This window comes from Natator depressus, chromosome 2 (assembly GCF_965152275.1).
Source record: "Natator depressus isolate rNatDep1 chromosome 2, rNatDep2.hap1, whole genome shotgun sequence".
Classification (NCBI taxonomy): domain Eukaryota; kingdom Metazoa; phylum Chordata; order Testudines; family Cheloniidae; genus Natator; species Natator depressus.
Window position 1 is genome coordinate 209,766,877 of NC_134235.1, and position 1,153,433 is coordinate 210,920,309.

A 1,153,433-nucleotide genomic window follows, 5' to 3' on the forward strand; every position below is an offset into this window, starting at 1 on the left:
ATTAGGACTGTACCAGCTCTTTTCTAATCCGTTTTTACTTCTCCAGGATCACAATACTTTTCACAAATAATGACACAAATATTTGATCCCTAATTTTACATGTCACACAAAATGTGACCCTATTTAATATCTTGTGCTCTAGTTACTTCTCTTATCTAAACATTTATTTACTATTTTTCTCCAGTAAATTCTGTTTCCTTCAGTTATCCTCGTTAATATCCTAAAATAGCCTTATCTTATTTATTCAGGGTGATACCTGTGCATGGTGATTTTATCTGTTCATTATAGTTTGATCCGTTAAGTTCATTTTTATAAGTAAGTTATAGTTGAGGCTGCCTGACACGTCCCATTATAAGACTCTGTTTTCATTTGCTTTTAACTTTGTCATACTTTTACCATTTGAGCTGAATTTTCAGTGCTGGATATTCCACCTCAGGCGGAATTGTTTGACCATGTTTCAGCAAAAACAAAAACAAAACAAAACATTTCAGCTGTTTCTGAGATGAGATTAGAGAAATATGTTGTTTTGCCCATATAAAATAAAAATCTGGTGACTTGTTCTTTGAGATGGTCTAGCACATCCATGTTTTAGAGCAGAGAATTGAAATTTGGCCTTTTTGTGTCAGGGATGTACCTTTTGCCATCCCTGTGAAAATCTGCTCAAATTCAAACAAGTTATAATCCTTTGAAAACATAGACTGGCTAGAGCTTCGCAGCTAAATTCTCCAAAGATTCTGTCTGCACTGAGTGTGCTCCACCCCAGGGATACAGGGGCTAAGCAGGAGTTTCCCAGCAATTGCTGCTCCCAGCTGCTGTGGGCCAAGCACCAGAAGGAAGATCTTAATGCTTTTCCTGCTGGTTCCCAGGCAGCATGGAGACAGAAGCCACATGATCTATATGTAGAAAGGAGAAGAACCGAATCTGGGGAAGGGGGGATAAATTGGGACAAGAAATATGCAGGAAGGGGTAGAAATTGGGACTGGAAGCTGGTGGGGGAGCAAGGGAGAGTATCAAGAACTTGGAGTTGGGTGAGGGAGACTGGGACTGGCTAGGCAAGGAGTCTGGGACTGGGAGATGGAAGTGGGAGGGACTGGGAGCTGGGAGAAGTGAGACCAGCCTGTGCTCTGAAGGGGGCAAGAGTCCTGGGGGAGAGGGAGGGGAGCAGGAATAGTATGTGATCATCTAATTAAAGACTTCATCATAATGCATGAGCACAAACACCATCTTAATTCTGACTTTTCCTAACTTTTGAGTGTTTGACTTTGCAACCTTTTTTTTTTTTAATCATAGGTGTTTTTGTGAATAGTTTATTATATAGGCTAGAATTTTCAGATGTGCTCAGCATTCACAGTTGGGGCCAGTTTTCAAAAGTACTCAGCTCCTATTTAAGCACCAAAATAAGTGTCTGGATTTTCAGAAGAGCTCTCCATGTTGGGTGCTAAACTCTTGAAAATTTGGAAGCGTCAATATAGGAGGTGCTGAGTGAAAAACATTTTTCAAAATGTGACCTTTATTTTGGAGCCAAAATGGAAACTGAGATCTTTTGAAACTCTGGTCCCAGTTGTTAGCACTGAGCACTCGAAAAATCTGACTCTAAACTCTTTGGGTTATGTGGCTCATAGCGCTGAAAGTGTGGTATTTACATAACTATAACAGAAACAGATACTGTCTGAAAGAACTTAGTCTAATTTAGGCATAATATTACAAGTGATACCAGAAGAAGGAGGCTATTGGGAAGGAAGAACAAGGGTTATAATAAAGATCATGGGATAGCGAGTCTATGATTCTGAGTCATCAGTACTCCATACTAATTAGTACAACTTGTAGATACAGTGCTGTTAATGTCACCGGCAAAGACTACCATTTGCTTCCGAAGTACATCTCTCATACTGAAGCTGTACATGGCCTTCACTCTGAAGAAGGATGAAAAACCTCCTTTGAGGCAGCAGTATGCTCTCATATCCATCTGCTAGCAGCGGAATAACAGCAAGAAAAAATTCATTCCCCACTTCTCTCCCCAGAGATTGAAAGTATCTCATTCACAACAACCTCAACTCAAAGAATTAGACTGAGGTTTTCAGTGCTACTCATACTGTGTCCTAATTATCCAGATCCTTCAAAAATGAAAAGTAGGATTATGTTAAAATTTAAACAGTTCATTAGATTAATCAGATTGTAAAGATACATTTCCTATAAAAAAAAGTAGGAGAATATTAACAAGAGGAAATATATCAAGCATGTTGAGGTTTCCTTTTTTCGATTACACATCTGCACTTAGTGTGCACTCCTGCCAATATAAAATATACAGTATTATCATCATAATTACTCTGAATCCAGGTTAAGAGTAGAATATCCAGATAAAAATATCAGACTGATACAGAGAGAATGTATGATGCATTTGCTGTACATAAATTACCCTTGATTAAACTGAGATGCTGGCACCATAGTTTTATCGAGTGAAAGCAGCAAATACTATACAGCATACCAAAATGAAGACTTTTAGAAATGAAATCAGTGGAAGTTGAAGATGCTCAGAGCCCAACCGCAAGAAATAAAATCAAATATCTGGTAGTTACGATATTGTAATAGACCAATGGGATAATTAGTTTCTGAAAGCAGCCTGTGCCAGATGTCTTAAAAGGTGAAAACCCCCAGCAATGTACCTTGATTAAGGTTCCAATCCTGTTGAGCATTCTGAACTACCACTAGGCTTGTGAAGCTGGTGGGGGAGTTTAGGAAGTTAGGAAATGGCTTTCATGTCTCCAGACTCCTGTAGTCTTCCCAGTATTGTACCCAAAAACTTGGGCTTGGTTTTGTGAGGGATGAATTTCACAGTCGGCCCCCAATCCTGCCAACACTTATGCACATGCTTAACTTTACTACCGTAAGTAGTCCCATTGATTTCAGTGGGATTACACATGGTAATAAAGTTAAGCAAATGTATAAATGTTTCTGGATTGTGCCTAGGTGAGAAAGCAGTATGAGGATGTGTCCTCTTTCTTTAAAACTGTAGCAGTATTACCCGCCTAAGCATTCAAAAGTGAGGTAACATCCAAAAAATATTGCCACTAAAAACACACATTCACTTTGGCTTCTGATTTGTGAGACTTCACGGGAGGATGCCTGGCCCCAATTTGTGTGTCATCATTCCAGGTTCAAAACTCAAGTGTAAGTACACAAATGTAAAGGGAGATTCCATTTACCTTTCCCTAATTCCTGGACTGGGGAAGCTGCCATTCAGTTTATCTATTGTTGTAGCCTCCCCAACTTCCTCCCTGTCCCACTAAGTCTATTGCCCTCTCACAATAATATCTATGCTCCTCCACAGTCCCTTGTTCCACATTTTTTCTCCCCCTTTTCCTGCGTAGTGTTCAAGTACTTTGCATTTTTCCCTTTTCTGCCTCCCTTTCCTTTTCTCCTCAACTACCTCCTTTTATCCCATATTCCTCTGCACCTCCTTATTTTCCCTCTGTACCCCACATTCCACTCAGGTGTTCCATCAGGTTCCTGTCAAGGTTTTTAACCATAGTGCACATGGGGCAGCCATCTTCCCTTAGGGTATACCAGCTTCAGTCTCATTGAAAATAATGGGAGATGGTGGCCATTGGTAATAGGACCAGCTTCACATACTTCTACAAAGGCTTTCAGGGAAATGGTGCCCACCGCAGTGGAGAGGAGTCTATGGCTTCGGGCTACTTGAAAATGATGGGAATGGGGGTGTAACCCACTTGGGGTTTAGTGAGCATGGCTCCTTTAAAACTTTGTCCTGAGGCAGAGGGCATGCTGATTGTTCCAGGAAGAGGAAGTGCTGTTTGCCCTAGAGGCGTAGGGAGAGGGAGTGTGTGTCTGTAGCTCCAGGCATGAGGGCCTACAGGAGGCAGGCTCTCAAATAGCGAAGCAGCCGAGAATGTGCCCAAATCCTGGGAGGGACAGAGTGGCCTCCTGGGGACGCCCCAGCAGAGGAACCAGGAGGAGCACTGTGCCAGGGAGGAATCACCCAAAGAGAACAAACTAGAGCTGGACTTAGTATTACTGTTGCCCAGAGCTGCATGGGCCCATGAGTACTGGGGCTTGTGACCTTGCACTGGGAATAAGGAAGGAGTCTGTAGCTAGCTAAGTGGGGAGGTTGTCGCTCTGTGTGGGTTTGCAGATAGTGGCGGAAGAGGGCACTGGACAGGTTTGTTGTTGAAAGTTTACTGGTGCCGAAGGAGCACCCAAGACTCACTGACTGGAACTCTGCCCAGGATTCCTGGACACTGAGGGTAGACACATTGCTTGGTGTCTGCCCTTTCATATTGTGGTACCACTGTGTCTGTGGGGCCTCATGCTTCCTCTATATTCCCCCTGTTGTTTTTTTCTCCATTCATCCCTCTGTGAATAAATATTTCCATTGTACTATTCTGGTGAGTATGTGTGTGTGTGAAGGGAATTTCCCTGCTACGTTCCTGAGTGTGCCTTTTGTTGGCCAGAGCTGCCTGGAAAGCACACTCCATCTTGGCCACAAGGGCACTAAAGTTACACCAGTGGCCCATATGGGGACAAGCAGTACACACATGCACACACCTATGTCACACACCTTGGGCTGTCCTTCACAGAGCAAAGAGACACCTGAGTGATATTCTTCTCAGTCAAAAAACACAACCACCACCACCATGGAGAGGGGATTACTAGAAGACCTGTGCCAAGGGGCATAGATCTCTGTAAGGTTGTGCTGATGGTGGGGTTACCAGAAGACATGGAACCAAATGAAATTGAGGAGAGCCTAGATGCAGCAGGAATACTGGAGAGAGTGAAGATTCACACCTATATCCACATCCACAACTGTGTAGGGAAAGTCATGGTAGCTGTATGTACTCACTCCAAGGAAGCAGATATTGATAAGGTGCCCAAAGAGGTGCAAGTGAGAGGTACCCCCTGGAAAATTCTAGGGCCAGAGAAATCCTCTACTAGTGTGCCCATGTCACTTGAGGTGGATCCTTTCGTGCAGAAACTGCAAGCTCTGATGATGAATGAGAAGTGGACATGAGAGGAATTAATCTTGACATTAGTCTGGGCTCCAACACCTGCAGCACCCAACCTGGTGGAGTGGACCACAGAGCTGGGAAATGCCCTCAAAGATGCATTGAAGCTGACGTATGAAAGTGCACCATACAAGTGTTTACATTCTTTCTCAGGAGTGTCACCTGTACCCTCAAGGGAGTATGATTATGAGACCTGGAGGGATTTTGCTTTGTCCCTTGTCCAAGAGTGGGAATGCTCTGATGCTGAGAAGCAGAAATGTGTGCTTGAGAGTCTGAGGGGACCTACCATGTGAATTGTTCGATTCCTGAAAGACTCCCAACCAGTTGCAAAAGCGCAAGACTATTTAGCCACTCTTGAGAGTGTCGACAGTGCCACTCATAGTGCTGGGGATCTGTACTATCGTTTCCGTCACACCTGTCAGGAGCCCAATGAACAATTGTCAGATTCCATCAAGAGACTAGAGGATTTACTGCAGCAGGTAGTGTGGAAAGAAGGAATCCTGACCAACCACATTGATTCTGCTAGGTTGGACCAGATCCTTTGGGTCACTCAACAAGATGGATTGATGTTGTGGCAACTGCAGATGAGGGAGCGGGCCCAAAACGCACTCCCGTTCCATGATCTCATTCGAGAGATACATGAAGAGGAGCAATTGTGGCAGGTGGACACAGTGGTGCAGCCAAAGAAGGCACAGAGTTATACCACCGCAGTACTCAGAGAAAAGGAGGAGGCTCTCAGAGATTTGACCTGAGAAGTGGCCATGAGGAAGGCTCAGACATATTGTGCCACCCACCAGAGGGGAGAGTAGCAGGAGAGGTCCCCGAATAGAGGACCAGTAAAGGGATGGTAGCCTGCGAGGTTTCTGTTACCACTGTGGGAGAGATGGACACTACGCCTTGAACTGCCAGAATGAGGCAGACCACACAAGGGTATCTTGGAGATGGCAGCAAACCATGAGGGAGCTTCAGGGAAAAGCCAAGCGGGCTTGGGGGAGGAGCAACCCAAGACCCTTAAATTCCAAGGCTCCCAGGAAAGACCACAGACGAGGGTTACCCGGAAGGGCTGGTAGGATCCCAGGCTGTAGTGCCCATCTGTACAGAAGGACAACTTTTAAGAGGTGTTGCACAGATCGCAGGTCATCATACTTTATGAATATAGCTATGGGTACACTGAGAGGCTGGTCTAAGGTAACTCTGATTAGAAAAGGGATTTTATCTAATATGAAAGTGTAAAGCCTGATGTTGTTTATTTTCTGTATAATTTGTGCATGCTTGCTTTCCCTTACTATTTCATCTTCGAATCTATGGGTTTTTCTATTAAGTAAACGTTTTGTTTGTTTTTATCCCAAGTAGGTCTCTTCTGTGCAAACTGTGTGGCGCATGTATGCCAAAGTGAGCTGGTAACTGGGGGGCTGGTTTCATGTCTTCTGGGGTGATGAACCAGAGGGCAACAGTCAGAATATCTGGTGATTAAGAACTTGGAAAGGACAGATATGGGGAGACTCAGAACTGGAAGGGGTATTAGTATCACCCTGCATAGAGTAACTGGGCTGGTTAGAGCCAGGGTAAGACCTTATGCTTTTGAGCAGGCTACTGGTGTCTGAAAAGTGAACCACAGCTGCTCAGCGTAGAGGTCCCCCAGGACAGACAGTGACAGAATCCCTTACTGGTCTGCATGGACCCCAAAACATCACATCATCATATAGCTTGTCAAAATCAATCTGAAGGCAAAGAATTTCACTCAACTTCTCAATATCAAACTATTACACGTCACTGTCCACTCAAGAGGACTGACATTTGTTTGAAATCAGATGCCTTGAAATAATACCATTTCTGAAGCTGTGTGAAGCATCTTAATAAAGCCTTTTCTGTTTCCTCCTAAGTTTTACTCTATTTGATAGACATTGCATAATTTGTCCTATTTCCTTCTGTTTAGTTTGGAATAAAGACCTTCCATGTCACATTTGGCATTGTTGCATTCTTGTTTTTGAGTGCTTCATAAAATACTCCCAGCAGCTAGTGCCGGAAGTAAATGTAACAAAGAGGAAGAGATTCCTGATCATCCGCACTGAATGCTTCCCATATAAACTTGGCACACGCGTCTCTCTCCCCACCCCCTGCACACACTCAAAAACAAAATATGCCTTTTAAAGCAGGCCAACCCTGTAAAACTCAGTCTATCTCAGACAGAAGGGACAGCCACCTTGCTGGCACATGACACCAAAGTTTCTTATACTCAATTTCTACAAAAATGAAAAATGAATGGAGAGAGTCCATCTTCTAGTAGAGGAAGAGAACTCACTATACAATTTTAGAATAAGTCATTTGACGTCATAACTCAATGTTTCATGCTGTTTTTAACACGGTTATGAATTACATGACATTTGCAGCCCACCTGAATATTCTGTCATTCAGTTGTTTCAGCTTCTAGTAAACTGACCATTTTTTCTCAAAATTAAGAGGTGTTATCAGCTACACAGGATGGCACGCAGTTTATACTAAGGCTGTTTTCTTTAACTTTTGAAATGTTTTCAGTAATGACATTATTTCTCTTATTGTAATCATCATAAAAATCAAGTAAACCATTTGTAATCCCTGGCATCTCTGAAAAATAACTAACAGTTATCAGGGAAAACTTCTTATTTCCTGTATGCGAGGTATCCGATCCAACTGAGAGAAAAAAGCACCAATTCAAGATCATTTCAGTGTCAAAACAATCTCAGTAATGCTAGTTGTTTTTGTACATCTGAAATATATTTAATTTATTTAATTAATTTGGCAATATCTGAATCTGGTAGAAACTTTGGAAATTTGTTACCACAATCTTGACTAGAATAACTTAAATGATGAAATGTACAATTGTAAATTTCTCCTATTTCTGATGCTTTCATTAGATTTTCCTGAGGTTGGTTCATTCTTTCTTTTGCAAAAAGGATGTAATTTGAAATGGTATCCATTTCGGATTTTTCTTGGCATCTTTATATTTACATTCCACATGAATGGCAATAGCTCTTCTTCTCCCTTTATATTTAATGTAAAATGTTTAATGATACAAAATGCATTCAGTCATAAATTCATTGATTTAGATAAGCCAATTTTTATGCTCAGGGTCATTGTCATTATAAGTACGGTAGTATTTTTGCCTTTTCACAGTACCTTCAAAGCTCCTATATTTTGAAGAGCCACCGCCAAAATCATCCATTTTGAAAAACGGATCTGTTCCTTTTGAAAGTGCAAAAAAAGTGTTATTGCTCATGAGCCAGAGTTATGTTTGGTCGCTATGATACAGCACTGACTTCATGGTAGCTACATAACTTGAGTCTCAGCACCAATCCAAAATGGATTAGAGAGGGCAAGCACATATTGGACTGACATTTCTACACTAGCTGGACTAGAAAGTACCCAGGAATGTATGAAATTATTGGAAAGCTGACAACAAGATAAATTTGATTCACCATTCAATACTCATTTTGAGGATTCCCTATGATTTTTCTCTTGAGTTGCTCGCAGCAGTGTCCGGGAGATTATTCTTTAATTCTTGGAGACTCCATGACAATCCTGGAGGGTTGGCAAACCAAGCGCATCAAGAAAACAGAACAACCAGAAAAGCATCCTTATAATTCATAATATTTGGCTGATTGGATTCTAAATGTAACTTGGCTGTTATTTAGCCTCAATGGCTCCGCAGCAAGGTTGCAGGAAATCCCTTATGATACAGTGGTAGCTGGCTGTAGCAGTTTCCAGTGCAGCCTGTCTGGACAGGCCTCTCTGGCAGGAACACCTAGGGAAACCACAGGAAGGCCAGCAGAAAAGGGCACAAAAGTGCCTGGGCTAACTCAACCCTGTGAGTAGCCGGTCAGTCATACCCCACCCCTTTCTTACTCTTTTCCCAACTCAATCCTGGCTACATGAGAGGGGGAGCAGCCCAGACATGAAAGAGCAACCAGGTGGTAAGGGGCCTCTTGATCTATTTCCATGCCATTTCCCCTGACCCTTTAACAAGGTGTGAGTGAGCCCTGCTGGTCTCACTAGAGGATTCACTGAAACAAAATGGCTGAACCATACAACTAATTATGTAATAGTGTATTGTTCACTATGGGTGTGTCTACACTGAAATAAAAAAAACTTGCAGCACCGAGTCTCAGAGCCAGGGTCAACTGGCTCAGGCTCACAGAGCTCAGGCTGTGAGGTTATAACATTGTGTGACTGGAGTCCCAGGGGAGCAAGCTGAGGTCAGTCAATTAGGGTGAACTGAATAGGGCAGACCATCCCCAAAGTTGGTGGATATTCCAAAACTTGGATGTACAGCACAAAACAGCTTCTATAACCTCACTGGTTACCCAGAAGCCAACACACAGTTCCCTTAAAGCAACCCAGCCTTAGGCCTCCACCCAGACACCCAAGTCAAATATGATGAGGATTACTGAAAATTTTATTCGTCATATAAAAAAGTTCTACCAATCCCAAAGGATCGGACTAATTACCTCCCAAGTTAATGAATATTTCAGATCTTACCCAAATACATGCTACAGCTAATTCTCATTAAATAAACTAAAATGTATTAAAAAAGAAAAGAGTATTGTTTAAAAGATCATTATACATACAGACATGAGTACAGGTCTTAGTAGAGATGATAAGCTTTATATTTGCAAAGCATTCTTTCAGAATTAATTCATAGGTTATAGTTCAATGTTAATATTCAGCATGAACCCAGGTTTAGGACTGGAGATCTCAATCTTGGGCTTAAGCTTCCCCTCTATGAAGCATCAAGCTGATCTGAGATAAAAAGGATCTCCTTTTGTGTACAGTTTCAGGCCTTCTTTGACAGCTCAGAGTCCTTTGGCAAACAAAATAGGCAATTATGGAGACTTTTGAAGTAGACCTATTTCCTAAGCATCACCGGTAATTAGCTACACAAATTAACATAAAGCAATTTATCCTTTAGGCAGTCTATTACAGACTTTAAAGAGACATATAGACAATGACATTATTTCACCCATGATTCATCTAAATGCTAATATTCCCTTTTGATCTCTGAATCAATAGCTACAGTGACAGACAGGAACTGTCTGTTTACGTGGCTAACATCTTAACAAGATATGAGCACACACAAACAATTAGTACCACCTCTAATTTCTAACAATATAGGTTTGCATTTCAAAGTTCTAGCCTATCTGCCATGGAATGGCCCTAATTACCATTCACATACTTTTCTAACATGTCTGTAAAGATTGGCTTTGAGTCATCTAGCCTGCAAGCTGCTTAACCCTTTCTGGCCATACGTCACACTGTATATAAGATTCATTGCAATTATATAACAGTGGTACCAACAATGATTTGCATGGCCATATTTTAATTAGATAACATCACACATTGCAATATAGATTTCAGGCTCAGGCTGAAGCCCAGGCTTTGGGATTCTCCCTGCCTTGTGGAGTGTCAAAGCCTGGGCTCTGGCCCAAGCCCAAACATCTCCACTGCAGTTTTATAGCCTTGCTAGCCTAAGTCAGCTGATCCAGGGCAGCCATAGACGTGCCACAGGTCTTTTATTGTAGTGTAGACATACCCTATAGGACTCAGTGAGGCAAAGTGGCTGCTTCATCTGAAGGCTTCCCCTAACCCTTCCTCAGGCATGGGCTTAGAGAGCTTCCATAGAGGTCAAGGAGCCCACTCAGGGATCATCTCAAAAGAGTTAAAGTTTCTATTGTTACTCTTATAGTTGTGGAGATAGAGCTGGGTGAAATTCTTTGACTGAAACATCTTTTCAGCGAAAAATGCAAGATTCAACATTTTGTGAATTTATGTCAAATTTGCCTTTTTTTTTAACAAAACAAACTGAAAAAATCAAACATTTTGGAAATGTCAAAATGAAACATTTCAATCTTTGGATTCAAAATGATTTTTTATTTTGAAATTTCATTCAATTTTGTTTTAAATTTTTTTTAAAAGACATGCTCACAATTAAAATGAATCTATATGTAGGGCATAGAGCAGTGGTATTCAATTACATTTTTCTGGAGGGCTGGTTAAGGCAATTGTGTTGCTGGCAGATCTGGTGCCAGCTCATGCCACGGCCCTTAAGTCTCAACTGAACACTGACAAATACATAGGTGGAAACTGGCCTGGCTCACTTGTGTGTTGGTACTGTTAAAATAGATGTTAAGTTTACAAGAATGTGTTTAGTGTTTAGACTTTTTATGAACATCTTGTAGGATGCTGCATGGATTAATCTCACTTATAAAATCTGTACTCCATGTTATAAGGGGCTAGTAACTGATTGCATTGCAATCCTCTGGCCCTTACGCTCCCCTGCTGGTCCCAGCTGCAGTGTCCCTGCACTCTGGCCTGCCTCTAAGCGCCCTCCCCACCTCCATCTAGGCTGACACCTGGTGGCTTGGAGGATACTCTGCAGCCAGGGAGGGAAAGGGGCCACCTGGCAGGGGAGCTCAGGGAATGGATCCATTCGTGAGGGCCTTCCATTTGGCTTACCATGTGTCAGCTGTTACTTCCTGCTCCTCTCAGGCGGCTTCATTGTAAGGGTGGTCCTGCTATCCAGCTCCAGCTTGCCCCATAGTCCTGGCAGCTCCAGCCTCTGTACCACCCTGCCAAGTGGCCTCTAAACCAGCAGATGCCAGCCTGGGCACGTGGGAGGGCACTTGGAGGCAGGTCAGTGCGGGGACACTGCAGCTGGGACCAGCAGGGGAGCACAGGTGAGCTGGAACCAGGTAGTGAGGCTGTCCATCCAGCAGGAAGCAGGATAGAACAGCTGATGCCCTGTGGGCCAAACAGAACGCCCTGGCAGGCAGGATTTGGGTTGCAGGTTGCTAATAGAAGAACACGGTCATTAATGTGGATAGATCTGGTCAAGGCAAAGGCAATATGTATTGTCAAGGAGCTTTCAGTGGGACTTAGGCACTTTTCAAAAATTTAATCCTTGCACTGGTCAGAGTAGGGAGATTGAGAGAGAATATTCAGGAGTCTGTTTTGTATCCAAAATAGTTGTTTTCCTTTAATATAGCTCTGATAAAGGGGAATGAATCACCATACTCTTGTCCAGGTGTTTGTAGTTTCCCCATTCACCTCAATGAGTGCAGTACTGCATGTCTGCCACTGTGGTGCTGTCTAAAGCTATAAATCAGTCTCACTTGCAGCTCCATTTATCTGATTCAAAATAGTGTCTCCCAGCAGCAAGCAGGTACTGCTGGCTTCTTCTCTGCTCCTGAATCCTGAAACATTGAAGGCAGTTCCTGTGTTACCAACTCTCATGCTATGTGGAGCTCACTGAGTTGTGTCATTACACGAGAATCTCAACTTTCATTTTTTAAAAATGTAAGTTTCTAGACCTCATAGTTGTGGAAAAAAGACTGAAAATGTGAACCTTTAAGGCTCAAAAACCAGCAGGCAAAGAACCCCAAATCAAATGCTTGGTTAAAATAAACTATGGTTTTAAGATAATCTCATTGTGGGGGAGAGGGGAATTGACTCCAGATTTTGAAACACCTGGGGTTGGCAATGTTGTAATTCCCTCTTTGGAGAGTATTTTTCTAAGATATGAGCATGCCCACTTTCTGTAGAATAGTGGGGAAGTGAATGGAGAGGCTCAGCTCAGCCTAGTTTTCTACCCCCTCTGGCTATGTTAAGCTATTTTATGGAAGCTGTCTGAGGTAATTAGGATACTCTTTTGGGAAGAAGCACCATGCAATGGGTAGGGCATCAGATGTTGTATCAGGAGACCTGTGCTCTGTTCCTGGCTCTGCCAGCGATAGCCTGTGTGATTTTAGGCAAATCACTTAGCTCCTGCTTTTTTGGAGGTTCTAGGCACTCATAGCTCCATCTGGGCTCAATAGGAGCTGTTGGTGCTTGGCTTCTCTGAATTATCATGCTATTAAACTTCCCTATGCTTCAGTTTCCCAATATGTGTAACAGGGATACTGATACTTAGATCAGTAAAGCCCTTAAGATCGCAGGTAGAAAAAACTGTATGAATGCTTTGTAGGAGTATTGTATTGTAATATGAATTAAGCCTTCAGTGACTTCCTCTTTCCTAGTGGTTCGTTGTTCTGTCGTACTGTTTTAGAGACAATATGTATGTTTGATACAAAGTAAGACTTGGCAAAAGAACATTTAAAGGTACTCTACAAAGTCTGACTTATTTAGGATTGTGCTGTTTGTTCTCTTCCTTATGATGTGTTTCTAGAAACTTTGAAAAGTGGTGGGCTTTTTGCTTGTATTTTTTACCGTTGGGAATATCAAGAATGTCAAGTCTGGCCTTCTAGTTTTGCTAAGGAATTTGTTAGATGCCTGAGAGTATATTTATTGTGAGCTCTTGCTTCTTGGGCAGAAGCACTGAATTTTTATCCTTTATTCAAAATATTGTCTGTTTCAGTTAAATAGCTGTTAACAAAGATAAATTAAAACAAAAGTTTTAAACAGTCACATTAAAAATCCCTTCTCCTCTCAACTGTGTACACTCTGTTTGAATTTGTGATCTCATCACCTGACTAGCTCTTCAGTTATCGAAGAGTCTTGAATGGTTAATAAGACCTACTTTTCTAAAGTGTAAAAAAACAGTAAAAAAATATATTTTTTAAAACAAACTTATTGGATTGACGTCATGAAGGAAAAAAGGTCCAAGCCCAATTTATCTTTCCCTCTTCAAATCACCTTTAATGTGTAACTGTATTGCTCTCTATATAGGAATGAATGTAGCTATTATTACAATACATCTGGTTTCCAGGATATTCTTGACTAAAGTTTTTATTTTTCAGTATTAAGAAAGTTCAAATGAGAGAGGAAGGAAAAGTATTCCAAATAGTGTTTAAAAAAAAATATTGGCATTCAGTGTGCCCTTGACAGAGCAAATTATTTATTTCTATACGCAGGGACTAGTTCTAGAAACTCTCCAATTCCCTTCATATAAATTTGCTTTCTGCTGATTACACTAATGGATTTGTTTTCCAGTGGGGCGCAGGTGGATAATTCATCAACCAATCCTCAAAAGTAGGAGGATGGGTTTCCTTCCATTTAATTATAATACATTTCACAGTAGCTTCCACTAGAGCCAATTTAATAATCTTCTTCTTTTCAGCTAGAAAAGATGCCGGAACAACACCCCCAATATTTCCACAGGAAGAGTCTGGAGGTGCTTACTTGAAATTCTTCCTCACTAGCACAAAATGATTGAAAAGGAACAAGTTTTAAAGTTTTTGAGCAATTCTAACAGTGTGGTTAAGCAGCCCTTATATAATTATGTCTTGGGAAAATTGTGACTATCGGACTCTTTCTTATATGATTTTGAAACTTAGCTCTCTAACAAAATCTTACTCTTTGCTGACCAAAATTAATTTAAAAAGTTTTTTGTGACTCATATAAACAGTGTACGTGATTTCTTGAAGTTGCTTTTCATCCAGTTCGCTTTGAGCTACAGCTCACGAAAAAAACAGTAAAAAAAAATATGAAGCTCACAAAAGCTCATGCTCAAATAAATTGGTTAGTCTCTAAGGTGCCACAAGTACTCCTTTTCATTCAGTTCTCAAGTTATTTGTTTCACAAAACCTAAATGTTGGTTTGTCACTCAGCAAATGTTGTGTTCATGCTGTTGCAGACATCACAACAATTTCTGAACTTATAGGAGAGGCTGCGAGTCCAATAAGGCACCCGGTATCTAAAGGTGAACACAGCCTTTTAGCCAAATGAGCTGATATGAACTTAACTGTTACTTCCTATTGTCTCTCCCTGCCAACCATTGTTGTCTTATATGTTTTGTGTCTCGGCTAGTTTGTCCTTGTTCAAGTCTTGATCCCAGCCAGACACTGGATAAACTGATCAGCTCACCCTTTGGAGTTCAGGAAACAGATACTGAACTTGCTTTAATCTTCCTTTTCAAGACATTTCAGCCCAAATTGCCTAATTTCCTCCTGCAATAGCCTTGCATACATATTGAACAGGGAAGTGACAATCTTGTAGTACCCCCACAGGAGATCCCTCACAGAACAGATGAGGAATTGCCCAGTACTTCTCTCTGGATTCTTTCAGAGAACAAAAGAATAGAGCTACACAAAATTGGCTTAGCTGCCAGCGTCTGCAGCTGTGTCAACGCCACTTCTCAACTGCCAAAAGCCTCCATGCCTGTGGACGTTATTCAACAGCTCTTATTCCACCTGGGAATGGAGAGTTATTTTCCATTAGACGTTGCCTTCATTTTAATAAAAGAGATATTAGATTCTGTATTACTGGTCTAGTGGGGTTAAAATGACCCTTTATAGCCAAACTGTGATCCCATTTGGAAATGTGTTGGGGCTAACGCAGGTGGGTTGTACAGGCTAGTGAAATCCCAGTTTGGAGCATTGAAGCATCTGGAGAAGACACTATTTCCACACTGCAATCATGCAAGATGATTTGGCTTACCTGTTGATTATTTCAGCCCTGCCCTACACATCTCATGGGTGTATGAAGTTTAAAGTTATATAACATTCTGAGAGAAACAACTCCTACTAATGCCTGTATGGCAGATCATTTACTAACAGAATTAGACATAGCAGGTATGTAAAAATTTACTGAACCTGTCATGTGGCTGGATCAATGGGAAGTTAGGCTGAATACCCAATACTGTGAGGCAGTAGCATCAAGAATGACCCAATATTCTAGATCTTCCGCCCTAGAATTTCCACTCCCCTGGAGTATAGCAACAGTTGTAGAATAATTAGGAATACCAACCAGCAGGCAAACATAATGATTCAGGCATAATTTTAATCACCCTTTATTGTGAGTGACTCTCTGAGCAAGTGACAAAACGTGAAAAAGTTCTTCAGCTCCTTGTATTAGTCAGAGAGAGCTGCAGTGTCACATATTTTTCTCAAGATGAAAACACTTTTTCTAGTTTAGGGTATTTGTATTCCATGATTCCATATGTTTTTGTTCAGATCAAGCAATAATACAGGATGCAGTGGGGCTCTATTAGCTATTGTCTAAGTACCACATGCCTCTTGCGCAGTTTCAGTAGAAAAATGTCATTACTAGTAATTTATTGATAACACTCCTAAATGGTAGCTGGACTGACTTAAAGGGTGCTCAGAGGAGGCCAGATTTTTAAAATACTATTGTCTTGTGCCTATAGGCCCTGATTTGTGAAAGGTCCATAAGCATGTACCGAATTTTAAGCATGTGATGTAGTCCCATTTAAATCAATGGGACTACTTGCATGCTTGTGTACCTTGCTGAATTGGACCATAATTTGCAGATGCAGTTGATGTAATTTAGCTGTCTGTCGACCTGATTTGCATGTGTACTTGTGTATTCAGATATTCAGATATTTGGGGGTTGGACTAGATGATCTCCTGAGGTCCCTTCTAACCCTGATATTCTATGATTCTATGATATTCAAATTACTTAATTGTGGGCACATAAATGAAGACTGGATTGAGACTCTGTTCAAAGTCAAGCCCTTAGTTTTTCCAAAGAGTAGAAATTAATCAGTCAAATGATTGATTAAAGTATGTATTACTCTTTTCCTTTTTGACAATTAAGGAACAGTTCATAAGTATTTGCAGTTGATTTTCATATGTGGAAGCTTTTGCCTGAAAGATGCATTTTCCAAAGAATGTTTGAACAACCAATTTGAATCCATTTTTTTAAACCATCTGCCCTCTCAAATCAATTAAATTTACACATTGAAAGCAATCTGTATGCAAACGCCACATGGCTAAAGCTGTGTAAGAATAAATGCTATTGTTGAACATATATTTTTACAGCTTTAGACTCTCATCCTGCAAAGACTTTTAAATGTTCTTAATTTAATGAACTGTGAGTACCCTCATTGACTTATTAAGTTAAGTAAGTGTATGTAAGTTTTTGGAGGATTGCAGCCTTAGTGAGAGAGATTTTGCTTTCTCCTTCTCTGGGTACTCAGGTGCTATGGTGAAATTTTCTGAATAAAAAGCTTTTTTAATTAAAAATTGCTTATAAACTTTTTTGGGAAAAATGCTTGACTTTTTCTCTTTGCAGTATTTTATCAAAATTTTTTTACTGAAACCATAATTTTAAATAGCTATTAGAATATTTCATTTCCTGAAGACCAGATTTTCAACAGATGAAAAAGCCAATGTTTTCAATTTAAAAATTTCACAGAAATTTTGATAAGTGTGACATGGAAACAACTTCAATTTTGACTTTTGGTTCCCTGTTAATCTCTATCAGATACTTTCAGGGACGATTCAAGGTCTTTTTCACAAACAGCAGACCAATTTTCTCTGAACTTCCTAGGACAAATTCATAATTTTGTTTTGGAGATAAAATTAGCTATTTTAATTTTAAAACATTGTTTTCTTTTAACTAGAAGGGACAAGATTTCATTATGAAATAAATGTATCAATACTTCTGAAATCAACTTTGTACATAAATAGTTGCTAACTAAATGTTACTGATTTAATACAACTTCCCTCATGGTGCTGCAATGCCAATTTAAATAAAACATTAATGCATGTTTTAGAAAGCTAAATCAGCAAATTTGAAATTGGCTTTAATAATGACGAGGTTTCCACAGTTAAGTCCAGCAAGGAATTGGACTCTGTTGCTGAGAAACAGTGTCTTGCAAATATACACATACTTCATAGGATACATTGTCAGTGCATATGGGACAAATAAAAGCCATTTGGGAAGAAGTTCAAAAGAACTGTTCCACTGACTATTGAAACCAAAGACCTTCTGCCCTAAAATGTAAGGAAAATTTAGACAAAATGAGCATATTCCTTTGAATACCCATTAGGCCCAGAAGGATTTGTATTCCAGACTTGGTCAAGCTTTAAAAGAGATAATGGTGAGACAGCTCCATAAAACTGCACATGCTTCTCTTATGTTCCAGGGAAGGGACCTGAAATAGTAGCACCTTTAAAAAAGTATGGTTTAAAAAATTATTCATTCACATATGACTGAAACTATGCTCCATTCCAGAAAGGCTTTTCCTTACAGTAACATTTGGCCAGTGTTTCAGCCTTAGTGCCAAAAATGAGAATCAGTTATTTCAGTTTGGTCTGTCTTATAAATTGTAGACTTTCTTTTTTTAAAAGTTACATAAATGTTTGTACTGTGGCAATTTTAATTTTGAGGTTCCATATAAAATGCATTTTAACCATTACAGAGCCTAGATAATCTTTGGGTGATTTTATTGTCCCCTAATCGTGTTCTATTTAATTATATAATTAAGGACAGCACTCTCTTTACAAAAAAGGTACAAGTGAGCTGGGGACATATAGGGTGGACTTCATACAAGAATGGAGCACCTCATGCAAGGTCCTCCATACCACTTACTCTCTGCAGAAGGGTTTGGAATTATGCGATCCTATGGTAAGGGTTACTGCTATACAGTGGCTGGGGGTAGTAGCATAGGTATAGCAGGTAGGTATTTACACCATCCCCAAATAAGTCAGCATTGGGAGGAGGGACTGCTGAGGTCATGCTATAAGTGACTACTAAGTGCATACTTCTAGTGGTCCAAACCTCTCATATAGTAGGGGGTGCAGACAGTCATTAGCTAGTATTCCAGTCAGCAGGCTGCTGTAGCAGTAAGGAGAGACTGTGTTGCATTCCCAGAGCCTGCTTGTAGTTTGGGGGATGGTGGATTCAGTTCACTCTCTCAAAAGATCCTTGGAGTTCCTTGCACAAAGACTGATTACATAGGCTTTGTGCAGGAGAATGTAACTGAACGTGCATGGGTGAGTTTGATCAACAGTGTTTATGGTAAATCTGTACCTGGGTGAGTTATGGAACCATGATTCATAGGTGACTATATGAAGCTCACCTTCCTTCTTTTTAAGGAAACAAAATATGGGAATGTTGTATGTGTTAAATGTCTGTTCTTTGTCTCTACCCAACCTCAGGTGCTACTTGGCTTCTAGAGATTTTAGTGAAATCTTTAGAATTGGCCTATAAATCTTTATACAAAACTCCCCTGAGCTCTACAACAGCAATATGTGCTGATAACCCATAACCCAATTAAGAGGAACATTCATTAATTTATTGGTTAGATCTTCAAGGATAGGTCCCAAAGTTGTACTACATAATATGCATATATATCTCTGCAAACAGGGACAGAAATAGCTAATTTAAAACACAACTTTGTGCATGTTATTTCATGCATCAATAAGATGTACACTTACCAGTTTGGGCACCAATATTCCTTTGTCTGAAACATTATGGACTCTATTTGTTACCTATGGTAATTGACACCTTGACCTTAAGTGCAGAGAATTCTCTTAAGATGTATCTATCCCCTTGTAACTTGCTTCTGTGAAACAAGCAAATCCCATTTCCTGAACACTTTCTTTCCCCATCCTCAGTAATTACCCCTCCAAACCTGGTCTTTCCCTTCTTTACCTTTTCCTTATTATCTACAGACCATTGCCTATCTAAGATATTGTAACTTAGATCACTTGTCTTTGCATGTTCAGAAGATAAATGTCTCTAAGTTGTTAAGTTATACTTTTGTACTATACAAATAGTGTTATGTGAAAGTATATTGGTATTAATATGAGTTGGGAACTTTGTAGACTTATCTATTTTTTTTATTTTAAAATGACAAATAGGAACTTTTTAAAGCTCTGGGGACTGGAATCTCTATCACTGGAGGTTTTTAAGAACAGGTTGAACAAACACCTGTCAGGGATGATCTAGGTTAGCTTGGTCGTGCCTCAGCACGGGGGGCTGGACTTGAAGACCTTTCAAGGTCACTTCCAACCCTACGTTTCTATTATTCTATCACTTATTCCAAATTTTGCGCATCCCCTTGAGACTGATGAACTGTAAGTTCTCCCTTCATTGTATTCAAGGTGTTTTATGGGCAAAGCATTATATGTAGGTTGTATATGCAGAGATCTTCACCCTCGCTTCAGTGCCTTTATGCTACATAAAAGGGCCAGAATGGCAGAAAGGGCCCTCTAAGCTCTGTATCCAACAGAGAGGGGATTCATTCAGTGCAATAATTGCAGAAGGCAGCCATTAGGCTGCCCTTCAAGGACCCCTTTGCAAGCCCTGCAATAGAAGTGTTTTGGGGGCAAGAGAGCTGTGTAGCTGCAGAACACTGGGGAGGCTACCATAATTTACACCTGCCTCTAGGGAAGTTGAGGTTAAACTGGGGACATCCCCAGCTGCGAGAGCAGCTCAGGATTGAGAGGTGCAAAGGTGACTTAAGGCCATCAAGCTACCTTTCCCTCTGGGCTGTGATTTCAGTAGTGTGCCTCTAAGAGGTGCAGTACAGTATCTCACCTAGTGTGAAAGATACCATATATAAATAGGCTTCATTTCGAGTTAGGGAATCATCCTGTGGCAAAGAGACTTTTATTTAGCTGACTCTGGTAATGTGTGCCAAGCCAGCATCTAGGAGCTCTATGATTGGTCAGTTTAGGTACTATTTGGGAAGCTAATTGAATGACTAGCAAGGGTATGGTTACCAAAGTCATCCATGTATAACATAGATAAGAATCTAAGGGTATGTCTACGCTACCTGCTGGATCGGCGGGCAGCGATCGATCCAGTGGGGGTCGATTTATTGCGTCTCATCTAAACACAATAAATCGACCCCTGAGCGCTTGCCCATTGACTCCTGTACTCTACCGGCATGAGAAGCACAGGCGGAGTCAACGGGGGAGTGGCAGCAGTTGACTCGCCGCAGTGAAGACACCGCGGTGAGTAGATCTAAGAACATTGACTTCTGCTGTGTTGTTCGTGTAGCTGAAGTTGTGTAACTTAGATCAATTCTCCCGGCCCCCCACAGTGTAGACCACGCCTAAGATGGTAATGAAAGGGCATAACCACTTTTCTGAAAATTCGGCTCGAACTGTGAAAATATCATTTGGCTATGTTGTAATATTTTCCTATCTTCCCATATTTTCCACCATACAAAAGCTGTTTCTGATGTCACCTTTGGTTCAATGTGATCCTGTGGACTGAGGCTACTGGACTGAGCAGGGAGTTAAGATTTAAGTCCTATTATTCATTCACTCAAAAACTTTCTTCCTGATTAGGTCAAGTCTCTTAAACCCTGGTCCTTGGTTTCCCTATATGTAAAATGATGAGGATAATGGTGATTTACCAATCTTTGTAAAGCCCGTTGAGATTGATGGATGAAAAGATATTTATTGATATAAGTGCTGAGTACTTTTTCCACATTTTGTGAATTTTGTACTTACATCATTTTGACTTTGTGACCTCAGTCAGATATCCAGCTGTAATACTCCTCTTTAACCCTTTCTCCCATTTAATCCCTTAATTGCAATGTTTTATGAGTTGAGACTTTATTTATTTTTCTCCAGGAGAATGCAGCACTCACAGGCCTCCTGAATTCACCCTTAATGCTACTTCATTGATTGGCTAAATGCCTACAAAGGGGGTACTCAAATAGGATTATTTGCAACTGACTGCCAAGATCGCATGACATAAAAAAATCTCTTATCTTCAAACTAGGGTTTCCAAGTTTGATTTCAAATCTGGATGTGTGTTGTCACCTTGCCAATGCCAGCTCAGTAACGTACAGGGTATTAACTTTTCTGTTACTTTAATAATAATAATAATAATAATTAATAATAAAAGCTAGCATGTAAAGATGGGAATGGTGTACTCAGAGCAAATTACTAAGATAAAATTCTGTTTTCTTTCCTACACTTCTAATTCTGTAAGTAAATCTTTGCATTCATGAATCTTGAAATTCATTTAAATGTTAGTCTTTATTTTTATTGTTATTCCAGATTGCAATTTCCTGAGTAAAGCAGCCCAAATTCTCCAAATGTTTATAGTGCATGTAATATTTTTATCAGCAATGAAGCACTATTGTAGTAATAAGTATATTTTTGCACATTTGCGCTTTATCAAAGTATTACAATGATCATAGTAAAATCTGTATATTTCAAAAAGTTATCTCTAATTATCCAGTGAGCAATACTGGGGTAAATATTTATTTGAGATTAAATGGGACTAGAGAAGTGGAAATTTCCAGAAAAATAATAAACTATCAACTCTACATGTCTTTTCAAGTTACAATTGAAAATGTCTTTTTCCTTTGACTATATATATAGTCCCTAGAACTGGTTAGAACATGGCCATGTAAATCAAAATTTTGAAGAAAACCAACAATAAACTTGTTTTATCCCCCCATTTTTCAATCAGTTTTAGTTCTTCTACTGTCTATTGTGTGATATAGAATGCATTATAAATCTGTTTTATATAATTATGTAAATGTTTCTGTTCACAAATCATTGATGTTAAAAGAGGGAGTAAACGTAATTATCCAGTCCATCTGCAAATATGGGATTGTTCCTTATAATTAATTGTACTGTGGGGTGGTGGGTTTTCCCCCCCATTATCTACTCTTTATGTAATTCTGTAATATGTTAAGTATGTGATTTGCTCCTATAGAAGTCAGTAGGATTCTGTTATGGAAAAAAAAAATTATTGGTTTGATCCAAAGCTGATAGCCTGATCCAAAGCCCATTGAAGTCTCTGAATGTACCATGGTTTGTATTGCGTGGTTTAAAACTAAGCTTATTATCTTTTATGCTCAAAACAGTTATTTATATTGATTTGTGAGATTTAGTACATGTATTTAGGAGGCACATTATGCCTGTCTCACTCAGTGAATTTAATGGGATGACTTATCTAAGCAAGATTTTTGCTCAAGATGTCTGCTATGATGAGAAGGGGGTGATTTTTTTCAAAGCAGTATTTTAGAGAACTCTGTTTGAATGAGATAATGGAGAAATTTCAGTATCATGGGCAGGGGGACCCCAAAACCCATCTCTTGCAGTGAAGACACCATGCGCTTGCACTGTGTGCAAGGACTAATTGTAATTTTTTCCCTTTGGCAAAGGCATAAAGTGTTTTTCAGCAGTTTATGTGATGCTCCTAATCACATCATAACTGCAACTGCACACAGCATATTGTAATACCACCTGCCAAAGTCTCTCAATCATCTTTGTGAAACATTTTGTACCAATTCTGTTCTTGTCCATTTCAGCTCAGATTTGTAACCTGTGAAAGTAGATGGAACTTGTAAGGCAAATACAGCACATAGAACCTGAAATTTAAAATAAAGAAATCACAGTGTGATAACAGAATAAGAGTGGAATCAGTATAACAATTTATAATTTTTTCATTTCAAAGGAAAAAAATGCTCATACTTGGGAGATAGTTAACCAGAGGGGACAAAAATATACTTGATCTTTATTTAGGTCAAATACATAGCTATGAAGAATTGGAAAAATGGTTGAGAAAGAAGTGAAATATAGTGTCCTATAAGCACAATAAGGAAGACACCCATCCTCAAAGCTAACAGTACGCCTCTGACAAATAACCAGGGATTTTAACAGTTGACAGTAAATCTACCTTCAGAGACCAGGCTCAACAACACATTGATGTCCTGGTCTGATCTCCACTTGTCTTATTGATCCCCACAATTATCTGGAGCAGTGGCTAATTTTCCGTAAAGTAATGCAGTGAGATTAACATATAGGAAAAAGGTTGGTTTTTTTTTTGTTTTTTGTAAAAGAGAAAATTAAAATAATATATGGATGAATCAAGTTCAATAAAGAACCAGCATGAACCTTCAGCTCAAATTAAGCCCAAACAGAAACTCTCTAGATGTTTGAGTTACTTAAATTACCATTTTAACACTGTGATAAATGAAGGGGGGGGAGGGCTAGCTCCCTTTTTTGGACACCCAGCCAGTTAGCTATAAAGTCACTCTTGGTGGCTTTTCTCTGCTTGCTTTCCCTGTAAAAGGTTAAAAAGTCCCCCAGGTAAAGGAAAGGAAGTGGGTACCTGAATAGATATGTGGGCACAGTTGGCAACGGGCTTTGTTGCAAGGATAGGTTCCTGGGTTAGTGGTTCTGTTGTGTGGTGTGTGGTTGCTGGTGAGTATTTGCTTCAGGTTGGGGGGCTGTCTGTAAGCAAGGACTGGCCTGTCTCCCAAGATTTGTGAGAGTGATGGGTTGTCCTTCAGGATAGGTTGTAGATCCTTGATGATGCGTTGGAGAGGTTTTAGTTGGGGGCTGAAGGTGATGGCTAGTGGCGTTCTGTTATTTTCTTTGTTGGGCCTGTCCTGTAGTAGGTGACTTCTGGGTACTCTTCTGGCTCTGTCAGTCTGTTTCTTCACTTCAGCAGGTGGGTATTGTAGTTGTAAGAATGCTTCATAGAGATCTTGTAGGCGTTTGTCTCTGTCTGAGGGGTTGGAGCAAATGCAGTTGTATCGTAGAGCTTGGCTGTAGACAATGGATCGTGTGGTGTGGTCTGGGTGAAAGCTGGAGGCATGTAGGTAGGAATAGCGGTCAGTAGGTTTCCGGTATAGCGTGGTGTTTATGTGACCATCGCTTATTAGCACCGTAGTGTCCAGGAAGTGGATCTCTTGTGTGGACTGGTCCAGGCTGAGGTTGATGGTGGGATGGAAATTGTTGAAATCATGGTGGAATTCCTCAAGGGCTTCTTTTCCATGGGTCCAGATGATGATGTCATCAATATAGCTCAAGTAGAGTAGGGGCATTAGGGGACGAGAGCTGAGGAAGCGTTGTTCTAAGTCAGCCATAAAAATGTTGGCATACTGTGGGGCCATGTGGGTACCCATAGCAGTGCCGCTGATTTGAAGGTATACATTGTCCCCAAATGTGAAATAGTTATGGGTGAGGACAAGTCACAAAGTTCAGCCACCAGGTTTGCCATGACATTATCGGGGATAGTGTTCCTGATGGCTTGTAGTCCATCTTTGTGTGGAATGTTGGTGTAGAGGGCTTCTACATCCATCGTGGCCAGGATGGTGTTTTCAGGAAGATCACCGATGAATTGTAGTTTCCTCAGGAAGTCAGTGGTGTCTCAAAGATAGCTGGGAGTGCTGGTAGCATAGGGCCTGAGGAGCGAGTCAACATAGTCTTACTCCGCAGATCTAGCTTGTGTAATCAGGGTCACATCTGCTTACTTTATTTAGCGCTTTTATTGGTGGTTGCTCTTGTTCGTTCTGCAGAGCCAATCTAGTTGTGGCCTAGATGCTGTTCCTTCATATGCATGATCAACAGAATTGTTAATTAAGTTCCAGGTGGGTGAGGTAATATCTTTTATTGGATCAACTTCTTTTGGTGAGAGAGACAAGCTTTCAAGCTACACAGAGCTTTATTTCAGGTCTGGGAAAGGTGCTAAGAGCATCACAGCTAAAGACAAGATTGAACAGATAGTTCAGCCTAAGCAGTTAGCATATATTCTAAGGGACTATTCAAGGTGAAGTGGCCCATTAACGCCCCTATGCTATGACTATAGGTATTAATGGGCCGCTTCACCTTGAATGGTCCCTTAGAATAAAAGATATTACCTCACCCATCTTGTCTCTCGAATTTCCTGGGACCAACATGGCTACAACAACACTACCTACATATTTCAAGGAACAGTGACCTGTTAACACCCCTTGTCCCAGGTTTTTTCCTGACTTCTTTTCCCCCTATGACTGGAGAGGTGTTAAGTGGGTTATAGATTGTTGTAATAAGCCATAAATCCAGCATCTCTGTTCAGTCCATGAATTTAAGTTACCAGGATTGTCTTTTAAACGTGTTGTGCCACTTTTCTTTGAGAATGAGGACTGAGGTCAGATACACAGTGAATGCTTATCAATATTCTGTGGGGGTTCATTCGAAAGCGTAGTGATTGTCTGAGTTCACCTACATAGTTGTTGTTGGAGCATTTACACTGGATGGAGTTCACCACCTGTTGCAATACCCATGGATCTTGAAAGGTATGTTGTGAGGGGTGTTGATCATTACAGCAGTGGAGATATGTCTGCAGATTTTGCATCTGTTCTGGCAGGATCTGGTGCTGCTTTGATTTGGGGTGTCCTGGTCTGTGGGACCTTGTTTCTGATGAGGAGCTTGGAGAGTTTGGGGGTGGTTTGAAGGCTGTAAGAGGGGTTCATGAAACATTTATTTTAGGATGGGGTCCTCATCAAGTACAGGTTTTAACTGTTTGATGATACCCCATATGGGTTCCAGTGTGTGGTATAGGTGACCACGAGAGGTGTGTGGTCGGAGGGGGTTTATTTCCATATTGAAATAGGTTCTCTTGGGTATTTGGGTGGTCCATTCCATGGTGTTATCTACTGCTCTCGTGGTGTGTCCTTGTTTAGTGAATGGTTTTTAAGTGTGTTAAGGTGTATATCCTGGACTTTCTCCTCTGAGCATATTATGTGGTATCTGAGTACCTGGCTATAGATAATAGATTTCTTTGTGTGTTGTGGGTTACTGGATCTGTGAAGGTAAGTTTGGTGATCCATGGGTTTCTTGTATATGGTTGTCTGTATGATTACCTTGTAAAAGCTCATCATGATATCCAGGAAGTTGATGCTAGTGTGGGTGTTCTGGAGAGAGTTTAATGGATGGGTTGTTATTGTCAAAGTTGTGATGGAAATCTGAGAGAGAGTTTAGGTCATCTGCTCAGATGCTGGTTTCATTGATGTATCTCAGATATGTCATTGGTTTCATGGTGCATTTGTCCCAGAAATACTTTCTCAAGATGCCCAAAGAAGAGGTTGGCATATTGTTGCTGGGCAAAGTGTTCGTAGTTATATGTCACTGTTATGGATGAGGATAAAATGGATGAGTTTGGCAATGTATTTAGGATGGATATATGAGGGTTGTTCATTACTTTGTAAATATTTGAGTCTGGCAATGATGATGTACTGGGAGGTGACATCCATGGTAACAAGGATGATGATCTGTGGGAGGTTGTTATTGTTGCAGAGTTTGTGGAGGAAGTCAGTTGTGTCCTGGAGGAAGCTGGCTATTTGTGTGGTTAATGGTTTGAGGATGGTTTCTATGAGTCCTGCTATTCCTTCAGTCAGAGTGCTGTGGCCAGATACGATGAGTCTGCCGGCGTTCCCTTGTTTGTATCTTGGAAAGTATGTAGAAGGTCCCTAGGGTGGGTTCATGAGGGATGAGGTTGTAGAGTTACTCTTGGAGTTGTTTAGGGAAAGATTTGATTTATCATTAAATTCCTGAGTAAATTGTGGTGTGGGGTCATTTGTGACTTCAACTCTATATTTCATTTTTCAGTCTTTATTCTCCAAGAAAACCTGCATAATGACTTCATAAGATGATCCTGGGAGCTTAAATTGCTAAATACTAAAAATCATGGACTAAATAGAAACAGTGGATTTATGACTTATTACAACAATCCATTCCCCTCCCCCATGCTTTATTTCCCCTTTTCCCCTATGACTGAAGAGGTGTTAAAGGGCCACTTCACCTTGAATGGTCCCTTGAAATATATGTTAACTACTTATGCTAAACAATCTGTTCCACCTTGTATTTAGCTGTGACACAGAGTATCTTTCCCAGCCCTGAAGAAGAGCTCTGTGTAAGCTTGAAAGCGTCTTTCTCACCAATAGAAGTTGGTCTAATAAAAGATATTGCCTCACCCACCTTGTCTCTCTAATATCTGGAGACCAACATGGCTACAATAACACTGCATACAATTTAGTTCCAGTTACACTAGTGAAAACCCATTACTGGCACTAGGACAGGTGACACTGAAACACTCTGAAGGCATAGGCACTGCAGGCACAATTTGCCCTACAGGACTCTTATTAATGGTGGTGATCTATGGGAATGGAACTTCCCACTTTGACTCTCAAATCATTACATTTGCTCAGGGAGCCATTGGGAGAGGAGAAACATGGAATTTCATCAGTTTTTAAGGTCCGAGGAGGACCATTATGGTCATTTTGTCTGTTCTCTATAATAGACCATGGTGTCATCTAATAAATACTGCATCAAGCCCATAATTTCTGGTTAAGATAGACCATATTTTTAGACAACCATTCAGTCTTGAGTTAGATTCCAAGTGATGGAGAATCCACTACATCCCTTGGTAAACTATTCCAAATGCTTAATTACCACAACTTAAAAATTTGCACCATTGTCGAGTGTGAATATGTCTAGCTTCAACTTCCAGCTATTTGATGTTATGCCATTGTCTCATAGATTAAAGAGTTCTCTATCAGAAATTTTCTCCTCATGTGGATACTGAAAGGTCATGGTCAAGTCACCTCTTGATTCAACAATGCTCTTTCTTGAAGGTCACTTCTCAGAATAGTGTCTTAACCATTTAACTTTTAATGTGTTCACAATATTCAGTGGTCAGGAAGATCTGTCTTTACTTGGACCCAAATCCTGCAAACACTTAAGTATGTGCTTCAATTTTCACACACGAGTAGTCCCATGAGGCTCAGTGGAACTACCCACATTAATAAAATTAAGCATGTGTATTGAGTTTGTAGGATCTGGGCATTGTGTAGAATGTTTACATTTTCAGTGGTTCACTGATATTTAGCTGTGCATTTCCCACTGATGATGTGACCCACAGGGTGAAATCCTCCTACACCATCTTAAGAATCTGACGATACGTCTTCATAAATATGAAAAACCAAAATGATATAGAATATTCTTTTAGGTACTAGAAGGCTGAATATTAGTAGGCTAAATCCAAATCGGAGACATCTTTCGATATTCTAGATCTGCAGATTCCTGATTCAGTTACAATCAACCAAGTAAAACATGGCCCATGGCTAAACATCAGCATGGGGGTAAGACACTAGGAAAATGACTGACATCAAAGATTAAGGTTAGATAAAAGAAAACACAACTGCATATGCAGCAGGCTGGATTTCTGCCAAAAGAGAGAAAGGACTGGGCAGAAAATGGAATAGCTTAACCCTTTACATACCTCCAGATATGCTGTAAAAATATGCATACAGGAAAGCAATGGTGTCATGGCATTAATTCATATATTGTATATATGTTTGCTGCTACTCTGGAAATAATGGTTTCTGCCTTGCAGGATGTGTAGTTATTTACACCTGTATAAAGAGACTATAAATGGCTATCAAATCACAATGGAAACATTCTTCACCCACATTGCACAGGTGTAAATGCGCAGAGCAGAACTGTGCCAAAAAAGCAGAAAGTGTTAAGTGATGCAATGTGATGATACACTAGTGGTAAGACCCTCACCACTGCTCTGTCCTGTTTTACACCACGTAAAAAAGGCTTGAGCCCCATAAATTGTCCCTAAATGCCCAATTGCTGGCTAGGGAAGGATTCTCAGAATATAGTCACTGTGGTAGAGAGCTGTAAGTCTATCTTCCAAAGACGACTCTGCAAGCTGTTGAGTAATAGGTGTGGCAATCTCTGCTGGTGCAGGAGATGCAGCACACAGTGCTACAGATATTTTGGACAATGTAGCAGCCCTGGAGGCTTCTGTACATTTTAGTTCTCCAGGGCAGTCACCGACCCACACACCAGGGCTGTGAGTTCTGTGCTGCACCTCTTAGATAGGTATTTGCCTCAGACTCCTAAATGTACATAGAAAAGCAGTCACACCTCAAGTACATTTGCAGCACTGTCTTTGGGGCTTACATAGTAGCTTCTTTACTTTAACCATTGCTCAAAGGACACTTCACAAGCCAAGGATAGTTTTTGGCAGAAAGGCCACAATTTTGTTTATTGAATAAACATTAGGAATGGAAACACACAAAGAAGGGGGATGGATGCAGCCTTTGCAGCAAAAGATAGCTGTAACTGCTCAGTTTAAGCATGTCTGAATTGGCAGATCCCAAGATCAAAATGGCTACTTAGCTAGGGACTGTCTGATGTAGGCTTGGCCATGCTGTTTAGACCAAAGGCCATGATCCTTCCTGTAGAGAGGATTAGAGCCACTATTGAGAGAGACTCCAGGCACTCTCTGCAATTGAGTGTCTTTAGTCCAAGCTATCCAATGAATACCACAATTCTGGGAGATATATGCCCCTCTCTACCTACCATCCCAACCCAAACAACTTACCCCATGCTGAGACTATATCTTCCCCAAAGTTGTGACAAAACATACTGACGATAACACCATGGTTAGGCAGCATTGCAACATTAAATGTCAATACAATGTCCTGAGGATAATGTGCTTCCTTCAGCCCTGCTGTCCAATGAGTGGGTGGGAAAAACTTGCTGCTGCAGAATAGGAGTGTAAAATGATGGTGGTGGAACTATTTCCCTCCCAGCTAATCACAGTGTTCCTTAGAGCTGAAAGAGAGAACTTTTGCACAGACCAATACAAGGGTGGGCTATGATTGGTGGGGTGATGGCAAAAAGCTGCAGGTTTTGCTGGATTATTTCCCCTATCCTTGCAAGTCTGTGTGGAGTGGACAAAAGGAGCATTAAGGGGTGGCTAAGTACCTCAATTTTATGATAACATATCTTGGAAAGAAAAAACATCTTCTCTAAAAATGGTGCAATAGTGTTGCGCCTAAAGGGTTAATGTGGTTGATGAATGGGTTTAGAGAAAACACTTTTCAGCTGGTGGTAATGCAGTATCAGGCTTTAATGACTCATAGGTAGAAGTGTAGAGCTGTAGTTGCAGGACAAACAATAACATGTCAGAGAACCTTTTGTTTCACCAGTAGAGTGAGCAATATAGCTGTTTCAGCTCCTGTACTTATTCCTGGTACTACAAAATCAGTGCCAGAGAGTATCCTGAAATACAGCACTATGTCATTTAGCATATGCTAGAGCTAGGAGGTGAGTCTCTATGAAAGGATCCAAGAGCATCAGAGCTTAAGAGATGGTCTAAAAAAATCACTTATATCCTTCTGAAAAAAAATTGAGGGAATTTAGTGTTCATGAAAGTTAAAGGACAAGCCTTTAAGGCAGCTTTGTGGTTACTTGATGCTGCGGGAACAGCACAAAACAGCTGGACAAATCTAATTGGGGTGCTCTTGGGTCACAATGTCAGATGGCAAAGCGCTCCTGTTATGTAAAAGTAAACCCCAGTAGGCCTGACCAGCTCAATACACTTCTGTGACACTAAGCACACCTTTACACACACCCTACACATTTATTGTCATAATCTTTGTACAATGTATGCCTTAGCAGGTATCATTTGAAAACTAATAACTCAGTGGTCATTAATATTCTTGCATGATGTACATACACAATTTGTATTAAGAGTTAGGAATGTATGCTGGAATTATGATTAAAGTGTGTTTAAACCAGGCATGCCAGAGGGACTTGGTAAACAGGTCTGTCCAGGTCTTGAATACAAATGAAGCAAGGTTGACCAGAGACAATGGGATTGCAATTTACATGTGCTGTAAACAGAATAATCAATCTCATAAGGTGGTTGGAGGTCAGCATGTCTGGACCAGCTTGGTCATCAGGCAATGAAGGCATATGGACATGCAAGATAAACAAAGTTATTAACTTGTTACCAAGCTAACAAGTGGCAGAAGAGACAGGAGAGAGAAGCTTGGTCTGGGTTTTACTTTTCAAAGAATCCATTTCAGTGGTTTACTGGTTTATAAAGAAAGGTAGGGCTGAACTTCAAGTGATAAGCAAGTGTATCAGCTGATTGTATACAGTATTACTGTATTATGAAGTGTGGTCTTTTCCGAAAGGTAATAGCACGCTGGTGATTAATATCATTGTGAAATGTCTCTATTAACACTATGTAAAAACTCTGTGTAAAGATTTATGGGTATTCATTTGTACTGGGCTGTACAATCTGCCCAGACAGGACGGAATGTCATTGAACTTGCTGGGAGATAAGCAAGGACAGGAGCCATATCTGGCATTCATCATTAGACAGATACAAGAGGCCAGAGTTCTTGCAAGCTGAGAAAGATGGGTACTTCAGTCAAGGAGGTGTTGAATCTCTGGAACTGAAAATAGGTAAGAAACCTGCTTAAGCAAAGATCTTTCACTTAAGACAACAAGGGAAGTCAGTACCTTATACTTTTGTGGAAGGTCCAGACTGAGGGAAAGTCAGCCATGGCTAGGAAAACTGATTGGTTAGAGAAGCCATTTTGAGCAAAGTCTGTATTTTTCTAGATTAAGTTTTAGATTTTAAATGCATATTTTCACTTTTATTTGTTTGTAACTTTTTCTAACTTTATTCCTTTTACTTTGCATCACTTAACCTGTGTCCTATTGTAAATAAATTTGTTTTATTTTACTATAAACAAACTCAGTACGGTGTTTAAAGGGAAAGGTGTATTCACTCCAGTCAAGTTAATAAGCTGACGTGTTTTTGTGTCTTTAGAGGAACAAATGACCCTTCTTATTTGTCTCAGCTGCCCAGGAGAGGGCTGGACACTTCAGGGCACATGGTTTTGGGGAAATTGGGGACTGTGAATGTGTTGGGGTCACCATGCTGGTTGTAACCAAGGCTGGTGGAAGCTAAAGTGGGGCTGTTGACAGGCTGCTGGAATCACAGCTGCTGACTCAGGGCTATCTAGCACACAGACACTCAGAGAGTGACCAGCATGCTGTGAGCAGCCCAGGTTGGGAGCTACAACAGCAAAATGTTGTAAGGTACCCAAAGTCACAGTGCAAGGTATGATACAACCCCTGACTGGTCTGTATTGCCCCGCCGTCCCAAACCGTGACACCTTGTGACAACCTCACACGCTACTGTCATATTTCTTTAAAATGTGTCCTGTAGTATGTCATTTGAAAACTAATTACATGGTTGTCATTACTATCACAGTGAAATGTATGTAAGAATGCTGTATATGAAATTATGGACACTCTTAGATATTATGTTTTGGAGTCTGTAAACTGTCTGGAAGGAAACCTGTTTTGCCTCCATTGTCGAAGGGGTGAGACAAACATTTCCCATGCAAAAGGAGCAGAGAGAGGCCGGAGACATTTGCATCACTATTTGAAAGAGAAACATCTGCATCAGAATGCTGGGGGGACATGGTGTTGGCTCAACATGGTGTTGGCTCAACAGGGGATAGTGGGGCTGAATCCCTGGAGTTCTTTCTGGCTCTGGCCATTAGGACAATAAAGTTTGGGAACATAAGGAACTGCTGACAGACTTAAGGAGTATCCATCTCTTGAGGGAACAAAGAAACCAGCACTTTGATTCTGTGAAGGTTGGATCCTGGCTGGAACAGTCAGTCAGGCTGGAGAATGCTAGCAGTGAGTAAAAAGCTATGTTAACCAAAGCTATATCTTGCTAGAATTAAGTTTTAGACACCAGAAAGCATGTTGTTTTTGTTTCATACCTCTTTCACTCTTGCATAAAACCACTTAAAACTATATGTTGTTTGTTGTTATACTTATTCTCAGTTTTACTACCAGCCATCTCTGTGCTGTGGGTTAAGGTGGAGTGTATAACAGCAACTGAGCTAACAAGCTGTGGTGTACTGGTTCTTTGGAGGCAGCGAACTTGGTGTTACCTTGGTGGGTGTTCAGTAAGTGGATATGAACACTACAGAGGAGATGGTTTTGGGGTGACTAGGGACTGGGAAGGTTGTTGGGGTCACCCTGCAATGAGTAATTGGGCTGGTGGAAGTTCAGGATGAGACCTTTGTGCTGTAAGCAGGCTGCTGGTGCCAGGGTTCTGAGCCAAAACTGCACAGCCTAAGGGTTACAGATGCTGACGGAACTCTCAAAACATCCCATTAATATCTTTGCTTGCCCAAAATATTAGGGAAGAGAAGTACTAGGTAAAAATCTAATAGTTTGAGGCCAGGTATCCCAGTCAAGTAGCCAATTCCTTATTAAAATCGAGAGGTCGTCTGCCTGGCTGATCTGTTACAAAGGGCTTGTCTACATGGGGACAGTCAGGAAAGTTAATACAAATTAACTAAAAGTGCAAAGCTACAGTGAACAAAGGCCACTTAATTAATGCAAGTGTTCACACAAGGTTTAATGTGCTTTAATTTATGCACATTATTAATGTGTCTTAAATTTATTGAGATTCCCCAGGCAGGCAAGCCCAAACTCTTTGTCGTCATCCAAGTATTAACATTTGAGCCATCATGCAAGAGCTATATACACGGGCAAAAGAGAAAAGGCAACAATTGTCCACCTGAAATTAGCAAGATTTAAGTGGGAGGATATTTTGCATCCAACCTCTTACCAATTACTATTCCATTTCATTGGTGGTGACTGAAAGTGATTGCTATTGATGGTGTGAGCAGGTGACTGCCTTCACTCTGCTTCAAATACAATCCAAACTCATTGCAGTGGGTCAGAACTTACCCTTCCAGCAGATTTGGTTTCAGTGACAAAGGGGACTTAAAATCAAATATCATGAAATCCAGCCCAAGCTGTCTCCTTATGTTTAGCTGCTCCCAAGGTTCCACCCCAAGGAATGAGGAGCTCACACCCTCAATTTTGTCTAAAGAGCCAGTCCCGCTTGATTTATATGCAGACAAGATAATGAGCCACCTTCAACTATGAGTCCGCAAAACTCTCCTAAATCATATTATTATTTTTATTCCAAATAGATGGTTATATTTTTTACATCCTGTCAAGATATTAATTGCTGCTGAGAATGCTTTAATTGGAGGAAATTTATATTCCCACTCTGTTCTATACCTTTCTGTTTCAAATTGACATCAACTGTAGTTCTTATAGATTAGAAACACTGTTTATTATAACTATCACTTGAAAAGAGAAGCACTTTTCCACAGTTGCTTCATGGCCATCTTTAGTTTCTGAATCCTCTTTGACATGGTATAGTAGATCTGGAACGTACAGTACAGTTGGGCTATAACAGTGAATAAGTTTTCAATTTGTTTTCTTATTCCATTGATTTGTTGCTTTGTATCGGATATGGGATCAACAGGGCTTCAGATGTATTTAACTGTTAAGAACAAAATTAAAAAGCTGAAAGTATTAATGAGGTGCACAGGAAATATTTTAGTACTGAGGTACTAATGTGTGGGTAGGTGGGAGGAGTAGAGTAGTATTCTGAATACCTTGCATTTCTTTGCTAGTGAATTTATAGCCCACTAAAGGGAGGTCTGGAAGAATGGTGCACTTTGAAAATAAATTTCAAAATCAGAAATACCTGTATCAAGGGCATACACAAGGCCTTTAAGTAACAAGTTGCTTAATTGCTCATAAGTAATAAATGAGACTCCTGGTTCCAAGATGCTTTCACATAAAGGTAGGCTGAGGGAGTCTCTCTTGGGATTTTTTTAATGATGATGTGTAATATTAAGTTCAGCACAACTGGACAAGAAGGGAGGGCAACATAATTTACCAAACTGATGTGACCTGAGTTACTGGAATTCTTTATGCTTTGTTGTTAAAACTTTTTTTTTTAAAGTGTGCCAAATTCAGGCTACAAAATGTTTGTCAAACAGGAAACCAGTGCATCCATATATACTGAGGAAAGTCAGCAATCCGTAGCATGAAGCCAAGTAACAAATCCCTAATTCATATATAGGCTGCTTATCACTGATTATTTTGCAGGAGGGAGGCTAAAATGAGTTCCTGTTGGATTCCTTTTAATCCTTCTCCAATAGCAGGTGTGGCTATTGAGCAACATTACTCCTCTGGCTCAGGAAGATGATGCTTCCATCATCTCAGTGGCTCTAACGCTTGCCACCCCTCTACTCACTCGTAGAAGCTAATCAGATCATGGGGTAGCAGTTTGGGGAAGACGACAGTCTCTGTGCTGCTTCAGTGGCCCTGTCCCCACACAGTGTAAGAGGATGAGGAGTGGACAGAGTTTTGGCTCAGCCACCCTTCCACCATTGTACATTATATTAACCAGCTTGCCAGGGAAAACATATTATAGGAGGTATCGAGCTGGCCTGATTCTCATGGTAAAGCCATGACTGAGCCCCAAGAGAAGCAAAAGAATAATTTAGCTTTCTATAAGTCTTCTTTTTGGATCTGTTTGGTCATTTTCATTGTCTTTTTCTGCCCCTTTTTCTAGAAGCTCTTATACCTCAGACTAGTATTCCCTGCTTTATGTATTTGGTGACATTTCCTTTAGTGCAGGCTTCACTTTATTGTATTTTCCTCAAGCAGTTGTGAATAATTCATTGTGTTTAATGAGCTATTGGTTATGCATGTGTAAAATAAAATAGTTCATAGCATGAAATTCAATATAAGCTATTTGTGCACTTCTAATAAATCCATACACCAACAGTAATTCTCAAGACCAAAAGTTCCCAGCACAGCGAGAACCACAGAAAAACTATTAACAGGGTCCCTTAGAAATAAAACTGTTAAATACATATCTGCAATTTTATAACCCTTCCCCAGTTTTTCCAAGATATAACAATAGAGCTGGTTTCTGATAGTTGCACATAACCCACTGAACATCTTCAGAATGAAACTCTGTTTAGGTCAATGCCAGAATATCCTTCTAGAAATTCTTCTTGGTACTTAAAATCCCCAGTCACAAATGAATGGGATTGTGCCACATCTGACACATTGAATTAAGTTAAAGAGGATGTCCGATGACAAAAGCAGTGGTGTGTGTGTGTGTGTGTGTGTGTAATGTGACTCCCAGCTCAATGCCCATTTGTGCTGCTCTGAACTGTTTCAAAAGGAAAATTCAGCCAGTGCCAGGAATTCCTCTGAAGAAAGGGTATAAACCTAGCATTGCTGGCTATACACCACCCATCTCCCAGTCTCAGGGGACATGGCTAGGGGCATGAGGGTGGCTTTTCCAGCCAGTAGAGTGTCTAGGGGACTGCTCTAGCCATTAGCATTCTAGTAACTTAAAACTGTCTCTAGGCTGCTCTTAATTAAACAGGGTTCATTTACCTCTGGTTAGATTGTGGGTTCAGGGCAGCAAATGTTCCCCGTTACCTCGGGTCCTTTGATAAACACAGTATGGCTGAACCCAGGGATCTGGCCCCTAGTGTCAGACATATGTGTTTGTGCGTAATAGATATGTATGTAAATATCTCTGACATCTACGTGCTTTGTCCTAGCAACTTGTACATGTTTCCCAGTAATACTCCACAGGCACCACCCCCAACTCACAGCATTCCCCCCCCCCCGTGACCTTCAGTCTCATTTGGCTTTATCTATTACTGTACCTTAAAGCTCTGTAATGCAAGTGAGTGGAATGCAAGTGTTCGCTATTTCAAAAAGACAAAGTTTTTAATTGCAGTAGATGCTACTTACATCCTTTAGGAAACTATTTTTTTTCCTGAAAAATACTCTTATTTCTTTTCAAAGCTCTAGAAACCTTTTTAAAAAAAACAATGCTGATGGTAATATACATTCCTGTGATACATAGGGAAATACTGTGAAAGGCATACTCAATATTCAATGGAGATTTTCTCCTTCAGAGGAAATGTTCTATTGGAGGCATAAAAATGTGTATTTAATGTCTCTTCTTTGATGAAACTCTATTGAGGAAGTACTATAATTACTGTTTATAAAACCTTCCAGTTCAATGTCAAGCAAAGGAACTATGAAATAATGCTTTGTTGATTAATTATATAAGACCTCACCTACTTCTGTCCTATCTTTGGTGTGGACACAAACTGCCTGGATACTCATTGACCTACATTCTGAGCCTTTTGAACAAACTGTCTTCCCAACACAGGTACAATATTTAATTTACTGAATAATATATCTTTATATTTATTTATTTATTCACACAATTAAATGTACCTTACCACCACTATAGCAAATAAAATAAAATAAAATAAAAAATAGATGGAAGAACAAATGAAAATGTGCAAGGAAGCAAATACAATTGTTCCATAGAAAACACACTTGGATCCTGAAAGCATTAAAGGAATAAAATGATGACAAAGCCTATCATTTTATTTCACAGTTGTTCCTGCATTGTGCAGCACAATGCAAATCGTAATTTATTTGGGGGCAGAGGACCCACATGTGCAAACAGTAAATCAAATTGTAAGCATGAAATTTAAAAGTTCTGAAAATTAATAGACACTTTATAAAAAAAAAAAAAAAAGATTATACAACGAAGGCTCTATTTCAGTTTCTTTATTATAATGAGGCATACCAGATCCTAGGTCTTCCTTGAGTCACATAGAGACCCCACTTAAGTGAGCATGATTCTAGAATATTAAAGGCAACACTGTTAAATTGTGCAGAAACGTAACATTCATAATTATTGACCGTCTTAATCAGACATTTATATTCTGCTATTGCATGGAAAATTGACATAACTAATGCCTTCTAATGTATCTTGGAGTTACCTTGGATAATTCGCTGGACATATATTTATTTTTTTTCAATAGACTGTCAAATTAAAGGAAGAGGTATTAAAGCCAATCACAGACAAAACAAGGATCCTCTCACTGGCCTATTCTTGGGGCAGTGTATGTACTCATAGACTATAAAATTACAGTCTAGTCCTTAGCCATTTGGGGCCTTATCCAAAGCCCATTGATGTCAATGGCCCACATTCTGTATTTCTGCAGCCAAACGTAATAGTCATAACTAAGCAGTTACAAAGAAGCATCCTGCAGCTTTTCAAATCTCTAAAGAGCAGAGAGCACATACAGTATTCTGAGTAAGTTTTTGCTGTTGGTGTTGCTCTAAGGTGCTCTAATAGTGAGAGTGATGCTGCTGTTACTGCCTCTGAATTAGCCAATTTCTTGGCGGAGAAAAATCACCAGCCTGGTCATTTGTTGTTTGCTTCAAAACTGTGTTGTGGTGATTCTTCTGTGGCAACTTTATTGAGATTAGGAAGAAAATATTGAAAGGGTAGTGTGAATGTTCTTAGGCTTTTCTCACTTCAAAATTCAGCCAAAAAAAATAGACAAGTGTGTTTTGTCATGAAAGTTGCTATTGATGCTTCTCAAAATGGCAAGATGAAATTCTTCAGTCTTGTTTTTCACGTTTTCAATTAAAAAGATAAAATAGAATTTAGGGCCAAAATGGATCATTATGATCATCTAGTTTGGCTTCCTGCAGGACACAATGTAATGTAGGACACAATGCAATGTAGCCACCATGGGCTCCTCTCCTCCCTTGTCTGACCACCAGGGGTGTCCTCAGGGAGCAGTCTCTAAATCCAGTGAAGGACAAAGGCTATTATTTTGTTTGGCCCCTCAACACATGGCTTAAGGGAGGGAGAGGTTTCTTGTGTGTTCCCCTTCCCACACACACACCTAACTCATACAGAGGGATGGCTATGTTCTGACCCCAAATAAGGAGGTAGCACCACTTGAAAAATAAGCTTATATTAAGTGCATTTCATGGAAAGTGGTAATACTTTGATCCTGGAAGATACTCTGTTCACATTGACAATACAGTACAGTGTTCAGCTTTAAATGTGAAGGAGGGTGAGGTGAAGACCTTGTTGGGCCAATAGGCATCCTTGCCTAGTATTGTGGTGATTCTATTATTTTGCATTATCTTCCCTGTTAATCCCCTGTACAGACAAGCCCTTAAAGACTCATTTCCTTTCAGTCAGGGTAGATGACCTTTGTTCTATAATCAAATTATTAGATACCATTGATGACTGTTCTTGGAGCAGCTAGTCTTGGAACCCACAGGAGGAGAGGCAATTCTTGATTTAGTCCTAAGTGGAGCACAGGATCTGGTCAAAGAGGCAAACTATTAGAATTCTTTGAGCGTGCCAACAAGCATGTGGACAAGGATGATCCAGTGGATATCGTGTACTTGGACTTTAATAAAGACTTTGAGGTCCATCACCACAGGCTCTTCAATAAAGTCAGTAGTAATGGAATGAGAGTACTTTTCCTCTTATGGATCAGTAACTGGTTAAAAGATAGGAAACAAAGGGAAGGAGTAAATTATCAGTTTTCATAAGGGCGAGAAGTAAATACCAAGTCTCCCAAGGATCTGTACTAGAACCAGGGCTGCTCAACATATTCATAAATGATCTGGAAAAAACGGGTAAATAGTGAAGTGACAAAGTTTGCAGGTGATATAAAATTACTCAAGATAGTTAAGTCCAAAGCTGAATACAAAAAGTTACAAAATGATCTCACAAAACTCGGTGACTGGGCAACAAAATGGCAGATGCAATTCAATGTCGATAAACGCAAAGTAATGCACATTGGAAAACAGAATCCCCCCCCGTGAATAATATATATAAAAAACTGATTGAGTTTAATACCATTCAACAAAGAAATCTTGGAGTTATTGTGGATAGTTCTCTGAAAGAATCTGCTCAATGTGCACCAAAGATCAAAAATGCTAACAATATTAGGAAAGGAATAGATAAGACAGAAAATAGGTTAATGCCATGTAAATATCCATGGTATGCCCACACCTTCAACACTGTGTGAAGTTCTGGTTGACCTATCTCAAAAAAGATATATTAGAATTGGAAAAAATACAGAGAAGGGCAACAAAATTGATGGGGGGATGGCACACCTTTCATATGAGGAGACTTTAAAAAGACTAGAACTTTTCTGCTTTGAAAAGAGACACGGGGATATGATAGAGGTCTATAAAATCATGAATGGTGTGAAGAACATGAATAAGAAAGTATTACTTACCCTTTCACATAAAACCAGAACCAGGGTTCACCAAATAAAACTAATATGCAACAAGTTTAAAACAAACATAAGGAAGTACTTCTTCACACAAAAACACAGTCAACCTGTGGAACTTGTTGCCAGGTGATGTGAAGGCCAGAAGTATAACTGGGTTGAAAAAGGAATTAGATAAGTTCACCAAAATGGTCAGGGATCCAACCCTATGCTCCAGGTGTCCCTAAATCTCTGACTGCCAGAAGCTGGAGCTGGACAACAAAATAAATTCACTTGATTGATCGACTTGTTCTGTTCATTCCCTCTGAAGTATCTGACGCCACCAGCTGCCAGAAGACAGGACACTGAGCTAGATGGACCATTTTTCTGACTCAATATGTTCTTATAAACACTCTAAAGCAACAAATTTCTGTATCTGAATTTTTGATTGACTTAATTATTTGAACGACTCCTTCCATGTTCTCTAAAATAAAAATAAATTAGTGATTCAGGACATGACTAACTTGTTTTTTGTTTTCTGTTTTGTTTTGTTTTGTTTTTTTTCCTATTGAAACGCAAGAAAAAAAATGCAAAGTCCTCTCTAAAGAGGAAGTGTTGTTGTTGTTCCCTTTTATGTTAAGGAAAATTTAATGCTATGCCTTGTGTGAATTAGACTCAGGACTCAGAGGGTAGAGTGACCAGATAGCAAGTGTTGAAAAATCGGGATGGGGGTAATAGTTGCCTACATAAGACAAAGCCCAAATACCAGGACTGTCCCTATAAAATCAGGACATCTGGTCACCCTATCAGAAGGAGAGAATAGCTCCTGCAAATAAATAATAAAAAGTCTGCTGAAAATTGATCTCCTCCAAATACCCTTCCTTTTGGGGGGGAGGAGAGGTTTAACTGCAGATTTTCTTTCCCAAGCTATTAATAGCAACTATATATATGCTGTGATAACATCTCGGCAGTCACTCTTCTGTTTTCTTCATTTTTTTTCTTCATTTTTTTTTCTTGCCTTCTTGCACTTCTGGGGCTGTCTGGCCCATTTTAGACTAAAAATAGCTCTGCTGCTGCTGTTCAATGTGATGAATTCATCGCCCACACACTCCCTGCTGAGAAGCACAATCTCCTCTCTTTCTGTACTTCCCTAGAATTTCAGGCTGCAGGATGCTGCTCGCACGAAGTGTATTGTTCAGAGGGAGATGATGTAGGGAGAATAAGGGGCTTTATATATATGAAATGTTGCTTAATCTTGATTCCCACTATGGTCTCCTGAGGTTCATATGTGTTTATGTATGTGTGTGCGCAGTTAGTTTTAATTGTTACTTAGTAGGGGAATGTTATCAATCTCTGGTTATTGTTTTCACACAGGGCCCAGATAGAAAACAGCATTACATGGACTGAGAAGATTTGCAGGGGTTTGCTCTCAGAAATAATTATATGAGGTGATTTTATGCCTATTGGGTTAATGACAAAATGATAGTATAAGATTTTAGTTGGAGATTTGAGCAAAATTATAAGGGTCCAGTAAGATATAGTCATAAACATCTGAAGTGCTTTTTTAGAAATGAATTCTGATCCTCTTGTAATAAGAGTTAGTTGTAGGAGTTTCAAGTAATTTAATCTCATATTTTGTCAGTATAGTATTTCAGTATAGTATTTTTATTGGGTATATTTAACCAAGAAGACTCGATAATTAATATTGAAAGTGGAGTTTGTTTCAGATGACAATGTGGGAGAAATGGCACTGTGAGAACTATGTAAGTTTTGGAATGTGAGGTTTTAAAAACAAAAATCAGATGAAATAATAGCACAATAATTTCAACTTTTTTGTAGGTAAAAATATTAATTTTCAAATTTAAAATTTGGGAGGGATTTCAAGTTTTATGTGGAAGTTGGTGCTGTTATGCAAGCATAAGAATCACTCATCTCTAGGGTGACCATATTTCCCCATGGTGAATACGGGACACCTGATAAAATTACTCGTATTCAAGGAAGTTCAATGGCAATCAGAACTATGCAATACAAACGTTCAAATTTAAAATCAAGTTGACTGAGCTCCTATTAAAAAGAAATATTGCATAGTTGAATTCTTTTTATTTACCTTCTTATCTTTAAGGCTTTAGAGTTCACATGGGGAGAGGTTACACACACGTTCCCATACACCTCTCTCACATGGGAGGGCGACTGACCAACCCGACCCTCCCTGCCCGGGCCTTTCTGCCCTCCATGCCTAGCTGGGTCCCTGGGATGGACCCACCTCTCCTGGTACTGCATCTTCCCGAGGCAACATGTGGAGGGGTGGGGCACCATGGTCATGTGCCCCGCCCTATCCCAGATTTCTGCCAGGGTTCACACCAGAATGTGTCCAGCAGCAGCCTTTTGGCACTGTGAGGGAGGGAAGCGAAGGGAGCAGCTTCCAGCCTCAGGGAAGGAGAGGGGTGGGAAGAGATGACCTGGCCTGTGTCTTTGCAGAGCTCCCTGCCACTCCCTGTGGTTGCCCCCTACCTCGCTGCCACTCCCCTATGGCTGGAAGCAACTTGTCGCTTCCTGCCCGCCCAGTGTTGAAAGGCAGCTAACACATCCAGGCTGCTGCTGGCCACGGACATAACCTAGCCGCTTCCTGTCCCCCTGGCTACAGTGGGGAGGGAAGTTGGCACATCCTGGGCTCGGCACATGCAGGGCTCGGCTCCTCCTGGCTAGTGCCCTGGGCCAGAGGGTTTGGGGCTTTCCCAGGGCGTCAGCCCAGCCAGAGGCAGTGAGGGAGGGAAGGATCCTGCAGACCAGGCTGCTGGTGAGCTGAGCACTCTGACTAGGGGCCGGTTCTCCACACAGTGCTGGGAACAGGACGTGCCCTGCAAGTGGGGGATATGGAGTAGCAGCAGGGCTAGAAGGGCAAAGCAGGGAGAGGTCAGCAAGAGGGGGAGCATGTAAAGGGCTTATGGGTGGGCAGCAGAGGCAACACATAACCGGCTGCCTCCTGGTGTCTGCCCACACTCACCAGCCATCATAGTGCGCAGCTAGCGCCAGCTGGAAACAGGACAGAGGATGGGGCATGTTGGCCGAGAGCTGGCATGCAGCGGAGGAAGCGGCCAGCCCTGCCATCAGCCTTGCACACCCATCCCCATTGTCAGCCAGTGGACCCCTGCACTCACAGCTGGTGGGTGGGTGGCTGGTGAGCAGGGATCTGGCCAGCAGCAGGACCCACCAGTACTGATGGGGGAGGGGAAGACAAAATATGGGACAATTTCCCCGTTTTTAAGAAAAAGTTGGGGCACATGCAGGATGGCTTAAATACGGGACTGTCCCTTTAAAAACGGGATGTCTGGTCACCCTACTCATCTCAAGAGTTAAAAAAATATTAATACATATCTTACGTAATGAGTTTACTTGAATAATCAGTTGGAGCTTTACAGTTGCATTCCTTATGTTGATTAAGAGGCTGCTTTAATTTCTAAGAAATAATATTTACATTCATTGCAAAGGCTACTCACAGGTGGTGCTGGAAGGACCTTGACTCTCTCCTTTGTTGTTGCAAACCTGTGGTATCAGCTAAGGCATGAAAACTCAAGTAGCATCTTTTGTGGTTGCAGCAGATCTTCTAGCCAATTTTAAGCTCTTTTATTTGCAACCTAGCTAGAAGCCATCAATGAAAATCTTAGCTAGTAACCTTCTGGTTGGCTTGTGATTCAGCATCCTCAGCAAACAGCCCACATAACATAGTGGCTGGAGATGTGGTGGTTTGTTTGAATTGCATGTTGAAATTGAGAACAACAGCACAGCTTCTCTTCTCCATGTTCCATGGACCTTTAAATAAATCTCATGTGATTTTACACCAAATGTGTAAAAATATGTTCTCAAACTTTGTAATAGCAAGTAAGAGAGACCAATTCTTCAAACCAAAAATTTTCAAGAAGCTATTTTTAACATGGGAAGAACTTACTGCAAACCTATAGACAAGCCTGGTTTTGTCAGCAATTTAAAGAGGACTATTAGTGATATTGGAAAATTCTTTATTAGCTGCCCACTGTGACTTTTCCCAATGAAAGTGGATTTTAACTTGAAATACTATATCAGTGACTAGGCGCTTCATAAAAGCTTGATGATACCTAGGTAGAGCAAAACCACTTCAAGAGTTAGCATATGAAAAAAAGAATTCTAATCAAACATTGCTGCTTTGTGAAAAGAGTGAATTTGAACCAAGCCTAAATTTGTAGTTTAAGTCAAATATCTCTCAGAGCATTTTAAACTCGAGGAGTGGTACCATTCTAGAGGTAAAATGTTCCATAGGTTCTGAGTCATTTCTGATCCTCCATCAGAAGTTCCTATTGGGGACATGTGGCAACCTAATCTTCACATCTGAATTTTTGTCATGCATAAATGTATTTCAGATATTTTAGATAAGTGGTTGTCAACCCATGGCTCTTGAGACACTTGTGCCCCAATCTGCACACAGCTGCGGCCCATGTGACATCCTCAGGGCCATACAGGGCATGTGTGTATGTGTGTATATGTGTGTGTGTATATATATAAAAATGTGTGTGTATAGTGTGCCCACATAACACACAGAGAGCTGCATATGAGGTCCACAATGGTTGAGAATCACTGATTTAGATGCTCATTGGTTACTGTCCAAGGTACTGTATGATCTTTCCTGAAAATAAAATAAAAGGTGAGTTTGTCAGTTTTAGAAACACTTGCTCTTGTTTTTTATTAATAACTTACACTGATTTTTGTCTCAAATAGATCACTTAAGCTATTAAGGTAGTAAGTTATTACATTTCTCTTACTTCTTGTTAGCCACATTTCCGAATTTAGTATTAGTTTCTGTGTATTTAAAACACTGATGCAATATAAAAATGTCAAATGACATTAATTCAGGCCAACGTTTTCAAATCTGATTGCAGACTCCTAAATTCAAGTTTAGGCACCTAAATAAGTGGCTTGATTTTGCTAATATGCAGAGCATCATGAGTGGGTGAGAATCCCAAGAGATGTGAGGGGATTAAACAGATGTTTGTAGATGTGAGCCTAGACAAAGAGCCATGGGCTAGGAATAAGGAAATGAAGTAAAGTAGACAGGGAATAAAGGGAGAAGGTGTGGGCATGGTAAAGTTAATGGTAAAAGTTAGGGAATAGAGGGAAGGGCAAAAAAGAGAATAGATGGGACCAACAGGAGGTGGGGGGGGGGAAAGAGTAGTAATGAGATGGAGAACAAAGGAAGCCACTTCCTTTTCTTAAATTATCCATTTCCTATTATATCTGGCTCATTCTCTTAACCAGTGCTGCCACACCCTCTGGCATGCTACTCCGACCATATTATCTGTGTTTGTATCTTCTCCAGCTACATCCCCTTGCCTGACAATTCTGTCTCCTTTTCTTGCCTTGCTGCATCTTGATCTGGCCATTTCACTCTGAGAGGTTGACTATTGAATAAATGTATCATTTAAAATGTTTCTCCATACAGCTAGCCTGGAGCAGACTGTACTTAAATAAATCTCCAGCCTCAAAAGTCTTGGTTGCATTGGGCAATACTAAACTCAGATTTGAGTCATCACTTTGGTGTTAGTGAAATGTACTCATTTAGACGATAGCTAAGTGTCTGAAAAGTTCAGGAATGAGAAGGACATGCTGCTACAGGGCAGTTGGCACACAATGTTTCTTGGGGTATCTCCTCCCTACCTATTTGCACTTTTGCCAATACAACCTTTACTATTTTATCAGGTGGTTAGTGGAAATCATGGCCTAGTTTTATATTAGTTGTCTTTCCTGAAGTCAGTTGGTATTGTACAACGTTTCCAAGATTCTTTTAAATAGTGTGAAAAATAGTTCAAGATTTAAAGCTGATATTCCCTCACAGGCCCTGACCCCACCCTACGAGGACAGTAACATTTTAATACAAGCTTTTGTAGCAATTTCGACCAGTAGGCTTTGCTGTTGCAGTTCTTCATTCATTAGTTTGCTAGAGATTTATTCTTTTATTATACATTTCTGCTTTTCTAAAACGAACCAGAGCCTTTGCATCACTCTGTGTTGAAAAGTCCTTGAACTGGTTTCCTGAGAAATATCATCATACCAATTTGATACCTTATAATTAAGCTACCACCATGACTGATCCTCAATGTCTACTTTATATCATGGGCACTATCAGGGTAATTTTTAAACAGCCCACATTTTATGGCTTAGCTCTTGTGAATGCAAATCTTTCTGCTGCTATGTTCTCTACCTTTTTAGATTCTCAGGAGCATGCAATTCAGAATGTGAAACATTTAGAGGTTTAAGGCTAGAAGGCTGACGCATTTATTAGATTGACTTTTCCTTCAGAACAGCTCAATTTTTATTAGATTGCATGAAGCACTTGGAGCCATTTGTGCCCTACATAAGGCAAGGTGTATTAAATTAGATTATTTTCTAAAACCAAAAGAGAAGAAATTGAATTGGCTCTAATTGTTGCAAATTAAATCCTGAAATCAAATCAATTTTGTTTAATTTCAATTATCAATAGGGTGTAAGGGGATTGGATCATATAAAATGAGCATGAATAAGGGCATCAGAGAAATCATCTATTTGATCACATGGGAACATTTTAAAAAAAAAATCTATGATCCCAGATTGCTACAAACCAGGGTTCCCATATTGGAGGGCAGGAGTAAATGCTCGAAAATAAAACTACTGTACAATCCTCAACATTTGCTAATGATGAATTTAGAATTTGCTTTAATATTTCCAATATAGATTATCAACCTTGAATACTTTGATAACCACTGACCTGTTCTGTTTTCTAATTTATAAATGATGACGTTTTCTATCCATTTTTCCTTTTTGTCTGCCTTCTGAATTCAGATCAAATATAGAATCAATGGATACTTCACTGCATGTTGGATTATGATGCATTTTGTTTTTGTTGTTCTAACATGATTCAGTACCCTGTGTAAGCCTCCTCTGTTTTTGTAATGTTGAAAGGTGCTAATAACATGCTCATTAGGAGTCATTAATGTATAAGCATCCAGACCCTCCTTAAGGAAATTGTGTGGGTTAACAGGCTCTCATTTAAAGGACTCAGACATTTAAAGTTCTGATGCTCCTTTGTCTTGCAAAGCAGCTGTACAAAAGGAGAGTGATGCCCAGGCTCCTCCTTGAAGACCCTATGGTCCAAATGGGGAGCTTTAAACTAGAGGGCTATAATTGGGTGGCCTAGCCTGGAGACAGCAGCAGGCAATGACACTATACACATGCTTACCTCAGTTTCCCCGGGAATCCACCTGTACAAGGGAGTATTGTCTTAGTGGCAAATGCAAACTCTTTTTTATTAATGTAACGTGACAGTTTACAGATCGCTTGTAGTAAAAACAGTTCTCAAATCCCCAAAATAAAACAAAGTTATAAAGCTGCAGCTCTTTAATCCCACTCAGAGGTCAGCTTTCCTCCATCACCCACCCAAGAGTCATTAACCACACTGTCTCAGTTTCTTTGGCCCCTGTTCCAGGTCCCCAATCTCAAGGCCTTTTATCGGAGAGTTCCAAAACGAGTCTTCTCCCAAAGCCCAAGTCAGATCTCCCATAAGAGCACTCCCCACAATGTTCCACTCAGTCAGGCCTTCTTGACTGTGAGTCCTACCCAGGCTCAGAGAACATTCCCTCCAGGGCTAACCCCTTGTTCTGGGCTCATCTTCCTGCAGCCCTCCACTCAGGCCTTCTGCAAGGGGGCTTCCAACAGTGTTCCTCTCACCTGGGGCTATCTGCCTGTTAGCCCTACCTTTGCTCCTGGGATCCACGTTCCAGCATGGGCCGTCTTGTTTTGGGCTCAGCTTCTCCTAATCAGGTGCTGATTCTTCCCATTCTTCCTAAGGGCTTCTCCTTTAACTCAGCGAGGGTTCCCCAGCTGTGGCCAGTCCTCATCATCAACCTTTTGCTCTTCCAAATGGCTCTCAGTACCAGCTGTTCTCTCCTGCTGCTGCTTCTCCCTGGATCTCTTTTCTCCTCAGGCAACTCTCACCTGCTCTTTTATGCCTGCCTCTCTCAGGGTATGTCTACACTGCTATGTCAGCCCAGGGTTAGTGGGACCAAGTCAGCTGACCCATGTTCGGGAACCCTGGGTTTGAGGGTCTACTTTGTATTTTAACCCTAGGTTAAGAATTTTCTGACCCATGCTCGAACCTAGGACCCTGGCATCCATGCTGCAGGGTACAGACCCAAATCAAAGTAACCATATCCTAGAGTACTTAGCGACCCCCTTCCCTCAAAATGTTACTGCTCTAGCCCTAGGACTGGGGTGCACTATGGGAAACCTTTACTGCCTGCCCTGCATGTTACCAGGACGCCCCTCCCTTTGCAAAAGGCTTAATTGGTTCACTCACCATTGCAAACCCAGGAGGCTATCTGATAGTGTGCTCGCAGATCAGTGAGCAGAATATAATGGGTTAATGCTGACCTGAGCTGTTGCCATTTGCCAAGGAGGGTAGGGGTCTTCCATTTTTCAATAGAGTGAATTGCAGATTGTTGGGATGGAGAGGACTAAGGCAGTTGTCCCATGGAATTGTGGGATTCTTCTGGGTGACTCCTGGGACCCAAGTCAAGCATGACTGTATCTCTACACTGACAAGCAATAGGGACTAGACCCTGGGTCTTGGTTTGACTCTAGCTCGGAGCCTCTAGCCCAGCAGGGTCCTGGGACCCTGGGTTAGCACAATTGCAGTGTAGGCACAAGTGGGGAGGGAGGGTTGGCCTGGGCGCAAGCACGACTTACATTGTAGTGTAGACATGTCTTCAGGCAGCTCTGATTCACAGGGCACAGGTACCCTCTTATGAGCCCAATTGGGGCAGCTGATGCGTGCACTGATTTCTTCCTTCTTAACAGGCCAATTCTACCCTATGACAAGGGGTTTCCTAGCTGTCAAGTTCAGGGACTGGAGCTAGAATAGAAAACTGGTTAAGACTATACGTGTTTTATCCCCACCTCTGCTAAGGGAACAGGACTTGCATACATACTGTAAATAAACAAATTACATTATGAAAATGTCTAACTCTGCATCACCAATTTCTTCTCAAAGTAAGAAACTGACCTATGAGGCTCCCAAATCTGCTACAGCTTAACAAAAGGACACCATTATTTTAGGGCCAAATGCTGATAACCTCTTCTGTCCCTCTGTGGAACGCTGGTGATGCAGTGGAAATCTTATGGATACACCACGCAGGGGGCAGCCCATGGAGAGGCCAGCTATGGTTACTCTGCCATCCCCATGTAGCAGAGAGAAATGCAGAGCTACATGGTGTCTTCCCATGGAAATGTGGAGGAAGGGCTAGGCAGCATGGTTGGGGCAGTTGACCAACCAGTGGGCAGAACAATAGGTCTAAGCCTACCCATATAAATGGCATACAGGAACTTCAGCTTTCCACCTCAGGCCATGGGGAAGCTTTGGGGAGGCCTATGTTGGCAAACCTCTCATAAATCCTGTGCTCAAAACGTACTTATTTGGCCCTAAAGAAGGCAAGGCTGTTCTTGCAGAAATGCATGTCCTCTCAACCTGCAACCAACTATCGGTTTAGACTCTCCTTGTGCATCCTCATCACCAATGGCTACAGGTACTTAGCTAATGAGCAAGAGTTGGGGGTAGATTTTTTTTGTTAAATGTTTTGCCTGTATGTATTGTCTTTGTCACCTTTGTGTGAAGTTGCGCAACCATGCTGGGTTTATAGACGAGCTTGGCACTTTGATGGTTCATGCTCCCTCCCTGTAACCTTTAGTGCATTGACAGCCTATGCCATCATAGTGCATGGAGTGGGAGCTTGAACAGAGGATGTTAACCCAGCCCTGCACTAACACTGTGTACCTTCACATGAAGGGTATATCTGTATTGCAGCTGGGGGGTGTAATTCCCGGCTGAAGTAGACCTACATGAACGAGTTTTGTTCTAGCTATCATGTTAAAAAAGCAGTGTAGCCATCACAGCTCTGACTAGCTTTCTGAATATATCCTTTGTGACTAGCCCAACCTGATACCTATGCTGCTGTGATGACACTGGTGGTATTTTTAGCATGCTAGCTTGATCAAAGCTAGGGTACATCCATCTACCTGAGTTGGGAATTACACCTCCCAGCTGCAGTGTAAATGTTCCCCAGAAGATCAATATGGGAGGCAGCTTGTGAAAAGGGGATAAAGCAAGGAAAAATGACTAAAAAGAAACATTCACAGACAAAAAAGGGTGAGGCTGGGCTTTAATTATCTGTTTTAAAGGGAAGCTAATCCATGGGGAAGGTTGCTCATCGCTCTTCATTTTACACCATACAGTTGCTCTGGTAGTTATACGCTTATTTAACCCGGAGTACAGTTGCAAGGGTAGATGGCACAGAAATAGCATTGCCTAGTCAAGCAACACTGATGGCAACATCTTGCTATGAAACCAGATCTTTGAGAAACTCAGTGGTTTCGGTTCACAGGGATTTGTGTGAAACATATATACAAATATAGGGTCACCTTGGTTCACACACCTAAATTTGCTGAGAGTTTTGGGTTCAAATGAATGTGAGAAGTCAGCTTAAAGCATCAGATTCTGCTTGATTTCCAGTCCAAACCATAAGAAAGCTCCCAGCTGTGCATGATTTTCCGCCCAAATTTACTAACCCCCAGCCCAAATCAGCTCCTTCATGAAAGTTGAAACCAAGTAAGTTGGGCCTGGTTTGGGGTTTCACTAAGAATGTTTCACTCAGTTCTTATTACAGTTTAAATATTCCTTTCTCCCGCCCCACTTTGTCTGTTTTAAACACATTTAAATTGAATGATGCACAGTATAATTATAATGGATTACAGTTCTGTGAAGGAAGAAAAGGGGGCAAATATATCTCTTGGGTGCAATCTTGGCTCTTTTGAAACCAGTAGGAGTTCTACCATTGACTTCACTGGGCCAAGGTTTTTCTCCTTGTGTAAAAGGCGGCAAAGGACACATCTGGAGCAAAAATGAGCTTGTTCTGCATTTGAATTGAAATTCCCTACTCGGAGTAACCAGAATTTGATTGAAATTTGAATTCCATGTGGACGGGTCGCTGGCAGGATGGAATTCACCCACCTCTGATCTAAAAAGAGGTTGTGGTGGTGTGCAGTCTTTACAGTTTATGGATTAGAATAGTGGTTGCTGCCCATCCAGAACCACTATGTAGGAGATTTGGGCCACTGGATCCTCTTAGCCATATATTCTTTGCTTTCTTCCCTACCCCAGCCCAGAATTTTTCTCTATGCCCTTTGTTTTCTGAGCTGGCACGAAACCCTGCTCCCCTCCAATAGTGGCTTATGTAAGGCACAGGGCTTCCACCAGTCCTCTGCACAGGAGTACATTTCTTTCATAGGGAACATAACTAATAATAAAGTTCTGCTTTAAATGTGAACCGATTCATGTTCTGAGTCTCTGTTAATAAGGATCAGAGAGATTCTCTGGTTCCTTCACCCTCCGGTATTATTAAATCTTTTAGAATTGGATGCATCCTCTTAATGGAAGAGTGAATATTATTTATGATTTACTGGTAGATTTGTATTGGTTGGAGTATTTCTGGCAAGTAAAGGAGTGTTTCACACCCATTTCAGAGTGCAACGAAGCAGTAACTCATGTTTTTTTACAGATCAGCTAACATCTACATGCAAGAGTAACTAAGCAAACTCAATCGGTTTGTAGTAAATATTCATTGAGCACATATAAAAAAATCCATAAATTCACGCTTGATGGGGAAAATGCAATTCTTCTCAATAGTCAAGCATAATGTGTCGTAACAGTAATGTGCATATTGTATGGTCCATTTTTTTTACTCTAAAAACTATTTTCCAACAGTTTTATCCCTGGATGGAGCTAAAATATCCTGTAGTATGTGGTGCCAGACAAATGAGACAAACATTTTTTTCTTTGCTTAATTTAATCTACTTTCCCCAGAAGGTATTAAATTTCATTTATACACAAAACAAATGGTGAAAGTAAGATCCTCTGTGTGTTTCCCTTAACGTACCACAGACTTATTAGATTTTCAGACCTTAATAAAACAAAAGTTCACAAATGTGATTAGAAATCAGTGCACACCTAATGATACACAATTTTTCCAATTTATTTCAAGCAGGAATTAATTTTAGTTCTCTGCTAGAATGACATTGGTTTTAGATTTTTTTTTAAAATATTTTGAATAGAAAATGTTATGAAACAATGACTCAGTAATAAAAATACATGTTTTGTTTAATTATCTCTGATTCCCTAGTTAGGTAACAAGATTGCCAGGATGTTACCAAACTGAAAATGCCTCATTAGCAAAACTAGAAAACTAACAAAAGCTTTGAATATCATCTTTGTTTAGTCTTTGCACTGTGATAGGGCTTGTGAAGATGGCTAGTTTCCAAGAGACCTTTAAATAAAATATACGTGAGTTAACAATCACTGCACAAGTATCAGAGTAGCAGCCGTGTTAGTCTGTATTTGCAAAAAGAAAAGGAGCACTTGTGGCACCTTAAAGACTAACAAATTTATTTAAACTACAGCTCACTTCATTGGATGCATTCAGTGGAAAATACAGTGGGGAGATTTATATACATAGAGAACATGAAACAATGGGTGTTACCATACACACTGTAATGAGTGATCACTTTAAGGTGAGCTATTACCAGCAGGAGAGCTGGGGTGGGGGGGAACCTTTTGTAGTGATGATCAAGGTGGGCCATTTCCAGCAGTTGACAAGAACATCTGAGGAACAGTGGGGGGGGAAATAAACATGGGGAAATAGTTTTACTTTGTGTAATGACCCATCCACTCCCAGTCTCTATTCAAGCCTAAGTTAATTGTATCCAGTTTGCAAATTAATTCCAATTCAGCAGTCTCTTGCTGGAGTCTGTTTTTGAAGTTTTTTTGTTGAAGAATTGCCACTTTTAGGTCTGTAATCAAGTGACCAAAGAGATTGAAGTGTTCTCCGACTGGTTTTTGAATGTTATAATTCCTGATGTCTGATTTGTGTCCATTTAGTCTTTTACGTAGAGACTGTCCAGTTTGACCAATGTACATGGCAGAGGGGCGTTGCTGGCACGTGATGGCATATATCACATTGGTGGATGTGCAGGTGAACGAGCCTCTGATATTGTGGCTGATGTGATTAGGCCCTATGATGGTGTCCCCTGAATAGATATGTGGACACAGTTGGCAACAGGCTTTGTTGCAAGGATAGGTTCCTGGGTTAGTGGTTGTGGTGTATGGTTGCTGGTGAGTATTTGCTTCAGGTTGGGGGGCTGTCTGTAAGCAAGGACCTGCCTGTCTCCCAAGATCTGTGAGAGTGATGGGTCGTCCTTCAGGATAGGTTGTAGATCCTTGATGATGCGTTGGAGAGGTTTTAGTTGGGGGCTGAAAGTGATGGCTAGTGGCGTTCTGTTATTTTCTTTGTTGGGCCTGTCTTGTAGTAGGTGACTACTGGGTACTCTTCTGGCTCTGTCAATCTGTTTCTTCACTTCAGCAGGTGGGTACTGTAGTTGTAAGAATGCTTGATAGAGATTTTGTAGGTGTTTGTCTCTGTCTGCGGGGTTGGAGCAAATGCGGTTGTATCGTAGAGCTTGGCTGTAGACAATGGATCGTGTGGTGTGATCTGGATGAAAGCTGGAGGCATGTAGGTAGGAATAGCGGTCAGTAGGTTTCCGGTATAGGGTGGTGTTTATGTTTGTGACCAGTCCATACAAGAGATCCACTTCCTGGACACTATGGTGCTAATAACCGACGGTCACATAAACACCACCCTATCCCGGAAACCTACTGACCGCTATTCCTACCTACCAAGTTCCTACCCTGAACTTTTTTTCCTGTCTTTACAATGCACCGTCAATAATTCCAACCTCTAAATATACTGTGTAATTTGTAAACGCTGTAACATTTCTAACCTGACTAACAGGAATTCTTCACAGCAGAGGCTCTGTTGTCCTGGGGAGCAATTTTAGACTTCTTTTATGTAACTTTTCACCAATCAGAAAGTGGGTTTGAGGGAAAGATTAAAACTGAAAGGTATAATTATGAAATTGAGAATAGTTATAGCTTGCAAGGCCGGGATATTCTGTGTAGCTCTGACATGTGGTTAGTTATAGATAGTTGGGATTTGTGTACAAAGGAGTAGTAAAGATCTCAGGAGTTACCAGTCTGATTGTCTGTCTAGTTGCTATTAGCAGATTATTAATGGCAATTCTCTAGTTATATTCTTCCTATAACTAGATATATCACATTATCTACATTATTATGTAAGATGCAAACTGTGATGTTTCTGCCAAGCAAACCTATCATGCATTTATTACTTTGTGCATAACTACTTTACGTAATTAATATAATGGGATTATTTATTTTGGTTTTCGTTTTATGCAAACTCCATGCCAAAAAGTGTCCATCCAAGGTCTGGGCACCTTTGAATACATTTAAAAGCACAAGAACATAGGATATACAGGGTAAATATTGACCAAACCTAGTAGTATACAAGCCACAGACATCAGAGTATGGTTTAGAGCAGGAGTCAGCAACCTTTCAGAAGTGGTGTGCCGAGTCTTCATTTATTCACTTTAATTTAAGGTTTCGCATGCCAGTAATACATTTTAATGTTTTTTAGAAGGTCTCTTTCTATAAGTCTATATATTATATAACTAAACTATTGTCATATGTAAAGTAAACAAGGTTTTCAAAATGTTTAAGAAGCTTCATTTAAAATTAAATTAAAATGCTGATCTTATGCCACCGGCCCGCTCAGCCCGCTGCTAGTCTGGGGTTCCATTCACTTAGGCTGGCAGCAGGCTGAGCAGGACCTGCGACTGGGACCCCGGCTGGCAAGGGGCCGGCAGCCAGAACCCCAGACTGGCAAGTGGGCTGAGCGGCTCAGCCTACTGCCACTCAGCGCGCTGCCGGTCTGGGATTCCATCCGCTGGCTCCTGCCAGCCAGGGTCCCGGCTGCTGGCCCCTCTCAGCCTGCTGCCGGTCTGGGATCCTGGCCCTGCCCATATAGAGTGGGTACCTACCTTCTCCCTGGTTCTAGCCCATTATCTTCCTCTCTCTCTCTGCACTGAGCTGAGGGTGGAAGTGCACTAAGCACTGGGCTGGGGGTGAAGGAGCAGGCTGGGGGTTAGGGTGCAGGGTCTGGCCAGGAACTAGAATGAGGGAGGAGGCTTAGTGTTGGGGCAGGAGGTTTATCTTGTGGAGTGCTTACCTGGGCAGCTCCCATTTGGTGCGAGGGGTGCAGGTGGGAATGGGGGGGGGTGCAGGAGCTCCCGTTTGGTGCTCAGGGTGGGGGTCGGAATGTGGGGGGTGCAGGAGTCAGGGCATAGGGTATGGGGGGGTGCAGGAGTCAGGGCATGGGGTGTGGGGGGCTGGAGTCAGGACTGGGGTCGTGGGGGGGTGCAGGGGTCAGGACAGAGGGCTGGGGATGTGGGCTAGGGTCGTGGGGGTGCTCCTAGCCCCCTGCCCAGAGAGGCTCACGACAGGGGGCTAAAGGGGATATGCCCTGATTCCACCCCCCTTCCCCAAGACTCCACCTCCTCCCCGGAGCAGCGAGCGTGCTGCGGCTCCACTTCTCCCCCTCCCTCTCAAGGGCCATCAGCTGATGGGCAGCAGGGAGGGAGAAGAGGATGGGCAGGAACACAGCATGCTGGGGGAAGAGGCGGGGGAGGGGGGAGCTCGCCTGCCCTGCAGCAGCAGCTGGCAGGACCAAGCTTCTTCACCCTGCCCCCGCTGGGGGGAGGGGGGCGGGCAGTGCGGGCAGGATTTTTAATGGCATGCTGCTGCCTGCCGGGGTCCCGGTCCCTGGGTTTGGCAGCAGGCTGGGGCCTGGCAGGCAGCAGCGTGCCATTAAAAATCAGCTCACAACACTATTCATATCTTCTATCCATGCTGCTCACTTTCTAAAAAGTTCCTCACCAGCAATTAACTTCAAATGTGGAACATAAAATATTATTGTTAATGTTAAAATTCTATATACAGAAGAGGCTTAAATGACTACTAAAAGAACTACTTTGTCAGTATATTTTTAAGATTCTAGCGAGAAAAGCAATGCTAAATTGAGCCACATACTTCAGTGTGTATAAAGTTGAGGATTTGCACAATAGAAACAATTTGTAGATACAATTTCAGTCAGGAGATAATTTTTGTGGGGTAAGGGAGAGAATTTCATCAGCCACTTGGTTGACAAAACAGGAAGTGAACCTGGAAACCTGAGCTGACAAGATACTCCATTAAGGAAAGGCTTGTTAATAGTTGACAATCAGGAAAATAGTAAAATAATTAGATGTGCTGCCAAGCCCCATTGTCTTGGAGGACCTAATTCACTCTGGCAATATTCAGAAACTAATTAATCCTTTTCATTACCAGATACATTCACAACTCATGATCTACATTCTTTCATTATTGATTTTACAGTTCAATCAGACTTTCTATCTATTTTATTTCAAACATATGTAATCCAAAGAAACAGACTACCTAGTACTCTGAAGCATTCCTTCCTTTCTCAGGTTATAGTGTGTTTCATATGGAGATTTATAGTGTGGAGGGACAACGACATTTTTTCCCTCCTTCTGCTCTCCACGTGTGTGTTGGAAGTAAATCATGACTGATGGTCTCTGGAAATAAAATAGTATAACCCAGATTTAATATAAGCAGAGAAAACCTTGCATGCTGTGTGAGCACACCACGTTCCCTGACAAGCTGTACTTTCTAGAAAGACAAATACCTCTATTTTTAGATGTCACTGCAATTTTTTTACTTAGGTATATTATTTTTAAAAGGATACATTCACTTTTCATGTTTTGAAGCTTCCACTTGGAAAGAGAGAAATGCAGAATTAAAAAGACCATATACTTGTTTATAGCATTTTTATATTTGTTCCAACTTTTTTCAGTTTCATAGAATCCTAGAATATCAGGGTTGGAAGGGACCTCAGGAGGTCATCTCGTCAACCCCCTGCTCAAAGCAGGACCAATCCCCAACTAAATCATCCCAGCCAGGGCTTTGTCAAGCCTGACCTAAAAAACTTCTAAGGAAGGAGATTCCACCCCCCCCCCCCCGAGGTAACGCATTCCAGTGTTTCACCACCCTCCTAGTGAAAAAGTTTTTCCTAATATCCAACCTAAACCTCCCCCATTGCAACTTGAGACCATTACTCCTCGTTCTTTCATCTGCTACTGCTGAGAACAGTCTAGAGCCATCCTCTTTGGAACCCCCTTTTAGGTAGTTGAAAGCAGCTATCAAATCCCCCCTGATTCTTGTCTTCTGCAGACTAAACAATCCCAGTTCCCTCAGCCTCTCCTCATAGGTCATGTGTTCCAGTCCCCTAATCATTTTTGTTGCCCTTCGCTGGACTCTTTCCAATTTTTCCACATCCTTCTTGTAGTGTGGGGCCCAAAACTGGACACAGTACTCCAGATGAGGCCTCACCAATGTCAGATAGAGGGGAATGATCACGTCCCTTGGTCTGCTGGCAATGCCCCTACTTATACATCCCAAAATGCCATTGGCCTTCTTGGCAACAGGGGCACACTGTTGACTCATATCCAGCTTCTCGTCCACTGTAACCCCTAGGTCCTTTTCTGCCGAACTGCTGCCTAGCCATTCGGTCCCTAGTCTGTAGCGGTGCATGGGATTCTTCTGTCCTAAGTGCAGGACTCTGCACTTGTCCTTGTTGAACCTCATCAGATTTCTTTTGGCCCAATCCTCCAATTTGTTTAGGGCCCTCTGTATCCTATCCCTATCCTCCAGCGTATCTACCTCTCCTCCCAGTTTAGTGTCATCTGCAAACTTGCTGAGAGTGCAATCCACACCATCCTCCAGATCATTAATGAAGATATTGAACAAAACTGGCCCGAGGACCGACCCTTGGGGCCCTCCACTTGATACCGGCTGCCAACTAGACATGGAGCCATTGATCACTACCCTTTGAGCCCGACAATCTAGCCAGCTTTCTATCCACCTTATAGTCCATTCATCCAGCCCATACTACTTTAACTTGCTGGCAAGAATACTGTGGGAGACTGTGTCAAAAGCTTTGCTAAAGTCAAGGAACAACACGTCCACTGCTTTCCCCTCATCTATAGAGCCAGATATCTTGTCACAGAAGGCAATTAGATTAGTCAGGCATGACTTGCTCTTGGTGAAACCATGCTGACTGTTCCTGATCATTTTCCTGTTCTCTACGTGCTTCAGAATTGATTCTTTGAGGACCTGCTCCATGATTTTTCCAGGGACTGAGGTGAGGCTGACTGGCCTGTAGTTCCCAGGATCCCCTCCTCCTTCCCTTTTTTTAAAGATGGGCACCACATTAGTCTTTTTCCAGTCATCCGGGACCTCCCCTGATCGCCATGAGTTTTCAGAGATAATGGCCAATGGCTCTGCAATCACATCTGCCAACTCCTTTAGCACTTTCGGATGCAGCACATCCAGCCCCATGGATTTGTGCTCGTCCAGCTTTTCTAAATAGTCCCGAACCACTTCTTTCTCCACAGAGGGCTGGTCACCTCCTCCCCATGTTGTGCTGCCCAGTGCAGTAGTCTGGGAGCTGACCTCATTCGTGAAGACAGGCAAAAAAAGCATTGAGTACATTAGCTTTTTCCATATCCTCTGTCAGTAGGTTGCCTCCCTCATTCAGTAAGGGGCCCACACCTTCTTTGACTTTCTTCTTGTTGCTAACATATGTGAAGAAATCCTTCTTGTTACTCTTAACATCTCTTGCTAGCTGGAACTCCAAGTGTGATTTGGCCTTTCTGATTTCTCTCTTGCATGTCCGAGCAATATTTTTATACTCTTCCCTGGTCATTTGTCCAATCTTCCACTTCTTGTAAGCTTCTTTTTTGTATTTAAGATCAGCAAGGATTTCACTGTTAAGCCAAGCTGGTCACCTGCCATATTTACTATTCTTTCTACACTTCGGGATGGTTTGTCCCTGTAACCTCAATTAGGATTCTTTAAAATACAGCCAGCTCTCCTGAACTCCTTTCCCCCTCATGTTGTTTTCCCAGGGGATCCTGCCCATCAGTTCCCTGAGGTTGTCAAAGTCTGCTTTTCTGAAGTCCAGGGTCCGTATTCTGCTGCTCTCCTTTCTTCCTTGTGTCAGGATCCTGAACTCGACCATCTCATGGTCACTGCCTCCCAGGTTCCCATCCACTTTTGCTTCCCCTACTAATTCTTCCAGGTTTGTGAGCAGCAGGTCAAGAAGAGCTCTGCCCCTAGTTTGTTCCTCCAGCACTTGCACCAGGAAATTGTCCCCTACCCTTTCCAAAAACTTCCTGGATTGTCTGTGCACCGCTGTATTGCTCTCCCAGCAGATATCAGGGTGATTGAAGTCTCCCATGAGAACCAGGGCCTGCAATCTAGTAACTTCTGTGAGTTCCTGGAAGAAAGCCTCGTCCACCTCATCCCCCTGGTCCGGTGGTCTATAGCAGACTCCCACCACGACATCACCCGTGTTGCTCAGACTTCTAAACTTAATCCAGAGACTCTCAGGTTTTTCTGCAGTTTCATACCGGAGCTCTGAGCAGTCTTACTGCTCTGTTACATACAATGCAACTCCCCCACCTTTTCTGCCTCGCCTGTCCTTCCTGAACAGTTTATATCCATCCATGACAGTACTCCAGTCATGTGAGTTATCCCACCAAGTCTCTGTTATTCCAATCACATCATAATTCCTTGACTGTTCCAGGACTTCCAGTTCTCCCTTCTTGTTTCCCAGGCTTCTTGCATTTGTGTATAGGCACTTGAGACAACTTACTGTTTGTCCTGCTTTCTTCTTATGAGGCAGGAGCCCTCCCCTCTCGCGCTCTCCTGCTCGTGCTTCTTCCCGGTATCCCACGTCCCCACTTACCTCAGAGCTTTGGTCTCCTTCCCCCGGTGAACCTAGTTTAAAGCCCTCCTCACTGGGTTAGCCAGCCTGCTTGTGAAGATGCTCTTCCCTTTCTTCATTAGGTGCAGCCCGTCTCTGCCTAGCACTCCTCCTTCTTGGAACACCATCCCATGGTCAAAGAATCGGAAGCCTTCTTTCCGACACCACCTGCGTAGTCATTTGTTGACTTCCACGATTTGACGGTCTCTACCCTGGCCTTTTCCTTCCATGGGGAGGATGGACGAGAACACCACTTGCGCCTCAAACTCCTTTATCCTTCCTCCCAGAGCCACGTAGTCTGCAGTGATCCACTCAAGGTCATTCTTGGCAGTATCATGGGTGCCCACGTGGAGAAGCAGGAAGGGGTAGCGATCCGAGGGCTTGATGAGTCTCGGCAGTCTCTCCATCACATCGTGAATCCTAGCTCGTGGCAAGCAGCAGACTTCTCGGTTTTCCTGGTCGGGGCAGCAGATAGATGACTCAGTCCCCCCCAGGGGAGAGCCCCTGACCACCACCTGCCTCCTCCTCTTGGGAGCGGTGGTCATGGAACCCCCATCCCTAGGACAGTGCATCTCATGCCTTCCAATCGGCGGAGTCTCCTTCTGTTCCCTTCCCTCAGATGTACCATCTGGTCCACTTTCCGCATTAGTACCTGTGGAGAGAACATGAAAACAAGAGAGATGAGGTTCAACAAGGACAAGTGCAGAGTCCTGCACTTAGGACGGAAGAATCCCATGCACCGCTACAGACTAGGGACCGAATGGCTTGGCAGCAGTTCGGCAGAAAAGGACCTAGGGGTTACAGTGGACGAGAAGTTGGATATGAGTCAACAGTGTGCCCTTGATGCCAAGAAGGCCAATGGCATTTTGGGATGTATATGTAGGGGCATTGCCAGCAGATCGAGAGACGTGATCGTTCCTCTCTATTCGACATTGGTGAGGCCTCATCTGGAGTACTGTGTCCAGTTTTGGGCCCCACACTACAAGAAGGATGTGGAAAAATTGGAAAGAGTCCAGCGGAGGGCAACAAAAATGATTAGGGGACTGGAACACATGACTTATGAGGAGAGGCTGAGGGAACTGAGATTGTTTAGTCTGCGGAAGACAAGAATCAGAGGGGATTTGGTAGCTGCTTTCAACTACCTGAAAGGGGTTTCCAAAGAGGATGGATCTAGACTGTTCTCAGTGGTAGCTGATGACAGAACAAGGAGTAATGGTCTCAAGTTGCAGTGGGGGAGGTTTAGGTTGGATATTAGGAAAAACTTTTTCACTAGGAGGGTGATGAAACACTGGAATGCGTTACCTCGGGAGGTGGTGGAATCTCCTTCCTTAGAAGTTTTTTAGGTCAGGCTTGACAAAGCCCTGGCTGGGATGATTTAGTTGGGGATTGGTCCTACTTTGAGCAGGGGTTGGACTAGATGACCTCCCGAGGTCCCTTCCAACCCTGATATTCTATGAAAACGGTTGCTTACCTGTATCTGTGTTGCTGGTACATGGACGCTCCCGTTTCTTCTTTAAATATTAACCATACCAGTATTAATCTGTAGGACGATTTTCAGTTTATTGCTAATAACATGTAGGCTCTCAAATCCAAACCAAACAATTGCAAATTGAATTATTTCCCCCCTCTGGATTTAACTGTTCATCTCATATAAATCTGAAACACAGTGTATAGTTTAATTATGAAGGATGTGCCAGACCTGAACAGTTCAAAAAAATTCATCCAAGATTTGTCATTAACCAGTTAAAGATATTCAAGCCATAAACAAAGTTTATGAATAATTCATTTGAAAATCTAGAGTATGAACGGATGATGAATAATCATGAACTTATCTGGAATTCATTAATAGCTTATGAATATTTATGATCAGTTAATACTCCTGGGTGTTTCATGGTTCCCTAGAAAAAAAAATTACCTGTGTGCATCCAGACTTGTGAAGGAGAAGGAAAAAAAAAAGGCCTCAGGGTACAACAGTATCAAAAATACATACTTGCAAAAGGAAGTGCTGAAAGAAGCTGGGTCAGCAAAGGTTTTTAAATACTTCCAGAATATTATCTTAGAAGTGACAGACAGGTCAGCAAGCACAGAACACTTAATATCTTTGATGAATGCACATGAAAAGTAAAATATAAATGCACTAAAAAGCCCTATTAATTTTACAGGTACATAATATTCTAGTCTAATAGTAATAATGCCTGGCATTTGCTCAGAGGTTTAAAATATTAATTAGGTTATCTATCATCAAACTATATTTATTTGCAGTGGGCATCTAAACATTCACAGTGATATTGGTGTACTTTACTTCCGACATATGTTACACATCAGCTCTGGGATTGTCATAAGAAGTCCCCCCCAAGGATAGAAAACTGAATTTCTAGCAGCTGAATTACTTTGATCAGTAATATATTTGATGTAATTTCATTGTTTGTGAATGAATGAATTTTGCAAAGGGGACTATTTATGCAAATTAGATTGGCTGGCTCTGGTTAATGTTGTTTGTTCATTAACAGCTCTCCCCCCCCTTCCCCCCATCCACAATGCTATACAGAATACACATTATTCTACAGAGTTTCCTTGGAAAGTATTTTAAATGTCTCATAAAGAATCCTACTACTTTTCCTGTTTGCTACGCCTCATCCAACTACATGAAAATGTCTAAATCTCTTTATTAGCTTTACAGGATTGCAGAATTTGTTTAATTTTTGTGTGTCCTCTGACTCTTTCTGTATTAAAGTAAAATTTTAAAGACAAAGGATAGTGGCTCAGACAGGTGCGAGAGTGAAGTGTTTCCTCAGTAAAAATCAAAACTATGGCTTTATGTATTATGCTTGGTGAAATATTTAGATACACATTTTTAAAAATTTAATCATATTCCTCTCTAGCTCTCTTTAAGCAATTCTGCCTTACTTTAGCTTTTATATAGAACTCAGTCTCCCTACACCTTGTCTATACCAGGGCCTTGCCCCAATTCTAGCTGTTCTGGCTGCTTTGGTCTGGCGTAGAACCTGTAGTATACAAATTAAATATTTCTCAATTGTATTGAATACAAATTGCATACTTAAAATTGCAGGTTTTGCAGCATATATTATATGTCCTGCTCCTGAGCCATGGAACCATTTCTTTAAGAAACCTCCAATTTATCACAGTGTATTTCAAAAGTCAATATTTACTAAGTTTACTCCACCACAACATCTGAGAATCTAAGAAGCAGGTTTTTTTTCCTGTTCTTTTTCACATATTGTGGTGAGCTAACTGTTGGTAAATGTGAACTTTTTTAATGGCAACTGAATTAATTATCAAATTATTACATGCAGACCCATAGGATAGATGAGGTAAACTCTGATTTGTACCAGTGCAGTTTACTGTGGTGTCAAAGTGGAGTGTTGCACTATTGCAAATGACAGTATATCCTGTCTACCCTGCAAGGGTCTGCACATATGTCCCCTATAATTTATCACTTCCTTGCAGTTTCACATCTAAAATAAAATTATAAGTTTATTTAGGACAGAGTCCTTGTCCTTTATGTATTTCTATACAGAGCCTAGCACGGCTTTGGGTTGTTGTAAAATAGAACATTTAAAATATCATTTACTTTGAACAATGTTCATCTGGCATCAGTGCCCTTGTGCTGCCCCTTCAGCGAGATAAATATCCCAATTTATCTGGAACCAAATTAGCGGTCTAGTAGGCCAAGATGTGAGGGAAGTGGAGGCAGCAGGTTTCTGGAATCATGGAGCAGCCAGGCAAGTACAGCTGGAGTTAGGACCAGCTGATGGGCTGTAAGAGGTTATGCGGCTCAGTGACTAGTGTATGGAGAGTGGTCCGGCTGGCTTTCCACAGAGACAGTAGAGACCAATGGCTGTCTGACAGGAAGCCAGGATGGACAGAGGTCAGTCAATGAAGAAGTCATTGAATATTTTTTTCTCCCACCCTGGTGCTCCGCAATCTGTTAAAACTGGACTATTCCTTCTCATCTTCCAGCATGGAGGGGCTCCTGGTTTTTAATTTAATTTAATTTAATTATTTAAACTTGTCAATGTTCTCAAGGGACTGCCAGAAGGTGGAGCAGCTCAGAGAACTGACTGCTCTTCAAACACTGCTTGAAGAAACAGGAGTTTTCCCTAGACCAGAGGTTTTCAAAATGTGGTCCGTGAACCACCGGCGGTCCATGGATAGTTCCCTGTAAGGTGCACACCTGGGCGGCTGCACACAAGAGAATGAAGGACCATCCACCTAATTAATGGAGCCACGCAGGGGTTGCTCCACTAATTAAGTGTCTGGACCCTGGAGAAGACGCACATGTAAGGTGAGGTGTTGGCCTTGGGGGGAATAAGGGGTAGGTGGGAGGGGGCAGTGGGGTGAGAAGAGGGGGTGGGGGGAATTTGGGACATGCTGGGCTGTGGCAGCCAGAGAAAGAGGCGACTTTCTCCAGCTCCAGGGCTGTGGCTGCCGTGGCAGGGGAGAGACCCCCCCCCCTTCATTGCTTAGGGGCTGCCACACCAGAGGTGAGAGGGAGAGACCCCCTCTCCTTCCCAGCCCCAGCTTGGGGGCTGCTTTGTGGGGGGGAGAGGGTGCATCCATTGCATTAGAAAGATAAGACTACTGATATTAAAAATGAGTTGTGTGCTTTTATTTGTAGAAAAAAAAAGTTTTGTTTGTTACATTTTTTTTTATATAGCACTTCTATCCAAAGCACTTTACAATAGTTAGCTAACGGTACAATCAACATTTGGAAAGATCATTTAAGTGGTCTGCTGAGACCCGCAACAATTTTCAAGTGGTCCACGGAAAAAAAAAAGTTTGAGAACTGCTGCCCTAGACCTCTTCTCTCTCTCTTTCAAGACAAGAGCTGTTGCTGTTGTTGTGTTGTTTTTTTCTCCCTCTCCTCAGTGGCCCCCTTGGCAGGGAGAGGATCTCTGGAGGAAAGGCATCTTCCGGAAATGGCTACTTGAGGAGAAATCGCAGCAATGTAAGAGGCCTAGTGAAGGTCAAAGGGGCTCCTGCCCGCAGCCCATCTGCACAATGATGTGCCTCCCCCAACTCTACACCATTGTGGCAGGCTAGACTTAAAGCTCTTTGGAGAAGGAATTTAACAGCATGAGCTGGCTTTGCAGGTCGCCCTGGTTTCTTGGTGCTCCAGGCCCTTCATGTGTGCAGCTTGGTCTAATTACCCTTTTTCTTGAGCCTGACAACTGCTTTCATCCAAGCGACAATGCTCAGAGCTTCTAGTTGCTTACCCCATCAGGCTGCCAGTTCCAATAAATGATCCAAAAGACACTGATCCTGCACTAAAATGTCAACAGTAAGGGAGGAAAATACCCCATGTTGTTGCACGGCTGTAAAACCATTTCAGCAAAGCTTTAAAGGTCACAAAGCATTACTGCATGAGGAAGGGGCTCTGAGCATGAGTGTGCATGCCTAGCTTTGCTTTTCTCTTCCCTCCTCCCACCCCTGTCGTTATCATCCCTTGCCTCCATAAATATTTATAACTAAATAAATGAAAAAGGCATTCTCATGTCTCTTCAAGGGGCAGGTCAAATTTATGGATGGCTAAATGCATTTTACCTTTTATCCTTATGGTTATGTGGCTGCCACAGTCTTAGAGAGACAAGGTGGGTGAGGTAATATCTTTTATTGGACCAACTTTTGTTGGTGAGAGAGAGAAGCTTTCGAGCTTACACAGAGCTCTTCTTCAGGTCTGGGAAACTTACTCAGTGTCACAGCTAAATACAAAATGGAACAGATTGGTTAGCATAAGTAGTTAACCCATATTTCAAGGGGCCATTCAAGGTGAAGTGGCCTGGTTAATACTTCTCCAGTCATAGGGAGGAAGGGGGAGTGGGGGTTATTGGGTTATAGATTTGCTAATTACAATAATAGGCCTACTATAAGATGCTTTCACTTCAGCAAATTAGCAAATTAGAATACTGAGAATCAAATACACAATCTTTTTCAAGATAGGCTACTTACTGTAAACCATGAATATTACTGTATTCACTTGGACTGCGAAGCAGTATAGCATTTTTCAGGGCAAACACAGAAGTATGTCTGTATATCTTTTTGCATTTAGTGAAATACCCTATATTTAATCAAATGTTTAGAAAGATAACAAAGTTTAAGGGATTTTATCCAAGTTATTATGAAATTCTAAACTCACTCCAAGCAACTAACTACTCTGCCAAATACATCAGACCAAATTATCAGCAATGAATGCAATGAATATTGAAAAGAGAGCTTGCTTTCAAAGCAATCTGAAATAAGTTCTTCATCAGTTAAAACAAATGTCTCCAAACTATCTGAAACACATTCCTGAGGTGGGAAAATACCTCATTGCCTTGGAAGTAAATGGAACGTAAGGAAATTTGTTTTACTGCTGTAGCTAATGCCACTATGGTGTATTCAGGATTGGACGTATACAAAATGCTTGGAAAGCACCTTGGCTTATCTGGTAAATAGCCTATGGTGGTCTGTTTTGAGGTTGTTGTTTTTTTTCCCTCTTGTCCAATGGACCGGTGACCTGTTCAAGGAATTATACCTTCTAAATCACCAGGTCAACATAAATTGTTTAAATACAAACCAATATCATTAAAAATGTTATATAGCATCCTGGGGACTATATCAGATATTGAGAACCAACTGCCAGTTATGAAACATGATTTCAGATTCAGCCTTTACTGGATCAATGGTTCTTTAGCTATACTGACATGCCTCTGACCCACCTCACAGTTCACTTTTTACTTTGTACCGATCTACAGTCATGGGCAACAGGCAGGGTTAAATTGTGGCAACTCTCTTCCTCCTTAAGCACTCCCAAGGTTTTATTTTCTCATCACAAACAAGCCTGCATGAACTGCTGTTGTACAACTCCCAACAATGGCAAGGCAGCTGATGTGCTGTGAAAGATGCTTGTTACCCAAATCACACTTGTCTCACCATTATCTCTGGTGCTCCACATCCTACCACATGTTTGCTGAAGCCATCTTATAGTTAGATCGCAAACTTGTTGGGGGTAGGGACCATCTCTTTGTTATATCAGTATACAGTGCCCAGCACAATGGGGCCTCAGTCCTTTGAGGCCTCTGGGTGCTATCACAAAATACATAATAAATACATTGTAATAAAACTGTTGCCAAAACAAAAAATCAGCCCCATTAACCTCTGCCCTCCCCCTAAAAACTAAGGAGACATATTGGAAGAAAGAAGAGAAAGCATGTGCTTGTCAGAATTGGTAGTATACAAGTATATTATCTGAGCTGTAGGATAGCAAGAACTGCCATTGAGCAAGTATTGATAGTTCAAGTTAAATTAAATCCTAAGTGTACAATGAATGAGTCACCTACATGTAAACCTTTGGAAAGTCATTTATTTCTGAGTGTGGTATTATGTTATCTGGAGCTGAATGCCAAGGGAAAGGGCTAGAGATATTGAAGCAAATTCTTCCTCCGCACTGACACATTGAATTCAGTGCAATTGCTCTTGAGTAAAGTATCTAATGGGAGAATGCATCTTGTTTCTTGGTTTCTGATAGCTTCTTGCACTGCTTGTGTTTATTTTGAAAGGCCACTTCTTGCCAACAGATCTAGTGGTAGACTGGCGGGGTTAGAGGACAAAATGTCATTGGAAAGGCACAAGACCCATCAGACAGACATTGTAAGAGCATAACCTGAATAATACATTGAAATTCTTATATCATTAACTAACAAAACTAGGGAAAACTGCTATACATAGAAAAGCTGAGGTGCTCTGCTTTTTGTTATGAATGAGTGGAATTCTATTTTCAGGAAATGCCTATTTGAGACCATTTTGAGACCTGGAAGAATCCCTGAATGCAAATTTTGTTTTGATTGGTTACATGGTCACTTTTCTGACTTTCTCTGACTGATGGGCTGTCGCTGAGGTTGGTATGGAGGATCCACTTACCCTGTTCTAGTTAGCTGATGTCTCCCCAAAGATGCTAGAGGATGTGGAAGTAAATGGCTGATATCACTGTTCAGGGCAATTGCACATGTATTCCCCCTCTATGATCCAGCAAGGGCACCTATTCTCAGGCTTCTAGCTTCCTGGCTGTTGCTTTTCTTGGGTGAAGAGCCATGTCTCACTGTCCTCTGACTGAGGTATTTCCAGGTTGCACAGTTCCCTGCCTTCACTGTTATTCCCAGCAGACACAGGCTGCCCAAGTACACCTGCTTGCTTTCCCTTTAGAGATGGTTAACAGTGTGACTGCTCACAGCTATAGATACCACACAGCTCTTTCTATGCAAGCCTTTTTTTTAAATAAATTCTCAGGGTAAAAACATGTCAGAGAAAACATTAAAAACAATATAAGAACCTACACACAGTAATAAGCTTACGAGACATCCCACACTCTGATAAGAGCTCTGGTTGGTGATTAATCCTTCCAACCATTCCCTTAGGGTTTGGGCCCACCTTGACCAGAAATCCTGCCTATTCGCTGAATCAGAAACGAGGCCCTGCGCCAGTTTAAAACCAGGCTATTTATCCTTTCTTTGTCAGATGATTCCTGGAGAATCCCATTTGAATTAGTAAATGCAAACCTCTCTACGGGTGGTGTTTCTCTAGAGATGTGACAACCTGAGTGAATTTTTTTAATCTCCCTCTGATGTTCTCCTGTTTACCCTTCCCATGGAAATACATACAATCCCTCAATAACACATAGAAAATCACATTTTTAATACAATGAACACCAAAGATATTAAACTCAGTTCAATAAGGTTTAACTCAATTCAATAAAGTTTGTCCAGGATATTACAGGATACTGTTACAGCTGGCAAAAGCAATCTCTCTCTATTAACGAGGGAAAATGTCAAGAAAAAAGATAAGACAGTGACCTCTTTAAAGTTCTGGATAGTCAGTCTGGAAAGAACCTACACCCATAATTTGATGTCTTGCCATTACTCTATGCATCTGTTTATTGACGTTTAATGCTAATGTAATTCTCAATACACTAATTACCAGCAGAGTAAAGCAGTCTGCTGGGGTTGGGTTTAGAACTAGAAAGCACACAGTGACAGCACTGGATTACATAATCAAGGGTTTTACATTGTCAGAAATGTACATGTTGGTTCATGGAGAATGTTGATCATATCCCTAGCAAATGGTCTACTGCTATGGTTTTTCTGAGGAGACAAATGCAGCCCCAGTGAGTTTCCACCAGTGTAATTCATTGTAGTTTTGGAGATATTGATGTCTCTTTGGACTACATCCTGAGAGCTGGATCCATGCTTGTCTTGGCTACCTAACGTTGGGCCTAGAGCCTCCTTGCTTATCTCTTTGCAAATGGGTAACAATTCAATATCTGTGATGATTTAATAAAATCAATCATCAGCCTTTGATACAGTAACAGGTTAGTATATGGCCGTATATATCTACATCAATCAGCCAACCCCATTCTGTTTTGTGAATACCTTTTTGATTTTAAACTGGTATGTGCCCTTACTTTTTTGCATTGTAGCTTCCATCTTGAGCAAGGATACCAAGGAGGCGTTAAGTAGACAAGCCAACAATGAGAGTGCCATCAAGAGTCATCAACCTTGATGGTGCTCCATTCAAATGGGACTACTTTAGGACAATAGTCTGGCTGCAATCCAAGGAGCCATTTTTCTCCATGGGGCTGAGCTAAACAAAAAGTCACCAGACAGGGTTTTTGAAGCTGTGCAGGAGATCACCTTATATAGGAGGCCAGATCTCTGTTTAAGGGATGCATCTTCCTGGCCTGGGGCACTCTCACCAGTCGGACATCCGCTGACAACAAAAAGACTAAGTAGGAGGAGTGCAGTGCAAGAAGGTGCTGGAAACCTGAAAACACCATCAAAACCCAGAAAGCTCTTGGAGGAAGAGGATTTATGCGCAGATGTTTATTCTTCCATAGATCTGTAACTTGTGTGTTTTTGTCTGGTTTAGATGTTCCTTTGTAGAATCTGTAAATTCCCTCTAATCTTGAGGTCCCCAAACAGTTAACAATAAACCAGAATACACATGAGGGTGGAGCTCTGGGAGGGTGTGCTTAAGATACTGGAGGGACTTGGGAGTCAGCACTGGTCTTGGTGCTAGGGCAGCTGGACAGTGGGATCCCACACTCCAAGAAGGAGATACTAAACAGAAGCGTATTCCAGAAGTGTGCCAGGGAGGCTGGACTTGTGTCTGGATGTTGCTCAGAATCAGTAGGCTTAAAAGCAAGTGGGATTCAAGAATTGGGTCCAATACTGCAGACAGGCGACTATCCACAAGGGGGCATTCAGTCATGGTGGTAACAAATGCCATTAACCAAAAGGTGGTGGGTATCAACAGAGTTGCAGTCCCTGGCAGGAATGAATAGAATAGTTCCTGAGTGACTTCATTTCTCTTCCGATAGAAGGTGAGAGATGCTGACTTTCAGGAAGTTACTCTTCTACCCCATAGAGAGGTCTCACAGGTGAACTATCACAAGGTTCTATCTTTCCCCCTTTCCTATTTGATACATGTTGAAGACCGTTAGGAGGATTACAGAGAAGGCATGAGTTAGTCTCCAGTATACACACACAACCTTTGTTTCCTTCTTATTTGATCCTACTGAGGCAGTGGAATAGCAGAGATTGGGGCTTTTACATATGCTAGCTGGTTGTGGCCCAGTCTGGATGAGAGAAAGGTAATATTAAACATAGCCAGTACTATTATTTCAGGACCCTGACTGACGGTCATTTGTGACACAAGTTTACACTTCAGACATTCTGCTTGATCTGGGGCTGCTACTTATTGCTCAGATTTTGGTGGAGTAAACAGCACATTTTCCCTCTGCAATTGACAAGGGGTGTGTGTGTGAGAGAGAGACAGACACCATTTCATTTGGATGAGGACCTTTTGTTTGTCACTTTGACATTCAAGAATTGCAGTGTCACCTGGGACTGGATTGTGCAGCCTTCCTGAAGTTGGTGCATGATGTATTTACCTGCTTTTTAATTGGCACATAACATCAGTGCTTATGAAATTTACTGACTTCTTCTGAATTACAGGTGGAATTTTATGTTTTAACCTACGTAATATAAAGCCCATTGTGATTTGGGACCTCGAAAGCTGGGAGATGGTATTTTTGTTTACTACTTGCACAGTTAAATTCAGTGGCGCACTCCAACCAAATCATGAGGGAACTGTTGGCAAGGAGTTTTCTGTGAAGGCCTTTTAACTTTGGATCTTGCCTTTTGGTTCTCCAGAATTCTGACTTCTTAACCTTCCAGACTCCCTAACAGGCTCATTTTATTTCTCCATCTGGGGTGAGACAGGATAAAGGTTATTGGCGATGTCTTGGAAGATTTAAGAATTGGATGTGTTGAGATTAGGATTACCTTGCTAGCAGCAAAAAAACGGTGGCATGGGGCAGTTTGTGACTTTATCAAGGTCAGTATTGTGATTTTTTTTTTAATATTGTAAGGGCAAGTAGAGTGTGTTGGACTTTTTTTGGCTTCATTATAAATCCCAATTAATAAAATACCTAATTAATGGCATTTCTCCTGTAAATCATGGTTAGTCTCTATGGATGCAAGGCCCAGAAAATATTCATAAACTAGCCATAGTGATTATCTGCTCTTTCAAACATAAAATTTGCTAGAGAAGACAATGCTGAGAATATGACTGGAAATATCTATTTAAATATATGACTGAAGAAGAAGAAAAAAATCTTTCATTTTCTGGCTCTTCAGAGGAAATCTATTTATTTTTGTAGTGCACAGCAACCTAATCTTTAAACATGACAGTTAAGAATAAAAGCATCCCTTGTAAGAAAGCCAAATAGAATTTAATAGGGAAGAAACCAATAGGGTTCTATAGAAATGTAATAGGAGTCTGTGAAAATTACTCTCAAAACCTAAAGAATTTAACAAAAGATGTCCTTTTTTCTGGGGTTTTTAATCCTCTGATTAAAGCTATCAAAGGGAGAATCTATTAAATACTGCAGAGAGGTTTTTTAAAAAAAAACTTACACAGATAGGTCATTTTTCCACAGGATTATTTCATAATAGAGTTAAGATCAAATTTGCCTTGACTCCTTTCTTTACAGGACAATTTGTTGCTTACTGGTAAATGTGACTTCACTTATCAGTTTATAAATGCTGGGGGAAAAAATCTCTTTTGCCTCCACCACTGTTTTTTATTACTGACATTTCCTTTAAAAGTGAATATCTTCCCACATCAAAAAACAGTGACAACTGGGTGTTGTTGGGGTTATGTTTTTCTAAAAAGAAATGTACCAAACATTTGAAAATCAAGTCCTTGTCGGTGTTGAAGTACACAAAGGATACCTATCTGGAGAAGATTCCTCTGGGGTTTTTTGTGGGGTTTTTTTGGTTGGGTAGTGTGATAGATAAATGCAAGAAGCACATTAATTCATTATGAAGTTACAAATGGGAACACAAAACATTTAGGGTGCATGAAAGTTTAAGTATCTTATAGGGACGTTAACTCATACACTGCACATTCTGTAAAGTAAGATATATGTTTAACAGTCTAATAAGAAATCAAAATATTGGACCATAATTTCTTTCAGTTCAGCTGTATTTAGTATAGGACTGGTGGTGGGTAGAGTGTCTTTCTACCATCTGTACAGCCCCCTGATCCTGGAGCCTACTGAGGGCCACTCTGGTACCCAGTGAAAAGCAAAACCTCCTAATCTGTGTCAGGCTCCCTATGGCCCCATTAGGAGTTCTGGTAGCATGGGACTGACAGTGCATAGGTGAGGGTAGAAAGATAAGGGTATCTCCTCCTCGGAGCCTTGTCCTGGTTCATCATTTTTGTCTTTTACATGCATTACAACCAGTGTATGGAGCCAACAGGGATAGTGACTGTATTTGAGCCACCCTCTAATCTGTTCCTCCGTCCACCAACTTCTCTGGGACCCAGAATGTATGCTGCCAACCCTTTCCTCCACCTCTAACCCCTTGGATTTCCTATCCCCTATTCTCATCTTAACTACCTACCCTGTTGCCTTTACTAATTCCACAAACTCTCAATAAGTCATCTTTGTGTTTCTAGGTATTTAAATTGCCCCCATCACCATGGTATCTGTAACTTTCTATTCCCCACCCCCCACTCCTGCCTTTAATCAGTCTCTTTCTCTCTCTTAGTTGTGTTTGGGGATGTGGGCGGGGAGAAGCAGAGTACTGACTCTCTGTAGTGTCTGTTTTTAGGGTGATCAGCTGGTGTTTGGTCATACCCTGGTAGTCTGAGCGACCAACAAGGGACTTCTGCTTGAGCATCTTAGCTTTATTGCCTGACTTAGTCATGCCTCAGAAATGACTAACTTTGAGCACCCTTCGCTTCTGAAATTACTGTTTGGTCAGCCATTCTCAGATCAAGGCCCTGACCCACACTCTGAGTGCTCAAGCCAGTGGGTGCAGTCAAATACCAGTTCAAAATATCTCTTGAGTGCCCAACTCCTATATAAGACCCTAGACAGGAACCCAAATCACTGTTAGCTCCTGCTCAGGCATTTGAAAGCATTGTCATTGGAAAATTTTGCCTATGAAATGCCTACAGACTAGAAAAATACAAAAAATCACAATTATAAAAGTACCCTAAATATTAGAACAGGAAAAACACAATGTGTGTGGTGTGAAGCCAATTGTCAGTTCTGGACATTTTTTTTGTTCAGATGGAAACGTTATTTTGAAGGTTAATTTCTTCTGTTGATTGAGATTTTAAAACACCCCCTATTTTCCATTGGGCTATATTAAAGTAATTTCATAAAGTACACTTGGGAACATATGGGCTAATTCTACAACATCTAAGAAGTGTGATCTGTTGTAAGCATGACATCTCCCAGAATTCTCCTTGTTAGCTATATGGGCACCAGCTCCAAAGCAGAACATAAGAACGGCCCTACTTGATCAGACTAAAGGTCCATCTAGCCCAGGATCCTGTCTTCCAACAGTTGCCAGTGCCAGGTGCCCCAGAGGGAATGAACAGCAGAGGTAATCATCAAGTGGTCCATCCCCAGTCGCTCATTCCCAGCTTCTGGTAAACAGAGTTAGGGACACCATTTCTGCCCGTCCGGGCTTATAGCCATTGATGGACATATCCTCCATGAATTTATGTAGTTCATTTTTGAACCCTGTTATGGTCTTGGCCTTCACAACATCCTCTGGCAAGGAGTTCCACAGGTTGACTGTGTTTTGTGTGAAGAAATACTTCCTTTTATTTGTTTTAAACCTACTGCTTATTACTTTCATGTGGTGACCCTTAGTTCTTTTGTTATGCAAAGTAGTAAACAATGCTTTCTTATCTATAGAAAATGAATATAGAAAATAGAAAATGACTTCATTGCTCACAATTAAGCAGGAGGCAGTGTACATGTTACAGTGAGTGTGTATGTTTAGTAACAAAAATAAAAGAGAAGCCCAGCAATGTATTAGGAAGCTAAAAAATGACAAATTGTAAGTGCTTATATGCCAATGCTAGATGTCTAAAAATATGGGTGAACTAGAGTGCCTCATATTAACTGAGGATATTGATATAATAGGCATCACAGAAACTTGGTGGAATGACGATAATCAATGGGATAAGATAATACCAAATACAAAATATATTGGAAGGACAGAACAGGTCGTGCTGGTGGGGGAGTAGCACTATATGTGAAAGAAAATGTAGAGTCAAATAAAGTAAAAATCTTAAATGAACCAAACTGTACCACAGAATCTCGATGGATAGTAATTCCATACTTGAATAATAAAATTATAGCCATAGGGATATATTACTGACCACCTGACCAGGATGCTGATAGTGACTGTGAAATGCTCAGTGAGATTAGAGAGGCTATAAAAATAAAAAACTCAGTAATAATGGGAGATTTCAACTGTCCCCCTATCGCCTGGGTACATGTCACCTCAGGATGGGATGCAAAGAGAAAGTTTCTTGACCCCTTAAATGACTGCTTCTTGGAGCAACTAGAACCCACAAGAGGAGAGGCAATTCTTTATTTAGTCCTAAGCAGAGCATAGGGTCTGGTCCAAGAGGTGAATATAGCTGAACCGCTTGATAATAGTGATGATAACATAATAAAATGTAACTTCCCTTTGGGAGGGTTGGGAAACACCCCTTTCTGAAATTAAATGCTACTGTGGAACTACACAAATATGAGGAAATTAAACAGAAATTAAAAGATACACGGACAAAAGTGAAATCCCTGCAAGCTACATGGAAACTTTTCAGAGACACCATAATAGAGAGTCAAATGAAATGTATATCCCAAATTAAAAAACATAGTAAGAGGACCAGAAAAGTGCCACCATGGCTAAATAACAAAGTAAAAGAAGCAGAGGCAAAAAGGCATCCTTTAAAAAGTGGAAGTTAAATCCCATTGAGGAAAATACAGAGGAGCATAAACTCTGGCATGTGAACTGTAAAAATATAAATACGCAGGCCAAAAAAGAATGTGTAGAACAGCTAGCCAAAGACTCAAAAAGTAACAGCAATTTTTTTAAAGTATATCAGAAGCAGGAAGCCTGCTCAACAATCAGTGGGGACACTGGACGATCGAGATGCTAAAGGAGCACTCAAGGAAGATAAGGCCATTGTGGAGAAACTAAATGAATTCTTTGCATCAGTGTTCACGGCTGAGAATGTGAGAGAGATTCCCCAACCAGAGCCATTCTTTTTAGGTGACAAATCTGAGGAACTGTCCCAGACTGAGGTGTCATTAGAGGAGGTTTTGGAACAAATTGATAAATGAAACAGTAATAAGTCACCAGAAGGTATTCACCCAAGAGTTTTGAAGAAATTCAAATGTGAAATTGCAGAACTACTAATGCAACCTATCATTTAAATCAGCTTCTGTACCAGATGACTAGAGGATCGCTAATGTGATGCCAATTTTTAAAAAAGGCTCCAGAGGCAATCCCAGCAATTACAGGCTGGTAAGCCTAACTTCAGTACCAGGCAAATTGGTACTATAGTGAAGAATAGAATTATCAGACCCATTAGGTGAACACAATTTGTTGGGGAAGAATCAATGTGGTTTTTGTAAAGGGAAATCATGCCTCACCAATCTATAGAATTCTTTGAGGGGGTCATAAAGCATGTGGACAAGGGTGATCTACTGGATATAGTGTACTTAGATTTTCAGCAAGCTTTTGACAAGGTCCCTCACCAAAGCTGTCATGGGATAAAAGTGAATGTCCTCTCCTGGATCAGTAACTGTTAAAAGATAGGAAACAAAGGGAAGGAATAAATGGTCTGTTTTCAAAATGGAGAGAGGTAAATAGTGGTGTCCCCCAAAGATCTGCACGGGGACCAGTACTGTTAAACATATTCATAAATGATCTGGGAAAAGGGGTAAACAGGCTGCAAAATTTACAGATGATACGAAACTATTCAAGATAGTTAAGTCCAAAGCAGACTGCGAATAGTTACAAAGGGATCTCACAAAACTGGGTGACTGGGCAACAAAATAGCATATGAAATTCAATGTTGATAAATGCAATGCACATGGGAAAACATAATCCCAATTACACACATAAAATGGGGTCTAAATTAGAAGTTATCACTCAAGAAAGAGATCTTGGAGTCATTGTGGATAGTTCTCTGAAAACGTCTACTCAGTGTGCAGCAGCAGTCAAAAAAGCAAACTGAATGTTGGGAATCATTTGGAAAGGGATAGATAATAAGACAGAAAATATCATATTGCCTCTATATAAACCCATGGTACACCCACCTCTTGAATACTGTGTGCAGAACTGGTCACCCCATCTTAAAAATATATATATTTGAATTGGAAAAGGTACAGAAAAGGGGAGCAATAATGATTCGGGATATGGGACTGCTTCCATATAGTTGTTAAGAGATTAATAAGACTGTGACTTTTCAGCTTGGAAAAGAGATGACTAAGGGGGGAATATGATAGATGTCTATAAAATCATGACTGGTGTGGAGAAAGTAAATAAGGAAGCGTTCTTTACTCCTTCTCATAACACAAGAATGAGGGGTCACCTAATGAAATTGTCAGCAGGTATAAAACAAAGAAAAGGAAGTATTTCTTCACACAATGCTCAGTCAACCTGTGGAACTCCTTGCCAGAGGATGTTGTGAAGGCCAGGACTATAACAGGGTTCAAAAAAGAACTAGATAAGTTCATGGTGGACAGGTCCACCAATGGCTTTTAGCCAAAATGGGTAGGGATGGTGTCCCTAATCTCTGTTTTCCAGAAGCTGGGAATGGGCCTCAGGGGATGGATCACTTGATTACCCATTCTGTTCATTCCCTCTAAGGCACCTGGCATTGGCCACTGTTGGAAGACAGGATATTGGGCTTTACTTTGGTCTGACCCAGTATGGGCATTTTTATGTACTTACACAGCAATTTTTAGTTGTCCAGAAAACCTCCATCTAGTAAACGGTCTGCTCCATGACCACTCTCAGAACAATTTTATGTCCACTTAGGAGAGAACATACCGTGGTGACACAAATACAGTCAGTACCAAACTGCATTGGAGGGACTGGGCAGGGGAAAATTAGGTCTTATGAGTGTTTGGAATTTCATTTGTTCCTCTTCCTTATTGTACAAGAAACTTTTCCAACACAGGGCATTTCCTGAAGGAATTAATTCTCAGCTGTACTAAATGGCCCTCTAGCAATCAGCTCTTCCAACCTGTCATTAATCCGTTGGAAAGGCCCTGTGTCTCATGTTGTGGTTTAAACAATATAAATTCTTCTTTTTGTGATCAACTGCCATTCATCCTGAGTTTTGTTTTGCCTCAAAACTGGCTTTCCTAAAGAAGCACATCTTTCTGTGAGCTTGTAGGCAGTGTCTAATTAACTCTAAAAAATCAGCCTCTTTAGCTCGTGAAATGAATGATCACACTGTCAGCATGAGGAATCAAAGTGGAGTCTTGTTTAATATTGAAGCAGAAGCTGCCTTCTTCTAGATTCATACCATTGCAACATATGGTGGAGTGCTGGAATGAAATGCTGGATATAATATAGTTTGCCATATTTCTTAAGCAAAAATATTTTGAGAAAAAAGATGGAAAATGAAAAAATTGAGTGGAAGCCAGAAGATTGTCTTGCAAAAAGAGCATTATTTATAGACAAAATTTCCTATTTACTATAATATACTTTCTTCCTCTAATAGCTGCTGGTATTTTGTACTAATTTTAGCCTGTATACGAGATTCATAGATTGTGCCCCATCTCCTGCATAACACTTAACTGAACAGCCCACTCATAGAACATTTTTCAGTTTAACTTGAGTGTAGGATTGATGGAATTTGAGAGACTCTCATACAGGACATTTCACACTGCCAGAAGGCCTGTGTGGTGTTTGAATTAGAACTACTTATACACAATACTGTAGGCACAGTGTTTCCAAGCATGAAATAATCATTTGTGTAGTAAACAAGAGCAACTCTTCTCTTTGAATTTGTTGTTCTGTATAGAACTTTGGGCACTCTAGAAATGTCTAGGTAGGAAGCAGTGTGATACCCAAGGGAAAAATCTTAACAAACCATTTTTCTCAAACTGGGATGCCAGATCCAAAAGTTCAGATTTACACTCAAATCCAAAACTTGCAACTTGGTTATATTACTGTAATGGGCCAAGATAAAACACTGGTATAGTCCAGATTAAATCTTTTCAGAAATTTGGATTGGGAGTCAAATCCAGATCTGAACTCTGTGGTTCAGGCCAATTTCTTACCTGACGCAGTGCAAAGCAAGCACCACATTTTGTATAAACATGTTTTGTAGAAAGAAAAGGAGTACTTGTGGCACCTTAGAGACTAACCAATTTATTTGAGCATAAGCTTTCGTGAGCTACAGCTCACTTCATCGGATGCATACTGTGGAAAGTGTAGAAGATCTTATTATATACACACACACACACAGCATGAAAAAATACCTCCTCCCACCCCACTCTCCTGCTGGTAATAGCTTATCTAAAGTGATCACTCTCCTTACAATGTGTATGATAATCAAGTTGGGCCATTTCCAGCACAAATCCAGGGTTTAACAAGAACGTCTGGGGGGGGGGGGGGTTGGAAAAAACAAGGGGAAATAGGCTACCTTGCATAATGACTAAGCCACTCCCAGTCTCTAATCAAGCCTAAGTTAATTGTATCCAATTTGCAAATGAATTCCAATTCAGCAGTTTCTCGCTGGAGTCTGGATTTGAAGTTTTTTTTGTTGTAAAATAGCGACTTTCATGTCTGTAATCGCATGACCAGAGAGATTGAAGTGTTCTCCGACTGATTTATGAATGTTATAATTCTTGACATCTGATTTGTGTCCATTTACTCTTTTACGTAGAGACTGTCCAGTTTGACCAATGTACATGGCAGAGGGGCATTGCTGGCACATGATGGCATATATCACATTGGTGGATGTGCAGGTGAATGAGCCTCTGATAGTGTGGCTGATGGTATTAGGCCCTGTGATGGTGTCCCCTGAATAGATATGTGGGCACAGTTGGCAACGGGCTTTGTTGCAAGGATAGGTTCCTGGGTTAGTGGTTCTGTTGTGTGGTATGTGGTTGCTGGTGAGTATTTGCTTCAGGTTGGGGGGCTGTCTGTAGTCAAGGACTGGCCTGTCTCCCAAGATTCGTGACGGCTAGTGGTGTTCTGTTGTTTTCTTTGTTAGGCCTGTCCAGCACCTCCTTTGTCAGCCTTTTTGATTATGATGTCAGAGTTGTTTCTGAGGCTGTGGATGGCATTGTGTTCCGCATGGCTGAGGTTATGGGGCAAGTCATGCTGCTTTTCCACAATTTCAGCCCGTGCACGTCGGCGGAAGCACTCTATGTAGAAGTCCAGTCTGCTGTTTCGACCTTCAGGAGGAGTCCACCTAGAATTCTTCTTTTTGTAGTGTTGGTAGGGAGGTCTCTGTGGATTAGTATGTTGTTCAGAGGTATGTTGGAAATATTCCTTGAGTCGGAGACGTTGAAAATAGGATTCCAGGTAACCACAGAACTGTATCATGTTCGTGGGGTTGGAGGGGCAGAAGGAGAGGCCCCGAGATAGGACAGCTGCTTCTGCTGGGCTGAGAGTATAGTTGGATAGGTTAACAATATTGCTGGGTGGGTTGAGGGAACCATTGCTGTAGCCCCTTCTGGCATGTAGTAGTTTAGAAAGTTTAGTGTCCTTTTTCTTTTGTAGAGAAGCTATATTGATATAACTTGAGCTATATTGATGACATCTTCATCATCTGGACCCATGGAAAAGAAGCCCTTGAGGAATTCCACCATGATTTCAACAATTTCCATCCCACCATCAACCTCAGCCTGGTCCAGTCCACACAAGAGATCCACTTCCTGGACACTACAGTGCTAATAAGCGATGGTCACATAAACACCACCCTATACCGGAAACCTACTGACTGCTATTCCTACCTACATGTCTCCAGCTTTCACCCCGACCACACCACACGATCCATCGTCTACAGCCAAGCTCTGCGATACAACCGCATTTGCTCCAACCCCTCAGACAGAGACAGACACACACCTACGAGATCTCTATCAAGCATTCTTACAACTACAATGCCCACCTGCGGAAGTGAAGAAACAGATTGATAGAGCCAGAAGAGTTCCCAGAAGTCACCTACTACAGGACAGGCCTAACAAAGAAAATAACAGAACACCACTAGCCGTCACCTTCAGCCCCCCACTAAAACCCCTCCAACGCATTATTAAGGATCTACAACCTATCCTGAACGATGACCCAACACTCTCACAAATCTTGGGAGACAGGTCAGTCCTTGCCTACAGACAGCCCCCCAACCTGAAGCGAATACTCACCAGCAACCACATACCACACAACAGAACCACTAACCCAGAAACCTATCCTTGCAACAAAGCCCATTGCCAACTGTGCCCACATATCTATTCAGGGGACACCATCACAGGGCCTAATACCATCAGCCACGCTATCAGAGGCTTGTTCACTTGCACATCCACCAATGTGATATATGCCATCATGTGCCAGCAATGCCCCTCTGCCATGTACATTGGTCAAACTGGACAGTCTCTACGTAAAAGAGTAAATGGACACAAATCAGATGTCAAGAATTATAACATTCATAAACCAGTCAGAGAACGCTTCAATCTCTCTGGTCATGCGATTACAGACATGAAAGTCGCTATTTTACAACAAAAAAAACTTCAAATCCAGACTCCAGTGAGAAACTGCTGAATTGGAATTCATTTGAAATTGGATACAATTATCTTAGGCTTGATTAGAGACTGGGAGTGGCTTAGTCATTATGCAAGGTAGCCTATTTCCCCTTGTTTTTTCCTACTCCCCCCCCCCCCCAGACGTTCTTGTTAAACCCTGGATTTGTGCTGGAAATGGCCCAACTTGATTATCATACACATTGTAAGGAGAGTGATCACTTTAGATAAGCTATTACCAGCAGGAGAGTGGGGTGGGAGGAGGTATTTTTTCATGCTTTGTGTGTGTATATAATAAGATCATCTTCACTTTCCACAGTATGCATCCGATGAAGTGAGCTGTAGCTCACGAAAGCTTATGCTCAAATAAATTGGTTAGTCTCTAAGGTGCCACAAGTACTCCTTTTCTTTTTGTGAATACAGACTAACACGGCTGTTACTCTGAAACATGTTTTGTAGGTGGAATATAATGTAACTGTTTCAGTGAAGATGTGTGCTTACTGATGTATGTATAAATAAACTTTTATCAGAAGCAAATATCAGAATGGTACACTGGTCTAAGTACCCAGACAAGCTGATATACACTAGAAATTCTAACATAATAATTGATTTGGGCATCCCTATTATTATTATTACTATTTATTATTATATAAATATGAACATTACACTTATATCTGTAAAACAATACACTTCCCAAATCAGACAGTGTCAAGATTCCTTACCCACTCTGAACTCTAGGGTACAGATGTGGGGACCTGCATGAAAACCTCCTAAGCTTACTTTTATCAGCTTAGGTTAAAACTTCCCCAAGGTACAAACTATTTTACCCTTGGACTTCCACTGCCACCACCAAACTTTATCTGGGTTCCTGAAAAAACGTAGTTTGGGAACGTCTTTCCCCCCAAAATCCTCCCAACCCTTGCACCCCACTTCCTGGGGAAGGTTTGGTAAAAATCCTCACCAATTTGCATAGGTGACCACAGACACAAACCCTTGGATCTTAGAACAATGAAAAAGCATTCAGTTCCTTACAAGAAGACTTTTAATAGAAGAAAAAAAAAGAATCACTTCTGTAAAATCAGGATGGTGAATACCTTACAGGGTAATTAGATACAAAACATAGAGAATCCCTCTAGGCAAAACCTTAAGTTACAAAAAAGACACAGAGACAGGAATATTCATTCTATTCAGCACAGCTATTTTCTCAGCCATTTAAAGAAATCATAATCTAACACATACCTAGCTAGATTACTTACTAAGTTCTAAGACTCCATTCCTGTTCTGTCCCTGGCAAAAGCATCACACAGACAGACACAGACCCTTTGTTTTTCTCCCTCCTCCCAGCTTTTGAAAGTATCTTGTCTCCTCATTGGTCATTTTGGTCAGGTGCCAGCGAGGTTACCTTTAGCTTCTTAACCCTTTACAGGTGAGAGGATTTTTCCTCTGGCCAGGAGGGATTTTAAAGGGGTTTACCCTTCCCTTTATATTTATGACAGACAGGAAAACTAAAGTTTTCAAATTTCCATCCTACAAGAACTAAGCAATTAATATATCACACCCTTGACTTCAGATATGCCCATTTGTGCACAGAATAGTTCTGCAAGCTGTTTTGCTATTCCTCTGAGGAACAGGGTGCTGCTCTCCCTCAGCTGCTCAGATCCTGAGGTAAACATAAAGTCAGAATTCACCTAGGAAATGGGATCAATTTTTTGACATAAGCCAATCTGGTTCCCTTATAATGTGTGTTGTGGAGATCATTCTTTCTTTGAAACTTCTCAGAATTCCTTCTGTAGCCTTCTAATTGCCACCTCCTCAAACTTCTACTTTCCCAGTCCCACCTCTTGGGCTTTACTGAAACTAATTATCGATGAAATGTGATGAAATCTGGAAAGCACTGGCAAAAATTACACCAAAGTGGGGGACTCCATGGGAAATTCATAATATGTGACAAAGGCAACATTGGGGGCTAAATGGTTTTTGTGTAACAGGCAGAAGTTTTTTAAATGTCTCCGTTTTATGAATCCAAGACCAGGATTATATTTTCCCTCCCTCAGCTTTGTCTGTCAGAAACCAAGCTCTAATGTTCAGCTTTAGAGAGGTTATTTAGGATTAGTTTTACTTTATAGAACTCAAATTGTACCTGTGCATATGGTTATGGACTGATAACAAAGCTTACTTGCATTCATTACATGCTGTTATAAGTCTCTCAGCAGGAATAATAATATGGTTGCCTTCTACCAACAGTAATACAAGTAATGCTTTATCTTTCCCTGTGCAATAGGATAAGTTCAGCCTGAGGCTAGGCTTCCACTGGAAGTGATGCTTTGAGAAGATTCTACATTTATAATGCAGAAAAAGTAGGGCTGCAGAACATTTTTAACTACTTCCCAGTAACTCTCCTGAGTTAACAATTTGGAGGTTCCCTGCTAAAAAGAGTGGCAGAAAAAGAGCTAGCTGCTTTGTGCAGCTGAGTAAGATGAAGATGACCATGTTTAGAGCAATGCCCCCTAGGGTCAACTGGTGCTTAAAAGGGGTATGGATTGTTACATTTATTTCATACTCTTCTGTGAGGCTGTCTGAATCCAACTCTCTGGGAATGTAAAGTTGCAGATCTCTGAGTAGGAGTCAGTGTCTCCTTGAAATAGAGCCTTCTGTAAAGCTTATGGAAAAAAACAAAAATTAGTAGAGACTGATAAATTTTCTAAAGGATGTTTAAACCAACATATCAAACTTTAGAATTTCTATGGCAAGGATATATTTCTCTCGTAAATTCTATGAGTCTAGAGGTAGACTACCATTCTCTATTATATTCTGTAGGTTTTAAAAGTAATTTCTATAGATTTAATATTTATTAAATTTGATAGGGCTTATCTATAAGGGAAGAGAGAACAATGTTACAATACAACTGTGTTCTGCCTTTTCTGTTAGTGTGGCAGTAGCCACATCCATTCTTTCTCTAGAATAACCTTGTGTTATAAGAACAGGAGTACTTGTGGCCAGAGGTGAAAGTAAACCGGTACGCCCCGGTACAGCGTACCGGTAAGAGCCAGTGCGCCGTACCGGGGTGGATCGGCTTCCCCAGGCGTAATTTAAAGGGCCTGCGGCTCTCACACCGGCCCTTTAAATTGCTGCCAGACCCCTGCTGCTGGAGCCCTGGAGTAGCGGCGATTTAAAGGGTGCGGGGCGGTTGTGGCTCCGGCAGGCTCCAGGGATGATTTAAAGGGCCCGGGGCGGTAGTGGCGGCTGGATCCCTGGGGAAGCGGCGGCAGGGCTCCGGGGACGATTTAAAGGGCCCAGGGCTCTGGCTGCCGCTATCGCCCAGGGCCCTTTAAACCGCTGCCAGAGCCCCCGGATGCCACTGTTACCCCGGGGATGGGGAAGGAGGCACTTGCTGGTACAGGGTGGGCCGGGGCTGGCTCTGACCTCCCCCAGCCCCGCCCCTTCCGCCTGAGGCCCCACCTCTTCCGGGGGCCAGAGCCGGCCCCAGCCCAGCCCCGTACCGGTAAGTCCCTAGACTTACTTTCACCCCTGCTTGTGGCACCTTAGACACTAACAAATTTATTAGAGCATAAGCTTTCCTGGGCTACAGCCCACTTCATCGGATGCATAGAATGGAACATATAGTAAGAAGATATATATATGTATGTATATATACACAGAGAAGGTGGAAGTTGCCATACCTTCTCTGTATGTATATAAATATCTTCTTGCGGATACAGACTAACACGGCTGCTACTCTGAAACTTGTGTTATAGCCACTCATTACACTTCTAGAGGTTGTTGTTGTTGTTGTTGTTCTATATGATTCTATTCAGGTTATTTTTGACCATCCCTATTATTGTGCCTTGAACTAGCCTTGTGTCTGAGTACCTGAGGCTTCAGCCTAGGTTCTGGTGTTCTGAAGGATCAATATTTGCCTATGTAAGAGGCAGAAAGGTGGGATTTAACTAGATAAAATTCTTCAGGAAAGCCCAGAAGGTTACTCAGAAAGCCCAGGACTATTCTCATGTGTGGCTGAAATCTTATTGACTATGCAAGAGTTTAAAAAAAGAGACCCAAGAATGTCAGCTTTTAATCTCTCCCTCTCTTTCATTGGGATCACAGATCAGGACCATAAGGGTTCATTTACTGACCTTTCCTAAGCATGTTGACTTCTTCAGACTTGGGGTTCAGCCTTTTGTACAATCATTTCTGCTAGACTGATAAAAGTTAGACACCCTAAGGGTGTTATTAGCTTCCTTTATGGGATTTGGGAAGAATGCAATGTGGTCAAATAATTAGAGCACAGAACTGGGGTATGTCTACACTGCAATCTAAGCCCAGGATTAGTAGAACGTGAGTAGCAGACCCTGGATTTGTTAACCTAGAGCTTGAGCATCTACACTCATTTGTAACCCTAGGTTAGGAATTGCTGAACCCTGGGGCTCCAGCATCTACACTGCATTATGTGGGCCCAAGTCCAGTCATTGTATCCCAGACTTCCCAGAGCCCTCCCAAAGTGTGACCACTCTAGCCCTTTGTTCATGATGCAGTGTTGGAAAATTTGACTGTCTAGAGGACAAAGAAAGTTGGCCCTTGGGATTGTGGGTTACTTTTGGTGGTCTCCCACAGCACAAGTCCAGTAGGGGCTGTCTCTACACTGAAAAGCAATGAGGCTTGAACCCCGGGTCTTGGCTTGATTCAGGCTCAGACCCTCCCCCCCACGATCCCTATGGGGTTAGTTCAATTTGTGTGTAGATGGAGAGGGGTTAGGCCTGAGCCTGCATTTGAACCCTGGGCTGGGGACTCAGGAGACATGCTTTCTTTTGTTCTCCGTCACAGACACAGACTGTCTTTGTGACTTTAAATAAGTCACACAACATCTCCATTCCTCGGTTTCCATGCTCTAATATGGAGCTGATAATACTTTTCAAAACCATTTTGAAATGCCTTTTGAAGAAAAGTAATATATAAATATAAATTGTTACTATAAAGGCTTTAGAGCCCTTATTCAAACTAATTGAACCCATTGAAATAAATTCTCTTTAGTGTGGTTTTCTCCACCCAGAGACTGAGAGAGCCAGAAGCCCTTCTTATTTATCCTTCCTGTTAGGAGAATAAACAAAGATTTGCACATTGACACCATTCAAAACTCTTCCTTTTTGTGCAGCCATGGTCCCATGTATTCCACTGTACAAAAGGGTTACTGAAGTGTTCAGGCAAAATGCTGCTGGTTTTGTAAAGTGTGATGATATTATACAAACTTCTACTTCTTATTGAGCGAGTGTTTGGGCACTGGGCAGGATGAAGGCAGAGGTTTCACTTTTATGGATCAACAGTTCTTTTATTCACCATTTTGTGCAGGTCCGTTTGTTCTGTTGGATCCTTTGGGGCAGGTACTAATCCTTTATATGTGCTTTTAGTGACAATGGTGGTCATGGACTCCACAGACTGAACCTTGCAACACAGAAACTAATATATCATCTTTATTTTTTTTCTTTTCAAGATAGCAGTAAATATGCCCATAAAAGTTAGGAATAACTGTGCCCCGGTCTAACGTATGACATACAAACATATGACAGTATAACTACCAATCCACGCCCCTAAGCGACGCAGTTATACCGACCAAACACCCAGAGTAGACAGCGCTATGTCGGTGGGAGGGCTTCTCCGGTTGACAGAGCTGCTGCCTCTCTGGGAGGTGGAGTAAGAACGCTCTCCCGTTGGCGTAGGTAGTGTCTTCACTAACCACTACAGTGGCTCTGCTTTACTGCCACAGCACTGTATGTGTAGACAAGACCTCAATTTTTCAGGCTCAGCTACTTTTTTAGATTGCAGATGTCATAAAAACCCCTGTGTTTCTGGATCTGTCTGTAGCTAAGATCAGAAACATAGAGGAGCATCCAATGGTCCCCTGATATCCAGCACATAGCATTGTTTTGCTTTTTTCTTTAAAAAAAAAAATAGAACATTCATTCATACCTTGGACACGATATAATACTATTGTGCTGAGAGGTGCTGGTGACTGGTGCATCACAATCCTCATTGAGACTGGGTGGGACCAATATTCTTCAATTAACATTACTATGAGGATAAGTTAATCAGAAGCTCCCCCCCCCCCCACAGCTAAGAAAAAAAAGGGGTCATGAACCTGCCCAAGAGATTGAACTGAGTGAACAGAGGGGTTTTGCTGAGTATTGTGTGTGGGGGGGTGGTATGTGTGCGTGTGAGAGAGAGAGAGAGAGAGAGAGAGAGAGAGAGAACATGCAAACAGGCAGATACTGGGAGATATGGAGAGACGACGGATGGAAGGAACAGCTGAGAGCACAGTATTTGACCCTGGAAGAAATCTGGGGAGAGGTTTTTGGGGTAGGGATGCAGGCTGAAAAGAGTGTTCTTGGTGTTGTTAGCTGCTATTTGATCCCTTTTGCATTCAGAGATGCAGGACTTGGTTCATTCTTTGTAAATAAACAAAAATGTATCAAAGAAATATCTGACTAATACCAATTTGTACTCCCAACTGGAATATCCCCAAACTTTGACTAGCCACTTGAGAGGAAAAGGGGAACAGTACCTTCCTTCGTGGCTAAATTACAGCACACTTGCAATAATGAGAGGTACACAAACTTTGTGGACCAGACTCTACCTTCCATGGAAGGTAGCATGCAAACCTCTGAGAGCTCTGAAATGTGCAAGTGTCCTGAGGAAACTATGGTGTATCATCTCTTGGACAACAACAAAGCATCCTGATTTATCAGAAGGAGCAGGAAGCATAGCCTGCCAACTCCATGGAGCCAGTGCATCAAAGGCCAAATCCCAAGGATGTCTGTCATCCACTTAGATCAGTCCCTCCCTTCCCCCAGTATTTGCTATTTTTCTTGCTATGCTGCCATTGGCTGAACTGCCACCTGCTGCAAGCTCCTTTCCTTTCTGTGACATTCAAAGACCAAAAGAGGTGGTGGTAATACAAGAACATTCAACATTAACTTGTGTGGTAATTTGTCATATTAATTAACATGGGTTACCATGGGAGCAACAGCGCTTCACAGAACTGTTGTTCCCTGAGTCTGTTGGGCCCCCTCTGACCTGCCCAAGTGTCTCTCTATGCTGATTAATGTGTATTTGATTCCTTCCAAGCTTCAGAATGAAGGGGACTGTATGATCCTTTGGAAATAATTCTGCTTCTAACATTATCCCTTGTTGCATACAGCATGGTAGATAAAGCTCTGGAAGTAAAACAGTAAATACGAATGAGAGGGTGTGCAATAGTAGTGAAATCTGTTCTAAAAATGAGTGGAGGCTTATGAGTATAACAGTCTTGTTTCCTTATTGATACCATTAAGGATAAGAGAAATGAAAAGCTGTAGTTCTTGCTCCCATCTTGCGAACAAGAGGGATCTTGCTGCAAACAAAGGGTTATATCGGTGCCAGCATATATTCAACTATTATGAATCATTCCATTTTTCTGAGTTAGCATTCTCTGTATTTTCTTTATACGGAGTATATAATAGGTAGATAATCTTGTTATTTCGGCACTGCAAAGTAAGCAGGGTTCATGGCTGAGGGCCTGAACTTGCAAGCACTCCCAAGTGCACAACTCCTGCCGACTGCAGTGGAGGCTCAGCTTCCACAGAGTTGCAGAATCGGGCCTTAAGAGAAGATTTCATTTTGTAGCTGAAATGATTCTCCAATTCCTTTTAATTTGCTCTCATCAAACCACCTAAACTAAAAGTAACCCCAAATTTGGCACTGAAAAAAGGCTCAAAGTGATTTTTCCCCCAGGCTCAGTGGAAATGTAAGTGAGCTACAGAACCCTTCTGATTCTGTTAAATTTAAGAGAATGAACTTTAAGCTTTTCGTAAAGTTTACTTATTTGGAGTGTAGTGTCAAGGGCTGGTTCCCAAACTGAAGAAACAAAGTTGAGCTCAAGAGACTAGGAAAACTGAGATTAAGAATGGAATGGAAAGTTTTACATGTGAATAGAGATATATGCAGTTAGCCTATCATCCTGGGGCTTCTATAGGGCCCATCACCATAGTACTGTGGGATTCTTAGTCATTCAGTCTACTGGAAGCAGAGGGAGATTCACTAAGAGGTGAGTTACAATAGCATTGAATGCAGGGGGAAGAGAAATTCACTGTGCATTTCAAGTCCCTGCTCCAGACTTCCTGTGTGACTTGGGCAAGTAATTTAGCTTCAGTTCGCCATCTGTAAAATATGGATAATACTTCTTACCTATCTCATAAGGCTGTGGGGAAGATCAACGCGTTAATAATTGTGGGAATAAGAACCATATAATTACTTACAAAAGGAAGTAACCCTTTCAATCTAATTATATCAAATAAAAGCCACATAAAAGTAGACCAAGCATTTGAACACACATGCATAGAAAATCACAGATATGCTTTGCAAAACATTTATTTTAAAAACTAATTAGGTTAATTCTCATAATGTAATAATAAGCAACAAAGAACAGATAACGTCCAGAACTCATTGTTCTCTTATGTACCTCTAACAAACATAAATTTTGTTTTCCAAGCCTAGACTCCTTGTCATCATCCTGATAGTTTGGGTCATGTCAAAACAGCACTAAGTAGTCTCAGCTCTCATTAAAATTAAAAGAAACAGAAACCTTGACCCCTCCCTCACTTTCTCATGCTTATGGCACTATCTCTTGGCTTTAACTAAGGCTTGGTCTACACTACAGCTTATGTCAACCTAACTCTGTAAGCATCTACGCTAAAATGTCACTTTTGATGATGTACCTTTCCTGCTATGCTGACTTAATAACTCCACCTCTGTGAGACACGTAGTGCTTAGGTTAATGTAGTTCGGTTGATGGAGTGTCAGTGTAGACACTGTGTTACTTACATTGATTTTAGTGGCTTCTGAGAGGTGTCCCACAATGCCCCACCCTGACCACTCTGGTCACTGTTTTGAACTCTGCTGCTGGGCAGCCAGGAATGCAGGTACACACCCTTCCCCTTTTAAAGCCCTGTGAATGTTTGACATTCCATTTCCTGTTTGTTCGGCATGGAGAGCTCACCTAGCTACTGCCTAGCTGGCCATGCCAGCTCCCCGCTGCAGATGTGCTCCTGCCTGGAAGAACACAGGAGGTGGTAGATTTCCTGGGTCTGTGGGGAGACGAGGCTGTGCAGGCACAGCTCCGATCTAGCTATAGAAATGTTGATATCTATGAGCAGATCACTTGGGACATGGGAGAGAAGGGCTACAGGAGGGACATGCAGCAGTGCCATGTGAAAGTCAAGGAGCTGCAGCAGGCGTACCAGAAGGCAAGAGAGGCGAACAGTCACTCTGGTGCAGAGCCGCAGACATGCCACTTTTTATAAAAAACTGCACGCCATCCTCGGCAGAGACTCCACCACCACAACCACCAAGTCAAAGGCCCCTGGAGTGAACAGTGAGGAGGAGGAGGTGTTGGATAATAATGAGGAGGAGTATGGAGGACTGGCAACCAGATCCAGTGGCGCAGAGAGCCAGGACCTGTTTTCGACTCCAGAGAAGTCGAGCCTAAGGTCCAGTATGGGTGAGCCTGATGCAGGGGAAGGAACCTCTGATAAGTATGCAGTTTGCTTTGATCTTGCAGGGACACATCTGTTCATTCACTTTTTTTTAATCAGGCTAGAAGAGGTAGTGAAATAACCAATAGAGGTAGAGTCGCTATCTGCTTCTCATTCCCCTGTGCAGTTAGGCAGAGGGGACCCAGCAGAAAAGTCTGTTTATGTGTACTGGGATGTCCCATGAATCCTCCACAGAGATCTTGAGGAAACTTTCTTGGAGGTAGTCTGCAATCCTCTGCTGAAGGTTTCTAGGAGGGCTCCTTATTGTTCCACCACAGGAGGACACTTTCCCACAGCACCCAGCAATTACTTCAGCAGGCACCACTGCAGCACACAAGCTAGCAGCATATGGACCCATGCAAGAGCTGTTCCCTTTCAGCCTCCATTATCCTCAGGAGAGAGATGATAGCTAAAGTCATCTCTGCCTGTGGAAAACGGTGCCAGTATTCAGTTCAATCACCCTATCCACATATACTCATCTCTGTGAGCTATTCCCCCAACTCCATTTTCCCAACTTACTTGCTCCCTCCCGCCCCGGGCCATACTCACCATGGCTGGGACTGCCACCATGCTCTATAGCAGTCCTGCAAGCCTCTGGTGCTTTGTATACCAAGCACAGGGCTTGGAGGATCACCCTCATGGATAGAATGGACATGGATAGAGCGGAGAGGGGAAAAGCACAGGAAAAGGAGAGAGATGTGCAGCAGGAGATGCTAGTGCTTTTCAAGTTGCAAACAGACATGCTGGAGACTCTTGTTGATCTTCAGGTTCAACAGACCAGCCTCTGCAGGCCACAGCGAACTACATTCCAGGACCTCCATACACCCCACTTCCCACACATTCCATGTGGTATCTGGGGCCGCTGCACTATGCCTATCAATCCACCCCAGAGAAGCCACACATACACTGACCTGTGAGAGACACGGTTGGTGTATGAGTTTGTGAAATGAAAATGACTGTTCTTTCCCCTTCAATGGCTCTTCCCTGTATTTATAAAGTTTAATTCAGTTACAAATATGTCTGTTTGCATGGGTTTGGAATAAAAGTCTATTTATGGAAACTTAATTCATCTTTATTAGTTCACAACATATGCTGGCTGGGGCTGATATCGTTTCCAGATAATAGCAATAGGTGCATTTGCGATGTTATGTTACTACACACTGCACTCATTACTAGGTTTATACCAGGGTGCAAAAAAAACAACGCCAGGCAGAGCACACTACAGCAACACACATTACTGTGGCTCTCTATGAAAATGGTCTTTCAAAGCCTTGCTGAATCATATAGCTCCCCACTGAGCTCTTCTTATAGTCCTGGTATCTGGCTGCTCAAATTAGCATTCTGCTGTTCCACCTCCACCCCGGTGGAATCTTCCCACCTTTGCTTCACAGATATTATGAAGCACACAGCAGGCAGCTCTAACCGTTGGGATACTTTTTTCACCTAGGTCTAATCTTGTGAGCAGACAGCGCCAGCCACCTTTCAAATGGTTCAAGACACATTCAAATGTCATTGTGTACCTACTGAGCCTGTAGCTGAAGTACTGCTGTTGAGGTGGCTGGTGTACAGCTTCATGAACCGTAGGAGTAAGAGGTAGGCAGGGTCTCCCAACATCACTATTGGCATTTCAACATCCCCAATGGTAATCCTCTGGTCTGGAAAGAAAGCTCCGGATTGCAGCTTTCTGAACAGGCCTGTATTCTTAAAGATGTGTGCATCATGCACCTTCCCTGAACATCCTGTGTTGATGTTGGTAAAACATCCCTGGTGATCTACCAGTGCTTGCAATTCCACAGAAAAATAGCCCTTTCTGTTGAGGTAATCTGTGGTAAATAGATGCCAAATTAAGGATATGCGTTCCGTCTATCACCCCCACCACAGTTCAGGAACCCCATTGCTGCAGAAACCATCCACTATGTCCTTCACATTGCCCAGAGTCACCGTCCTTTGTAGCAAGATGCCATTAATGACCATGCACACTTGCATCACATCAACCCCCACGTAGATTTTCCAACTCCAAATTGATTATAGACAGAGTGGTAGCAATCTGACATTGAAAGCTTCCACATGATGATTGCCATTTGTTTCTCCACTGTCCGTGCAGCTCTCGTTTTGGTGTCGCTGTGCCGGAAGGCTGGGGTGAGCTCTGCACAGTTCCAGGAATGTGGCCTCGCGCATCTGAAAGTTCTGCAGCCACTACTTATCCCATACCTGCATAACGGTGCGATCCCACCAGTCAGTGCTTGTTTCTTGGGCCCAGAACTGGCGCTCCACCATCTGCAGCTGCTCCATGAATGCCAACAACTTTGAATTGTTTCTTTCTGTGTTGCACAGCAAGTTAGCTTTCAAAGAATCATCATGTTCCCCGTGGCTCCTTTGGTGGCTCTGCAAATACCGCAGGATCAGGCGTGTTGTGCTCACAGTGCTCAGCACAATAGTGCAGAGCTGTGCAGGATCCATGCTTCTCACAGAGACGGTGGACGCATGGGTTTGCGGGGCTTTTGAAAAGAGGTGCGGAACATTATGTGATGTGGATAAAATTATGGGATAGAGAAAACAGCATCATGGGACATTGAAACAATGTACCCAGCAACCCCTATGCAATTTGTTTGCTCCCATAAGGCATTGCAATCCCTTCCCTGCGCTACATGGTGGCAAGTTGCACAGTGGGATAGCTACCCACGGTGCACTGGTCTCTGCATCAATGCAAGCGCTGGTAGTGAGGATGTGCACTGCCAACACAAGGATCGTAATGTATTCCATTTCCTCAAAGAAAGGCTGAAATGAATAACTTTATATTTTTGCCGCAAAGCATTCGGACACACTTGTTGGTCTACTTAATACCTAAGTGCTGTACTTTTCTAATGAGAAGGGAACTTGCTGTGCCATGAATCTAATGTGCAAATGCCAAAAGGGGATGCACTGGCCCATACTTAGTTGCATTCTTAAGCAACTATGTTCTACTATATTCTTAATCTAGACCTTTAAGCATTCTGCATTCTACTACATTTTTAAGCTACTACATTTTCATTTTTACCATGAATCTAATGTGCCAGTGCCAAAAGGGGATGCACTGGCCCATAATTAATTTCATTCTTAGGCCACTACTTTTTCTTTGACCCCCGAAAACATATTCTTTGTCTCAGTGGAACTTTACAGTATTTTCAACAGCCACCTGCATATTTCCCAGCACTGACATTTTTATTGATTGTTGTTTCTAGATGAATGATCTCCTTCCCTCTCTGTTCCTTCATTTATAGGTTTGTATTTTACCCTGCTTTGATTTCCTAAATAATTTATACTATGTCTTCAGTTACAGCCCAAAAAATTCAAAGCAGATTTTTAGTTATCTCTTATTTTTTCTGTATGGTCATATTGAAAAACTGCATAACAGAAAGTTCAAAGGTAAAAATAGTGTAAAGCACATATTAATGTACATTTTAAGAAGCAATAGCTTTATCAGTCCTATTTCTTTTAGCAGGAGTGCACTCTTCATCTCCTATGAAGCTCCCCAACCCCACACAACTCCTGTGTGGCACTTGACTATCCCTCCAGTTATGATCTAAGTAATATGAAATAGGGATCCAGTATTTAAACAGCACAAATATCTACCTCTAAATTCAGTTTCTTTCCCATCATGGGATCATGCACAAGTGACCCAGCCCTGGCCTTCTGGTCAGGGTTCTCCAATCCAATCTTTCATAAATTAGACCTCTGCTATGGTACCCTTCAAGCAAGGGCAGGAAAGCAGCTGTCTTCAGGTGGTTGTTTACTTGAAGCATTGGGGGAAATGAGTTAGTCCAGATAAGAACAGGCACAAACCTTTACCTGTTGCCCAAGCGCAAACTTTTCTTGAGGTTTGGGAATGATTCAGTTTCTCTTCTTTCTCCATCCCCATAACCATGCCTTATATTTGCTGATCTCTGGCAGTCTCTCTATGGGGCTCTACTGCAACTGTTTGTCTTGCATGGGACTTGGGTGTGGCACGACATGAGATGCCACCAGGGAAGAGTCTTAGCAGGAGGTATGAGTGGAGAAGAAGCTGGGCATATTGTGGAGGCTGCTAGGCTTTGTTTCTAGGCCTGAAGTTACCAATGAAGTTAGATGCTTTGGAAGAGAAGCACAGAACTTCTCTTTCCTCCGCCCCCTCCACCCCCCCCTACACAAATATTGGCTTTGTTGAGGAGAAATGAAATCCTGACCCCGTTCCAAAGGAAATTGTCATTTACTTCAGTGGGGCCAGGATTTCACCCATGTCCTTTGCTGTTGAGCCTTCTCCCAAACATCTGTTGCTTATGAAGTTGAAGACATCCAGCTTCTTCATTTTCAATCACTATTAACTATATTCTTCCTTTAAAAATAGGACTTGGTCTTAAATAGGAAAAAAAACAATAATTCTCTCTAGGTCAAAAAAAACCAAGCATCATCAGTGATTTTAAAGCTACTATAAACATGCACTTTGAACATTATTAATGTTCAGTGTAATTAAAAATCTCCTTCATGACAACTGGATGTTGATTCCTGCAATAATGCCTGTAGTAGAAGGCAATGCAGTAAGTGGTCTATTGATTTATATTGAAGTCTTCATTACCTGACTCTCTTCCTATTACAATCTATAAGCGACTGTCAAAAAGACATCATGAAAAGCATTTACAAGCTGTTTTCACTTCTCAGCTGTAGGTCTATCAGATTGATTATCTGAGAGAATATCATTACACTGGTCTAGCTCATTTCTTTTCATTCACACAGTTTGTTCACTTGACTGCTGCTGCTTAACGGATTCATTTTAGGCTGCATTATCCACATACACTGTTCTTCATTCACCCTTTTATTCCAAGGATGTAATAAGAGTTTAATGTTTTTTTTTTAAAGTATGATTTACCTCTTATTTTTTTCTAAAGTTTCAGATAATGTGTCTTGAATGTCTGGCTCTAAATATTTACCCTAAATATACTCTAGTTACTCTGTCACGTTATTATCATGTACTACTCTGGGTAGCTGAATTGTTCTTCTTTCTAACTTGGCTTTCTTTTACATGCACTATAATATTATGGATCAAATACATTATACAGAACATACAGTACCATCTGTGTAGTGGGATCTAGACATCCATAACAGGTAAATATACACTTCCTATCAAAGAACAGTTTGAACTGCTGTGTATTACTTTCCTATTTTATCTTGCTGACTTACAAATTATTTCTTCTCTAGAGCTGTTTGAACTTACCTGACCTTTAATTTTTTTAAACATGTGGAGTAAGGGGGGACTTTAAGCACAGTGGCTGTCACATATTGATGCCTGCATTCAAATCCTAGCTTATATCACATGTTGAAAAAATGTTCTTCTCCCAATTCCCATTTCTTCACATCACAAATGACCACACACTTTTTTGGAATGAGTTGACTATGCAGTGATAGGGGCAGGAGTAGGAAAACACTACAGTGTCGTAAATACCTTTGAAAAGCAACCACTCTGCTATTTATACCCCTTTTTATAGTCTTAGGCCTGGATTCAGCAAAGCATGTGCTTTGCATGCTTAGCAAAGGAGAGAAGCAGGGTTTATATGTATAAGATGTAATATTGATGTGGAAATATGCTTTTACCAAATTTGTCAGTAAAAGTTGTATCTTTAGAATTCTTCACATTGAAACCAAATTGGTAATCTCTATAGCGTATTGTAGTGAGAATTTAAAACACACAGTCAGCCGCTTCACCCTTCCAAAATATACAGGATAAGCAAATCGTGATCTGTTGTCAAACAGGTTATAAGAGATTACATAACAAAGGGCCAGAGTGTGTCACTCTTAGGGCTGGTCTACACTACCGCGGTAAATCAGTCTAACTTACACAACTTCAGTCACGTGAATAATGTAACTGAAGTCGATGTAGTTAGATCCACTTACCGCAGTGGATACACTGCACTGTGTCGACGGGAGAGCATCTCCCATCAACTTCCCTTATGCTTCTTGGGGAGGTGGAGTACACAAATTGATGGGAGAGTGCTCTCCCATCGATTTAGTGTATCTTCACCAGACCTGCTAAATCAACATTCGCTGCATCGATTGCAGCAGTGCCGATCTACCGGTAAGTGTAGACATGCCCTTACAGTACTTCAGAAAAGTATTCACCACTAAAGTATAGTAAGTACCATGTGAATTAGGGTGGCAGAATCTGGCCCACAGTGTTTTACTGTATGAACCTGATCCAAAGGCTATTGCAATCAATGGAAAGTCTTTCATTGACTTAACTGTATTTTAGATCATGCACATATATCCAGGTTATGTTAAATTCTCCAACACCCTGATCTTTTAACTAATCTTTGGAAGGAAGGTTTTTACTGGTTCTTGGTTTGGTCCTAATGAGTAACCACACATTCTGTAGGATGCAAAGTACAGCGAAGTATTTATGAGAGTGCCTGGTGTAAACAGTGACCAAGGTTCCACAATAATCAGAAAATGTCTGGAGATATATTTGGTTAATTGTATTAGTGGTGTCACCTGACAGACTAATAATTCTGAAGTCCACTTTCTTTAGGTTAAATATGAGTGCTCTTTGGCTCAAATTTTAATAATGCTTTTTATTTATACAGGGATATGACAAATACATACTCCAGAGTGGAACAAATAATCTTTGAGTAATATTGAACCTGAAAAGGTCTAAGTTTCAGATACACAAAATAGCCACCACCATATGGCAGTGGCTATTTTCAGTACGGTTTAGTTCTCTCCACCTTTTTTCCCCGCTCACTCCTTCCATGCTTGCCACTTTTCTGAAACCAGAGAGGTTCGTTCTTGTTGTGGCACCTAGGGTGACCAGATAGCAAGTGTGAAAAATTGGGACAGAGGGTGGGGGATAATAGGAGCCTATATAAGAAAAAGCCCCAAATATTGGGATTTTCCCTATAAAATTGGGACATCTGGTCACCCTAGTGGCACCATCCATAAATTTGGACGTTTCAGCCCACAAACTCAGTATGTGTTGAAAATAAACGTCAGCAGGAGGTCTTAGGGGCTCAAGAAATGCAAGATCAGGCCTTATGTTCTACAGTCCATTCCCTAATGAGGCCTTTATTGGCTGAGTCAACTCAGACCATAATCAAAAACAACTTTTCAAAATCTGCAGTTGTTTTTTTTTTCAAAGCACCAAATGTTGCAAGAAAACAATCTCTTGTTTATTTGACTTGCAAAGGTTTCCCCATATATATTTTAATGAGGCTATAAGCCAGGATTTGTGTTGCTTTCATTTTTACTTAATGTGTCTCTGTGTGTTGTATTTGTTTGTTGTATCTGGCATTTGATAATGTGTGTTTAAATATTTGCCAGTTTCTTGAGAGAAGGTTGGAGGAGATCAGTGTTTTTTCCTTTGTGAACAATGAAGGTCAAAGAAAAGCAGATTGAGTCAAATTCAGTCTTGGTATAGGTGGGCAAATCTCCACAGCCAGACTCAGTCAGTGGATCAACACTTGCTAACACCTTGACTCAATCTGGCCCTATATCTCTTGTCTAAGGGGAACTTCTCCATTGTCTGAGCATTTGACTGGATGTTGGAGACTTGATGTTGGCGCTATGGATGTTGGAGACTTGCTAGCCTGTAAAATATTTCAATATACAACAGTATAATTCTCTGTATGGACTCAATAGTCATTATAGGACATAATTTTGGTAGCTACAAATAATAAAAGTATTGAGGGAAGGTCTAGCAGAATTTTTTAATTAAGTGGATTTACCTTCTAAACTTTCAGCTTATTTTTGCTTTTGTCCAATGTTCAGCATCTTTGCTCAGCCGTAAAGAAACCTAAATATTATTGTGTCTCCCCTAGCTAAATCAGTGCAATTTTGTACGGGCTATAGAAATAGTGTCAACCCCTTTGCCATGATGGGAGGCCCATAATGTCATGGATCCACTGTGGCAGTGTGCTGCAGTGGGGGTTGGGAAGTGATTCTGCAGCCTGAGGACTTGGCAGCCCTCTGTGTGCTAGAGGAGCATGGAAAGCAGTGGATTTTGGACAGCAGCAGTGGTGTAGCCAAGGTGCTTGAAATGTGTAGGTCCATTGCCCACTATTATTCTGGGAAGGTGGATCTACACAGGTCAGGGAGGTGTGGATAATGCTAAAATAAGATGCAGTTATATCTATAGAACAGATGAACCACTTCTCCCTTGCACACACATTTTGGTCCTCTGTGCAAATACCTGTTAGCTGGTTTTGGGTGGACATCAGAAATTTACCCAAAGAACTTGTTATTGTTTTAAAGATGAAATCTGAATAAACATTTGCAGAGCACAAAACTGCATAATCACTACAAACTAGATTAAAAGTATCCCAGGAACCACAGTTAGACACAGTAACAAGAGTTTATAGACATATGGATTCATTTTTCACAGCAGGCAAACATAACTGATAGTATTTGTGGACTTATCTACCATAAAGTCCTTTGAAAATCTCTCCTTAGCGATTAACAATTGTCATTGTTTGGCACCAAGTTCTAATCCTAACAAAATGTTAACTGCTAATTATAATATTATTGGCCAAATTCATGCCAGGTGTAACTTCATTGAAGTAGTTGATTTTTTTGCAAATTTTTGGAGATAATTGAACTACATTTCATTATTTTTGTTATATATCTGTCTACACATTATTGAAGCACAGAAGTCATCAATTGTGAGTTAATGGTCAGCAAAACTGCTGACTCCCTGAAGACTAAGATGATGTAATGGGTCAGGAATGAATATTTCTTCAGTCTCTGTATACACTTCTCAAAGTTGTAAATGAAGCATGCTTAAAAGCCATCCTTGTAGAAGTCCTCAGGTGGATAATATTGCCTTGCCATCTGGCTAAGCTAATGATGATGACATGCCATGGAATTGCCTATTTCATCTTCCCTCTTATATCCTCCCAAATTAATGGTCAGTTACATCTTTTCTGCACAGTTAGAAAGATCTGTACTGGGTTTAAAGTAACTGTGCTTCTGTTGCTTGTTTTTCTTCAAGATTGATGCAAATGCAAGGTTGGGTAAGTGACTTGCTAAATATATCTCAACACCAAATATCCTATCTTCTGTTAATTGCAGTTCCCCTTAACAAATATATTTCTCTTTTCAGCAGCAGCATAAGAAATGTTCTCTGGAATGTTGTCTTGATTTTTGTCTTTTAAACAGCTTTGCCCATGTAATGTCTGTTGTGAAATTAAATCCCAAGAGGTCAGGAAATTTGATTCTCACGGTAATGTTAATTTGCCCACTATACACCTAGTGAATGTAATTCACCACTGCTACACTCCAGTTTTTCAAGGGTGGTCTGCTTTTTGTAATCTTGCCAACTAGTGTCATCCCCCCCGCAACCTCCCTCCACCCCCCACCCAAAAAAAAAAGTTTGTGTTAATTCTAAATGGAAAATTTGTTGGATGGATGCCTACTATGCTGCTAGGTCTGCACAGCTGAGATTACTAACAGCAGACAAGCTCAATATGTTTTCAGAATCTTTCTTTTAAAACTGCTGGTAGAAAAGCCTGTCACATGGTAATTCACAGAAAACTAGGATCTGCTCCAAGCATGATTAATACTGTAATATGGATGACTGTCTACAGGACACAGGGACAAACATTGCGTTGAACTGTGATAGATCATTGTGCTCTACCAAAAACTAGTGAAAGACTCACTGAGAATGTAGCTTCCAGTTATGATATTAAATATTAGTTCAACTACCAACATGGAAAGTAAGGTTTCCTCCCCCACTCCCCGGCCCCCAGGCTCATACACTTCAAAAAGTTGTGAATAGAGAGTCAGGTTCAGCTTGCACGCCTGGAAGCCAAAAGAGCAGGGAATACTGTTTTATTTGTAAACAACTGTTTCTTTTGAATTAATCTTTATTGCTTCAGTATCACAGAAAAATTCACTTTTATTCTGGGCATCCATCTGTAGGCAACCTGATTGAAGAATAATTCTAATTTCATATTCAGCTTGGAAATAATCATGAGGAGACAGTCCTTTGGTTACCCAAAACCTTAACATAAGAGATACTCTTTTATTGCTGTGAATGTTAAAAGTTATATATTATGAATGAAATTCACCTGCGCCTGCACAAAGCTAGAATAGTTAGGCCTTGTGCAGGAGATTCCGTGTGGGGTGGGAGGGACAGAATCTATCTTCTTAGTATGTGGGCAGGCTGTTGAGCTCATCTGTAATGCAACTATCCACTCTACATTTTAGCTTTATGGACTACAGATCCTTTATCAAGTTTGCCCTGCATGGTCTGATCTATTGGCTTACTTAGGACCAGTATTGAACCCATCTTCACGATCTACAAGGAGTATTGTGAGGCTCCTTTGTGTGGCTGCCAGCCCCACATATTCACCCCCCCAGGTTTATCACAGGGTTTAGCCCTATATGCTATTCTATCTTTAGACAAAGGATATATCTACACTATTGGCCGGATCGGCGGGCAGTGATCGATCCAGCGGGGATCGATTTATCGCGTCTAGTCTAGACGCGACAAATAAACCCCCGAGCACTCTCCTGTCAATCATGTACTCCAACTCCGTGAGAGGTGCAGGCGGAGTCGATGGGGGAGCGCCAGCAGTCAACTCACTGCTGTGATGACACCCCAGTAAGTCGATCTAAGTGCGTCGACTTCAGCTACGTTATTCACGCAGCTGAAGTTGCATAATTTAGATCAAGCTCCCTCCCCCCTTGTAGACCAGGGCTAAGAAACAAGCAGATTGATTCAGTTCCTATCCTTGGAGCTCATACATCAGAGACAAATGTATTCAATAACATATCTGTGGCTTAGTTGGTTCCTTTCCTGTGAAACCAAATCACAATATCACTGGGGGATTTTCAAGTAATATTGAAACTGTTATGCAACATTTTCTTTTGTCCATATTTAAATTATTCCTTGATTTGGAAAATAATAAATAAAAAGGTTGCCAAGGTTCCTAATACTGTAATGAACACTACTCAACCCGAGAGGTTAATGGCTTTATATTAGAAAAGGCACTGATCAGGGCATCTCCTTTAGTGTATTACTTTCAAACCATTAGCCTATGGTAAACTTTCTATGTGTCAAGGCTACCGGAATCCATAGGGAGAAGGTTTCTGATAGTAAAGGGCACATTAGTTGAATCCTTACTCCGAGTGTGAATTGATTTTTTTAACAGTGAGGGTAATTAACCATTGAAATAACTTATTCAAGGGATGGATGTTTTTCTAGAAGGTATTCTGAACTCAACCAGAAGTTGTGGACTTGATGCAGAAATTACAAATCATGCAGAAATAGTGAAATTCTATGGTTTGTTATGAAGAGGCCTTAAAATATACAAATCTATAGTTGACATTCAAAAAGGCCAACATAGAAAGACTTAAATAATAACTTGGGGCAAGTTGCTTTATCTTCAAAGCCACACATTGATCAGGATTTTAAGATTTCAAATATAATAATCTTCCCAATGCAGCTGTTTGAACTCTTTAGGTTTTGTTTCATGTAATTCACATGAATGTATCCTGTCATAACAGATTGGAAGGTCCAGCTCTGTGCATGAAGGTTTGCTTGGAGGTATCTGAAACTTATTGGACAAATGACCACAATTTCAAGGGGGAGAATCAGACCACCAGGCTTCCCAAAGATATCTAAGGTAAAGTTGGATATGGGACGTGAGCGAAGGATGAAAACAGAAGGGACTGGTTTGGGTGGGACATTAGTTTGACTACTCTCATTATCAGGAAGGCTTTCCTGATATTTCCCTCTGTTTCTTCCATCGCTGTACTTCTATTCATGCCCCCTTTAGTTACCCTGTCTTCACTTGATGTTTGTGACCTCCAGCTATATGTAAACTTATGTCATCACTGGATGCAGCCTTATCCTCGCCTCCTACAACTCCACAGTGTCATCCCTAAACACTTTGCCTTAATATCAACACAGATAATGTTAATACAGTATTTTCAATATTTCCTCCATTTTTCAAAGGCTCCCTCCTTCCAAGAGAAGACTTTAAAGGCTTGGAAGCATCAGCAGAGAACAGCAAAGCAAGAATTTCAGTTACCCTAGTTTGGGGACAGCAGAACTGTTTTTTCTTCTTCCCAAAGTAGACTTGTGTGCATCATCTACAACCAAAGTCAGGAGGGAATGGGAATGATGGGGGAAGCTGTTGCGCTTAGATAGGGAGTAGGTAAAAGATGTTTATGTCTCAGTCAGAATATGAGTTCCTAAATAAATGGAAAATGTAGGTAAAGATTTATTTCTACAAAAAAATAAAACAGACAGAGTTAAAAGTGTTGTCTAGGATTAATTTTATATTAAAACTAAAAGTAAAGATATTAAAAAGTAAGAATAAATTAGGATCCTAAACCCAACCTAGAACAATCTGATTTTCAAAAGTGATGAGCGCTCACCCTTTGACTTAAAATTAGAGCTGTGTGAATAATTGACTTGTTTAGTTTCCTGGCATTTCTGGAAAAAAATAATTTCAGATATATAATAACTTTTAAAAAAGTAGCAAACCAAAAAGGCAAAATAATTTAATTTGAGTTAATTGAAACATTGAGGTTTTTTTAAAGGTTTTTAATTTTTTAAAATAAAACTTAAGGAAATTTCAAAAGATAGTTTAAAATCTCAACTTTTCATTTCACATTTGTTTTGGGCAATTTCTATTTTTTTTTGTCCAAAACAATTTAGTGAATTTAACCCAAATCTGTTGTTGTTTGGGGAAAATTGCAGCCAAAATTGTTTTTTCCCCGCTGCATTTAAAATTTGTATAAGAAAATTAAAGCAATAGAAACTGTTGGGGACTCACTTTTGAAAAATCAGGCTACTTGTTAGGTGCTTAAGTATTAGGAGCTTAACTTTAGGAGTTTAGAAGTCTAACTTTAGGTTCCTATTTTTTTTTTAAATCTCAACCAAAACTTAAAAAAAAGTTAAAAGCAAAACAATAATAAAGCAGGATGTGGGAGGATGTTTGGGTGACTCAGGAGTTGGGGGTGAAGGTATGAAATGAAAAAGCTAAAGGCTTGATTCAAAGTCCATTGGAGTCTAGATAGATAGATTCTCGTTGGACTTAAGTGGCCCATTGAAATCAATGGAGTTAGGCACCTAAATACTTTGGAGGATCTGGGCCTATGCACCTCTCATTATGACCACTTTGCTTGCATGCTCCAACTCTTTGTGTGGCTTTTGTAAGCTCTTTGGAGCAGGGCCTTATATTTACCTTATATTTGGAATATGCCTAACACATTAAGGGCACATCTGCAATAATAAAATTATAAAATACATTATATTATACTACAGATAGGAAAATTCAGCTGTCCAGTGAATCCTCTAGCTACTGAAGGACCATTTTCTAAGACAAACCTAGAAAGTTTATATGGGCCACCTCTGCAGTAAGTTTATACGAAATACCAGCTGTTTCTGTGGGATGAAACAGGATGGATTTGTATTGGCGTTTACTGCACCAATCTAAGGGCGAGACCATTGCTATTTTAGATCTTTTGAAAGATGGAAAAGTAGCTCAAAGCAGCTAAATTGAGAATGGCAGCCCTTCTCAGGAACCAGCAGAAAGTTAGGGAGGTATAATTAATCCTGACTCAGTGCAGAGGGATGACCTCCTGATGTCATTTCCAGCCCTACATTTCTATGATTCTATTAAATAGGTGCCTTTGTAAACCAGCAGCTTAAAATCAAAGGTTTGCCTGGCAGCAGGCTTTTACCTCTGGAAAATTATCAGCCAGAGCTGGAGGCCAATTTTATATAGTTTCAAGAATAAATAATAATGATAAAGTGAAATAGCACTTTGCAAGCCAAAGCCACTTAGACTGCTTTAACCTAATCAGTAGCAATCCACTGCAAAGAGACACTGGAATCAGTAGGGTCCAATCCTGCACTTAGGTCAATGGGTCCAGCATCAGACTATTAGCCTGCTCAGAACAGATACCCAGAGATACAGCGGTCTGTTTTAAAAACTAAAAGGATCTGCCTGGTGTAGACCAGATAGCCTCAGAATGAGTTGGTTTTTATTTTATTAAATAATTTTTAAAAAATTACCAACTCCCTTCTCCTTGCCACCCTTTTTTTCCCCTCTTCCTCCTCTTTCTAGCTAGCGAACAGGGGACCGCAAACAGGAGACTTTGAGAGGGGGAGAAGGAGATCCCCCTGCTGAACGAACAAGGTGCGACTACTAACCTTGGGGTGAGTGAGTTTGCTTGGCTGTTTGTGTTTTGCTTTCTCTTTCAGGTTATTTCAGTTATTTCAGTTACTGGGTCAGTTGGAATTGTGTGTCTGGGGACTGTGAGCCTTTGTTCCCTGGATCATCCTTGATCATCTTTGATCAGCCTCAATCGGCCTTGTGATCACCCTCCCCCTGTGTGATTAATGAGGGGGTAGGGCTGACCTAGGAGACAAGGCCTTAAAAGCCAGAGGCTTAGCAACCAAGGGAGTTTGTAAGAGGAAGTCATAATATAATCGTTATGGTTAGGAGGGGCCGCATCGCTGTGTCAACGCTGCTCCTGTCTCCTCCACCTGAGCCTGTATCCAGACAGAGAACCTTACCATGGATTCATTTACCCAGATCCTGGTGTGGATTTGCAGAGATTGTGGTCTGCATTTCCCACTCACAGAAAACCAGGCTGTAGCAGAATCTGAAGCTGCCCTTGCGGCACCTTCCTCGCGAGTCCAGTCTGGGAAGGCCCCAGAACCCTCCGCAAAGAAGGACTCTCAATACCCCAATTCCATTCTCCACCTTATGTATCCCTTAGTCTCCACAGTCTTCTATCTTCCCCTTGTATCAGGGTTGACCATGTGCCCCCATTCTTCACCATGTGTGACGGGCTCAACTCACCACCGCGGCGCCTCCTGCTGTGGCTGTCCTGGGAATTAGCTCAGGGGTTGTCAGTGCACCCTCCTCCAGGTGGTGTCTTGGCCGTCGTCTTGTCTGTCTCCAACTCCAAGGACCTGTGTTGCTCCCTGGACCACGTTGTCCTCTTCTGTGCACAGGCCTCCAGTTGTGCCCCAGTCGGTTCTTTCCCCACTTCGAAAGGACCAACAGTCCTCAGTCCAACCATTTGTCTTAGTAGTAAACTGCAGTCCCGATTCTTTTTCATTGAAAAATAATAAGAATATAATCTGTTCTTTGAGTAAAACTCCCTATCACATCATTGAAAATCGAAAGCTTCCATTGACTTTTTGCAGCAATATGTTGAGACCTCTAGGCAGGATAATGCATCACAAACTTTAAATTGACAAAAAAAATTAAGTAGCTTAAGTCACACCCAGCCAAATGAGATCATAGGACTAAGAGAGAGAGAGTCTGAAATGAAATTTCAGTGTGTGAATTAAAGTACACATTGGGATTTATTTTTGCAAGTCTTGGCCAATAAATTTTAATTTGACGTTATACTTGCAAATGGCATATATTAATACACAATCCATGAAAAGGTATATCTGAGAGAAGACTAGTTAGTTTAATTTTGAGGCTGCATGAACTGCGAGAGATTACTCAAGATTTTTAAAATCCAATTCCAAGTTATCCCCTTTGAAAGAACATTTTCTAGGAACTTTAAGTTGACCAAGCTGTGGCTAATAGTGTGCTGCACTTGCTGGAGTGCTTAGTGAATACAGGCAAGGCTTCTGTTGATCTTTTAGTTGCTAGGAGGAGGAAATGTTTCCAGTACCTTTTAAGGGTACTCAGTTTGATCTTGTTTGTAAAGTGCTTTAAGATCTTCAGATGAAAGGTGTTAGAGAAGTGTAAAGTTACTTTATTTATTAAGCAGTAAAAACATAATTGAGTGCTTGGTTTTCTGAGCTATTACCAAGCCACATAGAGTTTAGGTAGAAGCCCAGTTGCCACAAATTCCCAGGCAGAGAAGCAATACCTCAGCACGAAACCGCAACACTCTCAGGATTTTCTGATTACAAACTACAGTAACTCCTCGCTTAACGTTGTAGTTATGTTCCTGAAAAATGTGACTTTAAGCAAAACGATGTTAAGCGAATCCAATTTCCCCATAAGAATTAATGTAAATAGGGGTGTTAGGTTCCAGGGAAATTTTTTTCACCAGACAAAAGACATACAGTATAAGTTTTAAACAAACAATTTAATACTGTACCCAGCAATGATGATTGTGAAGCTTGGTTGAGGTGGTGAATACAGAGGGTGGGATATTTCCCAGGGAATGCCTTACTGCTAAATGATAAACTAGCACTCAGCTGAGCCCTCAAGGGTTAACATGTTGTTAATGTAGCCTCACACTCTACAAGGCAGCACGAATGGAGGGAGGGGAGACAGCATGGCAGACAGAGATGGAGACACACACAATGTGTGTGAGAGTGAGCGAGCTGCGCATTGCCCCTTTAAGTATGCTGACTCCACTCTAAGTACATTGCCTTTTTAAGTAGATCAGCAAGATGAGGGAGTATCTTCTGCCAGCAAGCTCCCTCCATCCTGAGCCCTGTCGTGTCCCCACCCTCCCCGGACATGGGGTAAGCGGGGGGCAGGAGGAAGGGGGAGGGGGATACCCTGACATTACCCCCTTCCCCGCCCTGCACAGCAAGCAGGAAGCTCCCAGGAGCAGCTCCAAGGCAGAGGGCAGGAGCAGAACATGGTAGTGGGGGAAAGGACACTGAACTGCCAGCAACTGATAGTCTGCTGGGCGGCTGCTGCACAGGGAACTTAGGGGAACAGGGAGTTGATGGGGGGCTGCTGGTCCACCCTGGTTCCAAGCCCCCACCAGCTTGCTCCAACGGGCTGCTCTTTCTGCAAGCAAAATGTGGACAGAGCAGGCAGCTGCCAAACAACGTTAGAAAGGAGCATGTTCCTTAATTGATCAGCAGTGTAACAACGTTAATTGGGACGACTTTAAGTGAGGAGTTACTGTATATCTCTGTATCAGTTTTCTTAACAAGAACACACAATGATTTATTCCGTTTTGTTAAAGTTTTCTTACACCACTGAAAATAGTGCTAAACAAAATATAAACAAACTTCATACAATTCCCTAAAATTAAAGGCAGCTTAACTCTTAACACTAAATGTGTTTTAATTAGTTTAGCTTTCCTCTTTTTATCCACTTGTTTTTCAGCTCCTGTTTTGTGGTTTCCTTTCTTGCAGGAGGCTGTTTAGCTTTAAATTTGATAGTGAAAAGAGTTGAATCAGAAGCTGTAAAATATTAGTGATCCAACTACAGTGTATGTCAAGGAGGCTGACGCATGCTGGATTCATCACTACTACTGAAAAGCTGATTATTCTGTGCTGAGATCTGTGGGACTGAGACATCAACATATCACAGTAGGGGCTGGGGTTTGTTAAGGATGGTTTGCAATGGTGGTAGAACTCTTGCAGGTGGGCAGTAGGACAAGGTTGGTCACTGGGCATTAGGTAGCTGTGGAGCCTGTGCTCTGGGGCATTGTATCTAGAGCATGGGTCAGAGGGGAACAGGGAAGCAGATATCACAGAAAAAAACACTCTCTACTCTACTTTTCCTTCCTGTGGCCAGATTGCTCCTGCTCCCCTCCCAATGACAGATGCCAGACTGACTTCCCAGCTGTCAAACCCAAGTCCCCATGTAGTAAGAGATGTGACTCCCCACCCTCAGCCAGATCACTTTCTCCTCCCTGACCATCTGCCCAACTCTCTGCTCCCAGATGGTAGTGACATGACACACTCCTCCTCCTAACTTCCTTCTGCTCAGTAACAAGTGCCCCGGTCCTTTTTTATCTACCAAATCTTCCCCAGTCCATCCAATTGTAAATTCCCTCCATGCTTCTAGCTGCAAGAACCCTAGCCCTCCTTTCTGCCCCACCCCTGATATGGACCCTCATCTGATCCTTGCCTTCCCACCCCTCTTTCCTAACTGCAAATGGCCTGATACCTGTCAGTTCTCATGCATTCAGAGTTAGGCACCTTAAGAGAACTGATTCAACATTTATATAGCCAATGAGAACATCCACAGTTACATAAGATGAGAGAAAAAAATATTATGGATATATCCTGCTTCAGGGCTGCGACCCTAAGAGCCCCTGGATGCCAGCTGGCAAAAGGGTTCACTCTTCTGTAACAGCAACTCCTATCAGGTGGTGCAGTGCCTCCCAGATCTGAGTGCCCTGGGGAGTGTAACAAGGGCATAAACCAACCACTAACTGATGGGAGTTAGGAAGCAAGTTCCATTGTGGGCAGAGTTTTTATTGCACCTTCCCTGAATAATTTGGCAATGGTGCTGTAAGACAACTACAGGGCTAATCTGGTATAGCAATTCCTATGTTCCTAAGCAGTGCTGGGACCTCCTGTTCTGGGGTCTGTTGAATGTAAACAGGATCTGTTTCCATATTCACTTGGCGCTCCTCAATGTTCAGCATGCCGAATGTTTATATATGCTTCCTATTTCCCACAGTAGCGAAGGATAGAGAAAATGAGTGTAAAAGCTGTACTGGGTTTGTAACAGACACCCTTCTCCTCTTACTCAAGGCTCTTTTGAACCAGGAGCATATTTTTCTCAATGTGAAAAATGTGCTCTGCCGCTCTAGACAGAGTATTAAAAAGAAAAAAGGGGGGGGGGGCAAGTAATTGGCATGCAAGAGCAGTTAGACCAGCCTGAAGGATAGAGTACAAACCAAAGCTTGATCCCAGATCTCCATTCATAAACTTCCACACTGCAGCAGCCAACCTAGCAAATGTGCAACCTTGCTGAATGAATATAAAAGGCAACAGAGGCAGTTAGATTTGGAAGGAGAGAGAAGGCAAGGACTCTGCCCATTCTTAACTTAACATGCAGGAGTCCGAATGACTAGCTGTTAAGGAACAGTCACACATACTCTCTTTATAAAAAGAAATTAACTTTCATGACCTGAAGCAGGATAGAAGTGATTCAAACTAGGATGCAGAAAAATAGATTGGCTGTAAAAGATTTGCCAATCTGGGCTCCAAACCAGCACATTGTCAGTGCTTTGGAAATGGAGGCATGGACTAAATAAGCATTTGGGTCACGTTTTTGATAGTGTGGGAACTGAGAAATCTAGTTACAGTCAGGAAAGGAAGACAGACTCTGGAGAAAAAAAATGGATAAAAAGTCATTGGGGAGACAAAGACCATTAAAGGACACTGCAACTGAGGGAAAAGGCTGAGAGAAAACATCTTTGTTGTGTTAGTGATGAGGAGAGGGCATTAGAATATGATCATAACCAATCCAGCACACTTTTAGTAGCTCTTCTTTCATCATAATGAGCTAAACAGATCATAAAGATCTGGAATAAAAAATGATTGATGGAATGAAAGTTTGCCATGTGGATCTGTCTAAGAGTTATGATTGTATGTTGTATGATACAGTTCTTGCTTTTATTTCCCATTGTATATAATTAAATGAGGAAATCCCCGTACATTGATGATGTGAATTGATGTTTTCCTTATTACTGGTTCTGGACTCTCTGTTGGGCCTACTATAAGAAAGCACAGCTCAGGGGCAGGGATCAGTAAACTAAATGGTAATTCAGATATGGACTGCAAGGAAAGCCAAATCCTACTAGATGGCACAATGAACCAGATCCCAATCTGACAAGGCATAGGCCCCTTCTCAGTCGTACAAAAAAGAGGCAAGTTTGTGGGCAGAGGAGGGACAGCCTTGTATTAATTCTTGAGAATCGGTTTCAGTCTTTCCTTCCTTTGCAGGTTTGTACCTCAAAACTCTGCCAAGTTGTATCACAGGGCTCTGTGGTTTGGGTCACACTTCCCATCAACTGCATCTTATTATTCAGCATAATTTAAAAAGAAATAACGGTGCTGCTTCCACCTGGACCTATAAAGTCCACACCTGTTGAGTGTGGGAGGTATGGCAGTATCTACCTAATCATTTTGTGCAGAATTAAATTTTTATTAGGAAAAAAGTTAATACTTCCAGTTGCTTCCACATGAACAAATTGTAAACTAATGCAATGTTGTCTTGCTGGGTTTTAAGACAGATTGATTGATTGCCAAACAATGGTAGAGTGAACTAGAAAACATCAAGTCAGCTTGTCAAAACCATGTGGGAAGGAAGCTATCAAGAATCATCAATTTCATGCTGCATCTGCTTGGGGAAAGACAAGCAGCAGCAGAGACAAGCATTGGAGATATTGCAAACCACGCTGAAAAACTGAAGAGGGCTACAAGAAGGATTAAAAGTCTTGAAAAGATGCTTTACAGGAACGACTTAAGCAGCTCAGTCTCTTTCTTGTGAAAGAGGAGTAGCAACTTGATCACAATCTGTGAGTACCTACATGGGGAGACCATATCTGATAGAAGAGGGCTCTTTAATCTAGAAAACAAAAATACAGCAAGACCCAATGGCTGGAAGCTGAAGCTCAAAAACATCTAACTGGAAATATGTTGCAAATTTTTAACAGGGAGAGTTATCAGGCATGAATGTGGTAGACTCTCCTTCACTTGAGGTCTTTAAATCAAGGCTGGGTTTGTTTCTAGGAGATATGTTCAAACTCAGGCATAATTAATGAGCTCAATGCAAAAATTACTGGTGAATTTATTTGCAGGAAATCGGAGTAGATGACCATAGTGGTCCCTTCTGGGCTTAAAATCCATTTTCATGGGGAGAAGAACCTTAAAAAGGAGGCTGAGAAGGTATTGGGAAGCCAGTGTCTCACCTACTCCCTTGCAGCAGCAATAGGATCTAGGAGAGGGATAAAGTACTGGACATCCTTCCCCGTCACAACAGCCAGGAGACTCTGGTGTGGGGAGAAGACACAGATGTATTTCTTTCTTCCAGAAGAAGAGGGGGCTATCTCTTCAGAGTTGATATTTATGGGCCATATGCTGATAAGAAAGAACTTTGGGCAGTGGCTATTCACACCATCCTTCCAGGAAGTCTAGCACTGTCCTTTCCAATGGCTGAGAGTGGCAGAAGGATTCTGTTTCACCTTTGGCTAGTTTTCAGTTTCTTTTAAGGTATAGATTCATAGATATTAAGGTCATAAGGGACCATTATGATCATCTAGTCCGACCTCCTGCACAATGCAGGCCACAGAATCTCACCCACCACTCCTGTGAAAAACCTCTCACCTATGTCTGAGCTACTGAAGTCCTCAAATCATGGTTTAAAGACTTCAAGGAGCAGAGAATCCTCCAGCAAGTGACCCATACCCCATGCTACAGAGGAAGGCGAGAAACCTCCAGGGCCTCTTCCAATCTGCCCAGGAGGAAAATTCCTTCCCGACCCCAAATATGGCGATCAGCTAAACCCTGAGCATAGGGGCAAGATTCACCAGCCAGATACCCAGGAAAGAATTTTCTGTAGTAACTCAGATCCCACCCCATCTAACATCCCATCACAGGCCATTGGGCCTATTTACCATGAATAGTTAAAGATCAATTAATTGCCAAAATCACTATATCTGAAATGGAGCTGGTTAGGAAATGATCATTTTCCCCACAGCACTTTAAGACCGTGATGTTCCAATTTACACTAAGAGCCAGATTTATCCTTCCTATAACTCCATAATGGTGTTGGCGCCAATGCTTACCTTGGAGCAGTATCTTTATATACTCTTTGAAAAGAGAGTTCGATGAATTCTAGTATACATTTGTAGTGTATAGGAATAGGGTAGTATCCCTTTAAAGTGTGCTTCCAGTGGTGCTCGTTATGATCTGTACTTCAGAAGCCTCCAGAAACGAGTTAGAGCAGCAGTATGTATGTACCCATGTCTTGCATGCCTGCATATAAACATAGTTACCTGGGACCCAACTGTCTCCTTGTGATACTTCATATTGTTTTTGTTGTGTAAAGAGCAAAAGATGCAACAGTATAATTTTATTACTTAATTTTATAATACAGAGTAAGTCAAAGAAGTAGGAAAAAAGATGGTTGCAAATTTACAAAATCTAAAGACCAAAAGGGCAGCCAATAATTACTCCTCCCTGTAATTAAGACTCTACTAATGTCCAAAATGAATTTTAAAGAAATGAAATAAATAAAGGAGCAAAAACTATCACAGAAAACCTTTATATATCATAAACAATTATAACAAAGACTCTACAACAGACTAAGTATCAGTGTAATCTTTATGCTGTACTGAAGCTACAACATCTAAACTTTCTCATGCTAAATAGAGTTAAGGCACAGAAAACAACGGTGGTGGTTGTGGGGGAGATCCAACTTAAACCTCCCTGTAAATCATTGTCTAATTGAAGTGACTTTTTCTTTAGTTTTTCCCTTTTCCTTTTAACAAGACAACAACTTATTATATCTCATCACAATGGCCGGAAACAAAATGTGTGGACATTATTGGTCTGATGCTACTTGGTGCAAAGGAGCCTAACACTTCATAGATTTGGGCCTCAATTTGTTCTTTACTTGGTGCTTCTATGCCAATCTCATTATTTATATAGCAGCATTGATTTTACTGACATATAAAGTAGCCCAAGAATCTGACAATTTAGGATTTTTACTCTAACTAGACCTTTCTTGATAGCTCTTAATGACCTTATTTTTTTCATCAAGCTTGTGTAACTGTTGCAGTATCAGGAAATTGTGTATTCCCACTACAAGACAGATGTATTAAAGCCGGACAGATACATTAAGACAGACATATCTAATTAGGTGCAACGAGGAAGAAAGTACAATTAGTACTGTTTTTAAAGTGATTTGATTAACATCAGTAACCAGGTTAGAGGCTTCTCTCAGAGCTGGACATCTCGTGTACAAAGACGTCATGTACAATGTTTTGTACATAGCTGCATAAACCTAGGACTTGAACCTACAAACCCTCTCTCCTGTGAGTAGTACCATTGATTTCAAATGGACTCAATGGGGTGGCTCATGTATTTAAGGACTACTCAGCTGAGTACAAATTTGTAGGATTGAGCTTTAGTAATCTGTGTGCTGTAGATTTCATAGCTAGATTCTGTGTTCCGGTGCTTATACTGTGGTATCTGAGCAATGCATAAAGTGCTATGTCTAGCATCTGTCACATGTGCTTCCTTGCCCACTCTCCAGGGGGTGATTTATCTAACCCATTGCTAACACAGTTTAACACCATTTATATGGAATAATAATATTTGCTTCAAAAACATTGTGGGCATTTTTTTACTATCTGAAAAGTCCAATTTTTGGTTTTGAAGGACATGACAAAATGTTTTGGTCTATAGCAGCCAACTTTTTCATCCCGATGAACTAAAATGTTGTTACAGAAAAGTCAAGAGGTCACAGTCAATACTTCGGGGTAGAGTCTCTGCCATTCAGCCTCTCAGGTGGTGCAAAGAGGGCAGAAACACCTTTAAGTCTCCTACTACATATTTCCCTATTATGGGGGAATCAGTGGGTGCAGAGCCATCAGAACCAGCTCTGATGTCTCCTTCACTGCAACCTCTGGCAAAGGTGGTGCTCAATAGGAGGGGATGTAGATGGATCATACTATGCTGCAGCTGTCCCTACCTAGCACATGATCCCTTGGCTCCACCAGGCTGCTCTAACCTGCACCATAGAATCACAGAATATGGTTGGAAAGAACCTCAGGAGGTCATCTAGTCCAACCCCCTGCTCAAAGCAGGACCAATCGCCAACTAAATCATCCCATCCAGGGCTTTGTCAAGCCTGACCTTAAAAACCTCAAAGGAAGGAGATTCCACCACCTCCCTAGGTAACGCATTCCAGTGAGTCATACCCTCCTAGTGAAAAAGTTTTTCCTAATATCCAACCTAAACCTTCCCCACTGCAACTTGAGATCATTACTCCTTGTTCTGTCATCTGCTACCACTGAGAACAGTCTAGATCCATCCTCTTTGGAACCCTGTTTCAGGTAGTTGAAAGCAGCTACCAAATCCCCCCTCATTCTTCTCTTCCAGAGTCAGGTCAGAGGATAAGGGAGCCATAATTTGCAATTGGTTCTCAGTGTTTCTCCTTTCCTGGACTGTTCTGGGTGATTGTATGGGGGATCGTCCCCATCTTTTGCTAGGCCCTTCCTTTGGCCGAGGCAGAGCAAGCGAAGTGCCTGTCCTGCTATCCCTAGGTTTCTCAGAAGAAGCATACAATGAAGATCAAGAACTGTTTCTCCATGGCTGCAGTATAGCATGCTGCGAGCCAGGAAGCTGCTGAGCAGCTATGGAAGAGAAGGGCCAACGGCTGCGCAGAATGCTCCAGGCTCATGCCAGAGCTGCTCTGAGGGCAGCTGGGGAAGCATTGGCAATCTGAGGGATGTGACTGATTCATACACATCAATGTAAATATCACAAGGTGTGTCTCAGAACACATTTTTCAATTCATAATCAAACATAATTTATTAATACAGTTGCCCTTGAGGGCCACAGACTGGACACCACTGGTCTATAGGAACAGATACGTTGTATTCCCTAATAAAGACTAGTGTCTCTGAGCATTTGAAATAAATACAACTTTTGGTACTATAATTTTGAATTATTTCTGATAGTTTTTTTTAAACTTGTGAGAAGTCTGAGCTCTCTGTGGACTGTAGGTCTCTTGGCTAAAACATGTATGGGTTTATAATCGCTACAGGAGTAGACAGATCTGCCAGGGATGGGTCTTTGGGACAGCGTACGAAGAGTTAACTGGGAACCTGCACTCTGGTCACTCTCACACCAATTAGTTCCCCTGGAGAAAGCTGTTTGTGGTAATTGGAGATAATTATCTAATTGGGTGGGGTGTGGCTGAGTGAGCTAATGAGCCCATCAGACAGCTAAGAAAAGCACAGGAAGGAAGTGCAAGAAAGAGGAGCAGGTTTAGTTGAGCCCAGAGTCGGAGATATCTCCAGGAAGGGAGACCTCTTTGCCTCCTATGTCCTGTGAGAAGGGCTGAGGATATAAGGAATGCTGTAAATAGCATTGCTGCACGGAGCTGTAAAGGTGTTGGCGAAGGGAACATAAATATACAGCACAGTAAGGATATCCAACCACTGGACTCTCAGCACTGTTCTGTAGTGCAAGAAGGCAGGAGTGGAGCTCCCCCGATACAGTCTCCTATGCCATAGGATCCAAAAGAGTGGGGGGAAAAATCACTGGAATCAGATGCCTAGGACTGTACCCAGACTGGACCAGATGTTGCCTGGAGACAAGGAGCTGGACAGGATCTTTCTGCAGGAGAGGAAAGGAGCCAGACCCGGGGGTAAGTGTGAATTTCTGGGGAAGCTAGAATATGCTTGCCTATAGGACCCATCTGTAAACTGTTATAATTGGTAGACTCTGGCTTTTGATGTTTGAGCCCTTGTTGGTTCCAGGTCTACAGGCATTTATCCAGAGAAGAGGATTATTCTACAGGGTAGTTATAATGTTCCTATGAAATTTGTGCTTAGAATAAGTCAGTTGCACATCACTGATATTTGTGTACTCCTGGAGTGGCTTCCAGTTAAAGTGTATTGCTCTATGAGAGGATTACTGGGAGCCCAGTACAGAATTCTTGCTTACAAGAAGATATTAATCCTTTTCTCTCCCATCCGAGTATTCAGTAGCCCACATTTTCCTTAGTCTGGGAGATTTGACTTGCTCAAAGCCCACAGTGGTATGGCAACAGTCTAATGATTTTGTTTATGTTCACTGAAGCACAAGGGAGCAAGATAATAGGATGAGGTAGCAAACTTGGGTCTCATATAGCAATGCAGGGTACTACCACTAGCTCAGCTGGCAAGATACCACACATATAACACTTCTTTTTCAAAACATACTATCATGAAATATGTACAGTCAGTGCCACTTCCAGGGGATGTAAATCACACGAAAGCCACAGGAAATTATTTCTCTGCCTCCATCAAACAGAATATGCTTTCTGTGGTGGTACTGGGACAATCAATCTCTCAAGCCACTTTATTAGGGAGATTTTTTGGGGGCTTAACTGTCCTATCATTTACAATTAGGGGTGTTAATATGATTCATAGGTATTAAGGTCAGAAGGGACCATTATGATCATCTAGTCGGACCTCCTGCACAATGCAGGCCACAGAATCTCACCCACCCACTCCTGCGATAAACCTCTCACCTATGTCTGAGCTATTGAAGTCCTCAAATCATGGTTTAAAGACTTAAAGGAGCAGAGAATCCTCCAGCAAGTGACCCGTGCCCCATGCTACAGAGGAAGGCGAAAAACCTCCAGGGCCTCTTCCAATCTGCCCAGGAGGAAAATTCCTTCCCGACCCCAAATATGGCGATCAGCTAAACCCTGCGCATATGGGCAAGATTCACCAGCCAGATACCCAGGAAAGAATTCTCTGTAGTAACTCAGATCCCACCCCATCTAACATCCCATCACAGGCCATTGGGCCTATTTACCATGAATAGTTAAAGATCAATTAATTGACAAAATCATGTTATCCCATCATACCATCTCCTCCATAAACTCATCGAGTTTAATCTTGAAGCCAGATAGGTCTTTTGCCCCCACTGCTTCCCTTGAAAGGCTATTCCAGAACTTCACTCCTCTGATGGTTAGAAACCTTCATCTAATTTCAAGTCTAAACTTCCCGATAACCCGTTTATATCGATTTGTTCTTGTGTCCACATTGGTACTGAGCCTAAATAATTCCTCTCCGGTATTTATCCCTCCGATATATTTATAGAGAGCAATCATATCTCCCCTCAACCTTCTTTTGGTTAGGCTAAACAAGCCAAGCTCCTTGAGTCTCCTTTCATAAGACAGGTTTTCCATTCCTCGGATCATCCTAGTAGCCCTTCTCTGGACCTGTTCCAGTTTGAATTCATCCTTCTTAAACATGGGAGACCAGAACTGCACACAGTATTCCAGATGAGGTCTCACCAGTGTCTTGTATAACGGTACTAACACCTCCTTATCTCTACTGGAAATTACCTCGCCTGATGCATCCCAAGACCGCATTAGCTTTTTTCACGGCCATATCAATTGGCGGCTCATAGTCATCCTATGATCAACCAATACTCTAAGGTCCTTCTCCTCCTCCGTTACTTCTAATTGATGCGTCCCCAGCTTATAACTAGAATTCTTATTAATCCCTAAATGCATAACCTTACACTTCTCACTATTAAATTTCATCCTATTACTATTACTCCTGTTTACAAGGTCATCCAAATCTTCCTGTATGATTTCCTGGTCCTTCTGTAAATTGGCAATACCTCCCAGCTTTGTATCATCCACAAACTTTATTAGCACACTCCCACTTTTTGTGCTGAGGTCAGTAATAAAAAGATTGGTCCCAAAACCGATCCCTGAGGAACTCCACTGGTAACCTCCCTCCAGCCTGACAGTTCACCTTTCAGTATGACCCGCTGTAGTCTCCCCTTTAACCAATTCCTTATCCACCTTTCAATTTTCATATTGATCCCCATCTTTTCCAATTTAACTAATAATTCCCCATGTGGCACGGTATCAAACGCCTTACTGAAATCTAGGTAAATTAGACCCACTGCGTTTCCTTTGTCTAAAAAAAGCTGTTACTTTCTCAAAGAAGGAGATCAGGTTGGTTTGGCACAATCTACCTTTTGTAAAACCATGTTGTATTTTGTCCCATTTACCATTGACCTCAATGTCCTTAACTACTTTCTCCTTCAAAATTTTTTCCAAGACCTTGCATACTACAGATGTCAAACTAACAGGCCTGTAGTTACCAGGATCACTTTTTTCCCTTTCTTAAAAATAGGAACTATGTTAGCAATTCTCCAATCATACGGTACAACCCCTGAGTTTACAGATTCATTAAAAATTCTTGCTAATGGGCTTGCAATTTCATATGCCAATTCCTTTAATATTCTTGGATGAAGATTATCTGGGCCCCCCGATTTAGTCCCATTAAGCTGTTCGAGTTTCGCTTCTACCTCAGATATGGTAATATCTACCTCCATATCCTCATTCCCATTTGTCATGCTACCATTAACCCTAAGATCCTCATTAGCCTTATTAAAGACTGAGGCAAAGTATTTGTTTAGATATTGGGCCATGCCTAGATTATCCTTGACCTCCACTCCATCCTCAGTGTTTAGCAGCCTCACTTCTTCTTTGTTTTCTTCTTATTTATATGGCTATAGAACCTTTCACTATTGGTTTTAATTCCCTTTGCAAGGTCCAACTCTACTTGACTTTTAGCCTGTCTCACTTTATCCCTACATGGTCTGACCTCAATAAGGTACCTTTCCTTGCTGATCCCTCCCATCTTCCACTCCCTGTATGCTTTCTGCTTTTTCTTAATCACCTCTCCGAGATGCTTGCTCATCCAGCTTGGTCTACAACTCCTGCCTATGAATTTTTTCCCCTTTCTTGGGATGCAGGCTTCCGATAGCTTCTGCAGCTTTGATTTAAAGTAATCCCAGGCCTCCTCTGCCTTTAAATCCATAAATTCTTCAGTCCAATCCACTTCCCTAACTAATTACCTTAATTTTTGAAAGTCAGCCCTTTTGAAATCAAAAACCCTAATCACAGATTTATTTTTGTTAATCCTTCTGTTCAGTTTGAACTGAATTAGCTCATGATCACTTGAACAAGGATTGTCCCCTACAACCATTTCTTCTATGAGGTCCTCACTACTCACCAAAACCAAATCTAAAATTGCATCCCCTCTCGTCCGTTCAGCAACTATTTGATGAAGGAATCCATCAGCTATTGCATCTAGAAAAATCTGAGCCCTATTATTATTACTAGCACTCGTCCTCCAGTCTATATCTGGGAAGTTAGTCTCCCATAATCACGCAGTTTACATTAGTATTTACTTCATTAAAAACATTAAAGAGGGCTCTATCCCTATCCAAATTAGATCCCGGCCGTCTATAGCACACCCCAAGCACTATCCCAGGGAAGGCTCTAATAGTTTTCTTCCCCAATGTCATTTTTGCCCAGACGGACTGTCTTATCCATTCCATCGCTTATTTCTTTACATTCTACCTCATCATTGATATACAATGCTACTCCACCACCTTTACCTTTATTTCGGTCTTTCCTAAACAGCAAATACCCTTCAATACCTGTAGTCGAGTCATGACTACTATTCCACCATGTTTCTGTTATCCCTATAATATCTGGTTTCACTTCCTGCACCAGTAGCTCTAGTTCCTCCATTTTGTTACCTAGGCTCCTCGCATTGGTGTACAAACATCTTAATTTTTGCTGTTTGGCCTCGCTCACATTCTGTACCCTATTAGGCACGGTCATTCTACAGCCAGTATAACCTATTAGACTGGTATCCACACTACCCTTCCTCCTTATGTCCATTCTCCTACCCACGGCTGTATCCTTTTACTTTGTTTTCTTCCCTCACAATGCTAAAATCCGGCGTGGAGATTACCTGGACATCTCCCAACCATCTTCCCCAAATTCCTCATTTAAAGCTGTCTTAATCAGTTGTGCCAGCCTCCATCCTAGAAGCCTATTTCCTTCCCTACTCAGATGAAGTCCATCCCGAGAGAACTGTCCTCTGTCCATGAATGCCTCCCAGTGGCCATACATCCCAAAGCCCTCCTTATAGCACCACTGCCTAAGCCATCTGTTGAAAGTCATAATCTTGTCACACCTTTGTTGCCCTTCTCTAGGAACAGGCAGAATCCCACTAAAGATTACCTGAGCCTCGATTTCCTTAAGCGTCTTCCCCAGCCTAGCAAGTCTCCCTTAATACTGTCCAGCAAGAATCTAACCGTATCATTTGTTCCCACATGAAGGATAATTAGGGGATTCTTTCCTGCTCCCTTTAGGATCCTTTTCAACCTCAGGTCTACATCCCGTATCTTAGCACCTGGAAGACAGCACACCCTTCTATTCTCTGGATCAGCTCTGGTTACAGGCCTGTCTATTCTTCTCAGTAAAGACTCCCTGATCACATAGATCTGCCTTTTCCTGATGACGGTGCTATTCTCCAGTCTATCCCCTGTTCCCTCTGGCTGCAAGTTCTTTCCATTCCTATTCTCCCTTATAATCCTCTTCAATCCATCCTGTATCCTCCTGGGGCTCATATTTGGTGTAGTCTCCATTGACTCTTCCCCTTTTCCTATAGGACTAGCTGCTCTTCTCTTCTTCCTTGCCCTTCCACCTTCAGTGACTACCTGCTGAGCCCCTTCATTTTCTATCTCTGCAAACCTGTTCCTGAGCTCTATTTCTCCTTCACTAGCCCGTTTTTCCTCTGCCTGGTTCTTTTAGTCTCATGCTTCCACTGACCACTTTCCTCACCCAGTCTCCCCTCAGAATTTCTCAGTCCCGCTTCCATCTGCAAGTCTGAGCTTTTCCCTTCAGATACCCATCATATGGAGCAAAGACATGAGGTAAAAGCCAGAAATTGCTCATGACTGTTGCTTTTCTTTGCTTCACCTGAGGGTATCCAGGAAATAGTCATCAATTCAAATCAGAAGTGTTAATGTGCAATTAAAGATCACAAAAGTGTTTGCTGAATGAAATGAGTTGTGGCCTAGAAAAACTTTTAATGGGATGTCTGCTTAATTGGGCTAGATGAGCCTTCACAATTAAATCGTTGCTTTTCAAAGGGGCCAAAGAGTTAAGCCTAGTCTAAGCGAGAAAATTAAATGGGTTTATCTACATTGTGTAGGGGTATGAAAAATCAGCCCCCCTGAGTGATATAGTTAAGCCAAACTAACCTCCTGTGTAGATAGTGCTAGGTCAGTGGAAGAATTCTTCCTTCAGCCTAGCTGCTGCCTCTCGAAGGTGGATTATGCATGCTGATGGAAGAATCCTTGATATCAGCATAGGTAGTAGAGCTACAGGGATGCAGCTGTGCCACTCTAACATTTCAAGTGTAGCAAGACCTTAAGTTCCCAAATTCCAGTGTCATTCAATAGGAGTTGGACACTTAACTCCTGACGGTCCCTTTGAAATGAAAATATGGCTGAGATTTTCAAAGTTAACTGCTAATCCTAAAAATGTTACCCTAGACACGGTGTAAGCAGGCACACTGCAAAGCCATACCTGAGTTCCTGTGTCCTTCCTGGAGTTGTGCTAACCCGTGTGTTGTTGCTAGTACTTCTGGGGTACACCCTTGGGTCTTTGAGCTGCACTAAACTGAGCTGCTGTGTTATTTCCCAGTGAAATGAGGGAGCACGTGTCTGTCCTTCTGGGCATACAGGGGAAATTGTGGGAAGGCATTGGAGGACTACCATCGCTCAAGTGGTTTAGCCTGTGTCCTCACTGCACTGTGGGCATATTACCAGCCTGAGTGAAAGCAGCATCCTGGCTTTAGTCTATACTCCAGGACAGGTAGCTCAAGTGGAAAGTACCACCAAGTTCAAGTGAGAAGGTTTTGTGTGTGGCCAGGAGGAGGGTTGGGACAGCATCTGAGTAAGAGCCTGCGTTAACTCTGCAATATAGACTTAGCTCCTAAATGGAATCACTTATAATCTAGAAAAAACAAATATTAGTTATCAATCCCAGGATGTACTTACATGGCTACAATATCATTATTAAGCTTGTAATACTGTTAGTGGCTTATGAAGTGCTAAAGCTATATACAGGTGTAAAAAAATTAAGGAGCATCTGTGTGGTGGTGTCCCAAATAAAATGCCCTGAGCAGTAATCGTCTTGGATTAAAAGGTCCAAGCTCTTCAGAAATTTGCTCTTTTAATACCTGGAAAATTCTTCAAAGCAGAAAGACTGACAGCTCTAAACTACTCTTCATTATTCTCTCTCTCCCCATAAATCAAATGTTTGCATCTGAAAATATTTTTTTCTATGCTGAAGAGCCTGATCATGAGAGGTGATGAAGGCCACTAATGTTCACTGAACTCAGTGTGAGCTGAGATCACAACACTGGATTGGATTGGACTGTTAGAACCTGCTCCTGCTTCCATTTGAAGTAAATAGCACAATGTCAGTATTTCAGGGATTGGGTCCTTATTAATTTAAGTCATGAAATACAGGAGCAGAGGAATTGCCACACTAAGTCAGACTAATGGTCCATTTAGTGCAATATTGCATCTCCAGCAGTGGCCAGTATCCGATGTTTCAGGAGAAAGTGCAAGAAACGCTATAATGGAACGTTGTTATCCAGCAGTGAGTGGTTTGTTTTTGACCTAAAACAACAAGATTGTAATTTCCTTGTACATTTTTATCCTATCTAGTAAAAGGATGGATGTTTTTACTGTCCATATGAATGGATCTTGCTAAGCTCTTGGCTTCAGGCAATGTGATGTACAGACTAATTATACCTTTTGGTTTTTCTTATACATATGTATTTCCTCTTGTTTGTAACTTCTTTTTGGTATCTTTGTTTTACAAGTAGGAATACTCAATTAACCTTCTCTAGCATAAAGAGAACATGACAGACATATATAAAATTGCTTAAACAATCCCCGTCCTTTCATTCCTTTCTCATATGGAAGTATTTCCCTGCATCTATCTGCCTGTCTCTCAACCACACTGTTTCTAGTACATTTGCTAAAGTAAGGTGATCAGAACTGAACACTGTCTTCCAGGTAACATTACATAACTTATGTAATGTATTTATAATATGTCCAGTTATATTTTCTATCCCCTCTTTATATTTTAACACTATTTGCTTTTGTGACCCAGTGCAAAGCATTGAGCTGACGTTTCCATTGAAATTAAAGTCCAGGTCAGAGAGTCAATCAAGGTGTGCATTACTTTGATATGTCAACAGTGACTATCTTCTGCTGTCATGCTGCCCATTAACCTAGATATGATAGGTCCCTCTGGAGTTCCTCAGTCTTCTGTAGTCTTGATTAACCGAAGCAATTTTGTACTGCACACGTATGGTATGATTTTTTCAAATTTTTATAACTTTTTCTTCAAACTAGGCAAAGCCCACATTCCTTTACAGAAATAGACATAAAAAGTTTGAAATTTTAAAACAAAGATGGTTTTGAAGTATTGAATAAATGTTTTTTTAATAAAGCACAAAAAGATAACTCAAAAACAGATACTGTAATTGTTTCTCTTCAAATGTTCCAAGAAGGAGACGCCCCCGCCACCTCTGGGCCACGAGAAATTTTAGTCTAAAAGCTAAATACATTTTTCTTCTTACACTATAATTCTAGCATGGGAAATGATGGTGTGGGCGAATGCTGGCTTACTGTGGGTAGGAAGGACAAAGACTGTTTGGGGAGAATATGGAATGGATTTGATTGGGTGAGGTGTAAAAAAAGGAATGAATGTGACCAGATGAATATTCTTTTAAATATTTTCTTCTGGCAGAATCATGAGGGCTTGTCAAAAGATATTGCCTCGGATGCCAAAGATGGTCAGTGTAGGCCCTGAGTGAAAGAAGAAAAATAAAAGCATGCAGAAAACTGTTTGCAGTCTCCCATTCATCTCAATGGGAGTCTGCAATATTGCATTTCTGCCACCATGTGGTGCTGTGTACAGCTATAAATCAGCGGACTTCTTACAAATTCCATTTGAAGAGGTTAAGGAGTCACAACATAAACTGCTTAGAGAGAGACAAGGTGTCAAGGTTCTTTCCCCACTCTGAACTCTAGGGTACAGATGTGGGGACCTGCATGAAAACCTCCTAAGCTTACTTTCACCACCTTAGGTTAAAGCTTCCCCAAGGTACAAACTATTTTACCCTTTGCCCTTGGACTTCCACCAAACTTTATCTGGGTTCCTGAGAAAACGTTGTTTGATAACGTCTTTCCCCCCAAAATCCTCCCAATCCTTGCACCCCACTTCCTGGGGAAGGTTTGGTAAAAATCCTCACCAATTTGCATAGCTGACCACAGACCCAAACCCTTGGATCTTAGAACAATGAAAAAGCATTCAGTTTCCTTACAAGAAGACTTTTAATAGAAGTAAAAAAGAATCACTTCTGTAAAATCAGGATGGTAAATACCTTACAGGGTAATTAGATTCAAAACATAGAGAATCCCTCTAGGCAAAACCTTAAGTTACAAAAAAAGACACACAGACAGGAATATTCATTCTATTCAGCACAGCTATTTTCTCAGCCATTTAAAGAAATCATAATCTAACACATACCTAGCTAGATTACTTACTAAGTTCTAAGACTCCATTCCTGTTCTGTCCCCGGCAAAAGCATTACACAGACAGACACAGACCCTTTGTTTTTCTCCCTCCTCCCAGCTTTTGAAAGTATCTTGTCTCCTCATTGGTCATTTTGGTCAGGTGCCAGCGAGGTTACCTTTAGCTTCTTAACCCTTTACAGGTGAAAGGATTTTTCCTCTGGCCAGGAGGGATTTTAAAGGTGATTACCCTTCCCTTTATATTTATGACACAAGGTGAGTAAGGTAATATCTTTTTATTGGACCAACTTCTGTTGGTGAGAGAGACAATCTTTCGAGCTACACAGAGCTCGTCTTTGGGTCTGGAAAAGGTACTCAGAATGTCACAGCTAAATACAAGATTGACCATAAACAGCACGTATTCTGTTTGATCTTGTATTTAGCTGTGACCTTGCATCCTTGGACCAATACAGCTCCAACACTGCATACAACATAAACTGCTTAATATTCTGCATACAGCATCATCTGCCTGGATTGTGCTACCTATTAATGAGGCCCTGCTGGATCCAGAAAAAGTAATTTGGCATACCCCAGCAACAACACTACCCACTTGTAAAAGGGCTGTTAAGAAATATTATGTTACATCTAAATATTTGGAATTTGTTTCCTCATTCCTCACCCAACTCCCTAGTTGTCAAACCTGTAAATGGACATGGAAGGCAGCACCACACTAAATCAGTGCTGTAAGATAAAGATCAGAAGTGTCTCAATTTATTTGGTCACAAATCCTATTTATCGGTGATTCTGCAGTTAGAATCACCAACTACCAAGCATTGATTGTGAGATATAATCCCACCAACTACTCAAAGTTCAATTTGTTTGAGCATCTACCTCCAGAGCAGAGGGACCAATTCCAGGCAATCATTACAGAGTCAGCTCCTTGCCAGAACATCTCTACAGGCATCTCTGCATGCTGCTGATACAGCTGCTTGCTCTGTTTCTAGAGCGGTGGTCATGTGATGGGTTTCAACTCTCAGGATTTCCAAGGGAGGTCCAGAATACAGTCCGGACCTTTCTCCACAAACAATTTAAAGCCTTTCGAGGAAACAGATGAGTCTCTCCATACATTAAAAGCATTTCATGGCCACTTTGCATTCTCTGGGAATTTGCACATAAAAGGAAACGTAGTAAGTCCCAGATAGGGCAGAGATCTCATCTTGTCCTATTCTCCGGCTTCCTGAGACCTTATGAACGCGAATGAAAGAGGCAGAGGTTCCAGAAAAGGAAACCACTTGCTACACAGACCTCAAATTCACAACTCTTCTCATCAAAACACCAATTTTGATGGGGTGGTCAAGGTTTTGAGTTACCTCCTTCCTTCTCTTTACCAGATGCAACGGTTCGCATGTCTTCCTTGCTTTAGGGACCTTCTTTCTCACTTCCAACAAGCTTAGGATCACATTATGGACAAGTGGGTTTCGGAGATCATATCAGTAGGATACTCCATCCACTCTAATTCCTTCTTCAGGGACCTCTCACATGCATCTTCTGAAGCAGGAAATAGATTTCCTCCTGAACTTAGGTGCTATAGAACTAGTTCCTGTACAATATAGAGGTAAGGGGTGTTATTCCAGGTACTTCCTGGTTCCAAAAAACAGCGTGTGGAGACCCATTCTAGACCTAAGGCTCCTCAACAGGTTTGTGGTGATCAAAATAATACTTGCAGCAATACTACCGTTATTGGACCTAGGGGATTGGTTCCCAGTACTCAGGCTACAAGATACATATTTCCATATAGCGATCCATCCTTTCCACAGAGGGTACTTACATTTCATTCTAGGTCAGAACCACTTGCAATACAGAGTGCTTCCATTTGGTCTCTCCTCTGCTCCAAGAGTGGGTTGTTGTTTTTTTGGTTTTGTTTTTTGAAGGTTCTGTCAGTGCTAGGAGTTTACCTTTTCAGAGATGGAATATTAATATCTCCTATCTTGACAATTGGTTGCTAAAGGGACACTCCTACAGCGAAACCTGGGTAGCCACTCTGAAGGCCATGAAACTATTTTTCATCCTGGGACTGCAGTTAAACATTCAGAAGTCCACCTTGACCTTAGTGCAAAGATTGGAGTTTGTAGGAGCTTGCCTTTATGCAATACTGGCACTGGTGCCTACACCGTGCTATGTCAATGGGAGATGCTCTTCCATCAACATAGTTTTTGCCTCTCAGGGAAGTAGAGTACAGCTGTCGACAGGAGAATACTCTCCCATTGACTTAGAGTGTCTTCACCAGACCCGCTAAATTGACACCTGATTTAGCTGGTAATGTAGATGTGGTCTGAGATAGATAGATGTGATGCATACTATCATAGTTGGCCACACCAGAGGTCAAGGATTAAACTGACATGAAGACTGAACTTATCTCTACCAGTCCTAGAAATTGTACATCTAGGCCAGTGTGAGAAAACTGCCACTGCCTGTATTTTGTCTCTGTTACAACTCTCTAGTTATGGTTGAGTAGAATTTTGCCATTAAAACAAGAATTCCCCGCGCTGTTGTATGGGGGAAATACAGTATATTTCCCCCCCCCCCCCAAATTACAGAGCTTTGAGTACAGAATGAATTTGTGGAGAATTCACTAGTAGATTCATTAATTGGTTAAGGAGTTAAAATTTATTGGTCCATTAAGAAATTTAGTACTGAGTGTCAGTTTCCCCCCTAATTTTCTCAATGGCAAAACACAGATCCTTTAAACTCCTATATAGTTAACTCACTGATATCTTGTAGATAGTTACATCTGAAGAAATATTTTTAGGATTAATGGTCAGTTTTGTTGTTTATAAGTAAACATTTCTCCTTCATTTCGGACTGGTGAATAATCTTCAGAGAATTTAATGAACTGCTTTCTTTCTAATGTTTTAAGATGCCACAAGTATTATTAGAAGTGTACTCTTTGAGTGTGCTACCACCTCCCATTATTCCCACTGGCAGAGAAGCTAGGCTGCCCTCAGCAGGGAAACTTGTGACTGGTAGGCAGGTAGGGTCCCTTTATGGCAGAGTTAAAGTTGTTTGGGTGCCCTATGTGTGTATTTGTATATCCTAACTTATTTAGATTTCATTAAATTTAACCATAACTCTGCATTTCCTGAGTTATAAAGCTTGCTTCTTGAATAATTACAATCACTAATAGCTATAGTTCATGTTACCCCAAATTGATATGTGCTCTCTCTAATTTTCACTTCATCTTGCCATGGTTTTTGTCTGGGATTCGTCTTACTTCTGTGGATTAAGAGAGCTTCATTTTCCAGAGCTATCAGCCTGGCAACTTCATAGCTTATGAAGCTTGGAGCCTTACTATTAAAAGTAAGTATATACACTTAGCAATGCCACACACAAAAATGTTAAAAGAACATTAGTCAGACTGCAAAGTCAAGAACTCAAACGTTAGGAAATTTCAGCATTAAGGTTGCCTGTGCAATCTTAATTTGGCCCCTTTGTCCATATACATTATGAAACAACCTTTAAACACATGATCACATTTTTCCACAGAACCCCTCCAGAAGCTTGAAAGAAAAACCCCACAAATTCCATCAGGTGCATCATATTTACACCCACATGGTTCATCAGGGTTGGAATCTTTAGATCCACCTCTGACTTGAGCTAATGGAGTAACTGATAGTAGTAAATTGTCATCAACCTTTATGAGCAGCAGTGCAAGAGGGGGATGAGACGCCTACTTTGACAGCAGGATTCACACATTTGCAGACAGCAGAGGAATGATGACACTTGGAAATCTTGGATTTCATTCTGTTCTCTGGGGAGGGAGAGGGGAGAAGAGTGCTGTAGTGGGTGCTGACTCTTCTGCCCATTCTCCAGAGCTTTGACTCCTTCTGCTCCAACCCCTCCAGTCTGTCCCAATCCTGTCTCTTCCCCACCCCAGGCTCTGAATCCCAGTCCCATTCTCCTTGCCTACCCAGTCTGTCTCCACGCCTCAGATTTCTCATCCCATCCCAGTCTCCTTGCCCAGCCAATCCTCCTCTTCCTCTCTGGGTTCCCTATATGAGTTCCAATGTCCCACCTTTTTCTTTTGAGGCTCCTGTATAACCCTTCATATTGTGCGCTAAAGTAATACAGAAAAATAATTTGTGGTATGATTAATGTAAAGATATGTTGGCGAGATAAATCAGAGCATTTAAAGAGGTGCTGAATACCCATAACTCTGTTTGAAGATAAAAGCTGCTCAACACCTCTGAAAAACAGGCCCACAATGCAATGTGGTGGTCTCTTGTAAATGATTGCTCTGCTCTTGAGCAATCACCAGGTTTACAGCGAAGAGAAGGTAATGTTTAGGCCTTTGTAGTTGTCTGTGTCCCTTGCTGATATCTCCATTTTGGAGGTCAACAAGAGAGAGGCTGCTCTGGATCGCTGTCCATGTCTGTCTTTCTATGGAAGAATCTGCCCTGGATTTGAAAGTTGGGTGAGGGGGAAGCCTCATTAACATGCTTCCTTGATGTCATTTTTATGCAACTGACTTTAGGCAAGTAGCGTTGAGAAATCAAAGTTGCCTCTGACAAGTACTGAGAGGGGAAAATAGCCCACTTAGAACAGATAAAAGCCACTAAAGGCAGTTTCAGGGCATATTGGTAATGTTATATGGGAAACTCCCACTGTTGCCCTCCATGTTCCATTTTCTTTGTCAATAAAGGGGGGCTCTCAGCATCTAATCTGACACCTTTCATGAAGACAAAAAACTCACTTAAAATTATGATGTGAAGAATTACTATGTCTTGAAGAAAGGCCATTTAGCTAATATGCAGCATTTCAAAGCAAAAACATACATTCTCAACCATCAACTCCTAATAAAGGACCCTTTTCTGCTACTTTTACTCATGTTGAGTAGTATTTTACTTTGTAAGCAGCCCCTGCTGATTTCAATGGGATTATATGCAGAGGTAAGGTATTGTGAGGCAGGGTGGTAGAATTAGGCCCCACAAGGTTTTTGTTATGCTAACAAATAACTGTTTCAGTTTTTGATATGTTTGATATTTTGGCACAAACTTAGGTTTTAAATATTCTTGCATATAAAAAATGAGCTTGTTTACAGTGTGACAAAGTTCCTCCTCTACCTTGGAGGGTCTTGCGCTTATTGACAGATTTGCTCGTCTTGGAGCTTCACAGCAGCCCTTAGTTTGGCCGTTTTTGTGAACCCACAGTCCAGGTTAACTCCTTCTGTGTCTGACCAGGAGTTGGGAGGTTTGGGGGGAACCCGGGCCCGCCCTCTACTCCAGGTTCCAGCCCAGGGCCCTGTGGAATGCAGCTGTCTAGAGTGCCTCCTGGAACAGTTGTGTGACAGCTACAACTCCCTGGGCTACTTCCCCATGACCTCCTCCCAACACCTTCTTTATCCTCACCATAGGACCTTTCTCCTGGTGTCTGATAATGCTTGTACTTCTCAGTCTTCCAGTAGTACACCTTCTCATTCTCAGCTTCTTGCGCCTCTTGCTCCCAGCTCCTTACACATGCACCACAAACTGAAGTGAGCTCCTTTTTAAACCCAGGTGCCCTGATTAGCCTGCCTTAATTGATTCTAGCAGCTTCTTGATTGGCTGAAGGTGTTCTAATCAGCCTGACTGCCTTAATTGTCTCCAGAAGGTTCCTGATTGTTCTGGAACCTTCCCGGTTACCTTACCCAGGGAAACGGGACCTACTTAACCTGGGGCTAATATATCTGCCTTCTATTACTCTCCTGTTGCCATCTGGCCCGACCCTGTCACAACAGCTAGAAGAATTTGTGCAGTATAATCTGAATTAAGAAATAAGGAACAGCATAGTAAAAATCTAAGACTTGAAAAGGAGATCAGTATAAAATACACTGAGGAATCAATGCTGCCGATTTCTTTCGATATATTGCTGCACTGATTGTCATGAAGTATATTGATGTCACTGTCACTATGACAACATTATGACAAGAACTAGTCACTCTAGGCTACCTTGTAAAAGGATCTGTCATCTATATTTTTGTATAAAAAGTAATAGAACTGAGAACATCTTGCTTAGTACAAGCCTTTAGTCATGGTAAGGTTAGATGATTTGATGTAGACATTGGATCAAGGTGTATTCAAGCCAAAGACAAGCTAACTTGTCATGAAAGGAAAGGTAAGAACAATTTATTATCCAAGCAGTATATGCTTTTACTTTTTCAGCCAATCAGAGTAAAGAGAAAAGGAATATTTTCATAGTATTGGTATAAATAACTTTATTTTAATGCAGAAAAATCATGTTAAATTTGTTACAAGTGCAGTAGGAGTGTGCACTTGAGGAAGTGCTAGCATTTTTGCAGTGAAATAATTGTAGTTCAATTTGTTTTTCTGTTTTCTTTAAAACCTTTAAAACCATCTTTCATTCTCTTCATTTATTCATTCTTTCATTTAAAACCATCTTTCATTCTCTTCTTTTGTATTCCTGCATGACTTTCAGATTTTTTGAGCCATGTTAGTTTTAGCCACAGGGCCTTTGATGTACTGGACTTCAGTCATATTGTAAAATCCATAATCCTAGATTTTTTTTCTCAAATCACTCGGCTTCCACTATCTCATTTTTAAATGCTCATATTTAAATGCTCAGAAATATTACACTGCTGCTGGCAAAAGCTTCTTGTGAAGATCTTACTCATTAGAAATATCACAAGTTTAGCAAAATCTTTTAGTTGCATTTTTGCAGCTGTTCCAGTTTTCTACAGCACAGAGCCAAAATTAGGACATTAACTCTTTAGGAATATGCAACACAACATCATAATAGCATGCAAATATAACCAAATAGCATTTTCCCTAGCAGTCAGTATTTGTGTTCTTATTAAATCAGATCCAAATCCAAAACTCTTCAGGGGGATCCTTTGCATGTCATCTCTGTCTGCCTTCACACAAGCCTAATTCCATAGCACTGGCTTGTTCCATCTTGATTTCACTTACTTATTACAATAAGTTCAATGAGAGAATATTTCTAAATGTGGACAGCTTACAGTGACCTTCTTTAGTTTTGCTACAAAACCAGCATAAGTAGTGAAAAGATATGACACTTATTATTCAAACATCCCTACAGGAACAAAAGCAATTACATTTGTGATGACGATTTAATAGGATTACTTTTTACATGAATCCATAGTTTCTGTTTTATTTTACTTGGAGGATAGGATTCACTTATTTCAAGTGAATGGGAAAGGAATAGAAGCCAAAAAATGTTGTCATTCACGTCGTATTCATCTTGAAATGAAACTTCAACAATGTACATGATTTAAGCAATATCTGTGTAATTAGACTTTGGGGATGTGCATGAATGGTCAGTCTTAAAAAAAACCCAAACAGATAAAGGGGGGGAAAGGAGATTAAAACCTTGGCAGTAAGCTTAATAAAAAAAGCTGTGATGTTGCCAAAGATTTACTTTGAGGTCTAGCAATGCATACAGACAGGCCAAACTGCTGTTCTAGAGTACATCTAAGCAACTGGAAGAAGCATCTTAGTAAGTTATCTCTCTGGAGAAAGATGAATTGCTGCACTGAAAAATTTGCTGCTTCCCTTTTTTTTAAAAAAAAAAGGGGGTGGGGGAATGAGGGAATGGGGAGAGGAGAAGCTTTCCCCCAAAGAACACTGTAGAAAAGAAAGAATACTTGTTTCTAAAATAAATTACTCAAGGAGCTAAGTCACTCTCCATGAAACCAACCACAGTTGAGTATTCTCTATCCTTAACTTAAAGCACCAGCGTGGTAGAATATCATTTCAATTTCTTTATAAAGCCTGACTTAAGTAGTTTTGATTAGTTCCCCTTGCACACATAGTTAGGGAAGAATGTATCATATTGTCTAAGTGCAGTTTATCTAAAGATATTTGAAGCATAATAACTTAACAAGTGACTCTTAGACCGCTGGATAAAAGGAGCAATGTTAAGAAGAGGGAAGACTGCCCCCATAATGTCAAAGGCAGGGAGGTAGGTCTTTGTTTGAACTGGTGGAGGCTGCTTTAAGGGTCTCCTCCGCACTTGGGGTTTGGTGAGCGAGGGAAGGCATCACCTGGGTGGGTGGGACAGTGGGACCAGGAAAAGTCATTGGCCCCTGTGACCTGGGGGAGAGTATATAAACCCTGCCCCTGCAGCCTGAGGCCCTTCTCACACCTGGATTAGCTACACACACACCCACCCTGCCCCAGGATTAGCAAAGACTGGGATTTTTGGTCTGCTGTGGGTACTGTGCTAGTTGCCTTTTTTGGGACTGGGAAGGAATTTTTCCTTCACTGCCAGATTAGCTGGGGGGTGTGTGGATTGTTTTACCCTCTTTCTTGCAGCTCAGGGACCTGGTGGGGTTAGGTGAGGAGGTAATATTTAAGTTGTTACAGTTTAGCAAGAGGCGGGTATCTAGTGCAGGTAGTGGTGGAATCAGAACCGCTAGGCCTGATAAACCAGATTTAGAAGTAGACTTGGGGGAAGGAATCCCCTAAAGAAGCTGGGGGACAGGGCTGGAGTTCCTAATATCTGGTACAGCAAGGAAACAGTCCCCTTTCCCCAGCCCCTTAACCCTCATCTGAGGGGAGGGGGTGGGGTTCCAGAAACAGTCAGGGGCCAGCTGGGAAGAGGGGCAGGGAACTGATGCTAGGCAGGTGAAATGGCTAAGGAAGGAATCATGACATGTACTGATGAGTTATTGCTGGATAATTCCCAGATGAGTTAAATTAATAAAATTGCAGACTAATTAAACCACATACCTTGTATCTTTTTTTTCTTCCCACATGCTTGGGACAAGGCACTATGGCAGTGGTGAGCAACTTGCAGCCCACGAGCCACGTGCGGCCCGCCCTGGTAATCCACTGGCAGGCCACAAGACAGTTTGTTTACATTGACCATCCGCAGGCGTGGCAGCCCGTATCTTCCCAGTGGGAGCTGCGGGAAGCATCAGCCAGCACGTCCCTGCATCCCCATACCGCTTCCTGCAGCTCCCATTGGCCAGGAACCGTGGCCACTGGGAGTTGCGGGCACCATGCCTGCGGATGGTCAATGTAAATAAACTGTCCCTTGGCCCACCAGTGGATTACCCTGACAGGCCACAGATTGCCCACCACTGCACTATGGTCTAGTGAAGTGGCTCTCAGCCTCTTCTATAGAGTTAACCTATTACACCAGCAAAACCTTTCTGGACTCCCCTTCATCGAGAAGGCATTAAAAACTCCTTTATGTTTCAGGTTTAAACTAATCTCTAACTGTTTGAGATTAGGATGAGGCCTCGGTGGGGGCAGATTGTTTACAGTGGGGTTCTTGTAGCTTCCTCTGTTGTTAGCTACTGTCAAAGAGAGGCTACTGGAGAAGATGGACTATGGTCTGATGTAATATGGTAATTGCTATGTTGGGATGAATAAAAGTAGGCTGGTTGTGACCCCTTACATTTATTTGTGATTCCCTGGGAGTAGCAACCTCCTAGGTTGAACATTCATGGGGTGAGGAATGCATTAGTCATTCTGCAGTTTTGACCTGCTTCCAAGGCTTGTTCACTATATAGCCTTTGGTAAATCACACCTTCTGTGTGTTTCAAGTATCCCAGGTGTTTATGCATATATAAAGGGTGGGATGATTGATTATTTAATGTTTTCCCAGTGCTTTGAAAGTGCTTAGTTATATGATTGTAGAAAGATATCCAACAATTTTTGTAATGGTTGATAAACAGTGCAATCATATTTGCAAATGAAAATCCTGAATTGTGAAATCTAATAATGCCCTAGAGATATAGAATCCGTTTAATATCTAATTGCTAGGGAGATCATTGTATTATACTAGTGACCAGTCTTGCATTTTCTATTATCATTATCGTCTAATAAGTTATGTAAACACAGAAGTCAGGTGGTAGCAAGAGTAATTTTTTTGCTTTTGACACTGTCATTTCTAAGTTCTTGGAAAACTGAACAAAATTATAAATGAAAGTGGATAGGCAAATGAAAAGCCTCCATGGCTGAAGATCAAGATTGACTTAATTAAACTTGTCAGCTGAAACTACTTCAAAGAGCATGTTTAGCACAAACAGGAGTCAGGCAAACTAGGAAAATTTAAATTAAGCTGCAGAAAAAACCTTATCACTGACATATTTAATGGTGTTGAACTTTGGCTCTGCCATTAAATTTTTAAAACATTTGTCAAACAAAGGTTTTTAGACATGCATTTTTATTCTCTAGCACAAGTATCCTAAGTTAAATAATTCACTGCGGCTGCATAAAGGGTTCTGTATTGCTTAGAATTAGGTCTGACTTTCTCTTTTTTTATTCTACTGCGCTAAGGTGTTTCTGTATCATGCTGAACTAGCAAAATAGTGGCTAGAAATGCATGTCTTTCTATGTGTTTTATGAAGTTGACAGCGGAGTAGGTTTTTTATTGCTAGATAGAAGACTGAGTTCTTCACAAATTTACAAGTCGTAATGAGTGATTTTTATCTTCTGAGGTAAGAGGCTAACACTAGATTGGGCCCTATCCAGAGGGTAGGTCAGCATGCTGCTGAGGAGGGGGAACTGGCTCTGCAGGAGAGTGCCATGGAAGTGATTCACCTTCTACTTTAGCTTGGTTCTCCTATTCTGGGGATTGCAAGCACAGGCAAGTTACTACAGCCATACAGCTAGATAAACTATGAGAAATTTGATCATTTACAGAGAGCCCTGCGAGGTAAGACTTACCACCTTTGCTGCTACTTGCTCTCCGGCTTGGGCACACCACAAAGAAAATGCGTTCTGGCAGAGTTTGTGGGGAAAATTTCTGTCTACTCTTTAATTGTCAGTATTCTTTGAAGAAGAAGTCCCAGACTTGATCCTCAGGCTACTGGGCAGGCCTCATTATTGGCTGTGGTGGCATAGGCCCCTCCCTAGTTGATAAAATGGAGCTGTTGGCAGATACTGATGATTTTGGGATGTGGACACTTACAAGGTCTTGCCTAGAAGCCCACGTTGTATCTCCCTGAATTCAGTGTCATTCCTGAGGGTTTGGCTGGACGGAGTCATAGACCCTGCTCCTGGGATTTCTGCCCCTTCTATGTTGGCCATAGAAGCCCAGAATGAAGTGCTGTCTTTGACTTGGAAGCAGTTTCCATAGCTGCATAGCTCAGAAAATTCTCGGTGAAGCCACAAGGACCCCCTTCCTATTGGGAGTGGTCCCTATCATATTCATGTAGTGTGAAATTCCTCCCTTCTTGGAAGGCTTGCATACCCATGCTAGCAGTGGGAAGAAGGTTTCAGGCAGAGTGACCATGTAGGGATTGGAGCAATCCATCCCATGCACACAACAATGGTGGCTTTTACATCTGTTCTGAATGGGCTAGTAGTGGACAGTGCTCCCCTGAATCAGGGGAAGTACATATTTGGAGATAGTATCCAGAAATCACCCCACATAGCAGAAGTGGAGAAGCAGATTTAACACTGACAGATCCCAGTCAGCGGTGGACAGGATCAAACCTGGGACCTCTGGAGCTAAATGCATGAGCCTCTACCATAGACGCTAACTTCCCCTGGCACTGGTGGGTGTTTGCACCCCCCCCCCCCAGCCCCATTCCAACCCCTTCTCCAAAGTCCCCACCCCAACTCTGCTCCCTCCCTAAATCCCTGGGCCACCTCTTCCCCTCCTCCTCCCCTGAGTGCCCCGAATTCCTGTTCCTCCCCCCTCCCTCCCACAGCTTGTTACGCCCTGAAACAGCCATTTTGCAGCGGCAAGCACTGGGAGGAGAAGTGGGGATGCAGCGTGCTCAGGGGAGGAGGCAGGGAAGAGGCAGAGGCGAGATGAGCTGGGGCACTGGGAGGGGAGCTTGACTGCTGGTGGGTTACACAGACGCTGCTTTTCCGTTTCATAGGCTTGAATAGCAGCCTTGCAGGAGCTGTGCTTGCAGCCCTGCCAGCTGCTAATGGGAGGTGGATTCCACTTTCTACACAAAGTCCCAAATCAGGCACCTAGATTTGAACACTTTGAGCCGAATCCTGAGCTACTGTGAATGAGCATGGACTTGAATGAAGCTATGCTAGTTTACATCAGTGGTAGATAGGGTCTTAACTGTTAGGGGCTAAGTGTTGAGGTGGGTTTTGCACTTGCTGAAAACCTAAATACCTCTAAACTTGAGTCCAAATCCTGGTTTGATTTTTGCAAAAGTAAATCTGAGCAGATCTCATCCTGCTCTTCTCTGTGCAATCCACAAAGGAACCAGAGAGTTACTAGTAGAGTCCTGCAAACCTGCAGATATCCACTTTATATCTGCAGATGCGGATATCCATGGACCATGTTTGCTGACTGCAGATCAGATGCAGATACAAATTTTGTATATCTGCAGGGCTCTAGCTACTACATTTTGCTCAAAAGAAATCAGCATCACATTATCAGAGATGTTGCAGCTAGGGGTGAATTGCATAGAGAAGATTGTACAAGAGTAATTTCATCTCTTTCACGAACACTAAATTCACTTTCAACAGAAAAATATGTATTTGTGCTATTATTGGGATAAATCATGTCCTCCATTTTCTTACATACAATATGGTATGCAAACAAAGAGCTTTCAGTTTCATTAGGCATCCCTATGAGTGTAGAGATGATTTAAAGCAGATTGGTGGTAAGTACCTCTGCTGTGAATTACTGCTCAGAGATTAATTGTATATGGTGGTTTATCACACACAATGCAAGGTCATACATCTAGAAATAGAGTGTAGGTCACACTGTCATGGGGTCAGGACTCACCACCGCTGGCACCTCCTGCTGACTGCTCCAGGAATTAGCTCCTGTCAAATGTGGAGCACCCTCAGCATGTGGTGTTTCATCCTTTGTCTGCTCTGCTGCCTTGGGACCCACATTGTTCCCCGCTTGGCAGCATCTTCTTCAGGACACTACCCTCCAGCAGTCGCCACTACTCCAGTCTCACCCCCTTCCAGGGGAGGGGTGGGAAGATAACAACAGTCCTTCAGCTAGCACCTGCCTCGGTGGCCAACCACAACCCCAAAGTCTAGCCCCTCACCTCAGGGGCAAGTTGCAGTCTGTCTCAGCCACACTCTGCTGTGGCCAGGTGCAGGGAAGGGGGGGACCCAGGCCCACCTACTACTCAGAAGGTCCCTGGGCCAGGACCCAAGCAGCAGCTGCTCTCTGCCCTCCTTTGCTCCCCTCTTGTCCATCTGTCTTCCCTAGGCCACTTCCCCTTTGGCCCTGTGCATCTTCTCAATCCTTTTTAGCAGGGGCTGCAGCCTGGCAGATAACTGGACCAGAGCTCTCCTCTGCTCCCCCAAGCCTGCCCAGCACTGCTCTGTCCTAGGTGCTACCTCCTTGCTAGTCAAGGAGAGACCACCCTCTTCTCTGCCAGGCAGCCTTATATAGGACCCAGCCTGGCCCTGATTGGCTGCCTCTTCCTTGGCCCTGATTGGCTCTCCACAGGCCTTTGTCAATTGGCTGCTGGTCTGTGCAGCCTCTCTGGCCTATTCCAGCCCTTTTTCTCATGGGGTGGGGCAGCTGCCCCACCACACACACTTACATAAGAAGGGGGCTGTATCCTGGAAAGTAGTGACTGAAAGAGACTCAGGGATTGGGGTATATAACCAATTCAAAATGAACTTCCACTGTGGTGCTATAGCTAAGATGGCAAATGTGATCCTTGGAATATCTTGTAGGAAGATGGCATTAATGATACCTTTATAGGATAAAGTGATGGTACATTCCAAAAAGAATGTTAGAAAATCTAAACGGTTGAGAAAAGAGCTACAAAAATGACTAGAGGTCTGGAAAACCTATCTTGCAGGGAGAGACTGAACCTCAGTCGATATTTAGTTTATCCATGAGGAAGATTAAGAGGTGACTCGGTACTTGTAAACCATGATCTACATGGGGAAGAGATTTGATAGCCCACAGCTCATTAATCTAGCTGAAAATGATATAAATTCCAATGGTTGTAAACTGAAGCTAGACAAACCTAGATTAGAAACAAGGCACTCATTTTAACAGTGAGGATAATTAATAAACTTAACTAGGCTTATAGTGGCTTCTTTACCACTTGTAGTTTTAAAATCAAAATTTTGATGTCTTTTTTGTTTGTTAAAGTATGCTAGAGGGTTGTGGTTCATTCTCCATCACTGGCAATTTAGATCAAGAGTGGATCTTTTAGGAAAAAGATACACTCTAGTTCAACCAGGAATATGGGTTGCACTAGAAAGTGGTCCACTCTGGCCTTGGAAACTATAAATCCATGATAATAAACATAACAGGATAAGGTTATTAGCATGTATAAGTTTAAATGTTGTGTGTGTGTGAGCTGGTATCATTAACTGATGTATGGATAAAATATTTATGTAACTCCTTAGCTGGTCATTTTCATACTTTTTAAGGCTTAGTAGTTTTTAAAATTTTTATCTTAGGTGTTGTATATTTTGAAATAAGGGTTTTGATTTACTGCAACAACTTTAACTGTAAATGAATTCAACTTTTGCTATGGTATTCATATACTCTCAGATCAACCCCTACAAGGGAATAACCCACAAAGATGATAAGGAACTGCGGGTTTTCCTTCTTTGAGTTTCCTTGGGATCAATTTTTTGTCAGTGGAAAGAATGGCTTGTCTCTTGTAGAACAAATAGGGAGGCTGTCTCCAGCATGGAGTTCCCATCCAACTGTAATGCCAAGGCCTTGGCTGAACGGAACATTTCCATATGGGCTAAAAACAAAATCTGTTTTTTGGTTGGTTGGTTGGTGGTGATATGGTGTGTGCAGATTGGTTGTTTTTTGAAGTGTGGGTTTGGGGAAGAAAGGTGACAACTACAGGAGAGCTCAATTAGGTTTTAAGCATTTTTTATTTTCAAAAGAGGCTGGCTGACTGAAAAGGAAAGCACATTTTCTGTTATTCTTTGAGTTTTGCTGTATTTCATTCTTTGATCTGCCAGAGCCCTGACAGAGAGAGAAGTGAAACTTAAGCTCCGTACACTTGGAGCTGGAGGGGTGATTCCCAATTTGAGTAGAACTACCCACTAGTTATCACTGAGCTAGCATGCAAAAAATAGTAGTGTAGCTCTGGTAGCTTCATGGGTAGGGCCCTACCAAATTCACAGTCCATTTTAGTCAATTTCATGGTCATAGGATTTTTTAAATCGCTAATTTCATGATTTCAGCTGTTTAAATCTGAAAATTCACAGTGTTGTAATTGTCGTAGTCCTGACCCAGAAAGGAATGGGTGGGGGGGGGAGGTTGCAAGGTTATTGCAGAGGGGGTTGCAGTACTGCTACCCTTACTTCTGCACTGCTGCTGGCAGCGGCGCTGCCTTCAGAGCTAGGCAGCTGGAGAGTGGCGGCTGCTGGCCGGGAGCCCAGTTCTGAAGGCAGCGCCGCTGGCAGGAGCAGCACAGAAGTAAGCTGGAGCACCCACGGAGAAAAATTGGTGGGTGCTCTGCACCCACCGGCAGCCAAGCTTCCCTCCTCAGCTCACCTCATCTCCACCTCCTCCCCTGAGCGTGCCATGTCCCAGCTTCTCCTACATGGCCACCTGTACTTCTGCACAACAGCTGCCACCCTCCAGTCACCCAGCTCTGAAGACAATGAAGAAGTAATGGCAGTAATACCGTGACCCCCGTAAAATAACCTTGCGACCCCCCTGCATCTCCCTTTTGGGTCAGGACCCCCAATTTGAGAAACGCTGGTCTCCCTGTGAAATCTGGTCTTTTATGTGCGTTTACCCTATATTATACAGATTTCACAGGGGGAGACCAAATTTCACAATCTCTGATGTATTTTTCATGGCCCTGAATTTAGTAGGGCCCTAGTTATGGGCTAGCTGCCCTCAGTACAAACCCACCAGGATGCTGTGGATATGAACTTAGGGTAGCAAGCTTGTGCCATCGTTCGCTGCTGCCTATGCTACTGCAGTTGTGCTATTATTATTTTTAGTACTCTAGTTTGATCAAAGCTAGCACAACTATGTCTGCTTGCTCTGGGAATTACCCCCCTGAAAGTCAAATGGTCAAATTCTGGCAAGTACAGAAGTGCATTCTGGCAAGTACAGAAGTGCATATCCACCTCAGAGAAGGGGCTCTCTTACTCGCCGTCCAGATGGTGATCATAATATGCACCCACTTTCTGCACAGATCCTGCACAATCCATTCCTACTGAGAGCAGAAATAATTTGCCCAAGAGTCTGGTCTCACAATGACAAATATGCACAGAGAGCAAATGTGTATTAACAAGCAGGCTGTGTTTCCTTTCCCTTTTACTGTGCCTCATTACTCTGTTTCTCCTGTCTCAGACAGTCTGTTGATGCAGTGTCACTGTAAGAACATAGGGGGCTGGAATAGGGTAGAATATTTCTGTTCTACAACCATATTGCAGGCCATTTGTGCAGTGCCAGCCACTCTTTGGCTCCATATTTTCATTCTGGAATGTCAGGTTGGCATATTTATATTCATATTTATATTCATATTTATTTACCAGTGAACATCACTAAGGATTTGCTGTCCACTCTTCCTCCTTCACTGAGGAAATAATGTGTAACTGTCAAGAGCTGTTCTAGCACGTACAAATAGTGAACAATGTGAAGGTGTTGGAATGAGTATTAGTTCTTTTATCTTTGTGTGCCCTTTTACTACCAAAGTAATCACCTCACATTGTTCTTCAGTTGTGGGTAAAAGGTGAAACTCTGATCTAACTCTTTTGGGAGCCTTTTAACCCAGTCTCTAACTTGGGAGCATATTAATGAAGACCTTCCAGCATGCTATTGCCCATGCAGTTTACAAATGGCAGCAGTATGGCTTAATCACATTAGAGGAAGGATCTTGGTGGATCCAGATGTTATGTGCTGAAATGAACCTCAGGCCTTGTCCCAGAACACTGCGGGTGGGGCAGCTGTACAGAATGAGCTTTGAAAGTTCTAGCTAAGCATGGCACAAGTATTAGCACATACCTATTAGCTGGAATTGGCCCCAATAAATCAAACAGTAACTGAGTTCCTGTAAGATAATAAAGGAGTCAGGCAAGGAGTCCTGATTATGATGGCTTGTTGTTGGTCTCAGTGGATATGGAGAATTCTTTCACTGAAGATCTGTCTCCAAGTTCCCCAAATCTAGCAAGTTCAATATTGGACTTTTGATAGCAGGGATGGTGCCACTGATTGATTCAATACAGAACATGCCACAAAACACCCATATAGTAAAGATCATTGTCCAATTAAGAAACCTCCCCTTTATTTCCTCACGTCTTTATTTTGACATTCTCTATTGATCTTTTTCCTATTTCTCCTAATATATATATGATAGTTGTATGGATTGCTCCCAACTTAGGTATGACAGCAATATATTGCCCAGCTGTTTAAAACAACAAAACACAGTATTGTTTTTTCTCTTCACGAGATTCTTTGCTATGTAAATTGTTTGGCTGCTATGTAGCATTTATATAGTGCTTTACACATTAAAAGCACTGTACAAACACTTGCTAATCTTCAGAGCACCTCCGTGAAGTAGGTTGGCAAGCATTATTCTTATATTACAGGCAGGGAAAATGAAGCAGAGAGGTCAAGTGACTTGTCCAAGCCCACACAATCAGTCAGTGATGGAGTCCAGATTAATACTTGGAAGCACCTGATTCCCAATTCTGATTATTCCTTCGCCAAAGGGATAAAATGGGGTCTGTAAGTAAACTCATACTTATAATATTTATAGTACTTCTACCAGTCAGTGCTAGTTGCAAGTGATCAATCACAAGCCTAGCCTACGTTATTATCTATACTTTGTTGTTTGAAGGTTGAGTCAGCTGCTATTGCTTCCCACAGTTTCCTCACTGATATCCCCTAATAGCACATGAATAATGATGGACATCAAGCCTTTGTAGACCATCTGCATTATTTTCAGTTTTCAGAGTAACAGCCTGTTAGTCTGTATTCGCAAAAAGAAAAGGAGTACTTGTGGCACCTTAGAGACTAACCAATTTATTTGAGCATAAGCTTTCGTGAGCTAAAGCTCACTTCATCGGATGCATACTGTGGAAAATGTAGAAGATCTTTTATACACACAAAGCATGAAAAAATACCTCCCCCCACCCCACTCTCCTGCTGGTAATAGCTGGTAATAACAACTCTGACATCATAATCAAAAAGGCTGACAAAGGAGGTGCTGTTGTCATCATGAATAGGTCAGAATATGAACAAGAGGCTGCTCGGCAGCTCTCCAACACCACTTTCTACAAGCCATTACCCTCTGATCCCACTGAGAGTTACCAAAAGAAACTACAGCAATTGCTCAAGAAACTCCCTGAAAAAGCACAAGATCAAATCCGCACAGACACACCCCTAGAACCCCGACCTGGGATATTCTATCTACTACCCAAGATCCATAAACCCGGAAATCCTGGGCGCCCCATCATCTCAGGCATTGGCACCCTGACAGCAGGATTGTCTGGCTAAGTAGACTCCCTCCTCAGGTCCTACGCTACCAGCACTCCCAGCTACCTTCGAGACACCACTGACTTCCTGAGGAAACTACAATCCATCGGTGATCTTCCTGATAACACCATCCTGGCCACTATGGATGTAGAAACGCTCTACACCAACATTCCACACAAAGATGGACTACAAGCCGTCAAGAACACTATCCCCGATAATGTCACAGCTAACCTGGTGGCTGAACTTTGTGACTTTGTCCTTACCCATAACTATTTTACATTTGGGAACAATGTATACCTTCAGATCAGCAGCACTGCTATGGGTACCCGCATGGCCCCACAGTATGCCAACATTTTTATGGCTGACTTAGAACAACGCTTCCTCAGCTCTCGTCCCCTAACGCCCCTACTCTACTTGCGCTATATTGATGACCTCTTCATCATCTGGACCCATGGAAAAGAAGCCCTTGAGGAATTCCACCATGATTTCAACAATTTCCATCCCACCATCAACCTCAGCTTGGTCCAGTCCACACAAGAGATCCACTTCCTGGACACTACAGTGCTAATACACGATGGTCACATAAACACCACCCTATACCGGAAACCTACTGACCGCTATTCCTACCTACATGCCTCCAGCTTTCACCCTGACCACACCACACGATCGATCGTCTACAGCCAAGCTCTGCGATACAACCGCATTTGCTCCAACCCCTCAGACAGAGACAGACACCTACAAGATCTCTATCAAGCATTCTTACAACTACAATACCCACCTGTGGAAGTGAAGAAACAGATTGATAGAGCCAGAAGAGTTCCCAGAAGTCACCTACTACAGGACAGGCCCCCAACAAAGAAAATAACAGAACGCCACTAGCCGTCACCTTCAGCCCCCAACTAAAACCCCTCCAACGCATTATTAAGGATCTACAACCTATCCTGAAGGATGACCCAACACTCTCACAAATCTTGGGAGACAGGTCAGTCCTTGCCTACAGACAGCCCCCCCAACCTGAAGCAAATACTCACCAGCAACCACATACCACACAACAGAACCACTAACCCAGGAACCTATCCTTGCAACAAAGCCCGTTGCCAACTGTGCCGCCACATCTATTCAGGGGACACCATCACAGGGCCTAATACCATCAGCCACACTATCAGAGGCTCGTTCACCTGCACATCCACCAATGTGATATATGCCATCATGTGCCAGCAATGCCCCTCTGCCATGTACATTGGTCAAACTGGACAGTCTCTACGTAAAAGAATAAATGGACACAAATCAGATGTCAAGAATTATAACATTCATAAACCAGTCAGAGAACACTTCAATCTCTCTGGTCACGCGATTACAGACATGAAAGTTGTGATATTACAACAAAAACACTTCAAATCGAGACTCCAGCGAGAAACTGTTGAATTGGAATTCATTTGCAAATTGGATACAATTAACTTAAGCTTGAATAGAGACTGGAAGTGGCTAAGTCATTATGCAAGGTAACCTATTTCCCCTTGTTTTTTCCTACCCCCTCCTCAGACGTTCTTGTTAAACACTGGATTTGTGCTGGAAATGGCCCACCTTGGTTATCATACACATTGTAAGGAGAGTGATCACTTTAGATAAGCTATTACCAGCAGGAGAGTGGGGTGGGGGGAGGTATTTTTTCATGCTGTGTGTGTATAAAAGATCTTCTACACTTTCCACAGTATGCATCCGATGAAGTGAGCTGTAGCTCACGAAAGCTTATGCTCAAATAAATTGGTTAGTCTCTAAGGTGCCACAAGTACTCCTTTCCTATTATTTTCAGTGTTATCAAGCCTGTTAAATGACTTTGTATGCTAATTTATTTTTCATTTTAAAATTCTCCATTGACTTTACTTAGCTTCAAAAGCTTGCAGACTTTAAAGGTTTCTGTTTTAGAAGTGAACTCGCTTGCCACATAGGCTGTGCCATGTTCTCTCATCTTTTACAGCTAAGTTTCCCTTCAACTGCTAAGAAGATTGTTTTCATGTAGGAATAAATTACATATGGCTTAAGTTGTGAAACATATTCTCCTCAGATATTTGTGGCAGAGGTAATCAAAGAGTTTACTTATCTTCATTTGTGTTAGTGAAAGCTTCTTTCAGCTTTAATTTCCTGAGTGACTTTTTTCCTGCAGAGTTCAATTTTTTCTTTTAAAACTATACACCAATTTGGACTTCCTATAAAAAATAAACAGTTAACTCTGAACCAACAGCAGTTGTCAGGTAAATTACTGAATTGTCTCATTTCAAATAACTGTCTCACTGCAATGCAAAGTTATGTGCTATATACAGTAGATAATGTCAGGATCTACTTAAAGTTGTATAACTTATACAGATATAAAATGCACATAAATATGTAATTTTTCATTACTGAGTTAACTAATTAAAATATGGCATCTGCTGCTGAGATGTATTAATATTCAACATAATTTAGGCATTTAACTATGTGAAAGGGGGTGTTGTGGGCAATTGTATCTGTGAGAATTTCAAGCAATTTGATTGGCCTTGTCCATATTGAACAGAAAAGTGAAGGTCAAAGTATCCCATAACAAACTCTAGCCCAGTAACTTATCAGACCAGCTTGTTAGCATTCAGTTACTCCCAGAAGAGTATTCTATTGTGGTCCAATCTGTGTCAAATCCTGCTTACCTAATCATGCAGTTAGTCCTGTTGAACTCAATGGACTGATTTCATGACTACGGTGAGCATGATTGGATCCAATTTTAAAATTGCGATCTATCTGTATGCAAAGTAAAAGATACAATATAGCTTGTCTTTTATTTCATACACAGAAATACAAATGACTAAAACAGTTGAGAGAGACAGATCAAATGAATCCAATATTTGAAACAATCATACTGCACCTATTTATGGAAACTCACTGGGCTGATTCTCCATCCTCACTGTTTGTTTACAGGATATACAGATGACAGCTCCTGTAGACTCAATCCTATAGAGATGATTCCAGCCAGGGCTTGTTTGCGGGGGGTAGGGGGGTTGAGAACAAGAATATAGGAAAGATTGTACAAGAATATAGGACAAATAATCACTAGGCTCAGAATGTTAGTACGTCATTAGAGTTGCCAACTTTGGTTGGCTGAATTCCTGGAGGTTTTCTTACAAGACATTATCTTTAATTAAAGATTATTCTTTAATTCCTTGAGACTCCAGGACAATCCTGGAGGGTTGGCAACTTTATCAATTCATTGGCATTTCTCTTCATAGAGCACTGTCCTTCTAAAACAGTTCCATGAAGCCTTTCAATGGTAATCCGCCAGAGTGGGAATTGGAGAGAAATCTACAATGATTTCAGATTGGGCCTTCATCTGTTGTGGGACATGTAACTGTATTGTCTTTTAATTTAGAGGGTAAGCTCTTTGAGGTTGTCATGGGTATGAAGGGAAGGGTAGACACCTTTGGGGTCCCTCCTGGCCGGAGGAAAAACCCTTCCACCTGTAAAGGGTTAAGAAGCTAGGATAACCTCGCTGGCACCTGACCAAAATGAGCAATGAGGAGACAAGATACTTTCAAAAGCTCGGGGGAGGGAGAAACAAAGCCTCTCTCTCCGTCTGTGTGATGTTTTTGCCAGGGACAGAACAGGAATGGAGTCTTAGAACTTAGTAAGTAATCTAGCTAGATATGCATTAGATTCTGTTTTCTTGAAATGGCTGAGAAAATAAGCTGTGCTGAATGGAATGGATATTCCTGTTTTTGTGTCTTTTTGTAACTTAAGGTTTTGCCTAGAGGGATTCTCTATGTTTTTAATCTAATTACCCTGTAAGGTATTTATCATCCTGATTTTACAGAGGTGATTCTTTTTACTTCTATTAAAATTCTTCTTTTAAGAAACGGAATGCTTTTTCATTGTTCTTAAGATCCAAGGGTTTGGGTCTGTGGTCACCTATGCAAATTGGTGAGGATTTTTATCAAACCTTCCCCGGGAAAGTGGGGGTAAGATTTGGGAGGATTTTGAAAGACGTTTCCAAACTAACTCTTTCTCAGTAACCAGTGTTAGACGTTTGGTGGTGGCAGCGAAAGTCCAAGGGCAAAAGGTAAAATAATTTGTACCTTGGGGAAGTTTTAACCTAAGCTGGTAAAAATAAGCTTAGGAGGTTTTCATGCAGGTACCCACATCTGTACCCTAGCGTTCAGAGTGGGGAAGGAACCTTGAGAGAGCTAGGGATCATGTCTTCCTCTGCTGGTACAGTGCAAAGGATATTGTTGTCTCTAGACAGTGTATTGCATGCTATATTATTATCAGACAGCAGTCTGTAAACAAGCAAAGATGAAAGTAAATAATGCAAAATGGGGGGAAGGAAATGCAGTTTGATTAACTGAATAAGGAAGAAAAGAGCCCTTCTAAAATTATAAAATGTTTTGTCACCTTGGGAAAAGAAATGCAGCACTGAAGACATGCATAAATAATCTTGACTTCAAAATGGAGGATTTTAAAAGTCCCTCAGACAAAATATGATCAAGTAATTGAGAACTCAGCATGAGTTTCAAAGTGAATAGTCTTTCAGACAGAAAACGAGGGAGAGAAAAATACGACGATCTGCACAAACTGTGACGTGGTCAATAAATCCTCTCTAAAACCATTACAGAAGAGTTCCATGCTATAATGGGCAAATGGAAATGACAAAAAGTGACAAATCAAGCTGAAACAGGCTAGAGCAAATGCTGACAGAGGATGGTAGAAATTGCTGCTAGAGACAGCAATATCCTGTTAGTTAGAAACATAAGATCATGGAGATCATGAATCCTTCAACAAAAGAGAGAATCCTGAGAGCCAGAAAATGAAACAAAGATGATTGTCTTGAAATTCAGACTTCCATGGTGGTGTTAGGGGGCTTATTCTTTCACCCACTTACTTCCCTGGACCTTCTCGCATGAACAGAGAGCAACAATACCCGAAGTCCAAAGGTGCAAACAATTCAATGTTTATTGGGGTGAACTTCCAGCAAGCATGATTCCAGTTTCCTTCCTTAGTGTCCCCCTTCCCAGCTCTGATACCACAGAGCCTTACCTGTGGCCCTGTTCCCATTCCTGCCCTTAGCTAAACATGATTCTAATTTCCCCACCCCCATTCCCTGTTCCCATTTCCCCCACACCTACCCCCCCCCACTTCCTGATTGACTGCAGACTATATAGTAAAACGTGAGTTCTGCTTAGCTATACTTTAATCAATCATTTTCCTGAAATTTAACTAACCAATCCTAACATATTGTAACATGATTATGTAACCAACTATATCCCACCACCTTAATTAATTTACACCCAGCAAAATTAATTATACAGCAGATGGGAACAATCACAGAACCAGATAGAGATTATACAGACAAACAATAGCAAAGTGGGAACTATAATGACAAAACAATACAGAAGTGAGGATTTCACATCCCAGCTATTGATAAGTGAGTCCTTGCCCGACAGGATGCTATCAAACTAAGTTTCCTTTTACATTTTCTAGACACTTCCCTTTCTCTGGAGGCGATAGGCATTATCAGGACAGGATTGTATTCCTAACAGCCCAATAGCACCTTCTTTCAATGTGACTAGTTTGGAATGTGAGGATGTGACTGGTTGCTTCCCAGTTTATGGCTGCCTCTGTTGCTTAGCCAAAGGGCTTAGCCTAAGCACAGGGCCTCAGACTGTCACAGTAAGAGAAGGACCTTACACTGGCAGACAGTGATTTTGATTCTCTCTTTTATACCTTTATAACTAGCCAAGTGATAAGAATATACCAAAATTCTTAGCGTATAGGCCTTTACAGACAGGCCTGAATATCTATATCCTAACAGATGGTGTCCAAGGAATTATAGGTCTGAGTATGCTCAGTATTGGAGGAGGTGACTAAACATGAGGTAGATATCAGATTCAGCAAAATATATAAGGTCAATTGAAAAGAGAACTGAGAAGTTCAAATGAAAAAAGTGTTTTGGTTTTACACTTGCAGTAGTTTGGCTGCCTCAATGCTGAACATGAAAGTATCATTTAGGCTTGCCACAAGGTGCAAGACTTGAGGAAAATGCTGTTTGAATCCCAGATTACCCAGAGACACACAGTTTTGAGAGTGTGGATTATGAAAAAATCACTGACTATAATGATCAGGTGTAGAAAAAGATAATTGACCCATGATCTCCTTCTGAAGATGACTTCCCCACCATAGAAGGAAGAAAAGCCAATGATGAATTGGTGCTTGGGGAAAAGAAAGGAAAGATGCTCATTGAGCCCTGTCATGGGGTATACAAACCACACACTGAGCAACAAGGGCTTAAGGGCTCATTCTGGGCTCAGCCAGCCCCGCCTTGCCACACCTGCAGCAAATGCTCCACCTGCTGGTGGAATTAAAAGGCAGTGAATTAGCTCAGTTGGAGAGCAGTGCTGAAGGTGAGCAGACCTACAGCCCACAGCTCCAGCAGAGCAGAGCAGAGCAGAGCAGAGCTGCCCAAAGGAGCCCTCCGTGAGGAAAGGGAGGACCCTCCACAGAGGCAAGCAGAGAGGGAAGTATCCTGTGGCCCTGGACAGTGGCAACTCCCTCTTGCTTCCTTGAGATTTGGATTTTCCCACCAGGTGAAGGCCTTGGACTGAGATGACCCCAGGAGGGGAGATGAGAGCAAGAGGCCCAGGGAGGACAGCCTTAAGTAGCTTTGGTTGCCAGGATCCTGGTAGCCTAATGGAGTGGGAAGGCCCGGGCTCCCCTCCCCACAACCCCCTTGGCAGTCCAGGGTTGTGGCCATGACCACTAGGGCACGCTTCCCAGCCAGACCCTGAGTGGAGACTATTACAAGCCCCCACAATATTGGAAACAGCTCTTTTAAAATGCTCTTCTTTAAAATCCAGAGACTGAAGAACAAAGAAAAGAGAGAAGAGCTTAGATTTTTGCCAGATAAATAATTTTAAAATTCATTTTGAGAAAAGAAAAATCACAAACAGAGGAAGACGGAAGAATGAGGAATGGGAGAGCATGAAATGAACCTCAAATTAATTTTAAAACATTCTTTTCACTTCTTCATTAGTATGAAAGGAGGAAAGCTTGTTAAAGCTTTTCACGTTAGAGGAAGGAGAATGCCTAGGAGCAAAGCGTCAGCTGGTGTAAATCGTAAACTTATACAAGCTAAGGAACTGTCTCCAGGGGTATGGCAGTAAGCTTAACTTTTTTCCCACAAGAGTACTGATAAAACAAACTTAGGGAATACAAGAGTATCAACAAGTCTCTTCTCCAAAGATACTGACTCAGTTGATTCACTGAACCAACAAGAGAAGCAAATTCCATACACATGATCAATTATTTCTATAAAGGACAACCAAATGTATAATAATTTCTCCACTGAATATTTACTGACTAACAATTTTTTTAAAGCAGTAGAAATTGGGAGGGACCCCTCCTTATATTTAAAGTAATATTCTGTAATAAGCCAAAGAATATAAAGAGGTTAAATTTAAATCCAGAGTGTAAAATTCAGACAAAATGGAAACAATGCTTTTGTTGATTTTTTTTAAAAGATTCCAAAATGTACAAACCAGAATTATGAGACTATTGATTAAAATCACTGATGATTTCAAGAAACCCGCTCATCATAAACTTAATTGATTTCAAGAGAGCATTTGACATCCTCCAATCACAATTCACCCTGGAACATCTCAAAGTGTTATGATATGCCAACAAAAATAATTAACATAATTAAGGCTTTATATCAAGGTGCAGGATGCACACTTAAAGTAAAGACAGACTTGGGCAAGTAGTCCGGTATAGAGGGCATCAAACAAGGATGCAGTGTCACCTTTGCTCTCTGGCATTGCCATTGACTTCATTATGAGAAAGTGTAGATACAACACAGCCATCATATGGCTCAATAGTAGTACACTGAAAGAACTAGATTGTGCTGAGGAACTAGCTCTAAGTGGCAGCTTAACCAACATTCAAGTAAAGAAAGACACTGTCTAGAATTGTGGTTTATAATCAGTTGTGAAGAAAAAAAATCTAATGAGCAACTCCCATCCTAAGTATTACTTTACAAGGCAAAAGAATACAAGAACTGAGTTGCACATGGTGACCGTAACATTCAAGCCAGTGGAGATTCCAAAAGGAAATAATGTCACACTGGGAAGGTGGCAGCTGCATTTACCAGCTTCAACAAGATTTGGTCATAGAAAATATACAACCTAAAGGCCAGACTATGAATATATGGATATGAAAGCTAAAAATCCACCTGAGGTATAGACAGACACCTAAATGCCTTAAATGTATTAGATATTAAATTGAATGAATTTATAACAGCATACAATCTCTTATTTCTAAAGTTACCCAGAAGAGAAGATAGAGATATTTGGGACATGTGGTGATAAGGAAACCAGAGCAAGTATGTCGCAGGGAGTGGGATTCACAAAGGCACTTAGGCACCAAAGTCCCAGTTTTGGATCCACAAAACTCCCACCAAACCCTGTAGGTGCCTAAACTCACTTGGCTCCTAAGTTTCTGTCTGAGCATGTGTACACCTGCCTCCACTTAGGTGCCCAGATACCTATCTCCTGCCAAAGCACAGAGTGAATCATAAACCTAGGAAGACAGGCATGTGGCAGCCTAGCTCCTGTGTAGGGCCTGATCCAGTAGGCAGCCTCTGAGCACAACTACTGAATCAGGTCTCATTAAAAATCTGGCTGGAGGAGACGGTGCCACTCTTTTATCTCTTAGCCCTGTGGTTAGAGCACTGACGTGAGATGTGAGAGACCCAGGTTCAATTTTCTCCTTTGGTGGTGGGGTCCTTTGGGCAATAGCATGAGAGAGAACATGTGAGAGACCCCAGGTCCAGTCCCCTGCTCAAATGACTCTCACTCATTTATCCATGGTGGAACAGCTTTAACAGGAGAGATTAAAGGTGTCCCACACCAAAATATCCCATAGGCAATAGTTAGACTACTGTCCTCAGAGGTGGGAAACCTTTTTTCCCCTCTGGGAGAGAATGGGGGCACTGAACCTGGGTCTCTCGCATCCCAGATGAGTGCTCTAATCTTTGGGCTTAAAGTTATCAGATGGGCACCACCACTTCCTCCTCTGTCGGCCATTTTGTGTGCAGTGAGGCAAGCACCTATCTCATTACCGCAAGAAACTGTTTAGGCACCGAAGCCACCTGACTCCAGGCAGAAGGTTCCCGTTCGTGGTTTGCACACAGAGCTAGGCACTTTTCTGCAGCTTGGAGATAGGTGCCTATCTCCCGGGGAGGGGTGGGACTTAGCACATACCCCTCTCTTCAGCATCTCCATTGGCTAGTTTAGGCAACTCCTTGCCTGTTTGTGATGGCTTTTGTGGATTGCATTTTTTAGCACCTCTCTCTCCCCATTGATTGTAGAGGGAGCTTCAGCACCCAACTCAGGCTTTGTGAATTGCAGTGTTGTTCCTGGGACTTTCTAGATGCCTAAAAGTTAGGTGTCATGATGCAATGTCTAAGTTCCTATGTGGACCCCACCCAGGGGGACTGGCCCTTGTAGGGGTGATGGATCCAGCTCAACCTGTGACACACTTGGTTTGCCTCCCTAGGTGGAGAAAATAAAGTCCTATGACAGGCAGGTCATGTGGCTAAAATCAGGCCGCCTGATGTGGTGAGAAAACAGCCTCTGGAGAGCCAGGAGGAGAGAGAAGGGAGACTCCATGAAGCAGGGCTGGAACCCAGCTACTGATGAGCTGGGGGTGCTGGCTTGAACCATTGCACATCAATGAGGGAAGGCTGTGGAGAAGCAGTGTACAGCCTCAGGAAGGTGGGCTGTGGAATTCTTTACCCTGAGGGAAGCACTGCACAACCCTACAGAGTAGGGCTGTGCATTCCTTCATAAGGAAAAAGTGTGTGTTTGTGCCTGAGACCAAAGGAGATAGTCCCCTTCCTTGGGTCCAATTTCTTAAGTCTTTAAATAAAGATACTATCTGAGCTGTGAACAAGTTGTTAGGGAGAAGTCTGTGACTGAGGATGTCTTGCCGGTATGGCCATGCCGTGCCACAAAGGGGTGTGCTCTGTGATGGGATCGTGCCACAGTTTGCCATGGCAGATGCGCAGTTGGGCAGCTAGAAGAATGCACAAAAGGGGCTGACTGAAATAATCCCTCCATCGAACATACTCAGAGGGGAAAAGTATGGGATTTAACCCAACAGACATATAAAGAGCAGCTCAGGATAGACAGGGATAGTGGAGCTTGTTTGTGCAGTTAAGTGATGTCTGATGGCATCAATAATTCTGTGGCCTGCCTAAGGCACAGCTAAAATTACTGTCTGCTGTGCTTGAGTCCTTAGTACTGCTACCAATCAGTACCAGCCTGCGGAGTGGGTCTGGCTCATGTGGGAAGGAATGCTGTAGTCTGTGCATCTCCTGTTTCTGTGTGTACTGGGAAGCTCAGAGTAGGATCATGGCTCCTCTTTTTTTTTTCTTTCTTCCTAATGATAGGGTGTCCCCTGATTGACTTTTTTGGCTGATGGGAAGCTTCCTGGGCTTCTGCTGATAGTTCTAGAGCTGTTGCAAGTTCTCTCCTAGTCACCACAGCTTTTCTCTTCTATCAGTACAAAAGTCAACATGGCCTCTGGCCACATGGGGCCATTTCAAATAAAGAAGCAGATTCAGCTGCTGGTTTCTGGCATCTACGGAGGAAAGGAAGGGAGTAACACTAACCTGTCTCCAAACCCTGAGCACCAGCAGAGGGATGAGGTAACATGATGGGCAGAGGAATGGAATGAAGGAATATGTTCTATTTTATTGCCCGCCTTCTTCCTAAGCAGCATCAGCCTCACTCTGTGTGGGGACGTAAGAGCATGACCACTATTGATAAGAGAGGAAGAGAAGAAGGCACCATTTAAGGGGAGGAAGGGAAGCAGATATGTCAATAGTGACTGAGGCAAGTTAGTAAAACTGATTCACTTTGCTAACAAGAGGAAATAACATGTAAAGTAAACACAGCACTGATGCTGCTATAATTAAGCCTGTATTCCCTATCTCATTCTTTCCAGCTGGTTCTCATCTCTGTGGGAGAGTCTTCATGAAACGTGGCATGCCCTTAATGCTTCATTATGTGTAAAATGTTATACTGCTGAAGCTCAATATTTTATATCAAAGTAAACTTCAGGAGATGGCAAGCAAGAATGAAAAAAGGAGAAACGAGAGTGTCAAACCCTAGAGAACCAGTGGGGAACAAGGAGAAGAGAGTTATTTAAAGGCCCCAAACAGAACAATATATCATCCGGGATGTAATAATTGGTTTATGTATTTGTAGACACTTCACCTCCAAGGTGATGGTCTCCCATCAAGGAACATATATTATTTCATGGGAGTTATGGGTATGTATCAAGAGAAGATGAAACACCTTATTTTAAATAGAACAAGACTATACAATCAATTTAATGCTTGATACATATTGTGCAGTATAATAATACTTCAATCAATGTAGGAGTATAAGGCCACCACCAAAGAAAAGACCGTTTTGATTCTTGTGCAAGGGGGATTACCTTATGAAGATTGAAAGGTGTAAGTGACCTATGATATTATATTGTCTGGTAAGTCCTGAGGCAAAACTATTTAAATATTACAAATGGGATTTTTAAAATCTTCTTTGCTAAATAAGCTCTAATTGTTTTCCTAATCATCACAGACTTACACTTAGTGACAATATATGCCGTATTTGATACTATATCCGACTATTTTGACATCCTTGATTAAATATCTGTCCTTTTCTTCTTTCATTTTAAGTGATCTCACTTTCTTAAAAGCCAGTTAAACAATTGTTTCTCTCAAGTGACTTTTAGTATGAGTGATATCTGCCTGGTTGGCAATATAATAGAGCAGACTCTGTGCAAGCTTCCCTATGTTGTGGCTTCCCTTGCCTGTGTGCCCCAACCTTAGTCTGAAGGGGGCATCTTGAAGGGAGAACGGGTAGTGCTGTCTGTAAATGGTCAACTGTTGACACCTCAGCTGATCATGCTAGCAAGCATGCCACTTACCTTGGGCATCTTCCCCCGGGAGGACTGGATTGAAACCCTCTGCTCCTTTAATATAGATCACTGATCAACTATCAAATGGAAGCAAATTTCACTACCTACTTGGGTCCAATTTGAACAAGTGGCTGAGAGGTGAGTGACTCAAAATTCCAGTGTCCCTGAAACATCCAGTGTTCTGGAACTTATCTGAATATACCTTTCTTTGCTTTTAAAGGGAGAACGTATTGAGCTCTGTGATTGCAGAGTTTTGTTGTTTGTTTGCTCTGATTTTTCCCATAGCCATGAATATTGAGCCTCATGCAAACTGTTCTCTGGCAATCAGTGTATTGGCAGATGTTTAATTTTGTGTGTGTGTGTGTGAGAGAGAGAGATTTTTTTTCACTGTGTTAGAGGAGTGGGGAAGAAAATAACTGGATGCTAAAACCAGATAAGCATTAGCTGCTAGTGCTTTCTAAGCCTCCTGTACTTCCATGCTTTGAAATAAATCTCTAGTATAATTTATATCTGTTAACCACTGACCATGCAGTAGGTACAACACAAGACACAAAATAAAGACTGTCCTTGCCCCGAAGAGTCTGACACGCCAGGGACGATATGCTAGGGGAGGCTGGTGCCCAAAGTAGGAGATGGAGTTGCAACCCTCCTCGCCTCCTACCACCCCTTACAGGTTGACCAAAGTTTTCAAACAAAAACCTGGGAGGGGTTTTGGTGTGAGATGAAGAAACCCAGTGGCAAAATAAGAAGAAAAGGAACCCCCTATTTTTGACTTGAGAGAACCCATGATGATAACTTGAAATTCTTTGCTAGCTCACTAGGTGGTGTGCATCGTGTAGTTAATCTGTGGAAACCTCTATTGAAAAAGAGGGCAGTGGAGAGTCTGTAATGAGTGGTTTGCAGTACAGAAGTGTTTGAGTTAATTAATTGCCTCATCTTTATTTAATAGTCAACTTGAGCCACTATCATAGCAGTGCTTGCAAATGACTCTTATTAAAGGTTTTATACTTATTGAAATGTATGTAAAAATGTTCCCTGCTTTTGTTCATTTTAGACAGAACCAGACAAGTAACACACTTTCAAAATTTGTTAATTTTTATTAATGATGATGGAATTTTTTCTTTTTTTTGCTACAGAAAGGCTTTTTTTTTTTTTGCACAGTTCTTCCCTATAGTGACATCCCTTAGGACTACAGGAACAGACATAAACTTCTCTAAAATAATTGCAGTGTCTGAGTCATCAGACGAGCACTTGGTGTATACGGTTGAAGGGACATGTTCTAATTTATTCCTTGTCCTACATTCAACATCCCAAGTTCTCTACCTGTCATTAAGGGAAAAGAAATTACTGGGCTGTAGCTGATCAGCTGGAATTAAGAAAAAAAATGGATATATCCTTCTGACTTATGCTGCTATGTGAATAATTATGTAAGGCTTAAACCACTGATGAACTTAAATAGTTCTCAAAGATCTATGACAAACTAGAATATTTCTTGTTTCAAAACCCTGATTGATTGATTATTTTGTAGATGAGAGGAGCCCATTTTAATGTCCTTGATGTCTCTCTTTTCAAGCATGTATCAGCATTTTGGGAGCTTAGCTGCTTTGGAATAATTTAATTTACTAAGAAATAATCATTTTGCTACATCTTTTTAGAGATTTGTATTCGCTCTCCAATTCTTTTTAATGTGGATTAAAATAAGTAACTTGATGAAAGGTCTGAATTACTGTATAAGGGAATCAAGCTTACAGTTTAATTGAATTATTCATGTGAATAAGCATTTGCAGGATCTGGTGCTAATATAGGATGTGGTCACCCTGCCCTCCCAGTGGGGAAAAAACCTATGAGGCTTGTCCTAGGAGAAAATTTCTATGCATATCCCCTTGCAATGAATGACACCATGCACATTGTTCCTTTTGGGCAAGCTTTGTTTCCTTCCTTTCCCAACACCATCCATCTGAAGTCAGCAAAGGAACCTACCACCAAATCTGGGAGATCCTCAAAGATCCATGTTGATCTTCAGGTCTCTGTGGCAGCCAAGGCCTTATGTCTCCATGCTGGCTTACGGTCCCAGTTGGTCCCCTAGCTCCCTGGCAGTGCGGCTCCATGGGACCTGTGCCACCAGAGACTCACTCTATCTGCAGCTGCCTTGGAAGGGATCAGATGAAAAATTCGTAGTAATGCACAATATCAGTTGTCATTTTGCTAGGAAAACAAAAGATGTATGTATTTTTCATTATTTCTCTATCTGTTATACATGTGTGGAGTACAGGTTTCATATAACTACCCTACTGCATGTAAAAAATGATCTTTATATGTGCACACTATGACATTCTGTGGTGCAATCCAGACCAGTAAGGCGATGTGTCACCACTTTCCCTGCAACCTGCGGTGCTTCACAATGCCTTGCTGCTGTAGCGCCCAACCTGGGCTTCTCACAAACAGCATGCAGTTCATATCCTGAATGTCTGTGTAGAGCCACAGGCCTGGTCCAATAGCATTGACTTCAACAGCCTGCCAGCAAACACGAGCCACACTCTGGCTTCCAGCAGCCTTGCTTGCTACTTGCAAGGTGACCGCCACCACACTCCCAGTCCTGGATTTCCCCGCGAATACATGTGCTTTGCACATTCCAGCCATCTCGTGGAAAATTCAGATAAAATAAGCCCATTGCCCCTCCAACGGGATCAAGATAGAACAGCTTGTCCTTTAAATGAAGTTACCCACACAGTTCACAACACTGGATTAGTTTTGACTAAAGAATAAAACAAGTTTATTTAGCTACAAAGAGAGAGGTTTTAAGTGAGCACAAGTAACGAGGCATTAAGTCAGAAATGGTGACAAGAAAAAATAAAGAGAAAACACTTTCTAAACTTAACTAACTAGACTTGGTTTAAGTTGAAGTCCCTTGCAACGTGTTTTCAGTACATTGCTGGCCAAACTCTCAGGCCAGGACCTGCTCCCAGAGTCCAACGGCCTGTTTATTTTGTTGTCTTAGGTGAAAAGAGAGAGATGGTTAGGGAGAGAACTTGCGGTATTTTTGCCGCCTCACTTTTATAGTTCAGTCACTCTTTGAAATGTATTTTCCTGAGAGTGATCCCTGATAAACTTCTTGCCAGCTAAGAACAAAGAGACATGAAGTCAGGCGGGGAAGAGGTTTCATGCTGTTGTCTGCTTAGATCAGATCTGTTTATTCCTGCCCCCCTTCCTTGCCAAAGAATGGTCACTTGATAGGTGATGGCCCAACACCTGCATGAACTTGTCCTGTCTTTGAGAAACAGGTTTACCCACTCCCCAGACTTGTCTGGTAAACACACTTCAGTCATGGTTTCAGCTTATGCCCATAAATTTTACATATAATGTTGTTACATACATTTTACCATGATGTTATTGACTAGCAAGTTAGTTTTCAGATGATACCTCACAAGGCATATCTGTACAAAGATTATTACAATAGTGTGTTGGGTGTGAATACAGGAGTGCATTCCATTACATACAGATTGTATCTTATTTTCCTGCAGTCATAGATTTTCCGTGGTTAGTTTAATTTTTTCAAGCATCCACAACATGCAGAGTTCATTTCGGAAATGGAATAAAAGAAGCAAAGTATACTTAGCTGTGCACATTGCTGGTAAAAAGTTAGTCACGAGATCACACAGATTTAATTTTAGAAGTGAATAGGGATTCCCTGCCCATTCTAAATCAATAGTCTAAACATGCACAGGGTCTTCAAAGGACTCCAGTCATGTTCCCTTTGAAGTCAAATGGGATTTCTGTTCTGTACTTCAGTGGGATCAAGCCCAATATTTGTATGAAGATATCAGGGATTTGTGTACAGCAGATCCAATAAACAGCCTTCACTTTGCAGAAAGCTGCAGTGAAATAAATGGACTTCAGGTCAAGTGGACAAGTGGTCAAAAAGATTCATAATAGTCAGACAGATATTGTACCTTTTTATGTAAACAGGTTTGTTTAAATAGCAAACAGCCTGTATGGAACAACCCAGTTGTTGCTAGGTTCTCAGTTGCCAAAAACAAAGCCTTTTTAGCTGGTTGTAATAACAAATTGAAAAGTAATGTAAATCCACTGAAGTCAGTGGAACTACTCATGTAAGTAAGTGCTCACCAGCACGATCAGCCCTTAGTGCATTCAAACGTTGATTAATTCATTGACATAAAACAAACACTTCCTTGCATAATTCCTTGACATTTTCTGTATACCCATGTAAAGTGATTTATTCCTCTACGCATTCAACGATTAGTTTCTTGTGTTCACCTGACTTGAGAGGATAAATGTTTTCTTGGTATTATACTATATGTGAATCAAAATATTATATAGCTTATCCTTATCCTGAGAGTTGGATCCAAGCAATCCATGCATAGAACTCCTATGGTAGTTCTGCAGACACAGTACTTGAGGATTGGGTTAAACCTAGAGAACATACTTGTACATGCGGTTTGGGATTATATTTCACTGCCACAAATTTTTCAAAGAATATATTATGTCAGAACTATTTTTTTCCAGAGTCCTCTGCATTCATGTTGGAGCCCGAGTAACCTCCCCATCAAGTTTCCACTGACACACTCCCACATTTTTACACCATCTCTTTCTCAACTAACAAAACTCCAGATCATGTACCTATCATTTCTAGCCAGCAGGTCTGAGTCTCTTTAGAACTTGGTACTGTTCCAGAATGAGATGGAAGGATCTCTGTTAAGAAAACTAATGTAGTTCCTAGCTGCAGGGGCTGCTGCTTCTGTGTTATGAAGAAATGTAGATTAAAACTCTGAAATCTATCACATTCTACTTTACAGTTGTACCAAAAATGTGCACTTGTGCACACAGTTGTGGTCTATTCAGTCTAGCTACGGGGGAAATCTCTCATGGTGGGAAGGGCCAGCACAATGCCCTCTGCTCTACTTTACCTCAACGTAGGGGCAGTTCAGGGACTTGTTGGTTGAGCAGCTACTCAGGCATACCTGTGTGCACACCCTGTCTGCCAAGGAAAGGGTCTGTATGCTGGTCCCCTAAGTCAGTGATGAAAGTTGCAATAATACGGTAGCTCATAGGAGGGGATGAATGGCCATGCTTACGCAGGTGGCCCTGATGCTTTGTGATATCAGTGTAGAGTGGCTGCAGATGCTAAGCCGGAATAGTAGCCATGGGACTGGCTGAGCAGAATCCTTGCATCCCAGCTGTAGGCTGGGCAATGGATTTCATGTCCCTAAACCCTGTGAACTCCAACTGTGTACAGTCTGAATACTCCTCTTGCATGCAGCCCTAGTAAATGATATGCTAATAAAGCAGCTTCGTAACAAAAGCTGCTGTCTATAAAACCGTTTTTCTGCTTGGAAAGTGAAGGCATTTTATAACTTACAATCAACACACAGGTGCTGATTATTTAAATATCTAGTACTATTCAGGTCACCTGATTTTTCTGTCAAGACTCCTTAAAGTGTTCTTTTAAAGAATTATAATCATACATGTGTTAAATTAAGGACATGAAAGAGGTGGCACCTCTGCTATTAAGGCGGTTTCAGCTTTCCACTTAGAGTGGAGATTCAAGCTCTCTGTTTCCGAGGAGGAAACCAGTGTATCTTCACCAAAATTTACAGCACATCGGTTTTGGGTGAAGATTGAATTTTCAGGAGGTGGAGGGGGCGGTTTGAAATAAATGTTACTTTATTTGGGCTCAGTTGTGGCTTTGCTATGACTCCAGAGCAAGGGCCAGCTCCTTGTTACCCACCTGTGTTAAGGGTAGGTGCATAGCTGCTGTGCAGAACCCACTCTCCTGCCATACACTGCAATCTCTGGTACAGGTAGCTTGCATGCATGACTAATGGGATGCTGATGCCCTTTGTAGCTGGATCACAGGTTGATTCCATGTGCATTAATAGGATAATTAAAATTTATGACCTTTAAAAATTTACTCTACCGTAATCTCTTTTGAATTAAGTTTTTAATTTATGGAACAGAAGTTGGGGAAGAAATGCATGAGAACATTTTCATTTATAATTGACTACCTTTGACCCTGGCAATAATTTCATGTTAAATAGGTGTGGTTTATACACCGCTTAGTGGTCATAGTGGTATAGCTTGTTGTTTAAACAGTTACGGAAACAAATGATGTCCATACACTGGAGATAAAAACACAAGCCAAACAAACAAGCTTTTTCAGACTTTTGTTTTTTACTAGTGTTCAACCATAGCTTGTTCATTTAACCTGATAAGAAAATGTTGTTCATACTACTGGTGACTCAGACACACTTTGCTGAGTCTCTGTGATTAGCAAAATACAGTAACAGCACCAAATTACTGTAATTTGGGGGTTGTATCTATGACACTGCACTGCCTTTCTGTTTGCCTTTCTTTTGGGCAAAAAAGGTTAGATCTCTAAATAGGACATGATCTAATAATCTGTAGAATTGCCCATCCTTTGCTTTTGAGACTCCTGACTTTTTCTTTGGCTGATAACCGGTTCAGTAGTGTTAGATGAGTACAATTGTGTTGGAAGAAAATGGACCCTAAAATGATTTAAGCTCCAATCCCGTTTATCACAGCATATTTTTCTGCTAATAGTCACAGCTTATTTGTATTATCATTCACCTAGACTCCATTTTAGATGATGTTTTGGTATAATTTTTTTAATCATTTCCTTGCATTTTGCATGTTTGCCATGCAATATTATATAGGGCAAAATTGTGGCTTGACCAGAAGCACCACAGAGGGGCAGCACATTGTTGCACGGCCCCAATAGGAGACTGAGAACCAAATTGTGACCCAGAGTTACAACTGGCTTCATAGAATCATAGAATATCAGGGTTGGAAGGGACCTCAGAAGGTTATCTAGTCCAACCCCCTCCTCAAAGCAGGACCAAGCCCCAGCTAAATCATCCCAGCCAGGGCTTTGTCAAGCCTGACCTTAAAAATATCTAAGGAAGGAGATTCCACCACCTCCCTAGGTAACGCATTCCAGTGTTTCACCACCCTCCTAGTGAAAAAGTTTTTCCTAATATCCAACCTAAACCTCCCCCACTGCAACTTGAGACCATTACTCCTTGTTCTGTCGTCAGCTACCACTGAGAACAGTCTAGATCCATCCTCTTTGGAACCCCCTTTCAGGTAGTTGAAAGCAGCTATCAAATCCCCCCTCATTCTTCTCTTCTGCAGACTAAACAATCCCAGTTCCCTCAGTCTCTCCTCATAAGTCATGTGTTCCAGTCCCCTAATCATTTTTGTTGCCCTCCGCTGGAAGTTTTCCAATTTTTCCACATCCTTCTTGCAGTGTGGGGCCCAAAACTGGACACAGTACTCCAGATGAGGCCTCACCATTGTCGAATAGAGGGGAATGATCACGTCCCTCGATCTGCTGGCAATGGCCCTACTTATACATCCCAAAATGCCATTGGCCTTCTTGGCAACAAGGGCACACTGTTGACTCATATCCAGCTTCTCATCCATTGTAACCCCTAGGTCCTTTTCTTCAGAACTGCTAGTGAGCCATTCGGTCCCTAGTCTGTAGCGATGCATGGGATTCTTCCGTCCTAAGTGCAGGACTCTGCACTTGTCCTTGTTGAACCTCATCAGATTTCTTTTGGCCCAATCCTCCAATTTGTCTAGGGCCCTCCGTATCCTATCCCTACCCTCCAGCGTATCTACCTCTCCTCCCAGTTTAGTGTCATCTGCAAACTTGCTGAGGGTGCAATCCACACCATCCTCTAGATCATTTATGAAGATATTGAACAAAACCGGCCCGAGGACCAACCCTTGGGGCACTCCTCTTGATACCGGCTGCCAGCTAGACATGGAGCCATTGATCACTAAAAGAGTGCATTGCTGACTTGGCCGGGATGTGCTGCATTGGCTTCCCACTTCCTCCCCCTGCTTAAGGGAGAGGAGGGTAAAATCATCTACATGAGCCCTACAGCTGATGAAGATTAGATCACTTGGTGGCTTGTGGGGGGATGAGGTGGAAAAAGCTCCGCCCATTCCATGCCCACCTGCATGGGAGGGGGGAAGTAGCAGATGCATGCACTGCTATCCACCATGCAGGTATCTGGCATACCTTCGTCTGAGGTTCCTACACAAGTGGCTATGACCCATCGAGTGTTTAAGGAGTAATCCCTTACAATTTAAATTCTAGTGGATGGGTGCTCAGGGTTCAGATATTTTGGGAGCAGAAGAGATAGTAGTGGTACTCTTCCAACCTCATGCCAGGCACCAGTGTTCATTCACAGACCTGGGATAGTAAAGCAAGATTCTACTCACAGTATATGACTGTACACGTCTTCTCTTGCATTTCTTGATCAAATGATCAGCAGTGACACATAAATAAAGAGGGGAGTGCTGGGGGGTGGCAGAATGCCCTGTAGATAAAGTTAAGTTTCTAACTCCATATATAGGCATGTAAGTAAAGGTGATGTGATTTTTTTGAAAGATGCTGAGTGCCAACAGCGGCTATTGACTTCCATGGGATTTTTAGCTGCTCAGCAGTTTTAGGATTGTAAGGAATTGTCAGTAAAGGTAAAGTGGGCAACGTCAAGTGTATCTGTCAAGAAAAATCAAGATGTGAGAATTTGTGGTGACTAATCCAGTTTTAAAAGTTGACAAATAGCCCTTGCCATGTATAAAATATATTCTTGCTACATTAACAGCTGGACAGAAGATCAGGAGGTAAAGTTAGTTCATCTTTATTTATTGAAGGTAGGCCTTGAATTTCATGCACTGCTCATAAGAGAAAATCTCAGCTCAACAGACTTCCTGTTAGAATAGCATTAATCCCCACAGAATAGCAAAGAATTATGGAATACCTGGAACCCAGGTCTGTGATATGATGATTTCCATGATATCATCACAGCAAAAACTGAGGCAAAACACTTATAAAATTTAAGCCAAGTGTTGTTGAGGCCAAAGACTTGAGAGGAAATCAAACTAGGCCAAGGTTGAATTATTTCACAATAATGTTGAGTATTGTGTCCATGAGATAGACACGAAAGGCCTTCATAACTCATAAGATAAAATTGCTGTGGCAGAGAATGTCCTTCATCCTACAAGTGTTCAACTATATTCTTTTTTAGGACTTGTGTGTTATAGCTCTTTGTTGCACTAATTCTGCCCAGTCTCACTGAGCTTCTCCAGAAGGCTAGAAAATATCAGTGGACAGAAGCATATGAAGAAGTATTCAAGGAAGCCAAAAGACTTACAGCTTCAGATAGAGAGTGCATGCATTATGACCTGGCACTTAACTGGTTTTTAATGCTTCTTCCTCATAGAACATGCACCATGATTGCTTCTATCTGACGGATGTGAAAGACCAGATTCATTTGCATCTCATTCATTGACAGCTGAAAAGAATTATGCATAAGTAGATAAAGTTTGGTGTGGAGGCTGAAGAAATATCTCCTTTATTTGTAAAGGTGATGCTTCTTCTTAAAAACAGATCATCATCCTTTGACAGCTTCAGTCACAGAAAAGGTATTCCTCTAATAACTGCTGCTGGTCTGCAAAATGCAAGGCTTTGTAGCCTAGTTGGTACCAATACACAACTAAATATGAAAACATAGCAAAGTGTTTAAGTGTTGACAGATTGTGCCAACTGCTGCTGGATTGCTGAGAACATTTCTTCCAGAGTATACTATGTGCATGGCTTTAATATAGCTCAAATAGACACTTTACTACTCAGCACAAGACAGCAACTAGGTATGTGGTACTGAGAGGGTTCAGAGCACTGAACACACAAGTACTCTCTCTTCATTCTATAATTTGCAAGAGAAGCTTCACATCCATGAGGGGTGTATACTGTGGGGCATTCAAGCAGGCATGTCTAGAAAGCTCAAAGAGCAGCATTTAGTCTGTCCAAAGCATGGCTCAAATGAGAGCATTGTCAAAGTTTGGCAGCCGAATGTTGATAACCAAACCTCAAAAGTTTGACAAAGAATGTACATCAGTAGATGCTGAGTACACCACCAGATCAGATCTTAATCCACCCTTGTGAGTGATTCTTGTGAGTGATCAAGAATAACACTGCAGAACCTACATATGAATTACATGGAATGTTTTTCAGGGCCAAATGCAGCTTTTTATGCTTCTTCAAAATAGCTAGAGATATCTGCAATATCATTAACATCTTGCTTACCAGTGAAGAACTATGCATTTTGCAAGCCATTGTATACCACCACACCTGAAGAAGAGCTCTGTGTAGCTCAAAAGCTTGTCTCTCTCATCCACAGAAGTTAATCCAATAAAAGATATTACCTCACCCACCTTGTCTCCCTAATATTCTAGGACCAACACTGCAAACATTGTATATCATAGCAGTTTGTCAGTGGTAAGAGTCTACGGTGGTCGGATCATTAGAATTTCAGGAATTCATAGTCATATATCCAACGACCACTCCTTGCCCTTGCATGCTCCAAGGGCTTGGCTGAATGATTTGTAATCCTTTTTCACATTTCAACAGTCTATGAAGTCAGAAAAGGGAATTAAAACTAATAGTAAAAGATTCTATAGCCATATAAATATGACAAAGAAAGAAGTGGGACCGCTGAACACTGAGGATGGAGTGGAGGTTAAGGATAATCTAGGCATGGCCCAATATCTAAACAAATACTTTGCCTCAGTCTTTAATGAGTCTAATGAGGATCTTAGGGATAATGGTAGCATGACAAATGGGAATGAGAATATGGAGGTAGATATTACCATATCTGAGGTAGAAGCGAAACTCGAACAGCTTAATGGGACTAAACTGGGGGGCCCAGATAATCTTCATCCAAGACTAATAAAGGAATTGGCACATGAAATTGCAAGTCCATTAGCAAGAATTTTTCATGAATCATAAACTCAGGGGTTGTACCATATGACTGGAGAATTGCTAACATAGTTCCTATTTTTAAGAAAGGAAAAAAAAGTGATCCTGGTAACTACAGGCCTGTTAGTTTGACATCTGTAGCATGCAAGGTTTTGGAAAAAATTTTGACGGAGAAAGTAGTTAAGGACATTGAGGTCAATGGTAAATGGGACAAAATACAACATGGTTTTACAAAAGGTAGATCGTGCCAAACCAACCTGATCTCCTTCTTTGAGAAAGTAACAGATTTTTTAGACAAAGGAAACGCAGTGGATCTAATTTACCTAGATTTCAGTCAGGTGTTTGATATGGTGCCACACGGGGAATTATTAGTTAAATTGGAAAAGATGGAGATCAATATGAAAATTGAAAGGTGGATAAGGAATTGGTTAAAGGGGAGACTACTGCGGGTCATATTGAAAGGTGAACTGTCAGGCTGGAGGGAGGTTACCAGTGGAGTTCCTCAGGGATCTGTTTTGGGACCAATCTTATTTAATCTTTTTATTACTGACTTCAGCACAAAAAGTGGGAGTGTGCTAATAAAGTTTGCGGATGATACAAAGCTGGGAGGTATTGCCAATTTACAGAAGGACCAGGAAATCATACAGGAAGATTTGAATGACCTTATAAACAGGAGTAATGTAAAAGGATGAAATTTAATAGTGAGAAGTGTAAGGTCATGCATTTACGGATGAAAAACAAGAATTTTAGTTATAAGCTGGGGACACATCCTTTAGAAGTAACGGAGGAGGAGAAGGACCTTGAAATATTGCTTGACCACAGGATGACTATGAGCCACCGATGTGATATGGCCGCGAAAAAAGCTAATGCGGTCTTGGGATGCATCAGGCGAGGTATTTCCAGTAGAGATAAGGAGGTGTTAGTACCGTTATACAAGGCACTGGTGAGACCTCACCTGGAATACTGTGTGCAGTTCTGGTCTCCCATGTTTAAGAAGGATGAATTCAAACTGGAACAGGTCCAGAGAGGGGCTACTAGGATGATCCGAGGAATGGAAAACCTGTCTTATGAAAGGAGACTCAAGGAGCTTGGCTTGTTTAGCCTAACCAAAAGAAGGCTGAGGGGAGATATGATTGCTCTCTATAAATATGTCGGAGGGATAAATACCGGAGAGGGAGAGGAATTATTTAAGCTCAGTACCAATGTGGACACAAGAACAAATGGATATAAACTGGCCATCAGGAAGTTTAGATTTGAAATTAGACGAAGGTTTCTAACCATCAGAGGAATGAAGTTCTGGAACAGCCTTCCAAGGAAAGCAGTGGGGGCAAAATACCTATCTGGCTTCAAGATTAAACTCGATAAGTTTATGGAGGAGATGGTATGATGGGATAACATGATTTTGGCAATTAATTGATCTTTATCTATTCATGGTAAATATGATGTTAGATGAGGTGGGATCTGAGTTACTACAGAGAATTCTTTCTTGGGTATCTGGCTGGTGAATCTTGCCCACATGCTTCAGGGTTCAGCTGATCACTATATTTGGGGTCAGGAAGGAATTTTCCTCCAGGGCAGATTGGAAGAGGCCCTGAACTTGGCTCCAAATATTATTGTTTAACAGGGTCATGAAACTGCAGCCAAGGAATCAAGAATCAAGGAATCAAGGGGGAGGGATAGCTCAGTGGTTTGAGCATTGGCCTGCTAAACCCAGGGTTGTGAGTTCAATCCTTGAGGGGGCCATTTAGGGATTGGGGCAAAAATTGGGGATTGGTCCTGCTTTGAGCAGGGGGTTGGACTAGATGATCTCCTGAGGTCCCTTCCAACCCTGAGATTTTATGATTCAGTGTTCTATGAAGAGAAGATCATAAAGGATTCCTTTAGACAGATACTAGATACCCAACTAGCTAGAGCCATCTGTCTACCTATCCATCATAACATTTGTTAGTCACTGTATTTATGATACCACTTTACATTCAGTACAGCATAAAATTTACACATAGGATATATAATGGTAGTTGAGCCTTATTAATAATCGTAAACAAATTATGTTGAGGTTAAAAATTTGATGTAAAAGTGGTGTAAGGAAGTGGAGAATCAGGCCAACAGAAATTTCCTCTGGGTGATTAATTATGGCTAGGTGTTATCTTAGAAGACTTAGATCATATAGATCAACCCCAAATTATCTTCAGATAATTGCTCAGTATTTACAGTTATTCGTAGATGACTGATAGCATGATCTCTTGAAAAATAAGAGTTTTAACTGATAGTTTCTCCCCAAACAAGTGATACTTGCAGCTGTGAGGTCCATGAGTCCAAAAGATCAGCTCTGCCAAATGTGTCCTATCTAATGAAGTGTTCTTGAACCTGGATCCCAGAGCTGTATGTTGCAGAATTTGCTTTTTCAACAGATAAGCTGAGCTGGTCAGTTTTTTTTTCTGTCATTTCTCCAACAGAAAATTACCCCTGAAATCATCACTTCTCTTCAGATGTGACATTGATGATACTATGAGTTTCAAGAATTAGAACAATACTTTGTTCTAATAGTATGTTCATTTATTTTTCCTTTGCTTGTTTGGTCGAGTATGAATATACTGTAGAATGTCACACTTGTGCATTGCTATAGTACAAGTTACTGTCACAGTCACTAAAGCTATTACACACAGCAAAAATATAAGAAAACAAGATATTTGCCTGCTTCAAAGATAAACATACTATAAATCTATTATTCTTTCCCTTCAGTCAGCCGCCCTAGTGTTGTATGGAACAATAAGCACACTGCCTCTCACAATGTTTATCTTTCTCTTCTATTTTAGAGCAATATTGATAATGCAACAGAAAAACCAGCTTCAATTTACCAAATGTGAAAATGATGACAATAAATAATCAATTACATGCAGTTATTTTTGGGAGCATTTTGATTTCTCATTCAAAATTTATAAAAGGTTCAAAAATTCATTAGAATGAAAGTTTGGGTCATTTATCTCCATCAGATTAGAATGTAGATATTTCACGCATAGATATTGAAATTAAAACTCTAAGTAGCCATTAATTAAAATTCAGTAACAGGTTAAACACTATCTGAGCTTTAATTCTGTTTTATTTAGATTTTGTTATTCCCACTGGATTTGTTAATTAACTAGAATTCTTTTCATTTGCTGTACCTCTTTCCTTTCATGATTATTTAAATAAAAAAAACAAAGCCAAATAAATAAAACCACAGGGAATCTTAGATCCATTACTACTATTTAATTAACATATTTTTAGAACTTTATTGATTTCTAGTCTGGTTTTATTTTTAAACAAAAACCTTCTGGTTTTTTTTTCACACTGTCTTTCCTATGTGCATTGTGAAGATTGTCCATTGTGAGTGTTGTGCATTATGTTTAGTTAATGTTGACCAATGAAAAATCATGAATATATTCATATTAAGTTCAGATTCTGATGCCCTTAATCACATTCGGTAGTATCTTACTCCTTAATTAATCCCATTAAAATCAATAGAACTATTTGAAGAGAAAATTACTACTCAATGTCAGTGTATTACAATTTATCCTTTAATGAGTTCTACTGTCTATTTTTTTTTAAACACAAACATAGGACTCATCCAACAATGTATTTATGGCATAATAGAATGCAAGGGCTCTAAATTTTTGGTCCAAAGCGAAGCTTCTCAGGACAGCAAGAATTGGGAGCACTGAGTGTAAGGACTTCATACATCTACACACACCGCAGATGTCAGTCAGCTGCACGCATGGCATAGGGACTTTCTCCTCCAAAACCACTGAAACTGAATGAGGATCTCCATGAGCTACCACTGATCATGCATACCTCAACATGTTGTCTTTCCTCACTAAATGGTAGTGTACATACAGCACTGTACATGCACATTAGCTAGTACATTACAAGAGAAAGCATACTTAAGGAGAGGGAGACCCTTGTGTCATTCTCAAGAGACCACTCTGGATGGCCTTCAGGTCCGCACTGGCTGGCTAAGGAAAGACGGTGCCCAATTTTTCTAAGTCAGAAGGAGGGTGGCCACAAGCATTAACAAAATAAGTAGGGATAAAATGAAAGGGAACTTGGGAAGGTCTATCTAAAAATAACAGAAAATAAATGAAAGAAATCCATTCCCTGAAGGATTGATCCTTCAGAGTGATGGACACATCCCATTATAAATGGAAAGCTCTCGGGATTTGTAGGATCAGGCAAAATTAAGGAAGACAAATAGTCCAGGCTGTTGCAGGAAAGGATAATTAAAAATAATGCTATGAAAATACATAAATAATTCTATAGACAAAATGAACCACACACTTCCCTGCATTGCACAACAGAAAGGGGAGAATTAGAAGCAAACTAAAAACAAGTGTGAGATTCTATATCTAATTTCAGTGTCCAGGCAGGGCAAAATGGCAAAAGAAAACAAATAGGTTTAATATTGAAAGGTAAATTGTATTTTAATAGCTCATGGTGATGGCCGGCATACAGGTAAGGAAAATTGTTTTGTTTATATTACTTTAATAACAACACATTTGAATCATTCATATAAATCAATCTTTCTGGTATTTTCTGAAAATCCAGTATTTTTATTATAGTAATGAAAAGCTGTTAATGTGATGGAGAAGATGAAATATCATTGGAAATATGAAAAACTGGAGATATGAGTGTCTCAAGTTGCATTAAAATATTACATAAAATTTTGTGAAAGTATATAGAGTTGGGGGGAAACACCTGCCTGAAATCTTTCTTAGAATATTCCACTGCTTATTTTCAACAGCAAATACAACTTTAGTAGATAAATTACATGATGATATGAAAAGTGGTGTTTAGTTTATGAAATCTTCAAGCAATGATAGTCAGAATCAGCTGGAGTCATAGCTAATGTGCTTATAGAAAAAAATTGATCAACATATGAACATTTTTCCTAGAATTGTGTGTATAATAGATGAGACTTCAAAAAAAATAAAACATTTCCTTTGGAGGAAAGACAAAAAGGAAAATTTATCTTTCACAAATGTAAGTCTTTGCTGATGCTTTCTCACTACATAATTCAATCCCACGGTTCATATTGTCCCCTAGGCTTTCCACGCTTTGTGTTTTGGTTGTTCCATCTGTTGTGTAGCGTATGTAACCTGCAACATGTATATCCCATTGCTCTCTAGTGACTGGTCCACTTGAGGATAACTTTCTATTACTTTTCTATCAATTAATGGAATTGTTCCTTTAACTCAAGTGGTAGAGGATGGTGTTTTGGTACTGAAGTTTCTGGGCTCAAACCCTGAGGGCTAAACATGCATTACATTTCCAAGCAGTACAAAGGACATTAAATAAAAAGTTTCATTCTTCCATCAAACACTGAAGTGGACTCCCTGATGTGCCTAAAATGCACATGGCATCCTGTTTGAAACAGGCTGCTCTGAATGTGGCAAGTATGCTATAAGGCTACGCAAAGCAGTTGATGACTTGATATATGACTGTGTCGTGCAAAAAAACCGAGGAGTACTTGTGGCACCTTGGAGACTAACAAATGTATTTGGGCATGCGCGGGGGTTGCATAACTAGTCATGCAAGTACCTAATTGATTCTAAGGAGCACTTGCTGTTATCACACCATACTTTTGCATGCTTGATATGTGGTGTTGATCAGGTTTATGGATCCACATTTGTAACACAATCCCCAGTCCAAGACAGCTACATATAAAGTAGCCTGACAGGTATTGAGTGGACAGTGCACTGAATACCAGCATGTTAGGAAGTGCACCTTCAGTTGGAGTAACTAACATCCCTCTTGCTGTACTGCAGGTTTCTGGATCAAAACTACCTTCACACTGATGTCCTGCACTACCTCACTCTCAGTACTGCATCTGTATTGATCTCTTGTCTTGCAGCCGTTGTAAGCCAATAATGGCAGGTCTTCTAACCAGTAGTGTTTCATGGATGTGTCCTGTGAGTTCAGTCTATTGCCTTACCATCCCCTCATCTAACCATGAAGCATTTTTATTAGGCATGCCTACTGCAGCCTTAGCTAGGGCTGTTGAGTATTGCTTTAGGGGACGTTAAGATGTTAAGTTCATAAATTTATTTTGGGGCACATCTGTTTCCCTGTGCAACTTTTTGCATGTAATGGTGACTATCTGGTTCCTATGCAGGTATGTGTGAAGAAAGCTTGTAGAGGGGGATGGGGAAGAGAGAGAGAGAGAGAAAGGAGTGTATTGTATCAAGATCTTCAATATATTGTATCAAGCCGTTCAATATACTGTTGAATGAAAATATTACAATAGATATTTTTTTATGGAACAGAAAGGGAAACATTTGACTAAAACTGTGAAAGGAATATTTGTCCAGATCTACATTCCAGCAGCTCTCTCTAGAACTGCAATCTAACATGATATGTATAAAACAAATGTTAGACATGTTGTGTGGCATTTTCAAAAGTGTTCCACATTGGCCTTTTTGCTCACAGTGAAGTTAATGGTAAACTCCCATTGTGTAAAGTGGCAACAGAGTAAAGACATGCTTGGGCGCTTTTGAAAATCCCACTCACTGACTGGATCCAGAAAGATAGATTAGCAACATATTTGTTGTTTACAAATTACAGGGTTTTTTTAATTGTCCAGAGTACAGCAAATAAAATTTAATTTTAAAAGATCTTACCTCTGGACACCAAATAACAATATTTCTTAATTGGAACAGACTTCCAGACTAACCAGAAATCTTTAAAGCTTCTAGAAACCATAGCAATAGTTGGCATACATAACAAATTACCATAAAAATCTTGTTGTGAGCTCAGAATCAATGTGCAGACATATAGAACTCAAACTGGGACAGCATGTGCTTAAACATTTAATATTCACCGTTAGGTGTAAAAACATGAATTATTCCAGAAAAAAATCTTCGGAACATATTAGACTCCAGATAAAAAGCATTAATATGGTATATCAAGGGGTAACATTTGCTAGCATTATAAAAGTCACACGGGGGGGGACGACTGGATGTTGTAGGGATTGGCTAAAACTTTTCATCTCGACAGTGAGTCACCAATTCAGGAAATCAAATTAGGAAACGATCCAAAATCATTACCATCTGATGACAGTTTGCCCCAACATAAACAGTGCTTAGCTTTCAATGTTATAACAAGTTTAACCCCTGTTTTTTTAGGATAGATCTTGGAAAATGAAAAGGGTTGGTCAATTGAGTAATGGAGACTCTTTGACCCTATACAAATGGAAAAGCCTATTGATTGTGGACTTAAGTGTTTTTCTTTTGAACATGTTAATGACAACATTCAAAATTTAAAAATAAAGGGAAAACCTTCATTTGCAGTTTGAATAACTTGGGAGAAGTTCAAGAAGGGCCAAAAGATGGGTTCAGGGTTGTTTTATTACTTTAGATTTGATGTCTAACTCATTAAAAATATGTTTGTTAAATTGTTTTCCTAAAACTTTATTTAACATTGAGTCTAACTGTTCTAGATATATCCAAGTTGCATGTATGTATCAAGGGGCAAAATTTAGTTCTGAGAGCTTGATCATGTAAGGTGCTGAACAGTCTGTCTCCAATCTAGGAAAGCACTTAGCGATCAGCATGTGTGTAGTCCCATTGACTATACAGAACTACCCAAATTAAACAAATATTTAAGTGCAATGCTGGATTGGGGCCAGAGTGCTTGGCACCTTGCAGGATTGAACCCTAAGTGAATGAAGTAGCTGATTGCACCTGAGTGGATGTATGGAGTTCAACATTTTAACAGATTCCATTCGGCTTTCAAAATGTGACCATTTCTCTGAATGGTCTAAGGGCCTGATCCAAAGACCACTGAGGTCAATGGGTATGTGGGGGACATTCTGCTGACTTCAACAGGCTGTGGATCAGGTCCTAAAACTTCTTAAGAATAAGTGACCTAGGGCCAGATTTGATTTCAGTGGAAGGTAGGTGCTTTTGAAAATTCTACTAGCGCCTATCTGCATCTTTTAGCAGCTTTAAAAATCTGGCCCATTGGGCCACATGCCACATCCTCAGCTGATGTGCATGGCCTAGCTCCACTGAAGTAAATGGAGTTATGCTGATTTATACCATCTGAGGATTTGGCTCATTAACTGAAGTACTGAGTTTCTGTGAATGTGTTTTGGTTTTCAGGAACCTTTAATACAATACTTCACTTGAATTACCCATCTTTGACAAACACAATCTTTGTGGTTTTTGATTTCATGCAAGTAACATCTCAGGGTTTTTATATAAACTAAAACCATGCGCCCTACCATCTCAGTTCACTTAATAGTTCTGTACCAATTTTGCACATTTTCTGTAAGCCTGACAATTAAAAAGTTCAAAGAAAACCAAAAGGAGTACACTCCTAATCTCAGATTTAACTAGCGTTCTGTCCAATTATGCAACATTTGTTTCCACATTTTACACTAACATGACCAATTAGTAGCATTCTCAAAAAACACAGGAATTTGAATCGGTACCCAGTCTTGGGGTATATGCCAAACCGCTAGAGCTCCCTGCTGCTGTTTGGCGAAAGCTTAACTCAATACCATTTCCTCCCCTGTTCCAAACTAGACACTCATGGGAATGCAGATGGAGTGGCTGCAATAAGATGTAGTCAGTCACAAATGGTTGACAAAATGGATCATTTAAAAGACTCAGTTAACAAAAATAAGCTCTGATATTCTTGGAAAAAGTTTGGAAAACATGTTTGCTACCCAAGCTGTTTTCAGCTAAATACGAAGTCAGCTGTGAAAATACACTGCCAGTTCCTTTGGCAGATACCCCATTCTCAAATTTGCACACTCCGTGCCAAAAACTGTTCCACAGCTCTACACTTGCAAGTTTGCTATGTAAGTGTTGTAAAATGATAGCTTTCAGAATGCGATTGACTTCAGTACTACACAGAGTCTCAATGAGGATATGCACATGCAACCTATCAAACTTTAACAAGAAACTTAAAGGCTGCATAACACATGCACGTTATGGGTGAAATCCTGGCCTCTTTGAAGTCAATGGGAGTTTTGACATTGACTTCAGGAGGGTCAGACTTTCACAATATATGGCTAACATAAGACTAACTGTATTTGTAGTACAGATACTGTACATTCTGCATTTTGTCCTCCATGTACAATAAAAGTATTACTGCAACACAGACTATCAAGGTAGGTACAATTGATGGACAAAGTCCCCATTTTTTAAAAAAGGGGATGGGGAAGGAAGCTCAAATCCATAAACAGAAAAATATTCGCAGGATGAAAGAGGCTTTCTTTCTCTAGTTCAATTATTTATACAAAGTGGAACAGCTTCAACAGGAGAGGCTGAGAGTGATCTATCCGCCCCGTACCCCCATCAGCCTGAGAGGTGGGAGACCCAAGCTGTAGTCACTGCACCAATTCAGGAAAAGCAGGGATTCAAAGCTGGGTTTCCCACCTGCTGGATGGGTGCCCTAACCACTGAACTATTAGGTAGAAGCAGTGGCATGACAACATGTGTGTTTGGCATGCTCAGAGCACATCTACTAAGTCAAGTAAGAGAGGCAGGGAAATGGACAGTTCATGAATCCAAGCAGGGCTTAGGCATGAGTTAGGCACTGAGCAACTAGGCTGTGTTAGAATGTAGGTGGATGTGCACGTGCCCACCAGCAGAAATTTGGAGGATTCACCAGTGGAAACTTAGGTGCTTAGGGACTTCAGATGAAGCTGAGTGGTGGTTTTGTGAATGCCAGTAGTGCCCAAAGGTTGGCTTTAGGCACCTAAGTCTAGTCCATGGCACAGAGTCTGTTCCACTGTCTTTCACTCCCTGCTTCTGGACCCACGAGCCCACCTTGTTGAAGAGTCTAGCACCTCTGGAATCACTTCCGCTGGGCCCGGTTTGCCATAAGCGCAAATTTTGTAAATTGTGGGGCATGTTGCACATGTAACCCTAAGGGCATGTGGCCACTCCTGCTCACAATGAGCAGCTGAAACACCAGGGATTTTCCTCCTAGTGTGGGAAGCCTGGTTCAGAGATCACCTATCTCAACACCACATAGTGAACTGAAACCAACAGAGATTAATCATTCTGAATCTAATACTGTATATTTTTGTAATATTAATATCTCTTTATCAAACACATTGAGTTAGTGGTTTTTATAGTGGTGCTATAATCGTATTTGTTATGAGCCAGAAAGAATGAAGTAAAGCTACTGAAGCCAATATTTAAGCAAAGAGAATTGGCATAAATGAATGTTGTATTTTTTCCACTGGTATTAGAATTTAAATTGTTCTATGTCAAATGGTCCATCAGAGACTAACTTAATCTAAACTTTAGTTTCTTATTTTGCATTGCCTATTCTCTGCTTTCCTTTTGCTACTGTCTGAAAACTGAGGATTAGTAAGAAGTTTTGTTGTTACTGCTCTACAGCTAAATGTATGTTTGTAAGCTCATGTTTTATCAGTTTTCCTTTACAGACACACGTAGTAATTAAACTAGGCAATCATCACTTAAAAGAAAGTGTAGTTGAAGCCGTGTCAGCCCCAGGATATTAGAGAGACAAGGTGGGTATGATAAAAGATATTACCTCACCCACCTTGTCTCTCTTAAAAGAAATGTGTTAGTTTTCAAAAGTGATTAGCCAATTCCAATCCAAACCTTTGCAAATGGCAGGAATAGAAAGACTCTCAATACAAACATACACATTCACATCCCTACTGGGATGAAGGCTAGAGATGTCTCAGCAATGGCTTCTAATTTTATGGCTACAGTTTTCAACCTGCAAACTACAGTCTCAGAAGTCACTCAACATCTTGCAGGACCAGGCCTTAAATGAACTATAGTGACGGAGAGATTTTTCTATTGTGAAAATAAATCAAGGCTGACAAAGACTAAGGAGCCAAGCATAACCTAAAACCCCATGTCCCTCTGAAATCTCAGCACTGGATGCCCTGTATACATTTCAGCAACAGGATTCTGCTGGTTCATAAGTGAGAACTGTTTATACAGAAGAAAAGGTGTTTGACATTTTTAAGGGTATGTCTACACATCATCTGGGAGGGTTCTTCTCAGCCTGGGCAGGCAGACATGCTAGCTCTGCTTGAGCTAGCATACTAAAAATAGTAGTGTGACCGCAGTGGCTTGGGTTAGCCACCTGAGTACGTTCCTGCCTGACCACTGACTATGTACTTTGGCAGCTAGCCTGAGCTGCCGCCCTTGCCACCACAGCCACGATGCTATTGTTAGCATGCTACTCAAGCAATGCGAGCAGCTGCTGTGTAGACATGAGGTTATAGTTCTTGGACTTATGGGGAACCGTATTTCATATAGGTGATACTTTTGCTGCTTATAAATAAATATCTTTCTCCTCTTGAGGATTTCTGGAGATTAGTCAGATACCACTTTGGAGCCTTAATATGTAATTATTTTTATTTAATTATATATTTTTTCATATTGAACAATTATTGCCCCATACCGCCTAGCACAAGAGACAAATGGCATGTCTACACTACAAACTTAAGTCGACCTATGTTAGGTTGACATACAGCCCCCACAATAATTACTGTGGTGGTTCATGTCAACACTGCCCTCCTTGCATCGGTAGATTGCATTGGTAAATGCATTGCATTGGTAGATGCAGCGGGGAGTGTCCTCACCAGGAGCACTTCCACCGAAGGCAGTGTGTGTGTGTGTGTGGGGGGGGGGGCTGAGAGCCAGGGCATGCAGCGTCTCAGTGGAAGCCCAGCTCTCTGCTCCCCTGGGCTCTTGGCTCCCCGCTCTCCACCAGGAGCATGGCTGCCACCAACCCTTCCTGCTTTCAGCTCTCTGCTTCTCCAGGCTCTCAGCTCCCTGCGGGGAGCCCGGCTGCCCCCAGGCTCTCAGCTCCCCACTTGCCATGGGGAGCCAGGAGCCTCAGTACAGCCAGCCTCCTCATGGGGAGCAGGGAGCCGGGTGGGCACAGCCCAGCTCTAGCTGGAGCACCCCACTCACCCTGGGGTGATAGTCTGGCTTTCTTGTCAATTTCATGGCTCCAGCACGGACAAGAATGACAGCCAATAGCTGATGTAACTAACCCCATGGGTGGTGAGTGTAATAGGCCAGGGCAGGCTAAGCCTCCCCTGGCACAGCTGCAGCCACCGGACTCCAGTTGTGGGGTTTGCAAGGGGAAGTTTTTGCTTATTATTATGTGCCAGGCAGGTTCCAGGGTGGCTGAGGAGGCAGTATCTGCTACTCAGATTCCTTGGTTTATCAAGTCAGGTTCTTTGCGAAGAGACATGTGATTGTTCCCACGGGGTGGATTGGGGTCTCAGAAGTGGAGGTGCTGCACATCTGTGGGGGCTCCGGCTGGCCCGGAGCTCCTCCCGCCATGGTGGGGGGGAGCCTCGGGCAGAAGGGTTGGGGCCAGGTGGGCTAGCCTCCCTGAAGGGGAGCTCCACCCGCCGCCGATGAGTAACCCACAGTGTCTCCACAGACAACTGCATCGCCCTAACTACACCAACATAAGCCCTATGCCTCTTGTGGACCTGGAGTTATGTCAGTGTCGTAAGGGCACTTACACCGGTGGGAGCAAGTCTGTAATGTGTATACTGACATAATTAGGTCAACGTAAGCTGCAATATGTCGACCTAACTCTGTAGTGTAAATCAAGCCTTAGCTATAAGACACTTAATTGGATTCCCATCTCACTGTTTTCTTATTTGGCATGGATCAAACAGCATGAAATTCAAAAATGGCTTGGAAAATTAGGAAGGCCAGTATATCACACAGTTCTTTTGAAATTATAATATTAGTATCACTCAAAATTTAATCCTTTCAAGAGCCCTTGGGTGGTTTATATGCCAAAGGTTCTCAAAGCACTGCTTAATACTGTGTGTTATACCAGTCAGTTATATATGTGTAAGGTTCTCTATTCATTCATGGTCAAACCCTATAGTCCTTACTCAGACCAAAAGCCAGTTGACTTCCATAGGAGTTCAGTCTGATTGAGGAGTGGAGGTTGTGATCCTCAAGGTTTGGCCTTTGTGTGTTCAGTGAGCTACTTGTCAGAAAGAGTCTATTTAGTTTGATAAAGTTGATAAGTTGTTTCATTTGAAGTTTGGCACTACCTTGTCTAACAAATGCATTTTTATCCATAAACAATAACAGAATATCTTTTGCTGTAGGCCTGTGCAAAAACTGATCAGGCAAAATTTATTATGAAAGAATAATGCAGCAGAGGTATGTAAGTATTTTGCAATGGTAGCTAAAAAAAATTTGTCGTTAGTGTTATATGCACACTCAGGGTACAAGAAGGTTTTCTTAGCACCTACTTCATTACATGAAATCTCAGGTGCATGCTCAGCTTTATAGGGTATGTCCATAAGTCTCAGACTCTGTCGCTGCTGTTACTCTCACTGTGCATTGTGCGTGCATGGAGCGGTGAAGGGTTTAACTCACTCAGCCATCACACTGTTAATATAGGAATATTAGCCCTTTACTGGGATTATTTATTGGGATTACAGTAGCTTCTAGAGGCCTTTTCCAGGACAGGACTCCACTGTGCTAGGTGATGTTCAGACATGACCACGGGAAGAATTTTCTTGAGCTTCAGTTCATGACCCTCCTTTTTTGTGATCTAAGGATTACAATTTCTCTTCTTGCTTCAAAGGTTTTAAATGCAGTTTTTATCGAAGAGCTCACTTCATGCAGCAATTTAAGATTCCCTCATTCGGTTCCTCATTGGCACTGGTGCTATTGCTTAAGCCAGAGATTTTTGGCCACTCAAGGTCATTACAGGGTAGGATATCAAGTTGAAGGAGAGGCTGACTGAGGCTGTAATGACACAGAGTGACACCTTAATCATATCCCATTCTTATCCATTCAACCAGAAAGTGACCTTGAATAATCAATTAAAAACAAAAACAAAATCACTCCATTAAAAATAATTAAAGTGATTCATGTCTGGAGCCCACTGACAGCCCGCTAGGTAAATGATGCTGTTTGACCTTTGAATTGATAGCAGAAAGGGACTATGAGATTATGGCTACAGCATTTTAAGTCCTTCGTGCTGCTGCTATGTGATACAATTTGTTTTTTGTTTTCATACTTAGCAATGCAATGTGCAAGAAAGATCAATGGAAATAAATGTATCAAAGGTAGAATGTAGTTCCTTAGTCTTTACAATATTTTACTCCTTTCATTAACTACAGTACGATCATTTTCTCACCACTCTTAAAATTATTTATCATAGATATACTTCAGAGGTCATAGGTATATTGTTTATGTGCAGGGCTTACATTCTTAGTATAATCACATACTTGGGAATGATTTGTTCTTATTGCTATAAAGAATGGCTATTGTTTTATTAATAGAAATATCAGGCACATGTTAGTGGATTTTTGTTTTAAAAAAATGTTAAATGTCTTCACTACTAGTTTCAGAGTGGTTGCCGTGTTAGTCTGTATGAGCAAAAAAACAAAACGAGGGGTAACTTGTGGCACCTTAAAGATTTATTTGCGCATAAGCGTTCGTGGGCTAATGAATCTGATGAAGTGGGCTTTAGCCCACAAAAGCTTATGCTCAAATAAATTGTTAGTCTCTAAGGTGCCACAAGTACTCTTTGGTTTTTTCCCCCTCTATTAGTCTTTCCCTTTGGTTAACTTCAAGACATATCCTGTGTACATGGATCTATAGTGCTCCTGAGGCCACTCTAAATTGGAAAGCTATTTGCAGCATCATTAGTGCACACAAGGCAGATTACTCACCAACCATTTGTTAACTGATATTTTCAAGGTGACGTAAAAGCTTCAATAGTTTTCCAATCCACTCAAATGCTTACACTTTTTAAAAAAGTTGAGAAGTCTGTTTAAGACCCTGTTGTATTGATAACACAAATGGAATAATAAGGGATAGCACTGTACATTCCTTTAAAATAAATCATAGTTGTACCATTCTCTTCATATTGAGATCCTATTATACACTCTTAAAGTGCAATTCATTGGATACATTTTGAAAAACTGAAGATGACCACCTGCAAAATACAAGCAATAAGTTTCATAAGAATCATTAGCTAATAGGTACGATAACTTCAGTAAAACAGATTTGTAGCTACGGCAGACATAACCTCTTATAGCTCTTTGTTTCTGTGCTTCTTATGGTTCAATTGATGTTCATTCAAAAACACTGGTTATGGAGTTCTCTTGTAGTGAAATCATCTTCACAGAGTAAACTTTTTCTTACTGAAGAGAAAAAGGGTGTGTATTTAATTAAAATGAATTATCCAGAAATGTGTGAGTAGGTGAAAGCTTTCTGAATTCATTACAAATAGTTTATCTAAAGTACAATCCGTATGGTCAAATGTGGATTTGAGGTACAGCATTTCTTTTCAGATCTAAGACAAAGAGTCACATCAACTGTGACATAAATGGAAGCATAAATTACACATCCAGTGTAAATTAGCCAGAGTATGGTGGTTAAATAGTGTATGTGTAATGATTTGGCATTGAGTGGCTGTACAAAATGAGACTGGTTTGGTATTCTGTGGAATCAAATTTAGCAAAAGGGCATAATTAGGCACAGCTCCCATTAAATCTAATAGGAGTTGTGCCTTCTTATGGCAGTGCTGAATATGACTCCAGAAATGTTGGGGATAGTGTGGGCATAAGTTAAATTAGGGATGGAGAAACTCGTATCTCATACCTTCCTGCTATTTGATTTTCCTGCTATGTATCCCATCGGGACACTCATTTTGTATACCCATTGAATAACAAATTGGTGTAATCTATTCTAATTTGTCATTTATGCCTGTTATATGACCTAATTAAGACACCACTGAATTTGGTCCTGGCTGCTTTTGGCTAACTAGCCCAAACAATGCATGCTATTAATCAATGGCAGGAATAAATTAATAGCTGATGAAACTACACTGATTTCAATGGGATTACACAAATTTTGCTGCATTTGTTTTTGTTTAAGGAGATGGTAACAACGTTTTAAACTCAGAATGTAACCATGTTTGCTTTGAACTCTTTTCAAAACCGTTGTACATGTAAATGCATTACACCTCAGTGAGAGCTCCAGACATTTTAATCTAAATGTAACACCTGCAGATGAAATGGAGGTTGGAGCCAGACACAGGGACAACATACTGAAACCTTGCTCTGCCCAACTTGTATCTGACAAGTAATTCTAATATTTCTTTGGCCTTCAGGATATAACTGGGTTGTCTATGGCTATAAAAGAATAGAAGATATTCAGATATAGATATGATATACACTGATTTTAAGCATAGTATGAATAAACAACCACTGGAAGGGTTTTCTCCTCCTCCAGAGTGCCATTGTTCAGATGGCCATTGCAGAACACATAGGTAAATCAAGCATTTGGTAAGTCAATGTATCTCAAAGCACTGGGGATTTGTTGGGTCTGATTCTTCTGACAGCCACACCAATCTCATACTAGCAGCCTGAGCTATGCTTAAAGTTATACTGGCATTGCTATGTTGGTTAGGAATGAGGAGAAAGTCACACTGCTAACCAGCATAGCTATACTGGCAAAATCCCTTGTGAAGAAGCAGTCTGGCAAAAAAGTGCTATTGTTGATATATTTTCTGTCATTTCGGTAAATGGTATAATCTGCACTGGCAAAAACACTCTTTTGTTTGTATAAAATAGGTCTAACCGAGTAAGGTTTGCCAGATAACTATATAGTTGTCTCTAGCATAGACAATGTAACTCCATTGAGTTAAAGGGAGCTACTCCTGATTTACATCAGTGGAAGTGACTATTTAAGTCAGACATTTTTAAATCAGCAGGTCCAAATAACTTGCATCCAAGAATTTTAAAAGAGCTGGCTGAGGAGCAAACTGGATCTTTAATCTTGATTTTCATTAACATGAAACACTGGGGAAGTTCCAGAAGACTGGAAGAAAGCAAATGTGTCTGTGCCAATATTTATAGACCTGTCAGTCTGGCATTGATCTTGGGCAAGATAATGGAGCAGTTGATATGGGACTTGAGTAATAAAGAATTAAAGGAGGATAATTAATGTCAATCAACATAGGTGTATGGAAATAGAGCCTGTCAAACTAACATCATATCTTGTTTTAAATGAGATTACAAGTTTGGCTGACAATAGTAATAGTGTTTGAAAATTAACATGGCACACACTAAATGGATTAAAAACTAGCTATTTGATAGGTCTGAAAATGTAAATGGGGACTCGTCCTTGAGCGGGTTTGTTTCCAGTAGAGTCCTTCAGGGATCAGTTCTTGGCCCTTGCTTTTTAGCAGTTTTATCAATGACTTGGAAGAAAATATAAAATCATCACTTATAAGTTTGAGGAGTTGGGGAGTGGTAAATAATGAAGAGGACAGGTCAGTGATTGAGAGCAATCAGGATCACTTGGTGAGCTGGGCAGAAGCAGACAATGTATACAGCTAGGAGCAAACAATGTAGGCCATACTTACACAGTGGGATACTCTATCTTGGGAAGCAGGGGATCCGAAAAAGATTTGGGGATCTTGCTGAATAATCAGCTGAACATGAGCTTCCAGTGCAGCTCTGTGGACAAAAGAGCTAATGCAAAAATAGGGGAATTTTGTGTAGGAATGGAGAGATTATTTTACCTCTGGAATGGCACTGGTGCAACTGATGCTAAAATACTGTGTCCAGCTCTCATGTTCACAATTGAAGGACATTAATATATTGAGAATGATTGTCATATGATGACAAACTGAAAGAGCTCAATCTATTTTACTTAACAAAGAGAAGGTTTAGGGGTGACTTGATCACAGTTTATAAGTACCTATATGGGAACCAAATATTGCATAATTGGATCTTCCTTCAAGTGGAGAAAGGTATAACATGATTCAATAGCTGGAAGTTGAAGCTAGACAAACTCAGTCTGGAAATAAAGCATATTTTTTAACAGTGAGGGTAATGAACCATCGGAAGAATTTATCCAGGGTTGTGTGTCCATTTTAAAATCAAGATTGGATGTTGTTCTAATAGGGTGAGCTCTGGGAATTATCTTGGGGAAGTTCTATGCCCTGTGTTATGGACGGGAGCAATTATGCAGAATCTAGACCCAATTTTTCATTCATGAATTAAGAGTAATCTACCATTTTGAACTGCAGGGATAAGACTGAGGTTAAATAAAAAGTAACTTCAAACTCAAACTAAATTTACTTGCTTATTTCAGAATATGGTTCATTATGCCATATTCCAAAAGTACTATGCAGACAGTTGTATGCACAGTAATGTGCATACTGCTGTGAGACAGAAGCAACAAATCTAACACTCCTTTCTTACTACATAAGAATAGCCACACTGGGTCAGACCAAAGGTCCAGCTAGCCCGGTATCCTGTCTTCTGACAGTGGCCACGCCAGGTGCCCCAGAGGGAATGAACAGAACAGGTAATCATCAAGTGATCCATCCTCTGTCGCCCATTCCCAGCTTCCGGCAAACAGAGGCTAGGGACACCATCCCTGCTTATCCTGGCTAATAGCCTTACTACCTTTACAATCTATTATCAAAGGAATACTTCCATCTCTAATATTCATCTTCCTTAGGGATGCTATGCAAGCTGGGTTTTTTTTAACTTTCTGTTAATTTTTAAAGTGTCTGATTTAATTCCTGAATAATAATGCATCTTGTGCTTATATAGGAATCCCACAGGGTTTTTATTTTTACTATCACAATCATTTATATTTTATTTCTTTGCAAATATAGGGATCCAGTTTTGGTTTTTATGGTTTTGTGGAATAATAATATTTACAAGTATTAGGAGAATTGCTGAGTATGAATGAAAATTATCCTGCCTGGTAAAGTTTCATGAATCACAAATGACAATTCATCCACAAAAAATCCTACCAGAAATGCATGATTACTTATTTTCCTGTTTTGAGCCATTTCCGTTATCCAGTCGGGGAGCAATATCAATTCCATGTAACTTGGGTGGCCAATCACATACCATGAATAACAAAATAAGTTTAAGAGAAAAGTTCACAGATACCCCATTATGTTGAAATTATTCATCCAAATTATTCTTCTTATACTTATGAATAAATAATACATTCAAAGAAAATAGAGAAAATTCAAAGAAATCAAAAAGGAGACTAAATTATTAACAAATATCATTCATAATTAACTATTCAACTGGCTCTAGCCAGACCTCCTCATTTTATAAAAGTCTCTACCCTAAAAGCTCCAGCGGACTTGAATTCAGGCATATGGGGCTAAATTCTGTACTCGTTGATTCTGACATGGATCCGGCTCAAATTACTCTGTTTACACCTGACTTACACGGGTGTCACTAAGACCAGAATTTGCTCTATCCACACCCCGCAATTAGATTCCAAGGCCAGAAGGGACCATTGTGATCATCTAGTGACTTTATTCTGCTAGGCTGAGGATTTGTTTTGGAGAACATGTTATTTTAACAGTTGTGGGGAGATAATGAGGTTGATGTAATACAGATTATCAAATTTCCTTGGTGTTCTCACCTAGTACAAAATGCATGTTGTTATGGTCACAGGCTCTCATGACTTGCATTCTGAAAAGAGTAGCAACTTATTACAAATCTGTGCAGAAGATCTGCAGATTATTTATAAATTTTTCTAAAGTAGGTGTGGTTTGGAGATACATGGGAGGAGTGAGGGCAAAGCATAAGTACTTAATGCTACCTGGAAAAACAAAGAGAGAGTCAGATCTTGCCTTGGTGATCCACCCCATGGCTGTTCTCTTGCCGCTGAGAAAGGGTGCCCCATTGCCTTTGTATTACCACCATTTTGTAGGGAAACTTAATGGGGTTTTGCAATCCACACGAGGGGCAGGGGCTGGGCTGGAGGGAATGCACATGGTTAACTAGACAGGGGTGGGTAGGAAACTTGTTACAGTGTGGGTGCCCTACACTGCTTCTGGATAAGAAGGCGGCAACTGCCAGCACAGACTGATTCATGGGAAATGTAAGTTGTTCATGTATCTTGTCTTTATTATGGCAACTGAATCCTAAGCAGAAAGAAAGTTGTATGAGGCTCTTAATGAACAGCATATTAATGATTTTGATAATGCACAACTGGGAGACTCTTAATCGAGAGGAAAGAGAATAAGACAGATTGGACGGGTGATCTCCAAACTGGGGTGTGCGAGATGATCCCAGGGGGTGCGCGGCAGCCGTAGCGCCGCCAGATGGCTCGCCACTGTTTTTTTTCTTCGGCGGCAGCTTTGCACGTCCACAGCTGGTGTTCCCCTCCAGCGGCCCGCCTGCGGCAGGTCTTCCGGTCTTCTTCCGTTGGTGGCACGTCTGCAGCAGGTCACCCTGGGGGTGCATGAGCCAAAAAGTTAGGAGACCACTGGGTTAGAGGTTTTCTGACAGATATTGGTTTGGTTAGCTCTTTTGGGAAATCTAATTGGCAAATCTTCAATTTGTGTTTGGTGTAATTAAGTAGATTTGGGAGCTAGGAATAGGTGACTTGAGATGGTAAAATAAGAGCTAACTCAAATTTTTGCTCAAAATTAAACCCAAGTCAAACTTTTATGGAGTTTTGCAAAAGTTTAGATAGTCTTTTCTGAGATATTTAGTTGGAGTGTTTCTGTACTTCCTTGTTCTATCAGGACGCCTGACCACCAGAATAACACAAGAAAGGCAATTGTCAAGACATTTGAAAATGTCAGAACCACTGCACACAAGTGCAGCAATAGAGTGGATGTCTTTTAGCATGGCAGCTTAAAAGAAGATAAAGCTTTCTGTTTTATTACACACACACACACACACACACACACACACACACACACACACACACAGAGAGAGAAAGGAGATTACTGGAATGAAGACTGCCTCAATAATACTAGACCCATTCCTTACATTTTATTGTGAGGTAGGTGGTGTGTGTGTGTGTACACAATATAATTTTTTTTTAAAGCAGGAAATCACTGACACCAGCAAATGTATTTTATAATTCTTGTATACATTCCCTTCTCTGGCCCCAGAAATTGAAATCCCTTCAGTGCCCACCTATGGGTACTGAAGTACAATAAACCACAGGGTCCTTTGAAAACAAAGCTACTAGCCTTAGTAAGTATACTCATGAATCAATTTTCCTTCTTAAATTCTTATCTTGCTGTTTTGTAAAAGCTTTTAATTATTTACTGGAAAGGGTGGGTGTAGGTCTTCTCTGCCCCTTTCCTGTTTTTAATGAGATATTTTCTGTCTTTCCTATCCAGAAAAGAATCTCAATCATAAAATCTCATGGAAATTTGGTCTGGAAACCTACCTGAAAGGGAAAAATGGTTACATAATAGCATGCCCCAATTGAGTAGCAACCTCTAGTTCCTCAGCAGACATAATGTTAGAGATGACCTCTTTGGAGCCTGGCGGGGGCGGGAGGGTAGGTGGTCAGGGAGGTCAATTTGATTAGTTCATATGGGGACTATCCACTTTATATAGTGGATAGAGGGGACACAGGGCACCTAGGTTCTATTCCTGGCTCAACTATTAGCCTCTAGGTGACCTTGGGCAAGTCACTTTACTTCCCTGTGCCTTGCCTTGCCTTCCCCATCCGTAAAATGGAGAATGATGCTTACCCCCTTTATAAAGTGCTTCAAGATCTCTTAATGAAAAGTGCTGGGAGGTATCATTATTATATGTCCCTTTGTAGCTTATCAAGTGCTTAAGCATAAAATTTAACCCATTGATTTTTCCAGCGTGATTCCTGAGTGAACATGTGTCACTCTGGAATTTCTTAATCTTCATCACAGAAATGGAGGTTTATATTTATTATGTATATTAAATAGTACCTAGCCTGGGACCTAATTGTGCTGGGCGCTGTATATATAAATAGTAAGAGACAGTCCCTGCCCCATAGAACTTACAGTCTAAGTAGACAAGACAGACAGACAGGCAGGAGACAATAGTGAAGTGGCTTGCCCAGCAGTGTCAGAGACAGGAACAAGACCCAGGTATTTTGATTCCTAGTGTAGTACCCTATACACTTCCCCTTGATAATCCTGAAACAATAGAAGAAACACCATGAAAATTTCCACTTGCTTTACAGCTTGGCTATTCTTAACTTTTATTGCAGCTACCTGTTGTCCCACCTGAATTGAATCTTTGTGGCCATGTGGTTAATCTGGAGTGTCTGAGAAAAGTTAAAATATTTCACGGAACATGCCATGATCTCAAAATTATTCATGATGTCCAGGGTCCTTTCCCAAAACACATTTTCTCAATAGGCACCTCTTAATTACTTGCTGTGCTTCTCCCTCCTGCTAATTTCATACACAAATTGCTCTCTCAGCTGTCATAACACAGCACTAAACCTCCACAGGGAAACTAGACCTTTAAAACGTGCTATAAATACAGGCAACTTTTCACCTGGATGCTATCTGCTGTTTCAGAAACCATAAATTTCAGCGAAGACAATTTTCATAAGTGAATAAAACTCTCAACACTTCACTGAGAACATTAAACTTAATTTCACCTTTTTCCCCCCAGTGCCATGAGCTCTGTTAGCCAAGGAAACTTCTTTCACTTATTTGGTCCAACTATGGCAAGGAACACCATTCTTTGTATGCTTTCCTCAGTATTATTTGCTTTTCAAAAACTCCTCTAGATCCATAATTGCTAAACTCATCAGATTTAATCAAAGCACAGTCCAGACTGATTGCTGAAACAAGTCATTTTCTTTCTCTGTTTTCTTTCCAAAAAAAATATTTTTTGGTCTACCTTCTCTTCTACAACACCATCAGTCACATGCTTATTTTCATATTGTGCTTAGTGTAATAATTAAGGGCTTGATCAAATGCCCACTGAAGTCAATGCTTCAGTGCTTTATTTAGTATTCTATTCCATTCAGTTCTTCTGTTTCCCTACTTTTCTCTGCTTCTTCTCCAAGAAAAGAGGAAATAAAATTTTGTGTTTCTGCTCTGAAAAGTGACTGTAAAAATGGTCCCTTCATTGTTCAAATCAACAGCTATGCTCCCTTTGTGCTCAGATTCAGGTCTGCTTCCTTTTGTGACAATTTTTTAAAACGCCTTTACTCCTGTTAGTTGAGAGTGAATCAGCTTGGATTCTCTTCTTTCCTATGTATCTTCTGTAGTATTGTTTTTCTAATTGGTTACATCTGTGTAAACTTATTGTGTCCACTGGAGTGATGCAGAGGAGATAATGAAGACAGCAGGGTCACACAGGTGTAACTGAAAGCCTAATTTTGCTTGTAGAACATTTGTTACTGGTAATGATGCATGAGAATGATGAACCTAATTTGATTCTAAGATCCAAGGCTGAGGTTGCAGTAAGAACAAAAAAACTATTTGCTTTTAATATGAACGCAACAGATATGGAAATAATAAAGAGCCACAGAACACTGAAATTCCACAATCCCATTTTTACAGACTAACTTTTACAGAGTAAAATCACACTTTAAGAAGAATCAGGGTGTTCTCTTCACTTTTTCCATTTCTCTCTTTCTCTCCTCTTTACATTTTGAGAGGGGAGGAGAAAAGGTTAATAGGATTCTTTCATAGCTAGGCAGAACAATAAAATCCTGGAGAGTGGGCTGAAGGGACTGGATTGACTTAATGTCCTTACATGGTTTGCTTGACAATATTAGGAGTTATATAGTAGTGAGGTTAGGACCAAACTTCTATTCTTGCCCTTCTCATAGATGAGGGGCACTTGAATACTCTCTACAGGAGAGATGGAGTATCGAGTACACCTGTGAATTAGCTCTTAAATATTATCACTGCTAATAAAGCTCATGAACAAACATCACACTCTGCTTTATGTGAAAAGCTGTTTCACTTAAAATATTTTTCTTGCTTCCAGATAAAGAAGAAACCCTTTTCACCAGTGACCATCAGGTTCTCTTTTGCATGCTAAAATGCTGGTTTGTGGCAACATTTAAAATGGAAAGTGTTAATTAAGAATTAAGTCATCAAGTGCTTGCACAATAATAGCGATATCACCTTGCAAATTCTTCAATCCGTCTGTCCCCTCATACCTCTCTCCCACACATCCCATGGCAGGTCACCAGGGTGTAGGGAAGAGCCCTTTCTTCAACTTTCCTTTCAGGTATGTATAGTAATGGTGCAGATGCTAAAGGTGAGAAGGGCTTGCACTGCCAAGCCACACTGTGGCTGCCCACTGCATGGCATGGGTAGGTTTTGTTGCACACTTCCCACTCTTAAACACCCATCCAAGGATCAGATACAGTCAGAGCCTTAAAAAATGTATTTAGATCAGATTCATGCATTCTTGTGAATACTACTGAAAATTAGCATTTCACATACAAATATTTATAAGCTATGATTGGTAGCTGCGTGCAACTCTCGCCCATCAACACTGGAATGTTAACTGTATTATTTCTACAATGCTGACAGTTTCAGATGATGGTTGCATGGAGGAGCAAGTTCTAAAATGGGAAAATGGAGCCAATGTCTTAGTCAAACTTCTCATGTGCCATTGGATACGGACTGTATTCCAGATATTTTATTTTTGTTCACATTTTGGAGACTGAACTGTAATGACAGGAATTGGTAATCAGTATATTTATAGTTTCTGTAGAGCCACAGAGAAGCAAAATCCCAATGGAGAAATCTTAGTCTGTGGATTGAATAATTGTTGGAAAGCTTATGAGAAGGTACAAGCATCTAAAAACTGATACTGGTGTACGGAAAACAGGGAGTTTGCCTCTACTATGTTTAGTTGGTAGTAGGGTAAAGTTTGCATGCTTGCTAGCCTGATTATTTTTTGTTTCTTGTATAAATGTTTTCTATTCCTTTGATATTTTGTTTAAACATTGGTGGAAAATTGGTGCTTCTTTTGTTACCCAGCTGGTTTACAAAGAAGGGGTATAAAAAGCAGTAAAGAGCCTAATTTGGTCCATTATCCAAACATCATATTTTAAAAACATAGGCACAGGAGGGTTGTGAGGGGACTTCTTTTTGTTCAGTAAATAAAAATTAAAACAAACAACAACAAATCCAAACCTGAATGAGAGTGTTTATTAAATAAAGAGAACCCTCCCACTCTGCATACTGTTACTGTTAGATTAGATTAGTAGGTGAAGTCAGTGATACTTTTTCACAGAACATCCCATTCAAATGGGATTTTGTTGATAAGGCTACCGTTGATTTAAAAAAACAAAAACCGCAGCTCTTCAATTAAGTCCATACATTCTCTCTTTACAATATATACACCTCAGTGTTCTACTTAAGCTATGTACAATTATTGTTCTTCCAGAACAGCCAAAGAACCATATACTGCTTTTAAACCCTACAGCAACTTCTTCTGAAAACAACGATAGATGTGTGTGAATCAAAGGCAGATGTGTGTGTGAATCAATGGCTCTTAATTGTATTATTTTATTATTTTAAACACTGCACTAAGGTATTCCCATACATATCTAATTAAAACAATCACATCCTGCTTCCTAGTTGCCCTGTATTAATTTATCTACCTAGTCCTTAGCTTTTGTATCTTTCTTCATTCCTGTTCTGTTAGCTCTACGGATGCTACCTGTAGCATATTATGAATTACAATCTAAATTTTATGCTTGTATTTGCATGCCCAAATTGTAATAGACTCTGAAACAATTTTCTGATACTTTAATATAAAAGAAGATGGACAAAGCAATTGTGCTCAATAGTGCTAAAGCCAAGAGGGTTCCACTAGAACAATCCTTGCCACATAATTATGTTTGAAAAAGACATGCACTAAAAAAGAAGTACGTAATGGAGAGGAATATACAAATGCAAATCAACAGTTACTGCAATATCATCAGGGGAAAGGAATACAAGTGCACTTATAACAATGCTACAGACAAATTTTTTAAGCACAACATTTCACAATAAATTAGATGTAGATTAGTTAATCAAGAATCTGTTATATGCTTTAGTTTCTCTGATATTAAAATCATCCTTGTAATTAATGAATTTTGAATGACATATTTGGTCATCTTTCAAAGGTGAGCTGAAAGCTTTTGTAAAAAATAAGTGGAGAGAAACAATTATGATGGCACATGGACAGCAATATGACTTTTTTGGAACATAAAATGTAATCAGAAAGTATTTTTGAAATAATGTAAATGTTTCTGATTGTGTGTTTTAAAAAAATAATAAACGAGGAATTAAGCAATAAGGAAATTTTAGTTTGGCACTTCTAAGTGCTCCAGTTTCCCTTTTTAATTATTTTTAGTTACGTTACAGATCATATATGCATCCATGAAACAGAAAAATCATTTAAAAATAGACTATTACAATAATGTAAGGCTACATTATGCAACACTTACTAACCCTTACTGGTGAGCACTTACTCGCATGATTAGTCCCACTGTCTTAAATGAAATTATTCATGCAAGAAAGTGCTTGTCACTGTGAATGAAACTGCACAGTTTAGCCCATAGAATGTACAGTAAGTTCATGCATGTAGGACTACCCACTTAAGTAAGGGTTTAAGTTCAGGCCTATGATGTTTAAACTTAGGCCTTGATCTGCAATTGCCTGCCTGTACAGTTAGGCACCTGAATGCAGTCTACTGCAGGTTCAAGGCTTTAAATGTTATGGGTGAGATCCTCAGACCAGTTCTGACCCCTATACACTGAGTAAATGGGCCAAAGTGGTGTAAAATACCCTATTCCAGCTGGGGCAGGCACTTAGAGGCAGCTGTTCTATGACAACCCTTCCCATTCATTCTTGTTCCTCCTCCATTCATCTTCTGTTCTCACCACTCCATTGGCAGCATCAGTATCAAAGTCACTAATTACCTCTTCCTTACTAATTTAAAGAGGCATTTCCCTTTTGACAGGTTTCAGAGTAGCAGTCGTGTTAGTCTGTATCTGCAAAAAGAAAAGGAGTACTTGTGGCACCTTAGAGACTAACCAATTTATTTGAGCATGAGCTTTCGTGGGCTACAGCCCACTTCATCGGATGCATAGAATGGAACATATAGTAAGATATATACATACAGATAAGTTGGAAGTTACCATACAAACTGTGAGAAGCTAATTAGTTAAGATGAGTGACACCTTCAGCCGCCAACTAAAACCTCTCCAGCGCATCATCAAAGATTTACAACCTATCCCGAAAAATGATCCCTCACTCTCACAGATCTTGGGAGACAGACCAGCCCTCGCTTACAGACAGCCCCCCAACCTGAAGGAAATACTCTCCAGCAACCACACAACAAAAACACTAACCCAGGAACCTATCCTTGCAACAAAGCCCGATGCCAACTCTGTCCACATATTTATTTAAGTAACACCATCATAGGCCCTAATCACATTAGCCATGCCATCAGGGGCTCGTTCACCTGCACATCTACCAATGTGATATATGCCATCATGTGCCAGCAATGCCCTTCTGCCATGTACATTGGCCAAACCGGACAGTCTCTATGCAAAAGAATAAATGGACACAAATCTGACATCAGGAATCATAACATTCAAAAACTGGTAGGAGAACACTTCAACCTCTGTGGCCACTCAGTAAAAGATTTAAGGGTGGCAATTTTGCAACAGCAAACTTCAAAAACAGACTCCTAGGAGAAACTGCTGAGCTTGAATTAATATGCAAACTAGATACCATTAACTTGGGTTTGACTAGAGACTGGGAGTGGCTGGGTCATTACACATATTGAATCTATTTCCTTAAGTATCCTCACACCTTCTTGTTAACTGTCTAAATGGGCCATCTTGATTATCACTACAAAAGTTTTTTTCTCCTGCTGATAATAGCTCATCTTAACTAATTAGCCTCTCACAGTTTGTATGGTAACTTCCAACTTATCTGTATGTGTGTATATATATATCTTACTATATGTTCCATTCTAGGCATCCGATGAAAGTGGGCTGTAGCACACGAAAGCTTATGCTCTAATAAATTTGTTAGTCTCTAAGGTGCCACAAGTACTCGTTTTCTATTTCCCTTTTGGAGAAGTGTCTCCTGCTTTTTGCATGTATCTATTCCTATTGTAATGTAATGGCAGGCATTTACATTAAGTATATTCCTGTAACTAAATAACTCATTGAATGCAAATGAAAAAGAGTGCTAAATTCAAGGCAATTGGCCATTGTATGGGTACAAAAAGAAAAGGAGTACTTGTAGAGACACCTTAGAGACTAACCAATTTATTTGAGCATAAGCTTTTGTGAGCTACAGCTCACTTCATTGGATGCATAAAGTGGAAAATACAGTGAGGAGCTGAAACCTGTATGGGTACAGACACTTGTCAGATTGTTGTCTGTGACAAGAAGCTGTAAGTACTGATTCTAAGAGAGATCCTTTGTCTCTGGATTGTTTGGGTTCTAACAGCGCAGAATAACTGAACGAGAAGACAGAGCTCCTCAGAGTTATTCTGGGTAGCCATGAAGGACGTTTGGTAAACTGGCAGTTTATTACATGGTTGCCACCATTTGGAGTTACAAACTATGATTAACGTGTTATATTTTATCTGCTTCAACCTCTCAATAACTCTCATTCTTTTTTCTTAGTGTAGAAACCTGTAGTTAGTTTACTGAAGAACTTTGCTGCCAGAGTTGCCTTTAGTATAAGATCTGGAGTATCAGTTAATTTGGGGTGAGTGACTAGTCTCATGGGACCAGTGGGAGAAACCTGATGTGGTGTGATATTTGGTTTATGTGACCATTATCACTAAGTCCAGTTTGTCTGGGTGGCAAGATAGACTAGAGAGTCTAAGGGGACTGTCTGTGACTCGATGGTAAGACTAGTATAGTGATCCAGGAGTTCACATTTGTTACTGGCTTGGTGAAATCTAATTATAGAACACACCACTAGCTTGGGGCATCTGCCCTGTTTTCTGGTGGTCTGAGCTGAGATTGGCACTCATAGTTGTGAGCCACTCCAGACAGCGTGACAGCACCTTTGTCCTCCCATGTGTACTGATGATTATCAGGGTTCTGTCCGTGGCTTTCATTCTTCTCTGTCTGTATTCTTCTTGAGGCAACCTTGTCCATTCTGCTCTTATCCAGCTTTTCTATGTGGATGATTCCAACGTCTGCCTTTTGACTCCTGACTTCCTCCCTTTTCTCCAGATGTGCTTCAGGCATCTCCTCTTGAATGTCAAGCTGCTTTCTCAGATCCATCTTTCCAAACCTGAGCTGCTTATCTTTCCTCTTAAATGCTCTTCACTTTCCCAGTCTTCATATAATAGCAGTAATAGATATTTATATTACGATAGCACCTGAAGGTCCTGATTGGGGCCCCATTGTTGTTGACTGTTCTCCTATTCTCCCTTGGCCAGATTCACTGAAGCTGGCGCAGCAAGGTGTGTATCTCCACCCTCTTTTCCTACTCCTCCACCTCTGTCTATTCTTACCCTTCTCCCCAAAATCTTATTTCCTGACAAGGGTTGTAAAAAGCCCAATTTAAGTAAACCAATTAGTTAGTAGATTGGGGACTCCCAATTTTTGTGGTGTTGTGTTTTGTTTACAGAATTGCAAACTTCTTATTATGAACTCTGTTTATGACCATTTTATGTTTGAGGAAGAGAGATACTTAAGCAGTGAATCACATAGGTGTGTGGGTTTTTTAAAAAATTTCATTTCATCAGCACTTTGTGGTTTTTTCCCCCCCCAACATATGATTTTTAGGTGTTCCACTCAGTTTGGGGGAAATAGCAGTCCTGGCCCCTTCATCTGCTCCTATTACACTCAGCTCTGTGCCTTCCTCTGTGACAACCTGGAATTTTTGTAACACATTCTCCTAGTTGTTTTCCACAAAGTATGTTCAAATCTCCGCACATGTTCTTGAAATTCACAAATTAAACCCTACTTCCTATGTTTATCTCTTTGCTATTGATACCTTGGTGCCTTCAGTTATCTCTGAACTGTTGTCCTCTGTTTTGCCTTATCTCTGTTAGATTATAAGCACTGCATCTTTATTCTGTGTCTTGTAAAATGTTGCGCACATACGCAGCAGTATATAGTTGCTTAATAATAATTATCTATAAAAACTCTGTATGTTAGCCAATAGAAAATACATTACTTAGCAAAAAATCTATGCTCCCTGTTCTACCATGCTCCTCTCTCCTTGTGAAGGACTCATCAGGAGCAGGGAAAAGGCAGGCTGTTAACAGTTTCTCCTGTACATATTTAGATTTAGAGATGTGATTATGCTTTTGCTGGATAACCCACAATAGCTTCCAGCAGGCATCACTCTTCCTGTGGCTCATTGAAATGGACTCTGAGGGACACAGCAGACAACTGTCAGTGGTGACATCACGCACAAAACATCCCAAAATTCAAAAGAAAACTGTTGGGGGCATGGGGAAGAGATAAGGGGAAGAAGGCAACCAACAAAAATGGTCATTTCAAAGGTTTGTGTATGTTCTTATAATAGCAAGAATGAGCTCTGCACAGGGCACTTTCTGGGAATTAATAGCTCATTGGGCGTTAATGATCCTTGACTACAGGCCATCAACTATTCTGAAATGATCATTGGCCACCAGGAAACATATTGCGCTTCAGTTATTACTACATGTTGCAAAATTACATTTGCTATTGAATGTTAATAAAATAGTGATTACCAAGAACGTATTTTTTAAGGTTCAGCAAAGGTTTATAGTGATGTCACATGTTTTCACATAGTTGTCTTACCTCAGTAAACATACAGATGGTAATTATATTTTAAAAGACAGTTTTTAAATGATACATTAGAGCCATATTTGAGACACTTCACATAAATTTAATACTTTTTTGGAAAGTCTGTGGGCCATAAACTCCCTTTATGTAGCACATACTGAAGGAAAACATAGTATGCAATAAAAAAAATCTCGCATGTCACTGAGGGGAAGAGTATGCATGATGTTATGCTACACCAAGAAATATATAGGAATGTGATTTACACTTTTGCCTACTGTGCAGCTGGAGCTAAAGAACTCATACGGAGCTAGTACTCTGCTGTTGTTATCCCACAGCATTCACGTGGGGAGCTATCGGCTATCTGCTTCTGAGGTAAATGTAAGCCACATGGAATCCTTTGTGCTGTGGCACAACACTTATGAATTTGTTTCCACTATTTGCTCACTTCTGAATTTGAGTCCACTATGGGCTTAATCCTGCACCCATTGAAATCAAGTGAAAACATGGAGACTACTTAAAATTACCATAATAGAGACTCAGACTAAATGTACAGCCCAAATAAAAAAAAGAAATCAGGAGAACCAAAAGAATCCCACCATAGCTAAACAGCAGACTAATGAAGGGCATTAGAGGCAAAAAGGCATCCTTTAAAAGTTGGAAGTTAAATCCTAATGAGGAAAATAGGGAGGAGCATAAACTCTGGCATGTAAAATATAAAAGCATAATAAGGCAGTCCAAGAAAGAATTTGAGAAACAACTTGCAAAAGATGTAAAAACTAACAAAAGATGTACAGCAGGAGCAGGAAGACTGCCAAAAAGGGAGTGGGTCCACGTTATGACAAAGGTGATAAAGAAGCACTCAGGGAAGGGAAGGCCATTGCAGAGAAGTTAAATTAATTCTTTGCCTCACTCTTCACTGCAGAGGATTTGTCGGAATACCTCGGGGTGGTCCCGGATGATAGGAAAAAGGCAAATATAGTGCCCATATTTTAAAAAGGGAAGAAAGAGAACCTGGGGAACTACAGACCAGTCAGCCTCACTTCAGTCCCTGGCAAAATCATGGAGCAGGTCCTCAAGGAATCCATTTTGAAGCACTTGGAGGAGAGGAAGGTGCTCAGGAACAGTCAACATGGATTCACCAAGGGCAAGTCATGCCTGACCAACCTGATTGCCTTCTATGATGAGATAACTGGCTTTGTGGATATGGGGAAAGTGGTGGATGTGCTATATCTTAACTTTAGCAAAGCTTCTGATATGGTCCCGCACAGTATTCTTGCCAGCAAGTTAAAAAAATATGGATTGGATGAATGGACTACAAGGTGGATAGAAAGCTGGCTAGATTGTCGGGCTCAATGGGTAGTGATCAACGGCTCGATGTCTAGTTGGCAGCTGGTATCATGCGGAGTGCCCCAGGGGTTGGTCCTGGGGCTGGTTTTGTTCAACATCTTTATCAGTGATCTGGACGATGGATTAATTTCACCCTCAACAAGTTCGCAGATGACACTAAGCTGGGGGAAGAGGTAGAAACACTTGAGGGTACGGATAGGGTCCAGAGTGACCTAGACAAATTGGGGAATTGGGCCAAACGAAATCTGAGGTTCAACAAGGACAAGTGCAGAGTCCTGCACTTAGGAAGGAAGAATCCCATGCATCGCTACAGGCTGGGGACTGACTGGCTAAGCAGCAGTTCTGCAGAAAAGGACCTGGGGATTACAGTGGACGAGAAGCTGGATATGAGTCAGCAGTGTGCCCTTGTTGCCAAGAAGGCCAACGGCATATTGGGCTGTGTTATAGGAGCGTTGCCAGCAGATCAAGGGAAGTGGTTATTCCCTTCTATTCAGCACTGGTGAGGCCACATCTGGAGTATTGCGTCCAGTTTTGGTCCCTCCACTACAGAAGGGATGTGGATAAATTGGATGCAGTCTAGTGTAGGACAACGAAAATGATTAGGGGGCTGGGGCACATGACTTATGAGGAGAGGCTGAGGGAACTGGGGTTATTTAGTCGCAGAAGAGAAGAGTGAGGGGGGATTTGATATCAGCCTTCAACTACCTGAAGGGGGGTTCCAAAGAGGATGGAGCTAGGCTGTTCTCAGTGGTGGCAGATGACAGAACAAGAAACAAGGGTCTCAAGCTGCAGTGGGGGAGGTTTAGGTTGGATATTAGGAAACACTATTTCACTAGGAGGGTGGTGAAGCACTGGAATGGGTTACCTAGAGACGTGGTGGAATCTCCATCCTTAGAGGTTTTTAAGGCCCGGCTTGACAAAGCCTTGGCTGGGATGCTTTAGTTGGTGTTGGTCATGTTTTGAGCAGGGGGTTGGACTAGATGACCTCTTGAGGTCTCTTCCAACCCTAATATTCTATGGTTCTATCAGAAGTATTCTTTTGGGGTGCCATATCTAAAGTAATGTCCCAAATTGATGTGTCAGAGGTTTAAGAATAAATTGATAAACTAAACAGTAGTAAGTCACTGGGACCAGACGATATTTACCCAAGAGTTCTGAAGGAACTCAAATATGAAATGACAAAACTACGAGCTATGTAACCTATCACTGAAATTAGCCTCTGTTCCAGATGACTGTCAGGTAGCTAATGTAATGCTGATTTTTCAAAAGGGATCCAGAGGAGATCCTGGCAATTACAGGCTGATGACCCTACCCTAAGTACCGGGCAAATTGGTAGAAACTATAGTAAAGAACAGAATTATCAGACACCTAGATAAGCATGATTTTTGGGGAAGAGCCAACACGGCTTTGTAAAGAAAAACGGTGCCTTATCAGCCTATTAGAATTCTTTGAGGGAGTCAACAAGTATGTGGACAAGGATTTTCAGAAAGCCTTTGACAAGATCCCTCACCAAAGGCTCTTAAGGAAACTACCGTAAGTTGCCATTGGATAAGAAGGAAAGCCCTCTCATGGATCAGTAAGTGGTTGAAAGATAGGAAACAAAAGAGAGAACTAAATGGTCATTTTTCACAATGGGGAGAGGTGAACAGTGGGGTCCCCCAAGGATTGGTACTGAGACCTGTGTTGTTCATATATTCATTAATGATCTGGAAAAGCAGGTGAATAGTACAGTGGCCAAGTTTGCACATGATACAAAATTATTCAAGATAGGTAAGTCCAAAGCAGCCTGCAAGGACTTAGAGAGGGATCTCACAAAACTGGGTGAATGGGCAAAAAAATGGCTGATGAAATTTAATGTTGATAAATGCAACACTGGAAAAATAATCCCGACTATACATGTACAAGGGGGGGTTCTAAATTAGCTGTTACCAACCAAGAATGAGAACTTGGAGTTACTGTGGCTAGTTCTCTGAAAACTTCTGCTCAGTGCTTAGCAGTAGTCAAAAAGGTTACTGCTATGTTTGGAACTATTAGGAAAAGGAAAAATATAAGACTGAAAATATCATAATGCCACTGTATAAACCCATGGTGTGCCCACACCTTGAATTCTGAATCCAGTTCTGGTCACCCCATCTCAAAAAGGATATAGTGTGACTGGAAAAGGTTCAAAAACAGGCAACAAAGATGATCGAGTGTATGGAAGAGCTTCCATACAAGGAGGAGAGACTAAAAAGATCAGGAGTGTTCAATTTAGAAAAGAGACGACTAAGGGGGGTGGAGGATATGACAGATGTCTATAAAATCATGAATGGTGTGGAAAAATTGAATAGGGAAGTGTTATTTATCCTTGCATACAATACAGAAACAAGGGATCGCCTGATGAAATTAATAGGCAGCAGGTTTAATACAAACAAGAAGTATTTTTTCACACAACTAACCTGTTGAACTCATTGCCAAAAGTACACCTGAGTTAAAAAAAACAAACTGGGTAAATTCAAGGAGGATAAATCCATCAGTGGCTTGTAGCCAAGATGGTCAAGGATACAACCCCATGCTTGGAGCGATCCTAAATCTCTGTCTGACCCAATATGGTAGCTCTTACGTTCTTACATTCTAATGGAAGTTTTAACTTGGACTTCCGTATGGTCCCGATCCACTGAAGTGTGTGGACAGCTTTCCATTGACTTCAGTGGGCATTGGATTGGGGCTTGCAAGTAGAATCAAGTCCTGTATGGTCAGTCATGTGACAGAATGTAAGTATACACTGTGTCTGCCACATGATGGCAAAATACATATGAAACCAAAAAACACAGATGACGTTAAAAAATTAAAAGTGGAGAGGAGAAGTGGTACAAAAGGAAAACAACATAGAGAAATGTCAGTGGGAATGACCCTCCTCATAAGAACGGCCATACTGGATCAGACCAAAAGTCCTTCTAGCCCAATATCCTGTCTTCTAACAGTGGCCAATGCCAGGTGCCCCAGAGGGAATGAACAGAACAGGTAATCATCAAGTGATCCATTCCCTGTCGCCCATTCCCAGCTTCTAGCTCACGAAAACTTATGCTCAAATAAATTCGTTTGTCTCTAAGGTGCCACTAGTACTCCTTTTCTTTTTGCGAATACAGACTAACACGGCTGCTACTCTGAAATCTGTCCCCAGATCTAGTTTACCTGAAAGGAATTTTAGTTTGACCATTTGTATAGTGACCATATTTTTTTCTTAAAACATGGTAGTGTTTATCGAATCAGAGTATTGTCAAACAAAGCAATAGCTTTGTTGTATTAATTTAATGATAGAAATTTGTTTTAAATTCCTTGTTTATATGGGAGTCAAATGCATGCTTTTATATCAGTAACAACCCAATGGTTGCAGATTTTTAACACTTCTTTGTACTGTACCTGCACTGTAATATCCAAAGTATATCTAAAGAATTTTTAGAATTATTTCATTTAAAGATGAAAAAATAATTCACAACAAATTAATTGGAGAATTTAGATTATGTTTTTCTGGCTTACAGAATATACTGTAGCAGGTCATGATTCCCTCAAATGCAGATATCATTTTTTTCAAATTTCCCCCTCACTTCTGTGGCTTTATCTAAGAACAGTTCCCTATAAATATTTGATAATCAGTATTCAAAATATGTTTTTAAGTGTGATTGGTCACAAGTCACATATTATTGATTTTGTTCACTGATTGATTAACAAACTCTGGAGGATCTGAAGTTAGTTTGTTTTTAATGATCCAGGCAGAAGTAACAGATAAGCAGGATTAGGGACTTTTCTAAAATTTGGGTCATTTTGATCTTACCCAAAAGATCACTTGTTGAATACTGAGGCCGGTGTGATCAGTGCTTTCTCGGCAGGAGAGCTCTCTCCTGCTGACAAACAGCAGCTACACTGCATGCCTTTTAGCAGCAAGGCTGTAGCAGCACAGCCGTGTTTCTGAAAGCCTCGTAGTGTAGCCATAGCCTTATTGCCTTTTATATCCCTTTCTAGGTGTAACTCACTTTGTGCCTTAGCCTGCCTGATTTTGTCCCTATGTACATGTGCTATTCTTTTGTACTCCTCCTTAGCAATTTGTCATCTTTCCACATTTTGTAGGATTCCTTTTTGATTTTCAGGTCATTAAAGAACTCCTGATAGAGTCACACTGGCCTCTTACTATCCTTCCTATCTTTCCTTCGCATAGTTTGCATTTGTGCCTTTTAATATTGTCTCCTTGAGAAATTGCCAGCTCTCCTGAATTCCTTTATCCCTTAGATTTTCTTCCTATGGGACCTTACCTATCAGTCCTCCATGTCTGTTAAAGTCCTTTTTTTTAAGTCCATTGTTCTTATTCTGCTGCTTTACTCCTTCCTTTCCTTACTCAGTTTATACCACACACTACTTCTGGTGAGAATACTTGACCATACAAGCTTAACATCTACTTTCTGCAAACTGTTGTGTGAATATACCTCAATTGCTTGAAAGTTTGCAGAAAAAGAACACAAAATGTGTGGAAGAATGGCCAAAGTTAAATAGCTTTAAAATGTGATCATATACTTATGAAAGATTGTTTTGTGGCATATGCCAAGCTCTAATAAATAGACACTATGGGGCAGACCATTAGCTTGTGTTAACTGTCATTTGTCATAGTTCCACTGAAGTCAATGATAGTTTGTATCAGCTGTAGATCTGCCTCTTTAAGTCTGATCATGCTGTCATTGAAGTGATGGCAAGCAGGATTGGGCCTATTTGTCCCAAGGGTTCTAAGAGTATCCGTAATTCACCATAATTACAGGTGAATTATATGGTCACAACTTCTCAGTAGTAAAAAAAGGTTTGGGAAAAAGTTTTTAAAAATGCGTATCTGAAGTCCATATTTAAGCACCTAAATAAACAGTCTCAAAAATACTGAGCAACAGGATCCATGAGTCCAACACATGCCTATGACAAGATGTGGTGTACCTCATCCAGTGCAGTAAATGCCCCAATAGCAACTATGTGGGTGATACCAGACAATCGCTATACCAGGGGTTCTCAAACTGGGGGTTGGGACCCCTCAGGGGGTCGTGAGGCTATTACATGGGGGGGGTCGCAAGCTGTCAGTCTCCACCCCAAACCCTGCTTTGCCTCCAGCATTTATAATGGTGTTAAATATATGAAAAAGTGTTTTTAATTCATAAGGGGGGTTGCACTCAGAGGCTTGTTATGTGAAAGGGGTCACCAGTACAATAGTTTGAGAACCACGGCACTATGCTATCAAATGAACTCACATAGGAATATGATAAAAGACAAAAACACCATATTACCTGTGGGTAAACACATTTCACAAATCGATCACTATCTACCCTTTCAGTCCTCATCCTCAAAGAAAACCAGCATAACACTTTCAAAAGATGACCCTGGAAGCTTAAAGTCATAACTTTGCTAGACACTGAGGGCTAGTCTACTCTGGCTGCACTACAGCGCTGCCATGGCAGCGCTTTAACGTGCCTTGTGCAGTCGCGGTGCAGCGCTGGGAGAGAGCTCTCTCTCAGGGCTCTAAAAAAACCACCTCAACGAGGGGCACACCTCCCAGCGCTGGGGCACTGTTTACACTGGCGCTTTACAGTGCTGCAACTTGCTGCGCTCAGGGAGGTGTTTTTTCACACCCCGAGCGAGAAAGTTGCAGCGCTGTTAATTGCCAGAGTAGACAAGCCATAAAAATCGTGGGCTTAATAGAGACACTGGATTTATGGTTTATTACAATAATCTGCAACCCACTAACGCCCTCCCTTCTTTTCCTCCCTATGACTGGATAGGTGTTAACAGGCCACTTAACACACATTTCAAGGGCCATTCAAGGTGAAATACCTTGCAATGCTGGCAAAAAAAAGTGCCATGGGAACACCTGTTCTCACTTTCAGATGACATTGTAAATAATAAGTGGGCAGCATTATCTCTCGTAAATGTAAACAAACTTGTTTTTCTGAAAAAAGAAAAGGCACCTTGTGGCACCGTAGAGACTAAGAAATTTATTTGAGCATAAGCTTTCGTTAGCTACAGCTCTGGCTGAACAAGAAATAGGACTGAGTGGACTTGCAGGTGCTAAAGTTTTACACTGTTTTGTTTTTGAGTGCAGTTATACAAGAAAAAAATATACATTTCTAAGTTGCACTTTCATGATAAAGAGATTTCACTACAGTACTGTATAAGGTGAAATGAAAAATACTATTTATTTTATCTTTTTACAGTGCAAATATTTGTAATCAAAATAATAATATAATGTGAGCACTTTGTATTCTGTGTTGTAATTGAAATCATATTTGAAAATGTAGAAAAATGTCCAAAAATATTTAATACATTTCAGTTGGTATTCTATTGTTTAACAGTGCGATTAATCACAATTTTCTATTCGTGATTACGCTTTTTGAGTTAATCGCGAGTTAACCTTGATTAATCGACAGCCCTAAAAAAAAAAAAATCCAATATTGAGTTAAAATGATCAGTGATGAAGAATCCACCACAATCCTCAGTAATTTGCCCCAGTGGTTAATTACTCTCACTGTTTAAAATTTATGCCTTATTTCCAGTCAAATTTGTCTATCTTCAACTTCCAACCATTAGATCTTGTTAGCAGAGAAAGATATATTTATTAAATATTTGTTCCCTCTGTAGTTAACTGAATCAAGTCACCCCTTAACCTTCTTTTTGTTAAACTCAAGGAGCTCAATCTGTATAGTTTATCTATATAAGGCATCTTTTCTAATCCTTTAATCATTCTTGTGGCTCTTCTCTCAACCCTCTTCAATTTATCAACATACTTCTTGAATTGTGGGCACCAAAACTGGACATGGTATTCCAGCAGCACTTGCACCAGTGCCAAATACAGAGGTAAAATAACCTCTCTTCTCCTACTTCAAAGTCCCCATTTATACATCCAAGGTCTGGATTTGCCTTTTTGGCCACAGCATCACACTGGAAACTGATGTTCAGGTGATAACCAGAAATGATCCCCAAATCTTTTTCAGAGTCACTGCTTCCCAGGATAGTTTCCCATCATGTAAGTATGGCCTACATTCTTTGTTCCTAGATGCATACATTTACAGTGTCATATTAAAACACATAGTGTTTGTTTGCATGCAGCTTACCAGGCGATCCAGATATTTGTGACCTCTCCAAACATTATCAGTGATGACTTTGTTTTGTTCCACAACATTAATAAAAATATTAAATAATGTAGGGCCAAGAACCCATCCATCTGGGACTCTACTAGAAACAAACCCACTGATGATTTCCTGTTTACAATTACATTTTGAGACCTATCAGTTAGCCATCTTTTAATCCATTTAATTGTGTGCCATGTTAATTTTATATCTTTCCAATTTTTTTTAACTCAAAACATCATGTGGTACCAAGTCAAATGTCTCTCAGAAGTCTAAGTATATTAAATGAAGACTATTATCTTTATCAACCAAACCTGTAGTCTCATCAAAAATATGAAGTTGTTTTGACAGGATCTATTTTCCATAAACCATTGTTGATTTGCCTTAATTACATTACCCTCCTTTAGTTGTTTATTAATCAAGTCCCATATCAGCGGTGTCATTATCTTGCCTGGGACCAACAGCAGGCTGACAGGCCTATAATTACCTGGGTCATCCTGTTTATCCTTTTAAAAAATTGGCACATTAGCTTTCTTTCTTCTGGACCCTCCCCATTCCTCCAAGACTTACTGAAAATCAGCATTAATGAGCTCCTCAGAGCCAGTTCTTTACAAAGACTTGGATGCAAGTTATCTGGACCTGGTGATTTAAAAATGTCTGACTTTAGTAGCTTCTGGTTCATATCCTCCAGAGATACTAGTGGAATGGAAAGAAGGTTATCATCACCATATGATGGGACTCTGTTCTCTGTTTTTCCCCAAAATACAGAACAAAAATATTTATTGAACACTTCTGCCTTATCTGCATCATTATTAATAGTTCTACCTTTCCCATCTAGTAATGGACAAATACCATTGTTAGGACTCTTTTTGTTCCTAATAACTTAAGCAGCTCCTGCTTACTGCTTACTTAACTCTGCTGGCCATGGATTTCTCTTTTTCATCAACTTTCTATAGTTCCTAGCCTCTGATTGATATTCATTACTATTAACTTCTCCTTTGTTCCATTTGTTATATATATTATTTTTTATAGCTGCCTTTACTTTCCCTCTAAACCAGGTCAATCATTTACCCAAGACAGCCTCCTTCTTTGATTGCAGGATTGTGACTTTGGGCATCTAGTAAAGTTTTCTTAATCAATTCCCAATGATCATTCACATTTTTCTGATTAAATTCTTTCTCCCAGCTCATATGGCTCATAATTGTTTTCAGTTTTGTGAAATTGACCATTTTAAAGCACCAAATATACATATTATTGGTCTGGACTTTGTTTGCACATTATAAACGTGATCAAGTCATGATCATTTGGACCTAAGCTCCCATTAGTTTTTTTAAAAATTGGATTCCCTTCATCCATGTCCATACCATCTCAGCTTCCTCATGCAATTTATGTATAATACCACAGACCGCGGTGTGACATGGTGGACTAGGCCCAGAGGTCCCTGCCACACCCATCTCAGGAAAGAAGCAGTGGAATTAAATCCTCCAAGTGGCCTAGAGAGACTGCATAGGAAGCAGCCAATCAGGGGAGGCTGCCAAGGGCTTGCTAGTCAGGGGGTTGCAGGCTAGAATAAAAGGAGCTGCAGTGCTGACCGGAGTCAGTTGCTGCTTGGAGCCTGAGGAGTGAAGGCAGGTGCTCCTAGTGAGTGGAAGGACTACAGCACCTTGGACAGCTCAGTGTTGGCAGGGACCAGAGGAGTGAGAGAATGCTCCTGGCTGGCTGCTGAACTTGAACACAGAAGAGTCCTGAGGTAAGGGTGAAGGTGGGGACTGCAGGGAAGTGGCCCAGGGGGCTGAAAGCAGTTTCATTAAAGGGACACAGTGGCATGTGACTGTTATTCTTAGGGTCCCTGGGCTGGGACCCAGTAGTGGGCAGGCCCAGATCACCCCCATAGGCCACTGGAGAAGTGGCCTACATTTGGACAGTGATAAACCCCCAGAAGGGGATCTGAATTACTTAGTGGCCTAGCTGGAGAGCTGGGGCCAGAAGGGCCCAGAGAGGGTGAAATCATTGCCTCCAGGGAGGAACCCCAGGGGGTATGGCCCGATACCAGAGCTGGAACTGTTAAAGACTGCAGACACATCTGACCAGAAGGGGTACTCGTGAGAGGTAGGTGCCATACTGTTACACCTGGTCTGACTTCTGATGACATCATTCTGCTTGTGGTTCACAAAGTCACTGTTCTCATTCCCCACAAACTTATCATTTTTATGGCTTCAGGTCTTAAGTACCTCTTTGGTTGCCCATGTTTCTGATCCTTACTTGTTAAAAAGAGCTTGTTTTACCAGAGTTTTGTATAGTTGTCCCTTAAGTAGTCTAGGTGTCTGTTTATCATAAACCACCCCGGCGCTCATCAGCCTTGCTTGCAGTTCTCTGTCAATTTTCTCCATTTGCTGCTAACCAGCCTGCAAGATACTTAAACACAGAAATCTGATTTAGATGTTGGCCCTCATATTGATATTCATCTGTCTTGGTTCTGCCCCAAACACTTCAGTCTTTTCTTTCCTCATTGTGAGACCATAGTTTGTTAGTTCCTTGTTCTAGGCATCCATCACCAGGACTAAATCTTCCTCACTATGGGTCATTAGTAATATCATATGCATAGATCAATTTCATACCTCCTGTCATTTGGATTTGCTAATTTATCAAGCCCATCACAATTATGAGTATTGGGCTAAGTGCTGGTGCCTGGTGGAGCGCAATCTTCGTCTCAAAAACCTCTGTGATGGCAAAGGGCATCCACACTTTTTTTTGTCATGGAACCATCATACATCCGGACAAGATCCTCTGGTACCCTATACAATAGTAGCAGAGGAATGAGCAGTCACCTAGGTACTTTGTCAAATGCTTTTTCCAAATTGAGGAAAGCCCAACTGTGCTCGATGTTTCCTTCTGGCTTCTTATCCACCAACTATCTAGCACTGACCGTATGATCTGTTATCCTTTTTTCCTTTTCTAAAACCAAACTGCTTCTTTCCTAGAATGGGCTCTGCTATTCGTTCAGTGAATGTGGCTATAATACTCTACAATAGTTTCATGCAGTGGGACAACACTTAATTTCTTAGTGCTTTGAACAGTCGTGTGTTACTGTAGTGGTCCCCCGGTCTCAGGTTTGGAGGGAGGCCACTCTGTCTCGCTGCATCAGGCAACAAACAGTCAATTAGCAGTCTATGGCTCTGGCCCTCTGAGCAGGGCAGAGCAGTAAGCAGTCTCTAGCCCAAGACTCTGGGCTAGAGGAGGTGGCAATCAGGATCTGGGATCTGGCCCTCTGGGCTGGGCAGAGCAGGGAGCCTAAGCCTCCTTGCTAAGGCAGCAAACAAACACAGTCTGGGTCTCCACGGTCTTCTGGCTGGGACAAGCCAAAAACACAGCACAGACCTTCCGGCCATGGGGAGTTTGCCGCCACCCTAGGGGATGGGATTGGTGGTAGGGGGACCCGGTCCAAGCCCAGGGCCCTAACAGTATTGGATGGTTCCACCACTGGGTCAGCGGGTATCCCACCAAAACACACTGTTTCGCTCTCCGGCAGCAAAACCAAACTAAAATCTGGTTTCTCTGAGCTACTTCCTACCACAGCCTGGGTGTAGGGCTCCCTAGTCCAATGGTCCTCAGTCTCCTTGGGGTACATGGCTGATGACAGTACTGGCACGTCTTCTCCATGGTCAGTCTCCTGGGGGCTAGGCGCTGCACAATGCAGTTTTGGCTCTGGCGTTCTGCAGCAGGCTGAAGATGTCTGGTTCTAGCCCAAATGAGCTGCATGGCCTGCCTTTTATACTTCCTGCTATGTCCAGGGGGAGAGTAGTGGCCTCACACTCTCAGGTTTGGAGGAAGGCCAATCTGTCTTGCTACAGTTACCCTTTTGTTTGTATATTGGTACCAGTGTGGACTTTCTCCTTTCCCTTGTGATTTTTCTTCTAGTTACAAACTGCATGAACCAGCATGTGCCAACCTCTGTCAAGGCTTCGATCACTTCTGCCATGATTTTGACTTGGACCTGCTGTTTTCCAAATGCCATCTTCAGCAGTGCAGCCTTGATGCTCCCTCAGGTCATTGACATCTATAATGATCAATTCACAGCCTATCAAGGGTTTTCCATTAAGTAGATCCACATAATATTTGTTAGTTGCATACTGTCTTCTGTCACAAGCAGTCTGCCCCTGCATCTTTTGTGAATGGTGTGTTCACTCTGTCTTCCTTCGTTTTGTTTCTTGTCTGCATGATTGCATACATTTTCTTTTTGAGAAGTTTGAAGGCAATTGTTCAACTCATACGGCTTGTCTAAAGCTAGGTTTCTTGCCTTTCTGTTGGTTTATGTCAGGGCCAAATTCTATTTTTGAGTGAGAAAAATCTCATTGAAATAGTATATTAAAAAGGAAAATCAATGTCTTGAATATAGAAGAGGTGACAGGGACTAGCAGTGTACTTGAGGTAAATTGTTGTATGGACATAGGAAACGTCTACTTTCAGTTTTTGCCACCTTTTATCTGCATCGCTGGCTGCAGTTGAAAAGTTAGTCTGACTGAGACTGTCACCAGGCAATGCTTCTCCAAATTCATTGAGACCCCCCCCCCCACAGTTTTGTGTGTGTGGTGGGGGTGCTCTGGCATGTTGGAAATAGTTGCTTACATCAGCCTGATCTTATCATGCTCAGAATGAGTTGTGGGAGTTACTTCACATGGGAGAACAGGGTATTAGCACCACTCAGAGGTCTCTCAACACCTTTTCAGATCAAGTCCTTTAATCCAGGTCTAGCTCTTGTTATGGAAAGACTCTCATTAACTTCAGTGTGAGATCTGACCCTAATCTATTTCCCGTCCTTTAGGCATTGGTTCTGAGGATGGGGGAGAGATGTTTTAATAATAAACTATGCTCTGGGATTAACGAAGAGACACTTTCTGTACAGCTTCTATTTCACTAAGGGAGGTAGGGGTGTGTGTTGTGGGAAATAAAGATGTCCGAAGGTGAAGTAGGTAGAAAAGGAAGAAGGCCTCTGGTTGTGGGGATGACAAGACTGGCCTTTAAGTCTAATTTTTGCTCTGAAAAGTGTTCCACTGTCTCTCTCAAAATTTATTCACAAATTCTTCTAAACTCCTTACTGCTGCCTACCACTCCATAAATAAATACCCCCTTGGGTGCTGACTTGAGACCCATGGCTAGGGAAGGAAGTGGGGGAACAGATGGGGCAGTGCATGGCAGAACTTTATTGGAGGAAGCTTCATGAAGGTATCTACACCCCACAGTGTAAGGGCAAGGTAGGTCAGGCTGAGACGGGGGGAGAGGGTGTCTTGTGGCAGGAGAACGTACGTTGGTGACTGAGCTGGTCCTGAGGCACTGGGCACAGGTGCCATGTTCGGTGTGGCTGCAGGCAAGTAGCCAGAGCCTGGGGCGAGCAGAAAGCCTGAGGTCCCAGCGCAGGGAAAGGGAGTGACACCCTGACACACACACACACACACACACACACGCTGGAAGAGGTAGCCAAACAGACGCTTGCCACATTTGACAGACACACGGCCACTGCCCAGTGAGCTCACAGTGGCTGACACAGTTTGCTCGTTTGCACGCACGCACGCGCTGCCCGACATAGCTGGTGCCCCCGGGCAGCCAACGCCCGGGGCTGCACGCAGACGCAGGGCGCCAGCCCACGCGCGGAGCCCCACTGAGATGCCCGGCGAGAGGCACCGACACCCGCGCACCCCCGTGCGCCGCGCCCGTCCGCAGCCTCTACCTAGGGGAGCCCGGCACGGGGCTGACTGCCGCCGCCCCCGGCTGGAGCAAAGCGACAGCCCCCGGCGGAAAGAATCGGTGAAGTTTAGGTGAGTGCTGCCCATGCCGCGGCAGCCGCTCCTCTCACCTGGGGGAGGGGACTGAGCAGCTGCCGCCGCCTCCTCACGAGCAGCAGCAGCAGCAGCGGCGGCGGTGTTGTGCGGAGTCCTTCCCGCATCTCCTCCTGAGGAGACCCAGCAGCCGGAGACGCCGGGGCCGGGGCTCGCTCTCCCGCCCGCCCAGGTCAGTCCCCCAGCCTCCGCACACCGAGCGCGCACCGCCAGCCCAGACGCAGCGCCGGAGGAGAAACGCCGCTGCCGGCCAACAGGTACCGCCGCTTTGCTGGTGTCGGGCTGGCTCTGAGCAATCCCTGGGCTTTATTGGGCGCTTCTGGGTGAGACCCTCCCCCCTACCAAAGGGGGTGGGAGTTTTGCTGGTACAAAGCCCGCATACAATGCACGGCAGGGCTTGGGGTTGCCTGTTCCCGGGACAAGAGCAGCGCAGTGAAGGTGCGCGGTTAACTGGAGAGGTGGGTCCATCTTCTGCCGGGGCTGGGAGAGAAGCTGCGGTTAGCAGTTGTTCTGGAGGCCGGTGTTGTGCTGTTTCAGTGGGGAGCAAGGTTAGGGGCTCTGCTGCCGCAGCCTGCGAGAGAGGTGACGGTGGCAGAGACTGTGTATTTGCAATGATCCGGATAGACGACTGATCCCTCTCTCTCTCTCCAGAGGTGCATGTTTGCCCGTTCTGCATCGCACTGCAGTAAGTTAGCAAACCACCGGGTGCTTAGATTGATTGATTGCAGTCTTGAAAGCTTAGTTGAGGGGAATATGTGCGTGTATACATGGGAGGGGTTAGGGAGAAAGTTGTAGCAGCCATGAGTGCATTGGATGTTTCATGATTCATTAATCTTCAGTTAGTTCCTACTTAATGTCAGGTCCATTTGTCTCGCTGACCTATATCGTTTTGTTCATGCCACAGTAAATGTCATGTTGCCTGTTGGCTTTTCATCAATTGTTTGATTCAATAAACTTGGTCTCTTAAGCATTCAGTGTGACTAATAGAGTAGTGAGTGGATGAAACAAAACATGCAACTGGAAACTTGAACTGCCAAGGCCCATCTCCTGAAACTTTCTGTTGAGGTGGCAGCCTGTGTGTCTAAATGACTTTCCAAGAAGGAATTCAAAAATATTGCAGTGTTGTATTTGCCTAAAATTTCAGATGTCTGAGGCCAACTTATTTACAGTTCGTTCATGTTTCACAAAGTCCAGTTGTGCTTTGATTCATTTTGTTGTATGAAAGAAGTGTGACGTTTTTTTTAAATGTCAGAAGTGTTCACATTACATTTCTGATAAGTACACCTTTTTTGAGGTGGATTAGGGATTTCCTCAGAACGTTACATCATGAATATTCTTCCTCTTCCAAACAGTCTTTGAGCTCCTCTGGTAATTCTCATGGAGACTGTTTTATAGAGGAAAACCAATGACCTTTTGCAATATTGGAAGAAAGGAGATGTTTTAGTCATCTTTAAAAAACAATTTTAACAGGTTAGTATAGCTCCCAAAAGTCAACATTGTAAAAATATGTCAGCAAAAAGAAAAGGCATGGCAACAGAATGAAAAGAGGTAGCAATATTTCCACAAGTGAGGGGGGAGGCAGACGAGGGCTGGGATGGGGGAAGCCATAACTCAAAACCCAGCTTTTTTTAAAAGAAATGCCACACTCCTGTTGAGGTTTAATAACCTGTTTTTCCCCTCTCCCTGTTTTGTTTTTTAAATGCTTTTTTTTTTCATATGCAAAAACCACATGATCACCATTGTCTCTGAAAATTCTAGGAAGTGCTGTAGGTTCACCAAGGAGTGCCTTAGACCTATGTGAAAAATATGCCTGGACCCCTCGCAGGCTTTGCAGATTAAATGAGTGTGTGTGTGTGTATGCGAGAGAGAGAGAAATGACAATCCAGAAATACTGCATCGTGTGTTAAAAGGATAGGATGTACAGAATGACAGCAGCTTCTAAGAAATAGCTGACATCCAGAAGCAGAATCTCTTACAGGGTTGTCATGATGCCTCATGTTCATTTGTGGGGGAGGAACAACAGGGACATGCAAAATAACAGCTGTTTATCAGGAAATGAAAGTCCTCAAACAATGCTTTATTAGGGGACTAAAATGGAGAGGGGGTAAACTTCCCTCCCCTCCCCCTCAAGTTTTAATTATTTTGGGCCAAGATCTAGTAACCCTTTTGGAATTAGTAGGATTGCATGCATCTAACAGAATACAGATTCTTTTATTTGTCTGGGAGGAGGAAATGCGTGCAGGATGCTACTTGCAGAGGCTGTTTCATAAGCTAATAGAATATGGTATTTGCAGTGTTGTTGTAGCTGTGTTGGCCCCAGGATGTTTGAGAGAACTGGGGGTGAAGTAATGTTGGGTCAGTATTAATACCTAGGTGGATAGATAAATTGCTTTTTAAGAGTTTAAACAATCTGTGAGTAGCAAAGCTATTACAGATTAAAGTAAATTGTGTGGTTTTACTATGTACAAGGATTTTTGTACCACCACTCCTATGAGGCAAAATGTCATCCATGTGGTGCTTTTTAGGATGCAGGTGGACACTCTTGACAATTGCTGAGATTACTAGAGGAGGAATGAATAGAATAGTGAAACAGCTGTAGGGGTCTCTAAGGTGCCACAAGTACTCCTTTTCTTTTGGCTATAGGAGAGCTGCTAGAGCAGCATGTGGACAAAGCGGGAAGTAGATTTGATTGATGTCTTTACAAACAAATTTATAATAGGCTGACTAAGCCTATGGTAGTAAGACAGCATTGTTAAAGATTGTAAAGACAGTCAGCTAGGTGACAGAACTGGATTTCTGCTTTCCGTGCTTGCTTACATTGTAACATCTGTAAATGCTTTTGAATTTCCCTTTTAAAACAAACTATACTTTTGCAATCGAGTTATTTGAAATCAAAAAACTAGAGGGAAGCTTGTTTGAATGTTAGTATAACATTCATTTCCTCTTTGAATTCGCACGACCTTTATAGTGCATTGGTGTGTGAAATATACATTCTCACCACACATAATTTTAACAGGTCTGTTTTTAGCAGGCATTATTTCTGTCATTTTCTCTGTTTTTATAATTAAATTTGTCACACACAACATATTTTATAATGAAAGCTACGCACATATTGTAATTCCGTATCCTTTGTCATTCCTTGGTCTGCTGTGTCTACTCTATGGCCAGTTGTTCCCCACTGTTTCCACAAGTGGAAGAGAGCAAGCAGGATAAGATATGTACAGGGAGGGGAGAGGGATGTGGTATGTATGGACAGTTCTTGCTCAGTGACATGCTGTCCAGAAGCATAGGAAACTCAGACAAGTTCCACAGGTGGGAACAGGATGGAATTCAGACCTGTTCCCTCACTGTGATATGCCATCTCCCTGAAGGGCAGTGTGGAGGGTGACAACATTTGAGGGACATGGTAGGACTATGGCTCCTTGGTGGACAGGAGGCAGTTCAGAGGCACAGACCTCTGGTGGCCTCTTGAGATCGATTGGTTGTAGAGTCAAACCCCTTCTCTGTTCCACTAAACTCTGCTCCCATTCTCAGTGGGGATAATCACTATCTCCTTTCTTCAAAAAGAAAAGCAGCAATGGAACTGATTCTCTTCAGCCTTGTGAAAAAAAGGTGGACCTGTGCAAAGTAGTCTAAAGTTCTACCTAGTCATAATGCCAGCAATGTATATATACATTGTACTTTTAGTAGTAAATTACTACACAAGATGAAAGGCAGTGGAGAAAAATTGTAGTCCTTTTTGCAGGAAAATCACAATTGTAGGATGGCTTGGTTCTTTAGTTGTAAGCTCTTTAGGATTGGGAACTTTCTTCTATTTGTTGTAATGCTCAAGGAATACCTGTGGTGGTATATATTTAATAACCTGGCGTTTTCTCATTATAATTCTCTACACACCATCAAAAAAATTCTTTGTAGTAACATAGCTCTTCAGCGCAGTAATTTTTCTATACAATGCTTGGCATGGTATGATAGCTTTCTACCTGGACAAACCAATTAATAATGCTGTTAAAAAGTTAAGAAAGTGACTTTTTTAAAGTTATTTTTCATGTGTTCTCATTTGTATACTCTGACAGGGAGAAAAAGCCACTCAGAAAATTCATATATTGGGCATTGAAACTGTTATTGCTAGTTTGTCTAATTTTACCTATTTTTTTAACACCATTGCTAATGGTTTAATTATGCAGTGATGAAAATAAATGATTTGTTGAAGATAGTATTATGTTAAATCATTTATCAGCCAGGCTTGCTGAGTACACTGTCTGCTCATTTTTAAAGGAATATATGCAGTGTACATACTTTTTAAAATCCATATTTTAATAGTTCCAAATCATCAAATAAAACAGCTTTATACAATCTAAAACAAACATTTTCCTCCTTTAATTATTTTTTGCCTTTACATGAAGATAATGGAGGCTTTGTCTGAGTAATGCTTGCAATATTGGGCCTGAGGGATATGTTTTTTCTTTAGTTACTTTGACACACATTTGAAATTTTAACGAATGTAAGCACTTTATGGTTGCTTAATTATTCTGTGACTACCCATTAGTAGCAGTTTGGGATGCAAGTGAACAACTTGTGACACCATTGTGCTGTCCTAAACTTTTTGGGAAAAAAGAGAGAATTTACAAACATATGTCACTTTAGTGTTACTAATTAGAGTTCTAGTTGATGTAATTCAGTAACTTCCTCCACCCCACATAAATGTTCTCCTGTTTTAAATAGTGTTTCTATTTAATAAACTATACATTTTTGAAAAATGACATCTAGGTAAACTTTTTTGTGTCTAAAACATTTTTGTGCCACAAATATCAGTTTCTCAGTATGATCCTTTTGAATTTCATGCAACTTCATAGGGAGCAGAAATGACATTTTCTGCATATAATAGCAGAGGGATTTTCTGTCCTTCTCCTCTCCCCAGTTATTTTCAAATTTTATAAAAATGTTTTTCTTGAAGCTTTTCAGCTTCATTTGAGGATTTTTTTTGACAATATTTTTTCTTTTTGTAATAATAGTTTTTGTGTGTTTAATAGAAAGTTCTGCAGAAGCTGTATGAATATTGTCAGGTTGTTGTTGTCAAAATTGTTAGGAGTTTTTGGTATCTATATTTTATTCCACCTGACAATTTTTGGCAAAAATAAGACTATAAATTAGACTTGAAAGAAAAAAAAATTACTGATCTATTTAAGCACAAAAGAGTTTGTGCCTCATTTTGATCGGAGTTTCCAAAAGCTCAAATTCCCATCTTAATCATTTTCTCCTCTTTCTCTACTGAAAAGGTATGATGATGCAGATACACTGTAAAATAATTACAGGAGAATCTCAGAGTTATGAACACCTTGGGAATGAAAGTTGTTTGTAATTCTGAACAAAACGTTATGGTTGTTTCAAAATTTTACAACTGAACATTACCTTAATACAGCTTTGAAACTTTACTATGCAGAAGAAAAATGCTGCTTTCCCTTTATTTATTTTTTTAGTAGTTTACGTTTAACACAGCACTGTACTGTATTTGCTCTTTTTTTGGTCTATGATGCTGTTCGATTGTGTGCTTCCGGTTCCAAATGAGGTGTGTGGTTGACTGGGCAGTTCATAACTCTGAGGTTCTACTGTAAGCTTGTAATGTTGGCTATAAAAGTAGTCAGACTGAAATGTATGCAGGTTTCTTGCAGATTAGGCTGGAAGCTTTGTGTATATACTAAAAAATTGGATTTCATAATTATGCAATCTCCATGAAACAGATAGAAGGGGAAATTGACTTGAGGTTAGTGGACTAGTTTCATGATACATGGGCAATGCTGGCACTTATTGTCATGTAGATCATTTAGTCCAGGGGTTCTCGAACTGGGGGTCAGGACCCCTCAGGGGGTTGCGAGCTGCCAGCCTCCACCTCAAATCCCCCTTCACCTCCAGCATTTATAATGGTGTTAAATATATAAAAAAGTGTTTTTAATTTATAAGGGGGGTCGCACTCAGAGGCTTGCTATGTGAAAGGGGTCATCAGTACAAAAGTTTGAGAACCACTGATTTAGAAAGAGCCCATGTTCATTTGTCCCACTAATGAGCAGTTATGTGTATGAGTAGACTCACTGGATGTAATCATGGCCCCATTGAAAACATTGTGAGTTTTACTATTGTCTTTAATGGGACTACTTGTGTGATCAACAGTTAATCAATGTGAATAAGGGGTTCACAGTCTGGCTTTTAAAGAGGGACTAGTACAACATGAGTAGGAGGCAAAAAAAAAAATCAGTGCATGTGTCCAAAGCAATTTCCCCCCAAAGTATATATCATGCTTTCTGCATCACACACTGTGGGCCACCCACCATGAAAACCTGCTCCACTTCCCAGTTATTTCTCTTGTGTGAGTTTATGAAGTATTCCGTTGCAATGGTGATTTATACAGGGAACAGAATGTGAAGGAAGTTTAGCAGGATTGTGCAATCCTGATCATGTCATATAGTCTTTACCATCTAAATAATTTAATGCCAAAGGAAACTGACCAATGCAAGTCATTTTCCCTCTACCACAAATGTATAAGCCTTTAGGTGTTCAAGAGTTGTCTTGTGAAATTGGCAAGAGTCTCCAGGACTTTTCATCTTCAGCTCTTCAAGGCTCAGAATGGGCTTCAGGGATCCATTATGGGGAGGCATCCCTGGGGAAGAGTAGAGTCAAGAGACACAGAATGCGGGAATCAGGTTGGCTAGTGGCTGTCTCTAGTTGACCTCTGCTGCTGCTTGTGTTTGTATTATAGCAGTGATTTGAGGTATCCCATAACATATACAAAGGCCTCAATCCTGTGTGCATGTGAGTAACCATATTGAACACTAAGGGACTACTCAAATAAGTAAGGTTTTGCGTGTGCTTATGTGCTTGCAGGATGGGGGCCATAGCATGATAGTGAGCTAATTTCAAGCACTAGGGACAGGAAATGGCAGGAGAGCAATACCTGTGGCAAGCCATGCACTGAGGCAGCTCAGCCCTCCAAAGAATCACAACAAGATGGTGGCAGTCTTTCCAGGACCTTTCCGTGAAAGGAGAAAAGTCTGTTTCCATACCTCTGGGACCTAAAAGTGGTGGCCGTGAGTTAGCACAACAAGAGTATAACATTCCAGGTTGCAATCCAGACCAATGAAGGGTTGTGTGCAACCTTGGGTGCCTTACAATACATTACTGCTGTAGGTCCCAACCTGGGCCCCTCATAAACAGCCAAACAGAATGCAGGTCACACCCTGAGTGTCTTTTGTATAGCTGCAACCTGCTAGCACACTCCAGTCACACTTCCGCTAGCCTTGGTTACCAGTTGCAGCGTGATCCCAACACACTTCCAGCCCTGGATTTTCCTCAGAAAACGTGTTCTGCACTGTACAGTCCTCTTCTGTACAGTGATATTGGAGGTTCATTGCTCCTGTAAGGTGTCAATGTACAACAGTTTGCTACTTTATTTGGAGTTACCAAACAATTCAGTTTAAACACAATACTGAATTAGTTTTGATTAAAGTTTACTTAACTACAAGCAATAGGTTTTAAGTAATACAAGTATAAGGCATTAAAATCAGAAATGGTTACAAGAGAAATAAAGAGTAAAGGCATTTAACTTAACAAACTAGACTTGGTTCAAGGTAAAATCCTTACTTCGTGTTCCCAGCAACAGAACTGACCAAATTCTCAAGTCAGAGCCCCTCCCAAAGTCCAACTCTCTGTTTTCTTTGTAAGGTGAAAGAGAGAAAACCTGAGATGTTTTTGCTCCTCCCTTTTATGGTTCAGTTACTCTTTGAAATGCATTTTCCTGAGGGTGACTCCTATATAAAGCTCCTTCCAGCTGTGAGGATGAAGCCGTGGGGTCTCATGATGAGAGGTTCCATGTTATTGTTTGTTAAAATGCAAATCGATCTGTTCCTGCCCCTCTCTGCTGCCAAAGAATGGCCACTTGACCAATGACTGCCAACTAACTTTGATGACCCGTGGCTAGAAGTGTCAGTTTATCTTCTGTCTTTGAGAAACTGGTTAACCCATTCCCCAAACTTGTCTCTTAAACACATTTTAGTCATAACTTCAGTTTATGATCATAACTTTACATACCTTGCTGCTATGTGCATTTCACCATGATATTAATGACCAGTGAGTTATTAGTTTTCAAATGATACCTCACAAGGCATATTTTGTACAAAGATTATTACAGTGATGTGTAGGGTGTGAATATAAGGGTACATTCAGGTACAGTGAGTCACCACTACCTAGTCAATCCATGGCCTCCTCTTGTTTACCTGGAATTCCTTGCCTCCCCATTCCAGTGCTTACATGTCTCCTGCCAACTTTTCATCAAGCAGAAGGGAAAGAAATATTGTGATTGCAGAATAGAAGGACATTTTAAAACAGAGCAGAAAAAGGGAGGGACAGAAAGTAGGAAATAAGAGCAAAGAAGATAGATGGATAGGGAGGAAAACAGATTAAAAATGGAGTTTACAAATTAGAGATGGGGAAGAGATGCAGAAAAAGAAGTAAAAAGGAAAGGTAGAAATAATAGTTAATGTTCTGTGCTTATGGAAAATATAAAGAGATGACACCAATAGGCTTCTATAGAAATTCAATGAGGTTTTACAAAAATGAAATATTAAAAGTTAATGATTCCTCTTTCCTTGCACCGCAGACACTTGACCACATTTTTACCTTTAATTGTTTTTTAACATTGTGGATGGAGCAATTAAATTGAATTGGTGGTGGTTCAATAGCTAAAATTTGTCACAGACTTCAGAATATAATTAACGATCTTCATAACTAGAAAAATCTGAGAGAATCCAAATCCTAATAATACATAAAATACATTTTCAAGTATTAAAAATGAATGAAGTAAAATTCTCTTATAAAAATAGAGTAAATTTTCATCTGACTTAATTATTAGCCATAGAAAATGTGAAAGGACACCTTTTAAAAAAAATTGCCTTCACAAAATAAGTACTTTGTCAGACATTTCAATTTTTTTTGTTAAAATGTATTATTTTATTAAAAAGTTTCTCCATCTCTGAGTTCCATCTCAATAAAAGATACTCAAAAAGTATTCTATTAGAACAAAAATTAAAACCCTTTTATAATGTTCTGAAATATTGGATTTACTCTATTAAGTCCTGCCAAGAGTTACTCAGTTATTTTACATAATATTATTTCTTTATTATTTACATCCTATATAAAATGAAAATAAACATGGCAGTGAGCAGACTTATATTAATTTTATATAATATGTCTGAAAATGAGTACAGCATTACTATAATTTCATCTTAATCGGTAGAAAACCAACTGTCCTAGAGATGTGGGGACTTTTTGTCCCTACCTGATTTTTCAAAGCAGATACAGAAGGAATTAACCCTCCTTCCCTTAGCAGTTGCATGGCTGCTTCGTAGGATATTTTACAGATTCTATAACTTTGTGTACTACATAATTGGAATGATAAAATCTTCTACTAGCCTTCATATCATGGCAACAGCACTATTCCTAAGAACTCTTTCAGAAGAAAAATAAACAGGTTTGAGAGATCCCATGAATGCTTGCAAAGCACAATAGATGTTCTGGGGATTAAACAACATTTCCACATTGCAGGGCCCCCCCCCCAGTCCTAGAATCATAGAATATCAGGGTTGGAAGGGACCCCAGAAGGTCATCTAGTCCAACCCCCTGCTCGAAGCAGGACCAATTCCCAGTTAAATCATCCCAGCCAGGGCTTTGTCAAGACTGACCTTAAAAACCTCTAAGGAAGGAGATTCTACCACCTCCCTAGGTAACGCATTCCAGTGTTTCACCACCCTCTTAGTGAAAAAGTTTTTCCTAATATCCAATCTAAACCTCCCCCATTGCAACTTGAGACCATTACTCCTCGTTCTGTCATCTGCTACCATTGAGAACAGTCTAGAGCCATCCTCTTTGGAACCCCCTTTCAGGTAGTTGAAAGCAGCTATCAAATCCCCCCTCATTCTTCTCTTCTGCAGACTAAACAATCCCAGCTCCCTCAGCCTCTCCTCATAAGTCATGTGCTCTAGACCCCTAATCATTTTTGTTGCCCTTCGCTGGACTCTCTCCAATTTATCCACATCCTTCTTGTAGTGTGGGGCCCAAAACTGGACACAGTACTCCAGATGAGGCCTCACCAGTGTCGAATAGAGGGGAACGATCACGTCCCTCGATCTGCTCGCTATGCCCCTACTTATACATCCCAAAATGCCATTGGCCTTCTTGGCAACAAGGGCACACTGCTGACTCATATCCAGCTTCTCGTCCACTGTCACCCCTAGGTCCTTTTCCGCAGAACAGCTGCCTAGCCATTTGGTCCCTAGTCTGTAGCGGTGCATTGGATTCTTCCATCCTAAGTGCAGGACCCTGCACTTATCCTTATTGAACCTCATCAGATTTCTTTTGGCCCAATCCTCCAATTTGTCTAGGTCCTTCTGTATCCTATCCCTCCCCTCCAGCGTATCTACCACTCCTCCCAGTTTAGTATCATCCACAAATTTGCTGAGAGTGCAATCCACACCATCCTCCAGATCATTTATGAAGATATTGAACAAAACCGGCCCCAGGACCGACCCCTGGGGCACTCCACTTGACACCGGCTGCCAACTAGACATGGAGCCATTGATCACTACCCGTTGAGCCCGACAATCTAGCCAGCTTTCTACCCACCTTATAGTGCATTCATCCAGCCCATACTTCCTTAACTTGCTGACAAGAATACTGTGGGAGACCGTGTCAAAAGCTTTGCTAAAGTCAAGAAACAATACATCCACTGCTTTCCCTTCATCCACAGAACCAGTAATCTCATCATAAAAGGAGATTAGATTAGTCAGGCATGACCTTCCCTTGGTGAATCCATGCTGACTGTTCCTGATCACTTTCCTCTCATGTAAGTGCTTCAGGATTGATTCTTTGAGGACCTGCTCCATGATTTTTCCAGGGACTGAGGTGAGGCTGACTGGCCTGTAGTTCCCAGGATCCTCCTTCTTCCCTTTTTTAAAGATTGGCACTACATTAGCCTTTTTCCAGTCATCTGGGACTTCCCCTGTTCGCCACGAGTTTTCAAAGATAATGGCCAAGGGCTCTGCAATCACAGCCGCCAATTCCTTCAGCACTCTCGGATGCAACTCGTCCGGCCCCATGGACTTGTGCACGTCCAGCTTTTCTAAATAGTCCCTAACCACCTCTATCTCCACAGAGGGCTGGCCATCTCTTCCCCATTCTGTGATGCCCAGCGCAGCAGTCTGGGAGCTGACCTTGTTAGTGAAAACAGAGGCAAAGAAAGCATTGAGTACATTAGCTCAATGCATTAGCATAACCTCAGGATTAGTAGAATGTACTAACTGCCCCTGAAATAAGGCACTATGGAAAATGGTAAAACACAATGGAAAGAATTGGAATGAGAAGCTCTCAATAATTCTTATGGCCTTAAGATTGGCTCCAGTGAGCCATGGATATACCCCCTTCATTCCCACAATGGGAAGAAATATGAGGAGCCTGCAGCAGGGAGGCTGGGTACAGAAATCCCAGATGAATGGTAGTCTAGAGTGCTGAACGACTAGTGGATACAGTGTGCTTATTGTTTAACGACATGAAATGAGTACTCAGTGTTGGATGCTTGAAAAAGAAGTAGAACACTATAATCAGTTATGAATCAGTTATAATCAGTTATGAAATTATCTGTCTCTGAAAAATCACTAAGAACTTTGTACCAAAGACTGAAACCTCCCCATATCTTGTAATTTAGTTGGGGCATCCAGAGACTACAAAAGGAGCTCATGTGGTTAATTGTATGACCAGTCAAGATACTTTTCTAGGATTTGTGTTATACAACATACTAGTAAACTTCGGAGGTTTTTACTTGTTGCGGTTGGTGATGAGAAAAATAATCTTGATGGATGACCCAGTATTTCCAGTTGTATTTCTAATGCACAAGAGGAAATTCTAGCCTTGTTACCAAGAATTTCTGTGAATTCGTACTTAGGTTGGATGAACATAAGGTCACAGGCATGTCTTTTGTCATTGACAGAAAGAAAGAAGGATTTGTTGAACCTTAGAAATGGACTTTTCTAAACTCCACAGTATTTAAAAAAAATCATATTCTAACATTTTAACATGCTGATAGATGTCTAGAGAAGAAAGTAAGCCAATAATAAGCATACACCCATATATTGTGTTTTAATCTTTAAAGCACAGATATTTACAGAACCTAAATGATTTTAAAAAATTATTTTTAATGAATAAATATTGCATCTCTTTACATATTTCATAGCTAATTAAAGAAATTCAAAGGCCATTTGCAGAGGCATACAATTATAGTGCATATTCCATATAAAATAGGATATAAAAAGTTTAAGGTTGAACAATAGTTAAAGACTTAAAGGTTCAGAAATTTCAAAGTTAAGATTGAACAGTAACTGTTCTCCCTTATATGATTGCTTTGTTACGTTCTTTAATTACATGATCTACATGCTACTTATCAAATTAATAAAAAAAAAAACTCATTAGAGTAAGGTGGAAGGTGTAGGCAGGAGTAATTAATTCTTGCAAAGATTTCAGAAGTAAATCTGTAGGGCTCTGCCCCCTTCTGCTCAGCAATATATTGGGTGCTTTCTGCAAACTTAGTGTATAAGGTATGAGAATACTTTAATACAATCCCCTTTCTTTAATAGCTTTCTACACACTGAGTTTGGTCATAGCATGGATTTTGATATATAAAGTGGGAAGAGCATTTTTCATGTATGACTACATCATTTGGTGAGATAAAGAAGCTAAAAAGGTGGAAGTGTTAACTGATGCTGTGAGATATTTGCAGCTGCCAAGTTAAATAGAAGTCTCAGACAAGACAGAGCAAAGAATCCATTTGTATTTTTCCTCAGTCATCTACATTCGTATTAGGATATTAGTGTATGAACTCTTCTGTGCCACTTGAGATGGTTGAGTCCTGTTGTGTTACTAACGTGTGTGGTGGGTTGTGCTGCATGTGTGGGTTTTTTGTTTGGGGCTTTTTTGGAGGGGGTTGCAGAACATTCAATATGAACTGCTAAGAATTAGGTAAGTAACCAAACTAATTGTCTCTTCACTATAAGAGAAAAGATGGGGAATCAAATAAGTCTGGGAAGGAGGACACAAGGGACCATATTGTTCTTTATGCTAATCTGAAGGGGAAGTGGAAGGGGGAAAGTGCTGTGTCTACACATTCTCTCACAATCTTGTGAACTCTTGTGGGAAGGGGTTGAACCTATGAGGATCCACACTCTGTTGCATACACCCCTTTAGTCCCTGCACATATTTCAGTGATAATTCCTACTGGGTCACCTTCATGGCTGCTGATTTGAAAGCCAGGCTAGTCGGGGGTGGGAAGGGGAAAGGAGAGGACTGATAAGGTAGTGCAGAGGGGATGTATAGGCTTCAGAGCCAGCAGGGCTGGGGACAGAAGCCCTATACCCATTGTTTCCTCTGTGATTCCTTGAATCCTCCTTCTCTGAAGGAAGCATGTGTAAGCAACATCCAAATGTGAACCTTCATTAATTTCATAGGCCCTCAACCCTTCTCCCATGAATTTTCTGTGGGAGCATATCACATGGCTCAAGGATTGGTAATTATAATTTCCGTGTTGATTCTGAAGCAGATTCTATTTGGTACCATACACCTTTTAAAAATTTCTTTCCTTGTTAAGGCTTTAAAGACAATGTCATTACAATGGTTAGCAAGAGTCATAGGTTTAATATTAGATCTAAGTGGAATACTTATTGTTAATTGTGAATCAGTTGTTTTTGGAAGCTATATGTATTACAAGTAGAGGCTCTTTCTGCCTTATCCTCTTTACCTGAACCACTTTTAGGACCAGATACTGCCTAAAGGAGATATGTTGTCCTGTACCCTTGCAGGTGAACAAACATATTGCCTGTTGCCAAAAACATTACAATAGGTGCTATTTCAGATGCAGAAAAAATCCTTGTCCATTTTTGTATCCACTTTTGCTCTTTGGGGTCTTATCCTGCACCAGTAACACCTCCTGAAACACCACTGGGGCCGATAGGAATTACACTTCTTCTTTGAGTAGTGTCCCTATGGGTTCTCCACTGAAGGTATGTGTGCACCCTTGCGCTGTCAATCGGAGAATTTCAATAGCAGTCGATCCCATCTGTGCACGCAAGGCTCTCTGCCTGCCATGAGGCTAGCCAGCGTGCACAGGCATTTCTCCCTTAGTTCCTTCTCAACAGCTCTAGGCTAGAGACGGATTTCATCACAGTAACGGACTGACACTTGCAATGTATTTGCTGCCTCAGGCAGAAGCACAATCCACAGAATTGTGGTTGGTGCTAACAGCTAAAACCCCAGGTCCAGGAAGGACAGAGTTAAGGCTAAAACTCCTGCTCACGGAGTAAGCCCTTCAACCTCGGGAGTCCCGGACGGAGACATCACCGCAACCTTCTACGTTGTGGGCAGGTGATTTTTAAGGAAGCGAGCCAGTCATTAAAGACTGGTAAGAAGAGGTCTGTAAGTCCAGATCAATCTGAAATGTTCTCTAGCTTTATCAGTATCTTCAGTACCGATGGTGTCAAAGCCACCTAGAATCGGTACCCAGGGCACGCATGGTACTGAGCTGACTGAGGCAGTTGGAACATCCTCCAGTTTTGGGTAGCGAACTATTAGGCTTTCCTAGCCAAATATGATTGTCAGAATTATTCAAAATTGAACTTTATTGGGCAGCTCCCAGATACATACAAAGACCACTTCATGGCTATCATTAACAAAGGCCAGCTAGTGGCGAAAATATCTCTGCAGTGCACATTGGACATGGCCAACACAGCAGTGTGCTCTATCTACACATATGGTGGTTATGAGGAGGGCCTCTTGGCTCCATTTGTCCAACTTCCCTAAGGATGTCCAGACAACAGTAGAGGACCTTGCCTTTGAGGGACAAAAACTATTCGTCGAAAAGACATGTGTCCCTCCATGTGCTAAATGATTCTCGAGTGACTCTGAGATCCCTGGGGATATACATGGTGGCCTACAAAAGAAAATACAGTCCTCAACCACAGTTCAAACCGAGATCATCACAGTACATGCCTCAATACTCGTTGAAGAGATCGTATGAGCCACAGAGAAAGAAATCAAAATTCTCTAAGCCCAGCAATCAGGGCCACAACTGCCCAGGTCTCATCCCTCAACTTCAAAGTGACACTTTTGACCGGTTGGTCGCGGTGCCAGTAGGACACTTCTTATAATCTCATGCTGGAAAAACCTCACTCCTCCTTTAGGAGATCACCTTTCCCCATTCCACAGCACCTGGGAACAGATAATCTTTGACAAGTGGGTGCTGGAAATTGTCCAGATTGTATATGCCATCCACTTCTCCTCCCCTCCCCATCCCAAACACCCTTCCTCATCCCTCTTCAGGGACCCCTCTCACGAGAGTCTGCTATACCAAGAGGTGAATCATCTCCTCAGTGTAGGAGCTGTAGAGCCGGTACTCGCACATCTCCGGTGCAAAGGTTTCTACTCTTGTTACTTCCTGATACTGAAGAAAAAGGGAGGTTGGAGACCTATACTGGATCTTAGAGCTCTCAACAGGTAGGCCAATGCAAAGAGATTCAAGATGGTTATGCTGTAAATGAGTATCTCAGCATTAGAAAAAGGGAAATAGTTCTTGGCCCTCAACCTTCAAAATGCATACTTTCACATCTCTATCATACCGAACCACAGGCGTTATCTCAGATTCACCCTAGGCCAGGACCCCTACCAGGGCAGAGTACTCTTTTTTGGCTTTCCATCGGCCCACTGGGTGTTCTCCAAGGTCCTTTCAGAAGTGGTGGCTCATCTATGTTCTCAGGGTATTATGATTTTTCCCTACCTGGACAATTGCCTTCTCGGGGCGCGGTCTTTTTTGCAGAGACCCAACAAATTGCTCAGATCACACGAGATTTATTTCTGAGGCTGAGCCTACAAATTAAGGATCAAAAATCATCTTTAACACAAATTCAAAAACTAGAGTTCATAGGAGCTGACCTCGACTCTGTTCAGGCAAAGGCACTCCTACCACATCACAGATTTCTCAGTCTCTCCTCATTAATATAGAGAATACAATCCAGCCTTCAGATCTTGGCCAGACACTGCCTTCAGCTTCTGGAGCATGTGGCTGCAGGCATATCAGTCATTGCTTGTGCCAAACTATGCATGAGTTGCCTCCAAGCATGTTTGGCTCAGTGTACAAACCAAACAAAGACAATGTAAACAAGATCCTGTTGGTGCCCACCATAGTGAAGCAATCCTTGAACTGGTGGAAGGACGCAATGAACATTTGCATGGGGATCCCATTCGCTGAGTCTTACCCAGCCCTTCTTCTGACCACCAATGCATCCCTCAGAGGCTGGGGAGCACATCTCAATGGCCGCACTGTTTAGAGCAAATGATCTCCATCAGAGACATGTCTCCACATCAAGCTGCTGGAGCTCTGAGCGGTCTGAAATGTGTGTGCTGATTTCCTCCCACTGATCAAGGACAACCACACAAAGGTCATGATGGACAATGTAGCCTGTATGTACTACATAAACCGGCATGGAGGTACTAGGTCTCGTTCCTTATGCACAGACGCTCTAAAGCTATGGAATTGGTGCATCTTCTACAATGTCCTAATATCAGCGGCCTGCCTTCCAGGAGTACACAACATGAAGGCCAACAGCCTTAGCCGCAAGTTCCCGCTTGACCACAAATGGGAAGTAGAGCCAACCATTCTACACAATATATGCCAAAGATAGCCTTGTTCGCTACCTACCAGAACAAGAAATATCCAGTTTCCACCCTGGAGCAGTATCGTGGACGACTCTTCAGGGGAGATGCTCTCCTCCTCCCTTGGAACCAAGGGCCTTCTTTATACCTTTCTTCAATTCCCTCTATTGCTAAAGGCTCTGAAGATAAGAAGGGGGGAAAAAAGCAAACATCATCCTGATTGCCCCCACCTGGCCCACACAGATATGGTACCCTTACCTGTCTCAGCTAGTGTTGCGTCCACCTGTGACCCTACCAATCACTCCCTATCTCCCATCACAGAATGAGGGTTGCACCCTTCGCACCAATCCAGGAGCCTACATTTCAAAGCCTGGCTCCTTCATGGTTCCAGCACCTAGAGGCATCCTACTGAGAGGAGGTACAGGACGTACTACTGCACAGTAGGAAGGGTGCTACTCATCGCACCTATCTACAGAAATGGAAGAGATTCCAGATGTGGTGCCAATCCAAGGATGTCACCCCTAATTCAGCCACCCTATTGGTGATCCTGGACTATCTGTTGTCCCTAAAGAAATTGGGTCTCCCTATTAGCTCTCTGAAGGTTCACTTGGCAGCAATTGCAATCTTCCACCACAGGTAGAGGGCAACTCATTCTTCTCTCACCTGACTAAGAAGAGGTTTCTAAAAGGTATAGCAAACTTTTCCCCACAACCCAGGACCCCAACTCTGCAATGGGACCTCAACCTAGTACTAACGGGACTGACAAGACCATCATTCGAACCCATGACCACTTGTTCGTTAACTCACCTTTCCATGAAGATGGCATTCCTCATCACCATCACTTCTGCCAGAAGGATAGGGAAGATAGCAGCTTTGATGGCACATTCCTCATATATGGTGGTCTTTCTGGACAAGTTCACACTCAGACCACACCCAAAGATGACTCCCAAAATAACTACTGCATTTCACATGAATCCACTAATTCAATTCCAAGCATTCTATCCAAAACCTCATATGGATAACAGAGAGGCCATCCTCCATATGTTCGATGTGAGGAGAGCTTTGGCCTTCTCATACAGGACAAAAGCCATCCAAAAATCTCCGGGGCTCTTCCTTTCAGTTGTGGATAGGTCAAAAGGTGTGGCGATCTCCGTTTAGAGACTCTCCAAGGTTGGTGGTCTCGTTGATAGCCTTCTCCAAGGTTATCCCCATATTGGAGACATGCAGAGCAGCTGCATGGGCATCTGCACATACCTTCACAGAACACTATGCCATTTTGAATAATTTGGCTTCAGACGTCCAATTTGGGGCCTCTGTACTATCATTTGTATCAGACTCGATTCCGAAGTCCCAGCCTCCAGCGGTACTGATTGGGTACTGCTTGGGAATTGCCTACAGTGGAGCACCCGTAGGGACAGCACTTGAAGAATTTACTCACCTTGTGCCGTAACAATGGTTCTTCGAGATGTGTGTCACTATGGATCCTCCACAATCCTCCCTCCTCCCCTCTACTTCAGAGTTTCCACTGGTTGACTCTGCAGTAGAGAAGGAACTGAGGGAGAAATGCCCCACACACTATCGGAGCCATGAGTGTGGGATGGACTGCTGCTGAAATTCTCTGATCGACAGCACAGGGGCTCACACCTACAGTGGAGCACACATAGGGACACAGCTCTCAAAGAACCCTTGTTACTCACCTTTTGCAGTATCTATCCCAGCTGGTAATTTAGACACTGGTATCTGACACACATTAAGCTAGCTCTGTACATGGAACTTTAATTGACATCATTTGTACGTGACAGGTGGCTTGACATTCATTGGTATGTAGATCATGGGAAATGGAAGAATCTCACTTTTGTACTTACATAATCAGAGCAAGTCAGAGACAGAATTTTACTTGGGTAAAATATGCCGTGGACTCAAACTAGTTTCAAGGGCACTTTTAAAAAAAAGAAGCAGCCTTATATGATTACATCAACATGTATTCCCTGGCAGAAATCATTAGCTTCTTTATTTTCAAAATCTTTTTTTTTTTTAAAACAAAATATTTTGTTTAAAAAGTTTTTTGTTTTAAAGTTTTTTTTTTTTCTTTTGCTACCTTTAAAACACATTTCAATGCTCTGGACTTGATTATGGAAGTTAAAATAATTTTAAATGGTCATTAAACATTTTTCTGATGAGTATAATTTTTATTGTTGATTAGAAGCTGAATATGTCATCAAGCATTCATCATATACTGCAATCATGATTAAAATTTATAACTTCCAAACTTAAACTTCCAGTTTAAGCTACTTTGTAATTAATTACAGGGGTTAAGGAATTTGAAAAAATATCTATAGGAAGATAAAGCAGTAAATGTGGTAGTATTATTTTTTAGTTAACTAGTACAGCAGTGCAGAGACCCATCATTGTTTTTAACATCTGACAATTAGGATACTTTTAAATAGAGCTAGGTTAATACTGCACAATCAACCTACTAATTTTAATTTGGAATTTTAAACAAATTCACTTTGACTGTATTTGTATCCTTTTTGTGTTCACTTTCTGCAGATATTTGAGCAAATAAGAGTTACTGGCAAGATTGTTTTATAGAAACATTTTAAAGTGAATTTTAGAGACTATTGGGAGGAAACAACGTTAATATATGTGACTGTTACTGGAAGTCTGAGTCTAAGGGTTATGCTTCTCCATTCAGGAACAGAAGAATACCTACCTGTATTTGTCCAATCAAAATAACTTGGATTTTAATTTCATTTCGTATCATTAATACATTTGAGAAAACTGTCATCTGCTCACAATTAGCTGAAAGACAAAAAAGTAATGTGTATCATAATTTATTTTTATGAAATATTCACTCAGCTTTAATTATAAGTAATAAAACACATGCAATCTACCATTACATAACATCTTTAACCTTTTCAGTAGGAGTCATATAATTTAGTGGCATGTTGTGTGCATGGCTGTGAAATACAATGCTTATCTGCCACTTTTCAGCTGTAGCTTGCAACCTACTCTATGCCTTATCACACTGACATGTATGCAGAGCCATAAAATGCTGCAATTCAGATACATCCAATGTCAACGTATCCAGCAGTAGCCACTGCATTCATTGAATTCTGACCTCTGTCATATGACATATTAACCTTGTGACACGAACCATGGACAGGTGAATGGGAACAGTGAAGAAAACAAATAGCCCGATCAAATTACAGTACTCCAAATCTGCTGGTTCCACTGTTGTTTCAAAGTACAATTATTTTTCAGTTCACTTTTGAATTTATTCATGCTGAGTGATGCTTATATTTTGAACTTTAAGAATGGTGATTTGAGGAAAAATTGATACAAAGCTTGAAACCCTGTAATGTGTAAATGTTCAGAAGGGGTCTCTACTTTTGTGGGTGGTATGTTGAATCTGCAAATGAATGGATAGATGTCCATTTGCACATGCATTTTGTTACAGGCACTAAAATGTGGGATATCATGGGGACTGTGGCAGTCACAAAACTTCACACTAGGGTTAAGTTATCTAAATAGTATGAAATGTATATGCATGAGTTGTGTTTTTTTTTTTTTTTGTTTGTTTCTGTCACCAACAGCCAAAACATTTTTTTTTTTAATGGAACCATTTGTTCTGTCGATTTATCCTAATGCTACATAAAGTTCTTGAGCACTGATGTTTGCCTTAACTTAGGGCCTTCACTTTAGCAGAGATGTAAAACCCCTTCAACAGCCAGCTCCCGACCTGCTAAACATCTGAGGGGGCTACGGAAAGTAAATTTTCACCTAAAACCAGGATTAAATCATTCTCTAGGGTCTAAAGACTGCCCTCGTTCTACATGCAGAACTGCCACTGATATTAATGGGAATTCCATTCATGCATGGTAAATGATTTTTCAGGCAGTAACATGGAAGTAAGTAGTGAGTTGTACTTGAAAAGCCTGTTTTAGTCCAAACTACATCACTGTTGGAGTTCCAGCATCAAGAGATATATGTGGATGTGGTGTTAAGCATTTTTACATCCTGCAGTTGAATGATTCTTCTCACAATACACATCTCCTAAGTCACTTTTTAGAGAGATGCTTGTACACCCCTGAGAAGAGCACTAGACTTTGGTCTAAATAAAAAAGAAAAATATGCATGTTTGGGCAAGAGATGTCTTTGCAAACCCACTCTGATTTCTAGCAATAACAACATGTTTATTGTACAACCTAAAGGACAGTGGTTAGAAATGAACCTCAAGTCTCCTGAACTAAAATTCTCACTGTGAATCTTCAGGTCTGGTCATTTGTTGTTCTGCAATGTTGTCCCTGAAGTTTGTTGTACATTATTAGCCACCTGTGATTATATATTCACTTTTTAAATGCTGCATAGATGCCATGGCAACAGGCACATTAGAAATACCACAGAAAGCTAAAGATGTAGTTTATGGTTTAACTTTGTGACACACACATACTTTCTTCCATTGTTCATTGTCATATCTAACCACCTATTCAATGAGACATGGAAATACCACCGACCTAACAAATATACATAAAAAATATAAACCCCATCCTACAACAGTATTATAGAATCCATGACTACTACTTCAAATTATTGTCCCTATCAGTGCTTCGCATCAGGATGTGTGCACCTGTGCGCTTTTGATTGGAGATTTTTGTCAGCCCACACCTGCGCCCCCACAAACCTGCCACCACTCCAGTTCCTTCTCAGCCATCTCTGACTTCAGAAAGAGTGTGTCGTGGTGTGCCTTAGCTAGCTTGGTCATCTTAATTTTTGTTTAGTGTTTTATAACACAGGTTTGTGCTTTCATGGGGTTCCCACCCTCTTCCCCCCCCTCCCCTTTTTTGTGGTCAGGGCCTCCACCACTCTTAGTGCTAGTCCTACATGGGTTATGCCAAAGACCCCAGGTTTCAAACCCTATTAGAACTGTCATAGGTCCTTTCCCTTCAGCTATGGGCATTCCAGCTGCCTTGGAGAGTCTCTCATCCTCTCCAGTTGTCAGGTCTGCTCTGGTTTTAAGAGCAAATCAAGAAAGCTGAGAGAAGTTAGGTTGAAATTGCTCATCATGGAGTGCTCCCTGAGATTCTCCCCTCCCCTCCCCCCCGCAATCTCTTAGTATGCTCTGGCAATGTCTTCAGCTTGGGCTCCAGTAAGCAAAGACCAGGGGGCAGCTTTGGACTCTTCAAAGCCTTTTAAGAGGTACATACTCTATTCCCCTGATAGAGCCCAAAAGAATGGAAAAGTCACCTCTAAGAAGACCAGAGAGCCAGGAGACCTTGCATTCCCATACAGGCATTACTGAGGCTTCTGCCTCTTCTGGTTCTGAGATGCAGGTACCACCAGAAAAGACTTCCAGCACACTATGTAATAAGAAGTCTCAATAAGCAGCCATCAGAGCCCTCCAAATGCAAGGACTCTTTGAAGAGCAAGGATTCCTCAAATAAATTGTCCTTGGCCCCTGATCTGGTACCATCTTCCTCAGGTTGTGCCATCAAAGAGCATACAGACTGTTCATCCATATAGTCTCTGGTAAAAAGAAAAGGAGTACTTGTGGCACCTTGGAGATTAACCAATTTATTTGAGCATGAGCTTTCGTGAGCTACAGCTCACTTCATCGGATGCATACTGTGGAAACTGCAGAAGATATTATATACACACAGACCATGAAACAATACCTCCTCCCACCCCACTCTCCTGCTGGTAATAGCTTATCTAAAGTGATCATCAAGTTGGGCCATTTCCAGCACAAATCCAGGTTTTCTCACCCTCCGCCCCCCCTCCCCACACACAAACTCACTCTCCTGTTGGTAATAGCCCATCCAAAGTGACCGCTCTCTTCACAATGTGTATGATAATCAAGGTGGGCCATTTCCTGCACAAATCCAGGTTCTCTCACCCCCCTCCAAAAACCACACACAGAAACTCACTCTCCTGCTGGTAATAGCCTATCCAAAGTGACCACTCTCCTTACAACCTGCATGAAAATCAAGGTGGGACATTTCCAGCACAAATACAGGTTTTCTCACCCCCCCCACCCCCATACACACCCAGTCTCTGGTACTTCTCGATGCTCTTGACCCTGAGAAACAGTGCCCAGGTTCACTGGTATTGACCATGTTCCTCTCCTATGAGGATCTCCAAGTCACAGAAGTGCCTGAATCCCTTCTGCTGAGGGGCAAGAGGGATTTCCTGCTGGTACTGACATACCCTCTGGAGTCAGCATACCCTTTTGTTCTGTGACACCTGCACATAGTCTTGACTGCCGATACCAACAGTAGTGACCCCTGGAGCACCTTCTCTGAATAAGGGCAACAACACTGTTCAGGATTCCACCATGTTCCCATTTCAGCCTTCTTCCCTTGAGATATTTCCCGAGGATGAGACCCCATGGGTTAGTTGACAACAGACCTGTCAACCTTGGCAGGAACATCTTTTGGGGTCTTTCTCCTTTTCTTTATGTCCCACCACAGTGGGCTTTTTGGAACCTTTGGGCCCTTTATAATGACCAATTCTACAGGGTGCCCTCATCAAGAGGACCCACCTAAATTAACTACCACTGGCGCTTTTGAGACCTTTTTCCTCAGGAAGACCTTTCAGAGGAGTATGAGTTAAGAGTAGGAAGAGGAGACATCACCATCTAACAAATCCTTCTCTTCCTCCTCACCGGATGAGGCAGTTATGCCCCTTCCACAATCCTATGTGGATGACTTCAATACTTTTCAAGATCTAATGAAAAGAATAGTAGAGGTCATGCAGATCCTCTTGAAGGAAATATTAGAACCTCCACATTCCCTGGTGGGTATTTTGCATACTTCCCCTTGAAGCAAGATTGCCTTGCCCATCAATGACTCTTTACTATCACCAGCCAGTAGGACATGGCAAACAGTGGCAACCATCCCACCCAAATCCCAAAGGGCTGATAAAAGTGTCAGGTACAGGTTGCAGAGTACCTTTTTCTCCCGTTCCACCCCTAACCATTTGGTCATCAGTGCTGTCAACAAAAGCAATAGGCAGTATCAATCCAGATCGACCCCCTTCAATAAGGAGCTTAAGTGTCTGGACCTTGGCTGTAAGAACTATTATTTTTGAAGCTGTACCAAATTCAGGGTTGCCAGCAATTAGGTCTTGATGGCAAAATATGACTAAAAATTACAGTATAGTCTCACATTTTATTGATCATTTGCCTCAAGACCAGAAAGAGCAGTTTCAAGCTCTCATTGCAATGGCTTCCCCACAGGCTTTTCTCAGTGTATTGGACAAAGCTTTGAGCTCTCTGGTAGTTGCCATAGTCATGCATCGAGCCTCATGGCTGCAATCCTCTGGCCTTCCCAGAGAGGTACAAAATATTGTAAAGGACCTTCCCTTTTGAAGGGCCTAAGCTGTTTAGTGATGCCAAGAATAGATCCTTCCACTTGCTCAAAGACTCTGGGGCAACTCTGCCATCTTTCAGCATGTGCACACCTACATCATCCAACAACAGTATTATAGAATCCATGCCTTCTATGATGTGCATGGCAAAAGTTCAGCTTTGTCAGGGTTGCCAACCTTGTCAAAAAGGGCGGTGGTATGGGGATTTTGTTTTTTTGTTTTGGTTTGTTTTTTTAAAATTATTATTGTTATGGATTTCTGAATAATTTTTTGTTGCATCTCCTAAACTTACAATACCAAAAGAAATAGAAGTGAGATGAATTATGCATTAACTCCTTGGGATATATTAACTAGACAATCTGGCAAATGCATAAGAGCATTGATAATGTTATGAAAACTCTTCACACCCCTAGATAATGGCTTTATGATAAAGTTAGTGAGGAAGCTCAGAGGAACTTTAGTAAATTATGGATGACACAAATGGATTTGTTCTACTTAGGTCTACGTTAGTGCGACAAAGAATAACTAATAGTGTCTAAAGCTTTTTTTGGTCGTAACAGTTGGCATACATGTGGATTGCATTCATAGATTAGGTTGTTATTCTACAGAGGGAGTCCAGACCTTAGCAGTAGATATTCTTATATACATATGTGCTGTGATGATGCTTTTGTACAATGTAGATACAGTTTCCTCTTAAAATTTAAGTTCTCTATTTTTTGTGTTAAATCAGAGCCTTAACTCTTTAATTTAAAGATTGGTATCATTGTGGGGAGAAAATCTTCCCAGCAAATAGTTGTCATTTAGTAAAGCACTCTCTCTCTCTGCTTCTTACCTTCATGCAAAGTGGAACTAGTTTGGCCAAACATGTCCCACAGCAATGATACTAAAGACATGGCTGGTCAGATCTGAACACGTAGTCCTCCTGGATACTCACCCCTTTGATGACCAAAATGGGTGAAAACAGGAATTGATTGGCTCCTGTGCCAACAACACTATTCCCATTGTATCTCATGAATGGGGTTGAGGTGGTTTGGGTCAAAAACCAGGGATTCTATTGGACTCTAAACTTCAATAGTTGTGTTAGGCTGCAGTTATTTGTCCTTACTCTTAGTCCTGTCTCATCCCCTTGTAACAGCCATGTTTTGCAACTTTTGGTACATTTTAGAAATATGTATAACTAAAAAAAGGCTTGTTTTCATTAGTGGGCTGATAGTGTAAATTGTACATTAATTGCTTTGGCTATTCAGAAAAAAATGCACATCTAAATTTTAAAAGTGATTGAATATGTAACATTTGTGGGGATTGTAAAAAAGAAGACACATGGGACCTTTCAAAATGATGATTTATAGTATGAATGTCAACAAAAATGACATTTTAAAAAAAGGTACTTTTCTACTGCGTTAATTATTGATAATAAGGTATATTGGAACCTGTGTTCGCTCTAAGCTGTGTGGTTGGGCAGCCACGTACACATCCGGCAGTGTGTGTTCAGGTGCCCCCCGCCCTCCCCCGCTGCTTTGCAGTCATGTCGCTTCGGCCCTCTGCCTTGAAGCCACTGGCCAGCTGCTCCTGGGACCCTCCTGCTGGTTGTGCAGAGTGGGGGGGAAGAGGAGAGGGAAGTGCTGATGTCAGGGTGTCCCCCTCCTCCTGTACCCCATCTCTCTGGGGGACAGGGCTCAGGCGCAGGAGAGCGGCTGTGGTTTGAGGTCTGAGTGAGCCTTCCAGGCGATGAGTGAGAGTGCCTTAAAGAGACAACGCATGGCTGTAATTTTAGTCTTTCAAAGTGTGTTATTGTAGTTTTTTGACTGGTCTATGCATTTTCCTAAATTTTATTTCTCTCTTACACTTAAATTTAATTCTTTGAGTTCTAAAATGCCTAACCTGTCCTGGCTGCAGTAATTATCCCTATGGTAACTTTTTAAAAATAGATTTTATATCTAGGATTTTTTGTTTCTACTAGAGGCGCACATCCAATCATTGCCTCAGTGCACATAACAAAATTCATTCCACACATGGATGGAAAAAATTAGAGGGGACAGTGATTGGGACATCAGTAAACATGGCACTTTACAAAGATAGAGTTCAAGTCTACCACCTTTACTTACATTATTGTTGTACTATGCGAGTAGTCCCATTGATTTCAGTGAGGCTAATGGTGGGGAAAGGTATTAGTTAATCATAGAATATCAGGTTTGGAAGGGACCTCAGGAGGTCATCTAGTCCAACCCCCTGCTCAAAGCAGGACCAATCCCCAACTAAATCATCCCAGGCAGGGCTTTGTCAAGCCTGACCTTAAAAGCTTCTAAGGAAGGAGATTCCACCACTTCCCAAGGTAATGCATTCCAGTGCTTCACCACCCTCCTAGTGAAATATTTTTTCCTAATATCCAACCTAAACCTCCCCCACTGCAACTTGAGACCATTACTCCTTGTTCTGTCCTTTGCTACCACTGAGAACAGTCTAGATGAGGGGCGGGCAAACTTTTTGGCCTGAGGGCCACATCGGGTTTCTGAAATTGTATGGAGGGCCAGTTAGGGGAGGCTGTGCCTCCCCAAACAGCCAGGTGTGGCCCGGCCCCCGACCCCTATCCAACCCACATTGCTTCTCGCCCCCTGATGGCCTCCTGGGGACCCCTGGCCCATCCACTCCCCCTGCTCTCTGTCCCTGACCTCCCCTGGACCCCCTGCCCCATTCAACCCCCCCCTCTGCTTCCTGACCACCCCCGGACCCGCCGCCCTTAACTGCCCTCCGCTGCCCCATTCAACCCCCCTGCTCCCTGTCCACTGACAGCCCCTGGAAGCCCCGCTCCTGACTGCCCCCCACTGCCCCATCCAACCCCTCCTCTCCTTCCTGACTGCCCTCCCATTCAAGCCCCTGTTCCCCGCCCTCTGATCGCCCCAACCCCTATCAATGCCCCTGACCACCCTCCCCCCGAACTTGCCTGCCCTCTATCCAACTCCCCAGCTCCCTGCCCCCTTACTGTGCTGCCTGGAGCACCGATGGTTGGCGGTGCGGCTGCACTAGGACAGGCAGCCATGCCGCGCAGCACAGAGCACTGGGTCAGGCCGCGGCTCTGCAGCTGCGCTGCCCCAGGAGCTTGCCGCCCCACCGCCTAGAGCATTGTGCAGGTGGCGTGGCGAGGTGAGGCTGTGAGGGGGGGGGACAGCGGGTGGGGGCGGAGCAGGGACTAGCCTCCCGGGCCAGGAGCTCAGGGGCCGGACAGGATGGTCCCATGGGCCGGATGTGGCCCGCGGGCCATAGTTTGCCCACCTCTGGTCTAGATCCATCCTCTTTGGAACCCCCTTTCAGGTTGTTGAAAGCAGCTCTCAAATCCCCCCTCATTCTTCTCTTCTGCAGACTAAATAATCCCAGTTCCCTCAGCCTCTCCTCATAGTCATGTGCTACAGCCTCCTAATCATTTTTGTTGCCCTTCGCTGGACACTTTCCAATTTTTCCATATCCCTCTTGTAGTGTGGGGTCCAAAACTGGACACAGTACTCCAGATGAGGCTTCACCAATGCCGAATAGAGGGGAACGATCACGTCCCTCGATCTGCTGGCAGTGCCCCTACTTATACATCCTAAAATGCCATTGGCCTTCTTGGCAACAAGGGCACTCTGTTGACTCATATCCAGCTTCTTGTCCACTGTCACCCCTAGGTCTTTTTCTGCAGAACTGCTGCATAGCCATTCGGTCCCTAGTCTGTAGCGGTGCACGGGATTCTTTCATCCTAAGTGCAGGACTCTGCATTTGTCCTTGTTGAACCTCATCAGATTCCTTTTGGCCCAATCCTCTAATTTGTCTAGGTCCTTCTGTATCCTATCCCTACCCTCCAGCGTATCTACCTCTCCTCCCAGTTTAGTGTCATCTGCAACCTTGCTGATGGTGCAATCCACACCTCCTCCAGATCGTTAATGAAGATATTGAACAAAACCTGCCCCGGGACCAACCTTTGGGGCACTCCACTTGATACCGGCTGCCAGCTAGACATGGACCCATTGATCACTACCCTTTGAGCCCGATGATCTAGCCAGCTTTCTGTCCACCTTATAGTCCATTCATCCAGCCCATACTTCTTTAACTTGCTGGCAAGAATACTGTGGGAGACCGTATCAGAAGCTTCGCTAAAGTCAAGGAAATCCACTGCCTTCCCCTCATCCACAAAGCCAGTTATCTCATCATAGAAGGCAATTAGGTTAGTCAGACATGACTTGCCCTTGGTGAATCCATGTTGACTGTCCCTGATCACTTTCCTCTCCTCTAGTGCTTCAGAATTGATTCCTTGAGGACCTGCTCCATGATTTTTCCAGGGACTGAGGTGAGGTTGATTGGCCTGTAGTTCCCCAGATCCTCCTCCTTCTCTGCTTATGTAAGGGTAGCAGAGAACAGACTATAGGGTAAAACATGTTATTTTCGTCTTTAATCCAGGTGCCGTCATTGAAGTCAGTGGAGATGCACAGGTGTAAATTAAGACAGATTTTTGCATTTTGTATCTTGATGACATTTTTATTTCTGTGTCAGTGTTGTAGAGCAAATAGCCATAATAAAATATTATTTGTATCTGTTCAGTTCTCTCTTCAGCTTTTTTTGAGGGGTTGGTGGGTGGGTGCATGGGGGGACAGGGACTACTAGGGAAAGTGGCAAAGGATATAGATCATTCATCTCTTGGTCACTGAATTTAGACCATATTAGTAGTGACCAAAAGTTGTCGTCATCTGCAGTTTTTGTTGGCCAATGTAAAATAAGTTAGTGCTCTTGCCACCTTCCTCAGTGGATAGGTGCAAAAATGAACATCACAGTTGCTGTCCTCGTTATCAGTCTTGGCGGAAAGAACAAGAAATAGACATGGAAACTGAACTGTCATCTCACTTTTAAGGTTGGGTCTCTTCAGGTGAAGGGCTAAAGCACATTTGTGCAAAGAAGCTTGTAATTCTATTGGCCATAGAGCAGTGGTTTTCAAACTTTTTTTCTGATGACCCAGTTGAAGAAAATTGTTGATGGCCATGACCCAACAGAGCTGGGGATGAGGGGTTTGGGTGTGGGAGGGGCACAAGGTTGGTGTGAGGGGGTGAGGGCTGCAGGATGGGGCTGGGAATGAGGGGTTCAGGATGTGGAAGGAGGCTCAGGGCTGGGGCAGGGAGTTGGGGTGTGGGAGGGGGTCAGGGCTGGGGGTGCAGGCTCTGGGGTGGGGCTGGGGATGAGGGGTTTGGGGTGCAGGAAGGGGCTCTGGGTTTGGAGGGGGCTCAGGGCTGGGGCAGGGGATTGGGGTGTGGGCTTACCTGGGGCAGCTCCCAGTCAGCAGTGCAGCGGGGGTGCTAAGGCAGGCTTCCTGCCTGTCCTGGCACCGTGGACCACGCTGCACCCTGGAAGCGGCTAGCAGCAGGTCTGGCTCCTAGGCAGAGGCACACAAGTGCCTCTGTGTGGCTCTCGTCCACAGGCACCGCCCCACTAGCTCCGATTGGCTGGAAACCGGCCAATGGGAGTGCGGAGCTGGTGCTTGGGGCAGGGACAGCGCATGGAGTCCTGTGGCCCCCCTGCCTAGGAGCTGGACCTGCTGGTGGCTGCTTCCAGGGCGCAGTGCAATGTCAGAACAGGTAGGGACTAGCCTGCTTTAGCTAGGCAGCAATGCCAATGGGACTTTTAACACCGGTCGGCAGTGCTGACCAGAGCCGCCGCAACCCAGTGCCTTGACATTCCGCGACCCAGTACTGGGTCGCAATCCGCAGTTTGAAAACCACTGTCATAGTGTATCTGTTGGTGAATACAGAAGAGAACTTGAGTCTCTCGTGCTATCTATATGGCTTCTTTCTGTCAATTCTACATTCATTTAAACACACACAACCACCAGCTAAGTTCTAATTCCAGAACTTTTATCATTAGTGACAGTGAGGAAGATCCAAGGACTACCTTTTGAGCGTCAGATAGTAGGAAAAATGGCACTTAGAAAAATCTGATATTAGTAAACTGAGAAAATCTTTGATGTCCAAAATAGAAGTTTTTGTTGATCTTTAGCATATTTACTGTAATGGTAGCGTGGGGTGATAGTATAGGGATTGGGGCTGACTAAGTGTCTGGATAAAGAAATAATGGTCTTCATACCTCGGCCTCAAAGTAATTAAATATAATATACTTTACATGACTTCTGAATTTGGAAAAAAATATAGACAGCTAGATCCTTGGGACTGTCTCATTGTTTTTGTTTGTCTTTATTTGGAGTAAAATGTCATCAGTGTAATGGCTGGCTTTGATGCTGACAGTGTCTTATTGGCTCAGTTTGGTGAACTGCTGCAGCTGATGGCCACTCTGGTCAGTCAAGAAGCAAAGCTCATTGGTCTGGTATTTAATCCAAAAAAAATCGATGTCCCTGGCTATTACCCTCAAACAGCGTCTAGCTCCAGATAACAATCAGATCAATATTTACCTGTTCAGACAGGACATTGAGCAGGTGACAGCTGTCAAATATTTAGACTACATTATAGACATTGCTGGGGAATGTCCAGAAGACTTGGATGCTTGTATAGCAGCAGCTGCTGTTGTGTTTTGGGCCTCTGTGGGGAACGTCATGACATCAAGCTTCCAAGAAGCTGTGGATCTACAGAACCAGGTGGGCAGTGAGGGAGGCTGAAGAACACTGGATTAACATTATTGATTCTCGTCTACTCCATGATTTGCTCCATATTAATTGACAGGATAAGATCAGAAACTAGGATATTTGAAGCCAAACCCAGCAACTGGTTCCACTGGCAGGCCCGCCGAGAGGGATGGGGCAAAGGGGCCAAGCGATTTAAAAGGGCCCAGGGCCCCCGGCAGCTACTGCTGCCGGCAGCACAGCGGGGCTAAGACAGGCTTTCTGCCCGCCTTCGCTCTGCGCCACTCCCAGAAGCGGCCAGCACATTCCTGCGGCCCTGGGGAGGGGGTCTTTGCACGCTGCCTGAGCGCCGACTCCGCAGCTCCCATTGGCCGCAGTTCCTGGGCCCTGTGGGGGTGGTGCCTGCGGGCAGTGGTGCGCAGAGATTCCCTGGGCTCCCCACCTAGGAGTTGCTGCCAGAGGGGTGTGCCATTTGCTTTTGCAAGCTGACCGAGGTAAGTGCTAACCTCTTGCACCCCAACCCCTTGCTCCAGCATAGAGCCTGCACTCTACACCCAAACTCCCTCCCAGAGTCTGCACCCCCCACACACACACACTCTAACCCCCTGCCCTAGCCTGGTGAAAGTGAATGAGGGTTGGGGAGAGTGAGCGAGGGAGGGAGGGAGGATGGAGTAAGCAGGGAGCGGGGCGTTGGAGAAGGGGCAGGACAGGGGCATGGTCTCAGGGAAGTGGCGGGGCAGGAGCAGGACAAGGGTATTTGTGTTTGTGTGATTAGACAGTTGGCAACCCTACTGGGCGGGCATGTGGAAACCCTGGTCGTGCAGGAACAGAATGCCCAGCAGCACAGCTGGTAGCTCACTGGGCACCAGCCAGGGCAGACGCAGCACCACCCTAATGTCAGGTGGATTGCGTCCGCATGGGCGCATCTTATGTGTTAACTTTTGTCCTGGGGCCTGGAATTGATGTCGGTGGGCCTGTCCATTGGCAGTGGTTCAGTTTCAGCATCTTTCTTGGTAGGGTATTATAAAAACAGGAGACCAACAAATTCTGAAGCATGAGCACCATGGAATGCCAGTACACAGCTGAGGATAACATGGGTGCCAAAAGTTTTGATGGCATAACAAGACTGGTGGTATATTCAGTTTATGTCCATCACCAGCAGACAACGTTAAGCACCTTGCCAGAGATTGATCTGGATGGCACTTGATTTTCAAGGCGGCCACATCCATTTTTGGGATTTGCCACGATGATGATGATTGTAGACTCTCCAGGTATGTCTACCCAGGGAAGAGCAACCTGTGGCTGGCCTGTGCCAGCCAACTCAGGGTTGTCGGGCTGTCTCATTGCTGCATAGACTTCCAGCCTTGGTCTGGGACCTGGGGTCTAGGACCCTGCAGGGTGGGAGGGTTCTAGAGCCAGGGATCCCATACAAGCCTGGAAGTCTACAAAGCAATAACACAGTCCCACAGCCCATGGGTTTCTCTTTGCTGTGTAGACATAGAAATGTCAGACTAGAAGGAACCTTGTGAGGTCATCTAGTTCAGCCCCGTGCATTAAGGCAAGACCAAGTAAACATGACAGGTTTTTGTCTAACTTGCTCGTAAAAAATCCAGTGATGGGGATTTCACAGCCTCCCTTGGAAGCTTATTCCAATACTTAACTTTCCTTGTAGGTAGTTAACTTTGTAGTGTAGAAATGCCCTAAGTCAACTTAATTAAGTTGACATCCAGCCACAGCATTAAGTCGGTTGGGCGTGTCCACACCACGCTCATTGTGTTGGTGGAGGGCATCCTCGCTAGCTGTGCTTGCATCAATGCAGATAGCAGTGCACCATGGGTAGCTATCTCTCAGTGCAACTAGCTGCAGGGGGTTTTGGGAAGGGCTTACAATACCTCATGGGACCAAAATATTGTCACAGGGGGAAATGGGAACATGGCTTCGACCTCCCATGATGCAGTTTCCTCCCTAACCTGATTTCAACAGCAAAAACCCCATACTTTTTCATGCCTTTTTTCAAAAGGCTGGCTTAGCTACGCATATGCCATAGCCTGAGAAGCATGGACCCCGTTCAGTTGTGCACTTTTGTTGTGAGTATTACAAACACCTTGTGTCTTATCCTGCAGTATTTCCAGAGCCAACACAGAAGCCACTGCCTGAAACATTGCAATGTTCTTCAAGCAGCCCCTCTGCAAGCCATAGAATGAAACAATTCCTGGGTGCTGCTGGCAGTTGCTCAGCAGCTGAACACGGTGAAGTGCCATTTCTGGTTCTGGGAGACACGCACTGACTAGTGGGATCTCATCATAATGCAGTTATGGGATGATGAGCAGTGGCTGCAGAACTTTTGAATGCAGAAGTCCACTTTCCAGGAACTGGGCAGAGCTTTCCCCAGCCCTGAAGCACAGCATCACTAAAATGAGACCTTGCTCTGACAGTGGAGAAGCGAATGGTGATTGCTGTGTGGAAGCTTGCAACACCACACTGCTGCCGGTCAGTGGGAAATCAATTTGGAGTTGTTAAATCCACCGTGGGAGGAGTTGTGATCCAAGTGTGCAGGGCCATTAATTGTCTTCTGTTAAGAAGGGTAGTGATTCTGGGTAGCATGCAGGAGGGTTTTGCCACAATAGGGTTCACTAGCTCTGTGTGTGTGTGTGTGTGTGTTGGGGTGGGGGGTGATAAGGATATGCATGCAATCTATCTTGGTACCAGACCACCTTGCCAAAGAGTACATGAACAGAAAGGGGTATTTTTCAATGGTGTTTGCAAGTGTGGAGGATCACACAGGGGCATTTCACCAACATCAACATGGGATGGTGATGAAAGGTGCATGACGTGCGCATCTTTAAGAACACAGGTCTGTTCAGAAAGCTGCAAAGAGGGACTTTCTTTCCTGACTGCAAAATAACCACTGATTACGTTGAAATGCCAATAGTGATCCTGGGAGACCCAGCCTACCCCTTGCTCCCATGGCTCATGAAGCTGTACACTGGACAGCAGTAAGGAATGGTTCAACAATAAGGTGAGCAAGTGCAGAATGGTGGTGGAATGTGCCTTTGGACATTTAAAGGTTTGCTGGTGCAGTTTGCTTAAGCTTAGTTCTCAGTGAAAGCAATATCTCCACGGTTATCACTGCCTGTGGTGTGCTCCATAATATCTGAGAGGCAAAGGGAGAGAAGTTTCTGCAGGGGTGGGGCATGGAGGCGGATAGGGTGTTTGCTAATTTTGAGCTGCCAGATACCAGGGCAATAAGAAGAGCCCAGCGAGGTACACTGTACACTGCGACTCTGGGAGGCTTTGAAAACCCACAGTAATGCATGCTGCTTATCTGTGTTGTGCCTTCCCATACCATTCACTCCATTGCATCATTTCCCTGTACCTCCCATTCCCTCCACCCCCACCAAAGCCCCTGTGCTTGGATTGAATAAAGAATATTTCATTTTTGAAACATTGACTTTTATTGCACATATAAAGAAACCGAAAATAATTTAACCTTGGACAGATGGTATGATAATGTTGGGAGGGCAGAAACCAAGTCAGCTTGTCTGTAAAAGCAGAGTAGTCTTGCCCTTCAAAGGTCATCGAATGGCCTCCTTTTAGTACATTCCCCTGGTGTTGAGTGGAGGGGATACCATATCTCCCCCTGCCTCCTTGAACGTTTAAGGGGGATACAGTAATGTTTGAAGGCTGTTCTGCAGGGGCTACAGAGGGAATCTCGCCTCAAGCTATTTCTCTTGAATCTTAACCAGATGCCTCAACGTGTCTAATTGGTCATTCATAATCTGCAGCATCTCATCCTGCAAGCTGCACTCATGCTCCTGGGCTGCTCTCCTTTCTTCATGTCCAGTTTTTCAGGGAGTGAAATCCTCCAGGCTCTTAGCTCTGTTTCTGCTGTACCAGAGGTGTTCATTGTCTCGTTGAACACATTGTCATCTCACGTTCTTTTTTTCCATATTCTAATCTTGGAAGTCCTCCAGTGGTGTGGAGGATGAGCTAAAGGCCAAGTCTTCCACAGTAAGGCATGCAAAGCACAAGGTAACCATTGTCAGTGTTTACCCTGGGTCTTGTACACACTTGCTATTTAAATATCACTCCCCTTATTCCACTGAAGTGCAAGCCAGAACATAATCAGTATCGCTAGCTATTCAGTGAACCTATTGCTGTTCCAGCCATGGTGACTATGGTCCCGTGGCATGAGTGATGAGCCTTGTGCTGCAATTTGTGGGCAACCTGTGTTGGGAGTACAGGTGGGCAGGTGTATAATGCCCTCTCCTCTTAGCAACATGGATGGTGTGAGGAGACCGGGGATCAGTGTTGAGCCTCCCAAAATGTGATCTTTTGTCTGAGGTGGCTCCAGGGAAACCTTCTGCCCCCTTCCCTTAATGCTGCTGGTAACAGTTGCTCTGGACTTGCAGATTTAGGTTAATGCCAATCCCTGACACCCAAACCACCAACATGTTAGTGGTTGAGAGACCCAGAAATCACCATGGGTGTGGGATCACATGCTCTATTGTTTGCGGTACGAGCACTTGTAATGAAACCGACCACCGTCTCTCCTAGGTGACCCTATGTGATATCAGTCTCTGAGGGTAACAGAGGTGGCAAGGGAGCAGATGCTGCAAGCGTCTGGGTACAGACCTCGTCCTTTTGCTGCTATGCTGTGTACCACAATGATGCCAGCAGAGTTAATACTGGAGTGGTGTGGGAAAATGTTCCACTATACTGAAAGAAACCAAGCAGCCCTCCCCAGAAACCTTCCGCAATGGATTGAAGAGTACCTCTATGAAAGTTTCCTGGAGATCTCCATGGAGGATTGCTGGGCTATCCCTGTGCACATAAACAGTCTCTTTTCTGGAGGGGTGCCCTCTGCCTAGCTGGAGCGACCACTGAGAATCAGATATCCCCTGCATCTCACTTTTTTTCATATTAAACATAAAATATAAGAGCGTGTAATCCCTACAGTTTGACTGGAATTGCATACTCACCAAAGCTGCCTTCCCTGTCATCACACTTGGCCACGACACTGTCCTACGATTGCCTGGACTGCCCAGGGGTTAAAAATAACTCCTGGCTCTAGGGGAGAATGGATTTCCTGCTAGTCTCTCTCATTTTCCTGATCCTCATCCACAATGTCCTCCTCAGTGTTGCCCTACGTGGCCGGGGACTCAGACTCCTGTGAGGTGTCCATACTGCATTTGGGAGTAGTGGTGGGGTCGCTGCTAAGAATTGCTTGCAGGTTATTATAGAAGCGCAATGTCTGTGGTGTAGAACCAGAATGACTGTTTGCCTCCCTTGCCTTCTGGTATGCCTGCTGAAGTTCTTTGATTTTCCAAAAGATGCTGCTGCGTGTCCTAGGTGTAACACTTTCCCCCCCATGCCCTGCATGATCTTCTCATATATGTCAATGTTTCTCCAACTGGTTTGGAGCTGTGCCTGCACAGACTTTTCTCCCCACAGACCAATAAGATTCACCACCTCCTGTGTGCTCCAGCCTGGAGTATGGTTGGGTCATTGAGTTGTCATGATGAGCTGGGCTGCTGAGCTCTCTGCACTGGTCCAACAGGAAATAGGAATTCAAAAGTACCCAGGACTAATAGGGGAGGGGCTGTTTCCTATGTACATGGCTGCTGTGCAGCGGAGTGGAAAATGTTTACCACAGTGGTCACAGCGAACACCTCCTGGAGGCCAATTCAGTTGACTTAAACAACGCTGCCTCTACACTGCCTCTGTGTCGACCTGTCAACATTGAATTAAGCGCTACGCCTCTCACAGAGGTGGAGTAATTAAGTCAACGTAACAGTTGAGTTACATTGGTGGAAGGGATCTGGTAGTGTCAATGTAAGGCAGCTTCCATTGACCTAAGTTTGTAGCGTCGACCAGAAATCTCCTTTGCTGCAGATTAAACCTTCTATGCCAAGTCCTATCTTCAGTCAATAGGGATCGCCATACTTTGATAAGTCTTCAAATACATTAAGGCTGTTATCAGCTCCCTGCTCAGTCTTATTTTCTCAAGACTAAACATAAAAAAACCCAATTTTTTTTAACCTTTCCTCATAGGTCAGATTTTCTAAACAGTCTATTTTTGTAGCTCTCCTCTGGATTCTTTCCGATTTGTCCACCTCTTTCTTAAAGTGCATTGCCCAGAACTGGATATAGTACACCAGCTGAGGTCTCACCAATGTTGAAAAGAGTGGAACCGTTACCTTCCATTTCTTACATATAATACTCGTATTAATACACTCAAGAATGTTAGCCTTTTTTGCAACTGAATCATGTTGTTTGACTGATATTCAACTTGTGATCCTCTGTAACCCCCCAGATCCTTTTCAGCGGTACTGCTACATAGATCAGTGGTTTTCAAACTTTTTTTCTGGCAACCCAGTTGAAGAAAATTATTGATGCCCGCAACCCAATGGGTATGGGAGGGGTCCAGGGTTGGGGTGCAGGGTGAGGGCTGCGGGGTGGGGCCAGGAATGAGGGGTTCAGGGTGTTGGAGGAGGCTCTGGGCTGGGGTCTGGGGGTTGGGGTGCTGGAGGGGGTCAGGGCTCCGGGCTGGGGGTGCAGGCTCTTGAGTGGGGCTGTGGATGAGGGGTTTGGGATGCAGGATGGCGCTCCAGGTTTGGGGAGGCTCAGGGCTGGGACAGGGGATTGGGGCACAAGGTTTGGGCGCGGGCTTACCTCGGGCGATTCAAGGTCAGTGGCGCAGCGGGGGTGCTAAGGCAGGCTTCCTGCCTGTCCTGGGACCAAGGACCGTGTTGCGCCCCAGAAGCAGCCTGCAGCAGGTTCAGCTCCTAGGCGGAGGCAAGCAAGCAGCTCCACATGTCTCTCACCCACAGGCACCGCCCCCAGCTTCCATTGCCCAGGAACCAGCCAATGGGAGTGTGGAGCTAGTGCTTGGGGTGAGGGCAGAGCGTGGAGCCTAGGGCTGGACTTGGTGGCTGCTTCTGGGGCGCAGCGTGGTGTCAGAACAGGTAGTGACTACCCTGCCTTAGCTGGGCAGCACCGCCCACGGGACTTTTAACGGCCCAGTTGGCGGTGCTGACCAGAGCCACTGTGACCCAGTGCCTTCCATTCCGCCACCCAGTACTGGGTTGCGACCCGCAGTTAGAAAACCATTGACATAGACAGTTATTCCCCCTTTTGTATTTGTGCATTTGATTTTTCTTTCCTAACTGTAGTACTTTGCACTTGTCTTTATTGAATTTCATCTTGTTGATTTCAGATCAGTACACTTATTTGTCAAAGTCGTTTTGAATTCTTATTTTGTCCTTCAAAGCACTTGCAACCCCTTTCAGGTTGATGTCATCTGCAGATTTTATAAGCATACTCTTCACTCCATTGTCCAAGTCATTAACGAAAATGTTGAATAGTGTCGGACCTGGGACTGACTCCTGTGGGAACCTACTAGATACATCCTCCCAGCTACTGCTGCTGATTTTCTCTAAAACGATAGGTAATAAATTTACTTTGCCATTACAGTATACATTTAATTTCTCATTCTATAGGACTCTTATGCATGAAAAGTATTTTTTAACATAACATTTAATGCAGTAAATAACCTAAGGATAGCCCAAGAAAAATAAAACTATGTAAATCAAATCAGCTCTATTTGTTATATTTATTTTGATGAGCCCAGAATTGTATTTTTTCCATGGAGCCTCATCCAGGAGACTTACTGCCATGATGAGGGCAGCAAACCAGGCCACTCCAATGGGAAAACGAGGGCTGATCCTCACAAAGTGTTTCTCATGGAGATTCCCTCCCCGAGCTTTCTTCTGTAGGTGTTTCCCCTGGAGAGGAATATATGGGCTTGATTTGAACATGTAACCATCACTTAATAGAACTTTATCAATTTATGCTCAGAATAACAATTTTTAAAATTTTTAATAGTTGGCGTGGAATGTCTTATGGGTTTGGAAAAAAGGTTATTTTAAAAATCTGCTAGTCTGTTGATGTGAATCAACACAAAAATAACATTTTGTTCTTATTTGTACCCTTTGCTACCTCTGCCTCAGTAATTAACGAAATGACAGTAGCCTCAGAAGTCTGCTGACATTAATGATACTGGTAAATAATTAAACAAAAGCCATGTTAATTTCAAGGTCCATTAAAAAATAAGGGGAAAAGATCTGCATAAACAATATAAAGGGAAGTTTATGCATCATACAATTTTGTTAGGTAACTATTTATGAACAGTTGGTAAATATTTAAAGTTATGAACTCCAAATGACACGTGAACAAAAATTCTCAAATTCTAGTAAAATATTAATAGCGATAAAATATCTTATAGAAAAGGGGGGAAGGGAATTTAAAAATTATGTTGCAAATATACTTACAGATATGTAAGAAATCTGATATGCAAAACCTGTGTTTTTAAATTTTTTGAAGGAAGATCTATACTTCCAGTTCACTGCAAAACCTAACTTCAGTAGTTCAGCTGAGTTAGTTTAAGAAAACACAAGATACTCTGACACAGACTTCCTGAGCGATCTTAGGTAGGTCACTTAGGATATGCCTATACTGTGCAGTGTGTAGACATATCTGAGCTATCTTTAATCTAGTTATCTTGGGCATTGGAGCAGTGAAGCCCTGAGTTAGGCTCCTAGGCTCCCCATACAATATATGGGGAGAGTTAGGTGCTTAAGGATTGGATTTTCCAAAGCCAGCAAGCTGAGTTGGAGCTGCCTGAAATAGCCAGGAGTGAAGTTCAGAGGAAAGTGAGTAGAGCGTAGGGCTTACATGTTTAAAGATACATGGGTGCCATTGATCTGGGCCTTAGGTATCTGAATGACAGGCTGGAGGGAGGCACATATGTCTGCTCAGGACTCCCAGCTATGAATCCTTTTCTGGAGTAATGTGCCCAAGCTACCTCATCCCTTTCTTGCAAAAAAAAAAAAAAAAAAAAAAAAAAAAAGAGAGAGACCTGCTGCATTATAGCTAATAGCCCAATGTTTGGGGCACTCCCATGCTGTGTAGGAGACTTGTTTTCAAATCTCTTCTCTGCTTTGATTTGGAGCAGGGACATGAACTCAAGTAGCCCACATCCCACTTAAGTGCCCTAACCCCAGCCTATTGGGTATTCTGGGGTGGGGCTCTCTTAATTTCTTTTGTTGAAGCTTTTCACTTTGTATAAACGAATGAATAAATATTGTTTGGGCCAGAGAGAAAGGAAAGATGAGAATTGACTGTACCCTGTGGTTAGGACATTCAGTGAGGATCTGGGAGAGTCTGGTTCAAGCCCCAGCTCCATTAAATACTTGAACTTGGGACTCCCACAACCCAACCCACACACATACTCTTGCTACTGGCTGTCTTTTGTAGGGGTGTTTGGAACATGCCTATTGGATTGGGCTCTACAGGCAAGATGGACAGGGAAAGGCCTAGTTTGAGAATATCACTAGATTAAAATAAAGTTCATGTTTAAGTACTTTGTTGAATCCTGTGCGGCCACATGATACAGGTGTAGATATGGAAATATACATGTTTATTTGGAGATACATGCATCTTAAGTATGAGTCACATCCATATTCCCTAAAAGGGTAATAAGTAAGAATGATATAACGGTAATAGTCTCACTTAACCTCTTCATCATGTTAAGTTGATTTTATGTTAAATAACCTAATGACATATGTGCTATTTCCCCTTAAATAGCTCCTTGTTGTTTTGATGGTTTGTTTATCTGAAGGTTAAGAGAATGGCAGCTACATGTATCACAGTAGTCTGTTGAAACAACACTTTAAAATCACCTTGTCATAGTTTCACCTACAATTTTAGGTTTAGTCATGCTGGATTTTCTACTGTAGATATTAACCATCAACCATGAAATCTGAGTGGCATCTTTTTAGTTTTAATTCATGAAAGAATTCAACAGTGGAGGACTCAAGATTGAAAGTGGCCAGAATGTTTCATTTCTAGATCATCAGTTCATCTCTGAACTGGTAACCAAGTCAGTGAGAGAAGGTTATTGCAATCTGACTGCTCTTTCTCAGGCCCATGTGAAATGAGTTGGTGGTCTTAGTTCAGTTCCTACTGGATACGCAAGCCACCACCACAATTGGTACTAAATTACTTCTTTGTTGGCAGTGTCTGCAGATAGGCCAAGATCTAAATGTGCATGTGACCTCAAATGTTCTCTTCCCCTTAGAGGTGGTAACTCCTGAACTGGGTTGAGGCACATTGGTGAAATGTTGTGAAGATGCTTGCACTGTTGCTTGCATTTTTAACAAGTTTCATCTTTGTATTATAGTGTTCTACACAAATAACTGCTGAAAGGAGATTATGGTGCATGGTAAAACAATCAAAAGTCAGGAAATGTTAACGCTAAGGTAACATCTTCTACCTTAATTCTGCTTTTATTGTGTGTGCATTACACCACAATATTTGATTACATAATCACATACTGTTTCTCATATAATACAAAAAAGCCGTAAAAAGTTAGCATCACCATTGTATTTTAATTCTTAAAAGTGACTTTTGTCTAAAAGATTACGTGATAAATTATGACAGCTGGGTGTTACTTGATTGCCAGGAATTAGTATCCATAAAATTTAACATATTTTTATTATCTGAAAGAATAATGAGACCATTATGCTGACTATGCAAACAATGTACGAAACTACTCAAGATGTTTTTAGATAGAATTATCATGAAGAAATTTGCAAATCTATGATGAATTTTATTCTCCTTAAGGGATTATTCAGTTTTTAAGGACTCTGATGGGGTCAGAGGCCCCTTGGTGAAGGCCTCATGGCCCTGTCTCACTCTGCCCTAGAAAAGAGCAGAGATGTCCTCCAGGCAGCCCAGAGTGACTGCAGGGGAGCAGCCAATCAGAGGGACTGCTGGAGCAACCAAGCAAGGGCCAGAAGGGCCACATAAAAGGAAGGAGCAGAGGCAGAACAGTCAGTTGCTGCCTGGAGCTCAAAGACTGGGTGTCTGGTTGGCTGGAAGAGCAGTAGGACCACGGACAGCTTACTGCAGGCAGGACTGAGCCCAGGGAAGGCTGCAGAGGACTGGTGTCTGGCTGGTTGGAAGAGCAGTAGGACCATGGACTAGTCAGTGTGGGCAGGCTGAGCCCAGGGGACTGAGCCCAGAACCTAGCCAGACTAGGCGAGGGTTCTCTGATGGGCTCTGCTGGTCTGGTTGAAGACTAAGAGTAGGTGAGGGCTTGCAAAAGGACACCAACTCAGGGTACCAAGATGGGACCCTGTTGGAAGGTTAAAGAAGGCAGTGCCTCCAAGGAGGAAGCCTGGGTGCTACAGCTCCATACGAGGGCTGTGAGCAAGAACTAGAGACTGTACACCCCAGAAGTGGGGACAGTGTGTGTAACTTGGCTGGAGGGCTGAGTTGTTGAAGACCTGCTGAAAGAATCATCGGCGGGGGAGGGGCACTTACAAGAGGCAGATGTCACCCCATTCAAAACTGAGCGATTTGCAGTCACATATCAACGCGAAGAGGGCACTTTCGAAAGGTGGGGACTGATGCCATTACAAGTATGTAACAAAGTTGTTGTTTGGAATACTGAGAATAAAGAGCCAGAATCTGTCACCCTTTCTTTGTTGAGTAGTATCTTGCTCCATAGATAGTTCCTGATTTCAGTGGGACTACTTGAGGAGTAAGAGATTACTCAGTGGGAGTAAGGATGACAGAATCTGATCCAAAAGGAACAGTTTTGTCAAAGAAAGAATATCCATGGTTTTGGGTGGGAGGAAGTTGTATATGTAGGGTTTTTTGGGTCGGGTTGGTTCTTTTGGTTTGCTGTTTTAAATGGGTGGGCTCAGCCATTTTTGTTGGCATTCAGCCCAGTTTCCAATAAAAGTCTGTTTTGCAGATCTGACTCCTTCCCCTGGCGCTTTCTTGCCTCAGTTGGTTTTTCAGAGACAAATCATACAATTTAAGGTGAATGTGAGTCCAGGGGTGGAAAGGCCTGATTCAAAGTCCATGGAAGCCAATGGCAAGACTCACACTGACTCCGGTAGGCTTTGGATCACGCTTTAAATGGGCACAGAATTCGGCCCTCGGCTCTCTAAATGAAGGTGTGCATGTACCTAGAAGCTGCTGTACTTTAATTGACAAATTGTGGGAAAAGAGGTTTTCCATTAATTATCTTTTTCTCAAATAACTAGGATCCATCTACTTCTCACTTCTGACATTTTATGTAGAGCACACTTTTTCTTTGTTATTCAATATCTTTTTAATTGGTCTATGGTTCTTTTATAGAACACCAGTCATTGTAGAAGGCCAGTTATCTTCATAGTTCCAAAGGGATATTAGGGCTGACTGTATACAATTAACTCAGGTCAAGTAGACATACATGTACTAGCTCCACTTGAACTAGTGCGCGAAAAGTAGCAGTGTAGCAGGGGGTAGCTAGGTGCCTGAGTGTGTACCAAAGGGTTCTGGGAGGATTTGTACTCAGATGGCTTCCCTGAGCTACTGCTTGTGCTATTGACAGCTATTTTTAGCATGCTAGATTGACCAGAGCTAACGCATGTCTGGCTATCTGAACTGGGAAGCACCCTCCCAGCCGCAGTATAGATGTATTCTAAGGGCAGGTCTACACTACAAAGTTAAGTCGACCTAATTTAAGTCGACATCCAGCTGCCACCGTAATTGTCAGTTGGGCATGTCCACACCATGCTCATTGTGTCAGAGTGAGTCCTCACTAGCAGCGCTTGAATTGATGCAGAGAGCAGTACACTGTCGATAGCTGTCCTACTGTGAATTAGCTGCAAGGGTTTTTGGGAAGGGCTTGCAATGCCTCATGGGACCAAAACATTGTTGCAGGGTGGGAATGGGAACATGGCCTTGACCACCCATGATGCAGTTTCCTCCCTCCCCTAATATCAATGGCAAACAACCCATACTTTTTGTGCCTTTTTTCAGAAGGCTGGCTTAGCTGCACATATGCCATAGCCCGAGAAGCATGGACTCTGCTCAGCTGTGCACTCTTATTGTGAGCATTACAAACATCTTACGCCTTATCCCGCAGTATTTCCAGAGCTGAGACAGGAGCTGCTGCTCAGAACATTGCGATGTCCTTCAAACAGCCCTGCTGGAAGCCATAAAATGAAACAATTCCCGGTTGCTGTTGACAGTCACACAGCAGCTGAACACGGTGAAGTGCCATTTCTGGTTCTGGGAAACAAGCACTGACTCATGGGATCACATCATAATGCAGTTATGGGATGATGAGCAGTGGCTGCAGAACTTTTGAATGCGGAAGTCCACTTTCAGGAACTGGGCAGCGCTTTCCCCAGCCCTGAAGCATGGCAACACTAAAATGAGACCTGCTCGGACAGTGGAGAAATGAGTGGTGATCTCTGTGTGGAAGCTTGCAACACCAGACTGCTACCGGTCAGTGAGGAATCAATTTGGAGTTGTTAAATCCACCGTGGGAGGAGTTGTGATCCAAGTGTGCAGGGCCATTAATCGACTTCTGCTAAGAAGGGTAGTGGCTCTGGGCAATGTGCAGGACGTAGTGGTTGGTTTTGCCACAATGGGGTTCACTACCTAGGGGGTGCATGATAGATGGTACACACATCCCTATCTTGGTACCAGACCACCTTGCCCAAGAGTACATAAACAGAAACGGGTATTTTTCAATGGTATTGCAAGTGCTGGTGGATCATGGGGCATTTCACTGACATCAGCATGGGCTGGTCAGGAAAGGTGCATGACGTGCGCATCTTTCAGCACACAGGGCTGTTCAGAAAGCTGCAAGCAGGGACTTTCTTTCCAGATTGCAAAATAACCATTGATGACGTTGAAATGCCAGTAGTGATCCTGGGAGTCCCAGTCTACTGTTTGCTTGCATGGCTCATGAAGCTGTACACTGGCCACCTGGACAGCAGTAAGGAGCTGTTCAACAATAGTCTGAACAAGTGCAGAATGGTTTTGGAATGTGCCTTTGGACATTTAAACAATCACTGGCACCGTTTGCTTACTAGGCTAGACCTCAGTGAAAGAAATATCCCCATGGTTATAGCTGCCTCCTGTGTGCTGCATAATATCTGTGAGGCAAAGAGAAGTTTCTGCAGGAGTAGGGCATGGAGGTGGTTAGGCTGTCTGCTAATTATGAGCCGCCATATACCAGGGCAATAATAACCCATACTATCCCCTCTGTTGAATCATTTCCCTGAATCTCCCTTTGTCCCTCCTTCCCCCTGAAGCCCTCATGCTTGGAATAAATAGAGTATTTCATTTTCAAAACATTGACTTTTACTGCACAAACATAAATTATTTTCCTGGTCTTTCAGTTTCTTTATCCTTGAACAGATGATGTGGTGATGTTGGGAGGGAAAAACCAAGTCAGCTTGTCTATGAAAGTACAGTATTCTTGCCCATCAAAGGTCTTCAAATGGCCGCCTTCTGTTCTTTGTACCCTCTGCTGATGTTGAATGGAAGGTGTGCCCGCAAGGAGGGAAGATACCAGTGAAAGGAGGACACCCAAGCCTAAGAATAGTAAACTATGCTTTACCGAAGGAAGGAAGAACTTACGCTCCAATCTGCGTGGGGAGCCCCTAGGACACACGGAGGGGCTGCAGGGGTCTCTGGCTGTTTGGGACAGCTGACCAGGCAGGACTCCGCCAGGGGAGTCCTCTGCGGCGCTATATTCTCCATGCTTATCTCGGGGTTACCAAAGATCAACAGCCAGTTACATGTATGATTTATGCTTATTACATAAACTGACTTGTTTACAGGTAAAATGTGCTGAGCAATGCTACAATCTTTTGGCGGGGTCTGTTAGACAAAGTTCACTGAAACTGCCCGCATCCTCCGTTTACATCCAGTCACATACTCAGTCCACCACTTAGCTCCTCGCCAATCTTCCGTAACCTTGCCCCTACAGAAGGGGTACTGAACTCCCCACTTCATCGCCTCCTGGAATGTTTCGGGGAATGGGGAATATGGTGATGTTTGTAGGCCGTTCTGCAGGGGCCCCAGAGGGAATCTTGCCTCAAGCTGTTTCTCATGAAGTTCAACCAGACACCTCAATGTGTCTGGTCCTTCATAATCCACAGCATCTCATCCTGTATGCCATGCTCATGCTCCTGGGCTGCTCTCCTCTCTCTATGTCCATGTCCAGTTTTTCAGACAGTGAAATCCTCCAGGCTCTTAGCTCCATGTCAGCTATCCCCCTTTGTTTTGTTTATTTCTAATATCAGTATAAAGAGGGGAGCTCATTACCACAGCTAGGCAGGCTCAGCAAAAACTTTCCTGTGAATAATCATTTTTGAACTTTTTAAACAAATTCACTTTGTGTGCTTTGTCCCTTTTTTGGCTGCCTTCCAGAAACATTATAGCAGACGGATTTACTTTAGGGATGCTTACAAAAACAGCAAACTTTTAGTGAATTTTGGAGAACATTCACAGAAAATGAAATGACACTCATCCAGTCAGGCAGAAGAAACCTACTGTTTGACCTATGTGTTCTGTACAGCTCATATTTTGTGCACTCCCTAGTTTGTGCACAATCTGCATGACAAGAATTACTTATCAGAGTCATTTGGCAAGTGTTTCAAATAACAAGTAAATATGGGAGAATTATAATGTTTGTTCACAAATTGTGAACAGGTGGTGCTATTAATAAAATAAGTTTCTTGCTGTTTCTTTACCCAGACTTCATTTTCATTAAAATACAAAGAATGAAAGAGGAAGTTCTATTGTGGTATGTTTATTTCTTTTATTATACAGAGTAGAAATCCACTTTGCATATTCCAGTATGTTAAAAAAAGAAATTGAAGCTTTGATTCCTAACAAATCATTTTATGAAGCAGCACCAAACCCCTCTTTTAATTGTTATGATAAATGAACACATGAGAGTTTATTCTCCCATTGGTGGAAAAGGGCTTTACATGGCTAAATCATTTTGTAAGGGAGTTATGCATGCCAAATTTGTGCATATTGATAAGCAAATAGACCATCCAAATGGCCTTTCAAGAATCATTTCATTTGAAACCTTCTATAGTGATAGAGTACTATGGATACAGTCAGGAACAAATGGTAGAGAATAATGCTTATAAACCAATCTGCTTGTTAGACAACAAATATTCAGACTAGACAATGTCATTTATATTTTCTTCTGTAGGATTTAAATTATGTACAATATTTGTAATATACAATTCAATTATGGCCTTCTCCTTACACACCTCAACCTTTAGTAACTTCCCAGTGGAGGTGGAATGAGAGAGAAGCACACAGTGGTAACTGTGTTCAGTATAGTCTGAACTACACAAAGTCTTAACATGAAGAACAAATAAGAATAAAATACAACATACTGGTATAATGGCTAGCTTTGAAGTAACAAGGTCTTCATTGTTAGCATCTCTCTTTAGATACAAAGACCAAAACTGAATTTGTAAACAACAACCCTATTTGTAAGATACAGTGCAATGAAACAGTATTCACTAAAGTATAATTTGAGCCAATCTTCTGTAACCTTCCGTGCCATGTACCTACCAGCTTCTTCAATCACCAGTATGTCCTTCCAAAGTCTCTCCCCCGTCCATCTTACATGGCCTTTTCAAAAAATAGAAATAAATCTCCATTTGTCATTTTTATTATTTGATTGCTACTAAACAGTTTAACTGTAAAATAACAGAGACCTTCTGAGGTCTCTTCCAATCCTAATCTTCTATGATTCTAAATTCCTACAGTGAAAATGAAATGTAAGACAAAAGAAACTATGTATGTTGCTGTGGAAAATGTTGTTAAGCACTCTTATGAGTGTAAAGTGATTGGATGCTCTCATGTGGAGTGGGCTCAAAATCCAGTTCCTAAAACTAGTGATGCCTTATTCTTGTAGAATTTTGGAATAATGTAATTATTGAACTAATGTACAGTAATGAGAAAGTTTTGTTATGTTAGACTTTAATAGCAAACCTTATCTAGTACCACTTTAGAAACCATCTCCTATAATAGGACCTTTTTAATTAGGAAAACAAAACAGTCCCCCAAAAGAAAAAAACAAGGGGAAAAAGCCCCCAAGCCCCAAACTACTCTTTAAAATTATGTGACATTCATTAAAATAGAGTTCTGTATTTTAGTTTGTTTAGTGTATTTTAGTTTGTTTAGTGTGTCATGAATTGAAGCATGAAAGCTGCCATGCTCTTTGAGTCAGCAGGGACTCTCTGAATCAGTTGCTGTTGGTGTAGGCTCTGTTTCTGTCATGCTGACTTTTTGTAGTTGAATGTGATATGTCAAGTGCAGTGGACACATGCCAACATTTCATCTTAAAAAGAAAATGGAGCCCAGATTGGAAGCAGAAAGTTTTTCTTTTTTCTTTTTTTTCCTTCCCCCGAGAGAGAGAGAGAGAGAGAGAAGTGATAGTCCTAGTGAAATAGAAATGAGTTTGTGGTTGCAGCTATGCTAGTGCTGTTGCTATAGAAATACACACATAAATAATGTAGGTAACATATACATAGTAATAATTGGGTATTGCTTTTATCCCTGATACTCTGAGTGGGAGTTGGGTCTAGAAGAGTGAATTATATAATTCTTCACTTAACAAAAGAATCAATATAGTAGTATCACACTGCCATCCATTTGGGTTATTTATGCTATTGTCCCAGATGTGCGGGAAGAAAGACAAGATGCAAGAGATGTGGTTTAATTAGGCCTCGACTTTATTAACTTAACTCATCTGGGAACTACCGGCAATAACTCATACAGTGCAGGTCGTGATTCCTTCCTTAACAGTTTTCAGCTGCCATCAGACCCCCACTCCTCCATAGTTAGTCCCAGCCCTCCTATCTGTTAGCAAGGTTCTCCTCTCCAAGGACCTCATCTCTCTGCTGGGTTCCAACATGCAGCAGCATATGTGCTCCGTAAGTTTTGACTAAAATCATGAGGCCCCTGCAGTCTTAATCTACATCTTGGCTGATCTGTTGCAGACACAACCAATCAATCAACTATTTTGATTGGATACTGAATCATCATTAAGGGCCAGATTCTGCTACCGTTACTCACTCGAAGTAATCACTCACTAACCAAAATCAATGGAAATATTTGTGGAGCAAGGTACAACATAGCAGGAGTAAGGATGGCAGAATCTGGTCCTAAGGAAAGTCTCCATCTATTATGTCTTTTTTGGCTTTGGTGTTTGGGTATGCTGTGCCTCCCACTTCAGCATGCAATACTGATAGCAATTATCTTTCTTTTCTCTCCTTGCATCTTACCTGATTTACCTGTTCCTAGTTTCATCTTTCTCTTGCCCTTGTCCTCCTTTCAGACTAGATGGAGATTATAAAACATTATAGTGCAATAAAGAGTAGCCAGTTCACTTGTTTCCTCCTGAGAGCAATCATATTTTTAGCCATACATTATTACCACCTTGACTATTAGTATCCTCTATGCTTGTCTATTCATCAGCTTCACTCGTCAGGCGACATCATAATGTCACCAGAGTCAGCATCAGCTTCTCTCTTGAGCAGTTCATTAGCTGAGTCTGATCCTGCTTTCCTTCTGTCTATTCCTGGCAAGGGTTTCAAATTCAAATTGAACTTTTCTTCAGCAGCTCTGGCATGTTTTATGAGGAGATACCAGAAGTGCCTGTTAGAGGGATGGATGCTGGAGATCCAAGCACTGGAACAAATTACCTAGGCAGGTTATGAAATCTTTGTTACTGGATGTTAGACAAACATCTGTCAGGGATGGTCTATATAATACTTAGTCCTGCCTCCATTCAGGGGACTAGACTAGATGGCCTATCAAGATCCCTTCCAGTCCTACATTTCTGTGATGTCACATCTGTCCCAAAGTCTGGTTTTGACCTCCTTGTAGGTGCATCATACTGTATGTCAACTTTGAAAGCACACAAGTTACAACATAGCTTGATTTGTCTTTTTGTCAATGTAGTTATCTCACTGAGTCACAAAATAAATTCTCTATGAGGAATGTATTATGGCTTTTGAGTGCGGGGCTTCCCATGCAGCTGCTGACACACTTAAATTCTTGTTGAGCACTTAAATTTTACCTCAGTTATGAAAAGATTAGAAAAAATAACCTAACAGACTGAAATTTTAGGCCTGTGCTTTGTACAGCCTGTGTTCAGGCCTGCCCAGTAATGATATGAGTAAATACTTTGTACTGCTAGCATCTTTCGTTCAAGGATCCTGAAGTAGTGTTAAAACATTAACTCACATGTTGCAATTTTTGTCAGAGGCAAAGTCCAGTCAGAACCTCTGCCTCTGTATCTCCAGTCCATGCCTGCCTCCTTTCTGTACAAACACAATGACTCTGCAAATAGTTAAAATTAGGACTTTTTTGGTGCTTATGGATATTGTGGAATTACAGAAGTGTTCTAAACACTGCCTTCCACTGTGTTAGCCTGCACTCAACTGTTATTGCTGCCCTGATAATGTATGGTAGACTCAGCCAATTAAGGATCAGGAGGAGCTAGCATGTGTCTTGCACCATGTGACATCCTGCACAAAGTTTCACAGTGAAACCAGAACAAACCACAAAACTTGGTTTCTCAATCTTTGTGTTTATTCAGGAGCCACAAAAAGTTTTGTTTTGAGTTTGGGACTCAAGGTGCCTTATGCTTTGCACTTGGGTTTCAATGAAAGGCAGGCCCAAATCTTGAGTTACTTTCCCCCCCACCCCCTTCATTTCCATATTCTAACCTGAACCTGGCTGAATTTCACCTGTGTGAAAGTATTGTGGAAGATCTAGCTATACGTATGTGTGAGATAGAGAGAGATCATGTCAATTCTTGGTTCGTTGACAGACAAGAAGCCAGGGAAAAAATGAGTTAGGATGGGGTAGATATGGGGTAGATCTTATACACCATCTTAACAGCTAGGATTGACTTGATTTGGCCATTTTGGCAACAGCTATTGGTTTCATCCTTTATGGTTGCATTTATGCTGATGAAAGTATAGTAGAGTTGGACTAAACCTTTTCTGTTGCGAAATGGAGGTTCCCAAGTGCACTGGATTTTGAAAGGTTTTCTTATTACAGAGATCTCTCCACTGGTCCACAGAGGTTCTGCATAGTGGCAGAAATACTGAAGTAGACTAGTACAATTGATGGCTCATAAAACAGCCTGGGAGGTGCATTTTATATGTGTTACCTGCTAATAGCAAGCACTAACTCCTTGTAACAGGGCAGCCTGTCCCTTTAAGGGTCAGGGGACCTGGGGCCAGCCAGCTCTGTTCAATTTATCAGACTCAGCTGGGAAAGGGATGGACAAGTGATCCCTATAATGAGTTGAGAGCGCTCAGTTGATGGAGTGGCAGGAGGAGATGCAGGAGGGAGATGGGCTGTTGCAGTAGGAGGGACTGACAGGCAAAGGGGAAAAGCCCTTGGGAGCTGTATCTCAGGGTGGGCTGAGGAAGTGTTTTGGTGTTTGATATTGCCTTTTTTTATGATTGGAGAATAAAACTGAACCTGAAAAAAGACTCTGAACATAGCTGTGAGTCCTTCATGGGCTAGGGAGACAAGCCAGCGGTCTACATGTGGTAGAGACATGAGCAGGTGATAAGCTGTTGGAACTGAAGGGAAACTGAGGCAGAAGCTCTCTGAGGAGTATGCTCTGGGTGGTTTTTTATATTAAAAATTTAAATGGACATTTTTACAAAGTCTGAAGCCAGACTGGTTAAAGCAGCCCTGCAACACTCTTAAACTGCAGTTCCATTGTGTCTGTCTGGGAAAATTAGAAAATAACAAAATCATAAGATAAATTTGAGATAAACACACAACTGGGAAAACATACAGGGGAAAAAAAAATAGAATTTAAAAGATCCTAACTAGAGAGATGAACTGGTAAGATGACATGGGCTCCAGTGCCAGCAATATGCAGATGAGCACTGCTCTGCTTAATCTTCACCACCTATGTCCATATTACTCCCACCAAGACAACCCACTGCTTGGATGAGATCAACTCAGCTGAAGAACAACTGGTTGAAGCTGAACCCGAGCAAGACTTAGTTATGCTGGTGGGTAGTGGACAGCACTTTGAGGTGCTACTGTCACAGTGCCATTTCCTTGGGTTGAAGATACACACCCACAATTGGTTAATCCAGTCCGTACTGTCAATAAGCTCTCTCATAGCAACATCCCTGAGTAACACATTCCACCATCTCCAGCTGTCTGAGACTCCATTCTATCCCAACAGACAACGATCTGACCTCCGTGATTCACATCTTGACTCTGGACTATAGCAATACACTATACTTGGAGCCAAGTATCAGGGGGTAGTTGTGTTAGTCTGTATCCACAAAAACAACAAGGAGTCCTGTGGCATCTTAAAGACTAACAGATTTATTTGGACGAAAGCTTATGCCCAAATAAATCTGTTAGTCTTTAAGGTGCCACCGGACTCCTTCTAGTTGGAGCCATCACCCTTTAGGAAAATCCAACTAGTACAGAACATTGCAACACCTCTCCTCTACAAAAAGGACTACCTCTGACTACATTTTCCCATTGACTAGCAAATCTGGGTTAGAGTCTCAGGCCTTATCCTCAAGGCAGTTAGTGGCCTAGGCCCATGATGTCTAAAAGATCACTGAAAGCTCTGGGATGAAGAGTGTAGTTAACAACACTGCACCTCAGGCATGACAGAACATCAGGGTTGGAAGAGACCTCAGGAGGTCATCTAGTCCAACCCCTTGCTCAAAGAAGGACCAACCCCAACTATGCAGGAGACAGAGGTGGGTTTTTTTTGAGGGTCGGTCTGACTCTGTGGAACACCAAGTGCAAGGAACACTTGTTCAACTTAACTTTCTCCAGTATCAACACCCAACAGTGTGTACATATAAAATAAATTAAACCAAGAAAACAAACTAAAAAAACACCACCAGCAAAAACTTACTGAAGCAAAATATTGCATTGCACACACTTACACCCTGTGAAGGGGATGGGAGGAGTGGAGAGAGAATTTAGCATTTAGATTGAGTTCTGTATAGCTTCTTCTACCACCTACATTGCTGTTGTATTTCATTACATTCTAGTAGTATGTTAAGCAGTGCTAACCAGGGGTGAAAGTAACTCCGAAGACTTACCAGTACGGGGGCCAGCTCTGGGTTCTGGAAGGGGCAGGGCCTCCGGTGGAAGGGGTGGGGCTGGGGGTGAGTGTCCCCCACAGCCAGCCCTTCCACACTGCCTGGCCCGCGCCACCCGGGGCTCTAGCTGTGATTTAAAGAGCCTGGTAGCAACAGCGGCGCCCGGAGTCCCGGGCCCTTTTAAATCGCTGGCCCTGGGGCAACTGCTCCCTTTGCCCCCCACAGTGCTTTAAGCAGGGTCCTTTGCTGTGGCAGCACTTTAACGTTGCTGCCCCTTCCCTTCCCCCCATTGGTGGCCCTGCAGGTAGGGACCCTAGTGGCAGGGCCGCCGATGAAGGGGGGGTGCAAAAGGGGCAGCAACGTTAAAGCGCTGCCGTGGCAGCGCTTTAATGTGAGCTACGTATGGGCCGATACCAGCTTCTTACTGGTACGCCGTACCGGCCCGTACCGCCTCAGTTTCACCACTGAGTGTAACTAACGTCTGCCATATGTGGTTAATTCTTTCCCCGGATATGCATGGGTGGTTCCTTTTGACCTAAAGAAGAGCTATGCACATATATCTGAAGGCAGAATTTGACCCCAAGATGTTTATTTCCCAGTATTTCTGTACTTTTGAAACTTTATTTTTGGGGTTAGGGAAAGAGTGAAAAACTCATAACATAGAAAAATGTTTGATTGGTCCATACAACAGAAAGTTTTATTTAATGTTCTGCAGTGCAAAGCACTCTGTATGCCAACAGTTTTATAATACACCTATCAAATTATGTCATTGGTAACAGTCAAATCAGAAATCACTTGCAGCCAGCCATTCATTAACTGAGGCTGGGTCATAAGTTTTGTGCTTCAGCAGTCTTTCATTTTAAGTCATTTGAACTTAAAACTGAGCCAGCATATCCCACGTTTCTGAAATAGGTCGTTTGCAGTATATTAACAGATTTTGGTCTAAATAATTTATTATCCACTTTTTGGTGAGATTGAATCCCATTGTGTTTTCTCTCTGTAGACCCACTGATTACATATAAAAAGTTAAATCAGGAGAAAACGTGTGTGTGTGTGTGTGTGTGTGTGAGAGAGAGAGAGAGAGAATTTTAGAGACAAGGTGGGTGAGGTAATATCTTTATTGGACTAACTTTTTTCTCCAACAGAAGTTGGTCCCATAAAAGATCTTACCTCACCCATCTTGTCTCGCTAATATCCTTGGACCAAAACAGCTACAACTGCATAGAATTTTGTCCTATAGTGAACAGTACCTATTCTGATGGGACTGTAGATAGTTTTGCTCATTTGTGTACCTGTGCACTTGCCTACAAATGGGAAAAAAAAAAGGACTTGCTCGTCAAACGTCATGCTTTCACTTTTCATATTTACATAAATGATTTTTTTTTTAAACTCTGATCCAGGAGTTTGAACTCTGGGAAACAAGTCCCTTGAGGCTTATTTGGAAAAGCTTTTGAATAAGTATTGTTTACCTGTAAAATGGGGGGCTGAGGGGGATTTAGACTGGCATCTTTCATGCCGGAATTATATTTATTTGAGTCAGTTGTGTTGTCTAAAAGGAAGACTAGCCAAAGGACAAGAGAGGCTTTGTGAATCTATAACAATGTTAGTACATTTATGTGCTTATTTTGTTCCTCTGAAGTTACCTCCTTTGATTTTATTTTTTAAAATTTTTTATTTTTTTGCAGCAATCCTTAGGCATTCAGGTGTAGTCTTCCTGACCTAGCAAAAAGCTTACCTTAACACCCTGGACATAGCAAGAATAAATGGAAGTGGAAAACCTTTTTTAGGTTACTTAGGATCTGGCTTATGTAGCTTTTAAAATATTTGGAAGCTTAGAGAGAAAAACTTGTACCGTGATGCACCCCAAATTATTTCACTATAACCATAATGGGAAAGATATATTGTAAATATGCGCCTCTATATTTAAAATGTAATTAAGTGTTAAATGATTTTATTCATCACACCAGGTCTGATTCTCCTCACAGGCATAAAACTTGATATATTGGAGTGGAGGATCAGGGTCTCTCTGGTTAGTATTCCTCTTAACCATGGGGACTATAACAGTGCAATATTTTCTCCCCAATTCAAATGTTCTTCTTAACGTGTCACATATGTTTTCTATGTCACGTGTCCCCAGTGTTACTGGATATATTGCAAATAAATAATTTAAGAAAGAGCATTTGAGTAATTGCTTCTCTGAGGAGTACACTGGGTGTTTTTTTTTGTAATATTAAAAATTTAAATGGACATTTTTACAAGCTCAGTAACACACTCCAGGGTGTACATTTGTCAGGCAATATGCACATTTCTTAGTTGTGTCAAAGGCATTCAGATAAATTTTATGGCTCAGATTCTCAGTGGGTAAAAATCAGCAAAGCTCCATTGACTTCAGTAGAGGAATTCCAATTCATACCAGCTGTGTATCTCACTCCATACCTCGGTATATTGGGTATGTATTACCAAAATGAGTGAATGCTCTTTAATGTGTTTTCTTCTATAAATAACAAAAGAGAAAGTTGCAGCTTCTAACATTTGTGTGTTCACTTAGGGGTTATGAAAACTGTGACTACAAAAAAAAAAAAGGCAAATAAAATCAGGCCTCAAAAAGAGGCGTGGTAAATGCCTTTGATTAGTATTTCATTCATAGCGCATAATGTAAACGTAATTGGCAGGTGAAGTCTTGTCAACACTGTAGCCATGAATTTTCTAGAAACTGCCAAATGAATTGTAAGGTGTGATGCATTCATCAGTGATTTCACATACACAAATCCAGAAAGAACTCCTAGGACTTTTCAAGGATTGTTAACATTTCCCCCGCCCCCCTGTATAGCTTGTATGGCACTAACAACCTCAGTGCAGGGCACGGGTGATTAATAGTGAGGCATCAACCCCTCTGAGCTGGTCATTCATTCCCAGGAAATACCACCTTCTTTGATCAATATTGCTTAATTAATAGAGCAGAAATAATGTAATTGGTAACCTTGCACATTTTTAATATGCTACAGAGTTGGAAGTTATAGTAATTCAGGACTAAATCACTCCTCTGCTGTTCATTATATATGCAATTTTTTATTGTGTGACAAGCCTGCAAATGGTAATGCTTATTCCTTAAAGAAAAATGCTTAGACACTGTCTGTATAAGGAAATTCTCTGTGTTCTCAACTGACTTATCAGAAATAGTATAGAAGATAATTTCTTGAATGTGTCTGTGCCAGCATCTGCTGGCCAATAGATATTCTTAAACTGTTATGGAAGACTATTTTGAAGAGTCCATTTGAGCACTTCAGCTCCCTCCCTCCCTCCCCCGCAAACAGAAGTTCTTGTAAATGGTTAGACTTTGCAAATACCCTTGTGTAGTCAGGGCCTCGCTCTACAGAGGTTTGGCTGGTTCAGACAGTGCTGGCAAACCTGCAGGGAAAGGGACTCACAGGGCATAGGTGCACTGCCCTACGAGCAGGTTAAAAGACCAGCGTGATGTTTGTTGGTTGTGCTCCACTGCTGTGTGACATGGAATACAAGCTGTTTTGTGCTGACTAAGTATACTGTGGTGAAAATGTTGAGCCACTGGGGGGATTTTGATTTCTTTCCCCTTATTGTTGCCTTGCCTGAGACATATCACAAGTTCGTCATCTCTCTTGCGCTTCCCCCACCCCACCATGTCTCCTCCTGTGAAGCAAGAAACACGTGATTGCTGTTTCTATGACTTTCTTCACAAACACACACATCAGTCTGGAACCATCCCTGACAGCCCAGCCTCTATGGGAAGGCTGCCCCCCAGCAAGCATGTTAAGGATGTGAATGAAAATGTTTCACACTGAATCTTGGACAGTGAAGTTAGGGGGGGGTCAATACAATGGTATCACAGAGGGCCTCAAGTAACTTTGAGTCAGCCCTATTTAGAGAAGTTCAATTCTTGAAATGCATAATTGTTTCAGCCTCCATAGCAATTAAGGGGTGAAACATTCTGCTGATATATTATTTGTTCCTGTTACTCAAGGAAAGCCACCAATCAGTCTTGCTGTGGGGGAGTAACTGGTTTCATAGAGAGAAATTGTTGTCCCTCTGTGGTGTGTTCTCTCTCTTTTTTCTTTTCTTTCAAAAGCATAAAGTTGGAATAGGTTTCTATGATTGGCTAAATGAATGGGAGTCATTTTCCTTTTTAGTGGGGGGGGGTAGTGTTGGGGCTCACTGGTTGGCAGGAATGGGGAAAATGAGTTTGCAGAGGACCTAGATCATCCCACTTCTTTCCTTTTCCTATAACTTGGAGGATGCCTACTTACAACACAGGTTTTGTGTTGTAAAACCTTATGTTGTAAAATCTTATGTTCTTGACCAAACCATTCACTCAGCCCAAGACTATAACAGGGTTCAAAAAAGAACTAGATAAATTCATGGAGGATAGATCCATCAATGACTATTAGCCAGGATGGGTAGCGATGGTGTCCCTAGCCTCTGTTTGCCAGAAGCTGGGAATGGGCGACAGGGGATGGATCACTTGATGATTACCTGTTCCGTTCCCTCTGGGGCACCTGGCATTGGCCACTGTCAGAAGACAGGATACTGGGCTAGATGGACCTTTGGTCTGACCCAGTATGGCTGTTCTTATGTTATCTTATGTTTTTCTTCTATTACCATCAAGCCCACCCTCCCCTTTGAAGAGTAAGTAACTGGAAAGTTTGTGAATAAAGTTGTGTGAGAGAATTTGCATCATCGGAAGATGGGAAGACTTTCCATATAGCGGAAAGTCATAGAGACAACAGAGTAAATTCAAGGGCCAATTTCTGGGACATTTTATTATTTGGAGACTGATAATTTAAGATACGTTGTGACCAGGAGATACCAGAGGAAGTTTTTTGTATTTGTATTGTAATAAAATGGATGCCTTAGTAATAATAGGTCTTCAATTTGTCTTATTTGTAGGATCTGCTTTGTCTCTAAGCTCTTCGTCAAGGAGGACTGGGAAGTTACCTAAACAAAGATTTTATGTGAACAAAATGATGGCAGAGATCCATGTATTCTGGAATAGGTCAAACTCTTAGAGGATCGGTGGAGTTTAGTATTTGACGTCCTGTATATTTTAAGAGTATACCATATTGCTTTCTTCGAAGTAATTCGCCTTTGCATGGAGAAGTAAATGCACTGTTTATGTCTGTAAAATGCAGGCAATCAGTATTTTGCTTGCCAACAAGCAGGGTCATGTTTGATTAATGCTTTGGTTGTTTTCTTTTCCCATTTGTTGTTGTGCTGTCACTGTGATGGCTTTCCACTTGGTAAACTAGGATAGATTTCTCTCATTGCATGACTTCTATAAGGTCCTTGGGGAACAACATTAAAACAAAGTGCAAAGAATGTATTTTGGTTGAAACTTCATCAAGAAAGCTAATGTAAATTAAATGTTGATTTATATTACTGAAGCCCAACCCATTTGTATGAAATATGTTTCTTGTTGAACGGAAATGTTTATATCTGATCTGACTTATACAACTGAGGAGAAGTGTGCATCAGTGGATATTTGGCATGTTTCCACTATCTGTGTAATCTATGGTACACAGGATTTTTATAGCAACATCATCTATATTTAATGGAAGACTTCACTGTAAAAAACTTAACAATGAGAACAGAGTAACAGAGCTGCAGGAATGCTACCTTTCCTTATATAGGGCTGGATTGCTCCTTCTGAGTGAAACCCATGCGAGAGGACTGAGAGAGGAAATCTCCATGAGGTTCTCCTTATAGAGATTCCTCCATGTTATTCTGCTGCACCATGTGATAGTCTGTAAGATCTGACCCCAAGTTAGGAATCTGCAGGAGGGCAGGGCCATACTTATAGGGACCTTGCACCTCTGATTTGCCTCCCCAGCATCACTCAACCCATGCAAATTGGTTTCATTGGTCCTAGCTGCCTCAGGGGCCCTCTCCTTAAAACAGATCAGAGAGGGCTTTGTCAAAAAGATATAGCCCCAAAGTCTAAAAGCTTTTCCGTGAAAACTCTGCTGGCCCCAGGATAGGCACCAAGTGCATTTCCCCAGGCCCCACAGCTGGTCTACCCACTGCTCCCCCTGCTTGCTCAGTTCCTGTCCCCTTCTCTCTTGGTAGTCTCCAATCAGTGGAGAGCCTTTCAGGGGTTTTTGGGAGAATGGCATGCTGTCTCAGAGATGGCAGAGACCTCTTGCACATGTGAGGTGGGAGATGTATGTATGTGAAGGGTACCCCCATACATGGACTGGGCACATGATGATCCCCCTTCATAGAATGTTCAACTATAAAGTCATTCTAGTTGCACAGGGACAGAGCAATTAGTTAAGATCCCTGATTAGTCACTGTCTTGTCATGGGCACTAATGCTAATGCCAGATTTTTCAAATTAAGTATCTTTATTAAATAGTTGAACTAAGCTACGATGATACAGCATACACTAATGTTAATTTGTACAGATGAAGAATTTTAATATAATTCAGAAAACCAGCAGTAATGTGATAACAGCATAATAAATTACATGAATCAGCTATTTAAAAATAAAACTGTCTTCAGTAAAACCTAATCAATCAGAACCAGTCTGTCATTTAATGAAAAATTCCCTGATGATCTCAGTTATTTTTTGACATATAAATAAAACAATGACTGAAGTTCCCAAGTTAGAATTGTAGCTATCTTATAAAATGTCAGTTCCGCCTAATGTAGTTCTTCCCCTTTTCTTTGCTATTGAAGTTGACTCATTACTATTTAGCACTGGCTTCTGTGAGAGCTGACATAAATTACCATTAACTGCCATCATCCACAATTATTTTGCTATTTTTCCATTCCACTGTGCTTGCTCCAACCAATCTTTACTATTGTTCAATCATCATTTTAGTGCCATCTCTTTCACTTCTATCCCACATTTTATTTTAATTTGAGAATATGAACGACACAGTAATCTATCTTTAATGTGTCGTATTTGTAAAGCCTGTATTGATTCTGGTTTTTAATTGAACAGGACAAGGACGCAGTCCAAACAGAGATTTACATGAACAAAGATAAATATTATATTCATCAGATGGCCATGATTCTTTCTTGATCCATGCGTAAATGCTCACCTCACTAACCCGAGCATAGCTTTGGTGAGCCAGGAGCAGTGGAGAGAGAATGAATATCTCAATCAGGATCAGCTGGGGCAGTGCTCCATGTACTTCCTCTGCTTGCCCCTCCATTTTCTGCTTGTTTTTAGCATGTATGGGGTGGGGGAGAGGGACTGCTTCTTTCTCCTCTCCCTTTTTCCCCTTCCTCGTGCTGCATGGTGTGGGGGTATGTGTGGGAGTGTCACATGCTGCATCTGAGCCTAGACTTTGGAATCTCTCACTGCTGCTACCATTAAGTGCTGGAAGTGTTTAACTAGTGTCTGGAATGTCTGGAAAATGAGGGTGCTGCTGCTTCGATAAAGTAGCCATTGTGGGCTCCCTGTTTCAGCCCCACTCTTCCCATCCTTAATCTAGTTGCTGGATCTGATCTCCTGTGATGCTGAGAGCTAGACTGACTGTCAATTCTGGGGTCTGGAAGAGATTTTCCCATATGCCAAAATTGCCAAACTGCTGCTGCCAAAACTTCCATCTGGCATCCAGGAGGGCTGGGTTTTGGGGGGTGTAAGTTACAATTGTTACAACTTTGGAGGGTTCCAGTGCAGTTGATGTGTTAGAAAGGGTCCAGTCTGAGGTCGTGTAACCCAGTAGTCTGCTTGGGCATTGGTCCTGAGAATGGCATTGCTTCTGTGTCTCACACAGTGTTTGGCTCCAGTTATCTTTCCTACTTCCAGCGTGGAGGAGGGGAATGGGCTGGAACTCTGGTTTCCAGTCAGGATCCCTTGGTTGATTGGATGGCGACATGGGGACCTGGCCCTCATATGTGCTCTCAGGTTGGTAGTACCACAGACATTGGTGCCCATTGAGAACCACACTGGAACAACTGTGCCATGTAGTTTGGGGTGGCTAACCAAGTTAGGTAATAGGTTTAAATAAAGTTGCCGCCTCCACGTTTAACCATACGATGAGCTTTGTATCTCTTTGTTTCCATGTCCATATCAATAATCTATATTTCTTAGATTCATCGATTTTATAAAGCCAGGAGGGACCATTGTGAACATAACATAGGCCATAGGACTTTCCCAAATTAGTTCCTGTTTGTACTAGAGTATATCTTTCAGAGAAACAGACAATCTTGATTTAAAAAATTTCCAGTGATAGAGAATTCACCACAACCCTTTCTAAGTTGTTCCACTAGTTAATTACCCCTTACTATTAGCAATGTATGCCTTATTTCTAATCTGAATCTGTCTAGCTTCTACTTCCAGTGACTGGACCTTGTTTTGACTTGTGTCTGCTAGATTGAAGAGGTTTTTTTTCTATTTTCCATGTAAGTAGTTAGAAACTGATGAAGCCAACTCTTCACCTTCTCGTTGTTAAGCTAAATAGATTGATCTCCTTGAGTCTTTCACTATAAGGCATGTTTTCCCATCCTTTTAATGATTCTCTTGGCTCTTCGCTGAATCCTCTTCCTCCCCAATTTTTCCACATCCTTCTTGAATTGTGGACACCAGAACTATACAATGTATTCCCGTAGTGGTTTCACCAGTGCAAAATACAGAGGTGTTACATATAAAAATTGGTGATTAATATAGATTTAAAAAAAAAACTTTTTTTGTGTAAAGTTTTGCTTGTGGGAGGCTGCGGTCCTGGTCCAGTAGAGCAGAGACTCCTGGCCAGGGCTGCAAAGAAGACTAGACTAGATGATCTCCTAAGGTCTCTTCCAATCCTAATCTTCTATGATGCTAAGAGGATGGTCCCCCAGCCACAAGGGAGGCCACCCTCCTGCTGAATAGTTCCTGCCCAGGGATGTCCTACCGTCCCACTCCTGGCTGGTGAATGAGTGAGGGTTGTGACAGTGGAGCTGCAGAGGGCTCCCCACATGGCTGCAGGGCTAGTGACACCCGATCCCTGCAGTGCAAAGTATGGGGAAAGCCCTGGTCCTAGCCCAGAAGTGGGCAAACTACAGCCCGTAGGCCACATCCAGCCCGCGGGACCCTCCGGCCCCTCCCCTGCTGTTCCCCCTCCCATGCAGCCTCAGCTCACTGCGTCGCTCGCACAATGCTTTGGGTGTGGGGGCTGTGAGCTCCTGGGGCAGCGCAGCTGCAGGGCCCTGGCCTGACCCGGTGCTCTGTGCTGTGCGGCTGTAGTGCTGCCAGCCACCAGTGCTTCAGGCAGCGCAGGAAGGGGGCAGGGGGGGTTGGAGAGAGGGCAGGAGAGTTCCAGGGGGGTGTTCAGGGGCCGGGGGTGTGGATAGGGGTTTGGGCAGTCAGAGGGCAGGAAACAGGGTGGTTGAATGGGGTCAGGGGTCCCAGGAGGGCAATCAGGAAGGAGAGGAGGGGTTGGATGGGGTGTGGGGGGGACAGTCAGGGGCGCGGGGGTCTGAGGGCGCTCAGGGGACAGGGAGCAGGGGGTGGTGGATGGGGCAGGAGTCCCGAGGGAGCCGTCAGGGGACAGGGAATGGGTGGGGGGGGGGTTGGATGGGGTAGGAGTCCCGGGGGGGCCATCAGGGGGCGAGAAGCAGGGGCGGTCGGATAGGGGTCGAGGGCCGGGCCACGCCTGGCTGTTTGGGGAGGCACAGCCTCCCCTAAACAGCCCTCCATACAATTTTGGAAACCCGATGTGGCCCTCAGGCCAAAGAGTTTGCCCGCCCCTGTCCTAGCTATTCAGCTCCCTATGGATGGGGGCTCGTCCTCCGCTCTGCCCTGGTCCAGCAGTCTCTGCTCTGCCCTATCAGGATCGCAGCCTTCCTTACATCTGCATGGATCCAGTGTCACCAGCCCCATGGTCATGCAGAGAGCCCTCTGCAGCTTTGCTGTCACAGCCCTGCAAGGCTGCAGAGGGCTCCTTGCTCTGCTACAAGGTTGGGGGAATGCAATCCCGGCAGAAGCCATGTGTGAGAGGAGGCTACATTTCCACCAGCTGCTGCTGATGGATATTGTTTTTGTCGATTTCAGTGTGTTAGTGGAAATCGACATTTACTGACAGCTATCGATTTAATTTAGATCTGTCCAAGCCTAAACTTTCTCTCTCTACTCCTGGCCAAGATTGCCCTGTTTATACATCTCAGGATCACATTCACCTTTTTGCCCCAGTGTTGCCCTGGGTGCTCATGTTCAGCTATTATCCACCCTGATTTTACCCCCCCCACCACCAAGTTTTTTTTTTGGTCACTGCTTCTCAGGATAGCATCTCGATTCTGTAAGCATTGCCTACATTCTTTATTCTTAGATACGGCTTTATATTTGAACATATTGAAATTCATATTGTTTGCTTGCATGAACAATTCCTTCAACTTTCACTACTGTAGTAGCTACTAATTCTTTTTTTCTTAGCACTGTTAGCCTTTGTTCACTGTAATTAATTTTCTTTGGCTCTTCAGACTATGCTGTGTATAGTGTGTTGTGCAGGATTTAAACTGGCTACAGCTTCAAAAAGCAGGCATGTCAATATAATCAATATTGCTAATACTTTGTGTCTGAAAATGTTCTACTGAAGAACTCAGGACTAGGATATTAAGTATTTGGCATCAATAGCTGCACCCTGTGGGCATATTCTACTCCAGTCTGCCTCAGTTCTGGATACTGTTGGTTTTGCGCTTGTCTTGATCTTCCATTGCATATTGTCACGGGTGTGAGTGTAACCCATACACCTCCTGGGTGTGGTGTTCTGTACCATCTAGTGGCAGTGAGACCACTGTGAGAGAGAATGAGATTGAGTCTGCTCTATAGCCTTAGCTGACAGCCAGTTGCCTTTTAGTTCATGCAGTAGACTCATGCACTAAGCTCCAGAGGTCCCAGGTTCGATCCTGCCCACCCGTGTGTGTCACTGTGGCATGTGTCCCCCACTTCCCTCTCCTGCCACAAGGGGTCATGAATACCCTCTGCTGAAATTCCAAATGATTAATGGGTCTATTTTGATGGGCAGGTGTCAAGGTTCCTTCCCCACTCTGAACTCTAGGGTACAGATGTGGGGACCTGCATGAAAACCTCCTAAGCTTACTTTTACCAGCTTAGGTTAAAACTTCCCCAAGGTACAAACTATTTTACCCTTTGCCCTTGGACTTCCACTGCCACCACCAAACGTTTATCTGGGTTTATTTTATTAGAAAAGCGTTGTTTGGAAACGTCTTCCCTCCAAAATCCTCCCAACCCTTGCACCCCACTTCCTGGAGAAGGTTTGGTAAAAATCCTCACCAATTTGCATAGGTGACCACAGACGCAAACCCTTGGATCTTAAGAACAATGAAAAAAAGCATTCAGGTCTTACAAGAAGAATTTTAATAGAAGAAGCAGTAAAAAAGAAGTAACAATAAAAAGAATCACCTCTGTAAAATCAGGATGGTAAATACCTTACCGGGTAATTAGATTCAAAACATAGAGAATCCCTCTAAGCAAAACCTTCAGTTACAAAAAGACACACAGACAGGAATATCCATTCTATTCATCACAGCTTAATTTCTCAGCCATTTAAAGAAATCATACTCTAATGCAATCTAGCTAGATTACTTACTAAATTCTAAGACTCCATTCCTGTTCTGTCCCCGGCAAAAGCATCACACAGACAAATTCTTTGTTTTTCCCTCCCCCCAGCTTTTGAAAGTATCTTGTCTCCTCACTGGTCATTTTGGTCAGGTGCCAGCAAGGTTATCCTAGCTTCTTAACCCTTTACAGGTGAGAGGATTTTTCCTCTGGCCAGGAGGGATTTTAAAGGTGTTTACCCTTCCCTTTATATTTATGACAGCAAGGAACATGACCAAGGAGTAAATGCACTCAGCAGCAAAGTTCCCCTGGGACATGGCTGGTTTCTGATGGGAAGTCCACGTTTGAGTAAATGTTGCTGGAGCATTAACTCCTCTGTATGGTGAATTGATTGGGGTGGCTAAGGAGTCAGCCAGTGGCAGCATGGCTATGAAGAGAACCATGATACTTTTGGGGAGAGGATCCTGCATTTCGTATAGATTTCCCAGCCATCTCTGGAAGAGTCCAGAATCTGCACAGATACCCTCTACCCATGGTTGCTTTCCAACCTGAGAAACAAAAGAAACTGCCCATAGATAAACTTCTGCCATTGCTAGAGCATGTTTATTCTCCTGAATGTTTTTCCATACAAAGTGATTATTTGCACCATTGTTTCTTGAGCACAGGTGGAAAAACAATTCAATTGAAAACAAAACACCTTTTTATGCTATTTAGATAGTAGCTTTTTGGCATTTGTTCTTATTTTTCTCACTTTCCCCAGATAGAAAATTAGCATGTTTAGGGCTATTAACATACTTATTCTTAGATACCCATAAAGTAAATCACTTATGCGTCAGTCAATACATTTTGATCACTTGTGTAACAAAGGGACAGACATTGTTACCTGGTTATTATTCTATGATATAATAGTGCTACACAGTTTGCCATTTAGGTGACACTAAGGCCTTGACTACACTACAAAGTTAAGTCAACTTAAGTTATGCTGACGCCGTAATTAAACCGGGGTTGCATGTCTGAACTACGCTGCTTGTTTTGGCGGAGCGCATCCACAGTAGCAGCTGTTGCATGGACACAGAGAGTAGTGCACGGTGAGGAGGTATTCCACTTTTGAACTGGCCGTAGGCTGTTTTGGGAAGCGTTTGCAATGCCTCATGGGGGCAGGTTCAGGATCTCATGATGCAGGTTTCTCAATCCCATCATTCCATGGGCCTCCAGCTGCTTTTCAGCTGCCCTGGTTACCTGCAAGCCAGCCATCTCTGTCACAAAGCATGGATCCTGCACTGCTCTTCAGTATTGTGCTGTGCATTATGACCACAGGGATATAAGAGGAGATCAACGGGGGGCTATTCGGCTGAGGGGGCCTTGAAGGAGCATTTTAATAATGAGCCACAGTAACGTGTGTTTCTGTCCTGAGCCTGACGTTGTTTGTTTGCACCATGCTATGAACCTTGTAATGATGGCTGTGTGTGCCTGACTATAACAATGCAAATGCACCTATTGCTATTGTCCAGTGAATGTAATCAGCAGCCACCATGTGATGGAGAATAATAAAGATAAATTCAGTTTTCATAAGTAAATTTTTTTTTAATTTCACACCCATGCAAACGTACCTATGTAATTCTGAGGTAAACTTCAAACATGCAGGGGAAAGTATCTTTAAAGGGGAGGGAACAGGGAGTTCACAAGCACATACACCAACAAGGCGCTCACAGCTAGGTGTGGCTGTCCATTGTGTTTAATCTCCTGCGGGGTGGTGTGCCTTGGGTACTGGTTCAGCCGTGGAAGATGCATGGAATGGGGGAGCGGAAGAGTGTCTGGGAGGTTCTGGATTCTGGAATGCTTTTTCTTTTCTAATTAAGCTTTGTATGATTGAAGAATGTTTCAGTCAGAATTAAAACAAACCTCAAACACACGAATTTGTTTCAGATAGAGATTATTTACATTTTTATCTAATGATTTGTTGTTGAGTGTTGTAACTCACATGCAGTACACTTCTCTCCCCCTCCCTCCCTACGATCCTATATCAGGACATGTGCACTTATGCAAAGAGAAAGCAAAGGGGAATAAATCCTTATGATTTCTCTGCAGCTACTAGCTCTGATGAACTCTGCTGTAAATATATTTCAGTACGACCACTCCAATAGAGAATTGAGGCAATAGATTCCAAAGAGTATATCAGAGCAAATGTAACTACAGGTATAGTGGGAAGACAGAGATTCTTGAAACTGGAGGCACTGGTTCAGTTTTTTTCTGACATCTGGTTGCTTTTCAGACTCCTTCCTTCCTTCCTTTGAAAGAGGTGAGAGACCACTGTGATCATTGTGGAGGTAGAGATCCGAGTCATGTTGTCCAGATAACAAAAGTTCATTCCAATTCTGAATATGTGCAATGCAACGGAAATACAGTATCTCTCCACATGACACTGACTCACTTTTAATAACACTGTACAGAGCCATGTAATGCTGCAATTTATTTTAATGTATCATGTTTACTAAATTAAAGATATCTTCTAAACTGGATTTTGTTTTAACACAAAAACTTTCCTCAGGATAAGTAAATCTCTCTTCTTTAATGAATAATGTACGGTAGGTGTACAAAAATTGTACCAATTTCCCACCCTCCATCAATAATTAAACCCTGTGCAGTTTACATCTATATGAAAAAGTGAATGCCAGTGGTATCCATTTTTACTTGTTCCAGGGAAAGTTTTAAATCTGTGTTCTTTTTTTTTTTTCATTCTTCCTTAAAACCATGCCCTCTTTTCGCACTACCTGAGGCTAAGCACCCTGGCCCCCACCCTGACTGCTCCTCCCCATTTCCCTCCCATACCACCACCCTGACCCCAGCTTCTATCTTCCCCCAGAGCCCCCATCCATATACCAACCCATATACCAACACCTGACCCCAGCCCCCTCCTTGTAGAAGCAGCTTGTCTGCAGCTCAACACCGGAGTGGCTGTTTGCTTCCCTTGCCTTCTGCTATCCCTGTTGCAGCTCTTTGGGTTTGTTTTTTTTTGTTTTTGTTTTTTACATAGCACTGCTGCTTGTCCCTATCGTCGTCCTTCTCTTCCATGCCCTGAGCAAGTTCCCGCAGCTGGAGTGGAGCTGTGCCTGCAAAGCATCTTCTCCCCACAAACTCAGCAGATCCACCACTACCACCCGGGTACTCCAGGCAGGAGCCTGTTTGTTGCATGGAGCCAGCTACTGCCCAGCTAAGCATGCCATGTGAGCTCTTCACACCGAGCAAACAGGAAGAGCAATTTCAAAACTTCCTGGGGCTTTAAAAGAGAGGGCCGCCTACATGTGTACCTGGCTGCAGGGCAGTAGAGTTCAAAACGGTGATCGGAGCAGTCTCAGTGGGCATTGTGGGATACCTCCTGGAGGCCACTTAGGGCAACATAAGCAATGCAGTGTCTACACTGACACTGTGTCGCTCTAACTATGTCACCTTAAGCTCTGCACCTCTCCTTGAGATGGTTTTGTTAGGTCAGCATATCAGGCAAGTTAAAGTGGTGGGAGGAACATAGTAGTGTGTACACCTCCATAGTTAGGTCGATGTAAGCTGCCTTATGTGGACTTAACTTTGTAGTGTAGACAAGCCCTAAATGTGATCAGACATTCTGCAGTGTAATTCAGGATTCAAATTTTTTCAAGGTGATATGGTGTTGCACCAATGTCTAAAAATACCTTAATTTGGGAATGACCCTTACTTTTAAAAAATTATCTTACATTAGGTGAATTAGACCTACCCTGTTGCTCATTTCTCTTCTTGATTTCTGAATTGGTTTACCCAGATACAGTAATCAAATCTGAGACTGAAAAGAGATGCTGTCTGTTGTTAGATACATTTGTTTGTCTTTCTTTTCTAGTGCACCAACCTCTCCTGATGTTGTCCTTCCTTTCATTTTCCTCTTCTTCTTTGACATGATGAAAGGGAAAGAGTGGTCTTCTCCTGTCTAAATTCCATCTTCATCATTACCTTAGCCCGACTCTCCCAATTAATACTACTGTTACCCATCCAGTGTACCCCCCATTAGTAAGCATGCCATCCTGTCTGATTGGGATGAAAACTGCATAAAGTTGGATTGAGACTGGGCAGTAGTTTTATCCTGTTGCCTGAATTGAACCATCGTAGTGTAACTATGTTTATACTAACAATTGTTTTTTAGAGATGGCATATAAAGATTAAAACCCTAATTATAATCATAATTTTAATAATTAATTAGCATTTACATAGCTAGTGAAAAATGAGATTTGGAAATACAAATAGAATAGTAGTAATTTTAGAATATTAATATATTTGAACAACTATTAATCTCATCATTATTAGCAAAAGTTGTACTAATTTTGTACTTGGTATGTATATTTTAATTATTTTCCCCTCTTCTTTTAACAGTGCTGTAATTCGTCATTGAAGCCACATATTCAAAACAGTTTATACCATCAAACATTGTATATAGACTGATTCTATGTCTCATAAACTCTCTAAGCACTGTGAATTGAAACTACCAAACTACGTGGAATTTGCAAGCGACTAACACGTGGGTCAAATGGCACATTTTTCTGATATTTAATAAGGAGCCTTATCGCCATTATGATGAACCGGGAGAAGTGGGTTAACCTCAGTCCTTCAGAATTTTCTCAGCTTCAGAAGTATGCAGAATGTAAGTACTTATTGTTTGAAATTTTCTACATAATTTCACTGTTAATTCAACATTAAGTCTACTTCAAATTGATATGTAATACAAAAGATTGTCCTGAGGCTGTATGTTGGCATGTTAAATTTGTATTCTACGGTGACTGAATTGTATTTATTTTTTATTCATTACCATGTAAGAGCTTGAATTAGACTTTGTCCCCAAAGATTTGGTTTCTAAGTAAATTATCTTTTTAGCATAGATGGCTTAAAAAGTTTTTTATGAACATAGAGGGTTTTCAGTTTGGAAAGATCTACCTATACTGATTATTCATGGATGGGATATGAAACACCTCTGCCAAAAGGACTGTGGACTATCTGGAAGCCAATTTGCCTGCCATGTGGTGTTAAGCTTACTGTTTCACTTCACAGGCATGTAGGATTTGGAAGTGGTGTAGAGAGAGCATGCTCAGCCATCAGTGAAACAAGCATTTTGGCTTGTACAATTGCATTAGCCTCTGGTGGATGCAGGGAAATATTGATTCATTTTAAAAGGAGCATATCCAGCTCTTTACCAGGAGGATGGTTTCCAGTGTTGAGACACATGAAGATACAGTAGGGATTTGAAAGTGTTGAAAATAGGAATCAGAGTAACAGCCGTGTTTAGTCTGTATTCGCAAAAAGAAAAGGAGTACTTGTGGCACCTTAGAGACTAACCAATTTATTTGAGCATGAGCTTTCGTGAGCTACAGCATCTGATGAAGTGAGCTGTAGTTCACGAAAGCTCATGCTCAAATAAATTGGTTAGTCTCTAAGGTGCCACAAGTACTCCTTTTCTTTTTGAAAATAGGAATGTGTGTGACTCCTGTTGTTTTCAGTGGAATCTGTTTGCATGCCTTAGTGGGAGGACCAGGATTTTATAAAGTAAATTATTTTACCCAATCTGAGGTTGTATGGAACAAAAGGATGTTATGTCTTCCAGGTGCTTTGTATCAGTAATAAAAGTTCTCACACAGTAAAGATAATTTATTCAAGAGAGTATTGGGTCTGCCAGATACAACCCTTAGTTTGAAACTCTAACCAGGTGAAAGTGTTCTCACTGGATGAGGACACTGGTAAGAACATTTTTCAAAGTGTGCTCAAGAGTTCTTAATTTAAAATGTGTAGCTTCATAAGAAACACTACTTAAATATCCAGTACAATATTTTCACAGTATCTCACAACTTTGGCTGGGTTTGAACCATTTCACTCAGAATCCAACTACTGAAAATAGTAAAACTAATGTTGAGAAAAGAGGACGAGATATAAATATTTATGGCAGAAACAGATTACAGGATATGTTTCCAGTGCACCCTAAATATGAGTCTTATACCAAATACCACTCTCAGAAGGATAAAAATTGTAAAAGAACTGAGCTTTAAAAAAGGTGAATGTTTGGGCTTATGGATTTAGCAGTTACTGAAGGAATAAGAATGGAAACATACACAAATATTTTGACAGTCTAGATGAGCTGGCAGATGTAATATTGTAACAGTAATAAGGAATGATACAATATGTATATTAAAGCTTTTATTACCACGATATATATAGTTAGAACAATGCTGACTGCCACAGTGAGAGTTCTAGGGAATCAGTCAGCACAAGAATCAAATTAATAGTGCCAGAGCTACATGCTTTTGGATCCACAATAATAATTGTAATATGAAATGAAAACACATTGGATACTGTAATATCTCCATGGGAACTGAGAAAGGGTTAAACAAGCTCCAATTGTTTTTTTTTTCCAAACAGCATGTTAAACATTTTTATGAATAACATCATATTTTTGAGATGTTATTTATGAAAATTATAAAATATATCACTTGCCAGCCACAGACTATGACACGGGATTAGCATTTGCTGTTTCTTGCATTTAATTTGATGTATAAGCTTAATTTTCTAAAATCTTAACTAAATTATGTTATGTATAATTTTAACTTTTCTGAAAACTCTTAACAGGTATAGTAGTTTGTAATTGAGAAAGATAACATTTACAGTTTTTATTTCAGTTAGTGCTGATGCACATAGTACTCCTTTGGGGCCTGATTCAAAGCCCATTGAGGTCAATGGATTTTGGATCAAGCCGTTAGTGATTGATAGGACAGTCAGACGCTTTTACCAATCCTCACTGAGATCAGGCTAATGCTTCTACAGCAAAACAGGGTGAACAGGGTTTTTTTTTTTTTTTGGAAGGGTGGTTTTTTTTTTTTTGGCTGAGAACAATAATATAAAACCATGCTTTAGAGTATTTTAACTGCAGTGTGTTGGCGTAACTGGTATGGTACACCAAACCCTTTTAGATATTTGGTAGTGTATTACATACTCCAGGAGATTGAAAGAAACCTTTTTAAGCACTCCAGCATTTCATTTCAATATCAATTTTTTAATATTTTTTTAAATATAATTGAAAGAAATTTTGACAAATAGAAAAAATCAAAACATTTCATTTCAAAATGGTTGAAACAAAACATTTAGATTTTTTTTTTTAAACGTAAACAATTTGGTGATATTGACATGAATTTTCAGAATGTTTCAGTTGACCTGAACTGTCTTGCTCACTGAGAAAAAGCTTTGAATGAAAAATTTCACCTAGGTCTAGTTTATAGCTTGATCCTAGCTTTGTTAGAGGTGAGGACTGATAGCTCAGTGAATGTAGTCCCTAAATCAAAGGCCCTGCTTCCTCAAGGACTGAGCCTTAAGGACTTTCCCAGTTTCTGGTTAGTGTGGATTGAGGGTAAAGGAGAGTATTCACCCAGATTCCTCCTCATTTGCTCATAGTCACAAGAAATGTCACTTAAAGTTACCCAGAAGTTGGAAATAAGTGTACATCTCTCAACTACTATGTTTAAATATGGTTATATTTAAATATTATAGCTGTCATGTCCTTAGAATCCAACTGTGGATAGGACCTATGTAAGTAGCACGTTGGGGATTGCCGTCATTGCAATATAGTGGAAGGAATGTGGTATCAGATTAAAATAATGCTTTCTGTACTATCTATTAAAATTTTTTTAGTGGATGATGTCATGCAGGGCCAGTGACTTTCACAGTTTTGAACGCCTCTTTTCTGCACTACAAAAACAAATAGACTAAGAGTAGCTACAGAAATTCCCAATGTGGAGACAACACTTTATTTCCAGTTTAAGATCTTTCCTCCTCCTGGTGTCTGTAGAGAGATGTTTGTAGAAGATTATAATTTAGAGATGCTCCCTCATAAGGACAGTATTCTGAACATAGGAATTTGGAGATGTGCCCTGAAGGTGGGCGCTGGGGACACCCCATGGCTGAGGTCACCAGAGACGCTCTCCAGTTTGTTTTATTAAAGTTTTATTCTTTCTCATTCACTAGTTTGTTATTTAATGAACCCCAAGATCATTACAGTCTCCATTTTTAATTAATTTTCTGCTTCAAAAGTCTATTTGTGGAGCAACACAAACTTTCATTTAGAGAGAAGGAAAGTGAATTTGTGGAAGTGAAAGTACATTTTAATTCAGATTTGGCTCTTCAGTAGCTAATGACTTTTTAAAAAAATAATAATTGTTCCAGATTATAATTATTCTTTTGTCTCCTCCAGTCTGATCAAGTTAAATTCTCGTAGCTGCTACTCTTATGAAGAAGGGGTAGTGGAAGGTTGTGGGGGCTTGTCCTTTATTGGTTTTAGAACACTGAAGATAAAAGAAAAATAAAAAAATCTATTCTCTGAACACGTTATGATTATGAAAATAGAGTAGATGCCAAATCCTGAAGAGCAAAGCGTAGAGAAATGCGTACAAGTTATAACTCACGGAGTAGAAGACCTAGGTATACCTCTTCCTATTAAACCTTCACAAGTGATCACCTCTTTGCCCCTGTCTTTGTTCTCTTTGCTCCTGAACCTTTTACTGTTTGTTTCTTTATTTCTTAGTCCAACTGAGTGACTGATCCAATTCCTGTTAAAATCAAGGTCAGTGTTTCCATTGCCTAAAAGAGGAGTTTGGATCAGGACTGTATTCTTGAAACTGCAAGATCTGCACATGAAAAGCTCTTATTGAAGTTGGTGGGTATTCTGTGTGCAGGATCAGGCCCCTAGTCCAAAAGGAGAGACCTTGCCTCCTTGAGTGTTTTTAAAGTGCCAGGTGCATGTGTGATGCTATATTATTAATAACAATAGCAGCCTGGATGGTTAGGGTAGTGAGAAATGTCAGTGAAACTGGGGTGATGTAACTCTCTCCATTGTGATCACATCACTATGTGCAGGACTAGTTTGGGAGGGTCAGTGCTCAATGGGACATCTCATTTTTGTGAGCTAGGTATTAGAATCCTCATTTTCAGAAGGGGAAAATAGGGCATCAATGGGAAATTTGTCATTGACTTAATCATCCTAAAATATGGCCTTTTGTTTAATTCCAGAAGCAGGATTAGAAAACAGTGCCTTGCTCTTAGGCTGATCTTGCTCTCCTAAATCATACAGCATGTCTTGCTCCTGAGCTGCTCTCTTTGTGACCAAAGGGCACAGTGGCTGCTCAGGCACCCAGCTGGGAGGGAGCTTGCTACCACCCTAGTGCCATCAGTGGCAGCTGAGTCAGTGCTGCAAATTGATCTAGCAGTACTAAAAATAGCAAAGCCACAGGTCCTCAAATCCCAGCCCTAAATGGCAATAATGGGGGGAGTATGAATAACCTATAATCTTTAAGGAAAATCACAGTGACAAACTTTTAGTCCTGGAGATTGAAAATATAAAATTTATTAAAATTATAGGCAGGGATAGCTCAGTGGTTTGAGCATTGGCCTGCTAAACCCAGGGTTGTGAGTTCAATCCTTGAGGGGGCCATTTAGGGATCTGGGGCAAAAATTGGGGATTGGTTCTGCTTTGAGCAGGGGGTTGGACTAGATGACCTCCTAAGGTCCCTTCCAACCCTGATATTCTATGATTCTATATCTTTGGCAGGAACACTTCTAGAAACTTCCTTAAGAAAAAGAGAGAGAGAGAAAGAGGAAACGAGTGCTGATATTTCTAGCTCTTCTGGATCAGGGGTTCTCTGGTTTTGAGATTAACAGGCCTTAAAAGCTGGTATTGTTTCTTACCAGGTCTCAGGGTATATCTACACCAGTGGTTCACTAACTTTAACAACCTGTGAAACCCTTTCAATAAAATGTCGTCTCGCGAACTCCCTTCTAAAAATGAATATTTCCAGGGATTTTCTCCTTTACCTGAGTATAAATTATAAAAGCAGTGATCTTGGAAATATAAAATTTGTTTCTTATGACATGCTTATTACACACTATTTATTATTATTACATTATGAAAATGGCAACACTTTTCCAAGATCTCACTTTCATAGCTTGTATCACTTTGAATGAGCCTGTTTTAAGACAAGGCTCCTATGTTTCATCAAGGAGTATCAGATGTGAAACAGCATAAAGATATTTAAGAAGCCAACTCAAAGAGTTCGTCCTACACAAGCATTCAGGTCTTGAGCAGTCCAGGCAAACAACTCACGTTACAACAAAGCTTAAACTTGTTCTTCATAATCATTTTAAAAACAATACTAGCTGCCTATTTAATTTTTAAAACAGCAAAAAATATCCACCTCCCTTTCCATTTCTTAAAAGGAGTCTTAAATCTCCTCAGTGTGATAGATAGGTGTGCTTTGATCTGCTTAGCTCTTGCAAGTCCAGGGGCTCCGGGCTGCTGGCCCCATGCTGCCCGGGGTCCCTACGGACAGCTCTGTCTGCCATTAGGGAATTTTTTCCCGTGAACCTCCTGTAACATTTCACGAATCCCCAGGGGTTCATGAACCCCAGTTTGGGAACCACTGATCTACACAGCAATAAAACACTCACGGCTCGCACTTGTCAGCTGATTTGGGTTCGCAGGGCTCAGGCTGTGGGGCTGTCAAATTTACTGTCTAGATGATCGTGCTCAGGCTGGAGCCTGTGTGCTGGGACCCTCCTTCCTGAGTCCAAGCTATAGCCCAAGCCCAAATGCCTACACTGCAATTTTATAGCCCCAACAGCCAAAACCCCGCGAGCCTGATCCAGCTAAGCCGGGCAAGCCGTAGGTGTTTTATTGAAGCATAGACATATCCTCAGAATCCTGAAGGACAAAAGGTGTTTCCTATCCCTTACTGAGGCTTGATCCATTAGCGCAGTGGACTCTTCCCATATTCTAGGCTGAGAGGGAAGTCTGTCTGTACAGATGTGCTAAGAGAAAACCCAAAGAAACCTCTAGGACTTTGCCTAATACTGCAGCCAAGGTGTTGCAGCATCAAGTGATACTACCTTTGAACATAAATTGCTTTGGCTATTTAAAAAAACCCCTAACCAACAACTTATTGTAGAAAACATTATTTGAGAACTAATTATGCCTCTGTCATGTTTTTTGCATTTATTTTCTCATTATCTACTTTTTTTTCTTATGGACATTTGCATGCAAGCAGGCAAAATCTTTCATTTCTTAAGAGTTCGTCTGTTCCTGTTGCTCATTCCCTACATGGAGGATACAGGGGGATAAATATAACTGATTTCGGTGAAATTGATTATGATGGCACAAACAAAGAATTACAATGTCAGTTCAGCAAGCTGCGAGGAAACAAACAAAAAATCCTGGAATTGTGTAATTATGACAGAATATCAGCTTTAATTTTTTTTAAAGTTGTGAGCCCTCTTGGTTATGAAGAAATGTTTGAAAATGTATCCCACCCAAGTGTAAGCAATACAGTCCTGTCTTGAGTTAGCACACAACCTGAAACAATAACTCTGAGAAGTGGGAACTGCCTTATTTGGCTCCATCAGATGTTTACTGCAAGGTCCACTGGCTGGAGGGCCCATCAACATCACCCTAGTAGAGGAATGTTTGTGGTAGGAGGAGAGATGTGCAGACATCCTGGCCAACCCACTCAACAGATATATCCTACTGCTGAGTGGGCCCTTCTGCTGCTACTTCTGCCTCTCAAGAATCGGGCAAAGCTCCCATCCCTGCTGCTCCTGAGGGGAATTGTTGCTGTTCCGTGTGGGGAGAAGGAGGCCCTATGCTGTTTCTTTGCCTCTGTGATGGGGCGTGGGTGCAGCAGGGCTGCATGATGGATCCCGCATATCAAAGTGGTCCAAGGGCCCTGGATTGCCTTATTCTGGCTATGCTTTCTGCTAATAAAGCTACCATTGTTCACATTCAATTTGACTTATTCATTTAAATAACAATTTGAGTCATATTTTTAATATGTTCATGGTTATATGCATTTTCATTGTTTTTGAAATACTGAAAATATACTGCTCATTGTGTTGCTTTGGAAGAGTTTTACTGGGACATTAAGGAGTACCACTATGTAGTTCTTTTGACAGCATTGCAAATTTTATTGGCTGTTTTGGGAGTTTATAGATTGTCTACAGAAAGACACTGCACTGTGGTATATAATTTATTGCTTAGTAAAGCAGTTTGGAATATACTGGAAGAATATACTGCCATTAAATGCCAATATTGTATAATATGGTACTCTTTTATATGGTTAACAAAATAATAAGTTTCGTTTTTGCTTAAAGGTCTGATCACTTTATGCGAAACCTTGCATATATTGAAACTGAATCATGTTTAAAAACTATTTATTGCCTGATAAAGGTGCCATATCTTGGATTGAATGTAATTGTGATGGTAGCTGTTGATAATTGATTTACTTAGAAAAATGTAATAGGTCAGGATGCACTAACTGGCCTATTCTGAGATAATGTGGTTTTACCCAGAAAGACACACTGAATAGCCTTGGAATTCTGAGACTTTGCTTGTCTGTTGAAATTTAAAAGTATTCCTTTTTAATTAATTGAATATTATATGAAATTGATAGAGTGGACAACTCTTGCCTTTAGTTTCTCTTTTATATCAATGGATCTTCACAGTGGTAAGGGCAGAATTTGGCTTCCTTTCTTTTATCAGAATATTAGTTAATAGCGAATATTTTTGGCATATAGGTGTTGTCATGGTTGCTTGGAAGGAAGCACCATGTATCGTTAAGTAAGGGAAACTCAAATGAATGAAGGGAAAACAGTAGTGATAGTCTGGAGTGTCACAAGAGGAGGATGAGGACTTTAGATAGTACATGATTTAAGTTAACCATGTACTTGGATGCTCCCCAGGGAAGCACTTAAGTAGCTGGGAAATTATTAAAATGACACTAATGAGGATGAGAGAGGATTGAATAGGTAAGGAAAGGGGTCAGGGCTTTATGGACCAGGATGTAGGTGGTTTAGCCTGGTGGTCAGAGCAGGAGTCAGGTCCAGGGAGCAGAGCAGGCATGTAGTTTGAAGAACAAAGCCAAGGGTCAGTACCAGAGTTAACTGCTGATTTACCAGAGTCAGGAATCAAAGCTGGGTCAGATACCAAATGCCAGAGCCAAGGGTCAAGCCAGAGTCAGAAGTCAGAGCCAGGACTATTAGCTGATGACTGAAGCTGGAGGAGAGGCAAGGAGCAAGCACAGTGGGATCAGGAGTGAAGGCCGGGTTGAGACAGGAGCAGAGCAGGAACAGTGTTGGGTGTAGGAAACAGGCAGAAGCAGAGTCCAATGCAAAAGGAAATCACCTGGTTGCTCAGACAGGTTCCTGTGTCTCCTTCTGGCTTAAATAGTGAGGTTGGGCCAATCGGTGGAGCCAGTTCCTGTGAGTGGTGCCTTGGCTCAGGCTGTAGTCCTACTAGATTCTTGGTCCACCAGGTTTTACCAGATATTAGATGGAGGCCAGGATGTGATGGCTGTCTAGGAACTATCAGGCCTGGGTTTAGGACCTGGGACATCCCAGAAAACAGAGACCAGAGCAGTTAAGGGAGTTAAAATATGCGTGCCTGATTCACCACTGCATTAGTCCAGTTTTATGCCAGTGGTTGCAAATAGATATTGGAAGTGCAATCGTGAGCCTCAGTGAGGGAAGAAAAGCATTGCTGTTTTGGAAGAAAAATGGAAGAGCTGGAAGAGGAAAGGGGAAGTGTGTACTGGAGCAGTGGTGCCCAACCTTATTACACAAGAGGGTCATGTAAACCTAAGCACAACCTTGTGTGGACCAACAGATTCTACATATTTTAATAAGATTTAAAGTCACCTGTATCGATATATATTTTAAGTTCAGCTTGTTTTGTATGTATTTAGATAGAAACAACCTATGTACAGTATTGTCTGTTTAAAAACAAATAAAGAAATCGGTGTATAAAATGTGTATCAGAATGATAGAAAACAGAAAAAAAAAACATTAATTAATCTGCTGTTAGTATATTGTGTTGAAGCAGGCTGAGGGCCTTATGAAATGCTCTGGTGGGCTGTGTACGGGCCATAGGTTGGGCTCCCCTGTACTGGGGGAAGTCACCATGGTCCTTGGAGTTTCTCCAAAGAACTTTAACAGTAAGGGAGCATAGGCCAAGGAAGTGGATTGAAGTATGAACAATGGTTCATGGAATGAACTGAGTGGTAAGAAAGCAAATAAAAAAAAATACATATTGAATTAAATAAGAAAAAACGAAGGGGAAAAGGACTGAAAGGAAGAATATCACTCTTCAGAAAATATGAAAATGGCTTCATATTGAATTTCAGAACATGTTTTTAAAAGGGTTTGCAGACCAAGACCCATGGGTGCCTGGTAAATTTACAGCTCCGATATTAAATTAGTTACTGGAGAGGTCAGGAAGCTGAGAGAGATCAGACCTCAGAATGGAATGAGTTTAGAAAAAAATCAGAATAGTGCTGGAATAGGTTTATAGAGAAAAGAGCAGTAGAGGCAATCCAGCAAGGTAGCTTAGCTAAAGCTCATAACACTTAGTTCAGAAATTTTTGCTTTTAATGAACATTTGTATACAATGAATAGTAAACATTTGGTATGAAACAGAATGACTGTGACAAAGAGGCGGATCAGATGAAAGGAATCCAGATGATATCTACTGAACAGAAGAAAACTGTAGAGATAGGGTAAACAGCTCTACAAGAGCTATTGCATTTTCTGTGGAAGTTCCCTGTAAAGATTCTGCAAGTGTACAAAAGAAATTTCATACTGAAAAGCTGTTAACTAAGTAAGGCAATCAACATTATTTTAATTAGCAATTAGCTAGTAGTCGTGGTAAAAGAATGACGGCTTGCTTCTAACTTCATGGCTTTATCATAAATGTAGAGCCATGTGTCCCTACCCTATGAATTTTGCATGAAGCTAGACTTGCTGAATCTTATCATGTTGCTGCTTAAATCCAAGCTCAGTACTTCATCTTTTAATCTGTAGAAATGGTCAAGCACATGTTCTTTCTAAAACATATTACTAAACAGGATTGCAATCACACTACTATGCCTTTTAAATAATAAATGCTTTAAAATAATGTTGCAGTTTTGATATAGACCCTTAAAAGAATGGCATTTGTAATAAGTTGTCACTTCTTTCCTAATGCGCTTTAATACTTTCCAACCAATTCATATAGGCCCTGATTAATCAAAACAGTTAAGCACATGATTAAAATTAAGCACTTTATGAAGTGTTTTGCTGAATGTGGATGGTTATAACTATGTGATTTAAAGTTAAACATGCACTTATGTTCTTTGCTGAATTGGTGTCAAAGTCTCTATCAGGGACTTTCAGAGTAGTAGTTGATTTTATGGCACTCCCACAAGACCTGTATTAGTTAAGTACAATGAGTGATTTACAGGAGGGATGCTGACCTTTCTTTTAGATTGTAAGCTCCTCAGAGCAGGTGCTGTCTTTTTACTGTATACTTTGCAGCACTGAACACATAGTGGGTGCTAACCATGCATGTGGTGCAATTAATAAGCAGCTCCAATTGCCTTTGCCATGAATAACCCAAGTTATTCTGCTTCTCATCTAGCTCAACTCTCCTGCTATCCCTTTACTCAGGAGCCAAACAAGACCCTGGGTTGCTTTAATTTTTCCTTCTTCTCCCTCCACACTGCATCAGTTGTCTCATCTACCCACAAAACCTGTGATACCTATATCAACTGTGTGTAACTTACAAAAACAACAAACAACAACATGACAACTGTCGAAACAAGTTAGCAGACAGAACCTCTCCTTCCCTTCCTGACACATGTCTGAATTGCCTTTCAATTATTCCAGGCATGAAAATGTAAACTGTTGCTCAGGATCTGCCTTAAAATCAAAAAGTTACACACAATTCTGCATAATTAGGCACGATCCAATGTAATCACAAGCCTCAATTACTTTTTTTCCTGGAAACTGGTAATACCCTTTTTGTATTACAGAAAGTCTTTATTTTGGGGCTGAGTCAGACCTCTTCGAGTTGTACATCACCTCTAGTAGCTTAAAGCTGGAGAAATTACTCAAAATGACTGTGTTGAATTAAATTAATGAGCCTAGTAAATAAGGAAACTGGACATCTATGTTTCTTCAGTAGTTTACACACTGTGTGCATTTCGGTTTTCCAGCATGAGAGGAGAACCACATATTGTGCCAAAGCTTGACTTTAACCTGAGAATACCTAACTGTTCTCTATAAATCCAGGCTAGTTGTGAATTTTGTTGTCTGTAAACAACTTAAATCTCCAGTTTGACTGTCCCCATTTTTAATTGTATTGATTTAATTTACTGTCATTGGAATGGATTATACAGTAACTCCTTGCTTAATGTTGTAGTTATGTGCCTGAAAAATGCTACTTTAAGGAAAATGATGTTAAGTGGATCCAATTTCCCCATAAGAATTAATGTAAATGGGGGAGATTAGGTTCAAGGGAAATATTTTTTGCCAGACAAAAGTCTGTCTCTCTCTACATATACATACACATATACACAGTATAAGTTTTAAACAGACAATTTAATACTGTACACAGCAGTGATCATTGTGAAGCGTGGTTGAGGTGGTGGAGTCAGAGGGTGGAAGAGGGTGGGATATTTCCCAGGGAATGCCTTACTGCTAAATGATGAACTAGCATTCGGCTGAGCCCTCAAGGGTTAACACATTGTTGTTAATGTAACCTCAATCTCTACAAGGCAGCACGAATGGAGGGAGGAGACACAGTAGGGCAGTGGCTGCAAACATTCCCTGTGGAAACTGAATGTGATGATGAACCCACACTATCCCACTGGAGTGCACCACTCCCTCCACTTTCCAAAGTGCTGGGGGGTGCGCGTGTGTGTGTGTGAGAGAGACACACACACACACCCCCTGTGTGTGTGTGTGTGAGAGACGCACATAGCCCCTTTAAGTACGCTGACCCCACTCTAAGTACACTGCCTTTTTAAATAGATCAGCAAATTGAGACAGCAGCTGCTGCCAGCAAGCTCCCTCCATCCTGAGCCCTGTTGTGTCCCCTCCCTGCTCTGTGGAGATGAGGTACAGGAGCGAGGAGAGGGGGGCCACCCTGACATCAGCACCCCTCTTCCCCCCCCCCCATCCCCTGTACAGCAAGCAGGAGGCTCCTGGGAGCAGCTCCAAGGTAGAGGGCAGGAGCAGCACGCGGCGTGGGGGGGGGGAGGGATACCTGAACTGCCCGGCAATTGATAGCCTGCTGGGCGGCTGATGGGGGGCTGCCGGTCCACCCTGGTTCCAATCGCCCACCAGCTAGCTGCAACGGGCTGCTCTTTCTGCAAGAAGTGAACAAAGCAGGTGGCTGTCAAACAACGTTATAAGGGAGCATTGCGCAACTTTAAACGAGCATGTTCCCTAATTGATCAACATAACAACAAAACAACGTTAACTGGGATGACGTTAAGTGAGGAGTTACTGTATTTTGAACTGAGATTGTGTTGTATCCCCCTTCCTGAAAAACAAGATGCTGATCAGGTCTGATTTGCATCACCTCACTGGCATGCCGAAATGGAAGGCTGAAAGTGAATACCTTATGTAATGGTTAATGTCCCTAGTGACAGTTATGGCCAACACTGAGCATTGGGGAGAGCAGTAATAATGTGTGTTCCTTGGGGGTAACCATAATTGCCATTTGGAGTCATTAACAAAGAAACTAAACTGGGAGGCCTGTATTTACTTTCCACTTTCCATTGGGTGTGAATTATAGGGTGCCATTAGTTAAGCGAGGCAGGGAGAGCACTTAGCAAAGTAGTGGTCTGGGAAAGCAAATAATCTATTTAATTTATTTCTTATCCCATTCAGTAGATTTCACCAGGCAGCTAAGATGGGTGTCTAATTTTCATATTCAGCTTTAGGTTTTATATACTGATCAATCTGAGTGTAACTGAGTATCTTTCTCTCTCTGTATAACTATTCAGACTCAAAGCAGAATGTTTTGGACAATGAAAATGAATGGAGTTTTTGAGTTAAAAGGTTCTGGAAGGTTCCATGACATGTTGGAATGGCAGTTTAGGAGTAGGAGATGTGTAGGTAGGAAGGGTAGTTGAGAAAAGCAGTGGCAGTTGGGATTTGCAATTGGGATTGGGCAGTTGACAAGAGGAAGGAGAGGCAGGAGGAAGGAGAGAAAGAGAGGGAAGACTAAGAGGAAACAGGGTAATGTGTGCAAGTCATGGATTTGTGAGTGAGTTGAAAGAAGGAAGAGACCAAAAGGAGGAGGCTGCAGAACCAGGGAGAAAGCGAGAGCAGAGATAGGGCGGAAAGAGACAAACAGCTTGAGAAATGCACCTGGATGCTTTTTACCTTGCTGAGACCATGTGGTTATTCAATGAATGTATTTGTTTTGCTGCATGCAAATTAGCCACACAATCATCTGCAGGCTTCTAAAAGACTTGACTGGCATTGAATTCTAAAGAGATTAATAGTAATCCAGTCCTTAATTCTTACAAAGGGATCACTCCCCCACAAGACACAACTGGCTGAATCAGAATTCTTCCTCTTAATTTTCCAGCTTTTACAAGACAAAGAACAGCCCATATGGTGCATGATGAGTCATCTTTGTGATTAAGGCATGCACATGACAGCATCTATATTATACTAACCAGGTGAGCCAGTCTTTTGTCTAAGAAAAAGGGGCCAGAAAACTGCCAATAAAAGGATCATCGCATACTTGTAAGTTGTATAGTATGGTGCAATAGGGGATAAAAATAAAGGACTTCAGTAATAGTTTTATTCTAGATATAGGTACTTACTGAAATACTAAGGCCAAACTTAAGTGCCTATCTTTAGGCACCCCCCAAAATGACCTAATTGTAAGAAATGTGGAACACTCAGGGAGCTCTTGCTGACTCAAATGGGAACATTAGGCACCCATGTTGAGAATCTTGGCCTAAGAACTTAGTTGTGAGATTGATTTTGCTGGGATAAACATAGGTGAACCCCTGCACCAACCTGGAGCCCCATTAATTCCAGTGGAATTCTGCTTGGGTACAGGGTTACATGTGTTCACATCTCATTGCAGGATCCGGAATTGATTTGCAGAAATAGTTACACATTGTAAGAGAAATACACTTTTGTATTAATATCCTCCATTGTGATATCTTAATTGTTTACTGACTCTTAGATGTAACATAAAAGATAGCTAAAACATTTAGGCAGAGATTTCCAAAGCTGCCTTAGGGAATTTGGGTGCCCAAGGAAATTTGAATGAGATTTCAATGTTCAAATTCATTAAGCAGCTTGGAATGTCTCAGCCTTTAAACCTGTATTTAAAATGGAAGTTACCTTCCTCACTATCAGACGGGTAGCCGTGTTAGTCTGGATCTGTAAAAGTGGCAAAGAGTCCTGTGGCACGTTATATACTAACAGACGTATTGGAGCATAAGCTTTCGTGGGTGAATACCCACTTCGTTGGATGCATGCAGTGGAAATTTCCAGAGGCAGGTATAAATATGCAAGCAAGAATTAGGCTAGGGATCACAAGGTTAGTTCAGTCAGGGAGGATGAGGCCCTCTTCTAGCAGTTGAGGTGTGAACACCAAGGGAGGAGAAACTGCTTTTGTAGTTGGCTAGCCATTCACAGTCTTTGTTTAATCCTGAGCTGATGGTGTCAAATTTGCAAATGAACTGAAGCTCAGCAGTTTCTCTTTGAAGTCTGGTCCTGAAGTTTTTTTGCTGCAGGATGGCTACCTTTAAATCTGCTATTGTGTGTCCTGGGAAGTTGAAGTGTTCTCCTACAGATTTTTGTATATTGCCATTCCTAATCTGATTTGTGTCCATTTATCCTTTTAAGTAGGGACTGTTCAGTTTGGCCGATGTACATAGCAGAGGGGCATTGCTGGCACATGATGGCATATATTACATTGGTGGACGTGCAGGTGAATGAACCGGTGATGGTGTGGCTGATCTGGTTAGGTCCTGTGATGGTGTCGCTGGTGTAGATATGTGGGCAGAGTTGGCATCGAGGTTTGTTGCATGGATTGGTTCCTGAGTTAGTTAGTATGGTGCAGTGAGTAGTCGCTGGTGAGAATATGCTTCAGGTTGGCAGGTTGTCTGTGGGCGAGGACTGGCTTGCCTCCCAAGGCCTATGAAAGTGAGGGATCGTTGTCAAGGATGGGTTGTAGATCACTTATGATGCGTTGGAGAGGTTTTAGCTGAAGACTGTATGTGATGGCCAGTGGAGTTCTGTTGGTTTCTTTCCTGGGCTTGTCTTGCAGCAGGAGGCTTCTGGGTACACATCTGGCTCTGTTGATCTCATAGACTCATAGATATTAAGGTCAGAAGGGACCATTATGATCATCTAGTGTGACCTCCTGCACAATGCAAGCCACAGAATCTCACCCACCCACTCCTGCAATAAACCTCTCACCTAAGTCTGAGCTATTGAAGTCTTCAAATCATGGTTTAAAGACTTCAAGGTGCAGAGAATCCTCCAACAAGTGACCCATGCCCCATGTTACAGAGGAAGGTGAAAAAACCCCAGGGCCTCTTCCAATCTGCCCTGGAGGAAAATTCCTTCCCGACTCCAAATATGGTGATCAGCTGAACCCTGAGCATGTGGGCAAGATTCACCAGCCAGATACCCAGGAAAGAATTGTCTGTAGTAACTCAGATCCCACCCTATCTAACATCCCATCACAGGCTATTAGGCCTATTTACCATGAATAGTTAAAGATTAATTAATTGCCAAAATCATGTTATCCCATCATACCATCTCCTCCATAAACTTATCGAGTTTAATCTTAAAGCCAGATAGGTCTTTTGCCCCCACTGCTTCCCTTGGAAGGCTGTGCCAGAACTTCACTCCACTCCTCTGATGGTTAGAAACCTTCGTCTAATTTCAAGTCTAAACTTCCCAATGACCCATTTATATCCATTTATTCTTGTGTCCACATTGGTACTGAGCTTAAATAATTCCTCTCCCTCTCCGGTATTTATCCCTCCGATATATTTATAGAGAGCAATCATATCTCCCCTCAGCCTTCTTTTGGTTAGGCTAAACAAGCCAAGCTCCTTGAGTCTCCTTTCATAAGGTAAGTTTTCCATTCCTCAGATCATCCTAGTAGCCCTTCTCTGTACCCGTTCCAGTTTGAATTCATCCTTCTTAAACATGGGAGACCAGAACTGCACACAGTATTCCAGGTGAGGTCTCACCAGTGCCTTGTATAATGGTACTAACACCTCCTTATCTCTACTGGAAATACCTCTCCTGATGCATCCCAGGACCGCATTAGCTTTTTTCACGGCCATATCACATTGGTGGCTCATAGTCTCATCCTGTGGTCAACCAATACTCCAAGGTCCTTCTCCTCCTCCGTTACTTCTAATTGATGCGTCCCTAGCTTGTAACTAAAATTCTTATTAATCCCTAAATGCATGACCTTACACTTCTCACTATTAAATTTCAGCCTATTACTATTACTCCAGTTTACAAGGTCATCCAGATCCTCCTGTATGATATCCCGGTCCTTCTCTAAATTGGCAATACCTCCCAGCTTTGTATCATCCGCAAACTTTATTAGCACACTCCCACTTTTTGTGCCAAGGTCAGTAATAAAAAGATTAAATAAGATTGGTCCCAAAACCGATCCCTGAGGAACTCCACTGGTAACCTCCCTCCAGCCTGACCGTTCACCTTTCAATATGACCCACTGTAGTCTCCCTTTTAACCAATTCCTTCTCCACCTTTCATTTTTCATATTGATCCCCATTTTTTCCAATTTAACTAATAATTCCCCATGTGGCACAGTATCAAATGCCTTACTGAAATCTAGGGAAATTAGATCCACTGCGTTTCCTTTGTCTGAAAAATCTGTTACTTTCTCAAAGAAGAAGATCAGGTTGGTTTGGCATGATCTACCTTTTGTAAAACTATGTTGTATTTTGTCCCATTTACCATTAACCTCAGTGTCCTTAACTGTTTCCGTATTCCTTCGTGTATGTATCGTAGTTTTGAGAATGCTTGGTGAAGATCTTGTAGGTGTTGGTCTCTGTCTGAGGGGTTGGAGCAAATGCAGTTGTACCTCAGCGCTTGGCTGTAGACAATGGATTGTGTGGTGTGTCCGGGGTGGAAGCTGGAGGCATGAAAGTAGGCATAGTGGTTGGTGGGTTTTCGGCATAGGGTGGTGTTAACGTGACTGTCACTTATTTGCACAGTGGTGTCTAGGAAGTGTAGGTTGGTCCAGGCTGAGGTTGATGGTGGGGTGGAAGCTATTGAAATCGTGGTGGAATTCTTCCAGGGTTTCTTTCCCATAGGTCCAGATGATGAAGATGTCATCAATGTAGCATAGGTAGAGAAGGGGCGTGAGTGGATGAGAGCTGAGGAAGCGTTGTTCCAGGTCAGCCATAAAAATGATGGCATATTGGGTCATGCGGGTGCTCATAGCAGTGCCACTGGTCTGGAGGTATATATTGTCACCAAATTTGAAATAATTGTGCGTGAGGATAAAGTCACAGAGCTCAGCAACCAGTTGTGCTGTGGCATCATCAGGGATACTGTTCCTGACAGCTTGTATTCCATCTGTGTGTGGAATGTTTGTGTACAGAGCCTCTACATCCATAGTAGTTAGGATGGTGTTTTCTGGAAGATCACCAATGGATTGTAGTTTCCTCAGGAAGTCAGGGGTGTCTCGAAGATAGCTAGGAGTGCTGGTAGCGTAAGGCCTGAGGAGGGAGTCTACATAGCCAGACAATCCTGCTGTCAGGGTGCCAATGCCTGAGATGATGAGGTGTCCAGGGTTTCCGGGTTTGTGGATCTTGAGTAGTAGATACCCATAGAGCCCCGACCGGGGTTATTCTATGTTGATTTGTTCCTGTGTTAGTGTAGGGACTGTCCTGAGTAGATGGTGCAGTTTCTTAGTGTATTCCTCAGTGGGATCTGAGGAAAGTGGCCTGTAGAATTTGGTATTGGGAAGTTGTCTGGCAGGCTCCTTTTGGTAGTCAGACCTGTTTATGATGACTCCATGTTGTCTGGCAGGCTCCTTTATCAGCCTCTTCGATTATAATGTCAGGGTTGTTTCTGAGGCTGTGAATGGCATTGCGTTCTGCATGACTTAAATTATGAGGCAAGCGATGTTGTTTTTCCACAATTTCTGCCTGTGCACGTCGGCAGAAGCAGTCAATGTATAGGTCCAGACTGTCATTTCGACCTTCAGGAGGAGTCCTTCCTCACTATGCCATTTATGTGTTTACTTTGACCTTTTGGATGATCATTTTATTTCTTTTAAAATTAGAGTTCTCAGAAGAAACAAGGTTGTGGGTTTTTTATTTTTTGTTTTGTTTTAATGAGGTAATGTATGAATGTAGACAAATTAATGTCTTTGCTATTTGTGAATGACCACAGACTTGAGATATTTTGACAAGGTTCTGGCATATCTCTTAACAGTACAGCTAAAGGGTTGGGGATGACATTACTTTCAGCAGAGTGAATCTGCATGACATATGATATGCTAAAGCCTTGACAGCATGAACACTGCAAGCAAATAAATAATTTACTCTGTCAGTTCTAATGCACATATTCTCAAATGTACCTTGTGTCTGCGTGCAATCAACGTATAAAAAAATGCATTACTCTAGTGCCAGAATGAGGTATGGATGTGGCTATGGGTTTACTCCTGGGACAATTTAGTGCCATTTTGCATGAGCAGAATTCATGTTCCCCACAGATTTCTTTGCTCTCCCACAGAAAAATGGCTTTCTGACAGGGAAGCAAAGGGAAGCTGCAAGAGCAGTCATGCACCACTCCCTAGTGGAGCAGGTACATCGTTTCAGGCACCTGGAGCAGCCAGCGGAGAGGTAAATCACTGCAGGGCTGGGACACCCCAGCCAGTGGCTCCTACCCTGAGCCAGGATCATCTGCTAGTCCTGGCTGGCCTGGAGGCAGGAGAGGATGGGACTTCCTCTTCCCCTGCAAGGAGTGGCTGGGGCTGTGTCAGACCCACCCCCAGAAACCGCTCCCAGCTGCAGGAAGCTCAGCATCCTCCCCTGCTTCCTGCCCCCATCACTCCTCAACTGTGGGGGGAAGGGTCACTGTAGGGGTAGTTGCTCCCCCCATCTACCCAACCCCAGTGCATCCAGACCTCCTGTACCCAGTCATCCCTATCAAGCCTCACCCAGTACATCCAGAATCCCCCTAGCCCTCCATACCCAAACCCCACCGAACCTCTACCCCTGTATCTGGAGTCCCCCTGCCTCTGGACCCCCACCCCTGTACCGCCACTGAGCTCCCTGCACTCAAACTCCCACCTGATGCCCCACCCTCTGCACCACACTGAGCCCACACATCCAGACCCTCATGCCACTGACCCTGAACTAGCTGCACCCAGACTCTCACCCCAACAAGCCCCACTCCCCCAGCACTGAGACCCCCCCCCTCCACATCCAGACCCCTCCACTGAGCCCCAACCATCTCCACCTGGAAGTTCCTGCAGAGTCCCGTTGTCCCTGCACCTGGAATCCCCCCAACGAGCCTTGGTGCATCCAGATCCCCCCCATACCTAGACCCCACACTGACCTGCCTGCACCTAGATTGTCTCACACAGAATCCTCTCACCCCACACTGAGCCCCTCCTCACTTGGATCCTGCCTGGATGAGCCTACCTGCCCCACACCTGGTGTGCATGGTGCAGAGGGGCAGGGCCCCAGGGTGTTTCTTACAAAGGGCCCAGGCTTTGTGCTATGTCAGGGTCAGGTGCAACCTGACTGCTGAGTCGGTGTCCCGGGGCGGGGGGCTGCAGAATGATCTCCCACCTTTGTGCAGCCAGTGGCCTGTGCTGCCCACTGCCATGCTGGAGCCTCTGCATTTATTTATTGACAAATAAAACTTGCAGAATTTTAAAATATTGTGTGCTGAATTTTTAATTTTTTTGGTGCAGAATGCCCTCAGGAGTATGGATTTTATACATGGCATACAACATGAAGAATTATAGGGGGCACAGTAGTGAGCACCATAAAGTCGTATAAGAGTTTTCATTCTATCCCCCTCTATATTGTAAATATTCAAAAACTCTTTCACCTTTTTGCCTGAAATTTATCAGGTTTGGTCTCTGTCCAAAAGTGCATGTGTTTGGGGAAGGTTTTAATAAAAATGGTTCAACTCTTTTGGCATACAAGGTGCATGGAGAAAAATACACTTTCCCTGTAAAAAAAAAACAAAAAAAAAACATTGAGTTGAAATGTTGTTGTAGAAAGTTGAAAGTTAGCATCTTGCAACAGTGCTGAACAGATTGCATGATCAAGCTCATGTAGGCCATCTACATTAACGGCTAAAGAGTCCTGTGGCACGTTATATACTAACAGACGTATTGGAGCGTAAGCTTTCATGGGTGAATACCCACTTCACTGGATGCATGCAGTGGACCTCATCTGATAAATAGCACCTAATGTTTTATTGGTTGAATGTGTACAACACTTTGCCACTGGCTAAATTATTAAAGTACATATCTGAATAAAGATGTGTGCTGGACCATTATTAAAATAAAAAATTATTTGAGCAATAGTATGTAATCACACAAGTCAGGACTATATCATAACACATGCTATCATGGTTACAGGGCAAGTTGGCTCTGATCCCTTGCTGATTTCTCTTGCACCCTAGAGATGTTCGGCCTTGTGCCCTTACCTTTTCTTGAGGTAGACTCAGGCAATTCTCCCACCCTTAGACTGGGTCCCAGTCTACTGAATTGACCATGATTTGATGTGGATTACTCCAGCAGGTCTGATCAGGTTCAGGATCTGCAGTCCTTTTCTTTGGGAGCTTGTAACCCGTGAATTGTATTGACCCAAAACAGCCTTCTTGAAACCAAAATGTTCCTACCGCTAAACAAACAATAAAGCATAGTATAAGAGAAAATGGATTTAAAAAACAACAAAAGGTCTACAATTCATTTCTGTCTTACCTAAATCCTGGGCAGATTTAACTTTCCTCCAGCCTTAACTTAGGTCTCTCTGCCATGTACTTGAGAGTCTTTCTTTAAATCCAGACAAAGCTTTTTGTTCTCAGTTGTCGCTGGGCTTGGACCTTCTGTCCAAAACACAATTTGTTGAGCTCTACGGGAGGTGGAATCATCTCCACCAAGCAAGTTGCTCTCCCATTGTCATGTAAGGCCCCCTGCACACACATACACACCCCAAGTGGTTGCTGAGGGAAATCTTATCCCAAGTCATTGTCCTGCCTTCCTGATTTTTTGTCCAACAGCTGCTGTTAAACTAAACAAATATATTCATACAGTAAACATCCCTTACAATTAGAAAAACATATAGAATATATAATCAAAAATTATTACGTAGCAGCTTCAAATCCACCAAGATGCAAATACTGGTGCAGAGTTGAGGTTCTTCTTACAATCATAATTTCCTAAATTTTGAATGCTTACACATGAAACCTTATTGTTTTCCATGCATAGTAGGGCATTTTTTGTTATAGTAGTATTTTCATTCCAAGAAGGGGGTCTGTTTTAATTTAATAAAGCATAACCCTTTAGAACATCAGAAAGATAGGTGATACAGGGACAAATGAGGCCTCCAGAAACTTTAGGGGGCTGGATGGTCTAAAATGTGATATATTTTCCTGCGCTCCTTTTTGGTCTTTATAAATGACTTAGCATTGCTGAAGGGCTGCCTCTTATATGACTCCTTAGTGATAACCCTCTTTTCGAGAGAGAGAAAGAGAGAGAGAGAGATGAATTGAACAGATAAAGGGAGAGATGAGCTAGAAAAACAAAGGGGAAAATAATCCCTTTTTCTTCCCAGAAACGGACGCAGTATTCCAGGAGTGAGTGCACCACTGCCAAATACAGAGATAAAATAATCTCTCTACACCTACTCAGAATTCTCCTGCTTATGCATCCCAGGATCTGATTAGCAGTTCTGGCCACAGCATCACTCTGGGAACTCATGTTTAGCTGATTATCCGTCACAACCCAAAGTCTTTTCCAGTCACTGCTTCCAAGGATAGAGACCCCCATTATGCAAGTATCGCCTACATTCTTTGTTCCTAGATTCATACATTTATATTAACTATATTAGACTGCATATTGTTGGCTTGCACCCAGTTTACAAAGTGATCCATAAACCTATGTGGGTTTGCATTAATTGCATTGTCCTCCTTTAATTCTTTATTAATCTAGTCCCATAGCTGTTCCATTATCTTGCATGGGTTGAATGCCAGATTGACAGACCTATAATTACCCAGTTCATCACATTTATCCTTTCTAAATATTGGCACAACATTACCTTTCTTCCAGTCTCCTGGAACTTTCCCAGTGTTCCAAGGCTTATTGAAAATCAACATTAATGATCCAGCAAGTTCTTCAGCCAGCTCTTTTAAAATCCTTTGGTGCAAGTTTGTCTGGACCTGCTGGTTTTAAAAATGTCTGACTTTAATAGCTTCTATTTAACATCCTCCAGAGATATTAGTGGAATGAAAAGGCTATTATCACTATATGATGAGATTGTATCATCTGTTTTTTCCCAAGACAGAAATATGTATTGAACACTTCTGCCTTTTTTGCATTACTGTTGATAATTCTACCATTTCCATATAGTGATGGACCAACATCATTGTCAGGATTCTTTTTTTCCTAATATATTTTTAAAACTACTTATTGTCCTTAACTCTGCTGGTGATAGATTTCTCTTGTCCTTTTTATTCTTTTTTTTCTTTTTTCAATTTTCTGCAATTCCTCATTTCTGATTTACATTCAATACTATCAACTTGCCCTTTCTTCCACTTATTATGCAGTAGACCTCAGAGTTACTTACACCTCAGGAATAGAGGTTGTTTTCGTAACTCTGAAATGTTCGTAACTGAAAAAAATGTTCTGGTTCTTTTAAGTTTATGGCTGAACATTGACTAAATACAGCTTTGAAACTTTACTATGCAGAAGAAAAAATGCTGCTTTTAACTATCTTAATTTAAATGAAACAAGCACAGAGACAGTTTCCTTACTTTGTCAAATCTTTTTCTTAACTTTCCTTTTATTTTTTGAGTAGTTTACATTTAACAAAGTACTGTTCTGTATTTGCTTTTTGCTTTTTTTTGTCTCTGCTGCTGCCTGATTGCTTACTTCAGGTTCCAAATGAGGTGTGTGGTTGACCGGTCAGTTTGTAACTCTGGTGCCCATAACTCTGAGGTTATATAGCATAGCTGCTTTCAGTTCCCCTCTAAACCACGTCAGTTTCTTAACCAGCACAGCCGTCTTCCTTGATTGTGACTTTTTTGGGTATCTAATAAGGTGGTGGTAAACAATTCCCAATGATCGTGCACATTTTGCTGATTAAATTCTTCCTTCCAGTTGATTTGGCTCATAATTGTTTTCAGCATTGTGAAATTAGCCCTATTAAAGTACCTATTGAAATGTATATATTATTGGTCTGAACTTTATTCTGCTTGCACAGTATAAATGTGATCAAGATGTCAGAAGTGGATTTGTTTCCAAATTAATCAACTTATGACTAATTGGTCGTGCAAATTTCTTGCCAGCAAAGCAATTCATTTGCTCATTTTCCTCCAGTGAGAATTGTCTTAACAGAGCCATATATGGCAAGCAAGTGGTTTCTAGAAAGTAGATAGTGTTGTTTTTTCTCATTCCCTTCTTTTGCTAGACATGGATGGAATTTGATTTCCTTGCTGTCTCTATGAACAGAGAACAATCATGCTTAAATCTCGGGGGAGACAGAACAGTTAAAACAGCAAAACCATACAAATACTTAGTAACAGCCCGAAATGTTGGATTATAACTTTATGAACAAATAGCACATGATTTATCAATTGTTTCCTTTCATAAAACAAGCCTTCATCTATTTTAAGGATAATATAGATCCTATACGTCTTAAAAGCTTTTGTTGATATCATAAGCAACAAGAGTGATCTGGGTGTCTGTTTAATGCAAATCCAGCTTCCTCTATGTACTTCTGGGGTATTTCAGTACTATAATAATAGACATAGAGGGTCTGATATACTACTGTGTTACTTCAACTTTATCAATTCCATAAAAGTGGAAAAATTCAGTGGTTGACCAGGTTCAGAATATACAGTTTGGTACATTTGGGAATTCCACTGCATTTGTCAATCTAGCCATTGTCACAAGGTCATGTTCTTTGAGTTCCTTGGTACAAGGAGAGGAAGGGAACTTTAACCTATACCAGCATTGCCAACTCTTGCGATTTTATTGTCTTGTGATATTAGATATTTTATTTACAGCCTCAGCTCCAGGAGGACTGACGGGATGGGAACCTGCAAGAATCCGCTGAGCCAAGAGCTGTCTCCCCATCAGACCACCTGGTGGGCTGAAGGGGAGCTGTGAGCCTTGGTTCTGTCACAACTTCATCAAAATGGGACTGTATTCATTATACATTTTGATTTGGCACATAAACATTCTCTGATGGGACAAACCTTCCACAGGAGAATTTCCAATCAGCTCTACTTTACATAACAGGACATAATTTATTATTTACTCTCTAGTGTGAGGAATTTTTATTCCTTTTTTAGAACTGAGAGAATATTTTTTGGTGAGAAAATATTCTGCTATATCATTAAGATTCTGAAATGTACTTGATTTAAAGATGAACAACCATAGCTCATTAAAATCAAGGTAACATGGTCATTTAAAACAATAACATTTTATTGGAGAAATTATCCCAAAGGAGGGATAAAACAGGTCAGCTTGTGAAAACCCAGAATTACCTGGGGAAAAATGAAGAGTTTGGGAACACTTTTGATTTCTGTTTGGCAGCTGAGAAGGACTCAAACAACTGTAATGAAAATGCTGTTATAGAGGAAGTTATCTGAAATACATTTTTGAATGTGTAATTTTTAGTATCAACACAATTATCTATTTTTACTGTTACACACACACAATAAATAACACTTGCTGAGAAATACAGAGTTAAAGTCTGGCCCCACTGAAGTCAATGGCAAAACTCCTATCTTACTTCACTCGGGTCAGGATTTCTCCGCCACACATTTACACACATGATTAATCTCCATGGTTATTTTGGTGGAACTTAAATATGCAGTGAAATTCACCTGGGTATGGTCTGCCAGTGCAAAGCTTATTCTGCAAATGCTTACACACATACTTAACTGAAAGCAGGTGAATAGTTCCACATAATCCTTCATTTCATCCCAAGGGTCAAGAATCTGAATTTTAATTACTACATGTTTTTTACACATCCTCACAGCATGTGTGTTTGTCTCTATAATATATATAATTGAAAATCCTATTCACTAATTCTTCATAAGTCACACTTAAATATTAGACAGTCAGTTTTGGAGTTCTGAAAGTAGGGGTCAGAGGGAGAGAGGGCACTGAAACAGCAAAGAAAACTTTTGAAAAAATCAGAAACAAAACAGTTTTTCTAAGACCCATATCTCAAGGACAATCAGTGCAATGAACCTCACACTGTTTAAAAAGAAAAGAAAAAGAAAAAACTTTTTTTTTTAACCAGAAATCATAAATGACAAATTTCAGGAAAAAAAAAATTTCGCTTAAAAAAATAATTAGGATGTGTGTAAAGATAAGTATCTAGGCTTTTATAATGGAAATTGGCTCACAGTCTTATTTATGCAGTCAATAGCATGGCTCCATGATTTAATGGTGGTATGATTGTCTCATTCTGCCTTTTTATAAAGCTTTATCTTACAGATACAGACAAGTACTGTGAAACATGGACACAAATGAACAGAGAATGAGAGAAAAGTGACTTAGGGAGAGCACCACAGAGTCACTGACCTTTCATCGCAAATTTCAGGTGTAGGTGCGCAAGCATGCTCGTATCCCCTCCAATTAATAAATCTGCAAGTACTTGAACTTCTTTTCATATTACAGTGTTCTTGTTATAAATAATAATATTATATGTGTTTTGGATGATGGGGATGTGTAGTCTTTAGTCCCAAGGACTGTATTATCAAATGTCCACTACTTTTGGCCAACAAGGAGCCATTGCTGCTGGAGGAATCTGTGTCTGTTCCAGCCCAAACCTACCTAGAAATTTCCTCCATGCCAGGGAATTCACAAGAAGCTGGATAAGGCTGTCTTACACTGCCAAAGCAATCTTAGTGGAGAATGTAGCCTCAAATTTGTTAATTAACAAAATATGCACAGAGAGAGCCTGAGGTTTCCCAGAATTCTGGAATACTTGTTTCTCCAAAACAGTTTCATTTAAAATTCTCCTTTTCACTGTTCATCCTATTAGCAGTATATAAAAGCTTCTTCTAATTGTTTTGAGTACATATGATGAAAACAAAGATTGTTGGGCCTGATGTAGTAAGATTTGGAAGCCTTTTCATATGTATGAAATATGGTGGCCAGTGCCATGTTTGGAAAATCTTTCTGAAAATTCTTTGGAGGCTTTCTCACCTCCACATATTCGGGATTTTGGAAGGTTGCTGAAATTTTTTGTGTCCCTGCTGTATTAGGCTTCAGAATGGAGGTGCAGGGGTAGAAAATGACTTTTCATTTCCTATTTATTGTAGGTGTCAAATTCAGTTACAATCCAATAAGGAACTTGATTATGAACAGTTCTCATAAAAATTGAAGTACACATCTGGATTTTTAATTGACATGACTCGTACTCTAGCTGTTCAGTAGAAACTACTGCAGTTCAGGTTGCAAAATAGTTTCTGTTATATAGCCCCTTGTTTTCACATTGTCTTCCAAATTATTCTCTTTTTGGGGCTTAAATATTTCTTGCTTGCTCTCATTCCAAAGGATTTTTTTATTATTATTTTGGGTGGTAGTAAGGAAAATCTGATCAAAATTTCCATCGTATTTGAGTTATCTGGAAATGGAAAAACAATACATTGAATCCAGTTCTTAGGTACACATTTTCTCTTGGCATCAAAACTATGCTTCACTGAAGAGAGAGAATTAAAACAAAACAAAAAACAGGAACCGTACTTTTTAAATGTGGATTACAGCAAATATGGTTTGGAATGAGCATGCAATTAGTTTTCAGTGAGAACTAGCATCTTTGTTAAATCTGAAAAAGTTGGTTTTAACAAAGGTTCTGAGTCTGAAAATTGCACTGTAGCATATGCAATATTACTATTTCTATTGTTGTAGATTTATTTATTCTGTCTTTAGACTATTCTGAAACAATATTGCTTTAGCCCAACCCTCACTGTATACCCTGTTCTTTGAACCCTCGTTTTTTGTTCTAAAGTAACATTTCTGCATTTCCATCCCCCATTCTACCTACACCACCATCCTTCCTGGCAGTGGCACTATAGCAGTGTTCTTCCCACACTACCGTCGTGGCAATCATCCTGTGATGTTCCACTCTGGTGTTATCTGAACCGGTGATCTGCTAGGTCACTCCAATCCTTGACTCTGGGAGCCAGCCTTACCCTGCTGTGCTGTGAGAACCCCCACTCCTGGGCTGTTCACGCACAGACTCCTGCATGTAAGCTGCTCCTTGGATTGTGCAACCGAATGACACTAACCAATATCTTCGGTCCCAGACACAACCCTAGAAACCTCCATCTTGCAGTGCCCAGTTATGCCTGCTGGATGCTTATATGAGTTCTTCAATTTAACAAAGAAATTGATATGTACCAGGCTTGTTATCCCAAGGGGAGTCTCTGACATGCTTCAAACCAAATGCACTGCTTCAGGTAGAATAAACAAACAAAATTATTAACTATAAAGATAGATTTTAAGTGATTATAAGTCAAAGCACAAGAAGTCAGATTTGGTTAAATGAAATAAAAGCAAAACACATTCTAAGCTGATCCTAACACTTTCAACACTTCCCTGTTAACAGTTTTTGAGACCTATATATTAGCCAGTTTTAAATGCATTAATGTGTTACATATTGATTTTTGTATCATTCTTGTTTCAAGATGTTATGTGGTACCAAGCCAAATGCCTTACAAAAGTCTAAAAATATCTTTATCAACTACACTTTCTCCACCGCTGCCCCCCAAAAAGAGATCATTAGTTTGACAGGATCTAGTTTCCGTAAACCCATGTTTATTGGCATTAATGATATTATCTTCCTTTTAATTTTTTATTAACTGAATTCCATATCAGCTGTTCTGTTATTTTGCCCAGGATTGATACTAGACTGACAGTCCTATAATTATCTGGGTCATCACATTTGCTGTTTTAAAATATTGGCACAACGTTAACTTTCTTTCAGTCTTGTGGAACTTCCCCAGTGTTCCAAGACTTATTGAATATCAGTACTAACAGTCCAGAGAGCTCCTTGAGCACCTTTTTTAAAATTCTTGGGTATAAGTTTTTTTGGACCCACTGATTTAAAAATTCTTAACTTTAGTAGCTGATGTTTTAACATCATCCTGTGTTAATGTTGGAATTTAATTATTTCATCACCATCATATGATATGAATACATCATTTGGCTTTTTTACAAATATAGAACAGAAATATTTATTGAATTCTTCTGCTTTTTCTGATTTATTTTTTGAGCTTAGAATTGAAAGAGTGTACCATGTATTATTTAGACCTCACCAATTATTTTATGTTGAGTATTGTATTGAAACATGTCTCGTCAGAAGCTAACGAACAAGCTAAGTGGAGATCAGTCGGGTACCTGTCTTGTACTGTTTTGAAAATATACCCATGCTTACTCAGGAGATTTCTGAATAAATTATTAAATTGAACTGAATATTTATGCTTACAAAATTATCAGTTGGGTGGCAGACTCTGAATTCAGATGCGTGGTTCCATCTCTAGTCTCTGACAATTAGTAGATTCCCTTTCTCAAAGTGCACAAGCAATGCAGCCATCTATGCCACATATGAGACTAGCATCTATTTATTATTGTTTATACTGTCATAATGCCTTGGAGTCCTTATCCTGGATCAGGACCCCAGTGTGGTAGGCGTTGTATAAACACAGAAAAAGACTGTCTCTGTCCCAAAGAACTTACATTGACGTATAAAGCAAATGACAACAGTTGGCTATAGATGGACAGGAGTACAAGGAAACAATGAGGCAATTTGGTCAATATGATAGTGTGTTGTCAGTACACCAATGGCTTGACTCTTGTCAAGCTTTTTGTAGACATCATGGAAAAGGAGAGTTTAAGGAGGATTTTGAAGGAGGATAGTGAGAGCACTGCAGATGTTTACAGGGAACATATCCCAAGGATGAGCGGAAACATGAGAGAAAGCACAAAGGTGCTTGTTTGATAATTTAATAAGTGGGTGATGGAGACTGGCATCATGGGCCAATCGGAGGCAGGAGCTGACACTGATAGTGAGTGACAGATGATGTCTACGGTGGGGATAGGCCATGGAGAGCCATGAAAATGAAGACAATTTAACTTGTTTTATGCAATAGAGAAAGCGGAGCCAATGGAGGAATGCAAAGAGGGGGTGATGGTGAAAATGAGGGGCTAAGAAAATGATCTTTGTAGCAGCATTCTGAATGGATCTGAGTGGGGCAAGAGTGTATTTGTCATGATCAGAGAAGAATGTTGTAGTAGTCGAGATGCAAGATTATGAGAGCCTGGAAAAGAATTTTAAATGTGTGGATGAACAGAAAGGGCCATATCTTAAAGATACTATACAGAAATAATCTGCAAGATTTAGATGTAACTTGGATGTTTTAGTACCAAGAGAGAGGTAGGTGTGAGTTGAACATGACAAGGGTCACTTTATATACTTGCATGACAGGCAGGATGGTGGTGATGTCCACAGTGATCAACGAAAGAAGGTAGCAGAGAGGGCTTGAGGGGTAAGATTAAAACCTGTGTGTTAGCAATATTGAGCTTCAGATAGACATCTGCAAGGAGGTGTCAGAGAGACAGGTTGACATCTGGTGCTTTATTTTAAATTTTGGCAGTTCAGTGGTTTAGAATTATAAATATTATTTACAGTTGTTACTTGAGAATGATTTGTGATTGAGAGCTTTAAGCAGAGGACTGGGAATCAGGAAGCCCTGAGTTCTAATCTCAACTCTCAAACTGATTTCCTGAGTGGTCTTGGGCAAGTTATATGACCTTTTGATTAAAATGTAGTGTCAATCATTTCACTATACTTGTGGTTTGCTATTAACAGTGTTCAAGAGACCAAATAACCAAGCAAGCCAATTTATTGGCTAAAGGCAAAACAGTACAGTACAAAAATGAGACATACATACCTCATTTTTTGGGAAGCAATTCTTGTCTCGCAGCATGTTGACTTTCTACGGTAGGTGTGCTTCAAAGAAACACCCACAAAACTACCTCTATACCATAGCTGTTTTGCAAGTTAAAAAGCACTGTTACCTGGGACTAAAATTCATCAATCAGCTTTTAAACTTATTTTTAGGTACCAGGGTGTGCCTTCTTTATTTTTTGTTTTAGAAATCGCATCCCAACCTGTGCTAGGACACACCATTCATGTTTCTTGTCCTTGACAGGATTCCTGTGTACTAATACTACAGCTTTATGAAAGTGTCGGGGGATACTTGACATGGGTAAGCAGAATTGTGGGAAGAGCATAATACTTTCAGTGAATATAACCTCCCAATGCGCACACATACAATGAATATCATGTTAATAATGTAATACTACGCCTAACATATATGTATTGGCTAACAGACCCCTCTGCATTAATATTAACATTTTATAGATGAGGATACTACTTACCTCCCTCAAAGAACTACCCTAAGGATTAATTAAATAAATTTGGAAAAGTGTTTGAAATGTTGTTCATAATATCACTTTTTTATTAGTAGATACAGGGACTGTTTGTCAAGCAAATTGGACCCAGGTCCTGATTGGAGCCTCTAGGCACTATGATAATACAAATAATTATTAATAGTAAATTCTGCTTTTAGTTACACAGGTGAAACGACAATTGAAGTCAGTGGGAGAGACACTTCTGTAACAGAGCAGAATTCAGCTCCAAATTTGTTATGTGATTGCCATCGCTAATCATACCTGCAGTGAGAGTCATGTGAAGCGTTTACTGAGTACTAATTTGAAAATCATCCCACTGCTTACATTTATGATAACCTGAATAGACCTTTTTTTATGGCTACCTTGATTTTCTAAACAAATGATGCATTTTTTCTCATGTCCACAGTAAAGGATGCCAGGAAGGATTATTAAGAATAACTAACATTTTCCTCTCAGTATAAGGAGTAAAGCTGTCTCCCTAAAGTACAAAATATACACTTTGTTCTGCATTATCTCATGCATTTCTAAAATTCATGTGATGTTCTTACAGAGTACTTCCCTGGGCCAGTGTACAATACCTTCCTGTCCAGTGTGTGTGTATGGGGGTGCTGTAGAGATTCTGGATCCCTTGTTTGAGCAGTTGGGTGAAAAAATATAGGGAGTGGACAGAATTTTGGTTCCATCTGCACATTATCCCATTTGATTTTTATTTATTTAGGCAGTTCAACATAAATAATACTGAATGTTTCCTGCTTAGAGTTCTCTTGACTATTAGTATATGTGTCAATCTTTCTGTGTATACACTTCCATAGAAGGAACGTTATCAGAAGTGTGGTGTCCAAGGGTCTGATTTTGGACCCTGAATATGCAATTGTGATATTTTTTTACTTAACAGTTATAAGGTAATGATACAATAAAATAGTTTTCAGAGTAGCAGCTGTGTTAGTCTGTATTCGCAAAAAGAAAAGGAGTACTTGTGGCACCTTAGAGACTAACAAATTTATTTGAGCATAAGTTTTCATGAGCTACAGCTCACTTCATCAGATGCATTCAGTGGAAAATACAGTGGGGAGATTTATATACATAGAGAATATGAAACAAGGGGTGTTACCATACACACTTTAACGAGAGTGATCACTTAAGATGAGCTATTACCAGCAGGAGAGCAGGGGGTGGGGGGAGAGAAAACCTTTCCTAGTGATAATCAAGGTGGGCCATTTCCAGCACTTGACAAGAACGTCTGAGGAACAGTGGGGGGTGGGGGTGGGAAATAAACATGGGGAAATAGTTCTACTTTGTGTAATGACCCATCCACTCCCAGTCTCTATTCAAGCCTAAGTTAATTGTATCCAGTTTGCAAATTAATTCCAATTCAGTAGTCTCTCGTTGGAGTCTGTTTTTTAAGTTTTTTTTGTTGAAGAATTGCCACTTTTAGGTCTGTAATGAAGTGACCAGAGAGATTGAAGTGTTCTCTGACTGGATTTTGAATGTTATAATTCTTGACGTCTGATTTGTGTCCATTTATTCTTTTACGTAGAGACTGTCCAGTTTGACGAATGTACATGTTTATTCCCCCCCCACCGTTCCTCAGACGTTCTTGTCAACTACTTCTTGTCAAAGTAGCTCCCACTTTGATCGAAGGCATAGGAAGATTTAAGTCAATAATTACTGATATGATTCCATGGGGAATTTTTGTGTTTTGAAGGAAAGCAGAATTTGGCCTGGGAAAGTATAAATACTGCCTTTCTAGAATCCTGCATTCCCTTGTAGTTCAGATTCTTGTTCCTAAATTCAGACCGTTCTTCTGAATCTTTAAATTAATAAACTTAATATCTTCCATAGATACTGTAAAGATATCCTGATCCCAAATAGAGACCAAGAAAAATTATACTAGAAGTAGGAAAGAAATAGAGCCTTAAAATTGTTTTAAATTGGGGAAAATTCTCCTAAAAATGTAACTGGACTAAGTTTTTTATAGCATTTGAATCTGACAACATTGTAACTTAAACTGACTTGATACTGATTTAAACTACAGGTTTTCACTTGTATCTGTCCGAGTTATTTTTTACATCTTGTGTATCATGCTAAACTCCCTTCACTTGATTAACTAAATTATCTGGCTTACTGCTTAAAAGAGCTACCCTTAAAATCTTTGGTTTGATAAGTACATAACGAAATCTAAATTGTACTTGTTGTGTTCAGATTGGGAAAAATCATTGGTTAATTTTCGTTTTGATTTGCTTCAACTAGATTCCTAACTTTAAGTGCTATTGAGAACTAGTAACTTCATTAAATTACGGTTTTGCTGTGCCCTGTATCTTACGCACATATCCTCTGTAGTTATGCTGTTTTTGCATGTGTGAATTACCTTCCATGAGAGAAGCATCTTTAGATCTTGCCCCCTTGTAATATGGGTGAGTGAGAAAAGTTATCTTTTTAACTTCAGAATCTCACTTCAATCGTTTTTGGGGTGTGTGATATAAGTTTTAGAATACTTTTATGCTAACTTTAATTATCATATTTTTCTAACTACAGAGGGCAAGTCTACACTAGAGCACTACATTGGCACAGCTGCAGCACATCTGGTGAAGACATGCTATGCAGACAGGAAAACGTTCTCCCATTGGCATAATTATTCCACCTCTGTGAGAGGCGGAAGCTATGTCAGCAGGAAAGTGTCTCCTGATGACTTAGCGTTAGTGTGGGCAGTGCTTACGTTGATGAAACTTACGTTGCTCAGAGGGGTGTCCTCTTCATATCCCTGAGCGACACAAGTGACATTGATTTAAGTGGAAGTGTAGACCAGTCCATAGTTGTCTAATGCTTTAATTCAGGCGTGCTCATGTGCTGCATGTAGCTCTTTTACAGTTAACATGCAGCTTATGGAGCCCTCCCCGTCCCCGCCCCCATTCTCCATCTACCAGATTTGGGGGGAGCTTCTGCCCTGTGCCAGAGTGGTAGGGGGTAGGGGCTTCTGTCCTGTGATGAAGAGAGTCTCAGGGCTTTAGCCCTGTGGGGGGATGCTGGGGCTCGGGGCAGGTGTGCCGAGGCTTGGGGCTTCAGCAGGAGTGGGACTAAAGCCCCAGCAGGCATGCCCCACGGGGCAGAAGCCCCAAGCCCCGGCAGGCATGCCCTGTGGCTCTCAAACTTCTGCAGATTATCTTATGCGGCTCGGAGGGTCAGTAAGTTTGGACACCCCTGTTTTAATTCTTTACACTTCAAACTAGCCTTATTTCCATTTTTGTGTGTGGATGGTAACTGCTACCGGTTTGCCTGTGTTTATTCCAATTACTAAGTATTGTGCTCCTTTCATTACTTTTCTGCATATCGTACTCTTCTTGATAGTGTTTATACAATATGTGTATGTGTGCTTTGTCTGTGACCATCTGTATCTAAAACAGGGGTGGGCAAACTTTTTGGACCAAGGGCCACATCTGGGAATAGAAATTGTATGGCGGTCCATGAAAGCTCACAAAATTGGGGTTGGGGTGCAGGGGTGGTGGTGAGGGCTCTGGCTGGGGGAATGCGGGCTCTGGGGTCGGGCTGGAGATGAGGAGTTTGGGGTGTAGGAGAGTGCTCTGGACTGGGACTAAGGGGTTTGGAGGGCAGGAGAGGGATCAGGGCTGGGGCAGGGGGGCTGGGGTGTGGTAAGGGGTAGGCTCCGGCTAGGGATGCGGGCTCTGGGGTGGGGCTGCAGATGAGGGGTTTGGGGTGCAGGAGGGTGCTCCAGGCTGGGATCGAGGGGTTTGGAGGGTGGGAGGGGGATAAGGACTGGGGCAGGGGATTGGGGCATGGGGAGAGGCTCAGGAGTGCTGTGTCCAAGTGGTGCTTACCTCAAGCAGCTCCCAGAAGCAGCAGCATGTCCCTTCTCCAGCTCCTATGCAGAGGCATGGCCAGGCAGCTCTGCACGCTGCCCCGTCCATAGGTGCTGCTCCTGCAGCTCCCATTGGAGCGCTGCAGGGGGCCATCGGAGCAGGGCCACTGGAGTGCGTAGGAGCCAGAGGGGGGCCGTGCTGCGGCTTCCGGGAGCCGTGTGGAGCAGCCCACTCACTCTGGGCTCCAGCTGGAGCACCGGATCGGGGCCATGCAGCCGCTTCCAGGAGCGGCGTGGTGCGGTCCCCGACCCTGTGCCCTAGCTGAAGCGCTGGATCCGGCCTCGGGCCATAGTTTGCCCACTCCTGATCTAAAAAGTCCCTTCTCCAAATTAACTGAAAGACAAAAGTAGCTCCCTCACATCTAACTCTACTTTTCTAAACTGTTCACTTTGCCCATAATTCAGCTTGCAACCTTATGTACTAGCTGTATTATGATCTTTTTGTCACTGCCAACCTTTAGCCTACTAACTCTACCAAATCAAAGCTAATTCCTATCTGCTCTGCACTGTTGTATAATAATAACATTGGATGATTCTTGTACCCCAGCTTTTGTTATGTGTTGTAACCATTTCGACTAGGGTCTGTGTATCTAAATACTGATTAATTTTGAGCAGTAATGGTTGTATGCCTGTGAATTTGCCTGAGACTCATACTTAGCTCTCAGAATATTTTTTTTCTGAAGACAGAAGTAAAGAAATAGTAATGGTTTAGCTAGCTTTTGTTTTAAATTGACTACTTTCAATTATATTGTCCTATTAAGTTTTGTCCTAAACTGTTCTTTCATTAAGTCTTGCTATCAAGTTGAATTATAGTTGTTGTAATTTGATTACTTCATTTAAAATTATACTTCATTATCTGATTCTATTTATTTCAATTTAACCATTTAATTATGTTAAAAATTCTCAGCTACTAGTTAACCTTAATTAGGGTAAACAAACTGTTGATGCTGTTAATATCTTAAATAACCGAGTAAATACCATGGTGGTTGATGCTGATATTTTTTTGAATTTTATATTCAGTTTAAACTATTAGTTTGTTCAATATTGTTAACTAACCTTGTTTTAATTTATTTTATATTTTAGAATTTCAAGTTTACTTAAGAGGGTGCTTTAAGAGTTGCTACATTGTATCAGTCAGTATTTTTCTTTTTATTTGAAGAACAGTAACACCCCACTTAATGTCCTCTCACTTAAAGTTATTTCGATCTTATGTCCCTGCTCAATTACAGAACACGCTCCATTTAAAGTTGTACAATGCTTCACTATAACATCGTTTGGCTGTCTGCTTTGTCCACAGCTGGCAGCCCCCTATCAGCTCCCCTATGCCCCCCCACAGTGCCTCCCGCCAACTGGCAGACCCTGCGGATCAGGGCCTTCTCCCTCCTCCCCCCCTGCCTCCTGCCCATGGCAATCAGCTGGCTTGTGGCGTTCAGGAGGGAGGGGGGAGAAGCGAGAACTTGGTGCGCAGGCTCCCCCCTGCCCTGCTGCCTCCTGAACTCTGCAAACCAGCTGATTGCCATGGGCAGGAGGCAGGGGAGGGAGGGAGGAGGCTGTGCACTGAGTCTTCACTCCTCCCTGCACCCTCCTGCACCCTGAACCTCGCAAGCCAGCTGATTGCCGCAGGCAGGAGGGAGGGGAGAGGAGGGAAAACGCAGCGTGCCTCCGCCCTCCCTCCCCTGCCTCCTGCCCGCGGCAATCAGCTGGCTTGCGGTGTTCAGGGGGCAGGGGAGGGGGGAATGGGGAACCTACATGCCGCATCCTCGCTCCTTCCCCCATCCCTCTTGAACGCTGCAAGCCAGCTGATTGCTGCGGGCAGGAGGCAGGGGAAGGAGGGGGAGACGCGAGGACGCGGCATGCAGAGTAAAGGGGCAGAAGCGGGGGGAAGAAGAGGCGGGTTAAGGGTGGGGGCTTGGGGGAAGGCGGGGAGTGGGCGGGCTGAGGGTTGAGCCCCCCACCCCTGGTGCTTGCAGAGTAGGGGAAGCTGCTGCTGCTGTTGCGCAACGTGCTTCTCCTAGCTTACAGCACCTTCAGCCTCCTTGCCTGCCTCAATGTCTCCAGTGCCAGTGGGCTGTGCCTGTGTAGGGTAAGGCAGGGGCACTTCCGAACTATCGTACTGTACTGTATGGCAAAAAAAAATTTCCCTGGAACCTAACTCCCTCCCCCATTTACATTCATTCTTATGGGGAAATTGGATTCACTTAACATCGTTTCACTTCAAGTCGCATTTTTCAGGAACATAACTACAACGTTAAGTGAGGAGTTACTGAAGCTCATTTGCATACTTCTTGTTTTAATTGTTTGGTTTCTTTTATCATTTTTGAATACTTGAATAAACATTTGATTTCAAAGTCAAGTTAATTTGTTTATTTTGTGGCATTCCTTAATGTATAGGAGAAAGAATCCTTGGTAACTTTTATGTGTCATTAATAACAATAATAATTAATTCTATCTCTTGATTTATTTTCCTGAATTAGCTGTAGGAGAAGCAATTAATTCTAATTATTTGTTTTCTCTGAATTATTAATTTTAATAATTGTTTCTTTTCTTTTTGTGATTTTATTTTTAACGTTACCATCCCCTTTCTGCCCCACAAAAGTACAAGGCCAAATCCTGCTTGCCCTGCTTATTTGGATATCATCAATAATAATATTTTAATAATTGTATTACCATAGCACCTGGGAGCCCTAGTCATAGACCGGGATCTTATTGTGGTAGGTGCTGTGCTAGTCCCACAGACATCAGTAAGACTTCTTCTCATTTTACTCACATGAGGATTTGGCTCATAACGAGGTCACTGTTGTGTATGTGTCAGGGGAAGGTAATGTCGAAGCTTGGATAAATTGTTTCTTGGGATCTTTAAACTGTATTTCCATTATTTCTTTTAACAAATTCAATAGGGAAGCTGTACATCCATAAAGAGAAAAAACAAAGTCCAAAGAAACACAAGAGAACATATTTTCAGGGATATAAAACAGTGTGCAGCCAAGGTCTCAAAACACACAGAAAAAATAAATAATAAAGGGATTACTGCATACTAGTTGTAATGATAAAAACAGAAAAACAAAACTGGCCATATTTTTTTTTAAAAGCCACAAGCTAATTAAAAACATAATTAAAAACCTAAACATACTCATTTTATTTCAACAGATAAAGTCTGATGTGCAAATGTTTAAACTCCAAAGGGGCTTCCTACAGCCGTAATAGTATCTACTGGAACCACAGAGTGGTTAGATTGGCATTCATTTTGGATGATTGTTTTTCCCCCCCTCTCCTGAGTAATGCCATTGTACCACAGTCTCTTCACCTCTACATACTAGAATTTTCATGCATAAATGTATGTATTTAAGAAAAATGGCAGTCTTGTGTTTAAGATCATGTATTAGGACTGAGGAAACCTGGATTCAGTTTGCAGCTCTGCTACAGACTGAGAGCGTGGCGTTGGGCAAGTTGTTTAGGCTTCATTCCTGAAGACTTGTTCATGTGCTTAATATTATGTACTGTGAGTAGTCCCATTAAAGTCACAGGCCCCTTCGTTTGTACGGTTAAATGTGCAGAATAAGATCCTTAATCTCTTTGAGTCTCAGTTCCCCATCTGTAAATTATGAATCAGATGACTTCTTTGTCTGATGAATTAGATTGTAAGGTCTTTGGGGCAGGGATTGTCTCTCTATATGCATAGGCAGCAGGTAGCTAGGGCTAGGGGGAACTCAGTCCCCCCAAATCAGAACCACCCCACTGCCCATGCGCACAGCCCAGAGCAAAGCTCTGCCTTTGGTGGCGCCAGGGCCTGCTTGGCACTGAGCTGTCTGGGTGCCCAATAGCAGGAGAAGCAGGGAGAGTCCCCAGAGACCAGCAGCAGTTGGTGAGGCAAGTCTGTGGGGCCCTGGCATAGTGCTGCAGGCAGAATTCATCCCCAGTGTGGCCATCGAGCCTGCTCCATCCATGGTGTGGTGGTGGCAAGTCTGTCCCACATCTCTGGTCTCTGTAAGAAGAGCTGGGGCTGATGTAAGGGAGTCAAAGGGAGGAGAGGTGAAGAGGCTGCACAGGAGGAAGCCAGACATAGCGACAGCCAGCTGTGGCCACTGGCATCGCCTCAGCATTCCCTGCATTCCCAACCCCCTCCTGCCATAGACCCCCACATAAACCCCTCCCACAGTCACCCCATTCTCCTCGCCATGACCCCCAAACCTCTCTGTCCCATAGCCCCCAGATAACCCCCAGAGCCCTGCTTAAATCCATCCCACCCCCTGATAACCTATCCCTAGGGTGACCATATTTTCCAAAGGGAAAATGGGACACTGAGTAGGTCTGGCTCAAGCTGCTCACCCATGCCCTGTCCCCCTCTCCACCCGCCCACACATGGGCTGGCCTGTGTCCTGCCCACCCGCTCCTGCCACAGAGAGCTCTCATCTGAGCCCAGATTGCCCCCTGCATGGGGCTGGAATTGCTCAGAGCCCTGCCTCCCTCCCCCCACTCTCCCCGCATGGCTATTGCTGCTCACCTGAACCCTGCCTCTCCCTCCCCACCCCCAGTGTAGCTGGTGTTGCTGTTTGCTGGAGGCCTGATTTCCGCTTCACCCCCTGCAGAGCTGGCATCACCACTTGCCCCTCCTTCATATTCCTTTGCATCCTGCTAAGGGTGCGTGCCGCAGTTTTGGGGCAAAAGTGGGCATTTGTCCCATTTGCTCTTGCCACCTAATCATCACTTTTGCCAAAAAAAAAAAAAAAAGAAGCCAGGACAGAGATTAAAGAAAGGGACTGTCCTGGTCAAAGTGGGATGTATGGTCACCCTACCTATCCCCAAAGAAACACACCCGACACAAGTTGAAATTGCCTACTTTGGTTCAATCCATAGTCCTGCTTGTAGAAACAGTCTTTCCAGGGTAATTACTTGTTACAATGGTTTCCTCACAAAGAAGGATAATAATTAGTCATTGGATGATTAATCACTTTGTTTCCTTTTTGTATTATGCCTGATCCACATCATACTTTGCAATTTGTTTAGTTTTCCCAGGAAGCATTTACTCATTAGTTGTTTTAATTATCAGTATGGTTAAGAAGGTGTTTTGTTGGATCGTCCCGTTTTCACTGGCTTATAACTTTCCAAACCAATATTTCTTATTCTATTTGATGTGGCCTTCATGTAGCAACGAAGTTTGGAAATGATCTTACAATTCAAGTCCTGTTACAGAAACCTATTAAAGCGAGCTGGGCTGAACATGCTCCCAGTATTGGTTTATGTTACCGAAACTGTGAAAGGAAAACTTGATTTCTTTTCTGATAGACTTAGTGAATGAAGGGCAGGCAATCGATGTAATATATTTGGATTACAAAAAAAAAAAAAAGATATATTGTCTCATGACATTTTTAAAAATTCGTTCAAGTTGGCATGGATATTAATACTGTCCTATGGATTGAAAACTGCTTGAAAGACTATAAACAAGGGGAAATTATAAATGACCGTGCCTCAGTTGTTGGGAGGTATATTGTGTTGTGCCTAAAAGACTCCTGGGAAGCTGGGGCAACCTAGGCAGAACTTAGACCCTCATCCCTCCTTTTCAATTACAGGTATGCAGAGTATGGGAGAAGTATGTCGTTAGACCACAGGGTCCAGCTGGCATGAATAAAGGGAAGGGGTAGAGATGCTATTGCTGAAACTTTCCCCATCTTAGTTCTACTTGAGATTTTTTTTAAAGCATCACTGCTGGGAGCAGAATTAAAAATGTTCAGAAGTTATAAGAAACATATCCAACTTGTTGGTAATAGGGTTTGTATTAATTACAGTTACATATGTATATAATGTTTGTTTAAAGATTAATAAAATACCACTGGGAAAACAAAAGAAGGAAGAGGTATAGCCATTTCTAATAAAAAGCCTTGACTCAATCTTATAGCACTTTAGAGAGGGGAGGCTTTTATTTGGGGGTAGCTTCTGGCTCAGAAAGGGGGAACTTTTATATATCTCTATTCTACCTACCTGTCTTCCCACCAACATCAGCTTTGTGTGCCTCGGATTTAGTTTCAGCCATCCACCTTTCATACACTTGCTGATCTCAGTCAGGCTCTCAGATAGTTGGATGACTTTGCTATCAGCAAGGGAAGTGATTAGGATATAGTGCAGGTGTGTTCATATGGTTATTCAGCAGGATGGTCAGTAGAATAGATCCTTGTGAGGGGTCTCGTGAAAGAGGAGAAGTTGTCCATCAGCAAGCTCTGAATGCGGCCCAAAAGGAAGGATCTCATCCAACTGAGTGCTTTCTCCATGAAATTCCTCAGATGACTAAATGTTTGTAGGATTGGGGCCTTAGAGCCTGAAGTGCTTCTCTGCATGGAATAGGAGTTTTACAGCACTTAGCACATTGGGGCCCTAATACTGATTCAGGCCTCCTCTGGGCACTGCAATCACATTAATGTTTAATAATACAAATAGGGCTAATTTTGCCCTGTATCTGTGTTCTTAACATAGTGTATAACTCACATTATATGGTACTATTTTCCTTATTACAAAGATTTTTTGTGTGTCTAGAAAATGAAGTGAACTTGTTTGGTGCATTTCAGATTGTGGGGCATCCACACACCATAGATCATGGAACAAGACAGCAATTAGCAACAGTCTTTCATTATCAGGGTGGATAAAAATCAATGATTTTTTTTAAAAAATAAAAAAAAACCATTTTTTTAATTTAAATCAGATTTTTTTGATTGGATTTTTTTGATAAAATGCTTTTTGAGGGAAAAAACCTATCTAAAGATAGGATTATAGCTCAAAGATATCTCATCATGGAATAGGGATTATAAATTCTAAATCTATACTATGAGACAATATATTCATGTAATGTTTATGAAAAGTTTTGTAAATGAGTTCCAATAGTTCCTGGATTAGGGACCCAATTTTATGGGGTTCCACAGGCTTCTGTATAGATTATTTAGGTTAATCTTTCTATGTACCCAATGGGACTCAGCGCTCAGTCTAGAAGATACCATCAGAGATGCTTAGTTTTGCAGTTCTCAAACTGTGGATTTGTGTCTCCAGAGATAACATGCTTGTTAACAGCAAAAATGTTTTTAAATAAATAATATATAGAGGTGAGAAATAACAGACCTCAACTCTGTTGTCCCTCTGCAAATTTGTGTACACAGTCAATCGCTTACCTCTCTCTAAAAGTGCAAAGTTTCAAAAAGTTCAATGAATAGAAGATTGTTGGGGGTGGAATAGATCTGGACAAGGAAAAGAAGTCTGGAGAAAAATGTGAGAAATGGGGGACATATGCTTGTTTTGTTAAAGTATTATATGTTTGCTGTTGAAGAAAAAAATCCAGAATACTTAACGTTGTTGTTTTAGTTAAATAAAACAATTTAAATGCCTGTCTGGTGAAGTTCTCCTAATACAGCATGGCAAGAAAATCCTTCAAATATTAATGATTAACCTGTTGAACTGGAGATAGTTTAGCTCCCAATGACTTCATAAATGTCTGCTTCAATTTTCTTTGGTAAATGAAATAATCAAACAATCATTCATTTTCTGATACAGCTGTAAAACTAATCTGAAAAGTTTTCAGCATAAATCCCTATTTAAAAATGTGTAGTGTGTACCTTCTAAAAATGAAACCTACATCTATCTCTGAGTTGTGAAGAATATGTATTAAGCTTATAACAACCAATAAGAATGCACTTTTATGTAGAAAACCATGACTAAGTCAAGTCTTCCTGACTAGTGATTTAAATCATGATTTAAAACAAATCCACTCTGCTCATCATTCTTATTCGGCTATCCCTCAATACAAAGATTATGTCTGCCAAGGGGGTTCATTGGTGGGTTCTTAGGCTGAGGAGTCTTCTCTGATGGATTGCAACATTGTCATGGTGGAGAGGCTTGCTTGGGCTAAAGACCCTCAGAGCTATATTGTCCAGAGCTTTCATTATAATATAACTGTGAAAACATTAGTTCTTACAGTGCTTGAACTGCTCTGAAATTATTTTCCCTCAGTTTGTAATGTGTTACAACCAAGACTTTTTTTTTAATTACATACATTCCTCCTTGGTGTCATATTTCCCTTTTCAGGTCTATTTATTGATTTAAAGATGCACTTTCTTTTTTTAAATCAGTTTGCAGATGGTGAACTCTCAAAAGCTACCACAGTATTGTATTTTGCTGATATAACTTAAAAAAATACAGAGCTAGGCCTGCTATTTGTAACTTAAAGTGCCTGCTGAAAGCTATTTTAAGACATGACTGAGTTGTTAGCTGAGTTGAGACTAACTGAGTTGTTAGTTCTGTTAGCTGGTTGAAATAACGTGAGATGGTCATGTGTAAGTGAATGGCGTGTTTTGAAAGAATCTGAGTCCAGGGATTTGTATAGTGAATAGTTATTGAAATTTTTGTATTAATAGTGAGCAATCAGAATGTCAGTTGAAAATTATTTACCAGTTGTGAGTCAATACCTGCAGAGCATTCCTGCATGTGGAGTGCTTAAAATCATTCAATTTCAGTTTGAGATTTATAGCTGTGGGGAAAAAGAAAATACAAAAGTTAAAGAGCCATACTGCTGCTGCGGTAGTGTTGCTTTGCGCCATTCTGCTGGGGTAAAGTAACTCTTAACACTTGCATAGCTGGCCCTGGTAAGATAATATTTGAGTGGTGTAGAGTTGGTGCAGTGGCTTCTATGCCCTTCCCTGTGGCTCGTGTAGAGGGCTTGGTTGTGGAGAAGGGGCATTGCCCTGGTCTTCCCTGCATTCTGGTGTGTCCTGGCTGCTTTCATGACTCTTGTGTCCATTGGGACCTATGCCTGAAAACATCTAGTTTACGCTGGGGAGGACTAGCCTGATCCACTGCTGGCACAGGATCAGGGGAGTGCAAAAGTGACTTGAAGTCACTGATGCAAACAACCTTTTCTGAAATGTGTTATTCAACCACAGTCAAAGATTAGGTCACAGAGTGTACAATTTTTCAAATGTTTTTGTCTTTGTTTTTATTCAATTGGAGGGTACAATATGTTCTCTTCTTACTGCACTCGTAATTCCCATACTCCTAGAGGAGATTACGCATGCACTTTGAAAAGAGACTATATTCTCAACAGCACAAACCCAGTCTGAAACAAATAATGCCTTTCTTGACTACAGTTCATACCGTATAAATCAATTTCCTGTTATTTTTTCTGTTTTGTTCTAGACTCCACCAAGAAGATTAAGGATGTTCTGGAAGAATTCCATGGTAACGGTGTGCTAGCAAAATATAATCCTGAAGGGGTAATTCTTCTTTTTTATTCAGTGGTTTAAAAATGTGATTAATGTAAAAAATCTTTTAAAAAATGACGTGGCAGAATAAGCATTTATAAATAGATAATTATTTACAAATTTGCTGTTTGGAGTGACGCTTTGTGCTTTTGAAAGTAAAACATATACTGAAGAACTAAAAAAAAAGATTTATTTAACTAAAAGGATCTATTAATATGATCATTTCATAGAATCATAGAAATATAGGGCTGGAAGGGATCTCAAGAAGTGATCTAGTCCATCATTCAAAAGCCATAGAACACTCATGTTTATTCTGATGAATAATTTATTTGTGTAAACAAAGTTACAGTTGCTCTTTTATTTAAAAAAAAATGACTTACAAAAATCTTTGAGGTGAAGTTAAGATGTTGCCACAGAACAATGCCTTCTGCTCCATATATTCTTTTGGGATGTGGGACTTCATAACACCAAATTCAAATTTAAAAAAAACTAGAAATGCTCAGGTAAGATCTCCTCACATATCCATGAAGGAATGTTTAGGTTAGAAAAAACAAACTTAGGAAACTCAGGCAATGCTTATTTGTGGTGCTGCTTCCCATGCAACCTTAATCCTAGCCACATAAGGATGCAAACACCTTGTTGTATCATTATTTTGGGAGTGAGGAATATTTGCCTGAATTGCAAATTGCCTGAGAGTAATATTAGGAAATTCTACAATGCATTGTTAGGTTCTGTAATTGCAGTAGTGCAGTTAGACCAATAAGGAGAGGTAGCTCAGTGTGTCCAGCATGATTCCTGTATCAGTGCGGCTACACAAGCTACTACAGGGCCTTGAATATGAATTCTGATTTGGAGTTATGGCGGACACGGATATAATGCCCATTATTATTAGGAGGAGTAGGCGCACTCTGATGTTACCAGTTCCTATTGCGATCAGTGTAGGATAATTAAGGTTGTGTTAGCTCAAGTTTAACCCCAAGTTACTAGGCTTCATGCAGGAATTATTGGGTGAAATTCTATGGGCTGTGCTGTGCATGAAATTGGACTAGATGATCACATTGGTCCATTCAGGCCTTAAAATATATGCAGAAGTGGGACCTTGGCTGGTTTTCATAAACTTTTTTTTAAATATAACTTTCTTTAGTGATATGTAGGGAATCCTTAGCTGAACAGGGAGCTGCAAAATTTATGCTGCTTTTGGTATTGCCCTCAATTCTTGTATGGAGTTCTTATCTATGGATATGGGATCTTAATCAATATTTAAAATAAATATATATATTTAAGAAAAAGCATTTCTGTTTATCTTTAAAAGTATTTTTCTATTTAAACCTATGGAATAAAGCCACATACTACTTTTTAGCACATCCATATAATGTATATCAAAATAGCTAAATAGCTCAATATGTATTTTCCTTCTTGGCATATTTTTCTGTGACTTATATGGAATTCATAATATGAGAGCACTTGTGCTAAGTAAACTTTGTTGTGAATCAGTTCCCATATATATTACTTTGTATTGTATATATTAAAGACAAGAAACATTGGCAAGTAAACCAACTAAAGCCCCTTGAACTTTGAGATCTTCTGTGATACTTTAAATTGTGGTGGTAAAATGCAATAATAAGTAATTTTATCTGACCTCTGGATCTGTATGTATCTGTAGAGCAGTGGTTCTCAACCTATTTATCATTGTGGGCCACATGCACACAATATATATACTGCCTGTATGGCCCTGAGGATGTCACATGGGCTGCAGCTGTGTGGTAATTGGGCGCCCGCGGGTTGAGAACCACTGCCGTAGAGCTATGAGTTATCCTTGGCTGATCATCTTGAATCCGCATTATTTTTATGCCTGGAGTTATGCTATGAAACTTTGTAGTGTACTATATTTATGGAGATAAAAGAGCCTAAACAATCTCATGTTCCAGATTTCTCCTTGCCCTGTGGGTTCAACGCTGTATTCCACTCTAGTGCTGTTGTAGTGCAATTCTTCATTATATGCCACTTTAATAATCAGATTGCTCCAGTACAATTATTACCTTTTTGACGTTCAAAACTGAGTTTTGAAATCATGGGGTCTTGTTTCTTCATTGTCTTTCACCTTGTAGAGTCACATAAAGCTGTGCAGAGCGGTCAGATTGGGAGGTTAGTTCAGCAATGGAGATGATGAACTTGGCCATCAGAGGGTTATCCAACATAGGAGGGGACCCTCCAGTATCATGGACCTGACTGTAGCAGCTCCTATGCCACTCCCTCTTCCTGCTTTTGGTATAGGGAATGTGACTGAGGCTTCTGTAAAGACCATTGATTCCCAGACGTCATTTCAGTCTCACTGTAGTCATTGTCAGCTGGCATAGTTTGGAGCAACCTTTTAGACTCACTAGGGGATGAGCTCCTAAAACTCATCTCCATTATTCAGGATTTATCTCAGCTAGTGCATGGCACCCACTGGCCCTTTAGAAGATCTATATTGAAGAAATAGTCAAGGTTAAGTTAAGAAAGTAGATGGAGCCAAAGACAATGAAATGTTTATGTATAGCAAGACCAGGGCTCTGTTGTAACAAGACTGTTTCAAGGCAGGCTGTTTCAGCAATTGTGTGGCTCAAGGGGACATGCTGTGGCCATTGGATCTAAGCTGCACCTATGAACTGTGAGTTTGAGATCCTGCCTTTGTCAGAAACGTGAGAGCACTAGGTGGGTGTGTTGCTACTATCCATCTGTGTCAAGGGGATTTTATACTTTTGGGGACATTTGCCCTCATTAAAGCTACTTTACAAGGGTATCTATTTCCTGGGGGGGCCCCTCTCTATGCCCCCCATGTGAGTTGGGGTCTGGAAGAGCCTAGTCCCTCTGTGTGGGAAGCTGAGAATAAACATGCGTGGAACTTGCACCCAGTGCCAAGACTAAGGTGAGTCTTGGCATGGGCATGCTTGGTGCACAGCAGAGACTCACAAGTGCAGTCATTGGGGAGAGGAATAAGAACACCCACTGAGATTAATAGAGCAGTTCACATGTCTCAGAGCTATTGTTTAAAGCTGTATTGATCTCCCTGGGGTGTTCTTGTTTAGCTGAGAACATGTCATTAACATGAAATGGGCCACTTCATCTCTCTGAGGTTATGTTTACTCTGCAATAAAAGACTGGTGGCTGGCCCAGGTCAGCTGACTCAGCTCAGGCTGCATATAAAATTGTAATGTACTGTGACCCTCCCCACCTCTCAGGGTCCTAGAGCCCAGGCTCCAGCTCAAGGCCGAAAGTCTTCCCTGCAATTTTATAGCCACACAAGCCTGAGCCAGTTGAGTCACACCGTAAGCCTTCTATGCTGCATATGCTTGTCCCAGATTTTTGGGGTGGTGACTCTGCAACTCCATTCTCCTGCCTCTTTCTGCCCCCTGCCTCTGGTACATGCACACCTCAGACTCACCACTTTCCCACCTCCATATGGCCTGGTAGCATGAAGTGGCAAGGTGGAGTTGGTGAGAGCGTGTGTGTGTGTGTGTGTGTGTAAGGTGTACTCAAAGCAGCTGGTGTGTGTGTGGGGGGGTGCTGGCGTAGTAGGTGTGCATGGAGGTGGCTTGGAATAACGGGCATGTTGGAGGGAATGAGGTAGTAGTAGTGGAGTAGTGATCTCAGCAGTTAGTGGGGAATATATGAGTCAGAGCAAGTGAGGGGTGGTGTGGAAACTGTGCAGAAGAGTGTGTGGTGGAAAGAAGGGGTCAGAGTGGTGCAGTGGAGGATGTTGTGGGGTCTGCACCTCTGTCTCCATCATCCCCCACATCCATCAATCAAACAATGATAGATACTAATCTGGGCCTATCACTATAGCATCTGAGCGTCTCACAATCTTTAATGTATTTACCCTCACAAGACCCACATGAGGTAGGAAGGTGCTGTCATCCCCACTTTTACAGATAGGAAACTGAGATACAGAGAGTCCAATTGACTCGACTGAGGTCACACAGGGAGTCTGTCGCAGAGTAAAGAATTAAAACTGGGTCTCCTAAGTCCCATGTCCTTATCCTGGACCATCCTTCCTCTCACATCACCCACAATGTCCGTTCCCCCTTCAAAAAATATCTCCACTGACTCCATACTTGTTCCCATATCCTCTGCTCAGCCTATGGGTCTCATGTTGATGCCTGCCTCTTCTTGGGGAGGACAGTTCAGAAGAGAGAACCAGGCTGTATGGGACAGGCAGAGAGATCTGAGATAGAATTCATACCCGAACACAGCTTCTATAGATACATCTAGAGTGGTAATTTTTGCTCTGAAGTAGTTTTGAGCATTTGTAGATAAATGGAAAAAGTGAATACAATCCCTTCATCCAAAGCACTGCTTTGATTTACTTATTGTACAAATGATAGAAAACGCAGCATTTCATCACAGGTTTTTAAATGGTGCTGACAAGAGACTATCCTTCTCTGCGCTTGCAGTTAAACTGCTCAGAATTGGTTCAGCAACACCTGTTGCTGACATCCATTGTTGACCACAGATAACTTACACAAACTACACTGCGCTGAGGGTGAAAGTTTCAAGACATTGTTTTCATTGTTATTTTTCCTTGGATATCTATCATTGCATGGTTAACAACCAAATGCTTGCACTGTCTAACTAATCAAGACTAGACCCATTTTTAACAACTATGCTAACATAAAATAATAGAATGCTTGTTCTCTTTCAAACCTGTTTATCTACAAAACGAAACTTTCAACTAAAATAGTCCTATTATAAAAACAGAGTCTGAGTGTTACTATATATACTGCATTAATATGTGTGTTCTCTTTCTTTCTTTGCATGCACTACAGAAACAAGACATTCTTAATCAAGTAAGTAATCTTTCTTTATTAGATTTTTTGTTATTATTAATATGAACAGTGATTGTTTATTTGCACGGTTCCACTGAAACATTCATATATTGATAAATATTTCACGTGGCCACTCTTTCAGGTAATGTATTATAATTTGAAGCTGAGAACAAGGTGTATTCTTACTAAAACAGCATGCTGTTTTTCATTAGGCGAATTTAACTTGTATCATTGTGACTGTCCAAAATTTTGCTAAAAGTGTAATTAAGAGCAACATGGAAAATTGAGGTCGGGTAATCAGCCACAAGATAATGTGTAATTTCTAGTGAGCTCTTGTAAATGTTTTCTGTTCCTGTGAGCTATTATTTTTTGAGAAGCATTAATATGATCACATAATCTTTTAATGATCAGACTGTGTCATTCACATGTACACTGGTGTGTGATACAAAGCCGCTTAGTCCCATAAACTATCCACATTTCAGAATTTGAGTAGAATATAAACTTTAGTGTAATTAGCTATATAATAACATTACCCTTTTGTGCTCAGAGCCTAAAACAACAAAATATATCCACACTACAGTAGATAGCTAACCAGATGAATCTGGAAGTTGAAAGCTGCTTATGTCTTCCCTCTGCACATCTGTGCAAGGGCCAGAGACAATGTGACTCTTAAGGTTTGTAAATCCTGCTTAGTTCACAATTGAAAATGAATTTTGTAATCTTCCGTAATATCCAAAGAGCATTTATTTTCCAGGTAACAAAACCATGTCCAATGCAACATAGTTAGTAGCCATGGCTCTAGAGAGGCTCAGTGCTTGGAATAGGAATGTGAAAAATCAGGATTTATATTCAGGAACAAAGTGTCTGTGAGAAATATTGAGTAGTGCAGTCAAACACTGTTCCTGACCTCTAAAAATCCAGTGCAGCTCTTCCTTAGCTTTCATTTATACCAGGTTCATCCATTTCCCAGACCCCCAAAACAGTGAATGAAAGATATTTATCTGGGATATGAAACCATGAGAAGAGGGAGTGAATGCTCCATATAATTGGCTTATTATACAATAACAGCTCAAGCAGCAATATGTTTGAAGAGCCTCTGCCAACAGTGGCAGCAAGGGATTTCAGAAAATTATGTTCCTCAGCTTTCCAACTATACCGCTACCCCAATATAATGCGAACCGATATAACACAAATTCGGATATAACATGGAAAAGCAGTGCTCCGGGGGGGCGGGGCTGCGCGCTCTGGTGGATCAAAGCAAATTCGATAGAATGTGGTTTCACCTATAATGCGGTAAGATTTTTTTGCTCCTGAGGAGAGCGCTATATCAGGGTAGTGGTGTACTAGAGAACAGGTCAGCTAGCAAATATTACATACTAACTCAGTGGTGGGTAAACCTTTTGGCCCGAGGGCCACATCTGGGTATGGAAATTGTATGGCGGGCCATGAATGCTCATGAAACTGGGGGTTGAGGTACGGGAGGGGGTGAGGGCTCTGGCTGGGAGTGCGGGCTCTGGGGTGAGGCCAGAAATGAGGAGTTGAGGGTGTGGGAAGGGGCTCTGGGCTAGGGCAGGTTCCTGGCCAATGGGAGCGGAGCTTGGGGCACAGACAGTGTGCAGAGCCCCTGGCTGCCCCTACGTGTAGGAGCCAGAGGATGGACGTGCTGCTGCTTCCGGGAGCCCCCATCCTGCTCCCCAGTTGGAGCACCGGAGTGGGGCAAGCCCTGGACCCTGCTCCCTAACAGGAGCTCGAGCACCAGATTAAAACATCTGAAGGGTTGGATGCGGCCCCCAGCCCATAGTTTTCCCACCCCTGTACTAACTAGTTACTATCTTTCACGTTCTGGGGTGCAATCTAGACCAATGAGAGGTTGTCACTGCCTGCCGCTCTAACCCAGGGTGCCTTACAATGCTTAGCTGTTGTAGCTCCCACTCTCAGTTGGGCCACTCTCTCAGTTTAGCAGCATGCAGGTCACGCTAAGTGTCTGTGTGTAGTTGAAACCCTGATCTGGCAGCTCTGACCCCAGCAGCTTGTCATCAATACACCAGTCACACTGGCTTCCACCAGCCTTGGTTACAAACTGACTTATGATTGACATATGACTTATTTTTAAATATGATTTTATGTGTGTACAAGATTCAGCTTTTATAAGCGAGAAGCTGAAATGATTGAAATGCTAAGCCTCTCCAAAATCAGGATCATAATGGAAACAATATATGAATACAGTAGCAATTGTGGATGGTGATATTGATAAGAGGCAGGATAAACATTATCCCTTTTTATGTGACAGTATTTCAAAGTACTGTTTAGTGATTCACTTGAAAATGAAAGTGAGATAAACACTTTGTTGGAAGCAAGATTCAGTCAGATAGCTATTGATTTTTTTTTTTTTGTATGGCTATTGATGAATTTTTAAAGGTAAAGCATTTGTAAGCTCACGAGTATAATGAGAAGACGCACAGTCTTGTTTTGGACTTGATTATGGGTTACAGCAATTCAGTTTATATCAGTTTTCTCTGATTGATAATGTGGGACAGTTGTTAAATTGATATGCTGAAACACCAATTGAAAAGCAGTTTTTCTGTGAAATTACTTGCTGCAAGAAACCATGAGAAACAAGGTGTTCTTCAGGGCAGATAATGTCCTCTTTTTTTGTAAAAAGAAAAGGAGGACTTGTGGCACTTTAGAGACTAACACATTTATTTGAGCATAAGCTTTCGTGAGCTACAGCCAACTTCATCGGATGCATGCAGTGGAAAATACAGTGAGGAGATTTTATATACACAGAGAACATGAAACAATGGGTGTTACCATACACACTATAACGAGAGTGATCAGGTAAGGGGAGCTATTACCAGCAGGAGAGAAAAAAACAAAAAACCTTTTGTAGTGATAATTAAGGTGGGCCATTTCCAGCAGTTGACAAGAATGTCTGAGGAACAGTGTGTGTGTGGGGGGGGAATAGTTTTACTTTGTGTAATGATACATCCACTCCCAGTCTTTATTCAAGACTAATGTAATGGTGTCCAGTTTGCAAATTAATTCCAATTCAGCAGTCTCTCATTGGAGTCTGTTTCTGAAGTTTTTTTGTTGAAGAATTGCCACTTTTAGGTCTGTAATCGAGTGACCAGAAAGATTGAAGTGTTCTCCGACTGGTTTTTGAATGTTATAATTCTTGATGTCCGATTTGTGTCCATTTATTCTTTTACGCAGAGACTGTCTGGTTTGGCCAATGTACGTGGCAGAGGGCCATATATTACATTGGTAGATGTGCAGGTGAATGAGCCTTCGATAGTGTGGCTGATGTGATTAGGCCCTATGATGGTGTCCCTTGAATAGATATGTGGACACAGTTGGCAACGGGCTTTGTTGCAAGAATAGGTTCCTGGGTTAGTGGTTCTGTTGTGTGGTGTGTGGTTGCTGGTGAGTATTTGCTTCAGGTTGAGGGGCTGTCTGTAAGCAAGGACTGGCCTGTCTCCCAAGATCTGTGAGAGTGATGGGTCGTCCTTCAGGATAAGTTGTAGATCCTTGATGATGCGTTGGAGAGGTTTTAGTTGGGGGCTGAAGGTGATGGCTAGTGGCGTTCTGTTATTTTCTTTGTTGGGCCTGTCCTGTAGTAGGTAACTTCTGGCTCTGTCAATCTTTTCTTCACTTCAGCAGGTGGGTATTGTAGTTGTAAGAATGCTTGCTAGAGATCTTGTAGGTGTTTGTCTCTGTCTGAGGGGTTGGAGCAAATGCTGTTGTATCGTAGAGCTTGGCTGTAGACAATGGATCGTGTGGTGTGGTCTGGATGATTATAAGAAGATTCTATAGTGATTTCTAATATCCCTTAACTCCAGTTCCAAGATGGTGTTATGTAAAACACACCAGAAGTTTGTGGTCATGTTCATCACAACACACTCTTGTGAGTCCTAGTGTTTATATTGTATAATTAACAAGATAATAAAGAGATGAGATTGGTGAGGTAATGTCTTCTATTAGACCAATTTCTGTTGGTGAGACAAGCTTTCTAGCTTATACAGAGCTCTTCTTCAAGTCCTGGGGACAAGATGGTTACAACAAGACATTTACAACACTGCATATAACAAAATAATGACATTCACAATATAAAAATCTCTATAGAGGAAGGAGCGAGCAGTGGCTCCGAAGCTAATTACTTTGTTTGTTAGGCCCTGTGGTATGCAGCACAGTGCTCGTGCTAAGAAAGCATGGTGTAAAAGAACCTTCTAAGTTGCACAAAAGAAAGTAGAAATAACATTTGATTCCATACTGTATAGCTATTCATACTATATAGCCAGAAATCATTTTGCTAATACAGTAGAACCTCAGAGTTACTAATTGTTTGTAACTCTGAAATGTTTGTAATGCTAAACAAAACATTATGGTTGTTTTTTCAAAAGTTTACAGCTGAACATTGACTTCATACAGCTTTGACACTTTACTATCCAGAAGTTAAATACTTCTTTCCCTTATTTTTTAGTAGATTATGTTTAACACATCACTATACTGTATTTGCCTTTTTTTTTTTGGTCTCTGCTGCTGCCTGATTGCATACTTCCAGTTCCAAATGAGGTGTGTGGTTGACTGGTCAATTCGTAACTCTGGTGTTCATAAATCTGAGGTTCTACTGTAACAAAATCCTTTATGGGCTAAAGCATACCTGTCGATACACTTTAGACTCCTCTTGTCCTTCCCCAGATACCAGCACAGGAGATAGTCATAAGGGAGTACAGGGAGGAAAAAGAATAAGACTGTCCCAGCAGGACAAGCACCTGGATGATGTTTGCATGTGGTGTCTGTTGGATTAAATCTATGTACATTTGAGCATACGGAAAAGAATGTATCAAACATCCAAAGGCTGGAGTGTCATGACACTATCTTCAATTGCCCATACATTTGCTTCAGACAGACCTTTTGTACTGATCAAATCTTTACCATCTCAGGGGTGATACAGCTGAAGAGTGGCCAGCTGCAATAAATAAAAGAAATGACAATTCACTTTTAAACAATACAGAATAATTAGTGTCTTTCTGGTGCATTCTGCCACAATATGGTCACCATGGCCTAAAGGGATATTGTATTATTATTTTAAAATACTTAACTGATGACTGTAGCAGTTTTGCTGGGGTTATTGATGTTTGCAAAATGCCATTGCTTTCACTCCAAGATACAGGATAACCCAAATTTAGGTGAGTAGATTTAACAATACAGTTTATATGTTAGAATCCAAATACTCGGGTACATCACTCATGAAAAATTGTACAGAGATTTGGTTGTGGAAAGCAAAATATATCAATGAGTGATATTGTCCCTCAGTAGTTGAGAATTAGGTTGGTTGTCCATTTAGAAAATACAATCCATGAGGAAAGTATTTGTTACTTTCCTGATTGTGCTTCTCATCGGCGCTCTACCTCATCCCTCCTGGTATTGCCGATGTCCAGTGATGTGTGTAGTACATGTTTTCACACCATTGGACATTTTGTCATACCAAGTGTGTGACACGAGTTAAGGGGTTAAGCAAGAACGATACTGTGATAATTATGGCAAAAATGATACTGTGAGAGCTACTGGACAAACCTCATTGAATTCAGTCAAACCTTATTGAATTGAATTTAAATATTTTAGGAGTTGATTCTAAAAAAAAAAAAAGTGTGTGTGAGTTGTTGTGGAATTCTATGAGAGATGGTGGGTCAGGTAATAACTTTTGCTAGACCAACAACTGTTCATGAGAGAGACAAGATTTTGAGCTTACACAGAGCTCTTCTTTAGGACTGGGAAATGTACGCAGAGGGTATGTACGCAGCAACAAGACACTCGCAGCTGGCCCAGGCCAGGTGGCTCAGGCTTGTCGGGTTTGGGCTTCGGGGCTGTTTCATTCCTGTGTAGATTTCTGGGCTTGGGCTGCAGCCTGAGCTCTGAGACCCGCCCACGTTACAGGGTCGTAGAGCCTGGGCTCCAGCCCAAGCCCAAAAGTCAGTGCAGTGAAACAGCCCCTCAGCCTGAGTCCCAGGAGCCCAAGTCAACTGGCATGGGCCAGCCATGGGGTTTTCTTTGCTATGTAGACATACCCAGAGTGTCCTAGCTCAATACAGTACAAAGTGGAGCAGCTTGTTGAGCATAAGCAGTTAACACGTATTCAAGGGACCATTCAAGGTGAAGTGGCCTGTTAACACCTGCCCAATCACAGAGGAAAGGAATGGGAGGAAGAAGGCAGCTGGGTTGGGGAGGGGGTTGTTGTTAGTGGGTTACAGATTGTTGTAATAAGCCATAAATCTGGTGTATCTGTTCAGTTCATGTTTTTTAGTGTCTAGCAAAGTTATGAATTTAAGCTCCCAGGCTCATCTTTTGAAAGTGTTGTGCAGGTGTCCTTTGAGTATAAGGATTGATAGGCTATGGCTTGGCTACACTTGCAAGTTAGAGCACATTAAATCAGCCCTGGGCTCCCTAACTTCTGAGGTGTCCACACTGGCAAGGCACATAGAGGGCCTGTAAAAAGGCAGAAAAGGACCTAGAGGTTACAGTGGACGAGAAGCTGGATATGAGTCAACAGTGTGCCCTTGTTTCCAAGAAGGCCAATGGCATTTTGGATGTATATGTAGGGGCATTGCCAGCAGATCGAGGGACGTGATCGTTCCCCTCTATTTGACATTGGTGAGGCCTCATCTGGAGTACTGTGTCCAGTACTGGGCCCCACGCTACAAGAAGGATGAGGAAAAATTGGAAAACGTCCAGCGGAGGGCAACAAAAATGATTAGGGGACTGGAACACATGACTGATGAGGAGAGGCTGAGTGAAGTGGGATTGTTTAGTCTACAGAAGAGAAGAATGAGGGGGGATTTGATAGCTGCTTTCAACTACCTGAAAGGGGGTTCCAAAGAGGATGGATCTAGACTATTCTCAGTGGTAGCTGATGACAGAACAAGGAGTAATAGTCTCAAGTTGCATGGGGGAGGTTTAGGTTGGATATTAGGAAAAACTTTTTCACTAGGAGGGTGGTGAAACACTGGAATGCGTTACCTAGGGAGGTGGTGGAATTTCCTTCCTTAGATATTTTTAAGGTCAGGCTTGACAAAGCCCTGGCTGGGATGATTTAGATGGGGATTGGTCCTACTTTGAGCAGGGGGTTGGACTAGATGACCTCCTGAGGTCCCTTCCAACCCTGATATTCTATGATTCTATGAAAAGCGGCAAAGAGTCCTGTGGCACCTTATAGACTAACAGACGTAGTGGAGCATGAGCTTTCGTGGGTAAATACCCACTTTGTCGGATGCATGTAGTGGAAATTTCCAGAGGCAGGTATAAATATGCAATCAAGAATCAGGCTAGGGATAACGAGGTTAGTTCAATCAGGGAGGATGAGGCCCTCTTCTAGCATTTGAGGTGTGAACACCAAGGGAGGAGAAACTGCTTTTGTAGCTGGCTAGCCATTCACAGTCTTCGTTTAATCCTGAGCTGATGATGTCAAATTTGCAAATGAACTGAAGCTTAGCAGTTTCTCTTTGAAGTCTGGTCCTGAAGTTTTTTTGCTGCAAGAGGTTGAAGTGTTCTCCTACAGATTTTTGTATATTGCCATTCCTAATATCTGATTTGTGTCCATTTATCCTTTTACGTAGGGCCTGGACTCTGCAGCTGGAGTGCTCCTGGTAATCCACCTCCATGAGAAGCATAAAGCTTGCTGTGCCCCAGCTGAAACGCTCGGATGTCAGTGTGGACGATGAGTTGCATTACTGCACTGTGATTGGCCTCTGGAAACGTCCCATAATCCCCTGAAGTCAAGGGGCTACTCTTCTCCTTGTTTTGAACTCGGCTGCAGGCATGCGAATATCCCCTTTCAAAGCTCCATTTCTGACAGCCCGCATGCTTATCTGCTCTGGGACAAAGCAAACCATTACTGTGGAATGCTGCTGCTGTGAGTGTGTGTGAGAGAGAGAGGCTGGGGGAAGGATGGGTCTGCTGCTGTCTGAACTTACAAGACAGCATGCTGACACACTCTCTGCCCCGCAAAACGCACACTCTCTCCCCCCACATACACACAACACACTCCCTGTCACACTCCACCCCACCACACCCCCATTTGAGAAGCACGGTGCAGCCACTTGAACACTGGGATAGCTACCACAATGCACTGCTCTTTGTGGTGTTGCAAGAGCTGCTTATGTGGCCACGCCAGTGCGCTTGCAGCTGACAGTGTAAACACTCGGCAGCATTCTCCTTGCTGCAGTCTCTGAAAGTTGGTTTAACTCCCAGCGCTCTACATCTGCAAGTGTAGCCAAGCCCTCAGTTATAGAGTGATCGCTTTGTTGAAAGTGTTCACTGACAAGTGATGTGGTGTGTTTTTGTCTTTTATCATTTTCCTGTGTGAAATTTGAGAGTGTAGTGATTGTCTGGTTTCACCCACGTAGTTGTTACTCGGACATTTAGTGCACAGGATGAGGTACACCACAGGTTATGACAGGCACTTAAGACCCAGGGATTTTGAAAGTTCTGTTATGGGAGGTTTTTTTTTTTAATCATAGTAGCAGTAGAGATATATCTACAGGTTTTGCATTTGTTGCTCTGGCAGGTCTGGTGCCGCTTTGAATCAATGTGTCTTGGTCTGTAGGGAGCTTGTTTGTGATGATGAGCTTGGAGAGGTTAGGGGGATTGTTTGAAGGCCAGAAGAGGGGGTTCAGGAAAGATTTCTTTCAGAAAGGGGTCCTTATTGAGTATGGGTTGTAGCTTTTTTTTACCCTATATAGGTTTCAGTGTGGGATGATAGGTGACAAGTAGGGATGTGCAGTCGGAGGATGAGAGGGTTATTTCTATATTGAAGCAAGTTCTCTTGGTGTATTTGGGGGTGGGAGGGCTGTTCCATGATGCGATCTAGTTCTCAGGTGGAGTGTATGTAATTTATCTAAAATACTTGACTGATGTAAATGTTGAAGTGTTGTGAGCTTCAGAGGAATCTCTTGAACAATGGGCTTGAACAATGGCCTAAACCAAGGGCATGGCTACATTTGCAGATGTAGAGCGCTTTGAGTTAAACCAGCCTCCGTAGAGTGCAGTAGGGAAAGCGCGGCAGTCTGTCCACACTGACAGCTACAAGCGCACTGGCGTGGCCACATTAGCAGCTCTTGCAACGGCCACTGAGAGCAGTGCATTGTGGTAGCTATCCCAGCATGCAAGTGGCTGCAACATACTTTTCAAATGGGGGTTGGTGGGGTGGAGTGTGACAGGGAGTGTGTTGTGTGTATGTGGGGGAGAGAGAGAGTGGGTTTTGAGGGGGCTGAGAGCATGTCAGCATGCTGTCTTGTAAGTTCAGACAGCAGCAGACCTCCCCTCCCCCCGCCTCTTTCTTACACACAGCATTCCACACTAATGGTTGCTTTGTTTTGGAGCAGATAAGCAGCCGGCTGTCAGCAACGGAGCTTTCAAAGGGCATATCCGCATTCAAAACAATGAGAAGAGTGGCCACTTGGGGGTTATGGGACATTTCCGGAGGCTGATCAGAGTGCAGTAATGCAACACCTCGTTCAAACTGACACCCAGGCATTTCAGCCAAGGCGTAACAAGCGTTAATCTTCTCGCCGAGGCGGAGTACCAGGAGCGCTCTAGCTCTAGGGCGCCCAGGGTTGCTTTAATGTGCCCTAACTCACAAGTGTAGCCAAGCCTCAAGAGTGAACTCTTAAAATTAAGTCGGTTTCCCAGAAAATCTCTAGGGGACGTGAATGCAAATGAATCTCCTCTGGTTATGCAAGAACTGAGCTTTTTGAAGCTTCACCCTAAGGGTGAAGGACCTTTGTTTGGCTGATTACCTATTCCTGGTGGCTTCAAAGACCCAAACAGGATAAAAGAGTGATTCTCAGAGTCATGAGGGTGCCAGTTCTGAGCTGAAGCTCTGATGAATATGTGGCCACAGGAAAAAAAAAGACCCTTGTGCCGGGGTTTGAAGGATTAATCAACCTTGTTGAAGTGAGGTGGTGATCTCTGATAGGCTTTTAAGTATGTATGTAGGTTCTCTTATTGTTTTTAATGTGTGTGCTCTCTAATGCTTCACCTTCACCTTAGGAATAAATGTGTTCTCTTATAAAGGGCTGTGTGGTAACTTAACTGCTGGTAAATACACTGTTGTTAGTCTCTGAAGAAAAAGGACACTGCAGATGCTGGCCATTTAGGCATTTTGCCCTGCTAGAGGTTATCACCATGTAGACAGGGAACTGTTCATCCTGGAAATACCACAATCAGAAGGGAGAGAGATGAGGGTCTCTGCCCAAAAGAGGTGACGTCTGAGGTCAGAGCCGGGAGCCTAGAGTGGGTGTACTTCTGGACTATAGAAGAGGAATACAGGTGCAGTTGCCCTGAACTGTGACAGATAATACTGTCACATAATATGTGTTTGTAAAGAGCCTCTGACATGCCCTTTTGTACTTGTAAGATATTACTGATATTTTTCTCCCATCCTGCAGCATTGTTTGTTTCTTACTAATAATAAATGAAAAAGACTTTAGGATTCTTAGAGAACATGAACATCTTGCAAGATTATGATACAATTATTTTTTTTTTAGAATGCTTTTGAGAATGGTTGGAAGATGTCAGCAGGGGATTTTTTTCCCACTCATTCTGCTTCATAGTTTCATAAATTTGCATTCTTTAGAAAAAATCCATCCCTAATTTTGAAACATTTCTTCTATAAAATGAGAAAGCTGAAGACACTAAACAGATGTTTCTCTGGTGCTGTATTATGATGTCTGATTTATATCCAGTTATACCTGTTGGCTGAAAAAGGACTGTTTAGTGCTTGTAAGCAATTCTACAAGCCTCTGTATTTTCTGCTCAGATACACAGTAGGTCTACTGTATTTTCCTCTAATGGATATTATCTGTGAAATTACAGGTAGTGACCAGACTTTGGTAGAATCTCTAAATTCATTTAATTGAATTAAGGTTTATTCAGGTTGAATTAGGAAATACTGGTTAAAGTATTATAACCAATATATATTAAATTGTTGTTTTTCTATTTTTTATTCTAATGTACAATATATTCCATCCCTTTCTGTTTTCATGATGATGGCTTTGTGCTGTAGGTCTGAACTTGTGCAATGATATGTGGGTGATACTTAAAGTATTTCCCCAGTAAAACAACATAGGAAAAACACTCCCTCCAATCATAATACTTACAGTCATTGGTGAACCATTGGATGTGACCTGGGGCCCTTTTTAGTAACACAAACAAGAAGCCATCTTTTCTGGCATCACCCCAGAACATCACTGTTGGGCACATGCCATCACTCATATCTTTCACACTTGCCTTGTAAGCCACCCCTTTTGCTATCTATTTCAAATACAATCATTTGTCTTAGAAAATATATTAAAAAAAAAAAAGTCCAAACCCAATTGGATCAGATTAACATAGCTCCACTGATTTGAAGTGGATATATTTCTGAATGTGAAGGGAACCAAAGCAAGGGGTAAAGGTCCAGATTCACCACTGCCCTACACCTTGTACATTGTTTTACACTAGTGCAAAGTGGATGTAAATTACTGCCAAATCAAAGTGGTAACATTTTACACTCACTTTGCACTGATATAAATTACTATATAAGGTGCAGGATAATGGTAATTTGGGCCCAGACTATTTAAAGCTCCCAGAAAATCAGTCAGTCACAAGATGAAATACTGAGGGTGATTTGCCAACTTGTAACTCTTAGCAATTTTCAAGGCAGGAGGAAGAAATATAACTATTCACATACCTTATTTGTATATTTATTTTTCATTAAAAATCAGAGGTAGCAAATCTTTCACTGAAGAAGGCTGAAAAATGTGGATCATCTATGCAGGTTTCACTGTAAAGGAAATTTCATTACAGTTAGTATGCAAGATAATATGGCTGTAATAACATGTTTTTATAATATGAAATTTCTCAAGAATTTTATCAAAATGAAATTAAATTAAAATTTATCCAAACTCAAGGTATCATTGGATTTTGGCACTGCCTTCACAGGCAGGGGAATGGTTTGAAACAGTCTGAGCTTCCACTGTTATCAGCTTAATCCCTTTCAATCATAGTTATTCTAAAACAGTATATTATCCCCCTTTCCTAATCCTGCATGGTAATTGTAATTTCTAGCTGTCTCCATTGCAAACAGTCTGTTCTCCCCTTTATATATGCACATGATAATTGTATTTGTGTTAAGACTTTGGCTGTGTCTACACGACCACTTATGCGGTATAACTTATGTCACCCAGGGGTGTGATAAGCCACCCTCCTGAGTGACATAAGTTACACCGACCTAAACAATGCTGTGGGCAGCACTATGTTGGCTGACAGCTTCTCCCACTGACAGAGCTACCGCTGTTGGTTGGGGATGATTAATTAAATCATGTATTAGTGTAGCAACTCTACCTTTCCTGCTGAAAACTATAAATCTCATGTGCTTAAATAATTACTACTGGCCAGATTCTTCTCTGAATTAAGCAGATCATGATGCAAATCCACAGAGGTTGATTATGTAACTCGAGATTTAAACCAGCACCTCTGAGATCAGGTCTTATAATCTACATCATTTGTTTCTTTCTCATTTCTCATGTTATTGTAATGCATGATTTCATGCAATGACACTTTTTTGCCTAAACATAATTCAGGCATAGGGTTGCAGTGTGACCAGTCCTCAGAACCCTGCGTCACTGGAACTATGAAAATTTTCCATCCTACTCTAGTGCATCCTGTTGAATTGACTTTTTTGAGGAGACAAACCATTTACGTTAAACATTGTGAAGCTTGTTGTCCTTCGAGTGCTTCTTCATGTTGATTCCATTCTAGGTGTGTGCGCGCCCACGTGCACAGTTGTCGGAGACTTTTGCTTTAGTGTTTTCCGTAGGATCAGCTGTGGAGCCTCCTTGAGTGCCGTGCTCATGCGTCGGTATATTAAGCGTTGCTGACCCTATGCCCTCTCAGCTCCTTCTTACCACCCATGACGGTTGGTTGGAGCTCCTAGTCTTGCATCGCAAGAGCATTAGCGGTTCTTTACAGCCATTGTCTGTCTTCTTTGTATATAGTTTGTAGGTACTTAGCGATTAAGTTAAGTGTTAGGTTAGTTTTATAGTTAGAGTCCCAGCTGGAACTTAGCCCTGGAGCAGGGCATACCCAACTCTCCCAGCTTCAAACCATGCTTGTCATGCAGTAGGCCGATGCCTATTAGTGACCCCCATGACAGCTATTTAAAGTGGCTGTGGAAGTCCCAGAGAAAGGACAAATGTAGAATCTGTAAAAACTTTCACCCTTGAACGCAAAAGTAGCAGGATATTCGCTTGAGGGCCCTCCTCCTGGAGGCTGCGCTTTGCGCTTCATCAGAGCCCTCCCACTCGGAACACATGCCAAGCACCTTGGCATTGGTGCGGAGCACATCACCGGCACAGGGCTCCACCCAGCACCGTTTCCCCCTCACTGGTGCCTAAGAAGCGGCAAAAGAGGAAGAGTTTCTTGGCACTGGAAGGGAAAGAGGTCCTTTGCCCAAAGCCCATGTCAGGCCATGTGCCTGCCCCTGGGCTTCACAGGGGTACCACAGAGATTGGACCCTCCCAGCCCAGCCAGGGATCTGCCTCCGACTCCCGGGAGTGGCAGGGAACTTTGGACTCTTCTAGGGCCCTCATTGCCCGAAGCAGCCCTGGCGGCTAAAGAACAAGTATGCCAACTGGCACCGCAGACACCGCACCAGGCGGTAGACTCAGCTAAGACCCCGACACCTAAGGGCAAGCTGATTATCGGACCATCCCATAGGTCAATGGAGCACCCTCTGCCTGCGATCCGGTGACTTAGATCACCATCTCTGGGGCCTAGGACCCTAGCACCGCATCCTAGGTCTCCAGTCAAAAGACCCAGGTCCCTGACATGCTTTCCTCCTACAAGGCATGGGACACTGAAGTCAAGACACCAGTCCCCATACCACTGGTACCGGCAAGCTTCCTGCCAAAGATCGCCACGGCCCAGGTCACCTTTGCCCAGACGGTCTCCCAGACACCGGTCCCCACTGGGACGTGGTTGCTCCCTGTCACTGCATGGGTCTCCTTCCCCCGGTACCGTTTGTCATGCAGCCGCTGATCATCACCCTCGCCTCACCGGTCACTGACCAGGATCAGTCGGCAGACCCAGACCTCGATGGCTCCTGCCTGATCACTGGAAAGACAAAGATCTGAGTCGGACTGGGAGTTCAGCCCATCCATCTCATAGTCGCTCACCTCCCCGGGGACAGGAATGCTTCGGCAGATCTCCTCAGCAGGACATTTTCATCTTGACACGAGTGGTCCCTCCATCTGGAAGTGGTCAGCTTCATCTTCCACAAGTGGGGAACTTGCAAGGTGGACCTGTTTGTGTCCAGGCAAAACAGGAAGGGCCACATTTTCTGCTCAATTTGGGGGATTGACAAAGGCTTCCTGTTGGGCACCTTTCTGCTCCCATGGTTGGGGGCTCTGTGGTACGCCTTCTTCCCCAGTACCATTGATCCACAGGGTCCTCATTAAGATCAAGCAGGACAAGGTGAAAGTGAGTCTCATCGCGCTGGCATGGCCGCACCGGCACTGGTTTGTCACTGTTCTGAGCCTCTTGGTGGCTGCTTCATTGCAGCTACTTCTCAGGCTCGACCTGCTGTCCCAGAACCACAGCAGTCTTCTGCATCTGAACCTGGCATCACTGCACCTGATGGGCTTGGCTACTGCGTGGTTAAATGTGGAGGAGCAGCAGTGCTTGTCCGGTGTACAACAGGTTCTGTTGGGCAGCAGAAAGCCCTCCACCAGCGCGACCTACCTGGCCAAATGGAAGTGGTTCACCTGCTGGACCTCAGAAAAAGGCATTTGGCTAGAGCAAGGCTCGCTGCAGTTAATCCTGGACTACCTTCTACATCTCAAGCTCCAAGGCCTATCCCTTTCATCTATCAAGGCCCACTTGGCTGCTATCTAGGCCTTCCATCCGCCGCTTGAGGGTAGGTCGGTTTTTGCTCAGGATATGACTGCTAGTTTCCTTAAGGGCCTCGAGCACCTCTCCCCACACGTCAGGGACCCCGTTCCTCCATTGGACCTGAATCTCATGCTGTCATGGCTCATGGGATCCCCATTCGAGCCGCTGGCTTCCTGCTCTCTCCTTCTCCTGTCCTGAAAGGTTGGATTCCTGGTTGCAGTAACATCTGCCCGCCAGGTCTCTGAGATTAGGGCACTCACCTCGGAACCGCCCTATACAGTCTTTTACAAAGATAAGGTCCAGCTGCGGCCACACCTGGCATTCCTGCCCAAGGTGACTCACAGTTTCATACGGGCCAGGCCATTTACTTAGCTCTCTTCATACTCCAGAACAATAGAATAAGTTTAGCATCTTTTCCAGACCAAGGCTCTGCCCAAAGTGTGGAAATTTAAAAATGATTTAAAAATTGGGCTTATATTGGAAATGCATAGGCAATCTTAACTACAGCTGTGACTCGTGCTCCAGCTTTACTAACGAGTACTTCTGAGAGTACTAAGTCTGTGCATAGCAGTGCACCTAGACCCTGCAAAGTCTTGTCCTGTGACATCACAACATTTTTCTAGTATTGGGCCCATGTAGTGTTTAAAAAAAATGCTATCACCATCAGTAGGTTAATACCAATTATACTGTATGTGCTTGGCATCAACTGGAGAACAGGCAGGTTAATGTATAATTAAACAAGCACTTAACTGAAAATTGTATTTTTAACATTGTTGTCCTAATTATACTTGGAATTATCAAATAAACGTATATTTCATGAAAATAGGATGGAATATGTAATGACTTCGATTTTCTATTTACATGACAATGGATACAAAGGGGCTTATGTTGAAATGATGCATACAGTTTTGAAAAAAACAAACAACCAAGGGAGTATGATATTTTAAATATTATTTGTGTTAATGATGAATTCTAAAGCAGTAGATTGTACCTAATCCCCTTTACTTGGACAGTGAGTTGGTGAAGAGTGAGGGAACTTATTGTCCAGCCCTTTCTGCAGCCTACCCACAATAGTAGCTTTTGTGCTCAGGTGAGCAAAAGACAACTGACAAGATTCTCCTCTGCCCTTTCCCTCGTAGGGTATGTTTGGTGAGGGCAATGTTTCTAAGCATAAGTAAGGGATCCTCAAGCTGCTTAGCTTGGGTTAGTCCTAAAAGACATATAGAGCTTGTGCTTTACAACAACTTTTATTACTTTTTGGAACCCAAAACTGCAATTCATTTGTTTGTGTGTATACTTACCCTCTTTAACTTTGTAAATAACTCTCATTTCTTTTTCCCAGTTAATAAACCTTTAGTTACTTTAATATAGGATTGGCTACAAGTGTAGCCTTTGGTGAGAGATCTAGGGTGAACTTGGGGTAAGTGACTGGTCCTTTAGGAATGGGAGTAATCTGAATATTGTTGTGATTTTTGGTATAAGGGATCATTTATCACAAAGGTAGGCTTGTCTGGGTGGCAAGAGCCCATATGACTCCATGTTAAGGCTGTTGTGGTGGTTGAGGAGTTCACACCTGATACTTGGTTGGTGAAATCTAAGTATAGAACTCACAGCCACTTTGGGATTAGTGCCCTGGTTTGTAAGTCTGCCCTGAGGTTAGTGCTCACAGTCATCAGCCATTCCAGACAACTTGACAAAGAACACACCTTTTTCTTTCAGTGTAGGCATGCCATTACATGTCCCTACACCAAATGCTACAACAAGCAAACGGGAGAACTCCGGGAGTTATTTTACCTCCTTCTGGGGCAGTTTGGATCCAATGCAAGTCCATTTAGCCCCAATAAAATTACCTATTGTGTACAAATGTGTAACTGTCAGATATTAAATGTTCTATGCCATGATCAAAAACTCTTATTATTTGTCATTAAAGAAAAAAATTCCACAGGGGAGCAAAATTTGTCTAATGGCCATATCGTGTTTTGAAAGTAGAAATCCCATTTAAGTCAGCAGGAGTTATGTATGCTTAATATCCGGATATAGCTAAAGCTGTATGAATATGAGAGCCTTGTGGCATCTGTTCAGTGCAGGAGTTTCTGTCAGGCTAAGTCTTGTTAATATTAGTTGGAGTCATTTACATAAATCCTCATATAATGGAACAATAAATGTCTCTGAGCTCTACACTTCCGTGTGCTGTGAGACATGGAGAGGAGCAAAAGTAAAATGGAACAGGCAAGCTACAAAACAGCAAGAGAAGGGGTAGAGCTAAAGCCTCATGTTTCCTCCTTCCGATGAGCCTGTGGAAGTGCCCCTATTATCAGTTCTGCTCTATGGGGGGCAGATGCAGGGAAGGGACAAGGGCCCAGCCACTGTATGTTGTGTGCTGCACTTTAGGGCTTGCCTACACTGGCACTTTACAGCGCTGCAACTTTCTCGCTCAGGGGTGTGGAAAAAACACCCCCCTGAGTGCTGCAAGTTTCAGCGCTGTAAAGCACCAGTGTAGACAGTGCCCCAGCGCTGGGAGCTACTCCCCTCGTGGGGGTGGGTTTTTTTAGAGCGCTGGGAGAGCTCTTTCCCAGCTCTATGCCGTGACTACACAAGCCACGTTAAAGCGCTGCTTCAGCAGCACTTTAACATTGCCAGTGAAGACATGCCCTCAGAGACCCACACGTATTCAGGCAGGTACCAATGATGAAGTTAATGGGCAAAGATGTGTTAATTTCTATGTCTTCACTGTCAGAGAAGGATATGCTATAGAGATGTGGAATGAGGAGCCAATGACTGTATGGATCTGAAAGGAGCTGCTCCTTATAAACTTGTGGTTATTAAGAAGGGTGTTTTTCTTGAACTGTAATTTTTATAATGAGGAAACATCCTATTATTTTGTATAACCATGCTACCTCTCCACATTTATTCACATAACCTCTTTTGTTATGAAAGCACTAAAATAAAGTAAAAATAAAATGATGCATCAGATTTAAAAAAGAGGGAGGGAAAATCAGATTTTATCAATCATTTATATACTTTTCAGAGAGAACTGGAAAATGGAATTGTTTACCACATCAGTAACTTGAGAATATGATTGAAAGTGGCTAGGGATTTTTAATACCTATGAAATCTAACATCCCTTTTAATTTTACAGCTCTGTTGTACACAAAGTTGGCTTTCTTAACAAATATAGATTCAAAATGAGCAAGCAACTCAGAACACATGGTTACAACCACCAGAGGCCTGTCCAGCTTCAAGCAAGTTGGTAAGGATGAGAACACAACCTTTCTCATGGGTAGCCTTTTCTGCACATATTAGGCTTTCTGTCAGGATCCCTGTAGAGAGACTTCCTTCAAGGTCTTATCTCAGCCTTCGTAGTGAACTCAGGCTAGCCCTTATGTAGTTCCCCAAAAAACTTGTCATTTGTATCACAGTCTATTTCCACTTAAAAGAAATATCTGACAGCTGTAATAGTTGCACTGATAGCTCCTGCTTGGCCCTTTCACGTGGCTAGACGGCTTCATAGGGAATTTGGAGGCACAGTACCTAATACAGATTCTGGTGTGTGGAACCAGAATACATTTAACCATGGACACTTCCATTCCTGCATGTTTGTATATAATGTTGTGTGCGCATGCATGTGTGTGACAACATGGTGCTTTGTTCAATTTTCAATTCCCTGTCATCTCTTCACAAGCCAAAATCTTCAAAGATGTCTGCACCATCACTTCTCTGTGATTTTTTTGAAAGTGTAAAGTGGTGAAACCATGAAATTATAGCTCACTTCATCGGATGCTGTAGCTCACGAAAGCTTATGCTCAAATAAATTGGTTAGTCTCTAAGGTGTCACAAGTACTCCTTTTCTTTTTGCGAATACAGACTAACACGGCTGCTACTCTGAAACATGAAATTATGAGCTTGAGGTGGGTATGAGAAGCCAGTGTCTGAACAATGAATTGAGCCCTTGGAATGTTCAGTACTTTAAATCACAGGAAACGAAATGATGGAAATGTTAGAGCAAAGATTTGTGGAAAATCTTCCACTAGTGTTTCACAGACCTATCAGATACTAAGTTGTCTGCAAATATTAGTTTTGTAAGCACAGCAGCTGCATGATGACTTTTGGGTGCACTGTTTCCTTTTCCAAAAGAAAATGTTGTCCCATAATATTTCAGTACGGAATATTTTTTTACATACCAGTAGGTCACTTGATGAGCTAGAAGAAAAGAGATAGGAGTAACATTAGAGAAAAAGAATAAATTGAAAATTGTGCCAATGTATGTCCGACACTCCTACTTTATCAATTCACTAGTCTGTTAGGGTGGCACAGTGGAAGGAGGATCCCTAGAGTGCAGGTGAAATTTGTCAGCCCACAAGTCCTCAAATAAAAATAGTCTTTGCAGAAAATAGCATCTGACATCTTATGAACAGATCTCTCAATTGACCGTAGGAATATACGAGATTGCAAGACAAGCACAGATCTGTATTTAAAGTTTGCATGCTCGTCTTAAATCACCTGTAGTAATGATAAATGTCTTTGGAAGATGTTGGTATGAAGACGTGTAAAGCTTATATGTTTGCATTGAGGATAAATTGGCTTACAACTGCATATGTCTTACAGTATCTGAGAAATTAGTGGGCACTATATAATGTAGTTTTTAATTTATTTTCATATTATGTGGCATGGATCAAGGCGGAGCTTTGTATGTTTATTGTCCAGTGCAATTTAGTTTTCTGGTAATGGTTTTCTTAGTGCCTTATTGTAAGGCAACTGTAAATAATATGGGCCAGATTCTTGGCCTCATTAAATCTGATTTGCACTGCTTCCATGCATAAATGCCTACCTGAGGATTCCTCTAGCGTACGGTTGTCCATCAGTGCTGTAGAACTGGCATAGCTGTCCCTACACTATTCCTCTTTTTGCGCTTGATGCACTGGAAGCTCCTGTGACAAGTTGAGCTCTGGAACTGAGGCGCTAGCCTAATGTATGTATACTTATTTATTGTATCTTTTATATTGCACTATTTTCATGTTACCCGGAAATAGTTTTGACCTGGCATTGGCCACTGTCAGAAGACAGGATACTGGACTAGATGGACCTTTGGTTTGACCCAGTATGGCCGTTCTTATGTTCTAGGGCTTTGTGGTTTTGGACATGTGCCAATAACATCATGCATCCAGGATGATGATGTTATAGTGCCGAGGAGCCCTGGTCATGGGCCCCATTGTGCTGGGCATTTGAGGAAGGATTTCAAGGAGGATGGTGAGGTTGCTTTGTCGATATTTACAGGAAACGCCTCTGTCACATTCTGGAGCAGAGTCCAGGTCAGTGACGGGGTGTGGCACTGCCTGCCCCACAACTCTGGGTGCCTAACAATGCTTTACTGTTGTAGCTCCCAACCTGGGGCACACACAAACAGCCTACCCAACATGCAGGTCTCACCCTGAATGTCTGTGTATAGTTGCAGACCTGGTCCAGCAGCTCTGACTCCAGCAGCCAGCCAGCCAGCAACACACCAGTCACATGCTGGCTTGCACAAGGCTTGGTTACTATTTGCAGGATGACCCCAACACGCTCCAAATCCCGAATTTTCCCAAAATTGTGTGTTCTTCACTGTTCATCCCTCTTCTGGACAGTTCAGATATTAAAGGTTTCTTGCTCCTTTAAAGAGTTAATATTCAACAGTTTGCTACTTTAACTGGAGTTACCAAACAGTTTAGTTTAAACACAGCACTGGATTGCCTTAGATTAAAAAAAAGACAGTTTATTAACACAAGAAGATAGGATTTTCAGTGAATTCAAGTAGGAGATATGACCCTTAATATCCACATCTCAGCAGTGCATTTTAGTCCTCAGGCTCACCATAATTTGTTCATAGTAAATCTAGAACCTTGCTGCTTAAAATATTTATGCAGACTGGTTTATTTTAAACAACAGTGTCTGCTTATCTTTATTATTTCAAAAAGAGGCAGGATGTCTTACTGGCAGGGGTATAGCAATACAGTATGTGATGAAGAGACTTTCTTGGGGGCTAGTAGATTTGTCAACCACAGGTGCTACATTAGTTACATATGACTTCTGCAGCACCAAAGTATCATTATATAACATTATAGCTTGATTCTTCAGTACTTTAGTTAAAAATCTCTAGGTTATTTGTCCTGTTGACTTCAGCCATATTAGAGGTATGAATAAGTTGTTTGCAGTGTTAGTGTAGCTGTGTTGTTCCCAGGTTATGCGAGATACAATGTGGGTGAGCTAATAATTTTTATTGGACCAACTTCTGTTGAAGAAGGCAAGATTTCAAGCTACATAGATCTCTTCAGCTCTGGAAAAGGTAATCAGAGTTGAAAAATGTGCACAACAAAAACTTACTGAAGAGGACAAAAGTTGGTGTTGGTGCTGGGGGAGCGGGTGGGAGCGTGCGGCCTAGGACCCCTGCTGCTGCTGCTGGGGAGTGTTGGCGGGGTTGGTAGGCTCCCTACCCAGCTCCACATGGCTCTCCGGAAGTGGAGACATGTCCCTCCCTCAGCTCCTAGGCAGAGGTGTGACCAGGGGACTCTGCACGCTGCTCCTGCCCCAAGCCCTGGCTGTGCAGCTCCCAATGGCCAGGAATCATGGACAATGGGAGCTGCAGGGGCGGCGCCTACGGGCGGAGGCAGTACGCAGAGCTGCCTGGCTGCAACTGTGCCTAGGAGCTGAGGGAGGGTCATGTCGCTGCTTTCGGGGAGCCCCCCAAGGTAAGTGCTGCCCAGAGCCCTCACCCTCTCTGGTGCCCCTGCCCCAGCCCTGAGCCCCCTCCCCCACCCAAATTTCTCCTGCTGCTGGTGGTGGGGGGAGAGCGTGGTGGCCCAAGAATGCCCCTGCAGCAGTCAACGTGGCTGGTCCAGGGGCTGCCCTAGCTCCTTAGTCGGCCCCTGGGTCAGCCACACCGGCCGCTGCAGAAGTCATGGAGGTCCCAGAAAGTCATGGAATCCGTGATGTCCGTGACAGACTTGCAGCCTTATTTATGATATAGAAACAAAGGCAGGCAACATAATCTATCCTTTATGTTAATTTAAAAAAATGATAAGCTGCTTTTTTTATATTATCACTGACATAATAATGTAACTCCAGTGATAAGTATACAATTATGACACAGTAATTGTAATATCTCAAAATCTTTTGATCTGTTCCATGCCATCTTTTATCTCAGAGTCACTCTATATTACTTAATAGGATAAAATGTAATTGTGAGCTTTTACTGTTCATTTAATAACTGATATTACTGTATCACCAAAATGAAAGCAGCAATATAGGCTGATTAGTCTCTCCATTTTACTTTGCTGTAGAATACAAGAACAAATTAAATTAAATGGCAAAAAACACAAGGAAACTTTTGTTTATATAATGCTGTATAGTCAACTTGAAAAATTTTGCTGTCGAAAGTCCTCAAGACAAAGGGATTGGTTCTCACTTACACTGAGGTCCCTTTACAGCATTCTGGTAGTGTAATGGAGCCATAGAGTGAATGTAATTTACCAGATTTGTATAAATGAGCCTTAGAGTAAATAAGAATCAAGGCCAAATACTGTAGGTGGAGTTCTGAAGGCTGTGAATTTTTGAAACATTAATAAAAAAGTGTGATTGCCATATTTTATAAATGTATATTATTGAAGTTTTTCTACTGTTTCAACTAAAAACCAACATTTATTGAATATTAGACTTATTCTGAAATGCCAGAAGTTAAAGGTGTTCTATTTTTATTTTTTTTTTAAACTTTAGACAATTGATTTAGAAGGTTTCAGGCTGTTCATGAAGACCTTTCTGGAAGCTGAGCTGCCCGACGATTTCAGTGAACATCTCTTTACATCATTCAGCAACAAAATCTCCCATTGTAGTCCCTTAGTAAAAAACAAGCCCCAACTCCTACCAGGAGGTAAGTAATCAAAATAATACTGGTGTAATGAAGACTGATCTATTTCAAAGAAAAATATCTACATGAGAAATTGAAAGTATAGCAGTAACATTTGTTTCTAAGAGCCATACAAGTATAGAGTTCTAGGCAGTGTATTGAACTTATGCTTTTATCCAGAACTCATGTTGTGATCAGGTGTTTGCAGAATTGGGGGGAAGTATTCCATTAAACCTGTTTTTCAAGGCTGTGCTGTGTTGTGAAGAGAGAATGAAATTAAGTATTTGCACTTTATTAATCCACAGTCACCATCCAGCTGAGGCACCGAGTGGACTAACTTTGCCAAATTAAAACCTATTCAATTTCCAATCTTACGTGGCACTGCTGACTATTTTCCTTGTTACTTAAACACCATTTAGGAAACCACTGTTCCTGTAGCAGGTTCCCACAACTCCTGCTTGATGCTTTGAAGCTTCCTTGCCCAATTACTTCCTCCCCTGTAATTGACTGGTTGTCCTGCTGCTCCTACCCATCCTTTGCATTGGCTATTTAAGATAGTTGTAGTTACTATTGATCTGCCACATTTCCTCAAGCAACATAAGGCCCTTGTACTCATTGAGTAGTTTGAAGTTTTTCTGCCAGTTTGCAGATTTTTATTAAATATGATTGAGTTCTCAGAGCGGATAGAGCATCTCAAAAATATATAAAAACAGAAAAGTGTAATAAATAAAACAAAACAGCAAACATCCACTCTCCATCCCCAATAAAAACAGATAGACTTTTACTAAACTTGGCAAGAAAAATTAGGTTTAGTGTAAAAATAAGCTTGAGATGTTTCAGTGCACACAGTAATTATTTTGAGAACTTATAACTGCCTGGAGAAACGAAATAAGTTCCCCAATCCTGAAACTGCTTATTCACATGCTTATTGAAATCAATAGGATTACTCATGGTAGTAAAGTTACATGTGTGTCAGAGTATGCAAGATTGGGGACTGTTTAATATAATTTTAACCATTAGCATAATGCTATATTAAGTGCCTTTTAGTCTCATCATTAATACTTATCAGAATGCTTGTGTTGTTATACCAATAAAATAAAAACCAGCAGGATCTTCTTACAGGGGATAAGACAAAATGTCACATTTATTGTGAATACAAAAAAAATCGTAGTAGGCAGTCAGTTATAGCTATAACATTTCATTCAGTTTCACATTCATTCACACGTTCATTCATACACACACACACAGAGGTTCTGCAAATTTGTTATAATTACCAGCCTAGAGGTTGCTCATGCCAAGTTACTGGTCAGGTAACTTGGGCATGAGGGTGGAGCCGAGACTTTGCCAGATGTGCATCCGATGCTCCTGGAGGGTGGTAGCAGAACCAGACTCAAAGTTCTCAGTTTCTAGAGTCCATTTTTATAGGAATTTATTCCTATGCCAGTCTATGGGAACTGATTCCTCATGCTTTTGCTGAATCAATCAGCAGATGGCACATTCCTGACGGCTCCGTGCTGCCAGATGTTATCTTGTTCTTCGGTTCTCCCATCCTTGAGGCTGTTGAGTGGATTCCAGTCTGCCCTCCGGGGGTCCTCTGGTTGTCTCCACTCTGCGCATTCTTCAGCCGATGGACACTGAACTCCTAGGCTGGCACCTCCCTGATCATTCATTTATTATCCTACACCAAGCATCCATCCACATACATCCTCTATCTCTATTTTAATCACAATTGTTAGCAAAGCAAGATAAATACAACAAAAGGGTGGGGAGTCTCTGTGTGCTGTTTCTGTTGTTACAAAGAATTGCTTTGAGTCTCTCTCTGTCTTAGGATGTACTAACACAATTAGCAGCTTGCACGTTTCACACAGAGAAGGAGAGAAACAGTAACAAAAAAAAAAAAAAGAAAAAAAAAAACCCAAACCAAAAGATCTCTTAATTACAATGCCCTGGAATTTAAACTATGGGGAATCAAACTTACTTGTGATTTTAATACAGAACTTCTTTAATATGATCCCACAGAGTAAGCAGTTTTCTACTGTGTAATTAGCCTTTTGCTCCTGCCTGATTTTTACAGTGGTGTTATATTCCGAGGTTTCTAACGTCGCAAATTCCCCAGTGTGGAAGCAATTGAGATTCATTGGCTGGAAGGAGTATATGGCATTAGTGAGAGCATTACTGGAATGCTGTGTCCAGTTCCTGGGTCCATATTTTAAAGTGGCTGATGGCAAATTGGAAAAGGTTCAGGAAGGAGCTACAAGAATGATATGAGGTCTTTACAATCTGCCTTACAGAGATTAAAGTAGCTCAAACTGTTTTATTTATCCAATGGAAGATAAAGACGTGACTTGACCATGGTCTATAAATATCTCTGGAGGAAAAGACTTTTTGATTGAGGGCTTTGTAATCTCGCAGACAAAGATGTCATAAATCCAATGATTGGAAGCTGAAGCTAGATAAAATTAGACTAGAAATAACGTGAGGGTAATTAACCATTGGAACTGCTTACCTAGGGATGTGGTGGAGTCTTCATCACTTTGGAGTCTTTAGTTTGGGATTGCATGTTTTTATAAAGGATACTCTCTAGCTCATCCAGAAGTTATGGACTTGATGCATGAGCCAATTGGTGAAATTTTAGGTGTGGTGCTATGAAGAAGATCAGTCCAGATGATCATAATGGTCCCTTCTGGCATTGAAATCTATAAAATGTGGGGATTCTTTGGGTGTCAGGAATAGAGGACAGGACACCTTTACGGCTTCCTACTGCTGTTGGATTACAAGGGAGTGAGAAAGGGAGATAGACTTACCTGATGGAGCCAAGGGGGAAACAGGAAGTAGCTGGACTACGGAGGGGCACTGACCCACCCCCACATTGGGAAGGGGGACGGTATTTATACCCCTGCATTCTGGAACTCTCTCAATCACTGACCAGAATCACCCTTTTCCCTACCCAGGGGTCAGGGTAGAACCAGATTTTATGATCTTCCCTGTGCTTGCACTAGTTGCCATTTTGGGGAGGACTGAGAAGAATTTTTTACCTGATCACCAGATTGACTGAGGCAGAGTGGGGTTTTTTTTTGTCTTCCCCACAATAGGTTGGTGACGTCAAGATGTTGCAACTTAGTAGGTAACAGGTGTGGCAGGTGTCCAGTGCAGGTAGTCATTACGGAGGGGATACAGTTCCCTGATAAACAGGAGTTGGAAGTGGATTTTGGGGGAGGCACCCCCTAAGAAAGCCTAAAAAAGGTGGGTTGGGACTCCTAATCCCTCATACAAGGGCAGGGTGGTAGGGGTCCCAGGAACAGGCTGACTGGGTCCAGGTTGGGAAGCAGGAGGGCTGACAGCAACCTCCCAAATAGATAGAAACAATTAAGGAAATGATGACCTGTATTGTACAATTTATTGCCACCTATTCCCAAATATGTTAAATGAATACAGTTGCAACCTAATTAGACCACATCCATTGCCTCTGGTCTGTCTTCCTGTGTGGTTGGGACAATGCTGGTTTCTAGCATCAGGCAATGAATCAGACAACAGCGTTCAGAGTGGGGGAGGAACCTTGACAATTGTCCTAGGTTGTACAGAATATTTTGATACTATCATCACCTGCTCATTTTAAACACAATATTTTATACACATACTTTCATAGACATTGAATACACTGAGATACCTTCCCAATAGCAATAAAGGAAGCTGTCTTTTTATAAATCTCCAGCAGTAGCAGCACTAGGGTAGACAAGTAGCTGAAAGCACTTGGTATTTTAATCACCTTGTCAGCTAGACCCGCTCAACATGCCAAGCAATAGGGAGGAACAGTATGTGTGTGTGTGTGTGTGTGTGTGTGTGTGTGTGTGTGCGGGGGAAATAAACATGGGGAAATAGTTTTACTTTGTGTAATGATCCATCCACTCCCAGTCTTTATTCAAGCCTAAGTTAATTGTATCCAGTTTGCAAATTAATTGCAATTCAGCAGTCTCTCATTGGAGTCTGTTTTTGAAGTTTTTTTTGTTGAAGAATTGCCCCTTTTAGGTGTGTAATCAAGTGACCAAAGAGATTGAAGTGTTCTCTGACTGGTTTTTGAATGTTATAATTCTTGACGTCTGATTTGCGTCCATTTATTCTTTTATGTAGAGACTGTCCAGTTGGCCAATGTACATGGCAGAGGGGCATTGCTGGCACATGATGGCATATATCACATTGATAGATGTGCAGGTGAATGAGCCTCTGATAGTGTGGCTGATGTGATTAGGCCCTATGATGGTGTTGCAAGGATAGGGTAACAGAATCACTAACAAAGGAACCTATCCTTGCAACGAAGCCCGCTGCCAACTGTGTTCACATATCTATTCAGGGGACACCATCATAGGGCCTAATCACATCAGCCACGCCATCAGGGGCTCGTTCACCTGCACATCTACCAACGTGATATATGCCATCATGTGCCAGCTATGCCCCTCTGCCATGTACATTGGCCAACTGCCCACCGCCCCCACCGTTAAAACACACAGCCTCTTTTAAAACAATGTTATCTGATATAAGCAGAAATGAATTTCAGTATTATTTCTGCCAGTGTATCCTTAGCTTGTTTTTATCGTATGTGTGTGGTTTTTATTGTAACAGTACTATATAAAATATTTTCCCCTTCACTCTACCGTTCAGGTCTTTAGCATCATGAGACTATTTTCTCTCAATAAAATCCTTATGATCCACTCATTATGAGACAATTTCATTCTCACTCTATTAAGTCATTTGGATTCAATATGATGCCAAGGGGACTGTTATAATACTGTTCAAACTCACAGTGAAGTCAATGGTATTATGCCTAATACAAATGCTGTGGTGAAAAAACATTCAGTTAGATAATTCCATTGACCTCATAATAGATTTATGGGTAATTTGGGACTGCAATTAAACTATACAATCTCTGACTGATGTATATGATTTTACATAGCAACAGCACTTATAATAGGTAATATGCAACGTGAAATAACTTTATGGTTGTAAATTTTAATGTAAAAAGGTGCAAAAGGCCACACGAAGGTCTTGAATAATTTTATGTTATGCTATATAACTAGTATATTTTGTAACTAGTATAGGACAGAGATTTGCAAAAGTAGAGAAAATATTTCAAATGCATTTGAAACTCTTCTGGAAGCTGGGCAGACATGTAGGAGCTAGAGGGGAGCTCATAAAAGGCTAATGGACAAATGTTGCCAGAGACAGCTGTGTGATGAGCCCATTTGGTGGTGGTAGTTGCTCTCTGCAAGTGCCCCCATCACATCTGTTTATAAATTCTATTCTCCCTTAGTGGCCTGAAGAGAAACTGGCCACTCTGTCAGGCAAGCTGCTGCCCTGAAAATGAGCATTGGCTTTTCTCAACTTCCTGAGAAATGCCTTTGCTTTCTTACACCTTTGACTTGACAATGGGCCAAATTCTGCTTTGCAATACAGATGCCATGTTCCCTCTGATTTCAGTGGGTGTGAGGGATATATGTATGAGTGCAGAATAGGATCCAGTATTTTAGTTCCTTTTATTTCTCTGGATAGAATACAAGGCCATATTTTACCTTTTAAGCTTCAAAATTCATCCCCAGGTAACACATGATAGTATTAAATAGCTGTTTGCACAAAATATTAGGGTTTTTTGCCGTGTTATTTAGGTAGTTTCTTTTAAATATAACTAAGTAAACTTTTGCATTAGTTCTCCACGGAAGGGCAGAGTACTTTCAACCAAGAAAAGAGTGGACTTCACTTGCTGAAAAATATATTGTTGTTCCTTACTAGATAAGATTTAACATCTTTTTGATTACTATTTTATGGCAATTTAATTTTATAGGCATTTATTAGCACTTAAGCCTTGTGATCTTATCAGTTTAGGTCCTAGACCTGCATGGGAGAAACACATGCATCTCTGCAGGGCCCAGACTCACTTCAGTCTCAAGTGCAGATTCAATTGCAAGAACAAGGCCATAATTACCATGTATATATATTATAGTTTTCTGATCTTTGCCCTTTGGTTTCTTTTGTACTTGGCCATCTGCTATGTGAAATTACTTTATTGTTCATTAAATGCCAACATTTTCAGGTGTTGGTATAAAACGCAACTAGCAAGACTTCCCTTGCCCCATAGATGTTACATTTTAGATGACGTTTTTCATTCTAGAAGACAGATACCGAGACTAGAGGAAGGATTCAGAGTAGCAGCTGTGTTAGTCTGTACCCTGTGCATCCGATGAACTGAGCTCTAGCTCACGAAAGCTTATGCTCAAATAAATTTGTGAGCCTCTAAGGTGCCACAAGTACTCCTGTTCTTTTTTCAGAGGAAGGAGTTACTTTAGAGTTAATTTTTTTTAGTCTAATGATTTCCATTTGTTATATTTGCAGATTTCTCATAAGGAAAGACCCTTGCACTATTGGGAAGTACTGGTTTTCCCATGTAGAATAACTTAAAGTAATTCAGAGGTAAATTCATATTTAGCTCTGAGGAGCTCCTGGCATTTCTATTTGGGTGCACACTGCCTTCTAAACACCCTTTTATTTATTTTAGTTTTCTTAATCTTTCTTACTATCTGCCTTTCTTACTATCTGCCTAAAAAATATGCTGGATGTAAACTTGATTTAAATTAATTGCTTCTGCATGCCCAAATTCTGTTTGCTGAAAGGCAAATCCTTCTCACCTTACTCACTCCAGTAATCCCATTGAAATAAGCATGGAATACAATTTGTGAGATGAATGTAGAAGATAGTGGGATTCTGTTTCCATTGGCTACAGTAAATATTTTAGCCAAGGAAAAATATGTGAGAGAGAGAGAAATTATGTAGGCAGCTTATCAGTGAAGAACCTGTTCTGAATGAATTACACAAAGTGTTTAAGAACAGTTAATCCTTTTGTTAAGATTCTCTTTTAACATTGCTAAGGTCAGTGAGAGACATAATAAACCTCCTTAATCAGAAACTTTTATGATTCCTCTCTGGGTTGTCATGTCCTCCTGTTGTTCACATCTTAACTTGGGGCTTGATCCTGCAAGTACTCACACATCTTTGGGAACAGTCCAACTAACTTCTGAATTGAAGCATGAGGATTGGCGGTGCTGAAATTTGTATTTTACAAATGTATTCGCACTAGTTTGACTCAATAGTAATTGAAATATTTATATTAAAATTGGGATATTTATTTTCATAATATCTAGTGGCAGAGATTTTGACAGTTTAATTATTTGTTGCTCTGACACGTGTATGACTCTGCTACTGGCTAGGGTACAAATTTAGGTGGCATGAAAGAGCATTATGTGTCAACAAGCATCTTTGAATAGGGAGCAGCTTGTGAAGTTACATAATTTAGGAGGCCCATGGAGCTTCTACAGGGCCGCTGGAATGGAGACAAATTTGGGCTGGATTGTGACAGCACAGTGGGGAAAAAAACCAATAACATATCCACTAAGTGAAATAGTGGTTTTGATTCTCTATTTATGTTGTTGATAAAGATAACAAACCATATGTATTTTTTCCAGGTTTGAGAATTAATAAAGGTACCACTACATCACGAACTGCTGCTCCTGCCAATTTACATGTACCAGATGTAATCCAGTTGAAAGACATTGTTTGCTATTTGTCTCTGCTTGAAAGAGGAAGACCTGAAGACAAACTAGAATGTATGTATATATTTTTTCGTATCTGAGGAAAAAGCTGCTAAATTAAAACAAAATAACAAAAGCCCCTAATAATTTGCTAATACATCCACCTGACTATAATGCTAGTAACAACAGACATTGCTTTATTTTCAGCTTTGCAAATCTGAGCTGTACGCAATCTTGAGGAAATTTTGAAATGGAAATTTCTGGCTCTAAATTTAAGACTTAATGAAATATGGTTTTTTTCTTAAAAAGTGACACTATAAAAATGGCACAGCAGAGTTCTGCATTCTTGTGTTTAGCTGATTTCCTTATCAAGTTTGCTCAGTAAGTTACAAGATGTATTTTTTCAGTTTCCAGCCTCAATAATTGACCCTGGACTCTGACAAACTGGGCTCTTTCCATGTTGCACATCATCACTAGTAGTATAGGCTCTGCAGTCCAAATTATCCCCTCAGATACACTTGCACGACCACATTATCTCCATCAGTCAGACCTTTGAAAATCCACGTAAGGCTAATGAGGATGCCTAGGGATGCTTAAGTGTGAGTGTAGACAATAGGACTTACAGATGTAGTTGAGATGTTAATATGGCCCGTATATCCTATGTTGCTAGTGGTTATCAGCAAGATGGAAAGAACCCAGTTGTGTGTCCAGGTGAGTCTGTAGGGCTAGCAGTTAGAAAATATGTCTTTACTTACAAACAAAGGCCTCAGTTCAGAAAAGCTATTAAATACGTGCTTTAAGTTAAGCATGTGCCTAAGCACCTTTCCTGAACAGAAATGCTTTCCGCAATCAGGACCTGAAAAGCTTGATATGGAAATCAATGAAACACAAAGAATATAGAACCCCACAGTGTCATTCTTACAGTCAGTTCTTGGGTTAGACTAACATATTGGCTACATCTACGCTTGGAGCTGGGGGTGTGATTTCCAGCTTGAATAGACATACTCGTGTTAGCTCTCATTGAGTTAGTGCTCTAAAATAGTAAGGTATCTGGGGTAGCCTGGGCATTGTCTAGCTGCCCTTAATATGTACCTGTGGGGTTCAGGCAGGTTTTTGCTTGTGGCTAGTCCATGCCACATCGCTCCCCACTGCCCATGCTACCATGGCTATGGTACTAATTTTAGTGTGCTACCTGAATGAGAGCTAGTGGAAGTATGTCTGCTCAAGCTGGGAATCACACCCCTAGCTCCAAGTGTAGACTAAGGTCCTTGCTGTCCTTACTGAGGCACAAGTTGTATTGATTTTGATGGGAGGTTTGTCTCCGTAAGAAATGCAGGCTCAGGCCCTGATAGTGTACCAAAGGTAAATATTCAGTATCACTGCTGTAAAAATACAGGCACTAGACTCTATCTGCTGGAAATTTATATTCATTGCAAGTTTAATGACCATGTCTTTTATAAGCCTCCAAGTTTTCTAGACTATAGCTAGCTTATAACTACAGCATGCAAGGTCCTAGTCCTGATAACATAGGATTAGTGGGAGTTTTGCCTGAGTAGTGACTGCTCCAAATTTGCCAATATCATAGCACTGGTATCGTATAAGTGCTACAATATTCCAAGGTTAATGATGTATTGGATGCTTCTCTGCAACCCAAAACAAAATCTGTGGATTATGTGTTGATCCCATTAATAGGAAAATCTAAATTCCTAGGTCTTAATTCAGCAGACAATACATTGAGCCCATCCAAGTGGCAGACTGTGTAGGCCCTTCCAGAATCCTAAAGCCCAGATCCTCACCTTCACATCCACATTCAGAATGTGGGAAAGCTGCCTCCGCTGATCCTAGGGATCTGGATTGTGGGAGAGGATAGTGACTTGGGTGCTAGGCAAGACCCCGGTCAAGGATGCACATCTCCCTTAGGTCCTGCAGAGGTTCTCCAGAAAAGATGTTGCAGTCTGGGGCTCTATTATCTTCTGTATACAGTCTCCTTTCCAGAAGCTGCATTGCCAGAGAAATCCCTGGTATTAAGACTCCAATGGAGCCCTGCTGCCAAGGAAAAGGGATTTGTCAGGAACCAGAGGTGCTCCAGAGGCACAAGACCCCTGCCCAGATGGTAGTGTCCTCTCACCAGTCCCTTGGTATCTACCAGCTTTCAGAATAAATCCCACCCTGACTGGACAATGTGGAGAATTGTCTGTGAGGGGGTTTTTGTGGAAATTTCATGCCCTGGGGCCCTCTGCCAGAGAATGCAGTGCAATAATTTCAATCACAGCCCTTGCAGTATAAAATTGTTCTTAATACTGAAGAGATTTGATTGTGATAATTTATTTGGGATGGAGATAAATGTGTAATCCTAATGAACATCAACTGACGCATCATGCAGAATATAATCACTTGCTATAATGGTGCTTTGATAAAACACAGAGTCCAAGTGGAAAAGCACAGAGTATTAAAAACAGGTCCATTTGCATTTTATATTAAAAGTTATTTGGAGTGTTATCCTCATACACATTACAATATTTACATAAAACAGCTCAAAAATCTATTCTAATGTAGATGTAACTGTTTTTGCTTCCTTGAAATGCTGTTTTTTGATTATCAAGATTTTATTTGCTGTTCTGTTTTTCTTCTACTACAAAGACTGGTGCATAAGTGAACCTGATTGAGAGATTTGTCGAAATTAGTAGCATTTGAAAATGACAGTCTACATAATTCAACTTTTTTTTAATTAACAAAAACCTGTAAATAAGTAGCTTACATATGCTTTTGATGACCTTTGGAAATTAAAATTAATTGCATCAGATAAGCATATACAGCAAACACTGAGATTATGTATTTTTGGTTATCACCTTCAACAGAGGAAAAATGTGTCCATATGGTCACAGTATATTTCACCATGTAAATTAATGGTATTTACTAAATGAGGTCCTGATCCTGCAAACATTTAAGTACTCAAGTAACTTTGCACATGAGTAGTCTTGTTTCTAGAATCAGGAACCAAGTACTTCCTAAAGTGAAAACATTTTAGAGTTAAATAATGCAGTGGTAGAATTCAATACAAAAAGAGTAGCAGAAAAAAAGAAAAATTAAGAGGTGGATTGATCTAACTGTGCCCATAAAGAAGTCAATGGTTCTCCCATTGTCTTCAGTGTCAGCAGAGTTAGATCAAAACTGGATGCTTTTGAAAATCAGATCCAAGACACACAAAAGAGTGGAGAAGTTATGCTTTCAGATAGAATTTGAAATACGATGGAGATCCATTGAGGAAGAGAGATAAAAGTATGATATAAAGATTAATAAATGTTAATCATTTGTTATAGATTGTTATAAAGTCCAACAAGTCAATAGGTTGCTTATAACCATGGCTTACAACTGTTTATAACACCTTCTACTGATGTACTTAAAGCCATCTTTAATGCTATTAATCATATCTGTGATGTGCTTAAAACATCTATTAATCATTTATTAACCCTTTATAAACTATTTATAAATGGAATTTTACTATAAAGTGTTATCCAAAATTGTGTGGTGGATCGGAGAGGAATATAGTACTGATTGAAGAATTGAAGCTGTACAGATTCATATTGAATATATTTGTGTTAACCAGTTTAATTCATCCCTGTGCAGAGGATACTTAAATACTAATTTGAGGACCTAAGTGGGAATTAAATCATGCATGGGCCTGATTTAATCTACATTGTTTAAAATTGCTAACATTATTGGGATTTTGCTATGTATTATAGCTATTTATTGATGCTTGTATATCAATAGTTATCTTTGTCTTGTACAGAGATACATATTTTCATGATTTAGTGCATTTTACTCTAGTACCATGTGTTAAAACTTTGGTGTTGTATAAAACTCCCCAGCTGACGGCACTGCTAGAGACTGCAGGACTTAGTATGAAATCCATTCTGGGAAGAGAAGGGGGATGGTGAAACAGTTTTCTTACTTTGAACTGAGAACATTTAAGAAGATATATTTTTCTTTAATTTAAACATTATCTGATGAGTCTCTTTCAGTTTGGGAGATTCTGAAAGGTTTCATAAGTAAATCAGTTTCCTCAAATGTAATACAAGTGGCTGCTCAATGGATGAGACAATAAAGACAGACAAATTTATGCATAGGCACTGTACCTTTTAAGAGGTTGATGGTGTACGGTGTCTTTACACTCGCTATAATAAATATTCCATTAGTTATAGAAAAGAATATGTGAGGTGCTGCCCTTAAGATACTTACACTCACAAGGGGCCACACAGTGTACATTAAGCACTACCTATGGGACAGAATGGCCTTGAGCACCAGTTCAGGAAAGCACTTTCATGCATGCTTACGTTCATTCTGTTTTCTGTAGTAGAACTAACTTATGTGCACACTTAAAATTAAGCATGTAATCAAGTGCTGAATAGGAATGAGCTCTTGAATTGGGCCTAGATACGTAAACAAAAGTTCAGACAATAAGACCAGGGAGATGCTCTAAAGCTGTCTACACTGCACTTTCATCGGTAAAACTTTTGTCGGTCAGGGGTGTGAAGAAAACACATCCCTGACCAACAAAAGTTTTCCTGACGAAAAGCACTGGTGTAGACTGGTGCTTTGTAGGCGGGAGAGATCGCTACCACTGCTCGTTTGGGGTGATTTTATTTTGTCAGCGGGAGAGCTCTCTCCTGCCGACAAAGAGCGTCTACGCTGTGGACCTGACAGCAACGCTGCTGTAGTGGCCCAACTTTGCTGCTGTGAGGTGTGCAGTGTAGACATAGCCTAAGTTACAGTTACATAGTTACAGTTGACTTCAAAAGGAGAAGAATTGTGCCCAATAGCTCTATTTTATATATAGGGCCCTACCAAATTCATCGTCCATTTTTGTAAATTTCACCATCATAGCATTGTAAAAATCTTGAATTTCATGGTTTAAGATATTTAAATCTTAAATTTCATGGTTTAAAAACCAAGAATATGTATTTTTAAAACAGCAAAATATAAACATGTAAAGTCCTTAAGACTCAGCATTTCTCAAACTGGGGGGCCCAACCAAAAAGGGGGTTGCAAAGCTATTGTGTGTGGGGGGGAGAGGGGGGTTGCGGTATTGCCACCCTTACTTCTGCGCTACCTTAAGAGCTGGGTGGCTGGAGAGCTGCAGCTGCTGGCCAGGTGCCCAGCTCTGAAGACTGCACCCCCACCAGAAGCAGCTGAGAGGTAAGGGTCTCATGGTATTCTGGCAGCAGTATTGCCACCCTTATTTCTGCACTGTTGCTGGTGGCAGCTCTGCTTTCAGAGCTGGGCGCCTGGCCAGCAGCCGCCACTCTCCAGACACCTGGCTCTGCAGGATAGGGTAAAAGTACACAAAAGACCAGATTTCATGGGGGAGACCAGATTTCTGAATTTGGTAGAGTCCTAATTATATACCTGTATTGTGAACTTAGTGAAACCAGGGAAAATTTTACTTTGCAGGTATGGAAAGTATATTTACTGTTGCATTCAGCTGACCTGAAAACTAGTTTCAATAATTTCCATGGGTACAATTAGCTAATGAGTAAGCATTTGTAGAGCTGCTATCATCATAGTGGACTAAAAGCACAGTGAGAGTGCAAGAGGAGGCCAGCAAATTTTCTAACTGGGATCCTGTTTTCTGTAGATATAATCAGGATCCCAGTTTCGAGTCAGACGGTAACTCTCTGTCTTGCTCTTGAGTTAAAGGAAAATGATGTACATCTTACATTTTTTCTAATTTAATGGTCTTTTTTTTTTTTTTTTTTAGTTATGTTTCGCTTGTATGACACAGATGGAAATGGGTACTTGGACAGTTCGGTAATTTTATTTCTATTGACATATTATGCTAGCATGAACCGTAACAGTGTATTTGTATGAATCCATGCAGAATGCACACTTTGGATAAACACAAGTAATAACTGGGTATAATAAAAATATTTGTCATCCAGGATATTTTGAGGCTACTCCTAACAATTTGTCCTTCTGCTGAGCATATCCACTTCCCCCTCAACTATAGAGATAGTCAAATGTTGAATCTCCCACTGTGAAATCATTCTTCTGATTTTTAGTTGTAACGTTTTACTGCAGGAGGCAACTTAACTCAGCTCCCAAAACCCCTTTGTACTTATTGGGAGCTGTACATGAAAGAGCTATTTGTAGGGTTGCATTGAGAGGGAAGAAAGGTGAGGCTCAACTTTCTGGGAGAAGGTAATAGCAGAAGATGAAGGGGAAAGGCCAGCATGTTCAGAGAGGCCAGAAATGAGGATACATTGTTAAAGGAGAAGTTTAGGAGTAATGCCTGATTATACAGTTAAGAAAACATCAGAGAGATGTTCATGAAGTGTGTGGCTTGTGGGCAGAGCTGGCGCTAGGCATAAGCAGATGAAGCAATTGCTTAGAGCCCTGAACAGCTCAAGGGGACCCACTGTTCACTTTTAATTATAAGACCTTGCCTTTTTAGTAGTGTGTGTTTGGGGGGAGCAAAAATATTCCTGCTTTGGGCCCCCAACAGGCTAGAACCGGCTCTGTTTTCAGATATTGGGAAGGAGCTGTGACTCGCAAATTATTGGAAATGGGGATAGGGCAGGCATCTTTGTCTTTTGCTTCCTCCACTTCCCCCCACCCCCCTGAAAAAAGCAGGGAGAGAAAAGAGAGAGATTGGCATATAGGAGGAAAGAAGGTAAGGGGATGTACATAAACTTAAACTGGTACTGATAGTGTTCTAGGCAACAGGGGGTTTTAACAAATATCAGCCAACTAATGCATAAGGGATAGAAGGTAGATTAGTTCTCAAAGCTTCTAGCACCCTGTAGAATGAATGTGAAGAGGTTCTATTTTCTTATTTCAGTTCACAGGCTGTAACAGTGGCTGTAGGGTTAGATTTCATCTCCCCAACTGTGTTACACTCCCCTCTCCTCCACTTACCTACTCAGACTTTATGTGCTGGAGTGGATTTGACTCAGTGATATGAACACACATTTTCCAGTGGGCGAATACCATGTTACCACAATTCAGAAGAGAGAACCAATTTAAATATGCCTTTCATTGAATTAAGTAAGGATCAGTGACAGCTCAAAGGAGAGAAGTTGTGGTGCCCAATGCTAATATACAGGTCAGAACATAATATACAGTTGATCTTTAAATTTAACTCAGAAGAAATTCTATCCCTGATTAAAACATCACCCTTCATAAAGGATTATTAAAGCACTCTTGGATGTTAATAAAAATTTTAATTATGACAATGTGAAGAGTTTTTGGAATGTAAAAATCACATTTTAAAGCCCACATTTTAAGGACTAAGCAAAAGTAAGATTATTCAGGAATGTAGTGTCCTTGTTTCTCCACACTATTTCTTCCGCCTTGTTCTTGTAAGCTTTTTCAAGCACACACACACAAAAAAAGAGACTGGAGAGAGGATTAGAGAGCCTTCACTGAGTTGGGTTCTGCAGAAAACATAAATAACTGCAGAAAAATATTGACAGGAACTCTTTCAAACATTGACATCTAAAGTGTGCCTGTAAAATCACCATGAGTAGCTCCCATTGTGTGTGTATGTGAGCAGTTGTGCATCCAAGCATGCATCCAGTTGCATGCACAACTACTGATTTTGTGTGTATGTATTTTGCAGGTGCAACTTTGATGCCAGTGTTTGAGAGTTTGTTCCAAAAATTTTGTGGCCAAATTCAGGTTGCCTCTTGTTCATAAGAAAGAAAAAAGGAGGGTAAGCATGGTACAACTTTTGTACCTTATTCCTAGCTCCCCTAAAACCCATGGAATACACACTCCATAGATGCATTCCAGGAGGAATCTGAGGTCAGAAATCATAGTATCTTTAAGTGTGTGTTCCTTGAACCCCTGTGTGCCCTTCCTTGCTGGCATTACTTGTTGGCTGCACGTGTAGGAAGTGGTGGTGGCGGTGGCGAGCGAGGCGGTTATAGGAACTCTGGGGGTTTGAATAATGTTGCAAAATAATGCCATTTTTGTTGAGCCTTTCACATTATGGCCATTTTCTGAAGTACCGACAACTTGGACTGCAACTGGAGTTGAGCCCTCAGGACCTTTGAAAATAAAGGCCCCATAGAAATAATTGTAATAATAGTATATATTCACTTGCACTCAGTTTAAGAGCAGTAGTGAAGAAGGCCTGAATGTATCCCCTTCTCCCCCCTACCCCCCGCCCCGACATGCATGCTTTTCTTATGGATGCAATTTATACTGGGCCTGAGTGCTGAACCTAGAGCAAAGGGGCAGATTCTTAGCTGGTGTAAACTGTCATAGCTCCATTGATTTCAGTTTACAGTAGTTGAGGATTTGCCCCCGGGTTTGTACAAATATCTAAATGGAAGTGTACCAAACTTACAATTACATTAAAACATATCCATATCTGCATAATATACATTACCCAAAAATATTAAAATATCATTTGCATACAGTAAGTTCCTGTGATCCTGAAACACTCAAGCATACCTTCATGAACCAAACCCGTGGATTTAAATTAATGACATTTTGTGGAACTGAAATCAGCACGGTGGAGATAACACCGCAAATTTGAAAGAAGATGGTTCAGTGAGAGCCAATCCTTACTAGTCTCGCTTCCAACAGCACAAATCATCCCAGTTAAGTGAAGAGCATAAGTTATACCTGACCAAAGCAACCTGCAAAATGTGAGTTCAGGTCCTCCTTTTTCAATGAAAGATTTTCTTTCTCCAAGGCCAAACATATACACACACACACAAACCTCACCCTAAAATATTCCCTTCTTAAAACAATTAAAAGTAATCCTTTTATTCTGCTTAATGGAGTCCCCAATGGATATTTATTTCTGATTTTAACTTCTGTTAGTAATTATACTGATATTCAAATATATATCATATAACTGCTGATTGAATATTTTTTACCTTATACTTTGATATATTAAATGGTTTGATGTTTAAATGGTTTTGTTAAAATATACATTTAATATTTTCATCCATAGAGATGATACATCCAAATACGCTGTCAGTCTATATTAAAACAATTATAAACTATATATCTGAATTGTAAGAAAATCAGCCAGTATGGTACCGCATTAAAACATCTTTGTTCTTTTTTCCTGCCTAGGAGCTAGAAAATATCATAACTCAAATGATGCATGTTGCAGAATATCTTGAATGGGATGTCACTGAACTCAGTCCAGTAAGTATTTTGTCAGATCATTGATGCAATTAATTTTGGAAAACATTCTGTAATGTCCCATGAATATCTGTGATATTAATACATATATTGAGTACTAAAAATAATAATAGTTGTTGCTTCTTTCTGGGGCTGGCATTCAGCCCTTTCCTAATCTTTTTTCCAAAGAGGACAACGTAGCACCATGGTCATAAGTCTGAGATATATGCCCTCCACTAAAGTTTAAGGCTTTCTCACCATTACATTTAGTAATTCACCTTCTCAGTGTGCCTGGCACATATCTACCCAAAATCCATGAGGGGCGGGAACTATCATCTGTGTACAGCACACCTAGTACAATGGGCCCCAAACTGCAGTTTAGAAATCTCCATGACCCACTCCATAGTCTGCATTACTGCTCCATGTAGACAAACCCTTAGATGCAAGCAACCATTTCTGGTGTTTTTCCTGGATTTATTAGCTAAACATTGATTTAATTTTTTTATTTGTTTTTATTTGTGGTGTTTTATTGGTGCTTATCAGTCAAAAGCTAAAATCAGAAGCCATAAAAACAGAATTTAAGTGATGCATAGGGCCTTGTGCTACCCTTGGCTCAGGGTGAATTTTTCCCTAAGCTTTATCTTTCCATGGAATTCTAAGAATCTGTAATGCTACAAGGATGGTAATATGAAACTATGGTATATAATGTCACTTCTAGAGCTGAATAAAAATAGTAAGCATGTGTCACAAAAAAAATCATTTTCTTGAAGTTTTTGCTGAAAACTGGAAAATGTAATATTTCCGGTTCCCTGTCTCCATTATTTGCCTATTTATTTATTTGCTTCCCCCCAACCAAAGAAAATGGAGGAAAGAGGGAGGGGAATATAGAAAATACAAGGGTCAATGAAAAAATTGGGATATTTAATTTTTTTTGTTTCAAAATTTGAAAATGTTGAAAAAAATTTCCACAAAAATATTTTTTAAATGTGCTTTTTTAATTGAAAAAAAAAGTTTTACCAGTTCTAATAAGGACCTAAGTATGGTTTGGGGGCGAGGTGAGGGGTAAAATGACTTTAAATACATTTCTTCCAAAGTTGCCACATATGATACATTTTACTTTGTTTTTTCCTTCAGAAAGTGGGTGGATCAGGGTTAATACATATTTTTGTTTTCTTAGAACATCCAATTTATAGGTTTTTGTTTGTTTTTTCTTTTAAATCTACAGATCCTTCATGAAATGATGGAAGAGATTGATTATGACCATGATGGCACAGTATCTCTGGAGGAATGGATCCAGGGCGGAATGACGACAATCCCACTCCTGGTGCTCCTTGGATTAGAGAATGTGAGCATTAATCTAGCAATGTCCAAAGGGTAACCTGTGGATCAGATGTGGCCCCAAAACTAATATATTTGCAGTCTGCCACCACCTTCCTCTTAACTATGGAACTATGACATGCAGAGACTATCCAGTACGTAGCTACCTCAGGGGGAGCAGTTGAGCCAAGGATGGAGAATTACATAATGAGACCTATTATTGCTATAGGCCACAGTTTTGTATTAAGGATGAAAACAGCTGTAATAATATTAATTTTATATCAGTTAGATGCAGCTGTTGTATTGTTGGCAAATTGCCAATGCCATCTGCCTTCTTGCATTTGAGCTAACTTTGAGCACCTCTCTTTTAGCATGTCACAGGTGTGTGATTTTGATATAAAAATATTTGTATTGAAAATTTTCTGTAGTACTTTACAGACACTTAAATGGAGATATTAAAGAAGTCCCTCCACCCCAAATCAAGCCCAGAGTGTTGCAATTATGCAATCAGTTATACGATATTGTTATGAAGGTCGGGTAAGTTTAGCACTTTCTATTGCTAAATATATAACAATATAATAGTTGTGTAAGACTTTTTAATCACAGGATCTCAAAATTCTTCACAAATATTAATTGATTAAGCCTGTGAAGAAAGTATTCCTTGGTAAATATTATTTTCTTCTTTTTACATATGTGGAACTGAGGCACAAAAAGATTGTTACTTGCCCAATACCACAGAAGACATCACTGTCAGAAATGGGTTGCCCTTTTTCCTGACTCATATTCCTAGATTCGTAGTTAGATAGATTCATAGATTCCAAGTCCAGAAGGGACCATTGTATCCATCTAGTCTGACCTCCCATACAGCTTCCCCCAAACAGATCCTAGAGCAGATGTTTTAGAAAAACATCCAGTCTTGATTTAAAAGTTGTTAGTAATGAAGCATCCACCACGATCATTGGCAAATTGTTTCAGTGGTTAATAACCCTCACTGTTAAAAATTTACCTTTGATTTCCAGTCTGAATATGTTTAGCTTTGACTTCCAGCCATTAGATTGTATTATACCTTCCTCTGCTAGCTTGAAGAGCCCATTTATTAAATATTTGTTCCCCAAGTAGGTACTTAAAGACTGTAATCAAGTCATCCTTTAAGCTTCTCTCTGGGTATCTTTATGCTGGGTGGGGGGAACCAACAAAAAACTAAAACACCTCCGGCAGTGAGTCTCAGAGCTCAGGTCTGTAGACTTTGGCTTGCAGGTCTTGTGCTACAGTGTTAAAAATAGCAGTGCAGATGTTCCTGCTTAGGCTGAAGCTTGGGTTCTGAGACCCACCCCTCTTGCTGGGTTTCAGATCCAGAGCTCTAGCCTGAGTGAGAATGTCTAGGCTGCTGTGTTTAGCACCATAGTGTGAGCCCCAGTGTGTAGACCTGGATTCTGAGACTCACTGCTGTAGGTGTTTTTTTGCAGTGTAGACATACCCTATGGTTAGGTGGATAGATTGAGCTCCTTGAGTCTATCACTATTATACTTTCTTAATACTGTAATCATTCTCATGGCTCTTCTCAGAGCCCTCTCCAATTTTTCAACATCCTTCTTGAATTATGGACACCTGAACTGGACACAGTATTCCAGGAGAGGTCACATCAGTACCAAATACAGATGTAAAATAACCTCTCTACTCCTACTCAAGATTCCCTTGCTTATGCATCCGAGGATTGTGTTATCCCTTTTGGTCACAGTGTCAGACTGGGAGCTCTTGTTTAGCTGAACTGAACAGTTCGGAATGCTGCCTCTCATATAATGGATATAGAAAGTCTATATGCTGCTTTTCCCTAGTTCTTATTGCGATATGGAATGGCTACTTTGGGGGGTAGTAAGAAACTATAGTTTTCAGTGGGTAAACTTCACTTTTTTAGAATTTGAATCTGCCTAATTCCATCTATAGATTAATGTAAATCCTTCTCTATAACATTTTTTCATGAGTATGTTGAAGGCAGAAGCTGAAATATTCCAGTGGTGCACATACTGAACATAGGCCTGGAATATACTAAATTATATTAAACCAAATGACTTCTAGACTTTCATAACTTATTTTAAAATATTTCTTTTAAGGAAAAAAATTGATAATGAATATTTTCCTGAGCCAATCCAACAATCAAAATTCCCTAGCATTCTGAAGTACTTATCGGTGTGGCTGTGCATCAGCGCTTTGTCTATCCAGGAATATTTGGATTTATGTGGGAGAAATTAAAATACACAGTTCTGAACAAATGCTTATATAACTCATGTGAAGTTTATTTTTGATTACTTAACAAAACAATATTGAGGGGTCTCCATAATGTTTTATTTCTTGAGGACTAGTATAGGTGGCTAATGGGAACTGTAGTGCTTTACGCTATATTATTGTTCGTGAATGATTAGGCCACCAACTCAGGGGACTACACAAGCTGCATCATTAGTCTACCAGGAAAAGTAGTGTAACATTACCACAGGAATGGTGAAAGGCTCTAACATTGCCCCCCCCCTCCATTTTTTTTCTTCTTCTTCTTTTTTTTTTTTTTTTTAGAGGCCTTTTGGTCCAATGGAATCATACAGCAGTTTCTAGAGGAAAGTCAACATTTCACATTTTCCATTGAACCAGCAAAAAGTTATTTTGCCTTTACTGTTAGGTTTACAATTTGTGTATATGTTGAATGGTCAAATCTAGATATATTTTTGGATACTGAAAGTAAAGTAATATGAAACTCTTTTGTCTCTGTCCTCCGGAATAATTTACGAAGAGAACATAAGATAGATGATGGAATGATAGATGACAAATTGTGGGAATGGTATGAGAAATATTTCTATTTGATAAAGACGCTGCATAATCGTGACACTACATAATACTCCTGAGGGAGTTCTGTGCCAAAAAAATAAAAATTCTGAATCTGTGCACAATATTTTAAAATTCTGCACATTATACTTGTCAATAAATAAATGTGGAGGCTCCAGCATGGCAGTGGGGAGCACAGGACACTGGCTGTAATGGAGGTGGGAGATCACCCTGCAGCCCTCTTACTCACGGGACATGGACTTGGCAGTAAGGCTGCACTCAACCCTGACACAGCACAAGGGCTGAACCTGCACCAGAAACATCCCAGGGTCCTGTCCCTCTGTGCCAGGTGCACCAGGTGTGGATAGGCAGACTCAGCTTGGCAGGATCCAAGTGTGGAGGGTCTTAGTGTGTGTGGCGATCCACGTCTGGGTTGAGAGGGTTGTGTGTGGGGCAATCTGGGTACGGGCGGCTCAGTGAGGGGGTCCAGGTGTAGGGGGGAATCTGGATGCACAGGAGGGGTTGTTGGGGGGTTCTGGGTGGAGGGGGAATGGGATTCTGCTGAGGGGTCCAGGTGAAGGTGGTTGGGGTTGGGGTTCAGCAGGAGGGGTCTGGGTACAGGGGTAGAGGTCCTGATGCAGGCGGTAGGATCGGCAGGGAGGAGGGGTGTCCAGGTGCAGGGAGATTGGGCTCAGCTGGGGGGGAGAGGGGGGAAGGGGTCCTGGCTGCGGCTGGTTCTGGGCCAGGCCTCCCGTGTTCTGAAAGAAAATGGTGTATTGATTGTCTTAATTCGTTGATTTTAAGGCCAGAAAGGACCATTGTGATCATCATAACAAAGACACCATTTCATCCTGTAATTCCTCCACCATGGTCAATAATGTGTGGTTGAACTAGTCCATATCTTTTAGAGAGACATCCAGTTTTGATTTAAAGATTACAAGTGAATGAGAATCCACCTGATCCCTTAGTAAGTTGTTCCAATGATTAATTACTCTCAGTGTTAAAAAATACGTGCCTTATTCCCACTATGAATGTGTGTACCTTCAACTTCCAACCACTGGATTTAGTTATATCTTTTCCTGCGAGGTTAATAAGTCCTCTTCTGCCAGATATAGTCTTCCTTTGTAGATATATTTAGACCATGATTGAGTCAGTTCTTAACCTTTCCCCCTCATCCTTCAATAAGCTCCTACAGTGTTTTAATTGCTTGATATTGGGACAAATAGGGGTGGGGTTGTGGAGTTGCTTGGTTCATTTTTGACTGTCTTCAGGGGTTTTATCTCTTTGCTGAGATATTCTTTCTCATTTTGTATAAAACATTCATATATCAATCAGTGAGACAGATCCTCAGCTGGTGTATTTGGTCACAGTTCTATTGACTTCAATGGAACTATGACAATTTATATCCACTGAGGATCTGCCCTGATACCTTTATCACCTCTGTGTTACACCTATAATGTGTGTATCCCTTAAAAGAAAACTGAATTGCTAACATAAAAACGATTTAAGATATTAAATCACTAACAATCCTTTAATTAGTCTTCCTTACTGACTATATAGCTGTCCCACTTAAGGGAATAGCCATCTGAAAATAGTTAAAATGAGACAAGGAACTATATTACATAAATTGCAAGAATTAAAAAATGATCTTCTCTCTGTTTTTCCCCTTTATTTGCTTTATCCCTTTGTTCTTTTTTCTTAGTGCCTGATTCTGCAGCTGCACTGCAGGCAAAACTTTCATTGAAATAAATGGGAGTTTTTCCTGTGGAGCAGCTGCAAAATGGAGACCAGTAATTGTATTTGTATGACGCCTCTTGCCAAGGCAATCAGCATGCTGAACAAACAATTATAACACAATGCAATTAAATTTTAATTGCTAATTAATTATCTCTTGTTTTATACAATGCTTTGAAAATCTAAAGCAAGATCTGAATGTTGTGTAGTACAAATATTGTTTTGTAATTTATGTATTAAAAGGCCAGATCTAAGAATATTATATCTGGTTAATCACCAGTTAACCCTTTAGCACTGGCTGAATGCATCCATCAAGCATCATATCTACTAAAACTGTTCCCATTAAACACCAATAATAATTATTCAATAACATTTGCTTAAATTGCTTCCCTTGGAGATGTTATAGTAAAGTAGCTCTGGTTCTGACTAAATGAAAATTCAGGATGTTTTGAGTGATTAGAAAAAAGGGAGTTAGAATGGAAACCTTAATATAGCCTTAATTCTAATGGTTGCTGCTACTACCACAATATGATATTTTGCACCTATTTTATATAGTGCTTTCCATTTCAAAGGATTTCAAAGTGCTTTAAAAACACTAATAAATTAAGCCTGAAAACAGCACCATGAGGTAGCAAAGCATGTTCATCCCTTTCTTACAAATAGGGATTCTGAAGCACAGACAGTTTAAATGATTTGTCCAAGGTCAAAAGGAAGTCTGTTGCAGGGCTGTTTAAAGAATCCAGATCTCCTGGTGCCTCGGGCAGGTTTAAACTTCAACTTAAAATGCTGTAGCAGCGCCACTGTATCATTTCAGTGAAGATGCTACTATGCCGATGGGAGAGCTTCTCCCATTGCCATAATTAATTCACCTCTTCAAGGGCGGTAACTCTGTCAATGGGAGAAGCCCTCATGTCGATGTAGAAATGTCTACACCATGGCTTAGGTCAGGATAACGGCATTACTCAGCTCTGGATTTATCACACCCCTGAATGAGGTAGTTATATTGTAGACCTGACCCTGGTCTACACTTAATATTTAGCCACAAGACTCTTCTTACGTTGATTTGATAGTGTATGAAAAGCTATAAGAAATCAAAGGTCGGGAATGTAGTCATCGGCCATGGGTTCTGTTCTTAGCTCTGCCAGTGATTTTCAGCTTCCTAACAACTAAGATCAGTTAGGATTTGGAGTAGGCTCCAAAGGGGAGTGGTGGAAGTCCCTTACATAAGAGTTACTTTAGATGGGCCACACATTGCTAAATTCACAGGTCCAGACACTGTAGCTTCATCACCCTCAGGATAGCATAGAGTGGACTGTGTCTCTAGAACTTCTTCCTGGCCTTAGCCAAGTTTTCCATCTAGAAGCTCAAGTCTAGGGAGACTTTCTGGGTCTGTAGGGCCATTTTTCTTTCATGCCTCCATTTCCATATCTGAGCAGAGTTCCACTGAGCTATATCCACTGATTCTGTGATCTTTTCTCAGAGCAGTGGGTGTATCTGAGGTTCTCTGATTAGTATCCTCCACTTGCACAATGTTGTTAACCATTTAATCCCACTACCAGCCCTACACTTTTGTATTTCATGTGTCCTGATCATTTGATGCTGCTTGCTTTGTGGCTTCTCGCCTGTGACTGAGGGGTGGGCCATTGCTGTGCCAAGATCAGGGCCTCTATCTTGGGCCCTGACAGTCTCTCATGGAGAGCAAGATTCCCCTGTGGGCGTGCCTCCACTCCAGCCTTGTTCTGCAACCTGCTGGGCAGTTAGTTGGTGATTCCTTCACAGAACAAGAGTACCCTGATACCTACTCTTTCTGCAGTGAGAGTAGGACCCTGTAACACACACTTACTTCCTAAGTCCAGGCTGAAGCCCCTATTCTTCTCCTCCAGTACTCCCTTCTGAGTTTTGGGCTGTATTTCTCCCCATCTTCCGCCCCACCTGTCTGACCCATCCAAGACCCCACCGAGATCAGGTACCTCCTCATTAACCACTTTCTTGTGTTCCCATTTGCCATATATAATTCTATAATAAGGAAGGTCAGTCACAGGGAGATTCTGTGTAATTTTGAGACAATTATCCTTGCCCTCATTTGTTCAGACATCTGGGCAGGATTCCATTGCATGGTGTCCAGTTACTCCTTGGAACTCTGAGTGGAGCAGTGGGCATTGTCTGGAATATTCTGCTTGTTGTCCCATACTAGCACGTTTTTCACATCCCTATGACATCACTTTTGATTTGTCACTCAGTCAGTTTACACCCATTTGTGTTTGGTGCCTTTTCTTTTGTGGGCAGGGGGTTTCTGTCATTTCTCTGGATGGACCCACAAAAGGAAGGCCAATAGGCTAACAACTTTCACAAGCACTAGATTTACTTTCAAAAGCTGAGTTACAAAGTGGGTGAGGAAATATATTTTAATTTAACCAACTTTTGTTGGTGAGACATAAGCTTTTGAGCTACACAGAGCTCTTCTAGCTAGCCTCTCTCACCAACAGAAGTTGATCCAATAATAGATATGACCTTACCCACCTTGTCTGTCTAATATCCTGGAGTTGACACAGCTACAGCAACACAGCTGACCCCTCTCTTCTGGCCTTCAAACAACCCCCAGCCTCTCCAAACTCATCATCTGGGGCAACCTCCCCACAGACCAGCACACCAACTCAAAGTGGGACCAGACCCTGCCAAATCAGCAGATGCAAACATATCTCCACTGCTACAATGATCAACACCCCTTCACAACACACCTTTCAAGATCCATGGTTCCTACACTTGCCTATCACAACATGTGGTGTACCTCATCCAGTGCACTAAATGCCCCAATAACAACTATGTGGGTGAAACTGGACAACCGCTATGTTCTCTAATGAACTCACAGGAAAATGATAAAAGACAAACAACCCGTCACCTATGGGTGAACACTTTTCACAAAGTGATCACTCTATAACTGACCGATCAGTCCTCATTCTCAAAGGAAACCTGCACAGCACTTTCAAAAGATGAGCCTGGAAGCATAAATGTATAACTCTGCTAGACACTAAAAAATCATGGCCTGAATAGAGATACTGGTTTTATGGCTTATTATAGCAATCTGCAACCCACTAACCAACCCCCCACACTCCAGCTGCTTCCACTCCCACCCATCCTTTTCTCCCTGTGTGATGGGCCACTTCACCCTGAGTGGTCCCTTAAAATAAGTGTTAACTACTTATGCTAAACAATCAGCTGTGGCACTCTAAGTTTCCCAAACCTGAAGAAGAACAACTCTGTGTAAGCTCAAGAGCTTGTCTCTCTCACCAACTGAATTTGGTCCAATAAAAGATATTACCTCATGCACTTTCTCTCTCTAATTCCCTGGGACCAACATGTCTACACCACCACTGCATACAAGAGCCAAGGCATTTTGAAGCTGAATATTTTACATTTGCTCTCCTCTTGGTTGCCACTAGATGTCATAATTGCACCACAGCTGCTATTTTGTTGCGGCTCAGAAAGAATCTGCTTTGCTTTTCTGTAGTAAGAGAGAAATTCAACAGGAACAAATGCCTTCTAACTAAAGCTAAGATTTTGTCACAGATATTTTTAGTAAAAGTCACGGACAGGTCATGAGCAATAAAGAAAAATTCACGGAAGCTGTGACTTGTCCGTGACTTTTACTAAAAATATCTGTGACAAAATGGGGATAGGCAGGTCCCCACACCACCTGCAGCGGGGCAGCTGCACAGCAGCTGAGAGCTGCGGGGCCTCTGCTGCCTGCAGCAGCTAGGGGCTGTGGGGTACCCCAGAAGCTCTGGGGGTCCCCCCACCACCCACAGGGGCCAGGAGCTGTGCAGTACCCCCACCATCCACAGCTCTGGGGGTCCGCAGTGGCTGGGAGCTTGGGGGTTCTCCTGCTGCCTGTGGCAGCCGGAAGCTGCAGGGTACCCCCAAAGCCTGTGGCAGCTTGGAGCTCCCTGGGCCACCAGAGGTGGCAGGCGGACCCCACATCTCCCTGCCCCCGTAGGCGTCAGGGAACCCCAGCAGATTCCAACCTCTGCAGGCTGAAGTCATGGAGGTCGCTGGAAGTCATTGATTCCGTGACTTCCGCGACCTCAGTGACTAAATCGTAGCCTTACTTTATAACCTATATTTATTTGTATCACAAGTAATCTGAAACAAATCACATTTCTTTTTTAAATTACCCCTTTTAGTCTTAACCCATTACACCTACACTCATGAAGCAGACACTGAATATCTGTAAAATACAGAATTAATCATCTCAGTGAGGTAAATACTATACAACCCAAGCATGCCAAAGCTACAATTGAATTATAAGGACACTTCCTTGTGAATGAGATTCACTCATATCCCCATACATCTAATGTATTATGCTATTACCACAGAGAATTTAAAATATGAGTATTTTACCCTTTTTTGGTTAAATGTGAAATCAAGTGCTTTAGTCTGAGTTCATCCTCTTTGTGTGAAATGCCTCCTATTGTGATGTCTAACATGTTATTGTCGTCTGTTGTTTGAGCCCTACATATGTAGAACAAAAACCGGATTTGGAACTCTCACAATTCATTACAATACATCTTGCCAAATTTGTTGTGAATTGTTTGGGGTCCATAGTATTGTGAGTGGTCCTTCTTAGACTGAAATGCAAAAATGCTTGTGGATGATACCCAACAATTTATGATTTTATAAGATTCTGCCCTTTTCTTTAATTAGAACTAAGATAAATTGTGCTTTTTATATCAACATTAAATGTGCAATTCGTGACTGTGAGGTCACAACAATCAGTTGAGTTTTTAAAAGAATGAGGCATAGATGGACTGTGTACCATTTCCATATACAGAGCTAAGTTCATTAACTCTCACACATGCAGTGCCCATGAGTCTTCTTGTCAGAGGGGTGGGTTCACCCTAAGAGACGATAGGTGCTATTTTTATCACTGCTATCTCTTAGATTTACCACCAGAGGGAGTAGCTTCAATTCCTTCCTGGAGACTTTACCAGGAACTATTCGGAAAAAATGTATGCACTGTTTCTTGTCAGTGCTGCCCACTTTCACCTGCACTAAGACCTCAGAGCCTTTTGCAAAGGAGCTTGCAGACACATTCCACTATTACAGCCTTGTCCCGGGAAGACTTTCTTTCTTGGGAGCCTTCTGCCAAGGCTTATGGTGGTAGAAATTGTTGTAGAACCAGGAGTAACTTTAGCTCATTCTCTGTGAATAAAATATACAAATTGTATCAACAACTCACTTTTATTTGTACTGTGCATTAAAAAGTATCTGTAGCTTTCCAAGCCATGCGGACAGTAGAGGGCTGGCAGATACTGGCTTTGCACCTATTTAAAAATGGTGGTGTAGTGGTGAATTGTGGTTGTGCCTTTGAGGGAGCAAAGCTCACAGAAGCAAGATTCCCTCCCTCCTGTGCTCCCCAGTCTATTATATACCTGTTTATTTTGCACTTGAACTGGCAGTTGTTAAAGCCTGTAGCTCCCCTGCATGCCCTGAAGACAGTAGATGGTCCTGAGGCTTTCTTCTTCTTTGAGTAGTGTCTCTGTGGGTGCTCCACTTGAGGTGCACATGCACCCCAGGTGCCTTCTATCAGAGATTTTCAGCAGCTGTGCTCATTCGATCCGTTCATGCTCCCTAGCTATTCTCATGCCTCAAATGACAGATGAACTGCCCCTTGATTCCTTCTCGAGTTCCCTGGCTAGCGGAGGGCCATTCATAGTGCTCACAGATACCTGCTTATTTGTTACTCTTATAGTTTTGTTTTATTTTATAATTAAGTCTTTAATCTTTTATTCACTTCATATTTTATTTCTTTGGTGGTTAGTTTTTCCATTGATGGAGGTTTTTGCCTCCCACGCCCACCCTTCTCTACTGTTAGAACACTGTTTTGTTTTGGCAGCATGCTTAAGTCCCAGGCTTCAAATGTTAGCTCACTTGCCAGGAGTCCTTCCCAGTTAGTGACAGCCACTCATGCTTTCTCTGCTGCCTCCAGAATACACAAGTGTCTTCAAAGTGCAAAATCTGCACTAGTTTTAAGAGTTGCTTCAGGAGGGACAGGGCAATTCAACTTTATGACCAAGTCCTCCCTTGGATCTCCTCTTTTCCCCGCTCAGTACAGTGGCTTCCAAGTGACCATAGTGCCTTCTCTGCCTCCGAGAGATCTGCAAGTGGTGTGGGAAAGACTTCCACCAAGATGAGTACTAAATCTCCTCAAGAAGAGAATACCTCCAAGAGATCTGCTGTACGGGAGACCCCAGTCTCCTCAAAGGCTTCCATGGATGGTTCAAGCTGCCTCAGTACTGAGAATGCTAAAATGAAGTCCTCAAGCTTGTCTCAATCACACAGCACCCGACGATCCATACCAAAGCGATCGGTACCATTGAAACATGACTGAACTGGTAAAAACTCCAGGGACTCCACACATTGAAGAAGTTGGTACCTCCAGCTACATTGACTGCATCTTTGGCACCTTGACTGACCGTCTAGCAACTGTTGGAACCTCTCACACCTTTGTTGGTACCATAGAACTCATTGTGGGAGCCTAGTAGGCTGCAGACATGGCACCACTGCATCTGGCACTGCAGGAGTTCAGGTTGTACCTCAGTATCCTTTCCTGAACTCATTCAGACCTCTAGTACCTCATCTACTGATGGATCTGCCTGATTCCCCTGTACCCAGGCATATGGAGAGACAAACCATCACTTCTCATCTCCCTGTTCCTCCATTAGACTATGCAGATGAGAGTTCTTCAGACTCTGATTTCTATTCAGTGATCTTATTATTATCTGTGTAGACCACCCTCATCTGAATCTGCTCCTTTGAGGGACACTTCAGAGCTAGGGTGAGCTCAACCTGCTCTGCGCATTGTTACAATCAGTCCTGGATGCCTCCCCCATTCTCTTATGGTCCTCCCCAGTGGCCACACTGGGACCCTTGGCTGTTTACTGCCGATAGTTCTCCAGGGTTCTCAGTGCTGTCAGGGAATCCAAGGGTCAGCACTGTTTGATTCCCTCCATTTCCTCTCATCAGTCTCCACTGCAGAAGGTGATTGTGAGGAATAAGAATGGAGAGCTGATGAAGAAGCTATGCCAAGGATGAATATTTCATCATCCCCGAATGAAGCTGTTATGCCACCTCCATATACAGTAGATGATTTAAACAATTTCAGGTTTTGATCAAAAGAGTGGTAGACACTCTTCAGATCCCATTAAAAGATATCCAAGAGACTCAACACAAATTGCTGGACATTCTTCACACATCACCTTCAGCAAAGGTAGCCATTCCTGTAAATGAAGTATTGTTAGAACCTGACAAGACAATTTGGCAGACCCCTGACACCGCCCTCCCAACAGCTAAGAGGGCAGACAAAAAGTACTATGTTCCAGCTAGGGGTTCAGAATTTTTATTTTCCCGGTCTACCTTTAGCTTCTTAGTTGTGGATGCAGTAAATGAGCTCAAAAGGCAACACCATTCCAAGATTACCCCATATGATAATGACCAAAGCACTTTCTCCATGGTTTCAACAGTTACTTGTCTGCCACCCTGCAATTCAGAATTGCTAATCACCAGGCAATTCTATTAAAGTATTACCAAATTATCTATTCAAAATTTTATTCCTTTATTGAACACCTCCCAGAAGAGCACAGGGAATGATGTAGAGGTACAGCTTCTTGCAAGGACAACTTTTCAAGCTTTTCTCAATGCTGTTGACACAGCAGCCTGCTCAATCTCCACAGCTGTGGTCACGCGCTGAGCCTTATGGCTGTAATCTTCAGGATTTCCACATAAAGTCCAGAACACTATAAAGGACCTCCCCTTAGTGGTCTTAAATTATTTGGCAAATCCACTGATGACTCCCTACATTCTCGGAATGACTCTAGGGTGACTCTTCACTCACTGGACATATATACACCTGCAAATAAGAGGAGATTTAGCTGGTCTCAGAAAGCTCAGAGATCTCTCCCAGCCCAGTTTCCCACCTACAATATGGTGCCAGAAACCCAGAATCAAAAGAGGAAAGTTCTCAACCACTGCACCTGGATCGATGCAGCAGCCATCATCTGCAAAGTATTGATTTTGATACCTTGGTTGATGGCCACGAACACCACTGCAATCCAGATCCAGTGCTGTACCACTCTGCCCTCTCCTACCTTTTGGGGATTGTCTCTCCTATTTCCACATCTCATGGGAGCATATGACCTCCAACAGATGGGGTTTGGAGGTCAAATCTTGGAGATTATAACATCAGGCTACTCCATCCATTTTCACTGCATCCATTCCTCCCACCCTCCTTCCCCATCCTTTTTCAGAGGCCATCTCAAGAGACAAGAGGTTCTGTCCCTCCTCTGCTTAGAAGCCTTGGAAGCAGTTCCCACTCAATACTTTCTGGTTGCCAAAAACAAGGGCCAATTAAAGATCTCAGGATGCTGAATACCTTTATCAAGGTACAGAAATTCAAGATGGTAATACTCACAGCTGTTATTCCATGCCTGGATCTGGGAGACTATTTCATGACCCTCAACCTTCAAGACATGTACTTTCTTGTGGTAAATCCCTCTCACAAGATATTCCTATGCTTTGTCGTAGGTCATGACCCTCTATCAGTATTGAGTCCTCCCTGTTGGACACTCTGTCACACTCAGTGTGTTTACAAAAGTGAGGTGGCCCAGTATGTACTACATAAATTGAAAAGATCCTCTTCCCTCTGTTCATAAGCTCTCAGGGATGGAACTAATACAGAGCCTAGTGAATCCTTATTTTAGCAGTTGGTTTGTCTGGCCTCCAACACTATACCCAAAGATCTCAGCAGACAGTTCACCCAAGATCAGGCGTGGGAACTTGACAGTTCCATCTCAGGCAGATATTCCTTACCTGGGGTTTTCTGAACATAGACCTTTTCTCTATTGCTGTCAACCAGAAATGTGTGAAATTCTGCTTGAGGGGAGGTCTTGGTCACCGTCCCCTTTGGGACACGTTTCTCCTTTCTTGGTGAAGTGTCCTCTATAACTTTCCTTCAATGCCTCAAGTCCTCAGGGTTCTAAAAAAAATTAGAGTGGACAAAGCCACTGTAATCTTGATCTCACTAACCTGGCTGAGACAGATGTGGTTTTTCCACCTATTCTGTCTCTTCTCCTAGCCAGCTATCTCCCAATGATGCCTATTCTTCCCACTAAGGATTTGGGGAATGTTTGTCACCCCGGTCCACTCTGACTTAGAGGATGGTATTTCCTTTTCCAGAGAGGTTCAAGACGTCCTGTTGAACAATAGAAAGAAATCCACCAGAAAAACATACCTTTGGAAATGGAAAAGATTTACCACTGGTACACTCACCATCACCTATTTCCTGTTGACGTGACTCTCTTGGAGATTCTAAGAATAACTTTTCACTCTAAAGCAAAGAGATCTCTTTTGAGTTCCATTAAAGTTTACCTAGGAGCCATCACAGTATTTCATTCTGCTGTGGAAGGTTTCTTGGTAATTGTTCACCTTGTAACTTCCAGATTCATCAAAGTGTTAACCAACCTATTCCTGAATGTCAAAGAGCCCACTCCAACTTGGGATTTGAACTTAGTTCTTAATTCTTAGATGAAACTTCCCTTTTGTTGTTAGTTACCTGCACCCTTTTAAACCTTTTCATGAAAACTACCTTTTTAGTGACCGTTACCTCTGCTTGAGGAGTTGGTGAATTATTGGATTTGATAGTGGATGTCTCTCATTTTGGCTGCTAGGGTAAGGTATCTCTGTGATCAGACTCCCACATTTCTCGCTCAGTTGTCTTGGACTTTTGTGTAAATTAGACAATTCATCTGCCAGTTTTCCACCCTAACTATAATTAGAGAATGCTGCCCTTTACACCTTAGATGTCCTATTAATAGGACAGAGCAAAACCTTTTCAAGATTCTCCAAGGCTTTTTGTGGACAAAGTGAAAGGGTTCACCCAGAAACTTTCTAATTGGGTTTCCGGCTGCATCTCTGCTGCTAGGCAGCTGCTAATGTGTTGTGTCCTCCTAGGGTCATAACTCATTCTACCATATCTCAGTCCATATTTGTTTCCTCAATGAAAGATGTTCCTATTCCAGAAATCTGCAAAGCTGCTACATGGGCTTCAGATCACACCTTCTCAAAATACAATGCTTTAGTGCATGCCTCTAGAGCAGATGCTACCTTCGGTTCTACAGTTATGCAAACAGTTCTAGACCTGGTTCTGAAGCTCCCACCTCCTTCAGAGGGTCATGCTTGGAAGTCACCTCAAGTGGAGCATGCATAGGGACCTTTCTTGAAGAAGGAGTGGTTACTCACTGTGTGCAGTAACTGAAGTTTGCTGAGGGGTGTCCCTATGGGTGTTTCACTACTCACCCTCCTTTTCCTCTGCGTTGGTGGCTCCTCTCATAGAGTCATAGAATATCAGAGTTGGAAGGGACCTCAGGAGGTCATCTAGTCCAACCCCCTGCTCAAAGCAGGACCAATCCCCAATTAAATCATCCCAGCCAGGGCTTTGTCAAGCCTGACCTTAAAAACTTCTAAGGAAAGAGATTCCACCACCTCCCTAGGTAACACATTCCAGTGTTTCACCACCCTCCTAGTGAAAAAGTTTTTCCTAATATCCAACCTAAATCTCCCCCACTGCAACTTGAGACCATTACTCCTTGTCCTGTCATCAGCTACCACTGAGAACAGTCTAGATCCATCCTCTTTGGAACCACCTTTCAGGTAGTTGAAAGCAGCTATCAAATCTCCCCTCATTCTTCTCTTCTGTAGACTAAACAATCCCAGTTCCCTCAGCCTCTCCTCCTAAGTCATGTGTTCCAGTCCCCTAATCATTTTTGTTGCCCTCCGCTGGACTCTTTCCAGTTTCTCCACATCCTTCTTGTAGTGTGGGGCCCAATACTGGACACAGTACTCCAGATGAGGCCTCACCAATGTCGAATAGAGGGGAACGATCACGTCCCTCGATCTGCTGGCAGTGCCTCTACTTATACATCCCAAAATGCCATTGGCCTTCTTGGCTACAAGGGCACACTGTTGATTCATATCCAGCTTCTCGTCCACTGTCACCCCTAGGTCCTTTTCTGCAGAACTATTGCCTAGCCATTCGGTCCCTAGTCTGTAGCGGTGCATGGGATTCTTCTGTCCTAAGTGCAGGACTCTGCACTTGTCCTTGTTGAACCTCATCAGATTTCTTTTGGCCCAATCCTCTAATTTGTCTAGGGCCCTCTGTATCCTATCCCTACCCTCCAGTGTATCTACCTCTCCTCCCAGTTTAGTGACATCTGCAAACTTGCTGAGGGTGCAATCCACACCATCCTCCAGATCATTTATGAAGATATTGAACAAAACCGGCCCGAGGCCTTGGGGCACTTCGCTTGATACCGCTTGATACATGGAGCCATTGATCACTACCCGTTGAGCCCGACAATCTAGCCAACTTTCTGTCCACCTTATAGTCCATTCATCCAGCCCATACTTCTTTAACTTGCTGGCAAGAATACTGTGGGAGACCGTGTCAAAAGCTTTGCTAAATATCAGGGTTGCTAAAGTAAAGGAACAACACGTCCACTGCTTTCCCCTCATCTACAGATCCAGTTATCTTGTCATAGAAGGCAATTAGATTAGTCAGGCATGACTTGCCCTTGGTGAATCCATGCTGACTGTTCCTGATCACTTTCCTCTCCTCTAATTGGAATTGATTCCTTGAGGACCTGCTCCATGATTTTTCCAGGGACTGAGGTGAGGCTGACTAGCCTGTAGTTCCCCAGATCCTCCTCCTTCCCTTTTTTAAAGATGGGCACTACATTAGCCTTTTTCCAGTCGACCGGGACTTCCCCCAATCGCCATGAGTTTTCAGAGATAATGGCCAATGGCTCTGCAATCACATCCGCCATGGGTTGGTAGAGAAGGAACTGAGGGCAGTTCATCTATCGCAGTCCTATATATTTTTGATAAGGGGCATGAGGATAGTGAGGGTGCATGCACAGGCTGAACAAGCACTGCTGCTGAAAATCTCCAATCGAAGATGCCTGGGGCACATGCACACCACAAGCAGAGCACCCATAGTATACCCATCTCAAAGAACTGCACAAGGTGGGTCATCTCTCCTTTCTTTTTCTCGTTATTAGTTGGGAGTAGGAAATGAGCACCTTTCCCACCCATCTCCTTGGCAGGGGATGTTGATCTTGCCCTAACTGTAACAGAATGACAAGGGGAGCCTCCCAGTTATTGAAAAGTCCGGGGGTGGGGAGAGGCCTTCCCTGGAACATAAGCGTGTGTGTGTGTGTTAAAAAGAGGAGTTCCTTGGCATGGTAGACCCTTTCCTCCTACCCTTTGGCTGACAGGCACAGAGAGGTTTGTCATGAAAAGCTCTGTCTTTAGGCTGTGTAGGTCATTTAAAAAATAAACAGAAAACAACACACTACCAAACAAACAACTGCAGGCAGCTAGGGAATAACCTGCCTACTATGTCCCTTCACATCATTTTTCTGTCTGGTTGCCAAATAATTTGTACATAGGAAAGATAATAGGCACAAAATAATGCCTATTCTGGCACTATGTTGTTGTTACCTAGGAGGAAATACTCCCTCAGAATCATAAATAGCCTTTACTGCTGCATCGTGGGAGAGACCCTACATAAGAACATAAGAATGGCCATACTAGGTCAGACCAAAGGTCTATCTAGCCCAGTATCCTGTCTTCTGACAGTGGTCAATGCCAGGTGCCCCAGAGGGAATGAACAGAACAGGCAATCAGCAAGTTATCCATCCCATTGCCCTTTCCCAGCTTCTGGCAAAATGAGGCTAGGGACATAGCTCAGTGGTTTGAGCATTGGCCTGCTAAACCCAGGGTTGTGAGTTCAATCCTTGAGGGGGCCATTTAGGGATTGGGGCAAAAATTGGGGATTGGCCCTGCTTTGAGCAGGGGGTTGGACTAGATGACCTCCTGAGGTCCCTTCCAACCCTGATATTCTATGACACCCTCCTTGCACATCCTGGCTAATAGCCATTGATGGACCTATCCTCCATGAATTTATCTAGTTCTTTTTCAAACCCGTTTTTAGTCTTGGCCTTCACAACATCCTCTGGCAAAGAGTTCCACAGGTTGCCTGTGCGTTGTGTGAAGAAATACTTCCTTTTGTTTGTTTTAAACCTGCTGCCTATTAATTTCATTTGGTTCTTGTGTTATGAGAAGGAATAAATAACTTTCTTATTTACTTTCTCCACACCAGTCATGATTTTATAGACCTCTATCATACTCCCTCCCCCCTTAGTTGTCTCTTTTCCAAGCTGAAAAGTCCCAATCTTACTAATCTTTCCTCATATGGAAGTGTTCCTTACCCCTAATAATTTTTGTTGCCCTTTTCTGAACTTTTCCAATTCCAATATATCTTTTTTGAGATGGGGCAGCCACATCTATACTCAGTATTCAAGATGTGGGCATACCATGGATTTATATAGAGGCAATATGGTATTTTCTGTTTTATTATCTATCCCTATTCCCAACATTCTGTTCTCTTTTTTGACTGCTACTGCACATTGAGTGGATGTTTTCAGAGAACTATCCACAATGACACCAAGATCTCTCTTGAGTGGTAACAGCTAATTTAGACCCCATCATTTTATATGGATAGTTGGGATTGTGTTCTCCAGTGTGCATTACTTTGCACTTATCAACAGTGAATTTTATCTGCCATTTTGTTGCCCAGTCGCCCAGTTTTGTGAGATCCCTTTGTAGCTCTTCTCAGTCTGCTTTGGACTTAACTATCTTGAATAGTTTTTTATCATCTGCAGATTTTGCCACCTCACTGTTTACCCCTTTTTCCAGATCATTTATGAATATGTCAAATAGTACTGGTCCCAGTATAGACCCTTGGGGGACACCACTATTTGCCTCTCTCCATTCTAAACTCTGAACATTTATTCCTACCCTTAGTTGCCTATCTTTTAACCAGTTACCAATCCATGAGAGGACCTTCCCTCTTGTCCCATCACAGCTTACTTTGCTTAAGAGCCTTTGATGAGAGACCTTGACAAAGGCTTTCTGAAAAATCTAAGTACACTGTATCCATTGGATTGCCCTTGTCCACATGCCTGTTGACCCCCTCAAAGAATCCTAGTAGATGGGTGAGGCATGATTTCCCTTTACAAAAACCATGTTGACTCTTCCCAGACAAATTATGTTCATCTATGTGTCTGACAATTCCGAGGTGTTTATGTGACAGCAGACAAAGAGGCAGCTCTTCCCCCTGCATAGAACCTATAAATTCAGTTTATAAACTGTAACCTTGTGTCTTGGTTCCTAATCAAAATCACAATTACATTTATTAATAAATATCTGAAAAACTAAAATAAGTGAGCATTAACATTAAACTAGTCTAGGGTGGTATAGCTAGTGATTGTGTGCAACTTTTTCATTTTTAAGGTTGGCTGTTCCTTGGTTTGTTGCTTATTTATGGTCCAATTCTTCTGCCTTAAAATCAGTCACAAAGCTCCGATTGACTTCTGTGAAAGTAGGATCAGGACCATAGTCAGTCATGAGACTTGGTGTGAGTGAAAAAATGTTACTGTTACCGTTGTGTGCTAACGTCTGTGTATGCCATATGGAGGATTCATTTTAAGTGTAGTATAATGAACTGAGGAAGAGATTTGTATTGAAGCTGCCCTGGTTTGAGATCTTCTAAATGACTATTTGTTGTTAAATTCTGTTTCAGGATATGGAAGTAAAATGACTGAATGACACTCAATGCACTATGTGTCAGTAATGTGGATTTTATTTATATTTAAAGTCTTACACTGAGGGGGTTTGTTTCACATTGTGTGGGCTTTTCTCCCCCTCCCCCCCAGGCAGTGTTTTAAAAAGTTATGTACATGCATAATCATCTGCAGTACTTTATTGCTGATTTTTGGCAGTGCACAAGAGCAAAAATTTAATTTGCTATTTTCTAAAAGTGCATTGTGTTTATGTAATGGATTTCTGCATCAGTTGCAGCCTGTAACACAGTTAAGTGTTTTAATTGGCAGAACACCCACATCAAGACTTGTTTGTTTTTCTGATAAGGAAAATGCCAGCTAAGTTAGTCCATATGTTCTCTTCAAATAAGAAGAGGCACATTCACATGGAATGGCCAGTCTTAAAACTGAAAAAAGTAAAATGAAACTAACGGGAAACAAAAAGTGTATTTATTTGTTATAATTTATTTTATGTGAACTTTAATACAGAGTAAATAGTTTTCTTTTTGAGAAAAAAAGATAAGTTTGGATTTTAGGTTCTTTTTAGCTTAATACTGTACATCAGGGGTAGGCAACCTATGGCACGCATGCCAAAGGCAGCACGTGAGCTGATTTTCAGTGGCACTCACACTGCCCGGGTCCTGGCCACCGGTCGGGGGACTCTGCATTTTAATTTAATTTTAAATGAAGCTTCTTAAACATTTAAAAAACCTTATTTACTTTACATACAACAATAGTTTAGTGATATATTATAGACTTATAGAAAGAGACCTTCTAAAAGCGTTAAAATGTATTACTGGCACGCGAAACCTTAAAACAGAGTGAATAAATGAAGACTCGGCACACCACTTCTGAAAGGTTGCCAGCCCCTGCTGTACATATTGACCACATTAATATGTTTTAGAATTAAATTGTTTAAAGTTTGTAATTATTTATCTCAAAAAACATTTACATAATCTTTATTTTCCAGTGCCTAGTCACTCTGTTAGAAGACTTGCAATGTATTTAGTACAATAAAATTTAACACTATTAAAAAAAAAATGTGTTGAGTGGGGTATTCAGATAAGGGTTAAAATTATGGAGCTGTGTCTAATAAAACATGCAGTATACAGCTGCCAATCCTGAAGAAGCTCAACAGGACTCTGGGGCTCCACAGCTGCAGAATCTATTTCTGATTCTTCAGGGAATATTGGAAAACGTCCATACTCTTTGTCAGCCTTAAAGTCCCATATTAAGCATCTTTCTTGCTCCCTCTACAGAAAGGAAGCCCTGGCAGTGCCCAGCTGTCAGAGATGGCATTTGAGCTCCTGATGATAATATTAGGGGAGCACCACACAGGGTCTGATCCTGAAGTGTCCAGAAAGGCAAAAATATTCCCACTGGTTTCAACTTCTGTTGACTTTAGTTGATGTAGGTATTTTGTAGAAATCATTGAAAGTTGTGTTCTTCGTAGGGTTTGGCTTTGGACCAGATAGAGAAATTCTTATTTCATTGATGTATCGCTCTTTATTGCAACGACATTGTTATCTTCATGATGTTGAGTAAATCCTCAGGGACTTTGACTCATCAGTGACAAATAACTTGAGTTTAAAGAATAGAAGAATACTATGTTTTTCAGAATTTAACTAGTAAAGTTAGACTCTAATAAGTAAATTCTAAAAGAGCTACATGACATTTGAGTTGCATTATGTTCTTTGAATTATGCTGACAGTACTATGACTAAGGCCTCACACAGCACATTCAAAATCAGGGCTGTTATATGTGAGACCCATTCTTGTGGTCTTTGATATCATAAATCAATTACTGGGTAAGAACCAGCCATGCGTATAGCTATTTTTTTTCATGTCCGACAAATATATTGAGGATGATCTTCATTTACTTTACTTTTTCAGAACGCATCTGTATGTGTCAAAACACAACAGAGTGGAAAGTGCTTAAGCAGTATTGGCCAAGTTCAGTTGCATCCTGCTACACCAGGTCTGAATTTGGCTCAGTGCGTTGTGGTATATTTTAGTCAGGTATATGGTATTGTTGGGCTACACCTTCTTTGGGTTTGGTTGTAAAGCTAGGGTGAAAATTGGAGCAATTCATAAATATTAGGCACAGTTTTGCTTTTTCTTGCACACAGACAAGTAAAATTTCTGGGTCACCTGAATATTCATTTGTCCAGACCCTGCAGTTTCAATCAGAAATTATGTATTCCTTATATAGTTGTAATCTTGGTTAGAATGCTAGTACTGAATGTCTAATAAAGAAATGGCCAGGACACGCACAGCAATATAGGAACACACAGAACACAAAAATCAAAGAACAAAAGTTTGAAAAATTCCTGCTGCTTGTATTTAACTGATGGAGATTCACTACTTTTATTATGTTACATGCTGTTTTACTTATAAATACAGATTGACATCTCGTGTCCCAAAAAAGAACGTAAGGTAGTTTTAATAAGGCTGTTGGTATATGTTAGGTGAATCTGTTGCTTATTAAAATAAGTTTAATAGTTACTAATTTTAGAAAAATAAAGAAGCCTGCCAACACACCAGCCAAGGAACCTGGGATCTACACAAATAGTTGCAAACTATAATTAGCAACCATGAAAGTAGCACTAAGCAAACATTTTAAAAAAACAGCTACAATATAAAAAAAAAAACAAAAAAAACCCCAAACTCTCAGTGATCGCGTTTGAGTGTTTTGTAAATGGGAGCTTATGTTGATTAAAACGGGAAAGAAATCTTTTAAACATTCATGTTTTCATTCACGTTTTAAAGGCAAGTATAATCAATACTAGGAGATTGTAGGTCTATCCCCATCTAGTGGCTGATCCACACACAAGACTTATGAGTCTGCTACTGCTTCCAGCTGAAGGATTTAGTCCTTTGGATCAAGTACTAGGGACTCATTCTTTTAGTGGTGAAGATCCAGGACATAAATCCCACTGTCGGCCCAATTGAGATCAGTTCTTTGATAGAAGGATGTGGATTCATAGAATGTAGGGCCAGAAGGGACCATTATGATCATTGTCTAACCTCTTGCTTAGCACAGACCATATGATTTCCACAGGGAGCGTATTTTACACCCTGAAGGCCCCTCAAGCAAATCTGTTGAAATGTTAACAATTCTGTAGCTGTTAAGATGGAGCAATATATATTTTAGAACGAACTCCTGTCTAGTTAAATAGTTGCCTTATTACATCTACTGACAGGAATCTATTGCAGTCTTAACTATTGGTGTCTACCTTTCTTCATGGCTTTGGAAATGCATGGACATCCATGAGCTTCTGGGGAATCTATTAGCACATCAGTTTCCATGTATTTAGAAGGATTATGTTGTGATCTGATGTGAAGTAATAAATGAAGTAACAGCTTGTCTTTTACGTACTTGAGTCAATCTCCAGTTTTTATTGGCACTTATATGTTTCACTGTGTATGTCATTAAACGGAATCTGTTTCTTTTATGTCCCTGTGCAGAATGTGAAGGATGATGGGCAGCATGTATGGAGACTGAAACACTTTAACAAGCCTGCCTACTGTAATCTTTGCTTGAACATGTTAATAGGAGTAGGCAAGCAGGGTCTCTGCTGTTCCTGTGAGTATATGTATTCCAGTGAGCATTCTCTCGTGCTGCTGCTTGCTAAGTGTTACATTCACAGTAGATCTACTAGATCCTCTGGATCCAGACTCCTGCTGCCACATTGATTATTTTCCCTGTATTTTATACTTGAGTGTTTGAACCAGTTTTAAATTCTTCAAACAGCGAGACTTTCAAAACTCCTTTGAGAGAATATTCTGTATTATAATGACCTCAGTATTAGGGCATTTCCTCTTATATTCGGCGTAAATGTACCTTTGCTTAATTTCTTTCTGTACATCCTGGTTGTGGTGTGACCTGAAATATTTGTTCTCCTTCTTTGGTATTTCTCCCTTTAAATAATTGTAAATAGTTACGTCATTCATATTCTTCCTTAGTCATCAACTAGCCCAGGTACTGTATAGCCATATTTAATTATTCTAATCTTCCTCATCATTCATTCTGTCTAGCATATTGGGGCCTGATTTTCAAAGTACCAGGTTCCTAGGACTGGCAGTCAATTTACATAGATGCTATGAGTTCCTCTTCAATCATAAATAGGGTTGCCAACTTTCTACTCACACAAAACCAAATACACTTGTCGTGCCCCAGGCCCTAACCCCTGCCCTGCCACTTCTCCATGGCCACGTACCCCATTCACTCCATCCCCCCTCCCTCAGTTGCTCACTCTCCCCCACCCTCACTAACGTTCACCAGGCTGGGGCAGCGGGTTGGGGTGCGGGAGGGAGTGAGGACTCTGGCTGGGGGTGCGGGCTCCGGCTTGGGGCCAGAAATGAAAAGTTCAAGGTGCAGGAAGGGTCTCTGGGCTGTGGCAGGGGGGTTGGCGTGTTGGTTCTGGCTTGGGGCTGGGGATGAGGGGTTTGTGGTGCAGGGAGGGGATGCAGTCTTGGGGATGGGGCAGGGGGTTGGAGTGAGGGAGGGGGGTGTGGGCTCCTCGGTGGGGCCAGGGATGAGAGGTTTGGAGTGCAGAAGGGGGCTCAGGGCTGAAACGGGGTTGGGGTGTGGGCGAGTGCTGGGTGTGGGCTCCAGGAGGGAGTTTGGGTGCAGGGGGCAGGGGGTTGGGGTGAAGGAGCGAGTGTGGGGTCTGGGAAGGAGTTTGGATGCGGGAGGGGGCTCAGGGCTGGGACAGGGGGGTGGGGTGCAGGAGGGGGTGCTGGGTGCAGCTCTGGGAGGACATTTGGATGCAGGAGGGGACTGGGGTGCAGGAAGAGTTTGGGGTGCAGGCTCTGGGAGGGAGTTAGGGTGTGGGAGAGGGTTCCAACCTGGGGCAGGGAGTTGGGGTTCTGGAGAAGGTTCCGGGTGAGGGCTCCAGCCTGGTGGTGCTTACCTCAGGTGGCTCCTGGTCAGGAGCACAGTGAGGCTGGGGCCTAAGGCAGGCTCCCTGCCCTAGCTTCACATGGCTCCCAGAAGCAGTGGCATGTCCCTGCAGCCCGTAGGCAGAGGGGCCAGGCGGCTCTATGCACTGCTCTGTCTGTATGTGCTGCTCCCGCAGCTCGGCGTGGGGGGCATCATGCAGATCCCCCTAGGAGCTGGACATGCCAGCCACTTCTGGGAGCCACGTGGAGCCAGGGCAGGCAGGGAGCCTGCCTTAGCCCTGCTGCACCTCCAACCGGACTTTTAACAGCCCGGTCACCGGTGCTGACTGGAGCCGCCAAGGTCCCTTTTTGACCAGGAGTTCCAGTCGAAAACTGGCTGCCTGGCAACCCTAATCATAAGGCTTGATTTATGTCACTCGTCCTCATTCATACATTTATAGAGCTTAAAGAGAGAAGGGACCATTGGATCATCTACTCTGGCCTCCTTTATATCAAAGGCCATTAAATTTCATTGTTATCCCATATTGAGCCCAATAACTTGTGTTTGGCTAACGCACATCTTCCAGAAAGGCACCCTGTCTTGATTCAGAGACAACAAGAGATGGAGAATCTGTCACTTGCTTTGGTAGTTTGTTCCAGTGGTTAATCACTCACTGTTTAAAACAAAACAAAAAACAGTGCCTGATTTCCTATTTGAATTTTTAGCTTCCAGGCATTGTTTTTTGTTATAACTTTCTCTACTAGATTAAAGAGTCCTTCAGTAGCCAGTATTTTCTCCCTGTGAAGGTACTTATACGCTGTAATCAAGTCACCTCTTAGTATTCTTTTTGATAAATAGATTGAGCTCTTTAAGTCTGTCACTGTAAAACATTTTCTCCTTCCCTTGAGTCAAAAGTAGCCCATCAAAGATATATTGATTTATATCTTTCTGAGCAAGTAGTCCTACTGATGAATTTGAGACTACCAATTGTGAATAAAGGTGGCAGAATCAGACATTTACCTTTTTCAGTGGTGGACACTGTCCCATTTCGGAAATTAATTCTGTATGTGTTGGTTTCCACATCAAATAATCAAATACACTGGAGTAAAATAGCCCTCTTCTTTCCAAACATTTTAAACAAATAGCAATCTAGCAACTCCCTTTTCCCAGGGCCTGACTGCTGACTGCTCTGCAGTCCCCTTTTCTGCTCTCAGCTCCTGGGCTTTATACAGGCTCCTCCTGTTCTTATCCAGCTGAGCCTCATCTAATTAATACTGCTCCCTGACTTCTCCTCCAGGTGCAGCCAGGGCAGTTAATTGGTCCAACTAGCCACCTTAATCCTTCAGGCCTTGTGTGGGGTGGAGACACCATCACAGGGACAAAGAACTTCTGGCCATTGGGTCTGCCATTGAGGAATGGCATCACTTCCTTGGGGAGGGGAGGGGGCGGGTCCTGTCCAAGTCTGTACAGATCACAAGAATTTGGAACATCAGACAACCTGATGACTCAACGAATTTCAGATTGGCTGGGTTTTTTCCTCTCTTGATTTGACTTTTTATGGTTACTTACTGTCTGGGACTACAAGCAGGAAGGTGGACATCCTGTCCTGCAAGGACGAGTATCATGAAGTGGAGTAGGAAGCTCTCACCACACCATCCTTTGTCTGTGGGGCCATCAATGTCATCTGACAACCACTATCCTAATTCTGCTCCCAGGTGATCCATTTGCATCCCCAGTCTGTCAGTCTCTAAGAAACACTGCTGTCTCCCCAGATTCAAGCTTCCACCTGCAAGAAGACCTCCTCTATCATAGGGATTGCTTCTTGTTTTCTGGCAGGAATTTCCTCCACCTTTTTGGCACTGAGCCCTTCACCTTGACAGCCGACCACCGGCAGGCAGATGCCAAACTGAAAGAGTCAAGAAGACCTTGGAGCAATACTGCCACTGTTTTTAGAATTTCCATCAGGATGATTAGCTTCCACTGCTGTGGTTCTCATACAACAATTCAACCTACACTTCACCTCAACAGACCATATTCTTTGTGAATTCTGGTTTTCACCCCCAGTTTCATCCAGACCTACCAGAAGGCTGTGCCATCCCAGCAGCCACAGACCCACTCCACCTTCAATGACAGGTTTCAGAGTAGCAGCCGTGTTCGTCTGTATTCGCAAAAAGAAAAGGAGTACTAGTGGCACCTTAGAGACTAACCAATTTATTTGTCTCTAAGGTGCCACTAGTACTCCTTTTCTTTTCACCTTCAATGAGTATACCAAGAATTCAAAGAGCGCTTACTTGCATCTAAAGAGTCTTATAGGCATTATGCCAGCCAAAAGCAACAAGCTGCCTCTAAACTTGCCATGGGGTTAAAGGTTGGACTCTTGTCCCAAACTTGAGAACAGACTTCCCTTCCGCCAAGCTCGACCACCAATACTTGGATTCTTTTCAGATCATTGAACAAATAAACCCAGTGGCCTTTAAGCTTCATAGCCCAGAATCCATCAAGATTCACTCTGTCTTTCATGTTTCCTTCTACAAGCTGTTCGTTAACAACCCCTTCCCTGACTGGGTAGACCCTCCTTTACTCCCCATAATAGTCCAGGGGCAGGAAGAATACAAAATCCAGCAGGTCTTTGATTCCCAATGGGTCAGATGGAAGCTCCAGTATCTGATAGAGTGGAAGGGGTTCTGGGTCAGAGGAGCGATCCTCAGAGCCAGAAAAAAATGTTCACACTCCCAATCTCTTCTGAGAGTTTCACCAAAGATATTCTGACAAGCCAGGGCCGGGATGAGCTGGGGGAGGTAATGTCAGGAACTCAGCTTGCTCCGGACGCAGTCTCCTGGCAACACAATGAGCATGACTAAGCCCAATAAGCTCTCACTAAGTGACTGTGCTTCCCGGTTGGACAGAAGAGCCAGCACATCATTTAAGCCTTGTAACAACTGCAGCACATCAGCTTATGCCCAAATAAATCTGTTAGTCTTTAAGGCGCCTCTTGACTCCTCGTTATTTTTGTGGATACAGACTAACATGGCTACCCTTTGATACAGTAGCACATCAGCTGCTCAATATGTTCTACACCTGCAGTTGTCACATCTGCTTCCTGTAACTGGCTTTGTGCCAACCCGTGCCTGTTTGCACCTCAGCCCTAGCTTCTATCTGCCTCCGAACCCCCTGGCTCTTGGCTCCAATCACTGGGTTGTCTCCTGACCACAATTCCATTTCAGTTCTGAGTCTTGTCTCCTGACCATGACTCCAGTTCCACCTTCCAACTCTCTTCTGACGACTAGGCCTGGCTCCTGTTCTGACCACCAGGTCGGACCACCTACATCCCAGCATATGACAGGTATATTCTGTTCTGTTGTAGATATCAGTAGTATGAAAATAGGACTTTCCCTGTCTATAACACAAAACTTCCTTGGAAAAGAAGAGTGCTCCTGTTTGTAAACTTCCTCTTTTGCATTTACCATGACCTTCTCTTTTTGCTACCATATCCTTCTCTTTTCTTTGGTTGCTATGTTGCTTGACACTAAATTGGTCATTTTTCAGTAGTGATCATCACTCTGTAGGGAACTTATGGGTTCCTTTCAGTTTCTACAAGTGCGCAAATAGGAAGGGGCCTGAGTTTTCTTACTAAACCACTCCTACACTTCCATATCTTCCTGAAACCCTCCTCCATTCCTTCCACCTAATAAATGATTCCCCTCCCACATATTTTTGAAGCATTGCTATAGATTGCACTTTTTTTTTTTTGGTTTAAAATTGTGTAGGGAGGAAAAAAACAACAGCTAGAGAACTGCAGGGGGCCCTACCATCCCTCCACAGCACAATCAACAATGTTACTCCCTGCAGTTTGTCTGATTAATGGCTGCACCTCCCACTGGGTCTGTGTAATAGGTGCAAGCAAGGTGTTTAGAAGTCCTTTGTGCTTAATTGCTGTCAAGGCCAAAAGCATGAGACTTGTCTAATGCAGGCAGACATTCATCTTTAGGTTTAAATAGTTGAATCTATTCAATGCTGTCATTATAAGCACTAGCATTATTTCCGCATCAACGCACAGGGATGCACTAATGTTAACTATTCAATCATCACAGAAATATGAGCGTAGAGTTTTATAATTGAAGTCAGGGGAGCTTTGCATCATAAACTGGCACTTTTATATTCCCCCATTATAGTTAGTGTGATCTTTATAGACAAGGTTTGTCAATAAAGACAAGTATGTAAAACTGATGGTAGTGGATTTAGAAAAGGAAGCTTCTCTGTATAGGAGTAGCATTATGGCAAGTAAGAGTTGAACTTTGGATGATTACATGAAATGCATGACAACAATAGCTATCTGGAAATGAACTAATCAACCATTTAAGATTCATAAATCAATAGAGAGAATAACATAAACTCATTGGCTTTTATTTTCATAAAAAGCTGCTCTCTTGCCTATAGTTTGTAAAATATAGATTTCTTCCTACTAGCAAATGACACCAAACCATTTGGCAGTCATCAATTTGTCTTTAATATTATTGTCGTTTGGGAATTACTGTGAAAAATTTTAGTGAGGACTTATTTAATTAAGCATTTCCTGCTGTGCCATGATAGAGCATTCTTGGATTTTTCACTTGCATAATATTTCCTGTACTAATTGGCCTTTTGTATTGCATGGAAAAAACAGCCTACTTTGAGTTTTTATTGACTGATTGGATTGATTAAATAGTAATAGATATGAAACCTAGTTCTACTGATGTCATTTTTTCATAGAAATGTAGTCAGAAACAGCATTAACTCAGTCTTAACATGCTTCTCTTTTCAGTTTGCAAGTACACAGTCCATGAACGCTGCGTTTCAAGAGCCCCAGCCTCTTGTATCAAAACATATGTGAAATCCAAAAAGAACACTGATGTAAGCCTGTGGTAGCCTTTACTTTGGCATGTAGCTGTTAAAGCTGGCAATCCTACTTACGCCTGTACTTTCTTTCATAGGTAATGCACCACTACTGGGTAGAAGGAAACTGTCCGACAAAATGTGATAAGTGTCACAAAAATATAAAATGTTACCAAGGCCTGACTGGACTTCATTGTGTTTGGTGTCAGATCACAGTGAGTACCTACAGTGAAAACATTAGCACTGATAAGGTAGGTTGAAAACACTGCAGCTTCCTTTTACAGACACCTAATGCAAAAGGTCTGTTTCAATTTTACCATCAATTATGGTCAGTGTGCACGTGAGATTGACACGTTCAGAATACTTATGAGTGTCTTGAGATGTATAGCCTAAACACACTGAAAGATATTATCTCCTCTGTGCCAATATGTGAATCCGTTAAACTTAATGAGAGCTGTACACACATTTTTGCAGAAGAATAGAATTCATTATAGTACTTCCGTATGTATTTTATAGAAAGATCATAAGTGTTTTTCATTGTGGATAAAAGTAAAAGGCAAGGTCTCTGTGAAGTTAGGGCAAAATCATACCCTATGTTGCACTTTGGAATAGAGGTAATTAATTGCATCTTGGCCCCTGAATAAACAGCAGAGCAGAATGTTTTCATAGCACATGAGATTAGTAAAAATAAAGGGCCAGGAAATCCATGCACCAAATCCAGTCTTCCTCTAGCTAATGTGTATTCAGCAGCAACTGTATGAACATTCACGGAACACTGACTTTGTTGGTGGGATCTTTATGATAGAAGAAACAACATCCAGCATCTCTACTCCCAGTCACTGTGCTTCCAGGATTTGAATCTAAATGTGGAGAAAGTCAGTACTGTATTTATTTTTTTAATTCTGAAAGATTAAACATTTGTTCAGTCTTCTAAAGAATATCGTGGGACAATCACTTGTGAATGTGTGGGTAATTTAAGATACAGTTTTTTAAACATAGGACTAGTACAGACTTTGAATCATCATAGAAGAAAATAGGTCCAAATTATTTTCTATTATATATGTTTGGACTACAGATCTAGCAATATTTCAGGGAGGAAAACTATATAGCCCAGATTGCCATCATGATTTGGGTAGTTTGGTTTGAGAGTAAAACACCTAAGCCAAATTTTTCAGTGTGGGTAAGTAACTAAAGTCGGGCCATTATAATCTCATTTAGGTGTCTAAATAAGAGTGGTATGATATTTTCAGAAGTGATGAACATCTAAAACTCCCACTGAAGTGAAAGTAAGCTGCAAATGCCCTGCACCTCTGAAAATCATACTCTTATTAATTAGGTACTTAAATATAGACTTGGGGCCAGATTTTAAAAGGTATTTAGTCATTTAGGAGGATTTTCAAAAGCTCCTCGGTCCTATTGCAGTTAAGAGCTTAGGTGCTTTTGAAAATTCCTCAGGTGCCTAGATGCATCTTTAGATGCCTAAATGCATTTTAAAATCTGACTTTTGGATCCTTAAATTTAGACCTCCAAATTTGAAAATGTTAGCCCTGGAGTTTCCAGATCTGTCAACCATGATTCTCTCTATCTGCCAATATTTTAAGGATTTATATGTGTTTTTCTGAAAATAATGTGCTCTGTTTTCAAATTCAGTATACTCGTCTTTTCAATTTTCTTCTAGGATTTCAGGTGTAAATTAGAGATGGTCCATTAGTAAAACACCTACTAGTTTTACCAACCTTTAAAAATATTTCTGCTTCATTTTTATACCACTTCTCGTGTAATATTCATTTCCCTTGTAATTCCAGTTCAGAGCCCTTTTAACCCTTTCTCCTTCCGAAACTATCACTGTAGGTATAAAAACTTGCTGAAATGCCTTAAAGCTACCAACTTAAAACCAAAGCAAAACCCAGATATTTGTAACAAACACACAAATGACTTTTGAATGGCCATATTGAAGATATTAAAACTATCACCACTCTTTGCAATCCTATCTTTTCACCTGCTTATATACAGTATTCCTGCTGCTTGTTGCTGATATATTTAGTTGCAGTGTGAGCAGTTGTCAGATTCAGAATTGCCTTGTAAAACCTACCTTGCATCTATTTAAAAGGTGTGCCTTTTTTATAAATAAAGAAACAGAAACACACACAGAGAAAAAGAATTTGGCAACGTGTAATAATGCTCTTTAATAAGCACTGCATTTTAGCAAGCCAATGCTGCTGTATGTTTTGTATTGCAACTCAGTTAGCTACACTGAATCTCTCTCTTTTGGCCCAATTCTCAGCAGGCAATAGGTTTAAAAAGTGACTTGAATCACGTCTCTTGCTTTTATAGCAAAACATCCATGGAGAGGCAGGAGTTCCTATCCCTGTTCGAGAAGCTGAGTGATTAATTCAATGTATTTGTTTTTTCTTGACCTTTTAAAAGTGATGGGGCCATGGTCCCCTGACACCCCCCCCCCGCCCCATTCCGGCATCCTTGGCCTGGGAGGAAGAATACGGTTGTCTGTCTCTGCATGGATCTCCAGATTTCACTTCAGCTTCTGGGGTTTCTCTGCAGTTAGAAGTCCACATCCCCTCCAAGTGGCAGCAGACTCTTTCCCCAGAGAGGTTGCTGGCTCAGAAATTTCATGCCATTCACTTTGAAGTTTCCTAAGCAAATTTTCCCCTCTTGTGGAAGGGGATGGAGATACAATATGTCTTTTACTGTTTTGTAATATTGATTGTAATAGGGCTTTTTTTTTCTTTTCTTTTTATTTTTGGAGGTAGCAAGAGTAAAGATGTGTGGATTAATTCTTACAAGATAAGAACCATTTTAGACATCAGCTCTACCTCCAGACCAAATCACAAACTTTTCAGAGTTTCAGTATGAGTTTGACTAATAAGACCTCCTTCCCTGGGCTACTGGTTTGCTCTTTGTGACTCTCTTCCTAATTCCCTATCCAGCTGTGTTCTGCCTTAGAGCTGGTCTTCTTTTCAAGGCTCTTCACAGACCTCCAGACTTTCCTTCCTTTTCCCTAAGGAAAGTCATCCTACTTCAGGTTACTCCACAAATTCTTGGCTTTCACTACAGTTCTTCATTTCCACATCTCCTAGGCATCCGATTGTGAGATAAGTAATGTAGACTAGCTAGCTTTGTGGACATGGGGCTATTGCAGGAGGAAGGATACAAAAATGTTTATAAAACAATTATTTTTTAATATGAGGTGCTTAGTTTATTACTCTGTCACTATGTTGTTTTCATTAGCTATAGCATGCACATCTTAAGCTATTCCTTTTGTTTCCTACACCTCACTTCTGTTGTCAAAGATCAGCAGAGACTAATAAGAAGATTAAGCTATTTTTTTAGAGATAAGTTTGCATGCCACTGAGTAGCAGAGCTGCTAATTATCACCGAGTGTGCGAAGATACTTTTATTTGATGTTACATGGCCTAGTGTGCATTAATTATGGTACAAGTAACCTTACCACTGAGGCAGGGAATTAGCATGACAAATGCTTTAGATTACAGGGCTACCAAAATACCCTCAGGGTAAATAAGGCTTTAATACTCAGAGTAAATCCAAACTCATTAACTTTTATTTTCCGTTGCTAAGTAACTGCCTGAAATGGTAACTTTGCAGTATAAATGAATACGGACAAGACTAATACTGGGTGTCATTCACTTCAAAAATCGGAACTATTATGTCTACATTATACTGTGCTCGATAACTTTTATCAAAAGTGTGTTACTGGTAAAGTGTATATATCACCTACTGAATTGATTATATTGTAAGTTTGATACAGTTAATGCCAACATGGATAAATCATCTAAAGAAAAATGAATCACTTGCTCACTGGAAAAATATGATTTATAGGAGCAACTGTTGAAGTACATATTTTTACATCACCTTCTGAATGAAATATCACCGATTGAGCTAGATGCTGTCTGCTACCTATTAAACCACTTTATAAATAAATTAGATATATTTCCTAAAGTTTTAGATGCTTAGGACACCAGGGTACCCCCATCAATTAAAATATACATAGCTGCTAGTAAAACACATCAATTTGGAATCATGCTCTTATGTGACATGCACACACTATCTGACAGACTTAATATGCAGTATATTAAATCAATGTAGAGATCATAAACTGCACCAAATTCCACACTATAAAATGGTATTTTTATTGTGATTGCTGATATTGTAAACCATGAAAATGAAACTTGAGTGGATTGCATCTGTCTCTATAAACCAGAGATAACATTATAGCTTTGTATTGTGTTTGGGTGCGTATATTTAAAATATGCTGTTGAGGGAAATTTGAATTAAGTTAAATTCTAGGGCACCAACAAGAAACCCAGACGTCTATCTAATTCAAACTATTTTTTTCCAACAGCTTATATCACTAATTGTATTTCTTAATATTTTATGTTGGCTTGAACTTCTACAATCCCTCCCTTTCTTCTTTGAATATAGCAGTAACTCAGTTCTTTTTAGTAAATGATCTGAGAGTTGAACTATTCTCATTGCTCTCAAAAGAATCTCCATATTAGGAAAAAATGGAGAAGTGAAATCCTAATGCAGTTTTGCCATTCACTTCAATGGATCCAGGATTTCACTCATGCCCTTTAGAGCTTTGTTTGATGTTCCCTTAGTTATGTATTACATTGTCACTCTTGGTATCCTCTTAGTATTGATGGCATTATTAATCGAATGAAGTAGTAGTGGTATTTCAGAAATTCTCGAAGTCTTCACCCAGAAATGGGGATCCTTTGTGCAAGGCACTGTACAAACCATAGTAAGAAACAGTCCCTGGCCTGATGAACTTATAGATCAAGGAGATATCTTCCATAATAAAGATTGTGACCACTGATAATGCTACAGTGATGTGCTGCCTTCCTCATCATGTAGCACTGCTACTACTCTGCAGTCTGGCTCAACCTCTCCACTTCTACCATTAGAGGGATTTTGAAAACTATGGCTCCTCTTCGCTATAATATAATCAATTCCAAGGCCACGAGGGACCACTGTGACCAGCTAGTCTGACATGGAATGTCCCCAAAATAATTCCTTTTGAATTTGAGCATAAATTAAAAAAGAAAATCCAATCTTGATTTTAAATTACCGGTGATGGAGAATCTACCATGACCTTGGTAAATTGTTCCAGTGGTTAATTACCTTTACCAATATCAGCTCAGTGGTTTTGGGAAATTGGAGCCTTGAAGACTGATTTCCATTATAGAACTCACTGTAAGAATAACTTGTTTCTGTATTATTACCTTGCATTTTTGTCTAAAGTTGTCTTTTATTTTCACCTGTCAGGTCATTAACCTGCCTGTACCTTTCCCGAAGCTTTCACCACATGTGGAGGAAGTTAGATATCATGCTTTAGACATTGAGGGCCTTTAGTTATTATCTAAGTACCAAACTAATCTGCACGTTTCCTGAGCATTTTGAGGCAAATGGGAATAAATCCAGGGCTTAGTTCATAATAGCACAAAAACTGGCCAGATAAATTAAGCTATGCATACATGATTGCTATGATGTGGGAAGTGTTCAGCCACCTGGCAGTATCAGTGACACTCTTGCCCCCTTGCATGTCTGCCCTCATCTCACCTGCATTCTCATGCATCCTGCTGAGCTGTGGAATGCAGCTGGCATTTGCATGTAATTGCTCCTCCCAGCCCTCAGGCGCCTCTGTGCCACCTTAGCTAGGTGTTTCTGCCCTTTCCCTAGCTCCTCCTGCTGCTGGATCCCAGCCAGGAGGAGGCAGTGGCCAGAGGTGGCTACGCAAAGAGGAGGAGGTGTCCACTGGTGGCAGTGTGCTCCACCCTCTGTTAGCTGTAAACAAGCTCTCCCCCATCACTCAGCCCTGGGACTGTACTTCTCAATCCACCCTTTCCACACCCCATTACCCAGCCAACCAGCAGCCATCCCATGCACCCATCCGCCAACCATTCAGCTACCCCAGGAACATGCAGCACCCATCCATTTGCTCCAGCATCCACCACAGGTATCCCCAGTACCAGCGCACCCAGCTGCCCTGGCACTCATCCCAGCCACACCCACTATCCATCCAGTAGTGGCTGCTGCAGTGTCACTCAAGGAGGGGAACTGGAGAAGCAGATAAGTAGAGATTCAATTGAGGGAGCACAAAAGAGAAGAAGGGAATTGGGAGTGAGAGAAATAGGGGGATTAAAATTGGGAGAGAAAAATAGAGGTGAATGGGGTGGGGGGAAGGATTGAAGGAAGGGGTGCTGAAATGGGAGAAGCTAAACCACAATTCGTTCCTATGACAGAAGTTATTCAGAGGTCTCAAAAACTTGTTAGTTACATATTGGGGCATATTCAGTTAGATCTAAAGCAATTTTCCCAGACTACTTTTGCAATTGCTGGCACATCTGACCCATTCTGACACCAGCATTGCCCCTCTGCCATGTGGTGGACGATGTCTTGGGCCTTGCAGGTTGACTTCCCAGGGCAGGTGGTCAGTGAAGCAGAATCTGGGTATATTCTAAGAGATTATTACCCCTGTAGCAACATGTTCCCAAGGATAATAGACTTTACAGATGGAAATATTAGGTACAGAAGCATTTTAGGTTATTTTTAGAAGATTTTTATGGCTCTTGCTGAGCCCTGTATAGTTAGATCATGTTAAATGAAGTATGAAGGAATCCTAGTGTTCAAAAATCGTGAGTTAGGCCTTCCAAAAGTCATGAGATTAGCTAAAAATTCCTAAGGACTTGTCTACACATGCAGCGCTGCAGTGGCACAGCTGCTCCATGCTGCAGCAGCGCTCAGTGAGAGCTTCTACACCGATGGGAGAGCTTCCGTCAGTGTAGGTACTCTACCTCCCTGAGAGGTGGAGGAAGTCCTCCCACTGAGATAGTGCTGTCTACACTGGGGGTTAGGTTGATATAACTGCGTCACTCAGGGGTGTGGATTTTCCACACGGCTGAGTGATGTAGTTATACCGATATAAGTCTGTACCATACACAAAGCATAAGGTGTGTGGTTTGTTGTTTTTTTTAAATAAAAATGATCAATTTTAGGTTCTTTGTACTTGTCTTCTGGTTTCTGAGCCTTTAGGTCACACTTTCTCTATGTTTTCAAACATTTGTCCCCCACCAGGAGGGCTAGAAACTTACTGATCCACCCAGGATACCACATCATCTATCCATGATCTTCTTTTTCTGCCTTGTATTCATATGGAAGGGAAAATTGATAGCAGTTCCCATAAACATGCATTGCCTGCTGAACCTCTTAAAATGTGCCCGTAAAGCAAATCTTTATTTTTTTAAGATCTCTGACTAGCCTATGCTAATCATCTCCAATTCTTTGTTGTTGATAACATGGTCTCTCCATTATATTTTTTTAATTCTTTCATAGCTCCCTAATTCAAAGGATTGTAGTTTATTGTTGATTGTTTTAATGTCCATGTTTCACAGCCGTAATTTAATACACACCAAATGTAAGTTTTTTAAAAGTCAGAATTTAGTCGTTACATTTATGTCCCTTCTCATCAGCTGTTTGTTCTTCCAGAATGTCTCTTTCACTCTTGCAGTTCTGATTTGAGCAGCCAATCTTCCATCTTCTGTAATGATACTTCCTAAGTTGCAATCATTTCTCACTTACTATAGGGCTGTGTCATTCACTGGAATCTTGCATGTTTTCCCAGGATCCGGGCATACTATTAATTTTTTTGTCTTGTCCATATTCAACTCTAGAGCATTTTCTTTGCATATTCATATATAATCTCCACTAACTTCATCAGACCTTCTTCTGAATCAGCCAATAGCACTGTTGCTTGCATTGAGAATTGTAATTCACTCATTTTCCATTCATCTTTATACCTTCTTGTTTCTTCGATTAATTTAATCAAACATTCACTACAGATGTTGAATAAAGATGGTGACAGTATACAAACACATCTCATTCCTCTCTTGATCTCTACTAGATTTTCATTTTCATTGCCTATTATATTGCCTTCTGATTCCAATATAATTGGTTTATTACTTGGAGTTCATACCCACACATCTTAGTATGTTGAATATAGTGGTAGATGGTAGATTCCATCAGTGCTTTTTGGAAGTCAATAAAACAAAAGTATTCTGTCTTCCCCATTTCAGTTGATCTTTCTGATATGAGCTTCAGTTCAAAATGGTGTTCATCCTACCCTTTCCAAGTTTGAAGCCATGTTGTTGTTCTCTTATTTCCTTATGAATCTATCTTCACATTTGGTCTTGAAAAACTTGCAAAAGTATGTTAAAATATCTTGTGACAGTACACCAGGGGAGGGCAAACTACGGCCGCCAGATCCGGCCCATTAGGGCTTTCAGTCTGGCCTGCAGGATTGCCAGCCACGTGGCACAGCAGAACTAAAGCAGGCTCCCTGGCCCAGCGCCACTCCCGGAAGCAGCCGGCACCACATCCCTGCGGCCCCTGGGGCGGTGGCGGGGGGCAGAGGGCTCTGTGCATTTCCCTCGCCTGCGGGCGCCGCCCCACGCAGCTCCCATTGGCCGGGAATGGGGGACCGCAGCCAATGGGAGTTTCGGGGGTGGTAACCGCAGGTGAGGGCAGCACGCGGTGGACCCACCTGCCCCACCCCACTCCCAGGAGCCACTGCCAGACATGCTGGCCATATCTGGTAGTGGTGCAGGGCCAAGGCAGGCAGGGAGCCTGCCTTAGCCCCACTGCGCGCTGCTGCCACCCCAGAGCCACTCAAGATAAGCGGCACCAGGATGGAGCCCGCACCCTGAACCCCTCCTGCCTCCTGCCTTGAGCCCCATGCCATACCCCTCCTGCACTCCAACGCCCTGCCCTGAGCCCCCTGCTGCACCCCTTACCCTTCCTGCACCCCAACCCCTTGCCCTGAGCCCCTTCCTGCACACCACACCTCCTGCCACACCCCAACCCCCTGCCCCAGTCCTACATTCATGGCCCTGCATACCATTTCCCCACCCAGCTGTGGCCCTCAGGCCAAAAAGCTTGCCCACCCCTGCTGTACAGTTACATATGCGTTGTTTGCCATACTCCCTACCCCCATTGTTCAGTCTGAAGCACTGAAAGAGTGCACTCAGCACAAAAGCTAGCATGCATGAGGGGGTGGGTATGTACATGCCTCTTCCATAGCATGGCCCCATGCGGATTGTGCAGTGTGGATGGGGGCAAGAGGTGTGTACCAGGTCCTGGGAATCAATAGTCCTCCAGGGCCACTACCACAGTGCATTGATCTCTTTGCTGCCTGACTCTTACCAAAGATATAACAGTCTCTGCCCTCTCAGCTACTTATGCTGAACATTTCAGATCAGTTTTCCCATGAACGCTATTGATTTGCAGAGGTGATCATGGCTCATGTTCCAAGCGCTGCCACCTTGTCTCTGGAGCACACCTGGGTGCTGATCAATGTGTGGTCAGAGTACACTGTCCTCCACAACTTTGCCCAGAATGGCAGGAACGTACACCTGTACTGGGAGATTTTAAAGACGCTTGAGGAGGACTGCATTCACCAGACTCCGTCCCAGTGCCAGGAGCATATGAAGCACCTGAGGCTCCTGTACTGGAGACTGAAGGACTCCAACAATTTGTTTGGGAAGGGACCTAGCACATGTCCATGCTATGGTGGAATGGACGGGTGCTTTCCAGGGCTCCGCGTACAGTAGCTGAATTGGCTCATGATCCCCTTCTTAACCCAGCCGGCCTCATTGTATGACAGGATATCAATGAGGGGCAGGGCAAGGAGGCAGCAGGGACCTCAGAGGAATTCCAAGGGGAAACCCTGGCAGACCCAGAGGAAGAGGAGCATGTGTTTCTGCACCTCTACCTAGCGGACCCAGTTGAAGAAGCTCCACTGAGGAGGACCCCAAGCCACTGCAAGAACCAGAGCCCAAGGCTGGTAAGTTATAATACATCCCCACATGCCCCAAAAATATCCCCGCTTGCTCTGATAATACATACTTGAAGGTGCCCCTACAAGATCCTTGCTCCACCCCGACATGGTCCCCTAGCAAGACGTGGTTATAAATCAATGATTGTATTGAAATCCCATGATCTACTGTAAAGCTGGAAGCTATAACAGTGGTGCGCAAACTTTTCCAGTCATGGCCCCCTTACCATCTGTCTGTGCCCTCCCCCCTCCACTTCTGTATAGCCAAGGCTTCCTCAGCAATGGGGATGGGGGAGGAGCTAGGGCTAGAGATGGAGCTGGTCTGGGGGTAGAAGGGGAATGAGGGCAGAGCCGGGCTGGAGGCAGAACAGGGGATGGAGTGGAGCTGGGATTGGGGGCACAGTGAGATTAGGGGTGGAGTGGGACTGGGGGCAGATCTGGCCTGGAGGTAGAGCTGGGCCTGGAGGCAGAGCAAGACTGGGAGCTGAATGGAGTTTGGGGAGGAGCAAAACTGGGCAGAGCTTGTCTGGGGATGGAAAGAGGCTGGAAGCATGGTGATCCTCCCTGCCCCCTGTGCTGGCTGGCCTGGGAGCTGGCCTGAGCCCTGGCACGTGCCCCCCTAAACATTCCTCCATGCCCCCCGGGGGGGCATGCCCAACAATTTGGGGACCACCGCTATAACAGATGACTAATGAGCAGTTATTGTGCCCTTGTATCTGTGTGTTTCTCAGCCATCACTCTGGCTGCCATAGTCCCTGGGCTGTGAAGATTTCGGGGGAGAGGTAGGGTGGGAGTCAATAGGTTCTGAAAGGGACCAGTGGGGAAAGAACAGTTTTGTGACAGTGATGGTTGTGCAAAGACCCACCACCACCTCTTTCCATCTAGACACTCTGTTTTTCTTGTGTGGGTGATATCAGGGTATGGCTTTATGGGCCACGTTAGGAGAGATAGGTGGGATTCCCCTGAAATAAATGTTGGAACAGAAACACCATACATAACCACATCATTTATTGAGAATCAAATCCCTTCTCCTCCTCTCTGGTACCATCCCAACCTCCTGAGTACTTTTCCCGTGTGTCCAGTGTCGGTGTTCATGAACTGACCCCTGTGGTGCATTAAGCTTTGGAGAATAAGTGAACAGTAATTCTTTCAGTGGGCAAAGTATTGGGATGGGTGTTTCATCAAAGGCTCCTGCACGGTTCAGAAACCCCATCCTTCAAAATCCCACTATAATTTCACAGACTTCTATTATGGCAACCACTTGTGGGTAGATTACAATATTGATAGCATGGCAAACCTGTACAAACTCCACCCCGACAGTTGGCTTTCCAACCCTGATCTGATTCGCAATTGACGGATAGCTTTCAGGTGTTTCCAGCTTTCTAAGAGCAATAGCCACCCACTCCTGTACTGGTACGAGTTTCTGAAAACAAGTGGTCTGGTGCTGGAGGATTGGTGCAAGTTTCATGCACAACTCCATGAAGGTCTGCTTCCTCATTCAGAAGTTCTGCACCACTCGTCGTCATTCCAGGCTTCCAGTTCTATGTAGTCCCACCACACCATGCTGGTTCTTTGGGATGAAAAGAAGTGGTCCCTCCATCTTCAGCATCTCAAATTTTTCTGGACTCATTCTGTACAGTATCCAGTGCTTGACCGCATGAACATTTGTCCCATAAGGTGTAGCAGGAGCAGTACCACATCATCATGGACTTGCTCCGTGTCTTCAATGCAGTTTGACAGAAGGGAAAGATGACTGGGAGCTGCTATCATCAAATGTGTGAAGGCTGAATATAGTAGCAGCAACACCAGCAAGATGGTTCCCAGAGTGTCTCCTGTGACACAAAGGACTGGGATACCATCCCTGAAATACCATTGCATATGAAAAAGGGGCAGTATGGACACAGGCATGTGTTGTGAACAGTTTATACCCATGATCAGCACAGCAAATGTGGACACTTGGCATAAGTACGAGGTATGTGTACTAATGGTACATGGACAAGTACCCAGGAAAGTATGCCAGTTAAGATGCAGCCTTAAAGGGATGCAATACTTGGATGATTGTTCTGTAGCCTTTACAATACATAACGTTTTTGGATTTGGATACACAATGGGGTTGTAAAGTTTTCTGACAATTCTTCTGTCTCAGACACATTCTTTGTTACCTCTGACTGCACTTTCAAGCCTTCATCCCCTATGCTTTTTTACAATTCAGTCTGTATTCAAACACAACTTGCTGCGGTGATTTCTTCATCCATTATTGGTGGGCTTACTGGATTAATCTCTAGTTGAGGTTTATCACCATGTAGTTCCTTGATATATTCTTCCCATTTCTTGTTTTTATCTTTGGAGTCCGTCAAATACGGTATTGTCCATATTTGTCCTTAAGGGTCACATTGGTCACCTTTTGTAATTGAAGACTCTCATCTTCTGATACATCTCTCTTTGTTCTCTTAATCCAATTGTTTTGTTGTGGGTAAACTTCCCAGGGGTAGTGTCTTTTGCCATCAAGCACATTCACAGGCTGAGGATGATGTTACGGCCTTTAGATAAAGAGGTTAGCTGTGATATAAGCAGGGAAACATGTCGAATAAGCAGTCTTGAACAATTTGATGACGGTACTAACAGGGAGTGGTGGGGCAAATGCTCCAAATATCCAAAGATGGCACTGTGACATGGCAAATGCAAGCCATCATTCAATAAGACTGTTGCCAAAATCCCTGCTGCCTTGTGGGCTATGCCTTTTGGCTAAAAACTAGAATCCCAAACCTCACCCATCCACCCCCACCCAAACTGACTGCACTTAATTATTGGGGCCCTTGTGCAGTATTAACCCCAAAGTTATATCATGATAACATGACTTACTATTCCTCAACTGCCACACAAAATGACTGGCCCTCAGTGTGAACTGGCCAGATGTGTGCAATTGGCAACTGCAGGGATCACTGCATAGACTGTCAGGGGATTGAATCAACCCAGGAACCTAGCCAATATATGCAAAGTAATGGAAAGGCTAGACATTACCATAATGGGACTAAGTGAAGCATTCTGGAGAGGTCTAGATTATCAGACACCAGGAGGAAGGTCCTATGGTGAGGATAAAGCAGGTGTTGGGAAGAGGCCATGGGGAAGTAGCCCAGGGAGTTGTAGCTGTCGCACAGCTGCTCCAGGAGGCACTCTAGACAGCTGCATTCCACAGGGCCCTGGGCTGGAACCCGGAGTAGAGGGCAGGCCCGGGTTCCCCCCAAACCTCCCAACTCCTGGTCAGACACAGAAGGAGTTGACCTGGACTGTGGGTTCACGAAAACGGCCAAACTGAGGGCTGCCGTGAAGCTCCAAGGTGAGCAAATCCTCCAATAAGCACAAGACCCACCAAGATAGAGGAGGAACTTTGTCACAAAAGTTACTACCAAGATGAAGTGTTGCAGATCATTAATAAAAACAAAGACCGAATGATTTGGGAATGTCTGAAACAAGCTATCAAAGAAGCTGCAAAGCAACATTAAGGGAAGGTGTTAATAACTAAGAAAAACCCATGGATAACATATGAAATCATTGCTCTGACGGATGAAAGAAAAAAAGTAAAACCACTGGAAAAAACCCCGAAGTTACAATAAAACGATAAAGAATAAATGCATATTAATAAAATCTGAATGAGAAATGCAAAGAAATTGAACAATTGGATAAAGAGAACAAAGTGAGATGTAAATGGATATATAGGTTGTATGAAGAATAGTCTCAATTACATTTTTCTACTTTTCTAAACACTTGAAAAATAGTTTTCTGGACAATATATGGTCTGTACAGAATATATAATGATGTAGTATATTATAATGTAGTATATTATTAATAATAATAATCATACTTATTACAATAGAGCCTAAAGGGCAACCATAAATGGAACCCCATTGTGCTAGGCACTGTACAGACACAGAGTAGTAGACAGTCCCTGGCCCCAAAAATATTATAATCTAATGAGACCAGACAGACACAAGATGGAGGAATCGGAGGTGGAACACACAAGGAGAGCGAATAGTATGTTGGCAGCAAATTGCATGTTAGTTCTACAATATTTTTGGAGATGAGCTAAATGGAAGGAAAAGGGAAGGAGTGGGATTGAGGGGGACAGGGGAGGTGTAGAGTGAAGCTGAGGTGAAGAGACTGTGAGAGAGGGCAGGCTGGTGCAAACATCCCGTCAGCACCGGGCAGGGAAAATAAGAGAAAATTCAACAGTTCTGAATGGAATGTCCAAAGGTGAAAAAGGTCCCTGGTTTGGCTGCTTTTGCTCCTGCTAGCTGGAGTATCTATCTGGCTTCTCTCTGAACTTTTCTCCAAGGCCACATGGTGGGCAGGAGGGGAGGCAGCAACTGGTTCCTCATGCCACCTCTTTATAGTTCTTCCAAGAGATTGGTTAATCTACAGAGAGAATTAACTTTTAGAATTTTGAAAACTAGAAAAAGAGAATAAAACTGAAGCAAAGTGAGTTCCTAGAATACTGTATGTGAGTCAAATAATTCTGTCACTTGACAACAATTCTTAAATATTTTCCTATATTAAGTCTTGTACTGATCTAGTGTATTCATATTTACACTATTCCAGATGGGGAAAAGATTCTTTATAGAAATATTCTAGTGAGGTACCGTGGTGATGATTATTAATGTTCTCTCTTTTCCCCACAGCTCCATAATAAATGTGCTTCACATCTAAAGCCTGAATGTGACTGTGGCCCTTTGAAGGACCATATTTTACCACCCACAGCAATCTGCCCAGTAGTATTGGTGAGTTCTTCATATGCTGTATTCTGATATAGCCTTGTGTCATAGACACTGGAACAACCTGAATGAATGTTTGACTGCTTTAGCTTTTTGTTAATTTGACAGCATTATATAAGCCCAAAACAGAACAGATAATTCTAGTTCGTGACTTACAGACATGCTTTCCGCCCAATATATTGCATTTTCCTTCATGTGACAATGAACTTTCTGTGGGATTTGCTATAACTGAAGCTGACTCAGGTCTTATTACTTAGTCATGCTGTACTTACCAGAAATTGTATAGGCAGAACACTTCTACATTTTACATCTTTTATAGATCCAGCTTCCCAGAATAATGAAGTTATTCTTATGGGCAGTTTTTGCTTGAGATGCACATTGTATATCTGCAGTGCTGAGGTCTCTCATCTCAGCCGGAGGTTACCTAGAATGATGACATTGGCCTTGCAGCAAGCTATGCATCAACATTATGGTGTATTTTATTCTGCAGGAGTGGACAGTAAATTTCGCTGTCCACAAAACAATTACTCAGTTCAATGAAAATAGAAATAGAAATGTACACTGTACATAGGTACGGCTGGAAAAGGCTGAGCAGTTTGTCATGTGAAAGAGACCTTCAAAATTAATGTCTGTATTAATACATTAAATTGGGTTTTTGTGTTTATGAAAGTCACAGCATCATCATGTTAATGGCAATAACAGATGTGATATACATGGACATTTGATTTTAAATACACTTCATAACAAAAAAAGTAATGATTGAATTTGAGAAAATATACAGTAGTCAGAAAAATTAGGAAAAGTGGCTTTCTAAACTTTTTCTTAAAAATGTTTCTGCTTATTAAATATTCTGTAATGATTGGTAAATTATCTGTTTTCTCTTTTTGCCATTTGTTTGTTAATGCCTGAGTCTCACCCCGCACCTATGTAAATGAAGAATCACTCTATTGCAGACACTGGAGTCAAAGCTATGTCAAGCTGGTGTTAGTAATTTAAATTGCAAAATGGTAGTTTCCTAGATTATCTGTAATGATGTTTAGATTACTATGCCCAGCGGAGGGCAACAAAAATGGTTAGGGGACTGGAACACTTGATTTATGAGGAGAGGCTGAGGGAACTGGGATTGTTGAGTCTGCAGAAGAGAAGAATGAGGGCAGATTTGATAGCTGCTTTCAACTACCTGAAAGGGGGTTCCAAAGAGGATGGATCTAGACTGTTCTCAGTGGTAGCAGATGACAGAACAAGGAGTAATGGTCTCAAGTTGCAGTGGGGGGAGGTTTAGGTTCGATATTAGGCAAAACTCTTTCACTAAGAGTGTGGTGAAGTACTGGAATGGGTTACCTATGGTTTTTCACTAGGAGGGTGGTGAAACACTGGAATGCGTTACGTAGGGAGGCGGTGGAATCTCCTTCCTTAGAAGTTTTTAAGGTTAGCCTTGGCAAAGCCCTGGCTGGGATGATTTAGTTGGGGATTGGTCCTGCTTTGAGCAGGGGGTTGGACTAGATGACCTCTTGAGGTCCCTTCCAACCCTGATATTCTATGATTCTATGATCGTGTTTTGCTGACTGCAGATTATGCACGTTTTTTTGTAGAAAGATATTTTTCTTTTTGTTTTCTAAAACACCACTGTTGCAAACTCAGCCTGAGATCTGAAAGCCAACTTGGATTTCCGATAATAATAAATAATACATACTACTTATGCATCCTGACCAATAATAAATCTTCTGCATGTGAAATTTTACCCTTGGTTACATTTGTGCAACTCAATTTTTCCATGATGTTTTACAAGTGCAAAGGAGGCAGACTTTTGTCCTGCAGTTGAAATTTAGTTAACAGTTCTGTTGATATGTAAACCTAGTTCATCCTTGCATAGCTTTTTTTGAATCTGCAAATTTAAAAGGAGTAAAAGTACTGAGAAATATTTCTGATCTAGAGTAAACAGATCTGACTCAGACTACATACTGGTAAATTAATTTGGACAGTGCATTGCAGTACTGGACATGTACATTGTCATGAGAAGGAGGTGGTTGCCTTTGATGCAGTGTGTTTCACTGAAACTTTACTGCTTTACAATACAGTGTGTTTGGTCATCCAGCTGATCCTTCCAAAAATGTGGAATAATACAGCACTATGTACACTCACATTACAGATTGCACATCGCTGGAATTCCTCCTGGATATGATTGATTACAGTGCATGTGGTGTTTGTCTTGGCAATTTTTAAAATTGGTTTCTCCCACTTCCTTTGTTGTGGAGATTGCTCTTGATGAATGTAATACTTCAGTGAATATGAAACCAGCTCTATCAATAACTGCAGCAAAGCAGTGAATACCTGCGTGCAGGAAGAACCATAGGGGCATCATCCTCTAAGTGTGCAGTAGTAAACATATTCATTTGTTCATCAGTAGAAATGTTGCATTTCAGAGACAGTACATTATGTACTAGGAATAGGGAGGGTCTCTTATCTGATACCAAAGTAGTGTATCACTGATCACTAGAGAAAGCAATTTTTTGCATTATTGCTTGTAAGTAGAAGTTTAGTGTGTCATAAAAAAGAAAAAGCAAATAATCATAATAGGTTGCTGTTTGTTGAAGGCCATGCCCATGGAGATCATCCAATATCATCCATGACTTGGAGGTTTCATTTTCCTTGGCCTTCCTCCAGTGAACCCAGATTCTCCCTAGAGGTCTGGTGGTAAAGACCAAACAAACTGAAAACTCGTGCATCAAGTTCATATAAAGAAAATAGCCCCTCCCTCCTGGGTATTGGTATCTGGTAGTCAAAGTTCAAAGCAGACAGACAGTTTCTTTGTCTCTTGGAAAGACTGCCAGCAGGTCAGACACTTCCACAATATGTCCTTTTTGAGGGAATGAGGCAGTTTGTATCCGGTCCCCTTTGCTACCATGTCTGTCTGGGAAAGCCTACAAATTCCAGAAACCCTAATGGCTGAGAAAGAGAGAAGCCTTGCATCACCCTCATTTCAAGGTAGCAGTATACTGGTCCCTAGAGAGAGTTAAACACCTGGGTTCTTGAACCTCAAACTGGCACCTCTGGAATATTCCTTCTCTCTTAGAGGTCATTCCCTTTACCCATGTGCCTTTTTAGCAATCGTACAGTTTTGTTATTGCCATTAACACTGTCCCACATGACACTGTCATAAGCAACCTAGGGAAATGTGGTCTTGATAAAATTACTACAGTATAAGGTAGGTGCATAACTGGTTGAAAGGTCCTATTCAAAGAGTAGTTATCAGCAGTTTGCTGTCAAACGGGGAGATTGTATCTATTGGATTTCCACAGGGTTAGTCCTGGGTATGGCACTATTCAATATTTTTATTAGTGACTTGGATAATGGAGTGGAGCGTATGTTTATAAAATTGGTGGATAACAGCATCCGGGAGGGGGTAGAAAGCACTTTAAAGGACAAGATTAGCTTTCAAAATGACCTTGAAAATTGGAGAATTAGTCTGAAATGTACAAGATGAAATTCAATAAAGACAAGTGCAAAGTACTTCACTTAGGAGCTAAAAATCAAATATACAACTACAAAATGGGGAAGAGGTGGTAGAGTCGAAAGGGGGCAAACTATCCAGATATGTTACATGGATTGAACATCACCAGCCTGCTGGAAGAGATGGAAACAGGCAGCAGCTAAGATGATAAAACTTATAACAATTGATATTACAGTAAATAAAATCTTGCCCTGTGCTGTGTGAGCACCACTATATACAAGATTGACATGACATGTTAAACTCCTTACTTTAGGTCACTTGTGACTCTTTTCATCTACTGTCCTTTGGTCTTAAATTTCTTATGCTTGTTCTCAGCACAGAAATTAGGTGTTTGTGAAAGTTTGATATAAATCCATTTGCTGTTTGTGAATTACATCAGTATAAAATAACACTGTTTTTGCATTCAAAATAATACAGTTTGCTTTTTTATTTTTTACATATTAGGAAATCAGCAAATCAGATCACAGATTTCACCCAGGCCATTTTACAAACTTTCCGTATGATGTATGTGTGTTCATTAATGTGAATTATGTCCTTTGTAATACATCATAGCCCTCCATTTATTATTGCAAAAGGGGTTACAGTCTGTGGCCCCAATCCTGCAAGTTGCAATGCATGGGCAGACCTCTGTACCTATATATAACCTCACTGATTTCAGAGGAGCTACCATCAAGCTGATGGAGCCACTCGTGGAGAATACCTTTCAGAATCATGACCTGACTCTGTAATCAACAGGCTTTCAGTGACACATTCTCTGTCACATATCCAAATTATGTCATAATAATGTTAAGCTCTGGTATAACATTTACTTTATAGGTTCATAAAACCTCCAATTCTGAGTAACAGTAAAATGTTAAGATTGTTAAATATGTAAACAAACAAAAAAAGTACTTACTCCCAAAGAGGATGCAAGACTGTCACCTCTAACATGTGACTCTAACAGACAGTTAAAGAAGCAGGGTTTGGGGACATATTAAATTCAAATCTCCCATCCAGACATGAAGTATCTTTCAAAATGTTAAAAACGAGGCCTACCAGAGTCTGCGTATACATTCAGTAGGCAAAACTTTCAGCTGAAAAATATGGGAAACACACACATTTGGGGAATTGCCACTGTGTATTCTTTAAAATAACTGTATAGATACACAAAAACTTTGCATGCTTCCATATCGTACAAAGACCCAGCACTTTGTACATGGCTCATCTGTAATTTTTACATGTTTTAATAAGACATATTTTGTCTACATTAAAATGGGCCATATTCACAGTTCCAGTTTATTGTACATATTGTATATTTTATGGTGAAGTTTCTTGCTTGACTTAAATGAGTTTAGTTATAAACTGTGCATGCAGATCTCAAGTGATAGTCTTTTAATAGATGTCAGATACACTTTATTGCTACCCTCTTTTATTTCAGTAACGTTTTAATTAATTCACACTGATTGAATAAATGTACATTGAGACTTGTTTCCTAATGAGGGCACATTTAGAGGAAAGGTTTTGCATCATTCTGATATCCTGTGGGTAATTATATTCTAATTATATGGTGGGGGGAAAAGTCTATAACTCAGTGCTGATATTGTTCATTGGACCCAATTAATTACATGCACATAATGAAAGTTCATGATAAAGTTGACTGGCAGTGAGTTTAAAAGTCTTTAACTCAATTGAATCCTAGCCTAGCATGAGTATAGAATTAGACTATAACCAGGTTAGAAATGGAGTATTGGAATGGGATGAGTGAATCTCCAAGAAGAAAGAAAAGCTGCCCTCTCTTTGCAGTATGGCTTGTTATACGAAGCGGAAAAGGAGTAAGGCTGCCTGACATCTTGACTTCTCCATTTTGGTGTCTTCTCTCTCTTTGTTTCATTTTTATCAGTGCACAACCACACCATTCTTTCTGTCAGTGTAAACAAGTAATAGAACAATTCGATTTTCCTCTCTATCCACTCTAAATCATATATGTTCCTTTGTGTAACAACAAACCAACCAAATCGCATAATATGATTAATACATAATGAGTCTGATTCTACTGTCACTTACCACTTTCACACTGGTGAAACTTCATTGGAGTTACTGCATATAATTACTTCAATCTACATAAGTGATCTTAAAAACCATAATCCAAACTTTGTATTTACAAATCTAGGTACACATTGTAAACCATTATGTACATTGACTTTACACTGGGTATATTATGAAACGCCACACATCATTGTTTCCATAGTAACTAATCAATTTCAGAAAGAAAAAGTGGAGTGACATTAAGATCAAAAAGTGAAAGAAATAAAGTGGATAAAATAGACCATAAAGTCAGCATGGGGTGGTGTGGGGGTTTATTGCCAGTAGTTAGGATTATCTGCCTAAGTCATTGTTGGGCCATTCCTGAGTGATTTGGTCACTCCTAAAAGTTATTGCAATAGAAACCTTTGAATACATCACACTATCTTGCATTCTGTTGCATAAATTAATTCAGATTGTTTTTCATCTGGTGAAAATACACATTATAAAAGCAAGCTTTATGATGCATAGGAAAGGTAAGTGACCTGGCAATGGCATGACAGGAAATGTGTAACAGAGTTGGGAATTAGTTCTCCTGGATCCTATTCCTGTGCCTTAACCTTAAGACTATTCACCTGTTCTTCTCGTGTACAGTGTATGGGTGAAATTCACTCTTGTGCAGAGAGTCAGCTCAAGGCCTATGCACCATTTAAACCCTCAAAAAAGATGGTAAGTAGTTCATAGGACTTGTTTAAGGCTTCTGCACAGGGGTAAATTTCACCCTATTTAAGTAACTTTCATTTACATTAGTAAGCATTATTTGTGTATGTCCTTGCACTGCAAAATTTATACAATAGTGTTGCACACCATATAATGAAACTGTGAGATTAAAACAGAGAGAGAGGTATTTTCCTCAAACACATTGTATCAAATTTCAGATTCAGTTCTCTGCAAATCTAAAACAGTCGAAATACAATGGTGTTCTTATCTACAGCAAAAGCTTTTCCATTTCTTTGAAGTCAGATTGAAATTAATAATTGCCCTGGAGAAAAGAATGTATCTTTCCAACTAATTATCTGTATTGCAAACACAGTTCAATGTTAAAATGAATAAGATGCTGATAAACTGAAATGGCAGACATTCAATCATTTTGAATTATACCTTGCTGCCTTACCATCCCATCACTGTTATCCATTCTTAAATTTGTTTCTCAGATCATCTTCCATTGGACTTTAATACACGTTTATCTTAAATCGACTTTTTCTGTTTATATCTTCTTTCTTAGAGGATCACGTATTATTAGCTACTGTGGTATACATTTATTTTAGGATTTAAATGTAAGTAATAAGCCATGCTGTCTTGGGCCTTACTGTTGATTCATTCTTTGAGTGCACTGTGAGTTGTGAGATCAAAGGCAACTGTCTTCAATTGCTCAAGAAGTGCACCAGTGATCCAGAAATGTGAACACAGAAAAAAAAATCTATTTGTGATCTTAGTAGGACTCTTTTATTTTTTTTTAATTTGATATCTAAATGTTTAACAAAAATATCAGGCTCCATATTCTGCACAAATATACCGTTGTTCTCAAAATAGCTCAGTACAAGGGAAAGAGTAATTAATAGAGAAAAAGTTCTAAACAACTTACCTGTGCTATTTTTGGGTTACATTCGCCAGTACAGCCCAGCTGCTTTGTGGTACTCTCCTGTGGCAAAGCAGTCTTATATCTAATGTAACCAGACAGCTGATGGAAACCTTGGGAGGCATAGAGAGAGCCTCCACAGCAGCTCTGAGGCTGTCCCCTCTCTTGGCCTCCAGTGCAGGCATATAGCTAAGGCAAAGAGGTTTGGCCAAAATGTCCATGTACCTGGTTGATCCCGGGCTGCTGGCATAGCCCCTTGGGAATGAGGGCAGCTGGTGCAAGATTAGAGCAGCCTGCTTTTAAAAAATGTGTCGATGTGGATGTCAACAATCTCTCCAATGTTTGATCTGTTCTTACTTTCATTCAATGTTTGTGTAATATTATTGAAAAACTTGTAATAAAACCGCTCTCACAATAAATGGGTAACTCAGGTTTCCTTGACCCTTCTTAGTCTGAGTTCCAAGATGCTTATGGCACAGAGACAGCTTTTGCTGAATGATGGTCTGCTCATGGAGATTCATGAAGATCAGATGCCCATGCATCTATTAGTTCGATCAGGTGCCTTCAATACAGTTTATTGCACACTCTAGTGGGAGTAGACAGAGCTGTACTTGTGAATGTCACAATTTCATTTTTTAAAAGGTGTAGTAGTGTATACCTTTGCCTATCAACAGAAAATAGAAATTCTTTCTGTACATGCACACTGTATTAACCAATTAGTAGAAAAAGATCTTTTGTCAGAAGCTCCTGGCTTTGGACTAAGATTCAAAGGACCAATATATATATATATATATATATATATATATATATATATATATATTTACAAGAAGCAAAAGGTGTCTCTTTAAACTATTTTGGGCAACACAGACAGTCTTTCCACATTCTTTCTCTGAATCTATAACCAAGTGTTCTCAGTCTCATTCTCAGAAATATGAATTGTGATGTGGTAGCCATAATGCTGTGAGAATATACTTTTGTTCAAGAGTGTCAGAAATAGGAATAAAGCAGCTCACTTAATTGTTCTGCATGACTGTTATAATGTTCCTTTTAGTGGATTTCCCCTCCCCCCTCCTATTGTTCTAATGTTTTAGCGGAAACTTTTTTTTCCCAACAGACTCTACCCACTTTAGGAGTTTCAATCCCTGAGGTGTGTAACATAGAGGTGTTCACATATACATAAGTGTAAAAGGATCCTGATATTGCAACATTCTTCTTGCAATAAAGTGCATTTTGGGGCTGGCCTAGTGGTTTCGTGGTGGAGGTCTACATTGTCAGTTGAAAAGCCCTATTTCAGTTTTCAGGTTCTTTCTCTCTTATCTGGAGGCAGCACTTCATGGTACTCAACAGTGACTCCCTGGAGTGATATTGAGTGATCCAAGTTCCATCCTATCTAACAGCCAAGGGATAGTGTGACAAAGTGGGAAATGTGAGGGGGAGAAAAAGGGGTATGAAAGATGGGAAAATGTGTAGAATTAGAATACTCACTTGGTGTAACAAGGGTTGTTTTGAATGTTATCAACCTGAAGAATGGACAGAAGAGCAGAACAGTTTCATTCTGTAAGCCATCAAAATGTACATTAACTTTTCAAAGTGCTACATTGAGTAACTCTCACTCAACTTCACCCATGTCCATCAGACAAAATAATTTACAGCTACATCATTCATGCAATAAAAAAAATCATTGAATAGAACATAGTTCTAGTATAAATGTCTCCCATCTTGAAAATAAATGTCTGCATTTTGCAAGTTCATTTATTTTAAGCATCAGCTTTGCCTAACATTAATTTAGAAGTTGTGCACCATTATTCAGAAATGTTTTTATTAAATTGTTATTATCTCTTTAAATTGCCATTTTTAGTTTCTGATAAAACCTTGGATATCATAGTAATATCCCAATTCTTGAAAACTTTCCCTTTTTAATTGTAATTAGAAAGGAACCTTCATTTAGATTTTCTTCGATAGAAGTATACAAAACATCAGTGCCAGAGAATCTGAGAGAAGATTTTTTGGCCACAAAATGTAAATTTCTTTCTGTATTTGTATTAATGCAAATATACAGTAAACAGTCAAGATGTCGATCATAGTATACATGTATCTGTACTATGGGCCAGATCCTTGTTGGTGCAATGCACGTAAAAAACCTGTGCCTAGCAGCAGGAGTGTGGAATAGAAGGTGGACAGTCCCTTATCTGCCCCTTCAAAACATTACAGAGAGGACACTCTTCTGGCCCGCCCATGACATACTCTGGTGTCCTATATGTACCTAAGATAGATGGCAGGAAGTACAGATATTGCTGAGTATAGGCTCGTGCACGTGCCAGACCAAAATAAGGCAATTCATGATCGTAAGCACACTGCAACACTCCATTAACTCTGGTTCTGCCACTCCATCCCTGCCCCAGCAACGTGACCCCACCATCAGTTGGAAAAGTGACAGCAGGTGCCTCATAATACAGAAACCCTGTTTCGGTTCTGTACATTTGAGATGTTTAGAGTTGCAGTTGGGATTGATGGATGTATTGCAACACCATTTTTGAAGCAGGCATTAGATTCACTGCGGCAGTCCCTTGTGGGAAAGTCCTGTAGCAGTTAATACAGAATAAATATACATTTTTAGAAATCACTGTAAAACAATAGATTATAGTAGATAATGTCTGTTCTGTAGATTTTCATAACATCTAATGAAATTCTATAGCAGGAATATATTTTTTCAGTTATACTCTATAGGGTATAGATATGCTATAGAAAACTCCTATATTTCTGTTAAAGCCTGTAGGATTTTTCTGTTTCCAGTGTATGGAGAAATCTTACAGTATAACTGTGCAGGAGAAGCTTTCTTGTTCAGTTAGGCAAATTGTTCTCTAAACCAGACTACAAGTAATACAAGCTGGATAAAGGATATTGCTGGAAATGGAAGCATCAGCCATAGTGCCAAGTGAGGGGCTTTGCTGTTATCTGGGTCTCACGCTGGGATTAAAAAAACCACCACCAACTGTGCTTGAGGTAATCATCACTTGCTGCTTCTAGTTTGTGAATGATCAATAACAGCAGGTTTGGGTATTGTGGTAAACATCGCTTTTGTGAAGACCATTCTCAGCAATGTAAAAATACTTCTTCTCTGAGAAACAGCATGGTGCAAAAAGAGATTTTTAACAGCACATATTAGGAATAGACCTATTTTTAAAATAATTTATTTTTTCTCTGTTAAAATTATTTCCCCCTTTATATGTTGGATTTTACCCCTTTCCCTTATCTTCAGTGTTGCTCAATTTGACACTATTTAGAGTTTGAATTCTCCCCAGTTCCCTGACTTCTGTCCTTAAACCATTTTTGTATATCAGCCACACATGATTTGAGCTTTGAAAATACTTCAACATCAATAGCCATATTTGATCTTTTGCACCAAGGTATTGCAAAATCCTACTTAACTCATGTATTTTCTCTTCATGTAGCTCTTATTAATTTTTGAGTGATTGATCTTGCTGATAATAATTATTTCCAAAGTTGTTTAGAATGTTTCTTGTTGTGCAGAATTTGTTTTAATATTTGAAATCGTGTCTCTTCGTTCATAGCACTACCAGATTTCCCATTTAAAAATACTAGAGTGAGTGGCACAGTGGATTTGTGCAAGGCATATCTGAGTTTAACTCTTGTGTTAGATAAAAAATGAAAATCCGATTGGTTGTCTCATCCTGGTCCCAATTTGTAAAAATCATAAAAGCCATGCACTATTGACAGTCTCGGGGCAACACAGAGAGTGTGTGTGTTTTGCAGGTCAGTGCTGAGATGCATTGCCAAGGCTGTTCAGGTAACCTTGTACAACGCCTGGCCAACACTGTTAATCTGTCCCTTGACTAAGCATTAAATGTACTTTGATATTTAAAACAACTAAGTTACATGCCAGATTCCTGGGCCCTGTGAAGGGGCATGTCCTCACACTGGTATGGAGGAGACTAACAAGCTCTTCAGGGCATGTTCCACACTAACAAGATGTACCGTGAAGGCTTGTTCAGTCTGCAGGAGCAGGAGATTAAAAGGAGGAATTTACCACTGGAAGGGGTAGTGAACAGGAAGAAGGCTGCCCCACCCAGAGACTGAGGGTAACAGAGGTAGTCCAGCAGAGTAGGAAACTGTTCTGATTGACAGCAAAGCAATATGTCCCAGGAAGAGGGGTAGAAAGTAAACCCCATGAAGGGGTAATAGACTCTGGGAGACTAAGCCCTTAGAGCTGGATATCCAGGGGCTGTCTGAGAGACTAGCCCTCTTTCCAGACAGATCCTCCTTTCTCACAAGGGGAAGGGAAGAGGAGGAGCCAATCCTTCGTCCCTGTGCGATTGCCTCAGAAAGCTTCCCCAAGTGCTAGAGGGTAAAGAATGGACAGTGGGACCTGGGGGAGGAAGCGGGGGGCAGTCCAGGGAGCCCCTTCCCAGCCCACGATAATCCTATTGTACTGGTACAGAAGTGTAAAGCATCCAAAAGGCCAACTTAACTGGTTTCTTGAAGGTTCTTACTGTGTAGGGAAAATATCCAGCAAGTATAGAGTGCCATATCTGTTCTGTGCTATACACCCGTAGGCTCCTATTGGAGGTCAGAATGCTACTGTCCTTCAGCAATCCCTGGCTGCTGAAAGGGTCTCTTTGTGGTCATAAGCAGCCAGGTACAACTTAGGGCATCAAGAGGCAACTAGGAGCATTAATTTCTGCCAGGGCAAGAATGACCCCTGCCCAGACCCTGATTTGGGGAACACAATGATAGTATAAAGCCTCTGCTGCCCCCCAGTAAACCCCAATAACAATAGTTCTGTTCAGGCATTGTACTAAGTCAAATGCCTGTCAGCTATGCCAGAGAATCTGTGTCAAAATCTCTTACTAATTAGTTTAAACTGCTTTAGAAAGAATGGGATAAAATAATTGCAGTGAAACCCCATTGGCTTTGCTGCAAGTACTCCAGGGATTGATTTGCCCCAGTATGTAACATAAGCTGTGGCATTTAATACATTGTTTATTGAGCACAGTTGGGGGGAGTGGGGGAGTGGCACAAAAGTGCCCTTCATGTGGTTTCCTGCTGAGGCAGTTCTGTGCCAGTCTAATCCCCTGGCTAGTTTAAGGCCCCTTTGTATGTCTGGAGTGATATAAAATTAATGGAGCACAGCCCAGGATTGGGGATACAGGTTTTACGTAATCAAGATCTTCCATATCATTTTGCATTGTATTTTGTGGACATGTGAAAAAGGACATGATGGATCTATTTTATAAATAGAGTAATAAATGAATAATACAGAGAACAAGTAGAATTCTCCCTCTTTTTAATTTTAAAGGTATCACAAAGTTTGGTGAAACTAGTTGATAACAGTTGAAAATCTGGTTGTCAAATCTCACAGTATTTCTCTTTCTACAGAGTTGTATCTTCTCTGTCTTTCACACACCCATATGCCCTATGTATCAATATTATCAGAAGTTGCCAAACTCTTAGAAGTCTGATGTAGGTTAGCTGTGCTCTCTGTATATTGTTTCCCTATTCCACAAAATGTATCTTTTCTAAAAGAAAATATTTCTCTTAAATCTATATAGTCAATTTATTACAGTACCTGAAAGCATGAGTATATATTTTGCCAGTGCCCAATGAAAGTGCCCTTAAAAAACTGTCTGTCCTGCATCAGAAACAGTTTTATAGAGATTAGTGATCTGTTAAAGAATTTCATTTTAAATTATTAGGAATTTATGTGATTATCTTCCATGTTAGAGAACCTAGACCTGGCAGATGGGGATAATACAATATCAGATTATCTTTCACACCATTGCATTTGTTTTGTGATTGGACAGTTGTCATCTATCTATTGCCTAGCCTCTGTGGCACGTCTAGGCACATAAATAGATGTTGTGTGAAGTAGACAAACGTCACGTAGTGACTTGACTAAGATCTCATTTTCACTAATGTAAGATCTGAATCTTTGCCTCTAGTGGAAAAGCTCGTACGTGGCTCCACTTTGTCAGGTAGAGTAAACTTGTATTCCATGTTAAAATGCCCTTTTATACTTTTCTTCTAGGAAAGACAGGCAACTGTGAAAAAGGAAAAGAGTTGTCCCGAGCAAATGAACAAATTGGGAGAACGGACTAAGATGCAAAGAGCAAATTCTGTCACTGTAGATGGACAAGGACTTCAGGTGTGATTGTTGTGGGTTCGTTGTTGTTGTTGTTTTGTTTTTTATATGGGCATTTATAGATTAAGAGAAGAAAACACAGTGAGCAACCTTAAAAAGGAACCATTTCCTACAGTACGATATGAATATTTCCAATACTTCTAAGTATTAGAAAATACTACAGTTTACCCTACAATAATGTAAATGTTTCCTTCTCTAAGAATGTCATCTGTGCAGGATTCTCACTCCTGGTTCTCAGCTCTCTAGAATGAGACTGGTGGAACTTCCGAAACTCTTAAATTATTTTTAGCCACAAAAATGTACCAGTTTAACAGGCCAAAGCATGATTCAGGCCCCTCAATAGCTGATTGTACAGCTTATGTTGTCCATACTTTGTAGATAACACTAAGTTTTGTGTTTCCATTAATCTGATACATGGTGAAGGTACTCCATTTTTATTTATTTTGTAAAGCACCATGCACACATATTCATATATATTTAGGTCAGAAGGGACCATTATGATCATCTAGTCTGACCTCCTGCACAACGCAGGCCACAGAATTTCACCCACCACTCCTGCAAAAAACCTCACACCTATATCTGTGCTATTGAAGTCCTCAAATCGTAGTTTAAAGACTTCAAGGAGCAGAGAATCCTCCATATGGAACTATATGAACAATAATAGAGTAATACCTTGTTTCTTACCAGGATTCAAGCTTGGTTGAAGGCAAGATTGCTGAGGCTTTGTCCATGTGAGCCTGAGTTTATAGTAGTAGGTCAGGGAAACAACCAGAAGATATGGCAAAAGTGATATCTATGCCTTTGAGGGAGTTTGCCTGCATTTTGTAAGACAGGTTCAAAGCTTGGTGGATTTATTGGATTCTTTACTACTTTAGGATGCCCTGCTAGTGCTAGTGATGAAAAGTACTTTTATTATTTGTTTGGCCCGGAAGCTGTTTCTTGGAATCTACGTGACCCAAATAGCCCATTAGGGTGTTTCCACTCGAATTTTCAGAAGCACTCAGGTGCAGTTTCAGGTGTTGGTTTAACTTTTAAAGTCTTAAATGGCTTGGATCATCCTGTGTACTTCAAAGTCCCCCTTTTTCCTCATGTGATGCTGCAGCAGTTGGCAGTAAAATGACTGTACCTACTTGGGCAAGGAATCTGGGTGAAGCCAAGTAGAGACAGCTGTGATGTCTATACACCAATGTAAGGAGCCTGGGTAACAAAATGCGGGAACTAGAACTACTGGTGCAGGAAGTAAAACTAGAGATTATAGGGCAAATGGAAACACAGTGGAATAGTAGTCATGTCTGGAATACAGGTACTGACAGGTATGTGCTGCTCAGGAAAGATAGAGATAAAGATAAAGATAAAGATGGTGGAGTAGTATTGTATACTAATGGTGAGGTAGACTGTAAAGAAACTAGAATTGGTGTAAGGGATATAATGAAATCTGTTTGAGTCAAATCACTCTGGGGAAGAAAGGCAACAGTGGGATATAGTGCTTGTGGTCTGCTACAGACCTCCAGGATCTGATTTGGGTAAGGACAGAGACTTCTTTAATATTTTTAATGAAATAAATACTACTGGGAATTGTGTGGTCATGGAAGACTTTAATATCCCAGATATAGACTGGAGGACAAGTGCTACTAATAATGATAGAGCCCAGATATTCCTGGATGTGATAGCCAACAGATTTCTTCACCAAATAATCACTGAACCAACAAGAGGGAATGCTATTTTAAATTTAGTATTGGTAAGTAGCAAGAATTACTTAAAGGGCAACCTTGGTTTGAGTGATCATGACTTAATGCACTGTAAGCTAAAATTACATCTGCAACTAGGGGCCTTGATTTTAAAAGGGCAATTTAAAAAAAAATAAGGGAATTAGGGAAGTTAACTGGACTGAAGTCAAGGTACTGAATGTGGACAAAGCTTGGAATTACTTTAAGACGAACTTGCAGAAACTGTCTAGAGCCTTCATCCCAAGCAAGGAGAAAAAATTTGTAGGGAAGAGTTGCAGTCCAAACTGGATGAACAAGCTTCTCAAACAAAATATTAAGAGAAAGCACAAAGCCTACAAGGGATGGAAGAAGAGATGGATCATAAAGGAAAGCTACTTACTGGAGGTCAGAAAGTGTAGGGGAAAAGTGAGAACTGCCAAAAGCCAAGCAGAGCTGGACTTTGCAAAGGAAATTAAAACCAACAATAAAAGGTACTTTAGCCATAGGAAGAAAACAAGGAAAGAAGTGGAACCACTATGGACAGAGGGTGGGGTGGAGATTAAAGATAATATAGGTATGGTCCAACACCTAACCGAATACTTTGCCTCAGTTTTTAATAAGAATAATGAGGAGTTGGGGGGGGCAGTAGCAAGTGGCTAATGGGAATGAGGATATGGAAGTAGAAATTACTACACCTGAGGCGGAAGTCAAACAGCTTAATGGGACCAAATCAGGGGCCTGGATAATCTTCATCCAAGAATATTAAAAAGGAACTGGCACATGAAATTGCAAATCCAATAGCAAGGATTTTTAATAAATCTGTAAACTCGGGGGTTGTACCCTGTGACTTGAGAATTGCAAATATAGTACCTATATTTAAGAAAGGAAGAAAAAGCGTTCCAGAAAACTACAGTCCCATTAGTTTGACTTCAATTGTATGCAACGTCTTGGAACAAATGTTGAAAGAGAAAGTAGTTAAGGACACAGAGGTAAATGGTAATTGGGATAAAATACAACATGGTTTTACATGACCTTACAAAAGGTCAGGCCAGGACAACCCCGATCTCTTTTTTTTTTTTTTTTTTAAGAAGATAAGCTGATTTTCTAGACAAAGGAAATGCATTAGATCTAATCTACTTGGATTTCTAGTAAGGCATTTGATACAGTTCCACATGGGAAATTATTAGTTAAATTGGAGAAGGTGGGGAAAAACACACAAATCGAAAGTAGGTAAGGAACTGGTTAAAGGGAAGACTACAATGGGTCATACTGAAAGGGGAACTGTCAGGGTGGATGGAGGCTGCTAGTAGAGATCAGTCTTGGAACCAACCTTATTTAACATTTTCATTAATGACCTTGGCACAAAAAGTTGGAGTGTGCTAATAAAATTTGCAGATGTCACAAACCTGGGAGGTATTACCAATACAGAGAAGGATGAGAATATCACACATGATTATTTGGGTGACATTTAAAACTGGAGTAGAAATGGGATGAAATTTACTAGTGCAAAATGCAAGGTCATGCATTTAGGGACTAACAATAAGACTTTTTGCTACAAGCTTTGGACATATCAGTTGGAAGTGACAGAGCAGGAGAAAGACCTTGTCAATCACAGGATGACTCTGAACTGCCAGTATGATGTGGGCCTGAAAAAAAGCTAATGAAATACTCGGATGCATCAGGAGAGGTATTTCCAGTAGAGAAGTGTTATTACCATCGTACAAGGCCCTAGTGAGGCCTCAGTGATGTTTCACTCCATATTCTTTATAAAAATATCTTATGATATGAATATAACATAACTGAGATATACTTTATGCAAGATGGCTCATGTAAGATATCATTAGAAAGGTTATGATTTACTGAATGTAATTATCCAGTTTGTATGCCTGTGTCATTTCTGTATCTGAAGTTAGGAATATTAACTATGTATCTGTATTTCAAATGTGTTACTTTGGGAGTCAACTCCAACCAGCCCTTCAGGTACAACAGTGGAAAAGCCAGACAGGACTAATGGGCCATAAGCAGAGAAAATGGACTGTGAAAGAGCTTAAACAATGAGGAGACCTTGTGGCATCTTAGAGACTAACAAATTTATTTGGGCATAAGCTTTCATGGGCTATAACCCACTCCATCAGATGCATGGAGTGAAAAATACAATAGGCAGGTATAAATACACAGCACATGAAAAGATGGGAGTTGCCTTACGAAGTGGGGGGGTCAGTGCTAATGAGGCCAATTCAATCAGGGTGGATGTGGCCCAGTCCCAACAGTTGACAAGAAGGTGTGAGTATCAATAGAGGGGAAATTACTTTTTGTAGTGACCCAGCCACTTTATTCAGGCCTAATTTGATGGTGTCACATTTTCAAATTAATTCCAGTTCTACAGTTTCTCACTGAAGTCTGTTTTTGGAATTTTTTGTTGTTGAAGAATGGCTACTTTTAAGTCTGTTATTGAGTGTCCAGGGAGATTGAAGTGCTTGCCTACTGGTTTTTGAATGTTACAATTCTTGATGTCTGATTCGTGCCCATTTATTGTCAAGAATTGTAAGGGTTGAACCCAAGCTGGAAGAGCATCTAGCTTGTGAGTAATAATACCTGAGGTCTCAAGAGGGAGACCAGTGCAGTTGCCTTTCAAGACTTTCTGTAATCTGCCTGCAACAATATGTAGGATGAGAAATACTATTTGTAACCAATTTCTTTAGTGAAACTAGCTTAGTTTGCGTGTTTGGTTTCATTTGCTTAGTAATCTGATCTGTTCTGTCTGCTACCCCTTTTACCACTTAAAATCTGCCTTTTATAGTTAATAAAATTTGTTTTGTTTATTATTAAACCCAGTTTGTGTATTTTCTAAGTGGGTGGGGGAGGAGGTAAGAGGCGGATTTTATAATATATCTTTGGGTCTGCACTCCAAGGGAGGTGAACACCTGTGTGCTGGGGGCAAGTCCCTTAAGTTGAGCCTTCCCAGAACTGATCTCAATGTCTGTTTCATTCTGCAGTTGGGTGTAGCCCTGCCTGTGTGTGTGCTGGAGGAGGCTTAATAGCCTGACTCAGCAAGACAGGTAAAAAGGGTGCCCAAACTGGCATAAGAATTGGACTCAGTGGTATGTCAGCACATCAGGTGGCATCCTAAGGAGTCCAACCTGTCACAGCCTCATCTGGAATACTGTGTGCAGTTCTAGTCTCCCAGTTTGAATTGATCTTTCTTAAACACGGAACAGGTGCAGGGAAGGGCTACTAGGATGACTAGGAGAATGGAGAACCTACCTTATGAGAGGAGATTTAAGGAGCTTGGCTTTTTTATCCTAAGAAAACAAAGGCTGAGGGGAGATATGATTTCTCTCTATAAATACATCAGAGGGATAAAAACCAGGAAGGAAGCAGAGTCATTTAAGTTAAGGGTCAATGTTGGCACAAAAGCAAATGGATATAAACTGGCCATCAATATGTTTAGGTTTGAAATTAGACGCAGGTTTCTAACCATCAGGGGAGTGAAGTTCCGGAACAGCTTTTGAAGGGATGTAGTGGGGGCAAAAACCTAATGTGTGTCAAGAGTGAACTTGGTATGTTTGTGGAGGGGATGGTGATGATGAGCTTGCCTAAAATGCCATATGGTCCATCCACGACTGCTATTAGCAAATACCTCCAATGGCTGGAGATAGAATACAGTATGGGGCGGGCTCTGAGTTAGTACAGAGAATTCTTTCTCAGGTTTCTGACTGGTGGGTCTCACCCATCTGCTCAGGGTCTAACTGGTCGCCAGATATGGAGTCAGGAAAGAATTTTCCCCCAGGTCAGAGTGGCAGAGACCCTGGGAGGTTTTCACTTTCCTCTGCAGCATGGGGCACAGGTCACTTGCTGGTTTGAACCAGAGTAAATGATGCACTCTATAACTTGAAGTCATTAAATAAAGATTTGAAGACTTCAGTAACTCAGGCAGAGGTTATGGGTTTATTACAGGGTGGACAGGTGAGGTTCTGTGGTCTGTGATGTGCCGGAGGTCAGACTAGATGATCATGATGGTTCTTTTGGTTGTAAAGTCTATGGGTCTATGAGATTCTCCAGATCTGTGAGGGTTTTAGTTTTTGAACTTATTTTATAGTTCTTCCTAACAACATTTATATAAGGACTCAGATTTGGTTAATAAATTCAGTAAATATAGTAAATTGTCCATTCATATTGGTGTCCTAATTTTCTGTATAAGACACTCTGATGCTAAATTTTTGTAGTTACGGTTAATGTGTATTTTTACTACTTAATTACACCGTAAAATAACAAATGCTTATACTTTGTTGGATCAATAATAATCCAAGACAAAATTTTTGTTTTATAATGTTGCCATCTCCCTATAAAATATATAAACTGCCATCAGTAATTTACTCAAAACAGGTGTTCAGGCAGTTTAACTTGGAAGACAAATATGTGGATCAGAAAACTTAATAGTTGGCACTTATTTACTGTTTTATAGTCTCAAAACAGTATATAAACATTAACAGATCCTCACAACATTTCTGTGAGATTGGTAGTGTGGTCCTCATTTTAAAGAGATGTCTGGTCTTCTATTGAAAACAACGGCAAGACTTCTATTGCAGGATTGGGCCCAGATAATTTGAGTGACCTGTTCTGTGACTTCAGGAAGGCCTTCTTTAAATTAAATTAAGGCATGAAAATGTTCACTAATTTAGTCTAAATCTCAGGTTGCATTTTGAATTATCTGGAAATGTCTACATTATTTAGAAAAGTCATTTAGAAAAGCTGTAAGAAATTAATTGAAAGAGACCTTATTTTTTTCAGAATGGAATAGAATAGAAATTGATTATTAGGCTATTTAGATGGTCCAAGAACTTTTACCTATGATAATATGGTTGGACTTTGAAATATAAAAGCTTTGAAAGGGAAATAATTGCATCTATGAGATTTATTTTTTTGTTTAGAAAAGTATCAAGAAAAAAACATAATCACAGAAGAAAGTGCAGGTAACTCAGTGGCATTGAGGATCTGTGCTACTTAGAGAAGACTATTAATCATAGTTAAGCACATTAATCTTACTTCTTTCTAGCTAACCAGCATAATGATCAGGATTATTATTTCTAATTAGAGGAAGTAATAGATCATGTGTAACCTTAAGATGAGTCTCATTAATTAACCTGAGTCCTAAGGGATTTCAGATAGGTAGTCCATCTTTGTCACAATGAGTATCATTGGTTTACACTTAGTTCACAGGAAAAAACATCATTGGAATTGGCCTGAACAACTAAAATTGATTAAAATTATAGATAAGAAATAAATATATGACAATCCTTAATATATCCTGCAATTTTATATCCAAAGTATACTGATGCACAAACATCCACTGCATACTCTGTATAGATATATTGGGCCTGCTTCTGGTGTTGTATTGGTTTTACACTTGGGTAACTCCATTGACTTCACTGTACTTACTCCTGATTTACCCTGGTGTAAATTAGATCAGAATCAGAACCACTCTGTATACAGTTATGGGTGGAACTGGTAGTGCTGTCTATCAGTAAGATTGCATGACACTAAATTTTAAGACCTTTTTTCAATTGCTTATTGCATTATCAAACTTTAACTGAATTTTTCCATGGCGTATGTCTGTCCTAGACTGAGTATTTTGGAAGTTTTCACTGAAAAGGTTTGAGAGAGAATGAGATTAAGGAGAAATACTTTATTTTGACAATGTTTAAAAAAATAATAGTTATTTTATTGAGAACTACTAATGCCTCTGTGCTTTGGAGCAAGCACTTGAACTTTGATATAGAAACTGAATTTTTTGTTCAATTATGTGCTTTTTGCTGTCTCCATCAAAAATCAACCTAATCCGGCCAATTTATAAACCCCTGAAAAATCTCAGTTTGCACATACTGAGTGGAGACTTGCTAGAGTTTAGCAAATAAACTCCGTGAAGATTCCATCTACACTGAATATGCTCCAGCCCAGGGCTACAGGAGCTGAGCAGAACTTTGCCATGGGGATCAGGCATAACAGCTCAGAGCAAGGACACTCTTAATTCTGGCTTTTGCTAATTTGTGAGTGCTCAACTTTACAACCTTAATATTCGTTTAAGGTGTTTTTTCATGTAATGTTTGTATAAAATGGTGTTGAGAACTTGAATGTAAAACTGTTGCTTAATGGATTGAAAAGGGATACAGGATCAGATCCTCAGCTGGTGAATATATTCATAAATTCATTCATGTCACTCAAGCTATGATAATTTACATCAGCTGAGGATGTGCCTCATAATATCTGAAAGTACAGAGCAATTATATTGTCTACTAGGGTGGTGATAGTTTTGCTTCTAAGCTAAAAACTGATGTCAGTATCTATTATAGAGTACTTGTGGCACCTTAGAGACTAACCAATTTATTTGAGCATAAGCTTTCGTGAGCTACAGCTCACTTGACCGATGAAGTGAGCTGTAGCTCACGAAAGCTTATGCTCAAATAAATTGGTTAGTCTCTAAGGTGCCACAAGTACTCCTTTTCTTTTTGCGAATACAGACTAACATGGCTGCTACTCTGAAACCTGTCAATATCTATTATGTTACATCCCCAACTGAGGGAGGGGAAGCACATAGAGAGCATTCACTTCTCCAATATTAGTAGTTCTATCTTTGACTGGTACTGATTGCTACACTTTTTACAAAAAACACTTGGTTTTATGCCATTTCAATTAGTGAGGATTAGTAACATGAAAAAAAATACGGATCATCTTGTGACATCACCTTTAGGTTCAACATTTCACATAGTTTAGGTTCAGACACACCTGGAGACTTGGCTGAAAACATTCCCCAAAGGACTGGGAATGCTAGTTTTACTTTGTTTTAAAAAGACACTTCTTTCTTGAGACCTTGTGTTTTCTTTATTGCTTGTCTGCCATAGCATATACCTGCTCTCTCAGATCAAAGTTATTCGTTTCTTGCATCAGCAGATGTGTACATCCTTTATTTAGCTATATAGTTTATATGTGCCAATGCTGAATTGATTTCAGTAGAACTTATGTTTAAAATGGCAGCACAGCAGTATGCCAGAGAGATAATAATAAATGACAAAATTTGTAAAAAATCAGTCAAAAGGGAATTATTGCAAATTGTGGAATTATTTCAACTGGATTACAGTTACAGGAGCACAGCCTGAGTTTGCATTAAGCTTGTTGCTTTCTGTCTACTGTAGGATAAATTGAATGCAACACACAACATTAATGAATGCATGTGTTATTCCCTACTTGTAGATCACTCCAGTTCCAGGAACTCATCCACTTTTAGTTTTTGTCAACCCTAAAAGTGGGGGGAAACAAGGAGAAAGGTATGTTCTTTTCTTCTTTTGTTTTAAGAGTTTGTCAGTCTTTCTGATATGTTGATCCTTTGTGTCAAAATGCAGTTGACAACCTGAAGAGCGACTAGTTTTGAATGACTTTTGGAGTACATTTTAAAAATGTGATGCCTTAGATTTGGACATCCCTAGTATTCTTTTCTGCAGAGGTATTAGTATGGTAGTTAGTGATAAGAGTGAGTTCTCTGCAATATTTTTGCTTCAAGACCCCAAATATTAACTATATCCAGTGATTTATGTATATAATTACTCCTGAGGGAATTCTGTGCCAAAAAATTAAAAATTATGCACACAATATTTTAAAATTCTGCAAATTTTATTTGTCAGTAAATAATTGTGGCTCCAGCATGGCAGTGGGGAACATTGAGGTAGGGAGATCACCCTGAAGCTCCCACCTTCTTTGGTACAGGGACTCGGCAGTGAGGCTGCACCTGACAGTGACACAGTGCAAGGGCTGCACCTGCCCCAGAAACACCCCAGGGCCCTGGCCCTCTGCACTAGATGCACCAGGTGTGGGTGGGCAAGCTCAGCTCAGCAGGATCCAAGTGTGGAGAGCTTAGTATGGGGAGATCTAGGTATGAGGTGAGAGGTTTCCATGTGGGGCAATCTGGGTACGGGTGGCTCAGTGGGAGATCTGGATGCACAGGGGCTCATTGCGGTGTTCCAGGTACAGGGGCAATGGGACTCTGTGGGGATCCAGGTGAAGGTGGTTGGGGTTCAGGAGGGCGGGTCTGGGTGTGTGGGGCTCAGTGGTGGGGTCTGGGTGCTCGGGGAGTGGGGCTTGATGGAGTAGGGGTCCATGTGCAACTGGTTGGGATCAGTGGGGTGGGGGTCTGGGTGTGGGGGGCTCGTTGGAGGGATCCCTGTGTAGGGGGTTAGGGCTTGTCAGAGTGAGGATTCAATGGGCCTGTTTAATGGGAGAGCCCCAATTGCTGCCAAGGGGATGCCACATGCCAGGCTCCTGCTTCTCCCAGCGATTCCCCTATCTCCTTTTCTTCTCCATTCCCCCCTTTCTTCCCCATTGTCTCTCCCTCTCGCCCCCCTTCCCTCATATCCCCCATCTCCTCTTACCCAGGCCCACTGCGGTTACTCACTGTTGTACACAGAAAGGTAGCATGACTGGCACTAGGACCCGGAGGCGGCATTAAGCTCCAGAGTCAGCAGAGCTCAGACGCAGCTCTGCGCTTGCAAAAGTGGCGGGGAGCAGTGGCACGTAACCACGTTTGCCCCCCAATGCTTCTTTTCTGTTTGGATGGGGGCAATCCCACCCAAAAATGTGCCCATGGTCGCCCCCACCTCACGTGGCATCCCTTTGCTTCCCTGCCATTTTCTGCAGGAATTCTGCGGGGGGACATTTTCTGCGGAAGCGCAGTCCTGCAGAATTCCCTCAGGAGTATTATAATTTAATTTGCTCTTCTATCTCTTGAACTAATTCTGATATTTTAACAATTCTCTTTATAATTCCCATAATAGTTAGCCATTTAGGCTAATGGTCTATCAAGGAGCAATGGACATACTTTTGTTCTGATGTAAATCTACCCTTAATATGAACAATAAAAAAAAGTTTTCCACCCTCATTATTAATACTGGCCACAATGGCCAAGTATTATGAGGACTACAAAAGGGAAGCATTAGAATAATGGCTATAAAGTATTAAGTCCTGATCCTGCAAACATTTACATATCTGCTTAACTTTATGTATGTTAATAATCACATTGACTTTAATGGGACTATTCACAAGTGTTAAGTTAAATGTGTGTGTAAGTGTAGCTTAGCAGTCACACTACCCCAGCAGAGCCATGAGAGAGTGGTGGCAGGGAGCCCCTTCCCACCCCCAGCTCCTCTACCGAGCTTGTGTCTGCTGGACCCCCCACAAAGCAGCAAGTTTGAGAGTTAACACCCACTACGATGCATGGGGAAGCTCAGACCTCTTAAAACTATTGTGTCAGGCTGTCTACAACGCATGCAGAAATCACTGTATCAGTTACTCTCAAGTCATATTTTCAAGATTTACTTCAAAGCCACGAGTGCTAGAAATATAATTTTATTTTCAACTAAAGCTGAAATTCTAGTGTCATCGTTCAACTTCAGGAGCTAGTGTAGTGCTTGTAGTGCCAATGTCTTAATCTGGCCTTGACGCTCCCAGAAGGCTAGGTTGCAGTCTTCTAGCCAAGTGCTAAATAAAGTATTCTTGGGCATTGCAGCTATTTGGATATCAAGAAGCAGCAAAGGTTCCAACAGGACTCCCAAATTGTTAGTCAAGGGAAGGAGTAAATATAACCACTGCCATTTTTCTCCAGTTCCCCCCTCACACTCCCGAACACCAACATTACCTTAATTTTGTCTGTCTCAGCCACTCCCAGGTTTTGGCTAGATACTGAGAAGGCTGATCAGCTGTTCTTTCTGTGTCTAATGAAATGATGATGCAGTGTTGTCTGCATTCTAAGCCACAACGGCCCAATTAATTCACCATGTCCCCTAATGGTCTCTCCTAATTTGTATTGGCAAAGGTAACAGAATAGAACCCTGTGGCACCCACTGGAGAGATTCTCAGAGCAAAAAAGTAATGGACTAAAACTACCATCTGAGTGCTCAGGGGAAAAGAAAAATGACGCAACTCAAGCGAATTAGCTAATCACTGGCATAACCCATACAGATGTTAACAATAATTTATGGTTAATTGTGTCAAAAGCAGGTAATTGATCTAAAATAGCCAACATGGAGACTTCCCAATCAATCACCACAAGGAGGCTGTCCATAAATGAGACTGGAACTATCTTTGCACCATAGGCAGACCTAATCTGGCTAGAAATGTGCTCTTGGCCCATAGGCAGAATATCCTCTGAAGAGGATTTTGTTCTATACCTTTAAGGTGTACTGCTGTGGTCATTTCATCTCAGTGCAAGTAACATTTCAGAAGAATAACAAGAATGTAATTAAGGGCACATGTTGTATTAAAGGATTAATTCTTAAGTGTGAATAAGTCTTCAGGACCTGGTCATAGTAATAGTATTTTACTTTTTTAATTTTCTTGGAATGCCTTTTTTGAATTGCTATCTGGACAGCAACCAAGGACTGGTAACAGATAATTATAGACTGTAGCGGCTACACAGGGCAAAATGGGGCATTTTTCTCTACTGTTTTGCACCTTATATAGTCATTTACACCTGTGCAAAGTGAAATTATAGCACTTTACACCCACTTTGCACTCACTTTGCACAGGTGTAAATGTGACTACTCAAAGCATGAGGCAGTATAGAATCATGTGCATGGTTTCTGCCCCAGACACTATATAGCTAAAAGATAGAGGATAGGATGTAACAAAACCACAATGACTAACCAGCAGTGTTTGTTGTTGTCCCTTGTTAGTCCCAGGATTTTTGAGGCTGGATTTATTTGTTATTTAGTAAAAGTAGTATTTGAAAGGAGGACGAGTGATTTTAGGTCTCTTGGAAGAAACGTGCTTTTGGTGTGTTTTTGTAGTTAGTGTTTTTTGGTTTGGTTTTGTAGTTTTTTGTTTTGTTTTTGTTTTTTAAGAACTTGAAGGAGGTAAGGGGAAATACTGTGTTAGGTTAGGTCCTTGCATGAGCCTTGTACCCCTAAACTTCTGGTCCAGAGTGAGAACATTTTCTACTGAGTCGTACTGACTCCATAGTAGCGTGTGCACTTATTTCAGCAACAGCGGTGGACTTTTCAAGTGGCTGAAATTTAAGGTTTATGAGCTATAGCACATTCCCCAAATAGAAATTACAGTAGTGTAAAAACACCTAATTTTTATAGACTAGAATTTCATTATCTTGGCTCACGCACATTAAGGTGATGTTTTACTGAAAGCTGATCTACAGACTTTACTTAGGATTTTCTTTATTTGATGTATCATGATAAGCTGAGCTACAATTTTTAATTGAGTTTCATTCAATAAAGAAAGGTTGTGACAGATTTAGTTAAGAATCCGGTAGTTCTTCATGATGTTGTCTCTGCGGATCTCCACTGTGAGACTGTGGGTACATGAACACAGCAAAAAAACAAAACCAAAAAAATCCCAAGCCCATGGCAATGAATCCATATCAATGAGTCCATATCAACTGATTGGGGCTCACAGGACTTGTGCTGTCAGGCAAAAAATAGCAGTGTAGAAGTTCACGCTCAGAGATTCTACCCCCCTCCATATTGTACCACCCCATTTCAATGCAGTTAGCCTTTTGGGAAGCGTACACATACCCTTCTGTTTCAGCATTATAGAACTAATTTTATAAATACCTGTAACTTTCCCTTAGTTTCTTTCTTATTCTAGCCACACCTCTGAAACTGAAGGGAAGGAGACTGAGGAATAGTTTAGAGTAGGGCAAGTGGGTATCTTCTTGAATATTGGCACAGTGCATTCACACAGCATGTTGATCTGTTGAGGCAACATATTCAGAGAACAAAAGTTACTATGGCTAGTAGCCTCTTTTTTTCTTCAGCAGTGTCTAGTGTTATCTTTATTACAAGTAATAAAATCCAAATTATTTTCAATAAGCAGTGGCTTGGCAAATTTATATAGTTTAATAAAATGTTATTCTTGAGATTTTAAAGAAATCCATATAGCAGTAAACAAAAAAAGTTGAACAACTAGTAGATATATTTATAAAATAAAGGATACTATGAAACTTGCTCCAATTATACTTTCTTTTTAAGTGGTGGGCTAGATAGTGACTCTGTTTACAACATTTTAACATTGACTTGGACCAAGGATACACTACAGCTGTAGAGGAAAAGTGTTTATAAAGGATTAGAAAAAAATACAATTAAATACAGTATACAGTAACAGGAAAATAACATTAAGATTAAACTGACAAATCCAAGATTTTTGTGTACCAAACATATATTCCCATTAAAAATGATTACATAGAAGTGCAGCAAATCTCATAATGATATTAAGATAGCCTTCACATACTAAACCAAATCATAACATGTGATTTAAAAAATACTGTGGCTACCCCAACCAAGATCCCAGTTTTGACTGCTATGGGTTCATAAACTCTCATTTGGCATTGCAGCTGTTTCTGCGCCATGTCTCAAAAATATGCCTTTTGAATTCAGACTGTCCTAGCAGGAAATGTTGCTCCTTTTACCCTTTTTTAAGGAAAGGTACATCTCACTATGCCGTATGCTCTACTCCTTTCTCCATGTCAGTATGGATGTTTTAAAGCTAAATTCACCTAATATGAATGCCCGTAATGCACCACTCTTACGACCGACTTCTCTTCCCAGTCTAGCCACCTTTCCTTTAGAGATGATTTTTAGCCTCCCAGTATATCGTCTGTTTTCTTTTAAAGGCTTGATTTTCATCCCAAGAAAATCAGCCCAACCCATCGTAGCAGTCCGCCCAATGAGCTGTGTGCAGTAGTGCTACCTGCCACTCTGCCTCGTGATTCTGTCTGCAGTCCTCCATCCCCCAAACCCAGTCACAAGGCAGGGTGTATTCATTATCCTCCTCTACATGAAAAAGCAACATGTCAGAATAATTGTTGTTTGCTACTGTACATTTCAAACTGGGGCAGAGAAATTATTTAACTGTCCATTTCCCAACCTTGAGCATATCACTCATATTGTTTCAGACAGTTACAGTTTAGCATAAAGGGAAACATTTACAGGCAATTTCTTCCTTCTTCTTGGTAAACGTATGAACTGAAATGAATCATTCCCAAGTTCTGGCTTTTGCACAAAGAGTAAATCTTAGCGTTACAATAGTAGAAAGCAGGATGTGTGGGCTCACCATGACTCATCACTGAATGATTCTGATAGTGCTGACTTGAACATATCTACTGGCTGGAATAGGATATGTTCAAGTAAGAGGGCAGTGATAAGAATATTTGCTAGTCTCTACATTACAATGTGATCAGGTGAAGATTATTAGTGTGGTGAAAATATTGAGTAAGAATGTCACTTGACTCACTGGAAACTGTGCCCAGGTAGTAGTTAAAATCAGCACTATCAGACTCATTCAGTGATGAGTTATGACCCACCCCAAATAGCTAATGGATGAACATTTAAGGCAGTCACCTGTGATGTGCCCTAACCACCAGGCTAAAGAGTCAGAGTCTCCTAGTCTGTGGCCTAATGAATATTTAATTATTTACACAAAGTAGAGCAGGTCTAACAGCAGAAATTGAAAGAGAGATTGACTGTTGTGTCCTAACTGGACTACTGGCTATTCTGGGTTGGTGCTCTCTTAGGAGAGATTATGTCCGTCAAAGAGGGCTGGCACATATGTACACCAGCCAGCAAACTGAAAGTGCAGTCTTTTGCCTTCTCATGAATAAGATACTGCACTCTTTATAGCTAAATGTTTGTGAAAAAACAGACAGCATTTTAAAATCCACCTGTCACACGTCTGGTTTAGTAATCATCATGATAATTCAGAGTAGTCTGCCCATCTGCAAGATGAAGCCAGTCACACACATTGACTTTGTCTCATGACTGGTACTAGGGCTGTTGTAATATGAGTGAGTGAGAGTGGGTGGGGTGATTTATCAAGGGACTGATAAATGATCGGACTTTAAAGAAAATCTTCAGTATGGTCATTTACAGATGACCATATTTTAAGAGGTTTGTTTAAATAAAGCCTTTCCCTCTCCTACCCTAGTAAATTACACATTTATTACCAAAAAAGTACATAGATATTATGTACAGGCAACTTCATTTGAAACCATTCAAACATTGTAAGTTCAAAAGTTCAGTTCAGATGTTATTAGATTCCCATTTTGCTTAGGGGAACATCTGTGGACAAAGGAGCAGAGAGGAAAAATCTAATGGAAAAATAGGGTGAAAATGGAGCAGAGTGGGGGAAAAAACCAACAACTAAACAGAGACTTTTAAAAAGGAACAGATAAGGAAGAGAGAGATATTACAGTGAAAAAACTAATACAGTATTAAAATGTGTGATGCCAAAATGTCAATTATTCTGAGGAAATATACATTTAAATTACAAGAAGGAGGAAAGGCTTTATGAACTCAAATTAGTATGATAGATCCCAGTCACCGTGTCAGAGGGTCACTCCATGAGGAATTTTCTCATCCATGAGTGAGAAGTGGAAAAGAATATTTATGACAAGGAAACAATTCTAGTCGTTGTTGTCATTACTAGGAATTATTTAAACAATTCAATACTGTGAAACAAAACGTATCCTGGTTTTAGGAGACATAGCCTTAATTTTTAACAGAAAATTGTTGTTGTTGTTTGTTTATTTATTTATTTATCATAGTGCCTAAAACCCCTAATCACGCACATGGACCCCACCGTGCTAGGCACTGTACAAACACAGAGAAGAAAAAGATGGTGCCAGCCCCACAAACCTTACAATAAAAAAAAGTCTTGCCAACCTTTTTGCAAATTGTTTTCTTTATCCTAATAAATATTTGATGGTTATTTTTGGTTATGGGATATGACAAATCTTTGTATAACTGTATCAATAAGTCCCATTGTGACATTGATATTCGGGGAAAACATTTAATTTTAACTAAGGCTTTTCAAGGCTTTTCTGCTCCACTCTCCAACTATACTTGTACTCTCCCCGCACACCCTCTGCTCAGCACTTTCATACTAATTTTGTCTCCTAGTGATGACTCCACACCTTTTTTTCATGATGATTCCTGTTTCTGGATCAGCGTGCCCTATCAGGTGCTCCCCATTTGCATTCCTTCATATTTTTAATAAATGGTCAGAACATGACAGCTCCAATTATTATAAGCCAAAATTCCCATATATATAAAACACTGGGAAAAATAAAAATGATTTTGTAATTTTTGGTGGGTAAAGCACTACTACTTTGCCATCTGATTGCACCCTCAAATCAAATAGATGTCTAAATGCTAGCATTTGCATCCACAATTAATTATTTATTTTAATTAATTTTGTGCCAATAATTAATTGCAGATATAAAATTTTGCTTCTAAAATTTTGTACCCAAATGCTTTCCCAGGTGCTGTTTTGCCTCATCCTTTTCTTTGTCACCATACCTATCCCACCCACGTGCTGATGATGTCTACTCACCTGTTATTTATTCACTCTGTATTTGAACCTTGTCTCAATGCTATACCTGCAAAACTCTATGCACATATACAGAGCTATATAAATTGTAATAGAAACAATCATATATTTGATTTGCTTTATTGTAATAATGTGAGATTTTATCTTAAATTATTAAATTTATTAAGGTACAATTTATGTTAACCATTTGTTTTGTTTTTTCAAAAATCCAAAAGCATAATTTATTAATTTAAAAAAATTACTAAACACTTTTCTCCTAACTTTTTCTCCTTTGCAGAATTTACAGAAAATTCCAGTACCTTTTAAATCCTCGTCAAGTTTACAGTCTTGCTGGAAATGGACCAATGCCAGGGTAAGTCAAAGGCTAATAGCATTACCAGGAACTCATTTGATAAAATACAGCATAATTAAATAAACAGCCTGATATACATAGATATAGTATGTTTTTTGAATGTGTCAGCAGCACATATTTATGTATTAACTGCAGAAATGACAAAAATTATGTGTGAATGTACACATATAAAAGCATCATATATGTGGTATTGATAGCCCCGAGTGCCGTGTGTCAAATCTGTACTGTGATTCCCACCCTCACCTCTCGACTGCCTCTAATGTACCATATATCTGAGCAGCCTCAATAAGCTACCTGTGGTAGAAATATTTCCTTCTGTCTTCTAACTATGGAATATTTTCCCCCCAAAATGACATTGTCCCTAACACACCTACTCATTCTATAGATCATGGAGCCACTGGGAGCTAAATTGGCAGTTGATGTAATTTAGAACAGCCTAAGGGCGTATCTAGGTTATGCTGGCTGCAGCAATCCCACTGGTTCTCCACTCTACTTCCAGCAAGCCCCTTCCCTGCTTCTCCCATTTCCAACAGGCTCCCAGTGGAAGGAGCAGAATGGGTAGCATATAACCAGCTAGACTGATTTTAAGTCACTAAGAATGGTATGTTAAAAAGTTTCTGCTATTGCTGCTTAATGAAGGCTGGAGACTCAGGGCCTGAATCTCCTTTTATACCCATGTAAATCAGGTGTAAATCCATTAATATCATTGCAGTTTTATATTGATGCAAAATTGGTGAAAGTGAGGGCAAATCAGGCTCAGGTTTTTTACGACTTGGGTTTTCAAGGTGTGTTGCATTGTGGTGGCTGTGTCTTCTAAAGGAAAATAGAAACTTAGAATCTGTGGAATGGAGAAAAAATATATTGAGAAACCTTGAAACTATGGGATCCATGATATATTTTTTCTTGCCTATGATATTCTCCTGCATCCGATGCAAAGGCAGGTTTTGGGTTTTTGCTTTTATTGTTTTGAGGACTTTGGGGATTTTTTGTGTTTCATTAAACTCACCTTGGGCGTAGACCAAACATGAATGAATAGATTGGGAAATTATAGCATGCTATGTCAGGGGTTATTGCTAAATCTTACGAGGGCATGACCCTGTACCATTTTATGAATTGTATAATCCTTCAGACCCCATACTTCAGACTGAGTACCAACTTGACAATTTTTAAAGCTACTGAAATAGCTTTCTTCAAATTTAGCTTACTTTGTAAATTTCATTGAGACTTAAAAATCAAAGCAAGTCTGGAACCTCTGTGTACTGACAGTAATTGTAGTTTATATTTTACTTTGTAACATTTTGTCAGATAACTTGTGATGCTATAAAGAGAGAATGTGTTTTAAGGCATAAGCACAAGAGGGCAGTATTAAGTGCAGACTCAAAGCCCTAAACTGGGAGTCTCAACTTTCAAACACTCTCTCTCTTTGAACCATAACAGTGTTTTTTAGGTTTTTTTGAATTTCTCTTCTAATATGAAAACTAACTGTTTTACTTAGTATTTCTTTGAAGAAATTTCTTATCAATTTTCAAGCAGGTATTGTATTTAATTAATCAAGTTTTTTTTATTTATTGCATAGAAATGAATACTCGTATGTTTCCAGGTATCTCTTGCCAGCCCTTCATCATTCAGGCACTAGAGTGTGGATTGTGTATAATTTGTCCCTTTTACAGGAAGTTGGTTCTGTGAAACTCCAGACAGTTGAATAAACCTATTGTCTAACTCATTTACCCATTTTTTGTTTGTCTTCACATAGGCGTTTTATCAAACACAAGCCAGTTATTTTAGATTGTCAGTCAAACCTTTACATTTATTAAATTTCACCACATATTGCATTTCAAGTAAAGGGAAATATGGAGGGGAGTTGAATACCACAACGAGAAATAATCAAGAAGTATGCACTTCCCACCACTATTACTAAATCGAAAAGGGCTATATAAATGCAACATAAATATTTATTTTTAAATTATTTATTCACATTTTTCATGATCACCATAATCCATTTAAATTGTCTCTCTTGAGACTATTTTATTGAGCATTTAATTTCACTTCAGATATGTTTATTGGACTTACTTATTGTTTATATTACTGTGCACTTTAGTTGTTTTCTGTTCAGTTAATATTAATTGAAAGTTTTCAGTTTATTTTCGCTGGGGATCTTTGTGCTGTTAAGAGCACTGAACAAATATGCAGGGGAACCAGGAGAGTAGGAAAACCCCAGGTTGCAGAACGGGTCTGAAGCTGTAGCGCTCCATGGAAGCAATTAGAACCCACTGGCTGGGTCCCTCAGCCTCACCTCTATGATGGAATGCCCAGAGCCTTTTCCCCGTGCATATTGCCACAGAGGGCCCATCCACAGAAATAGGCTGCTGCAGTACCAATTGAGCCTCAGCCCAGACGGAGACAGGGGCAAGGTTGGCCCATTAATGGAATCATATCTGTCATTTTTTTGAAGAGTTTAAATAAATTCTGGAAACAGTGGATTCAACTTTCCCCACTAATTCTCTCCTATTCAACAAAGCATTTCAGAAGGAGATTGTACCTTTTAGAACGACAGTTAGTGTGCATATGATAATGAATCTGCTGAACAGTAACAGGTTGGTAGAGGTCAATGTTTTGAATCTGCTGCTGCTGTCTGTATCCTGACTGGGAAATGGTCAGGTCATCTCAGAGGGAGATATTCTATAGCACTTCCGAGAATGGATGGAGATCTGGAGGGACTGGGACAAAGGCAGATGCTCCTGTGTAAGTGATCAGGGGTCTCAAACACAGGTCCCCAAGCAGTCTTCAGCCACCACTCGGCCACTTGCTTGTACCAGCAGAGAGTGTGGGCTAGTGGACCATAGCTCACCATAGGCACCATCCACCAAGCTCCCCATTGGAGGAGATTTACGGCCTCTTCAGTTGGCTCAGATTCACTATTTAAGTCAGAAAGAGGCGCAAGAAGTTGTCTTAGCAAGTAGTCAAATCTCTGGATGGCTGCTACATTGAATGATGGCTTCTTGCCTGACTCTTGAGCCCTACCTTGTTCGTGATTCCTGCCTTCCTGTCCTGTTCCTGGTTCCTGCCCTCCAGGCTTGTTTCAGATCCCTGCTTCTGTGCCCCACCCCTGACTATTGACTCTGTCTCTGACCCTTGTCTTGACTCTGTCTCCATCTCTGATCTCTGGTTCCTGGCTTCTGACCATCACTGATCTGAGCACTAGGAATGATCACCACTGCTCTGACTACTAGATCTAACTGCCTGCATCCCAGACTACATCCTGGTGGCTTCTCAGACTGGCTAAGCTATGGTTTTCAGAGCTGCGTGTGGTTGGGTCTATCTCAGTTTAAAATTGAGAGCACTCATGTACATAGTGTAGATAAAAACATGTACATGATGTCAATAAACAAATCTTGCCACATCTGAGTCAGGGACATTAGTTTCTCACCAAAGACCAGCTGCAGGGTCCCAAAATCAACTGCTGCTCAGCAGCAGTGCTCTAAGCACTGGCACCTTAATTAATGGTTTAGAAATTCTTTATTTGGGAGCAGAAAGATATGGGTGCACTAGAAAAACCCTGCAAATGCAGCAGCTGAAGTATAAACACAAGTATAAAAGGTACTGCACAGTTATAGACTGCCACAGTTAACAAATTGACATGAAAATTGCCAGGCTGATACTTTGTGCAATTTGTGATGAGCACCTGTGTTTTTAGCCTTGAAAAGAGTTTCCGTGTTTGGTTGTTATATCTCTATAGGAGTCTTCTACTTCTGTCAATAACTGTTATTGTGGATTTAATGATCTTGAAGAATCTGAAATTCAGTCATCATTCACCTTACAGATAGGTAAATACTAGTTGGATGAATAGGAGTTGAACTGTAGACCCACTGACACTGTGGAGAGGTCACCATTTCTCAAAGGCTTTGGCCATCTGAAGAGACTTCACATTACATTAAGTGCTTTATTTGAAATTTCTAATTTATATTATTTTATATCTGATCATGGGAATTATGTCCACAAAAACTGTACTTGTGTTAACTGCCTTAAGTACTTAATTTGGTAAAATCTCATTTTTAGGAATTCATACAGAAGTTTGTACCACAAAAACTTTCCCTTCCATCCACTTAAAAAACATCATAAGTCTGCAGCATGAATCCTCACAACTTTCTCTGTAGTGCAGTGGGAAATCTATAGCAACTTGACCTTTGTGACTTCACAAATGACAGAGCTATTTTGAGAATTACAGTTTTTCCTTGATTATTGAAGTCCATTATCACAGTCTGTTCATGCTCATTTTGCTGTTACAAATCCAGGGATCTGTGAAGCCTTTCAGAGAAGTAGATATACACTCTAGAACTGTTTCTTAGAAAGCAAAAGTTGCCAGTAAAGGTGGTGGTACACAGCCTTCAAAACAAAATCGTGAGTCCATGATTTTTCTGAAGGACTCCTCCCTTAAAAAGAGTTATGTTTTACCCAAAGAAAATCTGTAGCCTGCCATGGCCCCCTGCTGCTGTCATAATTAAAACCCTAAGAATATAATACAAGTGGATAAAGACTCAGAATAAATGGTAACAGGTGTAACTTAAATCTTGTCCATATGTGTATATTTTCAACAATGTGTTTAGCCTGTTGTTCAATAAAGTATTTAATGCACAAATATGCAATGGATACCCTGTGTTACCTGACAACTGAATTGTTTATTTTAAAGTATTTTTAACAGAATCATGAGCCACCCTTTCTTGTCTGTCCAGAGTGCCAAAGCTCCCATTCAGGCTTTTTTTAACTAACATCAAAATTACTGTAATCTCCTTTCTGGCTGCACTACTGTAATCTTGTTAGTTACAAGTCCATTAAAAAAGTTACTGCCAAAATCATTTGACTCATTGCTTCGATTCTGCCACCCTGCTCTTTGAGACCCTCGACTAGTTCCTTTTCACCATCATATCAAATATAAATAGAAACTGAATATCTCCACCTTTAAGGCATTTCACAACTGAGCTGCGCTCTGCCAAGCAGACCCATTACCTTCACGTATCATCAATCACCATCTTCACTCCAGCAACTTATTTTTCCAGCCTGCAGTACATTAATCTCCTCCCACAAGCAACTCCGTACTTTCTTCCATGTGTTATAAACTTCTCTCCAAAATTTGTAAAGTGATATTTTCCTTTTAATAAATCCTTCCTTAAGACTGATATATGCTGTGATGTGTTCAGAACACTGTCTGTTAATGGCAAGGCAGGTGGTGAGCTACATTGTTTACACACCTAATCTATATGTAACATGTTCATACCAACGTTATCTCAGTTTCCCTCTCTCCACTCATACTCGTTTGTTTCATCCACCTCTTGTGTCTTGTCATTAACTTAGATTGTAGGCTAATTATAATATGTGGTGTCTTTTTACTACATATTTGTACAGTGCCTCTTTGCTGTGTGTTTGGACTCAGGCATTAATCAGGTTAAATGAATTTCACTCAAATGGAGGTCATTGATTCTACATCAGTTATCCTTTCATGTCCATGTTTGACTGGTGGTATATCACTAATTATCATATACTGGTCTGTACTGTTTTTGTTTTGTTTTGTGTGATAGATTCCTAAATAAATCCATAAATCTGATTTAAGGAAAACGCAGAGTATATTCATGGACTGGTATAGTATCCACATCAGTGGCCAACATTTTCAACTTGGATGCCTTATGTTGGCCACCAAAATACAAATTTAGGTCCTGACCTTAAAATGCATTTTGCATGAGCAGAAGCCTTCATCTGTATGGAATCCTGTGAATTAAGTGGGGCTCCACACAAGTACAAAGATCTCCCTGTACACAATGCACTGAAGGATTGGGGTTATATATTTACAAATACATTATTCAATTAGTTCTCTAATCTGTTGTGCTGAAAACTGTTGCACCCTTAGTTTGCAGACAGTGCTGTCTGAAAATCAGTATTTTTCAACTATTCAGCTGCTTGGCACCCACATACCAGTTAATCTTCTCACATTAAAATATAGTCCTCAGGAGAGAAATATTTTGCCCCTCACTGTAATAAACTGCATGTTTAATTAAAGTGATTTTATTAGAGTGATTTACTGTAATTATCATCTCATGAATAGTGTCTTTTCAGTGTAGACAACATTGTAACTGAGTGTTATAATGAGGATGGAGTGTGTGCTGTCCAGTTACACGGCCAACTCGAGCCAGCTTTGGCAGTCTGGACGGAGAGAAAAGCTGTGTTTAGTTTTCCATTCATAGAACAGAGTCCAGAAAATAAGCAATTTCAGGCATTGGTATTCATGTTAGCATCCCATTTTTGTATGGGATGATAAATATAATTAAGAAGTAAATATTTCCGCAACCTAATTGCTATGTCTATGGTCTCTGTTCTGCTCTATGGGTGCTTGGTTTAAGGGGGTTTAATGATGAATTAGATAGATAGAAAAAATACATCAGTTGGGTTAGTCAATTAATCCCAGGATTCTGTGTATAGAGAAGGAGAAGCAAGTAAGTGGCTGAGATCACCTGGAAAGGGGAGAAACCGATGGGGTCATACTCTTGCTTCAATGGAAACCTACTAAAATCTATCTCCAATTTACTCTGAAGAAGTAGTACCAAGGGTGAGCTTTCCTCTTCTTCCCCTCTCCAACCTCCCCCATCCATATACTGCATCAAGGTAAAAACGCCAACTGTATTTCTGTATGTGACTGAGATATTAGGTTACATTACTTACAAGTAGCAAAGACATGAAAGAGCTATACAGGTCATCTGAGATATGTGCAGGTAAAATCTGAGTACAGTAGAACCTCATAGTTACGAACATCAGAGATATGAACTGACCAGTCAACCACACACCTCATTTGGAACCGGAAATGCACGATCAGGCAGCAGCAGAGACCAAAAAAAAAAAAAAAGAAAGAAACAAAAAAAGCAAATACAGTACAGTATTGTGTTAAATGTAAAATACTAAAAAATTAAAGGGAAAGTTTTAAAAAAAGATTTGACACGGTAAGTAAACTGTTTTTGTGCTGGTTTCATTTAAATTAAAATGGCAAAGGCAGCATTTTTCTTCTGTATAGCAAAGTTTCAAAGCTGTATCAAGTCAATGTTCAGTGGTAAACTTTGAAAGAACAATCATAACATTTTGTTCAGAGTTACGAACAACCTCCATTCCTGAGATATTTGTAACTCTGAGGTTCTCCTGTATGTGGCTTATGCTAGACTTTAGAGACAAGTTGCTTTAGAGAATATATTAGAGTTTTCAAACATTTGTTGGTTCAGTACTATTTTATTAGCCCTCCACCTGTAAAGCCAGCCTCCTTAGTTACCATGAATGTACAGATCTTAGAGTACCTTGCTTGTACAGGTTTCCGAGTGAAAGTAATAGTAGTAATTTAGTTTTAATAATGTTAAAAACAGTTTTTCTATCGATCAGATTTTTGAAATTATCTGGAATTAGAAATTAATGCTGTAGCTGACAGTACGTACACAAAACGGATAAAGTGATGACAATAATAATAATACAAAGCAAAAAATGTGAAAACAACCCAACTGCAATGAGTATTTAATATTGCTTTCCTTTTCCATACATCTGCCCTGGGAAAAACTATTTTTAAAACCTGTTCGGAACACAATCTTATGGTTTGAGCCACAAGAGCTGAACCAGTTTTTAAATTGGTTGGAATTTTGTAGACTAGGCCCTTGTATTTCATTCTCTTTTTGGCTCTTTGACCTTTTCTGCACTAGAGAGATATAGCATGCTAATTAACATTTTACTTTATCAGTTGATTGTGACACACCTTGCATTCATACACACAACTCTTCAGTACCACCCATGCTAAAGTACCAGGCCAAGTAGACTGTGTGTTATCAGGGTCAGTACTATCTGATCTTACATCATTCCAATCTCAGCAACTTCTCTGCCATTATGGTTGCAGACTGGTGGTAGTCCTCAGCTATTATCCCATACTGCAGTGCTGATCTTATGAAGTTTCCATGCAGAAAACGCTACTTCCAGGAGCTGAGCAGGAACTGTGTCATAGGTATTTAAAGGCCATTACATCTGAAATGTTCATTATATAATGAGCCACTTCCTCAAGCAGCTCCCAGAAACAGCGGCATGTTCCCGCTCCAGCTCCTATGTGGAGGTGCAGCCAGGCAGCTCTGTGCACTGCCAGGTGGAGTGGGGCAAGACCCTGCTCCCGCTCCCCGGCTGGAGCACCAGAGCAGGGCAAGCCCCGGACCCTGCTTCCTGGCAGGAGCTTGAGGGTCGGATTAAAATGTCTGGAGGACCAGATGTGGCCCCCGGGCTGTAGTTTGCCCACCACTGCTCGATACAGTGGTTGTGTAAGTCTGAACATAGAGAATTGAAATGGCTGAAACAATACATACATATGCAATTTTGTTGGAAAATATAGATGCATTATAAATTAAGTATTTTATATTTTTATATAACTGTGGCTATTATAGGTAAAGCAATGATAACTGGACAATTTTCTGAGCAAATTAAGGATAATAGATGTGATTCTCATGTACAGTAAGGCTTGTTTTACTGTTCTGACAGTGCACAGTACACTTAAATTAAGTGTAAATTTACTTCCACTTTAAGGCCCCTTTATACTGCCACAGTGGTGTAAAGGGGCCTTTGTATAAATGAGAATCAGGCCCAACATTTCCGTCAAACTGTTTTAAAAAATCTGTTTTGTGGATTGGAGGCTATAGGTGCAAGTAATATGCCAATTGACTAGAGAAATCTTGATAGACCATATTTATACTTTCCTTCAAGCTATGTTAGCAAATCCATCCAATTCTTTATTTACAATGATGACTGTTACTGTGTTTGAGTGAAACCATATGGGAACCATATGGGAACTATTATTAACCATTAATGCAGGATTGAAAATTGTATTTGTAGTTAATGGGCTGTATGTATGCTTCATTTATCCAAAGCCAGAAGAAACATTATGGGAAGTTCCTGGGTATAACTGTAAGGGTTCACTGTTTGGAGAAGTTCTGTGTATCGATATAAGATACTTCAGAGTAGACCTGAACATTCATTCAGAATATGACTGGTTTAAAATACTTCTGTATTTATATGTTCCAATTATATTTATTTATATTTGTGTGTTTTTGGGGAGGTTACAAGCAAAACTGAAAATTAAACCTGCGCATTAACGTTTGCGACATGTGCACAATCACTTTAGCACTGTAGCTTCTTAACATTTGTCCTGCCATGATTTATTTGGAGGACTAAGTGAAGGTTACGGGATTGGGCCCTTAAAAACAAACAAATCTAGGATATTTGAGTCTTCCTGCCTGTTTTCATGTGTAATCATTCTAAATTATGTATTTGATGACTTATTGAGTATGTGCAAAAAGAAAGGGAGTACTAGTGGCACCTTAGAGACTAACCAATTTATTTGAGCATAAGCTTTCGTGAGCTACAGCTCACTTCATCGGAAGCAACACGGCTGCTACTCTGAAACCTGAGTATGTGCAGGATATTTTTTGATGAGTGAACAAAACATTGTTTGTGTTTCGTACTTTGGAAAAGAATAAGCTATACCACCAGCAAAAATGATGTGATGAACAAAAAGCTGTTACAAGTATGAATCATTGAACGTGGACGTTCTTCGATCGTTAAGCTACAGCTATTTTAAAGTTTTGTTTTGGTTTATTTTGCAGTGGTCTGGGGGTGCACATAGCTATTGCCTAGGTGTCTCAAAGTAGATATAGAAAAGGCATTTTTTAACCGCGTGCCTCAGATAAAAATCACTTTTTAAATAGGACAAATGCAGAATTTTAGACCCATGGATTCCCCATTCTTTCCACAGACAGACTGATTCAAACGTTTCATATTCAGACTTCTTCGATTTGTAAAATACTACAGTGTTGTAAACTCAAGAATTAATGTGTTCTAATAATCTAATTAGATTTATTGGATAACTTTTTGTTGGATCGTATTTGTTTTCTGCCTCAAAAGAAAAAAATCAGTGTTATGGATGTGTGATTTTTATTGGGAACTGTTAAACTTCCCAGTTTTTATTATATGAAGCATGTATTTCTTTTATATGACAAATCACAAAGATTAGGCATCATAAAACTGAAAGACTCACAATGTATAACTGCTTATATTTAAATTAAACAAGTACATTTACTTATTATTTTGCAGGTTAAATTTTTTCCGAGATGTTCCTGACTTCCAGGTACTGGCATGTGGTGGAGATGGAACAGTGGGTTGGATTTTGGATTGCATAGGTAATGAGGAGGTTTATTTATACTTGCTCTTGAGCTGTTATGTTTTGGAAATCCCTTTATAAGACTATATATCTTTTTTATCAGCTTGTGGAGCCAACAATTTCAAAACAACATTTCAGTCACTTTAAATGCTGATGGTCAGACTCTTTGAAGTATGAAATCCATTAGCTTTTAAAAGTTATTGTAATTGAAAATAATTAAGAACATCTAGAATACCTGGGTCACTAATTCACATCTGGTATTACTTGGGTACCTACAGATTAGGGATGGTAGAATTTGTTTAATTTTTGCTTCTGTCTCCTTTCTTCAACCTGAATCGAACGGGAGCCATTTTCAAAGTTTAGGGCAGTTCCTGCAAGTTCCCTTTGGTCATCCCCTCCTTTCTATTACCATATTCTTGCTTTCTCTCTGTGACCTCCCAAATACCTTTGACAGGGTCTGTTTCATGGTAGAGTAGGTCTCCAGTCTCTGTGTAGTGCCTCACTGGCACATGCTTTATTTAAAAGTTTAGATTCCTATAGTCAGTCAGATATTGTACATTTTGGAATGATTGAATGAAGGAGCCCCTGAGGTCATGAAATTTGAACTTTGTGAACCACTCAAGGCTTATGGGAGAAAATTGAGACTATTGGCACCAAGTGATTGGTTATTCAACCCTAGGAAGGCTCCAGAGAAAAGAGTTGGAGGTATGTGGTATTGGAGGTCATGAAAAGAGGTGCGTGTTGATGGGGGAAGGCAGTAAGGGAGTCAGTTGGAGTTTTGATTAGGAGTGCTGGCTAGTGTGTGCTGTTGGGAGGTGCGGGGTAAGGCAAATGGGCCACAGAACATTTTGAAGTTAAGGGCAAAGTAGAGAAGACCCTTTCTAAATGAGATAAAAAGGTTTTGTAAAAACAAAATTGCCTAATAGCCATAAATCATTGTACCTCAATGATAAACATATTGCTGAAAGTGTAAAGTTTCTAAACTCTTCTCCTGTCATTAGGTAGTCACGGGGAATGCCTCAGATTTCCATGCAGTTTCCCTTCTATTATAGTGGAATTATCTCAAAAAATATTGTATTTTGGCTAAATATTGGCTTCCACAGCTTTGAGTAGTGCAGTCTTAGTAAGCAGGTTTTGGTTCAATCAAGCTCACTGATGCCAGGAAGAGATTATGATAGCCACAAGCTATGTACATAAAGTTTAGGAAACTATCTGCTCTGAGAAATAAATATGCTCTTCATTTGGAAATTCTTTCTCCCTCTCATGTCCCCCCCCCTCCCCCCGCATCTCCACTGCCCCCAACATAAAAAGGAGAATCATAGTTTGGATCAAAGCAAGAGAAAATCCCAAATCTTTATCTAAGCAGTTTGAGCCTTTTAAACTGAACTTTTATTTTTTTCTAAAAAGCTTAGGGTTTTAAAATCCACTTGTAAATACCAAATCCTCCACAAGCTTTCTGCAAAGATGACAGATAAATTGGTAAAATAACACCGTGTTCCCCTCAGATCTACTGGATGTGTGAACTGGTGAAAATTACTGTTAGTGTGCACTTCAACCTGTGTAATCAAATAGCTGATTAGAATAATAGAATATCAGGGTTGGAAGGGACCTCAGGAGGTCATCTAGTCCAACCCTCTCTCAAGGCAGGACCAATCCCCAACTAAATCATCCCAGCCAGGGCTTTGTCAAGCCTGACCTTAAAAATCTCAAAAGAAGGAGATTCCACCACCTCCCTAGGTAACGCATTCCAGTGCTTCACCACCCTCCTAGTGAAAAAGTTTTTCCTATTATCCAACCTAAACCTCCCCCACTGCAATTTGAGACCATTACTCCTTGTTCTGTCATGTGCTACCATTGAGAACAGTCGAGATCCATCCCCTTTGGAACCCCCTTTCAGGTAGTTGAAAGCAGCTATCAAGTCCCCCCTCATTCTTCTCTTCTGCAGACTAAATAATCCCAGTCCCCTCAGCCTCTCCTCATAAGTCATGTGTTCCAGTCCCCTAATCATTTTTGTTGCCTTCCGCTTTTGTTGCCTTTACGTTATTTTTGTTGCCTTTACCTTGTTCATGCAAATATCAGTTTAGGACTAGGCGTATGGCTAGTAATAATGCTGTTCATTACTACTAAATGTGTTTTGTGCACTGTCATTTGAAATTATTTGTTGTTTTGTGTTGCTGTAGTTGTGTATTTGAAGTATGTGTATCTTAAATATTCTTTCTGAGTGAAATTTACTCCATTTCAAAGGGCCACAAAAGCCTGTCCACTCTGTGATAACCCTTTGTTGGGGTGTGGGTGTGAGTGGAGCATGGAACTTTGTTTGGGGTGGGACTGCTGGATCTATGCTTATATCTTATGGATGCAATGAAAGGGGTATGTGTGGAGTCAAAAACTACTTGTGTTCCAGCCTGTAAACTTTCAAAGTACTGGTTTTCATACATAAAGCCCTCAACATTTTAGTCCCAGACTAACTTAGAGGCCTGATCACTGATCTCTGACTGAACACATAATCAGTGCTTATCCTGAATATTGGAACTTGATTTCCCAAGCTTCTGGGTGCTGGTTCCAGGGCACTTTGGGTGGTGGAGCCTCATGGAATTCGCTCCATGTGGAAATACAATTAAACATAAACTTGGCCACTGTAAGAAAAATCTACAAGGCTCAATTCTTTGCACATTCTCAGCTGATTAAATTCTGCTTTTCTAGCTGAGCGGTAAAGCTGAAAGCAACAGGGAGCATGGTGTTCAATCTTAATGAGATCTTCAGTATCTCTGTTTAAGACAGATACCACATTCATAGGTGCCAAAAATGCCTGTAATAATAATAATAATAATAATAATAATTAATAATGTAATTATAGATTGGAATAGTAGTAGTTGTGGAGGGGCTGCACTGCAGCCAATAAAATGCTTGTCTGTGGAGGGTAGAGTTTCCTTTGCAAAGCATGTTTCACTGAACTGTTAAATCAAAATCTAACCTGGTTAGCTTATCCATAATTTTAAGTACTACATGTACAACTTAATTTTGGCTTATCAGTTTTTTATCCCTTTGATTGTGTATTTTTTCCTTTATTCACAGAGAAGGCAAATTTGCTTAAACATCCTCCAGTTGCTATTTTGCCTCTTGGGACTGGCAATGATTTAGCAAGATGTCTGAGATGGGGAGGAGGTAAACACGAGTTAAAATATATTGCATTATGTAGTTAAAAAAGAAACAGAAGTTTACTGACAAAATCTACTTGCAACATTGATTTCTCTCTTATGATGTGTGAAGACCCATCGTCAATTTTATTTCTTTTGCCTCTTGGAATGAATTGTGAGTGTAAATATGGAGTAAAACTAGATTTTGGTCTCTAAATGGCACATCAAATTCCTTATGGATAGTAAGGTCCATATTCTATTACTTTGCTTGTAACTCCCATTTCTGTCAATAAAAGCTCTATAGACTGAAGGAGAGTACAATATGATCATGAAGGTTTAAAGTAGCCTGGCTTTGTATCACCTTTATTGCATTTATTCACATGATGAGTACCTGGTAAAAGAGTAAGCTTAAATGTAGGGAGAGGGTTTACTTCAAATGGCTAATAGTTTATTGTTTTCAGTATATTCAGACACATTAAAGAAAAATGCAAGTGTCAGGCCACACTAAACTAGTAGCTTTGATATGACTATTCTTTGTTGTTCATTGCCTCTTCTCTCATCCCGGTGAAGATTCAAGACAATCAGCATGTTGGTGCCATCTACCAGAAAGCAAGGAGGCAAAGAATAGTGAAAGCAAGAGGATATGTAAATCTTTTCCTGGCAGCATGGAACCTTCCTTTCAGCTCTTTTAATAACTGCTTTCCATCCATGGGAGGATGAAAAGAGAAGAGCAAGCACAACCTGAAGACAAGGGACAAGAATAGGAAGGTTTCAGAGTAGCAGCCGTGTTAGTTTGTATTCACAAAAAGAAAAGAAAAGGAGTACTTGTGGCACCTTAGAGACTAACAAATTTATTTGAGCATAAGCTTTCGTGAGCTACAGCTCACTTCATCGGATGCATTCAGTGGAAAATCCGATGCAGTGAGCTGTAGCTCACGAAAGCTTATGCTCAAATAAATTTGTTAGTCTCTAAGGTGCCACAAGTCCTCCTTTCTTTTTAAGAATAGGAAGGACTCAGCCAAGACTAAGCACCTGTCTGGTGGCTGTATCCCAGCTGCATAGGCTCACAACATCAGAAAGAATGTTGGAGAGACCCCTTCATGGGATCCAGCTGTGCAAGCTTTCTCTCAGCAGGGGACTAATAGCTCTAGCTCAAATTTCTTATTCCCTCTAGACCCATGGATTTGATCTCAACCTGCTGGTGTCCAGTGGATTTAGTTTGGGATCCAATGCTGATTCCATTTCAACTCTCCCTCAGTCATTTCAGTCTGAATGCTGCCCTGTTTCTGGTGCTCTTTCAGCTTCTGCTGCTCTTTCCTTCTGTTTCCCTCACTCCTCATGCTTAAAATATAAGTAATTTACAGGGATTATTTTATCTTCCCCCTCTTCTCTATCCTTCATTGGTTCCTGGGTGCAGATCTTTGTAACACCACTCCAGTGTTGGCAAACTCTTCTGCAATGCAGTGGCTTTTATTCCTGCTCTGTGGAGAGTGCTTCTAGGCACTCTTTGCCTCCTGCAGCTGTCTTTCTCACTTCTGCAAAATTGGTCATAGGTGGAAGGCTATCTTGATTTCTGTTTGGGTTTTCCTCCTCATTCCTGGGTGTGCATGACCCCCCCCCCCAATATTTTCCACTTATGGAAACCTCAGAGAACCATGGCCTCCTCCACAGGAGCAGGAAACAGGACCCCTACTTATGAAATCCAAGGCAAGCTTATCATTCGTGCCCTCTAACAGGTATGTAAGTAGGCAGTGAGTTGTGGGACAGTGACTCCCTCAGATCTCATGACCCCTAAACCTAGACTTCATCTGTCAATTTGCTGTCAAAAATAGCTCTCCTTAGCAGGCACCCCTTCAGCACAGCATGCACATTGCTAACTCCTGCCTGCATTCCTTTATATATTGGGCGCTGTGAGCACAGCTCCCACGTCTGGTCTTTCTTTGGGATCCTATTTCTGTTTTCTAAAAGAGTAGGCAATAAATGAGTATCTTGATTTTCAGATGTGCTGAGTTCCTGCAGCTTCCAGTGGGCCTGATGCAGCTCAGCTTTGTCTTACAGAGCAAGATAGTTTAGGTTTCACAAGGTTAGCTGCCTCCATCTCCACAGGGGCTGCAGCTCAGATTCACTTTCCCTTCCATCTTACTAATTGCAAGTGCTGGGTCCACAGACTCAAGTCTCTACATTCTTGCCCTCTGACCAGTGAGAGCAGGAATCTAGAACTCTAGGTTCCAGATCCACAGAGGAGTTAGGCACCTAAACCTAAGAGGTAGATGCCTAAGCCCGTTTTTTAGGCACAACTGACATCCACAAAACTCCTGCTTGGCTGCCACCTAACTGTGTAGGTGCCTAAACTCACTCAATGCCTACGTTTTTGCAGTAAAAGTTCCCTGGCACCTATGTTCCTGCCTCTAGGCATGCACACTGCTGCCTCATTCTAGGAGTCTGGATGCCTGTCTCCTGCCTAAGTCCCAGAGTGATCCACAAACCAAGGAAAGACAGGTGCTCCTCTGCCTAACTTGCATGCAGCGCCTGATACAGTATGCATGCTTACGTAGAGGCCACCTAATTCCACAAAACATAGCTGGGCGGGGACTTCCCTAATAATCTTTAGCCCAGTGGTTAGGGAACTTCACCTAGCACGTAGGAGACCCCCAGTCCTTCCTCTGCCTGATGAAGAGAAGGGATTTAAACATGGGTCTCACACTTCTCAGGTGAGTTCCCGAAGCACTGGGCTATAGGACATTCTGATGTGGGTCTCCCTCAATCTCTCCCATTGACATTGTTCCATTTTAATTAAATAATTGAACAATTAAATATTAATTGGGCCAGAGAGAGAGTGAGATTGACCCTATAGCCTACTGGTCAGAGCATTTACCTAAGAGGTGGGAGATCCCTGTTCAAATCCCTTCGTATTAGGGAAAGGGGGGACATAAACTGGGGTCTCCCAATCCCAATCTAACCACAGACTAAAGGTTATAAAGGAGATCCTCCTCCCTTCCCTTTCTTCTCTCACCTATTTTATGTGGAGTTAGGTGTCCTCTGAGCATGCATACCAGGTCAGGCCCTGCATGCAAGTTAGACAGAGGAACACTTATCTTCCTGTAGTTTGTGGATCGCTAGCAGAGATAGGCACCTCCCTGCAGCCAGGAGATAGGTGCCTATCTCTGAGAGAGGGAGGTGGGGCTTAGGACACACTCCTCTCATCAGCATCTCAAATTGGCTAGCTTGGGCAGCTCCCCGCCTAGCGCGCTGGCAGTTCAAAGGTGCCCTTCTCTCCTCATTCATTCTATATGGAGCTTACAAGCCTGACTCAGTCTTTGTGGATGACAGTGTTCTTCCTGTGATGCTCCAGACACTGAACATCGCAATGCCTAAGTCCTGGATCTAGGTTTCTCCATCCTCTTTTCCTTTGTTTAATAGGAATTTCTGTTGGTCTCTGATACTGGGGGGGGGGGGGGGAAGGGGGAGGAGGGGCAGGAGGCTCATCTTCCTAATCCTTCTCTCCTTAGAGGCTGTTTTCCCTCCTGTTTTTTCTGTTCTAGCTCAGGCAGATTGTATTGTCTGTTGGTTCATTTGGAACTGCTGTTCTCTTGTCAGTCACTGGGTGAAGTTCATTTTAGTTCTTCTACTCCATGGTGACAGGTTGCCCTTCAACTGTGTGTGTGTGTGTTATTTGCTGTGGTATCTCTCCCCATCAGAAGGCTCTCTGGAGAAATCTCAATAGCTTGCATGCTACAATGCTCCCTTTTGAGTTACAATGTCTGTTGAGTATCCAGACATTTCAGGGACTTTTTAGCTTCCTCTCTGGTACCTTTTCAGTGCATGATAACTGTCTACTTCCCAAGCCTTAGACAGAACAATCTGGTAGGTCAGGCTTACCTTCTCCCTAATTCCTGCTTAGACAGTCCCTCTTGATGGAAGATATTTTTAAATCATTTGCTTTTGCTAATGGAAAGAGGTAAAAATAACTATGACATTGTTTAAAAATATTGATGAACATTTCATCCCCAAAATGGATTTGATACATGAATCAGCATGTTTTTACCAAGTGTGCAAAGGTCTGGAGAAGGAATGGAAGCCTTGATAAATGGTCCTATATAAGTAAGCAGAACATCATTGAGGTATCAGTAGGGAAGAATACCAGAGAAATTGTCTAGAAGGTGCAATTTTAAATAAAAAGAGTTTTATTAGACTTCTCAAAAACCTTACCCAGCCCCCTTCAGCCAAACATTTTGCTACAAACTTAGAGACAGTATGCATATCTCATGCTGCTGTGTCTCAGGAATGGAATACCACATTTCAGACATTTTGTTCTTAAAGCATCCCTGTTGATGTCCTGTATTTTCTATCCTTAAAGTTAACGTGTTGGAGTTGGAGATGTCTAATACAGTGTTTCTCTCAGCTTCTATGACCATTCTTACTGATAGCCAAAACTTCCTCTATAGATTTTTTGAGGTCTCTGTATTGTCCCTTAGATTTGCTGCTCTTGTTGATTTTCTACAGAGGTTGGACTTACCTCTCCTCTTAGATTCTTTACTTGTAGACCTCAGACCTAACCATCATTTTTTCCAGATCAGCACTGAGTATATTGGGTGAGGTGGGGGAGGGGGAGAGAGCGAGAACTGCTTTTATCTGTGATGCAGTGAGAGCTATGGCAAAGGTCTTAGTAGGTCAATGTCTTGTTCTATAATATTTTGCATTGTATAGCACCTTCTCTCTTTGCATCTTAGAGAACTTTTTTCAAATATTAATGAGTCAGTTCTCACACATCACCCAGAGGCAGATTATTGTGTCCCTGTTTTGTCAATGGTGAGCATGAGGCATGGATGTGTGGGGTAACTTGCCCATTGTCTCATGGGAGGTATGTTGCAGTGCTGCTTGCAACAGAGCCTTATATGGCTCATGACTTTGTCTGTATGGAGAATCAGACATTGGCTTCACTTTACGAGCTCCAGACACTCTTTTCCTCAAAAGCATTGAGTGCAGCCCCATGCCTCAGTTCTCAAGTCTATTTTTATTCTCCAGTGTGAGAGGGAATGAAAGGGGATCCAGTTTAGACTTCTGTTCCCTTATCCTTGGGGAAAGGAAGTTAAATTAAGAGGCATCCTTTCTTTTTATGCCATCTGTAAGGATCTTTTTCAGTGTTTTGATCTGTCTCCAGATTCCATGACAAGTATTCTGGTCTTAGGCCTTACACCCTCTTACTGGGATCCCTTCTGTGGGACAGGTAAAAAGAGTTTATCCCTTTCCTAAACTCCCTTTAATTCCCTGGAAGTTATGCAAGATCAGAGTTTAGAGTGGACAAGGCAGTCGCTATTCAGGTTTTTCCCAACCTGGCCTTGTAGATTCTGCCCTCCAAGTCCCTGGATCTAGTGATGGTGCACATGTGGACCCTTTCAATCTGCCCTGATTTCCTCTTCCAAGGCCTAGTCCCCTACCTCAACTCTATCTTCCTCTACTTTATGGCCTGGAGGATGAATGAAACAAGTTCATAGAGAAAGGAAGTATATTGACTTTAATACCTGCAAGCCATTGATCAAGAACATTAATCATGGGTCTTGATGGCCTTTTTTAATTGCTGTGCATGCAGGCATACCACACCTTCAAGCTTTTTGTTCAAAAAGTCTCACAGTTTCTTGTATCTGTATTCTTGTATCTGAGGTCATCAGTGCCTGAAATTCCCCTCTCTGTATTCAGGTTTCAGCTATCTTGGCCAGAGTTAAATGGGATTTTTCATGCCATACTGATGCCTCCATTTTTAAAAATGCCCTCTTCTTATGGGAACTAGTTTTCAGAAATGTTAGCGCTCAATGAGACTTGCCAACTGTGGTCCAGAATTGGGATATGCATGAAAAGTTTTCTTGCATTTGTTGACTGTGAAAGTGGCTCTATTAATTGTTATACCCCTGTTCAGCGTATTGGATAATTATTGTACTTCCTAATTATCACTGTCCAGTTGTCACTAGCTCTAGATCGATTTTGGAATTCCACATGAATGAGTCTGTGGTCTTGCCAACCCTCTGTTTGAATCCCTCCAATTCCTTTGAGAAGAAACTTTTTCTGGATGTAAAAAGAGTCCCTAGATTTTACCTGCACCATATACAGCCCATGAGAAGGGTGAAGAGTCTGTCCATTCCCATGAACCAAGGCATAGGTCTCTGGCTTCCATGCAGCTGTCAGTTGTTGACTAAAGTCAATTATTAATCTGATTTGTAAATGGGGAAGACTCCACCTCTGCCAGTGAAAGCCCAATGTACTCTGGGTATATTTCTTCCTCCTGTGCTGAAAAGGCCAACATAATTTCAGTGGAAATGTGCAAGGCCATTACATGGTTCTTGCTTTCCACTTTAATCATATACTGTCTATCTTAGATACCCATCACCAGAGTGTGAGTGCCTTCTACTAGGAGAACATTAACAGCAGAGGCAAACTTAGCTTGTAAGGCTCCCCAAACCAACCCCCTCTGACGCATCCATGTGCTATGTCTGATGATTATCTGGAATCTCCTGCAAGATGGGAGAAGATGGGGACAAATAACAATGGGAAATTACTCACTTGTGATTAAATTTGTCAAGTTCCCTCCTCTTCTCCCATCCAGCAACCTTCTCTCTTTTCCCTTGTTCTGAGTTATCCCATCTGGACTGAGAGATATCAGTTTGAAATTTACTGATCAGATGGTGGGAAGAGTCAGTGCTCTTTATTCTCGGTCTTTCACTATTCTTTGCCTCCTAGCTTCCTGGTAAACAGCACCATAACACTGATTTTCTGAACCATCCATAGGATGGGAGAAAAGATGAGACCTCTGCAAACTGAATTTCCAGTGAGTGATTTTCCCTTCTCAAAGATACAGACTCCTGGCATGGAGTATAAATAGTGAAACAAGTAACTGTGGTACTCAGAGAATCAGATGCACTGCTGCTGTATGTGGAGGGTGGCAATATATAGCTATGCCACTACATACCAATGTAGATCACAATTGAAAGAGTCTAGGAGGGGTTTGAATGGCTTTGGACACACTCATTGCAACTGTTGGACTTTGCACCAATCAACGGATGTGGTTGCCTGTGTTCATGGCAACTACTATCTGCAGATTGGTTCAAAACATTCACACCTACTTGGTTTTAAAACTAATGGGAGTCTCAGATCTGATGTATTTGCAGAGATAAAAATAACTGTTGGTACTCGTCACCCTCTACCATACCTTTAACAGCAAGTAGACCCATTGCTTGGTTTGGACATACATTTTTACTGCTGAAAACGGTGGTGAACCAGCATGGACATACTCTTGTCTACGTGCACTTAATCTTGCTTTGGAGAAGGAGTAAATCTATGGATCTAGGGTTGCTGCTGCACAGCCATTTTGTCTGAACAACATATGAGGTTGGTCAATGAAGTCCCCTTTTCCTGTTGTGCAGGGTGTAGCTTCTTGGGGCTCTGCAGATGGTAATTAAGTCCATTTCTACCCAATACAATGTATGGTGCAGTCAGTATTCTAGTGGAGGGCCTATTTAGTTACCAGAAGTGCCAGGCAAGTGGTCTACTCATAGGAGTAGTCTTCTATATCCACAGGATCAGGCCTAAGGTATGTGCCCATTGGGAAGAGGAAGGGAGGATGCATAGAATAAAAGTGGATGCACCATACTTCATTTATTATACTAACACCACGCTTTATTAGGGTTATGCTAAGTAACCCTATGTTCGTGAAAAATCACTGCTATAATTTCTATTTAGAAAACACAGATTTCTATTTAGAAAACACACAGGGACTTGTATTGCTGCTGTCAAAAGCTGAGCACACCAACAGCGAAGTGACTCAATGTCTGGATGAACTTTCCAGACTGTAATCAAAATATGGAAAACCAGTTAATCTGCTGATCACTATCCTTCTCAGTTCGGAATGGTTTCCAGGCATTTGGTTGTGTTACCACAAATCTCTTTGGAAACTTTGACAAAAGTGATAGACACATGAACAGAAGTTTTAACTCCTCAGCATACTGTCATACTTTCTTAGGGCACTGCCTCTGCTCTTTTAACCTCTGTACGTATATTTTGAAATGAAAGTATTTTACATGTTAACATTCACTGTATAGCATAAACAGCTACAAAGTTTAGCTTGGTGGTGTCTGAATACAATCAGGTAACTGCTGGAAAATTCCAGTTAGTAGATCAAATCTGCTCACAGTTACACTGAGTGTAAATCCAAAGTCTATTGAAATCAGTGAAGTCATTTTAAGTTTATATTGATATGGCTGAGTGCAGAAGTTAGCATTGTATTTACATTTCCGTTAATTATAGTTACTGGAAGGTTGGTAATGGAGAAAAATATAATTCTGTGCTTCAGGTTTTATATGTGCAGATAAAATTTTCCTAACTAGGAATGGGGGTAACATCAGCAGAGTTTGTCACATTTATTAAAAATCATCATGTTCACCCTTTGCTAGGATATGAAGGTGAGAATCTGATGAAGATCTTGAAAGACATTGAGAACAGCACAGAGATCTTGCTGGACAGATGGAAATTTGAAGTCATACCCAATGATAAAGATGAGAAAGGCGATCCAGTGCCTTACAGCATCATCAATAATTACTTTTCTATTGGCGTGGTAAGAAAGTCATGCTTAGCCTTCAGTGATATTTTTTTCTGTTCGGAATAAATGTATGCATGCGTGTCTCAGAGTGAAGAATGACTGGCTAGAGATCATTTATGATGTCATTTTGCTAGTCAAATGAATACATAGGTGACTGACGACGATTTGCATAAATTTACTTTCACATTCAAACTAGAATTATTTTTCAGAATCTTCCACCCACCTATGTATAGAGGAGAAAGTCATGTTGTTCTTAATGGTGTGATGAGCAGCTGCAGTTCTAAATTAGGAGTGTCACTATAAAGACCCCATAAAATATAAAAGAAGACTAAGCATTATTAACCCCTCTTAGTCACCTAGTCTGTTAATATTCACACATTCAAAATCATACTGAAGAACAGTGGGGGGGAGGGGTTCATTAGTACTTCTTTAAGTATGCTGCTTCTTCCCCTTCCCTCTCCTTTACTCTGCTATCAGATCATCAGTGTAGTTCTCAAATAAAGAGAATCTTTTTGGTTCAATCCCATACATGTGAATTCACAGAATCTTCCATTCTGGAAAGTACTTTGCACAACTCTTCATTTCTTCCACATTGTGGCCTGTTTCTGCTCCATGGGAGTCAAAGCTGGGGGGTGGGGTGGGGGAGAGAGATCGCCATTGGCTTTATTGAAAGTAGGATTTGGTCCCTAGGTTTATTGGATCACCAGTAGGTGGTATGCGTTGTTCTGAAAGGTTCATTCTTAGTACAGGCACTGCTAAGTCTGACTTTTCCCACATCTTCACAGTGTTTTAAATGAATGTCAGTCCAGGTGGCAAAGTTATCCATTATTTGGATAATGCAACAGCTTCCCTGATAAGTGACCCAGGATATTTGGCCTTTCTTTCTTCAGAGGAGCCCTGGATGGTCCACAATCTGCTCTCAAATTTTCTGGGTCTCCCCTTTTTAGCACAGGGGATCTGTGTTCTGTTTCTGTGAGGGCAGAGGCTCTGCTAGCTACCAGGCCTCTTCCTGGGACTCAGAAGCTCAACAGCTGGCTCCCTTCCTAGGGCTCCCCACTACTGAGGAGCAGTGCTGCTCCAGCCCAAATCAGCTCCTTAACCCCTTCCACCCTGGTGCGGTGTTTATCCACCCCATCATAGGGACAGAAGAGAATGTTAAGTATGTAAGCAGGTTATGCTATTCATGTTTAATTTTGCTACCTCATATAAATGTGACAAAAGGGATATTAAGATAAACAGCTTCCCAATTAAGGGTGATATAGTGTGATTATGTATAGGAACTTAGAACTCTACTTTCAGGAAATGCTTGATGAGAGGGAATAGCACATGTGGAGGAAAGAAACAAGTCTGAATGCTGCACTGTCTTGGCTTTTTCTCTTTTCAAGCCTGAACACTGAATGCATACCATTTTCACAGGAGACAGCAGAAAAGATCCCAGCAGCTCAGGGTGGCTCTGCACCCTTCTCCCCTCTTCCCTCTTGTGGAAAGTGGGTCAGCTCCTCCTCTCTCCTCCTTTAATCCTTCAACATCAGGCCTGGGAAGGAGTAGAAGGAGCCACTTCTGGAGTTTCTCTGCCCCAGGTTTGGGGCTGGGAGTTAAAGAGCTCCTGGAAATGGTCTCCTCCAGGGCTGGGGCTGGGGATAGTGAAGACACTGCTATGGCGATGGGAGAGCTGCTTCTGTTGGCATAGTTAATCCACCTCCACGAGAGGCGGTAGCTATGTTGACCGGGGCAGGGCAGGGGGGCTCTCCTGTTGACATACGCTGTCTACACCAAGGGTTGTGTTGGTTTAACTGCGTTGCTCGGGGTGTGGATTTTTCACAAGCGACATAGTTGTCCTGATGTAAGTATATAGTATAGACTTGGCCTAAAGAGCTCCTGGAGCTGTAGGGGAGCGAAGGTATGTGGAGGCAGCAAGGAACAGATGGTGGGGGGTTGGCAGGGGGTGCAGAATTGATGTGAGGATGGATGGGCAAAGTTGATGTGGGGCTGGGGACACACAAATTAATTGATGGAGCTCCGAAGGGGTACAGTATCGATATGGGCGGGGAGTTATCATTAATTGATATGGGGTTGGGGGATGGGCAGATATAAGCCTGTGGAGTGTCATTGGATGATCCAAGGAATGGAAAACCTGTCTTATGAAAGGAGACTCAAAGAGCTTGGCTTGTTTAGCCTAACCAAAAGAAGGCTGAGAGGAGATATGACTGCTCTCTATAAATATATCAGAGGGATAAGTACCATGGAGGGAGAATTATTATTTAAACTCAGTACCAGTGTGGACACAAGAACAAATGGATATAGACTGGCCATCAGGAAGTTTAGACTTGAAATTAGACAAAGGTTTCTAACCATCAGAGGAGTGAAGTTCTGGAACAGCCTTCCAAGGGAAGCAGTGGGGGCAAAAGACATATCGGGCTTCAAGACAAAGCTTGATAAGTTTATGGAGGAGATGATATGATGGGATAGCCTAATTTTGGCAATTAATTGATCTTTAACTATTCATGGTAAATAGGCCCAATGGCCTGTGATGGGATGTTAGATGGGGTGGGATCTGAGTTACTACAGAGAATTCTTTCCTGGGTGTCTGACTGGTGAAACTTGCCCATATGCTCAGGGTTTAGCTGATCGCCATATTTGAGGTCAGGAAGGAATTTTCCCCCAGGGCAGATTGGCAAAAGCCCTGGGTTTTTTTCCTTCCTCTGCAGCGTGGGGCACGGGTCACTTGCTGGAGGATTCTCTGCACCTTGAAGTCTTTAAACCACGATTTGAGGACTTAATTAGCTCAGACATAAGTCAGGGGTTTTTTACAGAAGTTGGTGGGTGAGATTCCATGGCCTGTGTTGTGCAGGAGGTCAGACTAGACGGTCATAATGGTCCCTTCTGATCTTAGTCTATGAATTAATTAGTTGGCATTTTGGGACTTTGGGGAAGTTATAAACCCCACACCATTAGGAAGCACTTCATACAGATTTTTGTAATTTGATCTCCCTCAGGTCTTCTAGCAGGAACTCCTGAGCGAGGGCCAAAATCACCTTATTCTGGAGAGTTGGCAACACTGTAACTACCCTGGCTGGGATGATTTAGTTGGGGATTGGTTCTGCTTTGAGCAGGGGGTTGGACTAGATGACCTCTGGAGGTCCCTTCCAACCCTGATATTCTATGATTCTATGATACCCCACACATGCTGGGGATGAGCAGTGGGAGTTCAGAAATCAGAAGACAGATCAGAAACATAACATTATTTTTAACATCTCATAATTTTGGGGGTCTGACCCAAGATCTTTCAACTTTTGGAGTAGACATTTCTGCTTCCTCAATGTGTGTAGCAGTTGGAACACTAAGAACTCCTGGTGACAGCCCTCTTTGGAACAAGGATCACCATACCCATCTCAAACACACAATTGATTCCGGAATGAGTATCCTTCAGCAATATCCAGTTTTGTTGGACCATCAAAGGGAATTTTGCATTCACTGATATCTTATATTTATTATGCAAACAATGTGAAGTTGTAGAAGTGGGTAAGTAAACAAATAGGGTTTTCTTAGAGTGACATAAATGACAGCAGCCTAAACAAGAATAAATTCAGTGTATGCATTTGTGTAGCTCCAATTGACTTCAGTTGTAGCTCCTCATACACCGTTATTTTATTTTGCATTTATGTATATAATGCTACTGTAGGAAATTGTGCTAAGATTTGTGCTAAGATTAGACTCTTACACTGGGAATTCCAAAAGCACACTTAGCACAGTGGCAACCATTGTATATAGTTGCATTTAATTGAAATGCAGGGCCGGCTACCTTCCTTTCACACAGGGTATATTGAGGTCCAAATGGAACCTTGCGACAATGCAAAAATGTTTAAGTGCTACCATTCTGATTTGGTGGCATTGTAAACACACTTAGCACCAGTGTAAGTATAGGTGCAGAAGATTGGTAAATTTGTGACTTTATCTCCAGATGTAGAACTAATGGTCCATGTGCAAATGGCAATGCAAGTACTCAATCAAACTGAATCAGATTTCTTTGCTAATACCAATAGATACTCAGCCCTAATGCCAAAACAGTGCTTGTGCTAGTCAAGCACCTTAGCCCCGTTCTGTTTTCACAACATGCAATATTGATTTCTTAACAACTCTTAATCATCCTAGTAAATTCTAATTTGGATAGTTTTCAACCAAAAAAATCTGCATTGCAAGTATATATGAGTAAGGCTGTGAGAAGATTCAAAAATATCTGGAAATATTCTCCAGGTTCCATGAGAAACAACTCAGTAATACATGCTGTTTAAAAAAAAAAAAGAAAAAAAAAGTCATCATAATGAGTGGAAGCCTCATTCATATTAGTACTGTTGATGAACTGAAATCAGTATGTGTTTCCTGCAAAATTGTCAGAAGGTAGCAAAGGTTCACAACAAAGACAAGTGTACTTTTACGATACATAATATATTACCAACCAAATGCACTATCAAATAGATATTTGCACAGTCATGATTTACTATTCCTCAGCTTTAGCAAGTTACTAACAGCCTCTTATTCTGCCAATGTAAAAAAAAAAATGACTGCTTACTTCTTATAATCATAAAGTTGAAGTTATGGTTCTATCCCCATCACTATCTCCTAAGTTGTCAGCATCCTCTTCCATTACATTTTCTTCATTCATTTCAGCAGAAGTGAAGGAAAATCTCAGTTAAAACAACTTGGGGGCATATTTTACTCTTGTTGTATATGCGGACTTCCTGCTGACATCTATGAGACATTTATGTAGAGACAGGAGTTTTAATCAAAGGGCTAATATAGATTTTAGTCAATAAAGGCAGAGTCTAAATATGATAGTCATCTAGCTGACAGTAATGGTCTCACAGTGTACTGTTCAATCTTGTACTCCACCTACCTCTTTCAGACTATACTGATTTCTACAAAGTACGATATTATCACTCATAATATTCAGGTACAGTATTATTTTTAGGTTTGTCTTGACATGGGTTCATGGAAAATAGATCCTGTCAAACAAATGTGTTACATATTACAAGTTTGGTTGATAAAGGTAATAGTGTTGATGTAATATACTTAGCCATCTGTAAGGTTTTTGATTTGGTACCTCACAACATTTTGATTAAAAAAGTAGAACTATATAAAATTAACATGGCACACATTAAATGGATTAAAACCTGGGTAACTGACAAGTCTCAAAATGTAACCATACACAGGGAATTTCATTGAGTGGGAGTGTTTCTAGTGGGGTCCAGCAGGGATCAGTTCTTGGCCTACACTATTTAATATTTTTATCAGTGACTTGGAAGAAAGCATAAAATCATCACTGAAAGTTTGCAAATCACACAAAAATTGGGGGAAAGGCAAATGATGAAGATGACAGGTCACTGACTGAGAGCGATCTGGATCGCTTGGTAAGCTAGGCACAAACAAACAGTTTGCACTCTAACATAGCTAAGTGTAAATGTATACATCTAGGAACAAATAAATACTAGGCAATACTTACTAGGCAATGGAGGACTGTATCCTGGGAAGCAGTGACTGAAAAAGATTTGAGGGGGGGTGGAGAATAACCAGCTGAACATGATCTCCCTGTGCAACAGGAGAATCTTGTGCAGGAGTTAGAGAGGCTTTCTTGCCTTTATATTTGACACTGGTGTGACTGATGCTGGAACACTGTGTCCAGTTTTGGTGTTCATAGTTAAAGAAGGACGTTGATAAATTGGAGAGGGTACAGAGAAGAGCCACGAGAATGATTAAAGGATTAGAAAACCTGCCTTGTAGTAGTAGACTCCAGGAGCTTAATCTATTTAGTTTAACAAAGGGAAGGTTAAGGGGTGACTTGATTAGAGTCTATAAGTATCTAGATAGGGAACAAATATTTGATAATGGTCTCTTGAGTTTAGCAGAGAAAGGTCTAACACAATTCAATGGCTAGAAGTTGAAGCTAGACAAGTGTGAGCTTAAATCCCATTGATGAATGTGAGATTCATGCACATGCTTAATTTAAAGCCAGTGCTTAAGTGCTTTGCTGAATTGGAATGAACATAAACATGTGCTTTAGTGTTTGCTGAATCAGGGCCAAAATGTGTACTGGTTGCTAATAGAATGCTATGACATTTTGCATTATTTCTCTATCAGAAAGAAGATTACACTACAAAATAAACAATATTATCTCTCTGATACAACGCACTTCACATTAAAAAAAGAAAGAAAGCTAAATTAGAAAAAGAACAGTTCATCTATTAACAAATGTGGATTTTTATAAAAAGTGCCATATTAGTAAAGGGTAAATCATATGCTAGACCTAAATCCTGCAGCCTAATCTTCATGAGTGAACCCCTTGCACCAATGCAGAGTCTTGTTGATGGAGATGGGGCTCTGATGTGGTCCCGGAGTCCATTCATACAGATCCTGTTGTCGGGTAGAGCCTTGAAATGATTGCCTCAAATACACAGTTGTGTTAGTCTGATCTTTAACTGGCTTGTTTAATATGACCATTAAAATGATTAACTCATTTAACAAATTTCACTTGTTTGGTTGGATGAATTGTCCTTACTCCACTTCGGCTTTTTCACTACAGCTGATCAATTTCCATTTATTTAACAAAAAATAGCTTTTTTGACCTACGCCAAAAAAAAAAAAAATTCCCAACAAGAAAAGAACAGAAGTTGAAAACTGAATTCCTTCGGTAGACGTTTTCAGTTTTTGGTTAATTTTTTTTTATATAAATATGTTAGGTTTTGTCAGACAAGAAGAAGAAATGAACTATAAAGGCTCTTTATACACCCCACCCAAAAAAGTGGTGGTGTTTTTTGGAAACCCCAAAAATGTAGTAAATTCTGGGGATATTTTTTTCAAAATTTCCCACACACAAAAATTGGCAGTTTTTAATCAGCTCTACTTCTAACATATGGAACCGCAGATCATTATAGCAGATAGGGATGGTAAAGACCTTTTAGACTGTCAGTCCATCTTTTTGCAAAAGAAGATAATTCCCCACAGCACATTTTCTAATGTTTTTGTACAGTTTATTATAAAAAAAAAATCCCAAGCAGTTGGACTTCTACCATTTCCATTGCTTATTTTTCTTGCCAGCAGGATATTCTTCCACAAAATTTGCCAATTTTTCCCACCTTTTATTTACATACCATTGGTCCTTCATAAATCTCTATCACAGTCAATAATTCCTCTCCTCACTGTCCCAAAGTACTGTGTGTGCATGCATATTGTGTGCTGTCACGTACACATTACAATTACCTGAAAAGTATTGTAGGTTTGTACTGGGGGTGCTAACCGGACCAGTGTGTGCCTATAATGCCTGGGTCCCCTTCATGCTAGCACTGAGGTGAATTGAATAACAGAAGAGATACATATATGACATCTTGTGTGTGTGTGTGCGCACACACATTCATGTGCACATAAATATACAGAAGAACCACAATTTTACAAATACCAGTCTTACAAATGACCAGTTATACCTAACCATTTTTCTCAATGCGTGGAAAAGATCTCATAACCAGAAGTGATGTAGATAAAGAACAAGTCAACATCCCTTCACATTTTGATGCTTCAGTGCATTGAAAATTGTTTTGTAGTGGTTTAACAGACAAGAAGAAAGTGATGCAGTGCACCACACTGCAACTTATGTACCACATTTACCATAATTTTGAGATGTTAAATTTTATGCAATTTTCTGTTTCATGAACTCCTCAATCCTGAATTAGTTTAAAAAACTGTTCCTGACACCAACTTTTCCCTTGGTATTCTAAAGAAATTATCAATATTTGCTTATTATTGTTTTTATTTAACTTTCTACAAGTAGATTAATATATTGGTTTGCAGTTTGAACAAAAAATGGAAGTCTCTTCTTTTCAGATTTATGAGTAATGTATGCAATTTTTATCATTGGTTGCTCATTCCTGTCATGTAAAATCATTCTCGCATCCCAGAGGCAAAGAAAAGAAGGTGAGTTGTTTCCTATAACTAGTAAAATCTATAAGTGGAACTGTTGGAAAAGCATGCAGCATACTCCTAAATCCTTGTCTTTAACTTGTAAAGAATTTTGAAAATACAATTTATAGAATTTTTTTGAGGTGGTTTATATTAAATTTAATGATTGATACATTTAATTGCATTAAATTAAATGTAGAGAGATGTTATGGATAGAAGTGTAGAAAATTAAACCTAAGCTTTCCTACTGTTTTTTATATCTAACTTTAATTTAGTTGGTAGAAAATTTGGAACTTGCAAAGTCCTTTTGTATTGTGCAGGGTTGGGTTTTTTGGATTTTTTGTTTTTGTTTTTTGTTTTGTATTTTTAAAGCTAGATGTTACAAAACAATTTAGCCAGCAACTACAGTGTCACAAGTGACAATGATAAATGAGAGTGGATGGCTAAAGACATTAATCTGCAACAAGATTAGAACACATCCTTAGGTAAATGCAACTAAATCAGCTATGTAGTGCATAATTAACTTACATATATATTAGTCTAAGTACAATATTACTCTTTATATATGTAAGGTATTGTTATCTCCGTATGAAATTTGTAATGTACTAAGTAAAGATTACCAGTTTATCATAGTACTTCATTCATATTATTATAATGTATGATGTATATTCCTCTTGTTAATGTTATTCTTAGTAATTCTTGAAGGAAATGTGATGTCCTTCCATATATGGCATGTATGATTGGGTTTTTTTCATATATATAAGAAGAAAAGTGTGTGGAATTGTATCAAATCAGGGGACATTTCATCTTCCTCTAGTCCTTAGGCTGATTTCATAATTCCTCTTGTTAGTAATGGCATGAATTTTGTGAGTCCAAAAGAACGATAAAGTGAAGGACCAACAATAGCATATATCAAGGTCAGGAATATTGTGGTTAAGCAGGGAGTTTGGTCTTGAGTCTCACTGAGCTGTACGTAAGAAGAGGCTCAGATAATAGAGAAAATGGCCTTGAAAAGGGAGGCAGAGATTGTGGGAGAAAATATGAGTGGAAATGGAGGTGAAGTAGAGAAATTAAGCCCAAGGCAATGTGTTTGTAGAAAAGAGCATGGTGTTCAGAAAGTGAGCTAGTCATGATGAAATAGAAGATGAGAAACCGAACTGAAAGAGACAGACTGGCCAGAGAGAGAGAGAGAGAGAGAAGCTTGAGATTTTGCATGTAGAGAAAGAGGTAAAAAAAACAGACATAGAGCTGTGAGATCTGAAATGGGCATGACTGGGCCCTCAAAAAAAAAAAAAAAAAAAAAAAAAAAAAGGATATCATAGGTGAGAACAGCATCTAAAACAGAACTTTGGGAATGGTACAAACCCAACAGACATGGGAACCAGGAAACAGAGAAAATTTATTCAAGAAAGAAAGAAAGATTTAGCCCTGGGAGATTTTTTATATGTGAGGATTTTTTCATGTCACAAAATGTATAATTATATATATTATTGATTTTTTTATTAATACTACGTGGGGGGAATGGGGATAAATATACCCTATTGTCTTAAAATCTCCAAGGGCCTAGAATTTGTTGACATTTGCATTATTTACATGGCTAAGGAGTTTACATTCTAACTGAAGTTCCAGTGGTACAAAAATATTCTTCATATCTCCAGAACTGCATGTTTTCTACATTTTTATGGCGAAATCCCAAAAGGAACATGATTTAACTAAAAGTGGGCAGATTTAGCCAAGAAACAGTTAGTTGTATGCTACCATCTGAACCAGGTGGATCTAGAGGCAAATTACTGAACATAATTTATTCCAGGCCCTTGTTGGAACAAGTTGTGCTCAGGAGACTCTGCAGACTCGCAGTCATTAGAGAGCTGCCTTGCTGTATGTGATTTTACAGTTCCTTTAGTTAAACTAGAGATCCACATGCAAAATTTATCACATCCTTTGTATTTGTGACAATTCCTGGAGGACTAAAGGTCCATAAAACCAATAATGGGTTACAATTATAGATAGATATATAGATATGGTTCTAATTGTGACAAGGATGCATTATTTTTAATGTTATATTAAATAAAACTTCTCCCATTTCCCTCCTCCTAGCTGTCGATATGTTCAAAACTTACACTTCTTTGTTATGACAAAATTATGACATGCACTTAAAATTCAGGTATTAATAATCATTATGTGACATGCTTCACTCAGAATTATGCCGCATGCACAAAAGTGCAGCCGCTTCTAATGCAAATGCTTTGGCTCAGCGTGGTCAGATATATTGTAATTCTATGCTTTGTCTACATTGCCACTATGTGGCATAAGAGAAATATGAGGAGGGATATATTTCTTTCTCACACGTATTCTCTAACTCTTGGACTCTTAAAGTTTCAGCCAAAGATTGGTCGAACTAATGTAATGCTAATTTCAATTGTTATGCTAAACAATGTTACATTGACTTTAAAAAAATCTAGAGACTATTTTAAAAAGGATAGCTGGAATGAGGTGCATAAAAGAGTCAAAAGAAGGTAAATATAGGGCAATCTATGTGAATATAAGAATAATAATATAAATAGGTTAAGCACTGTATCTTTGCCAGGCACCATACGAGTACGATATCATGAAATATGTTTTATGGAAGCTCCATAGATAGCTTTGAGCTGAGTTTTGTGGTTGAATCCCTCCAATATATCTGAAGAATACAGCATATCCTCCCCAAAATTACAACACTTCTTGGGTGCAGAATGAATTTTAATCAGTTAAGGAAAGATCATACTCTGCTTTTGCATCTGAGCATCCCCCATCACTGCTACTACCATCATCACGTGTGTGGAGAGGACAGTACAGTGGGCAGGGCCAATTGATCAGGACACGCAAGAGAATGAAGACACAGACCCAAGGGTGGAATCAAGGCAACAGGCTCAAACTTTATTAACTTTAATCACACTGAAAGTGGGAGACCCTCCCCTGTAATGTATATGTTGTTTGGCTGCAGTGTGCCTTAAGCCATACAACCACAACAAATGAGAGCTGGCATCCTTAACTAAATCTCCCTGTTTACATATTTATAACATTACTGAAGACAGGATTCAGCTCTAATGTTGAATCCTCCTAATTTCCCACACAAGAGGGGTTGAGGGTGTAGATTAGCAGTGCTCCAGTCAGTGAAAAATGTAAGATCTCCCTGTGCTCCACAAGCTAATGGGGTCCATGCCAGCCAAAACCTGGGTCTTGTGCTCAGGTTTACCCCAGGAACTGGCCATCTAAAACTTCTTTCCATCACTGCCACAAGTTGCAATAATTATTATTCAATATATATTACCACTTACTAACTTACTATGTATATTACCCCTTACTAATTTATTCAATTATCATTACTATCCCTTATCCTCATCATCCTAACCAACCAGGCCTCTGAGAGGAAAGGAAAAAAAACAACAACCAGATATCTTGCCAATCTTGGCTAGAGAGAGAACCTCATTCCTGGTCAGACCCAAAGCAAGCCTTGAAGCCCAGCTCTGATGTCCACAGCAGCATTTGGGCACCTAATACAGGCCCAGGAGAGTTTTAACTGATGGAGAGGACTCAGAGGGAGCTTGTCAGCCACCTCTCCTCCTGTGAACTAGCTTAATATGTGACTGAAAGAGATGGAGACTCTCCCCTTCAGCCTTTCCCCCACCCACAGGCAAGCTCCAGGTGGGTTCTCGGCAAGAAGTGGAAGTGGCACAGGCTCCCAGAACACCAAAGGCACATCCTCCCATCTAACAAAGCCCATCTCCTTGTAGGACCAGTAGACCTCCTCCACCTCTACTAAGATGGGGTAGGGGAGAGGTGGGAGGCATCCTCACCTAATAAACCACAATGCAGAGGGAATCTTCAGGCAAATTAATATATCCTGTGTAATGCTCCCAATGGCGACACACAAGCAGGAGTACCAACCTCAGGGCAGACTGTTAAAAATGAGACACAAACCTCTAATTTGTTTTGAGCTCAGATTTCAGCAACGAACTGCCTCAAGTGCAAACTCCTCCAGCACTTTAGCAGCCTTCACATGGAGTCACATATAGTCTCCTTAGGTATTCTAGTCTGTCTTGTCACCCATGTTAGTGTATCTTTGTGGTAGATGGCTTGTTATGCGAAGAATCACAGCAATATTCAGGTTACTCCTGATCCCAAAGGACCAGACACTTACCCCAGGTCAGGTGCGCTTTTGGTCTCACACCAAAGACAATGACAACACTTGTAGCCAATTATATAGTAAACTACATTAAGATTTTATAAATAGGAAAAGGAAATTAGAGTTATTTACAGGATTAAGACAAGCAAACAGATGCACAAATGAGTTAGTTTTAGATTTCAAAAGGTAATACAGACTTCTCTAATCAGCAAGCTGCATATGACCTTTAGGACTAACCCACGGTAAGCAGCTGGGGATCTCTTGCTTAAGCCAAGAAACACCCGGTCCCCCCAGAATCCAAGTAACATAGAGAGCCTTAATTCCTTTGGTTTGGGATTTCTGTCCCTTTCCTTCCATGTGCTCTGAACTGAAAACTCAGCTAACGGGAGGAGCCCACTGGCATGACTTCTTTTCATGGGGAGTGGAGCAGAACAACAATAAGACGTCTTTAGTCATTTTGTTGATGGTTTCTCAATCCAGATGTAGGGAGTTTCCAGTTGTGAGATCCACCCAACACCCATCTGGTATCCATTAGTCTCCTCTTTCAGGAGGGGCACAACAATTTCTGTAGAAGAGCAGCTCTGTGTGATAATTAATGTCCCTGTGCTGTACGGTGAGTCATACAGTCACAGAGGCTCACAATACAACCGTTCAATTATTGCATTACAGTATGGAACACAGATATTACAAATAAGATTAATGCAGGCAGCAACTCACAAACATTTGATAGAGTCCAAACAGTAAACATTTTCTTATAATTCGAGTACCTGTTTTACCAATATTAACCCACACCTGAGCTGGACAGATTCCAGCTATATATATGTTAATGTTCGGTTGAGACAATGGTGACTTTGGCATGAGCTGGCAGTTGCTCTGCCAGCATCAGACCCTGCTGTAGCCCATGATTCCTATCTGTTGGTTGGGTAACAATATAAAATTTCTCCTTAGACTTAGAAATTGTTCCTACTCCCACTGTATCAATGGGAGTTTTACTATTGATTTTACAGGTAACAGTATAATAACTTTTCTATTCGATCATTTCTGCAGTTTTAAATAAAAATGTTATGAGAGCGAGAGAGAGAGAAATACCACAAGTGTTTTAAATGTTTGAAAGTAATAAGCTATTTTAAACCTCTAAAGGCAGTGGGGGAGAGAGTATTTCCAGGACAAGTTTCCTAGGTCCAGGTGATTATGGTATATGTTCAAAAAGTAGCTTTCTCAGACTCAGGTTATTATATATCTTTGAAGAATGTGGACTAATTTTTGAAGGGAAAAAATAAACTTAACAATGGGGGTCTAATGAGAAAAATAATTTTCTGAAAGCAACTGTGATCATTTTTTGAAGTTATTAGATTAATAAGTACAGCCTTCGTCAGATGACATTTCCCAACTTAGGAGGGTTATTGACATTTTGATATGAGACCGAGAGACCTTAAATGAGATCTCAATCAAAGGTAATATTTAGATAATGATACATGAATTCACAAATGCTAGTCAAATAAAATGCTGTAGTCCATTTTGGCCTCTGCCTTATGGGAAACTGCACAGGTTACCAGATGAACAAGATCAGTGAATGTCTACTAATAACCTCTCACTTTACTGTCTAATTATGTCTGGCTAATTGTATGAGATAATGTTTGAAGCTGAGTCTTACAATGTAACTTAATCCATCACCCAGACAAATCCCATGGAAGAGATACATACCACTTCAGATATTAAAAATTGCTACTCATGTTGAATGTACAGTATTTTCAATGTTTGATTCGATGGTAGTGGGCCTTACATTCCTCTCCCATGCAAAAGTGTGTTGGGAAACAAATGACTGTAGAACCTGAAGGGTTAAAAGCCATTGCTGATGTAATAACCTGGTATATGGATTTGTGTACAGGCCCAAAGTCCAGAGTTTGGTCAAGAGGTGAGAGGCCTAGCAAATGGTAATTAGCTAAGAGAAAGCAAAGATAACCTTGTTTTTGTTAAGCTATGCCTGGTCAGCAAAACCTGGTCAGATGTTGGGGGCAATAATTGTGACTTATTCAAAGTTGCAAATAGAACAAAGAAGCCCTGTTTCTGTTGTGTTAGTTTCTTCTGTAGGGAGAAGTTCTTCCCACACATCCAACCTTGAATTTATGAAAAGATTGGAAAATGTCAGCATAAGATATGGCCTCCTCTCACCTCCCTTTCCCAGGAACCAATGCCTGCCTTAAAACACAAATAAGCAACTTGAAAGACAATCTTTATTGCCATATACTTTCACTGTTTCTTTGCTTTTACCCCTAGATATGTATCTGTTAAACAATCAAAGGAGCTACTTCATTCCTATAAACCCAAAATTAAATTCAACATATATTCTATACTAATACATTTATTAAAGTACTAATTAAAATGCTAAATGTTAATTTGTTAACATTAAGACCATGTAACCTTTTGACCACTGGCTACTGTGCTATCATGTCTTGCAGCTAAACCTATCCGGGGGTGTGGGACTGCCTAGCCCGTCACTTTCCCTGCCCATAAAAAATCCATATATTCCATTGTAATCAATTGATTAACAGTATCTCTGAGCCTAACAAACAAGGTGACACTCCGTCAGCGCTGTAAGTAATAAACTCCTGTGCTTGACCTCTACACGGTGTGGATATATGTCCTTCAAACCTAAGTCAGATCCTCATCTATGACTCAAGTGCACAGAGCACAAGGCAGTGGTGGGTGATGGGTGCTTAAAGCTCACATTTGGAGTTACCTGATTTGCTGCTCTGTGCAGGGCAGTCCCCCACATGCTATGCTAGAGCAACGGGGGCTACTGTTTCTTACGATAGGTTGCAAAGGCTACAGAGGGCCACAAATGCATCTGCCTTTTCCTCTGACCACACCTTCAGCAGAAAGTAAGAAAGGCAAATGATTCCCTGATTCAGCTCTACATTACCAGAAGATCACCCTTATGCTGCAGTGATCCTCCCCGGTCTGCTTAAGCTTGTTTTAGGGCCAGATTTACACTGGGGAGGTAATACAAAAATGACTCACTGCTCTAGAGGACCTGGTCTCCTGGTGCCATGGGAACCCTAGAGCTGTATCATGGGTAAGGTGAGAGAGTGGAAGGATTATGTGACAATGGGAAACAGGTTTGGATTCCTTATCTGTTCAGTTTTAGACATTGTAGTGTCCAGTGGGGTTTAATTAGTAATCATACCTAGCCCTTACTCATCTATAGGTCTCAAAGCGCTTTACACAGGAAAGAAAGATCAGTATACCCATTTTACTGAGAGATTAAGTGACTTCCACAAGGTCATCTAGCAAGCCAGTGTGAGAGCTGGGAATAGAACCCAGGTTTTCTATGTCCTAGTTCAGTGCTTTGTCCAGTAGACAATACTGGTTCCCCTTTCAAGGAATAGGGTTCTTCCAATAGTTGTAAAATGGAATTAATAAGCTTTACCTTCCTTTGCAAAACACTTTGAAATCTTTGAAATCAAAAGCTCTATATCAGAGCCAAATATTTTGTGATGGTGTTTGTGTGCCTTCTATGTCTACATACCTGCTGTACTAACTAAAACCTTCCTTTCTTACCACTGTGTGGGTTTTATATTTTATATAGCTCTATAGTATATACCTTTGTAATGCCTCTTCTTTTCCCTAGTCGCACACCGCTGCCAAAGAAAAGGGAAAAATAAAATTACAAAAGACACTTCTCACCAAGTGCCTCAAAAGAAGTTTGAGGTTTCTAGGCTAAGCCATTTTGGGGAGATGGTGAGGAGAAAATATAGTAAGTGAACTGTAGGTAAAATTTGAAAACACCATGGCCAAAATTTTCCTAACTGCATTCTCAGCTTGTTTTTTATGGAGATGCTGAGTGCCTGTGATTCCCAATGATTTCAGGCAATTTAGATTTATGTGCTAACTTTAGACACCCAAATTTGAAAAGTTTGTCCCTTAGCTTTAAAACCCCTTTTCTCACTTTTACTAAACTTCTAAGTAAAAATTCTGTGTGACATGGAACATTTCAGGGAGGTCATTTTCTTTTTTGTGGAAGTTATGGATGAGGTTTTAAAACTAGACTTACAATGAGAAGTGAGATTAATTCATAAGCATGGAGCAGCAGTTTTACTCCTGATGATTTTAACTACGGAGGACCAATTTTCAATGACATGTTGATAACAGGGAGAATAATTTGGCTAATGATTTGGAGCCCTGGTGAAAATGATTGCATAACGATAGCTACCTTACCTTGATTCATTTTGAAATTGATGAAATGTATGCACCTCATGCCTCTTTATTCAGAGTTACATTCATGCTACTAGTTATCCCTTTAAAAGAAAGAGAAATAAAAAACCTATACTCATAAATAATAAAAATAAATCTCTTTCCCACTCCCACAGCAAGAGGTTATAAGTGCTACCACCTGGCATCTTACTGAAAGATCATAATAAGCATCTTTTCTTACAATATTTCAGTGAGATGCTACATGGGAAGAATTAGTAAATTTCCACTCTTAGATCCAAATTAGAGGCTCACTCCTTACGCAGGCAAAAATTAATGGGAGATTTGCCAGAGCAAGGCTCAGAGAGTTGCTTTTTAAAATACAATTTACAAACCTCCCCTTTTCTTTCTTTCTCTTTTTCTTTTTCTTTTTTTTTTTAACTGCTCCTGTCAGTGTTTGTTTTATTTTTGTTTGTTTGGAGAATGAATGGCTGCTCAAATGCACATTTAAAATCCATGAGTGCAACCTCTTCCTCTCTTATTCTGTCTGTATCCCCATTCTGTCTACTCCTTCATTCACTCATTCCCTCTATTTCCTTCCACTTCATTCATTTCATAACCTACATTCATTTTGACTTCATCTTCACCTCTCTCTCTCTCTCCTTTGCTTAGTATTTCACATTGGGTTGGTCTATGCACATAAGTTGTACCTATGTAACTAAATCATTTTCTAAATAGATTTAACTAAATCAGGTCCACTGCTTCATATAGACACTTGGCTCAGTTTAAAAGTGTCTAAACTAGTTTTTACCATAAGCAAGTTAAGCTAAATCAATTTTAGCTACTCTTAGACCCCTTTAAAGATTCCCACACAAGCAAGGTGTACTAATTCTAATTAAACCAATTTAGTTAAATCAGTGCAATTTATATATGTAGACCATACTTTAACCTCCTCCTTCCTTTAACTGCCCTATTCTTCCTCTCCATGTCCTACACAGTATCTCTTTCATTTTCACACTAATCCAGTGCCTTGTCTTCTGGACTGGGCTGCTTCTGGATTATACTCTGGAAGCTTCTTCTACATTCCATTTTTTGGTGGGTGAATTCTTATCTGTTTGTTACGATTGTTTATTCCAAATGGATAGAACTAATTTTTGCTATGAGTTATCCAGGGTGGCTGTCTGGTAGGATTACAGGCATATTCAATTGGAGCTTGAGCAGTTTCTGTGGCTTGCTTAAGAAGTGTCCTATTAGATGGAATATGTAAAGCTGTGACCTCTGATCATATCTTTACACAGCACTATTTTTTTGTCACAGAATTGAGGAGGAAAGTGCAATTTTGGAGTGTGATGCAATCGTTAGTTAGTTAGTTAGTGTACACCCTAGCCTTTCTTAAAACTAGCAGTGCTTGCTTATCACCCAGCAGTGGAAATCTGTGTGAGCCAATTCTCAGAGAATAAGTAAAGAGTGCTTAACAAATAACTGATGTTCTTCCAGTGGATTCCCTTACCCTCTTCTTCTGAGCCCTCTTGCCCACCACCTTGCCCTCTTCTTCTCAGCAAGAACAAATTTTATCACACTCTAAGAAACAGAATTCTCTGTTTTAATATTGCCAAATGCAATTGCATACATCTAGGAACAATGTAAATTATACTTACAGGACAGAGGCCTGTATCCCCCAAAGAAGTGACTTTGAAAAAGACTTGGGGACCATGGTGGATGACTATCTGAATACGAGCTCTCAGTCTGCTCTTACTTTTAAGAAGGCTGATGTGATCCATGGATTTACAAATGGGAATACTGAGTAGGTGTTGGAATACTGTGGCCAGTTCTGGTGTCCACATTTCAAAAACAATGTTGAAAAATTGGAAATGTTTCAGAAAAGAGCTACAGGAATGCTTCAGGGTCTGGGGAACCTGTTTTACAGTGAGAGACTTCAGAATCTCAATCTAATTAGTTTATTGAAGAGACCGCAAAGAGGTGACTTAATCAGTCTATACGTATCTACTCAGAGAGAAGATTTCTGATAGTGGCTATGATGCTGGCAGACCAGGTTCCAGCTCATGTCAAGGTCACTGGTCCTCACTGAACACTGAGAAACTCATAACTGGAAACCAGTCTGGCTCACCTGTGTGTTAGTATTTTTAAAATAGATATTAGAGTTAAAAGAATGTGTTTAGTGTTTAGACTTTATGAAGTGCTTGTAGAATGTTGCATGCATTAATCTTACTTATAATATCTGTGTCCCATGTTATAAGGTTATATTTAACAGTTTATTCTGTGACTATAAAAGTGTTTGCTAAAACAGTAACACCCCACAGTCTGGGGAGAAGCATTACCAAGAATGAAATACTAGTTTACCACAAGAGATGTCATCTCCTCCCCAACAAAAGAAGCCTTATAGACCCAGACAAATGATTGTGGAACACCAGTGGGCAAAAGATTTTGCTGATTGCTTACCCCCGACCCATGAAGAGGGTATGTGCACAAGCCCTCATCCCATCATAGCTTAAACACTGGGGAAAGGTCATAAAAATCCCTGTCAGTGTGGAATTGTTATCACTATGCTGTTTGGAATTTGGAGAAGGCAATATTTCTAAGCATAAACAAGGGATCTCCAAGCTGCTTGGCTTGGATTAGCCGTAAAGGAGATATAGATCTTGCATATTATAGCAGTTAGTATTACCTTTTGGAACCTAAGACTGTATCTCATTTGTGTGTTTATGTTTACCTGCTTTAACCTTGTAAATGATTCTTATGTCTTTTTCTTAATTAATAAATCTTCAGTTAGTATTATAGGATTGGGTACAAGCATTGTCTTTGGTTTGAGATCTAAGGTACAATTGACCCAGGGTAGGTGACTGGGCATTTGGGACTGGCAGTAACCTGAATATTGTTGTGATTTGTGCTGTAAGGGACTATCTGTCATAAAGGGAAGCTTACCTGGATGGCAAGATAGACCGAACTTCCCAAGGGGACTGACTGTGACTCCATGTAAAGGGTATTGTAGTGCTTTAGGAGTTCACACTTGTTACTTGATTGGTGAAATCTAGTTATAGAACATACAGCCAGTTTGGGATTTGTGTCCCGTTCCTCGAGAGTCTGCCCTGAGGTTGGCACTCACGTTTTGAGCTACTCTGGACAGTTTGACAATGGTGTAATATTAGTGGGATTCACATACCACAGTTGAATTTGAAATTCAGTTGAATTTATAGATCATAACCGAACACTGTTAAAAGTTTAAATTTAATATTGAGAGTTTTAAAGATTAGTCACAATGAGTGAATCATAGTCATATGATAGTCTTGACACAACAGACCTTAAACATTTAAACAAGGAGAGGGGAATATCCTTTAAAAAGGAAAACCACCGATCAAGAACGGAGAGCTTTGCTCATAAGTGTTGACCAGGCGTCTGAGCACCCTACTACCCAGCTGACACAGAGACCATGAAAGGGAAGTGGCCCGATTAGAGCACCTGGCAGTCCAAGAAGAATGTGAGCATGAATGAGAGTGAGAATGTGAGACTGATGGCAGAACTTCAGATCAGGGAGACCAAAGAAATTGAGGAGGCAGAGGAAAGAGCCACCAAAGATGCATGGAAAGACTAGAAGCTGAGGAGAGGGCACACCAGAATCAGAAGCTCATGCATTGCAGCAAAAAGTACTGGAGTACCAAAAGGAATTTCTTCAACTTTGATTAAAACCCCTTGGGTGCTGAGGTTTTAAAATCCCTTCTCTAGGGGAAGGCAAGTAGTCTGCCAACACTAGGGGGTGCTCAGCTCTTTAAAATCAAACACTGGCATATCAAGATCCACTGGCTGCATGTTGAAGCTAGACAAATTCACATGGAAAGTATGGCACAAATATTAACTGTGAAGGTAATTCACCATTAGGACAAATTACCTAAGGATATGGTAAAATCTCTAGTACTTCAAATCTTTAAATCAAGATTGGATACCTTTCTAAAATAGATGCTGTAGTTTAGCTAGAAGTTATAGGCCTCATGCAGTAATCAAATGGTGACATTTTATGGCCAATATTATGCAGGAGGTCAGATGATTACAATTGTCCCTTATGGCCTTAAAATCTATTGATGCAATCTTAGTTTCAATAAAGTCAATGGGAGCTTTGCCGATTATTTTAATTGAGTCAGGTTTTCCTCCTCTGAAGCTATGAGAGGGGAAAAGAAATGAGGTGCTTGGGAGACATGCATGTTTATAGCCCTTCCATGGTTGTATGGCTCATGGCTTCACTTTAGTGCTAGTAAAATATTCCAGGCTTATGGCCAGATGCATGTGCTTCCAGAGGACCAGAGGGGGAATGGTCCTCTGGAAGCAATACAGCAGAAGAATATCAGTTACTTGTTAAGTAACACTTTCTCCACATACATAAAATGATGAGATCCATTTTTATCTACAACCATTCGCCCTTGGGAGGAGAAGATTTTATGACAATTAAATTGTGAGAAAAGTGCATTATGCAAGTCTTCCATTTCTTACAAAGCTAAAACGTACAGCATTTGATATTTAAAGCAGCAGACCAGTTTGATTTGAACCCCATTATGGGCTTCTGCATTGCATGATTCTTCCATTGCAATTGAAACAGGTACACTTTAAACTAAAAAAACCTTTAACTAAAACAACATATTGCTCTTCAAACGTCTTCTTTTAGTCACATTATCTCTTCTGATTTCTTTCTTCTCTTTTTAGTGCTTTTCCCCCTTTCTATTTGTACTCTCTTTGGAAGTAATTGGAGTTTAGGCATGTGTTATGTAGAGCTTCATTTAAGATACTGCAAGAATGCTGGCTTTAAACGTATCTGGTGAATCAAATGGCATTTTAGAAGGAGAGGCTGAAGGCAAGAATAATATTAAGTTCAGAGAAAAAGAATAAACTGAAAATGTTGCAGAAAAAAAGAGCATGTACATATGTGGAATTCTATTAGAATCAACATGGAAGAATTGTGAGCAGGTCTGCCTCACCCTTGGCTCGCTGCTCACACTGTGTGGATCCTTTCATTTGTGCACCATATCTCTTTAACTATATTTGAAGTTAAACAGCATGTGTTTTTTCTTTTTTCTCTTCATATTGCCTCTTTTCTGTCAAACAGAATGACAGCTTTTACAATTCCCTTGTTTCACAGAATATGAATATTCCAATGACTATTTTGATGGCTATGCTCATTGAGTTTTAACATATCTGTTTATTAATAGCCCTGTTCTGTTAATTTACGGTCTGCTACTATGAAGTACTGATTCTCTTAAATGTAGTATATATATATTTTTTTTAATTTAGCTTTTTTATTTTTGGTTGGTTGGTTTTCTAACATAAAAACACAAGGAAGATATCACAGATTTGGTATTTGTGTAATTAGAAGTGGTTTGGGCACAATAAATCTCCAAGTTTGTCTACCTAAAGACCACACTGGCAACTTGCTGGGAGACCTGGGCTGCACTTAATTTGCATAAAATTAATTAGAAAGCATGCCCCTCTCATACTTAGTATGAAATTGCTGCTGAGGAGACTCTATGTTCCAGCATGTGTAATGCAGCCTAGCTGTTCAAATCAAGCTGGGGCATTGCATACTGGGACATGTAGGGCCTGATTCTCCATTGCCTTCTACCTTTTGTAGTCATTACACCTGTGCAAAGTGAGTGTAAATCTCACTTGGTAAATTTTATGACCACTTTCCACAGGTGTAAAAGATGACTACATGGGGCAAAAGGCAAGTGAGAATGAGCACCATGGTCCCTGCAGCTTCCACATCTGGATATAAGAAATATTGTGGGCCATGTTGCAGAACTCTGTGGGTCACGCTTTGTCTATTCTTATACGTATAAGATTTCAGAGATATTTGTACTTATACTACTGGAGTACTCCAAATGTGCTAGGAAAGCCCCTGCTATGGAGAACATACAATCTAAAATGACAGAACCGCACTTTTAAGAGGAGGCGCACTTTTAAGCGGGTGGTAGGTCTGGGGAGGGGATTTGGCTGGCTAGCCGAATGAAGGGAACAGTGCTTTATGGCTGAGGGATAGGAGGGAGGTGAAAACTGCTGCAAAAGGATCAGCATAGCTGCTGAGTCGTCCCCTGGGAATACAGGGTTTAAAAGAGGCAGCTCTGCATCTGAAACAGTGGTGATTACAGCATCATCTAATTAGCAAATTCACTGCTGAGTTGTAGGTAGGTTAGACCTCAGTCCTGTAGGGCTCTGTGCAGGCTTCCGTCCATGCAAATTTCAGTGAAGGACCAGGGCCTTAGTGGTTATATTCACATACCTGATAGTCTCATGATTAGACTAAGTGCTTGAAGTCTTAGCTCCTGTGTTAATTAGTCAGTACATTGCTGCTTCATGTAGCACTAACTTTTAAAGTTGTTTTTGTTTTAATTGGTTGATTTTATCAGGTAGTAAAATAGTCTGTGAAATTGACTCCTCCCACCTTGCATCTGACTGCCCCCTGTGTGATGTTATTGCTATGTATTCATATACCTCTTAAGAGCACCATACAGTGCTAGTAGCATGCCACCTAAGCAGTAATTTCCCACATAAGGGGTTTACTAGCACTTTTTTGCATGTAAGTTGTACAACTTGCGACCAGCTGCTTCTGTGCGCGGCATGTAACTGATGGGAACATATGGCTTTAATTAAGTAGCCTATTCTAGCTGCTTTTTAGGCATCTATCCACATGGCATACAGTATTTGTTGAATCCAAATCAAGTTTCACAGCTGTCTCTTGAGATAAACTGATTGACTGACATGAGCTGCTTTTAAACACTGTCAGGTTAGGTCCCATAACCTCAGGAGATTCAAACAACGGGAAAGAATGGCTCAGCCACATGCATTAAAGCTCATATGTCTGAGTCACAATTTTTTTTAACATTTCAGGCTAACCTTACACATAGTTAGGCTGGAGGAAACTGTTATGTAACTGCTAATGCTGGCAGGCAGCACCAGAGAGCCAAAAATGATAGAGAAATCTCTCTCTCTTTTTTTTTTTTTTTCAGTTTCAAGTACCGTAATGTATTATTGACAGTAGTTCACAATACCGAGTTGACCTCAGTCTGAACTCTGTTTTAACAGTAAAGGCATTTACATAGCTAATGGTGGAATGAGGTACAAATACAGCCACTGAAGAACTGGGCTCCCACCTAGAAATTTAATTTCAATTTGGACCTGGCTCATGCTGATAGATAGAGAAACCACTTTGATAGAGATGACCCCCTAATACAGTTGTTCATTTGTTGAACAAGAGTGTTGAGTTACAGCTGTGAGAATTTGCATGTGATGCACTCTGATCACGGGCTGTACTTGTTGTGGTAGAGAAAAAAATATAAGAGCCAAGGTTGTGGAATGTAAAGAAATATTCACATACATTATAAAAGTGTAAATGTATCTTCAAGACATTTTTGGTGATGTTCCATTCTGATAGAGGAGACAGATAATCATAATGGATCCCAAATAATATGTTGACCGTAGCTTTTTACTAAAGGTTTCAAATTAGAAGTTCTACATCGTATTGGCAGGGGAGAGACATGTCTTATATCTAATATTATGTATCTGACTTAAATCTCCAGCTTTGTGTTTCAAAAGGTTGTATTTTCTTTAACAATATGGAGAGAGTGAACCATAGCTACTAAAGGATTATGAAAATAATTCAGGAGGCCATGAAATTAATACTGGGTAAATTAAATATTTGGAAAGTTTATTGCATCTCGTGAATCCCGATTTACTGATTTTTCCATAGCAGGATGAAATCTAAGTTTTACAAACATGTACTCAAAGTCACCTGTCTCCAAAGAGAAACTAATAACAAATCATTTTCAGAGTAAAATGGTGGCATTAGTTACTATGGCTCTTTTTTGAAATGGGTTACTACTTCATTGATCAAAAATTATTCACAACTGTGACGTTTTCAGCCTTCCCCTCTTTTTTTTTATTGCTGGGTACAATTATATTTTCATAGGGAGAGTACACTGGACCCCTTGGTGGTAGTGGAACTGCATCGTTCCATTCCCAGGGGCAAGAGGGCATAGTGGCTACACAGGAGGACTCGATAGTCCTGGGCACATTGCGGGAAAATTGGAATAGGGTTTGCAGGCAAGCCAGTGCATGGCCAGTGGCCAAAGCCCATTTTTAGAATACATCTATAGTGCAGTCACACCTGAGCTAGCATTAATCTAGCTAGCTCAGGTAGCACAGCGGTGAAACTACAACAGCACAGGCTTTGGCATTGGCTAGCCCTGCTATTAACTACCAGCGTTCCTGGTGGGTTTGCACAGCCTATTCTGACGTGTGCTGCCACAGCTTCACTGCTCTGGTACTTGAGCTAGCTAGACTAAAGCTATCTTGGGTGTGTCTACTCCAGCTGTAATCATACCTGTGATGTCAGTATATGCACACCCTTAGAATAGTGGGTCATGGGTGGTGGTGCACCCTGCTTTGGATGGTAGGGTTGGAGAAAAGATTTCCTTCCTTCCAATTCAGCATGTCCTTCTCCAAGTAAAGCCTCTCCACTAAAAATATTCAGCTCTACCTAAATGTACCAAACTACTGATGTTAGTGGGAGACCCTTGTAGACAGGGAAAACAGACTAATGGACACAGGATCTGCCATGCAGACTGGGCAGGGGAACTTTGCCCTTGACTTTGATTAATCTCCTAGTTTAATAGTTGGCAACTTTTTTGACAGTGGAAGAAAATTCTTCATCTGTATAATTCTTTGTCAGACTGAACTACTAAACTTATTTAATTCTAGAAGTATTGAAATAACTACGCAACTGTTCATTGAGTTACTGAGGGAGTCAAATAACTGGGTTTTGTTTCCCAAAAGTATTCTGTACATAATCAGGGAAATTACTGCAGCAAACTCTGTTTAAAAAGGTTTTATTACTGACAGATGAACTCCAGAAGGTGTGGTGATTCAGAGTGACTCTCTGTGTTGCACCTCCAAGAGGCACAGCACAGAACGCTCAGTCCAGGAGGAGGAGGGATTAAGATGGATTTAAGCTACCTTTGCCTTCCCAATTCTTGGCTGCTCTGGGGACCCAAGAGACTCTGGATGTTAAGTAGACAGCTCTGGAGGTTGCCTGTGGGCTGGTCTACACGAACACTGTAAATCGACCTAACTTACGCTACTTCAGTTATGTAAATTACATAACTGAAGTCGATGTAACTTAAGTTGACGTACAGCGATTTCTACACCATGCTATTTCAATGGGAGATGCTCACCCACCAACTTACCTGCCGCATCTCGGGGAAGTGGAGTACAGATGTCGATGGGAGCGCACTCTCCCCTTGACTTGGCTTGTTTTCCCCAGACCCGTTAAATTGACACCACTGCATTCATCGCAGCAGTGCCGATTTAGCTGGAAGCGTAGACAAGCCCTAAGTTACGGCAGCTTGCCCTCAGTCCAGCACTGCCCAGAATCTCTGTAATATGTGACACAGCCTCAACCCTGAGGCTTTTCACTCCTAGACCTATTCCCAGAATGCCCCGTGTGCTAGGTCTTGTGACAAGGTCCCCAACATCCCCAATACCGAAGGAATTCTCCTTTTGGCGGATCCACAGCTTTTAGAGCCTGCACTGGTCCTTTCGCCTGGCATGAAGGGGTTGGATGGGGTTGAGAATCTTTGGCTTGGGTAAACAATTGCCTTTAAAATTACTTACCGCTATCAAATCCACAATAAAGCTGCATATGAATGTTTACTAAACTTTTACCTCCCAAGCTCTCTGTCTTTCCAGATGAAATGCTATTGGTGTAAATGCTGTTGTTGTTATGTTCCACTGTAGAACATAGGGTTTCCAATGAACTTAAAACACGTCCATATGTGGTATATGCAGCAAAAGCACACTCACAGAACAAATGCAGATATGAGGGATTGTGCCAAGTGTAAATGTTTTGTCCCTGCTATTCTCAAATGTCCTGATGTAGGACCAGGAACAAAACATATTTGTGGACACAATGTACTCAGCAACAGAAGGTAGCCGTGGAGGACTACTTGTGCTGCTCTGTGTGATCAGATCTAGACTTCTAACCAGATGGAATTTATCCAGAATATCACTTAGAAGGTAGAATTAACTTACATGCTATTTAATCCTGCAATTTGGTGACGCAGTGGCTGAAGGAAAATGCATCTGAATTTTTCCAGCCTTTTTATGGATTAATTTGGACTCACGTGTCTCTCTGTAAACCTGTGGTTCTAACATTAGAAGCTAGTATTCCTTGCTGTTTGGAAACATGGCAACAGGGTCTGGCAATGTCAGTGAGAAAATAAATGTGTGTCAAGGTGACACAAATAATGGTTAATCAACCTAAGGCCATTATATTTGGGGAAATTGTTTAATACTGAAACTCCATATTTTAATCATGAACAGTGCCTCTGAACTGTTGAGTTGTACTTACGTAATTATGTGCTCACAACTGAGTTCTGCATAGTTTCAAGAGTGAATTTACTGTAGGAACTTCATACTGGAGTAATAAAAGAACGGGTTAAAAAATCATTATGACCAAGTGAGAAAAATTCTTTATGAACTGTTAGTTTTGATTGAAAAGTGACCTGCAAGTATGTTTTTAAGTAATGAATTTATAGAGGTGAATTCCCCAAATAGGAAAGGCAAGATCTATATAAGTAATTTTATGCTTGCCTTTTTTTGAAGTGTCCCCCCATAAACTGTGGGTCTCTAGCTAATGCATTAGGAGATATTCCATTATTCCTACACTGGAAACATGCCAGTCACAATGGACAGTCCAATCTGCATTCCTTACCCAAACAAAATTCCAGTAACTGCAGTTAAAATCAATAGTTTGGTTTTAGTGAAGAATGCTGGGATGTAGCAGGGAACTAGTCTCCATTGGCTTAGGTAAGTGATTTTATTTACTTATTTACTATCCAGTGTGATTTTTGCAAACTTTTCTTTATTTTCTATCCTAAAGGATAGAAAATGAGTATTGTCCTGTGAGTAGGGCACTGGACTGGGTGTTAGAAGGTCTGGATTCTTTTGCCTGCTCTTCCTTTGAGCCACTGTGTGACCTAAGGAAACTGCTCAGTGCCTCTATTTCACCATCTGTAAAACTAGGATAATAATGCCTACTGACCTGTGTAAAGCACTTAGGGTGAAAGTCTTGCCCTGTTGAAGTCAATGGGAGTCTTTCCATTGATTTTTTGGCTCAATGAATTCAATCTTTGAGAGCTGTAGATTAAAACGTGGTACATGTAAGAAATTATTAGTACTGATTCTATTTTTTTTTTTGTTTTATTTAAAAAAATAAAATTCACTCATGTTTCTTGGGAGCTGTGAACTTACAATGTGGAGAAAATTAAACAGTGTGAAGTCTCAGAAAGCCATCACTTGAAAAATGTACAGAAATTGAAATAATTTAGAATGTCATGTTACCAGCAAAGTACTTAGTAGATTCAACTTCTCTGTTTAGCCATAACACTGAAAAAGGATTTAAATTCCTATGTATTTTTTTAACTTTTATGCACATTTACAAAATAACCACTCTCTGAATTTCTCTACCTTTGGTTCACCCATCATGTGAATTTATGGATGCCCAGTTCTTGTTGTGTTCACTTTGTTTATTCAGTTCACTTTCTGCTTCATTTTGCAAGGACAGGAAAGATAGATAATGAAGTCAATTCCTGTAAGAAACCAATATGAATAAAATATTAAGAATTACCATGCTTGTCTAATTTGTGATAAAAACAGTAACTAAATGGAACAAAGAATTACTTCTATTACCTGGAAGAAAAGTGTTAACTAGCAAATCTAGTGATATGCAGTACTCTTAACATAATATACAAGCATTTTTATATGTTAATTCTACCAATGTTGAGCTTTATGTATTTAAAAAGCCAAATATGGAGAGGAGAATGTGCTTCAAATGGCTTCTTTATGCTTTGAACACTTGTATAGACAAAAAAATTAAGGCATCATTGGAAAGCATCTTTTTTTTAACTTTCCTTTTTTGTCAGTGATAAAGGCCAATATTGGGTACACCTTTGGGAAAGAAGTCATATTTTCACTGGAAGCATACATGCAACTCATATGTTGTACGCATTCCACTTTTACTGTGGTAGCTTCATGGCTACTTCAGAATTATTACAAAAGCAATCAAACTTGCTAGTAAAATGCTACCAAAATTTTAAAAAGGCGCTCCCACAAAAATATTCCCCCTAAACTGTGATTAAATCCTATGTTAAACTGTGCACTTAAAATATTTCTACCGTTGCAAAAGCTTTTACTAGTTCTACCAGTTTTTTTCCCTTTATAATGAAAGGAAATTTCTATCTGAAGCTGGTTGGATATTTATAAGGTAAGATATTAAGATAATCTTTGGTGGAAAAATGTTCTGAATTTGTCCTGGAAAATTATATTGAGTATTTTGAAAGAATAGCACAGAATTCAACATGTGTAATTTGAAGCAGTGTCCAGACTTCTCTTCCCCTGGATGGCAGAATATTTAACTGCTGGCAGCTCACAGGAGAATCTTCGAACACATTACTGGTGATTGCCTGGATTATAAAAGTGACAAATACTGCTCCAAGATGACTGGAGGAATACAGTAGTCTAATTCACCAGTACTGAAAAGAGAACTGTTAGTCTATTAATGATCTGATCATTTGTTTCTCAGATATACTTAACATTGAAATGGTCTTTATTCCCAGAAGAATCCCCAAAAGAGTAAAGCAGTCTATAAGCAGCATTACTGGAAATTCTCCCTTAATCAGTGTTAAAGGTTCTTCTACCTTTGGAATTACAGATCATTGTTTCAAGTCTAAGAGATGGTTCCTCACAGATTTAAAATGTACTGTCATGACTCATTTAAGTAGGATGACTACTTATGTTCAAGGAAGTAAAGGACAACCCTGTATAAAATACAGAACAAACATTGTTTTCAAGGCATTCCACTTTGCAGTAGTTTATTCATCGTACAAAATCATTCCTGTTTACATTCCATTACTTGATTATTATTTTTTGCAGCATAATTGCTTGAAAACTGTTTGTCTAATCAAGTGTTTTTAGTAGTTCTTCAGTAGATATGATTTGTGGTACATTAGTCACGAAATAAGTGATATCTGTTAAAATACACTTTGGATGGTTACCCTAACTTTAATACAGCTAAGTCAGTCCTGTTCAATTAATGTAGTTATACCTAGCATTCCTAATCCCTGATCTACTAATAGTTGGAAAAGGGACTCACAAACACCTTGATCAGGACTGTTAATGTGGTCTTAAGAGACTTTGAGGGAGATTTCATGGAGATTGCATTACCCTTTACCAGCACTGAACTTTGGAGATATTCCTAGATGTGCTATCTGTTTGCATGACCATACTTACAAGTAGTGATGATTTATTTGTAATTGAATTTTGAAGATAGGAACCATAAGGGACTGACTTATTCCTTGTCCTGTTGTTGTTAGCTGCTTAATTGTTTGATTATTATCAACATTTTCAGTTCTTCTTTGTATTATTATTATTATTATTATTATTTATTATTATTTAGTTAGTTGTATTGGAGCAGCCAAAAGTGTATTTAGTGTTTAAATGGACTGAAAATCAAAAGTGGTAATATAAATCTAGTATGACAGAGAGAGGAGAATGGGCTTCAAATGGCTTCTTTAAGGTTTGAACACTTGTATAGACCAAAAAAAAAAATCTATTTTTATCCAGATTGGAAAAATCTTTGATAGATTTTAAGACTACTTATTTAAAATTAATAAATATTTCTGTGTTTTTAAGTGGTGACGAGAGGTTTTATTATTCAGCAGTTCATTGTGGACATTTCAAATGATTTAAAGTTCAAGAAATTGACCTTATAGTAATGTTTAAAACTACACCAAGAATAATTTATATGCATTTGATCCTGATTATAAATCTGTGGGATTGTGTTCAAAATTTTTAATTGGTGGAAAAATCAGTAATTAACTGGGAGGACAGAAATCATTTTCTATCAAAGCTGTCTTCGACTGAGAATTCTACTAAAGCTGTTCACGATTATAAGGGTTATGATACATGGAAACACTATAATTTGTATATAAATGTCAGAATTATATAATCTTATAAAATGCTTTTGGAAAATAGAACATTCTGATTGGTTAACAAAAATGAAAGCATTACTATCCGCTTCCAGCTATTTAACCCTATCAATCTCCATGAGATTAACATTCCTTTGAGGGGTGGGGGAGGTGCTCAGGGAAAGGGGAACAAGGGAGAAATCAAAGAAAAAAATCTTTGTGTTCCCAGCAAATTTTACTCTCTTGTTATTCTGATTTAAATAAGTGAAGAACTACCAACTTTAAAGCTCTGCAGCAACCAGCACCTTCAAAGAACTGAAGCCTTCACTTTTTGTCATTCCCATCTTATGAAGCTGCCACTGGGTTATTTTATAGCAGCTGAATTTCCAGCCATAGTATTACTTGAACTTGCTGAAAGGCAAATTGATTTGTAATGTACGCAAAACTACTCAATTTTAAAATACTTCTCTAATAAATATATTGCTCGTGAAATATGTTGGCCGCAAGCTTTCCCGCACTCCATACTCCCTTCCACAAGAGGTAAGGTTGACAATGAATTTAACACCTTCAGGACCCCATCTCCTTCATATAACACACATTGATATTTACCCACACCCTCATCCATCCATGCACCCCCATAAACACACAAAATCCCCATAACCCCTTCTTATTCTGTTTGCATTCAAAAAATGTGGGGTAAGGGAGAAAATGAGGAGAAAAAGAACGAAAAGAAAAAGAACACAAATAGTAAGACACAAAGAGAGAATCGAAGTTTTACCTAACTCTGCCTGCCTTTGGAGGCAGATAAGTGAAAAACCAGGTCTCTGTGCAGATAGCTCACTAGGGTTGTTTAGTTTTGTAAGATGCTCAGATACAATGGTGATCAGCTTGGCATAAAATCCTAGATGGATGATTAGGTTAGACATTGACCAATTGGTATGCCTTGTCATATTCTGGAGGACCACCTGTAAGGTAGAGGATACTTTGGTGTGCATGTGGGTTCAATCAACAGCCATTCTGCGAGGATTACTGTTGTAAACACATCCTGTTTTTTTAATATTATTATTATTATTATGTTTCAGATTTCTGTTTTTAGTGGTACGATTCTGATAAGAGCATGCTTATTCTTCCATTATCCTAAGAAAATACAATTATTCATCTTTCTTTTCATAATTTGAATTATAACCTAAAGGACTCTGGAACATATACACTACAATAAAAAGGCATAATTTTACAGATACCAAGATGTAGTGGTTTTTATATGGATTTAGCTATGTTGATTTGGCATGTAATCAGGGCTCAAGATGTGTTGGGTCTGTCATGGGCAGATGATGACATTTAATTAAATTATAACAAAAAGTTTGGGACAACTTGTTTGTATGTATATATTGTTTGTGTGTGAGGGGCAGAAGCATGATTTTCAGTACTAGACGGCAGAATTCTGCAGTGGTTATATTGGGAAATGGCCTGAGTTGCCAGGTGGGGTGTGTTGTGTGATTGCACCAGCCCACTTACGGTGGCATCCAGGGATAAGCCAGGAGCAGTATTACAAATGGTAGCTCAGCCAAACACAAGTTAAGACATCTCAAAACACACATCCATCCTACTCCTTCCTCCTGCCCACTGTTATCCCCATTTCAGACCCACCTCAAAGCTCTCCATTGTTTTAGGTCAGGTCAATATCCGTAGGGGACTCAGCCTACTGTAAGCTTTTAGTGTGGTAGCACTAGGATGGTTGAGACTGGGATGTATATATGTTATGAGCAGGCTGTAATGATTGACCTGTTTTAGGAGAGAACATATATTAATAAGTGTGGATATACTCGCCAGAAATTAAAGCTAGGTCTCCAGGGACCCAGTCCAATGCTAGTACCACAAACCATCCTTTCCTTTCATTTATTTCTTGTTCTTAAATCATGCTTTTGTAACTCAACCCCATATATCTACTTGTGAAAATGCACACTAAGAAAAAAATGCCTACATCATGACCTGAACCTTTATAAGCTTTTTCTGGTGATTTTTGGCTGCCTCAGTTTGTAGGTGGCCAATTTAAGAAACTTTAAAAGGGGCTTAATTTTCAGAGGGGTGGTGCACAGCATTTTTTTTAAATTTAGGAACCTTTAAAGGGTCCCAGTTTGGGCACCCAAAATTGAAGAAGGCAAAATCCCTAGTCACTTTTGAAAATGTAGGGGCATTGCATTTGTGAAAATATAAGTATTCTAAAGAAAGACTGTGATACTACAATACTTACATAAAATGCATGTAAACATTACTATCATTAGGAATGGCATTTTGAAAAGAGTAATAATTAGGCCAATTTTCTTATTGCAAAATAATTATTGGGGCCCAATCCTGTATTCTTTAGGCCACAAGAGCCGTCTTCCTCTGGGCCCTGCGGGTGCTCACCCTGCCCCCTGCTCCACCCCCGGCCCCACCCCCACCTGCCCACTTCCCCCAAGCCCTCATCTCTACCCTGCCTCTCCCCGCCCAGTTCCAGCCCCTCCTCTGAGCGCACCATGCCCTTGCTCCTTCCAGGGCTGGCTCTAGGTTTTTTGTTGCCCCAAGCAAAAACATTTTTGGCTGCCCCTGCTTTTTTTTCGTGCCCCCCCAGCTCCGCCCCAACTCCGTCCCTTCCCAACCCCTTTCCCGAATCCCCGGCCCCGCCTCCTGCCCCGGGCGTGCCACATTTCCCCTCCCCCATTGCTTCTTGTGGCTCCCCCCGCAAACTCCCGCCCTAGCTCACCTCTGCCCCTGAACACGCCGTTGCTCTGCTTCTCCCCCCTCCCTCTCAGGTGAGGGAGAGGCAGCGCGTTCAGGGGAGCAGGCAGAGCAGAGGTGAGCAAGGGTGGGGGGGAGCGCGCAGGAAGTAATGGGGGGAGGTAGAGGAACCGCTCCACCGCCTCCCCTGAGCGCGCCACCGCTCAGCTTCTCCCTCCCTCCCTCCCAGGCTTGCCGTGCAAATCAGTTGTTTCGGGCGCGGCAAGCCTGCGAGGGATGGGGGAGAAGCGGAGCGGCGGCGGCGCGCTCAGGGGAGCAGGCGGAGCGGAGGCAAGCTGGGGCGGCAGGGGCACATTTCTCGGGGCAGCATGGCCAGCGCCGGAATGCCGCCCCTAGAAATGTGCCGCCCCAAGCACCTGCTTGTTTTGCTGGTGCCTAGAGCCGGCCCTGGCTCCTTCCCCTCTCCCCCAGAGCCTCCTGCACGCTACAAAACAGCTGTTCCACTGCATTCAGGAGGTGCTGGGAGGAAGAGAGGGGGAGGAGTTGATTGGTGGGCAGGAGGCGCTGTGGTGAGGAGGGGGAGCCGGCTGCCGGTGAGTGCTAAGCATCCACTAATTTTTTTTCCGTGGCTATGATTTAGGCACCGCAATGAAGTCAGTAGGAGTAGCCTACTCCTAGTTATAGATTCCGAGCCAGAAGGTACCATTGTGATCATGCAGTCTGACTTCCTGTATTATTCAGGCCATAGAACTTCCCCAAGATAGTCCCTGTTTGAATTAGAGCAAATCTGTCAAAAAAAAGACATCCAGTCTTGGTTTTTAAATGCGAGTGATGGAAAATTCACCACAATCTTTGATAATTTTTTCCAATGGTTAACTACCCTCATTTCAAAATGTATGTATTATTTCCAGTCTGATTTTGCCTAGATTCAACTTCCAGCCACTGGGTCGTATTATACCTTTCTCTGCTAGATTGAAGAGCCTGTTATTAAATATTTATCCCCCATTTAGATACTTACAGACTACAATCAAGTCACCCCTTAACCTTTTCTTTGTTAAGCTCCTAGCATCTACTACTATAAGGCATGTTTTCTAATCCTTTAATCATTCCCGTGGCTCTTCTCTGAACCCTCTCAAATTTATCGAGATCCTTCTTGAATTGTGGACCACAGAACTGGACATAGTATTCCAGCAGCAGTTGCACCAGGCTCAGAGACAGAGTTAAATTAACATCTTTACTGCTACTTGAGAATCCCTTGTTTATGCATCCAAGGATTGTAGTAGCCCTTTTGACCTCAGCGTCACACTGGGACCTTCTGTTCAACTGGTTATCCATCAAATCTTTTTCAGAGTCATTGCTTCTCAGGATAGAGTCCCCTATCTTGTTAGTATGGCCCACATTCGTTGTTCCTAGATGTATATATTTACATTTGTCCCAGGAATGACAATCAAGCCCTGAATCTTCTACATTCCTTTGTGTGTTTGGATCTGAGCAACTAACTTTCATAATAGGTGTGTATATAAATCCTTGTGTCATGTGATGAAAAGATACTGCGTAGGTCTGATACTGTTCTGAATTGGGAGAAATCTTGTTCTGAGTTGGATTAAACCCCCATTGAGATTGACAGGTGTGAACTCACCCTTCAATTAACATAACAGTAACCATAAGCCCCATCAAAGACAAAAGTTGTGAACCCACCCTAAAGCTTTTGGGTGGACTCTTGTTTTGGGTAGGTGTATGTGGGAGTGCGAGAGAACACACGGATATTGAGGTTCAAACAAAGTAGAAAAACAGAGGGAAAGATGCAAGAAAAACCAACCAGTGCCTGTAAGCACAGTATGTGAGGCTGGAAATAGCTAGAGGGAGAGTTTTGGGGTCTGGTGTTGACTGAAAAGGCTTGAGGCGGCTGTAAACTAAGAAATGCTTCTTTTGTTCTTGGTTCTTCCTGCATTCAGAGGCACAGGTCTTGGTACATTCTTTGTCAATGAACAAAGCTGCATCAAAGAAATACCTATTACCAATTTCTGCTTCCAACTGGAACACCCACCAGGACCCCAAACTTTGCCTAGCTGCTCAGGTCAAAAAGGGTCAACAATACCATTAGTCAACTTGTCATTTCACCACTTGAAAAATCAGTTTATCTTGATAATTCTTCTGCAGTTGTTTATGCATGCTCAAAAGTGGATTTACTTAGCTAGGCAGGGATGTAACTTTATTCATATGAGATTAGACTATGCCCCAGTGTTTTGTAGTAAAACCTTTTACATTCAGTTGTTACACTGGAGTTTAAAGAATCTAATTATAGAAATTTAGTATGTTATGAAGAAAAATATATTTTGAGGTTAAAGATGAAATTGTATGAACTGCATCTAATCCTGTTAGACACATCAGTACGTTGATCTACTAACATTGTTGCAATCTGGGTCACTCTTGGATTTCTGACTGCCTGTTCAGATTTTCTGTCCTGTATTGCAAACATGCATGCAATTTAAAATTGTATATCTGGGGGAGGGATAGCTCAGTGGTTTGAGCATTGGCCTGCTAAACCCAGGGTTGTGAGTTCAATCCTTGAGGGGGCCATTTGGGATCTGGGGCAAAAATTGGGGATTGGTCCTGCTTTGAGCAGGGGGTTGGACTAGATGACCTCCTGAGGTCCCTTCCAACCCTGATATTCTATACTATCTTTAGAAATTACTGTCCATATATAGGGGTCTGGTGATGCAATAAGCCAGTCCACCAGTCTTTTAACTTTTGGAGTCTTCAGTTCACAGGTAGACTTGGAACTGTGATACTCTGGGGTTCAAGCCACACCAGTCCACAGTTGTGTCATTGCACAACCAGCAATTCTAGGTGCCTTCAGTGCTCACAACCCTGAAACCAACAGCCAGCCTACAAGCATGCAGATCATACCTTGGCTTCCACCACCCAGTTACTTTTTGCAAAGTGACCCCAACACTCTGCCAGTCTTGAATTTCACCAAAATTATCTGTCAATGTGACAATCTGCTGAGGTTCCCAGAATTGCGAGTTCCTGTGTTAGCCCTGAGACAAGGTAGGTGAGGTAATATCTTCTATTGGACCAACTTCTGTTGATGAAGGAGACAAGCTTTCGAGCTACACAGAGCTCTTTCCTCAGGTCTGGGAAAGGTACTCAGTGTGTCACAGCTAAATACAAGGTCGAACAGATAGTTTAGCATAAACAACACATATTCTAAGGGATCATTCAAGGTGAAGTGTCCCGTTAATACCTCAGTAGTCATGGGACAAAATAGAGGGTTAGTGGGTTATGGATTGCTGTAATAAATCATAAATCCAGTGTCTTTATCAAGACCATTATTTTAATGTCTAACAAAGTTATGAATTTAAGCTTATTTTTGGCTTGTCTTTTGAAAGTGTTGTGCAGGTTTCCTCTGAGGATGAGAAGTGATAGGCCAGATACAGAACAATGGCTTTGTGAAAAGTGTTCACCAACAGGTGATGTGGTGTGTTTGTCTTTTATCATTTTCCTCTGAGAGCTCATTGAAGAGCATAGTGATTGTTTGGTTTCACCCACATAGTTGCTATTGGGGCATTTAGTACACTGAATGAGGTACACCACATGTTGTGATAGGCATGTTTAGGCCCCTTGGGTCTTGAAAGCTGTGTTGTGGGTGGGGTGTTGATCATTGTAGCAGTAGGTTCTGCAGGTTTTGCATCTGTTGTTTTGACAGGGTCTGTTGCCACTTGGAGTTAGTGTGTCCTGGTCGGTGGGCAGCTTGCTTCTGATGATGAGTTTGGAGAGGTTAGGGGGTTCCTTGAAGGCCAGAAGAGGGGTTCAGGGAACATTTCTTTCAGAATGAGGTCCCCATCGAGCATGGGTTGTAGCTGTTTGATGATACCCCATATGGGTTCCAGTGTGGGATGGAAGGTGACAACTAGGGGACTGTGCAGTCGGAGAGGGTTTTATTTCTGTATTAAAGCAGGTTATCTCAGGATATTTAGGTGGCCCATTCCATGATGTGATCTACTTCGTTGGTGGAGTGTCTTTGTTTGGTAAAGGCGGGTTATGTGTGTTTTGAGATATATATCTCAGACTTTCTCCTTGGAGCATATTCTGTGGTATCTGAGTGTTTGGCTGTAGAATACAGATTTCTTGGTGTATTTGGAGTGGTGAAGATAAGTGTTGTGATCTGTGGGTTTCCTGTATATAATTGGCAGTAGGGTTCCATTGTTGAAGATGATTGTGGTGTGGGAGTGTTCCAGAGACAGTTTAATGGAGGGTCATGGTTGTTGAAGTTGTGGTGGAAATCTAAGAGGGAGTTTGTTGTCTGTCCAGAGGATGAAAATATCATCCATGTATCTCGGGTATATCATTGGTTGTGTGGTGCATTTGTCTAGAAATTTTTCTTCAAGGTGTCCCATGAAGAGGTTGGTATATTTTGGGAGCCATCCTAGTATCTATGGTTGTTCCAATGGTTTGGCCAAAGTGTGTGCTGTTGAATGTAAAATGGTTATGGGTGAGGATGAAATGGATGAGTTTGATGGTGTGTTTGGGGTGGATATCTGAGGGCTGTGCATTGTCTCGTAGATATTTAAGGCAGGCGGCAATGCCATCATTGTGAGGGATGTTGGTATATAGGGAAGTGGCATCCATGGTGATAGAGATGATGATCTGAGGGAGGTTGTTCATGCTGGAGAGTTTGTGGAGGAAGTCAACTGTGTCCTGAAGGAAGCTGGCCCTTTTTGTGGTGAGTGGTTTGAGGATGGTTTCTATGAGTCTTGCTATTCCTTCAGTAAGAGTGCTGTGGCCAGATATGATGGGTCTGCCTGGGTTCCCTTGTTTGTGTATTTTAGGAAGCATGTAAAGGGTCCCTGAGGTGGGTTTGTGCGGGCTGAGTTTGTAAAGTTTCTCTTGGAATTGTTTGGGGAAGGATTTGATGATACCTTTAAATTCCTGTGTAAATTGTGGTGTGGGGTTCTCTCTGAGTTCTTTATACTAGGTGGTTCTGGAGAGTTGTCAGTTGGCCTCATTAATGTAGTCATCACGTTTGAGGACTATGATGGTGCCCCCTTTGTCTGCTGATCACTATCTAGTGGTTTGATTTCAGGGACAGTCCTCTTGGCAATGGAGATATGGTGGTGAATATGATGTTTGTTAAAGATTTCACAGTCAATTTTTTTCCCCTGAAGCAATCAATGTAATGATCAAGTGTGTGGTTTTGTCCACTCTGTGGTGTCCAATCAGATGATTCTTTTTTCTTATGATTGTTGGTGGGGACATGATAATTGTGAGTGGTGTCATTATTGTTGTGCAAGAATTCTTTGAGGCAGAGTCAGCAGAAGAATTCATCTAGTTTCTTCACGTGTTAGTATAGTATCGGGTTCTGTAATGGAGCAGAAGTTCAGTCCCTTAGAAAATACAGATAATTAAGTTCCAGTTAAGGGTAATCTTGATAAATTGATGTTCAGGTGTTGTGTAGTGTCCATGTGGTGGGTACGGGTGCCATGGTTTCTCCCAGAGGTGGTATTCTGTGGGTTGTGGAGTAGTTGTAGTTGGTTCCACTTTTTGTATTTGTGTTGGATGGCTACCATCAGGTTTTTTAAAAATAGTTACTTTGGATTTCCTGCATGATTTCCAGGTAACTTTCCTGATTTTTTTTCTTCCAGTGTGAGGGAAAATGTGATGATTTCATGTTTGAGGTGTATGTGAGGTGCAGTAAGTGGTTCTTCAGTTTTTATGAAGTCCGTCTGCAGAACTGTTACCCCTCTCACTTGCCGAGGCTCAGAGAAGTAACACAGTAACTCACAATTCTGGGAACCACAGCAGACTGTCACATTGGCAGATTGTTTGGGGGAAATTCAGGACCAGGAGGGTGTTGGGGTCACTTTGCAAAAAGCAACTGGGTGGCGGAAGCCAGGGTGTGACCTGCATGCTTGTATGCTGGCTGTTGGTGTCAGGGCTGTGAGCCACGGCGGCACAGCATTTGAGACACCAAGTGTTGCCGGGCAGGTGGTGTACTGGTCTGGGTTGAATCTTAAAGCATCACAGAAACTCAATTGGTTTTTGCAGTCTACTGGAGCTCTCTTTTGTTCACATTGCATCTCTTTTGTTCACGTATTTGGCATGGCTGTCCAGTGTCTGCTCAAGAAAGATCCTGGGTAGGAATGCATTGATGAAATACTGTGGATCAGGTTGGAAGTACATTAAGAAAGCCCCTCTTTGCAAAGCTGAAACCAGTGCTGAACCAATAGTACCATGCTGAGTACTAAATTCATCCACAAAATACTTGTTTAAAGAAATTAGGCGGATTTTTCAAAAGTGCCTAACTGAGCTAAGGTCACAGGCTGGACGTTTAGAAGGAGGTGCTCAACTTACATTGAATTTTCAATGAAAGTTGGGTGTCTAACTGTCTAATCCCCTTTGAGAATCAAAAGTCCAAGGGAAAGTCAGTACGATATGTGCTCCAAACTCACTTAAACACTTCTGAAAATCCCACCCATTATGTATCCACTATTCTTTAGAAACAATGCTGTAATGGTATTGAAACAGCCATGTTCAGTCACAATTAGATTAGTTTTGTCTGAATATTTTTGTACAGCTAAAAAAGAGTATCCAAAATAAAATTGTATTAAAGCTGACTGTGAACAATCAATTAAACAAAAAAAGTCATTATAGGAAATTTAGTGTAATCTTAAGTAATAGCTCCTATATCTGATATGAATGAGAAAAATTAACTTTTACTTTTAATTAAATATAATGCCAAAAAGGTGTTCAACCCATTCTGACATATGTAGAAGATAGAATACTAAAGTACGGACACAGTCTTAATCACTCTGCATTATTAAACATTAATACACTGTCATTAACAATAACTGTTATAATCCTGTCATTTTGGGCCTCATCTCCTTTCAAATACTAATCACAAAAGCAGGTGTGTAAGATACTAGAATAACCCTTTTATTGCCGAGCTTGAGATGTAGATCAGTTTTGGGTTTTTTTGACAGTGTGTATAGACAAGATGGACATCAGTGATGTTTCTTTGGCTGTATTATGCAGAATTCCCCAAACTACAGAAATATATTGAAGAGCTCTTATGTACGCATTGCACTCCACTCTCTGTATCAATCTTGTGGTTTATATAGCTACTGTGTGTATAGCACATTGTAAAAAGAAAAGGAGTACTTGTGGCACCTTAGAGACTAACCAATTTATTTGAGCATAAGATTTCGTGAGCTACAGCTCACTTCATCGAATGCATTCAGTGGAAAATACAGTGAGGAGATTTATATACACACAGAACATGAAAAAATGGGTGTTATCATACACACTGGAAGGAGAGTCTCACCCATTTTTTCATGTTCTGTGTGTATATAAATCTCCTCACTGTATTTTCCACTGAATGCATCCGATGAAGGGAGTTGTAGCTCACAAAAGCTTATGCTCGAATAAATTGGTTAGTCTCTAAGGTGCCACTAGTACTCCTTTTCTTTTTGCGAATACAGACTAACACGGCTGCTACTCTGAAACAGCACATTGTAGTATAATAGCACTTTTTTAGCACCTTTTGTGCACTGATATCAAGATACTTTACAGTTAAGCCTCACCATGCCCCCAAGAGCTAGACACACATTATTTATTTCCCTTTTATTCCTGGGCAGACTTAGACACAGCGAGGTTGAAGAGGTGCTGTCAACTTGAAATCTGGTAAGTTTTTAAAACATTGACTTTAAAATAGTTTCAGGTACTATACCTGTCCTTAAGTCCCTCTGCATTTGGAGGGGCCAGGGAAGTGCAGGGGAAGGGGAAGGAATATTTACAGTTTATTTATTGTGCTGCCCCTATTGTTGTGTGACATACCCATTATCTAAAGGGGAAAGTTATTAACTCCACTGCTAGACTTTAAAACTGACTATAGACAGAATACTTTTGAATTAACAAAGTAAACAAATGGGGAAAATAGAAAAAACTCTTTTCTTTTCCCTCACCTGTCTTAACTGTAGTAAATCTGAGTGTTACTTGGTAATAACAGAAGTGAAATCATTCTGAAATAGAAGTGTGTATGTGGGAGGGTGGTTTAAGTTGGCAGTGTCCCTTTAATTCACTTGACCATGGTCACAGAGCAAATCACTAACAGAAAAAGGAATTCTGACTTCCAGTAACCTGCTGCTATAACCACAAGTTACCCTGCCTTTTCCTGAGATGATATTGGAATTGGGCATAGTAATTTATGATCTAATTGTAGGAAATGCTGCTGCTTTAGTTTTAAGATTTTTATAGGAATAACACTAGCTGGTCAGGTGACAGCATTGCCAGTTACAATGCTGAAATAGAGACAAGTAAAATGGCCAGTTTTAGTAACATAGAACTGTCACATAGACATGATTCTAGGCAGGTGGTCCTTAATGAGGGTGAACCAATTACACTAATAATCCATGTGGCACAGCTGTTTTGTCACGAGGTACCAGCAAGCTGCCTGTAGGAGCACAGATCCTACGCAGCAGTCCAGTGGCACTATTCAACCTTCACACCCAGCCTCTCCCTCCCTCTCAGGTTCAGAGTTTTCACAAATCATACACCAGGAGCTACCTATAGTCCCACTATTGGACTGGTTAACCGTACTCAGTGCCACCAGGATTTTGTGTAGCCATCCCCATCTTGATTTCTTGAAAGTGGCAAGGCACTGCCCTTAAGCACACCAGTAATTGTGTAGCTGAAAGAAAAAGGGCCTCATCTTTGGTTATATTGTGCTTTTAGGTCTAGCCTTGAGTAAGAGGTGCTACATAAGATGTGCCCCCATCAGAGCAGCCCTGGGAAGTATTGTGCTTATGGGACACCCCTCTGGGCTTAAATTTCTACCCTTGCTCTTGGTTGGTAATTGATACTTTGCTGCTGCCCTATAGGAGCAGGAAATTATGACAACCCTTGCTCTGACTTGGCTCCCCTGACTGATATGGTCTGGGCCAGAGTCCACAACCTGCTTTAGTGGAGAATAGCAAGTGCCAGAGCCTGCTTATCTCAGCGCACCCAGACCCAGGGCTGTGTAATCTTCACAGGGGTCCACAAGGAGCATTCTGGGTCCCTTTTATGTCCCTGATCAGTCTCTTAGTCCTAGTAACCAGTCCCTCTGATGCCCCTTAATCAGCAAGATGTTTGTTTTCAGATGTAAGGAAAATGCAATAGTGAATACAAAAATAAGCAAGCTATACCAATAGTGCCTGTATGTGTAGGGTTAAAAAGTCATGTGTGATCAAAGCTTAATGGAAAAGCAAAATAAGACCAAGCATTCAAAGATAGAAGACTAGAGAAATGTTTGACAATTGGTTCTAGCACAAATTTGCAAATAAAGTCAGTTTATAGTATTTAGGCATTACATTGCACAGAATGAATGGCCAATTGTGGAGGGAGCTTTTCACATGAATGGTGTGGGAAAGTGAGGTGAGTTGCAGATGCATGGAACACGAAAAGACCTTTGCATTTTAACGTTGCTGAAATGGAAGCCGGTGGCTTCCCACTTATCCAGCTGGCTGTTAACAACCACAGATCTGTTTGGGACCATACCACAGTTAGCTGTTTACTGGATCTCATATGTCTGCTCCAGCAAATCTACCCATTTTCCATCTGAGAGCATCACTTGCACTGTGCTCGTGTATTCCAAGTAAAGCAGTAGACATATTGATTTGTTCAAGATAACCTAGAATCACCCTGCTTTGTCTCTACAATTATTTCCCAAAATTCTTGATGTTGTACTGTATGTTCATTTTGCTAGCATGCAGGGGCGTGCACAAGGGGCAGCAAGAAGGGGCACAGAACTCCTTCAGGGTGGGGAGTGTGAGCTCCTCCGGATGTCGGGGTAAAGCAAGCTCCACTGGCTCTGGGGAGTGGGAGGGAAGGGAGAGCCAGCTGCTCTGATCGCAGGTTTTATGGGAACCAGCTCCTCCAGTTGCGGGGGGCACAGAAAGTGCCCCTCCAAAAGCAGCCACATTTGTATTCCTTTGCATACCCCTGCTAACATATAGGCCAATTTCTGGTCCCACTAAAATAATTATTTTCATTAACTAGAGTGGGACCAAGATTGGCCTTCCTTGTTTGCCATTTTACTTGGCATAGACCAGGGATCGGCAACCTTTGGCATGTGGCCCGCCAGGATAAGCCCCCTAGTAAGCCAGGTGAGTTTGTTTACCTTCCACATCCGCAGATTCAGCTGATCGCGGCTCCTACTGGCCGCGGTTCACCGCTCCAGGCCAATGGGGGCTGCGGGAAGCAGCAGCCAGTACCCTGGCGGACCGCATGACAAAGGTTGCCGATCCCTGTCATAAACAATGAGCATCTGTGAACAAAAGCTGACTTAGCTGATGTTAGTTTAGTTGATGGTCTCTTGCACATCTCATTGAACACAGTTAGATTCACTCTTGCAATACTGGAACTTGGCCCTAAGTTCACCACACAGAATCAACTAATTTGGTCAATTTGTAGGAGTACAATTTTAAAACATGCACTATCATTTGAAGAAGCTTCAAACCTTATGAACAGCAGCTGTTTTCCCTTAAAGATGATACTATAATGTTCTTAAAAAACAATGTTCTGTCACCAGCTTTGTGCAGATGCTGGTTCGGAATCCACCGTTTGGCATGGCATCACAACCATCGACAGATATCAATGGGCTTAAAAATGAAGCTTAAAAATGATTTAGTACCTAACAGAAGAACAACAGTTTTTGTTTATTCTGCTTATGGAATTGTTGCTTTTTGCTTCTCTGCCGTAGACTCGGGCTACTTCTATACTACTGCGGTAAGTTGATCTACGCTACGCAACTCCAGCTACGTGAATAATGTAGCTGGAGTTGACGTACCTTAGGTTGACTTGCCGCGGGGTCTACACCATGGGGGGTCGACATGGGAAAGACTTACCTTACTTGTCTCGTTGGGGGAAGAGTACAGGGGTCGACTGGAGCATGATCTGCTCTCCATTTGGCGGGTCTTCACTAGACCCACTAAATCGACCGCCAGTGGATTGATCTCAGAGCGTCGATCCCGGCTGTAGTGTATATGTAGCCTTAGAAAGCAAAGTAACAGAGTCATTTATGTTTGTGTCCCTGTAAATGTTGGGTTTCCATTAATTTCAGGAAATTGAGTTTACTAAAAGGAAGATTCACAGAAACAAACATTTTATAGAGACAAATAAGAAGTATTTGAAGAAGCAAATTTTGAACTTAAAACTAACCATTTGCACTAGAATCCTGATAACAAGAATTAAGCTCATCCAAGCAGGGATCAGAAAAAAATAACAAGTAACCTGTGTGTGTAATCAAATACAACTATGAATACCGAATGTATATGATAAACTGCTTGTGCACAAAATATAGGTTAAAAGCTATTCACTGAAATGATTCAAGAAATAATTTCAAGTAACAAATTAACATGGAAAAATCATAATCTGCGTGTGGGCAATTTGCAAACAGCAGAAAGGGTCATACTTCTTGAGTAAACAGCTAGTTATGAATTATTAGCCTAGCTGTTCTACTGATCCACTTACATGAAAAATGCCTGAGCAAAATCATTGGGCTAGATCCTCAGCTTTGGCTGAGAAACACTCACTGTAGGGGTGTGGCACAAAAGTGTATTTAACCCTTCTTTGTAGCTCCATGATGTAGGGATACCCAGGGGTTGTCCTAGCTCCCCAGCACAATTTAATGGATGCTCTTTTGCCGTTTGAACCATTGCTGGAAATTACAAGAGTATTCTGATTATGGACCTTATTCCCTGGAAATTTGCTTATTCTGGGAATGAGAAGGTAGTGAGGATGTAGAGCCAGTTACAGAGACTCTGTACCACACAGGAATTTCTTCACTGGGGGGAATTCTCAGCTGGCCAGATTCACCAAGTTTCTGGATGCTTTGTGCTGCTAGAGCAGCCTAAAGCAGGCAGAATGGCGCTGAGGATATGGTTCATTGTTTGGTCCTCCTTTTCCATTGTCTCGTGGAGTAACAAGAAAGTGAAGACAGGGAGTAATTGTCGCTTGAATTTTAAAAGTTAGGTATCTGATATATTCTGCTACAGAAACATTATTTTGTATTTGAAAGTTAATACTGGATTATTATAATGCTGGATTATTGGTGACAATTCTCTGTAAACATAAGCATGTAACATCATGGTGGTCCACTGTTTAGACCTTCATGGCTGGGAATCGTGCTATCATTACCCACAGTTGATGCACATACATGGCTATTTGGATTTCTACCTCATGGCGTCTGTTCAGATGGCATGGTGCCCACTCACAAATTGGTGAGACCTGTGCCAACAGCAATTGATATAGGTGGTTGCATTAGAAAACACTGCAAGTGGCATCTCTTCTGTAGGAAGTTCCTCACTTTTGGACACAATATTAACACAATATGGAGTCTCAAAAGCATACCTGAGATTAGAGATGTAAAAGCCTCTTTGAGTCACCTACCTAACCCCCTGTCGTGGAAAAAGAAGAACAGAAAGAATGGTGTTTACAGTTAGCTGTGAATAGAACCCAAGAGTATAACAACTCATTAACAGGGAATAAGGTAACCTTTCCCAAATCTCAAAAAAAAAAAAAAAAAAAACCTTAAAAATCAACAAAAACTACAAGATTTTTCCTTGTTTTTTATCTGAGAAACCATTTTTTTGTTTGTTTGTTTTTTGTTGTTGTTTTTTGTGGGTCACAGAGTCAGTGACATACGGCCGGAACCAAATCTCATTGAAGTCAATAGGAGTCTTTCCATTGACTTCAGCGGACACTGGAGTGGCATCATAAAAAGCACTAAATCATGTATTTGCTAGCCTCACACTTTTCATGGATAGAATCAGCTCAAGAACAAGTTGCACCTGGGGACTTTGATGGCTTCAGGGCTTAGTAATGGGATGCAGAGACTCTCACTTCTAGGTCACTGGTTTAAATTCAGCTAAGGGCTGTAGCGACCAAAACTTATTACCAAATTACATTCATAAAGTCTACTGAATAGCTGTGCCACCTAGTGCTCAGGGTCCTTTGCCGAGTGGACAGATGGTCACAGCACTCAGTTGGTACCTCTGTTGGCAATCTCAGCAAAGAGGCCAAGGACTAAATTGGCATGGAGAGTGAACTAACTTTTCAGCAGTGTAAGTGGTCCTAAGTCAAAAGATGAAGGAAATTGGCAGTGCAGTGTGAAGAAATTTGCACTGTTACTGTCAGTTGTGCACCTGTTCTGTGAATATAGGACTTTACTTACCAACACTGTCAAGTTGCCAGCTTTCAGTTATTAAAATCACTTTAAAATAAAAAACAAAATAACATGAGTTGCACCAAGCAAGTTCCACAGTATGAAATGGAAATTCCAGAGTATGTGCAAAACTAAAGGAACTAGTTGCATGTTTCCCTTTAAGTGTAATTATCCGTAGGAGTGTTGTCATTTTTCCGCTGTGATCTTTTCCCTGTGTATGAATGTCAGTGTTCAGTCTGAGCATGCTTAGTTGAGTCAGTATGATATCATTTACGTGGGTGAGTTTCCATATATTGGTTTGTGGGAGGCATGATATTTTGCTGATTGTTAATCTGGAGATATTGCCAAAACCTTAGTCTGAATTTCACAGAAGTAACACTGATTATCTTTTGCTTCCTACAGGGAATCCAATAGGAAAAAAAGCCAGCTAAGCCTTAAAAAGGCAAGATAAGAGATCAGAACAGAGTTTTTTGGCTGAAAAAAATTGCTTTTATAAATTTTCATAAATTCAGACTTCAGGAGATTGTCCTTTAAGGCAAGGACATTTTTTTCTGATATAGATTTAGATTGGGCAAGCTTTTTACATTGGTGAGTGTCTTCATGAATATGAAGTTGGTGGTTGAAAGCCTGGCCCCATTGAAATCAATGGTAAAGCTCACATTGACTTCAATAGGCTAAGAATTTCATATAAATTTCATATAAATTTATATATTTAATATATTTATATATTTAATATAAATTTCACCTATATAAGGGCTGTATAATCTAGCCCATAATTTATAGTGATTGAAAGTTTACTTAAGGGCTTTATCTTTTTTAATATGTGGAGGGTACTTCAGAACATCAGTCACTGCACGATAATTCATAGGTGCTAGAACCGTTTTTCCCTCCAGTATATGTTACAAGGCACATTGTGTATTCCACAGTGGAAAAAAAATCCTATGTCTATAAACAAATATTACAACAGATGTGTGCAACAGAATTGTGCAGAAACAAAAAGTGTACTGATAAAAGTAGATAAAAACAACGCCTTTGCTGGTTTTCTGAAAAACTTTGTCTGGGTTTCCTTCAAATTTTTCACACAGGAGAGTCAGTTTCCAAAGGTATGAACTGTTTTTGCACTGAAACTTTAGTGCTGATGTGTGAAGAATTGCATTTTATTCTCTGATCCATTTTCTTCATGGAAAATTGTCCCTTTGTAGAAACAGGAAAATTTCTCCATACAACTGTGCAGTTTTTCATTAAGACACGTGCAGTTCCCATGCATAGCTGAGCAAAGCAAAAATTGATATATTCACATGGTCTATTGTGTAGATTCATTCAAAGTTGAAAATTGGATATTACTGAATACATGGTTACTCTGTAGCCCTATCATTCTGAAGAAATCTGAACGGTAGTATACTTCAAAAATTCCTTAAACATTGGAAACTGATCTATGTTGTTTCCATTCAAATGAATGGGAGTTTTCTTTTAACTTAATTGGGAGCAGAATTGGACCTTCTTGAGTTGACCAGCACAAAGTAATATTTATAGACAAAAAAGGAGAGGATTTTTTCAGTTCCAACAAGTTCATTTTTAAAACACACATTGCCGTAACCATGAAAACCTATGTAACTCTACAGTTTGTCAACACTGAACTTCAGTGAGTCCTGATAAGAAGCCAGTCAGTGGATATCCATTTAGCTAGTGATGATCTGAACTCCAGCTGATTGTCCTAGCAGCTGTGTGACTTCATTACCATTAGAAAGGCATACAGCCAAGCCAGCTGGTATCCAAAGAGGCTACTCAATACACATAGCATGTCAGTTTGTTGGTTTACATATCAGAATTACAAGATGCTCCCATGAAAATGTTTAGTATAAAATTAGAATCTACATAAAGAGTTAGTTTAAAAGCCAAGTTTAAAATTATTGTGCCAAATGAAGGCTATTTTATCATATGAATGTTTTGTTCTATGATGTACTATATTACTGCTGTTTACAACTCTTCATTTAATGGCGCCTGTGTAAGATTTGCATTTTGATTCCAAACATAACTGCACAGCATAATTTCTCAGTTAAGAAAACATCTTTTTATTGTGTTTTGTATTAGTACTTTTGAGAACACATTGCCACTTTCTCTTATTGATTGGAGAGGAAAGCTGCTGAACTTTGATGATATCAGTTCCTTACCAAAAAATAATAACAACCCACAACTATTGTAATAGATTGTGTTTAACTTCTAGAGATAGCATCCCCAAAGACCATTTCTACCCGTGGGCAGTGTGTATTTTTAAATGTGGAGCGTAAGGGAGAGAGAACAGAAATTATGAAAGCCTCAGTACTGTACGTGCAGAACAGGGCAATCCTCTGTTAAAGAAACCAAACAAATACCCTCAGAAAATGTCTTCAGATGGTAGCACCCATAAAATAAACAAATGAGTCTTATTGATTCTATATTGTTCAAACAAAGGGGAGATTTTTCAGAATTAATTAGGGACTAAAGATGGCTCAGTTTTTCTCAAGGCAGAAGTTTGAGTGTGGGAAAAGTTGAAAGGACACATTTTTTATAGTTTTTGTTATTGTATGTTTATAATGACCTCTGAAAGTGAATTTTAATTCTCTGATAATTTTGTCAGTTTGGTTAAACATTCTGTCAAGCTCACATACACACACACACACCCCCTTTGTTTTTAGTTGGCCTGAAATTTAAGAACAATACTAGCCTGAAACATAATAAAATAAAAAAGGCACCTTGTTACACAGAAGAAGTGGAGCTGTTGAGTATTTGAACTCTGTTTACTTTGGTGACAATGTACATATTTACTATTTTTTCCTCCTGCCATCTTTGTAAATCCTGCACATGCCAGGAGAAGTGAGCTGGAATCTTTTTTAGATCATGTCATATTAACAAAATTGTGAACTAAATTACAGTTGAAAGGCCAGATTCTGCCTCATTAGATGTAATCTGCTTGTGAGAATTTTAAGGCAATGGAACTATGGTTTAACTGAGAGCAAACTTTGGCCTGGAAAGTCTTTTATTACTGTGACGATGCATTATGTAGAAAAGAAAAAAATATAACTTGACTTTCAGATTCTAGACTCCTCCCTGGCTCATCTGTTTTCAGGTTTGAGACAGTTTTTTTTGTTTTGGACCCAGTGGAGAACGTGTATGTTTTTAAATTGATTTCTTCAGAATAATGTTTACTTAAAAATGGATTGGCTGAAGTAAAGGTGGAGTGGGGAAAAACAGATCTTTTGAAGTTGGAAAATATTTTCTCACTAATTTTACAAAGGTTAAAATAAAACAGAACTTGAGATTATGCTACCTGATTGGAAATTTTTAAATACATTTTTTAAAGTTCCTATAAATAGTATTTTCAACAACATCCAATACAGTGCATATGAAGAGTTCAGCACTGCTGTTCTGCCTAAAGCACATTAATAAGGAACCTGCTTCCTACTGAAATCTAATCAACATTGTGTGGATTGAAAATAGGTTAATTTTGAACGCTATGATGAGACAGCATTGTCCACAATGCATTCATGGGGGTGCATGTGATGGGGTATACAAACCCAACACTGTAGAGCAAGGAGCTAAGGAACATCTCCTGGCTCAGGGAGCCCCACCCAAGCACACCTGCAAGGGCTGCACAAGCTGGAGGCAAAACTTATGAAGTTGTTCGCCTGATTGGGGATACCAAGTGAGATGCTGATTGATCAAGGAACTAATTTTATGGCACGCTTGATGAAGAAGCTATGTGCTCTGTTAAAAGTAAAGACGTTAAGGGTGTCTGTTTACCAGCCCCAGACAGGTGGATTAGTTGAATGTTTCAACCGAATGCTGAAAAGATGCTGAGGAAATTCATAAAATCAGATCCTCGCCACTGGGACCAGTCGCTTCCATCTCCGTTTGACATCAGGGAGTTTCCAAAGGTGTCCATGGGATTCTTCCTATTTGAACTGCTGTATGGGAGACAGCTTCGCGAGATCTTAGACCTCGCATGGGAGAACCAAAGATAACCAATGTGATGCAGCATGTACTCCAGTTACGAGAATAGCTTAAAGTGTTAGGGGATTTTGCAAAGGAAAACTTATTGAAAGCCAAACACAACCAAGAAAGAGGGCCTACAACAAAGGGGCCTGCCTACAAGAATCTAGACCTAGTGACAGGATACTATTACTTTTGCCAAATTCAGAGTCGAAATTATTAGCTTGGTGGCAGGGGAGCCATTCAAGGTGGTGAAATGCGTGAGGCCAGTTCACTATGAAATCCAACAACCAGGGAGAAAAAGGAAATGCAAGCGTACCATGTTAACCTTTTGAAAGCCTGAAAAGCCAAGGAAGGGCTTCTCATAACATCAGTGACCCCAGGACCTCTAACCGTATTGATGGGAGAAGAGCTTTTACTGGAGCAGACGGCGCAAATGGCGCTGATTGACTCCTTCCCAGAAGTATTTTCACCCTTACCGGGATGGACATGCCTGACACATCACCATATAGCCACTGAAGGAGGACAGAGGGTCTGCAAGAACCCCTGACCCTTCCTATGGAAAATGTGAGATCCTGTGTGAGAGGAGCTGCAAGCCATGTTGGACCTGGGGGAGGTGGAAGAGTATTGCAGTTCATGGAGAAGATAATGGAGTAAATAATCAAGCAATCAATTTGCAAACACCTAAAAGATAAGTAACAATCAACATGGATTTGTCAAGAACAAATCCTGTCAAACATACATAGTGGCTTTTTTTTTTTTGACAGGGTAACAAATCTTGTGGGTGGAGAGAAGCGATAGATGTGTTATATCTTGACTTTAGTAAGGCTTTTGATACTATCTTGAATGATCTTTTCATAAACAAACTAGGGAAATATAGCCTAGATGTGAAGGATGCTAGGCCCAAGAAAGTCATTTCATCAGAAGACTGCGACAGAGACTTCAGGACTCTAAAAGAGCATCTGTGTCAGGAGCTGTTACTGTTTACACAGACTTTGAAAAAGGATTTACATTACAAACAGATGCCTCTGGGGTAGGGTTGGGGGCAGTCCTTTCCCAGGAAGTTGAGGGAGATGAGCATCCAGTGCTCTATATAAGCAGGAAACCATTTCCTCGAGAAATAATCTATTTGGTAATATAGAAAGAATCTTTGGTGGTGAAATGGGCTGCAGACTCATTCAGATCTACTAGGAAACCCCTTTTCACATGATGGGCCATGCCTTCCTGCACTGTCTGAACATTGGGAAGGATACCAACCCCAAGATTATATGGTGGTACATCTCATTACAACCATATAGTTTTCAGGTACATCACTGCACTGGAAAGAACCACCAGAACACAGATTTCTTTTTGCGAGATGGCAGGGACCTGGGACGAAGAACAAGACCCCAGGCCCTGTTTTGGAGGGTAGGGTAGGTGATGGAGTATACAAACCCCACTCTAAAGAACATCTCTGGGCCCAGGCAGCCCCACCCAGGCACACCTGCACAAGCTGAAGGTAGGGCTTTAAAAAGGGGAGCACAGCTGTTCAGAGACAGGTGGTGGAAGGGAGCAGATGGCTGCTCTGAGGGGAAAATACTGCACAGGAGCTCATTGCCCGGGACCTGACAACACAGACTCGTGCAAACCCACAAAAGATAAGCAGGGGATAGAGTGTGTGGGTCAGAGACTTGACTGGAGTGATTTACTCTGGAAAGCTGAAGAAGACTGGGATAGGAAGTGGTTCAGGGGGCAACAGCTTAGCACCCCAGATGTTGGGTATAGCTGCCCATCATTGGGCTCTGAACCCAAGTATGGAGGAGAGGGCGGGCCCAGGGTCCCCTACCCACTCCGAGAGGACAGTACAACAAGAGCCTTCACCTCCGGTGAGAGGCCAGCGGGGAAAGGCTGTGACTGTTCCAGGGCTCATCCCTCAAAGCCCCAGTGCTAAACGAGAGAACTGGAATCTCACAGATGTGGGGTATTAACGGATAGGACTGTGCTTCAATCGGGAGATGTCCTGCCAATCCCTGCCTGACCACTAGGCAGCACCAAAGGTGGTTGTGCACCATAAAATGTTTTATAATCAGGTGGTGTGATGCATCAGGGGTTCCTGATACACTTCACGTTAAGCACACGCTTAGGTACCTTCTGAATTGCGGTATTACAACAGAACAAGCCCTGATTCAGGAAACATTAACTTCTATAGGATTTAAGCATGTGCTTAATTGCTTCTCTGAATAGGGATGTTTTCCTGGAATGGGGCCCGACTGCTAATGATTTTGGATTCAATCATGCAGTTTTCTCGCAAATAAAACTCTTGTATGAGTCAATAAGAATTTTACCTGAATCAGAACTTCAGAACTGGGCTTACAACAAACTTGGAAATTTGTGCAACGTAAGAGACGTAAGTCCTTCTCATACCAAGATCTGCTCTGGAGACTTAAATATTTCCTTTAATAAGATTAAGTATTTATTTTTCCAAATATTCTAAAGATCCCCCTCCCCGAAATAGGATTGGATGCCTTATCCCTGCTCCCCCTTGTAGCCTGGGGTGGTTGTGCGTGTCACTGCCTCAGTTTCCCCTTCTCTCAGGCTGCTTGATAATTAAACAAAGGCTTGTGTCCAATAATAATGCTTTCTTCTGGGGGCTGGCTTATTAGCATAAAATATACTCAAAATAAAGTCTCTTCCATCCCAGTCTCACTCTGGGTACACCCCTCCTCCCTGAGGTCTGTCTGCGTTCCAGAGTTCAAACACTTTTCTGCTCCAGTTCCAGGCTGGGCACAGTCCTTCCTCCCTGAGGAACTGTGCTCCTCCTCTCCCAGCATTTCTGGCCTGGAGTTTGGCCTTCTCCTTCCCTGATGGTGGCTTCCCCACTGCTAATTTAGGTCCCTGAACAAGCCTTCTTACTCAGTGCAGTATCTGGAGGCACCTGCCAACACCCACTTGCAGCCACTTCTCTCTCCAGGCCTCTTCCTGATCTACCCCAGGCCTGCTTGGTTCTCCTGACCCTCCTCATTCTCCTCATCTGGGGAGAAAAATTGGCTATGGCATTTGGGGGGGTGGGGAGTGGGGCTGATCCCATCTTGCCTTAATGGGGTCAGTCATCCTGTTACATCCCAACCAGTACATTAGAGCTTTCATTTTAGATTTGAGAACTTCCTTGGCAAAATCCTTTCTGTTAGTGGATTTTCAAATTATGAGGCTATAAACCATCCCCAAACAGGTTTTTAAAATGAAAGGCTAGCCCTGCCTTACCACTCTGCTACAGTGAAGTGTAGCTTTGATCCTACTTCCTGTACTAATAAATACTGTATATAGTCTATGTACTGTATTTGAGGAAATAAATTTCCTCACTTTGCTTCTTCCTATTATAATCATAAACCACATCAAAATAAGAGATCCTCAGTGTCTCTGCTTCAAAAGGGAAAGTGGCATAACATATCTTTTTCTTGTGCTAGGTTTAGGCTGAATATGTGCTTTATGGTAATCACTGCCAGAATATTTCAAATTATGTGTAACTCTCTGCTACGCTGTTGACTAAGAAACTCAGAATTTTACGTTGCTTCCTTAGTACCCTTATTTAAAAAAGACTCAAAGCACTGCCTACAAAATTGTCTAAGAAACACTGTTGCTTGCTCTGTTAGATTTCAAATGTTCCTATGTATATTATGCCTCCCAAACTGATTTATATTAAAAATTAGAATAATCTGTTGTGTTCTGCATTTGATAATAGGTGGACTGTTTAATTGTTAAAGGTGAGGTTAGAATAATGCTGTATCAGAAGGTAAAAAAAAAAAAAAAGAAAGGCACGAGGTTAAATATTAATTTGAATGTCTACAATAATGGGTACCTATGCTATTTAAGGAAGTCATTATTCCACTGTGTAGTCAACCAGAGTATTGATTAGAATTAATTCACTACAAAAAGTCTCCAATCATTTTTAATATAAGTTTTTCCTCTTTAACAGTACCCTGAAGCTGGTCTTTTTCCGTGGTCAATTTAGCAACAAATTTGCAATTAATCATTTGCTGATTGCAATGAATGGTCTGTCAATAATATGCAGCTTACATTGCTAAAAGGGTTATACAGAGTTTTATTGTTTTCCTTTTGTCTTGGGAACACTTTGTCTAGCTGTGTTTCCTAGAATGGATTTTGAATAGATGTTTTGAAGTAATGCATGCCAGTTTTAAAGAGACACCATGGACTGCTCTAAGGGTATTAATCAAGATATGCCCTAGCTTTCTTTTGGCATTACAGTATTTGGACATCTGTTGTGACTCCTTATATGTGAAATAGGACACCCTGGCATAAATGAAGGGTTTCATTATCTTAAATGTCATAACATTTGTTTGAATTACTTGGTGTACATTTTAAATACGGAAATTGTAATCTTGGTTTTTTATAGATTTCATTGTCCTTTCTAAAGACTACAAAAATGGAAGCCTTTTAAAAATTCCATCCATAATTCAGATGGCATAATTGACAATTTGTACAATAACAGTGAAATTGTTGTGGATGATACTTTAGTAATTTCTAACAATGTAAGTATTTTTACTGAAAGAAACATAAGAGCAAAAAAAAAATGTTTTATTCCAGTGACAGTGTTTAGTGACAAATAATGCATGAATGAAAAGCAGTCTTAGCCCATTAGGAGATTTCCCTTTGGGGAATGTTGACATGAAGTCTTCTTTTCAGTTAAAGTCATTGTAACTTGAACATTTTCATTGTGCTTGTCAGAAAGAAATGTCTGTGTATATTCCAGCTAGCACTAAGGTGAGTGCCTCAGTCATGTGCATTTCAAATTGAGGGATCAGAAACATTGCAGAATAGTGTATGTTCATCATGAAACTAGAGAGGGACCTGAGCCCAGGTTAATATCCAGACTTCTCAAGATTGTATAGGTGTTTGGAGCGGGCTGATCTCTAAATTATACTGGCTTTGTTCTAGAAGTTAATTGGTGTATCTAACACTCCAGTAAACAAACATACAACTCCTCTGGATTGTCATTATTAATGCTGATAGTATACCAAATAGTTACAACAATTTAATTGTTCATATACAGTAGTCTAATGGTATGGTTGCCCTCGTATGACTGTGATACTTAAGTCTGAATAAAAATGAACATTAACAAAAATTATCTGCACTGTAATTACAAAGATAATTTTATTACAAGCATTGTCAAGCCAAATGTCTGCTTATTGTGCTGCAAATTTGAGACTACTAGATTGTCATTTAACATTCATTACATTATTTAACTATCTGAGTTGCTGAGGCAAAACAGTGCTTTACAAACAGGTGCATTTTGATTTGCAAATTTATAAAATCTAGTAGCATCTTTCAGCCTTGTACTTTTTTTAAGGTCAAAAGTTCAAGGGTGTTTTGTTTAGTTAAGCTTATGTTTAGACCAAAAGTTCACTTAGAACTTTTGATTAGATGAATCAAATTAAGTTATTGCAGTTTACAGGGAAAATATATTTCTGAAACTGTCTCTATAATATATATGCATAAAATATATATTTAGCCCAAATTCAGGAAAACCACCCTATTCAGGACAGTATCATCGAACTTAATGCAACTTAAGCATGTGACTCTACTTAAGCATAGGCTTAAATGCTTTGCTTGCATAGGGTGGACTACTGAATTGTTGCATAGCTGTTGAAATCAGCATTTCATTTCAGATATTCAAAATGGCAGAAGCCTCTAGCCATGCATAAAAAATAGTGATAAATACACAGATAAATGACCAGTTTAGCATCTAGTCGGCCATTTGCGCATTCAGTCATACGGCCCCAGGCTTCTGGTCTGTTGAAAATCTGGTGTATTTACAGATTATTAACAGGTGTGTAGGCACCTAAATATGAATTTAGACACCTATTCTCAGGCACCAGTTTGAAAATTCATCTATATTGGCACTCACTGGTCTCTGGGACGGGCACCATATAATTAGATGTAAAGAGTGTGTGCGAAGTGGGGTGGACTGGGAGTGAGGGGAAGCCTTGGCAAAACATTAGATGGGTTTTTTTCTTTCCTTGACAAGTGTACTTAAGGAACTCAAGCCCAGTCATTGTATTGGCAATTGTATACTTTTTGGCAATTATTTTAACTTGTACCAAACACCAAACTAATTTGGGTACGATAACTTGATTATCTTATTCACTTGTGGGAGAATTCTCATCCCACATGCTAGTCTCAAGTATATCAGCCTTGCACAGGGGACTAATATGTGGTTTCATTACTGGAATCTTCCCAAAAAACTTGGAGCCAGAAAATTGAATCTGCTACACCAGTGCCCTAAGTGACTACAAAAGCCACAAATTGCTGGAGCAGCCTAGGCCCACTGCGGAGCATGGTGTAAATGCATAGACAGTAAATAGATGTGGGTTCTTAGTTACTAGATCTACTCGAGTTCAGAGACCCACTGGTCATGCTCTCGTTCCTTTTTAGGCCTGTGCGTAGCTCTTCCACATAACTTATTTCTGTGGCACATGGGGCAGCAGAGCCACCCTCTCTATACATAACACTCTTCACAATGGTTCTGCTAAAATTTGGGCATTTTCTAGTCAGGAGATTGCTCCATTGGAGCCAAATTCTGGCTGTAAATTCACAGACACAAGTATTTCAGACGAACTGAGTCCCTTTGTGGTGACCCTCTCCAGCCGTGAAGCTGCCTTGCAAGGTGTGGAGGTGAGATATGGAATTGGTTTACACAAGTCACTCTGTTTTTCTTTAGCAACTGATGCCAAAGAGAGCAATTTAAATAGATTCTAATGTTGTCCCTTCACAATACTTAGTTATTAGCCAATTGGAGACTGTGAAGGTAAATTGATATCCTTTTAAGAAACATTCAGGTAATAACCTGTGACTTATTGCTTTTATACCACATAATAGAATCTGTCTGCAGAATAAATAGAAATATTTAACCTCAAAACCTTTTAATGTCAAGAGATGACAAAAATATGTACTGTATAGCTCTGCACTCCATACACTGTGTAGATACTGCCTGTAAAAAAATTTGCATAACTAAATTATTTATTCAAACCAGATATAAAGAGAGATGGTTATGTTTCTGCAGGGAAATGTGTGTGACTCATTGTAGAGAATTTGACTATACAGATCACAAAGTACAAGTAACATATCTATTATTATTGGTGCTATTGACTAGTTAGCAATGTCGCTAGCTGTAACCTGTTGCCATTTATCCAGATACCAACTTATTTCAATTATTCTTCATATGCTTTATATCTTTTGGAAATAGGGGACTTGGATTTCATACTGTGGGTCTTTTTCTGCCCCTGAATGCTAAATGTAATGAAATCTAATTACACTGATTTTAAAAAAATTCCGTCCCATTTTTCAAATAGCCATTTCTGCACTGGTTATCTTTACTGAAGAGGAATTGATATGAAGTGTCTTCCATGTGTCCCGTATGTTAAAGAATTAACCTTAGGGATGTGAGAAATATTTCATATAATTTTCAACTCATACCTTTATGGAAGTGCCAGTTATGGATTTATGGTGTTTGGTTCATCTGAGTTTTGCACTTAAAACAAGGATTTTGTTACATATCAAAAAGACAGTGTCCTCCTAAAAACTACAGTTTGGGGAACAATGGGAGTGAAGCCAAGGTGACATCAGGATGAAGGAGACCCTGTAAACTATTAGGGGCCACCATCTTCTCTGAGGGTAGTTTGGTTATGCTCCCATTGTTCCCAATGGGAAGCCGTGGCCATTTTAAAAGATGGCAAAGATGAGGACATTTGTGGCTTCAGTCCCCATTGAGCATAACAAGAGAATGGCATACATTTTGAAAGAGAGTAGGTCTTCATAAGTTTCTGTGTTAGATGCTCATTTTTCTTCAGCCCCCGCTGAAGCAGAAGCTTTCAGTTATGAAGAATAATGATAAAAATTACCATTAATCTCCAGTACAATTTTTTGAAATCTACTTGTTGCAACAGATTTACTGAATACTCAGAGGATGGTTTGAAGGGGAGTTTGAGGCACTCAAGCAATCTTAACTCCACCCTATAGTGACATGATGAAAAAAGGAAAAAATCAAATGTGTCTTTAAAATGTTTTTAATTTAATCTAGGACTACACACTAAAATAATAATTGCATGGTTATGGAGTCATTACAGTTTGGGGTTTTCTTTTCAAGTTTCATCTTAACACTAGATTCCCTGGGTTTATAACTTTTTGGGGGGATATTTACAACATTCTGTAATATTTTTACTCTTAAATTACTCATATATTCAACCTTAATTGCAGTTTAATGTAGTTTGTATCAGGGAATTATATGAAGTTCCCTATTCTATCCTGTCTTTAAGACAAAATGGATGTTTGGCTCGCCAATCACCAGTCCATTAGAGCAGACAGTGGGAAAGGCAAAGAGCAGTATCAAGATTGTTAATCAGAGCAGCTCAATTAAACAATGATGATCAGAGCAGTCATATAAGGTCTTAGTAACCTTCCTAAGGAAAGAGGCTTGAAATCCAAGGGGAGGGCCTGCAGTAGTGAGAGGAGTGAGTCAGGAGGAAAGGAAGAGGGCCTATATCTAAGGCTATGTCTACACTACAGCCTATGTTGGCAAAACTTGTGTTGCTCAGGGGTGTGAATATTCCACGCCCTACCCCCCCCCAACAGACCTAGGTTACACTGTGGCAGGAGAGTTCCTTCCACTGACATAGCTTATGCTGCACGCGGAGGTGGTATTTTTATGCCAATGGGAGAGCTCTCGCCCGTCGGCATAGAGCATCTTCATCTCACGTGCTGCAGCGGTGCAGCTGTATTGGCACAGCTACGGCGCTGCAGTGCTGTACGTATAGACATGCCCTAATACTGAAGGTCTGGCGAATTAGGAATAATAGCATACAAGACAAAGATGTAGTAGAGAAAAAAGAAAGGCCTAGGTCAAAATGAAGAAGAGTGGCCTAGGTAGAGGTAGAATTTTGAGCTGTGTAGCAAGAGCGCAAGCAAGGGTCATCATACAAAAAGAAAGACAGAGTCTAAGAGCAAAGGGGAGCTATAAGGGTTGTGAAGAAGAGAGTGGGGTTTGGAAGTCTGAAGTGAAGCAGAGGGGTAAGAGACCATTGGTATTTGAAACGTCTAACAACCAGCCCTAATTTAGGAGTGTAATTTTTTTAGTGAACTACACAATGCAAAATTATACATTTAAGAATTGTGGGAACTTTCTTTTATATTAAGATTTTTCCATTCTAACAGTTGTTGGCGCAGAACGAGATGACCTGATTATACTAGATAATATTACAACATAAAATATTTGAATTTCAAATGGAAAAATATCCCTGAATGTGGGAACCAGTGACTGATTTGCCACCTTTTTCAATTAAGAGAAAAATATCCTTTCAGACAGTTAATCAATAAGAGATGTCCCAGTGGTTTGCATAGTTCTTATACAAATATATATCTACTATGGAAACAAATTGATAACATACATATGCATAGAAAAACGATGGGCTGTGTTGCTAAAGCTCTGACTAACTTTGGCAACACAGTGAAATTTCTAAGGAGAAGTCAGGTAAGAGTTTATGACTCCGTCCCTATCAAGGAAATAAGTATATATAATTTATGAAGATGTAGGGTATAATTTACAAAGGACATTTCAGTGTCAGTTTTACCCAAGGTGATGAAAAATATCAGTCTTTCTTTGTCAGAAAAGGCTTGTACATGCTTTTTTAAAAATTTCAAAACACTAAAATATGCTGTTTGTTCAGGCGTCAACTTTATTATTATTTTTGAACATTTATATTATGGAAGGCCACAGCCAGGTTGAGCCCATTGTGATAGGCATTGTATAAACACATAGTAAATGACAGTTCTCGCACAATTTTCTTTGTTACTGTGAGTTGTTTCACAGTATAGTAAAATAGTGCTTACTAATGGAACTTACTGGAGGGCCACCCACTTCCTCTCCCAACTTAATGTTCAAAACTACCTCGAACCATGCGTGAAGTGCTGGATGCTTGTTTCAAACCAGGTTGAATCTGAAGCTGCTTGTCTGCTGTATGTGCCAGAAAATCATCTGCAGTAGCAGTCGTGTATATTGCATTGTATTGATTACACTGATTTCCAGTTCAGGCAATGACCTTGACTGAATTCTGCTCAGTCACTGTAAAATATTTTCTGGTAATTTCAGAGCAGTTCCCCATCGGCAGTTATCAGAAACACCTGGAAATGTTTACCACAGAAATATTTAGTGTATTAAATAAAGATCTCTGAGCAACATATGATGATACTGTACTTCCTTCGTCTTTATTTGGCCAAGCTAGCTGACTAGCATGTGATCACTGCTCTGCTCTTCTCTTTGCTGACCATGTAATCAGTCAGCATGGCAGTCTGGGTCCAGCAAATTCATCTGCACAGATAATTCAGTTCTATGGTAAGTTGTGTTGTTGTGAAGATTCACATGCATGTCTTCCTGTTGCCTTTAGATCACTCTACATAGTCAGGACAGCAAATATTGCACAAATACCTCCTTTCCTGAAAAATGGATTTCACTTTGTGGTGTTGGGAAATATTCCAGTTCCCTGTTACTCAAACACAAAGCCCAGGGATTCAACAAAAAGCTAGCCCTAAATATGAGCCTTAAGCGTGTGTTGTTGGTTATGACTTCCAAATACACATTTCTCTGTTCATCCATCATTCATAAATAACTGGGTGAATACATAAATTTCATTTTGGTATTAGAGATATTACCTATACTTAAAATATGGAACACCACTTGAATCAATAATATCTCTAGAAACAGAATGAACTTCTTAGTTGTCAGAGTAGCAGCCATGTTAGTCTGTATCCGCAAAAAGAAAAGGAGTACTTGTGGCACCTTAGAGACTAACCAGTTTATTTGAGCATAAGCTTTTGTGAGCTACAGCTCACTTCATCCGATGCAGTGAGCTGTAGCTCACGAAAGCTTATGCTCATATAAATTTTTTAGTCTCTAAGGTGCCACAAGTCCTCCTTTTCTTCTTAGGTGTGTCCATCTAAGTGCGGATTGTGCAAAGAATATAATTGACACTAGGAATAGCATTATCTAAGCACTCCTAAATTTGTCCTAGAAGAACAGGGACACACAAGATTATTAATCCAAGAAAGATTCCAGCAATATTTGACTTAAAAATAAATATCATTATTATGGTTATTTTGTCAGGTTCAGTTTCACTAAAACCATTCACTAAGCTTTAATGGTTGAATAGCTTATATAATATAAATTGTTCCATTTCATTAGCTCTTTTAAGATGTGGGGATGGTATGTGTGTAATTATTTATACTGAAAAAATTGACAGGTATAGGCTAAGAGATTTTCTGCTCCTTAGGAAATATGCATGTACAGTAGAATGTATAAAAAGCAACTGTGATAACAGAATCCCTTTATCGAAAAATGAAATTTTATTCTGAATTCACCAAAGCAAATCTCTCTTAATTATGCTTTCTGTGATTTTGTGTATCTAGACTAATCTATGTTAACAACTGAGTTGATATGAGCAAACTCATTGCTAAGGTTAGATTTTCATTCTGATCCCAAAGATTACAGGTTACTGAATTACCCCTTAAACTTCCTAGCCTTGTAGATCCATTTAACCTTAATTAAAGAAGCATCTTAGAAAAATAATCAGTTTGTTTGCATCCAAAGAAGGTGCATATCAGTCATGTGGTTGTTTATTAGCATAAAAATATTATTTAATAGAGATTTTAATCACAGCAAGCTTATAGACAGACATATATTAAATGCATTAATCTTTCTATAAGGTTATTCTCAATGTATAAGGTTACTCCTCTGAAAAGACTGCTTCAGATTGCTTTCCGGTAATGCTAATACCCATTAAAAAGATGAATATATATGTGTGTAAGTCAATCATAAGGTATTAAAGGGGTATAGCAACTTAAGCTTCTTTTCTTCTTGGCAGGTCACTTTGAGAAATGTCCCAGTTCAATTAAAATATTTTTTCCATTTCCTAGGAGCAGATACAGATGTGTTCTGTCCTGTCTCTCTCTCATCTTCACTGTCAGGGTTTAAAACAAACCTGAGCAAGAAGTGACTAAGGATTGTCCAGCCATTTAAAATTCTAGTGTGGGGGTTAGGGTATGGCTAGTATCTCTTAAAGAGAACAAGGGGCTTCCATTCTGTTAGAAGTGTACTTTGAGGTTATTACCTCAGATGTTGTCGAACAATTCATGTTCTTTGTTAAAGCCAGGATTAACTAGGAGTTATATTTATCAAGTATTTATCAGTTACTTCATCTCTGCTTCCAAAATACCAAGGTAGCAGAGGCAGTGATTGGGCAGTAAATGGGGAAAAAAAACTTAAGGGACAGGAGAAATACAAGGGAAAACCTATGATATTTTCAGGTTAGATGGGTGACATTGTCTAGAAAAAGAGAGATGCAGAGAAAAGACATCATCATTCTGGGCAACTATCTTAATATACTGTGTAGATGACTGTAAAACAAACCGCATATGTTAAACAGGAAGTAGTAGACATTGGATTATTAGCATCCTATTACTGAAGACTTTTTAATGATCTTCTCAAAGCATCATGCAATAAATCAACTAATTAGTTAGAATAACTTGATAATAAAAGTTTGATATTCAGCATTATCTGCAGTGGAGTTGCTATAGATCTGAGACAAAAACGTTTGTTTTCTTGCAAGAGATTTTTCCTCTTGGAGTCACTCACTGATGTTGCATTGACTCAGAACCGTTAAAAGCAGTAGCTTAATAATGGGCCTTGTGCTTGGGCATGTTCACAGTTAGATGTTGTGGCTGCATATTAAAACAATCATAAGCCCTTCCTTTCCTTGTTTCTTTCTTCCACCTCCCAACAGGCATCCCACCAGTTGTATCCCAACTGGATAAAACTTCTACCACGTGAAAAGAAATTAACTGTCCACTAAGTGACACCATGGTGGAACAGTGATGTACTTCCAAATTATAATGGATTTCCCAAAACATTTTTATCACAATTAGTTATATATGTGACATTCCCTGGGATGAAGTACTTTTGTTTCACCTCCTTCGCAAAAAAACCCACAAATCCCATACTTTCTTTCCTACTCCACACCATAAAATATCAATTCCACACACTTTTCTACTCTTCAGAAAACCCATCAATTCCATACTCTTAGTCTCATAACTCACTAATTGTATATTCTCTCACCTGTGATGGTTCTCGGGGGATCCAGAGCTGTGAGTCTCCTTGTTACCCCCCTGCCGCCAGTGAAAGAGAGTCTCCCTGAGACCAGCAGCCTGTTAGCCACCCAAGCACCCTCCTCTGGGCAATGTGAGTCCTTACTTTGCCTTATGGTTAACAATAGGTGTACCCTAGTCCCCAAGCCCTTTTGAAGCATTCTCTGGTAGTGTCCAGCCCCGCCTCCACTGAACACTCACAGGAAATACCAGGGCTGCTGTCCCCAAGGGAATGGTGTATACACCAGCTTGTAGGATTCAACTGAGGATCAGCATCTTGCTTAATACTACAGCACAGAGATATATTTATAGTGAAACAGAAATAAGTTTATTTTCAAAGATGCAAGAGCTACTGAGTTAGAATAATGGAAACAAAAGGGTTACATATGAAACAAAATCATAACACACTTTTTTAAAGACTAAATTTTACAGGCTAACTACCTGTCTAAAGATGTTTTGTCTCACCCAAAGTCCTTTGGAGCATCTTTCACTAAGGTAGGCGGAGATCCTGTTTTTATGAATGTAAATGTGCTGTCTGTTTACTTCCTAGAATAAAGGGGTATCATTTTGCCTTCTACTTATATTCCCAATTGTTCATTGTCTGTACTCTGGGTGATAACCTTTGTGGCTTATTTTCCTGCATGCTGCTACCTTGTTGATTTCATGTGCCCCTTCTGACTTCCTATGTAGATGTGTAGTCATTGTGTTAACTTACAATGCTTAATTTTCATGACAATATAGAGACCAATGAATAAATATCTTTTGTCTGACAGAAAACCTGTTTGTCAACTCTGCCTTGAACAACTTTTAAAACACATTTTCAGTATACTTATGTAACTTTTGCATAGTCTCCATCCATCCATTTCACAATGATATTAATGAGCAGCGTGACCCTAGCTTTCATTAAAGACCTCACATAATGTGCTTTGGTGATCCAGAATGTACATACCAGGATCACAATATTCAAGTAACCCCCTTGCTAGTTGGCACTGAGGAGGTTTTGAGTTACATCATCCCAATCCATTAATCCTCCACCCCCTCTCAATATCCTTCAATGCACCAAGCTTGCCCAGTACCTCATGGAAGCTACTCTTGATGGCTTACCTACCTGGCAGCTTTCCTCAGTAGCAGAAGCTGTTGGAGGCAGGCAAACTGCCCTCTGGTCCCTGGCTCTGGAGTGACTGGATGGGATGGAGCGACGGTCCTGTTTTCTGGTAACTGGATCATTGGTTGTCAAATGAGTCTCCTGTGGTTCTGCAATTCATTGGGTCTCCTCTTCCGGCTGGTGCTCCCCTCCCTCCAGGCTGGTTTCTCCCCTGGATTGTGTGGGGAATGGATCTCTAGGCTTCCTCCCAATGCTGACCATTCAAACTCTGAGCTTAGATTGGGCAGGCAGTTAGAGGTGAATACAAGACTTCCTCTAAGTACAGCAGTAGTAGTCCTCCTTTTGACATGCCAGAGTGACTGGTGGGGCTGAGTAGAGAGTACTTTGGTTGCAGGATTTGCTATTTTTATTATTTATTGGTGCACTTGTCATGTTTTCTAGCTGGTACTGGTGTGAGATGCAGGAATATTTTTCTTGAAGTGGCTGACTTGCCTATGTTGCTAGTGAGCTCCACTCACAGCTCAGCATCTGGCTGAATGAGCAGCAGTGGCTTCTTCTTCCCCAACCTTAGAGCAGGCTGGAAACATTAACATGCCCAGCCACAGAATTGTGGGAGGGAGTTTGAAACAATGACCCCTAACCCAAATTTAACCCGTTACTGTCCACCATGAGCATATCATGTGCACAGAACCAGCCTAAAGAATCTGGGGAGGTTTGAGATACAGCCCTAAAAGTATTTGACTCCATTCACTTTAAAATCCGCACAGACACACCCCTGGAACCCCGACCTGGGGTATTCTGTCTGCTACCAAAGATCCATAAACCTGGAAATCCTGGATGCCCCATTCTCTCAGGCATTGGCACCCTGACAGCAGGATTGTCTGGCTATGTAGACTCCCTCCTCAGGCCCTACGCTACTAGCACTCCCAGCTATCTTCGAGACACGACTGACTTCCTGAGGAAACTACAATCCATCGGTGATCTTCCTGAAAACACCATCCTGGCCACTATGGATGTAGAAGCCCTCTACACCAACATTCCACACAAAGATGGACTACAAGCCATCAGGAACACTATCCCCGATAATGTAAACCTGGTGGCTGAACTTTGTGACTTTGTCCTCACCCATAACTATTTCACATTTGGGGACAATGTATACCTTCAAATCAGCGGCACTGCTATGGGTACCCGCATGGCCCCACAGTATGCCAACATTTTTATGGCTGACTTAGAACAACACTTCCTCAGCTCTCGTCCCCTAATGCCCCTACTCTACTTGCGCTACATTGATGACATCTTCATCATCTGGACCCATGGAAAAGAAGCCCTTGAGGAATTCCACCATGATTTCAACGATTTCCATCCCACAATCAACCTCAGCCTGGACCAGTCCACACAAGAGATCCACTTCCTGGACGCTACGGTTCTAATAAGCGATGGTCACATAAACACCACCCTATACCGGAAACCTACTGACCGCTATTCCTACCTACATGCCTCCAGCTTTCATCCAGACCACACCACACGATCCATTGTCTACAGCCAAGCTCTACGATACAACCACATTTGCTCCAACCCCTCAGACACACACCTACAAGATCTCTATGAAGCATTCTTACAACTACAATACCCACCTGCGGAAGTGAAGAAACAGATTGACAGAGCCAGAAGAGTACCCAGAAGTCACCTACTACAGGACAGGCCCAACAAAGAAAATAACAGAACGCCACTAGCCATCACCTTCAGCCCCCAACTAAAACCTCTCCAATGCATCATCAAGGATCTACAACCTATTCTGAAGGATGACCCATCACTCTCACAGATCTTGGGAGACAGGCCAGTCCTTGCTTACAGACAGCCCCTCAACCTGAAGCAAATACTCACCAGGAACCACACACCACACAACAGAACCACTAACCCAGGAACCTATCCTTGCAACAAAGCCTGTTGCCAACTGTGTCTACATATCTATTCAGGGGACACCATCATAGGGCCTAATCACATCAGCCACACTATCGGAGGCTCGTTCACCTGCACATCTACCAATGTGATATATGCCATCATGTGCCATCAATGTCCCTCTGCTATGTACATTGGTCAAACTGGACAGTCTCTACGTAAAAGAATAAATGGACACAAATCAGACGTCAAGAATTATAACATTCAAAAACCAGTTGAAGAACACTTCAGTCTCTCTGGTCACTCGATTACAGACCTAAAAGTGGCAATATTTCAACAAAAAAACTTCAAAAACAGACTCCACCGAGAGACTGCTGAATTGGAATTAATTTGCAAACTAGATACAAATAACTTAGGTTTGAATAGAGACTGGGAGTGGATGGGTCATTACACAAAGTAAAACTTTTTCCCCATGTTTATCCCCCCCACCCCACCCCCCACTGTTCCTCAGACGTTCTTGTCAACTGCTGGAAATGGCCCACCTTGATTATCACTACAAAAGGTTCCCCCCCGCCCCCGGCTCTCCTGCTGGTAATAGCTCACCTTAAGGGATCACTCTGGTTACAGTGTGTATGGTAACACCCATTGTTTCATGTTCTCTATGTATATAAATCTCCCCACTGTATTTTCCACTGAATGCATCCGATGAAGTGAGCTGTAGCTCACGAAAGCTTATGCTCAAATAAATTTGTTAGTCTCTAAGGTGCACAAGTACTCCTTTTCTTTTTGTGAATACAGACTAACACGGCTGCTACTCTGAAAACTTTAAAAGGTGTGTGGACCAGCTCTCTGGTCTACTTCTCTGGTGGTGTGAAGCTCGTAATAGATTCCCCAAGGTAAAGAGGATGTTGTCTGGTGATCCCTAGCTGCTATATTTATTAGAGGGTGGATCTTAAATTCACCGCAACCTCCAGATTCCTGCTGCTGGTTTGTTTTGGGCCTTGCAATTAGTTTGCATTTGTTTAGACCATTTTATGTAACGCTAGCTTCACAAAGAAATGGGCTAAAATATTTTTTTACATGAAAGCTGAGAGTCTTCATGGGAACAAAGGGCTGCCCTGTTAACAAGAGTCCCATGTGAGTCCCTTCCAGTGTCTCAGTGACATGGAATCCTATGTAAATTGGCCAGGCCTGGGTGCAGGTTAAAGCTACAGAATCTAAGTGCCAATCAATGGATCTTGGAGTCACCGGATTTGATGCACCATTGATGCCAGTCTTATGCCAATCAATTGAAGAGCAGCTCCTCTACTTCAAAGCATATATGTGTGTGGGTACCAGTGATCAGTTTGGTTTATATTTTTTATAAACAAAGTTGTACCCTTTCAGCAATGTTTGTATTAAATTTGTGTGGCATGCATCTGCCTTGTGCTGTGCTCATCAAAATAGATTTTTATGCATTGTCCTTTTTAACCTCTCAGCTCACTAAGTTGCTTGATCTGTTTTGGAGCCAGAAAATGTTCAGGTAGTGGAAAATTTCAAACAAATTAACCTTCCATGGAAAAATAACTGCCTATCTGTCATCTGCAGTAGGCATTGATCCCTAACTTGTTTATGCCTTGCATTTGTTATGCATGTGTAAGCACATTAGCCTTTTCATTTCATTCATTAGACAGTTAGTCCTTGATTAGTGTTTTCTAGTTTCTGTCAAAGACCGTACTACTTCTTTATTCATTTTGTTTTAGGTCTTTCTTTTACTTTTGCCTTAATACAGAGGAAAGTTAATAATTTAAGTACAACGGTGGTCCTTTCTGTTTATTTTTTTCTAGTAAATATACTTTCACTAATTGGAGTGTCTAACATGTGGATAAAGTACCCAAAACGGTGCTTTCTAGATAGCAGAGTTGATTTTGATCTACTGGCTGTCTTTACATGGAAGATTGGCAGTTCAAGTTTTACTACCAGCATCACTTTGAGGATAAACTATTTGTAACTGTGGGATTACCTATAATAGTGAATATTTGCCTTGTAAAATTACTTTTCAACTTTCTTATAAATACGATAATATGTGAATGATAAGCAGATGAGACTGACAGGACAATGAGTTTGGGAATACTCCATTGAGACAAGGAAGTTCCACGTGGGAGTTACAAGTGAGGTGAAGCAGATAAGGATGTGTTTAAGGTTAGCACAGTTTCTCTCTCTCTCTCTCTCTCTCTCTCTCTCTCTCTGTATTTTTTATCTTGCTTGTAGGCCACTACAGTTGAACTTAAATGGTACTGATTTTACAGATAGATGAATATGAAAAATAGCATCAATAATTTTCTATTTTTCTATTAAATACATGGCACTTAAATACATGATGTGAATGTGGCATGGTCTGAAGGTTTTACTGACACACATTGGGGATGATATATGTAACTTGTAAGTATTGAAGCTACTTGGGAGTAATTTGGTTAGCCATCATAAACTCATACTGCTTAAAATCTTTATGCCATTACCACATCATCATGTGTGATGGTTGTGTGTGTGTGCACACGTGCGTGTGCACCCAGGCAAACTGTGACTTAGACCCCTTTTAGAGCCTCTTGAGTGTACCCATCGGGGACATGCCTGGCTTCCTGTGCCTCACTCTGGGTGAAACCACATGGCCCAACCACTCTTAGATTGGACTCTGGGCTGTATCTTCCTGTTCCCAACCATGTTAACAACACAGGTCCAACTTGGTTTTGACACCTGTAATAGTTTCCCTTTGAGAGTCCGTGATAGCATATGTTTTCAACGACAAAGAAACAGTATCTTCAAAACAAAGCACTATTAATTCATTCCTCAGAGGTACAAACCACTTAGAGCAAAAGGGAAAAAAAAAACAATAAAAAGCCTAGACACTTTTTTACTTACACCTTTGTATGTTCCCCTAAAGTTTAAACCAAGCCAATTCCAGCTCTGGCAGGGAGAAAACAGATTGCCCCCTCTATAGTTTCTACCTCTGTCTCTGTCAATCGGGTGTCAGCTTTTCTTTACACAGCCTCTTCAAGCTCACCCAACCCCGCCTCCCTTTTCTAGGATCTTTGGGGATTAGATGTCCTTTGATCCAGGCTTAGCTTTGGAAAAAGTAAATCATTGTAAGCTGGATGGAGCCAGACAGGTAGTTTATTCCCCAGTGATAGCTCAGCCATTGTTTTCTCATGGATTCTTACACGTGTTATTGTTTTACCTTTCCTGCTTGGTTCCTTAAACAACCCCTTTTGATGTGCCTCCATAGCAAATACCCCATCATAACCAAACACAGAGAGGCCTTGTGTGATACTCCCTGGGGGTACTCAGGATTGTGAGCCATAGTCACTACTATATACCCTTAGCATCAGTGAGCTTTGTCTGTGCCTGCCTGGGTTCAGCTCCCAGACTCCACCAGCTACTGGCAACACAAGCACCTCTCCTCCAGGCCTCGCTCTCTCTTTACACGTTAGTGTTGGGCACACTTCACCCCACGAGTCATCCTAGCATCCCCAGTGTCCAGCCCCTGCTCCAGTGGACGCTTACAGAATTACCAGGTTTGATGTTCCCAAAGGAACAGTGCACCACAGCTTACTAGTTCATAGATTCATAGATTTCAAGGCCAGAAAGGGTCATGGTGATAATCTATTCTGATGACCTGCCCAACACATGCCATAGAACTATAGTTCCTAGTGTTCACATTAGAGCACAGCTTTGCTTAAGACATAACACTTAAATGTCTGTGTAGAGAAAGCAAGTATAAGGTTTTTTTTAACAAAGAACAGAGATTCATCTGATAGCAAACAGAAATATTGAAACGAAGGGTTACATATAAAACAGTCGTAACATGCTTTCTATGGCATCAACTTAATTGACAATTATACTCCTGTTTAAAGAAGTTTATCTCACCCAAAGTTCTTCCCAACATTTTCAGCCAAGCCTGGTTAAGATCCCTTTTTCATGAAGCAAACACACTGGCAATTTACTTCTTCAGTGAAGGATGCCAGGGCTTCTTTCACTCCCAGATATACCAGAACAGACCTTTAATCTTCACCTGAGAACTCCGCCTCTCCCTCTGTTTACCTCTTCCTGTTAATTTTCTTTTAAAGTGCCCCCAAGCTCTTCATTACTATTTAACTTGATATGCTAATAGACTTCTGTTGTAAGACACATAACCATTAGCTAGGGAGATAAGTGTCTCTCACCTCCTCTCTGGAGAAGTTTTTCTCGAGGAACGAGGAAAGCTAGCTTTGAGTGACTTGCCTTTAACTACAAGGCCTTAAGAACATAATTTCCAATATACATGCCTATCTTCTTACATGTTATCCACACGTGCAACTCGCAATGATTCTGATGACCAGGGTGACACAGGCTTCCATTAGAGACTTTACATGATGTTCTTTGGTGGACTAGTAGGTAAACACCAGAAACTGGGGATCCCTGTAACCCTTTTATACTCCTGTCCCTCTTGGCACAGAGAGGTCCCTGGGTCACACCTGCACCATATAAAGAATCAGTAGAGATATTTCCAGTCCATCACATTGTGTATAAAAGCTTACCTCTTATTTGTTATTTTTAATCCATGATTTTAAAGTGCTTTATATCCTCTTCATAAGTTAATGTCACCAAATCTGTGTGTATTTGTAATATATATGATATAATATAAAAAATATACCCCCCTACACATTTCTTCCAAGGTGTCTATGAGGTAATAGGACATGTGTATCTAAAGGCTGGGAATGCCTGTGCTCTGGAGATGCCTTATGTAGGGATCTGATTTAAAGATTTAGCATGCAGTCATTTTGTAATGGCAGTGATGGTGGTTCTCCTATATAATGAATCCACTTATTTTTTTTAAATGTGTATATAATATTGGGTAGCCAGATTGTGACCTAGAACTCTATATACAAGACTGTTGAATGGTCCTATACAAATGCTCAGGCTGTATACAGGTGAGGTTACCTGACTGGGTCTTCCATCCTACTTTATCAAATAAAGAGATTTCATAGATGTATTCTGTAGTCCAGCAAAAATAATGATGTGGATAGTAAACCTTCACTGAAAACAAATGCTTGTATGCTGCACAGCAGTTAGAGATACTTTCAGCAAAAATAACTGTCTCATTCCATTCATATAAAAAGATGTAACAGACTGTAAAATGTGTAGTAGGTGAATGATCTGGAGCTATAGCTGCTAGTTGGAATATTGTATATCTGAGATTTCAAAATTATCAGGGTACTGCTCTGATATAATGATAGTGCACAAAACATCTTGTGGTTTATGTGCCTCGGTTAGAATTTCGATTTTATATTTTGCAGTTTTACCCATGATGATAGATTTACACATTTCTTTTTTCCTGTTAGGATGCTTCAATTGCCCACAGATTCCACATCATGCGAGAAAAACATCCAGAGAAGTTCAACAGTAGGTAAGAACATAAACAATATTTGCATGTGAATAGGTTGTTTTCAAATGGGTAAGATGTATGTTCCATGAGGAGGTAAATTCTGCATTTTCCTTCAATATATTGATTATTATTACAAGACAGAATGTCACTGCATCTTACTTTAAATATCTGGTTCCAGATTATTCCGATTAAAATCAGCGATATCTGGTATCTCAGTTGAAGTGAACAGCATTATAAATAAAGTGTTCTCACATGCAAAATGATTGACTCTTAAGATTAGCATGATAGAGATGATGCACTGTGGTATCTGAGGATCCCTGAGTTGACACTTTGCCATTAGGAACTGCAGAGCACTTATTAGACAGCTGCAGCTGGGGGTCCTTATCTTTCGTTCCTACATACACACTGGTATGTTGACAGGGGACTCTTCCATATATACTCTTTGTGAGGAAGGGCAGCTGAATGCTGTTTTATAAATATATACTTCTTATCATTAAGAAGCTTGGGAAATGTCTAAAATGTGCGAACTGAAACTTTGCGTATATCCACGTGTTCCTTTTTGAGTTTGATATGGACTGTTGTTCCAAAGTTTTTTTGGAAATGTAAAATGTGTTAACATGTACTCTAAATACATCTTTCCTCAATAGACTGCTTACTGAGTAGATAAAATCCATAATTCAATACTTGTTTGTCTCTCATATTAGGGTAATTTAACAGATCAACAATGATGGGGAATGGCAACATTTCAGAAGTCTTAAGTAACATTTAAAGGCACAAGAGAGGAAAATAAATCAATACAATATATAGGAATATATACTGCACATATTTATTTATATACTTATGAATATATTCTCTCTCTGGGCCAAATTGTGGCATTTACCCACTGATCGGAATTGGGGCCTATGTGGAGCTGCTATGCTCCATAGGGAGATCTTGGAGCAATTGTGCCTCAGGTAAGCAAGCTGCCCTAATGGATGAGAGTTACACAGGCTGCCATTTCTATGGGATAGTGGATCTGCTCTCCCTAGTATGGCTGTCCTGCTTTGTGGACCAGTACAGAGTGATGTGAGTGCGTTTATTAACCACTGCAGTGTGGCCGAAAACACTGTGCTCCCCCAACCACAGGGACTGAGGTTGTCACCAGCCATACACCAGGAGGCTTCTTACACATTCAGTACCCCTCAGCATCTGTGAGGATCTATCATGATCCAGGGTTAGATATATTACAATAAATTCATCAATAAGCGCCCATGTTATAACACAGTGGTGGGCAAGATGCGGTGCCCATCAGGGTAATCTGATTGCGGGCCACGAGACATTTTGCTAACAATTGACCATCCACAGGCATGCCGCCCCCCTCCCCGCAGCTCCCAGTGGCCGCGGTTCGCCGTTCCCGGCCAATGGGAGCTGTGGGAAGCGGCAGGCCGCAGGGATGTGCTGGCCACCACTTCCCGCAGCTCCCATTGGCTGGGAACAGTGAACCGTAGCCACTGGGAGCTGCGGGGGGGCATGCCTGTGGACGATAAATGTCATCAAAATGTCTCGCAGCCCGCAATCAGATTACCCTGATCGGCCGTAGGTTGCCCACCACTGTTATAACCGCTCCTCTTCATAAAGCTCATATATTTTTCACTCCCAAGAAATATATAATGAAGAGAATACAGTGGTTCATAAAGACATATTGCTGGAGCTATCAGACACTTATCAATGCAGGTTTTCTAGACTCTGAAGGTGAAGCTGGTTTATCCGTGGCCCTTCTGCGTATTTTCAGCAGTTGGAAATTTTAATTTATAAAAAGCTCAGCTAATAATATGAGTTTCAGATCAGATTTCATGTCACAATAAATCATATGCCATTAATAACATCTGCTGCAGGCTCACCTTGAAATTCATCTATATTTTAAAGATTCTGATGTTTCTAACATTATCTTAAGGAAATTAATTACAAAAATATATAGTTCCAATCTTTACACCTCTTGTTACTGAGATACTGAAAGAACTTGAAAAGGTAATGATATTTCCAGGGGTTAGAAGAGCTCTCATTCAGATGATATAATATTTATCAAAAATAAATCTAAGTATTAACTGTTAAAAGTTATAATTTGCTAGCATGTTTATAATAGAGACGTTCTAATGTCAACCCAGTCATTTGTAGATAGCCAGAGTGCTACCTTTAAGTATGATATTTTAGACAAAGACAGTACATATCTTTATTCAGATAGTTTCCTGAAGCATTTTGCTACAGGCTTATCATTTTAAAATATATTTGTTTTATTTTGCATACGGGGGAAAATGACAAACCCTGCTAATGTAATTTTACATACAATTATCTCAGATGTAGTTTGTTCTGTTAACAGCAGTTTGCATACGGTGACATTCCATAATGAGAAACCTGCTGTAAGGTATTATGTGAAAACAAATCCATTTTAGAACTCCACTGAGCCAGTGGCTATAAACTTTGTAATTTACTAGAAGGTGGCATTTTCAAAAGCATCTCGGTGACTTGGGAGCACAAATCCCAATAAGGTCAAAGGGACTTGTACTCCTAAGCCATTTAGCCTCTTGAAAAAATATCACCCTGAATTCCTAAATTCTTATCCTGTCTCTGAAAAAAGAATCCCTCTCAGGCTTGGAGTTCGCTTAGTAAGTTCTGATTTCTCAGAGACGATGAGCACCCAGAAGTCCTGTTAAACTAAGTGAGAGATTAAACATTTCTGTAAGTCAGACCATTGCACTGCAGTTCTACTTTCAGAAATGCCTATGTAACAATCTGTTACACAACTAAGATGGAATTCCTTGCTAAACAGAATTTGATTTTTTGTGTTATACAGAGTAGATATAGAATCATAGAAGTGTAGGGCTGGAATGAACCTCTAGAGGTCATCAAATCCAGCTCCCCTGCACTGAAGCAGGACCAAGTAAATCTAGTCCATATCTGACAGGTGTTTGTGCAACCTGTTCTTAAAAACCTCCAATGATGGGGATTCCACAACCTCTCTTTGAAACCTCTTCTAGAATAGCTGGAATAAGCTCTGAATATCACTTTAGTGACAAAAATAAGTTTTTGTTACTTTAAACAGGCAGTAAAGGTTGGGGAGTGTGAGCTGGATTCCATCCTCGCTCATGCACCTCAGTAAAATTGATAACTAAGATCCACATTGAAGGATAATTCTTCCCTCATTTAATACACCTGTTCAATTCCATTGAAACTAAAACAGGTTATAGCTGCAGCAGTGTAAATTAGGGCAGATTTTGGCCTGATTTTTTTTTAAATGAACTACTGATGACTCATAAGCTGGAAAGAATCCAACTCGACAGTCTGAACCGAGGTTATATTGGTAGGGCTGGCCATTTTTACTTGTAAACTGAGCAGATGTGATAGGAAAATGAAATCACTGAGATGCAACCACTATGGGACTGCCCCTCCCATGCCAGTTTTATTGTCACTTCTCAGAGGACAACTTTGCTGCCTCAGTTTCACCGTGTATAAAATAGAAATAAAAAATGTTTCTATTTCACTGGATTTGGAGGGATTGTTTAGTGAGTGTTCATAAAATGCTTTCAAAGTAATAAAATCTAAGTATTAGGAACTCCTTCCTCTATTCAACATGTGACAGGAGTAATGATTTTCTTTTTCATACAAAGCTTTAACATTGCTAATTTCTCAAAAGTACAAAAAATAAAGTAGAACTGAGATTTTCAAAGTCACCCAAGGGATTTGGACACCCAATTCCCCCCAAAACCTCAACTTAAATACATAGCAAATAAAGAAATGCACATAACTAAAGAATGTATGCAATAGATATACTGTAATCTTTAAAGTTACTCTTCCGAAAACCTAGAGTTGCGTCCTTTAGTGTGATATTTTTCTTTTCAATGATCAAGTGTGTCCCATGGTCTTACTGATAAGATACATACTGTTACCATTCCACAGACACTTAAGGGGGTAAGTGTTTAAATGCATTCATAACTACTAGAATCTGAGTTGTCATAGTAGCCAAACACCGGTGGATTGAAGTGCTGAGATTACTGCACTTGAGAAAGCATGGTTCAATTCCTAGTGCCTCCTGTTCAGAGCAGGATCAAATTTCTTGATTTCAGTGAGCAAGTGTCTAGTAGTTAACCCTTGCAAACTTGCAGAGGACAGCATTTGAAGTAACACAGTATCACTAAACTGGGATGCTGTTAAAATAATCTAGTTTGGTCAGAATGCCCCTGCAGGGAGATCTGTGTATACACCATAGACTGGTGCTGAGAAAAATAGATATATGGTTTATGTGAATTGAACCTGCATGTGGAGACAAACTAAACATTTTACTAAAATCATTCAAGTCCATATTAAATAGTCTAAAATAGTATTTGATTAAATTAAGTTTGCTAACATGACTCTTTAGGTGTGTCTACACTGCAAAGGAAAAACCCGCAGCACTGAATCTCAGAATCTGGATCAATTGACTTGGGTTTGGGCTGCAGTGCTAAAAATACCAGTGTAGATGTTCCTGCTTGGACTGGAGACTGGGCTGTGAAACCCAGTGTAGGGGGAGGCTGGCAGAACCCAAGCTCCAGTGTGAATGGGAACGTTCACACTGCTATTTTTAGCCCCACAGCCCGAGCCCTGCAAGCCCAAGTCAATTGACCTGAGCTGCTTAGACTTTCTTTGTAGTGTGGACATACCCTCTGGCACCAAATAGCGCACAAGATATTTTTGTGGTTCAGCAAACTAAAGTAGAATTTATAGCTTGCATTTACAGTTCTAAGTACATCATTTTAGAGATTTTCAAACACGAGTTTCTCTTCTTGATGTATAGCTGTTTTATGATGAAGAAATCCTAAAACAAAAACAATCTCCTATTCCTAATAACTTGATTAGTGTAGAATACTTGACCTTATATTTTACAAATTCACTTGTATCGTGTTTAATTATGCTTCTATTTTATTCCAGTATCTGTGCACTTAACCTCTAAAGACACTGGTATTAAAAAAAACCCATTAAATACAAATTTACTTTGTGCAAGTGACCTCCAAGAAAATAAGCCCTCTATTAATGAATAATATGCACATAATTGTGATTAGCTTATAAGCTGTAAACCATATGACGTGGACTTATTCTGGGAAGAAAGAGAAAGCGGATACTGAAAATAACTGAATTTTTAGCCAGTTCTCCCTCTTCCTCCTGGTCCAGTACTGCAGTATACAAAGGTCAGCATAGCACATCACCTTATCTCACCGTAGATATCCTTTGTAAAAAAAAAAAAGTCTCTCACCCCATTAATAGTGCTATATTACACAGGCATCCTGCTGTGAAAGTATGTCCCTCTGTGGGCTCCAGTCCTGGCCTGGTAGCAAAGATAACGGAACACAGTTGCTGTTCTTGCGGCTTTGAAAGCAAAGCAAAAACAATTGCTCCTGAGAGCAAGTACTACAACCACTTTAGGAACTCTCTTCTTCTCCCTGTTTTGGCTATGACTGGATGAGAAGATTCTGTCAGAAGACACCAGCCCAATGCAGAGAGCAGGTTGCAGACATCTACTACCTGTCTCATTGATCCCGCCTGATTACTTTTTTCACAAAAGGATAAGACTCCATGGAACTACACCTCTGAACTCAGGCTCATAATTGCTAATGTAATAGCAATCCTCAACAAAAGCAGAGCAAGAGAATCTGTTTTCTGACACAGAACCGGAAATGTTTATATACAATCAAAAGCTGGCTTGTATTGGCCCACCTTGGCCCAGCTGGCTTCTGGTTATAACATGAATTTAGGCCAGGGAGGAGGGGCAGCCCCCTTGCATCTGACCTCAAATGCAGGAATGCCCTCCTCCCCCGAACAAATACCTTTGGTGCACTCACATGCTATGCAAGCACTGGCCTAGGACAAAGACAATGTGGGTATCCTGGTGCCATCCAGACTATATTTCAGGTCTACTGGCTTCCATTGGGAACTTATTGAGTAATGTTTCTTCACCTTAAAGAACATCAATATTAGCACAGAGAACATTTCTAAAACACTAGACCAAGATCTGATGTTCACAATGACTAAGATGAGGTTTTCTCAGATAGTCTCCAGACTGAGTCACAAAGCTGGATACAGTTTATGCTGCTTGGGTCAGAACATCAACGGTATAGCAAATGTGTTTGTAATTTTTTAACTATCAAGTTCTCTGATCAGACAACAAGGCCATCCCTTACTACCAAGGGCCTTCTTTCTCTCACATCATGGCGGTGAAAACTGTGCTGTTCCACTAGGGACTTTCTGCAGAATCCATATGCAACCTACATCTGGTTCACTATGCAGCTGCCCAACTTCTTAAGGGCATAATTATCTAAGCATATGTCACCAATGTTCTGCACCTTTTAGTGGCTATCTATCAAACATTGGGGTCTATGGGGTGGTGCAGGGGAACCCACTCTCTGGCCAAGCATGGCACAGCCCCTGGGCTCACATAGCCCAGTGAGGCTGTCAGTCTATACCTGGTGTTCAGTAGTCTGAAAAACCCTTTCTCTACCCCCAAGTCCATCGGAATATTGGTAGGGGAACCCAGGCCCACTCATTCCACTGGGTTCCAGCTCAGGGCCCTGGAGTTAGGTAAGCAGGGTCAGCGTTCTTCAACTCTGACAGTGCCCTGAGCTTCTTCCTACCTTCCCCTGGGTCTCTGCAGCCTCTCCAGCCTATTGATCAGTTCATCCCCTCTTGAGCTGTTGCCTCTGGGCAGCTCTTTAGTAGCTTACTGGCAGGAGCCCCTTTCTCCAGCCTGCTCACTCCTTTGCTTCCCATCCCTTTGATCCTCCCAGCTGCTGCGGGGCTTCCAATCAGCAGTGCTGGCAATGCCTATATTAACACTTTGGTTGCTGGGCCAGTGTGGGGTACCCATGACAGGGCCATCTCAAAATTCTGTTCTTTGTCTTGAAAGTTCTAATGGGCTAATGAGGAGCTATTTAAAAGACAACCTCTCACTGTTAAACACAGCTGCTGCATAGGGTATCTGGGAGGCTGAAATTGATGGAACTTGTGTTTAAACTTGTGGGGGCTGCTGGCAGCATACTGTGGGAGGAAATTCACTCACATAGAGGGCCAGCACAAGTCTTTTGCACTACCTAAGACTTCAAAATATGGCTTTACAGATGACCTGTACCTGCTGATAGTGGGGATCACAATTTAAAGGTTCGGCTTCCCCGGAACAGCTCGAATCAGACCTCTCCCCAAGCTGGTCTCCCCCCTTACCCTCAGTCTTTCCTCCTGGAAAGCAGCAGCCCCTCCCTACAGTTCCCAGCTGTTGCTCCTGTTTCTCCCCATGTGGTACAGCTTGTTGGCTCCGGCATGCAGGGAGGTGGCCCAGCCACACCATGTGACCAAGCGAGGCCAGCAAATCCTGGCAGAAATCTGGGGAGCATGATGGCATAAGCCCCCTCCGCCTCTCCCCCCGCATCACTTCTGTATGGCTTAGATGGGAATTAAGCAGTATGTACTCGGTATGCTGACCCTCAGCACAGGAGTGGATTTCATACTCTCATTGTAGGGTTCTCAGCTTTGAATTCACTACTGCTGGAGATCAGGGTGAGCTAGGATTTTCCACTTTTATAATGCAATGTAAGACTTATCTCTTTCACCTAAGACGTTGGTTCTGAAGTGTCTCCAGCTGTGTGCTCTAGAAAATTGTGTGCTGTTAATTGTGAGAGGGGATAGGAGGTTTTTTTTCTTGAGGGAATAGATATATTTTTTAAAAATATATATATATATATATATATATAATGGCATCCAGTTTATTAGAAGAATGGTTGTCTTAGAAACATGTATAAAATAATAACTATGAAATTAAGAGAGATAAAGTCTCAGGCTGTATGTGCTATCTAGCATCTCAGTATTATTTAGCAAGCTATGATACTGAACTGTAGAAATGGCCCAGCACACACTCTACAAGTAAGAAACTGTTGATTCATAACAGATCTATCCATATGCTATAGGCCAAGGTCAATAAAATCTAATTCTCTTCAAATGATGTCAAGCTGGCAACTTATTTTATCGAAGAAGATATTTCATTATTCAGAGTAGGTCATGAACCTATTTTTATGGATTTTGAAATACCAATTGGATATTTGGTACATTCTTTAATTAATTAAAACCACTGCCTCTTATTGCATAGTAGTTTTAAGGCTAATCTCAGTTATTAAATGAAGATCAGCATATGGGAACTATATCTATGAATTTTTCATTTATAATCTGGTCATTTGGAATGAGAAGTAATAAAACAGAAAATGATACCCAAAGCTCTCACACGACTTTCCTTCATAGTCAATTTAACATATGAGAGTGTGTACCACAACCAGAAGGCTTTAATTTGACATTTGTTGCCTGCTGATAAAACATATTTGTAGTTTTTTGTTTGAATTAATAAAATGATTTCGCCCAGCTTTCAAGTGTCTACTTTGAATCAAATATACCAACATTGTGCTAACAATTCTTGGTAAAATATCTTTTTAGTGGGGGGGGCCTGTTGATTTTGTACAGGGAGAGAAATAGAACATCTGAGTCGATGAATAGTGTAGCGGAGGTACAAAACTGGTTCTGAAGCTAGTTTGGCAGATATGCAAAATAAAGTCTGCATCCCTATGATAAGATGAGAGTGGTTATGTCTTGGAAGAAACGTTTATATCCGTTCCTGAGCTGCATAAAGAGGTGAGTAGCAGCCATTTCTGATATATATTTCCAAACAAAACAAAAAAAGCCCAAACAGCCAACTTTCATGTAAAAAACCAGTTAAGATTTCTAAGTGAATACAATAGTCTGACCAATCACAAAGCCTATGCTGTTAAAAGCAAAATGAAGTGAATTGTTAAGGATGTAATAATTTTTACACTTACCATTTAATAAATATTAGTAGCTGAAAGTCCATGCTGTTACATGGGTGTGGCAGTTGGGCCAAGTAATCCACCATCTATGCAGTCTCCCTCATACAAACAATGAAAGTGTTGCATGCAAATTAGCTGTAGAGTAAGGGTGGTGAATGGTCGAATTACCACTAATATCATAATGACCTAGGGCTCTTGGCATACCATATATACGTGCTTGGCTGTCACACAGGTATAATTTATTAAGTCAAAAATGGCTGAGAACTTAACAATTGGACTGTAACAGACCCTGGATCCCAGTGATGGTTGAGCCTGGGGATATTCTGAACAAAAAGAGCTCTCAACCCTGTTTGTTGCTGTTTCTATGGCTTTTTACTGACTCATCAGACGTTCTAGGCTTCAGAGTGACACACAGACAGGTGACAATCCTGGAATCTTATTCAGATAAACACATTATTCTTAAGTACAAAGAAATGAAAATTTAATCACAACACAGAACCTTAACTCTGATCCATAGATGTTTTATGGATTATTTTTGTTACCTTGATTCCAGTATCTAAGGCCCTAATTCAGGAAAGCATCCTATTCAGAACAGCTCTTAAGCAGATGCTGGTAATGAGGAGATCACCTGCTGTTGGACTGACATGAGATACAGCCTAAATCCTGGTCTGTGACCTAGCCCATAAGCAAGACAGCTTTGGATCAGACCCTAGATGCTGAAGAACTGGAAATCTCAGACAACCTGTTTTTACTAAATTTTCAACCCAGTTTTTCAGACTGGAGCAGTATCTATAACTTCACATAACAACCAAAACTTGAGGTGCTGATCCAGCCCTAACTGCTTAACCTTTTAACATTTCTCAATCACTAGTGCTCAGCATGTATGTTTATTCAGATTGCCAGAAAACCAGTCATATTAGCCAGCGTGCCACAATCCTAACTCAATTTCCTGCGGCTCTTGTCTTTGCTAACCATGTGAATGAGACATTCTAGGTATTTGACATATCCTAAAATTTACTTAAAAAAACAAAACAACTACTCCCACCCCCAGCCACCCCTATGTGAATATCTGCCACATTTTTATACATTTTCCTTTTTCTTCCTACTTGCATTTGAATGCACTTGCCTTGCTTATGTTGTTTTAGTCCATGTATCACTTTCATGCAAATAACCAGACTTCTTGCTGACTTGATTACAAGTTTATAATTCCACAGCATCAGGACTATTTTTTTATATGGCTTTTCAAATTTGATATATGCAAAATGAAAACCATTTCCTATTATATAATGTATAGCAAATAATAATCTGTGAAGGAATTATAAAGTAAATCCTGGAGACTTCCCTCAATCAAAACTTTTGAAGATTCCAGATAAATTACTTAGATTTAACACATATTCCTCCAATAAATATGCTGTGAAAATATTAACTTTTTCATAAAAATAGAAAACATCTGTACACGCATCTACATACATATATATTGTGATACAGCATGGCCAGAGGGCAGCAGGAGAGTGTGTTTTTGAAACAGAAAAGAGTTTTATTTGTTTCAGAGTAACAGCCATGTTAGTCTGTATTCGCAAAAAGAAAAGGAGTACTTGTGGCACCTTAGAGACTAACCAATTTATTTGAGCATGAGCTTTTGTGAGCTACAGCTCGATGAAGTGAGCTGTAGCTCACGAAAGCTCATGCTCAAATAAATTGGTTAGTCTCTAAGGTGCCACAAGTACTCCTTTAGTTTTATTTGTGTAACACTTAAAAGAATCACCAAAAAGGATAAAGCAAAACTATGCAACAAAACAAAAGCAAACGCAAGGTAATACCCAGGAGCCTTCAGGAGGGAGAAGTGTTCAGGCTAGCCTGGGCCCAGAGCGGGGGGCTTCCTCGACACTCGTGGTTTTCCACCCTCCTGAGTTACCTGGTGGCCTAGAGCGGGGGGGCTTCCTCGACACTCATGGTCTTCCACCCCCTCGAGTTACCTAGTGCTACGCCCAGTGTCACCGATTATTCCTCTCCTGAGAGTGCCCGACAAGATGGGCACGGCTGCGGGGTGGGCGGTTTGGGGGTGGGGGGGACGTACACCCACGTGTGATAGGACCCCTCCTAGGTGACAGTAATGATGGTATCCACAGCGGCAACGGCTGGGGCTGGGGTCTCTAGCTCTTCCCCTCAATCAAAGGGTCAGACGGAGGGAACCGGACGGGGTCACTGAGCAGCGAACCCCGGACAGCGCCCACCGCTCCTCGAAAGCGTCAAGGGAGTCGGTGGACGCCGCCCAGAGGAACTCCACCCGGATACGTGAATGTACTGAGGATCAGAAAACAGCCCTACAGTCGCAGGACGCTTCATTGGCCAGCCTCCCGTCTCTGGTTTTATAGATGGCTGTTTTAGCTAGGGCTAGGAGGAGGTTAACCAAGAGATCCCGTGACTTTGTGGGGCCACGGATGGGGAGTGTGTAAATAAAAAGGTGAGGGGAAAAGTGTAGCCAAAAGCGTAATAAAATATTCGTGAAGAGCCGGAAAAGGGGCTGCAGCCTGGCACACTCTAAATATACGTGTGCCAGGGTTTCCCTCACGTTGCAGAAAGGGCAAGTATCCGGGATGGGGGTGAACCGCGTCAAAAACACACCTGTGCTCACAGCTCCATGAAGGAGCTGCCAACTAATGTCCCCGACGGGCCTCGGGACCAAGGTGGAATACAGGCTGGCCCACCGGGGCTGCTCACCCTCCAAAGGTGGCAGGAGGTCCCGCCACTTTGTATCGGGGCGGGACACTAGGGTGTGGGCGTGAAGGGTGTGAAGCGTGAGTGTGTATAGATGTTTCCGTGGCGCAATTTGGAAGCTGACCGGCCCAATTAAAAGGTCCGGCGGGCCTCGGGTAGAGGGTGGGCGGGGTGCGCCCTCGCGCAGGGCTCGGTTGAGATAAGCCCGAGCAGCGGGCGTCAAGGCGGCCTTCACCTCCTGAAGTATGCGCCGGGGGTTACGAGGTCTGGAGAGCCCCATGCGCCGAGCGAGCGTCAGGCGATCCAGCCAGCCTCCCCGGTCATAGTACAGGAGGTCTCCGACTCTCGTGACTTCCGCCAGGACCAAACTCTGGCGCACCGAGCGGGACTCTGCCGCCTGCACACGGAACTGGGGGTTGTGTAGCAGGGGCTCCGCGAGGAGATCTGCTCCCACGGTGGCCGCCACGGACCTGGTCGTTGAAAACAGTTTCCAGGTCCGGAGGAGGTCCTGGTAGAAGACCGGCAGCCCGGAGAAGTCTCGCGGAAAACCTCTCGGACAGAGATAAAAGAGCTGCCGGTCGTATCGGAGCCCTTGGAAGTGGCGCAGGAAGGCGTGTGCCAGTATGCTCCACGTCGAACTACCTGCACTATAAAGGAGCCTCTGCAGGCCCTGGAGGCGGAAGACACGGACCTGAGTGTGCAGACACTTCAGGCCCTGCCCTCCTTCCTTCAGGGGTAGATGAAGAACCCCAACAGGGGCCCAGTGCATTCCTGACCAAAAGAACTCTAGAATCGATGTCCGGAGGTCGGTCAGGAAACCCGGGGCCGGGACCAGGGTGTTGAGCCAGTACCAGAGCGTGGACAGGACCAGTTGGTTAAGCACCAGTGCTCTTCCTCGGAGGGAGAGACATCGGAGTAGCCTCGTCCATTTCCGGAGCCGCTCTATCACCCCGCCTTGTAAATTTTGCCAGTTCTCCGGCGGAGAAGGGTGCGTGGCAGAAAGGTAAACACCTAGGTAGAGCAGTGGACCCGCTCTCCACCGGATGGTCTGAAGCGCGGGTGGGAGGGAGCTCACCCGCCTCCAGTCCCCCACCGCCAAGCCAGAGCTCTTGACCCAGTTGACTCGGGCGGAGGAGGCTGCCGAATAGATGGCCTGGCAAGTCTCCACCCGTGCCAAGTCCCCCGGGTCCTGGACCACGAGGAGCACGTCATCGGCGTACGCCGACAGGACCAGCTGCAGCTCCGGCTCCCACAGCACCAACCCCGTCAACCTTCTGCGGAGGAGACAGAGGAAGGGCTCGATCGCCAGAGCGTACAGCTGGCCCGAGAGGGGGCACCTCGCCCGAAGCTGACCGGTTCAGTCAGGGTCCAGTTGAGCCTAACCAGACACTCCACGGAAGCATACAGCACCTGGAGAAAACTCACAAACTGAGGTCTGAATCCAAACGCCTGCAGAGTGCCCAGGAGGTACCCATGGTCCACTCTATCGAATGCCTTCTCCTGATCGAGAGACAGAAGGGCGAACGACAGACCGTCTCTACGCCCGAGTTCCAAAAGATCTCGGACTAGATATAGGTTGTCAAAAATGCTGCCACCCGGGACAGTATAGGTCTGGTCTGGGTGGATCACGTCCGCCATCACGGACCGTAGCCGCAGCGAGATTGCTTTCGCTACGATTTTGTAGTCCGTGCTAAGGAGCGAGACAGGACGCCAATTTCATAAATCGCGGAGGTCCCCCTTCTTCGGCAACAAGGCAAGCAGTGCTCGCCTGCACGAAAGAGGGAAGACCCCGCCCTGCAAAGACTCAGCCCAGACAAGGTCTGGGCCAAGAATGTCCCAGAACGTGCGGTAGAACTCCATGGTCAGCCCATCCATGCCCGGAGATTTATTGGTGGGCATGCGACGGAGGGCTTCCGAGAACTCGGCCAGGGTGAGAGGCAGCTCTAGTCGGTCTCGGTTGCCCACGCTGACCATGGGGAGTTCCTCCCAGAGCACCCTGCAAGTGCCAGGATCCAGGGAGAAAAGGCTTGTGTAGAAGTCACGGGCCCTCCCACACATCTCCACCGGATCCGTGAGGGGGGCGCCATCTTCTGCTAGAAGGCAGGTGACATGTTTCTTGGCCCCCCTCGTTTTCTCCAGGGCGTAGAAGAAACGGGAGCCGTGATCCATCTCCCGAAGGAGGCGGATGCGGGATCGAACAAAGGCACCTCGGGCCCGATGGTCCTCGAGGGCCTGGAGCTCCTCCCGCTTCTCCCGGCACGCTCCGCAGAGGAATGGGTCCTCGGGGCTGGCGGCCAGACGCTTCTCCATCTCTAAGACCTCCTGTTCCAACTGCTCTATCGCTGCATTTCTCCGTCGGCTGGTGCCCCGGGTGTAGTCACGGCAGAAGAGCTTGGCGTGCACCTTCCCTAGATCCCACCATTGCTGCGCCGAGGGAAAGGCACACCGCTGCTCTCGCCAGACCAGCCAAAACTCCTGGAAGGACGTCACGAAGCCCTCATCCTCCAACAGGCTGTTGTTAAAGTGCCAATAGGCCGGCCCCGGAGGGAGGCTGTTATGGTGGCTAGATGATGGTCGGAAAATGGGGCCGGCCGAATGTTGGAGGAGTGGGCCTGTGAAAGATGGAAACGGGATAAATAAATACGGTCCAACTGAGAGTGGTGTGACTGATGGGCCTCCACCCGGACAAAGGTGAACATGGAAGTGTCATCTGGGTGGTGGTCACGCAAGATGTCTACTAGGGAGTGATGTTCAACTATTTCTCGGAGAATGTTCGCAGTGGCCGGGCTCAGCTCGGCCCCTGAGTGGTCCTGTTCCTCGAGGGTGGTGTTAAAGTCCCCTCCCAGGACTAAGCACTCGTGAGAATCTAGGGTGCTGAGGAAGTCGGACACCCGCTGATAGAATTGCGGCCGCTTCGGGCTCGTTGTCGGGGCATAGATGTTGACGAGGTTGACCACGAGCCCCTCCGTACGGACTCAGAGATGCAGCAGGTGGCCCAGCACAGCCTCAGTGACCCCTAGCACCTCAGGCCGTAGGGTGGGGGAGAACAGGGTAGCCGCTCCAGCTTGTCGAATCGTGAAGTGGCTGAAGTAGACCCCGTCCCCCCACTCCAGCCTCCAGCTGTCCTCGGCGGTCGGATCCGTGTGGGTCTCCTGTGGGAAAACCACAGAGTACCCCCCTTCCCGAAGGTAAGGGAGCACCTGGGACCTGCGGAGAACCATCCTACAGCCCCTGGTGTTCAAAGTTGCCATAATAAGGGGCGTCATGCGGAGGGCTGGGGGGGTGGGGGTTCCTTGTTGGCGGGGGTGTTCACAGCCCTGGGCGGGTTACACAACAATCCGTGACCCATCCCATAAGTGAGTAAATCATCACGGAAGCTGCGGGCCCACCCGTAGGCCGCGGCACCGTGCCTTCCTTTCCCTTTACCCTCAAATAAGGGCCCTTGTGACCTGGAGGATTTGATCAAAGTCCCCCCATAGCTGGAGAGCTAGCTGTACCCTGTTGTGGGAGCCACGGATGTCTTCTAAAAACTGTCGCAACGCTTTTCACAGCTCATGGGGGGTGGGTTTGCGATTTCCGGGTTATTCCCTGGTGGCGCTCTTGATGCAGCCTCGTGATCCGCTGAGGCGGGCAGGCAGGGTGCAGACCACTGACGGGGCATCTGACAGGCTAAAGTTATTAGGTCCGTCTCAAGCCTTGGGGTAGAAGAGGATGGCGGAGGGAAAATTGCAGCTCCTAATGGGTCGTGGCAGGAAAATGCAAAGGCTGCTCCTGGGGGGGGATCCTCAAAAACCGGGAAAGAAATAACCCCAGGGGTGGCAATAGCATTGCAGGAGGAGGTGGATTGTGCAGGGACGGGGTGGGAGTGGGGGCGGGGGCAGAGGCGAGGCTCTGGGCTTCGGGAGGCAAGCAGCTGAGAGGTGGTGCCTCCCGAACAGATTCGAGGGTTAAGGGGGTGGGGAGGGGGCTCCCAGTGATGCTAGGCGCAGGCTCTGTGGTGGATTTGGTAGCCATGGCATCAGGTGGTGGACCACCTTCTGCGGGGTGCTCGCTCAGGAAGGCGGTTAGGGGGAGGGAGCATGGGGAAAGGTGGACTGGGGTAAGGTTGCCCAAATCGAGGCCAGCCGGCAGTAGGTCATTCTCTCCCTGGGTGACCGGGGTCAAACCCAGGGCCTCGATCTCCTCATACATGGAGGAGAGGTCGTCTTCTGCCACCCCGGGGGTCTCCCCTCTGGCGCCTGCTACGATGGTCGCTTCGGGGTTCGCGGGGGGTTCGGGTGATATTCGGGCAGAAGGGGCTTCCTCAGGGGTCTCGGAGGGGAGGGTCTCCCGTGGAGGGGAGATTCTACCTTCCAGTGCTATTTTGTCCTCCCCTCCTGACACCGGCAGCTGGATCTCACTAGTGGGCATAGTGGAAGGCTCAGTGTCAGTGCCTCCCTTCCTGGTCTTCCGGGGGGCCTCCACATCGGATGGGTGCAGCGGAGCTCGAGCCTTCCGCTTGCCTCGCTTTCCCTGGACTAGGGTCCAGCCCTCCATAGCATCGTCTGGGGGCTGGTTAGCAGGGGTCGTGTCGGGGGGCAGAGGCGATGGTTCAGGGGCTCGGGGGGGTAATGGTGAGGCAGCATGGGGGGGGGGTTCTCCTTGGGGTGGGCCCTCTCCTATGCCCGGTAATATCTTTGCTGCACCCTCCTCCATAGGCTCTGCTGGATTGTTAACAGCAAGGGCAGGGCTCCCTCGCTCGTCTGGGCGTTGTAGGGGAGGTGTCTCTTGGGCCCGGGCAGGAGCAGCGGTGGATCGAGCAGGAGGAGAGATGGTTTCAGATGTCAGTCGGCCAGGGGCATTGGCAACGACAGAGCCGATGTCCTGCTGGGTCTCGGGGGTCTCGGGTGCCCCTCCCCGCCGGGCCAAGGGGCAGTCCCTTCGGACATGCCCCGCTGATCGGCAGAGGTAGCACCGGGCCTCTCCTGTGGAATAGTAGACCCGGGACTAGGAAGGACCCCTCGAGCGCCTCTCCGTCACGTGCCGCCGGCGGCGGTAAAAGCTGCACTTGCCGGCGGAACGAAAGGACGTGACGGAGGGTGGGGTCTTTGCAGCCCAACAGGAGAGGGCTGATGACAGAAACGGGTTTCCCCAGGGTGGAGAGAGCGGGTAACAGGGTGGCAATGGGTAGAAAAGGAGGGACGGAGATCAGCACTAGGCGTACGCCCAGGTCTTCTAGCAGCTCTAGGGGGACAAACACCCCCTCCACTGCCAGGCCTTTCTCCACCGCCTCCTGGGCGGCAGCCTCCGATGCTAAGAAAAAGACAACCTTCCCGTACATTTTGGAGGCCGCCACAATAACCGTGGATCCTACCACCCTTGCCAACGCCTGCACGTATGTCTCCACGTGGGGCGAGGCGGGCACCAGGAAGCAACGGACGCCATGCTTCCTGGTCATGGTGGGAAAGGGGCCCCAGCCGCTATTGATGGTAGCGGAGGCGGTGGGTGGGCGAGATGACGAGGCGGCAGGCGGGGGGGAGGCATACGCCCTGGGGGCCGGGGGAGGGACGCTCGCAGAGCTGGTGGAGGGAACAGCGGGGAAGGGCGATGACGAGGCCACAGCGGTGGGGGCAGCCTCTGCCATGGAGGGCTTGGTGGTTGTGGCGGGGCCCTTCCCCTTCTTCGCACCCTGGCCTTTCCGGCTAACCGGGGGGGCTTTCCTAGAATCTGTGGGGGCGGTGGGCATAGCAGCGGTAATAGTCGCCCCGGTGCCTCCGGCTGCCGATGCCCCAGCGGGGGCGATGGCAGGTGTTTTGGCAGCAGTGGTGGGGAAGGGGGGCTTGGGGGTTGGGCAGGGGGGTAGGTGGGGGAGGGGCAACTGAGATTGTTAGAGGGGCCTCACCCCTCTCATTCCCCGCCATCGTGAGCAGGGAGAGACAGGGAGACACCAGAAGGAGGAGGGGGGAGGGAGAAGCAGATTAACCACTTCTCCCTGTTGGGCTGCAGGCGGGGGCGGGGGGGGCAAATGGGTCGGACTGGACAGGGGAAGGAAACAGGAGTTGGGGTTAGGTAGTAGGGGCAAACTGTGGGGTGGGCAGTCTGGGGGGGGAGGGGGGCGTGGACCCACTCGCGTTTATCCAAAGAGTCTCGTTTGGTCGGCTGTTGTGTCTGGTCCGGGTGTTGGAATTCAAAGCAAGCAGTTGAGGCTAGAGGCAGATGGCAGGTTGCCAGCAGGGACGGACGGCGGGGGGGCCGTGACGGTTGTAGTAGTGTTGGGGGGGGGCACCGATGGATCGGGGGGCAGCTTTGTGCCACACCCCCTGTGCCCCTACAAACGCAGTTAAGACACAGTCAAACTTCCCCCACACGAGAGTACAGTTCAAAAGTTACTCAGTCTGACGGCCCCCTCCACGATGATTTGTAGCTTCCCTGGGCGATGTCTCTGTCAGCTGTCTTCTCTCCTGGTCTTTGTGGAGTATTCCAAAAATGCCAAGCAGATAAGAAGCGATTAATTTCGGGTCCACAAACGAACAGCAAAACGGTTGGGTCTGGGGGCGTCCACTCCCCTCCTCTGGGGAGCGGGTCGGCAGTCCCCCCACCTCCTCCCAGGGGCTGCAGATGAAGCAGTAGCAGCGTCCGAGGGCAGGCGTGGGGGGGCTGGCAGGCAAGCTGGCATCCGACCAGCACTCGAACGGCAGCAAAGAAAAACAGCAAAAAAAAAAAACGAAGAAAAAGCGTCTGGCCTGGTCGTGGGGGGGGGGGAACTAAAGCAGGGGCAAAAAGCGAGGAAAGCCCAGGCCAGAGGGCAGCAGGAGAGTGTTAGAAGGGAGCCTTATTTCCATACAGAGGGAAGAAAGGTTGCTATAAATTAATTAAAGCACCTGAAGCCAATTAAAGCACTTGAAGCCAGTCACATTATAAAAACTCCCTGCTTCAATCGGTTAGAGGAAGAGTTGAAGCAGAGTGGATTGGTGTTGGAGCAGAGAGCGGTTTGGAGGAGTTGAAGCAGAGTGGATTGGTGTTGGAGCAGAGAGCAGTTTGGAGGGAAGCAGAGGAGAGTTTGGAGAAGTGCTGCGGTGGGCTAAGAAGACCAAGACCCTAGGTAGAGGGACACCTGGTTTGTGCAGAGGGAGGGCAGGAAGCCCCACAAGCTGCAGGGCAGGAGAGGGAAGCAGCCCAGGGGAAGGAACTGCTAGTTCTAGTGGTTACTGCTATCCCTAGGGCCCCTGGGCTGGGACCCAGAGTAGAGGGCGGGCCTGGGTCCCTCCCTCTCCACTCCCCTCCTCTAGGACACTAGTGGGGCAGTTAATACCCCAGTTCAGGGGCAAGAAACAGTGCCCTAAACCACCCCTCCCCCCCCAAGAAGAGAAAGTGCGAGACCCATCATAGTAGTGCCAGCAATTTGCCACTATATATATATATATGTTTGTGTGCTATATTTATTGTTACAGTCATACAGGTGATCATGTCTTCTTTAGACAAATTTTGATCAGTATTTATTATTTTTATTGCAGTCATAAAAAAGCATAACTATATAGCTAACACTGAAACAAATTAGCTCCTCTTAGTATTATCTTTAAAAATCAATGTATAGTTAGACTCATGGTTTCTAAGGAGAATAGGTAATAAAGAATGAAACTAGATTTCATATACTTACACTCAGAAGATAGAAAGCTCCTAATATATATGGTATTGTACTTCTTTCTTTGGTTCCCTTATATTTGGCCTATCTGTAGGCTTCAGACATTAATTTTAATAACATACAATGTCTGGGCATGGTATAATCTCATATTTTAGTTGGTTAGTGACACTACAGTTTTCATTTGTGACTTTTTCAGAAAAGTTTGTAACTAACGTCCATCTCAGCCAGACATTATCAAATTGGCTCCTGCAAACTGCTTAGTTCCTTCCAAATTGCTAGCTGCTGTAGCAGCTGATCCACAAGAGTCTTACGCATCTCTGATTTATTTCCATATCCTAATATGTCACTGAACAAATGGTATTCTTTATTTTTCTCTTATAACCATGTTCCTTTATCAGCTGTCATTTTTAAGGAGCACAGTTCACTCCAGAAGAAAATTTTTCTTGGATAATCTCAAAAATTTCCTAGGTTTCAGAGTAACAGCCGTGTTAGTCTGTATTCACAAAAAGAAAAGGAGTACTTGTGGCACCTTAGAGACTAACCAATTGATTTGAGCATAAGCTTTCGTGAGCTACAGCTCACTTCATCCTAGGTAATCCGTAAAGAAACATTCACAATACTCTGTTCCAGAAAGCATCTATATACAATACCATATTGACACACTGACATTATAAAGTCTTATCATTGCAGTCTGGTAGAGAAAGAACCCCAGTCTTGGGCCCAATACCTTAAGTAAAAATGTGTTTGGTTAGCAAGGTTCCTTTTTTGCTAAAGTTATTTATGAACTCTCATTAGGGCCATTAAGCCCTCTTTTCCCTTCAGTTCTTGTCCTCACCACTCTATATGGAAGTTGATGCCATCTTTTCATGAATGACAGCCCCTGAGAGACATTGAGCTGCATCTGGTTCTAAATCAATAACTTAAAGGATTTAGTGATGGTATTCTAGCAGTGGTCAGGGCGGTAGCCATCCTAGTCTGAGCTTTCGCACTTACATGGTGTAGATGAGGAATTTCTTGGAAATTGCAAAATGTTGCCAGCTCAGTTCAGCAAACTCCTCCTTCATTTCTACACAGGTCTGCAGAATCTTCTCGTAGTGCAAAAATGTCATCTGTTCCTGCCCTCTTGGCAGGTTCTATAGCTCCATAACACTCATGTGCTGCTGTGGGGCTGGAGTTCTGAAAGAGTCATAAAACTGTGAAATTCATGCTGTGGGGGTTATGGATTGCTGGTTGGGGAATCAGCAATTCTCTCTCTCTCTCTCTCTTCCCCCCCCCCCACCTTTCTCAACCTGACCAAGGTCAACAGGAGATTGGGGAGAAAGAGAATAGTATGGAATTCCATGTCATCATTTTGATGGTGTCTTCCAGTTTTTCAAGAAGCTGTGACTGGTGGAGCCTCTGAATTCAATGGTTGGTCACTGATTCCATCAAGGAGGGCAGAATGTTGACTGGCAGGTCCAGTCATTCCCAGAAAAGCAATGGAAAATGTTAAAGAACCAGAAATAGCCTGCTTCTGGCTTTTGACATTTGACTAAGGCTTGCATTCTTGAGCCTGAGGGAAGGTACTTACGGCTATATCCATTTATTTTAACACTGACACAGAAAAGGGATACTTTATTTACATTACCTTGATCTTCACTAAAAGAAAAGGAGTACTTGTGGCACCTTAGAGACTAACCAATTTATTTATTAAGCTTTGCTCAAATAAATTGGTTAGTCTCTAAGGTGCCACAAGTACTCCTTTTCTTTTTGCGAATACAGAGTAACACGGCTGTTACTCTGAAACTTGATCTTCACTGTGTCCACACCACCAGTCCCATACACTGTCATCTTGTAGGTGATGTGAACTACCTTGGCCTCCTGCTGAGACAGCGTCTGCTCTCCCTCTGCATTCTATAGCCACAATTCCTACACCAGGCTATGGAATGGCAGTTCACTAAACCAAGAAAACAAAAGATGGAAGTTTTAAATCATGTAAACAAACTCTCATTGACTATGAAGCGATACTGAGGTCAAAACTCTGTTACCTAGCAATTTCTGAGAGTTTATTAACTCTTCCATGAATTTTAAATAATGTATTACTTGAATCACTAGAAATAACATATCAGGTATACTTTTGATATCCTTATGCCATAGAAGTGCTAATACCATTACTGGAGTTCAGGACAAACAAGTTGATAACTTGGAGATACATATTTTTAGACTTGAGAGAATTCAATATTTATTTTTTTATAATTTTGATGAATAATATTAAGGCTTATTTTTAAGAATTTTTTTAGATTTGTATTTATTTAAATTTGACCTTGCCATAATTTTATGCAATTGTGAAGACAATTCTTTAATGACAGTAGATGTTGAGATTCAAAAAGTTAAAGCTTTATAAAAAGTTAAAACACAAATTATCAACATCACATTGTTACCCACGCAATTTAGGGCCCTTCCCCTTCCCTTTGTCCAGTGACCCTCTAGGGGTTAGCAGGATCTTTTTCCAGTGAAAGAGCCTTCACACAATAATACCCTTAATCTGTATTTATTAGCAATAAATCAACAGAATGCACATGCCAAGCATCCATAGCTCATATGTCAAAATATACAAAGTAAATATACTTAAATCAACAAATCATACCTTTTTACTATTCATTCTCTAGTCCATTTGTAACAAGTCTAATTCAAAAGTCTCAGTACTAGATTTTGACTCTAATAAGTTGTCAGCTAGCATTTTTCTTACTTTGCCTATCTGTACATTTCAATTATTACCGATGGAAATATACTTTTGTCTGTTTGTGTGTGTATGGCAGAATCGATATTTATCAACATTTACTGATAAAAATCTAATCCTTACAAGCCTACATATTTTAAAAATATAATTAATTTGTTAAAAATTTTCCTGGTGAAGTCCTGAATTTATTATTTGACTCTCTGTAGTAAAGGAGAACATGTCACAAACTATTTACGGTTGCTATTCAGACGAAGAGTCTGTGTGTTAGTTTTGCCATTGTTTGTTCAAATGAGACTTAGGGAACAGCAGTTAGTAACATATTTTCCTCATTCTTGAAAACCTTTCAGTTTTAGTGTTCCTGGGAACTATTAAAAAAATCCATATGAGGAACAAGGTCTGGTAGCCTTTCTTGCATCATGCTATTTCTGAGCAAGATATGGAGATTCTAAAGGCTTTGAATGCTCTTTGGAACAGTAATTTGTGGTTTGGGAGCATAATGGACATCTAAAGAAGTTTTTCAGTAGTTGGAATATTTTGTACTACAACATATTATAAACAAGGGTAGTCCTGAGGATTTTTTATATAGTTTAAACAGATTTCCAGGACTTCTGCCTCCTCTAGTTATGGTGACATTAATTAGTACAGTAGCAATATACTATAGAAGAAGTTTAAATTTATGAATGATTCAGATTTTGATGATAAAGCCTCTAGCGTTGTATTAAACTGGTAATCTTTGCTTCTTGATCATGATTTTGTTTGTCCAAAGGAAAAAACATGTTAATCATAGAAACATGAACTTTTTGCTGGTGTGAAATGTCATTTAAGTCATTCTGAATGAAATCTTCAATATTGATTGTACAAAGAAATCTAGGGTAAAATTATGAAAAATGCCTAATTGACTTAGGAGCTTAAGTCCCATTTACAAAAGGAACTTAGGAATTTAGCAGCATAAGTGTGGGTTAGGCACGTAGGTCGTTTTGAAAATTCAACTAGTCTGAATCTTTAGGTGCCTAAGTATATGTAGAAATCTGTTTCCCAAGTGCCTATCACTTTTGAGAATAGGGCTTAGGCGCTTTTGAAAAATTATCATTAATCAATATACCTAGTTTTACACAACACATCAAGAATATTTTATCTTCACTCACAAGGAGTATCACTTCCAGTGACTTTTTTCGACAGGATGGCAGAACCATGTCCCTCTGTCTTCTTTAACAGTTCTCGAAGGCCCTCAAACTGTTCCCAGTAACAGTGGCAAAAATAAAAATCAGTGGGTGCAGAGCAGCTGTCTTGAAAGTAACTGTCTCAACATCACTCATTTCTTCAAGGCCTATAGACATCATCATAGTTTGCTGACACTGGTTTAATTAAGTCTACCAGTTGGGCACAGTCTGTGTCCATTTTGTAGGTTCCACTTGTAAGGGTTATTTTTGTTTCTTTGTTGTTTTTGTCTTGTCACTAAGAATTATTTGTATTTAACAGACCATGAGAACATACAATATACTGACTCTATGATAGACAAAGTTATTCTGTATTAGTCATATAAATATAGAGAACTACTAGGTTTTATACTTTAAATGCCCAACAACGAACATTAATGATAGGAAAAATGTCTTTAACAAAAAAGATTTATGACATTTAAGGGACCTTCATGAAATAGATCCCATTGTAAATATGACCTAATTCATTACCACAGAGATCTTTGTGTATAGTGATACCTTTTTAGCATCCAGAGGCTCTGTGTTGCAGAATGTAAGGGGGCCAGATAATCCTTCTATGCAAAAATGCTGATGGGAGAAGACCTTTGGGTAAGGAGGGTAGGTAGAGACCATAAGAAGATGTCTTCATGGAGTTTTCCCCAAATCATTTTGGATGGCTAGGGCTGGCCCCCCATGGAATGAACTGTGGGTCTGCTTCTAGAGCAGGTGGAGCCTGGGAGATCTTCAGGAAGCACAGGGCAACTGAAATATATTACTAGATTGTCTACTGGCTTTAGAGTCAGTTGGAATCTCTGTAGTTTTCCAGCTCAGCTGGATTCTGCAGGAAAGATAATATAAGTTGGAGCTGTACCTCTGGCAACATGGATCTGCTGAGGCTACAGCGTAGCTACTCTTGGCATTTAACACAGCCCACCCAGTCCTAGCTTCTTGAATGGACCTACCATCATGAAGATCATGGTCTGGTCAAAGGATTCTAGTATAAATCCTTTTTATAAAACATTTCATGAACACAGCAGTTTTCTCTTACCCTTTTCTCTTAATTCATTTTCACATGTATTTAAGTTACTATTAACTCTTTCACTTCTTTTTGGAAGGATGGGGATGTATCTTATGCATTCCTGATGGAGCAATGAGGGATGCTCCCATACCTACCAGCTTTAAAGCTCCTCCTTTCTTACCAATGATGCTGATACCAACTAGCAAAGGGAACAAGAGACTGTGGTGAGAAGGTTCTCACATATAATAGCAGAGCACAAACAGCAGGGCTGGCATAATTCTACCTCTTTCACAGAATACATCATCATTTCATTTTATGATTCAGGAGAGCAATACGGAATATTTTAAATTGAATTAAAGTTTTTTTTTAGAATTGTCATTATTGTCAACAGGTCTAATAACTAATGAAAGCTGCCTGTGTTAGTATTTACATTCACCTCATCATTTTTATCATGGTCTGAAAAGGCTAGTACTTGATGAACTTGAGTTGTTGCTTGGACAATTTTTGAGAACAAATTTCCTTCTGCCATGTGCTTTGTGATCGCATCAGTATTTCTGCACGTACCCTTGTAAATCTGGAGCTGTGTTGAAAAGCATATAAACAAGTAATATCGAATATGATTATTTTATAAATGTAAGTGAACTTAAAGGGTGGGAATTCAGAAGAAATGTTCCTAGATCATCACAAAAACAAAAGTTCTTCATTTGTAATATCACAGAAACAAAGCAGATCTAAAGAAAATGGTGTACTAAGATGAAAATAGGGACCAGCAAGATACACACATAGCTTAATCATGCAAATACTTAGATGAATAACTTAATGCACTCAAATAGTCACTTACTCCAATAGCACTGTTCATGAGAGTAAAAGTACTCGGTGTATAAATGTTTGGAGGATGTGAGCCCGCTATTTTTTTCATATGTAGAGCCATATACATATGCTGTATAGGAAGATACCTAACAGCACAGATTACACATCATAACATTAAGGATATGTCTACACTGCAATCAGGAGGTTTTATTGAAGCAGGTGTAGACATACCCTAACTAGCTTTCTGATAAATAGTTTTCTGGAATAAATATTAATGCTTTAAATTCAAATCTCTTTCCACAAATATTCCACAATATTCTCTTAAAATTTGCTTTTTGATCAAGCCTTCCTCGCAATAAAATCATGTATGTGAAAATTCAATATTGAGTGTGTACAAAAGCAAGTATGTTCACAAATTCAAATAGATATTTTCAATCATCTTATCCAGAACTTACTCAGCTTTCTCTGTAATAAACAGATGTCCTTGCAAAATTGTCAAGAAAAAATATCTACTAGCCCAGCCTTGCAGTAAAATATTCACTAAAACAATTAAGTGTTAAAAGGGAAAAGAGAGAGTTTCTCCAAACGTATGCCAAATGTTGGCAGTCTCAGATGCAGTTATATTGGCCTCAATCTCCAACCATGAGTTTATAGAACAAGAAAGACGACTTTGAACCAGTGGCTTTCTTTTGGACAAGTGATCGGTGTACTCTCCCCACAACTTCCCCTCTTCATGCTCATGCTTAAATATCGGACAAAAATGCATGAAAAAGTCTTCCATCAATATGTCTTTATAATCTTGAATGCTCTGGGAAATAAGAGGGTTTCATTTAGTTGTGCTCCAACTTTATGTCAGAGCTGTGACATTCTGATCACATTGATGTCAATAGGAAAACTCTCATTGACTTAAATGGGACCAGAACTTCACCCCAGGTATTACATAAAGCTCTGAGATATAGTTTGATATTCTAGTCACTGTTAGCTGAACCTAACTCAGTTGAATTGTAATCTCAGAAATTACAGTGATATCTTCTTGATGCCTCCGAAATTTAAATTTATTTCAATTAAATTCATATTAAATGGTTTGGTTAGACAGTCCATTAAGGATTCATTTTACTTTTAATCTTTTGGCATTGCACTCTGCCTCCTCACCTTGTACGCTACTTGTTTGTTAACAGGCAGCGTAGAACCATCTTACTGTATGTGCTTGTTAGATAGCATGAGTTGCTGTCCCAATCATTCTTTTTTAATGAAGAAATACCCCATCTCTAAAGTAAAAAAAAAAATCTATATTTTGGAGGACAAATTACAATTGTGCATTTTTGAAGTTAAATAATAATGAATCTACCTGCAGTATGTAAGCTACAAAACTGCTGTGATTGCAAGTCATTTTTGTACATTCAATGAGAGTGTAAATCAGTTTGTAGTTTAATGGAAGGTCAGAAGATTTTAATACATAATCTCTCATTTACTATGAATTTCCATGACTGCAAAATATTGTATACAAATGAATACACCCATTCAGAAAATCAGTGGTGGTGTTATTTATTTGTACTACAATAGTTCCTAGAGGGATCAGGGAATAGTAACTCAGGGATCAGGACCCATTTGTACTAACCTTTATACAGACACATAATGAAAACATAAACCCGGCTCTAAAGAGCTTATAAGGTCCTAATCCTGCAACTTGTGTGGGAACAGCAGTCTACATAGGCACAACAGAGCCCCACTGACTTCAGTGGATCTCTGCAGGTGTGTCTGTGCCCATGGCTAACTAATTGCAGGATAGGAACCTAAGTATAGGGGGAAAATACCAGCAGTGTGGTTAGAAAGCAGACATGGGAGCACAAGCTAACACCCAGCAGCAGTCACAGCACACCACTTCCTGACCATTGTCAGTGTTTTGCTTCTCTCATGATACCTACAACTTATTAAAGAGAGAAGTTTTAGAGCTGGAATTATAATCTTATTAAATATAGCAATCAGTTCCTGAACATAGTATATGCTATATGCTCAAAATGTATTTCACCTTTATTCTGCTGTTTTTCTCTTCTCTTTTTGTTCTAGCATGCCTTTCTTCTCTTCGCCCACTCCATTTGACTCCTCCCTCCTTCTGTTGCCTTTCTAGATTTTATTTTGTTCCTTGACCCCATAGAATAATCAAGGTTGTAAGGTTCAACAGAACTACACTGTTGGCTAAGCAGGATTTCGATTTTTATTATAAAACTAAATCAAGAGCTACTTAATGCTCCTGGTTTAGTGTTTTAATAAAAAATGAAACTGACAAGCCGACAGAGCCAGAGGGAAGTGCTGTAATGAACATGTCTGCTACTTGAAGTTTAAAGTGTTGCGGTGTTTGGACTATTTTTATTATTATTTTTCTCATGTCTTTATCTTTTGGCATGTACTTTTGTCATTAAGTTCTTATTCACTATTAAATGTTAAGAATACAGCTGTATTTTACATACTTAGTACAGACTTCTTGTGTCAATTTGAGGTTAAGTGATAAAATAACAGATGAGCCAATTTCCTTTATTGAGTGGGTAGCCCTCTAGCCTCTGGGCAGAAAAGTCACACGTTCAAGTTCCATATCAGGACTTGAGAACAGTTCTGACATTGAAGACCCACGCCCAGAGCTGCTGACTGTACTATTGGAGATGGCATTCTTCAGATTTGATGTCAAAATAAGATACTTTTGACCTATCCCTGTTGTCTGGGCAGGTGGAAGTTAAGAAACCAATGTACTTTTTGAAAAGAGTAAGGAAAAATAACCCCAGTTTCCTGACAAGCCTTCGCTCTGTTAGTAGAACCAGGCCTTAAGTGTGAGGCTATGTCTTAGCTGCTGTTGACTACATAATTACAGTCCCATTTGTCCACAGAATCACTAATTTTTAGCTTTTTTAAAAGCACTTTGAGATACCAAAGTATGAAAAGTATCTTTTTCTGCTCTACAAGAATTTAGTTTTGGGAATAAGTCTGAATCTGTTGGTTTTAAAATTAGCTCTAGTAGATCAGGCTGTACTTCCATAGAAATCCTGATCTATATTATATTATATTATATTATATTATATTATATTATATTATATTATATTATATTATATTATATTATAGGCATGATTTTAGTTTCCACATATATAACCACAAAGAAATGCAAAGAGGTAGAATTAATTTAAAACTTGACTTTAAGATATGTTTCATTGGCTCAAGTACAAACTTGTACTACCTAAATTAAGTAACCTAATATTTTAGGCTGAGGAAATGTCTGGTTTTACAGATTGCTAATAAAGTTCCTCGTGAGTGGGGTTTTATGTACATTACATTGTCCCGTAATGTGGACATTCCTGGTAGTGGCATACAGGATTTATCTGTAGCCTGGAGCTACAGAGGCCAACATTCAAAAGTGTCAGAAAGCACTTAAAGGTGGTAAGTTTGTCTTGTAGCTGAAAACTGTTCCTCATTAGAAAGAAATTTGGAAGTAGTGAAAAGTCATTTTATGTAGTAAATATTTTCATAAAATTGGATGTCATCACAGATGTGGTCTTATTGCCATTAACAACAAAGAAAGGATGTCTGAAAGTTTTCAGACTGATGTAAGAAACTTTCTATGAAGGCTCAAAGCTTTACTTTTTCAGGACTTACATCCAGCCATACAGAGCAGGAGAAAGCTCCCATTCAGTGAAGCCATGAAAAGAGTAGAAACCTAAATGTAAATTCTCTGTGCTATCCATTAGGGAAAGGATTTGCATCCTCTGGGATGGGAAAACGAGACTTAATGGTGTATGTCATGCAAAAAAACAAAACAAAACATGGGTAGGCTTCAAAATGCATTGCAGTCCTGGGATTCAAAGTGTTCATCTCAGTGGAAGAAAACCTTAAATAATATGTGGACTCAGTAGAAGTCACACTGTCATGCTGTCCCTTGAAGGAGAGGTGCACTCATGGCTGGAATCCTGTCCTATCCCTTTGAGCAGCAGACAGCACTGATTGCCACAGTGGCGGGGAGCCTTTGCAGATTCAGATGTGGGATTTCTTCTCTAGAGATTCTATAGATTTTCAGAAATAGCATTACCAAACTATATATTTCAGGGCCCTATTTTACTATCCCATAGGACCATCTAAAGATGATCTCTAGGAGTGGCTGTGGTAACTCCTCTGATTGCATTTTTCTCAGTCTCTTAAGATGAGGTATAGAACAGGAACTGGCAGTTTTACAGAAATATTTGGTATAGAGAAATCAGTTTCTACTGGTTGGTTGTTGATTAAAAAAAAATCCACACTGTATTTGTTGAATATACACTGACTGGATCAAGAAATAGTGGAAATAATTTCAGTGTTTGCTAAGTTATAATGCAGAGTAATATAAAATGCACATGGAACATATTTGTTTCTTACAGTTTTAGAAACCGTTGATATCCTCATTTATGCTTCATGATCCACCACAGTGAAAGCTTAATAGACCATTCAAGAAATGGTGGGAAGTTAATTTTAATATGAAATGGTTATGAGGGGTTTTAGTTTTTTCCTTAATACAATGAAGCTTCTAACAATTTTATTTGCAAAGAAGATGATTATTTAATAAAGTGACAAACTGTCCCACTGATCGGATACAATAATTTGCTTCTAAAGCAGTTCCTTGAACTCCATAAGAAGGTGATAATTAGGTTTGCAGATTAGAATAACATAATCAGACCACTTGTGTCGGTGCTTGTTAAAATATATTTTCCTCTTCATATAAGCCTTGTAATAATTAAAACCTGTTTTTTTAAAAAAAGAATCTTTCTTTTTTCAGCATAGACTGTTCAAACAAATCTTAATAATATATCAAGTTATTCTTAAGATAATTCAACTTTTTAAAAGGTTAATATTTAAAAAAGAATACGGAAAGTGATTAACTGATGAGTTTAAGCATTAGCATTGGGTTTTGCTGGAACACCTACAGTATAACACAGCATTCATTCATATCCTGATTTAATTTCTTTCACTGTCACTGCTGATTGTTCCATTTAATCTTTCTTAAGTTACATGAAATTAGCTTGTATGTGTAAATTAACAATCATTTTCTAATGCTGCTGCAGCCTTGAAGTACTATAAAAAAGATATTGCCAATTATTTTTTTTTTAATTTTAACTACATAATGTTACAGCTGAAACCTTGCGCATTGAGTCTGTGCAGGATTGCGTGACAATTTTAGAAATGGATAAAGTCAGCAGAAAAATAACAATGAATGTGAGAGTTGTTCACGTCTAAAGTCTTCAAAGTTTAAAGTTTGTCTGTATCGCACTGGATCAGAGTTGTATCCGCTGATCTTCAGTGTTAAGTCACTTAAGCCAATTTCCTTTGCTTGGGATTATATACTTCTTAAAACAAACTTCCTGACCTGAACCAAGGTGGGCACTGTGCAGGCGAAGATCATGGCAAATAGCTTCAAATGCTGTTATTCCATTACTTTTAATAAGTTTGAGAATTGTTTTATGTACTTGAAGCACATAGCAACACCGTGAAATTAGTTCGATACAAACAGGACCTCTGTAGTGGGGGAAAAGGTTTCTCACAAGTAAATTTTCTTTTCCATTCCTTCATTTGATTATAAACACCCTGTATGAGTTGTTTTGTTACAATTTTTATGGGCAGTATATATACAAAGGATGAGGATCCACCACACCAGTGAGATAGAGGATTCATCCCCATTACCATCAATGGAGTTGCATCCTCTGACCCCATAAGTGAATTTGGCGTAAAGTAAGTAACTACTGGTTGCAGAATAAACTGTACTATGTTAGCAGAAGATAATTGTTCACCAGGTTGTGAAATATTACACCCAGGCACTACTGTATGTGCACAGTTCCATATATATAATATACTAGCTTTGCACAATTCTATTTGCCTTTGATGACTAATTTTGTCTATGAGTGAGTAAAACTTATTTATTTTTTCATTATCATGATAGTAAAGGGTGGGGGGAATATATTTTGTGTCTGGATTGGAAAATATTCCTATCAGAAGTGACAAATGTACAGTTCTTCACTTGAAGGGATGGTAGATAGACTTCTTTTGATTGAAATTAACCATTAAAATCATAAAGGGGTTGATAAAATATGTATTTTAAAATATTGCTAGTTATTTTTTTTCCAGTCATCCTTGGATAGTAACCAAATATTCCAGTCTGTTTAAATAAATCACATGACCAAAATTACCCTATGCTGTTTTCCAGAAATTGATCAATAATGACTCTACATGTCTACAGGTCAGTAATTTAAAAACAATTGACCACAGCTTTTCCTTTCCAAATAGACAATTCATGTCAAACAACACTGTAGATTGCTTCAATAAATGGCATGTTTGCCTGGGTATTTCATTCTAGGTTTTCTTGGTTTGACATGAAATACTTGTCAGAAGACACAACCCAAGGAGGACCAAATATTCTGATCTCTGAGCTGCACTCTCACGAGCTAGGGTAGGTGGGAACTGGGCAGAAAGAGAAGATGACTAATGAGGTACAGATGGGGGAAAAGATGCTCCTTTTGCCTCCCCATGTCTGGTTTTATAGTTTTAATGCTACCTGTCTTGTGTGGTTACAAATTCACTTTTAAAATATGTTGCACTTAAATACCATATAAAAACAATGCGTACCAACATAAGAGGGCAGGAATTAAATGTCCTTGATTTCTGTAGCATGTAGATGAGGAGGCACCTTTACCCCCTGACCAGTGCTATAGATGTGCGGCTATGAGCTGGAGAGGGCCCTGCAAATACCCTGCATGTATTTTTTTATGTACTAGTCTCTGGCACTCTTCACCCTACCACTTTATAAATGTTAATGTAGTTATTTAGAGAAGTAGTATTATCCCCATTGTACAGATAGCTAAACTGAGGCATATAAAGATGTAAAGCCTAGATTCACAAAAGTACTTAGGTCTGGGGTTAGGTGCCTATGTCCTATTTTAGGCTCCACTGTGATTCAGAAAACTCGTTCTGAACCCTGTAAATGCCTAAAGTCACCCGGCACCTAAGTTTTTTCAGTAAAAGTTCCCTAGGTGTTTCTGTTCCTGCCTCCAGGGATATGCTGCCTCACTCTGGGCGCCTGGACCCGCTATCTCCTACTGAAGTCCCACAGCAATCCGCAAACCAGAAGATGGATGTACCTTGAGGGGGAAAAGGGGTTAAAAACAGGTATCTGCAACCTCTCAGATGAGTGCTCTAACCATTGGGAAATCCTGATGTGAGGATACATGGGGCTTCCTCAGTTTCTGTTGTTGCACTGTGGATAAATAATTAAAGAGTTATTTGGGCCAGAGAGAGCGCAAGAGAACACAAACATGAGAATGACACTATAGCCTGGTGGTTCGAGCACTCACCCAGGATGTGGGAGATCTAGGATCCACTTCCCCTGCTCCAATTATTATTTAATAAGGGAGCCCCCTCCACCTCTGGTTTCTTCCAAAAATGGCATAGGCACCTAACTCCACACAGAGTTCCTGGCTGAGGCAGGCATCTCTGTGCAGCCCAGACTTAGGTGCCTAACTTTGTGCGAGGAGCAAGACTTAGCCCACACCCCTCTGATCGGAATGTTCATCAGCTAGTTCAGGTGGCTCCCTGCCTACCTGGATGGATGGCTTTTGTGAATCACATTTTGGGGTACCTATCTCTCCTCAGTCATTTTATAGCGAGCCTAAGCACGTAATTCAGGCTTTGTGAATTTCAGTGATTTTTGTTGTGCTCAGTGTCACAATGACTTACTCCTTTTGTGCATCCAGGCCTAAGTGACTTAACCAAGATCATCCAAGAAGTCTGTGACAGAGTGTAGAACTGAGACTGTATTTCCTGAATCCCAGTCCAGAGGTTTACCCATCAGAGTGTCTTTCCTCTTTTTATGAATGCTAGAATCTCATGCCATATAGAGCAATAGGCACTGTGGTTGCTAAAAAGGAAATACTAACCAGGCATTTCCCTTCTTCTGTTGCAACAAACTTTCCAGTTACTGAAGCAGCTCTTACATGTATTACATTGTATTTTGTTGTCCTGAGTCTCCACATTGCCACTGAGTACGGGAGGAATATTCTTCTGAAGAGGGGGAAATATTCAGGGTTAGCAAAATTATTATAGGGTTTTAAATGTTAAAAAAAATGGCTTAGAGAGTGGTCAAGGTTAGAAAGTTTATCAGGTCACTACATCTTTTTCTTATTATCTGGATTTTAAGCCTTCAAGTGTTAACCTTTTGAAAAGGCAGAAAGAGAAGCTAGATGATTAGGAGATATTTAATTATGTTTCCTCAAGGAAGATATGGTCAGGTCCAACCTGGTTCAGCTGCCGACACCTGGATAAGGCTGCTGGAGAGAGCTCTTCTGAATACCCAATTGCATGGCCCTAATTTGAGATAAAATAATGCATCTAACTATGCTGTCATCTATAATTCATGGGTACTTGTGAGTGTAATTCATTGAATCCTCACCTCTGGTCCAACCTCTGCCACTCCAGGAAGCAAGATTCATAGCACTTGTCTTTCTGGTTTTATCCAAATCATTATGTGAACCTTATAGGGGGTTTAGGCAGTAAATCTTACACAATAAACATATAGCAGAAGCCTGGCATGAAGTTGAGTCTTTTAATAACAGAGCTTGTATTTGTTTTCTTTCCCCCTCTTTTAGAATATAGGGTGGGGAAAAAACAATTTGGTTGGTCCCCTGCTATGACTAAGCTCTTCATTGAATGTCATCTGTTTTCTAGGACTGTAAAAAATTGAAGAGCTTTGCCCTTTTAACCTATTAATACATCTCAGTCTCGGTTCACTGAGGAGCTGTGGCAACATACATGCTGATAACAAGGCAGACAGTTACATCCCCATTTTTTTAATCCTGGCTGGACTAGCATTACACTGATAAATCTGATCAGCAATTTGGTATAATGTGAATTAATTTGTACCAGTGCCCTTTTCTATTTATTTAATTTAAAAAGTCACCTGTAAAATTATCCAGAAGATTCAGGTATCTTAGTGTTACCAAATTAGACTTTTATTCTTGAGTTTGTCAGTGAGAAGTTATATTTATTGGATTTTTATTGTGTATTTCTGTGAATATGTTTTTCTTGGGTTAAAATAGTCTTCTTGTACTTACTTTACTGAAATGAAAAATTTTACTCTGTAAAAAGAGAATCCTGTGTCCCATCCCTTCCCCACCCCACCCCCAAAAAATCTTGGTTGGGCACACAAAATCCAAGCATCAGTGTAATTGCTATAGTTCTATTGCACGGAGGTGCATGAGTGTGCAAAATACAGAGAAGGACATGTGTGCTGTGGGCTAGTAGATTCTTTGCCTTCTCCATGGCAGCACAGGGATGGGAGGGGGAGCAAGGATTTGGCCAGTGCTTCTGGCAATAGCAGTCAGAGCCTGCACTATGCATAAGCAGACTAAGCAATTTCTTAGGGCCCTGAGCAGCTCAAGGTGGCCCACTATTCACTTTTTTAGTATGTGTTAGGGGGGCAAAATATTCCCAGTGGGCTAGCACCATCTCTGGCAGCAGTCCACTCATCAAAATTGTCTCGTAGACTTGTCTGCATGCAGAAGTCACAGTGGTTTAACTAAAGGTTTTTACCAATTTAGTTAAACCAGTCCTACTTTGTGTGTGGACACGCTCACATGGTTAAAAGTTGTCTTACGTCAGTTAGCTTGCCCCAGTTGAAAAAGTGAGAATTGTATAGGGGTTATTTCTGCTGAATCAAAAGAATGCCAGACATACAGCTGAAATACCACCTGTTGGGATAAGTTAAACAATAAGAATTCACACACAAGTTGCTGGGATTTAAGTAAATGGGAGCAAGAGCACTTCTTTAGTTAAAGCAGTGTAGTGCAGGCTTTAAGGATGTGGAATAAGTTGCAGATACCTAGAGACTGAAGTAGCAAATTTGGACTAGATGTGTAGCTGCTCTGATCCTAACGGGGTGAAAGCATTCTATCTTTGCCCTGCTATCAAAATATATAGTCAGACTTTACATAGACATAAAAATATGATAATTTCCTCCACCTCCTTTTTTCCAATTTATTGAAAACCAGAGGTGGTTTATTTTAATATTGTGCTGAGAACCTGTTAGCCTTTTAAAATTTGTATGCACTAGTATTAAAAGATTGTTGGGTTTTTTTCTTTTACTAGTGACTGTTAAATATTGAAGGTAATAATTACAGCTCTGTGTATGTGGTTTGATTTTGATTCAGCAGAAATAACCTTGATAAAATTCTCAGTTTTGCAAAGATGCCCTTTCAAGATGCAAATTAACACAATTACCATTGCTGAAAACATATTTCAGAGGTATGCAATCAAAATAATAAACTAGTTAAAGCGTGCATGTGCAATCACATTTGGTAAATAATAAATATTTCTTAATGAGGAACTTTACAAGGTTTGCTGAGTGTAGATTTGAATTCAGATTGTAGTCAGTTCTAATATAGATACAGCAGAACATCCCACCTAAAAACCAAGTGCTCCTTTACTCTGCATAGCACAAAGGGAGGAGAAGAAGCAGGAATTGCTCTGGAAATGGCCCAAGCAGGACATGTGGAGGAGTCTATAGAAGACTCTCCAAGCAGACATCATGATGGAGGTACTATGAGTTTTGGGGGAGCATGTCAATTCTGGAAGAGGGGCATATCAAAAAGAGCAGCCATTGTATTTTGTATACTTCTTTTAGGAGCCTCCATTTTGAGACCAAAATCCATGCAGGTATTATTGATGCTTCTTGGAGAGAGAGGATAGTGCACAGCCTTGGAAGTGAGCACAGTGTCACTATAGCTCAGTGGATCTCAACCTGCGGCCCAGTCAGCACAGAGATGTGGCCCATGTGACATCCTCAGGGCTCTATAGGTAGTATTGGATGCGGCCCACCATGGTAAATAGGTTGAGAACCACAGCTATAGCTCCTAAGTGATCTGTGTAGCCAGTGGGAAGGCAAAGCATTGGAGCAGTATCTCCAGACCAATGTCTTGGGATCCATGGAGAGAGGAAAGTTCCCACAGATCCTCAGGCTCTGCTCTGTTTCAAGGCCCTGTTTCTCCTCTCTTTGGCCACAAGTCTGTCCCTCTAAGCCTTCTGGATATAAAATAAACCACGCTGGACATCTGAGAGCAGGCTTTCTCATGAATTTTCACCCAGCACTTCCTTGTTTAAGCCAAGCCAGAATTGCTATGTGAATTCTCTACCCTTATGATATTTTTTTATTTTCTTTCCTTTTAAGGAAATAAGTTTGATTTTAAATAATTTTATAAAAATGTGCTTTCTGCTCCTCTCATATCTTGTTTAGTTTAAACAGCAATTTAGAATATGCACTATTTTGGTGTCAAAGGCAGACTGTAATCTGGGTTGTCCTACATTATCAGTGGAGTGTATTATTGGTTCAGATGTGGAAAGCTAATTTCTAGTAGACGCTGAGGAGGATTCTTAATAAGGCTGCTGCAATACAAGCTTTGATTCCAGTAGGAAGGAGGGGCTGAGTATATTGAGAGGTGAATAGTTTTCCTTTTGCATTACATAATAGACAATGTATGTGTTCTCTAGCAAGACAGGCCATGATTAAAGAGATTTTATTTGTTTTGTTTTACACTGGTCCTATTCACATCTATTTTTTGGTCTCCATCCTCACCTTCCGCATAGATGGCTGAATCAGGGTGTGCAGAATTATATTCTCCCAAAGCCCGTAGTTTTCATTTTCTTTTTATTGTAGATACAAAAAACATCATTGCAAAATTACACGAGGAAAAACAATTTGGGGCAGTAGTCCTACTATTTTTGTTCCTGGACCAACATTGGCGATCTACAGAACGATCTGGTTGCAGAACCAAGAAGTGGGGCAGAAGGGTTGTGTGGATATGGGTCTATCAAAGAATTTCTGAAGTGGTGTGCTAAATGAAAATGATGGAACACACCCAGCACAAGGCAGCAGTACACTGCTCTTAACAATAGGACTGTAGGTTAACATAGGCTCATTGTGATGCTTGAAATATAATTATCATCTATTTGTAGTCTATGTAGATGTCTTAAAATAACGTTTTGAGGGGTCAGCCCTCCAAAATGAAAACTGCTCTGCTGCCACTGCTCATGAATACTGCATGTGCTTTCTGAATCCATGAAAAGGAACTTCAGCTAACAATACCATTCTTTTACAGCATGATGTCATAGTGTTATGTTCCTTACAACAAATGCCTGTTCACATCTAATCACTCTTTCATCAACTCAGCTGACAATCATCCTTGTCTTCGCTCATGTCATTTAAATATCTGAGTATTTTTTTCCTGCCTCTCACCACTGCCTACAGGCAACTTCCACCAGCATGCAGTTTATTTACAAAGTTGCACTCTCTTGTTTTGGCTGCTTTGTTCCTATCAGATGCAGAAACTAAATTGGATAAAATGTGGATGAGTCAATCAAGTTTCAAATTTTATCTGAGTCATTGCACATAGAGCTAATAACACGCCATTTTTTTATGCTGGGATTACTACAAAATATTGAACAATCCCTTTCAAAAATCAGAAATGCTCCATGGGGACACCACCTCCCTCTGAGATATGGTCACATTGTAAGTAAGTTTTGATTGATTGTTTGGGCCATCTTCTCAGCTGCTGCAAATCAGCACTGCTCTATTGACTTCAGCAGAGCAATGCCAGTTTACACCAGCTGAGGATCTAGTCGTTTAGATCCTATTTTCCACTAACCCAAATGTAACGTAAACATGGAAATACATTGAACATAAGTAGAAATTAGATGAAAAATAACCCGTTACAATCTTTCCTGTTAGTAAGTCATCTTATTTCTTTTAGTGGTACAGGAGTAAGTGCTTTTATTATCCATTGAGATATAACTGTCATAGCCTTTAGAAACTGGCAAATGTCAAGATGTTGCAAGATATAACATTTGTAAATAATACATCTGGTGTGCATTTACAGAGTCTCATTAATCCTTTATTGGACTATAAGTACTCAGTCATGTGTACTGTACTTCTATTAAGAAAAATCATTTATAGTGTCACTATATTAGGTAAAATGTGTGGGTCACTGCATGCCCATAGATAAACTCAATACTAAAAAATAGAACTACCTAGCATGACATTCCTGCAGCCTTTCAGGGCAGTAAACATACCCCTCTAGTGGCATATTTCATTCACACTACATAGTAAATTTAGATGCATGCATGCTGTTCAGAATTGTTAAAGATGGCATGCAGATGGTGGGAAATATGTTTATAATGAATTAAATGATCAATTAAAAATACAAAACTCTATATTGCATTAGCTGTAGGTTTCTGGGCCTTGTTACAATTAAGCAACATGCGAAACAGCTTCCTTTAAACTGCAGTTATTACACTGTTTTTGTGCAGGCAGTGTGTTCGTGGAGGGCCATGTATGTATTATATGTGGAAGCAGTGCCATGTTGGTGGAGTGCCATGTATGTATTATATGTGGAAGCAGTGCCATGTATGTATTACATGTGATATAACTGTAAGGCCTGAAAATAATTGACTCTTGAATTTAATTGTTATAAGATGACTGTTTGGTTTTTCTGTGCTATTGCAAAGAGACCCTGTACAAAAGAGTGATATATAGAAAGTAGAGATGTACACCCATCTCAGTCGGGGGGATTTGGTTAGACCAGTAGGGGGATGGCCAATCCTTAGGGTCCTGATGGTAGTTGGGAAGGAGAGCACTCATAATCAGATGGCCTAGAATCTTTCCCCTCAGAATGCTTATGGTGAATGTGCTTTGGGAAGGGAAGCAGGTTTTTTTCTCCACCCTTCTCCACCTCCCATTGGCCAGTCAGGGTTTGGGCAGGCAATTGCTCTCTCAGCTCTTCACTTTAGTACTTAAACTGGCCCTGGGTGTTCAACGGCCATCATCCCACTATTGCTGCCCATCTTCCCTTCCTATGTCTGAGGAACTGCTGGCTGCATTTCCAGGATGCCTTGGGTCAGACCAGAACACATTTGAGGATCAGGAAGGATTTTTTTCCCCCTCTTGGCCAAGGAGGCAGGACGTCCAGGGGGGTTCACTTTGCATTATCCTGGAGGCCTGGTTTATAATTTATATTTGTAAGAATAGGAATTTAATGTTAGGATGTAATATGGGCATGTCTGGTTTCTCACAGCTTGTGGCCAGTGCAGATAAAAGATTAAAATGGCCAGAGGTAAACATGAGTAAGAGCACTGGGAGGTGGCTAGTGGACCTGTTAGTCTGTAGGAAAAAGGAATGAATTTAGGGCTTCACAGACTAAAGTACCCTCATTCCCCTCATGGGAAGAGGAGTGACAAGATTCAAAGGTGGTTACATTCTAGGGGAAATGGAATCCAACAGTGGTTTGGTTCTATCAAGGGTGGGCAAACCTTTTGGCCTGAGGGCCACATCTGGGAATAGACATTGTATGGCGGGCCATGAATGCTCACAAAATTGGGGTTGGGGTGCGGGATGAGGTGAGGGCTCTGGCTGGGAGTGCGGGCTCTAGGGTGGGGCCAGAAATGAGGAGTTCAGGGGGCAGGAGGGGGCTTTGGGCTGGGGCGGGACAGGGGGTAGGGTGTGAGATCCGGGGTTGGGCTGGGGATGAGGAGTTTGGGGTTTAGGAGGGTGCTCCAGGCTGGGAGCGAGGGGTTCGGAGGGCAGGATCAGGGCTGGGGCAGGGGGTTGGGGCATGGGAAGGCCGGATCTGGCCCATGGGCCGTAGTTTGCCCACCGCTGGATTATATGATGTGGGGCCATTTAACCCCACACTAGACACAATAAACACCTGGTGTTTGAGAGGGGGACAGAAGGGTGGAGGCCTAATAGCACATTCCCCCTGCCTCTCTCCATACCTTTGGTTAAAGTTATTAAAGTTATAGTCTCCCACTTTGAAATCTATTCCTGTGTCTGTGTTTTGTCTGCCTGTGAGTCCTCATCAATTTCAACTCAGGGCAAAACTACTATTAAACTCCATGGAAGTTTTACCAAAGTAAGGTATTACCTGATGACTAGTAATGGTTCTTCATTGTCAATATAGTCCAGCTCAGTGTAAGCGTGACACATTTACAGTAAGAACAGTCTTTATTTCTAAGATTTACAAGTGCAGTATAGCGACTGACAATTATTTACACACAAAATAATCTTATGTCACTGTTTTCAATGACAGAGGGCTTATACACACTAGCTATTTTAATAACAACCATCTGTTCTTTTTTTCCAAAATAGCAAATCAATTAGTCCAGTTTGCAAATTATTTGCCTCTAAAAGTCCATTTTAAAAAATCAATTCTTTTTTGTCTTTAAGCCATTCATTCCAACATTTTATTGCACTCATGTCTCAAAAATAGTTACATATTTTTCATTATTAAATTTTGCAAACAAATTTTTAGAAGCCCAACTTTTAGTGGCAAGTTTAAATGTAAAACACATTTTAAAGGGCTAAAAATAAGAATTTATTGATAATGAAAACACAGACAGACCTTCACTAGAGTGTATTTGGACAAATGGCACTTTTATAAGAGGCACAAATATACCTGAAGAAAATGTAAGAAACAGAATATAGAGTTCCTGGAAAAAATGCCAAATTGTACTGAAGACTGACTCTCTTTAAACAAAACACATTCTCACAGGAGTCCTAAACTCTTTTTTTGTAATGCTGGAAATACACATCTGCTAGTTTTTCCATAGTAAAATTCCTTTTTAATGGGTTTATAATTGGACCATAAAATTCACTTTTTGCTCAAACTTGAAATCTGAAAAAGCTACAACAGTCCTTAGGATAAGTTATAAATAGATTAGTTGATGGTTAGTAAACACATTTGCATCTCTCTCTCTCTCTCTCTCTTTTGATAGTCCATTTGACATATAACTGTTAACCCTAGCTAACCATATATTCAAAGCTTACCATAGCATCTTCCTCTGAGACTTATACATTTGGATTCAAAGACTGATTGGTCAATTCCACAGTAAAAGCCATGGGAGAAGGCTTGGAAAAGGAAATCTACAGCAGGCTCCGCTCACTGAAATTCCTCCACACTGTTTCATCAGGATTGGGGATTGCCTGCAAAACAGGTCACAGGATCCACCCCTAAACCCTCTGAATCCTGCAGCAGGTTGGGTCGATCTTCAAATATGTGCTTTTACTTCCTTGCTCCCTTTCTAATATTAATTTGTTAGAAGGGTAGAATTTGGGAGCCTTGAATGAAAATCTGGGGTGGCTTATTTTATGTTGGTCTTCATATTTTTTAAATCTGACTATATATTTACAAAAATAAATAAAAACCCCCATAACTCAAAAACCATCCCTTGCCAATAAAATGTTATAAAGAAGTTAATTTTTTAAAAAAATCATTAACACAGAACTGGATAAATTAAATTAGATATTTTTGCATACAAAACAAGTAGAGTAAAACTACACTTTACCACAACTTTTATCAATATACTTTATGTTAAAGGCTAAACATTTGAATATAATTTACCATTGTCCAGTGCTGGGTTCTTGACAGCAGATACTTAAATCAGGTTTGTAACCCTAGGATTATGAGTCTGGGTACTTGGATCTGTTTGGGCTCCTTCTGTACCAAAGGCAGTATATGGTCATCCCTGGTCATCCATGGAGTAGCTCAGTTAAAATGGTAATGGGCCCTGTGGTGGGGCGGTGCCCCACCCCCAGGCAAAATTGGACGACAACAGGCCAGGACGGCTGCATGGAACGGCAGCCAATCAGAGAGGGCCTGTGGGGGAGCCAATCAGGGCCATGCTAGGCCCTATAAAAAGGCTGTCCAGGAGAGAAGCAGGGAGCCAGTCTCTCCCATACCTTCAAAGGGGAAGGTCTGTCTCCTGAGTAAGGAGACCAGCACCTGGGACAGCGCAGTGCTGGGTAGGCTCAGGGGAGCAGACGGGAATGTATCTGCCAGGCTGCAGGCCCTGATAGAAGGGCCCACAAGGTGCAAAGGGGAAGCAGCCCAGGGAGGAGAGGTGGACAAGGGGAGCGAAGGAGGGCAGGGAGGCTGCTGCCAGATGGTCCCTGGGCAGGGACCCAGAGTAGAGGGCGGACCGAGGTTCCCCCTTATATTACACCCGGCGTTTAGAGCAGCCATAGCAGACTGCACCTGACCCCTGACAGAAGGGGTTAGACTTTGGTGGGGTGGTTGGCCACTGTGGCTGGGGTGAAGCGGAAGGACTGCTGTTAACCCCTTCCTCCCCCCCAGAAGGGGGTGAGCGTGGTCTAGGGGGCACTGCCGGAGGCCAGTGTCCTAAAGAGGACGCCGCGAGAAGGGAGCAACGCGGGTCCAGACGCCAACAAAGGGTGAAAGATGGATGGGACACCATCAACAGAGGGCGCTCCACATGGACTGAGCTAATTCCCAGACGCGCCAGCAGGAGGTGCTGCGGTGGTGAGTCCCAACCCCATCACAGGCCCCCATGGAAGAAAGTGCCGATACATTTTTGAATACTGCAGGGCTGTGAGGAGGGAAAGAGACAATTTAATCTATTGGACAGTCCAGAATCTCAGACTGGCTTTGTGGTTGCTCATGAATCTTTAACCCGTCTTAATAACAAGCTTAGAAGGACAGACCACATCAGTCTGGGAATGTCATGTCTTCCTCAGAAAGGGCCTGATCCAGTGCTCATTGAAGGCAATGGGTGTCTTTCATTTGACTTTGGAACAGTGTCAAAGTCTTTCTTAGTGCTTAGGCCGTTCTGCACATTCTTAATTACACTAGATCACATCTGACACGTCAATACCAAGAGAATTTATGTGTATATAGGTATGTTTGTATTTCTGCACATGAGAAAAGGTGATATCATTTGCAGCCACTTGAAGTTGCCATCACAGGTGCCGGTGAAATCTTTTAAGATTCGGTTTGTCAAAATAATAGTCTCGTGTTCTTTTTGAGTCTGATCCTGTGTCACCGGAAGTCAATGGCAAAGCTTCCATAGAGCTCAAAGGTGCAGATTAGACCCTTAAGTTGTTGACAAATTATTATCTCTAGATAATGATGAGCTCAGCCACAAAGAAGCCAAGTCAAATGAGCACTTTGGCCACTTTCTGCACCTGGAGTTAGTTCATTGGTTAATTCACTAGAGTAACCCTAGTCTTAGAATGGCATAGCGAAGAGTGGAATTTATCCTCCAAAGGGAGCAACCAGATGAAATCATGTAAGACTAAATAATGGTGAAAAATGGAGTTGAGGTGCTTTCAATATGAGCCAAAGGTAAAGTGGAAAACTTGCAACCCACTGTTCAGAATGAAGAAAGAAGCATGAGAATGAGTCAACAAATGTAAACTCAGTGATAATTGGATAGCATACTAGCGCCTTCTTCTAACCTGATTCCTGATGTAACCTGAGCCCAGTGCCTGGAAATATATGTAAGGAGAGTACTGGTAGGGAGAGCAAATACTTCCATTTGCAGTTGGCTCCAGTGCAATGTCACATGTCTTCTGGATCCCTCCTGTCAGTGACAAGGATGTGGGCAGTCAGGTTTAGTGGTTAAAGCCTGAGTCGGTAGTCAGGAATCACAGGCAATGTCAGAACTGGAGCCAGAGGCCAGAACCAGGGGTTGAAGTCAGTCAGAAATTGGAGCTGAGGGTCAGGATCAGGTAACATGAAATGTGGCGGCAAAGCACAGGAGCTGTCACAACCACAAGTAAAGCTTAGAGCTGCTGCTGCTGGGCTTAAGTGATGGTCTGCTGAGTCTTCCAACCAATTAGGTGGTGTAGCCAATCAGGCAGCCTACTGCAGGCCGGCTGCACTGGTTATGTTACCCAGAGACTGACTCTGCCGCAGACTCTGGTTCCTGACACCACCTTTCTCTTGTGGTGTAACTTCTGGGTTTTTCCCAACCTTAACAATGGTGAAGCATATATATTTTTAAGTAAAAAGAAAAGGAGTACTTGTGGCACCTTAGAGACTAACAAATTTATTTGAGCATAAGCTTTCGTGAGCTACAGCTCACTTTGTAGCTGACTCACTGTAGCTCCCAAAAGCTTAAGCTCAAATAAATTGGTTAGTCTCTGAGGTGCCACAAGTACTCCTTTTCTTTTTGCGAATACAGACTAACACGGCTGCTACCCTGAAACCTGTCATATTTAAGTGGCATTGTTATTTTGATTTTTATAAATGCTCTAATACTAATATTTTCTTAGGAACCTGCATGTAGGTTTTTGTTGTTAGTTATTCACTGACCCTTTCAAGAACATAGTGCAAATAAAGCCTGGTTACATTAAATAGATTGCTCCAAACAGTCCTTAGTCGTTTCAGAGTGCATACCATGTAGGCCACTCTTTCCTTCTTGTGAGGGTTCTGAAATGCTCAGTATGTTTCAAGAAGGGAAGTTTTTTGCAATACTGATTGTGACAAGTTCCCCTGATGTGAGACAATGAATAATGTAATATTAAATAGGTGTGAACAAATGAAACAACAAAACTTTTAATTAATTGATCTCATGGACATTTTCCTGAGCACACACATTGGGAAGGCACTTGTTGGGACAACCATTATGTTTGATGATGAACTAGAACTTTGGGCCAGATCCTGAGTTGATATAAAATGGCACAGATCTATTGACTTTAGTGGAGCGATGCAGATTTTAAATGCCAGTTCAAGAGATGCAAGTGGCTCTAAGAATAAAATAACTTTTAAATTGATTACATCACTATTTGAAACTCATTGCCAAGCACTGTGGAGAGGAAGCTCATACTAGAATTTAGCATGGCAGCTAACTGCTGTTGTAGAATCTTCATTTATAAATATAGATAAAAGGAACACCAAATTTGAGAGAAGAAAGTAAAATTAGGTGGGAGTTTAATAAATAGGCTTTTTTAGGAACATGATTTGGATAAATGATCTGCACTACAGTACTGTCAGTTCCTTATCACAGTTCAGATATTACAACACAACCATTTAATAACATGGGTAATTCAAAGTTAAAAAAAAAAAGACAAAATTTTAAGATAATTTATTGGCAAACCATGTAAATGTCTAAATAGTTACAGGAATGCAATTCGATTAAATGGCATGTTTCTCAAGTTGTTTCTTTAAGTAAAACCTTAAATATTCAGTGAATTAATTTGCATTAAGAGTCCGAACCCTGTGTTTTAAGGAGGGGACTAGCCTAACTGATCAGTCACGAAGGATGAGTCATAACCCCTTCAGTACTGGCTTTTTCTGGGGAATTTATTTTGGGTCAGAGAGTGGCAATTTGTTTTGCATTATTCATTCACAAGATAGAAATCTCAGCAACAATAAAAGGTTTGCCAAAGGAACATCAACATGTCTATCTCAGGTTTAGAGTAGCAGCCGTATTAGTCTGTATCCGCAAAAAGAACAGTATCCCCACACCTTCTTGTCAACTGTCTAAATGGGCCATCTTGATTATCGCTACAAAAGTTTTTTTTTTCCTCCTACTGATAATAGCTCAGTAGCTTAATTAGTCTCTTACAGTTTGTATGGCAACTTTCACCTTCTCTGTATATATCTTCTTACTATATGTTCCATTCTATGCATCAGATGAAGTGGGCTGTAGCCCATGAAAGCTTATGCTCTAATAAATTTGTTAGTCTCTAAGGTGCCACAAGTACTCCTGTTCTTTATGTCCATCTCAGTGTTTTACTACCATAGTCTGAACTTCTTCAGAAGAGAGAGAAAGAGAGAGAGATCATCCCTTTTTTGAGGGGAAACTGGTTAGCACAAGTGCCAGAACAGGGTTATTATACCAGTTATCTGAAATATATACAGAGTAGTTCAATGCAAGCAATAGCATTTAGATTTAACGAAACACACCATTTTCTGTAACGTAGCTAGCTAGAGGAAAGAAAGATCTTGTGCCAATAAAAATCGCATCAGGTGATGGCTTTGACAGAACATCCCAATATCTCTGACACCCAGAGCTGTCATAAACAAACCACTGGGGAGACAATGACAATAATTAACATAGTGTTAATAGGGCAGAGATGCTCACAGTTATTTTTCAGCTACAGTGAGCTGAACGAATGCCAACCAGTGCATGTGGCATAACATTGTAACATGCTTCTCTTTTTATTTACTGTGGTTACTGTTGGGTCTCTGCATGTTCCAGATTGCAGATGCTTGCTTTGATCTCATGAATAAACTGGACACCAGATAACAATATTTAGTAATATTTCAGGAGATGGGGAATCTCACATACTTTTAAAAGGCTAGATGTTCTTGGAGCGGGCTAGCTGAGTGCCCTTTGCTCTGGGAATATGAAGTGGTGAGAAATCTTTATAGTTTAAGATTTGGTCTGTGTATAAAATCTGTTTTTCATTTAAAAAACAACCTAATTTTCTACCCCTCTTGGTTGTGAAGAAAGGCATCACTTGACCCAACTGCACCCCTAAGGCTAAACACCAAAGGACCAATACAAGGAATGTAAAATGAATTTTGTTGCAAATCTCATTGAACATTGTGGTTGGCAGTAGTGTTGTTCTGAACTGGAAAACATCATTGTATAAGAAACACTATTCACGTTCTCTCAGGAATCTTCTGTCCTTCTAAATAATAGCACCCTCTTCTCTGACCAATGAGGTGGGACAATAGTCTATTAGATTGTACTTTTTTTTTTGAGAAGGGAGCGTCTTTTTGTTCTGTGTCTGATGCCTAACACAAGGGATTCTGGTCCACGACTGGGCTGCCTACGTGCTACCAAAATAATAGTAGTAATGCACAGATAAACATTTGAATTTGAAATTCTTCTCAGCCCTGACTTGAGAGTTATTGTCATGACTTAAAGACCTATCAAAAGGCTAGGGCCACCATTTAAAAAAATGAGTTCCTGAATTAGGCTTGTACAACGAAATGTAGGTGTTTAAATAAGTGGCCTCAATTTCAAAACTGCTGTGTACTCAGCAACTCCCATTGAAAGTCAGGCCACTTTGAAAATCACACCATTTATTTAGGTAGTATACACCCACCCTGCAGACATGTATGGCCTGATATACTAAATCTAGTGTAGTTCCACTCTGCAGAGAAAGATACAGGGCATCTGCAACCCCTGAACATAGTTTTGTGTGGCTCTGTTTGGACAGAAAACAGAGGGGTGTTTTAAGGGTGAGTTTGAGGCATGGCTGGTGGATCTATGATTCGTTGGATGCATCAGCCAAAATCCCTCCTTCCACTCTTCTGGCTGGATGCAGCTCAGAGGCTATGGAATGAATGTATTCCCTGCGGAGAGAATCCCAACCATTTCCCCATTCCCTGCAGAATTCGGTTGTACATCCATTTGAAGCATAGGTGTAGACTTTTCTTTATAAGGGTAAACAAAAATAGGATAGCATGTATCCAAGGTTAAATTAACTCATCACTATACTAAGGAGCTGCTCTGCACCAATGGAGACATCATGTCAACCTAGAGTAATTTGTGGCTAGCAGATACTTAGAACCTGGGAACATATAGCACTTTTTAACTGCTACATCAATTCATTTAAAATGTGCTACCTGCTTTAATCTTTACACAATTAATTTAAATTGATTATTATGCACTTTAAAGAAAACCCATCAGCAAATGATAGCTAACATCAGGCCTCTGGTTCACAAAGATTTAAAGCCAGATGGGGTTTTCTGGTTTTAAGTTAGCTTATAGTATCATCTGTGCATTAAAGGCTATTAACAGAGGTTTAACACCAGAAAGAATGATTTATGAATTTCAATTTAATGTTATTTCTGGTGGTAAGCCAAAAAAGGCTATATATTTGCCAGAAAATAACATTTTAAAAAATTATTTAGATAAATAATGCAAAATCATTATGTAGTTTTAGGCTTCTTACTAATGATGGAATAATTTTCAAAGGTGTCCTTGGACCCCAGTATGCCTTGGTTATAGCAAGCTCAATTGGTTTCTCTTTTACTTATAACAAAATTGAATGCTTTTTTACAATATCTATACCTGGGCAGTACTGTTAAAAAGTCAGATCTCCAGGAAAAGACAAAAAACATGTCATTAGAATATAATTGTAGATCAAGTTGTTTTTATATATATATATATATACACACCCCTCTTCCCCCCCGTATATAACTAAAAATGATTGGCACAGAGAATTCACAACTTTGCACATGATAAGATTCCAGTCAGGAACAGTTGTCTAGTAAGCTTTAAGTGGAAAAAGTTATAAGTAATTAAAAACTAGCTGTGGTGCATACTCAGTACAACATTTATTTTAGGTTGTGAATTGCATAGTTACTGGTGGCAGTTTGAATTGACATTAAACACAATTCCCTACTCCTCTGTTTTGCAGCTAGCTGATAAGGCTGAGAATAGCAAACTGATGTACATCCCCATTTCTAGTTGCTGGTAATAATCTCAGAAGATTTGTTTTGGGGCTGAAATGTCACATAGTTGGAAAGAGCCTTCCATCGAATTTTTGTGGAAAGTCTCAGTAGAAACAGTGTGACTTGTTTTTGAGTTTCTCACGACACTGAGGACAGGACAAGAAGTAATGGGCTTAAATTACAGCAAGGGACATTAAATAAAAATTAATTGTAAGGGTGGTTAAGAACTGGAACAAATTAACAAGTGAGGTTGTGAAATCTCCCTCATTGGAGGTTTTTAAGAACAGATTAGACAAACACCTGTCAGTGATGGTCTAGTTAATAATTAGTCCTGCTTCAGTGCAGGGGACTGGCCTAGATGACCCATCAAAGTCCCTTCCAGTCCTACATTTCTATGATGATATGATTCAAGAGTGAAAACAAATCACCATTTTTGAATTTACTGTAAAAGAGAGTTTACCATGAGACCTACACATAATAAGAAAGACTTAATGAATAATAGTCTGGAAAGCAAACAAACTTATGTAAGATGCTACAATTCTGATTTGGCAGCATTGTACAACCATTTACTCAGTTTCTACAAGGGTAAATAGCTACTCAGGGTGCAAGTGGTGGAGAATCAGGCATGCAGCCATTTAATGGTTTGGAAAATGGGAGCTTTGTTGGATTACTCATACTGACATAGCCACATTATCAAATCCCTTCCTGCAAACAGTGACGGTGTATGTGAGTGCACAAGCAAGCACTAATGCTGATAGAAACCACTAGATCTATATCGTTCTTTGCTGACGTATGGACTCAGAGCAATATGACACAAATCCTTCCTCAGCCTAACTGCTCACTGGATTGACAAGGACTTTAATACAAGACTAGCAGTTCTGCATCGTAAGGCTTTTGATGGAAAGCGTAAAAGTACTGCCCTTTCTGACTGCGTCTAAACATGCTAGAAAAATGACAGAATGTCAGAATTAAGTGCCATGTTGTTCACGTGCGGAAAGAGCAAGCATTATGAAAGCTTTTTGTGATAGCAGTGTTTTTGGTTTGGGGTCTTTTGCTTGCACTTTGCAACTATGTATTTATTGAATGCTTTATTGAAACAATTGTCTGCAGAAAAATTGGTTGTGGTGACCAGAATCTGCACAGCTCTTTCAAACATGCCTCCTTTGCTGCCTCGAAGCGGTACAGCAGAGAGGACTGGAAAAGAACCTGTCCATGGTCACAGAAGCTAACTGTAAGCAGGGCCAAATGAAGGCATAAGCAGTATAGGCCCATACTGAGGGCCCTGATTTCTGGAGTAATTTGACTGCATCAGCATCTAAACTTGCTTTCTTTCTTTTAAAGCCAGTTTCTAGTTGCTGTGGTTGCGAAGAAAAGCCTTAAAAATATGACCTGAGTGTAACCAATGCTGAGTGTCTGCCTTTGTTTACAGACAGTCTGAGACACTAGCTCTGAAAAATGTGAACTGCCTGGTTCCCACTATCCAAACTAAGAAATGAAAATAAATAAATTAATTTAATTAAATAACGGATGGGGTGGTAGGGAGGAGAGTGATAGATGTATTTGACTTTTCCAGTTCTCTCATTTTTCTTTGTAATCTAAGTGTGTTTTAATAATAGCTAAGTAAATTTTATTTTAAGTAGTACATGAATTTTAGCCTGACACTGTCCCTTTAAGGGTGTGATTTTTGCATCACTTTATGCAGCACTGAAAAGGAGTAGGAGAGACTTGTGCACCATTGCAGTTGGACAAAAGACAGTGCTAGTGCATGCATTACTTGACTGGGTCATGATACATACACACACCTGTCCTGCTTCCCATGTACCACAAATTATATCACGGAGTGAAAGGGTACAAAAAGAGAGACGCAAAGGTAGGCCTCCTTATGCCTAGTCTTGGCCCCAGACTCTGGTTTTCTGGAGTCATTTTTTGTGGGGAAGCTCCTCCACGTGCGCAAGAATGCTGTTTTGTGATATATTATTATGATTTTTATTTAAAATATATACTATGTCATTCATAACCTTTAATCTTAAAGGCACTACAGTATCCCTGTCTCAATCAATAAAAAGTGAAAGGTGTGTGAGTTCGGCCTTTGAATGTCTTTAATTATGTTCTGCAACGTAATTCTGGGTTGCCATAATTACAGTACACAATAGCAGTTTTTTATTGATCAATTCATACTTCACAGTGGGAAATCTTGTAATGAATACAACCTTTCAAATATATACTATGGGCTGGTGAATTGTCAGTTTAAGTAAAGTAGACATTCAGTGATGCTAAAGCAGAAAAGAAGCACCCAGCAACAAAACAGAACTCTGGCCATGATTTTTAAAAAGTAGCGGTTCACGTACTATGCAATGGAAGAGAAACAATAGGCCAATTATGTTCCTTTCTGTCTACTCTCCTAAATCGAAATGTTTACCAGTTACTGCTCTGAAGATACTGGTTTTTCTTGCGCTCTTTTCTACTTATGCTCTGGTTATACCTTCCTACCTGAATTTTTTGTCCAGTTAACAAAAGTGAGAGGATGTCGAGAACTGCAAATATTTTATCGTCATAATCATCATCATAAATCAAATACACCATAAGATTTGCCTTGGTGTTTAACGGAATCAGCTTTTTTATTGACTGCCTTCCATAATTAATAGCATTTTACTCTGTAAATCAAATTAGCCTAGTTTTTCTATAAAGGTTTAGTGTGAGATCATTTTTAAAAACACTAAATGACCTTGACAAAAACGAGGGATCAATAATGTTTTGATTAGCAGTCTATTTGCTGTAATATTGGATGTTTCCTTTGTCGTTAGTTTTTCCTGTTGCAATTCTAGTAGAGGTTGAAGGTCATGGCTACATCCTGGTAATGTTGTTTTCTATAAACAGTTGATCCTACTCAATGTGTAACACTGATGGATTCACTTAGCCATCCAGATTTTCCTAATGTGCCTTTTAATCTACACCTTTTTGGATTTAAGTTTATCTTGTGGGAGTGTTCATCAACTTTATTTTCAGAAATAAAAATGTTTCTGGACTTATGATCTCAATTTAACCTGCTACCTCAGATTTAAACCAATTTACTAGTTTAAAAAGTAGCCCAACAATCAGAGAAGAAAGGTGGTCCAGTGGTTAGGGCACTAGCTAAGGACTTGTGAGACCCCTAGGTTCAATTACCTGCTTCACCACAGACTTCCTGTGTAACCCTGGTCTCTCTGGGCCTTAGTTCCCAATCTGTAAAATGGGAAGAATGGTATTTCCATACTTAACAAGTGGCTTGTGAGACTAAATGCATTTAAAAGTGTGAGGTGCTGAGATACTAAGGTAATGGAGGACATATAAATACCAAAGATAGATGTTACAGCTGATCATAAATGGGAATTTTTATCCTGTAGGAAATTCCAATATTTTGACCTTTGTTTCCATCCCAATTGGGATGAAATATCAAAACTTTGCATTGAACAAAAACTTTTCAGTTTGGAACAGTTTGACTTTTTCAATCCAAACTAAATGTTTCAACATTCCTGAATTGAAATTTTTCATTTTGGTTTAGTTCAATATTAAACTGTATATATTTGAGGTGCATGGTATCTCATGGGAGTTGTAGTTTGAATGCCTCATGCCACCTTTCTTTCTTATGGGCCAGGCTACCAAGCCAGATTACATCTCCCATTATGCACTGTAGTCATGGTACTCTCATGATTCATTGCATAGGCTCAGCCAGAAGGGAGACCATTCCAGCAGCAGCTGATCAGCAGGAGGTTGCAGAGTTTGGGAACATACCACCTTTTCCATAGGCTAAGTGCCAGTCATGCCCACTGCACTAAGCACTCTAAAGGGGAAGAGGGATGTCTTGGATTGGAATTGACTACACCTCTCTGGAAGTCCCTCACACAAGGGCAAATCTGGTTATATCAGCTCTAAAACATTGCTATGTATTCTTTGTGCAGACTAGAATATGGCCCTTATGTGTCTTAATATCTTGCTCCCATTTAAGGAGTATTGTCATTGCTTTTGATAATAGTTGGGACTTATACTATATAGTGCTTTTCATCTGTAGATCTTAAAACACTTTGTAGAATTGAATTTTCATCCTCATTTGATGGATTGTGAAATGAGATATGGAGCAATTAAGGGTCATTTTTTTTTCAAATTTAGGTGCCTAAAGTTAGGCGTCTAAGTGAGAGGTTTGATTTTCAGAGATGCTGAGGTTTCTGTTGATTCCCTTAATAGCACTACAGGGATTCTGTTTGTCTATTTATGACTTCATTGGCAATTGTGAATGTCAGCACCTCTGAAAATCAGACCACTTATTGAGGTGCTTAAATATGGATAACTTTAGGTATCCATCTTAAAAAAACAAAACAAACAAAAAACTTTGCTTATGTTGCTTGCCCAAGGTCATAGATCAGGTAAGTGGCAAAGCTAGGAAAATTATTCTGGTCTGGATCGGCCACTTTGCCTTGGCCCCAGGTACATGGGGAGCAGATAAGTTAAGTAACAACATACTGTTTTTACAGAGTTCATTTTCTTACCATAACCACATATTAAAATAGCCAAATTGATTTTTTTTTAATTTGCTCTCAGGCTAAGACCAAAATGTGATCACAAACATATGCATTATAAAAAGAGTACTGCTAAAATCAGACATTCAATAGAGCTACAGTTAAATATTTTATTAGGGGTGAAATCCTGGACCCATTGAAATCAAGGAGAGTTTTGCCATTGACTTCAGTGGTGCCAGATTTTATCCAAGGAGCCCAGATACTTGAGTGACAGATACTTTACAAATGTTTATTTTCAATTACCAAATTAAAAATAAACCTTATCTCATTTTGTGTGTTTATGCCCTACACATGAACATAGTCCAGAGAGGTAACATAAAGATAAAAAATATGAAGAACACTAAAGACATAATTGATTACAAACACTTTTCTATAGACCTTAGTTTCATTTTTATGTTTTAATGTATTTTATGTAACAGGAAATTAGAAATATATTGATTGAAGTGAATATTATAATATGCCATACCAAAGCGCTGAACTTTGTTTTTTTGTGTTTTGTGTTTCCACTTTCTTATGAACATACTAAAAAAACCCACTAAGGAAGTCAGAGGAATGCAGCCACAGAAATTTATGTATCCATAATAATTAATATCATGCCTTACGTGTCCAAAGCACTATACAGACATTAAATAGCTAATCTTCACAATGTTGTTCAACATTTCTATCAGTGATCTGGAAAAAGACATAAAATCATTGCTGGTATGATTATCATGTGACACACAAATTGGTAGAGTGGTAAGTAACAATAATGCCAGGTCAGTTCTACAGTGCAATGTGGATCACATGGCGAGTTAGGCTCACTTGTACAGCATGTATTTTAATGCAGGGGAATACAAGGTCATACATCTAAGAACCAAGAAAGTAGTTCACACTTATGGAATGGGGGATCATATTGTAGAACACATTGACTCAGAAAAGGACATAGAGGTTATGGTGGATAACCAACTGAACATGAGCTCCCAGTGCGAGGTGATGGCTAAAGAAAGCAAACGCGATCCTTGGATATATAAGCAGGGGAATAATAGAATAGATGTTATTACCACTGTATATGGTATTAATGAGACCAACAAATGAAGGGGGAAAAGATGTTTGCAAATTGGAAAGGGTTCAGAAAATAGTCTGGAAAACCTGCCTTTAGATGAGACACTAAAGAAACTCAGTCTATTTATGTTACAAAGAGAAATTTAAGATGTGACTTGATCACATTCTATAAGTACCTACATAGGAAAAACATTTCTGATAGCAGACAAACATTAATTTAGCAGACAAAAGCATAACAAGATCCACTGGTTGGAAGCTGAAGCTAAACAAATTCAGTTTAGAAATAAGAAGCAACATTTTAGCCGTGAGAGTAATTAACCATTGGAACAACTCTTTCCCCACTGCACTACCACAGGAGCTTCCCCTCCACAAACACTCAGTGCCACAACCCAGGGCACAGCATTCCCAAGCAACCATCCCATGAACCCTCACCTGCATCAGCATACCCACCCAGGAAACCAAACCAGTGACACAAATCCCACAAACCTCTGGATACAGGGGGGTGATTTTTTCACCATTTTATGTTTTTGCTGGCCAAAAACAGGTTGAAGAAGTTGAAATATTACTGTACAGTGTTTCGTAAGGATAGGGTAGTGCTTCATCCATACCCTGAAGTGGCTCTGATTTCCACCTAAAATATTCAACCTACCTATGCATTTCACAAAGCCCTATTCACTGCAGGAGGAGGCTAGGTTACATTACGCATTAAGAGGACTGGCTCGAAGGCCTAGATTTTTTAAAATGATTTAGGTGGTGCTCTGCTCAGCATTGTAAGGCCTAAATCCCATTTTCAAAAGTGACTTAGGCACTTAGGAGCCTAAGGCCCACTGGTCTTCAGCAAGATGTAGGCTCCCAAAGGCTCGATCCACAAAGACATTTAGATGCCTGAATCCAAAATGTATGTCTTCAAAACACCTGCTCAGCTGTTGCATAACCCTGTAGGTCTCTAAAGTCCCTAGGTGACTAAGTTTCCACTGGTAATGTCCCGTGGGTGCCTAAATTTCTGCCAGTTAGCATGCACAAAGCTGCCTGAGTCCTGACACCTCCAAGCTGCTCAGTGCCTAGCTCATGCTGAAGCCCTGGTAAGATCCTCAGGTTAGGCGTTCCCCTGCCTGTCTTGTTTGCAGGGCTTAGTCCAGTAGACATTCTCAGAGGCCACTTTAGAGCATGCCTACCAGCTGAACAAAATATGAGGAACAGATGGTGGTGGTGCCCCCCCCCATACCATATCGCCTAGTGGATGTTCAGTTTGGGAGAACAATTCTCCGATCTTTATTTCTGTTGACCCTCCCTTTGGCCTGAGGACTGTGTTGTCAATTGCCTATGTACAGTGGGGATAAATGCAGGCAGTTTTCAAAGAAGACACAATGGTTACTTACCATCGTAACTCTTGTTTTTCAAGAGGATTGCCTCATTGGTGCCACTCCCCTACCCCTCTTCCCAACTATTCATTCAGAGTCTTACTATTCATTCTTGAATTACAGGAAGGACTTGGGTGGTGGTCGGGGCTGGGTGTGAGAACACAGACAAGGTGCATTCTCATCCCCAGCAGATACTGCTATTCAAATGCTCCAAGCTCATGTACCCAAGGAGTGTGTCACTTATAACATGCATCCATGCAGGCAATCCTCCCAGAGAACCACAGTAACCATGGTAAGTAGCTGTTCTTTTCTATGTGCTCACTTCTGCAAGTAAGTGCAGCTTAGTTACTAGGTATTGGAACTTTTTAATATTTAGAACAAAACAAAAACTATTGATAGTTAAAAAAAAGTGTGGTTTTGTCATATTTTGATGGACTATATTTTTTAATCAAAGAAAATGTGTGTACCACACAAAAGGGAGTACTCAGTGTCATGGCCTATAACTATCTCTGGTAAAGAACATAGTAAAGTCTCTGCTATCTCAGAGTGGAGCCTGTAATACTTCAGAGTGTCTTACCATATGCGAGCTTTTTGCTCACTTCTAGATGGGAGGAGGGCAAAACATTTGGTCCAGCAAACATCTGGTAACTCAGGAATGGGGAAAAAAAGTACTGATTGGTTCTGACAGCTGTCTGCTTCACAGCAGTATTTAACCAGAAATATTTGAAACAGATTGATATGAATAATGAAAGATTTTGTGATGTATGACAAAAATAAACTGCACCGCAATTTAACTCATTAACAAAGAAATTGTTTTCCATCTAGAAATTGGGATTTAACCTCCACCCCCTTACCATGTTGACCCCACTTTGGATATTTTGTTTTTTAATAATCTGATAACAAATAGGACTTTAATCATCATTTTCCCCGCGATATATTGCAACTGTTCACTGTGAAATAGGTTGAATGGGATGTCATCATCCTTTAACTTTAACAAGTGCTGCTGATGGATGTGGTCCATTTAAATGTACAACAGAGAGCTGAACTAGATAACGAACTTATTATTACTCTCTGAGGATTATAGTTTAGTCCCAAAGGAGTGCAGTAAGCCAGAGAAAATCCATATCTACTGGCTAAACAATAGCCAGAAGGCTGACTGGAGATATTGATTTACTTTCTAGGCCATTTAGACCTTAATGGTGGAGAAAAGCTGAAGTGCTGTTTACTTTTCTGCCAGAATCGACCAAACAACCAGTCCATTTTTTACAGACTTTGATTTCGCTTAGAGGAATTAGAGGTGATTTATTTTTAAGATGAAAGCAACTCGTAAGTATCTCCAAGTACACAGGTTCCCTGAGAGTAAATGTTAAGTGGAAATACCTATTGAGAAATACTTCGTTGCAAATCAATGTGAGCAGGTAATACACCTCACAAGGAACAGTCAGGTGTCAGACACCTTTCCAAAGAATGGCCAAGACTCTAATTGTATTACTTGAGACAGAGAGCTTTTGAAAAGTCTCAAGTTTTTCAGACTAGTATAAACCTGATTGTCCAGCTGACTTTGAGCCAAATGCACCCTGCTGACTTAGAAAGGGCCTTGGATAGGATAGCAAAAATTGTGTTCAAGGCTAGCATTGAGGAACTTTAACGTTTGATGGATAAAAACAGTAATTTATCACAAAAATGACAGTTGTCCGTGATAGTTCAGACTCACATACAGAAAATATGTAACTCTAAGAAAGGAACAATTCAGACAAAAAGTGGGATGGGGTTGAGGACCCAAACATTAACATAGACAAATTTTAAAAAATTCCCACTGAGCACAAAGTTTGTAAAGGCACTGAATGCTCTTAAGAAGAAAAAAGTGTGGTGATTGTTTCACGCACTGGATAAGCTAAAGAGAACATGGCTGGCAAGTGAATCAGCTTTATTTAAAAACTGCCAAGTTTATTGTGAACATAGAGGGTATGTAAGAAAAGTCAATGGAAGAAAAAAGTTCTCTGAAGTTTTATTATGGAGCTTGGCATGAATGTTAATATACAAATCTCCTATTTCTATATTAATAGCACACACACAGCCTACAATTTCTACTTAGGAAAGCTTGTAGGAAGCAATTTGTGAATATTCCACCTGCAGTCCATTAAATACTTTTTCTTTTCCCAAGAAGCGTCTAATATTTCTGTTTTCCTGGAAGTGCTCTTGGTTTGTATTTTTCTCACTCCAGTTTTCACTCTTAACTTTCTTTTAAACCATCTTTGCTAATGTGATTTCTGTCTCTTATTTCCATGTCTGCTATATAACACAAGAGTTTCACTTACCTGAAGTCTATAGTTAGGATTGGCCACTTCTGAGGCTTAAACATAAGCAAGTTTTGTGAATTATGATGCTTTTAATCTAAGAATTACAGCTGAGATCCTGGTCTGTGTCTGACCTGTTTTAAGCTACTTTCACCGTCTTTCCCCCCCACACACACACAAACCCCCCCACACCCACCCCGCTCTTGCTGATCCTGGGCCCATTCATTTGATGGGCCAATCCCTAACATAATTTAGAGCAGTCCCCTACAGCCATATCTGTCAACTGGGGATTGCCAGAGCACAGACATGCTTCACCCATACTCCTTTTCCCTGTCTATGCCCACATACATCAGTCAGTTGCATTTGTATGGCCTAGAAGCCATTCGAGTAGTTGCTTTCAACAAGAATCCTCCCCTCGTCAGCTCTGCTGAGCATACAGTCCCTTTGCACCCATGGACTGGTGCAAAGCACCAACAGAGAAGCTAAGAATCTGGGTATACATTTCAACCTACTCATCAACCAATCCACCATTAAATGCTAATGGTGGAAGACCCATATTTTTTTTTAAAAAAAACCTGCACCTCTCTCACAAAACAATAACAATAGTGCACCCTTGAACACCTGAGAGTAGAAGTACAAACTTTCTACAATTATTTCAAAAGCTTATGGGGAGAGAAATATCTTAGAGCTATTTTAGAGGCTCAGATGATATATACTTATTTCCTTTTGAGCTTTGACTTTTTGAAAGAAGGCCAAACCTTTAAGCTTGCAAGCTAAATTCTATGAGCTTTGTACTGCTATTTTTGCCAGTGGGACAGTTTGCTGCATCTCTCATGTAATTACTGTGGGGCCAGTGCTGCAGTAATTTATGTGCTGATAATTTACGCTTTCTTGCTTATCTGCGACTGTTCACTAAGAACTATGTATGTATGTTAGGAACTGGTATGTGGTTCTATCCTGTGGTGGATAGAGGCTTGTCTAAACAGGAAAGTTGCACCAGAATTACTTAATGTATTTATTTAAACTTATATCGTTAAACTGGTGCAAAAGACTGTGTGGATGCTCTAATTTTGGTTTGAATTGTTTGTTTTGGTTTAGCTTAAGTCAATTAGGAACTGGTTTAACTAAACCAAACAAGTCACTCTTCTACTGAAATAAGGCCCTGATACTCCCCACTTAAGCATGTGCTTAACTTTGTGTAGTACCATAGTTCCATTCAGGATCAGTGCTTAAGTATGTCCATGCAGCCTTTTGCACTGCTTTAATTATTTTGGTTTAAAAACCAGTTTAAGTTACACCAGTGCATATAAATTTCATATAAATAAACTTTAAATCTCCTAAGCTGGAAAAGAATTAAAAGGTGATGGTGGCCCCATTACCTAATGCATGAGTTCTTTATCAAGTTTAACTCCCAAAGTATCACTGGCTTCAGGGCTAAGTGTGAGACAGCTCATTTTCCTTTTGTCTTGGGAGCTTAAAAAGAGAGACTCACAGTGAGTAAGTATGAGGTTCAAAGAAATTTAAATCCTTTTCTGCAAGTGAAGTTCATTAGGAAAGAAAACAACAGCTGGTATCACAGAGCTGTGATACATTTTAAAAAGCAGGGGTGAAGTAATGATTAGAAATGCAATATGGAGTTACAGTACAAGAAGTAAAACCACAGAGGCACTGAAGAAGACAAATATAATTTAGGTAGAAGCACAGGTCTAATTACTAGGCTTACTTGATAGCTTAGAATTATCTCTCACAAAGGATGGTTCTTCACTAGTACTCTGGCTGCAAAAAGAGTCCCATTAGACACTGAAACTACATTTAGCATTCCTTCAGTATATGATTACCTAAAAGTTAGAAGTATAGTAGCTTTCTAAAAATTGATCTTTGTTTGTATACTTGTGGAAAAGTCCTGAAGAATTCAATAGAATATAGTATATAGAATTCAGTAGAATATAGAATTGTTTCACCAGCCTATACAATTCCATAGCAGGGAGGTAGTTCCCTATTACATTCTGTAAGGTGGTATAAGACTTCAATGGAAAAGATATCATTTCCTGTGCAATTTATATAGGGTTATTTTTTAGTCATTTCTGTGGTACTGCAGCAGAGCTTGGGCTTCGGGGTGCATATCCATGCCCCAATGATCCTGTGATGGCCTTTTAAAACTGGGAGCTCTAGTTTCCGATCATCTGCTTACTCTTAGTCATGTGCCCCACAGGAAATCATTTATAAACCTACCTGGCTTTTAGGCAGAAGAGCAGATACAAGAGACCCAAGCTTGGGGAATGACTTGGAGGACGGCTCTTGCACCTGTCAGGCAGGAGGGCTGAGAGGAGGACATCTGGAGGGAGAAGGAGCTGGCTCGGGTGGAAGCCTCCGCTGGGGAAGGCTGAGAAACCCCGGTGACTAAGGGCTAAGAGAAGACCCTTTGGGGACAGTGAGGACTTTTGGGAGATGGTTTTGGTTGAAACAGTGTTACTAAATGAAGAAAGAAAACCCCAGATCAAAGGAACTGTAGCTGGGCAGGTAGATCTGGCCACCATCTTACATGAGCCCCATTGGTTTCATCTCTCACATTCTATAGAGTTTTTTCATAAGGGTAAAAATAGCATTGTCTCTTTAATACTTTCTTAGCCAGAAGGGTTAATGAACGTCCTCACTTTATAGATTGATGATAATTGATAAGCACCAGGGCTCAATTTATATCTTGGATGTGGCATGTCCTATGCATGCACACTCGTAAAGTAAGAGTGTAAGGCGCTCCCTATGCCTATGCTCTGCATAGCAGTGCAAGGGGGAAAGCAGTCTGCCTCTGTGGGATTTCTATGACTCTTCCCCTTCCCCATCCCCCACCAGATGTGTATGTGGGAAGAAGAATGGGTAGAGCCTGATCAGGAAGCTGGCTTGTCCTCCTTTCTCTTTGAACACAAAGGGAGTGTAGGTATCTGGGTGTGATTCCAATGTGGTGCACTAAAATGACAACTGTGAAATACTAGGTGGCTACATATCTGTTATACCCTCCAAGCCCACCCTACGTAACAACAGGGCAATAGGGAAATGGTGTAGATTGCAGAGGAATTAACAGCGGTGCATGTACAGCTGTGCATATCTAGTGGACAGTTTGAGCATATATTTGTCAACCATCCAACAACTAGATTTTCAAGAGAGAGAATCACTAATAATCATTTAGCTTCATAAAGAGAGAGAGAGAGAAACTGTGGTATTCTGTGCTTTACTCCCTCCTTGTCATTTTACCTCATCCTATAAGGTCCATTTAAGTGTGGGAAGTTTTGGAGATTTTTTATTTCAAACAGTGATGTGGTAAAGAGCTGTAGTAGAAGAATTTATTATTTATATAGCCACCATGGACACATATGGTGCTAAGCTTTGGTTTCACTAAGTAAAGATCTTCTGTCATACTGAAGATGCCCAAGATAACTCTGCATGTGGGGAATATTTATATAACAGTATTTTGGGCCACAATTGGCCACACAGTGAGTATTTAAATTACTGCAGAATAAACTATTGCTTAAAATTATTGGGACCCACTACTCAAAGGGGTCTCTATTGATAATGTTTGCTTGTTTCTGAACAATCTGTGAAGAAATTCATATAAATTATATGACATACTTTTATATGTAACATGGTTTATTTGTATGCAGTGTTATTGTAGCCATGTCTTTCTAACATGGTTCATTTGTCATTCCTGTAAGGAGTGTTCTGCATCTCAGAAATAGCCAAAACTATGTTCTAGGAAACAGTAAAGCAAAACAACCCATAAATTCCCAGAACATAAGGGTCAGCTCCCACCCCCTTTTGGGAAAACCCATGGGAGGAAGCTAGAGAGGAAGAAAAGCTCTGAGAGGAAGTGAATAAAGCATTGGATTAGGATTCTGGTGATCTTGGTTCAATTTCCAGCCCTGCCTCAGACGCCTTCTGTGATAAATCACTTAATCTCTCTGTGCCTCAGTTTGCAATCTGTAAAAGAGGGTTGCGGGTAGTAATTCTTCCTTTCTATCACTCTTTGACTGTTTTGTGTATTTAGACTGTATGACCTTCAAAGCAAGAACTGTCTCTTGCTATGTGTCTGTACAGTGTCCAGCTCAAAGAGGTCCTGATCTTAGCTGGAGCCTCTATGTGCTATCAAACTACAAATAATGAAGAACCGTGGCATAGCTGATCTGCAGAGATTTGCTGAAATCAGTGGTTCTCAACCCACGGCCTGTAGGCCACATGCAGCCCAATTAGCACATGGCTGTGGCCCAGCTGTGTGGTTTAAAAAAAATCTGGATCCTGGCTGTCTGTGGTCTGGGTCTCGGCTGCCCAGCTCTGAGTGGTGGGGTGCGGAGGCTGGCTGTCTGGCCCCACACCTGCGGCTCTACTCCTAGTCCCGTTCTGTGGAGGGGTCTCTGGGCGGGGTGCTGGGCATAGGGGTCTCTCTAGGGAGGAACTAGCGGGGGGGAAAGGGGTGCGCTGTGGTTCTCAACCTGTATCCTACGTAACACATTGTGGGCTGCATATGTGGCCCACAATGATAAATAGGTTGAGAACCACTGCCTTAAATCATCTTTTCAAGGGGATAGGACCTGGGGGCAATGGAGCTTCAAGGTGATGGACCCTCCCAAACCCACATAACCACACAATTTGCAGAGAAGGGCACATTCACTAAGTCCAGTGGTACAGGACCCATCCACAAGGATACCTGCCCCGTACTCCAGCAACATTTCCCCCCTCCCTCCAATACCTGGCTGCATCGCTCCTGCGGAAGTCGTTCACTATTGTCTGAGTTCCCCTGCAGCAGGGCAAGAGGGGACCAAAGGCAATAATGGAGCTCTAAGGGTCTATTAACTCTCAGACAGAATGCTGGGGGTTCTCCTGCTACGTCCCTAGGCCTGCACCAAAGCCCAGCAGAATTCCAGCCTTGTCAAGCTCCAATAAAGCAGTTTCTGCAGGGATCCTAAAGCGGAGAGATAGTACCATGGGCAGCCCTCCTCCTCTTCTATACAGGCTGGCGGAGGTACACGTGAGGAGGATGCCCTCTTGTGTATATGGAAGGGGTTCTTTCTAGGTCCTGGAATTTGCTGTAACTGCTTTGTGTCCTTTCAGTAATTTTTCTTTCTTGTTCTGTTGTTTTCTATTTGGAAGGACTGTCAATTCTTTTTAAAGGTGTTTCAGATCTTTTAACCTTTTTTCCCAATTGAACATCACTGGGCTACTTCAATTCATCAATGAGAGTTAAACACGGCTGGGCAGAGGGACGGAATAATGAATTCCATATGGACCTACTTTACAGGGAAGCAGTTCATAAAACTGCTTTATGCATTTTTAATTCTAGAATATAGTGAGTTTCATGCAGCTGCAGCAGCCAGCCACAAGATTCTTCCTATAAACCTGTCCCTAAACCTTTGGAGAACTATAACAATGGTTTCATTAATTTAAGTAGTACTCAGTGTCATATCTGCTTTTACATACCAGGATATTAGGGTGAAAAAAAGGAAAATTGTTTTAGTCCTCTGACATAATTTAAAGGTGAAATGTGTAGTTCTGTACCTTGCTCTAAACTATTTGGTCTATTATAACATACACATAAAGGTTTTCAAACAGTGCTTTATTGATTCCCTGGTATAGACAGGCCTGTTAAATGTGAATTAGTTTACAGACTTCATTTTTGTTCATATTAAAAACCTCTTCAGATTAATGAGTCATTGGTACATCAGCATCTGCTCCCAAGACTAGGGAATTGGGAGAGAAAGTGACAGGAAATATCAGGATAAATATAAATAAATTGTTACGTGTAGGAATCTTCATGGTGGGTAACAGACCCAGAATAGTTAGAGCACGGTATAGTGTGGTAAAGGTGTATGATATAGTTTATAGTAATAGACACAGTAAACGTAGTGATTATTGGTGTGTGTGTGTGTGTGTATATATATATATGTGTGTATATATATATATATATATATAAAGTACATTTTCAACCACATTGATCATTGTTTTTAAGGCTGAAATAAATATCTGACTGAAATGAGGAATCCTGGCATTTGCTTCTGAAGGTAACATCACAGATCAGAAAGCCAGTTTGGTTATGTGGGGAGTCTCTGTTAAAATCCTACCATTTAGATACCATATTGCTTTGTCATTACAAGTTTATATGCCAGGTGCTCTAGGTTAACCTCCTATTAACTTGTGCCAGTTGAGAGTAACACATCTCTATAATCCTTGGAGAAAGATGTCATCTTTTTTCCCAGTTAAACAACACAATGTGTCATGTTGCATATCAACACAGCACTGGTGTATTCAGAGGTATGACTCCGAAATCGTCAAGCCATCCAGTGACTAGAAAAGTTCCAGTATCCTGCACAACAAATCTTATAATGATTGAACCATGTTGCTTATCTATTAAAATACCTACTTTCTGAATAGTATTTTAGGATAAAATTCATTCCTACATAGAGGCCAGCATTGGTCCTATCCACCACTTAAGTCTCACAGACTATAGGATGAGCAGAATATGTGGGAAGCCTCGTAAGTAAGACAGAGGGTAACAGTTGGGTTTCAGATATGGCTAGTGATGGAAGGAATGGGATGGGAGGAGGTCACAGGTGGCAGCGTGCTTTTTGAGGAGGAATAGGCAATTCAGAGAGTAAAATAACAAAGAAGAGGAAATATGTATGGGACCAAGAAGCTATTGGAGTTAGCAAAGTGATTGAGGGGAAGATCATGTTTGGGTATGAGAACATGCATGGAGGCAGGGCCTCAACCATAGTAAGGAGGTTGAAAATGGATGTTAATTGGTGATATATGGAGGTGTGGATCACAGGAACAGAAGGGAGATGGGCAGAGAGCTGGAAAAAGTGGGAAGATGACAGGGTTGTGCATAGTATAGCAGGGATTGTCGAAGAGCAGAATATACAAATGCAGGTTACAGAACAAAATAAATTGCAATGTAAGATAGTTATGGAGTGAAATACTGATAAATTGCTGAAAAAGCAGCTGTGGGACTACTTAGTGATACGATAAGTCAATGGCATAATCTTTTTGAATGGCATAGCCATTTTTATATGGTAAATTTACATCTGATCATCTATAATATAGTTGTGATCATATGGATGCCTTAGACTGATTTGTGTACTGTGCAAATCTAGTTTGCAGCTGTCCCTGCATAGTGCTTAGGAATTTAGATATGTATCTGTACAATCTATGCTTATACTATATACTGTAGGAGATTAACACTGATTTGCCATAAGCGTAGTTGGTAATGGAAAAGAAAAAGTTGGCAAAGAGGTACCTATTAAAATCTTGCCAGACACCCATAAATCTTTTATGGATGTGCATCTCCACTGGCTATTTCCTTACCTTTGCATATGATTCATTATAAAGGAGAACAGGAATTATATGATTGTTAATACAGAACTGGAAAGAAGAACATTAGAAAAAGTCATACAATCTTATTAATATATATTATGTGCTACAATGAAATCATTTTACCTAAGTATAAAATTACCTAGATAATAGATCTATGAACAATGAGAAAAGATGGAAAATATGTTGTCTATTGAACACTGCTATAAGAAAGTCAGGACTATTTAAAAAAAAAATCCTTAACATTTATATGTATGAAATGACCAAATATTGATTAATTTTTAGCAGCTGAAGATTGTTTGTTTTTTTATTGAAATAAAAATGATCACTTAAGTAACTCTTTTACCAAAAATATAAAACACAGTAGTTGTCATACAGTGTTAGCTGTAGGTTTTATATTACTTATTTATCCATGTATGTGTTTTAATTTATCAGATCCAGTCACTCAGATAGCCCAGTCCCAAACCTGCAACACCTTAAACTGCAGCTGGAAAGAGTTTGCAGAATCTTGAGTACATTCAGATGTTTGAGGCCCTCAGCATTTCCCATAACCTTCACGTTTGGGGATGGAAGGTTTTGCAGCTGCTTAGGTTTCAGAATTTTCTTCTTCTTTGGGTTAGGGGCCAGCACTACAGTTTCTGGATGGGTGGTGTTAATGTCCACAATAGATATCATAAAATAAAAATACAGTGAGATGTAAGAGGCCAAATTCTGATAAGTCAGCGGAATTGTATGAGGTGCACACGCACATAGATTATCACTTGGTAACAAATTTTCCAAAAAATATAAAATTAAAGATTGCCCGTAGTTTTTTACAATCTCTTTTTATATTCCCTCATGCTTTATGGTTGAAGCGAATTACTAACTGCCTGAAGTTAGGGAAAAACTTCTCTTATAGTCAAATTATTCCGTAACTGTCCACTAGAGAGATTCTTGGACTTTCCTCTGAAGCCTCTGGTACTGGACGCTGTTAAGTACAGAATATTGGGATACATTATCACTGGTTTGCTGCAGTATGGCAATTTCTATATTCCTATGTTAATTTTTAATGTTTTACTCTCACTTTTCAGACCTTAAAGACAAACCAAACCAAAACAAAAATTCTTCATACTTCAGTCTTTTCAGTTTATTTTTCCCTCCTCTTTAACTTCCCTGGTTCAGCCTTTTTCCCTCTCCCTATTTTATCTTTGTTTTCTCTCTGTAATATGATATAAATTGTGTACATTTATTTTCAAAAAGAAAAGGAGTACTTGTGGCACGTTAGAGACTAACCAATTTATGAAGTGAGCTGTAGCTCACGAAAGCTTATGATCAAATAAATTGGTTAGTCTCTAAGGTGCCACAAGTACTCCTTTTCTTTTTACATTTATTTTGCAGTTCTTATCTCTTACTGATATTCACCTCTTTCCCTCACTCTGGCCTCCACTTTTTCACCATAATTCTCAGCCATTGCTCTACTTTTCTCAAGTAGGTCTCTCGTTTATGGAAATTTGCCACTTCGTATCCTCTTGCTCTTTGCCGGGCTCTGTGTCTCATTCTCAGTCTCCCTTACATCTCTGGTTCTTTGTTCTAGTCTCATTGCCCAGCCAGCCCTACTTCTCCTCATACACAACAGCTCTTCATCAGATCTGTCTCCTCTTCCCCTCACCTCCTCTGCCTGCCCCCTCAGGTTCTAAGCTCCAGTCTCCTTGCACAACCAGTCCAGGTCTCGCAGGAGCTCATCATCCAATCTGCATTTCTGCCTCTGGCTTCCAGTCTCCTTACCCAGCTGGTCCCAGTCTCCCTCACGTGCCAACTTCCAGTCCCAATTTCCTTCTTCCCCCTGCTACCTTCCAGTACACGTTTCTGACCCTCCTCCTCCCCCTCTTTGTTCTCGTTTACTCTGCCACGTCCCACTTCAGTAGCTCTTGTTCCCTCTGCATTTGAATCAGAAAAATTCCTTCCTCAGACTGCCTGGCCCCAGCAGGGGGACCACTGAGAGCTCATGACAGAGAGTCTCCCTCCTCTCAGTTCAGGTTCCTTGACTGGCATCAGCCACAGCATCCCAGAGCTTTAATTTCAAGAAAAGTCCTGTTCAGCCCTAGGCTCAGTGTAGGTGGAATCTTCAGGGAGTATAACTGCGAAAAGGTAAGCAGTTTCTACTGAGCATGTGCAAACTGCAATTTTTCAGATGCTTATAACTTGGTCAAATTTGGAGTGGATTTTCATGGAGATGGCAAAAGACACATTCCTGCCACAAAGACAACTGCTGTGACAAATTTCAAGCCCCTGCTCCAAAGAAAGATACTATAGCTTTTCAAGGAGAAAGTCTTCAGAATTTTTTAACATGGGTAAAATGTGTCTTGTCCCAAGCCTCACTGGCAGAAGCTGAACCATTTTATCTGAAATAAAAAACAAAACAAAACAATACCAGCCTGAGGCAGACACCCAGTATGGAAAATTTCAGTCCAAATGGTTAAAGTTGGGCAAAGTTATAAGCAACTAAAAATAGGGTCTTATAATGGGAACTCTTAGGCAACCTTAATAATAGGCAAGGCTAATAGCCTTGTGTATAATACTTTTTAGGTCAGAGAATGGGGTTTTTGTATTTTTTTTTTTTAATTTGAAGATATACTTTGTCATTGGCTGACCCCTTTTTATGAATACAATTAATGTATTAATCCATTTTGCTTGACTGATTGCATAATGAGATGCAGTGCATGTGCTCTTCTGGTGTATAATAAAACATGTATTATTTCCATATTTAGATATAGGGCTATTTTCCCAATAATATGCCTTGTAATTTCCTAATCAGAAAGGTTACATACAATAATTTTAGCAGTTGGGGGTTTCTAATTAACTGATAATAATGCAAAGCTGCAGCATAGCCAGCTTAAGCAAACTCACTTGATTGTTGGATGAAAATAGTGCTCTGTGCTTTTTTCTTTTTTAATTAAGTGAATGTAGCTCTTGTGCAAGGTGTTGGCTTGGGAGAACTAGAGACAAAAGTCTGCTATTTATCTCCAGTACGAGAATAGTATAGGTGATGTCAGTGCGAGCTTTCCTATGCTGTACTGCCAACTTGTTTCAAACATGTTTTAGAAGATGGTCCCACTTATCACACCATGTTCCAGTACTAGGGTATGTCTATGCTTAAAATGCTCCAGCAGCACAGCTGCAGCGCTTCAGCTGTGCCACAGTAGCACTTCAATTGTAGACACTGACTAAAGTGACGAGAGAGGTTCTCCCATCACTGTAGTTAATCCATCTTCCTGTGAGGTGATAGCTAGGTTGACAGAAGAATTCGTCCATTGACCTATTGTTGTCTACACCAGAGGTTAGGCTGGCATAGCTATGTCTCTTAGGGGTGTTCACCAGCTGCGAGGCTACAAGGAACAAAGGCGAGAAAGGGCTTGACTACGTGGGGAAACTAAAGGCTGGTCTATACTAGAAAATTACATCAACCCAGCTATGTTGCTCAAGGGTGTGGAAAATCCACAACCAAGTGACATTGTTAAACCAACCGAAGTCCCTATTGTGGCTCACGAAAGGCATCCCTACGTCACAGGGGTGTTGTGAGGAGAAATACATTAAAGATTGTGAAGCGCTTTGAGAGCCACTGATAAAAAGTGCTATGTAAGAGACAGGTATTATTTTGAGGATATTATCTATCATTTGTGCTTACAAACAAGGGTACCAAAACAGGGGCTGTTTTGAAAATCTAGCCATATAGCTATTTCTGAAAATACTGTCACCTGAAATAGTTTCATACTGCTTGTTAAAGTTGCTCTGTGAAGCATGTCTCTGTTCTCACAGACAGAGCAGATTGACGTTTAATGTAGAGTTCAGTGCTGAAAATTGTTTTCCAAGACTTTCAAATCATCCGTGTAAAAGCCCTTTTTGAAAAAGGTTACACTGTTTTACAGCAATATGTCAGCTCGCTCTCCTTAGAGTTTGGTATCTTGGAGTAGATCTCTACACCCTATTCCAGACTCTAGTAGTGACCACTCTTGTGTCACTCCCCTGGTACACCAGGCAGGATTCTGTCTAACTCTTTTATCAGCAGGTTTCTGGGAATGACAACTAATGTAGTATCCCTCCACATTGCCTTTAACTGGCTGTCACTGTCTACCGAGCAGGTAGGGTGAGAGCGACACTATAGCTGGCAGATTTTATAACTTGATCTATCTATATCCACCTTCTGACTTGTGCACTGATGCAGGATTAGCCAAATTCTAGTTCAAAGTGCAGTGTACTGTGTTTATACCAAAGAATGACAATTACAGCTGAATGCACTATATTCATGTCTGATTCTTAAATGTGAATAATGAAGTCTAACTTGGGTTTTGGTTTTTTTTTTTAGAAGGATAGTTTCTCTTTTTGTCACAGAATAATTAAAGTTTCACTCTGGTTACACAAAACTGCTTTTAATTATATGAAGTGGTATTACTGATGTACTGATTATATTTAACACTGTACAATAAAACTATTAAAATAGAAGTGCGAGCTTCATTATACATTTGGGAGGCTACACAGGTGTAATGTCTCCACAGGTTTCATGCTATCCTGTATATTTTCAATATAGATTTTCATCTGCTTTTATTTTACCCTAGAATCCAGTAATTAACTTCAAAATGCAAATTCCATGCCCCATTTTACGTGTCAGCTGTCAAACAGCAAAATATCTGAGGAGATATTAGGGCAGGAATTTTGATTTTCTTTGAATATCTTATTTGTGATAATGAACTAGAATCACTCAAGTGGCTTGGGACAGACTTAATTCTTGTCTTACCTCTGTTTCATCCTGAGGATCTCCGCTACTTCCATATGCTAGAATTCTGTGGAATAGGGATTTGAACTCTAAACCACCAGGGTGTAAGACATGAAATAAGAATCAGTAAATTTTCTGAGGCATGTCACTGGTTAAGTGACAAAAAAAATTCTGATTGTCACTAAAATAGAAAAGTCAAAGGAACATTTGAACCTGTCAGTTCCACTCATTCCTGTTATCGCTTTAGGGGATATCATACAACTTGACACCAACATTTAAGCTTTGAAAATTACGAGCTCATCTATTTCAAATGGGATGGCACACGTTTCCAAGCCTTTGCCATTACTTATGATGGGAGACAGGATGATCACTTTTTTGTTCAGATATTGATATTGCATAAGCTGCTTCTTCTTCTTCTCCTTTTTTTTTTCCTGTTTCAGAATGAAGAACAAATTTTGGTATTTTGAGTTTGGCACTTCTGAAACTTTCTCGGCCACCTGCAAGAAGCTGCACGAATCTGTAGAAATAGAAGTAAGGAACTAATCAGTGCATGTTACACTATAAAATGTTTCTGGTTTGACTGGAATGCAGGGGGTGGTGGGATGGGGAGGGCAGTGCAGAGTGCCCAGATCCAATAAGACAAAGGAATGCACAAGGTTTTGATCTCAGATCCCAAAATATTATTTTTGTCAAGTCTATTTGTGGTGTGGGACAAAGTTCAGTTTGATGATTAGTGAGGTCTTAATACAGTAGAAGAGGGCAAGAGGGGAACTATAACTTTAGAAATCAATAGGGAAGTAACTATCGCTGGGTCAGATAGAAAAATGAAAGATTGTCAGAGGGAGGGAGAATTGCTGCAGCATTAAAATAAAAAATCTTATTATTTCTAGGTCCCAAGTTTTTGTAACCTTTAAAACTCAATTCACTAAAATTGTACTTGCTTTCCTGGATAAAGGTTAAAGAATAAATTTTTTTTTTAATCATTCCCCTTCATTAACTACTTTTTCCTCTTTGCACAAGGGGCCATCTTACCATTATACATCCAAGGTTATCTGAAAAGGCACCCTTGATAGATGTGGACGGAATAGGCATTAAAAATGTTAGATCAGGGAGTTTCGATAGTTTCGATAGTGTAAGTGACTGATGGGGGCTGTTAGTCACATTACAAAAGTAAGGTGAAAAAATATAATATAATTAGAAATATAAACCTGAGGATGTAAGTTATAATAATTCAAACATTCCTCAAGAGGATTGAGCCCCTTTTCTATTCTGATAATAATGGCAAAGGGCCCAGACTCGCTTTTTGCGAAGTCAATGAGATATTTTGCCACTGATGGTAGGATGAGTGGGCCCAAAATGTGTGATGAAAGGTTATTAGGGCCTGATCCAAAGCCTGCTGAAGTGAATTGAAAGACTCCCATTGACTTGAGTTGAATGGGCTTTGAATACTAGGACCTGATCTACACCTAAAACTTAGGTCAACCTAGTTATGGTGCTCATGGGTGTGAAATTTCGTACCGCTGAGACACATAGTTAAGCTGACCTCAGCCCTGGTATAGATACCACTAGGTTGACAGAATAATATTTCTGTTGATCTAGTTACCACCTCTTGGTAAATTTATTACAGTGATGGTAAAGTCCTTTCCATCACTGTAGCAAATGTCTACAGGACACCACCAAAGATTATTAAGACTGAATTTCTGAGGCTTATGAGGCCTGGGACTTACTTAGTTTGTTGTTAGGTTGAAAGGCAGATTTTTTGCTTGTGAACGTTTTTTTGCTTCAGAAAAATAAATTGGATGTTACTGCCAAATTGCCATTTCTCCTGAAATTAGGAGTATTTATATCTTGCTCTTGAAGCAGATATTTTATACCTAATTTTGATTTTGAAGGAAATGCTTCATATTCAGTTCTAAATACAATTAACTTGAGAAACATTTTCCTAAATATTTGGGGAACTGACTAGCAGGTTTGATTTTTAAATGTGGGTCTTGGTATCTAAATCTCAGATACACTGTAATTTAGCAGAATATAAAGCACAGGAGCAGGTTTTTGTCCAATGAACAACTTTCCACCCAGCCATTACATAAGTTCTGTGCCTAGTAAGAGTTGATCTCCTTAAACACAGAAGCTATATAGGTGACCATATATTTTTACATCCCGCATACTCAAAGTTAAATGAATTTCCATCCAGTCTCAAAATGGTGGTAAATTGGAGTCTTTAAATTATTATTATTAAATTCAAGACATTAGAGTTTCATTATATTGTGTGTACTTGTTTTTATTCACTTACTGCATGATGGTTAATATCATTAATGCTCAAGAGAGGTACCTGAGCAAACCAAATAGAAATGGACTCCTTAAAATTGGGTAGTGGGAATAAATTATGCACAGCTATTACCTTGAAAAATAGGTTTCTCTTACACTAATAATACCTAACCGTGTATTTGTATTTTCTTCTGTTTTGTTCTTATATTATAAGCATTTATGTTACAATGTGTTTTCATCTGGTTTGTTACCTGCCGCCCTTTGCTCAAGGATCTCACTGCAAATGAGACCTTGATGAATAATACCACATTTCACTTTGTGAATAAAACACACAGAGTGCATTTGCTACAGAGCCAAATGTTATGTGAACAAAGCCCACGAAGATTAGGGATCTGTATTTCTGAGCTGGGAGAATGTAATCAGGCATTTTACGGGCAAATATTAGTTCATCCTTATATTTGGTTTCTAACTTAATTAAGCCTGGCCTTCCTAATTTGCACTCGGATTTCTTAAGTCCTGTACTTTCTTTTCTGTACAAGATGAATAGTACATTTTAAACCTCAAATTCGTACATGAAAATCCATGTGAAGGTGACAGGAAAAGTCAGTAGTTCAGGAAAACAGCACATGTTCAAGTGCTGTCCTGAATAGGAATGCTTTTCTGAATCGGGGCCCCAAAAGACAAGTCTTCTAAATGAGAAGGAAAGCAATTTTATGGAGGAAAATGGCAATCTGTAAAATTAGTTTTCTTTCCTTTGTAATTTGAGTTGTTACCAAAATTAGACTTAAACCTTTATAGTGTGTCCTGGGCTATCAGCTTCTCCTCCATAAATACCTTTTTATATAAAAATGAGCAAGATTAAGTGACAGTATGGTGTGGCACAGTATTGCACTTATTCAGAGTCTATAGCCTTCATTCTCAGTTCTTTTCAGTAAACTAAATCACACTTGATAGCTTCACTCTAAGACAGATCTAAAATGTTCCAGGCTAATGAATGTAATAGAAAAGCTAACACAGAAAATTGGACTGCATCCAAGAATGGACCCAAAAGGAACCAGAAAAAAACTACTATTTTCGATTTTATATAGACAAGATATACATCTAAAAAGCATGCTGTTATATTAACAATACCTTTACATTACATGAAACAGAAAAAAATAGGAACAGAATACAAATGTGATTTGTTATTTTAGAATATGAATGTATTAGGGCAACAAAAAGCTACCTATAGAGCAAACTCCTTCTCTGTGTATGAACAAAAGAAATCCTTCTTTACTAATTCCGAAAGTAACTCATCACAGTGGGATTCTGAGGCCTAGTCAAATAATTGTCTTAGTGTACTACCTGCTGTGTTCAATATTGAGTGAAAATGGAAGTGAGGCCCCTGCACCATCTTATTTTACAATTCTTCTTTTATTTAAATAATTCCAGTCGGTTTGGGGGACGCCAGACCTTTATAAATTAACAGCAGGGAAATACCAAAGGTGTCAGATTGCATATTTATCATCTTTTTCGTGTAATACTTAAATATGTATTAAGAAGTGACTGACATAAATTAGGCAGATTTCAGAAGCCACAGGCCGTGGCTTGTAGAGGACCCCCTTCTGCTTGACATTTCATCCTTGTCAAAGATCAAATTATTTTAATTTAGGCTGCAAATTATAAGGAATGAAGACTTCTTTGTGGGAATTCCCTGTGGTAATCTGACTTTTGTTGTTACTGCTGCTTGTCAGTGTGCAAAAGATATAATATGCATGCAAATAAGGTTAAAAAATATGTACTATCTAATTATCCAGCCAGTACATTCCACTTGAAGACAGTGGGAGGCCTGACACACAGTATGTGTTTGATTCATTGAGGCCTGCAGGGTATTTACACAAGATTACTTTTAATTATGAAATTAATATCTGTTTATCTAGAATGTATAGCAGTAAGTAAGTATACACATGAGCAGAATTTTTTAGTAAAATAAATCTTTATCTTTAATACATATAAAATATAGAAAAACCATGAGTTTTCTTCCAAAATGACATTGAAGACAGTCATCACCTTTTTTTGAAAGTCAATAAAAATGTGCCATTTCTGTTATACTTGTTGCCACAACTGCCAAGTCATTTCAAGACGTCATTGCATCTTACCAGCTTCCCTCACTGAATATTTTACGTGGCTTTAAACTTTTTAATTTTGTGTGAGAAAATATAAAAAGGAAGCCTTTCTATTGTGATTGCTCTTGTCTCTTCTCTAGATTTGTAATATTGTTAAAAGCATTTGAAAAAGACAGAGGGGTATACGCTAAGTATGGTTTGGTTTTGTGCTTTGGGTGAGTTACAGGATAAGTGAACAATTGGGGCAGGGATGATCATAATTACATGTAGCGGGTTCTTTTTCTTGGTAAAAGCCTTAATAAAGGCTTAATGTTAAGCAGAGAAAGAAAATGACAGTGGCCTGTAGAGCAGTGAGCTACCAGATGTCAATGAACTCTCACTGAACCATATATTTTTTTCTAGATTTCTTCCTGGTAATTATATATTGGCATTCCAAATTCAGGCCATAATCCTGCATTTAAAATGTACAAGTGGGTCCCTGTAGCTATGCAGAACCCCACTGAAAGGGCTTGATGAAAGTGCAGGCATCCCCTAGCATATTGTAAATTACAGAACCGGGACCTAACATATTCATGCAATATATAATAAAGCATGTGGTTATGCCAGGATGTGTTGTGAGGCATGAGGCTAGTGTGCAAATAACTTCAGCCAATATGGAAATGTGGATCCTGGGGACTTTCGATGACTCAATGAATTAATAAATGGATATGAAGCCTTTGCCCCTGTAATGGGTGCAAATATAACCCAAGTTGTAGTAACCAAAAGTTGTTTGTTTTCTATCCGATTGCTGTTCAGTTCCTTGCTGTAGATGGAATGGGTTAGTGGTCTTGGTCTGGTTCCTAAGGGAATATGTGTCTGTATTGGAAAACCAGCACTACATTGTATGTGTATTGGAAGTATCGGCTGAGAAGCCAAGGACTGAATGAGCAGAGGAACTAAATTATCTTCACACCCCTCAATCTACCTCATCTTTAGGAGATGTAAACAGGGCAGTGTGTAGTGACTCCTGTTCTAAATAGGTTTCCTGTTCTCTGGATAAACAGGGGAGTTTTCTGTTTAGGACTTTCCATCTGGCATCTGTCATGAGCACTAACTTTCCTAAAGAGATAGCAAAGAAGCCAAAGTGGGACTCCTTATATCACTTTCAAGGAAAGCTATTATATTATTGAAGAAACTGATTTTTAAAGCAGAATAGAAGTTTCCTTATGGCTCTACTGGTAGCACTTTGCTCCTGGCCAAGAAGATCTTTGGTTTATCTCCAACATGGGCTCATTCCCAATGATTTGACTGCTGTATAGTGCTAAGCAGGTGTATGCTATTCGTCCGTCAGATGTGGTGATAAATTTAAGTCCTCTAGAACAGCAGTTCTCAAACTTTAGCAACCCAAAGACCCCCATTTTGATTTTAAAAATTTGGGGACCCCCAAGTCTTCCCCCACTCAGCCCCAGGCCCTCGCCCCACCACACTTTCTGAAGGCCTCACCCCACCTCTTCCCACTCCACCCCTGTCCCTCCTCTTCCCTGCCTCTTTCCACTCCATCCCAGCTACTTCCCTTCCCTCCCAGCACTTCCTGCATGCTGCTGAACAGCTGTTCCCTGGCATGCAGAAGGCGCTGGGAGGGATGGGGAGGAGGTGAGGGAGGAAAAGAGAAGAGTTGATCAGGTGGGCCCGCAGACCCCCAGGGGTATGCGGACCCCAGTTTCAGAAACGTTGCTCTAAAGGTTAATTTAAATTTTAAAAGTAAATTAATGTTTAGAAAAGGGTTTTGATTACCAGCAGTGGAGGTGTCAGAAACTCCATGAAGTCTACGCAGGGACTTCCACTGTTGCTACTGATCTTACGTGGAAAGTGCTCAGATACTATGGTGCTGGGCAGCAGTATAAAACCCTAAAATAGAAAAAGTGTTTCTCTGGCACAGACAGATTATTGTGAAGGTAGTTTTTGCCATATGGATATTTGTCCAGTAAGAGCTGTAGTGAGATCATGAACACGTTTCACATCAGTCAATGCATAACCATCAGATAACAACCTTTCACTGCCAAATAGTTCCATATTTAAGCAAGCAACCTGGGGATGAATAGTAATCATATCCACATTCTGCCTTCTGAACCAGGACCTTGTACTCTTCTTCCCAGCTCATAGTTCCTTTCCAGGTATGATATATATTTTAGTATTAAACAGGAGTATGTATTTGACAGTAGGAGGAATGATGAAGGAAAAAAAACAACTGGTAGGTAGAACATTCTGATTTCTCTTTCTGTCTTACTGCTTTCTCTCTTTATTTCTTTGTTTCCTTTGCTAATCAGTGTGATGGAATTCAGCTAGACTTAATCAATATTTCTCTGGAAGGAATTGCCATTCTGAACATTCCAAGCATGCACGGTGGATCAAATCTTTGGGGAGAGACCAAGAAAAGACGTAGCCATCGTCGAACTGAAAAGAAGAGGTTGGATAAAAGAACCACTGTCACAGATGCTAAGGAATTGAAGGTTGCATGTCAAGGTAATCTTCAGATTAAAATGAATAGCTGGTTCTAGACAGTCAAATAACTTATAAAACTATAATGCTATATTCCTCCTTATCGAAACTAAGTGTGGCTTAAAAAAACAAAACACACACACAAACACAAAATGCTGCAGCAGTGCACTGGCATAAACACATCTACACTGATAATTGCAATCTGTGTGCAAACCTAGATAGGACGTCACATGTGAAGCAGACTAAACAACAACGTGGAGCACTGCTGTTCTATTCTGTAGAAAAAGTGCTTAATGCTACAGAAGCCAGATAAAAGCTACTCATGAATAACACTCTACATACAATTTGGTTTCAGGGACAGACATGCCCCTATTCTGACAGAATTTGTCCTCCATAGCCATGGAGCTTGTCTCATCATGGTAATAATGAGGATCTGCTACCATACCTGGATCTTATCTGCACTCCCTGATTATATACACTGCAGTTTGCCTGCCAGCTTTCCCTTCTATTTAGTCATTACTCATTTTTATAGAGATCTCAGGATTCAGTCCTAAGATTTCATTATTAAAAGTTATTTCTGACAATCATTGTAGTAAATAAGTGTCCATTTTACTTGGTGGGAGCTGGACGGCATTCATTGTAACACAACATTAAATATTACAAGTTAAGAAGTTTAAATCAGTTTTTCTCCAATTTTTGCATTTTGTGGACCACTTTCTAAAAGAGAACTTCTTATGAACCCACCTCCCCACACAACCCTCCAACATTTTGGTCTAAAATATTATTTGGTACAGACCACATGGAAGGGTTCTCAGACCACAGTATGATACTATTGGCCTACAGTTATCATCTATGTACTCCTTCTTTTCCTCTCTTTGTATTTTTCACTTTCAAAGAGAAAGATCCCTTACCCCAATGGGTTAAAACATTCAAAAGGTGTATTTCTCGGTAAGCTTGATAAAACTCAGGATTTTTACATTCTGATTTTATTTCAATCCTTTTACTTTTGCTGCTTCTCTAAAGATTCTAAATATCTGGGTTTTTTTTCCCCCAGATCTGGTACTCTGACATTAAACTTTTTTTTAAGTCCTTGTTTGTTCATGACACTAGTATGGGATATATTGTAGCTTTAAACCACTACCTGACTGGGATGAGAAGGCAATGTGTATTGGCAGAAGTTTACTGAGGCATTGTCTTTGAAGAAGGCACAAGGACTCTGGGATTGCTGGGGGACTGGCCACAACAATGGTATCTCCTGTGCCCATTAGCAGGGTGCAGCATGTTTCCTTCACCCCGTCCTCATTTTAGCGCTGCTCTGATAGTCCAGTTGGAGCTGGGACAGCTCCATGGTGCTACCACACCTTCCTACCAACTACAGAGTTTCTACTGCTGCTGTCAATCCTAGAATCCCTTGTTTCTTGAACACCAAGAGAAAAAAGATCACAATTGTGTGCTTGGTCCACCGACCAACATAAGTTTCACCGACAAAAGTGCTGGTGTGGACAGTGCTGTGCCAGCAGGAGAGGCTCACCTGCTGACATAGCTAACACCATTTGTTGGGGGTGGTTTAATTATGACGGCAGCAGAGCCGACTTGCCAGCAAAAAGAGGCTACACAGGAGACCTTACAGCGGCGCAGCTGTAAGGTCCAACTGTGCCATTGTAAGGTCCAACCGTAGTGTAGGCATAACCTAACAAACAAAGGGATACAGAGCCTTTCACATCAAGGGCAGCAATTCACATGCCTTTCAAATTGGTATGGGTGAAAACTGTAGTAACCTCTCAGGTGTTTGAAGATCTGTCTCGAATGGGATAGCAGTTTCAGTCTAGTGACTGGTGGATTTGTCTCCATGTTACAATAGTAATTATTACCCTTTGTTTACGTCCTTGTTGGCAGTCTCAGCAGAGATATCAAGGACTGAATGAAGAACACTAGTTACCTTTAAAGGTGGTCCCTCCATGTCAGTGTTCAGGAATGTTGCTGGGTAGTGCGAAGAAGTTTGGAATGTCACTGGCTGTGTTGTTGTATCTGTGACTCTGCTTCCAATCTCAATCGAGTACCTTTCCCAAGCCTTGTATTAATGTAAACATTTAAGTCTAAAGTAAATAGTTAGTGGATAAACCCTAGTGGTTACCAGATATGAAAAAAACAAATTTGTGAGATGAACAAATGTATTTTCAAGTTTCAAAGAGCTTCTTTTAAAGGACAGGTGTTTTTAAGTGTGTGAAGAAGTACTTTGACTATACATTTAGAATTTATAAAGAGCTTTGGTTAGCTAAGGTGAAAAGTTTAAATCAATCAGCTATCAAAACAGCTGACTTCCTGTCTGTTCTCAGACAATGTGATTCCTTTGCTAGCTGGAGAATAGTATGTCCTTGAGTCACATCTTGTCTTAGATTAGTGTCTTTTTAAAATACATTTTAGTTACTTAAAGGCTTGTGTATTTTTAGTTTGGAGCAAACATTTCACAAAATGTTAAGACTTCTGCTGAAGTTTGTACTGGTAGTTTGAGAACCAAATACACACCTGCATGTTAATCTTTGTTCATTTATTTACTTAGTCTGAATAAATATCCTTTCAGCTGGTTTTATATCCAAACACAGCATCTAATCACAAGACCTAACTAAACAGCCACACTTTATACAAAAATATTAGCTAACAAGGCTTTTATAAGGATACATATCTGATTTTCCTGAAAATCTAATTCTCCTAATTAGGACTTTTGAGCAGTATTGAAGCTCATTTTTGGTATTATCAAATAATAGCAATGCAACTGTGTCACTAAAACTGTGGATCAATCTGTGTGTCATTATAAATCCATGCTTTTGTGATTTTATAACTTGACCATAAAAATGTGCATTGGGCTGAAGCTTGGCGCACACAATCTGAATCCTGGAACGATTAACACTGTCAACACTTAAGACTGGATTGTGACTATGCAATCTTCCCTGAATAAGAGGCATCATGTTGCTTCACTTACCCTGAAGCAGGCCAGGAGACAGATTGTGGGACTAAACTGCATTAGGTTTATGTTTGGTGCAGAATATGTGGCCTCATGCATGCAGCAACACCACTTATTGAAGGGGGAGGAGCCAAAGCTCTACCTACTCCTGGCCCCTCCTGCCCACTGGGTGTGGGGGGGATGTATTTATTCTGTGAAGACTGCTTCCTCTCCTGCGTTGCTACTTGTGATGGAGATAGCCAGCATAAGGGAGTAAGGTGTCACCTTATACTTCTTGTGTGCTGCCATACTAGCCAGGCCATAATTTTCCCCCTTAACTAGAAAGAAGAAGAAAATCAAAGAAACATAGGGCTGGAAGGAACCTTGAGAGGTCATGTAGCCTAGCCGCTTGTGCTGAGGCAGAACCAAGTATATTTTGACCATCCCTAACCAGTGCTTGTCTAACCTGTTCTTAAAAACCTCCTGTTTTGGGGATTCCACAACCTCCCTTGAAAGCTTATTTCAGTGCTTAATTATCCTTAGAGTTAGAAAGTCTTTCCTGATATCTAACATACATCTCTCTTGCTGAAGATTAAGCTGATTACTTCTTGCCTTATCTTCAGTGAACCTGGAGAACAATTGATCAGCATCCTCTTTATAACAGCCTTTAACTTAACTGAAGACTGGTCCCCTGAGTCTTCTTGCCTCAAGACTAAACATGCCCAGTTTTTTTAACCTTTCCTCAAAAGTCAGATTTTTCTGAACCTTTTATCATCTTTGTTGACCTCCTCTGGACTTTCTCCAATTTATTTGCAAAACAGTCCCATTATTAAAATCTATGAAACAAAAATTGAAAAGTTAAGTTCTTCACTGGGGTGCATGAGTGCAACTCCCACTGATTTCTATGGGAATTGTGCAAGGATGTCAGAGAGTGACATTTGGCACTAATATTTTCTACTTGTAACTGGCTTTGATAGATATAGATAGCATATTTCAAGAAAAGTTTCTAGAGCAGAAATGCACATGCTTATTAATACATGATTGAGTTAGGAAATAATTATTATAGTTTCTCTTGTGCAAAATCCATTTTATTATAAAGACCTAAATACCGATTTAGTTGGCAGTCTAGAACAGCTAGAGGATTTGGTGAACATTTTGCTTTGGCAAAATTTTCATATGCAATATTTTACTAATCAGATCCCCAGGCATTAACAGATCTGTGAAACGTCTACACATTACTGATTATTCTAAGGACAGCATTTTAGCTGTAACTGTGAACCATCTTTCTTTCTGGAGCTTAGACAAAATCCTTTAACATTATTTGGCCAAGATTTTTCTTTATCAATATACACAAATATTAATAAAAGCCAAGAATCAATGTTTTACAGAAGGTGAACCTATGGCATGTAGACTAAAATATGAGCTTGGACATATAACTGTAAACAACTGAGCTACCTGCTTTTTAGCAAATGACACTCACTCAAAATATAGATTATATTATGACACTATATTTTCCATGAAAGATACACCAATTCTGTTAGGTGATATAACAACAATGATTATATATTAAATTCTCTTCCTGCCAGAAATGTTAAATCAAGTTCTCAAACCTTTCCCTGTTTTCTTTAGTATTTGTGACAGAAGGAAATATATTATTGTAGGAATTGCACTGCCAAAGTTTTTTCTTTGGGTGAGGAAAAATATTTGTTTTGTTTGCTGAATCTTATTTGGAGACCAGTCCCAACTGCTCAAGTTTATTGGGAGCCTAATTTGGTGCTGGATTATGTTAAGCACCTCACTGAATCACACCCTGGGGCCCAATCCTTCAAACACGCACGTACCTTACGTGCGCACACACACACATATAACTTTACTCACATGAGGAGTCCCATTGACTTCAATGGGACTGCTCATGTGAGCAATGTTTATAAGCATAAGTCTCTTCAGGATTAAGGTCTTAAATTATAAACTCTTCAGGATAGGATCATTTCTTCCTGTGCACCTTGCACAGCAACCCGCATACTGATGTTTAACAAAATGTTAAGAAAAGGGAAATCAAATTGAACAGCTTGACAGCAAAACTGTAGTGAGCTACTAGCCAGAGGCTTCTTAAATTTAAGACAATGCATGTTCATGGCTTAATTCAGCATTTAGATATAAACCAAGCTCATGGCCTATGATTCAATAACTCTGGGTGAAAATTTGTGTTGATGTGCTTTCTCTATTATGAATTTCTGGATGGAAAAGCAGAAGCCATAGAAATGGAGCAACATCTGCCAAGACAACATATACACAGTCACAAAAATGGGAAGATGCTGAAGCAAGGGAAAGTGACAAGGCCGCAGGGGAACTCAACAGCAGCCATGTAACATGGTGGTCTGCATCTTTAAGGGCCAGGGCGCCTGGGGCCGGCCAGTCTGTTTGATTATCAGACCCAGATGAGAAGAGGTTACATGCCCTCTATAAAGGGATCAGTTGACACAGGTTGCTGGAGGAAAGTTGGCTCCTGTGAGTAGCTCTGGAGCAGAGGAAGTGGGTAGCAGAGTGAAAGGCCTCTGGGTCCTGGCAACCTACTTTGTTTTGTGTTTGAATTAATACAGTAGTGCCCTGGAGCAAGAGCCTCAAAGACTCTGTGTGGCAGTGAGTCTTTAATGGGACAGGGAGATAGGCCAGCAGCCTACATGTGGTGGAGAATACAGGCAAGCGATTAGCTCTTTGAACTTAGGGGAAGATGAGGCAACAGCTAGTCTGAAGCTAGACTAGGTAAGGCGGCCCTGCTGTAAGCCATAAAAAGAGAAAAAAGAATACTCAGTACAGCTAACATGCCAACAGCAAGGTAACAAACCCATCCAAGCATCCAAAAGAGCTAGGAATGGCAGGAATTCTCAAGGGTAAGCTTGGAACGCTTAATGGGTCTACAAAATCCTCAACAAGCCTTGTTTTGCGGGGAAATTTTAAGTTACTGCATGGTTATTTTCAGTGCTGTCTGAATTTCAAGCTTTGAATCAGAGTGTTGACTTTGGATCAGAAAGTTGTTCCAATGGTTAATTATTCTCACTGTTCAAATAATTTATGCCTTATTTCCATTCTTAATTTGTCTAGCTTCAGCTTCCAGCCACTGGATCATATTTTACCTTTCTCTGCCAGATCAAAAATCCCATTATCAAATATTTGTTCCCCAAGTAGGTACTTATAGACTGTGATCAAGTCACCCCTTTACCTTCTCTTTGTTAAATTAAATAGATTGAGCTCCTGGTGTCTGTCACTGTAAGGCAGGTTTTCTAAACCTTTAATCACGCTCATGGCTCTTTTCTGAACTCTGTCCAATTTATGAACATCCTTTTGAATTGTAGACACCGGAATTGGACACAGTATTCCAGCAGTGGCTGCAACAGTGCCAAATACAGCGGTAAAATCCTCTATGCCTACTCCTCTCCTAATCCCCTGGTTATGCATCCGAGGAATGCTTGAGCCCTGTTGGCTACAGCATTGCACTGGGAGCTCTCATTCAGCTGATTATCAACCACAACCCCCAAATCTTTTTCAGAGTCACTGCTTCCCAAGACAGAGTCCCCATCGTGTAAATATGGCTTACATTCTTTGGTTCATAGATTTAGCCATATTAAAGCACATAGTGCTTGCTTGTGCCTGCCTTACCAAGCAATCCAGATCACTCTGTATCTGTCCTCTTCATTAGTTTCCACTCCCCCAATTTTTGTATCGTCTTCAAACTTTATCATTAGGGCCCTACCAAATTCTCGGTCCATTCTGGTAAATTTCAGTGATGGGATTTTAAAAATCTTAAATGTCATGGTTTCAGGTATTTAAATCTTAAATTTCACAGTGTTGTAACCATGGAGGTCCTGTCCAAAATGGGATTATGGGGGTGGGGCAGTGCAAGGTTATTGTAGGGGAGTCATGGTATTGCCACCCTTCCTTCTGCACTGCTGGTGGTGGCAGGGCTGCCTTCAGAGTTGGGCGGCTGGAGAGTGGTGGATGCTGGATGGGAGCCGAACTCTGAAGGCAGCGCTGCCACCACCAGCAGTGCAGACGTGGGGGTGGTATGGTATGATATTGCCATCCTTACTTCTGTGCTGCCAGCAGAGGTGGATCTGACCTGGCTCCCGGAGTGGCCCACGCAGAGGAAGAGGAAGTCCCATCCTTCTGCAACCGGGTTGGGACTAGCAGCTGAAGCATGGCACACGGTAGGAGCCCCCGGTTGGTGTGACCCCAACCCTGCCCCTCCCCAGCACTCAGGGGTTAAAGGATCCTTGGGCTGCCTGTGTGTGTCACAATGCCACCGCTGACCATGGTGCCCTGGGCAGTCACCCATGTCACCCAATCATAAGGCGATCCCTGCCCCCCTGCAAAAAAGTGATGACCGTCTCCCTCCCCCCATATCATGCCACCCTCACTTCTGTGCTGCTACTGGTGGCGGCGCTGCCTTCAGATCTGGATGCCTGGGAGCAGCCACTGCTCTCTGGCCGCCCAGCTCCGAAGGCAGAGCAGATGGGTGGCAATACCATGAACCCCCCTACACTAGCCAGATTTCACAGGGGAGATCAGATTTCATGGGGGAGACCAGATTTCACAGTCCGTGACACATTTTTCACAGCCATGAGTTTGGTAGGGCCCTATATATCATTAATTATGTTATGTTTTCTTCTAAGTCTTTAATAAAAATGTGAAATGACATAGGGCCAAGAATCAATCCCTGCAGGACCCCACTAGAAACACATGTCCAGTGATGAGCCTCCATTTACAATTACATGTTGAGACCTATCTGTTAGACAGCTTTTGATCCATTTAATATATACTGTGTTAATTTTATATCTTTCTAATTTAATCAAAACATCATGCGGTTCCAGGTCAAATGCCTTATTCAAGTCTAATTATATAACATCAGCGCTATTACCTTTATCACCCAAACTTGTAATCTCATCCAAGAAAAGATACAGAATCTACTTTCCATAAATCCATGTTGATTGACATTATATTATCCTCCCTTAATTCTTTATTAATCAAGTCCTGTATCAGTCCTGTATTATCTTGATGGGGATTGAAGGGGAATGACAGTCTGATAATTGCTCAAGTCATCCTGTTTACCCTTTTTAAATATTGGCACATTGGCTTTCTTGTAGTCTTCTGGGACTTCCTCAGTGTTCCAAGACTACTGAATCAGAATTCATGGTCCAGCGAGCTCCTCAGCCAGCTCTCTTAAAACTCTGGAATGTAAGTTATCGAGATCTGCTTATTAAAAAATGTGTAGTTTAACATCCTCCTGAGATTCTAGTGGAATAGAAGACTGTTATCATATAATCCGATGAAATCATCTGTTTTTTCCCCAAATACAGAGTAGAAATATTTATTGAACACTTCTGCCTTCTCTGCATTATAATCGATAATTCTACCATTTCCATCTAGTAATGGACCAATACTATTGTTAGGATTATTTTTGTTCCTAATGTACTTTTAAAAAATCCTTTTTATTGTCCTTAACTCTGCTGGCCATAGATTTCATTTTGTGTTCCTTGATTCCCTTATCAATTTTCTACAATTCCTAGTTTCAGTTTATATTAATTACTATCAACTTCTGTTTTCTTCTACTTGTTACATTTATTTTTATTTTTTCAGCTACAAAATGAGATGAAGATACTTTATGAAGATGCTTGTTGCATGCTAAAGCTAATTGAATATATGACTTGACTCTCCTATCTAGGTACTTTAGAACATACACTTATTATATGGATTGATAGAAATAGACACACCTGCTGTTGTCTATTTCACCAATATTATTAGTCAGTTTTCTGGGTTATTTAGAGGAAATAATTTAGAGGAACTTGTTTTAAATTGGCTAAATATAACTCAAGTGTCTGTTTCAGAACCGTAAATGATACACTTGGCATCCAATTTCCAGTAAGCAGAAAAATTTCCAATCATTTAAATTCAGTGACTAAATCAATTAAATGTTGAAGCAAGGAAAGAATTGCATATTGTTCCTTAATGTAAAAAAATATTGGAAAAAAAGGATTATGGCAGATAGAATGTCTCAGTTCACAGAAGAGCTATGCATACTGATGTTGGATTAGCTTCATTGACTGAATGTAGAGTGGTCAAATAATCAGTTGATTGGAAATTCATTGTTGGGGCCCGTGAGTATTTCAAGGGAAACTCTAGAATATGATATCCACGGTGTTGCACACCTCCTGTAGAACTTATTTCTGTGCAGTTAATTCTCACACACACACACTTGATACAATATGTTATATCCTTGCATGAACTTCAAAAGCTTGAAAGGTGTGGCTCAAACAACCATTTGATTTGGATGCGTCTCTGAATCTCTTTGGTTTGAAAATTTCACAAATTAATCTGTCAGGAGATTTCCATTATTTCCTAGTTTCAGCTGTTCTGAAAATACTATTAAGGACATCGTTTCTCATGGGTTTTTTTATTTTTTTTTTTCACTTCAGCTTCTGGCCCTGAGTGAAACCAGGAATGCAAAAATACTCAGCAAACAGAAAATCAATATATTTTAATAGCCCTCTCCTCCCCCAAATACTCCCACAAATAGATACATGAGTATTTCAGATGTCATAAAAGATTTGAGTTCATTTTAGTTAGTTCTAATTTTATTTGAACCAGTTTTCCCATCTCTAAAGATGTGTGTGTAAATTTCTACTTTCAACAGTCTCAGATAGGAACTAAAGGGCTTCAACAAACATAGCACATTCAAAATACATTTGTAACTTAAAATTTAAAATAAAACCTGATGAAATTGGTAAAAAATTAGAAATGTTCAACTTGGGAGAGTCCTGATCTAAATTGGACCCAGAGTAAGTAAGACGAGGATTAACCCAGGGTCAATAAATGTATAGTGCTGAAAATGTGTAAAGAAGAGTGCAGAAGGGAAGAAAAAGACAGAAAAAGGCTGGTTGGAAGAGGAGGGAGGAGAGTATGAGAACAAAAAGCACAGTAATGAAAACATCCACATCCTCCTCATCATCTAATGGTGTAACTTGAAAGTTTAATTCCTTGTCAATATTGCATTCTGGTTAGGCTTGGATTCATATAATCATAGAATATTAGGGTTGGAATAGACCTCAAGAGGTCATCTAGTCCAACCCCCTGCTCAAAGCAGGAGATTCCAGTTGAGACTCTCCTGGTTTTTTTCCTTGACGGGTCTTGGGAGAATTTACTGAGAGAGACTGGCTAGAATAAAAAAACTCAGTTTTTAGTATAGTCTTCAAAATAACAATTTTATTTAGAACTCTGAGGTTTTATTTAGAAATTAGAACTTTCCCTTTAAGAGCTGTCCCTTCCAGGTTTATCACTGTTTTGAGAGATTTTCATGCTTCATTAGAATGCTTAATCATGGACATACTTGAAGGTGACAGGTCAGAAAAGATCTTAGTGTTAAAATCAAATAATTATTGTAATGTGTAAACCTTTGCAGTCTGATCTTTTTTCAGCAGTTTCACGAGAGCTGGAGTTGAAGGCCCAGTGTTCTAAGCATCTTGTTTTTTCAATGCCTACACTCACCAGAACGACTGCTTTAAATACCAACAGGGAGGACTCAGTCCTTTATCCTGCTGACATATCTAAACTGTATACCATGTGCTTCATCTGGTGAGTTCTTAAAATCAAAATCCTGTCTGCTTTACATGGACATTAAAGATAGGATGACCGTCTTCATAAGAGAAAGGGTTGTCAAAGGGTCCTTGCTGAAAATATCTTTTCCCCCCTTTCCTCTCCACTGTTGTGCAATAGGCTGTGTGCCAGTTTTCCTCCTGGAAACCAACTTTTCACTGCTGTGGCACTGCATTTATGCAGAGTCTGATTCTGCAGCCCTTACTCACATTGAGTAATTTTCACTCATGCAAGTAGCCCCACAGACCTCAGGAATTGAGCCCAGAGTAACACATTTTTGAATCCCATAGAATGAAAAGTCTTATCTGTGATAATTGCAAAATGGTGACGATTATTCTTATTATTGGGAAGTAGTAGCCTCTTAAGAATTAGAATGACAATCTGATTTGGATTTATATTTATAAAGTGTGTATATATGTTTCTGGGTAGTATATATTATAATTATAAAAAATCCTTTTATTTACAAGGCAATTGAGATTACCATTGTATTATTCCTTTGTATTATCCCACAGAATGTTCCTTTTATTTCAAGAGTTATTCATCGAAAGAGGATAATTATGGTGTATTTCATAGGCTGCCAGAAGGAAAATGTATCGTTGAAAAGTTTCATTTCCCTTAAGTTGCTCATTTTCTATAGGAAGACAGAGCTATTAAGTAACACACATGGCAGAGATTGATTAAAATGGCATAAAGGACTATCTTATTTCTAAGTACAGGGATTTGCATGCATAGCTCCCATGGTTTCAAACAGAAATTCACTCCAGCTACTCTGTAAGGAAGCGGAAGTAAATGGGAACTAGGCAGGAATGGGAGAGCCATGTGCTGCACCAACCCAAAAATGGGGAATAGGCAGTTCTTTATGATCTAAATCAGATACTCCAGACTCTGGCCTGCAATAGGGGATGCAAGTGTTATATACATCCTATGCAAAGGCATGTGGCCACTTGCTTTCTGTAATTATGGACCAAGTCATTTCCTCCCCCTGCAGAGGGCTATATGCCAAAGAGGCCTTCCATGACTCTTATGCCTTATCACTCTAAGTAAACTAGTATTTTCTAAACTGACAGCCAAATGAATACTTAAGAGGGGATATGCGATATAATATATGTCCAGGATCTCCAAAGGGTTTTAATATATTGTACTTGTGATGCATAATCAGTGATGCCTACAATTTCCACAATTCATCCTACATTGGCAGGGTGATGGATTAGATGGCCTGTTTCCCCCACCCCCCCCACCCCCCCATTTCTGAGACACTAGCATTGCTGGTATTTATCCATGTGAAGATCTGAGCTCTGAGTTGAGAACATACTTTGCAGAATGTGAAACTCTCTCATATTTAGCTCTTGCATGTTTCAGTGGAACCCAGGGAAGGCTAAATTTTAGCTCTGATGAGATTCTTTTCCTGTTTCTTCCACACACCAGTCTTTTTTTCTGACAGCATTTCACTGGTGTAGGTTGGCAGCCTGGGAAATACAGAACAGTATAGTGACAATCTAGAATTAAGTGTGCTAAAATAAGAGACAAATAATTGTTACTTTAAAATTTACTGTGCCGTGTAGATATTTGTATAGTAATGTGTGATGTAAACACCCTAGGATGTAACTCCCCTTGGTGTAACTCCATTGAAATTACCAGAGTTATACCACAGACGAATAATGCAGCACGTTAACTAAAAGCAGAATTTTGCACATCCTGCACTCCTAAATGTGGAGCTGAGAAAGTTGGTAAGTTCTAGCTGAGGAAATGCTAATATATAAGAAGTCTCTTTAATAGAGATATTTTTGATAAACCCATAAATATGCAACTTTCCCCCCTACTCTGGCTGTAGTCCCATTAAAATCCTGTTTTTGAAATGGGACTATTGCTGGAATAGAGGACTCTAAGATAAATCAAAAAAATCTCTGATGGAGGTTTTCTTTGTTTAATAATAATAAAATGTATTTTTTTTAAAAAATTGCTCCATTCCACTCTTTTTCTAGGGCTTAAATCTGATCTCTGACTCATGGAGAACAGGAGTAACTCCACTGTTGCAGTAATATTAAATCAGTGTGAGAATAGAAAAAGGCCCCAATCTGTGTCTTAAGTGTAAAATAACCATATTCTATCAAGTGCTTTGGTAAGGACTTTTCCCTTAATTAACAAAATGAAAACATCTGTTGCTTTCTCTGTTAAGCTCTTTTGGTTTCATACCATTTTTATAATACACTTGTCTCTTTGATTCAGAAGTTTTTCAGATATAAGTTATTTGTAAAAGTTACTTTTCTTCCAAATGCTTACAAAAAAGTCAGCAATTAACTAACTATAACAGGTGTTTCCTTTCTTGTGGAAAAGAATGCATATTGATTATTGTAATTTAGATTCCTTTGCGAATTAAGGAATTGTTCTGTTCGAAAACACTGCAAGTGCACAGAAAATAATAAATATGCAGCTTTTAGGCAGAAAGGTTGGATTAATTTAAGACTGAGACTTTGTTAACCCTTTCTAGGTCTTTTTGGCTGTGCGATCTATGAACGTTATGGGTAATTGTTACTAATGAAAGTGCCTTAAAAAGGCATGACATAAGTGCAATCAGGTGTATGTGGGTATGGTTAAAATGCACATTGATATTTTCTACTGCCAAATAGATGCTTTTTCATGGTGATCTTTATATGAAAAGGCAGCAACATCCATCTTTCGTGTTCAATTTGTTTAACAGCAGACAAGTCTCCCATTGAACATCCAATAGTATATTACCCAAACCATTTTCCCATTTAACCCTGCCCTAGATGCCTGAAGCGTAGGGCTAAACTTTCAGAAATACAAAAAGGGTAGCCCAGCAGATCATTTTTGGGCTATTATTTCACATAATCATGTTCTCCAATCCATTCGTGTACAAACTTACTGTTTTTCATTACTTGTTAATAGAAAATGTCCAGTTCTTTGAGTGTTTGTGAAAGGTGTCATATTGACAGCAGTTTAATTCTGAGTAACAATTTCAGATTTTATACAGGATGATGCCAATCATTTAAAAAAAATAGATACAATTATCTGAAAATACTGGTGATGTGAACAAATTTTATTATAGCCTTGTAAGATTGCAAGTTAGGTGCTATTTTCTCACTAGTGCACTGCTCACTTGCCACAACACTGTAGAGAAGAATGGGCGGGAGAGCAGGGGAAGAGAGACTGAGAGCATGCACATACATATGTTAAGTCTCTCTTTTATTGAGTAGTTGAGTTCTTTTGGATTTTCTTTTGTTTGGAAAGAATCAGGCTCACCAAATGTAAGCCCATTTAATCATACAAATATTTCTTATATCTAGTTCTATTATTTCTTGGCAAGTAGAGACCCTGCAAAGCTTGTCCTGTGTCTGGGAAGTGGGGGTAAGCAAAATGTCCCACTGCAGTCACCAAAAAAGGGAGCATTTAGATAATGTTGTCTCCATCCTCCCTCTGCAGAGACCAGGCATAGATCAGGAGTCACTTTGCTGAAGTCAATGCAATTGCACAGGTGATAAGCCAGCCTCGGTGAGACCAGAATGAAGCCCTCCATGTCACCTCAGTGACCTGTTCCATTTTTACCTGCTGCCTTTAAATTGTGGTCTCCCTCCTGAGACTGTAAAGTGTTGCCAGTAAACCACCAGGCTGTTTGTAAGAGCACATTATAAAGTGGGTAGTATTGGAAAGTATAAGCCGCCTAACAAATTAATGGCGCTCTGAGGAGCTGCCTGCTGGGGTGAATATAAATTGTGAAAAAGTATAGGCAGAAAGGTAATGGGCACTAGCAATGCTGCACATACTTTTCAAACTGCTGCTGACTGTGTGCCAATAGATATGGCAATAACTGTCAACAAGATTTACAATATTTTCACATTTACACAGTGAGAGTGGAAAGGTTGAAAGAGTTCTATAATTTTAGTTAAAGTTTCGTGCCAACTATTTCTGTACCAACTATTTCCAGGCAACAGGGACACTAACATATTGGGTGTCATTCATATATGTCAACAGAAGACATTTTTATCATCAGAAGTCCTTGAAACTGGACTTTACAAAAAATTCAGTAATGCAGAGATGTATGCGTGCTTGTAAAATCCAGGGAGGTACTGAGCTTCCCGTTTATTGTCTACTCCATGATTTGTGATTGTGCTAAACCTTGCCAGGCTATCTGTGGCCCTAACAGGCTATTCCAGCAGCCAGGGATTGCTGGAGTGAGGAGCTCCTCCAGCTACGTCCCTGTCCCTGAAATTAGAAGGGGCTGGCTTAGAGCTGCTAAGTCAGCTTTAAACACATTGGAGAAATCCTCAGGAGGCTGGTTAAGCAACTTTACAGCCCCATTGTGGCTCTGGAGCAGTTCAAATGGGCTACAGCGGGGCCAAGGAACTGGCTCATCATCATCTCCCACAATGGATCTGCTCCCGCTATGTATTTAGTCACATCTGCTTATTTTACTGACAATAAATTTTGACTACTTTATTAGATGTTAGCGTTAGATACGGAGCTGGCACGCCTATCGGAGAGTAAGCAGGATTCTTTTCTGACTCACACATCAGTAGAATCGTCCATAAACTTCTGAGTGCAGAATCCTTGTTTCGCGTGCATGACCAGAAAGGGAGAACATTTTGACTTTCAGATCTCAGATTACTTATTCATTTTGGCTTATGAGGTTTCTTTTGACTTGTAAACTGAGCACATTTGGAATGGACATCACTGAAAGATGATAGACACGAAATGCACTATAGCATTTTTCAGTTAATAACTGCTCTCTAAGTGCACTATTCGGAAAGTCCCTATTTTTTTCTCACTAGAACAGCTATCAAATCTAGAAGTGCTTGCTTTGCTGAGTTACAGCCATGAAAACAGCATTCTTTTAGTTTCTTTTAAAAAATCCTACTGGTGATCACACTGAAATCCATGTTTTGTAACTTGGCTGGTGTGATTTTATCTCCTCTGGGAGAGATTCCTTGTCCTATAAAGCTGAATGATAGACTCCAATTGCCTGTCTGGCTTCATGTTTGACTCTGCTTACTTCCCAGTCTGATTTAATTCCAACTTCTCAGAAAAGCTCTTGCTTGCTGTTGACTTTTAGTAGTTTCAAAAAAAAAAAAGAGGAGGACTTGTGGCACCTTAGAGACTAACAGATTTATTCGAGCATAAGCTTTCATGAGCTACAGCTCACTTCATCGGATGCATTCGATGAAGTGAGCTGTAGCTCACGAAAGCTTATGCTCGAATAAATTTGTTAGTCTCTAAGGTGCCACAAGTCCTCCCTTTTCATTGTACACTACAGTAAGTGAGATCAGAATATAGTCCATCTGCTGTAATGGTGCCACAAGTACTCCTGTTCTTTCTGCAAATACAGACTAACACGGCTGCTACTCTGAAACTTAGTAGTTTTAGCCGCTGATAACCAATAAGAAAACTTTTCTAAAAAGTGGAAGTGAGACCAGACTTGGAATAAATCATTTGTCAGTCTATTGGTCGTTTTTTTGTGTGGCACTAAATGTCTCCTTCAGTATGGGGGGGAAAAATAGGGGATGCGGGCGGAGGTGGGCAAGATAAGTAAATAAAACAAGTCTTTCAAAGCCCAAGTGACACTTTACTGAGGCCGATTAAACCATTCCTCAGAATATTTCATGAACTGTAACAAGTTGTATGAAGAGTGATAATGTTTGACAAATCAGCATCTAGTGATTATTATGTATCTGTATTGTGGTAGCACTAGCAGGCCAAATCATGGATCAGGACCCATAGTGCTGGGTACAATATAAATACGTAACTAATATCGTTCCTGGCTGAAGAGTCTAAAATCCAAAGTTAAGTGTCAAAATCTAGGTTGGTGCTAGGTTCAACAGTGTTCTCTCTTCTCTGTATTTTCTTTGCCTTATTTCCATACTCTCTTCTCTACACTTTCCCTTCTCTCTTTGGCCCCTATTCAGGAAAGTACTTAAACATGTGAGTAAATCTGATTGGCGCCAATAGAACTTAATTGCATGCTTAAAGCTAAGCACATGCTAAAGTGCTTTCCTAAATCAGGACCTTTATGTAGCATATGTCCTATTCAGCTATCTGTACTCTACCATACTTCTACTGTTTCATTCTTGTTTTTCCTCTTTCCTAGTCCAGTCACTGCTTTTTTTAATTCCAAGAAACAGTGCACAAATCATTGAAAAAGTAGCAAGCACTTTTTGCCTTACAAGCTATTTTGAATTTGTAAGACCAACTACAGGCAGGGAGGAAGGTTTTCGTGGGCAACAATTTCCTACAAGTTGTGTGAAAAATTCCTTTAAAAACTGTGAATGTTTCAAGTTTCTGAAGTGAGAAACATGGGTTCAGTAGTATCACTGTAATACCGTTAAAAGACATATAAAATTACATGCATCTATATTTTTTTAAATGGTGTCCATCACCTGGCAAAACAGCATCTGGGTGAACATGCACACAAATTAAGACATGGCACACTGTATAACTCTGATTTATCCTTCAAAAAAGTATTTTACCACAATCCACGCCGAGGCAAAAGCCTCAAAAGCCATCACATTGGGTAAAATTCACCTCTGTGCTGAAGGCCCATGTAAAAATTCTCAGGATAAGACTTAAATGGCACTCAGTGGAGCTTAGGCTTCATGTGCATTCTCTGCACAGGAGTAAATATAACCCAGTGAGTAGTGGGTTGTGCCACCCATTTTCTGCCCCATGTTTGGAACTCAGGAACTGGCTCACCATAGCTTGAAAGAGAGAGCATTATATCGGTGACAGTAAACCCACAGGAAAAGTATGACATGATGATGTGTCCACGCAAGGTAAAAGTTACATAATCTGGTCTGGTGTTTTTGCTGGATGAATTCTCTGCTTAAAAGTGACTTTCATTATGTCAAAAGAAATGAGCTGAACACAAAAGGGGGAAAAAAAGGCTCTTTAGTCAGAACATTCTGAAAGTCTTTCTTCATGAAAGATGAAGCCCTACAAATCCAAAACCAAGTTTTCCTGCTGTGATGAGCAGTGTAAGAAGTGAAATATTTACAATGCTTAAAGTAAAAGATGACTCGATGATTTTTATGTTGGATGGTGACCTTGATTAAGGCATTTCAGTGCATTAGTCCAGGATTGTCTCAGTTAGAGTTATAGACATATATATATATATATATATATATATATATATATATATATATATGAAAAAAATCTGTTTAGTAAAAGAATTGCAGCACAGATCATGTCTTTGTGTATTAAATAATCTTCAGTCAACTGATGCTTGGCACATATTTGGCCCTAACTGTACAGTAGGTTGGACCTGTAATATAGCCATTGTCACTTTTTAATAAGTTACATTCCATGCCATGTATGAGACAAAGCAATGGAGATATTAGTCTGAACTCTTATGGGTTTAAATCAAGATTAGATATAAAAACGTTGCAAAACTAAAGTGTGCAGTAAAGCAACATCCACCACTGTAAAAACTAGGGCTTGATACTGCCCCTGAAAGCCAAGGTGACATTTGCTGTTGCCTTAATTGTTACCTGGATTGGCTTCCTACTTAAAACACCTGGAGTTCAATTCAGAAAAGCATCCAAACGTTTGAATAATATTTATTATTTAGTGTGTGTATTATAATAGCACACAGAAGCCCGAATCAGGATCAGAGTCCCATTTGGGTAGGTTCTGTATAAACACAGAAGGCTCTCTGTGCTGAAGAGCTTTCAATCTTCAAAGATGACTCACATTTGAAGAATGAGAGAGAGGTACTGTAACAGGGTGGCTCACCCCATAAGGGCTGGAGAGCTGAGGGTAGCCAACCCTGATCACAGAATAAGCCATACTTGAGCGAGAGCAGGATGATTGCCCTGTAAAGAGCAGCAGAAGGCTGCAATGAAGGGGGGGAAGCTCAGGAAATGGTGGTGAGACTGCAGAGAGTATGAAAGGCTCCTGTAGGGAAGGCCTTGAGATCAAGGAGCTGTGACAGAGACAGGGCCGGCCTACCGTTTTTGCTGCCCCAAGCAGTGAAAAAAACCTGTTGCCGCCGAATTGCTGCCGCGGACGGCAGAAGAGAGAAGCTGCTGCCGAATTGCCGCTGCTGCGGAAACATTGCCGCCCCTTTCTGACTGCCGCCCCAAGCACCTGCTTGGAATGCTGGTGCCTGGAGCCGACCCTGAACAGAGAGGAGCTGCATGGAGCAGGCGGCTCCAGAATGAGAGAAGGATTTGGACCTCGAAGACAGAACCAGAGGGCTAAGGAAAGTTGAGCTTCAACCAGGGAAAGCCTGAGAATTCTAGTCCAAGCTCCTGCTAGAGACCCTTATTGGGAGAAAGCTTTGGGGGCCTGGAAGCCAGAGAGCTGAAGACGGCTGAAATCCATCCAGGTAAATCATGAGATTTAGTATTGGGACCTAGCTCTGGGAAGAAGGGCTGCAGACCCCCCCCCCCCCCGCCTCCCAGGGAGAGTGAATGAACTAGGGTTGGGGCCTGGGGAGCCCAGTTTGAATAAATGAAACCCCAGGAGGGGAATGTTTTAATTACATGTTCACTGTGAATTATTAAGGGGCCCTGCAGATGGGAGTAGTTGGTAGCAGGGAACTGCAGAGTGACCTCTGGCCATGAAGGAACACTTAGTAAGTGGCCATCCCATTACAGGGATACTATCAGCTGGATTTGGAAGGTTGAAACCAGGGCCTTCCATCTCCTCAGTGCCCCTCCTTGCACCAGATCTCATAAAAGGCCTTGCTTTTCACAGACTAGTACCTTGTATTGTCGTCTTTGGGGAGAGGAATGGTAGCCTGTCGTTTCTGAGCCCTCAGGTTGTATCTCCTCCCTCCTTGAAAAGTTCTGACAAAACAAATCTAAATGACTTCTGCTGACCCTCCAAGCTGAACAGCTAGGACCAGTTGTGGTGATCACTGCAGTGTGCAGGAGGGCGCAATCGTGCTGCTCAGGGTCTCTGCTATTTTTGACTCTTGAGAAGCTGAAATACAGCTCTTGGGTTATATGCACCTGACTGGGATGGCTTGGATTTGGCCCTAACATTTTGAAATAATCTATACTTTTCATTAGTGTGCTCCAGTGAAACATTTTCTGCTCCACTCGACTCTTTTAATATCCATCTCTTAAAAGTGTCTGTTTGAAGCGTCTTTTGGGCTGTTCATTTCTGTCTCTGAAATGTGTTTTGTGGTCTTTTTCGTAGACATATGTCACAAAGAATGATGCCACAACTGTACACTTGTTAGTAGTCCTACCAGGGAGGACAAGAATTGGATGGGTCTGGAGACTGAATACCCTGGCACAAGTCCCTCCAGGTCAGGGTGTAGGTACATTAGAGGAGCAGCATTTATATAGGACTTGTTCTTTGGGTAAATAGATATTCCAGACCTTGATTCAACACCCCTGTAAACCAGTGTGACTCAACTGAAATCAATAGTGTAAAACTGGTGTAACAGAATGGTCATTCAGGCCTTTTGTCGTCTCAGCTTTCTGTATGGCTTGTATTCATAAGCACTAAATTCACAGAAAAAGCGCTTACTATTTTTTTTTTTTAAGTTTTGCTCAAACAGAACCACCAAAACTATATGGAAATGTTAGGTAATTTAGCAACAAAATGTGTTGTGTAACTGCATATTTTTGTTTAAACCCAGTATTTCACAGACGTTTTCCCTGGCCTGCCTATGTTGCTTGTGTTTTATGTTTGTTTGTCCTTGAAGGTTATATCTGCCCTGTATGAGGCCTAACAAGGGGATTGTGTGGAATCTATTTTGAATTCTTCTAAGACCTGTCTTAGAATAGCATGTCTTGTCAAAATCTGACAATCCCATAATTCTCAGATGTTCCTTTAGAGTAACATTCTAGGATCTGGCTTGAGTTCATAGAAAGGCTGTTAAAAGACTTTCATTTAGCAATCCAGCACATTGGAAAAGCAGAGCTCATCTGTGGAAGTAAAAGGATTGTACTAAAACAAAAGCTAATAGGAGAGAAGGTGGTCTTTTAGCTGTAAAAGTGAAGGAACTACTCGCAGCAACTTGAAAGGGAGGGTGACATTGTGACCACTGAATTCAGAAAATCACTCGATTCCTTTCATGGCACATGCATTAAATATCTTTTGGTCTGGGCCATATGTTTGATTCTTGTAGGGATTTGGGGGTCTTCTTAACATATGTTCCATCATTATAGGAATCTGACAGATCTATGAAGATTATGACAAGTTTGGACAATGTGAGTTGCTAGATAATTGACAAAAGTGTTGCTAGATAATTGAAAAAGAAAAAAATCCATTTAACTAACATGCACTGCTTGTACAGCATGCTGAATAACATTGTTATATATCTATCCACACACAGAAAAAAGATAGAAAGTACGTAAAGTATCAGAGTTGGGTTATGTTGGAGGGATAGGAAGTCAGCCAAGTGCGTGCTTCTTCCCCTCATTAGAAAATGCTTCATACAGTGTATTAAGACCCCAGGAAGGCATTAAATCTGGTCTGGATTTTGTCGTTGTGATAGATATACATGATTATGATGATGCAAGATGTTAAGCTGTATCGTGTGTGCTTACAGTTGCTCTTTTTGGAACTTGAATCTCATGGAGGTTCTCCTAATCTGAAATACTAATTAAACCAATAAATAGACTACATTTCTTTCTTCAATGTTATGAAACATATAGTAATGCTTTTGTAGGGCATCATCAGAAAACCTCCCAGGAAATATTTCATACATACTTGAGAATCCAAAGAGCCTGACTAATGTATAAATACAGGTACCCATCAAGTAGTGCATTCTCCCCAGCCACACATGTCCTGAATACCAGTCGAGATGAGTTCTGAGAAACACCATCTTGTCATTTCAGCAGCCACTTTTGCCCCCTCTTTGACTCCTGAGCTCTCATAACAGCCATTAACACAGTGATCATCATACAACTGGGAATACTACTGGAAAACAAAGGTTGCTTTTTAAAATTTGCCATACATTTCAGATTTGAGTGAGCAAAAGCAACACAAAGTTAAAGTGTAAGATGGAGTTTAAAAAAATAAATAGGGCAATAAAAATCAAATATTTATTCTCTAATCCTATTTTACCCACTTAGAGTAAAGTATTTGCTAGGCAGCATGTTTTTCAGCTGGCTCAAAAGTAGCACAGATAGGGGAGTGCACAGCCAGTGTGAAAAACTTGGAAAAGGTGAATCCTAAACGCTGAAACTAGAAGGCAAATAAAAACCCCAACATTTATTTTTGGGAGAGGTGCTACCTTATTATTGTTGAAAGCTTGGGGTTGGTAATACTGTCTGTGGTGCTGCTCAATAAACCTATAAGTAGCAACAAAAGAGAAGCGAGCATCTTTCTGCAGATTTTGGAAGACAGCAGTGCATGCTCCATTCACATTCTGGATGGCTTTCGTCACAACCACGTGGGCTACAGCTTATTTTAATGAAAGGTGAAATTGCCAGTTTTCACCTGAGAAATTCCTACTGCTGTGCTGAGATTTCTAAAGCCCTGCCTTTGACAGTCAGCAAGAAAAAAACACTTGCTCAGAAATAGCCATCTTCTAATTACAGTTTATGCTCACATTCATACAGATATCACAAATATCAGCAATAGTTAGCTGCAAAATCACAGGCCTCTACGCAGAAAGTAACGGTTCTAGTAGCTCAGAAAGTGGAGGGAACAGGAAACTAGATACTTATGAGCAAGCCTGTTACAGCACAATTGGCCAGATCCTCAGCTGATATAAATGGTCATAGCTTCATTGACTTCAATAGGTTTATGATCACTTACACCAGCCGAGGATTTCCCCCCTTGTGTTTAAGATACTAATGTCACTAAAGCTGCTGAATTAAAGTATTTGATTTAGCTGCCTGAGCAGCAGCCTAATTAACTATAACGGCGTTTCAGATCCTCTGCATTGCAATGGCGATTTCAACCCTCAGCTGTAGCACTGAAACTCATTTAAGCGCAGCCTTAGTTACATAGATATACACAGGCCTGTCCATCAAAACTTTCTTCTCAGCACCAAATATATCAGCTCTGCAGCATTTAAGTGCCACTGACGCGGTAAAGAGACTTCAGGTCATTCTTGAACTGAGCACGATGCTCCTATCGATCACATGCCAGAGCACTGCCTCAAAACTACAGGGATGGCAGATTCTTATTTATTTAAGTAATGGAACCATTATACTGTCTGAAATGAAAGCCCCTTTTTAACTGGAATCTTTTCTCTGTCTCTCAGGCATGGGGTTTTGGCTGAGGAAAGCTGGCTGAAACATGGGTGAAAAATCTTAAATAATTTAAAAAAATAACATGCGTTCTAAAATCTCCTGCTCTTTACTGAATTTGTTTTGGCATACGGAGCCCCTAATGCACCTGTGGTGAGAATGTTCTCAGTAATGGATGACATCTGGTTTGAAGACAAAAGTGGGATGTCAGTAGATACAGTTAAGGGTATGACAGTAGTTAGAGACAATCTAGCTGGCAACTGCTGTGAGGTCTCTGAAAACTGTGTGGAAACACAGCTTCTTCAGAAAACTCCATTTATCTGCAAACAGCTTACAAACAGTACTACCTTTTCTTACAGATTTTTTGGTTAGTTTAGGCTAATGTAGATTTATCAAAAACATTTGAAATTATCAGGTTTTATGTATGATTTGTCTTGTAACTCTAAATTTTGCAGATACATGGAGATAACATTACATGTACTCACACAGCACAATCTCCTGCTTTCTTTACTCCATATTCAGACAAAGCTCAAACTAAACTTGCTTTAGGCCTTCCTAATAAGTTTAAACAATTGCTTTCTATGGGAGTTTAGCCCGATTAAGGAGTAAAGCCAGCTTCTGCAAGGATTTACCCACATGCTTAACTTTATGTAGTCCCATTGAATTCAATGGGATTAATCACAGTGTGTAAATTTAAGCACCTCTGTGAAGTCTACGCAGGATTATGTCCTTAGTGAGGACTACAGGATTTGGCCTGTAACAGTTTGGTTCAAAATTAAGATATTGGCAGTCATTTCAAATTATTAAAACTGGTATGAAAGTGAATTGCTCAGGGGTCACTCTCTCTTTATATTGGCACAGACTTTTGCATCTGAATGATGCTTTGTTAGCATCTTGTGTGTGTATGTGTTTGTATAATGTGTGAATCGGTGTGTGTTAAAGAACCCTAGGAATCAAAATAGATAGTAAAAGATTTATAGGAAACAAAGGCAAATGCAATGATTTCAACTGAACAGGATGGTGCCTTTATCAGAGTGGTGTATTTTATAGCTGTGCGTTTAAGGAATTATGAAGGGGCCCTAAAGGCAGGGGTTGCCATTTCTTTCACAATGGACATATGTACAAATAAAAGTAAGCAAACAATAAACACTTAAGCAATTTGGTTATATTGTGACCCACCATTCTTATTTTTAAATAGATCAAGCCCTAATAGTCTCTGCCCCAAAGAACTTACAATCTAAGTGTGTGTCTACACTAGGAAAAGCTACGTCAAGATTAGCTATCATGTTTTAGGGCCCTCCCTAAGATTAATTTAAACAAGCTAAACTGAAGTAGAAGGTAACCTGCATCAGCACAGAGAAGATCAAGGTGAAAGTGGAGTAACACCAATCTAAACTCAACCACTTCTTTTCTAGCCAAACCTTAACTAGACATGGCAGACCAAGAGTGGGAAGGGAAACAGAGGACAGAGATGTGAAAAGGTTTACCCAAGCTCATACCATAGTTCAGAGGCAGAGTCTGGAATAGAACACCGGTTCCTGAATCACAGTCCAGGGCCGTGTCCTCCAGAACACAGTGCCTCTCTAAGCAGAGGCAATATATATCAATTAAAATATTAGAAGTAAGTTACCAAAGTTTTGTTGTTAATTTGTATTTTATCAATGAACAATTGGATCTGTTAACAGGACTTTTGGCAGAATGTGTGGAAATGGTACCATCGCAACCATTTCACACAACTTTTAGTTCAGAATAATTTATAGTCCTCTATGTGCCATCCAGATCCAAATTTAATATCCAGTACAAAGGAATATTTTTCCATCAAGCTACTTAAATTCCACATTCAAACCAATACTGATCTTGCCTTGTGAATACTTCAGTGACAGTTAAAAAACAGAATAACCGCTAATAGATTCTGCCCCCACCCCCCTTTACTATTACTATTTAATGAAAGCACCACAGTGAGTCAGAGCAGTTTTAAGGACCACTCTATCCCCTTCTGCCACTAGTAGACCTATAATGCTCCCAGAACATGAGGCTGCATTTGGATTAAAATTTAGGAAAATTTTAGTGTTGAAACAGAGGTGGAGTTAGAATAGCTGGGGAATTTGAGGTTAGCTCTCGATAGAGAGCTGCCTTTAGAAATGTTTACTGAGAAATAGAAGGCAACAACAAAGGGTGCTGTAATAATCACACCCCCAAAGCAGTTGTGACTAGGCAGTCTGATAAAATGTGCCCTTGATGAGCCTTGAAGACTTTCTTGTAGTAATCCCCCTTCCCCAGGTATGTTTCTTTAATGTGTCAGTATTTCATTTCCATTTGTTTGACTGTCCAACTGAAAGGAATGCTAATAAATCCTTCAAGTGTGCAAAACAATGTTTCAGGCATTCCTGTTTGTGGGAGGTAGATTAATGTTCAGTGGGATCAATATACCGTATCAGTATACAGTAGAACCTCACTAATTCACAGTAATGACTGGGAAACCCATTGCCAATTATTGAGGCCCATATTGTTCCCTACACCAGTTTCTCCTGCAGAGGGAAATCAACATTTTTTTTTCTGTTCCCATAAGCTACAGAGCCCCAGAGTACTTTAGAGGCACTATTTTTGTGTGTGTGAATTATGGAATATGTGTTTTAGAGCAGTGTCAATTAATAAACTTGCAGGGGGAAAAAATACCAACTCTAGCCCAAAAAACTCGTAAAATGCAGACAAAATTCAGTGATGAGATATTACCTGGCAGAATTGGTCCTACTGACAGGCAAACATGGTGCACCACATGCAGGGGAAGTGTGCATCTCACCTGCCTTTCCTTACTCATGCTGTGTGCATAACTCCGGAGCACAGATAGATATGCCAAGCATTAGGTGCATATGATCTAGTTGAAACATGTGCATATATGATATGCATGTTTAGAGCACCACTTCTTCACTGCCCAAAATTGGGTGGAACAGGTAGAATTAAAAATATAGCATAATTTTATATGTATGAATTTCAATAGAGATTTGTATTGACATCTTTCATTATTGCTATGTAAATTTAGTCAAATAAAAACACCAGGAAGATTGTTTTCAAACAATATGCAGCATGTTTCTCAACTAAGTGTGGAATGCCTCTATTTGCTCATTTTTAGTAACTCAAATGCCATTGAGTCTTTTGATTAGAAGAAGGGTTCAGTGCAGTTACATTGATTTACACTGGTGTGAAAGCTGAATCAGGCCCCTTTTCTCTTTGTACAGCACCAACTGTACCATTAACCTGGAACACACCATTAATAACAACAATAACAGCATGAATACAATAATCATAGGTGCCGACTCAGTGGGTACTCTGGGGCTGGAGCACCCACAGGAAAAAAATGGTGGATACTAAGCACCCATCGGCAGCCCCCCTATCAGAACCTCCCCCTCCTCACAGCACCAACTGCCTGCCATGGATGAGCTATTTCGTGGCGTCAGAAGGCGCTGGCGGGGAAGGGGAGAGGAGTGAGGGCTCAGCACACTCCAGGGAGGGGTCGGAGTGGGATGGGGCAGGAAGAGGCAGGGATGGAGTGGGGATGGGAAGAAGCAGCGCGGGGAAGGGGTGGAGTGGGGGTGGGGCCTGGGCAGAGCCAATGGGAGCACCCCTCGCCCCGCCGGCAGATTAGAAACTCTGCGCCTATGACAATAATAACACAATACAATCGGCCCATGATGCCAGCCTCCATCACCTACTTGTATATTTTTCAAACAAGCACATTTGTGCGTGTACTCTTGCAGCCGCCTCTCACTTGCTGAACAATCACAAAGCTGCTCATTTTCCACCTTCAAATTCCTTCTCAAAACTCTCCTTTGCTGTGATGGCTGCAAAAAACTTAACAACAGTTAGGCTGCTGGTGAGCTGAGGTAGCTTGTGATACTGACCAATATCGTCTCCTTATTTCTTTGTATTCCCACATCTGTCTGTATCCATCTGGTGTCTCTTGTCTTATACTTAGATTGTGAGCTCTCTCGGGCAGGGACTGTCGTTTTGTTCTGTGTTTGCACAATGCCAAGCACAACGGGACCCTGGTCCGTGACTGGGGCTTATAAGTACTTGGGCAATACAGATAAATAATGAAATCTGATTTATGTACAGGACATACAAACTATGTCAACCGAGGGCTGCTCTGATTATTTACAAAGGTCTAAGAGATTACCTGATTTCCATGGAAAGGGAATAGATTGCAGCCACCCTCAGTTGCAAGGTGCATGTGCATCTCTGGAAATTATAGTTCCTACTAGGCAATGTCTAATTTAAATTGAAGTGGGTTCAATTTAGATAAGAATGTGATGCTGCTTAGTAAAATCTCTGTAATATAAAGAAGGGTGGGCACACTTAGCTTGAAGACTTCACTTTGGCCACTTGGTACAATATGAAACTCACAAAAGGGTTGGATATTTTCTAATTCATCAACCTTTTTCTGGGAAAGTGGGCACTTCTCCCCCACATCTGGCACTATGACTGCAGACTCTTCCCACATCCTTTTAGAGGAGGGTTAGCTATAATCTTGGGTTGTGCAGCTGTATCCGAGGAAAAGATTAAACATTAAATCTGGTAAGGTTAGAGTAGAGAGATTTATGGCAGCACTTAATGAAAGCTAGTAGCTGTATGTTTTAGAGGCTTAAAGTAAAGCTTAATCATAACGCTACAAACGTTAAATGTTAGCATTCGGTTAGCAGCAAGTCTGGCTAAAAATGAAATGTTGCTATAATACCAGACTATTATGTTGGCTGTACTTATACCCAGGGGCTACTAAAACTAACTGGGAACAGTTACTTACCTGCCTTTTCATGAGCTGCAAACTCACTATAGTCAGTTACAGTTTTCAGGTGTTATAAACTGAGGCCATAGACTCTCTAATGTATTAAGACTGACAGTACAGACTCCTTCATTTAAGCAATTGGGGGGGGAGGGGAATTAAATTACTGTTAAACTGAGAATAGCTGAAAATACCAGCCTCCTCTGGTTTCCATTGCTTATCAGTTTATTCTATGGCCTGATCACCAAAGCAGTTGCAAGCACAAGATAGTAGCTAGAAGGTAATTTGTTGCACTTTTTCCTGAGTAAAATTATGATTGAAAACTGTTCACCAGGGAAAATCCAAATTCACATTATAAGCATAATGGTGCTTTAAAGAAGTACTAATGATATACTTTATGAATTTTAATTTCTGTTTGGAAGTCAGCAAGTGTGCTTTCTATAAATGTAAACCATCTGTTGGCACCTTCTAAAAGACTAGAATTCGGTCCATCCAAACATGAATTATTTATTTTGGAGTTTCTAAGTAAACTCAAGTGTGTTTTTTTTGTTTTTTTTTATAATCCATGTTTTTTATCTACCATGAAGTTTGAAAGTCAAGACATTAATTTCCAAACAAAGCATATCTGAACTGCTTTGAAATACCATTACATCATAAGGCTGGTTGTAGAAATTTTTAGAAAGCACAATATGTAACATGTCAGTCTAAGGTATCTTTCGTGGACACTCTAGTTCCAAAATAATCAAAAATTCCATAGGGTCTGAGAGGTGATGACAGAGCTGCTGCTGTAGGTCTGCCATGGTAAGATTTTTGGCATGAATGGGTGAATTATTTATATGGTGCTTTCCCAATTTAAGAGTCTTTCTTTCATTCTTTTTTTTTTTTTTGGTAAACCAGTCAAGGCTCATCATACATTCTTCAACTAATGCAAACATGGGCAGACTAAATCTGCAAAAATGCTGCTCTACTGTGCGTTGATAGCAAAAATCCCCTGCTCAGGTGTACAATGCAATACAAGTTGCTGATGGAGAGATTGCTGCTGTTGTGGGTCTTGCTGTTTTTCATGACCCTTTTATTCCCAGATGACATTTTAGTTCTCTTGCCCTTGTACAAACTTTGACAGAATGTGCTTGGATGACATGGGGAGGAGGTGGAAGAGGGTGACCTATCTTGATGCACTTTGTTCATTAGAACATTTTCCAATGACATCTGTGTTCTTGGGTTCACTTTTTCATTTGAAGCAGGGGGTGTATTCTTCCTGGAAGCCCCAGGGGATACTCTTCTTGGTGGCAGCAGGAGGCCAACAGACCGGTGATAACATTCTGGTGTCGCAGCGCGTCTGAACTTCACACGCTCTAGTCACCGTGTCTGGGCCTTACTGCAACAAAAGAGACCCACGACCTGCACCAGCAGTACACCAGTCGGGCAGCCCACAGATTGCTAAGGCCCTGTCAGAATTTCTAGATTTAGCCAGACGTCAGCAGTGGATTGAGAGCATTGAAGGTCTGACTATCCGTTTCCAGAATTGGTGCCTTAGTCTGTGAGACCTCGTGTGATCATTAGTGATATCTAGTTGTACAAGCATAGTTCTGACTACACATTATTGATCTAATACCTAATTTAAAATAAAAGATCTCTAACGTATGTAGAAGTGTAGCTGAATCCCTCCTTCCTCAGAAAATCTGATGAGATGAAAACCTGTTGATGTCACTTGAAAATAACACACTATATCTGCAGAATGCCTAGCTCTTACATGGCACTTTCCATCAGTAGATCTCAAAGTGCTTTCCAAAGGAGGTCATTGTCATTATCCCCATTTTATAGATGGGAAAACAGAGGCATAGAACTGTGAAGTGACTTGCCCAAGATCTGTTTTGTGGGAGATCCAGCAATAGAGCCCAGATATCCTGAGTCCTATTCTAGTGCTATCCACTAGCTATGAAATACTTCAGTGTTAGACTGTAGTTCACATGAGATCCAGTCCAGAGTGTTTTCTGTGATGAGGCTATACTGTGGTGCTTGATAGCAAGGGCCATAAACTACTTCTCTAGAATAAAAGAAATGAACTTGCCTCTCCAACATTTTCTCTCTTCTCTGAGTATAGGCAGTTATCACCAGATGAAGTTGATCAAAGTAACTCAGCAAGGGAAGTATCTTCTAGAGTGATCAACAGCAGACCATAAAAGAAGACACGTTTGCTTCCTGTTTTTCATCATATCCCTAAAAAACCTACTAACAAAACACTTTAGATTGTTAATAAAACCAGTGAAACCATAGTTACTAGAAGAGCTGGTCAAAAAAATTTCAACATAACCACTTTCCATCAGAAAATGCAGTTTTGTCAAAATCAAAATGTTTCATGGGATCATATAGATTTTGACAAATTGTTTGATGGAAAAGTCTCTAAATGAATCCTTTCAAGTTCCTTGTTTCTTTTCAATGATTTATTTTTAGATTTATGTAATTGTAATATTTTATAGGTCATTAAAATTTTATAATAGACTTTTTTCAACTCTGTTGAAATGTGATGTTTTGACATTATCTCAACAAAATGTTTTGAAGTTTGAATCAAAATTTTTCAAAATTTCCATTCCATGAAAAATTTCAACTTGTGTTATTTGGAACAAAAACAAATTTTGAAATGTTGGAATTTCCCATCGGGTGGAAATTCTATTATCCAACCGGCTCTAGTTGCTAACTTACCTTTTTCTTGTCAACTTGTACACGTGAAATGGCCCAAATCCAGGGCAAGTCTCCCTTCACTCCAAAACAATGATGTACAAATTGGTATACATGATACAATAATTCTAATTTGTTTATTTTTAATTTTTGTTGTTGCTGTTTGGTTATTAAAATGGCTGATATGTTAGGAATCGGGGTCTAAATTGCCTTTTAAAAGTAGTGCATGTAAATTTATTGTAACTACAGGTACAAGTGTACAATCAGTATAACAAAGTGCAAATAAATTATGCTGTAACACAGCCTATAAATCCATCTAGTAGATCTTCAGTCAACAAGAGGATGAACCAAACCCTACTCACTTTACTGATGTGTGAGCAGTGCTACTGATTTTAATACCAACTGTTCATGTGAGTAAGGGGAGCAGGATTTGGCCTCAAGTCATCAAACACAGGAATTAAATATCCTTATTAAAAGGAAATATCATTTGCATTTTTGTAACATGCATTTTAGGAAATGCTTAAGAGTTAATATAGTATTTACTGAAGGACAGCAGCTGGTGCTCCCATTCCACATACACTGAAACAAAATTCTGTGCAACATAGATTCACAGAACCATGTAGATCTAGACTGTGCCATTTCAGCACAGCCCTGCACTGGGAGCTGCATGGAGCAGCAGTTACCCAGAGCAAGCAGGAGCATTCTGCCTGAGAGAAGCAGAATTCTTCTCAGAGATCCTTAATGCACAGGGGCACACTCAAACTGCAACATGCCTTTAAGGGGTTGCATTATGCTTCATTCCTCCAACTTCCACCAGTGCCCATCAAGCTGTGATCCAGATCTGAGGGCTGTAGAATAATGCAGACAGAGCCAGGGCTATGCCTACTCGCTGCTCCCTCTTAGGGAATCTTTTCAATGAGAGCTGTATTCCTAAACATTATATAGCATAGCACCTGCTCTTATCCTCATGTTTTTCATATAAACATCTGAAGTCAGAGGAGGCTTTCTTGTACTATAGACATTTAACTTAAACATTTGTCTTTATGTTGTAGCAACTGTGTGAGTCCAGCATCTCTCTGTCTAGCTGGCTCAGGGACTTGTTTTGTAACACTTAGAGTGTTGCCAACCCTCAAGCCATTTGGTGTTTGTCTTAAATCCCCAGATTCTAGAGTCACATGATTCCTTGAGAATCTTTCCTCCTTCATTTTTTTTAAAAGTACGTTTCTAGTCTGAATGGTGTGGAGGAAAACTTAGAAACATTACCTTCAAAGGCTCAAACACCCAATAAATAGAATCTTAATTTATTATTTTTTAATTTATGATTTTTAAACTAATCTCACAATATTTGGAGGCCTGAGTTATGATTTTTGAACAATTGGGGATGGCAACACTGCAATACATGGGACAAATCAACAGGCATTTTTTTGTCTTGTTTTTGTTTATAGAGGCGCTTTCATATCTTTGGGAATGAGGCTCTTTTAAATTTACTGCTGCTGACACTTCTATTGAGTTTAGAAGGTCTAAATAAATATTCGGACATTATTATTGGTCTGGGAAGGCATGAGAGGACTGTTTGTATTTCAGATATTAAACTGTTCTGAGGTCACCAATTAAACTTTATGGGTAATCTTTTTTATTCCATTTGTGATGTAACTTATACCAGTAATGAATACTGACAGATGTTCATATCTCACATTATAAGAACATAAGAATGGCCATACTGGGTCAGACCAAAGGTCCATCTAGCCTAGTATCCTGTCTTCTGACAGTGGCCAATGCCATGTGCTTCAGAAGGAATGAACGGAACAGGTAATGATCAAGTGATCCATTCCTTGTTGCCCTTTCCCAGCTTTTGGCAAACAGAGGCTAGGGATACCATCTCTGCCCATCCTGACTAATAGCCATTGATGGACTCCATGAACTTACCTAGTTCTTTTTTGAACCCTTTTATAGTCTTGGCCTTCACAACATCTTCTGGCAAGGAGTTCCACAGATTGACTGTGCACTGTGTGAAAAAATACTTCCTTTTGTTTGTTTTAAACCTGCTGCCTATTAATTTCATTTGGTGACCCCTAGTTCTCGTGTTATGAGAACGAGTAAATAACACTTTCTTATTTACTTTCTCCACGCCAGTCATGATTTTATAGATCTCAATCATATCCCCCATTAGTCATCTTTTTCCAAGCTGAAAAGTCCAAGTCTTATTAATCTCTCCTCATATGGCAGCCGTTCCATATCCCTAATCATTTTTGTTGCCCTTTTCTGAACCTTTTCCAATTCCAATATATCTTTTTTGAGATGAGGTGACCACATCTGCATGCAGTATGCAAGATGTGGGCCTACCATGGATTTATATAGAGGCAATGTGATATTATCTGTCAGATTATCTATCCCTTTCTTAATGATTCCCAATATTCTGTTCGCTTTTTTGACTGCTGCTGCACATTGAGAGGACGTTTTCAGAGAAATATCCACAATGACTTCAAGATCTCTTTCTTGAGTGGTAACAGTTAATTTAGACCCCATCATTTTATATGTATAGTTGGGATTATGTTTTCCAATGTGCATTACTTTGCATTTATCAAAATTGAATTCATCTGCCATTTTGTTGCCCAATCACCCAGTTTTGAGAGATACTTGTGTAGCTCTTCGCAGTCTGCTTGGACTTAACTATCTTGAGTAGTTTTGTATCATCTTCACATTTTGCCACCTCACTGTTTACCCCTTTTTCCAGATCATTTATGAATATGTTGAATAGTACTGGTCCCAGTACAGACCCCTGGGAGACACCACTATTTATCTCTCTCCATTCTGAAAACTGGCCATTTATTCCTACCCTTTGTTCCATATCTTTTAACCAGTTACCAGTCCATGAGAGGACTTTCCCTCTTATCCCATGCCAGCTTACCTTGCTTAAGAACTTTTGGTGAGGGACCTTGTGAAAGGCTTTCTCGAAATCTAAGTACACTATATCGACTGGATCCCCCTTGTCACATGCTTGTTGACCCCCTCAAGAATTCTTGTAGATTGGTGAGGCATGATTTCCCTTTACAAAAACCATGTTGACTCTTCCCCAACAAATTATGTTCATGTATGTGTCTGACAGTTTTGTTCTTTGTTCTTTACTATAGTTTGCCTGGTACTGAGGTCAGGCTTACTGACCTGTAAGTGCCGGGGTTGCTTCTGGAACCCTTTTTAAAAATTGGCGTCACATTAACTATCCTCCAGTCATTTGATACAGATCCTGATTTAAATGATAGGTTACAGACTACAGTTAATAGTTCTGCAATTTCACATTTGAGTTCCCTCAGAACTCTTGGGTGAATACCACCTCGTCCTGGTGACTTATTACTGTTTAGTTTATTCCAATAAGATATTGTTTTGTAGAGTCTGGGTGACGTACTGGATAAAGCCTGACCTAGATTCCTAAGGGAAACAAGCTTCATGGCTCTCAGACCTCTCTCAAGAAGTAATCTGTATCTCCAGTAAAATCGTGGTCACAGTGAAATTAATGGGAATTTTGCCACTGATTTCACCCCACAAGTGTAGTCAGTTGTCATAGCAGCTCATCTATACTGTGTGTGGTGCAAGTATAAGGAGCATGGAGACTGGATTAACTTTCCCCTATAGAAAAGTCAAATTGGAGATCACTGTCAGGGCACTATAAAGACAGGTGCCATTCTGTTTCTTTGCACTGTTTTGCTTTTCAATTTTGCTGATTTATCCAGCCTAACGCACATCTGGACTGATCAGTAATTCAAAGAAACCTCATCCTAGTAGATGAGATCAAGACTGGTATACACCAGAGACTGGGAACAGTTGAAAAATTATGTCAGCCTGCAGGCAGGTCATTTGACAGACAGAGGTTTAGTTGCCTGCATACTCTCTGTTTGATAAATTATGAACTGGAGAATGTAGATTTGCCCCACACTTGGCCTTCTATGTAGATGTGTGTTGAAACATACAAATTGCAACAGTACAATAACCCATTGCAATTGGTTTTATTTTTCTGTCTAATTATGTTATATCTGCTGATAACAAAGTACTTCAGTACACCATATTTTCTTTTTCATTATTTCTTTTATATTTTTTTTCTTGTTCTAGTGTACTTGGAAGATGTATGGCATTCTTCCTCCCCAAATATATGGTTGTCCTCTCCTCCTTCATAGATTTTGACTGTGTGATCCCAATGCTATTGTGGTGGGGTGTCTCTAAACATTCCTAAAGCAATGACTAGTCAATGTCACTGATTTGAGCACATTCTAGGATAAAGAAACCATCTTATGCAAAAGGTCTTCAGTTATTAAAAAACAACAGAATTTAAATCTCCAAAACAGAACACTTTCTACTCTACTTCTGAAACGTGTTTTCTCCCATAAAGAAATAGTAATAACAGTGGAATTGAGATGTGGTAAACCAAGTGTCTAGAAATAAACATTAGTAATTGCCACAGACCCATCTAGGCCATAGGTCCATCTTGTGTCACCTCTCTGAGTGTCTAGAGATAGGGTATGCTTCAGTCAAAGGTATAAACCTTCCATAATGGACAATTTATGCACAAACACACCTAAGCTGGAGGTTTCTTCCTTATCTGAGATAGTTAGTGATTCGCTTATGTTCTGAAGTATGATAGTTCTTCGTAACTAGATTAATGGATAATATTTTTACATTTTTTATCCTAATATGCTTTTTTTCCCTCTGTTTTTTGGCTGTGAGTTCCATAGGTTAATTCTATACATAAGTTGTCTGTTTTCACTTCATTTAATTGTGTGTATGTTTTTGAATTATGAGAAATGGTACAGGGTTAGTAAAGAAGCTAAGATGTCATGAGTGGTCAGAGGAAAAAGTTAGCAATAACGTCTTAGAGAGAAAAACAATATGAATAAATGGCCCATTTTCTTGATGGAAGGAGGTTATGAATGGAGAGACTGAAGGATCTGTAAGATCACTGTTGTTTACTACTGATTCCAAATAGCTGCCTGTGGAAAAACTCAGGTGAGGAGGTGGCAATCTCTGCAACCTTCGGAGAGTTTGTCCTTTGTTCTGTTGGGGGGCATGGTTTGCTGCCCTGACTAAACATAGGCTTCTAGACCTGCCATAAACAACAGGATTCCCAGAGGTCCACATGGATCCCAGGGGACTGCCAGGAGACCAGGGCTATCTCCAGAGAGGTCCTCTGCCTCTGTATTGACTCCGACTTCCCAACAGCCCCCTGGCAGCACAAGGCAAAATGTCTGTGGCATAGTGGAAAAATCTGGGTCCAGGCTTTCCTGTCTCTCATAATTTGACATGAAAATACAAAGTCAAACATGAGTGTGATTAAAATTCCTTGCCTTCTGCAGTGGAGAGCTCTTGGATTTTTATTTGATTTTATTTTATTTTTGTTGTGTCTTGTATTCCTAGCTTTTCTCATTTATCGTACCTTTGAGCTATGTGGATTATAAAAGCCGATGTTCAAACTGCATTTTTTTATGGGTTTATATACTTGCTTGATTTGACTGAGCTTAAAGAAAACACAAGTTGGAAACAAAAGCTGGGGCGAAGATATGAAAAGGATGCAATGACTGCTAGACAGCTACAGTGTAGATAAATAATAGAATAGTACATAAGCGGATGCAAGCCAAACATGAATGCAAAATGAACGAGGGGAAGCAAACAGCAAGGAGTTGGAAAGTTAGGCACTGAGAGTATGTAATCCTTTCTTTGGGAAGATGCTCTACTGCTGACAGAACAAATCTCTCTCCTTATTCTCATATAATCATTCCTTTCCAAGTATCTATCCACTTTCGATACTCACAAAGAGAAGACAATCTAAGTACACACGAGTGAGAACTTTTTTAAAATTGAGTAACTGTGGAACAGAAATCTAATGGAGTTTTTAGACTAAGGGTACATCCGCACTTCGGTTGAAGGTATAATTTGCAGCTCGGGTAGGCATACCTATGGTAGCTTTTGCCTAGCTAATGCGCTAAAAGCAGCAATGAAGACTCAGTGGTGAGGAATTCAGCATGGGCTAGCAATGCAAGTACATACCCTGGGAGACTGGGCGGGCTTGTATAGCCCATACTGAAGACAGGGCTGGAGGTTGTCGATGTGATTATTAGCATGCTAGGTAGATTAAAGCTAGTGCAGGTAAGCCTACCTGAGTTGCAATCATGTCTTCAATTGCAGTGTTAGATGTACCCTAAACTAGGGCTTGCTTTATGAAACTCAGACAAATCAAAACCTTTTTACCAGGATTTGAAGAATAATGCTTGTGGGTAACTGGATGGTCATATCTGCTAATTGAGTAACTGGTATTTGAAAAGTGAGAGTCACATGTTTGATAATAGAAGTCATTACCCAAATTTAGACCAAAAATATATTTTGAAGTCTGGGTCGAGGCAGAGTTGACAAATTTTGCAGCAAGTACCGTTTCCTTTGCATGAGTAGCACTGCAATGCATGAAGAGAAAAGAAAAGAGGATAGACAGAAACATAAGGGAAGGAGGTAGAAAAATAATGGATGAGTGGAGAGGGGGACTTCTTGATAAACGAAATAAGAAAATTACTTAATTCAAATCCTGATGTACTGAGTTGTATCTTTATTTCCATCATGCTGTTGTGTTCAGTTCATTTGCGCTATAGGCAAGCTGATTGCATTGCTTGTATTGCTTTGTGTAGCAATAGGATGCACTAGACTAGGTCAAACTATTGATTGGAATGTCTTTTTGTGACTATCAGGAAGAAGGAATTTGGAGTTGTACCACCCCTGTCTCAAGAATAAGTCTGTAAAGAAAGTGCTTTGATTTGTACAAAACTTTGTTGAACTTTATACTATTTTTTTCAGTTAAGGAGTTTCAGGCTGGAAATGCTCGTCTAAAGGTGCACGGAAAGCACTCTTCTATGTTAGCTGTAACAGGCTGTATAAAATTTAATCCCCAATTTGATTCAGGTTTTAGCCTTGATTCAACACATGGAAATTTTCCTTCATCTAAGAACATATTGTTCCGTTTCTGTTCTTCCGAATCTTAATCCCTCTCCAATAACGTTATAGAAAATTATCTGTGCTGGGAGAGGTTAATTCAGAAATGGTTTATAGCTCTTCTTGTAATTCTCATGAGTCTTGTAATTGCACTGCTTTTTATTTTGCTTTCATACCTGGGAAGGTCCAGTAGTTGATTTTTCTTCTGACCTCTGTAGTATAATATTCAGCTCAATTTTACATTAAAATAGCTATTTCTCTTCTCTGCTTATTGTAGATTTTGAGAAGTAAGCAGCTTTTCTGTTTTGAAAGGCATCATGCTTGGGAGGTCAGGTTGAAATGTGAACAATTAAAATGCTATTTTAATGATCTCTTGCTGTCATTATTGGTCTCTCAAATGATTGTGGTAGTTTGAGAAGCATGGCAGTCCTTTGCTGTAGAATTTCAGCACATATACAGTTCAGATCCCAGAGCAGGGCTACAGTGTGCAGTCATTGTAACAGATATGGTTAAAATAATTGACTCAGCAGATTTGTCATCCTAATAATTTTGACACAAAGTTTGGTGTAAAATTAGCATCATTATGAAATTTAATGGCACTGACACTATGAAAGAAAAATAAAACAGCCAGGCATTCCAGAAACATTGCTATGCAATTTAAGGCACATCTCTCATGTTTACTGTCATAAAATTTTATAGCTGCATAGAGTAGGCAAATTAGCTACAGGAAGCTTAACATTAATAAATTCTTCTTTAAGTATGCAAGAATAGATTATGTCTTTCCAGGAGAGGTGAAAGTATAGTTAAACAAAGGAAGCTATAGTCACACATGCATATATACCTAGGACCCAGTCCTGCCCCTGAATCGAGGGGAGTTGTGGCATTCACTTCAATGGGTACTGAATGATATCTATGATCCACTGAATCTATTCAGTCATTCATTTTATTTCAGGGTGGACTCAGTTTGGTAAATTTGGAGTTAAAAGCACTTAGCATGTCACAGGATTTAGCCCCATCTTCCTGACTGAGTTGTTAGTGAAGATTGGATGTACAATGTGTCAATATATTGGGCTAGATTCTTTCCTGTGTCAAGGTCGACTTGGCTCCCTGACTAAAACCACAACTGTTCCGGCCCTTCCTCTAGTCCTGGTGCAAATTAGAAGAGTCTTTTCTGTTATTTCTAACATATGCCAGCTGCATATGATTCCAAAGGGATGATTGTGACTCAAGAACCCCTCAGTGCCATCTGGCAAGGAGGTTACAGGAACGTCCTGATTCTGGTGTGTACATTTAGTTCACCAAAGAATGTCACGTGAGGTCTTAAATGAAAGCTGGGGTCACCTGGGTCATTAATATTGGTGCAAAAAGTATGTACAGATACTATGGAAGGAGTTACATATATAGACCAAAAATATGTTTTGAAGTCTGGGTCGAGGCAGAGTTGACAAACAGGTTTTCTGTTACCCAGACGAGGGATGTTTATTCACCTGTTTGTGGAAATATAAATAGAGTATTATCTCATTCCCAATGGGTCTCTCATCACCCATCCTAGCTGAATGCAAATGAAGGATTGTAAGAATTTCAGAGAGGAACTAAAAGGTATTTCAACACAGCAAGGGAAGAGAACCTTATCTTGAGATACACATCAGAGGTTTGCTGGACTATATTTGGGGAACAAAGAAGAAACCCCATCATCCTGCATCTAGGAAATAAACAGGCAGTGCATTTTCCTTCATGAAAACAGGGTCACAGCCAGCCTTGGCTGAAATGCTGCAGAGGACTATGGGGGTGAGGTAAACTTCTTTAGACAGGAGGTTAACCTGTACAGTGTAGTCTCTAGAAAGTGTGTTATGATTTTGCTTTATCCGTAGCATTTCAATTCCATTATCCTTACTCGCTATCTCTTGAATTTTGAATATTTGGTAATAAGTTTCTTTGTTTTCACTATAAATATATCTCTGTGCTGTGGTATTCAACACAGGATCAGCACCTTGTATAATCATACAAGCTGGGGTGTACACTGTTCCTTTGGGGACAGCAGATCTGGTATTTCTGTGAATGTTCAGTGGAGAAGGGCCTGGACACTACATGGGAATGTTTCAAAGGAGCTACGGTCAGGGTTGCACCTACCGTTAACCTCCAAGGCCAAGTAAGGGCTAGCAGTGCCCAGAGGAGAATGCTTTGGTGGCTAATAAGCTGGGGGTGTCAGGGAGCTAATCACAAAAAAGTCTCCCTCACACTGGTGGCAGGGGGGAAACCCACAGTCCTGGGTGCCCTGAAAATTGGTGGAGTACTGCTGTGTTCTACCCTGCCCCTTCCCATCCTCAAAAAATTCTCTCCTTCCTCTGACCCCCCCGCCCCCCCCCCCCTGCTGAAAGAGGTTGGGGTTGTCGTTGTTGTAGGAGCTTTCCACCAGTTGAGAATGCCCTCCTGCGCCAGTGAAATTTTTAGTTACGGCCAGATTCCAGCTCCTTTCCGTTTCCTGGGCAGTGACCAGACTGTATCTAATTCTTCTTAAGTTACTGACTTTTTAGTTCACAGAAAGCAATGTTTTGTTTTGTTTTTTCCCATGAAAGGCATTTCCCTTGGGTTTAGCAACAGATTGCAAAGACTGAATCTGAAATTCCCAAAGCGCTGTATGCTTTTTTGGCCTTTTCTAGTAATTATGACAATTTACGTTATTATGTAAATTACATAATTCTTGGAAAATAGCATAAATAATTCTTAACTGTCTCATGAAACACTGAAGCAAAATGCTGTTATAATGTAGAAAATGCAGTGAGACAGAGCAGGCATACTCCATTCAAAAGCCTTGCTTTGAGCTCTGGCATTCTGAGGACAGAGACGGAAAAATGTTTATATTCTGGAGGTTCTCTCATTTCTGAAGATTTCTCCACTGAGTGAGAGGAAAGGATGGAAATTAGGTTAGTTCAGTGGTTAAGTGATCAGTGTTTTCTGGACTGGAATATTGAGTTTGTTTTATATGTTGAACATATATTTGGGTGTAGCCACTCACTCATCCTTCTCCTTCTTTCCACTGTGAAACTAAAGAATTACTCAACAGTTTCAAGTTATCTAACAGCATGTAATGCAGTATGTTGAACTTAATACATGTAATCAGAGGGATGCAACAGTTATCGCAGGCCTAGTTCTTTTGTCCAAAGACTTTTGATCCCTGGAACAAAATTCAAACAAGCTGGTGCTAAAAGATTTTTAACCTTTTTTATCCACAGAAGTTGTGAATGTTTAAAAAAAGAAGAAGAAGAAGAATTTTGATATTCCTGTTTGCTTATGCGGCGTGTCTGTCTTATCAGGTCTTTCATTTGCAATTTGTGAGGGAAGCTGTAGCCTCATGACATCTGTCGCGGTTCCAGTGAAAAAAATCACTCAGCTGCAGTATGTTTTTTGAGTTCAGTTTCACATGTAAGTGCTAGAATAACAGAGCCATTGGCTGGTTCTGTTGTTTTCTCAAGAGGAGGGAATTCTGGTGCCAATAACAGGGAGTGATGCTCGACATATGCAAGCATGCATAGTGCGGACAGCCAGAGCGTACCTACACTTCCTCTGGGAGCAAGCCTCCCAGCCCTAGTCCACAGACTCATGCTACTGCTCTAAAAATAGCTGTGTAGACAGTGTTTTGACATAGCAGTTCGGTCTGTCAAGCCCGCACCAGGCTTCAGAGCCTGACCTCCAGCCAGAGCTGCAATGTCTATACAGCTATTTTTAGAGTGCTAAAGCAAGTCTGTGGATCTGGTCTCGGGAGCTTGCTCCCAGCACACGAGCTTTTCTCCTCAGCCCTGCCAATGTGCCTTAATCCCAACATGAAACAACCCTGCTGTGCCAGCTCTTTGCCTTTTCTGAGCAAAGACAGCAGCCAGTTGTGACATATTGTGGTGGTTGTGGCTGGCTCTCTTTATCTATTACCACACTACAATGTTGTTTGTTTTGGCAGGCTGTCTAGTAGCCTTGCACCAGAATCCAAAAGAGCAGAAAAGGAGATGCTTCCTGGCCTTAATGAGTCTCAGTATTGACCTTCTTGAAAAAAGATTGGATATTTCTCTTCGCTTGTTTGTCCGCTACTACAATTGTCCTTGCTCAGTTGTGGGATCAGAACTTCTAGTTAGAGAACTTTAAATTTTTCTTATATGAGGTGCAGTAGGGAAGGAAGTGTAACTTATGCTATTTAATATAGAGCAAATAGGGGACAATACTTTTAGGAGTAAGGAAGGAAAAATGAAGTACTTAAAATGAAAGTGTCAACTTGAAAATCACATTTTCTGTCTAAAAGATTTTTTACCCATTTCTAAGTAACAACGTAGACCTAGGTCCTGCAAAGACTTAACCACATGCTTAACTTTAGTCACATCAGTAGTCCCATTTTTCCAGCTTCCTTAGTTTGTACATTTTATAGCACTTTGTGCTTATTTCCTTTTCAATGTTTCCACGTATAAACAGTTAGCCCTCCCCCACCCCACCCCAAAAACTAATGCAGAAGTCTTTTGGAATGCTTTCAGCCTAACATGATCATTTTGGCTACACCTACACCACTGCAACTACACTGATGCAAATTTCCTTCATGGCTGGGGTAGTCAATTATTTGTTGTCAAGGTCCACATCTCTAGGTCAAGGTATAGTCAAGGTCCAGACTCCAGAGAAAATAATAATAATAATAAAAACAATAATGATAATCGTAAGTAAATAAAAAGATTTCGGGGTCCATTCAAAAGTATCTGACAATCCTGAGTTGGCCCACGGTCTGCCTATTGACTACCCTGATCTACGCTATGAGCAAGGGATGTGAATTCCAGCTCGCATAGATATACTTATGCTAGCTTTCATCTGAGGTAACATGCTGAAAATAGTAGTGTATCTCTGGTAGCACAGATAGTGGCAGAACTGCTCTAGTCGTCCCAAGAACAAACCTGCCTGAACCCTGTGGCTACATCCTCAGGGCTGCTAGCCAATGCCGTCACTCGCTGCTGCCCATGCTGCTGCGGCTACACTACTATCTGTAGCATGCTAGCTCGGTGAGCACAAGCATGAGTATGTCTACATCAGCTGGGAATCACAAGCCTCGCTCGTAGTGTAGATGGAGGCTTTGATTAAAAAATGAGTTTTGACTGAAGAAAGCCACACGAGAGAAATCTTTCAGTAGCATTAATGTGCATATTATCACTTATGTTAGTAGGAATGCACAGGTTTCACTCAGGGTAGAATTTGGCTCCTGGATATTATGTGAAGGTAACTTTTCAAAAAAGTATGAGGTGATCAAGATGCTAGACTCACTTTAACATCAGTGAGTAACGTGGCTCTCCACTGCTTTGAAAATATACAGATCAGATATTTTTGAGATTTCATTGCAAAGATGTAGATTGCAAAGGAGATATTAAAATCTTGGCTACACCTTTTTGATTCCTCTTATTTGTACAGCACTATGGGTATATACAGCCTCTTACAAAACTATTAGATATGTTTTTGCCCCAAAGAACCCCTATCTACATTAAGGAAATTTGCACTGGTGTAGCTAGACGGATGTGACTACATTCATGCCAACTTGTATTGTAAAATGGGCTGTTTTGGCCCAAAACGGGGTTTGCATGATAGTGCCTTAAACGCAGAAGTTACACTGGTTTACCAAAAGTGTGATGTTGCACTGATGCAATTGAGCCAGTGTAACTTTGTGTGTGGACATGCTGACCTTGGTTTAACTTGCCCCAAAGTTGCACCAGTTTAACTAAGGCTATGTCTACACTACAGAGCTTATTCCAGCAAAGCGATGTCTACCCAAGTATGGACTCAGAGTAGGAACACCACTTCTCTGCCAGTGTAGGAACACCACTTCTCTGATCGATGTCAGCGATGCCAATGGATGCATTCTTATGTCAGCATAGCTGAGTCTACGTTGGGGATTTAGTTGGCCTAGCTGTGTTGCTAGTGGGTTTAGTTTTTCCACAAGCCTGACCAATATAGCTATGCCAGTATAAGTTTTAAGCGTAGACCAAGCCTAAATCAGTGCAACATCACCCTTTTAGTTAGCCCAGGTCTACACTCAAAAGTTAAGTTGACCCAGCTGTGTTATTCAGGGGTTTGAAAAGTCTACAGCCCTGAGCAACATAGTTAAGCTGACCTAACCCCTGGTGTACACAGTGCTAGGTTGATGGAAAAATTCTTCCATCAAGCTAGCTGCTGACTCTTGGGGAGGTGAAAGAACTATGGTGACAGAAGAACCCCTCCTGTCGCTGTAGTAAGTGTCTACACTGAAGTGCTGTGCCGCTACAGTGTTTCAAGAGTCGACAAGCTCTTAAACTGGTGCAACTTTGTGTGTAGTCCAGTCTTACTTCAGTAACTCATTTCAGGGAGTCTGAGCAGTGCAAGTTCTATTTTATGCCAGTACAGCTTGTCTACTTCAGGGGGTTCCACCACTGCAACTACACTGATGCAAATTTCCTTCATGGCTTATTTAGTGCCTGTCTACACTAAAAGAGTGGGTGAGGACAAGAAGAGGATCACAACAAATAACATTTGGTGTAATTTGTTTTGTAAATTTGCTCACGTGCCCTCTCCGGATGTGATACATTTTGGGGGGCCCTGGATCACCACAGTCTGCCAGCTTTACAGCGTCTTTATTCATTTTCTGTGGAGAAACACAATTCTGTTTTAGACAGCAGACTCTCAGGGTGGCATTAATTATTATGAGCACAGTGTAATGCTATAAAGTTTTAATATAACTGATAATATAAGTCAAAACCTGTTTCCAGAATGTTTATATTGGATTTACTGTCTTTTTCATATTAGAGGCTTCAGTTTTTACTAAAACAGTAATAAGATTAAAAACTTCCCATCACAACAGACAATTCTCTATGACTTCTACGGAAGTCTACACATTAAATAATAAGGGCTACATTTTCTGAATTAATTCAGTGCAAGCTGCAGTGGGCAGTGGCTAGCTTAGCCAGAGATATAGAGCAACAACTTAGCCTTTGTCCTCCAATGTTGTTAGCCTCCTAGTTTACTTCCTTCAAATTGAGGAAATAATTCACTAATACCAGCTGCAGCTGTTTCTGTTCCTTTGTCTTTCAGCCAATCAGTTTCAATTGCAAAATCAAAATCACAAATAAGCCTGCCGTCATTGGAATTAGTGAAACACAGAAGCTTATGACATAATACAGTATGGCTTTAAAAACAGAAATTCTGCTTGATGGGGAAAACCTGGTACCTTTTACTGTCTCTCTCCTGCTGTAACACATAAAAGTGTCCATGCCTGCAATAAGATACTACGAGTGGAGGTTTGAGTTCTGTTTTACAATTTAAAAAAAAAAGATAAATAAAAATAAAGTACACAGAAAATGGTAAAAGTTTCCCTCTCTTGTTCCATGACCAGTATATGATGTTTTTGGTGGTAAATATTTTTTAAAGCCCAACAGAGTTTTTCTGCATGTGGAACTCCCAAGCACCCCAGAAGTTGTACGCTGGCCAGCTATAGAAGTGGGCCATTAGAATCTAGACTCAGAGTGGTAGCCGTGTTAGTCTGTATCCACAAAAACAACGAGTTGTCCAGTGGCACCTTAAAGACTAACAAATTTATTTGGGCATAAGCTTTCGTGGATAAGAAACCACCATCTGAAGGCATCTGAAGTGTACCCACGAAAGCTTATGCCCAAATAAATCTGTTAGTCTTTAAGGTGCCACCGGACTCCTTGTTGTTTTTATAAAATCTAGACTGTTTGCACAAATAATTCTCATGTCTTTGAGATGGTTACTTTGTGACGGCTGTTTTTGAGATTATAAATTTTCCGGAGCTAAATCCTGTAGATTTGATTGGAGTCCTTGTCCATAGTTTTGTGAACTCCACTCCAAAAATGTTGTATAGGTTAGGTTGAAAATTAAAATGACATAGTTGTGTGGAGGGAAATCATAGCTTTAAAACTGAAGGACCAGACTGTGACAGGCTTTTACATGATGCACAGGGGAAGCACACAAGTCTCCTTTACCCCTCTTTGTGAGTCCAAAGCCACAATTGCATGGGGGAGGGGAAGGCCTGTTCCCTAGAACACTCCTAAGGATGTTCCAATGGGGATTGAAGAGGAGGAGGCGAGGTCCTGGCCCTTTCTTCCAGCTCTCTGTGGTTTAGGTATACTGGTGGGAGCAAGGCCATGCAGCCCCACACTCCCACTGGGCTGCTTGAGAGGAGATTGTGAGGCACATTCCCTCCCCAAGTGTTCCATTGGGTGTGTGACCCCATAGAATCCTAGAATATCAGGCTTGGAAGAGACCTCAGGAGGTCATCTAGTCCAACCCCCTGCTCAAAGCAGGACCGATCCCCAATTAAATCATTCCGGCCAGGGCTTTGTCAAGCCTGACCTTAAAAACTTCTAAGGAAGGAGATTCCACCACCTCCCTAGGTAACGCATAGCACATTCTACTGAGACAAAGGCTAAAATTCATAATTTGATCCAGAATTAGCATTGTATTTTAACAAAACCCATCACTGGCTCCCTCAGAATCTAAGGCATGGTCTACACTACAAAGGTAGGTTGACCTAGTTGTGCAGGTGTCTACACTTAAATTTGTCTCCCACCAATATAAGCGCCCCATTGTGCCAACACAGTAACACCAGCTCCTCAAGTAGTGTTGAGCCATGGTTGATGTCATGAGGTTGACAGAATGAAAGTGTAGACACTGAATTACCTATGTTGGCTGTAACAGTCCTCCAGCAGCTGTTCTACAATGCCCGACACTGACCACTCTGGTCTCAGTTATGAACTCCATTGCCCAGGGGTCATGAAGACTGGAATTCTCCCCCCACTTTAACATTCTGTGAATTTTTGAAACGTCTTTTCCTGATTGTCTATCTCGGTGAGCGCACACCCAGCAGCTTTCCATTGCTGCACGCAACTGCCCAGCTGACCATGCCAGCTACACAATCCAGACGCGCTGTGGCCTGGAGTACGCAGGAGGTAGTGGTATTGGGCCTGTGGGGAGAAGAGGCTGTACAGGCACAGCTCCGAACCAGCCATAGCAATGCCAGCATCTGTGAGCAGATTGCTCAGGAGATGGACAATCAGCGGTGCTGTGTGAAGGCCACATGTCAGAAGGCCAACAACTGATCTGGTGCTGAGCCATAGACCTGCCGAATTTTACAAAAGAGCTGCATGCCACACTTGGCAGAGACCTCATCACCACCCAGCACACCACCATAGATAGCTCTGAGGAGTCCACATCACAGGCCCTGGCAAGTATAGTGAGGATGAGGAGGAGAATGGGGGTCATGCAACCAAGGGGATCCAGCTATGACACAAGCCAGGACCCGTTTGAGACTCCACCGCAGTCCAGTCAGTACCAGCAGTCGATCACGGGCGAGCCCAATGCAGGGGAAACAACCTTGGGTAAGTGTATAAATTTATTTCCCATTACAGTGATGGTGTCCCCAACTTAAAAGGACACAGCTATTGACTTTTAATTAATTTACTCATACTAGAAGAGGTAGCGGTGCAACAAAAAGAGGCACCATTAGCATCTGCTTTTCATTCCCCTCTAGAGTTAGGCAGGAGGCAAGGGGAGCATGCAGAGCAGTTTGTTCATGTACACAGGGGTGTCCCTTGAATCCTCCTCAGAGGCTTTGACAAAACATTCATGGAGGTACCCTGCCGTCCTCTCCCAAAGGTTTCTAGGTATGGCAGCCTTATTTCTTCCTCCATCACAGGACACTTTCCCATATCAGTCAGCGATAACTTTGGCAGGTACCATTGCAGTAAACAGGCTAGCACCATATGGGTCCAGTTGGCTTTGGGACACCACCAGCAGCTGTGCTGTCTGTGCCTTTGTTACCCTCAGGAGTGAGATAACAGCTAAAATCACCACTGCTTATGGAAAATGGTGCCAGTATTCAGTGCCATTGCCCTCTACTCATAGTTTCATGCAACCAAGCAATTTCCTCCTCGTTTCCCTCACCACTGGTGGCCCTTACTCACTATGGCTAGTGCTGTGAGTACAGCCATGCACAAGCATTCGCAAGCAGGAGTGTGAATAATCATGTCTTGTTTAAAACTTTAGGGCAGCAAGGGAAGGGAGTTCTGAATCTTAAGTTTCACTTTACACTGTGACTATACTCAGAATGGTACCTGTGTGTATTTTATCTGTGGCTGCTGCCATTGCAGCCTTAAGGGGGTTCCCCCTCTGCACCCTCTTAATGCCTGAGTCAGAAAGGAAGAGAAAGAGGAGGACTCGAGATGACATGTTCAGTGATATCATGCAAGCCAGTGCTGCATCAGACTATGAGCAAAACCCCTGGAGGGTGAACATTGTGGACTGTGTGGAGAAAGTACCAGCAGGAAAAAGATAGGGAGATGGACGTGGGCTTCTCTGGCAGCAAACAAAGATGTTGCAGACTCTTGAGGACCTACAGGTTCAATGACAGGATCACCTCTCTTTGCAGGCAATGGAGAACTTCATCACAGAACCTCCCTCCACCTGCTTCGACAGTCCACATAGCATCAGGGGCTGCAACCCTACACCTACCACTCCACCTCTGGGGACATTAAGGACAACTACAGCTTCACAGACGCTGACCTGTGAGAGCCACAAAATGGATATGAATGCTTTTTCCCCTTCTTAAGCTCTGTTCCATAAATTTATTAAGTGTTTAATGTACTTGCTATTAGCTTGCACAGATTTTTTAAAGTACTTTTGTTACTAATAAAACTCTATTGTTTGGAAAATGATTCATCTTTATTAGTTTACAACATATTCTGCAAAATGACTAGTGATAGTGAAAGCACCCACTACTTGTTGCTGTGCAGTGTGATGCAACTTACAGGATGACTGATACACAATGTAATAATCATAAATGTACAGGAAGTACAACAAAAATTAATAGATGCATTGTTAATGTTAAATTCATAGAGGTACACCAAGCACCATGCAATTCCTAACAGCCCCCAAATTGCAGGGCTAGGGAGAGCATAGTACACCACAATGCATGACTGTGGCTCACTGCTAAAGTGCTCTTTCAAAGCCTCTCTGAGCTGTTTTCAGAGTAGCAGCCGTGTTAGTCTGTATCCGCAAAAAGAAAAGGAGTACTTGTGGCACCTTAGAGACTAACCAATTTATTTGAGCATAAGCTTTCGTGAGCTGCAGCTCACTTCATCGGAAGTGAACTCCACATTGAGCTCTTGTGTCTGGCTGTTTAAGCTCAGACAATCACTCCACCTCTGCTCTCCACCCTGATGGCAACTTTTCCCCTTTTCTTTCACAGATAGTATGCAGGACACAGCAGGCAGCTATAACAATTGGAATATTCTTCTCACTCAATCTTGTGAGTAAACAACACCGGCATCCCTTCAATCTACCAAAAGCACATTCAGTTGTCATTCTGTACGTGCTGAGGTGGTAGTTGAATCTTTCCTTGGTGCTGTGGAGGTGGCTGGTGTATGGCTTCATGAACTATGGAAGCAAACGGTAGGCTGGGTCTGCCAGGATCACTACTGGCATTTCAACATCACCAGTGGTAATCCGTCGGTCGGGAAAGAAAGTCCCTGCTTGTAGCTTTCTGAACAGTCCTGTGTTTTTAAAGATGTGAGCATCATACGCCTTCCCTGAACAGCCAACACTGATGTCAATGAAGCATCCCTAGTGATCCACCAATACTTGCATAATCAAAGAAAAATAGCCCTTTCTGTTGATGTACTGTGTGGCAAGATGGTCTGTTGCCAAAATAGGGATGTGCATGCCATCTATCACTCCACCGCTGTTTGGGAACCGCATTGCTGCCAATCCATCTATTATGTCTTGCACGTTGCCGAGAGTCATAGTCTTGCATAGTAGAAGATGATTAATGGTCCTGAAAACTTACACGACAACAGCCTCCACAGTGGATTTTCCTACTCCAGCTTGATTTCCCTCTGACAGGTAGCAATCTGGCATTGCAAGTTCCCACAGTGCAATTGGCTCTTGCTTCTCCACTGTTAGTGCAGCTCTCATTTTAGCGTCCTTGCACTGGAGGGCTGGGGTGAGCTCAGCACACCCATCCAGGAACTTGGCTTTGCGCATCTGAAAGTTCTGCAGCCACGGCTCGTCATCTCAGGCCTGCATTACGATGCAACCCCACCAGTCACTGCTCATTTCTGGGGCCCAGAAGCAGCGCTCCACCATCTGCTGCTGCTCTGTGAATCCCAACAACAACCTTGAATTGGTTCTTGCTATGTCCCACGCAGTCTATCCTCCAGGAAATCTTCATTCTTCCTCTAGTTGTTTGTGTGGCTCCACAAGTACTGGAGGATTGTGCGTCCTGTGCTTGCAACGCTCATGACAATAGTGCAGAGCTGTTCTGGCCCATGCTTCTGTCAGAGATGGCGGACAGTGACATGTCCCACCCAGGTTATTAGCATTTTAAAAATAGGCACCCAAATTGTGGGACTGGGATGCATGATGGCAACTTGAGCCCGCATTCCTAGTCACTCCTGCGTGGATTGTTTCTGCCCCATCATGTATTGCCAAAACTTCCCAAAAGGCAGTGTACTGGAAGGTGGCGAGTTGCACACTGGGGTACCTACCCATGGTGCACTGCACTGTGGATCAACCCAAGCACTTCTGGTGAGTATGTGCAGTGCCAATGAAAGGAGCCAAGTGTGCGTGCACACAAGCGATCGATTAACAGCAGTGGCTTTATGCCAACATAACTTGCGGTGGCAAAAGTTTGTAATGTAGACAGGTCCTGAGTTACAAACTTCCCTGTTCCTCTGCCAGTGGTAGCAGGACAAAACTTTCACAGTCCCTGTTGCATTCCCGCACTGCCAGAGGAGACAGGAAAGTCTGGACTGTGAGTGACAGCTCTTCTTAAAGCACCTCCCCTTTTTCTGTGCACAGTTGTAGAAGGGAGCATCACAGAACTGAGCTTAACACCTGCAGGATACCAAGAATCCTGCCCCCACCTTGAACAGTGGAATGACACTTGTTCTATTGACTGGCAGAGTCTCCACACCTGGAGATAAGGAGGTTGTATTCAGGCCCTTGTGAAGCTTGCAGGCTGAACTGTCTGCACTCTATTAGCCGTGTCCATAACTAGTTGTACGTGCATTCACAGTGCACATTTAAGCACATCTGTAGATTTAATTAATATATTCTCTACTGTTATGGTTGGCACTCAATTTTCAATTCTGTCTTTGTTTGAAACCAAGCAAAGGGGAGAACAAGGTTTATGACAAGTTTCAAGTTGACATCTTCAGCTGTTTTTGTTGTAGCCATCTAAAAATATCAATGGTTATTAATGGTCTTAAATGGGAAAACAGCAAATAGGATTTTGTTCAAACTTCCTAGTAAAATTCACCTTGATCCAGAGACCATGCTTGGAAATTTCCAGCCCACAGATGAGTTTTTCTGAACATTATTAGCACATGATAACACACTTGTTTATAACTCGAGCTGGTCACAATTTTTCAATCAAAAGATGGTTTTTTTTCCCTTGAAAAATGGCCTTTTTCCAATAACTAAAAAAGTAGTCAACATTTTTCATGAAGTTTGAGATATTGTAAATATAATTTTTATCAAAACATGATTAAAACATCATGGAAATTATTAACACTTTTCATTTACTGAAAACCAGGTTTGGGGATAAACCATAACCTTAGTTTCAATAAACAGAAATTGTTGATAACGGTTTTGACAGCATTTTCAATAAACAAAATTAAGTTCAGAAAAATTGATCCATTTTGATCACTTTGAAATTTCAAAAATTTTCATGTAATTTTGGTTTCATTTTTCCCCATGCTCTATTTATAGCCATACCTAAATGCCCCTTGTCCTGTCAAAGTCCTTCTCACGTCATTCTTCTAGTGCGGTCCCCTATTATAATCTCTCCTAACTCTAGTATAAATCAAATAAAACTCAACTCTGTGTAAAGCATACAAAACTCCTAATTTATTCCTGCTGAGTCTTCTGCTCTAGCGGAAAACAGCTCCCAGGTCTGCACAGTGCAGTGTTCTGCATGAAAAATGGTATCCACAGCAATCTGAACTGCACACCCTCTAGCTGCTATTTCTATACCTTTCTCTTCTTTCATTACAGAGCATGCACTAGATCTGGTTCATTTTAATTTCTCTGTCACCATGAGCTTAGTCCTCAGTGATGTCATAGACCTTGAATAAGTATGAAGAAATGTTATTTTTTTAAAGTTATAAACTAGAGGAAATGTTCATGCACCATGTTTCATTCTCCAGATGTGGGTAGGCAGTTTACTTTTTGTATTTGCGTGTGGATGTGAGTAATTTAGTCATTTTGAAGGCAGACGTAATAGAATGGATTTTTCATCCTTTTGTTTAAGGGAGTTGTCTCAAAGGCAGAGAAAACAGGGAAATCTGCAGCTCTGACCCCTCAGGACAGAGATTTTCTCCACTTTTGGATTCTTGCAAGCAAATTTTAATAATAAAACAATAACTAATATAATAACAGCAACTGTGGAGCAAAGTCAAGAGCTCCTGCCCAACTCTGCACTTGACTCCACTGAACTCTTGATCAGTTAAGATGACTTAATTAACTCTGGGCCAGGTTTGGCCCTTAATGCTTGTACATCATGTAGTCATATATTCAGGGTTTTTTTTTTTAAAGCCCTGTGTCATTTGCTAAATGACTTATTAGAAGTTTGAATGTTCTCAGAGGAAGTGAGGTTGCTGAACAACTTGCATATATACACAGACTAGTTCTATCATTGCAAATACAAGAGTACTTAAGCAAATCAGGAAGGGAGATCTGGCACACTGACTATTTTAATTGAATTGTTTCCCAGATCACCCAGGAGATGAAACCTCTTTTCTTTACTCAAATCTCTTTCTTTTGTGAAAGTGAAGTGGAGCCATCTACCCCCTCACTACTCTCTGTAACGACTTTCCAATTCAAGAAGTTTGTGACTTATTTTCCATATGAAATGAATACACCCATCCTATGTAAGTGCTTCTTTTAGATCAGCTTTCCGTCTCTGCAGGATGCTCTTGTAAAATAAAGCTTTGCTGTCATATTCTAGCTTTGAACATACCAGTGTCTCCCATGTATTTCAATGGGAGTTTTGTGCATGAATTCAAAGTCAGAATATGGCCCTATGTCTTCTGAGCAAATGGCTCATTCTGATCCATTTAGGAAAAGAAAAATTATATACACAATACAGTAGCTACATAGTGTAGAATTTATTGGGTCCTTACTGGGCCCAAGGAACAATGATACAAAAACATAGAACATTAAACAGTGCAGGTAACCTAAAAGATAATATCTGTGAGTGACTGCTTTGAAATAAGATAAATCCTCATGCCCTGCACATTACCATGGGAAACTGACTTCCAGCATGGCTCTCCTAGTGTCTTTGAGATCAGTGTAATTTATTTTTTTCATTCAGTGTTTAGTGAAGAAGTGGTTTTGTTTACAACATAGGGTATGGTGCTCTTTGGGATCACTGGTATATTATAGTATCACTGTGCATAACACAGTCATTGAGCATTTTCATCACCCTACCTTCAGGGTTTATAATCCAGATGCAGAAATTCCCACAGACCAGAATTTGACATTGAAGGTTCTGTAAGGACAAAACAGAACAACAAAAATATTGTGGTTGTTTAAAATGTGTGTGTGTGTATATATATATATATATATATATATATATATATATATATAAATTTGGTTTTAGATTTTGATTTATTTTATTTTTGCATTGGTGTAGTTCACGATAAGCTCACTGATTATTTTTAATTAAGGATGCTAGCTTAATTATGGATTTTTTTAAAATTCATTGATCTATAACCCACGCCTGCACTGAGAACCACGTCAGCAGACCCTGCAATCAATGGGGCTCTGTAAGGGCAGAAAGTCTACTAACACAATCCTCATTGCAAGATCAGAGCCCAAATTGTTAAACTAGTTATAGCAGAATATCAGTTTTAGAATCTGTTCAAATCCCTGTAAAGACATTCAGTTAATTGTAAAGCAAGATTGGGGTAAATGTGCTTCACTTCAAAAAGGAAAATCTTGTGGCATTAACAGAATCAGCGTGGCAGGAACGGATGTAGTGTTCTTAAGAGGCAGTAGTACATGGAAGATGGGATGGTGTAAAGGATACAATAATAAAGGCACAGCAGATGGCAGTTCTGCTACCACAAATACCAATATGGCTCTCAGGAAGCTAAAGGGTAAGAACGAACTATATACAAAATAGGAAAAAGGAGAAGAGTAATGGGAGGGGTGGGGGAGAGATGTAATTAGGATTGCTGCAAGCAGAAAATATTACATCATGAAATACTACCAAATGGCAGCAAAAAGAAGTTGTATAAATCAGGGGATAAAGAGAAGAAGGGACAGGGTAGTCGATAAGGACTCAGTTGTGAGTAGCCTAATTGTGGCCATGGAGTGAAGCTCTCCCTCCTGCTTGCATGGCAATGTAAGAGATGACCACAGTTGCAGGCCTGGTGCTTGAGGGAGGAGTGTAGGTGCTATTCCTGGGTTACAGTTGGTGTGGAATAGTCAGAGGAATGGCTCTGCCCCCATATGCTGGTAAATATATGCTACACCCTCTAAATGAGAGGAGTAAATTCCTCCTCCCACCCAGCACAGTGGGGGCTCCTGGTGGTCCCTGTTGGACAGTATGTTGTGTATCTTCCCTGATTCAGGGCTTTGCCTAAACAGTTTCACCCTAAACAAGGAGGGGAAACAGAGGGTTCAGAGATAGGTGAGTGTTTCAGCTCTCTTTCCCTCTGCTTTCAATCTTTACAAAGACTGGAAAGCACAGTGAGTTAATAGTTAATGAGGATCTGGGCAAGGCAGTGGTGAGGACTGATAAGAGGGAGGTAACAGAACACCTAGACAAACTAAATATATACATAAATCAGCCGGGCCAGATGATGTTCAGTCAAGGGTTCTTAAAGACCTGTCAGAATAAATTGTGGAGCCACTAGCCATAATTTTGACAACTCATTAAGAACAGGTGATGTACCAGAGGACTTAAGAAGAGCAAATGTATTACCAATTAGGTGTAAACTGGCAGATTGGACCCTGGGCAAACAGCAACTAAGTGTCTTTCACTAAGAGTTTTTCTTCCAGAACTTATTCTCAAGATTTTGGCTGCAACAAAGTGAAACAACTAAAGGATTTTACATAAACAGAAAAGCAAAAGCAGTCCAGTTGGGGCTTTAAATGCAGGCTTTTAGCTGCAGGCGTGGAGCTCTCTGTCCTCAGGCTCTCTCTGATTCTTAGTGAGCTTCTTTTGAACAATTCCCTCTGTTTTTCCTCTACATTTCGAAGTGTATTTTGAGCCCTGTAGCATCCAGAGGCTCCAGTCACATCTGGGTCCCTTTGTACTGGCATTGTACAAGCTCTTATTAAGAGAGAATTGGTACTTGAGCAAAATAAGGTTCCAGGGCTGCACGGAGAACTGTGCCCACACTATGCAAGAGCCCATTAAAATCACTGGGGATCTGTGCAGGCCCATGGGGGTCCACCTGTGCAGTTGTAAAGACAGGATCAGGGCCTAAATTATGAGAGAATTGAACAAGTCAGGATAAGTAAGTAAGTCGTACAGAATGGAGGGCATGCATTATGTCCATTCTAGATAATTTTAAAATGCATTTATGAATTTGGTGTAAAAGACAGTCATGTAACGATGATAGAATATATAAATCAAGAAGTCACTTCTTGGCTTATCTTTGATTCTATTATATGAAAATAAAAATCACTGTGTTTATTGTATATCCCACACTTAGACAAATATATACTCCAAAGATGTCCTGACAAATATCTCTCTCATTATCAGTGGCTGCCATAACATTCAATGCCAAAAAACTAACTCTGTCTTTATTTTATTGTCACATTGATGCAGAAAATATATGGAAAGAGCTTTCCTCTGTAAAAGTGCTAGTTGACGATAGGAGGGTAAAAAATGGGGAAGATTGTTGTCTACATACCTACATACCATACATGGATGGGTAGTTAATGGTGCCAGTGGCAAAAAGCCATAAAGCAAAGAGCCTGCATGGCTGAGCAGCTGATATTTGTAGTTAGGCCCTGTGCTTGCTCTTCCTTCTAATTCTGCAGGCAGTACTCACACTGAGTAACATCTGTTCATGTGAATAGGCCCATTGAGCTGAAGAACCATTCAGGAGACCAGAGAAAAGCCATGATACTGTATAAAAGTGACTCTCGGGTGGTCTGCATGGAAGTTGCTCAATGGGATTATCTGAGGGAGTAAGACTTACCCAGCATGAGCGAGGTTGGAAGCATCAGGTGCTTAGTTAGATTTCCTGTGCATTTTGAATGTCCTTCATTATTGTCCTCGTCCACTCATGTTTATTTGAAACTCTTGTGGGTGGAAAAATGGTTGTGAAAAATAAGCAAGCATTCATTGATTCTTTCCTGCAACCGGACTGAATGACTGAGCCAAAGCAAGCAACACTTCATGAAAAGGTGGCCATAAATATAAAGTACAGAGTAAATTGTCCAATAGTATGGGATAAGAATACTGCTGTTAATGGGTCAACATTACACAAACGTGTGTGTGTGTGTGTGAGAGAGAGAGAAAGAGAGACAGACAGATATGCTCTAAAAAGCACCACACATTAGCATTCACCAATATGGAGTGTGCCTTACTTCGAAGTCTCTGAGAAATGGATTAACAGTGATCATTTTTTTAAATGTTACCTCCTTTTGTTTTTGTTATTATTTCTTTATATTTCAGTAGCACCCATGGTCCTTAATCAGGTGTCTGAGTACTGTGCTATCAAATAATACAAAGAGAGTCCTGGGATTCACAAGCTACTTGGCACATATCTTAAAATTGCTGATCAGTGACTTCCTGTGTGAAAAATGTGGTACTGGAAAATTCCAAGTGAATGCATACAAGCTGACACTTTTTTCAGTCCCATGAATCCAGAAAAATCCAGACCCACAACGAATCTAAGAGTCCTGTTACAGTTTACCTTCATTTGACCAAAGTTACACAGTGCTTACACAGCAGTTACATGGCACAGCTGGCCAGAACCCAGGTATCCTGACTTCCATCCTTGTGCTTTAACCACTAGACATTCCTCCCCTAATGTGAATATGAACCTTGCTGCCATTTATCTAGCATTTGCACATCTTGCTGATAGAGGTGCAAGTCAATTATAAGACTAAAGAAACACTGCTAGAGACATATTAGTAGAAAGCAGAAATTCTAAAAATACTCCAGAATCAGTGGAATATTTGAAAGAGAATTATACTCTTGGAAACACATCTTTAGGACTTAATGGGAAACATATTTCCACTTCATTCACACACAGATTGCTGGAACAAAGACAGTTTTCATAAACAAAGTTTTAGAGGCCACCTTATTTTCACTTGTTTCCAAGAGTGGTACATTCCATGAAGCAATTTGTTTTTAAATCAAAATAAAACTAAAATGTGTTCAAATGTCCATTCCTTTCAGGGACTAGTTATTCCTCCATTCACGAACTGAAGATGCCGAACAAGTGGTAGGTGGGCCATTGCTAAAGAACCAATGAGGATTAGACCAGTTCCCAAATGAAGACCGGCACTTATACCACCAAGACTGTGTAGCAGGAGCTAAAGCAATAGGCATGTCATTTTAATAGCAATGTAATCTAATTTAAAACAAAAATAAATTTAACCATTTAAAAGATGGGGAAAATGTTTAAAAGAAAGTAATAAGTGATAGTTAATATAATTAATGTATATATGTGATCTATACATCCATAGATATTATTTTACCTACAAATATATTTATATATTATGCACAAACTATTAAAAGAACATTAATAAGGTTGCCAAGTCAAGAAGTCCAAGATAAGAAATGCCAAAGTTAAGGTTGCTTGTGCAACCCGCCTTGTGCATATGCAGTCTTTAATTACATTACCACATGATATATTTTCCATAGGACGCCTGCCTCATTCAGTGCACAGGCCTATTTGGCCCCCTTGGAACATGATGGATCCCAAAAGGGATCCATCCAGTAAACTGAAAGGGCCTCCCCTCTTCAGATGTGAAAGACCAGAAAAAACATAGAGATCAACTGATTCCAGGGGACAACAAATTTAAAAACAGAAACAGGAGTGAGGATCGGTTTCCAGAAGGGGACATTGAGCAGAGACCCCCGGAAAGTGCCCACTGCTCCTTGAAAGAGTCTAGGGAGTTAGTGGATGCCACCCAGAAAAACTCTGCCCAGAGACGTGACTGGACAAGTATACAAAATTGAGCCTCACAGTCATGGTTACAGAGAGCCCCACCATCCAACCCTCCTCCTTCTTGATTGCTATATGGCCAACTTGTCTAATGCCAGAAGGAGGTTGGCAAGGAGGTCCCATGACTTTCTGAGGCCACAGATAGGGAGTGCATACATAAAAAGATATGGACAACAGTGCAGTCAGAACCTCAACAAGAGGTTCTGGAGGAGGCAGAATAAGGGCTGCAACCTGGTGCATTATAAATATGCATGCACCAGGGTCTCCTACTGCACTATTTATATGCAGCACCAAAAGAAAAAGATCAAGGGAATCCGAAAGCCATGTTAACAACATGTCCAAGCTCATGGACCTGTGAAGGAGCTGCCAACTTATATCCCCGGTGGGCCATCGTACCAAGGTGGAATACAGGTTGACAAACCTGGGCTCCTTGCCTTCCATAGCTGGCAACAGGTCTCACCATTTCATATCAGGGCAGGACAGGAGGGCAGGAAATGAAGAATATGGAGCCCAAGCATGTATAGCTGTTCCCAGGATGCTGCCTAGAAGTGGACTGGTTAGATCTTACTAAGTCAGTTCAGATGGGAGGTCTGAAGAAGCCAGGGGAGCTTACGGGGCAGAGGCTCAGCATCAAGTTCTGGAGGGCCAGAGGAAAGAGCAGATGGGAAACACCTGCTGCAGGACTCACTCGAGGAAAGTTATAGAGGAAGGGGGCAGGACTGCCTTTACCTCCTAGAGCATGCAGTGGGGACAGGTGGGGTGGGAAGCCCCATATGCTCAGCAAGCTGCGTGGGGTCCACCCAATCTGCCAACAATAGTCCAAGAGGTCTCCAATTTTGGTGACACCAGGTAGGACCAATCTCCAGGTCACTGAGGGGACCGCTACCACCTGTGCCACAAGATGCAGATTGTGGAACTGAGCTTCAGCAAGGCAGTCTGCCCCCTCAGTGGCCATAACAGACCTGGCAATGGAGACCAACTTCCAGTTCCTGACCATGAAATTGGTACCTGAGGAGGTACCAGTAAAAGACTGGCTGCTCAGAGAGGTCTCAAGGGAGACCTCTTGGAAGGATATAAAAAGCTGGTGGACATATCAGAGCTCTCAGAGACGGTGTAGGAAGGTATGCCCTAACTGGCTCCGGGTTGGACTATGACCACTATAAAGGAGCCACTGCAGGGCCTGAAGACAGAAAGTATGGACCTAGCTGAGAATGCATATCATACCCTGCCCTTCCTCTTCCAGACCCTGCCCTCAGCCAAAAGAACTCCAGAACCTTTATCTGGCGGTTTTCCAGGATACAGCGGGCTGGGCTCAGGGTGTTGAACCAGTGCCAGACCATGACAAGACCAGCTGGTTAACAACCAGCACCCTCCCCCGAAGAGAAAGGCGCTGGAGAAGCTCCATCCATGCCTGTAACTAGAGAGGCATTCTGGCCTCCAAGGCAATCCAGTTTTCCAGTAGGCAGGGATCTGTGGTAAAAAGGTAAATAGCCAGTTAGAGCAGCAGACCTGTGCCCCATTGGATGGCATGGAGCACGGATGAGAGGTAACTAACCTACCACCCATCCCCAATAGTCAGGCCAGAGCTCCCGACCCAGTTGACCCAGGCAGAGGAGGCCAAGTTGATGGTTTGGCAGGCATGTATATGCATCAGGTCTTCTGGGTCCTGGGCCACGAAGAGCATGTTGTTGGCATACACTGACAGGACCAGCCGGAAGGCTGGGGTGGTCCAAACACCAATCCTGTCAATTGCTTGTGTAAGAGACAAAGGAAGTGCTCAACACTGATTGCATATAACTGGCCAGACAGAGAGCACCCCAATGCACTCCCTGACCAAAGATGACAGGTTCAGTCAAGGCCCAGTTGAGCTTGACCATACACTCTGCAAAGGCATACTGCACCTGGAGGCACCTCACGAAACAAGGACCGAAGCCAATGCCCACCTGGTTCCCATGAGATACCCATGATCCACCCTATCAAACACCTTTTCCTGGTCGAAGGACAGGAAGATGAGAGACAAATCATATCTACATACCAGATAGAGAAGGGCCCAGATGAGATACAGATTATCAAGGATAATCCAGTCCAGGACAGTTTAGATCTGGTCAGAGTGGATAACATCCACCAGCAAGGACCTCAGCCGCAGTGAGAGGGATTTTGCTACAATCTTATAGTCCATACTGAGTAGAGATACTATGTGCCAAGTCCTCAGGTCACAGAGGTTTCCCTTCTGTGGCAGTAGAGCAAGCACGGCCCACTTGCATAACAGGAGGAACCCCCAGATCCCCAGGGATTCGGCCCAGAAGATGAAGTCCAGGATGAGGAGTCCCAGAATGCACAGTAGAACTCTACAGTCAGCCTGTTGATGCCCAGAGATTTGTTGGTGGGCATCAGATGCAGGGCTTCTGAGAACTCCTCCCCAGAGGGATAGGAAAGGGAAGACACAATAAGTACCATCTCCTGGGGCTCACCCCCACATGACAGTTGGGGGATTTCCCAAAGAGTTATGGAGAAAGTAGAGAGTCCAGGTCCCCCCAGGTAAAACCTCTCAAAAGAGCAACACTACCATGGCAAAAAGAAAAGGAGTACTTATGGCACCTTAGAGACTAACAAATTTATTTGAGCATAAGCTTTCGTGAGCTACAGCTCACTTCATCGGACTGTAGCTCATGAAAGCTCATGAATGCTCAAATAAATTTGTTAGTCTCTAAGGTGCCACAAGTACTCCTTTTCTTTTTGCGAATACAGACTAACACGGATGCTACTCTGAAAACTACCATGGCAGGTTCAACAGACCTAATGGCTCCAACTTTCTCTGCCACAACAATGTGGCTGAGTGGCTTGACATCAGGGGCTATGGCAACCTCAACAGGCTTGGTGCCTGCCAACCCAGTGTTAGCACTCTCCTGAGCAAGTTTACAATCCCAGGCCTAGATTTTGAACGGGTCCAGGGCCAAACTTCTTTGTCTCAGAGGACACTCCAAAAGGCTCAGTACCTAGATGCTGTGTGCCAGTCAATACCATTGCCACATTGGGCTTAATGGCTAAGAGGTCAGAGCTGTCATTGACTGGGCTGGGGGCAGGATCAAGGGCAGAAGGTGAATGGGTGGGGGCAACAAAATAAGCTAAGCGCTCATGGTGGGGGCCATGGGGAGATAGTTGTCCCTGCCTAGGTCAGGAGATGTTGTCAGACCCAGGGCTCCAATTTCCCCCAAGCTGTCTGGGAAGCCCCCCAGTCATAAAGTCCAACCCGCTGGTGACCAAGGACGAAATCCCAACCTCAGTGCCGAGATGGGGAGGGACAGATGTTAAGGATGAGGGAACCGCACTGGCAACTTCTTCCACTACAGGCTCCTGAAGTGTGTGTGTCGGGAGAACAGCAATAATGTTCCCTATTACCAAGGGTCATGGTGGATTCTCCATCACTAGCAATTTTTAAATCAAGATTGGATATTTGGGGGGGAGGGATAGCTCAGTGGTTTGAGCATTGGCCTGCTAAACCCAGGGTTGTGAGTTCAATCCTTGAGGGGGCCATTTGGGATCTGGGGCAAAAATTGGGGATTGGTCCTGCTTTGAGCAGGGGGTTGGACTAGATGACCTCCTGAGGTCCCTTCCAACCCTGGTATTCTATGATTCTATGATTTTCCTAGTGGCTACATGCTAGGAATAATTATGGGGAAGTTCTGTGGACTGTGTTATACAGGAGGTCAGACTATGATCACAATGGTCCTTCTGGACTTGGAATCTATGAATCAATCTCCTTGACAGCAAGTCCTAGTTTCACTCCTCCAGACTCCCAGTCCCAAGTCTGCACCACCTGATTCCGCAACTGATCTTACTCTCTCCCCACCTTTGCTTCCAGTTGCCCCCCCCCCGTCCCAATCTCCTTCCTCAGGCACCTCATCTACTCTGTGTCCCTCCCTCCATGGACTTCTGTCCAAGTCTCTTGTCTCAGCCAGTGCCACTTCTCTCTCCTCACCCTGATTCCTTATGGAACTTGTCTTCCCTGACACTCCTATTGGATCTCAGTTCCGATCTCCTTGCCCAGTTTCCCCTGGCTCCTCCTCCAATCTGTCTTCTCACCTAGTGGCTCCCAGTCTCTTTGTCCAACTAGGCAGAAGCTCCCCACCCCTCATGAACTCCCAGTCCGAGTCATCTTGTCCAGCCAGCCTGGGCTGGGTAAGAGGATACCAGATGAGTCAAAGTGTTTGTTTTTCCTGGGTATTTCAAGAAGGGGAAGGGGTTTGTTTGTTTTTTTCCTTATACTAACTATACATTGATGCTCAATTTTTCCCCCCTCTCTTTCCCACTGTTTATTTTTTTGCATTTCTCACAAGCTAGACAATACAATTAGACTAGTTGGTTTTACTTTTGTTTCTAGTCAGTTTCTAGTCAATTTCATGGTCAGGTTCTCAGGCACTAGCAAAATGTTATCAATTCTGAGCTGCAAACAAAGCAGAGGAAGGTATGTTGTTTGGGTTTAAAAAAAATCCATTCAAATTAAAATAAAATACCTGAAATACTTATACGTTTTTTGTAAGAGCTTGGGGATAGTTTTAAAACAAAAACAGAATTGAATTGTATACAAAATAGTTTTTACTTGCATTTTTAAAAGCTTTTTTAACTGAGTATTCCCAGAAATTGCAACGAGCTAATAACAGTCTGCTATACACTTTTATAGATATTTCATTTTCACCCATAAGTACTCAAATAAGGTTTTCAAGACCATTGATATTTTTAGCATTTTGTAACTCTAGTGACCATTATCAGATAAAAGGCTATGAGAAATGAGATATTGTAAAACATAGTAAATGGCAGCTTTTACAATTATTAAATAAAGCTTTTATTCATGTAGGTTGATGACACAATTTACAGCATGTTCAACCCAACTCCTAAAATGTGATTAACAAAAACTGATGGCATAGTTAAATATTCACTGGGCATATTCGCTCACAGTTTCTTGGTATTGTTTGCTTTTTCTTCAAGTACATCAGTCTGCACTGCCCATATCCATCAACCAGCATGAGTTACCTTTCCCCTGAATGTGTTCTATTTATGGCAAGGAGGATTAAAACTTTGCTAGATTTCAGTGTCAATTAACAAATATTTTATTTGTGTAATGAACGATCAAATGAAACTTTTAAGTGACTTCTTTTGTCACAGGAATATAAACTGGTTTAAATTACATTGAGTGGGTTTTCATTTATTTTGGTAAAATAATTTTCAATAGAATTGTAGACTCACAGAAATCAGAGATGGAAAAGACCTATAGATAAAGGACATATATCCCAGTTTTACTAGGGGAGTCCTGGTTTTTCATACTATCTCACAATCTGTGGGAAAATGATCTTCTTTTAGGAATCCTGAAATGTCCCAGTTTTTCATGTTAATCAGTCAAAATAGTTGGGTTTTTTTTATAATTGCAAAATGTTTGTCCAAGATGTATTTCTGTGCTGATAAAGAATGTATTGTACCTTTTCATCACATACTAAGCATTTGTTTTTCTGCTACCAATTGTTCAAGGCCAAGCTCGTCAGAATTTGTCGAGCAACAACACTGTAACACGTGTCCAATTAGTCTATTAGAATCATAGAATCATAGAATATCAGGGTTGGAAGGGACCTCAGGAGGTCATCTAGTCCAACCCCCTGCTCAAAGCAGGACCAATCCCCAATTAAATCATCCCAGCCAGGGCTTTGTCAAGCCTGACCTTAAAAACTTCTAAGGAAGGAGATTCTACCACCTCTCTAGGTAATACATTCCAGTGTTTCACCACCCTCTTGGTGAAAAAGTTTTTCCTAATATCCAACCTAAATCTCCCCCACTGCAACTTGAGACCATTACTCCTTGTCCTGTCCTCTTCTACCACTGAGAATAGTCTAGAACCATCCTCTCTGGAACCACCTCTCAGGTAGTTGAAAGCAGCTATCAAATCCCCCCTCATTCTTCTCTTCCGCAGACTAAACAATCCCAGTTCCCTCAGCCTCTCCTCATAAGTCATGTGTTCCAGACCCCTAATCATTTTTGTTGCCCTTCGCTGGACTCTCTCCAATTTATCCACATCCTTCTTGTAGTGTGGGGCCCAAAACTGGACACAGTACTCCAGATGAGGCCTCACCAATGTCGAATAGAGGGGAACGATCACGTCCCTCGATCTGCTCGCTATGCCCCTACTTATACATCCCAAAATGCCATTGGCCTTCTTGGCAACAAGGGCACACTGCTGACTCATATCCAGCTTCTCGTCCACTGTCACCCCTAGGTCCTTTTCCGCAGAACTGCTGCCTAGCCATTCGGTCCCTAGTCTGTAGCGGTGCATTGGGTTCTTCCGTCCTAAGTGCAGGACCCTGCACTTATCCTTATTGAACCTCATCAGATTTCTTTTGGCCCAATCCTCCAATTTGTCTAGGTCCCTCTGTATCCTATCCCTGCCCTCCAGTGTATCTACCACTCCTCCTAGTTTAGTATCATCTGCAAATTTGCTGAGTGTGCAATCCACACCATCCTCCAGATCATTTATGAAGATATTGAACAAAACCGGCCCCAGGACCGACCCCTGGGGCACTCCACTTGACACCGGCTGCCAACTAGACATGGAGCCATTGATCACTACCCGTTGAGCCCGACAATCTAGCCAACTTTCTACCCACCTTATAGTGCATTCATCCAGCCCATACTTCTTTAACTTGCTGACAAGAATACTGTGGGAGACCGTGTCAAAAGCTTTGCTAAAGTCAAGAAACAATACATCCACTGCTTTCCCTTCATCCACAGAGCCAGTAATCTCATCATAGAAGGCGATTAGATTAGTCAGGCATGACCTTCCCTTGGTGAATCCATGCTGACTGTTCCTGATCACTTTCCTCTCATGTAAGTGCTTCAGGATTGATTCTTTGAGGACCTGCTCCATGATTTTTCCAGGGACTGAGGTGAGGCTGACTGGCCTGTAGTTCCCAGGATCCTCCTCCTTCCCTTTTTTAAAGATTGGCACTACATTAGCCTTTTTCCAGTCATCTGGGACTTCCCCCGTTCGCCACGAGTTTTCAAAGATAATGGCCAATGGCTCTGCAATCACAGCTGCCAATTCCTTTAGCACTCTCGGATGCAACTCGTCCGGCCCCATGGACTTGTGCACGTCCAGCTTTTCTAAATAGTCCCTAACCACCTCTTTCTCCACTGAGGGCTGGCCATCTACTCCCCATGCTGTGATGCCCAGCGCAGCAGTCTGGGAGCTGACCTTGTTCGTGAAGACAGAGGCAAAAAAAGCATTGAGTACATTAGATTTTTCCACATCCTCTGTCACTAGGTTGCCTCCCTCATTCAGTAAGGGGCCCACACTTTCCTTGGCTTTCTTCTTGTTGCCAACATACCTGAAGAAACCCTTCTTGTTACTCTTGACATCTCTTGCTAGCTGCAGCTCCAGGTGCGATTTGGCCCTCCTGATTTCCTTCCTACGTGCCCGAGCAATATTTTTATACTCATCCCTGGTCATATGTCCAACCTTCCACTTCTTGTAAGCTTCTTTTTTATGTTTAAGATCCGCTAGGATTTCACCGTTAAGCCAAGCTGGTCGCCTGCCATATTTACTATTCTTTCAACTCATCGGGATGGTTTGTCCCTGTAACCTCAACAGGGATTCCTTGAAATACAGCCAGCTCTCCTGGACTCCTTTCCCCTTCATGTTAGTCCCCCAGGGGATCCTACCCATCTGTTCCCTGAGGGAGTCGAAGTCTGCTTTCCTGAAGTCCAGGGTCCGTATCCTGCTGCTTACCTTTCTTCCCTGCGTCAGGATCCTGAACTCAACCAACTCATGGTCACTGCCCCCCAGATTCCCATCCACTTTTGCTTCCCCCACTAATTCTTCCCGGTTTGTGAGCAGCAGGTCAAGAAAAGGTCCCCCCCTAGTTGGCTCCTCTAGCACTTGCACCAGGAAATTGTCCCCTACGCTTTCCAAAAACTTCCTGGATTGTCTATGCACCGCTGTATTGCTCTCCCAGCAGATATCAGGAAAATTAAAGTCACCCATGAGAACCAGGGCGTGCGATCTAGTAGCTTCTGCGAGTTGCCGGAAGAAAGCCTCATCCACCTCATCCCCCTGGTCCAGTGGTCTGTAGCAGACTCCCACCACTACATCACTCTTGTTGCTCACACTTCTAAACTTAATCCATAGACACTCAGGTTTTTCTGCAGTTTCGTACCGGAGCTCTGAGCATTCATACTGCTCCCTTACATACAGTGCTACTCCCCCACCTTTTCTGCCCTGCCTGTCCTTCCTGAACAGTTTATAACCATCCATGACAGTACTCCAGTCATGTGAGTTATCCCACCAAGTCTCTGTTATTCCAATCATGTCATAATTCCTTGACATCACCAGGACCTCCAGTTCTCCCTGCTTGTTTCCAAGGCTTTGTGCATTCGTATATAAGCACTTGAGATAACCTGCTGATCGCCCCTCATTCTCAGTATGAGGCAGGAGCTCTCCCCTCACAGACGTTCCTGCCTGTGTTTCCTCCCGGTATCCCGCTTTCCCACTTACTTCATCTTTGTCTTTTTACTCTCCGATTCTGCAATAAGAATTGTGCAGGGCAACACTTGCACCCATCCAGAGTTTCATTGACTTCAATGAGACTCTGTGCACGCGCAAAGGTCCCCCTGCATGGATCCGATTACAGGATCATTGCCTTAGACTGTAAACTCTCCCTACATTATATATCTGTGCTCTGCCAACCCGAATGAGGCCTTGGCTCTGACCGAGGCAGTATCATAACCTATTTGATGAATAATAATAATTAATAATAGATATGTAAAATAGATATAAGCTCATAGAACTTGAAATCTTATTACACTAGAGGAAATATCTCTATTCTGAACTGTAGATACCACTGAGATCTCTGGCATAGACCTATTGAAAGACGTTTATACACTGTTTTAATTATTACTGATAATTGTAAAAGATTAAACTTACCTCCACACACGTTTTGTTGCAGCCTATTTTAAAATTCATTTAAACACTAATCTTAATAGTCTCAAATGATTTTTTAAAAATATATCTCAAGAAAAATAATTCTATTTCACTCATGTAGAATCTCAACATGCTCACTCCAGATGGTGTTTCATATCGGGTCAGAAACTAATGAAGGAATCTGGCTTTAAAACTGAAGTAACAAGAAAAGATGAGTAACAAGGGATTACAAATTTGCAACAGCAATTTTTTATAAAGCAACTCTTTGTTTCATTTTTTGATGTTGGGTGTGGTTTTTTTTTTGTGGATTTATTTGTATTTATTGCATTTCTGCCACACCTTGTTACCGTTATAAAAGATTGTTTTATGAGGCAGTGAAACATGCTCCAAATCCCCAGAAAAAATAATTTGCAATAATTGGACCTTCACTTGCTAGTTTATTTATTGGAAATATGTGAGAAGCTTAATCTGTGATCGGGATGGAAGAAGCTGTAGAATTTTAATTGCCAAGAGAAAGAAATAGTTTTTCAAAAAAATGTTTCTGAAGAAATTCACTAAAAGCTCAAACTGTCTGACTGTATTGATGACAATATTTTCTTTGTCTTTAATTGTAATTTAGTGTTATTAAAGGTACTGGATTAACAGAATTCAACTTATCCATAGAACAAATACAATGTGGACAGCAGCAGTTCAAGCATTCCAGCCCTGCCCCGTCATTCTACTCTGCCAAGGTTAAAGCATAGCTTACTCCCCACGTTCAGTCACTTTTTAGCCTCTCTTGGGGCCTGATCCAGCTCCCATTGAAGTCACAAGTATGAATCAGGCCACTGATTTCCACCTAGGGTGCCAAATGCAGTGGTGGTTTTTTGTAATGTAGAATGTCCTAAAGTTACGTCTGCTCTTATGGCAGTGTGTAGATGACATACACTGCATATCCAGCTAGCAAGGGTATAAATAGCAGTGTAGACAGTGACGCACTGCTTAGGTGAGTAGAGTGCCTGCACCACAGGTTATATACCCTAGACAGCTCTCTGGAGGCCCAAGCAATGCCTCCTTCCATTTCTACACTGGTGTTGTGTCCTGCTGCCTCCCACTTGCCGGAATCTTTCTTCATCTCAGTGAACAGCTCCTGCAATGAAGAAAGGGTCCAGCACCAGGGAAAGGCTCTGGCACCTCCCTCATGTGGGAGCCTTTCCCCAATGCCTGCCCCCTGCCGGAGCCTTTCATTGCATCATGTCACTACGCACGCAGCCTGCTTTTAATGTGTCATGTAGCTACATGTGTAGTGCCCGTACTCTACATGGTGCCATAAGCATAGACAAGGCATAAGACTAAAAACATTTTCCACCATATAACCATTGAGAGTTTTGCCTGGGTAAAGAGTGCAGGATTGGGACCCTTGTCACTACTGATGGAGGAACAGATCATGCTCCCAATGAACTCAATGAGAATTTCTCATTGATTTGCAGCAGGAGTAGGAAAAGAGCCTTGGACTGGATTCAGATGAGCAATCCAGAAGGGAAAGGCTCTGCATTTTATAGCAATCCTTAGAGCCATCCAGTCCTCCCTTTTTCAATCATTTTATCCATCTACAGTTTTGCCAAATCCAATGATTTTTTTAAGTCTTTGTATAGTTCATGTTTTTCTTAGTCCCATCTGCTGGAATTACGAGATTGCATGAGAATCTCATCTTTCTTTTTTCTTTTTTAAAAAAATAAGTTTATAGCCCTTGTAGTTGGGGAGAAAAGCTTGAAAATATAAAATGAGCTCACCCTAAAGGTGGCTGAGAAACAAGAAGGCAAAGAAAAAGACCACCAAAGGTATTATTTTTCAAAAATAGCATAATTTTTAAGAGGGTCTCATGATTTTGGGGGACTTGACTTTTTTTTTTTTTGAATGCTTGAAGTTGACAATAGTGCATTTACCTAACATTTTATCACCATGCACTGAATGAGGCAGGGATTGTGTGGAAAAAATAGAGTGTGATCAAGCAATTAAATACTGTATCCTAATGCATACACATGAGGGGGCTGTATTAACTTTGCACAGATCCTTCCAACACCAATGTCAGTACGCAAGGTGGAGAAACAAGTCTGTTTCATTTCTCCCTGTTATTTGATGCTGCTTCCATCTGCTCTGTGGTGTTGGGTGTTGTTTTGCCCTCCCTACTGAGGGTTCTTCTTGAGGTTTCTCTTGGGTGCCCTCATTTCCTCACATCATATGGTTTCCATGTGATGGCTTCAGGTGGGAGTCTGTGTGTTGGCATCTGCAGTATATACACCAAATATATCCAGAGCGTCTTTCTGATTCTGGTGGAGATGAGCTACTTGTTGGTGATTTCTTGGATTTCTTCACTGGTGACGCCCAGAATCTTTCAGAGGCATTTATTTTTGAAGGTGTACAGTATTCTGTTGAACATTTTGGCAGATCTCCAGCTTTCGCAGTGGTGTGTTAACACTAAGATCCTGTTAGAGTTGAACATTCTCAGTTTTGTTCCAGTATTGTATATCTTTGACTTACCTCCCTTCTTGAGTTTAGTGAACAGTGTGGATGCCATTCCTATCCTTGATGTCATGTCCTTCATGAGGTCTCCTATGGCTAGTATGCTGTGGCCCAGGTAGATGAACTGTTCTGCTTTCTTGATGATTTTGCCTTCTAATGTGATGTTGCTGCTTTAATTCTGGAACTTTTGTGTGCTTGTTCTTTAGGTTGTAGACATTGCTGACTTTTTTTGTATGTAATGTCTTAGATTTTTAAAAAGAGAAAACAAATTACTTTATGTGCAATTGTAATTGTAGTACAGGAGGGCTGGAGAAGTCATCCCGTCCAGCCCCCTGCTCTGGGGCAAGACCACATAATCCTAGACCATCCCTGACAGGTGCTTGTTCAACCTGTTCTTAAAAACCTCCACTAAGAGAGGTGGGGCTCAACAATCTCCCTTGGAAGCCTATTCCAGAGCTTAACTACCCTTATAGTGAGAGAGGTTTGGGTAATATCTAAACTAAATCTTCCTTGCTGCAGATTAAGACCAGTTCTCCTTATGCTAACTTCAGTGGACATGAAGAACAATTGATCACTGTCCTCTCTATAACAGACTTTAACATATTTGAAGACTTGTCAGGTTCCCCCCACCCCCTTCTTCTCTCAGGACTGAACATGCTCAGGGTTTTTAATGTTTCATTATGAGTCAGGTTTTCCTTTTATCATGTTTGTTGCTTTCCTCTCAGATCTCTCCAGTTTGTCCACATCTTTCCTAAAGGCTTTGCTCTTTCTTATCAACAGCAGCGTTTGAACCCTGGACTTTCAGCACTGCAGCACAGACCATTACCACTGGACCTGAAGGATTAACTACATCAGGGGCAGCAAGAGTAGTCTGTTTTCCTCTGTGGATCAGCCACTAGAGGGAGATGCATAATGCTCTGAAAAAATAGGTTACATACACATAAGCAGACCCATTTTACAGACAGCATAGTTGAATACTTAGATAAGGCAGATTTCTGAGAGGCAGTGTGGCTAAATGGGTCTGCCATATGAATGAGCAGGGTTAGATTAGAGTTCTGTTTCTTGCATATTGATTAGAATGCCTTATTAAAGAGGCTAGGACTTTTCAGCTTGGAAAAGAGGAGACTAAGGGGAGATATGATAGAGGTATATAAAATCATGAGTGATGTGGAGAAAGTGAATAAGGAAAAGTTATTTATTTGTTCCCATAATATAAGAACTAGGGGCCACCAAATGAAATTAATGAGCAGCAGGTTTAAAACAAATAAAAGGAAGTTCTTCACGCAGCGCACAGTCAACCTGTGGAACTCCTTGCCTGAGGAGGTTGTGAAGGTTAGGACTATAACAGGGTTTAAAAGAGAACTAGATAAATTCAGGGAGTTTAAGTCCATTAATGGCTATTAGCCAGGATGGGTAAGGAATGGTGGCCCTAGCCTCTGTTTGTCAGAGGATGGAGATGGATGGCAGGAGAGAGATCACTTGATCATTACCTGTTAGGTTCACTCCCTCTGGGGGACCTGGCATTGGCCACTGTTGGTAGACAGGATACTGGGCTGGATGGACCTTTGGTCTGACCCAGTATGGCCATTCTTATGTTCTTATGTTCAGTAATAAAGAGACAAGACGGGTGAGGTTATATCTTTTATATCAGCAATAGTCAAGAGAAGTGAGACTTGAACTCATGGTCTCCTACATCCAAGCAGCAAGAATGGCGAGGGGGGGCGGGGAAGATTCATCTTGTCTGTTTACTAGGTTTGTGAGACAAGGTGGGTGAGATAATATCTTGTATTGGACCAATTTCTGCTGGTAAGAGAGACAAGCATGGGAGCTTACACAGAGCTCTTCTTCAGGTCTGTGTAACATCAAAAGCTTGGCTCTCTCACCAACAGAATTTGGTCCAGTAAAAGATGTGACCTCACCCATCTTGTCTCTGTAATATCCTGGGACTAACATGACTACAACCTCACTGCATACTATATTTGTGTGTGGCATAGGACCTGTAGGATGCACCTCTGTGACTCCAGTATTCTGTTGCTAAATCTCAAAGTCTGCTGCAAACTGGCATGAACGTTCTTTTAAAAAAAAGTCTGAGGAATTTTTTTAAGGGACAGTATTATAAATTCTAAATATAGAGGTTGTAGCTGCTCTTTCTGTAAAAAAAGAAAAATTAGACTTGTTTGAAAACCAACATTTTTCTTGTGAGAAATTTCAGACAAAAAAATAAGAACATAAAAATGCCCATCTAGCCCAGTAATTCTGTCTTCTGACAGTGGCCAGTGCCAGGTGCCCCAGAGGGAATGAACAGAACAGGGAATCATCGAGTGATCTATTCCCTGTCGCTCATTCCCAGCTTCTGGCAAACAGAGGCTAGAGACACCATCCCTGCCATTCTGGCTAATAGCCATTGATGACCTTTCCTCCATGAACTTATCTAGTTCTTTTTTGAGCCCTGTTATGGTCTTGGCCTTCACAACATCCTGTGGCAATCATTGAGATTTTTCCCATTGGAAGTTTTAGACTGATTAGAAGTGATATTTTAGGTAAAAATTAAATGATAGGTTTAGCTCATTTTGAAATGTGGTAAAAGCAAACTTTCATAACTTCATCACAATTTTCCTCTGCAAAAATTGAAATATGGTTTCACAGGAAAATGTAAATGCCAATGAAAAAAATTGATTTGATGACAATTTGTTGCATAAAAAATTAAAATAAATAAATAAATAAAAAGATGAATGACTCTTTCTATAGGGAGAGTCATTCATTTCATTATTTTTTTATTTTCTATGCAAAAAGTTTCATCTTCCCAACAGTGCAATAAACATTATACAAATGTTAGTAATGCTAATAGTCCTGTGAAAAAAGAGTTTGTTCTTCATCATCATTCTAAGAGTCAGTAATGGAAGGACTGCAACCTGCCTATAGCCATTACAGAGCCAGATGTAGAATATAAATACTCTAGTGGGTATTGGTGAGCTAGGAACACAGGAGGTAATCTGATGCATGCAGATGCTGGCAGTCAAGATTACTCAAGCTGTGCTGAAATTTCCTTTGCACCTGGCACTGGAGGTATTAGCCATGCCAGTTCAGTCCCCCAACACAGATGTGCTTGTTGTACCACTTTGTATGTATAGCATTTAGGTTTCTGTTTAGCTTGGCATAGTACACATAAATACTGTAATCCAAAGACCACCCATTTATTAGTGCACCTGCATCTTCCACTTTCTTTAATTCTTTTTAATGTATTGCAACCCTTTTACGTTTCTGAGCCTAGTGCAGGCAAACAGGATATAGGAACAAAAGGTAAAAATATTAATCTAACTTTACTGTGCATGGCTTACCATGTAAAGTAAATGGTATATTTTACAAATTATCACAGTATACACTACTTTAGCAGCTGATATGCCCAACAGAATGTCCCATTGTGCTCTACCCAAAGCCTCAGGTCCTCACGTATCCCCAGAAGCACTAACAAATACATTTGCAATAAAAGGCAATATATATCCTATATATAGACTTAGGCCTACAGTGTAGGCCTTGATACGGAGAGAAAAATAGAAAAGGAATGCAAACAAAAACAAGCTAATAAAAAAGAACTGACTGTTGTCTTGTAAAATACAAATTCCTTCTGAAGACCCACCTATATCACAATGCCTACAAGTAACTGTAATGGCATGATCATAGATTAATTTCAGTTGAGATATAAGATGTCTGATCTGACAGTTTAAAGGGTCCTTTAAATTGGCATAAATTACAGTTGTACTGGCTTTAGGGCACCTGTATATTGCCAAGGCAGTATAAAGCAGACTTAGTGTAAATGAAAATTAGGTCCAAAATGTGCAGACAATCTCAAATTACCCTACAACCTGACCATTATAGCTACTAGCAGATATCAGAGTTGAGGTGGGATTTGTATTTTATTCATTTGAAATATCCTTTATTTTCATGACCTTTCTTTGTACATATAACGCATATAAATAAAATGCATATATATTTGTAACATTAAAAAAGACCTGACCACCTATGGGTTTGTTGTTCCCTTTCCCCTACTCTCCATGTCTCTGTTTGTATGTTTCTCTGGAAATGCAAAGGGACCTGAAATTTGGTGTAAATTATATTATACAGAAAAATATATATATTTACTTTAAGGCCCGTTCACACCATCTAAGTGGTGTATTGTGTACTGAAGTCTTAATGTAAATAAGAATCAGGCCCTCAGTCTTTTGAGGGCCCCGTCTTGCATCAGCATCCACTGGCATGGACCCTTGTGCCCATGCCAAATCTCACTGAAGACAAAGTTGGTGGGAACCCACCTGGGCATAGCAGTCAATGCCAATGGATACCCATGTAGGTTCAGGGCCTTAGAATGTGCATTCTTTGGGGCAAGGGCTGTGCCTTCATCTGTGTTTCTCCCATTGCTAGCAGCACTATAAACAAATAATATGTACTAAAATCTCATCTTTGCTAAACAAAACCAAACTTCACATTTGTGGAAGACCATCAATCAAACAAATCAAGTTTTGTTTGTAAAGTTTCCTTGGGTGTTTGGAATGAAATAGTTGTTTTTTGTATTTGGATTTGTTAATAGTATTCAGAACCTGGGCATTGGAAAGAACTTTAAATGGCCTATCTGCTAAGCCAACTCCAGCTGGTGGTGTTTCTTTTGGTCCTAGGGAAGGAGAAATCTGGAACCTTAACTTGATTGTGCTTATACAGAGAGATAGATATTTTTGTTGTTGGTATTTTTCTTTGGCCTATGTAAATACCTCTCTATAATAAGGTAGCTTTATGTCAATAATTAAAACTGTAAATATTGGATAGGTTATAAAGAAGTTCATTTTTCCTTTCTCTGTGAACCTTTTAAAGATGTTTCTTTAGCTCCTTGCCAAATAAAACACGTTTGGACAGATGTTTAGTATTCATACCAAAGGCACTATCCCTTTGTTTCTAAATTCAGTGACAAAGAAAGGAGGTTCCTACACATATCCGAATTCTGGAAAATTAATATAATCATACTTCAAAGTACTCTAGTTTTCTCAAATTATATTTATATCCGTCTCTGGGCCTCAGATTTGTTGCAGATGTCTCTGATAGTAATACGTTAGTGATCTCTTGCAAGGTATTCAGTTTAGAAATTAATGGGAACAGCAGCTATGTTGTAATAGGCCTAGACAACAAAAGAAACCCAAGGCTCAACAGTAAATAATCGGTCTGGAACAAATTAGCGGTTAAATTCTGCTGCCACTTCCTAGACATGCTAAGTGGGAAGAATGTGTGGGAAATCTGTCTTTCTTGCTAGTCTACTCAGGGCTTGATTCTGAGAGGTACTGAGCTCCCTCACCTACCATTGAAGCAAGTGGGAAGTGAAGGTGCTCATCACCTTGCAAGATCTATCCCTTGTACAGGAGCTAAGCAGAAGGGTGACCAGCGTGCTCTGTTGAGTGTTAGGTAATAGATCAGACTTAACTTGCCTGGTGGCTCTTCTTGGGCACAAGAAGGCATGGACAGATTTTTTTTTTCCCCTTAAATATCTTAACATGGAATTTTCACACTGCTGGAAATGGCTAACAGTTCTGGATTTGGGAATATGTCATTCGCGGCTTGCTTCCAAAACTTTTTGAAATGCTAAGCACATGTTATATGTGGCTTTCTCACCTGCGATGCAAGTGGATTTTCTACCAGGAAGTGCCTCAGAAATTGTTGAGGTTCAGAGTTCCAAACATCACAGAGTGCATGTGGAGCAGGGGGCACAAATAGGAATGTGTCTCACCAAAGAGCTATGCACCAGAGAGATGGGGATCCTGGTTCTGTGGGGTTCTGTGCTGTGCATCTGTTCCAATGAAATCAATGGGAGTTTTGCCATTGATTTCAGTAGGGCCAGAATTTCTCGCCATGTGCAAAACTATAAAATCCCTCCTCTGAGAAGAAGATGCAGCAGTAACTACACTCGTACATTTTTTGGAAGGGAAACATTTTTCCCCTTCTTAGTATGTAGTAGTCTTAGAAATGTACAAATCAAAGCTGGTTTACATTGATCAAACTTCTACTGTTCCATCAATATTACTGTATCTGTCCTTTCTGGGCAGTGGCATTTTTATAGGCTAATCAAATATCCAATATTACTTGGAGCCATTTGAAGTGAATGCCAGAATTACATAGAAAGTAATCTGAGAATTAGATCTATTTTTGTTAGTTGAAATGATCTTGACTTGTTCGTATTGTACCTGATGCCCAGTAAGTTGATAGCCCCAATACAAATGGAAGGATATCCGGTCTGAAGTTCTTAAATATCTGTTAAAAGTGGTGAGCCGTCCAAGCACATTAAAATTCCATGTTCCCCCTACAAGTGCTTGCTGCAGATGACCCCCACTGATCTTAAATATATTTCTGTATCTGTAACTGAATAGAGGTTTTCCGTACAGCATGTTCTAATGGTACTCTGGCCTTTAGCCAACAAGGCACTGAATAAGGCTATTTTTAAAATACAGAAACTGGGAACAGCTGCAGCAATCAAATTTGATAAAAACAGAGAGGAACTTTGCTTTTTTTACAGTTTGTCCAAGTTTAGACTCCTTTCATAGAATGGCTTTTGTTCTGTTGGATGAAGGGGATACAAGAGTAACACAGAGAAATTCTTTTAAACAAATAACTTTTTAAAGTATACAGATTAAAATAATAGGGTGAGCTGGGGGGTTTGTTTGTTTTTGTTTTTTGCTGCACTGGTATGTTCAATGCCGTTGTACCTCAAACTATTTAAACAATAAATCTCTAAAAAGAATACACTTTGTCTGCCAAGCTTTACCATGAAAGTCTTTTCCATAATGATCTCCTGAAGCAGAAGATGGCATCTCTTGTTTCAAAATATTAGAAATGTGAATGCTGGTATTTGTTCTGAATGTCCTATTTGCAGTGACTGAGGATGAGAGCGATTTAATTTGAATCCTGCATTTTTTCTCCTTTAATATTAATCAAGAACTTATCTAAGAAAAAAAAAGTTCACTTAAGAAAAAAAGGTTCTATAGACCTTTTTGTGCACATTAAAATGATTCACAAAATATTTGATTATAAGGCTGTATTCTTCCTTCTTTCACCACCTAGTTCTTAGGAAATCTGTCACACTGCCTGATTGATAAAAGTCAGGAAGTGCTTATGTACAGAAAGTCCAATATACAATTGTAGGCTGATCTGTTACGTGATTTCATCTGAGGAATGAAACTCTGTGTTAAACTGATGCAAGACAAAAAATATTGAGTGGAATTCTGGGCTCACTGAAGTAAATGGAAGTTTTGCCATTAACTTCAGTGGCACCAGGATTTCACTCATTACATTCCTTTAAAGTACTGTATATACAAATTACATTAATTTTAAAATCCTATTCCAATAAAACTATTTTTAGGTCAACACCAGTTCAACATGGTAAGCCAAAAATATATTCTTTCTTTGCCTCTTCTCTTGGTTTCTCTAGGGGTCTTTGTGTGCGTGTGTGCGTGTGCGTGTATAAACATTTCTAGACTAGCATGAGGCTCTCAAAAAGACTTTCTCTCTCTATATATGATTATATACTGTTACACAAAATCTTGGGCAAAAAAATGGGTTTACGACCCATATCTTCATGAAATAAAAAGGACATCCCCGGAACTGGATACCGTAGAATGTGCACCTGAGTCTTTGTGTGTATTAAAGACATTCATAGTAATTCACAGGATAGCCAGAACTGTGTCAAATTCTGCAGATATGCATGTTGTGTAACTTTACTGTCATGAGTAGTCCCATGACGTCCATATTGAGAGGAATATTATCAATATTGTCTTGTTAAGGCACTGGATTAGAATTCTGGAGAACTGGATTCAATTCCTGGCTGTGACCTTGGTCAAGTCATTTAGGCCCTGATCCTGTATGTGCTTAACTTTGTGCAGGGTAAATAACCTTGTGGACTGTGGTGGGACAACTCATGGTATGTAAATTTAAGTATATATATACATCTTTTGCAGGATCAGGCCCTTGATCCGTTTGTGTGTCAGTTGTCCTTTTATAAAATCGGAGTAATAATATTTCCTTTTCCCAACTCTTTGTCTATCTTGTCTGTTTAGATTATGAACTCCTGGAGGCATGGGCTGTCTCTCTGTAGAAGCACTAGAATAACTGGGCTCTCATCTAAATAATTATAAATGCGGTGGTATGTCTGTCTACTAGCTGCTGTTGGCTTCTTTTTTAAAATCAGAAAGCACAGCTTACAATGATTTTGGTGATTTATTTTAACATACACCAAGTAATCCAGTAACTGATCATCTTAAATCATACATACACTGTGACATCAAACATATCTTTAGCACTTTATACAACATATCTTTAGCATTTTCCTCTCTCTGTATATGAAAGTGTCCCCACATTCCTGCACGATGGAAAATTGTACTTTTAATACATGCACTGTTCTGAGCAGATACTAGAGACTCATGTCATGTGGAGCATTGAACTCAGCAGGTTTTCAAGGATCTCTGGCAAGTCACCAGTTTTCAACTTCTTATTCTATATTTTAACTTTGGAGCCAAAAAATATCCAGCATGATGATTACTAGGATTTAATTAAATTTAGTCAGCCCTGTAGTCCCTTCTTTCCAAAGACAAACTGCCGCCAGAGACCGATTTACCACTGACCAACAATGTTTTTATGCAAATCTGCCTGAGTAAGTGCAGTAACCCCAAATATAATAGTGTCTTTCAATCTCTTTCCAGGACTGCAATATTTATATATTATGAAGATAAATTGGATATCAAAAACAGTTCCATTACAGAGGGAAAGTTCTCTATGTAAATCACTTTTTCTAATCACACTGTATACCTCCCCACCCCCTATCCCAGTTTGCTTTCCTTGCTTTAAATGCATAGATGAATTCCAAATGTATTATTCTATTGTACATTCACTTTGAATATTGAAATATTGAGTTAAGGGACAATATAAACTTCTTGTTAAATAGTGATAAGGTCTTCAGGAAAGTATCTTCTGGGGCTGAGAAGTACCATAAAGGGCTCATATTCACATATGTCATTTTGTCTATCATTAGAGCAGATTTTTATTTGGGCTTCTTTCCCCTCTCCCCCTTCCCCCACCTGATCATAAGAAGTGGGCTGGCAATCTCCCTAGTGACTTTATCCCCCCCAATCAGGAATGAGTGCCAGGGGTCAGAAGTCCCTGTGCATACTATTCAGAATCTGCTGACATCAGCACTCCATCGTGAGAGCTGGCTTTGTTTCCTGGTGGTACTAATATGAGGAGACACGTGAAGTAGTTTGGTTTATGGAAGAGGGCAGGAGAGGCATGGTGCTATGAAAACATTCCCACACAGACTACTGGCTCATTGATATAGAAAACAAGTGGGAACCTTCAGTTCTTCCACAAAGCTTAAAATAGAACAAACTGACTCAAGAACCCAAAGGCAACAGTTTAAAAACACTCTTCTCACACACTGATGCTGAAGTTCTCTCTAGGCCACATTTGCTATAAGAGTTCAGCTCCCATTTAAGCACCTAAATGAAGCGGCCAGAACTGCAAAAGTCCTCAGTGCCTGGCAGTTCTCAATCTCAATGGGAGCTTTTGGGTGCTGAGCTCTTTTGAAAATCTGATCTTCAACCTCTTAGCATTGATTAAAACCTGCTCTAGTGAATGAAGGATGCATCTAGAGTGCAAAAAATGTTGTGTTAATATATTTGGCATTTCTGATTGTCATTTTTGCAGTTACAAAATACATATAATGCAGCAGCAATACAATATACCTGAAAATATTTGTTGTATTATTTATTTGAGTGCTATCAGCGTGCATGCAGCAGTACATAACTTAAAGGTTAATGTGGCCACTGTCCCAAAAAGATTACACTCTAAATTAGATTAACATTACAGTTCAGACACATCATGTAGCAAAGAGCCACATTATAATCTAGTCTCAAAATGATGGAGGGGTTTTTTGTTTGATTGTTAAAGAGCAAACATTTATTTCTTTGGAGTAACATTCAGAATCTTTGCAGAAGTAGAAGCATGCAGCATTTTAAGACCTCAGAATGTGTCTCTTTAAAGGGAATGTATGCCCAGTGTTGGCCTTGTTGTTGTGGCTACCACCTTTGCTTTGACCTTTGCTTTGACAAAACACAACTTTAGTGGTCATGCATTGTCGGCAAGTCAATATGTGACATGCTTTTCACTTCCCTTTGAGGCCCCATAAATGCCATGAAATGGTTCGACCACCTCACTTAAGCAATTTCCATAGGGGTTCTTTTCATGGATGGTGTTCTAATGACAATATCAATATTTTTATATATCAAACCAAAAGTTTATCAATTAGTGTAATCCATTCATTGACATTTGGACCTTTTGTCCTCAAGGGGAGTATCACATATCCATGTAATATCCTTCAGACCTGGGGCCAAAACCTTCACTCCCTTTTCGGTTCTTTTTCAAGCTAAGCCATCATCAAAGTCAGTTTACGTGAAATATATTGAAATGCATGTAACCATACTGGTCAAATATATGAGGCAGGGTCAAGAGCATAAATTAAGCATTCCAAAACCAACTATGTTATGTTCACTAAGCTGGCTTTAGCTCCGATTTTTCTGAAGGTAGACTATCACTGACTTAAGCTTATTTAAGTTAAAACTTCTCATGTTTGCCCTAAGCTCACACGACTTGTCAAAGTGCCATAACAAATGTGAGGGTTCTGAAGAGGCCCCACTTTTTGTAGGGTAGAAGTGTATTGTGGGATTCTAACTTACTGTATACGCATTTGAATTGTTCTCATCTCTTCAAATGTTTAACATACCACAGTGTTTGGAGATATGCAGTGTGGCTCAAAGGGCAGGAATTGGCCTTTAGTTACCTGCTGTCAGCTGGCACTAAGTTTACAGCAACTGAAAAGTGACACATCAAATTTAAGTCACTGAAAATCACTATACTGAATCCTTGCATATGTTTCATGAGCTGTCAGTAATACAAATCTGTTCTTAATTATTCTTCCATTTAATTTTTTTTTCTGCGTGGATGAGAATTTGATGTTTGCTTTGGCCAGAAATGTTTTAACAATTTAATAGTCTATAAAATTCTGTATCCTTTTACAATCGAAGAAGTTTGGCAAATGAGTAAGACTTTTCTTTTTTAAAACTGTATGGAAATTGAGAAAAATATAATATATTTAAGCTTAGAGTTCAAGTTGAAAATATGTATGAGTAACTTCAGGGAAAATGAACGAGAAGTACTTGTGGCACCTTAGAGCCTAACAAATTTATTTGGGCATAAGCTTTCCTGGGCTAAAACCCACTTCATCAGATGCATGCAGTGGAAAATACAGTAGGAAGATAGATATATATACAGAGAACATGAAAAAATGGGGGTTGTCATACCAACTCTAACGAGACTAATCGATTAAGGTGGGCTATTAACAGCAGGAGAAAAAAACTTTTGTAGTGATAATCAGGCTGGCCCATTTCAAACTGTTGACAAAAAAGTGTGAGTAACAGTAGGGGAAAAATTAGCTTGGGGAAATAGTTTTTAGTTTGTGTAATGACTCATCCACTCCCAGTCTTTATTCAAGCCTAATTTAACGGTGTCCAGTTTGCAAATTAATTCCAGTTCTGCAATTTCTTGTTGGAGTCTGTTTTTGAAGTTTTTTTTGTTGAAGAATTGCGACTTTTAGGTCTGTAATTGAGTGTCCAGGGAGATTGAAGTGTTCTCCGATTGGTTTTTGAATGTTATAATTCTTGACATCTGATTTGTGTCCATTTATTCTTTTGCACGGAGACTGTCCGGTTTGGCCAATTTACATATGGTGACCAGATGTGCCGATATTATCGGACAGTCCCAATTTTAAGACTAGTGAGTGGGGGGTTCTGTATGGGGTGCTGGGCAGCTGTGGTGGGGCTGTGGGCGGGGGGCGATGGGGAGGGGTGGTGGTGTGCACTGAACTGTGCATTTGTGGTGGAAATGTGGGTTGGGGGGGGGGGCTCTGGGCATAGTGGGTTCAGGGGATGCAGGGCATAGTGGATCCAGGGGGTGCTGGGCAGGGGAGCTGTGTGGCACAGCATGGGCCCACCCCCAACAGGACAGGGCATGCTGGTAGCACAGGGCCAGGCAGACCAGTGTACCCCATTGCCCCTGGCCGGCCCCGCCCTTCCCGCTGCTCACCTCCTCAACTGAAGGCGGGGGGAGGGGGTGCAGGGGTGGGTCCCAGCAGTGCTTACTTGGGGCGGCTCCTGGGAAGCAGCCGGCAGGTCCCCGAGATGAGTGTCGCTGGGCTGAGCCAGCAGTGTGGCCCGGGCTCCCCGCAGCAAAGTGTGTGCAGACTGGTCCACTTAGCTCATGGCAGAGCCAAGGAAAGGAGGCATCTGCCTCTGCACGTGCTGATTTCCCCCAGGGCAGGCCGGGGCTGCGCACTGCTAAGCTGCTGCCCAGTTCACTTACCCACATTGGCAAGCAGGGATTGCACCTGGCGGCGGACATCTGCACGATGTACAATCGGGATGCCATTTGTCCCGAAATTCAGGTAACATTTTAAATTTGGTAGTCAAATAGAAAATTAGTCGATTGGGAATGTCCCATTAAACCCGATTGTGATCTGTTATCTACTGGCAATTTTGTTTTTTCAGGTTGTTTTCAGGTGTAACGCTGAAGTTGGGGCTAAAGGCAGGACTGTGGGCCTCCCCTCTGTGACTGCAGCTGGGGCTGGAGCCAGGGCTAGATCTGGGATGGTTCGCTCCCCTGCCCTGCAATTGGGTCTGACTTTGCAACCAGGATCCTGCTCCCCTGTCCTGAGACTTCAGCCAGGGGCTGGAGCTGGAGCCCTGTGCCCCTGGCCCCGTGGCTTCTGCTGGGGGCTGGAGCTGGGGCCATGAGTCCTTGAGTCCTTGCCCCGTGGCTTGTGGTGTGGGCTCCAGCAGCGGCCGTACACCCCTCTTGCAGCTTCCTAGGGGTGTACACCCCCTCTCATGGCTCCAGTCGGGGCTGTGCACCTGTGGCTCTCCCTTTCCTCTCCCTCCCCGCCCCCCCCCACTTGCCCAAGGTGTCCTGATATTTCACTCTTGCGATCTGGTCACCCTAAATGTACATGGCAGAGGGGCATTGCTGGCACATGATATCATATATCACATTGGTAGATGTGCAGGTTAACGAGCTCCCGATGGTGTGGCTAATGTGATTAGGTTCTATGATGGTGTCCCTTGAACAGATAATGTGGACAGAGTTGGCAACGGGCTTTGTTGCAAGGATAGGTTCCTGGGTTAGTGTTTTTGTTGTGTGGTGTGTGGTTGCTGGTGAGTATTTGCTTCAGGTTGCGGGGCGGTCTGTAAGCAAGGACTGGCCTGTCTCCCAAGATCTGTGAGAGTGAGGGATCATCCTTCAGGATAGGTTGTAGATCCTTGAAGATGCGCTGGAGAGATTTTAGTTGGGGGCTGAAGGTGATGGCTAGTGGTGTTGTGTTACTTCCTTTGTTGGGCCTGTCCTCTGGTAGGTAACTTCTGGGTACTCTTCTGGCTCCATCAATCTGTTTCTTCACTTCAGCAGGTGGGTATTGTAGTTTTAAGAATGCTTGATAGAGATTTTGTAGGTGTTTAAGAATGTTGTCCTTTTAACACATCAATTGTATTTCTTACTCTCTATCAAAGTTATGTTTACACTTTTTTTAAAGAATGGAAAATACTGAAATACAGAGTTAGGAGCTGTCAAAGAACTTACATTCTTGTCCATTTTCCCTCCTAATGTTCCCCCCCCCCATAATAGTCGGGAACTTTATTCATTTTTGTTTAGTTTCCATTGTATGATACTGACTTCTCTCTCTCATTTTAGCTTTGAGAAAAAGAAAATAGCAAGGAAATAAAGAAAGGGAGGAAAATAAGAATGAGGGTGGTGGACAGAAGCAAATTCTCTGGGTGTTAACAGAATAGTTAGGACCACACTCCAACTATACTCCAACTCTTTATTCAATTTCTTCTGTAATACATAGATTTCAGTTAACTACTTTGATCCAAAGTCCCAATGAAATCAACAGAAAACCCCCTTTGACAGTTTCGCTCAACCCCATAGTTAAAAATAGCATGAAATTCCACCTACAGTGAAGGTTGAGCTACACATGTCAATATTTTCTCCTTTCTTTTGTCAATGTCATGATTCTTGCACCTGAGGTTTTAGCATTCCTCTCTCTAGTTCATTGGCTAGCATATCTCTGAGAAACAAGGATATTAACAGCCACTTTATAAAGCAAGGGACATTTAAGCATAATCTACAGCTGAAAGAAAATGTTTCTGTTCCTTGTCCATCTGTTCTTGGCAGCATACATTTCACTAGAACTTGTAAAATGGTTCACACAAAACAAGCCTAGTGGGTTCCAGAGAGGATTTAACTCACTTTGGTTGCCCCTCAAACTAGTCTGATGTATTAATGGTTAGAGACTCTTTTTGTCTTGTAAACTGAAGACTCTGAATTTATATTATACTTGTTCCTTGAAATCAAGGCAACTAGTATTTATTTAACTTTTAACTTTACTTTTTGAATAATACTGTTTTAAATGATATTTTACAGTTTTATTACACAATATTTTGGCACTGAACTACATGAAAAGAAAAATATTTACATTGTAAACAAGTGATCAAAATAGGAAATGCCAGATTAATGCCCATACTTTAATTATATCCCCTTGAGCATTCAACCTGTGCAATGAATGAGGCAAAAGTCCTGTGGAAAAAATAGTGTATGATCATGTAAATAAAGTCTGTATCAAAGTGCATAAGCACAAGGAGGCCAAATTAAAGTTGCCTAGACCACTTGAATGGAAGATTATGGGACAAATAAAAGGCACTTTTCTAGCCCAAGGGCTTTCCCTTCTTAAATTTCAAAGACCTGCTACAAACAATGGAGGTATAGAGCTTCTCAAAAAAAAAGGTTGAAAGAGTCTTTTATGATGTTAAGCAATCTAAATATAGAGGTTGCTACCAGACCTGTGTATGCTTATTATTAGACTTTAGAGACATTTTTGTCATGATGTTTTGGAATGAGATGACAGTGAGTCCAGGTATAGTAATCCTGAAAGTTGACAACTGTTAGTCAGTTTAGAAAATAATGTTGCCATTACTTCTCTGCCAGTAATGTTCCTACTACCTTTTATCTTTTCTTATGCTAGTAGTTCCTATTGCTGTCATTTTTACTAGTCAGTCCTAGCTCTTACACCATTTCAGAATTAATTTCTAGTTGAAGTGTTGATGTCTTCCTAAAGGGAAGTGTGCTGAATTGTTTCAGATCTGAGTGATCAGCTGATGGAAGTGGTTGGTCTGGAGGGAGCCATGGAGATGGGTCAGATATACACAGGACTGAAAAGTGCTGGCAGGCGGCTTGCACAGTGCTCGTCTGTTGTCATCAGGTAAGCTCTGTATTGTACCTTCTAGTTATAAAATTTTGTATTGCTACATATTGAATAAAAATCAGACATTAAATGCACATGAAAATTTGCTGAATTTGTAGGTATTTACTGAATTCATGTATTTAAGTGTTTTTATTTCATTAAAATACATGATAAAGCGAATAGGAAAATTCTTAACTTCCGTCTTCTCGCCTTATAGTCATCTCTCACCTCATTGTGAGAAGAGGTTTTGTCTAGTGGTGAGAGAAGAGAACTGGGAGTTGATACTCCTGGGTTTTATTATTCACTGACTCTGAGTGACCTTGGACAAGTCATTTACATTTCTTTGACACATTTCAATCTCTTCATAAGATGGGTATCCTAATATATTCTTCACCCGGGAGTTATAAATTGCCGTTAGTATTTGTAAAGCACTTTAAGATTCTCAGGAGCAAAAAAACCCACACGTTATTGTTATACTGTCTGTTGAGCACTGACAAGTCACCATGAACAAATGCATTGGTATGAGTTAGCCATGAAACAGGAGAACTGGCTAATTTGATTGGGCTGTATTATTTGGACAGCATTGTCAAATTCCTAGGAGCGAGTACAAAAGAATAGCACAAGCATGTAGGGACAAAATCAGAACGGCTAAGGCACAAAATGAATTACAACTAGCCAGGGACATAGAAGACAGTAAGAAGAGGTTCTATAAATACATTAGGAGCAAGAGAAAGACAAAGGAAAGTGTAGGCCCTCTCCTTAGTGGAGAAAGTGAGCTAATAATGGATTACAGCAAGAAGGCTAAGGGGTTTAATGTCTGTCTTGCTTCACTCTTCACAAAAAAGGTAAATTGTGACCAGATATTCAACACAATTAATATTAACAAGAAGGGGCAAGGAATGTAGGCCAAAATAAGGAGAGAACAGATTAAAGAATATTTAAATAAGTAAGGTGCATTCAAGTTGGCATGGCCTGACAAAATTCACCCAAGGGTACATAAGGAACTAGATATTAGCAATTATCTGTGAGAACATATAGAGGACGGGTGAGGTCCCAGAAGACTGGAGAAGGACAAACATAGTACTTATCTTTAAAAGGGTGTACAAAAGGACTCGAGGAACTATAGACTAGTCAACCTAACTTCAATACCTGGAAAGATAAATGTGGCAAATTATTAAACAATCAATTTGTAAGCACCTAGGGGATAATAGGGTCATAAGTAATAGCCACCATAAGCCAACCTAATTTCCTTCTTTGACAGCATTTCTGGCCTATTGGATAGGGGGAAGCTGTAGAGATGGTGTACCTTGATTCTAGTAAGGAATTTGACATAGTCCCACATGGCATTCTTGTAACCAAACTAGGGAAATGCGGTCTAGATGAAATTACTATAAGATGGATGAAAAACTGGTAGAAAGAACAAACTCAAAGAGTAGTTATTAATGGTTTGCTGTCAAACTGGGGGCATGTATTTAGTGGGATCCTGCAGGGCTGTGTCCTGGGTCTGGTACTGTTCAATATTTTCATTAATGACTTGGATAATGGAGTAGAGAGTCCACTTATAATGTTTGCAGATGACTCCAAGCTGGGAGGGGTTGCTAGCACTGTGGAGGACAGGACTGGAATTCAAAACAACCTTGATAGATTGGAGAATTGATCTGAAATGAACAGGATGAAATTCAATAAAGATGTGCAACAGAAGTTGGTCCAATAAAAGATATTACTTCACCCATCTTGTCACTCTAATGTATAAAGTACTACACTTAGGAAAATCAGATACACAACTACAAAATGGGGACTAACTGGCTAGGAAGTAGTACTTCATTAAAAAAATCTGGGAGTTATCGTTGGTCACAAATTGAATATTATCAGGCACCTCCTCAGTCTTCTTTTCCCACCTAGATCAGGTTTGGCCAGGTCAGCTGTGTAGATGATCTGCCTGAAGCTGGAGCCTGAGCTCTGGGATCCCATGATTGGGGGTTGGGGGGCGGCAAGGTGGAGCTGCAAAAGGCGTATATTATATGTAAGGTTATGGCTACACGACAGTTAAAGGCCACCAGGTGTCCCAGGTCAGCTGACTTGGGCTTGCCAGGCTCGGGCTGCAGGCCTTTAAAATGACAGTGTAGATGTTCAGGCTCAGGCTGGAGCCTGGGACCTTTCCCCTCAACCCCGCTCCACAGGATCCCAGAGCTCAGGCTCCAGCCTGAGGCAAATCATCTACACTGCAATTTTACAATCCTGGGCCACCCGGGGGTGTTTAATTGCTGTGTAGACATACCCTAAGATATGGGTAATTGTCCCACTTTACTTGGCACTGGTGAGCCTCAGCTGGAACACTGCATCCAGTTCTAGACTTTAAGAAAGATGTGGACAAATTGGCGAGAGTCCAGAGAACAACAAAAATGATAGAAGGTTAAGAAAACCTGATCTAGGAGGAAAGGTTAAAAGAACTGGGCATGTTTAGTGATGGGAAAAGAAGCCTGAGGAGAGACCTGATAATATTCTTCAAATATGTTAAGGGCAGTTACAAAGAAGATGGTGATCAATTGTTCTCCATGTCTCCTAACATAGGAAAATAAGTAATTGTCTTAATCTTCCACGCAGCAGGTTTAAATTAGGGATTAGGAAATACTTTCTAACTATAAGCTCTAGAATTGGCTTCTGAGGGAGGTTATGGAGTGCCCATCATTGAGGGTTTTTACGAACAGGTTAGACAAACACTTGTCAGGGATGGTATAGGTTTACCTGGTCCTGCCTTTGTACAAGGTGCTGGGCTGGATGACCTCTCGAGGTCCCTTCCAGCCCTACATTTTTATGATTCTATGACTTACTGAGCTAAAAGTGAACACAGTTTTCATTGGTATGACAAAGTGCTGAATAGAACCAGAAAAATCTCTATATTTCCAAAAAAGTTTTTTTAAATATTTGAAAACTTTACAAAATTGTACAATTTTTCACCAGTGAAGCTTGCCTCATCCCACCTCACCTCATGTGCGAGAGAAAACCATTAAGAAACATTAAGAAAATAAGGTGGGATTTTCCAAGGTGCCTTAGGTGATTTTGAAAATCCTACCCATGGTGTTTAATTCATAATGGCTCCCGATTTGGGGTAGCAAGCATCCAATCTCAGTTGATGCAGAGAAGAAATGCTTGCCATCTCCCCTCCCTTTTTTGGAGTGCCATGTGCCTGGGTGCACACCAAAGAAACAATACCTATGCTCTCCTACAAGTCGGGACTCCAAATGTGACACTCTCCCTCAGCTGTTGGGTGAGGCCACTTGCATGGTCTCCGTTTCTGTTTCTACATGTTGCGCCCTGGCCATAAATTACAGCAGTTACTCCCTTGAAAGTGTAGGTATTTCTGAAGGTGAAAGCCTACCTTCTGCTGAGGGTATTGCACTTGCCTTCCATTGCCCTTGACTTAAATGGGTGCAGAATTGGATGTGCCCAAGGTTATTATTTTGATTCCTGCCTTTACATTCCTGTAGGCTTATGTAATTATCTGATGTGCATCACTTCCAGTAGTGCTGGGTCTATAAAACTGTTATTCTGCAAATCATATTAGGGCACTCAACATTCTAATTGTTTTATCCTTAAAGGCAAAGCCTCTGAACACAGTCCTCCTTGGAACTGACTTTACTGCTATATGAGTATGAGCAGGGTACCAGAATAGATGCAAACAACAGAATATCCTCCCAGTGCTAATAAAAAATACTAATATGGCTGAAAGAGTTTTCTTATTTGGTTCATAAACAGTAGTTTGAAAATTGTTATGGGTAGCATGGACTTCTCTTTATTATTTGTATTGTGGTAACATCGAGGCCCCCCTGTCCCATTGTGCTCGGCACTGTGCAGACATGTAACAAAAAGGTACTCTTTGCCCCAAAGAGCGTCACTGTGTTCTTATTTAATAAAGTAGGTTCATACCCTAAGTTCATGCAGACGTCAAGCTCCACTATCTGCACTCTGCTCTGTCATGAAGGAATAGCTGCATCTTTTTAGCACATTGTGCCTGTTTGGTATACTTTTGTTTTGCATATTAAAAGTACACTTGGGGCTGTTCCTAAATGACAGTATATATGTTTGCACATAACATTACAGAAGAATACTTAAAATAAGTGCATTACTTTTTTGTAGGGGCATTGGGTTACGTACCTGATCTATGGTGGAATAGCAGTGGAAGTTGCATGCACACTTGTAGGCAATAAATGTCCTGATGATTGCACACATCTGTTCTGTCCTCATAGATCTCTGTTCAAAATAGAAGTTTGATGAATTTTGTCCAGCCACTCTTATTCATATAATTAAATATTTTACTTTAGAACCAGCAAGTCACTGCCCATGCAGATTGATGGAGAACCATGGATGCAGACTCCTTGTACAGTAAGTATGCTTTTATCAACATATCCAATAGAACTGGAAAAGAAATTTGAGGGGGAAATATTTTTTCTATGATAAAAAATGGCAATCAGTTTTAATGATCAAACTTTCATTTCAGATCTCCTTAAATGTTAGAAACTGCTCCTTTTCAATTAGAGACAACTGTAGCTATCAACATTGACTTAGCTTATGCTCCATAATTTCTGTACACCCACACAGATACACAGCACACCCACTCTCTCACGCGAACATAAAGAAACAAAACCTGTAATTTAATCATACTATTTCTTCTACAGGTTGAGATGGAAGAAAAAGAAAGAGATTGTTATTACATTTCTTATTCTGAATACTTGGGAGACTCTCAGATACTGTAGTGATGGGAGGGCCATATAAATAGATGGATGTGTGAGCACAGAACAGTGGGAAATCTCATGAGATTTGTCACAAAATCTTTTGGAGTGAAGAGGTTGTGCATAACCTCTTGCAGCCATAAATCTGTGGTTATAGAGCAACAGGACCTGTGATTTCCCAGTCACTGGACTTGCAGAACCCATGGAAGGATGTTGGCCATACCGTTTTTTACAATCACCCCGATGTCTGATCCATGGAGCATCGGACCCATGGTTACAGCCAAGAACACCACACACCGTAGTCCGTTTTGTTGCCTAGTCAAACTACCCTTTAAAAGTGGTCATAAAATGCATGTGTTCTTGTGTGCAGCCCCTTCCCAGATTTACTGTATCATTCCTAAAATAAACTACTCTGTCCTCTATAGCAAACCCATTATGGAACGTGTTTATTTCCCTTTTGTGGGCAGATTAATCCACAGACTTTAAGCTTCATAAAGGCGAGTATCTGCAGAATCTCTATACATTTAGTCACAGAAGAATGATTCTATTTGATTTTATTTTTTACATTTATATTACAAGAAATATTTTCCCTTTTTCTTCTGCTGAAAGAGTGCTGTTGCTCCCTGCATTTTCATAAATTTTGCCTGAACTGTTCTCTGTGTCTCCATGCACAGAAAATACTTGTGGCACCAAAAACAAAATTTACAAATCTTCTTAGACTTTCTCCTTGTCTTGGTTCTAAGTGGTCAAATATTTATCCAAGGCTAACATTCGAGGAAGGAGTTTTAGATATCTTTGTTTGATTTTGAGATCATATTTCCAAGGCTCTGCTTCAGAAAGATTTTTTTTTTTTTGTGGAAATCAGGGAGCATTTGTTCATGTACTATGTAGCTTTCTCTATTCAAGCACGTGCACGAAGAAAAGTGTTACTGACTGTAACTGTGTGAACAAACTGTTTGAGCCCCAGGATTGTAAACTTCAGAAAAAAATATCAGGAGACTAGTATAGAAATCATGAGTTTTTGCCTATAGTACAGACTTCAATAAAGTTTGCCTTGAAGTTGTCCCTCTGACTTAACCAAAAGTAAATTATCATTTCTTTTAAGATGAAGAGGAGTTCAACACACACACACACACACACACACACACAGTGAGTCCCATCCCTCCAGCGTTGACATCAGGCACATGGCTGCGTCTTTAGGCACTTAAATACCTTTTAACTTTTGATCCTCAGTGCCAAAGTCACTTTTGAAATCTGACTTAGCCATCTGAGTTACTTATGCCCAGATTTTTAAAGGTATTTAGGAGCCTTTGGAGTTAGGCACCTAAATATCTTTTAAAATTTGGGCCAATGGCTTTTTGGTGAAATCCGACCCCACTGAAGTCAATGAAAGTTTTGCCATTGATTTAAATAGTGCCAGGATTTCACCCTATAGCTCTAATAACATAGAGAATATGAAAGCTAAAAATTATTATTTGTATTGTGATAGCACCTAGAGTTCCCAATAAGTATGGAAGGCCCATTGTGCTAGGCACTGTACGCATACATAAAAAAAGACAGTTCCTGCCCTAAATATCTTATAATCTCAGGCCTCAATTCTGCATTATGCTGCACATAGCCAGGCTGCTATGCTTATCTGGAGATCCACTGCAGGCCGCCCAAGAAGCACAAGTTGCATGATCGAGGCCTACATTTTATTGCTTTCATCATCTTTTCATATAGAACTCTTTGTGAAGGAAAAATTATAACGTGAGTGGTTACATTAAACATCTTTGATAATTAGCTGAAGAGGAAATTCTATCACAGCTCACCCAGCCAAAATATAGTGACATAAAATATATTTATGGTCTCACTTGATCTCCAAACAGGTCATTAATAGTAAAGAATCTTCAAAGGCTCTCGAGTTAATTTGATAAACTTCTGTCTTCAGGCACCAGTATTTCTTTAAGAAAAATAATATTTCCATTTACCTACAACTGTCTTTAGCATTGTTTTGAAAAATCTCAAAGAATATCTGTCTTAATTACAAAAAACTGCAATTTCACTTCTTTCATCTGTTCTTGATTTGGTAAGTACCAAGTGTGAATCTCAAGCAGCCAGTATCACTAGATTAAAAATGGAAAAAAGAGACATTTATGGCAGATGCAAGAATATTTCCACTGTGAAGGAATGGAAATGCTAGTCCACTGGCAGGGCCATTTTATGGAATGCAAGAAATTAAAAATATCTTTGGTATTTGTCACAAAGCATGTGACATACTTTCTGTCTATTGGTGTTGATAAGATTTATTTAACAACAGGACATTTATTACAATGGCATGATTTTTTTTTTCTCATTAGAAGAACTCATAATACATGGCACCAGAAAATTATACAGGTGCTTTTATCATCCCTGGAAAAGAGGTTTGAATATTTATGTTTGAATGAATTTATGTATGAATTTTTTCCCTGGCCTTTCTCATACTCTTTAAGAGTGTAATTGAACCATTGTGCAGAGAGCCAGCACAAGGTCTACCTCATTACTTAACCCCCACCTAGGGGCAGGGAGACTGAGGGCTGAACAGCTTGGGCCTCTTACTCTTTGTGGAAAGAGTCTATGCGTAGCTAAGAGAGGGGCCACAGACCAGCTTTTACATAGATCCACTGGCCTCAACACCCCAGGCAGCGGGCACAGAGGAGCTCTAGTTGCAACTCCATCCCATAGATCTCTCAAGCCATTCGGGCCTAATCTCACTGAATGCAATGGGACTTTTGTCCTTGATTTCAGCGGCAGCTGGATTGTGTCCTGGCTCTATATAGCAGTTGATGATAGGGGAAACTGTCCAGCAGTAGTTAAATAGTTAACATAGAAACTGATGCCAGCCTGTAAAAAGTTTCTCTTGTTATAATGACAACTTGCATGAATTTCTGTTTCTAGCCCTGAGGTTTGGGGGGACTGGTTTTTGTTTGTTTGTTTTGTGCTACTGTTGTGTTTTTGGTTCAGGGGCAGTTGGGCGTTCTTTTTTCCGTTCACTGCTACACTGCACATTAGTGTTGTTTACCTATGCATAATTTTTCTTAATTTCACAATAGTCATTTTTGTAATTGACAATGCAATTTCCTGCATGTGTGCTTTCTGCACCTCAGACAAGTATGCTACCATAATGCACCTATCTTTCCAGTTCAAATTGTTAAGAAAAAATTAGTTGTGACTAATTGCCAATTAATTTGCAGTAACTTGTGGGAGGGGGAACAATTGCACCTACTAATTAAAATTTAAAATATTCCAACGTGTCATCTTTAGGTGTCTGTGGAATACATAATTTCCATTTTAGTTCTGCGCTGGATCTGTAACAACCCTGAGCTTGACAGCTCTATTAATTTAAAAGCTCAGTGATACCTATTAGTACAAAACATGAAAAAAATGCTATTAATCATTTATTTTAATTTTGCAGCTCTGTCATTTTCACAGTATGTTTAAGAATTATGGTGACACCATAATGTTTTCCAATCTACCTGTGTGAAGGGGAAACAGATCACACTACTTAAGAGAGATACTAGAGTATATTATTAGAGCTTAATTAATGCCAGACTGATTAGATGTGATTGCATTTTGCACAATAATATTGTTAAGAAATTGTTTAAAAGGACTGCCACATACAGCTCTATTTAAAACCATTGGGCTGGATCAGAGAGGTTTGGCCCAAATGTACACAGCCCAAGCCAGAGAGCTTAAAACTCACCTTTGCACTTCTCTTATCCTATGGCTTCTCTGTGCAGGGTAGTCCTCTGCACTGTGTTAGACATGGGAGGCATGTGAACTGCCTCTTGTGGGAGGTTAGCCCCCCAGCCCTGCCCCTGGAGCCCAGAACCCCCCACCCCAGGCTGCCCCAGCTCCGGAGCACCAGATGGGTGGGCAGCACGGCCCCAGTCCCTGCAGCACTGGGTGGGTGGGTGGCGCCCCCCTGGGCCATGGCACAGGTGAAGACTAAGCTGCAAAATGGGAAGCAACGTGGGGCAGAGCGTGGGTGGGGCCACGCCTGGCTGTTTGGGGAAGCTCAGCCTTCCCCAGCCTATCATACCCACCACCCATGGTGTTAGAGCACCCTTAAGGGCTGTTCTTTCTGGCACATCTGCATCTGGCCTCAGTCGTTTTGGGGGATAGTTATGATGTAGTGTTGCCCCAGTCACTCCTGCCCCAGCAGCAGGGAGAGGAGTGGCATACAAACCTCTAGTCTGTGGGATAATCCTGTGAATCTCCCTGCTGATAGTGTGAAGCCAAGTGGCCACCTGTTGCCCATGTATATGGCTCAGTATGTTCATATTTGAATTTAACTTTGTATCCTCTGAGGTGTAGAGTTGACTGTTAATTCAAATATTTTAACATAAACTGGGAGTATCATTTATAGTTTCTTATTAGTTAGCATCTTGATTAGTTCCTGTATTTATAACACCATATTCTGTTTTCACTGGAAGGGCAACGATGACCTCTTATTTAAGCGTACTATGATGTTAGGAACACACATATAACTAGCACACATTGTAGAGTCCAATAACACAAAAGGAAAACTATTTGATCTAAGAAACATAGTTAATACATTAAACGTATTACTCCCTACTGCATTTCATTTACTGGATGCATTGTGTTACTGTGGCTTCAAGGCACATTTTGAAGCTCTGACGTGCTCCTGAAAAAAATAAATGTCCATTTTATGCATTTATAAACATTTTTAATATGACAGACTCAGACTTCTCATGTATTAGCAAACATTACTATCTTCTGATGATACAGACTAACATGGCTATCACTCTGAAGCCTATCTTCAAATAAGGAGCAATTACTATCTCTAATTTTAAGAGTTATGCTCTTCTTTAAATTGAGTATGGTTTTCCTTTTAGCAAGTATATCATTAGCTGCACTTCTGAGGGCTGCAAAAATTATTTTAAAATTTCTAATGCTACATTTTCCCTGGAGCCATTTATTGATGTCTCAGCCCTTTAAAACTTCTGCATTAGGACTACAAACTTACTGGGTGAAATCCTGGTTCCATTGAATTGAGTGGGAGTTTTGCCAATGATTTCAGTGGAGTCAGAATTTTACCCATAGTGTTATATACTGACCTTTCATCAAATGCATCATAAACTACTGGTAATACTTTTGGCTGCTTGCAGTTTCTGTTTGGGTGGAGCTTTGTTTTCTGTTGTTTTTTGTTTTTCTTAAAATATAACGTTTTCTAAGCAGAAGCATTTTCTCATGGTTTTCCTATAGCTGCAACTTAACTTTGCATCTTTTAGAAACATTTTTCTTTAATTTTCTGATAATCATTCCACGTACATTGCTTTTTCAAAATAATCACAAAAACATTCAAATTGACCCAATGGTCATATTAAATTCTCCCAACCCAACATAACTAAATGGTTTCTCCACTCAGTGCTTTCAGTTCATGTTGAACCCATGGTCTCCAGGAAAGCCTGAGAACATAGCATTTGCAGCATTCCGTGAAAGTCAAGAGGATTTGGATCTCAGATGCAGTATGTGTTCCTAAAAGGGGCCATCCCACCGCCCCCATTACTAAACATAACACCTACATATGATGTATGAGTGACAGCAACCCATGAGATAAATTCACAGGGCCAGGTCATCAGCTAGCATCAATGGAGCTATGCTGATCTGGTCCCCAAATTGGTGCCTGAAGCTAGGTTGACTGTGAGGAAAGACACTAAATTTCATGCTAATGAACAATAACATACTAAAGTTACATATTAGGTCGCAGTGCAACGAAGATGTGAAGAGTAAGCTAAAATTCCCATAGAGTTAAATAAACCCCCTCGTCCTGTTGAGATTTTTATGTTTCTGTCTCCTTGGATTGTAAAGTAAATTTCCACCCCCAAGAAAAGGATTGTTCTAGATTTTAATGAGCCTCTCCACGTGACGTACATTTTTGTTTCATTACTATTAGTGAATGACAAGTGAAGAATATTCATTTTACCTTGAAAATGTCAGGTATGCACTTGAAGAGAGAGATTTTTTTTTGCAGTTTTTAATGAGGCGGTGTTTCTTTTGAAAGAAATACCCATTTCTGATGTGGATACTATGCAGGTGACAACTGATATTTAATAAGTGATGGTTCTTGTATCAGTTGTAGTTCACTAAAGAAAATGTCTCAGATTGCTTTTGAAAACCTCTTAGTGTCACTAGCCCAAAGGCAAGATGTGACCTTTTTATTACATAATGAGAATCATTTATTATCTTACAATGTATCTTAAAGTCACAGACAAAATGCCACTTTGATAATTGCTTTCAATTAGCTTTGAGCATAGCATACATTCATAAAATGTCTTCTCTAATTTAGACTTGAATTAGAGAAAATTGCAGACATAATATACTTTAAGGTTGTCTCATTTAAGGTGATTCGTAGTTTTATATCAAAGAAATCAAAATGAGTGTCTTTAGAGCAGTCTTTCAAAGTGTTTTAAACAGGCTTTTCAATATTTGATTCTATTCTATTACCAATTAATTAACAAATTAGAATGCTAGTTCATCATTTTTGACCTTTTTTTCTATGTTAACTTTTGACTTTTATTCCTAATGGTTATTTTGAAATTAAGTATCATGGCTCGTGTTAAAAGAGAAGAACAACCTGATTAGGGGAATAAATAAGGCATGTTATGATACAGTGTATATCTTAATAATGGGAAACCAGCTTGGTGTCCCCAACATACAGTGTGTCCTTTCCTGCTTTTGAATTCCTTTTTACTACGTGGATATGCAAAATATTCAAGTGACAAGCAGTGATAAAAGGGCAAGTTATAAATCTCATGCTCCTGTAGTAAGAGAGCATATTGCTATGTTCTTATTATATATGATTAATAATATGGATTTCCTGTATGATTACAATGTATGTGTTGTAACTATGACTGTAAATGAATTTGTTTATGATATAAGCAAATGTCAGTTGTAACAAAATGTATTTCAATAGCTACTTTTCAATCCTTGGTATCTGAAGTTTCAGAAGTTACATTTTAAGATTTTAAATGGTTCAGTCACTTTGTATATTTGTAAAAATATGATAAAGAAGTTGAGTTAGCTAAAGAGATAACTGTTTGTTTTTTTCTTTCCCTCCCCCCAGATAAAAATTACCCACAAGAATCAAGCCCCAATATTGGTGGGACCTCCTCCAAAAACCGGTCTATTCTCCTCCATTATCAGAAGAACAAGGAACCACAGCAAGGAATAAGCCTCTGTAGTTTAGTTCTGAGAAAACAAATTAGCAGCACTGGGCTTTGGAATATTTATGCCAGAAATCTTTCAAAAGTTTTAGAATATCCTCGACTCACAAAATTCTGGAATTTGGCATAACAGTTTCTGTGACTGAGCAAATGTAAAATTATGCTATTAGAAAAATTTATTGTCACTTTTTTAAGGCAATTTTGCATGAGGAAAGCAGATGTTTATATACAGTAATATGGCATATTTTTGTTGCATGCATTACCATTTACTAATTTATGGTATAATTCTGCCATGGAACATGAGGAGGGAATGCTCTTGGTAATTTGATTTATTTCGTAAGATTTTATTTGTAGTTAATTCTAAGGCAGTGATCATAATCCAGAGATTCTGTAGTTGCCCCCTTGAACCCAAGCATCTTCAGATCAGCAATTGATTTGACCTGTATCACATAAGAGCTTGGAAGTTCACAGGTCCCATTAACTTGGCCTTTTACATTTAACATTTCTTTCCACTCTTGTGAATATTTTTCTTCAGCAATTTAACCCCACTGGGGAGTATTAAAATACTTTTTCTTTGCTAAAATACCTTTCATCTTTCAAACACTGAGGCATGACACACAAAGTCCCACTGGATCACTGGTACTACTCACATGTAGATAACTTCTCACATGTGTAAGTTTTTGCAAGATGGGAAGTCAATGCAGGATTGCCTGAGTGAGGACTACAGGGCTAAAGGTTAAAGGACAGTGAATAAAGGTAATGGTACTTGCAAAACTAGTCAGCAGTGTTGTTTGTTGAAACATTAAAACATTTTACTCAACGGTAAATCTTTGTAATATACCAAACTTTAAATCATCTTGCATATTGGCCAAGAGTGCAGTATGTATGCACACAAATAACCAAACCACATGTCTTATAAACTGCATTTCCCACCAAAGATCTAGTGAAGGACGCTTCAGAGAAATGGGTTAATGCATAATTAATCATGAACACTGTAGCAGACTTACTTCTGAAAATTTACGGTTCTTTGATTACCTTGGCAATGTCCAAACTAATGCTGGAATAGGAAAAACAATCTATTAATTACAGTTTTCATGCTCACCTTTCATTTGTTTCATACGTTAATAGACTGACACACAAACTTGTTGCTTCACAATTAAAACCATTTCTAATTTTGTTGTTGTTTATAAATTTGCAACATCCCTCATTTTCTCATGCTTTAAATTAGTCTCCTTCAGGAAAGGATATGCTCTTATCAGTTCCCTTTCTATTCATTGTTACCTGAAATCAAAACAATTCCTATTATAATAATTTGGGAGGCAATTGTTTAGGTCTTCATTTCCTCAGCCCTCTGAGAGACTTCTTAACAGCTTGGATATCACAGCACAGGTCTTATTGTCTACGGCTCGCATGGTACTGTCAGACTGTCTAATGGTTAGGTCCAAGAATGGCAACCTTTTTCAGTGTTGCAATAAATTTACAATATGGGTCTACAGTAAAATGTTTTTTTATGCAGTCTTGACATTGTTCTTTGTACAAAATGACCTGCACCTCTTCACTGCATGTTTTATGTTCTCAAACATTCCATCGGGGGGGGGGGGAGAGGGAAGGGCAGGGGGGGAACTGCTTGAAATGCATGATTTATTAGTTTCCTCCCACCTTTATCGATACATTAAAGTGCCAATGAGTTATCCAATCTATTTTTTTAATTGATTCATTCATCTTTAAAGAGTAAATAGCATTTAATCATTCTGTTGTGCACGGTACTGTGCATGGATTTAAGTAAAGCTGCTACCGTTCCGTTCCTTAGTATGAGTATTCAGCATCTCTTTTGTATATAATAGATCCTGAACAAAAAGGCAGCATAGTGCTGGTGAGGATTATGTATATGAAATATGCTCTCAATGTTCTAGGCAAAGACCAACATTAAGTTCAGCATCAGGTAGAAAAATGAGATGACAATTATTCCTTAAAATTGAGACATAATTCACCATTGCTGGGTCCAACGATGTTAACAGTTACAGCAGGATTTGAATGTCCCTTGTTCTTGTATATTACATGCACTCTCTCATGCACACAAAAGATTCTGATGCATTAGTGACTGCAGATTTCCGTAATTACAAGGTAAGAAGTATTTGCATAAAGAAAGACCTTGCTGGCATAATGCACACACTGGCTTTCTGAAATTATGGTTACAGGTAATAAATATTTGCTCATGACTTGACATAGAATTTTCTACTGTTGCTATTCAACCTTTTACGTCAAAACATGTTGAATGATACCATTATATAATGTGGCCCCGATGATTATCTCTTGAACACTGTCTCTCTGAAAAACAAATAAAATGGTGCATAGGGTATTCTTTAACAATGGATGCCATTATTAACATGCCTGATGACTAGGTAACTGTCAGCTATACGGTTTTCCATATATAGAGGGATGGATCGGCTCATATATACACTCCCCACACATACCTCCATCAGAACAGCTGATGTCTCTCATGGTATCTGTGCTCAAGAGGCTAACTCATGACTGACATTCTCATTGATGAAATAAATATAACAAAACAGTCTCTTCACTGTACATGGATACTTACACTATCAGTTTGTTTTTTTTAATCATAGGGATAGTTTTTGTATTAATGTATTATGTATTAATCATAGGGATAGTTTTGCGATTTTTAATGTAGCCTATTGGTAATTTAATACTGTGTTGTGATTTCTGGGCATTGAAAGAATATGATAGTCTGAAGGCAAGGATAAAAGCTTGCAACAATTGGAAGATGACCTGAAGTGAAGGCAATGTATTTCATGAAAAACTAATGGACAACACTTTTTGTCAAACTGTGACATTCCCCTCTGGTGTTATCTAGACGGGTGATCTGCTAGGCCACTCCAATCCTTGACTCTCTGAGCCGGCCTTACCCTGCTCTGCTGTGAGAACCCCCACTCCTGGGCTGTTCACGCACAGCCTCTGACGTGTAAGCTGCTCCCAGCTACTTGCCAGCGAATGATACTAGGCAATATCTCTGGTCCCAGACACAACCCTAGGAACCTCTGTCTTGCAGTGTCCAGTTATGCCTGCTGGACGCTGCAAGCTTATATGATTTGGTCAGTTTAACAAAGAAATTGATATGTTCAGGCATGTTATCCCAGGGGAGTCTCTGACACACTTCAAACCAAACTCACTGCTTCAGGTAGAATAAACAAACAGATTTATTAACTCTGAAGACAGATTTTAAGTGATTATAAGTCAAAGCACAAGAAGTCAGATTTGGTCAAATTAAATAAAAGCAAAACACATTCTAAGCTGATCTTAACACTTTCAAAGTCCTTACGAACTTAGATGCTTCTCACCACAGGCTGGCTGCTCTTCAGCCAGGCTCTCCCTTTTGATCAGCACTTCAGTCGCTTGGTGGTGGTGGTGTCTGTAGGTGTAGGTTTAAGAGAGAGGAAGAGCATGGCAAATGTCTCTTCCTTTTATCATGTCCTTTCTCCCCTCTTGGATTTGTCCCATGCCCCCTTCAGAGTCAGGTGAACATTACTGAGTCTCTCCAAGCAAAGTCGAGCAATTTCCTTGGTGTGGCCTCATGCAGGTGAGTCATTGTATTGTAGCTCCCTTGCTGGACAATGGTTGTTGATGGGTTGATTGACACCCCACCCGGGCATTGGTTACTTTCCTTGCTGTTGCCTCTGCAGAGTTAATATCTGGCTGATTTCCCCAACTTACAGCATGTTTTAGTGACAACCATACTACACAATTCTCATAACTTCATATGCATTAATGATATACATATGATCTGCTGAAAGTAATTTCTCTATCCATATAACATTTCCCCTGATACCTTACAAGGCATGCTTTATACGTAAGATCATGATTATATGAAAATGAGGAATATGGGGGTTACAGCACGCTCCCCCAAGGTATAGAATGTCACACAAACCTTCAGTATCTTCTTTGTTGTCCCCAATGAAATAAAATAATGGTGTGTGCTAGACTGGAGCAAAGAATAAATGGGGCTATCTTCAAATAGTGAACACACACACAGAGACTCCAGAGATGATTTTGCATGCATTGAAATCAATGACAAAATTCACATGGACTTCAGTGGGCACAGAGTAGGAATCAATCTATGATGGTTTTTGCAAACTAACTTGATATGCAATACATGAAGTGAGACTGCCTGAATATTCGCACTGGATTTGCAAATTTGGCATTGACTTGCTAGAACGTTGCAGCTGCTCAAAGCAATGTTCAATCAAAAACGTCTCTTCTCCCTTTTCTTGACATCTTTTATTCACTCACTGCTTCCTTTACTCACCTCTTTTCTTCCCTGGATTTCATTGGTAGAAGCACTGCAGGGTAATGTATACAGGAAACATTTCATTATAATGCTCTAGAGAGAAATCTAGTTTAGAGTCTTGACTGATTGAGTCCACCTGTGTCCAAGAAAGTGAAAAGCAAGAGCGTAACCATTCTGAGCACTGAGATTAACAACAGGCCACCTATACTTACAGAATTAATCCAATGTTTAACTTGTTCTATATTTTACAAATCCATTCATAAAACTACATGATTATTACTCATATTTTATGGTTACTCTGTATCCCTGTGTTTGGTAGACACTTGGGTGTTACACCTAGGGCTCTGATATGCTAGAAAGTACTGAAATTTCCTTGACTGTTAGGTTCTGAAACAGGAGCAGACACTAAATCTACCACCCTTCTCAGATTTGTGCCATAGTGTATTTCAGAAAGATAGACATGAACAATGAGTGCCCATTTTTCAAAGCCGGAAACAAACAGGCCCACAGCATGAGTTAAGGATGCTGAAAGATATATTGGTGTAAAAAAAGGTGTTTAAAATCAGAAAATGTCTAGTTTTGATACTGATTGAACCAAATAAAAATTATAGAGCCACTTTAAAGCAAATTGAGTGAGGAAAAATATTTTTGATCCAGAGATTGGGGCTTGTGGGCTAAGCCTATAGATTGATAACCTTTTTATGAGTAATTTCACAGAATGAGATGGTGCTTTAAGAGAGTTTCAGTTCCGGCTCTAATCTGTGACTTGCTTTCTCCCAAGCCAAGGGAATTCTGGGACTTGTAGTCCCCAGAGCAAGCACGTGATTGCAGGCTAACAAGGTTTGCTGGGAAAGGATCAGGTCCATACAAAAAGCTTCCTCGTGCTCTCTTGGAAAGTCACTAAGGGAAATATAGCAGTGGAGGGGAGAGGAGCGAGCTGAGCTTGCTGGTGACCAGGATCGGTACAAGATCAACAGTGGTTACCTGCAGAGAGAGAACCAGGGTAGGAGGCCAGGAGGACTGTGCTAAGGGGTTCTAAAAGTAAGCCTGGAAGGGCTGTGCTGAAGAAACCTAGGGGAAAGGCTAGAAAAGATGGGCATTGCAGAAAGAATACTGAGAAACAGTGAAGTTGGTTGGGCTTTGGTTGAGAACGCTCAGCTCCTTTGTAGTTAAGAGCACAGGCCTATGCCCAGTGGTGCCAGCTCAGGATGGTGTAGAGACCCTTGTCCTTGGAAATGCCTGCTGTTTAGGGGTAAAAGTGCATAGGAGGTTTAGCCCAGACAGAGTGAAGAACCACCAGCAAGGGGAAAAGGGACTCTGGTAACCCCCTGCAAGCAAAGGGAAGGGCTTTCATAAAGATTGGGAGGTTGGCTGGGGAAAGTGGAAAATCTGTGGGGTTTTGCTTACTTCTGGACACTTTGTTATGCTGAAAGAGGAGGACTTTTGCCTTGGCTGGAAGGCCAAAGGCATTGGATCAACAGCAGAGGCAAAAAAAAACCTGATGCACTGGTGGGATACCTGAGGCACAGCCACACATGCGGATGGGGACAGGTAAGCAACATAGCTCTTTCTCTACAGGAAACTAATGCTGGTCTTGTCTGGACTGTGGTCATTTGGCAGTAGCTTGCAAGGTAACCCCTCCTTTCCCCGATGTTTTTTTCTGAGCAGAAGTTAGCTCTTCTTGTAGCCCTGCCCCCTTTCCCAGAAGGCTTTGCTATAGCCTGCAATCACATGTTTGCTCCAGAGGGTAAAAGCCCTACAATTCTCTTGACAAGGAGGAAGCAAGGCATAGGTCAAAGCTGGGGCTTGAACCCTTATTAAAGAGACAGTTTTCCCTATGACAGTCAAGTGATAAACCTCTGCAAATGGGATTTGTAAAGAAAATATGGGCAGGCCCCCCTTGCTAAGGCAGAGCTTGTGGTGCCTCTCAGGCAATCTTCACTACACAGCTTTTAGCAACATGGCTGTCTTGCTACAGCCATGCCACTAAAGGTCACGCAGTGTAGCCGCTGTTTGTCGGCTCTCCTGCCACCCCCAATGAGTGGCATTAGCATTGTTGGCAGGAGAGCGCTCCTGCCAACAAAGCACTGTTCACACTGGCACTTGTCACCGGCAAAAAAAAACAACAAAAAACCCCCCTGAAAGACAAAAGTTTTGTCATTCAATTGCCAGTGTAGACAATAGCCTCAGTTAAATAAAACCCTGTGTTCACTGGAACATGCAAAGACATAGCTCCATACTGAGGGCAATTTTCATGCTGAGTTTCCACCTTCTACCCATAGTCACTTCAGCAGTACAGCTACTCAAAAAGAGTTGCTGATCATCTATTTTATAACAGGGAATGTGTATTTCTCGTATTGTCATATTCAAACACTGGACATGGTTTTGCTTAAACCTTGAGAAGTAGTTTCCTTTCAGGCATAAAAATTGGAAAATTGGAGCAGTTTCAGAAAGTTCTGAAGAATGGAAAACGAGCTTATGGCTCATAAACATATACACTAAAGATATATAAAGCTGTGTACCAGGAGTTTAGTATTGAACAATGCATGTGTTGTGTGGTAGTAATTGCAAGCAAGTAACAGAAACAGGGTGCTCAGACCCTCTCCTTTCAACAAGAACAACAGTTGAGGCAGAGAAACTTCTACATAATCATTCATTTCCCTTTTGTCAAATTGCCCTGCAGCCTGAAGCTATAGATAGGGGACAATAGTCTCTTCTCTTTAGATATCTAGAATCTCTTGTCATGGTGGCATTTCAGAAGTTGAGTTCTCTCTTTGATTCATGATTCAAAGAGATTACCTGAGAAGCACCATGGGGACCTTTTCAGGAATGACTCAGACAAAGATTAAGTAATGCTCTTTTTTGTTATTTGTTTTTGTTATTTATAGAAAAACTGCACCCATGTTGATAGAGCAGCACAATTCAATTTCAAATAAACCTGGGACATTATTCACCAGGACTGGATGGCTCCGGAAGTGGAAATAAGATTTAGAGTCTTTCACCTCTAGGTCACCAGTTTGAATCTAACCAAAGTTGTTAGTGACTGGAAGTTGATACTATCCAGTCGATGGTCAATTTGAAATAAATTTTGTGTTCCCATTCCAATGATAAACAACGGAACAAGAAACTACAACACAGTTGGCACTGACTGGCAGCCTTGTTGGTGGTCTTGTCATCGAGACCAAGGAGTGGATTAGCATGGATTAGGAACTCCTCCCTCTTTGTGGCTGAGGCACACTACTATCTGGGGGTACCACTTGGGGCCTCAAGTGGGGGAGTGGGATGGAAGTCTAAAAAATGTACCAATCGTTTCCTAAAATTTTACCAAATAGTATCAGGTGCAGAGGGAAAGCTTGTGGTCGACACCCTGAGGAGAGGGAGGGATTAGGAGCTTGGAGTCAGGTGGGTGAAGGAGGATGGGAGGACAGGCCTTACCAGATCTGACCCAGAGCCATGCAGTTGAATTGCTGGGTGGACTTGGTGCTTTTCTGTGCCATCACCCCACTCCACGTTAGTGCCCTTGGTGCCCAGCCTGGGCCTTTCGCTCTGGCCAGATTCCTGGGACTGAGCCAGTCGAGCCCTGCCCTACGCAGCCTCAGGCATTACTAGGAGATGGTGGCGGAGTCTGGGCTCCTGGATGGGGCCTGCGCAGGCTGTGCAGTGCAAAAGGCCGGGCAGTGGCAATGCCGTTCCCCAGGCCACCATTGCTGCCTCCCTGCAAGCAGCACCTCCAAAGCCAGCTCCTTCGTCTCCCCCTTCCCCCATAGCACCCCAGAGCCAGCATCCCCTCTCAACCCAGGCAGCCCGTGGGTAGACCTGCAGAGGCAGCAGCACCCCCACTGGCCAGCAGGAATAGCTGCTCGGCCTCTGCCAGTCTCTTTGGGCAGAAGGAGGAGACTCACAGGTGGGCACTGGGCTGCCTCTGGGGCTGCAGCAGCGCTACCAGCCAGGGAACACAGTTTTACCAAATGTGTCAGAAGCAGAGGGGAGCTTTGCTCCTCTTTGCTCCCCACCCCACCCCCCTGTGGCCCCTCTGCTGCTACCAGCCAGGTTCTACCTGTTTGGTAGAAGCGTTCAGTCTCCAGGGCTGTCATTTTATCCCCCTTAAATTCAGAGAGTTTAAAGGGGGGGAAGTGACTTGTTAACGGTATCAAGAGTGGCACCCTGCTCATTTGTATGTTTTAATTCCAATGAGGCAGGCAATGAGCATCATGGCTAAGCTAATTGCTTCCCTTCAGCTGTACGTCTGAATGCTGCTGAGGTTGCAAGTGAATCTGAGCAGTTACTACTCTCCAGAAATCAGAATTGTATAAACTCCGGTGCTCGGTGACTCTTTCGTGTGAATTAATGAGGTACTACTTCTTGTTAGCTGATATGAGAATGTGTCCATTCGCTTAAGGGTGACCTAAAATTTTTATGATTGCTTAATTTTTCTTCTCATTTCTCTTCTGCTGGCTGTATCATTATCACTATTTAATGTTAGAATGGCTACTTAGATTTGTCATTGCTTTAGGAAACTGGGCAAAGCCATTCAGCAGCCCTGTTTTTACCGTCGTGGGACAGGAGATGACTAGACGGGAGTAAGGTTAATGGATCTCTGACAAAATGTTACGTCCCCTTAATGCAAGACTAGGCTCTGTTCCATCTGATGGGAATCCTATTGCTCTATCGGACACAACTGCTTTCTCTGCCACAGCTCCTGGTCCATGTGAAATGATTTCTAGTTTTCCCTTAGGCTGCATTCTGAATCTTGGATAAAAATATAACTTATGGCAAATGCCAGTTGTTCCCTATTGGTTTGACTCTAGAGATATCTAATAATATGATAGCTAGTCAAAGCAATAACAATGTTTTTTAGCAGTAATGGCATAATGGAGTAGCTGAGAGCACACAGAAAAGTAGTAGTTTGACATAGGAAAGAACAACCAAAACATTAGAACCCTGGATACTTATTAAACTTTGATAATCCATACACTGAAAGTATGAGGACCTAGATGGATGAGAAATCACCAACCGTGTGAAAAAGAGATACCACTGTTAATTCATACTCGGAGTATAGGGGATGTACTTTGCTATCTCAACTATACTGCGGTATTGGTTGGTAAATGCTTACTTTTAATGACTGACACTGTATATGTCCATCTGGGGACACTGGTGACTCCTACAAGATATGCACTTTTTGAAAATGCAGTAAAATACAGTCCCAAGAACCCTGCAATACTGTCTGGCCATGTGTGGCTGTGGAGATCTAAGAGATGCCACAGAAGGCTGAAGTATCATCATTCCCAGCTGAACTCGGTATTAATTTGCAACAGATGTGAATTCTACCTAACTAATCAGTAGGGTGCATGTACTCTTGATCCTTTCATTGTACCTTGTGACAGGTAAATTCTGGAGCGGGCACTGCACATAGCAAACTCACACACAGCAGCGGGAGTGAGGCCTGAAAGCTTTCTGCCCAATTCTGATTCCTCTAAAACGTGCAGAGACCTGCAGGGTCTCTCTAACAAGAGCCTCTCTAATAAGAGGGACATTCTAGAACCAGGCGTACATGCCAAGGTGTAGCCTGTGTGTTCATGCAGTTATTGCCATTATTCATATTCTGCTAGGTCGCACAATCTCCTAAGCACTGTCCTACCACATCAAGACGCACAGTACAGCAATAGCTACTATTCTAGGCAGGAATAATCAGCATGGGTGGGGTGAATGTTTTGTGGACCTGCAGCTAGCTAAATATATTGTGCACCGTGCTGCTTTTGCTGCACCAAGGTGCACTCACTTGAGGTCACTTAAAGGCATGGTACAGAATGTGACCCTAAGTCATAGCTCTGTAAAACAGGGTTCAGATGTCGTAACCTTGATTAAAACAAGATTAATGCAGTGGTGAAATAGGAACATGAGGTGAAATCCTGGCTCAACTGACATCAATGACGAGATCCCCATTGATTCTATTGTAACCAGGATTTCACCCATGGTATTTTAGCTCTTATGTGTTCTACAGGGTATGATTTGGGGTCCAATTCTATACCTCTGCTTTAAGGGCCCCTAAACAGATGCATATTGGTGCAGCTGAAACAGCATTATGTGCAGTATGCCCAGACGAACCTGTGGCCAGACACAGTCCCATCTACAACCCACTCCCTCCATGATTATTTCTGCCTAGAGTAGCTGCAGTTCCTGGATTCCTAGTCTTATATGCTTAAAACGGCAGTCATGCAATGGTGAGTCAGGCCCATTGTCAGTGCTTATATAGTGATATTAGGTGCTATATAGAAACACCAGACAGCCAGACACATGCAAACCCTGATTTAGCATGCAATATGTAAGGGGTGTGCAAAATTCTTACAAACTCTCAATCTCGCTCACAAAATGTTCACTCCGAGGCTGGTCTGGCTATCAGGAAGCTAGGCAGCTGCCTCTGGCTGCAGATTTGGCCTGGCTGCCCCTCCATCATGATCATGGTGCTGCAACCCCGTGGGCTAGGTCACAAAGCCACTTGCTCAGATTTGGCCTCTCTGTGTCATGACAGAGGGATGGCCAGGCCAGATTTGAGTGGCATGGGGGGCAGCATAAAAAGCGTTGCCTAAGGTGGCAGATTTCCTTGAGCAGCATCTGTGTTCATTATTATGTATAGACATACAGCCTCTCATTTACCGTAGCACTTACATATGCACTCTGACTGCTATTTTTTCATCCTTGCACAACCAGTGTGTTTCTTTACGCTTCTGACATCTTAAGGTACAAGTTCCATTCCTGGTCATTACTATTCATTTCAAGGTTATTAGGTTGTGAATTAATAACGTGGGATAGAATATTATAGTAAACCCTATGTATGGTGCTCGTTTTTTTCCAGACACATTCTCCAAAGAAAGAGTAGCAGCTGCTTCCCAGACACAAGGAAAAAGCCACTGTCCTTACTCCTTCGCCAAAGAAACATTATAGGCAAAGTCAGCTAAGTGCTTATAATGGTGTTGACTTCTTCCAACATCACCCATTACTAGTGCTGCAATGAAGTGCCAGGGACTTGAGAATCTTGTTTAATAATATGGATTTAGTTTTCAGAGAGTGAGCATGGCTGATGTTTCCTGTGGATCCCTTTCTTGTACCTTCAGTGTCTGTTTGGCAAGTAAATACGTAACCCACTGCTGGGTGTGTTACAGGTCTACCTCTGTGCTCAAATTAGCAGGGGCTATGAGTCTATCTACAGAGCTCGGCTTTAATGCATGTTATAGTAGATCATGCTTTTAGCTCTGGAGGCCCTCAGTTCCATCCTCAGTGTGTTGGCTGAGATGGCAGTTTTCAAATATTCTGAGTATTTTTCTTTCCATCTGAACTTTGGATGGAATTTTGCCCAAGCCTTTCTCATCCTCCCTGTCATTGGAAGGTGCTATGCATGCAGAAGTCCTAACATTGCTTCCACTAAGTCAATGATAACCCCCTACTATCTTGAATTGGAGCAAGAACCAAAAGAGCTGGGCCAATACTGTGCCCTTCTTCAAATCTCAAGCATGAGCCCAGAGTCAGCAGCATCAATAGCTTCCCCAAATTTGAAAGGTAGGGAAAGGCCAACTCCTGCTCCACTCGCTCCTTACATGCCCCAGATAGGGGATCTGACCTCTGGCAAGGGGAGTGCATGCTGCATTCTTGCAAAGGGTGAGCAGACAAGCTCCAGGATACCTTACGCCTGACACAGGCACAAAGAACCTGTCAAACAAGCTTAACCCCAGGTTTAACTGAAAGACCAAGGGATTACTTTTAACGGCTCTGATTTTGGCTGGCAGGTGCAAGGAGTCTCCCTTCACCATGTTACCCCCATGAAAGGTGAGAGCGTGAGGACTGCATCGGGTTTGGCATCCCAGAAGGGGTGGCAAAGAGGCATCCATAGCTTGGCCTCCACAGTAGCAGGCAGTGCTGGCCAGTTCCCGAAGGGAACAGGTGCTCTCTCCTTTGACAGTGTAGTAATGGTTGTGCTCCCCCTCCCCCAACTGTGTGGGGAATATCCTGAGATGGTGTGGCTCTGGATCACCCCACTGGAGAACTGGGTGTATAAGGCACAAGTCAGGACTTGAGAGGGAGGGTGTTTGCAAGAATAAAAAAAATATTAATAATGGGGACAAATAACAAGGAGCAAAGTTTGTTGTAACTCCCAGTAAGCTGCCTCTGTTGTTTCTCCTACTAACACCTGTTATTTCCCATTGGTGTTTGCCAGGACATGATGTTAACAGGATAAAACAGAGTAAGATTACTTGGAGTCAGGGGAAATTAATATGTTATTTGCAACAGAGCTGAAGTGCAGCACATTGAATGGAGGGTGGTTTTAATTAAAACTTGTATTTCAGAAATAATGAAAAATTAGGTTGAAGCCCACGTGGAAGGAAAAAAAAACCATTGGAGCTGGTATTATCCACTGTCTTGTATTTGTGTATCTGAGAGAGTCTAAGGGCTCAAGGTGAGATTCTGTGTTGTGCTGCTACGAGGTGCAACAAAAACCTCACAGCAGGAGGAAGGCAGGGCAATGGTGGCTTTAAGCCTCCTCTGTGCCTTCTGGATCTTGGGCTGCTTGAGGAGCAGTGGCCCATGCATAACTTAGGCTGTCTAACTTACTGCCATCTCCTCCAGTTGCCCTATGGGCTGCTGCACTACCTGGGACCTCCACAGCGCTCTCTGTTCCGGTCCCGCTCCTGACATGCCCCCATGCCAGGGCTTGTGAAGGGGTCCTCAGAAGACAGCCTGATGGCTGTCCGCCACAATGCTTGTGTTCGGGGAAACCTTCCCAAGCTGGACTAGGGCTTTTACACAGGTGCCGACTCCGTGGGTGCTCCAGGGCTGGAGCACCCGTGGGGAAAAAAGGCTGGGTGCTCAGCAGCCACCCGCAGCCCTGCAGATCAGCTCCTCCGCTCCCCCCCAGCGTCTGCTGGCTGTCAGCTGTTCAGCAGTGTGCAGGAGGTGCTGGGGGGGGGGAGATGAGAGGGGCAGGGCACGCTCGGGGGAGGGGGCAGAACGGAGAGGGAAGAGGCAGGGCAGGGACAGAGCGGGGGCAGGGCAGCACGGGGGCAGAAAGGGGCAGGGATAGGCGTTTGGGGGAAGGGATGGAGTTGGGGCAGGACCTGGGGTGAAGCAGGGGTCAAGCACCTCCAGGAAAATCACAGAGTCGGCGCCTCTGGGCTTTTAAGACAGGTTACGCCACTCTAGGGCACTGGGGCTGGAGCAGAAGAGAGGATCTCCCCCAGTGGTGCAAGTAGAATTAATTTCTTATTGGTATGCTGCATTCATGGGGGAGAGACAATGGGCGGGGGGGGCACCAGCGAAAGGGCGGTCACCTGATATCCCTGCATGACACCCCCCCATGTGACTCCTCCCGGCCCCGCCCATAGCTCGCAGGGTTTCCATGCTTTCCCCGTACCCTCCCCATGATCCATCCCACATTACCTGGGAGTTGGGGAGGCTCTGGCCTCCTCCTGCTGCACCGGAGACTTCTGAACTACAGGAGGGCTCTCTGGAACTGCAGAGGCACGCCGGCAGCTCCTCCAATGCGGTTGTACTCCCCCCAGCCCGTCCATGCAGCTGCATCTTCTGAGTCCTGTCTGGGGTCTGTACAGCAGCCCCACTGGACAACAGGGCTGAGGGCGGTACAGCTGCTCCAGAGGAGCTGCCAGCATGGGGTTGCCTGGTGGCCCCATGTTCTGCTCCTCCTGTGTTTTTACGGTACAGAATACCAGCTATAGCTATCTTAGTGCTATGACATACCGGACCGGACCACTCTACTTGCACCACTGATCTCCCCCTATATTGTTACGGCCCTTATTCCTCCATTTCGAGGATTGAGGAGGAGTAAGACTCAGATCCACAAAGGTACTACCGGGTGCCTAAATCCCAGTTTTAGGCTTTACTGTGATGCACAAAATTCCTGCCACACCCTGTAGGCACTTAAACGCATTCAGCACCTACGTTTTTAATGTCAGGTTTCTGCCTCTGAGTATGCACACTGCTGCCTCACCCTAGGTGTCCAGACACCTATCTCCTGCCTAAGCCCCAGAGCAGTCCATGAACGGGGGGAACATAGGCATTCATCCACCTATCCCGAGTGCAGGGCCCAATCCAGTAGGCATGCTCAGAGGCTGCCTACAGACTTGGGTCCAATTCAAAATCTGGCTGCAGGAGGAGGGCAGTCTTTTAGCGTACTGGTTAGAGCACTTACCTGGGATGTGGGAGAGTCAGGGTTCACTTCTCTCCTCTGCTTGAGGGTGAGAGAGGATTTCTACAGAGGTCTCCTACTTCTCAGGAGAGTGCTCTAGTCTAACCACTGAGCTATGGGATATTCTGTTATGGGGCTCCTTCAATCTCCCCTGTTGAGGCTGTTCCACTGTATGTAAATATTTGACGAGTGATTGGAGCAGGGGGCCTGGAGCCTTCACACTCACTCTCTCTCTCTCTCTCTCTGACACAATGACTCTAAATATTTATACACAGTGTAACAGCTTAAACAGGAGAGATAGAAGGAGCCCCACATTAGAATACCCCATTGCTTATTCATTAGGGCAGGCTCCTGAGATGTGGGAGACCCTTGTTCAAATCCTTTCTCAGGCAGAGGTGGGAATTGAACCTGGCTCTCCCACATCCCAGGTGAGTGCTCTAACCACTGGGCTAAAAGTTAGAAGGTAGACATCTCCTCTGCTAGCTGTTTTGTGTAGACAGAGGCATGTACCTAATTCATCATGAGGAACAACTTAGGCGCCTAAGCTGCCTGACTCCAGGAGAGGGGTGTCAAGGTTCTTCCCCCCTCTGAACTCTCGGGTACAGACGTGGGGACCTGCATGAAAACCCCCTAAGCTTATTTTTACCAGCTTAGGTTAAAACTTCCCCAAGGTACAAACTATTTTACCTTTTGCCCTTGGACTTTATTGCTGCCACCACCAAGCATCTAACAGATATGTAACCGGGAAAGAGCCCTCTTGGAAACATCTTTCCCCCCAAAATCCTCCCCAAACCCTACACCCCCTTTCCTGGGGAAGGCTTGGTAAAAATCCTCACCAATTTGCATAAGTGAACACAGACCCAACCCCTTGGGTCTTAAGAACAATGAAAAAGCTATCAGGTTCTTAAAAGAAGAATTTTAATAGAAGAAAAAGTAAAAGAATCACCTCTGTAAAATCAGGATGGTAAATACCTTACAGGGTAATCAGATTCAAAACATAGAGAATCCCTCTCGGCAAAACCTTAAGTTACAAAAAGACACAAAAACAGGACTATACATTCCATTCAGCACAGCTTATTTTATATTTGATATATTTTTACATATTTTTTATTTTACATTTAAACAAAACAGAAACTAACGCATATCTAGCTAGATTACTTACTAAGTTCTAAGAGTCCATTCCTTTTCTGTTCCCGGCAAAAGCAACACACAGACAGAGAGAACCTTTGTTTCTCCCCCCTCCCGCTTTGAAAGTATCTTGTCTCCTCATTGGTCATTTTGGTCAGGTGCCAGCGAGGTTATCCTAGCTTCTTAACCCTTTACAGGTGAAAGGGTTTTTCCTCTGGCCAGGAGGGATTTTAAAGGTGTTTACCCTTCCCTTTATATTTATGACAAGGGGTTTCTCTTAACGGATCACTAGCAAAGATAGGTGCCTCCCTACCACCTAGACTTAGGCACGTAACTCCATCAGAGCAGTAGGATTTAGTACATACCTCTCTCCTCTGCATCTCCCATTGACTACCTTAGGTGGCTCCCTGCCCTGTCTGCTAGCTTTAGATCGCATTTTTAGATTTTAGATTTTTTTTGATCGCATGCTAAACCGTGTATACCTCCCCATTCATTGCATAGGGAGCTGTGATGGAATTTACAGACCCCACACAGAAACTAAAGGCTTGGCTACACTTAAAACGCCACAGCTGTTATGCTGTAGTGCTTCAGTAAAGACACTACCTTGGCCAACGGGAAGGGTTCTCCTGTCAGCATAGGGGATCCATCTCCCCAAGAGGCGGGCTGTGGTTGTAGACCGTGTTAGGTCAGTTTAACTGTGTCACTCAGAGGTGTCGATTTTTCACATTCTTGAGTGACGTAGTTATACCAACCTAATTTCCTTGGTCTGGTCCAGAGTAGCGACACCCCTTCCCAGGGAAGATTGTCAAGCTACAGTGTAGCCCTAAATCTGGATAGGCACGGCTCCATTACAGCAGATAGACTATATTCTGATCTCACTTACTGTAGTGTACAATGAAAAGGAGTACTTGTGGCACCTTAGAGACTAACCAATTTATTTGAGCATAAGCTTTCGTGAGCTACAGCTCACTTCATTGGATGTACAATAGAGTTAATCCAGGTCTACACTGGTATAAATGAGATTGGAATCTGATCTGGAATATTTTGTGTAAATAAAGTAAAATAAAACAGACCTGCCCTGGAAAAGACCAACTCTGCCATATCTTGCATGGATCCACCATTTATATTAATGGGGGCTGCAACTGTGTGAGGGCAGAATTGGACCCCTAGATCCAGATTCTGCCTCCTATACAGTAATCTTATTGAATTCAAAATGAGTACAGGTGATAGAATCTGGCCCTTAACATCGAATTTTCCTTTTCTGGAAGAGGCCTTCTGTTCAGCTTGCCTTTTCATTGAACAGCCCTGCTCATTCAACTGGATGGAGAATTATTTGTCACTTATACATCGGATGTTTTTGTAAATTGAAATACTGTAAAATTTGTAGATTTAATTTTAAAATAATAATACTTTGCTTTAAAGATAGTGCTTTTCATCAATAGATCTCAAAGTACTTTACAGAGCACTTTACGAAGGAGATAAGTATCATTGTCCCCACTTTATAGATGGAGAAAAAGCCCAATCAAATTAAAGCCTAAACAAATAAGACTTAACTCTTCCCCTGAAGTGAAGACTTTAGAAGGGACTCTACCTTATCTTAATAAAAATGAACAACTCCATGAGTATCTGTCTTTGGCTATTCCTGTCTATATTTATTGGTTTTCCATGGTCACTGTAAATTAATCCTATCCAGCTGCGTTCTGCGATCTTTACTCAGCAATTACTTAGTTCTTAGGCAAACTTCTCACTGGGCCAAAATGTGATCGCTCACCAGTTTTGTACTCCATGGACTTCAACAGCTCTTCACTTGAGTCTCACCAGCATGAGATCAGATTCAGGCTTATTGGCTCCTTTGAGACTTTGCTCTGGTGATGGATGGGGAAGACACTTGACTCAGTACCTCTGAATTTGATGTGCTATAATTCTACAGAGATGCCTCTGTCGCAGTATTTGTAGTTCATGATGCAAAGTTTAAGGATTTCCTGATTTTAAAAACAAAATCTATTGCCTGTAAATCCTGCAGTGTGAGATTTATTTTGCCAGTTAAACACCTACTTCACCACAGGCAGCTAGGAATCTGGCCCTAACCTGAGATGTGTGGGTTTTTTTTTTCTGTGAGCATTTGTTCATTTACTGTCATGCAGATAATGCAATGGATTTCACAGCACAGCAAGTTTAATCAGGACATGTCATCATTAATTTGTACTGATATGCGCTGATGGACAGGATTTTCCAGGAGCATGACTGGCTGTTTATCAAACAATCATCAATTCTGGAGAAGAAATGGTGCTACCCCCCTGTTGTTTTACAGCATCTGCTTTATCATCTGCTCACAGGAGCACTTTTTTTTCCGTGGGTTTCCCTTTGTAGCTGTCACTTGCAGACAGCTTCATTTATTTCTGCTGATTTCTAATTCCTTCAGGAGAAGGGTCCAAATGACACAGTTGATTCACTGGGCCTGTTGTGGGAATGCAATGGTTAAAGATGGTAAGACAAAACCAAATACCACAATCTGCATTTGATTTCTCACGCTTTCCTGTTATTTACTATGTGTCTCTTTGAGTGCCATAAATAATTTAGAGTTCAAAGTGAATTTTTCTTCTTCTTCTAAGTGCCAGAAAGCCAAATTCACATTTATTTGATTACTAATGTTTCCACAATATAACATAATGCATAAAACAACTCACATTGCTCTATAGTTTAACAGGAGAGCTATTAGAGTAGCATACAAGCTTAAAGGTATCTTATAATGGCAAACAGGAGGAATAGTGCTGGGGAGGTGGGGAGGCAGGCCCAGAGATACTTAGGTACTTAACTCACACTGATTTCAATGGGAGTTAGGTACCTGAATACATATGAGGATCTGGGTCTCTCAGTCCTTACTCAGGCAAAATTCCCATTCAAATCACAGAGGTTTTTGTCTGACTAAGGACTTGAGGATTAGCCCTTAATATGCACAATCTATTACTTATGAAGTACATCATTTTATCGTGCCTGGTAGTAACACACTCTGTTATAACTTCCTTCAAGCAAGAAAGCCAAACCCTACACATTAAAAATAGATCATACTCTTTATTAGTGGGGTGTATGAGACATTGTTGATAGCAGATGCAGGTAGCACCTACTACATTAAAGTGCAATTATGGTCAAGAAAAGCAATTACTTCAAAAATGGGGCCTTCAGAATCAAAAGTTCTGCTCCCTGGGTGTATTTAGAGTTACATCCATTTACTTTAACTGACCAAAACTATTTTTATTTCTATTGACATCAGAGAGGCAATATGTCTAGGAACAGTGATGCTCGAGTGCCTTGCTGGATTGGGGTCCAACTAAGGTTACATCTACACTTAGGGCAGCATATAGAGAACAGACACTGCATGCCCAGCTAGCACGGGTCTAAACAGCATGGTGCGTGGAGTGCCCCACATGCCGGCATCCCCAGGCTGTGTGCCCTACACAGCTCTCTTCGTGCCCAAGAAGGGCCTCCCACATCCACACTGCTATTTTGAGCACTGCAGTGTTCCTCTGCCTCCCTGCTGCCCGAGCCTTTCCCTGCCCCAGTGAAAGACACCAGCCGTTGGGAAAGGCTCCAGCAGGGGGGAGTCAGCGGAGAAAAAGTCTGGCAGATAGGAGGCAGCAGGGAAAGGGCTTGGCAGCTTGCAACTGCTGGACCCTTTCCCTGCAGTCTCAGCCATGCCTCACCACAGTGAAAGGCTTTGGCAGCTCCACGCTCCCAGAGCTTTTCCCTTTTGCCTCTCCGCTGCTGGAACCTTTCACTGAAGCGTGTGGCTGAAGCCTGCCTTTCTCCATGTCAGGTGTAGTGCCTGTACTCTACATGCTGCTATCTAGACATAGCATAAGGGTAGAGATCTAGAAGACGAAGAAGAAGCTGTACAAACCTACTCTACTGTTGTAGCTGCAAGATTAAATTTTTTGCATAATATAGTCCTTTCCTTTTTGTCCATAGCCCACAAACTTTATGTTAGTGAAAAACTGTGCTTAACACATTGCAAAAGCAAAACATGTTAAAATAATGCACGAGCGCGATTACTGAAAAGGGAACTTAAAGTCAGCATGATAACAAACCCCTCTCTAGCTAAATGACCTTGTTACTATTAATTTCTGCTGCCTTTTGAGATCACTTTCAAGAGCATGTTCATTAATAAAGGGGAAAAAGTTTTAAAAATAAAGATAAATATCAAATCCCTCTTATAAATGCAGCCCAAACAAGCCACTCTGAACGGATATTAAACTTCAGCTGAAATAAGATGTGAAATATATGTCTGACATTGTAAGTGATGCATAATTTCTAGAATTACGCATGGGTGTTTTGACATTAGTATAAAAAAGAAGCTAAATATTTGCAGAGTGCTACTATACACATTCACACGCAGCTCAGTTTGGAGGGAGAAAGCTGTGTTTAACGATTTCTCTTAAAGCTATTACCTAGTTAGTCAAATTTCTTAGCCAGTCAAGTTGATTTGATAATAATATTATTATGCACCACCTTTCATTTTGAAGTATCCGAAACAGCCTTAACAAACTTAAATTGTTACACAAACTATACAATAAGGAATTCAGCCTCCTCTGGAGTGAAACACAGCAAATGTTTAATACAACTTAGCAATATTGTACTTTAATACTTTAAATTAATAATTTAATAAATTATTTAATTAATTTAATACTAATAATAATATTAAATTAATTTAATATTAATTTAATACTTTAAATTAATAATTTAATAAATTAAAGTATTATAAATAATACTTTAAATTAATAATTTAATTTAATACTTTAATTGTAGCAACATTGCAACTTTAATACAAGTTAGTAACATTGTTCTACAGTTTAGGGTGGGAAATGGAGATGAACGTTATATTCAACAGATTCTGCAGAGGGCCTTGGGCCCTCAATAAATTCTGCACTTGGGCCATATTATTGTGTAAGGAAAGGAGGCATAGCTCAGTTGACATCAGCAGAGCCAGACTGATTTATATCTGCTGCAGGACTGGCCCTACAACTATAATGTTTCTACTCATTTGAAACACCTGTAGTATTTCCAGTAAATACAATGGTTAGGGCCTCACTTTTAAGCCTTTTCCAATACATGGAAAAATGCACAAACTATAAAGTTAAGAGCAGTCTGTGAGTACAGATGTAATAATCCTGACAAGAATAGAGACAGATTATCCTGGCTGCTAGTTAATACCATCTAGTATTTGCATTTAGATCAGTACTCAACTTCCCAATAAGCATCTTTGCTACTATTTAAAGCTTTTCATCGAGGCAAAGTGGGCTAGTGGCTAGAGCACTGGGAGATGGGTGCTTCTATTCCTCGTCCTGCAGCTTGTTTGCTGGGTGACCTTTAGATAAGCCACTTCCACCTGGGAAGTGTATCCCAGGTGGCAAGATAGCTGATCAGTGTCTTACATGCACTGAGTCTTTTTAGAAGACATTGTGAAGGTGCACAATGGTGCAGAGGCAGTGTTGTGGTGGCGGCTTTTGTTGAAGTGGCAGAAGGCAGAAGCATAGCTGAGGAACTCTGATGAAGGCCTCTCTACCAATTAATAAGGCTGCTCTCACTGCAGCTGGGCTACGTGGTACAGCCCTCAGAGCTGATCAGGGAGCACTTCTCTTTGGTGCTGGATATGAACCTTCTGGACTCTGCCAACCCTCTACAATAAACAGTGAGTGGAGGTAAAGTAGGGGATAGGGAGGATGGAAGTGGCTATTGCCGGAACACTCTGCCTTATTGAGCAGTCACACTGCAAGTGGAGGACTAAATTTAAAACTATTATCAAGACCCCCTGGGATGCATGTGTGAAAGTGTCTTCTTATAATTATTATATATATTGTTGATTGATTATTACTGGCTTTCCCAAGTTTATTCTGTGTCCTCTTTCCTCCCCGCCCCCAGTAAAGTTTTCCCTTTTTGAGACTCGTTACTTGTGAGTTGGGAAGTATTGCCTATCAAGGGAATACCCAGAAGGGAATTTAGTTTTCCCACATTTCTGGGTGACAGCTCTGGTGGTATTTGTTACATTTTCAGAAGGAACTGCTTGGTAATGGAACCTGGCCCTTTTTGCTGGCAACAACACATGGCAGAAATGTTAAATCTGTAAAGGGTTATGAAGATAAAGTGGTATATAGGTACCTATTATTATGGGCTTAAGTGTAACATCCAATTAGGAGAAGTAGCTCAATGAAGTCGAACTTTAGAGTCAGTAATGTTGCTGAAGTGACCGTTTGACTAACCTTTAAATCCAATTATTCCCTCCTTCAGTTCATCCTTAAAATATTGTCATTAACTTCATTGGTAAGGAAAGAAAAGCTGTGCATATTTTTTTTTAATATAGAGAAAATACATCACAAAAGATACCTGAACTAAATGCTCATAATTTGAAAAGAAGTTAGAACTGCAGACAGCTTAAATGGTGGTGTGTGGTTTTTTTTTTCTCTTTTAACATTCAGATCCACAGTTTCTTCTGAATTTGGTTTGGCAACTACGTCCCACTCAATATGAAGGCGTGTGAGAGAGAGAAAATCAGTCTGCTAGCATACTTGATTGGACCCAATTCCTTACTCATCTCATGGCAGGAAGGCTTCTTTTTGCTGTGGCAATGCCAATAGTCAAAGCAAGTGACAGATGAAGCCATTTGAAACTGTTTGGATATGGAATTTGGGACACCTCTTTCTCCACTGTGACATACCCTGTAGGGCTGGCAAAAATGAAAAAATAAATACATCAAATCTGGGATTTTTTTTAAAGCTGCTTAAGTGATTTGACCCAAGTGCCAACTTCTCAGTGTAATTGCAAAATATTTCTTTTGTACTATCCCAGGAGATCCCAAAAGTTTTTGTAGATGCAATTGTTAGGGGGAAAGCTGTGAGGGACTGAAGAGTTAAGTGCAATGGGTGTCCTTGGAGCCTGCCGAGATAAGTTACCTACTTTTATTGCTCAATGGCCTCACCTTCAGTTCAGCCTCTGACTAGATCACCACTAGAATTGTGGTGTGGAGTCAGTGACTCTCACAAGAGTCTATTCACACTGGATTTTTAAGTTAGGGCAGAGTAGAAAATATACCTATTGCTAATTAATATTTTGTCTATTTTATGGCAATAAAATTGTCCCCATCTTGATTCTTATTTTTCCTTTTCTTCAAGAGATTTCCCCTTAACATTTTCAGTGCCTCTGATGTTTCAAAAGAGTCCTCTCTCTAAGAGAGTTCACAGCCATTTTCAGTTTCATGTATTAATATTATCTGTTATCGTTTGCTTTTTATTTCCTTTCACTTGGAACTCCAACTGTTTCCACAGCTAATTAACTATAAACTTTGTCCTGTCAATAAAACGTAGTGTGTGAGTAGGCATGATACTGTGGCATCTTGTAGGGTACTATGTATTATATTTCATATCTCTTATGGAAGAATGTCTGTTTTATGTGCTGAGATCATTTTTGATCGACTGAAAATTGCTTTTCATCATCATGGTGAAAATCAGATAAATGCTCCTGAGTAAATCCTAGAAAATGATATGAGACAGCAGTGATTTTTATGTGCTGAAGGAGCCACAACTCTTCAACAGATAAGTTCACAGCTGGATCACTGAGTTTTGGAGAAACTAACTGATGGTTCACCCTCCTCTGTGTTTCACTTAACTATTCAGTTGCTCACAGCTTTCATCCTAACAATTGCTGTCCATCTAGAAGCCTGTGTGATCTCTTGGGGTATTACAAAGGCAGGGTTTCTCAATTAACACTGCAAAGAATGACAACAGTTTGAGGGCCAGAGTTGAATTTGCAAGTCTCATCAAGAGTAAGATTAAATTGGTGAGCCACAAAATACAGAGACCTTATGGGTGATCTTTTCTATACATTCATAAACTCTGGAAATAGCCCTGGAAATTGTCTGCTATGAATGAAAAACTCTGCACTCCTGTTAGTTTCAAGACTGTTTTAATATAGGTATAAACCTCATCTGCACTTTTGGTTTTCTCTTCTCTCTAATTTTTCAAATCAAAAACACCAAATTCCCCCTTTCTAAGCTTTGTGAAATTTATAGTTATATAAATGATACTATTTATGGCCCTGATCCAAACAACAAAGAACCTAAACACATGCTAAAATGTTAAGTGTGTGAATATTTCCATTGAAGACAATGGGACTGCTAACCTGCTTAAAGCTGAGCATGTGTTTAGCTGCTTTTCTGGGTGGATTCTACTCTATGTATTTAGCTAATTCAGTGGCTCCTATCACTGTAGTATCTGATTGCCTTCTGAGTACTTACAAAGAAATTGCTGTATTCATTTATCTTTTTTTATTATTTGCTTTCTTGTTTGTGTGAGGTGAGTAGTTGGCATACATCTGGATATTAAAATCACCCACAACAATGAGTCTCGTGAACTTCATCATCAGACAGGCCATGTCTCTGTGTTAGCTCCTCTAGGAAGCCTTTGGTGTCTATGAGTTCAGAGATTAGCAAAATGCTATCCAAGTTAATCTTTCCTCTGGTCTTCCAGATTGAAGGACTCTCCGAGGACTTTGATTTGAGTGAGCTTTCCCTGCATTTGAGCTCAAGCAAGAACAGAATAGCTACTCTGCCTCCAGTTTTGGCCTCCCTATTAGGTCTTGGCATGTGGTGAACACAGTATCTCGGTGAGATGAAATGAGCTCCCACAAGTTCTTCAATGATAGATCCGGTTTCTGTGATGCAGACCAGGTTGGTGATTTGTGAGAGATAAGATAATGGATGGTGAAGAGCTTATCGGTCACATTTGATTAATGCAGGATCAATGAGGCGGAGGTCCTGGCATTTTTGGGCCCATGGGAGGTAGCTGTATGGAAAAATATATTTATCATCAGGCTAATTTCATGTTATTCCCTGAATGTAGATATTCCTTTAATCTCTGTATACTGTGTACTGGCTCCACATTCCTGACATCAGACTGGAATGCTGGGAAAAGCAGGACTGCATAATGCAAGCTTCTTTCTTAGACTGCTGAGACTAGGAATGAGGCAAGCCTTGGGGTGGGGACACTTTAATGAGAGAGAGAATCAGCTCAGGAGGGGCAGTGGAAAAGCTTCTGGCAAGGGGAGAAATTTTTATTTGGTTGGAAGTCCAAATATTCAAACCATATCAAATAAACCTCCAACAAGAGGTAGACTGACCAGCAGAAGGCAAACTGAGGCAAAGATGCATCCAGACTTTGGAAGAGTAAGAACCTACTATTAAATCACATTTCTGCTTATTTTAATAGGTGCTTCTCTGTCATGCTATCTGGAAGCATTCAGTTCTCTAACATCTGGAAATAAAACTTAGCGATTAACTATCACATTTTCATCACGTTCAGGCTGTCAGTCTTGAGCACCACTTCCTTGTATTTCCAAAAATAAATCTAAGGTTTTTTTAATGTGTTTCGCCAATGTTTTCAGATGTTCATGGAATTGAATTTCACTGTGGTAAAACAACAAGTTTCTCTGAGCTACTTAATCACAGCAAATGAGTTCCATGTGTTATCATCTCCACTGTTCAGGCTCAGAACCTCTCCCTGTAAAAGTGGAGCTCAGCAATTTTTGTACAGGACTGCATTCCTTTGTGTTGAAAGGCTTTCAATTTATCGCTCACCTGTGAACCTGCTGGTGCTAACATTAACAAATATGATTTTCTATGGTAGAAATGTGTCTGGTACAGCTTCATATGGAGAAAAGTAGACAACTGAGTCCTTCCGCAGAGTGGCTTTCACATCCAGTAAAGCCAGTTATGGATCCTTGTCATTTATAAATTATTTTAACCTAGGGCATGTCTTCACTAGTGGCAGCGCTTTAACGTGGCTCTGTAGTCGTGGCACCAGTGCTGGGAGAGAGCTCTCCCAGCGCTCTAAAAAAACCACCTCCACAAGGGGAGTATCTACGTTACAGCTATGTTACAGCGCTGAAACTTGCAGCGCTCAGGGGGGTGTTTTTTCACACCCCGAGTGAGACAGTGGCAGCACTGTAAAGTGTCAGTGTAGACAAGGCCTTAGTCTTTGTAGTTTACATGTTTCACTCAGACATTATCTTCCATCTGGATTAATATGTACTGTATTTAAAGTACCGTATATACTCGTTCATAAGCCGAATATTTTTGGTAAAAAAAGTGACGCATCAAAGAGCGGGGGGTCGGCTTATAAACGGGTCTACACCAAAATTTGATGATTTGAAACTCTATGAAATCATTGAATTGAATATCTAATACGCTGTCTTTTTGTTTACCTGGAGCGTTCGCAGGCACGGAGCCCCTCAGTTCCCAGTGGCGGCGGTTTGCCATTCCCAGCCAATGGGAGCTGCGGGAAGTGGCGCCACTTCCCGCAGCTCCCATTGGCTGGGAACAGCAAACCACGGCCACTGGGAGCTGAGGAGCTCTGTGCCTGCAAACGCTCCAGGTAAACAAAACGTCCTGACCTGCCAGCGGCTTACCCTGATGGGAGCCGAAGTTTGCCAACCCCTGAAATATAGGGTCGGCTTATGAAAGGGTCATACGGTTTTTACTATTTTTACCTATCCATATTGGGGGGTTGACTTATAAACGAACGGGCTAATGAACGAGTATATACGGTAATATCTTCTTGATAAATTATGGTGTTTATTGCTGGCATTGTGAAAAACATTACCTGATAAATTCTCAGATAGTACACAACATGCAAAATGTTTCATTTTGCGAATGAACATGATTATTTAAAGGTTGAAAATTCCAAAGTTTGAATGATGTGTCTATATAAATGTAAAAGGTATTAATTATTGGGTAGTTGCTCTTCTCCAACAAAAAAGAAACTCTTGCTGTGGACTTTCTAGGCCAGGAGGTTTTCTTTTTTCCTTCACACGTTTAAATTACAGGTACCACATTTGGAAACTGTGTTTTCTCATTCAGCCATTAGCACCTAATGAAATAGGAACACATTTCTTTTCAGCAATAATCAGCTGCTTATTTCATCTCTGTTCAGTACGCCTCTGTTTCAGAATCAGCTGCAGATTTTTTTTTCTCTGACCAACCTTTAAGAAATGTGTTAATGAGTTTGTTTATGATATGATTCACTCTTGCTTCTGCTTTAAAATTGAACAGTTTTCTTCAGTCATTTCTAGAGAGCCAAAGTCCATGCCAGCTGCTATCTCCCCAGCCTACATACTACACCACATGCACCTGGTTAAATCCTACAAAGGGACTGTATTCAGAACTAGTTCGGTGTAGGGTGACCAGATGTCCCGTTTTTAAAGGGACAGTCCCATTTTTGGGGACTTTTTCTTATATAGGCGCCTATTACCCCTCACCCCCTGTCCTGTTTTTTCACAGTTGCTATCTGGTCACCCTAGTCAGGTGTCAGAGTAGCAGCCGTGTTAGTCTGTATCTGCAAAAAGAACAGGAGGACTTGTGACTTCGAGACTAACGAATTTATTAGAGCATAAGCTTCCGTGGGCTACAGCCCACTTCATCGGATGCATAGAATGGAACACAGAGTAAGAAGATACATACATACATACATACAGAGAAGTATCCTGACAGGTGATAGGGCTGATGATTCTATTGGTTTGGATTCTGCTCAGGCCAATTTTTTGTCCATCTGTCACTTCTAGATCATAACTTTCCAATCTGCCCTGAGTAAGGGGCAGCACGTAGCTAGCTGGATGGCCCCCAGAACAAACTAAAACCCCAGCTTTGACCCAGAATCATAATTTCCTCCCTATTCTCCCATGCTCTGGAGGAGGAGTAACTTCACTCCTTTTTGTGGAGCAGTTTATGTTTGATGTGCATCTGGCCAACTGCTCTGCTCAGGGAGGAGTGGAGATAGAGCCAGAGTTCCTTCCATTCTCCCTGCACATTGGGCCTTTCCCTGCCCACTTGCTAGCAGGGGTGCATATCAGGCAAATAGTCACTTCTCGTCCTCCTGTAGCTGTAGTCACACTTAGAGTAGGGCCAAATGAGGTGGACCTCAGTGACGAGAAAGACAGTGTGTATAGGGCAATCCTATGCCAGATAGGCAGATGGGAGGTGGATTATAGTAGTTGGGAGATTGGGGCTAGGGAGGCAGTTGAGAGGAGGAGTCCACAGTGTTGGCCTGATGTACAGGTCCACAGGTATGAAGGGGCTCAAGGAGAGTGTTGACAGACTGGGCTAGGCATTGCTAGCTCAATATGTGCGTGTATGAACACAGACATTGTAGGAACAGCAGTGACGGCTACTGTCCCAGTACGTCTGTGATAATAGATACAGGTAGTCTCTATTATGTGGCATTTACTAAAACATTTTGTAGCACCCCAACAGAATGAAGTTTTCAATTCGCCTTATGCTATGTTTTGAGTGGCAAATTAGTTTACTTGAGATTTCTTCTGGGGTGTTATTTTTAACCAATCAGTGCTTTGGACATTTTGTTACTTACAATACATCCCTCAATCTAATATAAAATCTGTTATTGAATTTTCAGTTTCCAAATCTGATCTCCATTCTTTCTCAAACTTTTCCTTCCAACACTTATAATATGTTGGGGAAAAAATACATTTTCACTCATCTGTATCTTAATTTTGCACACCGTGTACGTCTGATCTCAGTAGGAGCATTGGCCTGACTCAGTAAAATGAACATTTTGTTGTATTTTTTACTGGGGATCTAACACAAATTTAAGTGGTGCAGAGTGTTTACTCTATTTTTTGTGTGCATGAATTTAGTGCTTGTGAAAGGTGTCATCTTGACTGCCCTAGAAAATTAAGTCCTGTATTAATCCCCAGAGTAGTTTGTTACAGCATAGGCAACAAGCATTGCAATCTTCACACTACCCACTATTATGACTCCATTCTGAGACCACTTTTAAGGGTAGAAGAGTAGTTCAGTCTTTGGCCTCTATTTTGTGACGGCCAAGAAGGCCATCAAATGTGCCATGGTGGTGACTTTGAGCTGCGTTGTAAACTAACATATTTCACTGTATTTATAAGTAGATTATAAGTAGATTTATACGTAGATTTACATGTCACCAATACCTTTCCATATATTTTCTTCACGTCAGGTGATCTGGCTTGAACTGATCTGACATCTGTCCTTAGCTCATTTAGCAATTTAATCAAATAGATCACTAATTTCTGATGTTCTGAAAATTCCATGTTGTTGGCATTTAAATTTGTTTTTCTTAACAAGGCTCTAACTAGATCCCTTATTATTCTGCAATCTATTCTATCCCTAATTAAAGAATCCTGTAACTGGCAGCTCAGGTTTTATTTTCTTCTAAGTTCTATTACATATGCAGCTGTAGATAATGTTTGACATTAATATGTAAGCTTGACCTTCACTCTTTGCATTAAATACATGCCTGTTATTGTAAAGAACACAGTAATTCACACTGCACTATCTTTGGAAGCTCTCTATTATTCAATAAAATACTCTTTATTCTTCTTCAGTCAAATGTTTTGTAACCTTTTTCTACTAGGTTCAAGAATCTTCTGGCAGCAAACACATGTCCTTTCTTAATGAAAAGCAAATGTCCACAAGGAATGATGTACCTTGAATATGAACTTTAATAACTTACAAAGTTCACAGTATTTTACAAAATTCCAGATCAAGATGTTTTCCCTTGAAATGCATCAGGTCTTGATATCATAAACCACCATGGTTGACGTATACAATTTCAGTCTAAAGTTTCATGGAAGGTTCAACGCTTAAGTACCTTAAATCAAATCAGGGCACAACTTTTCACTTCCCATTTTCTTAAGAGTTTCCTCAGTTCCCTTTGCAATCTGCCTGCCTGTCTGTCTTCTATGATTCCTAAATCCCGGAACCCATCACAGCTCCCAACCCTAAAGATTTTTACTCTGTTGGCAAATGAAGGGATATTTAACTGGCAATTCTGATTGGCTGCCAAATAGTGTTCCGTCAAGTCGTTTTTCTCTCTTCATGATGGTTTGATTTCATCTTCAAATGGCACAGCGTATGGACCAGTTCAGTTTTGCTTAGTTTATAGTAACTTTTAAACAGGTGAAGAGCTAAAACCCAAGGTATTTTTGGTTAAAATAAGAATGGAAGACCATTATGATTATTGTATTTCTGATTTAATTAAAACATTATGAAAGGTTTACATTCTTTGGTGGCACTGGTGATACACAAATTTCCAGAACCAAGTTTTCAGACCTTTCCCAGTAACTCTGCTATAGGACCTCTGCTTTGAAGGACTACAACCTTATTTGCACTTACTGCAGACGTGAGCTTCTAAACTATAACTTTGGAAACATGAAAGATAACTTCTAACTCAACAGATCTGCTCCTTGTAAACTCAGACATATCCACTTATTACACACTTACTTCGGTATAATTATGTCACTCAGGGGTGTGAAAAATCCACACCCCTGAGCGACGTAGTTATACCAACCTTAATCACCACCACCCTAATATAGCCAGCAGTATTTCAGCAGGAGGGCTTCTCCTGCTGACCTAGCTCCCACCTCTTATGGAGATGGAATTATTAAACTGACAGGAGACCTCTTTCCTGTCAGCTTAGTGCGTCTTCACCAGGAGTACTACAGCAGCACAGCTGCACCTTGTAGTGTAGACCTGCCCAAAGAATACTTTTTTAACTCCAACTTGTGCTGCATAGTCAACACAGTTAGGGCACAGTGGGCTGAATTCTTTTCTTGGTCACATACCAACAGAATCTGATTATCACATCTTTTTTACTGGTGATGAGTTGTGAACTGAACAGGACATAGCTTGATTGTCACATCCCTAGTTGAGTTTACAGTATGCCATATCTTTATAGTCTAAGTAAGTAAACTTGACCTGGAAGTTACCGAGGCTATGTCTACCCTTAAAATATGACAGCCGCATCACTGGAGCGCTTCAGTGTAGACGCTTACTCCAACGACAGGAGGAGTACTCATGTCGCTTTCGGTAATCCACCTTCCGGAGCAGCAGTAGCTAAATGGATGGAAGAATTCTTCCATTGACTTAGCGCTGTCTATACCGAGGGTTAGGTCAGCTTAACTACGTCTCTCAGGGGTGTAGATTTTTCATACCCCCGAGAGACGTAGCTATGCTGATGTAACTTTTCAGTGTAGACCAAACCTGACAGACCACATGACGGCAACATTACACAGTCAGTTTTCAGAGTATAATGACACTTTAAATGTAGTCCCCACCTCTTAGAGCCACTCTTACTCATGATGAGAACGATACATAGCGTACAGTCAAAATGTAACAGGTGAAAAGGACAAAGGATCTTACTACCTATCAAAATAGCTTTCTCATTTAGGGACAGATAGTGCCACCCTTACACTGAGTAGCATAATACAGTGAGATCCATAGACAACATGCTCTAAATATGCAATGCATGACATATGCCTCTGGCATATTACGGGCTAAAGACCTACCCCAACTGTTACTGAAGTCAGTGGAAAAACTCCCATTGGCTTTAATGGAAGTTGCATTAGGCCTACTTGGGTGAACTCAGTGATGAGGAACAGGCGCACTGCAAAGACCTTCCTCTGCTTCAGGAATCCTGCCAGCCAGAATAGGGTTCCTCAGGGCAGAAAGATGAACACGAGTTTATCCTTGTTGATTCTGTGAGCAGAAGCATGTATATACTAGCTGATGGGACTGGAAGTGCCCTTTAAACCACTGACTATGCCACTTTGGGTGTCTATGCTAGAGAATTTCAAGGAGGAAATTCCCATCAGGGCTACCAGGAGTTCGATCAATTCAAGCAGAGTTAAGGGTGCTCAGCATTTCTAAAATTGAGTCTACCTTAATTTAGTGGCTGAACTATAAGCACCCACATTTGAAAATGTAATTTTATCATTTTAGCCTACAACTTCCAAGCAAATGAATCTCAAATTTTAAAGTAAATTCTATGCCTTGTCTAGAGAAGAGACATTAATTATTTCTTATTCTACAAGCATCCAGCCCAAGAGTTGTGTTCAAGAAACTTTATGGGCTCAGTTGTGCCTTTAAGCCACAATCCATGACTGGGGGAGGTGGAATGTGCACCACCCAAGCAGGAGATCCTAGAGGCATTGGGTCAAAAGCACCAATGAAGAAAAGTGCAGTTTCTTAGCATTGGCCACACATTAGCCATCCATATCCAAATGATAACAAGCACTTCAGTTCCTCTGTTAATCTTAGCAGAAAAGAATTTAATAGATGTGTGAGGGTTTTAATATAGCAAATATAAAAAGTTGGAAAATTGGGCAAAAGGATGCTCTCTTACCTGATGAACAATGAAATGAATTATTTTCTTCTGTGAAGAAGTTGTCCTCAGTGACTGAGAACTTTGTGCACCTTGCTCATCTATTAACATAAACTGAGAAAATGAATTTGTAAGTGAACAAGTCAAGAACAACTGAGTACCTATATTCATGTAATGTGATACTTTTTCTTGCTATCCCCATTGCTAGAGGCAATTGCTTAACACATGGAAACTAAACACCTGCCTAAATATCCCCACTTAGCAGTACACAAACTTCTACCTTCCATTGCAAATGTCTGTCCTTATGATGTGTCAGAATATTTAAATAAGAGATTCTGAATTATCTAAATACAACTATGCATGTGTCTGCTGGTTTTTAACACTCTGTGATGTTGCCAATATTTCTGTAGAGTTGGGTATCATTCAGCACTCGGACTTCTATACAGAGAATTGGGCTGTGGTCAAAAAAAGCTTATCTGCTAACAACAAAAGAACGTGCCTTAAAAGAAAACATTTCATTCACTTACATGCAGACTGTGACCTACAGTTCAACTTTCTGTTTTTATGAACTCTCCATATGTTTTGATGGTTATCATTTAATGGTTCACATGACATCCATCAAAACACACAGAGAGGCACAAACCCCCAGGAGAATTTATTTAATACGTGAAACTTCAGTTTCATAATTACTTAATATGTTTTTCCTGTATCTTTAAACCTCACTAGTGCATTTACAACTTATTCCATTGCTCATGTAAGGGAGTTTGTTTTCAATCCTATAGATTCAGTAACAGATTAGCATATTTTTTGCCCCCCTGTGTAGGTATCGTTAGTTTAAGGAGAAACATTTCCCACTATAAAACTTCTAACCACAATACAGGAGATGAATCGAGATATCTTCTGTTCTTCTCGGGTCTGTGACTCTTGACTCTTGAAGCAGGAGAGTTATTATTTGTACTATTATTTTGTCTGTATGTCATGATCTTTGATCTTTCAACCCCTACTCAGCTAAAAAACATGTTTCCTCTAGTACGAGCAGCTTCTGAAGCATCCACTTTGTCCACATTCAACCCACACAGCTTGATTGAGGACACACGCCCTGTGGTTCCACAGATCCAAAACAGGAAGCAATTTAGTGAACTCTATTCACTGGAAAGGTCACGTGCCCTCTGCTTAGAAAGCAACGACCGTAGCATGTATTGCTATCCAAGTGGAAACAACTTTTTGGAACTGTGCTCAGTAACTTTTATATCTTCATGACAATTACAAGGATTTTGTTTTATTTTCTGCTAGTCCTTTACATATGGCACAGTATTGATCTTTTTAACGTATGTATTTTATATGAACAGCAAGAGATTAATAGCCTAGAGATCTATACTTAAGGTTTATATGCATTGTATGACTGAATGCAGACACTGATGCATAGTGCATAGGTCAGTGCTCCCTCACTGTGTATAGGGAATTAGGTGTGCAGTTCAAATTAGAAGAATCAGGAGATGTGCATTTGTAGTTGCCCCATAAGCCAAGTGGATGATAATGGTATACCCAATATGAAAAATACAAAATAAATGCTTTCAAAGCAGCTTTTATCTGTTAGGAAAGGGGGGAAATATAAAGCTTGAATATTTCCCCAAAAGACATAGGTACATTTGACTGCTGTCAGAGACAGGAACAGAACTTGCAAGGAACTATGGTTTCATCTCCATACTTTTCAGTGAATAAACATTGCTAATCGATAAAACCTCAGGCATGAGGTCAACATTAGGTAAGACTGCAACGAACATCTTGATAAATTATGGGTTAGTGGTAGAGACAACAGCAAAATCTAAAAACTAAAGAGAACCCTTTCAAAATAATTCTGTGGAGATTTTAGCCAAATGATTCATTGGGCATCATGCAGCAGCTTTTAGCCACATGGCACTCATTGGGAGTCCTAATGCTAAAATCCCACACACCACTTTGAACTATTCAGTAAAAGTTCTTGAAACAATATAAATGTGTCCTTAATGCTCTTTGGCTCATACTGGACAAAAACTATTCCCCCTTTCTTTATTCCCAATACTAACAATATTTTGCAGTTACATCTATCTTAGTCACTTCTAAAGTGCAAACACCTAGGTAAATATTATTATCCCCATTCTACAGATAATGAACCTAAAGCACAGACAGGTAAGGTGACTTGCTAAAGGTCACAGTAGAAATCTAAGAAACAATCAGAACTCTTTGCATCTCATCCTGTGCTTAGCCATAAAGCCATCTTTCCCTTTTTATAGCTGAGGAAGCAAAACAAGGCTAAATTCTTCTGTCAGTGTGATCCAGTGGGTGGATTTCCATATTCTCTGTAGAGCTGAGTGGAAGCATGATAGTAAAAATAAGTCCAACCCCACATGTTGCTAAGAGGCTCTTGATGAAGGAAGGGAATTTCTGATTTCTGACTAGTCCTATAGCACAGGGTCAGGCTTCAACCAATAACTAATTTTGTGTGTGTGTGTGTGTGTGTGTGTGTGTGTGTGTGTGTGTGTGTGTGTGTGTGTGTGTGTGTGTGTGTGTGTGTGTGTGTGAATACGTACCTTTATAGATGGTGCTGGATTTGTTTTGATTCACAGTAAGTTGATTTGGCTACCGAATACAAAACTGACACCTTATTTATTCTCCTTCTATACATCAAGTGTGACATTGACTAGAGCACATCTATGTTTTTCCTTGAAAATCAGCATCAAAACTTCTATCCTGAAAGTCTGCTCCGCAGAAATGCGTTTACCCACTCCAACCCCAGCAGGGATATCACATGGGTACAGAAAGGTCCTGAGCCCCTGCAGCCAAGATATAACTTTATGTACCATAAGTTGCATAACTGAGGTCAATGCAGTGCATGATCCGTTTTTAATAATTTTGCTCTTATAAATGAGTGGGGTCCTTGTCTAGCAGGCATCAGGAGCATTACAAAATGTTCAGCACTTCTGGTGGCAATGGGAAAGACAGTCATTAGTGGATTTTAACATTTCAAATGATGAGATAGGGAAGTGCTATCCCCATTTTCCAGTTCGGGAACTGAACTACCGGTAGGTAAATTATAAGAACAAGAGCAACAAGATGCTATTGCTCTAAATGAGCTTATTAAGGACACCCTAGGAGTCTGTTGCTGAGGAAAAAATTGTACCCAGCTCTGCAGTGCCCTATACAAGACCATTCTTCCATTAGTCTTAGGGCAGCTCCCAAAGGGAATCTTGTCTTGTTCTCCTTGGATTGCATGCTGATCACGATATAAGCATCAACAATGATAAAGCAAAGGAAGATTAAGGTGAAGAGGTAATCTTCAGAGTCTTATCCATCAAGGAGGGAGACGGCCTCTTTGGTAGTGGGAGGGAGGAGAAAGGAGTTAGTGAAAAAATGATTTTAGAATGTTAACTGAAGGTGTTTTTGTGTGTGTCTTCTGGAACCTGATGTATAAGAGACAAATGAAGGGCCCTATCTACTCTGCTTATCACCGTGAATCATTATAGGTTATTATAGCGTCTTATTTTTGTTATTTATTAATTATTATTTGTATTCGCATAATGCCTAGGAGCCCTAGCCATGGACCAGGATGGGGTAAATTGTTCTATGGAACAACAGAGGAGGCCCAGTGAAATAGGTCTGAGATTTGAAGTATTTCTTGACCTCCACAGGTGTCTTGATCATACAGGATATGATGTGAATGTAGAATAACATGCCTAGGTTTCAATAGAATAATCAAGATATGACCTGACGAGCTCACTAGACATATCCTTTTGCAGCCTATCCACAGGAAGGTAAAGTCTGCATGAGGTAAAGAAAAGTTCATGTCTGGGTTGATAATTCTTTATAGGAAATAAAGGGAGAACAAGGCCATGTTAGAACATAGATATTCAGGCCTGTCTGTAAAGGCCTATACTTTAAGAATTTAGGTATATGTTTATCATTTAGCTAGTTATAGAAGTATAAAAGAAAGAATCTGTGTAAGGGCCTTCTTTCACTGTGACAGTCTGAGGTCCTGTTCGTAGGCTAATGCCTTTGGCCAAGCAGCAGAGGCAGCCATAAGCTGGGAAGCGTACGGTCACATCCTCACATTCCAAACTAGTCCTATTGAAATAAGGCAATCTGGGGCTGTTAGAAAGGTGATCTGATCTATCAACTCCAGAGAAAGGGAAGAGCCTACAAGATGTAAAAGGAAATTTAGTTTGATAGTTTTCTGTTTGGTAACAACTCACTTATCAATAGACACAGCTGGGAAACCCTATGTCTTTATAGATGTAGTTGTGAAAGCCTCAGTTCTGTATTGTTTTATCATTATAGTTCCCTCTTTACTATTGTTTATTTGCATGGTCTCTGTCTGGTTCTGTGATTGTTTCTGTCTGCTGTATAATTAATTTTGCTGGGTGTAAACTAAATAAGGTGGTGAGATATAATTGGTTAGCTAATCATGTTACAATATGTTAGGATTGGTTAGGTAAATTTCAGTAGAATGATTGGTTAAGGTATAGACTATATAAATTAGGGGCAAACAGGAAGTAAGTGGGGATTCAAAAATAAGGGAAAAGGAACTTGGATTTACACTTGCTGCAAGTTCACCCCAATAAACATCAAATTGTTTGCACCTTTGGACTTTGGGTATTGTTGCTCTCTGTTCATGCGAGAAGGACCAGGGAAGTGGGAGAGTGAAGGTAGGAAGTTCACCCCAATAAACATTGAATTCATAGAATCATAGAATACCAGGGTTGGAAGGGACCTCAGGAGGTCATCTAGTCCAACCCCCTGCTCAAAGCAGGACCAATCCCCAATTAAATCATCCCAGCCAGGGCTTTGTCAAGCCTGACCTTAAAAACTTCTAAGGAAGGAGATTCTACCACCTCCCTAGGTAACACATTCCAGTGTTTCACCACCCTCTTGGTGAAAAAGTTTTCCTAATATCCAACCTAAACCTCCCCCACTGCAACTTGAGACCATTACTCCTTGTCCTGTCCTCTTCTACCACTGAGAATAGTCTAGAACCATCCTCTCTGGAACCACCTCTCAGGTAGTTGAAAGTAGCTATCAAATCCCCCCTCATTCTTCTCTTCCGCAGACTAAACAATCCCAGTTCCCTCAGCCTCTCCTCATAAGTCATGTGTTCCAGACCCCTAATCATTTTTGTTGCCCTTCGCTGGACTCTCTCCAATTTATCCACATCCTTTTTGTAGTGTGGGGCCCAAAACTGGACACAGTACTCCAGATGAGGCCTCACCAATGTTGAATAGAGGGGAACGATCACGTCCCTCGATCTGCTCGCTATGCCCCTACTTATACATCCCAAAATGCCATTGGCCTTCTTGGCAACAAGGGCACACTGCTGACTCATATCCAGCTTCTCGTCCACTGTCACCCCTAGGTCCTTTTCCGCAGAACTGCTGCCTAGCCATTCGGTCCCTAGTCTGTAGCGGTGCATTGGGTTCTTCCGTCCTAAGTGCAGGACCCTGCACTTATCCTTATTGAACCTCATCAGATTTCTTTTGGCCCAATCCTCCAATTTGTCTAGGTCCCTCTGTATCCTATCCCTGCCCTCCAGTGTATCTACCACTCCTCCTAGTTTAGTATCATCCGCAAATTTGCTGAGGGTGCAATCCACACCATCCTCCAGATCATTTATGAAGATATTGAACAAAACTGGCCCCAGGACCGACCCCTGGGGCACTCCACTTGACACCGGCTGCCAACTAGACATGGAGCCATTGATCACTACCCGTTGAGCCCGACAATCTAGCCAACTTTCTACCCACCTTATAGTGCATTCATCCAGCCCATACTTCTTTAACTTGCTGACAAGAATACTGTGGGAGACCGTGTCAAAAGCTTTGCTAAAGTCAAGAAACAATACATCCACTGCTTTCCCTTCATCCACAGAACCAGTAATCTCATCATAGAAGGCGATTAGATTAGTCAGGCATGACCTTCCCTTGGTGAATCCATGCTGACTGTTCCTGATCACTTTCCTCTCATGTAAGTGCTTCAGGATTGATTCTTTGAGGACCTGCTCCATGATTTTTCTGGGGACTGAGGTGAGGCTGACTGGCCTGTAGTTCCCAGGATCCTCCTTCTTCCCTTTTTTAAAGATTGGCACTACATTAGCCTTTTTCCAGTCGTCCGGGACTTCCCCCGTTCGCCACGAGTTTTCAAAGATAATGGCCAATGGCTCTGCAATCACAGCCGCCAATTCCTTTAGCACTCTCGGATGCAACTCGTCCGGCCCCATGAACTTGTGCACGTCCAGCTTTTCTAAATAGTCCCTAACCACCTCTTTCTCCACTGAGGGCTGGCCATCTACTCCCCATGCTGTGATGCCCAGCGCAGCAGTCTGGGAGCTGACCTTGTTCATGAAGACAGAGGCAAAAAAAGCATTGAGTACATTAGATTTTTCCACATCCTCTGTCACTATGTTGCCTCCCTCATTCAGTAAGGGGCCCACACTTTCCTTGGCTTTCTTCTTGTTGCCAACATACCTGAAGAAACCCTTCTTGTTACTCTTGACATCTCTTGCTAGCTGCAGCTCCAGGTGCGATTTGGCCCTCCTGATTTCATTCCTACATGCCCGAGCAATATTTTTATACTCATCCCTGGTCATATGTCCAAACTTCCACTTCTTGTAAGCTTCTTTTTTATGTTTAAGATCCGCTAGGATTTCACCGTTAAGCCAAGCTGGTCGCCTGCCATATTTACTATTCTTTCGACTCATCGGGATGGTTTGTCCCTGTAACCTCAACAGGGATTCCTTGAAATACAGCCAGCTCTCCTGGACTCCTTTCCCCTTCATGTTAGTCCCCCAGGGGATCCTACCCATCTGTTCCCTGAGGGAGTCGAAGTCTGCTTTCCTGAAGTCCAGGGTCCGTATCCTGCTGCTTACCTTTCTTCCCTGCGTCAGGATCCTGAACTCAACCAACTCATGGTCACTGCCCCCCAGATTCCCATCCACTTTTGCTTCCCCCACTAATTCTTCCCGGTTTGTGAATTGTTTGCATCTTTGGACTTTGGGTATTGTTGCTCTCTGTTCATGCAAGAAGGACCAGGGAATTGGGAGAGGGAAGGAATAAGCTCTCTAACAGGCCATATTTGTCTTTTTTCTTTTTTTTTTGAAAGGTCACAGTATATTAAAGTATTTGCTGGTATAGTGATGCATACTCCAAATCAATAACTGAAACCTCATGTTACACAAAGGATGGTAAGCAATTTTGTTTTATAATAGGTTGCAGAAAGTGACCACACTTTGCATTTCCTGCCCTTGTAGTGGTTTTTGGCTTTCATGGTCTCCATCAATCTAAAGAAAGTAAGAGTCTAGTGAGATACAGTCTGAAGAGTAGAGAACAGAGACATGAAAAACTAACAATAAGGTAGGAAGCAGACAGATCTATACCATGGTTCAAGTTTCAGTCATACCTCCGTCTCCATGTATGTTATCACCTCAAAGTGCTTAAGGCTGCTGGATATTAAGAGGCAGGCAGGACTATTAGCATCTGAAGTATAAGGACTATATCTGAAGGTTTGCAGTGGTGAAAGATCTCCACGTAGCTCTCTATTAGCATACTGCCTTTAACTACCAAAATCCTAAATTAAAATGAAATTAAAGGTCACAGTTAAACCAACAAAAGCAAGGAGATTCAGAGTTCAATCTGCCACAGCATTCTTAGCTCACCCTTTCAAGGCAAAGTACTGCAGCATTTAAAATATGTAGGATCATTTATGTTTAGATTGTGTCTTGAGGCCCGGGAAGACATTGAGCTTCAGAAGCAAAATTCCCTCACTGCTTCCCTTTTGCTCCAGGGTGTAAGATTCGCTGCTGGTTTACACTGGCTCAGGTGTGTGACATGGTACATTGTAGGAGCAGAGAACAAAGCCAAGGTTCTGCCCACCTGCTCTGGGTGGGTGGAGGAAGTAAGGAGGTGTGCAGCACGTTCAGCCCCAAGGTCTGGGAGCCCAGACTAGTGGAGCATTCTTACTTTTTTTTTCTGCATGAGCATGTAGCCCAAATCACAATTCATGCCCTAGCGTTCCAGGACATGGAAATTCACTCAACGTTTGTACTCTTCAGGCAACCCCTCCCTGCCAAAAACACCAAAAACAGTACAAGTGTTCTATACCTCAGTACAGCAGAATAAGTGAAACATATAAAACAAGTGGCCACACTGAATTTCATGGCTTGTTGCCATTTAGGCAGGCCAGTAACATTTAAATATAATATAAGATCTTAAAAAATAATGTCCTTTGGGTTTTTTTCCCCAGCAGGAGAATATATATAAGACTTTTCCATCGACATCCTAATGGCTCAGATGTCAAAGGAAATGCAGGAGACACTAATCCATTATAATATCAGTGGAAGTGTATGAAACACTACAATTGGCATCTTCAATGGACATTTAGAAGTCACTTTATACGAGTGCGAGATTTGTTCATTGACATGCATAGGATACTTCTATGGGTGGACCAGATTCAATGTCATTTTTTATTGTTAGTCTTTGTCTTTGATGGTAATGAAATAACATAACCCATAAAAGAGTTATAAAAAGTGTCTACAGGGCTTGTGTAGTTGCTGTTTTTCAAAGTGTGCTAGGGTGGCTTTCATAACATTTTTGTGTTTAATTACTCAAGGACTGATCCTTCAAACATTTATATGAGTAGCTGTTTTCATGAGTATTCCCATTGAACTTAATTGGACTACTCACATGAATAAACCTATTCACATTCAATGGTGGTTTCACTACTGGACCTTGGGGGGGCATCAATCAAATTATGTGATTAAAAAATTCTCAAGAAAAGAGGAAGAGAGGTTGTGGTGGTGGTGGGGATACTTAAGAGTAAAATCCAACAGCTTTTTAGTTGGAGCTAGTCGTAAAACTAAATCTAAAACTACTTTTGGCTGCTCCACAATCAAACAAAATTATCCAAATGATAACATTAGAAAAAAATCCATTGTGACAGATAACTTACATGTCAAATTTCAACTCACTCTGATTTGAAGCTGCTATAATATTAAAGGGTAAACTTCAAGTGCAGCGAAGAGTATACTATGAATTTTACCTTCTGCGGAATCAGATGAGGCTAGAGATGGTACCCCAATGATCTCTAGGCAGGTCGTTCCATTTTCTAATTGCCCCTGCTGTGAAGCAATGTTTTCTAATGACTAACCTATGGTTTTATAGTTTCAAACTGTAGTTCCCGGTTATGCAGTTCTCAGCTGCTGTAAATAACCTCTGTGCCTCCATTATATTTTTACATCTGAAATATTTTGTCCTAAAAATGTTTGCGAGGTCGACTTTTGTCTAAGCAGTACATTAAGCTTCTTTAGTTTCTTATCATGGATAATACATCCTGGCTTTTTTCCATTAAATGGACAGGTAACATTAAATATAAAATATGCTGTTAAAAATAATGTCCTTTTTTCTTTCCCTTTCTTTTCAAGTAGGAGATATAAGACTTTTCCATTGACTACATAATGGCTTGGAAATCAAAGGAAGTGTAGGAGACACTGAACCATTGTCATTTCAGTGGTGTTGCATCCAGCAGTGGAAGCATCCTCAGTGGAAGTGTAATCTTGCCTTGTGGTTAAGGCAAGTGATCTGGGCTCATTCCCAGCTTTGCAATAGATCACTCCAATGTTTGAGGACATCGCCCAGACCAAAAAAAATTAAACTTGGGTGCCTAAAGTGACATTACTGGCAATTTTGTGTGCTCGGCACCTTTGAAAGTCAGGTCACTTTTATCCAGCTCCCTAAGTATAGATTGTGCTGCCTATCTTTGGGCAGCATGGAATAATGAAAGTGTTGGTCTTGTCCTCCCTGTGTCTCAACTTCCCTCTCTGTACAATGGGGATAACAATAGTTCCTTAAGCCACAGGGATGTTGAGGCTTACAAGGCCCCGAGACAATTCAGCAATCGGATCCATGGAAATGCTTACCCCTTCCTTCATTTTTTGGTCACTTTCTCTGAACTATTTTCAAGATCTCTGTAGTTCAGAGGGGGTGCTGCAGTCCCTTCTAGGTTGTTATCTCATCTGCAAATCTAAACACAATGTTCTGAAGGATAAAGCTGATTTTATGTTTATGAATACTAAATAATACTGGTCCCAATATTGATCCCTGTGGTAATCCACCTCACATCTCTCCCTCATTTGATGATGTACCCTTCAAAATTACTCGGTTTGTTCTCGGCCAATCTTTAACCAAACAGCAACTTTCCAATTTTCCTATAAAGTTGCTAAACTAGTTTGTATGAAAACCCTTGCTAAAGTCTAGGACGATCATTACATTCTCTTTGGCCATCTATAATAAACACCCACTTTTGCTCATCTATTAAAAAACCTAGAATATTTTCAGAGGGCTTTCTTGTGGTTGTGGCTTGATGGCTTTTTTATTCTTAACTCTTGTCACTGATCACTCATGACGTGTTTCTTTCCTAAGAGTTTCCATATTGATCTCTTTATTACTTTATATTTGACCTCGCAGGAGGGATAAGGAATCTTCTTCACACCCAAATCACAGAACAGCAGTGAAGGTGAGCCATGCCTCTGCTATAGCCCCTTCTACTCCTGTTCATTTCTTACATTGGGAGCAGTTGCCTGGGGATGCATGTAGTGATTCCACAAGCCCTGTTGTTGTTGTTTCTTTCCTGGTCTGCCATTAACCTTAAACCTCACAGTGTGGAATGCTGAGGAGTCCCTATGGAGCAGCACTCCGTGGCATAGAGGGATTTCAGTTGCCCTGTGTAGGCTCCACATAACCTCTCCTATCCCCACACGGACCTGCACTAGTTTCACTTCCTTTGTGGCCCTCTGCAATTGCAGAGAAGGGAGTAGGAACTGGTCCTACAATCGAATGGGTGCTATCTGTAATGCGTAGAGATGAGTTTTTTTGTTGTCCTCCAAGAAATGGAAGTGTTGCATTGCATGGCAGCCATCCCAAAGCTAACGGGGGGAAAAAACGCCAAGAACAAATTGTCTTGGCTGGATGTACAAAATTACTAACACAAACGCGAAAGGAGAAATGTCCCCCAATTCAAGTCTGCTTCTTTTTTAGCGAACCCGAATATGGAGAGCATCTTTTAAGGATCCAACTTGCATCTGTTTTTCCTATACTAAGGCTATTGGGTGAGTGGTGTACCTTTTGTGGACAAAAGCAAGTGTCCACAAGGAGTCCTGCACTTTCAACAAGAACATTCATTAACAAAAATAACTGAAAGAAAAAAATCAGAATTGCATTACAAGTTATTTTGGTTTGGTACATGCTAGGGCTTGTGTAGATAACCTTATCCTTCCCTAGCTGAAACGTATTCTTCTGTCAATGCCAGCCTCTGAGTTTCAGGAAGAGACCCATTCTTAAACCCCCGAAGCCAAATTAAAACACAATGTGGCCTATTTTATTCCAATTCCCAGCTTCTTAAGTTTCCTCACAGCCCATTACAGTGTTTAGGACAGAGTCTCACCTGCCTTTCACCTCATTAGACACACTTTACCTTACATTCTCATTGGGTGGGGTTTTACACCCACTTTGCACAAGCATATTCACCCTTGTTGATAGATTGTAGTTTCCTTGCAGGACACAGGGCTATAGGATGTAGCTTTCTCAAGATACCATCAGCCAGGCACACAGCTGTAAACCTAGGGTTCCTTTTTATGCATCCTATTCCAAATAGAAGAACTTTAGGCAGGCTATTGGCTTCCTGTGTAGAGCTAGATGAATTTTTTTGGACAAATAGTTTATTTGACAAAAAATGTAATTTCGGTCAACCCCGAAATTTGTGATTATTTTGACTTGAATAGTTTTGATCATTCACAAAATAGCCAGAGGACAAGAAAAAGGAGATAGTGGTAGTGACACTGACATCTTTCCCTGACCAACCCTCCCTGAGCCATTAACCCACTGGTTACAGTATGCACACTGGTATATGAGAGATCCAGGTTCAAATCCCTGCTCTGGAACAGGCCTGAAGAAAATTTCTTTGATTCCTCAAAAATTATGAAAAAATTCAGATTTGGATCAACCCTAACTCATCTTTTTTTAAAAAAGGGTTTTTTTGGAACTGCCAGTGAGATAACAAATCAATTAGTCGTCCAGCTCTACTCCTGCACATTTGGCATGAATCATAACAAGTCCACTTAAACCAGACCAGTTATTTTGTAGGCATTCTATTGTTCTAATCCAAAAATAATACTTGTTATGTAAACGTGTTATTCTGCAATCAGGTTAGCTGTGGTTCATATTGGTTACTCAGGAAGTGCTACTTTAAAACTGTTGTGTTAATCTGTGTGAACTGTTGTGTTAATCTCTGTGTGTAGAACCATTCATTTCTATATACTAAATCTGTATAAAAATCAATTGTGATGTTTTTATCCGTGTGTCATTTGCATTAGAGTATATTATGGAAAGATTTTCTATAGTTTTGCATCAGTCAATGCAGAAAAGAAATTTAAGCATAATAGAACAAAAAAGAGGACTAAATTTACCGACTATAATATAACTGCCAGGATATGTTGGTTTGCATGGTGGTGTACCAGTCTGACAGTGTAACTGTTATACCTGTGAATTACTGAAGAAATAAACTTAAATTCACTCTTGTGTTCTCTCTCTCTTTTTTGTGTGTTATTTCTCAGGAAAGGAGCTGGGAGTTTTAATGGGAAATTAAAAAAGTCCATGTACTATGAAGAGTCAAACTAGAAAGAGAATCACATTCCAAGAGGGATCTAGTCTGGTGTGACATCAGGGCCTCCAGCGTGCAAGTTGGGCTAGGCTGTTACCAGAAAACACAGCCCTCCCAGCATGTAACGCTGGCCTGTATGCATGCTCAAAAAAGATTGTTTGTCTATAACTCTGCTTGCTTGCTGTATCACTTGGTGGTAATGAACCAGTCTCAGCATTTTTAAGTCCTCATATTATTCAACTACTAGAATGGCTCCTTGGAGTTAGGAGCAGCCATTGTAAAACAGAGCAGCTTTAAAGCTGCTCTGATTTATACAGGTGGCAAGCCCAGTGGTTGAATGGGCCATGGGGTAAAGGAATATAAATGATACCACTGTAAAAACAAAGAAGCACTTGGTGCAGCTGATGGGTCACCAATTTCTTTTTATTGTTAATCGTGTATTTTATAATAGTGCTTAGGGATCAGCTGGGAGCAGGGCCCCATTGTGTTAGGCACTGTACAACCATAGAATCAGAGCCCATCTCCTCCCCCAGATGCTTGCAGTCTACATAGGTAGGACAGACACAGGGTAGGGGAAAGGGATAGAACATACAAGCAGAGTGCACAATGTGATGGCTGTAAAGTCATGTTCTGCAATTATTTTGTTTTTTCTCTTGTTATTGAAATCTTTCAGTGGGGGTTATGTTGGGAGGGGATTAGCTAGTCAGAAAGACAAAGGAAGGGTGGGGAATGGAGACCATGAGGGAGAAGCAGGAGGGGATAGAGCAAACAGCCAATCAGCAGGGGGCCGGGGAAGGAGAGAGTTCAAGGTAAAAATGGTAGAATGACATCATCAGTGCCCATTTACACAAATAACAAGCCAAGCACAAGGTGCAGATGATCTGTGCGTCACCAAATAGAACAAGGAGTTTGGCATATTAGAAAATACCCTGGTGAATGCACTTAACACCCTAGACTATGCAGGCAACCAATTGCATGCAACCCCAGCAAAGATGCAAGTCAATGCATTCCATCTCAAAAACTGAGAGGCCAAATGCAAACCCAGCATCAGCTGGCCTGGGACAAAACTCACCCATTCCATCAATCCTGTGTACCTTGGTCTTACTCTCAGCCCGACACTCTCCTTTAGAGTCCACATCACAAAAACTAAAGCCAAGGTTAGCATACAAAACCACAGTCTCAGCAAGCTAGTTACATCCTGTCCACTCTGCGATCAGCAAGACAGGCACTTTGCTACAACTCAGCTGAATGCTGTGCAGTGTGGAAGCAATCCCTTTATACAAAGAAGGCAGGCCCTGTGCTTAACATTGCCTACCACTGTGTAACAGGATGCTTTAAGGCTACCCACAACAACCAGCCTCTACATCCCATCAGGTAATGCTGCTCCTGATATACCCCAGGAAGTTGCTAGCAGAGTTGGGAGCACAAGGCAATGCCCAGGTCCCAGACAACCGCTATATCATATAACACTGATGCTAAGTTGACTGACATCAAAACACAGTTTTCCTGACACCGTTGAACCCCTAAGATTGTCACCCCATCAGACGAGGGTTCAGTTATGGCAAACAAAAGTAGAGAATGACCCTGAAGCCTGTGTATGCCAGTTCCCACCAATTGAGCACCTACCACTTGGTGCAGAGTGGCCCTGGACGACATAGCATTGCCTTAATCTGCACTGGAGTTGGCTGGTCTAGAGATGCAATGGTCAACTGGGGCTACATCACTGTACTTGTGACTGCCGCAGAAAGCCTCAACATATGAAGACTCTCCTGTGGTGCCAGCTGCTTGAGCAGGAATGCTCTTACGGTGACCTGGTGGAGTGCGATGATCGGGCAAGCAGTCTGAGGCCATGACAAGAAGAAAAATCAGTGTCCACTGGTCCCAGCTGGCAAGACCAGCTCTAGGCACCCGCAAAGCAAGTACGTGCTTGGGGAGGCCCATTTCCAGGGGCGGCATTCCAGCCATCCTTTTCTTTCGGGGCAGCTGCGCTCTCGGAGCTGCACCACTTAGACGGGGCGAGGGCGCCACGCCCCCGGCCGCAGCAGGAAGGGGAAGCCCCAGCCCCAGGATGCTGAGCTGCCAGGGCCCAGCCGCTACCTGGGGAGGAGAGGGTGAGTCCTGCCGGGGAACCGGGGCTGCGCCGCCACATCTGCGCCCTGGCTGCGGTGCTACCTTGTGCCACCCCTTATAGCGGGACTTCCCAGCGTGGCCGGGCAGGGGAGAGGGTAAAGCCCCGGCAGGCGCTGGGAGAAGGTGACATCACGCCCCCTCAGGGCCAGCTCTAGGTTTTTTGCTGTCTGCGAGACCCAGCCCCACCTGAGCTTGGGGTGGCAAAAAACCTAGAGCTGGCCCTGCCAGCTGGGCCCACTTTAGCCCTTTCCCCTCACCCCCAGTGCAGCAGAACATTCTTGAACTGCTTTCTGAATGTGAGAATCTCTGTGTGTCAAAATGGCTCTTCCAAAGGAGCAAAGTTTTGGAATAATAATACAACACACTTCATATCATTATGGCTAATGTACCATACCAATTAAACAAGAATTAGCAAAGCTAAAGCTGATCCTCCCGTCTTCAACTCATGTTTTTATGAAAATAAAAAATTGCAGCATGGATTAGGCACAGTGTGAAACTTTAAAAAAGCACTGAGTCCCTTATATCTAATTATTAATCGACCACTAAAGTTTAATATTCTCATAAGAATATATTTTCTGTTCCAATTTAGTTTAAAACAAGCAACTCCACCCACCCACTGCCAGTGCTAGATAATTTTAAATTAAAAAAAAAACTATGACTACAAGATATAGTCTAAATCAGTGGTTTCAACCTTTATTGGTTTATGTACCACTACTTAAAAAAAAAAGTGATGTTCTACCAATTCACTTCACAACAAGCTTATATATGACCAGTGGTACATGTGCCACAGTTTGAGAATACCTGCTTAGAGTCTACATATAAACAAGACAGTGCGCTATCATGAAAACAGAAAATAATATGTATGCACCTCACTGTATATGACCTTGAATAAATGTGCCATTGGAAAAAAATGTCATGGTACTGGAAATAATTTTAAAAATGAGAAATAAGGATTGTTCCTGCATATCTTGGAGTCAGAGTATGTTAAGGTACTGATCTGAAATCCAGTGACGTCAGTAAAAAAACTCTCATAGACTTTCCTGGGCTTTGGATCTGGCTCTAAATGTGCAGAGATTATGCAGTTCCCAGAACACCATCACTAATGTTACAGCTAAAAATTATTCACCCATGCATGACATCTATATCATTCAGCCATAATGAAACTTTGTCCACTTTATTGACGTTATTTGATAGTTTTCTCTATTTTGGGACATAAATCACTTACCTTGTGTTTGAATTATTACGTAACGCTGTTTTAAAATTGGATGGGTCTTTATTAACGTTGAAAGCAACAGGAGTTACTCTTCTGAAGCATCACACAATGTCCTTCTCTTAAAGTCCTTATAATCCACCACAAGTGAGATAATAATGCTCATACAAAAACTCAGGTATTGATTTTAAGAACCTTTAAAATCCTCACGAGCCGTTTATATGCCTGCATAGTTCAGGAAGCGCACCACAGCAAATTCCCTGGAATGTTTGCCAAGTATTTGCAGTTGTATGTTGTATTTAGTGACCTTCCAAAGAGTCATTCTCTGTTGGAAAAGCAGTCTCAAGCAAAGGGACGAACATTCTAAAAGTAATTAATACTAAATTATAACTTTCAAAGCGGCTCTTCAGTTTTTATAGCCCAACCACTGTGACAATCTGAAGTTCAAATAATATTTCCTGTCTTTTAGCAGCTTCATTTCCCCCCAAATTGGCAAATTTTGTTGGCAGATTTTGAAGGTTTTTGTCAAAGGTTTCTCCTCTAATGCAGTGTCCTCACAGCGCTGTGGAAGTATTAAAGGCATTTACAGGCAGTCACACAATGATGATGGCACTGTAATAGTGCTACAGTTTACGATGAATTAAGATTTGTACTTGGGATCTGACCCAACCCAATCCAATCTGAAGTCAATGGGGGGTCTTTCTACTTACTTAGCCCTGGTCTACACTAGGAGTTGAGGTCGAATTTAGCAGCATTACATCGATTTAATCCTGCACCCGTCCATACGATGAAGCCCTTTTTTTTTTACTTAAAGGGCTCTTAAAATCGATTTCCTTACTCCACCCTTGACAAAGGGATTAGCGCTGAAATCGGCCTCGCTGGGTCGAATTTGGGGTACTGTGGACGCTGTTAGACAGTATTGGCCTCCGGGAGCTATCCCAGAGTGCTCCATTGTCACCGCTCTGGACAGCACTCTCAACTCAGATGCACTTGCCAGGTAGACAGGAAAAGGCCCGCAAACTTTTGAATTTCAATTTCCTGTTTGGCCAGCGTGGCAAGCTGCAGATGACCATGCAGAGCTCATCAGCAGAGGTGACCATGATGGAGTCCCAGAATCACAAAAGAGCTCCAGCATGGACCGAACGGAAGGTACGGGATCTGATCATTGTATGGGGAGAGGAATCCGTGCTATCAAAACTCCGTTCCAGTTTTCAAAATGCCAAAACATTTGTCAAAATCTCCCAGGGCATGAAGGACAGAGGCCATAACAGGGACTCGAAGCAGTGCCACGTGAAACTTAAAGAGCTGAGGCAAGCCTACCAGAAAACCAGAGAGGCGAACGGCCGCTCCAGGTCAGAGCCCAAAACATGCGGCTTCTATCATGAGATGCATTCCATTTTAGGGGGTTCAGCCACCACTACCCCAGCCGTGTTGTTTGACTCCTTCAATGGAGATGGAGGCAACACGGAATCAGGTTTTGGGGACGAGGAAGATGATGATGATGATGAAGTTGTAGATAGCTCACAGCAAGCAAGCGGAGAAACCGGTTTTCCCAACAGCCAGGAACTGTTTCTCACCCTGGACCTGAGCCAGTACCCCCCGAACCCACCCAAGGCTGCCTCCCGGACCTGCCAGGCGGAGAAGGGACCTCTGGTGAGTGTACCTTTTAAATGGTACCTTTTAAAATACTAAAAGCAAGCATGTTTAATGATTAATTTGCCCTGGCATTCGTGGCTCTCCTTGATATACTCCCAAAGCCTTTGCAAAAGGTTTCTGGGGAGGACAGCCTTATTCCATCCACGATGGTAGGACACTTTACCACACCAGGCCAGTAGCAGATACTCAGCAGGGAATCATTGTAGAACAAAGCATTGCAATGTATGTTTTCTGGCGTTCAAACAACATCCATTCTTTATCTCTCTGTGTTATCCTCAGGAGAGTGATATCATTCATGGTCACCTGAAATAGGGTGCTTTTCTTAAGGGGACATTGAGAGGTGCCCGTCCCTGCTGGGCTGTTTGCCTGTGGCTGAACAGAAATGTTTCCTGCTGTTAGCCGGGAGGAGGGGGGAGGGACAAGCCGCGCAGTGGTGAGAGGCAAAATGCGACCTTGGAACAAAAGCACATGTGCTGTGTATGTAATGTTAACAGCAAGGTCTACCGTGAAAGAGTGTACCCATTGTTCTATAAAATGTGTCTTTTTAAATACCATTGTCCCTTTTTTTTCTCCACCAGCTGCATGTGTTTCAAGGATCACAGGATCTTCTCCTTCCCAGAGGCTAGCAAAGATTAGAAGGCAAAAAAACCGCACTCGCGATGAAATGTTCTCTGAGCTCATGCTGTCCTCCCACACTGACAGAGCACAGATGAATGTGTGGAGGCAGACAATATCAGAGTGCAGGAAAGCACAAAATGACCGGGAGGAGAGGTGGCAGGCTGAAGAGAGTAAGTGGCGGGCTGAAAAGAGGGCTGAAGCTGAAAGGTGGCGGCAGCATGATGAGAGGAGGCAGGATTCAATGCTGAGGCTGCTGGAGGATCAAACTAATATGCTCCAGCGTATGGTTGAGCTGCAGGAAAGGCAGCAGGAGCACAGACCACCGCTACAGCCTCTGTGTAACCAACCGCCCTCCTCCCCAAGTTCCATAGCCTCCTCACCCAGATGCCCAAGAACGCGGTGGGGGGCCCTCCGGCCACCCAGCCACTCCACCCCAGAGGATTGCCCAAGCAACAGAAGGCTGGCATTCAATAAGTTTTAAAGTTTTAAACTTTTAAAGTGCTGTGTGGCCTTGTCCTTCCCTCCTCCACCACCCCTCCTGGTGCTTCTCTCCTCCACCACCCCTCCTGGGCTACCTTGGTAGTTATCCCCCTATTTGTGTGATGAATTAATAAAGAATGCATGAATGTGACGCAACAATGACTTTATTGCCTCTGCAAGCGGTGATCGAAGGGAGGAGGGGAGGGTGGTTAGCTTACAAGGAAGTAGAGTGAACCAAGGGGCGGGGGGTTTCATCAAGGAGAAACAAACAGAACTTTCACACCGTAGCCTGGCCAGTCATGAAACTGGTTTTCAAAGCTTCTCTGATGCGCACCGCACCCTCCTGTGCTCTTCTAACCACCCTGGTGTCTGGCTGCGAGTAACCAGCATCCAGACGATTTGCCTCAACCTCCCACCCCACCATAAATGTCTCCCCCTTATTCTCACAGAGATTGTGGAGCGCACAGCAAGCAGTAATAACTGTGGGAATATTGGTTTCGCTGAGGTCTAAAGGAGTCAGTAAACTGCGCCAGCGCGCCTTTAAACGTCCAAGTGCACATTCTATCACCATTCTGCACTTGCTCAGCCTGTAGCTGAACAGCTTCTGACTACTGTCCAGGCTGCCTGCTTATGGCTTCATGAGCCACGGCATTAAGGGGTAGGCTGGGTCCCCAGGGATAACTATAGGCATTTCAACATCCCCAACGGTTATTTTCTGGTCTGGGAATAAAGTCCCTTCCTGCAGCTTTTGAAACAGACCAGAGTTCCTGAAGATGCAAGCGTCATGTACCTTTCCTGGCCATCCCACAATGATGTTGGTGAAACGTCCCCTGTGATCCACCAGTGCTTGCAGCACTATTGAAAAGTACCCCTTGCGGTTTATGTACTCGCCGGCTTGGTGCTCCAGTGCCAAGATAGAGATATGGGTTCCGTCTATGGCCCCACCACAGTTAGGGAATCCCATTGCAGCAAAGCCATCCACTATGACCTGCACATTTCCCAGGGTCACCACCCTTGATATCAGCAGATCTTTGATTGTGTTGGCTACTTGCATCACAGCAGCCCCCACAGTAGATTTGCTCACTCCAAATTGATTTCCGACTGACCGGTAGCTGTCTGGCATTGCAAGCTTCCACAGGACTATTGCCACTCGCTTCTCAACTGTGAGGGCTGCTCTCATCTTGGTATTATTGCGCCTCAGGGAAGGGAAAGCAAATCACAAAGTTCCATGAAAGTGCCCTTACACATGCGAAAGTTTCGCAGCCACTGGGAATCGTCCCAGACCTGCAACACTATGTGGTCCCACCAGTCTGTGCTTGTTTCCCGGGCCCAGAATCGGCGTTCCACCGCATGAGCCTGCCCCATTAGCACCATGATGCCCACATTGCCAGGGCCCGTGCTTTGAGAGAAGTCTGTGTCCATGTCCTCATCATTCTCGTCACCATGCTGACGTCGCCTACTCGCCCGGTATCGCTTTGCCAGGTTCTGGTGCTGCATATACTGCTGGATAATGCGTGTGGTGTTTAATGTGCTCCTAATTGCCAAAGTGATCTGAGCGGGCTCCATGCTTGCTGTGGTATGGCGTCTGCACAGAAAAAAGGCGAGGAACGATTGTCTGCCGTTGCCCTGAAGGAGGGAGGGGCAACTGATGACATGGCTTACAGGACTGGCTTACAGGGAATTAAAATCAACAAAGGGGGTGATTTGTGAGAAACTGAATGGCCCCCTCAAGGATAGAACTCAAAACCTCAAGGATAGAACTCAAAACTGGGTTTAGCAGGCCATTGATTTCACAGAGGGAGGAGAGAGGAGAAAATGAATACAAAACAAATCTGGTCTATTTCTTGTTTTGAGCCACTTCATCTATCTTTATACATCTTGCTGGCTGCAGACTGTGCAGTACGACCGCTAGCCATCGTCATCTCCTGGGTGCTCGGCAGAAGACAGTGCAGTATGACTACTGGCCATCGACTTCTGCTAGCTGCAGATTAAAAGACAGTGCACTGCCGGTAGGACTCTATCGCCATGAGACGAAACAAGGGAAATGACCTGGCTGAGTCACTCCCATGTTTGCCCAGGCGCCCGGTTAAAAGACCACCCAGGACTACATCGACGACGGCTACCAGTCATACTGCACTGTCTGCTGCCAAAAGGCAATAAACTGCTGCTGTGTAGCAATGCAGTGCCACGTCTGCCAGCACCCAGGAGACATACGGTGACGGTTAGCTGAGCGGGCTCCATGCTTGCTGTGGTATGGCGTCTGCACAGGTAACTCAAGAAAAAAGGCGCAAAACGATTGTCTGCCCTTGCTTTCATGGAGGGAGGGAGGGAATGGGGGCCTGACGATATGTACCCAGAACGACCCGCGACAATGTTTTAGTCCCATCAGGTACTGGGATTTTTACCCAGAATTCAAATGGGTGGTGGAGACAGCAGGAACTGTGGGATAGCCACCCACAGTGCAACGCTCTGGAAGTCGACGTTTGCCTCGGTACTGTGGACAGACTCCGCCGACTACATGCATTTACAGCATTTGTGTGGGGACACAAACAATTAACTGTATAAAAATGCTTTCTACAAAACCGACTTCTATAAATTCGACCTAATTTCGTAGTGTAGACATACCCTTAGTGGACTTGGATGAAGCCTCTAGAGGAGATATTAAACCTCTTTGTCATGTATAGATAGCATTGTGCATCCTCCTGAATTTACATAATTTAGGGCCAGATTTTCAAAGATATTTAGGCATCTAAAGATACAAATGGGTATTGTAAGATTTATTCACTGCAGTATGTTTGAAGATCCCACTACGTGCCTATGTGTATCTTTCGGCACCTAAATACCTTGAAAAATCTGGCCCGTATACCAAGTACAGAATGACTTGTCTGAAAGTTTGTAAATAAAACTTAATTGGTTTATAAGAATTAAGGCCCACATGTGGAATTCAGATTTTTTTAAGGCAAATTTTGTCATAGTTGAGAAATAAACAAAATTCAAACATGACTTCAAGTCCAATAGTGTTTTTTATTAATATAAATGCTCATACCCATTTCTATGTTCTTCACAGTGATCATAGGTAAAAATATTCAGTGATAAAAATATGAAGCATCAAATGTAAGATTATTAGTATAAGCTTTAATTTTTAAAAATGTTTCTCATCATTGTGAAGAAAACCCTGCAAAAGTGAACTACATGTAAACCTCTGCAGTGTTGTTGCCTGGATCTCCAGTTAGGGTGAAAGGGAGTTCTGAGATCATTGAATTGTCACTGTCATAAATAGAAAGGGAAGGGTAAACACCTTTAAATCCCTCCTGGCCAGAGGAAAAACCCTTTCACCTGTAAAGGGTTAAGAAGCTAAAGATAACCTCGCTGGCACCTGACCAAAATGACCAATGAGGAGACAAGATACTTTCAAAGCTGGAGGGGGGGGGGAAACAAAGGGTTCTTTCTCTCTGTCTGTGTGTTGCTTTTGCCGGGACCAGAGCAGGAATGCAGGTCAGAACTCCTGTAAAGGGTTAATAAGCAATCTAGTTAGATATGCGTTAGATTCTGTTTTGTTTAAATGGCTGATAAAATAAGTTGTGCTGAATGGAATGTATATTCCTGTTTTTGTGTCTTTTTGTAACTTAAGGTTTAGCCTAGAGGGATTCTCTATGTTTTGAATCTGATTACCCTGTAAGGTATTTACCGTCCTGATTCGACAGAGGTGATTCTTTTACTTTTTCTTCAATTAAAATTCTTCTTTTAAGAACCTGATTGCTTTTTCATTGTTCTTAAGATCCAGGGGTTTGGGTCTGTGTTCACCTATGCAAATTGGTGAGGATTTTTATCAAGACTTCCCCAGGAAAGGGGGTGTAGGGTTTGGGAGGACTTTTTTTGGGGGGGGGGGGAGATGTTTCCAAGCGGGCTCTTTCCCTGTTATATATTTGTTAGACGCTTGGTGGTGGCAGCAATAAAGTCCAAGGGAAAAAGGGAAAATAGTTTGTACTTTGGGGAAGTTTTAACCTAAGCTGGTAACAATAAGCTTAGGGGTTTTTTCATGCAGGTCCCTACATCTGTACCCGAGAGTTCAGAGTGGGGAAGGAACCTTGACATGGTGGCAGAGCGGTGGGATTAACTTGAAATCATTTTGAGATCAATTTGAGATTTTTTGAACAAGAAGCACAGATTTTTTAAAAGGAAATATTTTTTTCCTTTGGGCTGCTGGAAAGCAGGTTTTAAGCTGAAAGCAATTAGAGGTTTTTTGTCTCTGCTTGGGGGCCAGAGCAGAGACAAAAGGGAATTGTCTTTTGTGAGCTGGAGTTTTCTCTACCTAAAGTCAGGGTAGTTAACCTCCTGCAGGAAAATTCACAAGTCTTCACAGTTGTTTTTACCTAAGAGCATCTAGAGGGGTTTTCTGTCTATTTGCCTGGAGACAAAGCTGAGCACAACCTATATATATATATTCTTTTTTTTTTTTTGAGAAGCCAAGTTTTTTTGTTTGTTTGTTTGTTTGTTTTATTTCTAACTCTCGGGTGTAAAGTTAGTTAAAAACAGAGAGGCAAACATGACAGAAACCAAGGAAACAGCCAAAGAGGCTGCCCACAGGAGAGCTATGGAGGCAAAAGAAAAAGAAATGGAGGAAAAGGAAAAAGCCCAAGAGGCTGCCCACAGGAGAGCTATGGAGACAAAGGAAAAAGAATGGAAGCATGCTGAGGAGGAAAGGGAGGCTGCCCACGGGAGAGCTATGGAGGTAGAAAAAAACCAAGAGGCTGCCCATAGGAGAGCTATGGAGGCAAGGGAAAAAGAAATGGAGGAAAAGGAAAAAGAGAGGAAGCATGCTGAGGAGGAGAAGGAAAAAGAGAGGAAGCATGCACTGGAGACAGAGAAGGCAAAGGCTGAGCGGAATCTACTGGATAACCCTAACCATCCTTCCCCAACAATCCACAAATGGGAGCGACTAGGTCCACAGTATGATGAATCCAGTGATATTGCTGAATATTTTCTCACCTTTGAGAGACTGTGCACTCCCCATAAAATTCCTGAAGCTCACAAGATGACCACATTGGTCGCAAAATTAACTGGAAGAGCTCTGGACATATTCAATAAGATTCCTATTGATGAGGCTTCTGACTATAATAAGTTCAAGGATTTGGTTTTAAAGCAATTTCAAATTACATCTGAAATATACAGAGTAAAATTTCGAACCCTTAAGAGAGGGCCTGGACTAAGTAATGTGGGTTATCTAAACCAGATGAAGGATCTGTTAGATAAATGGGTGCAAAGAAGGGGTGTCACTAGCTTTGACGGAATGTGTGATTTGATAGCTCAGGAGCAATTCCTGAATATGTCCAAGGAGGAAATTAAACAGTGTTTATGGGATAAGGAAATGGACTCAGCAGAAAGTCTTGCTTCTTATGCTGATTGATACGAGCAGTCCCAGACTGCCAGAGAGGCGGGGCAAGCCAGAACAAAACAGGTGGAGGGAGGAGAGAGGAACAACCCTGGTCGCAGTTGGAGCGGATACAAGAAGGGACACCCTCAGACCACACCCTACTACCGGGGGCAGCCCAAGGCCCCAACTACACACCAAGGAATACTCCAGACACCTTATCGTCCTGCCACACTGTTCTCCAGCAACCCACCTCGCCCCAGTGACCCGTCAGCTGGACGATGTTTTAAATGTAACGAGCCGGGGCATGTGAAGGCCAACTGCCCCAAGAACCCCAACAGATTACAGTTCATTGTACTGGAATCACACCAGAGGTCCTCAGGCCCAGATACCTCCCAGATACACTTGGAGCAGAGGGAAACTGTGAGTGTGGGCGGGAAGAAGGTCACCGTGTGGAGGGACACCGGAGCACAAGTGTCGGCTATCCATGCTTCCTTAGTGGACCCCAATTTAATCGACCCAGAGATCCAAGTGACAATTCAAGCCTTCAAGTCCAACCCTTTCAATTTGCCTACAGCCAAGTTGCCTGTCCAGTACAAGGGCTGATCAGAAATGTGGACTTTTGCAGTATATGATGATTATCCCATCCCCATGCTGTTGGGGGAAGACTTGGCTAATCATGTGAAGCTAGCCAAGAGGGTGGGAATGGTTACCCGCAGCCAGGCTAAGCAAGCTGTCCCACCTAGCTCTGTTCTGGAAACTTCTACCAGGACCCGGTCAGAGGTGATGGACCCGGACCCCATGCCAACGTCTGCAACAGCAGTAGTGGATCCAGTCCCAGAGACCCAGACAGAGCCAGTCCCAGAACCGGAACCAGCAGCAGCTACACAAGAGGCTCAGCCGGAGCCTGAATCCCAACATAGTGCACCAGCGGAGAGCGGTTCACAGTCAACGGAAACAGCCCCATCTCCTACATCGCTTCCAGAGGGACCAAGCCTAGGTCCACAATCCAATGAGGAACTGATGTCTCCAGCATCGAGGGAACAGTTCCAGACTGAACAGGAAGCAGATGAAAGCCTCCAGAGAGCTTGGACAGCAGCCCGGAGCAACCCACCACCTCTCAGCTCTTCTAATTGATCCAGATTTGTTGTAGAAAGAGGACTTTTATACAAAGAAACTCTTTCTGGTGGACACCAGGAGGACTGGCATCCTCAGAGACAGTTGGTAGTTCCAACTAAGTACCGGGTCAAGCTCTTGAGCTTAGCCCATGATCATCCTAGTGGCCATGCTGGGGTGAACAGGACCAAAGACCGTTTGGGGAGGTCATTCCACTGGGAGGGAATGGGCAAGGATGTTTCTACCTATGTCCGGTCTTGTGAGGTATGCCAAAGAGTGGGAAAACCCCAAGACCACGTCAAAGCCCCTCTGCAGCCACTCCCCATCATTGAAGTTCCATTTCAGTGAGTAGCTGTCGATATTCTGGGTCCTGTTCCGAAAAAGACACCCAGAGGAAAGCAGTACATACTGACTTTCATGGATTTTGCCACCCGATGGCTGGAAGCAGTAGCTCTAAGCAACACTAGGGCTAAAAGTGTGTGCCAGGGTAGGTTGGCCCTCCGACATCCTCACAGATGCAGGAACTAATTTCCTGGCAGGAACTATGGAAAGCCTTTGGGAAGCTCATGGAGTGAATCACTTGGTTGCCACCCCTTACCATCATCAAACAAATGGCCTGGTGGAGAAATTTAATGGGACTTTGGGGGCCATGATACGTAAATTCGTAAATGAGCACTCCAATGATTGGGACCTAGTGTTGCAGCAGTTGCTCTTTGCCTACAGAGCTGTACCACATCCCAGTTTAGGGTTTTCACCATTTGAACTTGTATATGGCCACGAGGTTAAGGGGTCATTACAGTTGGTGAAGCAGCAATGGGAGGGATTTACACCTTCTCCAGGAACTAACATTCTGGACTTTGTAACCAACCTACAAAACACCCTCTGAACCTCTTTAGCCCTTGCTAAAGAAAACCTAAAGTATGCTCAAAAAGAGCCAAAAGCCTGGTATGATAAACATGCCAGAGAGCGTTCCTTCAAAGTAGGGGACCAGGTCATGGTCTTAAAGGTGCTCCAGACCCATAAAATGGAAGTGTCGTGGGAAGGGCCATTCACGGTCCAGGAGTGCCTGGGAGCTGTTAATGCTCTCATAGCATTCCCCACCTCCAACCGAAAGCCTAAGGTGTACCCTATTAATTCTCTAAAGCCCTTTTATTCCAGAGAATTAAAGGTTTGTCAGTTTACAGCCCAGGGAGGACATGACGCTGAGTGGCCTGAAAGTGTCTACTACGAAGGGAAAAGTGCTGGTGGCGTGGAAGAGGTGAACCTCTCCATAACCCTTGGGCGTATGCAGTGACAGCAGATCAAGGAGGTGTGCACTAGCTATGCGCCGATGTTTTCAGCCACCCCAGGAATGACTGAACGGGCATACCACTCCATTGACACAGGTAATGCTCACCCAATTAAAGTCCAACCTTACCAGGTGTCTCCTCAAGCTAAAACTGCTATAGAATGGGAGATCCAGGATATGTTACAGATGGGGGTAATCCGCCCCTCTGGCAGTGCATGGGCATCTCCAGTGGTTCTTGTTCCCAAACCAGATGAGGAGATACGTTTTTGCATGGACTACTGTAAGCTAAATGCTGTAACTCGCCCAGACAACTATCCAATGCCACGCATAGATGAACTATTAGAGAAACTGGGACGGGCCCAGTTCATCTCTACCTTGGACTTAACCAAGGGGTACTGGCAGGTACCACTAGATGAATCCGCCAAGGAAAGGTCAGCCTTCACCACACATGTCGGGCTGTATGAATTTAATGTACTCCCTTTCGGGCTGCGGAATGCACCCGCCACCTTCCAAAGACTTGTAGATGGTCTCCTAGCAGGATTAGGAGAATATGCAGTTGCCTACCTTGACGATGTGGCCATATTTTCAGATTTCTGGGCAGAACACCTGGAACATCTACAAAAAGTCTTTGAGCGCATAAGGGAGGCAGGACTAACTGTTAAGGCTAAGAAGTGTCAAATAGGCCTAAACAGAGTGACTGACCATGGACACCAGGTGGGTCAAGGAACTATCAACCCCCTACAGGCCAAAGTGGATGCTATCCAAAAGTGGCCTGTCCCAAAGTCAAAGAAACAGGTCCAATCCTTCTTAGGCTTGGCCGGATATTACAGGCGATTTGTACAGCAATACAGCCAAATCACCACCCCACTGACAGACCTAACCAAAAAGAAACAGCCAAATGCCGTTCAGTGGACCGAAGAGTGTCAGAAGGCCTTTAACCAGCTTAAAGCGACACTCATGTCTGACCTTGTGCTAAGGGCCCCAGACTTTGACAAACCATTCCTAGTAACCACAGATGCGTCCAAGCATGGGGTGGGAGCAGTTTTAATGCAGGAAGGACCGGATCAAGAATTCCACCCTGTAGTGTTTCTCAGCAAGAAGCTGTCTGAGAGGGAAAGCAACTGGTCAGTCAGTGAAAAAGAATGTTACGCCATTGTCTACGCTCTGGAAAAGCTATGCCCATACGTTTGGGGACGGCGTTTCCAACTGCAAACTGACCATGCTGTGCTACAGTGGCTTCATACCGCCACAGGAAATAACAAAAAACTTATTCGGTGGAGTTTAGCTCTCCAAGATTTTGATTTCAACATCCAACACATCTCAGGAGCTTCTAACAAAGTGGCTGATGCACTCTCCTGTGAAAGGTTTCAGAGTAACAGCCGTGTTAGTCTGTATTCGCAAAAAGAAAAGGAGTACTTGTGGCACCTTAGAGACTAACCAATTTATTTGAGCATAAGCTTTCGTGAGCTACAGCTCACTTCATGAAAGCTTATGCTCCAATAAATTGGTTAGTCTCTAAGGTGCCACAAATACGCCTTTTCTTCTCCCGTGAAAGTTTCCCAGAATCAACTGGTTAAAATCGTCGTTGAGATGTGAAAATTTTGTTAGTCTTTGTATACTTGGTAGTATATTTAGAGGTGCATGTGTCTTATTAACTCTCTGTTTTCTCCTAGAGCTCCATGAAGAAATCACAGCCAGCATTTCACCCTATCTGTGATTTGGGGGGCATGTCATAAATATAAAGGGAAGGGTAAACACCTTTAAATCCCTCCTGGCCAGAGGAAAAACCCTTTCACCTGTAAAGGGTTAAGAAGCTAAGACAACCTCGCTGGCACCTGACCAAAATGACCAAAGAGGAGATAAGATACTTTCAAAGCTGGAGGTGCAGGGGGTGGGGGGGGACGGGACAAAGGGTTCTCTTTGTCTGTGTGTTGCCTTTGCCAGGACCAGAGCAGGAATGCAGGTCAGAACTCCTGTAAAGGGTTAATAAGCAATCTAGTTAGATATGCGTTAGATTCTGTTTTGTTTAAATGGCTGATAAAATAAGTTGTGCTGAATGGAATGTATATTCCTGTTTTTGTGTCTTTTTGTAACTTAAGGTTTAGCCTAGAGGGATTCTTTATGTTTTGAATCTGATTACCCTGTAAGGTATTTACCATCCTGACTTTACAGAGGTGATTCTTTTACTTTTTCTTCAATTAAAATTCTTCTTTTAAGTACCTGATTGCTTTTTCATTGTCCTTAAGATCCAAGGGTTTGGGTCTGTGTTCACCTATGCAAATTGGTGAGGATTTTTATCAAGACTTCCCCAGGAAAGGGGGTGTAGGGTTTGGGAGGATTTTTTTTGGGGGGGGGAAGATGTTTCCAAGCAGGCTCTTTCCCTGTTATATATTTGTTAGATGCTTGGCGGTGGCAGCAGTAAAGTCCAAGGGAAAAAGGGAAAATAGTTTGTACCTTGGGGAAGTTTTAACCTAAGCTGGTAAAAATAAGCTTAGGGGTTTTTTCATGCAGGTCCCCACATCTGTACCCAAGAGTTCAGAGTGGGGAAGGACCTTGACAGTCCCATTCATCTCAGTGTAGCAATTGGCTCAAACTTAAAGATGACCATTTAAACAGAAATTCTATTCACTATTTTATGGATGATCCCTCTAGCAGATCTTAATGTGCAATATTGAGATGATGACAAATGGATTTGAGGCAATGTTTGTTACTAAATACCTTTGATGACTGAGTTGTTGACACAATTTTTGATGTCACTTGTAGATTATTCCAAAATCCAAGCCGTGGGCTACTTTTAAAGTTTATTAATGTGCAGGTTTTTGAATACTGAGCCGTAACCATTTCTCTTTATGCTGTAGTCTGTCATAATTTTTAGTCAAAATAATTTGTTGTAGTAATATTTGAATATCACAGCATACAATTGATTTTTGCATTGATTATTTTCAGCAGAGAATGGGTTGTACATTGTGTTCAGGTGCCACAAAGGGAATAGACTAGCATTAGAGAATATGGCTCTTTGTCCCCAGATACAACAGTCTGATTCAATTGAATGTATATACAAATAAATTATTATTTATTTAAAGATTACAGGAAACAAATAGAATAGCATAGATTTTTTTTAACATACCACTTATTCCTTCCAATAATGGTTTGTGAAAGTGTACCCTTAAGTTACAGAAAAGAAACCTACATAAAGGAAGTTAGGGCCAGATAGTTAAAGGTATTTAGGTACCTACAGCTGCAGATAGACATCTAGTAGAATTTTTCAAAAGTGTCTAGGCGTCTAACTTCCAATGGCACTAGACACTTTTGAAAATACCACTCAGTGTCCCACTGCATCTTTAGGTGCTTAAATACCTTTACAGATCTGCCCCTTACTAGCCTTCTTTAGGAATTACACTTGGCTGAGAACATGGTCACTTCTGATCCACTTCCATGGCAGATGGGATCTCTGGCCCTACAACTCCTTCTGTTCTCTCTCTGCCCCAAAATGGGAATTGTGTTTCCCCAGACTTTGCAGTTGTGCCTCTCTGCTAGTGTGTTCCCTTTTATTTCTCCAGGGATAGAAATAGGAACAATACCATACTTCTGGATTGTCATTCAAATGCTTTCTCTGTCTTATGAGAGAGACAAGGTGGTTGGGGTAATATCTTTTATTGGACCAACAGAGTTGTTCTTCCTGGGACCAACAGAGTTACAACAACTACCCTGGATCCAACTTTTCTATCTTATGGCAGTTTCACTTCAGATCTTCCTGCTCTGTCAGATGAATAGACTTTAATGACCCTAAATAGTTGCTTAAGCAAAAATGTTAAAAATTAGGCAATTGAAATCCATACTGAGGCATAAATGATGGCTTTTCAGAGGTGCTGAGCATCTGAAACTGTCAGTGGAAGCTCAGCAACTGTTGGCAGCCAATTTTCATCTAAAACACTCAGCAGGGTTACTAAGATCTAGTCACCATATGACATATTAGCATTTAAAGTGGCTGTTTTGTGGGTTACCGTTTTTCCAGTTACTGATATGACTTAGGCTTGAAAATTGCCCATCAGCCAGACACATTCACAATTGCAAATTTATAACTAAGCCCCACAGATGCAGGAAAATAAATTTACATCTAAGAATGTGTGCCTGGGTTATCTCTTGTCAGACACTACCTTAGAGTATGCAGTGTCCTAAAAATGGCTTGACTGTTGAATGAACCTTAATGACAACACTGCCACCGCCTTTAAATGTTAGGTCCCAGCAAAGCCTTATCCCAGGTTACCAGTTCTAGGATGAGTCTAGGAATGGTGATAAAATCCTGGGAGTATGCTCAGTTTGAAATGATCAACAGGCAGTCAAATAAATACTATTGCTTTAGGCCTCCTTATTTCTCAAAGTTGCTAAACTCCTTCCAGCAATAGTATATGGTAGGAGCATAACCTACCATATTATATATCATCCTTAAATTTATTTTACGAATGTATTCAGTTTGATATTACATGTCTACCTATCCCAATCTTTAGAAATATTAAGCCAGTTAAAGTACATACTCATCTCAAGCAGAATGTAAAAAGAAAAACAGAACTCTAAAATTTCACCCCCACTCCAGACACTGCCACCATCCTATCCTCTTCTCTAATCAGAGCTGCATTTTATAATGATATAAATATGTAACATTTTCAAGGTTCTTTTCTGTGAAATTTAAAAATCCAAATGCTTTTCTATTGTTGGATGAAAATATTCCTCTATACTTTTTCATTAAAATATTTCCCTCGTTTTTTCACTGGAATTTCAAAGTCGACATAAAAATGTTCAGTGAAATTTCCAAATTTGAAAGCTTTCAAATGGTATAAAATTTCCAAATTTGAAAGCTTTCAAGCAGTTCTTGCTCAGTTCAGGTTCTTATGACATATCCAGCGCCATGTCTGAGCACTTCCTGACAATGCATGAGACAATGTGATTAGCATCTGGCACAGGTAGCTCTTGCTTCATTCTTCTGCTCATGGAAAAGAACTGTGTGTGGGGGGGGAAGAGGTTTTGTTGTTCCATTTTTCTCTTTTAGGACAGCTTATGGTCCCTTTTCCATGCATCAGTGGCACAAAAGGGCTACAGTAAAGGCCCAGATCTGGCCTGGGACTGTCACCGCCCACAGGAAAGCTGACCGTTGGCCTCCATACAGACTTGATAATGGTTTATCCATGCCAAGGGCACATTTTCCATTTTTCTTACCTCTAATCCCACATCAAGAGCTAGAGTGCCCCAACAATATGAGTTAAGCCAGAAATCACCTGGGACAGCCCTATGGTTGTCATGCTAGCCCAGAGAGCTTGAGCTGATTCACAGGAATGGTCATCCACATGGAAATTAAAGCGACAACAGGACAATTAGTCTTGGTGGCTTAAAAATTGCTATTGAGCACTAAGTAAATAACTTACCATTCAAACATGGATGATAGCTACTTTACTAGCCACTGACCTTCTATTTCAAAACATGAATTAAAGAGCAGGATTTCCATCGGCTAGCATACCATGTTCTCAAGGTGAGATCCTGGATGTGGCCAGTGGAACCAATGAATGCCTTTCTCTGGGCCTGTCTCATCTCCCAAATAGAGGGGAGTGGACAAAATTAGTTCTGATCACACCCAACCAATGTCCGTCTGCATGGATATGGAGTGAAACTGGTAAACTCCTTGACTCCCTTACAATTGCTTGACATGACTGATTTGGTTTACACTCAAACTTTTTAGTCTTTATTTTGATATTTACTTATTGATCTTAAAAGTGAAGATGGATGTGATGAATTCATGCTCAGAGGAGCTAAATCATGGTACAGTGTAAAGGAACAAACATCTGGGAGTTATAACAAATTATCTGTAAAGTTCTTGGCCTGCCATGTTACTGCAGACAAGGTGGCAGAGATGGGCTATTGGAGGGACAAAAGCTCACCTGATACATACAAAAAATATTGCTGTGCTATAATAAACCATTGGAAGAAACCATTGGCTGGAATATGGTGAGTTCAGATCACTTGTACAGTACCGTGCTTTTGCAACTGTAGTTCCAGGCATTTTACAAGCATTGGCTGTATTGATGCACTACCACACCGGCAAACAAGTCTTTTATTCAGGTCTGAATGAAACAATGTGGTCTCCAATGGTTTATCTCCAGTGTATACAGAAGCCAAAACACCTGCAGCTGCACCAATCCTCCCAATTCCACCCTGCATTGCTATTCCTTGTATTTGGAAAATATCCTAAAATCTCTGATTCCAGCAACTGCTCACTAGGGGTAGATGCTTCAGACATGTTGGAATTCACTGGCCCAAGAATAGATATAAGATGTGCTGAGTGTAGAAGGCACCAGACGTGTTCCTGTCCACCCTGATGTTGCAATGTGAACATTCCACCCTGATGCGTTTAAAAGGGATGCACCAAGTCAATCCATGCAATCCTTCTCCAACGCATTCTCTTCTAGGCACAAATCCTGGGCAACAACACAGAGTCAGGAGTACTGTTCCAGGAGGGCTAGTTGAGGAATCTATATCCCAATCATGCCGTTGAATGGCTGTGGAGTGGCTAGGGTCCCTTAATACAGAGAAGGGAGAGGACAGGAGGATCACTTAGCAAATCTCAGGACCTGCCCAGCAATAATCCCATCTACCCCTATAGAATGATGCACTGGTGACCCTGCCATCTTCTGTGCCATTCTGCCCCTTCGCGTATGTAGCAGAGCTGTACTGTTTCCTTTGCTAAGAGAGCTTCTGCTACCATGGAAGGAGAGGCAGTATTTGGCCCTTAATGAGTACAAGACCCTAAAATATTGTGGAGAATACAGAGAAACAATATAATTGCTTGAGAGACTGTACAGAATAAATACTGTGAATGGGCTAAGCTCTGAAGTCTGGTTTAAGAGCAGTCACAAATGGGCAGGACAAGGGAATTCAGAGTTAGAGACTCTCAAGAGCTCTAAATCTAGCCTTTGATGTCAAAGCATTGCAGCAGCCCACCTCGATCACCTGGTTTTGGTAATACTTACCATGTATTCTACATGAAAATGGTAGAACAGAGTTCTCATTTGTTGCAATGAATAGTGTCAAGGAAAATAAATTCAGACAATATACACTAAATGTCTCAGGAAGGGCTTTCAGGGTCCCACTGTTAAAACAGTTGCGATATGGAGGCATTCCTTTTCTAGATCACCTGCTAGAGACTTAGCACCTCTTTGACGGAGGCTCAACTTCAGGGCCAGGTTCTAAAGAAAATGAGCGGAGGCACTCAGTCTAGTGCCTAGTGGACAGGTTCTTTATGAAGAAACCCACCAGCAAAAGTGGCATCGTTGGACAGTTTCAGTAGAGAAGCAAGGCTTGGATGAATGTAGGAGAATTAGTTACCTTTATCCCAAGCTGTGACCCCTGTGGGTCAAAGCAGGCCAGCTTTGGAGGATAATGTGGGGAACCTTGCACAGGGGATTAACAGTTGAGTTTACTCTCTAGTACTGTCAGTTCACCACCGCTGAAGTTTTTTTTTAATAAATGAGAGGAAGGAAAAATCAGAAAAGGCCAAGTGAGAGAGAAAAGGCATATTAAAGTCGCTTTTTTTCTCCTCTCATTTTTTCTTATGTTTCCCCTTTCTCTTTAGTGCACTATAACTTTTTTCCTTTATGTATTTTAAACCTTCCTACCTTACTGCCACTGGACTAAAAAAACCCATGCTGTGCTAAATCATCATCAGCCACTCATAGTGGTGGACAACAGGTGCTGCTTGCAGGGGGTGGTGATTTAGCATGGATGTGAACCAGCAGATTGGCAGCTGCAGGAGTCTTATGTGCAATTCCTATCCTGGGACTATAGCAGTGTTTGAAATGTAGACTGTGCTCCTGCTTTGTTGGTACATTGTGTTCTAATACTCAGTGTGTATTCGCACAAGTCTAATAAAAGAATGAAAGGCAAAAGAAATGATCAGTTGACAAACCAGTAGGTGTTTGGCTCCAGAGGAAAGTGTATTCAGTGTCCCACAGCTAAACTCAAAAGGATGAATTAGGAGCTGTGCTGTAGCATCTCTGCTTTTGAGGCTTTCTGTGTTTAATCTTAATTTTATTCTGGGTTCGTTTTCAGGTTTAAATTTCACTTTTAATCCTAAATTTTATTTGGTGAGGAAGGAAGGCTTTGCAGTTAGGCACTAGACTGCAATACAGGAAATCTGGGGTCACTATGCAGAAACCAAACTTAACATTGAGTTCACACAGGGAATTCCAAGAGAGGTCCCCAGCCAGAGAGACTGTTATGATTGTTTTGTAATCCAGAATATTTAGAGACAATCTCACCTCCTGGTCCACCACTGACAGCCTGGGGAACTCTGAATAGGTTGTACACCACTGATACAAATGGCTCCAAGTTTTAAGAAGAAGTCTTTCTTTTTCTCTCATATGAAGCCAAACACAAAACGTTATTCTGATGCAGGAGTCTCTGGCGCCTAAGATTTGTGAGTGAAGATGAATGAACAATACTTGATTTATATTTATTTGTGAAATGTATGCCTGTAGCTCAAATTTCTCTTTTATGAGTACAAGAATTTTCTTCACAGGCGAAGCCCCGAGATGGATTATTATTTGGAAAGCTTTAGGTGCTCTGGAAATCTAGCATGAGTCTAGGGTATTTGTAGAAGACAGACTGCTCTTGCAAATTGGGAAGAGAGGATGCGTAGATCAGAATATTATAGAGAAAGGGATGAATAGGAATTTCCTTTTACCTTAACCTGATGAAGACTGCCATAATATTTGGGTTAAGATCCTGGGGACTGGTGACAATTCAAATGGAAAGTTCTTGTATTGATGATTTCCATACAAAAGCCTTAGAAAGTGATGGTGGCACAGGAAAATTGTATATGTAGCTATGCTTCTGCAACGTCTAACCATATGAGTAAATGTCTTGGAAATACATCAGTTCAGAGGGAAGCTAAGATTCCCGGTGAGATTTTCAAAGGCAACTAAGTGATTTAGAGGTACAAATCAACAGGACTTGTGGAAGAATTTTTCAAAGGCACCAAACTCCTACTTGTGCCTTTGAAAGATGTACCCATGTGCTCCTAACTAACTCTGAGACACAAGGTGGCTGAGGTAATATATTTTATTGGACCTCACCCACCTTGTCTCTCTAATATCCTACAAGCTAACCCAGCTAAGCACTGTTGAAAAATCCCACCTTCTATCCTAAATGTCCATATCTTCATCTGTTTGCTGTCTAAGGGCTTGCCTACACAAACAATTGGTTTACAGCAAGCTGGGGTGTAAATCTACCTGCAGTAGCCTGCTGCTCACTAACTCGCTTGCCACGAACTAAACGTTCACGTAGATAAGCTCTTACACTGCTCTTATCCCTCCCTTCTTTTGGTCTATTAATAATATACAGGATAAGTCAGAAAACATTTATTGTGGACATACTTATTCTAGTGCTCCTAGGAGGATTATATGGGAGAATTTCAGCTGTTTGATGTTTGAAAAACGTGTTGATATGGGAGACTGTATGAAAAAATGTGGGAAGGATGTGACTTCCAGGAAAAAACATTTTGTCCTTTCTCTATAGTCATTTTTCTCCAGATGTGTAAGATAGACCAACTTCCATGCCAGAGATGCATCCTTTGGTTCCAGAATGCAGGCCTCCCAGAACTCTTGGTATTCTGTCTGGTTTTGTTTCTACAATGGTTACTCCAGTATTTACCTCTGGAATAGTATATGATCTTGCTTGGAGGCTGATATTTTTCTTTTGTGGTTTAGATGGTGTTAAAAGGAAATTCTTAGATATTTCAGTATTTTCTGCTATACAGTTTTTGATGGTTTCTCAAAATAATTTGGCTTCTGTGAGTGAAATCGTGAACTCATTGAAGTCAATAGCAAAACTCCTATCGATTTCTAGTCTATATAGGTTCTTACACCACTCACATCACTGTAGAATCTGCATGCCTTCCAGTAGTGCATTAAGCAATGTGACTCACATCTGTCATGTGTGGTTTGTTCTCTTAGCCTTTCCCCAGTGGGAGAGTTGTGCATGGGTAGTGTTTTGGTTTTTCCCGTAGAGATGTGTGTGTGTGTGTGTTGCCATGTGTTTATGTTAGAGAAGGCAAGCTCAAAGAAATAGGCCTTGCACTTACAGTGGAAAGTTTGTGATATTTTTTAGTTCCTGGGGGAGTTTGTTCCACAGCCTCAGTCTGGCCCATAAGGTAGTTCTGTCTCATGCACAAATTAGCTTTTTTCTTAATATAGAGAATTCCACTGTGCCAGAGCAGTGAGCTGTCGGTAATGGTCTTTATCCTGAAGCCTTAGTTAACCTTGGGCCCAGGTCATTGAACCCCAAGAAGACAATGACAGAGGCCTTGAACTCAATTCAAAATTCAATGAAGCCAGCGTAGAGAGTGGGAATTGTCATTGCTACATAGTTTGGGGACAAAGCTCAGGCTACAACACACAATATGTGAAATCCATGAATGCATTTGCCAATGCACTGATTCGGCCTCAACGTGAGTATTGTGTTCCATTATGGGCACCACTTTTCAGGAACGATGTGGACAAATTGGAGAAAGTCCAGAGAAGAGCAACAAAAATGATTACAGATCTACAAAACATGATGTATGAGGGATGATTGAAAAAAATGGGTGTGTTAAGACTGAAGAAGACTGAGAGGGGACATAACAGTTTTCAAGTACATAAAAAGTTGTTACAAGGAGGAGAGAGGTAAATTGTTCTCGTTAACCTCTGATGAGAGGACATGAAGCAATGGGCCTAAATTGCAGCAAGGGCAGTTTAGGTTGGACATTAGGAAAAACTCCTAACTGTTAGGATGGTGAAGCACTGGAATAAATTGCCAAGGGAGGCTGTGGAATCTCCATCATTGGAGATTTTTAAGAGCAGGTTAGAATAATAGAATATCAGGGTTGGAAGGGACCTCAGAAGATCATCTAGTCCAACCCCCTGCTCAAAGCAGGATCAATCCCCATTTTTTGCCCCAGATCCCTAAATGGCCCCTTCAAGGATTGAACTCACAACCCTGGTTTTAGCAGGCCAATGCTCAAACCACTGAGCTATCCCTCCCCCCAGGTTAGACAAATACCTGTTAGAGATGATCTAGATAATACTAAGTCCTGCCATGAGTTCAGGAGCCTGGACTAGATGACCTTCTGAGGTCCCTTCCAGTCCTACAATTCTATGATTCCATGTTCCTAAAAAAAGCTATTTTTAAATACACAGAAAAAAGTAATACTTCAAAGAGTCCATATAAAAAAACCCACAAAACATTTTAAAATAGGAATACTTTTGTACCTCTTTTGTGGAAAGAATATCTCAGTGGAGGTTCTGGGGTATACCCCTGGAAGATTCAGACATACCAACCTAGGAGACAGATGAGGCAAGGAGAAGTCAGCTTCCTTCAGCAGAGCCTCATCCAAGACAACTGAAGCTCATTGAAGACAATAGAAAGATTCTCAGTGACTTAAGTGGGCTTTGGATCAGGTACCTCCTGAGAAGAGTAGCCCCTTAAGAAATGACAAAGGACACTGGAAAATTTTCTACCGTTAGACTCCTAGCTGGCTAAAATAATGTTTATGATTTACCCTAGGCAAGTCTATAATCCATAATACACCAGGTATTTCCATGTTGGCTGAACATCTGTTGTTGCTAAAGCAGAAAGCCTGCAATCCAACTCAGCTGAAATATGGTTTCTAAATGCAATTTGGCCCCATTCACAAGGGCCAGACATACCATGTTAGAATCAGCTTTACTAGGAAGTTAATTTAAACAGAATTCCCTGGCCCAGATTGAATGGAGTTGTGCATTAAGAATTTTGCATTTTATACCACAAACTTCTAAAACAAACAAGCTAAATAAACACAGCAAGATAAACTAAGAGAAGGCATTTGAAACTAAAAATAATTAGAGATGGATCCAAACCAAAATCCACAACCTGATCACCCCCGAATACTGAGGTGATGAAAACTGGCATTTGATTCTCTTGTTACCTGGGTCCATCTCTAAAAAAATAAAATGAAAGGGACCGTGACAGGAATGGCATAATGCAAGTACATAATCTAAATGTTACCAAATAAGAACGGCAACTTTATATTGTATTTTTGTTAGAGATGTTTATTTCTTTCCTCGCTTCCTCTTTCACAACCAAGATGTGATTTTGAAACACAAGCAAATAAATGTCAAATCCTTTCTGCCTCTGTTCTGCCATTCCATGTCTGAAATTCTGCCAAACTGAAAATTTCCATTCAGACTGACTGGCATTTGCTGAACTGATTTTTTTCTTTAACACTTATTTTCAAAAATAGTGGAAACTTTGTGCAACTCTTGCTGTTTTTATGCATGGAATTTTAAGAGCAGCTGCCTCTGTGGATCTATTTCATAACGGTACATTTTGTCCTATGGATACTCTGAAAACCCCCACAAAAAAACTTTGGAACCACTTGTTAGTCTTGGTTCTCTATGGTGCCAAACATGCATAAAAAGCCAGTACCAGCCAATTTACTCCCATGCCAAGCCGAGAAAAGAGAAACTTATAATCAACAGAGTCAATAAGATCAGTGGCAAGTTTGTTAAAATCTTACCCCCCCACCCCCACCCCCCCGTCCCCTTTTCTCTTGAAAGAAAAACAAGAGATTGTGCAGACTTTGGCTTCATCTCTCTGCTTTTACTAATATATGAGATCACCATTTTTCACTTTTTTTTTAATGATTAAATTGAATAGCTAGAATAACATGCACATGGAAAGCGTTGGAGCAGAATTGCTTATGGCAAATTCCTTATGTAAAAGAAGCCTTTGATGTTAACTGTAGAGAGCATTCTCTCCAGCCTGAAGTTTGTGACATTGATTTGAAGAGGAGCAATGTGGTGATGTACTGAGTTGGGGAATCCCCATCAGTTATGCTGTTAGCTGGTAAAAAGCAGCAGCGTTTTGGAAGAATCTGCACTAATATTATACGTGGCTGTGATTTTTTTGTATAATGAAGGAAAATGAATCCCCTGTTAATTAATTCAGTAGCTGTGCAGACCTTAAAATCTCTCTCTTTCCCTTTCTCCCAGCTACCCGTTTCCTCCAATTCCCGGGGTCTACTTGTTGTTCCTTTTTTACACAGGGATGGGAGGAAAGACTAATGACCGTTTGAATGCAGGAGATTTTAAAATGTGTTTATTCCCAGACTAAAATCTAAATACCATTAGAGTGGAATTTGGGTCCATGAAGACGGAATTATGTATCAAAAATTTAAAAGAAAAATACCTCAATAAAACAGTCTTATTAAAAAACACATCTGAAATGGAAAGGTAAGACTATCCTTTCCCACCTGTCTTCCCTCCTCCTGGAAACACTGGAGCAGAATGAAACACGGTGTTCCAAATAACCTTAGCTTGGCTCACCGAACCCCACTGCCTTGTGCGCTTTCCGTAGAAAGGCTCATTCAGAATTACAGCTGGGTCTGGTGACCCCATCACAACAGAGTCCAGGAAGCAGCAAAGTCATGGAACATGACTGCAGTCCTTTCAGCACTACAAAATATGCCTCTGTTAATGATTCTGGGCTGGGTGTACTTTGAGTCGCTGTTCATTTCTGGATGGTGACCCCATTTTGGCTATTTTATTTCAATAAAAAAGGTTCAATTTTGAAATCAGTTTTGCCACATCAACTGGATTTGTCACTGGCCTGTACATGGTCTAAGGCAGTGTTTCTCAAACTGTGTGTTGGTACCCCAGAGTGGGTCATGACCCCATTTTAATGGATTGCCAGGGCTGTCTTAGACTCACCTGGGACTGAAGCTGAAGCCTGAGCCCCACCGCCCTGAGCTGAAGCCGAAACCTGAGGGCTTCAGCCTTGGGCAGCGGAGCTCAGGCTACAGGCCCCCTGCCTGCAGCTGAAGCCCTTGGGCTTCAACTTTGGCCCCCACACCAGAGGCAGCGGGGCTCAGGCAGGCTCAGGCTTCAGTCCCCCCTCCTGGGGTTATGTAGTAATTTTTGTTGTCAGAAAGGTGTTGTGGTGCAATAAGTTTGAGAACCCCTGGCTTAAGGCAGGAGCTTCATTATTCCCTTCTGTGAAATGGGAATATTGACGCTTACCTACTTTGCAGTGGAATTTTGTGAGGCATAATTAATGATTTTAAGCACATTAAGATTCTTGGATGAAAAAGATCACCCCTGCTTTTAAAATCCTATACTGTCTTATGACTCTCACAGTTCTCCTCTTATGTCACTGATTATTGGTTTGGTGGGTCCTCCTTTTCCAGTGGGAGTCCCCCAAGGTCTTTGGCCTCCTGCTCATCTTTCTTTACATCCTGGCTCTATGTGCGCTTATCCATAAGCATGGCTTCAAACACCATCTTGATGTAGATGACTCACCAATCCAGCTCTGTTAAAGAACTTTCTCACTCCATCTAAACCTTCCTGTCTTTCATATCTCCTTGTAGAAGTCCAGTAAGCAGTTTAAGCTTAACGTGACCAAGACAGCTGTTAAGCCTCTCTGCCAAGCCTTTCTCTATCCCCCATTTCTTTGTCACTATGGACAGTCACTTGGGCCCATAATCTTTGTGTCATCTTCAGTGCAGCCCTCTTTCAGATCTATATCCAAGTCTTGCCACTTCTACCTACATAACATATCAAAGACTTGGCCTTTTCTGTCTGTCCAGCCTCTTGTTCAGCCCTCATCTCACAATTCAGGAAAAGGAAATCTCTTCCTTTTCTCTAGATTTGACACCAATCACCGTAGCCCCAGCCCATAAAAAAGTCAATTACAAATACTGCTGGTAGGATCCTCTTCCTGGCTCATCATTCCGACCAGGTCACTTCTCTCTTTGCATCCCTCTGCTGGCTCTCCACCTTCACTACAGCAATCACAAGCTCCTTCATGATTGTGTTCCTCCCAGTCTGTTAGATCTTCTAGTTTATTTGATTGTAAACCCTGCCATCTCACTGCCAATGATTGCAGCCTTAATTGCCCATTAGAATGCTTCTTACTCAATCACTACTGCACTTCCCTTCATGCTGCCTCTTATTATGGGGATCAAACCCTATAAATATACTTATTGTCCTCTTTGTAAATACCTCCTTAAAACCCATCTCTGTTGTGATGCCTAGAAATTCTTTTCTGTCTGGAATTGGTTAAAGTGGCAAGCTGAGACTTCTATTTTGTTAGTTCATCCTCCCACCCCAACTGTCTGTCTGTTTTCTGTTTTGTTGACATCTTGCATGCATCCTGTCTGACAAATAGAATGTAAGCTCTCTGGGACACAGACTGTCTTCTTTGTTCCATGTCTGCACAGTACCTCTCACAGGGGGGCCCTGATCCACCACCGGGATCACGGGAATACAAATAAGTAATAATATCAAATACAATGCATTAAGACTACATACTGTGTGGTAGAACTCGGACTACAACTTGTGAGATCTCACCTCCCCTATAAAGACTCAACTACTTCCTCTCCCACAGCAGCAACCCAGACAACCATCACACCATCTCGGCCATATGCAGACATATAACGAGCGCCCCATTTAATTATATCCAGTCACCCTTTCCTCTCTGTTCATGTCCACCTGCCACAAGAGCAACTTCTCCACACATTCATCCACAGAATTTTTTTCATCTGTTGTGGCATTTGCAGTAAACGTGTTTAAAACTAATGTAATGGCTAAACTGGTTTTCAGTCCTAACATGGGTGGCACATTTACTATTTGGAAAGATATTAAGTGATACTGTTTTTTTAAAAGCAAAACATAATAATTACTTGTCCATGTACTGACGTTTTATGTTCTGAGGACTAGAACTTCTGTGCTCCGTTCTGAGCTACAGTATTATATTTTTCTCGGAGTAGTGTGACATGGTGTTCCTGTACGCATAAAGGGTGGTGGGTATGTGGGGGAAGAGATGGCTGGTTGTGTTTGGGAGGACAAATGGCTAGAGTCATGCGTGGATGGGTAGGTGGCTAAGTGGGATGTATGGGGGGAGGAGAATATAAGGATAGTTAGTATGTTATTCGTGTGGGCAGTATTATATTAATAGTTGTGTTAAACCTCTGAGTATGCCTAGTGTGGACAAGGGGTGAGATTCTGTATTGCGCCTCCAAGGGAAAGCTGTGTGAATAATTTTTATGCTCCCTGGATTACAGGCTGCTCAGAGGGCATCATTTATACAACGTCTGTTGGGATGCTTATGAGTAGCAGTGTGACCTCTGAATGACAAAAGTTTTTAACACCTTTTTAATACCTCTGAATGACAAAAGTTTTGTCTTTCACTTGCCAGTGTAGACAAAGCCTTAATTAAACAATATGGGCCAAATTGTGACATTTAACCATTGTTGTAAGCAGAGGTGTTGTAGCCAGATTTGTCCCAGGATATTAGAGAGACAAGGTGTAGCTTGAAAGCTTCTCTCTCTCTTACCAACAGAAGTTGACCAATAAAGATATTACCTCACCCACCTTGTCTCTGACATTTAACCATTGTCCAGAGTAAGGCACATGGTCTCACTGAATGGCCTGGTGTCCAAGGTAACCCTAGCTTGCTGCATCAGCTTTTGATTGGTGACAGTCTCAGGCTTGTGAGTGGGAGAGGGAAGGAAACAAGGAATCTCCTTCCCCTCTGTTGCCTGGGCAAGGGCTTGTCTCAAGGTACATCTATGTGGACTATTTTTTTTCCATGTGTTCTTCCCAGTGACTCATGTATTATTGTTTTAGGTGTTAGTCTAGTGTCTTGAGCTGTTTCTCATTTTTGGTTACATTTTGCTCTTGGGTCAGGAAGTTTGTGTAGTTGAGCCTGGGAAGTAATTACATGTAGGAGTGGAACGTGCTGTCATTTGAATTATTCTCTAGTATTTTGCAGTGGAGGAAATGTTTGCTTCTCTGGTTGAGACGGAGGAGCAAGAGGAAAGAGTGTGGTGCATCATGGGAGATGTAGTCTGACCAGGGAGCCCATTCTGTAGACAAGAATGGGAGCATGAGACATCTGAATTATACCTCCCATGAGGTATTGTAGCCGCATTTCAGAATCAATATATTTCATATTTTGGCTTTCCATTTTTCTGTGGAAATTTTTGACAAAAGTTATATTTTTGTTTGTTTGTTGTCTAAATTTTCCACAAGGGGGGGAAACAAAACAAAACAAACAAACAAACAACCCCTCCAGTTCCCCTCCCCCACACACATTTTCTGACCTGTTGTAGCTCAGATATCATGAGGATGAAAGCCATATACATAGATTGGTAGAAAGATCGATAGGAGGGAATCTGAGGCTTGCTGGAAGTCCCAAAAAGGTCAGGCTCCTGTTTTTCTAGGCTGTCTGAAGAGTGTCTGTGGTCCAAGCCTGTTCACTCTGAATAAGTAATAATAGCCACACCTAGCTCTCTTATATAGGTGATTCCATTGATAGATCTCAAAGTGCTTTACAAAGGAGCTCAGTATTATTTTACAGTTGGGGAAACTGAGGTACAGAGAAGTGACATGACTTGCCCAAGGTCTCCCAGCAGGCCAGTGGTATGTCTCCTGAGCTCCGGTCCAGTGATTTTTCTCACTAGACCACACTATTCCAGGGATGACACACCTTTTTTTCTTTTTATGCTTTTAGCGTCATTCTAGGTTTTATAATATCTTTATTATAAGGACTGGATATATATAATTTCAAGTGTGTTCAATTTCCATCTCTCTGTAGTAAAATATTAGGTTGCGCTGGTTATTTTCTGGATTCTTTCTGAAATAGTTAGATTTTTTTCCTGGCTAGCATATATTGCTGTATGTTTCCAGTACATCTAAGTTTCCCTGAAGGCTATGTTGAATGGGTGTTAGTATGACCAGGTAATCCGTACATAGCAATCATTTAGTGGGAGTCCCATGTTTGGGGATTGTTCCAGGCGGGTTATTAGATCACTGATGTATGAAAATGGTCCAATTATATCCCTGTTTTCTCTCCTTATTTTCTTGAAGACCCCTGTTTGGATGTTGTTTATTTTTAAACCTATGTTTGATATTTAGCATATGGATATAATTGTCATATATTTTTCCCACCAATACTACTATGTAGCAATTTAAGGTTCAATCCTGGGTGCCATGTTGAATCAGAAGCTTTATACAGATTTACAAAGCAGGCAAATATCTTCCCTGAGTTTTTGTTTTTATCTTATCGAATCTATCTATCTATCATTTTGTTGTATTCTGGTAGCATCACAATGTGCTAAGCACTGTGTCCACACAGGAAGACACAAGCATTGGTAGGTTAAAAATGTGGTGGGCAGTTCATTTCCCAGGGAGAAATTGAATTTGGTTTTCATGGACTATACTACCGTCGGTCAGACATTGTATTACTAGTTTATTGAGGCTGCTACAGAATAGTTTTCTGATGTTGCTGCTAACACAGATAGTTCTATCATCGTTTGGGTTCTGGGTATCTATGCTTGCATGTACTGAGTTAATTAGTCCCTCTGCCCATATATCAGGTAAGTGTTTGGATTGGAGAGTTAGGTTAAATAACTTCAGAAGGGCAACTGGATGTACTGTATTCAGTGTTGTTTCAAAATCTTATTTAAGCCATAATTTTCTGTGTTTGTTTCTGAAGGATTTTCTTTAGTTTCAGTATTGTAATAAGGGTGTCCAGGAGGGTTGGTAGTTTTAATGGTGTCCTCAAATATAATTGTCTGTTTTTGTTCTCAAGGCAATTTGGATTATTTTGCCACATTCTGTACAGATTTTGTCATTCATGATTGCTGGGGTTTGTTTTTTCTTTTAAAATGTGTTTAAATTCTTTTCAAATTAGCCAGAAGAAACTGGTGTTTATCAAATTCCTTGCTTTAACTGTACTGGGGTGTTTTATGTTAGAGTACTGATTTGTGCTTTCACAGTGTGTTATAATAAACAAGTGGCACACAGTCCTGCGCATCCTTACACACACGTGTGAAGTGAGTAGCTTCATTACATATTGGAAATAATATATAATTTGCAATACTTAATGAAGCTGTATTTGAATATGAGAGAGCATGTTTCCAAAAGAATATTGAATGTCTTCACTGTAAAGCTTGTAATTAGAGCTGGGTTGAAGTTCTCTTTGTAGAACTTAAAAAAAAACCAAAAAACAAAAACAAAAATGGCTTTTTACCAATTTGGAAATTGTTGTGGAAAATTTTCAATTTGTTCAAATTTTTCAGGGTTTTCACAGAAATCTGGAAACCAAAAATTTTTCATTAAAGGTTTGCAAAATCCCCACACCAGAAGTATTTATCAAAAATGGTATTTGACAATCAAAATCTTTTTGGTTTCATGTAGTTGTCCAAAAACTTTTAAAAAATACACAATAAATTAAAAAGAAAATGTGGAATTAAAAAAACTTATAAAAATAATTAGTGTTGTCCCACCAGTTTTAAGTGTAATACAGGATTAAGTGTAATATATTATTGGCTATTGTTAATGAAGTTGCATCACCACGCATGGATGTTTGTGTGTGTTACTGAAGGAAAGTTGGTTTCTTGCTTGCAAGTATCTCTCTCTTAATAGTTAATGAAATTGCAGTGAGCCCCACTTGATAAGGAATTAGCACATGTTGGGGGGGGGGTGTGGCTTTAAGCCATATTTGCATTTCCCCATCTTCTCAGTCATGCTGAGGCCCTGCCTAAAGCTGCTCTAATTTATGCTTAGCTGAAATGGCCTCAAAGGGGCCTCCAAAGTTCAACATCTGGAGCATCTTAGCCACACCCCCACCCTGGCCACACCTCCAGTATGATCCCCTAATCTATTGGCTGTTGCATGGTGGCTGCAGAGGAGGATGGTGGAACCATTCTCCTGATTTTACACTCACCAGGGAATCCCACTTATACCAGATTATTCTCCAGTGATCAGTTTCACAACTATGTCACTGAAGCAGTTTAAACTGGCAGCAACAAGTTGAGCACTTGCACAAGACTATCCTCTTATAATGGACTAATAAACTGTTTACAATATCATAAAGTACTTTCCTATAACCCAGGCCTGTTTAAAAAAACAACAACAAAAAATAAACAAAAACTCCAAAGTCGTAAAAGTCTGGAAGTAGAATCTGCTGGTGATAGTATATTTTCTCTCAGAAGCAAGAGAGAGAAGGCCAAAGAGAATCCCAAAGAAAGACAAAAATGAAGAAAGAGGGAAAGAGTTGTGCAGAAAAGTGAGACAAATTTTCTTGATCCCAAAGTAGAGTGTAATAAAGTTACAGTAACTTTCAAAACAAACTACACTAAGATGGAAGCAGTAACATACAAATCGTTAATAACTGCAGACTATTTGTGCAAACCCATTTTCACTGGTTGCATTTACACCAATTGCAGGAAGACCAGAGCATCTAGAATAACCTGAGAAAGGAGTCAGGGTAAATATTGGATCCTTCCAGATTTTGGCTCCATTAATTAAATAGAGAATACATTTAGCTGCTTTGACTGAACCTTAAAAGTCTGAATTATGATGCATCCCACCACAGCAGTGCCACAGATAACTGGATTTAGCACCTGGTTCCTGCCATACCCAGAAAATGTTGATCTCCCCCACTCTGCAAATGTAACTGCCTCAGTAGAGAACAAGTGTTGACGCTCTCAGAATGCCAATGGATCTTGGTACAGCAAAGATACAGATCTGGCCAGCTTTTGACTCCAACCCTCCAAATTCCATTGCCTAAAGAGAGTCTTTATTACAACACTTCAGAAATCCCAGCACAACAGCACCACAAAAACCCAGTTCTGGCACCTGGATCCTGCTAAATTTTGGCTACAAATCCCAGAAATGGTGTCATCAAAATAAAAAGCAAGTGTTGCTTCTACTAATCAACTGAAAAATCTGGATCTGGATAAATCCCGATAAAGGAAAAATGCAAAAACTCTAATTTGGCGCTGATATCTTGCTGTATCCAGCTAATTTTTGGCTACATACCCTGCTTATAGTCTAAATTTAGTACACATGCAGTTTCTCCTAATCCATCAAAAAACCCAGATCCCTATGTATGAATCTGATGGTACAGTTTCTGGGTTTGTGGCCAAAATTTGGCAGGATCCAAATGCTAGATCTGATGCTTTTTGTGCTGCTGTTGTACTGGAAGGTGTTGGTGTTTGGTATGCTATAGAAATGGACAAGCAAGTTCTGTATTTAGGCAGTAGAATTCAGGGGTCTGAGGCCAAGTCTTGGCAGAATTTGGCAGGATCCAGATGCTGGTCATGGGTTTTTGTGGCACTGCTGTGCAGGGATATATTTGCATCTAATGTTTTTTGTTCCTGGAATAAGAGAGAGCCAAATTGGTTCTCTATTGAAGCAGTGGCATTTGCAGGTTGGGGGCCAAAAAACTGTCTGGAACCAGGTGCACGATATGGGTTTTTGTGGCACTATTGCACTGGGATGCTCTGGATTCTTTCTGAGTGTAAAACAAGCAGCTACACTTGTTCTTTACTTATGTAGTAGCTTTAAGGGAGCTAGGACCAAAAATTGGGTGGACCCACCAAAATCCGGCAGGATCCAGCTTTTACCTTTTTCCCTGAGGGAGAGAGGCAGCCTGACTGACAGGCAGAAATCTGATCCTGTGAAAGACACAGAGAGCCAATGGGAGGCAGAGATCCATCAGTTTGGACTGGAGGCCCCTGGAGGAGAACCAGAGGAAAAACCACCGAATTGAGCTCTGTCAGTGGCGCTTACTGCTTCCAAGGGGGAAGTGCTGGGAAATAATTAATGTTTTTATTAAATTTGGAGGGAATTTTTTGCAGCCGATCGCCTTGCGTTACCTTCAGGTGGGTCTTTCCAGCAACTTTTTACGTAGCTCCAGATAATTGCATGGTTGTGGGTTGCAAAAATGATCCTTTAAACCAGGATAGCTGTGTCTCGCTCGCTCGCTCGCTACTCCCGTTAGGTGCAAAGCGAGTCATGTTGTTCGCCATTACTAGTTCTGCACACGTTTGCGAATCAGAGCTGCCAGTTACACAGATCGCTCTAGGGATACAGCAGGAGTGTAAATAAATACCTCGCCTCTTGTTTTGCTTTCCGCTGCTGTAAAAAGTGGGGTTTGCTCCGTGTTTTAACCTGGCACTTGCTTAGAACCCAGGTGAAAGCAGGGCAGGGAGGGTTGTTTTTATGAATGGGACTCTTTGAGGTTAATTAGCTATGCAAATTCAAGCAGTTCATTCATGGTTTCGTTTTTTTTTTAAATCTAAAAGCCATCTTGTATTCCCCTCTAGGCTGATTGGAGAGCAGATCCCGAGGAAATCTTCAGGTCAAATGCCCAGAAAATAAAAACACTGAGCTAAGACTTGTGGAAGAGCCGCAGAATGGATGGATTTTATGACCAGCAAGTGCCTTACATGGTCACCAACGTGAGTGATCAGTTCAAAAGTTGGTGTTTATTAACTTGACTCCGACTTATTTCTCTGGGGCAGTTTTGCGTCCATAGTATCTGCTTTGTTACCGCTGTAGGGACGACTCTTCATCTAGGGGTCGTGCCTGCAAGATGGGCTTATCGTCTAGTTATTTGAATAACGCAAAATATTCTTTAAAGCCAATTTTTGGATCATTTTTTTCAAAAAAGTAAAACCATGCACACGATCAGTAGAAGAGGAGGGCACCGGCAGCAGCTGCATGCAAAGTTTCTGGCTGTGTTTGCCTGCAACACCGAGAAGAATGAAGTTGAGGCAAACGTTAACACTTCTTGTTTTCAGGATTTTTGCAAGCAATTTTACAAATAACGTTTGGAAACAAAGCAGCCTGCTAGAATGTCCTTATCCGAATTCTCCTGAACAGTTTAAGCAAAGGGGATTTTTATGCTATTGTGTGCCAGATTGCTAAATATATATGTTAGTACTGTGTTGCAGCTGGAGCATATTGCAAATGTATCTATACTGATAGAGGTATACATGGATAAATAGGAATGTGTTGCATCTAGGCACAAGTAGGAAGGACGTTAGGTACCCAGCATAATCCTCTGCTGTAAATTTGTATGTAGAAATTAAGAATAGAAACTGCAGGATAGTCATTTTCTCTGTGGAATATGTAAAGAATCCATGTAGGTTTTGTTTAAATGTGGAAATCTGAGGGTTGTGTGTGTGCGTGTTTTAAAGTAACTGATCTTTCCTGTTTATAGAATCCGCGTGGGAGAAACTGCAATGAGAGACCAACAAATGTCAGGAAAAGAAAATTCATTAACAGAGACCTGGCTCATGATTCAGAAGGTGAGGGCTCACTCCCTTCTCCCCCCTCCCCCCCCCACCCTGCCCGTGATTAATTTAATAATGCAGAGAAGCTAAATAAGACAAGAAAATTGCATTTAAGGTTGTGACACAAACTGGCAAAGGCAATTAACTGTTAAAGTTGCTATTCCTTCCTGACTCACCCTGTTCTGTTTTAGATATTGTTGCACATATGGCTCATAAATGTCACTCACTGAGGTGAGAATTTTGCAGTATCTGACACAGTACCACAAGTGAAGGGTACACTACAACCCAGCATCTTCACCTTCAGGCCTTGCCTACCCTCGGCTTCTTTCACATTTTCCACTATTGCTACCACTGTGCAACTCCACTAGTGATAGCACGAGTGCCAATGCTAGTGAAGACCAGCGGCTGGTATTCTAACCACGGTGCTTGTGCAGGGCTGGAGGGCAAGGACAGAACACCAGCCGTTTCTTCTGGCCTATCATCTACACTGGCATTTGCACTATTGATACCACCAGTGGAGTTGGTGCTGGTAGTTCCTTCCATCCATGGGAAATTTAAGCGAGAAAGTCTAGTTTGGACCAGGCTTGGGAGGGCCCAACTTTTTGTAGTCCGCACTCATATAACAGCCATGTTAAAGTCAGTGGCATTACTTGCGTGAGTAAGGTGAGCATGATGTACTCCTACTTGACAAGGGTCAGTGTAGCTTCTACACATACTCACCAAACACTGTGTACACCCATGTAACCCTTCTAACAGTAAGATGAGCAGAGACCCCTGAATCGGTGTGCTTAAAATCCCTGCAAAAATGCCCGTTCACAGCACACATCTAAAGCAAAACCACTTGCTGTTTTTACTTAGTGCCAGAATAAGCACAGGGCATCATCCCCTCATGTGGACTAATAGCCTGTAACATTTAAACCCATATCTGCCAATATCACAGAAAAAAGAAGTATCTTTCCAAAAGTTAATAACCTTCAAAAACATTCGTTCATCGGTTCAGACATCATGCTAAGTTTTAGCTCAGAGTAAATTTTCATACTGAGTTGCTAAAATCTCTGAAAATAGGGACCACAAATGGGATCAAATTCTGCCCTGACTTACACCCAGTATGACCCCATGCGTGTCAGTGCGGTTGCATGGGATGTAAAGCAGCATAACATTTTGTCCATGGGCGAGGCGGTGCCACTTTAATTTCAAATCTATGTATGATGCTAATATAGTGGAATCAATACGTATCAAAGCAAATTATCACTAAAACATAAAAGAGTAACACCGTACTTAACTCTATGTCTAATAGAGCCGCTGTTTGTCTTTCCTTTTACATTTTGTTTGCTATATTCTGCCCTTTACTTATGTTGGATATGGTGTTTTAAAAAATCAAATCCCTACTTAGGCAAAATTCCCAGAGAAGTCAATTAGAGTTTTGCCGGAGTAGAGATTGCAGGAAGAGGCCTTTATTGTGTAAGGAGAAATAGATCATTTGAATGAGAGGTTATCATCTTAACTTCTCTCTGAGTTACTTAATAGGCGTTATTTGCTATAAAAGCAAACTTAAAAGATTGTGATTATAATTTCAGGAGTCAATTAAATATTACTGTAGTGTGTATACCTCTTATGGAAAAAAGAGTAGAATAATCATTAATTGCAATCAGGGTCTATCTGTTGTTTTTTATCAGTATGTAAGGTTGCCAAAGTAAAATTCACAGGCACTGTTCTTCAGGAAAATATTTTTTCTAGTGTAGTTTCATCTTATGGGAAGATTAAAGGTGTGCGTCTTTTATATGTGTCTTTCTCTTTCTTCAGAACTCTTTCAAGATCTGAGCCAATTACAGGAGACATGGCTTGCAGAAGGTAAGGGGGAAAACTGCTTGTAAAAAGAGGAAAAACAACTCTGGAGAAAAAAAAAAAGTCCTGAACTTGCTGTCTTAATGTTCAGCCCAATTAATTGAGCTCTAAAAGAGCCACCTCATGTGTCATGCATACATTAGAGCCTCTGATGAGTTTGTCTTTGGGGACTCTGGGGCTGCTCTACCCAGTGTCATCACAAATTACCAGGAGAAATTGCTTCCAGCTCACAATCACATCTGCTTTTGGCAAGAACTAATGCACCAAGACTTCAAGTTCTAAGCCTCTGTTCAGATTTTAATTGCAATTGATCAGGTTTATATTATTGTACCTCGAGAGACTGCATACAGCCAGAACTGGGCTTGCTGTTTCCTTTACAGCAGCACATATAATTATTTGGTGTTCTGGTGGAGTACTTTTCTGATGGCAGAAATTAGTTTCTCTGGGTTCATCGGGACGGGATGCTTCAAGATTTAAGTGCAAGTGTCTTCTTTCCACCTTGTTCACAACACAGAACATTAGGTGTGTATCAAATACTTAATAAGGAAAGATTTCTTTTTTCATAAGCCTTTTGATATTGTGTATAAGTTAATTTTTTTCTTCATGTCTTACTTTTTATAGGACTGTATATTGGGAACTAATTGGAAATTTGAGATTTGTCATTTTACATTTTTTGATATTTCAAGTAACCCTTCAAGGCTCATGATATTGATTGAGATTGATGGTTTTAAAAACAATAATATTGAAATCTGAATTTAGATTAGCTATTGAGATATGGGTAATAAAAAAGAGGACATACTGTTACAAGAGAACTTCAAAATTTAGAGGAGCTTTCTGCTGCTCGAGGTGTATTTGTTCACTTCAGTAATTTATGTTTATTATTTTAATACTGTTTATTTTGAGTATGAAAATTGTTATGCATTGTCTGTCTCATATTATATTAAAGATTTTTTTTGGTTGAACTTTAAATGGAAAACTTTTATAGCCAAATTGGACATGATTTTGATTTAAACTAACATAACTTCTGTGAATTTACCCTGATTTAGGCACTGTGGGTGTTCATGTGTTTTATTTTTAGCATATTATACTAGGATTATACACTATTGTTGTTTACTGAATAGATGTTTTGTTTCTCTGGGAGAGGGGAGAATTGCACGCGACTGCTTACCATGGAAAGAAGGAAATATTGCTGGTGGCTACTTGGCATCAGGCTGATTTTTTGATAACCATGCATGTTGTTGGTCAAGCTGTTAGCCTGTAAGTTTGTTTGTTTTACTGATTGTTTTAATTCTCTTAGCATGAATTTTTGCCTTTAGTATGTGTCTTTGTCAAGATAGAATCAAAAATTCTTTAATGAAGTTATGGAATGGAGTTGGAATATAAGTATTAGTATCAGGTTTCAGAGTAGCAGCCGTGTTAGTCTGTATTCGCAAAAAGAAAAGGAGTACTTGTGGCACCTTAGAGACTAACCAATTTATTTGAGCATGAGCTTTCGTGAGCTACAGCTCACTTCATCGGATGCAAAGCTCATGCTCAAATAAATTGGTTAGTCTCTAAGGTGCCACTAGTACTCCTTTTCTTTTTAAGTATTAGTATATTTTTTAAATCACTGAAAATAGGGTGTATTGCAACAGGATAGTCTTATACTATAATCATCAGATAAAACAGTGACTGTCTATCTTAAATGGTAATTTTATCAAGGATCTGTTACTGTGTCTAATCTCATTCATTTTAACAAACTAGAAGGTTGTCAAAACACTAGTTAAAAGGTATGATTTTTTTATGATAAAACAACTTTTAGTTTTACTTTTGGTGGCATGAAACTTCTTTTTGTTCCTGGAAATGATAAAAAAAAATTATTCTAAATCAAAAAGATTCTTGGCAGGTTGGTAATGTATGTGCAGAGCCGTTTAGTAAATAGAAAAAAAAATGGAAATCAAGATAGACTTATGTCATTTCTGTCGGTATACAAAGGGTTGTAGTGGCGATTTTTACTTTTGAACTACTTTTGTTTCTTAAGAGTAAATGAATTTTTTTCAGTGCTCTTAAGTTTTCCCTTATGTTTTTAAACAGCGACTAGTTTGACAGATCAAAGCGAGGTGTCTAGACCTTTGTAAGTTAGGCTGAGGATAGCTTGTAAATACTGTTAATATCATATGGTAAGTATAAAAAGTTACTTTTTATCAGGAAAGAAATACCCAGACTACTGAGTTTTACATTTATATTTAATTATATATTTCTACAGAGTATTAAACTTACATATTATACGTATTCCACTATTATGAAAATGTTTTAGCAAAACTATAAATTTCAGCCCACTACCATTTTAGTTCTCATTTAAAACAATCTGCCTCCCCCCCACAGCTTTACAGGCTTTGCAGAGAATCTGTAAGAGCTTAAGACAAAAAATCAGGACCCTGTTTCTGATCCTGTGTATAGCCTCTGACGCCTTTTGTAATTATGATGTTTTTAAAAAAATCTTCATAAATAAAAGTTTGTAAACTTGGACTAGTATTTACAATATACTGGTGTTAAGGATGCTATATTTTAGCTCTGCTGAAATGACTGCATAGATGACTTGTTTACCCATTGCTAGATTTGTCCATTTATGTCCTCCTGGACCTTCATAAACTAGAATTCTGCCAATATGGCAGCATCAGTAATGTTTACATATTTCTTTTCATGATGCTCTGTAGCCAAGAAAGTGACCATGAAATTTTAAGAGCAATGCAACTGACCAGGTTTCTCCTGCGAGTTCAGAACCCCATTGGGGAGTAACCAGGTCAGAAAATAAAGAGAGTCAAGGGAGTTACAATGTATCAAGGGAGTTACAATGTATCACACATGAAGAATGTTGCAAAAAATTATCAAGGCGCCTTTCGTACTTGGGACGTTTTAGCCAGCATGTTTTTATGGAACAGGGTGCTTTGTTGTTTTCTGTGAAGAATCGTAGTAATAAACAACTAAACACAAAGGGGTTTATTCTCTTCTCAGTACTTGTACACAACTTCTATGGTAAATAACAGGATTTGCAAATGTATATTAAAGGACAAAAATAATCCAAAGTACAAAATGTAAACAGATTATTGTATTAGTTTGTTTATCTAATATATTTATTACCACCCCCAACCCCAGAAACTAAATGCCACTTGTAGAAAAGTTATGATGTGTTATACTTGCTTCTGCAGTACTTGAATTCTACAAAATAAGTAGCTTTTTCTTCATGTTCTATTAAATGTATCAGGAAGAACACCCACATTATTTTGAGGTAAAATTTAAACTGAATGTGGTTTCCCAAAATCAGTAGATGGGGGATGGAAAATAATTTTGAACTATTTTCTGATGCCATAATTTGCAAGTGGAAGGATTTTAATAATTGTCTCCACTATTAAACTTGGAAACGAAGAGTTAAAATTGCTTATTGCCAGCCAAGACAAATATTGTTCAGATAATGTCTTTGTTTTTTTATTTAAGTACTGTGGCAGCTACATTTTGTCATGATAATATTGTATAATGCCTTTATTGATTCTGTATATTTGGAATTATATTGCAGTTGGCAGATAGCAATTATTCAGTGACTTGAGATAAATTGGTTCAAATATTAATCTAATGCTATCTCATCATGGTTGCTTCTATGTATTCTGGAACAAACAGGAAAGAAAACAAACTCTTCGCCACGGAAAGCCTGCTATGCGTTGTGGAAGCACTTGGGGTGGGAGAATAATAGACAACAGAAAAGCACAGTATTTATTAAAAATGGCTATTCTAGTATTTCTGTCACTAATTCCTGGCCGAAACTTGATAGAGACGAGTAAAAGGCTTCCAAAATGAATATAGGTAACTAAGCTATTCAATAGATTAACTTTTTAAAACAATAGATCTATATGATGGAGTCCCTTCTTTGGTAGTAACAATGAGAATTTATCACACAAAACTCATTAATATTTATTGTATTTTTTATCTAGTGCAAGGTAATAGCTTTACAATAAAAGACACAGGTAACGGGTTTGTTTTCTCACCGCAGTTTCTAGCTAGCCAGGCACAGCAGGGATGTCTCTCCCAAGTTTTCCAAACTGAAGAAGGCACTCCACACTGATTTCTGTAAAACATTTATATTTCTGCTACCAATTAATGGTTAAATTTGGGATGAACTCCCAAGAAATGGTTTCCGTGATCTCTGCTACCATTGTCAAGTTTGTGTATGCATGATTTGGTGTTTCCCAATGAATTATCCCTAAATGCACGTATATGAAAGCGATCACTTAATCTGCATTGTTCAGTAATGCTCAAATTCCCATTTTTAACAGAATATAAAACTTTAGGGCTTGACCCTCAGCCGGTATAAATCGTAGTCGCTCCATTGACTTCAGTGGAGCTATGCTGATTTGCACCAGCTGTGGATCTGGCTTTTTAGCTGTCTGCTGCCCTATAATGAACCCCACCTTTGGTAAGAACACTAATCTGACTGTCGGGTATACAACCATTAAGTACTGTATCTGAATATATATATATATATATATAGTGAACGAACATGGTCAAACCGCTTCACATCTTGGTTGAAGTTTGCCAAGTAGGGAATGTTCTGAAAGTGAATAAAAACATGTTAAAGATGAGATTTGTAGCACAGTGAATCATTTCCCTTTTTTGGAGTTCTGGACAGTTGTGGATTTGACTTTTAAATACTTGAAGTGAATGCCTGATTTCAAAAATCTCTGCACAACAAATGGAGAAAAATTGGATTTGGCAAAATGGTGCTAATCTTTTATAAAATTGTTGGTCCTAAAGGTGTGCCCATTACTAATCTGGGGGTTTCTTCTTCGATGAAAAAAACAGATCAGTAATTTTGTCCCACTGCATAGTTACTTACTGACTACGAAGGACATAGCAGATGTAAAATGTGAATGTGCATTTTAAACCAACTTCTATATTATTCTGCATAAAAGTTGAAATCAAAAACAAAGGCCAGATCTTGCAAACCCCTCTTCATCTTAGTATAGATCATTCACACCAAGAATGGCTTGCAGGATCTGGCCCCTAGTTTTTAAGCTACACATATGTTTATATGTCAGAGCAGGTCACTTGGAAAAAAAACAAAAGTTTGGTTGCTTTGACAGCACACCCAGTGTTCCCTTGGTAATGATATTTGCCGTTTCGTATTCAAAAAATGGTTATTGTCATGCCTTATGAGTACTTCTATATTAACAACAGTTGATCCTTTTTTCATCTTTTTTAAATAAAAATATGCTTTTTGTATTAATGTCTGTACTTTATATAACCTTCTAAATGTTCAAAACAGATATTGAATGAAACAAAGCTTAGGGGCCTCATTACTTTGTTTTGGGGCCTAAAACTTTATTTTAGGGTAAACTGGAAATACATAGTACTACTCAGATTTCCTCCTGTCAATTTCAGATTATTTTGCCACACTGAGTAAATCTTTGTTGTTTTGAAACAAATTGTGTCTAAGTCAAAAGTGAGCCACAAGTTCAGAGAGGGGAGTAGTATAGGAAATGTTAGAACATCTAAAATAAATTTCTTAAGTGACTCAGGAGGAAACGGCAAGCTCTCTACTTGTCCAGCAACCTTACATGCATGCAGTGCTTAATTTCTGGCAGAAGTTTCTGGTTGGGAAACGAAGGGTTAAATTTTATTGCCTTTTCGTTTATTAAATATGTTCCTTAGTGTGTTTGTGCTACCTCTGAGACAAAGCAATGGAATTGGTGTGTTTATGCAGAAAGTTCAAGTTTACTTTGCTGTTGCGTTCTGGAAGGGTGTGACATGAAAAGATTGTGGTTGAGGCCACATGGTTCATGCTGGACTGTGTTTTTGTGAATGGAGGCAGAACTCCAGTTCTGACTGCTTGTCTTGAGGAATTGCTTAGGAGATCAGCTGTCTCATTCACTGGCAGAAAGAATGACTCATACATCTTCTTCCTTGTTTGGCTCCAGGTCATTGTTACAGTGGCTAGAGCTGGTTTTAATTAAATATTAACTCCTTTTGTACTGGATATTTGTTGGTGGTGACTTTTTAAAAAAATTTTGTTTGCAGTGAAAGAGAGGAAATTGCCCTCCAGTGTCAGGTTAAATTGCTTTTCCAAGTTGCTTTCCATTTGCAAGATATATTCTAAGTTTAGCTTTGTAAAGTAACGTGTTAATATTATCTCTGAAAATCAAAAACAGGTATTAAGTATTTCTGTGCTTTGAACAGTTGCTATTGGCAAGTTGATTTTAATTGAGTAGGTGATGAGACTATACATTCCAAACGGATACATTTCCTGTAAAACTAGGATTATAATTAACATTATTGTGCATTTCCCACACACCCCCGGGACATAGTGCTGTAGTCAGAAAGAAAAAAAACTTTTGGTAATAATCTCAGCTAAGGCGACTGGCTGATAGTACAGATGTTGCCCACTTCAAGTATGAGAGTCTGAGACTTGATGGCAGCTTGTCTGTTAATGTGGAATGACCTGATAGAGCTGCTTCTGCTATTACCAATAAAATCTACATGCTTAATCTCCTTAAAAGCCTTTTATTGGGCTTTTCCCCTCCTCCTTTTCTCTAGATCCCTTAATTAAGTAGTGTGGGGAAATAGTCTCATTCTCTGCTTTCATTTCAGACATGTTTTCTAATAGTCTGTTAAATGCAGAGGGAAAAAGTTTTGTTGACTTTGTGTCTTGTCCTGAATGTGGTGATAGAAGACCGCTGTAGCTGTTATGAGAGCCTTGTCGAATTGCAGTGTCTATGACTAAAGAAAAGAGGAAACGAATGATATATCCATATATATATATATATATATATATATAAATGTGCATGAAGTTGCAACACTCCCAAGTCACATTTTCCTTTCAGAGATCCAAGTTAAGCTGACGTTAACTGTGTACTTGCTGGTTTAACTTGTTACAAAGACTCCCTTTAATTATCAAAACTCGGGGTACAAAAGCCCTCTTCTGTTTGAGTAATGTGGTGGTGCACTCAATCCATTCCCTTCTCATAGCCAGCTACTGTTGTAAAAAGTCCGTGTATTGTGTGGACAGTTGCTTGAATTTTTGTAATATGAATGCATGAATTTCAATTCTGCTCAGTTTTTTTTAAAAAACAGTTGAAAAAGGGGCATAAATTGACAGTTCTGATTGCCATGGGTCGTATGGCTAGCGGATCGGTGACTCTTATTTGTGTAGTTTTCGGGATGGGCTCACAGATTTACTTCCTACAGCATTTGTTTTATTTTGATGCTATGTGGTTTTTCTAATCATCCCAAGAAAAATGTACGGAACTATGTGTCTGACATTTTTTGTGCATTTTTTTTTATGTTAAAAGGAATTGCCAGCTTTGCTATGTTCTTCCCTCTCCTCCTACCCCCCCGCGTAGTAGCTTTTCGAGAAGTGCATACCGGCAAATGTATTTAAAACTATTATAGTTTTGACTACATTAGTCACCTCCTATTTTTACTGTTCTTTTCTAAAGCGGTCTGTTTGGGTTTTTTAACTAGGTTCTTTTAACTATTAGGTGTTCAGTAGTACCTTTCAGTAGTCAGACCCAATCATTCTCTCCTTCACCCCCATGCAAATTAGGGGGGATAAAACCATTGAAGTCAGTGGAATTATGCTGGTTTACAGGTAGAGACTGGAACTGGACCTTAAAAGAAGTTTTTGGTCCTACACTTCTCATTCTCTGGATAGGAAAACAAAGAGTCTGATTCACAACTGTATTACTCCAGTTTTATGCTGGTGACTCCACTGAAATCAATCAAACTGGCAAAAAGCAGTGGTGAATCAGGCCCAGAGGCTGGAGTTGGTAATTTGCTGCGAAGAATGTAAAATATGGTGGGCCCATTTCTGCAACCACCACAAATCAATCTTAAGTGGAGATATTCACATGTGGAGAGCCCATTTATTTTCATAACTAGACCGATATTTAACCCCCTGCTAGCTGCATTTAAATATGACATAAAATTATATATGTATATATTATATTTATATTTCATGGACAAGGGATATTACATGGATATATCCTATTTATAAACAATAAAGTTAATGAATAGAAATGCTACAAGTTTATATGTGCTCCAAAATTTAAAAAAAAATTAGGAAAGTAAAAGATCCCTATGGTAAAGTTTGTTAACTGGGAGAGCTTGACTTCAAGATTGGAGTTTCCTGTAGCAGTCAAATATTTGGCATATTGAAGGGAAAATTTTAAAGTTCTTACATGCACTGATCTGAATGAACCAACTGAAATTTACAGAGTGTTAATTTTTGTTTGACTTTACCTCTCTTGGGCTTTGCATTGCCCTAGAGTTCATCACTGGTAAGGATGCTGAGGTTTCTTTGGAGGGAAGACAAGTTTAATTCATCAAAAAATTACTCGGAGTATTTGATTTGGTATATCTGATGTGCATTCTGAAGAACTTTAATTCTTGTTTATTATTTAATTAAAAATGTCTTCAGATATACAGTTTTCTTCTTAAAGGGCTAGTTTTAGGTAATGTAAATGCTAGAAAAAGCTCCCAACATCTGTGTTTGCCTCATATTAACATTAATTGCAATTCACATATTTGTCTTAACACTTGAGCTACACCCTTGTTTATAGTTTACCCAAAATTATTTTGTTTTTAAGGTGTATTTGCTGTAATAGATTAGGTAGGATTATAAACATAGTCTTTGGAATCTTGAGAGTACTGCTTTACTGCAATATGGGCCTGATCCTGAAATACTTACTGAAGAAAAACTTCCAGTAAAGTCAGTGGAAATTTTTCCAGAATTAAGGAGTTTAGGATCAGGTCCACAGAATATTTTATACCTTTGCACTAAAGGATCAAGAATGGCTAAGTTTAAAGAGATATTCTTACCTTTTGACTCGCATGCGTAATTCCCATTGATATTAGCGGGTGTTTGGTTTGTTTTTATACATATACCTAGCCCTTAATAGTTCCTAACTTGGAAAGCTTTCTAAAATGATCAAACAACATATTTTTCTTTATTGCTTTTAATAGTTTGATATTCAGTGTTCCAATAAATGGGTATATAACCACTGTTTACTTTTTGATGAAGCATGTTGGGTTACCAGGTCATGGAAGATGTTTTTTTCAGTTGCAGATTACTCTCGATTTACTTCTCTTTGGACAAGACTTGTCACATACTTTCAAACTGTTCATTTCATGTCACTTTGCCATGGAAATTCTAAATGAGGTAGTTTGACAAAAGAGCGGTATTTTTAAATTATGGTAAGCTGAGATTTTGCTAACTATGGAGGGATCTAGAAAGGTTACACCATGGCTGTCCCATGACCTGGTTTCTGCTAGTTTCCACCTTACACAATTAAACTAAACAGTATTTCAGCTATATGTCTAAACTGTGCTAAAGCCTTGGATGTTTACAAGGCATTAAGATAATTTGGGGAGACTGTGAATGTCTTGACTATGCAACAAAATGTCATTGTATTATCACCGGGGGACAACCATGATGTTTCAGATGCAGTTGGAGTTATAGTGTTAGTTGAGTCATAAAGTTTCCTAAAAGTAAAGATATTACAGAAGGCAGAGGGACTCTGGTTATGGTTCTCATGCTAGGTATGTATTTTGGGCCCATCTGAAAACAAAGATTGAAATGAAAATTCTATGGTCCAGCCAAAGACTCTTTTGACCCTTTAAAAAACAAAATAAAAATGTTTTCTGCTATTTTGGCTGCAAGTGTTACCCGTAAATGAGTCCAGTTTCCCTGGAGAAGGAACACAAGGGGTACAAAGATGGTTTAAACACTGGGATTTATTTTTGTGCAGAAGTCCCAAATACCACTTTGAAAATTGATGCTAACGGGTTTTAGTACTGGTTGAGGTTGTTCTCATGCCTCATTTCAGTCCTAATTATAGTTGAGCCAACAAAATCCTAGTTTTGACCTTGGCTGTGCTTCAAGGTTAGCACAATAATCTTCACTATGCTTTAGTGGCTTCTCTTAATTTGTCCCCCCCTTTTTTTTCCCCCTTTCTTCAGCTCAGGTACCTGACAATGACGAGCAGTTTGTGCCAGACTATCAGGCTGAAAGTTGTAAGTATAGTATGATTCATCGCTTTCTTAAAATATATATTTATATATATATATTTTTTTTTGTCTCAATTTCTAGTATTCATGGTCATGTGACAGTCATGTGGCCATTCTATTTGCCTGTCAGTGACATCAGCACTAAGAATAGATGAAGCAAGTAGGGCTCTGAAGTGCAGCCAGCAAAGGTTGTTTTTGCTGAAGGTGTAACCTTTAGCAGGTGGTCCCATTTTTCCGTTTGTCACTGAAGCAGAGAAATTCTCTCTCATTGAGCTCAGTAAGATAGCGGAGCTTTCTGTGTCTCTTGAATAGAGCGAGAAGGATGGTAAGCGCTGTATGGATCCAAGTAGTGTAAAATATAAGCAACTAGTCCCTCGCATAAAAATTACTTGAGATTCTCTGTGGGTTTTCTAAACAACCCTCTTGTTTTGTATTTACCAAATACAGCTAGTCTCTGTCAACATAGTATATTAAGTTATATTAATATATACAGCATGGCTCCATGAACCATATGTTGCATTCCTATCTCAAGCAAAATTTCCTTTGGAGTTAGTAGGAGTTTTACCTGAGTTAGAACAACAGGAATTAGCCCTATGTTGTGCTAATCCACCTGCTTTTTCTGAGCCTTTTTGTGTGTGAATCAGATGGGCATTCTGTCTGGTTTGCCACTTATCTTATTCATGCCAGATACTTTTTATTTATTTTTTAACACATGCACCCCCAACTCTTCCTTTGCTGCAGTTCCCAGTGTCCTACTTTTCTGCTTTCCTTTTTGAAGTCCCTTCCACTAGTGCTGCTCTGAGGTTTGACTGGCAGAGGATACATGAAGGCAGTGGCATGAGAGACATTGCCTGGTGAGGCCAATACTGCCTTGCATCCTCTCTCTGTCCCCACCATACACATATCACTCATCTATGGCAAGTCTGGTCTCCATCAAAGGTCACTTCTAGACACTTGTCTGCTTATGGCAGTAGAGTTCAGGGCTGCTTTTCCACTGAGCTAAATAACTTCTATTATTGATCCTACTAGAGAAAATTGCTGCAATCAGCTAAACTGAATACCTGTTAAAACTGACATTCATGTATCATAAAAGTAGTAATAAATGAAGGCATGAGCAATTTTATAATAGAGATCTCAAACAAATTAGAAGAATTTTAAAAAAGGACAGTAAAGGTAATGTAGTTCCAGAGTTGCTTAATTTCCCTGCACATCTTGAGATTGTTCAAGATACTTAGATACATTTCCTTAACATAGTTTCCATTGAGTGCACATAACATACATATCTGGCAAAACAGGATTTATTTTCCTGGACTGATTTTATTCCAACACTGAAATTGCTTTTATTTTTGTAATAAGTTGCCTCAAATAATTCCTCACACTAACTCCTAAAGACACACAAATGAATATGGATAATAATCCTTTTGAAATTACTATTTGTATGAAGTTTTCCCCCTCTCTTCGTATAGCAAGTTTGTCTAGTATAATACCAGTGCAAAACTTGTCTATAAATTTCATCCTACATACACTGTTGTGTCCACATAAAATTTGCCCAGCACAGATCTCTTGTATAAGAGTGCAAAGTTCTGCCAGGGCATCTATTAACCCACAATTACTGTTCCAAAATAAGTCAGTGATTCCTGGAGAATAATTTGTGAACTGTGAATGAAAACCCCCATCAAAGTTTGTCACTGCTTCTGGTGATAAAGAAATTCACCTAACATGGATATTTCATTAATGCTGTTGTATTTCAGAATTCTTTAGCCACAGCTTACACAGTATTATCAAAGGATCATTTATTTCCTCATTTCAGTTGTTTTCTTTATCTTAAGTAAAGGTCAGGCAAGCTTCCTGGAGAGTACTCTAGCAAAGGTTACAGAGTTTCAAACATAGACTTGGATATAATGTACATAGCTTTGAGCTATTCAGACAGAAATGGGGAACAGCATAAGCAAAGTCAGAAGAAAAGTACAATTGCGAAACATTATTCCCCCACAATTATGAGTACTTCCTCTCGGTTCAGAACTTGCCATTACAATGTATTTATTCTGTTGTTTATAGCTCTATAATGAACCCCCCCGAGCAAGGCAGGAGCACCCAAGTTTCACTTTGTGCGAGAGGTAGAGTCAGCTGTAGGTTCTGTGCCAGGTATGTAGTTTGAGTTAATAGTGGAGGCGAAGGACAGAGATGTGGCCTTTGGAATGGAGGTCATGGCCACTATGCCATCCCAGAGGCAGCTGCCCCATGCTTGTCTGGATTTCATAGGCCTAACTTCAGTGAGGTTCCTTGAACAAAGCCTCTTTAGTTGGGCTTTATACCAAAGGGTGTGTGTGTGTGTGTGTGAGAGAGAGAGACAGAATTTCATCCAAGTTGCTTAGAAAACATATTAAAAAAAACAAAAAAAACCTCCAAGGTTCTGACCTGCAGAATTATAATCTACAAATCGTAGAAAGGAGAACAGTTTAGGTACAAGAAGTAGTGACATTTTCTTTCTAGCTTTTTCCATTCAAAGATAGCCCTCAGATATGGTATAAACTTGTGGTGTTAACCCCATCATGAAAGAAACACTTGCTAATCAAATAGCAGCAGTAAGCAAGATGGGGAAACTATTCCCAGCCACACCCCAAGATCGTAGCAATGATGGCAAAACTCTTGTAGTGCTGAAAACATCAGTTTTGGCGATGATGGAAGCGCTAATGTAGAAGAGATGTTGGCAGTTGCTGGTGTTTTTAAGGACCATGTCTTTTGACCAGTTCTAAGCAGGCTTAGATGACATGGCACTTAAAATACACTGGGTGCCTGCATCCCTCTGTTTGTTAGGGCTGCCACTGCTGAAACTGCACTGGTATTTATGACAGTGGGAAACTTTGTCAAAAATACGCTGCTGTAGATACACAACCCACCTTGCCTGAATAAGTGCATGTCTACATGCCATGGCGCAGCACGGTAGAATGTCACTGTCTGTTCACAAAAAACAGGGTGAAACAGGCAAATTTCATTAAAAAAATTAGTTGAAAAATTATTTGCTTTGCAACTATGTCTACAGCTAAGCTTGAGTGTCCTGCTTTGTTGCTTCATACAACAGCAGAGAAATTCCTACTTAGTATTTTGCACAGCTCTTCTGCTTATTCTATATTTGAGGAACAGTGGCTTGATTTAAGGTAAGTGTATGAGAAGTAGCATATATCAAAAATATAAAAAAACCTCCAAAAATGAGAAAAATGCCACCCAGTGTTCTGTAAATGTTGTCTATATTTTTGACTAGTGCTCTCCTCAGATTTCAATAAACCTATTTTGGTGTTGACCTCCAATGTGTAATTACATGCCAGGAAAAAGTGGCCGTGTTATCTCTCTGGGATAAGATTTCCTATTGTTTAAAGTCCATTGACACGTACTGATGACAGGGGCCAGATCCTGCAACCCTTTTAATGAATGGTATAGATCTCAGAGATGCAAGGCTGAGGGAGAGTGGGCCCCAGACTTGCCATTGTAGGAGCTAAAATTGTATTTGCTTGAAAGCTTGTTTAGTTGGAGTGGAGATTTTTAAACTTTACCCTGCCTCCTCCCATTGTTTGATGTTATCTATGAAAGACACAAGAGGAGGTAGGCAGGCTTTGATAAAATTGTCAGATGGCTAAAGGATGTAGCTGGCAGTGAAAACTCATACTGTCAGCAACATACTGATTTGTAAAGTAACCTGGTTCATTTGATTATAAACAGGGATTACCGCTGCATCAAACTAGGAAGTCTGGTCCCTTAATGGCATAATTGTGTCATTGACGTTTTGTTTCAGAATTTTTATTTACATTGTTGCTTTTTGGTGTTTCTCTATCCCTTAAAATGTAGATTCATGATAAATTTTTCTTTTGTCTATTATTGAATTTTCTTCTAATGAGAATTTGTGCTGTGCTTTACCAGGTGGCCCAGGCTCTCTCTTCATTTTGTTTTTGATTATGTATTTTTTCCCTGACTGTTCAGTGCTTTCGCTTAATACTGCCAAGGGGTAAATGTTAATATTAGACCTCAGCTGTTGACAGTAAATCGGTAAGGCTGGCTATAAAATTCTCTCTACTCAGTGTCCGATTAAACTTTAAGATAAGAAAAATACTCTTTAGTAATGATTTTGCATGTGATCTTTCAAGACCTTTTTTCCCCCAGGTTTAGCAAAGAAGTTCTTTCATTGCAGATGCCAGGATCCTTAAATTATTCAGGGACTGTGCTTTTTAGATTCTCCAGCTTGCAGTCTTTAAAAGCCTGTTAAAGAGAGATCTTTTACATAGGCTTCAGGTAGCTGTGTTCTTCCATCATTTTAAGCAAAGGCACAGTGTCTTCTATCTCCTGTGTAAGTCGGAGAAGTATTAAAATTTTTGCATCCATGTTTGTGATACACAAAGTCATGGTTAGTTTTTTTCTGCACCAAGAAATGAGAACTATTTTTTCTTCTTGTTCTTTTGGTGAATTAAATATTAAAAGCAAATTACACAAACTACAGTTTACACAACTGTAACACTTTCCTATCTACCCTTGCGTATCTTGTGAGCGCAGTTCCTGGATGTTTAATTATCATTTCATTCTCTGCTATTTGATGCGAAAGATATTTTTAAATCAGAATTGGAAATATCAGTGTAATGTAAGTTCCAATGTTAGGCCCGATCCGGCTCCCATCAAAGTCAACAAGAGCTTTGTAAGGAGCAACTATGTCCTGTGTTCATTTTTGTCTATATTGATGATGCTGTGTAGTTTATTGGCGTGTAAGTTTGCATCCTCAAGAAAGTCATTAGTGGCCTGAAAAAAAAATCCAGTTTTTTAAGTTCAACATTATGTCCCCTGATTTTAAGTGGTGATTCATTGCCTAGGCAGCTGGTAACTGTGTATTACTAGAACAAGATGTCCTAGAAAGTGCAGTTGCTAGTGTTTTGGTTCTTCAAGGTGCAGTGACTAGATGGCTAACACAAATGCACAATTTTCCTGTGATATATCAGTCTTGCTAGAAATGCCTTTTCGTTCAATGTAGTTCTGCAGGCACAGTACTGGAGCACTTTGACAAATACCCTAGATGGTAGGGCTTTAAGAGTTTTCCTGTCTTAGCCCAGATTTCTCAGATAACTCTTACTAATAATGCTTTCTGCAGCGATTTTGCTTTGTTTTTTGGTGCTTTGCTATAAACTACTTCCTCTGTTAGGTCAGATTTTTTTTTTTTTTTGTCAAAACACTGATGGAATTTATTTGTTTAGCTTGAACGTAACTCTGAGGGATATTTTTAGATGATCAGAACAAAGGTCAGGGAATCAGGACTCCATGGTTCTATTCCTGCCTCTGGCTCTCTCTGATCTCAGACAAGTTGCTTAATTGATGTTACCACAGTTTGAAGTGGAAACAAAAACGCATGCATCCCTCACAGCGAGGTGGAACAGCTCCCTTAATCATCTCTTGTAAAATGATTGGAGATTCCTGAATAAAAGGCTTTACGTAGCACAAAGCATTTGTTACTACTATTATTATTTATTTACTTTATTTCTATTACAGAGTCAGGTTAACAGTTATTGACTGGCCCTTACCTCGTGCCTCCCCATATGTCCTCACCTCTTTCAGTCTCTCCCTCACAATGACTTTCTTCCGGAACTCACTAACATTACATTTTAGATGCTGTGTTTGTGTTTTGTTTTTTTTTAAATTATCTTTTAAAATAAATTTATTTGTGAATGGGGCCTTTTAGAGAACGCTGTGGGCTCATTTGTGGTTCAGCCCTGGGAATTAGCCTGTGCTAAGCAGGGTTTTCTCCTTTCTCTAGGGGATTTTTGGGACTATTCAAACCTTCCCCAGCCCAGCCTGTTCTCGCTTTTACTAAATTGAATTCTTGGAAAAGTTTTACCATGAGGCCTTTCTGAGTCCATAATGCTTTTCGTCTGTGGGCCTTATAAAATCTTGAAAGCTTATGGATTTGTTTTGATTTTAGTAAGTAGATTTTGTTTTCTCACCTCACTGTATTTTTATACTATATTTCTTGCTCTGAAGAATAATAAAGCCTTATAATGTATTATTGCAGTGATATTGATAATAAATTAAGTCAGTACAATTGGGACAATAGTCCTGTGAAACAAGTAGCTAGCTCTTATCCAGAGATGGACTTTGCTGCAGCCAAATCTCTTAAGTTTGAGCTGTTGCTTTTGAAATGGCCTTTGTGCGGTGAAGTGAACAGTTACTGCTGAGTAAGGTTGCCTTTCACCATCCCAGCGGAGAGTGCAGTCCTATTATGTTGAGGTGGTTTGACTTTGTAGTGCTTGGCAGTGGGGCCCAGATGTGAAGTGACCTGATAGTCCATCAAGCTAGAGGCGGGAGCACAGTCCAAGTAAATGGACAGCATCGTTGTGTTGTCTTGGCTCCCTCTAGAGCCCTCCAGGCACTTGTCTGTCCCTTCCAGGCCAGTCCAACCCAATTTTTCTTCCTCAAAGTCCCATTCTCATTCATGGTTTTAGTGCAGATTAATGGTTTGAGTTGCATGTGGAGGTTATCAGCTAATGAATAAACTTCAGTCTTCCCATCCTGTGATAAAGCTGTCTCCTAGGTCAAAGGTGAAGCATGTAACCTTTCCCCCTCTCAAATGGTAATTTCTTAAGGCTGTCAAATAACTTCCTGAGGGCTGTTTACATTAAAAAAACCCCACATATTTTATTCAAAATGAGGAATTTTCAGTTTTACAAAAAACTCTTGTTCCCTCTCTCTGAGGAAGTTTCGTCTAGAATTCTACCGATCTTCTAGTCCGGGAAATACACAAGTCATCCACACAGTGCAACTTCTAGGCCCCTGCCAGAGTCCTTCTGACAGTTACAATTATTTTGCTGTCTAAAAGGACAGTCATTTGTGTATAGGATTAAACGTATGAAGTATCTGTTATGATCTTGTTTGTGTTAATGAATGTAAGTTGAAAAGTGGCTGATTTGTTTTCCTGTCTTTTTCACAAACAAAGCAAAAAGGCAAATTAAAGGGACGCTGTCAATCTATTTTGACACAAACATTTGTGCTCCTTAAAGTTAACCACTTCCCATACAGTCTCATTGGAGAACATATTTCGTGTTGGAGAAGGGGCCCAAACTAAACCCCTGAATGTGAATATCATTAACTTTTTCGGGTGTTTGAAACCCAGATCCAATTTTGGAAATTGGGCCCACCTCTACTACTATGTTTGTTTCCATAGATAAAATAGATATATATTTAAAATGTATTTCATTTTGTTCTTCCATCTGTTGGCTGCATCAGCAATTTAAGACAAATGTCACAGTCCTCAGCAGTCAAATCTGAGTTTTTCATAGGAAAGTGGAGGAGGGAAAGGGAAAAGGAAAGAATGACTGTCCCAGATACATTAAGTATTGACAGCTTGGAGAGGCTGAGATGCACAATGCATCCACATCCTCTCAGGACAACCCTTAAAGCCCATGAAATACACATAATATCCCTGATTTCAAGGTTCCATGTCCCTTCATTTACGATCTCTTTCTTCACATTATTGGGAAGTAGTCTTACTGGATTGATAAATCAAATGGCACTGGTATATAACAAATGAACATATATTATGAAGGAAGTATAATTAAGAGTGGTCGTCCATTTCATCAGTCCTGAATACTTGTATACTAACAGTCTAAAGCTGTAGAAATAAAATTTGTCTTAAAACTTGTGGACAGAATACTGGAGTCTTTTTAAAGATATAGACTCTGAACTTGTAGTTTATATTTGGTGAATGGAAGCTTTGCCTGAGAAAGGATTAGGTCAATTTTTTCCCCGTCTCATGCTTTGTGTCTTTCGCACATCACCTCTTAGCATTATCTGCTGTTAGATTGACCTTGAGTGAAGGTGAAGACATGAGTAAATTAGAGCAATGTAGAACATTTTCATTCTTGTGTATCTACCTGTTTTCTATGCTTAGGGCTATACGCGTTAGAAATGAGTGAACCATTAGCAACTTTATTTCTGGTCGTCTTCCTCCTTTTTGCTATTTTGCTGTTTGTGAACTTATTCAGGAAATGTAGTTACCAGTAAGTTAATGTGTTGAAATATTTTGAGAGTAATAGCATTTACTGCCAAGTCATGGAGTCACTAAACAGGCAGGTTGCTTACTGGCTGGGTTTGTCTTCTTTGATTTTAACTTTAAGCATTATGGGTCATGATCAAGGATGCTGGAAATTTGCATGTGCAAGAAACTTGCCAATTTTGCAAATTTTAGGGTCTTTATGCAAATGTTGCTGCTTTTCTACAGACTAACTTTTGGCTAAAAAGAAAATGTTTCTGACTTTTATCCCACTGCAAAGAAAATCTTCAGAATGGAAATTGATGTGATGTTTTCTTATTAATCCAGCCTTGAAGAACATTTCATCCAGCCAAACCACTAGCAGAAGCTAAGGTGTTAACTACCTCAGTAAGTTTCACAGCTGAAACTATTTGGGACTGTTGGATGTATGCAGTACATACCTGATGTATTTATGTACATTGTGAGTTTGCATGCAAAGGTTTAACATGCAGCTTAAGAAGTAACTGCATTCAGGCATATGTTGAAATATAAGTGTAAATTCAGACCTGAATCTCATTTACACTAAGGTCACTTTACACTATTCTGGCCTTGTAAAGGAGTCTTAAGTGACCTTAGTTAGATGAGAATTAGGCCTCTTTTATTGTAGGCAGCCGCAAGTCTATTGACTTCAATGGGATCTCATTGCTCAGCACCTCTGAACATCAGTACGCTTATTTACATTTCTAATTTTAGGTATCTCTGAAAATTTTCATGATGGCTTCTTTGTTGAACTGCTTATGCAACTATAGTAATAATCAGCTGGCAATAAGTTCTCCTGAGTCACTGCAGTGACCTGCGTCTTGTCCAGTGGAGACTGAATAGATTGTTTTGGCAATGGCTAGACTTTTACAGTCTGTCAGAACAGACTTGAATATAGAATGGGCTACAGACTTAGATTTGAGCGTCAGTCTTCCTTTTTACTATCTGGTGTTGTTTAAGCTGAGTTATTGCCTAAATCAGGGGTGGCCAACCTGTGGCTCCAGAGCCACATGCGGCTCTTCAGAAGTTAATACGCTGCTCCTTGCATAGGCGCCAACTCTGGAAAGTTGGCGCCTGTAGCTCCAGCCCTGATGTGCTACAGGGTGCTCACTGCTCAACCCCTGGCTCTGCCCCAGGCCCCAGCCCCACTCCACTCCTTCCCCCAAGGCCCCCGCCCCTTCCCCCGAGTCTACTGCGCCCTTGCTCCTCCTCCCCCCAACCCCCTCAGCCTCCTGCACACCACAAAACAGCTGATCGTGGCGGGCAGGAGGCACAGGGATGGAAGGTTAGGTGCTGATTGGCGGCGCTGCTGGCGGGTGGGAGACACTGGGGGAGGGGGAGCTGATGGGGGGCTGCTGATGTATTACTGTGGCTCTTTGGCAATACACATTGGTAAATTCTGGCTCCTTCTCAGGCTCAGGTTGGCCACCCCGGCCTAAATGGTGAGTATTTTTGCTCATGTGTCATTTATAATGGGTCTACAATGTTTGCACATTTTCCTAAGTAAGGTCTGTAAACAGATCTCCCATTGATTTAAGGCTGAGACTGATTTCAGGGGAAAATCTATTTGACAACTTCCTAGTCTCCTGGAAGAGTGCACAGGCTTCAGATGTGCAACAATACTATTATGGAACAGTGCAAGGATTAATGATGACTTGATGCATATGTTATGGTTCTGTACCATAGGGCTCTATTTTTTTGGAGGAAGTAAACTGTCATATAATCAATCCTAATACTCTATACAAACTTGCCACTAGAGCCCCCAATTTCTTGTAGGTGGGATCAGCAACCCTCCAGGATGTCAATAAAATGGTGGGTTAGTCTAACCACCAAAAGCCCAACACCACCTTGCATGCACAGCTCACAGGAGGTTAGTTACTGTAATATGTCTTCATTGCATATTTAGCTCAACTCTGCCTTCCATTCACATAGAAAAACCTCTGACCTGTGTTTGAAGGTGCTTTAAGCCCAGGTTATTTTACTAGGCTGGGGGTGGGGATTAGAGCCTTAGCTCAACTATCTCGGGCTGGAACTCACACACGTTGCAGTGAAGATGTAGGCAAAATCACTTGTCCAAATAGCCCTTCCCACAATTCCCCTGCAGTTGATACAAATGACTGTTACTCATCACAGAGAACCAAGGGATAAGTCCCAGATACCTATGGGTGAGTGGAGACACAGTTATGTGAATATAGCATTGCTGGGGGAATGCTCACATCTGGGCTAGGCTAATCTTGGTGCCAATTAATGGGTTAACTGTGCAAGGAAGACACACCCCTGAGTTCCTAGGTATGCAAAGGCAGCACACCCACTACTTACATCCCTTTGTGGACTGTATCTTACTTACCTGATCAGCTCTGCTGGCCAGTGCAAAAGGGAGGGGAACCATGTGTTGTTGGAGTACAAAGAGAGCAGCCACTTTCTGCCTGGGCTTTACCTGGGTGTCGCTGATCCTTAGAGAGTAATAGTTAAACACTCGAAGTAAGCAAACAAAATTGACACTGCTGCGTTGCATACAGGCCTCAGTGATTTGGCAAATTTTGAAAAAAAAAATGCATACCAAGTTCAGGAATTCTTGTTCTCTTTCTTGGAACTACAGTATATGATTGAGCAAGGTTAACCGGGTTAGAATCTGATTAATTACTTTTATGTTTGTTTATAAAACTTGATGTGCATTGTGTGCTTAGGGTTGCCAACTTTCTAATTTCTGAAAACTGGACCCTACAGCAGGAGAGCTGGAACCTCCCCCTTTTCCCCCCGAGGCCCCACCCCTGTCACTCACTGCTCTTCCCCCTCCCCCTTCCTCCTCACTCAGTACTGTCTACCTCCCTCCCCGCTACCAGCTGGGCTCCCTTTGCTCCAGGAGCCTGCCTGCTCGCCCACAAGATGCAGGTAGGAGGCAGCCCCAGATGAGTAGGGGCTGGCATGGGTTGATGACCCAGTGCCTCCTCCCTTGGCCTCCCCACCTGTGGTAACTGGACTTTTGGGGTCTGGTCAGTACATATGACAGGTCACTGTACAGGTCCCCTTTCCATCAGACTTTCCGGTCGAAAACTGGACACCTGGCAACCCTGTGTTTGTAGAATTTAGAGTTAAGCTACAGCGTGTTTTGTTGACACATATTTTATTTTATCTCGCTATTAAAAAGACACAGTCAATTTAAAAATCATACTTTGAAAATGTACTTTCTCTTGTTATTTTTAATACTTCTCTACAACAGAGAGAGGCTAAAATAAGACTGTTTTCAGTTAGTTTACTTTGTGCCTTGGACAGCGCTTTGTGTAGTCAATGTTACTGTTTATAGGTTTCTCTGTGGCATTTCCCTTCATAGTATCTAAGCACCTGACAGATATGAATGTGTTTATCCTCACAACATCGTTGTGAGATATGGAAATATTGTTATTCCAATTTTTCAGGTGTGGGAGCTAACACACAATGATTAAGATTTCTCAAGTTGGGCTACCAAAACAGAGGTACCCGTAATCAGAGGCCATCTTTTGAAAATGTAGGTCCAAGTGACTTGCTCAGGTTCACACAAAAACCAGGAACTGAGTCTAGTTTCCTGACTCCCAGTCCACTTTCCTACATACAAGATCAGCCTCCCTCTCCTGTTTGCTCTGTTCTTTATATGGATTTGTCACTAAGTTACTGGGAAGTGAGAAAACATTTTTTTTAAAAAACTAGAAAAATGTGATTGGAAACTCCCTAGAATTGGCAGGCCTGAGTAGGTCCTGCTCTATGTCCTGCTAACTGCTGTTTGTTTTTTCTTTTGAGGGTGGGGAGGGAGGGAAATTGACAAAATTTTAAGTTGACAGTGTCTCTTTAAAATAATAATTTTTATAGGTTTTGCATTTAAGTGATCTATTCATTAAATGATGTGCTAAAAAGAGAAATATAGGAAATGTTCTGGTTAGTTCAGGGGTTCAGGTGAAAGTCTCAACCAAGTTTCCCAAAGTTTCTTTCAGATACCTGTTGTCCCTAGAAAAAATAACAAGTTGCCAAGTTTGCCCCTAAAGCTCTTCTGGAAGAATTGTATAGCACTAAATACAGAAATGATAAACCTTCTTACTGAAAACTGCCCCAGGGATATTATCTATCTACCCATGTGAGACAGGCAAGCAAAGGCCTATCTTCTCCCACTTTACGAATGAACTTAAGCTGGAAATAGGCATCTAGATGCCTACAGTGAGGCAGCAGTAGGCGTTCTCAGAGACAGAAACGTAGGTGCCTAGGGAACTCTTACCCTGAACACTTAGGTAGCAGGTGAGTTTAGGAGCTACAGGGTTTGGCAGGAGTTTTGTGGACTTGAATGGAGCAAACCTGGTCAAGTACCTTTTTTGAGTGGGACCACAGAGCTCTCAACCATGCTTGTAGCTGTTTCCATGGTTTCACGCTGACTCAACAGACATTCTAGGCTTCCAGGTGAGAATTCTAGACTCTTTATTGTATAGGTGTACTTATGGCTCCCATCATCATAATATCTGAATGCCTACTACATTCTCTAGCTTAGTGTGAATGGCTGGATACCTATCCTGTCCTCAGCAGAGTACACAGGCCCTGATTTAGTGCCCAAACTCCTCTCTTCCCTGGGATTTGGCTTTATTGATAACTCACAAACAAGAACACAAGAGCTTAAACTTCCTCTTCAAGCTTGGCTGTTTCGAAGGTTTTCCTCCAGGACATTCTTTTTGTTTCCTAAATCCCAAAGAGACACTCCCATTCCCTGTCTGGACTCATTTAACCCACATACTAGCATGACTGTCAGGGGTAATTACGCTAAATCTTAATGTATGATTTTTGCACCTGGGTCTAGTGTGATGCAAAAGAAGAGTCTTTTGTATTTCTATACAGTCTTGGGGGCTGCCATGCTGGTACCACTGAATTAATCATTCTAAAGAATAAATCCATTATCTGTTAAATTCCATAGGTATTCAGAGTAATTTATGTAGAACCCAATTGGTTTCATCCCAGTTAAATTAGGACTTTTCCATAAGGGGATCCATCAGTGCAGCTCCTATTTATCCAAAGGCCTGAATTTGGCCCTAATTGCTTCATACTCTGTCCCTTCCTTCCTATCAACAGTCTGAAAAATTTGCTGAATTAGCCCCATAGTTCTCTAGCGCTCTGGCATTTAGCAACTAGTTAACTTGCCCCAAAGATGTTTGCTTTGGAGCAATTATTGTATTGAATTCAGGGCATCAGCTATGAGTACCGGCGCTCTCCCCTCCATCGCCTGCAATTGCAAGTCTCATAAACTCAGACAGGTAAATGTCTCGAATGAAACATGAAGGGGGAACATAAATCAGGGTAAAATACTGCCTGTGACAGCATTTCTGCAAGATTGCTGTGTTCAGAGACTAGCAAACTGTGTCAACAGCTGTAGCGCATACCGAATAAAATATCTCAATGCATTTCTGGACTAGATGTTGAAACCTTATGGGGGTGAGACGATAGGGGTATGTAAACTAACTGAAACCACGTGCCAAATTAATAATTTCCTTTTTTTTAAGTGTTGACAGAATCTTCCCCAAATAATGTGGATTTTCAGTCTATTCGTAGCTAAACCAATTTAGACCAAATGACTAATAGTGTCCTAACAAGGTGTTTACTGGCAGGCCATTGAAAAGTTTGCTATGTAATTGCATAGTCTTTATTTTAGAAACAGGTTAACTTTTATTGGCATTTACTGAAAGCTTCCTTCTCCCCCCCGCCCCCATCCACCCCACCCACCCAGCTGGCTTCCCCTTTGGGCAAGCTTACCTAGTTTTGATACTCAGAAAATATTTGCAACTTTGATTGGCTACTGATGGGTTTTTTTGAACAAGAAGCTATGTATCCGGATTGATCTCAGTCGTGCCTTCGGTAGAATTACATCATCAGAACATTGCAGGTGTACTCCACTAATTCTGAATGTAGCATTTTGTACTATAGTGACTGCATGGTCATACAAATAGGGCCTTGTTTACACTAGAAAAATTACAACTAGTCTATTAATGTTGTAATTTTAAAAGAAATCTATTAAGCTATACTAATGTAAGCCCTAGTGTGGACAAAGTTGTTCTGGTGTAACTGCGCTTTATACCAGTATAGCTTATGCCAGAAACTGATATAACTGCATCCGCAGGAGGAGGCTTTTGCTGGTTTAGCTATACCAGTGTAGTTAAGCCAGCAAAACTTTCCAAGTGTCCCCTTCACATCCATGCTTTAGAAGCAGCACATTAAGTAATGAATCAGTTATATTATTCCCATGAATAGAGAAATGCAGAAAAGATTCTATTTGCTAAAAGGATACAGGAGGGCTGTTTTCAGCAGCCTGATAGGCAGGGAAATTGGTGAATAAGAACTTGTCAACACGGGAACCAGTGCAACTATAGCAGCAGCATAATTATACCATTATAGCAATGTCAATATAACTCCCCATGTAGACACACTCTCTATTCTGGAATAAAACTGACTTTATTCCAGTATAACAGGTCTGCTGTAATTGTACTGGAATAAAGTCAGTTTTATTCCGGAATAGAGTGTTCACATGGGGAGTTACACCAGCATTGCTATAGCAGTATAATTACACTGCAGTTATAGCTGTGCCGGTCAGTTTCCTCAAGTAGACAAGCCATAGTATATATCAGCTCCATGGAAAGTACCGTGACATTTCTTTTCAGTGCATAAGGTGGTGATGAGCCATAACGTTCAACAAAGGATCCAGCACAACTGTGGTGCCCAGCTCCACTAAACCCCACTCCGTTCTTTAGCCACTGCACGTCAAACCTCTTTTTAGTCTTGGACCTGTGTTACTCAAAGGCTATTTGTTCATGACAGTTCATGCTGAAACATTTGGAATAACTGTGGCGGAAATTTAGAACTATAATGTCCTAGAGGGGAAAGGTCAATGTAATTAATTAGCTAATTTAAATAAGTGCTTACTGATACCTTTCTTCGTCATTAATCTCCTGTTTCTTTGCAATTCTTTTTTTTAAATGTCACCCTTGCAGCTAGAGAAAATGATTCTAATGTGACAATGTTTTCTAATGTAAACTCCTCTGGTACTACAGATTTTAGTGAGGGCCATAAGCATTCAGTATTTCCGTAGGTATCAGAACCAGAGGAAATTACCTTTCTGTTTTTTCTCCTTTCCCAAGTCTTTCAGTGGAACAGAAATAAACTTTCACTTACAATGCATTTTTATCTTGATCTGCTACTGTTATAAATCTAGGTCAGATTTATAGGCAACATTTTTCCTCCTGTCATACCTTGTCATGGTGAGAGCAATTAGGGTAGAAATAGAAGAGAGACTCCCATGTATACTGACATTTTTTTTGTCCAAAGAGGACTTTAATGACTGCTTTAGTCTGCTTCATGCTGTGTTATGTAGCATTTATGCAATGCAGTGTTTAAAACGGTTTTGCATATTCCACTGGACCATGAATCAATGTGCATTACACTATGTGTTATAGGCAGGGAGACAGAATAGTCATGTGCTTTGTCATATAGACTGAATTTTTAAATGTTACTAAAGTGCATTTGTGATTTGTATAAAGGTGGCAGCTCACTTCAAAGCTGGTTATTTTCCTTTTTATTTGATGAGGTTCTCTAATAGCTCCATCTTGCCCACATATTTCCTTATTGCCAGTTGGCTCTGAAATCTGTTGCTTGGGCTCACCATACAGAATTAGCTTCCAAAAAATGAGGTCCCATGCTGTTTCTGTCCACTGGACTGATGAGGGCTGGAGGGATTGGATTTGAAGCCAAAGCAAAACTGAATCAGATGGGATAATATCTAATATGTATGCCAACAATTCCCAGTTCTTGAAGGTCCCATTTCTGGGACAGATCGTTGAGAAGGGGGTGGTAGGTCAACTCCAATGACATTGGATATCCTCAAGTTCCCTTCCAGTTTGTCTTAACACTGGATCACTGCATAGAAATACAGCTAATCATGATGGCCAGTAACCACCCTAGTGGAATGGACAGAGGCCATATGTCCTGAGTACTGTTGCTTTACTTTTTTCAGTGGGTTTTGATGCTGCTGTTTATGAGGCTTTGCAGATACAGCCACAGGGTGGAAAGAATTACCGTCTGGAGTTCTACAAATTTACTTGAGAACCATCAACAAAGTAGCTTTAGAAAACTCCTGTCCTAAGCTGTGGAGTTCCACACGGCTCAGTCCTTCATCTCTTCTGTTCAATTTTTTATATGAAGCTCATGAGATTATGCTGATATAACTCATCAGTATGTTAGATATCCAGTCTCTGACTATGTTTGCCTGATATCCGGTAGAGATTGGGACCTAAATGAAATCCAGTTGACTGGAGCTCAGATGGGATCAGATAGAGATGATTCTGATGGAGAGGCACTTTGAGAACCTAGTGAAATTTATTTTGATCTTATCTGCTCAACCATTTCAGAGAAATCCACAATCTTGGGACCTGGCTCATCTTTGTCACTTCCTCTGCTCTCCCCAGTTGTATCAGTGGTCAGAAACACTTTTTTTCATCTCTGTCTTTCCAAGAGATTGCACCCAGTCCTCTCAGATGAAGATCTTGCCTCTGTCATCTACACCTTTTAGACTAGACTAACTGTAAACCCTTTCAGCTAGTGCAGAGTGGGATAAGAGCATACCACAAGTAGGATCTGCTGTCTGCACTGTATCCCCGTCAGCTACTGGGCCACTATCTACAAACTGGGCCAAGACCAAAGTTATCCAAAAAGATCTCTATCTCTGACTTGCCATGTGACCTTCACCCATCCAGAATTTTGGCACTTACTGTTCCGAGGTGAAGCTCATGTCTTCACAGATACTAAAGAAATATTTATAAAGACTGACATTCCTACCTTGAATGCTGTCCAATAAGTTTTTAGTTTTGTGTTCTGTTGTACTTGATATGGGACTATGAATACTGAGTTTACCGGCTGTGTATTTAAACAGTAAGTAGCTAGCTGTTGGAGCATCATAGTGTTATAGTCCCCATGAGAACCCAGTGTTTGTTTGTTTTTAATGTCAAGAGCCATTGTAGAACATCTTCTCAGCTAAGAAGTAACTAACATTTTGCCTTCTTTTCAGTGTACCATTTTGTAACTAGTAGACTTTAATCTTTTTGTCTCAAAAAAGTCTACCTATTATGTGACAGAATAAGTCCCTTCTTAGAATCATCAGGTGAGTGCTTCTCCAGGAGATGAGGGAAATCACAAAAAACACAAAGTAGGGTCCCTGCCCTTAAATGTATTTCAGTTTGCATTTTGATACCAGTTTAGAAATGTTATCGCCTGTTTTGTCACAGACATAATTCACATCTTTCTTCAGGCACTGTAAACAAGAGAAATGGTTTAATGGCTCCATAAAAGCCACTCTCTGCTGATAGCTGAGATTAGACCCTTTAGTAATGGAGTCTTGTGTGTTGGGGGAGGGGGAGGGCTTGGCAGAGGTAAATGTACTGGAAAAGAATCTTTGAGAGGCTCTGATGTGTCTGAAGTGTTTGCTGCTTTCTGTGTGTGTATGGGAACATGAATTTAAAGAGTCTGTGACACTGTTGGCTTTATCAGTACACAGGGCCTTCCCCTTTGCTTCTGGAATTTAACTGACTACTAACTGAGGTCATCTCAATCAGTTTATCACCTGGAATTGAAGTGACCTTAACTTAAAGTGAATGGGTTTTCATCTTCTCGCTGGTGTGAAAAACCCCATGCCACCTATTTATACATGTATTTCATTGGTCCTAAAAGCGAATGAGATCACATACAAAATCTGATTGAAGGTATATTTACACTGGAGCTGGAAAGCATAATTTCTAGCTCAAAGAGACATACCCACGCTAGCCCTGTTAGAGCTAGCATGCGAAAAATAGAAGTGTAGCTGCAGTGGTGCTAGCCGTGGGACAGGCGGATTGACCCAAGAACATACCTGGGCCTCAGGTGGGATCATACTTGGAATGGTTAGCTTCTCCTGCTGCTCGCACTGCTGTGGCTGCACTTCTACATTTACTGCACAAGCTCGATCAGAGGTAGTATGGATGTGTTTCCTGGAGCTGGATATTACACCTTCCAGCTCCAAGTGTAGACATACACTTAGAGATGATTGTATGACATTAAGGTGAGAAGCAACCCAAAAATGCATTCAGCGGGTATGTCCAGAACATGACTTATTGTGACTTCTCCATTACTATCTCTCTGGTGGTGCACAAAATCCTCTAACCTATACATATGGGTCTAGCATTACTAAATGACTGGAAGTTCTCTAAAGCATGCGAGTTAGCAGGTGTCAGTGATTTGATCCTGACACCATTTTGCATCAGCTAGTACATGACTGTCTCCATACGCGTGCGGATAATAAAGTGATAACCTTTGGTCTATAGAGTGAAAGTGAACACTTAGAAACTAAGCTGAAAGCGAAGACCCCTACAATTATCCGCTTTATGAGGGTTTTTTCAACACACAAACTTTTCTGAAAAGCATACTTATTTTGTCCTTGTGATCGCAGCAGGAGTCTCAGCTCTGCAAACTAAAAATTAGCATTGCATTCAAAGGTGAAAGACTTACAGCCAGTTTCATGAGGTGTTTTCCCAGTTCTTCCTCATCTCAAGTATTCAACTCACGATTGACTTGAATCAATGGTTTCACGTAGTGTAGAAGTAATTAAAGTCTTGTCTATTAAAGACAGTTAGTGAACAGTAAACTGGGTTATAAATCTATAGCGCATGAGCCTGCCACTCACTAACTGGCTACGTGGACCTTGCTCGTGCACAGTACAGAACCTTTTATGCATGGTAGCAGGGTCCACATGGCCAGTTAGTGCATGGCAATCTAGTGTGCTGCAGATTCACAGTCCAGCTTAATGTGCACTGTCTGTATAGCCAGCCGCTTGCTATCTGACACAGCTCCTTCCTTGGGCTTTCCCAAGAAAAGTAACTTATTGTTCCAAATTGGCCCAAATGAGTTACAGTTTGACCATGTGCAGAGAAGCTTACTGCCCTATTTATCTCAGGCAGCAGGGCACTAAAGATACCAACATATAAGTCTTAGTCAAGGCAAGGTGATTTCTAATCACTTACAGACGTTTTAATAAAATAGGTCTCCACTGGGTCCTAACACGAAGACTTCACTCAGAACAAGCCTCATTGACTTGAATGGCGAGTCTGCATGAGTAAGGTAGTCGGGATCAAGGTGTTGATTGCTGACAATAGTCAAAGGAAGACAGTGCCTCAGACCTAGTGGCGATGGCCTGTAGTGTATATGTGTGCATGTTTATATATGCATGCCATTTATGAGTTTATAGCACAGTGGAGTTGTTTGCTTTATTAACTTTTCCACAAAAAAAGCACTTTTTAACACACACGCCCACGCCCCAGGGATACATTATACAATGCAAACATAAAGAGAATACAAATTAGCACATTACATATCAAAAATGTGTATCTTTTTATAAGGCACGTAAAGGCACACCAGACTTACACAGTGATCCATTTACTGTTAAATGCAATGAGCCAGATCATGCTTGTCTTATGTCAGCAGTCATGGTAAGTTCAAAGGGACCACTACTAACATGAGCAGTGCACTGAGCAGGATTAATCCGGACTAACCTTACTCTCACAGGTAGACCAGTTGCTCACAAAGAATCCCAGCAACTCATCCAAATAAAGTTTGTAGGATTGGGCCCTTGTTTTATAAAGGGTCATTTTTATTTTTTTAGTTTGGAGGTGGCCATCTATGAGTAATTAAGTATTTGGGGTGAAATCCTGGCCCTATTGAAGTCACTGGCAAAATTTCCAGTTATTTCAATAGGGTCAGGATTTCTGGATTTTACCTGGTGAGTTTTGAGGAGGAAAGGCCTTGGTTATTTTAAATACCATTATTTTTTTAACTTGGATGTATGGGTAGCTTGCTCTTTTCCAGTAAGAATACAAATATTTAAAAAAAAGCAACCCCACTTTCCCCAAAAGTACTTCATGGTTTAAAAAAAACTTAAACTCAGTGTAGCAAAACAACAAATAATATTAAATAGATACAAAAAAGTGTTGCAACCTACAATGACCTGTAGTGTGTGGGGGGGGGGGTGGGGGTGGGGAAGGAATGGCAGTGAAGATAAATAGGTATTGGCATTTTGAATGCTTAAAATTTGTCTGGTTTCAGAGTAGCAGCCGTGTTAGTCTGTATTCGCAAAAAAGAAAAGGAGGACTTGTGGCACCTTAGAGACTAACAAATTTATTTGAGCATAAGCTTTCATGGGCTACAGCCCACTTCATCGGATGCAATTTGTTAGTCTCTAAGGTGCCACAAGTACTCCTTTTCTTTTTAAAATTTGTCTGTTGTGGTCACTCAGTCCTCATCAGCCAGCCTCAAGGTGTGGTTTGAAAGGTCAAGTAGCCATCACAGAAAAAATGTAACAAGTATATTCTCAGGATCTCTTGTCCTCTCCTTCCCCTTAAAGTGCCCATTTAAGGAGTGGTGGATGGAGTTTTGCATGACAAGTGGATCTGGGGTGTTCCTCAGGAGGGCTTTACATTTTACAGCTATGTTATCTGTCCTGGCCATAGTTAAGGTATGGATCTAATATAAAATCGCTTTGGACTGAACTGTGTTCCCTACATGAAAGGAAGGAGTTAACCTGTTTCATTTGATACACTTCACCCTAGCTCATAAAACTTGGAAGAAGGTGGGGTAAACTTTAATTAAAACTATAGCACAGATGCCTTCTAGCGCTCTGCCCTGGGCCTAGCTAGGACTGTACTGTAAGCAAAATAAAATGTACCTCTCAGTGGAGGCAGCAGGCTGGAGCCGTGTTCAGTGAAAGTAATTTAATTAGTGTTGATCATGACTCCAGATGATGGTGATTTGATAAGGAATAATTTAGTACTTAACAGCCTTTTACATGCACCAACTCCGTGTGGGAAGGTAAAGCAAATTGCGCAAAATGAATGTGCTGCTTTCACTTGTGCTTGTGCCGGTGAGCTGGAAAACTGCCTGTTCGCCGAGGTTCAGGCTCTCAGCACTGTGATGAAATACCCAACCCGTTCTGCATGCAGGGCCGCGGTGTGGGAGTCTCTGTACTCCCGTTATTTCAAAATAAATAAGGGAAGTCATTTTTCATAACAGATTAACTCTGAGGAAGCAGTAAAGTCAAAAAGAGAAAATAGAACAGCGTGTGGCCTTTGTGCGGCTATGCAATTGTTGGCTTTTAAAATAAAAAAACCTGTTGCATTCATAGGTTAACTTGCAATAGATTCAAATCAGAACAAGTCACAGACTTAAGGTAAGAGCCAGAGATACTGGGCCTGTCAGAGGTGGAACACAGTCTCTGTGGCCAGGACAAACAGGATATATCTACAGTGCAGTTAGACACCTGTGGCTGGTCCGTGCCAGCTGACTCAGGCTCGCACAGTAGATGTTTGGGCAAGCTGGGCTGCAGCCTGAGCTCTGGGCCCCTCCCAGCTTGCGGGGTCCTAGAGCCTGCGCTCCAGCAAAAGCCCGAACATCTATACCTCAGTTAAACTGCCCCACAGCCCAAGTCCCGTGAGCCAGAGTTAGCTGGCATGGGTTAGCCATGGGTTTTAATTGCAGTATAATTTGCATACTGTCCTTAACTTAGGTTACCAACGTGGGTTAAAATAGTGGTAAAGACACAGCGACTCAGCTTTTAACTGGGGTTTGCAGCTAGAGTTATATAGGGAAGCCTGGGGTTGAACTCAAGCTGCTGACTTTAGTTAAAAGCAATGTTGCTGTGTCCTCCCTGCTATTTTAACTGGAATTAGCTAACATGAGCTAGCTGACCTGAGTTGCGAACACCCTTTTTTTGTGATGGAGACTACGTGGAGTCTGAACCTACATTCTGACTCCTGGTGGGTAGATAGGTGGTTGTAGGAGTTGGCACACAGATGTCTTTTCAGCTGAAGATCTGATCCTGCTCTCACATGGGTGTAAATTCAGATGTAACTCTGTTGAAGTGAATGCAAGTGCATCAGTTTCTTCTTGTGTAAGTAACTGAGAGAAGAGTCAAGACTTAAGAGGGGAGAAAGTTGTATTTAAAGAAATATTGAGTTTCTTGTTGTTGTTTTTTTCATTTAAGACAGATTTGTCCAAGCTCTGTGATAGGGTGGGGAGAATTGGCAACTAATCAGGAGCTCTGGGGCCACAACTAATTTGCATATACATTTACATAAAGGGCTAGATCTTGCTCATCATAATCATACATGGAGTCTCATTTCCTCCAACTCCTCACCTGATTAATGAGAGTTAGATTTGGCCCCAAATCCTTTAATTAAAAATAAATGTACACTACTGTTGTACTTACATCATAGAAATTGTGGTTAAAGTACAGTACACCAGCAATAAAGTCCTGTAGGATATCAGCATTGTTCTACCCCACAATGACAGGGAAAGCCTGACCATGGACCACATTTTGGCCTCTCATTTAAATTTTGGCGCCCTTAATTGAAGAGGTCCATTCAGACTTTCCCTTGGTTTTCCTCCAGTGCACGTTCACTTTTAAGAAGACTGCATGATCTGTTGCAATATATATTACTTTCGGAAAATGTATATGTGTGTGCACATGCTCAACAACCCCCACCCCCACCCCCACAATTTGGAGCTAGCATATGTCAAACTATCACTTTTAAGATTACATGCAAGTGAAGGAATGATGTAAAGCCTGAGGGTACATAATAATGCTCTGATGCTGCACTGACATTTGCTAATGTGGACCCCGGAATGTGTGGGGAGTCCCTCAGAAGTCACTGAAACTCCACAGACGTACAGGGTTGTAGGAGGATCCCAATGTGATACAGGTGTCGAAAGCTGAAATTTCAACAGGATGTTCTGGTGATATCATCGATCACAAGAGTTAAGATGAAAGGTTTTAGGCATGCTAACAGAGTCCAGAGATGGAACTGTAGCCTCGCTGTGTATTGGACTGTATTTTAAAAATATTTTTTTTAAAAAATTGTCTTTTAGGACTGCTCTTCTCCAACATTTTTGTACTTCCATGGCCCTATTCTGTTGCCCCTTATTGGATTAGCAAAAGGGGTTGAGGTAATTCTGAGCTGTCAATGTAGATGCAGATGAGCATCTTTTACCTTCATTTTGGCTAAGGTCGACCTTGAACTACAGAAAAGGTTAACAAGGTTAACAAGCTAGCCCTATCCTGACTTTGACCTCCTTGCCCAGTTTAGATAAACCTGTGCTTCTCATTCATATTCCATTTCTGTCCCATCCCTTCCTCTTGCTGCCTTTGAATACACTGGGTAAAATCCTGGCCCCATTAAAGTCAATGGCAAAATTCCCATTGTCTTCAGCTGGGCCAGGATTTCAGCTAATAAATCTTTTAGTGAACTATATAAGGCTTTTTTATTGTGTACGTTTCTGACATTACTTTGTTATTATAACATCAACTGTTAAGCCTGTAATCCGCTAATTTCGTAAATTTTATTACAAGTTTTCACATATTTTGTGAGACCAAAAAAATTAGAGGTCCTGCATTTGAGGCTCATACATAAGAAATTAATTTTGCAGCAATAGGTGTGTTACTCTTTAAAGTGAACTACTATGCCTTTACAGCTGAAAGCTACCATGCTAATATTACTTAGAAGCATTTTGTGCCTGGGAAGTATTTTGCCTCTGACAACATTTACAGTAGCTAAGCCAAATATAAGTGGGCTGTTATTTTCCTGCTAGTGCGATGGGAGCCTGGCCATCATTCTGTTAAACAATAAAAGTGCTAATAGCCAATGCAAAGGATCTCTGGTGTCTGTTTCTCAATTTGACACCCAAAGAAATGCCTGAAATGTTCATTTCTTCCACTGTGTCTATTATTACAGAGGTTTAATTAATTGTGTTTCATTAGCAGCATCTAACTTGCTTGATAATGCACACTGTTTAATACCATGCTTGGTTTCTAACTCCATGTTTTTGTTGTTGTTTTTTCTCCTTTCCAGTGGCTTTTCATGGTCTCCCAGTGAAAATCAAGAAAGAACCCCATAGTCCATGTTCGGAACTTGGCTCTGCTTGTAGTCAAGAACAGCCATTCAAGTTCAGTTATGGGGAAAAGTGCCTGTACAATGTCAGGTAAAGCAACAAGGAGTACTTCTATAGTAGCTTCAGTGAGGACTGCAGATTTAAATGAGGACCGATTAAAGAGAAATAAAACCAAAATAGAGATCTTATAAAAGTTACCTCTTCAGCAGATAACAGACTCATGAGATAATGCATTTAGCTGAACATTGATGGAACTGTTTACAGTCCTATCAAGCACTTAATCATTTTAAAGCAATAATTTTCATTGAAATACTCGTGGCTGCACTTCTCCTCTGGATGTAGCCATAGTTTAAAAAATGGGGGAGGGAGTCTTGTTTACTGCGAGCTGTGTTGAAAGTACTTTTAAAATGCATTATGCACTTTAGGCTGAGAGAGAGCTCCTGGTAACAGGCGAGAGATTGGCAGGTCTGAGCAACACTTTAGGTATTTGACGACTTTTGCGGATGATATACGTGTGCATTCATGGACAATTACAGTGTAAAATAGTATTTTATTAGGCTTTGCAGATACTTTTATTTTTTCAGAAGGAAGTGGTCTTCCTCTGATAATCAGGATAGATAGTAAATGTTTTAATTATTTTAGGAGATAAAAATGGAGTTTGATATCGTTTCATTCTTTATGGATGTTATTTTGGTTCAGATTTTTGTCTTCCTTTTCTCCTCAATGTTAGCAGTTGCTGGGTGTCTTATTGATGTTTTAGTCTATTTGGGAATCTTTAACCCAGTCAGCACAGAATTTTTGTTCACATAAGTACACTACCATTATAGGTATCAGCAAAACCACCTAGATCTGCCTCTTCATGTGACAGACAGGGCACCCCTGGTGCAAACGTGATAAAACTCAGTCACAGAGGAATGATCTTGGGGATTTCTGCTTTACTTACCAAGGTGGCCCTTGTCACCTATTAGGTACCCTTTTAGACCCCCTTATTGTTTTAGCCCCCACAGATGCTTACTCGTGTGCTGAAACATTGAGCAGGCAAGTATTTCCACTAACTTCAGCTGGACTACCAGTGGTCTTGATTCAGGAAAACACTTATGCATGGGCTTAACTCTAAGCACCTGCATTAGTCCTTTCTTGAATAGGAATGGACTTGTGTACATGTTTTAGTGTTTTCCAGAATCAGGAAACATGTGAATAATGTTAAGCACACGCATAAGTGTTTGCAGGATCAGTGCTTCAGTTTTGAGAGAGGAAAAAGTCCGTCAGTGGAGGCTGCTAACATCTGCGTGTGGGTAGATAAACTAACAGAGCTGTATTTTTCTGGGTCAGATTCCTTTTCTCCAGTTGCATTCTTTATTGTCTCACTCTGAGGTCTGTGCAGACCACGGAAAGCAGGGCAGGCTCTTTCTACTCTGGTCCAGCTGCCTATGCTTTGAAATTTTCTTTGTGCCTGTCTCCTGTTAGTGTCTCACTGTAACACCAAATCCTTTTAAAAATACATCTCTGCCCCACAGAGGCAAAGAACATGACCTCCATGTGTAACTGCTAGCTAACTTTTCTGTGTGCTTTTCCATGTACAGAAAAGAGAACTCCCCCAGGTGCTCTCAGAATAAAAGGAAGATGAATAGGATAATGTTTCTGTGGTACTACATTTTATTTGCAGAGAAATTAACTTCTCACCTTTCCCCCTCCCTCACCCTGCTGTTAGTGCCTATGACCAGAAGCCACAAGTTGGAATGAGGCCCTCTAACCCACCAACGCCATCCAGCACTCCAGTGTCACCGCTGCACCATGCATCCCCAAACTCAGCTCAGACTCCTAAACCCGACCGGGCTTTTCCTACTCACCTCCCTCCATCCCAGTCCATTCAAGACAACAGCTTCCCTATGGATCACAGGTAAAAAAAACAGAAAACCAATACCCTAATGACAACAATAAAAGATATTGGGTTAGTCCCTTGGCATTGATAGTTAAGGCTGTGGCCTGATTCTGCTACCCTTCTTTGGGTTGAGTAGTACTTGACCCTGTAGCTATTCCCATTGAAATCAGTGGGACCAAGATACTAGTCAGTAATGGCTAAGAGTGGCAGAAGGATCCTTCGTAACTGCATTTCTATAACTCCTTTATAGGGGACTGTCAGCCTGAGATTTCAGCTGTGGAAGCTCAGATTGGCAACTACAGTGTATCAGGGCCTATTTCTGCCACCTTTACTTACCATGAGTGGTACCGTACTCCTCAAGTAATTCCACTGAAGCCAGTAGAACTACCTGAGGAGTGAAGTACTACCTAGCATGGACCAGGGTATCAGAATCTGGCCCCATGCTAACAAAGAAGTATATAAGATCGTCTAATACACATCTGAATAGAAGGATGGGTATCTTCTGGAGTTGCTGTTAGAGAGTGTAGTGTCACTTTGCTTACTCTTCCCTGAAAGGGTGAGTATTATTTTTTGAGAGCTTTTTGAAATACAACAGCTTATAAAAAGGAAATTAAGCTGCCAAAATAAACCATGTTCAAACAATATTAGACTGAATAAAACTCACAAAAGCTAAAAAATCCAGAATTAAAACTGAAACTGTGCCCTTAAGTCACTCTGTTCTGTTTTGCTGTTTTAGAGGTCTCCCAACAATGGATGATCTTTCTTAGCTCACTCCCCTTTGCCTAAGTTTTGCAACACATATGCTCAGGATGGAGTTTCTTATTTTTGCAACTGTCAGTTTACCTGCTTGCATGCGAGTATAAGTAAGATCTTAACCTTATTATTTGAACATGGTTTTGTTTGTTAAATAGCGTGCATACCCATAAATACACACATGTTCAGAGTGACACATTAGTGCTTCAAAAATATATTAAAAAAAACAATCCATGTTGAAATAAAATTAAGATCTTACTCCATAGAGCATATGGGTTCAGATTCACCCCTGCTATGCCAGGGGATGCAGTTTGTATGCTCCTGCACCAGCAAGCTCAGCTGTATGCAGAGGTCCCTCGCCTCATTTCCAGGGAGAGATGGTGGTTATTTCCATTCCTGCTGCCTATTTTGGGTTCTGCTGGGGAAACTTTAAGTTCTGCCTGAGACTATATGAGCCTCACTGGCAGGAGATGGAGTAAGGTGGCACTGAATCAACACATTCAGTTGCCTTCACCAAGATCCTGCCCCATCCTTCTTGGGCTGTGTTGGAACTGTGCAGGTCCTCAACAGAGGGCAGATTGTGGTTTTGATTGCAGGACATTGGGCAAGTGTATTTCTGTAAGAACACCAAACTCAGATGGCTGAGCAGGTTTGGCTGAAATTCTCTAAACATTAAATTGCTCTCTATTCAGAGAGCAAGATGGACTATTTCAGATTAACAGGTTTTTGTTTGGGAGCAACTGAAAAGGAAGGTTATAGCGGAAGCTGCATTTCAGCCTAAACATAGACATTTGGAGGGCTCACATATACCTTTTCTCCAGTGTGTATAGTTTCTCATGACACTTCGCTTTATAATAGGTTTGTCACGTGATGTTTTCATTATATTTACCATATGGTTTGATGCACGCCCTCCTAAGGACATTTTGCATTATGCTTCCCTTCAGTGAAGGAATAATTAGTGAACAACCTTTTAGCAAAGCCCCAAGTAATAAACTCAAAGAGTAAGGCTAATGTTGTGTGGCTAAAAATTCCATTCTTCTTTATTTCCAAAGAATGGTACATTTTGCTGTGGAAGGTATTTTTTCCTTTCTGTTTTTAATCCTGAATTTGTTTCATGGTCTCCTCCTACCATTCCTTGCTTCCCTTTCTGAACTCAGTGGTGTGTACGCAGATCTTGTAAATATTTTTGTGAGAAGCATATTTAAAGGTCTGGATTGCAGGATGATCTATTGCATTCTGCACAGGTCTGGTAGGAGAGAGGCAGGCTTCCTTTATTAGTGTATTCAAAAAAACCTGTTGTTTTAAACAAATCAGTTCTATGGTTGAATGTGATTATATGTATCTATATAAAATGGGTGTACATTTCTCTGGACCATACATTCTGTGGCTTAGGATAACAGCAGCCTCAAGAACATGCAGCTTCATACAAGGCATGAGTGTATGGGGGACAAATAGTCCTAACAAGTACCAAAAGGAATCAAATTCACTTGTATAAACAAATGGCTTGATTCCATACAAAGCTTCCAGTACAACAAGTATTATTAACTTCCTTTGAGGCTTTGCAAGTGAGCCTGTTTCTTATTTTAACTTCAAGTTGCAATTTTCTGATTCACTCCTTGACAGTTCTTAATGATAATTTCTGCTTCTTTTTTTGGCTAATGAAAAAAGGAAGAGAGGGGAAATGAATGCAGTGCCAGTCAGCCTAACTATTTCATAATATGTTTGAGTTTCTAAGTTTATTTTGTGCAGGTGTAGGTGGAATTGCAAAGCCTAATGTTACGGTGTGCCACTCCAGAGTGGAATATTCTTCATGTTTTTAAACTAATTAAAGTTCAGTCTCCATTGCTGTCTTATTCTTCAGTTGTTTCTACACATGACAGTAAATATTTGGGTTCATGGCAGTGTTTTGATGAAATTTGACTAGATGTTAAAATTTGTGTTTGAAATGTGTACTTCATAAGATTTATATTGAAGAATGTATTGACCTAACGATCAAATCCTACTCTCCTTCTCCAGCCAATTTTCTCAAAGCGAGCATCTGATTTTACTTGCATGAACCGTGTCAGTTCACTCCCAAAGTACAAGAAACTGAAAAATCATTGGTTCCTGGTCGTGTATATTTTGACAGAGGGAAACTTCCATCTCTCTCTTGAAGATGGTTGTGTTAAATAACAGCTTGTCTTACTCTTTTAGGGTGTGTCCACAGTTGGAGCTGGGGGTGTGATTCTCAGCTCAGGAAGACAATTGTGTGCTTGCTGTGATCAAGCAAGTGTGCTAACAATAGTGTGGGCCACAACAGTGCAAGCAGCAGTAGGGGCTAGCCACACCATGTATATACCGAGGGTGTTTGATGGGCAGGGATTTGGGGCAGCTAGTCCCTCCCCATCTTGTGCTGCCGTGGCTACATTTTATTTTTAGTGCTCTAACTCAGTCAGAGCAGGGGTGAATATGTCTCCTCGAGCTGGAAATTGCACCCCCATTTCCAAGTATAGACATATCTGTGGTTGAGGGATGGCAGGACAAGCAAACAGTTTACTTCAAAAATATCCCAGTTACTGTTCTGTGGATCAGCACAGAGGCAATAGGTCCCAACTCCACCACGATTGTTCAAAACCAAGCCACCTGGGGCTGGCTGATCTCTTCCCTTTATGGGGGGGTGGGGAAGCCATGTGAAAATGTATAATTCACCAGGGAAGCATGCCACTGAGCCTCTCTTTCCTCAAACCTCTGAACGTGCAGAAGCCCAACTGCTCAAATTCAGCACACATAGTTGGGGCTCTGAGGTTTTGTGGGGGGAAACATGCCAGACCTGGGGGAGGGGAGAGCATGGACCATGCTCCTTTCCATTCTGGTGCATTACATGGAGCACTAACTCCCCTCCATAGCTTCCACTTCCCTTGGAGAGGAAGACTGTGTACAAATGGTTGGGGGAGCAGTGAACTCTTATGAACCCCTTGCTTCGATGACAGCAGTATGAGTAGAAGGCCATCCTTGGGGCTGTGTTCTTTTTTTTTTTTTTTTTTTTTTTTGGTGTTGTCTGCCAGTAAACCTGTTAGGTCTGTGGGATTTGCAAGGTGCACCATTCCTTTTTCCAGAGGGGTGAGAACTCCTCCCCACTGAGACAGGAATGTGACACCAAGTCTGCAAGGTGAAGCTCCTTGGTTTTTTCACCATGAGGAGACAATTGAGGCTTTTTAACTTTGTGGAATGATGCCCAGATCTTACCACTGACACCTTTATTTGTTTGGAGATGGCATCTGTAAGCAAACAGATACAACTCTCTATTCTTTCATAAGACCTGATTCGCTAAGGTGCCTTTATGCCATGCTGGCAGCATACAGGGGCCACCCCCATGAGAGTGTCCTCTGTGCAGGCCTGCCCCCTTCCTCAGCATGTGGAGGGCTGGTGTAAGGTACAGTCCCTGTTGGAATAGCAGAGGAAGTGTGTATCTTTTTAGACTGTAATCCTTCTGGGACATGGATTGTCTTTAGTCTTTTTATACAATGCCCAGCACAATGGAGCTCAGATCCTGACTGGGGCATTTGGGAAGTACCATAATATAAATATTTACTACTAATAAAATGATAGGGCTATTCTCTGCTTCCCATGTCCCATAGGGGGCCTTGGGAAGCAGAGTATAGCTGAGAGTATCCCTTGGCGGCTCTAATTTATGCTGGAAATAGGCAGGACCATAAACAGCCCCAGCGTATGGAAAATGTAAAGGCAGTTGAAACCCATCTTTCTCCTTCTGAATTCCTGTCCTGTTTTTAGAAACAGAGTAACTGAGAATTGGGCCCAGAAAATGTGAGCTCTTTTTTTATTTTTTTCTTAATTCCATCTTTTGTTGATTAAGGATAAAAATTTAAAAATTATACCTGGTTTGGGGTTTTGGTTTGTTTTTTATTTACCATCTTGTCTCTTGAGTTACCAAGTCACTCTGCCATTGCACTTTTGAGTGACTTCTCTCACTTGTATCATAGATTTCGCCGCCAGCTCTCCGAACCTTGCAATTCTTTCCCACCTTTGCCTGCAATGTCAAGGGAAGGACGCCCAATATACCAACGCCAGATGTCTGAGCCAAACATCCCTTTCCCACCTCAAGGTTTTAAGCAGGAGTACCATGATCCAGTCTATGAACACAACGCCATGGTTGGCAATGCAGCCAATCAAAATTTCCCCCCTCCGCTGATGATTAAACAGGAACCTAGAGATTTTGCATATGATTCAGGTAGGTAAGACTTTTTTCTTTAGTTCTGTGAGAAAAATAATAAAGCCTAACAAGGGTTAGGCCAAATGGTCTTTATTCTCAGTGATGTTTAGATGCATCTGAATTCAGACTTGCTTTTTGAAGGATTTTAAACCCCTTTCATTCATTTAGGCTTGGCAAAGTAGCCTCTTTAGATAATAATGCTGATAAAGCAGTGTAGTGAACCTTGCACTGCAATTGCCTTCTCATGTTTGGTCTGTAAAGGACTTCAGTTTGTCGAGCTATCTAGAAGTTAAATATGAAAGACAGAGGAGAAACTGATGTTTTTAAACTTAGGTGGGTTACCTCTGATGGGTTTTATTTGTGATATGCTATAGGTAATCACACTTTCAAAAATGGCCTCTAAATTTGTGCTCACAATTTTATGAGCACACTCATTTTTGTCTGCCAAGAATAGGGGCCTGATTCTCCTGCTACTTATGCTCCTTTATATCAGGAGTAACTCCATTGAAGTCCAATGGGGTTTACACTACTATAAAACCAGTGAGGGATACGAATTAGGCAAATCAGTGCTGACTTCTCAATTTGTGTGTAAACTGTTGTGTTTTGTGGAAGCAAATAACTTGTGGATGCCAATTTGCTGATGTAGAAGATAAATTGTTATTAATCATGTTTATTCCAGTAGTGCCTAGGGATCAACCACAAATGGGGTCCCATTGTGCCAGGCATGGGATATAGTAGCAGACAGTCCCTGCCCCGGAGAGCTTACAGTTGAAATCAGTGGTTCCCAAACTTTTTCTGTCACGCCTCCCCCTAACCCATAATGCAACCTATCCGTGCCTACCCTGAGAGCTGCGGTCAGGAGCCGTGGCCTGCAGCTGAACCACAGCCCGGGCCAGGGTTGGGAGCTGGGGCCAGGAGCGGGGCCGTGGCCAGGAGCGGAGCTGGGGCTGCTGTCGGGAGCAGGGAGTAGAGCCGTGGGCGGGGCCAGAAAGGAACGAAACTGGGGGCAGAGCGGGGCTGGGTGGCGCTCCCTTCCCACCTGTCTATAGGGGCTGGCCTGGGCCCTGCTGCGCCCCTCCCCAGACGTTCCTCCACACCCCCCCTAAGGGAGTGCACCCCACAGTTTGACAGTTCGGGGACCACTGGTCTAAATAGACAAGACTAACACTGGGTGGGGAAGGGGTGGAAAACACTAGCAAAGTGAATAATGTGAAGAGATCATGCTAGTGCCAGGATTATTTTGGTTTTTGAGGGGTGAGTGGGGATGGGGTTTATTTAGGAAGGGATTAGCTGAACTGAAAGACAAGAGAAGGGACTGGTGAGGAGGACAGCAGGTACAAAGAGGAGATGGGGAGGAAGGTGTAAGGGACAAGTGTGGAGAAACTGTGGGATGAGGCAGTTGGGGGCTAGAGCAGACAGTTAACTAGCACAAGGTAGAGACACTTTGAACTGCAAAGGATCAGATCCAGAGCTGAACTTCTCCATAATTGGGGGGTTTGAGATCCCTGGTTTTGGTTCTGATTCTGATGTACCTCTGTTCTTATCAGAGCAGCACGAGAGAGACTGTCTGCACAGTTAACATGGCCACGGATAATAGCGGACTTCACAAGTCCCTTACAATCTTCTAAAGCACTGTTATTCAGCCTACTAAATTAAAGGGTTAAAGAAAGGTTCTTTTGTATGCATGCGTCATACTCGGCAAGGGAAAGGGATCTCCTTATTGCATACTGTTACTTTAAATCTGAGGCAGGGTTAATTTTCATTTCTGTTCCAAATTTTCTTTTTAGAGATGAAAAGTGAAATTTAATCTGAAAGAAGTGCAGTTTTTTACCTCTCTCTTTTTTTCACTGCCAGTGACAGAAATGTTCCATTTTAGAGTAATGACATTCAAGCAAAGTTGTTGTTTCGTTTGTAGATGAATAATTAGGATTTTTAAAAATGTAATAGCTGTGTAACCAGTGGTCATGAAAAATTAATCTCTTGGTATCAGAAAGTATTTTTATTGGCCTTAGAATCACTGCATTTAAGTTGACACATCTGTACACTCCATAAATTGCAGTCAACAACTGTGGTCTGTTGATATTTTGTCTTGCTGCCATCTGTTCTCTAGAAACCATCATTTTCCCATCTTTGCTAAGAGTACATTAAATAACCCCTTAGGAAACATAATGTATTTGTCACTGAATCATTGATTTCATTTTTCACCTATGGATGTTGAGGGGAGCAAATGCCATAGTGGAAAATCTTTTTTGCATGATATTTCCTTGCAGCTCAAATAAGAATACTGAAACATATTTAAAAAGTTCATTGCAATTCACTGAAGATGTTCCTTTTGGGATGTTTTTAAAGGAGCCTCATAAAAGTTCATTGCTTTTGTGCACTATACTTTTATACATTGTGGAAATCTGGTGAATGAAAAGCATTATTATGGAATGATTATAACTCTATTAAAACATGACATTAATTATGACATGGGAAATGGCAGACCAATTAGTTGTAATTATAATTGCAGGTATGCAATTTCTATTGCAGAATATTTGAGATAATGGAAAGAGGGGGAAAAAAAGAAAAATGTCAACAGAGCAGAAGCTCTCTACCCTCCCCCCACCCCCTTCTCCTCTCCCCCTGCTCCTCCTCCTCTTGGAAAATACAGTTTCTCGTATATGTTGAATTGCAGCAGAAAATTAAGTCTAAATCTTCTGGCTGTCACTTAATAGATGTATATAATATTGTACATTTTATACAGCACCTTTTAACTCATAGAGTAAGACCCTTAGCTGGTATAAGTTGTCACGGCTCTGTTGAAGTCAAAGGAGCTATGACAATTTTGTTATGACAATTTACATGCGCTGAGACTCTGCCCCAATGTGCTTTAGAAGCTCTCTCTCTCTCTCTGTGTGTGTGTGTGTGTGCGCGCGCGCATCTCAATGGGTTCTGCTGTGTGCTTGTCCCTTTTTAAAACCAAGCATGTATATAAGTACTCAAATATAGATGGAGGAGTCTAGCAGCCGATGTCCGTTTTTTGAAAACTTGGCCTAATTATTTCTAGGTAGTTTCCATCAGGGCATGACCCTGTTCTTATCTTATGAAATATGACAACAGCACAGCCTAAGTGGTATACCAGGAGGTACACTGAATATGACCACAATTGTGCCTAAGTATGTGTGCAGTATTAAATATCTGCTTTTAAAATGATTCCTTTTACAATTCCAAAATAATATAAATTTCCCCTTCTACTCCCAGTGAATTATTCAAAGAAAACAAATAAGTATGAGCACGGTTCATTCTGTCATGCTGCCTGCTATGCTGATGCCATACAAAATGTATTCTTATTAAGGTTGCCTGACACTTACCCTTATAAGACAATGTCTTTATTTCTCCATAGCTTTGCCAAACTTTAACTGGGTTGCAATTTTCAATACCGGGTGTCTTCCTAAGGCTGAATGTTTCAGCTAAAACAGCTGAAATTTTCAGCTAAAACAGTTCCACCATTTCTGAGAGAGAAAGCTAGTGAAAAATACATTGTTTTGGCCATGTTAAAAAAAAATCTGGCAGTCGTTTATTTGAAAAGCTCTAGTGCTTCCATGCTATGGAGCAAGGAGTTTCAATTTGTCAGGGGTGGCCTTTGAGTCACAGATGTGCCTTTGCCATCCATGTGAAAATATGCCCAAAGCTGGCCACGTTATAAGCTTTTGAAAAACCACAGTTTATATCTCAATGGAGACATCTTAGATTTTAGCACTTAAATTCCCCAAAGATTTTGTTAGCACTGGGCATGCAGCAGCCTGGAGCAACCCTGCACTTGCAGCGCTGGGCTGCTGTTGGCCAGGTTGGGTGCAAGTACTGGAACTGAGAGCAGGGAACCTATCTTTCATGTGCTCTCAATGACTCCTATGGGCCCAGGCAGTGTGGAGGAGGAAGCTGTCTGATTCATACACAGAGGGGATAAGAGCTGGACCTGCAAAGTGTGTGTGACCGAGGGGGGGAGAGGGCGGAGAATAGGACTAGATGACCTCCTGAGGGTCCTTCCAACTCTGATAGTCTATGACCTCTATGAATAGGATAGGGAGATGATTGGGTTAAGGAAGCAGTAAGAGACAGGGACTGGGATGTGGAGTGGGGATGGATTGGGTGGGCTAGGGGACTGGGACTAGATGTCCAAGTCAGGGGCAGTGACTGTGTCTGGAAGCCTGAGGGAGACTGGGACTGGCTGAGCAAAGAGATGGGGAGTGAGAACCAATGCGTTGAGGCAAAGAGGTGAGAGGAGTAGGGGAGACAGAGCTGATGAGGCTGTAGGGGGAGAAGAGGGACTGGCTGGGCAAAGAACTGGGACAAGGAGCCATGGAGAGGCAGAGATTGGATGAGTATCCTGGAGAGGGAGATTGGGACTGGGAGCCAATGGGGACAGGAAGTGGGGTTGTGGGTGGCGGGGAACTGGAAGCCATTGTAGGGGAGAGAGATGGATTGGATGAGTGTCTGGAGAAGGGAGGGAATGGGACTGAGATGAGAAGCTTGAGGATTGGAGACTGAGATTGGCTAGATGAGGAGAATGGGATTGAGACAAAGAGCCAGCGGCTGGTCAGAGATAGGAGTGGGATAGGGACAGGGTGGAGGTAGCAGGGCAGAAGGGGCAACCTTAATTCTGACATGTCCTAACTTTTTGAGTGCTTGACTTTATAACCTTAATGTTCTTTTAACTTAGTTTTTTGTGCCAGGCTAGTGTTATATGTGTGTGTTTAAAGATAGAATGGGAACAAAATAAAACCTTTTAGACACCCTCCCCGTCCCCCCAAATAGTGTTTAAGTGTCATTGTCATTTTTAAAAGACTTAGGTCAATGTGAGTGAAACGAAAAAGATTCCTTCCCATGCTTTGTTCAGCATTTGTGGCCATCACTGGGGAAGGGGAGAGGGCTGGTGACATTGTTTAAATTTGGAGGTCTGCTGAGCCACACTGGTAGAGATGCTGAATTAAATTTTGAAGCAAAATGTATTTGTTGGGGGCTTATTTTATTTGTCTAGGTTTTTTTTTAACTTATTTGGGGAAGAAATAATAATTTTATGTGTTTCTACTGTATGGTTGTTTTTTAAATTGGGTTAGATTTTGGTCTGTGAACACTTTGGAGATGAAGACAGAAGCGAAGGAGAGAAATCCAATTGTCAATCTAAGCCAGTGCAGGATTGTTCCCTACAAGATATTCTCCATTGCTTTGTGCAGACTAGTTTTTAAGTGGCACAACTGTTGGGATTTCTACTACTTCCCTAAATTATATTGTTGATTTCCATCAATAATCATCTAAATTTACAGATAGGTGAAGTAAAAGAAGTGCTTTTGGAGCACTTATTAGACTTTGATTTGAGGATATTTACTGTGTATATTCTGACATGTGATGTTGGCAGTTTGTGTTTTAATGGTTTTATCATAGAATCATAGGATATCAGGGTTGGAAGGGACCTCAGGAGGTCATCTAGTCCAACCCCTGCTCAAAGCAGGACCGATCCCCAATTAAATCAAAAGCTTTAACTTTTTGAATCTTAAGTATTTTGAATCTTAATGATAGTAAATGTTGTTTACTGTCATTAAATAATTTATTATCTGACACACACACACCCCGCCCCCCATCTCCATTGCCACACCCCACCTTCATATTTTCCCACCACTGTGAAAATTTAAATGGATAAAAATCGGGGGAAAATGTTTAAAAATAAATATTGATACTATCCATCAAAATTATAAAAAAATAAAAATTGAATTCTGCCAAGCCTAACTATATAAGTGTTAAATATTATTACTACTATTGTTTTCATTCCCTTAAGAGATTATTCCATAGTCTAACAGACTTCACAGTTAATAAATATTTCTTAATAATGGGCTTAAATTTTCTTTTGTTCAGTTTCATTCCATTGCTCCAAGTTACACCTCCTTGAATCATACTAAACAATTCCTTGGTATTAACATACCACCTCTAAGTCTTTGTAGGCAGTTTGCATGTATTCTCCTAGTCTGTCTGTGTGTCTAGTTGTTGAAATCTTGCCTTATAAATCCTCTAGCTCTTAATCCTGCTTTTCCTCAAATATGCTGTGATTTCCCTCCTTCTGTTATTATGCTGCTCACAACTCTGTGCAATATTTTCTGCATAGTCTCACCAGTGTTCCATAAAGTGGAACTAATACTTTCCTAGAATGTGATGTAATGCTTCTGAATGTGCAGCTCAAAATTATGTCCTTTCTAATCACCGTACTGTTGTGCAACAACATATATAATGTTCAGTTCACGACCATGGCTCCGGGTGAAACGCTGGCCCCGGTGGAGTTTTGCCACCAGGATTTCACCCGATATATTTTCCAGCATTGCTGCTTTTTTCTCCCCAGTGTCTTCCTGGAATACATGACCATGGTTGAAATACCTGACACTCTTGCTTCAGGAGCTTGTCTTTGCTGTGTTGCTTAAGTAAATGAGCTTGGGTTTCATTCTCCTGCTTAAATGCTCTGTGTAGAACTTGCTCCTAAAACAATGAGTGCACATATCCTCAGTCAGATGTGTACAACAGTGGAAACTAATGTGATGACCTAATTGAGGTGCAGGAAATACTTGGACTTGTTGAGAGGTCATTGTTAAAGCAGCAGATTTACTGTCTCACTTGCTTTCTGGGTAGCTATTTTCCTCTAAATATTTGCTATTTCTGTCTTTAAAAAGCTAGGAGCTAATCTTACTAAGTTATTCCTACTCTTTCTTCATAAAATAAGGTAAATCTCAGCAACATATTTCTCTCCTGTGTACAGCAAAATATCAAATGTGTATTTTTTCATTTCAAAGCAGACAACAAAAATCTAAAAAGTTGTCCTCTGGCTGCTGTTTTTCAAAGAAATGGATAAATATCCTCTAAATCTACAGTTACAGTAAGTGGCACTGGCTAATGATTTGATTTGAGAATTGAGAGTACAGTCTGGATTTACTCTTTGTGCATTAACGCAGGTCAGATGGACACAGGCTGCATTTTAAATCAGTAATGGAAGGCTGAAGCCTGTCTTAAACCAATCACATCAGCCTTACCCAAGACCAATTGATCCCTCGGGGCTGAACCCTGTGAGCGCAGCTTTTATATGAATGGACTCTGTACAGCCTGAAGTTTCATTCATAAAATGGATGCTGAAGGGGGAAAAAAAAACAAACCCTGGAATGTTCATTTATATAGAACTAAAGAGTGTAGTGTTCCATCAGCTGCTGCTTTTGCCAGTTGACTTGAAGTAATGATTAATGCTCATTGGCCCTGCCTGCATGTAACCTGACACCATTTATGGCCTTGGTGTGTTTCTAATGTATAGTGAATGAGAAGGCTACATTCTCAAATCAGAAACATAAACAGGAACTGGTTGGTCTGAATTCCATTCAAATATGTCACTTCAGCCATGCAGTGTTTGTCCAACTTAGATTTTACAGGCAGGGAACCAGGCGGGGGAGAAAAAGCAACACAGACATTTTTTGCAGTAAGCTCACCAAAAAAAAAGGAAAGAGAGAAAAAATCCGTTTTGCTTTTTCGTTGAATTTAAAGGGAAAGTTATGCTTAAACTCAAAACAAATTTTAAAGTTAATGAAAGTGATGGAAATGAATATCTGATTTTAAAGTATCCTTCAAAGACCGGATCTATGTGGAATTTAAATTCTGATTTTAATATCAGAGCCTTTGTTTTCTGTTCTGATGTATAAAGTTACATGTTGCCCTGGCAGACTGTTGTCTTAAAAATGTATTTGCAGAGACCAGATGTCATGATGTTGTCATAGTGAAGTCCCGTTTCACTATAGAAACCAAAGTTGCTGCATTTCAGAGGGGAAGGAAGATGTTTATTTAGAGTTTGTTTTTTTAACTATTTTTGCTTAGGTGTAAACTACTTGGACTAAATCTGATTCTAGCTGGTAGGTTTATGTCAGGGGTTATAGATAAGAATTAATCTTTGCCATGGCTACCTTTTAGGAAGATTTTTGTGTGTGTCATAACAGTGTTTCTGTAATACTGGGATGCAAGTGGAAAATAATGAATAATTCAAATGTAGAGCCTTGGAAAATGAAGGAGAAATGAGCCTTTCTTTGATCCTTCCTGAAACAGGATCCTGTGAGCTCTGCACGCAGATTTAAGTCTTGCTATCCCTGCTCCTATTCATAGCACCGTGGTGGCACCCTGCAAACACTTGCCTGTGTGCTTAGCTTTGTGCATGAGAGTAGTCCCATTGAATGTTATGGGCTTGTGCGCAGGTGTTTGCAGGATCAGGATATAAGTGAGATCCCTGGACAGATAAGCTACAGACTGGGGTGGGGAGGAAGAGCTTACTCCGCTATTACCACCTGTCTAATGAAGAATGAAAAAATTATTCATTATGTTTTCCACTTCGTGTGTCTTCATTGTCCAGAAAACTAAATTGCATTATAAACAATACTGTAACAGTGAGTCACCATAAATTCTGAAATTAGATTTTTTTTGGTGGAGCAAATACAGCACTTATTTGATATATAACAATGCTACTAGAAATGCAGAGGCTCTCATTTAACGAAATTACTTTGTTCTCTTGTGCAATTTTTTTTGCCCAAACCAAACAACATCGGGTTGAAGCGCTGTAGTAGAATTGTCAGATGAAAGCAATCTATGTCATTTTAAATGAAGATTTTAGAGACAACATCAGGCATTTGTCTGAACTGTAACATGTCTACATTTTGGGTTGAATCCTGGCCCCATTCAAGGCTGTAACAAATCCCACAGTAAGTAAGATGTTAGCAGCTGATCCTCAAACAGATCTGTGTGCAAGGATCTTTACTGCTGGGCAGCAAGAGTTGGGGTCCACATGTGTATATCTGTTTCCAGAATCTGTCCCTTAAACAGCACTCTGGAAGTGCTGTCCATCTGATGAGATGTAACACTGAAGCCCTACACACTTGTGGTATGTGAAGGCCCCAAAAAGCAAGAGGTGATGTAGCTGTATTGCAGCTGGAATCGTTGCATTCTGCCTACCAAGGTGGATAAAAATTTTAAAAATCGGATTTTTTTTAAATTAAATTGGATTTTTTTGATTAAATGCTTTTTGAGGAAAAAAACCTATGTAAAGATAGTTTTAATTAAAATACAGTATAGCTCAAAGATATCTCATCATGCAATAGGGATTATAAATTTTAATTCTATAGTATGAGACAGTATAGTCATGTAATGTTAATGAAAAGTTTTGTAAATGAGTTCCAATAGTTCATGGTCTAGGGACCCAATCTTGTGGGGTTCGACAGGTTTCTGTATAGATTATTTAGGTTAATCTTTCTATCTAGCCAATGGGGACTCAGTGCTCAGTCTAGAACAGGGGTCGGCAACCTATGGCACACGTGCCAAAGACGGCACACCAGCCGATTTTTAATGGCACACTGGTGCCTGCCGGGTCCTAGCTGCCGGCCCCGCTCAGCGCCCGCTGCCAAACCCAAGCCAGGACCCCGACAGGCAGCAGCGTGCCATTAAAAATCCTGCCCACCCTGGCCCGCTCTTCTCCACACACCCCCGGCGCGGGGGCAGGGTGAAGAAGCTTGGTCCTGCTGGCTGCTGCTGCAGGGCAGGCAAGCTCCCCACTTCCCCCCGCTGTGTTGCGTGCCTGCCCCTCCTCCTCTCCCTCCCTGCCACCAATCAGCTGATGGCCCTTGCGAGGGAGGCGGAGAAGCGGAGCCGGAGCGCTCTCATGCTCCGGGGAGGAGACGGAGAAGAGGTGGAGACGGGGCCTTGGGGAAGAGGGGTGGAATCAGGGCATATCCCCTTTAGCCCCCTGTCGTGAGCCGCTCTGGGCAGGGGTCTGGGAGCACCCCAGCGACCCCAGCCCACACCCCCAGCCCTCTGCCGTGATCCCTGCACCCCCCTCACACACACCCAGCCCTCTGCCCTGATCTCTGCACCCCCACACGCCCCAGCCCTGACTCCAGCACCCCCCACACATACCCAGCCCCCACACCCCATGCCCTGACTCCACCACCCCTCTCATACGCCCTCTGCCCTGACTCCTGCACCCTCCTCACACACTCCCAGCCCTCTGCCCTGCACCCCCACAACCCCAGCCCTGACTCCAGCACCCCTCACACATACCCAGCCCCCACACCCCATGCCCTGACTCCACCACCCCTCTCATACGCCCTCTGCCCTGACTCCTGCACCCTCCTCACACACTCCCAGCCCTCTGCCCTGACCCCTGCACCCCCACGACTCCAGCCTTGACTCCAGCACCCCCCCCACATATCCAGCCCCCCATGCCCTGACTCCTGCACCCTCCTCACACACACCCAGCCCCCTGCCCTGACTCATGCACCTCCACACATACCCAGCCCCCCCACACCCCGTGCCCTGACTTTTACACCCCCCACATTCCCACCCCCACCGTGAGCACCAAACGGGAGCTCCTGCACCCTCCCCCCCCCACATTCCTACCTGCACCCCTCGCACCAAATGGGAGCTGACCAGGTAAGCACTCCACACACAAAACCTCCTGCCCCAACCCTGAGCCCCCTCCCTCATTCTAGCTCCTGGCCTGCTCCTTCACCCCCAGCCCTGTGCTCAGTGGACTCCCACCCTCAGCTCAGTGCAGAGAGAGAGAGGAAGAGAATGGGCTAGAACCAGGGAGGAGGTAGGTACCCTCTCTATGTGGGCAAGGCTGGGATCCCAGATGGGCAGTGGGCTGAGTGGGGCCGACAGCCGGGACCCTGGCTGGCAGGAGCCGGCGGACGGAACCTCAGACCAGCAGCGGGCTGAGTGGCAGCAGGCTGAGCCACTCAGCCCACTGCCGGTCTGGGGTCCCGGCCATCAGCCCCACTCAGCCCACTGCCGGTCTGGGGTTCTGGCTGCCAGCCCCTTGCCAGCCGGGGCCCCAGCCACAAGCCCTGCTCAGCCTGCTGCCAGCCTAGGTGAATGGAACCCCAGGCTGGCAGCGGGCTGAGCGGGCCGGCGGTGTAAGATCAGCATTTTAATTTAATTTTAAATGAAGCTTCTTAAATATTTTGAAAACCTTGTTTACTTTACATATGACAATAGTTTAGTTATATAATATATACACTTACAGAGAGACCTTCTAAAAAATGTTAAAATGTATTACTGGCAGGCGAAACCTTAAATTAAAGTGAATAAATGAAGATTCCTCACACCACTTCTGAAAGGTGGCCGACCCCTGGTCTAGAAGATACTATCAGAGATCCTTAGTTTTGCACTTCTCAAACTATGGATTTGTGTCTCCAGAGGTAACATGCTTGTTAACAGCAAAAATGTTTTTAAACAAATAAATAATATATAGAGATGAGAAATAACAGACCTCAACTCTGTTGTCCCTCTGCAAATTTGTGTACACAGAGTCAATGCCTTACCTCTCTAAAAGTGCAAAGTTTCAAAAAGTTCATGAATAGAAGTTTGTTGGGGGCGTAGTAGATCTGTACAAGGAGAAGAAGTCTGGAGAAAATGTGAGAAGCGAGGGACATATGCTTGTTTTGTTAAAATATTATATGTTTGCCGTTGGAGAAAAAAATCCAGAATACTTAACGTTGTTGTTTTAGTTAAATAAAACAATTTAAATGTCTGTCTGGTGATGTTCTCCTCCTAATACAGCGTGGCAAGAAAATCCTCCACGTATTAATGATTAACCTGTTGAACTGGAGATAGTTCACCTCCCAATGACTTCATAAATATCTACTTCAATTACCTTTGGTAAATGAAATAACCAAACACTCATTCATTTTCTGATATAGCTGTAAAACGAATCTGAAAAATTTTCCAAATAAATTACTGTTTAAAAATGTATAGTGTGTACCTTCTAAAAATGAAACCTACATCTATCTCTGAGTTGTGAAGAATATGTATTAAGGTTATAACAACCAACAAGAATGCACTTTTATGTAGAAAAACATTATTAAATCGAGTCTTCCTGACTAGTGATTTAAATCAAATCCACCCTGCTGCCTACCTAAAAATTCCCCTTGTGGTTTCAGCTGATTACTGTATTCTTCTTCGCCTCACACTCTGGATAAATAGTTGGGTTAAGTTGCTGTATTAAACAGATGTTACTTTCCATCCTGGAGCTGGTTGCATTTTAGTGGTGGATGTAATGACCTTGGTGCATAGGCAGTATATTAATTTAAATTTTAAGTGCTCCTGGTTCAGTAGAGATGATAAATGCTATATACATATACTGTACGTTATTATTTTATTAAAATGAGACGTTGTTGAGGTTGGGAGTCCTAAAATATAACCTGTCCTAACTTTTAACATTTTCTTTAAAAACTTAAGTTGGCTCTTGAGCCTAGAAAAGAAAAAGTGAACAGGATTCTATTGATTTTTTTTCTGTCTTGCCCACTTATAAGAACGGCAGGCGGAGCAGAGAGACAGAGTGTGTGTGTGTACTTGTGAAACCAAATACAGCTACGGATTTGGTGTATTGAGCCCCTGTCATGGAAGCCTGGGATTTGACCTACATCACAGCCCTTCTTTTGAGGGGCTGATGGATTTATATTTATTTTAAGGACCAAAAGGACAGTTCAGAAGGAAATGCTGTCAGGTCAAGTTAAATGATTGGCTGTTTCTCTAGCCAAACCCCTTGAAATTCTAGTGATTCGCTTCCATTTTTACAATAAAAGGAGTACTTGTGGCACCTTAGAGCCTAACAAATTTATCTAAGGGGCCACAAGTCCTCCTTTTCTTTTTGCGGATACAGACTAACACGGCTGCTACTCTGAAACCTATTCTTATAATAGTATCCTATTCAGTCCCAGAGGGTAAGTGAGAGAAGAACTAGGCAAGTAAACAGGAAGACAAGAGCATGGTCCCAATGCCAATACTATCATTTTATTTTCTGTCTTTAAGGAAGAAAACAGGTTTTGTCTGTGGATGAGGTCTATTGATCAAAGCGAGAGACTTGTTTGCAGGCTCAATATAAGTGACTGCCACTGGGGGCAGAATCACATCCGTGCTTCCTTGCTTTGTGTTTTTTGTACAGAATTTAATCCCTGCTGTGTTATCGTTGTCACCAGGCCCCTATCTGCCATGGGTTGTAAACAGGTGTGAGCCAGACGGTCTGACCCTTTTAGAGCAATGGAGCTCAGCGCAGAGTATTTCTTCCAGGAAAGCTGGAACCTCACGTTTCTAATAGAACTATCATTTTGTCCCAGAAATCCATTTATTCTGGGATAGGTAGTAATAATCATTTGGGGCTAGATTGCAGCTTTGCAGCCTGCCCTGAGCAAGGGGTGCTGTGGAGCTGCAGTGTGCCAGGAGGAGACCTGAGAATGAATTGTGATTCGAATTCCCAGTTCCTCCTCTGCTTCCCCCTTGCTCTGGGGGAGGGAGAAGTTACTTCATCCTTTCTCATGGTAAACTTTACAATCCCCTGTACAGCAGGCCAACTACTCTGCGGGAGAGGGTGGAGCTAGAATGCTTCCTACTCTGCCTACTTCTTCACAACAGGGAGTATTGGGGGCAAGTAGCCCTTGCTCTCCTCATCTCAGTCAGAGTCATGGTCTGAGCAGTGGACTTCAAGAGCGCTGAGTCACTCCCCTTGTGTCTGTGACAGTCCCTCAGGTTGCAGTATATTAATATGAGAGTTGTGCTAAACAGGAGGGTCTAATCTTATGCCCTATTCGAGTATAGAATCCAGAATCCAGTATGAGCTGCTCAGTTAGGACATGACCTTGCTCCCACTGGAGTTAGTAGTTGATTTCGTTGTTTTCAGTGGGAGGAAGATTGGGCTCTTACTTTGTACTTCTTGATGAAAGCACAGCATACTTCATCAAGTTCCTCCTTGGCATGCCCCGAAGAGCAGGCATTGCTGCAGTCTCTGGATTATATATTTTAAAATAACACTTACTGCGGGGGAAAGGTGTCAGGACAATATGAAATAAGTCCAGTTTCACAATTTTAAGATGACTACTCAATTGCTCTTAGGGTTAAGGGAGACCAGCGTGACCTCAGATGTTCCAGATTAATAGCACTCCTTATGCATCCTTACTTTTTCGCTGGACTCTGCCCTTCGTAAGGTGATATAACTTTATAATGTGAGCTAAGAATGTGCCATATGTGTGTTGCATATCCAAAAGCCAGGCATATTTATTTAATTACTATAATCCACTAAAAGATCTGAAGGTGATACAACCAGTTCACCTCAGCTACTTGCAGTGTGCCCTGAAAGTAGCTCCATGCCTTTGCGCTATTGCGTTTATCTTCTTGAGACCATAATTTAACAAGAAGAAAATACACAATTGCTCTGCAATTTCTGCTCTAAAATGTTTGCTTTTGAAGTAACTCCGCTTAGCTAGTTAAAATACTTCTGGGCCTTAGTTAAGCATTTAGTACAATTTAAAACTGCAATGTTAAATTTCATTGGTTGGACTTTTTATTAGATAAGGTTGAAATGAAAGCAGCAGGCAATTTAATTAGGAGTAATTTTTCTGGGCAAGTCATTACTTTGATGAACTTCAGAGCAATGTTTATGGCTCCTAATTAACCATGTTAGTCATTTGATTGAATAATCACTTTGGAAATGTTTCTACAATTTGATTAGAGTCTGACCCACTCTGATAGTCATAAATTAACTGATAGCACTTTAGAATAACAAGACTTTAGTTACTTTGTGAGGAATAGACTCTTCTCTGCTATATTTTTCAGTCCTCTACGGAGTATTTAATCTTAGGGTTCGGTTGCATTTAAACAATGTTGGTACAAACAAGACTTGTCTTTAAAAAAAAAAAAAGTCTCCAGATGTTAATTATAATTGACTTTGGTGCACAAGAGATATTACCCAGGTTGGCTAAAAACACAACTGTATCGATAGATACATGCATAGCTCCCTTGTGCTGTCAGTTTGATTATTTTGCAAGAGCCAGCATCATGAGTTGCAAATAGGTTTTGCTGCCAATATTAGTGAATTTTTACCTAAAATAGAAAATGTCTGTTTCAATTCTCAAGCTTCCTCCTTTTACATAGATTCGTTTTCCGTTCTCTTACAATCTAATCTGTTTGGTAACCCGAGTGATTCTTTGCTTGTGAACCACTGCTTGCAGCTTTGACTTCTGGTGTACAAAATTACACTTGACCTGTCTGAACATTGAATCACTGATTCCTGTGATTACTTAGCATAGTTGTAAAAGATGCTTGAAATACTAGAGCCCAAGGAGACAAGTACTGAATGCTTGATAGGGAAAACAAGTAATAAAGGAGGGAGGGGCTTTCAGACAGTTAGAGGAAACTTATTACTATCCTGTGCTGTGCTTGCTGTGGGAATTCAGTGTAAAACCTCATTTTCTTATCCTGCCAAGCCCTTGATACTCATCACCAGTCAGTGAGCAGTGAAATTTAGAATTGCATTCTGAAAAGAGTTTGTAGACAATGTTAGAAGAATAATGTCCCTCTCTCCTGACCTCTCTTTGCATCTCTTCCAGAGTGATGTGTTATAAGATTGCATGGATTAGGGTAGGAGTTTATCACAAGATCAAGTAGACTCTCGGTATTCAATAGGCAGGTTAAAAAAATGGACTAGAAGGGCAACCATTTGTGGTCCGGTTTTGTTTGCATGGGGTATAACTAGGGATAGAGTCAGGTGAGGGGGAAGTACAAAGATGGGTGCCTGCACGGAGCATACCATTTTAATTAGTATTGTTTGGTTTTCTCTTTCCTCTTCCATGCTTAAAGAAACATTGGCAACGTAGACAATAGAAATTATAAACTCTATATGCATTTATATTGCCTTAAAAGTGCACAGTGCTGTAAAAAATGGTAATCAATGCCACTGAATTCCTTAAATGTGTTTTAAAGTGTCTTAACAATTAGAGAAAATGCCTTTAAACTTTCAGATCTTGGAACCCAGGCTCAGAAGCCCGGCATTCCCTGTGGTAATTATGCCATATTTTGTGGTTTATTAGTCTCTGCTATGATTGGCAAGCTATTGATTTCAAAATCATTGCTATGTCAGTTTGGTTACCAAAAGACCTAGATGCATAAGTGTGGGGTTTAAAAAATTAATTCTGACTTGTGTATTTTGGTCTGTAATCACACTGAAGTGTGATTGTCCTGGGAGTTGACCTTTAACAAGGTTAATTATGATAAAAATTTGAGTTCAAGTGCCTGTGTTAGACAAGATCAATGTTCCACGCAATATGGTTTTCTTTTTTGCCATGCTTTGTGCATGCTGCTCTGAAATGCTAACTATGTGTTGACAGGTTCCCCCTCACTGTGACTTATGTCCCTTTCTGTTACTCTTCTGTCTGTAGCCTGTCTCATTGATAACCTGCGCACTTTCAATTCCAGACAATCTTTTGACTAGCGTTGTCGTCTTCTTCTTTCAGAAGTGCCTAGCTGCCATTCCATTTACATGAGGCAAGAAGGCTTCCTGGCTCACCCAAACAGAACAGAAGTTAAGTTTTCTATTTTTTATGTCACTTTTGTACAAGAGAAACTTTTGGGATTTTTTTTAGTGGAGAAATTTGAAGATCACACGACGAATTATTGTCCTGCTTGGAAAACTCCATCCTCTGCTTCCCCCTGCTCTATCCCTGTGTTTTTGATGTGCAAAAACATTGCAACCTGGACTAGTACCAAAGGTTAGCTAGGATACAAGCAGCTGAAAGGTGGTCTTGCTCAACATTCTTTCCAGTGGCACTAGCTATTGAATGGGCACTTCTCATAAATTTGCCCCCCTGCACCCTGCCTGGTAAAATTTTAAAGTGGCAGACTTCTGACTTCTAGGTGCAGCTTTGGCGCCTTTGTCAAAATGAAGCTTGTTAGTGCGTAGTAAAGGCATTTCATACATGTAATGAAAGTAGTCCAGAACTAGAAGAAATTACCAGGAAAAGACAGATATTTTGCTTCCCAGTCTTCTGCTTTAACACATATTTTAAGACAGTATACAATGTGTTTTCTCCCTTCATTACTCATACATCTAGCAAATAAACTCTTCTCTTCAATTTACAGGTTGTATGTATGAAAAGGGACCTAGACAGTTTTACGATGACACTTGTGTTGTTCCGGAGAAGTTTGATGGTATGTATTCCATATTTCTGTTTCCTCCCCCCCCCCCCCCCCCACAACCCCACCCCCGGTGTGGAGAGTTGGAAAGGGAGTTGTTGATCAAAAAGGTCAGTAACATTCCAATTTAAGATTCCTTAACACACCATTTGCAGTGCACCCAACCAAAGCTGACCTTTGCCTCTTGAAACCAAAGTCTCCTTTCAATAGGATGTTAGTCTATTTTTGCTAGTGAGAGATTCTGTATCCAGAGATATGTTAGAGGAGCACAGTTCTGGCTGTGCTGAGAAGTAATAGGAGGATTTCCATTGCACTGATGATCACATACAGCTTGTTATTAGAGATTTATTGAAAGCTGATCCTGTAATTAACAAAGCAGAACAGAAAGCAGCTCCTCTGGATTTACTGATGACTAATGCAGCCTGTTGTGTCTCATTGTCCATGAAGAATTGAATTATTGAACATAAGTGCAACAGAGCAATTCGGATTTTGATGTATTTTTTTTCTTTTTTTGTCTAGAGAGATGTCTGTATTAAACATTGTGCTACTTGGTAATTGTTGAAAGGGTTTCATACCAAAAGAATTATCTTTTCATAGCACTGGCCAGTATAACAAACATTTTCCAAAGGTGACTAATGGGGTCATGTCAGATAAAATAGCCCAAAGTCATCTCACTATATGGATTTCCTGGAGCAACTCTGATTTACTATAGTTCTGTACCATTGTAACCAAAGGCATAATTAGGCCCAGTATGTGATAGTCTGCAACTTTGGCTAAGTGATTTGCAGACTGAACAGCTAATTGATTTACAGGACAACCTCAGAGTTATGAACTGACCAGTCAACCACACACCTCATTTGGAACCCAAAGTATGCTGTATTCAAAGCTGTATTAAGTCAATGTTCAGTTGTAAACTTTTGACAGACCAACCATAACGTTTTGTTCAGAGTTACGAGCAACCTCCATTCCTGAGGTGTTCGTAACTCTGAGGTTCTCCTGCAGTTGCTGTTTTGACTTAGTCTCTGTATATCCATCTTTGCTTGTTTCACAGGACTGAGGGGATGTCCTTCTGATAAGTTGACTGTGAAAGGCTCTCTGAACCTTGCTTAACGGAGTTTGGAGAGCTCAAATTTTTCCCTAGGACATCTGTGCGTGTTATCAAACCTTTGCATGTCTAACACTGGTTGCATCTGCTTATGAATGGGAGGGCTCAAATTAAAATCAACCTGAAAAATTACGTACCTTTGAAACTGAGGTGCCACCAGCATATCAGAGCTGCTGTGGAATAGCAAGAAGCAAATGGAGGATTCTGAGTGCTATTAGACCTAAGCTCTGATGATTGGTAAATCCAGCACGGTAGCGTTACGGGGTTGATGCTTTCGCAGAAGGAATGGTTTTACTCACAGTCATCCTTGTACTGTGGGTGATGGAACATATGCTAATTGTGTTTTTATTTAGCACATCAACTCAGATCTTTATTTCTAAACAAGAAACATTATGTGTCTGCTCCTACTTCCAGGGGCACCGGTGACAAATTTCTGGTTACATCACTGGGAGCAGGATTGGGCCCTCTGTTTCTTTACTTCGTAAAGTTAAAATGATCTGTAGGAGCAACATCCATCTAGTTCATTCCTGAACAGCTGCACATTTTATGTTAAAAAAATAAGAATCGAAAGGTGGAGCAAATTGCTTCAAAAAAATAAATCTTTGGAAATAACGTATGCTCTTCCAAGAGAAGCCACTGCCTGGAAGCTGCTGTAGGTGGACAGTGCAGTGCTCTTCACAAGATCAGGCTCAGGTATAATAAGAATCTGTGTGTTTGTACATACTCCTAATGTGGTGGGTGCAGAGAAACGAGCACAATCGCCCATCGTTCTAAAAATGGTATTGACTCTTCGCTGGATGTGGCCTATAGGGTAAAAGTGGGATAGACCCAGCAATGTGCCTCAAGTTTTGGGGCCAGATTCTGTGCTGTTTCTGTTGAAATCAGTAGATCTCTCTCTGCCAGCTTAGGCTAACTAAGAATCGGGTCCTCAGGAATACTGCACTTGCTGTTTACATGTTACTCAACTATAGTTAGAAAAGTCTTGTCCTTGAAAAATAAGTGGTTACAGGATCAGGATTTAACACAAATCAGTGAGCCAGGGGTTGTTTAATTTGTTTTTGCCAACTATTGCCTTAGTTTTCTTTCCTTTTTATAAAAGGATGTATTCTATTTGTAATACTCTTTTTCTTTTGACTACATCGAGCCCTTCTGTATTGGCAAGGAGGCTATCCTTATGCTTTTGGTTAATGTAAAATCCTGACTTCCATCACTAGCCAGACAAGGTGGGTGAGGTGATACCTTTTATTGGACCAACTTCTGTTGCTGAGGGAGATAAACTTTTGAGTTACACAGAGCTCTTCTTCAGGTCTGAGAAAGGTACTAAGAGTGTCACAGCTAAATACAAGTTCAAACAGATAGTTTGGCATAAGTAGTTAGCCCATATTCTAAGAAACCATTCAACATGAATGACAGGTTTCAGAGTAGCAGCCATGTTAGTCTGTATTCGCAAAAAGAAAAGGAGGACTTGTGGCACCTTAGAGACTAACCAATTTATTTGAGCATAAGCTTTCGTGAGCTACAGCCCACTTCACTGAATGCATCCGATGAAGTGAGCTGTAGCTCACGAAAGCTCATGCTCAAATCAATTGGTTAGTCTCTAAGGTGCCACAAGTACTCCTTTTCATTCAACATGAAGTGGCCCATTAATGCCCCTGTAGTCATTGAACAAAAAGGGGAATTAGTGGGTTACAGATCGTTGTAATAAACCATAAATCCAGTGTCCTAAATGTTCCCTTTGAGTATGTGCTAACTACTTATGCTAAACTGTTCCATCTTGTATTTAGCTGTGACACCTTTAGTACCTTTCCCAGACCTGAAGAAGAGCTCTGTGTAACTCAAGAGCTTGTCTCTGTCACCAACAGAAGTTGGTCCAATAAAAGGTCTTACTTCACCCACCTTGTCTCTCTGATATCCTGGGACAGACACGGCTACAACACTGCTGCGTACAGCACTAGCCAGGACAGGCTGCTTGGGAAAAGTTGCTGTTCTGGTGGTGAAGTGGGGAATAGAATTTTACCAGTAGACCGAGGATTGCTGTCATCATTAGCAGAAACTAAATCTCTGTTCTAGCCCCAGACCTTTTAGCTGTTGTTTCGATGAGCTGTTCAGTAGAAATACAATTTAAAAACAAGCAAATACACAGTATGGATGTAACAGTTTTTCATTAGCAATTTGTGCAGAGCAGTTAGCAGAATATTGTTTATTTGATAGATTTCCCTGGGTCTGAACTTTAAGCAAAAATAACATAGTGCTCTTCAAGGGGAAATGCTAATCTCATATGTAGGTATGAGTAAATATAAAGCGTGCTAAAGATGAACCATCTTGTATGCAAGTCCAATATGCCACAGAGGAACTCACATATCTGCAGGATTTGCATGCCTATACATAAAGCCAATGCTGTTTAAGTCCAAGTCAAATGCTCTGCCAAATTTCCCTTAGAAGTATTTGCATGCAAAAGAAGTTTTAGTCAATGGGGTTTTGCAGCTATCTGAAGCATACATTAAATCTTCAAAATGGGAGTTGTGCAAAGTATTGTATACAAATGAAATTCTTCAGGCATCAGAGTTGTTTACAAAAACAGTTCATGCTCTTTCAGATATAGGGTATTGCAAAATGTTGTTTGCAAGTGAGATTTGCATATATCAGAGTTAGATGAAAACAACAAAGACTGACATGAAGCGTGACTGAATTTAGGTACTCTACTTTTTTGTCTTAATTTGCTAGTAAATTACCTGTATGAATGTATTATATATAATCAGCAAGAAGAAGGGAAGGTAGTCTATGCAGACTTGTAAGGTGATAAGAATTTTTTTTGTACAGTTTTATGAACTGTACTGGTTGGTTTGGCATTTCATCTAACAAACTGATCACTGATGAATATTTGACATTATTTTGTGTGTGTGTAGGTGACATCAAACAAGAGCCAGGGATGTACCGTGAGGGACCCACATATCAGCGGCGGGGCTCACTTCAGCTCTGGCAGTTTTTGGTAGCCCTTCTTGATGACCCATCGAACTCTCACTTCATTGCTTGGACTGGCCGAGGCATGGAATTCAAACTGATTGAGCCAGAAGAGGTGGGTGTGGAAGTTTACTATTTGAAGGACAACATGTCTCAAAATAGATTTATGATACAAATGATACAAATGAATTGTATTCCTTTTCTGGAGAGATGCATTCCTCTCCTTCTGAAACTTTACTTCGGGAATATAGAGAGGACAGGTACTGTACGTGCTGATAGGTTTAGAATAGGTGCACATTAATTTAAGTGTCTTGATTCAACTAATCATGCACAGACAATCACTAACAGAAATGGAAGCTTAAGTGCCGTATTTCAGACTACTCAGCACTCACAGTTGGAGGCCAGAATTTCAGATGAGTTACATGGAAAATAATGGGAGCTACTGGGTGCTGAGCTGTCTTGAAAATGTGTTCCCCCACCCCTGTGTGTTTATGAAATGCAAGGTTATTAACCCTGTATCTTCGAATTTAAGAACGCTAAGGTAACTTTAAAGGGCTTGGGCCTTAACCTGGGAGGTCCAAAGTCTCTGGCTAGAATTTTCAAAGAAGCTTAAAGGAGATGGGCACCAAACTTACATTCAGTTTCAGTAGGAGTTAGACGCCTTTGAAAATCCTAACCCATGTGCCACCAGCTGAGGCTCCAATCCTGCGAACGCTTCTGCACACGCATAGTTCCACTGAAATCAGGATTGGTCAGGGATATAACATTACTCACATGCATAAAAATTTGCTGAATGGGGGCTTCAATCATGTGTGGAACAGAAGGAACGGGAATAATTAATAGGCTATTTTATAAATAAACTTTCTTTTCACTAGCTAGAGCAGGCCTGCACAACTCGTAAAGCGGCGAGGGCCATATTACTCCAAAGAAAACAGCTGAGGGCCGAAACCCCCCGGCCCTGCTGAAACACGCCCCCCCCCCCCCAGTGCCGCCCAGCCCCGCAGAAACAACCCCCCCCACCCCCCCCCCCAGCGCCACCTACCCCACGGAAACAAACCCTCCTTCCCCAGTGCCGCCCCGCCGAAACAGCTGTGGGCCGAAAAGGAAGGTGTGGGGGGGACCGCTGGGGAAGGGATCAGGGCAGGGGGCTGGGTTTGTGTGAGCGGGGTTCAGGAGTCAGGGCAGGGGCTGGGGGGGGTGAGGGGGGTGCAGGAGGCTGGGGGTGTGTGAGGGGGTGCAGGGGTCAGGGTGGGCAGAGGGCTGGGGGTGCTCATGGCAGGGGCTGGAGGGGGTATGCCCTGATTCCAGCCCCTTCCCCAAGGCCATGCTCCCTTCTCCTCTCTTCCTCCTCCTCCCCAGAGCAGCAAGTGCTGAGGCTCTGCTCTTATGCCTCATGTGGAGTAACTGTCCAGCAAGTAATTGTGATTTCACAAACAGTGGCTTATGACTTCAGGTGGAGAACGAGTAACAAAAAGCCTGCTTTCATGGAAGTGCATCTGGTAATAAAACAAGAGGCATAAAGACAGACAAAAAATAAAGATGACAGCAGCAGGCATATCACTCTCCATAGAATAGCTTTCATAGTTTTCCATGAGTTGTCTGCAATTCATCTAAAAATAAACAAACAGGCAGGTTTCTAAGGTGTGGTCTGAGCTGCCTATGTTTGATATCTATGTTTTTCGCCACGCTGGTTATCCAACCAGCTCTAGTAGCAGAATAGGGTTTTTTTTTTTTTTTAGTTTCTCTGCCTTCTTCACCTATAGTAGCATGTACATGGGGAAAGGTGGTTTTTTTTATCTTGCATCTTCTAATAGCCTCACTACTATGGCTGTTACAGCTGCAATCTGTATGACTTCCTGAACTGAAGCGGAAAGGTTTTGTGATATACAGCGTTCCAATAATAAAAATGATGCAGGAAAAGCAGGAAGCTCATCTACAAAGTAGCGTGAAAGAAGAATTTTCTCCTTGTCTTTGGGAGGCTCAGTCTACCCACTCTTCAAATGTATTTCTCTTTATTTCTTTTCATTTTTATTTTATTTTTTTAATTAAGCCACCAGATTGATAAATAAAGAGGCCTATTGTCGTGTTATAGTAAAAAGATTGCATGCATGGTTTAAAAATCATGCTAGGACACAGGAAATTCAGATATCACACCAACCTTTTCTCCTTTATTTATGCCTCCCACCTGCAGTGGTTGTTTTTGTATTAAAAAAAATAATCTGATGCTAAGGTCTGCTTGTTAAATGCATTTAACAGATCACTGCTAATCCATTTCTGTGGCAGGTGGCTCGTCGCTGGGGGATTCAGAAAAACAGACCAGCTATGAACTATGATAAACTTAGCCGTTCACTTCGCTATTATTATGAGAAGGGAATCATGCAAAAGGTGAGTAGCTAATGCAGCATTAAATTTCACTGGAATGTTGCACTTTAATCCATAAGTCATGTTATAAGAAGGAACACTGGTAATTGCATTGCTCAAGCAGGTTTTTCACTCTTTTGGACATATGCTGAGGTTTTGAATTTTACATGCTACAGGTCTGTGTGTGTGTGTGTGTATACATATAATTATTACACTGTGTTAATGTGTCATTGTGTGTACAAATGTTTTCTGATCATTCACATTGAGCTGATCATAATGCAAGGATAAAAACCAGCATGCAAAAAATAGGTGAAGGGATGCCTGTGGGACCTGAGAGAGGCAAAGTACAGAATATACTATGAATAGTGCTTTGCAGATCTAAATTACCTGTCCAGCAAATAGATACTTTAGTAACTGCAAAATAGAAGAATCATCGATAGTTACAATATTATTGGTTCGGTATCACAGTGATAGTGATTTTTAATGGATTCTGGAATGTAATGTAACAACCATACTGACAAACACTTAATATTTAAAATAACTGATATGCAGTAGTATGGTCCCAGTGGCAAACCACTCCCATATTCCTGTGGACTTGATTGTATTTGAAGTTGTTGCGTGCATTCAACTCAGAAGTCAATCGGAGTTCCCTGCTTGCAGCAGCTGCCGAATCAGGCTCTTGTGTTCCTTGATGTTACCAGAGATCCTAATTATCTCCTTGCATTACTTGCTTCCTTATCTATTATTCACATTAACTTTGTGAATCCACACAGATAACAAGTTTAAACCTGGAATTGGCACTGTGCAATCCAGTGATCTGAGAGGGCTTTTACAACTACAAAGTACAACACTTGTGTTATTGCAACATTAAGCTTGTGAGATCAAGCTTTCCAAAGTTGGGAAGTTTCAAAGTCAGGAACTGATTCTGTGAAGTACTAAGGTTCAGGTTTAAAGGTGTTTAGGTGCCTAGATATAATGGTAGGCACTTTGGCCTAGATCTTCAGATGTGTTAAGGCATCTAACTTCCATTGATTTCAGTGGCAGTTTGGTGCCTAAGTAACTGAGGATAGTGCATAGGCATCTTTAAAAGTCCCACTAGGTGAGTCTCTCTATATTTAGGTGCCTAAATACCTTCAAATATCTGGCCATAAGTGCCTCTTGTGAAGTGTCGAGAGCCCTCAGCTTCCAGTTAATTCAATTCAGCACCTCACAGGAGGTGCTCAGCCCCTGCTTCCCCAAAGGGGGCCCATAAGCTGCTGCTGCAGTGTTAACTCGCCTGCATTGCACATCCCGTCTGTTTTACAGTATCCATTAATAACCACGGCTAACTTTCATATTTTATAAGCAAAGATGAATAGGACACTTTACTTAGCCATGTTGCGCAGAGGATAGTATAATTGAGCAAACGTCACTTTTGGAATTTCCAGACTTCTGACCCTTTGAGCTCACTCCATTAATTTGTGCTAGCGTTTACTTTTCTAGGTGTTTCTGGGGGGTTTTCAGGGGAAGAGAAGAAAAGGCAGTTGGCCCAAACAATTTATAAACTTGCTTTCCCAGCAGAGCTTGTATAGTCCTAGCTCAGACTGTGCACCTTACTGGCCTGGCCAGTGGAACGTATTAGTTTCTTCCTCATCTGCTATTGGTCCACTTAGCACAGTTTACAAGCGTTCTGGCAGCTAGCTGGCTAGCCACTTACCTAACTGCACATACGCGCATTGTGCTTCTAAGGGTATTGTGACCAGTGGTGCCTGGGACAGTCCTCACTGGAAATGCCAAGGTCAGGGCAGGCTGCAAAAGGGAGAGCAGAGCAGTCTTGGGAGACCAGTCTTGGGAGTAACACTGAAGTTAAACTCCCCAGCCAGTCACAGACTGTGCTTCTGATCCCCCATACTGGTTATCAAGAAGCAAAAAAAGAAATCACACAGTCCCCCTCTATTGCATTGCAATTCTCTGGCTCCCAATCAGCACCTAGGTCCTGTACAGTGAGAAGTTATTTTAAAAACTCTGTACACTATACAAAATGTTCTACTGACCCCAAAGGGTCAGCCACACTACCCGGTCAGTATAAGTTTGGATCTTACCCAAAATACCACACTGCCAGCCAATTCTTTAGTGCCAAAAACTAAAGGCTTATAAAAAAAGAAACAAGAAAGAAAAAGAAGAGAGATGTTAAATGGTAAAAGAGTCACATACATGCAAAGACTCCAAAGTCCATATATCAGGTTCTAAGCAGTATTGGTGAGTTTGCTGGCTTGAAAGTCCCTCTGGAACACATCCACAGCTTGGATGGGTCATTCAGTCCTTTGTTCAGCGCTTCAGTTTGTAGCAAAGTTCCTCCAGAGGTAAGAAGCAGGATTGAAGACAATATGGAGAAGATGCAGCTGCCTTTTATAGTCTTTTGCCATGTGGACTGTGCTTCCTTTGTTTCAAACACAAGCTGCCCAGCACATGGCTTGAAAGCCTTAGAGTACTGTCATAGGCATGCCCCTGCATGCCTTGCTGAGTCATCAGGTGTATCTACTTTCTCTCAATGGGTCAGTTGTATAGCTTATGGTCCTCAATGGGCCATCAAGCAGGCTAGGCAGTGCTGCTGCCAAACTGTCTGGGGGTGTCACCCAGAAGCATAGCACAAGTTTTGAAATACAGACATACATACATATCTATAACCCAAAATGCAAAGGTGATACAAACACATAAATTAGATGATCATATCTGGAAAATTATAACATTTTTGCAGATATCTTACCTGGACTATCTGGCATAACTCCTTGCAGTTTCACAATATTGGTATTGATAATATCCTCAAGTTTATCCTCAAATATCCCAGATTCCATTCAGCCTCACAGGTATGCCTCCACTCATTAGAGTTTTTTGGACAGTACTTAACAAGTTTGTAAAGGCTGGATGCTTCTTTGTTCTAGGATAAAAATGTTTGTAATTTACCCTGGGGATCACCCCAGATAATCAACTAATTTGAGGTAAAACCCGTGAAGATAAGCCCTACGTTGTAGTGGGTACTTGCAGACTTAAGACAGTGTTCTGTTTTCCATGCTCAATATGCATCTCTGTTAAATTAAAACCGTTTGTTCCAAACCAAGCAAAGATAGATGTAATGAGGATTATGTTCCTATTTACTTTCAAAAACAACATTACATTTTTAAAGGAAAATATATAGTTTAAATTCGAAAGGAATTTTTAAATAGTGCACTGTAAACTTGATAGGGATTGAGGTAAGCCCACTTTTCAAGTAAGATGTTAAATCTAGCACATTTTTGCCCATATTTGATTGCTCTGCAGCTGGAAGTCAGATGCCCCCAACACCTTTTGGAAAAGAGTAAGGGATAACCCAAGTGTCTTAGGCCAACAGGCTTTCACTCAGTAAACAAATCCAAATGTCTTAGCCTTTGCAGGAGCTGCTGCTTAATACACGAAGACATCCTTGTTTGCATGCAGTTCCTCTACTACCAACATGTGCTGTGACTCAATACATTACAAATTATGTATATTTGAGATAACTTGAGTATGACTTGACTTATATCAAGCTAAATTCAGTTCTGTTTTATCATGGATTATCTATATTTTAGTTGAAAACAACAGGGTGCGTAACTTTGTGGTTTGATCGTACTACTGTGGTAAAAAGCTGTTTACTTTCCCCAGACAGAACAACATTGTTGGCCATTGTTTAAGTGCAGAAAGTGATCTCAGGTTATAGGCTTTAGAAATAGAATCTTTTAATTCATTCCCCACCCCCATTCCCAAAGGAAATCAGGGTTGTGTTGTGTCCTGAAGCCCAAAGTGTTTTATGTAGTCTGCTTTTGCACAACTCCCACTAGTCGCAATGGGACCAGGATTTCATTCCTAATGTTGGTGCCCAAGAACTCCCATGGCACAGTATTTCATGGTCTAGTGAAAGCAGATTCCTCAGAAATCTGTAACTACAAGTTGTTAAAGTGCTAAAACTTACACTATTCTTTTTTCTTTCCTTCTCCTTTTTGACCTTGTGTTAAGGTTGCCGGAGAGAGATATGTCTACAAGTTTGTTTGTGATCCCGAAGCGCTTTTCTCCATGGCCTTTCCAGACAACCAGCGCCCCTTGCTGAAGACGGACATGGAGCGGCACATCAACGAGGAGGATACCGTGCCACTGTCCCACTTTGACGAGAGCATGGTCTACATGCAGGAGGGTGGCTGCTGTAACACCCACCCCTATAACGAAGGCTATGTGTATTAATAGCAATGACAGAAAAGGGGGCATCCTCCCCTGTGCTTCTCCTCTATCACAAGATCCAGAGGAGAGCAGAATCCACTTCAGTTTGTTTTTTAAATAGTACACTAAAAGGGGCTTTTCCTGTTGCATTACTCCTATGTTCTGCCATGGACAGCGCACTTTATTTGAAAGGAGAGGGTTGGAATCTAAACATTTATTCTGTGCAACAGGAGGAAAAGGGTGGGTTTACTTTTTACCTGAGTTTGGGAAGGGAACATACAGGTTTTAACTACAATGAAGCTATATCGTCTGTTTTGTTTCATATTGGCATAGGATATTGTACATTTTCTCTGGGTATCCATAGTACAGTTAATTCTTATTGTGTAAATTAACTGTTTGGATATTATTATCAGAGTAACATGCCTTGGGCATTTGTCTCTGATCATTCCTAATTGTCTTTCTGCAGTTATAAAGAGGATCAAAGCATAGATTGCAGGATTTAATGTAGAAGCTAGACGTGACACACTGTCCATCTTTCATTTACACATTTGAACATCTTTTTGTCATTCTGTTTGCATTTTATATTTTTGTTTTTCCTGCCTTACAGAAGATGCCCATTCACTTGGATGTTAGGCAGAGCACACACCATTACTGGTGTCCAAGGAGCACAATTCCTGACTTCACACTGCGAGTTGCAAACTTGAAGCATAGCATGTTGATCTAGTGTCACCTTGCTATGCAAATACAGGCCATCCTATTATTTTCGACCTTTCAAAGTCCAGTTGAGAGTAGTAATTACATATGGTGGACTTTTCTCATGATCATGTCAGCATTAAATGCAGGATCATGATCAGGGGGAAAACATTTTCTTTCCTTCCATTTCCTTTGCAACATAAATAAGTTATTTAATCAATAGGAATTAACTGTACTAAGTCACATATCTAATTATGCTGTTTAGACACAGCAAGCACTCCTTGAGAAAAATATCCAATACACTAAATAGGTACTTTAGTAATTTTTAGACACGGTACCCATTAATATGCATTTAAACCTTTTACTGCTGTGTTATGTTGATAACATATATAAATACTAGATAACGCTAATGCTTCTGCTGCTGTCTTTTTCTGTAATATTCTCTTTGATGCTGAATTTACTATGACCATTTATAAGCAATGCTGTAACTACAGATAGCATTTCAGGACAAAATAGATGACTTGAACCATTTATTGCTTAGAAAATAGCTTACGCCATAGCTGTGCTATAAGCAGCTCTTATGCGCATCGACAAATGAATAGTAAGCTTCAGCTTGCTAAGGGAAGCTCTGCGGAACCTTTTGTATCTTTCGGTGGAACGGAGACTTACGCGAACTGTCAAAGAACACAATGAAGTCGCTGTATGACGTTGTAGTGCTGGCACTGATGTTATCAACCAACTTGTTTTGGACACTAAATGTAAATGTGATCGGATATGTTTGGAAGACAATTTAAAGTTTTGAGGTTTGTTTTTTGTTTTGTTTTAAATCATTTTATTTTTTGAGAGGGGGTAATCTTGAAAAAGCAAGACACATTATTCTACGTGTAAAACAAAAAGAAAAAAAAATAAGTTCTAAATATTTATGAGCACCTTTTCTGAAATGTAACATTTCCAAGTTTGAAGAGGGTAAAAAACGGGATTTGAACAGCCCAGTGAAATTTAAAAATGCTGTTACTTCACAGGAGTGCCTCACTTTCCAGTTCTGTAACAAATCTAGGGGAGGAAGGAAAGATGAACTCATAAACATAAAACGACAATAATTGCAATAGATGTGATTTCAAAGACACCCCTTGGTGGTGGCTTAATTTTCCACTCAATGTCAATCAAGAAACCAGTAAGCTATAAATGATATCTTATGCAATTCATTCAAAATTAAAAAGCAGTGACTACTAGAGACCAAAGGTGCAGAAGAACTCTCTGGGCATGCATCTAATTCACCTAAATCCCATAGGGCAACATATTTTATGGGTGTATATATGCCTTAATATGCCATCTTGTTCTGTCAATAATTTATAGGTCTCAATGGCACTTAAAATTTCAATGATCAACCCAACAAAATCAAAGCAAGACCACTGAAGCTTTCACCAAGAAGGGAAAAGTCAGAACTTTGAACATTGTGGCTTCCATTGAGATAAGGTTCGAAGGAAACACGTTTTGATTAAAAGTCCTTTGATCCATTTTGATTCCATTAATGTCATTGTGGAGCACTTCCTGTCTGGAGCAGGGCATTGGTGGGAGGGGGTGGGTCAAAAAAAAAAAAAGAAGAAGAAGAGGACATTGCATCAAATGTGTAATATTTAAAGAGAATATATATGTATGTGTGTGTGTGTATATATATATACACACAGTGTATGGTAGTGACTCACTGAACAAAACAAGCATTCAGCCCAACATTACATGATCTCCCAGCAAAAGAAGAAAGGCTTTCATTGAACTGATTAACCCTTTTGAAATTGTACCTAAAAGGCTTATTTAAAGTTCTGGTTTTATTCCATTTTTTTGTTTTGTTTTCGGGTAGATTAATAAATCTGGCAGCTGATTTCTGCAAGATTCTTGTGTATTTTAATTGGAGAGGAGCTTATTGCAATGTGGTATAAAGTTCTCCTTTTGGAAGAAAGGAACTGACGGGTCTGTTTCTGTGGTTAGCGTTGCTTCTCACAAAACGTTAAAGCAAAAAAAAAAAAAGCGAGCAGGCAGTGTGTATGTGATTATATCATGAAATTTAACCAATATTTATGATGCCAAAGCAAGTGTATTTGGCAGAGGGGTGGGGAAATGCCTGACTGCACTTGGGTCAAGTCCATCCTTAAAGAACAGTTGCAGCGATTAAAGTGCATCTTTTTTGCTTGTTTTTTTTTTTCAATAGCGGACAACACCTCGGTGGCATGTGCAAAAGATGAACTACTATAGGGAAGACACAGGCAAGTCTTTGACTAGTTAATGGCTCTACGTGTCGACTGTCGCTTCTCATGAAGGATGTTAGGCCAGGTTCTTCATGTAAGTGCAACCATTGCTCAATAGTCCTGCTTAACACTTCCAGGGAGTACTGTGCACGTTTTCAAACGTGTTTTTCTGAACGGGGATGATGAAGTTTCATTACTGCAGCACTTTAAAAATGTACGGCATTAGATGTGCCAAATATAATTTATTATTTTTATCTTCGAAGTGGTGCACATACCCACCAGTCCTTGCCAGTGCCTCGGAGTTGGGTAGCTAAAAAAAATTGTTATTCTCCTGTCTTACTGCATAAGCTGGGGCCATTTCACTTCCCTAGTAAATGGGATGCCCCATTCCTTGCTGTGGAAAGAAGAATTTTGTAACAACTTGTTACAAGAAATCCCTGTAATAAGCCTCCAAGGTACGCTCCCATTGAGCCATCCCCTGCATTCAGATGACCAGAGTGGAGTTGCCAAAGAGGGCATACGTAGGCTGCAAGGGGCAGGTGTCCATCTCAGATCAATGCTATATGTCTACCCTCAAAAAACACTAGCTCATCTCTTACTGTGAGAACCTACTTTATACTAATGTTGTTACAGAAAGTTTCATCTTCTGTTACTCAGCCCTGTTGTGGGGAGTCAGAAACATGCAGTCAACACCATAGATAGCAGAGGAATGGAGCCTGCCATAGTGCTAGGAGGAAGCTACCTGAGAGGTACAGTGGTGGTGCTTGAGAGCATCTGGGCTTGCATTTGCTTCTCCTGGTGATTCTCAGTCACTGTTTATTTGCTTTCCATGCTAGTTCCATAGGCCATGCCCTTTGCCAGTTGACACCACAGTCAGCCTTGCCTTACCCTGAGGAGAAGGTGGCAGAACAGCATGACACCTGGGGCCACAGATATTTCAAAGTCCTCCCCTCTGGACCTAATTAATATGATTACTACGCAATCTGCAGTATATGCTATGCTACTGAAAGCGTTACTTGGGGAAAGAATGCTAGAAGCATAGAGTTGAGGGATTTCTGTCATTAATTTTTCTGACTGATGATCCATTTGTCTATTCAAGTCTTGTTAAGGTAGTTCTTCATTCTCCCATGATTTCTCACTGAGTAGTGTGTTCTGTTGCCAGTGCTGTGGCATTTATGGCACTCCAAGCAGTTGCACTTCAGTAGCATGTTGAACATACTGCAAAGAACTGTGCTGTGACTTTCACCCAAAGCCTTCCACTGGGAATGGCATGTACCTAAATTGCCACACCACAGCAGTGGGACCACCAGGAGTCACTGCTCTCCCAAAGCTCCCCTCTATGCAGGGGGGAGCACACCTACTTTAGAAATTGCAACATTCGCTCCACTGTAGAGCCAACCAAGACCAAAGGCTGGTGGGGAGGTAAGGTGGGGGCCATCACTTGCACGTGCTCCCCTGGGGGTGAATTGTGACCCAGGAGATCTAGCAGAGAGCAGTCATTGCACATAGAAGACTAAAAGGCCTGATCTTAGCCCTGTCCTGGGGTGGCGGGACAAAAGGGGATGCTATATTGTTTCCCTGCCTTCCCCAGCTATAATCTGGCCCTTACCAGCTGGAAATCCAGAGTAGAAGGTGCTGGAAAATAGAAGAAAATATAGATGGGAGAATAGATGTGCTTTCCTGATCTAACTAATTACTGAAGGATGGTGTGACCGATGGGGTGCGGGGGAACCTGTGTAGAATCATAGGACTGGAAGGGACCCTGAGAGGTCATCTAGTCCAGTCCCCTGCACTCATGGCAGGACTATATTACCTAGACCATTCCTGACAGGTGTTTGTCTAACCTGCTCTTAAAGTTCTCCAGTGATGGAGAATCCACAACCTCCCTAGGCAATTTATTTCAGTGCTTAACCACCCTAACAGCTAGGAATTTTTTCCTAATGTCCACCCTAAACCTCCCTTGCTGCAGTTTCAGCCCATTGCTTCTTGTCCTATCCTCAGAGGTTAAGAAGGACAATTTTTTTCCCTCTTCCATGTAACAACCGTTCATGTATTATCATGTCCCCTCTCAGTCTTCTTTTTTCCAGACTAAACAATTTTTTCAATCTTCCCTCATAGGTCATATTTTCTAGACCTTTACTTATTTTTGTTGCTCTTCTCTGGACATTCCCCAATTTGTCCAAATCTTTCCTGAAATGTGGCTCCCAGAACTGGACACAATACTCCAGTTGAGGCCTAATCAGAGTGGAGTAAAGCGGAAATAGTACTTCTCATGTCTGGCGTACAACACTCCTGCTAATACATCCCAAATGATGTTAGCTTTTTTTGCAACAATGTTACACTGTTGACTCATATTTAACTTGTGATCCACTATGACCCCCAGATCCCTTTCTGCAGTACTCCTTCCGAGGCAATCATTTCCCATTTTGTATGGGGCAACAGATTGTTCCTTCCTAAATGGAGTGCTTTCCTAAATGGAGACACAGTGGAAGGGCTGGCAAGCAATAGGCTCCTGGAACCTGCAATGGACTTCTGGCACCAATGGCCACAGGCAGAGCTTTGCGAATGAGAGGGCATCACAAAAGACAGCAAAATGCAGGATGGGACAGTGACAGTAGATGAGCTCAGCAGTAGTAAAACCATGACACACATTAGGGGACCTGGATCTTGGTGGTGTTTTAGATAAGGGTGTAAAGGACTCAGATAAATGCTGAAGCAGTAAACCAAGATAAGAGCCGGAGGGAGGAGATAACTCGAAGCAGTGTGCTTGGGGGTCAGTAGGCCAAACTTCTTGTGATGAACAGAGTTACACTAGGGATGATGAGTCTGGCCCAGTAACTTTAGCCCCGAGGCCAGGAAGATGGGAACTGACTTTGGAGTGACTGTTTATAATGTAAAAAGAACAGGAGTACTTGTGGCACCTTAGAGACTAACAAATTTATCTGAGCATAAGCTTTCATCGGATGCATAGAATGGAACATATAGTAAGAAGATATATATGTACATACAGAGAACATGAAAAGGTGGAAGTAGCCATACCAACTGTAAGAGGCTAATTAATTAAAATGAGCTATTATCAGCAGGATAATGATAATGTAGTTACCTCCCTGCACAGTGTTTGGTAGCTGTTAAAAGAGCAAATGAGAGTTTGCAATATGCCTCGACTTACAGGATGTAAATGCAGAGAAATTATTGTCACATTAAAAAAGTCAGCAAAGACAATGGGCCAGATGCTGAGATGCTGTAAATCAGCTTAGTACTAGTGAAGTCAACAGAGCCACTGGCTGAGGTTCTGGCCCTATTTGTGGCCTATGATATGCAGTTCTTGTCAGTGTATTCAGCCTGGGCTTTGAAACCTGGTGTGGCGGGCGAGCCTGCGCCCGAACATCAACACTGCTATTTTTAGCTTTACAGCACGAGTCTGAGTCAATTGACCCAGGCTCTGAGACTCTCTGGGCCAGGTCTTTTTTTTCCTGCTGTGTAGGCATACCTAGAGAGACAGCCACTCCATGATGGACAATGATCCAGTGGTTAGAGTGCTCAGATAGGCACCTAAGTCCCACAGCCTAACTGACACTTTGGGTGTAACTGAGATCCTCATAACCCCCACTCAGCTGCAACCCAACCCTGTAGGCACCTAAGGTTTCACAGGTGGATATGTACAAAGCTGCCTGATTCCCTTTGTAGATCTAGCCCTAAGTGAGTTGCCCAAGATCTTCCAGGAAGTCTGGGGTAGAGCAGGCACTTGAACCCCCACACACCCCCAGCTCCCTAACCAATGGCCCCAGCATTTCGTTCTCTCCCTGCATAGAGCATGAAGGATCTAGCCCAAACATTTTAAGCCGATGATAAAAGAAAAGGTTTGTTGCTTTCTCTTGAGGGGGGCTGGGGTATGGACTAAATTGCCACAAACAGTAACAGACTTAATGGGCTCAGGCATGAAGTCCTTGCTCAAACAAACCTCTCATTGCAGTCAGGGGGAGGTTTACAGATAGCTGAGTATAGCGGTCAGCATAGGGGTCGGAACGCCAGAGGTAGCGCAGAACAACTCCCAAGAGCTGAAATGAAGCCACAAGACCAGATGCTGCACCACAGCAAAGAATGGTGTTAAGAATCTCGTTTGCTAGCAGTGGACCAAGTCCTGTTTACACTATTTTTGTACAGTGCTTACCCAGACAAATTTATTTACTCAGGGCTAGATTGTCACCATCATGCCAGGCTAGAGTAGCCAGCTTGGTTGCACAGGGACTAACCCACCAACCTCCTGCTCACATCCCCACTCTGGCTGCAGGGGGAGTGCAGGGCTGCTCACCCCAGGCTGCCCACTGGGAGCTGGTGGGCAGGGAGGGGGTTAGAGAGTAGGAGGAGCCCTGCCCCCTCCACTTAGTCGCAGCAAGCTGAGGTATAAAGCTACCCTCCCCCCCCCGCATTAGTTTATTGCTCACTGTGTCCACGTGGATCCTTCTTCAGTGTACCAAAAGTTCCCTACTGCCATTTCAAAGCGGGGTAGATCAAATCTCCTTATGGAACTTTTAGCGCACAGCAGCAGGGTCCACACAGACAGTTGGCGGCTGGCTTACCACATAGTAAGTGTTTCTGTAGACAAGCCCTAAAATTATAATTTGGGTTCAGTAAGTGACACAGTCACAAACTCACCACTTCAGCATTGGCCCATTATTTCTTTAGGTCAGGCAGTTAACATAAATGATGGGGAAGACGGTTTCTTGGACCATAGGATCTTCTCCTGACCCTCTGATAGGTTAGAAATGGGGAGTAGGGGGAAGAGGGGATGGGACTATAAAAGACTGAAGAAGAGAGTACGAGTGAAGTGCAGGCAAAAAAACGGATCAGGTAGCAAAAGTCGGGGGGGAAGAAGCAGGATTTCAGCTTTCTTCATCTAGGTTTTTGTTTGTTTTTTTTTAACAGTGGAAGTTTCCACAAAAATCTGTTGTGGAATATTGTTTTTTCAGTAAATACTTGCAAACTTTAAACTAGAATCTGTTTCATTACTGATTCCCCCTTATATCAAATGCTGTCCTTACAAAGGTCTATTGTAAGCTTGCGCGTGATTGCTAAGCTGCTGACATTGGGTTTTTTAAATTTATTTTTATGGGGAAATGAAATTGCCGCATTTATGTATTGGGGGAAATGCATGACTTTTGCACAAAAATCAAGAGCCACTTCTGAGTAATACAGCCATCCTGAACTCCAACACCTTATTACAACACACACAAATTTAGTGGCAGCTACAGCTGCAACAGGACATACCCCATCCATCCAAAAATGCAGAAGCAGAAAAATAAAAAGTTACAGGGGAAAAACTTTTGCATGGCTTTCCACGTTCATATGGCATACAATACAACACATAACCCAGCTTCAAACTTGTGCTTCAAGGTAAACCCTTTGACTGCTTTGGAGCATGACACATCAGTATTTCTGTAAGGTGGCCTTTGAACTAGCTGCTAGTCCAGAAGGCTTCATAAGGAACGTTGGTATTGGGGCTTCCCCTGGGTCCCGCTAATGCTGGACTGCCCATAAGGAGAACTATTGCCATTTGAAAAACTTGGGCTTCCTGCTTTGTATGAGAATTTCTTTAATCAGCTGAGAATAGTGTCTGTCAAACCAGCCAACATCCTAGCCATCAGGTGCAGCATCTGCAGGTTTGGGGGCAGTAGCTCACCATCATGCTTAGGCATGGGCGGTGGGTATAATAGGCCAGGGGAAGCTAAACCTCCCCAAACCCAGGCCATAGCCCCATCCATTCTCCACCCCCAAGGCCTCACCCTTGCTGTGCCTCTCCCCTGACACTAGCGGGGGGGCTCAGCTCAGCTCAGTGGCCTGGAGCTCAGGGTTCGGGGTGGCTGGGTACTTGGGCCGGCTGATGGCCCAGGACTTGGGGTGCTAGGGCAGGCAGGCTGAGGCTTGGGGCTGCTCGGCCAGGGCTCCTCCAGCCACCGAGAGAGGCTCAGAGCTCCGGTGGGCAAGGGGGAGGGTAAGGGGCAGCATAGGGGCAGGGCTTTGGGCAGAACGGGTGGGGCTGGGGTCTAGCCTCCCTGAAAGGAGGGGGGTTCACATGCTTTCCATGTTCTCAGATGATATGTCTGTGCAGACCGGGAGGTGACTTGGAGGCCAAAAGGGCATGTGCAAGAGGTCTGGCAGCCAGAACTATTTCAACCACTAGGGATCTATCAGGATCTGTGTGCCCCCCCCATCCCATCAGATGTTGAATATTACTCAAGGAACGAGGCATATAGAAAGGCTGCCGACAACTGCAGCAAGTAAGGCTTCTGATAAGGAGACTTGGCTCATGCCTCCTCTGGAGCAGTAACTCAGGCAGTTGGTGCCATCCTCTGTGGCAAATATTTTGGTTCAGTTATGGCTTTCAGCAGTGACCACCTGTGTTTGCTTAGTGCATGGCTGCTTAAGAAGTGTGGCAGGTCACTATCACATCTGGAAGGTTCAGAGCTAGTGAGGTTACCCCATTGTGATGACAGCAAATCCGCAGCCTGATGCCTTTCTGGCAGAAAAGGGATGACTAAGTTTGGCCTCATTTGTTTATATAATGCATTGTGGAGATGTTGTCCATCGGTATCTGCACTTGGGAGCACCACAGAACAGGGAGATGGCCCTGACCTCCAGGACATTCAAGGTATCGCTACAGTGCGAAGACAAACCCGCAGCCCTGAGCATCAGAGCCAGTGGTGCAAGCAGAAATAATTTCTTGCCAGTACTGCACTCATGGGAGGGACACAAGGAGGGGCACATGACCGCCCCACGTGTCCCTCCATGTGACTCCTCCCCACCCCACCCCAGACCAGGGCCCCCACGCTTTTCCCCTCCCCTCCAACACCCCCGCTTACCTGTCCAAAATTTTACAACTGCATCTGTTAAATAGATGCAGTTATAAAATGATGCTTTGGGGCCCTGGTACCACCTGTACTTCCAGGTGTCATTGAGGATCCAGCAGCACCCCAAATTGAAAACTCCATAAAATGAAAGAGGGATAGGAAGGACAATCACCCACTTTCCCACAACACTATCAGTACCTCCCTTAAACTAAGCTTTTGCCAGCTTACTTTTATCTAAGGGTATGTGTTCACTACCAACATGATTGAGTCCATTTGCAAAGAGAGCCAGCAGCTGGTCCCTAGTTTCAGCTTGGTAAAGGAAAGGCAGTCAGGTACTCATCAGAAAAAGAGTAACAGAAATTCTTCCTGGGCGCCAGCATCCAAAAGCAGCCTACTCCATCCAACAAAGCCTTTGTTTAAGTTTGTTAGCATATGTATTGTGCTGTTAAACCCATATAAAGAATGAATGCCCTCCCTAGCCATGTCCTGCTCCTTTAAGGAGCAGAATGCAGCTTCACACACACCCTCTGGGGTGCGGTGTGGGGGAGCCTCTCCTTCCGGTACCCTGTACCTGCTAAAAAGCTCTTGCCGGTACTGCATACTGGAGCGTACCACCCTACTTGCACTCCTGATCAGAGCTCAGATCAATTGACCCAGGCTCTAGGGCTTGGTACTGTAGGATTTTATTTGCAGCATAGACATTCCCTCGTGTGCAGTTTCAAATTGTCCTTGGCCTAGGTCTCCTGCATTGGCAGATGGTTCAAGTGGGCACCCCAACCTGTTCCTAAGGCAACTGTGATGAGTGTCACCATCAGGATGGGGGCAAAGACGGGAATTACCTTTCATACATTCTCTAGGGCCAGACAACAAATGGGGGGTCTCAAAAGGCTTTGAGTAGGACTGGGACTCTCTTGTTCATGTGATGTTTGGATGGGGTGTACACGTACCGCTGCCATAGTTATGGGAAAGGGCCACACGTGAAGTCTGGCAAAGCAGCATCTCACATGTGCATGCTAACAAGTGACCTCGGAGCTCCAGACACGTAGTCACTGGTCTTTCCATGCTGTTTGTTTGCAATGTCATGAGTGAGTTATACAGTGCCTCTTAATCAACTGAACTTTTAGATCACACACAACCCCATGCCAGCATACATTGTGTGTGTCCCAGGAAAAACTATTTTCAGACTGTTTAAGAGTTTAAAATAAGGGCATTAGAGCAATTTCTGGTATGTCTCTACCTGTAATGTCAGGTGCCGGAGGGCATGCCATGAGCGCAGGGGACTGCACTAGATGACCTCTCGAGGTCCCTTCCAGACCTATGCTTCTATGTGTACACCGGAGCTAGAGGTATAATTTTCAGCTTGTGTAGACATACGTGCACTACCTCTGAGTGAGCTAACAAGTAGAAGTGCAGTTGAGGTGGTGAGGACAGGGTGGCCAATCCAAGTACAGCCCCCTCTGAAATCCCAGGGCTGTACTTGGGGTAGCTAGTGCATCCTGCGTACATAACACTGCAACCACACCTTTATTTTTAGTGTACTAGCTTCATCAGAGCGCATGCAAGTATGTCTGCTGAAGCTGGAATTTACACTTCCGAGCTCCTGTGTAGACATACCCTCAGTTAGCAAGGGTGAGAGTCTAAATTGTGCCTCTAAAAGGGCAATGCACAAAATTTGAAGTCTAGGGGCCATCATAGTCCCTCTGTCATCAGAGCAGAGAGGCCTCTGCTCTCCAAGCCAGATCTTCTCCTGACTTGCTTTTCTATACCTTAAAAGTGTAAGCGTTTTGACGTCTGTAATCTGGGAACATTCCAGGACTAAAAGCTACCTCCCCTTCCTCATGATCTAAAGCTTTTGCTTCTAGGACTAAAGGGTTGTGAAATATTAGCCCCCCAAAGATATGACATTTCTTATTTGGGTGCTTGCACATGTGTGTGTGCTCCTGGAGCACAGTTGCTGGAAATTTTTCCCTCTATGGCAGGGGTCGGCAACCTTTCAGAAGTAGTGTGCCAAGTCTTCATGTATTCACTTTATTTAATGTAAGGTTTCGCGTGCCAGTAATACATTTTAACATTTTTTAGAAGGTCTCTCTATATAAGTCTATATATTATATAACTAAACTATTGTCATATGTAAAGTAAACAAGGGTTTCAAAATGTTTAAGAAGCTTCATTTAAAATTAAATTAAAATGCTGATCTTACACCGCCGGCCCGCTCAGCCCGCTGCCAGCCTGGGGTTCTGTTCACCTAGGCTGGCAGCAGGTTGAGCGGGGCCTGCGGCCAGGACCCTGGCTGGCAAGGGGCCGGCAGTCAGAACCCCAGACCGGCAGCGGGCTGAGCGGGGCCAGCAGCCAGGACCCGAGACTGGCAGTGGGCTGAGCGGCTCAGCCCGCTGCCAGTCTGGGGTTCCATCCACTGGCTCCTGCCAGCCAGGATCCTGGCTGCCAGCCCTGCTGCTGGTCTGGGATCCCGGCCCTGCCCACGTAGAGTGGGTACCTACCTTCTCCCTGGTTCTAGCCCATTATCTTCCTCTCTCTCTGCACTGAGCTGAGGGTGGGAGTGCACTGAACACAGGGCTGGGGGGTGAACGAGCAGGCTGGGGTTTGGGGTGTAGGGTCTGGCCAGGAGCTAGAATGAGGGAGGGGGCTCAGGGTTGGGGCAGGAGGTTTAGGTGTGGAGTACTTACCTGGGCAGCTCCCATTTGGTGCGAGGGGTGCAGGTGGGAATGTGGTGTGTGTGTGTGTGTGTGCAGGAGCTCCCATTTGGTGCTCACGGTGGGAGTGGGAATGTGGGGAGGGGTGTAAGAATCAGGGCATGGGGTGTGGGGGGGCTGGGTATCTGTGGGGGGTGCAGGGGTCAGGGCAGAGGGCTGGGTGTGTGTGAGGGGGTGGAGGGGTCAGGGCAGAGGGCTGGGGGTGTGGGCTATGGTCGTGGGGGTGCTCCCAGCCCCCTGCCTAGAGCGGCTCACGGCAGGGGGCTGGAGGGGATATGCCCTGATTCCACCCCCCTTCCCCAAGGCTCTGTCCCCACCTCTTCTCCGTCTCCTCCCCGAAGCAGCGAGCGTCCTGTGGCTTCGCTTCTCCGCCTCCCTCGCAAGGGCCATCAGCTGATCGGCGGCAGGGAGGGAGAGGAGGAGGGGCAGGAACCCAGCAAGCTGGGGGAAGAGGCGGGGGAGGGGGGAGCTTGCCTGCCCTGCACCAGCAGCCGGCGGAACCAAGCTTCTTCATCCTGCCCCCGCAGGGCGGTGGGGGGTGGGCGGGCAGGATTTTTAATGGCATGCTGCTGCCTGCCGGGGTCCCGGCCTGGGTTCAGCAGTGGGCTGAGCGTGGCCGACAGCTGGGACCCGGCAGGCAGCAGCATGCCATTAAAAATCAGCTCGCGCGCATCTTTGGCACGAGTGCCATAGGTTGCCGACCCCTGCTCTATGGTATCCATCGAGGTGGCTCTGGTGCCCTCTGGTACCATGTGCACCTAGTGCCGCCATAGAGGGCCCAGCTGACCCTGCGCCCCCTTAGTTCCTTCTGACCGCCTGTGACAGTCACTGGAACTGCTCTCCTTACTGTGGCAAGCTGTTCTCAGTGGACTTTATTTTTTTCTGAAATTTCATATACTTTTAGTGTAAATAGTTAGTATAGTCAACACCTCTTGTCGAGTAGTGGTGTTTTGTTCACTGCCGAGGCATGCCCTGGTCACCGGGCTTCAAGCCCTGTGCCTCTTGCAGCAAGGCTATGCCCTTGAGTGAGTTGCACTCTAGCTGCCTAAAGTGCTTGGGCAAGGTTCACATCAGAAGTGGCTAATGTTCCTATTATTGGAAGTGGCATTCAGACCCTCCTCCGAGCCAAACCAGTCAGACTCGGCACTGAGTACATTGGTGCAGAGTGCTCCTCCTGCCAGGAATCTCAGCCCCGGTGCCAAGAAAGAAACACAAGAAACAGTGGACTGAGGGTATGTCTCACTACCTACCAGCTCGGCGGGCAGCAACCGATCCGGGGGGATCGATTTATCGTGTCTAGTCTAGACGTGATAAATCGACCCCCGAGCACTCTCCCGTCAACTCCTGTACTCCAGCACCGTGAGAGGCTCAGGCAGAGTCAATGGGGGAGCGGCAGCAGTCGACTCACCACGGTGAAGACACCACGGTAAGTCGATCTAAGTATGTCAACTTCAGCTACGTTATTCATGTAGCTGAAGTTGCGTAACTTAGATCGATCCCCCCTAGGGCCGGCTCTACCTTTTTTGCTGCCCCAAGCAGTGAAAAAAACCTGTCGCTGCCAAATTGTCGTCGCGGACGGCAGGAGAGAGAGAAGCTGCCGCTGAATTGCCGCTGCAGCAGAAACTCTGCCTCCCCTTTCTGACTGCCACCCCAAGCACCTGCTTGGAACACTGGTGCCTGGAGCCGGCCCGATCCCCTCCGAGCCTGTAGTCCAGGGCTGAGAGGGGCCGTTCCCAAAGCCAGAAGAAGATTGGGCATGAAGAGCAGATTGCAGTGCGACCTAGGTCAGGCCATGACTCTGCCTCAGCTCCGCAAGCAGCACTACAGGCTCTTCACAGGCTCCATTGAGTCTGGTCCCTGATGAGCCATCAGTACCAGAAGGTTGACGTGGTGCCAACCCTGTAGTGGTGCCATCTACCTCGGAGGCATTTGGTGCAGCCAGAGACCTACTGGTGCTCCCGGTTCTGCTGTTGCCAGCAGTACAAGAGGTGGTGGTACCAGTGGGTGAAAAGGAAGAGGTGTGGCCCCTAGCTGCTGTCCAGTTAGGGGCCCAATGGTACTCTCTAGAGGGACGCCAGGGACCTATTTGCGGTGCTCCTTCTTGGTGTCCTTGGATAGAAGGATGCCACCATACCACTGGGTGGCACCCAACCTGGACTCTGGTACCAAGCCCATTACCGACCTTCCAGCTATAGACTTCAGGGATCCAGTCAGTGTGGAGGAAGATGATGGGGACTCCCTACTGGTGCTGGCCTTCACCTCCTCCTCCCTGGATGAGGCAGTGTCAATTGTGGGATTGTCACTTCCCCAGGATAACTTCAAGGGCCATTAGGAATTACTAAAGAGGGTGGCCTCAAACGTAGACTTGCAAGCAGAGGTAGTGAAAGAATCCTCCCATAGCCTTGTCAACATTCTGGCCACTGCAGGCCCATCTAAAGTAGCTCTTCCTCTCAATGAGGCCATTATGGAACAAGTAAAAGCCTTGTGGCAATCCCCAGCTGCCCTTCCTCCCATCTCAAAAAGGGCTGAGAAGAAGTATTTTGTGTTCACCCAATGGTGTGATTTCCTCTGCCCGCACCCTCCTCTAGGGTCGCTGGTGATCTCAGCAGCTAATGAAAGGGAAAGGCAGGGCCTGCAAGGAGCAATTCCTAAATCAAAAGACTCCAAGAAACTAAACATTTAGGGCAGAAAGGTTTATTCTACAGGAGGGTTACAGCTTTGTATCATCAACCAGCAGGCATTGCTGAGTAGATATGATTTTAACGTGCGGGACTCCATGTCAAAGTTCAAAAACTTGCTTCTCCAGGAGTCCAGATGGGCGTTCTCCTCACTGGTAGAAGAGGGGAAGGTGGGTCCAGATCTAATGCATCCGAAGGTGCTGAGGGAGTTGGCTGATGTGATTGCAGAGCAAATGGCTATTATCTTTGAAAACTTGTGGTGATCGGGGGAGGTCCCAGGTGATTGGAAAAAGGCAAATATAGTGCCCATCTTTAAAAAAGGGAAGAAGGAGAATCCAGGGAACTACAGACCGGTCAGCCTCACCTCAGTCCCTGGAAAAATCATGGAGCAAGTCCTCAAGGAATTCATTTTGAAGCACTTGGAGGAGAGGAAGGTGATCAGGAATAGTCAACATGGATTCATCAAGGGCAAGTCATGCCTGACCAACCTGATTGCCTTCTATGATGAGATAACTGGCTCTGTAGATATGGGGAAAGTGGTGGACGTGTTATTCCTTGACTTTAGCAAAGCTTTTGATATGGTCTCCCACAGTATTCTTGCCAGCAAGTTAAAAAAGTATGGATTGGATGAACGGAATATAAGGTGGATAGAAAGCTGGCTAGATTGTTGGGCTCAATGGATAGTGATTAATGGCTCAATGTCTAGTTGGCAGCCGATATCAAGCAGAGTGCCCCAGGGGTCAGTCCTGGGGCCGGTTTTGTTCAACATCTTCATTAATGATCTGGATGATGGGATGGATTGCACCCTCAGCAAGTTTGCGGATGACGCTAAGCTGCAGGGAGAGGTAGATATTCTGGAGGGTAGGGATAGGATCCAGAGTGACTTAGACAAATTAGAGGATTGGGCCAAAAGAAATGTGATGAGGTTCAACAAGGACAAGTGCAGAGTCCTGCACTTAGAATGGAAGAATCCCATACATGGCTACAGGCTGGGAACTGACTGACTAAGCAGCAATTCTGCAGAGAAGGACGTGGGGATTACAGTGGACGAGAAGCTGGATATGAGTCAGCAGTGTGCCCTTGTTGCCAAGAAGGCTAATGCCATATTGGTCTGCATTAGTAGGAGTGTTGCCAGCAGATCGAGGGAAGTGATTATTCCCCTCTATTCGGCACTGGTGAGGCCACATCTGGAGTATTGCATCCAGTTTTGGGCCCCCAACTACATAAAGGATGTGGACAAATTGGAGAGAGTCCAGCGGAGGGCAATGAAAATGATTAGGGGGCTGGGGTACATGACTTATGAGGAGAGGCTGAGGGAACTGGGCTTATTTAATCTGCAGAAGAGAAGAGTTGGGGGGGTGGGGTTTTGATAGCAGCCTTCAGCTACCTGAAGGGGGGCTCCAAAGAGGATGGAGCGAGGCTGTCCTCAGTGGTGGCAGGTGACAGAACAAGGAGCAATGGCCTCAAGTTGCAGTGTGAAAGGTCTAGGTTGGATATTAGGAAATACTATTTCACTAGGAGGTTGTGAAGCACTGGAATGGGTTACCTAGGGAGGTGGTGGAATCTCCATCCTTAGGGGTTTTTAAGGCCCAGCTTGACAAAGCCCTGGCTGGGATGATTTAGTTGGTGTTGGTCCTGCTTTGAGCAGGGGGTTGGACTAGATGACCTCCTGAGGTCTCTTCCAACCTAATCTTCTATAATTCTATGATTGCCAGAGCCTCCTTGCAAGCTGCCCTGGACACGGCCAACTTGGCAGCCAGGTCCATGGTTTCAGCAGTATCCATGAGTAGGAATTTGTGGCTACAGTCCTCTGGTCTCCCAACTGAGGTCCAGCAATCTCTTCAGGACCTCCCCTTTGAAGGGACATTGTTCTTTTCGGAGCAGATGGACACAAAGCTCCATGGGTGAAGGACTCCAGAGATACCCTCAAGTCCCTGTATAGGCACTGACAGAAAAAAATTGTGGGTGCTCAGCACCCACTGGCAGCCCCCCGATCAGCTCCTCCCCCGCCTCCCAGAGCCTCCCATGTGCCAGTGATCGGCTGTTCCACAGCATGTAGGAAGTGCTGGGAAGGAGGGGGAGGAGCGAGAGTGGGGCATGCTTGGGGGAGGGGGTGGAACAGGGCATGAAGAGGCGGGGCAGGGTAGAGTGGGGGTGGGAAGGGGTGGGGTTGGGGTGAGGCCTTGCAGGAAGGGGTGGAATGGGGATGAGGCCTGGGGCCCCCAGTGCCTCTGAGTCCCTGGACCTTATACTGTCTCAACTTTGAGGAAGCGTTACAGGTCTCAGCAGCCTGACCGTTTTTTGGCACTGCTTCTCCTGCCAACGCCTGCATAAGAAATGCAACAGGGATTTTAGGCATAGGTAGGCCCCCTGCCCACCTCAGTGTTCTCGTCAGGCCCTCCCAGGCACTCAGGGGGCCCGAAACACCCCTTTTGATGGTACACCCGAGAACATTATACCAGTTCCTGCATTATCGGATCTGGTGTCCCCTTTATTTTCAGACTGCCTGTCCCATTTCAGCTCAATGTGGTCTCTCATCACCATGGACTGTTGGGTGCGGAATATGGTGCTGGCGGGTTACATGCTCCCGTTCCTTTCTATGGCTTCTTCAGGGACCCTTCTCATAAGCAACTTCTAGTCCAGAAGTTGCAAGCCCTCTTGTGAGTGGGGACTGTGGAAAAGGTTCCACAGGACCTAAGAGGGAAAGGGTTTTACTCCCACTATTTCCTAATCCAAAAAGCGAAGGGTGGTCTCCAACCTATTCTAGGCCTGTGCTGTCTCAACGGCTACCTCAGGAGGCTAAAGTTCTGCATGATTTTCCTGGTTTCCATCATCCCCTTCCTGGATCCTGGGGACTGGAATGCCGCCTTAGACTTAAAAGATGCTTATTTCCATATCTCAATGTTCCAAGGCCACAGGAAGTTTCTCAGGTTTGTCATGAATAGAGCCCACTACCAGTTCTTTGTTCTCCTGTTCAGCCTGTTGGTGGCCCCGCAGGTCTTTACGAAGTACATGGAGGTAGTGGTAGCATTCCTGAGAAGATGGGACGTGCAAGTCTATCTGTATCTGAACAACTGGTTGGTCAAAGGCCAGTCGATGGCTCAGGTAGAATCCAAAATTTGCCTTATGCAGTCTACCTTCCAAGCTCTGGGCCTATTAATAAACCATCAGAAGTTTATTTTCACTCCAGTGCAAAGGATAGAATTAATTGGAGTGTGCTTAACTCCACCCAGGCCAGGGCCTTCTTCCCAAAGGGCCAGTTTCAGACAATGGTGTCACTAATAGCGCATGTCAGGAACAGCACATGTCATTATGACAGCCTGTTTCTGCCTCAGACATTTAGGTTATATGGCCACATGAACGTACATGGTGCAGCATGCAGGCCTACACCTCTGGCCACTTCAGCTTGGCTAGCTTCGGCTCACCAAACCACCACCATGTGGACTCAGTGCTCATAGTACCTTCCCTGGTCCTGGCCTCCCTCAACTGTTGGTGGGACCATCTATGGGTCAGCAAAGATGTTTCCTTCACAAGGCCTCAACCTTCCATATCCCTGGTCTTGGATGCTTTGGCCCTAAACTGGGGTGCTCATCTGGTCCCTCAAAACCAAAGGCCTGTAGTTCTCAGAGGAGTTTTTATTGCACACCAATGTCAGGGAACTCAGAGCAGTTCACCTGGCATGTCAAACATTCTTCCTTCACATTCCAGGCAAGATTGTCTTAGTTCACAGTCAACACCATGGCCTTGTACTACCTAGACAGGCAGAGAGGAGCTCATGCCTCTCCCCTGTGTCAGGAAGCAATTAACTTATGGGAAGTTTGTATAGCCTACTCGATCCACCAGCTGGTGGCATAGAACCAGCTGGTGGGTCACCTCAGCAGGGTTTTCTCCAATCACTATGAATGGTCCTTTCACCCAGACATCACAAAGGTCGTCTTCCAGAGGTGGGGGACTCCCCAGGTAGATCTGTTTGTGACCAGACACAATAGAAAGTGTCACCAATTTTGCTCCCTGCAAGGAGCCTGGGCTTAATATAGGATACCTTCTTGGTCCCATGGACAAGACTCTTGTTATACGCTTTCCCCCCTATTCCATTCGTACAGAAGATCCTGCTGAAAATCAAACAGGGCATGAGCAATTCTCATAGCCCCATCCTGGCCCCATCAGCACAGGTTCACCACACTTCTGGACTACTCTGTAGTGATGCCAATGCCGCTCCCTCTTTTTCTAGACTGGATCTCCCAGGACCACAGTGGCCTGCTCCACCCAAACCTCAGTGCTCTTTACTTGACAACATGGAAGCTCCATGGCTGAAGAGCACAGAATTGGCCTGTGCAGTTCAGGTCTGCCAAGTTCCACTGCGTATCAGGAAGCCCTCTACCAAAGTTACGTACCTTGCCAAGTGGAAGCATTTTTTCAGTTTAGTCTTCCTAGCAAGGTCTCTTGCCCACACAATCATCTCTGCAGACCGTCCTTGAGTATTTGCTACACCTGACAAGCAAAGTTTAGTATTATCATCAATTAAGGTACATCTCACAGCAATTTCTGCATTCCAACCCCCCCACCCCCAGTGATTCTATTGATGCTAATGGACCTCTCGTTTGAGCCACTGGCAATGTGTCATACCTTTCATGGAAGGTGGCTTTTCTGGTGGGCATTATTTCAGCTTGAAGAGTCTCAGAGATCCATGCCCTTCCATCGGAGCCACCATACATGGTCTTCTTTAAGAATGAAGTGCAATTGCCCCCTCATCCTGCCTTCCTCCCAAAAGTGGTTCACAGTAATCAAGTGATTTTCCTACTGTTTTTTTGCCCAAAACCATACAACGTCTCCATTCTCTGGACGTCAGATGCACCCGGGTGTTCTATATCGAGAGGACCAAACCATTCCATAGATCCACTCAGCTATTTATAGCAAGAGGAGATAGGATTAAAAGCCTTCCCATCTCAGCTCAGAAGATCTCCTCCTGGATAACACTGTGCATTCGCACATGTTACGAACAGGAGGGTGTTCCGCCACCAACTATCCTGACTGCCCATTCCACAAGGGCACAAACTTTGTCAGCAGCGTTCTTGGCCCAGCTCCCTATTCAGGAGATCTGCAGAGCAGTGATTTGGTTGTCAGTGCAGATTGTCGGTGTCCACTGTTTTGGAATGTGAGATGTTCCAGTGGAAGGGGAGAGAGAAGATCAAAGATGTAGGATAAACGTTTTTATCACATAGCTCTATGATTTATCACATGGACATCCCCTTCCTATAGGTAGTTTGTGTGTGTGTGTGTGTGTGTGTATATATTTATATATATATATATACACACACAGATACACACACTCTACCTATAGGGAGGTGATGTCCATGTGATAAATCACAGAACTGTGTGTTACACACCCACACACTCACGGATGTGATGTAATAACAAATTTATATAAACATGTGCATTATATATTATACATTGCCACACATACATAAAAGTGTTTCTATTAATGTTTGTATCTAATAATTTCAGTCATGTAATTTCACGGGGTGGTAAGGTACCACTTCATCTGTTCAAAATAAGACATTTATTGAGGTCAGACAAAAATAGACAAAAAGACAAAATGAAATCAATCATGTTCATAATTCATATTTCAGGAGCAGTTAAAGGAAGAATAAAATCTCAGTGTCAAAAAGAGTATCAGAAACTAATCTGGTGGTGAGGTAGGTATATAAGATCTGGAACTGGATCAGGTAAACTTAAAATAAGGTAATAAAAATCAATTTTTCCAGGAACAGAATAGATCAGCTACTGCACAAGTAAAATGTATCATGTATTCACACTAAAAATTCAACTTTTTCCTTCATCCCTTGTCCAATGGTAAAAAATGGTAGTGGAAATTAGAAAAGGACAGAGAAACATATTTAAAGTGAAGATCATGTAAAAGTTTCCTGTTACCACAGTGAGACAATCCACTTATTTGCTCCAAGATTTTTAAGAGTAATAGGACATTTTTTCAACTATCTGTGTGGCTTTAAAAGCAAAGAAAATGATATTTTCCTAAGAGTTATGGGAAAAGAAAGTGTAGGCTAACTATAATAGCTGTGAACGGTAGCAGAAATCTTAGATTTGCAATGGTAAATGCAAAGGTACTGTGAAAGCTACTCTCATTCAAGAGACAAGAAACTCTGTGAAGTTCTCCTATCCTATCTTGGAATATATGGCCCCGATCACTGGAGTATCTGTGCACCTCACAGTTTTTTCCTCCCAACACCCAGGGGATTGGAAATAATTTCCCTTATTTTACAGTGAGGGAAATAAGTCACTGGGAAGATTAAATAACTTAATCCTGATCACTGAGGAAGTCTGTGGTTGAGCCAAGAGTTGAATCCAGATTTCAAGTCCCAGTTTAGTGCATTATTCAGTAGGCCATCCTTCCCACCTTCTCCTCAGAGAGTCTCCAGTGCATTCTTCAGGCAAGACCCCTGACTATCTCAGGGGTCTGTTGAAGTACAGATCATTCATGCAGAGAGCTAGGGCCTGTCACTGGATCCTAACCCCTCTATGGTGATCTGCCAGCATGTTTTCTGCAAGGGCTGTGTTGACAGGTTTTCCCCTGAAGCTCTTGGTCACTGTCCTCAAAATTTATTCCTAAATTGAGGTCCCAGAGAAGCGTGGTCAAGTTAATGCTGTCAGGATCAACGTAAACTTATTTAGAGAAGTCCTGTGGATTTCATGAGATAGACAATACTGTCAGAATGTCATTTCTGCTCCACTCCTTCACCACCAGTGGACAGGGGGGCTGGAACAACTTGTAGAGTGGGGGTGCTGCGAGCCATTGAATCAAACTGTAAACCCTGTATATAGTGGAAACTACTTCAAGCCAGGGGGTGTGGTAGCACCCCTAATTCCAGCACCTATGCAAGTGGCTCGTAATCCCCATTTAAAGCCCTATGTAGGTCTTCTGTAGAGACAAAGGAAGGGCAGAATGATACTGCAAAAGGTGGTATCCACACCTTCAGTGACTCCCAGACCGGGATCTGCTGCCTCCCTGTGCTCTTCATTTGTGAAGGAGGAGGGATCAATCTGGTCCTTTGATTTTAGCTTATTTTAAATCAACGAGTGAATGAATTTAGTGTTCACCAAAATCAGGGACTAACGAACATTGATGTGAGCCAGGCATGGCTGTAGGCATTGTGCAAACTGCCCCACAGAGCTCTGTCAATGCACTTCAGTCCTTACTTGCATCAAGCCTGCTGTTCCAGGCCCGGCCCTCCCTTACACATCAATGATCAAATGTATGGTGTGTTTTGTTTGTGTGCACAGATACGGACTTGGAAGAGACCTCAACATTTGTTTGCCTTTGTACGTAATGCCAGGCATTAAACCTCCCCTCCTCAGGCTGAAAGGCTAATGTACTCACTTACAATGTCATGCAGATGCCTATTTGGTTGGAAGGTTGATTTCCATGAAAGGGATTTTGATTTGACTGGACTTGTTTGGACGAGAATTTGTTGGATTTTGTTTCAGTCGCAGTGTTTGGTGTCTGTTGCACAAAGAAAGGTAGCACAAGAATGAGAGAACACTGTTTAAATTTTCACTAAAACATCCTATCAAATGTCTTTTTGTATTAAATGTACACGCAGGTATATTATGCCCTTTTGGTATAGTGGAGCATTTTGCTTAGTCTCTGTTTCTTATTACTAGTGACTGCCACAGATGCCCACTTAGGTTAATACAGTGCTTTGTATCCTTATAGATTTCATTTGGACTGTTTTCAAGGGATACTAAACAGAAAAAAGAACTTTCATAAAGCAGATTAAGAGTATCTGGATGCAACTAAGAGCTGGACTGGTCCACTTCTCAAATTCCTAGAGTGTCAGTGAACTGGGGGCAATTACTGATTTTTTGATGACCCAACAGAAAATTATTGCAGAATTTCTTGCATAATACATGTGTATTGAAAGTATGGTGATAGGCACAATAGAAACCCTAAGATAGAAAGTAAGCCTGATCCAAACATCCCTAGTCTTGGGAAAAGTTCGGATTTACTAGTCAAAGGTAGCTTGAGTTAATGCTGATAATTAATAATACAGAGACAGATGAAACCTCCTACTAGAATTCATTGTACTGATCATTGTAGTACACCAGGCTCTCTCTGGATTGAGTACTAGAATCAAAATACAACACAAGAATATCCAGAGATCTATAATAAAACTACCACAAAAGTCTCAACACACTAAACAAAATCCACCTTCTTCAACAATGTCTGGTAGTATATGAGTCAAATACTCTCCTATACAACCTCACTGAATGTAAAATTTGCACAGGGGTAACTGATGGCATTGTTTGCCCTGGCAATTTGTTCAAAAATACATCTTCATTTGGCACAATCCAGCGAAAATGAAAGGCAACAGCACTTTGTGAATTTTACAGAACAAGGTTTAAAATAGCTCACGCATCTTACATGCTGCTGTACGAGTGTGTATTGATTGTTCTTGAGGGCACCTCTTCAGGTTTGATTTGTGTGTATGTGAGTGTGTGTGTGTTACAAAGGGATTTTAATCGTTTTTGTGGTTGCTGTCATGTTGCAAAGCCCTACAAGCAAGACATGTCTGATACAAAACTTTACATGATCAGGCCCTCAGTCTTCAATAAACATCCATTCATACTATATATAAACACTCTAATACAGTTACTCAGAAGGAGGTTCTGTAAGTTGCAAGGCCAAATTCTGCTCTCATATACAGTCACGCAACCCCAATGAAGCCACCTGCTCATTAAATCAACTCAACTGCAGAGGTGTATTTAAGTGTAACATTTAGTTCAAATCAAGATGCACAGAATGTTTAACCCATAGTCACTTGAGAACTTGAAATTACGTATTTTCTTAATTGTAATAAAATAATTTTAATTACTTGACTAGAATTAGTTATAGTTTTTAGTTCAGAAATTTCACACCTCTACCATTTAGCTGGGTGCATGGTGGGGGGAAGGGAAATCAGGGAAGTTACTGACTAGAGAGTTACCTTTTGAAATTTAGGTAGAAAAAGCACGAACCACATTCTGCATTTTCATGCATTTTCATGTGGCCACATGCAAACTACTGTAATAATCTTAAATATTTCTCAAAGACAAATTTGACAACGTTTCTCCTTATTCAAAAGCCTATAGAATTTAACCAGGATGAAACCATTGGGATTCTAGAGATCTTAATACAATATACAAATGTTATAATGTAACAAAGAAAGAAGTCCTGGCTATAGGGTTTTTAAACTGTTTACATTTCTATAATAGGAATATAATTCTGTATTGAATTCCATAGGATGGTACTCAAACGTCTATGAAGCTCTTTTCCATAAGGGTCAAGAATGGAATATCCTCTGTTCCTAATCCCAAGATGTACTGATCATCATGAAGACAGTAATAGACATAGAATCTATTCGCCTTAATAGAGACTTAAGCTTGGAGCTCATCGGATCTCACACACGGCAGGTGCTGCATTAGTGGTGTTTGGTGATTCAGTAGGAGGTGCTCTTGTCTCAGAGTCAGCACCAAAGCGCAGAGGGTGCGTTAATGCTGCAGCTCCCATATGTCAGATGACACAGGAAACCAAGAAGGGCTACTAGGATGATCCGAGGAATGGAAAACCTGTCTTATGAAAGGAGACTCAAGGAGCTTGGCTTGTTTAGCCTAACTAAAAGAAGGTTGAGGGGAGATATGATTGCTCTCTATAAGTATATCAGAGGGATAAATACCAGAGAGGGAGAGGAATTATTTATGCTCAGTACCAATGTGGACACAAGAACAAATGGATATAAACTGGTCATCAGGAAGTTTAGACTTGAAATTAGACAAAGGTTTCTAACCATCAGAAGAGTGAAGTTCTGGAATAGCCTTCCAAGGGAAGCAGTGGGGGCAAAAGACCTATCTGGCTTCGAGATTAAACTCGATAAGTTTATGGAGGAGATGGTATGATGGGATAACATGATTCTGGCAATTAATTGATCTTTAACTATTCATGTTAAATACGCCCAATGGCCTGAGATGGGATGTTAGATGGGATGGGATATGAGTTACTACAGAGAATTCTTTCCTGGGTATCTGGCTGGTGAATCTTGCCCATATGCTCAGGGTTCAGCTGATCGCCATATTTGGGGTCGGGAAGGAATTTTCCTCCAGGGCAGATTGGAAGAGGCCCTGGAGGTTTTTCACCTTCCTCTGTAGCATGGGGCATGGGTCACTTGCTGGAGGATTCTCTGCTCCTTGAAGTCTTTAAACCACAATTTGAGGACTTCAATAGCTCAGACACAGGTGAGAGGTTTATCGCAGGAATGAGTGGGTGAGATTCTGTGGCCTGCATTGTGCAGGACGTCAGACTAGATGATCATAATGGTCCCTTCTGACCTTAGTATCTAAGGTTCAGACCCTTTGTAGCCATTAACTATTCCAGGTACAGTTCATAAGCGTAGAATTGTAAACTCCAGTACCTCTGACAGATTCCAGCACAGGAAATTTCATTCTTCCCTCCTAAATTCCCACTGGGAATTCAGTTGGATTCATATTGTTCAATATCTGTCTCGTTGTCTTAGTGTTGCTAACAGAACCCTTGTTTCACTCAAGATGTGGCTGCAGTTTAGCAGTGGCCATTGTAATTCCAGTGTACAGTACCCAATTCAACTCCCATGGAAATCAATCGGAATCTTTCCATTGACTTTCATGAGAGCTGGAACTGCCTTTTCTGTTCAAACTGTAAAACATCGGATGCAGGGACTGCCTGTTACATTGCAGCTATACAGCACAGGGGTGTCCTAATCTCGGTGGTGCTACTGTAATAAAATTAACACAACCACCACCACTCCGGGAATTGCAAACTGCTAATTTTCAAATTGAATCTACAATTCAAAATGAGCTTTTGGTGATGATAGAATGTTCAGGCTTTGAAACTTTTCACAAGTATTTACACTAGTAAAGCTCGATTGCGTAAATGTTTGTGAAAAGTGAATAGGAAAGGATCACAAATACAACTGAACGAACATTCACTTTCCAAGAGGAATTAATATTTGTGAACAGTATTTCCCTGCTGTTCACAGAGCTCACTTTCCACTAGGATTAAATATTTATGGGCAGTTTTTTCCCCTACTGTTCACAGAGCTCTACTCATTGTCGTTTCTCACACAATTGCCTGAACTCATAAAAGTTATATTGCTCTCTTTTATGCTAGCCCCACTAAATGTTCATGGGTTCCAAAGCCCATGACAGCAGTAGCATAAACGTTTGCTCTCCTTTCACAATAGTCATAAATCCCTCTCATGAAAATAGTGATTAAAGTAATTGAGTAGGAGATGGAAAAAGCTACATCACTTCTTGGAAATTTCAGACATATCCTTCCCAAAAGTGAGCCCAACTTGCATTGATGTGATTGCATGTTGCTGAAGGGTAGCTAGGAAGGAATCAGGATGGGGAAAAAGAAGTAAACAGAATACAATTATTGTTACTGAAACAAAGATTAAATAAATATTTCAAGGTAAATCAACCTCCAGTAACTATCAAAGGCATCAGCAACATTTTCTCAGATCAAATATGCAAGGATAGCAAAAGGCCATTGCTTCTGACAGAATGCTCAGGGAAATGAAAAGGACAAGAATAAGAAGCAGAGACTAAAATCACTTTGTGAATCAGGACGTGTTGGCAGTACTTCTTAAACTCTTTACTGACCAGAAAATTTGGCTTTGAACATAAACTTGGAGAGAGAATCTGCATATAATGCTGGATGGATGAATGAGGAAGCATATTAACTGCTTAGCTAATGAAGAAAAATTAAATCACAATAAAGGCCAAAAGCCTCCTGGACCAATGGGGCAAAACCCTATGGATCCTCGCCTGGGACTCAAGAAGATGGGACTGTTGCCTCTGCAGCATAGTTTCCCCATTCCCAGAAGCAGGTCTTCCTTAGGATGGTGGGATCTGTTCATGAGGAAGAGACTGGTTGAGGAGCAAAAGGGGGGGTGGGTGTTAGGCCCATTTTCCCCTTATAAACTCCTAAGGGGTTCTGAAGCACAGTTAATATTGAGAGAAACAGACTAACTTTTGCATGGACCACTCATCTTCCACACAAGCCACTGCCCCTGGAACAATGTCTCAGAGTAGTACAGACATACAGGACTTATGTATACACAGCCCTGGCTTTTTGTAGATCTGATTTCTGCTAAGATTTTGAGACCCAGGTTTTGTAAGGACCACCTCCTCTATGGGACAATAGTGCAGACAAGCTGAGAGGTTAGAGAAGAGTGAGACTACCTCCCTCTCAGTGCTTGTTGTGGGCTAGGGGCAATTAAGTCCAAAATAGTTCACCTAATTACTATAGTTGTTAGAGCTTCACAGCTAGGCTAAGATCTTTGGGAAACAAACCCTTTTTTTATGTAGCCAGCCTGGATGGAAGCATGGTCATAGAAACATATATAATCAGAGATAGAAAACCAGAGATGGTCATTCAACCACCTCCCACTGCCTGGGTGTGCCCTTCAGTACAGTTTCTACTTCTTTGCAAAGTATTGTTCTAAGCGTCCCAAGAATGGTGTTTCCATCATTTGTCTTGTGCGACTATTCCTCAGTCAAAGGCTATTCAGAGAAGACTATTTTAGTCAGAGATGTCTGTGCTAGACAAGCATAAAGTACATGCATGTAAGAAGAGAATCAGTTCCAAAAATACACCAATGTAGAAGGCAATGCTTTAACATCTAGACTTTTTAAAATTGTGGTGAGCGATCAACTGAGAATGTTATTGTACAGAGGATGGTATCTAGTGCTTAGAAGTAGTACAGAGTATGTAGTAAATATTGTGTAGAAATCATTGTGGTAATACAGTTGGTGCTGCCAAGAATTCAACTGCTATTTACAAGCATTTTTTGGATAAATGTCAAATCCTCTGTTACGTAGTCATCAGCCATTTCATGTGATCTGTTACGGAACCAAAGACGTCCCTAGTGATCTCTTTCTTGTCCTCTGTAAACATAAAGATATGACTAAAAGGTTATAAAACCTTTCAAGAAACATTGTGTGTGAGTGTGTCAGCAGATGTTTTTCTCCTGATTGGAAGACAGAATGATGCCAATTATAGGTCAAACATCTGCGAAAGGATTACAGTGAATGAGATTGAGGGATCAGTTCTTATTGCAGAAACATAAGTGGGTATAGTTGATTTATTGGGTTCCTTGTCAATTTAACTCTCGTGGTTCTGTGATGCAGTATGTGTTTTTATACCAGGGACTGGAGGTGAGCTCTGAAAGATATATTTTCACCTGCATGTGTGCTGGTCTGCATGAGTAACTTTTGTTTTATATTTATAAGGACAAGATACATTTTAAAAGTACTATAAAATATTTCCCATAAGAATTTAAGAGATTTTTGGAAAAATAACAGCATGGTCCCGTGAATAACCCACAGGACTGAAAGTCAGGTACCTGGATTTGATTTCCTATTTTGTGACTTGAGGGGGGCTAGTCATTAATCTCTCTGGACTTCAGTTTCCCCACCCACAAAATGAAGGAGATATTCCTTTTTGGCAAATGGACACTTTCTACATGTGTCTGTGTTGGGAGTGGTTACCTGCAACATGGAATTATTAAACTTCAGAGTACTGTAAAATATGGGATTTCTCAATCTCAGTATCCAATAATATCTGGCCAGAGTCAATAGGCCTGAATTTTTTAATGGGGGAGGTGCAAGATTTTTTTTTATTAAATAATGTGCTCTTGCTAAAGATCAACTTTTTTGTTGTTGAATATTTAGTTTCCTTTCCCATACTTTAAAATAGAAACTACAAGCTATGTGTTAAACCAATCAAAGGATTATCTGGTTTCGTTGTAAATTCGGTATTGTCCTCTAACGTCTTCTAATTTACCTTCCCAAGGAAATACTTTGTGACTAAACAGCTCTTCCAAAGCTTCCACTGAAACAGTGCACTACTGTGATGGTTGTTACTCTTCATTTAATAGTGACTCTATTCAATGGCAAGACTTGATACCAGGTTTCAGAGTAGCAGCCGTGTTAGTCTGCATTCGCAAAAAGAAAAGGAGTACTTGTGGCACCTTAGAGACTAACCAATTTATTTGAGCATCTGATGAAGTGAGCTGTAGCTCATGAAAGCTTATGGTTAGTTGGTTAGTCTCCAAGGTGGTTAGTCTTCAAGGTGCCACAAGTACTCCTTTTCTTTTTGTCTTGATACCATTACTAATAGGTGGCTCCTGCCATGACAAAGTCATGACAATAAACAGACCCCAGACTCGGAGTCTAGCTGAGCCACATCTCGGAAGGACCCAAGGGGGTGGAAATGCTGGTTATATGTTGCCTTCATGCTCCCCCTATGCCTGGAATGGTGCCCTTTGTACAAGTCACAGTAGGCCCAGTGCTGCTCTAATTTGTCCCAAGGGTTACAGTCCTAAAGGCTATTACAATTGCTATTTCCCTTCCTGACTCTGGTTTATCCATGACATGTCCCATACACATATACAGCAAATAATGGGAGATTCCCCTCTGACAAGGGGGTTCCTCAATAGGGTGACCAGATGTCCCAATTTTATAGGGTCAGTCCCGATTTTTGGGTCTTTTTCTTATATAGGCTCCTGTTACCTCCCACCCCCTGGCCCGATTTTTCACATTTGCTGTCTGTTCACCCTATTCCTCAACGGCCCAGTTAGAACAATTTTACAACCCATTGTGCCAAAGAAGTAGCCTGCAGTACTTCCCTGTGGCACACATTAAATGATTAATAATTTCTAAGCAATGCTTTTGATCAATTTTTGTGTATTATCAGCAACACAGTAGCTATATTTTAAATCTCTGTCCCACTTTACAGAAGCATGGACAAGATCCTGTAGTTGCTTTTATGTACAGTATGTAGAGGAGTTTTAAGATGAAGCTCAGTGCTTGATATAATGGTATATTATTTATGGGGGAGACATGCTGTATTATATCTATGGTGCAATTGTGCATTTGAGCCATTCAAGATGAGGTCAGTACCTGAAATATCAGTAAAAGGCTCGATTGTATATTTGAGTAACTTACAGAAAACAACAAAGATCAAATGAGATTTAAAAGGCAGAGAAAACCATGGGCCAAAGGGAACATGTATGATCCAGAAAGTTATTAAGACTTACAGCTTCTTAAGTGAGACTTCTTTGGTCAAAGGAGTACAGTATGTAGCCTTTTAAAAGTAACAAATAGTAGTATTAACCAAATGGTTTATTACATTTTATTTACTGTAGGACTTTCTAAAAAAAGACTTAGTTTTTATTTAAGTGGACCATAGAAACTAATTTGAAAGTGAAACAGTGATGATATTTTTTATGTTTATTAGACCATATTTCAGTGGGAGATTAAGCTTTCCTTGAAAACCATAAACTACAGATTTTAATGGTTGAAAAACAGGGTCATCCATCTGTTAGAGACCAACAAAACAATTACCTCAAGTTACCTGTATAAGCTGGTTTCTCTGTAAATGTATTTCTAAATAGGCACAATGAGAACTGATAATACTGCTCATTTTTTATACAGCATGTCAAATTTAGGGTAAATGATGCTAAAAATATTGTAAAATGGTCCCTCGCCTCTGTGAGTACAATAAAATGATCACAGCAGTTCTTTTTCTCATCAAAGCAGATGGCTTTAATGATTTTTCAAGCCATAGTTAATTCATCTGCAAACAACAGAGATCGGTTTGAAAATGGGTACTGAAAGAGAGAGACGTTACTCTTCATAAATGCTCCTTACGTTTGTTTTGCCCTATCATTAGTGGCAAATGGTGTTTACTTAAGGTAAATTATTTGTGTGAACCATCTCAGAGTCAGTGTTGCAGCTACAATAAATTACCTGTAAAGTGAAATGAACATCACCTGGTTAATGTGGTTAGTGCAATTGACCTCATGGAATATGTGAAATTATCTATTTTCTTTTGAATTAAAATGACATTAAAGAAATGATTTACATCTCTGCTAAATGCAGACTTTCTGGTTCCTTCTTTTGTGTGTGATTTAATTGGTTGGTTTTTTTTAAACAAGTTTCTGCTGTGACTGTATTATTAATGTAATGTTGCTGTTGTTATTTAATGACATGCAGAAAAAAACCACATGATCAATGCACATATGGGTTCATATTTAAATAACAGTATTAAATATAATTTGTCAAGTATCAGAAATAAATTTAGTCCAGATCCAACTGAAGAAATATTCTGGATATGAAAACTTTCTGGAGAGGATTTAACATATCCTAAATAAGTCTAACCTCCCACCCCCACAAAACTCATTCTTGCCCTTTTACACCAAGAGAGAGGAAAATTATATTGATCCATTATAGATAATAATTATATTATATACCCACTAATATTACAGATTTCTGGCAAAATGTGCACAAGTTCTTTCTCAGTTTACTTAATGTAGTGGGACAAAAATATTTTTATTTTATTGGTGAAACACCGAATATACATCTGAACTTTGAGACTCAGTTCTGAAGATCCTTTCTCCCATTAAAGGCATTGGATTTATCAATATCTTGGTAGCTCCAGGTTACAAGGGAACTGGAGATTTTTAATTCTGTCCATATTATACACTAAGACTCTGGAAAAAAAAATTCTTTCCCAGGACAGGCATTTATCACTTATAGATGTGAGTAATGTATCCAATTAGACCATACAGGACTTGTTTTCTTTCTAAACTGATCTTACTTGAAGTTAAAATATGTTTCATGACTTATGATTGATGGTTTGCCAGCTAAACCATTTAAAATGTAGCAGGAGTAGACAAAGGTGTTGGGATGACACTGACTATAATAAATAACATGAGATATGTGTTAAGAAAACTGTGAAATTAGATATTGAAGAGCATTGATGCTTGGGGTTGTAGATGTTCATGATTTCTAACTGGAATTATAAACAAAAGAAAGTTGTGTTAAATAATTTAAACCAAAGAAAGTTTCAGGTGGCATTTTTGATGGGCATTATCTATTTCTTCATAATTCTATACTTTGTCAGCATTCAAAACCCAAATGTGTCAGTATGCTAAACAGTTTTGTTATAATCAGTAATAATTCATTTTAATTATGCTACATGGGTAGTGATGCCTGGAGGTCTTGCAAACAGCTTTGCAACACACCATATTCCATGCACTGCTCATAAAGTTAAAGACGTCTGCTATTAATTACAAGTGAATTGCTACGTGCAGCTTTCACAGTAAATTGTTACCTTTTCTCAAAGAGCAAAATGTTCTTTCAGTACATAATAATTTTTCTTTTCTTTAAGGAAACACACACAGCCGCCTCTCCCCGCCCCCCAACCCCACCCCAAAGTCTCTCTTTGGCTTGATCTGCACTACACACTACATCACTCAGGGGTATGAAAAATCCATGTGATGCAATTATACCAACCTATGCCCCATAGACAGCATTAGGGTGATGGCTAACTGTTTGATCAGCCGTTCAAATTCATAGAATCATAGAATATCAGGGTTGGAAGGGACCTCAGGAGGTCATCTAGTCCAACCCCCTGCTCAAAGCAGGACCAATCCCCAATTAAATCATCCCAGCCAGGGCTTTGTCAATTCCAGCGGTGGATTACATTCTGTCTACCTGAATTCGCTCTGCAGTTTCATTTGGATATGTCGTTCATTCCACTTCCTGGCCTTAGCCTGTGTGTCGTAATGCTGCTGTCAAAGGGCTTGTCTCCACAAACAGTGCTGCAGTGGTGCAGCTGTACCGATGCAGCTGTGCCACTGTAGCGCTTAATGAAGATGCCACCGGGGACGTGGTGTTTTTGTCTTTTGTCATTTTCCTGTGTGAGTGCATTGCAGAACACAGTGATTGTCTGGTTTCACCCACATCATTTTTATTGGGGTATTTAGTGCACTGGATGAGGCACACCACCATTCCAATAAGCATAGGACCCATGTTAGGACCCTTGGATCTTGAGAGGTGGGGTGTTGATCATTGCAGTGGAGATATGTCCGCAGGTTTTGCATTTGGTGTTCTGGCAGGGTCTGGTGCTGCTTTGAATTGGTGTGTCCTGGTCTGTGGGGAGCTTCCTTCTGATGATGAGGTTGAAGAGGTGTGCGTGAAGGGGGGTTGTTTGAGGGCCAGAAGAGGGGGTTCAGGAAAGAAATGCCCCAATAAAAACTTTCTGGGTAAAACCGGTCAATCACGACACTCTCAAAGGCACTCACACAGGAAAACGATAAAAGACAAAAACACCACATCATCTGCGGGTGAATACTTTTCACAAAGTGATCACTCTATAACTGACCTGTCAGTTCCCATCCTCAAAGGAAACCTGCACAACACTTTCAAAAGTGGGAGCCTGGGAGCTTAAATTCATAACTTTGCTAGTCACAAAATCATGGTGTTAATAAAGACACTGGAGTTATGGCTTTTACACCAATCTTGTAACCCACTACCCCGCTTTATTTCCTATAGGTACAGGGATGTTAATGGGCCACTTCACCTTGAATGGTCCCTTGGAATATGTGCTAACTACTTATGCTAAACTATCTGATCTTGTATTCAGCTGGGACATTCTGAGTATCTTTGCCAGACCTGAGGAAGAGCTCTAGGTGGCTCGAAAGTTTGTCTCTCTTACCAACAGAAGTTAGTCCAATAAAAGATATTACCTCACCCACCTTGTCTTTCTAACATGTTACTTTGGCGGCGTAAGATGCTCATTGGTCAGTCAGTAGACTAGGCCCTTCCACATAGTCTTTGTGCTTCACCTTTGGAAAGAACATCTTAAAATCACATTCATTTTTACAGTCTTGGATATATAACATCTGATGATATCAATTGTCCTGAAAGGAAGACAGCAAGCCACTGCATGCAAAGTCATGAAATTTCTGAGTAACAGCAATCAGCTCAGTTATCTAACACAATACAATCAACAGTGACAAAGGAGCATGTATTCAAAAAGGCCAGAACAAGAATAATCTACAACATGCTTTTCAATTCAGCTTGGAGGTCAGGGTTATGAGGATGGCATTAAGGATGCTAGCAATAGTGTTAGCACATAATTTAGCCTCAACATCCACGCCTAATGCCAGGAAAGCACCTGGCATCCTGCAAGAAATACCCTTTAATAAAGCACAAAGAGATAATATCAGTCAGGGATGCAGAAGTCTGGATAAAAAAAGTAGTTTTATTATAAAGTGAAGGCACCGATGTAGTGGCATTGTGTAAAAGAGGGGCAGAGGACTGTATCTCTCTAGCCAGGGAGTTTCAGTAATAAAGGCTTTACTAAGAGAAGTGCAGAGCAACTATATTCAACATACATTCCAGAAAAGCAATCACATCATATAGCCAGAGCTTCTGTGAATAATTCATGTGAAACCTGATGAGATAAGAGGATTGACATGAAAGAAAATCATAAATAACATACTTTAAAAAGACCAGAGACCAAAGATCTCATCTTTCATCAGTAGGTACAAGGCACCCTCCTCCTCTGGACATTATGGTCCCTCTGCTGCCAGGCTCAGACCTGTTCGACTTGTATTTTCACGTTTTAGATAAGAAAGTGGCAGAATGCAGATTCCCCATTTGACAAGTTTAGTATCACTGTTCTCCCATCTAAAAAATTTGCTGAGCAACATTACATGGTAGGATTCTCCCTTTTTTCACTGTGGACCCCACTACTAGATGGCAAGTTCTTTGGAGCAGGAACAGTCTTTTGGGTCTATGTTTCCACAGCACCTAGTACAAAAGCTCCTGGTCCATGACTGGGGCTCCTAAATGATAAAATACAAATAAATAAATATTTTGTCACTCAGGCCTTAGGCATCATCTTTAACTGTGCCCTTTATCTAGACCCACATATCCAACCCATGGCAAAATCTTGCTGTGTCTTCCTGTACAACATGACTAAGATCTAGCCTTTCTTCTCAATTTATACACTATAACTTTTCCCCAGGCCCTCATCATGATAGCTTTGACTATTGCAACCTCCTCCTGTAGCATTTAATTTCAGAAAGGGGAACTACACAAAAAATGAGGAGATTAGTGAAACAGAAATTAAAAGGTACAGCACCAAAAGTAAAATCCCTGCAAGCTGCGTGGAAACTTTTTAAAGACACCATAATAGAGGCTCAACTTAAATGTATATCCCAATTTAAAAAACATAGTAGGAGACCAAAAAAGAGCAATCGTGGTTAAACAACAAAGTAAAAGAAGCAGTGAGAGGCAAAAAGGCATCCTTTAAAAAGTGGAAAATAAATCCCAATGAGGAAAATAGAAAAGAGTATACACTCTGGCAAATGAAGTGTAAAAATGTAATTTGAGAGACCAAAAAAGGATTTGAAGAACAGCTAGCCAAAGACTCCAAAAGTAATAGCAAAACATTTTTTAAATACATCAGAAGCAGAAAGCCTGCTAAACAACCAGTGGGGCCACTGGACAATCGAGATGCTAAAGGAGCACTTAAAGACGATAAGGCCATTGCGGAGAAACTAAATTAATTCTTTGCATCGGTCTTCACTGTTGAGAATGTGAGGGAGATTCCCAAACCTGAGCCATTCTGTTTGGGTGACAGATCTGAGGAACTGTCCCAATTTGGTGTGGTTCTGGAACTAATTGATAAACTAAACAGTAATAAGTCTCCAGGACCTGATGGTATTCACCCAAGAGTTCTGAAGGAACGCAAATATGAAATTGCAGGACTACTAACTGTCATCTGTAACCTATCATTTAAATCAGCTTCTGTACCAAATGATTGGAGGATAGGTAATGTGATGCCAATTTTTAAAAAGGGCTCCAGCGGTGACCCTGGCAACTCCAGGCCAGTAAGCCTCACTTCAGTACCAGGCAAATTGATTGAAACTATTGTAAAGAACAACATTTCCAGACACATAGATGAACATAAGTTATTGGGAAATAGTCAATATAGTTCTGTAAAGGGAAATCATGCCTCATCAATCTACTAGAATTCTTTGAGGGGGGTCAACAAGCATGCTGACAAAGGAGATCCAGTGGATATAGTGTATTTAGATTTTCAGAAAGCCTTTGACAAGGTCCCTCACCAAAGGCCCTCAAGCAAAATTAAGCAGTCATGGTATAAGAGGGAAGGTTCTCTCATGGATTGGTAACAGCTTAAATGATAGTAAACAAAGGGTAGGAATAAATGGTCAGTTTTCAGAATGGAGAGAGGTAAATAGTGGTGTCCCCCAGGGATCTGTACTGGGCCCAGTCCTATTTAACATATTCATAAATAATCTGGAAAATGGGATAAACAGTGAGGTGGCAAAATTTGAAGATGATACAAAACTACTCAAGATAGTTAAGTCCCAGGCAGACTGCAAAGAGCTACAAAAGGATCTCACAAAACTGGGTGTCTGGGCAACAAAATGACAGATGAAATTTAATGTTGATAAATGCAAAGTAATGCACATTGGAAAGCATAATCCTAACTATACATATACAATGATGGGGTCTACATTAGCTGTTAACACTCAAGAAAGAGATCTTGAAGTCATTGTGGATAGTCCTCTGAAATCATCCGCTCAATGTGCAGCGGCAGTCAAAAAAGTGAACAGAATGTTGGGACTCATCAAGAAAGGGATAGATAATAAGACAGATAATATCATGTTGCCGCTATATAAATCCATGGTATGCCCACACCTTGAATACTGCGTGCAGATGTGGTTGCCCCATCTAAAAAAAAATATATTGGAAATGGAAAAGATTCAAAAAAGGGCAACAAAAATGATTAGGGGTATAGAACGGCTTCCGTATGAGGAGAGATGAATAAGACTGGGACTTTTCAGCTTGGAAAAGAGGCGACTAAGGGGGGATATAATAGAGGTCTATTAAATCATGAATGGTATAGAGAAAATAAATAAGGAAGTGTTATTTACTCCTTCTCATAATACAAGGACAAGGGGTCACCAAATGAAATTAATAGGTAGCAGGTTTAAAACAAGCACTAGAAAGTATTTTTTCACACAATGCACTATTAACCTCTGGAACTCCTTGCCAGAGGGTGTTGTGAAGGCCAATACTATAATGGGGTTCAAAAGGGGGCTAGATAGATTCATGGAAGATAGGTCCATCAATGACTATTAGCCAGGATGGGCAGGAATGGTGTCCCTAGCCTCTGTTTGCCAGAAGCTGGGATTGGGTGACAGGGCATGGATCACTTGATGATAACCTGTCTGTTCATTCCCTTTGGGGCACCTGCCATTGCCCACTGTCAGAGGACAGGATACAGGGCTAGATGGACCTTTGGTCTGACCCAGTATGGCCGTTCTTATGTTATGTTTTTTCTGGCCTTTGCAAATGCCATCTTGAAACCCAACCCCACCTCTATATCCATTCCTAACACTATTGCCAAAATCATCTTCCTGACTACTTCCTCTGCTAAAAAATGACACAGAGCATGAAATTTTCCACAAAGTTTGAGCTATTGTGCGGATACTTGTCAAACTCAAAACCCAGCAATTTTTTTTTAATTAATTCCGTGATGGATCAACTCACTTGAAGTCAGTAGAACAACTCGTATGCTTAAAGTTAAACATAAGCTCAAGTGCTTGCTGGAGTGCAGGCAGCTCAGTAGGTTCAAGCCCTTAGTGCACATCAACTAGAGTTGGATGGGACTTTTCCACTGGAATAATTTTCTGAAGGCAAATGCAGTTTTGGCAGAGTCAAAATTTTCTGCAGGAAAAACAAAATTAAATATTTCATTTCCAGTCAGTTCATCCCAAATCAGAATATTTCCTTTTGCCTAACTGACCCAATTTCAAGTTAGTTCAACATTAAACTGCATTTCCCTATTGTAATGCATTGCCTCATGGGAATAGTAGTTTGGGCATCTCAGGTCCCCATTCTCTTCTGTGGGCTGGGATCCCATCTCCTTTTCTGGAATGCAGACTCGCCCTGACTAAGCTCAGATATGTGGTACATCATGGAAGATGTGGTTCAGCCAGGGACCCTAGCCAATAACGGAAAATGGGGCAAAAGGCTCCTGAACTACAATTCCCATGATGCAATTCAGCACCATATGGAAATGACGTTTAATGCTAAATTGACTTGAAATTGAACGTTTTGGGTCAGCTCAACAAATGGAAGTGAAATATTTTGATTTCAGAAATGTCAAAATGTTTCCATTTGACATTTCTGAATTACGTTTTTCAGAATATTTTGAGCTATGAAAAATTATTTCAATTTTTCATCCTGAATTTAAATGAAAACAAGTGGAAACATCAGAATTTCCCATGGGGTGGAATTTTGATGCTCAGCCGCACCTGAGGAACAGCACTGGAATATGGGATCTTACAGACTGGTGCTGTGCTGTCATCTGGCAGTCCCCATATTTGTCACTTCTGTTTTGTCAGCAAAATTATTTCTCAGAGTCCTAACATGCTGTATGTATGTGTGTGTGTGTGATGTCTTCCTCTAGTGGTTCATTTAGAGAATATAGAGATTTCTAGTGGTAAAGACATGTGTGTTAGGAGCAAAAAAAGACGAAGGCACTAGTCCCAGTTTTGCTGGCTTATCTTTGAACTTTGTTTGTCTGCAGACATGGGCTCGTTAAAAAAATGGATCCAAAGCCAAATAGACATTGTTTTTATGTACTTAACTGAGGACAGAAATTTGCATGAAGCATTCAAACCAATGGTGGAGGAAATTACTTCAATACAAAGGTAGGCCTATATTTTCAGAGGCGAGACCAGCTCTCTCATTAACATTGTTGGCAGTCATGCAGCCAAATCCCAAGCACATAACTTGAACTCTTCCTGGATGGTTAAAGGGCCAAGTGTTCTCAATGAGTTTCTAAACTTGTAGTAGGCTCAAATAGCTATTTTTTTGTTGTGAGAAAAGGTTGGATTCCAGCATAGCTACACATAGTGCTTTTAGTAGGCCAGCACCATTTATCAAAGAAAATCACTGACCTTTTTTAAAAAATAAAACCCCAACATCATTTTTATTATGCCCTTTTAGCTATATGCCCAACAGCCTTCTGAAGCACATGTAGTGGATTCGACAGTGGTAATGATTAACAAGTTCAGGGCCCCTGCTGGTAAACTCAAATGGCCATCTCATCATGAGCTCTGTTTTTGCTGTTCAGCTGCTTTCCTTCATTACTCCCCAAGAAACAAAATTGGCAAGTCTCCACTCAACTCTGAGAATACAGTGACAACATAACTAGCAAAGTCAAGATTTAAACTGCAATCTCAAGCGGACAGGGGCTTTCAGAATAAGAGATGGTAGGTATTTTCATTTCAAATCTTTGCAAGGAAAGGATGAAAGAAACAGGGGGGAAAATCCCCAAGAAAAAGCTGTCATAACAGATAAACTTTGGTTACAGTAGCTGTTCTCTGTAGCTCAAACAAAGTGACTGAAGTCTGAATACAAGGCCTGCTCACAGCAGTTTCATGTCTTGGAGTTCATGGAAACAGAAGCTTCTCCTGGAACAATTTTATTCTTGAATACTGCAACCTTGCAAAGAGAATTGATAAAACAAGAGGAGAGAAAAGTGGAACATAAATCTTAGCTTCTGGCTGTAGATTCTGAAAAGCCCTTACTCCTAAAAAGGATCAGGATATTTATACCCTTAGCTTGTAGAGCATTGTATGAAGCCATGCTTTAGACATCTGGTTGACTGCTGTCATTACGTACCCAGGAATGAATTCTCTATGGATAAAATTCACTCACCACGCTCCCAACCTCACACTCCCTATGTGAAGCTTATGAGTTCTGGATCCACACAAGTGTGGCTACATAAGCTTTACTCCAATGGCTCCCACTGCTCTGGCCTGTTTGTTGCTGGCATGATTTCTCCCTCCTCCATCTTCAATTAGTGCAGTTTCTTCCTGACAGGGGAAAAGTAATCTGTATGAGAAAAGGGCAGGAAGGTCAACAAGAATTCAAACCAAAATGCACAGCCCATTCTCACAAAGTTCCATCTCTCACCTTAGAATACTTCTCTCATGGACCTAGTCCTCGAAAACCTGTGGGCTGTGAACTATGTGGATATCAGTGACCTAGAATTTGGCATTATGGTTATACCCCACTGGACATCCCTTTTCCAAGGCCAGCATATATGAAAAAGGAGGCTTTAGTCTGGCTTTAAAACAATAGCTGTTGCATCAACAGTAACATGAGTACAAGAAATTGGGCCAGATCCTGCCTTTGCACTGCTCCAATAGTGCAAAGAGGCCATAAAGCTGCCCTAACTAGGTAGCTGAATATTCCAACCACATGAGAAACTCCTTGATTGACACAGAGCTGGTATAGCCCTCATTGTAGAGGAATGTTCAGGGATACAACTGGAGTGCCACTTTGCCCTGGAAACACCCAGCCGGTGTTACTACCCTTTGGGGCTGATACCAGCCGAGACATACTTAGACCAGCCCTGAGATATGGCTTGGTTTGAGCTGTGGGCTTGGGTGTGGAATGGTATGGGCAAGTGCTAATACCTGGGAAGAGCTGACCAGGTCTATTACAAGGGTGGGGAGTGGAGCGGCATAATGCAGGTGCTGGGAACCTGGGTAGGTGAGTCAATCTGGGTTGTGGGTATGGTAGTGGAACGTAGCAGGTGTGAGGATCTGGATCAGGGCAGGGGATCACAGGACAGCACAGGACAGGTGCTAAGGTCCTAGAGAAGGAAACTGGTTCTGCTCTGCAAGATGGGGAGAATGGCAAATAGTTGGAGGAGAAAGCTGGACCTGAGGTCCAGGGTCTGAAGAGAGGGCGGAGGATGAGTGATAAATGTTTGGAGCCAGCAATGTCCAAGCCAGGAGTGGGTCAGTGACAGGGCACAGAGGAGTCAGATAATGCAAAGGCCTAGAGGGGATAGACAGACTGCCAGGGGGAAGCTATCATGGGGAGGGGAAAATGAAGAGTGGTGCTAGAGTCAAAGGGATCCTGGATGAGATAGGGTGTGGGTAGGAGGGTGGCATTAGGGCTGATGGGATGGTCAGGTAAACCAAGTGTCTGCCAATAATGTGAGAAAAGAGACGGAGGTCTCTTCCATAGTGCTCCTCTCCTAGTGCAAAATAATGTGAGGTCGGTCTGCCCTGATCGCCCAATGGCAAAAGAGACTACAGTTGCTTGCAAAACTCTGTGGAATATGCAGTGTCCATGTTTGCTCTCTTTATTCTTCAATATCATTGCATTGGTTTTTTGGTTCTCTGCACACATGCTAATGTTTTATTGACAAGCAGAGAGGTGTCAAGTTAAACCCTTTATTAGGAACTGGAACTAGGTACAGAAGTGAGGTCATAAACCTACTAATACTTTGTGTAGCTGCAGCCTACGGTGCCCTATCGTGGAATGCTTTGCATCTGCCCCAGCACAAAGTGTCCCAGGAAACCAAAGAATGCACAGGACATGTGGCATCCCTGCACTGCCTGAAGGCCTTACTCTATAGCACACACCCCTAATACACTTCAGGAAGAAGGAAACGGAGATAGCTCCATAACCAAAAATTCTTTAGTTCCAACTCCATTCTTCAAGAACTCTCACTGTCAATCCAGCATCAGCCTAACAGGCTTCCACTTTAGCCACTCTACACAGCAGTCCCTTCAGAAATAATTGTGTAAACTAATACAAAGTCAATCCCCTGGTACCACAGTAAGAGGATGCGCCTGATATATACCTGGGTCAAGTAGGCAACATGATAGCATATTGTTTTATAATCATCTTATCCTTTGCATACACAGCTTAGTTTAAAGGAAACCAGGGTCCTATTACCACTTAAGCTTCATCTTTATAGACCACAATAAGGATAAAAAAAACCCCACCCTTGGATTGAATAACTATCCCTGCCGGTGACAATTGTCCAACTGCTTTCTGGCAAGTCCAGTCCTCTCTGTACTCACTTTAAAGCTGATATGTGCAAAATTGCTTTGCAGTGGTAATAAATATATTCTTGGTCAGAACTGGGGAAAGTAAATGAATTTCCACTTGAAAGTTGAGGTTAGTGATTGAGCTTATGTGGTAGTTTTGTAAAATCTGTTGTTTCCAGGAACACAGTTCAGGAGCTGTGAATCAATCTGTAAACTATCAGTGTCCTTTAATATTCGTAGGTTTTAAATATAGATTGGTAAAAGAGCACATACTGATTCATAAGTCCTTCCCAGAGCTCTGAACGGATATATGGCCAGTACTGAACAAGGTGCTATGACCAGCATGTGCTGAAAAACCACCATTTTGAAATTTGAGTTGGTCAAGGTGTTCCCCCTATTTTCTATTATCCATACCAATGTGCCAGAGGTCCACACTTACCTGAGCAAGGACTCACTGAGAATTGGCATCTTTGGCATGAGAATACATCCATTAGTATGAGTACTGAGTGCCATATAATAGGGAAAGACAGATGAGAATAGAAACACTTAACTGGAAGATACAGTAAATATTATTCTCATTTTGACATGTGAAAATCAAGACCTAATTCCCTCTCCCCCCACTCAGTATAGTGGCAAACAATAGAGACAGACCATCTGCATCAGCTGAAACCAACAGTTTTGGAGTAATCAGAATTGATAGGAGAAGTAGGATAGTGGTAAAGCAGGTCCTGATTTTCTGGAGGAGGGATCAAGTAGAGAGGCAATTTCTGCAAAGTCTTCTTTATAGAGTCCTTCCACAATTATTCCTTTGGGGGCTGGATGGAGGTAGGGATGCTTCTTCATTTAAGGCCTGATTCTGCCTCCCTTGCCCATATTGGTGCTGAGTCAGTGAGGTACTTAAATGGGTGCCTAACATGGATAGTCCCATGTTGTCAAAGTTAGGCATATTTTTAAGCACCTGTGGCCTTATAGAGTAGTACCATACTGTATGAGTACCCCCCTTTATTACCATGGGGCTACTTGCAGAGTAAGGTAGAAACAACATGAATAAAGGTGACAATCAGGCTCTTAATTAGTTCTTTGCATCCCTTTGGGCTCCTGGCCCACAACCTTCCTCGGTTTGTTAGTCTTCTGATTTTTTTAACCTGAAGAGATTTTGTAAAATTTTCTCTGTGCCTCACCCACCTTTCTTCCTAAATGATGCAACAGCTGGAACGCTCAACCTAGAATGTCAGGTTTCAGAGTAACAGCCGTGTTAGTCTGTATTCGTAAAAAGAAAAAAGAAAAGGAGTACTTGTGGCACCTTAGAGACTACCACAAGTACTCCTTTTCTTTTTTCTTTCAACCTAGAATGACCTCGCTCATGAGATATCCTCTTCAGTTACTGGAGTCAAACTAAGTCATTGCCAAGACACCAGAAGTAAGTAATAAACGTTTTATCAGAACTGATCCAAAAAAAAAAAAAAAAAAGAGCGATCCAAAACTTGGTTCAGGTGCTTGAGAAACCTGTAGTTCCAGATGTTTTGGATTTTGCCAGAGTAAATTCATCTCGAATCCTTATAAATTTCAAGTTTTTATTCTTCAGTTGCTATTAAAATACACAAATATCATTATCTCAACCCTGTAACATTTCAGAGGAGAGGACCCATGTATGTTGTGATTTGTAAAGTGCTATTTGAAAATCCTGGACTATAATTGCATACGCCTGGAGTGAAAAGCATACAGAGTATTAGGTAATGTGCACTGGTAACATCAAATTGATGTTGAAGGCTGAGTTTCAAGTCTGCTGCTCTTTGTAGCAGAAATATTGTTTCTGCTACTCGTGACATACAGCAGTGATTCATCTGCAACTAATGTTGGATTTACATAGTACCTTGGCGCATGTTGCATCACTTGGCAGAAATAGATGGCCAGTTACACTATTATGCTGTATCCCAAATCCAACCCATGTGCAGTGAAGTGAGGACAACACAACACATTAACAGCAATTAATCCATGCACAATACTAAGTGAGAGAGATGTGCTATGTGCTCTTCCCACAAATGTGGGTATTATAAAGATGCCAGAACAGCATGCAATAAAGCAGACACAAACATCTGTAAAATATATAGCTAGGAATGAACAGCATGCCTGAAAGAGGGATTTGGCACAGCTGGAATAGGGTTTCTCACTGTCAGCACCTGCTCTTCTTGCGACCACTTGTTCTTGCTTCCATTCTCTTCTATACCGCCCTCATCACTGTAATTTCTAAGCACCACAGATTTGTACTATCCATTTCCTGTGTCTGTATTGTGATGTGTGGGCTGTGGTCAGGGTGGTCACTTCCTCAGTGCGGGAGTGATCTGATACCCATGGGCAGTTGTTTCTGTGCCTTGGAATTGTTGCTGTGGCCAAGAGTGTGTCTTGACGCTCCGGTTGTCTGTGCTTTTGTCTCCGCTTCCTCCGCCTAGGTGCTCTCATGCTTTGCTCTGTGCTCTTTGATTTCTGTGGTGTGCTAATGTGACCACTGAGTAGGCTAATGCAATTTCCACTTGCATGAGTCTTGCGCCTAATGTGTGGCTATGTGAACTGGAAGTAGCTGTGTTCTCCCCTTTAAACAATTTCCCCATGTCTGTAGCTATGTCACTTCATAAGTGCACCTATGTCTGTTCATCATGGATCTTTGCTTCATCCCTCTGTGATTATACCTTTTTCTGTATATTACTTGATGGTCTTTTATAATGCCACTGACCGGATATTCACTTTCTTAGCTCTATACCTCATCCTTCCACCCTACCTTGTGGTCCCCATCCCCTTTTACTGTGGTTATTGTCTTCAGACATGTGGTGCTACCACAACTTATACACATTTAAAACCAACAACCCTAGAACCTTTTATACACATAGGGAGGCTATGCGTTACCGCCACTGGGCTTTAGATCAGCCGTATAGGCTTCTAGGTGTCTTTTTACACAAGGGGACGAGTGTGTATTTTAAAAAATTATCTTTCTGCATAATGCTTTCCACTACTTTCCACTATGTACTTTTTCATGTGATGCAAAGATAGGGGGTGATACTATGAGATGCTGACCGTGTCACATTTATCCATGTCTGGTGACTTCCAGACTGGGTGCAACACGCCCTACATAGTGCTACATTAGGATTGGCAGGTGTCCGGTTTTTGACCAGAATGCCCGATTGAAAAGGTGGCTCTGATCAGCACTGCTGACTTCGCTGTTAAAAGTCCAGTTGGTGGCGCAGTGGGGCTAAGGCAGGCTCCCTGCCTGCCGTGGCTCCCGCACAGCTCCTGGAAGCAGCGTCATGTACCCTCTCCAGCTCCTATGCATGGGGCAGCCAGGGGGCTCCGTGCGCTGCCCCCACCACAAGCCGGCTCTGCAGCTCCCATTGTCCAGGAACCATGGTCATTGAGAGCTGCGGGGGTGGCATCTGTGGACAGGACAGAGCGCAGAGGTGCCTGGCTATGCCTCCATGGAGGAGCCGGAGAGGGAACATGCCGCTCCTTCTGGGAGTCTCCTGAGGTAAGCACTGCCCGGAGCCTGCACCCCGACCTTCTCCCATGCCCCAACCCCCTGTCCCAACTCTGATCCCCCTCCCTCCCTCTGAACCCCTCGGCCCCAGCCTGGAGCACCCTCCTGCACCCCAAACCACTCATCCATGACCCTGCCCCAGAGCCCACACCCCCAGCAGGAGCCCTCACTCCACCCGCACCCCAATCCCCTGAGCCAGCATGGTGAAAATGAGTGAGTGAGGGTGGGGAAGAGTGAGCAACAGAGGGAGGGGGGATGGAGTGTGTGGGGGTGGGGCCTCGGAGAAGGGGTGGGGCAGGGGCGGGGCAAAGGTGTTTGGTTTTGTGCAAGTAGAAAGTTGGCAACCCTATGCTACATTTTAAGAGTGTTTGAAAATTTCATGTGGGGTAGAAACACGACAGCATGCTTGTTAAATGGCATTTCATGCACATGGCACCTTTACTCTGTAGTCAGCATTGGCATCAAATTTCTGAGTGAGGTTTAAGGTATTGGTTTTGACCCCTAAAAAAACCCTTTAAATGGTTTGACTTCTCGCTACCTGTAGCAAGGTGGCTGTTTACTGAGCACCCTCTCTTGGGCAGAAGTCACTCGGCAGCATCCTGCTTCTGTTCCCCCACCTCCTCCTAGGGCCCCTTAAGAATGGCGTACAGGCTTTTTCACATGGAAACTGCCACCTTTGCCTGGGACCAGCTTAATAACACGAGTGTTTCTTAACACTCCTCAGAGTCCCAAAATACAGACCATTACCACATTAAAAAAAATCTATACTTCGTTTGGTGTCTTCTCTCACAGCTAGGGCTCTTCTGTTCTCACAGCCCATCTTCCAAACTCTAGCTGAGCCGTCTAAGTCTGCCCTCTAGGCCCAAATCCTGTCCAGGTTTCCCACAGAAGCATCTTGCTTGCTGGGCTCTGGCTCCCAAATCCTCCTCGTGTCAGGGCTTTCCCCTCTAGGAGCTTCTCTCACTGCATGCAGCTTCCTGATGCTGTTATAAAGGAATCACCTGGTCCAGACCCAGTTGTGCTTCTTTAGTAACCTGGGTTGGCAAGCCCCGGGCTCTCCATCCCTTAAGGGGTAAGCCATCCTGTTACATTATTTCGGTGACAGCCTGTGTCCTCATCGTTGACAGTTGATATAAGCTGAGGGACCAAACTAAAAGCCCTCAGTTTTAAACAGAAGGAGCTAGTGATGGAGTGTTTTAAGTTAAGGGCCCTCAGTTATAGAGTTAATTTCCCTCTTTGGTTTCTCAGAGCCTGGATTTGTTGACCTATTTGTAAGGCCTATCTAATCTCCCAGGCTGTCCTTGAAGGGGCAAGTTGGTTAGGGTAGGAGTGAATTGAGCCGGTGGGGAATTTTTGGCAATATTTTGTGACTAGTAAGTGAATGTTAGGGGGTGAATATTAATCGTGGATAATACTTGATGGCTATGAATCCAACAGAAATTTTGTATATATGTTTATACTTGTAAAGCACCTAGAGCTCCAAATAGGCATTTATTAAACTGGAACAAAAACATAATAGTTCTGCCTCTCTCCCTTGTTTTGCCTGGCCAGCTGGAAATTCCAAACTTCGAAGGGTAAAGGTTTGTCGTTCGGAACCTAAAGATTCTTTAACTAACAAAATTAGATCCTTGTAAAGAAAAGGAAAGCTAAGTCTCGCTGGCTTCTGTCTTCCTTTTAGTTGTGCTCTCTCTCTCTCTCCCCCTCTCTTTCTCGCTCCACCACTTGACTGTATCATACTGTGTGGCTGGTTGCTGAGGTGCTGCTTCACCTTCTGCAATGCTGCTTGATCTTTGATTTCCTGTGAAGCACAATGAATCTTACATTAGACTGTTCAGAGTCAGGTGGTGCACCATCTGTTCCCAGGCCTGGAAAACACTGAGTAACAGAGATCAACAGAAAGCAACAGCTATACCAGTTTCATCAGAATATTCATATTCACACAGTGACAAGGAGGCAGATGACTCTGTTTTCAAGCTTTTTCGGTTTCGGTATTAAATCTAACATGTTATTTTTAAAGACTTTATTAAAACTTATTTAATATTCATTAACATGACCACTGTAAAATATGTTCATGAATTCTGTATTATTTGGGTGATACGTTATGGAGACCGTGTGATTTAGGCTGGAAAATAGTTTTAATTTAACTGTATTTAATAGCAGCTGTGCATGCAGCTACCCAAAGGTAGCTGGAGCAGCTGGCAAACCTCGCTACTAGCACAGAGAAGTACAGGTAATGCAGTAGATATAACAAATTGAGAGCTCAGTGAATCCCTAGCTGCCGACCTATGATAACTCTTTTTGAAAAATGGATACTAACATTCTGTTAAGAAAAACGCTGTGTCCCTTGCAGATAGAAATCCCTATGCTAAATTATTAAACACATTTATGAACCACAGGTTACAGCTTATTTTAACGATATGTTGTTTCAGCTGCAATTTAATCAGAAAAAAACAATAACAGAAAGAACACCCATAAACCCTGCCAAAGGAAACAAAAAACTCCACCCTGAGTGCTCTGGAATATGCTCATCAGTTTAGAGGAATAATTCAAAAGATAAAAACCCAAGTTGCTAAGATATATGCTTCTAATGCTTTCATGTTCCACAGTCTCTACTTAATGCTAGAACAGCTTCAGTCAGATTTACAGGAGCCCGAACTTGCTTTAAACACTTTGCTAAATATTTGCCTACTACAGAAGAAACTTTTACTTTCCGACATACTTTTTTCCAAGTACTACAATGAAAAGGCTGAAAAAAAAACTTCCGCCAAAAATGGGGAAATCAGGAAAGAACAGACTGACAGATTCACACTTTATACATGTATCCAGTGTCCTCTTTTTGTCCTGTCTTGAATGTCTTACAGCATTGAGGGTTGCATGTTACTGGTAGATGTATCATATGACTAGGCAGTCCTATTCTTAATCCTATCACTGACTTCCTGAAAGATCTTGAGAAAGTTACTGTAAAAGAGGGATAATTACATATACATTTTGCAGGGATGTTATGAGGCAAACTGAATGGATGTTTGTAAAATGCTCTGAGATGCTCCAATGAAAGATACTAGATTAAGTGCAAAGCACAATTTTCCCACTTAAAAAGAATACTGACCATCCTGTGTTGAACAGGGCTGTGGGGGGGAAAGCAGCTGACATTTAAAAGCTGACACAAACACGTGGATTTTATGCTTTGCTATGCTTGAAACAAAACTGGTTTTGATCTTTCAAAGTAAGGAGCAGTAATTTAAAAAAAATTAAATATACAGATGGGCAAATGACATGACAGATATACATGGATCTATATGGGTATGGCCTTTGGAAACAAATTAAAGTAGAAGGTGGCAATCAGGCTTGGCCTGCCTTCTATTCTTTAACCTGTACTTGCTAGTCCTCAAGGTCTAAGTGGCTCAGGCACAATCCCAGGCCTCAAATAAAGCAATTTAGCGAGGCTGGACTATCTTAACACACTTAAATTAAAGACTTCTGATCCCCTGAGCTGCAGACATGTTCCAGGTGTGTTAAGCTTAGAAGTCCTTCAGGATTGGAGCTTCAGTTCTCTGATGACTGAGCTGCAAAGATGCTTCCTTTCTTTCTTCTCCTTAATAACCTTAGGAAATTATATGCAAAAAACTGTATCAATGCATCACAAGGATCTAGAGTTTTCTCATTAAATATATGACTAAACATATTAGGGCCTGAGTCTGTACCCACCAAAGTGAATGGCAATATTTCCATTGAATTCAATGGATACATGATTGTACTTCTATTTCTGGACCCAATCTTTCCTTCTGCCAATAAGAACAGAGGAGACTCTGAGTGGACACAGCTAGTCAGATGGGATGTTGAAAGCAGGGAGAGTGGTTGTGAGGAGACAAGCTGTGGACAGGGAGGGAATAAGGCCAGCTGCCCAGTGATTTTCTACTCTATCTAGGTTCTTATATGGTCCCGATCACTGTGGCATCTGAGTGTCTCACACTCTTTAAGGATTTTATCCGTTCAACAATATCCCTGTGAAGCCAGGAAGTACTCTTCCCATTTTGAAAATGAGGAAATGATGCACAGGATAGATTAAGTGATTTGCCCAAAGTCACTAAGGATGTTTGTGGCAGAGTTAGAAATTGAACTCAGATCTCTCGAGTCACATGCCAGTTCCCTGTCATCTACTAGCCCAGGGATCGGCAACCTTTGGTACACGGCCTGCCAGGGAAATCTGCTGGCGGGCCGGGCCGGTTTGTTTACCTGCAGCGTCCGCAGGTTCGGCCGATCGCAGCTCCCACTGGCCGCGGTTCCCTGTGCCAGGCCAATGGGGGCTGGGGGAAGTGGCAGCCAGCACATCCCTCAGCCTGCGCTGCTTCCCGCAGCCCGCATTGGCCTGGCATGGCGAACCACGGCCAGTGGGAGCTGCGATCGGCCAAACCTGCGGATGCTGCAGGTAAACAAACTGTTCTCTGGTGGGCCGCATGCCAAAGGTTGCCGATCCCTGTACTAGACCGTCCTTTCAACGCCTCCCAACCCACTCAGCACCATGGAGATTCTGGCACAACATAATGCTGCCCCATTGACTTGAATTGGAGGAGTTGGTTGTGAATTTCAGCAGCTGAATCTGGCCCCATGTGTACACCTCATTACCTGGAAGTATAATGACAATAATCTTCCCTATTTGGAATAATACAATCTCATGCATATTTATGTTTCTGCTGAAAGAAAGAGTTTCCTAATGGAGACTCTAGATGATAATGATAGTATCTGTGATGATAGTTTCCAAAAGTCATATATCATAGGAAAGTCAAGTATCAGAGAACTCTTGTACTGGACTCATCCTCAAGTCTCTTTGGCTGTACCTAAAAAGAGACATTATTTCCATTTGTTTAGCACTGATATTTAATATTACTATTAATATGTTTATACATATTAATATTTTTATACAAAAGGTGATTTATGAAATAAAGAAGTCGTGCCACATTTTGAGGCACGGGGTCATTACAGTGCGAGAAAGGTCATTCTTCTGCTTCTCAAATGTGGACTATAAATTAGCAGCGAGAAGATGTCATCTGAAAGTGGCTGTAGCTGCAAAACAGGCATGTAACACGTTTTGTACTTTGGCCATATAGCCATGTTGGGCCCAGGAAATTAGACTAACTTCTAGGAGAGCTCCGTGGAGCTCAAAAGCTTGTCTCTTTCACCAACAGAAGTTGGTCCAATAAAAGATATTAACTCACTCCTCTTCTCTCTCTCAGAGTCAGGCTGGGCAGAATTCAATTTTTTTCAATAACGTTGATAAATAATATCAATGTTTATTTTTAAGAATGTTTTATTTTTATGTATTTAAATTTTCACAGTTGTGCAAAATTATGGGGTGTTAAAATTGTTTGTTATCTGTTTAAATTGTCACAGTCTGGCAAAAGGGGGAGGGAATCAAACAATAATTATTTAATAACAGTAGACATTGAGATTCAAAAGGTAAAGCTGTATAAATGTTAAAACACAAATTGTCAAATTCACGTGTCCAAAAAATACAAAGTATATATCAAATCAAACTGTAATATGTACTCAGTCAAGCTGTATTTTTCTTAATCTCCCTAGTTGTACATTTAGATTATTACTCCCGGAAATATTTTTTGTTGGTTTGTGTGTGTATGGTGAAATGGGCGTTTACTGATATTACCGATAAAAGTCGAATCCTTCCAAGCTTATTCTGATTTCTGCCTGTCACAGAATGCTAGCAACCTCTATTACTACGTATTGGAATATAACCCTGCAGTGAGATTTCATACTGTGCTGGCCTAAGGCAAATAGCCTGAGACAGGATAGTGGGTACTCTGTGTCACAGTTTAATGTTTGTCTCCATAGACTCAAACTCCTCCAGGACTCATCCCAACTCCAGGTGAGGTTTCAGAGTGCATACATTTGTCCTGGTATCTTTACATTAGTAAATATGTTAGTACAAACACAGGTTGAAAATTGTCTCCCCACTGACAGTGTAGAGTGAGTTATATACTTCTCCTTAGGAGTGGATTAAATTGAGCACTGGAAATGGTGTATGGACCTCATTTAAGCCATTTTTTAAGGTGGTAGAAGGTGCAAGTATTATTCGTTGTGCTGAAAATAACCCTTTTAAAATCATGACCTCATTTTGTGCTCCATCACCTGTAAGTGAATCTAGATATAAGCACATTTTGGATTGTACATGAATCTTGAATGGCATCAGTTAAGGGTTTCATCCACAACTGACAGAAAGCCAGATGGTCTAGTTGTATTTCTTCCACCCAGAGCCTATAACTGGTTTATTTTAAGTCCCCTTCAGACAAGCATGTGCCAATTTGACATCAGAATTTTGCCTTTACTGGCTGAAAATAAGGGGGGAAAAGACTAAACCTGTTTTTAAAAGAATTCTAATTACATGGTTCTCTTCACCGGGACGACCTTTGTAAGAGAATCAAACTTTATTTCTACTTAAACTCACGTCATGATCAATTATCAGAGATTTGAAAATAAAAATTAATGTATTAATCATATTTAAGGCTCTGTTGTTTAAAGTTGACCTACAAAGGAGGGGAAAAAAAAGAATTTTACCCTTTTATTTGCTTCTTTATGATATATAAAGAAAAATCAGGGGGGATTTTCAAGTCTTATCTTTCCTGTTTTTAGCAGTGCCTTCCTTTGAGGGCCTACAGAGGTGGAATGGGAGTGTTTTCAGCCCTTAGTCAACAAGCAGAGTGTTGGATATTTAACAGAAAATCTATTTTCTTTTAATTGTTTGTTAAGTGTTACAGGAATGCTGTATATCTGTGTGTATGTAAATAGTTAAGCCAGAAAAATCTAGTGACAAAGAAATCTCCTGAGGATAAAAAGAGTAGAAGGAAGAGACTCAGAGTGGAACCAAGCAAAATGGAAGCAGTATGACGTTGGTTACTTATGTGAAAAAGTGTATAGTTAATTGACATTATTCAGGGTCCGTGGTAGGAGGAAAGGTGATTCAGGAGTGGTCTATCTCTGTGTATATGCTAATAGTTAATAAATAAGGGGCCAGTAGATGGTGCTCAAGAATATGTAGCATTGTTCCTTTATTTTGTCGGGCCAATAAAACGTGCTGCTTTGTACTGGCTGCTCTCCACTTCAGCTTTTAGCATAGTCAAGCAGGTAACAACAAATAGAAACCTACAGGTTTTCAGTAGGCTGATTTACTCTGTCAGTCAGGATTCACTTCCTTGGTAATGTAATATCATAATCCTACTCGTTCTCCAGCTGTCTCCAGTGTCTTTTAGGAAAGATGGAATTGACAAGGTCTACGTTTCTAATGTAACAAAAAAACCACAGGCCCAGATTACCTTCATGTGGGTGCATGGGGTTGTGGAGACCATCCTGAGAACCTCCTCTCCAGGGTCTGGCACAATAGCAGTCCCAGCTTTTGGGGAAGTGCAGGGATTGATTGCCCTAGGGTCAAGGAAAGGGTACAACACAGGTCCATAGAGAGGGGAACAGACTGTGGTATTCCCAAAGACAGGGCAGCCTGTGCAGTCCCCTCACATGCTGGGGCACTCAGAAAGATGTGTCTTCTTGAGGCCCATAGTCCCCGATATTCTCATGGGATGGGCAGCTCTGCAGGTCTACACAGTGGCGAAATGTCTCAATTTGCCCAACAATGCTTATATTCCCCCTTTTTCTTTGCAGTTCACCTTTAGTTGGAAAATTACTTAATAAATCCTTGTATTTTGTCTCATCAAAGAGAGCCATAATGTGTGTAAATATTCATTACCCATTGTCTGGTTCAAAACCACTTTGATAAATTAACTTCATAACCTTTAGAGAACAGGAAGAGATAGGAAACCAGGACATAGCAGAGACAGAACATAAAAAATGGAATGAAAACCTGAATGTGTAGTTCAACTGAGTCATTTTAAAATCTGCTCATACTGGGTTTGATTGTAAGGTTTGGCACAGCCTTAAGACAGGGTGGCAGATAAGTTGCATCACCTCAGGAGTAGCTATGCTAAGCGCTCTGATTCACAGTCACCCCTCGGAGGCATAATTCCTCCCCAGCTTCCTACTTGCTCCAGAGTTGTTTATGGGGGGTGGCGTTAAGCAATTTGGTGCTGGCCTATAACAACAACAAAATACAACAGACCCCTGTGCCCGCTCAGCTGTGCTAGACAGCAAGCAGGAGGAGTGGAGACGGAGTACCACCCACCCACCATCTCCAGCAACAGAAGTAAGCAGATATGCACGACATACTACTTCGACCATAAGCTCTTTGGGGTCAGGGACTATCTTTTTGTCAGCACAATGGGGTCCTGGTTCATGACTGAAGCTCCTAGGTATCATATTGGTTCAAATAATAAAAACAATCTATAAATGAAATGCCTGCTTACCCCTAAACGCCTGGCCTCTAGGTCCAGGTAGGCCACGCAGAGGTGAAAGGAAAATCCGTACTCCCTTGTACATCCACATAGTCTAAGGCACAATCTCGCCCTAAGTCATTTTGACACATACCAGAAAATATATTTAAAGAACCATAGAATAGAAGTAAGAGGATGTAGCTGAGGTCTGAGTCTGGTTCATGTTTTGAGGTGACCATATTTCCCAAAGTGAAAATGGGATACCATGGGGTGGGGAGCGGGGGCGGCAGGGCTCAGGCGAGCAGCGAGCATATACTAGATAGGTGATCATATTTCCCAAAGGCTGGGGCTGGCATTGCTGCTGATCGAGCCCTGCCGGCCTCCCCCACCTGTGCGGGGCTGGCATTGCCGCTCACCCCCTGCACGTTCTTCCGCACACTACTTTTTTTGACAAAAGTGGGCATTTGTCCTGTTTGCTTTTTCCAACTGATCAAGTTGCCCAGAGCAAACGGGCCAAATGCCCACTTTTGCCAAAAAAGTCAGTACGTCTGGGACAGGGCTTAAAAAAGGGACGGTCCCGGCCAAAACAGGACGTATGGTCACCCTAGAGTAAAGGATCCATACCAGATCAACCATGTGGAAACAGAAAATAGCCATTGTGATTAGCAAGAGTAGTACAAGCCTCAGCGAGGATTGATGAAAAACAAGCAAACAAAAAAATCCCTGCTACTCCACTACACCACTTTGTACCAGCCCACGAGCAGCAGAGGCACATCGGGCAATTTCTTCTGATTTAATTAGAGATCTGTGAGGAGTGGATTCTCTAGAGATAAAAACTTCTGTTTACCCTATCCACTAATTATCTTTTGTTTTCTTTGAACAGAGATGCGATATTAGAATCTACTGTTCTTGGGTAGTTTTTTTTTTTTTTTTTTTTAAATACTCTGACCTTTGATGTGCCACCACACAAAGTGAATGAATGAAGTAGGACGTGATGAAATGTTACAGAGACGAGGTGGGCGAGACAATATCCTTTATTGGACCAGCAGAAGTTGGTGAGAGAGAAATGTTGTTGGCTTCCTTTGAGAGTGCGGAGATACAAAGCAGTGTGATAAATAAAAAGAGATGAACGTGGAACTTATTAATGATTTCCACCATTTTTAGCACTCAGATTACAGTTAAATTTGCAAACCAATAAATGCTATTCATAAACTATCGTAGAGTTCAACCTCATTTCCCCACCAGTTAGTTTAGTCTATTTTAACCAATGTATATGACAAAAACATTTGAGATAATTATTTTCTAAGAGGACACACAGAACTACAAGATCCCAACACATCTAAAGGAACTGTCACAACAGCTAGAGGGTTTGAAGGGCAAAATAATAAAGTAAAGTATAATAATGATTAAGGTAATTGCCACCAGGTACTGCAATTTCCCTTAGTTATTTTGTACATTTTCCTTTACAGAAGCTATTGAATAAGCTGAGTTAGCAGTTATTATATGGATTATTATTATTAGGGTTTGGGAGGAAATAGTTTTCCCATCCTGTGAGACTGTTTGACATTTCAAAAGCTTCTCCCCTCCTGAACTGGGATGAAAAGTCTTCTTGAAAACTTTTGCAAAATGAAAATACAGGGGAAAATATCAGTTCAGGTCAATCAAAATGTTTTGTTTAGATAATTCTGAAATTATGTTTTGTTTTGATGTCAACCTATCTCCCTTTTAAAAAAAACTTTTTTTAGTGTGAATTCACTAAAACTTTGAAACACAAAGTTGTTTCTGCTCAATCTGCCCTTCCCGACCCCTCACCCCCCCCCAAAACTTTCCAGCCTGACCATCTCAAAACTTTTCTTTTGAACTGCACCAAAAATGTTTCAAGTTGGAGGTGTTGAAAAATCCAACACTAGTTAGGAAACAGCTTTGGTTTTGATGAAGCAGCATTTTCGGGCAAAAAGTGAATGAGCTGAAAATGTCCTGACCATCTCTAATTATTAGTAGGGGCACATCTTAAAGTAGGTAAGGTTATGACATTGTTGTATTACAGACTTTTTGTGACACTGTGGGACCTGGGAAGCGTGAGGTCTTAAAAGGACTATTATACTGAAATGTGCGAGACTGACATGGATTTTTGTGACAATCAGTATAAAGCATGTTTTTGGAGTCCTGGTTTGCTGAGTTAGTTTCCTGGAGAATCCTTGGGGTGGAGAAGGGCGGGAGGGTAATGTAAATTCCCCAACACTTGTTATACAAAAAAACAGCCTTTGAACTCTGGTCCCTGTGCAGAGGGCCATGGACTGCGGTTACCTGTTGGAGGAGGCCAGAGATCAAAGGCCCAAACTGTATAAAGAGACAGCTGAACTATCCCAAAATGAAAAGGAGGACTTGTGGCACTTTAGAGACTAAAAAATTTATTTGAGCATAAGCAAGCAAATAAATTGGTTAGTCTCTAAGGTGCCACAAGTCCTCCTTTTCTTTTTGCGAATACAGACTAACACAGCTGCTACTCTGAAACCTATCCCAAGATAGTTCCTGTTCTTGATCTAAAACCTGACATGAACTTGTAACAGGACAGAAAACCTGGTTGAGAGGTTTGAAAGATTGACACTTACCAGAGCCCTAGATTGGAGCAGGGGTGACCGCTGTAAGATTTTAGTATGTGTGTAGGACTGTTTGTTTTAATATGTTTTCTCTGTGATTCTTTAGCCCTAAGAATAAGAGTACTTGGATTTGTGAAGGATGACTGGTGTATGCTGGTGTAACCCCTGGAGAAAGAGTGAACCACAAGTGCTGGACCCCGGTGAGACCTGCTGAGGAAATCACAGTGAGGTGGAAAGGGACTACAAGCCTAAACCCCCAGTCTGGAGGGAGGGAGGGAGAGAGAGAGAGACAGGGTCTTTGCCTGAGAGAGGTGATGACTAACAAGCCTGAAACCTTAAGTAGGTGCCCTCAAGGAGGCCAAAAGGTGGGTGATAGAATCTGGCTCGCTGAAGCTGATTTCTAATGGGGAAGCCAACTTTTTCAGTCCTGCACTACGCCATTAGACTTGCTAAAATGGCAGCTTCCAAACTTACTCTTGATCGTTCCCTTTCCTCCCTTATATGTTAGAGAAATAAAGCTTTCTGGCCAATTACACTTCTCAGGTATAAATGATTTAATTACTCTGAAGTTTTCCATATTAAGGGCCAGATTCTGCCACTCTGACTCAGGCTGAGTGACAGCCCCAGTGCATTCATTGAATAAGGTGCTATTTAGTGTAAGGGTATCACAATCTGGGACTAAGGTATTAATCAACCTAAGTAAAGTAGCAGAATCTAGCTCTAAATTCTGGTCTCCACCTTAATGTTGCTTTAGTAACCATCTTGGATCAGACTAAATATGTGACTATTTCCAAGGGATATGGGAAAGGAGCTTTAAAGGTGGAGGGAACTTTTATATTTATCTGTGAGCTCAAGAAATGCTAAGGCATTAAGAAACTCTGTGTAAATTCTAACCGAATACAGTATTCTCCACTGCCTCTCTCAAAGTGTTGTGATTTCCCTTCCCCCCGAATTTGGACCCCAAGTGAGTCGCTAAAAAAGAAAAAATGCAGATGGTGGGTCACCTAAATAAGAAGTGTGGGAACTGCTAGTTCCACCTTTTAAGTTTTACAAAAGTTAGAATGTTTAGGATATATTTAAAATACTGTACTGGGATGCTGGATTATACACCTTTTAGATCAGGTGTATAACTGAAGACCTGATCACTTGCGCAATTAAAGATCCCATGGTCCCTTTGCACCAGTAGGGGTTTAACCCCACTGTACTGATCCAAATTTAGCTCAGGTAATGACACTCTGCCTGTGTAAATTCTAACCAAATACGCTATTCTCCACTTCCTCTCTCAAAGTGTTGTGTATTCTGTCTGTGAGTTACTACACAGCAGCTGCATTCCACTCGAGAAGTGTCTGCGTTTCTGCAGTTGGTGAAGTGATTCCAATGCATGTAATAATTTGAAGCCGGGCACTATTACTAATTACTATTTATTATCTGACAGGTTTCAGAGTAGCAGCTGTGTTAGTCTGTATCCGCAAAAAGAAAAGGAGTACTTGTTGCACCTTAGAGACTAACAAATTTGAGTATAAGCTTTCGTGAGCTACAGCTCACTTCATCGGATGCATGCAGTGGAAAATACAGTGGGGAGATTTTATATACACAGAGAACACGAAACAATGGGTGTTACCATACACACTGTAACGAGAGCGATCAGGTACGGTGAGCTGTTACCAACAGGAGAGAAAAAACCTTTTGTAGTGATAATCAAGGTGGGCCATTTCCAGCAGTTGACAAGAATGTGTGAGGAAAGTAGTGGGGCGGGGGGGAGGGTGCAAGGGGGAATAGTTTTCCTTTGTGTAATGGACACATCCCCTACCAGTCTTTATTCAAGTCTAATGTAATGGTGTCCAGTTTGCAAATTAATTCCAGTTCAGCAGTCTCTTATTGGAGTCTGTTTTTGAAGTTTTTTGTTGAAGAATTGCAACTTTTAGGTCTGTAATCGAGTGACCAAAGAGATTGAAGTGTTCTCCAACTGGTTATAATTCCTGACGTCTGATTTGTGTCCATTTATTCTTTTACATAGAGACTGTCCGGTTTGGCCAATGTACATGGCAGAGGGGCATTGCTGGCACATGATGGCATATATCACATTGGTAGATGTGCAGGTGAACGAGCCTCTGATAGTGTGGCTGATGTGATTAGGCCCTATGATGGTGTCCCCTGCATAGATATGTGGACACAGTTAACAACGGGCTTTGTTGCAAGGATGGGTTCCCGGGTTAGTGGTTCTGTTGTGTGGTTGCTGGTCAGTATTTGCTTCAGGTTGGGGGGCTGTCTGTAAGCAAGGACTGGCCTGTCTCCCAAGATCTGTGAGAGTGATGGGTCGTCCTTCAGGATAGGTTGTAGATCCTTGATGATGCGCTGGAGAGGTTTTAGTTGGGTGCTGAAGGTGATGGCTAGTGGCGTTCTGTTCTTTCTTTGTTGGGCCTGTCCTGTAGTAGGTGACTTCTGGGTACTCTTCTGGCTCTGTCAATCTGTTTCTTCACTTCAGCAGGTGGGTATTGTAGTTGTAAGAATGCTTGATAGAGATCTTTTAGGTGTTAGTCTCTGTCTGAGGGGGTTGGAGCAAATGCAGTTGTATCTTAGAGCTTGGCTGTAGACAATGGGTCCTGTGGTGTGGTGTGGATGAAAGCTGGAGGCATGTAGGTAGGAATAGTGGTCAGTAGGTTTCTGGCATAGGGTGGTGTTTATGTGACCATCACTTATTAGCACAGTAGTGTCCAGGGAATGGACTGCTTGTATGGATTGGTCTAGGCCGAGGTTGATGGTAGGATGGAAATTGTTGAGATCATGGTGCAATTCCTCAAGGGCTTCTTTTCCATGGGTCCAGATGATGAAGATGTCATCAATGTAGCGCAAGTAGAGTAGGCGCGTTATGGGAGGAGAGCTAAGGAAGCGTTGTTCTAAGTCAGCCATAAAGATGTTGGCATACTGTGGGGCCATGTGGGTACCCATAACAGTGCCGCTGACTTGAAGGAACAGCGAACTGCCAGTGAGGAGAGCCTGAGGCAGAGACTGGTAATGTCTGAGAAGGCATGATCTTCTGAGGGAAATTCACCCTGTTAACTATGGCCCCTCTGTGCACATGGGCTAATAAGAGGTTGTAGGGCTGACCCCCAGAAATGCCTTCCGATTAAAGGCCTTGGGCACAGGAGGAGTGGTAAGGGAACAAGTTAGGGCAGCCTTCATAACTTCCCTGACCTGTGCCGGAGACAACATAGGCCCCTGGTATCCCTGAATGGGTCCTCTGAGGTCAGGTTACACTTTGCAAGGCTGGTAGTCAGAAAATAAAATTACTTCTGGATGTGGCACACAGGATACGGAAATTATCGATTCACAATAAACAGAGAACCCCATAGTGCCACTTCCATGGACTAGAACTGCATTTTATTTTGCAGCTTTCATAGTGTTAGCATTTCCTTTGCCAATTCAGCCAGAGTCTTGAAATTTCAGCTCTAAAAACAGAAAAGGGTGAATCATTGGTGATCATTTTCTGGAACCCTACTGGGAATTATCTTCCGATACCAACCTAACGATACTGATAAACTCCACTTAGAGAGCACAGCTTTCTGATCACTGGGGGAACATCTAGAAGTAGAAGTGAAAAGCTTGATAGGCAAAATATGCTGATTCTTTGATAACCTTAATTAGAAATCCTGTAATTGGGTACCATGTCAGTTATCATGTTACTGGCAGCAATCAGGAACACATCTAAATCCCTATTCTTTCATTCTCTCGCAAACACTGTCAGTCATTTGGGTGACTATTCATGCATACTAAGATAGCCCTGGGGGGCAATTAATTTTAGCAGTTGTACAACTTAGTATGAAAAAAAAAAAAAAAGCATTACCAGGACCATGTGCACACTGAAGGTCAGATGATACCACAATTTACACCTTTGTGGCAAGAAATGAAAATTAGCAATTAACACACATCTATTAATTAACATATGGATAGTTTAGCTTGATGCTAATCATATGGAGCTAATCATATTTTTCACATATGTAAGCATTCAACTGGTTCTGTAACTAAAATTTTTTTTAGACCTTTTAGAAGAAAGCAAGGTCTGAAAGGAATGTTTAGCACTCATGAAAAATAGAATACAGAGTAACTATAGCGTAAAAAGAATAATGTGGCTACCACTGAAAGACCTGCTACGGTCAGATAACTTGGTAACCTTATTTACCTTCGTTTTCACTTTTTATTTTTGAATTTCTTGGGTTTTATTCAAAAATTTTATAAATGGGAGAAAATGAGTACAAACTGAAAACGAAGGGCGGTAGGAGGGTGTGTGTGTTTGGTGCTCATGGGGACTGGGAAATAGAGGTGAAGGGGTGTCTGGTACTCACAGTGGATACGGGAGAGGGGAGTGGTACTCACCATGTGGCAGGTGAGGAAGTTTTCTGCTCCCTACCACGGTGGGATGATCTCAGCTTCTGGGACCCAGACTCCTGCCAGTCTCACTCCCCCACTGAGCACAGAAAGCAAACGGGGCCATGCTGAAGGCTGAAATCCATGAGTACTGCCCTCTGTGCTGGACAGAGACTCTGCCTGAGCTCACCCTGCAAAAAAAGCCAAAATTCAGGTGAACAAAAATCAGTAAAATTCAAATACTGACCTTTTCAAAAACCCGGGAATTTTTCAGGGAAAATTGGTGCATGCTGATAATGAAGGGTCTTAATTATCTGCTAGCTAAAATAAGCAGGGATGAGGTATTCTATACCCAAAGCTGATACTTGCAGTAATAACAAAAGCCCTCTCCTTAAAAAGATGCTGCAGCTTAGAGGGAACTTAGGTCCACACTGTCCTTCTTCTGTCCATGGTGCACGTCCTCACCAGGAGCACTGCCAAAGACCTAAGAGGGGTAGTGTGGAGGGCTGAAAGCCAGGGCTCTCAGCTCTGCATGCAGCTCCCTGATGGTAGCCAGGCTCCCCACACCCTGACGGGAGCCCAGCTGCCTCCCAAGCTCTTGGCTCCTTGCTCCACGCTGGGAGCACAGCAGCCGACTGGACTCCAGGTGCGGAGCTCCCTGTCGTGTGCAGCCGTGCTCCCAGTGGGGGAGCCAAGAGCTCATGGGGGGCAGCCAGGCTCCTGGCAGGGAGAACTGTGCTCGGAGTCCATCAGCTGCCATGATCCTGCAGGGGAAGGAGGAGCCAAGAACCCAGGGCAACAACCAGGGTCCCAGCAGGGAGATCCATGCTCGGTGTCTGTTTTTCTGCCCTGTTCCCGTTGAGGAGCCAAGATGCCAGGTGAGGCTGTCCCATTCCTGGTGGGGAGTGGGGAGCTGAGAAGCCTGGTGTGGCTGGCCGGTGGCAGCAGGGAGCAGAGAGTATGCGTGTAGGGGGAGCCAGGCTGGAAGTGAAGAGTTAGGACCCCATGGGTCAGCAGGGCTTCCCACAAGCCTGGGCATTAGCCTGAGCTGAGAGCCTGGGTGGCAGCCCAGCTTGGAGCGGATACCAGGCAGCAGTCTGACTGGGGAGCCTGGAGCCAGCTTTCTTGTCAATTTCAGAGCCGTGACATTGACAAGAATGACAGCCAGTAGAAGTAAGTAATAGGGTGTCTACAGGGATACTACATCACCCTAACTACACCAACATAAGCCCTATGACTCTCGTGGAGTTATTATATTTGGCATAGGCACCGACTTCGTGGGTTCTCCGGGGCTGCACCCACTGGCAGCTCCCTACCCCGCCTTCTTGCCCCAGCTCACCTCTGCCTCCGCTCCACTCCGCCTCCTCCCCTGAGCATGTCTGGGAGGGAGGGGGGAGGTGGGGGAAACATGGTGTGCTTGGGGGAGGAGGCGGGGCGGGGGCGGGGATTTGGGTAGGGATCCAATAGGAGCAGGGAGGGGCGGGGTTGGATGTAGGGGGAGGAGGCGGGGCACGAGCACCCACCAGCACCGACAAAAGTTGGCGCCTGTGATATTTGGAATAATAGGGCACTTACATCAGCAGAAGCAAGACTGTAGCGTGTATACAACACTGACATAATAAGGTCAATTGAAGCTGCCTTACGTCAACCTAACGCTGTAGTGTAGACCAGCCCATAACCTCCTTGGTCACTTTTGCAGGTGGTTCTTTCCCACTTGCAAGCAGGGGTCCTTAGGTTTTACCTTATAGAGGAAGCAGAGAATCCATTCCTCTAAACCAGTGGTTCCCAAACTTGGGACGCTGCTTGTTCAGAGAAAGCCCCTGGCGGGCTGGGCCGGTTTGTTTACCTGCCGCGTCCACAGGTTCGGCTGATCGCAGTTCCCACTGGCCGCGGTTCGCTGTGCCTGGCCAATGGGGGCTTCAGGAAGCGGCGGCCAGTATGTCCCTCGGCCCACGCTGCTTCCCCCATTGGCTGCAACCCCCATTGGCTGGGCACAGCAAACCGTGGCCAATGGGAGCCGCGATCGGCCGAATCTGCGGATGCAGCAGGTAAACAAACCGGCCCAGCCTGCCAGGGGCTTTCCCTAAACAAGCAGTGTCCCAAGTTTGGGAAACACTGCTTTAAACCTTCTAGCTCTGGGGCTTGTACTTCCAAGAATCTTCAAAGTGCTTTCCAAATATTCTAGGCTAGCCTATGTTGTAGGCACAACTATATAAAAGGGATAGTGCTTAGCCATGCTGCCCAACGAGAAATCCCAGAATGGAACTACACACAAAAATTCCTTCCCTTTTCCCACATCACTCCAGGAGGAAGCAATTTGCTACTGTCTCTTACCAGGTGCAAATTACTTCCCCTTACAGCTCTGGCCTGTACATTGGAGGGGTGGAATCAGTAATGGGCTCCTCCCCATTCCCCAGCCATTCTTTGCCCACTAGCTTGCAGGGGGAAGTAGGAGCCATTTGGAGCCTTCTTTTTCTCCCCAATACACTAAACCTGGGATACAGGGAGGCCATACAGGAGAGAGTTTCCCACAGCTAGTCTACACTGGCAACGCTAAAGCTCTGCCATGGCAATGCTTTAACATGCCTTGTGTGGTTGTGGTGCAGCTCTGGGAGAGCTCTAAAAAAACAAAACCACACACCTCAAGAGGGACGTAGCTCATTTTTTCACCCCCCGAACAAGAAAGTTGCAGCGCTGTTAATTGCCAGTGTAGACAAGCCCTTACTCTCCCTTGATCAACTATGTAGGCATGGTAGAAGTAGTCAAAGTCTTGCCATAATGAATTAAAACACACAATGCTTCTAGTAGATACCCATCCATACTATGGAAATAATAATGGCTAAACTAAGGGATATTGGGTGGGATTTTCAAAAGTATCTAAAAAAAAAAAAAGTTAGGCATCAAACTCACTTAGGCATTTTGTGAATTGCACTCACTAAAGTAAGTGACTTGTCCAAAATTTCACAGCAAGTCAGTGGCAGCCACCAATATTTTCCCTTCCAGAAGGAAAGATGTTCAAGTTAAATTATTTTAAAGAATGAAGACAAAAAGATCACATAGTTAGCTCTCTCTCCAAAACTCTAAGGGCCAGGAAACCTGCACAACACTTATGAGCTTAAATTCACAAAAGAGCTTAAATTCATTACTCTGCTGGACACTAAAATTCATGGACTGAACAGACATTGGATTTATGGTTTTTTATAAATCTGTAATTCACTAACCCCCTCTTTTTGTCCTATGACAGAGGTGTTAATGGGCCACTCTACTTTAAATGGTCCTTTACAATATGTGCTAACTATTTATGCTAAGCAATCTGTTCCACCTTGCATTTTGTTGTGACGCTGGGAGTCTCTTTCTTAGACCTGAAGAAAAGCTCTGAGTGGTTCGAAATCTTGTCTCTTACGCCAGTAGAAGTTGGTCCAATAAAAGACAGAGAGAGACAAGGTGGGTGAGGTTAAGAAGTCTAGCCATCATTAGTGTGAACTGTGGATTAGTGAAGTTTCACTTTACCTAAGATTGGACTTTGGGACACATGCACTATGGGCTTGGAATTTCAATCCAACAATTATCTACTTTAACTTACTCTTGTTTAACTAAACCATCCAACCATAGACATGGCAGTGGAAGTGTGAATTTTCCTCTTACATTACATTTGCCACTAAATAAATCTGTAAAACTTCCCTGTACAAATATATTGTTGAGTAGGTCTTAGATATCTAGTTAATCCTTGCTTGTCTAGCAGTTGCAGGTTTAAACTTCAATATAAAATAGTATTTTTCTGTTATCAACAGGATGGCCTCTAGGTGTCCTCTGCCATGACTTCTTTCTCTCAGATCATCTAGGACAAGTTAAATGAGGGTAAAGCAATGGGAGCTGCCTGGGGGATGACAATTCTGTTTCATGGAAACATTCAAGCTTTAGATCTTAATTTTGTTCCACATTGGAATGAAAACAAAACCCTTTGAATGGTTTTGAAAAAATGGAATTGGGCCAGGGGGCGTGTGTGCGCGCGCGCGCGTCTCTCTCTCTCTCTCTCTCTCTCATGGATTGGGAAAGACACTGGCTTTATATGTGGGAGATCCAGGCTCAAATCCTTGCTCAGATTCAGAACTGAGGGTTTCTCATCTCAGATAACACCATATCCAGCAAAGTAGGAATTTGATCCTTGGTTTTCTACCTCCCAGGCCAGTACCCTAAACACCCTGGTATAGTGTCAGAGTCTCACTCAGCTTCACGAAAACAACTAGAGTGCCAGTACCAGAAGTCTTTGGCTGAATAATGATTGTGTCATAAAGATGGTTAAAAAAAAACAAAACACAAAAAACACACACAACTACTAATGCTTCTGACTACACAGGGAGCAAAGAGGAGCTTCTTTGTCTTCACTACAGCATACACAAAATCCCAGTTAGGAGATCTACTTCAAGTTGATAACAGCAGGATTAACTGTTCAGATTTGGGCCAAAGTATCTGCTTTTGTGATAATAGAGCAGGGGCAGGCAACCTATGGCATGCGTGCCAAAGGCGGCACACGAGCTGATTTTCAGTGGCACTCACACAGCTCAGCACCCCCACCTTAAAAATTGTTCCAGCACCACTGAACTGGGATACTTTTAAGTCCTGATTTGCTGCTTACATCACTATCACACCACGTGGAACAGCGCACTGTGTTTGACGTTGAGATTAGAATGTACACGCAAGAATAGAATCAGAATTTTCTGACAGATTTCCAGGGATTTGGCCCAATGCTTTCTTTTCTAATTAAACTTGAAAAGTTCAATGAAAGCGACTTGGATTTGTCTGTATTTCAGTGGATGGGTGTTGAAGATTTCGAAATGCAGCTCATTCAGTTAAAAAGCTCAGAACTGTGGGCATCAAAGTTTGGAGATCTGCGGTGTGCACTTGAAGCTACCGAGTGAGATCATGGGGCCTCTATTCTGACCTGCTGGACGTCCCAGCCAGTGAAATGTAACTGTTTGAAGAAAATTGTGATTGCAATGTTTTCAGCATTTGGATCCACATACCTGCGTGAACAGGTATTTTCAAACATGAAATCTGTCCTCTCTCCCTCTCAGAGCTGGTTCACAACTGATCACTCAGAAGCCTGTGTGCAACTTAAAGTATCCAAAATACGTGCCAGACATTGGAAAACTAAGCAAGGAAAAGCAATGCCAAGGATCACACTAAACTGACAAGATCAGCATTTTAATTTAATTTTAAATGAAGCTTCTTAAACATTTTAAAAGCCTTATTTACTTTACAACAGTTTAGTTATATATTATATAGACTTATAGAAAGACACCTTCTAAAAACGTTAAGATGTATTACTGGCATGCGAAACCTTAAATTAGAGTGAATAAATGAAGACTCAGCACACCACTTCTGAAAGGTTGCCGACCCCTGTAATAGAGTGATGCATTGCAATGTAAACCAATGTATTCAGTTCTTGAGTTTTAGCCTGTGCACTGAGGCAATGGAGTTCTTGGGTGAACTTCAGACCATTTGTGATTTAGTTTGATATCCCTCTAGGCTGGGGAAGGTCCATGGGGCCTATTATTGTTGGTTATTGTCAACATCTTCTTACAGGATGCTGTCTCCTTTGAAGGAAACTGGCATATATCCCTTGCTCAGGAAACTATTGGAGGGCATTGACAATCAAATCCATTGTCAAGTAGTTTCAAATCTTCACATTTTATTTAGGAAAAGGTAATGGTGAGACAATACTCACAGTACCTAAATGCCCCAGATCTCCTTAATGAGATCCTTGGTAAAAGAGCATACAAAGTTCAGAGAATGACTTTTGGCATGGTTCACCATCCATATACAATTGCTAATAAAAAACTGAATTTGATGCTTGAAAAATTCAGTTCTGTAGAGTTGGTGAGGTGGATTTTTTTTTTTTCCCGCTACTGAAATTAGCCTCTGTTGGTTCCAAGATGGGGAAGCCTGTGAGAAGGCTCCAGAGCAAAATTCCACGCCAAATACTGTAGGGCTCTATTCAGCAGAAATTATATGCTGGCTTCCATAGATCTGGCTTTTGTACCTAGATGAGCCATTCAGCAGGAAAATTGGATGGGCCCAAAAAGTATCTTTGCTGATATATGTGGGTGTCTCCCAAGCTGAGCTATAAATGTTATTCTTCCCATTCCTCCTTCTCCCAGCAAAACACTAATAATTCTCCAGAGGTAAGGTTGGTCCTAGATAGCTTTGGAAAAACACATTGTTTATTTGTAAAAGTGAATTTGTCTTTGAGCTTGATGAATGATGGTATAATCCTTTGACCATTGGCACAGAAGCTTTGCACAGACAGACACTCTCATTTCCACATTCTTGGATGCAAGGCTGGCCTATTGTACTCAAACGTGATGCACATACTGATTCTCAGCATGCCAACACTCATGCCCATCTGTTCAGATGGCATTGTGCCTACCATAAAGGTGGTACACCATTCTCAAGAGGCATAGGTGCCAACTACACACAGATCTAAAGGATAGTTTACAGAATACAAAAAATGACACTTCCTTGAAGGTGTCCTTGCTGAAACCACAAACTATTCTAATGTTGCCTGCCTGCACCAGACAAAAAAAAACTTTGCTAACCTTACAATAGCCTCTCACAGTGAGGATCCCCTTCCGGGCGAGGGGACCCCAGTTGTTAAGAAGAGACAGGTAATAGTAATGGGGGATTTCTTCATTAGAAATATAGCTAGCTGGGTTTGTGATGAATGGGAGAACCATATGATGAATTGCTTGCCAGGCATGAAGGTTGCAGGTCTCTCGAGACATCTAGACTGACTTATGTGTAGTGCTGTGGAGGAACCAGAGTTCGTGGTACATGTAGGTACCAATGACATAAGGAAGGAAAGGAGAGAGGTCCTGGAGATCAAATTTAGGCTGCTAGGTAAGAGGTTAAAGTCCAGGACCTTCAGGGTAGCATTCTGTGAAATACTTCCTGTTCGATGCACAGGGCCAGTCAGACAGGGAGAACTGCAGGGCCTCAATGCACGGATGAGACTATGGTGGAGGGAAGAAGGTTTTAGGTTTATTAGGAACTGGGGAGCCTTTTGAGAAAGGAGAACACTATACAGAAAGAAATGGAGTACTTGTGGCACCTTAGAGACTAAAATTTATTTAAGCATAAGCTTTCGTGAGCTACAGCTCACTTCATGGGATGCATTCAGTGGAAAATACATAGAGAACATGAAACAATGGGTGTTACCATACACACTGTAACGAGTGTGATCACTTAAGGTGAGCTATTACCAGCAGGAGAGCGGGGGGCAAAAAACCTTTTGTAGTGATAATCAAGGTGGGCCATTTCCAGCAGTTGATAAGAATGTCTGAGGAACAGTGGGAGGTGTGGGGGGGAATAAACAAGGGGAAATAGTTTTACGTTGTGTAATGACCCATCCGCTCCCGGTCCCTATTCAAGCTTAAGTTAATTGTATCCAGTTGCAAATTAATTCCAATTCAGCAGTCTCTCACTGGAGTCTGTTTTTGAAGTTTTTTTGTTGAAGAATTGCAACTTTTAGGTCTGTAATCAAGTGACCAAAGAGATTGAAGTGTTCTCCAACTGGTTTTTGAACACTTTTTAATTCCTAACGTCCGATTTGTGTCCATTTATTCTTTTACATAGAGACTGTCCAGTTTGACCAATGTACATGGCAAAGGGGCATTTGCTGGCACATGATGGCATCTATCGCATTGGTAGATGTGCAGGTGAACGAGCCTCCGATAGTGTGGCTGATGTGATTAGGCCCTATGATGGTGTCCCCTGAATAGATATGTGGGCACAGTTGGCAACGGGCTTTGTCACAAGGATAGGTTCCCGGGTTAGTGGTTCTGTTGTGTGGTATGTGGTTGCTGGTGAGTATTTGCTTCAGGTTGGGGGGCTGTCTGTAAGCAAGATCTGTGAGAGTGATGGGTCGTCCTTCAGGATAGGTTGTAGATCCTTGATGATGCACTGGAGAGGTTTTAGTTGGGTGCTGAAGGTGATGGCTAGTGGCGTTCTGTTCTTTCTTTGTTGGGCCTGTCCTGTAGTAGGTGACTTCTGGCTCTGTCAATCTGGTTCTTCATTTCAGCAGGTGGGTATTGTAGTTGTAAGAATGCTTGATAGAGATCTTTTAGGTGCTAGTCTCTGTCTGAGGGGGTTGGAGCAAATGCGGTTGTATCATAGAGCTTGGCTGTAGACAATGGATCATGTGGTGTGGTGTGGATGAAAGCTGGAGGCATGTATGTCGGAATAGCGGTCAGTAGGTTTCCGGAATAGGGTGGTGTTTATGTGACCATCGCTTATTAGCACCATCATAGGGCCAAATCACATCAGCCACACTATCAGAGGCTCGTTCACCTGCACATCCACCAATGCGATAGATGCCATCATGTGCCAGCAAATGCCCCTTTGCCATGTACATTGGTCAAACTGGACAGTCTCTATGTAAAAGAATAAATGGACACAAATCGGACGTTAGGAATTAAAAAGTGTTCAAAAACCAGTTGGAGAACACTTCAATCTCTTTGGTCACTTGATTACAGACCTAAAAGTTGCAATTCTTCAACAAAAAAACTTCAAAAACAGACTCCAGTGAGAGACTGCTGAATTGGAATTAATTTGCAACTGGATACAATTAACTTAAGCTTGAATAGGGACCGGGAGCGGATGGGTCATTACACAACGTAAAACTATTTCCCCTTGTTTATTCCCCCCTCACACCTCCCACTGTTCCTCAGACGTTCTTGTCAACTGCTGGAAATGGCCCACCTTGATTATCACTACAAAAGGTTCTCTCCCTCCCCCCTCCACTCGCCTGCTGGTAATAGCTCCTTAAGTGATCACACTTGTTACAGTGTGTATGGTAACACCCATTGTTTCATGTTCTCTATGTATATAAATGTCCCCACTGTATTTTCCACTGAATGCATCCGATGAAGTGAGCTGTAGCTCATGAAAGCTTATACTCAAATAAATTTGTTAGTCTCTAAGGTGCCACAAGTACTCCTTTTCTTTTTGCGAATACGGACTAACACGGCTGCTACTCTGAAACCTGTCACTATACAGAAAGGATGGGCTCCAACTAAACCAAAACAGAACCAGATTGCTGGCCTGTAAAATTAAATGGGTTGTAGAGGAGTTTTTAGACTAAGGTCTGGGGGAAAAAAGTGCAAAGGAGATGCAGTTTGGACAGAGACATCCCTTTGGGAGGCTCTAATAACAGGAATTCTTTACATCTTTGTAAGTAGGAGAGGATAGAAGTTGATAAAGTACAGGTAGGAGTTGAAGAGACACAATCAAATGGAAGAGACCCATTCAATCACATCACATCAAGGCAGACAACTAAATAGACAATTTTTATAAGTACTAGTATACAAATGCTAGAAATCTAAATACTAAGATGGGTGAACTTGAGTGCCTGGCATTAAATGAGGATATTGATATAATAGGCATCACAAACTTGGTGGAACAATGATAATTAATGGGACACTGTAATACTAAGGTATAAAATATATAGGAATGACAAAGTAGATCATGCTGGTGGGGGAGTGGCACTATATATGCAAGAAAGCATAGAGTCAAACTAATAAAAAATCTTAAAGAATCAGACCGTACCATAGAATCTCTATGGATAGAAATTCCATGCTTGAATGATAATAATAAATATACTAACAACCACCTGGGGATGGTGACTGTGAAATGCTTAGGGACGTTAGAGAGGCTACAGAAAAAGAAAACCCAGTAATAATGACAGATTTCAACTATCCCCATATTGACTGGGAACATATCCCCTCAGGGCAGGATGCAGAGATAAAATTTCTAGACATCATTAATGACTGTTTCTTGGAGCAGGTAGTTCTGAAACGGACAAGTGGAGAGGCTCAAATTAAATGTATACTAAAAAAAGCCACCATTGCTAACCAACACAGTAAAAGAGGCAGTTAGAGGCACAAAGGCATCCTTTAAAAACTGGAAGTCAAACCCTGTTGAGGAAGATAGAAGGGAACATAAACTGTCAAATCAAGTATAATTAGGCAGGCCAAAGAAGAATTTGAAGAGCAACTGGCAAAGGCACAAAACCTAACTGTAATTTATTTTATGTATATCAGAAAGAAGAAGCCTGCCAAACAATCAGTGGGGCCACTGGATGATCGAGGCACTAAAGGAGCACTCAAGGAAGACAAGGGCATTGCAGTGAAAGTACATGAATTCTTCATGTCATTCTTCACTTCAGAGGATGTCAGGGACATTCCCACACCTGAGCCATTTTTGTTCGGTGACAAATCTGAGAAAAATCTCCCAGATTGAGGTGTCAATAGGAGATTTTGGAACAAATACCTAAATTAAAGAGTAATAAGTCACCAGATCCAGACGGTATTATTAAATCAAAGCATCGAGGGAATTCAAATATGAAATTGCAGAACTACGAACTGTGGCAACAAACTGATTAGGGGTATGGAACAGCTTCCACATGACCTTACCTTAAACCTTAGTCCATCCTATGCTTTGCTGCACATTGGGTTACCCACATTTGCCATCCTTGCCTGTCAACTGCCCTTCTCTCCAAATCTTCCCGTTTCATGTTGAGGTGCTTGATTTCATTCAGAACTGTTCGCTTCCATGTTATTTGCTCTTTTTGCTCTCTCTTCTTGCTTTTTCTGGCATCCATTCCAGGGTGGTATTTGGTAAGCGTTCTTTTTCCATTCTCAGCACAGGTCCCAGTCACTGATGTCTTCTTTTGCAGATTTATGAGAGAGTGCTTTGTCCAGTAATTTTTCTGACTTCTTCATTCATCTTCCTATCTCGATATGTTACTCCCAATATTCTTCTCAGACATTTGTGATGAAATGCATCCAGCTTTTTTGCATCTTTCTTGGTAAGTTGCCATGTCTCACTACTATATGTTGTGATGGTGATGACAATTGGTTTGTACATGTTCAGTTTTGTCTTGAGGGAGATGTTTTTGAATTGCCAGATGTTTGAGTCTTCCAAATACAGCATTTGCTTTCCCGATTCTTTTTCTTATTTCCTCAGAACTAGTACCATTTTGGCTGATGGTATTTCCAAGATAGGTAAAATTGTTCACCTTCTCCAGTTTCTCTTCTTCAATTTTGATTTCTGTCCCTGTAGTCCCCATTAACATGACTTTACATTTCTTTGCATTGTATCTCAAACCTATCTTCTCCATTACTTCTTTTACTTGGTTTGTGCATTTTTGTAGTCCGTTGGCATCATTGATAAAAGCGCTTCCACATTAGGAGAAACTAAAAAGACTAGGACTATTCAGCTTAGAAAAGAGATGAGTAATGGAGGATAAGATAGAGGTTTATAAAATTATGAGTGGTGTGAAGAAAGTGAATAAGGAAGTGTTATTTCCCCCTTCATATAACACAAGAGCCAGGGATCACCCAATAAACTTAAACCTGATGTCCATTAAACAAACAAAGGAAGTATTTCTTCACATAACTCAGTCACCTTTTGGAATTCATTGTCAGGGGATTTTGTGAAGGCCAAAAGTATAACTGGGTCAAAAAAGAATTAGATAAGTTCATGGAGGATAGGTCCATCAATGACTATTAGACAAGATGGTCAAGGACACAACTTCATGCTGAGTGTCCCTAAGCCGCTGGCTGCCAGAAGGTGGACAACAGGGGATGGATCACTGAATGATTGCCTTGTTCTGTTCATTCCCTCTCAAGCATCTGGCACTGGCCACTGTCAGAAGAGAGGATACTGGGCTAGATGGACAATTGGTCTGACCCAATATGGACATTCTTATGTTCTTGGAGCAGTTCCTAAGAGCTGATTTCTGCAACATTTAATAGAAAAGATTTTGTATAGCAAAACAAAATCTTAAAAAGTTTACTAGACAAAGATAACACCTTAAGGTAGACAACAACCCCCACAGTTGCTCCTGCTCTAAAAATGAAAAAAAAAAAAAAATCAAAATCTAGGAAAAAAGCCAAGAGTCAGGTAATATCAGCTAATATAGAGAAGGGAGAGAAAACTTGCTATTACCAGCCCATGGAACTCCAGGCAGCTGCTTGTCTTCTCTCTCTGCTCTCCTCCTGTTTTATTTTGGAAAACGCAGTTTCTTTCAAATCAGAGTGATTGTACACAAAGCTCAATGAACAATCAGTTTGATTTGCAAAAAGAAACTGCATGTACCAAAACAAATGCCACAAGTCCTCTCTGAAAGGGAAGAAGGGGGGGAGGGGGAAGAGCAAGAAATATTGCCTAGTTTGTTACACTTTCCTGTAATATGTTTTAACTTTGTTAGCTTTCCAGGACAGAGAACCTCAGGTTTATGAAAGCCTTTGGGGACACCCAAAACCTTTATAAAATCAGGGTTTTTTAGAATCAAGAAGGCTGAATACCCTTACTCACATTCAGTAGCACCTTACTCTGTGCATTGTCACATTGACTTCAGTGGGAGGTCTCATGGAGTAAGGGGCTACTCAAGAATACCACTTTCTAACCTAGAGTGAGAGGCACAAAGGCCTTTTGAATTAAAGAGGGTTTAATAAAATCAATGTTATTAAAACTAGATGGTATCTGGCTTTTCAGCAGGAAAAACTGATTTTTCTACTATATGGCTGTCACTGATACAATTTGCAAAATATTATTTATACTCCTATTAGATAGTGTAAGAGTCACACACACAGTTTCTCTCTCTCCGCATCACCCTTTTGTCAAACAGACAAGTTTTACTCTTTACATTTCACTCTGAAGGCAAGGGAAGTTGTGGACCTTCAGGCTCATGGCTACAAGTCCTGGGTTTAGGCACACACAGGTGCTCACATTGATTTAATTAAGAAAAAAGGAAAAATGAGTAATTTTAACAGTTTTACCATAGCAACAAAAGTTGAAAAGTTTGCTTTGCGCTTTAAGTGTAAGAATAAACATGTCAAGCACCAATGTTTTAAAACTTAACACTTAATCTTTGCTCAAGTCCATGTCAAATCATGACAGCACAACCAAAATGGTCAACATCTTTAGGGGTATTGGGGGTACAGCAATGACAAAGAAAATAGATCATAATGAGAATTCCAATTGCTCAGTTAGAATGGCTTTTGCCAATACTGTTTATAATACACCTGGGCAAAACTTTTCTACTAAAAAACCTTTTTTTGGTGAAAAATTCATATTCAAGTCAACCAAAACATTTTTCAAATTCATATAGAATTTGCTTAATTGTTTCAGTCGAAAAATGAAACAAACTCTGAAAAATCAAAATGTTTCCTTTCAACATTTTCAAAACAAAACATTTCAATTTTTTTGATTCAAAACAATATTTCATTTAGAAACGTCCTTCAATTTTATTTTAAAAACCACCAAAGTTTCAATATTGAAATGAAACATTTTATTTCAGGTTTACCTAATGTTTCATTTGACCTCAAACTATTTTTTTTTTTTAAATTTGGAACCACTAGTGAACCAACAAAATAGTTATTCACACAGCTCTAGTTTATAAGTGTCTTGTGTGTGACAGACAAATTATATGAAAATTGGCTCACTCACCTGTGCTCAAACAATTAGCAAGCCGTGTATCAATGTCTCAACATTGCTGTGGAATATTATGACAGAGAATGGAAACTAAATATTTTGTCTTCTGCCGATAGAACACAGGAGAGAAAACCAAATTATGACTGTCATTACAGTGAGTTTGTAATGATGTGTACACACCAACTGGGCTGGGGTATGGAAGAAGATGCATGAGCCAGAAAAAACCCAGCTTGAGTTTGCAGGGATGGCAGTTAGAGGAACAACATCTTTATTCTTGTAAAGTGAGCAAATTTGAGGTATGCAATGAAACATCATTGAGGTTGCATAGGAATTACCTGTAAAAAACTTAGAATATTTTGTTTTTACTCATGGTGACTTAGGAACCTACAGCTTTATCTCTTAGTTCTTTGAATCTGTAGAAGGACTTATTTTAGATAGTTCTTTGGAAAGAATCAGATTCTAATTCTGACAGTGGCTAAAATGATTCATTTCATTTTGCTGGCATTTGGGTGGAGTGATGGCTCACTGTCATAAAGGAGAAATTTTAAGCTGGGCCTCGACTCAGAGTCCTTTTGAGTTCTAACAAAATTGTATGAGCGTAAACATGAAATGCCCCAAATGCCATATTTATAAACCGAGCAGCTCATCCTTGCATTAGTATACTGTGTTTGTAGTGGTAGCCAGACCTCCATGAATTGTTGTCCACCTTTATGGAGAAGGGTGGATTATGCTTCACTGTTAAAACGTACAAAGGGTCTTTTTACTAAAGACTGTATACTGCAGCCATTCACTTTCACAAGAGCATGGAGTTGAGTGCTGGTGAACCAACTGAGAAATCATTTCTTTAAAATTGTCACACTTCTTAAAATCTCAAAAAAGTTTTGATTTGGTTTCGGTCTGAGTTTTGTAATTTGTGTCATTTCTTACTTTATGCAGTTGCTTTGCCCATCTCTCATTCTGGCCTCTTCAGATCAAGACTGAATGCCTTTCCGGAAGACATGCTTCAGCCCATGACAAGCCCAAGTTGTTGGGCTCAATGCGGGGGTAACTGGGTATAATTGAATGGTCCATAAAATACAGGAGGTCAGACTAGACGATCTAATTGTCCTTTGTGGCGTTAAATGCTGACATTTCTATTGATATGATTTTCCCTGAATGGTTTTGGTATAATCAGAACATCATTTATAAATTAATTAATAGACTAACCAGAATCAGAGACAAATCTGAAAACAAACTACTTAAAACCAATTTTTATTTTATTTGACTGTCCTGGTCCTTGCATTATAGATATATAGTAGACCATTACCAGTCAAGCACATGTGCTTAGCTAATTTGATAGACAGCTTTGAGTTTCTTTTGTTGGGTCTGACTTATATATAATTAATACTTTTTCCTCTCCTTTCTTTGTTTGTCTGCAAAGCAGGGACTATGCAAATAGCCTGCACCCCCCAATCAATGGTGCTGGCACAATGAATGATTAGAGAAGAGCCATGCCCAGTGGGTAGCTGACAGGTGCTTGAATTTAGGCTGACTCCTTTAAACAGGAAAAGAGATAGTAAATGCATCTCTGCTGGGATGGCTCATTGGGAAATACAATAGATTAGACAGTGTGGTGATGGGATGTAACATTTCTTATCCGTAAATACAGAATATTGCACATTGTATGGGTCTGATCCTGTGAGGTATTTTGATGTCAGAACTTTCAACTACCATTGAACGTTAGTATAAAATGAAGGTAGGGCTCAGAGATAACCTGACTCTTATCCATTGAGGAAATTGTATTCATTGCATTTCCTTACATTTTCAGAATATGTGGATCAAGTCCCTAACTTTCTAACAGTCAAACGGGTACTAGCCCCATAGACTTAATGGGAGCAAAGGCTCCGAGCTGAATAGTTACAAAGGAAAAAGGAAGGAAGGCAGGCAGACAGAGAACATAAAGATCACAGGAATTGATCCACTGAGTAACCTCAGTGAAGTATAACTACAGTTCTGGAACAAAGCGAACCACACTAAGAGGGGATGGAGGCAAAATGACACAAAGCCCGGAGAAAAATTCTACAGCCTTCAATAGTTGCATTCCCCTCCCCCCCCCCCCATTTACAGTTTATTCAGGAAGAGTGTTTTTCAGGCAGCTATATTAAGAATCAATACAGGGCATCAAGAGTCTCTCTTATTGTATGAGAAGACTGTCCAATGAGAGGCATAGGTATGATAAGCAAAGCCAGACTTTGAACATGATACACTTACACCATAAAGCAGAACCCTTAATCACTTTATCAATAATTCTAATATTTTTTCCATCCACCCTACTATAAAGGAACAGTAAAACTAGCCTTCTCAAAAGCTCTCCATGATTTCCTAGTATTCTGTGAGCTGTGCCATGTTATGTTCGGAACTTAAATATTATATTAATTATTAGTAGTAGTATTCCAGTAACACTACAAAACCCAGTGAAGTCAGGGATCACGGTGCTAAGCACTGTATAAACACAAAGTGTGAGAGAATCTTTGCCTTGAAGATCTTACAATCTAAACAGATGAGAGACAGAGTGAGAGAATAGTATTATTATTTCCCATTTTATAGGTGGGGAACTGAGTGACAGAGAGCTGGAGTGACTTGCCCAAGGTCATACGGGGAGTCTGTGGTGGAGATGGGAATGGAACCCAGATCGCCTAAGTCCCAGGGGGTTACCTCTTCTTACACATGAAGTACACACCACTGTATGTCAGCAACAAACTCCTATGATATTTTTCATCTACGGAGACCGACTTAAAATGAGTGCAGCCATTCTGTAATTTAAGGTAGAAGGCTGTACAAGGACTATTCTTCACGTTTTCTTAACAATTAGCTAACTTCTCATTGCAGCCAGGCTACAGTATTTTTAAGGTAGTCTATTAAGATTAAGGTTGTCTTATACTACCTTAAGGAGCATTTTTCCCCATGGAAAGCTATAAAGAATAAATACATAACAAAGAATGTAAAACATACTGAAATGACAGTGCTTCAGATTATTGGGAAACCCTGGATATTGACTGATTGGCAAGGATTTAGAATAATTCTAAGAGCTCTAATTTCTCTTGGTTTATTGCTTTTGTTCCAAATGTAGCCATCGCTATTTCAAAAACAAGAAGGAATTTTAGAGAAATCAAAGAGAATAAAATGGGGGTTCAGTTTTAGCAATCCCACCACATGCAGCACTTACCTAAATTTCCTTCTTAACAAATCAAATGACCCCCCCCAACTGAATAACTTCCCACAGCCTCTATTTTAATGGCAACTCATGCCTATCTTCAAACCCCTGCCAACAAAGAAGGGTTTGTTTGTTTGTTTTTTGCCCGACATAGGAGCCTGTGAGGATAAATCTGTCAATAGCCTGGTGGTCAGATGGGTAACCAAAAGCTGCGTTATAGGTATGGCAGCCCTTCATGGCCATGACTAACTTTATTAGTCCACATCATTTTTGGCATGAAACAGTCTTTGAGTCACACTGATTACTCTGCCCCAGTTTTGGGCACACAAAACAAAACAAGAGGTTTTAATCAATATTGAAAAAGTGTCTCCAAAACAGAACAGCTGCTCCGAATAATTTATTTTGTATTTAACCAATGTACATTCTTTTTTCCCCATGCAGCTTACTGATCTAAAAGCCGGGCCCATGTTTAAATGCATTAGTCTTAATTCCACAGTAAATGGAAGTGCTGTATAAAAATCACATCTCACTTTTGGTTTGCAAATGAAAATCTAGAGACAACTGAATGTTACTCTGCTGAGTGATGGAAATGAAGTGTTTATAGAGGATGATGGTACTTATTATCTATGTGGTTGGATGACTCACTTGCTTTCTTACATAGTTCAATTTACCTTTTATATTTTCTGTCTCCTCCTTTCATTGGGTCAGAGGCCTTAAACAAAGTAAATACAAAGCTGCAGCAGCTGGTGCTGGTGATTCAGTAGAGTGTGTCTTAACCAACACATGTGCCATTTGGGGCTTAGAGTCTTTTTTGGATGAAATGTAAAATAAAGGACCGAGTGCTTACGGTCCTTTAAGATCCTCTCGCACTTTCTGTAAGAGAAAAAGGTGTCAGTGACAATGCCATTTTAGGAATCCCCCTATAGTTTCAACTGGCTTCAATACAACGATGGTAATAAGGCAGCGGCAGCTTAGGAGAGAACTCCCTTGGTGCAGGAACTCTGAGAGACTGGTGCATATGCCCCCCCCCATTCATAATCCTTAGTATAGGTGGTATGCCAGTGGGAACTGCTGGAATGTGGCAATCAGCTTCTGTGTCCACTCCACTCTCAGTTGGAGAAAGACTTCCCCACTCATTGAGCTGGCTACTTGTGCCTGAACTTTGATGCCTCGTGTGCTTACAGTGAGGTTCTCCTGCTAGTCAAACCAGCTCCAAGGGCCACCTGTCTCTGCTCATGGCTGGCAGCATGGGATCTCTCATTAACAGTGAACAATTCTGTAATTCTTAAACACATAATAGAAAGAAAACCAAGGAAGGAGTAAAACTGCCCTTAGCAAGAACTGATCTTCAAAGTCCCAGCTCCGACAATTTAATTCTCAGCATACCGTGCCAGCAGTTAAAATAGTGGCAGGCCAACAGGAAGGAGAGAGCAGAAGAATGATCCAATGGCCTATAGCTTGGGAGACCTGCCTTCAGTTGCCTGTTCTGCTACAGGCTTCCTGTGTGACTTTGGGCAAGTCACTTAACCTCTCCAAGCCTCATTTCCCAATCTGTAAAACGAGAATAATAGCACTTCCCTACCTCATGGGGTGATGTGAGGCTAAGCACACCAAAGATTGTGAGGTGCTCAGATACTATAGCCATATAAGTGCCTAAGATAGCTACACAAGGCTAGCAACTGCAATACCACCCCTTCAGCAAGCTAGCAACAGGGAACATTGCTGGCATGGACCTGCCATGCATATAGTTACCTGGTGCGGCAAATTGCCGGCACTACTATGATAGGTCTCATGCTTTCTCTTCTGGGGGGGGGGGGTGTTTAAGGGCACCATTTCTTGCCCCTGAACTGGGGTATTAACTGCCCCACTAGTGTCCTAGAGAAGGGAGTGGAGAGGGAGGGACCCAGGCCCACCCTCTACTCTGGGTCCCAGCCCAGGGGCCCAAGGGATAGTGGTAAACCACTTGAACTAGCAGCTCCTTTCCCTGGGCTACTTCCCTCTCCTGCTCTTCAGCTTGTGGGGCTTCCTGCCCTCCCTCTGCACAAACCAGGTGTCCCTTTACCTAGGGTCTTGGTCTTCTTAGCCCACTGCAGCACTTCTCCAAACTTTCCTCTGCTTCCCTCCAAACTGCTCTCTGCTCCAACACCAATCCACTCTTTGCTTCAAAAAAACTCCTCCAAACCGCTCTCTGCTCCAACACCAATCCACTCTGCTTCAACTCCTCCTCTTGTCTGATTGAAGCAGGGGGGTTTTATCATGTGACTGGCTTCAGGTGCCTTAATTGGCTTCAGGTGCTTTAATTAATTTATAGCAAACTTTCTTCCCTCTACAGGGAATAAGGCTCCTTTCTAACACTTTCCTGATGCCCTCTGGCCATGCTGTATCACACTGGATATTGAATTATTATTTTGATTACTGGCTGATATAGGAAGTAATTGAGGTGTATTATATCACTAGCACATGGCCATTAACCACGTCTATATAGTATCATTTTCCTGATGGGCAATATGTGAAATTAAGTACTATCACTTACCTCTTCTATAGCACCTCCATCTGAGGTTTCCAGCACGTAAGCCTTAAGGAATACATAAGGCTTCACTGCACTCCTGTGAGGTTCATTCACGGTCATATTCTGCCTGGCTTTTGCACATCTTGCTCACAAGGAGACTTTCCCCTCACTTGCATGGCCTGCTTAAGAACCAGGCCCATGTGCAGGTGAGTACAGCATCTCTCTCTAGGAACATAGGGGTGGGCAGGCAGGGAGAAGGGCGTGGGAAGGGAATAGAGAAAAAGAGTGCCAAGGTGCCACTCAGGACCTTCCTTCCATTACCGGCACCAGCTTTGTGTGGGACCAGTCCATGAGGGGTGGACAGATTGTACCCCATGAAGGATTTGTAGCAGACACACTCCCTCTGCATGCTAGAGAGTTCAGTGACGCATTCTGCATCTCTAGCCCTAACCAAGCAAGCAAACAAATAAATCTTATTCTAATTTTGCAGAAGAGAACATTGGATTTGGGTGATCAAAGGCCAAAATTTTCAAACTCAGATGACAGAAGATTGGGTCCCTAAATCCATACTTAGGGAAGCAAATAAAAGTAGCCTGAAATTCAGAAGTATTGTGCTCTTATAGCTTGAATTGACTTGAACTGACTTTGTAAGGGACGCTTACTGCACATGGTAGCCCCACACATTACAAAGAGAGATAATCCATTGCCCAGTTTAAGGTATGTTTGGGTCAACAAGATCATTTCTCACTCCTGCAACATAGTTGCAATTTAGAACCAGATTTCTTCCCTCTTGAATTTTTCAGCTTCTTGGAAAATATTCAACAAATAAAAATTGTGAAGGGATTTTTTTTATGTATAAGTCCTAAACATGAACTCTGAACATCAGTGGTAGTATTGCTATCAATTTCAAATTGATAATCCATTTTAGATTTTATGTCCTTTATAAACACTGGCATTTTGTAATTGATTTTGCAAGGCTGCAGTTAGGTGGCTAATGGAGAAAGGTTTACAGCTTGATATAAGTTTTAGGCTAGTTTCTAGAGCTCAACTTCATCCTACAAACCTTCTGAGGTGAATATGAACCTCAGTCTAATTGAAAGTGACCCAAGTTTTCCACCCCTGCCTGCAAGCAGGTCTTGATATTTCCTTTTGTTTTGAGACAGAATCTAACTAAAACATGATTTTAAACAGATTCCTTTTGTCAGATGTTCCCAGTATTCCATCTAAACTGATCTATGCATTCACAGTGAAGCTTCATTAAAGATCAGGCCAAGCAGTCTTTAAAAAGTACAGGGCTTCAATGATAGACAGATGGTGGCTTTCATGATGTCAGGAAGTGTCAAATATTATGGTTGGCTTCAGAATGATGGCAACTATCCAAACAGATTGAGAAACAGACAGAAAGAGCAAGAACACCATTTGTTGTATTTAGATACATTGTGAACAGAAGGAAGCAAGACAGAGCATACTTTTACACATCTTTTTTCCACTCCTTGAGAAAACAGTTTAGGATTTGTTATGTTATATTAGCCCTTTCATTATGCAAAAATATGTGAAAGCCAGAGATGCTGATAAAAAAATTTGCTTCTATTGTGACTTTCTGTGAAGTGTTTTTATTTGCATTTCTGCAATGCTGTTTTTTTTAAAAAACATCAGAAGTACTTAAGGTTAGAGACAGACCGAACACTCAGTTTTGACATTTTTCAGGAGTAGAGCTGTGCTATTGAAATAGTGTACAAAAGAAGTTACATGCTCTCCAGGGTTCCTATTCAGGAACTTAAACTTAAGTACATGCTTCAGTACTTTCCTGAATAGGGATGGCCTTACATACATGTTTAGATGTTTTTCTGAATTGGGACCAAAGGGGATAGTTTTAAAATGCAGTAGGTTTCATTTGCTATGAGGCTTCTGTTTACTGGTAGACAAATACTAAGGCAAGATCAAGCAATCTGCTCTGTGCCTGCATGGAGCCCCACTGAATTCACTGAGTCAAAAATTGATTCTACCAGTTCTGCCCCTCAGCACAGGGGTAGATGTCACCAGTAAGGGAATAGGGAAGAGCACAGTCCTGTATGAGAGCTTCGTCCTGTACCTTGGAACTCAATGGGGTGTTTGCCATTGACCTCAGCGGGAACAGGAGCAGACCTTAGAGCAGGAGGATGAACTAGATGACCCAGGATGCCCTTTCCATCCCTATTACCTACACTAGGGGTGTATAATTGTGACCACTGCTTTCGTAGAGTGGACTAATCACTCCACCCTAGCTGTTTTCATGAATTACACTTATACTAAAATATGGGCTTTAGAAGCCTGATTCAGCATTGGGGCTACACTGTGGGCACAGGGGAATGAGAGTAATCTTGGGGTGAATGCACTTGTTTGACTGTTTTGACATGAGAAGGAGGGTTCAAAAATCCTTTCCCTCTTGTGCTTGTGTTCATGTGCTAGTCAAAATTACAGCCATCGTGCAGGCATCTGGTCCCAAGAGGGATCAGATCTTTGCCCCACCTCTACACTGGTCTGCATGTCAGACCTTCTCAAGGGATGTCACAGTGGCTGTGTTCCTCCTGTGCATTAGGATACTCTAGGAGGAAGGGTGCTTGCTTCTGTGCTAAAGCAGGCACAATGCCTCCTGGAGCTCCTCCTGGCACAATGCAGCTCCACCCTTCTCCCCACATAGGGTGGAACTATGAAGCCCAACCAAGCCCATGTTCAACTACACTCTTAGTCATGTGGTTCTGTTCGGACGCTTTGGCACTGTTTGCTTTACAAGTAGTGGAAGGAAATGGGGGTCAGAGGGAGAAAGAAGAATGTGAGAGTCTGTTGGCAAGAGAGCTCCAAGAAGCTATGAACTAGGATAATGTGTGTCTTTCTGCTTAGCTAAGCATTTCTATTATACTGATCACCATATCATTTGCATATAAACTCTCCTTCCCACCTCACTGCCTGCATGCAATGTCTACTTGGGTCCCAAAGAATTATCCAAGCTATCCACATTTGAGAGGGGAAATGTGTGTTTACGCTGATAATAATTAAACCCCTTTCTTTTAAAATAAATGACCAAATTCCTTCCTTCCTTTTGCTTTCTCTCAATTCAACAGTGGAGTATCTGAATACATGGAACTGTCATGTAAGAACAATTGACACATCTAAAGTATAACGAACGTTGACAAACAGACTAGCAATTAGGAACCCCTGTAAGCAGAGTCCTTTTGCTGTATGTAAACAAAACAAAACTGCAGATTGCATCTTAGGCCACGTCAACACGACCACATGTGTTGGCAAAATTTATGTCACTCAGGGGTGTGAAAAACCACCTCCCCGAATGACATAAGTGGTAGCGTGCACAGTGCTATGTCAGCGGGAGAGCATTTTCTGCTGTCGTAGCTGCTGCCGCTCGTTCGGGGTGATTTAATTATGCTGATGGGAGAGCGCTCTCCCAGTCATGTCGGCATAGAGTGGCTAGATGAGAGATCTTACAGTGCCGCTGTAAGATCTCTAGTGAAGACATAATCTTAGTCAGGGGACAGCAAACAGGGGAGTTTGAGTGGGAGAGGAGGAGGTCCAACCTGCTGAACATGGTGAGAGTACTAATCTTGGGGTGAATGCACTTGTTTGACTTTTGTTTTTTCCTTTCTTTCAGGTCACTTAAAGTTACAGTGTCAGCTGAGATTGTCTGTTTGGGGACTGTTTGATCCTTTGTTCCCTTGATCATCTTCGATCAGCCTGGATCAGCCTTGTGATCGCCCTCTTCCTGTGTGATTAACGAGGGGCTGCCCTAAGAAAGAAGGGCTTAAAAGCCAGAGGCCAAACAACCAAGGGGAGCTAGCAGATAGGGGACAGCAAACAGGGGAGTTTGAGTGGGAGTTTGTGGGAGGGAGACGTAATATAATCGCTGTGGTTAGGAAAGGCTGCATCATCAGTGCCAGTGCTGCCCCGTCTCCTCCACTTGCACAGACAGAGAACCTGACCATGGATGCCTCTACCCAGATCCTGATGTGGATTTGCAGAAACTGTGGCCTGCTTTTCCCACTCTCAGAAAGCCAGGCTGGGGAGACTGTCCAGTGTGAAAAGTGTCTGCTGGTGGAATAGCTCACGAAGCAGGTAGGAGAGCTACAGAAGAAGATGGATAGGATGAGGAGTGTCTGTGCACATGAGAAATTCATCGAGAATATTCATATGGAGACCTCCAAGGCTGAGGAAGCTATCCACATAGAGACAGCTGCTGTCACACCATGGGGAGAGGAGGATACAGCTCTGTCACAGGGAGGATACTGGCTCCCAGTTACTTCTGGTGGCAGGCAGTGCTCCACCCCTGCTCCTAACCTATTACGTAGTGATGGAGAACCGTTGTGCTATCCTAGCAATGAGGAATCTCCCCCGAAGGTGAAGGAGGAGAAGCTCTGTGTCCCCAACGCTGGGAGGATCATGGCCACTACTCTCTAAAGGAAATGTAGGGTAGTGGTGGTTGGTGACTCTCTTCTGACGGTGATGGAGGCACCCATCTGTCGGCCTGACATGGCATCCCAGAAGGTGTGCTACCTGCTGGGGGCCTGTATCCAAGACATTACAGAGGGATTGTCAAGGATCATCTGGCGCTCTGACAACTACCCCTGCTACTCATTCTTGTGGGCACTAATGATACTGCGAGGTATGACCCTGAGTACATCAGAAGTGACTACAGGGCTCTGGGACTAAGGGTGAAGGAGCTGGAGATGCAGGTGGTGTTCTCTTCAATCCTTCTGGTCAAGGGTAGGGGCCCAGGCAGAGAGGGATGCATCCTGGAGAGGGCTGCGTGGCTGCGTGGATGGTGTTTCTGGGAAGTCTTCGATAACCTTGAGTATGGGATGTTGTTCTGGGAAGAAGGACTGCTAAGTAGTGATGGGGCCCACGTACCAAGGAAGGGGAAGAGTATCTTTAGATACAGACTGGCTAACCCAGTGAGGAGGACTTTAAACTAGGTTTGATGGGGGCAGGAGACAAAAGCCCTCAGGTAAATCAAAAACATTGAGACGTGAGTGAAGGGTCAGAATCTGGGGTGACCATGGGCAATTATAGCAGGGACAAAGGAGAGATAAGTGGGAACCCAGAGGGGAAATCAAACCAGTATCTTAGACGTCTGCATACTAAATGCAAAAAGTATGGGGAATAAGCAGGAAGAACCAGACATGCTAGTTAATAAACACAACTATGACATAGATGGCCTCACAGAGATGAGATGGAAATAGGAGACAGACTTGTTGAAAGTCTCTGGGTTAGGATAAAAGGGGTAAAAAACAAGAGTGATTTCGTGATAGGGGTCTACTACAGACCACCTAACAAGGAAGAAGAGGTAGATGAGGTCTTTTTAAAACAATTACAAAAGTCATCCAAAGCACAGGACTTGGTGATGATGCGGGACTTCAGACATCAGTTGGGAAAATAATACAGCAGGGCACAGATTATCCAACAAGTTCTTGGAATGCACTGGAGACATTTTTTTATTTCAGAAGGTGGAGAAAGAAACGAGGGGAGAGGTTGTTCTTGGCTTAATTTTGACAAATGGGGGGAACTGGTTGAGAATTTGAAAGTGAAAGGCAGCTTGGGTGAAAGTGATCATGAAAGGATAGATCTCATAATTCTAAGGAATGGTAGGAGCGAAACCAGCAGAATAAAGATAATGAATTTCAAGAAGCCAGACTTCAGTAAAATCAGGGAGCTGGTACATAAGATCCCATGGTAAGCAAGCCTAAGGGAAAAAAACAGTTTGAAAGAGTTGGCATTTTTTCAAAGAGACACTAATAAGTTCACAAAAGCAAAAAGAAAAGGAGTACTTGTGGCACCTTAGAGACTAACCCACTGCATAGGAAAAAGATAGGAAATATGACAAGAGACCACCCTGTCTTAACTGGTAGATCTTCAATGATCTAAAACTAAAATTACGAAGGATTAATATAAAAAACACAACACAAGCATGTAGGGACAAAATTAGAAAGGCCATATCACAAAATTAGATTAAACTAGCTAGAGACATAAAGGGTAACAAGAAAACATTCTACAAACATATTAGAAGCAAGAGAAAGACCAAGGAAAAGATAGGCCCTTTACTCAATGAGGAGGAAAAGACAAATAACAGAAAATGTAGAAACAGTGGAAGTGCTAAGTCTTATTTGTTTCAGTTTTCACCAAAAAGGTTAGTAGCAATAGGATGTCTAACGTAGTATGCCAGTGAAAATAAGACAGGCTCTAAGGCTAAAATAGGGAAAGAACATGTTAAAAATTACTTAGGACCTGATGAAATACACCCTAGAATACTCAAGGAGCTGACTGAGTAGATAGCTGAGCCACTAGGAATTATCTTCAAAAACTCACAGAAGACGGGAGAGATTTCAGATGACTGGAAGAGGACAAATATAGTGCCAATCTATAAAAAGGGGAATAAGAACAACCCAGGGAATTACAGACCAAACAGCTTAATTTCACTACCTGGAAAGATAATGGAGCAAATAATCAAGCAATCAATTTGCAAACACCTAGAAGAGAATAAGGTGATAAGTAACAGTCAGCATGGATTTGTAAAGAACAAATCATGTCAAAAGCAACTAATAGCTTTTTTTGACAGGGTAACAAGCCTTGTGGATGGGAGGAAGCAGTAGATGTGGCTTTTGCTCGTGTCTTGTATGATCTTCTCATAAACAAACTAGGGAAATATAGCCTAGATGGAGCTACTATAAGGTGGGTCATAACTAGTGTAAAACTGTTCCCAGAGAGTAGTTATCAGTGGTTCACAGTCAAGCTGGAAGGGCATATTGAGTGGGATCCCACAGGGATCAGTCCTAGGTTCAGTTCTGTTCAATGTCTTCATCAATGATTTAGATAATGGCATACAGAGTACACTTAGAAAGATTGCAGACAATACCAAATTGGGAGGGGTTGCAAGTGCTTTGGAGGATAGGATTATAATTCAAAATGATCTGGATAAACTGGAGAAATGGTCTGAAGTAAACAGGATGAAATTCAATAAGGAGAAATGCAAAGTACTCCATGTAGGAAGGAACAATCAATTGCACACATACAAAATGGGAAATGACTGCCTAGGAAGGAGTACTGCAGAAAGGGATCTGGAGGTTATAATGGATCACAAGCTAAATATGAGTCAACAGTGTAACACTGTAACAAAAAAAGTGAACATCATTCTGGGTAGTATTAGCAGGAGTGTTGTAAGCTAGACATGAGAAGTAATTCTTCCACTCTATTCTGCACTGATAAGGCTGTAACTGGAGCATTTGTGTCCAATTCTGGGCACCACATTTCAGGAAAGATGTGGAGAGACTGGACAAAGTGTGGAGGAGAGCAACAAAATTGATTAAAGGTCTAGAAGACATGAAGTATCGGGAAGGATTGAAAAAACTGGGTTTGTTTAGTCTGGAGAAGAGAAGACGGAGAAGGGACATCATAGCAATTGTCAAGTACTTAAAGGTTGTTACAGGGAGGAGGATAATTTTTTTTTTCTTAACCTCTCAGGATAGGACGAGAAGCAATGCACTTAAACTGCAGCAAGAGAGGTTTAGGTTGGACGTTAGGAAACACTTCCTGTCAGGGTGGTTAAGCACTGGAAAAAATTGCTTACAGAGGCTGTGGAATCTCTGTCATTGTAGGTTTTGAAGAACAGTTTAGGCAAACACCTGTCAGGGATGCTCCAGTTATTACTTAGTCCTGCCTTGAGTGCAGGGGACTGGACTAGTTGACCTATTAAGGTCCCTTCCAGTCCTACACTTCTATGATTCTTAATCTTGGCTTATTAAGGTGCAGTATATGAAGAACTGTGCACAATACAGTGATTTAATTTTATCAGTTTGCTGCTTTTGTTGCATTTGTTGTAGAATTCCAAGTTCCCAATTTGAACTCTGGGTTCTTTTAAGAATTCCTATTGCTGTCCCTGGTCTATCCAAATAAGGGCAAACAGTGTACCTTGGCTTTAAGATCTCATCTATTTTACTAGCCTTTGCTTGAGCAGTTTTCACATGCAGTCACGGTATTATGCACTCAAATATGGGGGTATACAATTATGTGCATTTCTGCCTGCAGATCTCAGGTCTCCTTTAAAAAGCTGTGGCCCAAAATATCCCATCAGACTTTTCAAGAGTAAAGGTTTTCCACAACGTCCACATCCAAATTTCTTGGGGCCCCTTAAAAACTAAGAGCCCAGCATTATCTCTAGTGTAAATGTCCAATAAATTGTAAATATAATGATATACATGGAAGCTCTCAGAAAGTTAGGGCATATCTACACTGCAATGAAAAACTCGAGGCCGGCCTGTGCTAGCTGACTCTGGCTCATGGGGTTCAGGCTAAGGGTTGATGTTTGGGCTCGGGCTGGAGCCCAGTCTCTAGGAATCTGTGAGATGGGAGGGTCCCAGAGTTTGGACTGAAGCCCAAGCCTGAACATCTACACTACAATTAAACAGCCCTGTAGCCTAAGCCTGAAAGTCTATACCACAATTAAATAGTCCTGCAGCCCAAACCCCGTGAGCCTTAGTCAGCTGGCATGGGCCAGCCGAGGGTTTTTCATTGCAATGTAGATATACCCTTACAGACCCATTTCCACAGCCCAGCAGCATCTCTGGGGTTTCTTTCATTGAGAAGCATGAAGAACACTTCAAGTTATGCTGACTTGGGCTGTGAGACAATTCCTGCAGTCCTAGGAATAAAGAGTCACATTCTATAGGCCCTTTGCAGACTCTAGCCCTAACCCCCACTGCAGAGGACTCCCTGACTTGCTGAAGTCCTCAGTGAGTGTAGCTGAGATGTAACTGTTTCCTGTGCCATGTTCTCTGCGGTCCCTGGAGATGTGTTGGTGGCAAGAAAGCATGGGTATGAGGAGTGGCTGGAGTGCTCTTGCTATATTCAGCTAGTGGGATAGTTCCTTAGGGACTGTTGCCAATGGGCACAAGTTAGAGTTGTTTGGTTCACTTATGCAGGTAGTTTCTATCTAATTAATTTCCTAACTCTCTATAAAATAGTGATATTCATTAATAATACAGACAATGTCCACAAATATTCATTAAAGTTATTAATTTTCTTTGGCCATTGTCACTCAGAAACCTTTTGAGTTTACTTAATATAAACATACAAGCAATTGAATTTTACTGGCAAAAATATTCATAGAAAGCAAATAGTGAAGTCTCATGCATGAATATTTGTGGAAACTTAATTTTATTTTATTTTTCATACTCAACCAGTTAGGGAACATAGACAATATCATATGACCTGTTTGATCAATCACAACTAAGCAACACAGTTTGAATTTCAAATATTTGCAATCAGTTTACAGACTAAAAATTGAAGTCTATTTAAATGAGGGATAAGTTTGAGGAAATCATGATCTTCTGATGGATATTCCATGAGGGAAAAAAAAGAGGCCAGATTAGTCAAAGAAATTATGCACTGTGAATAATTCACTCAGCTCTACCATCAAGCAAAAAACAATCAGCAGCAAGGTTTTAATTCAAACCACTTAACTAAGAAAACAACTAATAGTTCTTTCCTTTTCTGCCTGTCAGAGAGCGAAATTCTTAGCCAAATTGCTTTTACAAAAACTTAACTTCCTTGTTCACTAGTTTTATCCAGTTTATCATAACAAAAAATAAACTCTTAGGGCTTGATTCTGATCTTATTTACACTAGTACATATTCACTTATTTACACTATTGCATATTCACTAATGGATTTACTCCTCCTGATTTACTGCTAGTCTCAGCAAATCACAATTTACTTTCCTGGAGAATATTCCTTCATCCAAACCTTTTCTTGAGAAATACTCCGTGTTTCAATATTTTCCTTCTACAGGAATCACAGTACTTAACTTCTTTTCATAAGCTCCCAACCCAAACTTCCCTCTTTTACCTTAGGACTAGATTTTAGGGAAGAGAGAATTATTTTCATAATCCTTGAGAAAAGAATCAAACCAAACCTCTATTCTGCATCCTGAGGTCAAATATGTAAGGTGTATGAGGGGAAGTTGGTGGAAGCTTGGTGGATCGGAAACCTCTCCTTCACCCTGGGGATAGCACTGGAGCACCGATGTAGCTCCTGCCTCATGCAGGGTCAGACCATTGGCCAAGCACTGGACCCTACCACTGACTCATTCCCTCACAATTCCTTTCTGTAGGTCTGTAATGATGGTGGACTCAGAATTACATTGGGATCCCTCTCCACATTCTGCCCATCTAAGTACCGATTCCACTGCAGCCAGGGCTTGAGGAAACAGCCTACAGGGAGGAAAACATCCCTCTGCTCACAATCTGAGATGTGCAGTATTATACTTAACTGGCTACATTTTATACTGTTTCTTGAGCTTCAGTTAATCAACAAACGGAACATGCCCAGGCCTAAAGAGCCTCAGAACATTGCTTCATAGCAATATTGCAGGTTTGCTAGACATTTAAGGGTTACAGAGCTGCTACTCAAGTCCTTCTATTTCTGGTTTAGGAACTCAACCGAATTAAAGGAATAGTCCTTCTCTCCCCACCCCACCCCACCCCCAATTTACAAAGGCAACTAACCCTGATACCATTAGAATGTTGTGGAACCCTGTTCTTCTCAAGAATATTAATTGTCATGGGACGATGAAAAAGAATAACAGAAAGAGTCACTTTCTTCTGACATTGAACTAAGAACCATACGAGAGAAAAAATATTTTCTGAGATTATTTTAGACCATATGCTCTTTGGAGCAGGGATCATCTTTTTGTTCTGTGGTTTGTACAGTTTCTAGTATAATGGGGTCCTTGTCCATGACAGGAGCTCGTAGGCACTACAGTAATACAAATAATAAAATCATCCTACAATCTCTGCCGAGAACATTCCTAGCTTCCTACAGCCTAACTTCCTTCTATAAATTTCAAGAAACTGTATATATAGCCTCAGTTGTGTAACTTTAACAAATGGGTGCTGAGTTGATGGTATATTCACACCTACTTATTGCAGTCCTGTGTTTGGTGAATAACATGAGACTGGACTGTTTTGTATAGAGTTATGGTAAACACATTTGAAAAAGTGTTCTTGTTCTTGTTCAAAATGTCAATACTGTTCCATTACAACACAAGCAGGAGACACTTTGATCTAGACAATAAAACAAGATATCTCAATCAGTTCTAAGTAGTAGCTGCCCTTAATGATTTAAAAAATAAAACAGAAAATATATAAAAAAACTATCATATGTCATGACCATATATTTTGACAAGACTTGACATATGACATGTCATATTATGCACTAATATTACTAATGTCCTGAAATGTACAAATAAAGAAGTAATCTACACATTTTTAAAATTTTAGACATTACTTTCATTTTGAAACAAAAAGTTGAATTTTTTCCTAAATAGGATATTTTAAAAAATATTCTTTTTTTGTTCTGATGAAATGTCATTATTTTCCTCTAGTCTCAATGTGGCATGTACCATAACCTGTCATTACTGCTTAAATTAATGATACATACAATATAAAATTTTAAAAAGAACTGGATAAATTCATGGAGGCGAAGTCCATTAATGGCTATTAGCCAGGATGGGAAGGAATGGTGTCCCTAGCCTCTGTTTGTCAGAGGGTGGAGATGGATGGCAGGAGAGAAATCACTGATCATTACCTGTTAGGTTCACTCTCTCTGGGGCACCTGGCATTGGCCACTGTCAGTAGACAGGATACTGGGCTGGATGGACCTTTGGTCTGACCCAGTATGGCCCTTCTTATGTTCTTATGTTAAAACCTTGGAGAGTTCATTTTATTTAATAGAGGTAAGCACTCCTCTATACTTGTGCAGTATCTGACAAGGAAGAAGGAAGTCAGAAAGGGTGTACTTTTTCCAATGAAATTTGCGCCTTTACTCAGATTTTCACATCTGATCTAAAGCCCATATTCTATACAATGTGTGGGACAAGGAGGAACAGTTTCAACAAGAGAAACTGAGGGACTGCCACATCTGAATAGTGCAGAGGTTGGGTTCCTCACCTGAGAGGTAGCAGATCCCTTGTCAAATCTCTTTTCTTCAACAGGTGGAGGGGAGACTTGAATAGGGGTCACCCACATCCTGTATGAGTGCTGTAATGACTGGGCTAAAAGTTATGAGGGAATGTGACATTCCCCTTTGGTGTTATCTGGACCAGTGATCTGCTAATGATCTGCTAAGTCACTCCAATCCTTGACTCTGGGAGCCAGCCTTACTCTGCTCTGCTGTGAGAACCCCCACTCCTGGGCTGTTCACGCACAGCCTCTGGCATGTAAGCTGCTCCCAGCTACTTGCAACTGAATGACACTAGCCAATATCTCCAGTCCCAGACACAACCCTAGGAACCTCCATCTTGCAGTGTCCAGTTATGCCCGCTGGATGCTGCAAGCTTATATGAGTTCGTCAATTTAACAAAGAAATTGATATATACCAGGCTTGTTATCCCAAGGGGAGTCTCTGACATGCTTCAAACCAAACACACTGCTTCAGGTAGAATAAACAAACAGCTTTATTAACTAAAAAGATAGATTTTAAGTGATTGTAAGTCAAAGCATAACAAGTCAGATTTGGTCAAATGAAATAAAACCAAAATGCATTCTAAGCTGATCTTAACACTTTCAATGTACTCACAAACTTCTCACCACAAGCTGGCTGGTTGCTCTTCAGCCAGGCTCTCCCCTTTGATCAGCGCTTCAGTCGCTTGGTGTGGTGTCTGGAGATGGAGATGGAAGAGAGTGAGAGAGCATGGAAAACGTCTCTCCCTTTTATCATGTTCTTTCTTCCCTCTTGGCTTTGCCCCCCCTTCAGAGTCAGGTGAGCATTACCTCATCACAGTCCCAAACTGACCAAAGGATGGGGGGGGGGGGGGGAGAAGTGACTCCCTTGAGAGTCTAACAGATTCTTTTGTTGTTGCTTAGGCTAGCGTCCTTTGTTCCTGTGAGGCTGGGCTGGGTTTGTCCCATACATGCCCTGGTGAGGTGTGAATTGCCTCTCTGTTCTTGGGGAGTTTTTGCCTTGGCTTGCTTTAAGCCATGAGGATACATTTTCAGTCTCATAACTATATACATGAAATTATAACCTATAACCTTTGTATAACCTTATTGTATCAATTACTATAACATCACTATAACAACCATGCTCAGTGCATCATGAGCCTTCCAAAGACACCCAACATGCCAAACTTTGCATTGGATACCACACAATCATTTTATAAAGATGAACATGGGAGTGTAGGGTGTTCCCCCGAGGTACAGAGCATCACAGGGAGGCAACCTCCATTACTATGAGTGGGATTGACATTGAATTTAATTTATTTATTTGGATTTTTTAAAATGCACCCATCTAATGCTCTTGGATATGCATAGTCTCCTTCGCACTGATAGGAAAACAAGCCCATCAGTGATCCAAACTGCATCAATATAAATACTTAAATTTGTTTTCACACAGGACATTAAACATAAATAACTGACCTGGTTTTATGCCAAAGCAAATTTACCAGCAAACACCTACTTGGCATTGCACAGGACAGAGCCTTTCCCTAGCCCCAAAGATTTTGAATTTAAGGCTTAGCTGTGAGCCACCTTATGCAAGAATATGGGCAAACAAGGCACCCTCTTACTCCCTTGCACAGGCTTAGTGCAGGGACCATAAAGTGGGTCGCAACCCCATTTTAATGGGGTCGCCAGGGCTGACATTAGACTTGCTGGGGCCCAGGGCTGAAGGCGAAGCCCAAGCCCTACCACCTGGGGCCAAAGCCAGAGGGCTTCAGCCCTGGGTGTCAGGGCTCAGGTTACAGGCTCCCCACCTGGGGCTGAAGCCCTTAGACTTTGACTCCCCTGCCCAGGGGCAGTGGCCTTGGGCTTTGCCCTCCCCCTCCTTCTTGGGTCATGTAGTAATTTTTGGTGTCAGAAAGGGGTCGCGGTGCAATGAAGTTTGAGAATTCCTGGCTTAGTGTATGAACAGGATGGACAGCAGCTGCTGTAGGGCAGTTCTTGGCGCATGTGGGAACCACGTTGTTACTCTCAGTCACAATCTGGTCCTGAGTCTGTTCCTAGGGCAACACAACTCAAAGTTGCCCATGCATAGGGCAGGTGACATAGACAAAGTGAACCCTTAGTGTTATCCCAGTCCTGAGCTCCTTGGCTCTTCCAGGCTTAGTGTGAAAATAAGACAATCGAGCCAATAGCTGGAAGTATCATGTACTGTACACATGTGGTAAAATACCCTGAAACCTTTTAATTAACTGTAACACTTTCAATGAAAATGTTAAAAATTACCTGCTAAATGTTCAGCTTCTTTTCTTTTTGAAAGCCAGACACTGTCGTCATAAATAATATCACCTGACTCTATTAGTGGCCTTACTAACTCGTGTATAGAACAACTAATAAAAAATAAGATTTCAAGCCATCCAGACTGTCTTATACCTCAGTATAATTCCAAAATGCAATACCACCTAAAATTCAAGTGAGATTTAGGATGATTCCGGATACTTAACTTTCAAGACATAATTTAAAGTACTAATGTTTAATTGTGCCTTGCAAGAGCTGTCTCAACAGAAGACTTGATTATACCTAAACCAAGGCAGAACGATATTAAAATCATGCTGCATAGTAATTTAAATCTGACCCAGCACTGGTGCAGTTCCAGAAAGAATGGCATTCTCTTCCTGGAGAGCCATTTATTTATATTTTGCACAAACCCAATAGTTATTGAAAAAGCCTGCAAGGACATAGACTCTCAGAAGAGCAGTGGATGTCTGGAAAGCGTCTGATTTTTTTAAACCACTGGATTCCCTTCATGGCCAGGCAACAGGGACCTAATGTACCTTAAATATATTTTAATATATTTCATACAAATTCCCTTTTAACATTTCTACAATGTTTGATAATATTCAGCTTAACCAAAGGCCATATAGTAAGGGTAAATATGGAGAGCAGTTGATAAATGACATCTGTTAACAGGCACCTGTATCTATTACCCAAGAAATTATGTCAGAGATGAATGCAGTGCCAATGCCATTCTGCCACTAACAACTCAGGCAGCAAAGGTGAAATCATCAACCCTGCTTCAGCCCCTTTATGGTGGTAAAAGGGCCAGAGTGGTGTGAGAGGCTCTAAAATCCACAGGGGAAGCTTATTCCAGAGCAGGCCCTGCAGAAGACAGCCATCTGGCTTGGGGGTAGAAGTCTGGGGCAGATCTGTAGTGCACAGTATTGCAGGGTTTCCAGGCAGTTGACTGACCTAGAGGACAGCCCTTGGAGGCTGTCACTGTAACTTAGGCAAGCCATCAAGGCTGTCTGAATTATGCCAGCGGACGCTCCAGCCCCTGGAACACCCAAGGCTCAGGAGAGCAGAAAGGTGGCTTCAACTCATGTTAGCCCCTGTCTCTACCCAGGTCATGAGTTCCGAGCTGCACCTCTTGCAGGCACAGAATCTTCCCCCAGTGCTGTAGCTGCTGTGTGCCTGGAACTGCCAATGATAGGAATTGTGTGGGAAAGAGCTGCAGAATCTTCAGAGCATTTGAAGGGCAGAAAAAAGCCTGTTTCATTTACTTCAATGGAGTTACTGGTGATCAACACCAGTGTAAGTGAGATCAGACTCAGGCCCATACAATATGAATTATCAAGGTATGTTTTTATAACTAGAGCTGGTTGAAACTCAGAATTTCTGTTTCATGGGATATTTTGACATTTCAAAATTTGTTTTCAGTCTGAATCACAACAAAAAAACAATTAAAAAAATGTCCCAGGAAATGAGAATTCCAAACCATTTCCACATCGAAAATTCCATTTTGGAAAAATTTCAAAATGTAATTTCAAAACAAAATTGCCTTTAGGTTTTTTTTTATTTTTATGTTATTTCGATTAGTTTTACATTATTTCATGACATATACACAATACATAATATTACAAAGTGTGATATCATCTCAAGTCATGTCAGACTGTGGCGTGAGGAAAGTTTTTTGAGAACCGCACTATGGAATATATGAAACTCTGCATCTTGCGGGCACGTTTTGGCTCCGAGAACTGCGCTATGGAATGCTAAGAGACTGTGAGATTTTTGATTTGTCATGGGTACAGGCATAGTTAATTTTCAGCAGACTTCGCGGAATCTGAACTCCTAATGTTTCTAAGAATGCCCCATGGCTTGTGAACAAAATACTTCATTATAAATAGATAAGTCAACCAAAATAGAGTAAATATACACTATCATACTAGAAAAATAAACAAATTGCAATGATTTGATAACAGTGTAACTGTTCCACAGTGTTGTAATTGTAAGGATCCTGACGCAAAAAGGAGTTGCGGGGGGGCGATGTTGCAAGGTTATTGTGCGTGTGGGGGGCAGGGGGTTGCAGTACTGCTACCCTTACTTTTGTGCTGCTGCCTGCAATGTTGGGGCCTTGGTCAGCAGCCGCCACTTTCCGACTACTCAGCTCTGAAGGAAGCAGCACAGAAGTGAGGGTGGCATGGTATAGTATTGCCGTCTTTACTTCTGCGCTGCTGCTGGTGGGATGCTGCCTTCAGAGCTGGGTGCCTGGCCAACAGCCGCCACTCCCTGGCCATCCAGCTCTGAAGGCAGCACAGAAGTAAGGGTGTCAATACCACAACCTCCCTTAAATAACTTTGTGACTTCCTTCAACTCCCTTTTGGGTCAGGACCTGCAATTTGAGAAACGTTGGTCTCCCCCGTGAAATCTGTATAGTATAGGGTAAAGCATACAAAAGACCAGATTTCGGGGGTGGGGGGGGACCAGATTTCATGGTCCGTGATGTGTTTTTCATGCCCATCAATTTAGTAGGGCCCTATAGATTATAGACTGTCAAGGAAACTTTACATACTGAATATTGAAAGATGACTTAATCAGTCTCCTGGCTAGTGTGCAGGTCAGTGATACTCCAACAATATTCTGTATATATAAATTCAATTTCATCATAAATTTTTTAAAAAGCCAAATGTCTATGGGTGCTTTTTAGATTTATTTAAGTTAGGGCTTGTCTCGATGAACAGCTAGTGCGTGGCAAGCTGGGATATAAATCTACGGCACACTAGCCTGCCATGCACTAGCTGTCGATGTGGACCCTGTTACCACGCACTGAAAGTTCCTTAATGAACTTTGATCTACTCCACTTTGAAACAGGAGTAAGTCATTGTGCACTCTGGAAGTTTTAGTGCATGGCAGGCTAGTGCGCTGTAGATTTAACCCCAGTTTGCTCCTTGCTAACTTTTCATCTAGACAAGCCCTTAGGGATAGAAAAAAACATTGCAGACATTCTAGCCTAACACCCCACGATGCAAAATTGCTCAGGAGATTTGCTAGTGCTTTCTAGAGTTCACATTTAAATGTCTCATGTAATAGTGCCTTTGGAGACTATTTCACACTCTAACAGATCTCCCTGTTAGGTCTTATCCCCCCAACATTCAGCCAAAGCTTTCCTTTGCTTAATGTCATCCCAATATTCTGAGATGTAACGGATCGGATTCTTTAGCATTTTCAGTTGAGAAATACTAAGAATTCTGGCCAGTCGGGGCTTGCAGGGCAGAGACAGGGGAAAGAGAACATCTTCCTGGTGAATATACAGAATATGCAGTCAAAAAAGTGAACAGAATGTTGGGAATCATTAAGAAAGGGATAGATAAGACAGAAAATATTATATTGCTGCTATATAAATCCATGGTTTGCCCACATCTTGAATACTGCGTGCAGATGTGATCCCAGAATCTCAAAAAAGACACACTGGAATTGGAAAAGGTTCAGAAAAGGGCAACAAAAATGATTACGGGTATGGAACAGTTTCCATATGAGGAGAGATTAATTAATTAAAAGACTGGGACTTTTCAGCTTGGAAAAGAGACGACTAAGGGGGGATATGATAGAGGTCTATAAAATCATGACTGGTGCGGAGAAAGTAAATAAGGAAGTGTTATTACTCCTTCTCATAACACAAGAACTAAGCATCACCAAATGAAATTAATAGGCAGCAGGTTTAAAACAAACAAAAGGAAGTATTTCTTCACACAACACACAGTTAACCTGTGGAACTCCTTGCTAGAGGATTTTGTGAATGCCAAGACTATAATAGGGTTCAACAAAGAACTAGATACATTAATGGAGGATTGGTCCATCAATGGCTATTAGCTGGGATTGGCAGGGATGGTGTCCCTAGCCTCTGTTTGCCAGAAGCTGGGAATGGGTGACAGGGAATGAATCACTTGATGATTACCTGTTCTGTTCATTCCCTCTGGGGCACCTGACATTGGCCACTGTCAGAAAACAGGATACTGGGCTAAATGGACCTTTGGTCTGACCCAGTAGGGCCGTTCTTATGTTCTTATGTACTGTTTGAACAGCTGGGAAATGCCATAATTATTCTAGTCCCATCCAAGTTTAGCATAGTCACAAAGCCAGCATTTAGCCGAAACGTTTCTCTGTAGGATTTCATTGCTTTACTTTTATTCATAGCTGGGAGCCTAGCCCATGGCAACCTGTGCCACAGTTAATGAAAATTGAAAAGTTACATCGTATATTGTCCTTCAGGGTAAAAAAAAATATAACATCTACTTTATCTACAAAGACCGTCCCATTCCAGCTGCTGTGTTGAGGGAGTGAACAGCACACAAGGCATATGCATTATCCAAGTATCTCTGTCTCCAAAGAATGGATGAAAGAATGTTTTCTGGGCATAGATCTCTGTTTTTTTGGAGATGTGTTATGATAATTTGTTGTTTGTACTAGAATGTGCCATAAGGAAGGTTTTACGCATATCATTCAGATTGAGAGAGGGCACCCACAAATCCTACTGTAAAGGGATGGATTCCATTATTGAAACTGATTCTTATTAGGGTAATATATAAAGTACTAAATAACAAAGAACAATTTCACTGCATATGGGGCCATCCCTGTCTTATATTAAGAGCTAAATTACCGTGGCTCCAATTCTTTACTACATCTGAGCTGAGCAGTAAGGATGGCCAGAAGGAGCAAATTCCAGCTTCCTGAGTCAGGGCCTTTCAGTCCCAGCACAAGTTAGGGACCAGAGACCTTACCCCAATGGAGGATTGTGCATAGTGGAGCACTACTCAACTCTGGCTCCTCCCATTCTTGTCCTGTCCATTCCCCACCCCCAACACAACCTTTCCTTCCCCTTGTGCTGTGGTTGATGGGTGACTAATAGACAGTGGGAGCTCAGCCAGAGCTAAAATGTGCCATGTCTGCTATAGTTATTAGTTTCTTTTGTTGTTTGAGTCTTATCACTTTCATCTACTCTTTAAAACAAAATTGTTATCACTGTCAGTTGTGCCAGACCAACTGAACCAGGAAAGAGAGCTATTCTGTTATACTGTATGTATCATAAGCAGAGGCCTACTCTTGACATCTTCACTTTCTCTCTTTAAAAGAGAATATCACAAAAGAAGTTGTATTGAAAATGGCAAGAAATAGACTGAAAAAAAAGGAAAGGGAATATCAAATTCTAGACAGTGGGCCAGATGCTCAGCTTGTTTAGCTCCAGAAAAATCACTGAAGCTACACTGGTTTACAGTAGCTGAGGTTCGGGCCCATTAATCCTAGAGAATTGTCCAGGTTCAAAGTCAGATTTGCTTTTAGATCCAAATTTCAACTTCCTCCTTCCCAACCAACAAAATTCAGGGTATTTGGTTTCAGGGTCCCTTTGAGGACTATTTGTAATTACTTTGCATCCAAAATAAACCTTTTTTTCTTCAAGGTCAGAGTGACTGCTAAGCACAGCACATGGTTTGTGGCCACAGTGAATTTTTGAATGTGAGAACTGTCAGCATGGAGTTGTGCACTTGTCCACCTAGTTTGATGCTTTGCACAATAAAACACTTTAGTGACCCTGGGGAATTATACCATGGCAGGGCTGGAGGTTTGTCAGCATAGAAAGGCATTGAGGAGTCATGATGAGTGTCAAAAATCATGGACATGTTTTATTAGCAAGCACATTATCTTTGTAAACTCCACCCAGTTCACTATACTCTTAAAAATGCTTATCTCAAAGCTCATAATGAAATTTGTTCCACTATGTACAATCATGCTTACTCTTCAGCTGGAGTCCACAAGACTAGGATATTCCTTAGCCTCCCATGCAGCCCTATTTTAACTTTACAGTTCTTAATGAAATTTGTTTCACTATGTACAATTACATTCACGGAATTCACTGACTCACACGCAAAACTCCAGAATGTCAAAAGACATGGACACGTGTTATAAACACATGTAAATCATGAAATCCCAGACTCCCATGACATCTCTGAGAAAAGTCCAGCCTTCAGCAAAAAAGCAATTGCCAGCTACATTCTGATTTAAGAATCTTTATCATTGGTAATGATGGAGCAGAAAGAACACAGGCTGGTATTTGTGTGCTGGGCAGACTGTGAGAAAAATCTTCTATCTGGTGAGTAAATATGACATGGAAGTTATCAAAAAAAGAGCAATTATGGACCATCAAACCATCATTATTATGAAGTCTGTTGCTCACTACACTTTCACACACAAACTCCCCAGTAAATGATTGCCACAATTTAAATTAGAAAACTAAATTCAGGCTAAATTCAGACATCGTGTAAGCAGGTGCATTTCCACTGACTTCAGCATAGTTCTACCTGTTTATATCCTGACTGATAACCCCATGATATTGATATTATACTTGCTGGGATTTTATAAAATACAGTGCACTAAATATCACTTGTTAATTTAACAGCACTGTAATATTTGAACAAATCATTGTGAGTTAACTATAGACTTTGAACTTTCTTCAGTCATAATGTCATAAAAAGATTCCCTTTGAGTTTAAGGAGAATTAGTATATCTGAAATGAATAACACAATATTTTTAATATAAGAACCACTAACCCAGGAACCTATCCTTGCAACAAAGCCCGTTGCCAACTGTGCCCACATATCTATTCAGGGGACACCATCACAGGGCCTAACAACATCAGCCACACTATCAGAGGCTCGTTCACCTGCACATCCACCAATGTGATATATGCCATCATGTGCCAGCAATGCCCCTCTGCCATGTACATTGGTCAAACTGGACAGTCTCTACGTAAAAGAATAAATGGACACAAATCAGATGTTAAGAATTATAACATTCATAAACCAGTCGGAGAACACTTCAATCTCTCTGGTCACGCAATCACAGACATGAGGGTCGCTATCTTAAAGCAAAAAAACTTCAAATCCAGACTCCAGCGAGAAACTGCTGAATTGGAATTCATTTGCAAATTGGATACTATTAATTTGGGCTTGAATAGAGACTGGGAGTGGCTAAGTCATTATGCAAGGTAGCCTATCTCCCCTTGTTTTTTTCCTACAAACTCCCCCCCAAGACGTTCTGGTTAAACTTGGATTATTGCTGTGCACATTGTAAGATGAGCTATTGCCAGCAGGAGAGTGAGTTTGTGTGTGTGGTTTTTGGAGGGGTGTGTGTTGGGGGGGGGTGAGAAAACCTGGATTAGTGCTGGAAATGACCCACCTTGATTATCATGCGCATTATAAAGAGAGGTTTCAAAGAGGGATGGGCTATTACCAGCAGGAGAGTGAGTTTGTATGTGTGTATGTGGGGGGGGGGGAAGGGTGAGAAAACCTGGATTTGTGCTGGAAATGGCCCTACTTGATGATCACTTTAGATAAGCTGTTACCAGCAGGAGAGTGGGGTGGGAGGAAGTTTTGTTTCATGGTCTCTGTGTGTATATAATGTCTTCTGCAGTTTCCACGATATGCTATGCACCCGATGAAGTGAGCTGTAGCTCACAAAAGCTCATGCTCAAATAAACTGGTTAGTCTCTAAGGTGCCACAAGTACTCCTTTTCTTTTTTCTTTTTACGAATACAGACTAACACGGCTGTTACTCTGAATTCCAGTAATGTGGCAGAAAGATAATAAATATAACTGTGTTTTTAAAATAACTTCTGTGGAACATTAGCATGAGAAGATTCTAATCCTAAACATAGATAGAATGTGTTTATCTCAGGAAGTTTTGAAGTCAGTGAAAATTATTGCTGGGCATATTGTGACTAACCTGCAGCCACTTAGGATGTCATCATTGTTGTTACTACGTTCCTTGCCAGTGCCATTCGGAAGTTCAATACAGTTGTGAGAATAGAAATAAGTTCTCTTTGCTCCCATAGTATAGATCTCTAACACTGAGAACCAATAAGCCTTGCAAAGTTCCTTTCCATGATGGAGGGAGCAGACAGCTCCACCTGACATATGTCTCTTGTGGATTCCCTCTTGGACAAGAGAAAGTTTAGGGAAATCTGTGGTATCTACAAAGCCTAAACAGTAAGTAAAGGTTTGAACACTTTTTTCAATGTTAATTAAGAACTCCAAGGCCTTTAAAACATGATCTGTGGCTAAGCCAAGCAAGTCTTATGGACTGTTCTGACTCTGCTGCAATCAAAATGTCATTTAAGTAAATAACCATTTTTACATCCAGTGATCTTAATGGTTGAATAACCAGTCTACAACCATCATCATTTGGAGGTGTGGAGGTCCACAGACCAAAAACGATTACTTTCCTCTGGTAAAATCTTTGGACTGTAGGTATCTTTTTGTAAAGTTTAGATACAGTTTAGATAAAGTAGAAATACAGTTTTAGCCCACTTTAGACTAGATGTAGGGTGAGGGGCAGGGGAGGGGGGAGGAATAAAAATCTTTCCCAGATCTGAACAAAGAACTGTAGTGTGTAGTGGTTAGAAGAAGCCCAATAGGGCTGTGAAGGTTTTAATCTTTTAGCTTGTGAGATAGTAACAAAAAATTGCTTCCTTCTGCCAACACTCAGTGGGGACCATTGCCTCTCATTATGGAGCTGGGGCCTTTCAGTGGAATGTCTCTCTGGAGATGTTTCATTCTCCTTTTTCTCAGATGCACGTGGAGTTGCATCTACTTGCCATCCTCATCTTTGAGATATTGCTTCTATTCTTTACTTCCGGTATGTAACTTTGGCACAGGAGATCATTGCTATTTGAGCTTGGAGACCCCAAAGCAGAGCCATCCCTTGGGTAAGGTGAATTGTGGCAACCGCTCAAGGCCCCATGCTTTGGGAGGCCCTGCGGGCCGGTGCAATTGGCCAGGGTGGTCAGTCCTGGAAGAAATAGGTGCAGGAACTAAGGGTGCTGGGGGTCTCGGCTTTCATCCTGTGCACCTGGGATTTTTGCTGCATGCCCAGGGTCCCGGCTGCTGTTGCAGAGCAGGGTCCCCAAGCCAGCAGGGGCTGATTTGTCCTGGACCCCGCACGCCCCCTAGGGACAACCTTACCTCAAAGTAATAGAGCATTTTCTCCACCCTACCTGGTTCACTCAGGCAACAGCAAGCCAACAATGTGTCTGTGTCTTACCTCTGTAATGCCTTAACCCTGGGTGTATTGTCAGCAGTGGAGATTGAACCTGAGACCTCTGGTTCTAAAAGTCTGAACTTCTTCTGCTTGAAATAAAAGACCAGATGTATTGGCCAAGATGGTAACAGGCTCATCATCATAGCTGTGGATGGGGACAAAATACAACACTCAGTGGGTTAAACCTATAATATCTTTGCATTTTGCAAAGGTTAAAATTGTCACCCACAGTTGGATTTCAGGTAGAGTACACTTTTTAGCAGTTGTTTGCTAGATTGCCAGAAAAATCAAGCACATTCAGAAGGACTCCTACTGTTTCTGCGGCCTCTCACATGACTGCCTACAACATGTGACCAAATTCTCTTATAGGCAAATTTATCCTTATAATTCCACTTCATTTGGAATCCCTTTCCTTCCTATTAGGAATTGTCTTCCTGAATATTAAAAATTGAATGAATGACTCTTCCAAGTGTGATGTATGCGGTAGTCCAAATTCATGGGTGCTGACTGTTCCGCTACAGTTTTTTCATTTTATTCTAACTTTGGGTTCTAGTAAGACAGATGGTCAGAAAGAAGCTGTGAGTGGTGTACCCTGTCCAGGGGCAGTGTCAAAGGTTGATGCCAGCTTTATGGGTATCTCCCAGACATGCTGAGGCATAAGCATTCCTTAGTTCCCCATGGGAAAGCCATTGATGGATAAGCAAAGCAGCCGAGATGTAGAAGTCCCCTAAGGCATGCACTTCTTCCATTCCTACCATAAAGTGTTAGACAGAAAGGGTGGACAGAAAGTAGGATGCTCCTAAACAGATCTAGTATGACAGGTGGATGCTGGATGATGTACTTTTTCTTAGTGTGTGAGAAAATGTTCAGTCTTGGGAAGACATGCTCTGTTGTGGCTAGTTTTAGATTATGCAAGGTTCACTTTAAAGGCCACTTTGGGGAGATAGAGCTGTGGAAGCATGGGGAGAGAATGGTTTCCGCCTTGGTCTGTGATTAGATTCAGCTCTTGAGACTGTTGTTTCCTGGGAACCGGGCATTGATCTTGGGCTGAGGTTCCTGAAAGAAGGGACTTCCCTGCATTCTGTTTGATCACTTCTGCTCCAGAACTGGTTTATATTTGTAAAGAAAAAAAATGTTACAACTATACCCAGACTCCATGTCACTGATTTCTCCTCCACTAGAAAGCCAACCTACCAGATCCCAGACATCTGCTACTGCTCAGCAGAAAGGTGAAGATGGAGTCAGAAACGGGAAACATGTCGGAAGATGGGGTGACATTATCAAGTGAAAAAAGCATCCATACATGGGAAGGGGAACCCCTTATTACTGAGGGAGATTATTCAAACTTTTGGCAGGAGAGAATCTCAAATGAAAACCCAGCTGTAGAAAAATAATATGGTATTACTTCTTGAGGGACAAATAGTAAGTATGTCTGTAGTGTTGTTGTAGCTGTGTTGGTCCCAGGATATGAAAGAGACTGGTGGATGAGGTAAGATTTTTTACTGAACCAGCTTCTGCTGGTGAAAGAGATAAGTCTTCAAGCTCCACAGAGCCAGACCTGAAGAAGAGTACTATGGAGCTTGAAAGCGTGTCTCTTTCACCAGCAGAAGTTGGTCCAATAAAAATAATAAGTATGTAACTTTCAAATATATTTGCACTTATATTGTAATATTTTGGTATTTAAGAATTAATATAAAAATAAATGCAGCAATATCCATGCATCTTTTTGTTAATAATTTATTATTTAAACGTGACAAACAAACAAAAAAGTGTGAGCTCCCTCTGCTGGGGCGTGATTTTTTCCACTGATTTCAGTGGTCTTTGGCTCAGGCTCTTGACTGTAGAAAGGAAATGACTATCACACACTATATCCAGAGCTGTGCCATGTTTCTGCTGGTGCAGGGGGAACTGTGACTCCTGGAGGTGCGAGCGCCTGCAACTCCCACTTCTTGCTCGGCACCTTGCAGTACATAGCCCATAGGATTTGATCCTGAACCGCTGAAGTCAATGGGAGGTTTACACTTGATTTCAGTGGGAGCAAGATCAAAACACATAGGCAGAGAAGTAAGGAAATGGCATCTGGGTTAGTGTCAGCCCAACAGACAGGTAGATAAATATAAATGGCTAGAATTTATATTAAAGCTGCACAAACAATTTATAAAGGGTTAATAAATGATTATTAGCTGTTTTACTAAAGGGTTAATCAAATGTTATAGATTGTTAGAGTCCAACAGGTTGCTTATCACCATGGTTCGTAACCATCTATCACAGTCTACTGATGTGCTTATAACCAGCTATGATATGTAGTATTATTGTCTGTGACCTGTATATAATATCTTTAATTGGACCAACTTCTGCTGGTGAAAGAGACAAAATGACCTGAAGAAGAGCTCTGTTATGTCATCCACCTTGTCTCTCTAATATCCTGGGGCCAACACAGCTACGGCACCACTGCATACATGCATATACTATTTATTAATCCTTTATAACCTATTTATAAAAGGAACCTCAATATAAAAAGTGACCAAGTAAAAATATTACCAAAATAGTGAGAATCAGTACATTCTAGATGGAGGATAACTAGTGCTAGAGAAAAAAAATCTATAGAATTTTTTAGCTTATAAACTTTAAAAACAAAAGAGAGAAAATAAAATCTATAACCAATATTTAGTGTTGTCAACTCTTGAGATTTTATTACATATCTCATGGTAAATGATGTTTTCCTTAAAGCCCCTGCTTCTGGAGGCAAGTGATTATGTGAGAATCTGAGCTTTCATTTATAAACAAAAATGAGTTTCTAGCCTTCCTGGTTATAGAGCAAACATGAAACTGAACTCATTTAACAACTCTGAAACCAGAAGGCAAATAAAAAGAACCGATTTTAAAAAAAACTCATTATTTTTATAACAATCTCCTGATCTTGGGAGCTTGATTTAGGACTTTGGAATACTTGACAATACTGAATATTCATAGTTCCTTTGAATATTGGAATTTTACAGTATTGTTAACCAAATGAATTCTTAACAGATATATATCCACAGCAATATGGATATATGTCCACAGCAAAATATAGAGTTAAATCCACAAACAAACCAATCACTTGAATAAATGAATCAAAAGCATTTTGATCCATGTGTTTGTATGATAGCTAAATAAAATGACTCCCAAAGTGTCATACTGTGCTTTGATGTCTGCTGGCTTTTTGAGGAAAAACACAATTTGATAAACAGAGGCACAGATTTGCCCTGGAATAAGTGGTATAATTCCTTTGATTGCGGTGCACTTACGCCAGGTATGAATTTAGCCCCTGATGTTTAATAAAGAGAAAAACCATTGTAATATATTATACATTAGAACACATATACTGGAAACCATTATTCTATGCTTGGAAAGCTTTGGCCATTTTTTAAACGATGAATATCTCTGCTGTTTTCAAAGATGATTTAAACCAAAATTTACTTGCAAGCTGTAACTTGAGACTGTTGTGAGTTACACCACTATTTTATTATTCTTAATAGCATGAGTCAATCCACAGAAACTTCATCCTGCAATTTTCCTCTGTTATTAAAATGCATAATGTTAATATTTGTAATACTTTATAAACTGACCATAAAGCAATGTTTATGGTCAGTTAATCATTGTATTACTTTGCTGTAGGTAATTTAGTACATTACCATAATGTAACAATCTACTTAATATAAATTTTAAAGTGAACCCAGTGCAAGTTGCAGGGCATTAATATATTATGTCTTCTAACCAGAAACTCACAAACGGCTGAAGTTCGGCTGTAGCTCAGCTATTCTATACCTTTGATTTTCTCAGTGCATTGCTTGAAGGAATGTCAAGATTTTATGAGAGACACAGAGGCAAACTGTTCTATTACTTATTATTTGTATTACAGTTAATCTTAGAAGTCCCAGTCAGCTTAGTGCCTCATTGTGCTCCATGGTGTACAAACACAATAGTATGAGAGATTCCCCATCCTCAAGAGCTTACAGTCTAAGTTCCCAACTCCACAAACTGTTCTACAGTGGCAGGCTCATGAAGTATGCAGAGAACCCACTAAATTCATAAGAATTACTGTAATAAAAATATGCAGTTACATAGCCAAATTATCAACAGGATTTGATAGTACTAAATCTTTAAAAAGGGTCTGGGTACATATATTGATAATCTTATTAGGCTTCTATGTTGCTATTATCAATTACCAGTATTAGTGGATGATCAGTCATGCTAAATTCTTTTTTAAATTGCCCCCTTAAGCTGCTGTATATATCACCTGGTATACCACAGATTCACATCAAAGTTGCATTTTAGCTTTCAAGTACAACAGAAGTAGCTGGATTTCGTGGTCCATAACAAATGACTTATGTACAGGGCTAAATCATGGTCATGAGCAGGGCTTGTTGGAAAGGTTTTTTTGTCTATGGAAAATTCCAACTTAAAAAAAAATTAATTGAAATGTTCTGCAAAAAAATCTGTAGTTCACATGCCTTATTCTCCCTACTATTGGCCTGACTCTCAGGCTAAACTACATCTCCCATGATACACCATGGCCACGGACTCCTATGACACACCTTCTCTCCTCAACAAGAAGGGAGATAGTGGTGCATCATGGAAGATGTAGTCCAACCAGGAAGTCCAGCCTATACAAGAGAATGGGACCATAAGACACCCATATTACAACTTCTATGAAGCATAGTGCTACCATTTTGAAATTGAAATATTTTGGCTTTTGGGCAAAAATGTTTTGGTAAAATATCCACTTTTTTTCTCAGAAAGCAGACACATCACACACACACACACAAAATCAGAATCAGAATCTTCCTCTTGGTTACCCATTTCCTTCATACATTGCCAGACTGTATGACCCCGCACATGCTAAGTTATCTAGTGCAAGGCTCGACCCATTTCCCACCCATACACATCAGAGGTGGGAATGTTTATAAAGGCATTATGAAAGCTGTTCTTTCTCCTTTCTTCAACTACCCATGCTGTGTGTAATAAAGGGGTCTCTCTTGCACTCCCCTCCCCTGCATGGATGTACAAATGGGGCCACAATTTGGACCCACAATTTGTAAAATACCTTTAGGCCTCTTCAGCACTTTCTAATCTACACACATTTTAAAGTATATTATTGTAAACTAAGCCATATTAAATAGAACTATGCTGCTTTAAAAGCACTCAGAGAATGACCATGTTTGTAAAATGATTTTAACCATGAGGAGAAAAAATGTATATATCTTTAAAACACAGTGTAATCTGGGATCACAAACACTAAAATGTCTTTATCGTAATTACATATTTATTGCATAGTGTCACTCTAGGGCAGAATTAAATTGTTTAGATAACCTGTGTGGTTCTATACTTTAACATGTATAGATTTCTTTTATGTTTAAGATTAGCTCTGATTTTCCTGGGTTTATAATGCTTGGTTGTGGGATAATTACAACATCCCTGTAATGTATTTTACTCTAAATTATTATATGTAACTCAGTTAGTGCTGGTTGGAAAACAAGAATCCTGTTTAGTGAAAAACTTGGAGGTTTCAAAATTTGTTTTCGTTCCATATCAGAAAGAAATTTAAAAAAAGAGACCTTTCAAAATTTTGTGCAAAAACAGGAGAGGGTGAGAGAGAGAACAAACACCCACCCCAATATGTGCAAGGCTTGCACATGTCCCTGCTCTGAACTGGATGAATGTCTACTTCACCAGGCCACAGAGTCAGTCTCTCTCTCTTTCTCTCTCTCTCTCTCTCTCTCAGTCTTACCTGTTGAAGCTGTTCCACTTCATATAAGTAATAAAAAATTCATCAATCCAGAGAGAGACTGACTCTATAGCCTGAATCAGGCAGAGCAGGGTCTTGAATCTCCATCTCTCACATCCCAAATTAATGCCCTATCCACTTAGCTATTCTGTAACAAGCTTTGGTCTCTTGCCATTGAAATTCCATCCTGTATTTGAAAAACCTTCTCAATAAAAGTTTTCCAGAAACTGATCTGTTTCTGCTAAATGTTTTGGTTTCGATGAATCAGTGTTTCTTGACAAAAAGAAGTTTCGTCAAAAAATTCCTGACTGGCTCGTCTTTCAAGTTTATGCCCATCCTAAAGTAGTTTTGTCTGCGAATAAAAAGTAAATGTTACTGCATTAACATGAGCAACTACAGCTGCTTTAAAATGTTTACTGAGTGCCTGACAGTCACTGAAGTATGGTGTCAATATGATATGCTCCAAAACATGTCCATGGAAATAATAAGAAGTTGAAAGAACAGTCATTAAAAAGTTGTGACTAATAGAACAAAAGAACCATGTGAGAAAGAGCTAGCTGTTTAAATGGTCATATGAAACAAGACACTTAAGGCTCATCACTGTCTGTTAAATTTTGTTTTATTTTAGAAATGTGTTAAACATTAATCTGTAATGGCGTAGATGGAAAGCATTAGTGGAAATGTTAAACAAAAAGTACAAGTGTAAAGAATTTGAGCTCTAGCATCTGAAATATAATGCAGTTATCTTATCCATTAGGTTTCACCGAATTTTCTCAGTCATGGACATTTAGGGTAATGTGAAAAGTTCTACAAGGATCCTCAACCAGCCCACAATCAGGGGTTTAAAATTCCAGTGGGTAGACCTGGGCTGAGCAGCGTATACAGATTTCACACTTGGCATGCCTTACCACAGTGGGCCCCTTAGGTCTTTCCCCTCTGAGACCCCTATGCCCCTGATTGTAGACACTGGACCAAGTTCGCTGCTAGTGTGAATTGACACAGATATATTGCTGTCAATAGGAGATAAGTCAGTTGGAAGCAGCAGAAAATGTGGCTATTCTCAAGGGGAGAGGGTTTGATTTCCTTCTACCTTAGGCTACATGGTTCAATTCTCTCACCACTGGATTTTTCAGAGGGCAGCTGCAGGCTGCTTTCTTTTAGCCTGATGTAGGATGTTTAGGGGTTTGCAGTGCTAGGCCACTGCCTTCCCTAAACCACAGCAGAGTTTACAGGAGGCCTGCTAGGAGACAGCCTGGGCCCCCTACATGCCTATGGAAGCCTTACAACAGTCACATCCCCTCCCACCCTCACCCCCCCACTAGCAACACTGTTGCTGATTAGGGACAGCTAAAGCCCCATAGTCTTTCTGTGCAAGTAGCTAGAGAGCCTGGAAGTAGAGCTGGTTGGAAAGTAGGTCCCTCTTCTCCCCCCTCCTTCCCCCCAAAAAGAAAAGAAAATGTCACTTTTCAGAGAAAAATCAAAACAGACAATATTTTAATGTGGAAGTGCTGCTGGAGTGCCTCACAGGATTTGTAGTTTGGATGCCTCAATTTTTCAGTTTTGGGGACTCTGAACTGTCAGTGGAAAGCAGATGCTTTTTGTGGAAATCTTCATTTAACTGAAAACTCAAATTTCCATTAAAAACAAAATAATGTAGATGGGAAATGATCAGCGGGTCCCACCTGGAACCCATTACAGACAAGGCATTCTGTAGCATCTGGGTCTGCTGGGTGTGCCCTAGTGATGTGCAGAAATGTTTTTAGGACATCACCTCTGTGGAGTGGTGGTGGTTGTTGCGTATGTGGGGTGTGGATCCAGAGACCAAAGGTCATCCTCCATTTTGGGAGGTGGGGCTCTGGACGAGTCCCTCTGCCTTATTGTGGGGCTAGGCTGCCTCCTGGCCCATTGAAAATACAACTGTGGATTATAAAAAACAATAACTCACTTTGGAGTTTCCTAAACAGCTTGTGTCAGAGAGGCGCCCCCACCCCTAGCACCAAACCTGCAGACCTCACACAAACAAGTGGGAGCACCTTGCCCCTGAAGGCATCTAAGGGAAAAGGTTATATGTGAAGTCTTGTGGCCTGATTGAAGGAGATAAGACATGAATGCAAAGGTAGCTGAGCCCAAACCACTAGGTGAGGTAGCAGAGGTTTGCCCAGTGCCAAGCCCCTGCAGATCTCACACAGCAGGATTCAGTTTGCCTAACATATGAAAGGAGCACTGCAGTGCAGCCCTGATTTATAGGTATTAATCTGGCCACCAGATGGCTCCCATATTTTTTACAATTAATTCAATACAAAACATATTGGCAGACAGAAGGAAACATTTTAAAAATTGTAACTGAAAGCATCGGAAGCTCAAAGCAATGTTTCCTGCTGCATCAGCCTGACTGCCTACAATATACCTACAAAACTCATGACAATTGAATGAAATAGTGTATTTTAATATTCAGTTAAACCTAAAGCATTTTGAAAAAGATAATTGATAAATATTGAAAAAGTACCATAATTTTCACTCTAGAATATACTTCATTTATTTGGTGAGAACAGGGCTAGCTCCACCTACCTAATGAGACTGATTAGTCCCCAATTTTGTGTTAACACCCCTTCCTCAGATATTCTTAACCAGTTGTATCATTTCTTTTCATTGAACCCTACCTATCTTTTCTCCAGCAACTTTGATACATTTCCCCCCCACAATGTCTGCCTTTATGCTGTCTCTCCCTTCCCAATTCCACACTGGCTGCCAGTCCAAGCTATTAATCCTCTCCAAGGTGTACTGGTGACATACCTCAGCAACTGTTCCCCTGAGAAGGCCACTTCAGCTATGCCTGCTGAATGCATGCCAATTACTCTGCAAGGACCTTCTGTCTGCCCAACTCCCCTTCATGCTGCTGTTACCTCAGCCAACTATTACGTCTCCGAGCATGGCCTCCCAAAAAAGCCCTTGCCCCAGGCTTATGGTGCAATGGTTAATATAGTTGGGTGAATCAAATTAGTAGTACAGGAGGCATGTAGGGTTGCCAACTCTAGTTCCAGAAAACCGAACACTCTTGCCCTGCCCCCTGCCCTACCCCTTCCCCACCCCTTCCCTGAGGTTCCCTTCTGCTCCCCCCTTCCCGAGGACCCTCCCCCCCACTCACTGTATCCCCCCTCCCTCCATGACTTGCTCTCCCCCACCCTCACTCACATGCTCATTTTCACTGCAAGGCCCAAACAGGCACCAGGAAAAGGCCAGGAGCTGCAACAGTTTGAATGTGGGAGATAGAATGTGTAATTCAAATACCCTTCACCTCATCAGGGAGAGATTTTAAACACTACTGGAAAATTAAACTTTTTAAACTTCTTCCTCTTCTACATCCTCTCCAGTTTTTCAACATCCGATTTAAAATGTAGATACCAGAAAAAGATACAGTATTCCAATATTTGTTTCACCAATGCCATATACATATACTCCTACATTCTGGTATTGCTCTCCAAAACGGATGAATGATAAAAGGGTGAACAGGTCAAAGTGAATTTAAGCTTCAAATGCAGGTGAGTAAGACAGCTAGTAAGAATTTAACTTGTAAAACAGAAATTGGGGATCTATTTTACTTTCTTGGGGCATAATGGGTAATCCAAAAGGGAAACTAAGAATCTGATCCACCCTTAGCTCTAATTTTTTAATAACTTGTCAGATATTGCTCTTGACAAGTATAAAACCTGATTTGTTCATGTCACATCATCTGTATAAATGTTTTGTATAATGGAACATTGGTGCAAAAATTCTGTTCCATCTATGAGAAAATGGACTACAATTCAGATTTGTCAATGGTGGTAAGTTGTGGAAATGATGGACCAATAAATATTTTTTTTCATAAATGCCTATATTGTAATTTTGTGTGTGGAATTAGGACCACACATTATCACAGCTGCAATAGGTCCATTAAAGGCCCACTCCTGAAGCCAAAATACAAACCCATAGAGCACAACCACAGAAATGCACACCTATCCAGATCCCTATATAAATAAATCTGTAGAAACTGACTCCCACACCGACATGCAGACACACCCATGTATTCATGTATACACATCTAGCATTCACATATACTTCCGCATTATTTATTATTACAATTATTGTTTAGTGTCTAAAGACCCCATCTAAGATCAGGGCTCCAGGGTGGTAGGTGCTGGACATACACAAAAAAAGAGAGAGTCTGTAACAAAGAGTTTATAATGTAGTGAGACAAAGGTAGGGAGAAATGTCTGATACATTGGCTCTTCTGCAATTACTAGTTAACAACATTCACTTTTTAAGAAATTATAAATTTCTTGTAGAGTTCCCTTCTCTTGTAAAACTTGTTATGAAATGAATACACACATATTTTATGTCATCAGTGTAGGGGCTGCCTAAATCACCCAGCCGGGAAGGGAGAAGGGTGGGCTGAGAGGATGGGGAGGGAAAGAGGCCAAGGACTAGAGCAAGGTGGGGGTGAAAGGGGGCAGTGAAGGAGAGAGGAGGGGGAGTGGGGGGGTATGTGGGTTGTATGGGGATGCAGGGGGAGGTGCATGAGGATGTGGGGAGCACAGGGGTGTATAGAGACATAATGGGAGAGCAGCAGTGTATGGAGGTGAATGGGGTGCAGGGCTGTGGGAGGTGAGGGACATGGGGGTGGTGGCTCTGGGAGGTGGAGAGGATGGATGGGAGAGCTCTGTAAGGGGTACAGGACTGGGATGGGTAGGTGTGGGGGGCAGGGCAGAATGGGATGAGGGAGGGATGCAGTGAGGTGGATAGGGGTGCGGGGAGGTTGGTACAGGGAGGGATGCAATGACAGGGGGATGGTGGTGCGGGGGGGGGGTTGCGATGAGGAGGGATGCAGTGAGGGGGATGGGGGTGCAGCCCCATTTCCAGCACTCAGAGCTGGGGATACACATACCTCTCTAACTCCTGGGTGCTGGCGATGGGGCAACAGACTGCGGTTTGCTTCAGGGCATGTGCCGCAGCTCGAGCCCAGCAGCCACAGGAGTGCGAGGAGGAGAAGAGGGCCAACAGCAGCAGGAGAGGTGCACGCCACGACCCCTCAACAGCCGCCTGCTGAGCTCTCACGAGTCATGCTAGTTTGTCCCCTGCCCTGACCCAGCCAATGGGAGCTGACCCTGCAGCCCGGGGGCGGGGCAGCACACGGAGCCGCCCCTAAGCCTAGGAGCTGGACATGCCAACTATTTCCCGGGAGCGGCACGGTGGCTAGCAGGGAGCCTGCCAGCTCTGCTGCGTGGAGCCACCAACCGGACAGTCAATGGCCCAGTCAGCAGTGCTGACCGGAGCCGCCAGGATCCCTTTTCAACCTGGTGTTCCAGTCGAAAACTGAATACCTGGTTACCCGAAGAGGCATGTGTAGCCCCACCTATAAGTTAATGTTACCCAACACTTTCCATTATAACATCCTCCTTGCAGTTGCTTACAACTGTGCCAAACTGTAACTGTCTGGGCTGATTTTCCATACCAGGTGTCTACCTCAGGCTTAAGCTTTTGGAAATATTTTAACTGAAATATTTAAGCCATTTCCATGAACAAGGTTAGGGACAAATACGTTGTTTAGGCCCTGCTAAAAAAATTCTTACAACCATTTAGCTGAAAAGCTCCAACATCTCCATGCTTTGGAGGAAGGACTTGAAAGATGTCTCTGCCTTTTACCACCTCAGCAAAAATTAGTCCAAATTGTAAGCCCCTGAAAAATCTCAGATTGTACGTGCTCAGTAGAGACTTATTAGAGTTTGGTAGCTAAATTATTTGAAGATTCCATCTGCAACTGAGCATGATCCATCCCCTCACTGCTGCTATGTATTGACTGGACTGTACATGCACCAGAGAATGACGGACCATGCTTTATCTCAGGGTTGTGGGGGATGAACTGGACTTTCCCTGCAATTGCTCCTCTTGTCTCCTGTGGCAACAGGCCACAGAATGAACTGAGAGCAATGGGGGGGTTAGGAGCAGAAGCTGGGAGAAAAGAGAACAAGTGCAGGAGCAAAAGGGACAGAAGACAGGGAAAATCTGAACAAGAGGGGTAAGGGAGAAGGGTAGCAGATGGAGATGATAAGAGAATAGGATGGAGGGGGGGCATGGACAGGAGCCAGCAGGGATAGCAGAAGGGGTGCGAACAGGGTCAGGATCTAGGGAGGAGGGACAGGAGCACAAGGGGACAGGAAAGGGCTAGGGAGAGAAGAGCAGAAGGGTGTATAGCCGCTAAAGCACAGTCCCCTCTAGAACTTGGAATTGAACTCATTATCCCTGAGTATCAATGGTCCTTCATTTGGATGACTGGTAGAGACTGGGAGTGGGAGACTGGTACTGGCTGCCCAAGGAGACTGGAACTGGGATGAGGAGCCTGTGGCAGTTGGAGACTGGAACTGGCTAGGTAAGGAGAATCCGATACATAGCCAGTGGGGTCAGACGGGATTGTACTCAGGGTGGTTAGTCTGAGCAGCTGCCTGTGCGGCCACAGACAAACTGCTATTTTTAGGGGCTACCTCAAGCACAGCTACCGCAAATTGGTAAGCACACCTCCCAGCTCACATGGGATGTACCCTGAGTTAGACACAGATACCATGCAAGTTATACAACACAACATGCTGTATGGATGGAATGAGGATGGAGTATAATGGACAAAACCAGTGCAGAAGAAGAATTGTATTTGGGAGAGCATTTTCCTCTGTTCTCCTCTATTTTCACTAAGTTGCAATCAAAGTGTTATCTTGCCTTGGTAATATCTTATTGTGGCCAAATGGTGCAACGTTTGGTCATGGTAGTGGGAAGTTCTTGACTGGACAATAGAAGTGGAAAGAAGTGAGTTTTGAGGAAATATTTAAAGAGGAACCTCAAAGATTGCCCCTCCAATTAGATTTGCCCAAATAAAAAAAACACCTCATCAAACCAATCTGGACAAAGTTCTTCTCTCAGTTACCCTGGTATAAATACGCATTCCATTCAAATCAATTTGACCGAGAGCAGAATTCGGCCTACTGCGTTACATAGTTGCCACATACAGTGTCTAAGATAAAGAATTATAGCATTTAAAAGATTCTAAGTAGGATAGCAGGACAGTTACATTCTTGCTGAAATATGGATCCTTCCATTGCATTCAGTAGGAACTGGAAGATATTATGCACTGATCACAGTGTGTAAGCTATTAAGATTGAAGTCATCTGCACAAGCAGCTCTGACTGCTTTTTAAAGGCTAAGCTGCACAATTTGTTTTTCATTAAGAGCTGTTGTGCAGTTTTGTGATTTGTAGCCAGCTCAGTGGAGCTTCCAGAGTGTATACTTCTATTTTGAGATTTTGTCAATAAACAAATAAGACATATGCTTCAGTGAGTCATCTCAGCAGAGCAAACTATCACAGGGATCAGTTGACCTGCACTTCCTTCCTGCTACTGAATCTCTATCTTTTCTTGTTAGCACGAAGTACACCCCTGTGTGCCCCACAAAACAGAGAAGCCAGAAATGGGACAAAGACAAGGTCTCCTTAGTCCATATGGTTTTATTTGTGTTCCGCTGGCACAGTTATAGCCATACAGTAACCAACATAAATTTTTAGTTTTATTATCACCTCTAAAAAGAGACAGAAATGTGAAAATTGAAGCCAGAAGGTTTGTATCACAGGATTAATTAGGCAGGGCCAAGTGGAGTCACACTCCTCCTGGCAGTGAGTGCCTCAAGAAGGTGCCTGCCTTCAATTATGGAGCGCACAAAGCAATTAAAAACCCTGTTTCTTTTTCCTGAGGTGTTACTTGTTACTTGATAAATCTCTTTTTTAAAATTCTCTAGAGACCTGAACTGGCTTGAGGTGCAATCTACTAGGGTAGATATTCATGAAAAATTGATTTAGCTGTAGCCTAAGTGCAATAGGTTTAAAATAAACCTGAAAGGAATGAACAGTGTGTTTCTTGGCTGACATTTTATTGGCCATTTTTTAATACACAAAAAAGACCAGATAATTAAGAATCCAGACATTATGGATCTCAGGAAAGAATTTTGTCACTGGGATATATGAATTGAATTAGTCAGCTACCTTATGCATTTCCTTAAGTCATACTGCTCTCTTGATTCACCTTTTCCTCCATACTATATATGGGTAGCTGTCCTTGAAAGTCAGGGTTGTATGCATGTGTCAGATTTAAATATGTCTCACGCAGCCTTCATCTCCAGTAAATAGAAAATGAACACTGGATTTCACCTAGTTTATAGAATTTGAAACCTCAAGCCATTTGCCCTACTTATGCTCCCAAGAGGATACTTTTTTCTTCTTTACTATGGTATTACTGAGCGATCCATTGCTACCACTGATTCTGAACCTTTCTATCGGTATCCATGATGATCTTATTTTGTGCAGCTGGATCTGCATGTTAGGCATTTGCCACCTTCAGTTCAATCACCCAGCTAACTCCTTCCCCTCATGTTAACTCCCATGAAATATAAATAATTCAAAATATGAAATAAAGTACAGAGTGTATCTGGGATGAATAGTGCTCCAACAAGACGTGTTTGAGCTATAGCAATGACCTCATACTTCCTGTTGAGGAGGAGAGAAGCAAAATAATATTTAAATCAATAGAATAAGAGAACCAAGATCATAAAGACAGCAGGGAGTCTGAGATATTTTCCCCCAGTTTTCATTTTAAATAAATACAATTTAATAAAATAAGGGTGCAAGTATCAACCACTGCGTAACACTAGAATCTTCTATTAGCATTTCTGTATTCCCAGCCTTTGTCATTAATACTAACTTAATTTTTAAAAGTAATTACATTTTTTAAAAATTAAGTAATGTAGAGTGGAAGTATTTTTTCCTATTGTGCACTTTATTTTTTATTACTGCTAAGTTTAAATATAACCAGTAGAAGAATGAGAAAATTCTTTATAAAGGTCATTAAATAAATGCTGCTGGAACAAATCTTTAAAGAGGATCATCACTGAAATGAGGAAATTATGCATATGGAACACTTTTACTTGTAGTGCAGATTAAACAGTTGGCAAAATAAAGCTTTAAATTGCCAGACATTATGTGTCACTAGAAATCAGTTCTGACAGATTTTATTGAGCCTTTTACTCATATTATTGCTGCTATATTTTTTTCAGTTTAAAAAAATAGAGGAAAAGAGGATTGCCTTTTTCAATACAGGTCAGGCCTGTCACATGGCACATTTTCATACTGATTGTGCTTTAATGTGCATAGCTTGTTTATCAGAGTAAAATGTCACGATGACAATAGTTTGAGATATCTAAGCTATTGCCAGAAGAACTTTGATATGTTCTCTCATGCTTATTCTGCTCATCTTCTAAAGTTTCAGTAAATCTCCCATGCATGAGAAACTTCTTTTATTTTATTTTTAAATGAAATGTCACTAGCCAGCCTTTGTTACCAATTGGGGAATGGCAGAGTAAAACATATGCATCTGCTGTATGAGGTACATTTTCCTAGGAAAGGTATTAGTAATATGTTGCAAAAAAACAAACAACAAAGTGCACTTCATTCTGGGATATATTAGCAGAAGTACAGTAAGTGAGACATGAGAAGTAATCCTTCCACTCTACTCAGCACTGATAAGGCCTCACCTGGAGCATTGTGTCCAGATATGGGCACTGCACTTTGGGAAAGAGGTGGACAACTTGGAGAAAATCCAGAGGAGAGCAACAAAAATTATTAAAGGTCTAGAAAACATGACCTGTCGGGAAAGACTGAAAAAACTGGGTTTATTTAGTCTGTTTAGTTAGTTTGTTTACAGAAGAGAAGACGGCGGTGGGTGCGTGGGTGTGAGGGAGGACATGATAACAGTCTTAAACTATGTAAAAGGTTGTTATAAAGAGGATGGTGATAAATCGTTCTCCTTAACTACTAAGGGCAGGACAAGAAGTAATGGGTTTAAATTGCAGCAAGGGAGCTTTAGATTACAGATTTGGAAAAACTTCCTAACTGTCAGGGTAGTTAAGCACTGGAACAAATTACCTAAGGAGGCTGTGGAATCTCTGTCATTGTAGATTTTGAAGAAAACACCTGTCATGGAGGGTCTAGGTAATACTTAGTCCTGCCTCGAGTGGAGAGGACTGGACGAGGTGACCTAACAAGGTCCTTTCTAGTCCCACATTTCTATGATTTCTAGTAGGCCAGATTAATCCCTGGTATAAAAGCATTGATATCACTGAGTTTTGGAGCAGGGATGAATTTGTCCCCATATTTCAGTTGTTTATATATTACTTTCAGCAGGGATTCTCAGATAATCAGTGCTGTAATTCAAATAGCAATCAAAATGAACAATTTGTAGAGAACTAGGCAATTTTCATATTAACTAACTTACCTTTGGTGTAGTTTAGGTAAAACAGGAGATGTATTAGAAGGGACATGAGAGAGGTATATAAAAAAATGCCTGGTACTGAGATTGTAAATCAGGCCCTCCTATTTTCTCTCCTTTACAACACCAGAACAAGCAGATATTCAATGAAGTTGCAAGGCAACAGATTTTAAATGGACTAACAAGTATTCTTTTTTCTCTATATGTAGGGCATAATTAACCTGGATCCATTGCTACTAAATATCACTGAGTCCATGAGGCTAGTAGGATTAAAATAGGATTAAACATTTATATTGATGAGAACACCCACAGCTATGTTACACAGGATTAAAAACAATCTTGTCAGAAGAGATCTAAACCCCCAGGCTTCAGGACATAAACCAACAACTAACTGTCTGGATTATGGGGAGTGGACTCATTGAGGCCACCCATAAATACATTTTATGCCAGAGACGTAGGAGTAAACCACCAGGCCACCACCTGAAGATCAGGCTATCTGATGGAGTTATCAGGATGCTGATTTGTTTGCCCTCTGCTCCTAAGAAAAAAGTGCCAAGCAAAGAGATATTTGTTGTGGGTGGGAGTATGTAGGGGACCAATGGTTAGAATTTCAGATAAGTACCACAGTACAGAATGCTTATAGGAACTGAATCAAAACTCCAAACCCAATAATACCACACACAAAATAATTTCCCTTGCCCACCCTCCCTGCACTGTTCTTGCTCCTTTCCAAAGACAACTTCTCTGGTTAGTTCTCAGGCAACTTCATCTTGTCCTCATCATACTAGTAGATTAGTCCACTTTCCTAAGGATGTTAATAAATTTGTCTTCACTTCAACCGTCTCAAATGCCTAGCTGTAGATGCTCCTTACACCCTAACTTTTTAATTAATCTGCTGCCCCAGTCTCTTACTTCTAATGGCACTGATTGTGTTTGTTTGCAGGCCACAACTGACCTGGGAATGACACACCTACAAAAGCTGGATCCAAGTAAATAAAAAAGAGATTCATATCACTTGGATGATATAAACCAAACCCAACTACTATGATCCAAACCAAAATCAAACCCAAGCGCTACATCTGTAAGGGCTGCACTGTGTGGAAAGGAACAGGTCTGAGACTTTGCAGGCTTTAGGAAATATCAAGAAATGAGAAATAAAACTCAAGGTGCTATTCACCCCTGGACCAGCGTTCTCTTACTGTCTCTTACTTTTTCTTAGGCTAGCCCCAGGGGCAAGCTTAAAAGGCTCAGGGATAGGGTGACCAGATGTTCCAATAAAAGCAGGATCATCCCAATATTAGGGGCTTTGCCCTCGTCCCAATCAAAGTACTGTTGCAACATTATTTGTCCCAATTTTTCATGGGGCTGAAGAAGCCAGAGCCCCACCACGCTGGGCTGAAGGAGCCCAAGCTCTGCCACAGGGCTTGGTCTCGTTCAACCCCACACAGCTCCTGAAGCTCCTTCAAGGAGGCCAAGCCCGAGCTGTGCAGCTCAGGGCTGAAGGAGCCCCAGCCTGAGCCTTGCCACACTGGGCTGAAGAGTCATCCAAGAAGTACGAGACTGCTGATGCTGAAAGTTGAGAGCTGTATAATCTACAGTACAAGGTAGGCGTATGTGCGTGTTCTATTTTTAATTTTTTAAAAAACTTTATAGGCAACAATCCCCCTTCACCCCCCTCCAAAAAAAGTATCCTGATTTTTCACTCTTGCTATGTGGTCACTCTACTCAGAGGACCCTAAAGTTAGGATATTTCTCTGAAGTGTATTTGACCTTTCCCGTGTAGAAATGGAGCTCGAACTCCCACAAGCACAGCCTCTTTCCTGACATTTATTTTATTTCTGGTTTTGGCTGTGTTTGGAAGAGAAAGATCATGGGGGGTAAAAATGAAACAAACAAACCAAACCAAAAATAGCCAAACATTTAGAAACTTTGTTCACATTTCCACTGCAGATTCAAATACATTAAAAAAATAATATAACCAGATTTTTTGCCATCCCTAGTGATTTCTCTACACACCAGGCTGCCATAGGGGCTTTCATTTAACACTCAAGTACAATGTGTTAACAGGACTTCCCTGTTCAACGTGTGTCACATAGACATGCTGCTGCTCCAAATGAGAAGGCTTGAAAGGAGAGCGTCTCCTCATTGGTACATTATATATTACAGATAGATAGACAGAACTATGCCTCCTTTCTTTCTTAGTATTATTTACAGCATGTATGTTTTGTGTACCCACAAGCAGAGGTTTTATGAGAAGCGCTAACAGCAGGCTTTGTTATTTAATATAGTTTATTTGCACGTGCATGCAGTTTGTAAGTTGTATTGTTGACAAAGAAAAGGTGGTGGGTTTTTTGTTTTGTTTTTTTAAAGGCGGCACTTTTTTAAAAGTGAAGAGTGTTATTGTCAGGCTGAATGTGCTTAGCAAATGATGTGTTTCAGGAGCGAAGGGGGTGTGTGGGCACATGCGTGTGTAAGGAAAATGGGGACAAGAAGAAGGAAGGGAGCAGGTTGTTCAGACAGAAGATTCTCTTGGGCTTCTTGCTTCACAAAATTATATACTAATTGAGCGAACCATCCTAGAAAAAGTAATTACAGAAGGACTCAAGCCTTACAAAAGTTGAGTAGTGAATGGAAAACTCAAGAGTAGTATTGATAGGAGAATCCAGACATGTATTAAATTTAACAGTGAGAACTGTAATATATAAGACATTTTGCGCAATGGGGTCCTAGTCCATGATTAGTGCCCCTTGGCACCATGGTGTTTAATAAAATAATAAAATAAATAATAATTTATGAAATTAAAAAGGTTTTTTTTCTTTTTTCTCCTCCCCTTAAATCCCCCCATTTTTTAAATGTAACTATTTACTAAAGCCAGAATTTTCAAAAGTGACCACTGATTATGGTTGGCTAACTTAAGAGACTTTAAAATCCCTGATTTTAAGAAAGAGGTGAGCACCCTCCCCTTGAAAATCAGACTCTTTATTCTCAATATGGGCACCCCAAATCAGTAGCTCCTGGGCACCTAAATTCTGTGCCTGACAGTCATCGGACAGTGTATTTAGTAAAATATATCTGAGATCACGCAGCATTAAAAAACATCTTAAGGCCCAGATCAGATCATTTATTTTTAAACATGAAAACCATTCCAATAGATAGCAAAGCCACCTCAGACATCTTTGTATTGCTGTTTCATTAGGACTTACAAGTTTTCACACAATAGACACTGCTCAATGAGAAACACAAGGCAGCAGAGGTTTCACAATATCTCAAAAGTAACTTGGATGGCTTGGGAGAGTGATGGCTTAAGTGCCTTTTCCCATTGACTTCAATTTGCTAGTGAGTCGGACAGGAAATACTAGTAACACAACTGCAAAAACACAATTACTTTCAAATTGTTGATGGACAATAATAGTTGTAACCAACTGCAAGATATGCTGCCTCGTAGCTTCTCATCCTCCAGCCTTAATTCTAGTTGGTTAATTAAAGAGGATGGGGAAACGCAGCTAATCATGGTGTTTTTGATACACTTAATCACATTTGAAGAGAGTTTCACTGAACTGTTGAGCAAACTATTTAGATAGTTAAATTCTGTATTTTCTAGTGAGCATTTCCTGGACTATTCTGTGGGTGGAACAGCCATAGTTCTCTCTTCTTCAGACTTCTAGAAGATTCAATCAGTTATTTGACAACGTTTTCAGCCAGTGATCTCTAATTACCAAGCTGGTAAACGTACATATTATTAACATGACTTATCTAGTGGAGATTACCCACAAGCAGCTGTTGAAGTGTTCTTACCTATTTCTGAGCAAAAACTTGAGCCCAGTCTGACAGTGGCACAGGTCTTCAATAAACTTTATTAAAACAATCAAATGGGACCAGTGAGAAGTTCAAAGATCCTTCCGATTTCCTGATGGTAAGCCAAAGATTTTTCATTTCTCCACATCAGTCATATGCAGAGGATACAATCAAATAAAAGTATTTTTTAACAGTGGCGGATTAGCCACTGGGCTGACAGGGCCCATGTTCGGGGCCCCGGCCAACTGGGAGGCCCCAGAAAAAAAATCGCTGCTGGTAGTGGAAGTCTGGAGCCCTGGCTGCCGGGTGTGCGAGGGAAGACCCCGCACCCCGACCCCGCTCTGTGGCAGCAGCACCGGGTGGGGAAAGCGCCTCGCACAGTGGCCCCAGCCCTACCCCATCCCCAGAAGAAACTGTGAGATGGGGGAAGCCCACCCCCAGCGGCCCCAGCCAGAAGCCATACCTGGAAGAGGCCACGGTAAGCTCCTCGCCCCCATGGCCCCTGACTGCATCCTCAGTAGAAGTATCCAGCTGGGGGAAGTCCGTCCCCCCCCCCCGTAGCAGCCCCTAACCCCATCCCTGCCAGAAGCCCCCAGGCAAGGAAAGCCCCCACACCCAACCCTGCTCTCTGGCAGAAGTGGGACAAGTCCCAGTGCCCTGACCCTGGTCCCCCGCAGAAGCACAGGGAGTGTCGGGGAAAGCCCCAGGCCCTCACTGCGCCCAGGGGCTGTGGTCCGGGGACAGAGCTTCTCCGGTCTAGGGGCCGGAGTACGGGACAGAAAGGAGCAAAAGTGGTTGTGGGGCTGCTGTGGGGGGATGGAATGGGGGCACCCTGGGTGGAACAGTTGCTGGTCCCAGAGAAGGAGCAGGAAGGGGTGGGGCTGCAGGAGGAAAGGGTGGAACAGAGGTGGGGCTGCAGGCAGAAGGGCTGGGCAGGGGGCCCCCACTTGCTCTGGCCCAGGGCCCCAGGAAACCTTAATCCACCTCTGTTTGTTAATCATCCACTTTCAGGATTGCTTATTAGTTTAAACAAAGTCTAAGATTTGGCTATATTTTAACTTAAGTAGACTGCAAACTCACCAGATGTTTCTTTTTCTACACTCTGATCACATGGAATCCTATCAATGCACTGTGAGACGTTCAACTTCTTTTACCATATCTCACAATGTAAATTGATGACTAACACCATATTTTAAATATTCATTATCTGTTACCACTATTTCAAATTATGGGAAAAGTTGCCTTTATAAAACAAACATCCTTCCTTGTCTTCTATAACAAATGCAAGTATTCTAATGATAATTTAAGCCCATCTTCTTTAATAAATTAAGCAGAACCCTTATTCTCTTTTATGGCAAGATAGGAAGTGCAAAGCTTTTTCTTAAAACCTTAAATTTAGGGGAACACTAAGGTAGATTCAGCTTCTCGAACACAGAATTACATTTCTGGTCATCCCATATGGACTATCTTACTAAATGTATAGCAAGAGACCAAATTCTACCTAGATCTAAAATAGGTTAACACTATGTAAATACATGTTGCCTGAGTAATTTACTCTCATCTTCTTCTGTAGGAGAGTGTAGAAATTGGAGTGCCATGGAAAAGAGATGTAAAATAAAATACCTTGTTTTACTATCTACTTTATCTATCTACTTTATTTAATAACCCAACAACCCAATCATAGTATGAGACCCAGTTTATAAAGAATAGACACAGAAGGGCTTATTCTAATGTAAAGCTTGACTGGCAGGTTAAACAATACAACTCACTTTGGAGATCTTATCAGAAAATCAATTATCCCAAGACACCATGCGTTCTATTATTTTCAAGCAAAGTGTTTTATTGAAAGGAATTTGTTTGATAACAAAAACCCCATAGAACTACACCCAATGTAAAGAATGTTACAAAGTAAAGGGGAAAAAAAAAGGAATTACAAAATCACTGCACTACAAACTGATGCAAAGAAACCTGTACTGAAATACTCATAGTAAAATCCTGGCTCCCCTGAAGTTAATAGTAGTTTTGCCATTGATTTAAATGGAGCCAGGATTTCACCCATAAAATATATATGGGTTTCTTTAAGAAAACAATATTGCATATATTTTAAAACACAAAGTGATGTATAATTGTTTTTTTTAACAGCAAAGAGAAGACTGAAGATAAACAGTACTGATATATTTCAGGGGGAGATTTTCAAAGGCACAAATGATAGGCACATAATTCCCATTGACTTTCAGTAGGAGTCAGGTGACAAATAGTCATTTGTGCTAATGAAAATCTCCCCCACAAAAGCAAAATAAATAGCTTCTCTCTCATACCGCAGAAGAATACATTTGTGATGCTAGCTTTGTATGTTTAGAATCCCATGTGAAGAAAACAGAAACAATTTCATATGTACTTATAGTCCCACTGTATCACAAGTATGCATTTTCCTTTTTAAAAAATTGCATTGCTTTACCTGCAATTGAGTTAATAAATATAGTAAATAAAAATATATCACTAAGGTCAATGAAGGCTATAGACATAGCTGCTTGATGTTTCATAAGACTATGACTGCAATAAAAAAAAAGTATAGACCCCAGTTTTACTGGTTTTGACATGGGAGGATAAGGTTGTGGACTTTTCCCCCATGTTCTTTAACTGATACTGTTTGGGCAGACCTCAGCATATTATGGAGCCCCAGTGGCTTCAACAGGATTAAGAACATAAGAACAGCCATACTGGGTCAGACCAAAGGTCCATCTAGCCCAGTATCCTGTCTTCCGACAGTGGCCAACGTCAGGGGTTTCAGAGGGAATGAACAGAACAGGTAATCATCAAGTGATCCATCCCCTGTCATCCATTCCCAGCTTCTGACAAACAGAGGCTAGGGATACCATCCCTGTCCACCCTGGCTAATAGCCATTGATGGACCTATCCTCCATGAACTTACCTAGTTTTTTTTTTTAACCCTGTTATAGTCTTGGCCTTCACAACATCTTCTGGCAAAGAGTTACATAGGTTGACTGTGCGTTGTGTGAAGAAATACTTCCTTTTGTTTGTTTTAAACCTGCTGCCTATTAATTTCATTTGGTGATGCTTAGTTCTTGAGTTATGAGAAGGAGTAAATAACACTTATTTACTCTCTCCACACCTCTATCATATCTCACCTTAGTCATCTCTTTTCCAAGCTGAAAAGTCCCAGTCTTATTAATCTCTCCTTATATGGAAGCTGTTCCATACCCCTAAATCATTTTTGTTGCCCTTTTGTGTACCTTTTCCAATTCCAATATATCATTTTTGAGATGGGGCGACCACATCTCCATGTAGTATTCAAGATGTGGGTGTACCATGGATTTACACAGAGGCAATATGATATTTTTTGTCTTATTGTCTGTCCCTTTCCTAGTGATTCCCAACATTCTGTTAGCTTTTTTAACTGCCGCTGCACACTGAGTGGATGTTGTCAGAGAACTGTCCATAATTATTCCAAAATCTCTTTCTTGAGTGGTAACAGCTAATTTAGACCCCATCATTTTATATGTATAGTTGGGACTATGTTTTCCAATGTGCATTACTTTGCATTTATCAACACTGAATTTCATCTGACATTTTGTTGCCCAGTCACCCAGTTGTGTGAGATCCCTTTGTAACTCTTCACAGCTTTGGACTAAACTATCTCAGATAGTTAACTCCTATATGATCCTGAATCATGTTTAAGTACTTTCTTACGATCACAGTACAATGTAACATTTTCCTCCCATTTCTGAGTTGAAAGGTCATTTGATTTGAATCCGTGTAGACTTAACAGTAGAAAATATAAAACAAACATGAGGTTTCACTCAGTGAATCAGTGAAAATATACCGTTCACAATTTTGTGATCTGTATCAACGTCACACACTAATTTAGCCATTCCTTCCTTTGTACAGGTCTGGTCACATTTGGCAAGGTATTGACTCACTGCATGTGCATAATTGCACACAGGGGGAAATGGTGAAACCCAGGAATTGGTGAGATGCTCAAATGATTTGTTTGTGAATGATTGGAACTTGGAAAGTATTGTGAATATACAGGATCTGAGAAGGGTAAGGCCAACACCAAACTAACAGACAAATGTTTCCCCTTTAAGGCCCGCAAACCGACCCCAGCTAGCAGACTTCCTAGCTTACTTAACGTGCTACGAGGCAGGCAGGCTTTTCCCCTTTCTCCTAGGCATCAGGTCAGGGGAGAAGCTACTTAACCTTAAGTTCATAAGGCCCTTGATTCAGAGCCTTGAGTCATAACTACTCACCTTACCGTGAGAAAAACAATGTCTCCAGGGCCCAGGTCAGACTGTTGATCTGGGGCCTGCGACCTGTAGCAACCAGAATTATTTCTGTTCCTCCCTTGGTCAGCTTCTTCTTTCTTCCTGTTCACATAGCTCTAGCAGGCTATGGTGAGACTGGGCTCCTTGATGTCACCAAGGCTGTTTTGGCTGTAAACTCCAGACTGTCTCTTAAAAGGGTCACACACCCCTTTACAATGAACGCCTCCTGGTATTTTAGTATTACTGCATGCAATCCTAGCCAAAACAAGGAAAAGCAGAGGACTATGAACATTTAGAACCAAACTTCTCTTTTCTTTTGAACTTCTAGTAAATTTCTGGCTTGATCTGAGGCTATGGTAATGGCTTGGATTAACTGTTATTTTGTATGGAGTAATTTCCACTACACTTGTTCCTTCCATATGGTAGGAATAAGGGTAGCGTAGGCATCCTTGACCCATAAGACTCTTAGAACAAGGTTGCTTTAAAAATTATGACTTTGCTTTTTGCCAAGAAAGCGCTCTTCTGAAGTACTCTGCTGATTAACAAAGCTGTCTGTGAAAATCATGATGCCACTGCAATATCACCCTAGCAGAGAATAAAAATTTCCTGTGTTGACTAAAGCGATACTTTCGTTCAGTATAAAGAAAGACAACATGAAATATGTTAGAATTGAGTTATATTCTGCGGGCACCAACTTTTCTTGTAACAATTAGTATTTCATTTTAATTGCATGAATGTGGTACAAGACTATTCCTCTTATTCTAGTCTATAGATATAGTTAAGCTGTTATTACTTCTATTTGTTAAACACAGTTTAGCGATTTCTAATAGTTCATGCGCACGAAGGGGTAGATGAACTTATTGGTTAGGTTTTTCCTCCACCCCCTATATTGGGATACTATTTCTCCCCATATAATTTCATCTCTTTAAAGATGCAACATACATGACACCCAACTGACAGATGCCTGAAGATCTCATGGCTCCTCAACAGTGGCCACAAGGGATACTAGAAGAGTAACATAGCTTGTAGCCCTCCAGGGCTACAATTCACAAACATGCTTTAGGTTGAAATTGAAGCTCTTTGGAGAAGACTTAGGATAGGTTCAAAAACAATTCATGAAGAGGGGAAAGGGCTAAATTTGTCTGATAGTTTGTTCACAAAAATTAGACCAGCTCTACACCTGATAATCATAGTTGAAATTGCAACACTGAGGAGTAAATGCTTGATTAGGCTCTGATCAGTCTGTACCTTCACAGTCCCAAATGACTTGGACTCTACAAAAGTGGTCCAGGTTAACAGGTCATGAGACAGGATAAGGTCTTAATAAAGCTCCAGAAATGACACATTAGAGTTAACATTACTTGCAGGTGTAGTCAGACCTACATTATTAACCCTTAAAGCACCTTCTAGCACATAAGTAAATCTATGATTTTGGGTAAGATTGTCTCTTTCCCTAGCCTCCTAGGCCAGGGCAGTAAGGGAGCATACAGGTACCAGCCCCCTTACTGCCCTGTGTGGACTACTATCAGTGTAAGACAGCAAAAGCACATCTGTTTCCACAGGGCATCCCCCAGTCAGGTGTCAGGAGCAGGCAAGCAGAGGTGGCGCTTTAGTCCACCCCTCACTTCCCAACACACCTGCAAGCACAGCAGAGTGGGAAGTAATCGGCTATTGATACAGGCCAATAGCAGACTACTGTCCCCTGGAGCAGAGTGGGGAACCAAGACTCTTAAACTCACAATTCCTTCCTTAGGGTGTATCTTCACTGCACAGTTAACTTGGGTGTTCAGCACTTGGGACTGAGTACCCAGTTAGCCTAACCTGGGTGTAAGCAGCCATGCTGCAAAGCCCTATCTAAGTTAGTGTGTCCTCGTTGGTGCTGCAGCCAACGGTGTGTGTCTTTAGGGATTCCGGGGGCACAGCCCATGGTTCTTTGTGCTAAGTAAGTTGAGCTGTATGATTATTTCCTAGTGATTGTGGAACAACTTGTCTGCCCTAGGCACACAGGGGGAATTGTGGGAAGGCACTAGAGGACTATCAGCACTTGAGTTAATTAACCTGTGTCTGCAAAGTGGGTGGGTTACCAGTTGAAGTGAAAGTGGCTTCCGAGTTTTGGACTATACTCAGAGCAAGGCCAACTAACCTGGGATTAAAGCACTATGAAATTCAGGTGAGAGGATTTTGTGCATGGACAGGAGCAAGGTTGGGGGCAACACCCAATTTAACTGACCAGCAGCAACTCAGCAGCAAAGATGACATACTCTTAGACTGCTCCTGGGGCAGCACTAACTATGCACTGTCCCTTCCTCTGGGCTAGTGGTAAAACCACAATCTAGCCCTTTATAAACATGAAGAAAATAACCAGCACAAACCTTTAAGCCCATTACAAAGTTCAAAATGTTTTGTTAAAGCATTCTTATTAGAAAATAAGAATATACTCATACTGGTTCCAGAAGCCACTGGATAAGAAAGCAGAAATAATGTGAGCTACCTCCCTGGAAACAGTGGCTCATTATTTTGTACTTACTTGGTGGCATTCATGCTGAATTTTGCAGTAATTACATAATGATATAGGTCACCACTGCATACTACAAACAAAAATCTGCAAGAATTTTAATGACAATGTCTGTTCTGGAGAATAGGGTTTTTTTTTTAATTTGATCAATGTTGGAGAGTATAAAATGTCAGAACTATTATTTTCTATTAACTGTATCTGGTATTGGAATAAGCAGTCAACGTCGCCAAGTGCGTGAGTGAGAAGGGAGGTGGGAAAAGGAAGGGAAAGTGCTTGCCAAACTTAGTAAAAACTTTACAGTCACTATATCAAAGGTCTCTTTTGCTTGTGGTTTTTATTTTAATTTTTTATATAGATAAAAACAAAATTCCTTCGATATTGCTTAGCTAAAAAAAAATCTCACATGTAAGAATGTGAATGTCTGGCTCATCACAATTTTAATTGTAAATCCCAGGAAATGCAGAATATGAAAATTAAATTAGGAAGTGCTCAATGGATTGCAGAGTAGTAAATTTTATTTGGTAAAGAAATTTAATAACATTTGGAAAATAATTTAATAGAAAGCTGCATGTGCCTTACTAAGTACCAATGGGAAAGGTTTGAAGCAGTTTTTAATACATCCAGGATATTTTTTTATATCTTACACTATTTATTCAACTCCAACTTCCATTCAAGTCAGTCCATCTTCAATATCTACACTATTATCTACTTATAGATTATTGCAAAACTGATTCATAGTTAATAAATAAAAGGTTTATGAAAAATCTTCTATAAATACCTCATGTGAAGTGACAATATAACTTATTCTCCGCAGCTACTCCTTGGGAGCTATAATCTAATATTTATAGTGGGCAATATATTGAATCAAACTCTTTTTTAAAATGATGAAACTAAAACAAACCATACAGGATTTTATAGTGAATGGAGTAGAGCTCATGGCATAATGTTCATATTTGCGCTCATGTAGAAATCCAGATCTGAACAAATTAAGAAAGGAAAGAGGGATGAAGGTGTTACTTGCCAAAATCTGAAAGACACTTATTTTATATTTGTCTAAGAAGGACACAACATGAATAAAGTGAATTTGTGAGCACTTGGTTTTAAAGCTGGCTCCATACCACATTCTTCAGACCCCCCACTTTTAGATTTGTTCCTTTTGCAGTATTTTAAACTGGATAAGAGAGAGCAGGTGGCAGCTTAAAAAGCTGATACCACGTATACATATCCTTGGTTTGGGACATTCTCAAAAGGTTGTTCCTTGAAGTCTATGGGAATTTTGCAATTTGTTTCAGTGGAAACAGCCACAGACAACTAGCTTGGTGTAGAGATCAGCCAAAATAGAATTGTGTATATAAGCTCACTCAGGTCAAATCAATATTGCAAAGTGCCTATTTTCCTCTTCTAGTTTAGATATGGAAGAAAACACACAAAAGCAGTAATGAGATTTCAGCCTAAGATGGCAAATGCCTCATGAGAACAATTTAGCTCACAAAAGTTCTATTCCCAAAGGTAGCAGAAGTCTCATAAGTTCAACTGTGGGCTTTGAAGTTTGGAACAAGATGTCTGGATGGGGCCAGTGAAAGGATTGAAAGGTGAAGGTAAATAGGATTAACGATAGCCACAAAGGGAAAAAAACTGCAGCCAAGGATTGGTTGACACACAATTTGACCCTGTTGTGGGTCACCATTATACTGCAGTGATCGTCCTTTGGTCAGTTAAGTTAGCTTTAGGGCTAGATCTCACTATGTCTGATAACTTGACTCAGGATCTTTTCTTCCACGTTTACTACACCAACAGCTCAGAGAAGACACATGTTAAGGGTTCTCTATTTATGTCACAATGTCATGTGGCCCTGCTTCAGTCAATTGCACAGTAACTATTAAAAATAGCAAAATATGGGAGAGATTACTCCAAATGACAGGGAAACTCACCCCAGTAGTGAGAGAAAATCCCACTTCATACTGGAAGCTGCTCAGTACAGGCCCTCCACTGTTTCAGCCTCCTTCAGATTTTGTTCGTTAAGTGACTGAACACATGAAACTAGCTGAAATAACATCTTAGCTGATTTAATTAATACAATGAACAATAAAACCGGAAGAGAGAATTACCTAACCCCAGGTACTTATAACCCTACCAGCACAAATCTCTCTCTCACCAGGTCTTTATAGCTCTCAGGTCTACAGGTGAACTGCTCTGGCAATGCCAAGGGAAGAGTGGCAAGTGAGACGTGGACTGCATGAACTCAGAACAATGACTGAGCAGTATATTGATGTTGTCATCTCTTCAGCAGAGTGTCACACAGGGAACTCAGTCCCCTCACTGTCCCAGTGCCTTACTTAATGCCTGGGTGCTCCTCTGCAATGAGTTGCCAAGCATTCCTGAGGCTTGGTGGAGAGTGCAGGAAAGCTTTTATTTCATGCCTCATTTGTCCCAATATCCTTGCATGGACTTACCCCAAGCATGTTTCCTTAGCAGTTACAGAGAAAGAGGAGGTTTAAGGAATGAATTAATATTTTCACTGTGTGGACACACAAATGCAAACAACATGACACTAGTGATATATCAGCCCTCACCTTACAATGCATCCTTTTGAGATGTACAGAAGGGTTTTAGCTAATTAATGAGAAGTTGGCCGGTCAACATGTGTATGTGGTGAGGGCTGGGAGAGGAGTTTTAGGCAATATAGATGTGCTTCCAAGAAAAATACTATTGATTTAATTAAGGTTAATTGATGGGGTCATCAAAGAGGAAGATTCCCTGCTTCTTGGTGCCCCAGACAGACCTATATGCAGTCACTGTCTGGGAGATTGTTGAGTTGCCAACATGCCACTCAATCAATATCTATATAAGACTTAACCCATATGGGTTAGGAGATTATGAAGGGAAGGCCCCCAAGTGTGCATCTGTGCCAATCATATTTGCACAATAGCTCTATCAGATCAACAAGGCTAAGAGGGATTTGAATGATAATCAATTATCCACATGCTAAGAATGTTCCTAAATATATATTTACATGATAAGCTCTAACTGTTTTGAATTAAGTTTCATTTAAATTGTCTACAGTGTAGATAATATGAGTAAAAATATAAATGGGCCATGTAAATGAGCTGTGATAGAAATTATAATGTTAATAAATATTGATATTAAAAGTTTCCTCAGCACACATTACACCAGAGATAGCATGGTGGTGTTCTTATAAAGGCACAGAATTTGTATTTAACAATGACTTTTTTATCTAAATGTAACACAGAAATGAGGACCTGCTGTAAGTTCCAGCCAACCAGTGTTCTGCCTTCTAGCACGACCCCTGAACTTTGGTGTCTGCAGCCACACCCTCCATCCTTACACAATTAGAGCCACTCCTCACAAGTTGGGATTGCTATTGTGAGTTAGAACACCTGTTTGCAGTTTAAAATGCAGTTTCTGGGCCAGAGTTTCTGCTGAACTCAGCTGATTGCAGAGAGGAGAGAAGGTGAATAGAAGGTCAAGGAGCCAGTATGGCTCTCTAATTCTCTGCCCCACCCTAGATCAGCTTAGAGCAGCCTGGAAGCCACTCTAATTTGTGCCCATTGGCAACAGTCCCTAAGGAACTATCCCACTAGCTGAATATAGCCAGAGCACTCCAGCCACTCCTCGTACCCATCCCTTCTTGCCCCCAGTACATCCCCAGGGACTGCAGAGAGCTTGGCACAGGAAACAGTTACGTCTCATCTACACACACTGAGGACTTCAACAAGTCAGGGAGTCCTCTGCCATGGGGGTTAGGGCTAGAGTCTGCAAAGATCCTATAGAATCTGACTCTTTATTCCTAGAACTGCAGGAATTGTCTCACAGTGCAAGTCAGCACAATTTGAAGTGTTCTTCATGCTTCTCAATGAAAGAAACCCCAGAGATGCTGCTGGGCTGTGGAAATGGGTCTGTAAGGGTATATCTACATTGCAATGAAAAATCCTCGGCTGGCCCGTGCCAGTGGACTCAGGCTCATGGGGTTCGGGCTGCAGGACTATTTAATTGTGGTGTAGATATTCAAGCTAAGGCTATAGGGTTGTTTAATTGTACTGTAGATGTTCGACCTCGGGCTGCAGTCCAAGTTCTGGGACGCTCCCACCTCACAGGATCCTAGAGACTGAGCTCCAGCCCGAGCCCAAACATCTACCGCACAGTTAAATAGCCCCTTAGCCTGAACCCCACGAGCCAAAGTCAGCTGGCACAGACCAGCTGTGGATTTTTTCAGTGTAGATATGCCTTAACTTTCTGAGTGCTTCCATGTATATCATTATATTTACAATTTATTGGGCTTTTACACTAGAGATAATGCTGGGCTCTTAGATTTTAGGGGGGCCCAAGAAATTTGGCTGTTGACGTTGTGGAAAACCTTTACTCTTGAAAAATCTGATGGGATATTTTGGGCCACAGCTTTTTAAAGGAGACCTGAGATCCGCAGGCAGAAATGCGCATAATTGTATACCCCCATATTTGAGCGCATAATACCATGGCTGCATGTACAAACTGGGTGGTTGGTCAAGCAAAGGCTTGTAAAATAGATGAGATATTATAAAGCCAAGGTACACTCTTTGCCCTTATTTGGATTTTATGGGCTACATTTTTGAGAAGAGAGGCCCAATGTCCACATGATGAAGTGAGGATATAATTGCATATGGGTGTATACCTCCCCCCTCCCGCCCCCGAGATTATAAGGTGTATATGACAAACCCACACACCGTAAATGGCATAGCGATTTCTTGGAAGTCTAGTTTTTCAGGATCCAGTTGATCAAAGCACCTACGCATATGCTGAACTTTAAGCATGTGGAAGCAATAGCACTACACACATGCTTAACATTAACCATTGTTTAACTGCTTCACTGAATGGTTCAACTGAACCTCAGACCCCAGACTTAGATCAGTAAAGCCACCTCTCCAGTTATAGAAGGGATGTAACATATTTTGGGGAATATGTGACATTACAAGGTAAAAAACAAAAACAACAAAAACCTAATTTTTTTCTCTCCCTCTCCCTTTCCCACTCCTTTGTATTCTGGGTTGATATCACAATCAAGTATATGATATTTACAGAGTGATGTCACTTTCCTGATAAAGTATTAGAGAAGGCTGTGGCAACAATCTAGGACTCAGCAGGGAAGCTGTAAGGGAGCTATTTTTGTAATGTTTAAAATTATACTAAATTAATACAAATAAAGTCTCCTGCCGGGCTTTCCGCTTTAAATAGCATATTGTGGTATAAATGATCAGAGCATCAGGGCTGTGCTAATTTATTACATATTATAATGGTGCAGGCATTAAAAGATCATAGCATTTTTCATTTTAAAAACAACACTTTAAGAATGGACTGGATAGTTTCAGTAGATCATGCTAAGAATTGCTAATACACAGTCAAATGGGACTGAGGGAAATTGGAACCCTACAGCTGGTAACTTTGAGGGGTTCCAGTCTGAAATGTTTTAGAGCTCCAGGGATGAGGATTGTACATGTTCCATTAACTGCAATAGTCTAACACACAAAGCTACTGCCTTCTAAAAATTCTGGGGGTTTTTAAAAAAAGAAAAATTACTATATTTTATCTTTTATTAAAATAGGTAGAAGGAGCTCCTTATAAATAAAAACAAATAGTTTTAGAATTAAATAAAACTGGCTGTCTCACATCAGACGAGAAAGCAGTAGCAAAAATATCAGTAAGAAAGGCTTTTTGAAAATATTATGTGACAGATAGATACCAATCCCGCTTCAGTAAGAGTCAATAGCAAAGCTTTCATTGGTTAAATGGGAGCAGAATTAAATCCTAAAGTTCCAGTCCTGCAAACACTTATGCATTTGAATAACTTTATGAACTCAATGCATCTACTCACATGCATAAAGTTATTATATGTCTAAATGTTAGCAGAGTCAGGGCCTAGATGGAAGGTACAGGTCCTAAATAGAAAGGTAATATAAAACAATTTAACAATTATAGGCCTACACTGGCCAGTAAAGCCACATCATCAGTGTCCTGTCAATGGTTGTGGCTGCATTAGACATTTATCCCTAACATTGCCAACTGTTGCTACCAACAGGGCAATTCCACTGGTGGTAGAATTGATGGGTGTGCTAGTGTACTAAATGTGCCAGTGGCTACTGGTGTTTCTACCTGCCTATCATGTAGGCTTGCTTTAAACACGGTTAGAACAGGGGTCGGCAACCTTCGGCATGTGGCCCACCAGGGTAATCTGCTGGCAGGCCGTGAGACATTTTGTTTACATTGACTGTCCGCAGGCATGGCCCCCCCGCAGCTCCCAGTGGCCACGGTTTGCCGTTCCCAGCCAGTGGGAGCTGCGGGAAGCCACAGGCCGCAGGGACATGCTGGCCGCCACTTCCTGCAGCTCCCATTGGCTGGGAACGGTGAACCACAGCTACTGGGAGATGTGAGGGGCCATCCCAGTGGACAGTCAATGTAAACAAAATGTCTCGCGGCCTGCCAGCGGATTACCCTAATGGGCCACGTGCCAAAGGTTGGTGAATCCTGGGTTAGAAAGATGATTCCTTGTTAGAAAGATGATTCCTTGTACCCTTCCCCATACATACACGCTGCAGTGGGCAGGAAGAATCTATCCCATCATGTATTGTCAATCTACATAGGTCCTCAGATGGGGCTGAGTAAACCCAGAAACTGATCACCTCTGAAAGTTTGTACTTGAAGACCTGGGCCCACCTCATGTCCTGAATACTCATGTGCTTTCATTATGTTAAAAAATAGAGAGGTGCTTTTGTCTTGTCCTGTTTTTTCTTCACTTCATTTCTGGGGCTGGGCTGTATCCGTATGGATATTTTCATTGTTATTAATTACAGATGACTTTTCTTCACACTCGACTGCAAAAACCAGACTAAAATGGACATTTATTGAATGGAGATGGTCTACGCTGCAATAGCAACTCCTGTGCTGCCTAGGCAGATTCTGACAGCTCCCACCACTTCCCTGCGCACCGCATTCTTTAAACTCAGCAGCTCTGTCAAAAAACAAAACTATAGCTCAGCAACACTAATTGCCACTTGCATCCTGAAAACAGCAATCCAGGCTCCCTCTATGCAAACTAACCAAAGGAATGCCAAGGCAGACAGACAAAGGAATCTCACACTCCGACAAATATAATAGCATGGCTACTGCTGCTAACAACCCATCTCTTCTAACAGCAAAATGAAAAACAAAGAACGGCTACCAAACTTGGAGCGTACATGTGGGCTGTGGAAGGACTGAGTAATTAAAGCTGGGGATGGGGAGGGGGCATGTCTAGGAGGTCGGAATTTAGGGAACTGCATCAACGTCAGGCCACCATTATACTGAGGAGAGCTGAAGAACACATCTAGGAATTTGGAGCACCTATTGTATCACAGAAATGGGGTTGGTGGTTACACCCAAAGATTGCATGGAGAAGTGATACAGGATCTCATTGTAGATAGAAGCATGGAGCAAAGCTCTCCAATTCAGGTGGTTGTTATTTTTAGTTTCCCTTCTTCTAGTTGTGAGAATAAGTGACAGTTCATTTTTGTCCTGGGCAAAACCCCAGAGTTATGCTTGTATCACAATAAAAGGAGGAAGGGCAAATTTAGAGTTGAGGTTGGTTTACAGGTGTATTGCCAAAATGGCAATGGGGGTGGGGAGAAATGTATCTGTAGGGCAGACTCGGAGTTTGTCTACACTTAAAATGTTAAAGTGGTGAGAATTCTCTGGTGACCTAGTGCTATCTACCCTGGGGTTAGGTCAGTTTAACTACATCACAGAATGGTTTTAGAGGTGCTGTGGGCATCAGTGATCATTACTGCTGGTTCAAAATGGAAAACATGTTACCTCCAGCACCTGCTTCCAGGTGACAGGAAGCCTGAAGTGACCTCACCAAACCCCAAGTCACCAAAAGAACCCTTTGGAGAGGAGGAGCTGTTAGACAGGAGTATTAGAAGGCCCTTGACTTAGGGCCCAGAGGAGAGGCAAGCCACAAATCTGCTTGGCTTCCTACTGGAGCATGGCTGGCATAGGCCCAGAGGTTCTGTATATTCTCAAGACCCTGCCAAGACCTATGCAAGATGAGGCTGAATTTATTCATTAGATTTCTGCATCTCTTGTTCTTGATCACAAGTTACCGACATGATCAGGAGCACTCATGCCGTACTCATTGCAGGGATGAGAAGAGTATGTGTCAGGCACAGTCTTATAGTTGGGGGCAAATCCCTGCCACCTACTGAATCTTTGTTCATCTCTTGAACCAAATTCCACAATTAAACAGTTCTGAAGCTCCAGAAAGATTAACTTTGCAAAATTAGTATTATTTGCAGTTTTAAGCTTACCTCTGCATGTCCAAGCTGTGGCTGGGTCTGGAATTGGAAGTGCCAGAGTATGGTTGGAAAGACTGTACTCCCAGTAATTCTGACCCTAAGCCAAATAACTTGAAAGAAACCAGACATGATGAATAAAACCAAAGTTGGAGTTAGTGATGGTGTCCATGAGCATAATATTGTGACGTGTCCTTATAGGGAACTAGGCACTGTGCACAAAATCTAGCTTGCCTTTCTCAGGTGTGTTGTCCTTTTTGAAATCAGTGTTTTGGAAATGTGGTCAGGATTTAGTCCTTTCTCTGTGGCATACATGGCCACCAACTCTATTTAGCCAGGGAGGACGTATGCTATGAATTTGATTTAAGACAATAGAGAGAGTTGCCTAAAACATGAGTTGGGGGGGGAGGGAGTGGTAAGGGGGAGAAGAAACTGGAATAAGATTTTGATATAAATAAGCTTATTCTAAAGAACTTCAGAATAAAATTACAAACTGAGGTTAGGGCTGTACATTTAATTACATTCATGGAATAATACATGAATTATTACAGTGAATTTGCTTAACAGTGTGGAATTAAACAACCCTTTTATTCATCACACACATTCAAACTGCAAATATATAAAACTAATATGATAATATGACAGTTCTCTTTGCCTTTGCTAGGGACAGAGGCATTCAAAACAAATTTTAGAAAGCACCATAATAAATAATGAAAACACAAGTCTCTGGGCACTGTAATAATATGTATCAGAAAAGGGTAGAGGGAGAAAGATCCCCAGAGGAAAATTTGTTTTGTGATATTTAAAACTACATCACTAGTTAGTGTTTAATAGGAAACAATCTTGCATTGGCAGTGAGGGGCATTAGGTGACCTAGTAGGTCTTCTCCATCTCCAGATGTTATGATTCTATGTACCCATGTTGCCACCAAGAATCTTCTCTGCATGTTGATATGACTGTCACTTATCTTCTTGAATCCCGCCACAGGATGGCTCCCATGACATTTAAAAGTCCTTGACCTCTTCACAGCTTTTTTTCTGAACTACATCTCTGGTCTCATCTCTTACTGCCAAACCCATCCTCTTTGCTCCCCTAACTCCTCCTGCCTAATCACTTCTTTACAGCCTTCTCCCGTGGCCACTTCCGTACCTTCTTCTTTTCTGCCTCTTATACCTGGGTTCTTCTCTCTAGCCAGGTATATCAAGCACCTACTTTCCCCTCTTTCAGATCCCTGCTCATGATCTACTTCTTCCACAAAGCAAATGCCTCACAATAAATAATTTAGCCAATTTCAGCCTTTTTTCCTGTTGCAGAATATCCATTCCCCTCTAATTTATTTGTTATTTGAAAGTATTCAGTATTTTTCTGTGTGAAATATTTTAACTCTATGGATTGATCATGAAAAGATCTGTGCAAGTCTTTAATATTCACTACTCAGACCTATAGCCCTGGTCAGCCACTCAGGCAGACTTTTACAATTGCAGGATCAGGAATCAAAAATAAAATATCAAAGTTAAATATTTTGGATACAATCCAGACCCCATTTAAGTCAAAGGCAAACATTTCCATTGACTTCAGTGGGACATCATTTCACCGTTTGCCTTAAGAGAATCGGAGCGCTATTCTTTGGAAAGGAAAGTTTGAGGAAAAAAAGAGATACATTATTTCTTAGCAAGACAATGCAGTCCAGTGGAGAGGGCATTGAACTCTGACTCAAGGGACATGAGTTCTATTCTCAGCTCTACTGTATGACCTTGGGGAAATCTCTTCTTCTCTCTGTGTCTTTCTTCCCCTCCCCCATTCTTTGTTGATTTAGACTGTCTTTAGTTATGTGTCTGAATAGCAGCTAATACAATGGGACTTCAGTCTCAGCTGAGGCTCCCAGGTGCTACTCTTGGTACTTCAGTCAGAAGTCCGCTGTGGCAGACTGTCTTCGTTCTTTGCCACTCTCTCCAAGGAATAGCTATAGGGCTATATAGTCCTCTGCTCTGGGGCGAGGCAGCTGTTCTGACAGCTCACGAATATGGTGCTGGTCTTACAGAATGTGTCAGTAAGGAAGAAAAATGTATAAGACTTACATTTGTGGGTTTTTATCTCTCCTCCTCCTTTTTCAAGAGAGCATGTCCCTGGGGAAGCAACCTTATGATAGCAGGCCAGAGGGGTGACTTACATGTGAACATATGGCATTGCTCTCCTGGGGTAATGTACATGCAAACATATGGCACTGCCCTCCTGGTGCACATTACTTGTCAACAGACACAGGAAAGACCTTGCCATGGTTACGTTGTTTATCACCCATATGCTTTTCTATTGCTCCTGATCTGTGCAGATAAATAACAAATACTTCCAAAAGCCCTTTTCATAATACTTCAGATTTATTCCAAATACAGATACTTACTCTTGCCTTTTGGTACGTCAACAGAATTCATTGAGAGCCAGGCACTGTCTTTTGATTGCACAGCAGGGGCTCTGATGCACGAAAAAGACAGGGAAAAAAAGAGAGGCATCAGCAGAGACCGAGCCAATAAGGGGAGTGATTGGGGAAGGAGACACATCCTTGCTCCTGGGATTTAGCAGGTTCTTAGTCTCAGGGGAAGAAAAAGTCACTCTTTCATACAGTGCAAAATTTTGCATATGTTAGTGGACAGCTGACAGAAGTGGATAATGACTCAGCATGCTGAGCAATTTTTCCCATGAAGTGTCAGGCAAATGACATGATAGATTTACAGACCTGTTACTAGAGATACAAGATAGGAAAATTGACTTGACCTGTATATAGACTCTCCTTTCCCACAAGCCCACACCACGGTACAAATCCAAGCTGTGCACATTATAGAAATGGCTCACCAGGTACATAGTTAACACCCTGCCTCTTGGTGATGATAAAGTTTACACTTTCAAATGTTAATGATCTCTATCTTGCAGATGGAGAAACAGAAGCACAAAAGATTAAATAGCCAAATTTTCAAATATGTCCTCTGATTTGGGGTGCCCACACTGAAGCCTCATTATAGAGATGGTAAACACCCAAAACTCCAGCTGAAGTCAAAAGGAGGTGTGGGTGCTCAGTTATTCTAATAAGAAAGCCTCTGGTGTCCTCAAAAATTGAGGCACCCAAAATCAATGACCACCTTTGAAGATATTGATCTAAGTGATTTGCCTAAAGTCACACTGCAAGATCTATTGCAGACAGAGGAATGGAATCTAGATCTCCTGGCTCTGAGCTACAACCACTATATTAAGATATTAAAACAAAACAAACAAAAAAACCCCAAGCAAACAAGAAAACCTCATGACTTCCCACGAGGTAAGGATCCCGGACTTGGGCTACCTATGTGTTCCCCATACAGATCTCACAATGGTCCTGCTGAATTCAGGGGGTCTTCAGAGATGAAGGACAAAAGGGAGAGTTTGCTGTAATGTAGATGTTCAAAGAGGAAGCAAAATTATTTCTGAACAAAAAAAATCTCAAAATATTTATAAAATATTTTGGAAGGTATGTTGATTTCTTCATTGTCTGGCAGATTTAAGAATCCTTATAGAAGAGTCATTATGTTTTATATTCAGTTTGCATAGGTGAAAGGCAGAGCTGCTTGGAAATTGTTTAACCAACTGGTTTTTTTAATGAAAAATGCTGATTTGTCAAAAAAGTTCATGAATCAGGATCAGTTTTGGTGAACTTCCCGACTGAACATTTTTTTGACAAGATGTTTTGAAATAGTTGAAACAGCCTGTTATGACATTTCCAAATGGGAGAAAAATATCCTGAACTTTTGAGTCAGAAATATTATTTGTTTTGAAATTTTAGTAAAGTTAGACTAACAAACGTTCAAAAAAGAAAAAAAGTTGAAACTGCAATGAAACATTTTGAAATTACTGAAACAAATATTTATGTTGATCTCTATATAGATAGATTAATGGAGTTTGTAACAATTTTGAGACAGTCTGTCTTTATCCTGATTTGGGAAAAATGTTCAAAAATCTAATAAATTCTCACAGGATGGGAAAACTGTTTAGTGCAAAGGACTAGGGAGAATTAGGCCTGATAACTTACAACTAACAGTAGTTTTACTTTTTAAAAAAAATTTCCTCTGGATAACTTGTACAGTTTAAATCAGGCTTGGTTTTTCTCGGTGTCACCTAGCTAATTCTTCCACCACTATCCTTGTACTGCAGCAAACACCATTTGAACACTTTTCTTTCTGTCGTGCTCTGGAGACTGTTAGAATCATTTTTGATGAAGTACTGGGAACATGGCTATTATCAAGGTCTCAGTCCCGGAATGAACATTATGCAGATTGGCTCTTGTTCCTGAATCTGTAGGACTCTGTACAGGAGCCATCTGTGCAGAGCTCATTGCAGCATGAGGACCTACATTTTTATTCACAGATAACTGAAACCTATCCCATATATAGTATGGTGGGATTATATAAAGTAGTTAAGAGTAGACAAAAAGAGGAGGAACATTATCAAATACAATGGGAGATGCTACCTGGGTGTAATGATTTTTTGCCTATAATTATTACTGAATTGGCTTGGAGGATTTATGTTTAGTGACCTTTCTAAGCTAATTACATTTTTAGCAGGGTAGGACAGATCATAAAAGAAATCCTTAGGACACACTGAAGGGATTGTCTTTTCCTTTCAGGTAGACAGGACTTTATGACAGGAAACAATGACAGGCTAATGTAAACAACTTTTTTTGCCTACCTTTATGTTTCGACAGAGTAGTTCAATAGAACCACATTTCTCAAAAGACTCATATTCTGTTATTGAAAGGTAATGGTGGGAACCAACTTAAGAACATGTAAAATGCAAGATTTTTTAATCAATGAGAAGCTATTAATTTAACCAACCCTTCCTGTAATAATATTGAGACAGACTGTCTGCCTGTTTTTACATTATAGCTAGCTTTGCAATCTGCGTGGAACCTAATGAGGTGTGTAATTTTTGCGAATTTATTGTGAATAGACCTAGGAATTAAATGCTGCCAAATTTTTAGCATTTTTCTCCCAGGTTTTTTTTTAAATTAAGAACTTACTACACATACTATACTATTTTAGTATGAACTGTTGACTTTTGCCACTACACATGAAACTAATTTCACTGGTCTCAAATAGGCCAAATTAAGAGAGAGCTGATGTGACCCAGTCCAGCATGTAAAACTACATAGCCATCCTCAGGCATACGCAGCATACACGGCTGCGTAGGGCACTTGAACATTTGGGGCACCGTTCCCCTCACTGGCCGCGGCTGGAATCCTCTCATCTCCAGCCCCTCCCTCTACGCTGGGCCCACGGGAGCCCAGAGCAGCACGGCTGGTCCCTGGTGGTGCAGCAGCCCGGCCCACTATCACCCAGAGTGGAGTCCCTCCCTGGACCCTGCCTGCCAGGCTGCGGCCAGGAACAGGAGGAGCGAAACTTCAATGAGTCAGCTGGGGTGGGGTGGAGGGGGTGAGCAGAGGAGGGAAGGAGGTGGGGGGGGTCCTTAAAGTGACAGTGTGCTGTCTCATACACTTCTAACAGACACACACACACACACACAGAGTCTCTCACACCCACATACACTCTACCTCTCGAGTCACAGTCCCCCATTACAGAGTGTCACACACACAGAATCTCACACTCTCTTTCTCTCTCTCTCACACACACACACACATATTATTGTTGTTGTTATTACTGCTTGGTACTTCCTGTCAAAATGCTTGTGGTGAGCCAGGAGTAGCTAGGGGCTGCAGGAGGGCCATAGGCTCTGGCAAGATGCAGATCCCATGTGACAGCATGAAGCCTGCCTTTAGCCACTGCCACAGTGTCTGCTGTGTACGAAGCTCAGTGTGTGTCAGCAATGGGGGGGGGGGGGGTTTGGGGGCGGAGGTGGTGGCTGTGCTACCTCGACACACTGGGGTCAGCGCTGCTGGCTGGGGACCACCTTCAGTGGAGCAGAGGGGCACCAGTTTAATAATACTGCGTAGGGCCCCATAAATCCTAAGGACGGCCCTGTAAAACCATGTCTGCTGCTACAACTGCTTTCATTTAAATCATGCTCTAGCTTTATGGGCAAATGGCAGCACAGGTCATGCTGTGCCTCACGTGCCCAATAACTACACTTCTCTACTCAGAAATGCTAAACAGTTCCTCAATCTATATAATCAGCAGCTGGACAAAGTTCAAAACCCCTTCTTGAGCTTTATTATAGATAAAGTGCTGCACCTTTAAGGGCCACATAAATTCACCAAGGCTTCCCTAATCCAAAGTATAGGCCTTCATTTAAGCATATACTACCCCACCCTTATGATTACCACCATTGTCTTAATGGCTTCCCTGGACTGGGGCCTTACTGCTCATAATGCTGTATGTGAGTCTGCTATTCACTGATGGGAGTTGTATGACATGGCCTTTGAGGATAACAGAATCTTAGAACAGAGTCCAATTCACCAATAATTGAGCTAGATCTTCTTTCTTTCTTTCCCTTAATTCTATTCAATTCAATATAGGTTCCTATACAGTCTCATCACTGTGGTATCTGAATGGCTTCCATTAGTGCATTAAGTGACATGACTAACATCCGAAATATGAGTCATTTACACTGGCTTTTGCTCAGTCTTTGGAGAAATACATCAGATGTGTTACTGGCATACGGGATGCAGAGAATATAAGAGGTGCCCCTCACCCTCGAGTAGGGTTGACCAGAAAACAAGAACTCCATCCTGTGAAAAAATTTGAGGTTTCACGGTTGGTTTTTGTTCCACATCAGAACAAAACTGATACTTTTCATGGAAAAGCAGAGAGACTGACCTAAGACTAGCCAATAGCCCAATGGTAAGGACACTTATCTGGGAGAAACAAGTTCAAGTCCCTGCTCTCAATCTGGCAGAGGAGGGACTTGAACTTGCACTCCACACATCACAGCTCAGTGCCCTATGCAGGCCCAACCTGGAACTGAGAAACCTTCCTGAGAAGAACTTAATTGAAACCAGCATGTTTCCATGAAAAGTTTTGGTTTTGATTAATCAGCATTTTCCAATGAAATGTCAAAAATTCTTGACTGGCTCCACCCCCTAAGGAAGATATGAGAGAACTTCAGAATCTCCAGAGAGCTGACCTTTTCCTGCAGTGAGCCTGTCCTGGGAGAGCTTATACTCTGATCCCACATGGCAGCAGAGTAGGTGGATTAATGGTACAGGAGCGTATACATGCTACCTACCCACACAGTCTTGATTAAAGACCGGAAAAGCCTACCTGTCAATCAAGATTTGACACATATGTATTGTACATCTCTTAGGACAGATCATATGTTTGCAATAAGTATCTGAATACACCTGTTGATCAGTGGTTGATTCTTGATTTATCAATTTTCTTTGCAATCTTTCCACCTTAACCTGCACATCAGCTAACACAATACTGGATGTAGTAGCTGCAGTACAACCACAAAGAATGGTTACATTTTCTGATAAGGAGAGCTATATTGATACAGCTGCAGCTTGCAAAGAGTGTTAAATTTTTTTTTTGTCACGTGTTACTTATAATATCTTTTTAGTCAGGTACTCAAAAACCGCATTGCTTTTAAAAATACTGCACTATCCCTTTAAGATTAGGGAAAGCCAAATGGAGGCATCATTACCATGCAAATTATGTGGAAACGAAGGTCCCATTCAGCAAGGTACTTAACCACATGCCTAACCAAAAGTGTGTGAATGGTCCTACTGGGTGAAATCCTGACTCCCCAGAAGTCAAAGGGAGTTTTGCCATTGTCTTTAATGGGGCCAGGATTTCACCCATTCAGTTTAATAGGGCTAACCACAAATAATAATATACAGAAAGTTAGTCACAAGTTAGAATAACTTGATTAATCAGGGTCAAAATGGATCCTTTTATCAAACATTTTTTCCGTAAAAGGTAAGGTGTCAAAAAACAAAACAAAAATAGGCTGATCTATATTTGGTGCCTGAATTACAGTAACACTCGACACTTAAAACGGAAAGAAAACTGGCCAGTGTATGTAATAACTTTCTCAACAGGCCTGTTTTATGTTTGAATCTAAACAGTTCTGAAATAAGCTCTCTCTCCTCCCCCTTCTTTCATGAGGATAGGTTATTGTTTTCAAATAAAATACTATTAAGTGAACATTAATACAGACTTACTAATGATAAGGAATGTACAGTTAGGTAATAAATCAAAGACACTTGACAAATCTGCTACTGAGCAGTAAATGTAATTGTATTCCTCTCAAGTTAAAGTGAAAAACTGGAACATAATTATAAGACGACCTCAGTTACCACAACAAAAATAAAGAGCAAACAGTAACAAAGAACAAAGAACGTAAGAGAGGTTTATTTTATGGGGAAAGAAGAGTTAATGTGACTGGATAATGAATGGTAGACGCATTCTAAAACTCAGGGATATGTACACACCAACGAACAGTGTATGACAAATGAAACATATTTAACAAGCCTAATTTTCTTTCTGATTTAATAGAACCCAATAAATGGAAACTGTGTGTCCAGAATAATGAAAAGAGCACAAAATTTATCTCATTCTGTTGCATCCTTTCTGTGTTCTTTTGTCCTTTGATTGCACTGGTGGATATTATTATTTTGTTCCCAAGGAAATATGTCCCTTTGATTAGGTTGCAGATATTCTCTCATTTGTCACTGTTCTATCAAGCTATGCCATGTAACAGCAGGAACCCTTGATTATTTAATTGCTTGTAAGAACTCATTAAATCTTACTATCAATCATAGGACATATGGTAAATATCACCCAATGGTATGAGAGGTTGTAATAGTTATCTGTCACTGGGGCATACCCTTTCTTTAGTAGCACAGGCCCTTTGTTTAGCTTCCTGATCATAATATTTTTTAATTAATATTGATTTACAAGAGAGGATTCATCTAGTGGCATTAATCTATGGTTAGAGGGAATAAACATAAGCTTTTGTAATTTCTTTATTAATGTTTAAAAACTTGAAAGAAGAGACATTCTTTTACAGTGTTATGTGGCTGATTTTGGTCCAATGATAATCTAAATTGTTCCTAAAAGTGTACATGGCTCATTAAGAAAACTATATAGTGATTCATACAAGAAGTGAATAGGCTTTGAAATATCAGGTCAATATCAACACCTGGATGGGATCACTGGTGGAAAAAATTATATCTGAATCAATTGTTGTGGGAAAAAGGCCCTTTCAAATTACATAAAATTAAAAGGAGCTACTTTCTTTGACTAAGAAAAGTAAATTTTTAGCTACAGTTGCTTTAAATGGGAAGAAGTCATTTAAAACAGCATTGTGCTAAATATCTTCAAATATCATTATGATGCACTTTAACTTTAAAGATTATGTGTGTACATGGGATAAAACTGAAATACCCAACAGCCAAATGGCTTTGGGGAAAAGTTACTCACATGATCCTCATGAAAATGATGTTTGGGTTTTTGTAGCCTAAAATAAGCTCCCATTGAAATTGATGAGGCAACTTATTTCAAATGGGGAAACGCTAAAGGAAAAAGCAATGCAGTAAAGATAAATGTGCTTCTCTGAAATAAGGCTGCAAAGCCAAATTCTACTGGAGTCTGCTGTGTGTTATTCCAGATTTTATAGCAGTAGGAGTGAGAGCAGCATTTGGTCCTCTTTTTATAATGACGAATCTTTCAATGTTTGCTAATGTGGACAGGCCTCACCAGCCTTTTCATGGTAATCCTCAGTAGCACTTTGAGGTCCTTTAAGGACAAAAGGTTCTCATTTGCTGGGTGAATGTATTCTGAAACCACCACTTTTATCCATGTTTATCATGGCTGTCAGTGCTGTGTCGATAGTATGTTTAGTTGTATTTTGGGAAAATTTCTCTGTTTCTAAGATACTGTTTTGTAATTTCTGATTACAATTGTCTGTGCAAAACCCAAGATAAATAGCTAGACAAATAAAGAAGAACACAGTATAAGAATTCATTTTCAGAATGAATTTTATTCCTGTATCCTATATATAACATAGCAGGATCCCCATATGATCTGAAGCTCTGAATGTTCTTCAGATGACATATAGGTTTTGCCTTGACAGCTGCCCAGGTTTTTTCAGGTTAAATTCTAGAACAGTATTTGTAAGTTCTTGGAATACATTTTTGCAGGTGAATCACCATTTGGTGTCAGTTTCATTTGGGCCTTTGGTTCAGTGAATGATCTCTATAGAAGTAGTAGTGGAGATTTGAGTCTCCATAAATAGTAAAGAGCCACAGTCACTTCACCTTAAAATATATCGGAAGGGGAGTTGTGAAAGGCAAGAAACAGCTGTCAGGGCCTGATTACCTGTGACATGCATCTGCTTTCAGGTGTGGAATCACTGAACAGAGAGGTTTCAGAGTAGCAGCCATGTTAGTCTGTATTCGCAAAAAGAAAAGGAGGACTTGTGGCACCTTAGAGACTAACAAATTTATTTGAGCATAAGCTTTCGTGAGCTACAGTGAAGTGAGCTGTAGCTCACGAAAGCTTATGCTCAAATAAATTTGTTAGTCTCTAAGGTGCCACAAGTACTCCTCCTTCTTTTGAACAGAGAGTGTTTATTCTTTTCTGTCATTAGTTATTTAGTATAATAAGATAAAGATTGCATTTTTTGCTTTATCTGGTACTGGTTGTATATGTTTCTGTAGATATCATTCCTTTTCCATCAATAGCAGTACTACTGTGCATATTAATCATTTGTCACCATTGAGCAATATGGTAATTGGACCCAGACACAAATGGGGGGGCTAGAGGGGTGGGGCTTTCAGAAAAGCCAGTTTCCCTGAGAGAGATGAGAGGCTGCCTGGGAGATGAACTTAAAATAAGTTAGGAGCGTTTTAGTTTTCTGTAAGAACGCAAGTTGCATCTGTTCTGTTCCTGTAAATTAAGAGGAATTTTGGAGCACTGCATTATAGCTTTTGCAATAGTAAAGACCAATGTTAAGGTTCCTTGGGGATTTTTATTATAACACCCTCTGATTTTCAGCCAGTCATGACAACTTTTTCAAAAATTCTCCTTTTTGATCTGAAATTTTCTATGCTTGCTCACAATAAAAAAGGGGATTCAACATTTAAAAAAAAAAATCTGAGGAAAAATACTTCAGTTATTTTCAAATTGGGATTCAATTCTGTACTCCCTACTCAAGCAAACCTTCCATTCACTTCCATGGAGCGCCGGATTGATTCCCATGATGTGAAGGGAAAAGATAAGGCCAGATTCTCAGCTACACCTAATATGTGCTGAACAAAGCTAACAGAGGTGTGAGGGGTGCAAAGGAGTCATTTTCAGTTTCATTTCCTCAAGATTTCTCTGAAGTATGCCACCTGCCAATGATCCCCAAGCCTTGCTCAACGCTCACAACATATGTAAATAATAATTCTTTTTCATAGAATCATTGGACTGGAAGGGACCTCGAGAAATCATCAAGTCCAGTCCCTTGCACTCATGGCAGGACTAAGTATTATCTAGACCAGTGGTGGGCAACCTGTGGTCCATGGGCCGCATGCGGCCCATCAGGGTAATCTGATTGTGGGCTGCGAGACATTTTGCTGACATTGACCGTCCGCAGGCATGGCTCCCCCGCAGCTCCCAGTGGCCGCGGTTCACCATTCCTGCAGGGACCCAACTCATTATGCCTTTCCAGCATGACTGTGAACCACTGATAACTACTCTCTGGGGATGGTTTTCCAACCAGTTATGTATCCACCTTATAGTAGCTCCATCTGGGTTGCATTTCCTTAGTTTGTTTATGAGAAGGTCCTGTGAGACAGTATCAAAAGCTTTACTAAAGTCAAGATATACCATGTCTACCACTTCCCCCCCATCCATAAGGATCGTTAACCTGTCAGAGAAAGCTATCAGGTTGGTTTGACAAGATCAGGTTGGTCTTGACAAATCCATACTGACTGTTACTTATCACCTTATTATCTTCTAGATGTTTGCAAATTGATTGCTTAATGATTTGCTCCATTATCTTTCCGGGTACAGAAGTTAAGAGGACTGTAACTGTAACTGGACTGGACTGGTCTCGGGTTGTCCTTATTTCCCTTTTTATAGATTGGCATGATATTTGCCCTTTTCCAGTATTCTGAAATCTCTCCCGTCTTCAATGACTTTTCAAAGATAATTGCTAATGGCTCAGATATCTCCTCAGTCAGCTCCTTGAGTATTCTAGGATGCATTTCATCAGGCCCTGGTGACTTGAAGACATCTAACTTGTCTGAGTAATTTTTAACTTGTTCTTTCCCTATATAAGCCTCTGATCCGACCTCATTTTTACTGGCATTCACTATGTTAGACGTCCAATCACCATCAACCTTCTTGGTGAAAACGGAAACGAAGAAGTCATTAAGCACCTCTGCCATTTCCACATTTTCTGTTATTGTTTTTCCCCCCTCATTGAGTAATGGGCCTACCCTGTCCTTGGTCTTTCTCTTGCTTCTAATGTATTTGTAGAATGTTTTCTTGATACTCTTTATATCTCTAGCTAGTTTAATCTCATTTTGTGCCTTCGCCTTTCTAATTTAGCCCCTACATGTTTGTGTTATTTGTTTATTTTCATCCTTTGTAATTTGACCTAGTTTCCACTTTTTGTAGGACTCTTGATTTTTAGATCATTGGAGATGTCCTGGTTAAGCCACGGTGATCTCTAACCATACTTCCTATCTTTCCTATGCAGTGGGATAGTTTGTTCTTGGGCCCTTAATAATGTCTTTTTGAAAAACAGCCAGCTGTCTTCAATTGTTTTTCTCCTTGATTCCCATGCGATCTTACCTACCAACAAATGCGACTTTCTGGCAGCATTCTGGCAGCTAGGGATTACCAGAGAGCAGAGTGCTATGCCACCAGGGGAATCTTCCAATGATAAGATGCATTAGATTTAAGTCTTTTCTTATACTGTACTTCATACAAGTGCATTGGCGAAAAGCTACAAGTAGACAATACACGAATAGCAAGTGTTAGTCTGACTGGAGTGGTGATGATTCTGGTGCCAATTCTCTACTGCCTTACACTTCATGATACCATTTAAGTCTGTACAAATCAGAATGGCAATGTTTTACACACATTTTGCTCAAGTTTAAATGACTACACAAGATGATGGCCATGCAGAATCAGGCCTTTTGGGTGAAATCCTGTTGCTACTGAATTGAGTTTGGCCATTTACTTCAGTGGGGCCAGGATTTCACCATCTGTCTCCAAAACACATGCACTCATACTTCTATTAGTGATTTAGTAATTCATATTAACTTCAGAGACATTTGTCAGATAAGCATTTTTGGGAAGGGTGTCAAGTGCTGTACAATACTCTGATGTCATCTTGGAAGTACTCTGGAGACCAATTCAAAACAAACCCACAAACAAACAAAAATAACTTGACATCTGTAGATACTGGAGATATATCAATTTCTTTCTCTATATGCAGAGATATGGTACCTGTACGAAGATGATCTCTGGCAGGTATAGAACCACATATCAGGTGATGGGGATAAAAATCTCCTTTGATAAATGCTTTGAGATCTATGGGTGTAAAACACAATATAAGAGCTAAATATTATTAACAGTACAGAGCAACTGAATATACTCTATTTTCCTGAGCATAATGGTTTTAACCAAAAGGACCTCACAGACTTAAGCTATTGACGAGAACTACATTACATTACAGTAACTTTATTACTTTCAAGCTAGAGTTGGGCCAGTGAGGTCAACTCAAGAGTAATGAATAATACTTTAAAGTAGCAAAAATAATTATTATTTACATATGTAGTGATATCTTGGTGGAAGTATACCAAAGAGGCTATGAGATTATGCCACAAAGTACAGAAAGTCTTCCAGGAAGTAAGTGCATAAGCTTTGCTCTGTGAGTGTTGAGCAAAACCCATTAAAACCCATTAAAGGAACCCAAACTGTAGACAAAAGGTAAAAAAAGATTGATTTGCTGTAGTCATAGAGGCAATAGAATGTCCATTTATTAATTAAAAGTACATTTTATGTATTGTGATGTGATAAATAGTTTGACTGTTTAGGTTAATTCCCTTACAAATGCACCTAGGGCTATTAACATTGATAAATTATGCACTACTACTTTTTCAAGTTTCTGAAAGACAGTCTTCACAAGTACCTGCTATTTTCTTTTGCATTTTAAACAACAGTTTTGTCTAATTATAGCTGACATTTAACCCTTCTTATTACAAATTTCTTAGGAAGAAAAAAAGAAGACAAACATCTGCAAACATCTCTGTCTCTCTCCCCTTTCCCCCCACCCCCCAATATATACACACACACACACAGTGGACACATTTGAAAAGTAACTTCTGTTTTGAAAGATTCCACTGGATTGACGGTTATGCCCTACAGTTTAAATAAGGAATACTGTAATCTCTCTTGAAAAAAGAAACATTTTAAATTGTGACCACTATATTTGTGTATGTGGTCACACACACATACATATAATAAGTGTTTTTTGGGTGCTCAGCTTGGGGCCTGGGCTGAGTCCTCAACAACTGAAAAAACAGGTTTCTTTAAAGTGTCAAACTTAGCACCAAAAAATTCAACTCAAAATGGTATTTTTAAAAAAATCTTGAGTGTGTGTATGTGTGTCTATACACACACACAAACACATTCAGCAATATGAGTAAGCCTTCCACAGTTGCATGCTGCATCTGCATACATGCATTTCTTTCTTATGGCATTTAAAGGGTGTGTTTCTTAAAATGAAAGAGCTATTTAAAATAAGTTGTAATAATGCTATCTATCACAATTTTACAAGAGCAGGAGCTTTCAGGTATGCATATTTTGTCAGGAAGGCAATGTAAAGCTTATAAACACAAATCTCATCACAGAAAACTTACACAACACTGAACTACCACCAACCGCGTCTCAAGAGACTCACAAAGTAGAGCTATCCGCCTGGAACACAAGCAGTAGTATGGGGGAAAGACTTGGACACAATATTGACATTTAGGGGCGGATCAAGCACTGATGCCTCAATTCATGGACCATCAGAAGATCCTGAGATAAAAATGGAGCTGTTTACTTCCTGCCACAAGACAGGACTTACGTGTTTCTACCTCCTCTCCAGGCATTTGTCATTCGCTATAATTAAACCAACCTTATGGACCACAGACAAGTTATATCTAGCTAGCTAGCAAGAGGTTTTCATGCCTCACAGGAAGGTATGGCACCATGGGATTAGCTCTCCTCTTGGAAATATTCTACCTAGGTGCTCACATGCCTTCCATCAACATAGGAGGTCAGATCCTTAGCAGATATAAATCAGCAAAACTTCTTTGGAAACCAGCGGAAGATCTGGTTTTATATCCGAGCACCTCACAAATGCTAATGAATGTATCCTACCAACACTTATACAAAGTAGGGAATTTTGTGAGACCCGAGGCACAGAGAGATTACATCATTTGCCAAAGGTCACAGTGGCGTGTCTAAGTGAATTATCCAGTGTTGTCTCCTTTGTTTTATCACCTTTGACATTGTGTTCAAAGTTTTCTAATTAGCTGCCAAGCTCTCCTGTTTAAAGCTTTACCCAGGAACTCTGAACAAGATTAGCATTTGATGAACACTATCTATACGCAGTCATAATTTAGGCTTTATAGGGTTAGGGATTGGCTGGGAGATGGCTAATTACTTCTCAGTGAAATGGTGTTTGGCAAGGCCATCTCTATAAGGGGCCACGTCTTGAGAACTGCTGAGCACCTGCAACTCCCTTTGGGGTGTATGGGAATTGCAAGTGCTCAGCAGCACTGAGTATTGGGTCCATGGTCTTAAAAAGAAATACTGGGGAAAGTTTACTGCAGCTTTAAACAAATCATTTAGAAATAGAAAAATGAACATCTGGTTATGCACTGCAGCGTAGGAAGATCCCTTCATTAACAGTGACAATCATGACCACAAGCCAATAAGTGGACTTCAGAATGAAGCATCTAGTGCTACATATACTAGTCAGGTTCTGCATTATAGCCCCATTAGTTTCCCTCCACCCAACCATCATCAAATTTGTATCCCATGTTTTCTATCATTGGGGACCATGCACTTTTGGCATTACTAAATGGCTGCATATTACTTCTGAACTGTTAGCTTTTACTGGCTTGTTGGCACAACTGAATGTTAGTCCCAAGTGAGTATTTTGTGTTGTGGAAGCTTTCCAGCATACTAAGGAGCCAAACAGTTATAAAAGAAAATGGTAATTCTGAAATCTTTTCCCCAATTTGTTGATGCCAGCAGATTTTTTTTTAAAATTCACATCTTGCCTTTTCTATACGTAAACTGTATAAAATACGTAAACTGTGAATACGTAAACTGTATAAAATCTTTGTCCAGCACAAGTTGGAATGTTTTAAAACAGACATAACACTACAGTTTCATAATATAATTTTTATTTAAAAAAAAAATATATATATATATATATATATATTGTTGCTCCTATTCAATTCATGCTGCCCCAGACACAGAAATGGGGAAGGACAATGTTTAAAAAATAATAATGCTATTTTCCTTTTCTAGACAGCAAAATTATATTGGAGGAGAAAGTGCTGGGAAAAGAAAGAAAGAGATCAATTCAACCCGCAGTTATATGTTTACTTTGATGGGAGTTGCACATAGAAGTTATGCCTCTATATTTGAAGACAACATATGGCCCGGGGCCTGGCACAAAACAGATAGTTTGATAAATAAAAGAAAGGGCCTGATGAGGGATATCTTGGCAGCATCTATGTTATAAAATCTTGCAGATGAGAGGATCATAGGCAGAAGATACACAGTCATCATTTTTGAAGCAGAGAACAGTTACCATGAGAGCAGACATGGCAGCCTGGAAGTAGCAATTGGGACTTTGCAAGGAAAAAAAAAGAAAGAAAAAAAACAAAAGCTTGGACTATTATGTGTGTGTAAGACACATTCCCCGTCACACACACCTCTTCCCTGGGCCTAGCATTCCAGATGCCTGAGTAGCTCCCAAAAACCAATGTTAAAAAAAACAAAACAAAACAGACAAAAACTCCCAGACAAATATTTGTTTCTTTCCCTGCAAATTTGGAATTCACAACCACACATGCTCAAACACCATTATGATGGCCTGAGATGCAAGGTTGACATCAATCGTGTGTTTAAGGGCTGATATCTCATGCCCCATCAGGGATAGAAACGGTAGTTTTACATCCCTGGGAAAGGGAGATACCCAGGGTTCCAGTGGAAAAAGGACTTGCTTCTAACCCTTGTAAACCATGAGATGCCTCTGATATCTGTACAGTAGGACTCATAGTACCATGAGAGATGCAGTGTGGCAAATGGGACAGAGGACTGGACTGGGACTCAGGAGACCTGATATTTACACCCAGCTCTGCCTCGCTGGGTATGCTCAGCCCAGACAGGTGACGTGACTTGCTCCCTTCCCCTCCCCCCAGCTCTAAAATGGGGAGAGATGAAAAATGACAATAATGCAGTTTTTAAAATCTCTATACAATATTCCTAACAATTTTTTTCTGTTAAATACGGCATATTTGGAACACTTAATGCTGTCATGTGTAATTAGAATCCCGTGTACTCCAGGATTCTTTCTGATGACAGTATGACTATGAGCTGCCAATGTGATATGGCTGTGAAAAAAGCTAATGCGGTCTGGGATGAATCAGGCGAGGTATTTCCAGTAGAGATAAGGAGGTGTTAGTACCATTATACAAGGCACTGGTGAGACCGCATCTGGAATATTGTGTGCAGTTCTGGTCTCCCATGTTTAAGAAGGATGAATTCAAACTGGAACAGGTACAGAGAAGGGCTACTAGGATGATCCGAGGAATGGAAAACCTGTTTTATGAAAGAAGACTCAAAGTTTTGGCTTGTTTAGCCTAACCAAAAGAAGGCTGAGAGGAGACATGATTGCTCTCTATAAATATATCAGAGGGATAAATACTACAGAGGGAGAGGAATTATTTAAGCTCAGTACCCATGTGGACACAAGAACAAATGGATATAAACTGGGCATCAGGAAGTTTAGACTTGAAATTAGACGAAGGTTTCTGACTATCAGATGAGTGAAGTTCTGGAACAGACTTCCAAGGGAAGCAGTGGGGGCAAAAGACATATCTGGCTTCAAGACTAAGCTTGATAAATTTATGAAAGGGATGATATGATGGGAAAGCCTAATTTTGGCAATTAATTGATCTTCGACTATTAGCGGTAGATATGCCCAATGGCCTTAGATGGGGTGGGATCTGAGTTACTACAGAGAATTCTTTCCTGGGTGTCTGGCTGGTGAGTCTTGCTCACATGCTCAGGGTTTAGCTGATCACCATATTTGGGGTCGGGAAGGAATTTTCCTCCAGGGGAGACTGGCAGAGGCCCTGGGGGTTTTTCGCCTTCCTCTGCAGCGTGGGGCATGGGTAACTTGCTGGAGGATTCTCTGCACTTTGAAGTCTTTAAACCACGATTTGAGGACTTCAGTAGCTCAGACATAGGTGAGGGGTTTGTTACAGGAGTGGGTGGGTGAGATTGTGTGGCCTGCGTTGTGCAGGAGGCCAGACTAGACGATCATAATGGTCACTTCTGATCTTAAAGTCTGTGATTCTGTGGGCACAGAATTCACTACAGAATCTCACCTTTCATTTTTTTTGAGACGGTTCTAGAATTAATGGTTGAGGGAAGAACCTTGAAAATGAAAGCCATATGCAGGGTTTCCCCCCATCCCAAACAGCTGACAACTTAAATAAACTAGACAGGGAAAGAAGTATTATAATCCCCATTTGACAGATAAGGAACTGAGGCACAGAGAGATCAAGTGGCTTGCTCAAAGTCACCAAGGAAGTCTGTGACAGAGCCAGGAACCAAACCCAGAGCTCCTGAGTCCTCACCCCATCCCTTGACCACCAGCTCATCTTGCCTTTCTTTGCCACAAGGCCATCATCTTCCCATCAACCCATATTGTTTAGCATTTTAAGATTCACTCTGCTTGCTCAAACTCTGTAACCAAAAAACTCTTTGTGACCCTTTAAAAAAGTGTATATTAATAAACACAAATAGGACTTTTCAGTGCAGCAGAAAATAAAACAGTCTGTTATATGCAAAGCATAGCTTTAATGATGTTTAAAAAGGAGCTAAACTTCTCCATGGGAATTCTTAAAACACTTATCTCTGAGGCAGTTGTTTAGTTTCTCAAGTCTTTGTTGTTTAACAAGCTGGAGAAATGGGTCACCTAATGTTATATTAATCAGTAAATTAATATTTTAACTTGATTTTCTTTATAGTTGAGATGCTTGTGGCATCTCCAATGTTTTTTCTCTCTTTGCACTGATGTTAAGCGGTATCATTATCATATTGTACCTTGGGGTTGTGAGATAACAGGGTCCAGCGATAGCTCTATTCTTAGGAGAGTGGGAGGTTTATGATGACACTTAGACATTCTAAATGGCACATGGAAGCGCTCTTGTAATGAAATGTCTTACAGTTGAGTCATAGGCTTTTCTACATCAGGTTTTTCAGATCATATCCTGGAAATCACTGCTTTAAGATCCAGGTAGGTAATAAGTTTTGCCTTGTGGAAATAATATCTTTACATATCTTGTGCTGGAGTAAAAATCTATTCATTCAATTTTTATGAACAGTTCTATTTCCAAGGTTTTTGATATGCTGAAAGATAGAGACAGAATTATCAATAGATGGAGAACAGAGAGAGAGAGAGATGGAGTTAATTCACTGTTTGCAAATGAATGCAGTTCATGCACATAGTAATTGAATATAATTCTTCAAATGTTCAGTAATGTGAGTGCACCAAGAACTTTGAAGCAGAGACGAAGGTTTTATTTAGGACCATGGACTCTGATTACTTTTTAAAATCAGTTCTGGAAAATCTTTATATCCGTAGGACCAAATATTGCTCATACCTCTGCAACCCCATTGACATCAATGGGGATCACCTTTGTGAATGGCAGAGCAGAATTTGTTGCTACATAAAGCCTGATTGTGCCTGGCCCTTATGTGGCTGTTTGAGGGGGTGACAGGAGTGATGTATACTCGGAATCTTTCCCTTGTGGTCTCCACACAGGGATCTACAAAATCCCTGAGCTCAGAATAGTGTCAGTATGGAAACTGTTGGAGGGCCCTGCATGGGGAGCACCAGAGAACGAGCGCTTACATCCTTGGTTCACAGTCATTTTTTTTTCCACAGACAGAATCCAGCTCTATGGTCATTCTCCTTTCCACCAGTCTGCAGAATGGAGCATGCTTACCATATCAGAGGATCCCGTCATTCTATTGTGTCTTCATTCTGACCGGAGGTTACATTTCTGAAATATGAAATGTGTTCATTGATGTCCTGGGGCAAAAGGTACATTACAGTTTCCAAATTAAAGCCATTCTTCAGCCTAGTCTCCACAGTCACATGCGAGTGTCAAATTGCAGTTAATATGCTCCCTCAGTTTCACTTTTTTAGATGCCTAATTCCATGCTTTGTGTATGCAGTCAGATAGTAATCTCAATGGATGCAAGCAGGGGACTTATTTGCACCCACAATTATGCAGGTACAAAATTGCCTGGACAATATTGGAGACAGTCTCTATCTTTTAACAGCTTAGGCCTAAATATTCCTACATCCAAAATGCATGCAAGAACACAGAGAAATTTCTTGTTGCCCTAAGACAATGATCAGACAATGAATAATTTCCTGCTACTGTATTTTGAGAGCTAGGAGAAATTTGGTGGTTTGGTTCACAGAAGCTTGCATGAATGCTAGCTTTGGTTTTGACCAACATGGGGTCATGCCCCTCTGTCAAAAACACCAAGGTTTCGCCCAGGTTTGCAAAACCATTAATAGGGCTATAGTTCACACAATAGGTTTACAAATCTTCCCACAAACCCACAGTGAAATCTTGGCTCAAATGAAGTCAACGGCAAGACTCCCATTGACTTCAGTGGAGCCGGGATTTCACCCTGGTCTGAATTTTAAGAATCTGAAAACAGATGAGTTTGGGTTGGCTCAGGTTTGTTTTAGGACAACAAGAAAATTCTCTTTGTTTCTTGCATGCATTTGAGCCAAGATTTCTTGCATGCATTTGAGCCAAGGGTTTGTGGGAAGATTTGTAAACTTATTGCATGCCCTATTAATGGTTTTGCAAACCTGGATGAAACCTTGGTGTTTTTGACAGAGGGGCATTACCCCGTGCTAGTCAAAAACAAAACTAGCGTTCATGCAAGCTTCTGTGAACCAAACATCCCCAAATTTCTCCTAGCTCTCATAATAGCAGGTAATTATTCATTGTCTGATAATTCATTGTGGACATTTTGCACAGCCCTAGTTATCATTTTGCAAATAGATGAGAGCAATGGGAGTGCTTGTTCAGTCAGGGGCTACAGACTATGACTAAGGAAGACAGACTTGGCCTCCTGTTTGGTGCTTAGATGCCACAGAGGCAGATTCTGATATCCTTACACATGCTGAGTAGTCCTTTATTCCACAAATAGTCCCATTGGCTTCAATAATTACTGATGGAATGAGTTAATATAATCAACATATGCAAGGGTGGCAGAATGGGACTTAAGGGTGATCGGTGCTCCAGAAATTAAGTTAGCTAAAAAGAGAATAGATAGCATGCTCATGATAAACTAAATATCCCACGGAAGGTGGTATGCATTCCTGTTGTACAACACATGCAAAAACAAATTAGGAAGAAGTTGCTTGGTTTACCTACTTAAAAATATAGATTGTATTTCAATTTTATGTTCCAAAAGCACAGCAACCATTGATTATCAATCCACTTCAGTCAAAACAGTCCTGACTAAGATCAAATCTCTTTGCAAAGCTGACTTTAAACCTGATGTAATACAAGCCCCATTGCACTGTGCTATCAGATGGATATTTTTGGAAACTGAAGGTAAATCAATATTAATAATATAAACCAGAAATGGATTCACTTTGCTGCTAAGATATGTAATGGTAAAAAAAAAAAGCCCAGATATAATGATTTTTTTAAAAGTCTATAGTGACCTATTAATTAAATCGGATACAGAAAAAAAAATTTGAAGAAATTTGTAAGACTTACTTGGGTCAACCAATTTTTAGAAGTGAAAGTTCTATCATTAATAAATTTGGAAAGGCTCATAGCCATAAAACAATAAGGACGAAAGGCAAATGAAAAGATGATTATAAGTAATTTGTCAAAAGAATTTGTAATCTCCATCTTTCTCTGTGTCTTATAGTCTAATATGTTAACTTGTACTGACTGGCAAGAGAGGCGATAAAAACTGATAATTCTTTAAATGACACTAATTCCAGGATGTATGCAAAGCCTCACCAATGCCTGAGTATCTGTCAAGTACGTATTAAATAACTCAAGATAGTGGATTAACATTGTGTAACCATCTTCAGAAATTCTAAACCATCTATCCCAACATCCTCACTAGCATTGATTGTGAGCAGTTGACTCAGTACTTTATGTTCATTTCCTTTCACTTTCCGTTATTTTACACAAGGGAATATTTGCATCTGTATTTCATGCCTGCTTTAAGTCAAACACAATTTAAAATTCATACCTGCCTTAATGCAATAGTAACTTTGGTATCTATTACTTCCCTTGACAAGTACAATCTTTGCTTCCATGGAAAGACTGAGTGAAAAAGTCAGTGATATGGTTCAAATATAGTAGTCAAGTAGCAACTGTGAGATTTTAAAATTAGCACTCAGTATGTTGTAGCAAAGAATTTCTGAAAAACTTAACAAAAACTAGAGGTAAAAAGTACAGTCTGATAATCAGTAAATCATTTACACAAAGAATCAAAATCACTACACAGATCTGAAAACCACTAAATCAATCCGTATTGTCAGGCCTAATGTTATCCAATGTACTGTACAGGGCGAATGGGAAGGAAGTGTCTGTACCACATGTTGAATTAAACCAGCCGTTTACTTTCATTTATTTAGTAACCTTCATGATGAGATCATCAAATATACTGTCTGCCCTGGAATCGTATAATGTTACTACATCACTCTTTTTTTCCTCCTCCACTCTTTCCAGCCTGATATTTCTGTCAGGCTTCTGTATCTGTCAAATACATCAATTTACCTGGGTAAGGGAGAAAAAGTAAAATAGGACTTACTGTTCAATGAACAAATGGTATAGAAGGTGTCTCTTAAATCACCATGAAACAGATGATTGCCAGCTTGTTAAGAATTACAGTGTTGTGTCAGTAACCAACAACGTTAACAACAGATTAAGATAACCGGGAATGATAGGAAATCATTTTATTTGAAAGTATTGCTGAGTCAAAGAAACAAAGGTTACATTTTCCCTGCTCTGCAAAAAAACAAAAAACAAAAAAATAAAAAATGATAGAAAACAAAATATTACTCACAATAAAAAGGTAATAAAATGTATTATTTCACACTAAAGTAAAATGTACTCCAACACACACACACAGACACACAGTTTTCTTTAGCTCCTGACCTCAGACTGGTGGAAATGATCTCCAAGGGGATTTGGTAATTACCGCTTGTAGTGATCATTATGGACTAGATCATGCTATTGGGCACAGTCCTGAACATTGAGTGTTGCAGGGGCAGGGAGAGGGAAGAATGTAAACTGCATCACCTCAGCTCAAAAGTAACCCCGGGGAGGCACCGTGCCTCAGAAACGTTCCCCTCTGAGAAGTCCTCTCCAGCCCCAATGGGTAGTGATTTACTGCTGGTTCTCGTGTGATGGGAAGTGAAATCAAGGCTCTGCCTGTTACCCATTGGTCCTATCCCACTTGCTCCAAAGTGGGGAGCAGGCAGAAGTGCACTGTCTGCACTACGATGCATTCAGACTCAAGGTCCTGGTAGCCCATACAGGGGCAAAAGTAGAGTTCCTACTCTCCTTTATACCATAGTCCAAATCACACTCTACCCTTTTATATGGAGAAAATCTTACTTTCCAAAAAGCATTTCCCATAAATTCTGATCTGTTTGCCTCCGCCCTTCATTCATGGAGATCAGTGGGCTGTAAGTAGTGCTAGGTGTATACTACAAAACAATAGCCATGAATATTTTGTTTGAATCTTTAAATTAATAATCCACTTTGTCCATGTTTATGCTTTCATTAAATGTTCTAGCAAACATGTTTACTAGAAGAAACATTTTCAAAAGCACCTAACTGACTTAGGAACCTAAGTCACATTGAACAAAAATATCAATGAGATTTAGGGTTCTCAGTGCGTATGTCACTTTTGAAAATGGGACTTAAGCACTTTGGAAAATTTTACCATATATATGTGTGTATAATTACATTTTAACATCTATTTCACATTAGCCATAACTATAATAACCTCACATAATTATAGATGTTGATTATTGATTTTGTGAATGGTAAAAGATTTCAACGAAACAAGAAGTCACATGAACCTTTGCCCCACAGGAACAAAACTTTATTCAAGCTTTGAAGAAGTTTGATTAATTTTTTTTTTAATTATTTTCCTCTTTACATCATTTTGAATGTCTTCTTTACACCCTAACTTCCACCATGGAAATGGAAAGAGCAAAATAATGTAATAGTTTAAAAAACAAAACAAAAAGAAAGCATTTGTTTGAGTCCTCAGAAACGCAAACATAATATTGTTGAAACCCAAATAAATTTTAAAGGAATGCAGCAGAAGGTTAACTTGTTTATTGTCTCTTGGAATAAATTCTGAGACTTTTTCCCTATGAAGAGGCTACTGTACAAATTTTGTAGATTATACTTGGTAGTGTTGTAGATTATATCTCTGAACAAAAGTTTACGTGTGGCACATAAACTGTTCACAAACATCCAAGTCTTTTACCAAACAAGGTCAAACTTGATTTTTTTACATTGTATATGTAAAATGTAAAAAGTTAGAGCTGGCTGAGTGAATATACTATCTAAAAGGATATATTCCTTTTTTTCTGTTTGCAAATCGTTTGGTAAAGGACTTGGATTTCTATGAGTGTACTCATTGTTTGTAATTGTTCTGGGATTCCCAAATTGTTATTGCCAAATTTCAGTCTCTGGGCTGTTTTGCCAACTGTTCACTTTGACTATTCGCTATTTGACGTGAATGGTAGTTTACCTGTGTCACAGGCTATTGGTGCTGTTTCCTCATTGGATGATCAATTTTAAAAACAGGAGAATAATGAATAATGATGGGCAAATAACAAATGCTGTATAGTAAATAATGAATACTTTTTTAAAAAACCCCACTGATTTCTGATTCCTTCTTCCCCCAACATTCATGCAAACATAAACCTGTTTGTATGAATGTTTGTGAATGGCAAAACAAAGAGGCATGCATATACAGGGAAATGGTTTCTAATTAGTTGTTTAAAAATTAGTTGTTTATAAATCTAAAAGGAAGATTAAAGGGAAGATGTTTTGTAGTGGATATCATTCACATCTAAGAAAGGAAAAAGTTATTTTCTGTGCCTTGTATAAATATTGCCATCTAGAATTGTAGAAAGGACTTGTTTTAAGAAAGGGTCAGACTCATAAGACATGTGATATCCATCAGCTGTACAAAGAGTCATACTCAGAATCAATAGGATTTCTTTGACCACACCAGCAGAAAGTAACTGAAAAATCTTGTGATACCTGATCTCTTCTCCAGCTGTGAAGACCTATTGAAGCAGCTCTACTTATAATGCATTTGTCAGAATGCTAATTGGAAAAATGACTTCATTGTATGAGTCATACAGTCACCTTTGAGGACCTCATTAGACTTAAATGAGCAGACTGAAGGCCAGGGCAATCATTCTGAGCACAGCCATATGTTGGTGAAGAAGATCCCTCAGAGACAGGGCTCATAGCCAACTATAGATTCCTCTTCTAAAAAACTGGATTGGAGAAGGTGGTGTTTAGTGGCAGGCATACACTGAAAATGCCTGCATACATATTTTGTTCCCTTGAATAACCGGGATTAATTGAAAAACAACTCTGACTGTAAAAGTAACAGATTTGCTTAGCTGAAACATATATGTGACTTGAAACTGCGATGTTTTGAGTTTTATTGGTGATTTCTAAGATGGCAGTAGAGCATTCATGTGCTGTTTACAGTACAGTTCTTATCACTGGTTAGAATTCCCTGAGAACACAGAACCTTTCACTGTCTGGTACTTTTGTTCTGTTCTAACTTCAGAATCCAATGGCAATAAGTGATTTAAAGACACTGGACAAGATTGTAGCTTGCCCTATATGGACAACCCACATCATGGGTCACAGTACAAGGGGGAAAGTGGCTCTGTGGAGCCATTACTTACTCTCCTGCGCAAGTTGGCAGGATGTGGGCAAGCACAGGTGGAGAATAGGAGATGCTCTGACTTCAGCCTCAACCCGCAAAGTGCTGGCTAGCACAACTGAACTGGCATGGAGGGAGGACATAAACTGCTTTGCTACCATTGAGGAAGGTAGCTCAGAAAGGGTGAGAGAAATTTTATCTGCAAAATAACTAGAAAATGCTTCACAGTGAATAAATCTTGATTCTTCAAGCTATATGGAAGCAACATAGGTTGCCCAGCACTCATATTAAACAAGTCTGAGAGTTTATTGCAAATTTGGAGAAAATTACCTTTAAAATGAAATATGACGTATTTTTCAATTCTTAATAGCAAAGGAGGAATTCAACTTATGTACTTTCTTAGAATGGCAAAGTGAAAAGACTTTGATCATTAAGATCCAAGGAATTACCCTGCACCAAACAAAGTTACTAAAATACAAAACTGTCAAGATTACAGATTTGCTTATGTTAGCCAATCCTATTTTGAAGTTATGGGTTAAGTATGGGCATGAAAAACGGACTAGTTTGACCTTTATGAAGTTTATGCTAAATATTTATAGACGTCTGGATTTCAAAGAAGGGCACTCTTTTCTGCTTTTTATTTCAGTTGCTCAACACAAAGCCCATCTTCTATTTGACCTTGAAATATACAAGCATGAAAGAAACAGTTACACAACTGGAAGCTTGCTACAACCATGTAGAAATCAAAGAGGAGGCTTTTTAAACTCTACATTGTTAGTACAATGTTTAAACTAATTTGAGAGCTGCCGAGAGCTATTTTAGTAGAGCTGCCAACAACAAACCACAGAATCCTGACATTCCCATCATCACATGAGAGACAAAATTGCATCTACACAATTCCTTCTTCCTGCATAATGGAAAAAAGCCCTCAGAGACCCGGGTCTGACAAACTAGATTCAAAGTAACCTTCCCATGGGGATCTATGTGCTTACAGAGGTGTGTTCTTTTAAAATAGGTGTGCTCCAGGAGTTTTATCATTGGTGACACCAAAGGTAGTCTGGAAAGAGAAGTCAGAATTTTTAAATTCCCATGTAACCAGCAATAATGTTTCATTCAGCTTATAGTAGCACAAGTTTATGAAAGCCAGGAAATAATATACATTGGCCATTGCAAGTTTTGCCTTCAATGTACATATGAGTAATCCCATAAATGGTTGGGATGCTTGTTGTTTGTGCTGATCTGAGAGAAGAATTTGACCCTAAAACTCAGTGACTCATTGTTTAAAGAACTATAAAGTATATTGAACACATGGTTTGGCTGGGCATTGACACTAAACTATCTAATTCTCCAAAGTTCTTGTCTTAGTATGTACTGGGTTTTAGATAAGATTTGGGATTAATTGGGGCTAATCTGTTCTTTAGTTGTTCAAACGTCCTGTGTCATACTCAAAGATCCTCAAAGATGTAAAGGGTAACAAGAAGGGTTTCTATAGGCATGTTAGCAACAAGAAAAAGGTCAGGGAAAGTGTGGGACCCTTAATGAATGAGGGAGGCAACCTAGTGACAGATCATGTGGAAAAAGCTGAAGTACTCAATGCTTTTTTCGCCTCTGTCTTCACAGACAATGTCAGCTCCCACGCTGCTGTCCTGAGCAACACGGTATGGGGAGGAGGTGAACAGCCCTGAGTGGTGAAAGAACAGGTTAAGGACTATTTAGAAAAGCTGGACATGCACAAGTCCATGGATTTAGATCTAATGCATTGGCTGATATGATTGCAGAGCCATTGGCCATTATCTTTGAAAACTCGTGGTGATCGGGGGAGGTCCCAGCTGATTGGAAAAAGGCAAATATAGTGCCCATCTTTAAAAAAGGGAAGAAGGAGAACCCGGGGAACGACAGACCAGTCAGCCTCATCTCAGTCCCTGGAAAAATTATGGAGCAGGTCCTCAAGGAAACCATTTTGAAGCACTTGGAGGAGAGGAAGGTGATCAGGAACAGTCAACATGGATTCACCAAGGGCAAGTCATGCCTGACTAACCTAATTGCCTTCTATGATGAGATAACTGGCTCTGTGGATGAGGGGAAAGCAGTGGATGTGATATATCTTGACTTTAGCAAAGTTTTTGATACAGTCTCCCATAGTATTCTTGCCAGCAAGTTTAAAAAAGTATGGATTGGATGAATGGACTATAAGGTGGATAGAAAGCTGGCTAGATTGTTGGGCTCAATGGGTAGTGATCAACGGCTCAATGTCTAGTTGGCAGCCAGGTATCAAGCGGAGTGCCCCAAGGGTCAGTCCTGGGGCCAGTTTTGTTCAACATCTTTATTAATGATCTGGATGATGGGATGGATTGCACCCTCAGCAAGTTCTCAGATAAGCTTGGGGGAGAGGTAGATACACTGGAGGGTAGTGATAGGGTCCAGAGTGAACTAGATAAATTGGAGGATTGAGCCAAAAGAAATGTAATGAGATTCAACAAGGACAAGTGCAGAGTGCACTTAGGGTGGAAGAATCCCATGCACCGCTACAGGCTGGGGACCGACTGGCTAAGCAGCAGTCCTGCAGAAAAGGACCTGGGGATTACATTGGACAAGAAGTTGGATATGAGTCAACAGTGTGCCACCACTACAGAAAGGATGTGGACAAATTGGAGAGAATCCAGCGGAGGGCAACGAAAATGATCAGGGAGCTGGGGCACATGACTTGTGAGGAGAGGCTGTGGGAACTGGGCTTGTTTAGTCTGCAGAAGAGAAGAGTGAGGGGGGATTTGATAGCAGCCTTCAACTACATGAAGTGGGGGTCCAAAGAGGATGGAGCTCAGCTGTTCTCAGTGGTGGCAGAGGACAGAACAAGGAGCAATGGTCTCAAGTTGCAATGGGGGAGGTCTAGGTTGGATACTAGGAGGGTGGTGAAGCACTGAAATGATTACCTAGTGAGGTGGTGGAATCTCCATCCTGACAGATTTTTAAGGCCTGGCTTGACAAAGCCCTGGCTGGGATGATTTAGTTGGTGTTGGTCCTGCTTTGAGCAGGGGGTTGGACTAGATGACCTCCTGAGGTCTCTTCCAACCCTAATCTTCTATGATTCTATGATCCAGCAACTTCTTCAGACAATTTCCTGTTTATGAGAGTTAAGTTGATCCAGTCAGGAAACAGAAATGCTACTATATCACTTGTGACCAAACAAATCTCTTTTGTTTTCCACTGCAGTGAATGTGTCATGATCAAACAATAAAATACTAGGAAGAAAAAAGTGTGAAAAAGCCTTTGAAGTCCACTTGCACCCACGTTTCTGCTGAAGGACTAGATCTGCCCCCCCCCAAAAAGCTGCATCATAATTATTAGTTGCCAACTTTGACGACAGTTTCTGGAGCCAGACCAATGGCTCAAAGTTCATGTAGTTTCCATGGCCAGACCCCTCACCTCCAGAGATGGTCATTCCAAGTCATCATGGTGGGGCAGTGAGATGGTACAGCTTGCCTTGCCACTTTTGTGACAAATACACCCCTATATTCAATAATATCATGGTAACATTTATTTAGCAACATTACATAGGAACATAAGAACAGCCATAACGGGTCAGACCAATGGTCCATCTAGCCCAATATCCTGTCTTCCAACAATAGCCAGTGCTAGGTGCTTCAAAGGGAATGAACAGAACCGGCATTCATCAAGTGATCCATCCACCATTGTCCACTCCTAGCTTCTGGCAATCAGAGGCTAGGGACACCCCGAGCATGGGGTTGCATCCCTAAGTATCTTGGCTAATAGCAATTGATAGACCTATCCTCGATGAATTTATCTAGTTCTTTCTTGAACCCTGTTATAGTTTGGCCTTCACAGGATCCCCGGGCAATGAGTTCCACAGGTTGACTGTGCATTGAGTGAAGAAGTACTTCTTTCTGTTTGTTTTAAGCCTGTTGCCTATTAATTTCATTGGGTGACCCCTGGTTCTTGTGTCATGTGAAGGGGTAAATATTCCTTATTTACTTTCTCCACACCAGTCTATCATATCCCCTCTTAGTCATCTGTTTTCCAAGCTGAAAAGTCCCAGTTTTTTAAATCTCCCCTCATACAGAAGCTGTTCCATTCCCTTAATCTTTTTGTTGCCCTTCTCTGTACCTTTTCCATTTCTAAAGTATCTTTTCTGAGATGCGGTGACCATCTAAAAATTTAATCCTGCCTTGAGTGCAGGGGACTGGACTAGAAGATCTCTCAAGGTCCCTTCTAGTCTTACTATTCTATGAGAACTGCATGCAGTATTCAAGGTGTGGGCGTACCATGGATTTATATAGTGGCATTATGATATCTTCTGTTTTTTATTATCTATCCATTTCCTAATGATTCCTAACATTCTATTAGCTTTTTTGACTGCCACGGCACATTCAGTTGATGTTTTCAGAGAACTATCCACAATGACTCCAAGATCTCTTTCTTGAGTGGTAACAGCTAATTTAGACCTCATCATTTTATTTCTATAGTTGGGGTTATATTTTCCATGTGCATTACCTTACATTTATCAACACTGAATTTCATCTGCCATTTTGTTGCCCAGTCACCCAGTTGTGCATGTCAAGTTATGAAATTCCCCCATACAACATTAAAGGCACCTGTTCAAACTGAAGTAGTTAAAGGGATATGTTCAAACTCATGAAGCCTTGATTAGGCGCAACTGGTCAAGCAGGTCTTAAACAAAGGGCTATGTGGTTACCTCAATTTGCATATAAGCTGTAAACAGAGTCCTCAGACAGCGAGAGGGAAAAGAAAGGGGACAAAGGAAATCTGGGGACAAAGAAGACAGCATGAAGCTTCTTTCCTACTAGACTCCATGTCTCCTTATGCTCAACTGAATAGAACTTTATGGGGGGGGCTGAACTTTAAAGGTGAGGGGCAAACACCCTGTTCACCTCCCTCTGTGTAGCTAAGAAGACAAAAGAAACAGCCGTTGGACATTGGGGGAGGGGTCCGGATCCAAAAGGTTTGGTCAGTAATGCTGTTAGAAGGATGTGGTAAGGACTATACTTTGAATCAAGTATAGTGTGTTAAGTTAGGCTCTAGGAAGTGTTTTACCTTTATTTTTCTTGTACCCATTTCTGACGTTGATGCCCCATTACTTGTGCTCACTTGAAATCCCTTTGAAGTTAAATAAACTTATTTTATTCTTTCACTGAAACTAATCCAGTGTGTTTAAGTTAAATTGTCCAGGTAACTCCATTTAAGGTGGCAAGTTGTTGTATATTGTCCCCTTAGAGGGACCTAATATCTTTGGACTGTCCAGGAGAGGGCTGGACAGTACAGAACATACATTTGAGGAGAAAATCCAGGACTGAGAGTATGTTGGGGTTACCCTGCAGGAGTAAAAGCCAGAGCATAACCCAAGTGTAGCTAGCAGGCTGCAGTTACACATAGACACTCAGGGTATGAGCTGTATGCTGCAAGGCTGTTTGTGAGCAGCCCAGGTGGGAGCTACTGCATCAAGACATTGTAAAGCACCCCAGGGCAGGGGTGACACAGCCCCTCATTGATCTGGATTGCTCCCCAGTGTAGACACCGACGCCGTGAATGCTCAGGAGCTGGAGCACCCACGGGGGGGGGGGGTGCTGCAGCCCCCCTATCAGCTCCTTCCTGTCCCCTAGTGTTTTCCACCTGCCGGCAGGCCCCGCTGATCAGCAGCTCCACCTCCCTCCCAGCACCTCCTGCCCGCAGCAAGCTGTTTTGGTGTGCATGAGGCTTTGGGAGGAGGAGGGAGGATTGAGCATGGGGCACGCTGTGGCGAAGGGGTGGAATGGGGCAGGGTGGCCATGGAGTGGGGGTGGGAAGAGGCGGGGTGGGGTCAGGGTCTTGGAGGAAGGGGTGGAGTGGGGGCAGGGCTTAGGGCAGAGCCAGGGGGTCAAGCACCCCCCAGCACATTAGAAAGTCGGCACCCATGCACCCCTGTATGTCACAACTGTCTACGCCTTGAGTGCAGGGGACTGGACAGAAGTTTACAGTCTTTAGGGCTATCAATTTCTCATTCCCCTTACCTAACCTCTCTGTACTTGTCTATCTGTGACTTGTGAACTCCTCTGAGCAAGAAGTGTCCTTTCTTGAATATCTGCAAAGTGTTTACCACATAACAAGTAATGATCAGAAATAAATAATGGTAATCAACATGGCACCTTTCACATGCCATATTTTAAAGAAAAAAATAAAAAAAAAATTTAAAAAATTCTACTGCCATTAGTGAAGCTTCTTCTAGAGTCACAACAGTGAATTATCATTTCTTAGACTGGTTTGCCAACATTTCTCATGGTTTTCATTGTAACAAGCAACACTGTTCAAATACCCAGTGTACCCTATTCTAGAACACGTGCATCATAATTTATCAATGAAAGTGCTTTAGTTTTATCAATAAAATTTGACTTGGACGTGAACATTTTAGAACTGTGTAGTTTTATGAAGTTTCAATTTTTATTCAATTACACCATTTGCCTATATTCTCTCAAGTAATATTAACAACAGTTGTGCATCATTTCAAATGCATTTTAACAGGGCCATCATTCTGGTTAATTTTTCTTGTCCTCTTGGCAAAAATTAAATATTTATCTATATGAATAAAGGATGCATACAGCTGACACTTTCTACATATTTCTCTAGGATGTATTTTATAAATTCTTGGTTCCGCCACTGTGCAACTAGTAGCATAAGAAAGTAACACCTCATAACAGAATGGTGCAAAAATTTTTGGACAAAACTCTTTTTGGGGGTGGCGGGGGCGCAGAAAAATGCAGATTTGGGTTGACCAAAACATTTTGCGAATGTGTATCCATTTTGGTGAATTGTTTTGGTCAAAGGGAAAGAAGAAAAAATTCAGAAATGTCAAAACAGTTCATTTAAACATTTTCAAAACGAAACATTTCAGTCCTGTAAGTGTGCTCAGAGCTTATCTACAGGATCAGGCCCCTAAAGGTGAGCCACAAAATGGCCAAAGGAGGATCTCCCTCCTAACTTTTAGCCCAGTGTTTAGAGCACCCACCTGGGATAGTGGAGACTCCTGGCTCAGGGCCCCTCGCCACCTGAGGGGAAGAAGGGATTTGAACTGGGATCTGCCACCTGTCAGCAGAGTACAATATTCATTGGACTATGGGATATTCTGATATAGGATTCCCCAATCTTTCCTGTTGAAACTGTTCCACTATGGATACATACTTTTTAAAAGCCATCCGAGCAGGGAGACTGGATCCAGGGTCTCCCACATGAGTTATCCTATGCCCAGACTCCAGAGTCACTTTCATGCTTTCTCTCTCTGGCCCAGTGATTTTTTTTTTCATTATTTATTCACAGCGAAACAACTTCAACAGGAGAAACGGAGGGAACCCCACCTCAGAACATCCCATAGTTCAGGGGTAGGGCACTGACCTGAGAGGTGGTAGATACCACTTCAAATCTCTTGTACCCCTCAGGTGGAGAGGGGACTTGAACTGGGGAACTCCCACATCCCATGCATGCTGGCTTTTTAAAATCCAATTCTGAGGTACTTCTTTCCCCCATTCGCTTAGCTAGGCACCTAATTCAGACTTTGTGAATGCCAATGATTTTCTAGGCCCCTAAAAGTTTGACGTGACAATTCTCATTCCTATGTTTCATTGTGAATCTCACCCTAAGTGTATTGCAGCATTTTAATTTACTTTTCTGTTACCTCCATTTCAGAGATATTATACACCCAATACACCTAATTTCCTTTGCTGGTGTAGTTCCATTGACTTCAGCAAAACTATGCCAATTTATAGCAGCTGGGGATCTGGTCCTAACTGTTTGAATAATCCCATTGCAGTCAAGTGACCTTCTTGCCCTATCAAAGTTTAGAATGTGCAAAAGCATCTGCAGGATTGGGGCTTTACATGTTACATGAGTGAAAGAAGAAACAGTCAGTATGCCTTGGAATATAAACCTATATAATGAAAGCACCTCCACATCATTGTAATTTTCTAGTGTTGTGTACTTTAGTCTTAATTTTCATAGCAGTTGCTCTGATTTATCCATTTTAATTTTTTCGTTATTTCTTTTTTTGCTGCCAGTTTATTATAGGTATATATTTTTAGTATTTTTTCTTTGGAATTTTTTTAAATTGACAAGATTTCATCTGTTTGTTAAAGAGAACCAGCTGTTTTCTTCTAAGATAATTTTCTGGAGCTGTTGTGTGCCATAATTACACAGCAATTACACGGCAATATCCATAAAGGCAGATGAGGATTGTATGTGTCCTTCTAACTCATTAGAAGTTGCAAAAATGATAGATGCAGCCTATCCTAGCTTGACTATTGCCCTCTGTTGGCACACTGAAGTCCTGTCAAAGCCCAGAAGACAAGAGGAATGAGTATGAAGATAAAACCTTCAAAAGAGAATTAATTCAAATCCTGGTCATGAAGTGAAATGATTGTGAAGTTACAGAAGTTTTTTAAAGGCATGTTTGTTTTAATTTTTAAAAATTGGAGTGTTAAAAAAAGGTTTTAATACATGCAAATTATGTATGCTTTAGACTCTGCTTTATGAAAAAGTCCCCTCTCCCTCCTTATCTCCAGTTCATTTGAGCAATGCCTCCTTTCCATTTAGCCTCATTCATATTTATTCATTCCTCTTACAACTACCTTTAATTGGTTCTTTGGTATACTGCAGTATGCCTAAAGACTAGGCCAAAGTCTGATCTCAGTTGCTCTGGATTTATACAGATGTAACTGAGAGCAGAATCTGGCAACATGATTTTAGACTATCCTAGAATTTCCAAATTTTATAACCATGGTGATAAATAAAAGCTGAGGGTCTGAGTCTGAAAATCAGGATAATGCCATTCAAGTCAACGGAGAGGAAGTGAGGTCAGAATCAGGCCCCAAATATTTTGGCTGGAAAAAGAGATTCATTTCAACTGGTTTGCTGGGGAAGGTTTTTATATTTTTGGCAAATTAGTTTAGTTATTCAAGCTTTTCCTATTTAGGGTGTGGTTTGGTGACTATAGCATCCTGCATTAGGAGCCTGATCCAATGCCTAATTAAATCAGTGGAAAAACTCCCATTGAATTCAATGTACTTAGGAGCAGGCAGAGATTCTGAGTTTCTCTAGGGCCTTGCAAGTTTTAACACAAGATGTAAAGTGGAAAAAAGACAAATCCACTAGTTTCTCTTACATAGACTCATAGACTTTAAGGTCAGAAGGGAGCATCATGATCATCTAGTTGACCTCCTGCACATTGCAGGCCACAGAAGCTCACCCACCCACTCCTGTAATAGACCCATAACCTCTGGGTGAGTTACTGAAGTCCTCAAATCATGATTTAAAGATGCCTGTCCCACTAGCAGTCTCATGGCTTCTGGAAGATTTCCCTTACATCAGTGCTTCAGCTCTTTATCACTGCCAGACTCCCCATACCATCACTTTCAACCAGAGCTGGGAACGACAAGGTTTTCAAAACATTTATTTCGGCAAGGGCAGCAGGAAATATTCTAGTTTTGTAGCCAGCAGGGCAACCGAAGGATACCAGGCTCTTATTAACCCTCTTTCAACAAACAGAACCTTTGTAAACTGTGAAGTTAAACAGAACTCAGGCTTTAGTCTCAGTGCTGAACAGGGATCCCTTTACACCTGTATCATTTTCAATTACATTGTTGGCTGTTATAACACCTATAATTGGTTTTCAAATTGCAGAATTTCAAGACTGCTGTCAGTTTTAGAAGTTGAGAGTTAAAAACTATCTTTATTTTGCTCATTAAAAAAACCGTGGAATTAATTTTCTGAGACTCTCTAAGCATGTTGACAGCTAGGACAGCCAGGGAGGAAGCTTTAGAGATAAGAATGGCTGCTCATTTAACATCATTATCTTCTCATGATACTACTCAAGTTGCCTTTTCCCCACTTCTTCAGAAACAATGTATTCATTTTTCTGCCTTTTTTTTTTTAAACACCACAAACATACACCATGGCAAGTTGCACTCAGTACATTATCCAAATTATAGAAAAGGAAACTTTATCCAGATGCCATGTTGTGACATCTTGCTTTAAGAAAAGGAGTACTTGTGGCACCTTAGAGACTAACCAATTTATTTGAGCATGAGCTTTCGTGAGCTACAGCTCAAATAAATTGGTTAGTCTCTAAGGTGCCACAAGTACTCCTTTTCTTTTTGCGAATACAGACTAACACGGCTGTTACTCTGAAACCTTGCTTTAAGAGACACTTCTTTTCTTTCTGCTTTTGCAAATGTATTGCCCGATTTCTATTTCCATGCATGGCAGCACTTTCAATAAGGAGCACAACTGTATAATTTCCAAAGTGGCATCTTTTCTCTCTAGAAATTCCATTTCACGATTATAGGCTGAACAGTGTTGATTAGCTTTTAGCATCGTGTTTGACAATGGTTCTGCAGTCATTGCCCACAGCTTATACCAAGTTTGTATGCAGAAAGCCAGTCAAATTTCTTTGGTATGACAAGCACCTGATGAAGTTTAGAGTTGGAGTAGCAGCTTTTAATCCATTAGGCTAGTAAAATATATCACTTTTGATGCCACATATAATTTTTCTGTAATCTTCTGTGCCTTTCTTCTATATTTACTTTTCATTCAATTTTCCCTTATTTGGCTGCATTTTTCTTCTTATTTACTGTAGCAGTAAAAGAGATAATGTGGCATTACTTGATTTTAACTCTAGTATTTAAAATGCACTTTTCAACTCCCTTGTGATGAATCTGTAGGTGTTACACTTTTCATTAAAGCATCACTTTGTTCTGCTGGCTCAGTTCTGACTACTTTGTGCTACTGACATTGTATTTGTGTAAAGCATTAATAACTAGGAAATTAAAATTCACCTAATGATACTGAGGTACATTTTTGAATGTTTCAGAGAAGATTTTATGCATGCACAAGAACTACTGAAACCATGTTCATGAGTACATACATCTCCAGTCAAACATGCAGCGCTTAGAACATTTCAATTATTTCCACATTTACTGAACCTCAGACATTTTGACATAAAACTGGGCTAGTGATTTGCTGAACATGTTTCAAAGCAGTAACAGGGAGAACAAGCACAAATATCATGCAACTGGATCCCATTTAGGAAAAGTATTGTCCTGAACTCCTTTTAAACAACCATATATTAAGTACATAATATGAGTATTAAACACCAGGTGCTTAAAAATTATAATTTAAGTTAATTTTACTAATTTACCCTGTAGACAAATCCTTAGAAAATTTACAATACTAAAGAGGACAATCCTGCATTGGATGTGACATGGATTTACTAATCCAAATAGGTCCTCTCTCTAGCTTTGATATTTCTGTGGCCTGTTAGACTTTTAACAAAGATTGTTCACAAATTATGGAGGCATTGGTAGTACAGCTGGGTGAATAACAGATTTTTCACTTCACTGGCAATTTCAAAAAGCCAGAAAATTTTTTTTGTTTAAACTTGGACCAAAATCAAAACACGTTGGTGAATTAAAAAGTAGAAAAAAAAGTTCATTTTGAGTGGAAAAAAATGTTTGATTTAACATGAAACAAGATGTTGAATGTCAATTTTGAGCATTTTTTAAAACATTCTGAAAATTTTAAATACAATTGAAGGATATTTTGAAACAAAAAGTAATTTTAATCCAAAATATTAAAATGTCATTTTGAAAATATTGAAACAAAATGTTTTGATATTTTCATAACTTTTTACAAATTTCTTTCCCTCAAAATAAACAATCCAGCAAAACTGATAGACACAGTCACAAAATGCTTACATGATGCTGAATTTTTATTTTTAGCCAAAAACAGTATAGGGAAAAAAATTTCACACAGCTCTAATCAGTAGTGCCTCCAGAGTTAAGGTTGATTGCAAATTATTCTTCAAGGAATTTTAAAATCCCTCTCCTTCACATTTTAATGACTGACTTTATACTCCATATTTAACAAAGTGCCTCTTTAGGGAACAATTTGATTTAGCCACAGCATTTGCATGGTAAAATATTTACTAGTTTTACAGAGGAGCCATTGGAAAATAAATGATCTTCTTTTACTTTTTGCCTTATATCTCACATTTTTGGCTCCCTGTAGCTAAATAACCACAATTACTGCAAATTCCAAACTTAACACACACGCGCACATTATCGTAGTACCTCAGACATGGGACCTGATCCTTCATCATTAAAGTGAATGGGAATTTTGTTATGGACTTTAATGGCAACAGGATCAGGACAACTCTGGTCTACTTTTCAAATCTGACATCTTAGGCATTCGTTCCCTTTTTCATCATATCTTAAAAAGCTCCATACAGAAAATATCACCACAGATTCACTAATTACTGCCATTTTCCCGTTCTGTCTGCCTTCTTCAATAGCCCTCCTGCCTCGTCCACATTCCTATTTCTTGCCTATAGCCCTTGGCAGCCACTCATCCTTGATGCTTCTGAGTATGACTGTGAAGAACTGGTGGTGTGTATTTTGGTTAGTGAATATAGGAACTGGAAAGGACTTTGTTATGGATCTGTGAAGACTGAGTATGTTTTGGTATTATAATCTCTGGGTAATAAGACACGAAAATTCATGATGGTCTGGTTATTAACTAGTGATTTCCTGGATTTTCATTGATGGCACTGATAGGATGTGTCTGAGCAATCTGACTGCTATGGTTTTTTGAATGTATATGCTAAATTCAAAATCTTTTCTGGTTTTAAAGGTTAGGGACAAATTTTCAAAACTGCCTCTATCGTTTTGCATCTGGAAGCAACTGAGGGTGAGCATCTGAGGACACCTGTAATGAAATTTTAGGGGCTTGGTCCTGAGTGTACATTGGTGTAACACCATTGACTTGAATGAAGTTATGCCAGTTTACATCAGCTGAGGATCCAGCCCTAGATATCTAACTTTCTGTTTGTTCCCATCAGCCTGCTAGCAGGGTACATAAATTGGGTCATTTGCATCCATAGATTATTGTACCCACATCTGAGTATATATAAAAAATGACAGGTTGAGTTTAGGTTCATCTTAAAATTTGTTTTAGATAAATTTGTAATGGAGGTTCCAGATGTCACTCAGCAGCAGAGGGTATTTTTTCCTTTGGAAGGATTTCACTTAGAACATGTTGCTTGCTAACATCCTAACACATGATCAAGGATTATTTTCTTGTTTATTTGAAACTCAGCTGCTGTTGTCTTGCTGCCACACACATATCAGAGGATGTTGTATACATGTACAATACATTGGGTTCAGGCGCTATCAGTTTAATTATTTCCGGATTAGGATTTGTCTTTTAAATTCACAGCTTCTATCAACTGCAATCATTTTCTGGCTGCCTTTATACACAAGATCAATGATCTCAGAGCGCAGGTTTCTGCTAATGTCATCCCAAAGCTGATGGCGTTTCTGGTCCTTTATTGCCTTCTGACATATCAGTACAATTTCCCCCCTGTTCCTGAGGCTGAGTTGACATGAGAGGAAAGTGATCAGGAACAGTCAGCATGGATTCACCAAGGGAAGGTCATGCCTGACTAATCTAATCGCCTTTTATGATGAGATTACTGGTTCTGTGGATGAAGGGAAAGCAGTGGATGTATTGTTTCTTGACTTTAGCAAAGCTTTTGACACGGTCTCCCACAGTATTCTTGTCAGCAAGATAAGGAAGTATGGGCTGGATGAATGCGCTATAAGGTGGGTAGAAAGCTGGCTAGATTGTCGGGCTCAACGGGTAGTGATCAATGGCTCCATGTCTAGTTGGCAGCCGGTGTCAAGTGGAGTGCCCCAGGGGTCGGTCCTGGGGCCGGTTTTGTTCAATATCTTCATAAATGATCTGGAGGATGGTGTGGATTGCACTCTCAGCAAATTTGCGGATGATACTAAACTGGGAGGAGTGGTAGATACGCTGGAGGGGAGGGATCGGATACAGAAGGACCTAGACAAATTGGAGGATTGGGCCAAAAGAAATCTGATGAGGTTCAATAAGGATAAGTGCAGGGTCCTACACTTAGGACAGAAGAATCCAATGCACCGCTACAGACTAGGGACCAAATGGCTAGGCAGCAGTTCTGCGGAAAAAGACCTAGGGGTGACAGTGGACAAGAAGCTGGATATGAGTCAGCAGTGTGCCCTTGTTGCCAAGAAGGCCAATGGCATTTTGGGATGTATAAGTAGGGGCATAGCGAGCAGATCGAGGGACGTGATCGTTCCCCTCTATTCGACACTGGTGAGGCCTCATCTGGAGTACTGTGTCCAGTTTTGGGCCCCACACTACAAGAAGGATGTGGATAAATTGGAGAGAGTCCAGCGAAGGGCAACAAAAATGATTAGGGGTCTAGAGCACATGACTTATGAGGAGAGGCTGAGGGAGCTGGGATTGTTTAGTCTGCAGAAGAGAAGAATGAGGGGGGATTTGATAGCTGCTTTCAACTACCTGAAAGGGGGTTCCAAAGAGGATGGCTCTAGACTGTTCTCAATGGTAGCAGATGACAGAACGAGGAGTAATGCTCTCAAGTTGCAATGGGGGAGGTTTAGATTGGATATTAGGAAAAACTTTTTCACTAAGAGGGTGGTGAAACACTGGAATGCGTTACCTAGGGAGGTGGTAGAATCTCCTTCCTTAGAGGTTTTTAAGGTCAGGCTTGACAAAGCCCTGGCTGGGATGATTTATCTGGGAATTGGTCCTGCTTCGAGCAGGGGGTTGGACTAGATGACCTTCTGGGGTCCCTTCCAACCCTGATATTCTATGATTCTATGATTCTAAGTGGTCTTTCAGTTACATCCTGTCATATGTGTGTTGACCAGGACCTTCATGGTTTATTTGTGATTAAGAGGTTATGTCTCTCCTGCTCTAGGAATAACAGTTTTGACTATTCCTTTAAAGAAGCTCATCATTTCAGACTATTTGCCTGGGTACCTCTTTGTTGGCAGTCTCTGAGTTCTGCACAAGATTTTTCAGTAAGTGGTGGGAAACCAGCCTGGACTTTATTTAAGAAACACTTCTGGATACATTCCGGTCTGATCCTCAGCCCTACTGTTTAATGAAGTTCATAATTAACTATTTTGGAATACTGGATAATTTGTCATTTCTGGATCATGCTATTTTCAACATCATGGGCCTTGGTATAAATACAGATGATCTCTGTGCACAGGCACAGAGGTGATGCTGTATGTATCTCATTGCAGGATCAGGGCATCAATTTGTGACTTTTGGAGAGCAAAACTCCACTACTGCAGAATTGTAATCTGAAGTCCACAGCTATCCCATATGGGAGTTCATGCTATATTACGTCTATGTGTCACTATACTTCACAGAACTATTAAGTAGGTCTGTTAACTGATGTGGGGGTTGGTTGGTTGGGTTTTGGGGTTTTTTAGGTTTTTTTGTGTTCAACTGTTACCCACACATACATAATTTGGGACTGATCCTGCACCCTTTACTCTTATAAGTAATCCTTACTTATGTGAGAAGCCTTGCTGAAGTAAATGATGCTACTCACATCAGTAATGGTGGTAGGATCAACCAAATTTCTAGTAGACACAAAGTCAGCATAGGAGCATTATGTCAATGATGCAGGAAAAAACTGAAAAGTCCTACATGCATACAACTTGGCTGTGACTAACTGCTGAAAAGGCTGCTGGGCGGCTAAGTGAATAAATAAGAAGAGCTTCCCATATTTGCATTTTGATGGGAGTAAATGTTATTCCAGGAAAATCTATAAAGCATCTTGGTGGTGTCCAGATGCACAAGATTTCTTTTTACTCAACACATCTCTTCAACCACTAGGTCATCTTTTTCTGAAAAGCACCTTAGAATTATTGCCCTGATAAGGTGTTCTGCTACCCAGGACAGTGCTATGACCTTCATCCAGGCATTCATCACAAGCAGGCTTTATTATTGCAATGTTCTTCATGCCAACTTTCCTGTAAATGCTCTGCATTCCCTTCAGCAGTTTCAGTCATATCTCTAAGACTGGCTGCCTAAATCATCTGATCACATCACCTCTGCCTATTGCATTGGCTCTAAGTGCATCAATGCACTGATTTTTAAATCTCAGATTTTAAGCCCATAAAACACTGCCTGGGTTTTATGGGTTAAAATCTTTAGCTAGAAGAGTGACCACTTGACTTGATTGATTTGCTAATTTCAGTGGGATTTAAGCATCAACGTAAGTGCTTTCCTGAATCAAAGTTTCAGTCCCAGGTTTGGCTTAATATATTTAGAACAGGATAAATAAGGGCTTTCTTGGAAGGAGGGCCAGAGGTCTCAATGATATACAACACACAAGAGCCCTGATTCAGCAGTCCATCCCTACTTAAGAACATCCTTTTATTTTAGGCACATACTACAGTCCTACTGAAGTCCCATTCAATAGGACTTAAGAACCTGCTTAAAGTTGACAAGATGCTTGAACGCTTTGCTGAATTGAGCCAAGGAATTCAAGGCAGCAGCATCCCCCAAAGGGCATGCAAGGACAAAAACAACAGTATAGGAGAAGATGGCCTTAACTTCCATCATCCCCTTTGAAAAGATCATCTCCCTCCTAAAAAGGCCCTTCTTCCCTTGCTTGAGGGTCATCTTTTCCTACTTTTCCAGGGCCTGGCTATAAACAGAGTTGTGGCATTAAGACAAGACAGTAGCCAGTCTCAACCTGCAAACATAGGATCCTATGGGAGGAAACTTGTCAACTGCAATCCCGTCTGTTATTTCTCTTTCTCAGCTTGGATGCTGCTTTTCCTGAGGTGTAGGCTACATCTACTGTTGCAGGCAAACTCTAAAGTGGGATCCAGAGCACTGAGCTGCCCACCCATCTTTATAGGAAGCTGGGCCCAGAGGCCTAAAATCAGCATTTCCCAAGAGTTTCCACAAAGTGGTATCTGAGATTACAATAATCCTCTCTATAATTAGTATAGGAGATATGTGTTAACTATGTTGTTGCAATTGGCGAACGTTGACCTTGGAAAGTGCTGACTTTGATTGCTTCTCCTCTACACATCCCCAGTACTCTGAGATAAAGTGACCCAACCAAAAAATGAAATGAAGAATTAGTTGACTAGACATATTTATCTCAGAGACAGGGAAATGACGGGACACAACCTCAATAATGAGAATGTCATAATCCAACCAAAGTATAAAATGTGATCAGAAAAGTAAAGCTAGTTTATAAGCATGTTAACAAATATAATATTTACTCTTCTTTATTTAAACAATTTAATGTATCCAGAAGCTTTGGAAAAAACAAAGCCAATAATACTTCAATTCATTAGTTCCAGAGAAATACATGCTCTGGTTAAGCTAATTAAGGCTTAGATTACAAATCCTTTGGTTTAATTGATTTGCCAGCATAACGTTGGTTTATTTCATACTTAACACTGAGGTGCTCTGAATAGGGACAAACAGGCTAAGCAATTATTCCGAGGTATCTGTATGGAATTGATCTTGCTGTTTCAAAAGATGTCTCAGTGATCAAAAGGGTGTATTATGTTACAGTATGGTCATGGTTGGTGACATTCACCCCGTATAGAGAGCCAGCACAAGACTTATGCACCAATTTAGTCCCAATTAAGATTATTTTGAAAGGCTGAATGGGATTTAAGTGGCACATAAGCGTTTTGCTGGTCTTCTGATAGGGTGGGGAGGTGAACTTTACCCTGACTTCATGGCAGCCTAGGTGCTCATCCATTCAAAATCTTTTGCCAAGCTACAATACTTGGGAAAAAAAAAGAATCATAGTTTAGAGGATGCAACTCCACTCTGTAGTTAACCTATTCTGAATGCACCTGGTTGGGGGTGAAGTCTGCATGAGGTGACCATACTTTCCAATTAAAATAAAGGCCATATGTTTTACTCCTGCCCTCTTTTTCTCTGCTCTTTACTGAGCCTTAGGCACAAAAACTCCTGGGTTGCTTGTGGGGTATTCCTCTCCTTTACCAGTGTGTTATGGGGCGACCACCTTCAGAGCACCTGCCTTTTGGCCCTGGAAGGGTGCTGCTCACAGCATCCACTCTGACTCTTCCAGTCAGTTACCCAAAGCCAAGTAGTTCAGAACACATCTCCCACCCCCGACTTTCACATGTGTGTGGCAGGGAAGTGTCTGTATAGTAATGCTTTTTTCAGCTTGTAATTAACTTCTTTAGTTCACGCCCCCTCTGGTCCTGATAGGTTTTTCTTGCTCCTGGTCAGGAAGCTCCCCAGACCCCCTTCCTGGAGCTGTATTTTAAACACTCACTCTCTCCAAACAGGAGTCCCCAGAAATTTTACCTGGAGCTGCCTTGGGACATAGGGAGTCCCTCTCCTGAAGGCAAAAGTCCTCAGCTTTTCTCTCTAGAGCTCAACCGTAATGTAGGCCAACTGCAGGGCCTTCTCCTTCAGCTAGCTCCTTTTCCCCAAGTCAGTCCTCAGACTCAGAGGATTCAGCATGCAGCTTTGTGCTGGTGTCTCTCAGATATGCTGGTCCCCTTCCTAAATCTCATCCCAACTGGCTGGGAGAACCTACTCTGTAAGGTTCTCAGTCCTGGATCCTTAAAGGAACGGTAACAAGATCTCCTCCCAAACAGTATTTATTCCCAGGACCACTTCCTCTCTACCAATATGTCCTATGTCCTTGTATATATCAGACCTACCAAAATCTTAAACGGGCTATACCATGTGACAGGGATGGGCTGACCTCTAAGCACCACTACCCTTAAGGATGCAGACTACCCCATTGTGCAGGGGTTGGGGCTTAAAATCAGCAAGATAGCCAACAATAGCCTCAAAATTCTATATACTCTTTTAAATCTACTCTCTCTCACTGTGAGCAATTTGTACTAATCATTAAAATACAGGGGGAATAAAAGCCAGAAATTGCTATAGTAAAAGAGCAGCCAAAGACAAAAATGAGTAATCATCAATCCCCTCCCTTCCTAATAAAGGAAGCCCTATGCTGCTTATAAGCTAAGCAGGGGCCATGGCTGCAGTTCTCCTTCCTCTTTTATCCTTCCCCCGTGTACTTCTGCCATGGTGAATCTTTCCCTGGAGGGCTGTAGGAGCTCCCACATTCATTGTTGCAAATATGCAGCCCCCTCCAGATTTTTTGCACTACATCAGCTGAGCACAGGCAAAATAATGGGCTGCTGGTTTGGAAGCTTTTCATCCCTTGCCAGCTCTGCAGTTCATGGCCCAGCCCTACGCTCTCCAGCCATGTGGTTGGACGATGAAGAAACAATACACTGATAGACTCCCTCATCTCTTCCAGCAGCAGCACTAGAAAGAAAAGTGTCTTCTTGAAATGCCTGAGTAAAGGTTATTTCCCCTTCCTCCAAATACAGATCTTGATAGAGAATGCTAGGGTGAAACTATAGAAGAGGGACTTTTTAGAAGCTTTGACTATGTAGAGTCTGAGCCCTCAGACAAAATTGCAGGAGTTTGTTTATTGCAAATGAACCCTGCAGAAGTCATCCACCACCGTCCACATTGCTATACTTGCAGAAAGTGGTATATTATTTTCAATGGTCTATAAGTTTTTAGGACATTCATTCTAGGTCTCATCAAAAGATGGCACCTAAAACAGTGGCATGGGAACCCTAATACAGTGCTGAGGGCATTATTTTGATACTGGCTCAAAGGACAGAATCCAACTTGCTGAACCACCAACATAATTTCCTGCCACACCTTGATTTTCTCTAGTGCTCTGCTCTGCTATCAAAGTACTCACCCAGCCTGACCCTACTTATCTTATAAACACAAAAAGGATTAGACATTCTGGTGGGCTGAACTCCCACCAGAGGAATGTCCGAGGTTACCAGGCTCAAATTGTTATAGCTCAAGCTTCCTTGAAGCAGAGAACCATGAAACTACTTCTTTGCGTTTGTTTTTCCTCAACCTATTAGGCTTTGTGTTAGCCTCCACATTTAGACAATAATCAACAGAAAAAAAAATCTTATTCCTTCCCCTGGATTGAATCAGAGTGCAGACCTGTCATGTACAGTGTAGAACTGGATTCTGTGGTCAAATAAAATATGAGAATACTATTGCTATACAACTCAAATTAACAACAGTTTTTTAAAAAAGAAAACCCAACAAGATAGTTGTTGTCTTTGTAGTAAACCAAAATTAAAGAAACATTCCCAGTGTCTTCAGTTAAAGTCAGCAATAGAGAAGAAAGATAAATCAACCTTCAGGTACTTTGCAACTAAAGGAACTGTGGTTTTCCAAATAAATATGGGTACTCATGTTCTTGCATTTTATGCACAGTATATTTTACTAAAACCTTTCAAACTTACAAACCAATTTTGGTTAAAGAAAATACTGTCCAAGTTATACTGTATATGAGGTGGGGAAAACCTTATTTCCACTGTCTATGGCCCTGATTCAGGAAAACATTTACGTGTATACTTGACAGGTTTCAGAGTAGCAGCCATGTTAGTCTGTATCTGCAAAAAGAACAGGAGGACTTGTGGCACCTTAGAGACTAACAAATTTATTTGAGCGTAAGCTTTCATAAACTGCAGCTCACTTCATCGGATGCAGAGCTGTAGCTCACGAAAGCTTATGTTCAAATAAATTTGTTAGTCTCTAAGGTGCCACAAGTACTCCTTTTCTTTTTGTGTATACTTGAGTTCACCTCTGTTCAGGAAATCACATACAGTACATACTTTAATAGAGATGGAGTTAAGCATGTGTTTTAACCCCCTTTTTTGTATTGGAATGCTTTTCTGAATCAGGGCCCACTCTCAGCCTAGTCCACGGTTGAGAAATCTGGGTAAAGTTGGATGAATACTGCAAAATTTATTCTACACGTATGCTTACAAACATTTTAATGGGCTCACTTTGACTCTGTTTTTACCTCTTTTGCAGCCTATGCCTTTACAGGTAGGAATGTTCACTTAAAATTGATATTTTTGTAAATATTGCAGATTGTTCCTGAAAATTAAATTCCAATTCATAATGGTAAGTATCTGTCCCAGAAACCTCATTCTAAAATCTGTGAGCTCATCCTATCATGAAATAGAGTAAGCTGAATACTGAAAATTCACCATGAACTGCTTTCAAACAATCCACAGATTGAGAATTATTTGCAGAAAATATTTGGCAAAATATAGTGAAAAAAAAAGAAAAGAAAAGAAAGACACAGTCCCTCTGTAGTCAATTCACAAACAGAAGAAAGATGGTGTTTCATCCGCTAAATTAGTTGTTCTGAATTACTAGCCTAGCTGTACATCTGATATTTTAAAAGAATTCTGACTGGATGTAACAAATACTGTCCAAAGTATTTACTGCCATAACTAGTACACACTTCATTTTAAATTCCTGGATAACAAATATTCTGTAGAGAAGATGGGGCTTCTAGCCATCCAATAAGGTAATGAGCTGTAGCTCCCAAGCTATTAATTCCAGCAACTTTCCAAAGAGTTAGATAATAATACACAGCTTTTGTATAGCACTTTTAATCAGTAGAGCTCAAAGTGCTTTATAAAGGAGGTCAGTATCATCATCCCCACTTTAGAGATGGGAAAACTGAGGCACAGAGAAGGGACGTGACTTATCCAAGGTCACCCAGGAGACAGTAGTAAGCAATGTATGAAAAGAGATTGGTTTTAATTTTGGCATCTTAACTAGTGATGCTAGATTTGTTCTGCTACACTTAGTTCAGTAATATGTTAAAATAAAAAGGAAACTCTTCCCGGTGCTAATGTCAGTTCCATCTTGATTATTACTTATGTAGCGTATGAGATAGGGTGTGCCAGTTTTTCAGCACCCCTTAAAAGCAACCCTGCAGCCTTAGCACACCTTATCCCAGAGACATCCCTAAGAAAAGGCATGACTGAGCCAGACAGCTGCCTAGAGTTTGGTGCATTCATGACTTGTGAGATGCCACAAGGATCAGTGATAGGACCAGGCTCATTTACATCTGGACTCAAAAAGGAAACTAACAGCATGTTTTTGAAATTCACAGATAATAAACTGGTGTGTGTGTGAGGGGGTAATTACCAAGAACAGTAATGGCAGAGAAATAATACCAAGGCGCTTAGAGAGAGATTAGAAATTAAAAGCTAGATCCCACAAAAATTTACACATGGGTAGTTCTAATCACCTGAGTTATTATATTGGAGGCATTGGGAATACTTGTGTGGGGGCAAAGTTACTTACTATATGTGTCTCTTAGAAAAATCCAGACTAATACATCTAGAGGAAACCTGTCAAACACAGTTTATCAGTCCAAGGGAGAAATCTGTAATGGCAAAAGAGCTCGAAGGTGATAATGGTCAGCAAATTAAATCCACATTTTCAGTAGCATCAGGCACAAACAAAAGTCAGTGCAGTTTTGGGGTTGACATAGAGGAGAGAGCATGCATGGAGTGTTGCAAACCTGGGTACCTCTTAACAGAAGCTGAAGGGAGTTTAGAGGAGAGAAACTGAAACGATGAAGGGGTTGAAGGAATTAGGAGGAACAATTAACAAATTCATGGTGAGATTATAACTCCCAGGCCATGTTCACACAAGGGAGTGAGAGCGTACAAGGTAACTCCATATTTGGCTCCTAGGTAGTAGCTCAGGGTAAGGGAAGAAGGGGTTGTTACTCACCCTCCTTTGCAGGTGGGAAGGCAAGAGGGTGGGGCAGAGCATTAGTCCCCCTTCTCCAGCATGCCAGCCAGTACAGTTGAACCGCTGTGCGGGGGAGAGCACTCTATGTAAGCCATAGGGCTAGTGCAGCTCACTTCTTGCTCTTTTCCCCTGCCACCCCGAGCAAGGAGTGTGTGTGTGTGTCGGGGGGGGGGGGGAGGGGAGGCCAGGAGCGGGAGACCAGGAATCAGACTCTGTCAGCATCACAGTCTGATTCTGGGCTGGCTCCTGAGCGAGCGCAGCTGCCCATTCATTGCCCATTACTCAGGGCCTATGGCAATGCCACAACCGAGTGCATGGTTCAGATCATAGCTTGGCGAAGTGCTAAGTGTTTGGGGAACACGACAGCCATCTGCAAATACAACCAGTGTATAGAAACCATACGTGGAAAGTAATTGGGTACAGCACAAAGAGTGTAACTGGGAGCACTGGGATGAAATTAAGAAAAGAAAAATATATTCCAAACATCAGGAATAGATAAGACAGTGTGAATAGGTAAGAAAATCTCACACAGGGTTGACTCGAATACGGGGCTTCTATTTGCACTTTGGAGGAAGTAGAGCCACTTGCTAAAATGTATTCTTTGGTTTAGTCATATCTTAGGAGTTAATAGTGAATTAATCATCTGTACACCAGGGGAGAGTGGTTCAATCAATATCCAAAGTATAAGCTCCACTAAGCTTACATTTGGTAAGTAGATCTTGAATAAAACTCCTTCATGCACTGAGTCATTTTTCTTAAAACATTAAACCAATAAGCATTAGAAATGTGTTTGGAGTAAGGGTGATCTCAGCAACCCTTCTGACTGGTCTAACCAAAGTGTGCCCATCTATGCATCCACAGCTATGCAATAAGCACATCTAATGCATTATTAACACAGAGTGAAAATAATAATGGATCAAGGATTAATCTTTCATGAGCAATATGAAGCTCTGGTGCTGTGCCTACAAAAGAAACAGCTGAATTTATCGAGAGAGAGATTTCCTTCTCAAGCAAATGAAATTAGGAAAAAATCTACAGTGAAATTCCAAACCATTTCGCCATAAGATTAAATGCTTCAAATGATATAAAACGGAGATGTCTTTTCCAAGGTATAAGTAACTGATACATTATAATCCAGGAGTCTGTGGATCTCAAAGGTGTGTTCTGAGTCAAAAGATCCTCTTTAGATTCAATTTGCACTTTATGACACTAGGTTTTCTGTTTGTTTCTTTTAATAACTGGCTAGTGAGGTATCACTTTTCCAAGAGCTTTAGCTGGAGTTAGAATCAGAGACTGGGAGTAACAACACCACCTCTGCTTAGAATATATAGAATGCTTTTCATTTTCACAGCACTTTGCAACCATATGCGGTCATTTCATCCCTCAATTAACTCCACCAAAGTCACTGGAGTTACACTAGGAATCAAGTTTCATAGTAGCAGCCGTGTTAGTGATGAAGTGAGCTGTAGCTCACGAAAGTTTACACTAGGAATCAAGATGGCCTATGAACTATAAAATATTTTCCACTGTTTTTTCCCCAAAAAACACTTCCAAGTAAACTGTATTACAGTCTATTCCATGTGCTATAGTAACCAAGAAATGAGAAAGAATCACTTATGTAAAACAATCAGTAGGCAAGTGCATTACAATGCAGACACAATATTGCTACAATATTTTAAAACAATCTGGGGCCAAATTGTCTCCTCTACCTCCACTTATAGAATCATCCTCTTCTTGACTCAGTGGGGACTTTCTGGCCATGTCTGAATTAATATCAGTTGGTTCCTCTTAGAATTCTATAGAAATTTTTTTAAATACCTTGGATTTACATTAACCTTAAACAAAATCTATGAGTGTCACTGACAAGATAAGACTAGAAAAAAAGATTTTTGAGAGGCTAATGGTTCCATAGATTAGAAAAAAAACCTGACAAATTAGAAGGACTATCCTAGAAATGAAGGAGGGAAAGGAACACTTGCTTGGGATAAGTAAAGGAGCAACAGGGAGCTAGATAGGAGGAAGAGAATTTGGTCTAAGTTACAGCACCTTAGACAGCTCAAAATTACTGTAGAAAATGTAAAGGGAAGTACACTGGGAGAAAAGTAAGAATGTCTAGAGTTTAGAACAAGAAAAAATAGTTGTTCTAAACTAGGTTTAATGAAGATATGGCTTTAATATAGTGTGGTGGAAGAAAATAGATCTGAAATCCAAACCTTCCTGTGCCAAAAAATACACATAGAACCAAATTGCTTGAATCACTGTATTTTATTACCAGTTTTTTTAGGTACCACACATATGACCTCAATAGGAGTAACGACTGATCAGAGATTTAAGATGGGAGCACAGCATCTAAAAAACCAGAGGTTATTATTGTAAGCATAAGAGCAACACTTTCTGGATCTCAGGAGGTCATCTAGTCCAACCCCCTGCTCAAAGCAGGACCAATCCCCAATTATTATTTTTTTTGCCCCAGATCCCAAAGTGGCCCTCTCAAGGATTGAGTTCACAACCCTGGGTTTAGCAGGCCAATGCTCAAACCACTGAGCTGGATGGTTCATTTAACTCTATTTGACAAATGCTATGGGGCAGTATTAGGCTCAAATCCTGCAAAGATTTATTCTCATGCTTAATTTTAAGCACATTCTTAAATTTTGCATGACCATCAGGGCATTAAACAGTCTTTTCTCTGTAACACACGCTTTCTGCAAAATTGTGTCTGGCCTGCAAGGTGTACAAAGATGGGGCTGAAATTGTTTTCTGCAAGGGTCTCTCACATCAAGAAATAAGTAACCATTTAAACTGCAATGATATTTAAAATGGGGGTGGGGGGGAGGGAAGTTGTACAAAACCTAATGTTAATGGAAGTGTTTGCAGGCAGTATTTTAAATTTTTCATCACAGGGGCTCTAGCTATATTTTTTAAAAGTTAAGTACAATAACCAATTATGGCTACATATTCTTACATACAGAGGTATTATATCTGGTTGCTGCTGCTCTCATTTATCTGTGAACCCTCAGTGAAACTAACTAAATAGAGCTGTGTAGTTCCATTATCCAAACGGAACGAAGTACAAAAAGTAAACGGAGGGAAATAAATTATAGTTTCAAAATTCTTTCAGTTTTAATAATTTAGGCTGCTATTAGTAACACAGGGAAGGACCAAATGTTAAAAGATTCTTAGCCTGACAGCGTCCTTTCTAATTGCATTTTCAAGTCCATGGTTGGCTTCATTATTGTTATGCTGTGAAAAGCCTGGTTTGCCAAGTGAAGGTTAAACAGCCTGATGGGTGATACAATACCCTCATCTCTCCTCCTCTTTCAGCAATCAGATGATAAACAGTGCTGGTCATATACCAATGCTGATGCCTGGATTGTGGCTCCTTCTTCTTACATACTACATACAAAGTTTGACTTGTTTTTAATGTTGCCTTTGTAAAAATGTCTACCTGCTTCTATGGCCCCATGATCATAGTCTCTGAGCACTTGACAATCTTAAATGTGTTTTCCCCATTTGATACAGAGGTTCAGAGAGACTAGAAGTAAAAGTCACAAAAGCACCTATGTGACTTAGGAGCCTAATTCCGCCTTTGAAAAGTCTAACTGAAAATCAAAGGGCCTTAGATTCCTAAGTCATACCCGATTCTTTTGAATATTCACAAAGGTATTTCGGTGCCTAGCTCCCATTGTTTTCAATAAGAGTTTGACACATACGTACCTTTGTGAATCCCACTTTAAGTGACTTGCCCAAGGTCACACAGGGAGTCTGTCACAGAGCACGCAGGATAGTGCCCCAGCTACTGAACTATCCTTCTTTTCATATATATTACTAACACCAAAAGAAAATTTAATATAAACATAACTGGATCTGCAGGGAACTTGCCATTTGAAAAAGAACAAGACTATTGATTAGTACCAAAACATACGATTAAATAAATCAGCATTTCTGAATATCAGAAGCTGGGAGGAGAGAGAAAGAGAGAAGAAAAATATTGTTATCCATTCAGAACTAGCTGAGTTTTAGGAGAGAGACGAAGGGCCTGATGGTTCATCAGTTATTCTGAAATGTGCAAGGAATGTAGGATCAAAGTCTGTGTTCTGGTCTCCCCTCATGCCCTGAACTCCCATTATTACTGAAAAGACAAGAATGCAGACAAAACACATTGATTCACACACCACAAACATTATCTTGCTTTCCCCCCCAATCCCCGTGAAGTTCAAAAATTCCTCTTCAACTGTTCAAAAAATCTTTGTTGAAGCTTGCCAATGGGTTCAAAACACTTAAAGTAAGTAGTGAAATGTTAAAACTGCTCTTTCAAAGTCACTTCCATGCTGATGAGAGCTGCTTAAAATAGAAAAATGCAAGTCACCAACACTGAACTGGGAAGAAAAATTACCAACGCTATTAATTGCTACAAAGAAACTAGTAGGTGGAAGCATAGAATCATGGCCTTCTTCATTTCATTTTTTCAGACATGATGCTTAATAAGATCTCAGTGCATCTGCTTGAGGCCTGAACTACTTGTGTTGCAAAACCCACATTTCAGATACATCTACCATGCAAGCTATGTAATAAATGACCACGTGACTAAATCTTGTGATAACCAGCTATCCATATTGCTACCTAACCTGAAAACAGAAGCAGTCTGCAGAGCATAAGACTAAACTACAGACTCTAGTTGCTCACCTCTGTTCAGTTTAACCTCCCTTTCAGTCAAATGTATGTAGCTGTAAGATACTTAAAATTAAACAAAACCATCATGACAGCATAAATCTCTCCCCCCCCCCCCCCGGTTGAAAAAGGCTTTGCTAACTTACCTAAACTTGCCCACAGTTTCTGCATTGCTTTACAATATGAAATCAGGTACTGATTTTATTAGATTCTTCCCCGTTCCCTTACTCCCATTTCCTCCTCCCCCTCTTCACAGAGAGAGAGAGTGAGAGAAAGATAGAGAGAAATGTGCACTGGGCAATTCACAATAATTAAAAAAGACTTAGGAATCAGAAGCATAGCATTTCCCCCAGTTAACTTTATGACTTTATACTTTACTGAGCAGAAAAAATACCTCCTGAAATTCAGCCAACATTTGCAGTCTTAACTCATGATCACAGCCAGTTTTGCTTAAATTGTTCTAACTGCAAGTTTTTCCTCTGGGTTTTAAGAAAAAAGTCATCTATTATCTGCTTGTTGCCTTAGACCTTACATTTGCTGAGCTGATGAGTTCCCTTACACCAAAAAATACCATATCACTTATAAAACACTTCCAGCTTCATCATCTGAGTGAAGATATGACAAGGCTGTTTATCAGTAGGTAATAAGACAGATAATTTAACTGTACAAGCTCTAATTGGTCTAATTCACTAACTGACCTCTCTCCACTTGATTCACTAGTACAATTGAGCTCTGATAAAGCCTTTAATTGTAAATTGCACACAGCTGTGAGCTGCTTCGCACGCTGGCACAAAAACACTATCATCGACTGTTTCATCTCTGCGACCTGCTAATTTGGAGCATATGTAACTGTTTTTAATGCTGAAGGCTTGACATACCACAAACAGCAGATGTTGCAGCTGCCCCTGAGACGCTTTATTTAATTCAATTACGTCTTTTGGAGATATGTAAAAAAGCTAGGCGAGATGAGAGAGGGCAGGAGAATGTTAAAAATGGAGCCCCTGGTTGAGGCCCAGGTGGCTCGATAGGCAAATGATTGGGTGAATGTCTAAATGATCTTTTTAATTGAGTAGACTGACGGCTAATCAGGGTCATGAAGTGTTATCACACTGATGAGCTGAGTGGAGCCCTGGGCTGCTCTGCAATTAATGCTGCTTTTGTGAAAGGAGAAAAAAGAAAGATAATGTATACCATCTGGCAATTGTTTATGATAAAAGCAGCAGTTTGCTACAAATTCAAGTTAAATGCTATTCATAACATTATTTCTGCTGCTGCTGAGGGCAAGGACACGGATCCCAGGCCTTTGTCTGACTTTCTCATTCTTTTTCAACAAGCAAAACATTCATTTGCTTCCATGTGTGGTATTATTAATTACTTGGCTGCTTGCTAATGGACAGCCCAAACGATACTCTCTTTGATATGCCACTAAGAAGTCCTGCAATATACTTCTTGGATGCACACTCAGCCTTCATGCCAAAGCATCAGATTACAAGCAAACAAAGCAAGGGCTAAGCTCACAACCAAAAGCCAGAGAAAACAAGTCATTTCTCCCTCCCCCCATTTCAATTCAAAGAGCTTGTCTCTTTGGCAGATATGGGTAAAGAATCAGAAAAGAGCTTATTTTTTGAGGAGGGGAGGAATTAAAAACTGTGACAGCAAACGCCTTCGCAAAGTGTTTTACTGTTGGCACAAGGAGACCAGCTTGTGCAACCCACAAAGCAGTTCCAGAGAATCAGTCAATCAATGGCCAAGAATGTTCCTGGGACTTGCCTCCTTAGAAACATGCAGGGAAGTTGACAAGCCTTAATAATGACATAACATTGAATTGAAAACTAACATGACTGCAGGTGGAATAATATGCTACTGGTACGTGTGAGGACTTGAAAAAAAATCCTGTCAGCTGCGCACCCAACTTTGAATCCAGGGTAAATTGGAAATGAGAATCCTGGTGAGATGCAGAATAATGGCAGACAGAAGAATATAAAAGAATGTACCACAATGCTTCTCATAAACGATTGCCTGTTTAAAATGTTAGAGGGAACATGGTCCTTCAAAGGGCCACATCAGGAGTTCAAAAGTAAAGCAACAGCACAGCAGCTGGTCTAGTGGTGAAGGCTTATAATGCAGAGTTAGGTGAGCTGGGCTCTATCTCCTACTCTGCCACTGGCACATTATGTGACAAAGTCACTTAACCACATTGGCCAAGTCACTTAACCTCCCTCTCTCTGGTTACATATTTGTAAACATTAGAAACAACAGTGCAGCTACTTAAAACAGGAACTACTTCAATACCCAGTGTATGTCAATTAATACATGTCCCATTCAGTTCCTCGTTTCTCCATGGGGCACACTAGCAGTTGCTATGAAGGGTCCTTTCTCCCTTGCTAAATATGCCTTTTAAAAAAAGGACTATGTTAACGTGAAGTAGGTAGTTTTTAGTTTGCGCCTGCAGCATCCACATGGGGGAGTTACAGGGCAGCACACTAGCGCCTGGTGTAATTCACTCCCCGGAGTCTGAACTGAGGGGCTGTGTAGATGAGCTCCAGAACAAGACTGCAATAACCTCTATAATGGAGAATGCTACGCAATCTAAATATAGGACTCACTACCATATAATTATAAACATTTTACAGATGGGTGAATTTAGGAACAGAGGCTATGGTGACAACTATGTCTACATCTGAGCTGGGAGGTCTGATTCCCAGCTCACGATGTACCCACACTGGGCGTGCTCACGCTAGCACACTAAAAATAGCATTGTGGCAAGGGCATGAGCGGCAGCTTAGGCTAGCCACCTGAGGACGTTCTTTGGATGTCCAGGCGGGTTTGCACTCAGGCAGCTAGCCAGAGCCACCATTATGCTACCCCAGCCACATGGCTATTTTTCATGCGCTAGCTTGAGCAGAGCTAGTGTGGGAACATCTATGCAAGCCAGGAATGTAGACATACCCTCACATCAGAAGTACGGACGCAGTGCTAGACCAGTAAATGCCTTAAGAATGAGATAGCAGTAGAGGTCAGGGGCGGCGAGTTATATGGGCCCGTGGTGCCAGTGCTCCAGCAAATTCAGGGTCCGGGGGCCCAGCTCCACGAGTGTTCGGGGCTGGGTCTCTCCCCAGGGAGTGGCACCAGCAGCAGGCTGAGGGGGCGGCGCAGCCACAGCCTGCAGAGGGAGGAGGTACACATGTGATGGCAGCCTTCCCTCCCCCCGGCACCCACCACAGGAGAGGCGAGGAGGTTTCCTGGACCTGAGAGGGGCCCAGCCCCCGGAACTCGCTGCTGCCAGCGGGGAGAGGGCTGGGGGGACTGTGGAGTTCTCCTCTCTGGTCCCAGCCCCGGGGCATCCTGTCTGCACCCCAAACTCCTCATCCCCAGCCCTGCCCCACCCCAAAGCCTGCACCCCCAGCCAGAGCCCTTACCCTGCTGCACCCCAACCCTCTGCCCAGTCCTGAGCCCCCTCCCACACCCCAAACCCCTCATCCCCAGCCCCACCCCCCAGCCCTCACCCCCAGTCAGAGCCCTCATCCCGCCCCGGTAGAGATCATGGCCCTGAAAGAAACCCTAAGAGAGAGGGTTGTAAGAACTGAATGTGATATTGGCAGTTGTCTTTAATCTTTTTGGTTTCTTACAGCAGCTCTTGTTCTTAACGTTTTTTTCAGTGAGGGATGATGTTGGGAAGTACCAACCATTGTATATACCTTCTTTGCCTCGGGCTGAGCTTAAGCACCTTTTCAGGAGGTGCGTTTTGCACCCCTTGGCCCTTCACCGGAGCTGGGTGGCATAACAATGGAACCCTTTTCCTGCTGGCATCACGGAGGGGTGGCTAGGTCAAATCTGAGTGGCACTAAGTAACACTGTTCAAATGTGGGTAGTTAGGCAGGTAACTTCGGCCCCCTAATTAGCAAAATTCTAGTTGTGCCTTTGGTTTTGTTGGACTGTTCTCTAGTGGCATTGACCTTCTCATCAGCAGCAGAGGAAGTGTCAGTATTGTCCTCGCTCCCAGACCTCAGCGAACTTTTTTTGGTGTTGTAGAATCCCGGAATTCTAGAGCATCCAAACTGTTAATGACTTCTGCCACTCTCTGATCCCAGTGACACCTGATGTAAGACCACCGAAGTGAAGAGAATGATCCCAGATCCCAGTGCCACTGAGATCAGAATGTGGTGATTTTGTTATTCCATGCTGGATCTAACTAAGGGCTTTGCTACACTTGCGAGTTACAGCGCAATAAAGGAGCCCCGGGCGCACAAGCTCACTGGCAAGGCACGTAGAGTGCTCTGACTCCGTGGCTACAGGCTGCTGGTACTCCACCTCGGTGGGTGGAATAATGTCTGCTGTGCCCTTGCTGGAGCGCCGTGGCGCCAGCGTGAACGAGGTGTTGCTTTACTGCACTCTCATCAGCCTCCAGAAATGTCCCATAATCCCCTTAAGTGGCCACTTTTGTCATTGTTTGGGATCGGCTGAAGGAATATGGAAATGCCCTTTGAAACCTCAGTTTCTGACATCCGGCTGCTTATCTGCTCCGAGACAAAGCAACCATTAGCGTGGAATGCTGTGTGTGAGAGAGAGAGAGAGAGAGGAGGAGGGGTGAGGGTGGTCTGCTGCTGTCTGAACTTACAAGACAGCATGCTGACATCCTCTCAGCCCCCCCAAAACCCACTCTCTCTCCCCCAACATACACACAACACACTTCCTGTCACACTCCCCCCTCCCTCATTTGAAAAGCACGTTGCAGCCACTTGCATGCTGGGATAGCTGCCCATAATGCACCACTCCCAATGCTGCTGCCAGTGCTGCAAATGTGGCCATGCCAGCGTGCTTGAAGCTGTCAGTGTGGACAGACTGCAGTGCTTTCCCTACTGCGCTTTACGAAGGCTGGTTTAACTCAAAGTGCTCTACATCTGCAAGTGTAGCCATGCCCTAAGTTTGGTCCCGGCTTGTAACTCAAGAGCTGTAAGCAACAGAGCTGAACTATAAGAAATACCCTTATAAAAAAACCAATACAGCAGTAATTGCTCACAACACTGCAGCATCACTATTGAACGAGGTAGCATAGTGGGCCATAACAGTAGAATATTGCCCTTCTTCAGTCCTAAGTAAATGCAGAAAAACAAAATAGTGGACAAATTGCAGTGAGAAATATTGTGCTGTGAATTTTGCTCGGAAGATATGCCTGCTGAGTGTATTTTGACAGCATCAGTAAGTTATCACGTATCATACCAGGCTGCTATTCTTGTTAAGACCACAGATACAGACAGAAACCTCACTACTAACACCGTGCTTTATGAGATAACTCAAAAATAATACTTAGATACTCTTTGTGGCTCTTTGAAATCATTGTATTAAGCTGAGAATTATATATGAATGCTGTTTTACTTTAGTTTAATAAAAGTATCACACTTTCTCTGACTAGTATTAGGTACAATAAAAAAAGAAACACTCTCTCCGAGATTTAATTTGCTGTTTTATTTCTCTTCCACAATTCCATAATCACAAAGTTCCTTATTCCCTATCTGATTTTTCAAACACAGAATATTATAAAAAATACCAAAAAACATTTATGGTTGTACCCCTATTCATTTTCTCAAGTGTAGGAGGGGTCCTGTATATCAACTACGTATTATGAGACATTTATGAACTGGACTGGTTGAACATGGCCATTGTGTGACAGATAGCTCTCATGACAACACAAATTGCTATCACTTTAAGAGTGTGGTTGCAGACATACCCCTACCACACAAGCTCATAGCTACCACCTTGCAATCGTGTAGGCCTAGAAGAGTGCTAGGGAATTTCTCATTAAAGCAATAAAAGCTCTACTCCTTATACAAATACATATCTGAGCATAGACTCGTGCAATTTTAAGACTGCAGTAGAACAGCCCCCCCCCCCCCCGCCCCCCCGCCAGTTAGGACACTCAAATGGCTTTTAGGAACTTTTGTTGCTTTTTCAAAGGCAGGTTTACCACGTACTGAATGACCAGTAGCTGCCATTTTGGAAATTTCCTGGGAATTATATTCCACCAACTGCTTTTAAAGCTCTCTTTACTTATCCACATACCTTTGAAATGCTGGTGATATGATCATATATTTCTGTAAGACAAAAGGAAGCTTTATAAAAATTGGCACTTTCTGTCTTGTCTGCTAGCCAATTAAAAATAAATCAAAATAAGGATGTGAGGAATTGCGTACAATTTTCCCTCCATTGAGAATTCCATGTTGTGTCAATTCTGCCACTGAGGCATGCATCCAGTGCTGCGAGAGCATCCTTCCCATTAGAGGCCCGTCATACTCACCAATAAGAGATTGTTTTTGTTCCAGTGAGGAATAATAAAACAAAACTGCGACCTCTCAATGTTTTTTCAAAAATTGGAGAGAGAGAGAGAGAGAGAGAGAGAGCACATGTGCATCCAACACAAGGAAGAAAGGAAAGCAGCAGAATACGGACCCTGGACTTCAGAAAAGTAGACTTTGACTCCCTCCGGGAACTGATGGGCAGGATCCACTGGGAGAATAACATGAAGGGGAAAGGAGTCCAGGAGAGTTGGCTGTATTTTAAAGAATCCTTATTGTGGTTACAGGGACAAACCATCCCGATGTGTAGAAAGAATAGTAAACATGGCAGGCGACCAGCTTGGCTTAACAGTGAAATCCTTGCTGATTTTAAACACAAAAAAGAGGTTTACAAGAAATGGAAGATTGGACAAATGACCAGGGATGAGTATATAAATATTGCTTGGGCATGTAGGAATGAAATCAGGAAGGCTAAATCACACCTGGAGTTGCAGCTAGCGAGGGATGTTAAGAGTAACAAGAAGGGTTTCTTCAGGTATGTTGGCAACAAGAAGAAAGCCAAGGAAAGTGTGGGCCCCTTACTGAATGAGGGAGGCAACCTAGTGACAGAGGATGTGGAAAAAGGCTAATGTATTCAATGCTTTTTTTGCCTCTGTCTTCACGAACAAGGTCAGCTCCCAGATTACTGCACTGGGCAGCACAGCATGGGGAGGAGGTGGCCAGCCCTCTGTGAAGGAAGAAGTGGTTCGGGACTATTTAGAAAACTGGATGTGCACAAGTCCATGGAGCCGGATGTGTTGCATCCGAGAGTGCTAAAGGAATTGGCGGATGTGATTGCAGAGCCATTGGCCATTATGTTTGAAAACTCATGGCGATCGGGGGAAGTCCCGGAAGACTGGAAAAAGGCTAATGTAGTGCCAATCTTTAAAAAAGAGAAGAAGGAGGATCCTGGGAACTACAGGCCGGTCAGCCTCACCTCAGTCCCGGGAAAAATCATGGAGCATGTCCTCAAGGAATCAATTCTGAAGCACTTAGAGGAGAGGAAAGTGATCAGGAACAGTCAGCATGGATTCACCAAGGGAAAGTCATGCCTGACTAACCTAATTGCCTTCTATGATGAGATAACTGGTTCTGTGGATGAAGGGAAAGCAGTGGACATGTTATTCCTCGACTTTAGCAAAGCTTTTGACACGGTCTCCCACAGTATTCTTGTCAGCAAGTTAAAGAAGTATGGGCTGGATGGATGCACTACAAGGTGGGTAGAAAGCTGGCTAGATTGTCGGGCTCAGCGGGTAGTGATCAATGGCTCCATGTCTAGTTGGCAGCCAGTATCTAGCGGAGTGCCCCAAGGGTCGGTCCTGGGGCCGGTTTTGTTCAATATCTTCATTAATGATCTGGAGGATGGTGTGGATTGCACCCTCAGCAAGTTTGCAGATGACACTAAGCTGGGAGGAGTGGTAGATATGCTGGAGGGTAGGGATAGGATACAGAGGGACCTAGACAAATTAGAGGATTGGGCCAAAAGATATCTGATGAGGTTCAACAAGGACAAGTGCAGAGTCCTGCACTTAGGACGGAAGAATCCAATGCACCGCTACAGACTAGGGACCGAATGGCTAGGCAGCAGTTCTGCAGAGAAGGACCTAGGGGTTACAGTGGACGAGAAGCTGGATATGAGTCAACAGTGTGCCCTTGTTGCCAAGAAGGCCAATGGCATTTTGGGGTGTATAAGTAGGGGCATTGCCAGCAGATCGAGGGACGTGATCGTTTCCCTCTATTCGACATTGGTGAGGCCTCATCTGGAGTACTGTGTCCAGTTTTGGGCTCCACACTACAAGAAGAATGTGGAGAAATTGGAGAGAGTCCAGCGAAGGGCAACAAAAATGATTAGGGCTCTGGAACACATGACTTATGAGGAGAGGCTGAGGGAACTGGGATTGTTTAGTCTACGGAAGAGAAGAATGAGGGGGGATTTGATAGCTGCTTTTAACTACCTGAAAGGTGGATCCAAAGAAGATGGATCTAGACTATTCTCAGTGATAGCAGATGACAGGACAAGGAGTAATGGTCTCAAGTTGCAGTGGGGGAGATTTAGGTTGGATATTAGGAAAAACTTTTTCACTAGGAGGGTGGTGAAACACTGGAATGCGTTACCTAAGGAGGTGGTGGAATCCCCTTCCTTAGAAGTTTTTAAGGTCAGGCTTGACAAAGCCCTGGCTGGGATGATTTAGTTGGGATTGGTCCTGCTCTGGGCAGGGGGTTGGATTAGATGACCTTCAGAGGTCCCTTCCAACTCTGATATTCTATGATTCTATGAACACAGCAGATAAGCCAACTGCTGCTGTTTAGGGGACTAGCTGGGGATGGGGGGAAACCCAATTTCTAGCCCCTGCTCTGCAAGATTTGGAGCTGTTCCATTTTGGTGGTCTTGGCTTGGGATATGGGAGACCCAGCTTCAAATCCCTCCAAATCAGGTAGATCAATAACTCGAACCTGAATTTTCCAGATGCCTTAACCACCAGGCTGTTTTGGGACATGGTCTCTCTCTCCCCACCCTGTCATGACCTGAGAAACCTTCCCAATGGAAATCACCATCCTCACTTTTATCAGAGTTCAGTTGGTCTTGGCTAAGAAACTATCCTCTCTTAGCTGCATTTTGAACTCTGTTACATCTTCCCACTTTCTTCCTTTTGCAGCAACAAAGTGCTACTAAATACAGTACCAGCAGCCCCGAGTGTTCCAGTGCCCCTTGAGGCTGGAAGGAATGGAGCCACTAGATTTCTGGTTCATACCCAACTTTGATAGTGAGCAAAGTTACCACTGTCTGTTCACTGAGAAATCATGAATGTCCAGATCACAAAAACTGACCCCAGAGTTGGCACTTAGTTTCAGCAGATGCACAAAGGATTTCATGGGCACAGAGAAAGGTCTACTATCCTCTCCCTCTAGACATGATCTCACCGGATCAGAGATGAGGCACACCGGCAGGGCAATGTGGGTAGGCTTGCATGGCTCCCTCTATGTACCTGCTATGTAGATAAACAGAGGAATTTACTTTTGGACTGAGATTTTGAAAGGCTTCTTAGCAATTTGGATGCCAATTAAAAATGAATGGAAATTGGGAATCCTAATCTGTAAAATAATTTTGAAAATCTCAGGGTTCACGTTTTTCTATCCAGGGCCTTGCACAATGAATTCACATTGGGGGAAAAAAGCCAACCATGTTCTCCACTTCAGAAAACAGTTCTGAAATAAATCTAAGAACAAAACTATCCAAATGTAAACAACATGAAATAACCTGGGACACTATAACTGGCCATGGTTCTTGGAAAAATGAATCTACTACAGAATATATAAACTCTGTCACAGTGACAAAAAACACCCACAGAGCAGGGAGTTTATATACTGCATTTGTGTTTTAAGTTTATACTAAAATCAAAGGGGAAGATTTTCAGTGGCAGAAAGGGTATTTAAGTTCCCCACTCCCTTGAAAATTAATGGGAATTAGACACCCAGCGTAAAATTTTCAAAAGTACCAAAGTGACTTAGTAGCCTAAGTCCCATTTTCAAAAGTGATTTAGTTACTTGAGAGACGAAGGCTATATTTAGATAGCCACTAAATTTGGACTATGGGGGTATGAATTACAGCATGCATTAGTGTACTGTGCTGTAACTCCCCCATGTGGATGCTGCAGGTGTGAACTAAAAGTACGTAGTTCACTTGACCGTAGGCCTCTTTAAAAAGGACTATGTTAACGTGAAGTAGGTAGTTTTTAGTTTGCGCCTGCAGCATCCACATGAGGGAGTTACAGGGCAGTACACTAGCGCCTGGTGTAATTCACTCCCCAGAGTCTGAACTGAGGGGCTGTGTAGATGAGCTCCAAAAAAGACTGTAAGAACCTTTATAATGGAGAATGCTATGCAATCTAAATATAGGACTCACTACCATATAATTATAAACATTTTACAGATGGGTGAATTTAGAAACAGAGGTTTAATTACTAATATCAGGTATGTTGCTTTTATACCAGTGTAACTCCATTGATTTCAATGGAGTTACTTCTCATTTACACCAGTGTAACAGAGAAGAACCTACATATTTGCCAGAGTCACTGCCTTCTGACAGTTTGTACACAGTAAGTCACAGAAGGGTTGGGACCAGAATCTAGGAGTCTTAACTCTCAGTCCCTTTCTCTAGCCACCAGATAACAATTCCTCCTCCTGACAGAACCAATATAAATCAAAGTAGATTAAAACTGGCCTACACAATTCAATGAATGACAAGTGATATTTGAAGCTAGTGGGAGACAAGCACCAAATATTATGAGGTGGAAGGGTGTAGCATAAAAATACAAATTGTACAAATATGCCTAATCGGATTCAGAGGGTATCAAAATGGATCATCTTAATGAGGATTTGATTTGGAGACCAAATTGATCCAAGCTAGCATAACTCCACTGAAGTTATGCCAGGAACATAAAGGCCCTTGATGTGTTTCTTTTTCCTATATCATTTTAGCACTGACATGGCACATGTAAGCAGGGTATTCTGTTTTGAGAGTTCTCTCATATGTTGCTGATGTGCTCTGATAGTTCATATCATTTCACATACCCTTTTGAATGTTTTCAATTTGGAATTTTCTCTCCTTTACTGTCCAGTTTTCTAAAAAGTGTTTATAGCACGATGAAAAGCTGCTTATTTCCAGATATAAGCTAATGCACTCTGAGACTGATCCTTCTCTCATAAATTGGTTTATACCTGCATAATTCCATTGACTTCATTGGAGGTAGTCCTGATTTACACTGTCATAACATCTGTTGCAGGCACTGTATATGTAACACCCTGCCAGAATTTGATGATGATATAACACAGGATTGGCAAACCAACTTGGCTATAAGGTCTGATACAGACCTTCAGTCTAAACTTGAACCAAACATCTGAGGTTTTAAAACATTTGGTTAACTTTTTCTTTGTATTTGTTTAGGTGCAACTAATGTTTCCAGACTGACACTGAAGTGGAAGTGGAAAATAAAGGGAGAAAGAGCTTAATTCAGCTTTAGAGTAGCAGCCGTGTTAGTCTGTATCCGCAAAAAGAAAAGGAGGACTTGTGGCACCTTAGAGACTAACAAATTTATTAGAGCATAAGCTTTCGTGAGCTACAGCTTTAGTTATCCTAGGGTACAGGGTCCCTATGGTGTTATCTTCCTGGAGTGGGATTGCAGCAGCACTAGGTGTTTGCACTCCCTGCTCAGGTGGGGACTTGAAGCCAATCAGCACAGCTTAAAAGTAGTTGTTATTGAGAGGAGAGGGGTGTGTGATCAGGGTTTCTAAGGGATGAACTGAGTCCAAACATCTCCTGAGTTGCCTCCACTAGTAGGGAAGGCAACAGTTTTTTTAAACTGCCATTTGCTGCTGGAGTTTCTGGGGCTGATTTCCCCCAGGGCTCACTGGTATTGATGCAGGAAGTGTACTCTGCACCCCATCTGCCAACAAGGGTGACTCAAGCCCCCAGACTGTTCTTGTTCTGGTGAAACAGTAAATACAGCAAATCACAGACGAAATCCTGATCTGTGAGGTTTCCAGACCAAAGAGGTTTAAGTAAATTTTCATTAAATATTTTTGGACCCAAACCTACCAAACTTTTAATTATAAACAATTCCTTTCAGCCTCACCGTAGCTTTACCACATTGGATTATAAAAATAGGGTTAAATACTGAGGGCTGAATTCATCTCTCAGGATCCACAGCCTGCTACACTACGAAAGGCCACAGAAAAAGCAGATCTCAGCTCTTCAGCAGCACAGCCTAATTGGCGAGATGTTGGCTGGTCCATGGAAACCTTTTTTCCCCTTCAGTGTATGGTAGATGTATCGATCTACAGGGGTGCGAGAGCTCATGCTAATGAGCTCTCCACTTCATTCGGATCTTTATGCCTAATTCATCAGGCACTTTAAAGTGTGATCAGCTCATCAACAGCCACACACTGAATTTTTTAGCTCAAGGCTGGCATATGCTCTGCCCCCTGGATGGTTGTGGTTAAAGAAGCTTGAGTACATATTAATAAATGAAATGTAAAAACACCTCAAACTCCTGGCTTCCTGCCTGCTAGACACTTCTTCCTCTATTGGTTTGGAGGACTCTCTGTCTTTGGTAGTTGAAAGCGACGTTGCCAATTTGCCTTCCCCTCCCTCCCCCCCAAATTGTCTTATTTAAAATAATTCAATTTTGTGGCAAAGCAAACTTCAAATAAATAGCATGTCCCGATATATATTTTTATTAGAAGGGTTTTTCTGCTCCCCCGTTTATTTTTCGACAAGCTTTTCCCAAGAACATGAGAACACCACCATGACACATGCTCTGTCCCACTTCCCCTCCCTTTTCTCTGGGCTAGTACCCAGTTGCGGCCTGTTAGTTTTCAGGCTTGCTGCTGCCATTACTGCTCTTGCAGTGCCCGGGGAAGGGTATGTTCCAGCAACAAACAGGAAATTGATGACTGTGTTAAGCAAAAAAAGAAAAAAAAATGGAAAAAAGGAGGTTTTTCCTTTTGTTCTCCTTGGTTATACTGATCTTAGGGCTTGCACGTGACAGTAGCAACTATCAGCTTTTCAAATAGAGAGATGATGACCAACCTTTTTGAGGCCTTTATAATTTTAAATAGCAGACCAGCCTCATTCTGGTTAGCATTCCTGATGAGCAGACAATAAGTGTCAGCCACTGAAAAGGAGGGGTTAATGGATGTAACTTGAAAACTACCGTGAAATTAACCTGATCTGCACTCAAATTGTGCATTTGTGAACTTAAATATAGGCTTCTAAAGGGCACAATGGGTGCATTAGCAATGGGCCTTTTAGTCCCCCCATTGACACTTTCACTCGAAGGCTACAATAAGAAGCTCTATATTTGTCTGCTGTTGTACCTGACAGTTTGCTATATGGGCTGAAGGATTAAGTACTGTCTACTAGTCCTGGGTCCTCCACTAAAGAGATTAAATAACTTGTAAGGCTTTTGCAGAACACTTTTATCAAAAAATGAGCAGAGCCCTGAATCAATCTTTTAAAAAACTGTACAGCTCTATCTAGAAAATACTTTACCTCATAGGACAATGGAAGCTGCATGTGCGTATTGCACTGACGAGGTCTCGGAGTCTCAATTTTTCCTTGACGTGTCAGTACACATTAGCAGACCCATGTTTTATTTGGCTGGCATTGTGCCTCTTAAGCACTGACCAATACTGAGCTCCATTTTCCAAGTAGGAGCTCCAGGAGGCATTCTTCCTCAAGAAGTCTCAACAGCTCACAGAGCTCCTGGGAGTGCAAGTCTTCCACCATCTCTTAAGTGGCTGCCGCAGCGTGCACTATGTATGTGGTGATGTAGCTCTGATGGCCAGTGCAGGCTTTGGCAGTCAGAGCCATTCCCTCCCACTTCTCCTTTTTCACTTTTGGATGGCTATCACCACCCAAGGTGCTAATACTGTGTAGTCCTTGTGCTCGGTTGAACCCAAAGTTTGTGAATGGGTCCAGCCCTTGCATGGGCACACAAGCAGCATGGGAATAGCATCTTGCCTCAGAACTATTTACTCACATAAGTACTGCGCACAATCTGGCACTAATATCTATCTATCTGCACTAATATCTATCTATATATGATCCTTCATAAAACAGTAGATAAATTTAGACTACACAATCCTTGAGGATTATATAAATTTTTATAGTACTGTTTATATTTTGAAACAGCCTCCCTTTCTTTGCATTTAATATTTTTGAGGTTTTTAAAAAATAATAATGAGCAGCTTATTACAATTTGTATACACTTGGGGCCAGATTCTCTCTTTGTACCACTCTGGCAGTGGAAACATTGAAGGCTCCTTTACATTGTTAAATAACTGTAAATGGGGCCTTAGTGCAAATGAGGATCAGGCCCTCAATGATGAGGCCCAAATTTTCAAACTTAGCTGCCTAGAGATAGGCATGTAAATTCAAAGATGCTGACTATGCACCCACATCTCACCCTCAACTTCAGTGAGAGATTTGGGTACACATGCATTGGGACTAGAGCTGTTGAGAACATTTTTGACAAAGCAGGTTTTTGTTGGGAAATGCAGTTTTCTGGAAACTGAAACATTTTGTGGAGACATACAGATTAAGATGACTTTTTCAATGGAAAGATTCCTGAGGTCTAGGATGGACTTTTTTTTGGTCAGCTCCAGACAGAATGCGAGAGAGATAGAGAGACCCAAATAGATAATCTGACCTTTTCACTCTGAAAATGGACATGTCACTAAAATTCCATTTCACAAAACTTTTGAAAGACCTGAGTTTTGTGTCATTGTAGGACACACACAAATTTCAAGACCTCAAAAGTCTTTGCAAAATGGAATTGTTGGTGTCCATCCAGCACCAGTTGGGACTTACATTTATACAGTAGCATGATCAAATAACTGCTGATCCATCAGGCTTTTAAACTCCAATATGTATAGTCTCAGGACTGGGGTTTTAAAAGCTGAAACCCCACTTGATTAGGTTTGTAAGTACAGTAATTTTTACTAGATATTTTAAGGAAGTGAATAGAGATACCCAACAAAACAAAAGGAAAGTCCCACATTTATCATTTATATTATTAGATTTAGGTCTCACAAACAGCAACAGGTTGTTTCAGTACTACGGGACTTTCTGTAATTTTGTCTGTAGCAGATCAAAGATCTACTAGTAACAGAACTATTTCCAAAAGTTCAGAGAAAAATATTTAAATCTATCTGGTAGCATTTACATTTTACAAGATCTATTTTATGAAAAAGTCCAAGCAACAAAGAACTAAGCTATTGTGCCTAAATCTAAAGGTCTGACCTAGATATGAATTGTTCCTGTTTTTTTATAGGCCATCATTTGAAAAATATTTAGAAGAGTTAGGAGTTCATATTACTCACTAGAATTTTTTTTAAAAAGCTTTGGAGTGAAAACTTATAATAAAACATCTGGGATTTAACAAAGAAGCTGTATAGAAGTGCTAGTCCACATACATTTTTAAGAGTCCTGCAGTTTCTATTTTGATTTTGAACATATTTACTAGAATAGAGCTGCTCTAAGATGTAATGCTTCTTGTAAGGGGAGCTAGAAAGGTACGCAGTGATTTTAGTCTGTACACTTGGAGAAGCCACAACACTTATCAAAAGGTTTTGACTTTGTAAATTATGAAGGTTGAGTGGGCTTTCAGACAAAGAGAAGAGCAGCAGCTGTGTTCCTTACAGATGGACTGTCACAAGTTTAGCAACACTGGAGCAAATGAATATCAGAAGTACACCAGCGAGAGTGTGTGTGAGAGAGAGAGAGAGAGTCCACAATTGTCACCTTCAGATAACCAGAACCATCATGTATTATACAGGGTCGATAAAAATGGCAGGAATGAAGCAAAATGTGCTCGATTGCTGCACAAAGTTAGTAATGCCTTAGCAGTTTTTACTGTGCAATACAATACACATACAAACCAGGTGCTCAGATACCAAGGTGATTAGCCAATATACGCATATAGATCTAGAGTCTCATCTGGTGTAATGAACGTAATTCTGTTAACTTCAAGGGAACTGCACTGATCTGCACCAGATGAGTATTTCCTCATATATAAAACTAATAAGCTATTTGGAAGTAATCATATATTCCTCCATTCAAAATAGCCTAATTTATGCAGAAGCCTCAAATTTAGCTGCCAGACAATCAAACTAGGGTCATATATAAAGTAACAAAACATTCCTCATGATTTCCTGTATTTAGAGACTGAGCCAAAGATCATTGAAATCAATGAGTCTTTTCACTGCCTTTTCACTGGATCAAGCCCTTCCTTCCTGGGGAGGTGGGTCAGCACCTTCTACAAACATCCCAGATTTTGATTTTGTAGGAAGAGAAGTGGTTTTTTTGTAACCACTTTCTTTTTTTTAAAGTGGCTAATAAAACTCTGTGAAATAATTGGAACAATTTAGCTTTCTTTAAAAAAATTCTCCTTCATATTTTCTCCTCTGTAACTTTCTTGTTTACACATCTAAACCGGAGTAAGAAATTCTCTCTTTACAAGTGAACATGATATCAAGCACCACAAATGTTCAGCTTAAACCTGTCAAGCCACACATAAAATATTGATACCTCACATTGGCAGGGTTAACACAGTGTTATTTTAATTGCAAACACACTGTGGGTGATTAGTCAAACTTGGTGTGTCTTGAATTCTAAGATAAAGATGCCTTCTGGCTGGACCTCCTATGCAATTAGCATTATGACCCTCTTGTGCCCGTCTCTGTTATTAATATGATTGGTCTAATAAGAGTATTAGATATCTTTCATTAACCTATTGTGAACCATGCTGGAAACCATCCTTGAATAATAGACTATGTTCCTTTATGAAGCCAGTTACTGGTGAGGAAAGTGAAAGGAATGAAGGAGACGTTTTCTTTCATTGAATGTGAACTCACTGGTTTGGACTTAAATGCAATATACACTATGAAGTTATGAAAGAGCAAAGAAAATACTAGAGTCTATCTTACCGGCATTAGTACTGGCTTATTAGTAATGGTGATCAGTTGTTCATTATGCTGAATTTCCACGCACTTCAGAAGGTGAATGTACATGCTAGAATAGAAATGTTAACTGACCTCCCGCCCCTGGAAAATACAAGCGAATGCATGTCTGGAAGTGCACTTTCATTTTCTGTGTTTATGAATTACTCTTTTTTTTTTCTTTTTCTTTTTTAAGCAAGCCGTTTCAGGAAGATTCTTTCACCTTTTACTTAACTGGGATTTCATTTAACTACTGATCACTCAGGATTTACAGAAAAATATTTAGAATGAAGGAGAAAATGGGGTTCAACATTGCAAATGTGCTGCAAACTTAATTGGCCAGATTCTCAGCTGCTCAGAGGTACTCCCCTGGTTTCAGTGGAGCCATGCTGATTTACACTAGCTGAGGATCTGGCCCGATAACTGACCTTCAAAGAAATTACCTAGCTCCTATAATGATCATAGGCCAAATCCACAGCTGGTATATATTGGAATAGCTTCAATAACTTTCAATGACCCCATATTTTGGTCAGGTAATGCTTTGAATTTTGGGTTGTTAATAGGTCCATGTGTGAAGGTTCTATCTTTTTACTTTAAGTTATACTTATCGATTATACTGATGGGATGCAAAAAACTTTCCTCCTGGAAATAACAACATATATTAACATTTGATAATCTCTAATTATATAAAGGCAGAAGACTATTTTTATGTGTGCTTAAAATTTTAATGGGGATGGTATTATGATGCAAGTTTCCTGAATGTGTCAAAGCTTGAGCTGGCTGCCTGCTTCAGGAAGGACAGACCACGACAATGACTTTTGTTTAATTCTTTGCTTTAGAATCGAGCTTGAAATTGCAAAGGAAATTAAATTAAGGCCATTTTTAAAATGCATATTTCACAAAAGAATAAGAACAGCTCAGCATGGCTGTTTTGTGTGACTAGGAAAAATAGCAAGGAGAAGAAGTTAAATAAGGAAATATCTAATGTCTTGGTAGTCAAATGGACACTCTGTTTTCAAAGGAGACTTACAGAACCTATTTAAGAAGGAATAGTTGTTAGATTTACTATTTAAATTATACAATGTACCTTATGCAACCTCTAGAGGTCAGCTAGTAATTATTTAAAACAACTGTTAATCATCTGCTAATACCCTGAAGAACATTTCAATTGTTAGGAATTCTAGGGATGTAAAGATTACCATTGAGCTGAATTATTAACAGGCTGTATCAAAGCATGAGCTTAAGTTGCTTTGGTCTTGTGTAAAAATTCCTGTGATCTTTGGCAATCATAATTTATTTACAGCTTCCATACGTTCTCCCCTTTGCAAAGAAACAGGGGATTCTTAACTATGGCCAGGAGGCACTGAATTTTTATACTGTAGTACTGTCTCTTGGTTAGAAAGACAGGAAAGAACTGCTGGCTTGAAGGTTGAGCAGCCAGCTTTTCTGTGTGAAAGGCAGGTTATCTAAACATTTTCTTCCCCTGAGAGAGATATTCTTAATATTTATTCTAAAATACAAATATTAGGGCTCTTTGCTCCATGTGAATTATCCTGAGGTATAGTAAATAGAGTTCAGGTTAAAATAAAATCAGGGCATAGTAACAGCTGATGTTTACATTTATGTGAAGATTACAGAGGGAAAATGTTCCGGAATTAAATAAAAGTCCTCCTTTCAGCTGGATGAAGAGCATTTTAGCATTTGGATTTGAACCTAACTTGGCTGTAACCACATATTGTGGCTTACACAGAAAAGGTCTATGTTTAATGTGGATGTCTTCCCAAAAATTGGGATTGGTTCCATTTGCAGAAGACAGATTAATACCGAATGTCCTGGTTTATAAATTGCACAGAAGAGGATTTTTTATTCAGCTTAGATCTATTAACTCGTGCCTTGACAATCTTTAAAGATCAGGAAGAGAGAGGATCACACATTTATCCAGTATTACTTCATTGTGTGCAAAAGGCCTTTTCAGTTAGACACATAATTATTTGAAACAATTGGTCAGGCACAGTGGAAAGTGAATAGTGAAACAAAGGAGGACATACATGAGACATCTATCACCATAGGTCATATTTAAAGATGCAACATATTTTAAATGGGGCATGAGCAGTGTTTCCCCGAAGGAATTGAAATTAGGGGGCATGTTTGAATTCACAGGAGGAGGGGGGAACAGGGACAATGAGGGTGAGACCGTGAGGGTGAAGGTGGGCTGTATGGCACCCTAGTAAAAACTGAAAAATGTTTCATGACCATTTTATTAGATTTAACTCATGTTTTAAAATCATCACACAAATTAAAGTTGGCTACTCAAGCCTTCTATGAAGCATTACATCTACATCCTTCTTGGTTTCCTAGAATCATAGAAGATCACGGTTGGAAGAGACCTCAGGAGGTCATCTAGTCCAACCCCCTGCTCAAAGCAGGACCAATCCCCAAATAAATCATCCCAGCCAGGGCTTTGTCAAGCCTGACCTTAAGGAACCTCTAAGGAAGGAGATTCCACCACCTCCCTAGGTAACCCATTCCAGTGTTTCACTACCCTCCTAGTGAAAATGTTTTTCCTAATATCCAACCTAAACCTCCCCCACTGCAACTTGAGATCATTACTCCTTGTCCTGTCATCTGCTACCACTGAGAACACTTTAGATCCATTCTCTTTGGAACTTGCTTTCAGGTAGATGAAAGCAGCTATCAAATCCCCCCTTCTTCTCTTTTGCAGACTAAATAATCCCAGTTCCCTCAGCCTCTCCTCATAAGTCATGTGCTCCTGCCCCCTAATAATTTTTGTTACCCTCCCCTGGACTCTTTCCAATTTTTCCACATCCTTCTTGTAGTATGGGGCCCAAAAGTGGACACAGTACTCCAGATGAGGCCTCACCAATACCAAATAGAGGGGAATGATCACGTCCCTCGATCTGCTGGCAATGCCCCTACTTCTACAGCCCAAAATGCCGTTAGCCTTCTTGGCAACAAGGGCACACTGTTGATTCATATCCAGCTTCTCGTCCACTGTAACCTCTAGGTCATTTTCTGCAGAACTGCTGCCTCGCCATTCTGTCCCTAGTCTGTAGCAGTGCATGGGATTCTTCCGTCCTTTAAGTGCAGGACTCTGCACTTGTCCTTGTTGAACCTCATCAGATTTCTTTTGGCCCAATCCTCTAATTTGTCTAGGTCCCTCTGTATCCTATCCCTACCCTCCAGCATATCTACCACTCCTCCCAGCTTAGTGTCATCTGCAAACTTGCTGAGGGTGCAATCCACTCCATCCTCCAGATCGTTAATGAAGATATTGAACAAAACCGGCCCCAAGACCGACCCTTTGGGCACTCCGCTTGACACCGGCTGCCAACTAGATATGGAGCCATTGATCACTACCCGTTGAGCCCGATGATCTAGCGAGCTTTCTATCCACCTTATAGACCATTCATCCAGCCCATACTTCTTTAACTTGCTGACAAGAATACTGTGGTAGACCGTATCAAAAGCTTTGCTAAAGTCAAGGAATAACACATCCACTGCTTTCCCCTCATCCACAGAGCCAGTTATCTCATCATAGAAGGCAATTAGGTTAGTCAGGCATGACTTGCCCTTGGTGAATCCATGCTGACTGTGCCTGATTACTTTCCTTTAAGTGCTTCAGAATTGATTCCTTGAGAACCTGCTCCATGATTTTTCCAGGGACTGAGGTGAAGCTGACTGGCATGTAGTTCCCTGGATCCTCCTCCTTCCCTTTTTTAAAGATTGGCACTACCTTAGCCTTTTTCCAGTCATCCGGGACCTCCCCTGGTCACCATGCGTTTTCAAAGATAATGGCCAATGGCTCTGCAATCACATCCGCCAACTCCTTTAGCTCCCTTGGATGCAACGATCTGGCCCCATGGACTTGTGCTCGTCCAGCTTTTCTAAATAGTCCTGAACCACTTCTTTCTCCACAGAAAGCTGGTGACCTCCTCCCCATATTGTACTGCCCAGTGCAGTAGTCTGGGAGCTGACTTTGTTCATGAAGACAGAGGCAAAAAAAGCACTGAGTACACTAGCTTTTTCCACATCCTCTGTCACTAGGTTGCCTCTCCCATTCAGTAAGGGGCCCACACTTTTCTTGACCTTCTTCTTGTTGCTAACATACCTGAAGAAACCCTTCTTGTTACTCTTAACATCCCTTGCTAGCTGCTACTCCAACTGTGATTTAGCCTTCCTGATTTCTCTCCTGCATGCCTGAGCAATATTTTTATACTCCTCCCTGGTCATTTGTCCAATCTTCCACTTCTTGTAAGCTTCTTTTTTGTATTTAAGATCAGCAAGGATTTCACTGTTAAGCCAAACTGGTCACCTGACGTATTTACTATTCTTTCTACACATCAGGATAGTTTGTTCCTGCAACCTCAATAAGGATTCTTTAAAATACAGCCAGGTCTCCTGGACTTCTTTCCCCCTCAAGTTATTCTCCCAGGGGATCCTGCTCATCAATTCCCCAAGGGAGTCAAAATCTGCTTTTCTGAAGTCCAGAGTCTGCTATTCTGCTGCTCTCCTTTCTTCCTTGTGTCAGGATCCTGAACTCGACCATCTCATGGTCACTGCCTCCCAGGTTCCCATCCACTTTTGAGCTGTAGCTCACGAAAGCTTATGCTCAAATAAATTGGTTAGTCTCTAAGGTGCCACAAGTACTCCTTTTCTTTTTGCATCCACTTTTGCTTCTCCTACTAATTCTTTCCTGTTTGTGAGCAGCAGGTCAAGAAAAGCTCTGCCCCTAGTTGGTTCCTCCAGCACTTGCACCAGGAAATTGTCCCCTACACTTGCCAAAAACTTCCTGCATTGTCTGTGCACTGCTGTATTGCTCTCCCAACAGATATTGGGGTAACTGAAGTCCTCCCATGAGAACCAGGGCCTGTGATGTAGTAATTTCTATTAGTTGCCTGAAGAAAGCCTTGTCCACCTCATCCCTCTGGTCCGGTGGTCTATAGCAGACTCCCACCATGACATCACCCTTGTTGCTCACACTTCTAAACTTAATTCAGAGACTCTCAGGTTTTTCTGCAGTTTCATACTGGAGCTCTGAGCAGTCATACTGTTCTCTTACATACAATGCAACTCCCCCACCTTTTCTGCCCTGCCTGTCCTTCCTGAACAGTTTATATCCATCCATGACAGTACTCCAGTCATGTGAGTTATCCCACCAAGTCTCTGTTATTACAATCACATCATAATTCCTTGACTGTGCCAGGACTTCCAGTTTCTTGTTATAATTTTGCACAACTCTGTTAATGAACTTCTTGAATGAAATGGGTTCATCTTTGGTGGCTTCTTGTGTGTCTAGTACTTCCATTCCTTCAACTGATATGCTCATTAGTTCATTCACATGATCAGGCAGAAGGCAACTTCTTGCAGAACACAACATTTTATTCAATGATGAAAAAGAATGCTCAACTGTAGCTGTTGTGACTGGGAGTAGCAAGAGACGAATTCCTACTTCTTTCATCCCAGGAAACATAGCATAAAGATCAGGTCGAGCCACTAGTGATAATAAAAAAAGAAGTTGAAGTCAAATCTTCATTCATTCGTCGTATGATATTCTACTCTGTGTTCAAATTCTCTATTCTGTCCTGAGCACATGGCAGCCCCATTGCTGGTAGTCCTTCACTCCACTCAGCTGTCGGTGTTTGAAAAGGACAGGGATCTGCAAAAGCTACATAGAGGTTGAGTAGAATCTAGAAGTCACTGTTGTAGACTTTTAAGAATCAAGTCGGTGTACTCTTTCAGTTGTCTTAACAAATACTTCTTGTCCTCTTCACTTAAGGATTCAATATAAATGCTTTCATTAGTCAACTACTGGACTGAAGTCTTTGCTTCTTCCAATACTTTTTCAATGGATAGCTTTCTGATTGATCCAAATGTAGCTTCTATTTCTGGACAAAGATCTACTACTGTTGTAGCAGATGCCTGGATGGCATTGTTTAATGACCCAAGTGGTTTCAACAGTAGACTTACAAAAGAGAGAGAATGGCAATAATCTTCTCTGAACAAAATAGCAAATGTAATCCAACAGCATCACTACTTAGATCCATCCCATCTTGGTAGATACTTTCCAAAGCCAGTAATAACGGCTGGAGTAATTTTAAGACAACAGCCAAGGATTGCTCATGAACAAGCCAGAGGGTTTACCCAGGTTGGACTAATTTGAACTTCAGTCCCAGTGTATCTTCTATATTTTCCAAGATATTCAGTCTTTTTGTACTCTTGCTGAAAAAAGAATATAATGAAGACATTAAATTTATAGCTTTTTAATGTCTTTTGAAGAGTCTGCAGCTTGTACTAGTGCTAGTTGGAGTAGATGGCCTCTGCAGTGTGTATAGGAGAGATTAAGGTTACACTTTTCTCTGAGCAAAGCTTGTACTCCACCATGTCTTCCAGAGAAGTTTGCAGCTCCATCAAATGCACAAGCAGCCATCTGTTTGGGGTCCAATTGACAAGCATTTAACTCTTCTAAGATGTGGGTTGTCACAGATGCAGCCGATGTGTCTTCTATAACATGAACATCTAGAAATGCATCTACTGCCCTACCACTGACATCAAGATAATGTATACAATGACTTAATACTTGATGTCCATTTGCATTGGTGCATTCATCAGCAAATTTTTTGACTGTGGTGAGAGAGTTCTTCACTTTTTCAACTGTTGAGCCTTTCACTGTTGCACTACATGCTTCTAGCCAGTCAGCTGAGTTTCTTGCAAAAAGATAGTGAATATTTGCTGGTCTTGTTCAGAACCAGTGTTCAACTTCAGGATGAACAAGTGACAATGCACTTAACGTTGGCCTCCAGTTTGTAGCGTGTGGTGTCTCTTGCTTAAATAGAAAGTATGATGCCACAGCCATGTTTGTTCACATGAACTGTTGTGTCTCCAGCATTCTTAACAGCCTCATTAATACTGACCGGTGTTGGTTTTGGTCAGTGGAGACTCAGAGTTCAGAGGTGCTTTCACATGAGTTCACCTCCCAGGTGAGGGGCAAGAAGGCACCTTGCTCATTCCTCCAGCTGCTCACTGTTCACTCTGGCCACTGTTGTTCGTTGTGCCACCGTTCACTCCATTGCTCTGTTGCCAATGGCCCTGCGCCATCACCTTCTGCTGCCACCTGCCACTGTGACCTCTGCAAGTTGGTCTCTTGAGGTTCCACCAGCTCTCAGTGATTTCAGCTGAGCTCTCAGTGGGGGAATCTTGCTGCTAGTGCAGACTGGACCATCTCTTCCTCAGAAACACTGTCCCCACAGCAGGTCTAAGCACTTAGACCTGATTATCAGTGATTTCAGCTGTAGTGGTCACTTAACAAAACAAAAGACTATCTATGGAGCCTAATCCGTTCTGTCTTTAAACAGTGGAGAGGGGCAGGTCAAATAGTACTTGTGACTCAGGCAGGCCATCAAGCAAAACACCTGTCCCCACCCTCTCTCTTGATGCCCTCTATCAGCACAGGCTAAGTACAGTTCTACTGCCCTTTACTCATATAATAACAACATTTCATTCCCCCACTCCCCACCTGCACATTCAAGTGATTTGTAACCCAACCCCAGCCAAAATCTATCACTTGGGCAACACAGCTCTGTTTGCTGGATACCTAGGTAGATTAGGTGTGAATGTAAATACAATCTGGTTCTGAAGTCTTTCCCCCCAGCTCATCACTAGCTTTCAGGAAGAGCTCATTTAGACTTTGCTTACAAATCATAATTTGAAATTATTAGGTTGGCCAACATCACCAAAATGAATGCACTGAAATTGTCATAAAAAACAACAGCTGTATAAGGAAGCTAATCTATGTTCATACTTTTCAAATCTATTATACTTTTTCAGATACATGTATTTTATCATATACTTTATATGCTTTTAAAATGTGTATTAATGTTTCAATTTTAATTCAAATTTCCAGTCAATCACTAAACTGGCAACACTGCATGTAACTAGTTCAAAAAACTGGGTGGGGGGGAGGGAGGAAGGGCTGGCTGTTGGGGAAATTCAGAGTGGGTGTACACTCCCCATAAGGGGGGTGTAGGGAAATCCCTGGGCATGAGGATGCTTTACAAACATTAGTTAAATTAGTTAAAAAGAAACAAAAGCTGTATTTTAATGTAAAAATAATCAACTATATAGTCACTCAGAACTGATGTCCCTTTGTTGACAATCTGTTTAAATTCTCTTCACAAGTAGTATATTTCAAATATATTTCACAGCCACAGCAAGATGCTGATCTCAGATCCTCACTGCAGGTCTCAACACTGATATTCTTAGTTTATGCTATTTATACATTAGGGAATAAAAGCATTGCTATTTTTCTTAATTTTATTACCACCTAGTTGTGTTTTGTGCTCTCTTCTACACAACAAACGCAACTGGAAGGATCCACGTGTGCACAGTGGGGCCCAACTGCCTGTGTTTACTTACAAAACACAAGGCCTAACTACATAACTGCTGCTCTGACAGGGTTCTGGTAGCTTCTGAAATGGAGAGGAGAGAGAGAGGTCCACTAGAGGGCTCACAAACTATTTAAAGGAATACTACCAAGTTCCTGGACACTACTGTAGTCCCTGAAGATAGCATCAGATCATTTATTTCTGACTCTCTGGCCAAAATGCTTTTGACTGTTAGCCTGTACCTTGGCTTTCACTCCTCTCATTGGTTGATTTTCCATCCAATTCCTACAACAGTAAATATATGGTAGGTAAGTGTGCCTCTATATACCAGTATTGCAATGTCCCTGACCAGCTAACTCGTGCTTCACCAAATTCTTTGAGTGGAAGTACAAAGAACCTGTGCGCACAAACTTATTCATATTCAACTCAATCTCTGTCTCAAACAACCTCTCTGACAATAGGTCAGCAATGACTGACCTCTCTAGATATCTGTCCACTCCACTTGACCAGCTACTCCTGCCACATGAACATGGAAGGACACACATCACAAATAGAGGTAGTACTGGGTACATCTTAGAGCCCAGAATGAAGACCATCATCTCCTGTGGATCCCTTGCCACAGCCCAGGTTCACCTTCAGTACATTTTTCATTGCACAGCAAAGCTGGCAACAGACATACATGTAGCACAGTCCTCCTTAACGTGCACTTTACAGGGGTATTTCTGAAAGTGGCTCAGCAGTGGCCTAGCCTTGCTCTAATTGGCAAAACTCTCATAGACTTCAATGGCAGCAGAGTCAGGACAACACTGCACATATTTGAAAAATCTCAGTGTGACATAGAGGCCCATTGGTGGTTCACTATTCTGTGTCAGCAACTCTTGTCAGGCATGGCGTACTCATTACACCTTAAACACTATTCTCATGACACATACCCAAAAGGTGCCATGAAATATAGACTAATAACTCACTGATCATCTACAAAGAGTTATAAATGTGTGCTAGAATTAGGTTCTTAAAATGTGTTTGTCATGCAATGCATAAGCCCAGTCTGCCTTAGACAAAGGAATGTGTATTTGCTTGTCTGACCAGCCTGGTCGTCAGGCAGAGACAACGAAGGAACATTTACATAAAAGGTATACAAAGACATCTAACTAGCAAGTGGGGGAGGTAGCCTCTTAACTATAAAGACAAGGGAACCTCAAATGATAAGTAATTGAATCTATTGATTGTATACAATATTACTGTATTATAAAAGTGTATCAAGTAAAGTCTTTTATGAAAGCCCGTGACACATTGGTGATTCATAGCATTGTGAAATATTTTATTAACACTATACAAGGAATTATAGATATTCACTGATATTTTGCTGTAAAGTCAGTGACCAAACATAAGAAGAAACAGTTTTTTTCCCAGACATGAAGGAAGGCAGCTATCTACCTCTCCCCAGTGTAAATTAAGCAATGTGAAATCAAAATAATGGAAGCCCCATTTACATCAGCAAAAGGATGGAGACTGCACCTCCTGAAAGTCTGCCTGCCTCTTGAAGCAGGGTTGATGAACTTTGAGAAGACAGCATGATGTCTACCCGCGAGCAGAAGAGTCAAGACTGATCTGGGCCTACTTTTTGAAGAATACAGTTCAAAGGTTTACTGGACAAAGAAGAAAAGGTGGAGAACCCCATAGTTATCCATCACTTGGTGGGTTCTAGGGTTCAGAGCTCTTGAAATCATAGAACATTGGATCCTTCAGCCAAGGGGGTTGAAGTCTCTGGGAACTGAATATAGGTGAGAAATCTGCTTAGGAAAAGATTGTAACTTGCTGAATTTAAGTTTTAGTCGTAGAAGCATCACTAAGTAGTATAACTGATTGTGTGTGCAAATCAGGTAGCAAGCTATTCAGGTGCTAACATTCATGCTCACAATTCAAGTTGCCAGCACAAAAAAAATGGACATGATTTTGTGTGTGTGAGATAACTGGGGTGAAAATTTGGACCAAAGAGTGCCCTAGTGTGTACAGGCAAAGATTTTATTATTTGTATTTGCTGTTATCTATTAGGAACTGATAAAATTCATGTCACTGTAGTGTTTTCATGCATACAAAAATATTAATAATCCTAAAATTATCTTCTTTCTCAGCCTGTAGGAGAAATAGCTTGATGTTTTTGTTTATTCTCTTATTTATGTTTGTGCTTGTGTCTGGATACCACATAGGTCTGTGTGAAAATTATTAGTCTCACAGTCATTCTTAACTCTTGTTGGAATGAGCTGTATAAGCTGCATAGTCTGAAAGTTCTGTCTCTAGCACTTGCTAGCCTCCCCTACCCCTTTCTGGCAGCATGACCATATGTTCCATTTTGGCTGGGACAGTCCCTCTTTTAAGCCCTGTCCTGGCCATCCCAACTTTTTTTCCAAAAGGAGGAATTTGTCCCATTTGCTCTTGCTGACTTGATCAGTTGGCAAGAGCAAACAGGACAAATGGTCTCTTCCGGCCTTCAAATCTATGAATAAGGGTCTGGATACCAAGTGGTAGTTTACAAGAGCTTCTGGGTCCATTAGTGGTTTATTGGGAATGAGTTGTGATTTAGGGTAGGCAGTAGGTCTCCCACTTCAAAGGATGTGCTGACAATCTCTGTCAACAGAGGCCTTGAGGATCCGGAGTATCTCTTAGCTAACCTCAGAGGGTCTCAGTCATATGTGGTAACTATGATACATGGCAACTCTGGCATCTTGCTCTGTGAATGAGCCAAATTTTGGCAAAACTGGAGTGTGTCTGTCTATTGTATCTTGGACTCAGTATATGGTTGTTACTATCCAAAGAAAGCAAGCGATGTGCTCAAAGAAGTATATTGTCAGTTCTGCACTTTATGCAGAGCTAGTGTCTAGGATGCTGTGGAGGCAGTCTGGGTTGACAAAGTGATTCATGGTCTGGAATGTACTCTAAGGTGAGTCTTAGCTGCAGTGGCACAAAAAAATCAAACCACCACCACCACAACAAACCCCTCACATTCTTTACAATCGCTATAGTGCAAGGTTTTAGTAATACTTCTGTTGGATTTTGTCTGCATCAGATTATGTTTTCTGCCCACACCACTTGAGTTTCCTTTCTTAGCTTGTGCAGGTCATCGGAAAACTATGGTAAATGGTAAAGAGGATGGAAATTTTAAGCTTTGCTTTTCTACTGTCTTTCTCCAGTTATTAGTCTGGCATTCTTGTCCTAAAGAGTGGTTAGCCTTTTAATTTTGGGTGGTAGAGACATATGTGGCAGTTCACACCTCTCAGAACTATTATTTTGGGCCTCCTACAGACTTAGGCAGAAGTCACTGACTGAAGTAAATTTGGGTCACACTTTCAAAGCTTTCTTTGCAACTCTAATGGCTGTAAACTACCTTTTAAACAGGAAGAAAGCTGAGATTCTGATGCAAGCAGATGACTCCGGGCACAGGGGCCCTAGGCACAAGCTTATGCCTTACTCCTGTCATGAGTAAAGTAAGGCATGTTAACAGAAAATGCACACACGTTTCCTCCTGGAAGTTTTCTAACTTCTATAATGTCATTGTGTTATTGTAAAAAGCTGGGATCTTGTGATGGTTCTTGAAGAAGCAGCAGCCACTAGAATTTTATTTTTAGGTTTAATTTCTGGTTAACAAGGGAGGAAACCTCTCATGGAAGTCACCCATAGGAACTCAAAAGCATCCCGTTCTCTACTGCATTACTTCCTGGGAATTCCTGAAGGGCAGAAATGCCTTCAGAACTATGAATAGAATCTCGCTTACTATAAAGACAATAAAACAGAGGTTTGATTTTTAAGTTAAAGCATTTGTTCTCTCAGCATCTAATTTAAAGACACATTTGGAACAAAGAGAAGGTGGACTTCTCGCCATGAATACATAATGTGAACATATTAAATCTGAACTTTATAGTGTTCATTCTCCCCCTTGAAGAAAGTGCTGTTGTACAGTGAAAAGTAGAGATGGTGAAAAATCTGTTGTTATTGTTGGAGTTTCCCATCATGGTCGATGTGCGAGAGACAGTTTGTTTCGGTGCATCTTCTTGTGTGACTGTAAGCCAATAGGCGATCCGCAGATGCATCCACACATCAGACGGATATGGCTGCATGTTTTTGCCACAGCCTGGTTTCTTCACTCACGCTTCTCTTTGGCTTTTTCTGTTCTGCTATTCTCAATGCCTTTAACTGCAGAACAACATGTCTGCTGCCATTCTGATCCCTCGGCAGAAGCAACAGCTTTCAATGTGTTCAGGTCAATTTAACCAGCTTTTAGGTGAGATTCGAGAGTTTCCTTATATTGTTGTCATTGGTGTCCCAGTGTACATGCTCCTGTTTTCAACTGTCCATAAAAATATGGCTTTGGGGAGTCATGTTTCATCCATATGGACAAGGTGACCAGCCCAGCAAAGTTGCTCCTGTATGTTTAGGGATTCAAATGCTAGTCATGCAACACTGGTCCAGGTCTTCAGTGTTTGGTATCCTGTCTGACCGCTTGATGGTACAGATGAGTTGCAGACAGTGCATGTGAAAATGTTCTAGATGCTTCAAGTGTCTGCTACAGTGCCCATGTTCCAGAGCTAGACAGAGGAGTGCTTAACATAATTTCATGATATATACTAATCTGGGTCTGAGGTCGAATGCCTCTCACATTCACAGGTGACGACAAAGTCAAGCATAGGCAGAAGTGGCTTCAGAAATGCGCTGTGTGATTTCATCGTTGATTGTGGCATTATTAGATAAAGTGCTGCTAAGATAGCAAAAAATTTCTACTGAATTATTTCATAATTTCAGGGGTAGAATATATTTTTCCTGGTGCAGGCTGGTGAAGCACTTTGTTTTTGATGAAAAATCCACAGACAAGTAGAGATCTTAGCATTTTCAGGGATTTAGCAGGATAATAATAAAATCTGAATTGGAAACTGGGATTCGACAGATGATTCACCATCTGAAAGTAGGGCCCAAACTGTGAATGTTTTACTCATGCATGTTATTCTACTGCCTGCAGTAGACTGTGCTGAAAGCAAAATTAGATGCAACTTTGAACCCCATTACAAGTAGATAAAACTTTTTGTATTCTGAGTAAATAATCATGGGCTCACCCCCTTTAATATTTAAATCAATGTAATTTATATAAATATTTTGCTATTCATATTTGCAAGCATGTTTGTCAAAGCTGCTAATATATTTAAATAATTGTCACAAATTCCGGAATTAAGACTTGGTAAGCTGTTACAACACATACTAGAGTGGCAATGGTATCCTCAGTGAGAATATAAACCTTGACTGTCCAATATAAATTGTAAATGTGAGAGAAGGGTGACAAATTTAAGCTTGTGCCTGAAAGACATATGCCAAAGCATCCATTCAAGCTGAAAAACAAAGAACACGCCAAGACGAGAGGAAAATAAATGTGTTTCCCCAGTTCCCCAGAGGCTGTAAATCAGTGTAGCTCCACTGGAATCAATGGAAGGTCTGACTTTCTTAGTAGCACTGGTGAATAATTGTAACTAATTATTTATTTGCTTAGTTTCCCCTCTTTTTCTGTTCATGAATTATGTAATCAGATTGTCTTAATTTATGTATTATTCAAAATTACTTTACGATACAGCTTGTAAAAAAATAAGGAGTATGTTTCATGGAAAGTTTCCATTTCATTCAAAATGTTCATCAAAAATGAAAAAAGAATAATAAAACAATTTAGAAACATCTTTCTACATTTTTTTAGTTGGAAAAAAAAAACTTCTCTTTGCAACTTCCTTCAACCTTTTTCTTCCCCGAAAGAAAAAAGAACAGGGAAAGTAAAATCATGCAAGAAAGTGAAAGGAAGAAAGATTTTTCCAACCAAACTGAAAAAATTCAATTTTTTGTTCTTTTTGGAAAACCAAAAAAATTGATAAAAAACTAAATTCTGGAAAAAATTTCCATTTCGTTAAAAAGCCATTTTTCATTAAAAAAAAAAAATGTTGACCAGTTCTATTTAACAGTAAACTTATTTGCTAGAATATGGAGAAAACAAACAAAGAGGAGGCAATGACCGACAAAAATGTGAATGTATATTTGTCAACTTTCTTTTGCAATATTTGTTTATTACATGGAATATTTTTGGCCACTATGATTAGTTTTCTTTCACATGCCAGGTTGCTGAGTTGTCATGAAGTAGGCTGGCTGGCTCTTTTTGATTGACTTTTAATGTTTTGGACTGTGATTTTCATTGCACAGTGCTTAATTGCTTTGTGATGAGGGTACTCTATAAATGGTTCCTATCAGAACCATATTTAAAAAACTTCTGGGGGTATGCGTCCATAGGGCACGGTAGCAAAAGGAATACAGAGGTTAATCTCCATATAATCTAAAGGCAACCTGCAGCCTGAGACTTACCATAAAAGTAAGTCTTAAGCCTGGAATTTACTTCAGCATAGCTACATCTCTCAGGGGTGTGAAAAAAAATCACACAAGCTATACTGACCTACCCACTGGAGTAGACAGCGCTAGGTTGATGGAAGAAACTAACGTAGTTACCACCTCTTGGAAAGGTGGATTACTTATGCCAGTGGGAGAAGTTTCCCATAGGCGTAGGTAGTGTCTACACTGAAGTGGTGCAGCTACGCCACTGTAGTGTTTTAAATGTAGACATACCCTTTTTCACTGATGCTAGTTTTTTTCTCTGCCCTCTAGGGAATTAGGTGCCTGCTGCCAATTAATCTTTTCTTAACATTTCCTCATGGAGCTCTTGCTAATCTACCAGTCCTCCTTAGTGAACTATAGAGATGTTTGTGATGAGGAGAGGAGGGAAGGAGGTAGCTTCTTCTCTGCTAGATCCCATGTAGGGTCCATTCACCATAATCACAGAAATACCGAAAAAATTATAACCACTATATAGTACCTGGCATACCCTTGTGAATAGGTCTAGCAAAGGGCAGAAGGGAAGAATCCACAGGCAAGATGATCTCTATTAGTTGGCATATTTCATCACCTTCCAATATGTGGTAGGAGCCCATCATTTTAAATATATGTTCATAATACATTTTGCTTTTAGGTAAGTAAAAAGACAAATACATTTTTGGTGTGAAGGTTACTTGGAAAGGACTATTCACTTACAATAATTAGCTTGACTAGTGAGATTTTAATCATTTCATTTCTAACATAAATATTTGGCTAATATATATGAAAGGTATTTATTTTCTCTACAGTTGGCTTTCCTTCCCAGGATTAGTATAACATGACAGATGGCTGATGTCATCTTTGCTTGGAAGAACTCAGCTGGCAATAATAGCATAGTACATTTCTGGGGATTTGCAGTACTGTATGTCATGAAGCAGTTTTCAACCAAAAAAAGCCCAAAAGGGAATTCCCCAAAGTAAATATCTGCCTATGATAGCCTACCGTGTCTTGTCGATGCATCACAAACAGAAGAAGCATAGAGTCTATGTAAAACTCCATAAATATTTACAACAGTGTTGAAAATACATTGAAATGCTACAGATTGCAAATGGTATGGGCCCCCTTGGCTCTGCATCTTTAATTTTGCTGTCGCGTGAGAACAACAAAAACTGTATGTACCAAAATCTGTTATGCATATATCTGAAGATGAGTGATTTTTGTCATATTTGACATTTGTGTATAATAGAGTGAATGCATTAAAGCTATTAAAATATAGATATCCTGGTTGATGGTTTTAGATTTTGCTCAGGAGTACTGTAAACACTGGAATAATATCAGGATCTGTGGGATACAGTTAATGAGGGTATTCCATGTTGCCACCGATTAGTTATGGATGGAGTTTTCAATAGCAAGAGGATTGGATTCAATCCTTAAAATCAGCAGATTTTTGCTTTGTTTTTTTTAATATTCTGCAGTTGGCCATCTATCCCTTCCATCCAAGGGATCTCTAAAGCTTCTGTAACCTTGGCATCTAAGAGTGGACCAAAATTTCGATAAAGGCCACAGGAGAGATGTTATTTCTTTCTCTTCCTTCATATGCAGTGATTTGTGAATTGAAGTGTGTTTTATAGATGGGCAGATGCACACACACTCTCTCTTGCTCTCTCTCTCTCTCTGAGAATGTCACCACGTGTGTTTTACAGTAATTATTGTTGGGGGGAAAGTTTTCTCAAAAATGTCCTATATAATATTTAGGTGAAATCCTGGGCCCATTCAACCAAGTCACAACTCCCATTGACTTGAATGGACCCACGATTTCAAGCATGGGCTAAGTCTTACCTCTTCCAGAAAGGAGTTCCACAGCCGGAGTCTGATCACTGAGAATAATGACCCTCCGTGAACGATACGCTTAGAAGTAACTATTATGATATCCATTGTAAAGACATTGTTGAAACAAAAGGAGTTTAATTGACTGGCCTAAGGTAACATAGCAAGTCAGTAGCAGAGCCAGATATAAAATTCTGGAATCTAGAAGTTAGAGAAGGATTCCTTGGAACTGATCTGACTTATGTTGGTTTAAACTGGCAGTAACTGCACTGAAGCCAGTGTAATTCCGCTCGGGCAAAAACGATATAAGTATGAAATCAGACTCAGTGCTTCCTGGTAGAATGGTAGGGCTCATGGTTTAGTTTTGAATTTCACAGACATCTGCCATAAGAGAGTCACATGTGGCTCCTTCCAAAGGGGCAATGGAAAATAAAGGCCTGATTCTACTCTCACTAACACCAGACAAGGCCCCAGTTCAGCAGCGCTCTTTAGGCACATGCTTAAGATCATCTCTGTTCAGCAACTACTTAGACATGAATTGACCTGGGGTATAAGGAATAACTCTGCTGACGTCAGTGGAGCTCTAACCATTCTCAAACTAATATAAGTGAAAGAACAAACAGGCCCATTGTCTAAAACAAAACAATATTTTCTGATTTTCTGAGGATTTCCCAGCACTTCATCACGCATCAAAACAGTATGAAAAGCTAAACAAGAAATATTGAAAAGATGCCTCTAAAAAATAAAAACCTTCTAGAGTATCATCTTGATAAAATAAGATTATAATTGTTTTTAAAATCCATATCTCATGGCATTTAAAAATGTTCAAAATATAGGTTTTGTAGCAAAGGATCTTAAATTAGAGTGATGAATATGGCAGGCACAATACAAGAGAGACTAATGCCGTAAGACAAATGTCTTTGCCTGTCATATTAAGCTCTCTTTATATACCTGAGAAATGCACAAATAAAATATGACCATGACATTTATAAGACAATGTTTTTATTCCTTTTCCATTTTTTATTAGGGAATAAAATTAAATGGCGACACGTACCCTCATTAAGAAAAGTTTCATCTTGAGCCATCATCTGAAAAACATTATAGCCAATGAATGATAATTGACCCTTGATACCTATTAGTTCCAATGTAGGCTTTGCCTATTACACCAGAAAATTTGAAACAGGTCAGCCTTATAACACATAGCATAAAGCTGTCATGTTCTACTGTAGATACATTCATGGTGCCCTGAAGACACTGTTATGCACAGCGATATAGAAAGTAGTAGGCCGATAGAAAAAAACCCTTAAAAATCCTTTAGTGTATTTTTTCCTAAATATGATTAAATAATCATAACTCCTCTAAGGACTAATCTGCGTTATTTTCCAGATTTTCACCTTGGGGACATATTGTCCCTTGTCTCTGAAACCTTAGGGACAGAAGGGTACGCCACAGGGTAGCACAGCAGGAAGCTGAGATACTGATGAAACAGTGTTCGGTTAATGAAGGCATGGCCCATGGCCTCCGCTGGTATGCCATATGTTTGAAGAAATGCTAATGACTACAATTCAAATACCTTTTTCATCTTAACTATATGTAAATGTGTTTATAAATGCTCTCTTATAAATATACTATCACATTTTAAAAAGCTAAGTGCTAATGTTGCTTTCAACATCTATAATACACAATAATTAAAACTTTAGCAATTCTGCTTAATTATACCTTATGGGAAACTGTACAGTAATTTATAGAAATTAAGCAGAAAAACAAAGATCAACAGAAATAAAGCAGCAGTGGAAGAACTGAATAATAAGTCACTTAGATCATTCATTTACAAAACCAAAATCATTGTAGAAGGAAGACTTATGGGGCCCAATTCTCAAACAGCTGAGATCTGCAAGGGGAAGATCACTTTCGAGAACTCCTTTATAAACTCCTCCAGCAGCTTGAACTTGTTCCCAGTTCAACCATGTGACTTTCTGAATTGCCAGAGTAAAAAGTGTACACACACACCCACACACACACCCCTACTTCTATCGCTGAAAGTCAAACAACAAAACAGATTTAAAGTTGAAAACTTTGAGGATTTTAATTTCAGCATGGAACTTCTTTCTCTCTTCCCTTATTTATTTATTTATTAACACTAACACTGCAGGTGATCATTAGCCACAAATTCTACTTTGCAGTGAATCATCTCCAGAACATCATCTCCATTGCAGCAGCACAAGTGTTGTTCAGGAGTAGCAGCTGGTGACCAGTTTGGAATACCTGGCACACTACTATTTTTTTGCTGTGAGACAAGGCACCCTGTAGCAGTCGTAACTATCCCAAAGGCCCACTCAAGCTGCAATTTAATGTATAGCATTGCAAGGTCTTTGAGTTTAAAAATGTCGTACATTATGTTTTTAAGAAACGGCTGAAAGCTCCGGCTCACACAAAAATTGCTGCTTACTAATGCCTACCTTATAACTTACTGAATATTAGACAGAGAAGGACCAACTATATTAAAACACACTTTACACTGCCAGCATGGTGTAATGGGGCCTCCAGGTAAATGAAAATCTGGCCCACAGAATGTTTATTATGGGCCAGATTCTCTGCCATGTAAAACTTCTAATTGGAGCAGCAAAGACAGGATTTGTCAAGTAGACGGACACAGCTCCCCATCTGCTCTGGTAAAAGCAATCTTGGGACTAAGCTAAACCATACCAGCTGACTATGGTCCCAATAGCACTCCCACAGAGGTTAGGGAAGCACATCCTTCTCTGCCTGACTTCCTATTCAGAAGACAACTATTAATCCCAGTTTCTAAAAGTTCTGTTAAAACTTTGTTTCGCGCCCCCCACCCCTCATTTCTAAAAATGATTCCTTAGTAATCCAGCCAGGATTTTTATTCAACTTTAATGCATGATTTGACTTTTATATAATGAAAGTTGGCAGCTGTCTTAGAGTCAAGACATTAATGCAGGCTGAAGGCATTCAGCACCTGAAAGTGTAATTGGAGTTACTCAATACCTTACCAGAGCAGTTTTCAGAGTAGCAGCCGTGTTAGTCTGTATTCGCAAAAAGAAAAAAGAAAAGGAGTACTTGTGGCACCTTAGAGATGAACCAATTTATTTGCGCATAAGCTTTCGTGAGCTACAGCTCACTTCATTGGATGCATTGAGCCACATTTTCCCATATGGGCAGCTGTCACATGCTGGGGTGCAATCCAGACCAGTGGATTATGTTGTGTCACTACCTGCCCTGCACTCTTGGGTGCCACTGAATGCTTTGCTGTTGTAGCTCCCAACCTGGGTTGCTCACAACCAGCGAATCAGTATGCTAGTCCCTTCCTGAGTGTCCTATGTATAGCAGCAGCTCCTGTCCACCAGATCTGACCCCAGTTGCCTGTCAGAAACACACCAGTCACATGCTGGCTTCCACCAGCACTGGGTACTACTTGCAGGGTGACCCCAACACACTTCCAGTCCTGAATTTCCCCCAAAATGTGTGTTCTGCACTGTCCAGCCCTTTCCTGGGCAGTTCAGTTATTAAGATCTGTTACCCCCATAAGGAGTCAACATTCAACAGTGTGTGCTACTTTAACTGAAGTTACCAAACAGTTCAGTTTAAACACAGCACTGGGTTCGTTTAGATCAAAATATAAAACAACTTTATTAACACAAGAAGATAGAATTTTAAGTGTATTCAAATGTTAGATGTGGTTACCAACAAATAAAAGTGAAAACACGCATCTAAAAGTCTAAAATTTAATCTAGCAAGTTTTGGCTCAAGGCTTTGTTTAACATGGCCTTTCTCATCCCCAGTCTTCCAGCAAGATGGTGGCTGATCCTTTCCTCGGTCAGGATCTCTCCCAGAGACTGAAAGGTGCTGCTGTCTTTGTCTTCTCATGTGAAAGGGAGAGAACTTGGGGCTCTTTGCCCCTTTCTTTTATAGTCCAGTGAACCTTTGAAATGGATTCTTCTGAGAGTTATGCCTCAAAGTAAAGTTTATTCAAGGAGTAAAGAAGGCAACATGGAGTCTAATGGTGAAGGAGGATCCATGGTCTTTCTCCTCCTCCTGCATTTGCTGAAATGTACTTTTGCTTTGTCTCTGCCATCTCCTCCCCCTACTGTCTTGAGGACCCTGTTTACTACTCATATGTAAATTGAGGTAAATGTGTGTTTACCTTTGTTTAGGATAGACCTGTTTAACAACTTTTGCCCAGTCAGGCCTGTGTGGATTTGACCATAAGCGAACAACCTCATACAGGAGGATTTCACATATAATGTTGCTACATACATTTCACCATGATATTATTGACCAGTGAGTTAGTAGTTTTCAAATGATATCCCACAAGGCATATTTTATACAAAGATTACAACAATATTGTGTAAGGTGTGAATACAGAGGTGCTTTTGGTCACAGCAGCCAGCTGCCCACAACTCTGCCATCTCTATCAGGGGAATAAATCATCAGCTGCCTCATTAGGGAAGCTTTCTCTCTGCTTTGCGCTGCCTCACTAATGCAAAGCTGGCAGAGTTAGGGTCAAGAACCTGGCCCTACATGTTTGACATGTAGGCTCAGAATGTCACATATTCTAAATGTTAACACTGTGCATTCTGTTAGGTTGATATTCTGTCCCAGGAGATTAGGCGAGGCAGTCTTCATACTGGCTCGATGCACAGGGGTGAATTTCACCCTGTATTTTCATGTAAATACAAATAGGAAGGACTGGATGGTAATGGATTATAGAGCCTTTAGTTTAGTAGTTCAGTTCCAGACCAGGCCAATTCTGAGCAAAACAATTGCATCGTTCCATAGCTGTTTCTTCGCCTATGTGAAATGGGTTTGCTGATCTCAGATCAGCTAACATTGGATACATCACCAAAGTCCCACCACTCTAACCAGCACCCTTGTTGGCAGTCTCAATAGAGAGGTCAAGTTTTGAATAGACATGGAGATTGAACAACCATCTTGGCCTTGGAGTGCCCTCTGGGTTTTAGCCATATTGGCAGTGCACTGTGCTGAAGCTTTCACTGCTATTCCTTGTTCTGGGAAATACTCTGTTTAAGGTTCTTACATGGCCCAGGGACCATACTGTCTGAGCACCTCATGATCTTTTAATATATTCATCGTCACAACTCCTCTGTGAGGTAGGGAAGTTCTTTTATACACATTTTCCCCAATAGGGAACTGAAGCACAGAGAGACTAAGTGATTTGTCCAAGGTCACGCAGCAATTCTGAGGCAGAACAGGGAATTGAACCCAAGTCCCAGGCAGTGTTCTAACCACTGGACAATCCCATCTTTCCTTAACAGAAGATTCAGCTCCAGAGCTGTCAATTCAGCACCTTTAACAAGGAGTGAACCCCCCTCCTTTTTTTTTTTTTTAAGTCAAAGAGGTGAGTTATTACTGAAAAAATTCCTATCCCTTCCCATCTATCTATCTTTTCCAATTACTGCTGTGTTCAGACTGAATTCTAGAGAAACCAAGAGTATGCAAGTCCAGAAAGATGCAGCTGTAAAACCATGATATATGTCTTGGACTCCCTTTCTCTTTTTTAAATGCTTGTCAGTTAAGTATAACTTTTCTTCTTGAGCATTCTATTTTTTAATACACAGGAGGGGACTGAAAAAACTGTTCGTCTTCAATACATCAGTGTTAACATTATGGGGGGAAAACAACATTCCGTACAATGAAAATCTAATCAAAGAGCAACCCAACTGCTGTGCATGAAAAAACAGTGGGCCATATTAGGCCACTGAGAATTAAACAGAGCTCCCTATTGATTTCAGTGGGAGGTCTGCTTAAAATCTCAGGTCACAATATGGCTCAAAGCAAGGTATATTTTTTAAAAACCAGCGTATTTATAGATTCATAGGCCACGTCTACACTACCCGCCAGATTGGCGGGTAGTGATCGATCTATCGGGGATCGTGTAGACGCGATAAATCCCCGATCGCTCCGCCGTCGACTCCGGAACTCCACCACGGTGAGAGGCGGAAGCGGAGTCGATGGGGGAGCAGCGGCCGTCGATCCCGGGCCACGAGGACGCGAAGTAAGTGATTCTAAGTCAATCTAAGATACATCGACTTCAGCTACACTATTCTCATAGCTGAAGTTGCGTATCTTAGATCGATTCCCTCCCCCCCAGTGTAGATCAGGCCATAGATTCCAAGGCCAGAAAGGGATATTGTGGTCATCTAGTCTGATGTCCTATATAACCCAGGCCATAGAACTTCCCCAAAATAATTTCGGTCTGACCTATAACACAACTTTTTAGAAAAACATTCAATCTTGATTTAAAAATTGCCAGTGATGGAGAATACACCATAATCTTTGTTCCTATTATTGATTACCCCCACTGTTAAAAAAATATGTCTTATTTCCAGTCTTGTTCCACCATCCAACCATTGGATCTTGTTATACGTTTATCTGCTAGACTGAAGAGCCCATTATCAAATATTTGTTCCCCATGTAGGTACTTACAGATTCTGATCAACTCACCCCTTAACCTTCTCTTTATTAAGCTAAATAGATCAAGCTCTTTGATCAAGCTCTTTATTAAGCTAAATAGATCAAGCTCACTATAAGGCAGGTTTGCTAATCCTTTAATCCTTCTCATGACTCTTATCTGGAGCCTCTCCAATTTATCAACATCCTTCTTGAATTGTGGACACCAGAACTGGATACAGTATTGTAGCAGAATTCACATGAGGCACTAATCAATGTTGCATTGACATTTGCACTTCTATATATCTATTTCTTTGGGTGTACTCAATATGTATATATAATATTTGTCTTATATTTATTATGAGTCTTACTCTTTCAATGTTACTAGCTTCATTACCCTTTCCTTCATCTCTCACAAATGCCTCTGTGCCTTTGATGTACTTTGTGTTTTCAATGCTCGCTCAAACCTGTCCATAAAGTTGCTTCCCTCATCACTGAAATTATTTCTAAAAACTCTTTCAGCCATCTCATTTACAAGAAATAATGGATATAAAAGCTAATTAACTAAAGTTTAACTGAACCAGGTGCCTTACATTGGATGTGCATGAGCTTATTATTGACCTTGCCATCCTTGCCATAGAGAGTGGCACTATGCACGGCCCTGATCCAAAGCTACAGCCTGACCAACGAGAGTCCTTCCTTTGACATAAACAGGCTTCGGATGAGGCTGCATGTGAGTAAAGATATTCATGCCCTTAAGTCTTTGCCAGGTCAGCTCCCATCAATCCAATTGTGCAAGATTTTGTAACAGAGAAAGTCTATAGAGCTGATCAAAACTTGGAATGTCTGTTCTGCAGGAAATTCCAACATTCTGAATTGGAATGAAAACAAAAGCTTTTGAAATTTTGTGTAAAAATGAAATTTCGGAAGTAATTCCACTTTGTGTCAATAGAAACATTTAAGTAGTTAGCACAGAAAGATCAGTGTGCAGAGTACAGGTGAGGCTGCCAAAGGTACATGACATTTGCAATGAATATAGCATGCAAGAGTGTCTTAGGCAAGGCCATGTGAAAGGCATAAAAGGTAAATATATTTCTTTTTCATTTCTACATCTCATTTTAGCTCTCTCTCGCTTTGCTTTTTTAAATGTATTTAGCTTGCCTCACTGCCACTTGTGCATGTTTGGAGTTCGAAGTCTTAGGGGTTTTTGCATTTTATACCTTGCTTATTTATTTAATTTGGATGGAAGGGAGAGGGAGAGCGCATCTCCCTGTATGAAATAGGTAACAAATATCACATAGCTCTTTATCTCAAAGAGTGTCTTACACTATCGTTGATAATGATTATGATAGCTAGTGGGCAGCAAGACAACTTAACTACAGTCACATACAGAATGCCCTTCAAAAATCTTCAGCGGGGACTTTGCATAGATCACAAGTCAGACCAGAGTGCACAAGATGCATTTACAACAGGGGTTATATTTTGAAGGGAAACTAGTATACAGAGGAAAGAGCAAACCTAAAATAAAATAATATTAAAATAATGATGATAATGATAATAATAATAATAATAATAGCACTTCAATCTGACCGGAAACCGAAAGCACAAAGACCATGCTTGGATTTCCCAAAGAGTCACAAATCCAGACACTAAAGCAGTGGGGTATTTCTTTTCTTTTTTTAAATGTGCCTCCTTTTGGCTGCTGCGTATCCTTTCTACAGACTGATTATTCCATTGTGATGCTTTTCGTCTGTCCACTTAGATCACATCAACATGATATATAAACTCTAAAGAGGCTGTGAGAGTTGACTCCAGTGAGAGAAGCCCAGTGTTGACTGGGCACCTATTATATACAGTTGCGGAACAGCTAGAAGTGAAAAGAACATTAGACAAAAATGGAAAGAGAAAATTGTGAGGCAAAGAGGAACTGGATAACAAGCAATAAATAAATGTGCTATCTGCTCGGAGCTGCCTGTTAAGTAGCATTATGCTTGCGAGACTGTACCAGAAAGACAATAACGGGCATGATAAGGCACAGATAGCTATTTGATTTTTTTTTTTTTTAAACGTAGGAGTCACTTGATCTCTGCTTTAAAGGCACTTCCTTGCCACTGTTCCTTGGAGTCACAGAACATACAATGCTTACCATTGCCGAGCCATAGTTCATTTCACTAGAGGTACACAGTGAGCTAATTATCTCCTGAGAACTTGCTATAATTTTAAGGGTTATGCACAAGATGTTAACTAATCACACAGCTCCCAGATATTTGTAACATGCAGTGTGACTGTGAGGTTGCATTTAAATGAGAGACAGGCATGACTACTGATGTGTTGTTTGTTAGTGCTGCACAGCAAGCAAAATGTTACATTACACAGTGCCAAATTCACAATACTTGATAGTTTATGCTTCAGAGATAAAAGAAAGCATACAACACTTAATCAGTGTTCGGTGTTCCATGGGCTATATTAAATAATAATAACAAACTAAGAAGTACTTGGGTGGGGGGGGAAGACTACAAACTTAATTAAAAATTGCAAATATGATGCAAATCAATGCAAACCAGGGAGGCTACATATGCATGTTTTTGTACAAAATATGGGTCTGATTCAGAAAACCCTTACTCACATGAGTATTGAGAATCTGCTGGTTCAGACCATAAAAAGTACAACAGTTCTACACTTTAAAAACTCGCAATAGACCAGATATTAAATGGGGAACTTGTGCTTACTGGTCTTTTTCATTATTTTAGACTTTGAAAATTTTTTTCATTGGCAAAGTGACAGGACACATTTTCAGACAGCTCGGAATTGGCACATTTTTATTTCAGAATTCTCCTTGCACACGGAAATTCTCCAGTTAAATCAAGACTGCTGCTGACAAGTAACTTAGGACTTTCCACTTTTTTCAGAAACAGAACTACACAAAGGGAATATGCATGTCTGGATTTGTAAGCAACGACAATGGCTTCTTTTGTAACTAGCAACAGCACTGAGTGATTTATTTTCAGCCAGGTGTGACTTAAAAGCGGCCAGTCACATTTAAATTTTTTTTGTAAAAATTCTCCACATTGTTTTCAAGTTGTAATCGAATGCAACCATGCAGCTGTCAATAAAGTTTTGTCTTTATAGTGTGCTTTCGTATGAAATTAAGATAAGATAACCGTGGAGAATTAGACAAGGAAAATATTTAAAACACTGTCCTTACAGTAGTTTAGGATAACATTAATTATACCTAATTTGGACAAGACTATGGAATTATGAGACAATGCATAAATATAACTTTACTCTTTTGATATACAAAAAAAAGTTACAATCCTTCTCTATTTTGAAACTTAGAATTAAATGGGAAGAATGTCAATGTTATAACTCTGTAGGTATTTCAATAGGTCCATCTTTCTAAACATATAGAAGTAACTCTACCAGACTAAACTACAGATCAGACAATTCATACTACTCTACTTTCACAAATCACATTATTACGTGGAATCATTACATTTCATTTCATGTGTTTAGGTAACTATTACAATTAAATTTTATGACACCTTTTGCAATATTCATAGAATCATAGAATATCAGGGTTGGAAAGGACCTCAGGAGGTCATCTAGTTCAACCCCCTGCTCAAAGCAGGACCAATCCCCAACTAAATCATCCCAGCCAGGGCTTTGTCAAGCCTGACTTTAAAAACTTCAAAGGAAGGAGATTCCACCACCTCCCTAGGTAACGCATTCCAGTGCTTCACCACCCTCCTTGTGAAAAAGTTTTTCCTAATATCCACCCTACACCTCCCCCACTGCAACTTGAGATCATTACTCCTTGTTCTGTCATCTGCTACCATTGAGAACAGTCTAGATCCATCCTCTTTGGAACCCCCTTTCAGGTAAAAAGAAAAGGAGTACTTGTGGCACCTTAGAGACTAACCAATTTATTTGAGCACAAGCTTTCGTGAGCTACAGCTCACTTCATCGGATGCATAAAGTGGAAAGTACAGTGAGGAGATTTTATATATACACACAGACCATGAAAAAATATACATTGTAAGAAGAGTGATCACTTAAGATGAGCTATTACCAGCAGGAGAGTGGGCTGGGGGGAGAGAAAACCTTTTGAAGTGATAATCAAGGTGGGCCATTTCCAGCACATTTCCAGGAGTTAACAAGAATGTCTGAGGAACAGTTGGGGCGGGGGGGGAGGAATAAACAAGGGGAAATAGTTTCACTTAGTATAATGACTCAACCACTCCCAGTCTCTATTCAAGCCTAAGTTAATTGTATCCAATTTGCAAATTAATTCCAGTTCAGCAGTCTCTCGTTGGAGTCTGTTTTCGAAATTTTTTTGTTGAAGGATAATCACTTTGAGATCAGAAATCGAGTGTCCAGAGAGATTGAAGTGTTCTCCGACTGGTTTTTGAATGTTATAATTCTTGACATCTGATTTGTGTCCATTTATTCTTTTACGTAGAGACTGTCCAGTTTGACCAATGTACATGGCAGAGGGGCATTGCTGGCACATGATGGCATATATCACATTGGTGGATGTGCAGGTGAACGAGCCTCTGATAGTGTGGCTGATGTCATTAGGCCCTGTGATGGTGTCCCCTGAATAGATATGTGGGCACAGTTGGCAACGGGCTTTGTTGCAAGGATAGGTTCCTGGGTTAGTGGTTCTGTTGTGTGGTGTGTGGTTGCTGGTGAGTGTTTGCTTCAGGTTGGGGGGCTGTCTGTAGGCAAGGACTGGCCTGTCTCCCAAGATCTGTGAGAGTGATGGGTCGTCCTTCAGGATAGGTTGTAGATCCTTGATAATGCGTTGGAGGGGTTTTAGTTGGGGGCTGAAGGTGACGGCTAGTGGCGTTCTGTTATTTTCTTTGTTAGGCCTGTCCTGTAGTAGGTGACTTCTGGGAACTCTTCTGCCTCTGTCAATCTGTTTCTTCACTTCCGCAGGTGGGTATTGTAGTTGTAAGAATGCTCGATAGAGATCTTGTAGGTGTTTGTCTCTGTCTGAGGGGTTGGAGCAAATGTGGTTGTATCGCAGAGCTTGGCTGTAGACGATGGATCGTGTGGTGTGGTCTGGGTGAAAGCTGGAGGCGTGTAGGTAGGAATAGCGGTCAGTAGGTTTCCGATATAGGGTGGTGTTGTTCAGGTAGTTGAAAGCAGCTATCAAATCCCCCCTCATTCTTCTCTTCCGCAGACTAAACAATCCCTGTTCTCTCAGCCTCTCCTCATCAGTCATGTGTTCCAGTCCCCTAATCATTTTTGTTGCCCTCCGCTGGATGCTTTTCCATTTTTTCACATCGTTCTTGTAGTGTGGGGCCCAAAAGTGGACACAGTACTCCAGATGAGGCCTCACCAATGTCGAATAGAGGGGGACGATCACGTCCCTCGATCTGCTCGCTATGCTCCTACTTATACATCCCAAAATGCCTTTGGCCTTCTTGGCAACAAGGGCACACTGTTGACTCATATCCAGCTTCTCGTCCACTGTCACCCCTAGGTCCTTTTCTGCAGAACTGCTGCCTAGTCATTCGGTCCCTAGTCTGTAGTATTGTTCAAGTACTTCAGAGATAATCAGAACAAGAGATAGAATAGCCTAAACTAATATTATCACTAGAAACACAGTACTTGCTGTTGTAGATCAGCCCATCGGTCCAATATTTTGCAGCTACCAGTGACCAATACCTGATATAGATGATCCCCCATCCCATATAGCGCTCCTTGTCAATTCTGCAGTACTTTTTATTCAAGTAAGAATTCCTTCCTGACTTTCAAACGCAATCAGTAAAGCTGGTCAGGAAATTATTTTTTATTCTATGAAAAGCTTTGATGCAATTTTTTTTCAATGATTGTCAAAAGTTTTCTTTAACCTTCTTGGGGATTTTGTCAAAAACAATTGCAAAAAAGTGAAAATCATCAGTTTTCAGGTTTTTAGTATAAAACCAAAAACTTTCAGACAAAAACTAAACAGACTAAACAAACCCGTTCTCTCAGACTCTCCTCATAAGTCATGTGTTCCAGCCCCCTAATCGTTTTTGTTGCCCTCCGCTGGATGTTTTTCCATTTTTTCACATTGTTCTTGTGGTGTGGGGCCCAAAACTGGACACAGTATTCCAGTTGAGGCCTCACCAATGTCGAACAGAGGGGAACGATCACATCCCTTGATCTGCTGGCAATGCCCCTACTTATACAGCCCAAAATGCCATTGGCCATCTTGACATGCTTATAATTAAGCATGTGCTTACATGCTTTCCTGAATCAAAGTCTATATATTCAAGGCTCTTGTTGTTCAGCATTAATTGCAGTTGGGTCCACAATGTATTTTCAAGTGTTTACATGAGACAGATCACCAAGCCCTGTGGGAGAATACGTCAATATCTGTTCACTTCACTTTCCTAACTTCCCTTTATGTCATCCTATGCTTGTTCATCCCACCCCCTTTGCCCTCCCTTTGGTTAGAAGCCTATTCTGGATCTCTCTTGCACAATATACCGTGTCAGTATCTTCATTACGGAATTACTATACGGTACATTTTATTTTGCTTGAAATCATTTTGGTTCCTGATTTGCTCAATGCTAGATTATACCATCTTATTTGTATATTTCATTTGATCTTTTCAACTTATAAAAATAGAGGGCAATGTGGAGAATTACAAGGATTTGAGTGATGTAAAATTAGCAGATAAGGTGGAAGTGAGGTGAAGGGTTTAAAAAATGTGAATACTGAGAGCGGAGCCTCACAAGGCTTGCAAATGCAGTTCATAGAATCATAGGCACCTCAGGAGGTCATCTATTCCAACCCCCTGCTCAAAGCAGGACCAATCCCCAACTAAATCATCCCAGCCCAGTTCAGAAAGTATAAACACCCCAAGGACTTTGGATGCTTATTCAGGCCTTATTCAAAAGGCAAAATTTTCGAAAGGCCTAAGCCTTGTCTTCAACAGGGACTTAAGTCTGGATTTATGAATTGGTATTTAGGTTCCCAAATATGCAGATAGACTTGTAAATCCCACTACAGACCTATGTGAGTCAGGCATACAACTCCTATTGACTTTCAATAGGATCTAGGCACCTAAACCACTTAGGCATCTGGTAGGCTTTTCAAAGCTGCATATTTGCATCTTTGAGCACCTTTGTCAATCTGGCCATTAGGCACTTGAGAGTCCAAGTGCCATTCACTTTTAATGGACTTTGGCTCCTAAGTGCCTAAATCACTCTTATAAATGAGACTCTGGGGGAAATTTGGAGTTGTGTCTGAATCTCTGACATCTGTAATATTGAACTGAAAATCTCACCTAATTCTTTTTCATGAGATTTCATAGGAACATAGGATTTGCCATAATGGATAATACCTGCAGTCCATCTACTCCAGGATTTGTTTTCAATAGTAGCCAGCACCCTATGCTTCAGAGGAAACATGCAGCATGGAGGTATATTATCTAGTGCTCATCAGGAAATTTCCACCAAAATAGTTTTCCGGCAGAAATGATTTTCTGGCATTTTTGCAAAATCAAAATTTTCTGTGGAAAATTCAATTTTGCTGGAAAATTTTGATTTTCTTATGAATGATCAAAATGAAAGGTCTCTAGCTGCCCACCTGGACAACTCATCGGTTTCACATTCTGCCTGCAGGAAAAAAGTGAAATAGACAAGAGCCTTCCATGGCAAAGTGAGAAGCAGACAATGGAGACTTACCTTTGCCCTTATAAAAAGAAAAGGGGTACTTGTGGTACCTTAGAGACTAACACATTTATTTGGTGCCACAAGTCCTCCTTTTCTTTTTGCGGATACAGACTAACACAGCTGCTACTCTGAAACTTTGCCCTTACGTCAGCTTTCATAATCCCAGAAGGCCCAGGGTCAGAACAGAACAGGATTGGTGGCAGCTGAAGATGAGGTAAAGCCGATATGGTAGTGATGAGAATAGGGCTGATTGAGGACATCTCTTGGGCAGCCTTTCCCAGTGAGGTTCCTATGGTGCCTCAGCTGGAATTTGAAGGTGTCCCACTGGCATAGACTGGCAGTGGTACTGCTCCCTGCTCTCTGCTGGGGTTGAGAGCTTTCAGGCAGAGCTTGCTCGCTGGAGCACGACAGCACAAATTCTGGGTGGTTCAAACACAGAGTAACAAAGTTGATTAATCGGAAAATTCAAAATGCCTTCAGTAACCTTTACAGGAATCCTAACACACATGGAAAATTTCCTGCAAGGAACCAAGAACAAGCTGTAAGTACAGAACATTAAACTCAGCTTGGTTTAAGATGGTGTTGTGGGTAAGGCAGAGGGGCTGGGAGCCAGGAGCTCTGTGTTCCATTCCCACCTATGCCCCAGACTGTACGTGTGGGCTCAATCCTGAAAAATGATAGGCATAACAACCCTCATTGGTCTTAATGGGACCATCACCAGGCATTGCTTAGCGCCTTACAGGATCAGACCCTAAATGAGCCCCTCGCTGCCTCATTTCCCCCGATCTGTAAACTGCCTCGCAGAGATGCTGTAAGGCTTAATCAGATAGGGATTCACATTACGACCCTTACTCACACTGGTGAGCAGTTACCCACTGCCATATTCAGGTAAGTAAATGGTTCACAATCCAGCCTCATTGTTTGGAAACATTTTTTGGGCTTCAGTGTATCTATGTTTAAATTGTATAAATAGACAGACAGAAAGCATTAAGAGTATTATTAGATCTTTGGTGGTGAAAAGAGCAACACAAGCTAAAGTAATTGGAGAAGGAAAGAGAACAGAGAGATGGAAAGCACAGTATTAGTGAGAAGCAGCAGGATCTACAATTTGTTCAGAAGGACTGCGAGAGCTGTGAAAAGAAAGAGAAGCAAGTTTAGAAGGATAATTAGAGAGGATCAAAAAGAGATACTAACTGTCAAACCTTCAAAGGATATTTTAAACTAATGATAACAGATTCTTCAAATATTATTCAGAATAGAGAAAGGGCGGAGGGGGAAGAGAACCCTGATCCACTAGGAAACAATAAAGAGAACTGGAGACAGGATATATAAGAATATGCTGATTTGTTAAGTAGTTCTTTTGTGATGTATTTACAGAAGAGGAAGAAGGGGGAAAGTTGTGAGGGGAAGCTAGATAGTATGCAGATAAAAGCTTAATTATTTAAACATATCTGGATTGCTTTGGTCTAGAAGTCAGACTCATTAGTTGGATCAGCATTATAATGGGAATAATTTTTCTTGTAGTATTTCATTATTTCCTCCTCTGGTCCCAGTATTTCCCAGCTGAATCCAAGGTGTTCAGAGAAACTGAGACCAAGTACAATATCAGTACTCGCAAAAAGAAAAGGAGTACTTGTGGCACCTTAGAGACTAACCAATTTATTTGAGTATAAGCTAATTGAGCTGTAGCTCACGAAAGCTTATGCTCAAATAAATTGATTAGTCTCTAAGGTGCCACAAGTCCTCCTTTTCTTTTTGCGAATACAGACTAACACGGCTGTTACTCTGAAAAATATCAGGTTTCAGAGTAACAGCCGTGTTAGTCTGTATTCGCAAAAAGAAAAGGAGGACTTGTGGCACCTTAGAGACTAACCAATTTATTTGCGCATGAGCTTTCGTGAGCGAAGTGAGCTGTAGGTCACGAAAGCTCATGCTCAAATAAATTGGTTAGTCTCTAAGGTGCCACAAGTCCTCCTTTTCTTTTTTTGAAAAATATCAGTACTGTAACAACCAGGGCCTTCATGGTTCCCTTCTGCATCAAAATGATCAGAAAGGAAAAAAAAATACAAGATCAATGCTTCAACTTCTGAAGTTATGTGCCATCTGGTTCTCTTAGCATATAACCAGAAGGCATGTGACCTATTTAATGGTTGATGTGAGGCAACCCACATGCAGCCCAAGCCAGACACACACAATAGTTAACTGTGTGCACCTCTGAGATCCCAGCTCCAAGCTGGTTCTTTTGCCATCCTGCCATCGACTCACTCTCTCTCTGGTGAGGGAAGGGGTTTGTCAGATAGTGTTTAAGGACAGTTAATGCTGCTCAGAGCAACATTTACTGACACTGTGACATTCTGAATGTCCATAGTGTGCAGCATAGCAAACAACGGCAAACTTCCTAGGGAGCCCCACTGATTTGTTACACTGTTAAGTTTAGGATCTCTCTAGAGCCCTTTTTAGAGATAAATAATGTTGACAAACTAAACTGTGGTACCTGGCAGATTTTCAAAGGCCTTGGTTCCAATTCGTGTGCTCGACCCTGTAATCATGTAAGACAGGGTGTAGTGTTCAAGACTTACTTGGTGTGGTAAGCACTACACCTAATAGAAGTGCTAAGAGTAAATATTGCAAAATCAGGGCCGCAAGAATAAATGGGGGAAAAATTACATATGCACGCTTGGCCCAGGTCTGAGCAAATTAAAAAATAAAAATACAATCAGATGTGATTCATTTTTCAGGGTGAAACACTTGTTTATGATGTCTAGTGTAATTAGTATTGTGAAAACTTAAAGATCTTTTATACACTTTACACATTTTTGACTAATCAGAACTGTTTCTGTAGGGGCTGTTTTATGTAGATATGGCACAGCAGTCCCTTTTTGTACCTTTTTTTCCCCTTCAGCAACTGCTGAAGTCTTCATTTACACTGCACAAATTATCCTTAGCAGCAGGTAGGAAGCAATCAGCAAGGTGTAGCTGGCAATAGGTCTATTTTCATTGCAGGATGGAGAGAGCCAGGGGACATGACATTTGTCCAGCATAGTAAGGAGGACTCTATTAGGAAAGCTGACTGGAGAATTGTGTTCTTGCCGAGGAAACACTGAAAAATGGAAATGTGCAAAAGCATGCATAGTAGATTGTAAAGTAAGGTAAATATTTTCTTTGTTGTTGCTCATAATGATAATGGAGCAACCTGAGATATTTTAAAAGCCTAACCCTCCCCATTATATCCACCCCCCCTCCAAAAACCCCCCACACCTTATGCCATTCTTATTCTTCTATCTAGAGACTCACAAAGCAGCTCAGGATTCATTTATCTGTGAGAAATGGGACTGCATAGTGCCCTAAAGGGGTGAATTTATTAGCAAAAAGGCAGGGGGAGGGAAATTTTTCTAGAATGCGAAGATTTGATGGTGCTAGGAGGCAAACCAATTAATAAAATGACTGCAAATTAGATCAAGTCATCAAGAACTAGTGGCACATACACACTGAGGCTTACTATTGGTTGTATCAGTTCTCTTGTGAGCGATCATACCACATACACATCGTAGGTTGTATCAGTTTTCTTGTGAGCAATGGGAATAGGGCATGTTGCACACTTGAAAGTATTTACCTAAGTGATTTATGAGGAAGATGTTTTATTAATCTGTAGATGAAAATAAAAAGACCACCTTTCAAGCAACTAAATTTCCAACAGCCAAGATTTTTCCTTCTGATGTATATGCTTGGCTTCTATTTGTCTTCTTTGTAGCTAAATTTCTACACTTACCATGAGGTTGGAACCAAACTATCTTCAAAATTATCAGCAAAAGGTGCAAATCTTGCATTCTTAGCCAGGCAAGACTTCTATTATAATTAAAAGGTATTTAGCTTAAGTATAGGCTACAGAATAAGACCATAAAGGGACTCTAAAATGCTACACCTCTAATTGATACACCTCTAATTGATGAGCACCTCATAATCTTTAATGGATTTATCCTCACAGTAACCCCATGAAGTAGGGAAGTGCTATTAGCTATTAACCCCATTTCACAGCTGAGGCATTGAAGCACAAAGGGAGGTGAAGTGACTTGCTGAAGGTCACACAAGAAGTCTTTGGCAGAGCAAAGGATTGAACCCCAAACTCCTGAGTTCCAGGCTACTGCCCTAATCCCTAGACCTTCCATCTGTCTTTGCATGGGAAACAGATCTCCATCTTTAATTACACTGCCACCTGGAAGTATAAAGAAAATGCTAATACGAAAGCTCTCCATGCACAGCCCTTCTCTCTTTGAGTTAAATATTATTTCGCTATTCTGAGTTACTGCAGACATCACAATGAAATTCAGTTTTGGAGCCCCCGAGAGGGTATGGTCTGCCCCTCTCCAGACTCAGCCCAGGGACTATGTTCTTCAACAGAATTTGTATAAAGTACTGCTACACATCCAGAATGTTCTAGCTCAGGCATTGCCAGAAGATGAGCTTCATTTGGTAAGTGTGCCATAGAATCGTAGGGTCAGAAGAGTCCGCAAGGGTCATCTAGTCTAACCCGTGCCGGAAGCTGGGAATAGGCGACAGGGAATGGATCACTTGATGATTACCTGTTCTGTTCATTCCCTCTGGGGCACCTGGCATTGGCCACTGTCAGAAGACAAGATACTGGGCTAGACGGACCTTTGGTCTGACCCAGTATGGCTGTTCTTATGTTCTTAAGATGCGGGATTTGTTGTGTCTAAACCACCAAGACAAATGGCTGTCCAGTATCCTTTTGAAAACCTTCAGTGAAGGAGTTTCCATGACTTCCTAAGGTTATTATTTCAGGGTCCAAACCCCAGGAAGATTCCTGGTTAGTCTTTAGTGGAATCGCTAAAAGTAATATTAAAATAGAGCTTTAAATACTCACATTTAGTCCCTAATATTGTTTCCAACTTTATGTCGAAGTCTGAATGCTCTGAGCTGATGATATGATGAATATAGATTGTTGGGGGAAGTGAAAAATTAAGGTTGCCAACCATCCTCATTGTTATGGGACAATCTCTAAATTGGGCAGATTGTCCTGCACTGTTGTACAGGCATGCTGGTGCACTCTTATTTTTAGAAAAAGAGAGCACTCATAATCCAAATCTATGTACCTTTTTAGTTTGGGGGAACATGGTCTGGCTTGGAAGCCAGGAGAACTCAAGTTCCATTTTCACCTTTTCTATTGACTACTATTATTTTTTCTGTGCTCTTCACAACCATCCTTACTGCTCAAGGCCTCACATGCTTACAAAGCAACTACCATTCTCCCATTTTACAAATAAGGCAGTTGAGAAGTTGCACCAGGTTAAATCTTGCAGAGCTGGGAGTAGAATCACAGACCCCTGATCCTCAACCTGCTCAGCTTTCTGAACTATACCAGCTGCTAATGGCCCCAGTGGGGTACCCCAGCACCCGTTAATTGCCAGTTATATAGATGCCTCCTAGATATGCCCCTTGAATCAGGGATCATGATGAAGGTGGTGTAGGAGCCACTACAGCAGCTTTACACCACTCTAGAAATCCCCTACACATGGGAAATCTTCCAGTAGCCAGATCCACCTGCTTTTGAGTGGCCCTACCAGGCTAGAGATTATAGTCTAAAGGCTTTAAAAATAATTACAGATGGTCATCATGAAACAAGGTGCTCACGGAAGTGAAACACTAATAGCACTGGCTGAAGATAGGGATAACACATTGGGGTATTCTACAGGTTTGCTCACTCAGGTCTGCTAAAGCATCTCAGTCCAATCTTATATGATCCTCTATTATTTGGAGTATGTATTTGTCCCTCAGCTGTGTTGCACACAAGGGAGCCAAAAGGAGTCGGAACAATCTGCAGAAGTGGGGTGGTGGAAGCAATGCAACATTCTCCACCACCAAACATGTGAGCCCACAGAAGCCATTTGGTACCTAGCTCACATGGTCAAGTTTTCACTAGGTTTTTCCAAGGTATTGAGCACCCACTGAATTCAACTTCTCATTTGAGCTGAAGAGTCAGTCAATACAAGTACTCAACCTAATGACTTTTGTAATACTGGATTATCACTGGGTATATATCCATAACAACTCCAGTGAAGTGACTCCACGGTGGAACACAGAACCAGAAGCAAACCTGAGAGCACTATTTTCCATGATCTCTCTTTTAATTCTCAAGTGAAAGGGATTTATTCTGAACGTCATTTTAGAGATCTTGGATTAAATTCACTTTCTATCTAGGTTTACATAAATCCAAGTGAGTCTAGCTCTTTTGGAATATCTCGTTTTTTTGTATTTATTGTTGTCTCTTTTGTTCTTAGTTGACAGGTTCATTCTTGGAGTAACTCCATGGAAGACCATGAAATTACTGAGTGGTGTTAGTGGACTGTGATATATAGCAGGTCAGTCTAAATGATCTGATGGCCCCTTTGGGTCTTAAATTCTATGACTGTATAACATCAGGGCTGAAACTCTTCTTATGAATCCTTACAGAAATTAAGTGGTGTTTGAAGGAAAAGAAAGCAGCAAATATATCCACCTCTCTGATATGATTTTCCTGAAACTTTCTCAAGTTCTTGGTGGCAGGAGAAAAATGTAATTAGAACAATCCACTAAGTGCTTTATTTGCCACCTGTCATTCTCTGAATGCCTGCTGATAAAAGTGAGGTGTTTTACTTGCAGATTTGTCTTGATAGTCTGGAATTATGAAAGGTAGTGAGTGCTGTAAAGTGAGTGCTCCAGCAGCCACATGAGGATAAAGATAGATTCAATCAAATCAAAGTTTGGCAATAGAGAAGTAAAAATTAAATTGTACTTAATGTATCCCAAGGATTTTTTTTTTAAATGGAAACAGTCATTCATGAATTCAGTTTGCCGGAAGACCTAAAAACCTAAATACAATAGGTTTTCCTGTTTAAGTTGTTTACCGACTGTAGCAGTCTTCTACTAGCTATAGTGTGATTTTGTGCAAAACTTATCATGACTTTGGAATGGTTTCTATCATAGGATCAACATTATTCCTTTTTATCATAATTTTTAATTTCAAATCTGATTCTTCAACAATCAAATTAAGTTCCGGATTTGAACTAGAAGTGGACATGTGCTGAGTTCAGAACTGGAGAGGATCCACCAAAACAGGGTCACATGAACATCTGATTAGCTGCTACACTGCTTATCAATATCCTCACATCATGGTGATTAGTGTAATTGGAACTATCACTGCACCAAGTGCAGTACAGTGTATAATTGTGTAGTGAAGGGTCAGATCTCAGCTGTTGTGAATCAGCATATGTTCGTTAAACATTTACAGTCAAAGCATCTATATAATTTACACCAGCTGCAGATCTGGCCCTTACATTTCAGCAATAGAAATTATGATTCATTGGGCCAAATTCAGAAGTCAGGCAAATGATGGCATGAATTGCACATGGTCAACTGGTCATTAATTAGTGTAAATTAATTAACCGGTCATTAATTAGTGTAAATTACATGCTATGGTGGCATAAAAACTGGATTATGAAAAGAAATGCAACTACAATGAGTTCTGTAAGAAGGAGAAAAGTAAGTAGTGCTGTATCCTACACATTATTTGCTACAGGATAGAAACCTTTAAAAAGTGTTAACATTATCTATGCTATAATTATAGTGCATGAAACAAAAGATGTGGTCACAAAATATAAGATCTATTCTTTGCTCTTGTCTGTATGCACATGATTCCAAATCATGTTTAGGGCATTAAACACACATGAAGCATGTAGAAAACAGCACATCCCTCAGCCATGTAAATTGTTGAATGACGACTTTAAGGTTCACATAAGAGACTTGGATTTTAAAAGGCACTAAAAGCCTGAAATCCAGTGAACACAATGGCAACAGTAGCTCAGCACCTTTGAAAATCAGGTGTTTGTGCTTTTTCACAAAAAATCAGGATAACAAAATGATTTTTAAATACAACAAGTTATTTTTGCTATAAGTATCTGTATGAGCAACTTGAACGTCACCAACTCAATGTATAATGTCAGTAGTTTATAACAGTGATAAAAATAAGGCTTTTTTACTGTACGGCTGGGTGTAGTTTTAGCTCTATAAATCAAGCAGATGGAACCCTTTTATTTCAACCAGTTGCATAAGGAAGTGTCTACCCAATGGCACGTTAGTGAGGTATGCCCATATGTCTCTCACTAAGGGGGGCATCTACACTAGGAAGTAAGTGGGAGGTTTTTTACTCCAATTTAGCTAATGTGATGTGCCAACTAACATGGTAAAATCCCAGTAAAGACAGAGACAGTTGTAAAGCCTTTCTGTGAACCTGCTAACACGTGTTAAAAAAAACACCTGCCTTGTATTCATTAGGGTATTACCACATGCTGGCTAATGCCTGGTTTTGAGCGAAGACAAAGCCTAAAAATGTGGTAGCTTCAAGTGGAACTGAAGAAACAAAAGTACTATATTGCTTGCCCACAAGTAAAGGTGCTATAGTGGCAGGGTTACTGCCATCCAATCCAGCAAGGTGCTAATTGTCTTTTCTGTAGAGAGAATGTACAAAAGTATCAATAGAAGAGAATAAGCGGTGTAATAAATATTTCAGTGGGTGTTTTTACAAGTGCCAGGAGTTTCTTTTAAACTAAAAACCCAAAACTATGTAAAAAGTTTTTTTGCACTAATGAAATGAGCTCTTTACATATAAATTATATTGTAATAGCAGAGCTCCCTGGTGGAAAAGAGTTCCTTCTCCTGCTGGCAAAAATTAAAATAATCACAGATGGCTAATGATCAAAAATACTGACTGACAGCTCTGAAGTACAAGGCACAGATAATATTCTCAGAGCTGCAATTTATTTACACTCAGAGCTGGCATTAGGCACCCACAAAATCTGTGTGTGTGGTATACCACTATAATGGGGATCCTTTAGCCACTATTGCATTTTCTTGTGTTACTGTGTTTCCATAATGATTAAACCAGAGTACCCTATTATTGGTTAGATGTGCCAGTTATCTGAAACCATTGTTATAATTAAAACAAGGGGATGCAAAGTGTTAGTGAATGCTTTGACACTGTATTATATTGATCGCAGCATGCTTAAATATATACTTTATTAAAATGTTTACCTTTACTAAAACGCAAAGCAGACATACTTCAGAATTCAATAAGCAAGAAGAAAGAGTACTATGATACTTAAAGTATATGGCCCTGAATTATAGTGTAAAAAGGCATCCTACGTCTTCATAAGTGTTCAAACAGATAGTTCTCACTGACATCATAAGGAATCGATTAATTGATTTCCGTGGGAGTTGGATCAGGCCATAAACTAGTTCGATTAACATGGTCTTGTATTATAAATAAATATTTTATAGTTACCAAAGTTAGTACTAAGCCCTTTGTCAAAAAGGAGCCACTGTCCTTGCCCAAAAGACTTTACAGTGTCTTTCGGGCAAGGACACTGCGGATATAAAGAGTATATCCGCAGTGTGACACAGTGAAGGGGGATGACAAATATCAGGGAGGAGATGGGACGAGAAAGGACCCTGTTATTCAGTGTAGATGTGTGCAACTCAGTGTTTCCTGCTTTTATAATTTTATACTGAATCTTGTGATATTTCACGTTTTTCTTAAACCTCCAGTTTCAGGAGTCATGAGATTATGTGAGAATCTTGACTTCCATTAAAAAAAAACAAACTAGCCTCCACTGACCCAGAAAAAAAGCTAGAAAACAAGCCCTCAGTGTATCCTAAAGGCTCAGAAACCAAATTAAAACAACTTTCAATTTATTATTGGTAGGTTTTTTTTAAAGACTCTTTAGATTTTTAAAAAGAAAAGGAGTACTTGTGACACCTTAGAGACTAACCAATTTATTTGAGCATGAGCTTTCGTGAGCTACAGCTCACTTCATCGGATGCATACTGTGGAAACTGCAGAAGACATTATATGCACAGAGACCATGAAACAATACCTCCTCCCACCCCACTCTCCTGCTGGTAATAGCTTATCTAAAGTGATCATCAAGTTGGGCCATTTCCAGCACAAATCCAGGTTTTCTCACCCTCCGCCCCCCCCCCCCCCCACAAACTCACTCTCCTGCTGGTAATAGCCTATCCAAAGTGACCACTCTCCTTACAACGTGCATGAAAATCAAGGTGGGACATTTCCAGCACAAATACAGGTTCTCTCACCCCCCCCTTTTTTTTCCTCAAAAAACACACACACACAAACTCACTCTCCTGCTGGTAATAGCCTATCCAAAGTGACCACTCTCCCTACAATGGGCATGATAATCAAGGTGGGCCATTTCCAGCATAAATCCAAGTTTAACCAGAACGTCTTGGGGGGGAGGTAGGAAAAAACAAGGGGAAATAGGCTACCTTGCATAATGACTTAGCCACTCCCAGTCTCTATTTAAGCCTAAATTAATAGTATCCAATTTGCAAATGAATTCCAATTCAGCAGTTTCTCGCTGGAGTCTGGATTTGAAGTTTTTTTGTTGTAAGATAGCGACCTTCATGTCTGTGATTGCGTGACCAGAGAGATTGAAGTGTTCTCCGACTGGTTTATGAATGTTATAATTCTTAAAATCTGATTTGTGTCCATTTATTCTTTTACGTAGAGACTGTCCAGTTTGACCAACGTACATGGCAGAGGGGCATTGCTGGCACATGATGGCATATATCACATTGGTGGATGTGCAGGTGAACGAGCCTCTGATAGTGTGGCTGATGTCATTAGGCCCTGTGATGGTGTCCCCTGAATAGATATGTGGGCACAGTTGGCAATGGGCTTTGTTGCAAGGATAGGTTCCTGGGTTAGTGGTTCTGTTGTGTGGTATGTGGTTGCTGGTGAGTATTTGCTTCAGGTTGGGGGGCTGTCTGTAGGCAAGGACTGGCCTGTCTCCCAAGATTTGTGAGAGTGTTGGGTCATCCTTCAGGGTAGGTTGTAGATCCTTAATAATGCGTTGGAGGGGTTTTAGTTGGGGGCTGAAGGTGACGGCTAGTGGCGTTCTGTTATTTTCTTTGTTAGGCCTGTCCTGTAGTAGGTGAAAAATGATTGTCATGCACATTGTGGGGAGAGTGGTCAGTTTGGATGAGCTATTGCCAGCAGGAGAGTGAGTTTGTGTGTGTGGGGGGGTGAGAAAACCTGGATTTGTGCTGGAAATGGCCCACCTTGATCATCATGCACATTGTAGGGAGAGTGGTTACTTTGGATAAGCTATTACCAGCAGGACAGTGAGTTTGTGTGTGTGTGTGTGTTTGGTTTTTTTTGGAAAAAGGAAAGGGGGGGGTGAGAAAATCTGTATTTGTGCTGGAAATGGCCCACCTTGATTTTCATGCACGTTGTAAGGAGAGTGGTCACTTTGGATAGGCTATTACCAGCAGGAGAGTGAGTTTGTGTTTGTGGTTTTTGGAGGGGGGTGAGGGGGTGAGAGAACCTGAATTTGTGCAGGAAATGGCCCACCTTGATTATCATACACATTGTGAAGAGAGTGGTCACTTTGGATGGGCTATTACCAGCAGGAGAGTGAGTTTGTGTGTGTGTGCGGGGGGGGTGGGGGGGGCGGAGGGTGAGAAAACCTGGATTTGTGTTGGAAATGGCCCAACTTGATGATCACTTTAGATAAGCTATTACCAGCAGGAGAGTGGGGTGGGAGGAGGTATTGTTTCATGGTCTCTGTGCATATAATGTCTTCTGCAGTTTCCACAGTATGCATCCGATGAAGTGAGCTGTAGCTCACGAAAGCTCATGCTCAAATAAATTGGTTAGTCTCTAAGGTGCCACTAGTACTCCTTTTCTTTTTGCGAATACAGACTAACATGGCTGTTACTCTGAAACCTAGATTTTTAAACCAATTACATTATTTTCTGGGGCCTAAACTAATGAATTTTGAGCACTTGAGGTTGGCAATACTGCCATCCTGGTGCATAAATAATCATGCAGTTGAAGTAATACCTGTGGACGTTTTCTCCCTGCAGACAATACTTGCATAAAATTATTCTGCTTCACCTCAAAACCAGGAGTGCTTTCAGCAACTAGGTGACATTCCACTCTCTGTACACTTTAACTGAGTTTCAGGCAATACACAAACGTCAATGACTTCCCAGTGTTGCAAGAGCATCATGAAGCTTCTGTGTCCTGGACAACTGCACAGTTAATTCTTATGGAGAAGCTTCTGTACTATTTTTCTATATGCAACAGCAAACGAAAGAACCAGAAAAAAACTGGCAGCTGATTAGGAGGGTGTTGAGAGCTATGAGTCCCTCACAAAACAACACTTTTAAACAGTGTATATTCATTCTAACCTTTTGTTTTTTTAATGCAGTCACAGATAAGTGAACCATCACAAGTAAACTGAACTGAACAACAATAAACTAAAATGAGTAAAAGTATTACAAGCATGCTGCTGGCAACCAAAACTTTGGTGTTAATTTCCATTTCTTTCAAGTGCATTTGATGAATGATGTGACAAAAGAATTCTAATTAAAGTCAAAACGCTGAATACTAAATAAATTAGAAGTGCCACTACTTTCAAATTCCACAATGATACTTCCACTTCTGCTTTTCCTTTGTGCCCCTTTTCATACGCGTGTGGCACTAAAACTCAGCAAAGGGCTCTGCCAACTCCCATGAGGGAATGGAGATACTTCCCACAAATAAAGAGAAAGTGGAAGAGGATAACGCTACCATGTGTCCCCTACCCCCTGTCCATTTCCTATTACACATGTTAAGTTTGGAGCCTTTGATGGATTCTGTCTATTTTTCTTCCCATTTATCTAGTTCATTCCTTTACTTTTATTAAAAAAATAACACTGTTCTCTATGCACTCTAGTAGTACTCTAGTAAGTTGCAGTGTTCATGACTATGCATGTGAAATAGTATGGTATTATTTATTATTATACTGTGGAATTATTAAGGGCACAGATAATTGTTGTGATACATAAACATAACCATAATGGGCTAGTCTGTAACTTTACTGGATGAAATTATATGGCCAGCATTCTGCAGGAGATCAGACTAGATGATCATAATGGTCTCTTCCGGCCTTAAAATCTATTAGTTTTTCCCAAGGACCAGTATGTAGCTGTCCCATCCCACAAGTTGGCCAGAGAACTAATGATAATGGCAAGAGTTACCATCCTTCCCCTCCTCCCCCATTGTTTTAGGGTATATTGTATATGGCCTCCCTAAAACAATAAAACACGACAATGACATAAATACACAATAGCTATATTCTTTAGTCTTCTACAACCAATCCTCATTTTTGTTTCTCTTTTTATAAAACAATCTTTTACTGTTTTCACAGGTGATAGAGCCAGATTATAACAATACATATCTGTATTTCCTTTGCCCTCTTCCTATGAGATTTTTAACTGCTTTTCACATTTTCCCTCTGAAATCCACTGTGAACTCTACTCCTTTCAGAGAAGGACAGATACTGATCTTAGACAGAAAAAATATAGAGGATTGGCTTGTATTGGTCTGTATATTTTAAGGGGCTGATTCAATTTAGCTGCCAAAGAAGTTCAGTTGGAAGACCATTAGAGTGAAGATAAATTCAATCCTGGGCATTAGCTGCCCTCTAAACTTCTAGCAGATTCCATGCTCGGTACTCTGAGGGACCTCAACATGCCTGGTTTCTCTCACTCCCCCCCCCCCCCACCCCCTCAACACCCTGTGCATTAATCTATGGCTGGAAGTTGAAGCTAGACCAATTCAAACTGGAAATAAAAGCACAGTTTAAGTGAAGGTAATTAACCACTGGAACAATTGACTAAGGTGTGTTTTCCATCACTGGCAATTTTAAAATCAATTTGGATGGTTTTCAAAAAGATCTGTTCTAGGATTATTTTTTGGCGGGTGGAGGGGAGGGTAGAAGTTCTATGGCCTGTGCTACACAGGAGGTCAGACTAGATTATCACAATGGTCCCTTCTGATCTTGGAATCTGTGACTCTCGTAATGTAGTTAATGAAATAATGATGGGCTCCATTTTCAGAGAAGTACAAGTATAGAAGTGATCTGTATACCGTTTCCACAATGAACATTTCTGAGCACAAACTTTTAAAAAATCAGTTTTCTATTTCAGTTAAATAATTTTTAATCCCAAATGTGAGTGACAGAACAAGCATTGTTATTCCCATATTTTGGATCAAGGCAAAGGCCAAAATTTTCAATCTTGGGTGCCTAAAACTTGGCACCTAACTCCATATTGGGACACCAAATAAAAGTGATCAGGTGGTCAGAAATGCTGAGCTGCTGCCAATTTTATGAAAATAAAACCACTTTTATTTAGGTGCCTAAATATGGAGTTGGGTGCCTAACTTTAAGCAACTAAATTTGAAAATTTGGGCCTAAATGATACAAGCTGAATTTTACTTTTCACCTTCCACCCTCAGCAGTGAGATACTCAGCTTCCAATTTCACTTGGCAAAAAACAGTTTTTCAGAAATGTTTGTAATTGGCATGTGAGCTGTTTTCCTTAATGTTAAAAATATTTCTCACAGTTTGTGAGCTAAAGATCAGGCTCCCTTTTGCTGTCATTTGAATAACCGCATACACATTCAGCTTGGAATGGAAACTAAAAGACCATGACAGCAAGTAAACTTTGAAAAAGGGCCATCTGCATGTCAGAGTCAAAGAAACAAGGTGGGTGAGGTAATATCTTTTATTAGACCATCTTCTATTGGTGAGAGAGACAAGCTTTTGAGTTTACAAAGAGTTCTTCTTCAGGTCACTGTGTAAGCTCAAAAGCTTGTCTCTCTCACCAATAGAAGATGGTCCTCACTCATCTTGTCTCTCTAATATCCTGGGACCAACATGACTACAACAATGCTGCAAATAAGAGCTTAAGTCTTTTGGACATCCCTTCTGTATTCAAAATGAAGTTTTATTCAATCACACATAAAGCTTAGAGGCAAGCAAGTACTAAAATTAATACACAAGTAAGAGACATTAGGGCAAAGAAACTATGTGTAACTCACCTCTTCCATACTGTGACTCACATTACAAGACAACAGAAAGTTTCAGACCCCACTCCCATCTAGCCATGAGGAAAAGGAGAGTGGTCATGACCCACTGAAACCTATTCATGACCACCTAGATTGAGAACCCAAGTACTATAGTAATTGGAGTTCTTGCATTTAGAACAGATTTTTCAGTTCACTGGCAATTTTGTAAAGTTGCAAGAAATAGTTTTGGGCTGGCTAGAAAATGAAATTTTTTTGAAGTGTTCAGTCTATCGAAAGGTCAAAAAAATTAGTCTTATGTTTTAGTTTTGAGCCAAATAAAACACTTTATTTTGACAAAACTGAAACTTCAGATTTGATCATTTTTAAATAATTTTAGTTTTTTTAAAAACAAAAGTAATGGAAATTTTGAAACAAAATATTATTTCAAACAAAAATTTGAAATGTTTCAAATTTTTCTTTTTTGGGGGGGGGGAGGCTAGTTGGCAAAATCAACTCAAAATTTGAAAAACATTTTGGTGTTGAGGAATCTCCATTTTTCACCAAAAGATTGGCCAAAAATTTCATCCAGCTCTATTTGAAATCTCTCACTTCTTAGGGTTAGCCCACAACTTGAATTTTGGTCTTAATTACCTTAACTTTATTATCACTGAGGTTGGCCTCTGCTGCCATTGTCTGCTCTGACCCGTGCAGATAAAGCATCCACTGGTTATAGATTTCTATATATGTGTATGAGTTGCTGTCAAGGTTCCTCCCCCACTCTGAACTCTAGGGTACAGATGTGGGGACCTGCATGAAAAACCTCCTAAGCTTATCTTTACCAGCTTAGGTCAAAACTTCCCCAAGGTACAAAATATTCCACCCTTTGTCCTTGGATTGGCCGCTACCACCACCAAACTAATACTGGTTACTGGGGAAGAGTTGTTTGGATACGTCTTTCCCCCCAAAATACTTCCCAAAACCTTGCACCCCACTTCCTGGACAAGGTTTGGTAAAAAGCCTCACCAATTTGCCTAGGTGACTACAGACCCAGACCCTTGGATCTTAAGAACAATGAACAATCCTCCCAACACTTGCACCCTCCCTTTCCTGGGAAATGTTGGATAAAAAGCCTCACCAATTTGCATAGGTGACCACAGACCCAAACCCTTGGATCTGAGAACAATGAAAAAGCATTCAGTTTTCTTACAAGAAGACTTTTAATAAAAATAGAAGTAAATAGAGATAAAGAAATCCCCCCTGTAAAATCAGGATGGTAGATACCTTACAGGGTAATTAGATTCAAAACATAGAGAACCCCTCTATGCAAAACCTTAAGTTACAAAAAAGATACACAGACAGAAATAGTTATTCTATTCAGCACAATTCTTTTCTCAGCCATTTAAAGAAATCATAATCTAACACATACCTAGCTAGGTTTCAGAGTAACAGCCGTGTTAGTCTGTATTCGTAAAAAGAAAAAAGAAAAGGAGTACTTGTGGCACCTTAGAGACTAACCAGTTTATTTGAGCATGAGCTTTCGTGAGCTACAGCTCACTTCATCGGATGCATAGCATATCGTGGAAACTGCAGAAGACATTATATACACACAGAGACCATGAAACAAAACTTCCTCCCACCCCACTCTCCTGCTGGTAACACTTTAGATAAGCTGTTACCAGCAGGAGAGTGGGGTGGGAGGAAGTTTTGTTTCATGGTCTCTGTGTGTATATAATGTCTTCTGCAGTTTCCACGATATGCTATGCATCCGATGAAGTGAGCTGTAGCTCACGAAAGCTCATGCTCAAATAAACTGGTTAGTCTCTAAGGTGCCACAAGTACTCCATACCTAGCTAGATTACTTACTAAAAGTTCTAAGACTCCATTCCTGGTCTATCCCCGGCAAGGACAGAATATAGACAGACACACAAACCCTTTGTTTCTCTCCCTCCTCCCAGCTTTTGAAAGTGTCTTGTCTCCTCATTGGTCATTTTGGTCAGGTGCCAGCGAGGTTACCTTTAGTTTCTTAACCCTTTACAGGTGAGAGGAGCTTTCCCCTGGCCAGGAGGGATTTCAAAGGGGTTTACCCTTCCCTTTATATTTATGACAGTTGCCATCTGTGTGTTCTTAATAGATTTCAAAGTCACTTTTACACAATCCACACTGTTCTGTTTTGATTTTGCAGAAGTGCCTTTCCTTATTTCAATGTTCAGATATTCTTTTGGGGGGAATACAAGCATAAATAGACAAAACTGTCAGTAGTGACCCAGTTGGCAGTACTCACATCTCTGGGCCAGAAAGTCAAAGAGAGTGCTAATCTTTTCCAAGTGTAATATAATATTGATGTTTCTTTTGTGCCTATGACAACACTCTCCCACAGTCAGTGGAAAATGGCATGAGGCATGGCCCTTACAGGAAAATAGAGGGTGGAATTTTCAAAAGCGATGGCCTTCTAATGAACATGGAGCAGAAAGATACACTTATGATTGAATTTTTAAAAATGCTCAGCATTTTCCTAACTCTGCTCCCACTGAAATAAATGTGACAAACTTCCTTGTCTTCACTAGGATTTTACCTCCAATTAGTTAACTCCAGATGGCTCTCTCCAACAAAGAACACACCATTGTTTCCCAGTAAAGACAAACCTTATATGAAGCTAGTTCTTTCATGATATATAGAGTTAGGGCTTGTCTACACTACAAATTTAGGTGGACTTAATTTAGGTCGATTTACAGCCACCACAGTAATTCAATCAGCTGTTGGTGTCCACACTACCCTCCATCTGCTGGTGGAGCGTGTCCTCACCGGGAGCACTTGCACCCACTGAAGTTGAGCATTGTGAGGCACTGACAGCCATATGGGGTTCACAGTTGGAACCCACCATCCGCCCCGGGTGACAACCTCAGCTGTGAGCCCCACCATGGCTCAATTTCACAGCATAGAGCCTACCAGCAGTGAAATTGACTTTCTTGTCAATTTCATGCTGCTATTGTCTCCAGTCAAAGCAGCCGCACTCTGACACATCTGGGAGTTTCCTGTGGGACTGGGAACCTGGGCTTTCAGTGCCTGGCAGCCAGGCTTGGAATGGGGATCATGGGCAGCAGCCCTCTGCTACTTCACAATGATTCAGCAAAATCCTATCGGGATACAGTGTAGCCCATAGAAGTCTATGGGACAGGGGAGGAGCTTTCTGTACAGGTGACTAATTAGCAAATGATAAGTAGCATTAACACATGCTAATCTCTGGAAGCCGATTGCCTGAGCTTGAATGTCATGTCAGTACATGCGATATAAATTAGCATATGTAAATCCTTGAAAGCTGATTGGTTGAATTACGATGATAAATTAATAGCTAATGAGCTGAAATCATATATAACGGCAGCAGCCAGCAGGCTAAAGCTCTGCAGGAGACAGGGACCAGCCAGAGAGGAGTGCTGAAAGGAAGAAGACGCCTGCAGAACAGCGAGAGCAGCTCCCGCAGAACCCAGCGAAAGAGCGGCTGCCTGGGAGATAGCTATCCTAGCAGCAGCCCACCGGAGAGGGGGGGGGGGGGGGTTTCCAAGGTTGCCCCTGGCAACCACCGCTTCTGGCAGCCAGTCAGCAGGAGGCCTCCACAGCAGCCCAGCAGCAGTGACCAATGGGCTTCCGGCTCTCTCACCTGAGGAGAGGCTTTGCCCCGGTGTCGGCAGACAGCCGCCCCCCCACCCAGCGTGGCCCGCTCGCCACAGCCGCCGCCGCCCCTCGGGCCATCGCGCGCCAGCGGCCGACAGCGCAGAAGGGCCTTGGCCGGACGGTTCAGAGGGATTGTTAAAAAGCCTCCGCAAGTCAAAATCTTTTCTACGTCACATCCTGGAGCAGGGGTTCTCAAACTGGGGGTCGGGACAAGGTTATTACATGGGGGGGGGGGGCGTTGCGAGCTGTCAGCCTCCACCCCAAACCCTGCTTTGCCTCCAGCATTTATAATGGTGTTAAATATACAAACCAGTGTTTTTAGTTCATAAGGGGGCGGAGGGGGGGGGTCGCACTCAGAGGCTTGCTGTGTGAAAGGGGTCACCAGTACAAACGTTTGAGACCCACTGTCCTAGCATGTCTGGGTTTCAAGTGTGAAGAAAGCTGAATGCCTGTGGTTTGAGGGAGATCTCCCTCCCCATTCAGTGACCATAAGGCCAACGCTCACTGGATGTTAGTATTAAGTATTTAACATTGAATGTTAATTGACATGCTATATGTGTTTAATTTGTAATAGATATTGGTATAAGGTGTAGAGCATTAAGTGAATGATTATATTGTTCTAAATTGTGATTGTAGCACTGTGTCTTTATTTCTCCCGCCGCTTCCTTTACACTGTATCTGTAACCGTTACTGTTTTATTATTTTTATTTTTACTTCTCTCTCTCTCCTCTTTTATTGTAACTTTTTACTTCTAAATAAATATGATTTTTGTTTTAGAAAAATTTACTGCTTGCTGCCTATTCTTGGTCGGAGGGCTGTATCCGTGTCCTTCAAGGGGAAAGTTAGCTGGCCTTGGTTAGTGGCTTTTCTCTGGAGAAATCTGTAGGGTGGGCCACAACCTTTAATACTGAAATAGATAAATTGAGAATAAAGGTTTTTAAATTAAAAAGACAGTTGAGTTTAAATTTTCTGGTAACTACACCCCCTCCCACGCTGGGGCTGCCCCCGCTCGCAGCGGCCCTCCTCTCCTGCGAGACCCCTGCCACTAGCCGTATCCCTCCTCTCCTCCACCCGCTCCCCCTGCAAGACTCCCCCTGCCTGCTGCATCCCTCCTCTCCTCCACCCCCGCAAGCCCCCCCCCCACATCTGCCACTCACCACATACCTCCTTCACCTGCCCACCCCTGTGGAGGGGACGCGGTGAGGAGGGGCATGGTGAGAGGTGGACGGGGGGATCTTGCTGGGGAGGGGGATGGAGGAGAGAGGGATGCAGCAAGCGGAGGTGTCTCATAGGGGAAAGGGGTGAGAAGGGATGTGGCGGGAGGGGGTTTTTGCAAGGAAGGGGGTGGAGGAAAGAAGGGACATTGGGGACCTCCGGAGGGGTGTGTGTGGAGTGGAGGAGAGGAGGGACTCACCAGGCAGCATCGTGTGGTGGGGGCATTGGGGAAGGGGCAGAGCAGGGAGGGGAAGAGGTGGAGCACAGGCACGGCCACCATGGCCCAGGCATCTGAAGGCGACTGCGCCAGGGGAGGCTTAACCTCCCCAGGCCTATTATACCCACCGCCCAAGGATTAGCTATCTGATATTTCACTTGCTCTAAGACTGGATTTTGCAGAGGTGAGTGGTTTACAAGGGTATCCCAGTAGCCTCAAAGACATTTGCTGCTAGATAGACTGCTCTGTAGCTGTGGCATGGCACACTGCCCACACCATGGCTGATCTTTGTTGTGGGGGATCAGGATGGTTGCCCAGGATGCAAACTTCTGGGGGCACAAAATCTTTAGGGGTTTTTTTGGGGGGTCAGCCATTCAGGGTCTGGGGTAGGGCACCAAAACCTTTTTCTGTCTTGGGTGACAAAACACTTAGGGCTACAGCATGGGGCTATGACTTACAGATACAACAACTACACAACCCACACTGCTTTTGTTCTTTAATATTTCCCCCCACACCCACCATCGTCTTTAAAACTACAGAGATAAGTTTGGATCCTTTATCAATTAGTTCAACAAAGCAATCTATTTAAATAATGTGTCTGCAGTTTTATTCTATGGAGATAATCAGTAGCTTATTAACCTTAATCATAACAACACATTATCACTATTTGGTTTCATGTTGACTAATTTGCAAAACAATGGTGAAGAGCACACTCCACACATAAGACTACATTCTCGAGTTATTGGCACTGCATAAATACAGTGACCCTCACTTGAAATGTCAGGGACTTAAGAAGCTATATCACATAATAAAGGAAGAGAGTCAAGGAAAAGGGAGAGGGAGAAACAATCATGTAATCAGAGAGTTGGTTAAAAAGTAAACACTTGTTAAACCTTGGGACAAAGTGAGATCATTATCAGACAGATACCTCGAGCACAGAATAAGGGTCAGTTACCTTGTGTAGCTTCAATTAAAGTAACAAGCAGCAGCAAAGGTTCAGGTCAGAGTTAAACTCTTTAGGATTGATAAATGAGCTGTGTATTTAGTGCTTCCATTTGGACAGAATGGCCATATTGGAACTCTGATCTGCAAGAAAAGGACATCAGCTCTGCACACAGCAAATTCCTTCCTCTCTTGAAGTTGCACATTCATTCATTCATTTCCTAGGGTAGCAGAGAAGCTTCCTGCATATATCAAGCAACCAGATTCAGATCAGTGATAGGTAAATGTCAACAAGTTGGCAGGATCATTTTAATTTTGATGACCATCCAAACAATTGGCTAAAGCATGCCCAAGTTCACCTGAACATCTGTGGTCTGAGAATGAGATAGAAACTTCTCTTATAAGATTTTCCACACACTGCCAGGCTTAACTCAGGTCACAAATAGCCACACTCATAGCATTTTGGTACTTCTGTTCTCAGTCCTGATGTAAACAAAAAAATAGATGAAAATCTCCTGTCATTTGCCAACAAGTAAAATTTTATCTTAACAAAATTACTGAGCAATTGTAATCTGGGGAAATGGTAGATGAAGTAAATACTGACACTCTCCTACACTGCCCATGAAAATACCTTTATTGAGGTGTGTTAAAACAACAATTCAGTTTTTGGAACAGACTCTCCCCTAAAATTTCCACATACAGAGCTAAAACTAGTCCAACTGTGATGGTTGCACTGAATGAAATTAAAATGAAATAGAAAAAGGAAAAGACTCTCTGAACCTTGGTGTTTGGATTTGTTTTCAGTTTAGGGCATATACTCAAGTTGAACAACTTTCAGTTTGGGTCCTTTTCAATACAAAATATGATTAGAGCTTCAAATCCAGCAAAAGACTTAAGCACATACTTAACTTTAAGGATGTGAGTATGCCCATTTAGAGCTATTCAGGAAGCAGAATTTCCATCCCACAAGAAATTTTGAATTTCCAAAATTATTTTCATTCCAAATCCAGGAGCCAGAAATCCTGCCCAGTGGGGTGGCAGACCTTCATTGAAACTTGATTTGAAAACATTTGATGAGCTCTACTCCCACTAATTTCAATTAGTGATGAGAGAATTTTGGAATTTCTATCCCACGGGAAATTCTGACATTTCAATATTTGTTTGAAATTTCAAAATTTTCAGTGGAACAGAAATTCTAAGAAGTTTTGATTCAGAAATGTCAAAATGTTATGTTTCAACATTTTTGGGGAAAAAAATGATTTCCCAAAATTGAAATGTATCATTTTAGTTTATTGAAATGACCCAAAATGCTTTGCTCTGAAGCACTAAATTGGATTTTCCCCATAACTGTGTATTGCCTCATGGGAGTTGTAATTTGGGAGCCTGATGAGCCCATTCTTCCCTTTGGACCAGGCTCCCTGACCAGACTATATCTCCCATAATCCACCCAGAGTTGTGTGACTTCCATGATACACCACACAGCTCAATGGGAGGGAAATGAGCACATTGCCTTATGGGAGATTTAATTCTCCAGGAAACCTGGCTCATAAAAGAGAATTGGGGCTGGAACTACAACTCCCACAAGGCAATGTACCACAACAGGGAAATGCACTTTAATGTTGTATTGAACTGATTCAAAACAAAACATTGAAATATTCTGATTTGGGTCAAGCCAACATAAAATGATATTTCATTTTGATTTTCCTAACAAAAATATAAGGAGTACTTGTGGCACCTTACAGACTAACCAATCTCTAAGGTGCCACAAGTACTCCTTTTCTTTTTGTGAATACAGACTAACACGGCTGTTACTCTGAAACCTAACAAAAATATGTAACTTGACAAAACCTAAATTTTCCCAGGGGAGAATTCTTGACTAAACTTCCATATTTTTCAAGTGGCTTCAGTGAGACTACTTATGTGCTTGAGGGTTCAGTATACACTGAAGGTGACAGCACCTCAGATTCCATAAAAAGAGAGTTCTGCTACTGAAGTCTGCGGCAATCCCAACTACCTAAACTACATGATGCTTCCTTTCATGGACTCGGTTTTATCAGAAAATAAGGCAAGCTGGTGCACATCTTAATTATGTTGTAGTTAATTGGCCACTGGGTCACAAGGTAGTAACTGTTCTGTGTGATTTCACACCTTTCAGAAAGATATGCAACTGCATCTGCAACTAACTAGTGTGTTTATAGAATAAAATGACCATGCTACAGGGAAATCTTTCCCTGAGGCTTGGCTACAGCTATTTCTGTGAGTGTCAGACAGAATGATAATGGGATGCATTCATGCTGTGATAAGATAGCTCAAAAAGACAGCTAACAACTGAAAGGCAAAACTAAGATAGACAAGAGTTTCCAAGTATGTAGCAAAACAGTTTTCAAGCTACTAGACTCACAAGGGAATAGAACATTTTCTCTGCATTTGGAAATGACCTAATTTGAGAAAGTCAACAAAGAGTGAAAGTAGTAATAATACCACCTAGCTCTTATTTGTAGCTCCTGGTCTCCCTCCATAAGACTGTTTTTTCTTGAAACTCTCAAAGATAAGCTAGAAGAATAAAGAAAATAAGGAAGAAAATAGGAGATAGGAATATCTCTTTGTTAATATATAGAACCAGCTCACACCTTTATATTCTCTGAGTTCCTGACTTAGAATAACAAAATGCATTGTAGGGTATATCTAACAGGGATTTCTCTGAGGCTGAGAAATCTGAATGACTTGTTGAGGCAGTGGGCTGGTTGAGAAGAAGGAATTAGCGAAGGAGCTGAAGGAAGTGAGTAGAATTTGTAAGACTGGGAGTAGTAGGGGTGAAGGATGGGAGGCAAAGAAGTGCAGAGAGAGAAAAGAAACTTCAGAATTTTGGATGCTTAGACAAACTGAACCTCAAGGCTGCAATGGAGTTCCATCCATCATCCCTCCTTGATCAGTAAATATCAGTGCAAAATATGAAGCCTGGAAGGATGGAGGAATTCCTTCAATGAGGACCATAATACTACCAATAATATTGATGTTAATCTACAGCACTGTAGAGTGGGCCTATTTCCATTTATCCACAGACTAGGTACAGCCATGACCTATAGCAATGCGAGCTTCTCCAGCAAAGGTCAAGGCCTCTGAACATGATCCAGATGGGAAAAATCTCTGTTCATTCATGTTAATTGTCCACATTCATGTTAATCAATCCTTGGCCTCATTATTAAGACTGCCAACAACGACATCATAAAGTGTGATAGTGGTCAGAATGATGGGGACTTCTGTCCACTAAGAAAAGGACCGAGATGACCAACATTTACACATGTCACTAAACAGCCAAACACTGATGTTGTCGGCCAAATCCAAACCAATGAGCCAGTCCCTGATCTTGTAATGAACTCCAGATGAGCAGATCCTTCAGCCCACAAAGAGCAGGATGGAAGATCTGAGCCCCAGAAACAAAAGTCTTGATATCCTATTTTCAGCCCTTTATCCACTTAATGCCTGATTAACAGAGGATCAGAGAGGTTCAGCGCATCTAGAATTGCATTTCCCACATTTCAAGGCACTGATGGAATTTGGAACTACAGCCCTTCAAACTGAGTTTTATTCTAACCAAATTTGCTGTAAAAAGATTCCAATGTAAATATGTCAGTCTGTTCTGAAATAAAGTAGTGAAAATGTATCAGATGTTGTGTTGATTAGACAAGGTGCTGTCCAATTGAGACTTGCATCTAAGTGGTAAGTAGAAAATACAAACATTAGAATTAGCTTTCTTGAGTACGATTTTGCAGCTAATGTTTAACACACTCATGAAAACGTTCAAGCATGGAAAATAAAAGCTGATTGCACCTTTTTTGCCAACCTGTTGCCCATCTCATATTCCTTATCATGCCTTTTGCTGATACACTTGAATAATATTGGTTTATGATGACATTGCAACATGTCTTCGCTTAATAAAGAAATTATGTTTTTATTCAGTGTTTATGTTGATATCTTAAGTATCACGCACATTGCTGTGTAGTGACAAGACCAAATGCACTTTGGCACAGTTTCAATATAAAAATTAGAAGGTGTTGATTTTATTACCACTCTGGCAATACATTTGAAAGAGTGTTAATGACTATTAATGGCCTCATGCTCAGCCAAAAGAATTCCTGAAGTCAGAGAGGCATTTTATCTGCTTTTCAACGTGAGTAACAAGGAGTTTTTTTCCCCCATCATAAACAAAACACAAATCATAATTAAATGAGCTTTAATTTAATGTTTAATTGGATCCCATGGAAAAGTACACCCACTGCACACACAAATCTTATGTTTTATTCTGGTAAATATTTTGCTGGGGTCACCCAGCAGTTAATGATGAATGAAAATAGAATCATTCAAATGAAGATGTCTGATTCCTGTTTTTATGTCAACCACCTTTTAAACAAAAGAAAGGATTTCCGGAGTGTTGTTTTGAATTGTTTTCAGAGATCCCAACTAGTCCAGACAATAATTGGATGGAAGTTGCTTAGAATCTTTTCACATTTCCAAAGAGAAAATGTTCTCAATATTTTTCCTTTTAAAAGTTTTTCAATCCCTCAAGGACCCTAAATCAACAAGGAATTAGATGAGAAATGGAAACGTCTGTTTCAGATAGACAACAGAAAACAGATGCCAATTATTTGCCAATGGCTGCTGAAGAACAAAACATTTTATGACATTTACTTTGCCTTAGCAGAGCTGCAGTTGATGTCAGAGAAACACAAACTATTAAAATTACTAGTCAGCAGGCTCTGAAAGGAGACTTAGTATGGCCTGGAATCTGAGACCCTCTCTTACACTCAGATGAAGGGAGGATGACACATTCCTGCCAATTCATAAACAGTATGGACAAATATGTTACACCAGTGTAAATCCAGAGTAACGCAATCTTAGTCAACCCAGTCACACTGGATTTACACTAGTACAAACGAGAACGGAATTTGGTCCCGTGCGTTTTCTGACCGTCCTGATTAAATACTATGGTAACTCTATGTGCTAGATTATGACTTGTCATGATTTTGTCATCTTTTAAAATAGTTCTAGAATCACAAGTCTGACACCTATTTTTATTTCATATAGCAAAGTTTTTCAATATAAACATTTGGTCCTCTGATGCATGCAACTGAATTATTTGTTACAATAGAATAATATAGTTTATTTATAATAGTTAATATAGTACATATAGTGATTATATAATCAATGAAGATTTGTCAAACATTCTACAGTGAAAAATAATGCCTTCATAACCCATGTCAGATCTGACTTACATGTACCTCTCTATTCCCTCTCCACAAAGGAGGAGAGTCAATTGCAGCCCCCAGCTAAATAGCCTGGCTTTTTAGTTCAAACTTTTCAAACTTATGTTCTTAGGTCAATCTCCGGTACATTGACCAAGACAATGGCCATCATGCAGTCTCTCATTTTAGTTGCAGTCAGATCCGCCCCCCCACCACCACCAAAAGCTGAAGTTCTTCACCAACACATTTATTTCAGTTGCCTCACTCTTTCATAATTCATCTACGTCTTGGACAGAACATCAGGGAGGGTTGTGAACCTTTGAGATGTGCTGTGAGCGGTGAATCAGTGCATCTTTAATGTTCAGGACTCATTCAAATACCACTTGCCCACAACAGAAAGCTAGGAGAAAATCCACACTGTCAATTACATTTAGGCATCCATCTCCTAGTCATGGATCGGCCACCCTCACATCTCCTTCTTGCTACATGCCAAGAGCCTTCAGGCTACCCAAATCCTGCCTTCTTCACTGTGCAATGGAACTGCAGTAGTTTTGCTGCAACCAGAGTATTCCATGCACATGAAGGAGGAGCAGGAGTTGACCTATGGTGAAAACTTTTAAGACTGCTCATCAATGACCTTTTTTAGATATATAGATTGGATTGGAGATGTGCCACAGAGCCTTTCACTATAAACCCCAGTTGACATACACTCTAGCTTGGTAATGACTGTGTTTTATTAACTTTTTTTTGTAATTGTAAATTAAGTCTAGTCAAATTGCCATTAGACAGAAATGGTGAAAAAATGGGGAAATAATTCCATTACAAATTTTGAAATTAAGAAGATGCAGGGTTTGAAATGGACCCATTTGCTTCTTATGTCAAGTTGTCATTTTTCCAATATTTTTAATGAATTTATCAAAATAACTTTCAACATTTTTAATGTACTGAAAACTTGGTTTTTAATAAAAATGTTGCTAATGATTTTGATAGAAATTTCTATTAACATTTAATTAAATTATATTTTGGCAGATGTTGGAAAGCAGAAAAGTCAATGACATTGGTAAGTTTTGCAAAACATTGTTTTTTTTAAAAAAGTCATTTTTTTGGTGCACCCACCCTCCCACCGACCTGTTTGGTGCAAACTAAGTCATCCTGCTCTGCTACTAGACAAGTATTCAGATGACAAAGAGTCATTCTCCCAGTTGGTACCTTCTTATAAATCTTAAAGGAGAGGTTAAGATGACTGAACTTACTCCTCGCTAATGATAACCTAAAACGTGAGGGGACAAAATAGATTTAATGAAGCCAAAGGGGAGCACTGCATTGCTGGGGCCCAGTCTTGCAGTCCTTACTCCTGTAAATAGTCCCACTGATTTCACATCAGTGATGGCTGCAAGACTGAGCTCCTGCTGATTAATGAACATTTTAAAATCAACTCATTGTTCTGAATTTAGCCACAAAGACTGGACAGTTTCCACCTAACCTAATTATCAGTATCATAACTTGCTCATTAGTTGAAAAACTCTGATCCCCTTATTAGGCTCATGTTCACTTCCAAGAACAATATACTGGAAATAGCTGCTGTTCTGCACCAGATAAACATTGTGCCATTAGAGGAATGACTGTTAAATGATTTTGAATGCAGACTATCATGCCTTTTAAAGAGCCCCTTCTTAAATGAGAGAGTGCCTGATTGACTATGGTGTCAAGGATCAGTAGTGGGAGAGGTTTGCACTTCCCAGGCCATGAACTACATGGGCTCCCAGATGGATTTATCAGGGAGTTTGTGTTGTTTTCCTACAACGGGATTTAGATTTATTGATTCAGTCATTCTTGAGATACATGGGGATTTTGCCCAAATAAGACATTTGCAATTTGGACCAATAGTCAGAATATGTAGCTCTCACATAGGCAAGGTTAAATTTGTTTACAGTTTTATTTCTTTGAGTGTCAGTACAAGTTCACAAGACAAGGGCACTTTAATCATAGACGTCAACAAGTAACTTTGTTTTTTGTCCATGAAAACATGAACAGATATTAAATGGGACTTGGTAATAGTAGGAACCCTGCATTACACTGACGGCACGTAAACTACTGTTGATGCTGCAGTCCAATAAGATTTAATTTTGTGATTTTAGCCCCTCTATCGCCTTTTTCTTTGGCAAGCAACAGAGCTTGTCAAGTTACACAGCAGTGTCCCAAAGGGTAAATGGAGGAAGAGGGAAGGATGCATATACTATAACATGAGGTATTTATTTGTGAAAAAAACAACTCATGCAGAAAAAACCCCCACACTAGACAGATGAGACTGGGGATATTTCTATGGCAAATTATTGCGAATACTGACCACTGGTTTGAATTAGTATGGAACTAAAGTACACTATTTTGTGATTAAATTGATTTATAAGTGGATACCTGTCATCTCCTGTCAGCATGAGGAATGTTCAACTCAAATAGGGTGCAGACTCAAGCCAAAAAGCATGTTTCTTTTTAATACAAGTTTATTCAACTTCATAGCCATGAAGAGCTGGATGGCTCCAGGAATTGGTTATGGGCTATCAAAACTCTCACCTCTAGAGGAACAGTTTGACTCTGCCCTGTGTTTGTGGCAATCTAATGGTTTAATTGGTTCAGGCAAAATATGCTGGTAGTTTCCACATCCGTGATAAAAAAAAAATACCATCACAATTATAACTCATTGGCAGTCTTGATAGAGAATTAGTTACTCTCTTACCATCAGAGGCAGTTCTTCCAGACTACGGTTATGGCACATTGAAGGGGAAGTTTTCATTTATCTATCGTTCATCAGAATCTAATAACCCTGGAGACCTCTGAGAGTTCATAATCTGGCATCTGTCACAAGCAATAAAACTGTATTTAACAAAATATGAAAATCCTTACAACTGGATCAACAACTGAATAAAAACAGTTTAAAATAAACAGACACACAAAATCCAGCTAACCAAGCAACCTTGTTTGAAAAGGAGTGCAAAGTATCATCGCTTAACTCTGTTCCTGCTAATACTTGGTTTTCTCTACAGTCTCCTTTGAGAATGTCAGTGAAGCTTTCTGTCATCAGGGAGAAGCTGTCAATTTACAAGGCAGAGCTGACATAGGATGAATGTCACAGAAAGCTGACCTGGGAGAATCAAGCTGTAACAACCCTTTTCCAGATGCACCTTACTTTCCCATCCTGCCAGTACATTGCACATCCACCTGCATGGGCGGCGGAGCAGCAGTCTGGCAGCAGTTGCTTTCCCCACAGCATATGGGCTGGCAGTGCTTGCAGGAACTGATGGAAGCATCTTGTGCCCCTTTACTGCAGGTGCATTAGGCTGTTTACAGTTCAGACCCAAAATTGTAAGACCTCCTCATTGGGTCATAAATAGGGCTGCCTGGAAAATAACAAATCTGTTTCACAAAAATTTGAGATTCCAAAATTAGTTTTTATTCTGCATCGGAACAAAAATGAGACCTTTAGAAAGTTTTCATGAAAAACTGTGAGAAAGTCACTTCAGAATAGCCAATAGCCTAGTGACTAGGACCCTCACCTCAAATGTGGGAGACCCAGGATCAAGACCCTCCTCTGAATCAGGCAGAGCATAGACTTGTACTTGTGCCTGCCACATCCCAAGTAAATTCCCTAACCACTGGCTAGGGAGTAAGTTGTTTGTTTGTTTTTCTTAAAAAAATAAATAAATCTGGAGTCTGGAAATTATGTTTCTACTCAGGATTATACAGTGTTTTCACTATTTATAAAAAACATGAAGAGACATTGGGCAAGTTTCCTGTATTCGTCCGTCTTGCTGTAGCATTAAAAGAAAGTGTCCTTTACACAGGAATGTCATGATTGATCAAGAAAAACTCATCTTTTGTTCAGCATAGATGATAGCGCCATGCCCTCTTGTTTTGTCCTTATCACACAAAGCCCTTTCCCAAAGGATGTTCCTTGGCTGTTCTCGAACATCAACCTTCCCCCGTTTTCATTGACATTTGGCATTAGAGGATCTGAGATTACCTTTCTTCCATTCTCCTTCCAGGTCCCTAAAATGATCCTTGCTCTGGTGAATCTCCATTCATTGAGTTCTCTTATGTTTTTGGCTGCTATGTGGATTATGATAAGTAGAAACTGTTCTGACTTCTTTAAGATGCTCTTTTCTTAAAAGTAAGAGCTAGAAAATATGCTACTACCTCAGATTTGCCCACCAAGCCCATGTTTTCTCTTTCCTTTTTTTTAAATAAGTAAAAAGTCTCCCCCACTCTAGTTTGCATTTTCCATGCATCCCGTGAATTATACTTTACCAGACGGTAGATAATTGATTATAACCATGGGCCAAACCCACCTCTTCATTCCAAGCCTTGCTCGTCTTCTCTAATTTACAATACCTCATACCTCATTCATAGAGCTTACTCTCTGGCTGAAATATGCAACCTTTTCCAACACTCCTATTAATGCTGTTTCAGTGACATCAATCTGGCACCTTTCACCAGCTCTGAATTCACTTTGAAGGAACACGAAAAAGAGGCCCTAACTGATAGGAATCATTAGGAATGGTGCAGTTGGCAACTGCTGTCTTTGGACACAAGCACATCTCTTTGGGAGCAGGAATACAAAATTCACCCCCAAATTTATGCCACTATGGCACTGAATGACCTTTTCTTTTCTTTAAGAAATTGGTATGAAAAATTACTTTTGGCACTTTCCCTCTCTACCACTGTTTTATTTATAGTTCTCTTCGAGGCCACTATTTTAGTTATGTTATAAAATACACAAATATATTATAATGCAGAAAAAAGGCTATTATGTTATTGCAAAATGAGTAGCTATTCTCTCCAAGATCCCTGTTTATGAACAAGGGTCACATCTCCTCACCCATGCAGTATTTATGCACTCACCTAAACCCCTAGCAGACGTTGATATTCAGCCACATACAGAAGTGTATCCTTTCATTTTTCTTTTTAAATCTTTTATTTCATCTGCATCCCCCATGGGTGCATCAAACATAGGTTGTGTTTTTGGGTTTTTTTAAAGGCACACACATGAATCAGATTTTTTCATTTAGAAAGGAAAGTGTTCAATTTTTTTTGGTCAGGCCCCTGACTTTCTTTGCGGCCTGAAAGTACATTAGTCTTAAACAGAGCATTTATCCCACAAGTTATTATGTAACAGTTGTAAATAATACATAAATACTTCAGCTTTATCTTAGCTTAGCACTGCTTTTAGTACTGGACGCAATTTATTAACACTTTTTATTAGAACTGTTAGTAAATCAATCCCAGATTTTCTCAATAAAGCAATCAGCTCCTCCTAGTGGCTGCTTTCAGGCTGCCATCAAAACACTGCTCCAATATTGTACTCATGTTGTAGGGTGAAGATTAGTAATAAATGCAAGGGAAACAATAACTTTTTTTCAAATATACAAAGGGGAAGGAAAAAACTCTCTGCTCAACCAGGGTTAATGGAAAATAGAAATTAAGCTGAGCCTAAAGTTACAGCTTAAGGTTCTTGCCCTTTTAGATTTGATGGCTTATCTACACTATAAAGTTAGGTCAGCTTAACTATATTGCTCAGGGCTGGGGAAAATTGCCTGCCCTGTGCAATACAGTTAAGCTGACCTAAGCCCTGATGCAGACACTGGTAAATCTATGGAAGAATTCTTCTGTTGACCTAGCTGCCACCTCTCAGAGAGGTGGATTTACTGCAGCGACAGAACCCCCTTTTCCGTCATTGTACTAAGTGTCTACACTACAGATGCACAGCTGCAGCATTTCTAGTGTAGACATACACTTAGAATCACAGATGTGAGAGATGGGAAGGACCTATTAGATCATTCAGTCCATATCTTTGCCATTCCAGGATTGTTCCCTACAACAGTGGTTTTCAACCTTTTTTCATTTGCAGACCCCTAAAAAAATTCAAATGAAGGCATGGATCCCTTTGGAAATCTTAGACATAGTCTGTGGACCCCCTGGGGTCCACGCACCATAGCTTGAAAACCACTGTTCTATGGTAACAACAACCTTTCACAGACCCCTCAGCCATAGTCTGCAGACCCCCAGGGGTCTGTGGACCACAGATTGAAAACCACCACCCTATAATCCATTTTGGAGTATTTTGAGAAGTCTAGTTTTAAAGACGGGGTTTCAACTAATTCACTAGGGAGATCATTCTATAACCTAAGGGTTTGGTCTTTCCAACACTTTAGCACAGCAGTTACTTTCCTTTTGTACACAGTTCCCTTGATTTCAATGGAACTACTCAAATCAGTAGAGTTACTCATAGATTTCAAGGCCAGACAGGACCACTGTGATCATCTAGTCTTACCTCTTGTGTAACAAAAACCATAGAACTTCCCCAAAATAATATACGAAGGTGTTTGCAGAATTGGACCTTTATGTTTCTCACAGACAGGATCCTGGCATTCTGCCGAAGTTGTTCCTTTCTTGATTTCACTGCTTTACTCCCATGAAGTTTCACCTGCTGAAATACTCCATGGGGATTTTGAACAACAGCCAAACTGCAATTGTTTCCACATAGTTTTGTGGCATTTTTTCTCTTTTCCAACATCTCAAAGCTTCACAGAAAATAATAGCCTAGAAAAGAATATGTTTTGGTAACACTTAAGAAAAATCCAAATAAAACGTTGTTGATGCATGATGTAAGTATTGCAAAGAATAGACAACATGGAAAAGAGGACTATATATAGCAGTGTTCACAGCCTGCGTGGGACTAATGGCAAAAATCAAGTGTATCTAAATGGCAAACACACATTTACAGACAGAGCAACATAATTACACATTGATGGGAAAGAATATGAGTTCATTTGTCTGCAATAAAATGTGCAGGTTAACAAAATACTAACTCTATAATTAGATACATTGAGCCCAATCCTACAAGATGCCGAGCACTTGCAACCACTGCTGAACTCACTGAGGATTGCACTCTCAGATCTGGCCATTATATTTAATCCATTACTCACCCAACAAGGCATGACACAATATTTTTCAAGATTAAAATGCTAAAAAGAGCCAAGATTTTCAAGAGCAAGTAGTGACTGTGCGTATCCAAACCTGAGATACAACAAAATGGCCTGAATTGACAGAAGTGGGTGCTCAATGCTTTCTGAAAATTAGGACCTTTTAAGGTGTCTCTTGCTGGGCACCCTCCTACATGAAGACATTCAAACTCTCTAGTTAGAATCTTGACTGAGAGTTTTAGAACCCAAACTGCACAATAATCTCATAGGACAACATTAATTTGTGATACAGTGTGCGACCTTATATATTCTCAACAAAATTATGTCCCCTAGGCTGCAGCGATGTATTGGAAAGAGAGAAGAGGCATGCTTCTCAGGCAGTGATGACTGGAAGCATTACATCTTCCAGGATCATTTTAAATAGCTTACTCATAAAAGCAAAATATTGAAAGGCACAACCTTGGAGTTATCAGAACAGGTAAAGCAAAAATAAACAAATTTCTCAGTCTCCAGTCACTGGGAGAAAAATCAGTGGGAGGAGCCACCATTGATATTAATAGAAGAACAAACTGATGTAAAAGTTCCTGGGAGGCCCCTCCCCCTGCCCAAATAATTACGGTCGTGGGAAAATCGGGGAATCATGCTATGTCCTGAGGCACAATCTCTCCCAGAACTTTGTGTTGGTGTGATTTCACACTGTCCCCTGCACAAGACTGAATATAACCACAAACTATCCATTTAGTATTGTTTAAAATTCCAATACTAAAAATTGTACACTTGTGCTCTACATATTAATGCATCATTTGAAAAGTTATCCCAAAAAATCCTTTTGTCGTTGAATGCTAAGCACTCACATATGAAACAAAAGTAACACATACCATAAAGTCCTTCTACACTGGCTTGTAGCCACCTTTGCGGATTTGAACCTTAAAATACTTCCTGGTTACTTTTGGAATAGCTTTGATCAGTACTGAAAAGTTATTAGGATTGTTGGTTTTTTGTTTTGTTTTTTTAACAGTAGTATCTAGGCTCTAGTTGAGATCTGGGCCCCATTGTGCCAGCCACCATACATACAAATAGTAAGAGACACTCCCTGCACAGATTAGTTTACAACATAAATAGACAAGACAGTAAAGGAGAGAAAGGAAGTGTCATATCTTCACTTCACAGATTGGGAACTGAGGCACAGGTGAAGAATTGAACTGGCACCTCTTACACTAGTGTCATAACCACAAGACTATTCTCACTCATTAAAAAATATTTATTAACCACAATATGCACTTTGCATAGAACAAGAGCTGTTTGGGAACAGGAATTTTTTTTCCACAGGAAATTCCAAAGTTTTGGTATTTTTCATCTGAGTCAGAATGTAGGAATTTCCAATGAAATGAAAAATCTGAAAAGTTTCAATTTGGAGCTATTGAAAAGTTGTGTTTTGGTATTGTTGAAATGCTTCATCTTGATAGAGTTAGTTTGATTCATTTTGTTTTTACCTTTATATTATATTAAAATATTAAACAGACATATTATGCAGAAATAGAATACTTTCACATGAATATTTTAACATAATATTGAATTTGATGTTGACATTGTTGAAATGAAACATTTGGACTTTTTTCACTCCCAATCAAAAAATTGTTGAAATAAATATGCTCCCATAAAACTCCCATTTCAACAAAACTGATCCACTGAAAGTTTTTTGACCAGCTCTGCAAAGAACCTTTCATTTGAGAATTTAAAATGCCTTACAAAGATGGGTGTGTATTATTTTCACTTTACATATGCAGAAACTGAGCCAGAACCACCAAAAGTTGTTAGTAGGGGTTTTTTTGTGTGTTTTTTTTTTTAAACAGGAATAAGCCAAGCTGATGGACAGAATTTTGAGGTTATTGTGAAACCCCGCAATACTTTGCACTCAGTCTTAAAAGTCATGATACTTTTAAAGCAACAGCACTGTAAATGTCTCAAGACCTGATCCAAAGCCTATTGAAGTCAATAGAAAGATTCCCATTGAGTCTAATACGTTTTGGATGAGGCACTCAAACATTAAATTAACTTACAAAATAAAAAATATCTATCACCTTTCACTTTCAGTGGATCACAGAGTTAGGTGTGACTTATTAGTGAAGTAGTAAACAATGATGGAGACAAGTCAGACTGACCAGGATCACTTGGAAAGGTGGGCTCACAATTGAACCACACAAGTTTTAACACAGCCATGCAAGATCTTACATGTAGGAACAAAGAATGTAGGTCACAGTTCTAAGATAAGGGACTGTATCCTGGAAAGCAGTGACTCTGTAAAGAACACAGGTTATGCCTACGCTGTAGCTGGGATCGTGCTTCTCAGCTTGAGTAATCAGACGAGCTAGCTCTGCTTGAGCTAGTGCACTAATAATAGCAGTGCAGATCAGGGTAGGATGGGCGGCGGCTCAGGCTACCTGCCTGAGTACAAACCCAGATCCACTGGGTACGTACGAGGTGGCTAGCCTGAGCCACCACCCATGTAACCCTCATCTACACTGCTATTTTTAGTGCACTAGCTCAAGCAGAGCTAGTGCATCCATCTACTTACTCTGGGAAGCATGCTCCCAGATGCAATGTATAGGGGTGAAGGCAGATAACTGGCTGAACATGAACTCCCAGGATGATGCTGTAGCTAAGAGGGTGAATGTAATCCTTAAGACATTTATAAGCAGGAGACTATCAGGTAGGTATAAGGAAATACAGCATCAGTGAAACTGTTATTGGAATACTGTGTGCAGTTCTAGTGTCTACACGTCAAAAAGCACATTGGAAAATTGGAAAAGTCTCTGAAAAGATCTCCAGGAATGATCTGATGTCTGGCAAACATGCCTTACAGTGAGAGATTAAAGAAGCCCAATCTATTTGGGTTATCCAAGAGAAGGTTTTGAGGTGACTAAGTAACTACATGGAAGAAAGTTTTCTGATCGTAGGTGACTCTTTAGTCCAGCAGAAGAAGGCATAATAAGATTCACTGGTTAGAAGCTGAAGCTAGACAAATTCAGACTAGAAATAAAGCACAATTTTTTAACAGAGAAGGTAATTAACCATTAGAACAACTTGTTTAGGGATATGGTGGATTCTCCATCACTTTATTTAAGTCAAGTCTGGATATGCCTCAGTTCAATTGGAAGCTATTGGCCTGATGTAGACATTAATGGGTGAAGTTCTTTGGTCTGTGTTATGCAAGAGCTCAGACTAGCTGACCATAATGGTCCCTTCTGGTCTTAAAATCCATGTCTTAGCCAGATCAGAAAGGAGAGTACCTGAGTGTCTTATTCAACTGTTGTGTTCTACTTTACTAATTATTTTCAGAATGGCATAGGTTAGACTCTCATGAACAAACAACACACTCAAGCCACCAAACACAAACAAAAAAAGTAAAGAGCACTTAACTGAATAAAACTCTGACTTGCTGTTTCAACTTTTAATACACTCCATCATAATTAATTTTGATGATCTTAAGCTAAATTAAAAGCAATGGGTAGCACTGCATGGAAGAAAAAGTATAAGGGCACCTTAATGGAGCCACCCAACATAGTGCCCCGTAGGCAACCCTAACTTAATTTAAAAGCACACTTCATATGCAGCAATATACCCAAGTAAAATGGCAGGTGATCCTCAAAACAGAATGAGAAGTAGCTGTTGTATCCATGCTTAGCCACAGTAAATTTGTGTGAATGTGGTGCTTTTCATTAGGCAATCAATAATATCTTTTATTAGTTCCAGAACACTGCACACAACCCACTAGAAGTAATCTCACTCCACTGTTTTGAGTGTGAATGCTGCAATTAACCCAAGAAAAAAATAAATTAGTTTTTCTGAAATCTGGAGGTTTTCAAGTTGTAAAAGTCCAATTACAAATTAGCAAGCTGTGAATAATCAGATAAAATAAATCAGTCTCAACGCTGCATGTGCTTCACTTGTAAAATCCCCAAAGATTTATGAAGTTGAAGTTTAAACAGTAATTGATGGCAAATGGGATCACCACTGATGGCTAACAGAATCATTATTTTTCACCTCTAATTTCAGAAGTCAGACCTTATCTTCTCTGAACTCTCCAATTTTTCTAGCACAGGGATGACAGGGACATGGACAGTACAAGTATGTGGCTAGATAGATTATCTGACGCTCCAGAATATTTGATCAAATAAGGCTGGATTTTCAAAATAGTTCATTCAGGCACCTAAATGCTGTGGGACAGATTTTTAAATGTGCTCAGCACCCTGTAGCTCCCATTGAGAAGAGTAGGAGCTGCTGAGCATCTTTGAAAATCTGGCCAATTCATTTTGGTGCCTAAATGGGAGATCAGCTTTTCTGAAAAATCTGTCCCCAGGTGCAGTTCCCCAGCATTTTTGAAAACCTGCCCCATATTGTATTAGCAAATTAGCATCAACTGTTGCGTATCAAGGACTTGTTTCTTAAGCATTTGATCTAGGTGCAGCTCTTCATCACATTCATAATTCAATAATATTGTGGCATATTTATTATGTGTTCCATCATGTTTTAAATCTTGAGTAACAAAGTGGTTTTATACAATTATATTGGCTTCCTGTTAGCACGTGAGAATTTAAAACCAACTGTGTTGGGCTTTTATTCAGCTGCAAAATTGGCACTGAAAAGGTGGATGACTGGGCGCCTTTTTAAAAGTTAAGATGTCTGGTCTCTCAGAATAAAAGGTTTGGTGTATTTCCATTTGGGGCCCACTTTGATTTAGGAGTATGGAAACTAGTGAGAGTTATGGACAAGTCACTACTTGGGAATATAGGACTAGAAGGGATTTCCAGGGTCACTGAGTCTACTCTCCTGCTATCCCAAGCAACCCTGTCATATAATTCCACTCATAAACTTGACAATGAGATTGGAATGGAGAGGGAGGTAAGTGGTGCATGGATATATTGTACTCGTATCCTTGCCTGTGAGTAGTTGTATGTAATATAATCTATGCATTTCAAATATTCCCATTAGTACAAAAGAATAGCCTATTTTTTGCCTGCAAATAGCTACAATGATAATTCCTAATACATTAAGTTCTCTTTTGCTAACAGACTGGTATTAATGTAAACTCAATGTCTGGAGAAAAACAAGGAGCCAGACATGTCATTTTTGAATGTTGCTTATCAAGGGCCTGATTTCAGAGCTATTGAGCACCTACAGCTCCTACTGACATTAACTGAAATTGTGGGTAATTAAGCACTAAGTGTTGACAATGCACGTAGAACTGTACAAGACAGAGAAATAAAAGAGAATATGCCCCAAGAGTTTACAATCCACGGATCCAAGCCTGTGAATGCTGTCAAATAGTGCAATCTTGCGTGAGCACTGACTTCAGTGGGCCAATTCATGGTGTTAAGAACTACTTTCAGTAATAGGTTTGCAGGATTTGCCTGAAAGGGCCCACAGAAGAGACATGCTGCACTGAGAGACTGAGAATAGACTTGGTGAGTGGATTTGCTTTTTATTATTAACAACATTGCATAATGAGCTCATTGCCACCACAGGAGAAAGCAGGATGGTCAGTGGTTAGGACACTAGCCTAGGACCTTGGGATACCTGGGATACCTTACTCCATTGTAGGCTTCTTGTGTGACTTTGGACAAATCACTTGGGGCTCATCTACATCTAAGCCAGTACACTGACATCACTGTAGCACTTCAGTGAAGATGCTACCTACGTTGATGGAAGGTATTCTCCCATCAGCATAGGTAACTATCTCCCCGAGAGGTGGTAGCTAGGTTAATGAGAGAATTTCTCTTGTCAACCTAGCTGTCCACACTAGCAGATAGGTTAGTTTAGCTGCGTTGCTCAGGGATGTGGATTTTTCACACCCCTGAGCAATACAGTCATACCAACCTAATTTCCTAGTGTATGCTAGGCTTAACTCTCTGTGCCTGGGTTCTTTACATATAAAATGGGGATAATAGCACTTCACTACCTTACAGGAAGATAAATAAATCAAAGATTGTGAGGTACTCTGATATTATGGGGGTGGGGGCCATGTGTACCACAGGTAGAGTGAGATTTTAGGGGAGATCTAAGGATTGTTTAATCACTTTGGGGTAATCCTTCAGTCCCTGGCTATTATGCCTGTGCTTACTACAGGCTATGTAATAAGTAATGGATGTGTTGTATTTTTTTTAAAATGGCTGCTCATATTTGTGTGAAGTAGCAGATAAACGAGACACATGCAAATCTCAGATTCTACTCTTCAGAGTGCTGAATATCTCCTTCAAGACACTGAACATCCTACTCTTGCATTGATACCGGTCCCCGATACTGCAGTGTAACATAGGCAGGCAGACTCCTGCAGCCAAACAGCACACCTGTAAGCAGGACCAGGGCCTTAGTTTGCAGTTCATGTCATTCTCATGCTTGTGTACTCCATTTTCCTAGAAGAAAGTGATGATACCCCTCACATTTTAGTTCTCAGCCTTTCACCTGAGAATGCCTTCTGGTATAAATTCAGGTTGAATCAATCCTTTCATGAGCTGCTCTGACTTCCCTTTGAGCTATGGGCCAACTCACAGAAAGGCTGGGCAACTCCCATTTGCTCACTACCGCAGGTGCTCAGGACCTCCCTGGAGCTGGTCCTGACAAAGATTTGCCTAAATGGATGCCTGAAGGCAGGCTCTTAAATTCAATACTTACATCATGAATTTTAGCAAAAGTACTGAGCACCTAGCAGCTCCCATTGACCCCAGTCAGAGCTGCGGGTGTTCAGTACTTCTGAAAATCAGGTCACTTAATGTAGGAGCCAGAATTTAGGTGCCCAGTTTTTAAAGTCTTGAACCCTGTACTTTAGTATCCACATTGTGATTAGGGGAAAAATTGGGATCTAAGGTTTTATCTATACTCAAAAAGTTGTACTGTATTCCCTCCCCCACTTCCTCCCCCCCGACCAGCGTGTGGATGCAGTGATACAGGTATAGCTCTTCCCATAGGGGAAGTGCACATTATACCAGTATAAGACACCTTATAAAGTTATAACAGTATCAATACTAGGGGTTACTATTTTGGTTAAAATTTGCACACCTACTCTACATAGATATACCAGTATGAAATCTGTGTGTATGCCTTATAGACATACATGAATATGAGTAAATGACTGTTATTCGCTTTCATTGCAAATCTCACTGATATAGAAAACAAAATTGAACGCAGAACCCATGCAGTGCAAATTATAACAGGATCTCTCTGTACCCTTTATTTCAGAGATATCACAAGTTTAAAATTGAGTTCATTTGTGTGTATAAATAGGATAAAATAAACAAAGGATTTCAGACAACAACTCAACATGGGGATTGAAAAATACCTTCAATCTACACTAGCTACCATCGAATCACATTATGTTTCATTTGAATGACTATATCAACCACATAACAAAAAAGTTCTACATTTAGAAGCCATAATTTGACTTGCTTCAATTGCAAAGCCTTCTGATTACTACTATTAAAAAACCCACCATGATTCATGCCTATTTCTAAGGAAAAGAGCCAGCTGGAAAATAGTAAGTATGTTTTTCATTAAAAAGATTTTTTTTAAAAACCTCATTTTTAATGATTTTTTGGTTTTCAAAATAAAATAATTATTTGATTCTTTTCTCCCCTCCACTCCCCCTTTTAGTTCCCCTTTCTTTTCTCCCCTTCCACTCAATTTGTTTCCATTTGCCAGTGCAATGGGGAGAGGAAGAGGGGAATTGGAGAAACAAAAAACAAAGAAACGGAAAAGATTTTGATTTTTGTTGACAAATTGTAAGGGTTTTTTGTTTTTTAAAAAAAGGTAAAAAAGCTTTAAATGAAAAATTCTGACCAGCTCGTCAGAGGAATAAGGTGAAACTGTGGACTGTGAAACTTATTAAAATCAGATGATTGATAATTCAAGGTACCTTTTAAACTTTCCTTTCAAAACATTTTTGATGGAAATTTTCTGACTAGGTCTAGCTAGTGCGTCTGCAGTGAAAGGGGCAGATTGTCAGGTGAAATGTGGCTGATTTGTGCTACATCCTTGTTGGAATCCAGCCACAGTACTAGCTTAACAAGCCTCAGGAGGATTATTCTCATGCAGGCTGGATACCATGGTGTGATAGAACCAAGTCTTTCCCCGAGTCCTGTGTCACAGGAGAAAGGGGACCCAGCTAGAGGAAAAGAAGTGAGGCCACCCTGAGCCCAGCTATGGTTTGGGTTTCTTTGGGCCATTTGTGGCTGCTGTAAAATACAGTAGCCTTAAGTCTTTGCTCCTGTCATCAGGATTGGGCCCTATTAGCTAAATTCTGCCCTCAGATATCTACAACTGGAGTTGCTGTTGGTATCCAAGGACATCATCGTGTCCTAGTGTATACAGGAATAACTTAATTCCCTCTGAAGTGTGGCCATCTCTGGGAAGGGGGAATGTGTCAGCCATTTAACACTGTATAGCAATGCTGCACAACAGACAACAGTTAAGAAAGGAACTGATTCAGCCTTGTGACTTATAATTCCTTGTCTGAGAGGCAAAAATGATATGACCCATAATTGACATTTTCTAATTAATTTTAAGATCCATAATGATCTTTTTTTAAAGGTATATTTTAAAAACTGGACTGTTCTTTATGGAGGGGTTCAGATGGATGATGCTGTTAATTTTCAAGGTTTTGGCTAGTCTACTTTACAGTGCATAAATGGGGATATGGAAAATTATAATGAGTTATGCTCAGTGGGTTTTATGGTGGGGTTGCTCTTGAACATTCTTCTCCTATTGTTACACTTGGTATTTTTTTTATTATTATTATTTCCAACCCAGTTTATAGTCTGTTTTAAGATGAAAGATTAATGGTGAGAAGTCCTGTAGTTGTCATCAGTCAGATAGTTAACACATGTGTTAACATTAATTTACTTACATATTGCCAACTTGGCAGCCTTCATTAAAACCCCAAACTTATGTTGTAGAGAGCAAAGCACGGATTGGATTCCTTGGAACTATGAAGGGTTCAGGAAATGAAAAGTGCCCTCAATCTTTTATATATGTATTAAATATATAAATTAGGGTATTGTTAGTGCTGAATCCATGTATCAAACTGAGTGACCCATTTACTGGGTATTCTTTCATAGTTTTAAAGGCATTATGAATTAGAGCTGTGCAGTCTGAATCACATCAGATATGTGAAACAAAACCCTTGTGCCTCAGTTAACCTTAAACAAGTTTCTAGAATAGAGACAGATTTAATGGATATGATGTCATTCCACTATATCATACATGCCAGAAAGAATATAATAGAAAACCAGGCAACATAGGAAAGCCATTTGTTAGCTATTTAAAAGCTTCAGAAAATGGAGCCAACCCTGTAAGGATGAAGCTGGAGTGCATTTAGTAATGCATCCTAAAGCGTCAGGTACTACAGATTTTTACCCTTCTTTTAAACGTCTCCATTCCTGTTCCAGTGGAAAAGTATCTTTGTGACTTTTACCTGGGGTCTGATCCAATACCACTGAATTCAGTGGTAAAACTCTTATTGACTTCAACAAGCTTTGGATCAGACCTTCAGTTGGACCAAATATTTGTAACCTTACTTGCTAGCAACATCAGAAAGCCAGAAAAAGGTTATGAAAATCCATTCTGCTTTTTTGCTGTTTTGGAAGATCCACTGTGCCAGCTGTAACACTAAAAGTTTATGGAGTACAGGAATAATTATGTATTATGAAAGGGGTTTATCCAGGTTCCTTAAAGCCAGTGGGAATCTTATCATTTATTTCTATGAGAGCTGGATCAGGTCCAAAGAGTTTCTATATTAGGGGATCCTCTGGGTCTCATAGTGCTTTAATCAGACATCTTTTTACCCCATAGACCAGTTAGTCTCTATCCATAAAAAAGGAGCAAGACATCCCCATTTTCACTCTTCAGCATCAGACAACACATTTTGGGGCATCAGGTATCAGGAGTCAAGAACAGAGCAACAGGAGGATGTTACCTGATAATGAAGTCTAAATGTTGTGAGCTTGTAATTTATTTACATTCTTCACACAACCCAGACAGGTTGGTAGAACATTCTGAAGAGATAAGATAATAAAACCTGAAAGCTGAAGAGACTGGCCAGCTTTTAAACTGAGCACCTAGCAAGAGGCCTGATGTCTTCTGGGAACATGAGAAGGAACTCAAAAGAGACTGAGGAAGAGGTTTCTGTTGAGAGCTCACCTAATGTCACTGACAGGAATGCTGAGTCCACTTTAGCTTTCACTGTCATTTCCATTTGTGAATGATCCCTCTTCTGAAAAGGGATAACGTGTGATTGATTCAAATGACGGCAGCATACATGCGATTATCTAGGTATGGGGTAAAAAAGAAAGCCCATTGCATTAATATTGCTGTACATTGCCATTGTATAAGACTGCATCCCCCTTTGCATTGTGTCTAGGTAAATATATTGCCTCATTAACACGGTATGTGAGCATCTCGGAAACATTTATATATTTATCCTCACAACCACTTTATGAGATAGCCATTTTACAGTTGGGGAGCTCAGGCACAAAGAGACTGAGGGACATGTTCTAGATCACAATGGAAGTTCAGAGCAGAACCAGGAAGTGAACTTGTCTCCTGAGGCACAGACTAGTGCCTTCAGCACAATACCATCCTGCCTCTATGTGCTCTGGCTAACTTGAGTTTAAATACAGTTTGTCTCTCACTAAAAAGTATTTATTTTATCCCAGTAGTACCAGAAACCCTGACCAGGAATCATGCCCTAATATGGTAGGCACTGAAAAAAACACTGAACAAAACAATCCCTGCCTTAACCTGCTAAACATCTCATCTGTAAAAGGCAGCAGCAAGTGTGTATACAAAAATCAGTGAAAGGAACTGAGGAGAGAGAGAACAAAGTTAACATGACAGAAAATGTAATTTTAGAGACCACCTTTTAGGTCTCCTGTGGAGCCAAGGAGCAGGAAAGAGCTACAGGAGGCCTAGCAGTCAGTGCCATGGCACAGCGTACATAGCCCTGGCCTCTGAGAGATTCCTCAAAGATCTAAGTGATCTTAGCAGATCATACTGTTTGGTGACTGTACTTCCTTCTTCCAGAGAAGCAAGTCTTCTACTCCATGCCCAAACTAAAGGAAGACTTCAGAGGAAACTGAAGGAAACTTTGTTTTCCCTCTTTGAATCACCTTCCACAGCTTTCACTGTGGAAGGGCAACACCTGGCCTTCACCATGTGCCAACACAAGACTCCTCAACTTCAGTGGGGAATGCAGGTTCTCAGCACCTCCCAAAATTTAGCCCTCTGCCTGAAAAAGACACCTAATTCAGCTGAACAAGGATCCACTGACTGCTGTGGCACTGTGCTGATCTACACCAGGTGTGGATCTGGCCCAACGTATTCAGATTTTTGCATTATACCATAAGAATCCCTCTAAAGTAAAATGATCAAATCTGTTGTTCAAAAGTTTCTTTATAAAATCATAGAAGTTAAACATTTTTATTCCTATAGGTCATATTTCTAGTCCACATCCCAAGTCCATGCAATTTGTGTGATGTGGAAGCACACAAAAAATCTTGGAAAATGTCAACCGGTGATTTTTTTTCTTATTTTTTAATAATTCAAAAAACAAATGTTTTTTTTATGAAACCTTCCAAGAAAATGCACTTCTGAACACTGGCTGAAGAACAAGCAGGAGAATTTTTCAGCCTCCAAAAAATAATACTGAGAAAGTTTGAGTGTTTAAAAAATATGATGAAACCGTAATCTCACCTTTACCCTACAGCATCAATAAAGAGGCTTGATTATATGACAGTAGGTGCACACACACATATATATAACACACACACAAATTCCATGTGTATACCATGAGATCAAATATAAAACATTACAACATTTCCTTCATCATTCTCAACCCCCTGAGGCATAGTAACATTTGGTACATTTACTTTTCCTTTTAAGAGATGATTTTTTAATTCTTTGAAGCAGGTGGAGGAAATATTCAGCAGAATGTTTATGACAACTTTACAGTGGAAGAATGGGGAACTTGTGTGCACAGAAAGACAGAACTCGCTTTTCTCATGCAGAGCCCAGTTTTCAAACATGGGTAGTGAAAATGAAATCTTAGCTTCATTGAAGCCAGTGACAATGCTCTCATTGACTTTCAAAGGGCCAGGATTTCACTCCTAGAACATTGAATTCAATTGGAGTTTTGGCATTAACCTCAATCGGAGCAGAACACAGCCCCTAATCCAGATATGGATGCTTAAATGAATACCTGGGCATCTAAAATGTGTATGCAGTTACTAAGAACACATTTAAATACCTAAATTTAAAGTCTGGACTTTGAAAGCGTACACTAATTCTTGTTTTGGCTCTTGCGCTAGTGATCAACAGCACTTGGAAATACTTGAAAAAGAAGAAAGGTAACAGAGCTACATGAGAAAAGTAGCATTTACGTAAAAATTATTCAAATGACATCTCAAATTTACTCCACTGTTGTAATTTTCAGTACATTTTTTGTGCACTGAGGTCCAGTTTTTAAACAGTATCTGTTGTTGAAAAAGGGAGAAGTGAAGATATTGGGATTGTTTGCTCTCAGCAGTTGGGGATCCTGCCTTTTAGTGATGTTATATATTGATAATATGGGCCCTGATTCTGCAATTCATTACACATGAGCACAGCAATCTGTTCACATGCAACAAATTACAGGATCAAGTAAAAAGGGATAATCATTATGGGGTTTTAATGATGGAAAATCTTGGGTTTGATTTTAAGTGAAAACATTTGAGATTTTGGGGAGGAAGCTCAGAAAAAAAAAAAAAAACTTACCCCATCTTTACCTGCAAAAGTTTAAGGCTGGAGCCTTCTAGGAATCATGGGTCACAGCTTGATGAAATCCACAAAGGCACAAAAATCATCTATCCCTTTGGAATTAATATATGTGCCCATGTGTGTGATAGTGTCGTGTGCACTGTAGGATAAGATAGATATGAGATATAGACACATGCGAAAAAATCAATATATGAGAATTGATCTACCGTTATTCCACTGGAAAAGTACCATAGAGCATATGTCCTCTGTGGTGGATACTACAACTCCTATATCTTAGTGTCTTGATTACAGTTGAGTCAAGAGCTTTTTCTTGTATTGTCCTTTAGTTAATGCTGTGTGTTCTGAACTCTCCTTTTAATTTTAGCACACAAGACTTTATGTAAAGAAATTACAAAAGGGTCTTAGGTGACTCTGGGATCAGGATGAGAGGATACTTACATGTTGCTTCTCCATCAGGAAATAGGCCTCAGATTCATGAAAGTGTTGCTTGAGAGCTCACCACTTATGGGATCTTCCCCAGTCTAGGTTACTTATAAGTAAACTCATTACTTGGAGATGGCAGCATTAACACATTTTGTTTGTCCAATATAGCCCTTTCCCAGGACTTTTTATCTTCATCTTTTACAAGGCTTTTCTTTTTAAAATCTTCTTTGAGCTCTCTAGTCTACCTCTCCAATCTGTCTCCCCCGTGCCCGCTTCTCTTGTACAAAACATAGCAGATATCTGAATGCCCAGAGTACAGGGTGGGTCCTCTACTAACAGAGGCCTGCTTAGACATGGCATGAAATCCTGGCCCCATTCAAGTTATTGAGAATCTACCATTGACTTAGATAGGGCCAGAATTTCTCCCACAGTACCTTACTTCGAAAGTAGTCCAGTTGACCACTGGGTTCTTTAACAGAGTCAGCCAACTCCTGAACACTCCCTCATGGCCAGAGGCAACTGTTCAGCACCCTGCCTCTGTTTCCGCCTCTTCAGGGCCCCTTAAGAATGTCACACCACCAGTCTAAAGGTAATTTAAAACATTCCCCTGTTGGAGTCCAATTTATTTAGTCCTTGGAATGTATTCAGTCTGACCCTCTCTGGGCCCTAACCCCAGTTCAATATCTGTCTGTCTCTTCCTGCCCCATCCCCCACCCATCCCTGGGGGTGTGGGTTGGGTGGGGGGAGCTCCCAATCATCCTTCCCAGAGCTGGGTCCAAACTCAGTCACCACTCCCAGGCTTTACCTGACTGGAGCTCAGGCTCCAGCATCCTCCTGCCTTAGCAAGCTACCCTCAGTCCTCCTAGTGGGGACAATTCCCCTGTCAGGGGTTTTTCCCTGTAGGAGCTTTTCCTCATTCTCTGCAGCCTCTTCATGAGTTTCTCCCCTCTCCAGTGTCCTGCTGCCCTTCATTGGAGAATCTGCTGTCCTCCATCAGACCCCATCGAACCTAATACAGCACAGGTGGCTCCTTCAGTGATCATGGTTGGCTGGCCCTATGTTTCCATCCCTTAAGGGGCAAGCTACTCTGTTACAGATTCTCTTGCAGAGTTATTTATTATTTCATGTAAGTTAAGGTGGTGGAACTTAGCCCAGAGTACTTTACATCTTTACAACTTAAACGCAATAAACAAACAAAAAATGTCCTGTAATAATAATTTAGTATTTTCACTGACATGACATTTTTTGAAAAACAGTTTTTAATATGGAAATAATTTGGTTTCAATTATGATATGAAAAGGTCTCTCCAAAACACAGATATTGGATATATTTACAAGAGCTTATATGAAAATTAAAAAGCAATTTTGGGGAGCTTTATTACTTTCTCCATATTCCATCCCTGCACCAGCCATCCTCTTGCTTTTGCTAAAGTTCTTGCATTGTGTCAGAAAGCCCTGTTGATCAGACCCGCATCATTCAGCTCAGTATTTTGATGCTACAAGCATTAGTTGAACTTTACCTTCTGCTTCACTTCTACTCTGACACACAAACACAGAATACAATACAATTCCATGACATGTAAAGAATATTTTTTAGTCTGGTCAAAGCTGCTTTTTGTTTATAGCTCAATAACAGTAACAAAAGTGCTCCCCAAAATAATACATTTCCCACTTGCTACAGAGAGTTAGTAGAGACAGAAGTTCTCTAACATCTATTTCAGTTGATTTTTTTTTTTAAACTAGAGGTGTGCAAACAATCAGCTTGTCTTATCCCAGACTCTGATAGTAGAGAACCTTTGGTAGAGTTACCTGATTTACTGTGGCAAGACTCAAGAGCCCTGTTTATGCCCCCAAAACTTATATGCTCACTAGCAATGCGCCGTGCAGAACAATCTCACGCTGAGAGGTGGCATGGTCTAATGGTTAGACCAGCTTGGAATTCAGGAGACCTGGGTTCGAGACCTAGCTTTTTCACTAACCTCACTGTAAACTTGGGCTACTCACTTCACCTTTTTGTGCCTCTGTTTTTCCCTCCCATTCTTTGCTTGTCTTATCTACTTAGAATGTAAGCCTTCAGTGGAGGCACTGTCTCTTACCCGGTGGGCTAGACAATTTACAAACAAAGTATGTCTACATGGCAAGCAGAAACCACCTCAGAGTCTGGATCTACAAACTCGGGCTCACAGGGCTCATGCTATGGCACTAAAAATAGCTATGTAGATGTTTGGGCTCAGGCTGGAATTCAGCTCTGAAGCCTAGGAAGGGAGGTAGGCTTCATAGCCTGAGTCCCAATGACTAACTCAGCTAGTTTTAGCACCATAGCACAAGCCTGAGTCTATAGACCTGGACTCTGAAACTCACTGTCGTAGGCGTCTGCTTGCCGATTAGACATACCTGCAGTGCCCCTGTTCTGTTGAAACCATTAAGCACTACAGTAGTACAAATAAATCATCATAATACTTGCATTTGCCATTAAGATCAAACCTAAACTTACATCACTGGAGTGTCTTCCTGGTTCCTGTGAAATTTGTCTGAAACTTTTTTCAACAGTTCAGGTCTTACAGCGTAACAAATGCGCTTCAACCCCATTGGGCAGCTTCTTCCTCTAATGCGGGCTGCTTAATGGATTTTTCCTAAGTACAGTACAGCTTGTTTCTTAGTATTAATTTCAACTTCAGGTTATTGTGCAAATTATGTCCTAGCTGGAAATTGAACCACGGTGACCACTGAAAAAGAAAAGTCTAATATATGACCTGTATTAGCAAATTTTGCCTCGCCAGCAAAGTAAAGTTGGATTGATTTCATCCTGGCTTGATCTGATAGTTTGTTAGACAAGTTCTCCACCCAGTGGCTACAGCATTCACTGAAAACTAGGACCAAATATCTTATACAGTATTATTGAGGCTTTGGAGACAAACTCTCTGCAAACCTTAATGTGCTGGAATGAAGACAGGGAGACAAATATTTTCTATACAGAAAAAAAAAATTCTGTGGTGCTCAGTTCATGGAGCATGACAGAAGAAGGCAAAACAAAAGTTTGTCATCAAGAATAAATTGTTTAAATTCATAACATTGAAACACACAAATGTAAAAAAATATCCTATAAGTTATTTCTGCATTCCTGCTCTTCACAATAATTTGTGAATGTGTAACTGGGAGGTGTGAGTTTGTGGCTTCAAAATAGAACTGGAAGTCAGAACTTCTAGTAAGAGTTCCACAATTCTAGAGATATGAAAGTGACTCAGTTTAGAGTCTTCTTGTAGAAACTTGCATAAGGCTACAAGTAATAACTCTTTAAACACTGTGCATCCATTAGAGTTAAGTGAAACCTCTGAGTTTTGCTTTACGAAAATATCTGCATAGATACCGATAGTTCTAATTATTTTATAGGCCCGCCCACTTTCCCACAAATTTAAAATTGTCTGTGGCTGAAATTCAGGGTCTCTGGGAGCTTCGAGCATACGAAGGGTTGACACCCAGACTGAAATGTAAGGGATCCTCAATTTAAAGGGCTAGCCTGCATCCCTCAGTGCTAGGGTTGCAAACATCTAGATTGAAAAAGAAATACAGCACAAAAGCAATAAAAGTGTGTATATACTGACTTACTGCCTCTGTGGGATTTTGCACTCCAATTTGTCTCTTCTAACCCATGGAGATGCCTTTTTAAACACCTTCCTCTAATTCGTCTTGGACATCACAATGAAACTGTAAATCCTCTGGGTCAGGGACCATGTCTTCATACAGATTTGTACAGCACCTAGCACAATGGAACACTGATTGTTATTGGGACCTCTAGGTGCTATTGCAATAGAAATATTAAATAAAATACTAATAACGTATAGCCTGCCAAAGTGGCATTAATCATACTTATCCACAAGTAATACTGCTAACTCTGTCCCATGCGGGTACTATTTCGTTTTTTGGAAGACAACAATTTAGGCTCTGATCCTGCAAAAACAGTGCTGACCCTCTTCCCAACTGTGCCCACAGAGGATATGTCTACATTGCACACTAAGCCCAGGCTGTGACTCAGGTTTGAGACCGACTCCTCCTTCCATCCACACACAAATCAATCTGATTTGGGTCAGCAAGCCCTCAGGACCCAGGTCCTAGGATCCTGCTGGGGGGATGGAGGGTAAGAGCCCGAGCACTGACATCACTTGGATCCAAATCCTGTCATTTTGCAGTGTGGATGCAGCTCGAGCCACAGACATGAGTCAGAAGTTCTGCACGGTACAGTATGAATGTGTTAGGATGTCTGTGAAGCCTGGATCCAGCAATTGTACGCCCAGGTTTATAATGCTGCATGGACACTCACGTGCAAGCTTGGAAACACTGAGTCCACAGACCAGCTTTTATAAAGCAGTGCAGACATACCCAGAGAGTGCCACTGGCTTTACACAAGTGCAGGGGGCTGTACATCTTTTGGCAGGCAGGGGGTTAGTTTACATTATACCCAGAGCAGTTTCACTTGGAAAGCCCAGTATCCAGCAGTGCAAATTAGGTACCTTAAGACAGACAAGAGAGCAAAGTTTGCAATTAGCACTGTTGTGTGACTTCAGAAAATGAGCTAATAGAAACGCTCCGTCACCCCACAGGAAATAATCCAATACAGTTTATACGCGATACATTCCTTGCTTCCCTCACAGAGCCCCCAGATAGGGTGATCAGATGCCCCAATTTTATAGGGACAGTCCCGATTTTTGGGTCTTTTTCTTATATAGACTCCTATTACCCCCCCCCCCCCCTGTCCTGATTTTTCACATTTGCTGTCTGGTCACCCTACCCCCAGACTACTAGAGGCATACAAGCCCCTGCAGTTAGCACACCTCCCAAGTGCCCTGCATTGTGCAGGAGGGACAGCCCAGCTACATGCACACCAATGTTGCACCACATAGCAGGAAGTTGTCAGAGAAACCCTGAAAAGTTGCTAGATGTCGCTATTTAAGCATTCAAAATGCGTCAAAAATGTCAATAAACAAAATTTCTACACAATTCAACAGAGAATTATATCTATCTATCTATACACACACACACACACACTCAGAGGATGATAAATTTTTGTTACAAAGAAAATACTGAAATAATACATTATAGAATTTCAATATACACTAATCACTGAAAATGTTTTTAGACTGTCTAAGTCGTATTCCAATAGGTATTTGTCATCGAGTTTTTAAGAGCATAACTGGGGATGTCCTCGGAAGGAAGCGCATTCCAGGGCTTGGGCTGAGAGGCTGTGAATGAGAGGAAGGGTTTGACTTGAGCTCCTGGTGGCAGTATAAAAGCTTAGCAAGCACCTGGGGCTCAGCTTCAATGCCTTGGTGGCAGAGAGGGGGCGAAAAACCAGATCTAATGAGTGTGGGAGGAGACAACTGCCCCAGGAGAAAAGTTATGATCTTCTGTTTAGTAAAAACAGTTAGTGACAGGGGCAGGGCTGGGATCCCCCTACTTCTTAACCAGGCATTTGGCTGCCCTCCCGCCCTTCCTTCGCTTTTTGCACGTTGCTTTCCATAACTGCCAGAGTGCCACTGCTGCCTACAGGCAACTACAACAGTACCCCCATCGTTATCAGGTGAGTGTCACTCACATTGCCATGGGTGGTGGGTATAAGAGGCCTGGGAAGGCTAAACGTCCCCAAATGGGGCAAGAAATGCTGGATGCGGCACACCTCCCTTTGGAGGCCTGCTGCCTTTGGAGTGCTACCACCAGAAGCTCTCAAGACATGTGGGGGAACACCAGCCCTGGATGGTGGCCCTGCCTGTGCTCCACCCCCGCTCCGAGGCCCCACCCTGCCTCTTCCCCCAAGGCCCTGCCCTTGCTCTGCCTCTTCCCGCCCCTGTCCCGCCTCACTCTACCTCTTCCAGCTCCCATGCTGCCTCTTCCCCTGAGGCCCACCCACCTCTCCACTCCCTCATCCAAAGTC

The 1,153,433-nt window shown here is 41.2% G+C and overlaps 2 protein-coding genes and 1 long non-coding RNA gene across 6 annotated transcripts; 2 read left to right on the plus strand and 1 right to left on the minus strand.

Moving 5' to 3' along the window:
• Positions 1–210,895: 210,895 nt before the first annotated feature.
• On the plus strand, positions 210,896–711,477 carry DGKB (diacylglycerol kinase beta). 2 transcript variants are annotated; one of them, XM_074945832.1, is made up of 27 exons: positions 210,896–210,948; positions 277,953–278,080; positions 279,314–279,581; positions 323,533–323,609; positions 328,403–328,423; positions 351,077–351,230; positions 358,715–358,855; positions 364,539–364,588; positions 367,871–367,945; positions 369,147–369,266; positions 391,965–392,082; positions 398,183–398,271; positions 398,352–398,504; positions 412,798–412,896; positions 426,088–426,204; positions 435,156–435,229; positions 443,566–443,640; positions 453,787–453,872; positions 456,929–457,018; positions 465,432–465,592; positions 537,339–537,403; positions 607,367–607,457; positions 613,606–613,801; positions 691,349–691,423; positions 697,884–698,004; positions 702,309–702,369; positions 709,825–711,477. In XM_074945832.1, exons 3-27 carry the CDS (start codon positions 279,512–279,514, stop codon positions 709,930–709,932), a joined length of 2,487 nt encoding a protein of 828 aa, XP_074801933.1. In that variant the 5' UTR covers positions 210,896–210,948; positions 277,953–278,080; positions 279,314–279,511; the 3' UTR covers positions 709,933–711,477. The 2 variants fall into 2 exon arrangements, with proteins under 2 accessions (XP_074801933.1, XP_074801934.1); XM_074945833.1 differs by lacking the exons at positions 210,896–210,948; positions 277,953–278,080; positions 691,349–691,423 and adding an exon at positions 211,236–211,376 and having other exon boundaries at positions 398,352–398,468; positions 709,825–711,471.
• On the minus strand, positions 478,021–536,034 carry LOC141983106 (uncharacterized). The gene is made up of 4 exons (XR_012638301.1): positions 535,885–536,034; positions 509,506–509,650; positions 493,404–493,525; positions 478,021–478,295 (listed from the first exon to the last, which is right to left on the minus strand). It is a non-coding gene; the product is annotated as an uncharacterized LOC141983106 (long non-coding RNA).
• A 78,349-nt stretch (positions 711,478–789,826) lies between the features above and the next one.
• Positions 789,827–864,379, plus strand: ETV1 (ETS variant transcription factor 1). 3 transcript variants are annotated; one of them, XM_074945834.1, is made up of 13 exons: positions 789,827–790,023; positions 790,468–790,602; positions 791,367–791,454; positions 793,243–793,290; positions 803,272–803,325; positions 827,278–827,407; positions 829,029–829,217; positions 833,933–834,180; positions 850,491–850,557; positions 851,114–851,184; positions 855,181–855,350; positions 857,519–857,620; positions 861,605–864,379. In XM_074945834.1, exons 2-13 carry the CDS (start codon positions 790,558–790,560, stop codon positions 861,824–861,826), a joined length of 1,434 nt encoding a protein of 477 aa, XP_074801935.1. In that variant the 5' UTR covers positions 789,827–790,023; positions 790,468–790,557; the 3' UTR covers positions 861,827–864,379. The 3 variants fall into 3 exon arrangements, with proteins under 3 accessions (XP_074801935.1, XP_074801936.1, XP_074801937.1); XM_074945835.1 differs by lacking the exon at positions 789,827–790,023 and adding an exon at positions 790,217–790,334; XM_074945836.1 differs by lacking the exons at positions 789,827–790,023; positions 790,468–790,602; positions 791,367–791,454; positions 793,243–793,290 and adding an exon at positions 793,451–793,806.
• Positions 864,380–1,153,433: the final 289,054 nt, after the last annotated feature.

Coding starts and splice junctions, on each gene's coding strand:
- DGKB (XM_074945832.1), top strand. CDS start 279,512: ATGATGAACCGGGAGAAGTGGGTTAACCTCAGTCCTTCAGAATTTTCT. Junction 364,589..367,870: donor ATGGGTACTTGGACAGTTCG/GTAATTTTATTT, acceptor TTTCCTGCCTAG/GAGCTAGAAAATATCATAAC. Junction 457,019..465,431: donor ATGTCTGAGATGGGGAGGAG/GTAAACACGAGT, acceptor ACCCTTTGCTAG/GATATGAAGGTGAGAATCTG.
- ETV1 (XM_074945834.1), top strand. CDS start 790,558: ATGGATGGATTTTATGACCAGCAAGTGCCTTACATGGTCACCAAC. Junction 803,326..827,277: donor AGACTATCAGGCTGAAAGTT/GTAAGTATAGTA, acceptor TCTCCTTTCCAG/TGGCTTTTCATGGTCTCCCA. Junction 827,408..829,028: donor AAGTGCCTGTACAATGTCAG/GTAAAGCAACAA, acceptor CCCTGCTGTTAG/TGCCTATGACCAGAAGCCAC.